The 1,153,433-nt window shown below is 33.7% G+C and overlaps 9 protein-coding genes, 1 long non-coding RNA gene, 2 other non-coding genes and 1 pseudogene across 22 annotated transcripts; 8 read left to right on the top strand and 5 right to left on the bottom strand.

Moving 5' to 3' along the window:
- Nucleotides 1-16,063: 16,063 nt before the first annotated feature.
- On the bottom strand, nt 16,064-137,494 carry mRNA-cap (RNA guanylyltransferase and 5'-phosphatase mRNA capping enzyme). 5 transcript variants are annotated; one of them, XM_014354509.2, is made up of 4 exons: nt 137,056-137,431; nt 120,266-120,451; nt 73,378-74,496; nt 16,064-16,854 (listed from the first exon to the last, which is right to left on the bottom strand). In XM_014354509.2, the coding sequence occupies exons 3-4, from the start codon at nt 74,425-74,427 to the stop codon at nt 16,138-16,140; spliced, it is 1,767 nt and encodes a 588-aa protein (XP_014209995.2). In that variant the 5' UTR covers nt 74,428-74,496; nt 120,266-120,451; nt 137,056-137,431; the 3' UTR covers nt 16,064-16,137. The 5 variants fall into 5 exon arrangements, with proteins under 5 accessions (XP_014209995.2, XP_089446056.1, XP_089446057.1 ...); XM_089589930.1 differs by lacking the exon at nt 137,056-137,431 and adding an exon at nt 136,450-137,036; XM_089589931.1 differs by lacking the exons at nt 120,266-120,451; nt 137,056-137,431 and adding an exon at nt 137,446-137,494.
- Nucleotides 51,165-51,237, bottom strand: TRNAA-GGC (transfer RNA alanine (anticodon GGC)). Its single transcript has one exon. It is a non-coding gene; the product is annotated as a tRNA-Ala (tRNA).
- Nucleotides 137,492-171,348, top strand: Dpm1 (Dolichyl-phosphate mannosyltransferase subunit 1). Of its 4 annotated transcripts, none has more exons than XM_089589934.1 (5): nt 137,492-137,506; nt 142,774-142,856; nt 142,947-143,157; nt 143,260-143,450; nt 171,033-171,348. In XM_089589934.1, exons 1-5 carry the CDS (start codon nt 137,492-137,494, stop codon nt 171,250-171,252), a joined length of 720 nt encoding a protein of 239 aa, XP_089446060.1. In that variant the 3' UTR covers nt 171,253-171,348. The 4 variants fall into 4 exon arrangements, with proteins under 4 accessions (XP_089446060.1, XP_014209994.2, XP_014209993.2 ...); XM_014354508.2 differs by lacking the exon at nt 137,492-137,506 and adding an exon at nt 142,577-142,633 and having other exon boundaries at nt 142,738-142,856; nt 171,033-171,347; XM_014354507.2 differs by lacking the exon at nt 137,492-137,506 and adding an exon at nt 142,583-142,674 and having other exon boundaries at nt 142,738-142,856; nt 171,033-171,347.
- A 5,731-nt stretch (nt 171,349-177,079) lies between these two features.
- On the top strand, nt 177,080-182,318 carry LOC149375140 (uncharacterized). Its single transcript, XM_089590089.1, has 3 exons — nt 177,080-177,847; nt 178,269-178,622; nt 178,671-182,318. Exons 1-3 carry the CDS (start codon nt 177,080-177,082, stop codon nt 182,316-182,318), a joined length of 4,770 nt encoding a protein of 1,589 aa, XP_089446215.1.
- Nucleotides 182,319-240,658: 58,340 nt separating this feature from the next.
- Nucleotides 240,659-703,698, bottom strand: Pak (serine/threonine-protein kinase PAK 3-like protein). 4 transcript variants are annotated; one of them, XM_089590047.1, is made up of 10 exons: nt 686,746-687,002; nt 629,481-629,620; nt 581,474-581,669; nt 492,957-493,119; nt 486,888-486,893; nt 444,381-444,531; nt 404,138-404,258; nt 293,758-294,540; nt 241,194-241,412; nt 240,659-241,131 (listed from the first exon to the last, which is right to left on the bottom strand). In XM_089590047.1, exons 2-10 carry the CDS (start codon nt 629,534-629,536, stop codon nt 241,024-241,026), a joined length of 1,803 nt encoding a protein of 600 aa, XP_089446173.1. In that variant the 5' UTR covers nt 629,537-629,620; nt 686,746-687,002; the 3' UTR covers nt 240,659-241,023. The 4 variants fall into 4 exon arrangements, with proteins under 4 accessions (XP_089446173.1, XP_089446171.1, XP_089446169.1 ...); XM_089590045.1 differs by lacking the exons at nt 486,888-486,893; nt 686,746-687,002 and adding an exon at nt 703,681-703,698; XM_089590043.1 differs by lacking the exon at nt 486,888-486,893.
- TRNAT-GGU (transfer RNA threonine (anticodon GGU)) lies at nt 580,014-580,086 on the bottom strand. Its single transcript has one exon. It is a non-coding gene; the product is annotated as a tRNA-Thr (tRNA).
- A 4,255-nt stretch (nt 703,699-707,953) lies between the features above and the next one.
- Uba1 (ubiquitin-like activating enzyme 1) lies at nt 707,954-853,797 on the top strand. The gene is made up of 4 exons (XM_089590038.1): nt 707,954-708,318; nt 708,629-709,093; nt 779,801-781,945; nt 853,054-853,797. The coding sequence occupies exons 2-4, from the start codon at nt 708,724-708,726 to the stop codon at nt 853,689-853,691; spliced, it is 3,153 nt and encodes a 1,050-aa protein (XP_089446164.1). The 5' UTR covers nt 707,954-708,318; nt 708,629-708,723; the 3' UTR covers nt 853,692-853,797.
- Nucleotides 853,798-914,470: 60,673 nt separating this feature from the next.
- LOC149375138 (uncharacterized) lies at nt 914,471-915,214 on the bottom strand. The gene has a single exon (XM_089590088.1). It carries the CDS (start codon nt 915,212-915,214, stop codon nt 914,471-914,473), a length of 744 nt encoding a protein of 247 aa, XP_089446214.1.
- Nucleotides 915,215-1,001,527: 86,313 nt separating this feature from the next.
- LOC149375137 (uncharacterized) lies at nt 1,001,528-1,002,521 on the top strand. Its single transcript, XR_016292888.1, has 2 exons — nt 1,001,528-1,001,812; nt 1,002,368-1,002,521. It is a non-coding gene; the product is annotated as an uncharacterized LOC149375137 (long non-coding RNA).
- Nucleotides 1,002,522-1,002,637: 116 nt separating this feature from the next.
- LOC149375136 (uncharacterized) lies at nt 1,002,638-1,004,870 on the top strand (annotated as a pseudogene).
- An 18,745-nt stretch (nt 1,004,871-1,023,615) lies between these two features.
- mRpS16 (mitochondrial ribosomal protein S16) lies at nt 1,023,616-1,105,052 on the top strand. The gene is made up of 2 exons (XM_014351167.3): nt 1,023,616-1,024,094; nt 1,104,465-1,105,052. Exons 1-2 carry the CDS (start codon nt 1,023,969-1,023,971, stop codon nt 1,104,690-1,104,692), a joined length of 354 nt encoding a protein of 117 aa, XP_014206653.2. The 5' UTR covers nt 1,023,616-1,023,968; the 3' UTR covers nt 1,104,693-1,105,052.
- Nucleotides 1,105,053-1,132,606: 27,554 nt separating this feature from the next.
- LOC149375135 (uncharacterized) lies at nt 1,132,607-1,133,947 on the top strand. Its single transcript, XM_089590087.1, has 2 exons — nt 1,132,607-1,133,680; nt 1,133,777-1,133,947. The coding sequence occupies exons 1-2, from the start codon at nt 1,132,607-1,132,609 to the stop codon at nt 1,133,945-1,133,947; spliced, it is 1,245 nt and encodes a 414-aa protein (XP_089446213.1).
- A 93-nt stretch (nt 1,133,948-1,134,040) lies between these two features.
- LOC111643689 (uncharacterized) lies at nt 1,134,041-1,136,011 on the top strand. The gene is made up of 4 exons (XM_089590086.1): nt 1,134,041-1,134,237; nt 1,134,314-1,135,038; nt 1,135,135-1,135,491; nt 1,135,740-1,136,011. Exons 1-4 carry the CDS (start codon nt 1,134,041-1,134,043, stop codon nt 1,136,009-1,136,011), a joined length of 1,551 nt encoding a protein of 516 aa, XP_089446212.1.
- The last annotated feature ends 17,422 nt before the right edge of the window (nt 1,136,012-1,153,433 follow it).

The raw sequence follows: 1,153,433 nt of genomic DNA, 5'->3' as shown, positions 1-1,153,433 counted from the left end.
CATCTTAATAAAGCAACGTATAATTGTCCGTAAGAGAATAAAAGTTTTTAATATACAATCCTAAGGAATCAAAACTCTGTTTGTGTGATTTGTTGATAAACATAGAACATGCTAATACAAAGGGAAACTGTTTTCTATATAAGACAAAAGGTAATGGATAATGAGGTGCCAGTATTCAATGTTATTCTAGGAATATAGACTTTGCTTTTTTTTTCTCCCGTTATTATTTCTGCTTCTATATTATATTTAAATAATTTTGTTATTTTTAATCTTGTGCTCCTACAGAGACCGTTTGATATACTTAAAGTTCTTACTAACATTTATAACTACTATAGCATTTATTTTTAATTTCAATTTGTGTGGTGGAAGACCCTCTCTAATATTATTTTAAAATACTATTGGAAAATTAATATTTATGTTAATTTTATTATGTTAAGTTAATTATATGTTTTATCAACTCCTTTGTGAGTCACTTATTCTGCTGTTGTGAACTAATTATCAGCCTGCATTGATAAACACACGAATAATGTCTTTATTTTGTCTACTCAATCTGTTAGTGGGGGGTTGGCGCGCAGAGCGTGCCGGGGGCGTCAGCCCCACTAGTATAGATATATATATATATATATATATATATATATATATATATATTTAGTATATTTATGTATACACATCTTTTCATACGAAATAGTTGTAAAATTTTGAAGCTGAAGAAGCTCTACCTCAGGGGATAATTATTCCGTTTTTACTCGTGAAATATAACCCAATACAATTTTGATTAGTCAAACTTTGCATATGAAAGTGGCAAGACTAGCACTTCTAAGCAACTTGCAGTAGGTACTGTATTGTACAATGTAATAATTAAACTTAAACTACACGTGAAACTTGAAAGAAATACATACGGACTGCACGTAAGACTTTACAAATACATTATTATCCTTAATTATTGAAGATGTTGGATACAGTCTTAAAGAAATAATGATATATTCACATATGCTTCGTATTGAATTTTATTTCCGTATCCTACATACCTTACGACTGCAGTCATGTGAATATGTTGTAACATAGTTTAACCCACGTATAGCTGGAAACTACGGTTAAAAGAAAACAAGCTGTGCTTACTTAGTAAGCCAATTTTAGGAATTTTCATGTACAAACGTAAGATGGACTGCTTATTATAAGCAGTGGATCTGTGGCACTGGAGCTCCTTTAAAAGCAAAGAAAACTCAAAGGCAAACAGACAGTCAGACCTCTTTTGTATTCTTGGAGAGTGTTGGTATTGAGTACACCTGCATTCGGTGTGCTTTGCAAATACTGCCAGCAGTGGGTTTCTTAGCCCAAAGGTACTGAAAAAAATACCAGTTCCAACTCCTGCAGGAATTAAAAAACTTTATGGTTTCGGGGATACAAAGTGTTTCACTTGTAATTTGTTTCCAACAAAAGCTTTGTTGGTATATAAAAAAGGCTACCAACAGTGAATTTCTTAATTGGAGGGCACTGGTGTCATATCCAATTACTTGCTGCATGATTTCGCTAATGTAAACGCACTGTCAGCACGCATTAATAACTGTATGAGTATTATTGTTATTTTCATTTGTTAATATCATGAGTTAAACCCAGATACAAATATATAAGTTAAACCCAGCTACAATTATAAGGGTTGCCACCAACACCATAAACAGAGAAAATTACTGCTTTGATCGTTAATGCAACAACTTAATTGAAGCTACAAGACTTGAAAAAATTAAACAAAGTACAGTTAAAACTTCATAAATACAAATTTATTTTTATCTTTAACATAGATTGAGACAGCATTAAGGTTAATTTATTGGAACATAATTTGATCCACAAACAGCACTAAAAACAACAGTTAAAAACTTGTTCAGAAAAGATTATACTTACAACATAATTAGTTAGTGGTGGGGGTGATGCGCCGAGCTTGCAGGCATGAAGCCTCACTAGTGCATACATACTGCATGTGCATTCTAGTGCTGTCAAAAGATAAGACTATACAAAATTTGTGTGAATTGATTTTTTAAAGAACATTTAGGTCAGATATTATCTCATTCTTAGGTTATTCTTAAAACAGTTATATCGTTCTTGCCTTGTCTTATAGTCGACATTCTTGATACATTTTTTATCGTGATATTAATTTTTTTTTCTGTACACACTTACATAATATATACGTTGATTCAGATCAATGGTGCTTGTCAACAAAACGTTGCACAAATTTTTCAGATTTTTTGACCCACACCTTTTTACAGTCTGTGACGGTCACAAATTCCGGATTTTCATTTGGACGCTGAAATGGCGATTTTTTTTGAAAAATTGGTGCAAAGAATAGTATATTACGAACCAAGGGATCAAAGTACGGCATTCCCTCCCGGGTGTGTAATTGCCTTCCAAGACGAAGGCGAGGGTGGCAAACACCCGGGAGATGATGCCGTACTTTGTTCCCGAGGTCCGTATATGATTTTTTTTCTTCCTCCGCTGAAAATACGACGTTTTTCTCTGACTTGAGGGAGAAAAGTGTAACATAACCTCTCAGGTAAAAACTGCATTTACTGCTTATTAGAGAAAGTATTTTGGCATCCTCTGTGAGAAAATTGCTTCTCGAGCCGTAGGCGAGGATGGCAACCACGGAGAGGATAGCAAAATACTTTTTCTATGAGCAGTACATGCGATTTTTTACCTGCACGGAATGTGGCATTTTGCTTCCCGAAATCAAGGAACAAAGTCTTACTTTCGGCGGGAGTATGAGAAAAAAAAATTTCTAAAAATATTATTTTGCTGGTAATTTTTCCGTAAAACATGACAAAAGCAATTTTAATACTGCAGAAGATCGTTTTTACCCTTATCTTCGAGATTGAAAGTTAAACAATCGATTATCGAAAAATATGCCACAATAAAATTTTTTTCCATATTTTTTTTTTCATCTTTATTCATTTTATATAAAAATTATTTAATAAAAAACTATCGTACACTCTCAGCTTTTTGATTCATTTGTTAGGAATCCAAAGTAGGATTTTAAAAATACATAATGGTAAATCTAATATGGTAACTAACACTTTTCAAATTTCATAATTTCTAAATTTAAAAAATATCATCGAACTATACGGAAAATTTTACATTGAATATGTAATTTTCAAATTTTTCTTCATAATCCTCGTTAGAGCGAAAAAATAATGAAAAGCCAGATGTATTATTAACCGTATTCCCACTACGAAACTACAAAAAAATTTTTAACACCTACATTATTATTATTATTTTGTAGTTTTTGGAATCGCTAATTACAAATTCGAGATAATACTTTGAATCTTAAAAACGGTGGATCTATTATGGCAACCAACATTTAAAAAATTTTTAGAATCCTTAAGTTAAATGATATCATTTCATTTGACGCAAAGTTTTAAGTTAATTGTTTTTTAAATTAAAAATTAAAGCAGACTCTTTAAAAAAATGTGTTTATCAATTTTCCTTTACTTTAACACGCGTATTCATCACAGATGATTTGGATCATTTGTCTTTAGGCATGCTCGACATATAAATCTGTAATAACTAATGTCTTATTTGTAAAAATTAATATTTTATCAACAAAACTTACAGAATGTGGTAATTTTCAGAAATGGATAACTCTAAGAACGTTCATGCAAGAACAGCCGTTAATCATGGATATGAGGCAATTTTTTTGCTGTTAAGCCTTGACTCAATTGTCATTAGAAAATGTTTCACTTAATTTTTTTTTTGAACATACTATAATTTATTGAGTGAAAATACTTGAAATGAATATTTCGTAGCCTGTTTGTATTATAAAGCGGGTCGAGCCCCGTGCAAGCACATGGTCAACCTACCTTTGAACAATTTAATTGCCGTGCATGAAGTTATGACTCGTTAACTGGGTGCTAACATGCGTTTGGCGCTGCTGGGAGAGCCCGTTTTTCGTTTCGAGCCGAGAGAAATTAACGTTCGTTTTTCTTGGTTCAGAAGCACTCTTCTAGACGAGTTTTAATCAATGTTCTAAGCATCCGAAAAATAACGTTTAAAAGAGATTACAAGCTGACACAGAAATCAAATTTTAATATTTAGATTGATTGTTTGAAATCAGAACTGATAAGTAATGATTTATACAATGTTGTTAACTTGAATCACAATGCTCCGAAAAATTTAACTGAAGAGGCCATAAATAAAAGAAAGAATTTATTAAGAAACATAATCATCAATCACATTGATAAATATTATCACAGAAGAATTCTGGACGTTCAAGAACCGAAAGAGATTATAGAAAAGTAATTTTGTTTAAAACAACTGAACTAAATGCGACTCATACATCTGTAAGAGCTAAATTATATCAAATTAAAATAGAAAGAGGAAAAGTAGATGATTTTTGTGTACGCTTTGAATCCATAATTAGAGAGTACAGAATGTGTAAAGAGGCTAATCCTCTAACAGAGCAAGAAAAAAGAGCAGCATTGTATCAGGCGGTAGTTCAAACTGTCCCTGAGGTCAGAAGTGCTAATCTTATTAAACAACAAACTACTAATGAAATGAGCCTAAAGGAAATAAGATCGTTTTTATTTGAGCTAGAAGCAGAAAAGAAAGAAGAGGCAAACAGAGGACAGAGGTATGAAAATTCTCAAACCCACAGAGTGTACACCCAACAGGAAGCCAAAGTTTTAGAGGACCATTGCTACCAGTGCAGCAAAGATGGTCACTGGGCAAATGATTGCCCTCTACGTCCCAAGAATTTGTGGTTTTCCTACTATTCCCAGGTAGTACGAAATCATTAGAGCAGGGACTGTCTCCAAGCTTGAGGTAACAGTAATAACAATTCTAATAATTAGAATTCTGATAAAAATGCGATTTATAGAAAAGAGAATGATCAAAATTCAGGAAAAAATAAAGATAAACTCAATGAGGTTATTAGACGTAGAGTAAAAAAAAACAGTAACAAGAAAAATCAGAAAAACTTAGAAAAGCAGCCACTCAGTCGTCTGAGGAAAAAGAGGAAGCTGGAGAAACCAACCAAGGTAAGAATATTTCATACATAGATTTTATTGCTGATTCAGGGGCAACTGATCACATAGTTAATAAAATAATTATTCTATTAAATTTTAAAAAGTGTGAAAACAATGTAATTGAGAGAGAAAATAAAAACGAGGTTGCTGACGTAAAAATAGATGGTAGAGGTAATCAAATTTTAGAAACAGAAAATTTAGAGAATAACGTCTTTAAATTAACAAAAGTTTTTTTGGCTTAAGATATTTCAGAGAATCTACTGTCACTGAGATGGTTAGCAGACGCCGGGTTCGGAATCTACTTGGATAATGAAGTATTAAGAGTGAATGATGAAAACTCAAATAAAAAATCCTTAGAAGGCGACTATGAAAAACCTAATTAATCTGTAAGATTCCAAATCAATGATAAAAACAGTCAAAATCGAAAGAGCAGAGGAAATATAAATGACTGTTGTAGAGCTCAAATATGTCTAAACAATGAGTCCTTTCAACAATTGTAGTTGGACAGCACATAGGATTGTCAAAATTAGAGAGAGAGATACTTACTTTAAGAGAAAACCCATCTGCAATTGGGAGGGAGAGAGAAAAACTCATTGAATTGAAGTCAACTGAAACTGCAGAGGAATCAAAAGAGACCTCTAATCAAATGGAACACGAATCTGATGACTAGGCATACGACGAACATAGATTTATATTTATATAGAAATTATAATCGATAGAAAGTATAGAGAGCATGATCAGTCAGGATAAGTTAAAGAATAGTAATTTAGAGAAAAACCAATACACAAAGGGTGTGCAATGGCACTATCGGTTAGGTCATGCATCTCTTTAAGAAATCTCCAAAAGTACGAGACAGAGTTAGAAAATGTGAAGTTTGATGAATATATACTGGATTGTGAGGTTTGTATAGGGGCAAAAGTGAATAAACTCCCGTTTAAAGAACTAAGATCAAGAGCACAAAGGCCTTTTCAAATTATACACACATTTATTATGGGACCGAAAATATATAAAAAAATTATTAATTACAATTACATTAATTATTAAACTTTTTTAAACATTTTATTTAATAACTTTTGTATTTTAACATTTGTCACTTACTAAGCACTTAACATAATTTAGAACGACCTTTATAACTTACCAGTTATTATGAGCTTCGGATTCTGATGATAAGGACAAACACAGATGTTATGGGTTCCGCTGCTACCTGCTAGTATGGAGTACTTTTTATGCAGTTTGTGATGGCTTACGCAAGCTTTCTCGTTTTACATAAAAATCCAGTTGAAATGGACTGTTACGTCTATCATAATGCACTTTTCCGTATAGCTTGATATTATTGTATGTTACCATTAGAAGCACAAATATATACTTGAAATTAAAGAAACTTTTAAAATTACACTCGCACATTCATTGCAAAAAGGGTTTAACATAATTAACCTTGCGCACAAGGAAAGAAAATAATACTATGGTAACACGAAGGAAAAATAGGAAAATCGTTACAGATATAAGATGCATTCAAAAATACTAGGCACGTACGAGCGTCAGTGCTACCGTTTCATAATTGTCTCAAACACGAGATGGTACTACATTCAACTGATGGGTAGTACTCCATGGTTAATGTACTATACGTATGGTACGTGTATTACACGACACGTATTATGAAAAATTATCTATACGTTACTTTAAAAAATCATTGATAACGAAACCACCAACACCCCAAGCTTTTTGACACAGTAACTCAGTGAGTTGATTACACACTAAATGAATAGATCGTGTTTCAAATAAATAAATTATGAACTAAATAACAACGTAACCTTTTTTTCTAGAATCCCTCGAACTTTTATCATAAATATGATAATAATTATTGCAGATTTATATGTCTAGCACGCTTTAAGACAAATCATCTGAACCATCTGTAACAAATATGTGTATGAAAGTAAGAGAAAATTGATAAACACCAACTTTAGAAATTCGAAAATTTGAATAATGTTAGTCGCTATATTGGATCCACCATTTGCAAGTCTGAAAGTCTTATCTCAAAGCCGTAATAAGCGACCCCAAAAACTGCTAAATAATAATAATAATTTAAGGGTTCAAAATTTTGTTGTGGTTACGTAGTGGGACTATAACTAACAATGTATTTTTCTTTTCATTATTTTTTCGAACCATGTGGGATTATAAAGAAAATTTAAAAAGTACATTTTCAACATCAAATTTTGCGTATAATTCGATCATAATTTTTTAAATTGGAAAGTATGAGATTAAAAAAATGTTGGTCACCATATTAAACTTACCATTTTCTATTTTTAAAATCTAACTTTGAATTCGTAATCAGAGAACTCAAAAACCTTAGAATGTGTGATAATTTTCTATTAAATAATTTTTCATACCAGCATACAGCAGTAAAACCGTGGATTTTTATGCTAGGGCCCTATTTTGGGTCTGTTCTAAGTCAGCACCAATCATGAATCGAGTATAAAATGAATAAAGATGAAAAAAGGCATATGAAAAAATTTTAGCACAGCACACTTTCCGAAAGTTGATTTTTAAGCTTTTAATCTCAAAAATAAGGGTGAAAACTACCCTTTGCAATATTAAAAATGTTTTGGTCGTATTTTACGGAAAAACACTGACAAAATACTTTTTTTTTAAACATTTTAAATTTACACCAATTGATCCAAAAAATTTGAAAAAACTGCGGTGAACGTTACACAAGGCAGTTATAATGAGTAACACACAATATTAATAACACTGCAGTGTATATCGACTTAGTATCAATACCTAGATTTATACTTAATATGACAGTAGCACATCACGCGAGCGATGATCTTCAAGTTCGTGGGTTGATTTTTCGTAGATAACTTTGTATTATTGACAGGTGTGTTACTATTAAAGCCACGGTAGAGAACATTTGGGTGGATTCTATCGTTGGGTTGGGTGTATGGGACGACTATTTTTAACTCAACACACTTTTAACCGATAGTATTAATACATGTATTTGTCTACCGGAATACCTTGTAAGTTCTGCTTTCGACGGTACATAAACTGGTACGATTCGTGTCCTAGAAACTGAGAGTCGAGGTAGCCATTAGGTGCACTTAATTTTGTCACAGTTGGAATTCTCTCTTCACTCGAACTTAGCAGCATGCATTATCACAACATCTTGCCAGGCAAGAGTCTGCCGATGCAACGTTGCGCTGCTCAAGTGTCGGCCTTGCGCCAAGTTCAAGTGTTTATCTTTGTCTCAGCAAGCAGGCACACTGTACGGCACCTGGCCCACTGTACACTATTAGGGAGCACTGTGGATTGGCCAAAACCGCTATGCTAGCATCCCGTATACCGACATGACCACGTAGTCATCACGCCACCCCGTCCACATATACTATCAATGCGCATACACAAACATTTCAAAAGTATAATCAAGAAGCACGCGAGGAGTCAGGTCAAGTCCTACAGTTATTTCAAATTTTGTTATCTCCAGGTCTCATACTGGAATTGTGCAAAACATAGCGAGTCATGCGAAGGAGAGAATACTAACTAAAAGACTCTCCCTACTAACTGTCGATGACTAGGGTTCCGTGACGTGCGTGGACACGTTGCCAATTCACCATGTCACAACCTATACGGGCGATTCTCAATGAACTTGTGTTCACGTAATACACACGTCTTTCATTAATAACAATCAGCCCATTTTGTACTGTATTTCAGTAGCATATATATTTAGAACCTTTTTAGAATGGCACGACACGATCGCTGGGTGGTATATAGTAGTATAGAGAAAGCGCACGCAGGCATTTAAAGCTCAGTACAGTTATACTTCTCTAGTGGCATCCAAATTATAGAAAACAAGAGGTTAAGAGCTTTACGGGCTCAAAAAATACGTCGTAAAACAAAAGTTCTAATGCACCTAATGATAATTGAATTTTACCCTTCCAAATATATCTTGTACATTTCAACTATTTTTTTACCTATCAACATCTAAATCGATAACATAGCACTTCACAGATATACACTGCAACTAAAATCGTTACGGGTTCTGAGTTTTTATTTTGGGATGACAGTTCTCAGGAATTTTTCAGCCTGTAAAACTTACCAACGGTAATAGAAAAATAAAAAATTTTTTTTTGAATCCACTGAACCTCCGTGGAATATTATATTAATATTTTATTATTATCATTTAACATTTTAACTCGTAGCCCTCCAGTTGAAAATACAGACACTAGCACACAAAGTGAAAAAACTGATGTAAAACCACTTGTAATTACGTACAGCATTACATGTGGGATAACATATAGTTGTACACAATGTAATCTAAATTAGAAATTTCAGCTATAATAAAATATAAGAATTAATGCTAGATACGTGTAACGATTAAACATAAATATTTTTATGGGCAAAATATTGTTGAAAATTGAATTTAACGTTTCATAATAAATGTTATCGTATAGAAAGTAACATGGGAACATAGGGGTAAAAGTAGTTATTGTCGAAATTTGAGAAATAAACTTTTTCCTTTCTTTTGTAAGGTTTCTTTAAAAATACTTTAGCTTCCCAGTTTTGGTGTTACTATCTAGATAATGACATCGCATATGGCTACACAATAGTGGAAAATCAAAAAATTCACCGGTTAAAACAATTTATGTTTTAAATCTCACTTTTAATTTAACATGAAACTTTATATTCAATTACAGATAGCATCTGCAATGCAAAACATTTCTCTTGTTGCCATGTGTAATAGCAATTATATGTGATTTCACGTAAGTCACGACATACAGGATGCCGTTCTGATATTACATCCCGAGTTAATACAGACGGTTCATATTATAAGTAAAAACACAATTCATTCGTTAAATTCGTACCAGACGTACTGTGTATGAATACAAGCTCATAAAACAAGCGGAGATTGTACGTTACTTATATGCGCAAACGCGCGCGCGCACGTGTGTGTGATAGCTTCAAGGGGAATATTTCTAATATGCTGACAAAAAATGCGATTAGCCTCGTTGTCAGAATGCATGTACGTATTGAAATTGTATATTATATGTATGTGTGCATAGATTGTATTGTATGTATAAATAAATAGTTTGCTTGTGCATTGATTGTCTATTTGCAATAATCTATACCAATTTAAAAATTGGAATTAACAAATTGTTTTATTACATTCAAAATTGATTGTAAAGTCCCCAAAACGATTAATTGCAAAACTTTTGAACTTATTTGTTACACTTACTTTAACTTGTACTTGGTGTTTCTTTTATTGCTAATGCGAGTTTGCATCATCCCTGATCCAAAAATCTCAATGGCAGTTGTCAAAAATATGCGATTGGTACTGTTGTATTTTTATTTTCTAATGTATCAAATTACAACATAAAACATCATCGTGCAAGCCTACTGTTTTGCTGTCAATGCAGTCAGCACGAATATCGCTAATTGGTTGCCCTGATTCAACGAAAGGCCTCTCAAACTCGCTCTGACGCTATAAAAATGCGCCATCAAAAAAAAAAATCGATCTTTTTATGTCTGCCACCTGTCGTTAAAGGTTTTAGTCAACTCTTTATTCTCGCGACTCAGAAGTATATTATCCACGTAAGGAATACCATGTTGGCTGAGGTAACTCGGGTGCGTTTCGAAAACATCAATGGTATCGGACTATGCTAAGGAGCGAGGTATAACGAAGGAGGCTGACGAAAAGTGGTTCCAGCGATATCAAAGGAAGCAAAAACCGCAACATCGTTTTGGCCACAAAATCATACATGTAGTTTAAGAGATCACTGAAAAATACTGCACGAAGCGTTAGGAAACTCCAAAGCAGCAGTAAAATCAATCAGTGATAGATGTTAGTTACTTACATACTGTATAACAAGGACCTAATGAAACAAAAACACACAGATTTGTAACAGATTACCGTAAACTAAACGAAAAAATCATCCCTGATGCCTATCCACTACCAAACATTACCAAAATATTAGAGCAAATCGGAGGCTCAAATTATTTCTCCGTTTTTGATCTAGTCAGGAGATTTTATCAAATAGAAGTTGACTCTGATGATGAACATAAAACTGCTTTTAGCACACCTAACGGTCGTTGTGAATATGTAGGGATGCCGTTTGGGTTATGCAATGCTCCTGCAGCGTTTTAGCGACTAATGGACGCAATTTTTTCAACACAGCAGAGCATTGAGTTATTTATATTTCTTGATGACATATCTGTATGTTCAAAAACTTTAAAGGATCATGTGCAGAAAAAAGAATGCTAAGCAGTCGCAGCAGTCCAATATTTTTGACATTACTTGTACGGCAGAAAGTTTACGGTTTACGAAAATCATGAGCCACTATCTTGGATTGAATCCATCAAATATCCTATGAGTAGGCTAAATAGATGGAGAACAAGAGTTTGAGGTTATAGCTATACTTATAAATACAAACCTGGTAGAATGAATACTAACGCAGACGATAACAAAGACGGATTCTCAAGAAATAAAATAAAAGTAAATGAAGAAAAAAATCATAAAGATAATTCTCCAAACGAAAAAATATCATTAAAAGCTCGCTGGTTACCTATAAATCTTAAACAAACAAAAACTTCAGTAGCTCGCCAAAATGTGTCAAAAACCAATTAATCTTATTCCGATACAATCGAAAGCATGCCACCAGCATTTAAGGTAAGAAAAAATATACCTAGAGATATACTATTAAAAGTACCTCGGGGTATGCCAGGCGGACTAACTGAATTAAATGCACCTACAATAGCGGAAATATTAAAAGCCAGAAAAAAAAAACACTAAGAATTCAAATAAAAGAGTCGTCATCCGAACCCAACACCGCGTCTACTTAAGTTTAGTGACCCATAATCTGACGAGCCAATTACATTACAAAAACGATTATTTATGAAAAGTTTAATAAATTCACTTGCAAAAGAGACCCTTAAAAATAAAATGAAAAACTTGAGTGATAAAAATTCAGAAATCAGTGAAATAGAATAAATAATCGAAAAAAATGTAGGAATTCCACCAAGACAAACTGATATTCTAATCAAACCCAGTACATCCCGAGCCAATGACGTTAACCAAAAATCTGTAATATTTCAACCAGACAAAGACTACTTTTTCTGACAAAGAAACACTAAATTTAACGACAATAAAACCAAAATTTTCATCTACTTTTTAATAATCCAAATAAGAATTAATAGGCTGTACAAGTAAAAATAAAAAGCAATTACCTGATTCAAGAAATTATACTTACAGTAATAAAGATTGCAACAGAGATAGATTTATTGAAGAATATAATCAAAATCCATTGTAGTGGGATAGTTACAATAAGAAAAATGAAATGTTAAATAATAGCGTTCTAAGAAAAATACAATCTTTACCTGCATTCTCTACCAAACATCATGACGGCAGTTACTTAAATCAGGAACAAATGAATTCACTTCCATCGTTTCCTTAAAATTGAAACTCTCCTACAATAGTAAATAAATAGATCAATGATACAATGAAAAGATTTATTGCCAACAAAAATCCCACAAGAGCAAAATTTACAACTAAACCACACAGAAATAGTCCTACCAAAAATAAATCACAAAACTCTAATGATCACGATTAACTGTACAGAAGGACCTGACCACCTATGAAATGAAATAGTAGTGATGCGAGAGACGACAACCAATTTTAATCGAAAAACATAGAAAATAAAACTGATTACGAAACCAAGAAAACTTCTAATCAAAATATTTTACTGCAAGCAAGTCATACATCAGCGTTAGAACCGATACAGCAAAATTGGAACTCGGCTTGTAGCGAAAAGGTAACAAGAAATGTGAGCCCTGCTGTAAATCCATCTAATGCAACTTATAAAGCAAATAAACTTACATTTTCAAGTACTCACGAAAATTTAACTTATACCAAGGATAAGTATATCCATTTCATCTCTGACACTGTAGTTTTAAAATTAATAAACAAGAAACTACTATCCAATATACGAGTTATATCAAAAGAAAAATTGTTAGATGTTCACTCAAAATTACAAGACGTTGCCACTACAAGAAAACCAAAGTCGCTACATATTTTTACTAGTCGTGAATAACAAATTAAATGACGAAATAAAGCTTAGCGTTTTTCGAATATGCTTTAAAAATCTTGCAAATGCTATATGAGCATAGTAAAACTAACACTGCTCGTATTTCTAGGAAAGGTGAGCTCACCGATGATCTCCCTAGAAAATAAATGCCATTAATTTTATACGAAGAATTACGTCACCTTTCTTTCACGGTAAAAATTTGTTTTTGGCACATGTTTTTATGCAGCCCTACAAGAAAGGAAAGAAACATTAATTGACTATCAAACTAGCTTATTTGAAGGTCATAAGAGTAGTAAAAACTCACAGACGAAAAAGAGAAAAATGTTATTGGAAGGAAATGCGCAAAGACATTACTGAATACATCAAAAAATGTAAAATTTACCAAGAACAAAAATGAGTCTACACAAAAATCAGAGAACCTACGGTCATAACAGACACACCATTACAAGTATTTTACAAAGTCACTATAGACACAGGAGGCCCTTTTTCAAAAAACACACCTAGAAATAAGCACGTTTTAACAATGCAATGCTTACTCATACAATTTTCTGTTGCAGTTCCTGTTCCTAATATACAGACAATAAATATTGTCGATGTGTTATCAAGATATTTTGTAACTTTCGACATTCCTAGAATTATTCTCACTGGCAGATCAAAAAGTTTCATTAATCAGGTATTAACAGAAGTATAGAAAATGAATGTATTCCGTTTAGCTCTCACTAATGTTTGTCATCTACAATCAAATGGTTCGTTAGAGAGAAGCCAGGCTACATTGAACGATTTGTTGAGAACTAACGCTAAAAATAAAAATGACTAGGAAAAAAAAGTTTCCTTTGCAATGCATTAGTACAACACTTCAGTTTATTCAGCAACCGGCTTTACACCTTTCGAACTTGTATTTGGTAGACACGCACGTTTTTCAAATCCATCATCCAACGAATTTTAACCAGAAACCTACAGCTTATAAGCTAGTAACTTTGCTCACTGTTTGTATATAATCTAAGAAATGGTTTGTGATAGACTTAAAATATCAAAACAAAAAACAAAATTACGTCACGACAATAAGTCAAAGCCACAAAACTTGGAAGTTGAAATGACAGTCTATGGGCTTAAAGAACCTTGCAAAGTAAAATTAGATAGATTTTATAACAAAATTTTGAAAATTAAAGAAATCCATAGCAATTATAACGTCATATTAGAATCAGGAAATAGGAAAATACTTGACAAACATTTTTGAAAATTTGAAAAGTAAAACACTGCTTTCTAAAAAAAAAAAAAAAAAAGGCTCGTGATGGACTAAAAATATTAAAACAAGATACAAACTCATGTTACGATAATAAGTCAAAGCCACAAAACTTGGAAGAGAGACAAACTTAAAAACTATCGAACAATGGTTATACTCCGCAATACAAGTATTGTGCGAAAATAATCCTTTAACCACACAATCAACTAAAATTGAATTACAAGGTACGGGAATACTAACGATCAACAGTAATCGTATTGCTAATGCTCCTGGCTACACCCTGTATCGAGTAACAACACTGGAATTGACAGAGACTTACTACTATAAGTTGGAGATTTCCTACAGTTTGGAATTTATTAAACCTTCTTGATACCACAACAATCAAAATCGGCAATAATAACTTCACTCTTAACCTACAAGAGAAAAAAAAAACCGAAATAAATAAATTGGCAGAATCAAATTACGCAATGGTGCTAACTAAAATGGAGGAAACTTTAGAAGATATAGCAATAAAAAAAAAACAAGTAAATTATCGAAAGACAGCGATAATTTTTGGAAACCTAATAGTAAATTTAACTATTACAATAGTCATTGCTACAATTTCATTAACATGCATTTTAAAATTTAAAAAGAAATCAGCTAATCTACCACGGTTAGTATACAGAGCTCAATTGAGTAGTTAAAGTGAATCTCAAATTTTTATAACGCAACATAATACACCAAAAAGAGTACGAAAAATTGTGAAAAATCCAGCACCACTGATTTCTGACAAAGCTACAGATGACTACTTGTCGATGCAAAGTAATTTCTAATTCATCAAATGTCTGACCAAAAACAGTAAATAAACACCCTTGTCAGAAGTATTACATCAATTCTTGTAAAAAAAAAAAGAAAAAGAAAAACATTCCGAGTTGATTCAGACGAATCATATTATAAGTAAAAATGCTATTCATTCGTCAGATTTATACAATACGTACTGTGTATATATACTTGTGTATGCTTATATCACATATCACAAGTGGACTTATACGTCACTTATATGCGCGCGCGCGTGCACGCATGTGTGTGTGTATAAGCTTCAAGGTGAATATTTTATACTATGCTGACGTCTAATGCAACCAGCCTTGTTGTAAGAATGCATGTACGTATTGAAATTATACTATTTCTAATAATGTATACAAATTAAAAAATTGTAATTGACAAATTATTTCATTACATCTATAATTGATTGTAAAATCACTAAGATAATCAAATGCAAAATTTCTAAACTTATTTGTTACACTTACACTTGTGTTTGGTGTTTCTTTTATTGCTCATGCGAGCTTGCATCATTGCTGATCTAAAAATTTCAATCGCACTTGTCAGAAAAATGCGATTGGTACTGTTGTATTGTTATTTCCTAATACCTACACTGAAAGAAGGTCGCGACTGCAGGTTCCTACACAACAGCGATCTTACTGTGGGCGTCGATTAGCGGCAGCAGAGCCCGCGAATTTCGCACGCGCGACGTGCTGTGCCAGGTGGTACCTATAACCTCAAAGTGCTTCGTTTACAATTTGAAAATCTTACACTACGCCTTGCGAGCACCTGGCTGAAAGAAACATCGAGTATTTGCTCTTCCAAAATGTAGTACTATTTCAAAATTTGATTAAGTTTGGCCTAGAAAAGTTTCAAACGCGATGTATCGATGTATGTAATTTCTTTACTACAAGAATAAAAAGCATTGCAATAGGAAGTATATAAATAAAAAGAATTTTTATTTGTTCTGCGTACATCTAGAAACATTAATAAAAATTAACAACTAATATAATCATCGTTTTTTAGGAGGGGGCATAAGTTCTTGATCGTCGGAAAATCTGTATTTGGCTATGAAGTCCAAAAGTTTTTCCGACGTTACAGGGTTGAAAATAGACGCACACACTGATTTAGCTGTAGCATAGGAATTCGGAAACGATTTATCAGTTCGTTCTCTCATAAATATCCACTGGTTGTTTTCATACTTGCATTCTATTATTTTGTTATTCAATTCCTTCAATTGTTTTGTTAATTTTATTTTATCAAATGGAACATCCAACTGACCAACATATAGTTCACCAATCGACCGTCTGAGTATCCCTTCCCCAGACTCAACAACTATTTTTAACTTAAAATCCATGGAATTCAAAAATACTGGTTTCCATTTTAAAACGTCTAGACATTGGCCTGTTTTATAAGGTTCTTTGGCTGGTTGAAAAATCAGTCCATCTGGTTCATGAGTTAATTTTTTTGCAAACTCATTACTAAGAAGCTTAGCTGCATTAATTACAGGCCAAAATTCCTTTAATCTAACAGAAAAAGGTTCTTTTTCTCTGATAATTCGGCCTTCTTGCATTGCTCGTTTTCTTCCAGCTATTACTTCATTTTCAATAATATGATAGCGATTTGGATGAAAATTCAACTTTTTAACATCCTTACCATCGTACATAAGAACATCATAAACAAGGTACCTAGGATATTCTTTACCATCAGTTTTATCTATTACCATTTCCTGAAACGTAAAGAAAAACATTATTGAGAAATTAAAAAGTAATACATCAATACAATACAAAGGGTACGTTATATAGTAATTCAGGGATTCTTTTGAATAATTTTGTATAATACTCTAAAAAAATATAATAACGATTTTTTTTGAATTTTCATAAAGAAACACAATAAAACTACTTAAAAAATCGTATTTATTTCGTGCATTAGAAAATCTTAAGAAACTCTAAATTTTAAGAAATTTCGCAATTAATAATTTTATGACAATACCTCAAAAATCATCTGCAAAGACTATATACTCTTATTCAGAGATGAAATTAACGACGCAACGTGGCTAGTAAAAGTTATTCTATACCTTTAACTTACTACTTAACTATGAAAGAATAATGATCAAATGGTGTTTTAATTTTCTATTGAAACATCGTAACATTAGAACAGACTTGTCGTTTTAACTAATTTTAACAGTGCATTATTATCTTATTATCAAAACTGTAAAAACTTGCAACAAACATTTTCCAAGATTTGAAAACATGACCTTCAAGGTATTTGAAAGTAAGAGCTCATTGATTTTTGTGACTACTTTTACTTGCCATTTCAAAAGTCATCAATAACTATAAAAACAGTGAGACGGCAAATAAGACCTTATAATTAAAAAAATGTTTCTGCCCACTCCTTCTACTTAATTTTGTGGAGAAAAGAAGGTAACAATAAATAATTGCCTACTATAAAAATGATGAGTCACTTCAACCCTTATAATCAGCATTGATTGTAGAGGTTGAAATATTAGTAAAACACAATTGATGGTCACTTAATCAATATTTATTTGAATCATGCGGAGTTTCAGCTCTATGTGCAATAAAATGCCACAGCTATCTTCAGGTGCTGTAATATGTTAAATTTTTATTTAGAATACATTACTGGAATGCACAATACAACGACCAGAAACAACGAACTTACAAACAATATGTTAGCTTCAACACATGTTAACGCTTCGTTTATACGACGTCAAATAGTTGGATCAAAAGTATTAATCATTTAAGAAAATACTGGTCTTAAATAAATATCTTTAATGTCAATAATTTCAACATTACTGAAATTAAAATTGTCTCCACTTTTATTATGGTATTTAACTAATGCAGATTTTGTATTAATATTTTTTTAATTTTTCTGATGTTCTATCATTCAAGTTTCTCACATTCTAGAAGAGCAACCGACGTATTGAACCATACAGACACTGCACGATATTTTATAAACAACCTTAGCTCTTTATTGTGACTAATATCATCTATTATTGTTTTAACTTAAAATTTTTATTTATTAATACATTTAAAAATTAATTTTATATTGTAAGCTTTTCATCCATTCTTTAGTTGTTCACTAAATATAAAACTGTAAGGTTAAGTAACTAGTTCTATTGTGGGATGATTAATGTTACTCTAGTTATTGTTTAAATTTATGATGTTAATTTCTTTACTTATAGTTTTGTCAATAATTTTTGGGGAAAATTAATATTTTTGAAGAATAACATTAATGAGTTTCTAATTTTGTTTCTGAAATTGTGGATACAAAGTTATTACTGAAGTCTACAAGGGTGTTAATTGCTTATTTTTTGTGTGAGTGGATGGTAAGAGTGAAAATTTAGATATCTACTCAAATATGTTGGTTTTCTATGCTTATTTGTGATTATACTACTATATATAAAATCGCGTGTATTTATGAGTGACAAAAATATTGTCTTGTCACTCCGTGCCAACAGTTGCGTAAATGTGTCTAAGTGAGATAACGCGCGCGCCAACTATTACGACGACTTTTACTCTATCAAAGTACTTGTACTATATTGCCGATGAGTTACAAATGCTGGCCTCAGTTATTTTCCATCTATTATACAGGCTTCTATTAATTACGTGATATTAACATGTTTTTTTAATGAACACAGAACTGTATTAAATTTTTTATCATTACTGTGTGTTAAAAATATCTGTAATGTTTCACTATATTTAACAAATAAAAATCAGTAAATATGCCATTACCTGATTGCCTCTAGTAACATCTTAACTCGATATCCCTGTAATCCTGGAGAGCTCGTCTCATGCTCATCGACTTAAAATTTATTCATATCGGAGTGGTAGTCTATAATGGAAGTCAAAATTTATAATAATGAACGGGGCACAAAGTTTTGACGGCTGTTTGCCACCTTGATCTAGCGTCTGAAACAATTTTTCAAGTAAAATAAGTGTATACAACAATTTTGAAAAACAGCTGATATGCACCTTATTTTACCAACTATACCTATAGAAGATAATACAGATGGTGTTTATCTCCATTAATGATGTATCTTACGTTAACAAGTCTATTACATAAAAAAAAGGGACACAGTATTGTTTGAATTAAAGATACCGTATTTACAGAGTAGAAATTTATCTTTAAGTAGTAAAAATAATACCTTGCTCTTATCGTGTAGCAATAAGTTTAATAATATGTTACATGTCAATTAAATGATTCGATTGTGGACAAGTAATGAGACTGCAGTGTGAAAATTTGTAAAAAGTATAACTAGATACCATAATAATTTAGTGTTCAGACAAAATAATTTTATTTTTAATTTCGCACTGACTTATCGGCCCCAGCTGAGGGTAACTGGGACTACAATATAAGTAAATTGCATCGACTGACGCATAAGATCAGCAGTATTGTAACCTGCATGACTATGTACAGAGATGTAACACGACATACTAACGGTAGCTGTTGAAGGATAATTATTTTATTTACTAATTTGTTGCTTATTCTATTGTCCATGAGTAAAGATGAGACTATAGCTATGTAGTCACCAAGTTTTTAGTTATTTTCAAAAAAATTTCCCATCAAATCTTGACGTCGATTATTCAGATATTGCAAGTTATGTATCAGAACAGTACAGATTCTCATAAAACTGCACGTTAAAAGTTCAATAATAAAATTTTCAATATTTCACTTTATAAGCCATAAAGGGACTTGAAATTTAAATCGAAGGTTTTTCATACACTAATTAATCTCTGTTTAAAGTATTATAAATATATTGACGTTACTTCTCTGAGCGAGTGAACTCCCTTAAGTAATAATTAAGTTTTCACTGTGGTCCTGTCTCTCACGCCAAGTCAATCGGCCGTAGACTGCGAGACCGAATGGTGCTCGCTCTTTTCTTCGAGAATCCGACACGGTAACACAGTAATAATATTATACTGATTTTCTTTTGAATAATTCTATCTTTTCGAATAGATCGTTTTTTTGTGTTGCCTTGTCTGTCCAGTTCAACTGCAATTAGCATCATTCTTAAGCTGTATCGTCTCCTTTTCTTATCTGTAATTAATCTTTTGTTGTATTCTATCGTATCATGCAATTGGCTTTATAAAAGCTGTATCTTTTTATCGAAGCCTTAAAGCTTGTATATTTTGTACATAATTATCTTAAATATCATAAGGAGCCTCTTTTAAATATTAACATTAAAAGTTATTTAGTTATAGTTTTCATGCTTCCACTCACGTAAAACCTCTTGCTTACGAAGTGCTACACTTCGATGACTGACTTTGTTGCTCTATAGTGAGGCGACTATAAAGTTTTTGCTTTTTAGTCAAGGCGACATTCGAACATTTAAATTAAGTTATAGTGACTAGAGGAAACTTGACAGGATTAAATGTAAAGCACAGTAAGAAATGTATGTAGTATACTCTTTAAATAGTAATCTATATAGCCATAAAAGCCACGATAATATAAATTTAGTTATGATTCAGCAATTATTTGGTGCTCTTGTAATGAGTAACTTAGAGAAAAAATTCTAAAAAGGTAAAGCATCCCGTGTACAACATTTGTTTATCTTTTGTCTTTATCGAATATTTGCCCTTTTTAAAGGAAATGCGTAATTTCATTTTCTCGAATTTCTTATTAAATAACATGAAATATAGTTGTCCTTCATGTTAACATGAATGAATAATTCACAAACAATCAGTTAAGGACCGATAATAGCTTGTGCTTACTTATTGGTCCATAAGTAATCGCATATAAATTCCTTATTTACCTTTCCTATTGTCAAGATTAGGTCGAGATGGAGGATTAATTTGGGACAAATTTTTTTTATTAATTAAATTAATAGGTTTTTTTATGTAATGCTGTATAAAGATTCAGGAATATCTATTACTATCAAAATTTTTTTGAATTATTTAATTAATACAGACTATATTAACAAGGTCGAGAGGGCACTCGGTGACAGCATGTACTACAATCGGCTCAATAGTCAAAAAAGGGCTAACCATCTCACCCGTATTATCAACTCCACAAAAAAACTGGTCGATGCATGGGATAATAGGGGTGTCTTTGATACCGTTGGGATTGGCCGTCCTGATGTCAATCACTTGAGTGGCTGTAACTTGGCCAAAGCATACGGCCTTATTAAGGTACACAAGCCTGGGCTCCCCGTAAGAATCATTGTTTCCGCTACTGGTTCTCCAACCTATACACTCGACAAATGGTTTTCGAAATTTTTCAACAAGTTTTGCAAAAGATCACCTAGTTCCTTAAAAAATTCGTATGATCTAAAATCAACGCTAAAGGATCTCATTATTCCACATAACTATCTATTGGTCTCTTTTGATGTGGTTTCCCTCTACTCAAACCTCCCTTTCTCTCTCATCAAAAAAAGTGTTGAGGAGAAGATTGGGTGTACCCTCGACAGCTTGCATTTAGACAGAAAAAAATTTCTTGATGGTTTAGACTTCCTAATCAACTCTAACTATTTTACTTTCAACAATCACATGTACAAACAGACATGTGGCACTCCAATGGGTGGATGTACATCACCTTGGATTGCAGAAATCGTTTTGGAGTCCCTGGAGAAATCCGTGTTGCCGAGATGTAGAGATTCTTGCTTGATGTATAGGAGATACGTGGATGACAGTCTCTTGATCATCCGATTGGATAGTGTTGACACTGTTTTAGGGATTTTTAATGATTTCAACCCTTTCATACAGTTCACGGTGGAGCGTGAAGACAACGGCGTCATTCCGTTTCTTGACGTCACCATCACTCGTATCGCGGATTCTGTTTGCGAAATAGATTTATATAGTAAGCCTTCATCTTCTGGTAGACTTCTAAACTTTTTCTCTCACAACCCAGTGTCACAAAAAATCGCAATAGTCTTTTCATTAGTTGACAAATGTTTCAAACTAGCAGATCCGAAGTTTAGGTCGCGAAACATTGATCGAGCGAGACGAGCTCTTACCATGAATGGTTACCCTACATATTTCATAGAAAAATACATTAAAGCCAGAATAAGTATTATCAATAGACTCAATAAAAACAAAAACCACACTAACTCACTCACCAACTGTGAGATGTCGCCACCTGTCATGGAAAGTAGTCCTAGACTCTCTTTCATTATTTTACCCTTCGTTCCTCGTCTCGAAAAGACTCTCCGTTCATTTTTTTCTAAACACAAATTAAAAACTATTTTCCAAAATTCTAATAAATTTACGAATATAATCCGACTAGGTAAAGATCAGACTCAAAAATTGCAAAGAAGTGGCATTGTTTACAGGATAGAGTGCGAGTGTGGATTGTTCTATGTAGGTCAAAGTAAGCGCAGGTTGGCCACACGTATTGACGAACATAAGAGAATGGTTCAAAAGTGTGATAAAAATTCTGTCATTGCTGCGCATTGTTCTGAGTTCAGCCATACTTTCAAGTTCGATGAAGTCAAAATTTTGGACCAAGAAAACAACAAATTTGAAAGGGAATTTTCGAAGATGTTATATATTTCGTACTTCAACCGTAATGTTAATAGAAAACTAGATACCAATAAGCTACAGGATCATTACAAGTCCTTTTTATATGAACTTAGAGACAGGATGCATGGGTGGCGTTGCTCTTGACGGTAGTTGCCTGATAGGTGTACCACTTAATGGCCACGTTTCGGTAGGTGGCTGTTTCCCTGTACATACATTAACCGTGGGTGCACCCTTATGTGGTGACAAGACCTTAATACCATATTACCACATTCAATATCTTTCAGTTACATATGCTGAGTCAGGATGTGACTTATATTGTGACTTATATTGTAAATAACTAATTTGTACATACATTTTAACTGGTAAAATCTATAATAGTAAGTTTATTTCATTGTTAGTACACCATTGCCATGGTTATGACTGACTAGTCCTTATCAGTCATGCTGCGTTTAACGCTTTTATGTTCGCATCTGCATAGGTGACTTATATTTTTACTTAATGTAATATGTTATAATGTTGTTTATATCATAAATATTGTAATTTGTACAGTTCCCTGAAGAGGGAGTCAGGATGACTCCGAAATATTGGATCATATTGTCCTATTAATAATATGAAATAAATAGCCATGCTCCACGATTCCAAGTTTTTTTCATTTAAATTTCCTCAATTATGGCAAAGGAGCAAGAAGACAGTAGTTTTATTATTAAATTATTTAATTAATAGTTTATTGATATGATTAAAAATATTTTCAGTATGAAACAATTCATCAGAGAGTAATATATATTGGTTTACTAATAAATAGACCATAGCAACTTTTTTGGTTTAAAGGGGTGGTTGGAATGGAAGTAAAGAATTCTAACTGAGTATGGTGATTTATTGTAACAATCTGTGACTTATGTTAAGATGTTCTAGCTTGTAATTTATCAATATTGTCATTGTAATAGTTAAAAGAATGTCAAGAAAACTTGATTTGTTATTAAAAGGGATCTTACACGTAAACTGCATATTAGCATTAAAACTTAAAAATTTGTTGAATCTGCGTAAGTCGAATACCACAACAAAGTTGGACATAATTTGAATTTTGATGATATTTAATTTATTAACAGGCAACTTAATTATTTTAAAAGAATTTTCTCTAAAATGTTTAATATTTCGACTACGCGTAATTATGTTAATAGATAATTGCATTTCCAGAATATGAGGTTTCTTTCAATGTAATGAATATAATACGTTCCAAAAGATAAATTTTTTAAAATATAAGAACGTACAAAAAACGTAATAACATGTAAAAGAAAACCGTTAAATACCTTTTTTTAAACCATAAAGGAATCGTTTAACATACCAAGTAAACTTTTCACACACAAGCCAGACTGATGAAAGCGTCAAATTAACAGTGTTTATTTATTAGCAGAACCCACGCATAAGCTTATACAAATAAATATAGTACAACTACTTAACCGAAAAATGTAAACTCACACTTATGTATGATTAAAAGAATACAAATTTGAGAACCATTCTGTGAGTATGACTCAAATCACAAGTATCTTCTTTTCTATTTATATGGTGACCATTTGATGCCAACTAGAAAATTGCAGAATTAAAAGATTTATTTTCAGTTCCTTTTTCATCTCATATTTTTATATTAACTAGTCACTGATTAGTATTGATAGTAATTTTAATATTCACATTTTTTATGTTAAGCAAGCTTTTTGTTTGATGTGCATATTTTGTCGGACAATTACTGTATTAGATTTCACCCATTCTATCGATCTTATTTATGATATGTGTCTTATTTTTTTCTAATTGTGTAACGTAACTAAATTTTTATGTATTCTAGAAATAATTTCTATACTTCTCTTTTTCAACACTGTCTTATTAGATTAAAAAATGTAGAAAAATACGGTTTAAGTATTACAGGAGAATTGTTGTGTATTTTATCTGAATTCTCCGACCTGTCATTTTTATTTTACATTTTTTTTTTTTTTTTTTTTTTTTTTTTTTTTTTTTAATAATTGAAATGAATAAATATTTATAAATTTATACTAATTGATAAATTATAACAATCTTCTACTGTTTGGTATTGCTTAATTCAAAATTCAAAAGTCTACTTGTTAGAAATTGAGGTTGATATTCAAAATTAGTTTGAGTATATGCGCTCGATCTTACTCCAATTGGTCATAGCCAATCACGTGTGAGCACAAGCCCTGCGAGGCCATCAATCACAGTGTTTTTTTATTTTATACCTTGTCGTGACATGATAGCAGCTCGCTGCGGCACCGGTGTCAGTCCACACCAAAAGCTAGTACTAGCAGGTCACTTCATACTGCTTATGACGGAGTCATTTTTCTCTTTTTCCCCTGCGCCGAGGTGCGTCCTAAAAGGGGAAGTTCATGGATATCTACTATGAGACTAATCGAGAACCAAGTTTGGTTTGTTATTCTGTTTTATGTGTGAGAAATTGGAGACAAGACATAGCGCCGAAAGAAAGCCAAAAAAATAGTCCAAGTACATAAGTGTCTACCTGTGTAATTGCCTATTATAAGATATTTGTAATTACCATTGTACTAATCTAGTGTTGCTTTATCGACGAGGAGTGTATGTATACATATATATCTGTATTAAGCGTATATACTATAAATTGCGTCGCGTTCGAGTGTGTGTGAATGATGTCTTGTCGGTAAAATTCGGAAGTATGCATTTAGATATAGTGCGATAATGCGCGAGGCTGCATAATTGGTGAGCCTAACGCGTCACTTCTGAAGTAGCATTCGCGCGAACCAGAGCTCCCAAGTAATTCGCGATTTCGGTACCTGAGTGAGAGAAAGTAAGAGAGAAAGAGAAGAGGCCGACTACGACTTTTTGCCAAGCTGCCCCGATCTCGTACCCGCCGTCACGTTCCCAGCCATCACTTTCGCCAGCCAGTGCCAGAACCCTTAGACGATAAACCCAAGTTTCATTATGCATGATGAGAACATTGTGTTTGTATTAAGTCTGAACTGGTATCCTACTTCAGATGAATTCCAATTTCTGTTAACGTTACTTGATGCGCCAGATCATTGAAGCAAGCGAACCTTATTGAGTCAATTAACTAAATTCTCTGATCCTCCAGGATGGGTATCTCCATTAATTGTTTTGGGTAAAATGCTTTTCCAATCTCTTCGGTTACTAAAAATTTCCTGGGATGAAGATTAGCCTAAGTCTGTAGTCGAAAGATGAAACCACTGGTTGGCTGAAGTACCTGTTTTGAATCAGTTGTATATTCCTAGATGAAACTTTTTTTCTTTCAATTGTGATGTTTGAAATTCATGGGTTTGCAGAGGCATCCAAATATGCTTACGTGGCTGTGATTTACTTACGCATCCCTCGTGTAGGAAATTTGCATGTTTCTTTCGAACTTTTTAAAACTACGTTTGCATTAATCAAGGTTATGAGCACTACTCGTTTGGAATTGTGTGCAATTCAATTATTGTAAAAAAGTACAAGGCATTTTGTTGATGATACTTGATTAAAAAATGTTCCTGTACATTTCTGAATAGACTCTTGAAATGTTTTGTATTGGATAAACGGACTGCGTTCAAGATGGCCTATTTTTGTACATAATACATGTTCAGACATACGTAAGATGGCACCACTTGCCAAATGGCATTACATACAATCAAAACAAAACCCAGCTAACTTAGCCTCCCAGGGAGTTTTTCCCAGCCAGTTGTTGAGCTAGAGATTGTGGTTTGATGGTCCATCAATTTTGCATTAACCAAATAACGAATATTCTGAATTTAAGGTGGAATCCAGTAAACAATCCATAGATTGTATTGCTACTAAAAATCAACCCCACATTACCTCGGTATTCAGAATTGGGAAAGTTACTGGGGAGAGTCACGACCTATTGCTTCCGTTTTGCATATTATTGTTTATATGAAGTTAGAGAAGCATGTTAAATCTGCAACACTTCTGATTGATGCCAACTGCAAGCTCCTTACAAGCCAGCTTACCCTTAATCAATCTTGTGTCTTTCATCAATTATGACGTGTTGCATTTGATCACTTCTAAGTTCTTCATTTTTCAACATCAAAGGATTCGCTTTTCTGAGGACTTTACTATTCTGTCAATAAACCAAGGTGAATTGCTAGAACAATGTGTTCCATTATCAAAATTTAGTCGTTTACTGAGTTTTAATCCTAGTCTTAACAATGGACTTACTAGAGAAGGAGGTAAATTGAATAATTCGTTGCTGGATTCTAAAGCAAAACACCTTCTAATTCTCTATGACCGAGATATTCCAACTTTTCTGCTTATTGATTATTATTATAAGAAAACCTTACATAAAGGGGTACAATGAATACTGGTAAATCTTCGAAGGAATTATTGGATTGTGCTAAGGAGACAAGTTTTCAGAGCTAAACTTGCACATAGCACATTGTTTTACATGCAAGCAGTTTCAATCAAAACCGCAGAACCAACATATAAGAAAATTTTCGACCTCGCAGACTATCCCATGCCTGCCATTCCGAAAAACTGGTGTTGATTGTGCTGGACCATTCTCGGTTCGAATGAGATTTCATAAAGGTAAAGGTACCTCAAAAGGTTAAATCGTGATTTTTATCTGTATATTTACACTTGCTGTCCATCTTAAGTTGGTTAAAAACTATTTTGCTGAATTATTTATCGCTGTACTTTACAGGTTGACCTCTTGTTGTGGTTATTGTACTGATCTATACGGTGATCAAATAACCAATTTTGTAGGAGCTGACTCGACGCTTGAAGGTTGAGGTCTGAATTAAGAACCTCATCAGCATTCGTTCAGAATTTTGCTAATATGGGAACCAAATGGCATTTTAATCCACCTGCGGCCCCGTAATTTGGTGGTATTTAGAAGCTGCCGTTAAATCCGTAAAATACCATCTCAAACGTGTTGATGGAGATCAAATTTTGACAACCTTCATGTTTTCTACGCTATTGTGGTTAATTGAAGCCTATTTTAATTCTAGACCACTAACTTGACATAACGTCAGAAGCTATCCCTCTACTTCAACAATGGAAATTAATCCCACAATTTCTTCAGAACATTGAGAAAAAGTCATCCTCTGAGTACCTTGCCAGTTTTCGAAATCATTTAAAATGGTTACACCTTCAAAGATTCTTGTAACCAGGAGACCTTGTACTAATTGAAAAAGAAACGACACCTCCTGGTAAGTAGCTTTTGGCCTTGGTTGTTGAAGCCTTTAGGGATGTTAGATCACCAGTAACGGCTGTTCGGGCTATGACATCTTGTTCTAACTATGTCAGGTCGATAAATAGACTAGTGCTCTTGCGAACCAATGCTAAACTGGAACCAAACAATTACTAATGATGAGAAAGTTCAATTTTAGTTTTATTTTGTGAAAAAAAGAAGAAAAAACTTGTTTGATTTGATTGTCTCTTTTGGAAGCGCATATATCCTCTACGTTTGTCAGAAGTAATAATGATGCTAAAACAATTAAAAACAATTTAACTAACTAGTAAAATAGATCATAAAATTCTTTCCATTGGCTTCTCTTAGCTCTTCCCTCTTCCCTCCAGACTTAAGCGACTAGCAGCATCACTCATTCTGCTGCTCAAATTTAATAAAACTGGTTTTAACTGTCTTGGAACAGTGATGACTTAGTACTCTTGATGACTTTGACTTTGACGGTGATCTTGATGACTTAGCACTCTGTGATTTGTGCAAGAGTCAAAATACGACTTAAGTGAGCTACTGAGTTCAGAACGCATCGTTAGAGTGTATTGTAACTTCTATCTTAGTTTATAGTTATAAAACCAAAAGCTTTCTGCAAGACCTTATATATAGAGCTGCACGAGGATTTTAGTTCAGTACTGTACTGTTAATCATCACTTACATTTCATCATTAAGTAGTGTATTGACACTTATGTAGAGTAGTATAATTTATTATTCAGTGTTAATTATTTAGTGTTAAACAGAGTTCTATAATTTCATTTTATTATAAAACACAGTAGGGATCCCCAGAAGAAGTAAGGTATTTATACGGTAAAGTATATTATCAATATCTCTATAAGTCTTTCTTTCAAGTTTCGTAATTAATTTTTATAGAAATGAATACATTTACACTCTATTATTGTTCTATTTTTTTCATAAACTGAACTAATCAAGTGAGGTGGTTGGACATCTGCTGGTCCTATCTAGAACCCTCTAGATCTTATCAGAGGTATAAGTTGAATACTTACAATTAATTATTTAATAAAAATTAAATTAGCAAAGAAAAAAAAAAGTAGCAAAGCGTGGTAAGGGTCTCTAACTACTTACTTGGTTAGTTTACTTGTGATAAAACATAATACATTCATACAGATTCAGACAAAGTAACGCTACGTCTCATATATTCGAGCGCACTCGCTAATGCAAAAATACTACTCCTACATGAGAAGTCAGTGTGAGTTATTTGCATAAATATATTAAAACATTTATTCGAATACGCAAGTAAGGTTACGTACACGGCGCATGAGTAAATAAACATAAATCGATATGTAATGATATTGTAGATGTTATTTAAAGGAACATTGTTGATACTAACACTGTACATAATATATGTCAGCCCTGTTACATATATGTGTATTGCATATACGCATTGTAACGAACATACATACTGTAATACGTATATACATATTATACCCTTTCCTCTGTGTACACAAAAGCACATCTAATACAGTGTTTACTGTATAAGCTACTGACTGCCTAGCATCAAGCTTACATAGCTATAGGTGTGGTAAGCGCTAACACCATTAGAAAAATCCCTGAGTCTGCTTTTAATAATATAGTCTGCTTTATATCTTACATTTATGACACTTCTAATACTATATCTGAGGATAAGTTGTATATTTAAAATAAATTACAAAGAGAAAGAAAAATAAATTTAAATTAGAAAAGATTTTTTTTCTTTCCTTTTTATTGTAATGTAGATTACATATAGCATGCTAATTGCATAAGTGATTAAAAGTAATAAAATAACTTTTATTTTCTGAATATGCCTACATAAACTTGTACTTTTTTTTTCTTTATTTTTGTATTTTAATATTTAGTAAGAAAACAAAAAAAAATGTTTCCAATGAGGATAAGTTACACACTTTTGACTTACTCACACATTTTATATACCTACTACTTATTTATATATTGTTTAAAGACTTAAATTAAATAAATAAAAATAATACGTAAAAGAAATAAAAATATACATATAATAATCATCATAGTACAATTTATTAAAAATAGAGTTTATTGAAATGAAAATGGTCAATCAGGAAGAGGACCAAGGCCATGCCGATCAAATGGTAGTTGAAGCATTGACAGAGTTGCTGAAAGCAAACTTCTTATTCTGGCATGCAATAAAATCGATGGAAAAAATATTACCCTTACAGATTATATTCAACATATAAAAAATGGCAAAAGCTGGGTGCGAGATGATTGAAAAGACTTGTATACAAGGGCAGTACTTCAAAATCTGCGTAGAATTACACAAAATAACGTCAGAAGTCAAGATTTTAATGATATTGATGAGTTCATTACACACTTCAACAAAAAATGCGTAACAGAAAAGAACCAGGTGTGGGTCTCGGGTCTCACGAGAGATGTGAAACATTAAAGAAAATGTTATTGAACTCGGTAGTATATGATTGTCTACGATAAAAATAGTAGTTTTCGTCAGATAAGTGCCGTTGTCTTCAGGGCTATTTTACGGCCCAAGGGACCTGCAAAACAGGGCCCGAGAGACGTAAGGCAGCCACGGAGCAATGTCGCGTATGTGGCAAATCCTCATTTTTCTACCGAGCGCACACCAGCCTCTTAAAAACGCGCGAGATAGGAAAAGTATTTATTTTTTTGACTCTTAAAAATCTTCATTTGATATTTTTACATTAAAAAGACAATTTATTTATAAATATGCATTTTTAACAGTGAATATTATAGATTAGGAAAAAGCAAATAAAGTTTCTATTTTTTTTGTTCATTAACATATAAACAACGAGAACAAGAAAGAACAATAATGCACGGCAAAGAGTATATCTATACTACCTACCTACACATAGGTACATACATTAGCTTAACAAATGATCAGGTTCGTTGCTTTCTCTGTCTCTCATTCTCTTTTTAGATACCTACAGTTTACTGTGCGTAGTTGCGCACGTGCGCGAATTTCGTTGGCTCTTTATTAAAGACGGGTTAAAATGGAGTTTGAATAAACACAATTGGAAGACCCCGGGAAAACTTGCATTATGGTAAAATATTAATATTTTAAAATTATCCTGTTTACAGAAAAGAAATTTTTTTTAAATGATGAAAATTAATACTAATTCTAATGTTAATTCACCATTTTCGACATGCACCAAATATTTAAAAAAGCCTACCTGTATGAGTACAATAGAGAGAGAGAGAGAGAGAGAGAGAGAGAGAGAGAGAGAGAGAGAAAGAGCGAGAAAGAGAGAAAGAAAGAAAGAGAGCAAGCTTATTGATAAAAAATTTTTCGCCCTACACACTGGTATTTTTATTTTTTCTGTACATCAAACCGTTAAAAGATATAAGCAAAACGAACTTTAAAACACAATTTTACATAATTTTGATATGATTAGACCACTTAAAAATAATCGTTACTATTTCTTTTGAAATCCGCAGGCTTGTATATATATATATATATATATATATATATATATATATATATATATATATATATATATATTAGTGGGGCTCCGCCCCCCTGCGCGCTCCGCACGCCAACCCCCCCTTTTATTGTGTTATAAGTGTAATTTTTTCAAAATAAGGTTTGTATTAATATTTTTTAAAGCCTTAAAAATGATAAAATTAATTGTTAGTATGAGAATAATATGTTGAAGTATATTTTACAGAATTCGCAAGACTATGGCATTTTTCGAAAATACTCGAAAATAAATTTTCTACGCTGGGGAATGATTACTGTTCTGCTTTTAAGGAAATATGAAAAACAAGCTGCTTATTTCAAATAAAAGTGGTTAAGTTTATATAGACAGAGAGATGTGGCCTTGACTTTTTGTTGGTGAGCTTTATTATTTCTTCTAGTGGCTCCCTTTTTTAAATGAGCTATCCTGTATGTGTCTATCCTGTATGTGTCAATAGATATTTCTAAGCTCTTATAACTATATATGCCCCCTGCGCGCTCTGCGTACCAACCCCCGTAATTGCAAATTAGATTTACGAACTATGGAAAAATACCCGAATTATATTAAGTGTTACTTGAAATTTATCTATGTAATAAATATTTATTGATCATAATTAATTACATGAATTTTTAACAATCACTATTTAATTTCCCTGACTAATGCCTAATTTTTATATACTTAAAATGACAACGTATTGAAAGATTTCAAATATCGTCAAAAATTACAAAAACTTTTCTGTGCAAAACAGTTATTTATTATTTCATATTAAGACCTCGCTCTTACGACTATATAATATAGAAAGAAATATACAAAAAAACGCCTTATTATAGATCAATTTTCTAATTTAGAAGTTTCTCGGTTGGTTTTCCTAAGTAATAAGAACACAGATCAGATCGGCATACTGCGTAGCACAATCAATAAGGTCCCTGACTACCAAACCTCACGATTAAGGTTTGATTCTTAGAATCCGTCAAACTAGAAAATTCTTTTTACACATATTTAATATGTGTGTGTACGTATGTATATGCTATATGGACAATACATATTTGAAATTTACTTATTATATACTCTTTTACATAGCTATATATGCGGGTAGTATATACGTTACAAACGAGAGAGGGGCGGCAGTAAGCGCGTGGAGAAAGAGACAGAGAGCCGAGCTGAGCCGATCCGAGCCGAGTTAAACTGGAGATCGTGCCATCACACGGGTCGCTTCATCGCGTCGGTCGAACCCCTAAGCGCACCACTAGATGTTTTACGTCAAAAAACTGTAGCATATTATCAGGCATAGTTACAAACGATTTTATAAAGGCAAGGACAAACGGTTGGAGAACACTATGATTATATCAATTTTTTGCTGAGTGGAGCTGAGAAAGCACTTATGAAAGATAAGGAAAATAAATACAATGAACACATGATGACACATATTGTACCCAACACCCAATATCAAGGGTTACCCTGACGTCACTTCAGAATAATAGTAAAAATAAGCATTAAAATTAATACTCTGATCAAACATTTGCGTAGCCCTAAGTAGAACAAATTGATGGTAAATCTGTCACTAATTGAAATAAGAATCCTGACAGAAAATAAAATAATAATGTAAATTTCAGAAGCTAAGTTGGCTTAGTGTTTAGTATGCTTGGTACTTATACGACACCGTTTCAGGGGTTGTTGGTTTGATTTCCAGTAAATGCAAATTTAAAAAAAAACTGTTTTCAGCGGAAAAACTTCAAATGAAATTCTGGTTGTTTCGGGATGGTTTTTGAGTGGAATTGTTCTTCAGAGTGAGTTTACGATTTTTTCCTGGAGCCACAGGTCTTCGAGTCTTAATAAACGCGAAACTGAGTTAAAATCATCAGTATACTGATGATAGTAATACTAATACTATAGTAATTAGCAAATTCAATCCACCAAGTAAAGATTGCCGGCGTTACCGGCGAGGAGTGGTCTCTGAAATGTGGGGCTTCTTTGGAGATGCTTATTAGCCTGAATCCGATGCTATGGCAGAGAGCGTTGGCTTAACTGGTGGGGAGTGTATGCCGTAAAATATGGAGTCTTTTTCGGGGACAGACTACACAGTCACGAGTAGACCCGATACACCATTAGTGCAAAGAGTGCCAGCTTAACTGGCAAAGGTGTTTCACAAGAGATATTCCCACTGTGTCGAGGATATGTATGTATGTATATATGCATGATATCAATGGAGCGATAAGTAATACATCTATGGGTGTGGCAATACACCCCCCGAATGCGGATCCTGATCTCGAGGAAGGTCCGAAGAGCTTGGTATGTGGCAAAGACAGTCTTTTTCGACTTACATTTCTTAGCCCAGTCAAATTAAGTATTTAGTAATAGCTTGCTGGTGATACAGTACTCAAACAGAGCATTAGATACGAGAGCGCTCAAGACGTTCAGACACTTGTTAGTGGTTGACAGCAGCTGAATGAGATGGGTCATGGATTCTTCGTTGGTCACTGGCATCTGTATAATGCCACGTACAGGGCTTGCCAATTTATCGGTGAGCGAATTCATCAAATACTGGAACTTTGCTACTGACATAATAGTTGCATCATTAATCAAAAGGGCCATGAATTTATCAGAAAAGCTCTGCCCATCTCGATAGATTTCCTTGAAAGTGTTTAACTTAATCTTTTCCAGCTGAGAGTAAGTAGCAGCCCTGTTTTTTTTGTAGATCTCTCCTTGGTGTGGGGGTAGGGTTCTCAAGTCGTGCAAAGCTCTCTTGAAGAAAAGCCAGGTGTTCCCTAAATACTGCGAGGGTTTTTCCAAGCACATCGTCCTTAAAGTAAGGTGGTAGGAGCTCCATGTCGTTGCTCTAAAACTTGTCCCAATAACCTTGAAGAAATCTTTATTTAATGTTTAAAGGGGTCACATTCACATTGTTCGGCTTCCAAACTTAGAAGGAAGAAAGGGAGCAGCAGAGCAGGTAACGCAGCTAGCAAGCGGTGGCAGAAAGCTACCCAGCTTTAGTCTATTAGATCTGCTCTACTGCAGTCAACAACGCAGTAACGTTATAAAAATATAAAGGAGTTCACCCTTTTAACAGTACAAAATAATCTTTCACCGCATCTGCATGAGCAGAGAAAAGATTCTTCTAAAAACTAGGTATACAAAGTACATTTTTAAAAGACCATGTGACTTTTGAACTTTTAAATATCTGCAAATTCGAATATTTCCAACTAACTTTGCTTGCTACAACCAGTTACTAGCTGTTTATAAATCAAGGTGAGTAATTTGAGTGTATGTATCAAATTGTTCCTGTCGATAACTTATGTGGCAGGATGCATCACTATTTTTTTATAGCCTATTTTGCATACATGTAGCGTTCTCTTTATCTTTGGAAATATTAATCACCGTCAAAGCAACCACAAAATTTTTATCAACTGTGTAAACATCAGGTACATTGTACATTAATACATGAGCGTTTGATGTAACCTCGATTTAGTTTGAATTCTTATAGCGTTTCGTTTCGTACAACATACCTTTGCTCGATGTCTTTTCACTGTACGTATGTAATTACTTCTTGTTATTTAACGCTGTTATGCCCTTGTTTACTTTTATAACCCTAAGTATTTCTTACTGCAACTGACAGTAAAGCCTGCATTGAATTTGAACTCGTATCATCAGATAACCTTTTCTCTTTCTGATTAATTTTTCTAGGAATAAATCTTCCGTTGGCCTTAATGGATCGCACTGCCCCACGCCGCGCCCCGTGCCATCAACACTACACATTTATAGCAGCTGCTGTAAGTATATACGTATAGCGTGACTTAACATATAAAGTATTAGTCTCTCCCCGCTCCTAACACCATGCACCATTGCACAGATTGTACTGGCTGTAAAAGTGGCTGTTTAATCTATTGCCCGGAGACAAAAAAATACGATTCAATTTTGTTTTCCATTAGAGAAGAAATTAGTCATTTTCCAATAAAAGTTCCTCAGGAATACAGGAAAAATAGTTTTGTCAAAATCAGAAGTTGACTTCATTTATTAACTTAACAATTTATGAACAATTGCTAATTTTTTGTTCAGTTTTTTGCTTTCATCTTCACTTTTATTGCTCGTAGAGAAATTTTCACGACCGTCAATCTTTTCGTCATCAAGTTCCCTACAAACTTTTTTAAAAGTTATTATTTGTTATTTATGAAACGCTAATGGCAAAAAAGTGCGAAAAAAATGTTTATACCAAAAAACTTTCGATCAGCGTAGAAAAAAAGCTACCATGTCAGTTTGAACGTAACCATGAGAAAACATAGATATAAAGTTGCATAACAAGAAGCTATTTGTAAACTTACAAAATAATTATTAGTTTTTTGTAAATCAATTTTTTAAAGTGAAACTTTAAAGTATTATTGCAAACGTGTTTTTATTTTTTCTGATCTCGTAGTAGATGTGCTAACACCAAATAAAATTGATTACTGTACACGAATTTAATATATACTCAAATCACTGATTCATTTGGTCGATTTACTCTCAGTTATTTGCTGTTTCTTTTATTAAAAATGTTTTTATAAGTTATCGTTATTTATTTTAAACATGTTAAATATATTTTATCATCAATTTTTCAATTCAACTCTCATCCTATACCTTATAACTGCACATAGCCAACGTCTACCAAAAAGCGAATGGAACTTTGTTTCAACCGGAGGTCCGTAGACCCTTCACGGCTAGTTTTTATTTTAAGACGACTTTTATCTCTTTCCTAATATTCTGATTTATGCATACTCTGTAAATGATTCTCATATTTATGGCAGCAGTTATATTGTATTGCTTTTATTATAATACTATTAATATTATCAACTTAAAAATCTCGTAGACATAATCATTGTTAATCAATTATTCATTTTAACATTTAATTTGAATAGTTATTTTATTTTATTTTTGTATTTTAATAATGCTTCATAAAACTGATTGTAAAAATTATACTTCTATAGAGTATGTGTCTACAACTTAGAAATTTTGACTATAAGATTTATTAATAACTGTAGCAAATGCTTAAACCAATAAACATTGGTTCATATACCCAATGAAAAACAACAAAAGTGTTTTTTCAGAAGTTATTTTTAGTATAAAGCTCCAATGCCGAATTCATCTAATGTATTTTAATAATATTGTGATTTTCAATAACGCGTCATTACATAAACTCTAGTACACATAAACTTTACATGTATATAACTACTGCACTTATTTTTCAATTCAAGTAATAAGGGAAAAGAACACACAAAACGTGTTTGAAATTTGTGTTTTTTAAAATACTTTACAGTTCTTACTATCAGACTTATCGAGACGTTTGGTGTTGCATGGTCTGTGTTGAAATAAATTTTTATAATTTCTTCAACTTCAATTTTGTTTTCTTTTAATAAATAAGTAAATTTATAACGTGAAGTAAGTATAACACTATTTACTAATAAGGATACTCTTGTCTAAAAATTTCTCGGCACATACTATGTATTTGAACATGCGAATTGCACATTTGGGCATATATAATTGTACGCGTGTTTTTTAGTTCTTTAGGAATGTAAATATTAAAATTTGTACGTTTTCAACAGACAGTAATAACTCTACAAGTTAACAATTATTACTATTTTGATTCTATATTAATTATTTTAAGTGAAAGTAAATATTTGTTTTTAGGTCTCTAAGCTGGTTTTCCATCTTACAGTGACCTGGAAGAAGGCTCCACGAGTATTTTGGGCAGGGAGGATGCAGCGTCATTAAAAAATTCGAGATAAGGACTAGGGTAAAATAAGGGTTATCAAAAGATGGTAAAGGAGTCTTACAAGGAGGAAACAAAGAATAATGTAAATTTATTCACCAGATTTCATAATTTTCCAGGTTGTAAGATAAACTGTAACAACTGAAAAGTAGGAAATAAAAAGGAGAAAATAAGAAATAGGCCTCCACAGATAATTTGAAAATTTTTTTACCTTTTATTTAAATAAACAACATTCAAACAAGTGGAAATTTAGGTCTTCTTTTCAACTAAAGAAGTCAATATAACCATAATGAGTCCCCCACACTTTTTTCCCTTAAAAACAATCATAAATTAAGGTTAAAGTATGATTATTTTCGTTGCTTAGTTATTGTACGAGTGACCTATCACGCCCCCTTTTCCAATTTCCTCCGCCCACAAGACTTTTCCGTAAGTCGTCTCACAGTTCTTCCACAGCCCCTTGACAGCTCCTAGGGAGGCTATTAAAGCACTAGCGAGAGAAGGAACAAACGATAAATAGAGGTTATATTTAAGTATATCTGTATTTATCATTACAACCTTTCTTATGTTTTGTTGCTTGTTCTTTCATAGCCTCCCAGCACCGCCACAAAAATTATATAAAAATGTGTTGTTTTTTTATGATTGAAAATGTTTTTGCCTCCACCCAGCAGTCTGATCTCATCGTGACAGTTATAATCCTGCGCCCTCATTGGTCCTTCTTTTTAGCAACCCCACACCACCCAGCGTCTCCTAACATTCGTAAATTAGTCAATTGATCGATCATATGGTAGTTTAATATATTTATAAATCAATGTCTTCATTATAAAACCAAAAAAAAATTATTTTTACACAACTGATTAAAAATTTTTGTAGTACTAGTTATTTTAAACGCGCTTTGCACACTTTAATTGTTGTGTTGTTTTATTGTATTTACATTTAAAAATATTTTTCTATTTCGTTATTCCATTTTAATATACAACCAAACAAAATAACTTTTCTGCATTTTCATATAAAAAAAAAAAAGAAAACAAAATTCATTTCTTGCTACCTAATATTCGGGTCTATTTTTTAAACCAATAAATGTATCAATAATTTTTTGCATCTTAGATACCATAACAAACACTTTAAGATCTTAGCTTCGCAAAGTTATGTACTAACTCTTAAAATGACAATTAAATTCAAGAGTACAAACAAATCAAATAATATCCAACTCCAGATAATTGTAATAACGTAGACTAATTTTTCATTGCAATTATTACTTTGATTGAACAAAATTAATATTTAAAATAATTTTTCCGGACAAAGCATTTGATCTATTAAAATCCAAAATCGCCAATTATTTAGTTATATTACATTTTAATATTGACTTTTTAAACTATGATTTTTAAAGCTCATTTTAAAATTCACCCGCTTTTTGTGAGTGTGGCCTAATCACAGAACAAATAAAACGGCTTCAGTCACATGACGTTCAATATTTTAAAGTAGGATCAAGGATATTCTGACACCTTTGAATAATTCAAAAAATTTTACAATGTAAAAAAAAAGATGTTGAATACTCTATAAGTGGTTAAATAAATTTTAACTTACCATAGTTTTATTTCAATTTCAATGGATTTTTTAAAGCTGTGATGCGATGTTATCTCTGATGTGCTGTGATGACTTGTTATGATATCAAAGCAGTACAAAATCAAAATTAGAGTGTTATAATGAGATCTAAAGGTATCTCAGAATAGCATAGCTTAAAAGTTTAATTGCATGATTCAATGTGTAGAATCAAGAGATTAAGTATACGTTTATGTGCCAGCTAATCTCGAACAGCCATGGTGTAATAAATAAAGGTTGGTTTGTTTGTCACCTAACCTATTAGCCAATCAGATGGCTAAGAAGTACTCATCCATATAAGAGTTTTTACCAATAAAAGTAAAGAGCGTGGCATTTAACTATTGCATGTAGCAACAATGAATACAAACGACAGTGTTTACTAAAAAAAATTATGCAATAGTAGTAAGGATTATACAAATATGTACTGAGAACGTAATACGTGTTGTATAAATTATTAATAGACAGTAAAACATCAAGTCAAGTTAAAAAAAAAAAAAAAAACATTATAGCCAAATACAAAATTATGATTTCATATAATTATTTAAATCTCAAGTATTTCATGCTCAGACACCTAACAGACTGGAGTAACTAAAATTTGAATCGTCAACTGAATTATTTTTATTTCAAGCATTTAACACGAAGTATTCCCAAACTCTGAGGTCTATGCAATATTAACAGTAAAATGAATTTTCTATAATTTGAGCAATTACTTCAAAGAATCCAATACTTAAGAATCTCTGAACTGTCAATTGTTGAATAAATTATTTTAATCAGCAAATAATACGAATAAACTTAATATTCTTGACTAAATAAGCTTTTCATCATAAAATGTATTATCTATGTCTTAAGCGATTACTAGCAATCAACCTTATACCATTCATTGTCTGCACAATTGACAAAAATTAAAAATTAGATGATCCATACCACACGTGAGTAATAATAAGGGTTTAAAACATTCAATTATTTGCAATTATGTTAAACTGACGCACTACATGCAAGTTTGAGCAGACAATGCCATGGCATCGTACTATTATGTACGTCTTAATTCGGCTCTCGAATTTTTAAAATTTAGGAAAAAATATTTAACATCACTGTTACTTTAATGCTTTGAAAATATCCGGCCTTATTAGGTTAAACTATAACTTCCAAAAAAAGTTCCGACAGTAAAAGCGTTTTGATATCATTGTTCAGAGATACATGGACGTGATTTGCTCATTTTAAAGATTTTCTAATATTTCGTCCCTACTGGCTGAAACTTTCCAACCCTAAAATTATCCGGAAGCCAACGAGTATGATAGGAGACACAACACACTAAGAGAGAAAGAGACCGAAATCAAATATAGGAATTCAAACTCAACGCACTGCTTTATATGTATGCATATTGTATATGCGTAGTGTCTAGTGCGTGCAACTGTGCAGTTGTGCATGTATGGCTGCATACACGTATGTAAAAGTGCGTGTAACTTGTGTACAATACAAGTATGCTTGAATGTGTGTGTGTACTATCTCGTTGTCTTTTATATACAAGTTTGTTTCCATACAAGTATACACCCTCTACTACAGGTTCTACCATGTACGTGTGCCCTCACGTGTGTATACAATACACACATAGACTAGTAAATGCTATTATTTTAATAAAGTAAATCAGCAAAAAAATTTTGTATGCACGGCAGATTGATGTAAACAGCCAATATTGGTTCGACGAATTTATGTAATGTAACGTGATCGTCAAATATTGAAAAATATGCCACATCTTGAAAACGAAACTAGATTAACCAAAAATAACGATTTTTACGGGCTCCCTAAAGAGGATAAACATATCACGGTACACAAAAACAGAGGCATTGCGTTATGTAAAAGCATAACCTTAATTTTCAATGTCTTTGATGTACCTTCATGAAATAAAGAGGGAAAACTTTGGGGCGAAATTATACTATGTTTAGTACAGAGTTGCCATAATGCAGAAATGGTTTTTCATAGTTATGCGTGCAAATAATTTCAAAAAATTGAAAAATACGCCATATTTTTAAAAGAAGCAAGGCGGACTAAAAAAAACAATTTTAACGGGGTTCTTATCAACACAAAAAAGTTTGCAGGGCACAAATAAAGAGGTGCTGAGTTATGTGTAAACATAACCTTAAATTTCAGTGTTTTGGATATTTCTCTAGGAAATCACGGTGGAAAATTTGGGAAAAAATCATAGTATATTTGCAAAATTATTACACAGTTGTAGAATACATATTTCATTTTTTGCCAAACATAACCTTATAAAATATTTAAAATACGCAAAATCGCTAACGCGATGATAGAAAGATAAAGCAAAAGTAACAGTTTTCATATGTACGCGCGTAAGTGCAACTTTAATCAAAAATTTTATTTTCAATGATCATTATGTCAGTGTACTTAGCATAATACTGTACCTTTATAACCAGCATAAAAACGATACTTTTTCTGGACATACACATCAATGAATATGTTTATAAACATCCATAAATTTTAATACCACACAATTTCATTCAAAAACTCTCGCTCTCTCTCTGTTAATTCATACATATTTATATTATTTTCCAAATTCTTACGTCTGCGGTATGTAACATGTGATGCACCCAATTTTTTATTATATATTTTTTACGGCATGTTTTACAAAATTTAATGCAATTTCATTTTTATTAGGTTTAATGCATGGTAGAAGAAAGGATCAAAAGTTGATAAGCAGTACGCTAGATTTATATTTATTCGTATATGAGCCTAAAAAGTATTGTCATAAATTAAAAATTATTAAATAACATAAAATTAAAAATCAATAATTTTTTTATGACTGATTTTTACAAGTTTTCGTTGATCTTCAAGTGTGAAATCAATCTACAGTACCGAGAAATTAGAAACCACTTCATCGCTGGAGATCCAATGATTGTTGCAGATCAAAATTTGGTCTTGTGACATCCCATGTCATATACTTATTATTCATTACTTCAAAACAACACGTGCGCTCAAGCAGCGTTAAACCAACGATCATAGAAGTAAGTTAAGTTGAGAAAACTATAAATTGTATAAACATCGTAAATGCAAATCTGAAACTTTGTAGTTTATACTAATGGAAAACAAACATTTCCGGCTTTTATGAATTTATTAAATCGCTAGATAAGACATAACTTAGTTGTTGATTGAATTAACTTTCTTAATTCAAAAATATCCCAATTACTAAATCATATAAAATATTCTAAGATTCAAAATTCCAATTGATAGAAATATAATTGTTACTCGATTAATAAATTAAATATCGAGGAAAAATTGAATAGACAACGTATGATAAAGATGTTTACAAGGACGTGAGATAAAAAAACCAATGAGATACGCTACTACCGTATAACATAAGATATAAACTCAAACAGAAGGTCAACGCCAACTCGGCGTAAATCACTCCATACATATCGCTTGGTGAAATCTAACACCACACCAACGATGAAAAAGAAAAGTATACTATAAGTAAAAGCAAATAAGGCCTTTGGGCCGACGGCTGGTTCCTGACGAACAAAAATGGAACTTATTTGTTTTAAGAAAGAATCTACGAGTTCCACCCTTCACTTATAGAAGTTTGGACGTAACAAATTGGCATTCCTTGTAGGCAACTAAGCCTTGTGTTTTACTCAGAGTATGCTTTAACCAAATGAAAATTTTCATTTTCATTCTTTAAATCATCTTATTTCTTTTAATTTTTTTTCTAAATTTCTTTAATGTCTTCCTTCGTCTATTTTCAACAATTTTTTTATATAATAAACCAGACACTTGAGGATATAAGCAAGGTAGCTGATGAAGCAAGGGTACATTTACTCGAACAATACCATAGGTCCAGGGAAGTCAAAAATCCTTTGAACTGCTTAAATTATCACGTAACGTAGCCCTAAATAATTCAGCTTCATGTATAAATCAAGTTGCCTTACATATACCCATTTATAGTGGACAAAATACACCCCTCAGAGATTTCTTGCAAGATGTTGAAAATGGTAGGTCCCTTATCTCAAATGCGGAAGAACCTATATTGTTAAGAACAGACATTTTCAGACTAAAAGGTAGAGCAAGAAGTTGTCTAGAAGGATTAACAGTGAATACATTAGACGATCTTATAAGCCATTCAAAGGGACACTTTGCTCCTTTTTAAACTTATGCTTAATACATCACCTACATTAATAATTCTCAAATGAAACAGGGAGAAACTTTTTGCGATTTGCAAAATCTCCCAACTCATTGATGGGGGCACTAGAGCAGCAAAAATAGAGGCCGCGTCCAACAAAATTCCTGAGAACCAACCGCCTGATTTAAAGTTGTATCTAGAAATGGTTGGCCGTGAAGCAGTTATGCGAGGCCTACCCGATAGATTTAAGGCCAACATGATGTCACACGTAGCAAAAACGTTTGCCGGTGCCTTATAGGTAGCTTTAGAAGCAGAATAAGTTGGAAAAATATTATACCCCAACACTACCGCTACCATGTAATATCAGGATTCACACATGTACCCTACAGCTAGACAAAATCTATCAGTAAAAAAGCGGGGCAGACAAGAACATTTTTCACATTTTCAACCTGATCAAACTAACACACACTATGTTGAATTTGACGATCCCAACACATTTAATCACAATAACGTATCTAACTATTACAATCCTAACGACACACAAACTTTTCCTACTACGTTTAATTTAGATGGAAAAATAGTATTACACCCAGCTCTCCAATATAATAACAACTCCATTAATCTATCTGTAAAATTGTTGCAAAAATCAAATGAAACACAATCTTTGTTGAATGATGAATCGTAATTATTTAACTTTATCATCCAGTGAAAGCTGGATGTTTGTGGACTTGAGTCTCACGCTCCCTGATGGGCCACGGGACCAGGAGTATGTCTAACTATTCGGTTGTTTACTTTCCTTAGTGTAATGTGATTTTTGATTAATTTACATGTATGTGTGTGTATTAGAATAATAAAAGATCGAATACCTAGTTTTATTCTCCTTGGTTGTATTATAATTCGTTGCTGCCAATTCGTCCTCCGGTGGTTCTTTTCTCTATTTATTAATAGTCACTTCAGTTAAATCAGTTTGATAATTTAAATCGCTTTCACTTGATTCGGTTTGTTATTAATTGATTTATTTCTATTTAATTCAGATACAAATTAATCATACAAAGTGATGAGGAAAAAAAACAGTCAGTCACTTTTTAACAAAAATGTTTAGCAAGCTACCTGTTTAATGAAATACTGCACTCGATGAGCGGCAGCGGGCTACTAACTAAAACGCCGTGCAAAGAAATGCACCTTGCACGAAATTTAGTTTAAATATCTTTGTCTTACTTGCTACGGGGCCGGTACTTGCTGACTTCATGTGTTGAGGCTTAGCAGCTCGCTTCGGTTGTCACTTGACACTTCCGAGGGCCACCAAGTACACAGTCAGCTATGTTAAGTGACGACTTTCGTTAAGTACAACTCTTTTAAGAGTCTTAAAATTTCATTATAGAGAATAAATGTAATATAACAAAGAAGAAAAATCAAAAATTTAATTATTTACAAAAGTTTCCACTTAACAATCTTATCAACCTTTGAATGATTCGTGGAAAAATCATCGAAATTTTGGATCCACACAACCAACACAACACCAAAACCAATTATTAGCCTATTTGAATTGCCCCTTCTATACAAGCTTACTGCAGTGTGTGTTTAGTAACTCATTCACTTTTCCAATGGGAAATTATCCTTGCACTTGCAAAAACGTTCAGATACCACAAGAATCGCGAAACGACACTAGCTTTCACTCAAGGTAGAAGACTCAATAATCAGCAAAAGTTCAGACCTTTTCTCCAAAACAAAGCCATCTTGAAACGGAAACGGTGGTCGGCCCCCAGACGTAGCAGCGAGCAAAAACCTGAATCAGTGTCTACTGACGAATGAATTTGTGCAATCGCCCGAGTGTCCATCGCAAGAAACATTGAAAATGCACCGACAGTAAGACTTAAAATACACAGTTAAATGAAAGTGAAGACACTTTTATCATAGATACAGGAGCTGACGTCAATGCTATAAAAATATCTTTATTGCTACTAAACGTTGTTAAATACTGATATAAAAGTTGCTTTTATTAGACTAACTTTTCAAATTATTTTAACATTAGGAACAGTAACATTAAACATATTTGCTAAAAATCACGTTTTCACGTCTTATCACGCCTCAGCGAAAAAGGAATGTTAGAAAATTTATTTATAACAGTCATAGGCAAGCATACCTGCGCTTGATAAAAACTACTCCTGGCATATTTATAGGCGAAGCAGCAGTAACATACGATAAATGTCATTGTCTCTTAATAGCTGTAAACACTAGAGAAAAGCTAGTAGATATCAAGATCCCTCCTTAAAGTCTCGTACTTTTTGATTTAGACAATTCAGAAAATTTTCTCGACTCAGATTTTAGTGATGATGTTCCAACGTAACAACAGAGAAAAGAATGAAATGTATTACGGAAAACTTGGCCAGCATCATCATCATCAAATGACAAGTTATAACCAACTTTGCCAAAAATTAAAAGAGTATTTACATCTATTTTATATCAAAGATAATGCTGATCCACGTACCTCGTATGTACAAAATAATACACCAACAACTTACGAAGAACCTGTTTTTACTAATCAATATAGATATCCTTCTGCTCTAGACAAGGAAGTTAGAGATCAGATCGACAAATTATTACGGAAAGATACCATTAGCTACTGTTTTAGCCAATACAACAGTCCACTGTATATTGTCCCTGAAAAGCCAGGACTTAACGGAAAAAAAAAGAATTGTCTGGTAATAAATTACAGAAAATTAAAAGTTTAAGCTATCCCTGATGCTTACCCATTGCCTAATATTACAGAGATATCAGAGCAAATTGGTGGGCCCAAATTGTTTTTAGTATTCTTTCTAGCTAACGAATTTTATCAAATTAGAGTATCTCCAGAACATTGCCATAAAACAGCTTTTAGCACTCAGAACGAACATTACGAGTATATAAGTATGCCATTTAGATTAAGCAATGCACCAGCTACATTCCAAAGACTCATGGATTCTGTATTATTGGGATTACAAGGCACAGACCTATTTATATGGAAATTCAAAGTGATCAGTGATCCATTGGGGGCCAAATGTGAGAAAATAAATAAATACAAGTAAAGTGTATTTAAATTTTCTTGCGTTGATTTATTAATGCGCAACGTTTCGCTGACAATATGCGTCAGCCTCATCAGGCTACAAAATTAAAATTAAAAACACACAATGAGTGATCTGGAAGGCTCAAACACAAAAATACAATAAATTTTTTTGTAAATTGTTACCGCAGGTACGCAAGAATTCGTAAGTTTGGTTGACTTACTCGTCACCTGTCGTGCTATCGCCTGATGAGGCTGACGCATATTGTCAGCGAAAAGTTGCGCATTAATAAATCAACGCAAAAAAATTTAAATACATTTTACTTGTATTTATTTATTTTCTCACATTTCGCCCCCAACGGATCACTGATCACTTTGAATTTCCAAATTCACCGAAGGGCACTGATGTATAGTCACAGACCTATTTATATTTTTAGACGATATAATAATATGTGCCAAAACTTTATAAGAACATGGAATAAAGGCAAGAAAATTATTTGATGAACTATCAGATGCCGGTTTACAATTACAGCTAGAAATATTCGAATTTTTAATTTTTGAAGTGACATATTTAGGACATACAATCAGTAGTTATGGAGTGAAATCCGATCTCATGAGACTTGAAGCAGTTAAAATTTCCTAACACCAACAAATTGTATGAAAATTCGAGAACTTTTAGGACTTAAGGATATTATAGACGATTTATTAAAGATTACGCGGAAAGTGCAGAACCTTTAACCCTATTATTGTGAAAAAGTAACAAATTCAATTGGATTAAGACTCAGGAATAGAGCTTTGAAATATTAAAATCAGCCCTGTTTGAGGCCCCAGTACTTGCAAGTGTCAATCTCGACAAATCATTTATTCTAACTACTGACGCAACTAACGTAGCTCTTGGTGCTGTTGTAAGTCAAGGAGATTCAGGTGAAGACTATTCTGTAGCCTACATGTCTGGCACTCTTAATAAATAGAAAAGAAATTAATTCACTACAAAAAAAGAGTGTTTAGCAGTAGAAGCCACCGTACAACATTTTCGACACTATTCAAACAGACAAAAATTTACACTTTAAGTAGACCACAAACTTTTGACATAGATCGAATCAATAAAAGACCCTATGAGTCACCTAAATCGATGGAGAGCGAAACTCCGCGGGAACAACTACACCTTTAAGTACAAACCCTGACGTTTAAATTCAAATGCTGACGAGTTATCGCGTAACCCCACAGATTTTTATGAAATAAATACCGTAAAAAATTACATAGATTTTAAGGGAGAGCGTAAAAGAAATAGAAGAATTTTAACATCCAGCAGTAACAGAAGCAGTAGTCGCTCTTACAGCTCGAGCTTCGTCAACGAGTATAGTAATTATAGAACATCACAGTCTCGTAGGCTACCTGTAAAACCTATTTTAAATATCCCCCGACAACCACTCACATCTATTGCACGTACTAATAGAGCTAGTAATATGCACAATCAAAGTTCAAACAAGCTCAAATCCACTACTACAGCGGAGCAGATAACAAGAGGAAAAAAAAGACATTACATCAGAAGATGAAATAGTTGCTATAGAAGAACAAAATTTAGAGCTGCAATCCACTGCTTGCACATCAACGCATGAAGATACTTTGGAAAGCAGTTTCGATGAAAATAATGATAAACAATATTCTTTAACTAATAGCTTGCGAAATTCAAATTTGGCAAACCCATCTTCATATTACGATTATTACATACCACGAAACTAATAAACACAATAGGAACAACAGGAATCAGCGAACCAGTGACAACCGAAGCAAATTTTCAAAATTTAAAAACTTCATCTAATATTCTACTAGACTATTCCAATGACTCTTAAAATTCTATAAAAGAAAGAAGCTGTCACACAAGATTAAAATCAGTAATAAAACGTTCCAAGGGTGCATCTACGGTAATAGGAGACGATGTCAATACTGTATGGAAAGAGCCTTATGTTTCTACTATTGAACAAGAAGATAGTAAAGAAGCCAGAGAGGAAGAAAAAACGTATGATAGTATACCTAATACACCTTTTTGTTCAAGTGGTTAGCAGCAAAACCCATTCATGAAAGAGCATTACGCCCCAAAGCAGAGTAACTTGACACCGTCTACTCGTCCTACAGCCGCATTCGAAATGTTAGAACAGCAGTGGAATGCTGAACGCGATGACCAAGTCACTCGTAAAGAAAGCACTATAATTAGACCTTTAATAAGAATAGAAATGGATCACCTCGAAATATTAAGCACACAAGAATGTTTAACGTATGCAAAAGACAGCATTGCAACATTTATTCCAGCCGATTTGTTACTTAATTTTACTAACAATAAATTATTATTATATTGAGATTATATTTTAAAATACGAATTAAATAAAACGCAACCATAACTGGCAACGTAATAATACCCACTTGTAAAATAAAATTAGTATTCTGCTTGATTGTCAAAGAAAGAGAAAAAGATGAAATAATACTTCAAGATCTTCACTCGTGTTTAGCGGGTTTAGCAAAAACAATAGAAAACAAAAATATAGAAACATTGAGAGTATCCAGAAAGGGTAAAATAACCGAAAATTTGCCCAGAGAAATATTGCCCAAAGCAATTCATGAGGAACTCAGTCGTGTAAACATCAAAATAACTGTATGTATCGGCGAATGTGCTTATTTATCAAACGAAGTGAGACAACAAAAATTAATAAAATGCCACGACAGTCTCTTCGGCGAGCATATAGGCATAAATAAAACTTATAGAAGAATACGAGAATTGTATTACTGGGAAAGTATTAGAAAAGATATTGAAAATTTTTAACGAAAATGCAAAATTTGCCAAGAACAAAAACCAACATGGATAAAAACAAAAGAACCTATGATAATAACTAATACTCCTGTCGAAGTTTTCGGAAAAATTGCCATTAATACTGTAGGACCGTTAGCAACAACAAAATCTGGTTATTCACATATATCAAGTATACAATGTTTATTTTTATAATACTGTGTAGCAGTAGCTACACCCAACATCCAAGCTATCACAGTCGCAGACGCTCTGGAAAGACACTTTATAACGTTGTATGGAGTGCCTAAAATAGTACTCAGCGATAATGGAAAGAGTTTTCGAAATAATATACTAACAATCTTAGCCTAAATTTTCAGTTTCAACTTTAAGACCAATACACCTTACCATTCCCAATCCAACGGTTCATTAGAACGTAGCAATGCCATGCCTGCAAGCTTTCTAAGAACAAAAGCTGCAACTAAACAGGATTGGGACAAAATGTTACCTTTTGCTATACATGAATACAATACATCACTGCATACAGCTACCGGATTTACACAAAATAAACTAGTTACGGCAGAAAAGCACGCCCACTAAATCCATATCCAACCGAAAATAAAATACAGTTTTATGATAATTATCTTATTGATTTGATTCGTTGTTTAAAAGATGTACATAAAAAGCTCATGATGAGCTCATCACATGTGGGCATAAAAGTAAACAAAATTATGATAAACATGCTAGACCTCAGAATTTAGAAGTTGGTATGAAAGTTTACGTAATAAAGGAACCTTGGAAGGGAAAATTAGACAAATACTACAACGGAATTTTCAAAATCATTAATACAACTAAAATAAGAATAACATAACACTTAGATCAGGAAATGGAAAAATAATTATTAAAAATTTGGATGAACTAAAACGTTCTTACGAATAAGATCTCCCTCGTGTTTCAGGAATCTCAACAAGGTAACAAGATGATCCTTAGACTAATCATCAAATAGGATTCATCATAATAAAGGAACCCTTAGCATACTCAATGGACCACCCTCCTTCAAAAAGCTTCTATAAAAATCAAGAAATATCCAACAATCCAGAAATTTATTATGAATACCACAATGAAGTTCATCTTATTCATATACAATAGAAAATAACCGTACTTTTAGACTGTAAAAATCTCACAAAGCATAACGAAGAACTAGGTTTTCAAATGTATGATTTATTCAATTACTGCCGTGAACAGTTAAATACAAGCCAACGCACAAAATTAATACCTCTATCACACTTAAAACAATTACTTAAAAACATCAACTTATTATAATTCAAGATACAACAATTTTTCTTACCAACCATTTAAGTCTTTGACTCATAAATAATCAAATCTCATTGTATAAAGAAAAGAGGCACCCCTTTTGAACTCATGGGATGGATGTCTAAGAAAATTTTTGGAACATTGGACGCAAACGATAGAGAAGAAATAGCTTCTGAATTAAACAATATCTATTTAAAAACAAAAAAATATTTCTGTTTATGTCACAAACCAAACTCATATCGTACGATTAAACTTGGAAACGCTTCACAAAGAAATGGAACGAACAAAAATCAATGAGTCAAAACTTACACAACGAATAAGGGAGCTAACCATAAATTCCACGTATTTAACAGAACGGAAAAAAATTTATACAATTTTAAGATTAATTAGCATATGGGTTATACATTTCCAGGAATTCTTGTATTACATACTGCAATCCTATAAAATATTAATTAACGTTTTCTACATACATATACACGTACACACTTTTCATTCCAGGAAATTTGATCTCAAAATTGTTGTTCAACCTAACTCGTTTGTATCTTTCGTTATTTTTTCTTCTCTTGGATTTTTCTCTTCGGAGTTTTTCCTTTGAGCCACGAAATACATCTTCGTTCGTGGCTCATAATTAGTGCATTTTTTATTTATTTTACAGTTTATTTCCATCCTCCGTTCAAATAAATTTATTCAAGTTGTTTCTCTTGGGTAGGTTTTGGGCTATTATTTGTAAATTCAGTAGTTTTTGTGCCACGACCCCTCGTAAATTTAAAATTAAAAAAGTAGTTGACTTCGTTAAACAGACGCAGCCAACAGGGCAGCAACACTCTTGCTACATTTCAGTCATTTCCACCCCTTTGTACTCTCATCCGAATAATTGACTCAAATAGTAAAAGAAATTTACTCATCTGGAAACAAACATTCTTTACAAATAGATGAAGCACAAATCACCGTTGCTAAATTACATAGCTTTTCCCGTACAACAGCTGTAATGAATGACAGACGATTAGCAGTAACAATTACATTTTCTTTAATCGGAAACGACAAATATAGTACTTACAGAATGCATCCACTATCCATGCCACAAAATATACACCAAAACTTACAAGATATTAATGTTATTAATCGATGGGTAAGTATTATGTCAAATTATTATACATTGACCTCTTCCATCTAAATTGCGCTATGTATATTTTTTATAGAAACGTCGCGCTTATTTTAAGAGTAAAAATCGCTGGAGTGCGAAAAACTTTGTCAATTAAAAATTATAAAGCAGTGAAAAAAGTGATCCGCTTCGGCCAGGAGTCGAACCTGGGTCTCCTTCTTGCCTGGAAGGTGCGTTAACCAACTTCGCCACCGAAGCGGATCCTGGCCAAAGTGGATAATTTTTTTCACTGCTTTGTAATTTTTAATTGACAAAGTTTTCCGCACTCCAGCAATTTTCATTCTAAAAATAAGCGCGACGTTTTTATAAAAAATGTACATAGCGCAATTTAGATGGAAGAGGTCAATGTATAATAATTTGACATAATACTGACCCATCGATTAATAACATCAATATCTATAATATCGGCGTTCGACCTAAAGACACGCCTAAGCAGAGCAGTGGAGAAGGGTGTCCGCCGAGGCTTCGGTGTCGAAGTTGGTTAACGCACCTTCCCGGCAAGAAGGAGGCCCAGGTTTGACTCCTGTCCGAAGCGGATAACTTTTTTCACTGCTTTGTAATTTTTAATTGACAAAGTTTTTCGCACTCCAGCGATTTTCACTCTAAAAATAAGCGCGACGTTTCTATAAAAAATATACATAGCGCAATTTGGATGGAAGAGGTCGATGTATAATAATTTGACATAAAACTTACAAGGTTACGTTAGTATCAAGCCCATAACAGACTATTTAATTATAAACCACCACAAAGGAAATTATTTTCTAGCTGATAAAGACTACATAAATGAATGTATACACTATGGTCAATTACTACTATGTGAACCTACCTATATAATAATGGAAGAAATCGACGATGCAACTAGTGAATTTCTCCTCTTTACAAAACCCACAGAAGAAGCCCTAAGGAAATGTGAAATTATGTTATATAATTCGGAATAATCATATTGAACCAAGTTAAAATACACTCAGGAATGGCTATATTCTACTAGAGATCCTTTCACACTTCGTCTAATTTGTGATTATGATCATCGCCATGAATTGACACTCAAGGGCCCCAGAATTCTATCATTAAGCAGGTAGTGCACATCACATTCTCGTGATGTAACTCTATATGGCCTTAACTTAATAAAACCAAATTACACCTATATAATCTCAAGATGTACTTCCTCACATTACGAACAACACGCTTGATTTAGAGGAAAAAAAGCAAATATAATTACGAAATGGGCTGAATCAAATGACTTCCTATCACTACAACATATCGAAGGAAAACTGAGAGAAATTGCGAACCATGAAAAAAAAATCCCTAGAAAAAATTTATCTCGCTACAGCATTTGGAGAAAACTTAACTATCGTAATCACCATACTTATATTTTACCAAATGGGTTTAAATTGATCACATCAAATCAAAAACAAAAAAACCCACGTGATAGATCGTCCAATATCCCTAAACATAAGACAACTAGACGAAGAGCCTCAAATTTTTGCAACTTCAGCAAGACCATCAATGCAACCTATACCTACTCAAAGAACGCGCTTCCCTAAGGACACAGATACTATTTACGCTCATATTGCAGGGACTAGACAATTACCCTCTAAGAAACATATCAAATCATTCACACAAGGCATACATTAGCATCGTCATACACGTGTATTGTTATTATTTTCTTTTTCATATCCCTTAACTTTTTTTTTCTCTTTCTCTTTTCTTTCCTTCTTTCTCTTTTTTTTCCTTCTTCCTTTCTAGCCTTCTCATAAAAAAAAAAAAAAAAATTAGAGTGAGGGGTTTTGAAACTCGTAACAGAAGCAAAATTTTCACGTTCTACACATTTATAAATTTACCTAGCAGTCAAAAGCAGCCACTGTAAGTGTATATAGCCACTTGGCTTAGTAGAGCAACGATGTACGCCGGCACATAAATTGTACGGAAGCATATAGTTGTCTATGTGTGCACGCGGCTGACGACGCTTTAGAGTATTGTACTTCAGTATTTCAGTTGTTTTTTTAGTATGTAGGTATAAACTTGAAAAAAAAAAAATTGATAATAAAAAAAAGAAAAAAAAAATTAATTTAATTATTTAATCACACAATATATAATTATAACTTACTACATAACTATTAAATATATTTTACTCCTATTTCTGAAACGCTCTCCAACTCAAAAATAGCAGTTTTAGTTACTTGTTCTTACTCTTGGAAAAGACGTCGTAACCCAAAAATGTCATTCCTTACCTTCGACATCTTCACTCGACCACTCGGGACAATGGTGTATTCGTACCCCTCCATTATCATGTCTCGACCTCGTCTTAAATTGCCTCGATAAAATCTTGGCATATAAAAACATTCCACAGTCTAAAAAAAAAAAAAAATTTTATTATAACTGCAATTAACATGATCATTTGACTATCATTCCTTCTTAGTTACTTATGCTCAATCATACTGAGCCATTTCGTCGAAGATATACGGGCTATAATTTCTCATAGATTATCTCAGTCCCTTCTTTAACAAACACTTCGTTCCTTATAGATTCCATCATCTTTTCCTCTCGGGTGTATATCATCAACCCGATCTAAAACACACACAAAAAAAGAAGAAAACCACCATAAATAAAGTTTCTTGCTCACAATAACTAACTTTGTTAGAAATATATGTCGTCATAAGTTAAAGAATAAACTATTAAAATTTAGTAAAAATTTTTTTTACACTAATCGCTAAAGTCGTATTCTGTAATTGTATTTTATAAAACATATAAATATAAAACAAGTTGTACGTACGTGTAAAACCATCAACGGAAGATTTCACGTTTTAAAGATGTATTACTAATCACTGACTTTCAACAATGTTTAATTCAACACTAGTGCAGTGAAAAATTGTGACGGAAAACTACAGTGAAAACAAAGCTATTAGTCCGCAAAAATTATTTCTACATGTAAAACACCAATGACAATAAGCCTCATAGTGTTACAACACTATTTTACGCAATATAACCAACGATATAATAAAAGCATGACAGCAACACTACAGTACCTCCACTCACTTTATTTCGATAAAGCGTTACAGATCCCGCAGAAATGTTGCATAAAACATCAACGCCATGACGATACTTCGTGAAATGCATAACATCCACGCCTACTGTATAAAAAACTGCAATCGGGAAGAAAAGTAAACGACAACTCTCTAATTACTCCAATCAATATGTCCAGAGACTAATCCGTTGCAATTCGCTTCAAATAACAGATATACATGCATTTAACCTTATCACATACTCCAGTTACAGTGTAGGTGCACCATTATGTAATTCCTTGAGAAAAAAAAGAAAGAAAGCAAAAAGCAAAAACAAAAAACAGCCAACCAGCAACTTCAAATCACCTTACTCATAAATCACGATACAGTGAAGTGCAAGCATCATCCCTACACAGCTAAGCAAAAATCGTTACCATTAAGCTGCCATTTCCAACTTACGAACTATTCTTTAAATTATTATAGCACAACATCACCTACAACAAATTCAACACAAAAGATTTGCAAAAGCAAAACCTCAAGAAATGTAAACTTATATTATTATAAGGGTTTACTTATATTATTAACATAATATTTTAAATTATTAATTTTTTTGTATTTTAAGTACTTGACACGGGTTCGTTTTCTCTCTTATAATTGCCAAGAGGGCATCTAAGGGGGCATGTGACATGCAATGTCATATACTTAATATTTATTACTTCGAAACACAGAGTTTCGTTTTTGAATTAAAAAAAGCAAAAGCTCAGCGATCTCGAAACATCGAACGGTGCACCTGCTTCTCCAATCGCGCGATATATAACCTACTTCTTTTGTAAAAAGCTACCATCGCAAAACTCGAACTAAGCGTGCAACCTCTAACAATCTTATACAACGCATACCTTACATCAATTCGCAGTGGTACATCCAAGAATGTGAGTAATCAACAATTTCAATATTCTTTCATGCGTATGTTCACAAGAAATATCATACACAATTTTGACAGCAACTTGTACTTAATGTAAAATCTGAGAGATCAGCATTTTTAACCATCATTTGCTGCGTAATTATTGCACCATGACTGTGCTCGTGTCAATCGAGAGTAATTAGGTTAAGCTCTCATTGGTCGTTCAGATCTCCAACTTGACACGTCCTCCTTAAACGCAAGAGTATAAAACCTCCTTCCACATAACAATTTTAGCCTTTTCTCTTTCATCAAGTGCTCCAAAGTAGATATAAAGGTTGGAGAGTGAGTTCTGTTGCGTCTTTTAAGCGTATGTGAGACTTAGTTCGGTGATTAAGCTACGGGTTAGAAGCGTGCATTTTAAGCAAATTTAAGACTAAGCTCGGTGACTAAGCTGTGTAAAAAAAGCTCGAGCAAACCAGACCGCTGTAGACTCACTTAAAAAGTGAATCAAGGAGGAATAAGAAAGGAAGGACCGTCAACTTGGGTTCCAACGTTAAAAGCAGCAGCCTAATTATTGTCATCACCATGAGTACTCTCGTGTATGATTAGGATAATCGTTGCGGTCAACCTAGTAAAATCTTGCGGTTGCGTGCGTGCAAGCTACGGTTAACCAACGATCATAGCAGCTGGTTAAGTTAAGAAAAACTATAAATCATGTAAACATTGTACATGCAAATCTGAACTTCATAATTTATATTATTTGTAAAATCAACTATTTCCGGCTTTTATAAATTTTTTAAGTCATCAGATAAGACAACTTGGTTGTTGATTTAAATTTACTTTCTTAATCCAAAATGTTTTAATTATTAAATAATACGAAATAATTCACGATTCAAAATTCTAGAAAGATAACCCATTCTTTGACGAATAAAGTAAATATCAAGGAAAATTTAAATAGAAACATTCGACAAAGACTTTTAAAAGGACGTGAGATAAAAAACGAATAAGGTACGCTACTACTGTATGCTATAAGACATAAACTCAAACAGTAGGTCAACGTCAGCTCGGCGTACACCACTCCATACATATCGTTAATGAACACTAACATCACAACGCCGAGTCTACGATTTAAAAGAAAAGTATACTGTAAGTAAAAGCAATTAAGGTTTTTGGGCCGACGGCTGGTTCCTGACGAAAAAAAAAAAAATTCATTTTTTTGTAGAACGAATCTTCAAGTCCCACCCTTTACATATAGTTCGGACGTAACAGTCTCAAATTAGACCTAGTCTTGAGATAAGAAAAAATCAAGATTACCTATAACTTTGCAGTTTTCTCTGAGAGCTTTGGCAGGTGTCAAAATTTATTTTTCTGTTCTGTTATAGTACTCTGAACATTATGATCATCGTGATCTTTTACTCTAGTTCCAGCACTAAGACACATCTAAGGTTCACTTTTCGATTCAAAGTGTGCTAGAGATCTTTACCAATGAAATATTATTTTTGAACTGTAGCTTGATTTCATACCTAAACATTTAATGACTGATATGAGGGAGTTTAATTTAATTTCCCTACGTAAAATCAAGCAATTGTACCAAATATTAAGAAACAATTTCATCGCTGGGGATCCAAGGATGAAAATTATATTACCACCTCTAAAAGCTTTTAAAGCGCTGTGTCTCCAAAATCAATATCTGAGTAGTATCCAATTTTATCAGACTCCCAATTTTTCATTTCCACTACGTTACTTTTTACCTTACACTGTTTCTTATGATAAATTATGTTACTTTTTAAGAAATGTATAATAAACAGTACAAAAATAGAAGATAAAAGTGTTATGGACATATATTTAGGAAAAAAAAGTGATCCTACAACGCAGTATAAGATAAAAGATGACTGAGTTGTGACCCAAAAAAGAAACTAATTCGAAACTACTGAGATTAAGGAAACTATAAAACTTTTAAGTTTCAACGAAACTTTGCTTTTTTTCTTTGTTTTAAGAACTTGGTCTAATTTGAGATGATAATTTTTTACTTGCAGAAATCATTAGATCTCTGGCAATAAAATTACTTTTTCCTGTTTGGTACTAATGCTTGATTTCACACTTAAAAAATGAATGAAATTTGTTAGAATCCAGGAAAGTCCCGAATTCCAATAAAAAACTACATAAAAGTACAACGTATACAAGTGTGACGTAATTGTTAGGATGGATATTACACGTACAGCCTAATTACGTCAAATATTATTCAAAAGGAAATAATTTCTGCATGATTTGTCAACCAATTTTATTATTAGTAATCAATACTTAATTTTCTTCGTTATATATCAATACCAAATTTTGGCATCGCAAGGAAGTGAGACCAACAGCTACTATTCAAGTTAGAAATTCAAACAAAATTAAACATTCAAATATAAAATTATGTTTAATGTCATTGAAAAAAAATTTTGATAAAAATATCATAAAAAACTGGAAGTAGCTTAATAATAACACGAGTAGTTTTGTTGTTTTTAAATACAAATTTATATACATACACATATATATGTATATTACTTAACCAATATTTATTCTTTCGAAGTTATGAGATCAATAAAAAGTATTTAAGTTTCTTAATTTATTCACTAAAAATTTATATTAATTCCTAAAAGACCAATTCATCAGGAAATACGGAGTTCGGCTAAGGTTTATTTATTATTAGTCCACATATTACAGAAATGCGTTTCTTCTAATATAATAATAAAAATATTCATATTAAATGAAGCATTACCGTTTCATTGAATTAAATACATGATTGATGTCAAATGTTAACTTGAGGATCAGCGCATAAGCACACGATCAGTAAGAGCTAATTTAGGAGTATAAATGAAAAACTCCAAAAAGTCAGGTGTTGGTTTGAGCAACGTTTCGTTGGTCTTAACGCCAACCTCATCAGGCTCTCTGTATTAACAAAAACAAAAACAAAAATATGTTATTAGTCTACTATAAATTTTTATAATAACGACTTTTCAGAAATAAATAATTACTCACGTCTATACTATTATGACGATCGTTACAAACTGCTGGTCGCCTCAAATAAATAAAGTTAGTGTCGAACATGTATGTATTTCCATATATAAATGGAAACAATAAATGTATGCTTCTTGCGAATGTAGATAACGTGTGTACATATCTACAATAAAGAGTTAAAAGAGATTACTTATGAAATCTTTATATGTGTTATTGAGAAATGAGGAGTCCTCTTTTTTATTTATTGTGTGTTTTTTAGAGTGTATGTGTAACATTTCTGATGTTTATCTTTTCTGTCTATTTGGTTTATAATCTCGGATTTTGGTTTGAGAAAAAATAAAATCATGGTTGAATTCTTTCATGTGTGAAGCGACAATTTCATCTTTCTTTGTACTTTTGTGTTCATTCAGGCGTTTTTTCAATGCTCTCTTGTCTTACCTACGTATAATGCGGAGCAAGAATCACAAGCTAAATGATACACGACGTTGGTTTGACTGAGCTTATCAATTTTATCCTTCCCAAGAATGATAACACTGCCCAATTTGTTTTGAATAATAGGGTAAAATTGTATGTTTAATTTTTTCAAAGTTTTTAAACAAAATTTAAAAAATAATGGGTTGTAAGAAATAAAAGTTTTTATTTTAGCATGTAAATTGTCATTTAGTAGATTGTATTTATCATTATTTGTATTTTTTATTTGGTGAGGTCTTTTCTTGATATATTTTTGTATAAAAAGTACAGTATAGTCATTATCGCGTGAAATTCTTTTAGCTATGAGAATGTTCTTCCTGTGGTGAGACTTGTCAGATAAAAGTATGGCTCGATCAACCAAACCGTATACCACATTGAGTTTTAACGATTGGGGATGGTTAATATTAAAATTAATCATTCTATTGGATGAAGTTGGCTTAACATACCAATTCGTGGTTATTTTTAAGTTTTTACGTGTAATTGTAATTTATAGAGTTGTTTTCTCTACTTCGCAAGTGAATTTTAAGTGATTGTCTTGTTTGTTAAAAATCTGTAAAAATAGTTGTGCCTGATCTTTGTGTGCACATATGAGAGTGTCGTAGACATATCTTTTATATATACAAGGAACACAATTATGATTTATTTTTAATAAGCGCAGGGCTTCCGTCTCAAGATCTTCTAAAACTAAATCAGCAAATAGTGGAGAGACAGGATAACCCATTGAGCTGCCAAAAATCTGTTTATAAAATTTTTTATTAAAGGTGAAGTAAACATTGTTGAATTTCAAGTTATTATGGAAATAACTGAGAGCAAAACGACATGTTTAACAAACGACATGATGTCAAATGTTTATTTAGCTAACATTATAATTAAAAAATTTCATATTAAATCATAGAAGACGTACCGCATGACTTGCCAGGTTTGAAATTGCTTTAGATTTTACTTAATCGATAACTTGGTATTATACTCAGATTGACAACTTCTAATTTAAGGTATTATTGTTGCAGCTAAAACGTAGACTAGCAGAAGAATTGAATCACATGGTTTGGGTTTGTGTGTCCTAGTTGTCTAGAAAAACTGTGTTGTAGTGGTACAAACGAATTCTAGAGCAGGCCTGGTAAGTTATGTGATACGTCTTCTACCATTCAATATTAAGTTCTTAAATTATAATGTTTGATAAAAAACGTACAACATCAACTATGTGTTTAATTCAGTGGAAATGTAATACTTTATTTAATATGGATATTATTAAATTAAAAGACAAGCATTTTTGTGATATATGAATTGATAATTAACATATACCTTTGCCAAATTTCGTACTTTCTCATAAATTATGTTTTTTCTCAATTACTGTAGATTTATAATAATTAACTTCAAAAACTTGAGTACTTTTTATTGATCTTATAACTTTAAAACAATAAAAATTTGTTGAGTAATTCGTGGATAAATAATGTTTGTTGTAGAATCATCTCTTGATTGTAAGTATATTATATATGTGTGTGTGTGCGTGGGTGTGTATGTATGCGTGTGTGTGAATGTTTGTATGTATGTATGTATGTATGTATGTATGTACGTATGTATGTATTTTTATATATGTATGTATGTATGTATGTATGTATGTATGTTAATTTGTATTTAAAAGCCATCAAACTACAAGTGTCGTTATTAAGTTACTTCCAGTCTTTTATAATATTTTTATTAAAACTTTTTTTGTAATACCATTAAACATTTTTTTATATTCGAATATTAAATTTTATTTGAATTTCTTACTTGAACAGTAGCTATTGATCTTACTTCTATGCGAGGCCAAAATTTGGTGTTAATATACAACAAAGAAAATTCAGTATTGATTACTAATAATGAAATTGGTTGACAAATCATGCAGAAATCATTTCCTTTTGAATAATAAGGTAAAAGTACCGATGCTGGGACGCACTTTTTGATTCAGTCCTAATAGTGGAACAGTCAATAACTAATAAACTGTTAAGAATTTTGTCATAAATTAATTTCCGATGTTAAAAGTGGTGTCTTATTATATCAATAAAACTTATCATCTATTTTCAATTGCATTGCAATAAAAAAAAAGGTTTAAAAAATAGCTGTCTCATTATACATACAATTTAAAACATAACCCCAAATTTCAGATGTCCCGTTGGTGAAACACATAGATTCCATTGAAATAACATGTACGTTTCGCCATTGAGACATCGCTTACCACTATTGGGACATGCATTCTCAATGGTGTTTCGTGTTAGGTACAACATTACGGAGTAACTTTTTATTAATTATAATTAATTCTTGCTAAGACGACATTATAAAAAATTGTGTGATAAGTCGGAACACAAAATATATAAATAACAATTTAAGTGTTCATGTTATCTCCTAAATATGATTTTATGTGAATTTTTAAACGCAATTTCACCAAAAATCGTCCCAGCATCGGTACTTTTACCATAGTTGACGTAATTAGGCTGTACATGTAATATCCATGCTAACAATTATCTTACACTTGCATAAGTTGTACTTTTATTCAAGGTAGTTTTTTATGGTAATTAATATCTTCAAATCTAATCCCAACAGGCCACATAATTTTGTATGTTTTCTCTTCAAATTACTAATTGATTTTAATTTGATACATTTTAAGACATTTAATTAGAAGTGATTTAATTCACTGTTTGTTGGTTGTTTTTAAATATTAATTCGCTTAAGCCGTAATAAATCAATAAAAAATGATCCAAGAGACGGTGTACCCTTTTCAATCCTAAGAAATAAATCAAACAACAATTTATGCACTTCTAGGTAACCATACAAAATACTAGCAGCCCCGTCTCGGCTTTACCTAAGATTCACTGAATGCAGGACTTTAGTGTGTTGACCCATAATGTAAAATATTTTTTAGTATATGAATGTTTAAAAATTTTGCAACTATTATTGACACTTCTCGGAATAAAACATTTGAATTGAAAAACGTTTGTTTGAAATCCACGCAGTTTTTGTCGAACAATAAGCTATAAAAAAGTTTAAGAAAATATAATGGTGCTGAAAAGCACCGTACACTTCACTCGCTATAAAATAGTTTTTTGACCCTTAAAAAGGGCCGTTGCATTTTCTTACGTTATAACGTATAAAAAAGGGCTATAAAAATTAAAAACTGATTAAATACATATACTTAAAAATATTTTATTTGCAATCAAAAATCTTTACCACCAGAGAATACAAATAAATATTATTCCACCTATTTGAATAGTTGGAAGATTTGAGTAATCAATGTCAGAGTTATAATAAAAAGGTGATCCATCACCTAATGGAATATTTATTCGTCAATTATTACGCTGCTATTCCAATCTCATTAAATTTTCTGTGTCAGTTTTTTGACGTCTAAAATTGTATATATTTTGAGCATTTGAAGTTTTCCTTTTAATTAGCCCTTTTGCAACTCTAGACGTTGTTAAGAACTTAAAAGGGGTTTCTTTTACCTTTGTTAAGTTGTAATTAACTTGTTAGTAAGGTGAATTAACCTATTAAATGGCCCTAAAAAGAAACAGTAAGCTAACCTTTTTCTCAACAAAAATTTCCAGCAAACGTGACTGTCTAAATACCTCAGGATGGTCTTTTCTGGCCTGCTGTTGTAGTACCAGACTGATTGAGAGAAAAACTAAAACGCTCTGAAGCGTTGGAGCTAGTTGTAGTGCTCTTTCCCAATATCTCCTGGTATTACCACGGAGATGTTGGTGTTCAAAGAATTTTCTTTTATTGTCAAGCTCAGTCGTTTTGGTGATTCAAGGTTGATATTGGGTTGTATGGCATGCCTGTCCAGTTGGCTAAGGTTTTTATCTCCTACACAGATTCTCTATCAAGTTCCCCAAGCGCAGAACTCGAAGAGGATTGGTAATCTCTTGCAACGAACAGCTCCGCTCGTGACGTATGCCAATGAATGACTCACTTGGTTTAAAAGTGGATGGCTTCATACATTATATTAGTAAAGGAATCTTGGCAGATTGTTTCAAAATATTTGTTGGAAATAATTAAAGAAAAAATATTTTTCGAAAAGAACTGATAAGACTGATGGTGATTTAGTGGATTTCCAAGATTGTGATGGCACTGTAAGGACCAGTGGTGATAGTGGTGATTTCAATCAAAGATTGATAATAATTACAGCAGATGTTGCTACCCAAACTCCTCCTGGTTTTTTTCCTTGGCTTACTGTTGTAGATTTGCTCTTAACTTACTGCCAGTTAACGACTATGGTAATTAACGACATTCTGCTGGAAAATATAATGAACAGACTTACTGACTTGAATTGAAAGTATAAGTTTTAAAAAATTTTAATTTATCTTACGGCTTTTTTCGTATATTGCTGCAAATAGTCAGAGAATCACAGAGATTATTGTATTACAATTTTAATTTTAAACACATATCACTTCAAAACTTCTAACACTTCTCAATACATTTTTGTGATACGTAGGTCATATATTCTTATTTCAAGATCATAAATGACATTACATATTTTTATCATGTTACTCGTAGATCACATTTTTATCGTACGTTGAGAAATGGTTTTGAATATTTTCATTTGCTTGGGTTTTTGTGAGCTTTTCAACACACACTATTTTTAATAAGTCTATATTTACAGTGCACCAATAAACAAACTTAAACCTTTTTTTTCTTAAAAACTAATTCTTAACCTGATTCAGAGTCATGGGTTGTATCCCAGCCAGAATCCACAAAAAAATGTAAGTGATCCAACCATGGATTGAACTCACGGCCCCCGGAACGATTCGATTAAAAGTAGTTTTGAGTATACTTCAACGTCACCTAGCAGATCCTATTGAACTAAAGTACGACTAAAGAGTTTTTTGTCGAAACTTGGAGCTTATTTATTGTCATCGTTAATAATTTTTCAGAACACAAAACCATGCGAAAACCATCTGGGAAGTTTCAAGAATCAGTATGCAAAATGTCAGCAAGATCGGTTAAGTCGTTTTTGCGATTAGCGATTACGTTTCTTGGAATTTTTTTTCTTCATATATTAGTGATATACATTAAAATTAAGACTAATACATTTCATGATGTAAATATTTGAGTTTATAGTGGTCACTACTATCTCTTGATGGGTCTGCATGCCAAATCCATTTTGCTTCAAAAACTGTCGTTTTATGAGAGAAGGTATAGCAATAATCTTTAGCCACCCAATTTATTTTGCTGCGCCCACTTTGTTAAGGTGGCTCATCCCACCTGTACTACATATTAACGTGATATCAAACTATCACATCTAAAAACACCGGGTGATGAAGCTGCCATAGGTCAAGTAACCTGTATCTTTTTATAAATCACCTAATCGATACAATGTTATACAATATTGCTTGGAAATCCTACATTTTCTTAATATCATTGGGAAGCTCATAATTTTTTTTTTTAATGCCTAGTTTTATAGTGAGAGGTAAAGTATAATTTGCAAGATATTTTATAAAATGTTATCAAGATTAAATGGCCTCCTATAAATGACCACGTTAAATATAAATTTTTAAGTAATTCATTTTGAAAACATGGCAACTAATTTGAAATTTTCTAATATGATTTCATTAATACTCTAGTGTGATTCCTGTAAGTTTCATTCATACATAAAGTATTTTGAAGTTGTGATGAATCACCTAAAAGGCACTGGTTGGACTAGGCGACTTTGAACGGAGTAGGGAAGGCTTAAGTCGTCTTCGGGGTACCAAATCGACTGTTGAAGGTAAACAACGGCGAGGATACTGTATCGAAGGCTCTAAGCATGGAATGATAGTTGCTAACGTTAAAATCCAAGCTGTCGTTGGAACTAATGGGTGACTGGGCGGCAATACGCAGCAAGCAAGATGAACCGAAAGCCAGTGTGATTGGCGTTCGATTTCTTCGGTCCTCGGAGAATAGAGCCAAAGGGTGTGTACAATAGTGGAAGAGAGCGGATGAGAAAAAGAGATAACAGAGAAAATTTGTAGTATCGATATATAGTGATGATTATTGAATATCTACTGCTCTAGCCAATGCTATGTATCTAGGTTTCGCCAAGTGAGAGAAGACCTAGCGATCGCTAAGAATCGGGTTATTAGGAGGGGATGATTTTAAGTAGTCACGCAGTACCACTTTTACACTAAAAACTGCTTTAGCACTTGAGATGAGTGTTCCACACTAAGCAAGCGATAGGCGGTACCATTAGGCAGGAGGTTAAAAATTTATACTGGGCATAGTGATTGAAAATAAAATATGTGAAAACAATCGTAAGTCATAACATAACAAGTACTTGCTTTAACAATTAATAATTAATAAAATAATACCTCAGACGATAATAACTTAGTTTAATGAAAAATAATTTCATATCCTAAGCATCTTATTAGCAACTATAAACACGTTATTTACAAAGATTACAAACTAAAAAATAGAAAGACCAACAAATTTATGACAAGATTTATTAATTCTTCCTAGGAGATTGATGCACAGAGCGCGCAGTAAGGCAAAGCCCCACTAGTAGGAAAATTTTCGTTCATGACAAAATTAAACATCAATAAGTAATTTACAATTGTAAGGGTTTATAACTATACTTTATATTATTACGTACTTTATTTAAATAAGAAATCAATTTATAAATAGAAAAGATAGTTGTTGGAATATAATCTTATAAAACCGTACATTACATACTGTGTTAACCTTTATGTAAAACTCACTTTTACGTAGGCTTATTACAGGTTTTGTTAAATATTTCAAACCATTTTTTATCAGACCTTTTCTTTAAATTTCATTTAAAAATCTTTTTTTCTGATAATAAAACATTCTTACAAAAATTTTCAACCAGATGTATCAAAATAATATCCAATATGAAGTTTTCTTATTAAAAGTTTTTACTAAATCTAAGAAATTTTTTAGTGTAGGTTGCATTAGGACTTGTTGAAAGGAAGAATGACATATTCTACTAAAAGAACCTATACACTTTAATACTAGAATAGAGAATTCTACATTTATGTTGTAAGCTTGTTTTTTTTACTGAGTATAAGATTATCATGTCGTATTCACATACGTATTAAATAATACAGTTAATAAAATTGTTAAGAATTAAAGGGGAAAAATTAGCGTACTAGAGCAAAACCTTAATGTAGGTGTGTAAATTTACTGACAAATTATACAGAAAAGATAATTTTAATAAATAATTATAAAAATAAGATTTACCTCTTATATACATGTGTGTATATATATATATATATATATATATATATATATACATGTATATATACACATGAATTTAAAGTACAATAAGACAATACAATTTTTGTTTTACTTTGTAATAAGGGTCAGAGGTATTGAACAGAAATTCAACCTGTTAAACACAGTGAAGAAACGGAAGAATTTTGTCTTATACGTAATTTTGGTTGCGGATAGATGTGGGCTTCAAGGAGATTATTCAAAAAATTTAATCCAACAAAACAACAAACAGAAATAGTTGCACCTTATATTGAGGAAGGCTAGGTGGTATTACGAATAATAAAAGGGACCAAGAGAAAAGTTTAAGAAATTTAACCCCATTAATTACAGACAAACTGAAACAATTTACTTTATATACAGAGGCTGCTTACGATAATCTAAGAAATAATAAAGGCAGTTTAGTAATCCTGGCTTCTTGTTGTGACTCAATATATGTTGTGCTTGAGGTGGAGGGTGAATCTGATTTAACGTTCAAAAGGCTAGGAAGTAGAGATTTATCTCTAAAAGATATTGGTGATTTATGATTTTTTTTCTCTCTCTATGTATTCAAAATTTCTGTGGCATCAAAGTCTGGAGTGGCCGTAGGTTTGTAAGGAGTTAGTGAACTTCGTTTTTTTTGAGCCTGGCACTTAGTAACTTTGGGCTTCAAATAAGAGAGGAATACTATATGACATACTATACTAATTTTCAAAGCTGAATTTCATTCCATAGTGATTGAGTGTAAACAATGTCTAGGATTTATTACCAATAAGATATTTGAATTTGAATCCGTAATTATTAAAAATACATAAGAATTACACAAATTATTATTTATACAATAGCCTATGTGCACTTTTTTTCGAATTGTATTATTTTGTTGTATTGTATACATCAGAGTAAAATGTATGCGTACGTCCGAAACCATCAACTAAACATTTCACGTTCCAAAGATGTATGATTTACTAGTATTAATTTTCAACAACGATAAGTTTGGTGGTACTGACGTAAAATTGTGAAAGATTATAACTCTTACAAAAACCTAACTAACGGAGACTGATGGTATGTCAAAATAAAAACAATGTAAAATACTTTTCAGAAAACATCTTACCGAACCTTCAAAACAAAATGACAATGACTCTCACAATGTAACGTATCTAGATCACAACTTTGTGCAGCAATGACAACAATATAATAAAAGTGTAATAACGATGCTGTAGTGTCTCCTCGCACTTCACTTCGATGACGTGTTATAGATCCCGCAGTAATGTGGCATAAAATATCAACACCATTAAGAGTGGTATTAACTCAGTGGCAAGCGTGCTTGATATTGAAATAACACCATTCCAAGGGTCGTGGGTTTGATTCCCAGTATATGCAAATTTTTTTAAAAACTTTCGGCGGATTAACTTCGAGTGGACCCGATACACCGTTGATGCAAAGAGTGCTATCTCAAATGGCAAGGTTTTATACCGGAGATATTCCCACTGTACCCATATTATGACAGGTATATTATTAGTTCGGTGATTATTAAATAGGTACAGCAAAACATTTTTACATGAAGGTGGTGAGTTGGTGTCCCTAGTTACTAGGCCAACAGGCTGTTGCGGCAACCCGATGAAAAAAAAAATAAAACATTGACATCATTAGGATACTTTGCAAAATGCAAAGCGTCTATGCTGACTGCACAACACTTTAAATTAAGACTGGAATTAAGGAGTTAAGTAAACAGCAACTATAGCATGACTTCACATAGCAGTGAATGAATACGCCCAGCGACTAACCTCTCACCAATTTGCTTGAGATAACAAATGTAAGCCAACCATTTCATCTACTCTAATAACAGTACAGACACAAGCACCATCCATACCATGCAATGCCTTAAGAAAGAAAAAAAAAAAAGAGGCAACCAACACTTTTAAGTCACCTTTCTACATTTTTCACGATACAAATAAGCGTGAACATCGAATTTCTATCAAATTAAGCAAAAATCATAATCAGTAAGTCATTACTTCCAACTTGGATTTCATCCTACGCTTACTACTGTAGCAAAACACTATAAAAAATTTACTTATCCTTTTATGGGAAATCAAGTAACAAGTTCTTGTAAGAACCAGTGGTTCATCATCATAATTGCTGAGATTATGAAAAACTATTGGTACTGCTCACGAGTTTTGATACTTGAGATTACATACATTGTGAGCTTGGCCTTGACATCTGAGTAAAAAAAGGGAATTAAAATTTAAAGAGAAATATTTTCTCAATTAAAAAAGTAACAAATGTAATACTTACTTTCCAGTAGAACAGCAATGATCGTAAACTTTTTCATTATTTTTAATATACTTTTCACATAAATGACATTTGCCAGCGTCGAAAAAATCAAAATTTCTCTTCTTCAGTTAATAATCTTATTGGCATTGGATCGTTGTACGTGCTTTGTAAATCTAATGCGAGATCTTGCGTTTCTATTACAAACCAGGTCGCTGTATCTCCACTGCTTTTAGTTTCCTTTCTGTAGCAACCGTATCATCATTTAGCTTTATCAAAACTTTACTTTCAATACTATGCTTGAATACTATGCTTCATGGTGTTATACTGCTCGCTCGCTACTATGTAAAAGTTTTAACAAACACTCAAAGTCTGTGTATTCTATGAATGCGTAGAACCTGCGCACTTACAACTTGCGCAATTCCCTTTTTCAAAAGGAAAGGAAAAGGAGAGGAAGAGGTCCCATGTGACTCAGCTCGCGTGTGTGCGCACCTACACCTTGCAATATATATGTATTGTTAAAGAACTTTCTACCAGCCTAAATAAGTCTTAATCCATACGTAGTGGCATTTTGTATTATTATTATTATTATTATTATTATTATTATTATTATTATTATTATTATTATTATTATTATTATTATTATTATTAGCACTATTATCACCATCGTGGCTTTGTTCTACATATTATTTCTATAAATTTCTCCCATCATTTTAATCTTTTTCTTCATTTCTTAAATTTTCTTTCACCTTATCTTCATTAACTGCCGTAGCATTAAAAAAATCATCATGTACTTCGTTAATATTTTTTTTTGCTTTTCTTTCACTATGCGTATCAATATAATAATTTTGTATAAGCAGCAAACTAATATGTGTCTTTTTTTTCTGATGACAAATAAAGGGTTAAATCTTTATAAATATTTATACTTTTCTCTAAAAAATATACATTAATAGACACATGATTCTGAATTTTAAATTTTGTAACCTGCTCAGGCTGGACTGGACAGGTGATTCATTCAAAATTGTGACTGTTTTTGTATTGTATACAACTGGACACTCGTTGTGCATTACAATTTACTGAATGTAAACCTGAAAAAATGGCCCATTTGAAGTATTGCTGATCTGCATTCTGCACTACGAAGTTCTAGGTAAGAAGTACCGCTTACATGCGTGGAACTTGTTTACATTGACTATTTGATTTAAAATTGAATGGAAAGTCCCTCAGTATCTCGATACTGAAATTGTTTTGTCTGTAAAAATATACTTTTAGATATTTGTTTCAAACAGTTCATGTAGATTTTTTGTATAAAAAATGTAACTTTAACAGACTCTGTATTATTTTTCACCATTAAAAACTCTGCTGCCAATACCGTATTAATTTTCAATGTATTCTGCTCGTCGAGAATTTCTTCCACTTCTACAATAAATATTTTTTCCGCAGATTTAAGAAATTTTACTTTATCTAAATACCTTGTGAGGTCACAAATATTTTAAATTATTTCTCATTTAAATATTCAGATGTACCACCAAAAGAAAGCTAGCGTGAATTGGAATCCACGCGCCATTAAGAAATGTAGAAGCGCCTTAATACTCAATCGTATGACATGGATATACACCTTATACTAGAGCTTGCAACCATTATATCTAAACCGCTAAATCAAAGTTGCAAACACCGCTGCTTCTCTGAAGGATATAAAAGGCCTATGCCAGCCCATATAAATCACTTTTGCCTTAAGCAACGAGTCCGGCACTTTGGCTAAGGAGCTCTGCTCTTCCAAGCGCTGTTGTACATTTATGATACCACGATAAGTAGCGAAGTTTTATATATATATATATACACACATTTTATTGTTGCCTTCTATATTACATCTTTCAACGGGTGACGACGAGGCTATTGCAGTCTCCTAGTTTTTCCCGTTCACCAGTAATGTTAGTCTCTCGTTATTCGGGTAATGAGCGGATCTCTGAGGCAGTGCAAACCGGAGCTATCCTCTAGGTAAGGTAGCTGGTGAACCAACAGATCTTTAGGGCAGTACGAACTAAAGTGATCCGAAGGCATTGGTGAGTTACCACACCCAAAGGTATCACAAGAGAGTAATTAAATTAATACACAGTAAATAAATAATCCCGGGACATAGTGTATCACGAGTCAGGGGCATTGTTAATCTGATTACGTTTCTAGACAATCCCACTGAGGTATCTCGTAATACATGTTAGCGGCACTACAAATCCAGCTTTGTATCTACTTTGTATCTACGAGCTCTCATTGCCTTCTGTCCTTCTTAAAGGTGGATCGCTGAAACACTAATATACATGAATATATGACGTCACGTGTAAGAACTCCATCGAAAAGTATACCGTGATTTTCAATGAATATATCTATATACAATCGCGACCCTCACAACCTATTATTTCTTATAAAAACTGTCCTTATGCGATTTTTAAAAGCACTGTTAATATATTTCCATGTAACAGACTAATCATCATCTGCATTATCTGATTATTCATCGATTCCTGATCCTCACATTTTTACCATTTAATAAAATGCTGCTAAAAATGTTGATAAATGACACTCAATAATTAATATCTTTTTTCCACTGGACATGAGGATTTTGCAGACAGTTTGAAATACTTTTAAGCACTATTTCACTATTAACAATGATATCTTGATTTCAATATCAATTTAACGCTATATTACAAGCTTTACGTCACCTTAACGATATCAGCATTAGCAAATTCTTGCGGAGTTATCCATCATATGTACAGCTTCTGTTAAAGTACTCAAATAAATGGCACGCTGCATGAACTTTTCTTTTATACTGATTTGCCTCTGAAAAAGCGATACCAGTGATAAATAGCGGTGACTAGCAGTTGTATATAAATAGATTACTATACCCATACAGGGGTTAGTAAACTTATAATCGTCACAACATTAAGATGATGAAGTACGGGGTTGATGTTCAAGGCTTTAAAACCATGCACAACAAATTTATTTCTAAAGAGGTCGCTATTATACCTCAAAAAAAAGCTATACCATCAGTTTTTGTATACAAACCCCATATTCTTGGGCAGAGCTCTTGCCTAAAAAGAAATGTAAAAAACGATGGTAAGAATTTAGTTACCACTGTTTTTATTGCAGCTCAGGTGAAGTTCCCTACAAGGATCTAGATACAAGTTTTCAAGCCATCATGAAAGAAGATAATATTATTCATGTACAAGGTTAAAAGAAAACCGAATGGTCTGTACCCTGTGCAATTTTATAGGTACGTTACTTATAAGCATGCATGTAGATAAGAAATGATTGACATATTACTTGGCAAGGTACTGTGTCAAAAATAAATGAGCCAGCGTTGGGTAGCTGAAAGGAATACGTGATCTGCTTTATGGTACTCAATTAGTATATATTTTAACTCTAACAACTCGATACACCAGCTTATGAGAAGAAAAAATATAACGCCAGTGTATTATACACCAAAATTACAGAGGGAATAGTCATCTTCTATGACTAACGCGTGAACGCGTGTGTGTGTCAGTGTGTAAATAAGAAACTCTCGCTGTACTCGTAGGTAAGGTACTGCGGTAAGATGAGTAAGCCAACGTTCGCATGTGCTTTCGGTAATTAAATAGTATACATGTTTCATCTGGCTACTTTCATTACTCTATGCGCCCGCTCTCAAAAAGAGAAAAAATATTACGCTAGTACATTTTACGTTTAAGTAGGGAGCGATGTATCAGCAGTCACGGCTAATGCATACATGTATGGTAAATAAAAAATAATAGTTATATTCATTGGCAAGGCACTGTGTCAAAAATGTGTGAACAAGCGTTGAGCAATTAAAAGAGATACGCCATCTATTTTGGTTATAAAATAGTATACATATTTTCTCTGACAACTCGCATTACTTGATACCTCTGCTCTTAAAAAGGAAGCTACACTGGTATATTATACGCCTAAACGAGAAGCAAAAAGTCGTCGCCCACAGCCAACGCATTCGTGTAGATAAAAAATAATATCTCTATTATTTGACAAAATGCTGCATCGAGTAAGCTAGTGTTGATCAGTTGAAAGATACATGCAATCCACTTTTCGTTAAAAAGCGGCATACATTTTTTTTCTAAAAACTCGATACGTCCGCTTTCGAAAAGAAAAAAAGGAAAGATTACACTGAGACGCTTAAATAATCAGAGAAAAAAGAAACATCCGCTGATGAGAACTTCCCATTACCTCTCCTCGACGCAGTACCCCATAGGTCACTTCCCCCACCAACGCCTAGGTGGGAGCTGGAAGTGTTAGAATCCCTACAGTTTAATTTTAAGTGTTCATCAAAATCGGTTAACTGTTGCATGGCTGAATATTTTACCAATTTCTAACCGTACAGGAAAAAATTTAAAAGACGTTTTATTTGCTTAACTTTGGTTATTAAAATTATTAAGGCGAGTAATTGAATCAATTGATATTTTGCATCCAATATTAGTTTGGCTAGGCAACTTATTTTTTCAGTTCAAACTATTTATTTGTGAAAAAATTGAAATGAAACTGGATCTCTTTCTCACTAATAAAGCGCGTAACCAATTTGGATACGGTCTCAGTGACTCCCTTTCCTCAATTGCTGCGTATGAAAATTTTTTACAAATTAGTAGTTTTAACTGAAAGAATGAGTTGCCCAGTCAAACTCGTATTGGATGGAAAATGTCGATAAATTTAATTACTCGCATTAATATTTACCTATCGATCAAACTAGATTATTTTTTAATGTAGTGCATATCAATGAGCATGCGTGGACTGAAAAATCGCCAAAACTCTAAATGTAGCAATGGAGAAGAGGGAGTCACTGAGATATCGGTGGAAAAATTGGTTACACAATTTCCCAGCAAGAATGAGGTTCAGATTCGAGGCTTGGTTGAGGTGGCACTTATTTTAAATTTTTGCGTATGAAAATTTTTCTACAAATTAGTAGTTTGAACAGAAAAAATAAGTTGCCGAGGCAAACTCGTGTTAAATGGCAAATGTCGATAGATTAAATTACTTGCATCAATGCTTACTCATCGATGTACGACAGCTTATAAAAATACTAATGATTCTAAATTTTCTAGAGCTGCACGTTGTATTAAAACAAATCATTGTCATCGTTTTTTATTTATGTGTATAGTCACTACAAAATCTGCAGTGCGTACATGCCAAAAAGTACGTACACCCTGAGATACTCAACCACACGAACAGAAGGCACTCATTTTTAAAATAAGCCAGGATGTGCTTAAGATGATTGTCACACCCTACATAATTTCCCTCAGAATGTATTATTAAACAAAATTCTAGAATAATATTGGGATACAAAAATAATTAATATTCGGCTTCAAAAATCATACATGTAAAATAGTTTTCTTACTAAAGTGAGTAGTTTTATAAATACACCACCCTTTTTTAATACTTATTTTTCTTTATCAATTAATATTTTTTAATATTTTATAGTGAAAAAAAACTTACTCCATCTAGAAGAGTATCTTTAAGCATCCTCATACGATCTCTAACATGAGGGAAAGTCAATCCATCAACTTCGAAAATACTATTGTCACGATCGATGAAATAAACTTGACCATCTTCACAAACAAACATCATATACCTAGTGCCATCAGCTTTCCATGATACTTTATAAGGTTTCTCGTGAAGTAAACGTAAATTATCAAAATCTAAAGTGACTGGTTGCGAGCCCGGAAAACCGGTACTTTTCCATTCACAAATAACTTGAACTCGACGTTGAATAACATGTGCTTTTTGAAAATCTAAGATAGGTTTGACTCCTGGTATACCAGCCATAAAAACTGGATTCTTGTTGAAGTTTTCTGTTCGGCGCTTTTTAAAAGCAGGTTCTAAAGAAGTAGTGTTTTCACTTGTAGAATCATTTTGATCATCTGCATTAGAATCATCATATTCCAAACACCATGCAGGACGAGGATGTGGATCAGGAGCATCTTCAATATCATCATATCGAAGATACAGTTCTCTGATATAATCATTTTTATATATTCCTGGTGGTCTGGACTCAGAGAACTTTACTAAAGATGCATCAAGACTGCATTCGTCAGTTTCTACGAGATAACTGACAATAAGGAATCCAGTTCTATTAAATCCATGTGTGCAATGAACACCAATTATTTCTAACGGGTTATGAGCAATAAAATTTTTACAAACTTGCACAAAAGTTTTTGTTTGATCACGTGAAGGTGGTTCTCCGTAACCTCTACATTGCAATTTTAAGTACCGAACACCATTTTTTTCCACTTCTTTTTTATCGTAAAACCTTGAAGTATTAGTCAAGTCAATCCAAAGTCCAAGCTTAAGCCGCTGACTTTTTAAAAAAGCTAACAGCATTGCTACCGTAAAACGGCACTCCTCGGATACTTGATCGTTATATTTTGAGGACAGTGGAGTCTTAAAAGCCAAAAATTTATCATGAATCAGGTTAATTGATTTACGTGGGCAATGTAACCAACGGGGAGGAACAGGACCCTTGCTCTCTTTATCCCAATCAGTCATTATTGATTTAACGTTTTTTACATACACGTTAACTTAAAAAGTCCATGCAGATAAACTATTACTTCCAACCTGGAATGGTAATGATAATAAAGTATTTAAAATAAAAATAAAAAGGCATTGACATTAAAATTTTCAGACAATTTTGTATCATTTAAGAAAGTAACTCGCTCAAATTTAAAATAAAAAGTTTTCTGATGATTTTGCATAAAACAATACATTTCAGTTGTAGAATGATCTTTAATCTATGAGACTGTAATAGAGATGATTCGATCTATGTTGAAAAAAAACATTTTTCTGTTAAAACGAGACTTAATACTATAAGTGAGTTTTTCGTAAGACTATTTTTGAGTTAAATAAGATAACGAAAAAAAAAGTTCCTATTATAATCCAAATTTTTACTCTTTTTTTGTTAAAGCCGATACTTGTTTAAACGAAAAGGTTTATTAAACTTGACCACAACTATTTCTATACTTTTCAAAATTTTTAATTATTTTTTTAAGCTCTGACATTATTTTTTAGTAACACCGATTAATCAGCAAAAACTTTTTAGTTTTTATGATTCTACATAAAGTAACTATGAATTACTTTGTGTAATGCAAGGGGATTTTTGAAGTGGTCTCGTTAAAATGCCCCTATAAGCTTATTGTTTTTAAAAACCTTATGATATGGTGTACGTACAACATGAACATAATAATGCGATTCTTTAAGTAGGTTCTAAGAAGTTGGAGTTTAGGTGTCAAATTATATGATATTTTATGTTACAGTGCACCAGTTAATTAATCACAGTGCCCCTCGAGTACGTACCGGGGAGTTGGAATCCTCAGAGTTGGATTACACTAAATTTAACGTCTTAATACACTTGATGGATAGTTATGTTTCTAACATAAGGCCAAATCAATTAAGCGTTTAGTAGTAAGATTGGACTAAGTTCAACGGAGTTTTGGTGCCTGAATACAATTGAGTACACTTAAGAAACGGATTTATTGCTGTCAAAGTGCAGCAAGATTACATTTTCCAGTACCTGGACTCTTAATGCTCTATAATGCATTCATGGAACAGTAGCAATGTCCATGTGCTTCACCGTGACTTACAAGAATGTATTATTTAAGACTCCAAAACTAAGGCTTCTGGAACGCACTGATAAAATAGCGTCATTATCAACAGGGTATAAGACGTACTTGAAATGAAAATTACATGTTTTTTAACATCTTGACACTAAGCTTCCCAAAAGTACTGTAGAAAGTCACGTACATAACTATAGGATGTGCTTTATATATATATATATATATATATATATATATATATATATATATATACATACAGCCTGATATGTAACGGTGGCATTTCCCAAGAACAGCGTGAAAAGAGATTTTTTCTGAAGCGAACCCCGTTGGAATTAATTTTTTAAGGGCAAATAGCTTGTTGTATAGTACAGGTACAACATGGCGATCCCATGAGAATGTGAACTCGTGGGATACTTGCAGTTATTTCTCTTACAGACGAAGCCGTTGACTTATAATTTTTGTCTTCATACTGATTCTTATTGTTCCTGCTTTGAGATCTCAAATCTAACTTTATAAGCTCTTCCTCGTTATCTTTGTTTTTTACTGTAATTATTTATTATTCATATCATCTACTGACTCCAGGGGAAAAATAGAGTAAATTTCCGAACTCTTACGTAGCATCAAATGGTTTCATTTTATGTTAAAATTTAATGGATGATATACATGCATGGGTAAAATTTAGGATGTGGTAAAAGTTTAAGGTGGAAAACAAAAAATAATTAAATTAGCCTCAGAAGGGAGCCTGGCTGATGAAGTACTTGTATTAGTCAGCAATCACTAAACTTAGTACAACAGTGCTTCTGGATGTAGCGCATATTGAAGCGTTGTGAGCTGAGATGTTATCCAATCGCCATTTCAAACTCATTATGCTAGAATCCAATAGATGAGTAGTTACATAAACAAAAATCTTTAAGTTTAATAATGTGAACAGTGTATATAATAAAAGTCATAATTGATTCGCTATGATGATGTCATTAGAGAGGCAGTCTGAAATCATTTATCATTTCAACACGTACTCTAACGGAAAAGACCAAAACGTCGGTGGTAGCAACTAGGATTTTTTTTGCTTTATAAGAGTTACAATAAATGACACATCCTAAGTCAGCATAGTACCATTGATTCTTATTACAAATAAAAGCGTAATCTTTAGATAGCCAGGTATAAGGTTGTTAATTATGACAATTAGTTAGTTTTAAGGCTATATTTATTTTCTTATCTAAAGATATAAGTTAATTTGAATTATGATTAACGGAAACATAACGAAACAGATGAAATACAAAAAAAAGGATTAAAAAATAAAGTACTACAAAAATAAACTTATAAAATCATAAATACTACTCGAAATGTTTACCACCATGTTCAAGGCAGCATTGGAGTCTGCGTACAAAATTATCCAATGCTCTGTCCACCATTTCTGGTGTGACGCTTGCAAACACAGCTCTTATGCAGTCTTCCAGATCTTCTGATTTGTTGACTGGATGTCTGTAGACTAAATCTTTTATCATACCACAGAGAAAGTAATCCAGAGGATTAAGGTCAGAAGAGCGGGGAGGCCAGGTAATAGAACATGACAACACATGGTTATAAGGGTAATGATAGGATTAGTGGTTTGGAAAGGATGCAGTACTTCTGACCTGCATAAGATTAGAAAAAAAAGGATAAAGAATAATTAAAAGTTAAACCTGATTTTGATATTTAGGAAGGGTAAATTAATGACGCTGGTCATGATGGAAATGGTTAGGAATCGATATGTGTTGTTGCTTTTGATTTGTACAGGATTATTATCTCTCACCAAATACAAAACGATACAAAGTCAATCTTATGTTTTAATTTTGCTTTTTATGTTTGACGAACTTCTGACGAATTCTTATTATTTTTCACGAATTCGTATCAAAGTACACAAATGGCAATGGCACGAGAGTGCCTATTCCATGGCACAAAAAAATTTAACTCGTAAGTTATACTGTTAGTTATGAAAACCATAAGACAATAGTTTAAAGCTTATGAATTTTGTGCCAGTGCCTTAATATGCCCTGTATTGTTAATACCATATACTTATTAACTGAGTATTTTTGTAAGTTTACTGACGTCAGGACTGGAGAGACAAAATATAAGTAGCTGTTAGAGAAAAAAACGAGCTCTACCTAGTAGAGTTATCTCTAGGTAGCTAATAGTCATGCTATCTCTTTTTCAAGGTTTGATAAAGTAGGTTTTCACTGGAGATACTCCCACTGTGTACATGCATAATAGGTATGATAACAGCTAGGTGATTGATAAATAGGTGTGGCGATACACCTCCACGCATAGATAGTGAGTGGTTGGCTCCAGTAACTAGGCCAGTAGGCTGTTGCAATAATCTGCTAAAGAAAAAAAACAAAAAAACAAAACAAAAAAAAGAACAAAGTGTTGTACTTTGAATTTGGCAAATAAAAGCAAAGTTTATATTAATATAGTTAAGTATATTTTTTGGAAGTTTAAGAAAATATTGATAATATTTGATAAATAAGTCAATGAATAACCTCCTCTGCCGATCCAACGTCCAGGAAAAATTTTGTCAAGGGTATCAATAATAAGTCAAGCTAAGTGCGCAGGAGCCCCGTCATGTTAATACCACATATGCTCTCGCACATTCTGTGGTAAATTTTACAGCATTTGCGAAAGGCTGTGTAATAAGAACGTACGGTAGCCAGCAGCAGTCAGACGGTCTTTAAATCGATGAGGCCCGATGTATTATTTGTTTCAATAATGTAATATCTAGTGCACAAAAATTCTTTACAAAATTGTAATTGTTATGAAGTTGGGTTAGTGGAGATAGAGGTACAAATGAGAAATTTTGAGAAAGATTACTACAGTTTATCTATTGCCAAATGTCAGACATGTGATAGGAGACAAAATGATTTAAAAAATGAAACAATTATAGTTTTTTAGTGACAATCACGCTTTCTTGTATGCAACAACGAATATCTTCAATGTATAATTATACTTTTCTTTTGAAAGATCATATCTGTAAGTACCCTCGCATACTTTCGAAGACTTCACAGTTTATCGCTGTTTAGAAATAAAAAAACAAGCCATCTATAGTATTTACTTTGTCACAACTCTCCTTTGTGCTTCTGAGATTTACTCTCTTTTCCCGGGGATAAGTATATAGTATAATTAATCAATAATTACAGTAAAAAACGAAGACATCAAGGAAGAGCTTATAAAGTTAGATTTGAGATCTCAAAGTTAAAACAATAACAATGAGTATGAAGATAAAAGACAGAAAAAAATGGCTTTGTCTGCAAGAGAATTAACTGCGAGTATCCCACGAGTTTTCATTTTTCTGGGATCGTCATGTTGTACCTGTTCTATACAATCAGTAATTTGCTCTAAAAAATTAATTCCGACGGGGTTGGCTTCAGAAAAAATCGCTCTTCTCGGGAAACGCCACCGTAATATATCAGGCTATATATATATATATATATATATATATATATATATATATATATATATATATATAAATAGTTGTGCTATACGTTCGGCTCCTGTGAAGGGCACTACTCTGGGCACTTAGTACTTGGGAGTAGGAAGGGAAGAAGGTTGGGGAGGCCTCGTATCACTGGGAAAGAGTAGGGGGAAATTAGGCAATTTTGTTTGAGAAGGTCGCCTGTTTCCTTCATGAGGAGCAGTGCGGGGTGAAAAAGCACATGTGAAAATTCACAGAGAAACTTGCTCGAAAAAGCCACACTGGCCGGGAATCGAACGGCAGTCTCCCACGTGCTGTCCCACAATCTAACCGACTGAGCCAACACGCGCTCCTGTACATATATATAATTAATATCGTTTAGTGTTATTTGATACATCATAAATCATAACCTAGAAATACATGTAATCCAACGTAATGGTATGGAACTCTTCGTAGCGCATTAATGTAACAGCTTCATGGTCATCTCAATCATCTTGACAACAAATTTTTTCAGTCTATTATTATATCGAAACGCAGTGTTATAATTCACTAGACCTAATTTTTTTCAGGGTTGTAAGGGTACAATATTATTGTCAAATAATTCTTTAAAAAAACTTTCTCAAGTTAAGAGCTCTCTTTCGAAAATTCAAGTACCAAACTTTCTAACAAGAAAGCCTCATAATAATGCTTTATTAAATTACGTTCTATAAATCTTTGAAATTTGAAAAAATTAATTAACACCATATTACTGACTTAATCATGCATCTTCACCAACCATGAAATTTAAAAAAAGTTGTAACAAAATGTTAAATACGTCGTATTAATATTCATACTCGCATACATGAAAATTAAAAAGAAAAAATGTGCCAAAGCCTGTGATTTTTATAGCACATGACGTAAGTGATACTTTTTCTTGCTGACAGAAGAAAGAGAATAAGAAAAGTTGATATGAGTTGCCATTTGCTGTGTCTCTTCTTCTTTACTTGTGCTTCTTTAAGCGAGCTGGAGTATGATTTATTAAAATTTGTACAATATCTAAAAATCTTTGCGATAGATATAATAAGTTCCTAAAGCCAATTTTAGACAAACCATACATTCTAAATACAAAATTACTCTTTTGAATTTAAAATTAAATAAAAATCATGTTTTTGTTTGAAAAGACATTATAATCCATTCATATTATGTAAAAGTAACGCTTGAAAGTAAGATTGCAGAAACTCAGTATTGATATTAGACCACAAAGTCGTCATCCACAATTTGAATCCTTCCAATTCAAACGGAGAAATTTGCATCATACGAAAAACAAAAAATAAATAGACTATAGTAGTTATGTAATATTTAAAAATCTCATGGTAGACATAATTTGAAGATGTTAAATACTTATTATTACTTGCAAAAAAGTAATCCTAGAAAAATTAAAATTTCCGTGTGGTATGGATATGATTTGTTTATATAATAAATAAAGAAGTAGCCTAATTTTGCTCAAAAAATCTAGCAAAATGCAAGTGAATACCCTTTAAAAGAACATATCTTTTCTCTATTTGGTGCTACTCAAATTTTTAGAAATTGGAGTATACTAACGTAGACAGGAAGACCGTAAAAATTTTTAATCATACTAGTTAGTGACTTTTTGCTTCGCTAACTTGATCACAGAAGCTTTTACAGTACATATGTTAATGATTATTGACTTAATGTGCAAAAAAACGAGTTATAAGTATAGGTGATAAAAAGGTATTAACAATAAATCAATAAAAAGTGTAAAACATGTATATATTTTTCTGTTCTCCTTCCCTTATAATCATTTCAAACTAAACTACACAAACGTCACATACAGATAAATAAGCACTTCTAACAAATAAATACATAACTTAACAAAACCTTTTTTACTTCTGTTTCCTTAGAACTATTCTATATTCAAAGATACATAAAGATAGGTATAGTGGGTTAGCAATAAAATAATTCACTCTACTCGCGTATCTGCACTTGACTGTTGACCGATTCAATCTGACCCCCCCCCCCTTTTTACGCCTTTATTGGGCCCTTTCCTCAATCTACTCACACCCTGCGTCCTTGCGCTATGCCAACACTTTTCTTATGTAAAAAAATGAGTTAATTTGAGTATCACGGTTCAGTCAGTCTCGAAACTCGTTCATTCTTTGACATGATTTGTTGTAGTGAAAACAAATTTCTTCTTTTAATTTGTGTTTTGAATTAGACTGATTCATATCTCGAAAATAAAATAAGTTTTATGGAGCTTTACGTTGTAATCGCAACGTATGTTTACAAGTTCTTAAGTACCGTCGTAGTTCTTCTGATTATTTTTAGGTTTTATCAGTAGGAGTACTTTAACAATTTGGTAAGGACTTTCAAATTTCAACTTATGTTAAGGTAAGTTTCTGGCTGTATTATCGAAGTTTTTTAGTAAAAGTTTTTTAGTTTTTTGTAACATAATCTCGTACATCATAACTACTTTCTTACTTATGCTTTTTATTAGTTTGTTCTTTGACTTCTTGTTGTTTTTAGACTGTTTTTTTGCTCGCATTACTCCACAAATTCTCTAAATTTCTCTTGCCTTCATTTACATAATTTTGTGAGAATTCGAATACAGGGTCATCGCTTTAGTCGGATTCTTCGCTGAGTTTCTCTAAAAAGTAATTTGCGAGATATTCCATCTGTTATCCATAGACTGTATTATTAAGAGTGAATTTAATATCAATTTATATCTTCACATACTTTTTTTCAAACTTTTTTTCGAGACAATAGGCATCACAACATAGACATAGTAGTTTTATTTACCCTTTAGATTTAACCATTTGCTTGAGATGACCCAGAGATAGTACGAACGAGTTTTATTTCGCACTATTTAAAAAAGTTAACTCATTAGAAATAAAGCATTCTCTTATTCTTTATAATAGTATCTGGTTTACTATAGTACGAAAAGTATATTTTTAAATCAGTAATTACTTTTTTTACCGTATGCAAATTTTTTAGAAACGATTTCATGAATTTTGCAAATGTATCTACTACAACTAGAAAGTTTTTATACCATTTATTTGTACATCTAAAATTTATTATTTCTATATCATGTGGCTAATGTGCACTGTACCGAAAAAGCAGGTACTTTTTGGTACACTTTGAACAATGTCTCCGTTTGTTCCATAGATCGGATTCTCCACCATATATTTATAACAGTTTTTTTGGTAATTTTCATTCATAATTTTATAATCCAATAAATTCCTCAAATTGTTTTGAACACTTTATGATTCATCGTGATATTTGCCCTTTTTGATGTTAATGGTACGGTACGGTAGTACGGTAGTAAGGCTGACTATTGGCGCGGCAACGCCCTACTCATGGCTCGTCAATTCAATACCTCTCAGTTCGGTGATCTCCTCTCTATTCTTCTCTCTTTCTTTCTCACAAAAATATTTATTAAGCGTTGAGAACCGAAATGGGAAAAAAGATATAGATATACGCATTGCATAAGTACACGCATACACAACACACGCACACTGCAACTCTGAGTGGATTTTTGAGATTCCGACACATATACAAGGTATGTTTAAAGAGTAATGTGACTGTGTTTTTAGGCAAAAATATTTATTCATTTATCAATATTTATGTTGTCCCCTTCAAAAAAACCCTCTTAAATACGATACGCTTTTTTCAATCGTTGAAGCACTTATTATAATCACTTTTCGTTACAGCCTGAAGCTTTTTCAGTAATTCAGTCTTTGTCTTCTCAATTATTGCAAATCTTTATCCTTTACAGGTATCTTCAAATTTGGGAGCAAGAAAAAAATACTTGGGGCCGAATCCACTAAATATGGTAACTAAGGCACAGTTGGGGTGTAGTTTTTGGCGAAGGAATCTCTCACAAAGATGAGTAGGCAGAGGCATTATTATGATGCAAAAGCCGTGAATTAATTTTTCACAATTTCGGACGTTTTCTTCATATTACTTCTCGCAGGCGGCGCATAACTTCAAATTAATACTTTTTATTAACCGTACAACTCTATGGTAATAACTCCTGATGCACTACGCCACGGTAATTAAAGAAAACAGTGAGCAAAATTTTGACATTTGATCGAACTTGGCGTGCTTTTTTATCTTGGATAACCTGGGCTCTTCTATTACGACGATTGAGCTTTGGTTTTGATATCATAACTATATACGTATGATATTATTTGCCATCAGTTACAAACCATTTGAGCTAATCAGGATCATCAGTGAGGTCTGTTAACAGCTCGTAAGCGATGCTTATGAGACGATTTTTTGGCCAAAATTAAGCAATTTTAAAACAAACTTCGCTGACACACGTCTCATACCCAAAACGTTCGAAAAAATTTCATGGTCCAAGCCAACCGATGGATTCAACGATTTTTCAGTACAATGTTCTTCACTGCTTCCTGGCTATTTTAAAAGAGTTAGTACGACCGGTAAACATTGTTTTTACTTCCAACAGTTTTATCGTATACCACTGTTAACATTTCAAGTATCTTGGAGCACTTCATTTCATTTTTTTAAATTTGATGTAAGTTTTTTGATCCATTTTTTTCGATGGCAAAAAATCGCTGAACATGCAAAACACTTCCAACCATTATGCCTTTCATAAGTAAACTAAACATACTATTGGGAATTTGCAAAAAAAAAAAATTTTTTTTTTTATTTTTCATCTTTATTTATACAAAGAAGACCTTACAAGTTTAACTATCAAAGTATTCTTCGTTATTTTCCAACACCTTCTGCTACCAAATCGGTAATTCATAGATCCCTTTACAAAAGAATACTTGGTTTTCCGACGCGAAGAAATTATCGACCTACTTTTGTACTTCTTCAAATGCTTGCCAGTGTAAGCCTTGATGCGCGTTATTTATGGATCTGAAAAGATGATATGATAATCGGTTGGCGCGAGGTCTAGAGAGTATGCCGGATGCAGCAAAACTTCCCAGCTAAGAGACATTAAAGTTTAACGAACAGGTTTCGCAACGTGTGATCTTGCGTTATCATGCAACAATTTCCCTAGACGTAGCCCGTGGCCAGTAAATGGATACTTTTTATCTAACATTTTACTTAACTAAGTTAGATGTTGACAATAACGTTGCAGTGAAACAGACTGCTTCAAATGTAGCAGCTCATAATACAAAATTCCCTTCAAATCGCGCCAAACAGAAAGCATTACTTTGACAATAGAAATTTCGCGTTTTAGAATTGACGTGGAGGATTGCCCAGAATCAACATATGATTTTTTCCGCTTTAGATTATTGGAATCATAATTTATATTTATTGTATATTTATATATTAATATTAAATAATAATTAATAGTAATTTATATATTAATATCTCCTGTCATAATTTTCCACAAAAACGATTTTTTATGATGTTAAACAATAAGAGAATGGCAAGTATTGATCCGTTTTTTTTTGTTTTTTTTTTTCACTGAACTGATGTGAAACCCATTTTTTTGCTTTTGCAAATATCTGGCAATTGTTGTTCAGTACATTCCAAGTCTGACATAGATTTTTATCGAGCGAAGCTTAAAAATCATTGCCTAAGCAGTTTCTAGACGATCTTCACGTTCATGCTCATCTAAACTGAAATGACACTTGGAAGTAGTGGATCAACAAATGTACACTCATTAATATAGAAACAGGTTAACTGAGCAGTAATAATTTATATTAAATAAGGATACAAAATACTTTCTGATTGTACCCAGAGTCCCGATGAGCAACGGCCATGTTCTGTATTTTCTATCTATATCGCTATACAAAATACATATATATTTCATCTTGCACTCATAGTATTTAGTCGCAATAGATGTTGCTAGTTACACATCTTATATAATTTTACTTATATTCTAACACGCCTCCTAAAATTTATGTTGCGATTTCTTATTTAGTATCCAAAACTAATTTACATTCAACATATTTCCAAACCTTTTGAACTTATTTCTGCCCAAGGCTTTGGTAAAAATATCTGCTATATTTTTTTCTAAATTAACTTTTACAATATCAATTACGTGTTTTACATAACTTTCGTTTACAAGGTGATAGCAAGTTTCAATACATTTCGACTTTTTAGTAAAACTTCTAAGCTTTGATATACTTTTCGCTCCAGAATCATTTTTAAATATATTAATTGGATCATAATAGATCTCCAAGAAATTACATTTACATACATTCGTATGACATAACTTGTCATTGATTTTCTAAAATTAATATCATTCGTCCAATCGGCATCGACATAGCAACCTATAACATTATCACAACACTGATATAAAATTTTTTTACTCTTCTTAAATAATCAACACTCAAACTAATAACAGGCCTAGTTCCAGAAGTAATGTATAAAAGAGCTCCAATTAAATTTCTGTACATAATTCCGTTACATGCTGATTGCGCAGGTTTCCGTTTTGAATTTTGTTCTATAAGAGTTACTACCATTTAGAATTTAGAATTTCATGGTTCTTTGCTGGTGTTTTAATATAGTTTTTCTAATCAAGAGTCATTTTTCTATGTTTATAGTCGTAGTTGATGCTAATATCTAAATAAGTACTTATTCTACCTCCATCTTTCATTTAAAACCTTTTACACAATAATCTTTTAACAAAATTCGATTTTCCGTTATTTTCACAGCAAATTTATAAGTCATCCACAAAAAGAATGTAATATACATCATGATTTTTGTCACTCAAGATATATAAGCAACAACCATTTTTACTTTTTCTAAAATTTAAACTTTTTAAATAAGTATCAAAACATTCATACCAAGCTCTTGGGCTTCCTCTTAATCCACACATAATAATGCTTTGTCTAACTGTAATATCTTATATGAGCCATCGTCATAGCCTTGTGGTGGTTTTACATATACTTCAGATTTTACCTTTCCATTCCAAAACGCCGTTTCAATATCCATCTGTTTAATAATTAAATGATTTTGACAAAAATAAGAATGAAAAATTTTTAAAGCTTGCATTCTTGCAACTGATGAATAAACATCATCGATCAAATCATTTTGTTAATAACTACTAACAACTAATCGAGCCTTAAAAATGTTATTAGCTTTTTTTGTATAAACCCATTTGAAATCGAAAGCTTTTTTATCATTTGGTTTATTTACAGAAATCCACATTTTAATTTTTGTTTAAGCAATACATTTCTTCTTCTAATGCTCTTTTCCACTTTTTAGACTCATTACTATCCATTGCATCATTATAAGAAACATGTGCCTTAACATTTGTATAATTTAAATAATATTATTTCACATTTTTAATTTCTTTTTTCCTCTGGTATACAAACAAAAACTCTACTTCTATAAATTTTCATACTTCTAATACTAAGATTTTCCCTAAACATAATTTGGAAGGGTGTTTCATTCTTTTCAACATGATTAGTGATAATTCTATTTTTTAAATAAGCTACCGTTTCAACTATTTCAGGCTGAAATCTATTATGTACCCTCACTTCTTTCAGTAAACATCTCGACATATCCATAAAATCCCTATTATACTTTTCTGCCGTTCCATTTAATCATGTAAAAGGTAGACACGATTACTTATATCATTATTAACATACTCCTTACCATTATCGCATTTTAACCTTTTTATCCTTTTTTCTGTATTTCTTTCAATAAAATTAACATAGTACACTAGAAAATTACATACTTAATCTTTTGATTGAATACAATAAAACTTAAGCTACTTTACTATAACCATCGATAAAACACAAAAAATATTTCTCGACATTGAAACCAGTAGTACTATGAGGTCCATTTAAATCGGTATGTTTAATTTCTAAAATATCTTTGGTCCTCAATCTTTTGTTTTTAAATGGGAAAAAATGCAATTTATTTTCCGAACATATCATGCATTTTAAATAGTTAGTTACTAACTCCCTGAGTAAACCATTAAGCATTTGTTTATCACTTGTATTTTAAAAAAAAATTAATATTTACGTGACCTAGAGTCCTGTGTGATTTTTCTTTTTCTGCTACCTTATTCTTTGTCATTAAATTCGACTACCTATACATGATTTCACTTGTCATATGATAAATATCATTATTTTTACTAGCCAACGCAATTAAATTTCCAATTTTATCAAAAATCTTTGACATATTTCCTACCTATATAATTTCATTTGCTTTTCTTACTTTACCGTAACTTATTAAATTTCTATCCATATCATTAACAAAAGAACCTTTTTACGTTACATTCATTTCACATTGACCATAAACATTAAATTTGTGCCAAATATTACTAACTTTAGTTGCTTTTGAAGACTTTTTGGCTACTACTTTTACATTTATAGGCTCTTTTAGTTCAAAAGAATCATAAAAATATCGATAACATGATCTAAGCAACTGCTATCGAGTAGCTATTTAACCTTACTAGCACAGCTGTTTACTTCAACACACGACTTAGACGGTCTTTCCACAAATTCTGCATGAAAACTACTCACATTACCGTCTTCGTTTTGATGCCCTTGATTGTTTTACTGCCAACCACTTCCTCGACGATATTGACCAGAGCTTCTACCAGCTCCACAACTTTGACCTTGGCCACCACGATGTTGCCACAGCTGTTGTTGTTGGAACCCGCCTCGTTGCTGCTGCACGTCAGCTTGCTCTCATGAATTATCGCTTTGTCTCCTCCTCGTACATTGTGCCTTGAAGTGTCTATATGTTCCGCACTTGAAACGTACTCCATCTTTTATTCTTTTAAATTTGTGCGCAGTAACTGTTTTAAACGCAATCAACTTCAACTGTTCTGTTACTTCAAGAATTTTGACATTACTTTTTCGATACTTAAGGTGGCTTAAGTAGTTGGTACCGTACCTAGAGTAGGGTGCAGCACAGTGGGATAAACTGATACTTTTCATTTCAAAACTATGTAAACTTCCTTAGAAAAAATATTTGTTCATGAAAGTTTTTGGATCTTATAGGTATGATGACAAGGAATAACAGGAAATTAAGAAGAAATGTAACAAATGAGATCCTAACCTACAAATTTTGAATTAATTCAGAAATTTTTCAATTTAATTTTTTTTTTTTTTTTCTGCTAGAAAAGAAGTTTTAAAGAGCTGGTATTGTACTTTCACATTTATCTTACACATATTCTTCATTTTTTTAAATTAGGTATTAAAATTGCGTCTAAAAAGTGACTTTTTTGTCCAAATCAAGGATAATTCCAAAAAAAAAAATTTTTCTCCAGAAAGTTTTCAGAAGTGTAAATGTTGTGGATGGGAATGATAAATAACTACTCATTGACATAAACAAAAATTAACCTATATACTCATGTGGTATTTGGAAATTTTTTTCGTGTTTTAAAAATTCTTGCTTGTTCTTTTTATTCATTCTCCTAATATTAGATTTCTCAGGAATATAAAGTAGCTTGATCAAATTAATGCCTTTGATAATTATAATCGTATAATAATAGAGAAACAATGAGTTGCGATGATGTCATGGATGCTTTTCAATTATTACGTGCTTGTTTCACTTTTAATCGGATTCCGTTTCCGTGTCACTTAAATCATCGTCGTTTTTCCTGTAAATGTTTATAATTTCATGATTGACATCGCTTAATAATTATCATGAATAACACTTTTACGTGAAAATACTTTTAATGACTATTTTCGTTTATTTCTAACATAATTTCATTCTCCAATAACCTTGCAAAAATTAATTATATGATTTATTTTGATTACATTCGCATAATACTCAGTCTATCTTACCATTAAAATTCATTAAACAGAGTAATACTAAGTTCTAAAATATTGCTTTAATACCATAGTAAAGAGACAAAACAGTCCATTTTTTACTTCACATTAGGTATTTAAAATAATAGCTATATAAGATGTACTAAGTGGCAACATTTTATTGAAAAGTATTCATCACTTTTGTAATTAAAGTGATCAAGAAAGTATGATATAATTTACAACTCTACAATTCAAGACGTAATTTTAATCAAAAGTAAGATATCATTTAAGTTTTGTGATGATGTACACAAATGTTTAAAAGTATTTTTAAGAAGCCGGTAAATGAATTGCAACTATATTTTCGATTTGAAACAAGATAAAATTGTTTAGTTTAAATTCAATAATTAGTTCAATTGAATCTAACTTTTAATTAAAAAATAAAATAATTGTTTTGCTTAGTGAATATAACAAGTTTAAGATACTGCACATAGAATGACAAATTCATTATGTAATCTTTTTTTCACCCCAGCGTATAATACAACTGTAATTAGACTTTCCGATGTAATTACTACATTTACATAGAGAAATAGGATATTATGATCTTTTAACAATAGTAATATATAATATTATGCCTGTATTGATTTTTGAAATCGATTACTTGTTGACTGTCTCTAATTTTATCCAATATTACACTGAAATTCACAAGTTTAAAAAGAACTTTGTAGAGACTATATAAGTGCTTTTACTAACTGTGATCGCGTGAATCCGTTCAAGTCTTTAACGTTTTAATGATTCACCTTTAGCCGTTGTCTTTGTTCAATGTACTCTAATGAAATGATACGGACTGTCATGTAAACTGCCCTATTAAAAACGTCCAGAATTATAAGCTTCCTGCTTATTCGATGTGCGTGTGAAGTCCAATTTCTGCGATAATACAATCACTACAATCTTTGGAAAAATATGCTAATGGTAAAGGGAACTTTTTCGCGATCTCACAACTATGAGTAAGCATGTGGGGCTTATTTTGCCCAGGGATAACAATCGTAATACCTTTTATAAGTTTCAATACAGTGTACTCATTTTGCTCAGAACTAGTGCGTGCTTGCTTTTAAATAATGATATTACGAGAGAAATGTTTTTCACCAGCGTTTTATCTAGTTTAAAAACTTCAGCAAATTTTTCTGGTTCCGCGAAGCATTTTCGAGCAACGTTACCGTTGATAGTGGTACCATGCCCTTAAAGGACTTGGTCAACTCGAACCTTGAACTTTTCGTAAATTCTATTTCGTACAATTTGAGTTCGCTCATCTGCCTTTTCTGAAATACTGTGGATATTAATATGCAAACTAATATAGTTAGGTTACTGATTTGATACTTCATTTTTGTTAACAATTAAAAATATGAACTTTTTTGCAAGACGTAATAGCTATATTTGACAAAAGCCAACTTCGTTTATGATCAATAATATTTATATTTAAAAATACCTTGAATATACAATTATATTTCTGAAGAAACATTGAAAATTTGAGTTTTCTAACACAGTTATTCATTAAAATATCCAATGGCAATCAATTTTGGACTTCATGTGGAAAACCCAATCGTATGTGCATGCTTACTCAATTACTCAAAACAATGGTATGTGTGTTTTTACATGAATATCTATGAGTAAATGATAGTTATTTACATCCAAACGATTGGTCAAACTTGGAAGGTACAACCTTAAGGACACATCAAATGCAACTGAGTGACAAACTCGTCTAATTGTTTGGATTTTCATTTAAAATTAAAAATAGTATTGCGTCACTTAAAAAAACTAATAAACCTTGCTGTAAGGTCTGAAAAAAGTGAAATTTTTTTTTTGAAATTTTCAGTGCGATAACGTGGCCTAATTATTACAATTACGTCTTGCAATTCTCATTAGAAGTTAATATCTCGTATCCATTATTTAGTTACACACGAAACATACACATTAACTACAGTCACTGCATGTGATACGGACTAGCGAAAAGAAAAGTTTTTCAATTTATATTTCACCTTTAATATTAGCATTAATCGTCCATGTTTGCAAAGGAAGTCTGTATGATACGTGGGTAAGATTTTCAAAAGCTTTTATTTCAGCATATAGAAGACCAAGGCCAAGCTCCATAAATGATTCATCAATGGATAAAAATCGGTTAATACATCTTTATTGAATTGAAAATTAGTGCAAAAGCAAATATTGCATCTACATGTAGCTTTGTTTCCTACGATTGCGTTTACACATTTTCCGTCTAGTAATGTAACAAAAACTTTAAATGACACTTCTGCTTCTTGTTTATTATCTAATTAAAATGCATATAATGTAAGTGTGGATATTTCACGGTTGAAACGATTATACTCTGTAAGTATAAACTCCAGCGTTTTCTTCTCTAATGCAATTCGTACTGGTCTACAGAATCTATGACTCTGTGGGCTCGGATTCTTCCATGTGCAATTAGCTGTAACAAAATAATTTAGTATTTATATTACCAAAATAATCTCTACGATAATTTCTAAATTTTGTGCTGAGACAGCGGTTTTTATTGACCAAGTATCATAATGTATTAAGGACGCCCGATAACTAGACGTTGCCCTCACTTAGAATAGTATAAAACATACATTCGAAGAGATCAAATGACAAAGTGATAAGGCAGATATTAAGATACGAGTATAGTTTTGAAGACCCAAGAAATTTTTCTCGTATAAAATTTTTTGCATTGTTCACGCAGATATTATCGTTTGTATAAAATTTACTACTTGTGTAGAAATATTTATATTCCCAACTAAAATTACTCTAAATAAGGCCTTCTTTAAATCATAAAATTTTTTATGACACATTTTTCACTGTGCAAACGATACAAACGATAAACAGTCAATTCGCTAACCATTAGATCTAATTTGTAGTTGAACAATGAGCATACTAGAAACAAACAAAGATTGCAGAGGATCTTGATTAGTTACATTTGAATCGGTATAGCATTGCTGTGGGTTACATTGACCAGCAGAGCTATCAAACCCAAGTGTCACAGTTAGCTGCAAGAGTTGTAAGTCCTGTTTGCTCGAAGAAGTTGCTACTGCAGAACATAGTTTTAGCAATTTCAGCAATTTTAGTTCTTGGCTGTACAGTATGATCTTCAACTTCCATCTCTTCTATATAGTAATCTGTTCTATTCATTTCTTCATAAGTATCATTTTTAGCAAGATGAATTTGGCGTAACTTCACAGCTAATTTCAACAATTCGATATTATATTTGACATAATCTAACACTTCGTAGGCTCGCCTATATAAGGTGCTCGAACTGGCCTTTTCTGTTTCAATACGTGGTTGTCCTCCCTTACCAGTACCCTTCTTCGCTGTGAGGGGACCTTTTAAAACTTTTTTTTGTCTACTTTTATGGTTAGTTGGGTAGCTTGGAATTCTATTTGTAAGAGAAATTTGAAAGTTACTCTACAATTATTGACGTATACTAAATGAAAGACCGTGATTTCATGTAGGTAAAAAAAACAGCAATTGTGAACGCCCATTCCGTATATCATATAAAGTTAATATACCGACTAATTTACAGACTATCTCACTTCGGTATATGTAAATTATCAATTAATTTTCATGTTATTTACGTTAATAAAAATATTTATTGAATCCAAATTAAGAGAACACAGTTTCAACTAAAAGTCTTTATCATAATATTATCTAATTCTTAAATTTATTTTTTCCTCACTATACGCATATCATCGAAATAAAGTTGTGTTTGCTTAGTTTTTTTAATTACCAGCTTCGTTCATAAACTCATTTCATCACGTGAAAATAGCTGTTCAATAAATCATTGGAATGAAGCAGTCGGTGGAACAAAAAATGTAAATGATATACTGAATTTTTTCAAACTATTTATGAACATTTAATTTTCATTTCATAGGCACGAGATGTCACCTTTCGTTATATAATTAAAAGTGATTACAATAAATTTTGTCTTGATTCATTTTAGTTCTTCAAGCATTTTTATTGAGCATTTGCAATTTTATTCATTAAAACACACATTAAACTGTTGATTAATAGAATTATTTATAGATCATTTAAGTTTTTAAAAAATACAATTTTTCTATAAGGGCTTAACATCAAAATAAGGAGTCCTAAGATATTTCGATGACATGCAGCTTTGACTTGAATCAACAAAAGTAGAAATTTCTTACTTACAAATAGTACATACTGCAGCTAATATCAACGTAAGCTCAAACGTTTTAAGTGCGAAGTCACACAAAGTACAAATCGTAATCACTAAAATGAAGCTCTATAAACACATTGAACAGCGATTCTGTTTAGCTCATATTTTTTCTCATTCACAAAATGTCAATGTGTAATAAATACAAATAGAATCGAATGGGATATTGTAATTCAGTCCTTAAACTGCAAATATTTGAAGTAAACTTATATTTATTTAAGTTATATGTTTCCGTAAGCCCAAATGTGCACAAGTAAGGTTATGACGAGAGTAATTGTCATTACAAATAATGTTTTACCAGGATAACGTCACGGTTAAGGTTCTTTTTTATTTGTAATTGTAGCTCTATAACTTTTAGCACTAGGAAAATTAAAGAATGAATATACTTTTCTGAATTTGGTAGACTGATAAAAACGTTTACTATTCATGCAATAAATGTGAATTGTTAATTTTCCTACGATATTTTGAATAATTGTTGAACCTATCGGCAGCAACTATATGATACGAGCACCAAGAAAATACACAATACTTACTTGCCGATATTTACTAATCACTTATATCGACGATAAAAACTCTTCTACTTAGCACACACATTACATGACTGTCCTACGGGAATACTTCTTTCTTCTTACGTTGGATAAAACAAAACCTTTTGAGAGTTCTCAAAATCTATTTGGCACGTATCCTAAAACTCTGCCATAAGTATGTGTAATACAGACAGTAGACTAGAGTTCACAACAGTAAGTCCCGAACACGTAAATTATGAGAATCAATAGAATAAGTTTGTTCGGAATGTGTGGACCGGATAAAGCAAGGATGGTAATGCACTTTGCTTGAGTTTAATACACTCACCTATTTTGGCGCATGGTGTAATACGCAAATAAGTGTCCCTCCATGTCAAGGCTTAGTAACTTAAGCTATAAGCTATGTAACTGTGCCCTGTTTTATTTATCACTGCATATAACAATAATATTGAAAAAAAAACAAAAAAGAGTTTTCAAAACAGGAAAAAAAATTTCCAAATACCACATGAGCATGTAGGTTAATTTTCTTTTTTTTAGATCATTGAGTAGTTATTTATCACCCCCAGCCACAACACTTATACTTCTGAAAACTTTCTGAAGAAAATAATTTTTTTTTTGGAATTATGCTTGATTTTGACAAAAAAGTCACTTTTTAGACGCAATTTAGATACCTTAATATGAAAAAATGAAGAATATGTGTAAAATAAATATGAAGGTATAATACCGGCTTTTTAAAACTCATTTTCCAACCGAAAAAAAAAAAAGTTAAATCAAAAATCTTCTGAAATAGTCCAAAATTTGTAGGTTAGGATTTCATTCATTACATTTCTCCTTAATTTTCTGTTATTCCTTGTCATCATACCTATAAGATCCAAAAACTTTTATGAAAAAATATTTCTTCTAAGGAAGTTTACATAGTTTTGAAACGAAAAATATCAGTTTATCCCACTGTGTGCCTTAAGGGCCCCTTAAAAATCAACGCTTTTTGACGGTAAATTTTTCAATAAATATAGTTATTTCGATAAAACCAAAGTACAAGATCAAGAAATTGCCAGAAAAGTACCGTTAAATTATAATTGTGAAAATTGGGAGATGTTGCAAGACAGGCTAGAATAATATTTCATAATTTTTTTCTGAATTCTGTATTGTTGAGATAACAAGGCACATACCTATTAATATTTCTAAATAATATTAAAATGTGTGCTAAAACTTTAGAAAAACATGGAATAAAGATAAGAAAATTATTCAATAGACTTTCAGATGCTGGTTTAAAATTACAGCTACGTACATGCGAGTTTTTATCTCCTGAAGTGACATATTTAAGACATATAATCAGTGGTTATGGAGTAAAACCCGACCCCATAAAACTTGAAGTAGTTAAAAATTTCCGAACACCAACAAATTGTACGAAAATTCGAGAATTTTTAGGACTAAACGGATATTATAGACAATTAATTAAAAACTATGCTGAAATAGCGGAATCTTTAACCCTATTATTACGGAAAAGTAAAAAAATTCGATTGGACTAAGACTCAGGAGGGGGGCTTAAAAAAATTAAAAACAGCCTTGTAAAAAGCCCCGTTATTCGACGCATTTAACTTGGATCTCGGTGCTGTTTTAAGTTAAGAATAACCAGGATAACCTCATTCTGTAGCCTACATGTCTCGCACTCTTGATACATGAAAAAGAAATTACTCCTCTACTGAAAAAGAGTGTTTAGCAGTAACAGCCGCCATACAACATTTTTGACACTATTTATACGAATAAAAATTTACAGTTTACGAAGAGCACGAGCCTTTGACATAAATCGAATCAATAAAAGACCCCATAAGTCGCCTAAATCGATGGAGAGAGAAACTCCCCGGGTACAACTACACCTATAAGTACAAACCCAGACGTTTGAACTAACATTTTGACGCTTTATCGCGTAACCCCGCAGATTCTCATGAAATAAATACCGTAAAGAATGACATAGATTTTGAGGGGCGGCGTGAAAGAGTTCGAAAAATTTCAACATCCAGCAATAACAGAGGCAGTAGTCTCTCTAAAAGCTCAAGCTCCAAAAGCGAGTCTAGTAATCATAAAACAATACAGTCCCATATGCTACCTTTAAAATCTATTATATAAACCCCCCGACAAACACTCACATCTATTGCACGAGCTCATAGAGCTAGTGATATACATAATCAAAGCTCTAATAAGCTCGAAACAGCGAGGTAGCTAATAGAGGAAGAAAAAAGGGCTCTGAAAATTCTCCTCTTATTTCACCGCCAGAAATAGGAAAAGGGCAAAAAGATCTCACTGGACCGTCAATAGCTCAAAAGTTATTTTGGAGCCAAGCTTAAGAAAAACGAAGTTCACCTCCTCCTGAAAATGATCCACAAACACTTCAAACTCTGATGACACAGAAATTCTAAATTCATCAAAAGACGAAGAGAACCAGCAGACACCGATACCCCAAAGAGATTAATCTCTAATTCTTGGCCTTTTGAACACTAAACCAGAATCATCATCAATTTCAACCATAACAGATAATGAGTCACAACAAAATGCTATTACTAAAGGCAGTGACTAAGAAAAAGTATTTAACCTATTAGCACAACCATCAGCTGCCCGGACTTCAACAAATAAGAAAATCTAAACTGCACCTCGAAAATCAGTAGCAGGTAAGTTGGACACCAACTCATTGAGTACATCAGAAGCTGAAATGGTTGCTAAAATAAAACAAAATGTGAAGCTGCAATCTATTACCAACAGACAAATGCATGAAGATGCTTTGGAAAGCAGTTCGAATGAAAATAATGATTAACAATATTCTTTAACTAATAGTTTGCGAAATTCGAATTTGGCAGACCCATCTTTATATTAGGATTATTACATACCACGAAACTGTTAAACACAATAGGAACAACAGGAGTCAGCGAACCAGTGACAACAGAAGCAAATTTTCAAAATTTAAAAACTTCATTTAATGTTTTACTTGACTATTCTGATGACTCTTAAAATTCTATAAAAGGAAGTAGCTGTCACACAAGATCAAAATCAGTAATAAACCGTTCCAAGGGTGCATCTACGGTAATAGAAGACGATGTCAATACTGTATGGAAAGAGCCTTATGTTTCTATTATTGAACAAGAAGATAGTAGAGAAGCCAGAGAGGAAGAAAAAACGCATGGTAGTATACCTAATACACCTTTTTGTTCAAGTGGTAAGCAGAGAGACCCGTTCATAAAAGAGCATGACGCCCCAAAGCAGAGTAACTTGACACCGTCTACTCGTCTTACAGCCGCATTCGAAATGTTAGAACAGCAGTAGAATGCTGAACGCTATGAACAAGTCACTTGTAAAAAAAGCACTATAATTAGACCTTTGATAAGAATAAAAATGGATCACCTCGAAATATTAAGTACACGAGGATGTTAAATATATGCAAAACACAACGATGCAACGTTTAATTCGGCCGACTTGACACTTAATTCAACTCTGTTATTCTCATATTCTGTTTGGTTTTTAAAAAAAGAGGAAAATTAAATATTTTTTCAAGATATTTACTCGTGTTTAGCAAGTTCAGCAAAAACAATATAAAATAAAAATATAGAAACATTGAGAATATTCAAATAGGTAAAATAATTGATACTTTGCCCAGAAGAGTATTGCCCAAAGCAATGTATGAAGAACTCAGTCATTTAAACATTAAAATAACTGTATGTTCTGGCGAATGTGCTCATTTATCAAACAAAATGAGACAACAAAATTAATATAATGCCACAACAGTCACTCCAGCGGGCACAGAGGCATGAATAAAACTTATAGAAGAATACGAGAATTGTATTACTGGGAAGGTGTTGGAAAAGATATTGAAAATTTTTTACGAAAATACAAAATTTGCCAAAAACAAAAACTAACACGGATGAAAACAAAAGACCCTATGATAATAACTGATACTCCAATTGAAATTTTCCCAAAAATAGCCATCGGTACTAAGCAACAACAACATCTGGAAATAAACATGTATTAACGATACAATGTTAATTTCTAAAATACCGTGCAGCGGTAGCTATACCCAACATTCGAGCTATCACATTCACAGACGCTCTGACAAGACACTTCATAGTATTGTATGGAGTGCCTGAAATAGTACTCAGCGATAATGAAAAGAGTTTTCGAAATAATATACCATCAAATTCAGCTAAAATTTTCGGTTTCAATCTTAAGATCACTACACCCTACCATCTCTAATCCAATGGTTCATTAGAACGCAGCCATGCCATGCTTGCAAGCATTTTTCTTTTAGTTATAGCTTCTGTTCTTACAGAAGCTACAACTAAACAACACCAAGACAACATTTTATCTCTTGCTATACGTGAATACAATTCATCACTTCATACAGCTACCAGGTTAACACAATATGAATTAGTATACTTTTTTCACAACAGTTAAATGTAAGAAATGTTCGAGATTGATCATGAATAATATCCAAGTTTTTAATCCCTATTGAAAAGAAGAAAAATAAAAAAAAACAAATTTATAAATTCAAGTATACTACTCGCTGAAATTGTACTTTTTTATTACATTACTTACAATTTGTAAACATAAAACAAGTTATACGTACGTGCAAAACTATCAACGAAAGATTGTACGTTTTGAAGATGTAAAAAAATATAAATTTATAATATTATGAATTGTATCGATTCATTTGTTAACATAATTTGTATGTCCTATTCCTTTAATTTTATACATATAAGAAAAGAAAAAAAAACACAATATGTAAAATATGTGTGTATTTTAAGTACTTGACATGGGTTCGACTATTTTCGCACTTATGATTGCCGATGGGGCATCAGCTAAGGGGAGGCGTGTGACATGCTATGTCATATACTTAATATTTATTACTTCAAAACACGGAGTTTCGTTTTTAAATTAAAAAAAGCAAAAGCTCAGCGATCTTGAAACATCAAGCGGTGCACCTGCTTTTGCAATCGCGTGATACATAACCTACTTCTTTTGAAAAAAGCTACCGTCGCAAAACTCGAACTATGCGTGCAACCTCCAACAATCTTATACAACGCATACCTTTCATCAATTCACAGTGGTACATCCAAGAATGTGAGTGATCAACAATTTCAATATTTTTTAATGCGTATGTCCACAAGAAATGTCACACATAATTGAAACAGCAACTTGTACTTAATGTAAAATCTGAGAGATCAGCAGTTTTAACAATTTATTTCTGCGTAATTATTGCACCACACCTACAGTGCTCCTGTCAATCGAGTCATTAGGTTAAGCTCTTATTGGTCGTTCAGATCCTCAACTTGAAGCGTCCTCCTTAAACGCTGGAGTAAAAAAACTCCTTGCATATAACAATTTTAGCCTTTTCTCTTCTATCAAGTGCTCTAAAGTAGATATAAAGGTTGGGGAGTGAGTTCTGTTGTGTCTTTGAAGCAGATGTGAAACTCAGTTCGGTGATTAAGCTACGTGTTAGGAGCGTGCATTTCAAGCAAATTTAAGACTAAGCTCGGTGACTAAGCTGTGTAAAAAAAGCTCGAGCAAACCAGACCGCTGTAGACTCACTTAAAAAGTGAATCAAGGAGGAACAAGGAAGAAAGGACTGTTAACTTGGGTTCCAACGTTAAAAGCAGCAGCCTAATTATTGTCATCGCCACGAGTACTCTTGTATAGGATTAGGATCATCGTTGCGGTCAACCTTGTAAGATCTTGCGGCTGCGTGCGTGCAAGCAGCGGTTAACCAACGATCATAGCAGCTGGTTAAAGTAAGAAAAACTATAAATTATGTAAACATTGTACATGCGAATCTGAAATTTATCATTTATAGTATTTGTAAAATCAACTATTTCGGGCTTTTGTAAATTGTTTAAGTCATCAGATAATACAACTTGGTTGTTAATTGAAATTTGCTTTCTTAATTAAAAATATTTCAATTAATAAATTATACGAAATATTTTAAGATTCAAAATTCTAGAATCATAATTCTTACTTCGACGAATAAATTGAGTATCAAGGAAAATTTAAATAGACAACATATGACAAAGACTTTCACGTGAGATAAAAAGACGAATAAGATTGGCTATTACTGTATGACATAAGACATAAACGCAAACAGTAGGTCAACACCAGCTCGGCATTCACCCCTCGTTACATATCGCTCGGTGTAACCTAACACCACAACATCGAGTCAACAATTTAAAAGAAAAGTATACTGTACACTGAAAATGAAATTGTGCATCCTCCGCCACAGCACGTGCAAAAATCACACAAAATACTTGATGGCACTTATGTGACAAAGGAGCGATGTCACTTATGTGGCGAATCCTATTTTTCCAACCGAGGGCACACCCGACCCTCAAAAACGCCCGAGGTCGGAAATACAGTTTAACTTTTTTCGTTAATAATACAATGCACACACTTGATCGACGGTTTTTACAAAAAGCTAATATGAGCGAAAATTTTACTGATTTGTTATTTAAGTATCTTCGCTTTTATTCTTCCGACTGAAAAACTTTGCTGTATAATTTATGAGCTTTCTTTTAATTGATAATAGTCAATGCTATAGAAAGAACCATTTGAATCATAATCCTGAGCGCTATGCTTAAACTTATAGAAGTAAAGCATGAATCTAATAATTAATTAAGATCAATATACAAACAGTTGTTAATAGAGATCACATTATTATAAACTGTAGAAACCGTACATTTTGTATTGTAATTTTGAACTATCGTTCATAAATTCAATTTCAGATTTATATGGCTGTTTTACATTTTGAAACTCAAGTACAAATATAAAAAACCTTTAATAAAATTTCAATTGTTGTAAATTTTGTAATTGAATTTATTTTTTTTACACTTATCGTCATAAGTCATCAATTTCTGTTTTGAAAAACTTATAGGGCTGTTGATTCTACAATTTAGTGAGGACAAATACGTATTTTATACTTTATGTACTGATATTAAAATAAAAATTACAAAGATAACAATAAAAAATTAAAATTGTAAAATATTAAGAAACTCAAAAATGTAGTTAGAGAAAAGAAAAAAGTTCAGACTTCTAAAAACACAGACACATAATATTGAGAATACAAATGTAGAAAACCATAACTCAAAAATTATACTAGGAATGTGAAAAAAGTTAACTAATTCAGAATTAAAAAATATTAGTGTCTATTATTTAACGAATCCAAAGTTACTTTAAAAATTTTTTTAAACTGTTTGAGAATGGACCATATGCGAAATGAAGGGTGTGCCAGATAAGCAAAGCCACTCGTGTCAGGACAAGACCACAGACAAGGATGTAGGAAAAATATTGAGAAACACTTAGCTTTTTCAATACGTAACAAGTGTAACTTTAACTAATGTAAGAAATGTATTAATTCAGCAGTGCATCTAGACAAGAGATTAGCAAAGGGTCATGAAAATACTGCAAGTTTACTGTTGATAGACAGCACGGTGAAAAGCGTTTGCAAAGTTAGTACATACGTACATTAAAATTATAATGGATAACACAAAGTAGACAAGCTATTAGCAAACGTACACGGTTTATATCAATAGTCAATAGTACAAATAACACGTGGAAATCTGCTGCTTAGAGCAGCACTTCGTTACCTTAAATTTTATTTTGCTCTTCGGCAACAATCGCTTGTAAAATGCAAATCGATAAGAATAGTTAGACAAGGTCATTAATATAATACAAAGGTATAAACTAAGATAGAAATGATGTAGAACTATAGATTACAGTAAATTTCCGCAAAAAAACGTAATTCTTCGGTTAATAAAAACAAAGATTTCCCGAATGCAACAAAAACGTGTTCTACCGTATAACAATGCTTAGTATAAGAACTAAGCCTTGAAGCAAAAACTTAACAATACGTACATAAACACTGATTTGTTAACTAAAACTTTAGATATTACCATACCGATTGAAATGACGTAAAATAAAACTTTATATACAGTTAAAACTAGTTCAATTTTAAACAAAAACCTAAAAATTTTTGGTTATAAGAAATCGAAATTTCGCAATTGAAAAAAATACACAAACCATACAAAAATTATTTTTCAAAACACATAGTCTAATATGTATAGCTACAAATAATGTTTTAGAGAACAAATATTAGCAATTTTTTGGAAATTGTGACTTATTAAATTTAATTTGATACGTAGTTTATCAACGCCATAGACATGATGACGTCAAAATGGCATAATGTGTGAGATAATGAATAGAAACTTTTAAAATATGTTAGGTATATGACTCTAATGTTTGTAGGTAACCTAGAAATTTAATTCGACCAATACGTATACAAGCGAATGTTAATACACTTTTATCATTGTATCAAGAGGCACATATGTATAGATGGCGGCACTTTTTATACAAGCACTATATCCTCTATACCTGCCCTTTTCTCAATATTTAATATACTAAAGATTCATAATACTAAACCACATAATTTCTTTTTCAAGAAATTTTCTTAAAAAATAAATAAGAATGAGAAAAATATCTCCTCCAGGTGTGGATCGAAGACAACTTCCTGTTTACTAGACAGTTGCTCTACCACTTGAGCTACCGAGGAGCCGTGCATTCACTCGCACCGTAAATATATAGGAGAATTTTAAAATGGCGCATCAACTTATGACTACATTAATATAAGTTACAAAGTGTATTCCTTGTACTTACAATAATCTTAAAATACTTGCACGGACTAGAAGCCATAAGCCTAAACAAAAAATACAGGAAGTATAAGCAAATATTTTAAGCAATATTTTCAAAAAAAAAAAAAAAGAAAGAAAGAAAAAAAAAGTTAGTATCGAATATAAAAAAAGGAGCTGAAGTAGAGATCTAAATAAGGTTTTAAGATTTCAAGGGCAGTAGTTGGGATCACAATTTCGAGGACGTACAACGTGCTGACCTAAGCGAATCCTCCAAAAGCGAAAAAAAAAGGTAACAAATACTGTGGCTGTTTGGTAGTCAAAAGCTTATAGTTTGTCACCTTCAGAAAAGTACTTGCGCCTGAGTCTTCGACGTAGCTAACCGAGTTCCACGTAATAAAGCTAAAGAGAAGCGTCGTGCCAAAGGTTATAAATAAAGCGAACAATAATAATGCTAAATCATCAATATTATGTGGTGACATAGTCCTGGCTGATGACTTCAACTTTAAGGTCTTGCGGGGGAGCCGAGAACTGTCTACAAGGGGCCAGCGGTGTTAAAAATGGCCGCAATGATAGATCTTATCGTCATAAACTCTGGTAACGTTCAGGCATTCTGGTGACCAGATAATATCATCGACCTTACACTAGCGTCGTCTTAAATGGCAACGCGGGTGTCTGACTGGCAGATTCTGGATCACTATACGGCTAGTTACCACCAGTATGTCAGCTTCGTAGTAAACGAGGGCTACGGTGCAAGCTGACGGGAAGCCATTCTCAGGTGCGCCACCAGGTGGAACGTACCACAGCTCAATAGACATGTTGCGGGAGGTCATGGTAAGCGCGCCCCCTCCTGTTAATTTGAATAAGATCACAAACGCAGTAGAGGCCGAGACTTTCGTAAGCGGTACCATGAGACGTATCAAGGAGCGGTGTGACACGTGTATGCCCAAGAGAATCACTAGGCGGTGCCGGCGTTCGTGCTACAAGTGGGTCAAGAAAATAGCAAACTTGCGCAGAGAGGCACAGCACCTGCGCCGTCTTGCACAGGTGGACAGAGACACGTGAGGCCTAGGCTACCAAATCGTGCCAAAAAGACTACAGGAATCGGACCCAGTGACATCGATAGAGCCCTCCTTCGTAGAAAGGATAGTCTTTTGCCTCTTTCCAGAGCATCCCGAAAGGAGGCGGGAGGACATATTGACACTTTTTACCCTGATGAACTGAGATCAGTGGTCTCGTAGACGCAAGGGGCCGCAAGCCCCACAGTCCAGCGTGTGCGGGTGGTGGGAGGTGGGGCACGTGGATGGTATTGGCTTATGCATCTGTGTCTGTACGACCATAAGTCTTGAGCTTTTTGCTTTTATTGATGTACGTGCGCAAGACTGGTGCTTTCTGTGCTTTATACTTTCTACTTTCTGCTTCCACCAAGGGAGTGGGTGCGACCCAGATGCTTGAGGTGAGCTCACAAAAACTAGAACCAGTCATGTATAGAAGTAAGTGACGGTTATACCATTCTTCTCAGATACAGATAGCAAATTTGATATACGTAGATTATTGAGGCAGCTGATTATGAACTTAAGGTTCAATTTTTAGCTTGTTAACTTTTCGCTCTCGATTTGCTTTTATCTAGGAAACGGCCCTAAGAATGGCGAAAATTTATGATTTCAACAAATGTTCATTTGATCTATTTGTTTTTAGTTCATTTTGTTCTTAAGATAACAGGCTACAAGGGTATAATATAATATAATTCCCCTAGATATGTACCAATTCGTTATATGCATACATATAAGGTATTTATGCAGTAAATTCGAACTCTCTACTAGTTTATTATTAAATATAAAATGAGTATGTCTGAAAACTAATTTTACGGTTTTTGCAAAGTTTGTATTACTTAATATAGCAGTTTTTAATTTTCTAGGTGTCATCAGACGTATGTAAATAACTATATAGTTTTATGTCAATTCGAAAAAAATGAAATTAATTTCTTCAACTCCCAGGTAAAATCGAATATACTTTATCAGATGAGATATCACATGCGATCTCACTTAAGAATTTGCAAAATCTATTACATTTTTAAGAGATAGTCATAAAACTCTTTTTAAGGTGTTTTCGGTGTACCATCCGAATAGTGACCCATACGTTGTAACTTTGAATACCGGAAATTTTTTTTTTTAATAGAGAATACTTTTTGAAAAATCTCAGCTAAAAACTTACGTAGGTGCTTTGTAGTCTAAAAAATTATTTTAACAAAGCCAATTTAGTCACCTTTGTCAATTTTAAAAATTCATACAGATTAAGGATTTTGTCGAATTTTCAGGCTTCCTGGATCACTGTGCACCTATCAGCTCACCTTCAAAATGTGGACAGATTCCATGAAAGGACTGGGAGTTAGGGAGTGCAGCGATTTGTTAAGGCAGCAGAGTAAAAAAGAGCCAGAAAAAGAGAATTAAGAAAGACCAGAGGGCGTTCGGGAACATGTTCTCGCCACGACCAAGGGACCCGTATGTATTCGGCAGCGAGTTAGAGCGTCGAAGAGAAAAGTTGCTCGAGTGCGTTGTAGGTACGCTGATCCAAAATCAACGATAAAAAAATCAGCATATGCACGCAGGCCATAGTCAGGGAAAATAAAGAATGATACCTTATTAAAGTATAGAAAAGAAAAGTAGCCTTTTATTGGATTGAGAGACTTAGGCTATAAAAGACGAATTAAAAACGAGAGTAAGAGAGAAAACTCAATCGGTCGTCCCAACACGATGAGGTTGAGACTATCGTGGCCCAGACGTTCTGAATAGGAAATTCATGAATGCAATAGGGACCTGATCTGGCCAGCCAATCATCTGTGCAAGGTGCGAGATTCTGCAGCACAAAAAACGGATTCAGATTTACTGGACCGTGTTATGCTCTAGGAATTGAGTTCTAGGAGAAAATGTTGCGTGTCAGTTAAGTTGTAGCTAGAATAAAGATCAACTAGTTATCTACTAGATGACACTTGGTGTAGTTAGTGCATATGAGAATATACATATGATACATACTTTTTCCTAATTTTTATTCATTAATTGACAAATACAACTTTCTTATAGAATAAAAACTAGTAGAGAAAAGAAAAAATTAACGTTATAAGAGCAACCTTATAGCAAAAAAAAAGTTTTTTTTTAAACCAAAATTAAAAAAAATTATTTAAATCAAAATTCAATTTGTAAGCAGAGATACGTACTTAAGAAACATAAAAAATGATTCTATTTCCACTGAAATTTATCTACACATTTTTTAATGTGAATAATGATATGCATATGCCTACTTACACTCAAATACCTAATTCCTTTATAGTCATCTGAATACGATTTTGTAGAAAAACTGTATAATCTTCTGATTTTTGGTTATAACATATTCCAAGACAACAATAAAAGGCGTAAATATCGACTATTTTGAAAAGTGTATTTTCCAAAATCATAATATAGAAATGAAAAAAAATCATTTGCCAAAATCGGGATCTGATTCTCCTGTGGTGATCAATTTATGTTTCGAAATGTATGAAATCGTAATTTTGAAAAAATATGGTCAGAAATTTTTTTCAATAGTTATATATACAAGATACAAACATAATAAGCAAATATTTATTAAAATCAGTCAAGGAAATCCTTAAATATCATCAATTATATACGCATGCAATTGCACAACTGTTATTACCCGCATTTATTTCTTCATTCACTATTATGACTATAGTGACCTCCGTACGTTGTAAAATCTAACGTTTGTTTTAATGTAAGTGGAATAAAACAAAATTTATTCAATGCATTAGTGTTATGCTTACTAGCTAACTGTACAAATATTTTATAAATAATAGTGTTATGATTCTCTAGGTTACAACTTGTTTGAAGCAGTAAGTATGTGCCGCATAATATATAAAATACTACTATTATTTTATGCCTTGGCTTACGAAAACGATTGATGGTGCATAAGTAGGACTCAGCTCTTTGCCGAATTTTTCATTACCAATAAAATGCTCACTACAAATAACTTTTTTTGGTTTTAGAGTTCATTTTAATATATTTTTGCTTAAAATATTTGTATTTAATATATATTTGCTCAAAATAAATTTATCCACATACGAAGAAAAATTTGTACAATTAGTTGCGTACTCTTTTGATTTTTCTAACAAAAGCAATACGCTTGTTCTTCTGTATTATTTTTTGTTGAAAATTAATCAACTTGAAATTGCTGTTCACACAAGTAATTGTACAATAAGACACAACGGCTATAACTAACCATTTCATTTATCGAATACTAGATAAAACTAATACAGAAGTACACTGACTACTACCATGCATATTTATCTTCTGCAGTGATATTTTTTTTAAGTCTTACACAGAAGCTTCATTTAGACCTTCAAAAATTTTATTGCTAATACAATAGTGTGCTGCACGCAGGGCAGACGAGAACAAAGAAACAACGTGTGCGCAAACAATTTATTAAGTCCTTACATAAAATGGAGTGGATCATATTTTCTGCAGTGCAGTTTCGCGTATGGTCTCATTAAATAGACTCTACAATCACACAGCTTAAACTACTTCTTCTGTTTTCTTTTCTTGAGTAGCTTAATCGCTCGAGGGTGTATTCCATGAGCCTTCACAAAAAGTGTAAAGTGAGTTGAGCACACTAAGGAAGTATGCATGATAATCTACCGTGCTCTCTTCCTTAGTGCGCACAGATTCTTGGTAGTGATTTTGAGATAATAGAAAATTATCGTGTCTGTGTGAGTGTAAACAAGATTATGTTATGTATTAAGGAGAACACACAAAACCCGACGCTTTGTAACTATGGTCGTACTATAAGGGGCTTCCCCCACCCCTATGCTAGTCAAGAAGTATAACCGCTTACCAAAGATTTTGGTCCTTACAGAACTCTCGATCGAGCCATACCTGTATTACAATCAAGCACCCACACACGTAAACAAATCTCTCTGCTCATTCCCAAACCTTCTCCAACGATGATATATACTAGTAGGGCTCCAACTCCTGCGAACTTCAAGCGCCAACCCCCACTGTTATTTGTTATTTCATACCTTTATAGGTGATAACCAATATATTCACACAGAAAATGTATTTGTGTGATATAAGACACCTTCTGTAACAGTGTAGGAAGCATTCTTTGATCTCATTCTCTACCCACATTAAAAGATACACTTAGTATGAAGAATTCTCTCTCTCTTGATTAAATTTCGATGGGGATCAGCAAGCAGTTAACAAATAAACCTACTGCTTTAAGCTTTCTATACACATTTTTTATTAATTAACCTTTAAAAGAAAAGACTATATTAATTATACCGTATTTTACTTAAAATATGATAGTAACAAGACTATCTTACAAACATGTATACATCTAACAGCACAATAAATATCAATCAAATCATTTGCCTGGTTGTGTAAAATGACTCATAACAATAAGTCTCCCTAATAAGGCAAAACTTTTGCAGTTTTTATTATTGTATTATTAAGCGTTTTTTAACTTTATCAATGTATTACAAAGTCCATCACCAATATTACCGACAGGAGCTTAGCGTAACAAAAACCTCACACTGACATATAAATGTAAATATAATTCATGTAAATTAACTTATGATCTAACTCTTTATTATACAAACAGATAAATTATTAATTGTTCGAATGTATTAACTCTGTAACGACCGAACTTCTAAAAGGAGGACAAAACTCGTAGAATTGTTCTACAAACAATTTTAATTTTTGTTTGTCAGGAACCAGCCGTCGGCCTAAAGGCTTTATTTGCTCTTACTTAAACAATACTTTCTTTTTAAATCGTTGACTCAGCGTTGTGGTGTTCAGTTTCACCAAGCAGTATGTATGGAGTGGTGTTAATATGTTGTAAGGCAAGCCAGAGTTGACCTACTGTTTAAATTTATATCTTTTGTAATGCAGTAGTAGCTTATTTTATTCGTCTCTTTATCTCACGTCCTTGTAAAAGTCTTTGTCATACGTTATCTGTTTGATTTTTCCTTGGCATATAATTTATTCGTCGAAGTAAAAATTATGTTTCTTTCAATAAGGATTTTGAATCATAAAATGTTTAAATTAAGAAAATAAATTTAATCTACATTAAAGTTATGTCTTATCAAATGATTTAATAAATTTTGTAAAGCCGAAAATAATCGATTTTTACCAACACTATGAATTATAAAGTTTCAAGTTCGTATTTATAATGTTTATACAATTGATAGTTTTTCTTAACTTAACTTACTACTATGATCATCGATTAGCCGCTGCTTGCGCGCAAGTAGTTGCACGATCTTACAAGGTAGACCGCAACGATGATTCTAATCCTACACGAGAGTACTGGTGACAATAATGATAATTAGGCTGCTGCTTTTAACGTTGGAACCCAAGTCAACGGTATTTTCTTTCTTGTTCCTCTTTAATTCACTTTTTAGGCGAGTCTACAGTGGCCTGGTTAGCTCAAGCTTTTCTCACACAGTTTAGTCACCGAACTAAGTCTTGCGTTTTCTGTAATTTCACGCTTCTAACACGCAGCTTAATCACCGAATCGAATCTTAAATTCGCTGTAAGGACGCAACTAAACTCTTTCTTAAACCTTTTAAGTTACTGTAGAGCACTTAATGCTAGACATAAGGCGAATATTAGTATGTGTAAGGAGTTTTTATACTCTAGCATTTAATAAGAATACGTCAGATAGGAGATACGAACGACCAATCAGAGCTTAACCCTTATACTCTCAATGAACACGAGCACAGTCGTGGTACAATAACTATGCAGTAATTGATGGTTGAAGTTGCTGATCTTTCGGATTTTTTAATATTTACAAGTTGCTATCAAAATTGTGTACGATATTTTTTATGGATACACGCAGGCAAGAATGTCAAAATAGTTGATTGTTTTTATTCTTGGATGTAGTAGTGCGAATTAATGTTGTACGATGAGCGCTTTATAAGATTGTTTGGAGGTTGCATGTGTAATTTGACTTTTGCGATGGTAGCTTGTTTCAAAGTAAGTTATACGTCCCGCAATTGCAAAAGCTGGTATACAGCTCGATGTTAAAAGATCCCTGAGCATTCACTTTTTATAAGTTTGGAACGGAACTCTGTGTTTTGAAGCGATAAGTATTAAGTATTGTATTGTATTGTATTAGGATCTAACGTATATCCATTGTTGGGTTTATACGTATCCTATTATCCCTACTTCTTTGTTCTTCTTTATCCATAATTTCCATTTTATTTTTCCAAGTTTGCGAGTTTTTCGTGCAGACCCCTCGCAAAGTTCTGCTCAGACGACTCGGTCATCTATTCTACTGGGTACTATTTACAGGGCACAGCGATTGTCTCAAGCGCACCCCAGCTATTATCAAGTTTAAAGTAAGGTAACGTGATTTATGTAATACAAATATCCATTCTGGTGATAAATTAATTGTTTTAATAGGAGATTTTAGACGAGTTCTTCCAGTTTTAATAAATATTAATAGAAGCATGATTGTGTAAGAAAGTGCTGAGTCATCATATTTTTGAACATTATTTCGTATCCTAAAACCTAATATTGATATTCGTTTAACTGACAAAAAATTTTCTAATTTATCATCATTACTTTTCATTACATAAAGAAAACAATTTTCTTTAGTCATTGTGTTTTCTACGACTATAAATAAATCACAAGATCAAAGTTTTAATAATATTGAATTGTATTTGAAAAAACAACTGTTTCTGCATGGTCAATTGTACGTCACGTGATCAAGATGCATAAGCGAAAATGGTTTTTTTATTTAAATAAAACGATATAATAATTTAGAAATAAAAAATACTGTTTGGAAAATAATTTTTGGCGTTAACTAATGTGAAGTATAAAAAAATTGAACTTTTATATATTTTAAAAAGTATAAAAATTGTACGTAATACTATTGCACAGTTCATTTAAATAATAAATAAATGTATAAAATCAGTGTAATTATTATATCAATATTGTTTTATGACATAATAAGGTAAATTTTATTATTATATGTTAATATAATTTTTACGTATACAGTTTAGTTTTATTAAATTTCTTTAATTAGAAAAACTTTTTCTTAAATAACCAATTTACATATTAAAATTAAGTAAGAACATTAACACGTATGTTTTAAAATAATATGTACATCAAATTTTCAAATAATGTGAGGTTTTCATTGCACATTGAATTTTTTCTCTTGAACGTTGCGGATTATCTAGGTTTAAGACAAAACGATAAACTTTATTGGAATATTGAACATATTTTTATAAAGAGGAACAGAGGATTTTTACCTTTGTGTGGTAAATACGGCTACCAGCGAGGTCCACAGTTTAAACATTCCACAAGATTAGTTGTTGTTTTTTGATTACTATAAAAATATCATGTCATGCTTTTATCCATACTTAATAATGCAATTATTAAACGTATTGAGAGTTTTAAAGGATAAAAACTAGCGCGGTATAGCACTACCTCAAGGGTGGTGTGAAAATGTGTTAACAAATTTTATAGATGACATAATCGTTAAAGAAGTAGTGAAAAATGTCTGAAGAGGACTAGAAAAAATATTGGAGCGTTGCTTAAACTATGCTTTTAATGAATTATAATCCTTAACGTAGGTTTTGAGGTAGGAGGCAAAAGGTTGAACTAAGAATCTAATACTCTATCTCAAAATAAGAGTTGTGTGATTTAATATATCTACTTTGTTTGTAGTCCTAAAATATGAGTCACGTGATTTCATACTTTTAAAATTAACGCACATTGCATATAATTATTTGTATACAAAGAAATAAAACTTTCGTAACACAAGTTCAACTAAAAAAATTCGTTGAAAGTTATAACATTTTGTTAGAATTTAATACAAAAATTTAAATTCTAATCATAGTATTGGAAACAATTCAAGTAATTTAAATTTAAATTCTTTCTCTGGTAATAATGATAGCGAGCATTATGCCTTATCACAACATAATAATGTCAGAATTAAAAAAAAACCAAACGAAATAATAAACAAATTATTTAAATTAAAAAAAAAGAAAGTTGTAAGATGATACAAACATTACAATTTCTAACAACGAACACAAAATTTTCAGGGTCACAAAGGGTAAAACTAAATAAAAAAAAAAAAAAAAGTATTTCAGAAAAAAATTAGCAAATGAATCAGATACAAATTAAAATAATGTACACTAAAACAAAAGTCATAAAAACAAGCTATTTTAGCAAAAGTTTTTCTACAGTAAGTAAGTCATTATAAATATATTACTGTAAAAAGGATTATCATAATTGTTTATGAGAAATTTAGGTGTCATGTGACAAACTCGACTTTGAGTTTTTCAATTATAAATCGCTTTTTTTTTCTTTACTCATTACATTGGCACTAAATAATGCCAAAAAAAAGATTATTGTAATATCAAACGAAATATCTTAAATCACCATTGTTTTAATAGCTGCTTACATGTTCTCTTATACAGACTTACAGCAAGTAAAAATATTCTCCTAAGTTTACAACAATTAAATTTGTGTATTTCAAAAATCTTTGCCAAAATTTTGCACAAAAAAATTCACTATGTTAATATCATAGAATACTACTGTTTTAATTTGGTAACAAAACTTAGGTGACTCGAAAAAGAGTTTAAAATAAATCAACAATAGGGCTGAATAACATAGTGTCTCCTAAGAACTTGAAGCGTTATTTATTTAAACTAATTTTAAATCGCATGACATGGTGACCCACGTAATTTTACCTTATTTTGAGATGCAGCTGAAAGGTGGCTGCAAGGAATTTTTCAAAATAGTTAAGCAAGCTTATTGGGTAATCAGATTATAGATTTATTAACAGGGAAGAAAGTGGAGAGGGCGGAGGGAGGCTAAACAAAAATTTAACCCAATAAAAATAAGGAAAATCAGATAGAATTTTATGCCATCATAAGAAATATAGCTAAACGGACTAGAAATTGAAATAGTTGTAAAAAAAGGCATGAGTCAGCTTATTTTTTCTGCTATGAGAAAATCGGCAAAGCCACCATATTGCTTGGCAGGAGCGGGCGCAATTCAAATTCAAATGTTGAAAAAAGTTAAATAAAGACTTACATTTTCAACTTTATTAACACCATTATATTAATATATTATAACAACATTTGAGAGACATTCAATCCCTACAAAAATAAAATTTATTACTTAAGTTAAAATGATCAGCTTGATTAAATTGTACTAATTGTCACATTTTAGAATAAATACAACATATATTTATGCTGGTATTCCTACCAACTAATTCAGTTTCTTATTTCAATTGGGGTTGGCACCCCTACACTTAAATGGCAAGAGTCTCGTAGATAGTTCTCTCTCCTGCATGTGGCTTTTTGTTAGGTACGAGATCCCAGTGTGAGGCCCAGAGGCCACAGCATTAAGAATAACTCTATGGGGCTCGGTCTGACTCTCCTCCCGTGCTTCCCACCTGTATCCTGGAGATGTTTGTGTGATGCTGAGAGTATGAATCCGTGAACGGCAGCTATCAGTATGTCGGTGTACCGAGAGAAAGTATAGTAATGATAGCCAATCCATAGTGATGTGCTGGCTAATAGTGTGTAGTGGGCCGCATAGCATACGGTGAGCCTGCGAGAGAGACAAGGACAGACACTTGAGTTCGTTGCGAGACCGGCACTGAAGCAGCGCGGCACGGCATCGTCAGACTCTCGCCTGTCAAGATACCGTTAAGGCCGAGACCCCAGTTACACGAACACCAGCACGTCCACACACGGCTACCAAAGCTCCCCGGTGCTTTCGACACGAATAGTATCGCCGAGAACATCACCGAAGATATCCTAGTAGGTGAACATATCTAGTGTTGGTGCTGTGTGTTGTGTTGTGTAGAAGTAGTCGTCCCATATTACCCTACCTTAGTGCATTAGAGTTATCCCGAGTCCCCTATCGCGAGTTACTAGGTGAAAGACACCAAGTTGTAACGAATTGCAAGTGTAACAGCAAGCCACGAGGCTGGGACCGTCGCCTTTGTGGTATGTCACGCCTTAACTTTAATAGGAGTGGCTATTATTTAAAACAATACATTTATAAAAATATACATTTAGTTAACATTTAAATATTGTCTCGTTGTATTAACTCACCTTGGGTAGCGTCAACTGCAGCTGCAACGTAATAGCAACTTAGTGTATGTGGTATTAGTGAGAGTATACTAATAAATTAAAAGGGATATTCAACATAGACAGCTAAACGGTACTACCGGTTGCTGCAATTAGCACTGCACAAGACTCGGAACAACCTAATCCTTTCCCGAATACTATAAAATAACAAATAAAGTAAAATAAAAATAAAAACACACGTTAGTCACAATCCCCGACTAACATGTCACAGTGTATATCATGTCGCATACTTATATGCAATAATGGAAAAATGTATATACTGATTTATAAATAATCACAACAAAAAGTCAGCGCACCTGTCGATTTGCCTCATAGGCGGTGTGGAAAAAAGAGATAAAAAGTTGTTTAGTTTTCTTGTTTTTTCATAGTTGTTTGAATGTTAATATTAATAATGATATTTCAAGTAACAATAGATAAAGGTATAGTAATAGTGAAATAGAGTATGGTATTCTCTAATATACAAAAGAATCAACTCAAAAAAAATCAAAGATGGGTAGAGATTAGCCTCATCTAACCCTATGTTGACGACGTAATCTTACAAAAAATACCAAGTTCACGTGGGGGGTGGGGGGGGAGCTGTAGGGGTAATTAACCCATATTGATCCACTGATGGAGTATCTTTACAATACATTCTAAGTTTCTGCGTGAGGATGTGTGGAAGGGGGGGACTTTAGGGTGAGCAAATCATCTCATTTGTACCCTACTTAAACATATTTTCCCAAAAGAATTTTAAGATTTTGTGGGAAGCCGCAGGAGGGGGATTTTAAAGAGATACTGAGGAGAGGTGTGAGGGTTTAAATACATTTGTTGTTGGGTAAAAATCACAGAGAAAAGTAAATAATTTTCCCTTATTATGTGGAGGACCATCGGGAGTGTGGAGGGTATCGGATAACAGTATTATTGTAACGTTTTTCGTCAATGTTTAAAGTTTCTGTGGGGAGGGGGGGGGGTTTGGGCATAAAAATCCACGAGTGGGGCTGTGGAGGCAGTTGTCACATTTTTTGTAGGGTTAAATTTACAAAGAAATATAGATAATTTTTTTCTTTATGTCGTGATGGGGGCTACGGAGGGGACCAGGGAGGGTGTAAAGGATGTTCCGGACCTTAAAAAACAACTGTATTATATATATAACAGCATTTTGTTCTCTACACTACAACCTCTTTATTCTCCTATCAGCTACACTGCTTGATAAATTATTAAATAAATTTTAAAAGAACACAAATAATGTCCTAATATTGAACCACTCCAAATTGAACAGTTTTTCAACAATCTAATTCGATCTAAATTTTTTTCATGCGTTGCGTAGGATTGATAATATTATCTGTATATACTTTGTTTAGTCAAACGCGACTAAATCGAGTACTATTACGTGAGCGGAGAAGGATTAAAGCTCACAGCTTGTTCGTCCTCATCAATACATAAAACCGAGCTTCAATTCATTTTCTTCACACACATACACGCGTTACGTTCGTTTCTTATTTTGCTCTAGATTCTCGTTCTCTCTCCCCCTTCAAAACCAACTTCTTAGTTTGTCTCGCCCATCTTCGGCATTGTTCGCGTCCTGGCGCCCGATTAGCAGTCGAGATGAATAATACCTCCGCTAATTGGCACGCATACTTAGAAAAGGGTGGTTGAGGGAGAGAGAAAAAGTATCACAACTGGAAAAATTGGGTAGGCCTCATCCAGTCCGATACTTACCTCTGTACAGAGCGGTCTCCAGTTGTTTTCTGAGAAATCGTGTACATAGCTTGTCTTGGATAATTTTGCTCGTTTGAGTTTTTAAGAAGTTTTTTCGTTGCACCGCGATGCATCAACATGTTTCGCATCAATTCGTCTTTTGTTTGTCCGAATCTAAAATACAGCTGGGTTCCGCGTCGACACTCACCACGTGCTGTGAGCACCCACGGCTAACGTCCACACTCGCGGAACCGTGGTACGAAGACGAGAAGGAGAACAGTGCGGACGCGCACTTACACTCACACTCTTACACATTGACACCTCCGCATCTGCCCACCAATTCAAACCAGGTTGTTATTCTTTGTTATATTCATTTTTGTATCGGTCGTTTTTGCCTCTTAGGGGGTATCATTATCAGTGGCTCATAAATAGTGTTTTTTATTTCGTTCAACCCAAACCCATCTTATCCATCGTCAAATAACGTAAATGCTTTTACAAATAATTTCTTTTCATTTATCGTAAAGTAGTTTCATATTTTAGCTGTTAAATTACTGCCCTTAAATTAAGAAGTTTGTCCTGTGCTTCCGCATCATAGTGTTACCTTTCTGGCGTTTTTTATTTTGTATTTTGTATTTTGTATTTGCTCCGCGGTTTCCCTATTTAATATCATATTAAGAAATCAGATGGCTTTGTCGCTTAGATGCAGTCATTAGGGTGGCATAAGACCCCTGTGCCACAATTCATACTTCAATATTTTTTGTTAATCGCATCTCAATAAATTGTGGTTACATAACGTTAAAAAGTCAATCCACACTAAGTAATTCTAACACATTTGTATTTTTAAGCGTTAGAAAATAATGTACAATTGTGCAGAGAAAAATAAGAAAAGGAAGAAATATCTCTGTGATAGTAGAGTCTTTCTAATAAGCTTTATACACACGTCTAATATTTACGTACGCAAACAAAGATGGTCAGTATTAGTGTACTCCAACTAGAAATATTATCACCAAAACAACTTGGGGAAACGATTTCAGAAAACATTGATAAAATACGTGACGGAAATAAATTTTTTATGTCACATCATTCTGCCACCATTTACACAGTGTCATTTAAGTGCATAAGTAAAGACAGTAAATAATTTTTTTCAATGAATTTTTATCTTTTATTATTTATGTCAAGAAAAAAAAATCAAGAAGAAAAAAAAAAAAAAAAAAAAAAAACTATGTATCAGAACTAAACCAATAACCTTCTACACGCGAGCCAAGTATCTTACCCACTCTGATACGAGTATCGATGCATGAAAACCTCTTACCTCTTATAATATATTTTGTCACTTATTTCCAACTTAAATATACATTTACTTTTTGTTGATTGAGTTAATTTGATTAAAAATTATAACTGTTAGCGAATTATCCGTTTAATCAACTAGTCTTTATTTTTAACTTGACCCTCTTTTTTTGTAGTTATGGCTATCGAATGTATAAATAAATGTTTATTCAATTTTTACTAGTTTTAATTTTCTAGTAAATCGTTATTTATTCAATTTTTTTGTTTGTTTTTATCTATTTTTATTATTAGTTTATTAATAGAAAATTATACAAAAACATTACATTTTGATTCCATTTTACTCATGAAATTTTTTTTTATTCGTGAACGTAAATACTGGAGTAAAACTACTTTTATTGGTATGTTACACTAGCCTACTTCAGATAAAGTGGTGCTACAAGATGTTATGTGTGTATTTTTTTCGTATATTTTGACCTGCCAAACACGATCTTCGATGACGGCTTGCTGTAAAATTTGCACATAAATAGTTTCTAAGAAATTTTATAAAGGAGTTAAAAAATCATAAAATTTCGGCAAAAAAAAATTTTTTCGTATCCTCTAGCACATATTTGAGCAAAAAATGTCTCTTGAAATTTTTTTTAAAACATTATACTCTTTTCGTAAAAAATTTGCTAACTTTTGAAAAATTGGAATTTTGCGATTTTTAACCATTAATATCTTGATTGTTAAAAGTTTTTTTGCAACTCTAAAAACCGTAAAAGTTTTTTTAAATATTGTACTTCGAGAATATGTAAACTTAAGACTGGTAAAAAAATTTGTATTTTGATTATAAGTTTTCAATCATGAGCTTCCTGCTATGCTACCCATGGTCTGCATACCTCTAAAAACAAGATGTACACCCTAAACTTGAAATAGTCCATCCAATTTTTCTCGAGTATTTTTCTTACTTATACGAAATTATTAATGGTGGATTGTAGCATGTCTATGACATTAATAATCATAAACAAATTTTGCAACACATGTGGTTGTCGTCGACGCCGAGTATTGGCATGCGACAACAGTAAGCAATGGGCAGTGGAAGCTGTGAAGTTGAAGTTGTATATGTGCCGCTTAAGACTGTCAGCTCAAAAAACTTGGAGACGTTAGTGAGCACTATACGACATATATTGCGCAGCATTAGATTAGAGCTGTGTATTAAACTCTCTCACTAAGCTAATTTCCAGAGCAACTTTAATAAATTCTGTTATTATGAAATAATGACTGATGCGCAACTCAATTAAACGAAATCAACTTTATTTATTTGACAAGAAACCAAAGAAATATTTACAATGAAACTGTAAGTTATCTCTAGCGAGGAAGTTGCGCGGCACAATAACAAATAGTCTACGACCGTCTTCTGAACGAATAAATCTTTACTTTTTGAAAATTACGATGGTAAAATTAATAAACGGCAGCGGCTTACCAAGTACGTAATCGAAAAAAGAAACAGAGAGACCAACTAACGAACCCCTTGGAAGAACAACTTTTCGGGATTCCATAGAATGACGAAGAGGGTTGAAGCAAAAACAAAATGTCGACTCGCTATTGAAGCCAAGATCGACAGGAGTAGAGCGGCGCATCAGCAGAGAGAACAGCGTTCTGCTTGGGACCTGTAGTGCAAGGAGATTGGACTAGCCGCTGCGACTTCTCAAACCGAAGTGTACGACGCTCGGCTTCTCGACCGTGCCCAAGCGCAGGAGAAGATAAGGAGAGGAGACGCGCCGTACATAGATATACTCAATGCTTACGAGAATACACGACTTACGTGGTGGAGGATCTGACGCTCTCCGCTCCCCTCTCCATACTAACTACATGTACACGCGTTATCTTTCTCTCTCCGTCTTTCTTATTCAATCACGCACAGGATAAGTAACCAAAATGAGAAAAAAAGTTTTTTTCGTTAAATTAGAATTTTTTTTCTTATTTCTTGGATAGTAGATGAATTATAGTTTGAAACCGTAAAGTCCTCCATATAATTTTGTTTCATCATACTTTCCACATTCATCATACATATATTTTTTACATTTGTGTATTTGTTTTAACACTATGCAGTAAATAGATGCAAAATAATTCACTGTCAGAGAATACAGAAGTTTCATTGAGGTAACACTATTTTTCAAGTTTTGTACATATTTTTTTACAAGTGTTATCTTTCTTAAGCAAATTAAAATTTTTTAACAGTGTTAAGCAATACATGAGTAAAACTACAATTATTTGTTGCATTCGGTACCTTAAACTGGTGTAATATAAATTTTTTCTATAAAGACTTTTTACTTTGAAATTTATATCTTTTAACTAAAAATTTTATAAAAATAAATAAATAAGACGTCCAATGACAGTTGTCCAAACGGCTGGAACGTTGTTTTTGTTTTTGAATAAATACAAAAATATGACAGTTTCACTATTGGACGTTGTTTTTGATTAATAAAATAAAAATAATTTTTTAGATTATTTTAAATCAGTATCAAATAATAGTTTAATAAATGCCAAAAAAATTTTGGATAATGTAGTAAATAAAAATGCAAAATGCAAGATGTCCGACAAATTGAGGATGTAATCTTATCATAATAGCAAGCAATCATTAATAGATTTTCCAACCATCTCGAATTTTATATAGCTGCACATACTTTTGGATTTTTTCAGAGTATGCGCTCAGACGAAATGTTTGGAAATAAATGCTTCTAAATTAAATCTAAAAAATTTTAGGTTTATTGAAGATAACTAGCTAATGTCCGAAAAGATAAAGACATAAAAATACCTCCCTGTCATGATCATCTTGTAAAAAAATGTTTATGAAACTTAAAAAATTGTGTTACTTCAACAAAACTTCCTCATTCACGGATAGTAAATTATTTCGTATCTATTTACTACATAGCGTTAAAATCAATAAGTTCATGTAAAAAATATCGAAGTATAATGAATGTGGCACGTATTATAAAACAAAATTCAATTGAAGACTTTACGGTTTGAAACTATAATTTTTAACAAAAATGAGACCTGGGTATTTAAAAATGAATTACGATTTTTTTAAATTGTGAATTTATTTTTAAATATGTCGTCTTGTAGAGAACAATTCTAAAAGATAATTGTCATGTTAAACTAACCAAGAAATAAGAAAAACAATTTTATCTCACGGAAAAAAAAATTTTGTTTGCCATTTGATGCAAAATTTTGCTTAAAACTATGAATTTGATAGTCATGCAACAATCCTATATCAATAATTTCCAATAACTAATGAAAATACTCGAGGAAAATTGGGTAGACTAGTTCAAATTAAAGGTGCACATCTTATTTCTACAGGTTTGTAGACCATAGGTAGCATAGCAAAAACCTCACGATTGAAAGCTTATCATCAAGAAACCAATTTTTTTACTAGTCTGAAGTTTACATATTCCGAAAGCATAATATTTAACAAAACTTTTACGGCTTGCAGAGTTGCAAAAAATGTTCAACAATCGTGATACTAACAGTTGAAAATCGCAAAACTCCAATTTTTCAAAAGTTTGCGAATTTTTTACTAAAGGAGTATATTGTTTTGAAAAGAATTTTAAGAGACATTTTTCGCTCAAATATGTGCCAAAGAATTTAAATACATTTTTTTTCGCCAAAATTTTATGATTTTTCAACTTGTTTATAAAATTTGTTAAAAACTATTGATGCACAAATTTTACAGCAAGCCGCCATCGAAAATTATGTTTAGCAGGTCAAAATATGCGAAAAAAACTGGGATGGGACCATTTTAATGGAAAAAGCCACGGGAACCCGCCTGGCACCCACACTCATGGGTACTATATACGCGACTATAAAAATGAACGAATGAATGAGTTTGCGAGTATATTCGACAGATGCAAGCGTGACGTTTAAAATCTAATTAGCATAGACGGTAGAAAATTGTTTTCAATTATTTGAAAAATTCGATGAAAAGGCACAGTCTTGTACTCCAGTCCAAGAGCACGTCATGCCATGGCTTTGTTTTGAAAATATTTTATCTGTATAACATATTTTATATGATTGTTCATTTATTTAATACTAAAACATTTCTTGAAATTACACCCAATTACCAAATGTCCTCATGGAAATGATGATTGCACCACCTTCAATACATCGCAAAGGGTTATTTTAAATATTGTTTCATAAAAGGTATATTTTCATTCATACATCGTCTGCCATAAAATAACTTCATACTTGGATACCCAAGCACTTACTGAACACTGGTTTTTTTTTTATAGTCAGCGGGTCATCATCACCTGCAATGAATAAATTTAAATTCTGATATGTTTTTGATAAGTTTTGTTTGTTTCTACATTTTTGTGTACATTTTTAATAGTAAATTTATTTGTTTGTTCCTCAAACATATCGAGTTTTATTTTTTATATGATAATTTTTATGAATATCAATATAACGAGAAATACTTATACTTAAGAAGTATGAATTCAAATTAGAATACATAACTAGTTACGACATACAACACACAAATACGTATTTATTTAGGTATTGCATGCCATACATAACCTGTAGGGAAACCTTTCATGAACGGGAAATTTTTTTATGTGAAGAATAATTTCGTGAATCAACACGTATAAAACTTTCATGTTTATGTTATTAATACAACTACTGTTTCAAATAACTTTACATAATAATAAATATTGATATAAATAATTTAAAATCACAGAGCTATCACTGCTGCTTGATGTAAACAAATTCAAACAAAATTCTGGTATTAGTTGCGGTCATGGTTTATACTTACAGAGTTAAATTTTAAGCTTCAACTAACGTTGTGATGGGAACTAGACATAGATAGTGTATACTTATCTGTTTAAAAATTGTTGTTTTTGAAATTTTGTTAGGTTGTAACCGTAAATTAAATATTTTAACGGTAAATTCCCTCACAAATGCATGCAACTGAATTTTGGCATTGCAATTTAATCGTTCCTTACTCTGCTGCAGTCAAGAATATTCAAGGAATTTTTTCCAATTTTTCCATCATAATTCGGCAGTGCGACAAGCTCACAAATTTGTGAATTTAGACTTCCTAAAATAAAAAGTAAGAACCCGCAAAGCTAAAAAATATCATGTTTTTTTGCATAATGTTAGATTATCGACTCGGAAGGGTAAGAACTTGTGGGTTAAAATAAACCTATTTAAAATCTTACTAATGCATGTATAGCAAAGTCCTAAAATATTTTTAACAATAGCAATAAAAAAGCTCAAAGTTTTGCAAAAATACGCTAGCTTTTTACTAAATTCAGTAGGATCTGCTAGGTGGCGTAGTAGTAAAATCGAAACTACCTAAACTAGAAGTAAGTGGATCTGGTTATAATATCCCTAAGCAAGTTGCCTGATACCATAGTCATTCACCAGCAGTGCATGATGAATAGAGTTGTGAGTCGTGCAGCTGGGTATCCCGTCTACCAACGACACTCTTTTTCAAGAGAAATATCTGTTAGAGACCCCGTTTCAAAAACTCACAGATACTGCAGGAAAAAAAAATTCACATAAAATTAACCTAGACTTTAAAATATCCGTCCTTAGGAACCGCTAAATTTATTTGAAACATTGTTTAAAAAATTCGTAAAGTGAAAAAAATTGGTTTTTTTAAAATAGCATAAAAAGTCTATACCGTATGGAAAATCGGTCTGCATGTCAAATGTAACTCTTAAAAAGATCTACAAAATAAAAAAAAAAAATTGATTGCTATAGGTTATTTCGTTCGTCCGCATAGTTAAAAAACCACTAAAACTAGCATATTTTTTGATTGTTAATAACAAATAACACCTTCAATCAAATACTTTTAAAGCAAATAAAAGTTGTGTGTCTTGATGGCATTATTCAACGCTTAAAATTTCAAATCGATATAATTAATAGTTGTTGTAAAAAGTCATTAGTTTATAACAAAGATGCTTGCGTAAAATCGCTGTCATTTTTTTTTACATGGTACACTAATGATTTTGATTGAATTCTCTTCTTAAAGAGTTACTATAACTACAATTCTTATTTTATTAATTTTTGCAAATTATACTATTTAAAAACGTATTCAAAAAACAGGAAAAGCGACTTACGTCGAATTCCATCCCGGCCCAATAAATTTACAAGTGACACGAATAAAAGGCGCTTTGAATGCCAACGTCTCTGGCGTAACACCAGGAGACGTCTAACTAGAGCACAATCCGCTCAAACAATTTGGGATTTAGTGGTCATTCTTTCAACCATCCTGGTGCTACCAAAGAAGATTTTGCTACAACAGTAACCCAGGGAGAAGAACACTAAGGAGTTCAGGCAGACACACTAGCTAGAAATTTCATCACCCCCTCTTCAGTGGTTATTCCCAACGGCATACCCATGAAAGTGATATTTTCTAGGCCCTCTTTTCCTTTTCCTGACCAGTGGTGAGCGGTTACTTATCCGGGAACAACTCAAAGACAAGATATTCTCCAGCTAGCGGTGTACCTTCCTCCAGCACGGTCTCCGTACACTGAGACTCCGAGGTTAAGAGTCAAGCTACCCGCAACCAGCTTTCCATCATTAAAAATAATAACAAGGAATAGCTGGAAGTGTCACCACTGGCCCTTTTCAGGGCCACCATGAGAATTTACATTCTTTAATTAACCATCAATCTCTTTGGTTCTTTTAAGAGCTATCAAACATTAGACTACCTTGACAACAAATAGATTTTTATAACAATTTCTAGCAACGATTCGTCTACAAAAATAGAATATAAAACCAGCCACTGTTAAACTAAGTCACTCATTCACTGGCACACGTCGCGAAAGGAATTTTTCTCTATGAGACTGGATATCCTGACTACCGATAACCCTACATTATACTCTCGACTCTAAGCATTCAACCAGAAATTACCGATCCTCTTCGAGGTCCGCTCTAAGTGAACCCAACAGTAAAGCTATAAAGGAGAAATAAACTTGAGCAAACGGGGCAGTCTTCAACAGGCAACCGTCACAAACCAATTTCCCCACATCGGATCACCAAAAGGGTCACACAAACTAACAAACGAACAAAAGTGTTTTCAATAAGAAGTTTTTGAAGTTACATTTCTATAGGCACGTTATGCGCGAGGATAAATCGATGATTTCAGATTTTGACACTGAGAAAAAGTGTGACGGAAGTGGATTTTGCTTGATTCTCCGCCTTCGCCGCGCTCCTCTTGAAGTACTTCCGGTCCCCTACACCACACGACACCGCACAACCGCACAACGTGAGGGCACAACACTACAGCACACATTTTAAATTTTACTTTTTTTTTCTATTATTGAAAAAAAAAAAAAAAAGAAAAAAACAGTTTCCAAAGAGATTTTAACACCCGACCTCTTGCATACTGGCTAAGACCCTTACCCACTCAGCTATGAGCAGGCTCAACATTGAAAAATCAATTACTTTATCTTATCTCACAGTTTGCAACTTATTTTTAATGTAAAGATTTATTTCATGTATTGTGACGGCGAGAGACCGTCAAGCCATCACCGGTAGGCTGGGATAGGTAGGGAAGTAGGGAAAAGGGGGAAAAGAGTTAAAAGGACTAGGTAGGAAACGGGTAAGAGAAAGGAGGGGAAATTAAGGAAAGGCCCAGAGAGCGGCAGATTAGCTTGGGCTTGCGAGCGCGCAAGAAGCGAAATCATTTTACGCGAGAAGCGTTTTTTCGGAGTTTTTTTTCTTTTTTGTAGTTGTTTGCGGCTGTGCATCCTTTTTCGTCGTTCCAAAGCTCGGAGTGGTTTCCTGGAGTAGCCGTTTGGTGCAAGTTCGCTCCTGGTTCTGCTGGGATAGCAGGTGACACCGGACACGAGGTCATTAAGGCCAATACCAACGACCTCGGCCTTCGGATGCTGCCAGTAGGTGACCGTTTATTGTAAAAGGCAGCGGCCCTCGATAAGCCCGCGTGTGTCTGCCCGTGACGCGATTTTGCGATGTTTTTACAGAACCTTCTGGAGTATCAATAAATTATAATTTTGTATCACTGTGAATAATTTTATTAAAAATTATTTTTTGATTATTATTAAGGTTAACAAATAAATCCTTAAAATTTGTTTCTAAATCAATCACAGTATTATTGCCCTCAATATTTTCAAATTTTACTTTTTTATTTAGTTCTGGTAGTCCATAATCTTTACATGATTTTTCTTTAAATTTAAAAATTTCAAATAAATGTATAAGAGCATTGTTTTGTCTATCGTCTTTTAAATCTTCAATGAAAAATTTGTTCCAGTGATTCCCAAATAGACTTACCGCAAACGTTTTCAGATATTAAAAACTAAGCGAAAAATTTTTCAGTTATGGCAGCATAACGTTACAAGATTCTTTAAATATTTTATATACTTGAGAGTCGTGTTCAACTTAACCTGAAGCAATAGCAGTATCTCTAAATGAATTGTAATGTATGTTATCACCTGTTTTTAAACTTTCGAAAGATTCAGCTCCACTCACACATTTTCAAGTTAATAAAAAAAATAAAAAAAACACTCAGAGTCCTTAGGTGATACTATTATAAGTCGCCCTATTGTTAAAATACGTCTAACTCTCTCTCTTCTACCTTAATTTTTTACCGTCGAATTAAAACAGTAATATTCTAGAATATTCGCGTATCTAATTTTTTTGCAAAACTATTTATTTCATTTTATTTCATTTACACCAAGCCGTTAATGCTGTTTCTGAGTTTTCTATAGCTTTAAACATATTATTTTTTTGAAAAACTAAATTTTATTTATTTTTAATATGACTAGTAAAATAAATACAGAATGACTACGTCTACACAGAGGGAATTCTTGCAATCACCATGCTGCTTCCATGGGGCTTAAATAGTGGCCATCTACATAACGTGATATTTAATTAAAAAATTTTACATCGTCTTTTTTATCACTCGTACCTGTTTTCGTTATTTTACGTGATGCTCTAGCTTCTCCTTTATGAATACAATCAAAAATTTACTTTATACTTTGAATAGATGCACAATACTCAACATCAATGTGTCAATTATATTTGGTTAACAAAAATGGATTGTATGGTACTCCCATTGAATTATTAACTAAAATTTTTCATTAATATTTTTGATTCAATATATGTGATTATTACATCTATTGTCACTTCTTTTGTAATTCGCGTATCCATTTTTTGTAAAAACAGTATGATTGGTTAACTTTTTTGGAAACTGTTTAGTACAAATTTTTTGATGATTCGTAAGACATGGACTATCTTTACCATGAGATCCATGAAGCATGTATTTAACAACTAATTCTTGCATTTGTGAATCAAGTGGAATTTCCGATAAAATATATTTATCTATGTCTGTAGTAGTGAATAATTTATTGTTTATATGCAATGTTACAATAATATAAGAATGAAATCCTGTATTTTGAAATTCAATGGCATAAACGTAAGCAATAACTTATCCGAAAATATTGTGTTTGGTTATATCGTCTAAAACTCAATTCAGTTTTGTACAAAATAGTCTAACAGTTGTATTTGGTATATCATTCGGAGTGGTACCTTCAGGAGAGTTTTTAAAAATTTGCTTTATTTCTAACCATTTAGGGTTATATGTAACGGTAATAAAAAAATCAGGTCGTCTAAGCTTTCGCATTATTACCATTACAACTCGATAATGTTATTTTATTTCTTTTTATCAAAATAGATGCAAAAAATATTGTGGCGTTAATATTACAGCATAGAGTATGGGACTAAAAATTTTACTATAAGGTCGATAGAAAATTTGATGAAAGTAATATTAAAGCAAGGTAGAATTTTTTGCTTTTGTTAAAAATTTCTGTCTATCACGTGTACTCCATCCTACATCTCCTACTGGAAATAATAAAGGAAATACCATAGGATCAACATGCTGTATCAGCATAAGCATCGATAATGCAACCTACAAAGGTGTTGATAAATCAGATGATAGTATTTATATCAATTTTTCCGTAAAAATATTAAACAATAATCGTGAAGGCTTGCTACTTCATGAACTTAAATTAAAATTAGGTACTATAGTAAAGTTAATTTAGAATTTAAGTATATCAGACGGCTTATGTAACGGTACACGATTGCGAATTACTAAATTGTCAAAGTATAAACGTATATCAACGTAGCACATCCTCTCGCGAACCCCATGATAAGAACTTATAGGGAATTTGTAGCTAATTTGTAGTAAATTTGTAGTGCGAGAATTGATTTTGTAGGGCCTAAATAACGCCCCATACGCTCGGATGTGCCAACTCGATATCAAGCTACCACATCTTACCGCGATGCGGGGCATTTAGGGGGATAGAAAAAACGATATATTTTGTAGCTAATTTGTAGCTTTCAGATGTATATCACAGATCTAGTCTAGAAAGCACCCTTGCGATAATAGGGGGTGTCACTGAACTTTGAGATCGGCCAAATGTCGCCAGTGTTCTATTGTATATTATTTCTAGACGTCGAGTGTTTAAGATCTTTAATTTCGAGATTTTTTACGTATTAGTGTATAGATACATCTGTATGCGAAGCAAGTACTCATAAAATTTGGATACACTGTGCATGTAACAGAATTTATACTTTGATATTATATATTTACTGATGTAAGTGTAAACTGAAAGAGTTATAATAACTAACGACAGTTAAAAGTAAATTGAATAAAATACAGTAAATGAATAAGAAAATAGAAAAACAATATTTTTTTTACATATAGTAACAGCCGTGGCACAACTTTGTAATTACGCGCTCGAAAACTCGACGATTTTTTTAAATCATCTACCTCCATCCAAGAGGTATTTCCACGACGGTAAATGTATGACACATAATGATTGGTCGTACAGTTATCATTACTACGGCGTCTTAATCCTCCAATTCCTTTAAAACCGACAACACCATCAAGAAAAATTTCTTCTTTTCCGTTTAAGGGGTTTTTTTATACATTTATACAGTTGGTCTAGTGTAACTGCATGGTTCTCCTCTTCTTGGTTCAATACATCAAAGACGATAAAGTCTCCTTAAACAAACATGTATTGTATGAATAATACTAGTTTTGTCAATTACTGTTATTATTTCTGTATTAATTCAATACTTTAATTTTCATTGAATGTAAATATCTTCAATGAATTACACCGTGTAGTATATGTTGTGTAGTGTTCCCCTGAGACAATTCTTCCTGCCATGTTTCTTTACGTAATAATAAGAAAATAGTAGGAAGCGGGTATACATGTTTTGGATTAAATCGGCACCTTGGACAAAGAAAGCGTTAACAAAAAAATTGACTTAAAAGTTATTTTTTATTCTTGGGTTGAAGAGCAATATATATTTTGCACAAAAAACATGTAAGAAATAATAGTTATAAGTGATCGTGTGAAAGCTCACTAAATTCTAAAGATAATAGCTTTTAAGGGCCATTTCAAGAACTGCAAAATTGATGAGATGATTCAAACTCTGTGCCTTTTCAATCTTTATTACGAAATAAATCTCTCTGAGCACCTTCCCTAACCCTATTTTTAGTTAGCATTTTCTTTCAGCCAATTTTAAGTTAGCTCTTTTTTAGAGTAAATTTTTAGTGAGCGCTTCTTTCCAGGTAATTTTGAATTAGCACTTTCTTTGACCAAGGCATTAGAGTCAGTTTGTCAGAAGATATTAAAAGAAAATCCAAAAAAATTCGAGAAACCGTTATTTGTTTTTTTTTTTAATAATACTCTAAAAAAAAATTTAAAAAAAAATTTAAAAAAGTATAACTTTAAAAATAAAATGAGTTTTGCTGAATCACAGTCCATTATTATCTATTGTCTATACAATATAGATATTATCTCTTACATATAATATACTAGCAGCCCCCCGTCTCGGCTTCGCCCGAGACTTACAAAATAAAACACCGTAGTGTGTTGACATGTAATGTGAAACATTTTTAGTTAGAAATTTTACACATATTCCTGATACATCTAAGAACAAAAATCTTCTTATTAAAAACATATTTTTTCGGAATCCATTAGTTTATTTGGTTGAATAATGAGGTGTAAAAATTCAAAAAAATTATTATGCTGAAAAGTACCATGCGTTCTTTATGCCATAAAATAATCGGTGGCCATAAGAAGCCATTGATTTACAGTTTCTCCCGTGTAATTCACGAAAACGGCTATTTTTTAAAGCTGTTAAGATTTTAAATCTCCAAAAAATTTATATTAAAAAAAAATTTTTTTTCTCATATCTCACAACTTTATTACCAGAGCAACAAAGTCCTGGACCTTAAACCCTACAGTTTTATTGCCACAAAAACACAAAAACATTTTCTACTTATTTAAAAATCTGAAGTAGGATCTTTAAAGATTTCAGAGATTGCTGTAAGGGTACAATGAAAAGCTGATCTTTCACGTAATGGACTGTTTAGTTGTTAATTTCGACGCTGCTGTTTCAATCTCGATAAATTTTCTGCGTCAGTTTCTTGACGCCTAAGTAAAATTGTATTTATTAGATACACTTGAAGTTTTTCTTCCGATTCACCCTCTTGCGACTTTTGGCATGCTTAAAATTTGTGTGACCCATAAAGGCTGTTTTCTGTCAACTTTGATAAGTTCTAATATATTTGTTGGCAAGGTAGTTCGACGTCCGATGGCCTTAAAAAAGACCGGTGAGCTTCTTAAGTTAACTCTTTCTTGACTGCAGTTAACAGCAATTGTGACTGCCTGGATACCTCAGGGTGATCTTCTCTGGCTTACTGTTGAAGACCCAGACTGATCGGGAGAAAAATTACAAAGTCCGATGCTTTGGGGCTAGTTGTAGTGCTCTTTCCCAACGTCTTCCGGTATAATGTCGAAGACGTTGGTGTCTAAAGCACCTTTTTTATTTGCAGATTCAGTTGTTTTGGTGATCTTAGATGGGGAGATTGGTTAGTGATACTTGTCTAGTGGAGGCTGTCCCGTTGGCTCAATTTTTTTTTCCTTCATAGCTGTTATAGGTTTGCCCAACGCAGACTTTGGAGAGGATCAGTGATTCCTGGTTGAATTCTTAGAGTCGAGAGGGTAATATAGGGTTGTCGGTCACCGGGTTTTCCAGCCTTGCGAAGAACAACTCCGCAGGTGACGTCTGCTAGTGAATGGCTGACTTGGTTTAATAGTGCCCGTCTTTAGTTAATATAGTCTTTTAGTCGACGAACTGCTTCCAGAAATGGTAATAAAAATGTATTTGTTGGCAAGGTAGTTTACACTTAGGTGGATGCTAAAAAGAACCGATGAAATTGATGGTTAAGTAGGAAACGTAAATACTTACAATGGCCCTAAAAAGCGCCAGTGGTGAAACTTCCAGGCTATTCTTATTCCTGATGATGAAGAGCTGGCTACGGTTGCTTGATTCTTACCCTAGGAGTCTCGATATACGGAGACTGTGATAGAGGGAGATACGCTGCTGACCAAAGAATATCTCGTCTCGGGTCGTTCCCCGGATAACCAACCGCTCATCGTTAGACGGGAACATGTGGGTAAGCGCATTGGGGACGCGACGACCAAGAAGGTAGCCGTTGTGGCTGCCCATGCCCCTCAGAGCTCAGAGCTGTTTTCTTCCCTTGCTTACATTTGTAGCCACAAATTCTCTAACTGCACCAAGTGGGATGGTGGAACTCCCTTACAACTCTGATGAGTTGGAGCAGATTGTGCTCTGGCTAGATATATCACCTGGTATTGTGGCAGAGACGGCATCCGTTGGAATTAATTTGTTTTTTTTTATCACACTCGTTGAGATTCAGGGTGAATGGACACTTAGGTCCCTTCCCCCTTAGAGAAGAGTGTCGTCCGTAACCGGGATACCCAGCTGCAAGACTATTATCAGCATTCTTAATACAGTTCGTTGAGTTGCCGAAGCTCGACTACAACACTATGGAGACGCTCCAGCGTATTATAACCACACTTATTTAATTATGTTGCAGGTAGCTTCGATTTTATGTCGACGCCACCTAGCAGATTTTACTGAACTAAAGTGAAAAGCTGGCATACTTTTGCAAAACTTTGAGCTCATTTATTGCTAATGTTATTAAATTTGTTAAGATAAAAACTATACTGAAACCATCTAGGAAGAATCATGAATCAGTGTGCAAAATTTCAACAAAATCGGTTCCGTAGTTTTCGAGGTTAGCGGTTACAACGATTTTAGCGCTTCTGCTTTATATATTAGTAAGATACCGACGCCCCAGACGAAGATTGTGCCCTGCTTGGAAGCCTGGACGAAGACGATGCCTTTTTACTAGGCCCAGACAAAAACTATGCCTTTTACTCTATAGTTTGGACGAAGACTACGCCTTTTTTTCGGAGTTCGAACGAATACTAGCATGATTCACGAAGAGTTACCATAATAAAATAGCTGTTAGTAGCTAAGCTCACCTTGCATTTAGGTTTGTAATTAGAATACTTTAAATTATCGCAAAATATTTGAGTAATCGTTTTGGAACAGAAAAAATAATTCATACCAAGAAAAAAAATATAATTATCGTCCAAGCTAAAAAAAAGACCACATATTTCGTCAGAACACGAGAAAATGGCATAGTTGTCGCCTGGATTCGAAAAAAAAGGCATAGTTTTCGTATAAACTAGAAAAACGGGCTTAGTTTCCGTCAGGGCTCGAGAAAAAGGCATAGTATTCGTCCGTCTGGGACCAAAAAGAGCATGGTTTTCGTCTAGACTACGAAAAAGAGCATAGTCTTCGCCTGGGACGACGAAACGGCATAGTCTTCATCTGGAGCATCGACATTGTATAATCGACTATTATATACAATTTTTTTACGGAAAGCCTTGATTTCTACTATTTTCCTCATTACTTTCGTGTTAAGAAACCTGCCAGAAAGAAATTTTCTGATATTGAGGTATGTGCGCTGTCAAAAATAAATCGAATTTTGGAATAAAGAAAACTGTAATTGAAGGCCTTAAAACAAAAAAGGGACTTAGTGTACAATCCGAATCTAAGTATTCGAGCAAATTAAAAAAAAATTGTTCATACTTTTTCTGCCATGTCGCGCTATTTTCTCCCTTTCTGTTTTAAGGCCTTTGTTTTTGCCTTTAGTTTTATTTAAGAAGACAACTTAATGCTGCTCAGGACAATTACTGGCATATATATATATATATATACATTTCAATACTACTAAAATGCCGTGAGCGCTTCATTCAAAGTTCTCGAATAAATCTCTAAACTGCCCAACAATTAAAATATTTGTGACGCGATGAATCTGTAGTTTTTAACATCATCTTGCATAAAAAGCAATGTTCCCAATAAAAAAAATCCATATGGATCGAAATCAATTTTGTTTCATGACTCTACATCCGCGTAAAAGTATATCTATGTAAATCGTACATATAGATAAGTTTTTTTTTTATTGGGTTGGATCCTCCTTATTGCTATTTATCATAGTTAATCTTTTATATCATAAAGTAATTCGGTAATACTTGTTCAGATATTCACATACAGCAACTGATACTGAATATTTTTTAAGCTAATTTACTGATCGTTATTTGATACATCGTCTCGTATCATTATGTTTTTCTTGGTCATCCTCACCACCCTTCCTTATACAAATTTCCAGCCAATTAAAGCACATCTGTTTCATTGCCGTGTGAATAAATAAAACTTTAAAGTATAGTAATATAATCATAAAGTATGTATAAAATATTGAACTATTAAAAAAGTCGAAAATTTCATTACGAATATAAATGTTGCATTTAAATTGCAATTTAAAATACCTTTAATAATCCGCAAATGATCCTAATTCATTATTGAGAAAAAAAAAAATTCCATGTACACGCTGGCCTGATCCGGGGATCGCTGAATCAAAAATTACTAATATAAGAAACTGCACTTAATAGATAAGTAAACGATCAAACAAGTTAAATAGATATATTCATTAGCTTACTCTGTAAATATCATCCAGTGGAAATTTCACTATTTGATCCAGTTGAAAAAATTTCACTGAAGAATTAGTGAAAAATCCACTGATCTTTTAAGGCCTTATTCATCCCACTGAAAAACTAGTGGAAACGTTACTGATTTAAGCAGTGAGTTTAAACTTATACGTTTACACGAGGCTTGCAGGATAACATGTATTACAGGAGACATGTGTATATTAACAGTAGATGAATTTAACCACAAAAATCATTTTAAAAAGTTATGTTGTCTTAATTGATTGGATTCATCAGACCTTGTATTTAAATTCGTTCTGGCACGGTAAGTATACGTTTTTTGTATTTTTGAGACCCTAGTCTTATGGCCAAAGTGGTAAGACATCTGACTAGAGTGCCGCAAGTTGGGGGCTCAATTACCTGGTGTGCCAAAACTTTTTAGAAGTACTTTTCTATTATAAATCATATTTGTAAGTAAATTTGTATTGATTACTATGTTTCAATTATTCAACAATATGTTATACAATATAAATTATTATTCATTCATATTCGAATATAGTATTCTGAAATACATTTTCTTTAAATATTGTGTGTAATTACTATTAAATTTTCAATATTATTTTTAGGAAAAGATTCATTGATTTCTCACTGTTGATTCAGTGAAAATTTACACTGTTCATTCAGTAAGTCATCGGTGAAAGTTCTACTGAATTGAAATAGTGAATATTTCACTACTTGAATCAGTGAAATTTCACTGAACTCTAGTGGAATGATTTTCACTACCCCATTTCGGTGGAATTTCACTGGATGATATTTAGAGAGTACCCTTGTCCTTTATTTATAAGTTTTTAATTAGAGATCCAATTTTGTTCTGAATTTTAAATTTAACTATTTGTTTATTCATATAATTAGAAAAAAATTTACTGTGCTAATCTAACTGTATACAAATCGCTTTCTTATTAAACTACTGTTCCGTTAGCTAGACCAATCAGGACTTGGCTAGAGAGAGATAGAATGCACTTCTACTGGCCGCTCCTGATCAGCTTTCTTAACAACAAAGAAGTACTCTTGGAGGGCTCTAAAGTAGTAGCTTAAATATGCTAAATAAAATATAGATAGGTATACAAAAGCATGGCGTGTTAAATTGGCTCCCATAGAATTAAACACCACTCACCCCTTGTGGTTTTCCCGATTTGATGTGAACGAGGTGCGAACTCTATTTTTCTTACTCAGGACGCAGTAAACGTCTTAAGTAGTAAGCTTTGAGCTCTATTCTGTGTAAATCAACTAATTTGTTTTTTTTTAAGTACACATTTTAAAACAATATGTGCATAGTCCAATCTGTTCACCTGCAAATTTATCGTTTGTTCTAGTCCTTAGTAAAGATACACGTATACGAATGTAAATGAAAAAACTAGTATTTTCAAGCCAACTTGATTTAAATTAACTCTTGCTAAACGAATTCACTACAAATCAACTACCGATCTAGATCGCTCGATACTGCACTGGCAAAATTTGGCCAATCTCAGAGTTCAGTGACACCCCCTATTATCGCAAGGGTGCTTTCTAGACTAGATCTGTGATATACATCTGAAAGCTACAAATTAGCTACAAAATATATCGTTTTTTCCATCCCCCTGAATGCCCCACATCGCGGTAAGATGTGGTAGCTTGATATCGAGTTGGCACATCAGAGCGTATGGGGCGTTATTTAGGCCCTACAAAATCAATTCTCGCACTACAAATTTACTACAAATAAGCTACTAATTATAGACCGATCTAGATCGCTCGATACTGCACTGGCAAAATTTGGCCGATCTCAGAGTTCAGTGACACCCCCTATTATCGCAAGGGTGCTTTCTAGACTAGATCTGTGATATGCATCTGAAAGCTACAAATTAGCTACAAAATATATCGTTTTTTCCATCCCCCTGAATGCCCCGCATCGCGGTAAGATGTGGTAGCTTGATATCGAGTTGGCACATCCGAGCGTATGGGGCGTTATTTAGGCCCTACAAAATCAATTCTCGCACTACAAATTTACTACAAATTAGTTAAAAATTCCCTATAAGTTCTTATCATGGGGTTCGCGAGTGGATGTGCTACGTTGATATACGTAAAGTATAACGTAGAAGGCGAAAAAGGTACGGAAGAGAAAATTGGTAATAAAGTTTTTATTTCAAGAAATACATTAAATACCGGACTACTTCATCATTACCTTTCAATTTATAAAGAAAACAATTCCCATTAGTTATAGCATTTTCTATAGCTATGAACAAGTCTCAAGGTCAAAGTTTTGATATGGGATTATACTTGAAAAAACCTTCATTTTCGCAGGGTCAATTGTACGTGGCTTTATCGAGATGCAAAAATAAAAATGGAATTTTTGTTCAAATTAATAGAGAAAACTATTAAAATATTGAAAATATAGTTTGGAAAGAAACTTTGGATTATGAAAAATAATAATTCTAATAATAACAACATGATTTGAATATTCTTATATGCATAGACAAAATTTATTACCTAATAACACATCTCATAAATGTATGTTCATTTATTGTACCAATTTCAACATTCATTGAAAACAGAAAAGGAATAGACCCAAGTCTTCCTGGTTAAATAGCGTTTCATAAATTGACTCAAGAAATGAGTTATCTTAATGCGAAACTTCCACAGTTTGTATATATTAATGATGAACTAAATGTTATTTACGCATTACGCAACGACCCCTTATAAATCAATTATGACTTTAAATTTTTCCTTGAGGATGAGATAAATCATAGCGATAAGAAAGTTTTGTCTTATAGTAATTTAGTAATGAAGCAGATTGAAAACAAAAAATTAATATATACGACACTAACTCGTCTGTACACACATCAAGGTGTGGGAAAGACGGTACGATCCCTGTCAGATTCCCCAAAAGTAGTGTGGGGGGTGGTGGGGGTCACGTAAAATTAAGTGGGGCTGTGGGGGTGAATGGGGGTTCGTAGGGGGTTATGTGGAATTCTCCACCGAGATAACTATGTAATACGGGAATATATCTACACCACAGATCGGTGGTGCTCTAGTCTCATCGTTCGCCTTCGGATTCCAATACATATATAGAGTCAGCATATAGTGTTGTGTATATTCCTATTGCCATATCGTAGTGTGTTATACCATGTGCAGTGCGAGGTGCAGTGTCCACGTGTACAATGTATAGTGTGTGCATGCATGTATGTATGTGTATAACTTGTTTACAACTTGTAAACTGTTCTAAAGAAACAGAATTATGGATGCAACAGTTGCATTGTAACCATGAAACTGTGTATGTATGTGAGTGTACTTTCTACTTTTACTGTGCAAGTGTGTAACTGTGTACATGTTTGCCTGCGCGCATGTGTATAAAATGTATTAGTTAATATTAATGCTACTTATATACACCAGTTAATTTTGTACATAACCAAATCATTTTTGCATGTATGGCAGATCGATGCAGATAGCCAGTGTTGATTAAATAGGTTTTTATAATATTGTATAACCTCCAAATATTACAAAATACGCCATATCTTTAAAAGGAAGCAAGACAGAGCAAAAACAACAAGTTTTACAGGTTTCCTAAATGTCAAAAAAACATTGGGCATACTACGGGGAAAGGTGTTGCATTATGTGAAAACATAACATGAAATCTCAGTATTTTTAATATTTCTCTACAAAATCAAGGTGGGAAATTTTTAGAAAAATTATAGCATACTTGCAAAATTGTTACAAATATGGAGGATATATTTTTCGTTTTTTTGCCCAACAATAACCTTAAAAATTATTTAGAAAACGCAAAATTGCGGACGGACAGATAGATGAACCATACATAACTACTTACATGTTTTCGAAGTTCTCACTTCTGCGTTGAGTAACATGTGAGGCCACCCGTTTTTTTTGTTGTTTTTTTTTCAATAAGAATTTCGAAAGCAGTACTTTTTGAGATATTTTAATAAAAATAAGAAAAAGTCGATTTCTTAAGTTATTTTGCAATAATAAACAAGGAATGTATTTGGCTCGAGGTCAAGTCTGTAGCATGATATTGAATGTATTTTATGTATTTGAAACGCAATTTTAATGGCTTAAAAGATTTTCACTCTTTATTTGTGATGCCTCAATTAATGAACAGTTTTAACTACTAATTTTTTATATAGCACACACAAAACTGGAAAAGATTATTAAGCAGCAGAGAAATACTTGTTTTATTTGCACAATAAATATAAGTTTTTCATAAAATAAATTAGTCAAATTGTAAGCATATTGTGCAAAACAAATATTTTGTGTAGTATTTGTAACTTACTGTCAACTACAGTAATATAAAAAAAAATGTTTTTCTCACGACATACAAGCTTATTGAAATATTTTTACAGTATAATAGTATAGACAATTACCTGTAATTAATGCCTCGCAGATTCATGAATTCGATTTCACTTTTTCATCTTTAATAATATAAATATTCTGAAATACTTTCCATAATTTATAGAACTTTAGGTATAAAACCAGTAAAGAGTGAGATTACTTATTTTGTACAACAAAAATTGATAATTACACCAAGTAAACAGTCTGTTTCTTTCTATACTAAACTACGTATGAGAGAGAAAAAATTTGAAGAGTAAATTGTAATCCATGTTTGTGCAAACGAAATGATTTTTTTAGTAATTTGACGACTGTATTCGCAATATTCCTCCATTAGAATCTCTTCCAAAAAACTGGGTTCATCAGCAAGTTTTGAGAATGTATCAAATTATGTTTTTGTTCAAACTAAATTATGGTTCTAGTAATCAAATTACGTTTTTGTTCAAACTAAATTATGGTTCTAGTAATGACTTGGGCAAATTTTGAAACATAAACATTTATTTTGGTAGCTACTCTTTCATAAGTGATACTCAAGTTCAATCAATAAAAAATTTTCAAGTACCGAATAAATAGTGTGTTAGATAGAGTTCGTTCGAACATATAATTATTGCATAGCACTGACACAAGTATTATACTAATACCTTTCTTGAATACATCTGCCAAATATTACATACGTTTAGAATGTTCAGTTTCCTACAACATCTCTTTGAATTCTACAGCAAGAGCTAATGTAGCTCTAATTATATTACAATACACTACAGTTTGCTAGTTTTGAAAGACATGATTGTAAATATTTAAAGTATCTATGTACTCGTTTAAAAATCTGAAACTTAAATAGTCTTGGTAACATGAAGATCATAAATATAACTCGGGTAACAATAGGAATAATAAATAAGAAAGAGATAACATTTGAAGTATAAATATTAGTACTCCAATTTAATCTTATATACTATAATTAGTTCATTATTACTCTTTTCAAATATCAATTATCGTCTTAAATAAGATATTACTTAATGATGTTAGTGACGTACCATATTGTACAATATTTTCAAACAACAAGACTTAAGCCGCAGTCACATGAAGCGCAATAGAGCGAGCAGGACAGGCATAGAGGTATAAGAATAGAGCACGCAAGTGGGCGATTTGCGCGTGATCAGCTAAGAGAAAGAAGACTGCAAAAGAGGAATTCTATCTCTCTCTGACCGTCTGCTCTACCTTGAGAGCAGAAGAGAGAGCATAGAGGTATAATAATAATATTATTATACCTCTATGAGAGAGAGTCGAGTCGTCACAGCCATAGAGGTATAAGAATAAAGGGGAAAAGCGCTATACTAGCCCATTAGCGGCAGCGACAGCATAACTAAGTGTAACGGGGCATCTGTCCTTGTTGCCAAAGCCACGTTATTGGCTACTTCTTCGTCCTGAATCCTACTGTTGATTCAATCTCATGTATGACTCGACCAATAACATAACTGCCAGACAAAGACAGATGCCCCGTTACGTAGCGAATTCTGCTGTCGCATATCACGCCCCCTTTTCTCCTCTATTCTCATACCTCTATGATCACAGCACTTGGCTAGACAAGGACACGATTCCTCTTATGTGCAGCTGTCTCTTTTTACGCTGATCTCGCTGCCGCTTACAGGCTGACATACCTCTTGCGTGCTCTATTCTTATACCTCTATGAGGATAGGAATTTCTCCATAAGGCCGCAGTCACATGGTGCGCAATAGAGCGAGCAGGATAGGAAGTTCCCCATAAGGTCGACAATAAGGATTTCTGATACTCCGGGAGGTTGGGGATGGGAAGTGAAATTCATATAAGTCAAAAACAAACCAGAACCAACTTGCCGCAAGCCTTAAGACTTAACTAATCGACCCGTTCTGCTCTGTTGAAACTCGCCTCCGGAGTGCCAACGAATTAGCTTCTGGCGAGTCGGGACTAGCTGTGCTCCACGTCAATACAAGTGTTCAAGGTGTCCCCACTATAAAACCCTAAGGCGGGTACCCCTGAGTTGTTTGTGAGTTTAGTGGTGGTCAAGAAATAATCGTGTTCCTGTGAACAGTTTCACCAGGAGTCTGGACATCATCTCCAAGGAAGGAAGACCTGGACATCACCTTGAAGTAGAGGCAACCGAAACGTCTGCTCCATGAATGAAACGACGAGACTTAAGCCAGCCGCAAAGAAGAGTGACGGATACCTCGTGCATTAGCACCTAACAAGATAACGGACCGATCGTCCAAGGTCATAGCCAAAGGTTGGAGCACGCCATCTACACAGTGTTCGTATTGTCACTTTGTCAGCAGCGTTGGCCGCGATGGTCAAAAGTTTGATGCCGACCGCAACCTTCAGAGGCTTCAGAGCGCTTCTTCATCAGCGCCACCGCTGGTCAAGCTATATGATCTATCACTGATGTACGCATGTGCATATATCTATGTATCGTTTACAGCGATAGTTCACAGCTTGGCCGGCGGCGGCGCTGATAAAGAAGCACTCTGAACGTTGCAGTCGGCATCAAACTTAAAACTTTTGACCATCGTGGCCAACGCTGATTGCCAGTAGAATTCCATCGCTATGGATTTGGAGATAAAGTTGTCAACTCTTACAAAATGCGTGGAGTGAGTAGAGTCGCGTTGTAAGGTCTCTACGCATTTTGTAAGCGTTGCCAACTTTATCTCTAATCCTATGACGATGGAATTCTACTGACAATACAAACACTGCATCTACACCTTCTTGCTACGTGACCCAGGCTCAAGTCATAACAAGAGCTCGTATAGGCCACAGCCACCAAGGGGCTTCAACGGGTCGGCGATATTGTGCCCCAAACTAGATTGGTGCTTTTTTGCCATCAGGTTGGCTCGAGCAGACTTTGAGAACGAGTTTACAATAAACACATAGATGGATAGAGTACACATAAAAATGGTACGATTTTCTCAAACAGCCAAGAGATTGCGCAGCTGATCCCAATTCCTTACAAGTCCGTAAGTCACTTATTGTATATGGGTGTCTTGTACCGCGTACGCAGATTGCGGATGCAGCAACAGCTGGACAGTCCGCGCACGTGGAGCACCCACTTTAGAGCAGTATTGTACCGCGTATACGCAGATTGCGGATGCAGCAACAGTGGGAGAGTCCGTGCACGCGGAACTCAATACCTATGTAGATACCTTATACCGCGTTCGCGGATTGCGGATTACACGTGAACCACTGGCTTTCTCCCTACTCCTATTCAGCTTTTATATTTTTCTCTCTAGGATCTGTAGCTATATATATATAGGTCCTAGTGACAAAAATGCCAAATCATATCCGCCTCACCAAACACTGAATCAGCGCCGTATAGAAGAACGAGCAGTCCACTTTTCATATGTCTATGATGCAGGATAGAATTGTCCCCGTAAGCGGCTGTTTTAAGTCTATAGCGCTGCAGGATGGCCCTATTGCGCTGCGCAATAGTCTTAACACAGTCGCTTACGGGGACCATTCTATCCTGCACGCTCTATTACGCTATTGGGCAGAATAGACCGACACAATAGAACGAGCAGCATAGAAACAGCCAATGAATGCTATTGCGTTGTTTTCTATTTCGCTGCATCAGGGGGCTTATCTTCGGACCTTTGGTTCTGAAACCAACTCTCGTGAACGCGTGTTTTTTCATGTTTTTTGGTCCCAAAACCGACCGAACCGAACCGAACTGAAATGCACCTAGGGGGGCTCGAACAAACCTTATGTATCCTGCTCGCTCTATTGCGCTCCATCTGGGGTCGTACCATGTAACTATTTTACAGTACATCGACCTATGTTATAACATAGGCCTGCAAAGCAAAAAAAGGTATATTGTACGGACACTACGGACCCAGCTCCATGTAAACACAAGCGGTCCGAAGATAAGCCCCCTGATGGCCCTGATCCCTGGGGCCGTACCATATAACTTTTTTTTGCTTCACAGGCCAATGTTATAACATAGGCCGATGTAAGACTTGTGAAGTTGGCGCCCGTAAATATTAAATATTAATATTTTGCACCCATTCAGGGCTTAAACGATTCCTCCTTACTTGCGGATTTATCCTCCACTTGAATTTTTATTTGCGGATCAATAGTTTGCGAGATATTTGCAAAATAAAAAGTCGAAAATGGGCGCGGCGCTGAAGTATAAAAAACTTTGTTGTAAGTGCTAAATTGGGTTAAAATCCAATTCTACCTGTACGATTCGATTCCTCCTCATTTGCGGATTACGTAGGTATATAAATTAATGTAATTAAATGTCACAAAGTTTGTAAATAATGAATTTAATTATAGAGTGAGAGAATCTAGTAACTTTTGTCTAGTGACTTTTGGTCCAGTGCTCCGTTCCTGTTGTTCGGTACATGTCGTTTACTCCGTACCGCGGGTTCTACAAAATATTTATCAGAATAGAAAACTTTAGTAGGTATTAATCTATTAATTATTAGCTATAAGTTATTCAGCTTTTGGGTCAATCCACACACACATACATTGCATACTTCAAACTAAAGGAAAAATTTATTTGTCAATAGGTACAGATTTTTCATCTTAAGAATCTAATATCTGGAATCTATTGTGGCAAACACTGTGGACTGATATTTATTCATTACGCGCAAAATTTTAATATTTGTTGTTATTCAAGAAACAAATAACAACACAACTAAAAAGTAGCCGTACAGCTACAATCATTACAAGACAAGCCACAGCTAAGCACACGAGTAATAATTTTGTTTGGGCAAGTTTTAGAAAACAGCTCAAGCATTCAAATTTCGCGCTTAAATGATTAATCAGGCGAATTGAAGATCAAGTTACCGACCAGTGGAAACGGATAAAAGTGACACAGGCTGTGTTCGCCTAAGGCTCTATTATTAGGTCTGTTAAGGTCACGTGATCATTTATCATAAGTGCGAGGGAGACAGCACGATGTCACCGTCTCACTCGCACTTATCATAAATGATCACGTGACCTTAACAGACTACAAATGGAGCCTATGTAAACACAGCCCCAGTAATAAATTTACAAGTACTTAATTTAAAAAAATGTTTATTAAATGGGCTTACACTAGATTGCATAGTCATCGAAAAATGTGTGTGTGTGTATGTGTATTGATCCAAAAGCTGAACAACTTATAACTAATAATTAATAGATTAATACCTACTAAAGTTTTCTATTCTGGGGCCGTACCATATAACTATTTTTCTGTACATCGGCCTATGTTATAATATAGGCCCGCGAAGCTAAAAAAAGTTGTATGGTACGGCTTCAGATAAATATTTTGTAGAACCCGCGGTACGGAGTCAACGACATGTACCGAACAACAGGAACGGAGCACTGGACCAAAAGTCACTAGACAAAAGTTACTAGATTCTCTCACTCTATAATTAAATTCATTATTTACAAACTTTGTGACATTTAATTACATTAATTTATATACCTACGTAATCCGCAAATGAGGAGGAATCGAATCGTACAGGTAGAATTGGATTTTAACCCAATTTAGCACTTACAACAAAGTTTTTTATACTTCAGCGCCGCGCCCATTTTCGACTTTTTATTTTGCAAATATCTCGCAAACTATTGATCCGCAAATAAAAATTCAAGTGGAGGATAAATCCGCAAGTAAGGAGGAATCGTTTAAGCCCTGAATGGGTGCAAAATATTAATATTTAATATTTACGGGCGCCAACTTCACAAGTCTGCCGATGTACAGAAAAATAGTTATATGGTACGGACCCTGATGCAACGAAATAGAAAGCAGCGCAATAGCATTCATAGGCTGTTTCAATGCCGCTCGTTCTATTGTGTCGGTCTATTCTGCCTTACGGGACTGCAGCCTAAGGCTCTGTTCGGAAATGATGCGTTGGTTAAGTATTAAGTTGGTACCTACCCCCACCCTGGCTCAACTAACTGACCGTGCGTTCGCACATGTAAACAATAGTTAATCAGCTGATCACGTTTTGGCGCACTTTGAGCGCTTTCAAGTCCTCTTTTTAACCTTAAAAGCGCTTAAAGTGCGCCAAAACGTGACCAGCTGATTAACTATTGTTTACATGTGCGAACGCACGGTCAGTTAGTTAAGCCAGGGTGGGGGTAGGTACCAACCAAAAACTTAACCAACGTATCATTTCCGAACAGAGCCTAAGTCATTTCTGATTTCTGCAGGTGGCCACGAGGGCGGCAGCACAGAGCACAGGTGGTTACACATAGCGGATACTGAAGGTAAGAAGAAAAAGAACGAAGCAATGAATTTCGTGGTTGAGGTACTCTTCTTAAGTTCAAGCTTTCAAATTAAGGGGATCAATACTTTTAACATTTAAATTAAGATTACAGAAAATATCATTCTCTAGTAAGCTATGAAGTATTCCATACTATTACCAACGTATAATGAAATGGACAATATACCTATCATGATTTGGCTTCTCGTCAAGCACATGAATGAATTGTACGTAGAATCTTTAAATATTGTGTTAGTGTTTCGATCATTCTACAGTGATTCATCGTAATCGTATTATTAATTAAATATTTATTGTAGACAAGTCTTGTATGAAATTATTATTATTGATGATGGTTCTCCAGATGGTACTCTGCACATGGCAAAACAACTTCAGAATTTGTATGGCAGTGATAAAATTGTTTTAAGACCAAGAAATAAGAAATTAGGCCTCGGTACAGCATATAAGCATGGTATTCTACATGCTACAGGTGAATTCATTGTTATTATGGATGCCGACCTGTCTCATCATGTAAGTTTTTTTACTGATATCGGGATTAAAAATTTTATAGGCATACAAACTTATGGTTCTGTGTTAAGAATGATTGAATTATGCAATAACCGTTTTTTTTAGCCTAAATTCATCTCTGAAATGATTAGGAAACAAAAAGAGTGCAATTATGATATAGTCACAGGGACACGATATATTCAAAACGGAGGAGTTCATGGGTGGGATTTTAAGCGAAAATTCATCAGCCGAGGAGCTAATTTCATATCTCAATTATTACTGAGACCAAACGTGACAGATCTTACTGGAAGTTTTAGGTACAGGCTCAGTATATGCTCTCAACATATTTTTTCATGATTATTGGTTTGGTTTATCATCATAAATCTTGAGAATAAAACTATTAAAACTGAAATTAATTCGAGGTAATGTAGGAGTGAATGACTTAATCGCTGTGAACTGAAATTTTCGACTACCAAATTGTTAATTGCTTACTTCTCTACAATTTTTGATGTAAATTAGAGTAGTTTCACTTTAATTTAATTCGCAGCATCTTATGCGATTGAAACGATAATTCTTTTTCTGTAACGTTTTTTTTTTTTTTAAATAATTGTTTTATTGTCGATATCACTTGCTTGTTTAATTGCGCATGATTATAAAATTAGTACTAGTTACTGCGCACCCACAGTTGCTGTGCGGGTATCTCCCATAAAGTTTTCATGTTGCAGCCCAGACCCGATCACTACTTACAACTTAAAAGTTTTGTAGGTTCAATTTGTTAATAGTAATTTAGTCAAGCAATTTCGTATGTCATGATGTTAAGTATAATTCCAGGTTGAACGTTATTAAAGTCCAAACTAATTATGTTTGAGCAGACGAATTTTCGAGTCTTTTTTTCTTAATCCGTACTACTGCGACGAGAACGCAGCAAGTAGTGCTTGCGTAGTAATTGGGTCATTTACCCCTGTTTACTTCCAATTTTATAAGCAAAATTAGCTTAATAACAACTTTTACCTATTGTACTACAAAAGAAGTCTCTACAAAATATCATATAAATTAGAACCACCTCCACCTTTAAAAAAAATGACTTATAGTCTTCACATTTTAAAGTTTTACAAATGAGGTCATTATGAATCTACAATTGTTATATGAGCACTGGTTACTATACAAAAGTTCAAATAAATCAAAATCAAACTTTGAAAATTTAACACAGGCCTTATGAAAAGAGTCACTTGCATGACCCTAAATTGCACGTTTTGTTTGCGAGGGAATGACTTTGACTACAGAAAAACTACAGGCTTATAGTTTTAGGTATTCTCTTTGCAATAAGCTTTTTAAATAAACACCTTACCATTGTATAATTGATGTTATAACGTTTTAAAAGACTGATTGGTAATCGCTAGTCATGTGAGCGTATGTAACTGCAAGTTCTACATTTGACTAGGGTAGTAGGTGGAGAGCCTCCCTAACTGCTTGCAGATCTTGATGGCTCAGAAAATTCTACTTGAGAGAAAATAATTACAATAATTAAAATGAGTTTTTTTTTGGTGGGAAATGTACTCCTTCGTGAAAATAGAGCTTTCTACACTCTCCCCTGCCGCTGCCATGCAAACCTCATGTCTCTCGCAAAGTAAAGGAAAACTCAATCGCTGTCTTTGTCCTTTTAATCAGGTGCAATCGTATGCATGGGGCCCGCTGAGCTCCCAACTCAATTTTTAAAGCTTGCTGTAAAATAAGGAAAAATTCACAGGTTTGTTTATTAAGGAGACCAGCGAGAGAAGTTGAAAGGTCAGATGTAGTTTTATTAATGGATGAGAACCCGCTGATTCCTGGGGTGTCTTTGTTTACCCCTCTCACCATGGAAAACTTTCAGATATTTGGTCTCTAAATCCGCACACCGTACACAACTTGAGCAGCATGAAAACATTGTAATTTTTATAGCCATATTCAAAGAAGATTGGCCCTCGGGCGGCTTCACTTGGCTCGTTTTGCAGAGAATGCAGATACTCGCGACTCTAGTCCCTATCCAAAATGTCAGTGATAAATCAACGCTGAAATCAGTCGTTAATTACATCGTTGATTCTGCGTTTATTCTATGTTGAATCAATGCTGATTTAGCGTTGAATCAACGTTGACTTATTATTAACTGGAGAAAATGTTGTTGTAACAGGTTGTAAGCTTTAAAATAATCTATTTTAGTTGCAAATTGCAATGCTAACATGAAAAATTTACTGTTTTGAAGTTAATTACTATTAATGTTTTTAACAAACGCTGATTCAATGCTTAATCAGCATTGATTCAACATGGAATAAACTCAGAATCAATGATGTAGTTTGTGACTGACTTCAGCGCTGACATTTTTTATAGGGGTGCGACAAAAATGATCTCACAGTCCCCGGACAAGGTTCCAATGTGTGGCTTGATCCAATTTTGACAATTCAGTAGTACCAGGATGCGGGATCGCCTTCAGAGACTCACCTATAAAAAGGGTCTGGGTGTCAGAGCCTCGAGATCATTCAAGTCGCCACACAATGGCACCATTGGACGACAATTAAGTGTCATTCCTGTCTTTATAAGTAGTGTGCTAAACTCTTTATAGGTGAGCTTGTAGGGTCTAATGATCTGTCGAAGGTGAGCCTTCGCAGACTTCACTTCAGCCGCCCAAAGCCCTCCAAAGTGAGGAGCGGATGGTAGAATAAAGCACCAAGTTATACTTTTCTTAGCGAAATATTCATGCACGCAGTTCCAATCCAACGTAGCCTCATGGTGGAGACGATTCAGCTCGTTATTTGCACCCTGGCAGTTGGTGCCATTATCGCTCCAGAATCCTGAGAAAGTTTTTCGTTGAGAGATCTCCTTAGGCTTCGAAGTGTGCGACCTTAGTGCTGAAGAAAACAAAGACGGCGGTGTAACCTTTCACGGTGACGAGACCTCGCCCCTTAGAGTAAAGGAGAGCAAATGGTCCCATATATTAGATGCCGCAGATACTAAATGGTCGTGATGGGGTGACTTGTTGGGCTGGAAAGGCTTTCATTGCTTGGGACCCTGGACGGGCGCTGAGCCGTGAGTATAAGACTCGCTGGCGTAGAACAGAATGGACACGCGACCGTCCTACAACGATCCATGCGCACTGGAGGACACTTGCGTAGGTCGACCGAAAGCCTCCGTGCAAACACTTTGTGTACGCCCACTGTATTATCAATTGAGCGAGGTGACTCTGTCTATCGACTATGAGAGGGTGCTTTTCGTCGTTGGTAAGGTAAAACGGGGTATAGTGGGACACTTTTTTTAAGTAAAAAATATTCATTTCTTAATTTTAAAGTTCCACCGATGCTAATTCACCAAAACTTTTTTTTACATTGAAAATATAGGTCTTTACTGTAGGAAACAATAGTTAATGACTGTATTTATCATTATCCTTTTAATTAAATAATTTTTCAAATGAGTCGTGAAATCTGCAGTAGTGGGACATAGTCTTTAAGGATTACGGCAGTAGTAGGACACTGTATATGGTAGTAGTGCTACGGTATGTGGCAATATTATTTGCATGTGTAAGAACACAATTTTTATTTAAAAAATATAAATTATCACGTTTGAGGGTGTATAAATTTAAAAAATAATAGATTAATAGGGACTGCTTTTTATATATATCTTTTTTCAATGATATCACAAAATTTCTTCTTACTATGTTCGTTAATAATAAAGAAAAAAACATTGTATAATATAACAAACTAAATGGTATAATTATTTATAATACAAACTATGGAAATAATAATAGTAAACAGAGGTTTTAAACAAACCTTAGTTTCTAAGGTTTAAAAATTTTTATTTTTTTATTTTTATTTTGCTCTGCAATAATTGAACTTAACACGCAGATAATGCTTTTTCATTGTCTTCTAATTTAGATGAACATTTTTATATTTCCTGTACTGCTGAGTCATAATTCTTATTCCGAATTTCTTATTTTCAAATTTCTTTTTTAATTTTCAATTTTGAAGTTAATTTCTTTTTTTGTTCCTAACAGTTTTTTTTTACTTTCTTAAAACTTCTTGTTTTAATTTATTTCATACTTTTGAGCATTTTTTTCTCTACTTTTTCTTGTTTATTAATTATTCCCTGCTGCTATTTCAATGATTTCTCTTTTTCTTTTTTTTCTAAGTAATGTATAATCATTAATAACCGCCACGCGTCGGTTTTCCTTTGCTGCTTCTTTTTTGATCTCAAAATTAAGATTGAGTACAGAAAATATATATTTCAAAGGATAATTATTTGATTTTTTTGTGGAGATAAGAAGAAAATTTTAAAGGCTGAAATACCAAATAGAAATATAATGTGAGTAAACAAACACCTGTATTTTTTTGTTGACAATTTTCAGAGGTATTGATTTTTTTCATAGTTTTTTTTTTTTTTTTTTTTTTCTTCAATACGAGTGTTATGAAAATTAATTATTGATAATATCTATCATTTTCTGCAAAATTGTATTTTTTTACATTGGGTAGGATGCATCAATACAGATTTCAGTGAGGTTAGGTATCGGATTATGTCTATTTACCTGGTACTAATGCTTTCATTCATTTAACTACTAATCCTACAAGTATATTTTAGTTCAATTTTAACATTAAAAATCAGACTGATGACACTCGCATGATTACTATTATAAAAAGCATGAAATCACAGCCATTAAAAACAGAATTTGGTCTTGCCAAGTACTTGTCCCACTACTACTTAGTTTTTAAAAAAGTAGATGCAGGAGTGGAGCAGCAACGATAAGCCTCGTCCCACTTCTACATGGTGTTTGCAGAAAATAAGGGTATACTAGGACATACTATATTTTATGACAAAGTAATTATTTTTAAGATCTCGTTAATAAAACTTGTTCTTTACTGTCATATTATTACGTATAAATAGTTTAAACGTACCAAAAAAATTTTATTTTCGATATATCATCTTCATAATTAACTTAAGTGTCACACCTAAAATGGGCGAAACGCGTCATTTAAGACATATGCTTCAAACAAGTGCTTGGACAGCTAGATAAAATATTTTTTTTATTTTCTCTTGAATGTTTACCACAAAAAATTTTTTGGAGTTTTATCTAGCTAAGAGATAAAGGAATATTAGGAAATTCTTTTTAAGGGCATTTTTTGACAAATGAATTTACCAGTTATGATTTTCTCTTCCTGTCCCACTATACCCTGCAATTTTTGTGTTGTCCCACTATACCCCATTTTACCTTAAGCAACGAGTGACACAAACGACCTCCAACTTGCAAGCAACCGTCCTCATCAATTATAGGTTGCAGGAAGCGGAAGCGGCTGTCAGCGCTGACAAACTCCTTCTGTTTTAAGTACTGCATTTTAGCTTTGAAGTCTCTTAAGAGACTTAGACACTCACAGGTAGAAAAGGTCCGTCGGTAGTCTGCTGCAGTGATCGGAGCTCTAATTGCAATGACCGAACCTCGTTTGATCATGATTAAGCGTCGGAGACTCACGAAGCCATAGAGTAAGTAATTAAAATTAGAAAATGCCTCAAAAGGGGGTCCCCTGGCTCAGTTTGTGTCACCAGACAGGCCACTGTTTGCTCATAAGGGTTGGGGTGGGATCGCAGTGCTGCTGTCGTTGCCACTGCTGCTACATCGGCTATTTCTCACTTTTCAACCAGAGTGGACCCGACCACCAGAGTCTGGACTCGACCAAACTTCAACACTCGGTCCCGTGGGTACCAACATCTGCTGAATTCTCTTTGGTTGGAACGTGACGCCACGGCTCGTCAGTGGTAAGACTGTGTATATGGTCAATGTAGTTGTCCACAAAATCATTTTTTGTTGGGTCTGTAGTATAAAGCTAGTCACGAAATACGCAGGAGTCAGCCCAAGTGGCAAGGTGCTAAGTGGCAACTTAAGACTGCCAGCGACGAGGCGAAGAAGACGCGCCGCGATGAGGGCCGGACGAAGTTCGAGACGAGGGATAGTCATCCAGATGGTTCAGATGGGGTTAAGCTCGTGTCTTGTCTTGGCTCAAAGCAGATGAGTAAGCACCTCGCCTGCGCCGTCTGCAACTTGAACATAAACACAAGCAGCCATAGCGCGATTGCTGGCATCACCAAATACGTGCAGCTGAATCGTGTACGTTGAAGTGCCGCCAAACCATCAAGGTATGCTGATGTTCTGCACTTCCTAAGTGTGTATCAAAAGATCTCTCCATTGTTATGCCCATGGCTCAGGAATAGGCTCTTCCCATCCAAGCCCTGCTAGCCAAAGATCCTGGGTTTAAGTTTGGCACGGATGGCGAGTGGGGACAATCAACTAGTTGGGTCAAAAATCCGGGCCAGGTCAAATAGAGCCAATTGCTTGGTTAAGAGGGCATTGAATTCTAATTCAGTGTTCAAGCAGCGCAAACGACGGAAAATTGGTAGAAAACACTTGCTCTCCGTATTACCTTCAGATTTATTAAATTTTAAGTTATTGTTTGTGCAATAATAAACAATGTCTAATCAGTTAAGATAAGCCTTTGTTTTTTATGTTGTAAGGTTTTTATGGAATATACGGGCTTGGATGGGAATTGATAGCGAGAACACTAGAATCTACGAATTGATTTGTATGGCGTTTATTACCACTAAGCTTACAGAATTGTAATGATTGCAATCAATTTGTGAGGCCAATGTGCCTCATCGCTTTGTCAGTCAATTGAGCGCCACCCTTGCTCAGGCATCTGCTGATACGGGACCAAAAACACAGATTAATCATATATATAAAGAAGAAAAAATACCTATGGGCAGATGCGACGATCTTCCAGAGCCGGGTGCAAAAGACGCTGGACGTAGTTTCGCCTTGCAACCCTTCAAGGTACAATTCGCAACGTATCGTAAGCGCGATGTGTTTGCTATACCGGCTCTTGATCGAAAGAGAGGTTCCGTATACTCAACGGGCCATAGACCCTCACGACCCAAACAAGCACCGTTGCCAATCGTGTGATCGACGGAAAACGTTGCCGTTGCCGTTGCCAGGCGCGACTTATGATTTCGGACTTACATATAGTCCAATCGTCACAAGTTATAAGCATTAAAAGTACGTTCTTGGGTGATAGCAAGCTGCGCAAACGATGGAAAATCGGTGGAAAAACAATCGTCGTCTATATTGTTTACTGACTTTTGAATTTTTATTTATTGCTAATGCAACAATTAACTATGTCTATTAATTCTAGCAAGGCCTAATTTATAAATTTAAAGTTATAACCATTGGAAGTAGAAAATTGGATGATCACGAGCTGCACGAACGATGAAAAATCGGTATGAAAAACACTCGTCCTTCGTATTTTTTATAATATTTATAATTTTTATTTATTGTGCATGTAATAATAAACAATGTCTTATGATTTATCAGAGGCTTTATTCTGAATTTTAAGTTAGAAATACTAGAAGTCAGAACTTGAGTGATTGCGAGCTGTACAAACGATGGAAAATTTAGTTAAAAATACTTGCTATTCGTATTTTTAGAAATTATTAGAACATTCGTATTATTAGAACGTCTTTTAAGTGGTTCATAACGAATTAAAAAAAAAATTCTTTGATTCCCAATTAAGATCTAAGGTGATTTCTCAAATGAGATATCAAATGAGAATCATCATCAGCAGAATCATCATCATCAGAGAATCAGATGATAATCTCATCTGAAAATTTGACTAATTCATTTCATTTTTAAAAATTAACATAAAACACTTTTAAATGTTTTTTGATGTACCATTCAAATAATATCATTAACGACGCAGCTTTTAATATTGTAGAATTAATTGAAAAAAAATTTTTTTTTGAGTCACGAAACTTTTAATAAAATCTAAGCTCAGATCTCAGGTGAGTTTAAGGTATAAGATAGTCACTTGAGATCTCAGATAAGATCTCACCTGATGGTTTTAGATAGGGAGGCTTTTCTCATTAAGTGTGTTTAGCTAACATTTGGCCAAATATATATTTTCGCCAAAATTTAACAAAACTTGAAAATTTTCATCGCGAATATGCAATTTACGCGTTCATTTTGGAAATAAATTAATCATTTTAAGGGGGCTCCAGACGTGTGCCGAGATCGTGCTGAGAACTCGCACACACTTGTGCGCAGCCAGGTTTTGATTGGCCAAGCATTTGCGCGTCGTTTGAACGTCCGAAACTCGAAGACACAGCGCGCAAAGACCGAAAACATAAAATCCAAATACCTAATCTCCCATAACCCACTGCGTTAAATGTTTTTTATGCTTTTTAGTGTAAACACGAGTTTTATCTACTCTCAAGTAAACAATCTCTATTAACCAAGTAAAATTACTGGTATTTAAATAACATTCTACCTATAATCGCTTGAATCCTAAACAGCGTATTCCCAGTATTCACTGCGCTCACTTCTCTGCAGTTTTATTTGCTTGAAAAACCTACAAACTCCCAAGCCAGTATTCCTTAACGACCCAACGCGCTCGCTTGTCCGTGCTTTTGTTTATTACCTAATTAAACAAAATTCCAAGCAGCTCATCCTTAGTTATCCAATGCAATCGTATACCTGGATTCATTATAAATTTAAACATTAACGAAAACTCAACAAGCTAATTTCTAGAGTCCTGCTGCGCTTGCAGGCCCACGCTAAAAAGCTTTTCTTCAAAAATTAAGGAAAACTGAAATATCCAAGTACATTTAATACAAAACTGAAATTTAAATAGAATCAACAGAAGCTTAAATAAGTAAAGGTTAAGCTCTGGTACCTTCTATAAACGTATGTAAGTTTTAAGGTATACGGATTATATTTAGTGTTAGCTCAGTTGGATGCGCGTTTTGTTTTGGACCCAATGATCATAGGTTCTAGACTAGGCGTCGAATTTTTTTTTTTTTTTTTTTTTTTTTTCATTTTATATTTTAAAGTATCTTGATATTTATTCATTAAAGATATTTATTTATTTATTAATTATTAAGTGCAGTCAAGCATGCATGAATAAAAAACTCACTCCCTTAAGCAAATATTACTTATTTGTAAAGTAACCAAAGAATAAGAAATAAGAAAAATATAAAAAAAGGTCTCTTGGCGAGAAAATACCACCATTGAAACTAATGTGTAGATAAACAAAATTAGATTTTTTTTATAAACAAAACATTTAAGTTAATTAATTATTATTCAACTATTAGAACTCTACTTGTTTTACTGTAACACTTCACCAACAAACACAATAGTTTCAATAAAAGTCCAACGCGCCAGTAATGTAACAGTAATATTAACGGGGCAGCTTTCTATTTTTTTTTTTTTTTTTTTTTTTTATCGTGAAGATACTATTTATAAACTCTCAGCTAAGATTTCAAGTGAGTTTTTGGCATGAGATAGTCATCTGAGATCTCCGGTGATATCTCACCTGATTGTCGTAGACAGAGTGTGTACGAGCTCCCGAGCTCTTTATAATCAGTGAAACAGTCCCACTTGTTAAGTGTCTGTGGTGAAGGTAAGCATTTGAGAAAACTACGCCTAACAGCTTCATAAGCTGCAGATGAGTAGAAGTTGTGAGTTCGAGCAATGTTATGTAGATTTAGAGGAAAAAGGACAGTTGGTTTTCTGTCCTTCATACGAACAATCAACTCTTGTACATAACCAGTCAAGTCTTACAAAAGTTAAGAAATTTGATACAGTTATTTTATATAATTCAAGTACACATTAGTAATGATAAAATTTTTAAAAACAATTATGGCAATAATTGAAAATTTGTTATGGCAATTAGTAAAAAACTATGTAGAAATCTTTTAAAATAAAATAAATGTACAAATTGAAGTGAAAATATTAGTAACTAAATATGTAATTAAAAACTGATCATCAGCACACAAGATCATGGTGAAGAGCTGAAAAATCAAAAGTTCATTAATTAAATAAAATGTAAATTAAAATATAAATCAGTAAAAAAAATTTGTTCATAAAATTTCTATCATGAAAATGTTGTACATAACACAGAGAAAATATTTAAGTTAATAGTTTTCTTCGTAGCGTACAGTGTAAAAATAAGTGATGTTTATATTTATATATATATATAATATATATAGTTTATATCTTGACCAGCTTTAATGGCTTAATGGTTAGCGTGCCAGCCTCCTAGCCGGAGATACTTTAGGGGTCGTGGGTTCCAGTCCCTTCAAAAATTATCGAGACTTTTTCTCGGTCTTTTCCGATGGGATGAGTATCCGGGATGCCGAAACACCACTTATCCGAATTTTTAAAACGAATAGTAGATTTTTTCTGGTGATGTCTGGACGTCCAGGGGCTTCCTTTGCGAAGGAAAGCCAATACCTGTCCAGCTCATTGGGTAAAGTCACTGTTGGTTATAAAAAGATCGGTACAGTAAGTTAGATGGTTTATTGGAAAAACATCTTTCCATTAAACTTGGTAATAGCTGGCGTGTGCTTGATACAATCGCTGTGCCCTGTAAATAGTACCCAGTAGGATGGATGACCAAGTCGTCTGAGGGAAACTTTGCAAGGGGCCCGCACGAAAGAACTCAGCGAAGCACGCGAAGCGTGTAGAGGTGCAAAGCCCCATTAATATATTCATACATCACAGGGAATAGTAACAATCTTATGAAGAGCGATTGAAAAGGTACATAATTTCTATGGAAAGAAAAATAAGGTGAATCGATTTAATATTCCCCAATACCTACACACATTGCCTCTCTTTCTTTATCTTTTATCTTTCTTCAATAGGCAAATAGTTGGAGAGTTTGCGGGTTCTGCAGCCTGTGAAGGAGCGTGAGACTGCAATCCACAACCTTCATTTTTAAATCGAAGGCAAGGTTAAATGATAGTAATAGTCAGTTAACAAAAATGATAGCATTGGTTAAGTCTCTTACTGTTTGTTTGTTTGTTATACGATCTCTTATTCCTATTTTAAAAGAAACCATGAACATCATTCAAAAAAAGTAACACCGTATATAGTGCGGTGTGTGCAGACATGTATATGCTGTGTCCTTATGCAGAAAATAGTTTATGAGATATTCGGTTGTAGCTAAAAAAGAAATTAAAAAAAAAATAATAATACATTTATAAATAAACGATAAAATAAACATAAAAAGTTTACTGTTATAAAAATTAAAAAAAATAAGATAGAATTTCGTATTAAATAAAAGTACAAAAATAAAAATTCTTGATCTCTTGTACTATTTATTTAGATAAGTATACACCTTAATATTAAACACCCTACCTAAATTTAACACCCTAACTAAAACGGTCTATCTATTCCTATCCTGAATATGCTCATCAAAGCAATTCGTTCTCTTAGTCCTGCTTCAATAGTGAACATTCTTGACTTGCAAAAACTATTAGCTGAGAAAATTTTTCTAGAAAAAAAATTAGATTCTGTTAATAACCAATTATAACATAACTATAATTCTCATAAACCTAACACTAATTCTACACAAAAAAAATATTAAACACATGCAGTATGTACGCTTCGGAAAAATAGTTTTTACAATTAAGAATTTAACATTCAGCAGAAGTGCAATAATTTTAAAATTCAATTAAATACACAATTTAATGAATTAACTGTTTTCGCGGAACAAGAGTTTTTTATAAAGACGTAGGCAGAAAATTACTCACAAACACACAAATATATGGAAATTTTTAATATAATATTCATCGTGACCATCGTGCTTCCTCCTAATCCACAAAGGAAAAAGTGTCAAGTTTGTGACACGTTAGCCGGAATTGCGACTAACGTGTGTGTTTCACTTTTATTTATAATTTTACTTTTGTGGTATTCGGAAAGAGATTTCTTTGTTCCAAGTCTTGTGCAGCGCCAATTGCAGCAAGTCGTAGTATCGTACAGCTATCGATGTTGAATAGCCTTTTAAAGTTATTACAAGCACTCATTAATACCATTTTCGCTGGGTCACTATCACGTTGCAGCCACAGTTGACGCTACACAAGGCGAATGACTATCACAAGACAAAATTTGTGTGTTAACTATTTATATTTCTTATTAAAATAGCAGCCATTCAAATTATAGTTCAGACGTGGCATACCATAAATGTGACGGTTTCAGCGTCGTGGCTTACTTTTATATTTGAAATCTGTTATACTTGACGTTTTGTTTACCTAGTAAATTGTGATAGGGGACTTGGGTTGACTATAAGACACTAAAGTAGGGTGATAAAAGACGACTACTTCCACACGCCACAACAGACAACACTAGCACTAAGTATATTCATCTACCGGGAAATCTTTGGTGAAGTTCTTGTTAATACTCTCGGCGATGTACATATATATATATATACTTTTCTGTACACACGCATCAAAAAGAACAGTATTTCTTTCTATTATCCATAATTAATTATGTGTAGCATGTCAAATCATGGTCATCGTTATTATTTAAATATGTATGTATCTAATTAACATTTAATAGATAAAGTCCCTCAACACTAATTTTTTGTTTTACCATGCAATCAAATCCATCTCTATATTTGATGGGAAAAATAGTCCGCTCAAGGACTATATTCAAGATGTTCGAAACAGAGAAAGTTGGGTTAGAGACGATCAAAAAAGATCTGTATCAAAGGGCAGTGTTACAATATTCGGGAGGTGCCGCACGTATAAGTGTAGATGGCCAAGACTTCAACAAAAACCTTGAGCAATTATAATACATGAAAAAAAAATAAATGCGATAGCGAAAACCATTGGTTACTATCAAACTCAGCTGCAGAAAGTGTATCAGTGACAATGCCGATTGGTTGGCGAATATTATGATTTAGTAAACCTTCTACTAAATGGTTCTGAAAACGCTTTGATGGAAGATATAGGCAATACCTACAACGCACATATGATGATCCCAATTAAAGATATGGCGTTAGACATGTTCATAAAAGGATTAGTACCTATGATAAGCTAGCAGATAGACGTGAAAGAACCTGCTTCCTTAGCTGACACCTTTGATTATACGTTGAGATTGGAGAGCCGAATGAGAGCGAGTATAATCCCGGACACTTGATATCAAAAACTATCTTGCAGTGACTTCAGAAATAATTTAAATAACTTACATCAACAGCAGAATAGATACCCTGATTAGCCATTCTCATCGTATCAAATAAGACAAGTTTATCAACAACAAATCAACAATCAGAATTAAAATTCTAATAGGCAGTACACTAAGTATCAAAATAATAATAGACAATATTAAAAATATATTAATGGACATAATTAACGCGGAAATAATCAGAATCTGAGGAGAAATCAGAGTTATCAAAATCAGTCGAGAAAATTTAATTATTATCAGAACAATTTTGGACAATATGATAACAAGAATCCTAACGATTATTATACTATAAAAAATGCTAATTGTATTCTTAGAAATAATAATGAGAATCGGGGCAGAGGTCAGAATTATATTAGATACCTTCAGAATAATATTTATGATAATTATATCTAACAAAGTTTTAAACCTAATTATCAAAATCAAAATTTTTAGAATCAGTACCGACCAGGAGATGACCGTTTGCCACATCATTTAAACTCTCAGGCGGCTCACCCTAATCGTTGTTCAGAGGTGAGCTCCCAAAGACAAAATTCAACCCTTAGACTTAATGTTTCAGCGCAAGTAATGAACATAAGCCTACAACCATAAGGTTGTCAGTCACAAAAGGGAAAAATCGCTTCATCACACTTATGTTCGATAATGGTGCCACCACAAACCTGATTAAATTGGACCCCTTAAATTCGTATTCACTTGTAGAGACTAGTAAAATTATTAACCTTACCGGAATTACACTCCACCCAGTTTTAACTAAAAGACCAACGTATATAAATGTACAAGAAAAATCGACCATTTTTCATGAGATCCCTAACAATTTTTCTATCAAGGATAGCGGTCTATTAGGTCGAAACTCTTGTAAAAAACGACGAACCACATTATCGTGTTATCATAACGCTATAGTATTAGATGATAATGTAATGAACCCTATTCCTTTTTGAAAAACTCTTGAAAAATAAAGCAATCAGAAAGGGATAAAAAAGAACTGACGGCAATAAAACTTAAGAAACAAGCGCAGGAAAATCAAATTTTAGCTACTACCCTTAATTCTAACAAAGAAACAGAGTATCTTAAAGATAAAATCGACCAATAAAAATTTGATGACCAATACATCATTGGCCGACCCTAGAAGTCAAGTATATCTAAATATGAAAAATTTAGAAACATAAAATCTGATATGTATTTTCAAGATGAATATGACAAGTTGATTTTATTAGAGAGGCAATAATTTTGTGAAGCCTACTGGTAATAAAACTAATAAAAGTGGCATTTACTGAAAAAATAATTAATTAGACGACCAAGGTACACTCCAACCCCATATCAATGAACATAGTAAAAATACTCCTAGTGTGAAACAACTTTGCCTTAATGAGGAAAAAAAACACTAATAAATTAACGAAATATACAATTAAGGCTTAAACGCATTAAATAATAATAATTTATTTAATTAATACCATTTTAACCAAAGGATACTTACTACGAGTCGACGTAGGACATAATGATGTGCATCTAGGAGAAAGGATAGTAAGAAGTAAAACGGTCTATGTAATATTATGGCAATCAACACTAATGAGGATGATGTTACGATTAAAATAGATCTAAGAGAAAATCTATTTTTCAAATACATTGCACCTGAATTTGTCCCCGATACTAGGTGCGAATATGAGAGATTAATGATCAAAAACAAACAAAATAGAATAAGAGACCTTAAAGGACTTGTGCGCACTGGTCACTTCAACCTGGAAGAACGAGACCGAATTTATCGACTGATTTCCGAATTCCCAGAAATCTTCTTGTTACCGAGAGACCCTTTACCCTGTGTAATCTCGTTGCACATGTAATCCCGACGGAAAATAATATCCATATTAATACTTAACAATATTGAGACTTCGTCATCACCATATAATTTATCTTTTGGGATTGTTCCCAAAAAAAACCTGATAGCCATAGAAATCTAAGGTGAAGGGTAGTAATTGATTTCCAAGAACTTAATAAAAAAATTATTGATGATGAATATCCATTGCCCAACATCGCTAATATCATAGACCAGTTAGGAAGATCCGTATATTTTTCCGTTAATTTGGCAAGTAGATTTCATCAAGTTCCTATGGCTAAGCACAATAAGTATAAAACAGCATTTACGACATCCCATGGACATTACCAATACAAAAAAATTCCCAAAGGCTTAAAAACCGCACCTGCCACGTTCCAACGACTAATGGATCTCATGTATCAGGATACTATAGACATTCCATTAAAGATTTATATGAAATAGCTAAGTCATTATCAAATTTATTGAAAAAAAAAAAGAAAAATTTGAATGGACCGAAGTGCAAGAAAAGAGTTTTTAAATACCAAAAGACGATATATGTCAAGAGCCTATTTCACAATTTTCTGACTTTAGTCAATCATTCAAGTTAACAACAGATGCATCTGACTCTGCTATCTGAGCGGTATTAAGTCAAGAAAAAGATGGGTTTAACCACCCTGTCATTTTTTTTTCAAAAACTCCAAATGAAGCCGAAATAAATTATTCCACGACTGAAAAGGAATGCCTAGCTGCACTACACGCAATTCATCATTTTTGTTCTTATTCATTAAGAAATACATTTCTTTTTGTAGCTTATCATGAGCTATTGAATTGAATGCATACAAGAAAAACCCGGGACAGCGTTTAATGCGGTAAATGTTCAAATCCACCGATTATGAAAACACTTTTCAATACAAGCTAGGGAAACTCAATACCAATGCTGATGCATAATCTAGAAATCCAGCAGAACCGTTCCTGTATGCAAAAAATAACATAAATAACTGATTACCATTATTAAAAGTTGTGATGGTAGGTGAAAAAAAATAGAGGAAAAAAGGAAAATAGAATAACCAAGTCAGAGAAAAAGAATAGAAAGAACATCTAATTTAACGACCATCAAACCTAAAGCACTGCCAACAACCTTGCAGGAGACAGTAGAAGTACCAAAGAGCATGATCTAATCAGGAACAGATGTACCTAACGTGGCCAGGGGCCCTGGACTACCTCTTGGTTCAAAAACAAACAAGGAAGGGCCAAAACTATATCATAGTGTGATTGCTCATAGACTCTATCTTATTAAAAGTAAATTTTTTAGAATCAGTAGCCTCAACATTACACGCTTATAATACTAACACAGAAATCACCGGAATAAAACCTAATAGTTCTAAAAATCAAGAAATACCACGATTACCAGTCAGAAATATGATTCACCTTAGTGCATCATCAAGGACAAGTATTTTTTTCGAAAACGACTCGAGTGATACTGAAAAATTGGCAGAAGAAAATACGCAACCACCAGTATATGACCTTAGACAAAGTGGATTACGACAAGAACTGACTGAAACGGATGTAGACTCAAATACACATACTGATACAGACTCAAACGTGGCAAATACTGAAATTTGCGCTACACACATTTCACTTAGCAAAGGTTCAAATGACTACGTTTTTGAAGACCAAGCTAAAACTACGACAAGTAATAATAATAAGGTTACTTATCAACAAATACAAAAGTTAATACAAAAATTTAACCATAGTCTTTAAGAAAATTTGGGCAAGTCTAACAACGATGATTAACCCGAACAAGCTAACAAGGATTTTTTATCAGTAACTAGATTTCTTGATGGAGATAAGTTGGATCCCGAATTTCAAGACATATTAACTGAAATGGACACCTATGACCCCGATAATTTTAATGATTTTGTATTAGATGAAATAATTGCAGATATATAAGGACGTACAACACATTTTTAATCCCCATATCATTAAGAAACTCCAGATTACTTAGATGAAAACAACAATAAACAAACGAAATACAATAAAAATAAATCAGTGAATCGAAGTATTGCACCTGATTTCATGCTACTGTTGGACTCAAACTGTTTCCAACCAATCAATAGATACCAACAACATCACGGAAAAGTTGATATTAAGAAAAAAACTTGGTATTGTGGAGCTTGACAATGTATTGACATTTCATTTACATTAAATCAAAATTTCGTTGTCCTGCTGACAGCCTTTTTAGGATTAAAAATCACGTAGGTGCCAAGACAACACGTAACATTGACTTTAATTATTTGAAATCGAAGAAACGAAAAGTTGGCCAAATATTAATAACATCTTATGGACTACATAATATACTGTCAATTGTTATGAGTAAAACACCTACTGATTTAATAACTTTGAAAAGTCTTACGAAAGCTATAAAATCACTCAGGAAAATATTATTTAGACAAAGTCTTGAAACTTTCCGAATTTCAGGAAGGGGAGATCTTACAGACAAATTAGAACCTGGATTGATAACAAAAATGTTATTAACAACATTTGATAAAACACCTATACGAAATACTATCTGTTTTGGTAAGATTGATTTTCCAAAAATTTAAGAACCGAATGAAAAAATACGAACACTATATGACAGCCCTGTTAAAGGATATAAGAAAGTAAACCAAGCGTATTCAAAAATGAGAGAACGTTTTTATTGGCCTGGAGTGAGGAATAATATTCTCAATTATGTTCGCAAGTGTAGAAAATGTCTTTAAAAAAAAGTTGAACAGATAAAAACAAGAGAACCTCTGGTGCTTTTAGACACACCTATTAAAGCTTTTGATAAGGTGTCCATTGATACCGCTGGTAAATTGAAAATGACACTAAATGGCAATTTTAATTTGTTAACCATACAGTGGAGTTTGACTAAGTACATCATATTTGTTCCTATTATTGATCTTAGATCAAGCACGCTTGCTGATAAACTCGTACAAAATTTAATATTAGTTTACGGTGCGCCTAGAGCAACCTTGTCAAACAGACATACTACATTCATGTCTTATTTATTGAAACAACTTATGACAACTCTGAGGATCACCTTACTACATCAGCATATCATCTTCAAACAAACGGTTTACCAGAACAAAGTAGTGCTGCCTTAGCTGATTTTATAAGAACTTACTCTAAAACTCATGATGACTGGAACAATCTGGCCAAATTTGCAGCTTTAACGTATAACACGAGTGTACATGCAGCAACAAATTTTACGCCCTATGAACTAGTATTTGGGAGAGTGGCAAGGTTGCCCTTAAAGATGCCTAAAAATAAAAGGTTACGAACCTATCCATTATATTTACCAGGTCTTATTAAGCAACTTCAAGAAATGCAACTTGCGGCAGGAAATCAACAATTAAAAATGAAAATACAAGCAGAAACAATATACGATAAAAAATTAAAGCCTCTAAATGTTAAACTAGAACATTACGTTTAGATAAAGAAAAAAGTACGTTCCCATAAATTTGATCGGTACTGTAATGAACCCCTAAAAGTAAAAACAGTTTTAGTAGGAAATAATGTGTTACTTTAAAAAACTATGATGAAATTATACGAAAACACACAGGTTGATTAAAACTAGTTTAGGATCGAAAGATAGTAATATGGCTTGATATTAATAAATTCATATTGGAACTTACACCTACTCAAAGATTAAATGAAACTTTTGATATTGTATTTTAAAGTTTGGTTATCCTAATTGTACTAACTGTATAAAAATGGACCCCTTGAATTTAAAAATAATGCGATTGAAAAATCTTGAAGCAACAATATCGGACATAATAAATACTGTGAGAACCCATGCAAGAGATAATATTATTCCATCTCCCAGCGTACAAACAAAAAGACTGACACCTTTTGGTCTCTTCGGCTTAGTCACAGAAGACGATATCAATGTTATGAACACGAATATCAACAATTTGCATGCCAGTCAAAAAGAACATATTAAATTGTATAAACAAAATAGCCATATTTTTGCAGCTGCATTCTAAGAACTATGTAACCGTACAAAACGCCATTAGTATATTCTAAAACAAGTTGCTGATATATATTGACATCAGGACAAGATTTTACTCTCGACAGATATCTGATACATTTATCAACTTACCGTAGAAAAACTGAGGCTACTTTAAATCATATTATTCATTCCCATAGAGATTTGATTATTGTTTTGTATGATTTACAAAAAGGTTGAGCACATCCAAAGCTATTTTCTCCAAATATATTTAGAACCGTAGCCCAATATGTAAGAAACCTCATAGGAAATCTAGAATTTGTAGCACAAATAGAGAATTGTTATGCTGGCGAGTCAAGAACTCTGAGCAAATTAGATTTTGTGCATCAAGAAAATTGAACCATGGTAGTATTACATTTGCTACTCATAGATCGAAATTCTTATAATCTTAATAAACTAGATCCTGTCATGATATCTTAACCTGAACAAAATCGATCTGCCTACATACAATTATCATATCTTTACTTAACAGTAGTAGCAGACCATTATTCGTATTGACGATTAAACGAAGTCATATTAAATCAATGTGATAAAACGGTGTATGGTTATATATGCTCGGCTATGGAACCGTTGAAGAAACCCTATTCTATCAACGAATGTAAAATTCTTATGTTATTACGACCTGGAACAGAAGTATTTAAATACTGTGAAATTATGTTAACACCAAAAACCGAAAGTCAATGGATTTACTTACCAGCTGATAGTACATAATTATTTTCAACGCCTAATGAAGAACAATTAAACATTATCTCTCCCAATAAAATGGATCAACAAGCAAAAGTAAAGGTATAGGTCTTTTACGAATGAATGATGGAAGTACGGGAAAAACTCATTAATTGACCATAACCAATGAACATTAGATTATCACTCAGATACAATATACCTATCAAGTAGAAGTGAACTTGAACTTAACTGTACTACATAAACCCTTAAAAGACACTGATGACTTCCATGATGCTCTAAAAACAATTCAAGAATTAAACTTTGATGAACAAGCTTGGACAAATGAAGAATTGAATGTACAAAATATATTAAATCAAATGGAGAAAATGTGAACCTGAAAGGTGGAGGAGAAACAAACTTCTCTTTTTATTTTAATACGTAACGTCATTGAAGCTATTATTATTAGTATTATAATAGCAATGATTATTAGCAAAGCAAGCTGTTTTAAGAAGACTATGAAACGTAGTGTCTTGGAAAAATTTATAAAATGCACTGTCAATCCACTGAACGCAGAACCCTGAGTAACTATAAAACAAGAACCAAAAGAACACGAACCAACTAAACTTAATGTCGAAATTAAAGAGAAACAAAAAATACCCATATCATCTAAAACTAGACCTTTACTAAAAACATGGAGTTTGATACTCTCACGGCATACACCCAAGAAGTTGCAAATAGATTTATAAATCAATAGTAATTGGACACTCTTTTCTTTTCAGGCTTGACGATGAACCTCGACTATGAAATAAAAATTAGGACTAAAGTCAACATAGATCATTCTTTACATAAAGTTATTGAACAATTAGAGAATAAAGAAAACATTAAGAAAATGTACATACTTAAGGATTTACATGGTTATACACATCGAACTATTACCGACATTATAATAGTGATTCATTTACTACAAAACCTGATGAACACTGAATATAGGAGGAAAAATTCAGACTCTTTCTCTTTTTCAGATAAGGTCCACTATTTGTCAAGCAGAAAATATTTCTTCACCAACACAGTCAAAAAGTGACAATGATATACCAAACATTGATCCGAAAAGACTTATGTGTCTTTTGCCGTGGAATATAGAGAAAACGAAAAGGGAAAGAGATTCCTTTAACCATTTCTCTCAATTCGGAATCCTAGAATAGTGTTATGCTGTCAAAGATTAGTGGGAAAGATTATTTTAAGGATATGTAAAATACATGGATCCTGAAAGCGCTATTCTAGCCTTAAAGAACGATAAACCCAAACATCGCACAAAGTACGTTAAACCAATTAAAAGGAGTGCAAAACACAAAATGAACAGTAAATTGACTCACTCTCTATGTCAACAACAAGTTGAGTTCATGATATATCAGAGACATATCATAATATGTAGAAGACAATGATGTACCCAAATTCCAGAAACAAGGCTGACCTTTACTAAAATCATCTATTTACGAGAGAAAATTAACAGTAGGGAAAAAAGAACCCAATGGTGGAACCCTAATAGTCAAGAAGTTACATTCTACGTCAAAAAATGGATCACGTAGTTTTGAGATTTAATTAGGCCTTATAAAAACAATGGGTGAATTTATATTTAGTACACTTATTAGATACATGTTTATATAAAGCTATGGATTCCTATGCGCCAACTCAAGCATGACTTATCCACTAACATGCATGTACAAGATAAACTTGAACAGTATGATCTTACATACTAAACACATACATATACACTCATATACACTTACCTAAACAAGTACATAAAATGGTTATCAGTTACACTCACAGAATTATATTTTCAATGTTTAAACTAAACCCTAAAATCGTCGAAGCAATGGCTGATGTATCCCGACTTAGTATTTGGTATACTATTACAGAGAAATTATAGTTGACTTACGCTAAAAGAAATGCTCAAGAATTTCGAAATAGTATTGTTCATAAAACGGGACTTCTGTGCTATGGGTTATTCGAGTACTACGGTGGTGTTTTGTTCATCGCCGTAGGCAGAAATTGCTGCAAACAGTTTAAGGGCAACACCAACACTACAAGAGCTATTCGATTCACTACTTCAATCACTGAATAATGTGAGGAATTAAGTAGCATTAACGACACCCGCGTCCCTAATAAATAAAAAGTTATTTAGGATTCATAACATATTGGAAAATAGACGTTGTTGGATATAATGATTAAAAGACCGATCGATAACTACCAAATGGAGATATTCCTAAATAAGTTCGGTTCTATGCTATCCTTGAAAGAAGAGCCATGCATCGCACCGTACACCGGGCATGAAGCTGAGTATTACCAACTATGTCGTGCAGCAGTTGCGGCAGCAACCCCAAATGCAACACCTATCCTCGAAATAGAAGGGACAAATCAATTATCAGAACAAAAGGTACAAGCGCCAGTTAATTTCGAAACCCAAGTGCCGAAAAAGAGTATAAAACTAACTATAACAGTGGAAACTCCTTCAAATAATCATGAAAAAGGGACTGCTGAGTGAGTGGAAGACATACGCCGCACAATAGTATATTATATAACCCAGCAGCCGAAATATGTGAAAATTAAAAATACGGAAAACGAAAACACATCCAATAAAGATGATGTTCCTAAGGACCGTAACCCACTTTAGTGGAAATTAGTATCTAAGGTGCCAGTCATAATGAATCCGGATGAGTACACCCGGTTGTTAATGACGTTTGGTCCTCTAGTCAATCTAAACTACTACCCGCTGAATGCCGTACGCAGTGATGAACGACAATTGTATCGAAGTTTCACTACTTATTTTAGCGAAGAATCGGCAGCAAGAGCCTTCAAAGGACTTAAAATATATGGGGAAAAATATGTAGTAAGGATAGATAAAAAAACCGTGACACAATAACACTTTCAGCATGTGGGAATCAAATGAACAAAAGCAACCTCGAAGTGCACATTCTTTTGTGCAAAATACGAATAAATCCTAAGACAGACTTGCCCATTATGCCAAAAGAATATCAGTTTAATAAAATACGACTAGCACTATAAGATTTGCCTTGGGACAGGCGTTACAACAAACCTTGATGCCTTTTACAGATTGATCATAAACGAAAAAAAACCGAGGGTCAAGGAGAAAAAAAAAGACATTAACCATGACTAATCATAATAAGTCCTATTTTCCTTCCTTTTTGCACATTTCCAAATAAATATAATAATTTTGTAGAATAATTACCACTTACTTCAGTGTATTACAATAGGCTATTCTTTTTTTTCAGTGATACTTTAATGTAAAAAGAAAAAAAAATTATTGTAATATATTTGTTTGTATAAGGCTAATATATATATTGAAGATCATTGCCAATAATTTTTTACTTATAACGTTTAAACAATTTTAAGAAAAAGCGGGTAAACAGTAAAAAAAAATTTTTAATTTTTAAAGTATTTAATTTACCATGGTCCACTTCTTACCTCAATTCAGATTGGCAAGTGAGTAAAGGCCGGATCTCAAGCTCGTGAGCATGTGTTACCAAAATCCCGAGCTACAAGAACCGCAGCCTAAACCACTGTGCTACCATGACCACATTTGCTTTAATATATATATATATTCACCTAAGACGGTGAAAGTTCTAAGGAAGGGAGGCTGTAAAGTAATGACTTGCATAAATAAAGACATTTTTCATTTTAATCTATTTTATATCATATTTATTCCCTTTTTCAATTATATAATTTGAAGACTCTTAAAAGAGTCATACTTAACAAAAGTCGTCACCCAACACAGCTGACTGTGTACTTCGTGGCTATCGGAAATGTCAAGTGACAAGCGAAGCGAGCCGCTAAGCCTGAACACATGAAGTCAGCAAGTACTGGTACCATAGTATGTAAAACAAAGAAGTTTTAACTAAAGCTTTGCACAAGGTTGATTTCCTTGCGTGGCGTTACAGTTAGTAGCTTTCTACAGCTCGTCGAGTGGAGACCAATTGTTTATTACTTTTTTGTCAGAGGTGCCACTAGCTAGTTTACTGTACGTGTCCAATAGTATTTACACTTATCGATTTTTTATATATGTATATGTATGTGTGTATGTATATAAAACAAAAAATTCAAATTTAACTAAATTGTAACAGGACATTGTAACAATCTTGTAAAGAGATATTGAAAAAGTACATAATCTCCACAGAAGGAAAAATAAGGTTAATCGATTTAATACTTCCCAATACCTACCTACAACATGATTCATTAACTACACCCTTTTAAATGAGTGAATTTTTGAAACTGTTCTTCTTCACTACTAATTTCGCTGAGTGCCTTTGAACTAGACTATCATGAAGATATATTACGCTTCTTATAGTTTGTTAAACGTCTTTTAAGTAACTTGAAAATTTGATTTATCTCTTTACGTTTTTGCATATTTTCCATTGTTAGATTAATTATTTATCATCCAAGTGCTAATGAAGTTACGTACAAGGGTAATCCGATAACTACTTAGCCTACAAATAAAAGAAAAAATTTTTGCAAAAAATGTAATTTATTTCTTACTTTGATTACCCTTTAATTCGATACACTTGACCCAGCGATGCTTCGACTTCTTTAACCCATCTAAAAAAAAGTTTTCTCGAGGTCTGCAAGTAGACCTCCGTGGTGTCAATTACTTCCTCATTCGACTAAAATGGCGTATACTTGAGACAATCGTTGCATCCTATAAATTGTAACTAGCGGTTATATAACCTAATCATTTGAGATAAACTTTTGCACTAAGGGCCCTACGTTAGACTTGTAAACTTCGGAAAGGAAATAAGGGGAAAAAGAAATAAGATAAAAGTAGAGGTTTTGGATGCATAAAAACTGTGTGATAGGTGTATAAGAAATCTAATACAGTACAATATAATACTTTATTACGAACAGTTCTTATGCATTAATATCAATTAATAATAACTTTTCAAATTAGAAGGTTCCTTAAATTTAGATTAATTTCTTCTTAAGTTCAGTTTAATGACAAAAAATAACTTAGTATACTACAATGTTGTAAAGAGATTATCTATTAGGAAACCATGTATTATCTTCTTTTTCGTCTTCTTTACCCACTCATCTTTCGAGTATCTACTCTTTCTTTAGTTGCTCCTACTTTGTCGATATTAATTCTTATAAAATTTTATTAAGATCACTGTAAAACAATTATTTCTTTACAATTAAAGGACAGCTTGGAAATAATGAACGTCTTCTTACATTATCAATAAGGTTAATTTGATATTATAGTTTTCTTAACTTATTTAACAAGTTGCAGTGTAATGAAACAAAAAGTAAATGCACGCCCTTCTTATTTTAAAAGAGAAATAAAGTGTGAACTCCGTAAGATTAATGAAGAATTCAAGGCAAAAAGTTAAAAATTAAACATGGGACTTAAAAAGTGTGATCTGATTATTTATTTTTCTTCTTTATATTACAAGAAATCTTAAGAAATCTTAGCTCTGTTTATTCCTTGAAGATTTAACTATGTGCGACAACTTTTTTTTTTAATAGACGTATTAAAAAATGTTACTAATACTAATAACATTATTTAACGGAAGAACAGCAGTAGATTTTACTGTGATTAAATTAATTTCTTATCCTACGGATCAACAGCTCCTTTACGTAGTTTATAATGATTAATCGATTAAGAACATTTATATGCTCGTAAAAGAGTTGTCGCACATTCTGGTGCTAAAGGCCGAATTTCAAATTATTTTTCTGACAACTCTGGAGTTTATTGAAAATTTGCTTACTTCCTAAAAATTTTCTAAGGAAAACGGGAAAAATACCATTTTCACGCTACTAGCGTTAGCTGCATGGTTTGAATAATTGAAAAATTAAATCTTGTATTTCGCTTGTATTTCAATTTTTCCATCACATAGAAAATTTTATGAAAAAAGAATTTTTTTTTTTTTTAAAGAATGCTTTATGAAATACAATTTTTTTGTCTATGGAATTTTCAATTTACATATTGTTTTATTACTGTAAAAGTAATTTTAAGAGGAAATTTCAACCAAACAATGGAAATTAGTAGTTTTTTCGGAGACCACTAAAATTCTTTTCGTCCCATTGCAAAATATCACTTGGTACTTGTTTGAATAAACTTTTAAATTCAAAATGCTAGATAGCATCGTTACTGGAGAAATTTTTTTTGTTTTAACAAGATATTTTGTTTATTATTAGTATATATTTTGATGTGAAACAAAAACTTATAAAAAAATGTCTTTTTGAAATTTTTTAATTACAAAAAAACGATTTTTCAATGTAAACAAATGCAAGTATCTCGACTTTTTTAAAATGTAAATTATTGAAATAAACGTATGCTTTATTTTTAGTTTAAATAGACACTACCGTAATAGTATATTACGCACGAGTTTGCAAAGGCTTCGGTTTACGAACCCAGAGGTTTACGGCACGAGCCGAAGGCGAGAGCCGTAACGAGGTTCGTAAAGAAGCCTTTTCGAACGAGTTTTGTATGGTATTTTCCCGCTTAAAAACTCAAAATCAAACAGCGAAGGTGCTATTTTGAGGTTAGAAGGCGGAAAAAATCATTTAATAATAGTTGTTATGACCCAAGTTATAAACATTTACGGTTTTTTGAATCACAGCAATATCAGCAAATATTTCAGAGTAAAAATTGAATTGTACTTTCTTTGGCATAAATGTAGTTGATATACATAAATTAATTTTCATGCATGTAACAGGTTTCCATTAAATAATTTAAAATACATTTTATTATACATTTATTAAACCTGACCGCATGTGAGCCTATGCATGGGACCAGATATCTTTACTACTATAATATACATTTTATGTTTGCCGTGCTTTCAGCCATTATAATAAGCCTTAAAATTAAAAATATTGTGTAAGCATGTCACATAGGCAGTGTTATATTTTAAACATTTCTAGTTCTTGCTCGCATATAACTTCTACCCATTTAGTCACATTTAGTTAGGTTTTACTGGTAAGTGTCCGTGGTCGATAACGTTCAGAGAAACACCTTTTTTATTCGATGTGTTTTGATCCCCTGAATATGGTTAACAAAGATGTCTAACTTTATTTGCTGCCAATTAATTGGTAAAAACAGTTTTTTTTATCGATATAAAAAAAAATTTCTATTGACTAAAACTTTTTTTTTTTAATATACCTTGGCACATTTTACACAAAAAACTCGAGCTAAGTTAGTGCAACGTCATAATTTTAGATATTCTGATTTTCATCCGTAAAATCTACGGAGTTTAGAAACGTTGGTAAAAAAAACTCTTTTGTTTAAAATAACGTAAATACAACGAAAAAAAATTTTCCATCAAAATATCGAAAATTATTACACTGCTCTAATGTAGCTTAATTTGCCTGAAGTGATGAACAATGGTCCGTGGAATTAGAAAAACGACTAATGCATTAATTAACAATACTGTGATTGTCAAGTTGTAGATTGTTACAAATATTTTTTTTATTCACAAATACATATTTTCAGGTAAGATTTAGGCACAGGTAAGTAAAATATAACGCACTAAAAGCTGAACAACACATAGTTGAGAGTATTAAAAACATTATTTATTCAAATTTTAAAAATTTTTTACTCAAACCAAAGTAGTTTATGTATATACGTCCAAATTAGTTTTTGGTTTAAAATGTGCCAAGAAACATAAAAAAAATTTTTTGAGCTTAACTCAAGTTTTTGAAAAATTTTCACACAAAAATTGTTATTAAAAATCGATTCGTAACAAATTAAGTCAAACAACTTTGTTTACTGTAGTTAAGGAATCAAAACGCATCAAATAATGAAGGTATCTTCATATCTTTTTCTTAATTTTTATTCTACACTAAAATGTATACTAAATGACATGTCTTACATCAAACAGAAAATAAAAATTTCTCATGGAAATGGTGCCATTTGACATTTTTAATTTGAAAGGTTATTTAAACAAGAAGCAAGTGATGTTTTGTAATGAGACCAAAGCTGCCAACACTGTTTTTCTCGTATTCCTGACTAAATTTCGAAGATGTTTACAAATTTCCAACGTTGTCCAATGCTGTTAGTTGTAATTTTTCCTTGAGCACTGGACCAGGCCAAAATGAGACTTAATGTATTTTTTGAAATATCAGGATTATGATTTTTATCTTCTTTTGTCGATAAATATTTACTTGTTAAATTACTTATGTATTAAAGTTACAAAGTTCAATTGATATTATCGATAGCTTAAGAGATATTATGTATATCAGGGTGGATCTTGAAACAGTCTTCATGGTGAAAGATAAAAAAAAAATTAATAGTAAATCTCAATAATTGTTGAGTCATCTATCTATACCATATACTTTTTTTGCAGGTTGTACAAAAAGAAAGTTTTAGAGAACTTAATTTCATCATGTATATCAAAAGGATATGTTTTTCAAATGGAGATGATTATTAAAGCAAAACACTTTGGATACAGTATTGGAGAAGTTCCTATATCATTCGTTGATAGACTTTATGGAGAGTCTAAGTTAGGAGGTTCCGAAGTACTTCAATTTATTCAAGGACTACTTTATTTATTTGTAACAGTTTAGTATTTAGCATTTTTTGTACTTAATAAAAGCTTAAAGAAGAAAATATAGTTATACGATACATAACTTCAATATAAAAATGAATATTTTAAAAGTGTATATCTAACTTTAATAATACTACCCTGTTGATGGAACTTGATGCAGTAAAATTTTTCTCTTCATGTAACAAACAAATTTTGAATGTCAAGTCTCATAGTTAGTAAAGTGTTTGTTAAACTAGCCACAAAAAATAAATTTGAAAATGTTGTTTGCAAGGTCCATTGATATGATATGCGTTATTAAGACTGCATTAAACTCTTGATATTGGTCGTAATATTATCTGGTCAATTATTTAGCTTCATACCTTAAACTTTTAGTACCCTTATACGGTATGATGATAAGTATACTTATAGGACTAAATTTTTATTTTAAATTAGAAATTAACCAGTTTAACTACAGTAATAACCGTCAAATATTTATACACATTTTGCTACAATGCCTGCATGACATAAATATATATACGTCTATACTTTCTTAACAAAATGGAACCTCGAGCATACTATTTTGATAATAGTTTTTACAAATTAAACAGTTTTACTTAATCAGTGAAATGACTGAAGTCGACAAAATTTTAAGTGAAAAAATATCAACTAAGTTATAAAAAGAAATAATTAATGTTTGAACTATGAAATTTATAGTTAATCAATATTATAAACCAGCAAAAAAATCATATCATCTTACACAGAAGAAAGTTGAATGGAGCCATAGAAAAAATCGTATTATTGTATTATTGCTCCGAAATTATAGGGTTACCGAAAGCTTAAGCGTAAGTAGCCCCATATTTTCAAAAAAATCCTTCGTCCACTTTTATAACGATACTTATAAAAAAATAGCAAAAATAGTTTGGTATATTTTAGTAGAGCAAATTTTCACAGAAACTATGTGAAAAACCGTCAAACAGGTCTGTTACATCGAGGCTGAGCTTTACGTATCTTTTTTTCCCCCTCTTCTCCTCTTCTTTTCCTCGTAAGGCCGCGTTTTTGTATCAACCTAAACGACATACACTCACACATATACCAAGTACCGGAGCTAAGGCTTCGTGACACACGTATAAGGAGAGACCGAGTAAGACAAAGACCCAAAAACTAGTCTACATCTCCTTCCCTCTTTATGCGTCGTCATCGCCTGATAAAACTTAATAATTATTCTCTATCCTTTTCCTCTTCTGTGTCTTAACCATTAGTATATAAGCCGACGCTCGAGCCAGGATGTTGATTCACACATCGGCCAGCGTTCATGCAACGAGACTTGACAACAGCATGCCACACTTCTACCACTTTCTTTCTCTGACACTTACAATACACAGAGACACTAAGCCGAAAAATAACGTAAACTGTAATACAACCTAATTTCGATAAGCAAATACTGGGACCAGTATCGTTACCATACAATATTCTTTAGCAAGTAAGCATCACCCCGAAACCAAAACAGCGCATGTAAAGGAAGACAGAAAGCATATAGGAAATCATTCCCTCTCCCTGCCACGAGATGATGCAGACTAATTCTAAGAACCTATGTGCGTCTTGTCGTCTCTGGCCATAGTGGCAATAATAAGGAGGCAAGATCTTCGGCTATATAAGCCCATGGTCTCCTTCACGAGCAGCTCGGTCCCAAAAAATTTGTTCAATGGTCAGGCCAGCTTGGGTGTATACCTAGAGCAGTAGCCAGACTATAGACACATGACCTGGACAACCCGGTCGATACACTCAATGGTCAGGCCAGCTTGGTAAAATACCGAAAGCAGTAGCCAGACTAGTAGGTATACACGACCTAGAGAATCTGTGACCTGGAGAATCCGGTCCATCGTTTCGATTTCAATTATATCTGGCCACCCGGATCTTGCCTCGAGAGCCACTTTGTACCCCCTTTTTAAATTTTTTTTCTTAATAATAAAAGTAAGTAATAATACCGTTAAAGTAAATTCTTATACATCCCCCAATAGTTGTTTTTTTTTTTCGCGTAAAATCCACTATTGCGTGTCGTTCAATCCGGATATTAATGGCCAAGCAGGTGGTGAAAGGAAAATTTCAATTCACAAAAATATTTTAAAGGAAACAAGGCTAAGTTGTGTGCTGGTTGGTGCAAATGCCAATGGCCAAGCAACTAGCTTTGTTTAAATTCAAATAACGCTACGTTGTGTGTCGGTTGGTGTAAATGCCGATGGCCAGGCAACTAGCCTCTATTTAAAAATCAAGTACCGCTACGTTGTGTGCTGGTTGGTGTAAATGCTGACGGCCAAGCAGCTGGCTCTTAGTTAGCCAACCCAATTTTTAAAACCATACGTCGTGCGTCGCTAGTAAAATACCGGCAACCAGACGATTATAGACTGCTTAAAAGAGAACCAAGTTACCATTCCCAAATAAATGGCCAGTTACGTGCCATGGGTGTAAATACCGATGGCCAAGTAGCTAGCTAACCCTTCTACAATCATCTACCCTGTTCCTACCCCAGTGCTTCATCTTCAAACCTTGCTGTCATATCCCCAGGCTATTGAGCGAAAGCTTAGGCCTAAATACAAAATTTACTCCTACGCCGTCTTCGACGTAACAGGTCCAGAAGACACGTTGTTTGCGATTTTTAATAAGAAAAAAAATTTGTAGCCGAAAACAAAAAATAGTATGGGACAGCCTTAAGAAGACAAAAAAAAATAGTTCAAAGCCTCCTAATCAGTCTTAAACTTTACCCACGAAAAAAAACGTTGCTGAGAATAACCATTTTTGACTTTTTATAATGAAAATTCTAATGATTCTAGAAAAAATTTATTGGCTCAAAATTTTCGATAGTATTAAAATGTATTATTAGTTTCACCAAAATAACATACTTTCTTGAATTTCTCCTACCATATCGATACTAAAAATTTGACTTCACATGCATTTTCTTGTAAAATTTTATTCAGATCACTGTGAAGCAATTATTTCTTTGCAATTCACAAACAGCCTGGAAATAGAGAAAGTCTTTTTACATTATTAATAAGGTTAATTCAATATAATAGTGTTATGATCGGACTTGTTTAAAGTATAGTCTTAACCATTTTATTTCAGTGTCATTCGTGGATCTCTTAGGGTTCGGCTCGTAAGCTTAATTTGTTTCTTTTAGTTAGGAAAAATCTTTTATTTGAATGATATGAATAATTTTAATTATTGTGTTCTTTTATTAAACGATTTAAAATAGTTTTTTTTTTTTAATCCAATTTACTTGGACCTATTTAACAAGGTTTAGTATTAATTATATTGCTGATAATTAACTTATTCTTTCACTGACTGTTAGTACTGCTGCTTTAGAGCTCTCTAATGCTTCGTGCCGTAATTTTGTGTGATTCCTTCAACTACACGAATGAATTCGTGGCCGGAAAAATGTTGCGGTTTCTGCTTTTCCTGCTATCACCAGAACCACTTTTGGCGGACCTCCTTCGTTGAACCTCTTTTCTTAGCGTAGTTCAATACTATTGATATTCTTGAAATACACCCGAGTTGACTCAGCGAAGACGTTATGCCTTACGTGTATAAAATACTTACGAGTCGCGGGAGTCAAGAGTAGACCAAAACTTTAGAAGACAGATGACAGACGTGAAAAGAGTGATTTTTCCTTCTGATCGTGCGTTTTTATAGCGTCAGAGCGGGTAAAAGAAGCCTTTGGTTAACTTAGGTCAACCAATGAACGATGCTCTTGTAGAGCGATAATGTCAACGCAGTCTACAACAACATCGCTCATTGGTTTACCTAATTCAACAAAAGCCCTCTTTTATCTGATATGACGCTATAAAAACGCACCATCAGAAGGAAAAATCACTCTTTTCACGCCTGTCATCTATCCTCTTAAGTTTTGGTCTACTCTTGACTCCCGCGACTCATAAGTATCTTATACACGCAAGGCATAACGTGTTGGCTGAGGCAACTAGGGTGTACTTTAAGAACATCAATAGTATCGAACTACGCTAAGGAGCGAGGTTCAACGAAAAAAACCAGCAAAACATTAGGTTTGCACAATGATGTTTTCATGTTATGATTTCATGTTTTAGGAAATAACAGTACAACAGTACCAATCGTATTTTTCTGTTATGTGTTATTGAGTTTTTTAGATCAGTGATAATGAAAGCTTGCATCAGCAACAAAAGAAATGCCAAATACAAGTTAAAGTTTGACGAATAAGTTTAAAAATTTCGCAACTAATCTTTTTAGGGATTTCACAAATAATTCAAAGTATAATAACATAAATTATCAATTACAATTTTCAAATTAGTATACATTATTAAAAATGGACTATCAATGCACAAGTAAACTATTTATCTATACATACAATACAATTCATGCATTCATACATGTAACGTACAATTTTAGTACATACATGCATTCTTAAAACGAGGCTGGTCGTATTATATGTCAGCATATTATAAAATATTAACCTTAAAGCTAATACGTACACACGCATATAAGTGACATACGATTTCTACTTGTCATATGAGCTTGTGTACATACATAATACATCTTTTAATAATTTGACGGATGAATTACGTTTTTACTTATAAAATTATTCATTTGTATCAACTCGGGGTGTAACACCTCTCTTCTTAGACTGTTCACGAGAACGCGTTTTTAAAATGTAAACAAAGACCCTGAAGCTGCTGTTGCTGGTTGCGAGAGAGTACGGCCGAACTCAAACACATTCTTAAACGTCACATCCATGAACTAGCTTTTACACTTACATGTAAATTTACCAGCAAGTAAAATTTCGGCTATACTGGCTTTTCTCGCTCGCAGGCACGAGCAGTTAGGCTTTGTCTCTCGAGCAGATCAATCGCTCAGCAAAGCATAGTTGCGTCGTTAACGACCTTTTGCGACTTTTAACGTCGAACTTACCGAGTCTCGCTTAGCTCAAAGATTGTTCTGTTTTATTGTTTTTTTTCTTCTAATCTAATCTTGTTAATACTTTCAGTTGTTTCTTTATTCCGTTTTTCAAACAAGCAAGCAAGCACACATATTTTTGTTATATTATTAAGTTTATATTTATTGTTACCTGTTTGTTAATAAATCTGATTTTAAAAGTTAAACGAAACGAGTGCGTGATTTATTTATATTCTCGAGTTTCTTGCGAGATTTTGTCAAACCCTCGAAGTAACGCTTTTGACGCTGTAAAGGCAATATTTTGATCCGGCGGCATAAAAGTCGATATCGCGATACGCCGTTGGCTATTTAATTAAAAATTTATAGTTGGCATTGTCGCGAAAATAAACATGGTAGCAGAGCGTGGTTGCCTTTACTAGTGCCAAACAGTGACTTGAATTCAAGCATTTGGAAAAGGCTTAAACTATTTTCAAGGATTTTGTACACCGTCGGCATCGACTGCACAAATCATACCCTTGGACTTGAGAGGAGAGAGTCGTCGTCAACAGGCAACACTCGGGCATTAGTGCTTATCATTTCAAGGCCTCCTTATTCATCGGCTCATACAACTCAGCTCGACCAGCGTATCTTCAGCGGTATTTTGATGAGCTGGAGTTGGTGGGAGAGGTCGGTGTTGTCATACGTTGCTTCGGCTAAGGTACAGTGCCTCTTCGCTCTCTTCCTCTCGCTCCTTTGTTTTTAAAACATCTCGCACTCGTCGTTTTCAAAGCCAAATAGGTCGGTTATTTATTTAGATTCCAAAGGTTCTCGAATTTTTGAATGCTTATACATCTAGCCTTGTACGTAACGGAATATTTGCTTCCTTTTTTTTATATCGCACCTTTCTTTTCGTTCGTGAGCATTATTTTGTTTTCACAAGTTCGGCGTTTCTTTGGCATTTCATCAATAATATGAAAGAATTACTTGAAGAGCAATTAGTTAACTTCGAACTCGTTATGGATTTCCTAAAAACAATGTTAAAAACTTCTAAAGAAAAGCGTTCGATTGGTTGGTTTAAGACGCAACTCGAAAATTTAAAAAAACAGTGGGACGAATTTTGTAAGCCGCACAAGAAACTTCTAGCATCAAAGGAAAGATTTAAGGACGAGAGATATTTCGAGGAAGACTATTATTCCTCAGCGATTGCACAATATACAAATACGAAGACTTTGATTTTAGGAGTAATAAATCCAGGACGCAATCAGTCATCGTTACAGGGTGATAATAATTATGTCGATATAACTATGGAAAGCCCCTCCTATAGATCCCCTCTACCAAAAATCGAGCTGCCAAAATTTTCGGGTAAGCAACTTGAATGGGAAACATTCAAGGGAATGTTTATCGCGCTTGTACATGACGCTCCTACCATTCCGCCAATCTTGAAGTTGCAATACTTAATTCTCTCGCTCGAAGGTGAAGCGGCTAATCGATTCAAAAATCTTCAGATTACTGCCGAAAACTATGAAAGTGCTTGGTTGTCAATTCAAGATCGTTACGACAACAAAAAAGTTCTTCTCGCAACACACATGTCTCATATCATTTCATGCCCGTCTATGCAAAAGAAATCGGTCGCTGAAATAAATCGCATTATGGACGTCGTGCGCGAGACCAAACAAGCTCTTGACAATTTGCGTATTCCCGCTGAAAGAATGGGAGAGTTGTGGCTAACGCATCATATAGTAAGTAAGCTCGATACATCAACACGCTTAGAGTGGGAACGAGAGGCTGATTAAGGGTAACGAATATCCGACATATAACTCGCTCACCGAATTTCTCGAAAGGCTCGTTCGTGTGTTAGAAGCAGCTTCACCTACCACCTCAAATAGCTCGAACTCTCAGTCGAAGTCAAGCTCGCAAAATTCATCGAACAAATCAAAATCGATAGCTGCGCACACAACAGAAGTTACCTCAAACAAGAAAAATGCATCGTGTCTCTGCTGTCGTGGAACGCACTATCTTTTCGCATGTCAAAACTTTAAAAATTTAAGCTTGTCTCAAAGATATGATTTTTGCAAAAAAGAGAAGTTGTGTTTGAATTGTCTTCAAACTTCTCATTTTGCCAAGCATTGCCCTTCGCCTAAACGATGCTTTGTCTGTCAGGGCAAACACCACACAAGGTTACATAACGATTCTCAAGGATCGACATCAAAACCTGCAGTTGTAAACGACTCTTTGTCATCGTCTGACTCTAGAGACGCTTCTTCAGTCCATTTTTCGAGTCAGGGAATTGCTAAGAGTGTTTCAGCAGGCAAATCAATTCTTTTGGCTACTGCATCTGTAGCGCTAGCAGACGCACATGGCAACAAGGTCACTGTGCGTGCTCTCATCGATCCAGGAGCTGAGAGATCATTCGTCGCGGAACATGTGCTTTCGCAGCTTTCACTCAAAGCTCAGAAAATCTCTCGCTTGATAACTGGCGTGGGAGCTGAGGTAACTTCGATCGCTCGAAAGGAAGTAAGTATCTCACTGCTCTCTAACGTCGATAAAAATTTTGTCATTCAGTTTTCGGCTTTGGTGTTGGACAAACTCACTAATCTCTTGCCAAAAGTCGAAGTTGATCAAAACCAATGGTCACATACGAAAAGTCTCAAACTGGCCGATCCTTTATTCTTTAAGCCAAGTCGAATCGATTGCATCCTCGGTGCAGATGTTTATTCATCAATCATCATTGACGGCTTAGTGAAAGGTCCAGTGGGAATCCCAATAGCTCAGAACTCTGTGTTCGGATGGATTCTGACAGGAGCTCCTGCGAATAGTCAATCGTGTCATCATTCTTCAGTTCAGGTGTTTCACACATACACTGAACCCTCTCTCGATAAATTCATGGAGAAATTCTGGGAGATAGAGGAGGTCCCTCAAGAAAGACACCTCACCCCAGAAGAGCAATTTTGTGAAGATTACTTCTCTCTTACTTACGCTCGTACCCCTCAAGGTCGTTTCGTCGTTCGACTGCCATTTTTTAAGCAAGTCTCGTTTTCTGGTTCGCGAGATATAGCCGTAGCTTGTCTCTTTCGCTCTGAAAAGTGTCTAAACAAAAATCTACTCCTCGCTGACAAGTACAAGGCTTTAATGCAGGAGTACTTGGATTTAAAGCACATGGAATTAGTCCCGTTAAATCAAATTTCACGTGAAGCTTACTACATGCCTCATCATGCAGTTTTTAGACAAGATAAGCCTGAAAAAATCAGGGTAGTATTCAATGCTTCCCAAAAGGATGTAAGTAAATGTTCGCTTAATGATGCACTGTCTCCAGGTCCAGAACTTCAAGCGGACATTACAATCGTCTTAACTCGATGGCGATTTCAAAAATTAGTTTTTGTTACTGATATTATCAAAATGTTTCGACAGATTCTGATTCATCCTGATGATGCAGACTGGCAGCGCCTTGTGTGGCGACCCTCAGTTGAGCAGCCTTTGCAGGATTATAGAGCGCTTACCGTCACCTACGGCACGGCTCCAGCACCTTATTTGGCTCTTCGAGTACTCAAACAGCTGGCTCAGGACGGCCGTACGACGCATCCAGAGGCATCCAAGCTTCTGGACCATCAAATCTACGTGGACGACATATTCGGAGGCGCGGACGAAGTCGACTTAGCTATCGAACGACGTGATCAGCTGATCCAGCTTATGGCATCAGCAGGGATGGAGTTGGGTAAATGGTCAGCAAATAATCAAAGTCTTCTTGATGGAATTGTAGCTGGCAACATTGATGAGGTCCCCGTCGACGTGGACGAGGCGGTATCAACGCTAGGTCTCAGGTGGCTTCCTCAAGCCGATAATTTTATTTTCAAACCTACAATAGCACCCTCTCCATCGATCATAACAAAGAGAATTATTCTCTCAGAAACTGCTAAATTATTTGATCCATTAGGTTGGCTTGCACCGGTCATCGTAACTGCAAAAATCATGATGCAGGATCTATGGATCAATAAGTTCGATTGGGACGTACCGATTCGAGGAGATCTCTTGCAGCAGTGGATGAAGTTCCGTAACTCTCTGACAAAATTAGACGTCATTAAAGTGCCCAGATGGATAGGTTGTTCTGAAACATTTTCTTGGCAGCTTCACGGTTTTGCTGACGCTTCAAAGCGAGCCTACGCTGCAGCAGTCTACGCTGTAGTTCCTGGTCAATCTTCGGTTCTTCTTATGGCCAAAACAAAGGTCGCTCCAACAAAAATGGAAACTCTTCCTCGGTTGGAGCTCTGTGGAGCACTGTTGCTTGTTCGCCTAACTAAGCACCTGCTACCTAAGCTGCATCGACAACCACAGTACATTCACTTCTGGTCCGACTCCAAAGTCGTGCTGAATTGGCTAAAAGGTCATCCATCAAGATGGCAAACCTTCATCGCCAATCGAGTAAGCGAAATTACATCTTTGTATCCACAAGCTGAGTGGCGACATGTAATGTCCTCGTACAATGCTGCCGACTGCGCAACTCGAGGACTTACACCTCAGCAACTCTCCGAACATAGCCTGTGGTGGTCAGGACCCATATGGATGACATCACCACAATCGACATGGCCTTCAACAACAGATGATGACTACGCCGATCAACAGAACATTCAAGCATTGGTAATGCAGGAGGCAGCTTTACAAAAGCATGTCGACGACGACTGTCTGATATATCTGCAACGCTTCTCTAGTTTTGCTAAGATACGCCGTATCCTCGCCTATTGCGCGCGATGGATACTCAACGCTCGTCAGGTAACTGACAAACGTCAATACACTTACCTATCTGCTCAAGAGCTTTCTTGGGCTTCTGCCTCTTGTTTTAGAGCACTACAACGTCGACATTTTCCCATCGAATGGGAGCAGCTACAGGCCAACAAACCACTTTCTAAGCGAAGCAATTTGGTACGATTGGCACCTTACTTAGACGAGATTGGCCTCATTAGAGTTGGCGGCCGTTTAGAAAATGCTCCACTTTCATACAGTGAGCGACACCCTATCGTCCTGCCTGGCAATGACACAATTTTAAAGCGACTTGTCCAAGATACACACATTAAGACACTGCATGGAGGAGTACAACTCATGCTCTCACAGTTGTACCGAACTGTGTGGATCACACGAGCCCATCAGCTCGTCACACGAGTCTACCGGAATTGCTACAAGTGCATCAGACACAACCAGAAAAGTGGACATCAGCAGATGGCTGCACTACCAGCTCAAAGAGTTACTCCACTACGTCCATTCGCCATAACTGGGATAGACTACGCAGGGCCAATCCCAGTGCTTTTCTCCAAAGGTCGGAGTGCAAAAAGCACGAAAGGTTATGTAGTAATTTTTGTTTGCTTTGTAGTCAGAGCTGTCCACATCGAGATCGTGTCTGATCTTACGACCGACGCATTCATGGCTGCGTATGATCGCTTCACAGCTCGACGAGGAGTCTGCGACACGATCTACTCAGACAACGCAACAACATTTAAAAGGGCATCGGTGGAGCTCGGCCGCATGTTTTCTGAGACCTCTGAGTTCAACAAAACGGTAGCTGGTCAACTTGCAACTAGAGGCACAACATGGAAGTTCATTCCACCACGAGCGCCCCACTTTGGCGGCCTATGGGAGGCTACAGTACGCAGCTTCAAGTATCACTTCAAAAGAGTAATTGGCGACTCCAAGCTTACTTTTGAAGAGCTTTCTACGCTGGCAGCTAAAGTTGAAGCTTGTCTAAACTCTCGCCCTCTATCCCCATTGAGTACAGAGCCCACCGAACTAACAGCTTTAACACCAGGGCACTTTCTCATTGGTTCATCGTGCCTCTCACATCCAGAAGAAGTCGAGAAAACGTTGCAGTTAAGCACTAGTAATCGCTGGAATTTGCTATGCCAAATGCGCAACTCTTTCTGGAAACGTTGGAGAGGCGAAGTGTTACAACAGCTTCAGCAACGTAACAAGTGGTTACATCCTCAACCCAATCTACAAATAGATGATATTGTACTGTTAAGGGATGATCTTACTCCGCCAACGAAGTGGCCACTTGGAAGAGTCACGACGCTCCATCCTGGTAAGGACGGACTCGTCAGAGCAGTCACTGTCAAGACGGCTGATAGTAGCTTTGTACGCCCTATCGTTAAGCTAATAAAGCTCCCAGTCAACACGGACGTTAACGATACCTACCAGCAGCTACAATTAACAAATACAACTTCTTAACAATCCATGTGAAGTGATTTCAGCAAATTCAACAAAAAAATTGACATTTTAATAATTTAAAAGAATGTACTAGTATCGATTTTTTTCTTTTCAAACAATTTTTTTCTAATCAAAGATTCGTTATGTATTTTTTACTTTTGTGAAACTTATTTACATATTGTAAGAGGATGAGCGATCCTCATTCGCTTGTCTTGCCCTAGCATATAAGAGAAATTTCAGTTTTACATTTTTTTTTCTTTTTCATGAATTTTATATTAACTTTTTCTTTTTTTTTGAGTTGCATACATATAAGAACTTATATTTTTTAATAATTAATTTGCTGTGATACAGCAAGGTGGGCGGTATGTTCACGAGAACGCGTTTTTAAAATGTAAACAAAGACCCTGAAGCTGCTGTTGCTGGTTGCGAGAGAGTACGGCCGAACTCAAACACATTCTTAAACGTCACATCCATGAACTAGCTTTTACACTTACATGTAAATTTACCAGCAAGTAAAATTTCGGCTATACTGGCTTTTCTCGCTCGCAGGCACGAGCAGTTAGGCTTTGTCTCTCGAGCAGATCAATCGCTCAGCAAAGCATAGTTGCGTCGTTAACGACCTTTTGCGACTTTTAACGTCGAACTTACCGAGTCTCGCTTAGCTCAAAGATTGTTCTGTTTTATTGTTTTTTTTCTTCTAATCTAATCTTGTTAATACTTTCAGTTGTTTCTTTATTCCGTTTTTCAAACAAGCAAGCAAGCACACATATTTTTGTTATATTATTAAGTTTATATTTATTGTTACCTGTTTGTTAATAAATCTGATTTTAAAAGTTAAACGAAACGAGTGCGTGATTTATTTATATTCTCGAGTTTCTTGCGAGATTTTGTCAAACCCTCGAAGTAACGCTTTTGACGCTGTAAAGGCAATATTTTGATCCGGCGGCATAAAAGTCGATATTGCGATACGCCGTTGGCTATTTAATTAAAAATTTATAGTTGGCATTGTCGCGAAAATAAACATAGACTGTTTCCGCCCTTGGCAACTATAGATCGATAGATAACTCAAGCGAGTTAATAAGACAGGTATCAAGTTGTTGATTAGGTTGAGCGTTAGATATTAATTACGTCAAACGTTTACATATATATATATATATATGTATATATGTATTTGTTTTGTTAGTTTAATGATTAAAGTTTTAAATTTATTGTGTAGTAAAAAATTTTTCCCGTGACATGCAGTAAATATAGCGGTGATAACTTTTGCTAATACTGTAGGATTGTGGTTCATGCACTATCAAAGAGGAGAGAAAGGAAGAGAAGAGGATCGATACGATTAAGTTTTTATTGTTAATTCTCATGTAGGCTTTCTTGGCTGGAGATCAAACTTTTAAAATAGTTCTGGAAATTAAATTTTATATTAATAACATATATTATATAAGTACTAAATGTGTTAGTAATTTTTTTTAATTTCCTTATTTTACAAAATATATATACGATAAGTATACGAAAATTGATGTTATACTCTTAACGAGGGTATTGTGTTTGGTCAGATATTTTATGAATTAATAGTGACCTCGTACAGGCAAGTACTCATTTGCTGTTCTTTCGGGAACTGGTGGTGCTGGATTTTTCACAATTTTTCGTACTCTTTTGAGAGGATTACGTTGCGTTCATCTCGATAAAGCTCTATACACAAATCGTACGAAATAAGTCGAGTTTTTTTTTAAATTTTAAAATGCATGTTAATGAAATTGAAGCAACGACTATTGTAAAAGTCGTTGCTTCAATTTCAATAAAACTTGTTTTTTCTATTGCGATATCTTTTTAGGTTTCCTCCATTCTGGTGAGCGCATGTTTCATGTAGTTCTGCCCATCTTTTTATTTCTGTTTTTTTTTTCCTCTTGCAGGTCAAGAGTAATGTTATTATTGCCTATTTTGATTTTTTTAATATCGGGAATGTTAAATAAATTTGCTAAATTGTAGAGAAGCTCTGATCCATAGTGTCTCCAGTGTTGTTACTTCATACAGGAAGTATCCAGAAGTATGAGCAATACAATTACTGTTGATCGTTAGTATTCCCAAACCTTGTAATTTAATTTGAGTTAACTGTGTGGTTGAAGGATTATTTCCGCACAATTCTTGTATTGTAGCAGTATTTTGTGTCGAGAATAACCATTGTTCGGTGGTTTTTAGTCTTATCCAATAAATTTCTGTTGACTTATTTAATGCTATTTAGCAAGTTTTCAATACTCCTGTTGATAGGTTAATAAATAAAGAGAATTCGCAAGGATTATTTATAATATCTTCAAAAATAGGCATATTTGATCGGCAACATTAAATCTTATCTTTATTGCAATTATTTAGGAAATTTGCGTCGGTAAGAAAATAATTTTTAAGACTATTGCTTACGATCAGGTTACTATGGCAAAGCTCAATGCTCACAAATCTTTTCAAATCTGTGTGTAAATTTCTCGAAACTGGAATCGAGTGCATAGTATAATTACTCAATTGTTCTTTACCTATCAGCGAAAAAATAAGTTTAACTGCTGATCTTCCTTCTATTACTACTGCGTTTGTTTTGGACAGTGCATGCAGGTGTTAAAATGTTACAGTTTAATCGTCCCAAGGTAGTAAATGTTCTTTTTTCAATGAATTAATTTCATTACACATTTTTGATAGTTATTTGTTTTGTATCAGCGGATGTAGGTGTCTTTGTGACGTGCTTACCACTGCAATGATAAGCATTTTGTAATAATTTAGTATGTAAAATAGGGATTTTCCGAAGGAGTTTGTCCATTCTAATACTTTTATTTTATACTCAATTTTTCTGTTATCATTATCCAATTGGCTTGCTTTGTCAGTTAAACTTTCAAATTTTTTTATTACTTTTTTATTATGTCTTTAATTTTTTTCTACTATATGTATTTTTTCGAAATTTGAGCGTACAATATAAGTCTGTTTTGCTTGTAAATATGATATTATTTGTGTAGAGATGTAAAGATTATTTATATCTGTATTTATTTTATCTTTATCATCTGCATCCGTAGGTAGATTTAAAATATCCGTCTCCGTATCCGAATAATTTTTTCGAAACCCAACCCACGAATTCTAGTGTTGCTCGTCTCGTCATCATTTGGCTAGGAATAACTTTTACAATATTGTTGGAGTTTGTTTTTTTACTATACATTTGTATTTCAGGAGCAAAAAATAGTTTTAAATCTTCGTATGTCGATTTTGTTAAACTCAGTATATTATTTAATGTGTATCTAGGTATTAAGTTTTTGCATTCTTGATTTTCAAGTACTCTGGTACATGGTTCGAACACAGTATGTAGTTGTTCATGGTATATGACAACATGCTATAGTTCAGTTTGATCTTTAATGCTACGAGAATCTAACGTAATAGTAACGTGATATTCGGTACGAATTAGTCTGACTTTGTTAGGGTACTCATGATACATACCTGTATTATTTATAAAAAACATGTTGTCGTAAGGCTTTGCAGGTATCTTTTTCTCACGGTTTAGAATACTAGACTTTAGCATGTTTTTAGTGAACATATTGATCGGATCAATCTGCAACAACAAAATAATTATTTATAGTTTTTTTTAATTTTTTTCATAGATAGCAGCGTTTTACTTTGTCAATGTGTTCTTTAATTATTCTCCCTTTTCTTGATTCTAATATGACGTTTACATTACTATGTATTCCCTTAATTTTGAAAACATCGTTATAAAATCTATCTAATTTTCCTTTCCCGGGTTCTTTGAGCACATAGACTGTCGTTTCAACTTCCAAGCTTTGTGGCATTGACTTATTATCATAACGTGATATTGTATTTAACTTTGATATTTTAAGTCTATCCCGAGCTATTTCTTGAATTGTACATAAACAGCGGGCAAGGTTACTAGCATATGAGTTATACGTTTCTAGTTAGAATTGGTCTGGAAGTGGATTTAGGGAATGTGCCTATCTACCAAAGACAAGATCGAAAGGTGTAAAGCTTGTTGCTGAACAAACTAAAGTGTTGTACTAATGCATTGCAAAGGGAACCATTTTTTTCTAGTCATTTTTATTTTTACCGTTAGTTCTCAATAAATCGTTCAACGTAGCGTAGCTTCTCTCTAACGAACCATTTGATTGTGGGTGATATGCACTAGTAAGGGCTAAACGGAATCCATAAATTTTTGATACTTCTTTGAATGCTTGATTAATAAAATTTTTTTATCTGTTACTGAGAATAATTCTTGGGATGTTGCAAGTTGAAATGAAACATCTTAACAAAACATCGGTAACAGTTATTGTCTGTATATTAGAAACAGGAACTGCATTAATACATTTTGTAAATAAGCATTGCACTGTTAAAATGTGCTTATTTCTATATGTACTTTGTGGAAAAAGGCCTACTGTATCTATAGCGACTTTGCAAAATACTTCTAATAGTGTGTCTAATATGACCATAGGTTCGCTGGTTTTAGTGTGGACTAATTTTTGTTCCTGGCAAATTTTACATTTTTTTTAATGTATTCAAAATGCTATGTTTTATTTCGTATACAAAGATTTTATTCACAACTAGTAAAAATATGTAGCGATTTCGGTTTTCTGTTGTGATAACGTCTCGTAATTTTGGTTGAACATCTAATAATTTTTCTTTTAATACAACTCCTATATCTGATAGTAATTTATTGTGTACTGATTTTAAATCTACAGCTTCTGAAATAAAATGGATACAGGTATCCTTGGTTTAAGTTAAATTTTTGCGAGTACTTAAGACTTAATTTATTTGCTTTATACTTTATATTAGATGGATTTTTCACAGAACTTATATATCTTGTTACCTTTTTGCTACGAGACAAGTTCTATTTCTGCTGTATGGGTTCGAACGCTGCTGTAAGATTTGTTTGTAGTGAAATGTTTTAATTGAAAGTTTTTTTGTTTCGTAATCAGGTTTATTTTCTATATTTCTTGATTGAAATGGGTTGTCGTCTTTTTCTTTACAATTATTTTGTTTAATAGACGATATAGTTCTTTTGTATAATTCATCATTAGAGTTTCGTAATTTATTTTTGGTAGGACCATTTCTGTATCGTTTAATTCGAGATTTTCGTCTGATGGAATTTCTGCTTGCAATAAATTTATTTATTGTTTCATCGATCCATTCATTTACTATTGTAGGTGAGATTAAATTTTGAGGTCACGATAAAAGCGAATTTATTTGTTCTTAGCTGCTCTTTATTTTAATCTTCATGGTTTCCTTGATCTTGTACGGAGCGTCAAAAAGTAGATTAAAATTTTGGTTTTATTATACTTAAATTTAAAGTTTCTTCGTCAGAAGAAGTGAAGTTTTCGTCTTTTTAAGCCATTACATATTTTTTATTCACGTCATTGGCTCAGGATGTACTGGGTTTGATTGTAATATTTAAACGTCTTGGTAAAATTCCTACTTTTTTTCTATTATTTTTTCAATTTCACCGATTTCTGAATTTCCATCACTTGAGTATTCCATTATATTCTGAGAGGTCTCTTCTGCAAGGCATTTATAAAACTTGGCATAATTGATCGTTCTTGTAATGGTATTGGTGCGTCGGTTTGTGAATTACTAAACAGTGAAGTAGACGCAGTGTCGGGTTCGGATGACGAGTCTTTTATTCGAGCTCTTGGTGTTTCTTTTCATCGTCTCGCTTTGAATCTTTCCGCTGTTGTAGGTGCATGTAATTAACCTTGTCCGCCTTCCATACCCCGAGGTACTTTCAATAGTGTATCTCTAGGTTTATTTTTCTTGCTCTAGGTGTAGATTGTATGATTTCAATTGTATTAGAATGAGATTGAATGGTTTTTGACATATTTTAACGAGCTATTAAAGTTTGAGTTTGTTTAGGATTTATAAGTAACAAACGAGATTTTCATGATTTTTTTGTTGTCCAAAGAATTATCTTTATCACTTTCGTCTTCATTTAATTCTATTAGATTTCTTAATAAGGCGTCTGCGTTAGTATTAAGTCTACCAGGTTTGTATTTAGAAGTATAGCTATGACCTTGAAGTCTTGCTCTCCATCTATTTAGCCTACCAATAAGATCTTTGATAGACTCAAACCAATAAAGTGGCTCATGATCTTCGTAAACCGTAAATTTTCTGTAAGTAATATTGAAAATGTTGGATTGCTACAACCACTGCTAAGCATTCTTTTACCGTTGTAGAATAATATCTTTCAGCTTTATTTTAAGTTTTCAACCTATACGCAATAGGGCGGTCTTTTTCTGGTTCTCCTTGGCTTAATACGGCCCCAACAGCTATATAGGATGCGTCTGTTGTTAATATAAATGACATATTTAAATTGACGCAAGTTAAGACAGGTGCTCTGCATAATATTCTTCTAAACTTTTTAAAGTTTTTTGGCTGAGTATCTGTCAACTCAAATTTCTTTCCTTTCCTCAACAAAGACGTTAGAGGTCATGCAATTTCTGTGAAATTTTTTATAAAATGACAGTAATACTTCGCTAATCCTAAAAGTTGTCTAACATTTGTTTGATTCTTTGGTTTCGGAAATTTTTTAACGGCTTTTAATTTTTTTGAATCTGGTTTGAGTCTATAACTACTTGTCCTATGTCCTAAATAAATTACTTTGGGCATTACCAATTCACATTTGTCAAGTGGTTATTTTAAATTTAGTTTCAAAAATTTTTCAATTGAATGAGTAATTTTTGTCACATCATTTTTAAATTTTTTTGAGCATACAACTGTGTCATCAGGAAATATAAATAATTTAATGCCTTGCAGTCCTGACAAACTTACGACTAATAATCGTTGAAATGTTGCAAGTGTATTGCATAGTCCAAACGGCATTGATAGATATTCTTAATGGCCGTTAGGTGTGTAAAAGCAGTTTTATGTCTATCTGCAGGATCAACTTCTATTTTATGGAATCAACTGGCTAGATCGAAAACGGAGAAATAATCTAAGCCTCTGATTTACTCTAATATTTCAGTAATGTTTGGTAGCGGATAAGCATCAGGGATAGTTTTTGCGTTTAGTTTACGGTAATCTATTACTAATCTGCATCTTTTTGTTCCATTAGGTCCTTGTTTCTTGGGTACTATCCAGAAAAGATTTCTGTAAGGGCTGTTTGATTTTATGATTGCACCATCTGTTGATAATTTTTCTATTTAAATTTCAATTTCTTGGTGTAACGATAAGGGGTAGCTGTATTGTTTGACATATACAAGACGGTCGTCTGTGGTAGGTGTTTTATGTGTCATAATAGAAGTACGAGGACCTAGGTCACCTGGAATGTAAAATAAGTGATCGTAACTTTCTACAATATTTCTTATTTCTGATCGACTAGCTTTTGTTGATAAGGTCTTTTTACCTTATCTATTATAAATTAAATGCGACCTTTTATGTCGTTTAAATCGTTTTCTTCGAAGTCAGTGTTAAAAAAGTCTTCAGATTTCATGACATTAAAAGGCTTAAGTTCTTGTACAGGTATCTCTATTTTATCAGCTTATTCCTTGTGTTTAAAGCTATTATATAACAGTGACCTTCTTTGCAATCTACTACCGCTTCGCCCATATACACTCTACGTATGGTAGTAATTCTACGAAGATAAGCTTGGCCGGTGATCTTGTTCTTAGTCGATAATTTAATAACTACTCTTGTTTTGGCTGATAAGTTGTAACTTTTGTTTTTATTTACTTCAAATCCTTAAAAATAATAATAAATAGTATTGCATAAGATTGTGGATGTTTTATCTTTGTTGTGGAATGTAAAAATAAATTTTTAAAAGGTGATTCGAAATTTTGTTTTGTTTTCAGTCTCTAAAAAAGAAAAGGTATAGGTTCAATTGGTCTGCTTCCTAATATTAACGCATTTAAGCCGTGATCGATTCTATTTTTTATTTGGGTTAAAAAATGGATCTCCTGAAATACATGAATTACTTGTTGGCGATTCTGGACTCATAACGTGACATTCGTTAGCTATATCGAACAAATTTACCTATATAGTACTTACAGTGTATATTCTCTGTGGAGCTATTCCTTCTAATTCCATTGTATTATCACAATTAATTTCTTTGCCGTTCTTTAATGTGTTATAACTGATAACATTTACTTCTGCGTCTGAATCTAACATAAAAATTTCCGAGTTTTGTTTATTTCGCAACGTAACTTAGAAGGGTCTGTAGATTTCATTGTAATTATTGATTTCGGACGCACGATCAGATTCAAACTCTCAGTCGCGTCCAAATGGCGAGTCTCGTTCTCGTTTTTTGGACAGATTGGGCGAGAGTCTCGGTATCGTTCGGGATTATAATTTTAATACTGTTTTTGGTTGTAGTATTGAAATGGGGCTTGTTAATTGGAAGTATAGCCTTGAGTATGAAAATAAGGATAGTACATTTGTGGGTAGTAAGGTGAATAAAAGGGTGGTGGTTGAAAATATGGAAATTTTTAGAAATTTGGATGGTAGTAATCGTAATTAGGTTGGTTGCTTCAGGGTAATGGTGGTGTACGGCCTGGTGGCAGAGTACTTGATCGACGTTGAGTCGCGTAGCTATCAATCACTGTGCGAGTAAACTATTTATTTACACATACAATACAATTTACGCAATTAAACACGTAACTTCCAATTTTAGTACATACATGCATTCTTAAAACGAGACTGGCCGTATTATAAGTCAGCATTTTATGAAACATTCACCTTAAAGCTAATACACTCACACGCATGTAAATGACTTATGAGCTCCACTTGTCATGAGCTTGTGTATATGCACAATACGTCTTGCATTAATTTGATGAATGAATTAGGTTTTTACTTATAGTATGATTCGTCTGTATCAACTCGGGATGTAAAACTATAAATGAGAGAAGCCCGCCAAATTATGTAGATCAAGTAAGTCTTTTTTCTTAATTGACTTAACGAGAGACTTGTAACAATTTTTTAATTTCTCTGTATCCTGTTTTCTATGTATATCATTATTAAAGTAATGTATGTTTGACCATTCGAAAAAAGGCGTTCCCAATAAGTCACTGTTGAGACATGTTATAATAACAGCATTAGTTCCTTGGATTTCAAATTTTATGTAGCTTGGAGTGTTTATGTAACTAAAATAGACTTACGAAGTACAACTGTACCCTATAGGTAAAAAGCGCTAAAGAAAGAAGAAATATGCCGTGATGTTGTAGTAAAAGTCATTATGACACTATATATATATAGCTATCGGCAAGTCATCGGCGACGAACTGATAAACCGAACAATCTAAACATACATATTTATGTACTCTGTGTTTTCTGTGCTGCAGACGACGAGTCAAGATGAGAGAAAATAAAGGCAGATACTAGCAGATAAAGGTGTGCTGTTTAAGTGTGGTTTTAGTGCGTGTGTGTGTAATATAAAAGTTTCGTTAAAAGAAAAGAAGGAGAAACGTCACTAATCTTACGGCGTGGCTAGGTAAAACGGAAAGTATGGAAGTTAGAAGTCAGAAAGTGAAGGGTTCTAGCTTCAGAAGAATTGAACTCTTCAACTTCTTACGAGTTTTTATGTGCAGTAGAAGTTTCTATAGTAACGTGGACAAAAAAGGAGTATGGGCGTAGATATACATACATTCTAACATGCAAGCAGCAGCATAGTTGAGTATACGGTAGCATAGAGAGAGTTTACAGGTAAAGTACAACAGAGTAGGAAAATCTAACGAAATAATTTAGAGTATAGGTACTGTAGATTGTGTAGAGATATAACAAAAAAAAGAGTAGAGTAGAATATATTACGGTGGTCCAGAGCCAAAAGAGAATAAAAAAAATAAAAAAGAGTAGCGCAGTGTACAGAAACTAGTGTGTAGCAAATTGAGCAAAGTAAGGCAGAGTACCATAGTGGATAGAAAGAGAATAGAGAGAAAGATAAGAGTTGCTGGAATTGAATCATTATCGTCAAGACATCTCCATGACCACGGTTGTACCTCAAGAGACAACAAGCCGACGAGTAAAAAATACATCAGGTGTATAAAGTAGTGTTGAGTTTAAATAAGGGGTAGAAGAAAGACACGTGGGCTATTGAGCGTATACACGTGTAATCTATTGTAAGGACCAAATATTCGAGATGGTGCCAAGAATATTTGGCCATTCTGGACGCTGCACAGGTGACAGATAGTAGATTCGAAGTGTGTATGGGATTTATTTGCGTGATACTAAAGCCCTTCAAGATATTAGAACAGAGGCCGCAACGCCTATTTAACTCCGTGCTTTACGGTAGTCCGAGAAGTGAGATAGAACACTGCAAGAAAATCCCATGTGTCTGTCCTCTTCTAATGAGCTGAAGATCAGCTTATTCATTGCGCATGTATATTTGCTTAAAAATACACACACGCACACACACACACACACACACACGCACACGACACTGTGAAGACACTCCGCAGTCAGTCCCCCCTTCGCACTCCTCATAATAGGAAAAATTACGTAATTTTGATCGTTATTTTACCTAATTAAACTTTCCGTCAATTTTTTCATGGCATCCACGTCGCACAAATTTTCACAGCGTATGTTGCCGTTCCAGCTCCCTCCACAATAATAGAAAATATTCATTAGAAGTGTCCGCTATTTTAATCCAATAAAATTGTTATGTTTTCTTTCTCATTTCACTCTTCATAATACATTTAAAACCACTATTGTCCTTCGCTGTATATAGTTATCTATTCTTTCTATACCGCCCAGAACGCAACTAGATTGATATTATACTAACTATAAACGAAAATAAAGAACATTAAAATACATAATTACTTGTAGTGAATTTTGAAGTACAAAATCTCAAGTGTGTTGACCTGCTGACCTTTTTCTTGGTTTTCATCATTTCTTTCATACATTAAGATTTAAAGGGTTACGTGTTATTGATGGTTGTCGTTGATGTGACATTGTGGTTGTCGCTACAGTCAGCTATGTTGCAAAGCCATGAAGTAATGAAATAGCCCAATTTCAAGCAAAAAAAAAAACAACAATCAAGTTATATAGTAATCTGTTCACTTACAATTTTTTCTAGTTATAAAAGTTTTTTTAAAGTGCTATCTATTTGCACTTATTATTTTCTTTTTTTTTAAAAACTTTTCTGTCTCCAACCTATTTCTTTTTATATATACGTACTAAAAACTATTTAATACGTGAATGTAACGATTAAATATAACTATAACATTCAATACACGAAATTTTTAATACCAAATTTAAAAATCATTGCTTCTAAATTATTTTCAGTTTTAAATATTGTTATAAATACTGTAAACCCAACGTCAGCGAGAAAAAATAGAAAGGTGGGAGAGTGATAGGATAGGATGGAATTAGCTATTGCTTTAAGACTAAGATTTAAAATCATTGGTTTAATCTGTGGCACAAAACACGCCTCCAGAAGTATAACTTAAAAAAAAATAAGGTGCGGGTCTTGGGACCCACGACAGATGTGAAACATGAAAGAATATATTATTGAACTCGGTAGTATTTGATTATCTCTGATGAAAATAATAGTTTTTGTCAGATAAGTGCTATTGTCTCCAGGGCTATTTTGCGGCTCGAGGGACCTGCGAAACAGAGCCCGAGGAACGTAAAGCAGCCACGAAGCAAATGTCGCTTATGTGGCCAATCCTATTTTTTCTACCGAGCGCCAACTAGCCTCTCAAAAACACGTAAGGTAGGAAAAGTATTTATTTTTTGACTCTAAATGATCTTCATTTCATATTTTAATGTTAAAAAGACAGTTTATTTATAAATACGTATTTTTATCAGTGAATATTATAGGTTGGGGAACAGCAAATTATGTTTATAAATTTTTTTGCTTATTATCATATAAAAAACAAGAATGGGAAAAAACAATAATACACGGTGAACAGTATCCATACTAACTACCTACACATAAGTACATACTTTCTCTGTCTCTCTGTCTCTTTTCGGATACCTGGTCACTGTGCATAGTTGCGCACCTTCGCGAATTTCGTTGGCTCTTTACTAAAGACGGGTTTAGATGGAGTTTGAATAAACTCAATTAGAAGACACCGCGAAAACTTTGAATTATAGTCAAATATTGATATTTTTAAATAACCCTGTTCACAGAGAAAAAATTTTTTTTAAATGATGAAAAAATGATACTAATTATAACATTAATTTATAATTTTCTACAAGCCCAAAATATTTAAAAAATCAATAAAAAAGGCTTACCTGCATATTTACAATAGAGAAAAAGAGAGTAAGCGAGCGCGACAGTAGACGGTCAATGGCTTTCTCTATCTCGTTTACTTTTACAGGCACTGCCAAAATGCCTTTTTCATTTTTTTCTCAATATTTTGCGCTCAGTTGGATTAGATATCGGACATATAATTTAGGTGAAAAATAATTAAACTAAGTAAATATAATTAGTCCAATAACTAATTGATCACAATTTTTGTCCGAACCTTCCACGGCTCCAACAGACTCTCACACCATTTTTAGAGAACCTCACAGAGACCCTACTGATTTTCACAGACCCCGATATGTTGACATGTGCGTGCGTACCGTATATGTAAATTTACATGTACGTGTTCACATTTAACTCATATGTATACATTTTCTTTTATTTTTATCCACAAATGTATATATTATACATCCAAAAATCCCTTGCAAGACCCCCCCCCACAGACCCTTGTTGGCCCCTAATCCCCCCCCCCAACAACAAAAGTAAAGTTCTATCGTTTCCTCCCTTAATTTGACTAAGCATACTTTTAGTTCATACTCCCACAACTCCTACAGCCCTTTAGTGCCCCCACGTACCCCCACCGCCCTACGCCAAATTTTCCTTAACCCCCTCCACTCACCCACACATCCAACCACTTTACTAACTTTCGCAGACCCTGACACCTACTCATACATATACATGTATCCATACTATTTTATTAGCAAACTACCATGAGACATGAACTTTGAAAATAAACTAATACATACATGTGTGAATGTTGGTAAATATAATTTGCTGGTAATATTGATAACGTTATAAGTGTATGCAAATATCGTTTTTGTTGTTTTGACCAACATTGTTTTTTTACATGATACTTTACGGGCCTTTACCAACCTTATAAGTCCTTAAAAATTTAATTTTGAATACAATTTTTATATATTTTACCACATTGCTCAGGATGCAACAAGATAGACTTTATGCATGGGAAAAATGTTTAATTTACTTATTTTTATAATTAAGAGTAAGACTATAAATTAATTTAAATTAATTTCATTTTTGATAATATAAAAGTATACAGTTTTTGGAGCGTTGAGCTTTTTTTTTGATGATATTGGTAAAAACCTATGTAATACATTTTGATTTTTTAATTGTTTTTATATTAAATCATACTAATACATTCATAAATTTTAATAAAACTTTATTATACTATAATGTCACTGTAGACGTATCGCCCTATTGAGGTAGCTCATTGTTATGCGTCAACTTACAGAATGGGTCAAGTTATTGAGATAATATGTCTTGTACTGTTACGTCGGCACGACGATTTATTTTTAAGTCTAAGCTTGCGCTTAATGACTCAGGACTCACACTGGGTGCGTAGGTGGGACGTGGGGCTAGAGGGTAGTTAAATTAAACAAAATGGGGTATTTGCGAAAGGGGAGACAGTTGTTGTACAGTATCCCGATGCACTCACTCGCGGCGTGCTTAACGGTCGAAGAAATAAAGCACAAAATCAGGTCAAACAAGCTCAAATTGGCAGAGTAAGATGGATCGGGATGGAATTTTTTGCATTCGATTCGTAATGCCGTCCCGAAACTTTGTGAAGATAATTATTCAATGCATTTTAAATAAATAAATTATTGCAATAAAAATACTGATTTTATAAAAGCAACGCTAAGAAGCATTAAATAACAATTTTACAACTCGGTCGATTATCATAGAAATAAGTCCAATTACGTTACTCGGGGGTTTTGGGGGTCGCTGCGCACAATTATGCAGTCGGCGACGGCGTCCGAGGTACCAGGACTTATTTTTCTGATTTATTAATTCATTTCAAGTAGAAATGTTCTCTTGATACTTTTCTGTAAAATCCTTCTATCAAAAAATATTAACAATTACATACAGTTGATGGAAAATGCCCGATTTGGGGACTTTAAAAATTTATAACTTTTTTTAGAAGCTTTTTACAAAAAAATCACAAGAGTCTTTTTCTTTTAAAAATATGCCAAATTCTCAGAAATAAACTGTTTAAAACCAAAATTTCGATTTTTTTGAATATTTTTACAATTGTTTAAGCAATTGCGTTTTAGAAAAATTTTATCACTTTAAACTAATTGTAAATAGTAAATTTGAATTCTGCGTAAAAATATACACTAAAAAACCCTAAAAATACCTTTATTTATCCGGTGCAGACTAATTGTCCACCAGAAAAAACCTAGCCCTCGGACTATTGCGCGTCCTTAAGAAATGATTTTTCATCTTATTTAAAGAGGGGCAAATATGGGCAAGATTTTATGATAGATTTACTTTCTAGGTATGTTCAGGTATATGGAATCGCTAGAAAGCTCATAAAAGCTCGAGAAAAACCTTTCGATTTTCTACGTTTTCTTTAAATATTTGCATAAATATACTATTTTTTGAAAATAAAATTAATTACCGAAAGATTTATTCATTTTCATGAGTCAATAAGAAAATTGACTCTTTATTTTACTAATATATAAAGCAAAGTCGCTAAAACCGTTGTGATCGCTAACCGCGAAAACTACTGAACCAATCTTGCTAAAATTTCACACACTGATTCTAGATACTTCCTAGATGGTTTTAGTATAGTTTTTATCTTTAAAAAATTAATAACAATAGCAATAAATAAGTTCAAAGTTTTGTAAAAATGTGCTAGCTTTTTACTTCAGTTCAGTAGGATCCGCTAGGTAGCGTAGAAGTAAAATCGAAGCTACCTGCAACAGAGTCAAGTAAGTGTGGTTATTATATCCCCGAGCAAAGCACCGAATGCCATAGTTGATTACCGACAGTGCATGAAGCAGAGAGTCGTGCGTTGTACAGCTGGGTATCCCGGCTACCGACAACTCTGATCTCTAATGGACAAGTGACTTACGTCGGACTCCACCCTACCAGACCCTACCCACCAGCATTGACGAGTATCACCAATGAAAGGTGTTCTAGACGATAACGTCTCCGTCGAAATACCAGGAGACGGGTCCAGAGAATAATCTCTGACGTGTCTAGCGGTCTAGCCAGAGCACAATCTGCTCTAGCACGTTGGGCAATTATGGCCATTTTACCGACTATCCGGATGCTCCCAGAGAAAATTTTGCTATAACAGCAAGCCAGGGAAAATAATCCTGGGAAATTTGGACAGCCACTAGGGTCTCCTTCTCAGTCGTTCGTCTCAGTGATATACCTACAGAGAAAGATATTTTTCAGGCCCACTTTCCCGACTATCGATAAGTAGTTGGTTGTGCAGGAAACGACACGAAGACGAGATATTTTTTGGTCAGCGGCGTACCTCCCTCCATCACGGTCTCCATACACAGAGACTCTGAGGGTGAGAATCAAGCTACCTGCAGCCAGCTCTCCATTATCAGGGATAATAATAATAAGGAATAGCTGGAAGTTTCATCACTGACCCTTTTCAGGGCCGTCATAAGTATTTATGATCTCTACTTAACCATCAATCTCATCGGTTCTTTTAAGGGCCACCTAAGGTTAAACTACCTTGCCAACAAAAACATTTTAACGACAATTTCTGGAAATGATTTGTCGACTAAAACACTATATAAAGCCGGTCACTATTAAACCAAGCCAGTTATTCACCTGGTTATTTAGGAAAAATAAACTTGAGCAAACGCGACAGTCTTTAACGGGCAAGCATCATGAACTGGCGTAACACCAGAAGACGTTAGGAAAGAGCTCTACAACTAGCTTTAGCGCTTCAGAAGTTGTAGTTTTTCTCCTAATCAGTCTGGTACTACAACAGCAGGTCAGAAGAGATCACCCCAAGGCATCCAGGCAGTCACGTTTGCTGGAAATTTTAACCAAAAAAGAGTTTAGCTCATCGGTCCTTTTGAGGGCTATCGACGTTGAACTACCTTACCAACAAGTATATTAAAACTTAACAAAGTTAACAAAAAACAGCTTCTAAGGCTCACAAAAGTCTTAACTATACCTATAGTCGCAAGAGGGAAAATTAGAAGGAAAACTTAAATGCATTTAATGTATACAATTTTAGGCATCAAGAAACTGACGCAGAACATTCATTGAGATTAAAGCAGCATCAAAAAATACAAATAAAGAATTTATAAAGTGAGAGATCAGCTTTTCAGTATAACCATGACAGTAATCACTTAAATCTTCCTGATTTATAAAAAGGTAGAATATGTATTTGTATTTTTGTGGCGATAAAAAATGTAGAGATTAAGCTCCAGGACTTTGTTGCTTTGGTAATTAAGTTGTGAGATGAGAAAATTAAATCCCAATCATACATTTTTTGTGAGTTTTAAATCTTGACAACTTTAAATAATAGTCCTTTTCGTATATTATACGAAAAAAAACTGTAAATCAACGGCCCTTAAGGGCCAACAATTATTTTATGGCATAAGGAACACACAATACTTTTTAGCATAATTATATTTTTTATAATTTTTACAGCTTATTATTTGACGTAATAAACTGTATAGATTCTGAACAAACATATTTTTAACAAGATTTTTTTTTGAGAAGTGTCAGAAAATAGATGTAAAATTTTTAACTGAAAAAGTTTTACATTAGATGTCAACACACTACGGTGTTCCATGTAGTGAGTCTCGGGTGAAGCCGAGATGGGGGGTTGCTAGTCTTACTAATATATAAAGCAAAGTCGCTAAAACCGTTGTAATCGCTAACCGCAAAAACTACTCAACCGGTTTTGCTGAAATTTTGCATACTGATTCTTCATAATTCCGAGACGGTTTTTACATAGTTTTTTTCTTGAAAAAGTTAACAACAATAGCGATAAACAAGCTCGAAGTTTTTCTAAACTAAGTTAGCTTTGTTTTTTAGTTCAGTAGGGTCCGCTAGGTGGCGTCGAGGTAAAATTGAAGCCACCCGCAACCAAAGATAGTGAGGAGTGATTATAAGATGCCCCATCGAGTAGACAATCATCGCAGTCGATCATTGGCACTACACCAAGAACAGAGGAGTCTGTCGTGCAGCTGGGCATCCCGGCTACCGGTGACACTTTTCTTTCATGGGCAAGCGAATTAAATCGGTTCTTATCCCAGATCTCCAAAATGAACGAGTGCCACGGAAAAACAGGTGTTCAGAACGTCAACGTCTCCGGTGGAAAACCAGGAAACGTTTCTAGCCAGAGCACTATCTGCTCCAGCACTTAAGAGCTTTGTGGCCGTTCAACCATCCGACCTGGTGCCGTCAGACAATTTTTTACTTTAAATGCGAGCCAGGAAAGACAGCCCTGAAGAGTACGGGCAGCCACAATGGCCTCGTTAGTGGTCGTCCCAACGGCATATCTACAAAGAAAGTATTCCGATGAACGGCTGGTTATCTGGGGAACAACCTGAAGACGAAATATTCTTTAGTCAACGGCGTACTTCCCTTCCTGTACGGTCTCCGTACACAGAGACTCAAAAAAGAAGCGCCAAGCTACCTTTAGCTGGCTCTTCATTATCAAGAATAATAATAAGGAATAGCTGAAAGTTTCACCACTGGCCCTTTTCAGAGCTATGATAAGTATTTACGTTCTCTACTTAACCAAAAATCTCATCGGTTTTTTTAAGGGCCACCTAAGTTTTAATTACCTTGCCAACTAATACATTTTTACTACGATTTCCAGAGACGATTCGTCAACTCAAGGGCTATGTAAAGCCGGCCACTATTAAACCAAGTCAGTTATTCACTGGCAGACGCAGACGTCACGAGCAGAGTTGTTTGTCGCAAGGCTGGGAACCCCGTCGACCGATGATCCTATATTACCCTCTCAACTTTAAGCATTTAACCAGGAATCACCGATCCTCTTCAAGGTCTGCGCTGAGAGAACCTAACAGCTATAAAGAAAAAATAATAAACGTGAGCCAACGGGACAGTTACCAACGGGCAAGCATCACGAACCAACCTTTCCACCTTAGATTACCAAAACAACTGAGTCCGAAAAAAAACGTTCTTTAGACACCGTCTTCGATGTTATACCAGGAGACGTTGGGAAAGAGCTCTACAACTAGCTCCAAAGCTTCAAACCCTGAGATATCCATGCAGTCATGTTTGCTGGAAACTTCAGTCAAGAAAGACTTTACTTAAAAAGCTCACCGGTCTTTTTTAGGGCCATCGGACGTCGAACTACCTTGCCAACAAATATATTACAACCTAATAAAGTTGAAAAAATAGACTTTAGGGCTCACAAGAGTCTCAACTATGCCAAAAGTCACAAGAAGTCGAATTAGAAGGAAAACTTCAAATGCATCTTGTGAATACAATTTTAGGCGTCAAGAAAATGACGAAAGAATTTATTAAGTGAGAGATCAGCTTTCCACTATAACCCTCATACTAATCTCTTGAATTTTTCAAATTTTTAAATAGGTAGAATATGTATTTGTATTTTTGTTGTGATAAATAACGTAGAGATGAAGCTCCAGGACTTTGTTGCTCTAGTAATAAAGTTTTGAGATAAGAGAAAAAAATTTTTTAATGATAAATTTTTCGTGAGCTTTGAATCTTTACAGCTTTAAAAAACAGCCCTGTTTATAGATTATACGGGAAAACTGCAAATCAACGGCCTTTGAACGCCAACGATTATTTTATTATGTTAGGAATGCACGGTACTTTTTAACATAATTTTTATTTTTTCACTTTTTACAGCTTTTTACTTGACTAAATAAATTGTATGCATTCCAAACAAATATGTTTTTAATGAGAAGATTTTTGTTCTGAGTAGGGTCAGAACTAGATGTATAATTTTCCACTGAAAACGTTTTACATTACATATCAACACACTACGGTGTTCCATTTAGTAAGTCTCGGGCGAAGCCGAGACGGAGGGGTCGCTAGTATTATATATAATAATATTTAAAAAAAATCAATGGCTACATCGAACCAAATAATTTTACAATCAATTTAGGCAACAAAAATCACACAAAAATCGAAAAAATTCGGAAAAAGCAAAATTCTCTTACTTGGAAGCTGCGTACGTTTAAGACCAAATTTTTTTGGGTCATGATTTTTACTGATTTATATGTTCTTGTGTATGAAGAAGAAGTAAACATCACAAAAAATGACCAATTCAAAAATTGAAAAATTGAATTTTGGCCAGCTTTGTGGCGATTTGCCCCACTGTGTGGCGTGTTGAATAGGTGACGGTTCGTGGCCTAGAAACTACCATTACCGTTACGAGTAAAGGTGTCGTTACTAGAGGTTATGTAAAGGGGGCCGATTGTATTTGAATTCGAGACCCGTCTAGCATCCATCAATACAGCCACGAGTATTGATATTCGTTTTAGAGATTACGATAATGCACTCAGTTATTTACTTCGCGGTGGGCTGATAGTACCACTACTGTAGCGAGTAGTGGTGTTCGTGTCTGAACTAAATTCCTTTTAGTATTATGTGGGTACCACCACTGTAGCGAGTAGTGGTGTTCGCGTCTGAACTTAAGCCCGTGACAGAAAGAAAAAAAGGGAAACAAAAGGGATAAAGAAAAATTATAACTCTAAACACTTACTTTTTATTAAAAATTAAATCAGAAAACGCGGTGAACCAGCGTGAGAGTAAGATGTCTTATTTTAAGTAGTAACCGCACTCATGGAGGACCGAAAATAGCAGAGGCGGACTCTACCTATTAAGTCGATCGTTCGAGAGTGAAAAACAAAATTCACTGATTTTTCTGGGCCTCCAAGCCTTTTTATAAGGAGTAGTGGACCTTGGTCACGCGCTGGTTCGATAACGACGCAGGAAAGCTTGTCAGCGGAAAATCTTGCAAAAATAACAATAGCCGAAAATCCAATTTGCTAGAACTGTTATAGTTAAGCCACTCAGAAATTGGCACTTTCTAAATCCGGCTCACTCTCCCCCTTGCGTCAAAAGAAGGAAAGGTGATTTACTTACTCATGCCCTTCCGTTCCCTTTTAAATCCAAATTTTAGAGGATTTCAACATAACGTAAGAATAATATTAAGATAAAATATTATTAATATTTACTAATGCTAAACACCGTTCGTTTGTTTAACTGAACTCGTTGCAAAAGGAGCAGTGAAAGTCGCTTAACAATTCAATTGATGCTCGGGTGAATAAACGATCGGTGTGTTACGATACATCTATTAATACTAATACTTTAACAGTAGTAACTGTGGCCGTTGGCATAATAACTTATAATTATATTAGTGGTGGTAGTTGTAATTAAAATAATAATAGTAATGATAAAAATAATAATAATAATAATAATAATAATAATAATAATAATAATAATAATAATAATAATAATAATAATAGTAATAACAATAATTGTAGTAGTAAGGATAATGATGAAAATAACAATACTTTGCCTGCCGCCAGTTAACATAATTAGATTTATGGGTAGTTTTGATTGTAGAACTTCTTAAGTACGTCACGAAGTTAAACTATCATAAGTACTGAACTTAATTTTCTTATTTTTTTTAAAATTGGTTTTTCAAGTTTTTGTTTTAGTGAACTACATGAATGCTGTACTTATTTTTATAGAGCTTCGTTCTTCCTTCGGGTCTCACGACCCCCTTGTTACCTGAAAAATTGTGTATCTTAATACTCATCTCATGTTGAGAGAACTTCGTTCTTACCTTGGGTCCCATGACCCATTTATACCCCCTGGTTTGTTTCTTATAATTTTTTTTTTTTTTTTTTTTTCATTTCTTGTTTTATTTTTTTTTTCATATTTCATTTTATTATTATTTCATAATTCATTTTATTACTCTTTTTTCATTCTTTCGTATTTTCTTTATTTCATTTCATTTCGTTTTTCTATTTAATTTTTTTTTATTCATTCCCTTTTTTATTTCATTTTTTTTCATTACATTGTATTTTTTCATGTCTTTTTTAATTTCATTTCATTGCTTTTTTTTATTATTTGTATTTGAAGTAAAATATGATATAATTTAAACAGTTTTCTCTTTTAAGGGTTAAGAAATTAGGAATGTGTTTATAAAGCTTCAATCAGTAGGTTGATTTAAGAACTTTTCGCTGATCCCCATCAAAATTTTATCAAGAAGGTATGTTTTATAAAATGATATGAAAGAATCAAACACAATTAACAGCTTAGATAGAATTAAAAAAACATAATGATTCTGCTAAATCAATAAAGTATGTGAGCATTTCAGAATATAATACATTTTCAGTAATAAACTAAAAATTTGCGAAAAAAGACAAAATGCAATAAAAATCATTGCTATAGGTAGATTAAGCAAAACACCTCTGCAGAATCCTGAAAAATTTTTTTAAAATTTATTTAAAAAAAAAACAAATGGTGCAACATCCTTCGAAGACATTAAAACATATCAAGAACCAGACGTTTTAAGATACTGCAACCGCAGTGGGTTCAATTGATCATGATCCTCAAATCGATAATAATTTCGTAGAAGCAATTACTTTAAAGTTTCATACTTAAATAAAACAATTTTTTGCGTGGTTTTTGATTCCAGAAAATATTCAAAGGAATAATTAAGATTCTTAATCTACCTGCTTTAAAAGGATAAAAAATACACAAAATCTTATAGATAATAAATATCTTTGAGTCAATTGCTTGGACTGGCATAGCAGCAATATTGCTTCCAAAAGGTATAACAAGTCATAGAACTATTAGACTTCTGTTTGACTGAAACAATATTAGAATTCAAAAACGTAAACAGAAGATTACAAGAATATTATTCAATTATATATATATATATATATATATATATATATATATATATATATATATATATATATATATATATATGTTTACTGTCATCGACATATTTTCCAAGTATGCATAGGCTGTGCCAGTATAAAATAAAACTGGTGTAAATGTAACGGCAGCTATAAAATATATACTAGTTGAAGCACAAGTACTAAAAAATCTACGAACCGATCGTGGAAAAGAATTTTACAACTCAAATTTTTAAAGTCTTATGCAAAAGTATAAAATTAACTTATATTCTACTTAAAGTAATCTTAAAACATCGATATGTGAGAGATTTAATCGTACTTGAAAACACGCTATGTGGAAAAAATTTAGCTTGCGTGGTAGCTTTAAAGGGATCGATATATTTTACCCAAGTTAGTTACAGCATATAATAATCACAAACACCGAATGATTTGCGATGAAACCTAAGGTTGTGTCAGCTGATAATAAATGTTTTGAAAAAAGTTATATTCATAGCAAAAGTTGAAGTAAAACATGGTGATAAAGTTTGAGCGGGTAATTCTAAGCAAGTTTTTTAAAAGAGGTATACATCTAATTGATCGACTAAGGTATTTACCACTGAGAGAGTGGTACCTACAAAGCCACTAACATACGATTTGATGGATTACCAAAAGCAGCTAATCTCTGGGGACTTCTACGAGCAGGAAATACAGAAGCCTAAGTATCCAGATACTCACCTTGTTGAAAAAATTTTCCGTTGACGTGGAAATAGAATTTTTGTCAAGTGGTTGGGCTTTGACCAAACTCATAATAGTTGTATTGATGCTAATTATTAACATGAATGGAAAAGGAACAGATTATCACTAATAAATAAAAAAACATGAATCATGACTAGATTTTTTTATTTTTTCATCCTGTTATGCCTAAAGAAATTCAATACGTACAGCATTACGTTTTAGAAATAATTTCATCTTATTCACTAAGTTAAGCAAACTATCATATACACTATCTCAATTATTCAAATCTGTTAATACACGTTCTGGTAAAATGTTTTAAATTCTTCTTTTAACTCTGCAACAATTTTCTCGCTAAATTTAGTTATCATCACTTTTTTCAGCTTCGTTACTATTCAACTTTCGCCAACTGGTAACTCACCAATATTTTAATTGGGAGGAATCCTACACTGGCTAATTTATCTAGTGCTGCCAAATCTGCCATTTAAAATGTAAATCAAGAAAGAACTATGTAACCGGGTGTTTCGGTTACTCACAAGGCAGGTTGGCATTAAAAATATACAGAGACAAAGGCGAAAGGAAGCATGGGGTTGCAGAGACGTGTGTGTGCATAAAAGCAAAAGGAAAAGAAATTCAACAAGAATAAGGGAAGAGAGGGGACGAAAAAATTTTGTTCTAATCTAGGAGGTCTAAAGAGAACAGTTTGACGTCATCTTTAGTCGTGAGCTCACGCTAATTCTTAAGAAGGCAGTTCAGGCTGATATCAAGCGGATCGAGGTAATTGCCGCCAATCAGCAGAACAATAATCGACATAAGATTTCCATCGTTCGAGGACTTTTTAAATACTTCAAGGTATACTGTTAATATTACTCGCCGTCCCTGCCCCCCCCCCCCCATGTATGCCAATCAAAAAATTCATTTTGATAAGAGCGAAGACGTTTAATTTTTTTGTATTTTATGTCGACAAGTTTGTTTTTATATTTTTTTTGTATTTGATGATTTTTTGGTTATTTGAATAAATGATATAAAAAATTATGAAAGATTCATATTATGTACATATTTATTCCGAGGTTTTATTTGGCCAGTCTAGTGCTCAGCGCACTTACAACAAATTGAAATAATAAAAAATTGTAGTGAATAGTTTTATTAAAATTATAAAAAATATTGGGGATAAACTAAAATGTCAACATACCACAAAACTAAGCATTGGTTCTTTAAAAAAAAATTTTTCTGACAGTTCTGCTAACTTCAAACTTCTTTTGTAACTTCTTTCTTGCTTCTGCACACTTTTTGAGTCACCAACTCATACTGCTGTCGCTTTGGGATGCTGGTTAACGTTCTCGATCAAACTGATCTGCAAAGAGTGCAGCTTTTTTTTGTATAGGGAACCCCCTATTACTTCGAGTGATTTTGCTACAATCAGCTGAATTACATCCATCTCTTTTTGACTTGTTATCTCTATATGATTTGTACACCCTTTACCCTCTTTTATATTTTTCGATACTTTATTGGTTGGATTGCAATGCTCCCCAGATGAGGATGGGTCAGTCATATGAACTAACTCTCTTTGAGTTATGGTTTGCGCTTTGTTTTTTTTGTGGTCATGTACACATTTAACTTGTTGCTGCACGTCTTCTTCATCCGTTTTTTAAAAATTTTCTAGAGCCTTCTATTGCTCAATATTTTCCTCTTGTTTAGTCATTTCTTCTTAATTTCTCCTTTCATTATCCATCCCTTTTTCTCCATCCACTATTTTATAATGTCCACAAGGTTATGTATCCGTAGAAGTAGTAAAAATATATCGCTTATCATCGTGGGAACTAAGAGCAATTTTATTTTGCTTCTCCGTATAAATTTCATGTATGGCGAGAACTAATATTTAATTATTTGTTGGTATATATCAGTGCCCTCCGGTGAATTTGGAAATTCAAAGTGATCAGTGATCCGTTGGGGGCGAAATGTAAGAAAATAAATAAATACAAGTAAAGTGTATTGAAATTTTCCTGCGTTGATTTATTGATGCGCAACGTTTCGCTCACAATATGCGTCAGCCTCATCAGGCTACAAAATTAAAATTAAAAACACACGATGAGTGATCTGGAAGGCTCAAACACAAAAATACAATAAATTTTTTTGTAAATTGTTACCGCATGTACGCGAAAATTCGTAAGTTTGGTTGACTTACTCGTCACCTGTCGTGCTGTCGACTGACAATAAATTACAACCAGCTTGTGTGCTGTAATGTGCTAAGCTGTGCTTCTGTCTGACGTATGCTTGAGCTCCACGATAATCGCCTTTCATGGCACTTGCATCATCATAACCCTGACCAATCAAATAAGTACAATCTAAGCCAGATTTCTCGAGAAAATCTCAAATTACTTTTGATTAACGAAGTCCTGTGCAATCTGTAGCAGGAACAAATCTCAGAAAATGTTCACGTAGCCCAAACTTATTTTTCCCGTTTATCGGTACAACTTTTTCAACATACGATACGATAACCAAGGATATTTAAGCAATTAACTTCTTTGAAATTTCAAACTCTTTTTTTTCATAAAAATGGCGGGAAATTGGAATGATTTATTAGAAACTCAAATCATTAAATCATTAAATCGTTTAAATGTAAAAGAGCTTTATTTTGATTATCTTTACAATTTTCAATGAAAAATTTCTTGTATTTGTTCCAAATAATATTACCAAAAAAATTTTCAGACATAACAAACCATGCGAAAAATTTTCGTAGTTGAAAAGGCAGCATAACGTTACATGCTTCTTCAAAAATTATACTGTTTTGAAAATTGTGTTCTACTAATCCCATAGAAATAGCTGTTATTAGTGAGGAAAAATAAAAAGTAATTGTTAAAAATTCATGTAATTAATTATGATCAATATACATTTATTACATACATAAATTTTAAGTAACAATTAATATAATGCGGGTATTTTTCCATACTTTGTAAATCTAATTAAAAATTACGGGGGTTAGTGCGCAGAGCGCGCCGTGGGCCTATATAGTTATAAGAGCTTAAAAATATCTATTGACACATACAGAATAGACAGCTCATTTAAAAAAGGGAGCCACTAGAAGAAATAATAAAGCTTACCAACAAAAATTTAAGGACACATTTCTCTGTCTATATAAACTTTACCACTTTTATTTGAAATTAGCAGCTTGTTTTTCATATATATTTAAAAACAGACCAGTAATCATACCCCAGCGTAGAAAATTTATTCCCGAGTATTTTTGAAAAATGCCATAGTCTTCCGAATTCTGTAAAATATACTTAAACATATTATTTTCATACTAAAAATTAATTTTATCGATTTTTAAGGCCTTAAAAAATATTAATACAAACCTTATTTCGAAAAAATTACACTTATAACTTAATAAAAGGGGGGGTTGGCGCGCGGAGCGCGCAGGGGGGCGGAGCCTTACTAGTATATATATACGTTGGTGTAAATGTAATAAACTGAACATGTAAAAAACATTTCACTTCTTTCTTCGTGAAAGCTTAAATGGAGACAATCTGAAGAAACAAAAAAATGGTTGAATCATTAAAAACATCTTTTGCAGACATTCAAGTAGCAAATCCAAAAATCACCTTGATAAGCAAAAAATTGCAAGAAAAATATTTGACACTAGATCTAGAATTAAACTTAAGACTACAAAATTCTTTCGAACTGCAAGAAAGCTAAGAATAAAGCTGTTCTTCGGAATGGAAACCATTTAAAATTTAAATAAATTGATGGTTTAAAGATAAGTTTCAGGAACATTTGTGCATACGATGCATTACTAGAAATATTGAACAACACTTGTTGTTATATAAGAGTTTTTAAGGATTTGATTTGACATACGAAAAATATACCATGGGCTAGCCGCTACCAAGGCTCCTAGATTTTAGGGAGTTCGCCGCATGCGCAGTGCGCAATCACCCTCTCTCTATAGAGCAAGCAGGAGCGGGAGAGTCCCCCTACCCAGACCTTTAACCTAAGCCCCGCCCACTTTTCACAACTTAAGTATGACATCTTGTCTAGTAGGAGTACTATCGTCGATAGCCGATAAGGGGCTAAGTCTTTTGCCCCAGCTTAACTTGCCAGCTTTCGAATCTCTCTGATAATTTTTTTTTTTTTTTTTTTTTTTTTTTTTTTTTTTTTTTTTTTTTTTTTTTTTAATGTACGTTATACATAAAGTGTTATGACACGTTTATGTAAATAATTATATGTATAACGTTTTAACACTAAGACACAATTTAAAAAAATACTATGTACAAGACAAGGTAAGTAAAATTATAAAACAAAATATTCGTCACTTATTAAGGAAATAAAAACATTAATATTTAGTGAGTTAAGTATCAAGTTATGATAATTAAAGTATTATTTAGTATTTAAAAATTACCAAACGACACGTCTTGATCATTGTTAATGTAATTCACTATTACATTATTATGGTCGGTAAGCAACACTGTTTAATACATTAATCTGTCCCGAATTGCACGACCTTTTTTTTAATTCGTGTATCATTAATAACTTACTTCGCTACAAGTATTTATTCTTGGAAATACGTCTCGTCGAAAAATATGGATTGCCATAAAAGCTCATGCTGCGATTTCTTAATATTTTTCTATATGTATCCTAAAATTACTAGACAAAAAATAGTAAAAAAATTCATGCTGATTTCAGATAGTATAATTAATAAAATCTTTGAATTTTTAGTTGTTGTTTAATAAATAAACAACTTTTTTTTAGCTAAGAGTATGTTTCTTACAGCACGCTCTCTCTGTAGTTTCTCTGGGCTTGAGACCGGCACATTTACTGTGGCCACATTACGCGCGCGGTAATTTATTTACATTCACGTTTAAAATTAAGAAAAAAATTAATAAAAAAAAATAAAGAAAACAAGGACTAGGCAACAAAATTAGGAAAATCATTTAACATAAGTTGCAAGGTTAATTGACGTTAAGGTAGCAACGTTAGAACCATTATTCTTTTCGTAAACATTTTAAAACTGGAATTGAAGTTAGTTAACAAAAAATATTGGTGTAGATTATATGTATTGTACGCTGTAACGTATTCTGCAGATGCGAAACTTCAACGCATATACTTTGTTTTCAAGTCTGTGAACTACTGGTCTTGTTTACTTTTTGCGCGTATTCAGCGTGAATCCTTAGCTCTCGGACTTGCGCGCACTTGTTTTTTTTAAATAGGTATACAAGACCTATTTTGTGCATTCGTTACAAACAAGCTGCATTTCTCGTTCATTTGCACCGTTGCTGCAAGTTCGCGTGGGTCTCTGGGCAGAAACTTCCATTAGCAGTAGCAATGTAAGAGTTTGTTGTTGATATGTCGCGAAATTCGCATAACAGAACGGGTCGTGTGCGCGAACGTGAAAGTTCCAAGGCATCACATTCTGAGAAGTCCAAAAAACTGAAGACTTTTAATGTGGATTGGTTGCGTGACGAAAGATTTCACTGTTGCTTTGAATCATCTGATACTGATGGTAAAGTTAAATGCTTAGCTTGTAAAGTAGATATTTGTGTGAGTACAAAAAATGATTTGTTGAAGCACGCTTGTACACAGTATCATGGCAAAGCAATGGTAAATTTTGTTGCACCTGCGGTAACATCCTTATCGAAAAAAGAACAGTGTCAACAGTCTGAGCTCAGCTTAAGCCTTTTTTTCGCTCAGCATAACATTAGTATTGACATTATAAATGACTTGCTTCCTTTAATTAAAAAAATGTCTAAGAATCCTGAAGCCACGCAGTCTATGTCAGTTAGTAGTACGAAATGCTCGGGACTTATTGTTAATGTTTTAGCTCGTGACATTGAATTATAAGTGGTAGAAATCTTGAAAAAAGTTCCTTTTTCTTTACTGATAGACGAAAGTACAGATCGCAGCAATAAAAAAATTTTGTGTGTTGCAGTTCAATATTATGATTTTGAATTAAACAAAATCGTGGGTCATCATTTAACTTTCATTGAGTTGGACGCAACTTTGGCTTCAGCAGAAAAAATTTTTGAGTCTTTTAAAAATAAATTTGAAACGTTTGGAATTCCGTGGAATAATGTTGTTGGGTTAGCATGTGACAATGCAAATGTCATGATCGGTCGTTTTAATTCATTCGCTAGTCATTTGAGAGAACTGTCACCTAATTTTATGCTTATGAATTGTATTTGTCGTTTATCCGCCTTCGTTGCGAAGCACAGTTATGCGTGTCTTTCTACAGATGTGCACTTTTTTTACGAAGGATAGCAAGTTACTTATCGAAAAGTCCAAAGCGATCTACAGTTTTTAAAGAATTTCAGACAGACGCAAAGGTAAAGACAAATCAAATATTAAAAATATGTGGAAGTAGATGGCTTGAAAAGTTTGAATGTATTGAACGCGTTGTAGAAAATTGGGTTCCATTGCGGCAATTTTTAATCGTAGAAGTTTTTGAGTCATCTGAAGAGGCGAAGACTGTTGACAAGTTGCTTTTGTTGATAAAGTCTGACACATTTCAATGTATGATTTTATTTTTGCTGTACGTCTTGCAAGACTTCAATAATTTTAGTAAAAAGTTTCAAACATCGAAAGTAGTTTTGCACGTTCTTTCAAATAATTGCAACATGATGCTTAAAAAATGCGCGTTAAACTTTTTAAATCCCAAACTTTTTCAAAACCTTCGTTCTGTTGATCCTTATGATGCATCAAATTTATTGCCCCTTAATACAGTTTATTGCGGACCAGAGTGTGAGGCCAAACTAAGGAAAATGAATTCCGAAAGTGTTAATTTTGTGAAAAATACTTGTTTGCAGTATTATCAAAAACTGTTTGAAGAAATGAAAAAGCTTTTTCTTATTAACTACGATTTTTTGAGCAAATTAGATTTTTTAAAGCTGGAAAACGCTTTAGATCCATCAGTTAGAGCAACGATTCCCGATTTGTATGATCTTTGCAACAAGTATTTTCCAAATATTGATAAATCAGTTGCTAGTATTGAATGGAGAAATTTACCGCTATACTTTTCTAAAAAAGAAGTTGTAAAATTAAGATCTCTTGAAATCGATCAATTTTGGGGTAAAATCTTTTGCAAAAAACAGGATGTAGGTGACATTTTACAGTCCCCTGAGCTCACAAAATTAGTTTTGCGTATTTTAACTTTGCCGCATTCAAACGTGTTGCCAGAGAGAATTTTTTCAATTAATAATGACATCAAATCTATAAAGAAAACGGCAATAGGAACACCGCTTATAAACGCGTATTGTTTAATCAGAAACTACTGCATTGTCAAAGGTATAAACTTTCTAAATTTTGAAGCGTCTCAACAACACTTTCAATTATTTAATGCAGAAAATGTTTATGCAAGCAAAAAATTGAAAAATTCATAAGTTATTTCTTCATTTAATACTACAACATAAAAAAAAATGTAATAATACCAATAATAATACTTTTTTGTACTTTTAGCGGAAAGCGGCAGTACCGTGTTTGTGACCTTTTTTAAAATAATTTTTTGTTAAATAACTTCAATTCCAGTTTTAAAATGTTTACGAAAAGAATAATGGTTCTAACGTTGCTACCTTGACGTCAATTAACCTTGCAACTTATGTTAAATGATTTTCCTAATTTTGTTGCCTAGTCCTTGTTTTCTTTATTTTTTTCTTAATTTCAAACGTAAATGTAAATAAATTACCGCGCGCGTAATGTGGCAACAATAAATGTGCCGGTCTCAAGCCCAGAGAAACTACAGAGAGAGCGTGCTGTAATAAACATACTCTGAGCTAAGAAAACGTTGTTTGTTTATTAAACAACAACTAAAAATTCATAGACTTTATTAATTATACTATCTGAAATAAGCATGAATTTTCTTACTATTTTTTGTCTCGTTATTTTAGGATACATATAGAAAAATATTGAGAAATCGCAGCATGAGCTTTTATGGCAATCCATATTTTTCGACGAGACGTATTTCCAAGAATAAATACTTGTTGCGAAGTAAGTTATTAATGATACACGAATTAAAAAAAAGGTCGTGCAATTCGGGACAGATTAATGTATTAAACAGTGTTGCTTACCGACCATAATAATGTAATAGTGAATTACATTAACAATGATCAAGACGTGTCGTTTGGTAATTTTTAAATACTAAATAATACTTTAATTATCATAACTTGATACTTAACTCACTAAATATTAATGTTTTTATTTCCTTAATAAGTGACGAATATTTTGTTTTATAATTTTACTTACCTTGTCTTGTACATAGTATTTTTTTAAATTGTGTCTTAGTGTTAAAACGTTATACATATAATTATTTACATAAACGTGTCATAACACTTTATGTATAACGTACATTAAAAAAAAAAAAAAAAAAAAAAAAAAAAAAAAAAAAAAAAAAAAAAAAAAAAAAATTATCAGAGAGATTCGAAAGCTGGCAAGTTAAGCTGGGGCAAAAGACTTAGCCCCTTATCGGCTATCGACGATAGTACTCCTACTAGACAAGATGTCATACTTAAGTTGTGAAAAGTGGGCGGGGCTTAGGTTAAAGGTCTGGGTAGGGGGACTCTCCCGCTCCAGCTTGCTCTATAGAGAGAGGGTGATTGCGCACTGCGCATGCGGCGAACTCCCTAAAATCTAGGAGTCTTGGTTGCTACTTGTGCTTTTTTACTATTGTTTGGATCATATCATCTCAGGACCTTCTAATACTGCCTATACTTTTGGACTTACATTTTCAAATCCTTAGTACCGCTTGTAAATGCTGAAGTAAACTGTGAACAAAATATTCATCGTTTATTTGAAAGTTTAATGAATCAGTGTTATAGTTTTATTGAAATTTCAGAGTGCAATGTATGCCATGAAAAGAAAATCATTGAGAAATTTACTGTGATTATATCGACGCTCCGGGCGAAGACTATGCCCTGCTTTGAAGCCTGGACGAAGACTATGCCCTTTTCTGGAGTCTGGACGAAAACTATGCCCTTTTGTCTGTTCCAGACGAAAACTATGCCCTTTTAGGATCCCAGATAAAGACTATGCCCTTTTCTGGAGTCCGAACAAAAACTATGCCCTTTTGTCTATTCCAGACGAAAACTATGCCCTTTTAGGATCCCGGACGGAGACTATGCCCTTCTCCGGAGTTCGGGCGAAGACTATGCCCTTTTCTCGCGCTCGGACGAAAACTATGCCCTTTTTTCGAGTCCGGATGAAAACTATACCCGTTTTTTCTAGTCCGTGTGAAGACTATTACATTTTTTCCGAGTCTGGACGAAGATATTGACTTTTTCTGGAGCCGGGATGAAGTACAATTCATTTAAGCTCACCGTACATTTGTTTTTGTAATTAGATACATAGTCAAATATACTGATATAGTGGTTGTTGTTTACATTTACATAAATAATTGTAAATAATAATACAAACTCAGGAATCGTTTTATAAGCATGGTGATTTGCAATTAATAAATATGAAAGACTCTTTTATGTTTTATTTTCAAATTTAATTTCTTTTCTACATTTTTGTTGATTATTGAGAAAATTGAGAAAAAAGTAAACTTTTTCTTATTAATTAATGTTTGCAAGACATGCATATTTAGATTACAAAGTATTTTTTAACACATGAATAAATTAGCAAGCAAGTTTAAATTAATTACAGTTATTGTTATGTACAATTCACGAAATCTTTTTAAGAAAAACTTAAAAACCCCTATATTTCAAACACTTACCAAAACTTCAAATACTTAAGCCGTTAGACCTGCTAAAAATAATGATAACATATTGTTTTTTTACAAAGGCGTCTGTAGATTCACGTACATGTAAATCTCGATGTGAAGATAAAACTTACATCGATATAAATATATACACAAGTATCGAGAAATCTGAAAATATTAAATCGTTTTCAGAAGCTTCGTATTCGTGAGCTTCTTCCAGCGTACTAGTAGCTAGTAGAGGGGTAAGTAAATAATATTGGGGTGTTTTTTAATTTAGTTTTCGTTTGGACGCGAGAAAAAGATATATTCCGAGCCCAGACTCAGAAAAAAGGGCATAGTTTTCGTCCGGACTAGAAAAAAGGGCATTGTCTTCGTCCGGGCTTGAGAAAAGGGCATAGTCTTCGCCCGGGCTCGAAAAAACGGGCATAGTCTTCCTCGGGGACCAAAAAAGGGCATAGTTTTTATCCGGACTAGAAAAAAGGGCATAGTCTTCGCCCGGGACGTCGAAAGGGCATAGTTTTCGTCCAGGGCCAGTTAGGGAATAGTCTTCGCCCGGGGCGTCGATTTTAGACATAATCATTGTTAAAAAAAAATTTCAAAATTTTGAAAAAATGCTACGGAATTATTTTTCAACAAAATTTTTACATTGCTCTCATTCCTCTGTAACACTGTATAATTTAAGCCCATATGTTTGCGTAAATACAGATGATGCATACATTTAATTTTCATACAAAAGACATCCAGAACTTTAGGAAACGAAGATCGGTAACAAAATAAAATCATGTACTAATCAAAATGTTGAAGAATCTCACTCAGAACTTCAAGACTCCCATGTAGAATCTGATTGAAACTCTGATGATATAGAGTCTACAATAAAGAAAAGTAAACTAAAGCATATTCCTACTACATTATATATCAATCACTTAACTTACACACTATGTGGTGCACTACAATACAAGTCTGGTGCAGTAGGGCTCTACATAGCTTTTTGTCACAGTACAAATGATATGTGGACTGAAAAAAATGATTGGCTTTGGACCCCGTTTTTTGCATCATTTTACGTCAAAAAAATTAATATAATTCTACTACATAAACTTTGGAATTATACTGTTTTCAAAATTTATTTAGTCAGTTTGAGCGCAAACACCGAGGCAGACTTATATGATATTTTTCCGCAACTAGCATGTAACACGCTCTTTACAAGATCTGTTTTTTTTTTATTTAAAGCGCTTTTTTTTACTTAGAATCGTACCCTTTTATTCGACACTGTGCAAAGATAACTTTGGTTTTATACTCTTGAAATTTTGTGCGCATCTCTTAAGTGACAGCTATCACCGCTTGCTTAGATAAAAAATACAATTGTACTAAAAATTTTCCTACCAAACTGACAAACTCATTCAAAAAGCACGCGATTCCGATCTACTGTAGAAATCAGACTTGGAATATTTACTCCACACAATATTAATAAATGATTCATTCGATTGACTAAAAGTGCTAAGGATTACGTCTGAAATATTGTTTATAAATGGTTTTCATGCTGTTTTAAATTTTTCTCGTACATTGCAATCTCTATCTATCTTAGCGTCCATTGCCGTTGACAATCCGTAATGATATTTTGGCAGTTATGGTTTATTGGATGCTTTTGATTACATAGTTTGTAACAAATATTCCTGCAAGTATAAGCGAGAATCTCATTCCAAAAAACCCTGGGCATCTTCTATAAAGACATTTATTTTATCTTATTTAACCTAAACCTATAGCTCATTCTGATCCTTATATTACCACTATTTGAGTTAACTACTGAGGCTATTATGCTGACGACCTCTCTCCTATCATGCTGCATCAAACGACGTAATTAAGCCTGTAACATCAGTTGTACTCTGACTGTAAGTTTCTGCTCTGTAAGACATAATTTTTGAAGAAAAAAACTAGTAAGTTATTTAGGATGTCGTTATCAAGTAGCTATCAAAGCTTATAAGTAGTACAATAAAAGGAGAGTAAATAATAAGTACAAAATGTGTTTAAAAAGTAAGGTGACTTTTTAAATTTTGCGGACAACATACACTTAGTTATCAATTTCTTTGCTTTTTTTTATGTTGGTACATTCGTCACAAATATATGTTCACATTTTTTTTTTTTTTTTTTTACCGGGTTACCGCGACAGCCTACTGCCCTAGTCTCCGGGGCCACCTACTTACGACATATGTGTAGGGATGTATTGCCACACCCATTTTCAACCCTTTTACTGATGTTATCCCTAATCCATGGGCACAGTGTGAGTATCTCCGGTGAAACACCTTGCCAGTTAAGCTGACACTCTCTGCACCAGTGATGCATCGGGTCCACTTGCCACTGTGAAGCCTTTCCCCGGAGAGGACTCCATATTTCAGGACGTCCATTCCTCGCTCTCTGCCGAAGCATCGGATCCAGGATTACTAGCATCTCCGGAGAATCATGTTTCAGAGATCACTCCTCGCCGCTAAGGCCGGCGATCCCTGCCTATCGCATCAGATCCGCTAACCCCTACCTATAGCCCTAACACTGTTTCGCATTCACCCAGGCCCAAAGACTTGTGGGGCAAGGAGGAAATTCCTGAAATTACTCTGAAGGAAAATTCCACGGAAAAACCTGCCCCAAAACAGCCGGGGTTACAGAGGAACTTTTCCCGATGAAAACAGTTTTAAAAAAAATCTGCATTCACCGGGAATCGAACCCACGACCCCTAGAACAGCGTTGTATCACTAACAAGCACGCTTACCACTGAACCAACGCCGCTCTTATATTTTGAGGTATATGATAGGTTTAGTTTGTTTGTGAAAGACATAATGATTAGAAGTCGTTAGAGTGGTTTTGCGTGCTCGGCAAGTTTTTGATATTGAATAAAACAGTTTAAAGAATTTGGATTAAATTTTGTGTATTAAGAAAAATTAAGTACTCCAAAACAGTCGGAACGTTGATAGTGGTGTACGGCAATACAGTTCCAAGTAAATAATTTTTTTTGAAGTGATGCAAACTCTTCCAACATGACCGGGAAAATGCCAATGACAAGTCAAAACCAAAAAGTATGCAAAGTTAGATGAAATGTCAACATTTTGCTCACTATTTTTTCTTATTACCGTAGAGTAGTGCATGAGTAGTGCATCACGATAATGGCCTTACTCACTCATCTTAGCTTGGAGATTTTTTGGACAAAAACAATACCACAATCATGCCTTATCGATGTATTTACCAGATTTGGCCCCATGTGACTTTTTGTGTTCCCAAAACTAAAGAGACCTATACAAGGACACAGATTTAGCACCTGTTAAGGAGATAAATACTATGTCACTAAAAGAGCTTGACACTATACTAAAAGTGCTAATAAAAAGTGCTTCAAGAATAAGAAAAATCGTTGGGATAAGTGCATTGTATCCAAGGGGAATCGCCCTGGGAGGGCAACGTAAATATTGATGAATAAATAAACATTTTTTCCTAAAAATACAAATTCACCTTACTTTTTGAACCCACCTTGTACATGTATGCATGTATTATATATATGTTAATAAAAAATGATTCATGCGGATAATAATATGTATAAAGGGTGATTGCAAGGACAAATCAGTAGTTTTGTGGACGTCCGCAATATTCTACCATGGTATTAAAATATATATTTAAAGTACGTAAAATCTGCATAACTAACTATCACTAAACATATATATCTACCTACATTAATTAGCAATTTGTGTGAAGCATTCTATACAAACCCTCATTTACTCCTTACCACCCCCCACTTACCTTCACAAAATAAGGTAAAATTCCGTCTTTTCCTCCCTTATTTCAGCTAAGCTTATTGTTTGTCCAGACCCCATCGAATATCGCAGCCCCCCGCAACTCCTTAATGCCCTCCACATACCCCCTGTAGAACTATTCTTGACCATCTGTCTTCATCTGCAGCCCCCAATCCATCTTTGTGCAATCCTACCGATACCCTTCTTACCTTTGTGGACCCTGACAACACCTCACAAACATATATGTATACATATTATTTTATTTTTAAATTTAATTTTTTAGCAAACTACAATGAGACATAGGCTTTAAAAATAAACTAATACATTTATGTATCTGTATTAGTGGACATTATTTACAGTCTATATATCTATTTATAACATGGTAAACAAATGCGGACGTTGTTTCCGTTATTTTGGTTATTATTTTTGGTTAATATTTTGGTATTATTTTCTATCAAGACACCCCACCACTCTGCATTTTTTCATACTGCCCAGGATGCAAATGGATAGAGTTTATGTATACGGATGATTAATATTCAATTTATTTATCCATATAATGAAGAGTAGGACGATGAATAAATTTATATTAATTCTACGTATATTTTAGTTTATGTGTAGACATAAAGTTCTAGGTGTGCTGAGCTTTTTTTTGGTGATATTGGTAAACTATACGTAAAATTTTTTATTTGTCTTTGTATAACATGTTATTAATACATGCATGAATTTAAATAACACTTATTTATTTAATAATACAAACCGCAAACGTATTGCCCTCTCAAGGAGCTGATTAAAATGAAAGAACCTACAGAACCAGGCAAGTAATTTCAGTAATATTTATTGTGCTGTTAAGCGTATGTATGTTAATAAGAAAGTAACTATTTGTATTCATATGTAAGTAGAGTATGATAAAATTAGAAAAGTCTTCTGATTAGGTTAGAAAATTAAGAACATGCTTTTATCCTTAACACATCATGACGGCCAACATGGTGGCATAGTAAGCATAAGCTACAGTCAGTGCTTGAAGAAATTAACTTAGACATTTCAAACCATGTGCGCTGGCATATACCATGTAATAAATACAAAGGCAAACCCGTGAAACCTTTAACTTTCGTGATTTTAAGTTCTTGTACAAATATTTCGTATTAAGGCTAGCTTACATCTGTAATAAATGTTGATTACTATTATTTATATAAAGAACCGTAGTAATGCACATTTTTTAGTCTGTAAATTGCTTCGTTCAGAAGAAACGAAACTTACAGAATGTAAGGAAACTTTTTACTTAAGATAGACGAAATTACAGCTGTTGATAATTAAAAAAAATGTTATTCTCTTGACAATTTTATTTTTGCAGCCTGTAATAAATTATAGTTCTAGAATAATTAAATCAACTAGTTTAAACTTTTCTAAAAAAGATATTTGAAGCTGAACACTGTGCCTTCAATAAAAAAACTTTTTTCTTATTTTCATAAATGATACTCTTATAAAAAAAAAAAAAAAAAAAAATTAAGTCCCGTTTTATGGAGCTTTAAGGCATGGCCTGCAAATTACTGCGAAAGTTAAAATTTCATTATTCACCACCAAAATATATGGAAATTTTTTGCCTTGTCTCGATGATGCACTATATGTTTTTTCAGGCAAGTAAGGTTCGGCAATAGAAAACCCAAATATTTCGAAACTAATATTATTTATTAATCAAATGTCCCCTTACGCAAGCAGGAATGGGCGATAAGAAACTCTACTGAATTTTAGTATTAATTATTAATAAAATGTGCTCTCATTTGAAAAAGCATGGGCATTTAAAAACTAACATGTTTTTGAATTGTGACATCCCATGTCATATACTTAATATTCATTACTTTGAAATACACAGCTCCGTTAAAAACTTATAAAAAGCGAATGCTCAGCGATTCCTAAGCATTGAGCTATATAGCTGCTTTTGCAATCTCGTGACATATAATTTACTTCCTTTGAAAAGAGCTGCCATCGCAAAACTCTAACTACGCATACAATTTCCAAATAATCTTACATAGCGCTCATCTTACAACAATCAATTTGCACTAAATGTCCGCAAGAATGAAAACTGTACCAAATGCAACAACCGAGAAATCAGCGATTTTTACCATTGCTCGCGGTATAGTTGTTGCACCACGTTTATGATTGTGTAAATTGAGAGTAATTGGGTTAAGCTCTGGTTGGTCGTTCGGATCCCCAACTTGACGTGTCCTCTTCAATTGCAAGAGTATAAAAACTCCTTGCACATACCAATAATTGCCTTTTCCCTTTCATCAAGAGCTCCAAAGTAACTATAAAGGTTGGAGAGTGAGTTCTGTTGCGTCTTTTAAGCGGATGTAAGACTTAGTTCAGTGATTAAGCTACGTGTTAAAAGAGTGCATTTTAAGCGGATGTAAGACTTAGTTCGGTAATTAAGCTACGTATTAAAAGCGTGCATTTCAAGCAAATGTAAGACTTAGTTCGGTGACTAAGCTGTGTGAGAAAAGCTCGAGCAAACCAGGCCACTGTAAACTCGCCTAAAGAGTGAATCAAGGAGGAACAAGAAAGAAAGGACCGTCGACTTGGGTTCCGACGTTAAAAGCAGCAGCCTAATTATTTCCATCGCCACGAGTACTCTCGTGTAGGATTAAGATCATCGTTGCGGTCGACTTTGTAAGATCTTGCGACTGCGTGCGCGCAAGCAGCGGTTAACCAACGACCATAGAAGTAAGTTAAGTTAAGAAAAATAAAAACTTGTTAAAATATTGTAAACGCGAATCTGAACCTTCATAATTTATATTATTTGTAAAATTAATTATTTTCGGCATCACTGAATTATTAAATCATCAGATAAGACATAACTTGGTTGTTGATTATATTTCTTTTCTTAAATAAAATACTCTAATTACTAAATTATATAAAGTATTCTAAGAATTAAAATTTTGATTGATAGAAATATAAATTTTACTTTGATGAACAAATTATATACCAATGAAAAATGAAATACATAATGGATGATAAAGACCTTACAAGGACGTAAGATAAAGAGACGAATAAAATACGCTACGACCATATCACATCAGATAAATTCAAACAGTAGGTCAACGCCAGCTTGGCATACGATATACCAACACCACTCTACACATAACAATCATTGAAACCTAACACCCTAACGCCGAGTCAACGATTTAAAAGAAAAGCATACTGTAAGTAAGAGCAAATAAGGCCTTTGGGCCGACGGCTGGTTCCTGACAAATAAAAATTAAATTTATTTTTTCGTAGAACGAATCTACGAGTTCCGCCCTTCACTTAGAAGTTCGGACGTAACAGAATAACATTTATTGAAAATCTGTTTCCGTAGGCAATTAAGCATTGGCGATTACGAACCGAACTATTTTTTAGTATTAATTATTCATAAAATGTGCCCTTAGGCAAGATAGTATTGGCAATTATTTAGTAACAATTGGCTTCTTACGCAAGCAAGCATCGACGACAAGAAATTCCACTGTGGTTTAGAATCATGTATCATTTCGTTGTTTCTTCAAACGAGCAAGCACTGGCTGTGACGAATACAATTGGGTATAGTTAATGAAAAAAATGTTGTATGATAATCGCCAATATTTGCTTATTGATGGGCATATTTTATACTACATGATTCTAATAAGCATTCAGGATGTTAATCGATGCTTTTTTCACCGTTAAAGAATTTTGTTAACTAACTATCACTAAAGTATAGTTGGATTTTCCACGGTTGATGCTTGCTTGCCAAAGAAAACGTTTAATCAATAATTAATATCGAATATTGCTCAAGTCTCTCATCCCCGATGCGTAAGAAAACACTTTATTACTAATTAATGTTAAAATTTAGATAAGTTTCTCGTTGCCAATGCTCACACGGCTATGAAAGCAGATTAATAAGAAATAATACTAGAATACATTTTAGTTTTTAATTATCTATGCTTCTTAGACTAGGAACATATTTCATTAATAAGTAATACTAAAAAATAGTTGAGTGTCTTATTGCCGCACAGTGCGGCCAATTTCGAAAAAGCTGGTTAAAAGTCAAAAATTCAGGTAATATCTTTCAAATCGTAGACAAGGGGGTTTTCGGGGTCGCCGATTACGAATATACTGTCAAATTTACAAGAAAACTTACCCCATTTATGCCTTATTCACCACCCCCTGGCATGAAATATTGTACATTTAAAAAAAAAATCAAGCTACATATGACTTTCGAAGTTTTGGAATCGCTGATTACAAATGTATTGTCAAATTTAGGAAACTATATCCCCTTTGCCCCTTATAAATCACTCTCTGGCTATAATATCACACATTTTTAGATTCACGTAAACTTTGAGTCATTCTTCGTTTGCTTCTATCATACAAAGTTTTAAGTTTTTTTGCTTTAATTTTGAATAGTAATGTTCAAACGGGGTTCTTAGAAGATGCACACAAAGTGTAACATGATTAGAGCTTTGCGGACATCAATTCTTTGATTACTAAATATCTTTTTGATGCAGTAACATTAAAATTTTCTTTAACTGAATGGTTAATCACCCTCCTGCTCAGTCCATTCGTACTAGCACCTAGAGAAAAGAGTAAATTATTTGATTTCGCATTTTTCGGTTTGTTTAACTGATTTGTTAACTAATCAGTTTTTTTAAATATTATTCATGAAATAATTATTTTTGAACTATTCTTAGTTACAATACTGCTAGAATAATCTACTAACGACTTTATTATTGTCGGTTTCACAAAAATATTATTGAAACGATCTTAATTTTGTAAAACATGTATCTACTCCTGTTTATAAATATAAATATTTAAAATTTTAGTACTCGAAAAAAAGTGTCTGTGTGTGTGCGCGCTTATGTACGTATGCGTGCGTGTGTGTACTCGTGTAATTGTTTGTGTATCCCACGTTTAGTTTCTTATATTATGAGATTAGATGTGTACAATGTACAAAAAAAATTTTTAAGCAGAGAACATAATATTGTAATCCTTTATTCTGTACTATAAAAAAACTACCGAAATCAAGTAACATAATTTTTTTTCATTACAAGTTAAAAAAAAGGTGCAAGTTGGAGCAGTTTTTTTTTTTTTTAATAATTTAAAATGCAATAAAGTACAATTCAAAATTAGTTTTATAGTGAAACAACGTGAAACAAATTTTTTTTAAATATATATATATATATATATATATATATATATATTAACATGACATAATCAAACAATTTCGAATAATAAAATTAGTAAAAGTTTTCTTTTTATTCTTTAACTCCAGTTAGAAAGTATTATTTAATAAATTTTTTTCTCATTCTACTTACCTTCAGAACTTGATTCCAATCTATCCGATTACAATTATTTTCAAATTACAATTTCTTTACAACTTTAAGCACATACGTCGTTCAGTAACATAATAGCACTATTAACAGTGCTTGAACAAAGCTAGAACTACAACTACTACTACGGAGCAGGTAAACATAAATGGACGAATTTATGAGTATTTTATGACCCTTACGGGTATACTAAAGCCAACTCAACAGAAAAAGAATCCTAACTAGATACTTTAGTTTTCTACTTTTGACCAGCTTTTTCGGAATCAGCCGCACTGTGCGCCGATGCTTGCACGCCTAAGAAAAAGTTTTATTAATAAATAATACATTGAAAAAATGGAATTCTTATGTCGGTGCTTATTTGCTTAAGAAAATATTTTGTTAATAAATTAAATATTAGAAGTAGTAGGGTTTCGAATAGCCGATGCTTACTCGCCTACGGAGGCATTGAATTATTAAGTAATACAAAAATTTCGTTCAGTTTCTTATCACCGATGCTTGGACGCCTAAGGGTATATTTAATTGATAAATAATACGCAAATTAATAGGAGTTCCTTACCACTGATGATTATTTGCTAAAGAAAATATTATATTAATAAATTATATTATTTACTAGTAAAGTTTCAAATCACCAATACTTCCTTTCCAAAGAAAACATTTTATTAATATTTTATGTTAAAATTCAGTGTAGTTTTTTATCGCAGATGCTTGCACGCCTAAGAAAACAATTTATTAATAACTATTACTAAAACTACGTTAGATTTTTAATTCCCTATGCTTCCTTGTCTAAGAACACAATCTATGAATAATAATTACTAAAAAACAGTTAGGTTTCTTATTACCAATGCCAGCTCGCCTACGAAAATAGATTATTCATAATCTGCTTCCTCACTCGAGAATATATTTTGTTAACTAACTTTTACTAAAAATCAGTTGAGATGTTTATTGCTAATACTTTTTATCCAAGGATAAAGAAAAAACCGAAATGCGATGTAAGTTCAAAAATCTGTTTGAAAATAAAACATTATATTACAGTAATACCATTCCTAATAAAAAGTAATTCTTATTCTTGATTAGGATTTTAAGCTGATGTTTACTTTTCAAAAAATTTTAATGTTTTAGATTGTTTATGATTATTACACAAATACTTATGAAATACTCATTGATAAAACGTCTTAAAAATACTTACATAAAAATTTTAAGTAAAATTTAAAATCTGTTTACATTAAAAAAAAATTTTGTACTTTAAGTAACATTTTAGAGATCTAACCTTGTTTATATTAATATTTTATTAAATGAAGTTACTAAAAAAATTAATACAAATCATTAATTTTCATCCAAAATACACATATTTGATCTGCTTCAGAATTACAAACTTTTCTAACAGTGTTTGCTAAAGATAGTGACTTTACTATAAGTAACGCAAGAAATAAAGAAATTCGTAATTAAATTCGAATTCTGAGCTTAGAACAGTATTTTCAAGATATTGTCTACAATTATTTAAAATTTAAGGTTGCATAAGTAATAAGGATTCAGAAAAACTCCTAAAAATATTTGTAGAGAAATTTAAGAACTTAGATATATGCTGGCGTCCATCTGGAATTCGCTATTTTTAAATTTTATAGCTGGATATCGAACTATTTGTTTTTGATAATTTTAGGTGATAACCACTCTTTGTATATTAAATACTGTGCTGAAGATAGTAATTTTGCGATTAGTAACGCAAGAAACAAAGAAATTCATGATTAACCTCTAATTTTGAGGTCAGGACAGCATTTTTATTAGTATTATGTAGTTTTCTCTTAATCTACATCAAATAAGCTTTCATTTGAAAACAAATCATGTGAATCGGACGTACTGTTCTGGAGCTATTTTATTTTGTAAGGATTTTGTGATTTTTGTACATAGTGCGGCGGTCGGGCTCCTAAACATTGTCAGGGGGGGGGAGGGCTGTGGTGGCAGGGCTCAACAATAAATGGAGTCTACGTAAATAAGGGAAGAAACGAAATAATTTCTTCTTATTTTGTGAGGGGGTGGTAGGGAGACGAAAAAAGTTCGGTGGATGAAAGATGTCTAAAAAGCCCTGCTGAAAGAACTATTTAATATAAGAATATGAATATTATCAAGAGAGAAATTTTCTTTTCTTTTAATTGTGTGTTTAATAGTGTATGTATAACATTTTAGATATAGTATTTTTTGTTTGTTTTATTTGCTCTATAGAAACTTTTAGTTCTTAGAAAAACTAAAACTTTGCTTGCATTCTTTTCTGTGTTGAGTGATGACAAGCTTATCTTCATCGGTATTTCTGTATTTATTAAGACATTCTTCCGATGTTCTATTTGTCTCGCTTATATATGATGCGGAGCAAGAATCTCAAGTGAACTAGTATACAACGTGGTTTTGATAGAGCTTAACAAACTTATTCTTGCCTTGAATGACATTGTTCCATTTATTGATAATCATGGGATATGATTTTTTGTTGAATTTTTAAAAAAATTTTGAGCAAAATATAGCAAATAATTGGACATAAGGAACAGAAATATTTGTTTCAGTGCGTAGATAGTATTTTATTAAATTTTTATCACAAATAATACAAGTATTTTTTTTTTGGTAAAGATTTTCTTAATATATTTTAATACTATTTACCAAATAATAAAATAGCTTGATTATCGAAATCGGATACGGCGTTAATTTTTTAAGATGCAGGATGGTTCGAATGAAAATTATCAAGTTAGGTTTCTTAACTTCGCGAGTGATTGTTATGGGATATTTATTGAAAGTTAGTAGAAATAATTTTAATTCATTTTTATATAAACATGTAAGTGTATCATTAACATACCGCTTATAATTCAAGAGAAAGCTATCATGGTTGTATTGTAATAACCGCAAAGCCTCTGTCTCATAATATTCTAAGAATGGATTGGTAAGTAGGAAGAAGGTAAGAGAACCTATTTGGCTGCCAAAAGTTTTTTTTATTAAGTTTTTCATTAAAAGATAAATAAACATTATTTAATAAATATTTAGTACATTCTATTATTTCATCATAGATAATTTTGGATGATCTATAGATCTACATGTATCTTTTTTCCAAACTTTAAATGACTGATTTGAATGAAATGTTGGTATATTCAGGAGTAACATCGGAAGAAATAAAAATATAGTCACCAGGAGTTTGAAGGTTTTTCATTTGTTTTACAAGTTCTATGCTATTATTTGAATGTAAAAGGGATTAATGAATATAGAAATATAAGCTAGTTCTTAAAAGTTAATGTCACGAGAAAAATTACTGAATTTTCCCTTATTTCGTGGGTAGTGATGAGGGTGATTGAAAGCTGTAGGGGGGAGTGGAATTTCCTACATATCCGTACAACGCACGGAGGTATACATACATACATATATACATACATATACTGGTGAAGCTAACACCCCCCTGCGCGCTTCGCGCGCCAACCCCCCACTAATAGATTTAGTAGACAAAATAAAGACATTACTCGTGGATTTATCAATGCAGGCTGATAATTAGTTCACAACAGCAGAATACGTCCCTCACAAAGGAGTTGATAAAACATATGATAACACAAGTATTAATTTTCCAATAGAATTTTTAAATAATATCAGAGAAGTTCTTCCACCACACGAATTAAAATTAAAAATAAATGCTATAGTAGTGTTAATAAGAACTTTAAGTATATCAGACGGTCTCTGTAGAGGCACAAAGTTAAAAATAACAAAATTTTTTAAGTATCATATAGAAGCAGAAATAATAACGGGAGAAAAAAAAGAAAGCAAAGTTTATATTCCTAGAATAACATTGAATACTGCCACCTCATCATCATTACCTTTTGTCTTCTTTAGAAAACAGTTTCCCTTTGTATTAGCATGTTCTATGTTTATTAACAAATCAGAAAAACAGAGTTTTAATTCCTTAGGATTGTATATTAGAAAACCTTTATTCTCTTACGGACAATTATACGTTGCTTTATTAAGATGTAAGAATCCAAAAAGAATTTATACTCAGATTGAATTCGAGAATAAATCAGAAATTAAAAATATTGTTTAGCAAAAAATTTTTCAGTAATTCAAAAATATGTAACTTTGAAGATCGTCACATTTAAACAGACGTATGTTAATTCGTAAAAACCATGAAAAACAAACATGTGAAGGATGTGTAAAGAGTTTTAAAAAAACAGACGGGTTAAAACGACACATGAAATGTCACAACATTAAGTTAACAGAATGAATTATTGTTTCAAAAGCTTAATTGTGTTTGTCTATTTAATTATACCTCCTCCTGAATTCTATCTTTTTGTTAATAAAGTCCTCAGGTAATTAAGAATTTTATATTTGGGTAAAGTAGAAATGGACCAGAAAGGGATTTGAAATGTAAAAGTTCTATCAAATTAAACGAATAATGGTACTTCAGAGACATATAGTGAGTAAGGTGGAGCGAATAGACAGAGGGAGACCTATGATCAGTGACTTAAAAAATCCTAAAAACGAGGTATGACTTGGGTACTAAATAACGTATATTTTTTAACATTCATGATGGTAAAACATTCCATAAATAAGTATTTTTGGGGGGGGGAGGTAGAGGGATAGGTGGAGAAGGAGCGAGGGGGAGCTGATAGGGAGCTGAGGGGGAGCAGGGGGAGGTTATTCAAATATAATTTGATTTAAAATAACGTTAAAACAAGCAAATAACTGAATTGACGTGACATCTTTTAAAAAGTGATGTTAAGTCTAGTTTGAACGAGAATGTACATTAAATTGTGAGAACTTCATACAAAACTTATGTGTGATATTAAACGTAATCATTCAAAATCAAAGTAATTTGTTTTTTTGTAAATACTTTATCAAAGTTATATTCTAAGATATATAGTTTGCAAGAGATATGTTACGATACATTTAATTTATAATACAAATTATTCATTAAATTTTTAGTTTACTTTATAAAAAATTTTTTATACTTCTTAATCATTTTTATTGCTATTTACATTTGCCGCTAGGCATAATAATTGTTCAAAAATAAATGAATAAAATAAATCTTTTATTTTATTTTACTAAAATGTAATGTTAATGTTGTACAAATAAAACTTTTATGTAAAGCTAACATATCTGTGACAGAATCTTTAGAAAACAACTTGTGTCCAAGTATCTACGGATGCCACTGTAAAAAAATAGCAAGTAATCGTGATTTTAAGCAGGTGTAGTAAATTCAGTATTTGGAGTTTGAGTAAGTGTTTGAAAAAAAAGAAAATGAGCTTTTTTAAAACATTTCGTAAAGTAAATATTGTAAAAACTGTAGACAGCAACCACTATACAAATATATTTGATTATAAATCTTATTACAAACAAAAATTTAAGGTAAGCTTAAATAAATTCCACTTCATCCAGACTCGAAAAAAATGGAAAAATCTTCTCTTGGATTAGAAAAAAGGGCATACTTTACGTCCAGACTAGGCAAAAAAGCATAGTTTTCGTCCAAACTCCGAAAACGGGAATAGTTTTCATCCAGAATCCCAAAAGAGCATAGTTTTCGTTCGGACTAGAGTAAAAGGCATAGTTTTTGTCCAGACTTAAGAAAAGGGCAGTTTCCATCCAGCTTCGAAGTAGGACATAGTCTTTGTCCAGGGCGTCAAAATACGCTAACGTCCCGAAGACAAAATGAATTTTTTTTCAAGTTTGATTTTTTTCTACCACGAGTTTCAATTTGTAATGTATTTTAAATATACATTAACCTAAGGTTGTTAATGTAATTAGAGAAGTAGGTATCATATTTGCTAACGCATAGTTACAGTATCTATAGGGGAGAGTGGAGTATACTTGACCACTCGGGAAGCATTTTCCACCCGGTTTTATTGTTATTAAACAATATTTCTAAACCTAATTTTTTTTTCATAAAAGTAGCTAACATAAGTTACTTTTAAGTTATACAACCACTTGCAATGACTTTAATTTTTGAGATAATAAATGTCGAAGTTATGTGGTTTAATTTTCCGTTCTAAGGCGGGTTTAAAATAATCGGGAGAAAATAGAAAAGTAAATTATACGGACTGACGAATTTGCCTTAAGGTAGATTTTTAATTAAAGTTCTTATTAGTTATAATGATTATTATTTTTCTTATACCAATGTTTGGATGCACTATGTTTGATGTTAAAAAACAAATCCCATAAAATTTACCTTTTAACAAAAATAAATAGTCAGGTAAGTTTAATGTGTTTAATTAGTATTTTTAAAAAATTTTCGAAAGTCTTTTTACAGTATTTCTTGTAATGAATTATCAGCTTTGCAAAGCTGTGGAATCAAAATTGAAGAAAGGTCAATTTTTTTTTGGACAGCATACTTTTTAGATGACACTTGTATTTATTATGTTGGCTAGTTTTCGTACTCCAACATAATCAAAGAAGTAATATTAACTTTTTACTTGTACAAAGGATGAACCCAACATCAAATACTTGAATGTCTTATTATTTTTTAAGTATACTCAAACATTAAAGAATTATTTTAATGTATTTTATGTGAGGTTTACATGAAACACTAATTACAAGTACATATTTCTTAGTTTGATTTTGCTAAAGTAAAAGTATCTCAAAAAGTATCACAAAAAGTATCCTTATCACTCTGGTGTTCTGTCAATCGACTTTCTATGATTTCAAAAGTTTGGTTCACGTATTTAGCCGAGCAAACATTGCATCATATTTTATAAATAACGTTGGATTTCTTGTTATGATTATCATTGTTTTTCCTTGCAAAATCTAACTGAAAACTTTAATTGACTAGTATTTTTAAAAGTTACTCTTGTATTGTAAGGTTTGAAGCGATTCTTTAGTTGTTCACTAAATTTATGACGGTAAGGTAAAATTATCTGCAGTTTATTAGTACAATGAATAATATTATTATGATAATTGTTTGAATTGATAATGTTAACTCGTTTGCTTATATACTTTTGAATAATGTTAATAAGAAAATTTTTATTTCAAATTTTTTTTGTAGACTTGTGGGTGGATAAGTTTAATACTAAAATCTACAATATTGTAATAGTATATTACGAATGAGTTTGCAAAGGATTCAATTTACGAACCAAGAGGTTTACGGCACGAGCCGAAGGCGAGGGCCGTAACGAGGTTCGTAAAGAAGCCTTCCCAAACGACTTTTGTATACTATTTTTCCGCTTGAGAACCCAAAATCAAGCAGTGAAGGTTCTATTTTGAGGTTAGAACGCGGAAAATAATTTCTACTTTGTGTGTGAGTAAATTTTGTGAGTAAAAATTAAGGTATCTACCTTAATATGTTGATTTTCTATGAAAAATTTGTAGTTATACTGTTGTCATCTTGGATGATTAAAAGAATATCAAGGAAATAAATTTTTTTATTGTAAACGATCTCAAAGGTAAACTGCATATCATCATTGAAATTGTTGAAAGCTTGGCACGTATGATATATTATGTTTTTTGGAGCACATCGTAATATTGTCAACGTAACGATGGTACAAAGGAACGTGAATCTAACTTTTTTATGCATTCAACTTTTAAAATTTGTATGGCCAAACCATGTAGAACTGAGATTACTAGGCTACTCATGGATGATCCAAAAACCTGTTTGCTATAACTATTATTAGTATGAAAATAAGTTAATTACAGCATAAATTGTATACCATCGTGAAACTCCTTGGCAGAGAGATTGGTTTTGTTTTTTAAGTGCTTTCAATTTATTTTTATTGCGTCAAACATTAAATTATCGTTAGTGTTTGTAAAAAAGACTGACTACATCTAGACTAATTAATGTGTAGCCATTGGGAATACTAAATTGATCTTAATTATTGTGTATCTTACATATGATACATTGTAAGAAAAATGGGAAATCCGGTTAAGTTATATTCGTCTGCCATTGTTTATTTTTCTCTTTGTGCTTCAAACTATGTCATTTAATGTAGATTTATTTAGGTGCTTGAAATGGTAAAAATAAGCGGCAATACTATTTTTCCCAATAGAATAACTCCTTATTAAATAAGCTTTGTTAACTAGCTAGATTATTTAAAGGATATTATTGATTATGTAGAAACTTTAATCATTTTAACTGGCCATATTTTATTATTTATAATTTACGTTTATTAAAAATCAAACATTTTTCATGTCTTATTCGTTTTTACCACGTACAAAAACTATTGAAACGGTAAAGGTCACTTCCACTGTTAATAAATGATTATTTAATGTATTGCTGATGATAAGTTTAGTATTGATAAACTTAATTTTGATATTAACCTCAAGTGTTTACGTTTAATACACTTGGAAAATACCTGTATAACCAACAATACACGTTTTTGACAGCACTGTTTTATTTGAAGACTGCAGCTATCTACACTATTATGGTAGAACTTGTTTTACAGCTTACCTAACGGTAAGACCATTTCGCGAAAACTGAGCCTAATAAAATTTTGTTTTGAGCAGTTTTAACTACACATTTTTCATTTTCGTTATTTAAACAAATTTCTGGTCCATATATCTTGATAAAGCTATGGAATAAGATTTAATAGGCTGAATTTAGCCTAAATATATGAAGCATTCTGACAAAAATAATTCTTACTCTTTGATAGTTCGAGTATGCGAATCTCAAGTAAATAGTAAGCACAGCTTCCCAGGTTTTGTTACTTTCTTAAACTTACTTCGTACCGTTCACGTGCTGCAGGATACAATACGGGGTATTTTTAGCCACGATAAGTAAGGTATATTTGGTAGGAGCATCGATAGTGTATGCGAAATTAGGTGCATTCCAGCATAACTTTTTTGTCAACGTGAAATTAGTTTTACATCAAGTTAAGTAGTAAGGATTGTTTTTTTATTGTACATACTATTTATTGCATATACTTTTATTGTACGTATAATCTAAGAGTGGTCAAAAACCAATAAAAAGGAAAAATAGACTGACAGCAAACTGCAGATGGCTGTCCATTTTGTTGAAAAAGGTAAATCTTTCAGAAATGTTGCTTTGAAGTTTCACAAACAACAATTAACTGAGCTAGTAAAAAATCAAGATGATACTGTTAAAATAAAAAAGTAAAGAAAAAACGGTGGTTATAAGCTAATGTGAAGTGATGCCAATATTAGTTGATAAAGAGATTTATTTATTAAGATGTTAAAATTAATGGAAAAAATTAGCTGTTAGTAGAAGTAAAAGTAATTATTGAAGCGCACTCTTATAAGATAATTCACTTATTTATCCTAATTTTTGTGTGATAAGATTTAGAAAACTTCTGAAAAGATCATTACTGCTATGAATCAGTCACGTTGAAACGGAAATTAAATGAATGATGTTGAGTTAAGGTCTTAAGAAATGTTAATGAATCAAAACTTTCGTGTTTTTAAATTTGCGATATTATTATAAATTTAATAAAAATGACAGTGTTTCTTGTAATTTATTTTTTATTCTAATTTCTAACCATAAGCAAATATCTTATTGATTTTTAAAGTATTGTTGCCTTTTTAACTATTATCTGAAAATACAATATTATAGAATAGAAAACAATGTGCTTTAATTTGTTGAAAAAAAAGAATATATGCTGAGGTCAGTTGGATGTCAGTTTTAAAAATCTCAAGTAGTGTGTATTAATAATAAAATCGATTTGGACAGCTGTACTTAGTTACAAAGTCGTATTTTAGCCCAATGACTGCTCAAGAAGCATTTTTCTAATCATAGCTTTTTCTCTTCGCTTTACTAAAAAATACCCATGAGAGAAAATGTAGGTATTCGTAATACTTATAAAATGATCTTTAGTGGTTGACAATAGTGTTTCGTCACAAAACGTGAAAAAACGATCAAATTTCAGTACTTGAAATTTGTTTATGATTAGTAAAAAAATTATGTTGAACGTCCATGAGTGTGCTACGTATTCTATGTTTAATTTTTTTTGCACAAGTGCCATTGGTTATAAGAAAGGAATGCTTTTGAAAATTGTTTTTTTACTTAGAAAGACGTCTGACAGTATATGAAGAGGGCTCATTTTGTTCTTTAGGAGTTGTACTTGAGATCTCTTCTTTAAAGTTAATCAAGTTTTGCAACTGATCTTATATAAGTATAGTTTTAAAAAAACACATAATCGCAAATTGAATATTGTAAACAATGTAGGTGCGAGAGTAACCAAACTTTTATTTATCAAAAAGCTGGAATTTTTTTTTAAATAAAAAAAAAGTTGAGCTAGGCCGGCGGCCTTTGGATGCAGAGATTGAAAGTCAGACGTGCTACTCTTGAATACCCACGTTTTAAGGAAAAACTGATTCGATTATTTTAAATTGCGGTTTTTAATAAAAAAAGCAGTTGAGAAGTGTCAGTACTTCCATCATCTAATTAAATATTTAAAGGGAAGAGTTGTTTACGAGTAGCTGGCGTGGAATCTGATCGCGCGTTTTTAAAACTATTCATGATAAAAAATCATTGATATCTCAACTTCTTCATTTCCCAGATTTTTTTTATTAAATTAGAGAAACTTACAAAAATATTACGTTCTATGTAACTCATTTGTTTTTTAAGGTCATCTACGAGCACTAAAAAATATTTTTCTTATTATTCAGAGTAAATGATCCAACTTCTGCGCATGCACTAACTACTGGGTAATTGACGGTAATACGAAATCAGAAAAACAGACTCAAAAATTCGTGTGCTCAAGACATTGTTACACGTTTGGACATTAAAACAGTTCAATCTAGAATCAAACTTTACATAATGACATTCATAATTTTTTAACTAAATGACTCTCAACAAATCTAACCTACAAAACTTCGTAATCGTTCGCAGTAGTTGGGTCTAGGCTTCAACGTGAAAACCTTATGGGAGATACCCCCACAGTAGTTGATGGCACAGTAACTGATATCAACACACATACAAACAAGTAATATCAACAGTAAATCAGGTATTAAAAAAATAATAATAAGTAATATAACAGAAAAACGTTTGTCGTTTTAATCTCATAAGATGGTGCAGATAAAGATAAAATAAAAAAAATTAAATTTATATCGGAAAACATCAAGAAATTAGCAATTTAGCACACTCGAAACCTCTATGCTTAATACAACGATAAATTACCATTTTTACTGATTGATCTCCTCTCTATCTTGACTTCCATATTAACTTCTTAACTTAGGCTGAGAAATTTCGTTATACAATAAGTTATAAAAATTACAGTTTTGTGTCGTAAGCTTTCATTTTTTAATTTTTTATCATTATCATTATTATCATCATTGTTATTACTATTATTATTAGTACGTTACAATAGCAAGCTTTGTAAAAAATAGGTGAAAATATAATTTTTTTTATATTATAAAACAGGAAAGAATTAAATTTTGAAATTACATTGATGCATTAAATATTTTTTTGTTCAGTTTTAATATTACAGTTATCTTATTCATACCTTATCTTATTCATACCTTATTTCTACATCATTGCTAAACTTGGTGGTAAGTTTTAAACGAATGTCTTTCTTAAGATTGAGGAAGGAAAGGGTACATTTTGGAGTGCAGAGGACGATTTTTGTGCACCGCAACAGAAAAAATATCTTAATTTATGAAATAATAGATTAACTTTTTTTATTTGTACGAAGCAGCTATCAAATGTCCACTGTGCTCCTCAGCGATGTTCTTGTTCATTAAAACAAGGATTTACCAGTTATTGCAATGGCACAAATAAATGCAATAATTTCAAGAATTTTCGTTTTTCTTGATTGTAAAAGTAAGATGATTATCTGCACACATGAAAGCATAAATAAAACCAATGTATTTTTGCACGTTATGATATTTAAAACTATTTTACGATACGAACATCTACATTTGCGCAAGCTTATTTAGTCACGGAACCCGAATTATTGAACTAAATATCCAACACATTAATTTAATACTATTCAATATAATATACTGTTAGCCAACTCTGAGTCACAAAGTTGTATAAGTTATTCTAAGAGGATCGAGAAAACGTTAACGATGAACCTCTCTGCAGATGCCTCAGCACATCAACAACAGATAAAACTTTAAAAATGTAAAGAAATATTAGTTTAAGGATTCATAGTATCATGATAAAAGAAGTAGCTAATGATCTTAGCATCTTTTTTGGTTCACGCCAAGCTATTTTAAAGGACGATTTAGGCATGAAATGAAGTTTGTTTAGGGAGGCTTAGGCGATTTTGAATTAAATGATGGCTAGCTCTGAAATTCAGAGATTATGTAAATCAAGTACGCCAGATTTTTTCATGAAAAAGAAATAGAGGTCAACACATTTATTTTTGAGAAAATCGTTAGTGAAAATTCGTCATTTTAATACGTAACCTTACGGAACCCGAAATCACATTGACTATTGTATTGCAATAAAAAGCTGTGGGCCCAGAAGTCGAATTGGTACATACATTTTTAAGTATACACAATCTATTACTTTAAAAAAAAAACCAGTGGGCAGTCATGGGACTGCCGACAGAAGTGAAAACTTAAAACTATGAATCATTTTTTTACTTAAGTTCTGAAACGCATTAGTAGCTATCCACATTATTTACTGTTTTTGAAATGGGTAATCTTAAATTATGGCATTTATATAATTATGTGGGTCGTGATAATACAAATGATAACATGTATATTTCTTCATTATACGAGGTCTGTTCAAAAAGTACCCGGAATTCTCATTCTTCTAAAAAAATATTTATTTATTCGTCTACATTTATATGGTCCCCTTCAAAGTAATCCCCCCTAGATATAATACACTTATGCCAGCGTTTTTTCCAGTCTTCGAAACACCCTTGATAGTCACTTTTTGTAATGCTATGTAGCACTCTCAGCGATTCTGCCTTTATCTCTTCAATCGATGAAAAACGCTGTCCTTTCATGGGTCTTTTCAACTTTGGGAACAGGAAAAAATCACACGGAGCAATATCTGGTGAATAAGGAGGTTGGGGCATGATTACAGTCTTGTTTTTAGCCAAAAAATCACGAATAAGCAACGATGAATGAGCAGGTGCGTTATCGTGGTGCAAAACCCATGAATTGTTTTTCCATAAATCGGGGCGTTTTTTTCGAATTGCTTCACGCAAACGTCGCATTACTTCAAGGTAATACTTCTTATTGACGGTTTGACCTTTTGGCAAGAATTCTTTATGCACTATGCCATTATAATCGAAGAAAACAGTAAGCAAAACCTTGACATTTGAAAAACTAACAAAAATCGCCGAGCTCAAAAAAACACGTCTACACTAGCCGCTACAAGACAGAATGTAAACAATGAATACAGCTGAAAATTTCACCATACATTAGGGACATGTGTACCAACACAATAAAAAAAAAATTTTGACCACCGGACTCTCCAGACGCGCGCAATTCAAAAATTCCGGGAACTTTTTGAACAGACCTCGTACATATTTTTAATAATGAATTATAAAGTTTATTACACGACAATACAGGTATTTCTTAAGCTGGGAATTCCGAAAATTATGCGATTTGTTATGAAAATATTTGTTTTAAATTATACTGCAACAGATACTGAGGAGTAAGAAAAAATTCATTAAAGAACTTAGACAATTCATGTCCGATGTAAGCTTATTTTTATTTTTTAATAAATTTATTTGAAGTCCTCGACATCCAATTTGAAAATAATCGAATTGATTTTCAAGCACGAACCCTAAATACATACGTAAAACAAAGCGTTAATTCGATTTTTCTTATTATAAATAATTGACTTTTCTGAGAAGGCTACTGAGTACTTTGTAGAATAATTGTTAATCACTACTAATAAATTTGTTTAAAGAAGCGAGTAAGGTAACTAAAATTGCAATTGAATACTAAATTATACCTTTATAACTTAAAATAATTTTAGTATAACGCAAGATATTATAAAGCATAATTTTATTAAAAATTATTAACAGTAGTCTCGTCATCATATTTGTCAGTGTTACAAAGAAATTCAAATGCGCACTATGAGCACTACGCAGTGGCTGCCATTAGACGAGGAGAGAGTACTTAGCATTTGTCAGCGCGGCGGAGTGCGGCGGGGTATGGTAGTATAGGTATGCATACGGCCATACCCCGCCGCACTCTGCGGCATCATCAAGCTACTCTCTCCTTCTCTACCACTGACCAATACAGAGCGGGCTCCCCCCTCTGCTCTCGCCCCTCTCACTACCATTTAAGAATTTTTCCCCATCCAAAATCGTCCAACGCGCCTTAAAAAGTTTTCACTTCAAAATTTTTTTATTTTAGACTTTTTACCTCCTACCTCAAAGCCTATGTGAAGGAATATAATGCATGTATAGGGGGTTGGCGCGCAGGGGGACGAACCCATACGAGTATATGTATATATACTATTTTATTGATACTATAAATTTTACTTTTATATACATATACATATACACCAATAAATATATTAAAGTCTTTTGTTTTATTTACTTTATGAATCAATATAAATCTGGCATAATAATGTTGTTAGTTTTTACTCAATTTATGACATAATCTGTCAACTTTACATGATTTTCTACTTTATATCACTACTGTTTAGTTTTTAAAATTTTTTTAAAAAAGTGTGAGAACATTACGAATATTACTTGAAACTTTTGTGGCAAAATTTATATAAGTGTTAGTATCATATTTATTTATATTCGTATATGTTGTTACATCTACACCATCATAAAATTCTCTTTGAATAAAATTTAAAATAATATGATTCAAGACATGTATTTATTTATTGTATGTTGTTAGAATTAAACTGTTAAACTTATAACCTTACCTTTCACCAAATATTCGAAAACATATATCACATGGTAGCCATTTTCTTGGAGTGATAAAGCACTTTACATTTTTGGTTTCTGTTTTTCATAACAACTTCTAAAATTTGGCAGTCATCTGAACGAAGATTGTCCACGTATTCGTGCACACTAAGTAACGGCTGTAAAAGTGGTAATTTCACTTATTGTGGTATTATTCTACTTCTTGTATTTTCTTTATGATATAAAATCACTTCTTAAATATATTTGTTTGTTTCCAAAAGGCTTACTATTATCATTGATTACGTTTTGTTACGTATGATCAACTATTTCTAAAGTCTTTACGGATCATTGAAGCTTTATCTGATAAGATAAAGTCAGCTATTACGAGGAACTTGTAGGGTAATCAACAGTGTTCATCGATACTTAAAACCGAATGGTTTCCACGATCAGCAAAAAAGAGACAGAGGTACAACGATTATTTTCTGGTTTTTAATTAAAAATTTTCGAAGTTACAGCATGAGGTCTCATCAGAGAATAAAAGAGCTACTCGTTACCTCAGAACTTTTTTTTTTATACAGTTTGCTTTTTTTCTTAAACAAAACTTTTTTTCCAGGTAACTGCGTTTGAATGTTAAAGAAAAAAAGAAAGCAAGCTTTCACACTCGGCCCCCTCTCATAACTATCGGTTATTTCGTTATATCTGCAGTTTAATTTGTCGCTTTGAATATTAGTTTAAAAAACGGATTTAAAAAGTACATTAGGAACTAATTTTTAGAAAGAAGATCCTTAGTAGCCGTACATGACCTTGGAAATAGAAATAAATTAAACAGAACGCAATACTTTTATGAGATAACCTAATTAAAAAAAAGCTGTTATAAGACCCACAGAAGCCAAGATATTAATGACTTTTTGACCATGAGTGGTTTTAAGAGCGTGACATCAAATTCCACGTTAGCCACGAGCGATCAGCTGCAGCTGTGCCACGGATTCACTCCCCTCCATTACAGTTTATAAGTATGAGAATTATTATTTTCTTAAAAGACAGGTATTCAAAAGCAGCATGTCGAAATTTCAACTATTTATGTAAATAAACAAAGTAGTGAGACTCAAGACAAAAAAAAATTATCTGTGCGTCAGGGGGTCATAGGAAAATTTTTTTGTTTTTAATGTAAAAAATTTTTTTAGCTTTTGGATGAACTGTAGTCCAGTTACGGTAGTGTCTAAATTATTAATAACACTTAATTTGAATAATGTGTTTCTTAAATTTATATTTACATGAAATCTGTTGTAAAAATTCTTCTACTTTAAAGAAAAGTCCTGAAGTAACAACTCTTAAAGAACGAAGAGAGCCAAAGCAAGCCCTTTTTTAATACTGTCAGACATCTTCCTAAGCAAAATTTTTCAAAAACATACCTTTTTAAAAACAATCGCAATCGTGCAAAAACGGTTAGCATAGAACGTCCATATTGAGGAATAGTAATATATTAATGTACCATATAAGAGGTACCATTGTAGCAAACTTATAACCGTTCCAGACAATTGGCTTATTATTAATACACAAATTTAGAATATTATTATTTAATAAATTTTTGGCGTTTTTTGTAATTAAATACTGTTGTTAGCCATCGAGGTTCATTTTGTAGGTCTTCTGAATACCTACATTTTTTGTCATGAATATTTTCCAGTAAATCTTTAAAAACTTGCTATAATTTTAAAAGTATGTTTAATTTATATTTACAGAAGAGGGTAAATTGTGAAAGATCTGAGAGTCAGCTTTTCAGCATGAATAGCCTGGTTGAAAACCTCTTTACTACATAATTTCAGATTCCACTCTTTGGCTTGTAATGGCAGTATACATATTCTATAGACAATATTCATATTCAGAAAAAAAGCTACACATAAACCATAGAAATATGCTGAAGGCCAGCATGTTAGGCACAGAGCTACAGCACAGTGCCTAAGATGGTATATAATGTAGAGAAAGTCAAGTTGTGTGCCCTAAATTGCTGTGTGTATGAGCATCAGTCTTTCATCCATCACAGTTTATGAATCAAACGTTACAATTATTTTTTGTTTAATAAAGTAAATTTGTAATTAGGCCTTTCGTTCATACATACGTATACAAAACGAAGAAGGTATTTTAGTAGGAAGAATGGTGATGATCAAAGTTTTACGTACTGTTTCATACTTTTTATACAAATTTAGGGCTATGAGTATTTCTTATAATAAAATTGCGTTTACTAAAATACATAATTTTATTATTATATTACAATTGTTAATACAGTAGTACAAGTCAGATAAATATTTATTTACTATATTCACAGATCACAAAAATTTTAAGTTGTAATTTTCTTTATTAGTTGCATTTTCTAACATCCCAAAGATATTTTTCTCATTATATATAATATTCTAACTCGAATAATAACGATACAAAATTGATCTGTTTGTACATTTGATGTAATTATCAAAATATAGTGTACTGTTATGCGTTATTCAATTAATACGATTTTTTTTTTAATCTCACCTTCTTGCAAAAGCCGTGATTTAAAGTTAGTCCATAATTCTTGTTTATATTATGTAATAAAGTATATCCGAGCTATAACGTCTATTGTTACAACGTATAACTCAAAAAGAAGCTTTTGCAGTCAGTTAAAAAATTAATGACTTTTTGCAGCTTCTTTTGCTGCTTCCTTAGCTGCTTCTTTAGCTGCCATTATTAAGGGTGTTAATGAAGCTAAAGGCCTTGCAAGTTTTAAAAATGGATGCTGAAAAGAAAAAAATTAAGTGATTGAACTAAACTATTTAAGCCGATAATAGAAATATGTACCTTTAACAAATCAGAAGCTGCAGATCGTTTATCAACCTCTACTTCCAGACACTGATCCAAAAAATCTTGAAAATTATTGGAAAGTTTGTCTTTTTCTTTAATATCTGGCTTGCCATTTGTTGCTATTAAATATAAGGCTCTTAAAGGGTTCTCATTCAGGTACGGTGGTTCTCCTTCAATCATTTCTATAGCCATAATTCCTAAAGACCAAATGTCAACCTAGAGTTAATAAGAAAATAAAAATCGTAATTATTGCCAGCAATTAAGATTCAGTAAATTTTTTTTTTTTTGTATAATGTGTTTTTCAAACGTCTCTGAAAATTTTCAAATCGAATTTTAAGACAGAACAGATTTCTTAAAATTAAAAAATTATACTGCTGAATAGTATAAAAATTAAGGCAAAATAGACAACAAGGTTAAAAAATCATTTTTAAGAGTGCAAGCAACTTTATTACGTATTTATAACGTTCACATGATTATGAACGTTTTCTAAAACTATTAACAAATTTTATTATATTAAAACGCATTAGGAAATAGAAAAATTGATTATTTTATAAATTGAGTCAAATTTGATGTTAGTATTACAGCTCATTTTTATCTGCGGCATATACGTGATACGTACAAAACACAAGTTACAAATTTTTTTATAAAGTAGCAACATTACAACAGTCATACCACAAACAAGCAACAAGTTACTTTATAATTATTTATTTTGTGGCTATAGTTATTCATTATAGAATATTTGAAGAATTCAAATTTTCTGCCACACGAATTAAGTCACGGTGAGTACTTATACACTTAAAATCTGGTATGTATTTCACAGTAAGGAAGTTTGCCTTTACTATTCATTTATATTTTAGTATCATTTAATTTATTTACTTTTTAACACCTTAAGTGCTTGAAAATCGAAGCAGGTAAGCATTTTAAGATTTGTTTGCAATACGTGACAGTTCAAACATTATAGTTTAATTTTACTATGTGAGGGACAGATCAGTTTTATTAATTTATTTCAGAGGTTTTCCAACGTCTGGACACTATTAACATCTACAACTAGTTTTTTTCTACTGGATCGTCGAAGTTCTAGTAACCTGACATGCCACAGCTTTACTGCTTCAGAGAATAGAGCAATTTCATTATTTAAGCTGTGTCAAAATTTCATAGCAAAAGAAAGAATTTATATTAATAATCTACAGTGAGAAAATAAGCTGGAAAACAAACTAAAATTATCTTTTCATTTAGAATTGTTACAGAAGAGTAATGACCCTATAAAGTAAGCCTGTTGCTATGTTGGCAGAAAAAATCTCCAAGTCCAAGCGGCTAATTTGAAAGTACACAACACGAAGGATTTTTTTTAATAATGAACGCTGTTAATGAATCGCATGTTACTTCATTTATTAGATTCCATTAGACGGATCATAATGAGATTTTATTCTCACAATACTTGTTGTAAGAGTCTTGTGCATACACCAGCAATATTAAAAAATTATAGTCAAAAAATTGTATACAGTAAACCTACAGAGAAATCGAATGGAAATACAGTTTTAGAACTTGACATTAAAGTTTCATAATTATTATTTAACATTCTGACTTTCCGTGTATTAGTACTTTAGATATTATAGATAAGTAGATGATACAATTGAAGATATAATAATTAAATAAGAGTAAATAAATAAATATTGTAAATAAGTTATTAAAGTTTTCAATAAGTATACTTTAAATGAATAAATTTCAGCTTTAAAAAATGAACATAATACTCATAAATATGCAAATCACATAACGAGCATCTAATGTTATAGTTTCAAAGCTTGGGTTGAGACTTATATTACGCTATCTAATTCTTGTATTTCTTTTATTTTTATAAGTATAGGATAAACAATAGAAGTATAAATAGAGAGCATGTGTTGTTTGTGCTGCACTTAAGCAGGCTGTAAGTCTCAGGATGTTTGTTTTGTTGTGGATGAGGCTACAAACGAAAACTGCGACGTTACAGATATAACGTAATTAATTAAAAAAGTGTATAAAATATAATATTCAACAATTTTGATATTAATTTTCATTGTTAGTAATTTTAATATTCATCAAATGTAAGGTGTGTTAAGAAAATAATGGGAATTTTCATTTTTTTTAAATACAGCTGTTTATTTGTCTGTATCAATGTTATCTCTTATAAATAGTCACCATCAGATATTATATACAAGTGCCAGTGCTTTTTTCAGTCTGCGAAACAATTTTCAAATTTAATCTTTGAGATAGCCTTCAGTTCTTTTAGCGATGCGTTTTTTATGTCATCTATGTATGTAAAACGACGGCCTTTTAAGGTTCTCTTTATGTTAGGGAGAATAAAAAAATCACAAACAGCCAGGCGAATATAGAGGCTGATAATTAAATGACTTCCGATTAACTTCCATGCGCAGTTTTTGGATGAAATTTAACAACTTTGGAACAAATTTTGCTGCCACTTATTTCATACCCAAAGAACTTTAATAGTTATTTACGTAACAAGTGCGGAAAAGACGATTTCCCGCACGAGTCGTGATTGACTCGCACGAGTGGCTGGAGTTGACACATGAGTGTGATCGCACGGCACGAGTTACCGTCACCGGCCACGAGTGCGAGTCTATCACACGAGTGCGAGAAATCGTCCTGCACGAGTTGCGTACAAGTTTTTTCGCAAAAGTGTGCGGAAAAGGTGTGTGGCAAAGGTTTTTCCGCACAGTATGCGGAAAAGGTGTGCGACAAAAACCTTTTCAACACACCTTTTCCACACACTATGTGGAAAAATCGATTTTCTACACTTATATCAGTGCGGAAAACACCTATTTTCCGCACACTATTGCGAAAAAATTTTTATGACACGAGCCAATCAACATTCTAACATCATTAGCAAATTCTTTAATTGTGATATGGCGATTTTTTATAATCATTTTTTTCACTTTTTCCGCGTTTTTATTGGTTATTGATTGGACGATTTATCGACCCATACGAACGTTTTGAAAATACCTATACCATTCTCAATCATCGTTTTACTCATAACGGACTCACCATAGGCCTTTTTCAACATTTCACACCCTTGATTACACTTTATTTCATTTTTCACGCAAAACTTAATACAAATTCTTTGATCCATTTTTTTTAAACGAAAGAAAATCGCCAAGCTCAAGAAACAAATGCAACCTCAGTGTCCACTGCAGACAAAGTAAAAAATTAATATAGCTATAAATTATACCATACTTTAAGGATATTTATACCACTATAATAAAAAATTTTTTTGAAAATCGGACTATCCAACCCACGAAATTTCTTAGTTTTCGTTAATTTTTTAACACATCTCGTACGTATTCAACTTCAACTGCTTATATGCGTGGTAAATTTTGTAGCGTAAAATATGTTAACATACTGTTTTTAAAATCTTTTTTTTGTTCAAAGTATACTTTTAACGCAAAAAAAAATTTAGAACTCACAAACAAAAAATTATTCAACGCACCTGTTTGATACTGGATTTAGTATCCAATAAAATGGACTGTATATTTAAATAAAGCTGGATACTGGAGTGAACATAAAAAGCTGGGAAAGATCGAACGGGTATGAACTACTACACTTCTTACACGCAACAATAATAACAAATGTTAGATTTCTTAATGTATGTAACAAATAAAATCTGCTCCGCCTACGTACGTGTTGATAATGACTGAAAATCGAGTGGTTTAGAAAGAGCAATAGGTAAAACAAGCAATCAATGTGAACAAACTAGCAGCATCAGCCCTCATCTTCTTGAAACTGGTTGCACAGCGGCACGCGGGATGTATTATATCACACGCTTCTGAGTTTACAATATCAGATGCAAATTACATAGAGCAAGATTCTAATCAAACAATATACTTTAAGTTTTACATACATGTTGAATATGTGGCTCTAGTTATTGTGATTGAAGTAACAATGCAGTCCTGATGGTATACATATTATCGAGATTAATGTACTGACATCAGGGCAGAAGTACATCAATATTGGTATTAGTATTGGTATTTTGATTTCTAGGACATTCTTTCGGCTTTCGCCGTACAAGCGACCTTTTTTGCTTTCAACTTTTTTTCGCCCTAACCGCACGGTGTGCGAGTCTTTCGGGCGGGCCCCTTGCAAAGTTCCCCTTAGACGACTCGGTCATCCATCCTGCTAGGTACTATTTACAGAGCGTAGCGATTGTCTCAAGCACACCCTAGCTATTTTTAAGTTCAATGAACAGATACTTTCCAATAAACCATCTAATTCGCTGCACCTACCATTTCATAACTAACAACGACTCCACCCGATGAGTTAGCCAGGTGTTGGCTTTCCTTCGAAAAGAAAGCCTTTGGAGGTCCAAACATCACCAGAAAAATCAAATATTAGTTTAAAAAACCGGATCAGTTGTAATTCGTCATCTTGGGTACTCATCATATCGAAAAAGTCCGAGAAAAGTATCTCGTAAATTTTCGACAGGATTCGAACCCATGACTCCTCGAGTATCTCTGGCTAGGAGGCTAGCATGCTAACCACTAAGCCATTGAAGTACTTCTTAGTACATTAATATAAACAACAATAAGAGTTTTCAATGTAAATTGCATAAATATGCTAACAATACTTATTTCTTACTGGCTTCATGTTCGGGAATGATTGTAAGTAAAATACGTTCATATATAGGTCTCATCAGCTCCAAGTTACTGATTCTGACTCTTACCCCACGAACAAGAAACATAGGATCCAGAAATACTTCTATGATTTGACTCTAAGGCCACCTAGCCGAATATGTCAGTTCACTTTTAATCAAAGCTAGATCTCTCACTCACATGGGATGATGAGGTGTAAGCCATTTAGTGCGAGTTTGCAACAAGTTAAGGTACTCACTTGACCACCATTCTTAGAACATGAGACTACCTTTTCTTGGATGAAATATTGGGCTAAGGAACTCAATAAGATGAACAAAGGTTTAAAAATAAACAGTAGTAATCATATCTAGAGCGTTAGGATCATCGATTAAAGGGCACAAAGGCCGCCAATTAAATTATGGTTTAACGCGGCACACTAAGGGTGAATATTCTACGAAAGCGAGGCCTTGTTCACTTAACATGCGTTTCAAGTGTTTTTACCACTCCCTTACATGACCCACCAAAAGAAAGCGCATTCGGAGAATTAAGGTACTACAACGTCTTTAGTGAACTTTAAGAGTTAGCAAAACGAATAAGATGATTTAACTTTTGTCAACCAAAACAGTTTATACAAATGCAATTTATGTATTTCCGCTTGTCATTAAATAACTGTTTTCTTTCTTCCCAGGTGTTAGTTGTAATAGATTCATACAAACGACGAGATTAATCACAATTCAAGCAGAAGCCTGCTTAAAAAAAACTTATAAAATTTTATGGAGAAGAATTTAGGCAAGGAAGAGTGAGGACAAAATTTTCAGAAATCAGCCGCAGTCAAAGATCCTCAAAATCTCCTACCACTAAAAATATTTATCTTCTTCATTCTACAAAATCTTATCTGTGAAATATGCATGGTCAGAGTCCGCATCGTTTGATTGAAAAATGGTGTTATCATTTTCTTTAAATCGCTCAAAATTATCTTTAACTTGCCGTAGTCTCGATGCAACTTGACCTTGGATCATTTTTATTTGACCTAACTTTTTAAAAGTTTGAAAGGCGTTTTAAATTTTGAGTAAAAGACCAAGCTGAGCTTTAAATACTTGTGCAGTACATAGCGTAGTGTGTTTATTTCTTCAACAAAGGTGAAGAAAAAACGACGTAAATGTCTACACCTTGGTGGCGAGTATGTGTACGATAATACAGCTCAAGACAAAACGGCAAAATACTGCGTTGCCCGTGGCTCATAAGCGAGCCGAATGCCTGTTACACGTAAAAGTGTGTAAGAAGACGGGGAACACACCGGTATACTGGCCGTGCTAAAATCGTCGCTCATTTCAAGTGAGAGAGAGAGAGAGAGAGAGAGAGAGAGAGAGAGACGGACTCATATGGCCGACTCCCAACACGAGAATACCACCAAACTCTTATTTACCTCAAACAGTTTTCTTCTTCAAAATGTTAGATTTATTAAAGCATGTAACAGAATCCGCACTGCCTACGTACGTATTGACAACGATTAGAAATTCAGTAGTTCAGAGAAAACAAAAGGTAGAACAAAATTATGTAAGAAATTAATGATGAAAATGACTTCATAAATTATTCACTGTAATCTGGAAGAATTAATAAATTTTGAACTAATTAAAAATCATACAAAAAATCGTAAGGCGTATAATTTAATTTCCTGTTAACTGAATCAAATAAATGAAAAGTAGTTGAAATCTTTTATGAGCTGACGTCTTAAAGCGAAAATGTACTGAGGAAGGCAGACAATAGCTGCCATCGATGAGAATGAAATGATACACCGAGTCTATTGTAGACTAGACTTACACAAATATCGGTACGTAGATTGTGTAGTTGTCCCAGTTTGTGAACTTACAACACTAGATGTAAATTACAGATTCTAATAAAACAATGTACCTCAATTTTTACATACGAATTGAATCCAAACGCCTAAGTTGGATATATAGTAAATAAAGTAGATGTGATTTCAGAAATAACTGATGAATTTAATGATCAATTATCGGTTCTTATTTTTCATGAGAAAAAAAATCTTGTATTTGCCTCACGGATAACGTGAAAAAATACGAATAAGATATTTATCCAACAAGTTTTATTTACTAATTCACAAATATTTAGAATTTAACAGCTTATTATCTAATAAAAGACATATAAATTAAAGGAGCTACAGGAGCTATCAAAATGAGGTTAACCGACTGTAGGTGGCATTTGGGGGCTGTAGCACTTTATCAAAATTTATAACTTGGGTTTATTTTCCAGAGAGATTAAACGAATTTCACCTAATTTTGTAGAAAATTTGCCCTAATACTCTGAGGAAGTGAGTATTTAGGAGGCTGTGAGGAACTGATTTTCTGCCCTCTCCTAATAACTATGAAATATTATGGGTTATACATGAGCTCATCATGAATCGCTAGATTTTGACCTTTTGTTTCTAACAGTGCAATAACTATAAACATTCAACCTTCATTTCGTAGAGAAAATCACGATTGAATTTCAAAACCGTACTATGAAAAAATGCTTTTTTTGTCCTACGGAAACTTGCATCCCTCGTACAAAATATGTATGAATACAAAATGTTTGGTGTACATCAGTAGAAATTAAACACTGTGCACTACGCTAACAAACATTTAGTAAGTACAAGCAAATACAACAGTATGCTTGTCTTACTTGGACGAGCATTGTATGTGAACTGTTTGTAGCTGTCAAACTCTACTTCTTGCTTGCTGATGCCAGCAAGACGGTATGTTATTGGCTGATTGTCTCACGACTGTGAGCTTATAATTGGTCACCTCAGAGCTAATGGGTTGGATTTTTAGTGAAAGATGAAACGTTTGGGCACAAACTTTTAACATACAAGATATACTTATTACCAAAAACAATAGAAATAAAAAAGGCATAATGTGTACAAATATATTTTAATGTTGTACATACATCTGAGATTAATGTACAGAAGTGTATACGTATGGACATAAATAAATTTATAAGATTAGCGTAACCCTACAAAAAATCTCTTAAAACTATAAACAAATAACATTTTATGAGTACTCAGTCTTATTTACAAAGTTTAAAGTATTATTTACTTATTAGACAAAGTCACTTCAATAACCAAGCTAACACAATATGGAAACAAAAATTGCAATCATCTAGCATAGTGACTTGACAAGACTCGACTCAACCTCAGTAACAGTTCTTAACAAAATAAGTTTATGGAGTGGTCATGATAATTCAAAAGATACTTGTCCTCACAGTCATCACACGAACAAAAGACTTAGGATTTTTATACAGCTTGATTGTTTTTGCTTTAGGCTACCTACCTGGAGGAATAAATTCATAATGTTATTAAATTTATTCAATATATTATTCCAAACATGTATTTGTCTTTAGACCACGCCCCCCTCGTCTTTTTTGGTCTTCGTACTTCAATATGTACCTTTAGTCAGTCTGGTCTGGTACCTGCTGTAATAAAGTACAAAGAGAGAAATTACTACAAGTTACAATAAATGTTTATATACATTTACAGTGTCTAATTACACAGGCCCACAAAATGAAAAAAAATGTCTGAACTTTTGACCGGACCTACATATTCCCGTGTATTTTTCGAATTTGAATCTGTAATAAAAATATAGGGTTTTCCAATGTTTTATCAGAGTTATTTTGAAAAAACCTCATTTTTTACGGTTTTTTTGCGGTTTTTCGAGTCTAGAAAAAACAAATCATGAGAAACAGTTGATTGGACTTTAAAATCGAATTCTACGGAAAAAAATACACGGAAAACCATACCTTCAAATTTTTTTTAACGCGATTCTAGTCCTCTGTATGGGGCTAAAAAAAAGAGGAAATCGGTAAAAGTCGAAATTTTGCCAAAAATGGATTTAAACAATATTAAAATTTAATCATGCGTCTTTTGAAGAGTCGATAAACATTGGAAATACTACCCTGGGGGTTTTTCAGATTGCTGATCATGAATTTGAAGTTAGATTGTGTAAAAACTTTTTCTAGAGGGCGGTGGCTAGAACTGTATATGGTAAATTTATCGATTTTTTAAAAATTTTACGTCTGAAATACTTATTTTAGAGTCTTTCACAGCATTGACTGTAAATTCAAGATATTAACGTAGCCTATTGTGTACGTTAAACTTAACATTTTGTCTATGTTCGTCTCTCTCTCTCTCTCTCTCTCTCTCTTCCGATGTTTTTTTTAAATTGGCTTACGCTTACGTACACGTTTCTCTTCGAATGACCGATGTAGTGGATTTCTGACACGTTTTTGTCCTTTTTTCGCAGCTGTTTCTCTTTTTATCATCCAGCAGTAATCTGCTAACATGTTGATACCCCAGTTTCCTTGAAATCTACGTTCAAACTCCTTTAAATCTTGATGAAATCGTTCACCATGCTCTTCACTAAAGTCTCCGTTATTTTCAGGAAACTGATCAACGTGTGAATCAAGAAAATGAAGTTTTAAGTTCATTAGACAACCCAATTTTTTAAAATTACGTACCATTCTTTCCACAATAGCTTTATAATTCGTGTCTTTGGCATTACCCAAAAATTTCGTCGATACCTCTTTAAAACTTAACCATGCTGCCTTTTTAACATCGGTCATGCTTTGTTCAAAGTTTTCGTCTCTAAATAAAGTTCGGATTTCAGGACCATCAAAAATACCTTCATTTAATTTAGCATCAGATTTATGGGGAAATACTTTGCTTATATATTGGAAGCATTGACCGTCCTTATCCAAAGCTTTAACTAATTGCTTTATCAATCCAAGCTTGATATGCAGAGGCGGTATCAAAATTTTCGAAGGATCAACGAGTGGATCTTTTATAACATTCTGTTTTCCAGGTTCAAACGATTCTCTTGATGGCCAAATTTTCTTTTTATAGTGTTTTTTTCTATCTCTGCTATCAAACATGCATAAATAACATGGGTACTTCATAAATCCAGATTGTTGTCCAAGTATCATAGATAAAATCTTTAAATCGCCACATATTTGCCATTTATGTTCTCTATATTTTATTTTCGTTAAAAGTAGTTCAAGATTGGAATACTCTTCTTTAAGTACTGTTGAATGTGCTAATGGTATAGGAGCATATTCATTTGTGATATGGAGGAGTACTGCTTTACGGCTGCGCTTTGATGAATCAATGAATAGTCGCCAATTTTCAGGTTTGTATATTTTGGGTTTCAATTCATCAATAAGACCTTTCACATCCGTGCAATAAACCATATTAGAATCATTCTTGAAATAATTTCTAAAGCGCTCTTCTCGATTACGATATGCACATACTTTAGTACCCTTTGTCAACATATTTCGTCTCTTAAACTCTGAAGCCATAAACTCTGATTGTTCCTTAGATAAACCACTCTTTCTAAATAAATCGTTCAGACTTTTTTGATCAAACTTTTCAACAGTTCGTTCTTCACCCTTAGGAATATACTCTTTATCACTATCTAGAGAATGTTCTTGAGGTGAACTTAGATCTTCTTCATTTGATGAGCTTCCGTCTGCGGCAATTAGATTCTCAGTTGCTTGATCTGTCGAGTTTTCATCTACATTTATATTCCCTATGCCTGTTGTAAAACTATTTCTCGAATCTTCATTTTCAAAAATATGTATAAAATTCTTGGATGGAAATTCTATTGGATGAAATCTATATATATATATAAATAGCTTTGGAAAAAGATTAAAAAGTCCGATTCGTTTATAAACAATGCTTTAAGATCAATAACAGTGCACAACAGTGATTAACTGAACGGAGCTTTAAAATGAAACCGAATTCATTTCTAAACAACAGTACCCAGTTTTACAACAGAATAAGTATAAATAAAAAATTGACAGATCAAATTGTCTCTGACACAAACACACCAAATGAAGAAGATCTAAGTTCACCTCAAGAACATTCTCTAGATAGTGATAAAGAGTATATTCCTAAGGGTGAAGAACGAACTGTTGAAAAGTTTGATCAAAAAAGTCTGAACGATTTATTTAGAAAGAGTGGTTTATCTAAGGAACAATCAGAGTTTATGGCTTCAGAGTTTAAGAGACGAAATATGTTGACAAAGGGTACTAAAGTATGTGCATATCGTAATCGAGAAGAGCGCTTTAGAAATTATTTCAAGAATGATTCTAATATGGTTTATTGCACGGATGTGAAAGGTCTTATTGATGAATTGAAACCCAAAATATACAAACCTGAAAATTGGCGACTATTCATTGATTCATCAAAGCGCAGCCGTAAAGCAGTACTCCTCCATATCACAAATGAATATGCTCCTATACCATTAGCACATTCAACAGTACTTAAAGAAGAGTATTCCAATCTTGAACTACTTTTAACGAAAATAAAATATAGAGAACATAAATGGCAAATATGTGGCGATTTAAAGATTTTATCTATGATACTTGGACAACAATCTGGATTTATGAAGTACCCATGTTATTTATGCATGTTTGATAGCAGAGATAGAAAAAAACACTATAAAAAGAAAATTTGGCCATCAAGAGAATCGTTTGAACCTGGAAAACAGAATGTTATAAAAGATCCACTCGTTGATCCTTCGAAAATTTTGATACCGCCTCTGCATATCAAGCTTGGATTGATAAAGCAATTAGTTAAAGCTTTGGATAAGGACGGTCAATGCTTCCAATATATAAGCAAAGTATTTCCCCATAAATCTGATGCTAAATTAAATGAAGGTATTTTTGATGGTCCTGAAATCCGAACTTTATTTAGAGACGAAAACTTTGAACAAAGCATGACCGATGTTAAAAAGGCAGCATGGTTAAGTTTTAAAGAGGTATCGACGAAATTTTTGGGTAATGCCAAAGACACGAATTATAAAGCTATTGTGGAAAGAATGGTACGTAATTTTAAAAAATTGGGTTGTCTAATGAACTTAAAACTTCATTTTCTTGATTCACACGTTGATCAGTTTCCTGAAAATAACGGAGACTTTAGTGAAGAGCATGGTGAACGATTTCACCAAGATTTAAAGGAGTTTGAACGTAGATTTCAAGGAAACTGGGGTATCAACATGTTAGCAGATTACTGCTGGATGATAAAAAGAGAAACAGCTGCGAAAAAAGGACAAAAACGTGTCAGAAATCCACTACATCGGTCATTCGAAGAGAAACGTGTACGTAAGCGTAAGCCAATTTAAAAAAAACATCGGAAGAGAGAGAGAGAGAGAGAGAGAGAGACGAACATAGACAAAATGTTAAGTTTAACGTACACAATAGGCTACGTTAATATCTTGAATTTACAGTCAATGCTGTGAAAGACTCTAAAATAAGTATTTCAGACGTAAAATTTTTAAAAAATCGATAAATTTACCATATACAGTTCTAGCCACCGCCCTCTAGAAAAAGTTTTTACACAATCTAACTTCAAATTCATGATCAGCAATCTGAAAAACCCCCAGGGTAGTATTTCCAATGTTTATCGACTCTTCAAAAGACGCATGATTAAATTTTAATATTGTTTAAATCCATTTTTGGCAAAATTTCGACTTTTACCGATTTCCTCTTTTTTTTAGCCCCATACAGAGGACTAGAATCGCGTTAAAAAAAATTTGAAGGTATGGTTTTCCGTGTATTTTTTTCCGTAGAATTCGATTTTAAAGTCCAATCAACTGTTTCTCATGATTTGTTTTTTCTAGACTCGAAAAACCGCAAAAAAACCGTAAAAAATGAGGTTTTTTCAAAATAACTCTGATAAAACATTGGAAAACCCTATATTTTTATTACAGATTCAAATTCGAAAAATACACGGGAATATGTAGGTCCGGTCAAAAGTTCAGACATTTTTTTTCATTTTGTGGGCCTGTGTTATTGTTTAATGTCAAATCACCTGCATGCATGGGATCTAACGCTAAGAACAATCATATATTAAATTATCAGGTATTGGGCCCAGAAACGAATCGCATGCTGATCGTGTGAGTAAACAAAGACACAAGTTGCAAGAGGAGAGATAAACGTTGAACGCACGACTAAGACAAGAAAGGAAGCAAGAGATTAGTTCTTTGCAAGGAAACGAAAGACGTGATCAGTTTTCGTAAGTCAAAAAAAGAAAGGTGAATTGTGTATCTTGAGTTCCTATTAAAAAAAAAAAAAAAAAGAAAAAGAATCAAGATGGTCAACCGCCTATTTCACTCGCTCGAAAAACTCAAGGGCCGCGAAAATTACCACATATGGGCAGTGTCAATGAGAGCGTATCTAGAACATGAAGATCTTTGGGAAACTGTCAACGCACCTGAAGGTGGAGAAGTAAGTCAGAATGTGAGAAAAGTAATTTAGGCTCGCTCCATTCTTACACTGGCCATCGATACTGTTTTCTATACGCATATAAGGTATATCTACAGCAACCAGAGGGATTTGTCGACCCCAACAACCCAAACCATTTCTGCAGACTATGGGCTGAAACAGGGCAGCCATGTATGTAACCAGGAGCTTCACAAGTTGTTTGTCAATATACATCTAAATCAGTCATTGAATGACGCATGTGTGTACATGTGCATATATGGAAAATACATCTTGCTCATACTCGAATTTGTGGACGACATTTTCTTGGTGTCTAGTACTCGAGACTATTAAACAAGAATTAAGCGGCATCTTGCCGAAAAGTTTTCAATTAAAGACTTAGGAGTTGTCAGTAGGTTTTTGGGCATAAGATTCGACCTAATACCTAAACTAGATGGCATCACAGTGGATTAAGAAGAGTATATAACACACATCCTCAAAAGATATAATATAGATGAATGCACACCAGCCTCTACTCCATTACCTTTAGGTCTGAATCTAGATCCACCGGACAACACAGTTTACTCAAAATTGTCAAATGAAGAGCTCGAGAAACTTCATGATGTACCATATCAGGCCTTAATCGGAAGTCTGCTATACCTAAGCCAATGCACCAGACCAGACTTGGCCTATTCTGTAAGCCAGCTAAGTAAATACAACAACAGCTTTACTCAGGAAAACTGGAAGACAGCTGAACATGTACTAAGATATCTAAAAGGCACTACTACATTAAAACTAACATTCAGCAAATCCAGCCCCAATTAACTGCAGGGTTATTGTCACGCAAGCTGGGCACCAAACCTTCAGGATACTCGATCGATTACTGGATACCTGTTCACATTACAGGAAGGACCAATTAGCTGGGCTTCAAAGAGGCAGTCTCTCTACTGTGCAACCCAAGAAGCCTTGTGGCTAAAGCGATTAGCAGAGGAGCTGAAGATCCAGAAACTGAGCCCTGTAACGGTATTTTGTTTTAGTGTAAGCACTAAGCATATTGCAGTCAAGGAGCAGTTTATAAAACAAAAGGTTGATCAATGCGAACTCATCATTCAACACAAGCCATCAAAGGAAATAATTACTGACTTTCCCATTAAGTGCTCTTGTGCTAATGCATGTAAGAATTTTTGTAAAGCTGTTGGACTTTAAGAAACAATTTAAAAAGTTGTATTTAAAATAATTATTGAGGGAGCGTGTTGTTAAATGTATTCAATGTATTACTCCAAATATGTATTTGTCTTTAGACCACGCCCCCATCGTCTTTTTTTGTCTTCGTACTTCAATATGTACCTTTAGTCAGTGTAGTGGGGTACCTGCTGTAGTAAAGTACAAAAAAATAAACTACTACAAGTTAGAATAAAACCGCAAAAACTCTCTAAGCTTTGTTGTTTAGGAATGTTTAACAAATATTTCTAAGTCAATTGTAATCAATTTTAAGACAATCAGGATAAATAAAGTTTGATACTAAAATTGGTAATTATTAAAAGCACAAATCACTACACCAATTGAGGAATAAGTGAAGGAATGTGTAATAAGTATATTTAATTCACAAATGTGAGGGATAAAGTAAGTTTCCAGTAATTATCATCATAAGTGAGCAGTGACACTACTTTGTATCTGCCTTACTACTTTGAATAATCTCTAACTAAAATCTTTATTTCTTTGTGCCACTGCTCATTTTTAGACCCATGTAATTCACATTGTCTTCCAATGTACTCAACTAACTAGTTTCTGGAGTCAAAAATATATTACATGAAACTAAAATTTACTTTTTTAAGTACATTTACTTTATTGTCTAAACTAGTGTCAACGCATTTTGTCAATGAAGTTGACTTTAGCCAAGCTTCAAGATTACAATGTATGAATGGGATGTACAAGTTAGCATTGAAATGGTTAAAGTATAACCTTGACAGAAGCCTTGAGACGTCATAATAACTTTTTATTTTTACTTTAATAAGCTTTTGTTGATCCATGTATAAAGAATATGAATCAAGTTGATGGATGTTTTATTACATAAAAGATATCATTTGTATTGCCATCACACACTCTTCTTTATTATCAAAGATTGCTGATTAGTCAATTATGGAGTAGCGCCATCTTTTATTTATTTAATTAGTCCTTAACCATTATAAGCATATTAATTAGACCGGCACATTCAACGGCTTGGTTCCCATGTTTCAGGCCGTTTCGTTCTTTTAAGAGTGAATTCGCTATTACGAACAAACTAACCACTAATGACCAGTGAACCATACTTCTCATTCCAGAGTAATGTCAGCGCCGCTTAACGAGCACACACTCACAGCTCAGGCCTGAAAAGCTTTACCCGAGCACGTCAAGTGCACACACAGGCACATAAATGATCGTGTAGAATTTGCTAACATAGCTTTATAAGTTGGAAAACTTTTTACGCAGAATTTAAGCAGCGCTCCAGTTGATATCTCGGTTTTACTCGACTTTTGACCTAACGTCAAAGTTTTCCGGGCGGGAATCTCTGGTAAGGTGTTTCTTTGCGTTTTTGCCGATTTTTCGCGGCACCTCAGTTGATATCTTTAATAAGCTTGACTCGCAGTCTAACGTCAAATATTCACGTACGGGAGTCAAAACAAAGGAAAAAATCATTTAAAAAAGTATTTTTATACATGGCTCATTGTATGAAAACCGGAATATTCTAAAGGCTGGAACGAACAAATGCCTTATATAGATTTTTGATTGTTAAAACATTTTTTGTTGTACTGTCCCTTACCATAATGAGCTAAAATTTTTTTGGCCCTACTGGATCTGCCCTAGAAAAATTTTTACGATGACTTTCTTACATTATTGAAGAAAAACAGAAGCGTTATGGACTCTTATACAATCTTATTGTTACCGAGATAAAGGCACTCTCCATGAAAATTGACTTAATTCCTACATTTCTATCATGTTCTTATTATTGACATCTATAGAAGTAACTATCCAAGTCAGTAATCCAATATCAAACGAAGATACAATGCATTGTGAATCGCAACGGGCTCTTAGAAAAAAAGAGCGTTACGGGCTCTTATAAATTCATTGCTAAATCCATATTGTGGACACACTAAATGCAAATCAAACTTCGCCACTAAGCCATTATCATAAATAAAGCAGCTACTTATTAATTCACCACCTTTAGAGTCGATACGTCGATACTTGTAAGAAAAGAAAGCACCTCAGGTACTTTGGTGGTTGGCACTTTGATTTTTTACCTACCTCTAAGAAAATAAAACGCCCCAGATACAGCTTATTGGAGAAATCTGCAATGGAGCGCCAACGATAAAACTTAGTCTATAATAAGTATAGTTCTTTTGTCACAGCATGTTAGTTATAACTAATATGATATGATTTTGGCGACTGGATTGTCAGCATTTTGCTGCCATAATAAGCTACGTAAAAAGTTTGCTGAGATATAAAACTGTGGTTAGTACAATACACTGACTACGTGACAGAAGTTATACCAAGTCCCTTATTTGGAATTGTAAGCCGGTAGATGAAATAATTTACTTTTTTAGACAACAATTTACATAAAAGAATTTAAATATGACTTACCTTACGTAGTGAAAGAACACGTTGAAAATACTGGAGAATCTGAGCGTGCAATGAATTCTAACTAAAAAATTTCCTTACTGGGTATAACTTTTACTTACTAAATAGCATTAGTAATTTACATGATGATAAAAATTCAAAGGAAGGGGGGAAATTAAGCAGTCACTTTGTTTATATACAGTTTGGTGATTACTACAAAAAAAGCGCCTGCATGTGTGTGTTCGATGCTGCGACTTCGTCGCAATTGTTAAAGAAAATATTAAAATAGTTGGTTTTAGGTAGAATGATTATCAAACTAGGAATGTTAATATAATTAAGTATGTCATTAAGACCGACAATTTGAATAAAAATAATGACTCAAACAAAATTAAAAAAGAGTATAAAAATAAAAATAAGAGAATAAAAGGTGAAAATATAGATTTCAGACGATAAAACAAAATGAAAAAAATCAGCTTCACATGATAAAAATTGTGTTTGATGGCGTTGTTAATGTACAGTAAGCTATTGCAGAATGTAAAAATTGACTAAATGCAATGGATAGATAATATCTTGTATAAATTTAAACAATACTAGGAAATCAGTTAAAAAATTAGAGAATGCAAAAATTTTAGGTTTTATATAGATGCATACCATAAAAAGTAATGATACTTACAAAACAAGGTTGGTTGTTAAAGGATTTTAACAGAATAAAACGAAGACCTAAAAATTTTAGTATTAAACTGTTGTCAAAATAAATTAGTCATCGAACAAACGGTTGTAGAAACAATCTTTACGGATGGTAGAGTAAAATCAGAATTATGCGTTGAATAACCAAGAGGTTTTGAAGATAATTATTCGAAAGAAATAAAATTAAATAAAGCATTGTATAGTTTGAAAGTCCAAGGTTGTGAAAATACTTTGATGTTAAAATTCAAGAATTAGAACTTGTTTCAAGTAAAAATGATTGTTGTCTTCATACATTATCTAATGAAGATGAAACTATTCATTTGATTTTGTGTGTTGGAGAATTCTAATTGTAGTAAAACTGTATGAGAATCAAATTATAGTATAGGTTTCGCTGGCAAAAGAAATTATAATAAATGATTTACGGGAGTTCAAAATTTATTAAGAGATAAATATTAATGACAATAAGAATTTAATGGAAAGATGATACTTTGCTAGAAAAATTATGTTAAAACATTAGCAAGAAAGGATAATATTTATAGTTCCAAATTGTATGACTCCTAATGAATCAATAAATAACTGCTTTTAAGGGTAGTAAGGTAAAGGTACCAATTATGAAACAAATTTTCGCATTTTTTTTTCTGTATTGTCTTAAAAAAAAGCGGACGTGCTTTAATGCTAGTGATTTTAGTTTTTCTTAAATCGCTTCAACTTGAGTAACTTATTATATTATTTTTATGCAAAATAGACTATTTTTTTCTAATAAAATTGAAACATCTAATATGTCCGTATTATGAAAAAACACCAAAAGGCTTGTCCCAGTGATTCATAATTCATGTCCCGATTATGGAACTTCCTTCATAAAGTAATTTGTGGGTACTAATTTCAAGTTACTTGGAGTACGTTGCTCATATGACACGATTTTCTTTTGATACAATTGCATTTCATGCCAATTAGTTAGTTGTAATGGAATTGAATTTCATTTTAGAAGTACGTTTCATAATACGGACAACTAAAAAAGTTAGGTTATGTTTGATTATGCCCCTATTATGAAACCATTCTACACAGAAACTTATTTTACTTTGAATTGAATGTAGTAGTCGAGCCTTTTCAGTTTAAAAATATTAAAATTAACTATTAATTGCTTAAAAATAATTTTTTTGTGATATTAGTTGTAAAATAGCATGTATAGTTTCATGTTTCGTTAATTGGGACATGTTCCGTCAATTGGTACGTTTACCTTACTGTTCTGTTTGTTTTTTATCTTAGACGACGTTCCAAGCACACGGTGGCAGTACTTTTTAAGTCATAAGTATAATAAAAATAATAAGAAAATATATAATGCGTTTTGAGTTTTGAATCGAATATTACTTTTCAAGTATTAAAATATGTTTCATAAAATATTTAAAAATTGTACTCCAATTATTTAAATATGTAATTGTTTGAATAGCATGAAATTTTGTAATCCAAACCATTTCTGATACGATAATTCTTAATCCAACACTCGTATCAAATCAAAATAAAAAGTGTGGCCGCTGTTCTTAGTGTGTATATATACAGTTGAATGTTCTTTATTGAATGTTTTGACAATCTTTTAGGTAGTCTTTGATTCAAGTGGAAAAAGCTCTTTTGGTTTAATCTACATAGCATTTATCACAGTTATTACACTTGACAAACTATACGGAAAACAATTATTCAAGGTTATTAGTTTTATCCTTCACTTAAGTTGTTCTCCAATAGAATTTGAAGAGGGGGTACTTAAACACATTTTGAGTAAGCTTTAAGTGTTCTGTAATATTTATTTTTGTTGAAAGAAATAAAATTCATCTATGAAAAACATAGTGAAAATTATATCACTAATTGCTTCATGGATATGGATTAGGCTGGTGACGTATAGGATGGAAAATTAATAACTGGTGACACTTGTTTCTTTTCTTTCCTTAAATAAAGTTCATTGATAGGTTGGAACAGTGGGCTCCTAGCGTGCTTAACAATGCAAAACGAGGTAGCGAGACAATTGACCACGATAACCTTCATGCTCTTTTGTTTCCTTCTCGTTCTCGAACTCCAAAAAATCCCCTCTCTCTTTCTCACTCTTCCCTTGACGCCAAGAGCCTCTTCAGAGGGCGCGCGTACACGCTGTTGATAGGAACAAGCGGGAGAGATACAATCTCAATAATACTTTAAGATTATGTACTAATTTAATGTTTTTGAAATCAAAAAAACAAAACAGTGTAACAGAATCATCTATATAACTACGTTTTCTAAAAATAAAACCAAACTTAAAGTGGTGAAAAAATATTTTAAGTAATTCTAATATTGAGTTAAACGAATTGATTGAAATTTGTAAAGACAATGATAATGATACAAGTATTGCAACATCTAGTAATCATGCGAAAAATTTTTATTTATTAAGACACATTATTACTTTTTAAGCTAGAGATATGTTAAAAGTTTTATTGATATTGTAAAAGATCCTAACAAAGTTACTAGGATGCAAGAAATTCAAAAAGTTCAGTAAAATTTTAAATGTTATATAAGTAGATGAACTATGGCGGTTCTGCGGCTCCCCCCTCACTCTAGGGTAGTGGTGGGAATAGTGCGATACTGGGCCAAGGGGAGGGGGATACTATAGGACGAGCTATTAGACAGAGTCCGAGCGATAATAATGAGAATATATATATATATATATATATATATACACTGGTGGGGCTTCGCCCCCCTGAATGCTCCGCACGCCAACCCCCTACTGTTCTAACTTAAAAAGAGAGTCTTAAAATTTCATCTATTAGTGAGGAGAGGTTGGTGCCCAGAATTTTGTGAGGAAGAAGAGTTTTTGATCTACATCGTTGAGCATTAGTATATATTTATTAGTAAATTTCCACACCACCTTGAAGGTACTATTGTGGCACGTTGAGAGTTTTTTTCGAAGCTCTCCGATATGTTAAGAGAAAAAAGGTATATATAAGCTTTGCTAGTTTTGACAACTTTCATTTCATTCGAATATGATTGATAAAAAACATTCCTTTAACTTTTATGTTAAATGGTAATACTACAATAAAATAACAAGTAATTTCATCAATAAAAAATATCATCATATTTTACAATATTCTTTGATTGTATAAAAAAACACCTATAACGCAATAAAGCTTTTGATGGATTAGATAATCTAAACAATAACTTTGTTTTTTTAAAAAAATACTTAGAGAATATAATTTTTTCTCTTAAATAGCCATATGAATATTTATAAATATTTAAAATTCTTAAAAAACTTGTCGAAACTTTGACGAAAATTACGAAAGAAAATCCAAAAGCGAATAAGTACAAACATTACAGTCAAATCACAAATGTAGAAAAACAACTTAATGATAAAATGATTTTTTTAAGAAAAACAGGCCAGCAAAAACAAACATACAATAAACCATTGCCAGCAGAATGCGGTGCTATTATTGTTTCAGACTCTGGACTACCAGAAAGTTTCAATCTTTGTGTGTACCGGAAAGAATTACCTGATAATTATCCTAAAGAAACATTTTTAAATAAACTGTCTCATTTTATCGATCCCATGGTATTTTATTCTTTCCTTTCGGAGATTTAGGATAGAGTACTGGTTATTTTAACACTACTTAAATAAGAGTGAAAAACTAACTATTATAGTATTCGTACAGACTATCTTACAGAACACAAGAAGTACATTTTAATTCATTATTACATGGGGAATGTCTGACACAGCAACTTTTTACTTTTTCTTACATCGTGATTGGATATAACCGCTTAATTTATTTGAGATATAACCAAAAAAATTTTAGAATTGATTGTTATCAAGGTTTATTAGACGCAATTGTTGATAGCGCATCCAACATTTCTAAAAATTCGAGACAAAGGAAAAAATTTTGAAATATTTCTATACTTCCATCAACATACATAAAAAGTCCAAGATATATGAAGAAACATTATCAAGATGCAATGTCTATAATGAAAAAGTGTGATAGACTAGATTTATTTGTAACAGTTACATGTCATACTAAATGAAAAGAATAAAAGTCAATTTTATGAAAATTTTCTAAAAATACGACACCAAATAATATTCCAAACATAACTGTTCGAATATTTTACTTGAAATTAATGTCAGTTTTCGATGACATCATTAAAAAAAATATATTTGGTTAAAGTACTAGCATACGTCTGTACCATCGAATTCTAAGAACGTAGTCTACCTCATGCACACATTTTAATAACTTTGTATACTGATGAAAAAATTATTACACCTGAACAAATTGATGCAATCATTTCAGCTGAAATTCCTTCTTATAATACAAAACTTTCAAAATTCGTAGTTAAACACATGCTTTATGGACCTCATGCAGAACAAAGACCTCGTATGATTGATACGAAATGTACAAAAAATATTCTAAAATCTTTACAAACGTAACTTTATTTTAAACGAATGGTGACCCTGAATATAGAAGTAAAAATTATACTTCCAAACAAAATGTTTATGAACTTTAGAGAAAAGATGAAATTTGAGTAGATAGTTCAATGGTTGTACCGTATAATAAATTTTTGTTGATAAAATATAAATGTCATATCAACGTCCAATTCTATGCATCTATTCAGAGCAAAAAATACATTTATGACTACATACATAAAGGTAGTGACACAGCATACATAAAAATTAAAAAATTAAAAGACCGAGATAAAGAAATATTCTATGAAATTAATAGCTACGTTGATGCTACTTATAAAGGTCCAATGGAAGCAGCTTGGAGGTTGAAAGAATTTTCTATTTGTGGTAGAAGTCATACCGTTGTAAATTTAGCTGTTTACCTTGGAAACAAACAAAAACTTGTATTCGAAGAAAATAATATTAAAACTATTATAGAACACGACAAAACAGAATTAACAGCTTGATTTAAATGAAATTAAAATCATTACTTTGCAAAATCCATAAAGTATGTGAACATTTTGAAATACTATATATTTAATAATAAATTGAAAATTTGGCAAAGAAGAAAAAATGTAACAAAAATTACTGCAATAGGTAGGTTTAACATTGTATCTCCAAAATATCATAACAGAGATTATTTTTGGGATTTGTATTCAATAAAGTAAGTAGTTTGACATTCCTGAAAAATATTAAATCACATTAAGAAATAAGACTTTTAGACTTTCTTTAAATCTCAATAATATAGAGAGTGTCTTTTTAGAATCCAAGTCAGATAAAAAAAAATAAGAGAAGTTGATTTAGTTATTTGAGATGAGGCTTCAATGATTTAAAAAAAGCATTGGAAATAGTTGACAAAACGTTAAGAGATTTGTGTCATACTAAAAAATATTTTGGAAATAAATTGATTATTTTAGGAGGTGATTTTTGTCAGATTCTCTAAGTGATAAAAAATGGTGATTGCAAAATTATAATTGAACAAACTATTAAATCTTCATTTTTATGGAACTCATTCAAAATTTTATAACCAGAAATCAATTTTTATTCTAACGATAAAGGATTTTCGAGATTATTTCTGGAAATTGGGGAAGGTAAAATACAATGTTTTACCATTCCTCAAAACTGGATATCAAATAATGAATGATTTCAAATATTTTCTAATATTTATAATTGTTCGATAAATACTGTTATACTAACATCACATAACGAGTACACCCGTTTTTTAAATCATAAAATTCTTAAAAAATTAATTAGAGAAATTTAAACTTACTATAGTATAGATAACGCATTTTATAGAGCAGTTGATAAATCAGACGATTACATTAATTTAAATTTTCAATATTCAAATTTTAATAAGTATGTATATATATATACATCTTGCTTCGCACAGTACTCTGTCTTCTTTCCTTCTGCTATTAGACAAAGGTTTAAGCACTCTATGTATTTGTATGTATGTATGTACATATGTTTGACCTCTTATGCACACGCGCGATCGTACGCATGCACCACGCGCGAACGTACACGTGCACGCGCAAGCGCATACGCTCTCACACGAAGTTGGATTAGTATATTCATAATCCTAAATTATTCTACAGACAGCAACATAGCTTGGCATTCAAAAAAATCTGAATATGCACATGCCATCATTGTGGAACGTAGATTTCATTTGTACTTCATAATATGCATGTCCTTAAAGACTTAGTTGATTAAGCGTCTGATTGGTATGAAATGGTTAATCATATTGATCCGTTGAAAACTTGAACTTTTGATTCTATAATTTCAATGAATTAACTTCATTTCTTTCTATAATTTTTTAATTCTTGTAAGTAAGTAATAAAAAAAGGTGGCGTACAGGTTATTCAAATGAAAACGTAATGTGTTTGTTTATAACATTTATTGATCATAATCTTACTTTAACATGTACAAGTAAAAATTGTATAGATCACTTTTCACATTTTTCTACACAATCGGCGACATCTTCCTCTATAGTCCAGTCTGGATTTTTTTTAAATATATAATGTTTGTATGCACTATAACACTTATTACTATCATACGTCGAGGTTTTTAAAGATAAATTCATGATAAACCATTCTTTTAGTAAGTATGCTTCATGTAATGCACAAAATAGCTGTTTGTTTTCAAAATGCTGATGTGCATGTGTAAGACAGATGGGTAAAGAGTTAGCCTCGATTTCTTCTAAGGAAGGACAAATGGTTGACAAGTTATAAGCTTTACGTGCTGAGAGTGAACTAACGTGCTTGGCTTCACCATTATGAGTATCCAAATGGTTATGATTATTTTGAAAAATAAAAAGAGTAATTTCTTTTTCTTTTTCTCGTCTTCACCGTTGACTGTAGGCTTTTTCTCCTCTTTGCTGTAACTCTTATCACTTTTCAACATTGCAAAGCACTGAGGAAAAAATGTTGAGTAACCTCTATTTATAACTTCTCTTTATCAGAGCTAACGAAATCTTTCCATTCCCTTTGAAAATGCAATTTTTTTTTGTTCTCTTAACATTGTGAATAGCACACAGATTTATATGAACCATTATGATGTGGGTATGCACTTGCCAAAGATGGTAGCTCAAATGGCAGATAGTCTGACATATCAGTAACCTGAACGTTAAATCACTCGAGCCATTTTTTCTTTTTCTTACCGATCACAAAAATATTTGAAGCACCTTTGAGATTCTCTAGAAGCACGTTGCCAATTTCTGCGTAGTTTATATCATTTAATTTCCAATCTAGTCTATGATAGTTGAGCTCAAGAACAAAACTCGACCGTTTGTATTTATCACTTAATTTACGCTGTTACGTCGGCGCGACGCATTATTCGAGTCTAAGCTTGCGCTTGATAACTCGGGACTCGCACTGGGCGCGTAGGTAGGACGCGGGGCTAAAGAGTAGCTAAATCTCTTGACAGAGAGTCCTGAAGGGGGGGAGCCCGACTGTCTCGATCGAATCGAAGCAGTTGTCACTCGTTCGCGGCGCGGCTATGATTTGTCAGGAATACCCGACGCGATGGTGTCAAACTAGTGTCCCGTCCGCGATCTAGAGGTTAAAGGTAGTTACACCCTAGAGGTTACGCAAGGGGAAAAATAGCTTGAGTTCGCGACCGATCTGTGAGCCACCAATACCATCTGGAATAAACGTGATTGCTCTGGATTTACGTAAAGGAAGGAAGTATAAGGTTCAGTTCGTGACCGGTCCAGGAGTCACCAATACCATCCGGAGTAAAAGTTGATTGCCCCAGATTTACGCGACGTATGAGTTTGAGTTCGCGATCGATCTATAAGCCACCAATACCATCCGGAGTAAATTTGCTTGCTCTAGATTCACGAAAAACACTCGATTACTTATTCTCACGGTTTTAGAACTTATCTATGCCGTAGTAGACAATTATGCAGACTTCGCGACAAAAGAGAAAAACACAGTTAATTATTTTAATACTTTGGAAAAACTTACTTTTATTTTAAGTATTAGAAAGTACACGCGGAGAACCAGCGCGAAGTGTCCGAGGTTAAACCTTTTGAAACCGTACTCGTGGAGGACCGTGGGATAGCAGAGACGGACTCTAATTATCCAATACACCATTCGAGTGTAAAATTTAAACTGTATTATGCCTTACTTCGTAGTAGACTGGGTTGTAGCAGAGGCGAAGTCTTACTACTCAGTCTACCTTGAAGGGCTATCGTCGAACCGAGTGCTTTTCTCGGGGCCTCTGGGCCTTTTTATAAGGAGTAGCGGACTTCTGCGATGCGCTGGTTCGAGACGACGCAGGAAAATTTTGCCGGGAAAATCTTGAAGGGGAAAGACAATAGCCGAAAATGTGATTGGCTAGAGATGCTCTAGTTCTGTCTCTTAAAAATTGGCACATCCCACATCTGGCTCATTCTCCTCCGTGCTTCAAGAGAAGGGAAGTTGATTCACTCATTAGTGCCCTTCCTTTCTCTTTTACATGAAAATTTTGCAGAATTTCCATGGTACTTAATATCAAGATTAGAATAACATATTACAAAAATTTACTTAGACTAAGCATAATTCGTTTACTCAATCAACTTTGTTGTAACAAGAGCGGTGAAAATCACCCAATATTTCGAGTGTTGATTGAATAATCGTTTAATGTGTTGCTATATTAATAACAGGTTTAGTAATAGTAGTTTTTATATGTTAATAACTGTAATAGTTGCCAAGGTTGCCAAATACATTAATCAAACAAGTTTATAGTCGAGAAAGAGTAATTGTTAACAGCGGTCCAACCACTTATCTCTGAAGTAGCTGTAGTTGTGGTCCAAATACTAATCAGGTGTTCGTCTGGACCCATTGTTTGTTAACTTAACTAAGCTTGTCGGTCATTTTAAGGCAGTGAAAGTTCAATAGGAGGAAAATATTGTGCTTTGAGAACAGACGACGAGCCAGTCAAACTCAAAGTGAATGTTTCTCTCATTACGGTTCACAAACAAATGATAACTTGACGTATACTTATTGCTTATATAGTTTCGCGGTTAAGGTACTTAGATAAAAATCTGAGAATTATAGGTGACCTCATTGATATGTATCAAACTCTTGATATCTTTCGGAATTATACCTAACATAATAAACTTTGAGATATAAAATTAAATCCAAAGGGAGTCAAAGATCGCCAAAACTATAAAAATGTGTAAGATTATTCTCCCGTTTTCTGTAGGCAATCCAGTGAGTGACGGGACTGACTTTATCATCTATATTAATAATAGCTGATTCATTCTTAAGTGGACCACTAAATGGTATATCATTCCTCATGTAAACTCTTCGGAAATGCGGAGTTCTCAAAATTTGTGCATAATTTAAAATATCTTGATTTGTTAGCGCTCGATTGGGAAGTTTCACTTTAAACTTTTTTTTTTCGAACCCATGTCCTGGTTTTAAGTAAAGGCCCAATCCTTTTCATGAGGTTTTAAGAAAAGACCTTTGCCAATCAAAATAGCTTTCATTTTGCCATTATGCCTCACACTTTCTTCGAGTTAATTTTTAAGCTTGTTTGGCTTCATTATTTGCTGTATTAGCAATAACACTTATTGCACTTAGCCCTGCGAACGCAGGGATAACATAGGGTAAAAAACCACAAATTTTTGGAGGTATAGATAGTATACGAGGTGTTATAATAATTTTTTCATCACCATCATTTTTTACGACGTCTCAAGCCTCCTTTAAAGCCGAATTTACACTTTCACGAGCACATTTACTTTAAACCTGAGACTCTTTAGCACTTTGAATTGATTTTCACACAGTAGTTACTTTTCCAACTTTATTCTTAGTAATTTTTCTTTGGTCTTATTCTTAGATAAGCCCATTCCAAGTTTTAATTTTTCTTTCATTACACCAGTTACAGCAAAATTAGTAGCCTTCTCACTAATACTTGAATCTTTTGCTTTAAAGCGCCGCCAAGCACTTGCTGCAAGAATTTTGTCTGCTACGTTTCCAGACAGAATATCTTCTGGATTCGGAGAATACGCTATATCATGCTGCTTACAAGCTCCACCTTCTATCACATTACCCCAGGATCACCACGAGCAAGTCTTTCAGACAACTTAGTTCCGCAGTATCGGTAACATGGTATATGTAGTTCCACAAGTAAACTGTTAATTATTCTATTTATTACTCCACGACCTTTTTTTCTGTAAATGATCATCACTGTTATAGAGCGTGATTAAAAATGAAGTTAAAATTATAAAAACACTCTATTTATAACTCGAACAATCAGTCTTACGTCAGCAATTGCGCAGTCAACATAAGTTTTATCGAGCAAAAAATAAAACTTCCCGTTGAAAATTTTGACACATTTGTGAAGCAAGATAAAAAAATTTAACGTCATGGAGATCTACTTCCCTACACTACTAGAGCTGTTTTTTGTGGCCCTTTAAACTGTAGAAAAACAAACAGCTTACTCAATTTAATAACACATCCTAATGGACTAGGATTTGAAAATGTATATAATTACTTAAAATCACTGAATAAGATAAAATATAAGTTTTTGAAGCAGCTATTAGAACCTATTACGAATATTCAATGTTTTCTATTTAGTGAGCATAAAGTTGTAATAGCACCAGACAAAGCACTTAGACCACTTAGAATATATATTAGACCAATTATATCAAACTTATAGTGTACGAAAAGAAAATGAAGTTCATATGTTAAGTAATTCTAAAATATGTTTTGATAACAATCAAATTCAAATAAATGGTAAAAAATATTCTATAACTGTTAGATTGAGTGAGCTGCTTATTAAAAAACATTTTGATAAGAATCTTATCACGAATAAGGATTTAATAAACTATTATCTTCTTTTCAAAACTTTCAGTGTACATGAATAAAAATTTAACAAAAATGAAAGTGTACAAAATCAAAAGAGTATGACAATTAATAAAATAATTGGACCAATGTTTAATAAGGATGTTGCAAAAAAGTTAGGCAGAGAATTACCGAAACTGAAAATTGCACGCTTAAATACGCAGACAGATTATGTATATTTGGATAATCCCAATAAACTTGTTGAACGCCTTCGATTTTTAATTGCTGAGAAATTAGTTGGTAACCTTAGCCATTTAAATAAAATTCATTTGATTATCAAGGAGTTGAGAGAAGGTGTTATTATATATTAAGCTGATAATTAATCCTGATTTCAGTATTAGCATGAGCGTTGAAGTATTCGGAAGTAAGTTAGGTAAAACTGAGGGTGGCAGCGTTCGAGGTCCTCCGGGCATCAGATACGGACTTACTTTAGATGGCCAGTATGATTTGAATAACAAAAGATTGTGCAATGGTGCAAAACCAATGAAGCTTTAGGATGCAGTTAATTATGCTCATTTGGATGAAAGACTTTAAATTATAGTTGAAAAAATAGACAACATTCAAACTGTCACAGAAAACATAAAAAAGAATTTTCATTTATTCACGCATTGACAACAACTAATAATCTAGAAACTTAAAACATGTTGAGGAACTTCACAAGCCCGCTACACATAATTATCTTCGCCGAAAACTTAACGTGCGTAGCTTAGATGAGACTTGGCAAGCAGATATTGTTAAGATGCAACCCTATGCTTATGAGAATTAAGGCTATAGATACATGTTTACTGTCATCGACATATTTTCCAAGTACGCATAGGCTGTGCAAGTGAAAAATAAAACTGGTGGAAATGTAACGGCAGCTATGAAATCTGTACTAGTTGAAGGACGAGTACCAAACAATCTACGAACTGATTGTGGAAAAGAATTTTACAACTCAAATTTTTAAAATCTTTTACAAAAGTATGAAATTAATTTAAACTCTACTTATAGTAATATTAAAGCATCGATATGTGAGAGATTTAATCGTACTCTTAAACGCGCTTTGTGGGAAAAATTTAGCTTGCGTGGTAGCTATAAAGGGATCGATATATTTTATGTAAGTTAGTTACAGCATATAATAATTACAAACACTGAACGATTGCGATGAAACCTAAGGATGTATCAGCTGATAATAAAAACAAATTTTTGAAAAAATTTATATTCGTAGCAAAAGTAAAAGTAAAACATAAATTCAAAGTGGCTGATAAAGTTCGAGTGAGTAATTCTAAGCAGGTTTTTTAAAAGGGGTATACACCTTATTGGTCGACTGAGGTATTTACTATTGTGATGGTGGTATTTACAAAGCCACTAACATACGATTTGACGGATTACCAAAAGCAGCTAATCTCCAGATACTTACCTCGTTGAAAAAATTTTCCGTCGACAAGGAAATAGAATTTTTGTCAAGTGGTTGGGCCTTGTTTAAACTCATAATAGTTGGATTAATACTAATTATTACTTCGAATCAAAAAGGAGAGGAATTTTTAGACAATATGCCTTCTTCAAAAACTGTTGGTTTATAGTGCGTGAGGTTTTTACGTTGAGAAAAAGGAAGACATTTAAAAAGGTTTCCATGATGAGACGAAATATTATCATACATGAATAAAAAATTTTTGTTAAAAAAAAACTAAGTCGTGTTTTATTGCTGATGTAATTTTCAAATCATAAGAAAAGGATTTTTTATCAATAAATGAAGAAACATGAATTATAAATAAATTTTTTTATTTTAACATCCCATTATTACTAACTAAGTTCAATATCTACACCATTATATTTTATAAATAATTTCATCTTATTAACTAAGTTAAGAAAACTATTATATACACCATTTTGATTAATTAAATCCGCTGATACACGTTATTGTAAAAAAATCTGAAATTCTTCTTGTCACTCTGCACCAATTTTCTTGCCAAATTTGGTTCTCATTTTTTTTAGCTTTGTTACTATTAAACTTTCGCTAACTGGTAACTCGCCAATTTTTTCGGTTGGGAGGAATCCTCCACTAGCTGATTTATCTAGTGCTGCCAAATCTGCCACTTATAATGTAAATCAAGAAAGAACTATATAAACAGGTATTTCGATTACATACAAGGCAGGTTGTCATTAAACATACACAGAGACAAAGGCGAAAGGAAGCAAGGGGTTACAGAGACGTGTGTGTAAATAAAAGTAAAAAGAAAAGAAATTCAACAAAAATAAGAGAAGAGAGGGGACGACAAAATTTTGTTGTAATCCAATTGATTTGATTGCCGCCAATCAGCAGAACAATAATCGACATAAAATTTCCATCGTTCGAGGACTTCTCAAATACTCCAAGGTACACTGCTAATATGTCACCGTCTCTGTCCTATCCCCCCCCCTTCCCGTGTATGCGAATCGAAAAATTTATTTTAATAAGAGCGAAGACGTTTAATTTTTTTGTATTTTATGCAACCGAATTGTTTTTATACTTTTTTTGTATTGGATAATTTTTTTGTTATTTGAATAAATGAAATCAATGATTACGAAAGATTAACATTATCTACATAGTTATTGCGAGGTTCTATTTGGCCAGTCTAGTGCTTTGCGCTAAAAAAAAAGCTTTATTAATAATTGAACCAATGGTGTAATAAAAGCCATTTGAATCGACAAGACGCTAATAGAACCATCACAACTAAACTAGTTATACAAGTTTATAAATGAAGTATTTTTTCATAATTATAGAGAAAAAGAAACAAAAAAACATTCCTTAGTGTAAAGCAATGCAATATTTTACTTGGGCAAAAATGCATAACTCACAACAAATTGAAGTAATGAAAAATTATAGTAAATAGTTTTATTAAAATTATAAAAAATATTAGGGATAAACTAAAATTTCAACATACATCAAAACTAAGCATTGCTTCTTTAAAATAATTTTTTTTGGCAGTTCTGCTAACTCCAAACGTTTTTGCGACTTCTTCCCTGCTTCTGCACACTTTTTTAGTTAACAACTGATACTGCTGGCCCTTTGAAATGCTGGTTAACAATCTCGATCAATTTGATCTGCAAAGGTTGCAGTTTTACTTTACATAAGGAACCCCCTTCCACTTCGAGTGATTTTGCTACAATTAGTAGCGTGATCATTTTACACCCTTTTTTCTCTTTTTTATTTTTTCATACGTTATTGGTTAGATTGCATTGCTCTTTAGATGATAATGAGTTAATGATATGGACTTACTATCTTTGACTTATGGTTTGCGCTCTGTTTTTGTTGTGGTCACGTACACATTCAACTTCTTGCTACACGTCTTCTTTATCCATTTTTGAAAAATTTTCTATATGATTCCACTGCCTAATATTGCTCCCTTGATTAGTCATTTTTTCGTAATTTTCCTTTTTATTAATCTCCCCTTTCTCCGCATCCACCAATGTATCCGTAGAAGTAGTAAAAATATATCTCTTATCATCATGGGAACTAAGAGCAATTTTATTTTGCTTCGTCGTACAAATTTTATGACGGCGAGATCTAATATTTAGTTGCTCTCACTCGATAATTTTGCTTGTATCATGAAAGTAGGTATTGTTATCTTTAAATTGAAGAGTATCCTTAACAACATTAGTTTTAACACACTTTGCTTTTTTTTATTACTTTTTTATTTTCTTTTAAAATACTGTACATTTTACTTCATAGGCCGACAAATTTCTATATAATATTTCCATTGCACTCATCCTTGATGAGTACAACAACTTTTTTATTTTCTAAGGGCATTACAAATTTTTTATTTTCTGCATAATCTGATGTATCAAATCCTTGTATATGCGGTTTCACAATTTTATAAATATCATGGTTTATAATTTTATGGATTAAACTGTCTGTATCAGTATAGAGTAATTTACAATTATTTTTTAACTTGGAGAGCATATAGTCACAACAAAAGCGATTAACAAGAGTTTTAGATAAGTCTAACATACTAAGTCTAATATGTACAGGCTTTCTTATTTTCACTTCTGTACGTTGCAGTTGAATGGTTATAAAATTTTCATCGAAAATATCACAGCTGTGAAAATTAGGTTGAGAAATATAAGATCTTACACCATATCGTCCACTCCAATGATCTAACAGCTTAACATCGATACGTTTTCTCTCCTTTTCCATTGTTTTACCAAAAATTGCATTATTAAATAGTTAAATAGTTTAAAAAGCATTTTTTCAAACTCATTTTTAGACTTTTTTTCTGATTACAATTTAGGTCAACATATTCTTTGAGCCGTGCACTCTGCCAAAATTTCAAAGCACGATGAATTTTTGTGACTCGTAATCTATGGTCTACGGCTTGCTTATGAGCTTTATAATGCAATTTATAAGTTTTCTTATCATACAATGTTGTCATTAATTTTGTCTGTTTTAATTCTGGCGCTGCTGTATGATGTAAACAAAATGTTCAATTTTTATGAAAATCATGAAGCTCTTTTGGGTACTCCAAATCAATCTCTAAAATATAACCGTAAGACCTTTCACTGTCAACTTTATAAAAATCTTGAGGCTGTTCTTGAATATTTTCAACCCATTTAAGCTTACCATAAGGCAGTGGTTAAGTCATTGCCCTACCATATAAATTATTTACATTAAAATAAACTATATCCTCTTCGGCTTTATATTTGATAATTTTCCATGTACTGATTATTGGCCTTAGCATATCTGTTACAGCATTGGCTGATTTCACGTTTAATTCCCTTTTAAATGAATAAAAAAATATCAATGTCAGAAATAAGTTCCAGTGAAATCTAAAAAATCATTATTAATTACGAATTTGTACGTAAGTAATATTAGCTGTATTAAAGTATGTAAAACAGAACGTTTGTACTTCTTAACATAACGTTCCTAGTAAATCTTAGAGTGGTAAAATAGTGCACCGGATCTAATTTATATATTTTTAAACAATTATTTCGAAAATTTTTAAAAACTTCTGTCAATAGAAGCACATTAGTTTTGAGATATAAGTCTGAGTAGTCTCTGAAGTTTTTAATATCAAAAGCTTTCCATACAGTTTCAGCATGTACATAAGCCGCATTACTTATTGACGAGTGTTATGTAATATACTGTAAAAATTCTTTTGAGAAGGGAGTGTAGTTTCTATTAGTTTTTCATACGACGACACAATCGTATGGAAATATACCTTTTCTTTTGAGCATGTTCATTTGGTCTAAAGAGTAAGCACATTATCTAAACTAAAAACGTACTCTAAAATGTTATACTTCTTTAAGTAAGATGCCAATTTATCTGATGAAGCGTAAGGTAATGCTCGTCCCTTCAATATATTTTGTGAAAGAAATATACTTTTCTTTCGTTTCGGGAATGACTTGTACTCGTCCAAGAAAACAAGTAACGAGTTTTTGTATAAATAAACATGCATCATAATTACTTCGATTATAAAAAAATTACGGGTATTGATCAAAAGTTTTAGTACATGATATTGCATTCATTATGTGCTGTTTTTCGATATCTAAATGATACAGATTTGATTTTAAATTTAAGAAATGAATGTTTCAAATAAGGTTAATACATACTACTTACTCTCCAGTTCAATAACAATGGTCATGAACTTTGTTAATATTCGTAATTGCTTTTTCACATATATGACACCTGTCCGCATCGAAAAAATCAAATTCTTCCTGATCAGTAAGAGGTCTCATTGGTATTGGGTTATTATATATGCTTTGTAGCTCCATGGCAAGAACGCGCATTTTTTTACAAACAAAGTGGCCGAATATTCGTCACTATCATTATCTTGTCTATAAAACATCGTAAAGTATCGTAATTTAGCGTTATCAAAATTGCACTTTACGTAAAATCCTACACTTAGAGTCTTATGATGCTGTATAGCTCTCTTTTCGTCATCTATAAATTGTAATGTGCATTTAAAGTCTGCACAGACAATAAATGTTGTTGGATTTTTATTCTTCTGATTTTCAAATCTTTAAATATTATTGTCAGTATACGGTAAAGTCACTTTACAACGTGTTCACTTTCACGCACTCCACTGTATGGATTTTTAATTTATCATCAGTTTTAAATTAATAAACGCAGCGACCACAAATTTATATTTTGTACTGGTGTTTAGTTAAAGAGCTGCGAACAAGCCGAGATAGATCTTTAATCCACACATAGTGATATTTTTAATTGTTATAATCACTATCACTGTGACCATATTAACTTTCTATTTTTTCATCTCCGCGTATTCATCATCTTCCGCAGCATTATCAATATAATTTAAAACACCCACTTGGTTTTTTTTTTTTTTTTTTTTTTTTCATTTTTTTTCATTTCTTCATCACTATTTACATATGTGTAGTAATTTTCTATGAGCAGTAAATTTACGTGTTTATTTTTTTTTCTGCTGTCAAATAGAGGGGTAATGTTTTAAAAAAATTTTTTTTCTTTAAAAAATAAACATTCATTGAAATTTAATTTTGTTTTTCAAATTTAGGTATCTGTTTAGGTTGGACGGGGTAGGTAATACCACTAAAATTATAATTACTTGCATATTTTATGTAACTAGAGACACGATTTGATCTTTTACGCGTAGGATATAAGGCAGATAAAATGGCCCATTTAAAACACTGTTGATCTGTCTTTTGAACACTTATACAAGCTTTGTTTATTAACAATAGCAGGTGGAAATTTAATGTAAGAACTTACTTTTATTGCACAATACTTATTAATATTCACTTTTAAATTTAGAATGGAGCGCAGGATCTATCCAGAGTTTCTCTAAAGTAGATACTTGTCATTCAACATTTAATAACTTCTTTTCGATGTGTGATAATAACTTTATGGATTTTTGTAGTTGAAATACTTTTAAGCACTGTTTTAAAATTATCAATCAGATCTTGAATACTAGTAATGTTATCATCGTTTAACAAATGTCGATGTTCTAGTCGTACTATATTACAAAAAATGACATCACGTTCTATAAAATCGGCATACACAAAGTTTGCGAAAAGTTGGTCCATGATGCTGATTGTGAGCAATAATTTACTCGACTGATAGCATGCTCCACTTCAACTTTTATTTATAGCACTTTATCTATGGAATTCTGTAAGAGGGAGACAACTAGCGGTTACATAGTAAAACTACTATGGAATGTATACAAAAAATCGTGCATTTATATTGGTGAAGAAAAGACTCTACATCGATAGTGTTAACTGTAAGTATTTCCCTAGGGTGCACTCCAGTAACGTCTACATTAGATATTGTTCTCGAATCCGCCCAAATCCTCCTGAATCACGTGCGTGCCATATCTCTTTTTGTATAAGTAAAGCATTGCGAATGTTATTTTAAGATGATGTATGCTCACATAATATTCTTACATTTCTCATTTAAATATTTATAGAACCAAGTATAAAGGGATTAAAAGAAAGGTAATGCTTTTGTAGAAAAGCTATTTAGGAAAAGAGCGAGTTTTATCTGACATATACAGCAGTATCACGAATTTATATTATGCCCTTAGGATCCACTCCACCAACATGCGTCACCATCCTTTTAACCACGTTGAAACCACGTGCACATCCGATTTTTCTGCTTTTTATGACTTGTCCTCTAAAATGTTTGAAAATATCTTCGACATAAAATTAATAAAACCTAAGACATATTATGAAAGTATTCTAAATTTTACAAGATTTTTATAAGAAAATCCTTACAACAACCTCCCTTCCCATGCTGCCCCTTCTCTCAGCCACTTGACACTGCTGCTTCGAGGTGCATATAAGCGAACTACTTACAGTGGAACATTAATTTATCGACAGTTCTTCAAGATTTCGAAGTTGTATTCAAGCAGCATGGAGAATCAGAGATATTTCAACGAGGCATCTGCGTTGTTACACTCACTATTAGATGGGTTCTTACAGCATTTACTCCACTCGCAACCACGATTTAGTTTACAGAATGTTCAAGATGTTATTCCACCTAATGTCTCTGGTAAGTTTTTATTTTATATTTGTGTGTGATGCCAAAATATTGGAGTGCTTAAGTAAATATTTTTTTATTGTTACAGAGCCTCAACCTGTAGCGGGATGCAGTTTTTGGAATTTACCAAATGTCGTTCTACCCACTATCTATGGTAAGTTTTTGTATTTGCAAGATGACAAAATAAAGTCTTTTAATTTGTTTTTCTAATTTGTTTTTTTATGTTTCAGAGCCACTTGACTGAACACTGCGAAATGCAGTACCTACAACGGTCAATAACGTTGAGAGGTTCCTACCTCCTTCACCATCTCCAAGCAACAGCGGTCTGTTGTGGTATATGCCACCATAATCAGCTTAATCAGATGAATATGATGTTTACAGACCGCGACTATCAGCACCGTTACCAGCACCTTCAACTCCCTCCTTCACGAAGAGATTTGAAGTCTAGCCACCAGTAACTTCTCTGCAAGATTCTAGAACAATACCGTTGGTGGATTTGACTAAGACATCTCCATCATCACCAGAGATCGTTAACGAGGTTAGATATTGTGTAAGAAGAAATTGTACAATGTGTAGGAAAACATTAAATCAGGTTCGTTGTAAATTGTGTATTAAAAATACGTAATAGATAATGTATACTAAGTTTGCAAAATAAGTTTAGTAGAGTAATTCACTTGTATATGTTTGAAGTATAGTTATGGTTAATAAATGTTATAAACAAATACGTTACGTTCGTATTTAAATTACCCATACACAACCTCTCCTTATTACTTGCTAACAAGAATTAAATATTATAAAAAAAAATAAAGTTAATTATTAAATTAAAACTAAAAAATTAAAAGTTCAAGTCTTCAATGGATCAATACGATTAACCATTTCATATCAATAAGATGGTTAACCAACTGAGCTATTAAGGACTTGCATATTACAGAGCACGAATGAGATCTACATTCCGCAACAACGGCATGTATATATGCTAACCTCGTGTATGCAAACGGTCACGCATGTACCCTTGAGTACATGAACCCCAGAGTGCTTGAAACCTTGTCTAATAGCAGGAGAAAGAATGAGAGAGCACTCTGCGGAACAAGATATATATATATATATATATATATATATATATATATATGTAACGCAATATTGCGATACATACATATATATATATGTAACGCAATATATATGTAACGCAAGGGCCCCATATTACATAACAAGGCTCCACCACTGACGCAGTATTGAACTATTTTTACTACCATGATGTGAGGGTGTGAGAGAGAGAGAAAAATATTTATATATATATGTATATATATATATGTATATATATATGTGTGTGTATATATATATATATATATATATATATATATATATATATATATATATATATATATATATATATATAACGCTCAAACCCCGTCTAGTAACTCGTCTTATAGTACCCCCTTTCCCCTGGCGCAGTATCGCACTATCCTCACCACTTACCTAGGGGGGTAGCTGGGGGGGGGGGCGCAGAACCACCATAGTTTATCTACTAATATAAATTTTTTAAGGTGTGTTGGAATATGACTGAAATAATATTAGTTGTGTAACTAATGACATTTACTGTACGGCATGAACACGATGAGAGCCAGAACATATGGTTGTCTTCATTCTACATTGTATAGTAAGACAGTGAGGCAAGTTAAATCGAAGGTGATCGTTGCCAAGCACAAACACTCATGCGTATCTCATGTTGCACTAAAGGTTGATTTCTGTAATCTTTGGGTATCTTTTTCATCTGTAACAATTAAACACAGTTACTTGTTCAATAATGTTATTTATTTCATTAACTAATCCTAATGCTGTATATTTAAACGAAAATTTTTTTACAAATCAAATGAAGATAAGTTAAACAAGCCATGAAACTAAGAAACTTATAAGAAATTGAAAATAACTTCACTTTCATCATTAGGTTTCCGTAATTTTAGATTATTTTTGAAGGATTAAGTCAAACACCTATGAACACTTACACCTACAACATGTAATACTGCAAAACCAATGTTTATAATAACACAGCATAATTTCATTGCTTGTAGGCCTATAGAGGATAGTACTTTATCAACAAAAGGTATCAATAAAAGAAAGTATGTTTTTAAAACAAGTCACTAAGAATATTTGGATCATGTACTACTTCTCGTGAAAATATCTTTCTGAAATACAATATAAAAATAACAATGTTCAAATTTTACTTTATAATTTAAAGTATAAAATATATTTTTTGTTACATTTACAATAGTGGGAATAAAATATTTTGTAAATTAACAGAAAATAATATTTTTAAGGAAAACCAAATACACGATGAAAATTCGAAATACATCAGTGGTCACTGTTTGAGTCCAATCGTGAAAACGTGCTGGACACAACAGTTTTTTCTTGGTAGTGAAAGTCTCTCAGTATTTCATTTACCACCACATATTAAAAATTAGTAAAAAAAATATTTGGAGACAACCAACGTTAAAAAAACTATTTCTAGTTGTAACAAACTATAAGCTATGTGGTTTCACTTTCACAGGAATAAAAAGTTTAATAATACAAAAAAATAATAATATTTCAAAATATCACAAACACAAAAAAAAATTTGAAAGTAGCAAATCTGATTTATTATTGGCTAGTTAAGAAAACACTAAACAATCTGAATCAAGATATTTCTTGTCGATGCAATTAATCTATAGTCTAAAACACGTCGATATTTTAGAATATTATATTTTTGATAATCAGTATAAAAGTAAGGTAGAACACAAATTGGTAAAAAAATAATGCTATTAGTGGGTTCTACATGGAATCACTAAGAACCTAGAAAAATTTTATTAACAGCAGATTCTGAACAAAGTGAAAAAAAAAATTTCCTGTGATCCAGGACTTAAATTAGAGCAAGACATAGAAATTTAAGAGAAACTGCAATTATAATAAGCAATGTTGATCATTAAAGGTCAATATTTTAGATCAATGTTGGTCTAAAAAGACTTAAGGGACAAATCAACAAGCATAATTTCACCTGAGGATTAATGACTTAATAGTCTGGAAAAAACTTTGTAAGAAGCCCTAAAAAATTAAATATCAAATGATGTATGTTCTCAAATATTTTCTGATATCTGTACCTGTTTAATAAATCGTTTCATTCTAACAACGCATAACCAGTACACTTGTTGTTTAAACTATAAAATTCTTAAATATTAATTGTAAAAACTTAAATTTACTATAGTTTAAATAACGCAACAAAGGAGTTGATAAATTTACGATGATATGTTATAAGTTTTTCGGTGAAAATATTGCACAATATTCACGAAGGATTACCACAGCATGAACTAAATCTAACAATTTGTACAATAGTGATAATACTTGGTAATTTAAGTAATATAGATGGACTGTGTAATGGAACACAATTGAGAAGAGTATAATACAAAAGGATAAATAAAAACTAAAGAACAATTAAAAATAAAGTCTTTATTTTAAAAATAACTTTAACACAGAAAACATCTCAACACTAACTTTTATTTTGTGTCGTAAGAAATTTTCAATCGTTGTAGGATTTTCTATGACAACAGACAAATGTTGAGGTCAAAGTTTCGATAATGTACATTTGTATTCAAGAAAACCTTTTTTTATGGTAAATTTAACGTAGTTTTATAAAGATGCTAAAATAAAAATAATTTGTTTATTCAAGCAGAAAGAGAAAAAAAATGCGGAAATATAAATTATTGTTTGTTAAGAAATTTTTACATGATTAATTGATTATACTTGATAATTTTGAGAAATGAATGGACAAAATTTATAGCAACTAATTAAAAGTTGTTATATTTATTAAAATTTAGTCCCTTAATCATAATACATTAGGTAATGTATTTCTTTCCTAGGTTGAAAAAATTCGATCTTAAAATTCTTAGAATAAAAAAACTTTAATTTATTTAACACAATTTATTGTAATATAATGTAATAGATTAGTATCCATGATAAAAAAAAAAATTGTTATATTGTTGTCAAATTTTTTATTATTTATATTATCATTTATATTTCAAGTTGCAGTTGGTGAAATAAATTTGGATTTATTAATATATAAAATTATTATACATCGACAATTATTTTATAAGACTCTAACGACGAAGAAATAGGTAAGATATAGACGATTTCTGTAAATTAGGATAAATTATTCATTAATAATTATAAAGTTCTCGGTGCATTAAATTTTTTTTTTACTATTACTATTAAACAATGTAATATTTACTATTTATTACAGGTATTTGTATGACATGATGCAATTACGTATACAAATAAAAATGAATTTGATGTGATTTCCAAAATAAATCAAAGTTTTCTAGGGAGTTAGCACAGAGCACGCAGAAAAAGAAGCCCACTAGGACTTGGTTAACAGCCGCGTTGGTGTGCAGTCGCGTGCGTTCTCGTCTCTGTTTTTTCTGGGCATATCGCGTGAATTAGTAAGTGAGCGAGTTGAATCTTGGTGTATTATTGTGAACTAAAGGTAGAGATATCGAGTGAGTTACAAATTTTTTGCGATGTAAAGTGTACTTGTTTGTAAGAGGCGATGGAAAGGCGAGCGGTGAAGGAGTGAGGTTAGGTTGTTTGCAGGTGGGGGCATTGCGCGTGCTACGTGCATTTACGTTGGCTACTGAAATTGTGTGTGTGGATAATTATGTCGGGAAAAATGAGCGAAAGGAGCGATAGAAAAGATGTGGGGGTCGGAAAACAAGAGAAAAATCAGAGAGGGATAGCTGGAGGAAGCGGGGGAGTAAATACGAGGGGAACGTTGGCGACAAAAGGGGCAACGGGTACAACGGCTGGGAAGGGACAAAACGGTGCAGGGAACTTGCAGCTTAGAATTGAAGATAGTTTTTAAAAGGTAGTGAAAATTAATTATAAAGAAAAAATTGTAGAGTGCTCGGGCTGTGTTACTTTCAAGGAGAGGTTGCGCAAGGCTGTGGAGGGGTGGGATGATGAAAGAAGGGCAACAAGAGAGGAAATCAACAGGTTGAAAAATGTCGTCGAAGCGGATTTAAAAAAAATAAGGACAGAGAATGTAAAATATGAGAAAAATAAAGTCGAGGTAAAAGCCGTAGAAACAGAGTTGAGGTAAAAGATTGAGTCAATGGAAAGAGATGTAACGGAGTTTTTCAATAAAGTTAACGACAAGTTATGACAGTTCGCAGCGGCAGTTGATAAGGAAGAAAACATAGGTATGTTATCGGCAGACGCGAGTGTAGGAAGCGTTACAAACAGTAACACGGAGACGGGTATATATGCGCATAGTGGGGCTTTTTCATCGGAAAGTAGAAGTTGTTTTTCGGTCCAGGAGATAAGTTTTTTAGAAAAGATAGTGAAGCAGCAAGAGGAGAAGGATAGGCAGGAAAATATTGTAATCAGGGGGGTCACGTTATACGGGGATTTACGCGTGGGAGCGAAAAAGTTCTTGTGGGAACAGCTCGGTGTGAGTGTGACGATTATGAATGTGAGGCGTAGCGGAAGTGTTTTTGTTGTGAAAATGGGTAGCTGGGAGGATAGAAACGCGGTACTGAGCAATAAATTTAAGTTAAAGGGAACCAAATATTTTGTTGAAAGCGATTTGAGTTTTGATGACAGAAAGAGACAGGAAAAAATTAACGCGTGGGTCAAAGAAAAGCGAATGAGCGATACGAGTATAAAAGGTGGATTCGGTGGTTTTTGGATAGATGATAGGTGGTACAAGTGGAGAGGTGTTGCGGAAGCGGAAGGTATTTTTAACAGACGCTCGAGGAGAGTTGGAAATATTGTCAACAGAAGCACGGCCCCGGTCGCGGCAGCGGCCACAGCCTGAAGAACACAAGGGAAGGATAAACAAAAAGAGAAGGAAGGGAACGACGCAGCAGGAAATTTTGACAGTGGTAGCTTCAGCGAAAATATGAAGGAGTTTTCTGCGTAGGGCCCAGAAGAGGAAGTCGCGGTGGTGGAAGGCGCGATATGGAGGAAAGAACGGTATCGGATGAGGTAAAGCGTACAACCTGTAAATTGCTGAATGGTATTAAGTTTATCTTTTGGAACTGTGCCAGGATTTTTAATAAAGATAGGGACTTTTGGGACTTTGTTGAAAAGTTTGATTGCGTCAGTTTATGTGAAACATGGTTGGAACAAAGTCAATGGCTAAAGTTTAAAGGTTAATCCTAACCATCCACAACTAACCATACCGAATACACGATAAAATCTTAATAAAAACTTTAAAGAAACAACTGCTACATTGTTTACATATAGCGATTTTCATTGTAACATTTATTTCTATTGAATCGACAATGAATTGGAATGTTGACCGTAAAATAATGTGAAAAGCCACATAAAAATAAAAAAAAATTTGTATAAGAATAAATATTTACTGTAAAAAATGATTTATTTAAAAGTTACTTAAGTTTTTATTTATTTAAATCAAAGTTAAATAGTTATTTATTAATGTAAGATACTTCTTAGTGAGGACCTCATAGATGTGCTATGAAGCATATATTAAGTCCTCACAAAGGATTGATAGTAACTTAACAAAGAATTAAAATCTGTATCACAAGGACATGTTACAGGTTTGTAAAGACTAAGAAACTGACTTTATAAGGCCTAAAAAGGCGTTATTGATCTCTTAATAAGAACCAACCTACAATTGCACACAGGGGTGTAATGGAAAACTTAGCGTGCGGGGGGGGGCGAAGCTAGGGAAGCTTCGCTTATACCATGCCAATTCTTCAATATTCTGTCTCAAAATAAGAGTCACATAATTAAATACATCTCAAAGTAATGTAGTGGGCATATAAAATTATCATATTACGGCGTGAATTCAATCTGTACTTCATGAGTCTATATAAATCTACGAGTATATGAGTACAAAAAGACGGTAAAAAATGAGATATCCGTGACGACATTCCTGGGACAGAGAGATTCAATAATATCTTCAGAGAGTCTTGTAATTTATGACATTTTATTGAATTTTTGTCTTTCACTAATACATTTCTGATTCATAATTTTCTCCAGTTAGTGCCACTGTGAGACTATGAAGTTAGTAAGCTATTTTTGCCACATGTCATATTCTTGAATACATTTGACGATATAAACGTATAACTAAGATTTATTTATTCAATATCGATCTCTGAATACATTGGTAAGAAAATTTCATTTATGAGCACTTAAACTTAAAGTAACATTAGGTCTTGTACATGGTCAAAGTCTTTAACAATTATTGAGTACGTTTAATTACTATCGTTCATTGGTTCGGTTCGTTTGTTTTATTTACTTAGTATAGCTCGTTTCTATTTATTCAGTGAATTTAGTCATTTTGTATTTATTTTCCTGCATTATTCACTATTATGTAATGTAACCTTTAAGGTAATAGAAGGCTACAAATTGTTACTTTTTCTTCTCAGATCAGGAGTTATAGTAAGAAACGGTTGAATAGAATAGACTGTATAAGTAAAATAAACGAAATAAACGAACCGAACGAAACAACAATGATAATCAAACAAGTCCTGCTCTCTGCTCACAACATAAACATAAAATCTTGTACATTAAAAGTATGATCAACGATACCTGCGTAGGCTAAGCCTTTAGCTCTACCTAAATTATCTGGCATTTGGTTCCCGCTGATGTTTTTTTTTCTAAGGCTATGCTTTTTACGCTGGCCCTGATCAAGTGGACATCACACGAAAAATTTGACGTTCCGAAAAACAGTAACATCCCCTTCTCCAATCGTACTCTATAGCGCTACTGAAAAAGGCCGTGTGAGGGCAGTGAGATGAAGCGAGGAAAGCGAAAGAGTCTCCGAGGCTGAGAGAGCTGTTGACTGTGGGCGTCTGCACGAGTACGTGTGAATAAATGTTGAACGGCATGTAGCGTGTACTGCAGGGGATGCAATGTGTACTGCTTATGTTAACCTACATGAATATCAAAATACATAAATAAATGTATTCATATGGATGTACGTATATATTTACATACATACGTCTAAGTCTATGTATAGATATGACAGAAACTATATCTATATTTGTATATGTGTGCGTACACGTGTACACACGCATGCATACACACAGGCATTCGTGAATATGTACATGGGAATATTAATATTACAATATACGTATAGGTAAGAACACATATAATAATATACATTATATATAGCATATACGTGAATATATATGCCTTCATGGACCTCATGGTAAAGATAGTACATGTCTAATCAGTCATCAAAAAATTTGTATAAAAAAGTTTCCGAAAAAGTTCACTTGTCATACTTTTTTTACAAAAAATGGATTTACAAATTACAAAAAAAGAGACAAAAGATGTGATAATCACATAGAAAGAATCTAAAATAGCAATGAAAAAATTTTAGTTGATAATTCAGTAGTAGTATCATACAATCCATTTTTACTAACGAAATATAATTGCCACATTAATGTTGAGTATTGTGCATCTATTTAAAGTATAAAGTATATTTTTAATTGTGTTTATGAAGGAGAAGACAGAGCATTACGTAAAATAATGAAAACAGTTACGAGTGATATAAAAGATGATCTAGAAATATTTGATAAAATATCAGAGTATGTAGATGGCCACTATTTCAGCCCTACTAAAGCAGCATGGCGATTGCAAGAGTTCCCTTTGTATGGACATAGTCATTCTGTATTTAATTTACCAGTACATATTAAAAATAAAAAAAAATAGTTTTTCAAGAAAATAATACGTTTAAAGCAATAGAAATTTTTGAAACGGAATTAACGGCTTGGTTAAAATTGAATAAAATAGATAGTTTCGCAAAAAAATTAGATACATGAATATTCCAGAATATTACTGTTTTAATTCGATGGTAAAAACTTGGGTTAGAAAAGAAAGAGTTAGACGTAATTTAACAATAGAGCCACTAAAAATAGTGTCACCTAAGGACTTTGAGCGTTTTTTTTTTTTAAATTAATTTTAAATTGGGTGAGTGGAGCTAGATCTTTTAAAAGTTTGAAAACAGTTAATAACATACACAATAGTACGTTTAGATGTACTGCTATTGCTTAAGGTTAAGTTAAACACAACTTAAAAATATATAAAATATTCAAAGAAGCTTGTGACGTTATAATGTCATATCAACTGAGAAAACTTTTCACATGGTTTTTAATATCTGACACTCGTATATGCGGACACTCACATGTGTGTTAGGGTAATTATGAGGACAAAACTGGAATTATGTGGACGTGCGCATAATTCCACGATGTTGTTACTATATATTTTAGAAGCACATGAAGTCCTCATGAGTCACTTTTTATAAAAATGAATATGCATATATATATATATATTCTTATATTACATAGTTATTTCGAGTGAATTTAGCCTCTTATCTTCTCTCCATCCCCCACCCATCCCCTCTTGCATCCCGACCTTACTTCTAAATAATCTTAACAGTTTAGATAAAGATTGCGTTTTGTTGGATAGTTGTTTTGATTGCGCCAATCAATTTAAGTGTTCTGCAAGAGACTTCGATATATTTTTAAGAAGTCTTAAACTTGTATGATAGTAAAATTTTCTATAAAAACATCTTGTAATAACGAAGGAAAATAAACTATAAATTGTTAATTTTCATGTCTTTTTAAGTTTTCTAACCTTGAAAATTCTTTTCTACATTTTGTACGAATTTGTTTAGTTTCTTATTTACTGTGTATTTTTATACGTCTATTTAAATGTGTTGATCTCTTGAATTTTTTAATACAATATATGCATGTAACTGTTTTTTTCTATACTGTGTTTTTTTTAATGTCTAACACAGTTTTGATTTAAAGTAAATACAATTTTACAAGTATCATAAACGTATAATAATTTTCGATGTGTCTTCCTATGTTCTATTAACTTTTCAGAGTTCAAAAATTTTGTTTTGTATACATTGCAAATGAATAAACTTTTCAAACTGAAACAAGTTCAATGTTATATTTTTACCTCAACTGCATTGTGTAACCTAAAATAAGTAAAAAATTCAATTTTTCAACTGATAATTTTAATTCATTTTAATTTTTTTTGCATTAATTTTTATTATGTTTCCAAAGAACCAAGAAAATATTTGTGTACATATAAAAAACAGATGATTACTTTTTTTCTAAGTGTTTTATTTTTCAGAATAAAATTTACAAAATTTTCAAATTTACAACTTTCAGATAACATTATAAAATATAGAACATTCGTAGATGGATCGAAAATTTTTTACCCTCAAAACTTTTTAAACATTTTTCATTGTGGATAATGTGAATAGATGAGTATCTGAATTTTTTTGAATTATTGAAAAAATCACCGGGACCGTCAAAAAAAAATTTGTTTCCAAATGTGGTAACTTTTTCAAAAATAAACCTCATTTTTTTAATTGGTTACATACTTCACTATTAAATAAATCATATCGTGGAGCTTAGGAGTAGCGAAAAGTGGCTGAGAAAGGCTAAAACTAATTAACTAGGTAGAAATAAAATAAAAATTAAAGCAATTTTTTGAATATTTTACAACCATTTTGACGGACGGTACGTATAACGGCTCTGCATTGCTGTGTTACTATGCACGTTCGTGTTATTGTCATTGACATAGTAAAAAACCCCGTAAAATTTAATTGTAACATCAATCACTTACACAACCAACGGGTATGTAATCTTTCATTCAGTATGCTATAATATAATTTAATTTCAAGTCATTTCTTGGCGTCGTATTGAGTATATATATGCCAGCGGTATGGTATAGTACTTCACGAACACATGCTGCCTTCTAGTGATTAATTTTTTGATTCTCCCTTATTGTGAATTACACCTCAACACTACTTAGTACTATTTTTCCGCTCGGTAACGGAAGTCAGAGCGTGAACATGTATTTTTATTAAAATGGAAGTGAGGGGTCTTTTTCTTCTTCTACTGCGACTCTGGCTACTTTCGCTGTATGTAACCATAGCCTAAAATTTGCAGTTTACAGGGTAGTCTTATGAACATTATTATGATATAAATTTTTTTATATCATCAAGCTGCGATTGACATTAGACTTAAGGGGTATAAAGAGATCTAAGGAAGACTAATCGTCAGTAAACATTGTCAACAAAAATTTTATTATGTATTTACTTATAATTAAACTATAATTTTATTCAAGCGCGAGATTCAAAATATTCTACCATGACTACAACACGTTGATTTAAAATAAAAGAACGTAGATTGTTAATTTAAAATTCAGCTTATTATTTGATTATTATTAGTGAGTTATATAGTGATTGAAATACAGTTTTCTAATAAAATACAAGTGAATAATTGCACAAAACAAAGAATTAATGACACCTATTTGATATACCTACCACTCCAAACGTGATCACGAGTCCTAAGATTCTTTGACTCTATTTAAAAATTTACTAACTTGTTACTTATTTTAAATTAGGAATCAAAATTTATATCAAAAAATTTTTACTTTAAGCTAAAATCGGCCAAAAAAGTAAGTCATATGAAAAGGCTAAGAATTTTGTTTTGCGGACAAAGAGATTTTAAAAATTTCCACAGAATAATATCAAGTTACACGACAAATAAAAGAAATTAGTATACTCTACTTTCATGAAATAAAAATATCATTAAGCAATAATCGAACAGAATCACTGTGAATATTGCAGGGATTAGTAGATTATTCGACAAGATTATATAAAATTTCATGAAAATCACTTTGATTAAATTTTCTTTAAACAATCGGCAATCCGAAAATCTCACTCTTTTACACTAAACAACGAACCCGCACTCCAACATTAAATCTCAAATATCAGTTGTGTGTTGGCTCCTAATCTTAGAGTTTTCACGGTAAAGAAAAATAAAACCCTTAGCCGATTCTAATAACACTGTATAATCAGAGTTAGACTCAAAGAAAGGGAGGTCGTAGTATGTTGTGTTCATCTGTAGTACCAATTTGAACATTAGTTTAAAACAGAATAGGAATAGACCCAAGTCTTCGTAGTTTGAAAGAGTTTTATAAATTGACTCATAAAATGAGTCATCTTAATGCGAAGCTTCCACGGTTTGTGTTGATGATAAACTAAATGTTATTTAAATTTACGTATGTATTAGTATTATTAACTCATGTACAAAATAATGAAATACATACACATAGAAATTTTACACAAAGTTCATCATAAACGCTACTCACAAATAAATAAAAATACAATTGATATGAATTAGTTTCTGGTCTTACTTAGTTGTATAAATGAAATGGTTATTAATTATTGGTATGTATTAAGTTCATCTATTTGCTTCGTGGGTGGTGTGAAAAAATAGATGAAAAAAGAAATTTATTGTAAAAAAAAGACATGTTCTTATTACTTAACATTCTTTACAAATAGAAATTTTTACAGTACAAAAATATATATGACATATTATTTTTATGATATATTAAATTATATTTCCATTGAAAGACCTTGAGTAAAACATAAATGAATGAATAATCTCTTAACTACCAATATAAATGATTATACATCGTGGAACGTTGCTTGGAATGCCCACACAGTTAACTATATAATATAACAGTTAACTTTATAATTTAATATATATATTAATAATGACGCTTTGTGCAACGATCCCCTATAAATCAATTATGACTTTAAATTTCTTCTTGATGATGAGATAAATTATGGTGATAAGACAGTTTCGTCTTTAAGTAATTTAATAATGAAGCAGATTAAAAATAATTGATTAATATATATACGTCTGTTCCGACCCTAAGGCATGTTCACTTAATACATAAGCGTATAAAAAAAACTATAATTATGTATTTGTGCGTATTAGTGTATAAATATGTATGTGTCTGCATACAGGAATACGTTTTGTGTGTGTCTACGGATGTGTATACAATCATCACATATGTTGTCGTACAATTGTATGTATACGTAGGATTTACCACTTGTTCATTTATATATACATGCAAGTATTCACGAGTACTTGCTAGAAATTTACTTTTTTTTAAATTAATTCAATATTTTTATTACGGCAAAGAAGTGCAACTTTTACAAACAGTCCCGCAACTGGCCCACTAATTTTTTAAGTGAAACTTTGATAGCTACGTATTGCAAATTTTGTGGAGAGGATAATTGGCTAATGCAACGCAAAAAGTGCTCATCCGGTTCTTGGTGGCAAGGAGAGAGCGGAGAGTGGAGAGTTGGTCACGAAAGTCTCTCTCTCGTATGCGCACAATGGTGCACTGCAGTTACTGTATCTGTGTAAATAATAAAGCCTCTCTCTATTCCATCATGCTGCATGGTAGAAATCTTAACGTGGCTGTAATGAGGGCTAAGCTGGGCCTCTGTTACAGTTAGGGTACAACCAGGTGAATAATGCCTGACGTGTGATCTCTTTGAAGTCTTCAAAAAAACATTGTAATAATCGTTTTCCTTTTCTATCTATCTGTTTATATGTATATATGTATGCAAATAAACGTGCATAACGTAATAAATATGTATTATATGACAACATAATCTTTGAAACCAAGGAAAAACGCTATACCTCGAAAAAGAAACAAAATTGCTAAAAATAGTAATTTTGACAAGTTTTCTGGAGGGGAACTACATGATTGAGGCACACAAATAGAGAGGGGTTGGACTATGCAAAAACATAACCTTAATTTTTTCGTTTTACAAGTGAAATATAATCTAAAATACTTATCGCTCATTAAGTATAATTAAAAAGTGTAATGAAGATTTTAAAAACTACTTCTTCAGACATCCTGATCTTTGCAATTAAAAAAAACGGGTACGTTACGGGGCGTAACACAAAAATGAGAACTTCAAAAATAATTAAAATACATCTGGATTAACGAAGAGAGAAAGAGTTTGTAATTGAAATAGTGAGGGATCGAAAATTATTAATAATTAGCACAATAAAAAAACGAACCTCAACACAAAATAAAATAATCTTTTCATAATAATGTTTCACAAAGTGTACAGTGCTTGTACTGATACTTACCATAATGGTCCAGTATTGTGATAAGCACATTGGTATAATGCTCATTGAAAATGAAAATGCTTATTAAATTTGCACACATGCGTACACACATGTAAGAAATCATGTTTGGTCAATCTATCTTTTAGATAGCGATTTTGCGTTTTTAAATAATTTTCAAAGTTAATTTCGGGCAAAAAAACGGAAAACATTCTACACATTTGTTACAATTTAACAAATATACTATAACTAGCGACCCCCTCCCATCTTGGCTTCGCCCGAGACTTTCTAAATGGAACACCGTAGTGTGTTGACATGTAATGTAAAATGTTTTCAATAAAAAATTTTACATTAATTCCTGACACTTCTCAGAACAAAAATCTTCTTATTAAAAACATATTTGTTTGGGATCACTGAGAAGAAATCCGTTGTGGCTGCCTGTATTCTTCAGGGCTGTCTTCCCTGGCTTGCATTTGTAGTAAAAAATTGTGACTGAACTAGGCTGAACGGTGTAACAACTACAAAACACTGAAGTGTTGGAGCAGGTTGTGCTCGGGCTAGACACGTCTCCTGATATTCCGCTGGAGACGTCATTGTTTAGAAAATTGTTTTATCGGTGGCACTCGTCAATCCTAGTGGTTCAGGGTGGAGTTAGACGTAGGTCGCTCACCCATTGGCGAAGAGTGAAGAGTGTCGTCGGTAGCCGGGATACCCAGCTGCACGACTAACAACAGTATTCTTGAAGTACTGCCGGTAGACGACTTTGGAAATTTCTGAGACGCCCCAGCCTATTATAACCACACTTATTTAATTTTATTGCAGGTAGCTTCGATTTTATGTCCACGCCGCCTAGCAGATCCTACTGAACTAATATAAAAAGCTAGCTTACTTTTGCAAGACTACTTACTTACTTTTTGAGATTATTTCTTACTGTTGTTATTAATTTTTTAAAGATAAAAACTATGCTAAAACCATCTAGAAAGTGTCAATAATCAGTGTGGAAAATTTCAGCCAGATCGGTTGAGTAGTTTTCGCGGTTAGCGATTACAACGGTTTTAGCAACTTTGCTTTAAATATAAGTAAGATTTTTCTTAAAATTGTGCACCTTAATGTTATAAAGTAATATCAAAAACATTGAAATTTGAGGTTATGTCGTCTTATAACTGAACACCTTTCTTTGAGTGTGACACGATATTTTTTTTTTCCCTTCAAGAATGCCTTTAAAAATTGTTATTATTTGTGTATTTTGGTTTCTTTAAAAGATATGGCGTATTTTCCAATATTTGGAGGTTATATGCACGCATGACCATGTAAATCATTTCTACGCTATCGTAACTTTGTACTGAATGAAATGTAACTATTCCTTTTGTGTTCCCCTTTATTATATGAAGGTACATCGAAAACATCTAAAGTTGAGGTTATGTTTATACATAATTCAACGCCTCTATTTTTGTGCACCACGATAATTTTCATTCTTTTAAGAAACCTGTAAAATTCGTTATTTTTTCTCTATCTTGCTTTTTCTCAAACATACGGCGTATTTTTAATATTTAAAGGTTATGTCATATTATAAAAACCCGCTCAATCCATACTGGCGATCTGCATTGACCTGTGATACATGCAAAAATAATTTGTTAATGTATATCATTTAAATAATAATGTTAACTAAGGTATATAATATTAATATTAACTTCTATCATATAATCTTATAAATTATAACTGATTTTTGATCTTTTTACCATCATCACGAGGAGAATTGAGGTGGGATCAAAGGAAGCCACTTAAAAGTGTGAGGGGAAACGAGGGGGGCTGAGAGATAGCAAGAAGGGGTACTTTTTTGTAGGCTAATTTTTATTGGGTTCATTTAACGGTGAAAAATGAAATTTTTTTCCTTATTCTAAGAAATTTAGAAAAGTTGCTGACTGAATTTAGGTCTTACAACAACATAATTTAGTGTACATACATAAAACTATTTTAATATTCCTGCACTTATATTTACTGAATGCAATACAAGTTTTAAAGCGTTGATGTTCTTACTTTGACAGAACAGAAAAAAAAATTCTCTTATGACCCTGCAAGATTTAGAGTCATGATAATGACACAGAAACAGTAAAAAATATAATTAAAAAGTATATAGACAGCACGTACTTATTTATATACAGGTTATTTAATTACTTACATTTTTTAAGGATAAATTGCAATAAATTGTAATAAACAATAATTTAATAGAGGATTGATAAACAATACTAGAAGATCTGGCCTAATAGTTTTCAAAATTTAACTTTCGACTTGTCCTTAAATAAATTTAAATCATATATCAATTGCATTGCTAAAAGTTGTTACTCTAAAGTTTAACAAAATGTTTAAAAAATCCATTTTTTTGCCAATTCACATACATATAAATTACTTGTGAATAAGAAATAAGTAAAAATAATCGCATTCTTAACCAAAAGTTTTACTTTTAAAAGCTATGGCAATTCAAGCAAAAACATGAAAAATTTTACTAATAACAGTTATTATCCTTGGTATACGGTATAATCCACATTTATATACAGTATGTTAAAATTTAAAACCCACAAAATAAAAACAGTCAACGAAGTTTCTCACAAGGGTTTTGAATACATGGTATAAGAAAAGAATATTGGTATATATGAATTACAACTAATTTGTGTAATATACTGGCTTAAAGCATGTGTAAAAACATTAAAATGACCTCATACCTTAGGTCCATATTGTTTTCTAGTTACAACTTCTGGAGCCATCCAGTAAGGAGTTCCAACCATCGTAGTACGTTTATTCTGTTCTGGAGAGATTTGAGCACAAAAACCAAAGTCTGTTAATTTTACTCCACCATCTAGTCCCAGAAGAATATTATCCGATTTAATATCTCTGTGAATGACTTGATTATAGTGAAGGAACTCTAACGCTTGTAAGACTTCTCTGCATACAGCTGCAATTTGCCCTTCGTCCATACAAGTTTCTGTTACCACATCTGTCAAGCTTCCTCCTGGTAAATACTCCATAACAACCCATAACTCCTCACCAACAAGATAACTGTCACGATAATTTACTACGTTTGGATGTTTATTTTCTCTCATAACGAGTATTTCATTTATAATAAGTTCTTTTTTAGGCTGTTGTGACAAATTCATTTGTTTTATTGCTACCTCCATACCAGTAGAACTTTCAATAGCAGTAAATACGGTACCTGATGCCCCTTGACCAATTTTTTCCATTTTAGTATACTTCCTGTTTGGATCACCAACGCTGACTATTGTTCTAAGTTTTTCTAAAATTTCATCATCAGTCATTTTTTTCTTCCGCATTTTGTCGTTTTGTATGAAACGTGATTGCTCTGCTGTAATGGAAGGTGTAGAAATAGATTGATTTTTATTTTTATCTAAATGTGATGAGTGAATTGCTTGCTGTAACCCGTTTCGTTGTGGTGCAGGAGCAGTTGTGGGTATGGGTGGCGTAACTGACTCTTCAACTGGTTTAGTATACTATAAAAAAAATAAAATAAACGTAGTATAACGTATTTACTAAAGTCAAGTTTAAATAGTAAGAACTTTGTGTATTTTCATTAGCAAAAGTATAGTTATTATTTTTATGACTACCTGTATGTGAATATTGTTATTTAAGTTAAAAAAAAAAAAAGAATCAGAGTACTTTCTTGAAATATTTATCAAAAAATTTTTACTTTAAACCTGACAACAATCTAAATCTTCTTCATTATTTAATGGTGATTTTTAATTTTAGGTCACTTAATTATTTATTTTTTAGTGTGTTTCAATATTTAAATAATACTTCAGCTCGTACAAAATCAAGATTTGAGGCCTCTATCAGGTTTAAAGCTGTATAATATAATTATAAGCTACTTAAAACTAATAATAAAAAAAAAATCACATAGCACTATATTCATTGTGTACTTACAATTAATCAGCACTACAGGCAACGTTGACAACGTTTTAGACGTTAAATCAAGGAACACAAATGTGTAAGTTTTGATAGTGCTTACATAGGTTTGGTTACTTAAGTATAATTACACAGAGAGAAAATTGGTACAACTGCACGGCCCGCTATGGTATGGTATGGTAGTTGGGTGAACCAGTCTCTCAAGAAGTAGAGCGTATGTACCAGTATATGAGAAGATGGCCACACTTTTGATGACGGGGGACACCTTATCTCTTTTTTTGGAAGAGATAAAGTATAAATTTATATGTGTAAGCTAGTATTTGTGTATACACACACACACACATATATATATATATATATATATATATATATATATATATATATATATATATATATATATCCCTATGTTATATAGTTGTTTTTACGAAAGTGAGTCTTAGCCCCCCCGCTCCCCCTCCACCTCACCCCCCCCAAAAAATACTTATTTATAAAATGTTTTACCATCATAAATATTAAAAAATATACGTTATTTAGTACCCAAGTCATACCTCGTTTTAAGGGTTTTTTAAGTCACTGATCATAGGTCTCCCTCTGTCTATTCGCTCCACCTTACTCACTATATGTCTCTGAAGTACCATTATTTGTTTAATTTGATAGAACTTTTACATTTCAAATCTTTTTCTGGTCCATGCTTACTTTACCCAAATATAAAATTCTTAATTACCTGAGGACTTTATTAACAAAAAGACACAATTCAGGAGGAGGTGTAATTAAATGGACAAACACAATTAAGCTTTTGAAACAATAATTCATTCTGTTAACTTAATGTTGTGACATTTCATGTGTCGTTTCAACCCATCTGTTCTTTAAAAACCCTTTTAACATTTTTCACATATTTGTTTTTCATGGTTTTTAAGAATTAACATACGTCTGTTTAAATGTGACGATCTTCAAAATTACATATTTTTGAATTACTAAATAATTTCTTGCTAAACATTATTTTTAATTTCTAATTTATTCTCGGATTCAATCTGAATAAAAATTCTTTTTGGATTCTTACATCTTAATGAAGCAACGTATAATTGTCCGTAAGAGAATAAAGGTTTTTTAATATACAGTCCTAAGGAATCAAAACTCTGTTTTTCTGATTTGTTGATAAACATAGAACATGCTAATACAAAGGGAAACTGTTTTCTAAAGAAGACAAAAGGTAATGATGATGAGGTGGCAGTATTTAATGTTATTCTAGGAATATAAACTTTGCTTTCTTTTTTTTTCCCGTTATTATTTCTGCTTCTATGTAATACTTAAATAATTTTGTTATTTTTAATCTTGTGCCTCTACAGAGACCGTCTGATTTACTTAAAGTTCTTATTAACACTACTATAGCATTTATTTTTAATTTTAATTCGTGTGGTGGACCTTCTCTGATATTATTTAAAAATTCTATTGAAAAATTAATATTTATGATATCATATGTCTTATCAACTCCTTTGTGAGTCACGTATTCTGCTGTTGTGAACTAATTATCAGCCTGCATTGATAAATACACGAGTAATGTCTTTATTTTGTGTACTCAATCTGTTAGTGGGAGGTTGGCGCGTAGAGTGCGCAGGGGGGCGTTAGCCCTACTAGTATATATATATATATATATATATATATATATATACAACTTACCATTAGATTAATAGTAATACAGGAAGTTATTTTTTTTAAAAATAGTAAATGTAAGTTGTTTGACAAAAGAAGAATTTTTCCATGGCCAAGTCAATTCAAACACTGTTTGTAAAGAGTTGGTTTTTAAAAGCTTTTTTAAGTAATTTTTTGCTTAAGTTACATAAAAAATTAAATTTACAAAAATCTGTTCTTTGTGTTAAATAGAAAAACTGTCGTGATAGGCATTATGGGCTCTTTTTTGACTTAAAAAAATTTTTTTTTTCAACACTTAGAAGTCAAATAAAATTTTAATTAATTTTTTTTTGGTACAGGATCACTAAGTTAGTTTAATTAAAGACAGACTAAAGATACTTGAAGTTTTTCTGGAACACGTATGTTATGCATTACTTATTTAAATTATAGTTCACACCTTTCCTTGAAAATTTTAAATTAACTTAGGGCTTGATTTATTCTGTTAAATGTAAAAAATCAATGTCAACTTTTCTTTTTGCGAGAAAATATTCATTCTTCATTTTAATTTATTATGTTAAAAAACTAATAAATCAAGTACCTTATAGAGAAGGTAATAAGTTACAAGTATATTTGGACTGCTCTTAACGTCTTTCGGTTTGGGATAAAATTTTAACATTAATAGTAACAAATAATCATTGTCTCAATCTGCTACTTTAAAAACTGTATACTTGATTGTAAAAGGAAGGTGAAGAAGTGGAGAGAATTGATGTAATGTGGAAGCGTATATGAAACTTTGGGTCGTTTAATTCTTCTCTGCTCTGCTTCGGCAAGATTCGACTTGGTTAACTCAGCGAGTCTTGGCTGTGAGAGGCGATGAATAGATTGAACACTGACACTTTTGATTTGAACAGTTTTATTCAAAATAAATGCTTTAATTTCCTAACTACTATTCTATACACAAGAAATCTGTACATTTGTTAATTTGATATATAATTTTGCTTAAACTTTTATGAACGTTTATTAGTTTTAGATGTAGCGTGACTAGACTGTTTCCCTTTTAACTTTTCGAGTAAGTCTACCCGTACAGCCTCGTGAGACGCCGCTCGCACGAGCCCTCTATGCCGACCGATAGACAAAGTATTGAAAGAAAACAGAGCTATAGTGCGCGAGTTTTCTCTCTCGCTTTCGTGTACGTTGCGGTGTAGTACTCGCCACTGTATCTAAACTTACTATGCAAACTAAGTATATTTTGTTGATTGTTTTAAATCGAACAATACTCGTACTTTTAATAGTTTAACAGAAACAATGTTATTATTCATAGAGAATTTGTGTTATTATTACTGTTATCATTGCTTTTGCTGTTGTTGTTTCTCATGTTGTAAATTTTATTTTAAATTTTAGTTAACAACAATACTAGCAGTAACTATCTACGATTTATAAAGTTACAGCTTTTTATTTCTACCAATATTCACTGTTTCAGAAAAACATTTTTGCTAATGTAACCTTTTTTAGGCAAATAATTTTTTTCGATTTTCAATTGCATGGTGTATTAATAACTTAGAAGAGAAGAATACGGATAGCGACACGCCAAATATCTTAATATTCCACCAAAAACTCTTTTAATACAATATATAATAAAGGATACCTTTTGTCACAACTCATTCCTTTTATGAAATATGCATACTATTGCCTGAACTTTAAAATAAAAGAAAATGTACCTGCTCAATAGTTTGACGGATCTTCCAGCGTGAAGTTCTTTTCTTGCTCCAAGTTTTAAAGACTCAGCCTTCCAACGTGAGAGAGCTTGTTTCCCAAGCTGTAAGAGAGTCTCCCTATTCCTATATACAATGTTTTGAATAGCAAGCGTTCAGCATAGGATAATTACTGTACAGATTTTCTCCCGACGTGAATATTAGTATGTGAGCGTAAACTATGAAGAGTGACATAAAACGACAGTCCTAAAGTATAAGTATAATAACACTACAGCAAATTTCACGAAAGCCTGATTTTTTAATTACTTAAAATTTTATAATTATTTAGGTAAAATTGTAAACAAGTATTTACAAAAAAACACAAGTCAAAATAAATGTCTGTCAAACATAAATAAAAATTCAGAAACAAAAAGGAAAGCAGACAGCTGGGAATTGGATCAACTAATAATCGAATTGGATGGAGCAAATAATAGTATAAAAAAGTACTTCAGAAAAAACTGTAAATCCAGCAGTGAATATTGTACACGAGTGCACTACGAAGGTTAAAAAGGTAGTCTTCAAAAGGATGTAGTTCGAAGGATGAAAGAAATGATTACCAAAAGAAGCATTGAGTCAACTCAAGTAGACAATACTGTGGATACTAATTTGACTGTCAATTTGTCTCTTTGTCCAGAATTACACCAAACTAACAAACAGGTAGATGATGGCAATGTATATAATTTTAAGCAACCAGAAGTTTTTAGAGTCAACTGTGATAAACCTAGTACCTTGAATAAGGGCTGTTCAGAAGATTCTACAGTCTAAAGAAACAAAGTGTACAGTTCTAAATTAAAAAATTTAGATTTAAGTGTGGATTATGTTGATCCTAAACAAATAACCATTTCTAATTCTGTACTGGATAGAAGAGCTCAAGGTGTTGTACTGAAGGGGTAAATTTAATCGCTCCTTTGTAGCTGTTAAGATTATGCCAAAGACAGACAAGCAGCGTAACATTTGGAAAGAAATTAGATTGTTAGGTGACGTAAAACATTCAAATACTGTATAAAGTAGGGCTCTTTCAGAAACTCCTACTCAATTTGAACCAGTTACCGAGTTTTTTTAATCTAAAAATGTGTATTCAAATATATTTAAAGGGAAGGTAGCCTGTCTGTGTGATATGAGCCACTGCAATAAAAAAAATTGCTCTCTAAGTAAGCTCCGCATAGGCTTACTTATATTTGTACCAAAGACAGACAATTAATCGAGACATTAAGTCTAACAATATTTCAGTTAATCAGTATTATTAATGTAACGTCCAAACTTGTATAAGTGAAGGACAAAGCTCGAAGATTCATTCTAAAAACAAATAAATTTAATTTTTGTTTATCATGAACCAACCGTCAGCTCAAAGGCCTTATTTGCTTTTACTTACATTATACTTTTCTTTTAAATCGTTGACTCGGCGTTGTGGTGTTAGGTTTCACCGAGCGATATGTACGGAGTAGTGTACACCAAGCTGGCGTTGACCTACTGTTTGAGTTTATGTCTTATGTCATACAGTTGTAGCGTATTTTATTCGTCTTTTCATCTCACGTTCTTATTTGAGTATTTGTCATATGTTGTCCATTTGAATTTTCCTTGATATTAAATTTATTCGTCGAAGGTAAAGTTATGTTTCTAGAATTTTGAATCTTGGAATATTTCATACAATTTAATGATTAAAATATTTTAATTAGGAAAATAAATTTTAATCACCGACAAATTATGCCTTATCTGATGATTTCATAAATTTAGAAAAGTCGAAAATAGTTGATTTTACAAATACATAAGTAACAAAGTTTCAGATACATTTGCTTGAAATGCACGCTTCTAACACGTAACTAAATCACCAAACTAAGTCTTACACTCACTTAGAAGACGCAATAGAACTCACTCTCCAACCTTCATATTTACTTTGGAGCACTTGATGAAAGAGAAAAGGCAAAAGTTGTTATGTACAAGGAGTTTTTATACTCTTGTAATTACACAGTAATTGATGGTTAAAACTGCTAATCTCTCGGATGTGCCACTGCAAATCAATGTTGTAAGATGAGTGCTTTACAAGATTGTCGGAGGTTGCACGCGTAGTTCGAGTTTTACGACGGTAACTTATTTTAAAAGAAGTAAGTTATACGTCATGCGATTGCAAAAGTAGGCGTACTGCTCGATGTTCGAAGATCGCTGAGATTTTGCTTTTTACAATGTAAAATCGACACTTTGTGTTTATTTCATAAGTAATAAGCATATGATATGGAATGTCACATCAGTGTAAAGTGTGCGACCTAGGTATCAGCCGGGTGAGTTTTTAAGTGACAGGTTGGTCACTTCGCGTGGGTCGAGGTGTGATACGTACATGTATGTGTCTCTATAAATTTTATAAGTTTTACTTCTATAGGCATGTTTTGCCCTACGGAGTAAATCAACGATTTCATATTGGTGACCTTGAGAAAAAGTGTACCAGAAGTGGATTTTGCTTGATTCTCCCCCTTCGCCCCACCCCTCTTGACGTACTTCCAGTCCCCCTATACTACCCACATCATCATGACACCACACTACACAACATTATCACACCGCACCACACCACATATTTTGAATTTTACAATTTTTTTCTTTTAACCAATTTCTATAAGAAAAAAAAAACAAAAAAAAAAGATAGTTTTTAAAAAGGTTTAAACCCCTGTTCTCTTGCTCCCTGGGCAAGCCCTTTACCCACTCTGCTATGAAGGTGGATTCATTCATTTGTTTTTATTTTACATTAAATAAACAAGTTAATTAGTTAAATATATTTTTTGGTACACGTTTTTTTTTTTAATTTCGGAACACTTATTTATTAATCATTAATTAGTTACTTTCAAAATTAATAATTTATTTTTCATATAATTTTTTCACATTTTTTCAGAACTTTCATAATTGAAAAAAAAAAACAAAAAAAACATTTACGTACCATTTAAATACAATAATCGATTTTTATTGCGTTTTCTTCATTCACAACTTTTCCTTTGTAATCCAGAACAAAATTCTGAGAAGTGGGAGAAGCGCCAATATATGCTGCAATGCTGGAAACTATTTTTCTTATAAGGATGAACTCACATACAGCTTTTACACATACTCAGCCCCTTTTTTTTTGTGTTAATAAAAAAAAAAAAAAAAAAAAAAAAAAAAAAAAAAAAAAAAAAAATAGATCTATTAGAAAATAAAACAGGTTCATCTAATAGTAATCTTTTACACAAACAAAAAAATTAGAGCTTTATATAGATCTTATAAATCCAATTCAAAATGATTTTTCCATAAGGTTACATATTAAATTGCAAATTCTTTAAATTAAACATGTGAAAAAGGATACAGTTAAATGGTCTGCTATTTCATAAGGGTATTTCTTATTTTATTAGGAAATTTTTTTTAAATCATCGGACGATTCGATGACAGTGCACGGTCTTGTACTGGCTAGCTGCTATTAAAATATTTATTGAAACCACACCTAACTAACCAAGGTATACTCATTCCAACGATAATTGCACCACCTTTTTACATAATACTGTTTCATACGAGGTATACTTATTTTTATAATTTTATTAATTGCCATATAATTTTATGGAAGTATGAATTCTTATTTGGGTACCCAAGCACCCACTGTCCACTGGTTTTTTATGAAGATCTACAGAAATTACTGTCTGTGACATTTGGTCGTACGCTTGTGTTCTAGTAGAATTATTTAGTAAGAAACAGAACAGACATACTTTTGATTGCAGTCTGGATTAGAAAAATTGTATTTATACTTGTTTTTTTACATTTGATATTTATAATTAATGTAAAGTTTTCAAAAATATTTTTTTTGGGTTTTTTTTTTTTTGTATAAAAAGTATTATTGTAATCAGAAATCAAAGTATTTTTACATAGGTATCCCTATACGTGATTAATGTTAATTTACAACTGTTAGATAAATGCTTTATTTTTGTATATTTATTGATTTGTTTGTAAGCTATTGATACCATAGAGAAGTAAGGACAAAATAGTGATGGTCTGATCATCAGTATCTTTCACTTGTAGCTTCGGACTTGATCTGTGATTTAAAAATTTAAACAAAAAGTTAAATGTAAGTACGAGTTAACGAAGAGTAAAATAGTAAAATTTACGAAATGTTATAAGAACTTTTTATGTGTTTTATGTAATTGAATTGTACAACTATACTGGTATGTTTTTGTAACGCATACTTGAAGGTGCTTTTTATTACTAGTATCGTTAAAATTTTACATAAAATTTTCTTTCTACTGTTATAGCATGTATATGTTTGCACATGTCAGAATACTCATTGATTTTTCTGCATAAATAAATGCATAGCAAAGTTATTAAATTCTGTCGGCTTTTAACCTTCATTTATCATGAGTATTTGTGATTAGTGCGTATTTATTGCTACTTATTCTATAGGTAAACTCATGAAAGAAAATGCATTTTTTTGCGGAAATAAACATAACTCACAAAAATTTATACACATACGTGTGAGGGACAATATAAAAAGCTCAGATTTTTTAAAAATTACTTCATTAAATTTATTTGTCAAGTCTTAATAACTTACTTTATTTTAGGTATACACAGTGCATCGCTAAACTGACATTTAACCATATACAATTTGTATTGTAGTATAATATATATATTTGTACAAATAATCACAAGTTATACTTGTCGATGGAGCCCATTATAACTACGTGTAAGTTAAATGCTTTCCTTGCCATTCTTACATCAGGTGCATTACCAATAAAAACTTTTGTAAGCTCTTGGAATTCTGACAAGAATATCTATGGTGGAACAGTGTACTCATCTTACAAAAATTTCACGTGTTCCAAATTCACCGGTTTTTGAGTTAAACTTCTACAGCGTTACATTTTTTAGGATGATGAAAAAGCTCATTAGGGTTGCCATTTACTGTATTAAGAGATTGTGGTTTGCGGATTATATGTTCATTCCACTGCTTTTTGGCAAGTATCACGTATCTTTCCAAGCAGAGGATTGAAACAAAATTTGAGACACTCTATGTGCAGAGGATCAGATACATCCAAAATATTTTCCTCCTCCAAAGCTCTGAATAGAATTATATGAAAATCTCCTAGAAAACGGAATAAATTAGTTTATTCCTAGCTCTGCAGATGAGTAAAAGCAAATAAAATATAAACAACTGTTAAAGTGTATCTTGAGGAAATAATCTTTAATATGATTCAATTCGTTGATGATTAATGCTTTTTCCTTTGATGAAACTCTAAGTACCCGAAAACTTATCGTCATGATGCAGACAAAGGGCAATCTGAGCATTTTTTATAATGATAACTTCAGTCCCCTAACCTGCCCTAATTCTTGTAGGTAGAAATTTTACTTTATAATGAGTTCAAGAAACATAAATCCCATTACTCTTAGATCGTTATTAGGAGATGACAGCTGAAGTAACATGATTTTCTTGGAGAAACCAAACATTATCTGTACACACTAAATCCGTACCTCTTTAATTTATGGTGTCCACCAGTGTGACATAATAAATTTACTCCCAGAACGGAATAAATTTGTCTTTTTAATTTATAACAACAGCGATATTTTACACAATCAGGATCCATCTCTCGTAGAAAAGTTAAAACTGTAGCTTTTTGTACCTGTAGTTTGTAAACTTTTTTTAATTCGTTCACACGTGGCTTTGTATCGTAATTAAAGCTACTTCCACTTAATTCAATCCATAAAACCGTAACAATTTTTTTCAAGTCACTCTCTTGTATGTTTTTTCTGAGAAAATTGTTATTTTTCAAAATTCTTGACAAGATTCGAGCTGATAGCTTCAAATTGTATTTATTGTTCATCATCTTGATCATAACTTTATATGCATATCTCTTATGATATTAATTTTTTATTTTTTGAATGTGCATTGATCTATTATCAAAATTGACTTTAGTTCCATCGACAAATAAATTTGTTTCGTTTTTGAAAATTAATAGCTTAAAAAGAAAATATTTACACTAACATTTATATGTACATTATACTTAATACCTCAATAATGGTAATGTATTACAACGAAATTGACTTAGATAGGTTTAATTTAACTCTAAAACTGTTGTATACAAAAAGTTTTTGTACTTGGGGAGCTTGGTGCATTGTTTATGCTGATGATTCAATTTAACCTCTATCTCACTAGATCGAAATTATGTAAAAACTGTCAGATTTCGGAAAGTTAATACCAGTATTGTTTTCATTTTCAATTAATAACGTTAATCAATACTTTGGATCAATAAATTATCACTAAAAAGCCAATATTTATTGAATATTTGCAACTTGTGCATGCAGTCACGCTGCATGCGAGACCTACAGGTAGTGTGCATGCGCAACATACGTCATAGGTGGTGTATAGGGGCTTCTGCAAAAGCGCTATCGAAACTTATATAGTCGTATTTACTGATCAAATATCTAACGCACTGTCCAGATCCACTCTTAGAGGCAATCAATTGTAAGTACAAAGTTAACTTAGTGCTATTTGATTAATTTTTTTATTTGTTTCAAGTAACTTATACTCATTATGTTAAACAGATTTAAATCCAAGAGGGCATTCAATCTTGATTGCATACCGGCAAAACGTTGTTGTCAACACATATAAAATTTGACTGTGTAAAAATGAGCTTACACGTATTATTAATTATCATTTATTGTTAAGAAATTAGATGAATGATAAACTTATTTAAAATCATAAATAACTATGAGCCTACAATTTAAAATAAAAATATTGGTCCAAATGATACAAAATGTTTTTGTAACCCTTTAAACGTAAACTTCAAATAAATAACAGTTTTTTTAAGTTTCCACATTGATAGTAGGAAAAAAATAGACGACCTTTTATAGACAGTTAAAGTTTGAGCCAAAGTAACGGTTGTTAAAGAAAAAATACTCCAAAGATTAATGTACAAGTGGATACAGAATATTATCATGCCTCTAATACGTCACGGACAGCAATAAGTAATGCAACACCAAATTAAAATAATTTAATTTCTGATGACAATAATACATTCATAGAATTTAAAAAAAGTTTCAACTCGTCATTAAGTAGAAAATACACGAGTTTTATAAAATCCTTAGCTCGTCACAACTGATTACCACTCCATCACACCGAACGTGCTCATTACTATTGAAACCAGTGAATATTCTGAAACATGACTCTAAACTTATCATTAATACTTAAATATACTGTATGATTTGTAAACTATTCCAGAGTTTCTTACACAGAAAAATAAATGTGTTATTCCAGTCAAACCATTAAGTAATACACTGAATGTACACGTAACTGCTGGTTCTGCACACCAAGTCATCTTCAGTTGGGCAGTCGTTCAGCAATAATTTGGAAGAAACATGTAGGTTAATTGGGCTGTATCATTTATAGTATATTACCTGCCTACACCAGCAAATACACTAGTCATTGATTGTGGGGTTCAATGCTGACTAAGCAGAAGCTGAGGTCGGAAAAGACATTAACGCAGTGATAGGTTACTGCATGGACAAGGCGTGTACACTATTTTTTTGCATACATACACTTGAAAGTTTATGTTTTACTAAACTTAATAATTGTATCGTTATGTTGCACAAGCATAGCGAACACGACCTGGTGGTAATAGGCAATAAAGGTCATTTATTCATACTAGAAGACGTATAATAAAATCTGGCAAATCTAAAAATTTAATTACGAATAAATTTACAATAATTATTCCTTCTTCCGTTGCATAACCTGGAAATTTTCAAAGTAACTTTTTGTAATTTGTTATTATTATCTACAATACTTGTATCCTATTTATTATTATTATTTATTTTTTTTACTGTTTTTCTCTTTCTTGGTCGTAATGCTGCTGTCCTAAAATGTCGATTTCACTTTTATTTCTCCAAGTATCTTTTATTATGTCCCTATTGTTGTGTAATTAGACTTCCTAGTAGGTCTATAAATCAGTCTTGCTTATAGTGTTTTTTGAGTACAATGTATGTGGCTTAACATCTCAATTGATCTTATTTCCTTTTTATGGATTCACAGTTATTGTATCTAATTGGTTATAACTCTTTCAAAGTACATTTGAAATTCATATTTCTCTACAATTCACTCAAAATAAGCTCAAATTTTTTGTGTTATCTGAGTCGCATCCATAACGATTACTGTGTGATGTCACGATGAGACACCGCAAAGCTACCCCTGCTACTATAGGTGGTTAGGGAAAAGAGGAAATTTAGTTGAAGAGAATACGTAGAAAAAGAGCAAGGGTAGGAGGGGTAAATAAGGGAAGGCTGAGAGAGCTCCAGATAAGCTTGGGCCTGCGAGCGCACGTGAAGCGTTTTCCCTCTGCGTTTTTGTTCGTCATTTTATTGTTGTTGCAAATGCGTTGGTATCTTTTGCTGTTCCCGATATTTACCTTGACACGACGTCCAGGTGCAGTGTCTGGTGCAATGTAAGTACCTGCTTACAAGTAGGTTTGTTGTAGCGGGCAGTGGCCCTCGTTCAACCCACGTGCGTCTGCCAGTGTTGCGATTTTGCGTCGCGATCACGCCATGCATCCACGTTCAACATGCTTTTACTCTCTCTCTCTCTCTCTTTCTCTCTTCTTCCTCTCTCTCTCTCTTACACACACACCAGGGGATGCCTGCTGACTCAAGCTTGTGTTCCTGGACAACGCCGCAACCACCGGAAGAAAAAGAGCGTCCCAACAACAGCGTTTCCTCATAGCAGCGTGAGTATCTGCTTGCAGGACATTTGTTGTGAAGGGCAGAGTCCCTTGTTTAACCCACATGCGTCTGCCCGTGTCGCGATTTTGCGTCGCGATTACGTCAAGCATCCATGTTCGACGTGCTTTTACTCTCTCTATCTCTTTCTCTTCCTCTCTTTCACACACTCACACACACACACTTACACTAGTGAGTAACTTTTATATGATTTTATGTTTCCTTTTATTTAATATATTATTTTATGGTAAAATAATACTCGTGAGGGTTCCTTTTTAAGTGTGTCTTACTCCCATCCTGTGTCGTGTTAAAGATAGTCGCAAGAAGTGATGACGATACCAATCACCACGATACTTGGCCCCGGCGGTGTCTCGACGGACAAGAGCCGCGTATTAGTTTATTAAAAGTGTTACTGAGGGTATCCTGGCAACACAGGCCCGGTCGAAGTGGAAAGATTTCGCCTTGTTTGTCAGCATCATGCGCACACCCCATAACATTGGCACCCAACACAAAATCCACGGCTAGATATCGCGCGACTCCGTCTACGAGGTAGACGATAATTACTATTACCATACGTATAGTCACAGTAAACTAGGAGCTGTGGCAGCAGCTACAGCAAAACACAACGGATCGGGAGTTAACATAGGCGATATACACGAGCAGACTTGAGTAGGTCGCGTGTGTAAACAAAGCAGCGGCTTTTTTTACATTACGACTTCAAGCCGTTGCTGACTTCGAACACTTGAAAATATTGTGTAAGAGTACGAGCTAGAGAGAAAATAAAATTTGGAGACGAAATATTATATTCGGTAGCCAACAAGCTTAGCCTGTGAAATGGGAATTTCACAGGCAGCGAACGCTGATCTAAAGCGCAAATAGGATATACAGCATGTACACACCGGTATACATATATATATATATATATATATATATATATATATATATATATATATATACATGCGAATATTGGTTTCTCACGGCTGGTAGTGTGACAAGCACGTATAGTAGGCAGTAGTGTACAGGTGAAATGAATACTATACATAACTGTATTTGACATTGTATCACACACGTACGCACACACAAAGAGAGTTGAGGGAATTGATACAGCTAATAGGTTCAAATAGAAGCTACATTAAATTAAATATTTAAGCCCTAAGGCATAGAAAAAGGCGGAAAAATGCGTCCAGCTAACGCCTTGTCGCATATTTCTCCTACCCGTCAGCTTTCTCATCCCAAGCTAATCTTTGAAATGCGGCACTGTATACTGACTGCCAATTATTTTTTTTATAGCACGAAATTTATTATCTAAAGGACAAAAGGCTGCATCAACAAACGACCAAGAGAATACGATGAGCAAATTTTGTAGGTCGCTAATGAAGAAAGATCTTGGTCGGGATTTCCTAATAATCCTTCCTAATCGGGGAGATATGTCCCCGAGGACTTCGAGTCAGCGGAGAACGTAAACACAGCTCTAGTGCGACGAATAAAAGTGCGTCACCTCATGATCACTCAAGCCTGCGTATAATACGTAGAATACGCAAAAGCGAGCAATGAGGAGATTGATGACGAATCCATGCACCCACCACAAATGGTGCACGATAGTACAGAAGTGAACGAGCTCCTTAAAACTTCAACAATAGCAGCAAGGTTAAACATACTGACCAGAGCTTCTAACCTTCGAGTAGCCACTGAGTGCCAGGACGAGATATTAAATACATCCTCGTCAGCAATAGGCTCGGCAGATAACAAAAGGGCTCTATCGGCGCAGATTCTTGAAGAGAATAGATTACTGAGCGACAAATTATTAAAAGCCAACGAGGATATCGTGAGCTTCACACGATTAAGCTCAACTTTTAAAGGAAAAAAGGGATTATACCCGAGAACGACCAAAGCAACGAAGACACACCGTCAACGCCCTCACAAATTTTTAGCGCCACCGCCACACACGTCAATCGGATCCTTATGGCCGTATCCACCAGTCAGCTGGGTGTAAGCGATATGCTCAGTATGCGCGATAACAAGCGCGTACACGGCATCGGTAAGCTACCCAAAGATGAGTAGGTGCTTAATTACGTCACCTGTTCGTACAATGCAGACGCAAGCGTTAACGACGTGGCTACACACTCATGCGGTAAGCTTGACAACAAGTCCGACGTACTCCCAACTACCCCGTGTTCGGCTGCATCAGTTGACCCCACACGTTCAGCCTGGTCGGAGGGGAGTCTCCAGTCGGCCGACAGACAGTCGGAGTCAAGCTTACACGTTTCTCACGCGCATTACGGAGTGCCGCACAGCTTCCGGATTGTCAGAAATAGAGCTTTTCCAAGCTCTGCCAGAGTAGCATTGCGGTGACATAGTTTCGCAACAAATGCGATCAGTGGACTAGCTGGGCTGTTTTCATAGCTGCAGGCCAAGAATGGTATATCAAATATGGCTCAAGCGAAGAAGTGCAGCGTCGTTTAACCTTGGACGCGCAAATGCGCACCCAATACGCTGGCAAGCCCGTACGAAACTTCTTAACACATATTAAGAATATCGTGTGACGAATACAACGTCCTTGGCTGGTCAAATGACAACTGGATCTGTTTCACAGGGACATGCGACCAGAGCTACAGGATCGAATCAGACAGGGCGAGGTGTGCAGGTTGGCAGAGCTGCTGAGAAAAGCCACCAAGTCAGTGCACCTTCTCAAATGGAGGAGCGCGTTCCGTGAGCCACCACCACTCGAACACTTCTACCTACCGGAATTAGAGCCAGCGTATAAGCCCAAGGCCAAGGCCACGGGGGCCAAAAACAGCCAAAGGTTGCCGATATTGGTGAGCCACAATCCCTGAACGCGAGCTTGTAGGAGATAGCGTCCATACGAAAGCGCCAATCTGCCAAGCGTGTGCACAGCCTGTGTACGCAGCAGAATTGATGCGTACCATGTGATCGCGTGCAATGCAAACAGCGTGTTTACTGTGGTTATCAATGCAGTAATTTTTTTTAATTAATTTTTTTTTTACTAGTCTAAGCTAAACAAAGTGCAGTGAAGCGCTCTCGAGTTACACTAGACCTTGAGCTCGATAAAATTGAAAGGTTAGGCGTGGGTCATGGACTTAACTTTGATAAATGAATAAGTGTTAAAAATTTGAGGTTATTTTTATTTTACTTTTTTACTTTTTTAGCTGTAACAAGGAATATCTCAAATTTAATACGGCCAAAAAAATAACCAGTAGATTTCAAGATAAAAATTATTTTGTGTTCTTAAAGAGCGAAAAAATAAGAAAATCTACTTTGCTAGACAAATGTGGATGTACTGGAAATCTGTTATACAGGGAGAATGAGCAACAATGTATTTTGTTGACTGATGAAAACTATGTTTATTTAGAAAAAAATGGAGATGATAACGAGTATAAGACTGGTGGTCGTCCACTAAAAAAACCTAAGCTTTTTGAAATAGTGAAGGCTAAAGTCAACGAAAAGTTTAATTGTAGAGAAACTGGGAAAAAAGTAACAAAAATAGAGACATTAAACATTTAAGTACAATATGTACTGATAAAATTACATGCATTAAAATTAAAAATACTATGTATACAAATAAATTTTGTATCTGCAGCTGAGTGATCAAAAAATTGCCAATAAAAAACAAGTGAACGAAGATTAATTTTGAAAAGAAATCTTTTATTAATCGAGTAGTTTACATCTATTGGAGACACAGATCTGGCGTAAAATCTTCATATGAAGATCTGGGAAGTAAAATATTACCAAAACTGAAGTTGGAATTAAATGCAAATCCTAAGTACAGTTTTGAAATTCTAAAACTAATGATACTTCACACACATATCAATATCTAAAATGAAGATTATTTCAACTCTTTTTACGTTCGCCTTGGTTACAAAAAAAGGAGTGCTTATAATTATACCTATATTTGTGAATCAAGACGGAAAAAGCTGTTCCTTTTGAACATTTATTCTCTGTAAAAATCATTGCAATACTAGTAGCCATCACTTATCAATATTCATCATGACGACAAAAATTCTTGTTGAAGAAATGGAAACTACCAAATTGAAAATAATTTTTAATAACTATCAGGATATTAAAAATTCTACGGCAATTCAAGAAGTGCTAATAGACAGTAAAAAAAAGTTACCTATAATTATGGCAACACAACGAATAAAAATCAAGAAAATTATTTCCATCTGTAACCAACCAATAATCTCACACAAGGTCAAGAATCTAAAGGTATCAAAATTGATAACTCTACAGAACACACAAGTATTACAAACCCAGGAATATCCACTTCTAACTTACCTGATTGTAAAGTTTTGTCTCAAAAATACTAGGGGAGTGAACAAGAACGTGATGAAGCTGTCGAAAATGGATTACGCGAAAAGACTGATTTCTTTCGAAAATCTAGTGAACCAAAGAAAAGTAAAATTGATAAGCTGAAATTGTCTGTAGAATTTTTCAACGTAGATAAGGTTGTGCTTACCGATGTCATTTAGGGCAAAGGAGCTCAAGGCTGCGTATATAAAGGACATTTTTCAGGGACAGACGTTGCAGTTAAAGTGATAAATAAAGGATATAACGATAGAGAAATAATGATAGAAATTCAGCTTTTGAACAATGTTTGTCATTGTGATATTATTATGCTGATGGGTGTAGTGATGAGCGACACAATATTATCTAATTACTGAATTTTTTTTATCACGAACTTTGTATGAGATACTGTTTCACTCTGAAGTTTCTCAACAGTACCATTTGACTTTTGATCAGATAATTATTAAAGCTTTTCAGATTAGCACTGGCTTAGCTTACCTCCACTTATGCCACTTTGCAAGATTCGAATTACTGGAGGACAGTCTAGTTACCAGTTGTAGAGTCATGTGGGGCATATTTTTGTATATGTCTCCAAAGGTGTTCATATTTACTCCTGTATTAGAAATAATTATAAGAAAAAAAATTCCAAACATGGATATTGTTTCGGAATCACTCAAAATTAAGATACAACAATGATTTGAGCACGATCCAGCGATGCACCCCTCAATGTTAGAATTGCAACAATTGTTTAAACACTATCATATTCATGAAAATTAATCTTGTTCAAAGATACTTACTCTAATTATTTACTGTACTTAAAAAATTACACCGTTTGGCGCAGATAAATGTGATCCAAGTTTTTTATGTCATAAAACTAAAATGCTAGTATAATTGTCTAACAAGACTGAGTATATGGTTAAAAGATTAGTGTACAAGTATGTATTACATAGAAAAGAGCATTTTAAATAATTTCCAAAATAGTTAAGAAAGCTGCCATTCTGTGCTGGAGTTGCAGCAGCAATGAGGTAAAAAATCAAAAATACTAGTGGATGTGAGTAATAATTTTGTTTAATAATTCTTTAAATTTATATATTTACGAAATGTATCAATTGTTTGTAAAACTGTTTGATTATAAACGCTGTGTCTATACTTAAAATTATATATTAATATGAAAAGAAAGAAAGTACAGAATCTATTTACAGTGCAATATAAATTGTTTGAAAGAATGTATAGAAACGTTTTTAAACATTTATTTATTTATTTATGTGTATAATTATAGCAACCTTACAATTACTAACCTTACTTTAGTAACTTATAAAAGACCAGGATGAAAAATATAATTCATGTCAACAATTGAAGCGATGTTCATCACTTATACAAGTGATGCAGATGAATAACATTAATTGTCTTTTAAGTAGCTTGTTAACACCATAAATAAGTTAAAAGCCTCCTCTGCAGTACGAACACTAGGAATTTTATTTAAAATAATGCCTAATAAATCACTAAATTCAGGTAGGTACAATCTGGGTTTTACTGTATACTCTTCCTTAAGAAACTAAATGTGATCCGTATTAACTGGTTTTTGATGATCCACACCGATATACCTTTCTGGGTTACGAAACAACTGGTTCGGTTTGCCATTTCTAGAACCCAGAGCATTTTTTTTATGGATGGTGTGCTCACTCCATTCTTTCTTTGTTAGTTAAATATCTCTTTGGTGTCATGAACCAAAAAAATACCTTAGACATTTAATGTGTAACGGTTCATCGACATTTAAAACTTCTCTTACCTTCATTTCTCTAAACAAAGTGATGTAAAAATCACATGTATGGTGTCGAAACAATCGCCGGTATGCCTCAATAAGCTAGTTGTGGGTACTTTTTCCTCCATGAAACTCGATGTCACGAAGTGTTTATCATCATGATTGAACCGCAGGGCAATGTGGGTGTTTTCCATTATCATCACCTTTGTCCCTTGGTTACTTCTGTTGCGAGATGGTGCAAATTTCAATTTCTGAATCAAGCTTAAATAAAAGTAGCCAATAATTTTCGATTTCTTATGTGTGGAGCACACCTTCAGTAACATCACTTTCTTAGAAAACCCATTAATGATTCTGTACACCGAAAAGCCACATCATTTAAATTTGACCATTCCATCAGCATATCACAAATAACTTGGTCCAGAGACATGGTACTGACTTTTTTTAAGGCGGTATCTGCACCGTTTTTCGACCCCATCAGGATCCACTACTTTAAAAATTTTCAACACAGTTTTCTCTTTAAAATTAATTCCGTACAACTTCTTCAAGCGTTAACACATGGCACGGTATCTCAAATTAGAACCACTTCCTTCTGTCTCTATCACAATTTCTTGAACGATTTCAGTGAGAGGGCTTTCATGAATATTTTTTTCTTTCCAGATCATTTTTTTTAGGATTCTACCAAGCTGTTTTGAGGAGAGATTATACAATGTATATTAACAAATTTTTTTTCAATTTACCAAAGATTAATATACATTTTTCATGAATAAATTTATCCAAATCATTATATAACTCAATATAAGTTTCAGAGTTAATGAAGAAAAAATGGGAAGTCCGTTAATTTAATAAATATTTTTGAAAATCATGTTAACTATAGCAAATAGAACATAGACATCACCTCTTACTAGTAAATAATCGTATGTTTTGGTAATGTTTTTTAGTAGAGAATCTGCACCTTACCTTCCAATTTTGTCGAGCTCAATATTAGCTCAATATATGATATTCGACAGCGCTTTATTGCAGCTTGTTTAAAAAAAAAAAATTAATTAAAAAAAAAAAAAAATTCCACAGTGAACACGCTGTTTGCATTGCACGCGATCGTATGGTACGCATAAATTATGCTGCGTGCACAGGCTGCGCACACGTATGACAGATAGGCGCTTCCATACGTCCATCCGCGGCGAACAAGCTGCCCTTCGAAAAGCGATCGAGGAGCTGCCAAAAAAGTTGGCTTACCCTCCCGAGGTAGCCGGGTTTGATGTGATGGACAAATACACAGCTGAAATGGTTGATAATCTGACCAGAAGAAAGGTCAGAAAAACCTGCTATCAATGAGGATATGGTGAAGCTACTGCTCAACCTTCAGTACATCGAGAAGCGTCGGACATCATTGGCAAAGTACGCCGATGAGCCAAAGCAGAGCTTCCGCTCCTCAAACTGTCCTTGTAAGCAGGGGCGATGCTCGCTCTTTCCTCCTCCACAAAAGAAGGGATACCAAGGTTCGGATTCACACTTACCAAGGTGGAATACGAACAGCGGATCTGGGACGAAAGACCCCGGCACCCAGAGAGATGCATTCTCCTCACAGGAGTCACAGCCGCGCTGCTATAAGTGTAACCACTTAGGCCACCATGCGCGGGATTATCCTAATAAGAGGCAGGGAAACGAGAGGAGGCAGACGTAAGCGAGAGTATAAAGCCACCTTTTTCTTTCAAACCCTCACAGGCTGCGGTTGCATCGGTGAACGCGAGCCGGTGATGACTACAGCTTATATTAGTAAAAGCTGCGAGCGCTATACGACCCTGGCACTACTCTCACTGCCATGCGAGCAGTGAGGCTCCAAATAGCGAACTCCTGCGGTCGTCAACTATGTCCCACGCTGAGAAGCGCGGCGATGGCCAATGGACGACCGTCACGCACCCTAGGCTTCGTCACTCTACCTTTTGAGCTATGAGGGGTAGAGCAGGACGTGGATGTCATAGTATTGCCGAATTAGATGCTGACTGCTATGTTGGCTCTAACTTCATCAACGCTTTCAGAATCATCCATGATCCTGTCGATAGAGTCCTGGTGCTAAAAGAACAAGGAACCAATGTTCCTCTAGAGGTAGCAGGCCTGACGGTGATAGGTGAAATTCGACTCGCTACCGTAGGGCTGGACAAAGTCTCGTCCAAGCAACAAGACAAAAGGAGTTGGAGACACTCCTGGACCGTTATGTGGAGCGTGAGGCTTCCCTAGGGTGCACTACGTGGGTCTAGCACGAGATCGAGGTCACGACCTCACGGACCATCAAGCAGAAGTGCTACCCGTTATCAGGGTATCGGATAAGATTCAGGAGGTCATACACGCCCACATGAATGAAATACTTAAGAGCAGCGTGATCAAGCCATCCAATAGTGGCTGGGCAAGTCCCGTAGTGATGATACGCAAAAATAATGGCAAGTCTCGATTTTGCGTTGACTACCAAAAAATGAGCGATGCGACAGTGCCCGGCTCGTATTCATTGCCACATATGGATACCATCCTGCGCAAGCTTAGGATAGTGCGTTTTATTTCAACCCTCGATCTTAGCATCATGGTATACTAGAAACTAGCCTTTTAGCTTGAGTAATGCGCCAGCTACGTTTCAGCATTTCGACATTCGAGGAGCATGTCAAATGGCTAGAGCACAGACCAAGGCTTTGCTGTCATCCTCAGTTGTACTCAAACGACCGGACCTCCAGAGTCAGTACGTGGTACAGACAGATGCCAGTGACTCCAGATAAGGCACCATACTATCGCAGATAGTCAACGGACAAGAAAGGGTGCTGGTGTTTGCGAGCCACTCTATGACGCCGGCCAAACGCAACTACAGCATGATTGACAGAGCGAGAATGCCTCGAGGTCTTATGGGCAACGCGAAAGTTCTACCCGTATATTGAAGGAACACGCTTTAAAGTCATGACCGATCACAGCAGTCTCCAGTAAATAGTAAATATTAGCATCCCAACTGGGAGAGTGTCGAGATGGGCCATGGAGCTTCAAAGCCATGGCTTTGAGGTTAAGCACCGGAAAGGGACACAAAACTGCGTATCTGACGCCCTGTCGCGAACGTACGAGAATGACAAAAGCTGTGCCGTGGCAGCACTAGTATGGTAATACCCTGCTGTTGATTCTTGGTACCAAGAGATGGTACAAAAAGTACAGGACGACCTACAGGGATATTCCAGTGGAAAATCGTCGGAAAATACCCACACGCCAATCGCCCCGATTTTACAGTCGACGAGATTCTTTGGACACCGAAGCTTGGAAGCTAGCGATACCTAAAAGCCAGTAGGATCAAGTACTTCAAGAATGTCATGGCACGCCCACTGCCAGTCATCTTGGCCACTAGAAGACATTCACTCGCGTGTCCCGGTTGTACTACTGCCCTGGATATTACCATGATATTGGCTGATACGCACGAAGCTGCTTGGTTTGCCAACAAATGAAGGTAGACCAGAGGCTATCCCTAGGACTCATGGGGCGTAGGGTCATCACCACTCCATGACAAGTAGCAGCAGCTGACATAATGGGCCCTCTACCGAAGACGACACACGGCCACGAATATATCCTCGTGATCGAGGATTTATTCACTAGGTGAGCCGAAGTTGTGCCACGATATCAAGCCAACGGAAAGGCTAATGTAAGCGCGCTGAGAGAACGCGTTATATGCCACCATGGCACCCCGGAAGTACTGCTGATGAATAATAGTACTGAATTCTTGAACAAGGACGTTAATGGGTTTTTGGAGAGCCTAGGAATACGGCACACACTTACAGTGCCGTATCACCCGCATGCAAACTCGGTCGAACGCTTGAACCACACGATCATGACCACGATTCGTGCTTTTGTCGAAGCCAGTTATAAATCATGGGACGAGAAGCTGCCAAGCATGTGTACGCCGATAACACGGAGAAGCACGCTTCCATAGGTTTTTCCCCGTAATGCTTAACAGTGGTAGAGAACCAGACGCCCCAGGTACGATGCGTAGATAGGTCGATTCAACAGCTCAGCAACGCCCAGAGAAAGAAGCATTAGAAAGCTAAATGCAACGCATGGAGCGTTCGCCGATGCTACACGTATAAGCCACTCAGCGAAACGAAAAGACATAGGCCAATGCCACCCAGCATTACAGTGCCAACCATCGTGACGTGGTTTACGGTGACCAGGTATGGCAGAAGAACCACGTCTTGTCCTCGGCAACGTAGGGCGTGGCGGCGAAATTGGCTTCAAGGTATGTTGGCCCCTTTACGGTCACGAAGGCATGGGGTTCCAACACGTACGAGTTGGAATCTAAATAAGGCATGCGCTCAGGCCCTATACACGTGAAGCAATTAAAACCCTACGTGAGTAGAGCCTCGGCGACGGCGGGAGAAGACCTCTCTTCTAACGACTTGGAGTCCGATGAAGAAGTGGTCTGCGCTCTTTAACCACCGTTGGACAGGCGAAGCACGACCTAGTTAATGCGAGCCTCCCTAATGTAAGCGAGGCTGCCGGACTAGCGAGGTTAAGGTGAGGCCGCCCGTAAAAAATGACCGTGGTGTCAAAGCCATCTGCTGTGGCCAAGATACTGACGTTTGACGGCAGACTACGCAACGGTTTTCTGGCGTACAACGAAGAGACGGGTCAGCATCCAAACGACGCACGATATTTGCGACCGCAAAAATTAGTCAAATTGTAGCATTGTAAGCGCTTCCATTAACGGCTGAAATTTAAACTAATCCTGTTCTTTTCTTTTTCCCCACTTTTTATTCTTTTTCTTTTGTTGGGGCAGTATTGTTTCAGATGGAGACGACATCCATCAGTCTGAGCATTTTAATAACGCACCTCCAATATGCTCATGACGAGCACGAATCGATGGCGGTCGTCGAGGGCTTTTAACAGGGCCTCCGCGTTTGAGTGAAGGGAAGGCCATAGCTGGCTATTGAGTCTTTCCACAATCCCCAGACGGAAGCGCCAGCTTTAGAGGCCATGGAGGGCCTACAACAACCAAATTCCGCCAAGTTAGCAAAACCGAAGACCTTGGACGGTCGAGCCGCAACCTGAAATGCTATTTAGGGGCGCCTCGACAAGGCACACGAACGGGTTATGGCGAGTCGCTAGGAGGCGGTCACTGTGTTTATAGAGGTTGAGGAGTTTATTCATGAGCACGGCTCCACGGCCACCACGGCTAAAGCCGAAAAGACAATGGTGATCGGCTGACAGAGCTTCACGACCTTCTTGCAAGCATGGTGGGAGACGCATAAGCGTCTTGATAAGGAGATCTGCAGGCAATAAGGACAGACCACTCCACCGAGTTTTTTCCTAATTTTATTTTATCTTTTCCTTATCATCCTTTTTTTGTGACTTTTCTTTTGATTTCTTTTCTAGTCAGGGGGTGTCATAGTAAGACACCGTGAGGCTACCTCCGGTAGTATAGGTGGTTAAGGAAAAGAGAAAATTTAATTAAATGGAATAGGTCGGGAAGAGGTAAAGAAAATGAGGGGCAAATAAGAAAAAGCCAAAAGAGCTCTAGATTAGCTTGGGCCTGCGAGCGCGCCTGAAGCGTTTTTCCCTGCGTATTTGTTATTTGTTTTGTTGTTGTTGCAACTGCGTTGGTCTCTTTTGCTGTCCCGACGTTTCTGTAGACGCAGCGTTCTAGTACAGTGTTGAGTGATAGTGTTTGTCCCTGATTCTGCTGAGAGAGCAGGCAACGACGGGTTTACGGCCAACGAAGCGACGAACCTCGAACAGGGTCTACGTCTTTATCATCGGGGATGCCTGCTGACTCAAGCTTGTGTTCCTAGACAACGCCGCAACCACCGGAAGAAAAAGAGCGTCCCAACAACAGCGTTTCCTCATAGCAGCGTAAGTATCTGCTTGCAGGACATTTGTTGTAAGGGGCAGAGTCCCTTGTTTAACTTTTTCATCATAAAATTGCAATGGGAATAAGAAAATAGTTTTAAAAAAAAACTAACTGCTTCAAGCTGGATACACAAGTTCTGAATTTTGCAACCTTCAAAAAAAAAGATTTTTTTAAATTTGTGACATTATGTTTAACATAAAAATAATGAAAAAACTTCCATGTAAACATGTATACATCTAACAGCACAATGAATTTGCTTTAATTACTAGAGTCGTTTTGTAAGTGCACCGGTAACAATGAGCCTTTTTAATAGGGCAATAATTTCGCGATTTCAATTATTAAACAACAAAGTTTTATTCAAATTTATGTATGTATTAGTATGAAAAAGTAAAATTTTATAAGTAGTTCATTACCAATACTACTAAAAAACTCTTAGTTCCTCAAAAACTTGATACTTACATATAAATAAAAATAAAACTGACGTAAATTTATTCATAATACTACTCTTAGCTATACTGTGGTATCCCATGTCATACACATAATATTTATTACTTCAAAATACAAAGTTTCATTTTTAAATTATAAAAAGCAAAAGCTCAGCGATCTTTAAATATTAAGCAGTACACCTGCTTCTGCAATCGCGTGACATATAACTTAGTTCTTTTGAATTAAGTTACTGTCGCAAAACAGAAACTACGCGTGCAACCTCTAACAATCTTATAAAGCACTCATCTTACAACATTTATTCGCAATGGTTTATCCAAGAATCTGAATAATCAACGATTTCAATATTCTTTACTGCGTACGTCTACAAGAAACATCATACACAATTTCGACAGCAACTTTTACTGAATGTAAGATCCGGGAGATCAGCAGTTTTAACCATCAATGGCTGCGAAATTATTGTAACACAACTGTGCTCGTGTCAATCGAGAGTAATAAGGTTAAGCTCTCATTGGTCGTTCGGATCCCCAACTTGACGCGTCCTCCTTGAACGCAAGAGTATAAGAACTCCTCGCACATAACAATATTTGCCTTTTCTCTTTCATCAAGTGCTCTAAAGTAACTCTAAAGGTTAGAATGTGAGTTCTGTTGCGTCTTTTAAACGGATGTAAGACTTAGTTTGGTGATTAAGCTACGTGTAGAAAGCGTACATTTCGAGCAAATGTAAGACTTAGTTCGAGGACTAAGCTGTGTGAGAAAAGTTTGAGCAAACCAGGCCACAGTAAACTCGCTTAAAAGTGATTCAAGGAGGAGCAAGAAATAAAGGACCTTCGGCTTGAGTTCTGACGTTTAAAGCAGAAGCCTAATTATTGTCATCACCACGAGTACTCTTGCGTAGGATTAGGAACATCGTTGCGGTAAACCTTGTAAGATCTTGCGACTGCGTGCGGGCAAGCAGCGGTTAACCAACGACCATAGAAGTAAGTTAAGTTAAGAAAAATAAAAACTTGTTAAAATATTGTAAACGCGAATCTGAACCTTCATAATTTGTATTATTTGTAAAATTAATTATTTTCGGCATCACTGAATTATTAAATCATCAGATAAGACATAACTTGGTTGTTGATTTAACTCACTTAATTGATTAAAAAATACTCTAATTACTAAGTTGTATGAAACGTTCCAAGAACATTCTAATTGACTGACACATAATTCTTGCCTTGATGAATAAATTGAATGTCAAGGAATATATAAATAGACAATGTATGACAAAAACTTACAGAAGGACGTAAGATGAAAAGACGAATAAGGTACGCTACTACTGTATGATATAAGGCGTAAACTCAAACAGTAGATCAACGCCAGCTCAGCCAACACCACTCCATACATATTGCTTGGTAAAACGTAGCACTACAACGCCGAGTCAACGATTTAAAAGAAAAGTATACTGTTAGTAAAAGTAAATAAGACCTTTGGATTTACAGCTGGTTCCTAACAAACAAAAAAATTAATTTCGTTTATACGTAGAACGAATCTACGAGTTCTACCCTTCACTTATAGAAGTTCGGACGTAAAAATACAAATAAGTAAATTATTAATTATCTGTACGTATAAAGTTCATCTACTTACGTCCCAAACAATGTAAAAGAATGTGTGAAAATATGTGTTTAAAAGTATGTATTTCATTACGCATGAGTCTGTGCTAGGTCTGTGAAGTTTCATAGGCTGTCAGTAAGATTCTACTAGAACGGTGTGGATGCCTGTCAGTGGTCATAGGGGTCAAGAAATATACAAAGGACATATTAAAATGAACGCAACTAACAGACATTATACATATAGGCCTTTTACATAACCCTCTCAACTGCCCCTCTACTTCCCTTCACTGCCTCTCCACCGCCAGCCCACAAATTAAGGTTAAATTCATCTTATTTATTCGTCATTTGAACCCAATAAATATTGGGTAAAATTATACGTTGGCTAATCTGTAACCAAAAATTGTAAAAAGCAATACATTCATGGCGTCATTTACATGCACACAACCCAGAGCACCATAAAATTTTTGAATATTGCAGAAAAAAGTTTACAAGAAAAGATGCGTCAAAAGAGCATTACAACAGAGTTCAGAAGAAAAAAAAATAAATAAAGAATTTAAATAGCATGTTGATAACTATTAGCCTTTGTAGTAATGTCTGATAAATAATTATCTTACTTTTGCCAGAAAGCAGATTAAACTATTTGCAACAAAAGACAAAAATGTAAATGTGTACCTATCGAAATACAAAAAATATTTATGTCAATTAAAAAGACCGTAAATGAAAAGTAAAACTGACTTATAATAATATTTATCGTGAAAATATCTTAAGTACCATAATAGGATTAGATTTTTGTTCAGTTGAATAATTATATTTCATTCACTTTTACTGTAAACCGTTTTTTATTGTTAACCAAAGACTAATTGAGGCCAATTTTTTAGTTAAGACCTTTGGCCGCCTATGCGGACTTTACGTGCTTCTAACATATATATTAATAACATGGTAGAATTACGCTGACGTCCACATAATTCCAATTTTGTCCTCATAATAACCCTTACATACATGTACTTGTCCGCATAAGTCACTATTTCTAAACATATGTGTATATATATATATAAGCGCGTGTGTGTGTATGTGTCAATAGTAACTTATGCGGATATTATTCTGTAAAAAAAGGTTATTATGAGGAAAAAAACGTACTTATGCAGACTGTCCTCGTAATTTTTCAATGTTATTAGTATATAAAATAAAAATAATATAGAATGTATGTCTATATTTATTCTTAAAACACGTAGAGTCCGCATATACATATATCTCCTTATATTATATAGTTGTATTGGCGGAAGTGAGTCACAGACCCCCCCCGCTGCCCCTCAGCTCCCCCTCGATTTACGTAGTTATATGCTTGTTTTAACGTCATTTTAAATCAATTTATATTTGAGTGAGCTCCTCCCCACTCCCCTCAGCGCCCCCTCACTCCCCCACCGCCCCCCCTCCACCTTCACCCCAATAAAATACTTATTTATCTAATGTTTTACCATCATAAATGTTAAAAAATATACGCAATTTAGTACCTAAGTCATACCTCGTTTTTAGGATTTTTTAAGTCACTGATCATAGGTCTCCCTCTGTCTATTCGCTCCCCCTTACTCACTATGTGTCTCTGACGTACCATTATTTGTTAAACTTGATTGAACTTTTACATTTCAAATCTGTTTTTGGTCCATGTCTACTTTACCCAAATATAAAAGTCTTGATTACTTGAGGCCTTTATTAAGTAAAAGACAGAACTCAGAAAAAGGTATAATTAAATAGACAAACACATTTAAGCTTTTAAAACAACAATTCATTCTGTTAGCTTAATGGTGTGACATTTTATGTATCATTTTAACCCATCTGTTCTTTTAAACCCCTTTCCATATTTTTCACATATTTGTTTTTCATGGATTTTATGAATAAACATACGTCTGTTTTAATGTGACAATCTTTAAAGTTACATATTTTTGAATAACTAAAAAATTTCTAGTTAAACAATATTTTTAATTTCTGATTTGTTCTCGGATGCAATTTGAATAAAAATTCTTTTTGGATTCTTACATCTTAATGAAGCAACGAATAATTTTCCGTAAGAGAATAAAGGTTTTTTAATATACAATCCTAAGGAATTAAAACTCTGTTTTTCTGATTTGTTAATAAACATAGAACATGCTAATACAAAGGGAAACTGTTTTCTAAAGAAGACAAAAGGTAATGATGATGAGGTGGCAGTATTCAATGTTATTCTAGGAATATAAACTTTGCTTTTTTTTCTCCCATAATTATTATTGCTTCTATATTATACTTAAATAATTTTGTTATTTTTAATCTTGTGCCTCTACAGAGACCGTCTGATTTACTTAAAGTTCTTATTAATACTACTATAGCATTTATTTGTAGTTTTAATTCATGTAATAGAAGAGCCTCTCTAATATTGTTTTAAAATACTACTGGAAAATTAATATTTATGTTAATTTAATTATGTTAAGTTAATCATATGTTTTATCAACTCCTTTGTGAGTCACGTATTCTGCTGTTGTGAACTAAATTTCAGCCTGCATTGATAAATACACGAGTAATGTCGTTATTTTGTCTACTTAATCTGTGAGTGGGGGGTAGGCGCGCGGAGCGCGCAGGGGGGTGTTAGCCCCACTAGTATATATATATATATATATATATATATCTTCCTATAGTATATAGTCATAAGAGTTAGAGCAAGGTTTTGCTCCTTCCGCTTCCCCCAAATAAAGTAGTTATTCTTTCATTTTCTTGCATTTTTCTAGTAATCCTACTTTTTTGCTAGCTCGCCCTTGCTCCCCTCACGTCCCCCCCAGCTCCCCTCCCCACTTTCCCCAGCTCCCCCATATATATTGTGAATATATTAGTAAAGCCTTATATATAAACTGTTGCAAGTGGTCTAATTTTCACATCCAATTTTATTTGACCATAACAAAAAATTTCGTTACAATTATCTTACTTACGATGTTCAATTTGATTACATACTCTGGAATGTCTTTTTAGGTGCTCTGCTCTCACGTAACTTTTTCCACAATTTTGACAAATAAGTTTTTTAACGTTTTTTTCATGACTTTTTAAATGTCTCTATAAGTGATAATTTCTTTTGAAACTTTTTTCGCATTTAATACACTTTTTCGCATTTTTTTAATGTTTTGGCATTCCTTTGTGTAACGCAAATAGTTTTTCTTGTCTTATATTATAATGCTACACAGATCACATAAAAAAAATTTTATTTTGTAAATTTTTTCGTGCGATGATAGACACTCTTGATTTGAAAATTTTGAGTTACATTTGTCACACTGAGAAAATTTGTCATCCATGATAATGTATCTGAAAACATATTACAAAAAACGTATTGTTTATGATTACATAAATCTGGGTACTAGACGGTACCGAAATTTGCTTTTTTGATGGAAGAGAAAATTTGCAAGAAAGTATAAAAATGGTAATGAACTATAGAATAGTTTTTTTGTTACTCTAAAATTCAATTCCAAAGAATATTTTTAATTTCAAATTTGTTTTCTGATTCAAGTTGGATAAAAATTCTTTGGGTTTCTACATCCAGACAATGCAACATATAATTGCCCATTAGAAAATCATGGTTTTCTAAGGTATAATCCTAAGGCATCAAAACTTCGACCTTAAGATTTATTGATAGTCATAGAAAAAGCTAAGGTAAATAGAAATTGTTTTCTGTACAATATAAATGGTAGCGAAGAAGAATTGTTTGTTTGTAGTGTTATTCTTAGAATTAAGACGTCATTTCCTTTTTTTTCACCTGTGATTATTTCAGCTTCGATGTTGTATTTTAATAATTTTGTAATTCGTAATCTTGTACCATTGCAAAGTCTTTCAGATACGTTTAGGTTTTGTATCAACATAACAATAGCGTTAATTTTCAAATTCAATTCATGTGGAGGAAGACCTTTTTTAATACTATTTGAATATTCTGTTGGGAAATTAATATAAATATTATCGTCTGATTTATCTACTTGTTTGTAAGTTGCTTTATTAATACTACAATACGTTACTAATGTTCCGACAATATTATTTTCAATTTTTTTGTTGAAAAAATGTGTGTATTCATTGTGAGATATTAATATAGCTTTACTTCTAAACGAATTATCATTAATATTAAAAATTTTAGAACATATATCATTTGTGAATTCAAAGTGATCAGTGATCCGTTGGGGGCGAAATGTGAGATAATAAATAAATACAAGTAAAGTGTATTTGAATTTTCTTGCGTTGATTTATTGATGCGCAACGTTTCGCTGACAATATGCGTCAGCCTCATCAGGCTACAAAATTAAAATTAAAAACACACAATGAGTGATCTGGAAGGCTCAAACACAAAAATACAATAAATTTTTATGTAAATTGTTACCGCAGGTACGCGAGAATTCGTAAGTTTGGTTTACTTACTCGTCACCTGTCGTGCTGTCGACTGACAATAAATTACGACAACAAGCCAGCGCTTATATAGGCGGAGCCACAAAGGTAGACAGTAAAGGGCGATGAACTCGATCGGGACATTTAAACTTTCGTAGTAAAGGAAGGTATGCTCTATTAAAGGAAAGCACATCCTCCTTTCTATTGATGTTGTGTTTGTCGAGTTTTATATAAAGCATTTCGGAAATAATTTTTTTTTTATAATTGGATTCTTTGTCAAGGATTTTAAAGTTATCTTAATCGAATTCATGGTCAAAATTGATTTGGTGTGCACAAACAACGGAATCGGAGTTTTTACTTTTCATATGTTCACTGATGCGGACCTCCGCCGCTCGCTTTGTTTCACCCACATATGACGCAGGACAACTTTTACAATGAAACTTATATACTACATTTGTCTGTTCATGTTTATTCGTTGTATCTTTTCCTAAGCGGAGGATATGCTGCAGTTTATTGTTAATAAGAGGGTAAGTGTGAATATTGTAGGGTTTTAACATGGTTGAAATTTTTTCAAAATTATTGTCAACATATGGTATGCCAATTTTAAAGCATTGGAGGTATGAGCCCCAAATCTCCCTGCGATGTTTTGGTAGAAGTGTGGGATGGTGTCCGAGTCTTCCTCTGATCCTTTAAAACGCTTGAAAACGCTGGAAGGACCTGCACATACAACTATCAACCAGTATGGCACAACGAAGATTTTTACTCAAATGCAGGTACGCGAGGGTACTTCCTAACCACATAAAAGACCTCTACAATAAGTGTTCAAGTGTCAATTTCCGTTGCAAACCGATACATGCCGATTTCAACAAAAGTACCTTACATTTCTGTCAGAAACTTCTGAACTTCGAAATTAGCGACATTAACACACATATTAGATTTTTTCAAAACTCAATTTTCCGTTTAAAAGATCACATCACGTCATTAAAATTAGACTACAATATTCGTGAACAACATTATAAATTTGTCAACATCAAACAAAATACCATCTACAGAAGATCTAATCATACGTTACATAAAAAATTTAAAAAAATCTTACCGAAAACAAACACCACAACCAGTAATAATGATTCAATACACAATTTAACGAATAAAGCCATTCCTAAAGATGTCGCTGAAATTGCATCTCTTGGACCGAATTTAAATCTCCCATCATCTTTTCGTGAACGCGATTTTTTATGTATTATCAAAAACCTAGAAGTTGGTCTCTCACACCTCGATACGAACGATCGAGTAAAGACCGAAATCCGTGACAAATTATCTCAATATTTAGTTAATGCTTGTAAACAAAAGCCAGCTATTTCTAGAAAGGACCGCCAATATGCAAAAAATTTAAAATCAACAAAAAATTTTCTAAACAAAAATCCCGATACATTTTTCACCTCTGCTGACAAAGGCAACGTTACGGTTTGTCTCAAAAAAAGTGACTATACGGAAAGAATGCATAATTTACTGTCTGATAAATCAACGTATAAAATTATTTCAAAAAACCCATTAAACTCTCTACAAAAGAGAACCTCTAACATTTTAAAGAATCTCAACTCTAACGGCTTCTTTTCTAGAACATACCATCCCAACGCTTTGTCGCTCACAGATACAACTCTAGCTAAATGTTATGGCTTGCCGAAAATTCACAAGGTCGATGCCCCTTTACGTCCTATCGTCTCTCTTATCAATAGCCCTACATATTTTCTAGCAAAAGTAATTTACGATGAACTCAAGAAGTCAGTCAACGTTCCAATATCACACAATAATAATAGCTTTGAATTGAAAAACAAACTAAAAAATATAAAACTCGCTACTAATTATAGACTAATGTCTTTAGATGTCAGCTCCCTATTTACTAATATTCCTCTAGAGTTGGTACTACGGAGCATCGATCGACGTATTGTGACCATAATGAATAAATGTCGAATCCCGGTTGATAAAATTCGACATTGTACAGAATTTTTGTTCAATAATACTTTTTTTACTTTTGACAACATTTTTTATCAACAAATTTTCGGCACGCCAATGAGTTCTCCTATTCCACCTTTGTTTGCTGACCTTGTAATGGACGACCTGGAAAATGATTGTCTCTCCATCTTAAAAAATAACTATAATATTATTCCATATTTTTATTCTCGTTACGTGGATGATGTATTACTTTTTATTAATGTTGGCCATATTGACCAAATTTTAAATATTTTTAATTCATATCATCCCAAACTACAATTTACATATGAAATGGAGATTGACAAGAAACTCAACTTTTTAGACTTGACGATAATAAGAAATTCTAATTATTTTAATTTTGACTGGTTTGAAAAACCTACTTCTTCCGGACGAATCTTAAATTATTTTTCTGGTCATCCAGTTAGCTAAAAGAGAAATATTGTTTTTAATTTGGTTGATAGGGCGATCTTACTTGCCAGTACACGTTTTCACGGTGTGAATATTGCTAGGGTGAAAAACCTGTTGATAAAAAACAATTACCCTTTTAACTTTATTAATAAAAACATAAAGGTCAGATTAAAAAGACACAAATATATTTATCATAACAGAAGCACTACAAACACCTATCCTCTCTGCAAAATTGGCATAGCATATGTTGACAATAATTTTGAAAAAATTTCAACCATGTTAAAACCCTACAATATTCACACTTACCCTCTTATTAACAATAAACTGCAGCATATCCTCCGCTTAGGAAAAGATACAACGAATAAACATGAACAGACAAATGTAGTATATAAGTTTCATTGTAAAAGTTGTCCTGCGTCATATGTGGGTGAAACAAAGCGAGCGGCGGAGGTCCGCATCAGTGAACATATGAAAAGTAAAAACTCCGATTCCGTTGTTTGTGCACACCAAATCAATTTTGACCATGAATTCGATTAAGATAACTTTAAAATCCTTGACAAAGAATCCAATTATAAAAAAAAAATTATTTCCGAAATGCTTTATATAAAACTCGACAAACACAACATCAATAGAAAGGAGGATGTGCTTTCCTTTAATAGAGCATACCTTCCTTTACTACGAAAGTTTAAATGTCCCGATCGAGTTCATCGCCCTTTACTGTCTACCTTTGTGGCTCCGCCTATATAAGCGCTGGCTTGTTGTCGTAATTTATTGTCAGTCGACAGCACGACAGGTGACGAGTAAGTAAACCAAACTTACGAATTCTCGCGTACCTGCGGTAACAATTTACATAAAAATTTATTGTATTTTTGTGTTTGAGCCTTCCAGATCACTCATTGTGTGTTTTTAATTTTAATTTTGTAGCCTGATGAGGCTGACGCATATTGTCAGCGAAACGTTGCGCATCAATAAATCAACGCAAGAAAATTCAAATACACTTTACTTGTATTTATTTATTATCTCACATTTCGCCCCCAACGGATCACTGATCACTTTGAATTTCCAAATTCACTGGAGGGCACTGATATATACTAACAAATCATATATCATTTGTTTTCTATATCTGAGGAATTCTAAAAGTTTTAATTTTTCCTTCTCCTATATCCAGTAGAGATAAAGAAAATTTTGTATCGATTGAACGTGTATTAATTTTTAAATAAAAAATATTAAATAAAGGCCAAAAATTGAAAAATTTTATGGTTTCTTAAACAATAGTAATTTTGCTTCCGTTTTTTACTACTGGGAGAATTTGACGAAAGTCTCCACCTAAAATTACTATTTTATTTACAAAAGGTATATTACTACTAGATAAATCTTTTAAAGTCCTATTAACAATTTTTTTGGTATCATAGAAGCTTCATCCCAAATAATTATTTATACATTACGTAATTTTTGTTTTTCTGGCTCAATCTGGAAGAATGCACTTTTTGTAGTGCTTAAGTCTAAAGGAAGTCTGAAAGTTTTGTGAGTGGTCATTTCCTTTAAAAGCAGAATAGAAGCAATACCTGTCCAAGCCATTGTGAGAATTTTTTTTTAATTGATATGAAATAATAAATTAAAGTTTTGTATAGAAAATTTTTTCCAGATCCACCAGGACCATCGATGAAGAAAATTTTTTTGTTAAATTTTATTAATTCTTAAAAAATTCGATGTTGATCATGAGTGAGTTGTTAAAACATTTCATGGAATTTATGTTTACAAACTATCTTTTCATCTTTGTCAGTATCGATATTTATGTTTATCGTTTCTGTTGGTTCTGGTAAACTGAAATCTTTACAAGATATATTTCAGAATTAAAAATTTTGTTTAAACGTGAAAGAGCTTTATTTTGATCATCTTTACAATCTTCAATAAAAAATTTTTTGTATTTGTTCCAAATAATATTACCGGAAACATTTTCAGACATAACAAACTATGTGAAAAATTTTCGTAGTTAAAAAGGCAGCATAACGTTACATGCTTCTCCAAAAATTATATCGTTTTGAAAATTGTGTTTTACTAATTCCATAGAAATTGCTGTTTCCTTATACGTACTGTAAGTAATTAACAGTTCTTAAATCTATAAAAGAAGTTTTTCCTGCTACTTTATTCAATATCAATTTTAAATAAAATCTTTTCTGATCTTTTGGAGAAACTACGTTTAATCTGCCGATTGTAATATTTTTTTTTAACACGTTCCCGTTGTTTATTCTATTGTTTTGTAATTATATATTATAAAACCTTATTTTGAAAAAATTAGACTTATAACACAACAAAAGGGGGGATTTGCGCGCGGAGCGCGCAGGGGGGCGGAGCTCCACTAGTATATACATATGTTAGTGGGCTCTGCCTCCTGCGCGCTTTGCGTGCCAACCTCCCAACTTTTAAATCGGTTAAAAACTTTTTTATTGAATAAATCATATCATAGAGCTTAGGAGTAGCAGACAGTGGCTTGGAAAAGCTAAAACTAATTAACTTGGTAGAAATAAAATGAAAATTAGGAAAATTTTTTTATATCTTACAACATTTGAACAAACGGTGCGTATATCTGCTCTGCATTGCTGTGTTACTATGCACGTTTATGCTATCGCCATTGTCATAGTGAAAAATCGCGTCAGATTAATTGTGACATAAATCACGTACACAACCAACGGGTATTCAATCTTTCATTTAATATGCTATAATTAAATTTAATTTCAAGTCGTTTTTTGGCGTCGCATGAAATATACATATTCCAGCAGTATGATATAGTACACTACAAACACATTATATGGAACGAGGATTCTATAATTCCGAAAAAAGCTGCAGATATCGTTGAAAGTACGTTGAAAGACTTGTTAAACAAAACTTTGCTTAGGTAATAAGCTTATAGTATTAGAAGGAGATTTACGACAAATCCTTTCAGTTATTAAAAAACAGTAATGGAACTATGATAGAAGATAAACTATTAAATGATTATTTTTATGGAACTGCTTTAAAATTTTAAGATAACAAAATAACATTTCATCTAGTGATAAAGAATTTTCGAGATTATTGTTATGAATTGGAGAAGGGGGACATAGAAACACTTAGCATTCTTTAATCCTGGATAACAGATGATGTCTGTACCAAAATATTTGGTAATTACAGCAACTGTTTTATTAATAACGTAGTACTAACTACACATAATAAATCTACTTTTTTCTAAATAATAAGATTTTAAGTTAATTAAATAGAGAAACTAAAACTTATTACAGCATCGATACTGCATCCTATAAAGGTGTTTGTGCAACATCAAGTAACATTGTACTGATGTAAATAAAAAATTTAGTTTATGAGATTTGAAATCTCGCGCTTTAAGATATTCACTTACCTATAAGGGCCAATCATAAGCATGCACGCGTCTATTAATACACCAATAGACTCTGCTTATACTTATCTTTGTTCAGCAGCTTGCTGCTGCTGCGGTTATCGTCAGTCAGCCTCATACGCCCGTTTCGGTAAGTCGCTTTGCACTCGTGTTTATAATTTTCACGTGTATCGTTTTTATGTGAGATTTCTGTAACGAAGAACGATTCACATTTTTGATTGACACGTAATTTTTCCGTCTCACTCATAAATTAGTTTTTCCTTTTTTTTATCTTGCAAGTAAGCAAGCATTATGACATGTTAAAGTAAAATTAAACAGAGAGATTGTTTTTTTATAATAAACAGCTAAAGTGTTTAAAAGTGTGTTGTGCATTTTTTATTGTGTCCTTTTTTTACATCCTTTTCACGCTCTCCCAAATCCGGCGTGCGATATAAATTATACAGTCCACTATCTTACTGAGTTCAATTTTGAACAGTGTTAATAAATCAGATGATGACATTTACATAAATTTTTCCATAGAAATGTTAAACAATATTCGTGAAGGCTTGCCACCTCATACACTTAAATTAAAAATGGGTTCAATAGTAATGTTAGCTCGAAACTTAAGTATATCAGACGGATGGCGTAACGGTACACCAATGCGAATCACTAAATTGTTGAAGTATATCGCAGAAAGCCAAATATTTACGAGAAAAAAATTGGTAATTAAGTTTTTATTCCAAGAATTACATTAAGTACTGAAAATACTTTATCGTTATCTTTTATTTTATATAGAAAACAATTTCCATTAGTTGTAGTATTTGCTATGACTATAAACAAGTCTTAAGGTTGAAGTTTTTATAATGCGGGAATATACTTCAAAAAAACTTTTATTTTCTCATGGTCAATTGTACGTAGCTTTATCGAAATGCAAAAATAAAAATAGAATTTTTGTTTGAATCGATAGAGAAAACATTTTAGATATTGAAAATACAGTTCGAAAAGAAATTTTTGATTTTAAGTAATAATGTACTTAATAATAACAACATGATTTAAATATTTTTATATGTATAGGAAAAATTAATTACTCAATAATTCATCCCTTGAGTGTATATTGTGTTTATCCTTTGTACCAATTTCAACATTAATTTAAAACAGAATAGAAATAGACCTAAGTCTTCGTGGTTTGATAGGGCTTTATGAGTTGACTTATAAAATAGGTCATCTTGATGCTAAACTTAAACGGTTTGTATCAATGATAAACTAAATGTGATTTGAATTTATGTATGTATTGGTATTATTAACTTATATAAAAAATAATATAATACATACACATAAAAATTTTACACTTAATTTATTATAAATGCTAATAAAAAAGCTTAGCGCGTTAAAAAATTTATACTTACAAACAAAATAAAGTAAAATTTACATAACTTGGTTTCTGGTCATACTAAGTTTTATAAATGGAATAATTATCAATTATTCGTATGTATGAAGTCTATCTATTTTTCTCCTGGGCAGTGTGGAAATATAGATGAAAAAAGAATTTATTGTAGAAAAAAAACATGTTCTTATTACATAATATTCTTTACAAATAAATATTTTTACAGTACAAATATATATAGGACATATTATTTTTATGGTAAATTAAATTATTTATTAAAACACTTTGAGTAAAACATACATGAATAAATAAGACCAGCACACAAAAAAAAAGTGGACTGTACTTTTGACCAGACCCGCTTATCTTTATGTATTTTGACGCGCTAAATCCGAATTCGACGTCCGCTTGACCCGTACACCCTTAAAATTTTAATAAATTTGCAAAAAACAGCAGAAAAATCGCAAAAAGTAGCAGATAATAACAGTCAATCGTAAAAAACCGAATTTCTATGCTCTAGCTGAGTATAAAAAAAATTTCATGCAGATTTTGTCCAATTCTCATGTTTCATTTCTCACTGAGCTGAGGTTAGGGATTCGTTTAGCTCCAAAACTTTCAAAATTCCAAGGAAATCGTATAAACAGAAGAAAATTGGGTTTGTGAGCGTTAAAAAACAAAAAAAAAAAAATTTTCAAATCTTTTCTAAATATGTTCTTCTTGTACGTCGAAAAATGATGTAAAAAAACGGCCAATTTAAGGAGTAACAAGTGTCGAGTATGAATATCATGGATTTAAAATAAAGCAAAATAGGTTTACACATGTGAAATATGTTTTTGTTTGTATTGCTCTCACAGTTTCTTCCTCTTGTAGCGAACTTTTTTCTCTTCGAACGACCTATGATGCGGGTTTCTCTTTCTCTTTCTTTTTATTGATCATAAGACAGATTATTAAACATAAGAAGCAGGGATTTTTTGTGAATCCAGATTGTTGGCCTAGTATTACAGTTGAAACTTTGAGATTACCGCAAACTTTTCAGAGATGTTTCGCGTAGTCTATTTTCTCCAATACTATCTGTAAATTCTCATAGGTCTCTTTTAGTTTCGTGGAATGGGCTATTGGAATAGGACCGTACGAATTTCCGTTGTGAAGCAGAACTGCTTTGAGACTTCGTTTTGATGAATCAATAAAAAGTAAGAGAAAGAGAAACCCGCTTCATAGGTCGTTCGAAGAGAAAAAAGTTCGCTACAAGAGGAAGAAACTGTGAGAGCAATACAAACAAAAACATATTTCACATGTGTAAACCTATTTTGCTTTATTTTAAATCCATGATATTCATACTCGACACTTGTTACTCCTTATATTGGCCGTTTCTTCACATCATTTTTCGACTTACAAGAAGAACATATTTCGAAAAGATTTGAAAAATTTTTTTTTTAGTTTTTCAACGCTCACAAACGCAATTTTTTTCTGTTCATACGATTTCCTTGGAATTTTGAAAGTTTTGGAGCTAAACGAATCCCTAACCTCAACTTAGTGAAAAATTAAACATGAGAATTAGACAAAATCTGCATAAAATTCTTTTTTATACTCAGCTAGAGCTTGGAAATTCGGTTTTTTACAATTGACTGTGATTATCTGCTACTCTTTGCAGTTTTTCTGCTGTTTTTTGCAAATTAATTGAAATTTTGAGGGTGTACGGGTCAGGCGGACGTCAAATTCTGATTTAGCACGTCAAAATGTATAAAAATGAACCTCAAAACATGTTAACAAAAATAATTTCGAATGTTTTAAGAGCTCAAAATATGATTCCTCACGATTTTCGGCTATTTTCTGCATTTTTTTGCGATTTACTTGAAATTTTGAGGGTGTACGAATCAAACAAGCCTCGGATTCGGATTCAACAGATCAAAATACATATAAATCAACCTTATCACATGTGTATGAAATTTTTTTTTAATGTTTGAAGTGCTGAAAATGTGATTTTTTACGATTTTCGGCTATTTTTCGCAGTTTTTCGCAATTTACTCGAAATTTAGAGGGTGTACGGGTCAAAAGAACCTCCGATTCGGATTCAGCACGTCAAAATACATAAAGATAAGTGGGTCTGGTCAAAAGTACAGTCCACTTTTTTTTGTGTGCCGGTGATAATCTCTTAACTACTAATATAAATAATTTTATATGGTGGAACATTGCTTGGAATGCCCCATACAGTTAACTATACAATATAACAGTTAACTTTATAATTTAACATATAATAATAATGACGCTTTGCGCAACGACCCCCTATAAATTAATTATGACTTTAAATTTCTTCTTCACGTTGAGATAAATACTGGCGATAAGAGAGTTTTGTCTTAAATAAAATTAAATAATGAAGCAGATTAAAAATAATAGATTAATCCATATACGACACATACATGTCTGTATGCACATCAAAAATCAAGAAAAACAGTATGATCTCCGTTATATTCCCCAAAAGTAGTATGGGGGGTGGTGGGGGCCACGAAAAAACGTGTGGAGGGGGCTGTGGGGGGTTTTCATACTGCAATGTGTTAAAACAAGGAAGAAAATTACGGGTTTTTACTTTATTTTTTGAGAGGGCTCGGAGGGATGTGTGGATTGCCTCACTAAGATTACTATATAATATAGGAAGATATAAGTAGGGCTTCACCCCTTGCGCGCTCCAAGCACCAACCTCATTAAAGCATTATAGTCCTTCACATAGGATTTAAGGTAAGCGGCAAAGGGTCTGAACTGAAAAATCACTATATATATATATATATATATATATATATATATATATATATATGCTAGTGGAGCATACGCCCCCTGCGCGCTCCGCGCGCCAACCTCCCACTAACGGATTGAGTAGACAAATTAACGACATTACTCGTGTATTTATCAATGCAGGTTGATAATTAGTTCACAACAGCAGAATGCATTACTTACAAAGGAGTTGATAAGACATATGATATCATAAATATTAATTTTTCAATAGAATTTTTGAATAATATCAGAGAAGGTCTTCCACCACACGAATTAAAATTAAAAATAAATGCTATAGTAGTGTTAATAAGAACTTTTAGTATATCAGACGGTCTCCGTAGAGGCACAAGATTTAAAATAACAAAATTATTCAAGTACAATATAGAAACAGAAATAATTATGGGATAAAAAAAAGCAAAGTTTATATCCCTAGAATAACATTGAATACTGGCACCTTATTATCATTACCTTTTGTCTGCTATAGAAAACAGTTTCCCTTTGTATTAGCATGTTCTATATTTATTACAAAATCAGAAGAACAGAGCTTTGATTCTTTAGGATTATATATTAAAAAACCTTTATTCTCTTACGGACAATTATACGTTGCTTTATTAAGATGTAAGAATCCAAAAAGAATTTTTATTCAAATTGCATTCGAGAATAAATCAGAAATTAAAAATATTGTTTAGCTAGAAATTTTTCAGTAATTCAAAAATTTGTAACTTTGAAGATCGTCACATTAAAACAGACGTATGTTAATTCATAAAAACCATGAAAAACAAATATGTGAAAAATGTGGAAAGGGTTTTAAAAGAACAGATGGGTTAAAATGACACATAAAATGTCACAACATTAAGCTAACAGAATGAATTATTGTTTTAAAAGCTTAATTAAGTTTGTCTATTTAATTATACCTTCTTCTGAATTCTGTCTTTTACTTAATAATGTCCTCAAGTAATCAAAAATTTTATGTTTGGGTAAAGTAGACATGGACCAGAAAGAGATTTGAAATGTAAAAGTTTAATCAAGTTAAACAAATAATGGTACTTCAGAGACACATAGTGAGTGAGGGGAAAAGAATAGATAGAGGGAGACCTATGATCAGTGACTCAAAAAAACCCACAAAACGAGGTACGACTTAGGTACTAAATTGCGTATATTTTTCAACAGTTATGATGGTAAAACATTAGATAAATAAGTATTTTATTGGGGGGAGCTGAGGGGAGCGGGGGGAGCTCACTCAAGTATAACTTGATTAAAAATGACATTAAAACAAGCAAATAACTACGTAAATCGCGGGGGAGCTGAGGGGTAGCGGGGGGGGGGGGGCTGTGACTCACTTTCGTCTATACAACTTTATAATTTAGGGAGATACAAAGTGTGTTTGTGTGTGTATGTGTGTGTGTGTGAGTGGGATACGAGCCCTGCGCACTTTGCACGAGAAACCTCCAACAGACTCAATTATTCTATAAATTACATTATTCTGTTTAAATTTATTTAACAGTGCTATTTACAGATTAAATTTTGTTTCTTTAAGAAATAATGAACGTTTTCGTTTAAAATTAATAGTAAAACGAGTAAAAGATATGAGATCATTGGAAAATTTAAGAAAATATTATGAAAGCATTTATATAATATTTAAAATTACTGCTGTAACAGTGGAATTGATGGAATGTAATTTTCTAATCGACGAGATATTCATAGAGGCTACTACCATATCATGTTAGCTGATCAATTGAGACGATTTTTTGCATGGTTCTTACTTTTAGAAAATATTTATGGTGAAAATATTTTGAACGAATGTATACGCTTTATCACAAAAGATTTCATTTTTAATAAAAAAGATGTTACTATTTTTTACACAAGTCCAATTCTTGCAATGGAGAACAAGTTTTGTAAATCGTTAAAATTACCTACACCAAAAATATTAACTGTGTGCAAGAAACATATAGAGAAAGAGAATGAGGGGGCAAGCATTTCTTATTATTATTTGAAAAAATATAAAGTTTTGAATAAAATTAAACGTTAAATAAAGATGTATTACAGTATTGACAAAGCAACATTCAAAGGAGTTGACCAATTTAACGATAATATCTATATTAATTTTTCGATGGAAATACTAAATAATATTCGTGAAGGTTTACCACCTTATGAACTCAAAGTAAAAATTAGAACAGTCGTTATGTTGATAAAAAATTTAAGTACATCAGATGGTTTATGTAACGGCGCAAGGTTAAAAACAACGAAGTTGATAAAATTCTATAATAAGGCAGAAATTATACTCGTAAAAAAATTTGACTAACAGTTTTTATACAAAAAGTCACTTTAAATACAGCAAATACACTCTTATAACCAATTATTTTATACAGGAAGCATTTTTTTTTTAATTTTAGCTTTTTCCATGACTTTAAACAAATTATAAGATCATACTTTTAATATAGCAGTACTATGTTTTAAAAAGCATTGTTCTTACATGGTCCATTATATGATGCCTTATCAACATGCACATCTAAGGATGGTATTTTCGTGTAAAATAAAAATACAAATGACGCTGAAGTAAAAAATATTGTGTCCAACGAAATTTTTTTGTCATAGACAAATTGACTTCGTCATTGTTTGTTTTAATTCTCTGCAGCTCTGCCGCTTCATAGTTTATGGCTGATTAGCTTTTTACGTAACTACAGAAAAGTACAATGATCATCCTTTTGCAAAAAGTAACAAACGTTTAACATGAAATTTCAAACGTTTAAAATTTACCAAATTATAAAATATATTTCAACCAAAAAAATGCTAAACAACGTCATTTACATAATAAAACTTTAATACTAGAATGTGGTGCTATTATTGGTTTTAATTTAGGTATAATTAGATATAACGATAATAATACAAATATTAATTAATTAACACATTTTGTAGATCCAATGGTATTTTTTTTCGATCTGGAAATTTAAAATGGAGATAAAAAGATAATGAAAACTCAAGAAATTGAAAAGGAAGGTTAATACTTGGACAATATTATTTGTATAGAGTTTCATATGGAACAAACTTTGAAAAATGTATTCCTCTATTATATGGAGGACTATTAACTCAACAATTTTTGAACATGCATACATTATGGTAGAGAGTAATAGAATAAATTTGTTCGGAAATAATAAGAACAATAAAAAAAGAAAGTTACCAAGGACAATTGAATCATGTTATAAATAGCGCTTCAAATATTTGAAAAAATTTCGAAACTAATAATTTTTTACTACTTTGTTTTACTTTTAAAATATGTAGGCGGTTCTAGATATATGCAGCAACATTATCAAAACGTTATGGCCATTATGAAAAAATTCAAAAAACGTGATTTATTTGTAACAGTTAGGTATAACCCACAATAAAAGGAATTAGAAGAAATTTTTTTTTAATTTTCTACGAAAACAACTCCTAACGACGTTTGTAACATAACTGTTTGTTTTATTTTATGAGAAATTACAGTCAATTTTAGATGGCATTATCAAAGATATTTTTGGTGAAGATGTGGCATATGTTTATACAATCGCATTTAAAAAAAAAAAAATTATCTAATGCCCAAATTCTAGCTTCATAACATCCACATAACATCCAAACAACAAATTCATAATAGCAGAAAATTTAGATAAACATATATCAGCTGAAGTTGTATCTAACGATATAAAAGTAAAGAAATTGATTATGAAACACATTATTCATGGACCTCACAATAGAAACACTCCTTGTTACGATTTAAGCAAAGAAATAAGTAAAAAAAAGATTCCAAAACGACTATGTTTAAAAACTTTCTTTAAACAAGATAGAAATCCTGAATATACAACAAAAGAGGGTCGAAGTAATAATCATAATTATAAAATTGGAGACGGTAACAAAAAAATCCCTGTTGATAATTTAATGGTTGTTCCTAATAATAAATACTTACTAAAAAAATACAACTGTCACAAAAATGTAGAATGTTGTGCTTCTGTCCAAAGTTTTGAGTATATTTTTGATGACATTCACGAAAGTAAAGACAGGGCTTTTTGTAAAGTATAAAAAGGAAACAAGTCTAAAAATCTTGAAACAAAAATGAAATGAATCAATAAGTTGATGGACGTTGCTTAAGTCCCATGAAAGCAACATAGAGACTTCAAGAATTTCCTTTTTGTAGTAGAAGTCGTTTAGTATTCTATTAGCCAGTTTATTTAGAGAATAAACAAAAATTAATTTTTGAAGAAAGTAAGGTAGAGAAGTCTATTTATAATTAAAAAACTTCTTTGACAGCATAGTTTGATCCAAACAAAATAAATAATTTTGAAACATCTATAAGTTACGTTAACATTCCAGAATATTACATAATTTATAATTAAGTGGAAAAATAGAAGAAACGTAAATACTTACAGTAATATATTATTAAAGGTAAAATAAATATTGTTTCTTCAACAGACTAAAAGAGGTTTTACTTAAAATTGATACTAAACAAAGGGTAAGGTAAAACATCATTTTTCGATTTGAAAACTTTTGATAATATTGTTTGTGATACATTAAAAGAAACAGCTATTACTATAAGATAAGTAAAAATCATCTACAAATTGACAATATTTTTGAAAGAGCTAGTGATGGGATGTTACCGTTTTAATCTCGTAATTTTTTTTTAATCGTTCATTACATCCGAAAATTTTTTAAAAAATACGATTTGGCTGAAATATAAAAAAATTTCCGTTGCAAATTGTAAGGGTAATGAAACTACGGTTCTTTTAAACTTAAATAAAATTTTTAGTTGTTATGAGAAATCTTGCGTGGATTTTGGTTTACTAAAACCAACCACAAAGAAAAAAAATTTTGTTAACGACACAATTAAAAGTGAAATTTACAAATCAAAATTTAATGAAATGTTTTCAAAGTTAATAATGATCAAAAACTTACTTTCGATGAAGTTACCAAATTTAAAAACAAAATTTTTTTCATTGACGGTCTTGGGAATTCTAGTAAAACTTTTTTTATATAAAACGTTAAAATATTATTTTATTCTAATGACCAGAAAAATTTTATCTATGGATTGGACTGGTATAGATTCTATTTTATTACCAAAAGGAATGACGAGCCACAAAACTTTTGGATAACCATTGGATTGAAATTCAATTGAAAGTACTTTTTTAGAACTAGAATCCGATAAAAAACAAAATTACGTGAATTGGATGTCATAATTTGGGACAAAGATTCTATGATACCAAAAGAAGCCTTAGAAATAGTTGATAAAACTTTGAGAGATTTGTATAATACAAACACACCGTTTGAAAACAAACTAATTATTTCAAGAGGTTAATTTCGTCAAATTCTGCCTGTAGTTAAACACGGTAATAAATTTAACATAATAGAAGAGACTATTAAATACTGAAAAATTTGGTATTTTTTATAAATATAACATTTAAAAACGAATATTAGATCAAAAGACAAAAAATTATCGTCGTTTTTATTGGATATTCGTAATGAAAAAAACTGTTGTTTAAAATACCTGAAAAATGAATAACAGACAATATATGTTCGAAAATTATTAGTATTGTTGATAGTTCTTTAATAAATAATGTAATGTTAACGTCCTATAATGAATACACTTACTTTTTAAACAACAAAATTTTAGAAAAAAAAGAAAGGAGAATAAATAACTCATTATAGCATAGACCATGCTACTCATGCATAAAGGAGTTAATAAAACAGACGATAATATTAACATTAACTTTTTAAAAGAATTTTTAAATAATATTCGAGGACTTCCACTACAAGAATTTAATTTAAAAACTAAGGCTTTCGTTATGTTAACAGGAAACTTAAGTATTTTCGAAGGCCTTCGTAATGGACCAAGGTTAAAAATAACAAAATTATATAAATATAACATAGAAGCAGAATTAATTACAAGTGACAAGAAAAGATGTAAGGTTTTTATCCCGAAAATAACCTAAAGTACAAGTAGTTCATCATAACATCCTTTTATTTTGTATAGAAAACAATTTCCTTTTGTATAAGCTTTTTCGACAACCATTAGCAAATCTCAAGGTCAACGTTTCGATTTTTTAGGATTATATTTTAAAAAACTCTTGTTTTCCCTATAGATAGTTATTTGTTGCGTTTTCAGTATGTGTAAATAAAAGTGATATTTTTATTCGAATTGCAGCTGAAAATAAATTTGAATTACAGAATTGTGTTTGGTCCGAAATTTTTTAATAATCCCAAAAAATTTGGATACTTATCTATCCACACTATCGACATTGAGAAATGTTCAAAAAAATTTTACGAGTAGAAAAATTTTGATCCACTTACAAGTGATCTATATTTTATAATGTTATCCATGATTAATAAATTTGCAAATTTTGTATTGTACTTCGAAAAATAAAAAAATCAGAAGATAAACGTAACTATCTCTTTTTTATGTTAAAAATTTTCTTGCAAATGTAATAAAAAATGATGCAAAAAAAATACAATGAACCGATATAATCAATTAAAACATTAAATTTATATTTTATGTCAGGTCACACAATGCAGTTAAAGTAAAGATATATTATTAAACTCACATATTATTTAAACACAACTTGTAATGAGAAATAAGGGTTTAGTTTGAAAACTGTATTTATCCGCAATGTATGCAAAACCAAATTTTCAAACCCTAAAAAATTAATGAAACATATAAAGACATATTGAAAATTATTAAAAGTTTGTGATACTTGTAAAGTTGTATTTATTTTAAAACAAAAATTCGTTGGACATCAAAAGAAACATAATTCAGAAAAAAAACAATCACATGCGCTGACGTTGTAATAAAAAAATTTGAGAGATTAACACATTTAACTCATTTAAATATACATATAAATTTTCACACGTGCTTTTGAACCACGCAATGCTCCTCGTAAAGGGGTGGGCGACCTTCTTGCAGCAAAAAATTGCCTACCACATAGATCCTTCGCTCTTAAGGTGGTCTATGTGACATCATCAACGTACCAAAGAAGTACAACCGTTTCGATGCCTACCACATAAATCCTTCGCTCTCGAGGTAGTCTGTGTGACATAATCAAAGTACTGACGAAACTACAACTGTATAAATGTAAAAATGTAACCAACAGTGAAACATGTAAACCATTTACTTGTAATATGTAACAAATTTAATGTAACAAAATGCCTTACTGTACCAAGGCTATTTGTATTCGTTTACAATAAAGCCTAAAAATAAATACACTACGTAAGAAGGTATTTAATTAAGAAAAAAAAAAAAAGTTCACAGTAACTGTAATATTATACAAATTTTTACAAAATGTAAAAAAAGATTTTCAAGGTTGAAGAATTTAAAAAGACATATAGAAATTTACTGTTTATAAGTTCAGAGTTCCCATTTTTTTCGAGATAAATTTTTATTTTGGAATTTCACACACACACACACACACACACACACACGTTGTGTGTTTAGAACAGGTGACTTATGTGGATAATCATATGCATAGAAAGGCGGGAGAAGGGGGTAATTATGCGGACAAATTAATAACTATGCGGACGTCCGCATAGTGCTGCCGTACGTATACACAAACATACATACATACACATTATCATCCCCTGCGCGCTTTGCGCACTAACCCCCCACTAACAGATTGTGCCACACCTTTAATTTTTTCTGAATTATGTTTCTTTTGATGTCCAATGAATTATTTGTATAGAAAAGGTTTGTATAGAACAGGGGACTTATGCAGACAATCATATGCCAGGGGGTGGGGTTGTTATTTTGCAGATAAATTACGAATTATGCAGATGTCCGCATAATTCTACCATGTTATTAACATATGTCTTTAAAGGACGTAGTCTGCATAAGTCACCTTTTCTAAACAAATATACATATAAACTCGCAAACCGGGCAGATCTACGTGGGTTACTCGAGGGCCAACGCCCTTTACGAAAGACTACCTGCAGCCAGGTACTTACGACGAAGTTGATACTGCTTTGCTGTCACTGGGACACCCCCATGGTATGGTACGGCGTCATCAAGGAGAACCAGCTTGAGTCACCAGGCATCCCTGTTGACGAAGACCAAGAGCTGCTGATCGTTACTCGTCGTCTTACTAATCTTCCACTGGCTTACAGAAAAGGGCCACAGCACCAGCACTGCACCAGGGCGTTATGTCAAGGACAAACGCAGAGGACCACTAAGAAATAAGAAAATTCAAGAAAACTCTAAAAGACGCTTCTCTCGTGAAAACAAACAAAAACCACGCCTTACTTGCGTTCAACAGCCCGAGCAAATCTGCTTTTTCTTTTTCTCTTTTCAAGCTCTCTTCCCTTTCTGGCCTACCTATACCTTATACCCCCCGTGTTCCTCTTTTTTTACCTTCTCTGATGGCTTGACTGTGTAGCACGATTACTATATTGATGTCTTTATATAAAGTGACTTATGAGGACTTTACGTGCTTTTAGATTATATACTTATAACATTAAAAAATTAATGAGGACAGCCCGTATAAGTACGATTTTATTCTCATAATAACTTTTTTTTACATAATTATGTCCGCATAAGTGATTATTGATATGTACATATATATATATATATATATATATATATATATATATATATATATATAAAATATATGTTAATAAATAGTGACTTATGCGGACTTTACGTGCTTCTCACGTATATATTAATAACATGGTAGAATTACGTGGACGTACACATAATTCCACTTTTGTCCTAATAATAACCCTTACATACATGTGATTGTCGACATAAGTCACCTCTTGATAAACATATATATATGACACATTTAACTATATCTCCCTATACTATATAGTTGTTAGCGTGGATCATTCTACATAACTCCCCATGGACCCCTACCAGCCCTCACCAACCCCCCAACATTTCCCCATAGATCCGCTTACCGACCCCCCACAAACTAAGATGAGAATCGCTTGGTTTATTACTATTTGATTTATTACTAACCCCCCCACCCTGAGATTTTACAGACCTTCTGACAAACCCTACCGAATCCCTGCACCATTTTCATTGACCCCTTAGACAGTCCCCCATCCATCAGTATAACGAAGGATTTTTTCAAAGTTGACGCACATAATCTCTTTATATGATATTTCTCTTTATGTACATTATGTATTTAGTTAACAAATTAATATAGTAATATCGTGAGAACTAAACTGGGTCACAATAATTATTAAGACCTATAAGTAATAACGGTATTTCGAACAAATGGCTCGTTGGTAATAACTGATTAGACATAAATTAAAATATTAAATACACAATAGAAACATCTCATCAAAAACAATGCAAAAAAAACCTAGGTTTATTGCAGGTGATAACTCATAATAAATAAACAAATTAGAATTTTATGTCTTTTTATAGAATTCGTATTTATGTGTGAGAGCTTATTCTATCCTCGTAAGCCAATGGCATTCTGAAGGTTAGTTTTTAATTTAAGGACACAATATTCAAAATTTGTTTCACATTATGCAATAAACATTTTTAATTGTTGTTTAAAGCTTGTTAAAAATCTTTTGAACTAAAAAATTATTTTATCTAGTTTTTCACACAGCCGAGAAAGCAAATAGATGGGCGTGATACGTACTAATGATTTTTTGTTAGTCCAGTTTGAGCTATGGAAATTTAACTCAAGCTATATATCAAACAAAGATATATATATATATATATACATATACACACATAAATAACACATTTGTCGTAGAGCCGTTGCGCCTTGAAACTAGCAAACACAATAAGTTATACGTAAGTTTCACAGATATTACAGGTAGTAAAAAATAATACGTCTTAAAAATGACTGTCAATTTTAAATTTTTAGAGGCCGGAATATTATTAAATTAAAACTGCAAGTCATTGAGCAACCGACACCGCTTTCAAAGATCAAGACCTTCAGGGGCATAAAAGGCCCACGATAAGTAATGTAAAATCATTTTGCCTTTAGCAACGAGTCCAGCATTTCGGCTAGAGAGCTTAGCTCTTTAAAGAGTCACTTCACTGCTGTATAATAAACGTTTACACATAGATTAATCAAAACCTTATACATTATTTTCTTATTCTAGTATGTTATATATTTTCTTGGCAAGGTTGGCGGCGGCGAAGATAATATAATTCTGTCTCTTAGCTTACCTTGTTTAACTGCAATCTTGACTTTACAAGTAAGTTAGTGAGTGGATCTCTTGAGCAGTGCGTCCTTCAGGTCCTTTCCTAGGTAAGAAGTTGACACATTGGCTTACCTACCAGGTATTACGTTCTAGTGGAGATTCCTTTGGGTAGATGAATTATTGTGCCCATACGAGTATAAACAAAATGTCTTTATTTATATATACCAGTAGGACTCTTACCCCCACTACTCTGACTTAAACGGCAATGTTTTTTAATTAATATATAATACAGAAACACATGTATAATTAAAATTTAAAGTTTTACAACTGACGAATTTAGATTAATGACCTTAAGAAAATGTGCAACTGTAGTGAATTTTGCATTTTAATTTATTGCATGCGCGAAGGAATAAGATTTTCAAATTTTCGTTTTCATTTCACACTCAAGTAGTAGTTTATACCAGTAATATATTCACTTTGCAGCAAATAACCCCTTTTATAGATTAACAGCTTTTTCCTTGTTCTAGTGTGATTCGTATCTTATCTGTATTTGTGATATTTTTAAATAACTTAGGTTCATACTATTTTAATTTTAATGCATTAGGAGTTTTATATCTACTAATAGATTGACAAATTTTTTGCATTCTGACAATACTACAAACTTTATAAATGTTTTAACTAAGTTCTCATGATAATTATGACATGAGATAGTTAAATTTCCATAGCTCAAACTGGACTAACAAAAAATCATTAGTACGTATCACGCCCATCTATTTGCTTTCTCGGCTGTGTGAAAAACTAGATGAAATAATTTTTTAGTTCAAAAGATTTTTAACAAGCTTTAAACAACAATTAAAAATGTTTATTGCATAATGTGAAACAAATTTTGAATATTGTGTCCTTAAATTAAAAACTAACCTTCAGAATGCCATTGGCTTACGAGGATAGAATAAGCTCTCACACATAAATACGAATTCTATAAAAAGACATAAAATTCTAATTTGTTTATTTATTATGAGTTATCACCTGCAATAAACCTAGGTTTTTTTTGCATTGTTTTTGATGAGATGTTTCTATTGTGTATTTAATATTTTAATTTATGTCTAATCAGTTATTACCAACGAGCCATTTGTTCGAAATACCGTTATTACTTATAGGTCTTAATAATTATTGTGACCCAGTTTAGTTCTCACGATATTACTATATTAATTTGTTAACTAAATACATAATGTACATAAAGAGAAATATCATATAAAGAGATTATGTGCGTCAACTTTGAAAAAATCCTTCGTTATACTGATGGATGGGGGACTGTCTAAGGGGTCAATGAAAATGGTGCAGGGATTCGGTAGGGTTTGTCAGAAGGTCTGTAAAATCTCAGGGTGGGGGGGTTAGTAATAAATCAAATAGTAATAAACCAAGCGATTCTCATCTTAGTTTGTGGGGGGTCGGTAAGCGGATCTATGGGGAAATGTTGGGGGGTTGGTGAGGGCTGGTAGGGGTCCATGGGGAGTTATGTAGAATGATCCACGCTAACAACTATATAGTATAGGGAGATATAGTTAAATGTGTCATATATATATGTTTATCAAGAGGTGACTTATGTCGACAATCACATGTATGTAAGGGTTATTATTAGGACAAAAGTGGAATTATGTGTACGTCCACGTAATTCTACCATGTTATTAATATATACGTGAGAAGCACGTAAAGTCCGCATAAGTCACTATTTATTAACATATATTTTATATATATATATATATATATATATATATATATATATATGTACATATCAATAATCACTTATGCGGACATAATTATGTAAAAAAAAGTTATTATGAGAATAAAATCGTACTTATACGGGCTGTCCTCATTAATTTTTTAATGTTATAAGTATATAATCTAAAAGCACGTAAAGTCCTCATAAGTCACTTTATATAAAGACATCAATATAGTAATCGTGCTACACAGTCAAGCCATCAGAGAAGGTAAAAAAAGAGGAACACGGGGGGTATAAGGTATAGGTAGGCCAGAAAGGGAAGAGAGCTTGAAAAGAGAAAAAGAAAAAGCAGATTTGCTCGGGCTGTTGAACGCAAGTAAAGCGTGGTTTTTGTTTGTTTTCACGAGAGAAGCGTCTTTTAGAGTTTTCTTGAATTTTCTTATTTCTTAGTGGTCCTCTGCGTTTGTCCTTGACATAACGCCCTGGTGCAGTGCTGGTGCTGTGGCCCTTTTCTGTAAGCCAGTGGAAGATTAGTAAGACGACGAGTAACGATCAGCAGCTCTTGGTCTTCGTCAACAGGGATGCCTGGTGACTCAAGCTGGTTCTCCTTGATGACGCCGTACCATACCATGGGGGTGTCCCAGTGACAGCAAAGCAGTATCAACTTCGTCGTAAGTACCTGGCTGCAGGTAGCCTTTCGTAAAGGGCGTTGGCCCTCGAGTAACCCACGTAGATCTGCCCGGTTTGCGAGTTTATATGTATATTTGTTTAGAAAAGGTGACTTATGCAGACTACGTCCTTTAAAGACATATGTTAATAACACGGTAGAATTATGCGGACATCTGCATAATTCGTAATTTATCTGCAAAATAACAACCCCACCCCCTGGCATATGATTCTCTGCATAAGTCACCTTTTCTATACAAACATATACACATTTTATACATAGATATAAAAATAAAATGTATATACGTTCTTGTATACGTATATATACAACATGCACAGGTACGAATACCAATCAGGGTCCATGAACATCAGTAGCAGAGATTATTGGAGAGATTGCTGACTGCAAGGCTACGGGGCGAGCTCACTTTTGGCCACTGTTTCGAGCGCCCTGTCGCGGCCAAGCGGTCGAACCAGGCGCACATATTTTTTTTTTATTTGGGAAGAGTGGAGGGGATATACCGAGTGTGTGCCTACGGATTCGCGCAGAAATGGGCATGTAGGCACATACTTTAGAGACGCGTGGAAGGGGTATACTGAATATGTGCCTACGGAGAAAGGAGTGGTGTATGGAAATGCCGACTACAGCTATACAACAATCTGACCACGTATATCATAGCGAAAGAAAGTGACGAGTCTTTCTCGCTATACTTACTTCTTAAATAAGGTCTCAGACATTAAGGGTAAATAGAGAAAAAAAAAAGATTTTACATCTAATATTTGTAAGATAAAAAACCTATTTTAATTTACAATTCTCTATAACATATGAAAGTTTAAGAAAGGCTAGCCATATTATTTTTCGAAAATTAGATCATACAAATAAATGCTTACGCAATTGCAAGCTCAGACTTTCAAGGCATTTATTTTTTAGTTCTTCTTGTACTTCGGATTTTTGTATAGTACTGCGTATCGAAGTACGTTGACAAAATATTTAGCTTAAAATATTTCTTGAGGTTGATAATATGGCTATAAGCACCTGAAATATAAATTATTATTTTTACTTATCATAATCGCTATGAACTGTAGGCCAAGCTCCGAAGGGTATTAATGAACATATGTGACTTCGGCTTGTATGGGATTCAAAGTCTGAATAGCTAAGGTGGTTAGGGCATATGCCTTTGGTGACATATTTTGGCAATTTGGGGTTCAATTCTGATTGCCGTCAGATTTTTTTTTTTTTTTTTAATATAATTCAGCATTCTGTTTCAATTTTTTATTGTAACTTTCATTTTAGTTTATGGATATTGTCAACACTTTTTTTTTGGGCACGTTAAAAAAATTTTATTTTTAATACTGTCTCACGTACATAGAATCCTACGCAACAACTGGATATTAAATAATTTATTACGTTAATAGTTATAGCTGGCAAGGCTAGTTCATAATTTCAAAGGTAATAATTTGAATGATAGTAACATTGATAACTAAGTTAATACTTGGTAGATCATATAAATCTTTATGTGCGTATCTGTATGCTTGCATGTGTTTGATCTCAGACTTTTCGACCGATGTCAATGATTCAGGACTTAAAAGGATTACTTTTTCATATTGTTACGATGGCTTGGGAAAAACAATCGTCATAGCTTTTTGAGGTTGCCATACCTCTTGACGATTTCTTCATTTTTTTAAGCAGATTGTTGTATTATTCAGGTGGAAAAAATATTCTTATACATACATTAGTTATTTATTTAATATTCATTTTATTAAAATGAAATTATTATTTGATGAAGAAAAAAAAGAAAAATCTAAAAACCTTCTGGAGAGAAGAAAAATAAAAATTAAGCAATTCGTTCTCTATAAAATAAAATCATTTCGAAAATTAAATTGATATTACAAATAAGGATATCGTTGTATCAATTTTTTGTAACACATAAAGTTTGCATGCATTTATTAAAGCCACTGGTGCAATTTAAATTGTGGGATTTGATATAATTTTAATATCTATGTGCTGACAACATAAAAAAATTAAGCCCCCATTTTTTTAATTGAAAAAAATACTATTGTAAAAAATTACTGGTAATGATTGTTAATGATAATATTAAAACAAAAGTAAATTTTTTGGGCCTTTGGCTATTTTCTCTCGTAAACTGGATGTTTATGATTTTTTGGAAGTTTGAAAACATTTAAATTTTATTCCTAACCTTAAAAATCATTTGTTTGGTATTATAAAATTATGAATTAGCCTTGCTATCGTTAAATGTTTAAGTATTGTCTCTGCAGGTAGAAATTTATTGAACACTATCAAATTATGTTGAGTAGTAAATTAAAAGTTGTAGTCAATTATTGCAATCTAAAGTTTTTCGTTATTAATCAATCGTGTAGGATACTTAAAAACAAACCAAACTACATTTATTTTTTAAGCTATAGTAAGGATCAAAATGTACATACATAAATTACAAGCTCAGATGTATAAAACTCGTCAATGAAATCATAATATTTATCACATTGAAGCAAAATTATCTTATTTTAACGAAATTCTTACCAAGATCTTATTTTATACAGTACCAAAAAACCACATTTTCTATTTTCGCACATTCCATAAGAGTTTTTTTTATAGGATAATTTTACTAATGTGATAAATATTCTGATTTCATTTACGGGTTATTTGTAATATCAATTTAATTTTCGAAATGATTTTATTTTATAGAGAACGAATTGCTTAATTTTTATTTTTCTTCTCTCCAGAAGGTTTTTAAATTTTTCTTTTTTTTCTTCATCAAATAATAATTTCATTTTAATAAAATAAATATTAAATAAATAACTAATGTATGTATAAGAATATTTTTTCCACCTAAATAATACAACAATCTGCTTAAAAAAATAAAGAAATCGTCAAGAGGTATGGCAACCTTAAAAAGCTATAACGATTGTTTTTCCCAAGCCATCGTAACAATATGAAAAAGTAATCCTTCTGAGTCCTGAATCATTGACATCGGTCGAAAAGTCTGAGGTCAAACACATGCAAGCATACGGATACGCACATAAAGATTTATATGATCTACCAAGTATTAACTTAGTTATCAATGTTACTATCATTCAAATTATTACCTTTGAAATTATGAACTAGCCTTGCCAGCTATAACTATTTACGTAATAAATTATTTAATATCCAGTTGTTGCAATAGGATTCTATGTACGTGACACAGTATTAAAAATAAAATTTTTTTAACGTGCCCAAAAAAAAGTGTTGACAATATCTATAAATTAAAACGAAAGTTACAATAAGAAATTAAAACAGAATACTTAATTATATTAAAAAAAAAAAAAAATCTGACGGCAATCAGAATTGAACCCCAAATTACCAAAATATGTCACCGAAGGCATATGCCCTAACCACCTTAGCTATTCAGACTTCAAATCCCATACAAGCCGAAGTCACATATGTTCATTGATACCCTTCGGAGCTTGGCCTACAGTTCATGGCGATTATGATGAGTAAAAATAATAATTTATATTTCAGGTGCTTTTAGTCATATTATCAACCTCAAAAAATATTTTAAGCTAAATATTTTGTCAACGTACTTCGATACGCAGTACTATACAAAAATCCGAAGTACAAGAAGAACTAAAAAATAAATGCCTTGAAAGTCTGAGCTTGCAATTGCGTAAGCATTTATTTGTATCATTTAATTTTCGAAAAATAATATGGCTAGCCTTTCTTAAACTTTTATATGTTATAGAGAATTGTAAATTAAAATAGGTTTTTCTATTTAACAAATATTAGATGTAAAATGTTTTTTTTTCTCTATTTACCCTCAATTTCTGAGACCTTATTTAAGAAGTAAGTATAGCGAGAAAGACTCGTTACTTTCTTTCGCTATCATTTTCCTCTCTCCGTATAGGCACATATTCAGTGTACCCCTTCCACGCGTCTCCAAAGTATGTGCCTACATGCCCATTTCCGCGCGAATCCGTAGGCACACACTCAGTATATACCCTCCACGCTTCTTAAATAAAAAAAAAATGTGCGCCTGGTTCGACCGCTTAGCCGCCACAAGGCGCTCGAAACAGTGGCCAAAAGTAAATTTGCGCCGTAGCATTGCAGTCAGCAATCTCTACTAATCTTTGTCAGTAGGGTTTACGTTAGGTTTTCTTAAAATGGCGTAGAAGGTAGTTGGATAAGTAGGGATTAGGATAAAAATCTATATCTATTCACTATAAGATTGATTACATTTACTAAGCTTATTTTCATTTAAATTTGTACGTTAATTAAATGTTTTAAATTAAATACGATATAGCAATGAGATAATTTTTTGTCTTCTCGAAGTTTAATAAGAAATTGGATTAAAAATTAAACGAGATGTATATGTATTTAAATAAAACGTATACACATTTATGTCTACATACATTTTTTTTTTTAATGTATTATGAAAAAGGCACTTGATGTATTATTAATATTTAAAGAAAGTCTGGTAGTTTTATGACTTGCCCTGGAGTAATATTCCTTTTAGAAGCAAAATTAATGTTATGCCAGTTCATGCCACAAAAAATTTTTTTATTTTGAGAACAAGTATAGTAAATTACTGTGTCACACAAATAAGTTATCCCGGATCCTCCCAGACTATCTATAGAAAAATATAATTTTTTTATTTGCAAAGAATGTTTAATTTTTTTCTGGTTATTATACTAAATTATAAATATTCATTTGAACATTTCTTTATTGAAATTCAATTCTTCATTCACATCATTTTTTTGGGGTAGGTAAATGAAAGTACTGTCACGATTTGTCTTTTAAATCGAAAATGTGTTTGATATTAAAAATAGTTAAATCAGTTTAAGCATCAGGAAAATCCTCTAAAAAATTCTTTATATTTATTTCTAATTTTATGGCCTTGAATGTTTTTTAAAATAAAAAACAAAGCAAAAAATGGTCTTAATTGATAAAGAACTATAACAGCAATTGCTTCATTCAAAATATCATACATGTTTTTATCATAATCAATTTAACTCACTGCAATTGCAACATACTTGAACTTTTTTATGTTATTTCTTTACGTGATTTAATATCTTTCAACAATGTCAAACTAGTTACTTTATTAAATACAAATTTTAAAAATAATCTGTTATGTTCTTTTAGAGATGTTATGTGAAACCTACCTATTGCAGTAATTTTTAATACATTTTTTCTTCTTTCTTAAATTTTCAATTTATTATTTAAAATGTAGTATTTTGGAATGTTTACATACACTATGGATTTTGCAAGGTTATCATGTTTATTTTACTGCTTGTTTGTTAAGCTGTTTACTGAGTTATGTACTGTTATGTAACACTTTTAACATTATTTTCTTTAAACACAAGTTTTTATTTATTTTCAAGATAAATAGACTTATTTAAAACTAAATAACTTATACAACAAATTATGAATTATTGCAATCTCAAAGCTTGTTTCATCGGATCTACACATCTAGCACCAACGTGACTATTAATTTCATCAAATAAATCATTGTCTTCGTCTTTTAATTTTGGAATTGTAATGTACCACTACCTTTATGCATGTAGCCATAAATATATCCTATGTCTTAAACAATCACACAGAATTCAACCTTAATACGACATTTATATTATATCAACAAAATTTTCTTATACGGTACAATAATTGGATTATTTACTAAACTTTTAACTTTTCTTTAAAAATTATTAATACGTTGTTAATAGGTAATATTTTTTTCATTATGTTAGGGGTAACAATTCATTTAAAAGTAAGTTACGTTTGTAAAAAGTTTTTGAAAAGTTTTTATACAATTTTAATCAATTATACACGAAATTTCTTCTGTATGATGTCTGTGAAGCATGTGTTTAATTACTTATTTTGTAAGTTTTGTATTACCAGAAGGAATTTTAGCTAAAATAATTAAATTAATTGATTGAGGTGTAATAATTTTTCAATCAGGATGCAAAGTTATTAGATTGTATGCATGAGGTGGACCAGGTTTCCAGAATTTAATGGTGTAGACGTATGTTTATACTTTATCGAATACACCATTTTTAATGTTATCCAAAACTGACGTTTATTTGAAGTAAAGGAGTTTAACAGCTATATTTAAAAAATTAGTCAGTCTTTAAGCAATCTTGTTAAAATTAACTCTTATTATTTCGATTGAGTTACAGTTGTAAACAAATTTAATCTAGTACATTTTCTCATTACAGACATTACATCTTGAAAATGTTTTTGCATATATCTTCGACTTTCGATGTATGTAGATGAAAGTATAAAAAGAAACAAATGGTCTTAACGTATGGAAAAAAACTTGTCTTGATCAAATGAATGAAAGCACAAAATAAAATCAAAGGAAAAATAAAATCACTTGAACAGAGGATACGAATTAGTATTAATTTTCAAGCTAAATCTATGCTTTAATCTCCTAGTTTACTGTAACCTTTATTTAAAGGTTATGACAATGAAAGACCAATGAATTTTCATAAGATTTAATTAAATGTAATAAATTTTCTTAAGCTGATGTAAAACACGTTTTATCATCATGCTTCAAAGAATGTGCTCTAAAATGGTGGTTAATTAAAGAAAACGCAATAGATACCTAAAATGGCTTTTTGGAACAATTTTAAGAACTAGTGTAACAATATTCAAGAAGATATAAGGAATAAAATAGAATCGGGCAGATATAACAAGCAAAAAAAATGAAAACGTGTTGATTACACTATAAATATCCTGGACTTTACAAAAAAATTAAAAAATACATTCGGCTAACACCGATTTCATACATATGCTAGCTAACCATTTTGACGATGATCTAAGGTTAACTATTGGAGTGCAGAATTCAAATAACGTTGACAAATTAGTAAAAATTTTGTCTGACTATAATAACAAAGAGAATCAACATTTCGTTGATATAATCCAATAAATAAAAATCAACACTCTTGATCACCCTCATAAAATAAAAATTATCAAGGTAAAAATGTGAGTTACCTATCAAATAACAATCAGTCTCCAAGTAGACCCCCTTACGATAACTTTATTATAAAAAATATGAAAACTTATATGAAACGAATGATCAACCATAATTACGCTCATGAATGATCGGACAAAGTCATAAATCCTTCGATATGATATTAAAATACAAATTACGAACCTGTGTAAAATGCGAGATTTTTTACACCTTCGGGAAACACGAAGTAGTTGCATTTAAAAAATTGAGTTTTTTTAATAACGAAAGACTAAATTCAACTCACTATACTACTGAATATTTGAAGACACTTAAAATGATTTAATACATGATATAGAGACTAATATAATAGGAAGTGATGTACGAGTTTAAAAACACAAAGTTTGATGGATATTAAGATCAGGAGTTGGGAAATGGTATTGATGTCCATCATTATTTCTAAACTGGTGAACAATTGTATAATAATATATGATACACAAAAAAATCAATTCGTACAAATTTAATGTAGTTGATTTTGGTATAAGCATCAATAGTGCAGGTTTGTTGCGAGGTCTAAACCAAGTAATTCACGACCTTGAAGATTTAATCAGATCTTCTGTGGACGACTTAGCCATAATATATATAAGTTTTGAAAGACATTAACAATAATCAAAAATTATAACTATTAAGTTAGACAAACATAATTTCAAATTTAAATTCGAAAAATCCAATTTTGCCAAACAGGAAATTTTTTTCTTAGGTCATACATTAAGTAATCAAGGTTTAAAACCTCATCCCAATAACATCACTGCTATTAAAAATTGCAGTTCACCTGAAAATCTAAAACAACTGTAAACTTCCCTTGAATTCATCTATTGTGAAACTTATTTAGTCAAAAACTACTCTACATACGCATTTTTGTTATTAAAATTACTTGAAAAAATTAAATAAAATGAAAAATAAAAAAATACGTTTTGTATGGAAAAAAATGTATCAGAGGGCCCTCAACAATTTAATAAGTAATAAGTACAATTAATATAGGAGCAGCGTTGGCTCAGTGGCAAGCATGCTTGTTACTGATACAACGCTATTCTACGAATCGTGTGTTCAATTCCCGGTGGATGCAGATTTTTTCAGAAACTATTTTCATCGGAAAAAGTTCCTATGTAACCCCAGCTGTTTCGAGGCGGGGTTTTCCGTGGAATTTTCCTTCAGAGTAATTCCAGGGCTTCTTTTTTACCCCACAGATCGTCGGGCCTGGGTTGATGCGAAACAGAGTTAGGAGGTAGGGCTTAGCAGATCCAATGCGCCAGCATTACCGGCGAGGAGTGGTTCCTGAAACATGGGGCTTCTCCAGGGATGCTAACTAGCCTGGATCTGATGCTTCAGCAGAAAGCGCCGGCTTAACCGGCGAGTATCGAACGTCCTGAAATATAGAGTCCTCTGCGGGGAAAGGCTACACAGTGGCGAGTGGACCCAATGCACCGTTGGTGCAGAGAGTGTCAGGTTAACTGGCAAGGTGTTTCACCGGAGATACTCGTACTGTGCCCATGGATTAGGTATAACATCAGTATAAGGGTTAGAAAATGGGTGCAGCAATACACCCTCACACATAGATGGTAGTAGGTGGCCTCGGCGACTTGGCCTAAGAGCTATCATGATAAATCTTCCACTGAGGTCATTGTTGTTTCTCTGTTAGCAGATAAATCTAGTTAAAAATAATTAGCTAATTTCAAAAAATAAAGTGAATTATAGCAATAAGACGAATATATTCAAAATTTAGAAAAACCATCAAAAGTTTGGCACTTTAATAAACTAAATAAAAGTAAGTAGTGGTGTCACATTCATACTGGAGAATATTATTTACATGCTAATAAATGATACTCAATGAATATATAGTCACATAGGACCTGAAAAAATTACCAAAATATTACAAAAACACTCTTATACATCTAAAATAGAACTAAAGGTTTATGTGTTACTAAAAGGCTGTCAAATAAATCAGAAAATAAAGTACATGTTTAGATTAATGCAAATAACACGAGCCAATTAATCTGAAAAACAAAATGAAATAATGGCCATTAATTTTTATGGTCCCATACCGAAATGAAAAGGTGGAGTTCGTTTCTCGCTTCCTTCTACAGACATATTCTCTAAACATGTTGTAATGTACCAAATAAAATGGGCTACAACAAATATTATAAAAAATAAACTATTTAATTATTACTTTTTTAATTACAGAAAAATTGCCAAAATTACTGACCATGGTAACAAATTTACGACCGAAAAATGGGTGAGAAAATCAAAAAAATCTAATATTACTCACACATTTTCTTTAATACGGTATCCACAATTCAATCCAGTAGATAGAATTCACAGAAAGTTAGGTCAATACTTTAGAACTTTCTTGCGGCATTGTAAACACACTAAGTGAGTATGTTTTATACAAATAATTAAAATATTATAAATGAATCATATCATGATACTACGTCGTATACACCATTAAAATTACATTTAAAAAAAAAGACCACTTGAGTATAAGAAGAATAATTGAAACTTCAGACAACTAATAACATTGAAGCAAACACAAAATTATGCTTAGCAAAAAATTTAATGCATAAAAAATTTAAAAAACGTATGAACAGTAGTAACACAGTGGTATACACCACACTTTCAATGTAAAAGCCCTCGTTCTGGTTGAATCTTTAAACACTCCGAGCAGTAAAAATAAATGTATAGCCAAATTATTTGATCTAGATGAAAGCCATCATACTATCAAGTAGGAACTTGGGCAAGGCACTTATTAGTTAAATCACATTGACAATAACAGGCGGAGGAGAAAATTTTATCTTAATAATATTAGACAATTTTGTAAATAATTTTAACACGTTACGTTTTTAAAAGATAAAAAAAAAGAAAAAAACCAGGTGTTAATTTTGAGACCCCCAGCAGAAGTGGAACTTCTAATTTAAATGTAATTAAACTCTGTATAACAAAAACATTGAAAATTTGATTACAGCTAATTTCAATAAGTACACTTCTATGTTTGTTATAATATACGTATTAATATATGTACGAACTGTTGGTCATGTAATGCAGAATGAAACAAAAATATTTACTATACTGCTCCGAAAAAAGGTACTTTTGTCTCGTTACGGGTCCTTTAATTTGTAAATTCTTTTCGTGCATTTGATATGGCAACATATATGTACAATCAATTCTTTTTGGAATTATTGTATCCAACAATTGAAATTTTTTTTAATTTATGCTGCCGTGAAAGTAAAATAATCCACTCTATCTCATTGAGATTAAAAAAACGATAGACATATAGCTATTTTCTATTGTAAAGTTACATTTTTCATTCAATACAATTTGTAGCATAACTTATAACTTAATATTAAAATTAACCCGTGTTTAACTAATTTCTACTAATATCAAAATTAGTGATAAGAATATAAGTTTTGGTCACTTGACAATTATTCTTATAATTCATAATAGAGAATAGAAAATAAATCAACTTGTTGGTAGCATATGTAGGATGTAGCTTTGCCTTTGAGATATGACTTATCATTTTTAGAATTCTTACGATTGTTTGTATAGATCAGTGTGACTTACATTTTTTACCACAATTCTTATTTTCTATACGTGGAGTTGTTTTTGGCCTATCTGGCTTCCCTTTTAAAATACGACTGTTTTTTTTCATTTTTAGAGGTTATGTTCTAACAAAAACTTTTTGAAGGTTCTGTCAACATCCGTATTGATGTTCTAAACATGCCATTCTGAATAAATTACCTCTAGATAATCCGTAAAAATAGTTATTAGAAACTCTCTCTGTACAGGAGACTAGTGAAGCCGGCGCCTATAGGTACTAAACATTATTATTTTGTAACCATGCAGGGCTACAACGGTTCCCCCTTACTTGCGGATTTATTCTCAATTTGAATTTCCATTTGCGGATCAATAGTTTACGAGGTATTTGCGAAATAAATAGTTATTCGTAAAAACACGTGAGTTCCAAAACACCTGGTAAAAGCATAGCTCTTGTCACCATAAATAAAACTATATGTAATGAATAGGAATAAAATCAGAAATAATGATAAATAACTACAAAAATAAAAAATTTAAAGAAGCTCTTTGAAAAACATTTGCTGTAATCCAAAATAAAAAATTATTTTTTGTTTTGTTTGTAACAAATCCAATGGTTTAGGAATTCACGCATTTTTAAAATAAAATATTTCAAGTACCTAGAAAAAGCATGGCTTTTGTAATAAAAAATTCAATTGTTCGTAAAAAATATGAATAAAATAGGACTCTTCTATAAAAAATCATACATAAAATATAGTTATGTAAGAAATACGTTAAGTAGATCCCTCATTGGTAGGGACTTAGAGCGTGGCACAATGACTTATTCAAATTTTTTTTTTTTTTTTTTTTTTTTTTTTTTTGTAATGGCAATTGATACTAAACAAATGTAAAGGTACCAAAGCTTTGGCTTCATTCATGAGCCGCAAAACTTAAATTTGTATTATCTTATAACATTAAAACCCAAGTAAAAATCATACAATGATAAAGTAAACTCATGGACCACGGCGTGTTTCCGTTTCAAATTTAAATTTCTTGCCGTCAGCCCCTAACAACTGTAATTGTAATAGCATGACTACATATAAAATAAATTAAATAAATGAAAGCGATCTACTTGTCAGGCTTTTTTTCAAAAACATACTATTTCAATCATAAAATTTATAAAAAGTGTCCCTAACACTATACGATTTTTAAAATACCGAGTTCAATAACTCACTAGTTGGAAGTTTTACTTCTGCTAGAGGTCCCAAAACCAACACCTGGTTTTTTCTTATTTTCAAAGATTAGCTTGTCATATTATGCATATTTAATACTTAATGCACGGTTTTTAATGTACACTCGTACATACATATCTATATATAAAGGGATAAATAGGAAAGTTTTGTGTCCGACATTATTTACCTAACAGTACCTTAGCTGTAAAAGAGGCCTGTATTACAGCCACGTTGCGATTTTTACCATGTAGCAGTAGGTATAGAGTACTGTAGAGAGCTTAGACATACATATGTCTATGATAGAGAGTATAGAGAGGCTTCGTGATATATATAGATAGAGTAACTGCGGCGCACCATTATGCACATGCGAGATAGAGGGAGAGAGATGGAGAGTCAAGGACAAACAAATCTTCTGCGCTGCAGTCAGCACTGGTTAGTACGTACAGATAATATATATATATGTACACGGCAGCATTTGCTCGCTCGTTCATTTCACGAGTTAACTTCCCATATAAGGCGCGCCTCAAAAAAGTTTCACTTCAAAAAGAGATTTAAAGAAAGGTCATATATACCCGTAAAATACAAATTCAGGTTCTCTGTTTTAACCAAGCTTAATAAAATGGACGATTTCTATTTTGTATATTATAAAAGGTATAAGTCTCGTAGGAACTAAATGCATGAGACATTTATTAACTATAATAGTAATCACTTTTCCCTGATATTAATCAATATCAAAAGTTATAGTAAACGGCGTGAAAAATAAATTTAGTACACGGTAAGCTCTGTAAAGCTGAACGCAACAGTAAGCACTGAATGTGAAAAATACATCGGCGTATGACTCGTGTCTACCACAGTAAATTCAGCATTAATAAAAAACTAAGTGCCATCACAGCTTGGGAAAAAATACAAGATAGTTGTTTAGCAATAAAATTGTCAAGCAACAAACCATTTTTATTCATATGACACGCTAAGTATAAATGGGAATATCAATACAAACAAGAATTGAACAAAAATATAGTAATTCAAATAAAACGTCCAATGACAGTTGGTAAATAATTAAAAACAACGTCCAATGGTGGTACTGTCAAATTTTGAATTTATTAAAAAACAAAACGACGTTTCGGCCGTTTGGACAACGTCCCGGCCCTCATCAGGTACAAAAATCTATGAGTAATAAAATTCTTTGCAATACAAATTTAAGTAAAATATAATAAACGCAAATTAAGTTACATGTATAACATACCTCTGACTCTTACGAAAGGGATGTAAAATCGTAATGTAGTCAGAGTTTCAAGCTAAGTTGCTTTTATACCCTGCACATACAAAAATGACATAGTACACGCACGTAATACAATCGAATAAGAATCGCAAGCAGTTCCTTGAGACGCACATAAACAGTTCATGTTTTCTTAATACTATGAATGAAAGGGGTCCTCGAATCATGTATATAAAGTTAGTCACCTTTCTTAATTGACATAACGAGAGACCTATAACAATCTTTCAATTTTTCTGTATCTTGTTGTCTGTTAATATTATTATTAAAGTAATGTATATTTAGCATTTCGGAAAAAAGGCGCTTTTTGTAATTTTGTTCTATGTCTAAAATTTTAATATTATCAAAATTAAAATTATGTGTGAATTCAATGCTATGTTGTGATAGTACCGATGTATTCTTTTTTTTCTCGATGTCTCTTTTGTGTTCTGTCATTCTTAACTTTACAGCTCTCGATGTTTGACCAACATAACAGCAGTTGCAATTCGCACATGGTATGTGGTAAACAACATTTTTTTTTATCGAGTGGCTCAGTTACATCTTTTCCAAGTGAAAAGATCGATTTTAATTTATTGTTTAAACTGTATACAAGACCAATGTGAAGCTTCTTACAATAATATTTAATATGACTATGCAAGTGGGGAATATACGGTAATGATAAGATTAATTTATAATTATTTTTATTTCTGTTGTTATTGTCAATCATATTCATGTTTTTCAAGGTATTTAATCTTTTATTCACAAATTTGTCAATAAATCTTTGAGGATAGTTGTTAGCTAATAAAAATTTATTAATCAATTTTAAATTATAATTATGAAATTGTGTGTCTGCTAATTTAATAGAAAAAATTTTGTTAATGTTAAAAATATATGTTAAAAATATAGTAACGCAAAGCAAATGAGATACCCTCAATATAGTGGCAATATTATCAAGAGTAAAAGACATAGTAGAATTGTTTAACAATGGATAAAAAGTATACGCCAAAACTGATATAACAATTCTAAAACCACCAACAATACGAAAGAGGGTTTATTTGACAACAAAGGACGAATTACTATCTCAAGTATTAAGCGAAATGCATTAAGTGCCAAAAATGGCTCAAAAAGGAAATTTTTATAGCCGAGAAGAGAAATACAGTGGTTTAAAAAAAAACATTTAAAAACAAAAAAAAATATGTTAATCATAAGCTAAGCACTAAGCAATACACACATACATACACGGCATACAAAACTATGAATTAGATGGACATTGTTAAGGCCTATGATTTTGGATTACAAGTAATATGTATAACGCGTGCGAATAAATTATTGTGCTTGCTAGTTCTAAGGCAAAATGGCTCCAACACAAATGGAGTATATACATATATATATTTATATATGTGTCCATACTTGTGTAATTAGTATTAGTCTTGCCCTTAATATAGATCCCCTAGTTAATTTAAACTCGTATTTGAGCCTAGATGGAGCTCGCTTTGCTTACGTACAAATGAACAAAATTTTATGGCTACGCTATGCCTAGTACTTTACTTCAAACTGATTTAGTAACAAGAAATAATTTTCGTTTTGTTATATGAATTACGTGATTGATTAAATTTCTTAATTATCACTAGTACTGCTCTAATTCTCAAACGTTGTTTTTGAACTGGAGAACATTAGAAACAGTATGTATGACTTGTAATGGAAAATAATTCTACATAATAATATTGATTTAATCAACGTTTTTGAAGTAAAACTTTTTATGTTAGGGAGTGAACAGCCACGTAAGAGAAAATGTGTTACGAAATCACGTAGGCACCCACCCTAGGGACCAAGCCCTCTTCTTAATCTTCTCTTTTATACTCGCCCTCCCACTCCATCTCTCTCTCTCTCGCAGCGCGCACCACTATACTGTCTACCGCTCCGTTTCTCTCTCTCTCTCTCTCTCTCGCGTGTATGCCATGCGAACCCTCTTCCTCACGCTGCTACTAAACCTATGTATACATATGGTATGTATGTTTCTACGCTATGATTGAATTGATGCGCTAGCTCAAGCTGAGGTATAGGTATGAAGGAAAGAGAAAGGAAGAGAAAAACAGAATCTGTACCTACACTAGAGGCAAAGTATACGTGTGTATATTATATACATATAGACGTGTAGCATGTCTCCGGTCCACGTGGAAATTCTGGTGAGTCCGAGCTTTGCTTTAGAGTTGTATACTGTTTGTATACAGAATATATTAGTGCTTGATCTCTTCAGAGTCTTCGAAAAAATATAGTGAAAATCCTTCTCCTTTCCCATTTATCCTTTTATACGTATACATATATGTAAAACAAATTACGTAAAGTATTAAATAAGTATAATACGACAATCTAACAATTGTAAACAAGAAAAAATGCTGTATCTTGAAAAATGAGCAACTATTCTAACGGGCTTCCTGAAGATAAACTACATAAACAAGGTGCAAAAATATAAAGGGGTTGGACGAGGCACAATCATAACTTTAATTATTTCTTTTTTTTGACTGTAGTTCGAAAAAACACGTGAAAATAAAATTTTCTTTTGGTGTGCTACGTTTAAAAAACTAATATTGACATTTAAAAAATCGTTGAAAAATTGTTATCACCACATAACCTCTTCAAATCCGAAAAACAGTCATATCTCGAAATGAAAGCTAGATATACCCAAAATAACCATTTTTACGGATTATCTAGAGGTAATTTGCATGACCAACGGGCACAAATAGAAAGAGGTTGGACTACGCAGAAACATAACCTAAACTTTTTCGTTTTTCCACTGTATCTTGAATAATAGACCTTTTTCTATAAAATGCAAAATTTTATAACTTTCAAAATTTGTATTTCCATTTAGTGTGGTAAAAATTCTTTTATTTTATTGAAATCTGAATTACTTAAGCAACAATCGTAGGTTTATTATTTTCTTAAGCCAATGAAAGATTTTTTTATTTTCATTCTCAATTTTTATAACGGTTTTAATAATTTAGCAAAATTTAAACAAAAGTTGTTTCTTAACTTTCATATTTAAAATAATGACCATACGTGTAAGAATTTTATTGTGTTACTGTATTCGAAGGCGAGTAGAAGGTTATATAAATTACTACCTAAAAAAATTTTTGTAATCCCAAATAGTTTTATTTTTTTTACATAAATTTCGAACGATTTGACGAACTATATCAACGGCTTTATTCAAGATCATGAAAAATGTTTCTTAAATAGTTGAATTTATCTCTTGCAATTTTTCATTTTAAATCGTAAATCCAAGAATCTATTTTTAATATAGTCTAATTTGTGTGCTAATTTAAATGGTTAATAACATGTCGTTTTTTCAAGGAGGCATTGAGAAAATACGAGTCTATGCCATAGACAAAAATTTTTATAAGTTGAAACAAAGTTGGAAATCAAAGATTTATACAAAAAAATAAGATGTTCATCGTAAAACTTGAGTAAGAACTTATAAAATAACCTTGGACGTATATTTCTTATATTTCATATTCAATTTAAGGAATCCACCCGTCCATTGCTTATTCCTTTGACTAGTACGTATCATAGAATAATAATGTGAATCATTTTTTTCTGAAACAAATGAGTTTAGGTGTATATTTAATAAATCAAAATAAAATAAAACTGAATTATAGGTAATTTGATAACACGAGATCTTAGTACCTATATTAAAACTCAATTTTGTTAAAAAAGCATATATAATTATGTATGTTTTAAAATTTATCTTAATAGATATTCTTATTCAATAAAACACAAATTTTTTTATGATTAATTGTACTATTTTAATTTTTTTATAAAACTCGCATAGTTATAAAAATAACCATTTATCAATGATAAAAAATAGACTCTAATTTGAAATTTATTCATGCAGACGTGTGTAAATGTGTTAACCATTTACCACGTCTAGACTAAGTAATACCAGCGCTTATATTCTTAATATTCACTCTTCTCATCGCAGTACAACAACAAAGAAAAAGTACATACGAAAATGTACATAATCAACATGATTAGATTAAGGTATTACTGTCGGTAACTTAAATATGGATACAAAATTTATAAAACTTCACAAACTAGTATGTCAGCGTATTAAGGAAACGTGGTTACAATTTTGTTGATCTAAGGTGCACTAGAAGGAAGTTACGATTGTTTTTCTGTTACGGCGTTTAACACGGAGACTTATGGAAAATTAAATTAAAAATATTTGTATATTGTAGTGAGTGCATGTAACTATGAATTTTAATTGTCGACCAAACAATAAAATTTTAGCTAAAACTAATTTTAAAGAACTTACACATTTATTTAACGTTACAGAAATAACGTATGATAGTAATTAATAGTGAGGAATGAAACAACGATTTCATGCGCAGTATTACATGTTTCTCTGCTTTTAAAATACGAAAAGATTTTTTGTAATACTCTCTTGTTGACGGCGACTTTAACGTTATCATTACTATCCTTGCCTAAGATACGCATTATTCCATAATGTTTATTCTTTTTGTAGGCGTCGACAAGCATTCCAAAGCTAATATAATTGGCAGCCAACTTTTTCTCATATTTTGTAACGTACAAGCATTTAGAGCCTTTAGTTTTTTGCATTTTATTTCATAAATTGTAATTTAAAATTATTTTGTTTTGGGCATCCTCTCAACTTAAGTAAGAATTTTGTAGTTGCACACTAGAGTTTTTTAGTTTTTCGAGTACTAAATTTAATATCAAGGCATCATTAAGGGCATTGTGAGCTTCCGTAATATCAATTTCTAATTTTTTTACAAAATTTTTAAGCTTATTATTACTTTTACCTTTTATCCCCGTACTTTTTTTTTATATCTGAAAGTGAATGGCAAAATCTGCCAACTACAGCAAGAAAATGTTCCATTAAAAACACATTTTTGATAGCATGTATCAATCGAGGGTAATCAAAAGAGCAAGTATGAGCAATTGAAATACACTTTCTATTAAGAGTGCATAAAAAATCGCAGAGTTTTTGCAATGCTTCTTGTAACGTAACCGTTGCAATCGGTTTACTATGGAATAGAAGCTCTCCGTAAACGTACCGCAAACAATGGATATTGTGGCTTTTTCTTAATTTTTTTGCGTCGGCTTTACAAATATAGAAAATTTATCGTCATTACATTGGGCTGCTATCTGTAAAATGTCTGATGTCTTGAAGAAGCTTTCAGTTTCTCAATCAAACAACATAGTAACTGGTGCTTCAGTTACTTCTATGATGGAAATATTCACATGCAAAAAACTAAGCAAGCTCATATTTAATTTGTATGTCGTACCCTCATTGGCTTCCTTTTTATTTTTTAAATCAGTCTTAGATTTTCCAACAAAATACGTTTCAGTTTCATTGCTTGAGGCAACGATTTCGCGTACTTCTTGTGACTCAAAGCATCTTCTTTCCCACTGTATTTCAGCGTTTGTCTTCCAGGAGATAAGCAAAGTTTCTGGAATAGTTTTGTTGTACATATTTCACCTAAATTTTTTTTTACTTATCGCACATGCTACTCTGGCATCACCAGCAGCCAACTTTTCATACAATCTTGCTTTTGGAGCCTTACTTATTGTAATGGCATTTAAAAGCTCGGCGGGATTGCTCGAAGCTCCAGCCACGTACTGGCTAGCTTTGCTAGCTAGATTATAAAAAATAGTTTTAAGAGTTAAAAGAGATTAGTATCCCAAAATCCGTTTCTGATATTTTTGTGTACATAGTTTATAGAATCTGAGTTGTACATAGAGTTGTACCAGAATTTCCATGTACGTTGAATGCATAATAAGGAATATTTTCTATTGTTTTCGTCATATTTAAGATATCTTCCTGATTTTGTGATACACAGTAGTTAGAACACTTTTTAGGATACTGAATTACTGGTCCATTTAATTCCTTGTAACTCTTACTTATTTTGTATAACTCATTAGTAACGCCTTAAGAAGTATGAGTCTCGTCAGATTGCTTCACCATTTCATGATCATTTGCTTTTCTTACGGCACATATAGAGCTACTATCATTGTTTGCGACGAATATACCAACTGTAAGATTGCACGCTTTCGAAATACTATTGTGTTTAGTTAGTGCCACTGCGGCATGTGGCTCCATAGCTTTCGCATTTCCCACAAAATTAAACCTGCAATTGTGATCTTCAGGCAAGTGTCCATGGTCGTATTTGGCACACTTTCGAATCAAGATAATACAGCTAATAACTTTTTTGGGAAAAAATCCAGTCACAGCTGCTGTTTCAGATGGACTACCATACGTTCTTTCTGTTCCTCTTGTGAACCAGCCCATGTCGAAGGAAACTGCTAAGCGTTCAATCTTATTATCAGATGTGTACACTCTAATAATTCCAGATATATATATATATTAATATCTTTATGTAAGGTGACTTATAAGAACTTTACGTGCTATTAGAATACATACTAATAACATTGAAAAGTTATAAGGATAGTCCGCATAAGTACGATTTTGTCCTCATAATAAGCTTTTTTTACCTTTATATAAATATATATTCCAGGTTTTCTGCAGTCGCATTAGAAAATACGAAATCACTTTGGAGGTGTGAAGGTCTAGAAAGGGGGAAAGTAATTAGTGTAAAAATAGTTTTTTGTATTTAAATTAAACATCAAATAGCATAAAATGATTAGATGTGAAAAAATATTTTGTAAAAGTAATTTGTACGGTTTATGATCTCAACAGAATTTTTAAAATACTTAAAACAGCCTTTGTATTGCAATCAAAGTACAACATCTTTTTTGGACTTTCATGTTGTTTATCACAATATACTCTTTTGATTTTTTCACATTTCCCCACTTGAGCCCAATCCCATGCGTTCTTTATTTTGTGTACCAACTAAGGAGAGTATAGACTAGCAATCACTATAACCTACAGTACTTGGAATCTTAATTGCTTTGGCTTTCTTGATACTGTTTACATCAATTTAAGTGTTAGGAGACTTAAATTTTCCATAATTTCCTCTCAAGTCTCTTGCAACTTGAAGTTGTTTTAGTTGATTTTGAAACGCTTTTTCCATCACTTTCTTGCCTTTCCAAAAAAAACCTTTGGTCTGTTGGATTGTTATTAGACTTTGGTTAAGAAGAAATAACACAGAAATTTGACTATCGTCTACACTACAGTCCAAACTTTTTTATTTATTCCGTCTGCTTCACGAAGATTCAAAATAATCAAAATAGGATTTTGCCACACATACATACCTCTAGAGTCAAGTGAGAGAAAATACACATTTGATCAACAAAGTACTGACAGTTCTACCTTAAGTACAATACATGTTAAGTCAAGGTGAATAATAAAGATTCAACATATCATTCAATGTAATTTCTGAATTTTTCAATTTATTAATATCTAACGCTTCTAATAAATTAATTTTTTTACTTATATAACATAAGTGCAAGATCTCAAATATTTTATTACAAATATATCTACGCTTAATTAAATTTTTCGCATAACTAACAGTATCTGATCTCTTTTTATAAGCATTTTTTTATTCTGTTAGCCTGCATATTCCAATCACAAAATGTTCAGGATTGAAGTGAATTTAGTCCGCGTTTATACATTAAACATATTCTTAGAAATTCACCTTGACTTGTACATCTTTATTTCTCTGCGAGCAGTCACACTGCAAATGTAAACAAAGACTTTCACCCATGTTACAGACAATTTTTATCTTTTCTTAAGTTCTCTTTCTCTTTCTATTATTTTCCAATATTTTAGTTTCACACGAGCCACTGCTCTGCGTAGCAGTACACATATATGCTAACAAATACATATCTGTTCGCGCACTGCTCTGCGAAGCAGCCTAATGAGTCAGTCTGCTTTCGGCGCGTACAGTTAAAGCAACTCACAGTACTCGCTTGCTATATGTAAGGAGGCTCGAGACTCGACTCCTTGCATATACAAATAGACCGCGTTTTCCAATCTGTAAAATAGTCTGTAAATAAATAGTTCCAACAGTTATTACATCACAGTCTTCCTGCATATTTTTGCTGCTTCTTCGTGTGCTTTCGGGTGCACGAAGAGCATCTATGCACAAACCTTACCCAGATCACTGTAATGAGCTTTTAAAGCTCAGCCACGCCAACCGCAATACAGTCCACTACAGTCAATATCCAACACATAAGCTCAAATAAATCCTAGTAAACAAAAAGTAAGTGAAGCATCGAAGTAAAAAATATACGTAAAAAAAGAGCTTGGACAATTTGATCAGGATCTTTCCATTGACTTTAAAACATATCATATTATAGCAACCTTGCATTTAGCGCTTATGATTCTAAAGAAAAAGATAAGAAACATATTTATTATTTGCTGTAATTAAACTTGCTTATTGACAAATTGTATTGCAGGGTTTATGTATGTGTCTTAACTAAGTAAAATAATAACTCATAGTTTTAAAAATCTATTTTCGTAATACCTGCAATAAATTAGTAGAGTGTACTTTGTCACGCCAGCCATAGATTGCGTGTTGCGCATTTGCATGTTGATGCACAAGTATGTAAGAAAATAATATATAAAAGTGTAAGCAGCCAATAAAAGCAAGTCATAAATAAACAGTCAAGTCAGTTAGTAAGTACTATCAAAAGAGAGTTATCTTAGGTGTAATAAGAAGTGACAATATCATGCAGGATAAATAATTTCCCAATAATGTATGAGTCAGTACTTTTTTTCTTGTTATTGTCCATTCATCATAAAAGACTTTAACCGAACGCCTTTATCGTAAAAAAAGAGAGATCTGTTACTTATGGTACACGCTTTGGATGCACCCAGATGCGATGAATCCTAACTGTTATATCTAGTAAATATAACCTTTTGCCTAAGCTATTTAACCTTGGTCTTTTACCTTATCTTCTTATCGTGTTTATTATTTTTTAGCTTGCCAATCTACCTTATTAATGGAATACTGAGTTTTCTTGTCGGAAATCAAGTACATGCATATATATCTTAGTTAATTGCGTTTTAATCAATCATCTGTTTTTTTTTTTAAACAATACATCATTTACTTTTCTCTTCTTACTGCTTGTAGAGATACTACAACATCATCTAAAAATTTTAGGTTGTCAATCTCTGCACACTTATGATATCTGTGCTACTCTCGATTTTTGGTTTTAAAACGAAGTTAATATAAGAAACTTTGTTTTCAACAAAGTGGTTTTGTGCATTTCAGACCATCTCTTCATGTATGTAAATCGGTTACTGCAATGCGATATTCATAGATTATTATATCTTAGTTATTTGTGTAAAGCTGATATTTAAGAGTTCAATAAATATTAAGGCATAGTTTGTTATCCATTACTTTTTTTTTTGAAAAAAAAGTTGGCGATAATGAAGTCAGACTTAGTTACAATGGAATTCCGTTTAACGGATAAACGTACAGAATATTAAGTCTAAGTAGTGTTAAGAAAAGGAGTAAAGTAAAGTGAAGTAAAGTAGAGTGGAAGTAAGAGAGACAGAGAGATGGAAAGAAGAGAGGGAGGCAGAGAAATAAGTTTATTGTAATACGTTTATCGATGCAAAGATCTTAAGAATCATGTAGTGACACAAACTACAAAAAAATACTATTTGTATCAACACATATAAAGTAAAGGATGGCTTTTGTAAAAACATGCTAGCGAAGAGTCAAAAAAAGCCTGTATTTACCCGTCTTAAGGTCCTTTCAGGCCATTCGCTATAGAAAAAAGATCTCTCAAATGTTGGGAATTAGTTGTTGCAAAGAGGCAAAACATTGCTTGATCCAGAAAAATTCTACCACGCGTTGCAATGGTTATTTAATTCAATAATCTGTTGTCAGGACACGATTTAGTATCTCATCCTATTTCAAAAATATACCATAACACTATGTTACAAAGTCAGTACAATTTGACATCAAGGTACTTAGGTCGAAGTAGACCAGCAAAGCGTTATCGAAATAAGGCATAATGAAGGTAGTGACAAGCAATTTACTGTGTAGTATTAGCAAGACTGCAAATATTATTTTACAGTTCAGTAAAAGCCCCTAACACTTATTCTAGTGTATTCCAGCTTCGGTCACCATTTAGTTCATGTACTTTGTTCAGTATATCAATGAGACTACAGTGTGTATAAAGTTGCAGATCATCTGCAAATAGCATAACCCTGCAGTGATAAAATCTTGATACCAATGAACTGATGAAATGCGATACAAAATAGGAAAACTTTATTGCTGAAATGCTTTCTGAAATGCTTGCAAGAGTTTTATGCCATCAATATTATCAAACACTTTTCTAAAATTAAATACTTCAGAGAAAGTTACCATCTCTTTATCTATACTCTCTCGAACATCATCCGAGACGGGTAATATTGCCGATTGTGTACAGAAATTGCGATAATTGCCTGACAGCAACGACAAAAGAAACGAAGAGGATGTAAAATATGTGCATTTAACAAACAAAAGATTGGACACCTCCGAAAAATGAAGCAAGTTCACAACAGGATGCGTGTCCACTCGATCTCTTGAGATATACACCTTTAATAAAGGAATAATAGTACACAACTAATGTAATGCTAAAATTTTCAACAATTAGTGCAGGGTCAGAGAAGTAACATAAAAACACCACTGTTACTCAAACACCTGGTTTTCGCCATACAGTGCATCATACCTTGAAAAACTCTAACAACTAATACAAGAAAATATACCATGAGAGACACTGTTAGTAACATTCTAAAGGCCAACAGAAAAGGAAGGCTAATGTTCACGTGCCACAGAAGAGAGAAAGTATGCCAAAATTTCCAGATCTGCAAGAAAATGTCCTGAGGGGACAAAGGGCTACTAAAATAAAGGTTAGAACGCTTAAGCACCTACTAAGAATTTTCTGGCAAATTGTCCAAAAAACAACCGCTAAAACAATTGCTCACAGATACAGCGTATTATCACCTAAAGATCTCTAGGAACCACCTTGTATTCACAAAATACATTAGGATTCCTAGTATGAGCATTTTTATACAGCCTATCACGATATTTTCATGTCTTCATAAGTTCACTAGTGAACCAGAGTGAGTGTATTCGATGATATTTATGCCTGTCCAAGAGACCAACAGACAACTTCTTGAAACCAGAAAGTGCAACATCAACATCCTCGCCGCACAACTCAGACATACACTCAACACCTGCAAGAATAACCGGAAAATAAGTTTAGATGCAAACTGCCTACAATCGCATGACCTGGCCGTTCGAAGTATCATTGATTCATGATAATAAAAATAAAACTAATTATATTTGCAAATAAACGGTGAGTCCAACTAATCGATATCAGACAGCCTCTTCAACAAGTCAGCTACAATTCGGTCAATCTAAAAATAAGCATCCCCACGGTAGTGCGTGAAAGTAAACTCAACTAAGTCTATTAAATGATCATATAGAAGTCCGCGAAGATGGGCACAGTATTGGAGCTTCCACATCTTGAAAACCTAGACTTCAACTAGACTAAAACAGGCTCTCCTTTGGGTCTTCAATAAGCCGCAGCAAGCAATACCATAAGTGATTTTTCGTAACTTATCTCAATAATTATAAACTCTGTTTCTTTAATAATTGTAATTTTTAAGTATTCAAATGGTTTGCACCGAATCCTATTTCTAACATAACGTGCCACCATACCTTCTGAACAAAATTCTCTTTTTTCAGTTGTGGATTTAAGGCATTTCACTTAAAAAAAAAATTGTACGACGGTATCTCGTATAAAGAAGATTTACGCGCAAGTATGAGCTAGGACTCAGTATATATATATATGCGCGCGCGTGTGTGTGTGGTGTATGTATAATACTTGTATATATACATACATACTGAATGCTGACATACACATACACACATACACATGTTTAAGTTGCACAGCCTATTGTACGTTGAGGAAGCAATAGTACCATAACAGAAATTTTAGTTTCAAGTAATTTAAGAGTACTTTTTTCAACGGAATCGATGTAAACAATGTAAAAAGCCGAATAAAAAAAAACAAAAAATAATTTTCACAAATATTGACCAAATTTTGAATTGGTTATGTTTTTCGTGTTTTTCGTTGAATTTTAACGCGGGATACATTTCCTAATTATTATTAATACTAATTATAGTAACTGTTTAAAGGAGTTCCCTCGGCAAGAGACAGAAAGACCGATCTTAGGAAAAGACAGAGAACATCAAACTTTTTATGTGTAAGAAGTGTGTCAACGTTGAGCTTGGGAAGCAGACAAGAAATTGGAGCGGGAATCAGCTATCATACAGGTAAACAAATCAAACGTAGTGATTTATCATGCGAATAATTTCCTGTGTGTACATGTGAGCGTATTTCAATCAGTATGGAAACTAATTTATATAAATGTTTCCTATACGCCCTCCAAAGCAGTGTTGTTTCTCGTTTTCAATTTTCAAATATCGTACTTAACGTATTTATGTCCTGTTCTTATTCATTATTGTGAAGTATCATGGCCTCAGATATTTCAACCTAACGCAACGTTGCCACATGTTCGTCAGTGAGAAAAATATCGACTGCTATCGCATCAAATATTTTACAGTATCAATAAATAATCGTTTATGAATTTCTGAACCACTCTAAGAAAAATACACAAACGTTCTTGAGCAATTAATGATAAACATTTTTTAATTATTTTAAAATCTGATCTTTAGAAGTACCGTAAAAAAGAAAAAAGAAAGTATAAGGTTTGGTACGATTTCATGAATTCCCATAAAAGCACACGTTTTAAGATATGTTCATATCACAGCTCACAGGTTCTGAATCTGTCAGAAACTTTTCTAGTCGTTTTGTACGATATTAAATAAAATATTTGTTAGGTTTCATCTAAATCTGATCATTTTCATTTTGAGAGGAAACTTTCTTAAATTAGTAGGCTTTTGCAAGGAATTAATTTTAGGATCAATATGGCAAGCCGTACCTACGCCGTATTTCGTCATGCTTTGTAATATGGCAGTGCCATCTTATAGGGTGCGGTAATTTAAATTTATTGGTTTTAAAAGTTCGTCATAAAGCAAAATGCAGTAACAATACAAATCGATGAATAATAAAGCAAATGAGTCGATGATCGTTGCTCGAAAGTTTATAAGGTCACTAATTACGAATACCACGTAAGTGACTGTCTCCTTACTACCTAGAGCCCAGGAAGGACAGCATCTACGTCATCTTCTGGAATGGCAGGACAGTATCCGACATAAGAACTTTCTCGGGGGTTTTTGAGAACACGTATCAGAAATACCTCGCCATCGAGTATCTCTAAGTCACCTAGAGCCCATTTTAAGGTACACAGTATCTACGTTACCTCCTGAAGTTGCAGAACAGTGTCAGTTGTAGGGTAGCTGATCACAAATACCACGGCACCAAGTGTCTTCAGGGTACCAGGAGCCCAGGGTACACAGTATCTATGCCATCTCGTGGAGTTGCAGGACAATGCCAGATATAGGTAATTTTTCGTGAGGTTTGTAGTGTGGCTGATCACAAGTACCACGGCACCAAGTGTCTTTGGGGTACCTGGAGTCTAGGGTAAAAAGTATCTATACCATCTCGTAGAGTTGCAGAACAATGCCCGACATAGGTACTTTTCTGTGGGGTTTTAAGTCCTCTGATTACGAATACCACACCAGCGAGTGTTTCCGATGTCAAATTTAAGTATTTCTGATCTTTCACTTTTTTTCGTCGTGCGACGTTATGGAGCAACTGTCTGATTTTTTTATACGCTGAAAATGACGTCTACAAGTTACTGTAAAAAAAGGAAAACATTTTACAGATATAGTTTATTGGACACATTACAAAGGTACGTATTCACCCATGAGAATATGTTTAAGTGTGTTTTTATATTACTATACTTATAATTCAATTTCGTGATTACTGTCTAGCCACATACTTTTACTGCTAGAGACATATATGTTGTTACGGTAGAAGCTAGTAAACCTTACAATTTTTAATTCTGCTCGTTTTTCAAGAGTAATAGTTTGAAACACCTGTTTCAAAATTTAACCTGTATTAAATAAATTATCTTCTTTTATTTGTTTTACAGAATGGTGTTTCTTCAAGTGGTGTTTGTAATATTGAAATCCCTATTTCGTAATCTTCCCTTTCTATCCACATTGTTCGATCAAGTTTAATTATTGTGCCATTTAATAGTATGTTATACTGTAATTTTTTTAGTAAACTTTGTTTTGTCTTATAACAAAGTTAATTTAATTTTCTTCTATTTCCAGATATTACTGTTGCCCATCATTCACAGCGACACCTGCGTTAACACAATAATACATCAAGATATTTTGAAAATGTATGCATGTATAATAAGTGACACCTGAAACACCTATTACTCAAAATAATTATCAAACGCTAAAAATAATCGAAGTTTAATATTTACAGATTCCGAGGAAAGCATAAGTATCCTTATTTACCCAATTAAATTAGGTTTATAATTATATTGACTTTTGGAGCTTTACAGAACTTAAATTTTGTTTCATTTTAGTTGTTATCCATCTGTTTTTGTGATTACAGTATTATATTTGAGATTATTTATAAGCTTCCAAAGTTTGACTCTTATGGTACGTATCGAATTATCAAAGCTGAAAAACCACCCACGAAAAGACCAATTCAGTCCTGCTCAGGAGCAAGTTAAGACTTGTTCAACTTCTGATTGTGACTTAACTGGGACTTAGTTGGTATTTAAGTGGGACTTTACTGAGGCTTACTTATAACTATAGTAGGACTGATTTGAGACTTACCCAGGACTTGGGATATACAGGAGTAATTTATAAGTACTTGAGGTGCGAGAACCAGCGTGGTAGCTTATTCGAAGTCGAAATATATTTGCAGAGTAATTTTTTGACGATTATCGTTTGAGTAAATAGATTTACATAATGGCTCAATTTCAGTGTGTACTTGAGCGGCACTTGAGCAACACTTTAGTAGCAGTAAAGAAGCGGTACATGGGTGGCACTGAAGCAACGGATCTTTGGTAGTACTTGGGCGATACTTGTGTCGCATGACTCTGGCGGTAGTTCGGTGGCACTTGGACGGTACTTGGGCAGCATTAAGGCGGTTCTTGAGTAGTGTCACATCAGAGGCACTTGGGCGGTACTTGAATAGCACTTAAGCAGCGGTACTTCAGCGGCACTGGAGCGGCTATTGTGTGGTGGTACTTAGGTAGCACTTTTTTAGCAAGACTTTAGAGGTAAAATAAACTCATAAAAACAATTTTGACATTTTCCGATTAATTAAAGAGTTTTTTTGTTTTTTTTTTCCGTAATCAGCGACCTTAAATACTTACATTGTCAAATAGCATTTTTGGACCATTAATCGTCTATTACAGATCTTTGTCAACTGGCCTACGGTGACTTCACACCACCGCCTCTCGTGCAAAAAGTACCCGTTTTTTACTGATTGATGAAACATAGCTGGATATGTGAAACGATCTAAAAATTTTTATATTGACAGTTTAACTCTTTCTTGACACGCTGAACCCAAGTTGAAACAATTTTTAAAATTTAAACCCCCTCTCAGTCTTATTCACACAAGGTTGCTTTTTTTGCAAATGTCAACGGTTTACAAGAAATTTACAACATTTTGATCTGAAACTTTTTGCAGTTAGCGAGCGATACGCTAGTCCAATTTTCTTTATTATGGGCCTATTCTCTTTGTTTTCTTATTGTGCACATTTATTTTACAAAACTTTTTTTATATAGGCTATATTTTTTAATGTAGACGCAGAAAATTTTTTTTGACATTCTCACCATTTTTCATTACTTTAGCTGATATTATCGAGCTATTAAGAGTATCTCTATCTATTGGTATGACTTTCATCTTCCAAAAAAATTTTTCCACTTTTTCATTTTCCCGTTTATTTAGCTAACTCAATCCGTTGAATAGAGCTTGTCAATGATTTTCTATGAATGTAAACTACTCAGAGGCCTAGCAGACGATTGACAGATGCTTCAAAGACTTGTCGGTGATCAAAAACTGCTCTTCAATGTGTAACAGACTTATCATGATTTCAGTAGTACGTTTTATGTATGTTGAGGTTATCGTTATTTTTTTATTTAGGAGAAAATGTGCTTAAAATTTTTATCATTAATATATCAAACTATACCACCTAAAGTATGACTACAATTATTTATGCGATGGATAATAAACGATCACATGAGTTCTATCAGGTTAAATATAATCGTTTGCTGCTTGTTAATAATTTAAAAACAAGTATACGATGGTAAAAATTAAAAACCACAGTTAAAACAACTATAAATTAAGTTGCATATTATCTGCAAATCACGCGTACATAAGTGTAATTTTATTCATTTTTTTATGAGTATTATATGATGTTTTACAAACTTGTAAACACGTAGTATTTTTTTACTTTTTCACGATGATGAAAACCATAAAATATTATTTTTTAAAGCTCTTTTTGAAGACTTATGTGTATCACCATATATGCCACTTATTTGAATGCTATAAATTACAATAGACTTTATATTGTGTACAAAGTCTGTTTTTACGTTGATGTCGCTATATTCTATATTTATGTCAACAAGAGCGTGCCTATAAAAATTTTTAAATTGACGTAGTACTTTTTTCCTTGATTTAATTTTATTTTGTTATGGACATTGTCGAGTAGAGAAAGCACATCATTAGGTGCATTTTCGAGCACGCAGTGGCTTGGTAGGCTACTAGTTTGTGGGTCAGCATGGGGGAGAATGCGGGTTCGATTCCCAGCCAGTGCGCATTGCTCCTCCTAAAGGGATGGGCGACCTTCTCGCAGCAAAATGGCCTATCACTTACAATAAGATACTTCACACTCAAAGTGGGACATCATCACCACACTAACAAATGGAAAAAACTGCATTAACTAATGCAAACTGTATAACAAATAATGTAACATGTAACCATTACTTGTGCTATGTAACAAACATAATGTATAATGTGCCTTACTGTAACGAGGCTATGTGTACTCGTTTACGATAAAGCCTACAAAATAAATATACTACGTTAGAAGGTATTTATTTTTACAATATAAAAAGAAGGTACATTTTTGAAACCACAGTAAATGGAATAAATAATTTTTCGGTAGCCAGAAGATTATTCCAGCGGCGATTTCCTGGAATTTACTGCCCATGATGCCAAACCTTCATAAGGTAAAATATTTCGTCCTTATCAGCTTGAAAGTTTGTGCATGAACTTAAAAAAAAAAAAAAAGAAACGACGGGGATATAAATACTCGCAGAGGGAATAGGAAAAGTCGTGAAGCAATAGTTCTGCGCGTGTCTCGTATCTATTTATCTGCATATCGAGAGCTAGCGCATTTCTAAAATGAGGAACAAGCCAGTACCAGCGGCAGCCAACGCTTAAAAAAGAGCCACTTGTCAATTTCTATACTACCATATCTTACATTCGCTTCATAAAGCGAAAGCCATCTCATAGTCTTTTACAGCGCAAGGTTATGTTTATGTCGACTTAAGAGGAAATCAGAAAAAAATTGAAAGATGCGTCTTATTACGGTGATTTTACTACAGTTCGACATTTTGGCCAGAAGCGTGGCTAATGAAGAAATCCCCTATAGCCAAAGGAAAAATTTAGCTGATCAAAAAGTCATCCGATCTGTCACACGAGATAACCCGACCTTCATCGCGCGCGTGACAGGGTGAAGAAGCGCTGCTCTGTCTAGAAGAATATTTGCATAAAAGTGCAGATTTAGTCCATTTCCCGGAGCCAAGAAAAATGCGATTTCATCATATGTTTTTCATTATGCGGCCACGGTAGCACAGTAATTTTGGCTGCAGTTTTTGTGGCTCGAAAGCTTGGTAACACATGCTCACGAGTTCAAGACTCGGCCTTTACTCACTTGGTTCGCACCTCTGAGAAGTTACTTACTTAGGTGCGTATTTTCAACTGTGGTCCAATGGATCGGAAGTTATGTAACATAAAATGTTGCCATTCCTGTGTAAGTAATTAATATAAGAACAAAATCTGAGGCGGCTTTTTAATGTACCAATGACAAAAGCATTTATACGCGAAAAAACACAACAATGCAGAGCTTTTATACGTACCGTTGGTCAAAATAGCTATAAAATAATTTAAAAAAAATTTTTTTAGTAGAGAAAACATTGGTTATTTCCCTACAGAATTTACCCAGGAATATATGAATAATAGTTTGGTCCAAATCAAAAGTCGGCTTCATTGATTTGTTCAACAATTCGTGAACAAATAACTGTTTTTTTTTTTAGTTGGTAAAAACATTGTATTTGATGTAAATAATGATAATCAACAAACAAATACTAATTTTTGCAGTTTTAGACGTTTTACTACGAAAAGTTAAGTTTTGCAATTCAAACAATTGCAAACATCTTAGTCAATTTTGCAAATTTTTTTCCTCAGAAAACGGCATTGTATTCGTTATAAAAAAAGAAAAACAAATTCAATAACAAGTATGCCTTAGCTTACTCGGAAGCCGAGATACAAGAAGTAGTTTTATAATAACGGACTCATAACAACAAAATAATAACAACCTGGCCGTTAATATGAAATTGTAATATCTATATAAATCAACCATTTGTCGATAGAATGTGTTATTATACCGCCCATAGAACCCTCAGGATATTAGAAGATAACGGTTGTGTTAACCCACCACGACAGCCAAGGCAAAGAAGGAACCGTGACACATTCATACGTAATAAATAGCACTAAGTTGTACTTATTTATTAAGTAGAGTGGCACTTAGGCTGAGCTTAAGTAGTACTCAGATGGGTATTAAATATTTTGATAATATTTGTGATTACAAATACTTCCAGAAGCAAATAAGGAAGCAGTTCGTCTGAATGCCAAAGAAACGCAGTATCCGTATAAGATACGAAACGTTCAGGTAATGCATGAAGTTGACCCTGATAGGCAGTAGCTTTTGCACGGTGGAATTTACATGATGTGCACGAAGTCAAAAATCAACACAGGTAAAGACTAGTTGTTTGGGCAAGAATATTTGGAGATTATATTTGAATGGCCTTACGTACAGCGATTTCCTACAAAATTATTTGCCTTAACTATTGGCCAATAATCCAGTTCCAATTCAAGAGATATGGTGTCAATAGCTCACAACCATCAGAGTAGGTTCTATGATATATTAAATAATTATAATTTATTTAATTATTTTCATTATTTTGAGAGTAAAATATAAAAAAATTCAAGGAGAGCTTTGATGACTTAGTGTCACAAATCCTGTCACAAATTATCGAGATTTCGTTGACTATGGCTTTTTAGATAGGATGTGAACAGGATGCCGAATAACTACTTATTTGGTTTGTAAAACAAATACTGGATTTTTCTGATGATGTCTTGACTTCAAGGGGCTTTCTTTTCGAAGTAAAGCCAATACCTGACCAGCTTATCCGGTATAGTCACTGTCTATTTCAAAAAAGTCGGTACAGCAAGTTAGACGGTTCATTGAAAAAGATTCTTCCACTCATCTCGAAAACAGCTGAAGTGTGCTTGAAACAACCACTGCACCCTGTAAATAGTACACAGTAGAATAGATAACCAAGTTGTCTGTGGAAAACTTTACAAGGGGCCCGCGTGAAAAACACGTATACTTGGAAAAATAGATGAGTAGTCACGGAAAAAAGTACCAGGAAAAAAAGGATTGTACATGAAATCTAAATACTTTTTACTATAAAATTTAATACTACTGTAAAACCATTGTACGAGCCACTAAATGTCTGGACCAGTACTTTCCTGGGAGATGGATTGGAACTCGGAGTCCAATAAGCTGATCAGCAAGGTCACCAGACCTTACGCCACTCGATTTTAGCCTTTAGGGTTATCTTAAAGTTCATTGCTACCATGAGCCACCAACTTTACCTGAAAATATGATGCAGAGGATGCAGCAAAAATGGGCTGCAATAACGTCGCAGTATTTACGTAATGTGAGGCGTTCCATTACGAGGAGAATGTTGTGCGTTATTTAACAACAACAGTTATGTAGTTGACCAAGTAACTATGTAGTAGTTGTTAGTTAGAGTTAAATGACTTATATTCTATTTGATAGCAATATTTAATCTATATCACCTTCTATACAGTAATCGTTAAGTACTCTACTTATTGAAAAAAGTACACAATTAATAACTCGTTCATGATTTATAAAAGTAATTTATTACCGTTTCTCAACAATTGAAACAAACTGTAACAAGTTGATCCTCTTTAATCCTGAATAAGTTCCAGTCTACTCCTACTTAAATTCCAAATAAGTTGCAGTCAAGTCACACTTAAGTCTCAAATAAGTTCTAGTCTAGTCCCACTTATACTTCACTTTACTCCCATTCATATCCTAATTGAATGAAGCAGTGGCACATAAGTAGCGGTACTTGGGCAGTACTAGCATTTAGGTGGTAATTGAGCAGCATCAAAATAGTGGTTCTTAGGCAGTACTTGAATGATACTTGAGCAGCAGACCTTCGGCAGCACTTGGGTGGTACTTGGGTAGCACTTGTGCTGGGGTACTTCGGCGTTACTTCGGCGTTACTTTGCCAATACTTCACCGGTACTTAGGCAGCGGTACTTAAGCAGCACATAAAGAAGGTACTTCGGTGGTACTTGAAAGGTACTTGGTAGAGATACTTAAGTGACAAATAAGGAAGGTACTTCAGCGGTACTTGCGCAGCATTTGACAGCGGTTCTCCAGCGGCACTTGGACAGCAGTACTAAAACGGCACTTGAGCAGCAGTACTTCGATGGTATTTGGGCAGTACAAGGACGACACTTGGGCAACGGTCCTTGGTTGGTATTTGGGGGGCACATGAGCAGCGGTACTTAAGGGGCACTTGATCACCGGTATTTGGGCGGTATAAGGGTGGTGACCTTCAGCGGTACTTAAGCAGTAGTAGTTTAGCGGTACTTGGGCAGTACTTGAGTAGTGCTTGTGCAGAACCTCAGCGGTATTTGTGCAGTACTTTGGCAGTATTTGGACAGGACTTGGGTAGTACTTGTGCAGTGGTACTTTGGCAGCACTCAGGCATTGGTACTTAAGTGGCACTTGAGCAGCGGTACTTCGACTTTTTAGTCATAAAATAATTATGATGAACCAAAAAAATTAAATAAACTGCTTTTTCTTGATTTAAATCCACAGCTTTTAGTTGACGATACATAACTGACAGTGAGTTTTTCGGTCTCTTTTACATTATACAAAAAAAAAAAAAATTAACAAAGTTATATTATTTGCGTCAAGTAAAGGGCACACAAAGTCGTAATCGTACACGCATAATGAGTGGATAAATAAACAATTCTAAAATCGTCCACTTATTGCACGTAAAAGTGCGCTCTTATAGCCGGTCTACGGACGCATTTTTCCCCTTTGACCTAATGTATTGCTCTAGATCAGACTGGATATGTATAGGTGATTATTCCGTAAATGACTGAGATAGATTTGAAAAATTGAATATAAAAAGGTTGTTTGAAAATGTTTTTTCTATAATGAAATATGATTTTGAAAAGATTTAGTCTATCTCGCCTTAATCAACCTAAAATTTTTCTTTTACATTACCATAACTTTTGATTGGTTGTACCAATTACAACTAATTTTTTTCAAATCAGTAGGTCTTCTTATCAGCTATCATTAGAGCCAAAACGAGAAATTTGTGAAAATTTCGTACAAGAATAAGAACATAAAGGTAGAAAGTAAGTTTGTACAGTAGTTGGCTCCTCTGATCTCATGATAGATATCTAAAGAGCAATTCACAAACAAAGCTTTTATTTTTTAAAGGAAGTACAATAAAGTAAAAAATTCAATGTAAGGGTCGTTGTGGTTGCGAAATACAAAGAGAAATGGCTGCTTGATAAACATTCCTAGCCAAGATATCAATAAGAAGTGGCCAAAAAGTATTGAAAATTAGTGGTAAATAATCAATATATCTTTAACATCTTCAAACCTCAAAGTCTCACCTTCGCCGCTTGATTTGTTTTCAGACAAAAAATAGCATATATATGTAACTCGTTATTTAACACTGCTTCTGAACCAGGAAATAAAAAAGGGGGTGCTAATGCAGCCTTGATTGTATTCCTCGTTTGTCTGGACTTCTGCTCCCAAAAAGGGGAATTTGCGTATGAATTCTCTAATTCTACGGGGAAAACTAATAAGTCAACATCAGGAGATCTTTTTAATTATATTTTTTATATTAAACGCTTATCCCTAATATACAGTATCTCTATCTCTACCTTATACTCTGTACACTACACTGCGCTTCACGTCGCTAGAAAAATGCTGCAGTGTCTCCACCTCGCACCAACCGAGCCACGAGCGTGCATCCACTACGTCCTGCTTGTCCTGGACCAGGAGGGGCTTATGCTTTAACACGTACTGGTTCTCGTCACACACTAATATGCGCATACTATCATACATACTATGACCACAATACCACGCTACTCTCCTCACTAGTCATCTCTCTCTCTCTCTCTCTCTCTCTCCAGTAAGTGTCTACTTAGACGTGTTTTACTGTGCTCTGCACTTTCATGGTCTGCATACCTTGCTGATACCGCCTGTGGGAGTTCTCTATTTCAGGTTGGCTTGCATTGTGCCAAATTTGTGCCTTTTGCCTTCTGGGGCCTAATATCTTGGTTTGTAAGGGAGCTGTGGGAACCTAACCTCAACACGTCTTGCTGAACTTAGTATCCTGATGCAGTTGGAGCTGATTCGTTGACTTCAGTGTTGGGCGAGCTGTTTTGATCGTGCGGCTTGGTAATTACTATCAACCTTGACGTGTAACTGCCTTTGACATTGGTAGTGGGGAACCGGAGGACCGGAGAAAACTTTTCTCCTGGGTGACTCCTGGGCTGATTGAGCGGGGTTGGGCCAAGTCCTACCTTGCCGACTTAAAAATTTTACTGTTAAATTTATTTTATTATTAAATGTGTCTAAAACAACATCTATGATAATGTATTTTTATTGGTTATTATAGAGTTTTATCCTGTTATTAGATGTGAAAAATTAGTGTGTCGTAATACGTTAGTCTGTTAAGTTCATTTATTACCTGTTATAAATGTACAAGGCCTATAATTCATAAACGTAAGACTTGCTCTACCTGTCAGGAGTCGTTCTATTACCAGTGTATATTACCAGCGCTATTTGACGGGAATTCCAAGTAATAGTTGCTGTGCGCGCTTATTTAGTGACACTGTTCGTCGGTCTAGGGACATACCTTAGCATGGTTCATTACAACCGCAATTGGGATTACGTGCGCGCTTGTTTTGTAGCGTTCGTGAAGTTGACTTGGCTTCTAGCGTACATTTGTTGGTTGATTCTGGGTTGCCAGTGAACTCCATGAATACGATGCCTAGTGGAGATGAGGGCAAATCGACTGGATCCATCGCTTCCAACACTGGTCCGCTGAACGACATTGAAATTAGCACTAGCTATAAAAGCCTTTAAGGTCCTAATAAAGCTTATTTTCAAAACTAAAAAAGAAATTAGCACTGATGGGTTGCCTGTGGGGTAGAATACGCTGTCGCGAGCTGAACACATGACTATGCTCTTTGAAGCCATCACAAAGTTAAGCGCCAAAACCAATGTACGATAACAGCCCATTGAGACTCAGGTTAACACTGATACAGATGAGTTAGTCCGGCTGCGCGACAAGAATGTAAAACTTAGGGCCACACTCCAGCTCGTGGTAAGATGCAGATGGATCCCGCGATTTCCTACCAACTTAAAATCACAGGTGTGCCGACACATTATAAAACAAATCTGTGTGAATTCGTGCAAAAAATGCTGTTCCTATTACAGCTGCAGGGATACCTTTTGGACGTACTAGATGTGTGCACATTCCCTAACAAAAGTAAAGCGACTCCACCAGAGGCAGGTGTAGGTGGGGTAAATCATACTACTGGCACAGCAAGCTCTTATCAGATTACACTTAAATTGGGTCTTACTCGTCATTATAATTCTAATGGCTTTTAAAAATTTTGGTAAATTAAGCTTTTCACAATTATACAATGATAATACTGGTGCTGATGTTATTAAACTATACGAACTTCTTCCACGCTCAACGCACTCTCTCCTAACGAAGGCTAAGTCTAAGGCAAAAAGCCTAAATTACAAGTTTGTTTGGGCACGAGGCTGTGAGGTTTATGTGCAGTGGGATGAAAAATTGGTGCAACAGAGTATCTCCACTAAGGCCGACTTAAAATCCTTGCAGTGACTATAACGTTCTTCGCATCGTACAGGTATTCATAGTTATCGACCTTTTCGCGTGGCTCACTCAAATATAAATTCCTTACGCGAGCATTTGAAAGGTATTCAGTATCTTCTCCATTGCTTCGACATCGACGTGCTGGCAATGTCTGAGACATGGCTTACCCCTGCTTAGTGTTCCTCTTTGTTCAACATACCATATGATAAACTTGTGCGTAACGATAGGGGTCTGAGGACGGCAGGATGACGATGTAAGTACGTTCAAGACGGTGGAGTCACGTGCTACGTGCGTGAGTGTATTACTTGTGGTATAATGAGATCCCCAAAAATTTCAAGGATAAATGAAACTGAATATTTTATGCTAGATCTTACAGTGCGGGAGGGTTGCCGTCTTCTTTTCGTCTCAGTCTACCAGCACCCGAAGGGTAACGTGTTTACGGATTTTTTCATTACCCTCCAGGGTGCTGCCACCCGATTTTCAAGTATTATTTTTGCCAGAGATTCAAATTCAGACTTGATACGACGGAACTACTACTCGTCTCATCGACGTAACTTAATAGCTGAAAATTTGTTATACTTCGTTCTCTCTAGGGTGACACACAATTGTGACATGACCCACACCTGGTTGGATGTGATCTCGGCGGACACGGATAGTAACGTCTGGTCCTCGTGGTAGCCTAACGCTCCCTTTATAAATGGCCTCGACTACCTGATTGTTGACTATAATATTTCCCGCGCTCGAAGGGCCATGCCTCGGATGGCCTAAGACTCTCGACACTTTTCCGCAGTGGAATTCAACAGAGATGTCGCCAATGGTCAGTGGGGGTGGGCTGAACGGCTGCATGATGCTGGTGCTGATGAGGATGTCAACACCTGCCTTGGTGAAGTCCATAAAACGGTGATTGAGGCACTTCATGCTCATGAACCTATGAGAGAGCGTGGTTTGACTCGTTTTGAAGAGCAGATGTAAAAAGCACGATCGCTTGTATAGGATGGCCTGTAGAACTGGTGATTTAACTAAGCATGTTGATCGCCGTTTGCGTACCGAACTAAAGAAAGATATTGGCGTGGTCCGTGATAGGTTCCCAGCGAGGGCTTTGGAGGGAGAAAGAAATCCATCCCGTTGCTGGCAGATCATGAACAGACACGGTCTTCTTTAGCAGACCCAAGGGTCACCGTTGCGCTCTCTGTCTGCTGATGCAATGGTGCACTACGTCTCCTCTGTGTCGTGTGTCTACCCTCCTTGTAGTGATCAAAAACTGCAGGAAATCCTGCTACGGCTGCCTGACGTTGTCACTGATTTTTCGTTTGCTTCGATAACGTGTGTCGAGGTTAGCCAGGCTACCATTCAATGTTGCGGGAAAACCAGAGGTCACAGTTTTGATGGTCTGTCATTCGCATATTTTCGTAAATCACTATCTTTTTTAAATCCTTTTTTGACCCACTTTCAATATGTCGTTTCTCACATTTACTTACCCAACGTTCTGGAAGAGGTCCTTGACCGTGCCTCTCTCTAAAATGTCTTATCCGATTAGTCCATCTGACTCTCGTCTGATTGTTAACCTTGCAAATTTGGCTCAAGTGCTGGATGTCTTGGTCACGCGGAGAATATACGATTACTTGGAGGAAAACTCCTTGATTTTATCAATGCAGTCGGGTTTTTGGGCGGGCTTCAGCACTCAGATGGTGTTGTGAAAGATTACTGAAGATATTCGACTGGGCTTAGAACATGGCATGGTGACTCTTTTGATCATGTTTGACTTTCGAAAAGCTTTTGATTTTATTAGCTACGAGCTACTACTAAAAAAAATGAGTGACATAGGATTCTCAGCGGATACACTAAAATGGTTTCATTCATATCTGACAGGTCGCTCTCAGGTGGTGCTGAGGCCGGACGGAGGACACACTGTTTTCATGCCAGCCACTTCTGGGGTACCTCAGGGCACATCCCTGGGCTCAGATATATTTTTAATTTTTATAAATTGAACACTCTCCGTTCTTTACCACAGCACAGGTAGGATTTTTTCCGACTATTTGCAAATTTACATTTAATGCAAACCTTCTGACCTCTATCAGACGATTGGTAAATTTAACGAGGATATTACGCGTATTTTTTTTCAGTCGGTGGTTCACGAAGATTTTGGCGACTCTTTTACATGTCAACAGCTGATGCGCGTGGATGAAACACCTTTTCCCGCTATCCTGGTTGACGGAGGTGTGATTCCGAAGCATGGTAGAGTCAAGGACCTTGGCGTAATGATCTCAAGTGACCTATCTTGAAACGCCCACGTGTTTGCTATTTGCTCTCGAGTCCATGGTATTTTACACAGGTTGTGGTACAAGGACCGTACTCTGTCCAGTAATATTAAATCGCCATCAAACTATATCGCCTGTGCAATACGGTGGTGAGGTATATATTTAACCTTCGTCGTGATGTTGCCATGTCGCCTTACTACGTAAGGTTGGATTGTTGCGCCACAGTAAAAGGCAAGACTACTTTTTGGGAGTAGCACCTTACAAAATCTTAACTACGCAAAGGCCACAATATCTGTTCAACCTGTTTCCAAAGATTTCTGATGAGCTCCACCGGTCAGCGCGTCGTGCGCAGACTGAGCTGGTGATACCACATGCCACCCACTCGTTCTATGCCTCATCATTTTCCCAACTGACAATAAGGTTTTGGGAAATCATTCCAACCCCTACCCACCTAAAGGAAACTATCACAACGTTTAAGACGGCTTTGTATAAGTATTTAATTTTGTTGCATCTGGATTAAAAATGGACTTTAACGTACTCAAAATTATAAGTAATTACTGTTATTTTTAATTTGTATATTGATCCTTATTTGTGTCAATACCCTATAGGTAACTTATTACTTTGGTGGTCTGTGATTGCTCTTGTATACGCAGGTTATGCTTACAGTTAGCTCGATAATTGATGTGCTGTATTACCTCAATTGCTAACCTTAATTGTCATTTAAGGAACTTTATAATGTAAAAACTCTGTTGTTTTACTAATATATAAAGCAAGAACGCTAAAACCGTTGTAATCGCTAACCGCGAAAACTATTGAACCGATTTTGTTGAAATTTTGCACACTGATTCATGATACTTCCTAGATAATTTTAGTATAGTTTTTATCGTAAAAAATTTAATAACAACAGCAATAAATGAGCTCAAAGTTTTGCGAAAATACGCCAGCTTTTCACTTTAGTTCAGTAAAATCCGCTAGGTGGCGTCGACATAAAATCGAGGCTACTTGCAACAGAATTAAATAAGTGTGATTATAATAGGCCGGAGCGTCTCGATAGAGATGTAGTTGAGCTTCGGAAGTTCAACAGGCTGTATAGAGAATGCTGATGACTGTCTTGCAGCTGGGCATCCCGGTTACGGACGACACTCTTATCCAAGGGGAAAGGGACCTAGCCGTCTATTCACCCTGAATCTCGGCGAGTGCGATCAAAAGAAAAAAATTATTCCAACCGATGCCATCTCTGCCACAATACCAGGAGACATATCTAGCCAGAGCACAATCTGTACAAACTCTTCAGAGTTGTGTGGCAGTCCCACCATCCCGCCTGGTACAGTCAGAGAATTTTTGGCTACAAATATAAGCCAGGGAAAACAGCTCTGAGGGGTACGGGCAGCCACAACTGCTACCTTCTTAGTCGTCACGTCCCCAACGCGCTTACCCACATGTTCCCGTCTAACGATGAGCTGCTGGTTATCCGAGAAACAACCCGAGACGAGATATTCTTTGGTCAGCGGCGTACCTCCTTCCATCACAGTCTCCGTAAATCAAGACTCCCAGGGTAAGAATCAAGCAACCCGTAGCCAGCTCTTCATTATCAGAAATAATAATAAAGAATAGCCTGGAAGTTCCACTACTGGCGCTTTTTAGGGCCATTATAAGTGTTGGCGTTTCCTACTTAACCATCAATTTCATCGGTTCTTTTTAGGATCCACCTAAGTGTAAACTACCTTGCCAACAAATACATTTTTATAACCATTTCCGGAAGCGATTCTTCGACTAAAAGACTATATTAACTAAAGACGGGCACTATTAAACCAAGTCAGCTATTCACTAGCAGACGTCACCTGCGGAGTTCTTCTTCGCAAGGCTGGAAAACCCGGTGACCGACGACCCTATATTACCCGCGCTACTATAAGCATTTAACTAGAAATCACTGATCCTCTCCAAGGTCTGCGCTGGGCAAACCTATAACAGCTATAAAGGAAAAAAAAACTTGAGCCAACGGGACAGCCTCCACTGGACAAGTATCTCTAACCAATCTCCCAATCTGAAATCACCAAAACAAATGAATCTGCAAAATAAAAAAGGTGCACAAGTATCACTAATCAATCTCCCCATCTAAGATCACCAAAAAACTGAATCTGCAAGATAAAAAAGGTGCTTTAGACACCAACGTTTTCAACGTTATACCGGGAGACGTTGGGAAAGAGCACTACAACTAGCCCCAAAGCTTCGGACTTTGTAATTTTTCTCCCGAGCAGTCTGGGTTTTCAACATCAGGCCAGAGAAGATCACCTTGAGGTATCCAAGCAGTCACAATTGCTGTTAACTGAAGACTGAAAGAGTTTACATAATCAGCTCACCGGTCTTTTTTAGGGCCATCGGACGTCGAACTACCTTGCCAACAAATATATTAGAACTTAATAAAGTTGACAGAAAACAGCTCTTAGGGGTTACAAAAATTTTAAGCATGCCAAAAGTCGCAAGAGGGTAAATTGGAAGAAAAACTTCAAACGTATCTAATAAATACAATTTTGCTTAGGCGTCAAGAAACTGACGCAGAAAATTTATCGAGATTGAAACTGAAGCGTCAAAATCGACAAATAAAGAGTTCATTACGTGAGAGATAAGCTTTTCATTGTACCCTCACAGCAATCTCTGAAATCTTTAAAGATCCTACTTCATATTTTTAAATAAGTAGAAAACGTTTTTGAATTTTTGTGGCAATAAAAATGTAGGGTTTAAGGTCCAGGACTTTGTTGCACTGGTAATAAAGTTGTGAGATATGAGAAAAAAAATTTTTTTAATATAAATTTTTTGGGGGTTTAAAATCTTAACAGCTGTAAAAAATAGCCCTTTTCGTGAATTATACGGGAGAAACTGTAAATGAACGGCTTCTTATGGCCACCGATTATTTTATGGCATAAAGAATGCACGGTACTTTTAAGCATAATTTCTTTTTTTGAATTTTCACACCTTATTATTTGGCCAAATAAACTATATGGATTCCGAAAAAATATGTTTTTAATAAGAAGATTTTTGTTCTGAGATGTGTCAGGAATATGTGTAAAATTTCTAACTGAAAACGTTTCACATTACATGTCAAGACACTACGGTGTTTTATTTAGTTATTTTCAGGCGAAGCCGAGACGGGGGGCTGCTAGTAAATTATATATGCTTTTGCTATTCGGATATTTTATCCTTGGCATCAGTAAACTGTGTTTCAATTCAATTCAATTTAATTCTCTTTCTCTCTTACTCTTTCTCTCTAACTGACATATTCCTATTAGCTTTGTTTGCTTTTTTTCTTTCTCTCTCACATACTTTATTATCTCTCTTTCTCTCTTCCTTTCTGTCCCACCCTACTCCAACATGCTCATCAAGTCTGTACAACTCTTTTATTCTCACTCTCTCTCTCTCTCTTTCTCTCTGGAATAACATTTTGTAACTTGTGCATGTAATTATTTAATAAGAGTGCTTGCATGTGATCTGAGTGCTTTTGGTATTTTGTAAACTCACACCATTTTACTAAAATGATATATTGTAAACACGCTCCCCCTTTATTTTTAGTATTTAATTGTGCTCAAGATATTGCCATCCCGGGAGAATACAGCAGCTAATAAACTTGCGTACACACTTCTCTCTTTTTTCCTCGCAATACTCTGTACGCTTGACGTGCCTTTTCGAAAAACTCTCTTTCGATTTTTTCTATAACTTGCACCCTGAACAAACTAACAAAAATCACTGGTACTGGTGGTTTGTACTTAGGCGCCTAGCTTAAGACTGCCTTACAAAACAAGCTGTTGCTTATTTGGTTATAGCCGCTACCGTTGCTGCATATCTCCCATCGCACATACTTACCAATTTTTTCCGTCCTTTTTCGCTGGCGCTGCTGTGTCTCTAGGGTCTTCAACCATGTTTTTCGTTAGCGTTCTCTTCTTTTCTCAGCGTATTTACACCTCCCGAAAACAAACAACTTCAGAGAAGCATAAAATTTCTGCTTCTTGTATATACGTTGCGCCAGCGAGAGCCTTTTGAGGTGCGGAGACCATTTTTGCATCGTTACAGTTCTAAAACTTCCTTACGAACTTCGTTATGGCTCTCGTATTTGGCTTATGTCATAATTCTTTCTTCGCAATCTCGTACGTAAATTACAAATTTCACACACTAGGTCGTAGCGTACGTAAAAGCCACTAAAAACCAACAAGCTCCCACCATACAACATACTATTATTCCCTCGATCTTCTATCTTCTAGCGCTGTAAAAAAAGACAAGAATTACTTAGAAAAAAATAACTCAATAAATTTTGATAAAATGTCCTTTTATAGCTAGCTCTTTCTTGTAATGTAATTCAATATGATTATTAGAACGAAGTTCTTTATGTCACGTACTGGGGGGGCTGGAATTTTAAAACCGACAGATTTGATGAAACGGAAGTGGCTTACCGAAAGTCACTTCCTCCTAAGTTTCCTCCCTCACCCCGTCGGCCTCACCATCAGTTCCCCTCACCCCACCATATGCCTCTCAACCGTGCCGCGCTACTCTCCTACACACCTTGGCCCACCATTCACACTTCCCAGCAATTAATTTTTAAACGAATTTTAATTTTATTTTCCCACAATAATTTTTGTTTCACTTTGAATTTTTTTTCTTTTACAAGTCTTAAAAAAAAACACCTTCCAATAAAGAGATTCGAACCCTCGACCTCCTGCATGTGAATCGGGTACCTTATCCACTCTGCTACGAGCGCTGCCGAATATAAAATACAGTTTCTTGTACTTATCGTGCGGTTCGTAACTATAATATTTAATTTTCATATGCATTCACTGATAATACATCCAATTGATGATACATTATTCATTTGTTTTATAAATAATACATTTAAAAAATCAATAATTTAATCAGCATAAATATGGTTATGTAGATTAAATTAAATAAGGCGCGTTATTACGCATTGAATATTTGTATTTTTTGCATTTAATGCATAAAATACCGACCGATTTTTTTTAAACCTCATTTTTTTGGGCATTAAAATAATGCTAATAGTTACTGTTATAAACAAATTATTAAGATAAACATATGCAATAGAGTTAAAGAACGTATCAATGGTTTTTAAAGGCGCTTATTTCGAATTCGATAAACAAATAACGTTACAATGTCACATAATTATATAGATATAGTAAATTATTAAATCAATAAAAAAATTTATGTAAGATCATTATATATGTATATTTCGAGTTACATATCATTTTATTGGTTTTTAAGGGCGCTTATTTTGAATTTGATAAACAAATAATGGCAAAATGTCGTAAAGTAATTGCATAAAAATAAAACAAAAATTGTATTAATTGGCTATACAATTGCAAAAAAATAAGTGAGAAAAGAAAAAGAAAAAAAAAATTAATGAAACGAAATATGAAAATAAAATGAAATGAAATCAAAAAAGACATGAATAAATACAATGGAATAAAAAAAAAAAAAAAAAGGGAATGAAAAAAAAAGATTAAATAAAAAAATAAAACACGAGAAAAAAAATATAAAAAATAAAATTTAAAAAAAGTAATGAAATAAAATACCAAAAAATAATGTAATAAAATATGAAAAAAATTAAACAAGAAATGAAAAAAAAAAAATAAAACAAGAAATTGAAAAAAAATAAAACAAGAAATTAAAAAAAAAAGAAAACAAGAAATTAAAAAAAAAACAAATTAAAAGAAACAAACCAGGGGGTATGAATGGGTCATGGGACCCACGGTAAGAACAAAGTTCTTTAAACATGACATGAGTATAACGACACACAATTTCTCAGGTAACAAAAGGGTCGCCAGACCCATAGGAAGAACGAAGCTCTATAAGAATAAGTACTGCATTCATGTAGTTCACTGAAACAAAAACTTGAAAAATGAATAAAAAAAAGGAAGAAAATTTAGTTCAGTACTCACGATATTTAAACTTCGTGAGTACGTCATGCATAAATAATTCATGTAGTTCACTGAAACAAAAACTTGAAAAATGAATTAAAAAAAAGAAGAAAATTTAGTTCAGTACTCACGATATTTAAACTTCGTGAGTACTGTATTTATGCATGACGTACTCACGAAGTTTAAATATCGTGAGTACTGAACTAAATTTTCTTCCTTTTTTTTATTCATTTTTCAAGTTTTTGTTTCAGTGAACTACATGAATGCAGTACTTATTCTTATAGAGCTTTGTTCTTCCTCTGGGTCTGGCAACCCCCTTGTTACCTGAAAAATTGTGTGTCTATACTCATGTCATGTTTAAAGAACTTCGTTCTTACCGTGGGTCCCATGACCTATTTATACCCCCTGGTTTGTTTCTTTTAATTTTTTATATTTATTTGTAGATGAAAAATGATACTTGCAACAGCTGTTTATCCTGCCTAGTGAAACTTCTGCTCATCCAGATGGCCCTGTACCAGGAATGGAAATCAATATTTATTTAAATTAATAGTAAATTTGGACACAAGTGCAACTATCGTACTGGAAGCAAAGTAAAGTAATGTTTTTTTTATTATAACATAAGCAGTTTTTATTAGATAACTTGTCTTCACAGAAGGAGCCAAGAGAAAAAAATCGATAACAGATGATCTGGCGCAAAGTATATTTATTCACTAATTTTAATGCAACTAATGCTGTAGACTATATTGTATTCTGATAAGTTGCATTTTTATAGCTGAGAAACTTAATCACACTGAACTAACCACAAAAACAATGCAGGCTACGCAATCAACACAAAATAATAATTGTTTTTACATGTAAGTATTGATATTTATCATAATATCATGTATTTTGTATAATATTTGTATATTATTTCAGCTAATAAATTTAGCTGTAAGTATTATTTTTCATCCCATAAGCACTATCACGAACTAATTTATGGCCCAAGGGACCTGAGAAGCAGGGCCAAAGCATCCATAAGGTAGCTGCGGTTAAATGACGTTTAAATGTCGAGTCATCATATTTTTACCGATGATGCAGTAAACGTCCAAAGGTCTCAAAACACGCTTCGGGGTAGAAAATAATATTTCTATTACCATGGATGCATGGTACACCTGAGCGAAAGTGTATACACCAATAACCCAATAACCTCTGTCGGGCCAAATCTAGGCAGATCATCTATTTCTTTATTTACTATTATGAGTGTAAATGATTATAATAACTATTAAATGATAAATATTTAATAACTTGATTAACACAATTTATATTACAAATGCTTAAACGTCTGATAAGGATGTTTTTTTTTTTATCTGTAGTGATAAAGTTGGACAAAATAATGTAGGAATTGCTCATGATTAACAGATATAGTAGTGGTTACATAAGCGTCATCGACACCAGGGCTGTTTTGCGGCCCAATATACCTACAAATAAAGGCTTAAGGGTATATAACATGGGCCCGGTTGGATGGCGTTTATACAGCAAATCCTTCTTTTTGTACTGAGGGCGTGGTCAACGGCCAAAGCTCTCGAAAAACGCCTTAAGGTAGAAAAGTTATTTTTCTTACTACTTCACCCAAAAAATCGGGTTTTGATGGCTGTGTACAGAGACGATAGCCAAAATTCTTTTCCTATTAATGTGACACCTGTATCGTGTAGAGGACTTAAGGTTAAAAAATTAATTGCTCCAACCTACGTAAATTCAGTCTATCATGATTGACATCGTTGCACATTTTTAAATCAGTGAGAGAATATTTATGATTGTAGCACCGTCAGTTTTTTTATATCCTTATAAACTTTTGTCAAACAAAGAGAAGGCTCTATGATACTAATCCCAATCTAGAGTAAGAGAGGGTAAAAGAGAGAGATATGGAAAGAAAGAGAGAGGGAGAGAGAGAAAGAGAGAGAGAGAGAGGAAGAGAGAGAGAGAGTGAGTAGCAGCTATAGTGTTAACAAAAAGTATATAATACATTTGCTACGTTTATTAATATTTTTTTTTTAAGTAAGTAAAGCTGCAACGAAGCATCTACATGTCGGAACTTATTTATTTTACTTTACGGGCTTGTTGTCATCCATTAACCAACAACCCTGGCTTCACCCAGATCGTAAATGATAGAAAATATATTAATCCCTTTAGTTTTGTCCTAAACACAATCTACTATAACCAACGATTAAATAGATTTATATTAATTCTGATAGCTAATTAGCCACGAATTTTCAGCCAAAGCAATGGGATACATCGTATATATTAGGTACTTAACGGTCCACTCATGGCCGTCTTCAACGACAGAAGTGGATCAGTGAATTTCTTCCCTTGTAATGTAATGTACTATTACATAGTAGGTGAAGCTGCTTGAAAATTGCTCAGTAAAAATTAACAAGGATAATTTAAAACAATTCTTAAATAATAAATAATAAAAGTCCACTGCGAAAAAATTGATAATGTTAATCATTGAACCAGACGACCTAAAGAATGTAACTACTACTGGCAAGGTTGGATTTCCAAAGATACTCACAAACATATACAATACCATGTTTGGTAAGATACATACAACTTTATAACTTAATATGCATAAGAAAAGATAATTAAAAACAAACAAAATTCTTACAAAATACTAAAACAAAAATAATAATAATGACAGTGATAAAGAGCTTGCAAACTATCGAATAACATTAACAAAATTGTGTCATGGCTTAAGAAATCTAAAAGACCATTAAAAAATATATTATATACAATATAACAAATGTTTCTTTAAACCTAAGATGAGTTTTCTAAATTAAATTAATTGCTTTAAAATATTCTATTAAAAATTAAATCACAAAGATCTGAGATATATTTATTGCTTTCACAAACAGTCGTAAGAAGCAATTCTACACATCTTCAAACCACCTAAAAATCACTTAAGTTTCGGCAAAAATCTACCTATTGCAAATTCAGTTCCACTTGAGAAAAATCAAAAAGCTACTGACTACGAAAACTTTAAATCCACCTAAGTTCTACCACCCAAGTACGGCCAAATACTGCGGCTTCAGGGCCAAAAAAGTACCCCATTATTAGTGAAACCAAAGAACTACCCAAGTGCTACTAAAGTGCACCTTTTCAAGTGCCACCTATGTACCACCGAAGTATCGCCAAAATTCTGCCATACAAGTACCGTCCAAGTACCACCAAAGAACCACTGCTCAAGTACCAACCAACAACTATTTCTTTAGTGCCACCAAAGAACCACCCAAGTTCCACTGCTTAAGAGCCGCCTAAGAATCGTTAACTGCCTCTTAAGTACCACTGCTTAAGTGCCAACCAAGTGCTGCTGCTTAAGTGCCGATCAAGACCCACAAAAGAAGCACTGTTAAAGAGCCACTGAAGTGCCACTACTTAAGCACCACAAAAGTACGACCCAAGGGTCACACAAATATCACCAAAGTGCAGCTACACAAGTGGCCCTCTAGAGCAGCTGGAGTCTCGTCACTTAAGTATCGACCAAGTACCATTGCTTAAGTGCTGACCAAGTACTGCCACAATGCCACTGATATGACACCCCTTAAGTACCACTCAAGTGCTGCCCAAGTATTGCTCAAGGACAGCCACACAAGTGCCACCCAAGACCCGTCACACTTGTGCCGCTTAAATATCACCAAAGTACCACTGCTAAGAGTTGACAAAGTACCACTAACGTACCGCCACACAAGTGCCACCAAAGTTCCACAACACAAGTGCTGACTAAGAACCACCACACAAGTGCCACTCAAGTACCACCTAAAAGCCACCCAAGTACCACCGAAGTACCACCCAATATCTACAGCTTAAGAGCCACCGACGTATCAACCAAGTGATACTAATGTACTACGACTAAAGTACCACCCAAGGCCTGTTAAAGTACCCCAGCAGTGTCATCCAAGTATCACCCTAGTGTCACCCAAGTATCACCCAAGAGCAGTTACACAAATGCCGCCCAAAAGCAGCTGAAGTCTCACTACCCTAGTACCACCAAAGAACCACTATCTAAGTACGACCCAAGTGCCACTGCAGTGCCACTAAAGTTATGTTTCTTAAATACTGCTAAAGTGCCGCCGAAGTCCCACCCAAGTATCACTAAAATACCAGGAAATACACTAGGTAGGCATCAGGAAATCAGATCACCTTAGCAAATTCAGTGTTACCTTGTTGAGTCTTACCTGGGTTTCAGAGAAGGCTTATGGAGATGGATATTGATTAACTAACAACGGTGATTACTTTTGCCAAGGGCCTACTCCATGGGCCCGTACAGCAAAGTTTATAGTTACATACTTGAGATTTTACAGAATTTACATAAAAGTTTACAAAATCTATTATTTTTGGATAGTAAAAATTAGTTACTTACATCAGGTTTCATATAACACGATACTTTATATGACAGTTTATAAACCTATTAGTATCAATAACTTTGACAAGACACATTATATACAAGACTGACTGTCAATTTTCAAGATGAATTAAAGCTAAATAATGAAGTTTTTTAACACAAATGTGTTTGCGCAATTAAGTCGATCCTGTCTTGCTACTAGAGGGTAGGTAGAATTAAAATGTACAATCAATGATCCAACCACGGAAGTTTATTTAATTTTCACTTGTGCGAGTCAATTTAACATGCACGACAATCTCAGTAACAAGCTATTTATATTTATAATTACAATTTCCGTATTACTTAGGCTTGTATGTATATCAATACAATATCAATCAATGAAATACTTTTACCTATGTCAACAACAGAAACATCAGTGTGTCCCAAAATCCTAACGCTGATAACGTAAAGGATCGCTAATACGCGGCTGAGGTAGCAGCAGGACTGTTTACTGCGAAGGACGCATAGCGTGCCAATGTACGCATATCTCCAGTATCAAAGAAAAAATTTCCACAAGTATTCTGGTTTACCTGTCGTTAAAATGCGGTTTATCTTTAAGGCTAAAAACTTACTTTCTCTACACTAATGACCATCGCAATCCAAGTATTTTATAGAAAGGCTGGAGTGCTGCATACTGTCACAAATGATAGATATACTTTACAACAATGTTCATTAAACATCACAGCTTACTCTCCAAGCAATCCAACAGAACATTGTATATGAAACAATAGTACTCAAAATGAGTTGTAATCAAATAAAAATCAGGTGCCCATTCCAAATCATATTCTTATTAAAAACAACACCCAGACTTGTAACACTACTTGAAAGGGAGACACTGCTTTCCCTCAGAAGTATATGAGGCCTATTAGTGCCTTAATATCACCATTTAGCAATAGAATAGTTCTACTCAGAGAAGTTGATCACGTTTGTGAGAATCAATAAGTGGATGGAGCCTAGCGAGGAACTTTCTAGGACACTAGATGTACTCAACCTGGCTTCCAATAAGTCACCACTTAAGCACAGAATCGTCTGAAAACTATCATCAATGTAAGAGTGCAGCCATTTAATTGCTGACGCAGAAAATTTAATATCTACTAGTGACTGCAGTATGGTCGTATGACTAATAGTGTTTGAGGCTCATTTAAATTTAACATAGACCGACAATTTCACCATACGTTTATCGAATATCATCTGACATCCTGAGGAAAGCCGTCTGCGTGCAATAACCACGTCTAAAACTTGAATAAGATGGTGATAATAAACTACGTTTCTCAAAATAATTATAGATCTGCTTCGTAATAAGGTAATCAAAGCATTTGCTAAACATTGTTTATTCGCAACTAGGCTAGTTTCTAGTACTTTTTGGGTCTGGCTTTTTAGTGGTACTATTGTCTATAACTTTCAGATATTAGGATCAACATACAAGATACAGGATACGTTATACATATAGAAGCACCAGATACTGGGTCAAAGCTGATAACGTCCCTTCAAAGTACTACAGGGATATGCCATCATTAATGTGACTCTCCCAAATGCGTTTATAGTGAAAAAGAGACTGTCGCATCTCAATGACAGTAAGCAAATAAAAACTAAACGTAGTACTCAATCTGAAAGCCAAGGCAAAAATATATTTTACCTGTAGAGAACTGCATGATGGGAGTGCACACGTAACTGACTCGCAGTAATGTAAAAGTTCAGTAGGGGACAAAGTTCAAGGGGATAATTGAGCCGTAGCTGCTGTTAAGCTAAAGTAATTAGGAATTCATCAGCATTTTAATTTATTTTTAGCGCTTCCAAGTATATATCCAAGGTAGTTTTCTCGGGATCACGTAATAGTAGCCTCACCTGAACCTGGAGAACCTTATATTCAGAAAATAATCCCAGATAACGTAGTTGTCGGAAAGTTTTATACAATCCGTCTCTTCGCTTAGATTGAGCACGTATTTTATCAGTGACCTGTGGTGCCAGCAGTCTATGTAATTTTTTACCATAAGAGAAGTATCTAAAAGCTCAACCACAACATCACGCAAAACAGACAAAGACAAACTCACATCCACAGAATTTAGTGACTCAGCAGCACCCGACATCATCTTATATGAGGCCTCGGAAAACATTTCCTCGGAAAGTGTATAAATTGTCTAAAGCGCAGCACCGATTTCCCCAGCAGTTTCATCTCACATCAGTAATCAATATATTAATAATGATAATCCACTATAAATGAAGCAAGCGATTTGGCCACATATCTTAACTTGCCAGATGAGTCAACAATCATGACATCAAGTCATGAATACGAGTTACCAAAATAATGAGTGGCTCTAAAGGGTACCAAAAGCAACGAGTATTAAGAAGTAAGATTTAAAAAATCAATGGAGTAGTCAGTTTCCAATAAATTATCATTCAAATTACTAGCTGTGACCGAACTTAGGCGAAAATTGCAACACTGCAAAGTTTCAAACAATCTAGTTAATACTTCAACCTTGGGCCTACTAGAATTGAGAGACCTTCTAATTCAGGGAGTTTCAAAAATGTTTGTTGTATTTTATTTTGGCGAAGAGTTTTGTTGATATTTTAGAAGTGCCATAAGGTCAATTTATATACTGGCCGCAACCTCAACTGATGTATGGAGAATAAAAAGTTATCACAGACTGGCAAGGACGCGATTTGAGGCAAGATTACAATTAATTTATTACCCAGAAATCGACTTCTAAAAAATTGGCGCTCTCATCGTAGTTTAGCGTTAGATAAGCGATGCAGTTTTTAAATTTTGACAAAATAAAGGACAGATTTCTCTCTGCACTGGATCTAAAAACTTTCTGCCATAACTTTAATTTTTATGATAAATTATTGTAAAAAACGATTGGCAGAGTTTCAGCAGGTTTTGTTTTTGTGTTGGGATATCAATGTTCTTTAGAAGTGAATTTTTGGGTAATGAATAAATTTTAATCTGGCAGAAAAAGGCACTTTTCAGTTATAACTTTTTTATCTTTATCTATCGGTTTGGGTTACAGTTGGTACATAGTATTGACCACATAGCACTTGTTAGGATAGGTAGTCACTGATGTGACAAATTTCAGTCAGACTATTTTAGAGATCTGGCTCGAATTCTATGGATATACACTTGGTCTCATTTTTCCTACGAAAATATTTATGAACGCGTCAAAGAAGGTGTGGTTAGTACCCAGTAAAATACCAATGACTCTCAGCTTTGAACATCCAATTTATTGCTTTTTAAAGTTCAACTTTTATAGGCACGCTATGTGTGAAAGTAAATCAACGACTTCAGGTCGGTCACCTCGGAAAAAAGTGTGGCACAGGTGGATTTAAGATGTAACTTTCCTTTATCCCCACCCCCTTTGCCATACTTCCGGTCCCCTCCGCATCACACAATGACACCAAATCACACCACACATTTAGAATTTTATGAACTTTTTCTTCTTTTAACCAATTCTAAAAAAATGAAAATTTGAGCGGTCCCTATTTGAAAAATTCAATTACTGCATGTTATCTTGTAGTTCGTAACTTATTTTTGATGTAAATTATTAATCACTGTACATTAATTCATTTATGTTGATCATTTAAGTCACTATTAAGGTGATTTTTTGACTTAAGGACGTTCTTCACATTGTAACCAGGGACAAAGTTCAGAGAGGTAAGAGGAGCGCAAATATATGCAGCAATGCTGGATATTGTTATTCACTTGTAGATATATTTACATACGTGCTTTAACGCATACTTGGTCCCCTCTTTCCAAGTTTATTTAAAAACAAACTGTAAATCTATTTAAAAATTTAATAGGTTTCTCTAAAAGTAATCTTTCATACCAAAAAAATTGGAAGATTTCTACAGATCATATAAATGCAATTTTACATGATTTTTCCATATGGTTACATATGACATTGCGATTTTTTAAAATTAAGTATGTAAAAAAGGATACAGTTTAACGATCTGCAACTTTTCGTGGGTATTTTTTATGCTATCACGAATTTTTAAAGAATTCTATAAAGCATTAATACCACGTCTATTACACTTTTCACATTTTGTCATTCCTAAATTAACCGGATCAACAAACGCGATTTTTGCCTATACTGTAGCTCCGGATGAGCGACTATTAGAGATAAAGCACACATTTAACTTATTTAAAAAAGTATCATAAATTTATGAACCAGTATATACAATACATAGGCATACAAGACAGAATGATTTTTAAATAAAATTACCAGCAAGTTGTGTACAGAGGAAACGCAACTAACGCTGATGAATTTGTAAGTTAATTTGCTCTATACAGAATCACCTCTTTGCGATTATAGTATTTACTATCTTATGCCATGCCTAGTAAAGCTACACTAATACTACTGTAAGGTAAGCAACAATGTTAGTGATAAAAAAGCCTATTGAAGTGCTGACAATAACTTAACCAACCAACAAAGCAAAACACTGTTATTCGCCAACCACCAATCACAAGGCCAGGTGGCATCCTCGTCGCCAGCAGCAAATCGGACACAAAGATGTGTGCTTGCCTGCTCAATATTTTTAGGGAATACACGGAGCCCACAGAAGCGCTCGGTCCCGTCCATAAGCGATCAGCTGGTAGATATAGTTTTGATTAGGCACAACGTAGTTATCACCCACACTAGACAGCACCAGCACTGATGGTAGAACGGCAGACAGCAGTCAGAGATATTCCCAAGAGTGAAGAATAATACAGCATCTAGTCAGGTAGCACTCCTAGATTAGTGCATCAGAACCGGCATAACAAAAGCTTTAGCTCCAAGCTTCAGGAGTCCAGAAGTAACAAACACAAAGTGAGAGCCTACCAGGCTCCTAAGATAAACGTACCTGCCAATTGAAACTCCAATGGAAGTATAAATTATAGATCAAAGCAGGAGATATAAAAAAAACTCAACTATCAGATGTGCATCTATATCAGAGAGCGAGAGAGGGAAAAAGAGAGAAAAAAAGAAAATTACACTTTTGATACTACAAGGGCTCAGGGGCCTTGTACAAAATGTGATAATATTTTTAGTAACAAGTGTAAGTGCACCAAGATTATAGTGTAAAAAATTTAAAAAACAAAGAAAAAGAAAAAAAATTTATGATAATATTATTGAAAATGATTATAAATAGGCATTATAATCATAGAAAACACTAATAAACTATTTTTTTAACAGTTTTGTATACTTTAATACAAAAATAATAAACCAGGGTTCGTGAACACATATGATGGGAGTCCATAGGAATATTTAATTAGATAACGTACACACTTATTTACCCACCAGCATCCGTATAACATATTATTTTTTCCGACCTAATATCACTTTCTGTAGGAAATTGTATAATGTTCTAGATATTTAGCAAAAATATCCTTAAAAAGAGAGAGAGCAAATAAAATTTTAATATTTACAAGTATCTTAGTATGAAAGAAGTAGATCAAGATTTTTTAAAATTAATCGAGGAAATCTTCAGAAAAAATTACTTACACATATAAGATCACACATTCAAACATACCACAAAAGTTATGTGTGATACATTATATAATTGTATAATTTTTCATCCATTATAAATCTTCCTTTATAAAAAAGAAAAACTGTGCAACTTAGGTACATTTTACCTTCAAAAATAAAAACAGAAACAACTTTTCAGCATAAAATAGTGAAAATATTTTAATTCGCATTGAAACATAATAAGAGTAATATAATCAATAAATAAAAGAATAATAAAAGTGAATGCGCACGTCCATAATAAAAAACGTTTATAAGTGAAATAAGAGGAATTTGTTAAAATATAAGAAAAAATTTAGTTAAAATAATGCATTTAATAACATAATATAAAAAGAGTTATAGGTGTTTAAAATTTTGTATGCTATTCACAATTTTATGCTATTACTGGGAGTTTTCTCAGAAAAAATTATTTTTTTAAATTTCTATATTTTCGGATAACTTTATAATTTTGTAGCACAACTTCTACGAGTTACTAATAAAAGGCGTTTATTAGTAAATTCAATAATGTATAGGCATTTAAAGTCAACTTTTTCAACGTTATTGCTAATGATAATTGGATTGTTTTTGATCCTATGAGTCACTTATCAAAAAAATCTCAAAAAAACATAGGATTGAGGGCAGCGTACCAGCTTTCAAAGTGTCGCACACAAAGTATGTATTTTATTTATGTGCGTGTGTTTTTTGATACTGCTCCGAAAAATTTAAGACCACCCAAGTATTTCCTCAGAGAAAAGTGATGAATTTCAATGGTTATCCGAAAACTTATACTGTAGTCATACAATTTTTTTTAGGAGGATATATTGTTTGACTGAATAAAAACAAATAAAAATTGGAAACATTCATAATAAAACATTATCAAGCTAACAAGACCTAGTTATATAGCTTCTAAAACTTTAATATATTTTGAGATCATGATAAAATACTATTTTTCATCTCAACTATAATAATAAAACTGTTCATAGTAAGGAAAAATATTCTTTTAAACGAAGTTCTTTTATTTTATTCTGATTAATTAACAAAAAGAATTAAGCCTATGTAGTAAATTAACTTACTGTAATTAAAAAAACAACCAAAACTATCATTTACTTACAATTGATTTTGTACGTTCAGGTCTTTCAGAAACTGGTGGAGGTGGTGGAGAATCATCTTCTTGTTCAGAACTAGTTGCGCAAGCATCTGTTGGTGTACTACTCGGACTGCTGCTGCTTAATCTACGAAACAATTTTATGAAAATGTGGTTTTAAAGTAATTCAAATAGAAAATAATAAAAGTTATAAGTAAAAAGAGAATACTGAGATCTTACGGCAAGGTTTTGAAAATTCACAATTTGTTGATCAATACATTTTCTACAGGTAGTCAAAATAAGATTCCAAATTGTTGTATTAAAACTTGATCACAGTTTAAGAGAAAAGAAAGCCCCTCGAATCTCATTAAAAGAAGACAGATCCTCTTCCAATACTATTACGACAACGACGACGACAGCTGAACTGTCTTTATTGTTTGCAAATAAAGAATCATTATTTGATAAATTTATTTAACTAATACAACGTAACATAATAGAAATAAGAAATTAAAGATATAAAAAGCTAGGGGCTAATTTATTGGTAGAGATTTTTTTGGTCTCAACAAATAGCTACAACGATTTATTTGAGAAATAAGTAGAATCTCAGCTGACAATAAAATGATTTTATATCAATACCACCCGAAATTTTATTACTATTATAATTATAATAATAATAATTATTATTATTATTATTATTATAATTATTATTATTATTATTATTATTATTATTATTATTATTATTATTCTTTTTCCCAGAAATCAAAATAGTAGTTTTTACACTATGGATATCTAAAGTCCACGTTTGTTGGACGTTTGCACCCGCTTTGCATGCAACGTTTTTTTTATACTTAGAGAGCCAAATGCTGCTTTGCATATGTATTCATAATTTTGTACTTTAGGAAAGAACAAGCTCTAAAATGGACACTTAAAAAATTTTAATTTTCTAATAAAACGGATTCTTATTTTCCAACATTAATTACTTGCTTACAACCTAAGAATTCGCGTAAAAAAATTTTTAAATAAGACCATAAATCGGAAAATTTATAATACAATCGAATGAGATTTGTCGTTCCTCATGGCTTGTATTATTTTTTATAATATAAAACTGCTGAAAATAACAAAAGGTGTCGCAAATATTTCTTTTGTGTATGTGGTAGTCTTATTCACTTATTATTTCTCGAAAAGGTATATAGAAAAATGACACTGCTTTTAATAAGAGCTTGTGTTGCGATATCCGATTTTATCCATTTCATGTTAAAAAAAGTTATTTGGTGAAAAATGTTATGAAAAATTTATCTCGTTTCTAAAAGTCCAACAAACTGTTCAACTGATTTTTATACAATCATCCACTAGGTTGTAAGAGGTGTAATCCTGTTTGAAAGTTCACCACTTTGTTAAAACAGTGTAAAAGAACCAAGTACTATTAAATTACTTTAAAATGATTTCTAACTTTATCAATTACACAGGCCTGCAAGGAACGGGTTATTTTTTTTTCTTTTCAATTTAATAGTCGTATCCTAAGTATTTTTTCGCACTAAATCCGAATTCGTTGGCCAAATTGCCCTATCACGTCAGGATTTTGAGCAATCCTAACCTAAAAGTGCCAAAAAGCGTGTTTTTTGCCCTTTTGCGCGTTAAATATCTCAAAACTATAAAATGATAGGCCAAATCGGACAACGGGATCGTTTTCAGCGTGCCAAAATATACAGAAAACCATATCGAAAGCGTGAAATTTGAAGAAACTTTTTTTGTAATACTGAAAAGAAAAAATTCTTGGCACGAAATTGATGATTTTTATTAACACATGATATTATCGTTGCAGCTCGTTTTTTAATAATTTAAATCAATAAAATTCATGTGATTGATGTTGACAAAGTCACCCATTATGAGCACATAAAGTTATGCTATAAAAATTCAAAATGGTGGACACAAAATGGCGATTCTTTTGAAATTTGTTTCTTGTCACTTGAAATGTATTTCATCTTTCTAATCGATTCGCAATAATAATAATAATAATAATAATAATAATAATAATGATGATGATGATGATAATAATATTAGCGATTCGGTTGGTTGAAATTCTCAAATTTCATCATTTCTTCATCATCTGTCACAGTCTTCCGCCGAAACGGAACCTTACTGTTCCCAATTAACAATATTACTCTTTCGCTTATTTTTTTCATTTCTATTTTATATTAACAACCTTTAGTCTTTTTCATAAGAACACAGCACGATTTACTCAATGGAGAAAAATTCAGTGGTATATTTATGTAAACGTAATGTGAACTCCATCAGTAACCCGGTTTGTAACAAAACAAGTATTGTGCTGTTTTTTTTCGTCGTTAGCAGCCAATTTCATGAGCTAAACAACACATATGCTAAGACACATTTACGAAAGAAGACAGTAAAATAAAATAAGTCAAAATTTGGACAAATTGAGTCATTCGAAATTAGTTTTCACTCTGATCAAAGCAGCGATGTCATCTGACAATAGCATACGAAAATGACAATTGTCGTGGTATAGCACCTAATTGTAAAATGAATTGTGTTAATACACGGTGGACCATTTTAATCTATCCATCTAAATATTTCGCCAGAGGTGCTACCTATTAGAAAATGACCTTAACAAAAGAATGATAACTGTGTTTCTTACAGTCGGAAACAATCACTTTCCCATGTTATTAAACGCAATTTTGTGTTTACCATTTTGAATTTTCATAGCATAACTTTATGTGCTCATAATGGGTGACTTTATTAACATGAATCACATGAATTTTATTGATTTAAATTATTAAAAAACGAGGTGCAACGATGATATCATGTGTTACTAAAAATTGTCGATTTCGCGCCAAGAAGTTTTTCTTTTCAGTATTACAAAAAAAGTTTTTTCAAATTTCACACTTTCGGTATGGTTATCTGTAGATTTTGGCATGCTAAAAACGATCCTGTTGTCCGATTTGCCCTATCATTCCATAGTTTTGAGATATTCATCGCGCCAAAGGGCAAAAACACACTTTTTGGCACTTTTAGGTTAAAATTGCTCAAAATCCTGACGTGATAGGGTAATTTGGCCAACGGATTTGGATTCAGCGCGAAAAAATACTTAGGGTATGACTATTGGACTGCAAAGAAAAAAAACCTTGCAGGCCTGTGTTATAGTTGTGTAGCCATATAAATAAGGATGAAATGTTGATTAAAATTTTCCCCACTATTAATAATACATTTTCATAAAAAAAATTTAATCCAAGAAAATCACCCAACTGATAAACTCACAGAGAACAGTCGTTACGCAACGAATACATTAAAATTATACACTATTATCAAAAAACGTTTTGTACAATCATAAAAAAAAGGAATCAAATGTTGTGACATCCCATGTCATATGGTTACCCATGTCATATGGTTACCCATGACTATAAAGGTTAGAAAGTGAGTTCTGCTGCGTCATTTAAACGGATGTAAGACTTAGTTTGGTGATTAAGCTACGTGTTAAAAGCGTGCATTTCAAGCAAATGTAAGACTTAGTTCAGTAACTAAGCTGTGTGAGAAAAGCTCGAGCAAATCAGACCAGCGTAGAATCGCCTAAAAAGTGAATCAAGGAGGAACAAGAACGAAACGACCATCGACTTGGGTTCCAACGTTAAAAGCAGCAGCCTAATTATTGTCATCGCCAAGAGTACTCTCGTGTAGGATTAGCATCATCGTTACGGTCAACCTTGTAAGATCTTGCGATTGCGTGCGCGCAGGCAACGGCTAAACAACGAGTATAGAAGTGAGTTAAGTTAAGAAAAACTGTAAACTGTATAAACATTGTAAATGCGAATCTAAAACTTTCTTATTTATACTATTTGTAAGATTAACTATTTCCGGCTTTTCTAAATTTAATAAATCATCAGATAAGACATAACTTAGTTATTGATTAAATAACTTTCTTAATTCAAAAATATTCCAATATCTAAATTATTTGAAATATTTTAAGATTCAATATTCTAATTGATTGACACATAATTATTACCTTGATAAATAAATTAAATATCGAGGAAAAATTAAATAGACAACGCATGACAAAGATCTTTACAAAGACGTGAGATAAAAAGACGAATAAGATAGCTACTACCGTATGACATAAGGCATAAACTTAAGCAGTAAGTCAACGCCAGCTCGGCGTACACCACTCCATACATATTACCTGGTGAAACCTAACACCACAACGCCGAGTCAACGATTTCAAAGAAAAGTATACTGTGAGTAAAAGAAAGTAAGGCCTTTGGATCGACGGCTGATTCCTGATAAATGAAAATTAAATTTTTAAACTGGGCAGCAGAATAAGTCAGTGTCGGCGTGTAAACAAATTTTTTGTTTTATTAAAATAAAGTTTTAACTTGATTTAATTGTCTAAAATTATTCTTATTTTTAAATCTTAAGGTGTGATTGGAAAATAATTTCCCGTTTGTTGATAATTTAGATATAAGAAGTTTGATTTGACTTTATTACTGGTATAGAAGACAATTTTTCATACTTATATGATCATCATATTAATTGGCTTTTATATAGATAGATATACTCTTCTAAGCACTGTTAGTCGTGATAAGTCGATAGACAATTATACGTTAAAAAAAATTTCAAACTATTTGCAAGAATAAAAAGAATTTTTCCTGGAAGTTGATTGAACATACTACCTCCCCTGTTTACTAAATTTTTGCTTTATAATTTGAGCTTTGGAAGAGATGTGTATTCATACGTACTGTAAGTTTAGATGGATTTCATTTTTAGCTGAGCTGTTTCTTACCATTGCTTAAATTTCATATCTTAAAGTATATTTGGAGAATAATTTCCCACTTATCGTAATTTAGATATTAAAGGGTTAATATGACTTTATCACTGATGTAAGAAGCAATTTTTGATATTAATGTATTAGATCTATATTTTTATTTTAATTGCCCTGCGGTTTTATGTTGGTTTTGTTATCTTAAATGGTAATATTGTAAAATTTCTAAAACTTTGCTTAATACTGTTTGTTATTGAATAATAAAGTATTCATCAACTATAGCAAAAGCATAAATGATACACTATAATGCATTTTACGGTAGCTTAAATTTAAAGTTTCGCGCCCGTGAAAGATTCGATACCAACAATACCGACTGAGCCACAGTTACGATTGCTTTTGTCTGCATGTCAAGTTGCCAGCTTTTTCTTTTGCTGTCTCCTGTCACTATAGACGTCTTGACTTGTCAATTTGACATTAAAACATTCTTTTGGTGATTTGAAACAATGACAACTCTTTTTACTGCCATCGAGTTCTGGACTCCAGTTATCTTGCTGTCATCTCAAATTATATATTTTTAGAGTGCTAGGTTCATAAGTTCTTAGTTTGTATTTTTAAGATTTAGAACTTCTAAGCCCACACTGTGTCAAAAAATATCAACTTACAACTAAAATATGAAAAAAACACTTTGATTGTTATTTTTAATAATTTTCGCTTAATTGATTACGAGGATCTTTTTATACAAAAATATGTTTTTGTACTATAAAGTTTTATTGTAATTAGATTAACACATATTGTCAGTGACTCTTAGGTCTGCATTGTTACTTATAAAGTTATATTGAAGATTGTGAATTTTAAAATACTTTTTAAGTTTTTTTTTTTTTTTCATTTTCAAAGCATAAAGATGATTCATAGAAAATAAGTTAATGTAATGATTAGTTGTACTTCTTAGAATTATACAACTTTCTATTATCTTTTAGACTTTCACTGTTTTTGAAAAAATTTTTTTGGTCTAGCCCAAGTGGTTAAAAATTATATTTTTTTTCGTTTCAGTAACAATTTCCTTAACAGGGTCTGTCGTTGATCTAAAAGTTTCTTTGGACATCCTTACAATCTCATTTTCCTCAACTTTTAATAATCTATACTTCTTTTGGACCACTTCTTTCGCTTTTTCAAGTTGACTAAGGTCGTCTTTTTCTTGCTCATACAAGATCAAGCTGTAACGTTTTATTGTAGATCAATGACAGTGTGCTTTGAACGAGTAATATTTGTAGAAAAATTGTCAAAGCCTTTTTTATTCATAAATAACGATTTATTAGTCTATCTTTATGAATTATAACGAATCCATGTTTATCATCATGACAGTAGTTAGAAAACACATCTGCAACATATATATAATGATAATAGTATAATTTTTTTGCCTCAAATTTCCAGTAGATTAATTGTTTGGACTTTGTTGATCTTATAGGACGAAATAAAAACTTGATGTTGAGTAAAAACGAGAAAAATATCCTCCATGAGTGTGGATCGACGCACAACCTCCTGTTTACTAGACAGTTGCTCTACCACTTAAGCTACCGAGGAGCCGTAGGTAGGAGGAGCCGAGGATATTTTTTTTATTCTTACTTAACATCAAGTTTTATTTTACCCTATAAGATCAACAAAGTCCAAACAATTCATCTATTCAAAATTCGGGGCAAAAAGATTATACTATTATTATTATAAATCATTGAGTCTGTGATCTAGATATGGCTCAGTACTATACATTTGTTATGAAAAAGATGACATGGATGGTTTTAAACGTGCTCATATAAAGGTGCCGCCATCTGTATATGTGCCAATGCTATGATAAATGTGTAGTATTAAATTTTTTACTTATCTAAAATATTGAAATAATATTCTAAAGTATCTATTAAAAATCCAGTTGGAGGTAAAAACAGCTTAAATTAAGAGTGAGAGCTTATCCAAACCTACGGTGCGAGTGAATGTACGGCTTTTTGGGAGTTCAACTGGTAGAGCAACTGTCGAGTAAACAGGAGGTTGTGCGTTCCATTCGCACTCAGGGAAGATATTTTTCGCGTTCTTACTTAACATCAAGTTTTTATTTTGCCCTATAAGATCAACAAAGTCCAAACAATTAAGATTTTTAACATGTTATAGGACATTATATATCAGAGTTCACGTGATCATCATAAACATGTCTTGGATTATCTCTTTTAAGGTATTGTTGTACTTGTGCATATCGCTGACAAAGATAAAACAAGGCTACATTTTCATGTCTTCCAATACAGTAGAAAGATCTTATAGTGTTCTGTTTTCTACATGCTACATCATCAAAAATTATAAAAAAATTAAGTTGGATTATTTGGAAATACTACTGCTTTATATTCAGTGGTGGGGAAGTACTGCACACCATTTATGGACTTTAACAGCTTTTTCAAAAACTCATATTTTGGTGAGTTAAAAACATGTAGCGGAAAACCTTTTAATTTGTTAGGCCTCTCCAAAAGTTATTTTTTCAGTACCTTTATCTCATACTATATGAGATCGATCGCACCCCCGTATAATAAAACTTTTCGTCAGAATACCGGACTAAAAGACCGATTGTAAAGTTCCATAAGGGAAGTAAGATTGGATGTCTTTGATCAAAACTCGTTGCCACTTTAATAATGAGTCCATAATCTCGAAATATACCATGGTTATCAAGAAAATGGCTCAAAGATCTGATTCTTGCACTTTTTCTTTCTGCATTATTATGGGTGAGAGGTTAAGAGTCATTGGACTAGATATATCATAGACTTTTTAGTCTTGCCAATTTCAGCAATTTTTAAGTCACTTATAAATATATATGGCTTCAAAAAGGTTACCTGAAAGGTATATGGGGCTTAAGGCACCAATTTATTCCAAGCAAGCTTACTCTTCCAACATGACTACATGATTCTTGACTTCATGATCTTAGATATACAAAAGTTACCAGGCCCAAAAAACCAAGAGTATGAAAAATTTCAGCTATTTTGGATAGAACAAATCTTTTCATAATTTTTCGTGCATTACTTATCTGAAACCGATAATCCCAGAGCAAATTATTCAATTTTTTAATCAACTAACTTTTCCGTACCTATCTTGACACCCTTACTCAACCTTCCAAAACGGTCCTGCCCCTCCCCCATACCCAGAGCACCCACCAGAGTCTATCCCCAGATTGCCCTGAGGTGCAGAGGCAGACAGGAGATTTGATAACGAATTCCAGTCGAATTAATCTTTGAAGAAGTTTGAAGAAGAACTTGACCGGAAATCAAATCCTTGTCCTACTAGAAAAGCCATATCTCATATTGACGTCTAATCAATTGAGCTACAATCGTTCCAGATAATGGCTACTTTGATGTTTCAATTCCTCTCAGTATAGTATTAGATTCTACTAGAAACTATAGTAAGACATTTCTTTACTTAAAACATGAAATTCCGCTCGCAAGATCTATAAATCATTGAAATATAGTCTTGTGGACACAAATTCCTGCTACAATTGCAAATGATGCACTTCAAAAAAATTGAAGATATTGATATTAAAGCTGGAATCGTTTATGCTCTACTTCATGATGTTGAATTTTTGTAAAATTTGGTTATTCAACCACCTTAAAAAAAGATAAACTAGTGGACAGTAGATGCTTGGGTACCCAAGTATGAAGTTATAATTTTATGAATTCATATGGCAGATAAATATAACTATAAGTATAAATATACTTTTTATACAACGATATTATGTACAAAGGTTGAGCAGTTGTCGTTAAAGTGAGTATATCAACGTTGATTGATGGTTTCAGTGAATGTTTTAATATTTAATAAATAAACGATAAGCAATAAATTACGGCACAATGCAACCTAAAAAATATGTACGCTGGCCAGTATAAGACTATGCACTTTCATCGAATCTTCCAATCATTTCCAGGGAACTTCCTACCACCTACGCTGATACATCTCTAACTTCATGCTTACATCTGTCACATACGCTCACACACTTATTTGTGGTCCATATTTAATACCAAAAATATAATTGCATCTAAAAGGTTAAGATTAACCATCCTGTAGTACCACTTTCTTTAAAAGGGTAGTATTATATACCAGTGAATGTCTCTTCAGGGCGCTCATCACACATGGGCTTTTTTGACAGATAACATTAGAACATGAAACGTGTATTCGAAATAGCATAAAAAATACCCAAAAAAGTTGAAGCTTGGTCAACTTTATACATATATATATTTTTTTTCCTTTTAAAAAAACTCAATTTTACATGTGACATTAAGAAAGAATCACGTAAAACTTCATGAATATGATCTGTAGAAATCTCCCAATTGTTTGGGTAGGAAAAATTACTTTCAGATAAACCTTATGCATTTTCAAAAAGATCCACAAGTTCGTTTTTAAATAAATTTAGAAAGAGATGATCAAGTATGCATAAAAGCGTGTACGTTAGTACCATTCATATAAGGAAAAAAAATTGCCATCGTCGTTGCATAAATTTGTGCTCCTCTCACTTTTCTGAACTTTGTCCACGCTAAATATGATGAACGTCCTTAAGCTAAAAAGTCGGATTACGTGTGAATGGAAGAATTGTGAAAGAATAAAGCGAAAAAAACTTTATTAATGTATTCATACAGATAAAAAAAAATGTTTGAAAAAGTTTTGAAAAATTTGAAAAAAGGTTAAAAAATTAAATAAACAATTATTCAATAATTAAAAACAAATAACAATAAACAATAAATAAATAAATATTTATCAATACATAGGAAATCTGCTCTTCTAGAATATACTAATTTTTAAGTTAAAAAAAAAATCATTCAACAAAAAAGTTAGTACGTTAAATAAATAACTTATTTAATAATGCAATTGATAATCAAACTAAATTAGTTAATAAATAATAAATGAATATTTGCATTAAAAGTAAGTTACGAACCATACCATGACAATGTAATCAAATTTCCAATTTCTAATTTCAGGACCGCGTATAAGAGAGTTGGTAAGAGACTCGGTTTGAGTGGAAGAGGTTGGAAGTTCGTTTTTCATCGGAATTGGTTGAAAAAAAAAAAAAAAAAATTTAAAATGTGTTGTTTGGAGGCGTGGTGTGGAGGAGATCGGCGCGGGGCCATACGACAACGATGTGTGGTGTGATGTGGAGGGGAAAAGGTGAGGGGGGCAGGGCAAAGGGAGAGTAACATGCAAAATTTACTTCCGTCTCACATTTTTTTGAGGTCCCCAAATTAAAATCGTTGATTAACTCTCGCGGAAAACGCGCCATGTATTATTTTAGCTATTTAAAATAATCTTAAAAATCAGAGAGCGATTATTGATAGTGACTTTGATCACTGCTATACAAAAAATGTTAAATTCTATTTTCGCAATAACGTGCTTTTAGTTGTTTTAATCCTGATGTAAGACATAATCAGTATGCATTATTGTATTATATGATCGCAAACTTTTTTAATTCATATTTTAGTAGTAATTGTATACCTGTGTTAAACAAATATCAATTTGTAACTAATATACTCTTCACTGTCATTGATTTACCTGCATAACAAAATGCTGGAAAATACTTCAGTAGATGACAATTTAGAAATGGAATCTCCCAAAAACTTCCCTAGTAACGCATTGATTAACCAATCGCTTGATTCGATACAAACGCATTATTAAGTATAGTCTAATGAGTCAGAAAGAATTTAGATAGCAAAAAATCTGATCCTGAACAAAAATGTTATGAAAAATTTCAAAAAATAAATGAGATAGTTCATATACAGGGCTTTAAATAGCCTGCCAACGACTTTATGTTGAAAGAGTGAGCCATAGTTTCATTTTTCAACCATTATATTGTGTGTTTGCACTTACATTTATTTAACTGAGTTCTCACACCAAGAAATACACTCGTTGAACATTTAACTTTCAGAATTACACATGTAACCGCAAATGCAATTAACTTTGCGCAGTTGCAATTACCACATGCATTACATGATAATAGTAAGCACTGTATGCCTTTCTTTAACAGTAATATTATATCGGTGGTTGTGATTATGGTAGGATATTAGTTTTTTTTACTGTTAGATTAGGATCAGGGGAACTTTTGCAATAGAGAAAAATTGAAAAAAAGCTTTTTTATAGGTTTCAATTAGGGTTTTTAGTATTATTAAGTTTGGTTATCCACTAATAGATAAAATAAAACTCCTAACGGTTTACGAAAACAACAACCAGTTATAGTAATCTATAAACCAACAGGGTTTTATTTGACGTCAAGCTATTTAAACTCTATATTTTAGCAATATACTCCATGGGTTGAAAGTAAACATGTCATAAAGGGTTAAAACAGTGGCTGCATCTCACAGGTGACAGCATAGTGAGTGTTTTCATAAATTTTGAGAAAGTAGAGTCTCTGTTGTAACATAATTAACAGCAGCAAAACATTTTGAACATCAACACAAAATTAGTTTTGCTATGGCTTGGAAGCAACGTGTACGCATGCCGGTCAAAAATAGGTTTAATTACTACAGGGAGCAAGTAGGCCAATGGCTTAGAAGTTTGAATACTATAGGGATAGTACTAATACTTGTTTAATCATTGGAGAATTTTCGGCTTTTTTATTAAAATTAACACAGTAATAATCAAATCGTATCTGTTCTATAATTTTTGACAATAATAAAAATTCTTCAGATAGTAGAGTAACTTTAACATATTATTATAAATCTACATATTTATTGTAATATGACACTTAAAAACCGATGGCTGCGTACGATGCAACGAATTTTAGTGTAGATAATACAACCTATAAAGAAGTCGATGGAACTAATGACGATATTTATTTAAAATTTTTGAATAAAATACTTAAACACAGTTTACAAAAATCTTCTTCCTCGCGAATGAAGTTTTAAACTTAATTCTATCATTATTTTCAAAAGAAATTAATGTTATCAATGTAATACATTAATACTCAAAATAATAAACATATTAAAATATTAAGGCTGAAATTGTTACTGCTGAGAAAATTATCATCATATTACCCTAAGAATAACTGTTTAGGAACGGAGCAAATCAACAGGATTCGCGATCAATTATCGAGAAATAAGACACTAGAATTAGATGCACTTGGAAATTACAATTTTCTTTATTCTAATACAATTCAGTTTACTTCCTTTCAGCACAGTCACTATTTTACAACTTATTATCATCTCGATGAATTACAAACAATATTTAGAAATTACTTAATGCTTGAACGTGGAAGCAAGTTTACAATTAATTATTACGAGGTGGAGACACTCGAGTTACTACGATAGAATATTTTATGACCTTCAAATGTAAACTTGTTGCCTTTGGTTATTTGTCAGTATATTTTCTATATACTTCCGAGGTACTCAACAAGAAAGTTCTTACTAAAAAGCCAAACTTTGTTTTCTTAATACTTGTTAATTACAGCGTTTTCATTAATTTTTTTTATTTTAGTTCTTAAAAACAAAAATAAATGTTGTGAGAAATTTTTCCATCATTACGTTTGTTACAATTTAGGGTCAAAAGTAAAAGGAGTATAGCAAGCATAACGTATCTATCAGTGTGTGCGCGCGCGCGTGTATGTGTGTGTGTGTTGATAAAAGGTGACTTATGCAGACAATTATATGTCTAGGAGGAAGGAGGTAATTATGCGGTCAAATTAGGAATGCGGAATGTTTAAAATTAGGAATTCTCCTATGATATTAAGATATACCTTAACACCACGTAAAGTCTTCGTAAGTCACTTCTACTAAACACACACACGCACACACACACTCTAGTGTGGCTTCACCTCCTGCGCACTCGACGCAGAAATTCACAACATGCTACATATAACATTGAACTGTAACAAATGAGTTAAAGTAATCATATCTAGATCAAGTACCGAGTACTAAAACAGTGAGGCAGGGAAAAAACGTAGTATTTTTGCACACTTTTTTGGCTACGCGCATGTAAATAAGTTTGTTGGAGTGGTGGAACACCTCAATTGTTTCACAAGTAATTTGTTAAATTGTCAACAGCTTTAATGCTTTTATAATTCTTCTGATTACTTTTTTTATCATGTTGCAGTTTTGTAACTCCACTGCATTGGTTTATGTGTTGAAAGATAATATAGGTAAACAAATGTTTACTATTTAAAGTTCAAATGAAATATGTAAACAAAATACTAGAGCGAATGACCTTTACCAATACAAAGCACTATTCAATCAGATAGTCTGATAATCTTATAAAACCGAGGTTGCTGCAGCAGAAGGATGCGCAATACAAAACGGACGTCACAATTAACAAGAACATGTATGAAACGAAGAGCTGAGGGCCAAAAAATGATAGAAATTAATACCAGCCGCAACTTTCACGGAAATCACGAAACCTCATGATTCGTGGAGATCCTATATATTTTTGTCATATTACATTGTGGTAAAAAGTATTTTTAGAATGCAAATAGTTCCATGTGGTCAATGCTATATATCTACCAGCCACAATCTAAACCAACGGATAGAGAATAAAAAGTTGTTCCAGAAAGGTATCATTTGCGGCATGATGAGAATTCGATAACTAACCAAAAATTGACCTCCAAAAAATGAACACGCTAATCTAATCTATGATTTTAGATAAAAATTAATAGATAAGATTAGCATAAAAAAATGCAATGCTAATTTCGAATTCTGACAAAACAAAGGTCAATTTTCCCTTTTTATTAAATCTAAAAATAACCGCAACTCTAGTTCCTGTTCAAAATATTGTAAAAAAATAGGCAAAGTTGCAGCAGGTAATGTTTTTGTGTGGTAGCGTCAACGATTTTGGGAGTCAATTTTTTCGTAGTAAGTAAATCGTTATCTTGCTGCAAATCGCACGTTTTGGCCGACTTTGAGCGCCTTAAGAGGACTTCCAGACTTTTAAATTATCACCAAAATTGATTGCTGTTTGTGTATATACGAAACAACTCTTGAAATGGCAGGGTGGTTGCAGGGCCGCACAGAACGGGGCGGTAAGGAGCAGGATACAGCAATATGGAGCAGGGCTGGGCGGGATGGTCGATTACTTTTATTTTCAGAATGACGTGAAAACAAGCAGCATTTTACGTGATTTTTTGGGGTAGTCACCAGGCGGCAATGAGCGGCACTGATAGAGCGGTGCGGTTGGTAGGCATGGCCCTAAAAACGACTAAACATTATAGAAAAGTTTTATATTTGTTGCTTAAAGAAGACTTATACAGATATTATTGGAAAAAAACATCCGAAAAATTATTGTAGGGGCTAAGACAGTCTACATAAGTTTCCAATGTTGTAAGTATTTATCTTAACAGTACGTTGAGTCTGCATACGTCACCTTTTATTAACACACAAACCCTACATGTACGCATCTACATAGAATGGGACTTATGCAGACATTACGCGCTTTAAGCATACATACCAATAATATAGAGAATTATTCTGACTGTCAGTTAAGTGAGTTTATTAAATAAACTATAGTTCAACATTTTCACGTAACTGTAGCCGTTGTGTATGTAGTATATGATTATAAAACTAAACGAAGTGCATACGTGTAATTATGGAAAACGTTTTAAGGAAATCATGACTTTATGAGGAATTATTTTAACAGACAGAAGAAGAACAAATTTGCTTCATTATACGGGGAACTGAAAGGAGAGAAAGAGAAAGTGAGAAGATAGCGAGTGGGGGACAAACGAGGTGAAGAAGCTAACTAAAATCAAGTAGGGTAAGTTTTACAGAGAAATAAAAGGAATTTTGCCTTATTTTAAGAGGAGCTAAGGGGGACACGAGGGCGCTAGAATGTAGAAAAGGGGATTTGAACAGCCCCTTTTAAATAACTGTATAATACAGGAAAATATATGTTTATACATCTTACTATGTTAAATAATTATTTTAAGGGGATTCAGCCTCTAACCCCCCTCCAATCCCCACCCATCCCACGCAACTTAAACCATTTTGTGGTCAAGGATTTTTCCCGAAGTTAGTTTAGTTATCTTGGGATCCATTTAATTATTTAGAGGAGAATTTCATGTACAGTTAAACCACAGATCCAGAGGTCCAGAGAGGTTTTCAGGGCTTAACAGTTTGAGAAACGATTGCATTTCGTTTAGTAGTTGATTTGACTGTGCCAATGAATTCAAGTGTTACACAAGAGACTTTGATATATTTTTAAGAAATCGTAGACTTGTATGATAGTAAAATTTTGTATAACAATAACCTATTATAATAAAAAAAAAATTTTCATGTACCAAAATAATAATTAAATTGAAAAAAAATTGACAAAATTTGCACATTTATAAATCTTGGATAACATCATAAAATAAAGAATAATCCAAAATACATCAAAATTTAAAATTTTTTTAAATATTTCTCAATGTGGATAACAGTGATAGATAACTATCTGAATTTTGTGAAATTATTGAAAAATTTCGGACCAAACAACATTTTGTACTTTAAATTAATTTTCAGCTTTAATTTGAATGAAAATATTACTCGGATTTTTACATCTCGGAAAAGCAACATATAATTGTCGTTGAGAACATAAAGGTTCCCTAAGATATAATCCTACATAATCGAAACTCAAACTTCAAAACTTAAACTGACTTTAAACTTTTTTAATAGTCATCGCAAAAGCTAACACAAAAAGAAATTGTTTTATATACAAAATAAAAGGAAGTGACAATAAACTTCTTGTGCCTAATGTTATTTTCGGTATACAAACTTTACAGTTTTTTCTGTCACCCGTAATTATTTCTTCTTCTATGTTAAATTCAAGTAATTTTGTTATTTCTAACCTTGTATTATTACTAAGGCCATCAGAAATATTTAAGATTCTTATTAACATTACTACAGCATTAATTTTTTAATTAAATTTGTGTGGTGAAAGTCGTACTCGAATATTATTTAAGAATTTTACTGGGAAGCTTATGAAAATATTATCGTCTGTTATATCAACTTTTTTATAAGTGTTATGGTCCACGCTATGATAAGTTATTTTTTCTTGTTTCATGTTTTCTAAAATTTCATTGTTTAAAAAGTAAGTGTATTTATTATAGGACGGTAATATTTTATTATTTATTAAAGAACTATTACTATTACTAAAAATTTTCGAACACATATGCTTTGTTTTCCATTGTTCAGGTATTTTTAAACAATCAATTTTTTCATTACCGATATTCACTAAAAACAAAACAAAAATTTTGTCTATTGATATAATACTTGTTTTTAAATGTAAGTTTTAAAATAGATGCCAAATTTTTTAGTTTTAATAGTCTCTTCTATTGTGTTAAGTTTATTACCAATTTTAACGACATGCAGTATTTGACAAAAACCACCTCCTAAATTAATTAATTTGTTTTCAAGTGGTGTGTTAGTATTGTTCAAATCTCTTGAAGTTTTATCAACTATTTCTAAGGCTTTTTTAAGTTATACTGCTATAGGCACGTTATGTGCGAGGGAAAATCAACGATTTCAGATTTTGACCTTGAGAAAAAGTGTAACTGAAGTGGATTTTTCTTGATTCTAGAAATTGGGCATGTGGTAATTCTCTTTTTCAAAATTTTATTATACAATCCAATAACATTGAAAAGTTATGCGGACCGTCCACATAAGTACAATTTTGTCGTCATAATAATCTCTTTTCTACCCTACAATGTCCGCATAAGTCACCACTAATAAAGAAATATATATATATATATATATATATATATATATATATATATACACGTTGATTTTTATGTTGAATGTATTTTTTGTGGTTCGACTGTCGGTCACTTTTTCTTAAAGATTGTTTACATATTGTTTTCTTATCCATAATATTGAACTTTTTCAAAAATACCAAAAAAAAAGGTTACTTATGCATAAAGCCTTTCAGGGAGAAAACTCAATATACTAGATCAGAAAAACGATATGTAAATAATCTTTAAGAAAGAGTGACTGACAGACGAACAACAAAAAATACATTCAACGTATATATCAACGCCTGAGATGAAGACTACGACTTGCTTCGAAGCCTGTTAGAAACTATGCCATTTAGAGATCAGACAAAGACTATGACTTTTTCTTAAGCTTGGACAAATGCTAGCATGATTTACGATAAATGCCTATATTTAATGGCTGGTTTTTGAAAATAGAAACAAAATAGTTGAAATATGTCACTAGATAAATATGCTCACAGCAGTAAAACACACATATTTATGTTTTTTGACTGATTATAAATTTATTATGTCAACTTTTCAATTAAATTGATTTAAAATCAGTATTTACTAACAATATTCTGAAAATACCTTAAAAAAATTTTAAATATGAGTGAAGTTTAATTGAAATATTCATATACATAATTTGTCAGAAAAAGGGCATTATTTTTGTCTGGACTCGAAAAAAGTCATGTTACTTATCTGACCTGAGAAAAAATGGCATATTTTTTATCCAGACACCAAACAAGGACATATGTTTCATCCAGACTTAAGAAAAAAGTATAGCGTTTGTCCAGATTTGAAAAAAGGCATAGTTACTACCTAGGCTCAAAAAAAATCATACTCTACATCTGGAACCAAGGAAAGGCAAAGTTATCGTCCAGGCTCAAGAAAAAGGCATAGTTACCACATGAGATCAAAAGGAAGCTTAGTTTACTTCTGAGACCAAAAAAGGATATAGTTTCGTCCAGACTAAAAACAAGGACATAATCTTTGCCTAGGCCAAAAAGGGAATAGACTCAGTCTGATGCATCGATATTAAGCTGTCCGAATTATTTAAATGCAGATTAAGTTTATCTCCAGCGCAGCTTAATTGCAGAGTTTCTTTTTTTTTTAACGCATTTTACCATCCCACAGAAAAAAAGTTGCTCAAATTCGCTAAATATAAAATCAAAAATCAGATTTAAAAAATAAGAAACTGATATCATTATTAGGGATGGCACATTAATGATATAAAAAAGCTTTAGAAATTACTGATTATACATTCAGAGTCTGGCCCCATGATAACAATCCATTCGGTAACGTGTTAATAATTTTAGGTGGTTATCTTTAACAAATTCTATGGATCGTGAAAAATATAAGTAAAAATATGATGGTTATAGAAACTATAATTTGGATATCTGTGGCATTTCTATAAAATTTCAAAATAAGAAACTAACTCAAGATCATTTGGAAAAATTTTTTATCATTACGGTCAAAATTAGAAGATACAAAAAAATCATTTAAGGGGGCTCCTACGACTACTGCTGAGGTCAAAGACAAACAAAAAATAAAGTTTTGTTTTTTAATAAACAAATGTGTCTGAAAATCATTATGATATTTTTGATAACGTATGAAGTGGGAAAAATTATATTTATGTGTGCAGTTAAACTTTGTACAAAAAATTAATTATTGCTTTGACCAGTCTAGTGCATACGAGGGTACACCACCAGATCAGACCACCTGTGTTGGTGTAGTATAGCGATGTAATATATAGGTATATGGTATATATATGTCGTGAACAAGTACGTCTGCTACCCACGTGACCTCCTGACCTCCCGGACACTATTTATTCATTTCCATCACAAATGTCTCGCTAAAATGGTCCTTTATCCACAATTTTTAATACAGCATATTACAGAGGAAGACTTCATCTACAAAACGTATATATTAAGTCTGCTGGGACTTTTAATTTAGGTTTATTATAAACGAAAACAAATTGTTTTTCACGCTGCCCCATAGGAACACGTGCTAATAGTTACAACTTTGAGCTCGAATTTCTCAAAATTTTGACCCATTCGAAATATAATTTAGACCACCATCAAATTCAGTAGACTTTTATTTACAAGAAATAATATATCTCTGTTTGGGGACTTTCGCGAAGGAGCCCCCTTAAATCAAAGAGAAAAAAATTTTTTTCCAATGTAAGCTTAGTAATTTTTAGGAACATAAACGATTTTTAAATAAATAACGTTGTTTTAATACCTCATGAGAAAGTAAAGAATTTTATTTACAATAAAATTTTAACGGTTGTGACCGCAGAAAGCAAGACTTATTACAGCATAGATTATGCAACTTTTAAAGACGTGGGCTAATCTGACAACAATATTTATGTGAATTTTTCAATCGAATCTTTGAATTTTTATTAGAAAAGGTCTATTACCACATTACAAAGAAAATTTAGAAATTAACAACATTCTGACGTTCATGAAAAATTTATGTGTAACAGAAAGACTGTGGTATGATGCTAGAATAGAAATAACTAAGCAATTCGAGTGAGCGGCGTTAGTTCAGTGGTAAGCGTGCTTGTTACTGAGACAACGCTGTTCTAGGGATAGTGAGTTCAATTCTCGGTGAATGCAGATTTTTTCAAAAACCGTTTTCATCGGGAAACGTTCCTATGTAACTCCGGCTGTTTCGGGGCGGGTTTTTCCGTGGAATTTTCCTTCAGAGTAATTCCAGGTTTTTTTTCCTTGCCCAACAGGTCTTCGGGCCTAGGTGAATGCGAAACAGTGTTAGGGCTATAGAGTAGGGGTTAGCGGATCCGATGCGCTAGGCAGGGATCGCTGGCCTTACCGATGAGGAGTGGTCCCTGAAACATGGGGCTTCTCCGGGGATGCTAATTAGCCTGGATCCGATGTTTTGGCAGAGAGCGAGGAGTGGACGTCCTAAAATATGGAGTCCTCTTTGGGAAAAGGCTACACAGTGGCAAGTGGACCCGATGCATCACTGATGCAGAGAGTGCCAGCTTAACTGGGAAGGTGTTTCACCGGACATACTCGCACTGTGACCATAGATTAGGTATAACAGCAGTAACAGAGTTGGAAATGGCTGCGGCAATATACCCCCACACATAGGTGGTGAGTGGATGGCCCTGGCAACTAGGCCAGTTCACAGTTGCGGTAATCCGGTAGAAAAAAAGAAAAAACTTAACAATTCGAGTAAAAACCGGAAGTTAAACTAGTTTACTTGTAAGAAAATGAGAAGAAAACTTTCATTTCCAGAATAATATTAATTATAGGATCCTTATCATCTTTACCTTTTATATTTTTATATTTTAGAGAAAACAATTTCCATTACAGTTTTCATTTTCTATGACTATTATAAAGTAACAAAGTCAAAGTTGTTGTATTAAGATTTATATTTAAGAAAATCTTTGTTTCTTTCTGGACAACTATACATTACTTCTTTTAGGTAAAAAACACTAAATGAATTTATACTTAAAATAAATTAGAAAACTTTTTAGAAATAGAAAATTAAATGAGATAAAATTTTTATAATAATAAAAATAAATTATCATACAATGTTTTTTATTTTATATACATTCATAGCAGGATTGCGATGTAAATATCATAAAATATTATTATTGCAAGATGTTCCTACGCTTCTCTAATTAGTTAGTAAAAGATAAAACTTTTTTCTCTATATTTTTTTCAAAATAAGTTCACTATAGACAAGTACCCTATCAAGTCTGCTACAAACGATTTCTAGTTTGTTACTTATCTCTAATTTTCATATATTTATTTACTGATAAATAATTAATTAAGTTTTAGTGTATATTATATCAATTGATAAATTATGTATTTTATAAAACAAACTTTCTTTTTATATAATGTAAGTTTGACGACTTTCAAACTTAGCCGACTACATGCGGTGGTCTCGACCAACAGCTGTAGTCAGCCAAGCTGGTACGCGTTACGAACAACGTGCCTCAAGAAGAGCCAGTCACTGATAAACTATGCTGCGCCATAGTCGCACTCGCTCTATTATTATTCACACACGTTGTTACAAATTATCAGCAAATACCGACAATTTGTGTTGATTCAGGTAAAAGCTACTGTGTAGTGATATAAGTTGTATATAACTAGATAATAAGTATTTTTTGTATTACAGTACTTCATTGCAATACCATTTGTTGGTTCATTCAACCTTACTCCAAATCCACTCTCTTTATGAGTCTCTATGTTAGAGGCCTATAAATCAACACAAATACGGGTGATTTGAAAGCAAGATTTCACTTTGCATCAGAAGCTACAACCTCCAAAACTACGGTGGTTAAGGTCAAGACAATACAACTAGTCAACCAGCAGGAAGTCTATGAATTTCCGGCCGACCAACAAACAAGTAATCATCACAAAAAACTTTTTGAACATGCAGTGGTGAAAGAAGTCGTTAAAAGTCTCAAAGAACGTAATAAATTTGGAAATGTGATAATCACTTTGACAAATGAAGGGCTTAGCGACGAGTATCTAGACGAGGAAAGTAATGTTGTTTTTAACAACTATTACTTGGAGATCGTCACGGACATTATCTACCCACCATCCCTCCTACCACTACATTCTTCTCCCAAAAAATCAAATCAATCAATATGGCAAAAAATTTGGTCGTAGGAAAGTTTAATGGAAAAAATTTTAACCCGTATGCCTGGCTGAAAATTTTTATAGACGAATGTACACGCCTCAACATACACGAGAATAAATACTCTGAAATCTTGAGATTATTTTTAGAAGGTAGTGCACTTGACTGGCACGCGATATTTTAAAAAACAAACTCTTTAACTTACAAATGTGAATTTTAAAATAACTCTTCTATAGAAACGTTTAATCAAAAATCACTGTCTGAAATTGAATATGCGTACACGTATAAATATTTACATGGAGCATTTTTGGAATTTGCACTAAAAAAACGAAATCTATTAATCGATGCAGATCCTGATTTATGAATAAATTCCCAAATAAATTTGATCGTAATTGCTTTACCAAATTACGTTGGATCAAAACTCAACGGTAAAATAGAAACAGTGGAAAATTTAATGGCTAGTTTGAAAAGAATAGAGCCTATGATAAATAAGCTTAAGAATTCAAGTGTAGAGGACGGTCAACAAAAACAAAGCAAGCAAAACGAGAGACAGGAAAACGATAAATCTCCCTGCAAGTATTGTATAGACTATAAAAGTATAGGCTACCCAAACCGGTATCATCAGGAAAATTTATGTCGATTAAAATTAAGACAAAACAATGAGAAAATAAAAATCACGCATAATACTGAATTGGAAAATGTTCAGTTTTGAAAATCTTTATTGAATATTGATATAGTGCCTAGTACAGAGTTGCAGACAATTATATCACTTCTGTAGATATGATCTCTCTCAGCTCTTTCCTCCTTGGGTCCTTGATCGTCAGTCAGTCAGCCCGCACGCGGCTCGGCAGCTCAGCAGGAGCAGTACGCGCGCAGAACGAAGGAGGGCGCGCGTGACGTCATCTTGTCGGATGTTGATCGCGGGAAACGAGCCGAACAATCCGCCCGCATCGCTCCTGGAGCGACATACTAGTCGCCGCCCACCCAGGCGGGTCGGCCTTCTTGACCATCAGGTAGTGGCGTTGGTGGACCGGGGTTAGCTACGGGGAGTAAGGCCAGTTTGACAATCGGTCGCACGTAGTCGCCAGTCGCTATCTTCACGGTGACCGCGCGCACCAATCCATCAGGACCAGGCTGGGCGCGAATGATGCGACCTAGCAGCCAACGACCGCTCGATTGGAGGAGGGTGGCGTCCAGTAGGATGACGAAGTCGCCGACGGCAAAACTTCGGCGAGCAACGGTCCACTTCGGCCTCTGCTGAAGTGTATTAAGGTACTCTCGGCTCCAGCGTGACCAGAACTGAGCCCGAATGGCCCTCACGAGGTCCCAATGCGAGAGAGCATCCAAGTTCTCAGTGGGAGGCCTGGGCTGGATGATGGAATCGAGCGGGGCTCCAACAAGGAAGTGGCCTGGTGTAAGTACCTCGAGGTCGGAAGGGTCGCCGGAGAGCGGTGTCAAGGGCCTTCCGTTGAGCACCATCTCAATCCCAACTAGTACGGTGGAGAATTCCTCGTAGGTCAGGTGGCGGGAGCCCATTACGCGTCGGAGGTGGCCTTTGACTGACTTGACGGCGGCTTCCCAGAGTCCGCCGAAATATGGAGCTCCAGGGGGGATGAAGTGCCAAGCAATACCTTGCGAAGCGAGAGAGCCGGCAACGAAGTCCCAGTCAATCTCCGCAATTTGTAACGCCTCACGCAGCTCCAGATCAGCGTGGCGAAAGCAAGTGGCATTGTCGCTCCAGAGTTCAGAGGGTCAACCGCGACGACCGGTGAACCGAGCGAGAGCACCCAGGAAGGCGGCTGTGGAGAGATCACCGACGAGCTCGAGGTGTAGGGCCTTTGTCATCATGCACACGAAGATGGCGATGTAACCCTTCGTAGTGCGTATGCCTTGTCCTTTTGACACAAGTACTCAAAAAGGCCTGGCGTAGTCAAGACCCGTGCGGCCAAAAGCGCGGGAAGGTGTGACTCGTGAAGCTGGTAAGGGGGCCATCATCTGGGTCGCGGAGCGCGCCTGGAGTCGGGAGCATACGACGCACCGCCGCAATTGAGCCTTGATTCTTCGTGGGCCACCGAGAATCCATGCACGCTTGGCCACGTAGGCGCTAGTGACCCTGTATCCACCGTGAAGAGCTCGAGTATGGGCCCAAGAAAGGACCAGCGAGGCAAGCGTTGAGGCTCCGCTAAGGATTGGTGGATGCCGCTCTTCGTAAGGTAGCGAGGAGAAACCCAGCCGCCCGCCGACGCGCAGAACGCCGTTGGTGTCGAGGAAAGCCGCAAGAGAAGTCAAGGGGTTCCCTTTTGGCAATCACTCGCCGTTCTGCAAACACGCGCGCTCTTCGCCAAACGTTTCCGATTGGCTCTAACGGACGCAGGCCAGGAAGGCATCTTGAAGCTCGGCGGGGGTCAGTGGTGAGAGCACCGGCAGGACAGGTGGGCAACGCAACTGGCGCCGGACCCACCGACGAGTGCGCACGAGAACGACGAGTAGAGTGTGAAGCTTGGAATATCGTTCAAGTATGCTAGGCTCAGTCAGATGGGTGGCGTAGCAGGCCACCGGCAAGGGTGCCACCTCTTAAAGTGCTTCCTGGGGCCAGGCTCGGTCGTTGTCGGCGAGACACGGCGGACCGTCCCACCACAGGAGTTGTTGTCTGAGACCAGACATGTCCGCGCTTCGAGTGGCCACGTCGGCTGGATTGGACTGCAACAGCACGCACCACCAGGCGCTCGAGGGTAGCGTGTCCTGTATCTGGGCCACGTAGTTGTCGACGCGGGCGTTGTTGGTTGGCTGATCGGAGCAAACCCAGTGCAGCACAATTTGCGAGTCGCACCAGGCGTGACAGCGCTCAATCGGAACTGCTAGTTCTAGCGTGTCCTGTATCTGGACCACGTAGTTGTCGACGAGGGCGTTGTTGGTTGGCTGATCGGAGCAAACTCAGTGCAGCACAATTTGCGAGTCACACCAGGCATGACAGAGCTCAATCGGAACTGCTAGTTCTTCGGCCGTCTAGCGCAGAAGCTTAGCAGCCAGCAGGGCGGCGCGGAGCTCCAAGCGGGGAATGGTCATCCGGGCCACGGGCTCGGCCATTGGCTTAAGAGCGCGGATGGGCGCTAGCTTCGTGCAAGCGAGGAGGATGTGGCAGAGGACAGAACCGTCCGCGGCCTGGAGTCTAGAGTACAGGACAGCAGCCATCGCGTGGCGGCTGGCATCGAAAAATACGTGCAGGTGAATGTCCGCTGACGCGACCGTTCTGATGCAACCAGGCAGGGATGGACCGGAGATGGCTTGGAGCTCGGCGGCAAAGGCAGTCCACCTTTGAATCATGGACGACGGAGTAGACTCGTCCCAGTCCAGGTTGGCTCGCCATAAGTCTTGCAGCAGGAGTTTGGCGTTCAGCACGATCGGCGCAAGCCAACCACATGGATCAAACAGGCCCGCGAGCGCTGCGAGCATGGTCCTCTTGGTGGTTTGGTGCTGGATGAGGGAAGGTGTTAGCAGGAAGCAATCTGACGGTGGGTCCCAGCTCACACCGAGCTCACTGACGAGATCTTCAGCGCCAATGACACCAAGTGGACTGCAGGCGCACGTCGTCGGGGAGGTTGTCCATCAGCTCGGGCACATTGGCTACCCACTTACGCAGAGGAAACCCAGCGGCTTGCAGAAGTTCGATTAGTTGGTCACGAATATGTCGGGCCGTGGTGATGTCGTCGGGACCGGAGAGTGTGTCGTCGACGTAGCGGTCGTTCATCACCACGGGAACTGCCTCGGGCCAACGGTGTCCTTCGTCCTCGCACAGCTGCTGCACAGTGCGCAAGGAGAGGTACGGTGAGCACGAAGCGTCGTAGGTGACTGTTAACAGCTGATAGTGCGTGGGCGGTTGGTTTAGATCAGGGCTCCGCAAGATACGCTGTAGGTCGACATCACGATTGTCAATCCAGATCTGACGAAACATCATGCGGACGTCGCTGCAGAAGGCGATTCGGTGTCGTCGCCAGCGTAGGAGCACGCTGGGGAGCGCGGTCTGCAGCCTAGGGCCCGCGAAGAGGACGTCGTTTAAGCTGTAGCCACTCGATGTCGGTTTCGAGGCGTTGAACACGACGCGAAGCCTGCGGCCCTTATCGCTGCTCTGCCAGATGCCGTGATGTTGGATATAGGGCACTGGTCGGGGCGATGCCATGCGCAGATCATCAGGCAGCGGCCTCATGTGACCCAGAGCGATGTACTCTGCCATAAATTGCACATACTCAGCACCCATCGCTAGGGTCCACTGAAGTCAACGATGCAACGAGTGAAGGGCGGCCGTGGCACTCTGCAGTCTGTTGCCGAGCAGCCACGCACTGTCGCTCTTCAATGGCAGACGAACGACATAGCGGCCATCCGAAGCACGATGGTAATCGAGGAAGATGCGCTCGCACTCAATGTCCTCTGGAGCGCGGCGGCTGACTTGCGGTACTTCCTCGAGCTCCCGAAAGCGCTGCAGCAGCGCAGCCAGCTCGCGATGCCAAGACGGTGCGCCGTCCATGTGCAGTGTTGAGCCAACAGTAAAAGCTGCCGGCTGCAGGCCAGGAGCACGGCCGACGAAGGTCCAACCGAAGATCGTGTGCTGATCGATAATGTCACCCCGCCGGACGGATTCCGCCCTGAATATGCGGCTGTAGACGTCGGCACCGAGAAGCAGGTCCACACGACTAGGTGTACCAAATGCGGGGTCGGCCAGAGGCTAAAGATCAAGCCACTGCTCGGCCACGGATGGGTGCAGAGGAGCGGCCCGCGATACAAGCCCGAGCTGAGGTAAGCAGAGTGCCGCCAAGGTGATCGGCGGCGCATCTGAGTTCTCGAGCGGACGACCGACTCACCTCCTACTCCGGAAATGCTCGCATTGGTGTGCTCCAGCGTGGCGTTGAGCCGTCGCATCAGGTTCGCTAAGACGATCGTGACCTCGGAGCACGCATCGAGGAGGGCTCGGACTGTCGCGCGCCGGCCGGACGGACCACTCAGCTGGACGAGAGCGGTTGGTAGCACGGCGAGTCAGGAAGAGGGCGACGGGCCCAGGTCGTCAGCACGGGTTGCACCGACGGGGTCGGCCTTCGGCCGTTTTGGTGATGGCAGACCGTCAGATGGGTCCGATGGCCGTCGACGGCTGCTGTCGTGAAGCAGGCTGTGGTGCTGTTCTCGGCAGTGCTGACAAACAGATCGGGAGGGGCAGAACTTCAACAGGTGGCCCGTTCGGAGGCAATCAAAACATAGTCGGGCTTGGTAGACCAGGTCTCGCCGAGCGTGCGCGTCGAGGCCTTGGAATCGAGCGCAGTGCCCCAGGTAGAGAGTTTCGCTGCAGGACGGGCACGGAGGCAGAGCTGGGCCGGTTGCGAGGGAGCAATAGTGCCGCCCAGAAGATGATGAAGCTGGTGGACGGATGCTGGGCATGCTCGCTGGCCGCGCTGGGCGAGATGCCTCAATGGAGCTGAGAGCGCCGCACTGTCGGTGAAGGAAATTCGTCATGGCGGCGAAAGTCGCAGTCTCAATCCCAGCCCTTGTGTCAGCGCCCTCGAGCCGCTCGAGCTCGTCCTCTCAGGCACGCCGGGTAGTCGGGTCCATGCCGGTCATTGCACAAGAGATCGACCAGTCATCTCACTGGAGGACAGGACGGCCCAAAGCGTGTATCTGGTCCCGATGGCTACCCAGCATATCAAGAAGGCTCCGCAGACCTCTGGCCGACTCGTCCCTTAAGGGGTGATGTTGTTGATGTTGCGTAGCGCCGTTAGATGGTCGTGTACTAGGAGACGGCGGTGTTCAAACCGTGCCTCGAGCGCGGCCCAAGCGGTCGAGTAGTTGGCTGAAAGTCGCTTCAGTAGCCATCCAGCAACTCAAGCCTCACTTCAACGAGGCCGGTGGTCCAGGCCGAGGGCTCAGTTTGCGTGACGGTGAGCGCAAAACGAGCGATGACGTCTGCCAGAAGGCATTGGGCGCCAAATAGGTTAGCCAAGCCTTTGTCGGACCTGAAAGAGCAATCATGAGCTTGACGGTTGCACGAAGCTGCTATTGCCGTCGGGCCGAGCCTGGCTTTGTCCTCACTTCCACAAATGGACACGTATGTGTGCGGTTATACGACGGGGAGAAGAAGAGAGAGCGAGAAAGAGAGAGACTCACACCTTATGTACACACACACACGCTTACACGCACATACGCACCCACACGTCCATGCGGGCGCGTAGACGTTTGCGTGCATCACGCATTGAGAAAGAGAGGTTAAATGCTAACCTTGACAAACCGCCCGTATTGCATTTGCTCTCGTCATGACAAGGTATAGGTACACCCGTAAGGAAGGCAATGTGGCCGCCACTACTGACGAAATAACCACTACCAGCAACACGGCTTCATGTCTGCCGTGGCCGTATTTATGACAAGCGCTGGACCACGGGCTATGCGGTGGCCGCGGCAGCCTTGTATTCAACTTGTCACGCGGATGCTCGTGAGGCACGCGTTAATGGCGGCACGACCTTGTCGTGGCCATGATCAGGCAACGCAAGCCAAACCACGAGCATGATGGCGGCCGCGATGGCTTAATACAACCAACACTTTGACATCAGTAATAGTATACTCACATTATGTTGTGCTCTCCTTGGTTTACACCTGCTCTGCAATGGTTGCTATTTGTTTTTTACTCGCTCGGAATCCGGCTCAAAGGACCAATGTTCAGTTTTGAAAATCTTTATTGAATATTGATCTAGTGCCTAGTACAGAGTTGCAGACAATTATATTACTTCTGTAGATATGATCTCTCTCAGCTCTTTCTTCCTTGGGTCCTCGATCGTCAGTCAGAAAATTTAATCTCTTCTTCTGAAGAGGCAAAAAACTAATTGTGACCCCACTTATGAAAATAAAAATATCAATTAACAATAACCCAGCTACTGCGATTTATGACTTAGGGGCGAATGTATCGTTAATTAATCATAATTTTTGGAAGAGTCTTAACATAGAAAAAAATGTAAGGGGGGGGGGGTAATATAAAAAACACTATCGGGGATTTCCAAATCGGAAGGTATAGTCTCGGTAGAAATGAAAATTTTTTACATCAAGAAAAATTTTAAATTCTTAATAATAAAAAATGAGATAGTATTGAAGAATTGAAGTTATGTCAAAACGAACATTTAAAAATAAGCCAAAATAGTGAAAAATCAAAAATAAATCTAATCAAAAACACATTAATATCAAATTTCAAAACATTAAAAGAAACTGATCTTCTAATCAAAATAAAAAATAAGTACAATAAAGTATTTGCAAAAGAAAAATTTGATGTGCGTACGGTACGAAATTTTGAAGCTACAGTAAAACTAACGGAAAATAAGTACATAGCTAAAAAACCATATTAATGTTCATTAGAAGATAAGACTGAAATAGAAAACCAAATCATTGAATTATTAAAATCGGGCTTGATTGAAGAGTCGAACAGTCCTAATGCGGAACCGGTCACGTAACATTAAAGAGAGAAGAAGGAAAAAAGTCTCGATAATGTATTGATTACCGAGAGCTTAATGAAATAATCGTGCCGGAAAGTCAGCCATTCCCACGAATAGATAAAATAGTGTTACAAACAAGAAATAGCAAATATTTCACGAAACTCGACGTGATCTCGGCGTTTTGGTCGATCCCACTACGTGCTAAAGATAGATACAAAACGGCTTTTGTAACTCAGCATGGACATTGGCAATGGTGTTGTTTACCGTTTGGGTTAAAAACCTCACCAGCAATTTTTCAAAGATTTCTATCTAGCAAAATAAGAAAACACGGGTTAGAAAAATTTGCCATGAACTATATCCATGATCTTCTTATCTATTCAGAAAATTACGAAGATCATCTGAAACATATTGAATTACTCTTAGAAATGTTGTTAAAAGATGGTTTTAAGTGAAACTTATCAAAATGTTTATTTGCAAAAAATAAAGTAAGATATTAAAAGCACAAAATACAATTTAACTTCATCAAGCCACTAAACAATAATGTAATTGCAATTAAAAACTTTCCTACTCGTAAAACTAAAAAAAATGTAAGACAATTTTTGGAAAAAATTAATTTTTATTTACAGTACATACCTCGAGCTTCAATAATGCTAGAACCATTACATAATTTACTGAGGAAAAACGTGAAATTTAAGTAATTGGAAGATTGTCAAGAAACTTTTAAAAAAATAAAAAATTATTTATCTTCAAAACTGGTATTAGCTATTTTTGATCCAAATATTCAAATATATACTAACACTTCGTTACAAGGTGTAGGTGCGATCCTTAAACAACCACAGGAGAACAAAACAATAAAATCTGTATTTTATTTTTCTAGAAAACTAACTGAACGACAAAAAACAAAAAAAAAGCTATATATATAGAATGTCTGACAATCAAAGAAGCTATATTATACTGTCAATATTACTTAATAGGAAATAAATTTATTATTTATACAGATCATAAGCCGTTGGAATACTTTAATATCAAAAATTGTAACGATCCAGAATAACGAGAAATCTTGAATTACATATCACCATTTGACTTCGAAATAATAATAACCTGAGTAGAGAAAATTTAGAGGCAGATTGTTTATCGAGAAACCCAGTTCTACAGGAACGGAAACAGGATTGTAAAAATTCAATATTTAAAATTGTTAATTTTATTGATGTAATAGATATAATTAATGATCAAAAATAATTGAAAATAGATGGAAAATGTGATATTGAAAAAGGCGTAATATATAAAAACTTAAATAACAAAAGGAAGATTTGGGTAACTGAAGAATATGGTATTAATTTAATAAAAACCGTGCATGAAAAACAGGGACATGTAGGAGTAAAGCAGTTAACGCCAACAAAAACGAGAAAATTTTATTTCAAAAATATGCATAAAAATATAAAAGAGACATGCCACATATGTGAATCATGCATAAAAAATAAGTCTAGAATAGTAAATCACAAAGCTCCACTTTCACAATTAGGACCAGCGAAAAAACCATTCGAAATAATTTCCCTCTATAGTAAGTATTTTTTGTATTACAGTATTTCACTGCAACAGCATTTGTTGGTTCATTCAACCTTACTCCAAATCCACTCTTTATGAGTCTCTACGTTAGAGACTTGTAGTAATTAAATAATTCTTTCCAAAATTCAGACATAAGTATTTTAAGTAGCTGCTTTTCTATATAATAATAAATATTTACTTATAATATGGGTTAATGAATGACTGCTAAACAATTTTATCATTTTTTCATAATTTTCAAAAAATTTTCGAACAGTTTATAATTTTTGTATAGTTTTTCTATCAATGGTTATTTATACAAGGTTTTATTAATACATGAATTGATTTTTATTTTATTTTATTTGATCTTCTACGCGGCACTTAAGTGATTTTTTTACTAAAGGACGTTCATTACAGTTAGCAGGATTAATGTTCAGAGGTGAGAAGAGCGTAAATATGCAGCCAGGCTGGCAATTACTTGTGTCATAAGGATATACCTCGATGTACACTTTTATGTATACTCGACCCCTCTTATTTTATCGAAATAACCACTTGTAAATCCATTTAAGAATGTGATGAGTTCATTTGAATGTAATTTATCATACCGAAGAATTGCGAAGTTTCTATGAATTTTTTATTTATAATTATAATTATAATTTATAATTTCCTTATAAATGCAGTTTTATGTGATTCTTCCATAAAGTTACATTTTAAATTAGGGTCTTATTTAATTTACCTGAAGATTTTTTTACTAAAAAAAATTTTTTTAAATGGTACAGTTAAACGATGTACAATTTTTTTTGGATATTTTTTACGCTACAGCGAATAAAAGTTAGATGTTTCAATAATATCTATCAAAAACCTATGTGCGATAAGCTTCCTGAAGTGACATTGACTGTCATGTCATATTATTCTATTAAAGATAAAGCGGACCTACAGGATGATTATTCAAAGACTTTTATATATACAAGCAGGGTGTCGCCAATCTTCATACTTTCTAGACGAAATTAAAAACTCTCTTGATGGTGGATATTTAAGTGCAATAGAAGAAGCATGGAAATGGCAATAGTTTCAAATTTGTGGTAGAACTCTCTAAATGGTAAATTTACACGTACATGTTGAAATAAGCAAAAATTAATGTTCAAAGGAAATAAAATTAAAAACACAATTAAAATATTGCAGACACCCTTAACAGCTTGGTTTGAGTTAAATCAAATCGATGGTTTTGCAAAATGATCTAGAAATTAGTATAAATTTTTAGTAGATAATGAAAAAGAAAAAATTAAAACATTTAAAGTTCCCAGATATTGGAAAACAAATAATATATGTTTAAATATATTTAATGAGCGTTATTAGTGTTTGAATAATGAAGTCATACTGACTACTAATAAACATGACATTTATGTAAATTGTCTAATTGGAATTTTAAATACTATTCAGAAAGGTCTCCCACCCCATGAAGTTTCATGGTTAGAGCAATAGTTTTGTTCAATAGAAATTCAAGTACATGCGACGGTTTGTGCAATAGTATACGATTAAAAACTACAAAATTATTCAAGTGTAACATTAAAGCAGAAATAATAACTGGAGAAAAATTGAGGAATAGAGTTTTGTACTAAAAATAACTTTGAATACAGGTAACTCTTTATTATTACTTTTTATACTAAACAGAAAGCAATTTCCTTTGGTTTTAACATATGCTATGGAAATTGATAAATCGTAAGGAAAAAGTTTTGACAGTGTTGGTTTGTATTTTAAAAATTCTCATTCGACCACCAACAACTGTATGTAGGGTTATTACGATGAAAAACCAAAAATGGTACATATATACAAATTGAAGGTAATAATAATAATAAAATAGACAATGTTATGCAGAAAGACATTTTTGACATGAATATGAGCAAAAAATATTCATTATCAATTTATGTTTCATGAAAGAAGTAAAACGAATTTATTAACAAAAAAAAATTATTTAAGTAAAAATTTTTATTATTTTATGATGATTCAGATGTAGATAATCCCACATATTTGTGGTTTGTAAGACTACAACTACGTTTATTATTATTTTTCCATTTATTTATTAAATGAAGTAATAACCAACATCTTATAAAACATGTTTTCATAAATTTTTTTGTATGTATACAATAATAAATTTAGAAAGACAATGCACTAAAATTTTTATGATTCAGAAGACCGTAAGAACTTGTTTTCATTACATTTGACACAGTTAATCAACTTTGTACATCCATTAACGAAAAGTTTTTTTTAGCATTAATAATAACTGCAACGTTAATCTATCTACCTCATGGGTGAAGTGAAAATAATAGATATTGTATGATTTTAAAAATTCATAAAGAGTTAACTCACCATCAACCTTACAATAAAAAATATTATTAAAACTAAATAAAATATTAGATTTTAAAAGTTTTTCAACATTATTTATAACTATAAAAATGATTTGTCTGGCTCATGGGCAGTGTGGAAATGAAAGATATTGTATATTGTATAATAACAATGAATTATAAAAAGTTAACAAACTCAAGACCTTGTAATTAATAAGAGTATAAGAACTTTTTTACATAATGAACTATCCATGTGGGAGGGCCGTGGAGGGGGGGGGCATATAATTGAGTGGGGCGACCCTAGCGGAGCTGCGGGGGTCGAAACGAAAACGTAAATAACTAAAATAAGAAAGACAACAAGCAAATTTGCTTTTCTATTATGGGGGGGGGGCTGGAAGAGGGTGTTTGGGGATCATGGCGACAGAAGAGGGGCTGCGGGGAGATATTGCAATTGTATATATATATATATATATATATATATATATATATATATATACACATGATAGGTACACATTGACATTTACTCAAAATAGTTCAATCTGTGTTCTGAATCAAGTAACATAATTTTGTATCAAACATTATTACAACCGTTGATAATTACTAAAGCGATATTGAAATTATGGATTTTTTTTTTTATAAACTTTAATATAATGACTTTTTGATGCATCCTTTCTTGAAAAATTTTTTTCCGCAATATTTATAAATTTCATTGTGTTCCGGGTTATGTACATGTAAATGACGCAATGGATGTACTGCTCTTTTAAATTTTTGGCACAGATAAGCCAACGTGTAATTTCACCGTACGTTTACTCTTTTACGTAGCGTACGTAATTTTTTTTTATGATTAAATTGCATGAACTACATGAAAGAAATTTGTTGTCACGTTTTTTGTTTTTTTTTTTTAATGAATTTTTAATTTTTCCGTAATTCCAAAAACATATGGGTACTATTCGCACTAAAGTTAGCTTATTGACCTCAAATTATTAAATAAATAGCTGAAACTTTGAATTTTTTTTCTAAACATTTTACATTATAAGAAAAAAATTTTACCAATCAATCTCATTACAGAGAGCGACCCTGTTTGTTACTGAAACTATCTTTAGTACATACGTTTAGTACAGGCTTGTTTATTATCTATCCTTCTCATCCATTCTAAGTCAATAATGGAAGTGCATTGAAATAGTAAAAAAATCGTGTGGGGGCGGTGGGGGGGCAAGAAAAATCGTATGAAAGGACAGTGGAGGAGGGATAGGGGGCAGTGAAGGGGTGGTGGGGGGCCCGATTCGATATTTATTGGATTAAAATAACGTAGAAAAAAGACAAATTTTACCTTAAATTTTGGGGGGTAGAGGAGTAGTAGGGGGTCTTTTGGGAGGCAGTGGGGGGAACGCCCCACACATTTAACTATATAATATAGGAGGATACATCTAAATACCGCATAATAGGTAGAAGCCTATCAGACGCCTGATATTTATTACAGGCAAACCAGACTTATTAGATCCAAGTATCATAGAGCAATTTTTAACATGCCTGCCTACTATAGGGTGTATATACAAGGCAATAATACATCTCATGTATGTCAGAGAGGCATCCGGATGGCAAGAGGTATTCTGGGCCTTTGAGTGGTACAGAGTCTTCTAGTATCGTCCGAATTGACCTTAAATGGACGGGGCAGTAATATGGGGGTGGTACGAAATTAAAAATTTTATAACTAAGCAACCAGATGAAAAGGCGGTTGCTTAAAAGGTGATACCGTAGCATACAATAAAATTCTGTTGTCAGTCGAAACACGTGGGCCGTTTTGACATTGACATTGCTCACGAATGCAGTTCTCAGAATATACTGTTTTAGTTCTTATTTGCCTGGCAGTAACTGACAAGCATTATATTTTTTGATATGTTTAAAAACTGATCTTGTTTCAACCCATACATTTTTTGAAATATCGTATACCGCACATCATTTACATCATTATTATCCTTGTATGAGTACAACTAAGGAACGAATCTCTCGAGTAAACCAAATATTCTATTTTTGTTTAATACCATAAGATTACCCAAATCTATAAAAGCCTTTTGATAAACGGGCGAAGACATGAATTTCCTTCAGCTAGCGGTATCCCTTTTCGATAAAATGATGGTGTCAAATAAGAAAAGGCGTTCAATCCTGGCAAAGCTCGAGCCATATTAGCTGCTAGTTCTTTATACATATTAGTTAATTGTAAAATATTAGTAACACATATAAATCGAAAAGTTGTTCTGCCACCGAGACGCATGAAATTTTTTAAATTTTTATTCAGCATGTTATGCATGTTGCCTAGCATAATGACGATAATATCTGTGTCAATCTAGTTAATAAAAACTTCAGATTTTTCAAGACTTTTATTGTTGCAAATATGCAAGGCAATTTTCATGTCTGTCTCCAGCTAATTTGTACACAAGCTATAGACAATATCTCTTTTCATGTCAAAGGCCCATCTCCGTTTTCCTGTGTATAATACTTATAACATTTATCGTAATTTACGTATAGAGTAATACTTTTTCTTCTTGTGCAAAAGAAACACACTTCCTCCGATTGTACCCAGTCTTTAATAAAAAAAGTTAACTAATTGCTGTTTGAACGAAACATTATTTTGGTCTTTCTGTAACGACTGGCTTGTCTTCTGCAGCCAACTAAGTATTGTACAGATTTTACGGGTACTATGTCGAGTCCTCTGATTATAATCCTTGTAAGCAGGGCCGTCAGAGTACTAATCAAGAATTAGATTAACATACTTAGCTTATTATTTCGGGTTGCCATATTTAAAACAGATCGGATAATTCACTATACATTTAATCTCCTCCATAAGTTTGAGCTAGCTCCCGTAAAGCCGTCATAAACTACATGGGTAGAGTCATTGCTCGTGATATTCAAGTTCTGCGCTTTACTGGCTGATATTTTTTCCAAGTATTCAGCAAAGGGTGGCTTCGCCGTCTTAGATATTTTTCCGTTTAAGCGACAAAACACATATAAAAACGGGCTTAGAGGGTATCTTATGGCAAGTATAATATCGACATCGTTTTTGACATGGCTAGCAAAGTGCTCCATACATCATGTTGTACGATTTCATTTTTCACGTTTGAGCCTATTTCACATATTTTTATTACTTTTTCAGTCACAAACATTTTACTTTAACGAATTTTGGCGATTTTTCAAACCAATTTGCATCTTTAGAACACTGAACAATGGTTGATAATAAGTTTATTGTATCTGGATTCGTACCTTTACCTATTGAAATATCGAATGAAACATTTTTATCAAGAAATGGACAAAATGGATTAATATTTTTTAGTATTTCAGATCTGAGGCTTTCAATCATCTTACTGTTGACGAGTGAGATTCCGCTTTGAAGCTCAGCTGTGACGTCCTGCATTTTTTTTTGAAGTCCACCGACAGAATCAGTAGAATTAGAAACACTCACGATACTGACCGCGTCAGCATTTTATTCTTCTGTGACAAAATCTGTTGGTTATCCTGAAAATTTTTTGTTTGTGCACCTTACACTAGATGATTCTTTTTTAAAATATGTCTCCCTCAAACCGGGATAACTTTTATCAATATTGAAAAAGTTACTGTGGAAAGCGGTCAATCATAGTGCGTGATTGAATAAGTTTAACGAGAAAAAAACATCATTAATATAAAGTAGTAAATGTAGGTACAAAGTGTAATCATCAGTACAAGTGCTTCTTGACAACATAAAGTTATAATTTATCAGTTTTAAAAATATAGCATAGTAGCGGGCAGGCACACAAAACTCCTTGATACACGCTTTCCTCAAATTTAGCCAAATCGTTTGAAAGACCGAGAATATCTTCATTTTAGATAATACATGTAACCTTTTTTTCTTTTAGCACTCCAAATTTGAGTAAATACTCCTTCTTAATATCTAAAATATTTTCAAATAAGTATCGATTGATTAACAGTGATGGGAGTACAAGCACGTATATAGTAAAAAAGCCTTTTGCATCGGTTAAAAGGTTTGCCAGCGATGAAGCCGTTAACAGATCCACTTGATATCAACTGAGCGTTTAATACGAAGTCCATTAGTCCGCAGTTTTCAATATACTTTCCGATAGCATTAAAATAAGCTATCATAATATAAAATGCCCCACAGTGGATAAGAACTTTATTAAGATAAGGAATTTTGAAAACTTTTATAGATATAGCTAAGTTAACTGTCACCTTAATGTTTTCTTTTCTAGTTTCATTCATGAAACGTAAACAATTTTGAAGGGCCATCTTGATAACTTCATTGTTTATTGGTGATTTATTTATAAACATCAGAAACTTAAACCTGTTTTTAGGAAATTCATTTCGATAAATGCGATTATTATAGCCAACCCCCATAGGTGTATTATCTTCGTCAAAGTAGTACGAAAATGCAAAAGCAGGATCTAATATTTTAGGATTTTCAAACACGCGTACTGAACTTTCGAGTTCAGTTTCAAAAACTTCTGCTGGCAAAAGCTTTAAGTTGTACTTCAACTGCCTATCTGTGGATTTGGTAGTGGCACAATCTTCGAAATCTTGTTCAGCTTCGTGATAAGATGTTTTAGGGATTGCACAAGCTTCAGGATGAAACTCGTCATCAAAACTCTTTTTACGGCTGCTACAACCTAATAACTTGACTTGATGAATATTTTTGCCAGATCCTCCTCCACTCTTTTTATAGCTAGTACTAGCTTCTAATTAAACTTCATGAAGCTTCTCCTCAGCAGCTTTTAATGTATGGCCAATGTATCTTTCGGATTCAGACAGTGCCTGCTTTGTTGTTTGATTCAACAATTCCCCTACGGTCAAAGTCGTCTTCTGGAAGAATGGTTTGCACAATGTAACCTACAGTATCGTGTACTGTATCTTTCCCCAGTCAGACCTTGCTTTCAAATTTTAAGTCATAATTGTCGGTTAAAACCCTGGCTAAACTTCATGGACATTTGCCAACTTCAATACCTGTTGGAAGACAAGGGGACTTTGACAAAGATGTGTAAGCTACTACCGTCTCCAATTCTTCTAAAACTGAATATGACAGATCATTCCCGAATTCAAATAACACATTGTTTATTGTCTACTACTAGTATACGAAAACAAATTCATCGACGGTGTCCTGTTTTTAGTTTCACCAGAGGTGCTGGGGTCAGTTTGTTCTCGATTTTTACTATTATTGCTTGAAGTGCTGGGGCTGATTTGTTCCTCGTTTTTGAGTTTTTTCTCAAACTCCTTCAAATATTTTTTTCCAAGAGAGTGAACATTCTTATAAAATTCTGAGTGATAACATAAGCCATCTTGAAACTTCTTTGGCAATATTATCTAACCATACGCCAACTCTGTTGTTGATCGTATATGAACGGCTTACTTTATTTTATTTAAAAAACGACACTAGAGCATCGTCGTTGTTTCGTTAAATCCTCGAAACACACTAAATACTTTTTGTCCTTAAGAGAGTTAATTGCATTAAGTGATCAGTAAGACACAAGATACATAAATAATTGTACAAGATTGACACATGGATACTGACAGTATTATTATTATACATACCTTATTATTTCATACCAAAATTTTCGAAATTTTTAACCCAAAAAGAGCTGGAATCTTTGCGAATATATTTGAAATTCAACGAGCAACTACATTGAAGTACTCATAATTGGAACTAACTAAACTCACCTGTTGAAAGCTGTGCTCCATATGATGCATGCTCCAGTTCATGAGGCTAATAGGTAAAATTTGTGTTCCAACCAGCTCAGCTACAATGCCAAAACTCTGGTCTCTGACCACTATACAAGTAGGTACAGCTACTGGCTGTAGGGGGTCACTAGTAATTCACAAATATATAGCAATTCACACCAAGCTAACTTAAATAGAATCCTTTAATTAGTTTCTGTTATTAGGCATTTTATTTTATAGCTGCAACAAATAACTAGACACTATGCTAATCCAGGATAGTATTCTGTAACTCGCACTATCAAGTTTCAGAGTAAGAGCTATACCGTAGAGATTAGACACTCATAAAATATACCACACGAGTCCCATGACACTTTAATATTCAACCACGCATATAGCTGTACAAGAACGTCCTTCTATACAACATACTACAGATGAGCTCGTGGGGCTCATTCTTGTGCACGGTATCTCAAACACAGGCGTTGTAGTGTGGTGCACGTAGGTGCTCATGTATACTACGAACCGTTCACTGCGCATAAGCATGGGTCAATCTTTAAGAGTCGTGGCCACTATTTCCGGACCATAATTTTTTCCGTGTCAGATACTAAATACCCAATTACCTAATTTTTAAGGCAATTAGTACATTTTTTTAGATAACATTTTTTTAAGTCCTACACACTCATTCTCAGTCCACGTTTAATACTCAAAATATGAGTATCTTAAAGGTTAACAAAAACTATCCTGTAGTACTACTTTCTTAAATAGGGTAGTATTACATGCCAGTGAAGGTCCCCTCACGACGTTCATCACACATAAGTTAATTTGACAGATATCATTTTAACATTGAATGTGTATTTCAAATAGCATAAAAAATATCTCAAAAAACTGTAGATCGTTAAGCTATACCCTTCTTTACATGTGGAATTTTAAAAATTGGCAATTTAACATGTAACCTTACGGAAAAGTCGCTTTCAGCCTTATTATTTTTATTTCCATATTCATCCCAAAAATTTACCAAACAATATTCTGGAACATACAAATTTTGATAAGTTATCTCACTTTGTGGTTCCAATGGTAGTTCCTTTGCTGTTTTCATCTAGATGTATAAGTTGGAGGACTAATACAAATAAAAATTACAATTACAAATAAAATAAAACTCTATAATTATTTATACAGATTGTGTTTCATGAAAAACATTTTGATTCTTTATTGTATACATTATGACAGAACGTAATCGTGTGAATTATTTTTGCTGTATTGAATATTATTGAGGTTGACTAGATCATAATATAAACAGTGCTTCAAATATTTCCAAAAATAATGAGAAAACCGAAAAATGAAAAAAAAATTTTTGTGTAATCCATAACTTATATTGCAACTTGGATGCAATGGCAGTTTTAGAAACTTGTTAACCCGATTTATTTGTAACTGTGACATATACGCAATATTTTTCTTAAATTGTTTCATACAGAAGAATAACTCGTTTTGGACATCATTAAAAAAGAGTATAGTTAGAAAAATTTCATCTTACGTTCATACGATTAAATTTCAAAAGAAGGGGTTACTACTACACGCTCATATTTTAGTGAATATGCATTCTAATTTACTAGCTATAATTTAAGTTTAAAACCATTAAAAGATTTTTATTTACTATTACCCAATTTACTTAAAAGAATGAAAGTAACAGTCCTACTTCTTTACTAAACTTCGGTAAGTTGTCTAAGACAATTAACTACAGGTAATGTGTTCAATTTATGGTAAAGATTTTTTCTTCTACTTTTACATCACAAATAATACTTGAGGATACTCGAATAATCATTACTTGTTTTTAAGTGATACATAGAAGATTTTTGGCATGTATAGAAAATTTAAGTAAAAGAAAATAATTAATAAAAATTTTAAACCTTTGATACAATCTAAACAGGAATATTCATACACATTCTTATTTAAAAAAAAATAAACTTAAGTGTACCAATACTGAATTAGATGTTTCAATTATTCTTTAAACTAATTATGAATACAGCAGTACAAAAAATATTAAGTATTAGTTTTATAATGCTATAATATTGTAGAGTGTTTTAAGTAAACTTTAGTTATTACTAAATAAAATTTTATAATTATTACAATAAATTTAACACACCTGCTAGACGAGTGCTGGGAGTGTAAGCTTCCAGAAGTTTGCGATGTTATTTGATTACGTATGTTTGTTGAATGAAATGTTACTCCAGTTAAATTGCGAGGACTTTGGGCTCTTTCTAGTGTCGTTTGAAACGTTCCTCCGTTACATGAATCTAAAGTTAAAAAATTTAACAAATTTTAGTAATATATTTGAAAGTAATTATAAAAAACATGTTTTTTATGTTTCCACTAAACCAAAGAGATTTTTTACCCTTTTTATGTGTTGAAGATATATTTTATGACCCTGAAAGAAATTGTTATCAGCGTTTTTTGAGATTTTATGAGCATTTTGCAGTATTCTGCTATGACTAATTTAATAACAGCTTCTTGTAAAGAGGAAGTCCAATTTAATAAAAATCCCTTTCCAACAAAAGCAAAAGCTTCGGAAAGTTTGATGAGTGAGACTTATACGTATACATGTTTTCTCATAACAAAAGCAAAAACTAAAATAGTGATGCTAAAAGTGTTAGTAATAATTTGATATTAAATAAATCTCATGTGATTATTTCATACGATGCGGCCAGTATTATATTTTTGCAAAAATTTAATGTAATGTACTAAATTTTTCGAACGTCATCTATGAACGGATTTTAAAAATTCAGAACTTTGTATCTCTCAATGGGACACCAGAAAAGATATACAAATGGAAATTTGACCTGAAAATCGTCAATACGCAAAAGGTAACAAATCTGTACTAAATTTTCCAAAAAATAATTTTAACATTTCTTTTACCCTCCCCCCCCCCCCTAAAAGTAGGCTAAAGTAACGTGTGCTTTAACCATGGTATATTACGTACAAGTTTGCAAAGGCTTCAATTTACGAACCAAGAGGTTTACGGCACGAGCCGAAGACGAGGGCCGTAACGAAGTTCGTAAATTGAAGCCTTTTCGAACGAGTTTCGTATATTATTTTTCTGCCTGAGCACCCAAAATCAAGCGGCGAAGGTGCTATTTTGAGGTTAGAAGGCGGAAAAATATCATACTTATTTAAAACTTACAATACTTTGTCTAACAAACGTACTAAAAAAATAATTTTGAAAAATCCTCCCAACTTTATAAACTTTTTTTTGCTATACTAAATAACCTCAACAGTAATAGCTTCACTTCTAAAATATACCACTGCAATAGTTTATCGCTTACTGACACGAGTGTGGCTGAATTTTACGGTTTACCAAAGATTTATGAAGTCAATACATCTTTGAATCTACTTGTCTATCTCATCCATAGTTCTACACATTTACTCGCAAAAAGAATCCATCAGCAACTTTTAACATTTGTTGATAGTCCAAAATGAAATGTTGAGTATTGCTTTTAATGTAGAAATAATTTTTTTTAATAGTTAACGGCGCAAAGACCACCAAAATATTTATGTCAATACAAACTTATTTTTCACGAATGTACTAATAGATCTTGTTAGATACTTATTCCCAAAACTCCAGAGACTTATAAAAAGATGGAGATTGGCAACAATTAAAAAGATAAAGACTGTATCGCTGCAAGAGCTCAAGACTATACCAAAAAGCGCTTACGAGAAGTGCTTCGAGAATTGGAAAAAATGTTGGCACAAAATAGGTTTTTTTTAGTACAGTAGAGCCCCTGAATCATAGTATAATAAGATTTTAACTTATAACTTTTTTTTTTAAAGATATTTAACCAATAACTTTATTTTCTGCAGTTTCACAAAAGTTTTTATATAATGCTGTATCGAAAAAAAAGGTAGGTTTTAATGAAGCACCAGCAGTTAATCTTTTTTTTTCGTGGAATATGACAAAAGTATAAGTAAAAAAATATCTAAGTTTAAGACCGATTAGCAAAATAATTTTTACTTTCTGCACTTTGTTGCAAGGATACAAAAAATTTTATGTTATTATATAACCTTCAGAAAAAGCATTCTTCTTAACATTGATGCATACAGAGGATGACTTGAAATAACTATTTCTAACTATGTATTGAATTAAAATGTTTTGTAAAAATTTTTTGTTTTATCAAGTTTAGGTACTTCACAATACAGATAACTACTTAAACAAAAAAATAAACATGTAGTGCTCTAGACTAGAAGAAGTAGACTGTATAAATTTGTGTGAATTCCAGATTGAGGGGAGAAAAATATTGATGAACAAATGACTTATGAAATATAAACTTTCAACATAACAGTTCACACTATTAGCAAATAAATCAGAAGACATTTAGGCATTAAATATACTAATTTATGATAACATGGGAAATAAATGTACGTCGAGAATATGTGCATGATAAAGCGGGATTTCAGTGTTAATATTATTATGACAAATAGGATAGAAAAGTGTTATAAGAATAATGTATGATAGCATATGTATGGACAGTAACACAGCATTTTAAGGCCTATGGGGCATAGTTCTCAGAAATGACTGTAATATATACATATATCTTCCTACATCACATAGTTTTAAGAGGGGGGCTTTCCACACTACTCCCCCGCGCCCCCCGCAGCCACGCCACCACCCTGCCACAACATCCCCACAAAATAAGGGAAAATTCGATTACTGTCGATAATATTTTAATCTAACAAAATAATAGCCGAAGAACCATTAAGCCCCCCCTAGCATTCCGCAGGCAACCGCACAATTTTCAAAGCCCCACGTGACCCCCCTGCAGCCACCCCTAGCCCCTACAGAATAAGGGAAAATTCCGTTAATTTCATTGTTATTTTGACCCATTATTAATCTCCCTTATTTTCTTGTAAGCCCCACCGCACTCCCCGCAGACCATCCCCACCCATTTTTAAGTGCCCCTCCCTGTCACCCCTCCACCGACCACCCATAGCTGCCTCACTGTTAGTTAGTAATCCAGCCTCCCTTTAAATATGAGGGATGACTTTACAGATTAATAGCAGCTCAGTCTAGAGTACATCGATAGGCTGTTGTATACACAAACTGTACTTAAGCTGAAACTAGCTGTAACCAGCAATTGAAAGCGGTAGCTCCTACAGCTAAAGGTAAACGAGCTCTTAGCTGTATATAGTTATCTTTTTTTTACACACCACCCAGGAGGCAAATAGTCGATTTTATACTTAGTAACAGGTACAAAAAACATCGAATATAGTTATTACTTTACATTTATTATAAGTATAAAATCTGAGGGGCGTTGATTTTTTTTGTACTTCTTTCGTAAATAGAGTTTTGAATCAATACGATCAATACGTGTAATCGTATGATATAATACGATCACAAATATATACTGAAACTTAAGTAATAAAAAAATAATAGAAACTGTGGTAGACATCGCCAGTTGCCTTATAAAACCACAAAGCGACAGAGCTCCCCGATGTTTGATTTAAGTGAAAAAAAAAACATTAATTAATATAGTCATCAAATAATAGTTTATTTATACTTCGTTGCACTTACTAATAGCTTTTTTTTAAAAAACCCGTCTGTCTTAAACCTACTACTTTTTATGCACACGAATTAAAAAATAACTGTATAATGCGGAAAAATTATTATTTAATACTTAACTTTAATTTTCATAAGATAAGATTTTTAGTACAGAATTAAAAAATTTAATTCTTTTAAATTATTGCTTTCAATACGTATACCAAGTCATCACAAAGTAAATCAATTTTGCTAAAGAACATTGAAAAAAGGATCTTATTTAGGAAAATGTTATAAATAGTTATCGTGAATCAAAATTTAAAGTTTAATGATTTCCAACAAAATTGTAACATAATGAAATATAAACATATAATGTCATATGCTTCTATTAAATATTGTTTTAATTTATGTAATAACTTCCAATTCGTTAATTTTTTTTTTTCCATAAAGTGTACTTCCTCCTTATAGAAAATTCCTTCCCGAACAACATTTTATGAACCCACATTATTTTTAAATTCAATTTGCATAAATATCCCTTCTTTAGATTTAAATATTGATAAAGATACGTATAGTTTTTCAAAAGAAAATATAGGCTTTTTTAAGTATACACCGACTTTATCAAAACTTTTCCCTTGAGAGTTGGTAATTGTCAAAGCGAATGCCAAGATTAAAGGAAATTGCTTGCAGTAAAATATAAAAATCTCAATGTTAAAATTATAAATAACCCAACCGAAGTTAATAAAATTGAATTATATTCTTTGAATTCCCATCTTTCTATTCGTATAAAAAAAAATTAAGGTTGACAATGAAAATTGTAAGAAATCATGCTTACAAAATCGTGGTTTTAAGACGGGTTAGATAGGAAATGCAAGCTTACGCGATATACAACCTACTGCTGCACTTATATAAATAACCCGTAAGGTGTAAAAAACATACTATCTTGTATTTATTATTACACTGTTTTCCATGACATGAGAAAAGTGTCTTGTTATCGAACAAAATCTTTAAATAATCGGAGACTAAGTATACAGTTGCGAGTGCAAGTCAGCTCTCAGCTGTCTGCATTCTGCAGAGTACATATATATAGGTATAACTACTCTTGAACTTAGGAGCGTACCGTAACAGTTCATCAATTAGGGCACCATAAAACTTTTTTGTTTTTTTACATTAACTCACTAAAGTAACAGATAAAATGTAGAATATGGCTTGCAACAGTCTCTACGATAATTTTATACCATATTTTGAAGAAAATAATGATTAATTTTTAGTCTCCCCATTTTGATACGGCACTAGGCGCTGGAGCCACCTTAAAGTGATTTTAGATATAAATACCCTATTTCCAAGTTTTTCTCCTGTGATAATTTAAGCTTAAATATTATACTTAAATAATTTTTTTATTTCTATTTCTGAGTCGTTCTACAAATCATCTGCTATACAAATTTCTTTTCAATGTAACTATTGCTCTAACATTCAAATTTAGTTAATGCGGTGGCAAACCTTTACAAATGTTGTTAAATATCTCAATAGAGAAATTTATGTTAATGTTATCATCCGATTTATCGACACCTTTGCACGTGGCATGATCCATGCTATAATGAGTTGTCGTATTTACTTTCATTAGATTTAATCATGAGAAGTCAGAATAATACTATTTAATAAAGATTGGTAATTTTTTAAGTCATTTAGAAAAACTTTTATCAACCGAACGAGTGTTTGTATTTAATTTTAAAATGTAAAAAAAACTTTAAAGAAATGATCACTTAATAGTGTCTGATATAACCATACTTCTATAACCATTGATATAACAGAAAGTGTTGGACGGAAATCTCCTCCCAAAATTATTAATTAACTTTCAAAATGTACGTGTGTTGCATATATCACGTTAAGTTCTGTCTACTTTCTCTCAATCTCTTTTCGGAATCATAGAAGCCTCATCTCAAATTATCAAATCGATTTCACGTAATTCTTTTTTTCAGATTTGATTTTAAAAAATGCAGGCTCAATATTATTTAAATCCAAAGGTAAGCGAAAACTTTTATGACTGGTTATACCTTCCGGTAGTAGTACTGACGCAATTCCAGCTCATGCCATTGACAAAATTCTTTTTTCTTTGTGATATGAAGTAATAAATTTATGTTTAACATAAAAAAGTTTTTCTTGATCCTTCAGGGCCGTGTATAAAATGAATCTTCTCAACGTTCTTACATACAATTCAAAAAACATCTTTTTGTTCATTGTTTAGCTGAGCATACATCGAATCGAACGTATGTTTACAGAATGCAACTTCCTCTGCGTTATCATTGTTTTGTAAGTCAATTTCAAACGGTACAGGTCAGTCGAATGATTCACATGAATAATTTTCAAGTTCAAAAATTTCGTTGATGTGCAGAAAAGCATAATTTTCTTTATTACGAATGAAATCTTCACAAAAATAGTTTTTATGCTTATTTTAAATTTCATCTCCTTGTGTACTCTCTGATAATAAGAACCTTGCCAAAAATTATCTTCATTGAATGGAAAGCATGCAAGTACCAGCTTCTTGAAAAATATTGTCAATCTGTGAATCATACTTAATTAAACCCATGGCCATCGTAGTATCTTTAAATGTTTCATATTTTACATCTTTATATGTATGTGTTTGACATTTTTGTTATTATCTTTCCAATTTTGCTTTTTTAGAAAATTAAATTTTGTTCAGTCTCGAGGTGCACAGCAAGATTTACAACCTTATGACTCCTACCACAAATTGCATATTCTTGTAACCTCCATGCTGCTCTTATGGGACTGAAATATCTACAGTTAACATAGTTTTTTATTTTATCTAGAATTTCATCATCAGAATAACTTCAATAAAAGCTCTATCACTACCGTTATCAATGAAGTCATTCACGTATTTTATGCTTTGAATAGATGCACAATATTCAACCTTTATGTGGCATTTATATTTCGTTAACAAAATTTTATCATACGCTACAACCATTGTCAACTCTGATTTTATGTTTATTTTTAGTCTTTTTCTGTACGTGATTATCAAAAATATTATTTTTCTGATATGCTCAGGATAACCATTTTTTAAGGATGCTGTATCAGCAAATGATTTAGAAAAATGTTTGAAACATTTGTTATTGAATGTACTGAAACATGAGCTTTTTTAAGTACTAGAACCGTGAAGCATGTTTTTAATAACCAATTTGGCAAGTTTCTTATTATTTGAAAGTATTTTAGCTGATAATTTTATTAATGTGTTCAGGTAAAATTATTTTGTTGTTAGGTTGTAGTGTTACAAGAAGATGTGCATGTGGTGAACTACGTTTTTCAAATTCTATAGTATAAACATAGGTTTTTAATAAAGAAGTTAATATATTCAGCTCCCAACATTCGCGTATCGCATCAAACACAACGTTTTTGAACTTAACTATGATCGGGTAATGGAGAATCAGCGCAGGAAGTGCGCAGGAGAGTGAAAAAAGTATAGTTGTATGATTTTAACTAAGCTCACCCTAAGTGTGTTTTTCTTTTTACCAGTTTAATTTAACCGAATTAAAATAGGGTGATTAACCTCTAAAAAAACCCTCTAAAAAAACAACAAGTCAACAACCTACCTTATTCTGTATACAAAAAAATCCCATGGATCAAACTAATAATTTAATTTTCAACATATAAACACAATAGTACATTGTTGATTTGGCTTTATAACGGCTTTAAAGAAACGCATAAAAAATCTTCATATTCTATGAAAAGAAATCTCAAAAACTGCTAAAAGGATGTTACAGTTTACTCTTTAAAAAAAATTAATTTTGCCTGCAAAGAAACTCAGGGAAAATCTAATCTTTAAGGTTTTCTCATATTTATGAAGTACATAAATTAACGATTCGTTGAAACAATAAGTATAAACTTCTTACTAAATAAATTCTTAACCGAAACAAGGATCATGCTGAAGTTATTTGGAATAAACCTATGACTGTATGTTTTTACTGTAATTGTAATTCATTTATAAATATATTTAAGTTATGACTTCCATGAAATACAAAGCTAGAAGCTGAGAACTTGAAATTGCTAGTCTCAAAAACAATGTAGCAACACTAAATAGAAAAAAAATTAAGCGTGAGGAGTCTCGGAACCCCTGATCGGAGCGGAGCTGCCTTATTTGTGTGGCAACGAAACGTTATCCGAAATTAATTATACTGATAATTTCTGCAGATACACACAGTGTATCACACATGCCAAAATATATGTATGCTAAAGTATACACACACTCAGAATTATATATTTCTAGCACAAATATACAACAGTTTATTTAGTGTTAAATATGTAAGTAGATATTGTTTGCTAAGAAAAAACTAAATAAAAATAATAAAATTTTAAAAATGTACAGCTGATAGGAGAAACACAGAGAGAAATCTGTATAGAAGACGTTCAGTAAAGTACATATTTCTATTATGACAACAAATTTCATCATACTCGGTTCTTCAACTTTTTTTCTTAATTGTGAGCTTTAATAAAATAAATTTTGGTTTCTACTCATGCGCTATACATTTACAATTATTATTCTTTTTTTTAATATGGTACTTGATTGTAGAATTACTCTGTTTATAGAAATATTATAAGACCAAAATGTACATAATTATGAAACATTGTACCTATTGTTTTAGAACTATATTCATACTTACGAAAATTTTTTAAAATATGAATTTAGTATAGTATTTTTAGACAGTTGAAGTTTTTTTCACTCATATGACACTATTGTATACAACAGAAATCGTTAAAACGTTTATTCAATCATTATTTTTTTTAAGTATGGTTCGTAAGTGTGGAATTACTTTGTTTATAAAAACATTATACGACCAACATGTTCACAATTATAAAACATTATACCTATTGTTTTAGAATTATGTTCATATTTACGAACATTTTTCAAAATATGAATTTAGTGTAATATTTTTAAACAGTTAAAGTTTTTTTCACTCATATGACACTATTGTATACAACAGAAATCGTTTAAACGTTTATTCAATCATAATTTTTTTTTTAGTATGGTTTGTGAGTGTGGAATTACTTTGTTTATAAAAACATTATACGACCAAAATGTTCACAATTATAAAACACTGTACCTATTGTTTTAGAATTATGTTCATATTTACGAAATTTTTTAAAATATGAATTCAGTGGAATATTTCAAGACAGTTAAAGTTTTTTTCACTTGTATGACACTGTTTTGTACAACAAAAATAATTTTAACGTTTATTTCTTCAGTAAAATTGTATAAATTACTCGTTGAAGCTTAGTACCATAATATGTACAGTTCTAAAGATAGGTTATGTTCGACTTCGTTACTATTTATGGAATAATTCTTAAAATTGGTCATTCATCGTATGTATCATAAAACTTTTCTTATGAACTCATGAAGATAAACAAAATATACAACTACCATGGTTTTTTATTAAATATATTGCACAACAAAACCATAAATTTTTATGTTCCATAAATAGGGAAACGTTCCACGAATAGGAAAATATATATACGATATAGTAGTATAGCTGAGCCAAGCTCTGTCTACTCCCACGCCGTCGAACAGACGCTATACGGCGATACATACCATTATACAGGTACTATGGATGCATTTACACGTGATTGCCCGTGCATGCATGCGTTTGACGACGCATCAGGGTATTTTGATTCAATAATTCTGCGACAGATTTGTCTCCGTGTAGTTATAGACTTGTTACCAGTAAGATTAAGCAATAAAGCTGCAGTAGCTATTGCTGCATGCATATGTATACACGTATGCACGGGTCGGCTCAATTATGAATGTAAGTGTATCATATATATAATATAGAGGCCAGATCGGCGAACTGTTCGTAAGCCAGCAGCACTATACTCTAAATGTATAAGTACAATTTACAGTGGTTGGAGGTCGGAGAGAGAGACCACGTGACCTTGTTACAAAATTATGTCAGTTTTTAGAAAATCCAAAGTATTAATTGAACAATAAGAAGTCGTGTGTGTGTATGTGTTTGTAATTAACAATATAGTACGTTATAATAAACCTCGGTGGGAAGACCACTGTCCCACGTATATTTATAACTATAACCGGTGTACACCTTCTAATCCCGTCCTACGCAGCGGGCAGACCTCGCGAGCTTATACATAAACCTTGCACAATTAATGAGGAGCGGACTTATTTTATTTCCCGACGGCTACAGAGTGTGACGTCAAAGTCGAAATGTGCATCCTGAAGATGTGACAACTAGTGGGCGTCCCCACCAGCCAAGTATCCTTTCAGATTCGGTTAGTAGCGCTGACCCGGGTGACTCAATACCCAATACCGGCATCGCTTCTCCTCACTGTTTAGACACCTGGTGACACGTTCATCCAGGTCCCTACCCTCTTCGCGCCTTTCACCGCTTCCCAACTCTCTTCGCACGTCCAGTTCGCTCGCAATCTCCAGCTGGTCTCTCTAACTCGTCGCTCTCTTTCCGCTCCACCACGTTCCCTCTCTTTTCTACCAAAACTCCCACGAACCCCAAACGGCGACGCCGTGACAACATTGATCTAGGATGTTTTAGAACTAAAGAAAACAATATTATAAAAATTATAATAAGTGGATTGAATGCATAAGCATTAAGAAGACAAAATGGAATTAGGAAAGCAAGGCGTTAAAAAAAGTATTGATTGTAATTATGTACATCAGTTAGTTTTAGAATGACATAAGAATGAAAGAAATTGAGAGAGCTGTGAAGTCCTTAAATGATTGGTGCTAATTACCAGTTTCCAAAAGAATAAAAAAAAACAAGGCGAGATTAAAAGTTAAAGGGACACAAAAATGTAAGACGAAGTACGATGCAATAATAGTAAATGAGTATCAGATTACAATTAAACGAAGCAGACATTTTGTGTAGTAATTAAAACAATACACAAATGATGAATATTTTTAACAAAAAAGTTGTAGAAAATAGACAAAACTTTAATATTATCAAATGTCACGTAAGGAAACACAAAATCTAAGTTTCTTGGGTGAGAAACAAAAATAAAAAACCAGATGTGTGTGTCGGGATTCTCAGCAGAAATAAGACTTCCAACTAGTGAATTATTGAACTCGGTATTTTGAAAATCGTAAATTGTTAGGTACACTCTTTATAAATTTCATCATTTAAATAGTAGGTATTTTAAAAAAAGCCTGACAAGTAAATCACTTTCATTTATTCAATTTATTTTATATGTGGTAACGCTATCATAATTACAATTGTTAGGGGCTGAAGGCGCAAAACTTAAATTTGAAATGTAAAGACACCGCGGTCCATCCGTAGAGTCGTATTTTTTTTATACTTATTACACACAATTGAAATTCTAAAGATAAAAGCTATGCTTTTTTTATGTTAACTTAACAGGGATTGAGAATAAAATTTTCGTAAAGACGACAAAGATAAATAAGAATTAGAAAATAGTGAGAATCTTTATAAAAGTCAGCATAAAGTAACAAATTTTGAGCAAGTATTATAATAAAAATATTTTGTATATATGTCTTTCATATAGTTTTATAAAGAAAAATACATGTACCATTAACGAAAAAAAAAAAAAAAAAAAACAATTCTATTACATAGGACATATATTTCATTACTAAAGAATATCAAATACTAGTAGATGGTCCGATTTAATACCTTTAAAACCTTTTCTAATTCTCGACCGTCCTCATCAACTTTGTACGATTTGCTCATCTCATCACCACTATTTTGTTATTCGTCGATGCGGGAACATATATTACCCACAATAACGAAACATACCTGTGTACATTGTATTTGCGTTGGGTTATTGTCTGGCATTTATTTTAATATTTTCGATGTAAGTGACTCATGACTAGGAGATGAAAAAATTTTAAACTAATGATAATGCCTATATATCTTCCTGTATTATACAGCTGTTCGTGTAGAAAAATCCACACAAACAACCTTTAGCCCCCCATTAACCTCTGTTGAACTACTACCGCCACCACTCCCCCCCCCAACTTGATTTTATCAAGAACAAGAAAATTCTTCTTAATACTGAGTCTATTATTAAATATGGAAAGAGAATGGGATTAAAGAATGCTTTTCATACTATCACAAAAAGAATATCAGGATTCAGAAAAGTTATGAAAATGGGAGGTATGCGCAAACAGTTGCAACTTTCAGGAAACTCATGTAATATTAAAATTATACTAAATAACTTTATTGTAATTTAAATCAACATCAATAAATTACCTAATTTATTGTAAGTCAATATTTTCTAATTAAAAAAAAATCATTGATAAGAAATTCATATCGATTAAATGAAAAATTTTATATTTCACACTATTATCGAGCCCTAAAACTGTCAATCTGTCCATTATTGAGTCCTTATTGTCAAGCCCGTTTGAGTTGGATACTATCTTCCTTAGACTATCTGTATATAAAATTGTGTCCATTATTATGAAAAAATGATAAGTTTTCTTCAAAGTAGTAGATACGTACATCAATTGATGGTATCAAAAATAAAGTCAAACGAAAAATCCCTACCAATCCCCAATCGCCCTCATACGATTTTTCTTGTACTCTAACTAACTTTCCACATACTCAGAATAATTTCAATTTTTCGGAAGAGGGGGGGGTGGGTAGCGAAAGCCTTGCCACTGATTCCACTAGGGGTTGCCACCCCCACATCTCACACAATTTTTCTTGCAGAACAAATACCGATTACATTACTTTGATACTTCCATCTTTAATTAACGAGAAAAATTAACGATACTTATTACTTACAATGTATAGCTTAAATAAATGTAAATCATACATAATTCTCAAGAAATATACTGAGAATACTAAAAAAAACTCTAAAAAAGTAATAATTAAAAATTTTTTCATTTATTTTTCTACCACTCAGGAGTAAATTAATGTACTTGAAATTTATTGTTATAAGAGATAGAAAGAATAATCATCGAAAAAAGTTTGTTAATTAAATATTATTTTATAGTACTAAGTATTTGAGTTATTTTTACAAACGCTTTTTATTTTATTCGTTAGTATTAAGTTCTCAATAATTCAATTTTGTTTTAATTTTAAATAACAACTCTGTAAAATTTAAGTTTGTTACATGTATTTTTATGACATAATAAATTAACATGTATGAATTTTGGTTTGACATTGTCATTAAATAATAGAAGTACTGAAAACTTCGCTATATTAATATGGCTTTCGTATAAGCCATCTTAAAGAGCTCTATTAACCACAAATATACAAATATAACTTTCCTTTTCCCTATTTTAATTCAAAAAATAATGTAAAATTAAATTTTCTAATCAAAAGAGTCCACCTGTCTTTTACCTTATCCTTTTTCACATGCGTGTTATACAATTTTAAAATATAGAATTAAATTTATAAATTTTTTTAATTATGTTAAGTTATATTTATAAATAACAAAGTATTTTTCAAAGCATTTAAAATTTTAAATAAAAAATTGAAAGACTATAATACTATTTGATAACACGTATATCAAGTTATCATAATAATATTATATTTTGTTTAAAACAATACTTTTATCATAAAATAATAACACATTACATCACATGCGATTATTACATAATAAATGCACTATATGTTGCAAGGTGTAGGTGCGCACACACGCGAGCTGAGTCACATGGGACCTCTTCCTCTTATTTTTCTTTCCTTTTGAAAGAGGGAATTGCGCAAGTTGTAAGTGCGCAGGTTGGCCGTAGGTACACCACCGGAAAAAAAAGAGAGGCAAAGGGGGAAACAAAAGTAAAGGGGTCGAGGCTGAGCCGAGGAGAGTTAGTCACGGGACGCCCAAGCGGAATCGAAAAAAATCGGGAGCTCAGCATCGGAGAGCCAGTGAGTAGGAGCTACCCGTTGGAGAGCGAGGCAGTGAGTCCAGCACTCACACGATTGAGGGGGTACTCCCTGGCCCATGGTTGTCTAATAATCAACCAAGTAGTGCCCTTCGATCTGCTTAGCTCGAACGACGGAGCTTTCCTTGGTTTTTTATATAGCGTCTTGGTTGTAGTTCTCTTTTTTGTTTTCTTTCTCTTTCTTCGTTTAAGTTACCGGCTTGTAATTGTTTCTTCTCTGCGTTTTCCGTGTGATTCTTGCTCCGTGTCCTTTTTTCCGTTAATGCGCTGATTAGCTGTGTGTCTCTACGCCCGTGTGGTTACGATCTGACCATTATTTTGTGTGCGTTCCGTAATTTAGTTAGTCTGCTCGATTTTTTATTCTAAGGGCCGCTGTGCATTATAATTGCGTTATAATATTTTGTTTTTTGCGTCGCCGAACCGGCCAAGAAGACAGTGTCTGCCTTGTTTAATTTATTGTTATGACCTTAAGTGATTTTTCTTTTGTTTGTTTACGAATATCTTGAAAGCACCGACACGTTAGAGCACCTGGTTATTTTATGAGAATCTCGATTCCAGGAGTAAACCCGTAAACGCGACGTATGTTGGATTTAATTTTCCTTTTTTTTTTGTGTTGCACAGACAAGGTCACGCACTTATTCATTATTTTCTTTTGGTTGATTTAACGAGCAGCGGCGCTGACTTTGTACGTATTGTTTTAGCATACGCCGGATCATAACAATATCAAGTTCACCTTACAGCCGTTGTCATACGCGAACAGTTTATACTTAAATTCTCGGAACTCACCTCCGACGACTATTATTATTTTCTTTTGCGTTCAGCCATGCGACCTACCGGAAACTAGTCCCGCGCCGTATTTACTATAATATTTGTATTTCTGCGTATTCTTCTTTTTTTGCGTGTAGGTACTTTTCAGCCTCATTATATTACGTTCGACAGGCCATATATCTCTCATCTTTCTCTAGCGTGAACACATTGATAAGCTGGCTATCACGTTTTGACAACTGCATACGATTTATTCGAATAACGAATTCACGTACATTTTTGCTATTATTTTTATTATTTTTGTTTCTTGTATATTTTCATATTTTGCGTGTAGATACGTTTTTTACCGCACTATATTATGCGTTACAGGCCATACGCCTCTTGTTTTTTTCTAGCGCGGCAATTTCGTTAACTGGCCATTACGTTTTAATATTTGTGTGCGATTTATTCGAATGATGAATTAACACACATTGTTGCTATTATTTTTATTATTTTTGTAATAAATTATATTTGAATCGTATTTATTCCTTTTTTGTTGTGATACTATATGTGAACCTCTGTCCTTACCACCCACACTACTTTCTCATTTAAAAAAGACCCTTTCGATGTAAAGCAAAATTTAAAAGAAAGGCACATACATGGAAGAAAAATCAGAGCATCATAAAATTTGTCTTGAATGTAATAAACAATTTTTAAGAAAATGTGCATTACAAAGAAATTCTAAGACATTTCACGAAAAATAGAAAGTTTATGATTCTGTAATAGATAGCTCAAGTATGTTAAGATGAAGTAGTTTTTTATTAACGTTTCCATAAAGAATTGGTGTTATAATTTAAAATAACCTTTTCGTTTTGTCTTAAATAATTATAAAACCTTCAACAAACAAAAAAAAATTAAACAAAAAGTTTTAACGACAAGTTTTTTTTTAATTAAAAAACATAGTAAATATTTTAACTTCTCGTAAGAGTTCTAGGATTTGGCACCCAAAGCACACAGGGGGGCCGAGCCTATTTAGTAATTCAATATAAATCTTTTTATATTATAAAATTCTTAGGGCAGGGCTTTCCACAGTCCCCCTCTCCCCATTACCGACCTCACAACACTCTCATACCCACTACACAATAAGGAAAAATTCGAGTGCTATCAATGTCATTCTAATCTAATAAAATAATTTACGATGCCAATCTCCACCGTGGTCCCTTCGCTGACTCCCGAACACTTTAAACTGCCCCTCAGACCCTCTTCAACACCTTTCAACAGCCACGCTGCAGTATATTTTCTACTCACGCAACCAGCACCCCTTGCAATATATGGGAGAACTGCACAGATTTATTCGTAATTTAAACCTAATAAAGTATTCCTGTATTTTTTTCATGTTTCACCCTCTGCAATAAATTTAAAACCACTGTTATCCTCACGGAAAAATTAATAGTGAGCAGTTGGAACTGCCACTGGCTACAGCTAGCAGCATCAAGCGTTAGCCAACCAAATATGGTAGCGGCAGTCTGCGGAGAAAAGTGGCTAACCACAGTCTTATGTATAGTTTTTGGTATACAGTAGGCTATGCATAAACTATAGATTAAGCTGCTGCTAGTTACATCCAGCAACTTCCTCGAGTGTCCTGTGATTAGCTGCCACTAGCTTTAGCCAGCAGTGACCAAAAGCAGCTTCTACTGCTCATTCAAAACAATCACTTAGCTGTATATAGTTACATATTTTATCAGCTTCACCCAGGAGGTAAACAGTGTATACTACATACACTAAGGCTGTAGTCACGAGAGTATGTTATAACATAGTTTAACCCATGTAGAGCTAGAAACCACGATTAAAAGACAACGTGGTATGCTCACTTAATGAACTGATTTTAGAAATGTTCACACATATGTAAAAGATAAACTGCTAATTATAAGCAGGGGATCTTAGCAACGGCACTGTAGCTCACTTAAGAAGAAGTTGAGGAAATATAGACAGTCAGTCTCTCTCTCTAGTACTCTTACAGAATAAGAGTATTGAGGAGACCTGCACTGCGCAAACGAGAACAGCAGTGTCCAACTTCCCCTGAAATCTAAAAACCTCATGATTTACGGGGATCCAAAATGCTTTCCTTATATTCTATTTCCATGTTAAGTTTTTTTGACATAAAAAAAATGATACTAACAGTGAATTTCTTAGTTTGAGGTACTGGTATCACATTTTATTAATTGTTGCTTGGTTCTACTAATACAAACGCACTTTCAGTCTGTATTATTAATTATGCGAGTGTTGTTAACATTTTTGTTCACTTTTCCATTTCAGTAAAATCAAGCTTCAATTGTAAGTAAAAATACCAGCACGTTTAAATCATTATAAGAAACTCATTGCTGGTATCATTTTAAAACGTAAAAACTGAATTGTAACTACAAGACTTAAAAAAATTGAATTAAGTACAATTAAATATTTATAAGTTTATTTTTATCCTAAAACATTAAAGACATAAGATTTAAGATCAAATAATTATCCACAGACAGTATCTTCACCACGTATAAAAAAAAGCAATAAAGAAAAAAGTGACTTTTACAGCATAACAACAGTAGCGCAGGAATAGCTTAAAGAAAAGAGAGCTTCTTCGGAAAAAAGCAGGTGGTTCAACCAGCCGATACTTGTTAAGGCTCCGATCTCTTGGTCAAATATACGTTATAGTCATAAAAAGAATCAGTTAACAGCTTTTGTATCACTGTACCGACTATACCCATAATAAAAATCTACGACAGCTAAAGTATCTTAAGGAGAAATTGAGCCAGCTTAAGAGTTCAAAATTTTTGAAACATTAAAATATGACTACCTTATAAAAATAAACCCAAACTTAAACAACACAAGATTTATGCTTAAAAATTTAATTTATTTCTACTTTCCTCTACCTTTTGTTTTTCTTTATCCTTCTCTTTATCACATATTACAAAATACTTATTATACATAAGCGACACACAAAGCCTCATCAAAATTGTAGGAATAATGAACCAAACAGAATTTTATGAATCTGTACATTACAGCGCACAAAGTAACTTGATAGAAAATATTGAAGAAATTGATCTTGAGTGTCAGAAGATAATAAATACTGCATAACTAATGTGGAACGTAACATGGAGCCCAAGAAACCAGATGCAACATTGTTCACTTTATGGGAACGATTTATCTCGTAGTAAATTTGAAGTACTCACCGAACACGGAACTAACACTCGCCTACACGTTAGGAATTGAAGAAATACGAAAAAAACATTATTAAAATAATAGATGCAAAATATAAAAGTGTGAATCTTAATTGACAAATTTATTGCTGAAAACTACAATGGGAAATTATATGCAGAGACGCAGTTCATATAGCAGATGAGCAAAGAGTAGTACATATTCCAGAAGTAAAAAACTTAAATTTAAAGAGAGAAGCAAGAACTTAGCAAATACAATAAAGATAAACAAGGTAACGGTGGAAAAAATGACAAAAACAGTTTACTGATAGGGGCACAAGTTGACAAAATAATCTAACTTGTCAACACGACAGATTGCAATAAGTAAGAATCAAATCATGTGCAAGAACTCATTGAAAGCAGCCCTTGTGCACGAACACACTCAAAACACAAAATAGAAACCTCAACGAATAAATTGCAATCGAACTAGACAAACTTATTGATCAAGATGTAATCAAACTCTCGAAATCGCCATACATTTCTATTACATGGATCGATAGACGTGATGGATTTCAGATTACTAAACGAAACTACGGTAGGATCATGCTACCCTCTATTCTTTCGAATAAAAATTTAAAAAAACTTAGCAGCAAAGTACATCACCGTTGTTGACGTCAAGTAGGGATTTTTTTAAATTGAAATATACGAGACAAGAGAACGTAAAACAGCATTCTTGGACAAGAATTGACACTGCCTACATAAGCGGATGCCTATGGGTTGCATTGACTCTTTAAATACATTTATAAGCGTCATATGACATGAGCACTAGCCAGCTTGCACAAGCGTTAAATAGAAGTGTACATCGACGATGTAATAATATTTGCGATTTCAAATAACACTGGAAAATAACTTTTGAAACGAGTAGCTGATGAAAACCTTACTTATAAGTAGAACAAAATCGAGGATTTAACGTAAATTTTCCATTACTATAGACCATCAACCATTCTAACATTTTCATGCATGGCAAAAACAGAATCTACACTTTACAAGACTAAAGGCAGAATTGAGAGGATAGTAATTTGATGTATCATATCGACCTGGCATAATAAACAAAGATCTAGATGCGTTATCTCGTAACATAATCCTAAAAAAATCTGCTACAGGTGGCAACAGCCACAGCAATGCTGATTAAGAGTCAGAATAGCGAAGGAAAAATGGCACAGGAAAAAATATGAAGCAAAAAAAAGAGGTAGACAACACAAGCTGACATAAGAAACTACAAACAGAAAAGAGAGAGCACTTTCATTAAGAACGAGCAATAGCACTGATAAAATTTTGTCACGAGGGCCAACAGATGATAAATAAGCTTATATTTAAAAAATATAAAATATGGAGAATAAAATGAAAGTAACAAGAATACGATTTACAACTCAAGTTGCATTGCAGGAAAAACAAAACAAAATTAAACGACTTGAATGGAATTATCATAGCACACTGTGACAGACCCACAATAAGTAAAAAATCTGAACAAGCAAATCGTTGGAGATTTGAACACAGTGAGTTTAGCAAATAATGGAGCAGAGAAAAGGAAATAAAAAAAAAGTAAAAGAAAAAAGAAACAAGAAACTTGAATAAAAAACAAGCATGACAAAAAAAAATCGAATAGGAGAACACTAAAGCTTGACCGACCGACAACGTCAGAGAATGTATAGAAGAGTTCTAAAGAAAAGAAGAGCATACTAATGAAAAAAAATTGCATGACTTAATACTTACAAACACATTTAAAAGCCTCGAAAGAGAAGAGATAAGCTAAACGAGAAAATCGACGCGTTATTCAACAACTCAGCAGACAATTTCCAAATGAAAGTCTAGATTTCAAAGGTAAGCCAGGTATGAGAATACATACTTGGAAATCTGATACTACCATGGATCGGTAAGAGAGCCAACCACCAAAAAGCACAGGAAAGAAGCTAAAAACGGAGAGTAAGTAAGGAGAGACGAGTAACGATAGTAGTAAGAACTAACGTTGCAGGAGGACTTGGTTGGTGGCGTTGGTCGAGTCACACGCGATTGGACAGGTGTAAGTAAGAAAAAAATAAAGTTTGCGTGGTGATGATATGGAGGCATCTCTGTTATCAAAACGTATTGCAAATCATTTCCTTAAAAGCGTGGTGAATAGTATGTGAAGAATGTGCTAGAAGAAATTTTGGAATTTGAAACTGAAAGGATAAAAAAGGAAATGGCTAACGAAATCAAGAGGATTGAAAGCTAAACAAAAAGGAAGCTGAAAAAGTTGACGCAAGAGTGGGACAGTAAACGTCAGAAAGAGAAAGAAAAAAGTGAGAAAAGAGAGAGGATACTTAATTACGAAATGGAAGAACTGTGGCTGAGGTGAGAGGACTGGAGGCTGTTAATGAGAGGGACGAGAAGGAGAGAAGAAGAAATAATATTACTATTAAAGGCAAGAATTTCCACGGAGATGATTCAAAGAAGGAGGTGGAATTATAGAGGATAATTCGAACGTGAAGGTATGTACGCTTGGTGCGCTTAAATTAAAAGGAACGTATAAGGACTACTGCATGGCACTAGTAAAATTGACTATCGAGGACAAAAAGAAAGTTATAGCAAGGAAAAAGTTTTTAGACAAAGGTATATTTATCGAAAATGATATGACGAGGAAGGAAAGAATAATACAGAGAAAGGCTGTGAAAATATACAAGGAAGGTAAAGCAGAAGAAAACGTGAGGGTAGGATATAAATACGTGATTCGTGGTGAAGTAAGATATATTTACAACGAAGAAAAAAAAAGATTTTTCAAAGGAGATATAGACTGAAAGAAGATGATATAGGCACGGCAAATGTGAGGTGCGTACTGAAGGGTGAATTCAGTGGGGTGTTCCCAGAAAAAGAGGCTTGGAACGGAAACAAGATCTGTGAACAGACAGTAAGTAGAATCATGCAGCATGTAGGTACCTATATAAAGAAGAGAAGAGAAATACATTGTTGGTACAGGGCGTTGAGGGTAATAAAGGAGTGTTGTAATGGGGAAGGCGATCGTATATTGTCTCATTTTAGTAAGGCTGGCTTTGAGTAATATGTACTGGAGAAGTGACAGTGGAAGTGTTTTAGGTTGGTAAGATTTAACGCGTGGAAAATTCAAAATGGGAAAGTTTGAACAAAAATTTTGACAGAGATGTGAAGTATGAAAATAATTAAAAATGTCGATTTAGGTATAGGTTTTATGTTATAGATTAATACTATGAACGGTGTGGTTAAGGTGTTGAGATATTCAAGGAATTTATATGTATTGATTATAAGTGTAGTGATGGGTATACTCTGATATTGAAAAGCGGTTGTATAGATATTGTAAGTTTGATTTAATGTATGGTAATTTGAATATGAAATGATTGGACAATTTTTGTGGAGACCATAAATTTAGTGTGCAACCGATGAATGAAGTAAATACTCATGGATTACAAGATTTTATAGTGAATGACGTAGAAGTATCATTTGATCAACGTGACTAAGATGTATAGCTAGCTAGTTCTGAGCTAAGGGGCTAAAAATAAAGATTCTTTTTTATTCTATTCTAACTAACGTTACAAGAAAAACAGTGTATGGGTACAAATACATGCAGAGCACAATTTACCTTTACCCAATACTCATCCACTACTAGGATCCCCACCAAGCCCTAATAGGGCCAAGTTGCGATTCTGAAAATCCAATCATAATTATTAAAATAAAATAAAATATTTTAATAAAATATAGAATATGTTAAAAGCCAATTCTTCAAGAGCTACCAACGTGGTTCTTAAAAGATAACACTAACCCTAACCTGTTTAAAAAATAAGGAAAGTAGAAGATTATTTTTTGATATATGAAGACAATTTTGTTTTCTGCACAATAACAAAGAATATCACCGATGCTGAAATTATCAACGATCTTTATGAATGTGGTTAAATGATTTTACTATCCTTAAAGAATTATACTAAAGGAGTCGGAAATGCAACGCTGTCAAAGACAAGAAATATACCCGTGATAAAGATAAGTAATAAAAGTAAGCAAGCCATGCTAATCACCGCTACACAGCAAGGCATTAAAAAAAATGTTTATCGACTTCTATGTACTAATAAACAAATTCTCGGCTCACAAAAATACTCTTTTAATCCAAGACTGACTTACTAAGTACATTCATCAAGTGCCAGTTCAAAGAGCAAACTACCGAAGAAATCGTAAGAACACAGACAAAATAATTAATATCATATTTCGAGGCACCAAAAAAACTACGTTTCGACCAAAGAATCCATTGCATTAACAAAATGTTGCAAGACTTTACAAAATTAAAAAGTTTGGCGAAACAGCTTGTTACCCCTAAAGAAATGGATTAATACAATGCATTTACCACCTTCTCACAGGATATTCAAAAGTATACAAAGACAATTCAGAAAAGTAAGATTAATTGGTACCACTGTGTATGCTAGCATACCTTATCTCAAAAAACGAAAGCAAAAGATACACCTAATACGAACTCGTAAATAGCCAGCGAGCTGAGCACCCAATGATTAGTCCAATGCGACTAACTCGAGTACCACCTCGTGAGCGGAGGAGGATCGAGGCTCATAGCACGTTTATCTTCAACAACACATTAAAATCGTGCTTAAATTCATTTACTTCACACACAGTCGTTACTCATGTTTCTTATTCCACTCCAGACTCTCGTTCCCTCTCCCCTTTCAAAACTGACTTCTTAGTCTGTCTCGCTCACCTTTGGCATTTACCGCGTCCCAACGCCCGATTGACATTCGAAATAAATAACTCGTCCGCTAATTGGCACGTATCATTCGAAAGAGGGAGTTGAGGGAGAGAGTAAAGGTTCCACCACTGACTGTTTGTTTCTGAGAAATCGTGTATATTGCTTGTTTTGGATGATTTTTATTCGTTTCGAGTTTTGAGAAATTTTTGTTGTGTCGCGACGCGTTAATGTGTTTTTGTATGAATTAGTTTTTTTTTTTGTCTAAATGTTAAAATAAAAGTCACGTGCCGCGTCGACACTCACGTACTGTGAGCACCTACGGTGAACATCCACACTTGCAGAACTGTGGTAAGAAGATGAGCTGAACAGTACGGACGCGCACTTACACTCTCACGCTCACACATTTACATATCTACATCTGAACACCAATTAAAACAAGGTCGTTATTTTGTGTTGTATTCAATTTTGTATTCATCGTTTTCGTAAAGGGTTTTTTCGAAAAAGTTTCCTCCTTTGATCTACAAATTATATCTCCATCAGTGGCTCATAAATAATGTTTTTTTAAATTTAACTTTAACGCTGACTCGTCCTATCTTTCATCAGTTAACGTAAATGCTGTCAAGATCAATTTCTTTTTTTATTCATAGTAGAGTAGTTTCATATTTTAGCTGTTAAAGGATTGCCTTTAAATTCATAAGTTTGCCTTTTTTTCTTCCGCATCATAGTGTTACCTTCCATGCGTTTATTTTGTATTTGCTTCGCGGTTTCGTTATTCACTATCTTTTAATAAATCAGATAGATTTGTCACTGAGACGTAGTTATTAGGGTGGCATAAAATCCCTGTGCCACAATTTACCCGATTAGCTTCAAACAACCAAAGAAAGGACAAATAGACACCAAGTTTAAAAAAAAATTACAAAATACTCACCTAACTGAGAGCAACCGCAGAGATAATTCAGATTTGAGTAAAAAGTTGAACATCTATTTCTTTATGAAAAAAGAATCTGTTTTTGTCATGAAATCGTAGGAATTAATGACCAAAAGTAAAATATCAAACAGAATAAGGACGATGAAATAAGAATGAATCACACGTCAGAAAAATGAAAAAGAATGTATTTTAAAAATGCATAGTATGTACACAAAAATAAATAAGGAACAAAAAAAAAAGTTAGTTTTTTCCTATATTTATATAAGTCTGTAACTCCACCAAAGCCACCCACTCCTAGTACCCTCAATACTTCCCACCAATTTTTTAAGCCTCCCTTTTGCTCACCCCACGCTCTCTTTAACACTTCTGCAGCTCACCCTCCACCTGCCCCAGATATAAGTAACATCTTTGTAATCCATCTCTACCGTCTTGAACGGTAAAATGTTTGATTTATTGAGAACTTAATAAAATTAATATAATGATATTATGTAACTGTTAAAAGCACTCAAGCTTTTAGAACAAGACCTATACGAACATGGGTGATTCTCCCACAAGTGGCTCATTTCGTATCCACGGCTCACATAAGAACTACATGAAACTTAAACTGAATATTCTAATCACGTGAAGTTATGTTAAAAGTAATGAGCATTCTTGGAAACAATTTTCAAGCTGATACATTGACTCCTGAATGAAATGACTAAGAAAATGTAGTCAAAATATCATTTCCGTACCCTGTCCTAATCACAATTTCGCACCTAAAAGCTCCTACTAGAAAAAAATAAGCTTTTCTGCCGTATCTTCGTACATACGTTGTTAAGTGCAGACGTCATACGTTATGCTTATGTCATAATGACAATTATTTTTAATTCATAGACAAGTATTTTCATCAAATACTAAATGTCCTACGATTTAAACTGAAATTTTGATAATAGTGGAAATAACATTGAAACTCACACTGTTGTACTTCGTAACACCTTTTAGGGGCCACTTTCCTAATCTTACATCATAACAAGACAAACTCACAAGCTAATAAATTAAAAAATTTTAATCTCTTTAAATGATACATATTTTAATTTTTAATTTTCATGTGTGCATAAATTTGGTCACTTCCATCGACCCCCGGCCCCTGCACGCGATGACTCACATATATCAGTAAAAATTTGTATCTTCTACTTGTGACGTTCTTTTGTAGTTATATGCGGCTATTTGCCGAAAAGAGAGTCACCATATTGACCATTTATGAGATCATGGGGTCACGGTTCACACATATACTATAACTTTCTGCTTTACTAAAGAATACTTTGAGAATAATCGCCCACCCTTTTAATATCCCATGTAAAGATTACCAGGTAAGAGACTATGGAAGATTTAGGTGTTTGTCAGTACTCAATGTTACGAGAACATCATATGGCCCAAAGAAAGATTACAGGATCCCTGATCCACAAACGTGAAACTAACCTCTTTATTGCATCACGGCTGTTTTATAATAAGAGATAGCGTAGTATCATGAAAGCTTTTTTGAATTAATCAAATAAATTAAACGATATATGTGGCAATCATTCCATATATTCAATTCTATAGTATACAAAAGAGCACATAAGCTCAAAATCATATTAATATCAATATAAGACGCTCATTCGCATAAAAAATTATCTTAGAATATTTTAATAATCATCGTAGTACGAAATACGTATTAAAATAAACGGTAGAAATGATAAGTAGTAAGTAATATTTATAAAGGAATTACTGGAATTCTTTATAGCGATTTAATGAAAAAATATAAGATTCAGCGCAATGCATACGCGAAAGGTTTGGACACAATGCCTCACTAATCACGTCTCGATATACCAGTAGTAAAAGGTATAAGATTAGTCTAGAGGTCCTAGAAGCAAGATACCTTTGATCTGCTAAGCAGACGATCTAGAGCTGAAATCTAGAAAAAGCTTCTTGCTTGTACAGCAGACGTCGGTTTTTTGGCAGCTCGGTAATTGCTTCGTGCGGGTGAGATTCGTAGACTATTATCATTGGTTGAATTTCGGTGGTATAATGTTGTCTCCTTTCCACTAATCTTGGCCTATTAGATGCACACTATCACTATTCCACCTACTATCTTACTTTTTTCGGCAGTATCTTTAAACACTAAATGATAAATTTCTATTTATAACCTCGATATTATTACAGCGGGTTGTGCCTGAAAAAATTAAAAAATTAACTTTTTTTTTTTTAATAGGGATGACCGACGGTGATATGCTATTTATTGATGATAGATGTTTCATAAGCGGGGAATCATCTATGTTAACTGTACTAGCCGCAACAGTACTTTAAAGCTCGAAATATTACGTCCATACCTCCCAATAGTAAAAGTGTCTCCTTTTTTTTAGCTTTCTTGCATTAGAACTTAAGGAAACTTTCTTTTCAGCATTGTTGTGCTAAAAGTAAAAAACACTAGTAGTAAAGGAGTACACTGTTTTAGGTGGTCAAAAAAAGGCTCAAATGATTGCTGAAACAAAGCTCTATTGATTAAAAAAAAATTTGTTGAATTTAGTGCCACCAATCATAGTTATAGAAATTTTTTTTTAATTACAATTTTTTTGTAATTGCAGATTTTTTTCGTTCCTCTTAAAACAGCTATAACTTTTGAACGGAGGCACTAAATGAAACCAACTATTGTTTTCAATCGACAGGGTTTGATTTTAGCTTTCATTACATTTGAGTTACTTTTTGACTGTACAAGCAGCTTAGCTACACGCATCTGAAGCTGACAAATTTTTTTCGAAAATCGACTAAAATTGACTCATGCAAAATACCATACATCATTAGAGCTAAAAACTTTGTAGTAGAATCACTTTAGGTATTTGAATCACATTAGGAACAACAATTTTTCCAACCATCTTGTTTTCAAACGATTCTCTAAAGTATTTTGAGCCACTTACGGCAAAATTACCAATATACATCATGTTTTATTGTATAGTGAATTAGGAGTGTCCTTCCAAGAATGTTTTTTTTTTTTTTTTTCTTTCGTAACGAAAATTTTGTTTAGTACTGAAGCAACTCACTTAAAGTTCTAGGTTGTTTCTAAGATTGTGGTTTCAATTTGTTTAATGATTAGAGTAAATTGTTAATTACTCATGTACTTTGGTATTAAATATTCGTAAAACGTGACTCATATTGACACCAGCACCATCACAACATTGATTTGTTCAGTCAACCATAATATCAAATATAGTAGGGTTGGCCTAAAGTGCTATCCTGGAACAGTGCCTCCATCGGGAACTTTGAGAAAGATTGGTCTTGATTATACTAGGACAGTACAATGAATTGATTACCATTTGTTCGTAGGAAAGCAATTTTTGAAGCTTAGCCACCTGGCGAATGGAGCCAAAAGCTTGATTGTATAATAATATTCTTTTCTTATTACGGACTAGAACGTCAATCTAATTATTTTTTCCATATGTATTTGCTGCAGGGTAAACATAAAAAAGCATGTTTTTTATGGTTGCACTTGTGTTTTGTTTATTTGTATTTGAGTTAACTCAAAATCTTTTACAATATATTAAAGCTTACTTCTAGAGTATTTCTGGTTTTTGCAATATGAAATAAAAAAAAATTAGTGAGAACTTTCCAACTTCCAGTTTTGGACTATCTTGAGGATTTTAAGGAACCTTGTGGCCTTTTTATCATGATCTGCTAGTAATTAAAGCCACATAGAAATTCAATGGCTACTGATTGTAATTGCAGTCTACGTGACTGCTTCAGTAGATTGATGTAACCAATTTGCGAGACTACGAAAAGAACAGCTGTTATGCTACAAAAAGCTGGTATACTGAATGAATATCATTGAATAAATCAGTGTGTTATATGATAATTTAATTTATGCAGTATATTGAATGACTGAATATCATAAAATGAATCAATTTAAACTCTTACTTTCTTTTCCTATTAGACCTATTTTATAATTAAAAAGCTAATTTAATATCGAAGTGACATTGTGACTTCTGTATTTTCAAAGCTCTTCCTTATTAAGTACGAAGTTGGGTGTGTAATTACAATACATCCATGTATTGTGACAAAGTCACAGCGTTGAGCACACGTATATAGGCGCATGTTTGTAGTGACTTACAGAACTGTAGGTATGTTTGCCTATGTGTGTGCTCGGGGGACATGGATAATGCCCCTCAGGCCTGAGTTGTACGTGTACACTCATTGAACAATGCTGACGTGACTCAAGGAAAAAGAGGTGTAGTTTATCGGTCGTTGGTGAGTAAGTTGCTCATGTCGCTCGTCTTTCTGTGTCAGTAGATCTCCTGTTTACTATGTATAAGTACTCTTCACTCTTTCTCTTGCTCTCTTCCTCTCACTCTCTTTTTTCATCTCCCTTTTAGCTTTCTTTTTCATGCTGTATGTATATAGTGGCCTTCATTTTTTAGCACTGTTCTCCTTACAGTTTATATTCATTTACTTTATTTCTTTTACTTATTATTTTAACTCTTAAAACAAGTATTCTACTTCATTCTTGAAATACGTGCATAAAAATTCAATTAGTAGATTTCAGCAGCTAAATTTTTTTTTTTTTTTCTTTAGTAGATAATATTTTTTTAAATAACCTCTAATAAAATGTGACTTTTCTTTTTAACAATTTAAATTTTCATTGAAAAATAGAAATAAATAAAAGCTCTTACATTCATATTATGTAGAAAATATTAAAATTCACATTATGTATATTCGGTAGAAAATGTTTTACACTTTCGTGTAGAGCAGTCAGTGTCCCATCTGCATTGTTGACTATAGTGTAGTGCTCGGACAGAGGTTACATTCTAACTAAGATGAGAAGTGGAATAAAAGTGGGAGGAGGCTACTATCTACGGTTTTTGCTTTCTAGGGGATCCTTTTAAATGACTTAGTCATAAAAAAATCCTAACAAGAAGTTACTTTTTTCGAGTTTTGACAAGTTTTTTTAGCAATCGACGGCAATGTGTGACGACATCCTCATTTTAAGAGAGTGCACGAAGATGGTACTGGTACAATTGACGGATAAAATTGATATATGCCAATATAGGGTAAGGGCTACCTAAAGAAATCAAAGAGGGTGCTTGGGCTCAATTGACGAATCAACAACTTTTGATGGATAAAATAGGCGATTCATCAAAAGTTGCTGGTAGGTATTTCCTGAGACGTCAAGCAAGAGTAAAAAGCTGGCGTAGGGTATTTGATTTTTCCTTTTATAATGGCTTATTACAGGGGCTTTATTGTAAAAGGAAAGCCAAGACCTGGACAATTCATTGGGCGAAGTCACTATTAGTTTAAAGAATAGTTATTACAGCAAGTTAGATGGTTTATTAGAAAAGATTCTTGCATTAAACTTGATAATAGCTGGGGTATGCTTGAGACAATCACTGCGCCCTAAAAATAGTATCCAGTAGGATGGATAACCGAGTCGTCTGAGGGGAACTCATAATAATGGGAAAAATGAGCAATGAACGTAGAGATTAGGGAAATAGAATACGTAAAAACCCAATGGCTATACGTGGAATCTTAGTACTGTACTATGCTATTCTAAAAATATGTGTTTAAAAATTAAATGTATATTGTTATCTGTAACGAATATTTCTTTAAATCTGTATTTATGGACTCCATCTTTAACAAACACAATAGATTTTTTGTTAACAATATATTAACTTACCGTACAGTATACATAAACGATAGCTTAATTTCTGAATATTAATAATTTTTAAGAACTAAGAATATTTAACCACTTTTTTATTTTGATATATTACGTATCACCAATCAGGGTATGTGATTATTGCAGTTATCTGACATATTTTCCAGGTTCCTAAGGTTGGTAAGGATACTTGAACTTATTGGGGACAACTGAAACCCCTTCCAATGCAAATAAAGTACATCATAATCAAAAACCAATATAGTCCAATTGGTCCAAGAATACTTGTAATTGATCAAGTCATCTAACTTCTAATTTATTCACTGATGTTATACTAAAAGATTAAATTATAAATACTATTTTGTTCTACCACATGTATTATTTTTTGTTGCAGTATTCCAGGTTGCAAAACCTCACCACGACGCAGATCAATGCATGCCATACATCTCACGAATAGTAGTAACATATGGCCTCTTAATGACATACTTGGAAATTTTTCCTATGTTTTGTAACTAATTTTCATATTAACTGATACTAGTCTTCTCACGTGCTTCCATAATAAATTAATTTATCACTAAACACTAATAATTGTACATTGTAGAAAAATAAAATAATTTAATACTAAGAAATCAATTATCTCAAACATTAATGAATATATAGCTGGTACATCCCTGACTAGGCGTTCTATATTGTACATAATGGAATTATTTTAAATGTATAAAATCACTGCGGAAAAATTTTATGTGTACATGAAAATAAAAAAAAAATTTCTTTAACATGACTATGCAGAAAGCGGGCTAAGCTGCGTCGGGTAAGGAAAGTTAATAATAAGCGTTATATGATGTCAGTTTTAAAAAGTTATAATTTAAAACAGGTAAAATCAGGGTTTTTTTTTATTTCTAAACATCATTAAGAGTAAATAACTAGAAATGATTAATAATAAAAACTATCAAATATAATCTCAGTCTCGAATTATGATGTCATCGATTCTAATTATTGTTAATCATCATTTGTAATTAGCGTTTATTATTCACCAAGCCAACTATTATATTAAATCTTTAATGTAAGTTTTCAATAGTAATTTTTTTTTTATGATGCAAAGAACGAATTCAGCCAAAGGGAGCGTTTACTGAACGTTTGTTTACTTCACGGTCAAGCAACGTTATTTTTAATTAAAACAACGTCCATCGGTGTACTGTCATAATTTTGTATTTATTAAAAAGAAAAACAACGTTTTAACCGTTTAGAATGCTCCGTCCCTTATCAGGTAAAAAAGCTATGAGTAATAAAAAAATTATTTACGATACAAATTTCAATAATCTACAACAATTAAAAGTTAAGTTGAGTGTACAACATACCTCTGACTCTTACAAAAAGGGTGTAAAATCGTACTATAGTCAGAGTTTCATGTTTAACATATATATTACTTTATACTCCTTTAAAAACTTCTACCATTTCTTCAAGTATTCACATATTTTAATAAATGACGTATATGAGCAACACTGCTACGTTTTCAAAATTGAGTTTTATATTAACTTTTAGCCTACTGTTTCTGAAATTCATCTTTACAACATTAAAATAAACTAAAAATTGCAACACTAGTAAGATTCTTATAAATTTTTTCTTTAATTAAGATAGAAAAAAATGTATACTATCAGTCTTTATTTGGCTTTTACTTTAACAATATTTGATTACTATGTCTTTAAAATGAGTTATTCTTCAAGATTACCTCCAATATTTGGATAAATATTTAAAGTAAAACTTTTTAAAAACATCTCGTTGGTAAAGCCTAAATCCTGGGAGTTTTAGTTGTGACTGTGCCCAGTAACATTTTTGGTAAGAATTAATTAGAAATAACTCATAGAACATTGTGTAGTAGTTGCACAGTTATTATAACAGTAGGGATTTTCATGCAAGTTCAAAAACGAAAAATTCTCCTAAAAATAAATTTTTCGATTCATTTAGGTAATCAACTTTGATGTAAGCCTCTAAAAAAAAATTGTATTAAGCGTTTTTGTTCCAATTTCTTTTTGCAACAAGATAGTGCGAACTACTCCAAAGAAATGTTATTTATTTCTGCGAAAATTATGAGAAATAGTAATAAAATCTAACGGTAATTCTATGCAGCAAAAATAAGTAAAGGAATTCGTTTTAAGTAGTGAAAATGAATAGTTAGGTACTCCCATACGTACTAAAGCCAGCCTCAAAATTTAGTAAGAATCGATACAGCAATTACTGCAAACTTAATTTGTAGCTAAAGAAATTCAAAAAATTGAATTAATGCCAATCCAAAAAAATTGACTTATCAACATTTCTGATGTGTTAACACATGCTTCAAGATCCATATTTTAGATCACAAAATTAAAAAAATTTTATTTCAATTTTTCATCATTTTGTTATAGCTTGTTAAAAAATGCCTTATCTGAAAAATAACATAACTCGACTGGTTTTTAAAAAGAACAAACCAAATTCAAAAACAAATAGATACTATCATAAGAAACATTTTGAGACTTTTTGAGCGTGATTATGTTTAACAACCAGAGTTATCGAAATTTAAGTTGTCCACACAAGGTTATATATACAATCGATATTTTACGAAAAAAAAAAATTGTTTATAACGGTGGAATGTATGTTTTGTTACATTTATTTCTAGTAATTAGAAAAACAAATTAATGAAAGTTTTCATGTTTGTAAATAAAATTTTGTTATGTCATACTTGACCAATAAAAGACAAAAAAATTAATACAATATTTTTTTATAAGGCAATTTCATAAAACTACGAACATTATCAAGTTTGATGCTTTGCATTTGTATTTTTTAACCCACTGCGCGTTAAGTAGTTTGCAATTAAAAAATATTTCATGCACAGATTAAAATGTCATACAGAGATGCCCAGGATATAGATGATTTGTTAAATTGTTTTACTTATAATAAGAAAACTTTAACAAAATGAAGATAAGTTGAAAATCACTAGGAAATTTTCGTATAGATTACTTATTTAAAATATTACTAAAAGAATGCATTTAACAAGCTTAATAATAATTTAAAATTGTATAAATACGTAGGTTAGCCACAGTTCACTACAATTTTTTTTATTTTTTTTTGTTTAATGAGTATCGCTATTATGTTCACTATACTCTAAATCTGCTTTGATGACTTCATAGTTCTGACTCATTCATAGTATCATACTCAGTTTCTACATCAGTTCCTTCAACCGTACGTAAACTTCTGTCACCTTTATTAGAATAAATCTCATCATCTTAGTGATAACTTGCATCAGTTTTCTTTGAAATATTTATACGTACTTTGTTATCTCTGAAAATCTGTCTACGTCAGTTTAAGTAATACTCAGAGCAGCGCAAACCATGTTCAACGCAGCTGCAAGGTTTTATGCAGTTTTTGACTTTCGTACATCTTATGTCTCTCAAAATTTCATCTTGCACAAGTCATTCTGTAACGTATTTTCAACGTAATCAATTCTAAATAATCAAACCCCAATCTGTTGATCTGATTTAAAGAAATTCCTAGGTACTCTTGAACTCGATAATGCGCTGGCAAATAATGAAAAGTGGCAGCTGATTTTTCTCCAGAAGTACGTTAAGTTCGAACGCGCTTCAAGCGAAATTTTTTAAATATAGTATATATTACTTAGTTTAGAAGGATAATTTCTTTGCTGCCATGCATACACGATGCATCTATTATTTTGGAGCCAGCTCCGTCAATTTATTTTTTTGTTACCAGTAGGGGGGGGGGATAATTATGACTCCTGTATGAGACTCTCAATGTATTGCAAAATTTTGATGATTGAAGACTTGTCTTATTTGTGATGGAATATTTTGTGCAATAACTACTAATGTAGTACCAAAAAATCCTTTCGTAATTTTTACTTTCATTGGATTTAAAAAATGAATATTTTTGTCGTAAGGAACGAATTTTCTACGAAGATAACTATAAGTCAATTTTCTTTACTAGTGTGTGTAGCTGTTTATACTATTAACGCGTTCACATTACCTATAGAAATCAAGGTTTTTAAAATTTTTCATTAAATACAGTATTAAAACGCATTTTTTTCTCATTTTCAAGAAAAAGATCGTCTCAAACTGTTGCTGATGTAGACAAATCGAATACTATCTCCTGTGTGATTTACGGTGCATGTTGACGTCAACGATCAGCCAACTTAGTGCATTAAAAGTTGTTACTACACAATGTACCATTTCTAGTAAGTTTATTGTAATCCAGATAGTTCCTTTTTTTTCAATTCTAACAAACCTTGTAAATACAAGAGCACCAACTTAGCATATAAAAAGTGCCGTAAGGAATAGAAAAAAGGAATATTTTTGTACACATTCTTAGTAAAGCTTCCAATTACTTAATTGTTCTGCCTTCTAATAATTTTCATTGTTGAAATCATGAAATAATATAGAATTATTAACGCCTTTTATGTGTATCTGTAATTCGTTAACAATCGACTTTCGTTTTATTTATGACATTTCAAGTTTAAAGCCTTATTAATGCCAAAGTTTGGTACATCATGACCTTTTTATTTTCACTTAGTGTAAGTAATAAAAGCAGCTCTCAAGAAGCTACATGCATTGAGATCTGGGGAAAGCAGTAATTATTATTTAAAAAATTAAGAGATAATTATTTTTAAAAAATAACAGTTGCTTTCTTAATTGAATAAGACTTTCAATAAAATAATTATGTGAAATCGTTGTTTCAAGTATTTTGAATTATTTCAAAAAATACTTGAAGTATTTTTACTAAAATATTTAAAATTATAAAATCAAAGTTTTGAAATCTAAATACTTTATTTTAAATACAATATTATTAAAAACAAAGCATTTTAAATACAAAAAATTGCAATAACAATTATAATTGGTCAATTTATTAAACAAAAACATTTTAAGTTATTTTGTGAGATATAAATATACTTCAAATAATTTACTCGAACATAATTTTATTTTTAATTTCATGTTAAAGTACTTCATTAAATACTTTAATTATTATGTCATTAATAGTTATTTAAATACATTTGTATTTGATCAAAATAATTTAAATACCATGATCAATTAAAAATACAATTTTTTAACGTCTTTGAACTAAAAACTTAAGGGTCAGATGAAAGAGGGCACGAAAATAAAGTGTGCAATAAGGAACCATGAGTGTAAGAAAAAGACATAGTATTGTATATTTCTATAGAAAAAGGTCTCTCTCGTGCACCTTTCTCTCTCCCACGCAATCTTGTTAGCTTAAATCAATCCCGTATCGCCTTTCAACCACGATGACATATTTGCAAAATAGAGCTGCAGGGAACGCATGAACCGAAGTTTCCTTTATACTTATGTATCTCCACTTGATACATTCCACACGAGTTGATCAGAAACCACCGCGTTTACAAATAGCCAAACAGGAGGTACTGCGTAAGCGATCAATTTGAAACGTTAAATGCTTCAATTATCTGCTTCGTAAATTATACTTTTTTACGCAGTGTCATGAAATTCTTTTTCTTTGCATGAATGGGATTGAGATCGTGAGGAAACTTTTTTAAACGCTATACGATATCCATGATTTTGTAGCTCCATTCTGCAGATATGTGATCGTGACATACCTTACAATCTCAATTTTAGTATCTCAAAGTACTTTACATTCAACAAACTTCTAAATCTTTCGCACTTTTTTTGCCTAATGCTGTGGTAAAAATATCTGCTATATTTTCTTCTGAATCAACTTTTACAACATCAATTTCGTGTTTCCCATAACTTTCGTTAACAAAGTGATAATGAGTTTCGATGTATTTCGATTTTTTAGTAAAATTTCCAAATCTAGCTACACTTATCACACCAGAATTATCTTCGTACATTTAAATTGAATAGCAAACTTTAATTTTCAAATCAAAAAATAAATCTTTTATAACTTTTAATTCACTCACACACTCAAACAACGCTACAAACTCAGCTTCTGTTGATGATTTTGTAACACTATTCTGTTTTCTAGATTTCCAATAAATTACATTTGTATACATACTTATTACGTAGCATGTCGTTGATTTTTTATCAATTATATCACCTGCCCCATCAGCATCGACAAAGCAATCAATGATATTATTATTACTACTCTTTTCATGAATCAACTGTAAATCCTTTGTTAAAAATGATGATCGATATTTTTATTAATCTCTTAAATTAAAAGAGCCTATAAATGTAAAAGTGGGTGATGGTTATTCTTCCCAAGCAACAAAAGTTGGTAATATTGGGCACAAGTTTGATGTTTATGGTCAAAGCAAAATGAATATAATAAAAAATGTTTTCTTTGTTAAATATATGGATGGAAATTTATTAAATTATGGTAAAGTGACAAAGGCAATAAGATTATATCAGTAGGAAATATGTCAAAGATTTTTAATCAAAATGGAAATTTAATTGCGTTGGCTTTTAAAAACAATGATGTTTATCAAAGGAAAAGTAAAATTATGTATAGCAAGTCAAACTCAATGACAAAGAATAAGATAACAGAAAAGGAAGAATTGCATAGAACACTAGGTTAGGTAAATTTTCATTGTTTGAAAACAATGTGTGATAAACAAATGCTGGATGGTTTACCCAAAGAATTAGAAACTGATTATTTTAAATGTGGGATTTGTTTGGAAAATATAATGCATAATTTACCATTTAATCATGACAGATCAAGAGCCAAAGGTATTTTAGAAATTATATATACCGATTTAAATGGACCTGGTGGTACTACTGGATTGAATGGCAAGAAATATTTTTAGAGTTTTATCGATGATTACAGTAAAGTAGCTAAAGTGTATTGTATTAAATCGACAGATCAAGTATATGATTGTTTTGTTAAATATGTAAGTTTAATTCAAAGTAAGACAGGAAAAAAAATAAAAAGACTAAGATGTAATAATGGAAAAGAATATATAAATAAGGATATAAGTAATTTTGCAAGCGAGAAAGGTATATCTATTGAACCGTGTCGACCTTATGTACATGAATCAAATGGAACGGCAGAAAAATATAACATGGATATTATGGATATGTTTGGATGTTTATTAAAAGAAGCAAGGGTTTATAATAGATTTTGGCCAGAAATAGTTAAAACAGCTGCTTATCGAAAAAACAGAATTATTACCAATACTGTTAAAAAGAATAAAACACCTTTTAAAGATATGTTTGGCAAAAAGCCAAGTATACAAAATTTAAAAATGTATGGAAGTACAGTTTTTGTGAGAATACCAGAGAAAAAAAAAAATTCAAAATAAGAAAAAAAGCAGATTTAGGAATTTTGTTAGGTTATAAAAATGTTGGTTATAGAGTTCTGATAAATAGTAAAATATTAATTACAAAACATGTTGATATTATCGAGAATGGCACAATAAATTGTATTGGTTTAGAATTAGAAAATGACATAGTAAAAATAAGTTGAAATTAAAACAATGTTGAAAACAAAAATGGCGATTAAAATATAAACGGCAAGGATGAAAATAAAAATTTTAATTTAGGACGGTCAACTAGGGAAAGAAAAGAGCCTGATAGGTACAGAGATGAAAATTTTGTAGATAGTTTAATTATTTATGTAAATTACACAAATGCTGAGACACCTGTTTCTTGTAATAATGCGATGAACAGTAATGAGTCTGTGGAAACGGATGTAGAAACAGCGTTTTTAAACGGTAAAGTCAAATCTGAAGTATATGTAAAAAAGCCACGAGGCTATAATGATGGCTCTAATAAGGTATTAAAGGTCGATAAAGCGTTGTATGGATTTAGAGAAAGCCCAAGAGCTTGGTAAGAGTGTTTTGATACTTATTTAAAAAGTTTAAATTTTAAAAGAAGCGAAAATAATTGTTGTCTATATATCTTAAATGACAAAAAATGATGATGTATATTTAATTCTTTTTGTGCATGACTTATTAATTTGCTGTAAAAATGAAGAAAAATTGAATTTTTTTAAACGATTACTATGTTAACGATTTCAAATAAAAGATTTAGGTAAAACAAGTACTTATTTAGGTATTAGCATCAATCATGACTGTAAAAATGGAAAAATGACACTTGATCAGAAAAACTATATTGAAACATTAGTAAAAAAGTATAATATGAAAAATTAAAAATTGTATGCGGTTCCTATGGAACAAAATTTAAAATTAGAAGCAGCGCAATCAGTGTACGATAATATTAAGTTCAGAAACTTAATTGGAGCTCTTTTGTATGTAAGTGCGAAAACGAGACCTGACATTAGCTTCAGGGTAAATTATTTAAGTAGATTTAAAAACAGTTATGATAAAACACATTTAAAATATGCTATGAGAATTTTAAAATATTTTTCTTTAACAAAGAATTTACAACTAATTTATGGAAAGAGTAGTAATAATAATGTCATTGATTGCTTTGTCGATGCTAATTGGGCTAGTGATATGATTGATAGATGTTGTTTTAAATCCACTGGGTCAGTGGTCGGCACACGGGAGACTCCGGTACGATCCTGGCCAGTGCAACTTTTTTAAGAACGGACCTCAGGAAATTTTCACATGTATTTTTTCACCACGCAATGCTCCTCGTGAAGGGGATGAGTGACCTTCTCGCAGAAAAAATTGCCTTTCTTCCCTCTGTTCGTGTCCATTCATCCAGAGCAAATAAAACGTTTAAAAAATTACAATCTATGATTTACAACATCTAGTTTATGCTTACCAATAGTTGAATTAACTTATTATACTTCTTAGCAGCAATAGAAGCATTTATACACTACCATGACGCATAACAAAGCAGCTGACCATAAAAATACTTGAGCTTACACAATTGGAAAAAGCTCTAATTAACCTAAACATGTTCCTTCTTTTCACATGGAAGTAAATCTGTAGGACGACAACGCGTAGACTCTTGAATTTCTTTCTTAAGATAATGATCATTGGTTACAAGTTTTATCCAATTTATATGAACTTTTCTAATGCCTATTATTTTCATATTAACACTTTTTCAATTGTTAACAATTTGCTCCTTCCCAGACGTCCATGAGCGAATTTTTCAGAATGGCTCGCATGAAATTGCGAGAGCTAGCGATCGAGCCTATTCTATTTCTTTCCGCTACGCTCACACGTGGCCTTTTCTTACTTTTTTACCACCATTTCAACAGATTGATTTTAGAAGATTACTTAATTTTCGACACCCAATTTGCATGTCTCATTGGGCTGACAAAATATTTAAGCATATCATCAAGTGTATACTCTAAATCTTATATATATTGTCTCGAAAATGAACAAAAAGCAAGAAGTGCCTAATCTTACAACACATGCAGTCAGGTAAAAGAGACTTATCCCTGGGGATCCCCAAAAAAAACTATAACAATTTACGCCGATTAATTAGAAAAAAAAAACACACACACACACACTTTGGCACAACGGTGAAAAGGAGGGTCAGCTATTTACGACTCTGGCAGGAAGTCTTTCCTCGCGCATTACTGATTTTCGCACTGTAAAAGTCCTCAGAAATTGAATCAAGCGCAGGAAGGAAGCAGAGGAAGAAAAGAAGGGGTCCAGACAAGCTCGAGTTTTATAAATTGATTGCTGTTAGATTATCAGATGTCGTAGTTCGAATACATAAATACCGCGTTCTTCATTACACGTTAACTGCCAGACTGAATTTTAGCTATGCGTCAACGATTATCTCTGGCTCACACATGTGTATCTGAAATAAAAAAAAAAAATTACTCTGAGACCAAACTGAACTGGAGGTATGAGAGCTCATAACTTGAGTTAATCTATGTCAAGTTAAAATTCTGATAGCCAATCGATTAACCATGAAGAATAAATTATCATCATGATTATAAATACCATGTATAATTTCAACATTTTTTTTTTAATTAATTGCAATATAAAATTAATCACTTACACTAAATTTTTCTGTGTGATAAAAAATTTTCGAGCGTGCGAGTTCTGTCTTTTGTATGAAAGTTAACATAAAAAAGACAAAAATTCATCTTCGAACGAATTAACTTAATTATTTAAAAGTTGAGTTTGTAGCTTTGTTTTCTTATGCAAGCACAAATTAAAAAAGTACAATGCTTCAAATCACAGATTAATAGACACATTCGCCTTGCTCCTTGTAATCTTGCAGGAGAAATAGAGCTGCTGCTCCATCCTGACCATCAACGATTAGCCTTGCCAAGTGCACGATCAATTTTATCTTCTCGAAAAACGTAAGAAAAATTCTACTTAAATTTATTTGATGAATTCAGCTGTAGACACAACAAAAGTTTTAACACATACCATTAATGTTTGAGAATAAGGAGAATTTTTTGTGACGTCATCATAATAGTTAGTATTTTATTTTTTTAAATTTCTTGTAAATTTTGTACTATCTATTAAAAACATGATTTTTTCTTTGCAGCTGATGAAACCTCAAAAATTTTAACTTGGTACTTGAAAATTGAGAAGTAATTTTACACAAGAATACTTAACAAGAAATATTTGGTGTACACTAAATTAAGGGCTAGTATAAATATTTATTACTGAAATCAATATAAAATATGAAACAGCTGGAGATGGAATTAAAACTAAAATTATTACTAAGTGGAAATTTTGATGACGGCCTTTATGATACCATTAATTTTAATTATAATATTGATAAAATAAACTGCCAGAATTTAAATTTCAAACCAAACAATAAAGAAATTTCAAGTGAAAAGTATTTATTAAAAAATATTAATTATAAGAAGAAAAAAAAAATTTTAAGTGATGGCAATGACTTATTCAGATATTTAATTTTTTATGTATGATTCACAAAACTCTTATTTCAACGTAAGGAACTCAGTTGTTAACAATATCGTCGAATAATAGAAAGATATTCAAAATTTCATCATAGAAAATTTTTTTAAAAAAAATGTAAATGACAATGAAATGTATAAAAGCTTTACGAATCATTTAAAGTTTATGGGAGCGAAAGTGAACAGAAAAGTGTTATTGAAATGTACAATGTGTACTCAAAAATCAAAATTAGCAAATCTCACAACTTTATAAATCTTAAAAATGAATAACCCAATAATTTTCAATTAACGTTAACATTTTCTGGAGGCTTAGATAACGGTCTTGATTATATTAATAATTACTGTAATTAAAATATAAAAAAATATTCGAAAATGATAAAAAGTCTGAATAGTTATTTAATCAAAAGAAAATAATGAAAACAATAATGATATTGCTATTAACAAATACAAATTATATCTTATTTGCGATAATAAATATAGCAAAAAAATTAACATTTTCTGATGTAGACGTAACATACTTTGAATAAATGAAAATTACATGTGCTTATTGTTAGAATTTTGTTTATAAACAAGAATATAAATCATTTAATTGTTGTAAAAACTTTTCAATAAAGATTTGTAAGATCTTCTTACGTATGTTGCAAATTTGAGAAATTCAATAAGAAATAATAACATTTTTCGTTTTGCATCGTTAAACGCACATGTCGTATATGAAAAAAAAGCTATTTGTAACTTAAAATTCAATGACAGATTTGTCACATTACTCCAAACAGTATATAACATGATCAAGAATCACATAGTCAGCTATATATTTATGATGACTTAGTGCAATTGAAAAAAGATTAAAATCAAAAAAATTTAGTTGAAGAACATATAAAAAGTTTAACAAAAATATTAAATGACAATCCTTTTGCCAAAAATTATAAACACTTCCATCAAATTTTAAGTACCTAAAATTTACCAAATTCTAAAACGTGTTTTATACGAAAAAATGATAAACAACGTCATATGTATACTAATCCTTTAATACCAGAAAGTGGTACTACTATTGTTTAAGATTCAGGTATAATCGAGAACTTATTTATTACTTACTCAATACTCATTTAACAAGTGATACATTATCGAACATAAAAAGTCTAACATTAAAAATCATTGTTGCGGGAACAGCACTTCAGGAACAGATATAGGTTTACATGCATGCGAGAGCTGCAAGCTGCAAGAGCCGAGAGCAGGAGGCAGCCAGTGTAAATGTACAAAACATAAATCGTACGCACATTTTGGTCTTCCCCTCCACTGCTGAAATAGTGCGTATAGTTCAGCTGGTGTGCATAGAAAGTTTATCTGCCAACCTTATAATCGTACTGTTTATCGACTACTTTCATCACTCAACGCAAAAACGTTAGGATCATCCTCTCCAGTACTTTGCCTGAGTCGTCCAGCACAGACAGCGGCCGGAATGATGCCAGGGTCACAGATGGACCCATACTCTCGTCCAAAAGAACAAAACGTTGGATCTTTCATGGCTCACCAAATATTTGAACACACCGAGAAAAACATATGGCTTCTCCGCCGTCACGATCTTAAGAACTTCATAAAATATTCCGTCCAGACCTGGCACCTTTAGTCCCAGCAGTGCCGACAGAACCACAGACAGTTGCATTTGCGCAACCAACATGATGGCCTCGTTCACTATGGCCGTCTCAGTCCACTCCTTTTCCAGATGTACTGGGAACAGAACTTCGACAACGTTCTGCATAAACGACGGCTCTATGAGCCCAACCGGACCCAAGCCAATCAGTCTTTGTTTGACTATGCGGTAACCAAAGCCCCAGGTATCTCTGTTAATCTCGGCTACACGCTCACGCAAACAACGGGTTTTGCTTTCTTTGATTGCACTCACAAGTTTATTTTTGCATCTTTGTAAAGTACTACTTCTTCCTCCACATCTTTCCTTCACTAGAAGCGCTGGGATCTGCAACGGAGTCTGTGACACTCCCTCCGCATGAAAGCGATTTCATCGGTCCACCCATAGTTCAGTTTCCTACTTGAGTTTTGAGGCAAATATGCGTCATACCGTTCTTTGATACATTTCATGGTGGTTTTTATGAGCTAATCAACCTCTACTAGTCCAGAGACGGCGTTTAAGTCAGCTGAAGGTGGTACATTAGCCAGGACTTCACGGAGCGCATCTCGATTGAATTGCGCAAAATTACGCCAAACTGCTCACACCCTGAGTACTTCTCGAGGTATAGCACCACGCAACTGGCTAAGTTCGAATGATATGAACTGACGATCATTCGCTAAGTAGTCCTCGAAGACTCTTCAAGCAGACACCTACATTGCCATGCTCAGCGTTGTCAGCGTTACGTTGACTATCGAATTCCTGGTTCCTATTTAACTGAACGTCGTCTAGTTACCAAAGTTCAACACGATAAAATCGAGGCTTGAGAGCAATCTTAACACCAGCCGCCGCCAAGGTAACACGGCTACGTCTGATTCACACAAAACCACTCCCAGCTTCAGAATCGGAAACTAAAAATTTGTCCCTTTTGGAGACCATGATGGCTGCTACACTCGTGAGGTCGCCGTGCTAGCATGTCTCGGGACAGTCATAGTTCTGCTCACTTGCCATAAGCAACGCCACTTCCCAGTCCCAGGAGTACTGGTCCAGCAGAGTCTGCGAGAACTAGGACCTCTTAAGGTTACCCTGCAGAATCAGTAACATTGCAACTGTCTCTCCCCTTCAGCTGCCTTGACGACCACACATGTAAAGCAACCAGCCACATGGTGCAGCTAGGGTGTCGAGGTCATGTTCCAGCATGAATAGCAGCTTACCTCTTTCTTCCAGCAAGTCCCAGCCTAATGAATACTTTTACCGCATCTCCAACATGCCCCAGTCATGCCACTGCCCTTGCAGTTACCTGCAAGGTGCTCAAAGCCTAGGCACGTGAAGAAGCGTCTGGCCTATTTTGGGCAGGGCAAAATCTGCAGTTAATCCAATGTATTTTTACATAAGATGTTTTATCCATAACGAAGGTGGAGGCCAAAGATGTGGTTATCCATGCAACGAGATTTCCTTTTCAGGAGCCGGACGACAGACGGACTTCTATGTGCTCTAGCGTATCTACTAGAAGAGCTTTAACTGCTGCTTTTATATCTTTTTTAGTTATTGTCATGTCTATGTCTTTTATTTCACACAACGCCTTTAACAGCAGAGACCGGACCCTTGTATCGCCTTTAACAGCTTTGGTAAAGGCACTTACTAGCTTTGCTTAGGCCTCTCGCAAGGCATTCTTGAGTTCAACTAGGGCACCATCACTACGTATTTCACGCATACCATGGAGGATGAGTAGTAGTAGTTATAGCAGCAGTAGTAGAAATAGCAGTAGTAGCAGTAGTAGCAGCAGTAGCAGTAGTAGCAGTGGTAGTACTAGTAGCAGAAGTAGTAATAGTAGTTGTAGTAATAGTAGTAGTAGTAGTAGTAGAAGTAGTAGTAGTAGTAGTAGTAGTCCCGGGTGGGGTTTTCGCTAGTTTCTCCATACCGGGCGTTTCCCCGGGTGGCGGATAGGGGCATCCTCTTAAAAGATGAGGTGACGATGGGCAGCTGGGGTGGCTCTCCGTGGTGGTGGTCGGGGGCGTGGATCGGGAGGCGTGTGTGGCGTTGGCGTGTGTATCTGCGACGGTGTCGACGGGGGCCTAGTGCCCCATGTCTCCATTGGTGTAGATGCATAGGCCGGCTCTGCTTGTGCTCCTTGTTCTTCGCTTTTTGCTGCTTCCGTAGGTGGCACTCCATTGCTTGATGCGGGCCAACAAAAACTAGCACCCGTCGTGTATAGAAGTAAGCGACGGTTAAAACTTTCTTCTCAGATACATGCATCACACACTCTCACTAAACAAACACAGGGACACTTACGGATTGTTCTGGGTTGCGTGTGGCGGGTCCTTTTCCAGGCTTGCGTTGGAGGCCTGGTGGCGGGTAAAGCCGGACGATGAGGCCCAGGTAAGTCTGGGTAACCACATCTGATATGGCTGTACGCCTCATCAACAAAAAAGACGTGGTGAGCCGACTAATCTAGGCTTACTACCACTGAGGAGGCTATATGACGACACCTTAGTGCCTTATGCCAGCCCGTTATGTTGGGTTGTCTGCGCGGTCTCAGGACTGTACACCTGCCGCTTGTCTCGCTGGGATGACCGTTGTGTACCGACAAATACATACATTACACACGAACACCCTTCTTACACTTGTTACTCAACGCCAGAACAGTCTCCGTGGGTGGGACTGAGGGAGAGTGGCGACTCCCGGCCAGCCCGAGCAAGTAGCGGTTTTCTCTGGTAACAGAGAGGGCTGCTGCCCTGGTTTTAACCCTTTCCGAATACTTATTTATAGAAAAAAAGGTTAGTACTGGCCTTCGCGGGTCAGTACGATATTAAAAAAGATGCCAATATGAAAAACGTCGATGCAAAACAAGTACCCCAGGCGGTAACCTCTCTGAGGGAATCCGCCAGCAGTTCCGATCCGGTGAAAGCCCGGGTGACTGACGCAGGCCCCACGGATTCTGGGGGGGGGGGCACAAAGACGTGTCTCATGGCCAACAGGGACTGCTAAATGTTCCATGGCCTTTCCTTACAGACAAAGGACAAAGAGGAAGCCTGTCGAGTATAGGCACTAACGACATCGAGGTTAGCAACGTGTCGGTATTTAGCTACCAGACCCAGAAAGAGCTTGATTTTTTAGAAGAAAGTGTCACTAGGCTCGGAGTAAAGCGACAGCAAGTTGCTGATAAAGTCCAATCAGCAACGAATAACATTACAGAGATGCTACAACTGATTAATGATAAGTACGGTAACACAGCGAACGCTGTTAAAAATGGGCTCAAAGCGGCGCTTAAGCATCTTCAAGAGGCAGAGGTGCTAAGGCTGTCTTATTAAAGAAGATTCGTATACCAACGCTTGGAAATCGTCATTTGAATCCCTGCAATGGAGGAAAAAAAGGCGAGATAATTTCCGACGGCATGTACAGAAACGAACCCTGAACACTGCCTTAAAGGAAATAGAACGAAGTAAGAGAAACAGGAGCCCATCGGACAGCCCTGAGAAACGCTAGCAGGCTATGTCTTCAAAGAAAAAGAAAACAGGCAGTGGCAAACAAGAAGAAATTCTGAATGACAAAACAAGCCAGAAGAAAAGAGTGGACGCCACAACAACAGTAGTAGTGAAGATGGCTGAAGGACAAACCTTTGCAACGGTGCTGAAGACTATGAAGGCGAACTTTGACCCCGATAAGGCTAAAGTGGCAGTCCAAAGTGTTGTCACTACAAAAAAAGGAGACATACTTATTAAAGCCAAAGGTGTAGAGAATGCTACTGCATTCTCACAGCAAATTGAAAAGTCGGTAGCCGGACAGGGTACTGTCAAAATGAGCGACAGAAAAGTAAAATTAGAGGTCCGAGACCTGGATGCCACTGTAGAGGAAGATGAGGTCAAAGAGGCCTTCGCTAGGACTTTTGGACATCAGAGTCAGGAGCCAGAAGTTGCTCTCTTAAAGCCAAGTGCCAGAGGACAGAGGCTGGTTTCAATAAAGGTGGACGAAGCATCTGCCAGACAAGTAGAAAAGGAAGGCAGGTTACGAGTTGGCTTTGTAAGCTGCCGAATTGGAAGAAGAATCGAAGTAACAAGATGTTACAAATGCCTGGGATATGGACACGTCTCGGGCAACTGTGAGAACGAAAACAGATCCAAGCTGTGCTTCCGGTGTGGAAGCTCAAACCACTGAAAGAAAGAGTGTCCAGGCCCAGCACGGTGCTTCGTTTGCCCAACAACGGACAACAAGCACGAAGCAGGCAGCGGGAGCTGCCCTTCATTCAGAAGAGCCCTGAAAGAGGCCAGGAATAAGGCCTAAGCAGGATCAGAAGCAGCGGAGTGCCTCAATGCATTTCTTCCCCTCCCTCCACAAAAAAAAAAAAAAAAAAAAAGTAGTAGTAGTAGTACTAGGAGAAGTAGTAGTAGTAGTACTAGGAGTAGTAGTAGTAGTAGTAGTAGTAGTAGTAGTAGTAGCAGTAGTAGTAGTAGTAGTAGTAGTAGTAGTAGTAGTAGTAGAAGTAGTAGTAGTAGTAGTAGTAGTAGTAGTAGTAGTAGTAGTAGTAGTAGTAGTAGTAGTAGTAGTAGTAGTAGTAGTAGTAATAGTAGTAGTAGTAGTATGCCTTAATGCATACCATAGGAACAGCGGTAGTGTGGGATTCAGTAGATTTTTTTTATAAGACCACTAAAATCGACTAACACCTCTTCTCCATGCCACGTGGTTATAGTTCTGCACTGGAATCATGTCATCATTACCTCAGGATAAAGATACCTGGGAGATAAGTAAGAGTACTCAGCATAGCGTGGGTCCACATTAGCTCACACTTCTTTTAGAAGTTTGGCCTCTTCACTTTTGCGCCACTTAGGCCTTTTTCATGGTTTTGTCTAACGCTTGTCTAAATTTTGGGCCCACTGCCAGCTTTGTGTTGCGTGTCTCCTGTATAGCAAAAGAAACGTTGTACTGTACTGTTGCAGTCTTTTTTGCAGTTGTTTGAAGTTCCACATTTAAAGCTCAGCTTCATTCTGTCTTCTTCTTTGCAGTCATAGAATACATCTGCATACTTTAGAAATTTGACGCACCATGTTACAACAAGCTTTCTCTTAACACGGCAGGAGACGAATCCAACTTTGACCAGGCCCGCATGTTCAACCTCTTTAGCAACTATTTCGTGAAGGGTAAGTAACGCCATTTTTTACTCTTAGCGTTTGCTGCAGGAAGTTTAACCTTCAAGTCTTGATTTCTGCTTCCAATAACCTTTTAAAATGACTCCTTTATTACTTCATCTTTAACGATACTGCCCAGATCCCGGACTCCTAGCGTCATTTTTCGTGCAGTGGTTACTACTCTTTCTTGGCCAGCCACTGATTTTTCAACATTTTGAGTGAAATTTGCAATATATTTTACTCCTTTGGCTTTGCAGAGTACATCTCTATTTTTGTGGCTACAACACATTCTACCATAGCTCCAGTCTGGGTTTCAACCTGCTTTTATGGACTTTAATACTCTAGTGAAGGTTTTCCCTTCACCTACAATTACTAAAACTTTTTTCGTCGTATTTGAATCTCCCTTATGGTTTCTTTTACTGCTTGCAACACCCTCTTTCTGTTTGCCATCGCGCATTTTTTTTTTTTTTTCGCAGTCGCATTACTTTCCTTTTTTTTAGAGCTTTCTGAAGGACTCCTAAGTTTTTTGTCTTATTTTCTCAAGAGCGGTGTTTAGGATTTTCCTCTGGCCATACCGTCTAAAATTACCCCTTCTCTTCTGCCTATACTAAAAGGATTCAAAGCACTCCTTTTAAAATCTATAGTGCCTTTCTTCATTACTAAGAAACACCTCTCTGGTGATATTTGCCAATTCAAGGTATTTAAGAACAGCTTTAAGGCCATCTTTAGCCTTACCTAAGTTACCATACTTCTAATTGATGGCTTTAAGACCCTTCTCGATCTCTTTATTTTGTTTCAGCTTTGATTCTGCACTATTTCTTTCCATGGAGGCGAGCTCGCCTTGCGTCTGGTTGCTGAAGACACTAAAATCATTTTCCTGGCTTACGGCTTCTTTCCAGTAAGTTTAATAAACCTTGTTGACCACCTGATACGTCCTTGCGTGCCCCTCCCCTTCTCCAGAATCTACGGGGCCTGCAACAGTCACTTGGACTTTCACCGGATTAGAACTGCCAGCGAATTTCTTCTCAAAGGTTACCACTTGGGGTTTTTGTTTTGCATTAACGTTCTTCATTGTCGTATCTTCTTTGTGATATGCTGACCAGTGAAGACCAGCACTACTTTTTTTGCTAGAATAAAGATCTGAAAAGGGCTAAAACCAGCGCAGCAGCCCTCTTTGTTACCAGAGAAGGGTGCTACTTGCTCGGGCCAGCCAAGAGTCACCAATCTCCCGCAGTCCCACCTGCGAAGGCTGCCTTAGCGTTGAGTGAAAAGTTTTGAGGAAGTGTCGAAAAACAGGTATACAAGCCCATGACTGGAGCAAAGGATCCACGAGAATGGACTGGCGTAAACAATGCACCGAAAAAAGTGCCACCGTGTAGCCTCCTCAGTGATAGTAAGCCTAAATGAGTTAACCCACCACGTATTTTTTTATAAGGAGAGCTGCCATATCACATGTGGTACCAGGCATTACCTTAGCCTCATCATTCGGCTTCACCTACTGCCAGCGCCCCCACGGCAGCAAAAGAGAGATCCTGAAACTTGCTGACCGCAATAACTCGCTAGTATGCCTGTGTTGGCTTCTTGTCAGTGTAATTACTGTATCTCAGAAGCATGTCACAATCATTGCTTACTTCTATATACAACGGGTGCTAGTTTTTGTGGGCCCACCTCAAGCATTCATACCACACGATTGCTCGCTAATGCTGTAAGATACCATGTCCTCCCTAGTGGCTCTACCCTGAAGTAGTTCAGAGGCGATTCAAGGGTGGAACTAAAGCCACGCGACATGAGGGAGGGGGGGTTAGTGGGTATTCGTGGTCTAGTAAAAAAATCCACTAAATCTCATTCTACTGTTGTTCCTGTTGTGTGTATCAAGTCAGTTTTCCTTCCAGCCAAAAAAAAAGTAGTAGCTCTAAGGTTCCATGTACACCCAATGAGTTTTTTAGTATCCTATGACCCTAATCTCGACCTTCCTTGTTTTTTTTTTTCATAATTGCGCTCTTTTTCTCTAAATACCCGAGGCTTTCGTCAGGCTCCTTGCAAAGTTCCCCTTAGACAATTTAGTCATCCATCCTACTAGGTACTAATTATAGTGCACAGCGATGGTCTCAAATACACTTAAGCTATTATCAAGTTTATTGGAAAGATATTTTCCAATAAACCATCCAACTTGCTGTACCGACCTTTATGAAACTACTAATAATTTTACCCTATGAGTTAAATGAGTTAGTTGGCTGAGCGTTGGCTTTCCTTCGAAAAGGAAGCCCCTGGAGGTCCTGACATCTCCAGAAAGAATTTACTATTCGGTTTAAAAATTTGGATAAGTGGTGTTTCGGCATCCTGGTTACTTATACCATCGGAAAAGCCGAAGAAAAAAATCTCGATAATTTTCGATGGGATTCGAACTCACGACCCCTTGAGTTTCTTCAGCTAGGAGGCTAACACGCTAACCACCAAGCCATCGAAGCTCTATGTTACCGCTGCTGTTATATTAAAATGATGAGATCAATGAAGTTTATACAATAAAATGCAAATATTTGTTACCTCCATATGTTTTTATTGTAGTCATGAATTTCGATCCTTTTACTTCCTTACTACTATTGTCATACCAATTTAAGACATCTAAAACAGCTTGAGGATTTTTCTTCTGTTCTTGTTTGCTAATATTACTAGACATTAATAATCTTGCCCATGCTTCAGGCATACCCTGTAATTACAAACATTTTCAATTTTTTAGAAAAATCATCTGTGTACTTTTCAATACAAATTCTTTGTACTTTTATGTTTTATAAACTACTTAAATAAATTTATAATTATATTTATTAGTGTAATAGTATGTTTTACGTATACTTCTATTAAAAAAAACCTGAAATTTTTACAGATAAAGTTATTTCTAAGGTTTGCTAAGAAGTTAGTTGACGATAATTAAATTATTGTAAAAACTAGGTTGTTGTAGTTTAAGGGGTCAAATTTCTTCGTTAACTATTCCAAACAAAAGAATGAAAAAATTATTTGAAAAACAATACTAACCACTAAATAAGGGTAAAAGGTGCATTTAAATACTTAGTCTGTTAAAAAATTACAAGGAAAATTCAATAAGAAATGATGACCAGAGATTCGTCTAAGCCCTATATGCTAAAGAATGTAATGGTGTATTTAATTTTCATTTAACTATTATTTTAAACAAAAAAAAAGTTCAAAATAATAATTTTTTTTAATATTTAAAATGATTATTTATGGCGATACTGATAAAGAAGCAGAAAATAAATAATTGGAATCACGAATGCAAACAATTCTTTTATAATTTAAAAGGTAAGTTATTGCAGAAAATTGCATATTGCAATAAATTTTTGCCATTCATAATATGATCCTTTTCACATATTTTAAATCTACTGTACTTATACTGCGCCACACCTAGGATCTTTTAACCATCGTGTTATCCTGAATCATGGACCCGTTTGATTATAAATAGATCGTATTAACTGTTATTTTTAGCAATTGTGCTTTCAAATTAAAAATGTAAGTTCTTAAAAGAAGTAACAATTTAATAAAAAAACGTTTTTAATTTTATGAGTGCTGACTAAAGTCCATAAAAGTGTTAATAAATAATTAAGAAAAAATGTCTAAGTATGCATTCAGCGTATGATTTCAGTAATTAAAAGATGATGAAGGGTCTTACAAAATACATTTAGCTGTCCTAAAGAATTTATAATAAATAGAAACTATTCAAGGCTTGAAAAAAAGCAGGTAGATCTGTCATTTGTTTCTTAAAACAGCGGTCTAGGCATCTTATTTTTTTGGTTCTAATAATCTAGTTTTGCTAGTTTAAAATAGGTATGATAAATGCAGTCAATTTAACAAATTTTTGTAAGGAAAAAGTTGTAATGTCACAAAAAAAGAAAAATCTGAAACATAGTTTATAATGACAAGCAAAAAGTAGCTTTATAAGAAAGAGGGAATCAAGGAAGTAACAAAATTCGAAGATTTAAGATAACAGCTTAACATGATAGTGAATGGCAAAATTCATTGACATGAGCTAAAGAAAAAGTAAAATACCGCACAAATGAAGTACAGACCTAAAAAGAAAAGGACAAGTATAAGATTATAAGGCAAAACTTGCTTTTAAGCTGTTTAATACAAATTGTTATGTTCTACACAGTAGAAAGTTAAGAAATTGAGACGAAAGAGGATCCTTTAAGATTTTTTTAGATTATCATTAGTAGGTTTTAAGACTAGAAAAAAAAATTGTTTATAGGAAGACAAACATGATAAAATTGGACATTGTAAGCAAGAATAATAGAAAAGAGCGGAACTTTAAGCTGCAGTAAGATAAAAGAGAATATAGTAGGGCTGAGATAAAACAGAGTGAAGTTTGGCAAAAGGAGGCCCGCAGTACGATCATTAGTTAAAAAAATAAATAGATACGAAAAATATATTTAAAAGCAGGGTGGCTTAACTTCAAATTTCTCTAAAACAGACTGATGAGATTTATAGTAGTTAAGTGAACGTCAAGCCAGTTGCACGTCGATAAAGGTACAAACCAGAGCAAACGTTCTATCAACGGCCCAGATATCACTTAATTTAGCCTGCTATTTCAGCATAAAGTGCTCCGGCCCAGATAAGTTGGAAAGAAAACCGCAACGCTTTGAAGCATTAAAGCTGAATTTTCTCTCACCTGACGTCTCTTGGAGTTGACCTGGAGATGATGGTGTTCAGAATTACTTTTTTTGTGGCATTTTGTCATTTTCAAGATCCAGAGTAAAAATCAGCATAGATAGCTTGCCCATTAAAGATTGATAAAGTAAAGTCGATAGCTGGGATACTCAGCTGCACAACAAACAGCTCTGTTATAATGTACCACCAGTAAACGAATATGGTAATCGACATTTGGCTAGAGAATATTATTACCAGATTTACTGACTCTAACTACGATCTTAAATTTTCATAAACGCCACCTAGCGGAACGTACTTAACTGAAATGCAAAGCTATGGTTACTTACAAAACTTTGAGCATAATTGATTTTTTTGGCCGGGTTACCAGAACAGCCTATTGGCCTAGCCACCAGAGCCACCCACTCACCACCTATGTGAGGGGGGTGTATTGCCACCCCCGTTTACCAATCGACTGTGACCATACCTATCATACCATAGGCACAGTGGTAGTATCTTCGGTGAAACACCTTGCAAGTTAAGCTAACACTATCTGTACCAACGGTGCAACAGGTCAACTCGCCACCATGTAGCCTTTCCCCGAAAAACTCCGTACTTCAGGAGGTCCATTTCTTGCCAGATAAGTAGGCGCTCTCTGCCTAAGCATCGGATCCAGGCTAATTAGCATCCCTAGAGAAGCTTCATATTTCAAGAACCACTTCTCGTCGGTAAGGCCAGCAATCCCTACATGGCACCTAGCATCAGATCCACTAATCCCTACCTACATCCCTAACACTGTTCTGCATTTATCTTGGCCCGAAGACCTTTGGGGCAAAGAAAAAACCTTAGAATTACTCTTAAGGAAGATTCTATAGAAAAATCCGCCCCAAAAACAGCCAGGGTTGCATAGGAACTTTTTCCACTGAATACAGTTTTTAAAAAAATCTGCTCTCACCGGGAATCGAACCCGCGACCACTAGCAGTATCAAGCAAGCCTCCTACTAAGTCAATGCCGCTTCTTAACTTTGAAATCAATTATTACTATTGTTTTTAATTTTTCAACACAAAAAACTATGCGTAAATCATATCTAGCAAGCGTAAAAAATCAGTATATAAGATTCCAGCAAAATCAGTCAAACAGTTTTCGCGGTGAGCGATTACAATGTTTTTGAGACATTGCAGTATAAATGAATGAGACAACCTTGTGTTATGACCAAATTTGTTTAAAGTAAGGTCTTAACCGTTTTGTTTTAGTGTCATTTTTAGGTCTTTTACGATTCAGCTCGGGAGCTTTATTTGTTCTTTTTAGTTTAGTAAAAATATTTATTCAAATAATATAGATAATTTTAATTAATGTATTTCTTTATTAAAACAATTAAAACAATTCATTCTTTCAAACAAAATTTACTCGGGTCACTTTAAGCAGGTTTAGCGTTAATTTTATTACTGATAGATAACTTACAACTATCACTGATTGTTGTTACTGCTGCTTTGAAGTTTCCTATTGCTTCGTGCAGTAATTTCCAGTGGTTCCTTAAACTATACAAATGAGTTCGTGGCCAGTAAGATGTTGCGGTTTCTGCCTTCTCTGCTATTAACGAAACCACTTCCAGTGAGCCTCTTTCATTGTTCCTAGCTCCTTAGCGTAGTCAGATACTATTGATGTTCTCGAAATGCGCCCGAGTTGCCTCAGCCAGCACGTTGTGCCTTACGTGTATAAGGTACTTGCGAGTCACGGGAGTCAAGAGTAGACTAAAACCACAGATTAGTAGAGAGATTGCTGACTGCAATGCTACGGCGCGAGTTCACTTTTGGTCACTGTTTCGAGCGCCCCGTCGCGGCCAAGCGGTCGAACCAGGCACACATATTTTTTTTTTATTTGAGAAGCGTGGAGGGGGTATACCGAGTGTGTGCCTACGGATTCGCGTGGAAATGGGCATGTAGGCACATACTTTGGAGACGCGTGGAAGGGGTATACTGAATATGTGCCTACGGAGAGAGGAGTGGTGCATGGAAATGCCGACTACAGCTATATAACTACATATCCGCGTATATCATAGCGAAAGAAAGCGACGAGTATTTCTCGCTATACACTAACTTCTTAAATAAGGTCTTAGAAACTAAGGGGAAATAGAGAAGAAAAAAAGATTTCACATCTAATATTTATAAAATAAAAAACCTATTCTTTCATTTAACAATTCTCTAAAACATATGAAAGCTTAAGAGAGGCTAGCCATATTATTTTTCGAAAATTATATCATACAAATAAATGTTTCAGACTTTCAAGGCACTTATTTTTTAGTTCTTCTTATACTTTGGATTTTCGTTTAGTACTGCGTATCAAAGTACGTTGAAAAAACATTTAGCTTGGAATATTTTTTGACGTTGATAGTATGGCTATAAGCACCTTAAATATAAATTATTAGTTTTACTTATCATAATCGCTATGAACTGTATGCCAAGCTCCGGAGGGTATCAATGAACATATGTGACTTTAGGTTATATGAGGTCTAAAGTTTGAATAGCTAAGATGGCTAGGGCTTATGCCTTCGACGGCATATTTTGGCGATTTGGGGTTCAATTCTGATTGCCATTAGATTTTTTTTTTTTTTTAAATATAATTCAGTATTCTATTACAATTTCTTATTGCAACTTTTATTTTAATTTATGAATATTGTCAACACTTTTTTTTCGGGCACGTTAAAAAAATTTTTATTTTTAATACTGTGTCACGTACATAGAATCCTACGCAACAACTGACTATTAAATAATTTATTACGTTAATAGTTATAGCTGGCAAGGCTAATTCATAATTTTAAAGGTAATAATTTAAATGATAGTAACAGTGATAACTAACTAAATACTTGGTAAATCATAAAAATCTTTATGTGCGTATTCGTATGCTTGCATGTGTGTGATCTCAGACTTTTTGACCGATGTCAATGATTCAGGACTCAGAAGGATTACTTTTTCATATCGTTACAATGGCTTGGGAAAAACAATCGTCATAGCTTTTTAAGGTTGTCACACCTCTTGACGATTTCTTGATTTTTTTTAAGCAGGTTGTTGTATTATTCAGGTGAAAAAAATATTCTTATACATATTTTAGTTTTACTTAGGAAAAATTCAAACAATTACATTTTTTTAAATCTCTCCTTACGTTATACACTTTCATTTTGAACAATAAAACAATTTTTTTCTTTCGATTCATGCATTCAAGATTAGTATTTCAATAAGATTGATAGAACAATTCCCTAATTTGTAATTTTAATTAAATTCTTAACAAGATCTTATTTTATACATTACGAAAAAATCACATTTTCTATTTTCTCACACTCCATAAGAGTTTTTTTTATAGGATAATTTTACTTTAATGTGATAAATATTATGATTTCATTGACAGGTCTTACACATCTGAGCTTGTAATTTGTATATGTACATTTTAATACTTACTGTAGCTAAAAAAAATAAATGTAGTTTGGTTTATTCTTAAATATCTTATACGATTGTTTCATTAAAAAAAAATTTAGATTGCAATAAATGACTAAAACTTTTAATTTTCTACTCAACGTAATTTAATATTGTTGAATAAATTTCTACCTGCAGAGAAAATACTGAAACAGTTAACAATAGCAAGGCTCATTCATAATTTTATGATACCAAACAAATGATTTTTAAGGTTATGAATAAAATTTAAATGGTTTCAAACTTCCCAAAACTATAAACATCCAGTTTACAAGAGAAAATAGCCAAAGGCCAAAAAAATTTACTTTCATTTCAATAATTTCTTCAACAATTATTACCAGTAAATTTCTACTATAGTATTTTTTTCAATTAAAAAAAATGGGTGCTTATTATTTTTATGCTGTCAGCACATAGATATTAAAATTGTATCAAATCCTACAATCTAAATTGCACCAGTGGCTTTGATAAATCCATGCAAACTTTACATATTATTGAAATTGATACAACAATTTTTTTATTTGTAATATCAATATAATTTTCGGAATAATTTTATTTTATAGATCCCGAATCGCTTAATTTTTTTTTTTCTTTCCATAAAGTTTTTAGATCTTTTATATTTTTTTTTTATCAAACAATAATTTTATTTTAATAAAATAAATACTATGCTTCCCTCAACAAATTCAGCTAGTCTAACGTTTTAATTTATAAGTACTTTTAAACGCTTATTTGAATATTTTTTCGATTTTTTTTTATTGCTGAGAAAGTAGTAATATGTTTTTCGGTAGCGATTTAAAGCGTGTTAGATAATTGTGTGAATTCTTCCCAAATTTTGCACTGAAAATTTGTTAATTGGTAACATTATACCCTCTAATAAAAGAAATTATGTGAAACAATAAGCTTAGATTCTTTTTTTTAATATAGAAATTTGTATAAAAAAATTAAAATTTTCGATTAACAAGTCATTGAAAGCTATTGAGAAATACAGAGTAAAAGTGGAGTGCTTTCTGGCGTATAATCACATAAATGAAGCAATAATTTGTATAGATATAGTAGATCGTACATACTCCGTATCATGTGGTAATACTCTTTTCTATTATTAATAAATGTTGTATTAATTATTCAACAACGTGGCCAGTAAGTGACCTATGTTACATAGAGATTGACCACAGTGTTATTAACTAATGCTTAATTAATTTATGCATATAAACATACATACTTCTATTGCCAACTTTAAGTTAAAGGAAAAAAAAATTACTCAAAGAAATCCTTTTTTTCCTCTTGATTTAAAAAATCTCTTTCATGTCTTCTACTCTGAAAAGACTTTCTTGCTCTGACCCACCGATATTATTCAGCGATTCAAGAAATATTAAGACTTGAAAAAAACATTGAACCACATCCTAAATTATGAATAAAAAGCGGGCCTTACTTTAAATAAACAAATATGTAGTGCAAAATCTTCAAAAATCCACTCAGTTTTCTGGCACTCTAAAAAGCTATCGTTAAATGTTTCAGTATTTTCTCTGCAGGTAGAAATTTATTTAACAATATTAAATTCCGTTGAGTAGGAAATTAAAAGTTTAAGTCATTTATTGCAATCTTAATTTTTTTTTAATGAAACAATCGTATACGATATTTGAGAACAAACCAAACTTCATTTATTTTTTTTAGCTACAGTAAGAATTAAAATGTACATATATAAATTACAAGCTTAGATGTGTGAAACCTGTCAATAAAATCATAATATTTATCATATAAAGTAAAATTATCCTATAAAAAGAATTCTAATAGAGTGTGAGAAAATAGAAAATGTGGTTTTGGCTTCATGCCAAATGTGGCTTTAAGTTAGCAATAGGAGTAAGTATGTTTATATGCATAAATTAATTAAGCATTACTTAATAACACTGTGGTCAATCTCTATGTAACATAGGTCTTTTACTGGCCACGTTGTTGAATAATTAATTCAACATTTATTAATAATAGAAAAGAGTATTACCACATGATACGGAGTATGTACGATCTACTATATCAATACAAATTATTGCTTCATTTATGTGATTATACGCCAGAAAGCACTCCACTTTTACTCTGTATTTCTCAATAGCTTTCAATGACTTGTTAATCGAAAATTTTAATTTTTTTATACAAATTTCTATATTAAAAAAAAGAATCTAAGCTTATTGTTTCACATAATTTCTTTTATTAGAGGGTATAATGTTACCTATAAACTTTTTTTTTTTTTTTTATATTATAGTGCTCTACGTCCGGCTCCTTTTTAATAAGGGCACTACAATGGGCACTTAGCACTTGGGAGAAGGAAGGGAAGAGGGATGGGAGGCCTCCCATCACTGGGAGGGGGGTAGGGGGAATTAGGCAAATTTGCTGCGAGAAGGTCGCCTAAACCCTCCTCGAGGAGCATTGCGTGGTGAAAAAGCACATGTGAAAGACACAGAGGTACTTTGCCCGTAAAAGTCGCACTGGCCGGGAATTGAACCACGGTCTCCCGCGTGCCAATCCACGACCTAGCCGACCGAGCCACCGCGCGCTCGTTACCTATAAACAAATTTTCAGTGCAAAATTTGGGAAGAATTCACACAATTATCTAACACGCTTTAAATCGCTACCGAAAAACATATTACTACTTTCTCAGCAATAAAAAAAAATCGAAAAAATATTCAAATAAGCGTTTAAAAGTACTTATAAATTAAAACGTTAGACTAGCTGAATTTGTTGAGGGAAGCATAGTATTTATTTTATTAAAATAAAATTATTGTTTGATAAAAAAAAAATATAAAAGATCTAAAAACTTTATGGAAAGAAAAAAAAAAATTAAGCGATTCGGGATCTATAAAATAAAATTATTCCGAAAATTATATTGATATTACAAATAAAAAAATTGTTGTATCAATTTCAATAATATGTAAAGTTTGCATGGATTTATCAAAGCCACTGGTGCAATTTAGATTGTAGGATTTGATACAATTTTAATATCTATGTGCTGACAGCATAAAAATAATAAGCACCCATTTTTTTTAATTGAAAAAATACTATAGTAGAAATTTACTGGTAATAATTGTTGAAGAAATTATTGAAATGAAAGTAAATTTTTTGGGCCTTTGGCTATTTTCTCTCGTAAACTGGATGTTTATGATTTTTTGGAAGTTTGAAACCATTTAAATTTTATTCATAACCTTAAAAATCATTTGTTTGGTATCATAAAATTATGAATGAGCCTTGCTATTGTTAACTGTTTCAGTATTTTCTCTGCAGGTAGAAATTTATTCAACAATATTAAATTACGTTGAGTAGAAAATTAAAAGTTTTAGTCATTTATTGCAATCTAAATTTTTTTTTAATGAAACAATCGTATAAGATATTTAAGAATAAACCAAACTACATTTATTTTTTTTAGCTACAGTAAGTATTAAAATGTACATATACAAATTACAAGCTCAGATGTGTAAGACCTGTCAATGAAATCATAATATTTATCACATTAAAGTAAAATTATCCTATAAAAAAAACTCTTATGGAGTGTGAGAAAATAGAAAATGTGATTTTTTCGTAATGTATAAAATAAGATCTTGTTAAGAATTTAATTAAAATTACAAATTAGGGAATTGTTCTATCAATCTTATTGAAATACTAATCTTGAATGCATGAATCGAAAGAAAAAAATTGTTTTATTGTTCAAAATGAAAGTGTATAACGTAAGGAGAGATTTAAAAAAATGTAATTGTTTGAATTTTTCCTAAGTAAAACTAAAATATGTATAAGAATATTTTTTTCACCTGAATAATACAACAACCTGCTTAAAAAAAATCAAGAAATCGTCAAGAGGTGTGACAACCTTAAAAAGCTATGACGATTGTTTTTCCCAAGCCATTGTAACGATATGAAAAAGTAATCCTTCTGAGTCCTGAATCATTGACATCGGTCAAAAAGTCTGAGATCACACACATGCAAGCATACGAATACGCACATAAAGATTTTTATGATTTACCAAGTATTTAGTTAGTTATCACTGTTACTATCATTTAAATTATTACCTTTAAAATTATGAATTAGCCTTGCCAGCTATAACTATTAACGTAATAAATTATTTAATAGTCAGTTGTTGCGTAGGATTCTATGTACGTGACACAGTATTAAAAATAAAAATTTTTTTAACGTGCCCGAAAAAAAAGTGTTGACAATATTCATAAATTAAAATAAAAGTTGCAATAAGAAATTGTAATAGAATACTGAATTATATTTAAAAAAAAAAAAAAAATCTAATGGCAATCAGAATTGAACCCCAAATCGCCAAAATATGCCGTCGAAGGCATAAGCCCTAGCCATCTTAGCTATTCAAACTTTAGACCTCATATAACCTAAAGTCACATATGTTCATTGATACCCTCCGGAGCTTGGCATACAGTTCATAGCGATTATGATAAGTAAAACTAATAATTTATATTTAAGGTGCTTATAGCCATACTATCAACGTCAAAAAATATTCCAAGCTAAATGTTTTTTCAACGTACTTTGATACGCAGTACTAAACGAAAATCCAAAGTATAAGAAGAACTAAAAAATAAGTGCCTTGAAAGTCTGAAACATTTATTTGTATGATATAATTTTCGAAAAATAATATGGCTAGCCTCTCTTAAGCTTTCATATGTTTTAGAGAATTGTTAAATGAAAGAATAGGTTTTTTATTTTATAAATATTAGATGTGAAATCTTTTTTTCTTCTCTATTTCCCCTTAGTTTCTAAGACCTTATTTAAGAAGTTAGTGTATAGCGAGAAATACTCGTCGCTTTCTTTCGCTATGATATACGCGGATATGTAGTTATATAGCTGTAGTCGGCATTTCCATGCACCACTCCTCTCTCCGTAGGCACATATTCAGTATACCCCTTCCACGCGTCTCCAAAGTATGTGCCTACATGCCCATTTCCACGCGAATCCGTAGGCACACACTCGGTATACCCCCTCCACGCTTCTCAAATAAAAAAAAAAATATGTGTGCCTGGTTCGACCGCTTGGCCGCGACGGGGCGCTCGAAACAGTGACCAAAAGTGAACTCGCGCCGTAGCATTGCAGTCAGCAATCTCTCTACTAATCTGTGGTTTTAGTCTACTCTTGACTCCCGTGACTCGCAAGTACCTTATACACGTAAGGCATAACGTGCTGGCTGAGGCAACTCGGGCGCATTTCGAGAACATCAATAGTATCTGACTACGCTAAGGAGCTAGGAACAATGAAAGAGGCTCACTGGAAGTGGTTTCGTTAATAGCAGAGAAGGCAGAAACCGCAACATCTTACTGGCCACGAACTCATTTGTATAGTTTAAGGAACCACTGGAAATTACTGCACGAAGCAATAGGAAACTTCAAAGCAGCAGTAACAACAATCAGTGATAGTTGTAAGTTATCTATCAGTAATAAAATTAACGCTAAACCTGCTTAAAGTGACCCGAGTAAATTTTGTTTGAAAGAATGAATTGTTTTAATTGTTTTAATAAAGAAATACATTAATTAAAATTATCTATATTATTTGAATAAATATTTTTACTAAACTAAAAAGAACAAATAAAGCTCCCGAGCTGAATCGTAAAAGACCTAAAAATGACACTAAAACAAAACGGTTAAGACCTTACTTTAAACAAATTTGGTCATAACACAAGGTTGTCTCATTCATTTATACTGCAATGTCTCAAAAACATTGTAATCGCTCACCGCGAAAACTGTTTGACTGATTTTGCTGGAATCTTATATACTGATTTTTTACGCTTGCTAGATATGATTTACGCATAGTTTTTTGTGTTGAAAAATTAAAAACAATAGTAATAATTGATTTCAAAGTTAAGAAGCGGCATTGACTTAGTAGGAGGCTTGCTTGATACTGCTAGTGGTCGCGGGTTCGATTCCCGGTGAGAGCAGATTTTTTTAAAAACTGTATTCAGTGGAAAAAGTTCCTATGCAACCCTGGCTGTTTTTGGGGCGGATTTTTCTATAGAATCTTCCTTAAGAGTAATTCTAAGGTTTTTTCTTTGCCCCAAAGGTCTTCCGGCCAAGATAAATGCAGAACAGTGTTAGGGATGTAGGTAGGGATTAGTGGATCTGATGCTAGGTGCCATGTAGGGATTGCTGGCCTTACCGACGAGAAGTGGTTCTTGAAATATGAAGCTTCTCTAGGGATGCTAATTAGCCTGGATCCGATGCTTAGGCAGAGAGCGCCTACTTATCTGGCAAGAAATGGACCTCCTGAAGTACGGAGTTTTTTGGGGAAAGGCTACACAATGATGTTACATGTTATGATTTCATTATTAGGAAATAACAATACAACAGTACAAATCACATTTTTCTGGCAAGTGCGATCGAGTTTTTTGGAGCAGTGATGATAAAAACTCGCATCAGCAATAATAGAACGCCAAATACAAGTTTAAGTGTGATATATAAGTTTACAAATTTTGTTATTAATCCTTTTGGAGATTTTACAATCAATTTTGAGAAAAATGAAATATCGCGTTAAGTAAAATTTTTTTTTTGGTATACATTGTTAGAAATAGACAATCAATGCGCTAGTTAACTATTCATTTATACAAGGCTCCCAGATTTTCGGGAGTTCGCCGCATGCACAGTGCGCAGTCACCCTCTCCTCTCTCAAGTAGTCCGAGCTCCCTCTATACCTATACTTTAACTTAAGCCCCGCCCACTTCCTGCAACTTAAATACGAGTTCTTATAAATTGCAGGTACGAGCGTCGATGGTCGAGTGGACTAAACCTTTTGTTCCTGACGGGCTAACTAGCCAGGTTATCGATTCTCGCCGATGTCATATTTTTTTTTTTTTTTTTTCTTACATGTTTGTCATAAATTACTATTGACCTATTAACCAATGATTACAAATAATTATTATTTTTACATTCATAACAGTAAGTATAAGTACTTTACATTATAAATCATTTTTGTGAATGTTGCTTATTAAAGTCGAAACACAATTCTTTAAATTACTTTTTATAAGAAAAGTAATAGTAAAATTAATTTAAAAAAAAATTAAATAGTCTAGAAAATGTATTTTGCAGATTTACAGTTCTTTATTTCCAGTAACTATGGAAGAAATACCTGATGACTCCTCCTTTTTTACTGACATAATCATTTTCTGCCATAAATGATTTAATGTTTTTTTCAAAAAATACAGAATTTAAGGAGTTAATACCTCTGGCTAATAATATTTAATAATTAAGAATAAGCATACATGCGTATTATTCCCTTGCTTGTTTTTTATAACTTCAACATCACTAACTACTAAAAAAAAATTTTCTATTAATGATTGCAAATGTGGTAAAACTCTCTTACCTAACTGTTTTGTCAATGGAGCGTTGTCCTGATGAAATCATTAAAAAACGAGCGATGGCAATCAAATTTAGAGAAATTCAGCGGAATAACTTATAAAGACTTAAAAATCTGTAAAACTGTAATTTATTAATAGTTATCACCTTATCATAGGAAATATAAAGAATATAAAATCACTTTTTATAAGAAAGTTATTATAAAAAGGTAAGTAAATTAAATTATTTTATTACAAATGTACGCTCTCTCTGTAGTTTTTCCGGGCTTGAGACCGGCTTATTAAATGTGGTTACATTACGCGCGCGTTTTTTTGTTTAATTTTGTATTAAATATTAAAAAACAAAGTATTTGGCGAATTTATTAAAAACATTACTTCAAAAAAAATAAGAAAATTAACTAATGTAACCCATTGAGAAAGTTTTACATGAAATAATAAAATACTTAAAAAATGAATTTTTGCAATAATTTATGTAAAAAAAAAAATTAATTTGACAAAAAACAATCTAAACGTTAATACGAATACTGACCTCTGAAAGCATTAAAAAAGTTTTATATGCATATTTATAGTTTTTATTGTAGTGACGATGGAAGAGATACCTTAGAAGTTGTTCTTGTTTTTACTTACACAAACAGTAGATGGCCTTAAATGATTTAAAATGTTGTTGAGAAGCTTCAAAATTGACGTAATTAAGACTTGTGACACTACTATAACTTTTTAATAATAATTAAGCATTAGTAGGGGTGTTCCTATTGCTGATTTTTTTATAGGTTATTATTTTGGGGTGTCTTTAACAAGTGGCAATCGTACTAACTTTTGGATTGTTTCGTAAATAATATGATTTGTTTCACATAATTGTTTCAAATTATTGCTTAATGTTTTTTTTTTTTTTTTTTACTTTAACATACGTTTAAATAAAAAATGCGTGCATAATGAGTTCATCTTCGGTAGACGGATCTCCAGTCCAAAAACAACGAGAGAGAGGGACCGTGAGTTTATAAAAATTATCATGCGTGAGGAAGTTTAGGTATGTATTTCAAGTTGAATGTTAATAAAAAAATTATAGATGTGATTAGCTGCATTGTAAGGAATAAACATGAATTTTTTAATCATTGTTACCAAAAGTTTATACGAAAACAAGCACTAGTCCAATTTTCTCGTTTAAAAAAAATTGAAACATTTTAGTTGTGCTTTTTTTCGTACACATTGTCGAACTTTATTGAGTGATTTTTGAATCCATAGTCGATAGAGTTGACAATGCAAACTATTGCAAGAAAATTTTTAAAATTTAGAATCAATCATTATCTTACAAAATATTGGTTAACTACCAATTTTTAAAGATATTAATGGAAATATGAACAGACAATTTATTGGCTTATAAAAAAAAAAAATGTCAGTTTGTTAAAGAATAAAAAGCTCGTGTATTTACGAGATTGGTTAAAATAACACAGTTTTCGTTATTGGTGCGTATACCATTCAAATGCGTACTAATAGCGAACGATATTTTTTATGTATCGAGGGTACAATAAACATCTAAATGTTAAAACGCTTGTGGTAGAAAATTTTTTTTTAATCATATTTTTACGAAACTTTGCGAATACATTTACGGATTCTTAACTTGTAATCATAAATTGAGGTCGCATAATTATTGACAATTTTTTACTGAGTTCTCTCATCCTTTATATTTCCTATGATAAGGTGATAACTATTAATAAATTACAGTTTTTCAGATTTTTTAGTCCTTATAAGTTATTCCGCTGAATTTTACTAAATTTGTTAAACTTTTTGTTAAGAGTTTATCATATCAAGAGTAGATACAATAGAACTCAGTTTATCAAAACAAAAAATAAGTATGTAAAATACAGCATTCAAATTCATGAGTAATCATGAATTCAACTCTAAGGTCATTAATAACTATGGTGAGAAATAGCTTAAAATAGTAAGCGTTGTGAATCTTACACAATTTTTGAGATCTTTTAAACAATTTCAACAAAATGAGAAACCAATTTTTAATTTCTGCATAATAAACGTACCATTAAAATAAGCACTTTATGTTAGAAGAAACATAAATAAAAATCTCAACAATTTGTTTTGAATTAAAAATAAAATAATACGGTTAAAAAAGTTTTTTGCTTATGTTAACAATTTTCTTGTTTTTTTTTTATTTGTATTTTAGTCTTAAAATGTAAGTATATATTTATCAAGTAAATGTGCCTGCTTTTTTCGGTTAACAAAAAAAAACATCTTAAAATTGACTAATGCACTTGTACTGGAACGGACCCCTTATCTCTTGACGATCTGCATTAAAAAAGCCTGTTTTATTTATTTTTCACTAGATATGCTATGAATTCTACTGTGGGACTTATTTACTAAAATACTTGAGGACGCACATAATTTAACAGCTAAGCCAGTCCGTCATTTAACAAAAAAAAGTAAGCCGCACTTTATTGTCACATCTATTAGAATGAGCAATTTTTTAGTATTTTTCATCTTTTATCAAGAATGTAGTTTTAATAAAGAGTTTGCTTGAAAATCGACTGAAAAAAATTGTTTCTGATTACTGGAAATTTATTCATGGAATTTTTTTTATGGTCTACAGCGTTGGTCAGATTAGTAAATTTGTAATAGTCTCTATGAAGCTTTTGTATTCTGTGGTTTACCTTTTCAGAACTTTCAATATAGCTAGAATAAATTATTCCATGGCTAAAAAAATTCCTGTCAGTTTTATACGCAATATATCATTTTCGTTTTTCCTTACTCTAAAACAAATTTATCCTCATAGCTGTTCGACGCCCACTAGACAGAATGCATTCAAAAAAGATCTTTCACAACGCTTAATGAATTAGATCTCTAGTGGAAATCATTTAAGTGAATAAGTAACAGGAAAAAAATAATAACTAATAATAAGAATTTATAAAATCCAAATTTGAGACTATAATAAAATTTGATAGATGTTATTATCGGTTATTATTAATTATCATTTCTAGTATTATGTTTATTATTTTTTTTTCATCATACATTTAATTTTAGAAACATCGTAAAAAGTCGTAACCAGAAAGAACTTACATAATAATTTGTAACCATCCTAAATTTGAGTTCTTAAAAAAATAATGTCTAACAATAAGCATCAAAAAGTTTTAACGCTAATAAGTTTTATTACTTGTCTCCAATCTTGACTTTATAAACGGTTACTTTTAATTGTCTTGAACTCGATTTTTTGAATTATTATTACTTACTTATCGAATAGGATTAATTCCACTTGGGATATACAAGTATCCTATTATGAAAATACTTTTCAGTATAAACCCAAGTAATTTAATACTAATGCAGATGCATCATCTAAAAACCCCGTAGGATTCGTTTTATATGTAGACAACGATTAAAATAAAAATGATTGTAGCTTTGCTAAGAATTATCATGCTTGGAAGAAACAAATAACTAAAACAAAGAAACATAATAATAAAAGAAAACCTGATGAGGATGACATAAATGGTCAGCGAAACATTGCTGTATTAAACCAGCTATAAGACACCACTCAAAAAATTATGTGAGAAGATACAGGCAGCTGTGTATAGTGGAGTGTTTTGGAAAAAAATTTTAAGTCAAAATGCGAGAGAGACCGACTAAATTTCTTTTTATTTTGTGTTAGTTGTAAAAGACTCAAATAACTATATAATATAAGAATGTTAATGTTTGTACAGATAAATTTTTTTTTGTGTGGATCCTTCTAAGTTTTAAAATATAAATTAACTTCATAATACGTTGAATATTGTACCATTAACAATTATTTAAACCAGTTACATTTTTTAAAAATCATTTGCATTGATGATACACAAGTTGACATGATAAGTTTTTTGGTTCCCAGCTATCTTCTTTCAAAAGTATGATTATACTTGCATAAATGATTGGTTTTTTTGTAATATTATTTATGCTATAATAACACTTGATTGGGTGAAAGGACTAAATAGAACTGGAGCGTGTACATTTAAAAATGTAGAAAGGGTCGTGAAAAGGCTCTTTTAAATCCTTTTTATTAAGCTATTGTATAAGGAAATTATGTATAATTTTATACAACTGCAAGGGGCTCATTCTCATTTTCAAATATAGAGTGACGACAAGAGGTGAATGAAGGAAGAATTTCGACACAATTTTCATGCTTAAGTTACGTAATATGAGATTACGTATACATCTTCCTGTATTATATAAATATTTTGAAGGGTCATCCTACACAACCCTCCGCTACTTGATTCAGCTCTCTTTTAACACAAGGTGAAATATCATTGGTTTTTACCTTATTTTATTGGGTTAAATTTTAGTTAAGACCCACTCCGACCTATTCAGCTCATCAACTTCATTTAAAAGAACCCCTTCCCTTAACCTGTCCTTTGTGCAGCTACCATCTTAAAAATGTAAAATATTATCGGATTTCACCCTATTTATATTCTGTTAAATTTTTGCCTAGGCCCCCACCACCCTCCTCACTAGTATATTACCCTTCAGCCCGATTACCCAATAAGCTTCTCTTACTAAATTAAAGAAATCTCTCCAGCCACTTTTTAGATGCATCTCTAAATGAGGTGAAATTGTGTGGGTTATGATTTCATTTTCAGTTAAACTACTGCTTGCATCCCTCACCCTCACCTTCCCTTGCACTTTTCAAGAATTTCACACCAGCTTCATCAAAAATTTTTTAATACATTGTTTGAGCGACGCTGTAATATTTGGCCTGTCCCTCTTATGACAGTTTCCACCACTTCCTTAGAAATCAGTTAATCTATATAGTTATTCATTCCACTATGAACATTTTTTTTTGTTTTGGCGTTTTTCATGACTTTAAATAAAGTTCAAGGTCGAACTTTGAAAAATATTGCATTATATTTGAGAAAAACAGAAAAGTATAAAATTATACGCAGTATTTTCGCACAGTTCATTTAAATAAAAATCAGCGTGCGGGACTCGGAGTCCCCCGGTAAGAAAGAAGTTCTTATGTGTATGTAGAAATCACATGTTTACTGTAAAATACAAGGTTCGTAAATACATATAAGTTTAATAAGTATTTTTCTGCGGGTTACGGCCTTATATTTATGCCTTCCTTGTACAGTTGTCATGTATGAAAAGCTCGGGAACTTTTTAAAATAATTTTGAAGGTTATTATGGGGCAAAAAATAAAAAAATATTCTACATATTTGTAATAATTTTGCAAATACGCTATAATTTTTTTAATGTTTTCCCCTTGATTTTATAAAGAAATATTAAAAATACTCAAATTTAAGGTTATGTCTTAACATAACTCAACACCTCTCTTATTGTGGGCCACGATGGTTTTTGAAATTGAGAATACCTGTAAAACTTGTTATTTTTGCTCTATCTTGCTTTCTTTTAAAGGAATGGCGTACTGTATGATATTTAGAGGTTACACAACATTTTAAAAACCCATTTAATCGATACTAGCTATCTGTACAGATCTGCCATACATGCCAAAGTTGTTTGTTAATGTACTACATTGAAAAAGTAATATAAACTAGTGTATACAGTATTTATTTAAACCACTATTTTACTAATATATAAGGCAAAGTCGCTGAAACCGTTGTAATCGGTAACCGCTTTAGCTGAAATTTTACATACCGATTCTTGACACTTCCTAGTTCATTTCTTTATGGTTTTTATCTTGAAAAATTTAATAACAATACCAATAAATAAGCTCAAAGTTTTGCAAAAATACGCCAGATTTTCACTTTAGTTCAGTAGGATCCGTTAGGTGGCGTCGACATAAAATCGAAGCTACCTGCAACAGAATTATATAAGTGTGGTTATAATAGGCCGGAGCGTCGCGGGAATGTCTGCAATCGTTTACTGGTAGTTCATCGAGCTGCATCTTCAATGGGATGACGCTCTTCTCCAATGAGCAAGTGATCTAGGTCTACTTTCACCCTAAACCTCCAGGATTGACGAGTGCCACCAATGAAAAATTTATTCTAACCAATGACGTCTCCAGCGTAATACCAGGAGACGTGTCTATCCAGAGAAAATCCTGCTCCAACACTTCAGAGTTATGTGGCCGTATCACAATCTGGCCTAGTGCCGTCAGAGAATTTTTTACTACAAGTGTAAGCCAGGTAAGACAGCCCTGAAGAGTACGGGCAGCCACAACGGCCAACTTCTTAGTGGTCACTTTAATGATATACCTACAGAGAAGGTATTCTCCACCCACTTTTCCGACTAACGATGAGCGGTTGGTTATCCGTTAAACGACCTGAAGACGACATATATTTTGGTCAGCGGCGTATTTCCCTCATGTACGGTCTCCGTACACAGACTTCGAGGGTAAGAGTCAAGCTATCAACAGCTGGCTCTCCATCATCAAGAATAATAATAAGGAATAACTATAAATTTTACCACTGGCCTTTTTCAGGGCCAATATAAGCATTTATGTTCATTACTTAACCTTCAATCTCATCAGTTCTTTTAAGGGCCACCTAAGTTTAAACTACCTTGCCAACAAATAAATTTTTACTACCATTTCTGGAAACATTATTCGTCGACTAAAAGACTATGTAAAGCCAGCCACTATTAAACCAAGTCAGTCATTCACTGGAAGACGTCACGAACAGAAATGTTCGTCAGAAAGCTGGGAACCCTAGTGACCGACGGCCCTATATTACCCTCTCGACTCTAAGCATTCAACCAGGAATCACCGATTCTCTCCAAGGTCTGCGCTGGGCAAACCTAACAGCTATGAAGGAAAAAAAAACTTGAGCCAACAGGAGTCTCCAACGGGCAACCATCACGAACCAATCTCTACTAACCTCTCCACCTTAGATCATCAAAACAACTGAGTCTGCAAAAAAAAAGGTGCTTTAGACACCAACAACTTCGACGTTATACCAGGAGACGTAGGGAAAGAGCACTACAACTAGCCCCAAAGCTCCGGACTTTGTAATTTTTCTCTCAATCAGTCTGGGTCTTCAACAGCAGGCCAGAGAAGATCACCCTGAGGTCTCCAGGCAGTCACAATTGCTGTAAACTTTAGTCAAAAAAGAGTTTACTTAAGAAGCTCACCGGTCTTTTTTAGGGCAATCGGACGTCCAACTACCTTGCCATTAAATATATTAGAACTTAAAAAAGTTGACAAAAAATAGCCTTTAGGGGTCACAAAAGTCTTAAGCATGCCAAAAGTCGCAAGAGGGTGAATTGGAAAGAAAACTTCAAATGTATCTAATGAATACAATTTTAGGCGTCAAGAAACTGACGCAGAAAATTTATCGAGATTGGAACAACCGCGTCAAAATCAACAAATAAAGAATCCATTACGTGAGAGATCAGCTTTTCATTTTACCCTCACAGTAATCTTTTAAATCTTTAAGGATCTAAATTCAGATTTTTAAATAAGTAGAAAATATACTTTTATTGTTGTGGCAATAAAAATGTAGAGATTAAGCTCCAGGGCTTTGTTTCTTTGGTAAAAAAGTTGTGAGATAAGAGAAAAAAAATTTTTTTTTAAATATATTTTTTGGGAGTTTAAAATCTTAACAGCTTTAAAAAATAGCCCTTTTCGTAAATTATACGGAAGAAACTGCAAATCAATGGCTCCTTATGGCGAACGATTATTTTATGTCATAAGGAACACACGGTACTTTTCAGCATAATTATATTTTTTTTTTATTTTTACAGATTATTATTTGACCAAATAAACTGTATGGGTTGCGAACAAATATGTTTTTAATAAGAAGATTTTTATTCTGAGAAGTGTCAAGAATAAATGTAAAATTTTTAACTGAAAACGTTACACATTACATGTCAACACACTACGGTGTTCCATTTAGTAAGTCTCGGGCGAAGCTGAGACGGGGGGCCGCTAGTTTTCTATACACATGAGTTACACACACATACACACACGTGCATAAATACATTGTGTACGTGGACACTGCACACAGTAACACACTACGACACGGCAGCAGAAATATGCAAAACACGACACTTGATATGCGCGCACACGCTTGCTCTCTCTATTTATTTTATTTGGTTTAGTATTCTAATTTGCCACCAACTTTCAACTGGTTATGTTATTGTGGCGCCTGAGCTTAGATGGGTGTGAGAGTCAGGTGTATGCATGTCGACTAAAAAAGTAGTCCTATTTATTTAAATAACATCGGTTGGCAAAAATTCTTTTTGCATTATGTTCGTAATCAAATTCTCTTTAATTACGCCTTTTTTTTCTCTTAGCCAGCGAAAATGGCAGTGCACGCTATTTCCTTACACTTTCTGGCTGATGGGTTCCTGTACTAGCTGGCTTTCCTCCCTCTCTCTCTGTGTCACTACTGCTACTATGTACCCCCCCCCCTCCTACTTAAAGTGCACGCTTTTTTCTTACTGTTTCTGGCTGATGGGTCCCCGTTCCTAACTGTCCTTATTCACAGGAAAGGAAAGAGGGTCCTTATACTCTCACCACCTATGTGTGGGAGTGTATTATCGCACCCATTTACCAATCCCTGATACTGCACGTGTGTCATACCATAGGGACGGTGAGGTATCTCCGGTGAAACACTGTGCCAGTTAAGCTGGCACTCTCTGCACTAATGGTGTATCTGGTCCACTCGCCACTGAGTAGCCTTTTTTCTGGAGAAGACTCCGTAGTCCAGGACGTCCACGTCTCTCCAGTTAAGCCAGCGCTCTCTGCCTAAGCATCACATCAAGGCTAATTATCATCACCGGTGAAGCCCCATATTTTCAGGGACCACTTCTCGCCAGTAAGGCCGGCGATCCCTGTCTATTACTGGATCCGCTAATCACTACCTATAGCCCTTACTTTTTTTCGCATTTACTCAAGTATAAAGACCTGTGTTTGAAAATTTGAATTCATTATATTAAAATAATAAATCAAAACATGAATACATAAGTTTAAATATAATATGTGCATCAAGTTCTTAAATAATATTAAGTTTTTGTCGCACATACATTTTTTTTCTTTTGAACGTTTCGCATTATCTAGGTTAAAGACAAAATGGTAAGCTTTTATGAAATCTGTAACATGTTTTCATAAAGAAGCACCGATGATTTATACCTTTTCGTGTTAAATAGGGCTACCAGCGGAGTCCATGGCTTATGTGTACAGGATTATTCGTTGTGTTTTGACAAAGTATGAAAATATCATGCCATGCTTTTGTACATATTTAACAATGGAATTATCAAACGTATTGAAAATTTGACAGAAAAAAAAACCCAGCGTGGTATAGCACTACCTTAAGGGTGGTGTGGAAACATGTTAACACATTTATAGATAAAATAATTAATAAGGGAATCACGTAAAATGTCTAAAGAGGTCTGGAACAAATATAAGGGTTGTTTTAACTATCCTATTAATAAATTATAATCTTTACAAAGACTTTGTGGTAGGAAGCAAAGGGTTTTACTCGAAAGTACCCATACTCTTCCTCAAAATACAAGCTGTGTGATTTAATATAACTACTTTATTTTTAGTCCTTAATTATGAGTCACGTGATTTCATACTTTAAAAAGAAACGTACATTGCATATAAATATTTTTATGAAAATAAATAGAACTTTTGAGCCAGTAGATCAATTAATAAGTTTTGTTAACATTTATAACATTTTTGTTGCAATTAAATGTAAGAATTTGAATTTCTCTTTTAGTATTAGGAATAATTCAAATAATTTAGATTTTGCACTTTTTTCTGGTTACAGTGAGAGCAGGCATCATGACTTATTACAATATTAAGATATCAGATTAAGGAAAAACTAAATTAAATTATGAACAAAAGTTATTATAATTTGACAAAAATAAAGTTCAAGATAATATCGACGCCCCGGGCGAAGACTATGCCCTAATTGGCCCTGAACGAAAACTATGCCCTTCCGACATCCCGGGCGAAGACTATGCCTTTTTTTCTAATTCGGACGAAAACTATCCCCTTTTTTGGTCCCCGACGAAGACTATGCCCGTTTTTTTCGAGTCCGGGCGAAGACTATGCCCTTTTCTCAAGCCCGGACGAAAACTATGCCCATTTTTTACGCTCGGACGAAGACTATGCCCTTTTTTGGTCCCCGACAAAGACTATGCTCTTTTTGCCTAGTCTGGTCGAGAACTATGCCATTTTTCTGAGTCTGGGCTAAAAATACGTCTTTATCTCGCGTCCAAACGAAAACTAAATTAAAAAATACCCCAATATTATTTACTAACCCCTCTACTAGCTACTAGTATGCTGAAAGAAAGTTACGAATACGAAGCTTCTGAAAACGATTTAACATTTTCAGATTTCTCGATATTTGTGTATATATTTGTATCGATGCAAGTTTTATCTTCACATCGAGATTCACATGTACGTGAATCTACAGATACCTTTGTAAAAAAACAACATGTTATCATTATTCTTAGCAGGTCTAACGGCTTAAGTATTTGGAGTTTTGATAAGTGTTTGAAAAAAGGGGTTTTGTGGCTTTTTTTAAAGAGATTCCGTAAATTTTATGTAACAATAACTGTAATTAGTTCAAATTTGCGAATTTATTCATGTGTTAAAAAATACTTTGTAATTCAAATATGCATGTCTTACAAACATTAATTCATAAAAAAAAGTTTACTTTTTTTTCAATTTTCTTACGAATATTATATTTTATTATATCACGAATTGCACAAATTAATTTAATTTTTTAACTTTCAGTTACAATAATTATATTACTCACTTATTATAATCAACAAAAATGTAGAAAAAATAATAAATTTGGAAGTAAAACATAAAAGAGTCTTTCATATTCATTAATTGCAAATTACCATGCTCATAAAAACATTCGTGAGTTTGTATTATTATTTTATAATGGTGTATTATTATTTACAATTATATTATATAAATGTAAACAACAATCACTATATAACTATATTTGACTATATATCTAATTACAAACACAAATGTAAGGTGAGCTTAAATGAATTGTACTTTATCCAGGCTCCAGAAAAAGTCAATATCTTCGTCCGGACTCAGAAAAAATGTAATAGCCTTTACACGAACTATAAAAAAAGGGCACAGTCTTCGTCCGAGACTTCAAAAGGGCATAGTTTTCGTCTAGAACATACGAAAGGGCATAGTTTTCGTCCGAGCGCCAGAAAAGGGCATAGTCTTTGTCCGGGATCCTAAAAAGGCATAGTTTTTGTCTGGAACAGACAGAAGGGCATAGTTTTCGTCTGGACTACGGAAAAAGGCATAGTCTTCGCCTGGGGCGTCAATATAAACGTTACGATTTCTAATGACCAGCCACCATAGCACAGTGGTTTAGGCTGTGGTTCTTGCAGCTCGGGGGAGATGAAAACGCATGCTCACGAGTTCAAGACTCGGCATTTTCTCACTTGTATATGGGGAGAATTTCCTCAACTGCCCCAGCGCCACCGCAGACAGGCCACGTGAGCCCAAGAGATGACTTTTCCATCTCGTCATTTGGGCCTGAGAAAAATGTCTTAAAAATCATAAAAGCATCGATTCCTATGCCCCTTTATATTAGTTTTCTGATGGCGCTATCAGTTTTCACAAATTTTCACTCCACAACCTATAAAAATGCGTTAAATCTCATGATCTACAATTTTTAGAAATTTTTTGACCATTTAGAACGAAAGATGAGACAATTTTACTAAAGTATAGTCAATAAAAAAGAGGGATTTTTTAATATTTTTATGTATTGGACCAATGAATGTATAGGTGCGAGTCACCACGCGGCACTGGCAGCTGCTACGCGTCTGTCACCGCTCCTAACGCTGCCACATACCACAAGACACTTTTATTTATCTATTGTTTGATGATATAAATAACAGTTAATAAATGTAGATGGAAATTTAGTTATTTTTATTAATGTAAACTCATTACTCCTTGATTTTTAATAATAAAATATTATGTTGTTACTTACATGTCTGCTAATTACTAAATTTCCATCTACTTTTATTAACTGTTATTTATATCATCAAAAAATAAATAAATAAAAGTGTCTTGCGGTGTGGGGCAGCGTTAGGAGTGGCTGTGGGCGCGTGGCAGCCGCCAGTGCCGCACGGTGACTCGCACCTATACATTCATCGGTTCAATACATAAAAATATCAAAAAACTTTTTTTTTTTATTGACTATACTTTAGTAAAATTGTCTTATCTTTCGATCTAGATGGGCAAAAAAATTCTAAAAATTGTACATCATGAGATTTAACGCATTTTTACCAACATTTGCATTTTTATAGGTTATAGAATAAAATTTTGTAAAAACTGATAGCACCATGAGAAAGCTGAGAAAAAAGTGCATGGGGATTGATTCTTTTGTAATATTTAAAACATTTTACTCAGGCCCAACCAACAAGATGAAAAAGGCGTCTTTTGCGCTCACGCGGCCTGTCTGCGGTGGCGCTGGGGCAGTTGAGAAAATTCTCCCCATATATATGCATAGTAATACAGCATTCACGAGTTTATTGGGCACAGTTCTCAGAAATGGCTGTACAAAAAAAATGTTTGTAATATTAATAGAAAGCATTGTGACTTATTGAAACATCATTATATCAGAATTAAGGAAAAACTGGAAGAAATTATGAACAAAAATTTATATAACTTGAATAAAAATTTTGCAAGATAATATAAACATTACAATTTCTAATGAAAAACACAAAATTTTTAGCGTCACAAACAGTAAAATAAAATAAAAAAAAAAATACTTCAAGACCAAAAGTGATTCAAGAAATGGAACAGATACAAACAAGAATGTCATACACAAAAAACAAAAAATAATATAAACAAGCTATTACGCCGATTGTTTTTCTACAGAAATAAAGTCATAATATACATAATTTATTGTGAAAAGAATTATCAAAATTGTTTCTAAGAGATTAAGGTCGCATGAAACAAGTTTTACCTTAAATTTTGTAATTATAAATAGCTTTCTTTACTAACGACATTGGCACTAAATGATGCAAAAAAGAAAAGATTATTGTGATATCAAATAAAATACCTTAAATCGTAATCGCTTACATAGTTACTTTGATTTATTGCTAAACGGACTTGAAGCAGGTAAAAACGATCTTCCACGTTTACAACGATTTAACTACTGTAACTCAGAAATCTTTGCCAAAATTTTGCAGGACAAAATTTGCTATGATAATATTTTGGAATACTACTATTTTAATTGAGTAACAAAAACTAGATTGAATCGGAAAAGAGTTCTAAATAAATAAACAATCGGTCGATTTAACGTAGTGTTTCCTAAGAACTTGAAATGTTTTTTATTTAAATTAACGTTAAATTGCAATAATAGAGCAGAATCTTTTGAAATGTTAAGATCAGTCGACGGAATTTTTCATAGTACCTTAAAGATACTACTTTTACTTTAGGTTTAGTAGAACACGATTTCCCGATGAATAATATTTTCGTAGAAGCATATAACGTTATGCTGCCATGCAAATTAAAAGATTTTTTAACGTGGTTCCTAATGTCTAAAGATATTTAAGGCAAAAAGTTATGGAAAAAAATTTAAATAATTTTTTTTAATGATTTTAATGAGGGAACAGAAAATAATGATTTATTACAGATAAATACAGTTTTCAAATTTGAAGATAATTCCTAAAAAAAGCCTGCAAGTGACAAAATTTTTTTATAATTACTATTAAATACTAGAGAAAAAAAAATTTAATTACTGCAACTGCTGAATAAACCAAAAATAACTGATGTTTGATCCGATATTTTTAGTAAAGATATTAACTTTTTAATAAATGACGTTACACTAACTTCTCATAACACATATATTTGCTTTTTAAGTAATAAAATTCTAAACTATTTAAAACACGAAATGAAAAAATTTTACAGCATTGATCATGCTACTTACAAAAGTGATAATAAATATGATAGTAATATATACATTTCCATTAAATTTCTAAACAACATTTTTAAAGAATTATCTTTGCATAAATATGATCTCAAACTTAGAATAATTGTTATATTCATTTAAAAAAAGCAATTAATGCACTTTTTAAAAATTAAAACTAAAACAAATCAGTGCGCCATAGCACTACCTTAAAAATCGTGTAGAAGTATGTTAAAACATTATATACATGAACTAATTTTTAAGGAAGTGGTGGGAACTGTCAAAAGAGGGACAGGAAAAATATTACAGAGTTGCTCAAAAAATGTATTTAAAAACTTTGAGGAGGCTGAGGTGAAATTCTTGACAAGTGTAAGGGGAGATGGGAAGGGGGCGTAAACAGTTGGCCAACTGAAAATGAAATCATAACCCACATAATTTTACCTTATATAGAGATGTATCTGAAGTGTGGCTGGAGAGATTTCTTTGAAATAGTAAGGGAAGCTTATTAGGTTATCGAGTTATTATATGCACCATTAAAAAAAATATGAGGAAAATAAAATTATTAGTTGTATTACTTGTCAGAAAAAACTTAAAAAAGAAACACACTTACGACGCCACATGAGGGTTATTGGTAAATACAAATTTCAGATACTAATAATATTTGCCGTAAATCTGCTACATATTTTTTGAGAAAAGATTTCTTTACACGACATACTAGAAAATTTTACAAAAATGTAAGTCAACAAAATGTTTTAGTTAGAATTAAACAGTTACTAGTTGTAGGAGTAATATTAGTATCACCTTTTTTTATTTTAGAATGAATATAGAAGAAGTGAGTATTAAAAAATTGTATAATAAATGCTTACATTTTTATAGGAATTAAAATCAATAGTTTTTTAAACAAAAATGTAACCAATAAAAGAAATTCTTACTAGTTTATTCAGTGTTGTTATAATTAAAATTAAATTAAAAAAAAATAAATAGAGTTGTGCCTTGAAAACGTTAACTGTAGTGTCCATGACTGTCTGAGTGTAGTAGCTAACTAACGCAGAGTGTGCTGTAGGTAGATATGAGTGCGTTCATTTAGGGACGTTGATGGCGTGACTAGCAGTGTCCGAGTTAGTAGATGGATAACACGGGGGCACTGTAGGTAAATATAAGTGCACTACCTTAGGACGTCAACTAGCGTGTCCAAGAGTAACTGAGTCTAGTTACTGAGCATCACAGGGGGCACTGCGCGTAGATATGTGTATGACGCTTTGGTGACTTCAACTGGTGTATCCAGGAGTAACCAAGTTTTGTTGTTGAGTATCACAGGGGGCATTACGGATAGATAAGCGTACGTAGCCTCGGGGACATAAACCAGCGTGTCCAGAAATATCTAAGTTCAGTTGTTGAGCATCACAGGGGGCACTGCAGGTATATATACTTACGCTGCCTCAGGCACGTCAACTGGCATGTTCGTGAGTACCTGAATTCAGTTGTTGGGTAACACAGGAGGCGTTGTGGCTAGATATGAGTGATCTGCCTCGAAGACGTCAAATAAGTTACGTGACTTTGGCACTTCTTTGGCAATACTTTAACCTTAAATTTTTTTCGAAATATTCATTGTAAGGATTTGAAAAATTAGTATTATTTATTTAATGGATGGTATATAAGGAGAGAAGCACTACTCAAGTTTACCTATCAATTAAAACGTTGGAAATGATGAGTTTTGCTTTTTTAAGATCAAGGTGTTGCTATATATTACAACTGAATATACTAAAATCGTTACTTTTAAAAAATTGCACTCTATGAACTCATATTTAGTTCAATGTATCTACAGTTAAATGATGATCAAAAACATAATTTTAAAATGATGCTCATATCATTGATAGTCCTGGAGGTTGAGGAAAAAATTTCCTACATAAAACATTAATTCATTATCTTATTTTTCAACGTAATTTTAAGGCTTATACTTGTATCGCATTTGTATTACTTTCGAAAAAATGACCAATCATAAGACTATTTGTGAATCTATAGATTTAAATTTTATTAAATAGCTTTTTTCTCATTGTTATAGGAAAAAAAATTAGAGAAGTAAACTCGTCAAATTATAATAAGAAATCTATTATTCTGTAAAAGCTTTAAAAGAACTATTAATTCGGAAATTTTCAGTGTAAATATTAATGATTTATTAGGAAACGTGATATTCACTCTTCTCAACAAATACAACTACTTTCTGAATAATAAAATTTTAAGCCATTTAAACAAAGACATAAGAACTAGTAACAGCATAAATCATGCAACATGTGAAGATATTGATATATCTGATGGAAATAATTTAATCCATTTTTATACTGAAATTATGGACGGTAGGGGTGGTAGAGTGGGTGAAGATAATAGAAAAACTTTTAACGTATGTTCATTTTGGGTGGGGAAATCCACACGCAAATAGCTCATTTTCATTAATGGACATGAATTTTTTGAAAATAAAAAGTTGTTTTCAAAATTATCTTAGTGTTAATTTAAAGTAAGGAAGAATGAGCTTGGGCTATATGATGTTTTGACTTCGCTTAACTGACGCGTTTAAAACAAAATTTATTTTCGTATATGTATACTAGCTGGCACTTTATTCACGACTCGTATACTTGAAATAGTCTTTCGTCATTGCTCAGTTTAATTTTAAACTTTGTGGTTTATCAACAAAGTACCTGACAGTATATACCTAAAAATCAAGCATGGCACAAGGCGTAAGACTGTTTATAAAAATGAGTTACGTACGAACCTGCTTAATTATATTAAATCAAAGCTGTTCAGAATCTTTGATTTTTTTTTCGATATGATAGCTTATGATAAAAATAATTCCAATGATTTAAAACAACATGCAAAAAAATCATAATGATGAACCTCGCAGCCGATTAGATGAAACAGAAAAGAATTTGAAGGTTAAGTCAGTAGAAGAAGTTGTCAAGATTAAAAGAAAAAAAAAAAAAAAAAAAAAAACAGAAATTGATCAATTTATACACAAATATGTTAAGCTAATCAAACTGCTGCTAGTAATTCTAACTTTATCATGCACGTGTGAGAAATCTTACTTTGTTTTAAGACGTCTAAAGACGTGGTCAGGGTGGCTTGGGCGGTTAGTACTGTACCTAGAATAGGGTGCTATAAGAGCCCATAAAAAATCAAACCTTTTCAACGGTAAATTTTTCAATAAATATGGTTATTTTGATAAAATCAAAGTACCAGATCAAGAAATTGCCAGAAAAGTACCGAGAAATTATAATTGTGAAAATTTGGAGATGTTGCAAGGCAAGCAAGATTAATATTTCATACTTTTTTTCTGAACTTCTCTTAAGTTAAGTCGTTGACCCTATATTTTTAAGAATTTAATAGATTCTTTGTAAAAAAATACACTAGAACTATTTTAAATTTTTGAGGTTAATCAAATATTTCTGAAGATATAGTTGATTTTGTGACCACTGTTCATAAGAGTAGGTGTTAAACTGGTGAATTTTCAGTAGCGATTTGCAAAAAAATTAAGTTGTTGACCCCAGTGTTTAACTATCGCAAATGAATTTGGCATATTTCATTTACATAATTTCAGAATTTCAGAGGTTTTAATCCAGCCGATAAAAATCACTCAAGCCACCTTAAGGTTGACTTTGACACAAATAAGATTAAATAGCTGGGCCAATTAAAATAGTTCGAATGATGATGAATCGCAAAAATTAAATTTTAGAAAATCAGAAAGGAAAGAGTTTCTATTCAAGAATATTGTTATCCAGTAACACATGTGATATACGTTAATTACACTCATGCGAATGTACCAACTATATTTAAGGAAGCACTAAGTTAAAAAAAAGCAATCGTGATCAAAAAGCTATGAATGTTAAAATAAAAAATTTTACCAAAAATAAAAGGTGGGGTATGGTTAAAAAGCTAGAAGATAAAAAAAAATAAGATGTAAAATGGCTATTAACAAGGACTAATAAAAATTTATTTGAGGCTAGACAAGTATTAAGAAGTTTTTAACTGAGCCCATTAAAGATGTATACTATTAAAATTCAAACATTAAAAATATTGCTACCTTATTAATGTTAAAATAATTTATGTATCAAATAAATGCAGAAAAAGCGTTTTTTAATGGCCAAATGAAATCAGAAGTATACATTAATCAGCCAAAATAATAATCCAAGTCTAGTGTTTATTTTAATTTTTGTTGATGACTTATTAACATGCAGTAACAATTTGAATAGAATCAAAAGAAATAATAGCGAAACTTATAAAAGAAATTCGTAATGAAAGATATGGGTAACGTTATTAATTGTATTGGAATTAAAATTAATTACAAAAAAAAGCACTTGATGAATTTGAGTCAACAAATGTATGTAGAGTCGCTATCGATAAAATGTAATGTAGAAAATATCAGATTATAAGATACTCCTATGAAAACAAACTTAATAACTGAGAAATCTAATAGTTGCAATGAAAAATTAAAATAATGTAATTTAATTGGAGAATTGCTATGTTTAAGAGCCAGCCAGAGACCAGATACAACATTCAGAGTGCGTTATCTATGTAAATTTCAGATTTGCTATAATACAACTCACTATCAGTATGCAATGAGAGTATTAAAATATTTAATCAAGATAAAAGGTATAAAATTAATTTATAATTACTATGATAACAGTGAAGTTTCAAACTCTATGGTGGATTCAGTCTGTGCCGGTCATAATATTAACAGAAAATCAGCAACAGAATATGTAATAAAAATGTACAATAATTCAAATGCAATAATGCAAATTTTCGGAAAACTCATGAACAAAAAAAATTTTACATAATAACTAACATTTTTGGAGTGTACAGAGCTGTCAAAAGCTGTTACTAAAGTATTGTTTTAAATAATTCGTTGAATGAAATTTTTAGAGTAGAAATTAATGAACTAGTTCTATATTACCATAATTAAAATTATCAAGATAAAATTAAAAATATAAGAAAAATTCATTGAACAAAATAATATAGCTGATGTGTCAAGTAAGAGTTTAATTAAAGATAAAATTCAATACAAGTATAAGAATGTGAAATAAAATTGAAATAATGTTTAAGAAAGTTAATGGTAAAATTAAGTAAAATTACAAAAGTACAGGACTAAAAATTTTAGAAGGCATCATATAATGTTAGTAAATTGGTACAACCTTGTCCGAACGCACTTACACATGTAAATGACAACCAAGAATGATAAGCGCAGGGCCAAGCGATACAGTTATTCATGCCCTAGCTTTTATCATAAGCGGTCTGTCCTTAGTCGTTATGATCATGACACATAATAGACAATGAATTTCTTTTTCAAAGTATATTTTTATACTTTGAACACTATTTTTTATTATTCCCAACTTTATTAAAATGCAATGTTTTAAAGCAACCTCCTTTTCTTTTTTTTGCATGTGTATATGGACACATATAAATACTCATGGGTTGCAAAAGCTCAAACGTAGCGTGTTAACGGATAATTCATACATAGAACAAAACGCTTTACTTTGTCCACCCCCAGCTCCAGAAATCAAAGGCACGTTTGAAGTCGTTCAGGGGCTTACAATTTTCGGTAAAACATGCACTTCAAAGTGCTGAGTGGCAGAAAGTAATTATGTAATATGGCAGCTGTGTATGGCGTTATTGTCGAAGAAACGTAAAGTATCAATTTTTTTTTCAAATATCACTATATAAAGCCCCTTTGTACAAAACCAAAGACACCTTTAAAGTCATGTGACAGCTTCAAATCTTTAGTAAAACATACACTTTCAAATACTGAGTAGCAAAAAATGGTTATCCAATGTGGCGACTGTGTATGGTGATATATTGTTAAGGAGGCTCCCTCGTGCAGAAATGCCAACCCTCGTCGTAGGTCTCGAATTTGCTCGCAAACTGAGGTATAGTTGGCATCACTGGTACAAGGGAACACAGACTAACTTGTACAAATACAATGACTTGATCAATTTTTAATAGAATATCTGGAAATTTTCCAGGGTAACACTTATTTTGCTAGGCGTCATTTGAAAGAGGAGATTTTTTTCTACAAAACGTGTGCGCTCTTATTACGGAAACTGTTGATTTATTTGAGTTTTGCAGCTGTTTTCATTGCGTGTGAGAACTCCACCAAAAGAATACGTGTTAGAAAGCGCTACATTAAATTAATAATATCTCGAAATTTCACAGGGTAAGCGATATAAATAATTATATCATTGGATTCCGTAGATTTTTAACTATTAAATTCATCTGGTCTTGGATCAGAAACTGTCACGAGACAGCCTCGTTAAAGAAACTCAAAATATCAAATTTTTTTTCAAAGTTGTTACTTTTAGCATTTAATGGCGATAGTTTCAAAATAAGTGAGGTTATGAACGCATGTGAGCTTACCAGTTTTAAAATATCTATTTTTAATATAAAATGCAAAAACTAGATAGACTTCTGCCATTAAATGCTAGAAATAGCAACGTTTAAAAAAAAAATTTGATATTTCAAATTTCCTTGACAATATGGCACCATACACCGCCACCATATTAAATAAACACTTTTTGTTGCTTAGTAAATGGAAGTACATGTTCTACTGGAGATTTCAAGCCGTAGCACGAATTCAAAAGGTGTCTTCAATGTTTAGATAGAAGGACTTTATGCAGTGTTATTTGAAAAAAAATTGATTGTTTTACATTTCTTTGAAAATATTGCGCCATACGCAGCCGCCATATTAAATAATTACTTTTGTCACGTAGTACTTTAAAATGCATTTTTTACCGAAAATTTGGAACCCTTGCAAGACTTCAAACGCGCCCTTAGTTTTTGGGTAAAAGTGACGCGTTTTGTCCCATATATATGTATGAAATATTATATACCCATAAAAATAATGCTGCGACAACCCTGCTAAACGATGTTTGTTGAGGCCTTTTCCCTCATGAACTAAATTTAATAATTAAAGCAATAGTTATGTTAATAAGAAATTCAAGTATAGCTGATGGTTTATGCGATGGTACAAGGTGTAAAGTACAAAATTATTAAAATATAATACTTAAGCAGAATTCAGAACAAAAGAAATAATTCGATAAAGAGTTTTTTTATTCCAAAAATAGCTCAAAATATAGAAAACACATCGTCATTGATACAGTTTAATTTATACAGAAAGCAGTTTCTTTCAGTTTTAGCATTTTCAACGATTACTAAAAATCTCAACGTTACAGTTTCCACGATGTAAGCTTCTACTGAAATACACCTTTTTTCTCTTATGGTAAATTGTATGAGGCATAATTTCAATGCAAAAATGAAGATGGAATTATTTTATGGATTGAATGTAAAAATAATCGAGGAATCGCAAATGCAGTTTGAAAAGAAATTTTTAATTTTATGATCAATAAACAGGAAAATGAATACCAAAAAGAAAAAAATACATACTTATCAAGGTCAGTGACAATACCATATTTACAAATGTATACAAATTAAACGTTTTGATTATCAATAGATTGAAAATTAACTTTAATTTCACATCATTAAATTGGTTCTTTATGTAATAAGGGTTTTTCGTATACCATTTGATTTTTACATTGTAAGTAAAGTTTAAGACATGGATAAAAGATAACAAGATACTTTCGAGAAAATCATAAAAATAATGACTTATCCTTATTATATTTAAATCATACAGCTGAGAGGTAAGCCTTTTAAAAGATAACATGGAAAAAAATATGGCACGTAAATTTGTCTGTTCTGACTAGTTCAACCTGATCAGAAATTACGCTTGCCAGCCCGCCGAAAAACATTTAAAAGCTGCAGCATTAAACGATAAAAACGATTTTGGCCATATACTGTTTGGATTAATTTACTTTCAATATTAATTTTCATTATGTATTCCGACAACTTTATACTTATACATTACTAGCGGACCCCAGTCTCGGCTTTGCCCAAGACTCACTAAATGGAACGCCGTAGTGGGTTGACATGTAATGTGAAACTTTTTTCGTTAATAATTTTACATCTATTCCTGAAACTTCCCAAAACAAAAATCTTCTTATTAAGAACATATTTGTTCGGAATCAATACAGTTTGTTTGGTCAAATAATAAGCTGTAAAAAGTGAAAAAAATATAATTCTGCTGAAAAGTACCGTGCGTTCCTTATGCCATAAAATAATCGTTGGCCCTGAAGGGCCGTTGCTTTGCAGTTTCACCCCTATAATCTAAGAAAAGGGCTATTTTTTAAAGCTGTACGGATATAAAACTCACAAAAAATCTATATTTAATAAAATTTTTTTTTCTCTTATCTCACAACTTTATTATTAGAGCAACAAAGTTCTGGAGCTTGATCTCTACATTTTTTATCGCCACAAAAATACAAATACATTTTCTACTTATTTAAAAATCTAAAAAATTTAAGAGGTTACTGTAAGGGTACAATAAAAAGCTGATCTCTCACGCACTGGATTCTTTAGTTGTCGATTGTGCCGCTGCTATTTTGATATCTATAAATGTTCTACGTCAGTTTCTTGACGCTTAAAATTTTATTCATTAGATAAATTTGAAGTTTTCCTTCCAATTCACCCTCTTGCGACTTTTGGCACAGTCAAGAATTTTGTAAGCACTATAGGCTGTTTTTTGTAAACTTTGGTGAGTTCTAGAATATTAGTTGGCCAGGTAATTTGAAGTCCGATGGCCCTAAAAAGGACCGGTGAGCTTCTTAAGTAAACTCTTGCTCGACTGAAGTTTCCAGCAAACGTGATTTTCTCTATACCTCAGGGTGATCTTCTCTGGTCTGTCATTGTAGCACCACACTTATCAGGAGGAAGACTACAATGTTTGAAGCTTTAGGGTTAGTTGTAGAGCTCTTTTTCAACGGCTCCTGGTATTACGCCGAAGACGTTGGTGTCTAAAGCACCTTCTTTTTTTTGCTGACTCAGTTGTTTTGGTGATCTAAGATGGAAAAATTGGTTCGTGATGCTTGCTTGTTAAAGACTGTCCCGTTTGCTCAAGTTTTTTTTCCTTCATAGCTGTTAGATTCTCCTAGCGCAGACCTTGAAGATGATTGTGATTCCTGGTTAAATGCTTGGAGTCGAGAGTGTAGTATAGGGTCGCGGTTCACAGCCTTGCGACGAACAATTTCGCTCGTGACGTCTGCCAGTAAATGACTGATTTGGTTTAAAAGTGGCCAGCTGTATATAGTCCTTTAGTCGACTAATCGTTTCTGAAAACGTTGTTAAAAATGTGTTGGTAAGGTAGTTTAAACTTAGGTAGCTCTTAAAAAAACCGATGAGATTGATGGTTAATTAGTGAACGTAAATACTTATAAGAGCCCTTTAATTGGTGGCTCCCGTGAATCCTGGGGGTTCAGGGTGCAATTAGACGTCGGTTTTATCCCATTGCAGAAGAGTGTCGTCGGTAGCCGGGATACTTAGCTTCACAACTAACAACTCTATTTATGATATACTGCCAGTGAATGACTACGGAAATCGCTGAGATGCTCGGGCCTATTATTACCACACTTATTTAATTCTATTGCAGGTAGTTTCGATTTTACGTGTCTGCCATCTAGCGAATCTTACTGAACTAACGTGAAAAGCCAGCGTAATTTTGCAAAACTTTGAGATTCTTTGATGCTATTTTTATTAATTTTTTTAAGACAAAAACTGTAAAAACCATCTAGGAAGTGTCAATAATCAGTATACAAAATTTTAGCCAGCTCGGTTGAGTAGTTTTTGCGGTTAGCGATTACAACGGTTTTAGCGACTTTGCTTTATTTATTAGTAAGATTATTTATAAATATTTTGTACACCCTTCGGAAAAATTTACGCTATATTTAATATTAAAAAACGTAATTAATTGTTTTTATAAAAAACACCAGAAATGTATCGGGTTAAAAAATCAGTGAATAATATGGTCTGATTTATAATGAAGGGAGTATAGGTTTTTACTAAGTTTTAATAGTATGTTAATCTAAGCAGATAAGAGGCAAGGTTTCATATAAAAAAAAATTTTTTGAAAAGCTTCTAAGCATTGTAATAGTAAGGAAGGGGGCAGTATGAATTATACTGAAAAAATACCGGGTTTATTTATCATTGAATAATCTTGGCAGATATATAATGTAAAGAGTAAGATTTTTCATTAAATTACAAAGTGTGTGCTTAGCTAAGTAGATGTGGGGCTAGGTTTTGCGTAGAGAGCTATTTAGATGTCTCTACAAATCATGCGGGGGCAGTGTGGGCAGCACTTAAGAAATAATTTAGTTGAAACATAATAGAAGTAAATCAAATTTTCCCTTTATTTGTGGGGGAAATGTCAGCTTAAGTCTAGTGAAGTTTAGAAACGTGGTCTACCATATGCACTTTTCTTATAACATTACATTCACGCAATAAAAAAATTACTCCTGAACTCATTGACAAAATAATACAAGCTGAAATACCTTCAAACAGTAAACATCTTGCAGAGTTATCAAATATACGCAGTACGGCCCTCATACCTCTCAGAGTACATGTTTCAATAAATGTGTCCAAAAAGTCCTAAACATTTAACTGATATTATATCGGTAAAGAAAAATAGGTGCCCACAGTACGTAAAAAAAAACAATATTTTAGACAGTTATTTATGAATCTAAAAATAAACATAAAATTATAGTTAATAATTCAATGGTTGTACCAAAAATTGTTCACATAAAATATGAGTATCACATAAATACAAAATATTGTACATAGATTCTAAGCAATACATACACATATGACGACATTCATAAAGGTGGTGATGGAGCATTCATGAAAATTCAATGAATAAATCATTTTGAAAATAGAATTCTTGACAAAATTAAGATTATGTTGGTAGTAGATATTTAAGTCCGATGAAAGCAGCACAGATTGCAAGAGTTTTCAATTTGTGTTAGAAGTTGCAAAGTGGTTGATCAAGCCGTACATCTTGAAAAAAGTCAAAAATCGATATTTGAAGTAACTGGAGTTGGAAACACACAAAAATGGCAGACAGCCTCAACAGCTTGGTTTGAAAAAAATTTTCTGATTTTGCAAAATCATTAAAGTATGTAAATATACCAAAAAACTATATTTTAAATAATAACCCTTAGATTTAGAAGTTAACAGCATTAAAAAAATAAAGCACCATGCAGATTAAATATTGTATTTTCTAATGATAATAAAACGATTTTTTAAATGTTATTATTGAAGAAAAAGCGTTAAGCAACATCATTTAAAGATTTAAGAACATATGAGGATATTGGGATATTACATATGGAACGTTTTCGGACATTGTAGATACCATGGGTTTGAGGAGGTTCCATGATGGGATGTAAAAAAACTTCGAATGATATATTTACAAAGTTTAGATCACACTTAATCCAGTGGTATCCTTATTTTTGTAGGTTTGCGATAAGAATCCCAAGGTAATTTAATTTAAAGTTGGTACTTTTTGAGCTCGCTCAACACAGCTTCTTATGACTGAAAGCCTGAAGAAAACTTTTGACGATCAATTAAACTATTTAAGTAGAATGTAATCAAAAAAATACACGTACCGTACAGCTGAAATTCTCATCTTTAAGGAACTGGGTGACTTAATAGGAGTTAGCTATGAGAAAATTGATAAAACAGTTTCAATACTATTTTGGTCTGCTGTTGTATCCGGTGCGTGCAGCGATAAACACCACCAGCCATATTTCTCGAGGAAGCGGGCGCAATAAAATATATGGTATACTAAATACAATATTACGTAGGTTCAGTTCAAAATAAAATAAAAAACTTCATTACTAACACACTAGTAGCATTAATGAAAGGCGACGACATATCAGAAAAATATCAAATTCACTTTACAGAAAATTTCATTCATAATAATGGAAATTGTGCTCTTCTAGACATGAATGAATTTTTGAATCGGAAGATAAATAATGTTAATGTTTCGATTGATCAGACAAAAAAAATTAACTTCATCCAAATTAATAACACTAAAGAAGTAGCTTACTGTAAACACATGTTTCACTTAATATATCGTACATAAAAAACATCTAGTTCTGCAACGAGTATACAAAATATAAATTGATGACGAAACAACATATTGAATACATATCGGTTGAAATCAACTTTAACAAATCAACTTCACAAAAGCAGTAATGAGATAGTGAGTGGAAGACCTACGAAAAATGTACAATAAAAGCGATGTCATAAGCGTTTATTTAAAAGTTGTCCATATTGATTATTATCCATATTTCGCTGAAAATAACTATGTACATACAGATCGTATTAAGAATAAACCAAATTGAATGATGTTTTTGTGAATCAAGTAGACAAAGGGGAACTGTTATAACGATAGATAAACATCGATATATTTCAAAAACTTTTGAGTTTATGGAGGTATATCCTAGCACTTTCATTGGACTGGAAAAAAACCTTCCTAGAAAGTTTCAAAAAGAAGTCATAAATTTGCAAAAAAACCATTCTTTATTTCCTAGCCTTCCATATTACTCTATTGTTTAAATGAATCCAATAAAGCCAAAATAAAATTTTTGATAAAACTATACAAACATAATATTTTTATTAGACCCATAGTCTCCTTTTTTTGTTCACTTTCGTACAATTCATCGAAAAAATAAATATCGAAGGAACCAATTACGTACAACACTAATTTTGTATATATTTTTAGTATAAAAAAGTTCATAGAACTTGTCAACAAAATAAAGAATCTTGAAATACAACTTAACTTAATCTTAATTTTTTTCAATGTAAAAAATCTCTTTTCAAGTATACCAACACTTAACGTAGAAAATATTATTAAAATAATATTGAAAGAATTTATTTGCAATAAAACAATCTAAGGAATCTTACACATATTTAAAATATGCTTAAACAAAATTATTTTAAGTTTCGATATAAAATATTTCTCACTATAGGCATACTTACAATAGGTGATCCCATAAGCACGCTTTTATCCGAAATTTTTATGAATCATTTGGAAGAAGATATCGTGAGACATAATCTTAGTAATAAATTACTATTCTAGCATCATCATATAAACGATGTAATCTAATGTTTGGCCGGTACAAATAAATAATTATAAATATTTTTTTAATGCATTAGCACATTGCACAAGATTATTAAAATTTTATTTGAACGAAATAATAATCAGAAACATAATTTTTTTAGATTTAAAAATATACAGAATAAACTATCAACTAGAATACAGTATTTTTACTAACCTAACCACGCAAACCTTACTATGCACAATAATTATATCCATTCATGTTCACATATATGTCTACCTACAACACTTACATCAATATACTTCTTTTCATATCCTCAAACCCTAAAAAAAATAATAAACAATGAAATATTATCAAACAAACAGCATACAAGAGTAGCTTTAATTGCACCGTTATTGATAATACTGTTAAAAATGAAGTATAAAGTAGCTATAAAACACGATTTCCCCTTGCCCGTAAAAAAACATAATTATTTTGTTCTTACATGAAATGGAAAACCAACGCAAAACATAAAAAAACATTTAAGAAAGTATTTAACAAATAGCGTTCCGATCTCATTAAAGCTTGTAAACAATCACAAAAAAATAACAAAGGCACAATAAAAGAAGAAAATACATCCGAAAATTATGAACTGTATTGTGGATCTTGCAATAAAAAATAGAAAAGACAAACTAGAAGAGCTTTTAAATGCATACTAAAAGAACACAAAAAAGCGACTTAAAGGAGTTCAAATACTTCCACTTATACGGACTGTTTAATTCAGTGTGAACATATGTGTAATGAACATGTTTAAATTCTACAAACATGTAATACTAGTGGCCCCCCGTCGACTTCACCCGAGACTTACTAAATGGAATGCCCTAGTGTGTTGACATGTAATGCGAAACGTTTTCAGTGAGAAATTTTACATCTGCTCCTGAGACCTCTCAAAACTAAAATCTTCTTATTAAAAACATATTTGTTTGGAATTCATACAGTTTGATTAGTCAAATAATAAGCTGTAAAAATGAAAAAAATATAATGATGCTGAAAAGTACCGTGCGTTACTTATGCCATAAAATAATCATTGGCCCTAGAGGGCCATTGATTTGCAGTTTCACCCATATAATCTAAGAAATGGGCTATTTTTTAAAGCAGTAAGGATTTAAAACTCACAAAAAATGTATAATTAATATTGTATGTATAATTCAATTTTTAAGAAATTAAAAAAATAAAGTAGATATTAAACACGTAATTTTATTTCAAAAGAAAATGCTTATACACGCGGCGAACCAGCGCGAGATATCTGAAACCGGAATTTAACCGCGCTCGTGAAGGACCGTATGGTAGCAGAAGCGGACTCTAGCTACTCACTAGACCGTTCGAGGGTATAAATGGATCATGTTCTCATCTCGCGGTAGACTGGGAGGTAGCGGAGGTGGGATCTAACTACTTAGTTTAGCGTTCAAAGAGTGAAAACTAAGTGCCAGGCTTCCGGGCCTTTTTGTAGGGAGTAGCGGACCTCGGTTACACGCTGGCTCGAAACGACGCAGGAAAACTTGCGACGGAAGAATCTTGAAAAAAAATGACAATAGCCAAAAATCTAATTGGCTAGAGTGGCTTTAGTTCAGCCACTCAGAAATTGACACTTCCCACATCCAGCTTCCTCTCCTACATGCGTCAAGAGAAGAGAAGTTGATTTACTTACTCCTACCCTTGCTTTCTCTTTTACATCCAAATTTTACAGAATTTCATTATAACTTAATATTAACACTTTACTAATGCTAAACACTGTCCATTTATTTAACTAAACTTTGTGCAAAATGAGTGGTGAAAATCGTTTATCATTTCAATTTAATTCTCAGGTGAATAAACGGTCAATGTGTTACAGTATATCAATTAGCACTAGTACTTAAAAAGTAGTAACGGATGCAGTTGCCATAATAACTTATAACTGTAATAGTAGTAGTCCTAGTCATAATATTAATAGTAATAATAATAATAATAATAATAATAATAATAATAATACTAATAATAATAATAATACTACTAATAATAATAATACTAATAATAATAATAATAATAATAATACTAATAATAATAATACTAATAATAATAATAATAATAATAATAATAATAATAATAATAATAATAATAATAATTGTAATAGTAAGGAAAATGATGAAAATAATAGTACTTTGCCTGTCACCAGTTAATACAATCAAATTTACAGGTAGTTTTGACTGTTTATGTAGTTGCAAAACCAATACAGAATTTTGGTAAAATTTTAGACATGTTTTTCGCTGCTAGTCGTTGGAGAGGGAGTCGGCTCGCGGTATTGTGGGGAATCGGAAATTCCGTTACCCCTGTTGGAGGCAGGAGTTCAGACTCTCTCTCAACATCTCTGAGTCGAGAAAAGGAGAAGGGTTGACTTTCCCGTTTTCCTTTAGATTTGAAAAAATGATAGAATTTAACTTGATTATAAATTAGACTTTGACAGTATGTTTATAAAATTGGTAGTGCGATACAAAAGAGTTACTCCGTAAATCATGAACCATCGAACATGCATGGTAAAAATCGGATGATTCTTCGAAAGTTAATAAGGTTGCTTCACTATGTTTACCGTAGTTAATATGTAATGCTGTTGTTTGCTAACAGTGTAGTGTGTACGGGTTATTTCCTACTGTATGTGACAATTCTGACATTTACTATTATTTTCGCTCATCTATATGTATAAACTCTAAGTAATTCTAATATTTAGCATTACGTCGTTTAATCTTAATCAAAAGTTATATTCACATTTCATATTACACCTAAGTTCAACTGTTTGCAGTTAAACTTTTGCATCTACAGTTATTTTATTTTTATGCATCGAAAGTAATTTTTTTGTTTTTTATTTCCGGTCAGCATAGGCCAGCGTGCATTACACATATTTTTATGTGCAATTTTTTAAGGGTCTAAAATCTTTTTTTTTGAATTGAAGATAATTAGAAATTGCATACTTTGTGACATTAAAGATCTTTTTTTGTTGTCAAAAAAAAATTGAAATTTTTAAACGGTTATATCTGAAAATATTTTTCAACTAATAGATGAAAATTGATTTGCCTTACGTGTTCAAAAATATTAATCAAATGTAAGATAAGGATCAAATATCCTAAACTAATCAACAGTCACTTGTATAAAAAAAATTTGTTAAACTTTTTTTAGAATTGCTACAAGTATTATTGTATAGGATTATAAGGTACGTACGATAAGTCAATAGTTATTCATCCATCTCATACACCCTACGCCAATTTCAAATTTTATGCAGATTGCTAATTTGTAGCTGTAATATAAAGAGGTTAAATTGTCTTTTTGTAGCCAAGCAGTAATGTTTTATAATTTGGTTTCATTTTTAGTAACTCAATCTAATTTATAATAGATAAAAATAAACCAATAAATCTGAATTTCCTAAGAAGTTTTCCACAGCATGTACATTCTACCACACAATATATGTGTGCCACACAATGTCCTTCATGCCCCACTTGTACTTTTTTCTATTTTTGTTTTCAAAAATTACAAAGATGTAATGCGAATGCATTTAGTTTTGTTTAACGGAATTATATTTTGGAACGTTTATTTCAATAAGTATTCTTTGTTTTGAAGATTGTATATAAAGATTGATATTAATATTAAAAAATGTGTTTTGGATAAGCGTACCTCCAGTGCCCCACTCTTTTCTGCTTCTCGGCAACGATACACACTTATCAGAATATTTAATAAAAAAAATAGCAGTATTACAACCTCTTTCATTAGTAATCAGAAAGCTATTAGAGTAGCCCGACGAGCTCGTAAAGTATTAATCGTGTAAACGAGTTAGGACATTACACTGAACTTAATAGGGCAAAAACCATAAAAAATAATAAACTAAAAAAGTTATTTCACAAATCATCGACTTTACGGAAGAAATTTAAGAATAAAAAGTGCTCAAATCAATCGAAGAGAACGCTTGATTATTTGTCGACACTTTGATTTTTCAATTTTCCAATTTTCTAAGAAATCAAAGTCATAATAACGTGAAAGATCTGATAGAGGACAACTTCAACATTAAGGACCAGTGGTAACCACGATTAGGAAATCATACGAATGAAAGAAATGATACTGTTAATAAATAATTAAAAAATTTTGATACATTCTTGGACTTGAGTACTGCGTAAAAACGGTGCAAATTTATTTTGAAAAATAATAATTAATTAAGGAATAAAATAATAAATAGGTGCAATTGGAAAGTAATAGCATAAAGTATCGTTTCAACAATTAGGGTACGAAATCGTAAATTTTTATTATTTGACATGAAGTCATTTGTCATGTGCTAAGTTAACTTTTTTGTTGCTTCCATGATTAATAATACCTAGAAAAATATCAAAATCACTACTTATTGCACGTTATTAATTATTTATTAGGAATACAATGGTCCTTAAATTTCTCAAGCACCAGAAGTGAACCTCACGTCGATTTCCTATTTATGTTTTTATTATTGTTATTATTTAAAAAAAAATTGATATCAATAACACACCAAATTTGTGGTGTACTTCAAAAACTGATTCTACATGAACTGCTTATACAATTTTCAAGGGACCAACAACTTTTATACGCTTGTATAGTAAGACATTATTGTACTAGTATTTAAGTGTATTTTTTACTCATTAGGTGTTAGTACAAGAAAGTTAAAGCAGCACATACAAGGTGGAAATCCTCAAACGAGCGTTAAATTCTTTGGAAAATGGTAAAAGTTTGAGGAAAATTAGTAGAGAATTTAATATTCTGAAAACGACGGTACTGAGGAAAAAACTACGAGACACCTCTCGATGTAGAAAAAAGCTTAGAGACTATATTATATAAAAAAAAGAGAACAAAGACCTCGGTACATAAATTCTTTTCTGTGCTGAAAAAGGTTTTTCTGTCATAAAAATGGGTCCTGTAGATGATCAACAAAAATTTTTTATTTCGCAAAAAAAAGAACCCACGTCAAGATAATCGTCCAGGTTAATACTGATATACAGGATTAATGTTACAGCACTCACAAATTAAGCAGTCTAATAGCACAAAAAGTGACGTCAACAAAGGCTTTTGTTACTAAAAATGATTTCAAAGCGAGGTGTGAAAATATGCGTACTTATTTGGAGAAAAAAACTAATTCATTTGGAACCACATAGAGTTTTAGCTAAGATGAATCATCATTTTTACTTACTCCTCCTAATGACGAAGTAATTACTGAAAACGGGAGTCAATCCCTTTACAGAATTGCAGGTTGCAATGACAAACACTAGACTCCAAATGATTTTAATTTAACAATGTATAGTGGATTTAAGCCCTCTGAATCCTATCACCGTTAAATTTAACTGTCTTCGAAAAAAAAAACAAAAAAAAAACAAACAAAAAAAAACAGTACTACTCAAATTCTATTTAAAAGAAGAACTATTTTTAATTGTCTTAATAAAAGAATACAATAATTAAAATTATCCATATCATTTAAATAAAAGATTTTACCCTACTAGAAAGAACAAATAAAACTCACGAGCTGAACCGTAAGAGACCCACGAATGACACTAAAATAAAACAGTTAAGACCATACTATAAACGAGTCCAATCATAACAAGCTGAAACGACAGACTCATCTTCATGCCACATCTCTCTCAGCTCCCTCACCTTCTTGGTGAGCCTTGGAATGCCAAATTCGGTCACCCGATGTGCAACTCAGGTTTGATCTTGATCACAACAAGTGCAGAAACGACAGACTTCTTTTCATTCCCCGTCTCTGTTTTAACTTCCTTGCCATAGAATATAATGGGCTCTTTAATCTGCTCGACTACATTATCAGTTTCCAATTCCATCAATTGTACAAGAAATAAAAATCTTGGCAAGAATCTAAGTTATTCTTTAATTTATGTAACGTTTAATTTACAAGCATGAAGTGTTTGTTCTCGAAAGAAAAATGTCTTTTAGTTGTTCAATCAAGTCGCTTACACACATGTTTACATAGTAACAGTCAGTTCTACCAGGACTATAATATTGAATAAGATAAAAAAAGATAAGCATAAAGTCAACGCTGCAGTTGTCAATGACGTATTAAGCATACTACAAGATAAAAAAAATGAAAAAAACTCCTTTTTCAGTCAAAGAGAAATTAAAGTCACTTCAAGATACAGTTAATCAAGAAAATAGCTTTTTGAAAGAACTTGATTCATTGGAAAATAAACTTTAGCAGGTCCAATCGTCGATAAAAAATAGAGAATTTTTTACAATCAAAGATGAAAATCAAGCAATAAGTTTTATAACCATTCCGATCAACCTGTAATTTTGGCTTAAAAGATACTTAATATTTAATATTTAATTACATACCACGTCAAATTCCATTTTATTTCTTTTAATTTTACTTTTTTTCTTTGGTACACTAATTTAATAAATGTTCCAATCTTATAATGACGCGGTTACAATTTAATATTATTTTATATAAGTTTACTTTAGGTCCCCAAGTGGTCTACTGCAAAGGCCATAAAAAATCTATAGATCGACTACCGATTCTTCTGATGCCATCTTTGAGTTCCACATATATATTTATAATGTAAGCGGTAAGTCTAAGTTAATATTTTTGTAATTTCTTGATAAAATTTTAATGTATTTGTAAACATACTATTTTATTCTAACTTTTTGTTTAGAAACTGTAAAAAATAGTTTATTTTTTACATACATTGCGTATATTGCGTAAATGTATTTCAAAAAATATAAGATATATTTTAAGTTAAATTAATTAAGTACTTATGTACTTAAAATAAAATATAATCCACTTTTTAACTGTAACTTAACCATCCTGTAGCAGAACTTAAACCACAACAAAACTCCAATCGTTTGAAAATTAGGTAAATATAAAATCGAAGGTTCATTAGTTTTTTTGTCATTATTAATTCTTTCATACGTTGAGTCTTAATGACTAATGTATAATTCTAAGACCTGATATGATCTTCGATATTAATTAAAGCTCCAATCTATCCTAAAAGAATCAGTATTATGTGACTGTCGACAGAATACGCCGTGATCTGCTTGGTCGTGAGGGACGAAAGGCGGTACATTTAAATGTACATATGAGATTAAGTAGACAAGCGCTGGCTACATCTAGCGCCCTACAGGGGCTACAAGCTAATCGAGGTTGTTTTATTCGTTTAAGCTTAGATTTATTTTTAAAATTTAACTATTCTATTTAGATTAAATAATTATTAGAAATATGTTTAATCAAAAAAGTTTGGGGGGTTGGCGCACGGAGCGCGCAGGGGGCAAAGCCCGCTAGTAGTAAGAAAAAAAAACAAAAACAGCGGTAGTCACTACTAGTAGCCTTACGGAACAACGAAGAGACAGAACCACCCAATAACTGATTTTTAGAAAAAAAATCAGTCGATTAATGTAGTAATCTGTTCTCTTGTTATATTTTTGTTTTGTTACAATATCTTATTTTAATTGCAGCGCATTTGCTTATTATTTTATTTTTTCTTCAAAAATCCATCTGTTTTTAACCTGTACCTTATCATGTATGCGTACTACAAAACAACTATGCAATGCATCAAGGTAATCGTTACATACAACTATAATTTTTAGTAGATAAAATTTTCAGTACAAAGACTAAATATATACTAGTGGAGCTTCATCTCCTGTGCACATCGCACGCCAACCCCCATACGTAAATGTCAAGTGTAAATGATGTATTGTAAAATAATTGAAAACACGTACAAAAAAAATTAAATAAATAAATAAAAAAAAAAAAAGAATCAAAAATCCTTGTGTAAATATGAACAATATGATTCTATAATAATATATTACATGATATATTCATATTTACTTACCTCACAATTTTGTTGAAAATTATTAGAGTCACAATTTTTAATCAGTGAATCCATTCATATTATTTCTTTAAATGAAATCATTTGTTCATTTTATTCAGAAAAATTCGTTTATTTTTTGGTAATATTTTGTACATGTATTAAAATGCAATAATTTAAGAAAGCAATAATAAAAAAAGTAAATTTTAGGAATCCGTACTAAAAATCATATCTACTCAAAATTATAGTTGTATCTTACCTTCACGTATTGAACATGTTTTTAGTACGCATACGTTAAAAGGTAAAGGTTAAAAATAAACGAATTTTTTAAGATAGTAAAATAAGCCAATACATAACAATTATAAGAAATATTTATCAATCAAATTGATAGTTCTTTTTTTTTTCTAAAAATCAGATATCAGGGTGTTCTGTCTCTTCTTGGTTTCGTAGGGCTACTGGCAATGTTACCTACGGTTTCTATTATTTTTCTCTTACTGGAGTCTTAATAAATATTTGTGATCATATCATGTCTTAGAATTATACGCTAGTATTTAAAACTTAAATTATGAAAAAAGTAATAATAACAAAAAAACCAATACACCTCCGATTTCACACTCGCCAAATTTCAAATGAAGAAATAAATGTAATAAAATGAATTGATATCTATGCACATGTATGATGATGTTCAAGGTGCTAAAAAGGCTCGCGCATACTGAAATTACTGAGTATCTACATCAGAATAAAATTCTACATCCCCTTCAGGCAGATTTTAGACGACAGAATTCAATCCAGACTGCCCTCCTGAAGCTTACGACAACATACGTATTAACATTGACGAAAGGTGAGTGACACTACTATTATCACTTGACTTTACCAGGGCATTTGACACTGTCTCACCCTCTTGACTTATAAAGAGGCTGAGGCAGCAGGAATTCTTAAGGGGCGAACTCTTGTGTATCGGTTCATATTTAACTGGCAGGGAGCAGTGCATTAGAACTCGTGACGACGGTGATTCTCCCTAGATTGGCACGAACCTGGGCGTTCCGCAGAGTTCAGTCCTCAGATCCTTGTTGTATTGCCATTATACTTGTGACTTACGCGGCACTCTCTCTCTCTCTCTTCTGGGGGTCAGGCATATTATATATGTAGACGACCTCTCAATTTATTATGATGAGTCCAAAGATACACTCCGAAACGGGGTGGAGGTGATGGAGGAGGCCACAGAAGTGGTCGCTGAGTGGGTGGAGGGTGCTTTTCTCCGGCTCAACGCCAGGAAGACGCCAGCTATTCTATTTGACTCAAATAGAATCATCAACGAGCTGTGTGCTCGGGGTCTTTCCCATGTTGATCTGGGAGGGGGGGGGCATCTCTAACCCGTTTTCTGACACCGTCACGAATCTCAGGGTCGTTCTCGACTCCAAGATGATGTGGCGACCCCAGGTTACCGCCGTGACCAAGAAGCTCAATCGAATTCTCTACAGTTTCCGTTCTTTTTAAGGATATACCATGAAGGCACTGCGTAAAAGGCCCGCTTCGGCACGGTTGTGTGCCTCAACGCCTCACAGGAGCAGAGGAGACGATTCACTCGATACAGAAATCCTGTGCCAGATACGTCGTAGATGCTAGAAAGGACGAGCATATCACTCCTCACAGGAACACGCTGGGTTTGCTCCGCGTTGACTTACGACATGATTATATTATGGTTATCACCTTATGTAGGGTATCATGTCTGCGGGAGCCTGTTTATCTCGTGCCATTTTTCAAAGGGCACTCATCTCACGGGCTAGTGAAGGGTAAACAAAAGGAGCTAACAGTGCCCTACGCACAGACCGAGAGTGGACAGAGATCATTTCGTGTGTGTGGTGCCTATTTATAGAACTCCCTCTCCCTCGGCATTCATGAACTCCTCAGCCTTGCAGGGTTCGAGCAGGCGACGCGAATACACTTAGCTTGCCTGAACTGATCATGCAATTGATCAGTTTTTTTAAAGTTATATTTCTACAGGCGCGTTTTGCGTGAAAGTAAATCAACGATTTCAGATTGGTGATCTTAAGAAAAAGTGTGACGGAAGCAGATTTTATATGATACTTCCCTTTCGTCCTGCCCCCCTTGACGTACTTTCGGTCCCCTGCGGACCACACAATGACACCACACCACACCACATATTTTGAATTTTATGAAGTTTATCTCATTTTTTTTTAACCAATGCTAAAAGAAAAAAAAAAGATTACAAAGATATTTAAACCTCCAACCATTTGCACAATAGCTGAGGCCCTTACTCACTTTGCTGTGAGTAATCTCGACATAGAAAATTTGATTACTGCATGATATTTTGTTTTTGGATTTTGTAAATTCTTATTAACAGGATATTTATTTTTTTGGTTTCATTATAAATAACATTAATTAAACTAATTTTTCTAGTTAAAAATTTTTTTGAAAACTTGATAATTAGTATATTTTAGTAACTTCTTTATGTATTATTAAAAAAGACATTTACTTATCATTAATTTATTACTTTTACAATGACTGAATGATTGTTTATACAATTTTTTCATTTTTTTCAAAATTTTCAAAAATTGAAAATAAATGTTTTTTTTTTTTTTCATAAATACATGAATTAAGTTTTACTGTGTTTTATGTTTTCACAATTTTTTCCATTCGTGATTGAGGTGATTTTTGCCTTACGGACGTTCTTGACATAGTTACCGCTCGGAGAGACGAATCATGGAGCAAACGCATAGCGACGCTGGAAATGCCCCCTCTTTTTTGATCCTATGCGATCGGCTCGTGACGTCTATGCTTTTAAAGCATATGAATCCATAGCTCTTAAGCATAAGCGTTAGCCATGGAGCAATCGCAAGAAGGCCACTGGCTTTTTTTCATCGTGCCTATGCGTTTTCAGGAGAGAGGGGATAGTGAAAGCCAGCGGCTTTCATGTGTTTGCTCCATGGCTAAAGCTTATGCTTAAAGGCTATAGACCAACATGCATTGAAAGCATAGACGTCATGAGCTAATCGTAAAGGGTCAGAAAAGATGAGCATTTCCATCGCCTCTATGCGTTTGCTCCATGATTTTTCTCTCTGTTTGGGGAAAAGTTCATAGCGGTAAAAGGAGCGCAAATACATGCAGCACATTGGCAAATGTTTTTCTTGTGACGATGAACTTACATACATGCTTTTACCCATAGCTGATTTCTTTTTTTAAGTTCATTTGGAAACCAAATTGTGAATCTATTTAAAAATTTATTATGTTCATCTAAAAGTAATCTTTCGTACCCGAAAAAATTGGAAGATTTCTACAGATCATACAAACGCAATTTTATGTGATATTTTATAAGGTTACAAATCACATTGCGATTTTTTAAAATTAAACATTTAAAAAAGGGTACACTTAAACGATCTGCAATGTTTTTAAGTATTTTTGATGCTATTTCGAATACATGTATGTACAAAATCACCTCTCGTTAACGCTCACTTTATGTTTTGTGGCAGAACAGTCGTACTTAAGTACTTCTTGCTATTAAAACTACACCTTGCCTCGATCAGAGTTACAATCAGAAACTTCACTTTGAGATTATCATTGTGACATCATTTTATATAAGATTCTTCTGCAAGTGGATTATCGAACTACGTTATTATTTTCTTTCTTGATTCATACACTTTTATTTTAAGTTCCTTAATTGCTAATAAGTTTAATAGGATTACTACTTTGTCTACTAGTCGTTACTGTTAATTTCACATACTTGACAGAGTATTGTAACCAATAGCGTCCGTCCTGTTTGCGCTAAAAGCCATCCCTCTTCGATCGCTATTGCCACAGTGTTGCACGTCAAGCAACAACGTATTCACCACCATTTTACCACATGTAGCCGTCCTTGGACTATAAGCCCTCTTTCAGCCACCATTTTGAGTATTGACGCATCAAGTAGAATATTTGCGCCATCAATAAGCAAGCTTTGCGTTTGTACTAATTAAGAGAGGTTTACAATTAGTTTTTGGTTTTAGACATTTACAGTTTATGATTTTGCATCTCCAAATTGTTATTATAACCTCGCAATCGGTGTAATTACTAATTTTGGAGATTACAAAATTGCACAAAGAGTATGTTCTAGATTTCTAATTGAATTCGCTAGCAATACAAGACCATAGTGTGGCGTTTAAACCATTCAAGGGGATAAAGGTTATTCTTAATCAGAGCAGTACTTTTAACCATTTTATTGACGATTAGAAAAAAAAGAAGCTGGTTTTAACCCTTTGCGCTTGTTAAAAAACGTTTTCTGTTGGTTCAACCCCCTTACCCTTTTTTTCTCTCTGTGTAATTATTTTCTAAATTTAACATGGACAAATATCATACTACCTAACTTGGACTTTACACCAAAATCAAAAATGTTTTTCATAAATTTTAAAAACTTGGTCAATAGAAAATGACAAATGGCTAAGCTATTTCTAAATTAAAACTAGTAAGAGATATTTGTCAGCAATTTAAGATCATTGACAAGGCTATTAATGGAATAACTCCTCTAGATGTACAGCACGCTTATTTCAAGGATAGTATTTATGAACAGGAAGAAGACCATTTGTGTTCTGTAAAAGATAATTTTAAAGTTTTTTTGTTATCTTTAACGACTGATCCCTAGGGCTGACTCAAATGCATCTCCTACCGTTCATACTAATTTTCAAAATTTTTCATCACTACCGCCAATTAATCTTTCAGTATCCTCTAGTAACTTTGAGGGCTGGCAGAGTTTTCGGGACGTATTTAGAACAGAAGTCCACAGAAAAGAAAAAATCACAGTAATTATGAAGTTTCAACATTTGCGCACGCATATTCAGGGTAGGGTGTTACGTGGGAATTGTAGAGTTTCGGGGTGTAAGGGGATTAAATACACGTGGAAGAAAGTATGTGTTCGTTTATTAAAGTTTCAAAGCGAGAGCAGTCAAGTGCGTGGCGTTAGGTTCGGAGGCTATTTGGAGAGAGCGCGAGCAGGAGAGCTGATAACGCTCAGGCCCACCGCCGAAAGGTGATCATCATACTCTGTATCCGCTGCTCATGTGCCGTGAGAGGTGAGTCTTGGGCGCGAACTTACAAAGGTTTTAGATACTGTACGTCACACGTCCGAGGCCACGCGGTCATCGTCCTCGATGGCCATACTGGTTTGTGTGTGCGAGTATATTTGTGTTATGTTGTCTGTGAATTATTTGTGTATACATAATTGTTCTTGTTTGCGCTGATCTCTTAACATTATAATGTATAATTATATTCTTTGTATATTTATTATTTATTTAATTATTGTTTTTATTTTTATTTTTTATTTATTTACATATATATATATATTTTTTTTTTTTTAATCTGTACACATCTCGTGTATAACCCTTTTTATTACATTGTCGAACTCAATGATCATCGCGGATTGGTTGTTAACTGAGCTGGTAGTCTTCTGCCTTCTGATCCTACCCGCTCGCCTAGTAGCACTTGTACCTCTCGTGCATTAACCATGGCCCTCTGGGTTGACAAATCTTGTAGTACTGAGTTGGTGTTTCCACGGTTCCTCTCCCGTCTGCCTGTAATCATTCTCAAACCTTTAAGTATTATTGGACCCCCCCATTTTAAAAATCCAAAAGATCCGGCTGCCACTCCTAGTGCTATTTCCGCTGCCAACAATGCGTATTCCTTCCAATTTGAGAATTCCTCCTTTGTTTGTACTAACTCATGTGCCCGTTGGAGTATATCTGCTAGCTTAGTACCTGTTTTTATCCTATCGTCAAGTCCGTGTTCCTGGTTATCGAGTTCCTGTAGTCCGTCTCTTTTTATCACTGCTTCCATTAATTCCAATAACATACCTCCTTTAGTCCCTTTTACCTTTTGTAGTATATCCTTCAAGTTTAGATTTGCGCTTTCAAGCTTCATTATGCGATTTTGACCTTCCTCTTGTCCTGGATCCAGTCTTGTATCCGATGCTTGAGCTATACAGTCTCTTGCTAAGCTGACTACCCCAGAATCCACCACCTTCAGTGTCTTGTGTTCGGTGTATTCACACTGTATGTGGACTTTGTCCTTTCTCGTGGTGGTAAAGGCATATTGGTTTTTAGCATGGAGACTTGTCTTTTTTTTTGAGTCTATCTGTCTTTTCTTGTAACATGCTGGTAAGGTCGTAAAGTTTTTTTTACTCCTTTTTTGCAAAATAGTTAGACTCTTTTTGCCTTTCTCGTCGTGGATTTTCTGATTTTTTTTCTTCCCCGGGCGTTCGATCCTCCGAAGTACTACGACTTTTTGAGCTTCTCTCCCTACTGTCGTCTCTCTCTTTCCAATGCTCTGATCCGTTTCCTCCAAATTATTGTGTTTAATTTCTGGTCTTTTTTCCCAATTCACTATTACATTTTCTTTAGTCTGTGTGTGTTTTACAGGAGTGAGAGAAAAATTCTGTCTAATTTTGTTTAGAGTGTCGAGCTGCCTTTGTCTTTTCTTCCTTTGCTTTTGCCTTGTTTGGTGGTCTATGACGACATAAGGTGTGCTCGTTATTTGTACCCCTTTTATCTATTCCTCCTCTTTTTTCATGTGCTCTAATTTAATCTTTAGTGGCCCCTGCGATAAGATTTTTTCTTTAGTTTGTTGTTTCTCCTCAACTTCTTCTTCCGAACACAATTCCACTTCAGTCTTTTTCTTCCTGGAATTTTCATGTGATGAATCTAAGTCTGATTCCACTACTACCTTCTTTAACTTACCGTCGATCCGTATTTTTGATTTATCCTAATTTTGAACATACGCGCTGCTGGGTCATCACTTACTACACCCTCTTCCTTCTCTTGTTCATCTGCCATTTGATATTCTATTCCATCGCCAGTTCTATTCGCGGTAGTTCTGGGTTCTTTTCACTCTCTTTTACGACTGGATTTTTTAAAAAAGCATCTGGTGCGTTGTTGGAGTTACCTGGGCGATAAATTATATCGAAATCGTAACCACGCAACTCTGCCTTTAATCTGTTGAACCGAATGTCGGGTTTTTTGGACGTGTTAAAATGTTTCAACGGCTCGTGATCCGTAACCACCGTAAACTTCCTGCCATACAGATAAGGTCTAAACTGTTCCTTTGCAAAAACTACTGCTAGCAAATCCTTATCATACGTTGGATATCTAAGTTCACTACCCTTGAGGCACCGTGACGCATATTCACATGGTCTATCCTTACCTATCTCTCCCTGACTAAGGATTGCCCCGATGGCATAATCCGACACATCTGTTGTAACAATGAACGGTTTACTAAAGTCCGGTGCTGTTAATACAGGTTCCGAACATAGCGCATTCACTAGTTTTTTAAAGGCCTCTTCCTCTTTTTCGCCTCATTTAAACTCCGTATTCTTCTTTGTCATTGTAGAGAGTCGTCGCGCTATCTTTGCATAATCTTTTATGAATTTTCTGTAATATCCCGCGAATCCAAGAAACTGCTTAATTTTCCTTGTATTTGTCGGTCTTGGATATTCTTTTGCGGCTTCGATTTTCTTCGGGTCCGTCTTTATCTTACCATTTCCAACTACGTGACCAAGGACTTTTGCTTCTTTCTTCAAAAATTGACATTTTTTTGGCTCTATGGTCATGTTTGCTTTTGCCAGTCTTTCTATCAATTTTTTGAAGCGTTTCTCGTGTTCTTTGAGAGTTGCTGCAAACACCATGATGTCGTCCATGTATACTTCAATTTCTCGCCCTTGTAGATCGGCTAGAGCTAACGTTATCGCCCTCAGGAATGTATTTGGTGACTCTGAGCACCCCATTGGCATACGTTTATATTGATAGTGCCCATCGGGTACCAAGAATGCAGTTTTATGCGCGTCCTCTTTTTGGATTTTAATCTGGTGGAATCCACTCTTCAAATCAACTACTGTGATGTACTAAGCAGCCGCTAAGTGCTCCAATATGTCGCTTTGAAAGGGTAGTGGGTAACAGCTTCCAATAGTTATTTCGTTGAGCTGTTTGAAATGCGTGACCAGTCGCCACCTCTTCTCGCCGTTTTGTCCTGGCGGTTTAGGCACTATCCATATATTTGAGTTATATGGGGACGTTGACGGTTCTATTATATCCAAATCCATCAATTTTTAAATTTTTCTCCTGATGTTCTCCTTCACCGCAGGCGGGTATCTATATCTTCTGACCACTACTGGCTTATTTGTTGTAGTCTCTATTTTGTGTTTAATTAAATGAGTTGATTGTAACGGTTCCCCGTCCGACCCAAACACAAACCAATTCATCGATATTAATTTTCTTACGAGCTGTAACTCTTTTTCGTTACAGCCCTCAGTGTCGATCAGTGTCATAATTTTTTCAATTCTTTTTTCGACACTTTTTATATCATAGTCTTTTTCTGCGTACGTGTCGATTTCTTTATTTCCATCTACGCTTTTATATCTCAATCTGTATTTTTTTTCTATTTCTTTTTCTTCCAATTTGAATTCCTCGAGTAAGCCCACAAATGCAGTCTCTTCTTCTCTGGCGCCGTCCCCCACGTTGCCAGTTATATTTATTTTCTTCACTTCATTGCACTCTATTAGATCCACTTCCGGTACTGTAATTCTCCTTTTTTTGTTTGAAAAATTCACGCATTCTGCATATATTTTACCTTTATTATTAGTGCCTAAAAAGTCTCCAAAATGCATATGTTCTCCCAAATCTTGAAGTGGCACAAATCAAACTTGAATCTTTCCGAATTCTTTTTTGACTTTTGCATATATAACCTGCCTGGATCTCGCTGCTATCTCGAAATATTTTGCCGTCTTCAGTGGGGTTTCCACACCACCTAGGCTAAGTGTATTTGTTTTTGCGCTCACCTCACCATTGTATTTTTTAAACATATCCCATCCAAGGATTCCGTCTTCTTCGATCGGAAAATCCTGCGGGACTACATGGAAAGTGCACTTCATACCATGGATCATTGTGTCCACCGTGCCTTTTGTTTCACGTTATCCATGAGTTACTCCAATTATTTTTACTTTTACATTCTTATCTAATGGCGAATTTTCTTTTATATAATCTTCTTTTAGTATCGAGATCTCAGCACCCGTGTCAGCATAGAAATCTGATCTTTTATTTCGGAAATTCTCACTCTCCAGCGTTACTGATGGCGGTCTGCGTCCTACTGCTGCATAATTAATTAGTACCGTCGTGACTTCTTTCTTGTCCTCTTTCCCTATCGATGTATTTTTATCTTTTAGATTTTTTTTTTAATTTAACTCGATTTGTTGACGAGTATTAATTTTATTTTTGTTCATCTCCTTTCTTCACACCTCCGACTGTATGGGTTTTTCGTCTTTCTCTCCAATTTTTACATCGTTTACTTTTGGTCCTTTACAATACGTAGCGACTTTTTCCCGATGCTCGATGTTTGGGGAGTACTTCGAGCATCGTTCTAAAAATTCGGCTTCTGTTTACTAGAAATATCACCCCGTCTAGGTTCAGCCTCCCTTGCGTCTTGTGTCCCGTTTGTGTGTCTAGGCTCATAACGCTCGTTACTTTTTCAATCATAATTATTTCGGCTATCATCCCTACCACTGCCTCTTTGGCCGTAATTTCTGCCATTCGGCTCATAATATCTGTTATTACTATTGTTAGTGTTATTATTTTCGCGATAAGCATACCCTTTTTCAAAATCTCTTCCATATCTGCCGTAGTTGTATTTATTCTCTGCCTGAGCCATATTATTATGTCTGTAGTCTCCGGGTCTTCTTCCACTATCATTATATGATCTTGCACTTCTTCTTTCTTCACCCCTATCCTGGTACCTTGTATAGTACGGTGCTCTGGTCTCCTGACCGCGACCTTTCTTCACTAGCAGCCCCTTTTCTATGTCGTGCCACAATGGACGACACTCTTCTGCTTTGTGCCCAATTCGGCCACAATAGTTACACTTGTTTACCTCGTCTTCCTTTTTGTTAAATTATTTTTTCCATCTCTCATATTTATTTCTGTCAACTCAAGGTGACTTCGTAGCCATCATATCCTCGACTTTCAATGCCAATGAAATGGCCTTTGTTAGCGTTATGGGCCTATGCATTGAAACTTCGTGGTTGTACGGGGGATTAAGGCCTAATATATATTGGGTCACTACTTCTTTTTGGATATTTTTCTCAAATTCCTGCCTTAACATTTCAGAAACTTCAAGGTTTGCTTCTTGAAGCCCCATGGCCCTGTTAAACAACTTTTGCATGTGATCTGAGTATTCTTCTACAGATTCCCTATCCCTTTGTTGTTCCGACCTGATTTTTGCCATAACTGTCTCTGTGCTACTGATGGCCCCGTACCTTTCCGTAACCTCCTCGAGAAATTCTTCAATAGACTCAAACTGTGTGATTCTATCATTTAAATGTGCTTCCGCTCGACTTTTTAGCCTGCTGGATAGCGTTGCCAAAAAATATAGGACGTCTCTGTCGTCCACCTGTCGGCCCATTGCCCTTACTACCCTTGTGAACGCCGATAGATTTATTGGATCCCCTGTAAATATTGGTATTGTGGGGATTATTGTGCTCAGTTCTTTAATCGAGTAATTTATATTCCTCTCATACTCCCGGCAATGCGGCGATCTGTGTGTAGTTCCACCTGTTGTTTGCTCCCACCTTTCCTGGTTATTTTTAAAATTTTCGAGCTCCCGCACCGGTCTAGCTTTCCTTCTATCTTTGTTGTGGAATTCTCTTTCATTTTCTCCCCCCTCCCTTTCTGGCCATCTCTAGAGCAACTCTGTCTCCCTTCTCCAATTGCCAAGCTGATTCCTAGCGGGCCCCCTATCTGTCTCATCCCCTTCCTCTCCACTATTATCACTACGCAGGGGCTCTATATATGATTCTGAGGCTTCGTTTCCTCCAATTATTTGCTTAGGGCCCTCTTTTTTCTTATCTCTTAGCACGACCGTTTTTATGCCCTTAAAAATTTTTCCAATTAAGTCTTTTGTTTTTTTGTTCAACTTTTCTTACTCTTTGACCGCCTCGGGATCGTGGCAAAATCGTAACCATAAACTGTCGTCTGTTACGACCTCCACATCTGCTAAGCGGTCTACCACCCCACCTACAACGTTATCAATTTTTTCCGACTGCATTTTGTTTTATTTTGCTTGGTTGTTTTTTTTTGTGTTTTTTTTTTTTTTTGTTTGTTTGGTTGTATTTGTATATTATGGATCTATTTGATAAAACTTATCGCCTAGCAGTAATATTATTTACCGTTTATATAGATTTTATCTAGCTGGACAGTATTGTAAGCAGTACGATCCAAAGCATTTCCGTGTCCGTAAACAAAGTGTCCAAAGAAAAATATTGCCACCAGAGGGTGCGTGGTGTGATGTAGTTTCTTGTTTTAGCTCTCCCTTGTCTTATTTCCTGACGGTGCCGAACTCCTGGATGGCTGCTGTGCGCCCACGCTGGTACTTGACACCTGCTCGTTTCTCAGGTGTCTCGCCACGTGTGTCTACTTAACACTGTATTTTTTTCATTTCTTGTTATTATTCACTGCTTCTAACTTTTCTTTTCCCGATAATTCTTTTTATTTTCACTTACACTGCACTATGGGTGCTTTCCGACGACGAAAGAAAACCAAAAAAATTTTTTTATCACTTTATCGTACACAACTCGCCCCACGTCGAGCGCAAAAAATTGGGGGTCGGGTTATCTACAACCTCCTGTTACGTGGGAATTGTAAAGTTTCGGGGTGTAAGGGGATTAAATACACGTGGAAGTTAGTATATGTTCGTTTATTAAAGTCTCAAAGCGAGAGCAGTCGCGTGCGTGGCGTTAGGTTCGGAGGCTGATCGAAAAGAGCGCAAGCGGGAGAGCTGATAACGCTCGGGCCCGATGCCGAAAGGTGATCATCATACTATGTATCCACTGCTCATGCACCGTGAGAGGTGAGTCTTGGGCGCGAACTTACAAAGGTTCTAGATACTGTACGTCACAAGGGCGTCTAATTTAATAAAAAATATTACACACAAAATCTTTTACTAAAATAAAAAATGATAAAAATGCTTTAGATTTCCCCGAATCATAAGGTTTCTTGATTTCTGTAAAAGTTGTAGCTGGTATCATTTTTTCACCACCCTCATGACTAATCTCTCGGGCTACATTGATTAATACACTTTTAACAATTTGATACTAACATGTAGGTATAAAGTGGAGGTGGGCATCACTAGTACAATTTATGTGTGTGTATATATATATATATATATATATATATATATATATATTATAAATATATATCCCATATAACATAGTTATTTGTGTGGGGCATTCCACATATCCCTCCTACAGCCCCCCACAGACCCTCCACAGCCCCCCCACAGACCTTCCACAAATAAGCTAAAATTCGACAGTTTTCATTGCTAATTTGATATTTTCTAACTTATTCCTCAGACCCCTACAGCCCACCACACAGTTTTGCCTGTCCCTCTACATACCCCCACAGGCCCCCCACACGATTTTTCATACATCAGGTCATGTATCCTTGTTGAATTATGGAACATTATTAAGTAACTTTTAATTTATTACCATAAATATTGCCAATTTATCAATAAAAATCAGCAAGTAGAGTCAAAAAATTATGTAAAAATCTCTTTTTAAACAATATTTTCTATTCCTGTATTTTTTTGCCTCTCCACTTGAATAAATAAATTATTTTTATCTTTGCATCTTGATAAAGCCACATATAATTGACCATAAAAAAATAAGGATTTCTTAAGATACAAACTTACATTATCGAAACTTTGACCTTGGAATTTGTTTGTTGTTATAGCAAATGCCACAACGATTGGTAATTGTTTACGATACAAAATAAAAGGTAATGTTCAGAAGGTTCCTGTGTCTAAAGTTATTCTTGGAATGAAGACTCTATTTCAGAATTTTTCTCCAGTTATTGTTTCTCCTTCTATATTATACTGTAATAATTTTGTGATTCGTAAACGTGTTCCATTACAGAGTCCATCTGATATACTCAAATTTCTCAGTAACATCAATATTGTACCAATTTTTAGATTTCGTTCATGAGGTTGTAATCCTTCACGAATATTGTTCGACGTTTCCACCGGAAAATTTAAATAAATATTATCGTTCAATTTATTAACCCCTTTATAAATTGCGTTATCTATACTATAGTAAGTTTTAATTTCTCCAGTTAATTTTTTAAGAATTTTACTATTTAAATAAGAGGTGCACTCGTTATGTGATGTAAGTATAACACTATTCATCGAACAATTGTCAATATTAGAAAATATTTAATTTCTAATAACTTCGAAAATTTTTTATCGTTAGAATGAATACTAATTTCTAATTTTAAAATTTGGAATGAGTTCCATAAAAATGCGGATTTAATAGTTTTTTTAATTATAATTTTTCCATTATCGTTTTTTATCACTGGGAGAATCTGACGAAAATCATGTCCTAAAATAATTGATTTATTTCTAAAATATTTTTCAGTGTTACATAAATCTTTTAACGTTCTGTCTATTTCTATTTCCGATGCTTTTTTTTGAATCATTGAAGCCTCATCCCAAATAATTAAATCAACCTCTCTTAATTTTTGTTTATCTGACTTGAATTCTAAAAATGCACCCTCTATATTATTAAGATCTAAAGGAAGTCTAAAAGTTCTATGACCGGTCATCCCCTTTGGAAGTGAAATTGGTGCTATGCCAGTCCATGCCATTGACATGATTTTCTTATTTTGAGAAATGAAAAAATAAATTAACGTTTTGTATGAATAAGTTTTTTCCAACCCTCCGGGACCATCTATAAAGAAAATGTTATTTTTTTGTTCACAAATAGTATTAAATATATTTTTTTGGTCATTATTTAAATTTTTACACATCGAGTTGAACATTTCTTTACTGAAACGTATTTCATCATCTATATCTTCTTTTTTACTCTCCATTTTTTTGGTGCAGGTAAATTAAAGCATCCACATGATTTATCTTCTTATTCTAAAATTTGGTTAATATGTAAAAGAGCTAAGTTATCTTTATTATTAAGCAAACCCTTCGTAAAAAATTCTTTGTATTTATTCTATATTCTATAACCTTGAACGTTTTCTAAAATGAAAAACCAAGCAAAAAATTGTCTTAACTGATTTGAAAACATAACAGCAATTACTTCTTTAAAACTATCATCGATTTTTCCATTATTGTCTATTAAACCCATTGCAATTGTAGTATCTTTAAAAGCTTATAAGTTATTCCTTCATTTGTTTTAATGACGAACGATGTCGAACCAGTTACTTTATTTATTACAAGTTTAAAAAAAAATCTTTCATGATTTTTCGGAGATACAATATTTAATCGACCAATTGCAATATTTTTTTAAATATTTTTTCTTCAAGATTCATTTTTAGTGTAAGATTACTATTTGAATTTCCATATGTTCGAATATCATTGTTCGAGAAATTAACTATAACGTGAACATGTAATAAATCTGAGAAGCTTTTAATTTCAATATTTGAACCATAAGTCCCATTTTTCGACATTATGTTAATATATTTATCACTACTTTTTAAATTTTGATAATAATCGTTTCCTACTATAAATTCATAATAATTTTGCCATTTATTTACAACATTATTGATTACTAAGGAACGAGCTCTCATGTGGAAATCTTCTTTACTATACAGAACATAAGAAAAAGTTCTAAATAAACTATTTTCGTCCCCTTTTACGCTAACTTGTATATTGTTCATTTGAAAAATTTTTAAAAATATTTAGTTCGATTTTAAATTAAATTTTTATAATACAAAGTACAAACGATTTTTTTAATTTATAGTGTGGAACACTGTGAAGGAATTATTTCCATATTTGTCATTAAATCTGAAAATGAAAAATTTTTTCTAACCACTTATATCAATTGATAAAATATAGAATGCATAATAGTAACAAAAATAATGTAAAGTATATGTTATATAAAATTTAAATAATTCATACGTGATTAAAGTGATAAGAACTTTTCGTTGTTTAGAATTTAATCATTAAAGAAATAATGTTAACCTTTTTTCTCTAAACATAATGGAGAGTTCTAAAAAAAACTCTCAACGTACCACAATAGTATTTTCTGGATGGTGTGGAAATTCACTGATAAATATATAACTAATGTTTAACGATGTAGATTATAAACTCTTTTTCCTTACGAAATTCTGGGAACCAACCTTTCCCCACTAACAGATGAAATTTAAGGACTCTTCTTTTAAGTTAGAACAGTAGGAGGTTGGCGCGCGTAGCGCGCAGGGGGCAAAGCCCCACTAGTATATATGTTACCAGCAAAGTATGAAATTCAGGCATTCTATAGAATGCCGGGCTGTTTCAGGCAAAGTATGAAATACTGGATTCTTTCAAAACTTTGCCTAGGCATTCTATGAAACGCCTAGGCATACTATAGAATGCCTAAGAGGTATCCGGCAAAGTAATAATTAAGGATAATCTGTTAATAGTAAATTTATTTGAGGCTCGGAATTTGCAATAGTTCTTCGCAGTCAATACAATTATTATCGTCGGTAGTAATTAAATCACAAACAATACACTGTAAATTCACATTATTAACCATTTCGTTATCTTCTCATTAATCAAGTCTATTTGGCATCTAAAGTTAAAATGGTGTAAAATTATTGGTTTCACCACAATTCCCTTCTTGATTCCCTTTTTCTTCTGTTGAAATGGTTCACACAAATTCAAAAATAATTGAATTTGATTACGTGTTATGTTCTTATACTTTTTACTTATTTCATAGATCATTCGATCTCCTCCGCCGTGTCCGATTGACGAATGACTATCATACAGTAAGTCAAATAAATCTTCCATGGCACAATAATACTTAATATCAGCATTCGCTTCACTAGTTGGCGAAATTAACTTTTCGCGTCCTTCAATGTTTAGCACATCGTAGTGTTGCAGCAACCAATAATGTCGTGAAGATTTACCAGACTCTTTGCACTTTTCTTCTTTAACTTCTTTTATTAGATCTAAGATTTTCACATTACTTAGTATAACCGAATTCGATTTGCTGTCTACTGATTTCAGTTTATTCTCAAAACGCTGCCTCATGATTTCTTTCGCTTCCTGAGCCATTTCTAAGCCAGTCTTCAAACTACGACCGTGTACGTCAAAAGTAAGCAGCAAACTGAGAAGTAATTTGCTAATCAACGAGTATTTGTTGATAATTTCATACTTTGCTGGGTATCTCTTAGGCATTCTATAGAATGCCTAGACAAAGTGTGAAATACAGACTTATTCTATACATTGCCTAACTCTGTTAGGCATTCTATAGAATGCCTGATTATACACTTTGCCAGTAACATATATATATATATATATATAAACTAGTGGGGCTTACGCCCCCTGCGCGCACTGCGCGCCAACCAAAATTTGGAAAAAAGGAAAATTATACTGGAAAGTATTGCTATAGGTAGATTAAACATAGTATCTCCAAAAGATCATGAACGCTTTTTTTTAAAACTTATTTTAAATAAATTACATTGGGCTACATTGTTTGAAGACGTTGAAAAACATAATGGAATAACATATGAAAATTTCAGGGATACTGCAATTGCAATGGGTTTAATAGAATATGATTCTGAAATCGACAATATTTTTAAAGAAGCCATAACAATTATGTTTCCATACCAGTTAAGACAATTTTTTGCTTGGTTTTTGATTTCAGAAAACATTCAAGGAGTTAAAATATGGAATGAATATAAAGAATATTTTACGGAAGACTTCGATAATGATAATAATAATTGTGCTCTTCTACATATTAATCAAATTTTGGTATCGGAAGGTAAATCATGTGAGTCTTTTAGTTTACCGACACCAACCATTAGCAACTATATAAATAATTGCAATATTGAGAAAATATCTTTCAGTAAAAAAATGTTCGATATAATGTACACAAATTTTAATGAAGATCTAAGGAAAATTTTTAAAACTATTTGTGAACAAGATGAAAAAGTATATTTCATAGATGGTTCTGGTGGATCCGGAAAAACCTACTTAGATAAGACACTCATTTATTACTTGATTTCTAGAGGTAAAAATATTTTGTCAATGGCTTGGACAGGAATATCATCTGTATTACTACCAAAAGGTATGACCAGTCATAGAAATTTTCGTTTACCTCTAGACTTAGATAATATTGAAAGTGTATTTTTAGAATTTGAAACTGAAAAAAAAAATTAAGGGAAGTTGATTTAATAATATGGGACGAGGCTTCTATGATTCCGAAAAAAGCTCTAGAAATCGTTGATAGAACGTTGAGAGACTTGTGTAATACAAAACTTTGCTTTGGTGATAAATTAATAGTATTGGGAGGAGATTTTCGACAAATCCTTACAGTTATAAAAAACGGTAATAGAACTATAATAATAGAAGAAACTATTAAATCATCATTTTTATGGAACTTTTTCAAAATTTTAAGATTACAAAATAATATCCGTTCTAGTAATTACGAATTTTCAAAATTATTGTTAAGAATTAGAGAAGGGGACATAGAAACATTTAACATTCCTAAATCCTGGATAACAGATGATGTCTGTACTAAAATATTTGGTAATTACAGCAACTGTTTTGACAATAACGGGATACTAACTTCACATGATGAATATACTTTTTTTTTTTAAACAATAAGATTTTAAGTGAATTACATGGGGAAACTAAAACTTATTACAGCATCGATACTGCAACATATAAAGGTGTTGATAAATCAGATGATAATATTTATATAAATTTTCCCGTAGAAATGTTAAACAACATTCGTGAAGGCTTGCCACCTCATGAACTTAAATTAAAAATAGGTACAATAGTAATGTTTATTCGAAATTTGAGTATATCAGACGGATTATGTAACGGTACACGATTGCGAATTACTAAATTACTGAAGTATAACGTAGAAGGCGAAATAGTAACGGGAGAAAAAATTGGTAATAAAGTTTTCATTCCAAGAATTACATGGAATACTGGAAATACTTTATCATTACCTTTCATTTTATATAGAAAACAATTCCCATTAGTTGTAGCATTTGCTATGAGCATAAATAAGTCTCAAGGTCAAAGTTTTGATAGTGTGGGATTATACTTAAAAAACCTTCATTCTCTCATGGTCAATTATACGTGGCTTTATCAAGATGCAAAAATAAAGATAAAATTTTTGTTCAAGTTGACAGAGTATACGTTACATGTAGAAATAGTCGATGGAAATACGTTAAAAGCCACAATCTTACATAAACTTTTTTTTAAATTCTTCGTTGTATAATGAACTCTGCAAAACTACTAAACAGATCTCGAAGAAATTTAGTTTATAAGTGGAACGTACTTTTGACTACTTAATTCTCAATTTATATAAAAAACAAACAACACCTTGTATTTTTTTAAGAGCGATACAATATAAGTGCGCTTTTTTGTAGTTTTATCTTATTTTACATTAGAAAAAAAAAAACATAGATTCAAGATACGCTACAAATAATGGTCAAAATAAGACTATAAAATTATAATATTTCGATAATTTTGATTGTCAATAAACAATTACTTTGCAGTATAATCTCATAAGTAGTGAAAAAATATACTAGTAAGTATAGTTGTCATAAGTAACGTTACAACAACACATGATAGAATGAGGTTAAATTTAAGTTAAATTAACTATTCATGAGCAAAGTATACGGGTAAAGGGGGTAGACCAGCAGCATGACTGTGCAGATGTATTGTAGAAACCTTTATCTGAACAACTAGATAATATTCGACTACATGTATACGTACACTAGTGAGGCTCTACCACCACACGCGTTTCAAGTACGAACCGAAACAGTATCTGTCATTTTATGCTTCTCCATACAATAAAAAATATACTAACACAAACAATCTTTGTGCAATAAAAGAAAGTTTTGGCTTGCAAAACGTGCAATAATAAGGAACTTTTTGCATGTATAACCAATTTTTATAACTTTTCCGTATCTTAATATTTATTTCATGATAGTGTAAGGATCATTGTCCAATGCCACTCATTTGTAAATTTAGTGATATAGTATTAAACATTGCATTGCCAATTAACATACTCTCACATCCAATGATGTGTCTCATACGAAGAATTTTCTCTTCCCCGATGAAATTTTAAGTTATTGGAAGTTGGACAACAGATATGAAATAAATCCAACTCTTTCAGCTGTATATGCATATTTTATAATTATTATTCTATAAAATACAAAGCTATTTTAGTTTTATAAAACTCTGCTTGGAATACAACTAATTATAAAACTGTTTCACAAACATGTGTACTTTCAAAAGCAAAATAAATGTTTATTAATTTACTCTAAATATTTAGCTACCATAACACAGCGATTCTTTCACGGTTTCTATTATTGTATACCAAAGTACAACGAAAGTGTATATACGTCTTATTACCATGTCATACGGAGATATGTAAAACTATCACTGTGAGATACTGTGAGGCCACCTCCAGTAGTATAGGTGAGTAGGAAAAACGAGGAAATATGGTTAAAGAGAATAGGTGAGAAAAGGGTAAGGGAAAGAAGGGGAAAATGAAGAAAACGCTAAGACAGCTCAAATTAGCGATCGCCGGCGACCCAGGAACCCACTAACATCACCTACTAGGCTACGAATTCCGTGAGAGGCGAAACACCCCCCCCCCTCTGCCAGGAGGTCGAGCTGGTGCTGGGCTTTATAGCGTTGCTAGTAGGGACACCTAGTGGCCTCAACGTCAATCTCTGTGACCTCTGGAGTCCGTATCAGCGTCGACGTAAGTACCTACCAACAGGTAGTTTATTGTAAAGGGCAGCGGCCTTAGATTAGCCCATGTGTGTCTGCCCGTGTCACGATTTTACGCCGCTAGCTCGTCGAGCAATAGCGCTGGACGTGCAATCAAACGCGCACGCACGCACACACACACACACACACATACAAAAGAGCGATTACTTTTTGTATTAATTATTCTTCCTGAATATACTTATTATTTTATTGAAACATAATACTCACGAGTTCTGATTTCTTAGTGTACCTGATTCCCCTTGGGCCGGGTTAACGATAGTCACGAGAAGCGGCGACAATACAGGTCGCCGCGATAGTTGGCCCTGGCGGTGTCTCAGTGGACGAGACCTGCGAACATCATTTACAGGGAGTGTCACCGAAGGGTATCCGGGCAACACAGGCCCGATCAATTTGGAGTGATTCCGCCTTGTACATCCACTTCGTGCGTGAACCCCGTAACAAAACTTAAAATTATGCATTGTTTAACTCTAATGAAATTGACAAAAATTGATTCATAATTTTACTCTTAGTCATATCAATGCAATAACCATCAACTGTTTGTATGTATACAACCCATTCATTTTTCCCCTAAGTAGTGTTAATAAAAAGCTAAAAATAAGTAATTAAAAGTAAATATTCTGATTTATTCAAGGTTAGAGAGAAGCAATAAGGTGTCTTGGTAAAAAATAATTCAGATCAAAATAATCAAGAAAAGACTGAATTTTTCCAAAAAGAAATCAGGAAAATATTTTTGGGGGCAGTGAGGGGCCAGTCTGTAAAAGTATGAGAAGGTTATAGGGGGGGGGGCAGAGGTTTGGAAAAAATTGTGCTATGAAAAATCAAGGAAAACAGACATAATTTTACCTTATTTTATGGGGGGGAGGGGCAATAAGAGGTAATAAGGTAACTAGAAATCGTCTACAGCCCTTTGTAGATCCCCGTTACCTATCGACCACACCACTCATTTAATAAAGTAAAATTCTGTCATTTTCTTCTTTATTTTGGGTTAGCATACTTTTTGTCCAGACCTCACACCATTTTCCACAGCCCCCCTGCACCATTTTAGTGAAATCTAACTAAAATCTTAATAATCATTACGGACCCTGACACATACCTACACACATATATTTAAATTAAAAAATTTTTTTTAGCACACTACGACATAATATAAATGTTGAAAATAAAATAATTTATACATGTGTACATATTAGTAGACATTATTTGCTAGTACTATTTATATTGATAACATGGTTACTAAATGCAGACGTCGTTTCCGTTATTCAGGCTTATATTATTTTTTATCAAGATCACCATCCTTCACCAACCTTATACATATTTTTATATTTCCGCTGAATTCATACTTTCATTTATACTTTCACACCACCTAGAACTAAACCAAACCAACTCTCTACATATGACTAATTAATATAATATATATTTTTTTTTTCAGTAATATAGTTAAAAAACCAACGGATAAACGTGTTGCGGTATTTTATCTCAAACAGTAGAAGAATTTGAAATTGAAGGTTGCGAAGGCAATTCCACGTAGCTGTGTATAACAAATATGCCGTGTGTGTATTTTTTATTTTTAAAGTTTGCCCCAAAAAATCAACTTAAAAAAATTATTAATTCATACAAAAATGGAGGGCGAGAAACATCATAATTACAATAACGACTAATTAATAATATAAGTAAATAAGTAACTATGAGTAAGAGTATAAACAAATTTATATTAACTTCATCTTAATTTAAACGTAAATATAAATTTCTTGGCGAGCTAAGTTTTTGTTTTGCAAATTTTGGTAATGAACTAGGTACAAAATTTCAATTTTTTCTTTATTTGTCTTTGTACTACATAATACTGATACATTTAAATAACACTTAGTTCTACAATAATACAGAGTATTGCTCTATTAAGGAGGCTCATTGTTATGACTCAACTTGCAAAACTCATCAAGTAATTTGATTAATATTTATTATGCTGTTATATGTATAAATGATAAAAAAGTTTTCTAACTATTCAAATTCTAAGTTAAGTCTTATGAAATTCAAGTAGACTTTTCTTTTGAAAGCTAAAAAATTAATAACGCGTGTATAGAGCTTAAAGCAGGAGGTGTGTTAAAGAACTGTTCGCTCATCTATATTATTTTTTTTTTAAGAATAAGAGATCTTTCTATACCAAGATTATTCATAAATGTGGGACGAGAATGTGATCGAAAAATGTTCCTTACTATCACAGAAAGTAAATTAAGATCTGAAGAAGTTATAAGAATGGTAGATACATTCAAACAATTCTTTATTACTGCACGTATTGAGGCTGATAAAAAACGAGTAAATAAGAGACAGGTCGAAACTTGGGTTAAAATGCATTGGGTTAAAAAGCACAAAAAAACTACTGATCAAACGTGTGACTGAGGCAGAGCTGTGGGAGTAGCTGTACAAATTCACAAGATAACTTGACAATATGGAAAGACATATAACTATATCTGCCTGTTTTGTATAGACATTTTATGTGGATCTACATAATACGCCTCTGTCACACAGTGCGGCCGATCACCAAAAAATTTGCTAAAACTCGAAAATTAAAGTAATTAATGAAAAAATTTAACCTAAGGGTAATTAAGATTGCTGATTTCAAATTATATGATTAATGTACGGAATTTCATTCTCTCTTCACCCTCTATGGACCACCCCTTGGGTAAAACGTCATATATTACGTATCGTAATCAAATTATACATCGTTTTTGATCGTTCCGGGGTCGTTGATTACAAATTTGTCATCCAATGAATGAAATTTTACCCATTTCACCCCTTTTTGACCACTCCTGGCACTCCTGGGAGAAAATATCAACTATTATTAAGTAAGACCTATTGTTGTTAAGACTTTTAGGGTCGCTGATTACCGGTTTATTAAAATTGAACACGGTAGTAAAACACTTCATCTAACATACTCTTAAATTCAACTTATAATGAATTGTTTTGATTCACAACCATTATATTACAAGAAGCAGTTTTCATTGTCGTTATCCAGAAGTACGAGCCTCGTTAGATGGCGCTGATGCTGATCTCAAAGTTATACTAAGACCACGTGATACAGAGCGGCAAGTACAAAAGTAAGTTGTTTACAATGTTGGTAGATTAATATTATATTATTATTAAAATGTTTACCAAAATTTTTTGTCCTACAATACAAGTATTTAAGTAAATGAAATATGTTAATGGTGGAGTAAAGCCTTTTAAAGAAGGAAGCAAAATTTTAAATTTGAATCATGTTTTACTATATGGTCGTTATAAGAACTCTAAAACGGAATTACATGAATACTTTGCTCTGTGTTTGCAATCGTCTAAAATGTTTAGCACCACAGACGAGAACAGTAATTTTTTATATAATACATGTTTTGTTTATTTCAAAAACAGTACACTGTGGTAGTAATACACTACAGTGTGTGTACACTGGTAGTAGTGTAACACTACTGTCGTCTGCTTTGTTTGGTATAACTTTGAGACCAGCATCAAGATGAATTGTTCAGACTTTGTTTGTCTTATAGGGCGAAATGAAAACTTGATGTTAAGTAAGAACGAGAAAAATATCCTCCCCAAATGCGGATCAAACGCACAACCTCCTGTTTACTAGACAGTTGCTCTACCACTTGAGCTACCGAGGAGCCGTACATTCACTCGCACCATTGGTTTGAAAAAATCTTCGCTCTTAATTTGAGATGTTTTTACTTACAGCTCGATTTTTAATAGGTATGTTGGAAATTGATTCTTATACTCGTAGACAAGCAAGAAATTTTAATATTACTCCAAGAGGTATACAAGCAATATTTGTACATTTATCATCGCATCGGCACATATGTAGATGGCGGCACTTTTATATGGGAACTTTAAAAACCATCTATATCCTCTTTTTTATAACAAATGTATATTACTGAGCCGTATTTAGATCATAGATTCAATTATATATAATGATAAGAGTACTATCTTTTCACCCCAAATTTCGAAAAGATGAATTTGTTGATCTTATAGGGCGAAATAAAAACTTGATGTTAAGTAAAAACCAGAAAAATATCCTCTCCAAGTGTGGATCGAACGCACAGCCTTCTTGTTTTAAGAGTGCCCTTCTGAAAGCGCCGTCATCTACGTATGTGCCGATGCGATGATAAATATATAAATGTTGCTTGTATACCTCTCAGAATAATATTAAAATTTCTTACTTATCTACGAGTATTAGAATAAATTTCTAATATACCTATTGAAAATCGAGCTGGAGGAAAAAACAGCTCAAATTAAGAGCGAACATTTATCCAAACCTACGGTGCGAGTGAATGTACGGCTCCTTGGTAGCTCGAGTAGTAAAGCAAATATCTAGTAAACAGGAGGTTTTGAGTTCGATACGCACTCGGGGAGAATATTTTTCTTGTTCATACTTAATATCAAGTTTTTATTTCGCCTTATAACATCAACAAACTCTAAGTAATTCCTATATTACAAGTATTTATTTTTTACTTTTTAAGAATATTTAATTCTTCACCGTAGATCCTTTCCATTTATTATATTACAATCAATGACGTCGTAGTGTCTCAAATAAAGTTTTTCACTAAATAATACAGTGAATCGCGACCTATTTCATACTTAAAGTTATTATTTGTACCGCAATTTTATAAGTAATGGTGAAATTTCATGATTCAAAAATATAAGGACTAGTAGCGTACGTGTTTCACGTACCCTTTTGCAGTTTACGTACTTCCCTTACTTCTCACAGCCACAATACTAAGCTGTCATAGACCCCCAATCACTTAACCACTCCTCTCCTGCCCCCACCGAATCGTCAAAAATGAAGGAAAAATTTAGTCTGTTTTGATGATATTTCAATCATTGACATTTTACGTCAAGACCACCCACCACCCCTCACATGATTAATGTTAAAACTTTATTGATCCCTACCAAGATTAACAGACTTTGACATACTCATATAGAAAATGTAATGCAGATATTACATACTTTAGAGATGTATATGATAAAATTTACAACACTGTGCTGACTGTCAGCATATTTTCGATACTATTAACAAAGTACGAGTTGTCTTTTATTTGTCTGCTTGTATACAAATAAACTTTCTAGAGTTAACTTTTTAGACTAAAATTTGAGGTACAGAAGGAGCAATAAAATGATAATTGCCACCAATCTCACTGGAGTTGCTATGACGAAATACATCTGTGTATAACAATTGCCGAATGCACAAAAATAAAGATAAAAAAGTTGTCACAGTGAAGTGTTCAAGAGTTCAAGCAGGTTGTGCTCTAGCAAGACACGTCTTCTGGTATTCTGCCAGGGACGTTATCGTTTAGAACATTTTTTTAATTGGTGGCACCCGTCAATCCTAGGGGTTCAGGGTGGAATTAGACGTCGGTTGTGGCCCATTGGAGAAGAGTTTCGTCGATAGCTAGGATACTCAGCAACACAACTAACAACTCTAGTTATGATATACTGCCGGTGAACGACTACAGAAATCACTGTGACGCTCGGGCCTATTATAACCAGACTTATTTAATTATATTGCAGGTAGCTTCGATTTTACGTCTACGCCATCTAGCGGACTCTACTGAACTAACGTGAAAAGCCAGCGTATTCTCGGAAATTTTTTAGCTTATTTATTGCTATTGTTATTTATTTTTTAAAGACAAAAACTAAAAAACTATACTAAAACCATCTAGGAAGTGTCAGTAATTAGTATGCAAAATTTTAGTCACATCGGTTGATTAGTTTTTGCGGTTAGCGATTACAACGATTTTAGCGACTTTGCTTTATATCCATTCTTTTTACTTTATGTCCATTTAACTTAAAGTCAATTTTCAGGCAGTAGATAAGTCCCACGTTTGCCAGTATCACTGAAGTTAAATAAATTTTTATTCTCTATTCATTAGGCCAAGTGGTGACAGGTATAAATTTTGTGCACTGATCAATTTTGATACATCTAAGTAACTCGTAATAGTAAGACTACATCACGCAAATACTTTACATCTCCAAAAATTAAAATTTTTTTAGTTTTTCTGAAATCAGCAGCAGGTATTAACTTTTTGCGTCACCTGCACCTTAGCTCTTGGTCTGTCCTTATCTCTAACAGTATTAGAAGAAACGAAGCTCGTAGTCTATGGCCCATAGCATGCTGAAAGTATAGGTTCTTTACACGCAAATGCGTTGAGAGTAAATAATAAAGAAATAACAGGAATAAGAGAAATATAAGCAAGAATGAGAAGAATCATGCAATAATGTACTATAATATGATTCTTAAAAACAACTGCCTGTCGGTTTAAGGACGTTCGGTAGTGATTGAATTTTCCAACGAATTTTTCTGAAATTTTGACCAGACGTTTTTATTGTTGTTACAATAAACCAGTCAAAATTTAAAGAGGTTCCTCTGTTTCGTTTTCGAGATATTGAATTTCAAAGTTAAGTCATTTTAACACTGTCGCTTATGGGAGAACTGACTAAATCACAGTTTTTAGCAAATTGGGCCAGTGAATTTGGCCAATTTTTTTATATGTTACAGATAATGTTATTAATTTGATGTATACCAAGTTTTGCGACGATCGTCTGATTCGTTTATAAATAAAAAATTAAATAAAAGCTCGACCGAAACGCAACGGCAACGTCGCAAGTGGCGGGAAATTCAAAATGTTCCAGGATGTTGATCAGTAAATATCTCAATATTATTGTAGATATTTATGCATTCACGCATAAAATACAAGCTTACGTGTGTGCGTGAGTGTATGTACAGAACGCCCACCCCTTCCCATAAAAAACAATAAATGTTAATAACACGCTATTTATTTTTTTTTTTTAATTTCAAATTTATTATTTCTTCTTAAGATACAATTTTTTGCATATTACAAAATCACATGCTCATAGTTTGAATCACTTATCTTAGAAATCATCCTACTTATCTGACATCCCATGCTGTATGAGACTTGTCAAGTCATTTAAAAATTCAAGTATTTTATTTACACTGGTAGCTCTTTTGATTAAAGGGCTTTGCCCATTTATTAGAAACGATCTTAAACCATCATTACCTTCCATAAATTTATCAACAATAATATTAAAATCAGCACGCAGCAGACGAGCAGACAGTGTAGAGTGTGCAGAGACACCTGATGCGTGTACATGAACACTCACACATTTAAGACCCGTACGACGTTGCCAAATCTTCATTCATCGCTGGTTTCCCCTCACCGCGCAAATGTTTCCCCCCGCTAACACTACCGAACGTCCTTAATAATCTTAAAAAATAAAGTACATTAATATATGATTCTGCTGATTCTACTTTTTCTCACCGATATTCCTCTTATTCCCGTTATTCCCTGATTTCGCAGTTTTATCGCGAGTAAAGGGCTGTAGAAACAATTCGTAATAAAACCCACTCATGGCGGTAGTTCTGTACTACTTGGCGTATTTCGTATCACTATTAACGTTTTTGACTTACGACACACCCGGGAAAAACTTTTTTCATTCTTGTGAATAGTTTGAAATTTCTTCGAACTTACATCTTTTGATTCCTCAAAATTCAATTAAAAAATTATTTACCATCATAAAAGGGCATAGATGGACTAAGAGTGCTTGGAAAGATAACTGGTTACATTTATTATGAGGTTATCATAACAACACAAATAATTTGCAGAAGCAGTTATTCGAATATTTAATTAACACACATATTTTAATTACTAATACTTAAGTAATCAAAGATATTGTAATACGAGCATGCTAGGTTTACAAAAGTGGTGGAACTCCAGGTCGTGAGTATATAATTGAAAAATAAAAGATGTAAGAGAGTTATATACATACGCAAATTAACATGAATATTCCCAGTATTACTGCATGAAAGTTAGTTTTTTTGTAAAGTTAATTATTTCTTTGATTTTTTCTTACATAACCTCTAAAAATGCAAATTAAAATGAGAAACGTGTCTTCTGCATAATATTTCAAAAAAATAAAATTTAAGAAAGTGACGTAAATAGAGAGATTCACTTTAACAGCCCCAGAGTGACTGCATGGAAGTTAGTTTTTGTGGAGTTAACTATTTCTACGATTTTATCTAACATGACCTCATCAAATTCAAATCAAAATAAGTAAGTTTTTTTGTCTATGCAGATGGAAAGATCAGATCATTTACTTCCATGTAAATTGTAAAGAAGTAAGTATTTTTTGTTTTTAATACGCAAAGCAAAGCAATTTTAGTACGCCACGATATGTCAGCATCCATCTTTGTATCTGCTGCATTACAACATCAATTAGAAAACTTCAAGAATAAAGAACAAGCTTATAAATTAATGAAACGATTTTTATTACTATTTTTATATTGCAAGAAAATAAAATTACATATTATTATAAATATGAGGCCATATAATGTATTATTCCTTTGTTTCTCTTTAAATATTGTTAATTAACGTGACTCTTTTTTTTCGATAACTAAATTTAGAAAAATATAAAAGTCTATCTTGAAGGCGTTTTTTCAGAAATAAATCTACTCCCTTCAGTAAGAATAACAGCGTGATACGTAAGAATACCCCACATTATTTAAGAACTTGAAATGCGGCCATTCCTGCTTTTTTGTACTTTTTATCATATTTCTCTCGTTCTTTCTCAATTTCAAATTATTCTATTATATACTAGATAAAAATCATCCAACTTTGTCGTATCATTGGAAAAGAATTTTGCAGCACTTGTGGACCATTGACAAGAACTTTGTTTATGATTTGGTTATCTTTTACCAAGAATCATAGCACTTGACCATCGTACTTGAATCGTAATAATTGTATAATAACGTGAAAAAAATAACCTCATAAATAATCAATCTGTCATTTATATCTGAATTTGAAAGTCAAAGATCAATTTTAATGCATAAGAAGATTAAACAGTAATGGTAACTAATGACATGAAACAAGCAAATTTTATACGTTGAGTATGAATAAGGTAATGTACTAATGTTGATAATCTGTCGATTTGTTACGCAGCCGACACAAAGATCCATTGTTTACTGTTGCAACGTCATGGCGCGAACAGCTTACGGAAATCTCTTAACTTTTTATTTTATTCTTCGTTAAAAACGAAAAATACTTTTTTTCTAAACACTCGATAAAAAAAGAACAGTCAAAATCAATCAATCGGAAAGTCTTCCATCATGACAACGCTAGACCGCACATATCATTAGTAACCCGGCAAAAATTGAGAAAGTTTGGCTGGAAAATTTGAATGCATCCACCGTACAGTCCGGACCTTGCCCCGTCCGACGACCACTTGTTTCGGTCTCTTTAGAATTCTCTTAGCAGTGTAGAGTTGGCATCACAAGAGGCTTGCAAAAATCGCTTGATTCAGTGTTTGCCCAGAAACCTCATAAGTAATTTAGTGACGGAATAATGATTCTACCAGAAAAATGGCATGAGGTCATCGATAAAATGGCACATATAACGTTGATAAGTATTTGAAATTTATATGAATAAATTCACTTTGCAAAACATAAAAAAAACCAAAGTAACTATTTCCCTAACCCAATATAATAAGTATTGTTATTGTATAATTTGTTCAACTGTGTAATAATATATTTATACACTTGCTAAATTTGTGTTAATTTAATTACTTTTTAAATCCGACATTCCGTAATAGAATAATTTTGATAAACTAACACTTTTGTATGTATGGTAAAGGCACTTATAGAATATTTGTAATTTTTGCTATACGTAGAAATATGTCAATGTAAATTTTAAGTAACTACTCTTATATTACGTCATTTATCTTGCAGCGCTGATTGTGTAATGGATAAAGAAAACAATTGTAATTCTAATATAAAATATCTTGAAAAATTGTCATTATCTTTCGGAATACATCAAGCTCACCTAACCTTATGAATTTAATAAAAGTTAGTTTTTTATGTATATATATTTTTTTGTATTAGGTTCTGACCTCGTAAGAGGTATGAACTCATGTGTATATACGTATATATATATATATATTCCTATGCAACACAGTTATCCTTAGGTCTATGCCTATTAGGGGCCCTATCACTAACCACGCCGTCCTATGCCACTCTTCAGCTGCTGCGCACCACTCCGCAGAGATGTATGCCAATAAAAAGAGATATAAGCCCCATTGTGGGCATACATGTTAAAAATAACTATGATACTTGAATTTGATAAGTTTTTTGATAGAACTTGAAAGAGGAATTATATATATATTAATATAAAGTCTTTCGAAGAGCATTCTGTAGTACCACTTTATCTTCAATATAATAATATTACATGCCAGTGAATGTCACTTCAGGACGTTTATCGACCATAGATTTTTGATAAATTTTACTTAAACATCTAACTTATTATTCCATTCAACAGTAAAAATATTTACGAAAAATTGCAGATCGTTTAACTGTACACTTTATTATACGTATAATTTACAATAATCGTAAATAAACACGTAATCTTGTAGAAGAATCACATAAAATTGTATTTATACGGAAACTAGCGCCCCCCCCCGGCTTCGAAACTCACTAAATGGACCACAGTAGTGTGTGTTGACATGTTATTTTATACGTTTTTAGTTAGAAATTTTATATTTACTAAAACTTTTCAGCACAGAATAATTTTAATTAAAAACATTTTTGTTCGAAATACGTGCAGTTTATTTGCTCAAGTAATGAGCCATAAAAAGTGAAAAAAATGTAATGATCCCGAAAAGTACCGTGCGTTCCTTGCGTAATAAAATAATTTTTGGCCCTAAAGGGCTGTTGATTTGCACTTTCTCATGTTACAATGAATGAAAAGAGCTGCTCGTTCAAACTGTGAGAATTTAAAACTGACAACAAATATGTAATTAAAAAAGTATTTTTTCGAATCCGACAACTTACTTACCAGAGCAACAAAGTCCTGGAGCTTAATCTCTCCATTTTTCATAGCCACAATAAAGACAAATATATATTATCCTACCTGATCCATTACCAGATTTCTCACTTCATGGAATTTTTATTTGTCAATTTTGTTAGGTTGTAATATATTTGTTGGCAAGGTGGTTCGACATCCGATGGTCCTAAAAAGGACCGGTGAGCTAAACTCTTATGTGACTAAAGTTTCCAGCAAACGTGACTGCCTGGATACCTAAGGATGGTCTTCTCTAGCCTGCTGTTGTAGCACTAGACTAATCGAAACTACAACGTCGGAAGCGTTGAAGCTAAGGTGGATGTCTGAGTACTCGCTCACTTAAGCAGACGAAATGTCCCAATAGTCGGTCACTTTTTTTCTTTTATGGGCCTTCGTTATTTTTTCAATTGGGTTTATACATTAACTTGTATTGAAAGAGTAATTGCTTAGTGTCTGAATAGCTACCCGATTTATGTATGTTTTGAAAATTTATATTGAAAAAATCAGCCAGATGACCGACTATTGGGACATGACCGAGTACTGGGACATCGACCTTAGTTGTAGAGCTTTTTCGTCTTCTGATATTACACTGGAGACGTTTGTGTCTAAAGCACCTTTTTTTTGTAGAGCTCAGTTGTTTTCGTGATTTATAGATGAGCAGACTGGTTCATGATGCTTGCCCGTTGGAGACTGCTCCATTTGTTCGAGTTTATTTTTTCTTTGTAGCTATTGAGTTCACCCAGCGCAGACCCCGGAGAGGATCGGTGTTTCCTGGTTAAATGCTTAGAGTCAAGAGGGCAGTATAGGGTCATCGATCGCCGGGGTTTCCAGCCTTGCGACGAACAACTCCGCTCATTACGTCTGCCAGTGAATGACTGACTTGACTTAATAGTGACCGGCTTTATATAGTATTTTAGTCGACGAATCGTTGCCAGAAATGGTAGTAAAAAAAAATTTGTTGGTAAGGTAGTTGAACGTTAGGTGGCCCTTAAAATAACCGATGAGATTGATGGTTAAGCAGCGAATGTAAATACTTATGATAGCCCTGAAAAAGGCCAGTGGTGAAATTTCCAGCTATTCCTTATTATTATTCTTGATGATGGAGAGCTGGCTGCGGGTAGCTTGACTCTTACCTTCAGGGTTTCTGTATACCGAGACCGTGCTAGATGGAAGTACGCCGCTGACCAAATAATACTTTGTCTTCGGGTCGTTCCCCGGGTACGACCGCTCATCGTTAGTCCGGCAAGTTGGCTTGGGGAATACCTTTTCTGTGGGTATGCCGTTGGAACGAACCACTAAGAAGGAGGCCGTTGTGACTGCCCCAACTCCCCAGTATTGTTTTTCCTGGCTCGCTGTTGTAGCAAAATTTGCTCAGGTAGCATCGGGTTAGTTGAAAAAATGGCCATGAAACCCCAAAATACTAGATCAGATTGTGCTCTAGCTAGACACGTCTTCTGGCATTTCGCCAGAGACATTGGCATTCAGAAAACCTTTTTAATGGTGGCACTCGTCTATCTCGATAGTTCGGGACAGATTTTGACGTAAGTCGCTTATCCATAACAGAACAATGTGGTCAGTAGCCGGGATACCCAGCTGCACGACTTCTAGCTCTATGCTTCATGCACTGCCGGTGCTCGACTGTCGTATTTTGTAGTTTACTCGGGAATACAATAACCAGAATTACGTAACTCTAATGCAGGTAGCTCTAATTTTACTTTTACGCCACCTAGCAAATGCTACTAATAGTGAAGTGAAAAGCTCGCATATTTTTACAAAATGTTGGGCTTATTTAATAATACTGTTATCCATTTTTTTTAAGATAAAAACTATACTAAAACCATTTGAGACGTGTAAAGAATCAGTATGTAAAATGTCAGCAAGATGGGCTGAGTAGTCTTTGCAGTTAGCGATTGCAACAATTTTAGCGACTTTGCTTTATTTATTAGTAAGATAATCTGTAGAAATGTTACAATTTTGTTTGTATAAAAAAATACTGAGATAAACTCACTTAATTTTTGAATAGATCCACAAGTTATTATTTTAATATAATAAGTCAAAAGAGGTCAAGTATGCATGAAAGCGTATATATATATATATATATATATATATATATATATATATATAGGTACGTTATTATGACGAAAGTAACTGCCAGGGTTGATGCATAATTGTGCTTCTCTTATCTCTTTCAACGTTCACTTTGATAACTGTTATAAACGTCCTTAAGTAAAAAAATCACGCTAGACCTAAATGAAAGATTGCAAAAGAATAAAATGAAATTAAATCAATCAATAAATTAATAGAAACTTGTATGAATAAACTATTGAAAGAAAAAAAAATGAAAAAAATTACAAAATGCTTGCAAATTTTTTGAAAATTAAAAAAATTAATGAGAAAATTGTGTCAAGAAATCATTCATTCATATGTTCTACAAGTGAAAAATTATTTAAAATTAGTTAAATATTCATTAATATACAAAAAAAAGCAGCTTCTTAAAATTATTGATTCCTATGATTTAGAAAGGATTATTTAATTAATACAAAAAGATGTAAATCAAATGAATAGTTAATTATTTGATAAAATGTACAAAATAACAGACCCGATATTCAATAGCTTTTGGAGAAGGATCAAATACACTGACCTTTGATTACATTAATATAAAAGATATCCCCTGTTTTACAATTTTTATATTAAGTTTATGTATTCAGTTAAGCACATAAAAAAAAAATCTATTTCGAAGTTATATAATAAGAAACATGTTGAATTGAAATAAACGTATGTATATGAAATGTCGGTAACGCCACAGATGTAGGAAATGACGATAGCATGATATCCCGAAGGTCGACAGACAACAAGAATTATATTAATTATTGGGATTTAATTAAATTTTTACTAAATAATTTAATTGAATATGAATATTAACTGATCTGTGGTTATTATGCCACATTAACAAAAATAAACAGTTAATATGTGTAAGAAAAAAGTCTATTTCGACCTTTGAGATTAGGTAACTTTAAAAGAAAATAATTTATTTGATATTTGTACGAATTATTGCATTAATTTATATTTTTTTAGATCCTACTTAGTTGCAATCAGAATTCAATTTGCAAATCAATTTGTTATAAGAACAGTAACTTTAAGAATGTAAATAAATTGTCAACATTCACTCCACTATACATTAGTGTGATCGCAATGTTGGTAGTTGTTATTCATACAAAATAAATGTTTTTCTCTTCTTACTGTTTTTTCTTTGCCAATTGATACACTTTTGATACTAACAGTAAGATTATCACTAAAAAATTTGATTAAAAGAACAATAAAAGCTAAATTACCTTGTGCCTTATGCACTGCACTAAGGCACTCTTGCGTAACATAACAAAACTAGAGATGATACCCAAAAAATTATTTTTTAGTTAAAATTTTTCTAGAATATTTGTATTTTTACACGTCAGTTATTTACTATCAAGTAAAAGTATTAAATTTTTTTTTATTTTTCGATTAACATAAGTAAGCATTTTTTTCATTTCTATTTCTACATTAACTTATTTAGTAGTTACGAGTCACACTATCCCGAGGAAAAAGTAGTTAATCTATAATAGGAATCACTTGTAGCAGAGCAGATAAGGTACTCGGCTGGCGTGCAGAAGATTGCTGGTTCAATTTTTGAGGATAGCGTTTTTTTTCGTGTAGAATTAGTTTAAGGCGATAAATTAGGTTCAAATTCAATAGTTGGATTCAATAAACTTTTTGCTAGATATCATTTTTGTAGAATCTTCAAATTTTCTAAAAAAAAGACTGTGCCCATCTGTGCGTTTAATAAAATAATAAATGAAGAAAGTAAAAAGTTATAATAAGGACATGAAAAAAATTAAATTGTTAAATAATAAGTGTAAAAGGAGAGTACACTTTTAATGCGATCACTGCCTTCTACTTGATAAAAAAGGTATCAGTTAATCTCATGCATAACTATCTTAAGGGTATTAGCATGTTGGTTATAAACCAACTTCTTAATATGTACATTTTTAAAGAAAAATATTCATCTTTTCAACAATGAAATGAAAGAAGGAAAAGTTTCGATTATGGAAGTAAAACTGCTAACAAGTCTTATATAACTTCTCCTAATCGTTGAGTACAGTATTGTGATCTTAAAATGTCTGCAACAGAAATTTTATGATTTGTCCGTCACTTTGGATTGATTATAGGGTAGGTATGATACAGATAAGGAGCGGCGTTTGCACAGTGGTAAAGATGCTTGTTGATGATACAACGTCGTTCTAGGGGACGTGGATTCGATTTCCGGTGAGTGCAGATTTTTGCAAAAACTGTTTTCACCGAAAAATGTTCCCATGAAACTTCGACTATTTTGTGGCGGATTTTTCGTGAAATTTACCTTCACAGTGTTTTCAGAATTTTTTTCTTGCCCCACAGGTCTTTGGGCCTGAGTAAATGCAAAACAGTGTTAGGGTTATTGGTAGGTATTAGCGGGTCCGATTCCAGGCACTAGGCAGGGATCGCAACCTTTAGCAGCGAGGAGTAGTCCCTGAAACATGGGCTTTCTCCGGAGATGCTAATTAGCCTGGATCTGATGTTTCAGCAGAGAGCTCTGGATTAACCCTTGAGAAGTGGACGTCCTAAAATACGAATTCTTTTCCAAGGAAAGGCTACACAGTGGTGAGTGGACCTAATATACCGTGGGTGCAAAGAGAGTCAGATTAACTGGGAAGGTGTTTCATCGGAGATATTCGCACTATGCTCATGGTAAGATAGGTACGATATTAATTAAAGGATTGGTAAATCGGTGCAGCAATGCACCCCTACACATAAGTGGTAAATGGGTGGCCCTAGTGACTCGACCGATAGGCTGTCGCGGTAACCCGGTAGAATGAATTGAAAAAAAGGAAAAAAAAAAAAAAAAAAAAAAAATTCAGAAAAGATGATAATAATTACAAGCCATACTCATACTTTTGAAGAATGCATGATATCCTAATATTTTTACGATACCCTAAGGCTGATGTTGAGAATTTTATCTGAATATACAAGAATATTCAACCCAACTTACATAGAACTTTACGGTGCTTTAAAGTGAAAGATGCATTTTCCATTTTGAGTTGAGTCGGCTAATGAAACAGTTAAACTTATAATATCATCTACAAAATGCTTTAAAATTGTATTGAGCACAATCACACAGGAAATATCATCAAAAATTGTATATTTTACCAATTTGTTAAAAGTATGAACGCTTAACATGGAACTTGATCCGTTTTGTATCAAGAATAGGATAAATGTAGCTATTACCAAACAAAAAGTTCTTACATATTTTATAAATATGTAATTATTAATAATGTTTGCAATGATTATGTTACACGTCTGCGGTTTAACTTTTTAAAGCACCAGAAAGCTCAATTTAGCAAGATTTTATGAGTAAAATCTGTTTCAAATAATAGAATGCATCGTTTTCAAATTTACAGAGAATCAGACTCTAATTATAATGCTAACAAATACTGTTAAAAACGCGGAATGGCAAACATAATAAAATTTAAACAACCGGCAGCTGTTTTTTTCACTGTCATTAGTTAGCATAAATAAAATATACTATATTCTTAAGTCTTATAAATTATAATTGTAAATGTATGCTGACTTTACATTTTTCTAGTTGCAAGTTATGCATGTGCTAGTAGTGTTCAACGTGCAACATGAGATCAAATTGTTTAGATAATTACTTTTATATCATAAGTTATAACAGTTTTTTGATTTATTATATATTTTGCACACTAAATAAGACTAAAAAAAATGTATTTACATCTTCCACTTAAGGGACGTAATAATCTTAAGTTGTATGCAGCAAATAAAACATTTAATATGTTGTAATGATTATAAGTGAAAATTATTCTTATACGAAATATTATGCACTTAAATAATTTTTTTTCTTTTACATTTTCCTCTTGAATTGATCAACAGACAAAAAAAAAAGTAAAACGAGTTTTTCAATAAAGAAAAAGCTAAGCCCTTATTGTTATGCTTTCTATGAGATATTCAAATTAGGAGGAAGTAGAAAGAGGGATATCCTTATCGTTATGAAAAAATAAATTATTCAGTGAGAAGCTTATTTCACACAAGATCATACGAAAATGCTTTTGCAAAATAGGTGTTCTCGACCAGAATATCTCGCACGGAGAAATTTATACATATATTTACATTCCAATATTGTAAAGTTGTATTGTCCGGGGCAGTCAGTTTTTTTCTCCACGCTTTTCCACGTTTCTTCACGAGTTTTTATCTGCTGCTCCGTAAAATAAAAAAATTTCTCCCCCTTCATGCTTCCTCTCTTGCACCCACAAAATTTATTCCACTTCTCTACGCCCCCCTCCCCACTTGGTGTTTTTGAAAAAGTTATATTTAATAAAACTGATTAATAGATTCATAGTAAGTAGATAATATGACAATGAATAATAATAAGAAATAAACTTATAACTACTTAAGAGCACATATAAAAACATATTACTTATCAATCAAATAATAAGAGAATTGTATTCAGTTTTATCTTGTTATTTTAATACTTTAAACTTAATTGATTGTTAAAAGCATAATAGAATATTTATAATATAAGTAATACATGTTCACACACAATATTTTAAATTATACAATTATTTTTAGATGCTATTTAAATCGATAGGTTATTTAATATTATCGATAGGTAATTTATATTGAGATAAAGCTATATACAATTAACCGTGAGAGAACCTAAATTTTTCTAAGTATTTACCAACTTTATGGAAACTTTGATCTTGTGATTTATTTATAATTTTTAAAGTAATAAAACAAGAGGAAGTTGTTTTCTGAATTGAGTGAATGACATGAAAGACGTGTATTCTAAGTTATTTTTCTATCAGAACTTAAGTCCTAATTTTTTTCCAGTAATGATTCCTTTTTTAAGATAGTACTTGAATAACTTGTTGACTCTTAATCACCTTCTATTACAAAACCCATGAGATATACTTAAACTTCTTATTCATATTACTATTGCACTTTTTTCTAAAGACTTGTCTAGAGACCTTTAAAACTATTAAGAATTTCTAGATGAAAGGTTATATAAATGTTTTTCTTACTTTTATCTACTCTTTTATAAGTAGCACTGTCGATAGTATAATACACAGTTGTTGTTCCAGAGATCTAATTTAATAGTTTGGTATTAAAAAAATAAGCGTAATCATTGCGTGATGTTAAAATAACGTTATGTATCGGTCAACTTTTTTAACTATCAAAAATATCTAAACAAACGTCCTGGGTTATTGATTATAAATATATTGATATACACAGACGTCAGAAGGATCCCTAGGACGCACCTAATCCATCCATCTTTTCAGCGAACATAACATACTTAAGTGTAGAATCAAAATCATCGATAGCTTTTTGACTAACGGAACCTTTGCAGTAAGAGTTAATAACGAACATAATGTAGAACCTAATATTGACATGAAATCGTATGGGTGGCGAGGGGGCAGGAGGGAAAAGAAAAGTTAAAAAAACGTATAAAATAATTAAAAATGATCACAAAAAGTCCAACTTCTTTATAGTTTTACGACTGTCGCATGGAGGGGTGAGAGAAAACATGCTATACTTAGCTTCATTTGATAAAATGGTGTAGTTTAGAATATTTTAGAAGCTAATCTTCCAATTTTGGTAACACTGCTGTTCAAGTGTTAGGGTAATTTCCTATTTTTACCAATTTTTTATTTGTCGTGATTGATCATCGGGAGTCATTGGGTTAGATCCCTATTTTTAGCCCCTTGTCGTTTTTACCTAGGACAGTTTTTATTTAGGGTTTTAATGTTTAGTATTGTATTTACTTTGTTTTTTTGTAGTTTAACTTTCTTATTTTTGCCTGGAAAATTTCATCTTGACTGCTTTAAGCGTTGTAATATGTTATATTGATTTTACTTGGATGTTCAACTACACCTTACTTTTGTGTTTTTGTAGGATTTGTTTAAGGTAGGGTGTGTTTGTATTTTTGTGTACTTCTGATTCATTTGTTCTTTTGAGGAGATCGTGTAATCGTCTTTAGACATTTGTATTAAACTTTTTGGAGTTTTGATAGATTGGTGCCAAAGATTTAGTTGCTTCAGACCGGTAAAATATATAGCATTACTAGTCAGATGATGGTTTTATATGTTACAATTTATTTTTGGTTAATATTTTGCTTTTTTCCGTAGAATAAGGATAAGAGCTGTAATTACTTTGTTAACTTTAGGACTATTTTTTCATATGGTTGTTAAAGATTAACTTGTCATCTTGTGTGACTCCTGGATGCTTGACTAATTTCCTGATAGTGATTTAATTGTTCAATACTGTGATTTGGCTGTGTGATTTTGGGAGATGAGGCTTGTAATTTTTGCTAAAAATGATACACTTTGTTATTGCTGAATTTATCTTAGTTTGAGTTTTTTTATAGAAGTCTAGCAGTAGTGTGTAATGCTGCTGTAGGCATTTTAATGTTTTATCTTTTCAGGAGTGACTGTAGAAGAGTGTGTCGTCGGTAAATCGACCGTACTTAATGTCGATGTCGTATGGGATGTAAAACAATCAACGATTATAGAATTAAGTTAGGTTAAGAAAAATTAAAACTTAGAAATTCATACGACCAATGGTATACAAGCGAATGTTGATACATCTAAATCATTGTATCAAGAGGTGCATATGCATAGATAACGGCACTTTCAATACAAGCACTCTATATCCTCCATACATGCCCTTTTTTCTCAATATCCAAAATACTCAAGACTCATAATATCAAACCACATTAATTCTTCTTCAAGAAAATTTTCTTAACAAACAAATAAGAATGAGAAAAATATCCTCCCCGGGTGTGGATCGAACACACAACCTCCTGTTTACCGGACAGTTGCTCTATCACTTAAGCTACCGAGGAGCTGCACATTCACTCGCACCATAAGCTTAGATAAATTTCTTATTCTTAATTTTCAGAGCTGTTTTTCACCATAGCCCGATAAAGTTATGTGACTTATGAGTTATGTGACTCTAATGCTTGTCGGTAAATTAGAAATTCATACAACTAATAGTATACAAGCGAATGTTGAAACACCAATTCATACGTATTACTTGGTGAAACTAAATACCAAGTCAAAGATTTCAAAGTAAAGTAAGTAAGAGGAGATAAGGCCTGTGGGTCAATGACTGACTCCTACCAAACAAAAATTAAATTCAGTCGTTTGTTGAACAAATCTACGAGTTCTACTTTTTATTTTGAAGTTTAGACGTAACAAAAGTATCTCAATTAAATGAATATATATGTATAATATAAATATATACCTTTAAGTTGACACAATGAGATTGGATAAAATATGTGTGAACTTATACGTGCTATTTTTTAAATTGATGGTTATTTTATGATTTTGTAAATAACATGATTTAATTCTTACTTTAGAAATGATATTTAATTTTTTTAATTTAAACTTATTTTTATAATAATAATTTTATTGCAAAAAAATAAAAATATTGTTTGGTAAGATTTGAACATAAGAGCAGCTTAAAAAAAAACGTAAAAAGCATACAAACAGTGTTATAATATAATTAAAAAAGGAAATTGTATTACAACAGACATGTAGCTTAACGTATCAAATGAGAAATTTTGATTGTCAAAATTGCAAAAAAAAAAAAAAAAAAAAAAAATGTAATTGAAATACAGATTTCACAAGATATTCAAGATTAAATAAACATACAAGAACTCATTTAATTTATCAGTAGTAACTGTAAATAAATTTTCAATCGTTTAGTCAGTTCAAAAATACGTAATAAATTACATGATTAAGAATAAATATCGTTTTTCTTACTCTTATGTATTTTATATGAAATGAATTTAAACAAATAAATATCGTAAGAAAATTAAAACATCTACTTTTTTGGTTAATGCAGATATAGAGTTATACACAGCTGCACCAATAACTTTTAACGAAAATTTAAAAGGAGCTTGGAAGTTACCAATAAGCATTAAATTTTTCTTCTTTACAATTTCAAGATATGTTTACGAACCTATTTTGCAATTTATCACCAAGCAATTCACACACTCATTAAATTATAATTTTATGTTATTAGTTAAATATATTTTACTCACTTTCAGAGGCAGCTTGAAAAATAAATTCCAAAATTATTAGATATTTTACGAAAAGTAGCTTAAGATAATTTATCCATGCAGTAACTTACAATTAAACACATAAATTATACAATTACACAAAATATGTTGTGTGTTGTATTTTTATATACAAAACATTAATTATAACGTAGTAATCAATACGTACTGTAAATTCTCCAGTAACAGCATCAAATCCCACATGTACTGTGTGTTCAAAATTAGTAGGGTAGCTGATATTAGGCTTGTCTTTATTATCCTTTGTTTTCATTTTACTTCTACTATTTTTTTTCTTTCGGTCATCAACGTCAGGTTCTTTCGGTAATGGACGCATATCTACAGGGATGCTAGAAACGGACTCACTTCTGGAAATAGAAAAGGCATTTGATAATGTATTTAAATCTTTCACTGCATAACTCAAAGAAATCTCGTAAGTTAATTAACGTTAGAAAGTTTTTAAGCTTATCAGACTGAGGAACTATGACTAAAAGTATCTCCGAACTAAATAATTTTTATTAAGGTGGTAACTGCTGTAGAAAAAAGTCTAACATATCAATGCTAACGAAAAGTTATCTTCGTAACAAGTAGTACTTAGTCGGAAGACATATATTAGAAAACAAAAGATAATTAATTTTACTTAATCAAGCGTAACCTCCTCGCAATCCCATCCCATAAATACCCGGACAGTATATCTATTTATGTATAATGGTCTGCTCTAACCCCATTCTTTCCTTAATGTAAAACCCGAGATTCAATGATAAAAATCATGTTGACGATAGTAAAAAATAAAAAAAAACGTATTTTAATATGCCAAGAGAGTTTAATGTTACATAAAGAGATTTTTTTGTATTAGGATTCAGGCAGAAGAACGCACAATACTGTTTTTTTAACTTTGAGTTAAAAGTTACGACAGTATGTATAAAGTAATGATCATCCTGCATAACTCGATAAGATGTAAGGAGTGATCAATTATCACGGGTGGACCAAATAAAAACGTTAATAATTAAATAGATTTTTTTTAAAAGCAACGGTTCGATTGCCATATTTGCCAGCCTCATCACGCTAATTTTATTAACTCTAACCAATACTCAAAAACTATATAAAGTATCAATACATAAAAAATACATGAAAAAGTTACCTATACAAAGAATAAATAATTTTCAACAAAATGACACAATAAACATTTTGAGTGCGAAATCACTCGTGTCAACTAGATCATATGCCCAGTGAGATAATTAAATAGTATCTGATTTAACAGTGTGCTCATGTGTCTTATACATAGGTAGTACTCAAAAATTGAATATTTGTTATCTTTTAAAATTTGATACAAAGGTGAATAAACTTTACTTAACAAATTAACGTCCTCTGTCCTGTTAAGCGCATTGTTCGTTAGACTAATATATACTATTTTGGATATTATTCTTTTTTGAAACTTAGACTCTCTATCAGAGATTATAATTAAATTTTAGTTGGAGTCATAAAAAAATTGAGGCTATGGTCAGACACTACTAAATATTGTTTATAAATGTTTTCGTGTTTTTAACATGACGCGTTAATACTCTTTGTGTTTCACTAGTGTACTCAAGGGACTGTCAAGGCAAGAAAACTTATAGATAATCTCTTATACTATCAAGAGTTCTCGTTTTGTATTTACCTAGCTGTATAAACTTATTAAAAGATTTTTCAGTTGAAGGAAAAATGATAACGTTGTATGACTTTAAAACAATTTTTACATTTTTTCAAGAAGTTATTATTTAACAACCTCACTGATATAATAAATTTTAACGTTGTGCTCTTAAATAAATCATTTTAACTAGATTTTTTTCATGAAAATAAAATTCTGTATTTTAGCTTTGTTTGCGAAAGATATTAAGTAATTACCCTCAAGCAGTCCTTGTCTTAATATTGAAATGTTGATATTACAAAAGGATAAGTGTGATGACAAAGCGGTACTATTATTTAAGTTGTAAATTACATTATCTTGTAAGGATAGCGGGAAAAAAATTCAGTGTTTAGGTTGTTAATGTTTCCTTATTATACCCGTTGGTGGTGATCTGTGTGTGTTCTTATTGTTAAAGTTATGCCCAAAAAATTAATACTATTGTTATTTTGGAATTCATGTGTAAATATTACATTTTTATTCAATCATTACAAATGCTCAAAAGTTTTTGAATAAGCTTTTCATAAATATAAATTACAGTGTCATCTACGTAACAAAAATGTAAAAAGGGCGAACAATTATATTTACGTATTCATTCTATAAGAAAAATTATTTCGCAACACGTCATTACTAGATCTACAAATAGCAAGGAAATAGATGATTCTCTAGGGTATGCCACAAGATTGCTGGTAGAAAGTATCAATAAAAAACAAAATATCTGTTAGTAAACAAAATATGTGTGCAGTCACTGATAGTTTTAAGTAGAATTTTGTAATTTTTATTAATACAAGAGTATCTTCTGTTTATGCTATCAAGGACTAGATTGCATGGAATATTGTCAATAAGGACGTGACGTCAAGAGACATTTAAATGAATTTATGAAGGCTTATATTTCAATTTTTTTTTATTTATTGTAAGTTATTATCTATATGAGAGACTGTTTGGAAAAGATACTATTATAAAATATTTTAGATAGGAAATATGTAGAAATATTGACAGTTGAAATAATTTGTCAAAGAGGAAAATCAACTTTGTAGATTTTGGAAGTGCATAGGCTTTACATGCTACTGTATTGGTTTGGGTAATTTATAAATTTGTTAATTTTCTTGCCAAGACGTTTCAGTCATTAAGCAATTGTAAAATTTTATGTGTATCTTTTTGGAATTGAGTAAGAGGATTTTGTTCAACTGTTGTTTAAGTATTAGTATCGTTAAGTAATTTAAACATTTCGGCATGGTATTCACCTTTATCTATGAAAACAGTGATACACCCTATATCTGCTCGTTTAAAAAATGTATGAGGATTACTTTTAAGAAACAAAGATTCACATGACTTACATGAGTCGAAAGATAGATTTAACTAATTCCACTAAAAAAGAAAATACGCAGAAATGTCAATATTGAGTTATTCAGATACAAAGAGTTACAATGCTTTTATTTAAATAAAAAAAACTACAGTCTGGAGCACATAAAATAATCTACTGATAAGTCCCCAGTCTCTCAATAATAACAACGTTTCAAAATATTGTTTTTTATTTACTTTTCAACATAATCTGTGGAAAGGCTATTACATTGTTATAGCGATGGTCTAATTTAGACCATCTTTGTAGTGCGATTTGTTAAAATCCTTAAAAATCTTCTTACTGCGTCGGTGACACGTTGCTGTAAGATCTTGTCCTGTAAGAGATTTTTTTAAGCTAGGAAACAGGTGGTCATCATTGGATGCTATATCTGGCAATCATGGTAGATGTCCATGAACTTAAATACGTAAATTTTTTCCTATACAATGAGTGAACGATGGGCTGGAGCATTATCACGATGCTAACAAAACTGACTTTACCTTTTTTAGAGTAGGCTGACTGGAGTTTGGTAATCCACCCAAGTTTCATTTATAGTAACAAGCCATCTAAAAACTTTACTGCAATTTTTACGGTAGAGTTTCAACTTCTTAATATTAACCATTTTTCTATGTAGTTATTGATGAGGTATTAACTAACAAATGTGGTAATCACCTTGCACAGACTGCACTTTTAATATGTTTACAACCTTATGTATCTGAAACAATTTTAATTTACGATCTTTCAGGACAAAGTAATGAATTTTTTCAATTATTCTTGGTGTGATCACCTATCCACTGTGTGAATTGCTGCTAGCAACCTCTGGTGGTTCCAAACGGGGTAAGTTTTCAGAAAAATCATGTAGGTCTATATATAAAGTAGGCAAAAACCGTACAACTCATTTCGCTAAAATCCTAAAGTCAAAGCATACTGTTGACTAACAGTATTGGTAAAAGTTGTAGATAAGCAAAAAAAGAGTTGTACGGTTGTATTTGACAAGAATGTATTCAGTAATTATAATTTTATGTATGATAATTCATATAACCACGAAAGTTCCTGCAGGACTTTAAAGTAATATGCACTGCGCTTGCGCAGCAGATGACAAAGACAATGCAACGTGTTATTTTACTCGTTTTACTATGCCATAAACATTCATAACATTACCATTATTGCAAATATTTTTATCAAATATCGTGTTATAAATTCCTTTTTTATACAGTATTTTCACCGGACTGGCCGCTTTGATCGATTGTCTTATCTCCTCTAAACCAACTCATATGGCAAATAGGATGTCCAGAGCAAGACTCATTACTCATGTTCGTACCTTCTATTTAAAACTCTGCAATTTACCTTTTAATCATTAAGTGTACAAAAGCAGAGTCTTTTAATGTTCCGTGATATTCTTCCTTTATTTCTTTAGGTGTTGAAACTATAAAACGTAAGCATTTAATCACTGCTCGTTTTTCTAAGTTTTCTATTCATAAGAAAACTTTTAAATTGTCTACACGGACAACGATTTGGCACTGAAACAGCCTATGTAATTGAAGTATTTGAATTTAACCATATCTTTAAGATATAACAGCCCTGAGCTCGACTTTTTACAGTCAGAAGATTACACTGTGTACGTTCAACATATCATTGAACAGTGACGTGTCAATCGCTGGCGCCACCAAACTCTTACGGTAGGCTCTCTAAAGTTCAGTGGTGGCACTGAACGTTCAGAAGCCAAAGAGGGGGAGCGCTCGAGCTTGAGTCATGGGACCATTTTGGCACGTTGGAAGGGCTCGGCTTCTTTGTATATATAGGTGTACTTTAAACATTAAATATTACACCGTTTTTTCTATACCTACAAAGCTTGTCGTTGACTCAGATGGTTAGAATGCTAGCCATTGAGACATTATAGATTATAATAAGGGGTCATGGGTTCGATTCCCGGTCAGGGCACTCAAATTTTTTCTGATTGTTCCGCTTGGATACCAAATCCATGACACAGACCTAGAATAAGGCTTAAATTTGAAAATTAATATTGATAATCATATACTTGCCTTATAAATTTACACAATTAAATAGCTCTATACATATCTGCATAAAAAATTTGTAATCGTGCGATCATAACGTATGCTCACATATTTATTCACGTCGTATTTTCCAGTTAAGTTTACTTAGTGTACGAAAACAGTCATGCTTATAAGTATAAATTAAAACAGTAGCAGATTCTCGATGCCCAAAGTGTACCTATCCAATGTGCCGAAATAGTCGCATGACTCGAGCTCGGGCACTCCCCCTCTTTGGCTTCTGTACATTCAGTGCTACCACTAAACTGTAGAGAGCCTACCGTAAGAGTTTGGTGGTGCCAACGATTGACACGTCACTATTCAATACTATATTGAACGTATACAGTGCAATCTTCTGCCTGTAAAAAGTCGAGCTCAGGACTGTTATAGCTCCAAGATGCGGTTGAACTCAAATACTTTAATCACATAGGCTTAATCACACAGTGCCGAATCGTCTTCCGTGTAGTTAAAAATGCTACTGTTAAAAAAAAAGCCAAGCTATAAATCTGTTACTATAGATACAAGCTTGTCTGGAGTGGGCCTATATGGTACTAGCATATATCTGGTCTAGTGGCACTATCCCTAAAATAGGCCTCGGACCTATCGGACAGACTGCGTACAACTATATATGTAAAAGCGTACAAGAGAGACTAACGGGCTGGAACATGAATAAAAAGGATGCACGAATTAAAGAAGTATTTAAGCCAAGAGTATTATACATGCCAAAACATTACTCGGAAAATGTAGGTAACAGACATATATAATATAAAAATAAAAGATATTGATACAATTGAAGATAGGTCAATAAAATTGTATCTCAATTTGAGTATAAATCAAACTGTAACAAGAAACTGGGATCTTTAGGTTAAGAGATAAATTACGATACTTTGGTGTTTTAGTACACAAAAAATGATAATGAATAATAAGCAATAAAATTATACAAAAATGAAAATGAAAGACTTCTGTGGTAGCGGCTAATGAAAAGTAATTAAAAAATTCAGATACATCATTAAAAAATAGGTGTAGGTATCAACTAGAATAAATTTATTTTTTTTAAATGAACAAACGCAAGGTCTAACTTATTTATAAAAATAAAAAAACAGATAATCCACAGTATAATTGCTAAAAATAAAGCTGCTACTTTTTTAATAAAAATAAAAAGAAGAGAAAATTAGAAATGTGCGGCAGTTAAACTTTTAATGACTCAGTAATTATTAAATTCCTGTACAAATTAACAATAAAATAACACGAAATTTAACACATTTCCTAGGCAAAAATTTTTTAATTTTAAAACACTAAATAAAATTCAACTGATAAATATAAAAATGGTAGTCCATAATACAAGTCAACAATTAAATGATTACAGGTGCACAACGTTTCGGTGGCTGTTAGCTCGTATTGCTATTACTGTTAAGTGACAAGTTTCTGCTCTGTGGATGCTGTATCTTTAACAAACAATAATATGTCTTTTTTGACAATACACAAATTCTTACTACAAAGTTTTTAAAGAAAGTACATCATGAATATTAACTGACACCAAGTACATTGTTTTCTATACATATAATAAATAGATAAAATAGAGTTAGGTGCATATTAGCTATTTTATAATAAGAACATTTTTATGAAAATAGTTGAGTGCATATCTTTTACTTCAAAAATTGTTTCAGACGCCAAATGAAGGTAGAACATAGCCACCAAAACGTTGCCCAACTGTTATTATCAAGAATTTTGATTTTTATTATTAACTACCATTCCAATATTATGTACATAAGTGACTATAACATTATTACCAGCTAATAAATATTAAAGTTATGAAAAAACAACTTTTGATCTGCCAATTCTGAAGTAAAGTTTTTATACAAAATATAAATTCCACTTGTAATTACTTCAAGAGCCTCTGGTAATATTTTTTTATTACTCCGGGTTAGCACAACAGCATATTGGCCTAGGTACTAGGGCCATCCACTCACCGCCTTTATGTGGGGGTATACTGCCGCACCCATTTAATCAATCCCTGATACCGCACGTATGTCAGACCATGGGCATAGTGAGGTATCTCCTGTAAAACATCGTGCCAGTTAAGCTGGCACTCTCTACACCAATGGTGCATCGGATCCACTCGCCACTGTGTAGCCTTTTCCCGGAGAAGACTCCATATTTCAGGAGGTCCACTCCTTGCCGGTTAAGCCAGTTCTCTCTGCCGAAACATCAGATCAAGGCTAATTAGCATCACCAGGGAAGTCCTGTATTTTCAGGGACCACTCCTCGCCAGTGAGGCTAGCGATCCCTGCTTGGCATCGGATCCGCTAATCCCTACCTACAGCTCTAACACTGTTTCACATTTATCTAGGCCCAAAGACCTGTAGGGCAAGGAAAAACCCTAGAATTACTCTGAAGAAAAATTCCACGGAAAAACCCGCCCTGTAATAGCCGGAGTATTATAGGAACTTGCTCCAGTGATAACAGTTTTTAAAAAAATCTACACTTACCGGAAATCGAACCTACGACTACTAGAACAACGTTCTATCAGTAACAAGCATGCTTACCACTGAGCCAATGCCACTCCGAAAATGTGGTTATAATACTGATTATCTGGATGCAACTTTTAAAAATATGGTACATTCATGAATTTCAAAGAAACTGAATAAGTGATTCAAGATATTAAAAAAGCATGACAACTTTTGTGACTCAGAAAAAACATTAAAACTATTTTTTTCAGACTAATAAAATATCATTATAATGGATGTAATGAATTTATCTCTATAATAAGGAAGAAGAGTCCTATAATAAAATTTACAACATTTTTAAACAGTAGTAAATTACCTAGATTTTTTGAGTTCACATAATAAATTACGTCAAGAAACAAAACAAGTTTGACTTAAAGTAGCAAGACTATATTTATTAGTTTAAAAAGATTGCAGATACTATAAAAAGTATTAAATACTAATGATAATAGAAAAAGAAGTACATTCATAGATAAAGGTATAAGGCAGACTGACAGAAAAATACATTTTTTTGGACAAAGGTGTATTGCAAAATTTTAACAATGCAAATCATACAGATTAGGCAATGAGTTAGAGAAAATAGGACATAATAACTGTTGGTATGCGAGGAGGATAGGTATGAAAGACTTGAGGCAGACCAAATAAATATATGTTAAGTATATTTATTATATAAAATGTATTGGTGTACAAAAGAAAAAAGGCGGGCGAGATGCTCACAGGTCGAGCGCCGCAACGGATCTGTAGGTATTAGTACAGGTACCGCAATAGCGAAGCATGGCACGCGCGGGCTTGTAGGTGCCCCACTCCTATATGTATGATACTACTATAGATCGGAGTGTAACGTTGGTAATACAAAAAAACGCAAAAATATACCTATACCAACAATAACAAAAGCAGAGACATCGATAGGAGTAAAAAATCGTGAATATTGAATTAAAAAGACTAAAAAGTATCAATACAGAAGAAGTTTTTTCGTGATATTCTTTTATTCACCATCATTTTTTTTTCTTAATTACACGACTATATTTAATTAATAAGTTGTTCAATATATTATACATACTGAAACCAGTGCTTTTAAAGAAGTGATTTTACTAGTGATAGCAGTGATACAGTTTGATAATTTATAGATAACTTAAAAGTCGTATATGTAGATCTTAGGAGGTAAGTTATCTGTACTTGGAACACAACTTAAAGCCTAAGCTGGTGCTGTAAATAACTCAGACCTTATGAACAACTCGAAGATTATATGGGTTATTTCAAAGTTGCTGTATGGACATCTTTAGATTCATTTAGTACAAAATGGTATTATAAAAATTACTAAAGGATGGTGGCGTGGGAATTAGGCGTCGTAACAAGCAAGGAGCTCCTAATATTTTTTTTTAAAGTAGGGTTTATTTCTTGAACATTATTTATATTAGTCCATTCTTCAATATAGGTATTACAAGTTTTATAGAATTCGGTTGGGTAGTTTTGTTTTAAGCAGCTTAGCCACTATAGTTTGAAATGCAGTAATTGTTCAAAAATATATATTTTTTTAAGAAAAGTGGATAATGTAAATTTAGGAAAATTTAAAATTTAGTCTTACAACTTCTGTACAAATGATAGTCACTTAAATTACTAAATGTGATCATCTTTCCACACGTCATATAAAAAGAAGGTAATGCACAGAGTTCTGATTTTTTTTTTTTTTAATAATATAAAGTAGCTGATACCACAGTTTACATAATTTTCGAAATCCGCAAGAGTAAGCATTTAAAATTTATAACTGCGTATGTGCGGGTAGTCAATACCAAAAATTTTTCGGACAATCGGTGTGATCGTGAGAACTTCTAAAAACATAAACAAACAGCAATTGATGCCATATGATTCTGAAACTGTTACTTTAAACAAATAAAAAATAATGAATTATGGATGTATTTCATGTTTTTGCATTCTTTCTTCAACAAAATAGTACAGATCTTCAAGGTTTTGTTTATGAATTGAGTAGAATGACTCGAGGCTAATTTATTTTTAAAATTTTGTATGCATACAAATGCATTATCATTTAATTAATTTCCATTCACTATAATCAAAATTTAAAAAAAATTATACTAGGTTCAACAAATCGAGTTTTAGGGCTTGATAGAATGTTATCAACATTCATAACGTTTTTTTAAGTAAAATTATTTAATGACAATTAATTGGTCAGTTGAATTCGTTATGTACATTTTGAAATAAAACAAATTTTTAAAAACTAGTTACTTTAATGTTTCAAGACAAAAAACAAACTTTATAAGAGAACTTACTTTTTTTGTTGTGCATCTTTCTCCTGATTTTTCAATGAAATTTTTTACGTTAGAAGCGAATTTCGTACTGCGTCTTCATCCTTAATCTGTGCAATAAGCTGCAAGAGTATTGCAAGTGAAGCTTATACATCAGAAGCTCATAATATCGACGGTTGCTACGAAAATAAGCATAGCTCAAGACTTCTATCGAAAATAAGCAAAGCTCCAGAACTTTATCGAAGATAAATACAACAGGATGACTGGTAACGAAATAAAGTATTACTTGTTGCTATGCTATGAATAAAAGCACCGTTCACTGAATCCTAATGAACGAAATCACATCTTTTTTTCATGCTATAGTGAGCTTCCCAATAAATAAATCACAACCGTTCTAGTGTAAAAATTGTGTTTTCACTGATTGGAGCCCAGGGAGGAGGATTTTTCTTAATAGTAGAGCAACAAGCAATGCTTTTTTTTGTTTTAAGTCAAGAAGTCTTATTTATCTTTGTAGTAGCAGAATGAACTTCACTTATTTTCCTTGTAGCGAAATGGGCTGCACTTTTTATCCTCATTTCGAAATGGACTGTGCATAATAGTAATTGAGTCATGCTTATTGTAGTCGAAAGTAGAAAGAAATTATTTTTTGATTTCAGTTCTTCCGTTTTGCTTCATGTCGTTAGACCAGTTGAACTTATAAAATTGTACTTATTTTATTTAGTATTTATTACTTTCTAGCAGGCGTCCATACATGCAATATGCAGCGAGTGATTTTTATACGTCATTGTTTATACGTTTTATACGTTATCGCTTATAAAATCTGACTTTCAAGTGTACAAAAAAACTGCAACGTCTTTTACGGCACATTACAGGCTTTTTACAAAGAGTATTTTCTGTATATCAATACGTTGCTGATGTGACACAGTGAATTTGGTATGTGGATGTATGTATTTAGGAACGTGCGTTTATTGTATGTTAATCACCGAAAATAATAATTACGATCAGTAATAAGTATTATCATTGTGTTGAATGAAACTAATATTATAAAACTCAAAAATTAATCCAAAACTCATGTTTCATTTTAACCTAAGTGTATAAGTGTAGAAAAGAAGGCAAACACTAGGTAATAAATAATACTTAAAAAACGTGATTTTCTATGATAATTGAAAATCTGATTAACTTATTCAAAAAAATAAAGAGAAATTTTATTAAAATTATGAAAAATTTTCACGAAACTTTATTAAAATTGTCTTGCCACCCCAAAGTTCAATAATAGTTTCTATGTAACCCCGGCTGTTTTGTGGCTGGTTTTTCCGTGAAATTTTCCTTCAGAGTAATTCCATGCCCAACAAATCTTTGGGCCTGGGTAGATGCAAAACAGGGTTAGGAGGTAGGGCTTTAGAGCGATCCAATGCGCCAGGCCTTACCAGCGAGGAGTGGTCCCTAAAACATGGGGCTTTTCCGTGGATGCTGATTAGCCTGGATCCGATGCTTCGGCAGAGAGCACCAGCTAAACCAGCGAGGAGTAGACGTCCTGAAATATGAAGTCTTCTCCAGAAAAAGGCTACATTTTTTTATATAAAACAAAAATTTAAACATTAATTTGTAATTTCATATCAATTGAAAAAAAAATTCTTACAATGCCTTGGACAGGTACACACAGAGATTCTTTCCCTTTACAAACATGGTGTACGTTCGGTCTTCACTCGCGTGGGGGCGTGACATCACTCACTTAGCCGAGTGAACTTCGAGCGTTCATTGAAAATTCGGGGGAAGGAACTACGTTCACTGGGATTTTCTAGTGAACGCACTCGTAGAGCCGAGTGAACTTCGAGCGTTCATCTAGAATTAGGAGGAATGAATTGCGTTCACTAAGATTTCCAGTGAACGCACTCGTGGAGCCAAGTGACAGCCTAACCTTCACTGAAATTATCGATGTTTGTATTATTACAGCTCACTCACAACTATTGTCTAAAACTATACTTAAGTACAGCCGTGTTTTGATGTGTATAGAAAAAACTCAGTATTAGCTATAATAGTAGAATAATGGCCGATGCATTTGTCAGCTGCATATTAAGCAACTAAGGATTCATGGATTTAGTACCAACATTTGAAGGTAACATAAATATTTGCTTTAATTGCACTTATAAAAAAGAGTATTGTTGTATTAAGAGCACACATTCACAACATCTTCCCTTGAAATTCACATTGTCTTTAAATTTTTTTATTTTTCTCTGTCTTTATGTGTTTGAAACAAAATTTTCCACTGTACACAATCTATTTGCAACAAAAAAATAAATCTTATTTAAATAAGTATATCTTAGTAGGTAAGTGAAAGTCACATGAAGTGTCACAGTGATTGTTCTAAAACCTTATGTCAGAGTAAAATTCAAAGTGACAATTTCATATTAACCTCTGTAATGTTGTGTAGCTAGCGATCAAGGGAGATTAGAATTTGAAGCTAGGAAGTAAAATTATATGTCCTTTCTTATGATGACAGTAACTGTCATACTATTTTGATAGTTAGGATAAGGTAAAGAAAATTTGAGTGTAACAATTAAGTCATAAAATTTCAAATTTTTTTCAAGTCCTTGGCCTAAGAGCAAAATATCACAGTGACCAAATACAGGTATTCGATGGGAGTAATTACAACTACTATAGCCAGTGTGGCTGAAATTTTGTGCAGGTAAGTTGACAAAAAGTTTTCAAGTGCTTAATAAACTTGTGGTACCCAGACAAGAGTACACAAAAGGATTTTAAAGCTGCCAACATCGGTTTGTGAGACCACCCATAACCTCCCTCATCACTGTATTAGCCAGTTGTAGGCATCTGAATATTTATACCCATGCATCACACCAAACTGGTTACTGCAATTTTTTCTAGCATTATCTTTAGGAATATTAATGCATTTTCAATACACGACAATGTAGCTTTTGGACCAGTAAAGTTAATTAAATAGTTGCTGTATTCAGTTTGGTTTTGTATACTAGGGTCTAAATGAGTATACACATTCAGATACCTACAACTGGCTTATACGGTGATTAGTGAGGTTGTGGATAGTCCCACAAACCGATGTTGGCAGCTCTAAAATTCTTTTGTGCACTCTTGTCTGGGTACCACAAGTTAATTGAGCACTTAAAAACTTTTTGTCAACTTACCTGCACAAAATTTCAGCCACACTGGCTATAGTAGTTGTAATTACTCCCATCGAATACCTGTATTTGGTCACTGTGATATTTTGCTCTTAGGCCAAGGACTTGAAAAAAATTTAAAATGTTATGACTTTTTACACTCAAGTTCTCTTTGCGTTGTGATAGCTTATCCAGTTAATATCAATGTTACTTTGATTTTTCACTACTTCATTATTAATTTAATTGTTTTAGTTTTTGGTATCGAAGAGAAACAATTCAAGTCGTACACAGAAGAACAAATAGAAATGTTTGTTTCAGAAGCTTATAATAACAAACAGAAATTTCTAACTAATTTCAAATTATTTAAAACCTTAGCTTTTTCACCTACAATTTCTTTAGCAATGATACAGAATGACGAAGCAAAGACTGAAAATCAGAGTATTAACGATACAGGAATAATTGATTTGAGTGATGCTCCTATCGATGTTCTTATAAATCATACTCTAAACGTTTCCAAACTAGACCATAATACAGATAAAAACAATAACGTACCGACTGAAAGTGAGATCTTGAGCGAAAATATAAAGACATTTGATCATTACGTCAAATTCTATTCTGAAAGTAAACATTTACGCTTTTTTTTACACAAATTTATTGTTTTTATTTGAAAAAAAAGATTGATTGGGCGAATGTTTATTATTATATTTTGAAGACTTGTATTTTTTTGTATTTAGCAGCTTTTGAGACTGATTTTTTTAAATTTGTTTATTGCAGTTCCAAAAAACAAGTATCTTTTTAATTTAATACACACACACCTAGATCATTATGGCCAAATCATATTGTACCACTACTCAAAAACCAAAGATCTCCTCCGTCAAGATTTATGTAGAATTATTATTTTAGCAAAAATGAAAGAAACTGTAAAATCAGTTACGCCGTATACGTAAGACTATTTACACAATTATTTTCTCGGTAAATAAAAGGTCGATTCGTACAAAAAAAGCGATCCTACATCAGTTAGAACTACTCTTGGCCTTTTACGTAGATAACGTTACAGTCGAGACTGATTAGTAGTAACGCTTTCTACGAAGACAAGCACGGCTCCAATGTGTTAATAATACAATAAACAGGAAATTGGAATTGTGCCATTCTTCGTAAGAGGTGTAGTAGAATGACGGAAAAAAAATAGTTGATAGTACATACAGAAATTGTAGCATTTACTCACATGTGTATACACAGTATTGATATTTCATACATTATTTTATAGAATACAAAGTACTGAACTAGATAAATTAGCTGAATCGATCATAGAGCTTTTTCCAACAGAAAGTAAATCTTTGTACTTTGAAAAATCATCGGTATTTTATGGAAATAACATTCGGAAAAGGAAGAACTCTGATGGATTATTGTACAAGGAGTACATGAAGTATAGAATATTTTTGGGTCATAAAGTGCAACTGTTGAAGCTTAAAGAAAGAAATGGTGCAACACCGGACACAGTAAATCATAAAGGTACTATATCATTTAATGCTTTAGTAATATATATTTCACCAAAAACCAATATTTCGCTGAAATATTTGTAATTCAACTTATAAAACTGTTTCCCGACATGTAATTTAATTAGCATTGATATGTCAGATTTAGAACTAAGCTCAACGCATGAGTTTGATGAAAAAAAGCGCACTGAATTAGAACGAAAGTGGAAATTATCATTTGAGATTCGGCACACGAAAACAAGCGCCTACAAAAAGGCTGCTGATATTTTAAACAAATTGAAAATTGTAGAGACATCTATAGGTCCTGCTTTGGTAAGTGAATACGTTTGACATTTTTATCTGAATTTATTGTATGAACTTGTCTTCATGTTTTTAAAATAATAAATATTACTCTGCTATCACTTATATTACTCATAAATTTATAATTTTACCTGTTTTACGAAAATACGAAGATTGAGTATCATAAACATTTTTACTGTAATATTGAATTTCATAAATATTATTCTTTGGATACAAATAGACTTTGATTGTTTATTTGGTAAACAATCGGTTTGCCCAAATTGGAATGATGCTGAAGACAAAATAATAAACTATTTAAAGCTTCAACAAAGTATATCTCTAAATGAGCCATTAAAAAAGCGAAAAAAAATTAAAGACAATAAGAATAAGGATGCGGCATTAAAGGAAACCTCAGAAATTTTTGTCGCAACGATTACGGTCAATTAGATGATGTTTTTACCGTAATAAATACGTGCGATCCAACTAAACGTACGTATTTCATTTCGATCGAGGAGTAAAAATTTCTACTTATTTTTTAAAAAGCATTTTACTCGCATCCTGTGCATTAATTTTTAAGTTGTTTTAAATAATTATAAGCAAGTAGAGGATTGTTTTTTAGTACGAAGCATAGCATTTTTGTTTTTACCCAGTATTATAATCTATAAAACGTTTGGAAAATCGAAAAAAACGGGATGTAATTGGACACCAAATCCAGAAGTAAAAGCTCAGTCTTTTATATCACATATACAGGTACAATTTTTTTTCATCACTTATGTTATGATAACGTTCAAGTTGATGAACGGATCCATTTCATATATAAACCATTATTTTACAGAAACATAAATATTTAAAGAAATTGATTAAAACCAAGAAAAATTTTTATGATAAGCAGGGCTTTAATTTTCAACCTTACGTCGTAGTTTGAGGGATCCTTACAAACTTGACTTGTTTTTATGTTATTTGTAATGAAGTTTCATACAATTTTGAGTTTCCTAATCAAGCCATCGATTGCTGCTTTAAGCTCTTTTTTGCGTTCAAATTAGATTACACATATGCTTGTTGTCACATTTGGTCATTTTTCCAATTGTATATTTATAAATTACCGAAAATAAGAAAACCAATAGGTGCAAAGATAATAACTGAATTGTCAATAGAACTTGATAAAGAAAATGAAAATAGTAAAAATTACTTGAGAGTATTTCTTTTTAAATAAAAAATAATACAAATATGAAATTAAGATCGATCTGATAACATTTTATTTCCGTACAACATTAATGAGTTGTACATAATAACACTACTTGTTATAAAATATTTTTTAAATAATTTTTCATTCATATAATTTTTTGCAGAAAATACTTTTTACTTTAAAAAATTAACTTTGAACTTACTTTTACTAAACTTGCCTGTGCATTGTATGATAACTTATCGTTTTCAAGATCTGACGTTCAGAACATATTAAACATTGTTTAGGATTTTATAAAAAATGATTATAGCGTTGTGCTACTTAATACACTTAATACAAATCTACGTAATGCAGTGAGTAATGATGCTATAGTACAAATAAAAAAAACTATCGAAAGACTAAACAGAGCAATTAATAATCAATTAACAGAGGCAAAAAGAATTTTAAGTTATAAACAAATGAACCTTTACGCAGAACCAGATATTAACGTATTAAAAAAAGAGTTTGCGATCACAGAGGAATCTCATAAGACTGTTTTGCGCGAAAAATTTATGACCTCTGTACACTTGCCGATGCAACATACTTTGAATAAATTATTAGAAATCGATGGCTTATTTGAAGCGACATTAGAATACATGAACAGCTTGAAAAATGAAAAAAAATGTTATAAGTAATTTTGTTCAAGACTATCTTTGGAAACTACAAGTTATTAATTTAAAGAAATCTGGAATCGTTTTGCCCTTGGTCATATTCTTTGACGACGTTGAGACGGGAAACGCGTTAGGTTCACATGCGGGAAAAAATAAAATCGGAGCTGTTTATGCTACCATACCATGTTTACCCCCAAATTTTGCATCAAAACTTGATAGCATAGTCATAACGGATTTATTTTTTACTCAGGACAGGAAAAATTATGGTAATGAGATTGTTTTAAAAAAATTGCTTGAAGATTTGATTAAATTATGAAATGATGGTATTGATATTTTAGTTGTTGATAAAAAAAACAGAGTTTATTTAATTTTAAGTTTAATTTTGGGAGATAATCTGGGACTTAATTCAATTTTAGGTTTTATTGAATCCTTCTTTCGAACACGATTTTGTAGAATTTGTTACGCTGATGCGAGCGAGAGTAAGATACTAACAAGTGAAAATACCGAGTTACTTAGAAACGTTGAAAAGTATACGAAAGACTTAAGAAATATTGACTCATCCGCAACGGACATTAAAGAGGGTTGTATTTTCAATACAATTCCAGATTATCATGTTATGATTAATAGAAGCCAAGACATCATGCACGACCTATTTAAAGGTGTAGTAAATTTTGTTATGGCAAACGTGTTGATAACTTTTATTAGTAAAAAATATTTTGCGATAGACTATCTAAATAATAAATTAAAAACAATGAAGTTTAGCTATGTATCGAGAAACGTGCCATTGGCAATCAACATTGCTATGTGAAAAAGTATACAAAACTCAAGATGTCGTCAGCAGAATCATTATTTTTTGCTAGGTACTTTGGAGTAATTATAGGAAATAAGGTGCCAAATGCTGATGAATCTTTCAAATTGTACACTTTCTTACATAATATTATTAACGTTCTAACTTCACCCTCACTTAGTAAATCTGATATTTTATAACTGGATATTTTTATTACAGAGCACCACAAGTTGTACTTACATTTGTATGGTGATTTGAAACCAAAATTCTATTTACTACTGCATTATATTCGTTTAATTTACAAAATGGTCCTCCGAACAAACTTTCTGGATTAAGATTTGAATCAAAACACCAAGAACCAAAGAGTATCGTAGAAGCTCAAAATTCCCGAATAAATATTTTAATGACAATTGCAAAGAGATATCTTTTAAAAATGATGAATTTTTTATTTACATCTTATAAATCTACGTACATCGAATACGGTAGCGTCATATCTAATGATGTTGTCGATTCTTTTTTTCCTCTTTTTCAAAATAAATGTTGCCTAAGTAATGTTGTTTTAAATGATATCACATATAAATCGGGAACTATAATAGTAGCGAACATCGGAGAAAATAATCCTGAGTTTGGAGAAATTCAAGAAATCTATAAAATTGATGATGAAAAATTTTTTGTATATATTCCATTTTAAATAATTGGCTTTGACTCTCATTTTTTCGCTTACAGTGTTTTTAAAGACATTAACATAAAGGTTATTTCTTATACAAAATTACATTAACGATGCCCTTGTTTAATTGTAAAAATAAATGATTACTTGTACATTGCCACTAGACATCGGTTATAAGATACTAAGAAATTGTTTGATTTGAATAAATATAGAATAGTCAGTAACCAAAATAATGTAGTTTGTCAAATAAAATATTAAAAATTTTTACAAATATAATTTTTTTACTGCCGACCAAAAATTGTATTTTTAGAAAAAGCTTGTAAGATTTGATACAAATGTTGGGTTACATTACTTGTTTCTTTTACACATTAGGTTAATTTATAAGTAGTATTAAATAAAGCTTATTGTTCTGAAATAATTAATGTATTTGTATTAAGCTAATCCAATCTTTAATAAACTACTTATTATTTAGTACCATGATTATTTCATGCATTCACATTTTACCCAATAATATTGTATTAGTACACTCTATTAGTAGAATAGTAATAATTATTACATATACTAGATAAAACTTTTTCATAACTAGTATATTATTATGTAGCTGTTAATGTCAAAATATTTATAGCATGCTAGTTCAACATTCTTATATAACCATATAAATACACACAGTGCACACATACCAATATCTAATTAGGTATCACTCGGCTCTACGAGTGCGTTCACTGGAAATCTTAGTGAACGCAATTCATTCCTCCTAATTCTAGATGAACGCTCGAAGTTCACTCGGCTCTACGAGTGCGTTCACTAGAAAATCCCAGTGAACGTAGTTCCTTCCCCCAAATTTTCAATGAACGCTCGAAGTTCACTCGGCTAAGCGAATAATGTCACACCACCACGCGAGTGAAGGCCGAACGTACACCATGTTTGTAAATGGAAAGAATCTCTGTGTGTATTGCTTCTATTCTACTTTCAAGAGAAATGACCACTCACAGAACTTTTAGACTTCCTTTAGATTTAAGCACTATAGAAAGTGCGTTCCTCCAGTTTGAGCCAGATAAACAAAAATTACGTAATGTAGAAGTAATTATTTGGGATCAAGCTTCCATGATACCAAAAAAAGCATTAAAAATCGTTGATAGGCCTTTAAACAATTTATCTAGGAATAATAAATCGTTTGGAAATAAAATAATAATTTTAGGTGGAGAATTTCGTTAAATTCTCCCAGTAGTTACCAGGCTACCAAAAACCGGAAGCAACATTTCTGTTGTTTCAGAAACCAGAAAATTTTCCAATTTTTGGCGTTTGTTCAACATTTTTTATTTAAAAATTAATATACGTTCGATTGATAGAAAATTTTATCCATTGATACTGGATATAGGAGAAGGCAAAATTAAACCTTTTAGAAGTCCTCAGACATGAAAAACAAATGATAAATGTTCTAAGATTTTTGATAATAATGATTTTTTTGTTAGTAAAGCTATATTAACATTTCACAATAAATACACACATCTTTTGAATAAAAAATGTTAAACAACATGATAGGAACATTAGTAACGTATTATAATATTGATAAAGCAACTCACAAGGGAATAGATAAAACAGAAAATAATGTTTATATCAATTTCCCTACAGAATATTTAAATAGTATTAAAGAAGGTCTTCCTTCACATGAATTGAATTTGAAAATTAACGCAATTGTTATGTTAATACGAAATTCAAAAATATCTGACTGACCTTGCAATGGTACAAGATTATGAATTACAAAATTATTTAAATACAACATCGAAGCTGAAATAATCACAGGAGAAAAAAAAGGATATAAAGTCTTTACTCCAAGAACAACACTAAATACAAACAATTCTGCATTGCTAACATTTACATTGTATAGAAAACAATTTCCATTTACCTTAGCTTTTTCTATGACTGTCAATAAATCTTAAGTTTAAAGTTTTTATGCCTTAGCATTATACCTTAGAAAGCCACTATTTTCTCATGGGCAATTATATGTTGCATTGTCCAGATGTAGGAACCGAAAAATAATTTTTATCCAAATTGAATCAGAAAACAAATTTAAAATTGAAAATACTGTATGGAATTAAATTTTAGAGTAACAAAAAAACTACTCCATAATTCATCACTATTTTTATACTTTTGTTACGTTGGAAAGAGATTGGTAAGGAGGTGTGTCGCGAGAATGATCAATATTTATTTTCTTGAACACTTTTATTAAAAATACTACATTTATGAGGCAAAGTCACGCGTGTATTCCCGTTCTAGGCTTGTCATGTCCTTTCGTAGTAATCGCTCGGCGTCTTGATTCGGTAACGCTTGAGTCCTTTGGTAACGCCCAACCATCTTGATAGCGCTCGACTACCGAATGCTGAGAGCACGAATGAATCCTCGAATACGCGAATGTCCGACTGTCTCGATTTGAAGCTCGCTGGGCCTTATACTACCTTGTTCCCCACCTGTCGATGCCTTCTTGCTAAAGTAGTCTCGCTGTTACCAGGGAGAGTCAGTATGGTATGCCTTGCATATCGTACGTTACACTTTCTTGCAAATTTTTTTTTTTTATCAAAAAAGCAAATTACAGTACCTTCTAGTAGTCAGATTTATGAAATCATATACAATACGTTTTATATAATATATTTTCAGATACACCATCATGGATGCAAATTTTTATTAGTGTGACAAATGTAAATTAAGATTTTCAAATCAAGATAGTCTATTATCGCACGAAAAAATTCACAAAAAATATTTTTTTGTATATGATTTATATAACATTATCATATTAGAGAAAAAAAAACTATTTGCCTTACAAGGAAGAATGCCAAAACGTTGAAAATAATTTCAAGTGTATGAAATGCGGGAAATGTTTCAAAAGAATTTATCACTTACAGGGACATTAAAAAACTTATGAAAAAAACGTTCAAAAAATTTTTTTTCAAAATTGTGAGAAAGGTTATGTAAGAGCAGACCACTAAAAAGGCATTTTAAAGTGTGTTATTGAAACAAACATCGTTAGTGAGTGAAATTGTAACAAAATTTGTTGTTATAGTCAAATAAAATTATATGTGAAAATAAAACCATTTGTAACAGTTTATATATATTAGGCCTTACAGATTTATTCACTGCATTATTATACATACTAATTGTGTTACATAATGTGATCAAATTGAGGGGAGTATGGGGGAAGGAGCTGCAGGGGAGAGGCGGGAGGTGGGGGGGGGAGCCAGAAAAAATTTGAGATTACTGGAAATATGCAAGAAAATGAAATAAAAACTACCTTATTTGGGGGGGATGCAGGGGAAGCAGGTGTAGTGAGACCTCGCTCTAAACTCTTACAACTATATAATAAAGGAAGGTGTATATGTGTTTATACAATTGACTGTAAAAAGATTATCAGAATCATTGATAAAAGACTGAGGTATAATGTAACAAACTTGATCTCAAGTTTTTAAATTATAATTAGTTCTTTACTTGCTACGTTGGCACTATGAAAATGCATAAGAAAAAAGATTTTTGCAATATCGAATATAATATCTCATATTATAATCGTTTATAGAGTTGCTTTAATTTATTGCCATACAGACTTAAAGCCGGTAAAATATTCTTCTACATTTACAAAAATTAGAATTTTGTCTTGTACTTTGCCAAAAGTTTGAACAGCAAAATTCGCTATGTTAATTTAAAAAAAGTTACTGTTCTAATTTACTAGCAAAAACGTGGACATCACGGAAAAGAGTTCAACATAATTTTATAATAAGTTGACTTAACATAGTGTCCTTGGCATCATAACTTGAAACTTTTTTTTTTCAAACTAATTTCAAATCGCATTAATGACCCAGAAGCTTTTAAAAAGTTAAGAACAGTTGGCGGAATACTTTATCATTCAATTAAAGATGCTGCTATTGCTTTAGGTTTAGTGAAACATGATTTCTTAGTTCATAATATTTTTTAAGAAGCATGTAACGTTGTGCTGCCACGCCAACTGAGAAAATTATTTGCGTGGTTTTTAATGTCCAAAGATATTTAAGGCAAAAAACCATGGAAAAAATTCAATCAATTCTTTATTTAAGATTTTAAAAAGGAAAAAGGAAACAAAGCCTTATTACAGCTATATTTAACTTTTAAATTTGCAGAAAACTCTAAAAAATTTCCAAAAAAGCCTTAGAAATAGTTTAAACAACATGACGTGGTTTATGTAATCCAAATATTCTTGTAATAAATTAATTGTTTTAGGAGGAGATTTTATACAGATTCTTCCACTTTTGGAATATAAAAATAGAAACATGGGTATACAAGAAAACATGGAACATGTATTAAATTATCGTATCTTCGGTCATTGTTCTCCATTCTAAAACTCAACACCAATATTTATTTAATTCACAAAAGCTTTAAAAATTGTTATTAGATATTCTAGAAGAAAAAATTTGATTATTGCTAGAGCCAAATAAATGAAGAACAAACGACGTTTTTCCGATATTTTTCGTTAAGATGTTAACTTTTTTACAAATAATGTTATATTTACTTTTCGTAACAAATATACTTACTCTTGGAACAATAAAATTCTAACTCATGAAAAAGGAGAAATATAATTATATAACAGCATAGATCATTCTACTCACAAGGATGTTGTTGAGTCTGACAGTAATGTTTATTTAAATTTTAGTTACATTTTAAAGCAATATTTGTGAAGCCTTATCTTCGCATAAGATTATCTTCAAAATTGGAACCATTGTTATGTTAATACAAAATAATGAAATTTATAAACTTGTTAAAAATTTGAGATGAAAAAACCAGCATCCTAAACCACTACCTACCAAGAATGGTGAAACAATGTGTTAACAAATGATATAGATAAAATAATTATTAAGGGAGTCGTGGATTGCGGCTAAAGAGGGGTAGAACAAATATTGGAGCGTTGCTCAGACAATGTGTTTATCAACTGGGCGGGGCTGAAGTAGGTTCTTCAAAAAGTGTAAAGAAAGCTGAGAGAGGGGTGCAAAAAGTAATTTACGTAAAAATGACACAATAACCTACATAACTTTACCTCATTTAGAGATGCAGTTGAAAGGTGGCTGAAAGGAGTCTTTCAATATTGTGAAGGTGGCTTATTAAGTTAACTGGTTATTGGGTTGCAGAACTGTGAGGGCACTTGAAGGGGTATTAAACATAAAATAAACTCAAGAAAAATAATTTAAAAGGTAAAATTATACCTCATTAAGAGAAGGCTGAGGGGGGCTCTTCAAAATCAGACAGGGGGCTAAGGGAGTGGAGGGAAATAAAGAAGGATAAACAAAAATTCAACCGAATAAAAATAGGGTTAAAATCAATAGAATTTTAACTTTAGAGAGGAGCTGTAGGTAGCGAAGAGAGATTATCCGAAATGACTCTCCAAAATCACTTTATAATATAGAAATATATACATGTATGAAGCATTCGTTGTTAACGGGAGACCACATGCTGCCCATCGTTGGTTTAAGTTTTACGGGGCTTGTAACAGCGTAAGAACTAGGAAATTTTTTCTTGTTTTTAATTTTGTTTGGTGATTTAATATAACTGATTTCCGTTTTCTAATATGGCAGCTGTACTCGTCGAGACGACTCTAAAAAAGCTAAGACGAGAAAAATTATGCAAATTAAGTTAATTTAGAGCAACAGAAGTGTGCTTTTATAATTTTTAACTTAATATCTGACATTAACAGTGCGAAATCATACAAAATATTTAACGTATCCCCCACAAAATGGAGAAAATCCATCTGAAAGACGAATTTCACGACAAAATTAACTTGGAATCTACTCATTGAACTTTTTTTACAAGTTTCTGTATTAATACGCTTAAAGCCTTATACTACGTATGAAATCCATGCAAAAAAAGTTATAAGCTATAAAATAATAAAAACTAGTTCCAAGAAAGTTTAGCCAAAACAAAATCGATTCAAACGTTATAATTTTCTAAGCAAGGGACTTTTGTCGTAGTATATTAACGCATCGTCAAATGCATCATCGGCTTGTATTACATAACACTTACAACCTCTAAGAAATTCTAAGAGCATTACCTAATTGTTTGTTTTGCGTAAAAAAATTGATTATTATTAAAATGTACGGAACAAATTGAAGTTTTGTTACTTCGAAACCTGAACCAAGACTATACCCTTTAGTCTAGTCCGGACGAAAACTATGCCTTTTTTTTAGTCCGGTTAAGCGGTTAAGGACCATACCATTTTCTCCAAGTCAGAAGAAACATGTTGACATTTTCTGAAGCTCAGATGAAGTGAAATTCATTTATGCTCACCTTACATTTGTGTTTGTTAAGATAAATAGTTGAAAATATTTATAAAGTGGTTGTTGTCTACAGTTATTGTAACACACATTACGAAATTTTTTAAAAAGCTCATACCCTTTTATTTTTAAACACTTACTAAAACTCCAAATACTGGAGCCACTAGACCTGCTAAGAATAACTATTACGTGTTGTTTTTTTATAAGGGCGTCCGTAGATTCACGTGCATGTGAATCTCAGTATGAAGATAAAACTTATAACACAAACATTTAGACACAAGTATTGCGAAACCTTGAAATGTTAAATCGTTTTCAGGAGCTCGTATTTGTGAGCTCATTTCTGCGTACTAGTGGCTGTTAGCCGTCAAAAGCATGAATTAGCAAATCTGGAAAGGTTTGTTGTTTTAGAGGAAATACAACACAAGAGGGGTTAGTAAATAATATTTGGATGTTTTTCAACTTAATTTTCGTCCAGACGCGGGCGTGTTTTTAGCCCAGACTCAGAAAAAACGGCACGGTTTTCGTCCAGACTAGAAAAAAGGGCATAGTTTCTGTTCGGACCAGAAAAAAGGGCATAGTTTTCGTCTAGGCTTGAGAAAGGCATAGTCTTTACTTAGACTCAAATAAAAAGTCATAGTCTTCGTCTGGGCTCAAAAATGGGCATAGTTTCTGTCCAGATGAGGAAAAAGGGCATAGTCTGCGCCCAGGACGTCGAAAAGGTATAGTTTTTGTCTAGGACCAATTAGGGCATAGTTTTCGTCTGGAGCGTTGAAATAAGCTTTTATCGTGGAATCTACCCTGTACTCTGCTGAGAATGTCAACCTATGCAAAATAACGCCAGCAATTTAGAAAATTTAGAAATTTTTATTACAAATAAAGTTAACAGAATACTATCCAAATATTTGCATTAAGTTCTTGGAAAATATCAAATCCGTAACTTAATACTTTTTATGCTAATATAATTTAATCATCAGAAATGCTGTCAATATTATTGTTGCTAACATCATAATTATTTTTATATCCTATTATTTAATTTATTATCATTGCAATTCAAACATTTATAGTAACCTAGACAGCTACTATTCCTGTCGCTGTAATTAATACGTCTCTAAATCTCTGATCATTCTTTTCAAAGTTATCCAGGTTATAAGAATTTATTTGCTATACACATTTACTATTAATAAACAAATGAAGTTTCGAAATTACTTCAAAAAAAAACTTTTGTGGATTTTGCAATAAAATGATTTTATTAAGTACTTAGTTCATCAACGACTAGGTATCTATCTCAACTTATACCACGCTCAAATGCCGTCAAGTAAAGAAGCTAGCTTATCAGCAAACCTAGGTATGTGTAAGTACAACGGTGTTAATAAGTTTTATCTGTTTTCCAGTAGCTTATAATTAAATTGTTTTCTTTCCACAGAGAAAATTACAAGTTAAATGTTCATCACAGTTATAAAATCAATATAAATATTTAAAGCTTTAAAAAGTATCCACGCTTAGAGGGTGATTAATATGTTATTTTAATTAATTTAAGTAAATTTATTTATCCTTTGGTGAGTGAAAGTGATCTCACAGTAATTCATAAGTGAGTTCACAAGTATATTATTAATATTTTATTTGTATCAGTACGTGGTAAGGTCCAAAAGTTTCCGGTCTTCCCACATTACATTAATTGGAGACACAAAACTAACCTTTCATTAAACTACTAGACTTTTAGTTACCCACTCACAATAACAGATACTAAGTCATTTCATTTCATTAGAAAGATATAGCATTTTAAAGTCAGATAGTCATTAAAAAATTCGAAATAGATAAAATTGAGTATAGAGCTGTGATCTAATTCTTAACGAAAGAAGGCAGCACGCCCGCCGAAATCAAAAATCGTTTGGATGATGTGTACGGGCAATCTTCTCCTTCGTATTCCACCTTTAAAGAATGGGCAAAACAATTTCGTTTGGGAAGAAAATCAATTGAAGATGAATCTCGTTCAGGACACCCATCCAAGGCCATTACTGATGAAAACGTTGAATTTGTAGAGCAGAAAGTACTGGTAGACACACGGCTTAAGACTAAAGAATAAGCAGTTATGGCGGGCGAATACTATGCTTCCTTGTTGCATCAGTTGCGAGATGCTTTTAAAAAAGAACGTCAAGGAAAACTGCCATGAGGAGTAATGTTGCTTCATGACAACGCGCCAGTTCACACATCAGGTGTTTCAAAGGCTGCCATTAAAGAATGCGGTTTCACAGAGCTCTATCATCCATCGTCCTGACTTGGCCCCAAGTGACCATTATTTATTTTAAAAATTAAAATCGGACTTACGAGGAAAAAAATTCAACACTGATGAAGAAGTGAATTCAGCGGTTTTGTCACATTTTCAAGGAAAAAATTCAGACTATTTTTGAAGGATATAGAAATGTTGATTAAGCGCTGTAAAAATTATATTAAGAAAATGGTAATAATGTAAAAATAACATAAGTGGTTCGAGATATTTCCTTGATTTTATATTTCAGACAAGATTTTTTTGGACCTTACAACGTAAGTATATAGAGATCTTTCAAAATTACACATAAGAAATAAAAAAAATAAGCAGTGCGCCTATTCCCAATGATATTAAGTTGTGATACGATGTGACGTGACGATTAATGCATCATTATGAAAATAACGGATAGTCTACTGTGGAAATATAAATTTTTTTTTGCACGCTAATTTTATTACGTAGGAAAAAAGTTTTTATGTTGTTTTTGGCGTTTGTACGATTTCAATTTCATGGATAAAACTCAGTTTAGTTTTTTTGGTTCAGTACATTAAAAAATTTAAAAGTAAGTCTTTTTACTTTCTTCGTCGTACATCAGAATGATGTTGCAACATATATACAAGCCGGAAAAGATTTTCGTTCAGTTTCGCAAAGACTCAATCACAAGTTTCCATATTTTAATGAAAGAGACAAAATATGCAGCAAATGCAGAATAATACAAAAGATCCATGAATCCTATAATAATGATATGGGTCTATCTAAAGATTTATCATCCAATAGAAAAATTAAAGAGCCATACCAAGTTGTTTCGCATAAAGTTGATTTTTCTGAACCTTCTAAAGAGCAAGATTATAATAATAAATCAACACATGAAGTTGATCTTGAATGTATGTTGCTTGGCCTTAAACGCAAATTCAATTCTTTCGACGTTGATAATTCATTGATACTAACTGTAGCACCGAATAATTGGAGTGTACATACAACTGCTCAGGAATTTAATTGTAGATGGCAATTTTTTTAGCAGAAACAACTTTTAAAAAGTGACAAAACATTACCTATTGAAATTGTTAATGCAGTACAAGAATTTTATAGAAGTGATTTGAATAGTAGGACTATACGAGGTAAAAAGGATGTAGTATTTGTAAAACGTGACGAAGGTAAAAAATTATTACAAAAACGGCTGATGCTGATAAATTTAACAGAGCTTCATACTTATACATGAAAAATGTGCCTAATAATTAAGTAAGTTTCAGTAAATTTGTTCAGTTACGACCTAAAGAGTACATACTTGTAGGAGCAAATACACAGTGCTAACTTGGAGAATGCATTAGTTGTTCTGATACAGATGGTTTTCCATAGTTTTTGTATGAAATTCTTCCAAATAGGTAAGTAACTCACGTACAATATAGCCTGTGGGTTTGCACTAACAGGTCCACCTTACAAACATTCCTATCCTCATCCAATGAATTTGTAAAGAAATTTTGTGACAAGTTGTCAATTTTAAGACCATATTTTATTATAGCAAAACAGCAATCTCTCTTCTTTAAGGACAGGAAAAAAATCTAAGTAAAGGCGAAATACTCATAGTACTTGACTTTTCAGAAAACTATAAAATTATCGTACTATAAATATGAAGACCGTCATAACTGTATTTACAGTTCCAAAAAGCATGAAAAATGCAAAGAGATTTTGAAAGAGTTGGTTTGACAAAGTACCCCCAGTTCTGGAGATATTTAGGAGTCACAGTTTTACCATAGAAAAAGATAGTGTACTCTTGATCAAGAGATACTGTTTTGCTCTCGATGGCAAACGGTTAAGGTATTTAAACTAATTTATAATAAAATTAATAAATGTAAATAAAATTGTTTCTCAGTGATTTATGCGTTAATAACAAATCTCTATTCATGTGAGTAAAATATTTGAATCAAAACAAATGCGAATATTTGGATAATCAGCTGTAAACTTTATTCTTTATCAAAATTTACACATTGTCAAAATTGTTGGCGTAATTTTGCATAGGTTGATGTACTAAGGAGAGTACAGGTAAATTCTATGATATAAGCTTATTTGTTTCGTGCAATTTAATAATAATAGTTTTTTTTGCAAAAAAAGACAATTAGAAGGTGCTCTTAGAATTTTTTAGAGGTTATGAGTATTACGTAGTACAAGCTGATGAAGCATTTGACGACGTATTAATATAATATATATTTTTTAGGGTAAGGACAGTGCATCGGATTTGAAGCCTGGGTCTTTACGTCACTCAGGAATGAAAATAGCACCAAAAAAACTCTTCTATCGTTTTCTCAAGTATGCTGGAAGCCTAATTACAAAGTAAAACAGCTTTGGTTGTCACTTATTTTAGGTTCGGGTTATTTAATAGGATTTGTTGTAATAAGGAAAAGAGTCAGAAAATTAATGTACTATAATTGCACGAAAGTGATTCGTCATTATACCTTTAAGGTGACCTCCGTAGCTGATATCACATTTCTTACTCTTATTAATCAGTTTTTAATGGTTAAAAATGTGATTGAACATGTTTGTAACTGTAGTTCGGACCATTGTCATGTCTAGTAATGATGAAGAAATATATTTTATCATTTTATCTGCCTTTCAAAAGCTTTATAGAGCTAGATAATAAAAAAAATCTGATTTTTAGGATACCCCCTTGCTTCTAGTCACTATATTGGGTTATTATTGGATTATTCATGATCTTCACATGGCATTTGGGCAAAGAGATCCGGAGCCGAATTTTAAGCCTTCATACGCCTAAAAACGGCTCATTAATTTTTGTCAAGGGGGCGTCACATCTATACAAAATTCCATATAAGCAAATATGCTTTACTAAATTATTAAAGCTTTTGAAGAGTCACAAATTTTTTATAGAAAACTTCTTTCCACTATAGTTGTAAAAATTTACTTACAAGCATAATGCTAATCACAAAATGACTAGCTTAGTCTGATAAACTAGGTGAAAATCTTGTTTTATATACCATAAATAGAAGACTTGCTGTGAAAAGTAAACATACAAGCGAAATGTATCATGAACTGATCTATCAAGAGCTCTGATTACCTGAAGTTTCACATAGTTTTTTACTTGCATAATAGTTTATCAATCTGTCGTTTACGAAATCATAAAATTTTACAATTTTTCTAATTTTAAATATCCTTAACAATTGTTAAATATTTTATTCAAAACTGGTACATCTATGCTTTTTTCATAAATTATTTGAAATCACATAACTAGAGGTTTTTTCCACTTCCTTTTCAAAAATTTAGTTGCAAGTATTGTAAATAGTGTTGCTTAGTAAAAATAATATGTTTTAAAGAGAAATATTCTCAACCGTTTTGTATTAAAACAGTATCCAAGGTCTAATCAGACATTTGAGTGATATCCATTTCCCAGACAACTTTATTACCTTATGATTGAATTTGATGTGGAGCTGATCCTCCCTCTTCTTCTACTGTACTTCTCTTTTAGTTTTTTTTACACTTAGTGAAGAATTCCTCTTTTGTTTAGCAGATTTTTATATTGTAGGCTGAGATATTATTTTATAAGATGTAATAATTGGCTTAGATTTACCATCAACTATATTTTTTTTCAATTTTTTGATTTTTCACCTCTTAGATTCTGTAAATACTCATTACTTATTACTATACAAGCAGTTACTTTTTTTGTCTTTCTTTAGCTGGCTTTTGTTGTTAACTAATTGGTGTTTACTGTTAAGGCATCCAAGGAAGTTGAGCTGGATTATTCACTAAAATATAACTCGGAGGCAATTTGGCACTGGTGGGAGAATTTCAAGCTGATAATTTAATAAATTTAGTACATTTAAAATCTAAAAGTAATCAGTTTACAAAATGCAAATTAATTTCTGTTTTTTATGTTCAGAAGATTTATCAATAGCTAGGAATTACTGAAAATGAGCCAATCTAGATTAATTTTTTGTACCAAACATACCTGATTTATTGGCAGTAACAGTCACGTTGATGAATGCATAAGAGATTAGAGCAGATTTGTTTATGGGCAGCTGACATTCCATTTTTCTTGGTTACTTATGTGTAAGGTTCTTAATTCGAACTGATTGACGAATAAATCAGAAGTATTTAATTATAGTAAGCTGTCCCTAAAGTTCGATGAAAAAAAAAAAAAAAGAACCATAGAGTCAGAAGATCCAAGTTGTATGCATTCTTGCAGCATGAGTCAATATTTATCCAAAAATACCAAATAAATGTTTTAAAATTACTTCAGTGTCTTGATGTTGAAAAACAACAGTTTAATCCCAGTATGTCTATTTATTGGTCTTATGAAATTAACATCAAAGATCTGAATACGATGGGTACAATAAAATGTAAAAACACAAAATGACAACATTACTGGCCATAGCCTCATTTATAATAGCGATATTTTTTGTGTCTTAAGTGACCATCCAGAAAAAAAGACTGAGTTTTCAAAAGATGGTGGAACAATTACATAAAAAATTTGAACTGCTTGGTAAATAGATCTGATTATATGCATCCAGATTTGTGGGATTCTGCCGCATTTTTCAAGGGTGGATCTTTTAAAACTGTTTTATTTTCACCAGCACGAGGAAAAATCAAGATTAAAGGCAGTTATATGCAGCTGCCGCCATGCAGATAACTGCAGTTACCGTAAAACTACGTTCTGTCCTTAACTTATTGACGTCATTTTACTATAGCGTTTGGTGTTGTTATTTGTACAACTGATATGCTTGTTTTATCGATGTTGTAAGCATTTTCTGCTTGAAACTTATAATCATAAAATAATGATTCTACTAAATAAAAAAATCATTCACAGCTTGTTGATTCAAACTATAAGCCTCAGCAGCTGAAATATGTTTTGCTGTGAGGTGGGAAAAAGTATGCCTTTCCAGAAAACTTACAAGTCGATTCTCCCCAGCGTGTCCTGAAAGTCATAAGGAATTAAAAATTTTTAGTTTCACAAAAATATCAAACGCTAGTTTTCTCACATTAGGTCCATAAATCTACTTTCCACTTCCCAAAAATTAGCATGCTAAAGCGTTTTTTGGCTTATCAGTAAAAGTACGACCGTAACTATCAGGCTTTTTTTGGTTTTTTTGTTATTGTTATTATTGTTATTGTCATTATTATTACTATTATTATTATTATTATCATTATGACTATTGTAATTATTATTATAATAATTATTATTATTATTTAAAATCATTGCAATTATTCTTCTAAGAATTGTTCTTCAAATGCCTTATTTCACTGATTGAGTTTTGTCAAAGGAATTTCAAGCAAATTTTTAACTGAAAAATGCCTTTGCAACTTATTTCTGTCTTTTTTAGCAGTTTTCTTCCCGTATTCGCGCACTAAAACTCAAGCTTTCAAGGCACCTTTGGTACTTAATTACTTACCGGTATATATACTTACAGAATACATTTTATTTTGTCGATTTTGCTGAGCTATACTCTTTGTTAAATTTTGAGGTTATGATGCTTAGCACTGCCCATAATTGTTTGTGGAGTTGACAGAAACAGCAAAATCGATGGCCACGTTACCTAGGGAGAGGTGACCACCGTACCTCAGAACAAAGTTGTTTAAAAATATTTATGATGTTAATACTTATAATTTAGAAAAATAAAAAAAGGAAATTCAAGATAAAAATTTTAACTTTTTATGAGAACAAAGTCATAAACAACGGTACATACTTTTAGCTCTAAGATAGTCTGGTAAACTTGCTGTTCCATTACATTTTTTAGCTGTAAAATTAAATAACTCTAAAACATCCTTATATTACTTTTTTTTGTTGCTGGCATGTAACTTAACACATTTCGTAACAATCTAAAAAATTACAATACATTTTCATACTAGTAACATAATTACAAACAATGGATGGTTAGTTTACTCAGATGTCCATGCGTACCCTGGTCTTTATTGTTGTCAATGTATTGTGTGTCTGAACTATATCACAGTTTTTTCGGATTGCTGTACTAGCTACTATAATTATCGAAAACGACAACGCTATCATTAATACAAATACACTATTCTATTATTTAACTATACATATCAGTTACAAAACTGTTACAGATTTCTTCCAAAATACATATCTAACAATCTGTAAAATCCTCCAGCCCAGTAAAAACTGTAAGTTTGCACCACTTACTACAAATAAGGGACCCAGTGCACAGCAACGCCATAAGATTTAAAATGTATGCCTAACAGAAACAACTACTTATGTCTTGTATATATGATTATGTACACATGAATACAGGTAAGAATGCATTTATACTAGTACAAATTTATTTTTCACATGCGTTATTTTTATGCTTACATTAAAGTAATTTTTAGGAGGTGTCGTTAAATTTGTGAAAAATTATTGAAAATTTTATGAATTTTCACACATTTACATCTATGTTTACATGCACACTGATTTTACGGATATCCTTTTAAGCATATCTGAATGATAAAATGCTTATAAAATAAATTTCAGCCATGTTATTACATGAGAAAAAGACTTTATTTTCGAATTCTCTTTATCTTTATCTTCGTAGAAAATTATTTTAGAAGTTAAGTTAACTCAAAAACGTCATTGTAGAGCTAAATTTCAAGAAAAGCACAAGTTTTACATTTTACATTTTTTTTACCACTGCGTGGCAAGCGCTACCATACAGCCACACAAGAAACTGGATGACAAAAATACCGCAGGCACCTATGTAGGCAGCTTGTTTACTTGTACTGGCTGCAGAGAAGTTAGTACAAGCGCTTGTAAAACTTCAGCACAATTGCCCTAGTTTGACAACAAACTTGACATTATTTGCCAGCTACAAAGGTTTAAGCATATCTTATTTTTTGCGTGAAAGATCAGTCTACTACACAAGGACGTGAAATACGCATCCCAGGTTTGAGCACCCGCTTTGGGCCAAGAAATATAAGTAGTTCGTTATTATCATTTTAATACCAACTTTTGTTTAATGTAATTGTGTGACTTTACGATATCACAGTTTTTTGCGATTCCATTACAGGGCTTTTATGGGTCTTGGGAACTTTTTTTGCAGCTTGAAATATAAGTTATAGCAGTACACTGTTAGAATAAAAGTTCAAAGAAAAGTTTTTTATAGGTTTGGACAAAATTTTAAAAAACGTAGAAAAAGTGTTTTGCAAAATTGGCGGAGAAATCACTAAAAACAGTCCAAGTTCAATTTTCTAAAATAGTATGTGTTGTTTACACATTTCTCCATAATTTAATAATCGTTTTCAATATTCATAATGTCAATAAATTGAAAAAAAAACATGTTTAAGAATAAGGCAGTTTCACTGCTATGAAAGCCGAGACAAGCAAGCAAACGGAAAGAGATGGACCATTTTTTGCAATTTGTCCGACATTTTCGGAAAAACTTTTTTGTGTTGTGTCAAAAGTAACAAAAATTTTTTTACAAAATTTTTTATAACAGCTGGATGTGACTAATACCTACAGTCAAAGTAACGAAAAAAATGTTCAAGGTCATTAGAAACTCTGTTGTCAAATGTAAAAAATGGCCATTTCCAGTAGTTTTAATTAATTTTTTTTCTGCATAATGTTACGAACCGATTTGGATTAACAAAAATCTTAATTTTTCCCTTTCTTCAGCAAAATTATTGTTACTTTCACTTTTTTTTATTATTATTACTAATTTTGTTATTATTTTTATTTTTATTTGAAAAAGCAAGAAACCTGTTTTACAAATTTTTTTTAACATATTTTTTACTCAGATTCCATAGGAATTCACTCTCCGAAAAAATATTTAGCTATTCATAATAGTTTTTATTTATTATCCTATTAAAAGTGGGTGGAAGAATTTTATAAGAATTTTTGGCTTCATAGACAATGTACGAGAGATTTCAGAGAAAAATTAGAGAAAAAAAAAATTTTTTTTTAGAAAATCGGGCCGACTTAAGGTGGGAAAATATGGTTCTTTAACAATTAGGAATGAAAGTATCACAGCTAAAGCAGGGTGCCTGTATAAAGTTTAAATATGGACAAGGAAAAAGTGGGAATGAACAAAAAAAGTAATGAAATATTTTGTAAGATGGCTATGTTAGAAGCAAAAAAATCCGGCATACAAATAAATACTGCAGTCTAACAGACTAAGCTTACAGATACAATATATTAAAGCAAAAGCGGGAAAAGAGAAATCTCCAAAAATTTGTTGAAAAGAGAAGCTTAGGTGCAAAAAATGTTAAACCAACTAACTGATTTAATTTAGTAATAGAAGAACTTAAAGAGAATAAAACAGTCATTAAACGTTTGTTTGGTAGTAGGGGACTAAACAAACTAAAAGAGATAGAAAGATACAAAAAAAATATATTTAAACAAATTGGGCTACAATCAAAAATCAAACTACTATGACTACAACAATGAAATTAAAAAAAGCTAGACATTGCAAGGTACTGGAAAAATAGGCAATTAAAATAAGAATTTAAAGAGCAACAAACAAGACTGAGGTGTAGTAATTTGAAAAAGGCAAGTAATATGCAACATAAAAACAAAAGATGAAGAACTTTCATAAAATAACCGAAAAAAATTGAGCATACATTTTGATGTATAGAAATTATAATGAAATTTTCTGTTCGATATGGAAAATCATATAATAAGGTGTACAGCTCAACCCTACGTCACGCACGGAGAGTTAAAAATATACTCGGTGAGAGCAACGGAATAAACGGCTTGAGAAGCAAAACGAGGTCCTATGCGAACGAGTATCAGAGAAGCAAGGAGGGCTCGACGGATTTCAGGCGTAGAAGAATTAAACTCGTACAACTCCCCCTTTGTCTCTTCATCGTGGTTCTGCCGTAAGCCCAAGATATAAATACTCAATCAATTTAATACCTGTAACTCTTTCTATATTACAATTTATAATGATGGCGAGGCCAACTCTACATAGTGTTGTCGAATGAGCTTTAGACTGAGACTGTGAAGACCAGCCCTTTGCATAAAAATCCTATGATTTTGTTCTAATAATAAAGATAAGTATCGGAAACTTCGGAAAAGAAAGGCCATTTTTTTAACCCAAAAACCTAGCTGCAAGCGGCAATTTGCCTGAAGAACCTTGACACACAGTCACGCCAGAGCAAGTATGGTAATTTACATATGGGACAAAGGAATGGATTTTCTATTCATCCGACGCACATCACGTGTTAATACTCATGCTCATACTATGCGCACTAAGATGACATTATTTTTTTCTTTTCTTCCTATAATTTTCTCTTGTAGATATCATTCGATAGTTTGGTAAATTAGACTGCATTATTAGATGAATCATTAGACCCCCATCGAACAGCACTAACATATCATCTTTCACTTATTTCTTTGTGTCCCCTGGCTCGTTCATACTTCCAAAACCCATACCTTCTATTGTATACCCATCATACATATGCAAATTTTCATAATGCATAAGACAGTTATTCTCCCTACCTCATAAGCTATATATACCTGCAGTAATTTCCACTCTGATTCAAGTATGTTTTATGTATGTGAGACACAGTGATACACCTAACCTATTCGCAAGAAGCTAGTATTTCTTGGAAATAATACGACCTTGATCGGAATTGTTATGATCACGGGCTGCCAGTGACGTGAGTGTATGTACACGGTAAACAAAATGTCCCTTTCATGCACAGCAACAAGCCATAAAGAATGCGTAGTCTCTGTCTTACTTTTTTAGTATGGCTCGTACACCTCAACCCACGAGTAGTGTGCCTCTCTAACAAGGCAAGTCGATGTGGAGTAAATGTATACCGAACCTTGGAAAAACACGCCTGACTATGCTTGTACTCAAAATATACAACTACTAATGCCGTCAATGTATAGCTCTTAACTACAGATAAAACACAAGGTAGCGCTGTTTTTAGATTACAGCCTCTCATGGGATTTATTTGCATAACTGTGTGAAGAGGAGAGGGTAACAGCGCATGTCCCGGACATTGGAGGATTATGAGGCTTATTTACATATTAATATACGTATGCAACTAATATGAGATTCCTACGGTCCACAAACTCAGCATAGGTGGCGTACTGTAGCTAAGAGAAAAATGGAGTCACTGACACACTATTACTGTAAGTGACGACAATATACGGTGATGTGGACTCACTTATGAGACAGCATCTGTTACACTGACGTCAGAAGATCACGGACAGTCCATTTTTACCAATATAACACCATTTTCTTCGTAGCTACAGTACACTATCTATGGTGAGTTTGCGGACCATAGAGACCTCATACACACAGGCAGCTATATGCGCGCGTGTGTGTGTGTGCGCGCGCGCTATAGTAAACCATTGCAGAGTCCACTTTCGTACTAGAGCAGTCATCATCTAAGAGTTTTTGTTGGCGTTATATAATTTTGTTTGTTTTAATAACGCTTTTCTTTGGAAAACCTAACAAATCAATGCAATAAAAACTTTACATACATTATTTTTGAAGGCTTGGTAATAATAATAATAATAGTATCTTTAATAATTCAATGTGAGCTAAAGAAAGAGGAGCTGGAGAGGAATGAGTTAAAGAGTTTAAAGAAAGAGGCAAGTATCAAATAACAATATTCTACACATTTCAAAATTTGGTAAGAATTGCTGTATTACACGAATGATACATTTAAATTATACTGAGTACTCTTCAACATTAGTTAATTGACAAAAAAGATTTGTGCATGGTAATTGTTTACATGAAAAAAAATAAATATAAGATTCATGTGTTTATACCTAAAAATTTATAAAATAAATATAGTTGGGATACATAAATAATAATATTTTAGGAATTTAATACCTCCAATAGGTAAACAAACAAATATTGATACATCTTCATCATTGTTTCAAGAAGCGCATGTGCATAGATGGCAGCACTTGTTATACAAGCACTCTATATCATTCATACATGCCTTTTCTCAATATCTAATAAACTAAAGATTCATAATACTAAGCCACATAAATTTTTTTTCAATAAATTTTCTTAAAAAATATACAAAAAATATACAATTTTCTTACGAAATATTTAAACACCACCTCCTGTTTACTAGATAGTTGCTCTACCACTTGAGCTACCGAGGAGCCATACATTCACTCACACCGTAAGTTAAGATAATTTCTCATTCTTAATTTTTAAAACTGTCTTTCATCTAAGCACGATATAATAGGTATATGACTCTAATGTTTGTAGGTAAACTAGAAACTTACGACTTCTCGGTAGCTCAAGTGGTAGAGCAACTGTCTAGTAAACAGGAGGTTGTGTGTTCAATTCGCACCCGGGAGGATATTTTTCTTATTCTTACATATTTCTTAAGAAAATTTCTTGAAATAGAATTTATGTGGTTTAGTATTATGAATCTTTAGTATATTAGATATTAAGAAAGGACATGTATGGATGATATAGAGTGCTTATATAAAAAGTGCCACCATCCATACATATGCGCCTCTTGATACAATAATAAAGATGTATTAATAGTTGCTTGTATACCTATTGGTCGTTTTTAATTTCTAGTTCACCTACAAGCACTAGAGTCATATATCTAAAATAATATTTTACTCTTTTTAACTGATTCAATTGTCAATAAAAGGCTATATTGAAATATAGTGTACGGCAATAAAATGCTTTAATACGAATTATCAATAAATACTGTTAACAAAGTTTTTTACATTTTTGAGAAATGTAAGAAAAATTTATTTGGCAGAAAATACTCCGTACGACATTTTAAAGCTGGTTAATCTGTTCTCATACCACGGTGTCATTAAAAGTTATAATTACAAAAGCATAAGTGATTGACACTACCTCGTTTAATTACCACTATTGTTAAAAGAAACAGTATGATCTCTAAACCCTTACATTTGGACTCTCGTCCATAATGTACTATGATTAAATTGAAATTTGTCATTTTTTATAGATACTAATAGAAGTCGATGTATTTACATTGTAGATCTTCTTATTAATATAAAATGTAAAAATGTTTCTCTTACCTATTAACATGAGGGAAAATGATCAACATATGTCACACTTAATTCAGATTTTTATTAAATATTAATCCTTTCATTTTGGTAACTCAAAAGGCTCATATCTATTGTAATAACCATTAATTGTCATTAATTGTTACCATTCGTATCGATTGTAATCCCCTTTCTTGACTAAAAAATTTAGTTCATCGAGCAAACTCAAAAAACTATCTTTTTACCCAAAAATTTTTTACCTTCTGCATAAAAAATATTGGCAAGATATTTTCTCTAAACTTGCGCCTAATTTTGAAGGCATGCATGATAGAGCTGCATAAACGCCAACCATCTTTTAGTATCCCGCTCTAGTTCTTTATGGATCTTTGATCTTAAATTTATCTTTAGATAAATGAATTGAAAAAATAACTGTCCCAATATTCTTATATGTTTTAAGCCACAACTGCCGTTGAGTTGTATTGTGTATAGTATATTGCGTACGAGTTTGCAAAGGCTTCGATTTACGAACCGAGAGGTTTACGGCACGAGCCGAAGGCGAGGGCCGTAACGAGGTTCGTAAAGAAGCTTTTTTAACGAGTTTTGTATACTATTTTTCCGCCTGAGAACCCAAAATCAAGCGGCGAAAGTGCTAAATCTCGTAAAAAATATTTGGCTTCTCAAGCATGGCCTTTAAACTATCTCTTAATGGAATCTGAGCAGCATATACTGAGGTAGAAGTGCTTTGAAAATTTCTCTGTTGATGTTCATTAATAGATGTTCGACCTATTTAGATTTTTTTTCGGGGGGGGGGGGGGGTATGTAGAGCCGTTCTTCTTTGTACGCTTTTAATCGTAAGTGTTTTAATGTAAATTGATTAAATAAATTTTTGTTGCAATCTAAGAGAAACCGTCTTTGTACTAGCAGTCAGATGATTTGATATTGTATGAAGGGAATTAATAAAACATTAAGGAACTCAATAAAAAAATGTATAATACTATCAACTGCTTTGAGAGTAATATAAGGATCATAATATAACAGCAGTGAGAACTTTGATATTTCTTTACGTAGCTAGTCTAAGTTGACTTTCTTTTGCTGCAAAAACTCCAGTGTGAACGCAAAAACTAAAGGTTATTTAAAATGTAAATAACAGCATTAACTTGAAAAATTGAAATTTGTTATAGACAACTAAATGAAAAAAAAAATATGACGTTTCGTTAGAATAGCGTGTTTTAGTTATAACCTTATCATGAAATTTGATTATTTATCAAAAAAATCATAACGAAAAATTGACAATTCTGTTGTGAGGTATAAATAATATTTATAGCTTAGGGAATTAAAATGCGTTGAATCGATAAGGTACACGAATAAATGATTGACGGCTTTAAAGTAGTAGAATAATACAAATCATGTTAGAATGCAGTTTTTGAAAAACCACATACACGTAGTCATGCGTGATTTTTTACAAATATTTTTGATGATTACACAATGTCTGTTGAAGCAATTAAGTTAGAACTACATTAATTTGAATGTGGTGTTATAGATAAGTGCGATCAAAATTATTGTCAGCCTATATTATGGTATGATAGTATAAAAAATACCGTCATTAATTTATTACAGTATTACACAAATGTTACATAGAAACAAATGAGAATGAGATAGTAAAAGTTATATTAGCACGCTTGTTTTGCTTTGTCAGAGTTACATTTATTACGTGTATGATGATAATAATTGTAGCAATGTAGTACCACTACCAATCACAGGCATACCCGGCATACAATAGATTTCAGCTCCTAAAAAGTAGTATACATGGTTCGCGATCATTGGAAGCTAGTTGCCTAGGATCGTGTTAATTTTAAAGCATGCAACAACTGCTTTCAAAACTCTAGTAAATTAATAATAACAATTACCCACTACTAAGTAAGCATCGTTAATACTGTATAAATTTCTTGCTACTATGTGTGGTCAGTTAAATGAGAGCTAGTAAGGTGTATATCCGTTGTATAATTCTGCAGTTAGCCGTCTAAAATACTTGGTCATATCATTCTCTTCATCCTATAAATAACGAAAATTATAAAAATGATGACGTTCAATGAAAGCAAGTAAAAAATGACAAAAGTATGTAATGGAACCTTGGTTGTAAACGTTATATTTTTGCCAACATTTGTACGTATGCACAGTAAGTTGACGATGGTAAATGCAACGGTGTTCAATAAACATTTGAAAATGTAATATTTTATATTTCTCACTTGCAGGTGCTGAATGAAAACTGTAGCGATAAATAATTGCTCTGGTAACCAGTTTATATTATATTGACTTCGACTCGTTAACCTAATTATTTTAGAAAAAAAGGGTTGTATTAAAAAAGCTAAGTATTCACTGTTTTCTAAAAAAAAAAGTAATAAAAAATGCGTTTTTTAAGAAATTTGTAGTGCAATTATCCGTGCACAAAAATGAACTTCGTACACACCATATACTACTTCTCCATTAGAATATTTCGTTACATTACTATGTTCATTTCTCCTTGCATATTTTAACAAAACAGCTTTAATTCTTTTTTCAGTACGACTTGTTGCGTACTCAATCAAGCGGCTTGAAAAGCTGGGCCATGCTTTGTAAGACCATCATATTACATTTTATAATCTTCTCTTAAATCTTCTAAAAGCGGAAAAAAATATTTATTATAGAGTATTAAGAATGTTTTTTAATAAAACAATACACATTTCGAAAAATTTCATCCATAAATGATTGTTAGTAAGGAGTGTGCTTACGAATGCATGAAAATAGGAAACTTTTTAATTATTGAAGTAATGTATTTTTCTTTCAGAAACATTTTAATTCTTCTGTCAAGCTTCAGTTGACCAAAATTGTTTATAACCTTGATCCATAATAAATACAATGGATCTCAATAAAACCAAAACAGAAAGGTCTGAAAAATTAATTGTATTAATTTAAACAACTTCTAAAAATAATGTACAAAAAATAAACAAAAATAAGTGATATTAATAACCATTATCATTTCTTTCTCTCTTTTAATATTGTATAGACGAATCTTGCAAAAGATTGTGCCTACCCTTGATACCAACAAGAAAATTGAAAAAATCACCTTTTATTTACGATCCCTTCCAGTAGAAAACTCTTTGTGAATATCTTAGGAACAGCAAAGTTATCAGTCAGGCTCAACACTGAAAAAGAAAAGTTTTATTTAGAGAATGTAGAGAGGGAAAAATAAAAATTTTAAAGTTGAATAAAAGAAAATTGATACCTAAATTTTAAATAAATAGTCAAATGTTATGTCACCCACATTAGACTGATAGAATTAGACTTTTCAAAAAATTAATTCCTATGAGAAAATAAAAAATTGGATTAGCGAGATGAAAGTGGTAGAAATCACTGCAACCAAAAACAAACCTCTGAAATTGTCAGCAAAGTGCCCAAAAAAAATGGTAAAAATGCCAAAATCACTAAATCGCGAATAAATCGAAAACATTAATAGATGGAAAAAAAAATTGAATACAAAAAAGATGCGCCTTTCCAAGCCACACAAAAGTAGCCTTGTTAAAATTAATTTCATTAAATAGTTATTTTGCAAATTGCAAAAAACCGCAAATTTGGCCGTTTTTTGAACAATTCATTACTCAGTCCCATTTGGATATGAAGAGCTAAAAATTTGATGAAATGTTCCTTTCGTAGTCCTTAACATATGCTTCAAATTCCAAGATAATACAATTAATAGTTTTTTGCAAATTGTCGTGTTGAAGAAAAAATGGTCCCTTCGAAAAATGGCTCTAAAAAAGTTTTGAGACCACTTACGGCCATTTTTCAAACGCGCTGCTCTTCGTCAAGAGTTAGTGTTCAACATGCTAAAATTTCATAATTCCATCTTGTTTAGAAGTACTGTTAAAATTGCATCGAAAAGCAGTGATTTTCGCAGGAGGCCGTCGGTGGCGCGTGGTGGGGCGAGCCGCCGAATTAGGCCACGCCCACTTCTTCGCTGTGTGCTCGGTGCACTTTTGAGCGTGTAGGTTTAAAATGACTACGCGTTGTAAAACCAACGATATCTCCGGAACTAAGCATCAGAAATTGATGTTTTTTTTTAATCTGGGGTAGCTTTCAATAATATTGAGATTGTGCGTATCGACATATTAATAAAAATAATAATAGTCGGTACTTCTAAAAATTATTCTACTAGTTGTTGCATTATAAAACGTTTTTTCTGTATGTACAAATTAATATTTTTATAAGTATTATAATAATGATAATAATAATAATAATTATTGTTGTTACTTATTGCAATGCCGACAATAATTATGACATACATACAGTCAGGAAATGAAAATATGTAATATCTATTACAAAAGTACTAAAATTTGCAACAACTAGTAGAATAATTTTTAGAAGTACCATTTTTCCATGACTATAATTATTTTTATTAATATGCCGATACGCGCAATCTCAACATTATTGAAAGCTACCCCAGATTAAAAAAAAAACATCCATTTCTGATGCTTAGTTCCGGAGATATCGTTGGTTTTACAACGCGTAGTCATTTTAAACCTACACGCTCAAAAGTGCGCCGAGCACACAGCGAAGAAGTGGGCGTGGCCTAATTCGGCAGCTCGCCCCACCACGCGCCACCGACGGCCTCCTGCGAAAATCACTGTTTTTTGATGCAATTTTAACAGTACTTCTAAACAAGATGGAATTATGAAATTTTAGCATGTTGAACACTAACTCTTGACGAAGAGCAGCGCATTTGAAAAATGGCCGTAAGTGGTCTCAAAACTTTTTTAGAGCCATTTTTCGAAGGGACTATTTTTTCTTCAACACGACAATTTGCAAAAACTATTAATTGTATCATCTTGAAATTTGAAGCATATGTTAAGGACTACGAAAGGAACATTGTATAAAATTTTTAGCTCTTCATATCCAAATGGAACTGAGTTATGAATTTTTCAAAAAACGGACAAATTTGCGGTTTTTTGCAATTTGCAAAAAAACTATTAAATGAAATCAATTTCAACAATGCTACTTTTGTGTGGCTTGGAAAGGCGCATCTTTTTTGTATTTAACTTTTTTTCCATCTATTACTGTTTTCGATTTATTCGCGATTTAGGTGATTTTGGCACTTTTACCATTTTTTTGGGGCACTTTGCTGACAAATCCAGAGGTTCGTTTTTGGTTGCAGCAATTTCTACCACTTTCATCTCGCTAATCTAATTTTTTATTTGCTTGTAGGAATTAATTTTTTTTTTTAATGGTGTGAAATCTAATTTTATCAGTCTACATGTGGCTACCATGTCATTGCAATTTTAATATTACGATCCTTAAGCTTTTTCTGGTAATTAGTACTGCTCTCTAGATTATATTAATTCAAAAAATACTCACTGATAACTCAATTGATGTAATTACTTTTTTATCGTAGTATTCTGACAACTGGCGTGGACTTCTTACTAATTAAATGATAATGAATTGTTTTTAATGCAAAATATTCATGTTTTGAGATTGCATTTATTAAAATATATAATACTGCAAAATACGAAAATGATTTTGATGCCGTATCTTTAATAAAAAAATTTTTTTTTTAACTTTAAGCCAACACTTGACAAAACTGATTGTTACAAAAATAGATAAAATTAAAAGAATAATTGTATTAAAGCAAAATTTTCGCACCAAATAAGTGTTACGTGCAATTTAAATAATTATGAGCCTGTAAATCAAACTATATTTCGTATTTTAATTTATAAGTATAATGAGTGAATATTTACCTGATATGGCTGGCGAAGCTACTAGGCTATGGCGTGACCTGCCAACGACAATAGTTTCTGGTAAAGTCACGGTAACTACTTCAAGGTGCAACGCTTTCAGTTGCTGCGCCGTAAGAGTCAACATTGTTGAATGAAAAAAGCACCTGTTGGTTATAACTGTCACTCGTCTCACCAATTATGTGCAAAGTTTGTTTAATATCTACTGTGCCTGAATAAATTATATTCATTATTTAACAATAACCTATATTTCTTACAAAGATTGTATTGTAGTCTATATTTCACATTTAAAAAATTTGTATGTATATATATACAGATAAACAGAAGTCTTTCATAATTTTTATAACGAAAAATTGTAGACATTTAAAAATTTTCTGTTTTAAAAATACATAAAAAAAAAAAAAAAAAAAAAAAAATTAGAGAAAACATTGGACTGGTGGATCGACAAAAAAAAATTGTATGTTATCGTAATGATTGTTTCAAAATTATTAGTAAAAACTTTTTGAGGACATCGTAGGCCTGACTATGTTTTATACAAGTAATTTAATCATGCATGCAACTACTAAGGAATAGAAAAAAAATGAATAAAAGCAATAGCTAACCATTAAGTTCCAATGAGTATAAATGAGATTGATTTCCAGGATGTGTAGGAAAATGATTTAGATGTCAAGAGTTGGACAGTGATACAAAAAAGCTTTATCTTGAATGTAATGGAACTTGTAGTAACAAAACAATCGTCTTGTACTAATACCGATTTGACTAATTAATCTTAATATTTAAATTCATGAGTAAGTTGATGACGCATTAAAATTACTAGTGAAATAATAAAATGTTAAGATAACTTGAAAAAATCACAGATAAAAAGCATCCATGTTATTGTAAACCCGTATACTTTTTGTTTACATTAGCACTCAGTACATATCAAATGCGTTTAACACAATTTAAGAACTACCTATTACTGCAAAGTCTACTTAAATAACTGCGTGGATAAATTTAAATCACAACCCATATTTAAGTATAAAGTAGGATTAATAAGGCCTAGACTCTCGTTGCTCTCTCTCTCTCTCTCTCTCTCTCCACCTTGTACTTATTCATGGAAGACTGCTTCCACCATGTATACTATTAATCACATAAGAAAGTAATAACAGTTAGTATAAAAATGTTCGTACGTACCTTGGATTATGCAAAAATTCACAAACTGATCTGATAAACTCTTGACGTAATGCATGCAGCAGCAGAGAATATAGCAGTTCCAATGATCACTTTTTCTTTGTTCTTGGATTAGGTTATCATAGAACATGCACAGACACACACACGCACGCGCGTTCAGTGTATATATATACACATATACTGAAGGGTTATAAATATAAGCAGCAGTTTGCTGTAACACTGAGTACGCACTGCTTCCCTTCCTTCTTCACAGTACAAGGCAAAAAGTTATGGTCTAAAATCCACTGCCACGCGCTGCCTTGCGTTTTATCCGTGACTAAGAGCCATACACTCACGGCACTGGTACACTGAGAAAGATTTGGTGCTGCAGTTGTCCTTCTCCCTACAGCAGCTATACCAAATCACGATGAGTCTGCTGTCTCTGGCTACTGGGATAGCAGGTATCCCAGTCGGAACAGCGTACGTACGAGCCCAAGTGTAGTAGCGTTACCTATAGTGTGGTTCGACGTATGTACCATAGGTTAGGTGCACCGCATATACAGGTCTTGTCCAGTTCTCGTCTCAACTGGTATTGCTGACGCACTAAACTTCCGAGCTAGCACTGTACTACCGATAGTACTCTGACGGTGCCAAATCTTTCTCAGTGTAGTTGTATATTTTGAGCATAGTGATGTGTGTTTTTCCACGGCTCGCAGTATATTTACTTTGTATCGACTTGCTCTGCTACAGACGCACGATAAAGGCCGATCAAGACCGTATTATTCCCAAGGAAGAATAGTTTCTGTCGAATAAATAAGGTGTATCATCATGTCCTTCATACATAAAAACATACTTATATCAGAATGGGAATCACTGCAGGTGTGTATAGCTAAGGTAGAGAAAAAGTTTGTATATGTATGATAAAAATTTTTATTTATATAATGGGTACACAATAGCAGAGATGGGTTTTGAAAGTATTAAGGTAAAAGCCAAGGGACACAATCAAATAAGTGAAAGATGACATGTTAGTGCTGTTAGAAGGGGAACCAATCATTGATCTTTGAAGAATGATTTGATATTTTATGTAGCCGAAATCAAAGTCTCTACCTAAAACTGTAAGTTTTGAAAATAGATCTTCGTATTGCATATAGGTAATGTTAAAGTAAACCCACTGTAGTTGTGTTTTTTCTAAGCTGAAACTTTCTATATTGTTTAAATCTGAAGATAAGAAAGTATTTACTATTGAAAAAATTACACGCCAAGAAAAATTTATAAGGTTATTTTTATTATTGAGGGGGTAGAGAAAGTTTTGTTAGGCCAAAGGAGATAAGGATGACCAGATTATAGGTAGGTTATGGTAATACGGTTTAGGGCGATGAGTTACTTAGAGTTATGGGTTTTACAAAAGAGTTAGAATAATTACTCTTCACATATTTGTAGAAAAGAATTCTTATAGTGACTATGCAAAAAAAAGTACGGGGAGAGTAAATACATTGGAAAAAATAGTGTCATTATTTTATTGAATGTACATTGAATTTAACAATACATTGGCAAAGAATATAAGTTACAACATTCGTTTTCTGTTTCAAAAATATTATTAATTTGCAAACAAGCTTTTTTTATTTATTATTAAGACGATCTTCTAAAATGTTTTCTGTATTATACTGCATTTTTGTTACTTTGCCTTTTTTTTTCTTTAATTAGAAACCACGCGAAAAACTGCATGTACTGAAAAGTAGACATAACGATACTAGTTCATGCAAAAACGTGGTCAAATTAATATGCATATGTAACTCACTCGATAGTGATTGCAGTATCCTTGAACGATTATAAATGCCAAATAATATTTTATGAAATTTTAACTTTTGACATACTATATAATATCCCTAATAAATATTTTATTATTGTAGATAGGGTATTTGCACGAAACCCGAAGGAATGCAAGTCTTTACGGATATACGTATGATAAATAATAAAGTACATGAACTTAAAGAGATACCTTTTTAATAAAATGATAGTAAACAATACTTTTAAAAAGTATTTGCAACATTAAATTGACTGGGAAACACAAACTATTACATCTTTGAGCTTTTTAAGATCGTGCCAGTAAATATTAACTCAAATTACTATCAGAAGACTATCACACGCCTAGATAAGTGGTAATATTTTAAGCCACTAATTTCGCAATTTACAAATTTTTTTTAAAAATTGCACAATGTGTGCTTAGAACAGATTTAAAAAAAAATTTGATTTTGCTACCTATTTTAGTAGGTTCCTAAGGAAGATCCCAAAACTTCCTATGGTGGGAACTGACAAATAAGTTTTTAGAATGTTTTTTTGTGTTGTTTCACACGGCATATTGTACTGAGACCATAAAAATTACATGACACATTTTGCTGAGAATTTGAGCTATGAAATGAAAAAAAATGGAAGAACACAATATATGTCTTATGTCTACCAGACGTTCATTGGATAAAGATAAATTCACATGTCATTAACACAGTTGAAAAAAGTAAAAGATGCAATTCTAAGTTTTCTAAAAAAATTAATAAACTCTTCCAAAGTCCTAAATTAATGATGATATTCTGCAGAGTATTGGCTATTATTTATCATAAGATGGTATTGTAAGTAATAATTTAAAAAATTACCATGATCACGCTTTCTCTAGATCTATCTACCATAATTACAATTATTTTTATCATTACTATTAGTAAAAAAACAATTTTTAAGCCATCTAATAATAATTAAATAAGATACACTTTTTCAAAACGTTACCTATTTGACGTTAAGCGAACAGGTGGCGCTGGAGGTTTATCATCTTCATCAGACATTGTAGAAATATTTTAAGAACTAAGGTGCATACAAACTAAACTCACACGACTTCTTGGTTAATTCACATACTGGGATTCTTTTACCTAGAAAAAATTATTGTTGTCGTAATTAGTACTGCACGTAAAGTAATTTTGATTAGCTTGAAGATACAAAACTATTTAGTATGGTTAAGTAACAAAATTTTTTTTAGAGAACAAAAAACTATTCTACCATGAAGAAAAACTACACAATTAAAAAATTTATTTAATAGATAGTTTTTGCATATTTATCTACGGCTAGTATATATTACATGATTTTAGATGCTTTGATTTTATTCTTTAATGTTCACTTAAAGTTTAAAAATTCCAAATTTAGTCTCTTCTTTGGTGATGTTTTTTTTTATGCCCTTACCCTTGTTCGTTTCTTACTCAGTGGCATATGAGCATTAATATTATATTATTCAGTTAACGTCATTTATATTCTATATTGAGTCTTCTTTACTAACCTTTGTTCTTTAATAAGTCTGTTTAAGTAATATAAACATTAAATATATTTACACATGCTACCTTTACTATCCTGATTTCACCTCCTAGTTAATGCTCTAAATTACCTGTCCAAAATTTCATACTCCTATGTTTTTTCCACAGCCATCAGTTTGTAAATAATTTTCTTAACTATTTTCTCTACTTTTATAGCTCCCTTTCTGTACATCTGATACTGATGAAGTATCTAAATCTTAATTTTGGAGTTCTTGCCTTTAAGTCTTGAGGGTCAGGATTCATATCACTTTGCTAACTTATTTAATACATTTTTATGAATTAATAATAATGTCGTAGCTATTTTAAATTAAAATTATAAGCAGATACTTGACGCTTCAACAAATCATTCAAGTCAAAGTTTATTGTAATGAGTAATGAGTCAAAAAATGACATATTTTGAACAGTATGAACAGTATATACCTCTTGTTTGAACAGTATACCTATCAGAAATGGTATAATTTACGGGCGCCTATATAGATCTTACCTACTTTCTAATGCACTAGTATGAAAAAGCGCCCACTCAAGAACAAAGAAGGAATAAGCCGGCTGTTACTTTCTTTTAAATTTTAAGAGGCTATGACAGGGTATCTACAAATCTGTGAATTAAAAATTTCTGAATTTCTTCCGGATATCAGGGTACAAGGTACATACCATATTTTAAAATATTTTATTTGAACGGAAGAATTTTTATAGCAAATAATAATTTAAGAGTTACGACTTTGTACAATATCGAAGTGGTGCAGAGTAACAATACAATTAATAAATTGCAAACATGATGTGATATCTAAGGAATTCATCTTATATATGAGTAAACTAATATCCATGGTAAGCGCACTAATGAGAAATTATAAGACTTATAACTATTTGCAACGTATGAAGAAAGCAAAAAAGCCAAACTAATATTTTGAGCCAAATATATCGACGACCGTATGATAAATCCCACTTATATTTAAAGCAAAGTCCCAAAGAACGTTGTAATGGCTTACTACAAAATTAACTGAACCGATTCGGCTAAAATTTTGCATACTAATTCTTGACATTTTTTAAACAATTATTGCATGTTTTTTTTAAACAAATTAATAACAATAGCAATAAATAAGCTTGAATTTTTAAAAGAATACGCTAGCTTAGAATTTTAGTTTAGTAGAATCCACTAGGTGGCGTTAAAGTGCAATCGAAGGCACTTAAATTTCAAGTGATTAAGTGAGATTATATTTCCGAGAAAATATAACCGTTAGAACCATAATATATGCGTGACAAAAAAAATGAAGAAAAGATATTTCTGACTGACCAGAAGTAACAAAAATTCAGCCATAAGTAGAGTTTATATGATTCATCCCTCTAAATCAGAGTGCTTTTATCTTCGAATGTTACTTTAATACGTTTGAAGCAGAAATTCATTTGAGTACTTCCAAACCACGGATGGTGTGACTTATCCATCTTTCGACGTTGCCCTTGGTTTATTGAAAAATTATGATCCGTGGAAAAAAAATACGTGACTTATTCGCAATCATTTTCATTTCATGCAAATCTTTGCAACCTTAATATTTATGGGATGTGTTTGAACAATAATAATACAAAGATATTCTTTAGTTACAACAAATTTACTTTTAAGATTTTAAATTAGAATTCTTTGAACGAATATTTAACAAACGTTTAATTAAAATTGCTGACAACTGTTGGCAAGGTCACCTTTCTTTTAGAAAAAAATTTTGCTGAATTTGGGCTAAATTCACCAGTTCAAGATAAACTCCATACTAATGATCCTTGTGAAAATTCTATCCAACATAGTTACGATTATAGCTATTCAAATAATTTCGTCGAAAAAAGTCTTTCTAAGTTAGGATTAGATTAACAAAAAACTATTGATTGTATAATTGATAGTTCCTTGAATAATAGTGGAAAAATCTGTTTCATGGATGCTCCTGAAGACACTGGAAAAACATTTCCAATCGATCTGATGTTGGCCAAAGCAAGATCTGCTGGAAAACTTTCCCCTTTTGTTGCATTTTCTGGATTGCTTTTCTCTTGAGTGGAGACAGAATAGCTCAATTTACTTTTAAACTCCCATTAATAATTTTTTTATGGAAAAGATTTTAGGTGCTTAATACGCAAAAGTCACTCTCTTGGAAAAAATTTTCAAGATACTATATTTATTGTATGGATTGATTGCACAATGAGTCACAGAGTTTATATTAAAGCAATGAATAGAACAATTCAAGATTTAAGATCGAACCAGAAATTAATGCGTGGCATCACATTTATATTTGCTGGTGACTTTGTTTGTAGATAGACAGTACCAGTAATTCCGAGAGGAACTAGAGCTGATATCATACATGCCTGTTCAAAATCATAATTTCTTTGGCATTATGTGGAGTCTTTTCATTTGCGTACTAATATAAGAGCACATTTTTGTGCAGAAAACAGAGAATTTTCAAAACAGCTGTTAATAATTAGCAATAACATGATGGAAAAAAAACATCTTTATGGTCATTCATGAATCAATTGGAAAACTGGCTACAACTGTTGTGATCTAATTTCTGAAATTCACATAAGAACTGTCCAACGAATCATATCATTGGTTATGCGAGAGAGCTAGAATTTTACTGAGAAATTTCATAGCAGACGAAAATATTTTATAGCGAGTCTACATTAAGTGTGTGTGAACTGTTGAGTTTAAAAAAATTAATTGTTCAACCAAATATAAAATACAGCTATTTTTATATAATAAATTTCTACTTTATTTGTGAAATAATATAATCGTTTTAATATGCATCTACTTTTTTAGATCTCTCTTGGAGGAAAAAAAAGTAATTATCACTATTCTCTACCCATAACCATCTGCTCCTTTATATAATGGTATTAAATCTTAAAATTAGGCCATTGGACAAGTTACTAAAAAAAATTTTCATCATTTTTTAAATTATATGACAAATATCGTTTGTCATTTCACTATCATTAATATTTTTATTGAAGCAGGTTATATTTTTTTAAATGTTTCATAAACCAACGCTAAAGAATAAGATCTCTGGTCCCCTAGGGGTGGTATTACGTAATTTTTATTCGTATATCACCCTACGTACGCTACAATATACCAACCTAACAAAAGATGCATACAGTGAAAAAAAGTTGAGCAATATCAGTAATATCACCCCTGGAAAACAAATAAGTGTATGTGTTTTGCTCTGGCTACTTCATTTAAATACTATACGGTTACAGCTCATTTTGTCAATTTATAGCGACGAATTAATAATTGCGCAGTATATCTGTGAGATAAATACAGATAATGTTTGTCATCGCATGGTGAGTAAATAATTTTAAAGGAAAAAGTGATTCTAAGAGTAGTGTTTTTTATAGCATTAAAATTAAAATACAGGTGTGTTAACGTTTAAAAGGTGTGTAACCTATAAGAGAGTACTTCAAGGCATGCTATTTTTAAATTTTTCTTAAAAATCCATGGTACATTACTATTTATACATTTATTTATTCATTATATGTACAGTTTTATAAATTTACGTCACATCTTTTTCTTAAATAAGATTGGTGATTTATGCTCATCTACATTTAAGATGTTAAAATCATGTATAATTGTGTTTGTCCATGGTACCTTGATTACGTATACAAGATTATAAAGGTATTACTTCATATTTTGTCTTAATTTAAAAACTATTTGCTGTATGCAATATTCAGATCATACGTTATTGAGTTTTTCAACCACTTAGAGTTGTTAGACATAGTGATAACGATAACTCTCATGAACGTTAACTTCACAGTTTTTTTATTAAAAAGAAATTTAACTTAATAGTTCCATATTTGAGTAAAAGTTAATGAAACAAAGCCAGTGAAGACTATGTTTACAGTCACTCATGTCATACCTGCGTCCCTTTACGGGCCAGCTCGGTTTGTTCTGCTTCGATACTATACAAAACAAAGGTTATGTTACCCAATTAAGTGTCGTCTTTACTTCGTTAACATGGATGTTGGTATTTTTCTTTGCTTCTGCACTTTACGCTATGTGTAACTAGAATAATCTTAGTTATTGAGACTTTCGTAGTTGTTACGCCTGTTATAATAATTAGTCAGTAGTTTTAAATCATTTGTGGCTGACAATACATTAAGCCTCAAATCGTCCAGCAAGTCCACGATATTCTGGCATCAGATGGCGCAAATATTCTTGTACACTGCGAATAGAGTTAAAGAAAATAAATCTATGACGAAACATAAAAGATCTTCATTGAAAACAAGTTTTAAAAACTTCAGTATTGCAAAAAAAAATTTTTAAGCCCAACCGTTACACACAAGTGCTTTATAGTTTCATCGAAATATAAATGGTTACGATAATTAATAGTTTATTTAATGTAGATTAAATCTTAAATTATATTGGATATTGAGTTCCAATACCATTGATGGCCTTTAGTGAAATAATAATAAAATAGTAGTAGATTCACTATTGCTCTTTCCTTAAAAACCCGTGGGCCATCAGCACGTAAATTGTTTCTCATGAATACTCTACGAAAATAAGGGATTTCTAAGATTTTAAAATATTTCATCAAATCTATGTCGGTTTAAGCTCGAAGAGGTAATTTTACTGCTTTTAACTTTTTTCGCTTTTTTTTTTTTTTTTCTTCAACCTTTTTTAACGTGAGGCTTTGAATAGACTTTAAATAGACCTAATCCAGTTTTATGAGATTTGAAATGAAGACCTTTCCCAAAGGCGATAGCTTTCATGGTTTGATTATGTCTCTGACTCTCGGCTAGCTGCTTTTTAGCTGACTTAGTAGCATTGATGCTCTCAACAATTTCTGCTATTTCATTGGTTATAGCACCGGTTGCACTCAAACCAGCAAACAAGGGAATCAGAGGTAGAGCTCCGCCAATTTAAGTAAGAAGATGTAAAATGCGGGGAATTTTAACATGCATTTCACCGCCAAATTTTTTCATTGCAGTACGAGCACCTTTTAAAGCACTACTAATAATATCTCGAGCTTTTTTGCTTTTGGTATTCATGTCTTTTGAAGCAGCTTCAATAATTGCACTAAACGCACTACCTTATTTTTTTAAGATACTCTTTTTTCTGTTCCTTTTTTTAATACCTTGTTTCTTTTTTTTCTTTTACTTCTTTAGCCCCATACCAAATTTACTTTCAAGTTTAATAGAGCAGGTCACCAAGGTAGCTGCTGCTTTTTCACCAATACTTAAATCTGAAGCTTTAACTCTTTGCCAAGCCTTATCAGCTAAAATTTCATCTGCTTCGAGTCTGGCTTTTAAATCTTGTCGATATTTTGAGTATGCTATATCATGCTCTTTACACGTGGCGTCCAACAGATTAACTGCTAAATCTTCTCTAACAAGACGCTTAGCAAGTTCAATACCTGGACCACAATACTGATTTCCGGGAAAATAAAGCTTTACTGGTAAAGAGTTTATGATTTTGTTTCCAAGACCTCGTCCTTTTTTTACGATGCATGATAATGATGATGCATGATGATGATGAGTAGTCTTGAAAGGTTGGATCATGCCTAAGCGTTCGAGATAGTAAACAATGTATTTATAGTCAACAAATTCGTTGCAATAAAGAGCTCAAAATATGAAAGCGTTATACTATTTTATTAAACGATCAGTTGTAACTCATTATTCATACAGAATAGACATAAAATTTCAAGAACAATCCATAAAGTTACAAGTTTTAAATTTTGACGCTTGTAACATTGTACCCAGCCAGTTAAGGACACGCACACCACTAACCCGAGTACAATGCTACGGGTACAACTGTGTGGCTTCGACCTCTTTGATGCGACCATCGTACCCTGACACCGCAACCCAAAGTGCCCCGCACAGCAGTTATTAGAAAAACTTATTCACTGATCAAGTAGCTAACACTTGGCGAGCCACTAAATTCCCACCAACGAGCCACTAACAATGCCCCCCAGGGAGCCACTACCAATTTTCCCCAAAGCCACTACTCGCGCCTCGGAGTCACTACCAGCTATACTCGAGGAGGGCACAAAGTGCACCTCGGTACCTGAGTTTCCTCTAACCATCCGTTGCGCATAACCACTAACCCCCGGCCTCAGGAAGCCACTACCTTGGAGTGAGGCACATGGAAACGCGTCGTATCCACTCTAACGTGTATTCTGCACCCCTCCACCACTATCTCGTATTAACAGACAGAAAGTACTCACGGGCTTACTATTAACCTTTGATGTCAAGGGAATCTTGGTACTGGATGTCAGCTCCAGCTTCTATCCTCTTGCCAACTCACGCAGCCACCCGATCGCACCCAGCCAGCCAAAACCCTCAAGCTTCCTCTCCGGTCACAAGACCCTTAGAGGAAAACTCAGACAATATCGCGAGCCACACAGTAAGCTTTTGATGTTCCTCCGAATCTCTCGAGTTGTTTAGCCACAATTAAACAATGAAACGGGAGATAGCAAAAAATCGAACTTCTGGTTTCTAGCTACTTTTCCTTGCTCGATACCTTGAAAAAATCCCTACTAATAATCCTTGATCGATCGCCTACCGCCGATCAACGATTGCTGATTGGCTGTTTATACACCAGCGCCCTATTTTATTTATTAAATCATTCTTTCACCCTTATTGGCATAATAGTTTGACCAGCAAATCGTACCAGCGCCTTGACCGGTTTGGTCCTCGTGTTTTAGACCGTTCCACTCCCTCACGAGTGGAGGCTCTGTCACGAGCAACATACCCGCCACTAACCAACAAGCCACACTTCTTATGCCCGAGTCACGTCAGTGCCGCTCACCAAGCGTGCGCGCACGACCCATGGCCTGAGAGGCCCTGCACAATCGTGTCAAGCACACTCACAGACACGCGCACGTTAACTTGAGGATTTACCATAGCCATGCCTCTGCGTGCGTATGCTCGACTGTGCCATTCCGTCGCACGCTTTTGAAAAACAAGAAAAGCGTTCGAATCGACGTGGTGAACTACTCCCCGATAGTATTCGCGCTGTATTTGCAGACCATTAAACAGTGGTAAAACTAATAGCTTATTGGCTTTTATTATGCATCCAAAGGGAGTTAAAATTAAAAATGTGTACACATATTATAAATTGCTGTATCAACCAAAGTACAAGTTTTTAAAAGATTTATTGGAGCCTATAGAGGGTGTGAAATACTTTTCTGTCAGCAAACACGAGACTGTAGTCTTGCCAGATTTACAAAATTCTATAATGATTTTTGATGATATAGCTTGTTAAAACTAAGATAATGTAGAGCGCTTTTCTGTATGGGTAGACACAAACATGTTGACTGCTTCTATCTTGGTCAGCCATTTGCTCAAGTACCAAAGCATTTTATTAGGAATAACGTTAATTTTTTAGTTTTATTTCTTCAAGATGAAGTTAATCTAAGGCATACACATAATGATCATGTAAACTCAGACATGCCATACATTCAATTAAAAAACGTATGCTCTAATTGCTAGACTGATGATTAACATGAATTTGTTCTTATAAAGAAAAATAAACAAATGAGTAATAGTCGCTACAGAAAAGGCTTTGATAGTTTTGCTCTACATTTAGGACATACCTAGTGCAATCATTACAGTCGGTCGGAAGACATTGGAGCATCATCATCATCATGATTATCATGATGTATGAATATGAGAAAGACGTTCTACGTCAGTTAAAGAAGGCAGGAGAGCCTGTTAAAAATAAGTACAGACAATTTAAAGTCTGGAAAAAATAAGGCTGAAAAGAGTATTGGTATACGCTCGTTGTAATAGATATTTGCTCCAAGTACGCATCGGATGTACCAATCAAGCAAAAAACTGGTGAAGAAGTAACTTCAGCAATGCATTCGACATTAAAAAAAGGACGGGTGCCAGTAAACATACAAACTGATCGTGGCAAAGAATTCTGTAATGCAAACTTTCAAAATCTCATGCAAAATTATAAAATGAATTTATGCTTATCTTACAGCAATCTTAAAGCTTCAATATGCAAGTGATTTAATCATACATTAAAAGATTTGATGTGAAAAAAATTCAGTATGCAAGGCAATTATAAGTGGTTGAATTTGTCACAAACGATAATTAAATTATATAACAATAGGAAACATCAAACAATTGGTTTGAAACGGAGAGACGTTACTGCTAAAAATAAAGTCTTAAAAAAGTTTAAAAAAACTTAAAAAATAGCAGTGAGCCAAAGTTTAAAATTGGCGATAAAGTCTGCGTGAGCAAGACAAAACAAGCATTCGAGAAAAATTATAAACCGAATTGGTCGACAGAAATATTTACAACCACGCGAGTAACAGCAACAAATTCAACGACGGATCATCTGAAAGATTATCAAGATCAACCTATTTCTGGAGGTTTCTACAAGCAAGAACTGCAGAAAACAAAATATTCAAGAAAATAAAAAGCAGTTATAAATACAGGTTGTATCCTATTATTCACTTAGTTTTACCAATGTGACACAAGTAGTAACAGTATCAGTCAAGAAGAGAGCCTTGTCAAATAAAGAATACATTAGAAAAAATAATTTTCATAACTTTAATATTCACAATTTCAAAATACTCATCAAACTTATCATGTTCATCATTAGTATCCATGGCTTCTATAATGCTGACAGATACTTCATACCGAAAGAATTATCAGTGGTTTCCTTGTAAGGAAACGTTGTTGGCCATTGCAAAATCAAGCCACCTTGCAATTTCAATGATTTACCGACGGATACAAAAAAGAAAGCATAATAATCAATAGACGGTAGAAGCCCACAGAATTTAGAGGTTTGAAGGTGATGTTACTTTAAATGACTTTAAGTATCATCTTATAACTATTGTTAAGAACCTCAAAAGAATATATACTTATGGAAGTGTTGAAGCAAAGTTCATAAGTTTGATCCTGACGCACGAAGTTTACGATTTGTCTCAAATGCATCGTCCTTTTAAAGAAAATAAAGACAAAGTCTCTTCTTCAGTATACCTTACACACGTGCAAAACGATTTTTAAAAGAAAAAACTATTTTGTGCCCTACATTAAGCGCATTTATTAAAATAATAGTTTCCGACTAGCATATTAATCAAGTCATCAAAGCAAGACAGCGATTCATATAATACAGCATATGAACGCTTCAAACGATAAAAGCAACAGTCTACATGAATGATTGGCTACGACGTGGTTGGTTAAGAGAAGTACTTGATAAAAATAATACTGATAAAACTTTTTCCTGTATACTTTGGTGTATTTCGAGAATAAGATGTTTAACAAAACAAATTTTATAAATCATGCGTATTCTGCGAGTCTTGTTTTGTAAATCATGTACATTTTTTATTTAATATAAACTGATTTTAAAAAATAAAACAAAAATTTTTCAACGAATATTTCCCTACCACTCCACATCATACATTATCATGCAACGCGCTCGCTAACACAAAACCAGTGGACAGTGGGTGCTTGGGTACCCAAGTGAAAAGTTACACTTCTATAAAATTATATCACAGATAATATAATTATAAATATAAATTGACCTTCTATGAAACGACATTGTGTATGAAAATGTGCAATTATCGTTGGAAAGAGTATACCTAAGTTAGTACGCTGTGGTTTCAATAAATATTTTAATATTTAATGAGTTAACGATTATAAACAATATAATACGGCAAAATACAATAAAAATAATATATAGGCTGGCTAGTACAATACTGTGCGCTTTCATCGAATCTTCCGGTAATTTCAGAACAACTTCCTACTGCCTACGCTGATTACATCTGTAACGTCACGCTCACAACTATCACATACGACCCCACACTTAAGCCTCGTCCGTATTTAATACCCAAAATATAATTGTACATAGAAAATTAAGAAAAACCATCTTGTAGTATAGCTTTTTTCAATAGGTTAGTATTACATGCCAGTGAATGTACCTTCAGGACGTTCATCACACATAGATTTTTTTGTCAGATATTATTCAAACGGCAAACGTATATTGAAATAGCATAAATAATACCCACAAAAATTGCAGCTCGTTCGACTGAGCTCATTATTTTATATACGTTACATTTGAAAAAAAACTGATATTTAACATTTAACTTAATGAGAAAATAAAGTTAAATGGCACTTATAAGATTTGTAGGAATCTCCCAATTTTTTAGGTACAAAAGATTACTTTCAGATAAACCTATTAAATTCTTAAATGGACCCCAAGTTGGTTTTTAAATTAATTTAGAAAGAGGAGATAAAGTGTGCATAAATGCATGTATGTGAGTACATCCACATGAGAAAAATAATTGCTATCTTTACTTCACACATTAGCGTTCTTCTCACTTCTCTGAACTTTTCCCCCGGTAACTATGTAAAGAACGTCCTTAAGTCACAAAATCACTTCAATCACGAATGAAAAAATTTGAAGAGAATCAAATACAATGGAAATAAATTATTGTATTTGTACGGTACAAAAATTTTTTTTTCAATTTTTTAAAATTATGAAAAAATTTGAAAAATTGTGTTAACAATTATTTATTTATTTTGATAGTAACGAATTCATAAGTGTATAAATGTTAATTATAACATAATATGAAAGCTGCCCTGTAAATGTATACTATTTTCGAAATTTTCGAAACACGTACCTAAAAAATATATTTCATTAAATAAATTATCTATTTATTTAATGTATAATCAAACCACACGAATGAATGCACAGTAAATAAAAATTTTACTTACATCGGGCCTTACTGGCCTCTCTGGTGAATAATAAAGTATTAATTATTTACACAAGTGCCTATCACCCGATGTCCCGAGGCGCTTACTGGTCACTTGATTAAATAACAAAGTATTATTCAATAGCATAAGCGCCTATCACCCGACGACCCGGGGCGCTAACTGGCTACACTACTATATGATAAAATATTATTTATTAACACAAGCGCCTATCACCCGATGTAAGGCTTAGGAAAATGGCCCAGTAGCCTCCCTATATTACATAATAATGCGCTCCCGAAATTCAAGCGTAAAAAGCTTTTAAGCGATCAGTCTGACTATTATTCGTATGGTGAAGATTTTTTTAACCTGAGGCCCTCTTGCAGTTTAATTTATTTTTACTCAGTCTAAGTTTTTAATACAAAAAACAACACAGTCGCTTTTAAAGTTTTCACAATTTATTTTGATGACAAAGATCGCACAATGAAAACAACGTTAAAAGTAAGAATAAAAATATTCAAACAAAAAAATTCATGCACGCAACGATCACATTCTTTGCTCAAAAAGATTGGGGCCCCACTTAGAATAAAATGTTTGTTTGCGCACTTTTACCTTTTGGTAATTCATTAATCTGAAAAACTAAATTTTTACAATCACGTTACCATCATGGTTAAAACTATAGCTAAGCGTTTACCCAAGCAACCTTAGAATCTTTGAAAAAACTTGGGCCTAAGCGTATGCACCGAGCTCACGATGAGTAGTAAAAGTACTTGAGAAACACTAGGTGATCCTCCCCCAAGCGCTAAAAAAGTGAGTTACAACTCAATTGTTTTTAAGCTCGATAATGGCATGGCTCATAGTGTAACCAAAATTTTACAAGTCGATTATTCCATCCCTAAGTTGTGATCTTCTATTTTTCAGACTGTAACATTATTCCTGCATGCACTGACTGTAACAACTAGTAAATACCATAAAAATCTCAATAACTCAAGTTCCTAGCCACATGATGGCTTATGGGTAGAATATTTACTTTCAGACCTTGATGAATAAAATTTAGATTTAACTTTGGACAAATATACCCTAGTGCACACTTTTATGCCATCACTTTTGTTGAATAAGTACTTCTGTATATTTATTTAAATGTTCAGAAAGCATAATATTCTTTAGTTTCTAAAACGTATTATCTAGAAAATTTCTCTAGGTGTACGCACATCGAAAGACAACTTGTCAATGTTGCATTTTCTATCATTTATTGTCCGTTCCACTCAGTATGAAAAAATAATTTATTATAAGATACGGTATCAAAACTTATCAACTCATTTCTGATATTTAGATCAATCACCATACCTCCAGATCACACAGTTTATGAGCAAGGGATGTTTTGAAGTACGTTCAAAGGGCAGATCAGAGTGATTAAAATTCACTACCTAAGGGATGAGGTCAGTGTAATGTTATAGCTTTCCAATAATATTTAATTAACAAAACTTTACATCTTTACATTTTAAATAATAAATATAGCCCCAACAGACCCCCACAGACAACCACCGACCCTACGCATTTTTTCAATTCTCACAGATCATGATATATATTTATATACTTACGTGACCCTATCGTATATATATGTATACACATGTGTGTATACATTTTATTTACAAATGTATACATTTTAGTTAATTTTTAACGTACTCACGTATCTAACTTCGATAACAAAAAAAATTTTCTTATCGCTGTATCGAATTAGATTTATTACATTTTATTTACGTACCATTTTAAAACTAAATAAGCTAAATTAATATAATCTTCAAATTAATAGATCTAGATTTATGGGGTACTTCCTGGGCACTTGGCGGGGACTTAGTTCGATTAAATTTTTTTTCTGTATGTTGTAAACTATTTTTTATTCTCATTGTGTCAGTTTATATTAATGGTTAAGTTTTAACTGAATGAAGATGTACATCAAACAAACATTTTATTAACGTGACATTTTTAAATTATTATTCAATACACGGTAAAGTTTATGATTTTTTGAACAGACGTAATATAATTTTTTTTGAAATAATTAGATATTATTGAGAGCATTTTCACACGTATTATTTTAAAGTATGTAAATTTGGATGATAAATAAATGATTTTCATGAGCAATATCAACTGTAATATACTTTGATTATTGCAATTTATGAATGGACTCGTTCTAAATCGTGTACAGACGGCATACCCGGGAACGTAAGCAAGACATAACAATATTTTTGACCGAGAGGTCAACTATTTTTGCAACAATAGTATCGTGTAGAGTGGAAAATCCCTACTGATATGGTCTTTTATTTTCTCTTCAATTCAAGGTAACATTACTTATAAGTATAAAAATTTAAAGATGTTTTTGTCCAACATGAGAGTAAGAAAGACAGTAAGCGCTTGGATAAACAACTGACAACATAAGGAGCAGACAATAATATTTACCTTAAGCTAAAAATTTTTACATCCAACCTTCAAGTTACCAGCAGTAGCTGACGCTCTTGCGTGCGCACATGGATATAGTTCTCACTGCTTACCGACTAAGCTCCAATAACAATGTGGCAACGTCGCGAGTTCATGCGGGCGCGCTATAGCCTTCCAACCCCATTTAGGGGTAGTTTGGAACGTATTTTCAATCAGCTCCCATTTAAAAGCTATTTGCCCTAAAAAATTAATTCCAACGGGGTTCGCGTCAGAAAAAATCGCTCTACACGCGGTTCTCGGGAAATACCACCGTTACATATGATGCTGTATGTATGTATACGTGTGTACATTTTATTAACATACGTATAAATTTATTTTATTTGTAATCAAAAGGTACAATATAGTTACTTATTAAAAACAACTATATAATACATATGAATAATTCTGCCGTAAGTGGTCACTTTCGTGTCCAGAGCTCATGCTACTACAAGTGACTAAAATTGAATGTTCAAGTTGTGTAAAGTTATGTTGAAAACCATAAAATTTCTTGGGAAAATATTTAAAGCTAATACATTGACTCCTTAATAAGATAATTAGGAGAATATAGTTACAATGTCACTTTCGTACCCTGTTGCAATCTCATTTTCGCCCCTAAAAGTTCCAACTACGAAAAAAAAAGCTTTTCTCCCATGTCCTCACACAAACAATGTCAACTATAGACGTCGTATGTTACATTTATGCCATAATAACATTAATTTTTAATCTTCGAGTGAGAGTTTTCATTAAATACTTAATATACCACGATTCGAAAAAAATGTCAGTTGTAACGGAAATCACTTTAAAAGTCACACGGTTGCATTTCGTAAAATTTTTTAATGGTCACTTTTATAGTCTCACATCATAACAAGACAAACGCACGAGCCAAAGCTGTTAAAAAATCAAATCTCTTTAATTTATACGTATATGAATTTTGAGTTTTCGTGTGTGCCAACATTTTAGTCACTTCCGTAAATTTCGGTAAATTAGCTGTCCGTCTTGAAAACAAACAAAAACTTATGAGTCATTTCACAAATACTGCAACATTTTCACACGCTAATTAAGTTTTTTTTTAATTGAATTTTTAAATATTTCCAATTTTTTTTTTTTTTTTTTTTTAGTTGTATAAGGTCTAAGCTAGTCGGAAACTTTTGGGCCTAACTATGATAATTTATTAAGAACCTATTGTCACGTACGATATCATAGCTACACGTACGTGCACCCCCTCTTTTTTGGGCCTACTACAGATGATTGAAGTGGGAGAGAGTAAAGCGATAAGCAGATAGGATGCTGAAAGGAGCTCTCTCTGGCTGGAACCAGCAAGGACGAAGGTCGTACACACGCGACGCGCTCTTCTCTCGTTTTTGCATAAATAAAGACGTTGATACTAGTTCCTTGACTCTTTACTTCGTGCGCACCCCAAGACCATAGAATTCTACGCAACAGTTTTGGTGTCAGAAGTGGGATGGTCATCGCGATTAAATAAAAATCATTTTTTTTTCTCGGTTTTTGTCGACGGTAAAGTATCGACCCTCGCGATTTTTGGGTAACACACATAGTGTCGTGCCACGAAGTGAACAAGGAACTGCTACGAGAGGAATGAGCGGAACAAGGAGTTGCTGAAGTACGGAAAAAAGCAGCTTCAATCTAGGACCAAGGCGGAGGATACCCGGGACTGCGACAGGGGATCAAGCAAACAAGGATGATAAAGATCTTGGTCACCATCATTCTAGCCGGGAGCATATGGTAAGTACTTGAGATTTATAAATAAACAAATACATTTAACTGTCCCAGGGGTTCTACTAAAAATTTTAGTGCATTATATATTTATTTTTTTGCTATATCGGTTTTGCGTTCGGTATCCTCATAGTATCGGTGATGCGTCACTAGGGTAATTTATCGTGAGTTAAAAAGATTTCGGACCGTGAAAATAAATTGGTCAGGATGAAAGTGGGGAAATACTAAATAAATAAATAATAAATTAGACACACGGTAAATGTTAAAGTAAAGTGAGTTTATCATTGTGTAATAGGAACGCAAAGAATCGTACAGAAATATACTTATAAGTGTTTAAGCGCTCTTATACAGACAGGAAATAAAGGAAAACAAAAAAAAGAATAATAAAGAATCTGTGATGGAGAACTTTGACGAAGCGCAAAATTATGTAATGAATGTTAGGAAGGGCGAAATTCCCTCGTGTCCGGAAAACGAGTCGGAGTCAGAAATACTGACCATAATTTTAGTGCACAGCCCCGAAACTCAAATGGAATGGGAAAAAATGGACAAGAAACAGCGTATGCTAATGTTAAAATTCTTTAAAAAAATAAAACCAGGGGTAATTAGGGAGAAAGTCTCACGAACAACGTCATGTATGATGGGGGCGGGTGCAGAATATTCAAACACCGTAAGAAACGACGCGGCGAATATGTCACCCTTAAAGAATGCAGATCATACAGCCGGAAATGGCATGAGCGAAATTTCGGGGGACGTGAACTCGCACTCGAAAGATAGGTTCGACAGTAATGATACACAGGATACGCTTCATCATGCGTTTAGACGAGGAGAAAAACAAGCGGCGCAGCAAACAGCACAGCAATGTGTGACACAGTTTTCGGAGGAAGTACTAACACAAAATTGTAGGGGATTAGTACTTGGCCATAAAAACAATTGGGGCTTGACGTCAAGGACTTTGGAAGAGATAAGAATGTATGGGGGACAGCAAACGGGAATCCCAAATTTTTCGGGCGCGAGGATGCACGATGTTGGTCCTAGCTACGAACCCACAGGCCCAATAAATGAAAGGGTGAGAGGCCAACCGATAGCACCGTCATTTTACTGGCCGTTTCGGGATAATAACTTGAACAGGGAATACATTTTGCAAAAGCAGCAACACCAAGCACAGCCAAATCCAACTTACATAAATCCTATCATGAGTCAACAGCGAGCGGAAAACACGTACCCTGTTAGCATGCACTATAGTGCACTGTTCCATGGCAACAGCACAGCGAGTGACATCCCTATATTTAATGGAGATCCAATAAACTTTCCGCTTTTTTAACAGATGGCGAGGACAGCAAACCTAGCAGTTCCGCCGCAATATGAAAAATACTTCATAGGAACACTAGGCAGTAAACTTAGGGGGATGGCGGCAGATCAATTTTGCACCCGGTAATTACTGTTTAATACCGTAGACGCATTTTTACTTGCTCTATCACGGCGATTTGGGAGCATGGGAGGCATCGATACACAGCTAGCCCAACTTAAGTCACTGACTCAATTGAGCAGCGAGTCAGTTATTCAGTACTGCAGCCAGGTGCAACGGTTGCATAATAGAATAATGATGACTCATGACGCCAACCCACAGCTGTCCCAGATTCAGAAAACTGCCCTAAAACAATCCACGGATGAAGAGTCAGCGAAACAGTTTCTATACAGGTTGAAAGCGCCATACAGTTGGAACGTGGCCGGGGTAAAACCTGTAACACTGGAGGAGGCCATTAAAGCGGCTATAGACATAGATAAAGAGTTAAGCCTACGTCAAATGTCACCCAATGATAACGGCACATATGCAACACAGGAGAGTTGTTTTGGTAAGAGGAATCAAAGGATAGGCATGGTAATCAGCGATGCGCCGGAGGGAAAGAGCGATACGGACGAATGGGATGGCATCAAAGATGTTAAGTGGTGCTCATATTGTCAGGAGAAATGTCTGCACTCTACGAGCGGATGCGAAAAGCTATGGAGGAACGCGAAAAATGGAAGAATAAAAGACCCCGATAGGCCCGAAACAGAACCACCCAAGAGACTAACGGAGATGAGGGATAAAAATGAAGGAAGACCTGGGTACGATGATCAGGCACCTAATGTGTAGTACAGTAACCCTGACCCTAGCAATTACCATAACAAACATAATAGCTACACATCCAATTATAATAGTTATAACTATAATAATAGAAACTTCAATGGCAACAATAGTCACCCTCCGGCGAATAATAACAGGAACAATAGTAGGCCATTCAAAGAGAATAGGAATTCCAATGGTCGAAATAGGGAAAATAATTATGCACCCAATAATAATTATAATAATCATAATAAGCGACGGAAAAATGATTATAATAATTACGCGCCCAGTAATAACAATTATAACGATTATAATCAGCAACGAGAAAATAATTATAATAATTACACGCCCAGTAATAACTACTATAACAATTATTATCAGCGACGAGAAAATAATTATAATAATAAGGGACCCAGGGACAACAGTTACAACCTCTACAATCAGAGAGGAAACCAAAATAATCGATACAATCATGAGAAAAATACGAGAACAGGCGGGTCACACGCGGAAAATTTAACCTCCCAGGATGCTCGATGCGCTCCCCAAGCGTCGGGCATCCCCCAGTAGATAGAAAGACAACAAAAGCACTCGACAGCAGAAAAACGGCAAGCGTACAGGTAAGAGAGTCACTAGCTGCGAGTGTGAGAGTTGATATGATGACAAGGAGAGATAATTTGCCTCGAAACAGCCCTCAAATGGAAGAAAGACGGAACAATAACGGAAGCGAGCCTAAGCGTGAAGCAAAAATAAATATATTTTTAGCAGGTAGGACACCTCCTTCGGTATTTATGACAAGCACTCGACTGAGAGGTGGGGAAACAAAATTTTACGCCGGACACAGGAGCTGAAATTTCTATTATAAAGAAAGACAGTATTCTTCCAAATGCATTCTTTGACGTGAGGAACCGAGTAAGAATTGTGGGTGTTACGCACGGAGAGCGTAGCACTTTAGGTGTAGTGGAAATACCACTGAATGGCCTTATGTTTAGGTTGCATGTGGTCCCACGCGACTTCCCGATAGATGGGGAAGGAATAATTGGATGGGACATTTTTAAGTTATATCAAGGTCGCATAAGCACGGCAGAAAATATTTTTGAATTAGAAAGAATGAAAATTAATTTAATCGAGCCAGAGATGCTCGAGATTCTTGCTAGGTCAAGGCAAGTTATATATTCCCGCGTCGGGGTAAATAGCGAAAAAATAAAAGTAGGGTGGGTTCCTTTGCAAAGAATGAGAGAAGGAGTTTTATTCGGAAATTTTGTAGCCATTAATAATGGTGGAAAAGTTTATGCTGAGTGTGTAAACACACTAATTGAAACAATAAGCATACCTGTACCGGAAATTGAGTTATTAGAATGCGAGGTGATGCAAGAGGCCGATACATTTAGCGTCGAAGGGGACGACGCTCAGGGCATTAATGAGGCAATGATAAGACTTTTTGAGGCACATGGCCAAGAAAGAAGAAAAATGAACAAAGTTGAACATGGCGTTACAAATAATCATACAAGTGGCGGGAAAAATCGTGATTTCAAGAACACTGACAATTTAGGTAGTTTGTCGGATAAAGAAAAAGTAGCAAGAATCGATAAAATAATGCAGCTTATTAATGTTTCAAGCTGCAACAAGGAAGAAAAATCACACGTCCGGAAACTCATGAAGTATAATCCATTTATATTTGGCCTAGATGGAGAACCACTGAAAGCAACTCATATATTGAAACACCGCATCATAACTACGACGGACAAGCCCGTGACGGCTAAGCGCTATAGGTACCCACCAGCGCTAAGGGAACCGATGAAAAAAGAGAGAGAGAAATTGCTTGAGCAAGGAATCGTCGAGCCTTCGAAATCACCGTATAATTCTAACATGTGGATTGTACCCAAGCATGCGGGACCGGACGGGGAGAAGCGTTGGCGCGTGATAACTGATTTTAGGCAGCTCAACGAAATTACTGTAGGAAGTTGCCATCCGTTACCATTCCAAAGCGATATACTCGAGCATTTAGCGTCAGCTCGATACATTACAGTAGTCGATTTAAAACAGGAATTTTTCCAAATAGAAATTCATGAGGATGACGCACACAAAACAGCATTTTCTGGGCCGGACGGTCATTATCAGTATAAGAGAATGCCGATGGGGTGTACGGACTCGCTGAATACATTTTTAAGAGCGATATCACTCGCGTTGGCGGCTCTACAAGGGCATGAAATCGAAGTGAATTTGGATGATATCATGGTGTTTGCTCCGAACCTCGAAGAGCACGGAAGGCGTTTTATTAGACTTTTAAAGAGGCTTTCGGAAGCAAACATAACAATTGAGCCTATAAAATGCCAATTTTTGAAACGTGAGGCGAAAGTACTGGGACACGTAGTAGGAAACGGACAAATAAAAACAGATCCAAAAACAAAATCGAAGCAGCGAAAAAATACTCGAGACCCACAAATGCGAAAAAAATCAAACAATTTCTTGGATTTGTCGGATATAATAGACGATTTATCCAGAATTATGCAAAAATTGCTCAGCCACTCTTAAAACTCTTGAGAAAAGGAACAGAGTTCAAATGGGAAGAGCAGCAGGAGCAAGATTTCAAAACACTAGTTGATGCATTATGTAGTGAGGCGGTACTTATTGCACCTAATCTAGACAAGCCTTTTATAGTTAACGGATGCATCAGATTACGCAATAGGGGCAATATTAAGCCAAGGCGAACTGGGGGAAGATAGGCCGTGTGAATATGCTTCACGATGCCTTCGAGGGAGCGAATTACGCTACCCGATGTATGATAAAGAACTGTTGGCGATCGTGTTTGCAAAAGAACAGTTTTGGCCGTACTTATTTGGGCGCAAATTTACAGTGGTCACAGATCTTGGGGCCACTCAAACATTATCATACGTCAAAGAAGCCTGACATAAGATTTCATAGGCTAAAAGCGGAACTGCGAGGCTACGAGTTTGACGTAGTATATCGGCCATGCATTTCAAACAAAGCACCTGATGCGCTCTCTCGAAATCCAGTAATAGGAGAGGGAGAAATAAACACTGAGCGGCCATGCCAAGAACTGTATTAGCTAGCCAACGAATAGGAGAAAGGACTAGCCGATAGCGATGGGCCTCCATCGCACATTTTTAAAATACGAGCGACCCGTAAACAGCGTAATCAGGGAAATACTAAAAAAGGGAAAATTATTTACTCTGATTCAGAGGATTCGGATGCGAAAGTACAAAAGAAAAATTAAAATTTTGATGAACGGAAAGGAAATAAATATGAAACGAAAATAAATGGTCAAGCTGATGGTGAGGGAGATTCCGAATCCGAGGGAAAAGTAGGAATAAACGAACAATTGAGCAGGAAAATAAAGAAAACAGGGAGAAAAAGAGGTCGCCCAAGAAAGAATATTATAGTTAGCAATTTAAAAACAGAAACAGACACGGAGGCAACGGATGAAATTATTTTACAGGGGCCAGTGAATGATAGATTAGCCTATATACGAAAGGAGGACCGAATGCAACATGGATTGAATTCAACAAGCGCACTCGCGATGAAAAAAAAAGAGGTCGTACCAAACGGACGGAAAACTCGCGAGCAAGTACCATTCTCTATTACGGAACGCAACGAGAATCTGTCAAAAAATATTATTGTTGCAAACTGCGGAACACCAGTAATAATGAATAGCGAATCAGAAAATCACAGTACGGATCTCGATGATTGGGGCTGGCAGCTGATACAAGCAAGCTTGGCGGCCGAAGAGGCAAGGAGAGTGAAAGACAGCCGAAAGTTAACGGAAGCAAACGAGGTAGCTGGAAGCATCGAAACATATGGGAAAGGTGTTTTCGAAGGCAGAGGTGTTGAAGCGTCGGAGAGAGCCGATCAAGCACGAGAAAAATCGAAGGAAGAGGAGAGTGAAGGAGAGACCCCAGTACGAGCATGCAGCAAATGAGCCGCTCACTGACGGTACTTATGAATGTAATAAAAGGGTGCAAGAAAAAAAATAATTGTATGTGGGACAGAATGAAAATAAGCTCGATATGGAAATAGAAGGCACAGGTTCGGATACATGAGACGATGAAGTTAAAAAAATGACGAGACCGATCGCTACGGCAGAGGATGATCCTATTTCCCAAGGAATGACGGACGGGAAATTAGGTTATATTATGAAAGAACCAGGGTTTTAAAGGGGAGTAAAAACGACGAGTACACCAGCAGCAGTACTAATCGAGGAGAGAAAACGACAATTGCGCAAGAGACAACTGGATACATTAAACATACAAAAGCCGAATTTTTCGATTACGCCGACAATAATGAGCCCTTCAAAGGAAATAGTAATAGCTAATTGTAATACGCCAAAAACGTCAAATAGTACAACGGCACAAAACGCGGAACAAAAAGAACGTAGGTCAGCGAAGTCCTCAGTGAGCACAGAAACAATTTCGCTCCAACAACAGAGGCACACAAGGAATCGAATATACACGATTTGTTGGAGGGAAGATCAGACAAACTGCGGGCGCAAGTTATGATCGACGTAAGGAGGCGAGATGTGGAGGGAGGGCCGGGAATGAGGATTGACGTGTGGGAGCCCAACAAAAAGCGCATAAGTCCCCCACCTGAACCACCACCACCATCAGACCCTTAAAGCCACTGTAAGCCATTGGCTGAAAAGAGTACAACGACGATAATTATAACAATATTGATAATGTTAATAATAATTATAGTATTATTAATAATTATAATGATGACAGAAGCAATACAGAATGTAAGAATAACAAAGATAGTACACTAATATAGTATATTGTATAGAAGACAGCATGAACAGAAACATACGTGTATAAATATATACAGGAAAAAGCGTTAGTTTTTATTAATTTGCGGCCCTCGGACAAGCCGCGAGTTAACAACAAGTTATACGAAGAGAAAATTTAAAATAACTGATAACTGTGCAACCAATAGATAAGTTGACAATTAACCCAACCCCTTGTAAAGAAAGAATATTAATAAAATACGTACAAAAATTTAGTTTTCTTAAATTTTCGCAGCCCCCAGACGCGCTACGAAAAAAAAGTATGCGTTGACGGAAGCACGTAAATAAACAATAACGTTAGGACCAAAGAAAAACGGAAACACATATATGCCCACTGGTAAAGGTGGGGGGTTATAAAAATAACATACGAACGATATGAGAACAAAACATAATGCATACAAGATGCGCGCGTGGTATTCTCTAACGAAAAATGTAACGAAAAGAATTTATAATACGAATAATAATGACAATAAGTATTATGTAACAATAATGAGGAAAATAACAATAAGGTAATTAACAGGTAGCGTTACCAATACAAAAGCAAGGAGCTACAATCAACGAAAAATTATATAACACGTATAAAAATATTAAAATTCGGCTGCAAGCATGAAAGATACAGGGTGGAATAGACAAAAAAAAAGTAAATTAAAAGGCAGAGAAGAGTCCGAAAAAAATATCAATCAGATTTTAGGTAACGCAAACTTATTGTTGTTATCGCTGAACAGTGTGATCCCCTAAAGCAATCACATTCAGAAGGGAATTGAACTTAAGTAATTCTGTAATTGAGTCGCGCTAGCAAAAAGAAATGAATACGAAGAAATGCTCGTGCGCAATCACACGTTTTTACAAGTAAAAGAGAGTTCTAGAATGGGTGAGTGGTCTAGTAGCACAGTACAAACAGCGACTTACTAGTACGAGCGAAAGTAGCGGACTGAGGCTACAGTCACCGGCAGCCAGCACTGAGCCGCTAATGTACATATATTTTTATACCTACAGGTAATTACATGAGGTTTCGCGCGCGTACAATTGGATATCGATGACGACGCGAACAGCTCGCATACAGCCACACAGACTCGAGCACACGAACAGCAACACTACACAGCTACTCTTAGACTGAGGTTCATAATATTGTACAGCTATAGATATACTTTTTGTGTATTTAACATCAGAATATGTGAAAAACAGCCTTTTTGATTTTTTACTGTAACTTGAGTAAAATTAAATATTTTTTCTAGAAACTCTTAGGAATACTTGACTTTGGTATAATGTTAACAAGGTTAAATTTTGAGGAAATTATGTTAAACTGATTTTACGTTATTTGAGGTTATATATGTGGCGGCTCCGACTGCACAGTCGAGCAAGCGCAAGCAATCTCTCGTTCCGCGCGACATCTTCAGCACTCATCAGATGGCGCCACCGAACGGTTAATCGAGGCTCGGGATATGCCGCTAGTTAAGCTGGCAACTCCTCGACCAGCAAGTCAGTCCGGTTTTGGCTTGCGCGAGCAACACACGCATTTCTGTACTTAATCAATAAATGAACCGTTACGTTTAACAGAGCTAAGTGTGGTCGAGCTTCTTGCACCCCGTGCTACCCTCCTATCCTCAAGTAAGCACGAGCATACCGAGCGGTTCCCAAATTGGTGACCCCGACGTGATCTGTCATAAGTGAAACGGCGAACCGTCATTGTTTTTTTCTTCACTCGACCCGAAGTGCCGTACAACAAAGAAACACGCGTCGCATCTGCCTTTTTCCTGGCGCGCGCATCAGACCTTGCATCTAGTGTCCCTCCAGCCAAAACCTGTGCGGGCAGTTGCTCTTGCGCCGGCCGCGCGAGCAAAAAAAAAAAAAAAGGAGAAAAAAAAACCTCTGAGACAAGCCAGACGGGCGTTTTCGTTTTTATTTTCTTTCCCTTCTCTCTTCCGAGAACTTCGAGGCGCTGATCCCGCCCAACACTCTGTCCCTCTCTTTCCCTCTTGCCGCAGTATAACCTATACTTCCTTCGCGTACAGACCTTGTACATCTATACACGACGACGCGAGTGAGTGAGCATTAGACCTAACAAAAAAAAATAAACAAAGTGACTGTCTCGCGCGAGCCTTGGCTTTTTGGAGGGTAACTCTTCGGACAACAGCAGCCCGGATATTTTCTCCACGGCCGATAGACAGGCAAAAGACCGCGAGGAGCGTGCTCGTCGTCGCGAAGAATCGCGAGAGCAGCAACTTCTCCTCCATCAGCTGCAGGAACTGGCTGACACCGATATGGCTGGGGAAGATGCCACCCAACAACAACAACAACAACAACAGCAACAACCGGTAGGCAGGGCACCCTGCTCACTACCTCGCTTCTGGGCCAGCATCCTAAAGGCATGATTTCTGTCAGCGGAGGCCAAGTTCAACGTCAGTGGCATATCTGATGACAGGGCCAAGTACGACTTGGTCGTGGCCTCGTTCGAGGCAGCAACGGTGAACGAGCTCCTGGATGTGCTGGAACATCCACCAACTGAAAATCTCTACAGAGTCCTTAAACAGGCCATTCTGTCACGCCTGACAGACTCTCAGGACAAGAGGCTGGATCAGCTGTTCAATAAGCTGGAGCTCGGCGACAAGAGGCCGTCGCAGCTTCTTCGCTCCATGCGATCCCTGTCTGACAACAAAGTCACAGAGGAGGTGCTCAAGGTGAAGTGGCTTCACCTGCTCCCTCCACAGGTCACTCACATTCTGAAGATCATTAAAACCACTTCATTGGAGGAGTTGGGCTCTACGGCAAACGACCTGATCGAAACCAACCCAGAAGTGTTCGCAGTCTCAAGCACTACTCGACCGCCTCCTTCAACCCCGGCCTTCAATGACTCAAGCCTGACTTCAGTGCCCACAGCAGACAGTCAGCTGGCCCAACGGGTAGAGGCCCTCTCAGCGCAGGTCAGCCAGCTAAGCCTGCAGCTCAACAACCAACCTGCGAGGGGTGGTCAAAGGAGAGGCAGATCTCGAAGCAGATCCAACACACGAGCTGGCCAAGGTGGAGGTCTTTGCTGGTTCCATCGGGAGTTTGGTGCCAATGCCAGACACTGCACACCTCCCTGCTCTGTTTCCCTGAGTCAGGGAAACTAACCTCTCCCCCTCTGGTTCAGGCGACAGAAGTGGGACAAACTCAACTTAGTGGAAAACGCCTTCACATAATGGATAGGAACTCGCGCCTTACGTTCCTCATCGACTCAGGCTCTGAGGTCTCGATAATCCCTAAGTCAATTTTCAGGAAGCCTCGACCTCCAGGAAGACTCACTCTCCATGCGGCTAACCTCTCTCCCATAAAGACTTATGGGACGCACGACATGGCATTGGACTTGGGCCTTCACAGAGTCTTCAAATGGTCTTTCATCATAGCGGAGGTGCCCACTCCAATCATCGGCGCAGACCTGCTGAGTGACACTGGGCTTTTGGTAGAAATTAAGAACAAGAAGCTCATCGACTTAGTCACAAAGCTCAGCGCTGCTGGCACCCTGTTCCTGGCCAAACTACACAGCATCTCAGCTGTGCTCAGTCTGTCAACACCAGGACCATTCAGCCAAGCATACGATAGCTTGCTTCGTACATTCATGGACATCGCTGCTCCGGAGAGCACCACTGCTTCTCTGCCAGACCTGCCTGTCAAGCACAGCATCGTGACCACCGGCCCTCCGGTGTTTGAGCGTCCAAGACGACTCATCAGCCAGCGCTTGAAAGTAGCGAAGAAGGAGATTGGTCTTCTCCTCGCGCAGGGGATTGTCCACCCCTCTTCCAGCCAGTGGGTCAGCCCGCTGTACGTGGTGCCGAAGCCGGACGGAGGTTGGCGCATGACAGGGGAATACCGACGTCTCAACGCCATCACCCAGCCAAACCGCTACCCTCTGCCTGTTGTAGAGGACATCCTCCAGGAGGCAAGAGGCTCAGTCTTCTCCGTGGTAGACCTACGCAAAGCGTTCTTTTAGATCCCCATCGCAGAGGCAGACGCTCCAAAGACGGCTATAACAACTCCTTTTGGTCTCTTCAAATTCACCAGATCGTCTCTGGGCCAACGCAACGCAGCGCAGTCACTCCAGCGCACGGTGGACCATCTGCTAAGGGATCTGCCTTTCGTCCGGGCTTACTTAGACGATTTCATCGTCTTCTCACCAGACCACGAGACGCATATCAGGCACCTGAAGGAGCTCTTCAATGTCCTACGCAGCGCCAAGCTTCGCATCTACCCAGAAAAGTGCGTCCTAGGTCAGACACAGGTAAATTTTTTAGGTTACCTTGTGTCTGAGGCTGGTTTCAAGCCTCCACTGGTCAAGATCAAGGCAATTTCAGATTTTCCAAAGCCAAAGTTGGCCTCACAGCTGCGAAGGTACCTCGGCATGCTCAACTACTACCGTCGATGCCTTCCTAGAGCAGCCGCCGTCCTCGCACCACTCAACGAGCTTCTCAAAGGCCTTCCGGAGAAGAGCAAAAAAGCCAAACTAAATTGCTCGCCGGAAGCAGACACTGCTTTCGCTAAATCTAAGCTAGCGCTGTCATCTGCAGTGACGACCTCCTTCCTGCGCCCAGATGCACCTCTGGCTCTTAAGACTGACGCGTCCAGCCACGCGATCAGAGCCACTCTGGAGCAAGAGCACCCCAAAGGTGTCTGGTCACCCTTGGGCTTCTTTTCACAAAAGCTGTCATCCGGCGAACAACGCTATAGCACGTACGACAGGGAGCTGCTGGCTATCTACCGCGCTATAAAGCACTTCCAGAGATTTCTCGAAGGCAGGTCTTTCACCACCTTCACCGATCAGAGGCCTCTGACTTACGCAGCTCTCCAGCCCTCAGACAAAGCTTCCCCGAGACAGCTTCGCCACTTGGACTATATTCTACAGTTCTGCATCAACCTGCAGCACATCAAGGGGAAGGAGAATGTGGTGGCAGATGCCCTTTCAAGAGTCGAGACCATCTCGATGCCATCTCGCCTGGATCCAGCATCCATTTCAGCTGCCCAGGCTTCAGACGAGGAGCTAGCTCACCTCCTTCAGGATCCAAACTTCGCTCTGCAACGAGTGACCATCGAGGGGCATAACCTATACGCCGATGTGTTCCTGGATCACCTCAGGCCATACATCCCAGTAGCACTTCGTCACGCAGCTTTCGAGGTTTTCCACAACCTTTCCTACCCCAGCGTCAGAGCCACCAGTAAAACCATTACCAGTAAGTTCTACTGGCCTGCGATGAGAAAGGACTCCACTCGCTGGGCCCAACAGTGCACCACCTGTCAAAAAGCGAAGGTGCATCTACACAATCGAGCAGCGTTGAGCGCGTTCGACCACCCGACGCAGCACTTCGACCACGTCCACCTCGACCTGGTGAAGCTTCCGGAGAGCCTGGGCTTCCAATACTGTCATACTCTCATCGACAGGTTCACCAGATGGCCTGTAGCCATTCCAATTCCTGATCAACAAGCTTCTACTGTGGCAAAAGCTTTCATCGAGGGCTGGGTAGCACACTACAGCGCCCCACTGACCATCACAACGGACCAAGGGGCTCAGTTTGAGTCAGGTCTCTTTTCAGCTCTCACGGACTACCTGGGCACCAGCAGGACTAGGACAGCGCCCTACCATCCTCAGTCCAACGGCCTCCTGGAGCGCTTCTATCATGCTCTTGAAGCCGCACTCATGTGCTCTCCGGAGACCCCTTGGCCAACAGCACTGCCACTCGTCCTCTTGGGCCTTCGAACAGCCTTTAAGGAGGACCTACAGGCGTCTCCAGCTGAGATGCTGTACGGCACAGAGCTCAGAATTCCAGGTGAATTCTTCGTCACCACCAGCAATCCGTTGGCAGGGCCCGTTACCTTCGTCCAAGGCCTACGCAGCCTGACCGAGGCCATCAAACCTGTGTCTGCCTCTCGCCACGCAGCAGAAGTCAAGCCGTTCTTCTACAAGGACCTCCACACCTGCACCCATGTCTTTAGGAGAGTCAACACAGTCAGACGCACACTGACGCCTCCCTACTCAGACCCATTCAGAGTTGTTCAACGCCTGAGCGACAAGGTCTACATTGTGGACATCAGGGGCACCCTAACCAGCATCTCCACTGACTCCCTGAAGCCAGCGTACCTGAATTGTCAACCAGAGCAGCTTTCACAGACTCAAAAGTCTGTTCAGCATCCTTCGCTGGCTTCTGGATTAAGGCAACAGGCTTCAAAGGGCCCATCAGCTTCACAGCATCCTGCGCTAACCCCTGGATGGAGCCAAAAGGCTTCGAAGGGCCCAACAGCTTTACAACACCCTTCGACGACTAACAAGACCTTAAAGCATCCTTCATTGCCTCCAGCGACAATCCAACTGGCTTTGAATGACCAAGCAGTCTTCCGCTTCCCATCACAGGCCTCAAACACCAAGCAGACCCTTCTGGCCTGCCAATCGTCTGCGAAGGACACCTGCAAAAATCAGCAAGCTCAACAACATGCTCAGCCGGCTCTTCATCATCAGCAGACGGCCAGACCAGCTCACCTTGTCTCGTTCCATTTGCCTAGGGCAAACGTCACTGGAGGGGGGCTAGCTGTGGCGGTCCCAACTTCACAGCCGAGCAAGCGCAAGCAATCTCTCGTTCCGCGCGACATCTTCAGCACTCATCAGATGGCGCCACCGAACGGTTAATCGAGGCTCGGGATATGCCGCTAGTTAAGCTGGCAACTCCTCGACCAGCAAGTCAGTCTGGTTTTGGCTTGCGCGAGCAACACACGCATTTCTGTACTTAATCAATAAATGAACCTTTACGTTTAACAGAGCCAAGTGTGGTCGAGCTTCTTGCACCCCGTGCTACCCTCCTATCCTCGAGTAAGCACGAGCATACCCAGCGGTTCCCAAATATATATGTTCGACTGACATCTGTTTGGTACGCGTAGGAGAGAGGACGTGTCAGTGCTGTAGCAGCGAAGAAAGTAAATAATAAAGAATAAATAAGTGTTAAGTAATAAAATAAAGGTACATAGAGTTGTAAACAGTAAGCAAGAATAGCATAACAGGAAATTTGAAGAGAAATTAAAGTAAAGTAAATGGATGGAGTGAGATTAGTAATTGAAAGTTAGAACAGAAGTATGTGAAAACGCGTGCAGCTAGGCAGTAAAAATAAGAAGATTTGTCTTTGAGGAACAGCAAGAAAGTAAGAAGCAAAAAGTAAAAGTAAGAAAAAAGTGAAAAAGTGGCTGTGAAAGTGAAAAAGACATAGAAAACAGTGAACGAGTGAAAAAGTGAGGTTAGAAAGGAGAAAAAGAAGAAGAGAGGTCACGTCGTGAAGATAGGTGGATATAATAGTTTCGCCGTGGATAAGGAAGACCAACACGTGGACAACAGTAAATAATTTAAGGTTATATAAAAAATGGTAAAGAGGATCGTATAACAAAAGGGATAACCTCAAAAATATAGATATCTGATAAAGTAGGGCTCGTTGTTGTAGACAATTGGTAATGAAGATACCTAAATTAACTAGGATACGTACATAGGGTCCTGCTGTACCAATCGTATTGTCAATAAAGAACATTTCATATACAAACGACAGAACGAAGATACTTAAAATGACAACAAAGGCGGGAATAAGTGTAAACACGAGAAGTAACGCACAAACTACCCTGAATTTTCAGAAAGACAGTAAAGAAAAAGAGAGTAATGAAAGGTTAAGCAGAATGGGAGAAGCGATTAGAAAGAATACTTACAGTGTTAGTCAGATCAGAAAACAGCGAAGAAGAATGGAGAGAAGAGAGAACCAAATGGGATAAAGAGAAACAGGAATGGGCGGAACAGAGGAAATCGCTAGAAGAGAGAGTTAGCAGATTAAAATAGGAAATAGAAAAAGGTGAAAGAGAAAAAAAAAGAAAGAATATACAAGGGGCATCTATTGAAAAAGACAATTTAGAAAAGAAAGTAGAAGAATATATTGGAAAATACACGTCAAGGTTAACGTAGAGAAGGCTAATGAAATAGTTATCAATGAAGGAAGAGGAGAAAGGAAGATAATGATATGTATTCGAAATTATCTGACTGGAAAAGAAAGGAAAATTCAGAAAATGATATTGGACAATTCCAAAGAAATGAGAAACAAAGGAAGAACCACAAAAGTGGGTTACATGAAAATAATGATCGACGAGCAATGGTTCAGATATAACGAGTGGAGCGGCGAATTTAAGGAAGATAGGAAGATTAAAGAAAATAAAACAACAAACAAAAAAGTCACAAGAATGATAGGTGCAAGAAGAAAGACAGGTGGAGGGGAGGAGTAGGTATAATTTAAGTGTATGTGTTTCGGATACAGCAGGTGTATTAAATAAGGACAGTGAGGTGTGGAATCATCTAAAGACTTCGACATGATAGTGTTAGTAGAAACGTGGCTGAAAAAGAATAAATGGTCGGATCTAGAAAGTAAGAGTTCGAAAAAGTTCGAATGAAATTTCGTATTAGCGGTAAGAGAACATAAGAAAGGGAGAGCAAAAGGAGGAATAATTACAGGACTAAACAAAAAGATAGAAAGCAAGAAATTTAAAGTATTAAATGAAAATATAATAATGCAAAAGATTAAATATGGAGAACAGGAGTGGAAAATTATTGGAGTATACAGTCAGAATGTAAGAAAAACAATAGAAATTATGAAAGAGAATATTAGAGAGCGAGAAGCTGGAAGTGTATTTTTAGGAGAAGACTGGAATGCGAGAACAGGAAGAAAAGAAGGATGGGTTAACGAAACGGACTGGGAAAGTAAACAATTAAATATGAGGAAATCCAAGGATAAAACAATAAATGAGGAAGGAAAAAGGTTGTTTAAAGAAATTACAGAAAAGGGATAGGGAATAGTGAATTGACAACTAGGGAAAGGAGATTTCACGTATGTTGGCAGCAGAAGCGAAACGGTTATTAATTTTGTAATAGGAAATCGAGAAGCTTTTGATCAAATTAAACTGATGAAAATCGGACAAAAAACGGAGTCATATCACCTACCAATGGAAGTGTACTTAGAGGAAGTAATAGAAATTACAGAAAAGGAAAAAGATGAGGAAAGAGAAGGATCGAGAGAATGGTCTCAAGAAATAATTGACCAGTTCCTAGATAGATGCAAGGATTGGAAGATAAACGGAAAAGAAGTAATTGAAAGGTGGAGCGAAATTTTACAAAATAGTGAAAAGATCAGTGCCTAATGTTAAAAAACAGAGAAAAACATAGAAATTGGAAGAAAAGAGATAGTATGACAAGGAATGGAAAGCCAAGAAAAAAGAGTTAAGGAAAACAATGAAACTATGGAGGAAACAGAAAGTAGAAAGATCATATTTTATGAGCAAAAAAGAGAATACAGAAATTGGTGGAAAGCAAAAAGGATAAGGTTGCAATGAAATAAAGAGGAAAAATTGAGGACTGCAACATCGGAAGAAAAAGTATGAAAGTACACAAAGAGGTTCAGGAAAAAGAAAGGAGTAATAAATAAGAATATAAAAATACAGGATTGGAGATCTTATTTTATAGAAAAGTTTGATGGCAAGAATGAAGAAGTAATGGTACTAGAAGAATCGAGAAAAGAAGAGGGGATTTCAGAGGAGGAGAAGATAAGCTGGAAAATGAGGTCTGAAAATATATGCCACAAGAGATAGAGACAGCAGTAGGGTAGTTGATGAAAAAAGTATGGGAAGAAGGAAAAATGCCAGATCAATGGAAAACTGGAGTAAATTGTCCAATATATAAGGAAGGAGATAAAAGTACTGGATGATAACGGAGGAGTAACACTAACTTGCACGGCATATAAGATATGCGCTAGTATGCTAAGCGGATTGTTGAGGAAAGAAATTAAAAAGAAGTTACCAGAAAGTCAGTTCAGATTTGAGAAAGGGAGAGGAGTAATAGAAGCAATTTACACGTTTAATCATATAATAAAAGAAAGACTGAGCAAACCAAAAGGAAAGGTTTTTGCATGCTTTATAGATCTCAAAAGAGCTTTTGATCAGATGGATAGGGATGTACTAGGAGAAAGACTAGTAGAGATGAAGATGAGTGGAAGATTAAGAAGTAGAATTATGAATATTTGTAAAGAAACAAGAAATGTAATTAAAGTAGATGAAAGAGTATCAGAGGAATTCTAAACTAAAAAAGGAGTGAGGCAGGGATGTCTCTTGAGCCCAACTTTGTTCGATGTATACTTGGCAGACCTGGAGGAAGAGCTGAGAAAAAAACAAGTAGGACGATGTAGCATAGAAAATAGTGTGGTGCCTTTTGTATGCAGATGATATTGTGCTAAGAGCAGACAGGAAAGAGTAATTAAAGGACATGTTAAAAAGATTAAAAAAGTATATCGGATAGAAGGAAATGATCTTAAGTAATAAAAAAACAAAAATTATCGTGTTTGAAAAAAGAAAGAAGAAAAACAGAGTATAGAAATGGGGAGAAAAAAATTTAAAAGAAGTGGACGAAATAAGATATGTTTGATACATTCTACAGAGGAATAGCACCAGTGAAAGATACATGGAAGAGAGGAAGGGAAAAGCAATAATTGCTATGAAGAGGGCATGGAGTATAGGTGAGAGAATATTTAAGAACAGTTATAATAGGAGGAAGAAACTTTTTACAGCAATTGTGGAGAGTGTAGCACTATTTGGAGCAGAGATATGGGGGTGGAAAGAAGATGAGAGGCTAGAAAGTGTGCAAAAAAGATACTTTAAGTGGATACGAGGATTAGATAGTAATACCCCAAATTACATAGTGGAAGAGAAGTGTAAAATAGAGAAGCTAAAAATAAAAGCATTAAGAAGAGAGCTCAAGTTTGAAGAAAAAATCAGGAACTTAAATATTAAATTAGTTAAAGAAGGTATAAGAGAAAAAGACAAAGACAAGGTAATAATTAATATAGGAAGAGGATCAAAGAAGAGAAAAAAAATTAAAAAAAAAGAAAAGGTAAAAGAAACAAGATACATGAAAGGAGTAGAATTTAAGGAGGAAATAAGAGAAAAAATAATGGCTAGCAAAAAACTGAAAGAAAAAGAAAAAAGAATGGAAAAGACAGAAAATTCAAGATATAACAAGATATAACAAGATATATAGATACATCAAAACAGAGAAAGAATCAGAGTACTTAAAAGAGGATGTAACAAGTAAAGATAGGAGGCTGATGGCAAGATTTAGATACGGAAATGAAAGTTAAGGGAAAAAATACTAGAAAGAAGAGGAAGAAAAGATGTGTAGACTGTGTCAGGAGGAATAAGAGTACCATAGACACATACTGGCGATATGTGGAAAACCAAAAAGTGGAAAAGAGAAAGAAGAAGTTCTAAGCCAAGATGCAAAAGAAAAAGAAGTTTTAAGAAGTGTGGTTAGGCTAAGAAAAGAAATTCAAAAGTTGGGTGATTACAGCTTTAAAGGTGAATACCAAAGAGGACCGAGATAATTATAAAGTAAAGTAAAAGAAGACGCCAGAAAATTATTGGAACTGTAAGAAGAAGAAGCAAGAAAGGAGGAGAGAAGAGAGAAGAAAGTGAAAAGTGAAGGTGGCAAGTAAAGTGGGAAAAAGTGGTGACAAAAATGACTGAAACAGACAATATAAATAGTGGTATTGAATATAGTCCCTTTCTTAAAAAAAAAAGTATTTCTTGTTTCGTTTATGATACTCTACAAATTTTTATTGTTTAATTTAATTTAAGTTTGTATAGTATTATAAATTGATGACATTTCATTTTCTTTATAGAAAGATAACATAGAAAAGATGAACATTGAATAGTATTAATAATACAAAAGATGCAAAGTTGTAAGAACTGTAACGGAAGCCCTTCAAACCCAAAAGGGATGGAGTACGAAATAAACAAAAATAAAAAAATAATTAAAAAAATATATGTTTGAATAGCAGTCCCTCCGTCTAGGCGTTGCCTGAGACTTACTAAATGGAACACCGTAGTGAAACGTTTTAAGTTGAAAGTTTTACATTTATTCCTGACACTTCTCAGAACAAAAATTTTTTTTTTGAAAACATATTTGTTCAGAATTTATTCAGTTTACCAGATCATAAGTGAAATAAACATAATTATGCTGAAAAGTACCGTGAGTTCCTTAAGCCATGAAATATTTGTTGGCCCATAAGGACCGTTAATTTGCAGTTTCTTGTGTATAATCTAAGAAAAGGGCTATTTTTCAAAGCTATCGAGGCGCTGCGGCAGTCGGAGCTTGTTTCTATGGGTGGTTGAAATACAATAAAATGAGTGACACTAATAAAAACTTAGTACCCCAAGTGGTAGAAAATCCGCCACCAGAGCCGACCTGGTGAAAGACCGAGGACTGGTGTAGGCCTCGCAGATTCTAGGAGAGGTCACAGAGGCATCCAGAACGAAAGCGAGGAGACAACCTTTGATGAAAATAAAAAGTGGAGGGTGGACACTTAAAAATGTGCAGGGGGGGGAGGTTACAAAAAATATCAAAGACTTTTAATGGGTCAAAATAACGGTCAAATTAACGAAATTTTCCTTTATTTTGTGGGGATCTGCAGGGGGCTGCAGGGGTTGTGGGGGAACTCTGAAATTTTTGCGGAGGTCCAAGGGGGGCTCAGTGGGGCTCCGGCTATTATTTTGCTGGGTTTAATTATCATTGACAGTAATCGAATTTTCCCTCATTTTGGGAAGGGGCTACGGGAGGCGTGGAAGGGCGGGTGGTAGTGCGGAAAGTCCCGCTATTACAACATGATATAGGAAGATATGTAGCTACTACAAAACATTATGGAAATTATAAACTTATCTTTATCTAAAATTGCCAAACACGGCTTAATCAGTAGTCACTTTTAAAAAACCAGAGGTCAGTGGGTGCCTAGGTACCAATGTATGGAGTTTTACTTCTATGGCAGTATATAAAAGAGAATATATCTTTTATCAAACAAGATATTAATAACTCACTGGAATGTATAGTTGGTAATGCAATTACCGTTTAAATGACAGTATTGGATAATCGGCTGCGGTTCTAATTAATGTTTTAACATTAAATAAATAAAAAATTAAGAACAGTATGTAACAAAAAAAATTCTGAAAGTTAAGTCATGACATGACATGCTGCTATGCTGGCCAGTATGAAACTCTGCACTTTTATAGAATCTTTCAATTATGTAAAAAGAATTTACTATCTCTTACGGTAATATAACTTCGAACGTCACGATTGTATCTGTCACATATGCTCACACACTCATTCTCAGTCGCATACTTACAACCTACAGTATAAATCTTGAAAACTTGGAAAAAATATCTTGTAGTACCACTGATTTTTTTTTTTTTTTTTTTTTTTTTTTTTTTTTTTTTTTTTTAACGGAATTCCGTGAAAGCAAACTAGCTTAGTCACCGGGGCCACCCACTGCCTACTTGTGTACAAGAGTGTATTGCCGCGCTTCTTGCCCAGCGCCTGCGATCGGATCTGCTAATCTATATCTGGAGCCCTCACTCTGTTGTGAATTTACGCAGGCCCGAAGACCTGTAGCAGAGATGAGGAGAGAGATTGCTAACGCCAATTCTACGATGCGAGAAGACTTTTTGGCACTAATCAGGGCGACCCACCGCGGCCAGCCATTGTACCGGGTACTAATTTTTTGAGAGTGCAAGACTCATATCGGAGAGCGGGCGCTTAAGAGAAGAAGAGTAGATTCGAGTTGAAATGAGCATGTTACCGCACATTTTTGAGACACGTGAAAGGGGCATACCGAATGTGTGCCTACGAGGAGAGGAGCGGAAATGTCGATTTAGCTATATAGCTGAGCTCACTGCCAAAGCAGATGACGTGGAGCTTAATGCTTAACGTGGAGCTTAATACTTATTATTATTATCATTATATGCACAGAGTTTTGATTTTAAAACATTCCTTTTTTATTTTTTCCGTACTTTCAATACTTATTTTAAAATACAGTATTATTTTGTAGAAATATTCAGCTATTTGTTCCAGGACAGCAGTTCAGCTGTAACTACTAATTTATCATACTTCCTTATCATAACTGTTATGAACTGTAGGAAAAGCTCTAGAAGTTATCATTAAACGTATCTTTTTCAATATAATATTTTCAAAATCAATTTTAAAATCAGTTTTCTTCGAAGTTCTTATAGGTAAGGTGTTCAAGGTTTATGCTGCTACTCAAATTATTTTGCTATCTGGGCATCGATTTCAACTGTCAGCAGATTTTTGTATTTTTTTTCAACGAATTTATTATTCTGGTATACATTTTTTTCTATTTATGTTTTATTTAAATTTATGAGTATATTAGCAAAGAATTTTTTCCAATACGTCAAGATAAATATATTTTTAATACTCACGCTATTAAATAATTTGGTAAGATGATACTTCTCGTTGGCAAGGCAATTTAGTAATTTTATAATGATAAAATAATTTATTAGGATACAAGTATAATTTATCGTTCTAAAACTCCCAAGAATTCATTAGCATTCAATGTAAGAAAGAAAAAAATCGAAGGCACAAGAAAACGCACTTTTATTACACTATCAAATACCATTATTACCAGTAAAGTAGAGCATACATCAAGTTTTATAAGAATATTTGTTTGTATACGTATATTGTATTTTCTGGCTTGTATTTACATTCCTTATAATTTTAACTAAGTAGCTCTTATTCATAATATTAAGTACGCAAGAAAAAATCTTTAACTGCTAATCAGAGAATTAATCTTGATCTATAAGACCTGTTTTTTATTACTGTTCAGATTTTTGTTTCATAAATTTCAAAGGTATTAAGTTTTGAAATGTACGATAATTGTATCTTTGTTCTAGAATCAAAATTTTATAACTCAAGTCAAAACTGTACATTTAACCAATACAGTCAGTATAGCTGCTCTATCTAAGAATTTTTTACAACAAAAGACGGAAATAAAAATGTTTAGGGAGTTTTGCGTGTAAGTTTTCTTGTGCATTTAGATATTTTCTTTCTTACATAGGTTGTTTACTATTTCTTAGGTGATTTAAAATAAGCAAATTATACTCTTATCCTAAGAAATTACTTTATTATTATAAAATATAAAAATATAAATTTACGAAATGAGTATTAACTAACTTAATTATTAAATAGAATTAGCATTAAAAATATACTTCTTTCAACGTATCGGAAAAACAGTTTTTGCTATAGTATTTATAAATTCAAATAAAACATAAATAGAAAAAAATTAATACCAGACTAATGAATTGCATTGAAAAAAAATTATAAAAATCTGCTGACAGTTGAAATCGATGCCCAGATATCAGAATAATTTGAGCAGCAGCATAAACCTTGAACACTTACCTACAAGAACTTCGAAGAAAACTGATTTTAAAGTTGGATACGTTCATTGATAACTTCTAGAGCTTGTCCTACAGTTCATAACAGTTATGATGAGGAAGAATAGTAAATTAGTAGTTACAGCTGAACTACTATATATAATACGTTACAGCTGTTTCGGTACACAGTACCTTCCTCAGACGTGTGTACATCAAGACTAAATAATTTATACCGCGTTATTGCATTGAAAACATACACACATAAATCACAGTTTAACCACAGACAAAAATACATACACATCGTACATAGATAATAAATAGTCAGTAAATACAATCATTTTCTGTATAAATTCAGCAGAGATGAATTATTCAAATTCAACGTATCATTTAATAATGTATCTGAATTTTCTAACTTTTTGATATCTAATGCTTCCAACAAATCTATTTTTTTTCCCTTTTTACGTGTATGTAAAACTTAAAACTTTTCATTATAAACATGGTCACAGTTTATTAAATGACTAGCGTAACTAGAAGTATCTAACTTCTTGGTATAAGCATTTTTATGTTTTTTTAGTTTATACTTAAAAGCTCTGCCAGTTTTCCCTCTATATTTCATATTACAAGATCCACAATTGAGTTTATACACTTCTGACTTATCTTCAATTTTTGTTTTGTCCTTATTGTTTTTGATAATTGTAAATTTTTATTAGATTTAAATGCTATTTCTATATTGTATTTTTTTAAATAATTTTTTTACTTTTTCTGATAATTTTCCATTATATGTAATAACAAAGTATCTTGAATTTTTTGTTATCGGTAAGGGAAAGACATTTTTTATAGCAATTTTGTACTTCATTTTTTCAACTAAATTATCATTGACGTTTGGAACATAACCGTTATTATATGCTATTTGTTTTATAATATTTAATTCTTTCGTACAATTGTGAGGATTTAAGGGAACGAAAAGAAGTCTATAAATATAACTGTAATATGCGGACATTTTATGTGTAAAAAAGTGAGTAGAAGTGTTATGTATAGTTGTGTCTGTGTGAGACGGTTAATGAAAAATACTATATTCTATTTGATTGCTTATTCTGTGTAATGTTAAATCCAAAAAATTGATTTTATTATTCATTTCTCGTTTTTGTGAAAATTCGATATTAATATGTAATGTGTTAATGTAATCAAAAAATTTATCCAATTGTCTGTTTGTGCCAGTCCAACAACATATAATATCATCAACGTAGCGATACCAAAATAGTAAATTATTACTCAGACTGTTTCATAATCTCTTCTTCCAAGTAGTTCATCAAAATTTCCACCAGAAGTAGGCTAATGGGATCAAATTAATTTGTTGGATTCATTTTGGAAATATAGAGGACAAACTGGCTGAGCTTTTAGGTATAGACTAAAAGAACATAAAAATGCTTATACGAAGAAATTAGATATTTCTAGTTACGCTAGTCATTTAATAAACTGTGACCATATTTATAATAAAAAATTTTAAGTTTTACATAGATGTAAAAAAGGAAAAAAGTTAGATTTGTTGGAAGCATTAGACATCAAAAAGTTAAAAAATTCAAATACATTATTAAATGATATGTTGAATTTGAATAATTCACTTCTGCTAAATTTATACATAACATGATTGTATTTACTGACTATTTATTGACTATGTACGATACGTATGTATTTTCTTCTGTGGTTGAACTGTGATTGATGTGTGTATGTTTTCAATGTAATAACGCAGTATAAGTTATTTAGTCTTGATGTACACACATCTGAGGAAGGTACTGTGTACAGAAGCAGCTGTAACGTATTCATACGAATAATGTAAAGTGAAGATCGACTACAAACAAGTAATTATTATTTAATTTACCTTGATAACATTGAAGTTAGAGCGAGAGCAAGAGTCAGTTGAATATATATAGCACATCCTTGGTTACAGTCGAAAAAGAGAAAAACTCGTGTCGTCGTTTGCTTTGCCTGTGCGCTCAGCTATATAGCTATAGTCGACATTTCCACTTCTGTCATCATAGGCAGACATTCGGTATACCCCTTCCACGTGTCTCAAAAATATGCGCCTATACCTGATTAGAAATTGTAGTTCGGCGGGCTGAAGGTTTACCTTTAGTTTCTGAAGTACCAAAGGTGGGTCTACGGTGGCAGCGTGAGGGGGCAAACGGTAAGTCTGAGGTTGGTTACCGAAGTAGTGAAAACCTAACCAAACTCGAACCTTTTTTTGATGGCATATAGTACACATAAAAGTAAAAGAGCATATTTATGCTATAGAGTATATATACTACTGCGAATAAGATGAATAGTTTGAGTCAATAACGAAAAAATAAAATAAAATGACGAATACATTAACTTTTTTTCTTATTTTTAAATAAAATAATCTTCTTTTTCTTATAAATAATGTAAAAAATGACATATCGACGGCCCCGTCAAAAACTATGCCCTGCTTCGAAGCCTGGACAGAAACTATGCCTTGACGAAAACTATGCCTTTTACCCTAGTCCGAACGAAAACTATGCCTTTTTGGGTTCCCGGACGAAGACTATGCCCTTTTCCTGAGTTCGGACGAAAAATATATGCTCTTTTGTCTAGTCTAAAGGAAAATTATGCCCTTTTCGAATCCCAGACGAAGACTATGCTTCTTTCCAGAGTTCGGACGAAAACCCGTTCGTACCCTTTTTCTAGTCCATTCTGTAGTCCAGGTGAAGGGTATCCAATTTTTTCTGAGTCTGGACTAAAATGTTGACCTATTCTGGAGCCCGGATGGAGTGAAATTCATTCAAGCTCACCTTACATTTGTGTTTGTAATTATATATATAGTCTAATATATTCATATAGTGATTGTTTTCTACAGTTATTCTTATATACACTTTACAAAATATTTTAAAAAAATTTATTTTTTATTTTTTTAAACGCTTACTAAAACTCTAAATATTGAAGCCACTAGATCTACTCAGAATAATGATTAAGTGTTGTTTTTTTCAGACTCGAAAAAAATGGAATAACTTCCTTCCGAACTAAAAAAAGGGCATACTTTTCGTCTGGACGCCAGAAAAAGACAAAGTCTTCGCTTGGACTCGAAAAAAAGGGCATAGTCTTTGTCCGGACTAAAAAAAGGGCATTGTTTTAATCTTAACTCCAGAAAAGGGCATAGTTTTCGTCCAGATTAGAAAAAAGACCATAAACTTTGCCCGAGATGTGGATAGAACATAGTTTTCGTCTAGGACCAATCGGGGGATATTCGTTGTCTGGAGCGTCGATATATTGACATAGCTGTAAATCGTCATTTGATCTAGAAGTTTAGCTTTTTTTAAGCCCCATGCTTTTTGCTGCTTTCTTTATTTAATAAACGATATCTTTTAACTTTATCACTCATTTTCAAATGAATATATGGAATGTTTGCTTATATTTCACTCTAATAATATGAAAGTATTGGAACTGTATTCATAAATACACATTATGTATATGCGAATGTACATATATTTATATATACATTCAAAATATACATACTTTATATGGGATAAAGCAAGATTACTTCGGTTATTTTATTTTCAGTTGCCTACAGAGGGCCTCCCAAACTCGTTCGGTAGCTACCTTAGATTTCTGATCGGATATGCTCATTTGCACGCAAATCCACTCTTCTTCTCGAAAGAGCACGCTTTTCAATACAAGTCTTGCACTCTCGCAAAATGTGCGCTTGGTTTGATGGCTGGCCGCGGCTAGTCACCCCGATCAGTGCAAAAAAATCGTCTCGCATCTAAGCATTGGTGTTAGCAATCTCTCTACTCATCTCTGCCTGTAGGGCAAGGAAAAAAATTCTGTAATTACTCTGAAGGTAAATAATATGGAAAAATCTGCCCCGAAACAGCTGGAATTTTGCAGGAACTTTTTCTAGTAAAAACAGTTTTAGAAAAAATCTGCATTTACTCGTAATCCAACCCACGATCCCTAGAATAGTATTATATCAGTACGAAGCGTGCTTAACGCTAAGCCAACACTCCTTGGTCAGTTACACTTTATCTTGAAAAGGGTAGTATTATATGCCAACGAAATCAGCATGACTCAAAAAATCAACTGATTCAAGAATTTAAAAAAATGTTTAAGATTAAGAACCTTGTATGAATAATCAATAAAGAAATAACATAGAAACTTCAAAAAATATTTTTTAATTAAATAAATAATTAATTACGTAAAAATTGAGAGTTAAATTCAAAAACAAAGTCAAGGAAAATATTTATTAACATATAGAATACTTGCTACTAACAAAAGGTCTTTAAAGTTAAAAAAAATTTATTTAACTGAATAAGTCACAGAGATTAGTAGGAAGATTGCTGACTGCAATGCTACAGAGTGTGCCCACTTTTTTCTACTGGTTCAAGCGGTCACGGCCAAGCACCGAACCAGGCTCACATTTTTTTTTTATTTGAAAAGCACGGTAGAGGTATACGCCTTCAAAGAGAGGAGTAAATTCGCGTGGAAATGTCCATATGTGTCGTCAACATTTTTTTTCGGACACATCAAAATGAATATTGTTACTTTGATACTTTCTGTTCGCATTGCCATTCCATAATCTTATAATACTAAAATAACTTTTAAGGATTTTAACATAATTTAAACATTTTGAAAATCCTAAGAAATTGTGAATATGCTATTTACGACAAAAAAAAGCTGGAGGCAGAAGAAAACTGCTACTTGTATTACGTATACATCAAATATGATTATTACCGGAGAAGTACAACTTACATCCAATTATAGGTGAATATTTGTCTACATACATATTTTATATTATTTGGATTATATTTACCTTCCTTATTAATACCTTGACAACGTTGACTTCATACTAAATATATGTGCAAATATTAAAGCGAATTCTTTAGTCTTTATAAATAGTGTGTATTTTAGATTAAAGAGTCTGACACAGACTGAATAAAGCTTTTTTTATTCAATATATACTAGTTTCACTCACTTGTAACTTGGAGTATAGATATTAAAAAAAAGTTGTATTATGTACGAACAATTAATAATAATTAATCTTGATCATCGTTTCGTTGGGCTTAACACCAACTTTGTCAGGCTCAGTCTTTCTTGTTGTACCGATCAACGCCGGCTTAGTGCACCTTAGTGCACCTCTGTATAAAAAGGCTTTTTCTTTTAGTTTGAAAAGACTCTTCTGCTCGAAAATCTGAAAAAGCTCTTTCTTGACTTTTACTCTAAAAAGACTCTTTCTTCCACTGACCTGATGGCATCATTGTTAAAAAATTACGATGTTTTTCCTACATTTAATATAAATTATTAAACTTCCTTAATAATCTGTAGCATAAAAAATAGCTTTATCATAATTATCATTCTAAAAAGTAATTAAGTTTTTTTTTTTAATAAAATGCTATGGTATTTAGAAAAATGTTTTATCTCAGAATCTTGCCGAATAATTTTAATTACTTATTAATCGAACTGTTTCACGTATTATTATTTTTCTGGCAGTCTAAAATCGAATAGTAGTGGCATACTTTATTAAGAATTCGAAAACAAGACAAATTAACAAAACTAATTTCTATTTTGTTTATCAAATTTATTTACTTATAAAAATTTTAACATTTAGTAATTAGCAGTAGACGGGAGCTGATGATTGTACTCTAACTTAAACTTCTGCGTCCGGCATTTTACTGTCGTAAATAAGATGTTCATAATTTTTGAGAAGTTTCAAAATGTTTCAATTATGTTCAAATCCTTTAAAGTTATTTTAGTATTATAAAATTATGGTATGGCCTTGCTAACAGAAAGTATCAAAGTAACAATATTCATTTTGATATATTCGAATAAAGATGTTGACGACACATGTACATTTTTTAACGAAATATAAATAAGTGAAATGAAAACCAAACGATACATTGCATGAAAAAAAAAAAAATCTGTCAAGATGCGGAACGAACCCTCGATTGCAAAACGATCCACGAATAGACATAAGCCTTAACTATCTTAGCTATTCGAAGGGTTCGGAGATTTGCTCTCGGAGTCACTTATGTTTATAGATATCCTCCAGAGCTTGTCCTACAGTTCAAAACAGTTATGATGTGTAAAATTAATAAATAAATAGTTATAGCTGTGCTGACAACCTTAAAAAATAGTTAAAGTTGTATATTTTTCAAAAACATTAATGAATTTCAGCATGTTAAAAGTACGGGAGAGTTAAAAAATAATGTATTGAAATCAAAAGCTTGTGCATATAATTAAAAGAATTTAGTTTCACGATTGAATTTTAAAAAAATTGTATGGCTAGTCTCTCTTAAATTTTCATGTTCTAAAGAATTTCGAAGGGAAAGAATATGAATTTTTTTATAAACATCTGCCGAAACTGTTTGTTGACTATTTACTTATACTCCCTCAAATTCTGAAATGTTGAATCACAAGACTTAAGTAAGTCAGTTGAATAGCATATTATACACACTTATACTTATGTAGTTAAAGTGATATAGTGAGGAAGACTCGTCGCAGTCGTCGTCGCTTGCTTTTGTTATTCGCTCAGCTATACAGTTATATAGCCGACATTTCCACTCCTCTCCTCGTAGGCGCACTACTTCCACGCGTCTCAAAAATGTGCGCTTATATGGACATTTCAACGCGAATCCACTCCTCTCCTCATAGGCACATACCCCTAGCATGCTTCACAAATGAAAAAAAAAAATGTGCACCTGATGCAGTGCTTGGGCGCGACGGGGCGCTCGAACCAGTAGAAAAAAGTGGGCTCACTCCGTAGAATTGCAATCAGAAATCTCCCTACTAATCTCTGTTGAGTAATTTATTACATGATATAATTAATCATCTATGAATCAATTCATTTATTAACAGAAAATAAATATTTGAAGTAAAATAAAGTTATGAACACCACTATAAGAATAAGTTAGAGGTTTTTCATATCAGAACACTTTGGCAGAGCGAATACGATACTTGGCTAGCGTGGAGGATATATCCAGTTTGATTGTCATAGAAAAAATTTTTTTTAGGAGAATTTAAAAATAAGAATTGAAAGTTAAAATCTACTTTCTCTACATAATTTGTGCTTTGCTGGCGTGGTGTAGCGTGGCACAGCAAGTAGGAGTAGGTAAGGCGTGGCGGGAAGGAAAAAGTAAAATAAAGAATTTACTTTTGTTATATTTTCTGAAGGTCACAATTCTAAAACCGTTGGTTTACTCTAACGCAAAATTAAATTTTGTAATTATACTTACGGTTAAATTGTACTTTTCGTTTACAGTCCCTCAGTTTTGTGACCTTTTAACACTCGCTCTGCAAACCGTAAAGATATTAGAACAGAGCACGCCAGGAGCATAATATTGTGATATGCGTAGAAAGAGATTACTGCTAGCAAGCCCCTCTGAAACCTTGTCTAATGAGTGTAATCTATCTTATTCCGCATATTATTGCCACCCACAGCACATTCTTGACGTTTTTAAGAATGCAATTAATATAACTGAAGTAAGGCTGTGTCAATTTTTGAGAGAATAAAGCGTGAGCGACAACTTTTCCTCTATCAGTAAATTTCATTGAAAGAATTATATTTTTAAAATAACGCCACATTCTGTCGATACTTTTAATTATCTTACATTAGATGAATCAATTGTATAAATTTTTTACCCTACTGATCTTAGGTCCTTTAATTTTACTTACTGTAACTAATCTATCATACTCATTTTTGCGCACACAGAAAGGCACAATTTTCTTACAGTAGAGGAAAAATTAAAAATTAATTATAGTTTAATTCATTGTAGTTTAGGTAGAAAAATTAAAAATAACATCATGCTTTGTTCGTTCGACATCTGACTCTACGTCCTTCTAATTTAATGTTCAATAAATCAAGTTCAGTCTGTTCAATTGTAGATCTTTTAAGGATACACTTATTTGTACTGACAAATTTCGCTTACAGTGTTGTTGAAGACACTTGATATAAAAAAATGTTTTAAAATGGCTGAAAAAGCATTTGCTGTAGTTTAAATTTGAAATTATCATATCAATACTAATACTCAAGATGTGATAACGGAATAATATTCAATAGGATTGTGTTATTTGAATAACACTTTGTGAGGCTGTTCACATAGGCGCAACAGTTTCACACAGCCCCATTTAAAACTAATAGTAATCAGAGATTAGTAGGGAGATTGCTGACTGCCATGCTACAGAGTGTGCCCACTTTTTTCTAGTGGTTCGAGCACCCCGCCGCGGCCAAGCGGCCGAACCAGGCACACATTTTTTTTTTTATTATAGAAGCAGGGTAGGGGTATGAGAAGAGTGGATTCACGTGGAAATGTCCATATAGGCGCACATTTTGGAGACGCGTGCAAGGAGTATACCGAATGTGCGCCTACGAGGAGAGGAGTAAAAATGTCGGCTATATAGCTGTAAATATCTGAATGCACAGCCAAAGCAAGCGACGACACGAGTTTTTCTTTTTTGAGAGTCTTTTGACTCTGCAACCGAGTACATGCTATGTATATATTTAACTGACTTGCTCTCGCTCTGGCTTCAATGTTATCCATAAATCTTATTTAATTAAATCGTGGAACTAAATGCTCATTAATTATATACACAGAATTGTAATTTCAATACATTATGTTTTAAATCTCCCATACTCTTATAATTCCCAAATCCATTTATGTTTTCAAAATATTAACCACTAATTTATTAATTTCACACATCCTAACTTCTGTAAACTGTAGGACAAGCTCCGGAGGATATCCATGAACATATGTGACTTCGAAAGAGTCACCTTCCGTCCTTCGGATAGCTAAGATGGTTAAGGCTTATGCCCCTTTAGAGATTGTTTTGCACTTAAGGGTTCAAATCCACTTCATGGTAGATATTTTTATTTTATTTATTTTTTTTTTATTTAATGTATCATTTTGTCTTCATTTCTTTTATTTATGTTTCGTTAATATATATATATATATATATATATATAGTCAACATTTTTTTTCGGATACATCAAAACAAATTAAATTAAAATTGTTACTTTGATACAAGGCAATTCTATAATTTTATAATACTAAAATAACTTTCAAGGATTTTAACATAATTTGTGTGTTTCAAAACTCCTAAAAAATTGTGAACATCCTATTTACGACAAAAAAAAGTCGAAGGCAGAAGAGAATTCTTTCTTTTAATACGATTATATCAAATATGATCATTACCAGTAAAGTTCAACTTACATCCAATTATACGTGAATATTTAACTACGTACATAATATATATTATATTTTTGAGCTTGTATTTACATCCCTTATCAATACCTTGTGGTTATTGCATTGACAAAATTCGTACTACATATATATGTACTAACATGAAAGTAGATTCTTTAGTTTTTATAAATAGTGCGTATTTTAGATTTAAGAGTCTTACAGAGACAGAGCGAAGCTTTTTGATTATTCAGCACATACTAGTATATACAGTTAACAAAAATTTTTTTTCCTCTGTTTTGAAGGTGGCACTATACATATTTTTATAGATAAATAACTATAAAAAATAATAAAATTTAACGATTGAAATTGCTCTTTCAACTATCGCAATCGATCAATTAATTTTACATCGTATGCAACACACAATGATTCGCATAAATTTATTCGATTGTTTGTAGTTGATAAGATAAACCATCAATAAACACTTCTTGCCACACAACGCAAGGCAGCTAATTTTTTTTTTTTTGTAGTTATAGTAACAACCGCATTGTCGGTATCTTCAACCACGTGACATAGGTTGCTTTTATTAAAAAGTTCGCGAAACTTTCACGACGAGTAGCTTAACTTTAAAATCTTTAAAATGACTATTTCATAGCTCTACATATTAATTTTTGAGAATCATAGCTGAATTAATTTTTCATAAAGAAGTATGCACTTAAATCCAGTAAACAATAATTGTTTGAATACTTCACGATTTTAAGAATAAAATAGAAAACTAGAATGAATAATTGGTCGATTTTTCAGAAAACTGTAGATTTTTTAAATGTTTTGCACTACAAATGTATATGTTGATACTATTTTGAAAGGGTTGTCGTGGTACAGTCGATTTCAAAATTGAATTTCCGTGTTAGAAATGTCTTTGTTGTGATTATTCTTAACAAAACAGGTAAATAATTCAAAAATCAGGTAAATGGAACAGAAAAATGCCCAGGAAAGTAAACACAAACGTTAAAACAACAAATTTACCTAACTTTCGCCTCGGACTGTACCTTTATATAGGTATTCTAGTAACGTTGTAACTGGACTTTAAACTGTTATATTTTAAAAACGTTGAAGCTAGGCTTCCCCAAATCTAGTTCACTTATTTCAACTATAATAAACCCTAACATATTAATTTTTAAAAAGATTCTTAAAAAAATTTCAAGAGTTATGAGTAAAAACGTGCATTTTCCGACAAGTCCTTCTTAAAAGCATGTGTATAAGTGGCGAACTTCGCGATTTTATTCCTCAAAAACGGTGAATCTAGGCTCTTTAGAATTTTAATATGTTATTTATGATACTGAAACATACCTATACAAATTTTTTCAGAAATTTCTTAAAACAATGAAATATCACAACATCCCCGTAACTTAATCGAAGTTTTTGCCGGCAGAAATAGACCCAAAATTTTTGACAGTGCAACCCAGACTTAGTTTTTACTAATATAGAAATTCGTAGTTAAAAAATTTTTTTAGTTTTCACAATCCCTGATTCTAAGTAATTTATCACGTTAGCATAATAAAGAGTATTCTCAAAGTAATAGGCGTAGAAGAGCCTTTTCAAACTGAATATAAGAAAAAGCCTTTATTTTTATTTCTCCGACTTTAAGTTGGTACTACATTTATATGTGTATATATATAATTGATCTATAAAAATATATACATTACTACCTTAAAATAGAAGTAAACAAATTAGTTAAAAAGGCATTAATATTTTATTGTTAAACTCCTCGCTTTGCTCTCTAGTATAGAATAAATGTGTGGATTTGTACAGGGGTACGAGACCAACCAAGAGCTGGGTGAGGAGCAAATAAGAACTCAAAAATGTCGAAGAATAATCTTGAGCGATGATTCGTTGGGCTCAATCATAACAATCGACGCCAACACCTCAGTGCGAGTGTACCTCTGTATAAAAAGGCTTTTTCTTTTAGTTAAAGAGGACTTTATTCTGCCCAAAAATTTAAAAAGGCTCTTTCTTGACTTTTACTCTTAAAAGACTCTTTCTTGCACTCACCCGATTGTATCATTGTTAAAAGTATATCGATGCTTTTCCTGCATTCAATATAAACGATTTAACTTCCTTTATAATCTACAGCCTAAAAATATGTTCATTACAATCGTTTCTCTTAAAGGTAATTCATTTTTTTTTTTTTTTTTTCACAAAATACTGCGGTATTACAAATGTTTTGTCTCAGAATCTTGCCGAATAAATTTTATAACTTATTCATCGAACTGTTTCTTTTATTATTGACTTCTGGCTGTTTAGAAATAAATAAAAGTAGCACACTTTATTGAAAATTTGCAAACAATTTAAAAATATTTACAAAACTATTTTCTATTGTGTTCATCAAATTTGTTTACTGATTAAAATTTCAACATTAAGTAAATAGCAGTAAACGGGCAGCTTTTTTTGTCGTAAATAGGATGTTCACAATTTTTTAAGGAGTTTTGAAACACACAAATTATGTTGAAATTCTTAAAAGTTATTTTAGTATTATCAAATTATAGAATTGCCTTGTATCAAAGTAACAATATTAATTTTATTTGTTTTGATGTATCCGAAAAAAAAATGTTGACTTTATATATATACTAACGAAACATAAATAAATAAAATGAAGACAAAATGATACATTAAATAAAAAAAAAAAATTAAAAAAAAATTTACTATGAAGTGGATTTGAACCCTTAAGTGCAAAACAATCTACAAAGGGGCAGAAGCCTTATCCATTTTAGCTATCCGAAGGACGGGACGTATCTCTTTCGAAGTCACATATGTTCATGGATATCCTCCGGAGCTTGTCCTACAGTTCACAGAAGTTAGGATGTGTGAAATTAATAAATTAGTGGTTAATTTTTTGAAAACATAAATGGATTTGGGAATTTTAAGAGTACTGGAGAGTTAAAACATAATGTATTGAAATTAAAATTCTGTGTATATAATTAATGAGCATTTAGTTCCACGATTTAATTAAATCAGATTTATGGATAACATTGAAACCAGAGCGAGAGCAAGTCAGTTAAATATATACATAGCATGTACTCGGTTGCAGAGTCAAAAGACTCTTGAAAAAGAAAAACTCGTGTTGTCGCTTGCTTTGGCTGTGCGTTCAGATATTTACAGCTATACACGGAGAGATCTCTGGTACTACGGTAGTATGTATAGCCGCGTGCAACAGTAGTATAGTGCGTCGTATACGACTGTAGCGCCCGCGCGCCACAACGAAAGTATATGGCTTCTGCTACCGTTGTATACAGGCCTCCGTGCAACTGTAGTGCGTGAACTATACTACCATTGCTTCTGCCTTATACTACAGTTGCAACGCTGATATACTGAATCGGTATATTACCCCGCTTACCAACTTTGCTCGGGAGCCATACCAAATCGGTATTGACCCCAAGCAAATGTGCACACACACACACACACACACACACACACACACACACACACACACAAGTATATATATATATATATATGTATGTATATATACGTCGTTTGATGCGGCGGCGGCAGCGGCGCTGCACTATACATATATATCTATAACCTCGTGTTTACCGCTCGTTGGAATGTATATGTATATACATATTTTTTTACAAATGATTGCAAAATACGTACTGCTATTTGTACGAGATTAATTTCATTGTAATTGACAAAAATAAATAGTTAAAATATATACGTTGCTATTTGTAAACAAAAATAATTTTTAAATGATTCATTGTTAAAATACATGTTTTTCTTTATGATTATTATTTATTTATTTGCCTAATACAATACGAGTCCTTTTTTGCGAAACAGAGGCTATCAGCATGAACCTTATTTTTATGTGTATATATATGTATATGTACTCAAATGACGTACATATACATATATATACACTTATGTGTGTGTGTGTGTGTGTGTGTGTGTGTGTGTGTGCACATTTGCTTGGGGTCAATACCGATTTAGTATGGCTCCCGAGCAAAGTTGGTAAGCGGGGTACTATACCAATTCAGTATATCAGCGTTGCAACTGTAGTATAAGGCAGAAGCAACGGTAGTATAGTTCACGCACTACAGTTGCTTGGAGGCCTGTATACTACGGTAGCAGAAGCCATATACTTTCGTTGTGGCGCGCGGGCGCTACAGTCGTATACGAATCACTTTACTACTGTTGCACGCGGCTATACATACTACCGAAGTACCAGAGATCTCTCCATGTATAGCCGACATTTCCACTCCTCTCCCCGTAGGCGCACATTCGGTATACCCCTTGCACGCGTCTCCAAAATGTGCGCCTATATGGACATTTCCACGCGAATCCACTCTTCTCATACCCCTACCGTGCTTCTCAAATAAATAAAAAAATGTGCGCCTGGTTCGGCCGCTTGGCCGCGGTGGGGCGCTCGAACCACTGGAAAAAAGTGGGCACACTCCGTAGCATGGCAGTCAGCAATCTCCCTACTAATCTCTAATAGTAATGTATCCCGCTGTCACGTCTAAAGTAACAGCCGCTTTGCTTTGACACATTGTAGATTTAAATTTAGCTGCTTGCTTTTAAAAGAGTTGGGTCGCTCCCGAGCACAGTGGGCTTAAACTGACTTTTTTTGTTCAAGATTATCTAGAGACCACAATTTCTGACCTATTTGGATGATTTTTTTTTTTATTGTCAAGGTGAGATGATTTACAAGACATCTGTCAAGGCTAATTTTGAATTTCCGACTTTAAATTTGATTGACCTAACCTCAAATGTTAAAAAAGAGCAAAACCTGCTAAAAACACAATTATTTCAATGGATGAGTCTCATTTTACGGAGTGAAGTTGGGCAATAATGATTTCATATTATACTTTAAGATATTTTATCACAAATGCATTATCATAATAATTGAATTCAAGATTGCGGACCGAAATCTGATCAAGTGCTCAAATCTAGACCAAAATTCCACGCAGTGGTATTCAAGGTTGCTGATTGCGAATCTGGGATCACGATTTGCGAATTTAAGATGCCGGATCCAATATGATGAACCGACATATTAAGTACCTGAATCCCGAAAAACATTCATACTTCGGGGGTTATTGGGGTCTCTGATTACGAATCCGTGGTTACAATTTGAAAATTCAAGATGGCGTATGCAATATCGTAGACTACTACAGACTTACTATATGTCAACAGTGGCTGACATAACCTCAAAATAAATGTAAACAAAACGATTTTCTTTAGTTTAGATAAGTAACAGAAATTTTCTATTCTTCTTCCGTAAGTTGTATTCGCTCCGAGGATTGGCGTAGTGAGGATAAAGAGTTCAACAGTGCTTCGCATGGTGGCAGACGATTTTGAAAAGTGTGGACGCATAATGCTTGTTGGGATGGACATTTTTTTTAAAAATGCCTGATCAAGCATATCGTTGCGTTGTTACATGTAAAAAAAAAAGAGTTTAAAGTCGGCCAAGATGTATAAACGATGTACGAAGGAACAAGTTAACTTCACTATTGTAGCTATGAAAGGAACTAGTTCTCGATACAGATATATTAATAATATGAAATCGTCCGCAGAGTTTTCGATCCCCATCATACCCGAGTACATCTATTGTTACTTTTTTATATTTAAAGTATGATTTTTGTGATAAAAACTACTAGTTATTAAGTAAAACTTAAAATTACATGTTTATGTGAAACACAGTTAAGTTTTTGCCAATAAAAATATACATACATACAATTTCTATCATATCTCTATACATTACAATGCTAAAGCGTCCTCACTTTTAGAAGGGGGGTACCACGTGACCTATCTATATCTGTTAACCCTCGGAGAGAATACTGAAATTGAACCGTACAATTTATTGTATATTGCAAGAGTTACAAAAGAAACCTAACCTAACATGATCGACAATTTTTTTTTCATTTTCCATTTCATGAAAATATACAAAAAAAATCTTGAAATTGATCATGACCAAGGCTTGTGATGAAATATTATAAAATAGTTTGAAGTAGATAATAATACTGAAATAACACTGAAAATATAGTTTTATTTTTACACAACTGATGCATAATCTATCTCTAGTATACTTATAATAACGCTAAGTGTTCATTTTACAAAGCCTTATAGTATGCAACCAATTTCTTATTAAAGCTGATTCTATACGTACGAGAACGTTTTACATTGTACTTTAATAAAAATTCAAGAGAAAATGCAACATTACTCAAGGGTATACGAAATTTAGGTTATGATCTGCTGTAACTTTAAAATATTGACGGGCCAACATGAAAAATATTGTATAACGATCACGTGGTGGAAACCAGCTGTCCAATAGGTAGTGCGCAGGTTACAATAACGTGATATATACCGTATTCACCGCACAGTTATTGAACTATTATAAATTGAAGAAAATAAAATCTCACCATAGTACTATATTTTCAGTTTTATATCAGTATCATTATCTACTTCAAACTATTTTATAATATTTCATAACAAGCCTTGGTCATAATCAATTTTAAGATTTTTTTTGTAAATTTTCATGAATTGGAAAATGAAAAAAAAAAATTCACTATCATTTTAGGTTAGGTTTCCTTTGTAACTCTTACAGTATGTAATATTAAATTGTACGGTTCAATTTTGATATGCAACTTATGGGAGGAGAATAGAAAATTTCTGTTACTTATCTAAACTAAAGAAAATCGTTTTGTTTACATTTATTTTGAGGTTATGTCGTCCACTGTGAACATATAGTAAGTCTGTAGTGATCTGCGGTATTGCATCCGCCATCTTGAATTTTCAAATTGTAATCACAGATTCGTAATCAGAGACCCCAACAACCCCTCAAATATGAATGTTTGTCGAGATTCGGGTACGTAATAATATGTCGGTTCGCCATATTGGATCCGGCATCTTGAATCGTGATCCCTGATTCGTAATCAGCGACCTCGAACACTCCTGAGTGGGATTTTGGTCTAGATTTAAGCACTTGATCAGATTTCGGTCCACCATTATGGATCCGCCATCTTAAATTTTAATCATTATGATAATGCGTTTGGTAATAAAATATCTTTGAGTAAAATATAAAATCATTATTGCCCAATTTCACTCCGTAAAATGACTTATCCATTGAAACAGTTGTGTTTTTTAGCAGGTTTTGCTCTCTTTTCACATTTGAGGTTAGGTCAATCAAATTTGAAGTCGGAAATTTAAAATTGGTCTCGATAGATGTCTTGTAAATCATCTCACCTTGACAATATAAAAAAAATCATCCAAGTAGGTCAAAAATTGTAGTCTCTACATAATTTTGAATAAAAAAAGTCATACAAATAATACACTTAAAAAAAAATCAGAATATTCTTCAAAATATCTAGTATCTTATAGTTTCAATTTATCAGGATAAATACTTTTTGTATGGGAGATACAAAATAAGGAGCAAACAGCATAGTCAATTCGATCTTCTTTCGAGAAAAGTGTGCTATGAATTTTTGCAATTGGAAATTTCAGTGAAATAGCATCAAAGTACGTAGTCTCATCAAGGCCTATACTAAGTTTTAGGTCATAATTTTAAATAGAACGGCTTCTAGAGTAATTTGTGAAAAGTCATCATGCCATGTAAGACATCGAGCTGACGGCAAATAGTGTATTCAGTGCGTTCTTGTCTCCCACATGAAGGTAGTAATGGGATTCCAAAAGGTCACGTGACTCGCGCGATATATATAGTCACTTGGGAGAAAAATAATACAGGCCTTGTAGGTGCAATTACATATTTTTTTTTTTTTTCACGTTTAACGATTGTAATACGATAAAAGCCTTTCATTATCATATTCTTGAGGAGATGACAATACCTTAATTTTTTTTTTCCCCAACTCAATTAGTCTTTTGCAGCTTGAAACTTTCCTTTGAAAGTGCGAAAACGAACATTTAACCTGTACAATGTTCTCCCGTTCCCGACTATACATAGGAAAACAAGCGAGATTTTGGTAAGGTTAAATGTGCGTTTTCGCACTTTCAAAGGAAAGTTTTAAGCTGCAAAAGACTAATTGAGTTGGGAAAAAAATAGCTAAGGTATTGTCATCTCCTTAAAAATATCTTACTGAACGTGTAAAAAAAAAATAAAAATAGAATTGCACCTATAAGGCCTGTGTTATTTTCCCCCCAAGTGACTATATATATCGCGAAAGTCACGTGACCTTTTGGAATCCCAATACGAGCTGGAAACACAATTGTTTACGTTTGTACAAATATCTCCATAAGGTAAAAGTACCAGTACGTGAACACTTCCTTAAATTGCACCAGTAGATTGAACAGCTTGAATAAACTATTTTCAATTTAAGTGGATAAAAAAAAAAATTTTTCTGATATCCTTTGATCGTTCTTTAGATGAAACAAAATTTGTATTTTAGTAAGTTTTTATACTCAACGAGAAAAAAATTATTTATTCGAGCAACTTTTAAGTATGAGGTGGCTTGTGAGACTGTTTAGGTACTGGTACCATTAGGTTTTACCTATGCGCAGTACTCGAACACACAACAACGATTGAAATCACTGTTAATCAATAATAATAGTGTGTCAAGCCAGTCGTTATAGTTTTCATAATATGTTACCAATGAAATTAGAAAGAAATTTTTCGATTTGGTTATTTGCAATACATAATAAAAATAGAAATCAGTAGAAGGCAGCTAACATAACCTCTCTCCCATTTAATTAACATGGGATGTTCAAGTACTCGGTCAAAAATACGTATCAGTACCAATATCTGAACACGCTGTTCATCTACTAGGTCATTGATAAAGAAACTTTAAAGTTTAGTTATTTATTGTATACGCAACCTAGAAAAACTTTTTTGTTTTCTTTTGATAGGAAAAAATATACACTTACTGGCGCAATGACTGTTTTGTTGTTATGCAATTCAGAAATTCGATAAAAATAAGAAAACAAAGACTTGATGGAAAAAGTGTTCATGTACTGGTACTCTTACCTTAACTGCAGATGCGATTTTGTTGATACTTTGCAAGAGTATCAATGAAGTTGTCATGGATAACAAATCAGTTTTTCAAAACATTTTCATCGATACATCTAACGTGCTAGGTATTTTTCTACAACTTTTGTGACAACTTACATTTAAGCCTGTGTTAAAGACGACAAAAAGGAAGACTTTACAAAATGCTTCTTTACAACATGTATTTTTTTTTAAACCTTTTTATCGTGTATTAAATTGCGCCCTAACCCTCTTGGTCATACTTGGCATGTTACCCAAGCTCATATCAAAACCAAGTCAGGACACTCCGGCTGTACAAACAGCTTACACATAAACACATATCAGAAACAGATGAAGTTTTCCAAAAAAAATGACTAAAATTCACTTTTACGAAACATCTCGTATTTTATAAACAAAGAACTTTGAAGAAAACGGCTTCAAAAACCTATTGGAGACAGTATTTATAATACAAATGCCATGTAAAACAAACTTTTCAAATTTTATGGTGTTCTGAGGACAATAACTAACACATTTACCGTGAAGCTTCTTTGACGGAAAAAAACTAAACTAAGTTTTCATAATTTTTACGGTTGGCACCATATCAATAAATAATAAACCAAATCCTTCTACCGAAGTCGAAAACTTACAAGATTTTCATTACCTACATATCAAAAAAATTTCTAGTAGATGTGTATTAACTGCTAGTTTAATTTTTTATTGTTACATTGTCATTCAACGACACCAATACTAATGTATTAATGATTTAGTAAAGAAAAATATGTCTCATTGACATTCTACTTGTATAACATTATTGTTGGTCCTTGACAGTACGAAAGTAATATACAATTTCTACAAATCTTAGATTCAATAAGAATTTTTACTTCTTAAAATTACTAGTGACAATAATTTGATGAGAAGGGCAGGTTATAAAATAAAAAATAAAAAAAAACACAATGAAACTAATCTAATGTATGTCATTTTCCTATTCGTACTTTAAAGTGCAGACATTAAAGAAACGAGAAATCTGATTAACCATCTCCCATACAGAAGTGGTTTTCTGTCCTAACAAAACCCTCTGAGTGAGTATTAAACAGTTAATGAGCTGTTTAATTACTCATTAATACATATTTAGATTTACATTTTTTGCAAACATCCAGAAATGCCTAAGCGGCTTTTTTCCTAAGTGTCTCAATTAGGACATAAGATTTACAGTATCACAAAATTTAAAACTCAGTACACAAGAGATACATTTTTGTGGATAGTATACATATTGGCACAGTGAAGCATAAAATGTATTTTACACTATTGTATTATTATTTTTATTTAGATGTTTGATACATAAGTGTTTATTTCCTACGAAACAAAGGCATTAAAAAAAAAAAAATATAGTATGTAGACCAAAAACTATTACTTTAATTGAAAAAATTTTTTAGAATTCAATGAATCAAATTAAAACAAACCAATAACTAAAATATAATTTTTCAATAGTCTCATATCCATCACAAAAGTTATACAAGGCGTATTTACCCACATCATTCTGTAATATTAATTTTATAACCAACAAATAAGATGTTAGAGTTGACATATTTCAAATCCCACTGTCAGCCCATTTTGTAATCTTGGAAGTAAATTCTTTTAATTGATTAATAATGCAACAGTAACAAGTGAGGAACGAATACTGTTCATCAGTAATTAAAATGTTTATAGGTCAATTTTGGTTTAGCCACTAAAAATACTATCATTTTATTTTTAAACTTAAACAAAATTTTACTTCACAATTCTCAATAGTGTACACCAATGAAGAAAACACAAAGGTACCCTATACAAGATATTAAGCAGAAAAAATGAAGGGGGCACGAAACTTGTAACTAACGACTCGTTAGTAACGACGCCGTAGCATCAGGGGCCGTACCACATAAGTTTTTTTCGCTTCGTGAGCTTATGTTATTACATAGGCGTTCGAAGAAAAAAAAGGTTATATCAGAGAATATAGAATAAATCTCTTTAAGTATATATCTCTTTAAGTATAGAAGACCAGGGCAGGCCTTTTCTTGTTTCCAACTTTTGAGGCACATAAATTTAGTTAGGTACCCCATAAGGCAGGTGGCGTTAGCGTTGGAGGTTGTGTACCGAAGCAGAAGATTCTCTCTCGAGCGTTCGAGAGAGCTTGACGTGTTTTCGCAAGCATCTTCAAGTGGCTATCGTTCTGCTGATTCCAAACTCATTTTTTAAGTAACTGAGTGAAACTTACCTGTTACCATAATAGTGCTTGTGATAAAAACTGGGTGAACTGGTGTACTCATAGAGGTATAAGAATAGAGGAGAAAAGGGGGCGTGATATGCGACTGCAGAATTCGCTACGTAACGAGGCATCTGTCTTTGTCTGGCAGTTATGTTATTGGTTGAGTCATACATGAGATTGAATCAACTGTAGGATTCAGGACGAAGAAGTTGCCAATAACGTGGCTTTGGAAACAAGGACAGATGCCCCGTTACACTTAGTTATGCTGTCGCTGCCGCTAATGGGCTAGTATAGCGCTTTTCCCCTCTATTCTTATACCTCTATGGGTGTACTAGTGCAATCATAGAGATATTAGAATAGAGTGCGCTAATGCCTGAAAACTGCGTCAGACGGTGCGAGAGAGATAGATGCGAGAATTTCCCTTCGTCTCTCTCTGTTTTCCAGCCATTCAGCGCTTGGAGAGGGAGTAGAGCCAATCACAGCGATCGGCTAGAGAGAGACGGAGAGAGATTCTCGCATCTGTCTCTCTCGCACCGTCTGACGGGCTAACTTACTGGCAGCAGTATATCTTGCGCACTCTATTCTAATATCTCTATGAGTGCAATACTTTTAGCAAATCTCAGTCCGCGATGGCGGACGAGAAATGGCCTCGCTAAACCCGAAAAAAGGGTAAAGACGAAGATGAAGGGGACGAAGTGATGGAATTCGAGCTGCTAAGCTTCAAACGAAAACTATCGGACCAGGAAGACCAGGAATACCAGTGCACTGGGAATGATCGACTCACACATAAGAGAACCTCTATATCCGCGCGAGGTCAATACGACAGGGAACGGTGAAGACCATAATAAGCATTTACTAACAAGCAGTTCGCAGAACGCGTTTGCAGGCACCGAGGTAAACAAAGGCACACATGAGAGTGCTCAAGGACAAGCTAATGGACAAGCACAAAATCATAACAGACCATACATGTTTGAAAACAGTAAACACCGCCCGCCCTATAGTGTATGGGTAAGCAAGAGCAAGAGAGACAACAAAGAATTGAATCCTCTTTCAGTTGGAAACGCCGTATTCGGCAAATATCGCTCACTTATAACGATTAAAAGGAAGGATAAGTACCGGGTCGAAATTCTCTTTAAAGACATCAAGGACGCAAATCACATATTAGACAGAGAAGTTTCTTTCTTAACAGCGCATAGTCTAGAAGCATTCATTCCAGATTTTAAAAGAAAAAGAAAGGGTGTCATTAGAAATATTCCAACTATTATCATGATACAAAGGATAAAAGAAAGCGTGCTGTCGGAAGTAGAAGTGGTAGAGTGTGGAAGAATCAAGAAAAGAAATCCTCATTGTAGCTCAGAAGGAGACAAATTCATGGACACAAGCTCTGTGATAGTGACATTTGATGTCCAAACCTTACCGACGAGCATATATGTTCTCGGCTTTGCAGTAGAAGTAAAGCCATACGTTTCCAATTCCAGACAGTGCTTCAACTGCTTTAAATATGGACACTCAGCAGCGGGATGTAAGGGAACCAAAATATGCTTGACTTGTGGAGAAACTGACCATGGAGAACAAGGCGTGTGCCCTCGTAAAGAGCCGGTATGCGTCAACTGCCAAGGAGCACACAAAAGCAACGACAGAACGTGCCCAATGTACGAAAAACAAAAAAAGATAAATACCATCATGGCATATAGAAACTTGTCGTTCTGGGAGGCAAGGAACATAGTTATTCCCTACGTCCCAAGGATTCCCGTGAACACAGAAGATAACTTTCCTACTCTGCAAACAAATCCAAATATTAAGTACTATAGCCAAGTCCTACAAGATTATTCTGCTCAAATTGAACAAGTAATTGCGAATAGGGGCAGCAAGAAGCAAAACTCAAACACAAGCCAGAGGAAGATAGTCAACTACAGCGGCCTGGAGGCAAAGTTCGAAACAACGCCAGTTCCAAGTGTAAAACTAAATGAACAGAGGAATGAGGAAAACGAGGGGAGCGAAATGCAGCACCATCATCCGGGTTTGGAACCCCCAACCAATCCTGGGAGGCAAACTGCACATCTATCCAGACCTCAAAAGGAAACCGCGAACAAGGCGCACCAGGACCAATCCAGACTCAACAAAATAACAGAAAGACTACAGAGGAAACTGCAGGAAAAAGGGAAGAACAACGGCAACAAATAATCCTAAGTTGATATACTCATAAGTTTTATATTTTTTTTCTCTCGCTATAGTCATTTTATTTAATTCTAACTTGTCTCTCTTTTCTCGATATTCACTTACAGAACGCTTATAGCAAATTATACACATTTTAAAATTTTTTACAGTACACTAACACGGTAGCTATCCACTCATTGGAAAAAAAAAAAATAAAAATAAAAATTAAAAAAAAAAAAATAAATTAAAAAAAAAATTTTAACAAACAATAATGAACAACAGCAGCACAAAGACTGGAGAGGGTGATTTGTGCATTGCAGCCTGTTATAGATCGCCTACCCCAGACAACAACTTAACGCGGCAGGAAGTAGAATCACTAAAAGTGGAAGTTAGTAAGTGGGAAAAATTTTTATTGGTAGGGGACTTTAATAGCCACCACCCCTACTGGGGTAGCGACCGTTCCTGTCCTAGCGGAGAAATTTTGGCGGAGGTTCTAGACTACGACGAGTTTTTTATTCTAAATACTATGGATTACACCCATTACTACCATGATCCAAATGACCCAAGTATAATAAAATTTTCCTACATTGATCTCTCCTTCGCCTCCCCTAGAGTTGCGATGGAAGCTAGCTGGGTGGTATTAGACGACCCCTGGGGAAGCGATCACTATTCAATAACAATTGAACTAAACGTAATTCCAGAAAAAGTGCATAGAAAAACTTTTTGTTATAACATGAATAACATTGATTGGGACCGGTTGTCGAATTCTCTGACAGTGAGCACACCAAGGTTTAGTCAACTGGACTTTACTAACGCAGAAGTTTTATCTAGATACAAGGACTTTACGACTCACCTGGACAGATTAATTGAAAACTCATACAAGGTACGAAAGGGAAAAGAGACCCATAATCGCAACAAAAACAGGGAGCCGACAAACCTTGAACACGGTAGAAAAACGAAAACGAAAAAGATTTGGTGGAACCAAGAATGCGACCGAGCGGTCAGGAAAAGAAAGGCCTTAATTAAATCCCTTAAATATAACGTTACGCTGGACAAATATATAGAATACAAACGGGTGGCGGCAGAAACTACCGCCTTGCTTAAGAGAACCAAGAAAGAATCCTTTCGCAAGTTTGCAGAGTCAATAAACTCCCATACCTTCTTGTAAAAAGTTTGGCAAAGGGTAAGGGCTCTTAAAAGCGGTCACTTTAAAAATAACTTGTCCCTGGGGAATCAAAGGTTTCACAAAAATGCCGAGGATTGTTTGGAGTCGCTGTGTAGACCTAAACCCCAGCTTTTTGAGATATTTGAGTTTGAAGAGAGGGAAAGCTTAACTGCTAACCAGGACTTAAGTCTATTTGAATCCCCCTTGTCTCTTGAGGAATTTGAGTGCGCGCTAGGTTCATTCAAAAACAATACTTCTCCAGGCGCCGATAAAATCACGTATGAAATTTTAAGATTCATTCCGGAAGCTTACAAGCGTACCTTGTTAGATATATTTAACGACGTTCTAAATTTGGGTGAATTCCCAGAAGACTGGAATAATTACTTAATCGCGTTTATACCAAAAAATAACAGTAGCAAGGCTCGACCCATTACTATGGCCTCCTGCCCATTAAAACTTTTAGAAAAATTGGTGAACTCAAGACTGACGTGGTTTCTAGAGCATAAGGGATTAATCCCAGCGTGCCAATTCGGGTTTAGAAAAAATAAATCCTGTATAGACAACCTAACGATACTAGTCAATGACGTACAACACGCCTTCGCTGAAAAGAAAAACCTGACTGCTTCGTTTCTCGATATAAGGGGGGCGTTTGATTCGGTTATCCCAGACACCCTGTTAAGCGACCTCAAAGAGTTGAATATCCCAGGGAAATACATAAGGTTTTATAAAAACTTAACATACAAAAGAAGATTGATACCGATAAACTTGAAAACAGACGGGGAGAACTATGCAGAAGTGGGCTTGCCCCAGGGATGTAGCTCCAGTCCCATTTTGTATTCAATATATACTAGTTTTGTTTCTAAATTGATCAAAGAGGGCATAAAAATAATCATGTTCGCAGATGACTTGGTAGTCTATACTACAGACAAAGATGCCCAGAAAGCCATTAACGCCTTGGAGTGAGCGGTGGCGGAACTCGTTGCTCGGTTGAGAGAGCGGAACCTGGCTGTAGCACCTGAGAAGTCAAGTTTTCTCGTTTTCAACAAAAACCAAAGAGATCTGAAAAACCTTATAATCAAAGTGGACGGAATAGGGCTAAAGCCATGCAGTACGGTTAAGTTCCTGGGGATGACCTTGGACAATAAGTTGGGATGGCTTCCACATATAAAAAACGTAAAAACCAAGTGCATATTCCCAACAATGATTCTTCGCAGCTTGAGAGGAGTATGGTGGGGGTCTGACCCAAAAGTTCTTTTGCATCTTTACAAAGCCTTGATACGGTCCAGAATAGAATATGGGGGGTTTCTAATGTCCCCTTGCGGGGAGAGCCACCTTAACACACTGAAAATCATACAAAATAACGCGATTAGACTGGCCATGGGCTATCAAAACACCACCCCTATTAACGTTCTAGTAGCAGAATCAAAAATTATGTATCTTTCATGCAGATTTGAATTTCTGGCTTATAAATATATTTTCAAAAACCTTTCTTACATTAATAATCCGGTAATAGATAGTATAGAACGAACACACGAATTAAACGAACATCCTTTATATAATGTTAACAAGCAAGACTCACTTCTAGCTAGATGTTATGATCAGGTGTGGTACAGGGAGGGACTCATCGAAAGACATAACATGTAATTCAAATACGAGACTAACTACGAATCACTTTTTTCTGGTATAGACTGTAGCATAGAGCAGGGATTAAAAATTTAGGCGTCAGGAAATTGCTTTCAAATGTTTAACGAGATTTTTAATAGTAACGACAATAATTATATAGATGTTTATACTGACGGTTCTAAAATAGAAATTACAAGCACGGTGCATACAGTGGGATACGCTACGTGGTCGAAGGAGGAAGATTTTATAGAAGCGTTTAGGCTACCAGACCTCTCTTCCATATTTACAGCTGAGTGTTTTGGCATAATCTCCACCCTTGATAAAATCATAGCTTGCGCAAACTCCCATCCAGGGCAATTACAAGGTAAATCGATAAGAATATTCACTGACTCCCAGGGAATAGCAAAAGCGCTCATGAAGGCTAAAGGGCTCTTGTACGAGTCGCCCTTGATAGTGCGAATAAGGGACAAATTGTTTCTGATCAAAAAATTAAATATTAAGGTTCAAATATTCTGGATTCCGGCTCACGTCGGAATACGTGGTAATGAAAATGTTGACAAAGCTGCAAAAGAGGCCGCAATAAGTGGACGGACAAATAATATTGCGATTCCTTACTCGGATCTTATACCTAAGTACAAAAAAATATGAATGGAAAACAACAGAAAGAGATGTTTAAATATAGCGAAAACTAAAGGCCATTTTTACTTTCAAAATTATTACAACTCTGAGGAAAAAGAGCCGTGGTTTTGTAAATATAAGGTGCCAAGAAAAATTATAGTTTGCGCAAATAGACTAAGGTGCAATCACACCTTATTGAAAACCGCCTTAGTAAAGTACAAAATTGTTAACGAAATCATGTGTTAATGCGGTAGGGAACCTGAAACAGCGGAGCATATATTTTTTGAATGTGTAAATTACAAAGAGGAAAGAATTCAATTAATCGAATCCTTGAGCAGACGAAAGCTGTTGGGTCCCTACAGCACATACAACCTCATAAACCACTTAACTTTACCTCTACTGAATGCAATTAAAAAATTCATAGACGATACGCACATGGCATTATAAACTGCAAAATAACTTTGTACAGCTTCCAATGTGATACTACTTTGTAGAATTCTTTCTAATACCTAGTCTACCCGCAACATTTGAAGTTTGTGAAGCTCGAACCAAAGAAAAAAAAAAAAAATAAAAAAAAAATAAAAAAAAAAGTATATATGATTGTGTGTATTTATGTGTGCGAACGGGCGTATGTATATATATGTGTACAGTAGTAAGTGGTAACGATAATAATGTTATATATTTAATGAGGGAGGGAGGGGAGAGGGAGAAAAGGAAGAAAGGCGAATAAACAAACAAATTTTACGAAACTGCGAGTAACTGACATATGCAAGCTCAGGTTGTTAATATGTACATACATTATGGTATTATTTTAAATTTAAGTTGTTATATTGTGTATTACTATCGCCAGTATTGCCATCTCGACTGTATTCCTTGTATTGAAATGTGCACTGTGTATATGGCGATATGTACTCTTACAAAGCCAATAAACCTATACTTAATACTAATAATATACGGAAGCAGAAACTGTCGTTACCATGTGGGTCGGTGCTGTAGGAAGCAGTTACCATGTGTTACAGATCAGCTGAATCTATTACCGGACGTATAATACAAATTGTAAAAATTCCCGTTTACTTTCTAAAGAAGTTCATAAATTGGTGGATTGTAGAAGCTGTAATACTTGAAAAATTTGTTTCGGAAAAAAAAAAATAAGAAAGCATAAAGTCTTCGGACAGACATAAAAAATATTTGAAGGCTGTAGAAATTATTTGTACTAAAAAAGCTAAGGGAATGAATAAGCACGCAAATCGGTTTCTGATTAATTTCACGTAAACAATTATAATATATATTCTTTTTCCAAAGTTACTTGCCATTGTTCGCCAAAAAACAGTATAAAGCCAGCCCGGCAAGTTATACAGGTTTAAGAATTTTGCACAATATTGACATGTTTTGCTCTGTAATAAAATATTTACCTTATTTAAGTATTTCAACGATTGTAAACAATTGTAATATAGATTCAGGGTAATCTTTAAAAAATTGACTATTTTTTGATGATCTCATTACTTTTAAAATCTTTCATTTCGTTTAATACTTTTGTATAAGTAACATAAGAAATATTATACATGTTTAACAAGGTACTTAGTATTATCATAGTTTCTGTTATTAAAATTATTTAGGTTTAGAATAATGTTTTATAACTTGACTATTTTATCTTGATCTTATTACTTTGTAAATCTTTAATTTCATTTTGTAAATTCTTTATTTACTCAGATATTTAATTAAGATATTTATTTATTATCAAAACGTTTTTTTTTAATAACTTTTTGATGTATCAAACAATGTAACTATTTTTTGTTGATCTCGTTACTATTCCAATCTTTCGTTTTGGATTGAAAGAGGCACTTGGTATTATTATAGTTTGCTATTAAAATAAATACTGTATTACATACCACTATATCACGTTATTGTTGGAGTCATGATTCTTTTTTCGATATGTACGAAACACATCAAACTCGCTTAACATTTTACTTTAAAACTAAGTCAGTTTTTTTATGGGGATCGAATTTACACCAGTTTTGATCTGCAACGCTATACATTATATATCATATACTATAGTTTACATGCACATAAATATAATACGTAACATTTTGCATCCATACGTAGAATGATCATAATTATTATTTAGGCAAATCAAGAGTGGTAATAAAAAATTGAAGACGTTCAAAAGGAGCTAGGCTTTTTTTGACATTTTAGTTGGTTTTTACCTACACTCGCAGTATCTTAATTCGAAAACCGCGAAATTCAAAAATGTTTCAAGAGTTTTCAATCTAATTAGAGAACCACTGTAACTTCGTCCGACTGTCGGTAGGGTAGATTGCGGATTATCATAGCAGTTTTTTTATAGGAATCTTTTGATTTTTAAAAGGTTGGCACGATACTTCCTCTTCAAATCAAAACACACATTTAACGTCAAGTGTCAATCAGGTTGAAAGTTAAGTAATAATTTGATGAGAATATATTATAACGCCCAGAGTATTGGAAAAAAAGTATTCGAAGAAGGTTGCAGAAAAAAACGAATGGAAAGTAATGCTCTGGATTCTTTTATTACATCATAATCAAGTTGACATGTGAAATTGAATAAGCAAGTAAATGTATATTATTTTGAAATATGATGATTATTTAACCATTGTAACTGCTTTGTTTATGTTTTCCTTTGTTTATAAATCATGAAAAGCAAGGTGAAATTGGAATTTAAAGCCTAAATTATTCAATCATCATTTTCAAAAGTGAAACTTAAGAGCACTTGTCACCTTTGTTTCATTTCAACCAAGTTTCACTTGCTCCTCGACAATTAAGTTTTTTTGAAACTTTTACCACGATACATTGTTATACTTTTGTTATTTACTTTTAGGTTATAAAAATATAATTTTTGTCTTTTTACTGTAACTGCCTCAACTTGGTCAATGAAAGCATCGCTGAAGATTCCTGCTATCGACTCCAATAAACGTTGTAACAGTTTCGAGTTTTCATAAGGTCCATGTAAATCATATACTTACAAAAAATTTTATGCAAGACTCAGTAGTGTATTATTTAACAGGTTTGATTCCAGTGAAAGTGGTGACTGACATAAGCTGTGATATTTGTGGTGGCGTTAAATCCTGGTATACTGCTGTATCACTCAAGAATCAAGAGTGTGCGTTCAGAGTCGACGGAGTGATCACCTGAAAATAGTCTTTTCAAAGTAGTAAATTTTCTGAATAAGTATTTAAAATCAATGATTTTGACGATTTCATCTTTTTAAAAGAGTAATTTTTTGATTATTCTCTTATTTACAATTTACAATTCAAAATTCATGCAATTGGTCTTTACCATACAAATCAAACTATTTTTATGAAAATCATAGTCAGTTGTACAATAATTCTTTTGGAATTAATACATGTATATTCCAAGTAATTCCTTACCCTTGTCATTTCATTCTACTTGGCTCAGAAAATCAGCTAAATACATAATAATTTGTTTGCTCATACTTTTCAAGTTCGACAGACAGCACTCATGCAATAAATTTACCACTTTTAAAGCAGGAAGTAGTTGTATGTACAATTTCACTAATTATAAATACTAAAATTCACTAAATCAATTTTTACTATTTTAAATACTATTTACTAATTTAAAATTTAAGAAAATTTACTATTTTAAAAAGAATTTTTTCAATTCTTCCCAAACTTATATTTATAAAATCACCAACTTTGATAGACTGTCGCTAAAATCAAACCGGAACCTGAATCTATAAGGCCGCATTCGCCGGGTCTCGTAACTCTTATATTCTATTTCACTATGTATAGTATTGAATTGAAAAATTTTTTTTTCTTTAATAAAATTGCTCATTTTATTCGTGTTATAAAAAATTGTTTTACACCATACTTTTTCTTTAATTTGTTTGACAAATTTTATTTTTTTTAATACTTATTTTAAAAAATAGCACAATTTTGATTGCCTGGCAATGTTATGTGCTAGGCCTTACTTAATATAGCTTTATAGAATTTAGTATTTAGTTTAACTTACTTGAACATCTATAACGGCTTGCAATCTATTATTCATAGAATTAGTCAATGCAAGGAAGTACTCTCTTCGAAGAGCCAAGTTTAACCAAGCATCTGTAATTCTGTCAGTTAACTGCTGATCATTGAGTGCACGTTGGGGGCGCCATTCTTTAACCATTGCAGACCACACATTTTCGATGCAATTCAAATCAGGCGACTTTGGTGGGTGAGGTAGTCTAACAATGTTGGGGTGAGCAGCATACCACTCTCTGACGACAGCAGAAGTATGAACTGCGCTGTTGTCCTCTACGACATATATAAGTTCTTCATGAGGATACCGATTAAGTATTCCTGGCAATAGGTATCGTTCTAAAATGTTTACATAGCCCTCTCCATTCAATTTTCGATTTATTACCACCAAGTCACCAGGTCCATTACCTGAGATCCATGCCCACACAGCTTTGGTACGCCTGCCACTGTGATGGCATGGGATCACATTCTGAAAACTGTAACGTGAGTTTGGTACTCTCCAAACCCCAGTTCTCCTTATAAACATATATGTTAATGTAAAAGAGTAACTGAAATGTATTGGAATATAATTTTTCAAGATCTATTGAGTACTTATGTACATCAATTTAATCGACTACTGTAATTTCTTTAGAATATTAACTGTTTTACAGCCCAACGTCATAATCAGCATACTTTAATCATGGAGTGACGATATTTATACATAATTTTCGATATCAAAAGTTATAAAAAGTATTTTTTATTACAAAAATATTACCATCTTTTGAAGACGAGAACACCTTCTCATCAAGAAATATAGTTTTTTGCCATTCTTGGGCATTTCGATTTTGATCCATCATGGCATATTCCAGTCTCAACTCTCGATGCCTATGATTTAAATAAGTTTTAACTGCTGGCCTGCGATATCTCATGTTGCTTTTTTTTTTTAGTGATGTAAGAATTGTGCGTTCGTGAACGTCAAGTTGCATTCTAGCAGGTAGACTATTGACAGGCTGAAAAGGATCATCTTGAATTGTAGCAACAATTTGTTCGAGATCATCATCAGGAATCTTCCACGGGCGACGATTGTATTTCCGTAAATCTTCAGCCAAAACACCCGTTTCCTCCTCTTCTCGGAATCTGTTTCTCCATTTCCATACGCAAGGTTCCAGACATTCAAAATATTCACAAATCTGGATATTTGTTTGTCCTAATGCTATAAGAGCGCGCATTTGATTCAGATTTTCAACTGTAGGTCGAAACGGCATTTTGGGCTTAACGTTTTTAAATAATAAATCAATAAGAATTGCTGGTGACATCCATGCATGCATACATATATCGTAAGTGATGAGAAGAAAACTAAGTGTTACGTCTTTGTTTTAGGTAAGTATACCTAAGTAAACGCGAGGGAGGGGAAGGGGGTTGATTGTTTCTATATATAACAATCCTTCCCGCGTTTAATCCTAGTGTATCGTTTCTTATGTTTCGACATTTCTATCCAGATTCTATCAACATCTTGCAATTAAAAATGAATAGAAAGGAATTAGAAGTGGTGCATCAAGTCAGTTTGAAGCCCATGTTGTACAATCCTTCAGATTCCTTTGTATCGGTGTAATGAAACGAAAGCAGTCATCTGGATTGAGATTGAGCATGAGGTCAACCAAGTTTTGCCAGAAAACGATCAGAGTAAGACATCCATCAAATTTCAGACGCCTACCGTGAGCATCAACGACATTTTTTTTTTTTTACATTAAAAAATTATTTGTTTCAGTGAACCCACGTGACGCAAAAATTATTTATAACAGATTGCGCAACCAGTACAATAGGATCCAAAATAAAATACATCGTGGTGAGTGGTTCAGGGATGTTATTTCAAGAAGAAATGATGATATCCTGGCAAACCTTGATTTTTTGCGTTTCTTTACCAGACATCAACATGGATGGCCTAGCACTCCATGAGGTAAATAGCCGACGGGAAAAACATCTCCCTTCTAAGACACCCATTTACTCCAATAATTATGTAAACAGCAATGGCATAACAATTTTTTTTTTTTCAGATTGCAAAATTTTTTTCAGTGATATTACATTCCCAGGCAATCAAAATTGTGCTATTTTTTAAAATAAGTATAAAAAAAAAAAAAAATTGTCAAACAAATTAAAGGAAAGGTAGGGTGTAAAACAATTTTTTATAACACGAATAAAATGAGTAACTTTATTGAAGAAAAAAAAATTTTTTAATTCAATACTATACATAGTGAAATAGAATATAAGAGTTACGAGACCCGGGAAGGCGGCCTTATAGATTCAGGTTCCGGTTCGATTTTATCGACAGTCTATCAAAGTTGGTGATTTTATAAATATAAGTTTGGGAAGAATTAAAAAAATTCTTTTTAAATAGTAAATTTTCTTAAATTTTAAATTAGTAAATAGTATTTACAATAGTAAAAATTGATTTAGTAAATTTTAGTATTTAAAATTAGTGAAATTGTACATATAACTACTTCCTGCTTTAAAAGTGGTAAATTTATTGCATGAGTGCTGTCTGTCGAACTTGAAAAGTATGAGCAAACAAATTATTATGTATTTAGCTGATTTTCTGAGCCAAGTAGAATGAAATAACAAGGGTAAGAAATTACTTGGAATATACATGTATTAATTCCAAAAGAATTATTGTACAACTGACTATGATTTTCATAAAAATAGTTTGATTTGTGTGGTAAAGACCAATTGCATGAATTTTGAATTGTAAATTGTAAATAAGAGAATAATCAAAAAATTACTCTTTTAAAAAGATGAAATCGTCAAAATCATTGATTTTAAATAATAATTCAGAAAATTTACTACTTTGAAAAGACTATTTTTAGGTGATCACTCCGTCGACTCTGAACGCACACTCTTGATTCTTGAGTGATACAGCAGTATACCAGGATTTAACGCCACCACAAATATCACAGCTTATGTCAGTCACCACTTTCACTGGAATCAAACCTGTAAAATAATACACTACTGAGTCTTGCATAAAATTTTTTGTAAGTATATGATTTACATGGACCTTATGAAAACTCGAAACTGTTACAACGTTTATTGGAGTCGATAGCAGGAATCATCAGCGATGCTTTCATTGACCAAGTTGAGGCAGTTACAGTAGAAAGACAAAAATTATATTTTTATAACCTAAAAGTAAATAACAAAAGTATAACAATGTATAGTGGTAAAAGTTTCAAAAAAACTTACTTGTCAAGGAGCAAGTGAAACTTGGTTGAAATGAAACAAAGGTGACAAGTGCTCTTAAGTTTCACTTTTGAAAATGATGATTGAATAATTTAGGCTTTAAATTCCAATTTCACCTTGCTTTTCATGATTTATAAACAAAGGAAAACATAAACAAAGCAGTTACAATGGTTAAATAATCATCATATTTCAAAATAATATACATTTACTTGCTTATTCAATTTCACATGTCAACTTGATTATGATGTAATAAAAGAATCCAGAGCATTACTTTCCATTCGTTTTTTTCTGCAACTTTCTTCGAATACTTTTTTTCCAATACTCTGGGCGTTATAATATATTCTCATCAAATTATTACTTAACTTTCAACCTGACTGACACTTGACGTTAAATGTGTGTTTTGATTTGAAGAGGAAGTATCGTGCCAACCTTATAAAAATCAAAAGATTCCTATAAAAAAACTGCTATGATAGTCCGCAATTTACCCTACTGACAGTCGGACGAAGTTACAGTGGTTCTCTAATTAGATTGAAAACTCTTGAAACATTTTTGAATTTCGCGGTTTTCGAATTAAGGTACTGCGAGTGTACAACGTCGATGCATATGGTAATAGATTCAGCTGATCTGTAACACATGGTAACTTTTTCCTACAGCACCGACCCACATGGTAAAGACAGTTTCTGCTTCGGTACACTACCTCCAACGCTAACGCCACCTGCCTTATGGGGTACCTTACTAAATTTATGTGCCTCAAACGTTGGAAACAAGAAAAGGCCTGCCCTGGCCTTCTGTACGTAAAGAGATATATTCTATATTCTCTGGTTATATGCCTATGCAGTGTGCGCCTATGTCACCTAGGTGGCGCTGCCTAGTGAAAGAAATTTTTCCTCCCAAGTCCTAAGTCCCAAATAGAAATTGAAAGTGGGTTAAAACTGGGCCCAAGCTTGGCTGCCACGCCGCCCACCTTGACCGCAGCTTGGCATCTGACTTGGCCTCCAGTGGGTTTGTAATACGGCGTTAAGGCCTCGGTTACATGGCTGCGGAAGTAACCACCCGGACGTCACACCGTCAAAAGAAAGGTTCCCTCACCATCGGTTGAGCAAGTGATGTTCTTCCGTTAGACAAAAAGTGCATCGTGCACATAGATGCGGAACTCGACGTATCGCATCGACGAAAGTCAACGAAATATTAATTTAACATAATAACTACCATACATTTTTAATGCTTTTACATATGATTGTACTTATAGCAGTGTTAGCTGTCAGAAAATTTCAAAAAATGACAGTCATCCGATAATAATTTTTATTAAATACACAATATCAAACTATTCGCGCTTCAAGTCTTCATGACCATTGGCTGCTACTCTGATGCAACATACTGTTCCGCGTCCATGTGCAAGATGCACTTTTTGTCTAAAGAAAACGGAGGAGCGTCACTTGCTAAACCGATGGTAAGGGAACCTTTTTTTCTGACGCAGTGACGTTCCATGGGCTACTTCCGCAACCATGTAACGGCAGCCTAACTTGAGCGCAGCTTGGCCCAACTTGGCATGACTTTCGCCCAGTAATCGCCCACTTCCGTCTGCAGATCAGTATAATACAAAGACATCTATGTATAATTATACAAATATAGTATGACGTGTGCGCGCAGCATACACAGAGATGTATACAAATTTGCAAGCATATATATATATCCAATTTCAGTGCAGAAAAAAGTGGGTGATTCCTGGGCGAAAGTCGTGCCAAGTCAGGCCAAGCTGCACCCAAGTCAGCGCCAGTGTTCGTGTTGTCAGTAGAATTCCATCGTCATAGGTTTAGAGATGAAGTTGACAACGCCTACAAAATGCGTACAGACCTTAGAACAGTTAGAACGCGACTCTACTCACGCCACGCATTTTGTAAGAGTTGCCAACTTTATCTCCGAACCCATGACGATGGATTTCTACTGACAATACGAACACATGGTCAGCGCCGTATTACAAATCCACCTGCAGCCAGGCTTGGTTGCTGGATTTGGACCATGCGTTTAAGCTGGGCTGCCCATTTTCAATTTCTACTCGGAGTGGGGACCTACACAAGTTCACACACGCATGTACACTACTGCTCTCCATCCTTCCCCAACGATCCGCTAGGTGTCTAACCATGAAAATTAATCTTCTATTTGCAAGTGTCCGGATTTTATGTTGGTTACTACGCAGAAAGAGCTCTGATTCTATAGTAGTATGCGTATCTGTATACTACCGGAGTACAAGTACAGTGGCATCACATGTTACAGTAGCATGCCCGTGGGACGCACATATATAGAGATATTATAGATAGAGTAGGCAAGCCTAGAAGTGCAAGCGTTGACACGTTAAAAAGAGATGCAACATTGAGCTACCTTTCTATCTCTCTCTGTGGTCGCTACTGATTGCCTATGGCCACATATACGTAAAACATCTGTAGCCAATCAGCAGCGAGCACAGAGAGAGATAGAAAGGTAGCTCAATGTTGCATCTCTTTTTATCGTGTTAACGCTGCCACTTACAGAAGAATCGGTGGCTTGCCTACTCTATCTATAATATCTCTTTGGGAACGCAACGGTAGTATCTAGCAGAGATTAGTAGGGAGATTGCTGATTGCCATGCTACGGAGTGTGCCCACTTTTTTCTAGTGGTTCGAGCGCCCCGCCGCGGCCAAGCAGCCGAACCAGGCGCACATTTATCTTTATTTGAGAAGCACGGTAGGGGTATGAGAAGAGTGGATTCGCGTGGAAATGTCCATATAGGGACACATTTTGCAGAGATTAGCATTTGGGAGACTCGTGGAAGGGGTAATACCGAATGTGCGTCTACGAGGAGTGAAGTGGAAATGTCGGCTGTATAGCTGTATATATCTGAGCACACAGCCAAATTAAGCGACGACACGAGTTTTTCTCTTTTGAGAGTCTTTTGACTCTGCAACCGAGTACATGCTATGTAGGTAAATCTTATTCAATTAAATCGTGGAACTAAATGCTTATTAATTATATACACAGACTATTGATTTCAATACATTATTTTTCAACTCTCCCGTACTCTTAACATTTCTAAATCCATTTATGTTTTTGAACAAGGTCAACTCTCCTTTGAGACAACGCGAACATATGCAGCCGATTTATAATATTCAGGGTGATAAAAGGTAGGATGGATGAGTGAGAGCGGGTTCTTTTATAAATAAAAATAACCATTATTCGCGGAATGACACTACTTACCTAGGCATAAAACTCTCGCGGGTTGAGAGAAAGCCAAGGTAAGCGTAATATTTTTATATAATCAATCAGTAAAAAGGTACAGAACAATTATAATTGTAAGAAATAAGTATCCTTAATGCTACGCCTTACACGCTTCGCTCGCAACGTGACAAGATACCGCGCTATACGATTCGCGAGGATCCTTTAGTACCTAAAGAGAGCTCTCTTACCTCAGTTGCGCCGTCCGTACAATAAATACTCCAACACCGCACCGCAGAGGATGGGTGTCGAGGAAGTGCCGCAGGGGGCTCGGGAGTGCACAGGAGATTCGAGACCTGGCTGTCCAAGCGCGTCCCGACATCTCGAGCTGCCAAACGCTTGGACGACGGGCAACACTCTGTTGCCGCGTTGCGCTCGCCGTAGATGATCACGATTACCCGTGGACACCTTCTCTCACCGAGTAACGCCAAACACACACACGATTCACTCACACTACTATTCTATCTCAGCACCTGGGCACTCGCATACATTTGTTGGTTATCTGATTAATTCGTCGCACGCTCGTTTACAGTACAACACGCGGGACGCCGAAAATGCCTCTCCCCCAGTTGAGACGCTAATGACCAAGGCCCGCGCGGCCTGTTGCGCCATAGAGAAAAACAGGTGGCGCGGTGAAAACTCAGCTCTCAAAAAGGTGGCGGCGCGTCAAGGAAAGGGGAGGATAGCGCACTAATTGCTTCGGTAAAATTAAGACGCAGAGCGCGCGGGTTACAAAACGCCCGAACAGTTTTGAAAAAATATGTAGCTTCAACTATGTTTCAAGGTTTTCAGTACAGCTTTAACCATTAAATTATTAATTTTACACATCCTAACTGCTGTAAACTGTAGGAATAGCTCCGGAGGATTTTCATGAACATATGTGACTTCAAAACGGATTTCTCCCCTTCTTCGGATAGCTAAGATGGTTAAGGCTTATGCCCCTTCATAGATTGTTTTGCACTTAAGGGTTCAAATCCACTTTATGGTTGATATTTTTTTTTTTTTTTTTTTTGTATTTAATTTATCATTTTGTCTTCATTTCTTTGATTTATGTTTCGTTAGAAAAAAAAAAAATATATATATATATATATATATATATATATATATATATGACGTCATCATTTTTTTTTCGGATACATCAAAATAAATTAATATTGTTATTTTGATACTTCTTGTTAGCAAGGCAATTCTATAATTTTATAATACTAAAATAACTTTTAAGGATTTTTACATAATTTGTGTATTTTAAAACTCTTAAGAAATCATGAACATCCTTTTCACGACAAAAAAAAGCCGCCCGTCTACTGTTATTTACTTGATGTTGAAATTTTAATCAGTAAATAAATTTGATGACCACAATAGAAAGAAGTTTTGTAAATATTTTAAAATTGTTAGCAAATCTTTAACAAGGTGAGCTACTTTTATTTATTTTTAGACGGCCAGAAGTCAATAACAAATGAAACAGTTCGATGAATAAGTAATAAAATTTATTCGGCAAGATTCTGAGACAAAACATTTGTAATACCGCAGTATTTTGTGAAAAACAAAAAAAAAAAAAAATGAATTACCTTTAAGGGTGATGATTTTAATAAACATATTTTTAGGCTGTAGATCATTAAGGAAGTTAAATCATTTATATTGAATGCAGAAAAAGCAACGTAATACTTTTAACAACGATACTATCGGGTGAGTGCAAGAAAGAGTCTTTTTAGAGTAAAAGTCAAGAAAGAGCCTTTTTAAATTTTCGGACAGAAGAAAAGTCTTCTTAAACTAAAAGGAGAAGCCTTTTTATACAGAGGTACACTCGCACTGGGGTTTATTAAGCCGGCGTCGATTGGTAAAATTAAGCCCAACGAAACGTCGCTCAAGATTATTCTTCGACATTTTTGAGTTCTTATTCGCTCCTCACCCAGCTCTCGGTTGGTCTCCTGCCTCTGTACGAATCCACACATTTATTCTATACTGGAGAGCAAAACGAGGAGCTCAACAAAAGGACATCAATGCCTTTTTAACCAATTTTTATATCTATTTTTAGGTAGTATTGTGTATATTTTTATAGATGAATTATATATATCCACACATAAATGAAGTACCAACTTAAAATCGGAGAAATGAAAATTAAAGGCTCTTTCTTATATTCAGTTTTGAAAAGGCTCTCTTACGCCTATTACTCTGGAAAGACCCTTTATTATGCTAACGTGATAAATTATTTAGAATCAGGAATTGTGAGAACTAAAAATTTTTTAACTACAAATTTATATATTAATAAAAACTGAGTCTGGTTCTATTTCTGCCAGCAAATACTTCGATTAAGAGTTAAGGGGGATGTTGTGATATTTCACTGTGTTAGGAAATTTCTGAAAAAATTTGTGTAGGTATGTTTCAGTATCATAAATATTATATTAAAATTTCAAAGAGCCTAGATTCACCGTTTTTGAGAAATAAAATTGCGAAGTTGGCCACTTATACAAATGCTTTTAAGAAGGACTTGTTGGAAAATGCACGTTTTTACTCATAACTCTTGTAATTTTTTTAAGAATCTTTTTAAAAATTAATATGTTAGGGTTTGTTATAGTTGAAATAAGTAAACTAGAATTGGGGAAGCCTAGCTTCACCGTTTTTAAAATATAACAGTTTAAAGTACAGTTACAACGTTATTTACTATGTTACCTATGTAGTGGTACAGTCTGAGGCGAAAGTTAGGTTAATTTGTTGTTTTAACGTTTGTGTTTACATTCCTGGGCATTTTTCTGTTCCATACACCTAATTTTTGAATTGTTTACCTGTTTTGTTAAGAATAATCACATCATACAGATACGCATACTATACCATAGCATCAGAGCTCTCTCCGTGTAAATAAGGGCGTTTATTGTTTAAGATGAGCTTGGGTATCCCCACCAATATAGGTGTTCATGGCAGTAGGGAGCACGTCATTAGCCTTACTGATATCAGTAACCATATGGGTCCTGACGTGCTTTCAGAACAAAACAAAGAAAAATCTATTCTTTCTATTCATGGCATTACTTGATTGCCATAAGCGCATAGCAAATACCCGGAATACCGCGAGGTCACAGTTCACACAGTTGCGACACTTTATACTAAAAAAGTGTCTGCCAGGCGCCATGTTCCTGGTAGTACAGTCCAAGAAAACTTTAATGCTGACGTACATTATTAAACGAAATCGTAACTGACATCATATATTAGTACTTTTTAAGGTGAATTGTGCGGTTGGTAACGTACCTAGTATAGGGTATACCCTACATCAACGCCTCCGACAAAGAAGCGTACAGGACGGTCAGCCTCCATTTACATTAGCATTGTAACGTGACATCAAGTACGTTTCTTCGTCGGAGGCGTCGGTATAGAGTGCCATAAGGGCCCCTAAAGTATCCAAGCTTTTCAACGCTAAGCTTATTAATAAATATGGTTATTTCGATGAAACCAAAGTACAATATTAAGAAATTGCCAGAAAAGTACCGCAAAATGATAATTGTGGAAATTGGAAAATGTTGCGAGGCAAGCTAAATTAATATTTCATACTTTTCTTCTAATTTTCTCTTAAATTAAGTTGTTGACCCTATATTTTTAAGAATTTAATAGATTCTTTGTAAAAATATACACGAGAGCTATTTGAAATTTTTTAGGTCAATCAAAGATTTCCGAAGATGTAGTTGATTTTGTGACCACTGTCCGTAAAAGTAGTTGTTAAACTGGTAAATTTTCAGTAGCGATTTGCAAAAAAATCAAGTCGTTGACCTCAGTGATTTACTATCGGAAATAAATTTGGCATACTTTATTAACATAATTCCAGAATTTCAGAGGTTTTGATCAAGCCGATAAAAATCGCCCAAGCCACCTTAAGCTAATTTTGAGTATAGATTACATTCATAACGAAATTTACTACTATGATGAGTTTGCAGACCTCAGGAATCTCCTAAACAGAGTTACCATTGGATTCAGCAGATTTTAATTAACAAAATTAAACATAATTTTTTTAGGTTTCTTGCAAGGGAGCTGTTCTAAATAATCATTTTTTGGTGCACTAAATAATGTTGAGCAACTTTTACAGTCTTTTACACAAAATTTTTCACCCATTTCAATTCACTTACATTCAAATTTAATAACACAAACTTTAATGTTATTTTACAATTACATTTATTATTTTTATTTCTCCCTTGCAGTGTTTACTGCCTCCAGGTGAGGTGTGCTTGTCTGCCCAGTCCTAGCTTCCTATTACGACACCTAGCGCAAGAAAGCAGAAACGACACATGTTCACAAAAATTTATGTATGTAACAACGGGGGCCGTACCATGCAACTGTTTTTCTGTACATCGGCATCGGCCTATGTTATAACATTGGCCCACGAAGCTAAAAAGAGTTATATGGTACGGCTCCGGTCTGTACAGGACCATTAGGACTTAGGACCACCTGTTGTACATCTTACTCCGTGGTACCACTCGTCCGATTTAAAATCGTGAACATACCTACTCTATTTAATGAAAAGCTTTTTTCGATACCATTGGATTTTGTAATGATCATTGGAAACTACGTTACACGCCATATAATTAGTGGGATTGGTGATACGTGTTTTCAATATAACTGATAAGCTTACACTAGCGAACAAATTGTTCACTGTACAGTGTACAGTGTAGTGATAAATTCTTCAATTAAGTCAATTATAGACCTTTCCAACTTTTCTTCATTTCTGTACTCCTTGAACATTGGTTATACAAATAACTATGATACAAAAAAACAATTATTTGCTTACATGACGTGTGTAAGAAATAATGGTTCAATGTCTTGGATTTAGTTTCCGAAACTCGTTCGAGGTGAGTTTAATTTGCGATTTCTAGAAATAGTAGGGCCTACAATTCTTTGTTTTTCTGCATGCCAAACAAATTTATTTCATATTCCTGAAATGAACATTTTATTTTCTTTATTTTTCGTTTAATGTAACATCTAAGTAAGTATTGAGTCTGAAAGCTTAAATCTCTGCAATATTTTTTTTATAATCAGTAACAAGTCCAAAAAATTGCTAAATAATTTTAGACTACTTTTTTCTACATTTGTTGAAAGAAATGAATGTAACGAATTCTGTTGTAATGATAGTTTAAGTACTAAATCATAATTGCATTTCAGATTACATTCAGTAATTGATAGCGTTGATAGTTGGTACTTTTGGAAGTTTTTTATTGAAAATCCAAGGTACATCATTTTGGTTTTTGTAAAGTCCGATGTCTAGTGCTGAAGTGGTTGAAAGTTCTGTTGATCCACCAAATAAGAAGCGACGTATTGCCCATACGGACAGAGGTAGTGAAAACCTCTCAAAAATTCCAGTAATGGCAAAAAATGGTTCGAAGTCTGCACAACTAGAAACAGATATTGATGAAGGGCTGTATTCACGTCAATTATATGTTTTGGGCCATGATGCTATGAGGCGAATGGCCAACTCTGATGTTCTTATCTCTGGGTTAGGAGGCTTAGGAGTAGAAATTTCAAAAAACGTTATTCTTGGTGGCGTTAAATCAGTTACTTTACATGACGATGCTGTATGCAAGATAGCTGATTTAGGATCACAGTTTTACTTTAATGAGGATGACATTGGTAAGCCTTTCAAACTGTGGTTTTTTTTTTGTTATGTAAGCTTGAAACAAGAGAGTTAATAACTTGAATATAATGTGAAATAGTTTAGAAATATTTTAAATTGTATACTGTTCATTAGACTTTTTTTGTAACTCAGAGAGTATCATGTGGTTCTTATAATGAGACCCATACAAGGTTAACAGTTATTTTGTGTATTTCCATACACTAATCTAACAATTTATTTTTTATTCAACATTTTCTTCTGTATTTTTAAATGGCTCACAAGTAACAGATGCCAAAATTTGCAGAAAATTTATTTACTATCTGTATACTATCCCAATAAGTAAAGGACTTAATCGTGGCTAAGTATGCTGTTTCTACTACATTTAGAAGAGTTAAAGGTAGATGTGAAGTTAAGGCCATTAAGAAGTTAGCCTCAGGTATGTCTGTAATGCCAATATAGCAAAGCTCAAATGTAAATATCGTAATAAGTAAGTTGCATGTATAGACCCTATGGAAATAAACATTCTCGGATAGGTTGATCAACGTTCACATAGATTTGATAACCCTAAACTAAGTTATTGGACACTGTAGCCTATTAGGGTAAAGTTAGACGGAAGTTGATAGTTTTACTATTTTAAGTGCCCTTTTAGAATCTCACTGAGCTGTCCGAGAAGATTGTAAAAATATTTAGAGGGTACTTTTTGGGTCCCCCCTCCAAAAAAAAATTATGTTTTTCTTTGAAACTTAGATAAAAAATGTAATACTTACTTAGTTTTGTTTAACATGGTAATACAAAACCCACCAAGATTTCTTTTTTACAAGATTATCACTAAAAATGTCTTTTTTTTTGCATGAATCTCTGTAGTATTAGCAGTGAATGAACGTCTTACATGAATTGAACCAATAACCTATCATTTAATGCAAAAAAAACATTGATTATTTTGTAGGGGTAATTCCGAAAAAGCACCATTCAAATTGTACATGCATAATCGTGTGTTAGTAATCATAACATTGATGAAATTTATGACCAAATGTGGCAAACATTTCAGCTGCTACATATATCTTGATAATCTAATGCTCAAATATAGATTTTCATTGGCTTCTGGGGTATTGAAGAGAGTTTGTAGATCTTTGAGAAGAAATAAGCCAAAACAAACTAAATGTAACTATTTATGTGAAAATCATAGTAGTCCTTAGCGTTACTGTGTGACTTTCTTAACATGGACCAAGTAATAAAATTAAAAAATAGAAATCTTTTGTAATAGGTAGTAGTATTTATATTTTATCGAATATGGCCAGCTGATACCAAATAGAATTTTTTCTTTCTAAATGAGTGGATGATATGGTACAACTATGTCCAAATAGAACAAAAAGTTCTATTTAGCTTATATTATATCTCGCGTAACTACCATCTAAGTCAAAATTCCAAGCGTGTGTGACGGAAGATTCGATGATAACAAACAGATCCAATACATGTTAATTAAGTTAATAGAGGAATGTCATTGCATTCAGTATTATAAGGAAACATTCTGCTGACCATTTTTATCAAAACTTTACGCCGTGAAATTAATTAGAATTAATTTTTATCTTAATAGCTTGCAGTGTTTTAAAAACGCTAAAAATCTGTTCTTAAAACTTTTAAACGTTGTAAAATAAGATTGCTCTTCGCTGGGTACATAGCACGCAGCGCCTCCAGTACAGCTTTGAAAAAGTGAATCTCGAGTGTCACAATATGCAGACGACAGACGACAGCTGAGAAGAAAAATTTGCTGGTGTGAATATAGTTCCGAGGTTACTTGTCAAGTATATGACTGTATTCACTCGATGATGGCGTCGTCTGCAAGCTTCGGCACCCGAATTACACTAAATGCTCACTATGGGCGCTTAGATCATTTCGCGTATCCCCTTCAACCGCCTGTACCCAGCGAATAACGTAAAAACAATGCATGACTGACGTGACCGTTAAGAATGTCCGCAAATTTTTTTGATTACTTATTACGACTGAACTACTTCAGAATCTTTATGAGTGCAATTAGTGGCCTAATTAGTCCAGATATAAATTTTAGTTGCAAAAGTAAGAGGACGTTTTTAAGTTTTTTACATTATTTTTACCACGATATGGCAAACTCATTTTACAACGATGTAAAGTTTTAAGAACAACGTTTCTTCAACATTTTTTAAACGTATGCTATTAGAGATATGATCTAAAATAACGACAAGCGATTTAGTGAACGTATTCGCTTTGAAAATGACCACGGCGCCCTCTAGTCGTGGTCAAAGCTGGCATTCTGAAAGTGTGGAAACTTCCCTTTTTGTGTGATAGTAAACGAAAATACATGCTTAGTGAGTAATCATACTATTGATGATAATATTCTGAGTTAAAAAAGTTAAGTGATTCTCAACACTTCAATAACTGATAAAATCATACTTCTAGTTTTCTAGTTAAAAGTCTGCACACAGATATTACAGAACTCTAATTGACCAATAACCACGCACTTTTGTCTACCATATACGTACGATGCGCGTAGAGCAGACAAGATCACTGCTTTGGTACTTCTTATGTCTACTGATTGATGACTGCTGACAAAATCTTAGGATGTGACTAACTTGCATGAATACAATTGACTCCTATTATAATTATGACAACATTTCTTCCTCCATAACTCTTATTTTTTTTAAATATTCCATGAAAACAACAGATAATATTGACTACAATTCATTAGAGTTCCTTTAGATCGCACCCATTAACATCCTTGAGTGCTGACATAAATTCTCTTATCTCTTTCAACTTCATTCTAGGAGCCGATACATAAACTGTGAATTTAAAATTAAAATCATACAAATAAATAGAAAAGTAAATGACATCTACACACTTAACTTGTTATAAAAACATAGTTTTTGATACGTTATGGTTCAGGATATCGCAAATAAATTTTTAGTAAGTTCCAATAGCGTATTAACGACAATGCAGCGTATGAATTCCCATGATTAAAAACTTTTATCTTTATAACACTTTTATATTTACACTTTCATCAAATGTAGCACTTACAATTACACCTAGAATAATCATACTTACCGAAACTCGGCTTAAACCAGACATTTTAGACTCTTAATTACCATTCAGCAACTGTAACATGTCCACACAAAAAATAGACAGAACGTTGTTTTTCGTGGTATTATTATTCATTTTTCTATTATTTTTGCTGTTATTACATGTCATTTCTATATTTGCATACATCTTACATCCATCTTTCTGGTGACGCATGACCAGTTATCAAGAATTCGTCCCAATTCTTATCTTTTAATTGTTTATAATTTTTTAATCTTAAATTTTTAAAACCTCATTACTCAGTCGGTGTTATGAATTCGAATACTAGGTATAAACCATCATAAAAATCTAAGTTCCCCAACCGGGTACCGAACCTACTACCCCTTGAGCTGTGTTGTTCCAATAACTAGCATGCTAGCTAACTGAACCAGTAACGAGTTTGAGTAAAGAGGTCAGTTTTGCTTTCTTATCTCTGTCACTCTTATGGGATGACAATAAAATAAATGGGATGCTAGTTTATATGAAATTAGACATAAAAAAATTTTTTTTGGAAAATTCTTTTGAATTCCTTTTTTTGTATTCCTTATTTCCTAAAAAAAACAAAAAAAAAAAAAACTAATAATTCTACATTTTTATACAATATCTCCTTTGTTTCTCTCAACTCTGTATTGAAATATTCATCTGCTAGATATTGCAAGCGCTCAGCTCAGGAGATAGTTACCTAAGCCATAGTCCATCCTATCTAAATTAAAGACGTATTGAAAGACACATTACAACACGTCTTTAAAGACGTCTCTGAGACATTTTTAAGGGTATTCAGTATATCGACCGGAGTTTCTACTTTACCAACTTCTCTGTTGTGCGAAATTATGGTTAATAACTGATTATCTAGCTGTTTAAATCCAAAGTAAGGAGAAGAGCCCCTGAGCTGGCACTATGAGGAATCAATCGAGCCAAAATTCAATGCAATCCGTTGCAAATTGAGAGAGAAAAGTTACATTTCCTGATCATAAAAAAGTGTGTCAGTGGGCATAATCTGAAATGTAACTTTTTTTAAAAAGCAATACATTGAATTATCTGAAATTTTGACAGAGCCTCTAAAATAAAAAGACTAACACCGGCCCTCTCATGGTTTTTGAAAACATACAGTTCAAATTATGAACTTACTTAGCATATGCAGATTTATAGGTTATGTAATGCCGTTTACGATGAATATCAATTTTTAAAGCTCAACAACTGCAAAACTACAAGAAGAGCCATGTTTACCTTCTTATTTTAGAGGCCTATTTCAAATTTTAGATAATTCAATGCATTAGTGTTTGAAAAAAGTTACATTTAAGATTATACATACTGACACGCTCTTTCATGATCAGGAAATGTAACTTTTCCCTCTCAATTTTCAACGGATTGCTTTGAATTTGAGCTCGATTGATTTCTCAAAGTGTCAGCTTAGTGGCTCTTCTCCTTATTATGGATTCAAACAGCTAGATAATTAGTTAGTAACCATAATTTCTCACAATAGAGAAGTTGGTAAAGTAGAAGCTCCGGTCGATATACGGAATGCCCATAAGGTTGTCTTAGATAGCGTCGTTGAAGATGTTACTAACGATACAGTTATCGACATTTCTGGTAGGTTGTTATTGTTATAGAGTATACTTTTACATCATTTATGAGCCTTAGTAGGTGCTACCATTTGGATGGTAACACACACTAAAACTTCCGAGTTGTCTTTTAAATGTTTTTAAAGACGTTTTGAGAGACCACATTTAGAACATTTGTATTTAATTCAGATAGGGTAAAATGTAACTTAAATGGTGTAATCCGTTAAATCCAGTCAAAAGCTACACGTTGGATCTCTTGCTAACGAACATTGATCGTTATCAATTCTGTCATTTTGTCAGACTTTCATGTGGACATTAATTCCCCTCCATCACATCACCCTTCAGCATTCTTTGAATCGTTCCGTACTGATCTGTCAGGAAGCCTAAGCTATATTGCTCAAAACAGCTTTGCGAAGGCTGATTACACTCAACTTCATAGTGAATTAAACTCTGTATATTAGTCACAACTGATGCATGACTGTCAAATCAGTTTCAGTACTAGTTCTTTTTATTCTAGTGTTTACAGTGCAATTGAGGAATCACTACCTCTTATTAGACGTCCCAAATTCGAGTGTCCTAGGTAGTTCAGTCAGAAATTAAAAGATTTTATTTTTAATAAAAAGTGTGCTCACTGAGTTCAGAAGTTATCTGGATGCTTATAGGACTTCATTGAGTTTAAACGGTAAGGAGCTCTTTGTATTCACAGGTCAAAATTATGTTTTAACTATTACATAACCAAAGTTAAAAGTAGTGTTTTTTCGAACCCTAAGTTGTTCTGTTCGTACACTTAAAATCTCAGCAAGTCCTATGGATTGCCAGTAATTATGCGCTTCCATGACGTACCAAGTTCTAGTTTGAGTGAGACTGCCAATCTTTTCGCTGCTAATTTTAGTGTTATAACCCGACTTGTTTAAAGTATGGTCTTAACCGTTTTATTTTAATCTTATTCGTGGGTCTCTGAGGATTCAGCTCAGGACCTTTATTTGTTCTTTTTAGTCAAGTAAAAATAATTACTCAAATAACATAAATGATTTAATCAATGCTTAAATTTTAATTCTTTTATTAAAAGAATTCGAAACAGGTATTCTCTTAGGTACAGTCCAATTAGATTACTTCACAGATTTTGATATTAATTATATTACTGATAAAAAACTTACATCTATCACTGACTGTTGTTACTGCTGCTTTGGAGTTCCCAAATGCTTCGTGCAATAATTCCCCGTGATTACTTATACTACACGAATTAGTTTGTGGCCGGTAAAATTTTGCGGTTTCTGCTTATTCTGCTATCGCCGGAACCATTTTCGGCGGGCCACCTTCGTTGTACCTCGCTCCTTAGCGTAGTCTGATACTATTGATGCTCTCGAACTGCACCCGGAACTGCATAAGGTACTCGCGAGTCGCTGAAGTCAAAAGTAGACTAAAACTTTAGAGGACAGGTGACAGACGTAAAAAAACGATTTTTCCTCTTGATGATGAGTTTTTATAGCGTCAGAGCGAGTAAAAGAGGCCTTTGGTTGAATTAGGTCAACCAATGAGCGATGTTCTTGCAGATTGCGTTGACAGCAAAACAGTAGGCTTGCTCGATGATGTTACATGTTATGATTTCATATATTAGAAAATAACAATACACCAGTACCAATCGCATTTTTCTGACAAGTGCGATTGAGTTTTTTTTGGGTCAGTGATAATGAATGCTCGCATGAGCAATATAAAAACGCCAAATACAAGTTGAAGTGTGACAGTAAGTTAACAAATTTCGAAATTAATCCTTCTGGGGATTTTACAATCAATTTTGAAAACAATGAAGTAATGTGTGAATTACAAATTTCAAATTAGTATACATTATCAGAATTGAACAATTATTGAGCAAGTAACTATTCATCCATACATACATGCATTTTTACAACGAAGCTGGCCGTATTCTGTGTTAGCATATGATGAAGCATTCACCTTAAAGCTAATACACCCACGCGCACACTTAAGCGACGTACGAGCTCCTCCTGTCATATAAGCTTGCTTTATATTCACAATACGTTTTATCTGAATGTTGACGGACGGATAGTTTTTAGTTAAAATGTAATTCGTATCAACTCGGGAAATCGTTTCTGCGTCAACCAGTTCAGTTTTAAATATGTTAAGTGCTCTCCTATAGGAAATGTTTCCGACATTTCAGCTTATACCATGGAAATTGGTTGTTAACCAACGACTTTGCTTTCTGTCCGCATGTGACAAATTTTCCTACTCGATAGGTGGCTTAAGCACTATTGCAACTGCCATGGAATTTTTCTTTTTTTAAATTTAACATACGAAATTTCTTTAAAAAGAAATTTATGATTTGCAGTCTTAAAACCCTGAATATCTACAATACACTCTATCACTGAAAAGAGAAATATACCCTCTTCGGTTGAGGGTATACAAACAAATGAATAGCACGTAAGCCCATTATACTAAATACCCTATAAATTATTCCGATCCTTTTATGTGAATTAAGCATAACTCTATACCTCAGTGTGTCTAAAATAGATATCTCACTATATAAATTGTATTGATGGGTGTTATACTTTGAAGACCTATGGCCATATACACTCGGTCGTAAAATGCAGATAGCAAGTTTATCGGAGCTTTGGGAAATAGTATAATAAATTTTAAGATTCTTTAGACTTTAAAATACTAATAAATTTATAACATTCCTCTGTTCAAGTGCATTGTAATTTACAATTTATTTACGATTTATTCACAATATTACGATTAAAGTCATTCAAATTTTAGGATGTGACACACAATTTCTTTTTTTCATTATATTATTACTTCTTTTTCTTTGCCCTTTTTCTTTTTAATAAATACTTTACTTTAACTATTTCTCGGAATAATTGGACAGGTGGCTTTGGAAAAATGGATATGTCCGCAGCTTCTGGTGAAAAGGACAAATTGATAATTTGTGGCACCTATGCTGACTAGGATAATGTTGTGCTCGAGTGGAGTAGTATTTTTTACTGCGAAATATGCCTATTACTGTTTCGAAAGAGTAAAAACTCTGCGTGTATGAATAAGTTGGTGAGATCAGTGATTCTCAAACTACTTCAATGTCACCGACGAAGGAACATGAATCTTCATAATGTGTTAAACAAAAAGTAAATAATAATGTTTAAAAGGAAAAATAAGAAGAAACGTTTAAAGAAGACTAAAGAAAACAATTAAAAGTAATTAAACTCACCTTCAAATGTAACATTTTCTCAATTGACCATGTTAGTTGCGGTTTCTGCCGTCTGTAATACAACTGACAGATTAAGTGTAGCTGTTTGCTCCGTAACGTGTTCTGCTTGAAGAGCGTCAAAACTCTCTGTGTATAAAGAGATTGGTGATTCTTGAACTTGAATGAATTTTAATAATAATGAACGTAAATGAATGAAAATGAAAAAAGTTTGAAGACTTACCGAAAACTGCCGAGTTTTTATCATAAGCTGATATAAGTTTTGATTCTTCCTAAAAATCGTTGTCCATCAGTTACCTTAGACAGATTTCATTTAAAATTGCAACAACACTAGGTTGCAGCAGCAGTAGCAGCTGATAGGAAAAACATTCCAACACTTACACCAAGTATGAAGAATACGATAAAAGAAGAAGAAAAAAGTTTTCTACGGTACGTTCAAAGTTTAAATACTAGAACTATGAGAAAACAAAGTTAAGACATTCATTTTTTTTAACATTAACAAAAAAATTCATTTTATTTTTTAGTGAAAAACCACAGCTTTCACCACAGCATGAAGCTCCTTTGCTGGTTTCAGCATTGGTAGTACCGTAGAGTAACAAGCTTCTAACAAATAATCTATAAGAATGGACCGATGAAGATCGAAATATTCCATCCTTGAGGGTAGAGACAGCTCTTTAGATTTAAAGGCCTAAGGTAATCGTACGAGAAAATAAAGAACATGATAAACGAATGAATAAAAGAACCTGAGATAATATTATAACAGGAAGCCTGGCTTACAAAAAGAATTAAAACGCTGAAGAAAAAGTAGAGAGGCAATGGAAAAGCTCATGTAGCGGAGTTTAGCTTTAACTGCGAAAAAAAAAACAAGTCAACGGCGACCGAATAAAAAAACTGTTTAGATGATGTTTGCAAGATATAAAAAAAATAAATAAAGTGTCGTGAGTCCAAATTCTTCAATTTACAAAAAATCACGACAAAGGAAAAGTAGCAGCAGCACTTTTTTTTTTTTGTGAAGGGAGGAAGGGGAAATGCATTAAGGCACACTGCAGAGACAGCAGTAGTGTGGGACTCTTTGGATATTTTTTATTAGACTACTCATACCCACTAAAAAATCCTCCCCCCTCATGCCGCGTGGCTTTTGTTTCACCCCGAATTTGCGTTAACATTAATTCAAGGTGGAGCCACCAGGGAGACCATTGCGTCTCACAGCATCAACGAGCAAGCTCGCCACCGTTTCCTATAGGTACAACTTCTCTCGAGTCCTGAAAAGGACTCAGGGTCCTTGAGGACCAGCACCCTGTCTAGCGCTTTATAGTAGGCTGCTTACTTAGCAAGCACCACTATAAGCTTTATGCTTTCCCTTGCAGATAGGTAAAAGTACTCAGCGCAGCGTGTGTCCACATTAGCCTACCTCCCAACTCATGGCCTTCTCGCTTTATTTGCGTCCTGTTTGGGTCTTTTTCTTAGTCTCTTCTAGCGCTCTTCTAAACAGTGGGCAACTTACACTGCTGGCTTCGTGCTTGTTGTCCGTCGTTGGACAAAGGAAACACCGTGCTGGGCCTAGACACTCTTTTTTCCGGTGGTTGCAGCTCCCTCACCGAAAGCAAAGCTTGGACCTATTTTCTTCTTTGCAGTAGCCTGAGACATTTCCATATCCCAGGCATTGGTAACGTCTTGTTACTTTGATTCTTCGTCGGATTTGGCAGCTTGCGAAGCCGACTTTTGACCTGCCTTCACTCTCTGTGTGTCTAGCAGTTGCTCCGTCTACCGTTATCAACGCTAGCCTCTGTACTTCAGTATTCAATATTAAGAGAGCTACTTAAGGCTCCTGGCTATTGAGTCCAGAAGTCTTAACAAAAGCCTCTTTTACTTCGTCTTCCTCGTCAATAGCGTCCAGATCTCGGACCTCTAGTGTCAATTTTTTTGGTGCTTACTTTTACAGTTCCCTGTCCAGCTACCGACTTTTTAATTTGCTGTGAGAATGCAATCGCAACCTTTACACCTTTGGCTTTTATAAGTGTGTCCCCTTTTTTTGCGGTGTCAACACTTTAGACTGTGGCATAGGCCTTGTCAGGGTCAAAGTTCGCCTTTATTGACTTGAGCACATTAGCAAAGGTCTGCCCTTTGGCCATCTTCACCAGTACTGTTGTCGTCGCGTCTACTCTCTTCTTCTGGCCTTCCAACGGATAAGAATTTGTTTGATAAGACTACATTAAAAAAAATGCTTGTGTAAATATTGTTAACATTGACAATCAATACTTTAAATGAGCTGTTTTATCAGCATTGCATCCAGTAAATAAAAATGGAAATCGTGTCTCAAATTATAGAAATTACGAAAACGAGTTGAATTTTAATGATATTGAGTTCCCGGTTACCCCTAAAAAAATTTCTAAATTTGAATAACAAAATAATGTTTCGGTTAATTTATATTTTTTTTAAAAAGAAAGGTGATACTTATAATGTTTGTCCTAGTCATTTATCAGGAAATAAAAATGAAAATTATGTTAACCTTTTACTTGTTGGAAGTTTTTACATTGATGATGAGGAGGATGATAATAAAATCACTATTGAGGATGATTCAAATACCGAGTATAGATATCATGATGTTTGGATTAAAAATTTGTCACGTTTAATACGCAAACAGGTGTCTGACCATCAGCATGCCGCAAACATATGCGACCGATGCCTTCACTACTTTTGGTCTAAAGATAAATTGAAAGGACATAAAGAAGATTGCAAAAATATGAATAGTTGCAAAATTATTCTACCTAAAAAAAAAAAAGAATCAGCACATACTTGAATTTAAAAATTTTACATACAAGAACTGAGTACCTTGTATTGTTTACGCGGACTTTAAATGTTTGTCGTAATCTGTTAAAAATAAACGTGCACATCAACATCATGTAGCGTATAGTATTGGAAGTTTTATCAAATGCAACAATGATGATAGGAAATCAGAGTATAAAAGTTATAGACAAAATAATGAAATTGATGATGGGATACCTGCTAATCGTTTGTCAATATTCTTTACCTTCTTGTTTTAGAACTGGTAGAATTGTAGAAAAATTTTATCAAGATGATTAATTTGACAGCAGCAGAAAAGGTGATGTATGATCAAGCTTCTTTATGTCATATACATAACCATATCTTCAGTTTAGTTAACAATAAAGTAAGACATCATTCCTTTACATAATATGTTGAAAGAACTGATATTATTTTACGATTTATAGATACCTTCAAATTTATAGTTTCATCTCTTGACAAACTGTCATCATATTTAGGTGAATTGAAAGTTATCGAAAGAACGCTCTCAAATGATGATAACTATGATATGAATAAAATGAATTTATTGTAAAGGAAAGTCATATTTCCGTATGATTGTATAACCTCTTTTCAAAAACCAGTGGAAAAAAGTAATCACTAGAACAAAATTTTTATAGTAGCTTATACGAAACTCTTATTACTGATAAAGAGTATGCGCATGCTACAGGTATCTGGAATACTCCATCATTTAAACACTTGGGCAATATTCCGATTTATACTTAAAGACTGATGTGCTACTACACGGAGAGGGGTTTCCACTGATATAACTAGTACTTAAAATAGTGAGTGTTTCTTTTTAAGGTGCTGGTACGAGTCTTATGGCTGATTGTCACTGTATTTTACAGCACTCAGTTGAGAACCAGTATAGCAATACTAAACACGTCAAATTCTCGTGCTGACATGTATATTTCCCCTGCGTTAGCATGGGTTTTTGCGGTGCCACCGTGAGTACCGAATTTTTAGCCACTTGAGTATAGTCTTTGACCAGTTTAGATTGCCTCCAAATAGTATCAAGAAAAACATTATTCAATATATTTATAAATAATGTAACTTACAAGTCTGGAATGATAATTGTTGCAAATATTAATCAAAATGAACCAGTTTTTGGAAAAATAGATAAGGTTTTTATTGTAAAAGAAAGCATATATTTTATGTACACGCCATTTAAGTTAATAGGATTTAACTATCATTATTTTGGCTTTAGTGTTGTATCTAATACAACTAAAAAAATGGTTATATACGAAGATATGCCATCAAAAACACCCTGTTTATTAATTAAAAAAAAATGTCGATTATATTGTTAGTAGAAATAGATTGTAATTTTTTATAACAAACAAACAAAATTTATTTGCCTCTTTATTTAGTTTTATGGTATATTTATTTAAGAATTTCACTAATTATAACTGCTGTCAAAAAATAAGTATAAAGATGTTTGAAAATTTATTTGTAATTTTAATAAACTATCAGTATGCTGATGTGCCTTATACTATTTTTTTATTACATTTTTCAAAGAAATTATGGTCCCACAGATTAGTAAAATCGGTGTCACAATAGATCTCTCGTGACATATGCAAAGCTATAGCTATGTATACAGACATCTGAAAATCATCATTAAGGGTTCTGAAATATTTTATACTAATATTAGAATTACTTGTTTTGGTGATCATACGGGAAAAATCCGTGCTAGGTATGGGTAAAGCTCATGCTGCAGTGACTAAAAACGGGGTACCATAGGTGGAATTCGTTTAATCTGTTTTAACCTCTCCTTGTGCTACCGAATTATTCCATACCAATGTTAAAAGTGCGTTTTTCGGTGCTGGTACCGAAAAAACCCGTGCTAGGCAGCGGTAAATCTCATGCTGCAGTGAGAGAAAATAATATACGATAGGTGTTATTGGGTTATTGGGTTATTGGTGTCACTGGTTAAAGTGGTTCTAACCCCTCTCTGTGCACTTGCCGAAGTTTTCAAAAATTTTCGAAACAATCGTCTCGAAGCTTATGAGTGAGACCCGGCTCATTATTATACAACACCTGGTTTAACTTGGGATGCTATGTCGAAGTATACAAAAGTTCGAAAATTTTTTTTTTAACTATAGTTCATTGTAAAATAATAATGATGATGATAAAAATAATAACAATAATAATAATATTAATAATAATAACAATAATAACACAATGATAATAATTTATTGAAGGTAAAACTTGAATTGTTAACTGATGTCGACACGCTTATGTTTATTGAGCACAGTGTATGAGGTGGCATTAGCCAATGTTGTAATCGCTATGCTTAAGCAAATAACGAATACATGGAAGAAGGCAAACGCGATAATATGGATGAAAAATATCTCAAGTATTACTCTGAAACTCTCCATAACGCACACAAGGATTTGCCATTCTGTGCTGAGCATATGACACCTCCAGAATCTAAACAAAAAAAATTATTGACTACTCTGTACGACAAAGAACGATATGCAATACACTATCGAGCACTTGAGCAAGCTGTGAGTCATGGTCTCCGTATAACAAAAATCTATGGAGCCATAAAGTTTCATCAAAGTTTCTGGTTAAAAACATACATAGACTTGAACAGTCAAAAACGTCAAAATGCAAAAAATGACTTCGAGAAGATATTGAAAAATTATTTAATAATGCAGTATATAGAAAAACAACAGAAAATGAGCGCAAGCGCATTGACGTTAATCTTATCAACAAGTAGGCAGGAAGATTTAGGGCAGAAGCATATATTGCACGTCCCAATTTTCATAGTTGTAACATATTTGACGAGCAGCTTGTTGTTATACAATTAATGTGCACTGATATTATTATTAAAAAACCAATATCTATTTAAAATTAGGTGTCTTGGACCTGTCCAAAACACTTGTGTATCAATTTCATTATGATTTTATGAAAAATCAAATTGGGGATCAGTGCGAACTGTTGTATTCCGACACTGATAGGCTTATATATGGAATAACGAATAAAAATTTTTATAGTACGATGCGCAAGATTATCAGAGAATTTGACACGCGGGACTATTCTGTCAACAATGACTTTAATATAACAAACAAATTGTTTAAAAGATAAGTGGAATGGTAAAACTATGTTGGAATTTCTAGGATTGCGAAGTAAAAGGTACAGCGTGAAAATTCAAAGTCAAAAACTATAATAAAAATCTAAAAGTATAAAAATCTATATAGTAGGGGCTACGATAACCTTTAAAAGTTACATCAAGTGTCTGACTAAGAGTTCTAGAATCACTCGAGAGCAGAAAATTATTAGGTCGCATCATAATCAGCTATTCACTGAAAAAGAAACGAAAATTACTTTAAATGCACACGACGACAAACGATTTTTGCAACCTGATTGTACAGATACTCTACCATGGGGTCATGACAGCATAGTGGAAAAAAAAAAATCTAATAAGAGAGAATGATCAATCGAAGGGGTAGCCAATCAGGTAGGAGAAGCTGAAAAGACTGTTACTGTATTGGATTCCTCGAAAATAAACAGAACACTAGCAGATGAGCCTACAGTGAAGTGGTCGGTACTACATAAGAAGTTGTCTCGACCAGGCAAGCTCATTCTGCACTTCAGAAGAGGTCTAAGTAAGGTTGAACTTAGTCAACAAAAGCTGACATCACCTTTGAGTAAACCACCGAGTAAAAAATCTCAATGCAGTCAAGGTTTTTTATGGTAAATATTTGTGCACATTTTCACAGCATATGTTATATATGAATATTATATGCTTATTCTTATGTTTTGTTTTGTTTTTGTTAAAAATGGATCTTGCAGCACTCAAAAAAGTTACTAACAGCGATTTTTTTTTCCAACGAAAAAACTTTCTGAATTGATTTCTGATCAAAACTACATTGTGTCAAAACTGAGAAAAGTTAATACTAAATTCGGACCGAAGACAGTTGCAGAACTTGACGATCACCTTCAAATTTTTTTGCAAACTGGAATAATTTTAGCTCTATTAAAAAACACAAAACTCTATGATAAATTGTTGGAAGCTGTAAATAAATTTAAATCATTTATAGTGTACAACAAAAAATACATATTTTCTTATGTATAATGTAAAAAAAAGTGACTAAAATATTTTACAATTTTTTCTAAAATTTGAGTATTTGTTCGAATATTCTTTCAATGAAACATTTTCATTATTACTTGATACATATTACAATCTTATAATTTTTAAACTTAAAGTAATTAAAAATTTCTAAGTTATTTATTCGTCCAACTATTGTAAGTACCATAGATATTGATGTTATTAATTGATGGGTAAGTATTATGTCAAATTATTATACTGCAAGGGGGCACTTCTATTACCTAGAATTTATAATACACGCTTACCATTTATATTTATATTCTTTTATTTATTATATTTTCTTGTAATAAAAAAACCGTCTAATAGACAATTCAATAGTACACATTTTTTCTATGTATACATATATTTCATTTTATAAAAAATTCCTATTTGAAAATTCAAATTTGAACGCCGCGCGCGGGGAATGTGCGTCTAGTACGTTAAGAAAACGCTAGAGCGCGTTCACCCAAAGAAGGGAAAACCTGCTACTCAAAAGGAAATAACGTTAGCATAAAAGGCACCATTGCGCAATGCAAAGGCAGTTCATCTTCCAGCGAACCTGGGACGCGGTATATCCGTTGCTCACCCAGACCTGGAACTTTCCCGTGCACCGGTACAATACCGCGACGAGCACGAAGGGAGAGAAAGAGACGAAGAGAGAAAGAGACGAAGTACGAAGGCCGATAGCTGAAAAGTAAGTGTGTACACCATCAACAAGGTAACACTTCCACTAACCGGTACCTACTTGGACTTTCGGTGCTTGACCGCTTTAAGCGTGGAGACGACGCATCCCCAAGTAGTCGAGGCACTAGGGTTAGCGACCACGTTCTTAGGCGAAGTTCCTGGGTTGATGACTTGAGTAGTGCTCAAGACACCCAAGGGCCCTGAGAACGACCAAACCTTACGTGACTTGGTCGGATAGGTAGTTACCTAACCCTTACTTTCCGCGGTTGTAATAAAAATTCGCATTAGTCTAACCTAACGTGTTTAAGCAGAGATATTAAGGAGGGAAAATTCAAATTGTCATTTATGTAAAATTCTCTATTAAAAGGGCGGATAAATTTTAAGTAAATTATCGAGTATATTATATATTGTTTTTATTATTAACGTAAATAGTTGCGATCACTCAAATACAATTAAGACATGTAAAAATTTAAGATATAATTTCCTTAGAATCATATAATTGAATAAATATAAGATAATTAAAAATAAATTGATTGTACTTATTTAAGCAAACCTTCCCCTCCACATAAGATTGCGAGTTCCTTTTTATAGTTTAAGATAAAAACTAGAAAAATAGCTGTTAAGATTTGAAATCGTTTAATAAGCTGAGAATATTATCTGAACCCCAAAAAGGGACAGGAATGAAATAAAAAAGAAATTAGATTAGAAAAATATTGAATAAGTTGAAAGAGATATTAAATTATTAAATTAATTAAATTAAGGAAATATTCAGGAGAATTCAATAAAGTAATAATCAATAAACAATTGCTGTATATGGTGCAGGAATTAATTGATTATTCAACAGATAAATTTTAAAACTTGATAATAAATATTTTTAAGTATTGTATATAATCGGCAATTTGAGCAATTTCGCTCTTTTACACAGGGCCACGAACCCGCCCTCCGACATATAAACACAATCATTGTTTGTATGTTGGTTCCTGATCTTAGAGTTTCCTCGGTACAGATAATATTCTTAGCCGATTGTTACCACCACAAATTAACCGGGGTTATACTCGAAGAAAGGCAAGTCGTAATACATTGACCTCTTTCCATCCAAATTGCGCTATGTAAACGTCGCGCTTATTTTTAGGGTGAAACTTGCTGGAGTGCAAAAAACTTTGTCAATCAAAACTTTGGCCAGGAGCGGCCGAAGTGGATAACTTTTTTCACTGCTTTGTAATTTTTAATTGACAAAGTTTTTCGCACTCCAGCGAGTTTCACTCTAAAAATAAGCGCGACGTTTACATAGCGCAATTTGGATGGAAAGAGGTCAATGTATAATAATTTGATATTGTAAGTACTGTCGAAGCCCAACCATTTGGCAAAAACTTAATTGCCACGCCTTCGAAGGACCTTTTCTATAAGGTATACATCAAAAAATTTTTTTTTTTGTAGTTGTTGCTAGTAGAAACCTCCAGAAATAGGTTGATCTTGATAATCTTTCAGATGATCCGTCGTTGGATATGTTTCTGTTACTCGCGTGATTGTAAATATTTCTGTCGACCAATTCGGTGTATAATTTTTCTAGAGTGCTTATTTTGTCTTGCTCACGCGTACTTTATAGTCAATTTTAAATTTTGGCTCACTGCTATTTTTTATATTTTTTTAAACTTTTTAAAGACTTCATTTTTAGCAGTAACGTCTCTCTGTTTCAAACCAATTGTTTGATGTTTCCTATTGTTATATAATTGAATTATCGTTTGTGACAAATTGAACTACTTATAATTTCCTTGCACACTGAATTTTTTTAAGATCAAATCTATTAAAGTACGATTAAATCGCTTGCATATTAAACCTTTAAGATTGCTGTAAGTTAAGCATAGACTTATTTCTGCACCCGTCCTTTTTTTAATATCAAATGCATTGCTGCAGTTACTTCTTGACCAGTTATTTCCTTGATTGGGACAGCCCATGCGTACTTGGAGAAAACATCTATTACAGTGAGCATATACCTATACCCTTTGTTTTCACGATCGTAAGGCTGAATTTTTACAAGGTCTGCTTGCCAAGTCTCATTTGAACCACGTATGTTGAATTTTTGGTGAAAATAATGACTCTTTGCTGCCTTATGCAGTTTTTTTAACGATTTGCTTTATGTATTAATTGTCTAGGTTTAAGTTTTTTGAATCAGCTTGAATAAATGAGATTTTTTTTTGTAAGTTGAACATATAAATTCGAAAGTTTTTGTTCCAAGCTTTTTGATTCCTTTAATCAAGTAAGCTTAATTTACTGCACCTTAAGGCTCTTTTGGTGTTTCAACATTGCCCAGTCTTTTGTTATTTGAGTCATACTATCCATCTGCTGTAAGTTTGTATCTAATACCAGGAGGACCTAGGCTGCCGCCCTTGGTTTTATCTAGTTTTTGACCGAATACATCAACACTTATTTTGAAATTTTAGCAAAAATTGTGCATATATATATACTAGTGGGGCTCACGCCCCCCTGCGCGCACTGCGCGCCAACCCCCCAACTTCCGAATATTGTGCATCAACACAAAGCAGTATCAATACAAAGTACAATTAGTAGTTACGTAGATGCTAGATATGTAAAACCAATGGAAGCAGCTTCGAGACTTTAAGAATATCCAATTTGTGGTAGAAGTCATACAGTTGTAAATCTAGCTGTTCATCTTGAAAATAAACAAAAACTCATATTTAAAGAAAATAATATCAAAAATGTAATAAAAAATTATCAAACACCCCTTGCAGCTTGGTTTGAATTAAATAAAGAAGATGATTTTGCAAAATCACTAAAATATGTTAACATTCCAGAACATTACATTTTTGAAAGTTACACTGAAAAATATTGCTATAGGTAGATTAAACATAGTATCTCCAAAAGATCATGAACGCTTTTTTTTAAAACTTATTTTAAATAAATTACATTGGGCTACATCGTTTAATGACGTTAAAAAACATAATGGAATAACATATAAAAATTTCAGGGATACTGCAATTGCAATGGGTTTAATAGAACATGATTCTGAAATCGACAATATTTTTAAAAAAGCCATAACAATTACGTTTCCATACCAGTTAAGACAACTTTTTGCTTGGTTTTTGATTTCAGAAAACATTCAAGGAGATAAAATATGGAATGAATATAAAAAATATTTTACGGAAGACTTCGATAATGATAATAATAATTGTGCTCTTCTACATATTAATCAAATTTTGGTATCGGAAGGTAAATCATGTGAGTCTTTTAGTTTACCGACACCAACCATTAGCAACTACATAAATAATTGCAATATTGAGAAAATATCTTTCAGTAAAATATGTTCGATATAATGTACACAAATTTTAATGAAGATCTAAGGAAAATTTTTAAAACTATTTGTGAACAAGATGAAAAAGTATATTTCATAGATGGTCCTGGTGGATCCGGAAAAACCTACTTATATAAGACACTCATTTATTACTTGATTTCTAGAGGTAAAAATATTTTGTTAATGGCTTGGACAGGAATTGCATCTGTATTACTACCCAAAGGTATGACCAGTCATAGAACTTTTCGTTTACCTCTAGACTTAGATAATATTGAAAGTGTATTTTTAGAATTTGAAACTAAAAAAAAAAATTAAGGGAAGTTGATTTAATAATATGGGACGAGGCTTCTATGATTCCAAAAAAAGCTTTTAAAATCGTCGATAAAACGTTGAAAGACTTATGTAATACAAAACTTTGCTTTGGTGATAAATTAATAGTATTAGGAGGAGATTTTCGACAAATCCTGCCAGTTATAAAAAACGGTAATAGAACTATAATAATAGAAAAAGAAACTATTTAATCATCATTTTAATGGAACTTCTTCAAAATTTTAAGATTACAAAATAATATCCGTTCTAGTAATAACGAATTTTCAAAATTATTGTTAAGAATTGGAGAAGGGGACATAGAAACATTTAACATTCCTAAATCTTGGATAACAGATGATGTCTGTACCAAAATATTTGGTAATTACAGCAACTGTTTTGACAATAACGTGATACTAACTTCACATAATAAATATACTTTTTTTTTAAACAATAAGATTTTAAGTAAATTACATAAGGAAACTAAAACTTATTACAGCGTCGATACTGCAACATATAAAGGTGTTGTTAAATCAGATGATAATATTTATATGAATTTTCCCGTAGAAATGTTAAACAACATTCGTGAAGGCTTGCCACCTCATGAACTTAAATTAAAAATAGTTTCAATAGTAACGTTAATTCGAAATTTGAGTATATCAGACGGATTATGTATCGGTAAGTGATTGCGAATTACTAAATTACTAAGGTATAACGTAGAAGGCGAAATAGTAACGGGAGAAAAAAATGGTAATAAAGTTTTCATTTTAAGAATTACATTAAATACTTGAAATATTTCATTAATATCTTTTATTTTATATAGAAAACAATTCCCGTTAGTCGTAGCATTTCCTATGACTTTAAATAAATCTCAAGGTCAAAGTTTTGATAATGTGGGATTATACTTAAAAAAACCTTTATTTTCTCATGGTCAATTATACGTGGCTTTATCAAGATGCAAAAATAAAAATGGAATTTTTGTTCAAGTCGATAGAGAAAACAGTTTAGGGATTAAAAATATAGTTTGAAATAAAATTTTTGAATATAATCATGTATCTAATATTCATAACATGATTTAATTATTATTTTTTTAGGTATAGGTAAAATTTATAAATTAATAATACAAATCATGAATGTATATCGTGTTTATCTGTTGTACCATTTTTAGCATTAATTTAAAACAAAATAGAAATAGACCTAAGTCTTCGTGGTTTTATCAGGCTTTATAAGATGACTCATAAAGTGATGCGAAACTTTCACTGTTTATATTAATGATACTCTAAATTTAACTTAAGTTTATGTACGTAAAAAGAAGAATTGTGTAATAAAGGACTATATAAGTGATAATGATATAATAATTATGCGCACCAATATATGTGTGTATATTATTTGGTTTCAAAATATTGTTAACTCCATATAAATTGGTTTTTAAACGTACTTAGTTGTATAAATAATGATGTTTTGCGCAACAACCCCCCCCCCATGAATCAATTTATGACTTCAAATTTCTTCTTGACGATGAAATAAATCATGGCAATAAGACAGTTTTGTCCAAAGTTAGGTCAAAGTGGTATGATCACGGTCAGGTTCCAAAAAAGTGGTGTCGGGAGGCGGTTAGGGCCATGAAAAAATTCGTGGGGGTCAGTGGGAGGGCCATAGGGGGTGGATGGGGAAATGTGGGATGTTTTGAGAAAAAAAAATGTACAATATTTCCATGTGATTTGATAGGAATGTGGTAATAGACTTTAACACATTGACAGGGCTGGCAAAATGCAACGTTACAAAATGCTAACAAAAAAAGTCAGCCCACCAAAAACTTTTTGCTTACAAAGAAACCAAGGGATCCAGTAAATCAAAATACAATTGATTGTGTTTAAGTTTAGCTGATTATAGTATTATGCAGTAATCTGTAACTAGTTGATTAAATATTAAAACATACATTGTTATTATCTCATGAAGCCATACGTGGTCGAACCCCCTGGCTTGAATAAAGACTTATACCATACTTCTACACTATTCATATAATATTTCGTGGGGGGGCGGTGGGGGGCCATGAAAAAATGTGTGGGCGGTCGGTGGGGGGGCTGTGGAGGGTCGGTGGGGGACTGTAAGGGTTTTAAGAAAAACTACGATATGTCAAAATAAGCCAGAAAATAACGGATTTTTACCTTATTTTGTGGGGGGGTTGATGGGGGGCGGTGGGGGGCAAATGGGGGTCGGTGGGGGGTTTGTGTGGAATGCCCCACTGAGTTAACTATATAATATAGGAATATATATGTATATATATATATATATATATATATATATTATTTATCATCGCCCGTAGGCTCAAACATGGCATTCTTTTACACAATTATAGTGTTAATTAGCCATCGGTGCTCCTGTGTTATGACCAGATGTTTATATACGTATATAAACATCTGGACCAACTCAGTCACACCTATGATAGTCCAATCAATAGGTACAAGGTCACCCCAAAATTTTTAACAGCAAACAAAAAATATGATCGTATAGGAAAAAAAATTCTAAGAAAGATAGTGTTTTTGTCTACCTTCTCGCGAATAACTCTTAATCTCGCGAACTTAACCTAAAAAATTCGTATAGTCAAAAAAAACGGTTTTTTGCGAAAAAAAAAAAAAACTAAGGCTCGTAGAGGAAAAAGTTAAATGAGAAAGTTGTAGATATTGAAAAAACACATCGATCCTTTTTTATTTTATATCGATCCGTCCATTACTTTTCGGGTATATCGAAAAAACCGTTAAAAATCGAACATTCTTATTTTTGCTGTACCTTTCGCAAATTAACGTTTAGAAAATTTTTTGTCACTGAAAATATAGCCCTTGGCGAGCCAAAAAAGATGCATTTTTAAAAATAAAAGAATATCGGTAATTTTTAGAGATATATCGATTTTTCGAAAAAAAAATCGTCTCAAAAATCGGTTCCTCTTGCCCGAGGGCTTATCCTACAGAAACGAATCGGGGCTCATTTTTTTCATCAAGAGTTGTACTTTTGTGCCAATAAAAAATTGTAACGATTTTTTTATATTGAAGGCTCCAAAAACCCTTTTAAAATAATTAAAAAATTTTCGGTCACGTTTTCCTTTGATAATTTTGTCAATTATTATTCCTCAATAAAGTCTATTGCATACCTTGATTGCTGGCATTTTTACGCGTATTTAAAAAAAAAAATTTCTCTATGACCTTCTGGAGCCGAAATATTTTTTTTTTTTTTCAAAAAGTTCCAGAGGGCGCGAGTTACGTGCTACAGTGTCCATTCTTACGGAAAATAAAGTTGAATGCTTATATTATCAATATAAAAATAGATGAACTCATTTCATTGGCTTTTAACATATTTTAACAAATTCCAAAATGCAGCGTGCGAGTGCGCCGCGAGCGGGCCGTGAAGTGGGGATACCGGGCTTGGCCGCTTCGAAAACTGAATTCGCGCGTTCAAAATCGTTCGCGCTCTAAAAATTTTTGATAACTCGACTTCTAGATGACGTACAAAAATCCTTTTGTACTTAATCTGGGGTAGTTCGATGAGATAAATCTGAATATGACAATCGAATTTGTTTATTCAATAAATTAGACCCCGAAATATTGTTATAAACATTTTTTTTTTTTTTTTATATATTTTAAGATATTGTTAAACTGTTTATAATAGAAAGCAGCATCACCCTCATTAAATCGTACTTAAAATTCAACGTTTTCTTTATTACATGATCTCATGGCATTTTAGTTCAATAATATTTGTTTATATAATCATAAATTACAGTTGTACTGTAATATGCATTTAAACGCTTTATTGTTTTATTTGCTTAAACTATAAATTCGAAAGTCTAGACTAATCGTTTTGGAAAGATTTGAATTAGAAGATGCAGATTCAGTTATTGTTCAAACTGCAATAAAACTGACTTCAGTAACTAGGACAGTGATAGTAGTTGGAGGAGATATTGATTCACTTGTACTTTTAAGGCAATTAAGTTCAGTTACAAGACAGATTTTTTTTTTTTTAAAAGGAAGAGGGCGAGACACAGATCGATGGTATACTAACAGCAGCTTTAAGTATCCAGAATTGCAAAAATACGTAGCGTTTTTCCATGCCGCATCGGGTTGTGATACAGTATCTTCCTTCTATAAACAAGGAAAAAATAAAATAATAAAAATATTCAATTCTCATAAAAAGCACCTCCATTTAATAGACATTTTTTATCAAAAAGATGATTCTCGAGAAGAAATTGCTAAAAATATGTGCCAAATAATTTCTTTACTGTATTGCAATAAAACAGAAGGGACTCTGAACGAACACCGTTTTGTATGTTTTAAACGATCCACTGCTCGAGTATCATTTAAATTAAAATGTCTTTCTTCGACCGAAGAAGCCGCACAACAACACGCTTTCCGAATTTACTTACAATTACAAAAATGGATAGGTAATGACAACATCGTAACTCAATGGGGGTGGAAGACGACTGACAATATATTAATTCCTGTTTACACTGAGGCACCTTTATTACCAGAGGCAATATTAAAAAAAATGTCTTGTAGTTGCACTAGTGATTGCAAAACTAAAGCCTGCGGATGTGAAAAAAACTTTCTTAAATATACGTCCGTTTGTGCAAGTTGTGATGCAACCCAATGCGATAACTTCGAAACTCCTGTAGTTCAAATTGATGACGATCCCGAAAATATTTTGGAAGTAATTCTTAAAGAAAATGACGAGGGAAATAATGATGAAAGTATGAGCATGCGGGAAGAGGAAGAAAGCGTGATAGTAGACAACGAATTGACAAAATTATCAAAGAAAAACGTGACCGAAAATTTTGTAATTTTTTTAAAAAGGTTTTTGGAGCCTTGAATATAAAAAAATCGTTACGATTTTTTATTGGCACAAAAGTACAACTCTTAATAAAAAAAAATGAGCCCTGATTCGTTTCCGTAGGATAAGCCCTCGGGCAAGAGGAACCGATTTTTGAGACGATTTTTTTTTCGAAAAATCGATATATCTCGAAAAATTACCGATATTTTTTTATTTTTAAAAATGCATCTTTTTTGGTTTGCCAAGGGCTATATTTTTGGTGAGAAACAATTTTCTAAACGTTAATTTGCGAAAGGTACAGCAAAATTAAGAATGTTCGATTTTTAACGGTTTTTTCGATATATCCCGAAAAGTAATGGATGGATCGATATAAAATAAAAAAGGATTTATGTGTTTTTTTAATATCTACAACTTTCTCATTTAACTTTTTCTTCTACGAGCCTTAGTTTTTTTTTTTGTTTTTTTTTCGCAAAAAACCGTTGTTTTTGACTTTACGAATTTTTTAGGGTAAGTTCGCCATTCGCGAGAAGGTAGACAAAGACTCTATCTTTCTTAGATTTTTTTTTCCTATACGATCGTATTTTTTGTTTGCTGTTAAAATTTTTGGGAAATTTAACATTGGGCCGTTACCTATTGATTGGACTATGATCATGTAGACGAAGCGTCAGCGAAACAGTTAATCGACCTTCGAGAATCATGAGCACAGGCGAAAGGGCGAGACCTGAATGGTGACCAGACGATCATCCATTCAAGTACCAACCGCGCCACATACAGCTTAACCTCGGAGATCGACAAAACTGCAACTCTACCGTTGCCCCACCGCGACCACTTTGCATATATATATCCTCCTTCATTAAGCTCTTCGGTATTGGCAAAATTTCATTATCAAGACTTGTATTTCCTGCTGACTTTTTAGCTGTTAATAAGCGTATACGATTTACTAACTCATTAGGATTATCCCAATGTATATTATCTACTTATTGCATTCTTTGACCAGTTTTTTAATGAGGTAGTAACGAATCGCCTTTTTTGCGGACTATGATATTGAACATTGGAGCAATAATTTTATTAAACTTATTGCTATTATGGGTTCGTATAGCTCCGTTTTTTTTAAACCCTTTCCTATGAACATTTGAAGTTTGTAATATTGTGTAGTATTTTTCAAATCATCATGTACTACGAGAGATTCATTAGGATACTTTTTAATGAGTAGCTCCATCAATTCAGCACTCATTGGATAATTTATATCGTTTATTTGAATATAATTATTGTCAAAGTCTATTCGCGAATCGCCAAGCTTGTACACCTCATTTTCTTTTCGTACTTTATACTTTAAATCAAACAAATCTTTCTGATTCTAATCAAGTATTTGTAAACAAAAATTACTTGATAAATTCATACTGATTTGCACTAAATCAACAGCTTGATTTTGAATAGAATCATTTAAAACAGTATCATAATCACTTTCACTATAGACTCGAATGTTATATCACTTTCACTTAACTTTTCTCTGTTTTTTTTAGGGCTTCTCTTTATCAACTGTATTATTTTCTTCATCGTTTTTACTATAAAAATGATTGTGAGTAACAGAATTATTACTATTTTTTTTTTTTTTTTTTTTTTTTGGCAACAATTTCCATTAGAGGGTTTGTAATTAGTTTCAAAGTGTCACTTAGCACTTTTCAACCTAATTTTTTCTAAACTTCAATAGTCTGTACTAATTTTTAACAGCCTCTTGTGCATCCACTAACTGACGTAGAACGTCTTTCTCTTGTTTATACATAATAATAATGATAATGATGATGCCAAGAAGGATGGTGCTCCAATGTCCTGCGACCGACTGTAATGATTGCACTAGGTATGTCCTATATGTAGAGCAAAATTATCAAAGCTTTTACTGTAGCGACTATTATTCATTTGCTTATCATTGTTTATACGAACAAATCTATGTTAATTATGTTGAGGTCCCTACAATCAGCAAACTCAGCATAGATGGCGTGCTGTAGCTAAGAGAAAAGTGGCGTCACTCACACACTAAGGCTATAAGTGACGACGGTATATGGTAATGTGGACTTACTTATGTGACAACATATCCATCACGCGGACGTCAGGAAATCATGAATACTACATTTGTGTCAATGTGACGCCATTTTTCTCTTCGCTTCAGTACGCCATCTATGCTGAGTTTGCGGACCGTAGGGACCTCATTCCAGCAATTAGAGCATACATTATTAAATTGAATACATTACATGTCAGAGTTTACATGATCATTATACCCATGCCTCAGATTTACTTCATCTTGACGGAATAAAACTAAAAAATTAACGTTATTCCTAATAAAATGCTTTGGTACTTGAGCATATGACTGACCAAGATAGAAGCAATCAACATGTTTGTGTCTACCCATACAGAAAAGGCTCTACATTATCTTGTTTTTCACAAGCTACATCATCAGAAATCATAGAATTTGGTAAAGCGTTCTCTAGCAAGACTACAGTCTCGTATTCGCTGACAAAAAAGTATTTCACACCCTGTATAGGCCCCAATAAATCTTTTAAAAACTTGTACTTAAGTTGATGCAGCGATTTATAATATATGTACCCATTTTCAAACTTAACTCCCTTCGAATGCATGATAAAAGCCAATGAGCTAATAGTTTTACCACAATGAAGTGGGGTGCAAATACAGCGCGAATACTTTTGGGGAGTAGTTCACCATGTCGATTCGAACGCTTTTCTTGTTTTACAATAGCATCAAAATTTGGGGCTTGTAATTTTAGGGATTGTTCTTGGAATTCCATGTCTACTCTGTATGAATAATAAATGACAACTAATCGTTTAATGAAATAGTATAACGCTTTTATATTTTGAGCTCTTTATTGCAACGAATTTGTGCACTATAAAAACATTACTTATTTTCTCGAACGCTTAGTCATGATCCAGTCTCTGAAGAATAATCATCATTATCATGCACTGTAACAGAGGACGAGATCTTGCAAACAAAATCATAAATTTATTATGTGACGTGGCAAAATTTGCTTCTCAATTTTTTTCGCCACGCCACAGTCGATGCCGCTGCTTTGAAGCTAAATAATCATGCTGATGTATATCCGTAGCCTTTTCCGTGTGCTCTGTTGTAGTGAATTTTTCCCAAGGAGAAGAAAGGGCTAGTGGGTCAAGGTAGTATGAAGAGAGCGTATGGAGATTTTTGTAAGTGCCGCGGTGGTGACACGAATGAGAGAGATCGGTGGATAAGGTAAGGACAGGGTAGGTGGGTCAAAAGATTGTTAGTTGACCTACCGAGCGACGAGTTGGGGACTGACGCGATCGATGAATTCAGTGAGTGTGAGACCACCGAGCACGAAGTGTAAGAGAGAGAACGTGGAGCCGAGAGCAGAGAGTAAGCGAATGTTAAGTGCGAGAGCGAGAGAGAGAGCGAGTGAGAAAGTGAGCGGGAAGAAAGTTCTGGAAAAATAAGCCTGATCCCAACCCATCCGACCCTAAACGGCAGCAATCCTGCAAACGAGACGTCCTCCTGTGACGACCCTAGCTGAGCCCGAGGAGAGAGGTGTACGGCACAGCAGGCGAGAGAGGCCCAGGTATCACTTAGCGTCGACTTCCCGGACTGCGATCCTCGACGCTCATGGTGGACTTGTCTTACAGTGAGGAAGCACGGGATACGCCAAGGTGCAGTACGTAGGTTACGAGAGGACACAGGTGAAATCGTCGGCTATAGCGATAGACGCGACAGTAGGAGCGAAAGGATCGGGGCATAGGGAATGATTTTTGTGTGCCAAGGTCGGGCCTCCGTCGAGACGTGAGGACGGACGCGTCGGGCAAAGTGTGCGAAGGAGGGAAGGGGGCCGAGAGAGAGAGAGAGAGGAGAAAGGCGGGGGCATAGACGGGAAGCAAACGCCGGGGGCACCACTTGGGGGACGTCACCGTGACCTTTACGGGCCGCGACGGTGACCCACTCTGTGGGCTAGAGATCGGGCCAAGTGTGGGTGTATGTGTGTGCACGTATAGCCAGCCGCGTTGAGGAGGCCTGGCCCTGACCAAGAGTCGTGTGGAAAAAAAAGAGAGTGTGAGAGTGCGTAAGTGTGGGTGTGCGTAAGCGAACATCGTGTCTCTTTGAGCGCACCACTGGCGTCGTGGTTGCGATCGAGAGATTACGGATGTGTAATTGGGACCAAAGAGTGGTGTTTCAGTTATTACAATAAATACGTGACGTAAAGTCAAAGTCACTCTATGTTGATCATTTGACCCAGACGCGAATCCCTTTTTCAGATAGATCCAGTAAAGAGAGAGTACGAGAGTGAATTATCACGGTATTTTCTCTCCAACGGTAAGTCGCTGTGGGGATGAAGAAATACTCGTTATAATTACCAGTAGAGCTTTATTTGCCCGGATATCAGTATTGTGGTCCGGAAAGATTCAGGAGTTAATCCGTTAGACGCTACGTGTAAGGAGAGTGATATAGCATACTAAAAAAGTCGACAAGATTCAAAAGCCAGACTCGAAGCAGATAGAATTTTAGCTGATAAGGCTTGGCAAAGAGCAGCTACCTTAGTGACCTGCTCTATAAAACTTAAAAGTAAATTTGACATAGGGCTAAAAAAGTAAAAGAAAAAAAAAAAACCAAGGTATTAACAAAAAGAGCAGAAAAAAGAGTAAATTAAAAAACAAGGTAGTGCGTTAAGTGCAATTATTAAAGCTGCTTCAAAAGACATGAAAACCAAAAGCAAAAAAGCTCAAGAAGTCATTAGTAGTGCTTTGAAAGGTGCTCATACTGCAGTGAAAAAATTTGGCGGTAAAAAGCATGTTAACATTCCCCGAATTTCACATCTTCTTATTTACATTGGCGGAGCTCTACCTCTGATTCCCTTGTTTGCTGGTTTGAGTGCAACCGGTGCTATAACCAATGAAATAGCAGAAATTGTTGAGAGCATCAATGCTACTAAGTCAGCCAAAAAGCAGCTAGCCGAGAGTCAGAGACATAATCAAACCATGAAAGCTATCGCCTTTGGGAAAGGTCTTCATTTCAAATCTCATAAAACTGGATTAGGTCTATTTAAAGTCTATTCAAAGCCTCACGTTAAAAAAGGTTAAAGAAAAAAAAAAAAAAAAGCGAAAAAAGTTAAAAGCAGTAAAATTACCTCATCGAGCTGTGGCCAACATAGATTTAATAAAATATTTTTAAATCTTAGAAATTCCTTATTTTCGCTGAGTATTCATGAGAAACAACCTACGTGCTGATGGCCCACGGTTTTTCAAGGAAACAGCTATTGTGAATCTTGATGATAGAAATGGACTTGGAACTTACTGAGTGGCTTATTGAAAACGTGGTAAAAATATTGTATATTTTGCTAGTTTTAGAGATTTTCAGCCACCTATCGACTTAATGTTATGCTCAAAAGTTAATAAGGTAAAACATAATCATAAGCTTTATCAAAAATTCAACTCTAACAACTGATGTTATTTGTGCTTAAAGTTCCTTTTAAAACATCAAATTAAATTTATCCTTTTAAATTATCAAATCTGTGTTGGCCAGAGCTCGATGAGGTAATTTTACTGCTTTTAACTTTTTTTGACTTTCTCACATCAAAAATAACCTCTTAGTTATACTTTGACAACGATGAAAGAAACTTTAACTCTAAGCCTTTCTGATACTCTTTCTGTTTTAGAAGCACAGTATTTTCCACCCATTGAATTATTGCCAAAACACAGCTACGTTCTTGGCTTAGTAGAACTTTCGTCATTCAACTTAATTCCAAATATTGATAAAAATTGTAATAAATTTCATGTCGACAATCAAGTCATTGTATTACCAACCGGTAGTTATAAGATCAAAGATATTTGGTCACTTTTAATTGAGGAATTACAACCTTGCAACATAACTCTTGATATTATGCCGATCAACAATATGCTTCGAAGTGTTATCAAGTACAGTCATGCCAATGATTTTAGCCCTAAGGATTATATAGGCCATCTATTAGGTTTTACTCAGCATCGTCAACATATGGTAACAGCGATAAAATTCGTATTTCAATTAAACATCAAGATTTGTGTCTTTTACCATTTAGAAGTTCTTTACATGTTTATGGATGATTGGTCAAAGCAGATGAAAATACAGCAGGAACAAATACTGCATTGATAAACAATGCCATCTGCCACTTATTTGAAGAAATAAGATGTGAGATAAATGCCATGGATGTAGACAAGTGCAAAAGTGTTGGATAACAACTCTTATGAAACATTGGTTATCACTTCGTCCTGATCAAAAATCTATGATCAATGCAGGTTGGCTTGGTGTTGGCGAAAAAGATGATTATCTTACTAATAACAATGGGCACTTTAATATTATGCTGCCACTGAATATGATTTTAGGTTTTGCTGAAGACTATCGTTGAATAGTTGTTAATGTAAAACATGAGCCTATACTTACAAGAGCATGAAACGATATTAATGCCATGTTGCAAACTCCAGTTAATGCTAATGCTGCTGATCCCGCTGCCCTAGCAATTCAGCAAGACTTTAAAATAGTAATATTAAAGCTTTAGTGGCTTATGCCCTATGCGGTAATGGCAGATTCTCATAAAATTTGTTTATTAAATTATGTGCAATAAGATAAGTTTAAACCTATGAGTTTTTGAACTTAGAAATTATATAAGTATCCCCTCTTCTCAGCACATCCATTCATATATAGGCAGTCAAAACATCAAATCAGTTGGAAAAGCCACGTCGCGTTATTTTAGCCTTTTAAACTAACTGTGAAAATCACAAAGATGTGAGAGCTAGTATGTTTGATCACTGCACCATAAGAAATCTGAAACTCTATTTAAATTCACAATATTATCCTTATGGTGATCTGGTCTTGATATGGTGCGTAATCAGTATGCATTGCTATATCATGTGCATGCTAATTTTTAAAATTCATACTATGGCAAAGATCGTGCACCTTCACTGGGCAAACATTACTTTCTTAATCCAATACCTTTAATCTTTCTCGATTGTTCCAAACAAAACGAGTCATTAATAATGCTTTAGTATACGTGAGGCTAGAATTTGAGTCGCATACAAATTTTTCTGCCAATACGTCAGCTTATTGCTTAATTTTGCACGACCGTATCGTTCAGAATAGTCCGATGTGTGGAGATGTCCAAAAACTCGTGTAAAGATGTATGCAGTTAATTTAGGGCTTTGCCAGCATCATTTTATTTTCAACCACCATGGATAAAGATCAGAGCAATGGCGGGAGTAAAGAAGAAGCAGAAAACAAACGACGACAAGAAAAGGGGAAAAAATTTATGAGGAGAAACAAGAAAAACGACATAAAGATTGAAAAAACAAACTTTGAGGAAAAATCAAAAGATAAAGACTGTAAAGTTGTTTAAAAATTATTATGTTTAATAAGCTTTACTTTTAACAATATGCTACATAAATCGTGTACGAGTAATTTTACAACTTATGTTAAGTATCAAAAAATCTTAGCTAAGGATGATGATGATAGAAATAACAACTCTGGACTGAGAAACTTCGTCGATAAGCATTCAACCAACAAAGGGTTTCGTCCTAAATGTGAAAATTATGAAATAATAAAATACAATAAAATTTAATATTATAATGGCGAAAGATGAAGTATTTTTTGGACATGCAAGGTTTTAAAAAACTGGGTAATGAATGTGTGCTTAAAGAATTTACTGTCCTTTTACTCAATACTAAGGATACAGAAGCACAAGTATTTCTGTTTTAGAGCACCCTTAACCTGGCGAAAATTACCACAAAAGTATGAACATGAAAATTTATACCTTGAACTTTGCTGTTACGGACTAAGCTGGGACTCAGGAAAAATTGAGCAAACGGAGATAGGAAATATTTTACGGAAAAATCTTAAAAATGCTACAAAGATGCGTGTTAGTGGGGATAAAAAAAAAATTTGCTTGAAAGATTTGGCTTTAAGGTCACTGATATGACTAACTATCCATCGTTCAAACTCTCAAGATTGGTTACTACTTGCACACATCACAACGTAGCCTACAAATTCATGTGTGCTCTTTATAATGTGAGGCGAATGAAAAAATTTTACTTAAATATGGAATGGGTTGATGTTGATGATGATGACGATAATGATGTAGAGCTGTAAAAATGCATTATATTGTATTGTATTATATTCGAAGAACAAGTTGTTAGACAGCCATGGTTTATTAATCATGTTTATTTTTTATTTAATATAAACTGATTTTAAAAAACAAAACAAAAAATTTTCAATAACAATTATTTCCCGACCTGTTCACATGTCATATTATCATGCAACGCACTCGCTAACACAAAAAAATTTTTGTATTCATATAACTTTCACGTGCACAGGCTGCATACGATTTCACACATTCAACCAGCACAAGTAAACCAGCGCTGCAGACGTTTCATGCACGTTGCATCGCGCGCAAACTCAAACTGCGTTGTAAGTCAGCAGGTGGCGCAAGCGGTTCTACAGGCACTAATGCACCCTGCAGTGTTCGCAAACCCAAAGAGTTCTGCAGGTGACGCATGCCACCTCAAGCAGCGCATGCACAAGGAGTGCGAGGAAGCCACAGCCCCTGCTCGCCTGTTAGCTGCAGGAGGGACTACTCCACCCAAAAAGAGGGGTCCACTCGCCGTGGAAAGGGAGTGGGCCGAAATCGCCTGGCGACTCGACCCCACCTAGACTGGGATTGCCATAGCTTATCTACTTATATTTATATGTACCTTGCTTGCACCCTTCTATCTCTCCCTATCGCTGCAACACTCAAATTGTCGAATCTTGCGAATTACCGAATATTCTTTCTTAACGACCCCTATGACCACACTTGGAAATCCATGGATTATTCGTCATAGCATCGGTAGTGGTGTTAAAATATAAATAATATAAAAAGAGATAGACTAGAAGAGCTCCGCTCTCTTGTGGGCTTCGCTTGCCAATCCCCTGTTGATGAATTGTTCTTCTTCACATATCTATAGGCTTGATGGTAGAAAGTAAACAGTTTTAAATTAAAATATGTTTTGTTGTTCAATTAAATAACACGAATTATTTGAGTAACAACAAGTACCTGAATGGATATAATAAATACTTTTCTCAATAAGTTGAGTGTAATTTTTATATAAAAATCAGCTTCAGTTTGTGTTGTAAATAACAAAGATGGAGGTTCGTAATGTATGTAAATAAAAAATAATTATGTAACTAAATAACAAAGAATCACAATTTTCATATAGTAGTTGAGATATTTTTACTATGAGTATTGTTATTTATTAGATTGTTTTTCTTTCGTTTTAATCAATTTTATGTCAATAACTTTATCTTTCTATGAGTATTCATGAACATTTAACCTTCCGTTTAGAACAGATAAATGTGTATTCTGTAAGAAGAAAAAAATCACATGGCCTTTGCTATGACTATTCATAATTTTTAAGATCAAAATTTTGATAATGTTGGTCTATTAACATGCAACGAAAAAATATAATACATAAATATAATATAAATTATATAAATCAATTTTGAATAATGAAATTTCGGACTCTTACACAAAAACTAATTATTTAAGAAATAAAATTTAACTAATACGAAATAAGATTTTAAGTTATGGCTGTGAATCTGTTATAATAAATTTATTTATTGATTATTACGAATGAAATTTGAATAGCATTTTTCGCGAATATCGTTGTAAGTTGGATAGAAAGTTTGACGCCCTTTTGTCACACGAAGAATCCGAGCGCGAAGGGGTATACGATACACTTCCAGCTACAAGTGTCAGTGACCCTAGCCCGGTTCGGTGCCCTGAAATTGTCAACAATGAAGGCACAAGTGAAATAAAAGAAAACTGGCTATGTTACCTTTCTAATACACCGCTGCCAGATTGTGTATAAAGCATATTAGAATTAGGCGATAAATTTAATTTTGTTTCTAACATTAAAGAATCTGATTATTTTCATCTTTTTAAGAATGTTGAACATTCACTTAAATATTCTGGAGAATTTGAGACTGTTAGAAAGGAACTTCTTAACATTATCAATAACAATAAACATAATGTATCTACTCGTCTTTCTTTAAATGATGGAGTTCTCCAAGACAATTTAAAGCGAACACGAGCCTTCCTTAAAAATAATCAACACATTTTAATTACTAAAGCACACAAAGGTAATGCCACTGTTGTCATTGAAAAAAAAACTTACATTAATAAAGTAGAAGAATTGTTAAGTGATGATAAATATTATTTACAAATAGAAAAAAATCCTTTATACCAATTAATAAAAGATACTAAGAATTTTGTAAGCAAGTGGGATAAATACGGTGTTTTTGATGAATTCAATGAATTAAGTAAATTGGATAAAGATATTCATAAAAAAGACTTATCTAAATGCTATGGACTGATGAAAAATATAATACATAACAGATAAGTTCAGTTGGGGTGAGCAATACAACATTTAGAACCTGTACTTATTTCTTATATTATTTTTATATTTAAAGGATAGGTAGTCGAAAAATAAATATTCGTTGTTTCATAGTGATCTATACTATGGTGCAATAGTAAGTCATGTTTATCGGGCAGACAGTGGAAGTACAGTGAAGAATAAAATAAACTGTGTGGCGGCCCTGGTGGGGTTGGGTGGGAAAGAAAAATCGTGTGAGGAGGCAGTAGCTGTGGAAGGGCAAGGAGCTTAATACTTATTGGTTAAAAATAAATTAGAAATAGGACAAATTTTTCTTTTCTATGTTAAGAGAGCAGTGGTGGATACTTTGAGATTAGATGGAAAGAGGGCGCGTGGAATGCCCTATACATTTAACTATGTAACATAAAAGAGCGTGCCGTGGATCAGTAAACTAGGTTATTGGTCGGCACGTGGGAGACCGCGGTTCGATTCACGGCCAAGAGTGACGTTTTCGGGTAAGTATTTCTGTGAGTTTTTACATGTGCTTTTGCACTTTACAATAATCGTTGTGAAGGTATGGGTGACCTTTTTGCAGAAAAATTGCGTATTTCCCCCTACCTTTATCTTTGTAATGTGTGGTCTCCCATATTCCTTCTCCCAAGTGCTGATTGTCTAGAGTAGTGCCCTTAGCAGGAGCCAATCGTGTAGCTTTATTTTACAAAATCAACAAAAAATTGTATAATATTTATAAGACAACTAGATATCTTCTTACATTATAAAAATTTTTCGCTGCCACCGCCGCCACCTTCACAGCCGTGTACACGAGTCCGAAAATATCCGAATATTCCCGAGTCGGCCAAAGTCGACCGAATAGTATTTTATGTGTTCCAAACACAAGAATCTAACGATACTTCAATATTCCCAAATTTAGCCTAAGTCAACGAAATAGTCTTTCCTCTCTTTATTATAACGTTATTTTGTCATCGCTACTGCCGTGCACAAGAAACTAAAGATATCTAAATATTCCCGAAGTTAACGAAGGAGTGCACCCGTGAAGTTCCTCATGACGCCACATCTTGCGGCTGATAAGGGGATGGAGCAAGTGCACCCACCTACTCCCTTTATTCCCGTGCACTTAGTTGAATATTTCCAAGGTTAGCCGAAGTTAACCAAATAGTCTTTTATACACACTTGATTACTTTTTTTCACTGTACGGCAGTCATTTCACCCATGTAATCTTTCGATGCTTCCACACTTTAGCGAACATTTTCGAGATTGGCCGAAGTCAACTGAACATACTTTTTTAAGTACTAAATTTATTTTACCACTGCCAACCCCACCCGCACCATGCGCAAAAAATACCCATGCGGCTTATCATTTTTTAAGCAGTTTCCACAGAGCAAAATAATTAAATACTTTAACAAGTTGTAGAGTAAGTACTAAAGAATATGATCCCGCAATAAAATTGTATCTAACGTTGTAAACAACTTTTTTTAAGGCCAATTTGCCGAAGTACCTTTTTTTGCATTTAGATGCGGTTTGCAAAAACTATTTATCTGATCTTGCTGAAATTTGGTGTGGTTATTGAAGATTACTAAAACATAAACACTGCTAAATTTTAACTCTTAGTGTTAATGCAAAAGAGAGTTATTAGTTTTTAAATTTTTGCTTAAAAAACGAGTTTTTTTTCATTTTATTCGTCTTTTTGCCACGCATACTTAAATATATATTAATGCTTATTGTTAGTTTCCAACGCTAAAAACCGTTTTTGCTATTTTTTTAAGCTTTAGCGAACCATATTTTTTGTTCAATTTAATTACAATCGATTAGCATTGTTCAATTCTTTACAACAAATTTTTTCCGAGCAAGTCTGATATTCCATTGCCAAGAACTTGATTCGATCCTATCGCAATGAAATGTATAAATATCGCGGAAGCAAATTTTCAAGAAAAGATACATGATAAAGGCATGACAATAAAGTTCATAAAAAAGGAAATAAGAAATTTTAGAAGCATTTTAATAATTATCAACCATTATAGTAATGTTTGATACCTAATTATCTTACTTTTTTCAGAACACAGATTAAAATATTTTGAACGGAAAATAAAATGTCAATGTGTACCTATGACAATAATGTTCATAAAAGAGTAAATTAGAAATTTTAGAAGCATCTTAATAATTATCAACCATTATAGTAATGTTTTATACCTAATTATCTTACTTTTTTCAGAACACAGATTAAACTATTTTGAACGGAAAGTAAAATGTCAATGTATACCTATAAATATATTATAATATTCATGTTAATTATAAAGAAATTAAATTAAAAATAAAATTGATGAGTAATAATATTTATTGTAAAAATATCTTAAGTACTACACTGGGATTTTTTTAATTCAGATTATTAACTATATTTTATTAACCAATATTACAAACCAGTTTTTTTATTGTTTACCATAGACCAACACAAGACGATTTTTTTATAATAACCATCCGTAACTTATGTGAGTCTTATTTATTATATCTTTGTTATTACTGTAATTACTTTTGCAATCTATGTTTTTTAATTGAAAAACTTTTTTTTTATTCAAGACTTTTTGTCACCTACCTCAAAGCCTATATAAATGATTGTAATGCATAAAAAAAGTTGGCGCGAAAAGTGCTCAAGGAAGCAGAGCCCTACTAGTATAAAGATACATAATACAGTAATCTCGGTGGAGCATTCCACACAACCCCCACAGACCCCTATTTACCCCACACCGCCCCCTCCCACTGCCCCCCTACGAAATAAGGTAAAAACTCATCATTTTCTCCCTTATTTTGACACATCGCAGTTTTTTCAAACCCTCGCCCCCACATACCCCGTACGCATTTTTTCGTGACTCCCCCCACCACCCCCCACACTACTTTTGGGGAACGTGACAGAGATCATACAGTCTTTCTCGGACCTTGAACTGGATACAGACGTGTAGGTGTCGTATGTAGATTAATCTGATATTTTTAATCTGCTTCATTATTAAATTACTTTAAAACAAAACTGTCTTATCAACATGATTCATCTCATCGTCAAGAATAAATTTAAAGTCATAATTGATTTATAGGGGGTCGTTGCGCAGAGCGTCATTATAATTATATATTAAATTATAAAGTTATCTGTTACATCATATAGTTAACTGTGTAGGGCATTCCAAGCAACGTTTCACCACAAATATAAAACCATTAATATTGGTAGTAAAAAGATTATTTGTTCATTTATGTTTTACTTGAAGTCTTTTCATGAAAATATAATTCAATACAATATAAAAATAATATGTCATATATATTTTTGTACTGTAAAAATTTTCATTCGCGAAGAACGTTCACTAATAAAAACATAATTTTTTTACAATAAACTTTTTTTTCATCTATTTTTCCACACTGCTCAGATAGCAAATAGATGGACATTATTCATACAAATAATTATTAACCATTCCATTTATACAACTAGAGTACGATTAGAAACCAATTCATATCAATTATATTTCAATTTATTTGTAAGCATAAAGTTTTTGGTACGCTTAGTTTTTGTTTTGGTAGCATTTATGATAAGCTATATGTAAAATGTTAATTTTTATGTGTATGTATTATATTATTCCGTATGTGTTGATATAACCAATACATACATAAATTTAAATCAGATTTATTTTATCATTAGAACAAACTGTGGATGTTTCGCATTAAGATGACTTACTTTATGAGTCATTTTCTAAACCCTTATTAAATCACGAAGACTAAGGTCTACTTCTATTCTATTTCAAATTAATGTTAAAATTGGTACAATAGATAAACACAATATACATTTATGGGATGTATAATTATGTAATAAATTTTGTCTGTACATATAAGAATATTCAAATTATGTTGTTATTGTTGGATACATTATAATTTACAATCAAAAATTTTTTTCCAAACAATATTTTCAATATCTAAAGTGTTTTTCCTATCAATTTGAACAAAAATTCCATTTTCATTTTTGCATCTCGATAAAGCCACGTGCAGTTGACCATGAAAAAATGAAAGGTTTTTTCAGAATCATCCCACATTATCAAAATTTTGACCTAAAGTAGAGAATAACGTCGAGTTAATATGTATAGACAAATAATAATACATACTACACCCCTAGCAAAACAACATCATCAACTTTTCATTTGGTTTTTATGGATGCATAACTAGCCGAGCTACCCTTTTTTGTATTACATTCCCAAATTTTTTCATATACCATCTGCAATAGCCTAAATTTTTGAATTCGTTTAACATGTAAGAGAAAACGGGAAAACCGAGCCGATTATTAACAATAGCTCTTTCCCCTTTTCTTAACTCACATGTGTCGGAAGAGAGTCCGTGTGGCTGCTCCAATATAAGTAACGGAATTTCTAAATTCCCAGAGCACCATGTGCCGACTCCCTGTCCAATTACTAGAAGCGAAAAACATATTAACTAAAATTCTACCGAAATTCCGAATTGTTTTTGCAATAATGTCATTAGTCAAAACTACCGATAAGTTTAATTATGTTGACTCGCAAAAGGCGAAGTACTTCTATTGTTACCACTATCCTTACTTTCATTATTATAATTACTATTACTACAATAATTATTATTATTATCACTATTGCTATTATTATCATACTTTTACACTAATGTTATCATTATGAGTTGTTATAACAACGGTCATCGTTAGTTCTATTTAAGTATTAGTTGATATACCGTAACATACCGATCGTTTATTCACCCAAGCTATTATTGAAATATTAAGTGATTCTCTCTGCCTTTTCTGCAACAAGTTGAGTTGAATAAACGAACAGTATGTAGCATTAGTAAATACTAATAATAGTCTATCTAAATATTAATTTCTACTTAAATTAAAGTTTTGAAAAATTTGGATGTAAAGGAGAACAGAAGGGCATGAGTAAGTGAATCACCTTCGGTTCTCTTGACGTACGGAGGAGAATGAGCCAGATGTGGGATGTGCCAATGTTTGAGTGGCTGAACTAGAGCATCTCTAGCCAATTAGATCTTTGGCTATTGTCTTTCCCCTTCAAGATTTTTACGGCAAATTTTCCTGCGTCGTCTCAAACCAGCGCGTCACAGAGATCCGCTACTCCTTCTAAAAAATCTCGGAGGCCCTTAGAAAGCTACTCGACGATATCCCTTCAAGGTAGACTGAGTAGTAAGAGTCCACCTCTGCGACAACCCAGTCTACCGCTAAGCAAGGCAGAGTTAATTTTTCACCCTCGAACGGTCGACTGGGTAGTTAGAGTCCGCCTCTGCTACCATACGGTCTTCCATGAGTGTGGTTTTAACTTTTTACATTAAACACCTAGCGCTGGTTCCTCGCGTGTAAAATTTTTTAAAAGTAAATGTTAGAATAAGAGTTTATATATAGTGCCATCTGTACACGTATCTATGTACTATGCATACGCGAGCCCCGATGCTGCGCATCAGGCCAGTTCAGTTGATCGCTAGTCTCTAGCCAGTAAAGACTTATCTGTAACAACAGCTTGTAAAGTCAGTATAACGACAGTTTAATCTAAATAATAATAATTCTGATTTCTCTACAAAGTGTTTAGTGCTTTCCCCTTCTTGTTATCCTTCCTGGCTTTTTCCTGAATCCTGAGAGCCTCGCGCAGTGGACTTGAAAGTCAATAGGTTATGGGCCCAGCACGCTTCCACTGCGTGGGGCTTTCTTTGTGATAAGGGACTTGCGCCGGGATTGACGCGTTTTTCTTTTCCATCTAGCAACTGCTAAAATGAGTGAAAGTGAAGAAAGCAGCGTGCCAGTGAATGACGGCAAGATGTCGGCCAACGACAGCGAGGTGGCCCCACCTGGGTTAGAAGGTGTGGCGGAAGGTGTGGAGGACGGATTGGCGGCGCTGTCCGTGGTTGCTGTCGCGGGCGGCTGAGGCGCCGGGTTGGGACCGGGGACGCCTAGCCACACCTGTGAGCCAGAACGCCGTCACCGCGGCGCAATTATGGCGGTCGGCTCGTTTCTTTCCTCTTTGTAGTCCCGTAGTGCGCGCGCATGTGTTGTGTTCACATATGTGTGTGCATGTACGAGCAGCTCATGCGCCATCTTTTCTTCCTTTAATTATATCCTGACGTGCCGGACTGTATGTGTTTTACGGTTTACGTGTGCGCGGGGAAGGGGTGGACAACCTGCCTGCTCTTCGCGAGCGAAGTGGTCACGTGTGCTGATTCGCAAGTCCCAAAATTTTTGGACGCGCTTGATTTTTTGCCCGGGTATTCAGAGAAAGCACTGTTTAAAATGACTGAACTGCAAAAGACTGAACTTCTGACTGATAAAAGGACGGACTATGAGAGTGTTGACGAAATGCATTTCGGTAATTATCGTGACAGAGTTCCAAAAGAGAAATCAGCGAGTTCAACTATCTCGGGAAAGCCGGAAATAATAATGAATGAAAACGTTAATTTTAAATACGACAGAAAAAAAGATAAACTGGTTACTCAAAGACAAGTTATCAATAACTACTAAAGACAGGCAATTGATAAAAATGAACTTTTAGTTAGAAGGAGTGCGGCCGTGGACAAAAAGGACAGCGTGAGACGTTGGATAGGCTGGCTTGAAGAATGGCAGAGGGCGGAGCACCAGAGTGCTGTACAGACCATGACCGAGGCCGCCGCCCGTATAAGGGCCTTAGAAGAGGCAGTGGCGACAATGTCTAGGTTGTCCGAACGACTGGATCACTGTATGACAGCTCAAGAGGTAGGTCAATCAAATTTTGGAGTAGACGCGTTAAACTCTACTGCAATACCTTCACCAAATCAAAATCGTAAACACAAAATTGATCCACTCTCGGAAAGAATCCTAAATCGAGCACTGCATGACAGAACGACTGATCTTGATCGGAGTGGAAGGTTCCAACTCGAACTGTTAAACAAGAGCTCACCGTCCCGTTACGATTATAAATTAACTCCTAAAACAAAGATAGAATTGTTTATCGATAAATTATTTTCAGAATTAAAGATTATAAAACTATTGTACGTCTTGGATGAAACCGTTGAGTTTCCCACATTTCTGTCTGCCAAAGAATTAGATGATCACAAAGAAAGGGTACGACATGTTATAATCAATCACATTGATGACTTTTACCATGTAAAGACTGCTCATTATTCCGATCCCAAAGAACTGCTAAATAAGTTAAAAGAAATCAAAAGAAACGAGTCAAACCTATCGTCAAATAAAATCAGACGAAAACTGTATACTTTTCGGTATTTCCCCAATGAAATGACAGGGTCTGATTTCTCAGAAGCTACGAAAATTTACAGGGAAAACAACCCTTGTCCGAATAAGAAATACGTGACGCATTCTATAATGCCGTCGTTAATAACGTATCGTAGATTAAAACCCTCGACGTTGTAATTGAAGATGCGCAAGAAAAAAGGATGACTTATGACCGATTGAAATCTTTCTTTTTAAAGACAGAGTCGAGACGACAGAGGACCGGAGCTGCTGGGGTAACTGCTCCTGCAACAGCGCTACGGGTGCACCAGCCCAACTCAACCCACGATAATTCCCGGTGTTATCGGTGCGATGACTACGGGCACCATTCCTATAACTGCCCGGTCGACACAGGAATGAGAAAATGCTACTTCTGCGGAAGGCCTCAACGGAACCTCATGGAGCATAAGAAAAATTGCAGGGGTGCCAAATCAGGTGAGAAGAAAAATTTAAATTGGGATTTCAAAAGACGGGAAAACAAAGACGGACAAAGATCAAAAAACTCGACAAATAAAAGGGAAAAAAGAGAGCATGACAGTGAAAACAACGACCAAAACAAAAGACAGAAAAGGGACAGTGACAAAACTAGTAAAAATGAAAATTAAACAAAAGGACAAAGTGGAAACACAAATGACAAGAAAGGTAAGACTGTTTTTAAGCAAAGCGACATTGCTTCTTCGCTGTTTTCAAGTTCTACAAATAAATTAAAGACCGATAACTACAATCTAGTTAAATTCATCGCTGACTCAGGAGCGACCGACCACTTGGTCAACTCTCGGCTGGTATTTAAGAGCTTAAATTATAATAAGACAGGCAAAATTAATTGTGCGAATAGTAATCCTCTGGCAGACTTGAAAACGGAAGGAGAAGGCACCATCGTCGGTAAGAATAAGAACCATGATCTGACACTAAAAATGTGATCTGCTCTGAATCCTTGTCGGAAAACTTACTTTCTTTGAAAAAATTTGTGGATTCAGGCCTGGCCATATACCTCGATAATAACAAAATTGATATATTTGACCCGACTTCGAACGAGTCGTTTATCACAGGAGTCTATCGACAGCCATACTGGCTTGTTGAGTTAAATGTTCACAATAAAGATAAAAACAAATTTGACAGGAATTTTGCATATCTAGTGACGAATGGCTTGGGTGAACCTCGGTATAATACACGAAGCAAAGCTATAATAAAAGACAGTGAACAGGACAGAGACTTAAGTAAAAATGTCGAGCAAGAGGAAGCTATTGGAAATCCGTTGGCACTACATCCCATGAGATCTTGCTTTGATAACTCAGTCAATGACCGTAAGCTTCTGAATCCAGATAAAATAAGCGTGGACAATACACCCATTAATGATAGCTATGAAACTCTTAAGAAGACAAGCCCCATCGACGAGGCCATTCTATGGCACGTGAGATTAGGGCATGCTTCCCTCACTTATCTAAAGGCATTTCAGAAGAAATTTCCGAATTGCAAGGATCTGAAGAAAGTTACATTTAATGATAGTATAGCTAATTGTGATGTATGCTCCAAGGCAAAATTCAACAAACTTCCGGCTAAGACTGTTAAAGTGAGATCCACCGCTCCCCTCCAAATTATTCATTCGGATACCATGGGTCCCATAAGTCCAACTTCATACCCCAAACGCTACAAGTTTGTGTCAGTGTTTGTGGATGATTATTCAAGAATGGCCATGGCATATCCAATGAAAGCTAAAAGTAATACAGGGATTCGCCTAGAAAATTTTGTCCGGAGCGCCAGAAACATCTTGGGGTATGACGCCAAATTCTGCTATCTTAGGTCTGACCAAGGTACGGAATTCACTGGTGGCCATACCCGAGAGGTCTTAAAGGAACTGGGGGCCAAACTGCAGTTAGTCAGCCCGGATACACCGGAGCACAACGGGACGGCAGAACGCTTCAACCAAACAATCGCAAAGAAGACAAGAGTCTACATGTTCGACTCCGGTCTCTCAGAGAACATGTGAGACTTGGCTCTGAGTGCAGCAGTTTATGCTTACAACCGAACACCTCACAGGTCGAATGGAATGTAAATCCCGTTGGTAAAATTTGCACCGCATAAGGATCTCAATATCAAACAACTGAAACGTTTTGGGTGCTTGGGATACATAAAGAGTCAAAGAAATTCCGGTCCGAAATTCAGTCCGTTAGCTCAACAAATTGTTTTAGTGGGATACACTGTCACAGAATTTATCCTGATGAAATCTGAAGACAGAAAATTTTATGAAAGCATCGATGTGAGATTCAATGAACGACTGGTACACAAAGACAGATACCTGAAAACCGATATAGTGAATTGGAAATTAGTTACAAGGACAGTTAATAACGATAGCTGGCTCCTAAAGTTCGACGAAGAGACGGAAGAGAGCACAAAAACGAAGGGAGAAATCGTCAAACGAAAGAAAGGACGACCGCCGAAAACATCTGGTTCGGGAAATACGGAAAAGCTCTTACCAGCGAAACGACAGAAGCTAATATATGACACTAGTTTCACAGGACTGCAGGTGTCCCATGATTCAAATAATCAAATCAGCTTTGGACAGGAAAATTTTAATGAAGAAGACTGCTCTGTGGATCAAAATGAGGATGAAGTATATTATGCGTTGTTAGCAGAAATTTACAAAGATTCAACCAACTACCAAGATGCTCTGAAGAGCAAAAACAGCACAGAATGGCGGAAAGCTATAGAAGAAGAACTGAAGTCGATGAACGACAACTGTGTTTGGAAAATTGTAAATAAACCAATGAGTGATAGCAAAGGCAGAAAACCAAACATAATTGACTCCCGGTGGGTTCTGAAAAGGAAAGAAGACAACTCTGGAAACATAAAATATAAAGCCAGGTTAGTGATCCGTGGATTTAAAGACAGAAACCAATATGATCTGTTGGAAACTTCTGCTCCAGTCTCAAAACTAGCTGTAATTCGAGTCTTACTGGCAGTCATAAACAAATATAACTTGGAAACACGACAGCGTGATGTAAAGACTGCCTTCTTGAATGGTTCATTGAATGACTATATATACATGGAAACAACAGATGGAGTTCCGTGTGCCCAAGAGTTGAGAAAAACCAAAGTTTGCTAGTTGGAAAGATCCCTGTACGGTCTTAAAATTAGTCCCAAACGTTGGTATGAAAGATTTTCAGAGACTGCTACAAAAATAGGACTCAAGAAACACCCAAGTGAGCCCTGTCTTTTCATATGGAGATGTGAGGACAAATTTTTATTTTTGATTCTGTATGTGGATGATATGCTGATGGCAAGCAACAATGTCGATGAACTTACAGAAGTGAGTGATAAGCTTGAAGCCGAATTTGAAATGACAGATCTAGGGGAAGCAAATAATTTCCTGGGAATACAAATCGACAGAGACAGAAGAAATCAAACCATTCGTTTAACCCAGGACAAATATACGAACAAAATACTGTAGAGGTTTGGTTTCGACAATGCACGACAGTGCAAAACACCTATGGTGACAAGACAAGTGATAAATTAGCAACGAAGAGACAGAGAAGAATCTGGAAACGAAGAAGAGCAAAGTGTGAATGGGCCAGAAGATTTCCCATATCGGGAAGCAGTCGGCAGTTTGCTGTACTTAGCAAACACTGTTCGACCTGATATATCTTATGCAGTGAACGTATTAAGTAGACATCAGATTAATCCCACAGAAGAAGACAAACAAATGGTCAAGAGAGTATTTCGTTACCTCAATGGTACTAGAAAGAAAGGACTGACTTTTAAAGGAAGCACAGAAATCATGACGGCTTATTCGGACGCAAGTTTCGCAGATTGCAAAGATTCGCATACGACGATTGGCTACGTCATAAAATTATTTGGCGACTCACAACAAACTTACGTCTCGTTATCAACCTGCCAAGCTGAATATATAGCTATAAGTGAGGCATGTCAAGAACTAATGGCTCGAAGAAACACTTAAACAGCTGTGCTAAATATCACACTTTATCCTATGACTGTGTGGTGTGACAATAAAGCAGCCGAAGCCAGCGCCAAGTCCTATGAAGAAACTAAACTTAGACACATGTCATAAGTGCGAGAACATTATGTGAAAGAATGTGCTAAATATGGGTTCATAGAAATCAAGTGGATTGCCTCAAAAAAACAGATTGCCGACATTTTTACTAAAGCTTTACCGATTGAATTGCATGAGAGAATGACTGCAAAATTACTAAATGACTGTTAGAACTAAACAACAGTGAATTTCGTTTAATCATTAGAATCTAATCCTTATGGTTTGAATTCTGTTTTAGGTAACAACCATCAGTAAGCAGACTCCAAAGATCCGAAGAACAGCGAGATTAAGGCTGACTCATTGATACATTTTATTTATTCTTTTTGTATTACTTATTTCTTATAACCGTCCAGAGATAGGCGCTCCATTAAACTGAAGGGAGTGTTAGAATAAGAGTTTATATGTAGCGCCATCTGTACACGTATGTAAATACTATGCATACGCGAGCCCCGATGCTGCGCATCAGGCCAGTTCAGTTGATCGCTAGTCTCTAGCCAGTAAAGACTTATCTGTAACAACAGCTTGTAAAGACGGTATAACGACAGTTTAATCTAAATAATAATAATAATTCTGATTTCTCTACAAAGTGTTAAGTGCTTTTCCCTTCTTGTTATCCTTCCTGGCTTTTTCCTGGATCCTGAGAGCCTCGCGCAGTGGACTTAAAAGTCAATAGTAAAAGTACAGTGTTTAAAAATAAAAGTAAGTTACACAAAAGTAACCAAATGGTTAACTTTGTCTTTTCTTTTTTCTTCTTTCCGTCGCAAACGTACTCCTAGAGTTAACATCATTTACTTAATACGGTATTTGATTAACTCTAGTCAAAGTAAATAAAAAGTCGAGTTATGTTTCACGTAATTTCTAGGGCAATCACCTCTACTTGGGATGGTATTGGTGGCTCCTAGATCGAGCGCGAATTTAAACTATAATTGACCCTCTGCGTAACCTCTAGAGTAACTACCTATACTCGGTACGGTACTAGTAACCTCGATCGCGAACGGCGATAAACCCAGGGTACGTCGCGAATAAGTGCACTGGGAAATCGCACGACGATAGCTTCAAGTTATTTTAAGCAGTTGTGTTGTCTGACTAGAAATACTTATACCACCACCTTGTCCTGCGTTTCACCTACTGGCCCAGCGTGATCCCGAGATATTAAGCGAAAGCTTGGGCTAGAATAATACTTCGCGGCGACGTAACAATGTGTTAATAAAACTAATACATACATAAATTTAAATTACATTTATTTCATCATTAAAACAAACCATAGATGTTTCGCATTAAGATGACTTATTTCATGAGTCAACTTATAAAGTCTTACTCAATCACGAAGACTTAAGTCTATTCCTGTTCTGTTATAAACTAATATTGAAATTGGTACATTGGATTAACACGATATACATTCATGAGATGTATTAGTAGATAATACATTTTGCCTATATATATAAGAATATTTAAATAATGTTGTTATTATTAGATACATTATGAATTATAATCAGAAATCTTTTTTCCAACTATATTTTCAATATCTAAAGTGTTTTTTCTATTGATTTAAACAAAAATTCCATTTTTTTTTTTTTTGCATGTCGATAAAGCCACGTACAATTGACCATAAAAAATGTAGGTTTTTTAAAGAATAATCCCATATTATTAAAACTTTAACCTTGGGACTTGTTTATAGTCATAGCAAATGCTACAACTAATGGTAATTGTTTTCTGTATAGAATGAAAGGTAATAATAAAATATTTTTGGTATTTAGTGTAATTTTTAGAATAAAAACTTAATTACCAAATGTTTCTCCCGTAACTATTTCGCCTTCTACGTTATACTTCACCAATTTAGTAATTCGTAATCGTATACCGATACGTGAGCCGTCTGATATACAAAAATTTTGAATACACGCTACTATAATGCTACCATTGTACATATTTTAAATTTATCATTAGGTGAAAAGCCTTCACGTAAATTGTTGAACATTTCTACGGGATGGAGTACATAGGATAGACAAACATTTTTTACAAAAGCAAAAAATCTTACGTTGCTTCAATATTTTTTATAATGATTTTCTTATCGACCAAATAGTGAAATTTTTAGTCCCTTATTTTATGCTGGAAGATTAACACCACAATGTTTTTTGCATGCATATATTATGATAAAAAGCAATAGAAAAAATTGTTTTCGTAATCACCGAAAAATTCTAAAGATGAAATTTTATCAAGGATTAATAGCTTGCATAATGCGTAATGCCTCAAATAACTATAAAATTTTTTAAAACAATACTGTTGGAAATATTTTTATTTTACCTTTAACATACATCGGTAGTATTCGGTTATGCAGAAACACTATCAAAATGCAATGTCAATAATGCGAAAGTTGAGACGACCTGATTTTTTTATCACCGTAACATTTAACCCTCAATGAAAACAAATGAAGCAAATTTTAGAAAACTTTCCTAAAAGTACCACTACGAATAACATACCGAATATAACTGTTTGATTATTTCATACAAAATTGAAATTAACTTTAGACGATATAACTAAACACAATATTTTCCGAAAAGTTATTGCTTACGTTTATACCATTGAACTAAAAAAAAAAAGTTTATTTCATTCTCATAAACATAACTCTAAAATACATAAAATATTTCATAAAGTTTGTAACTATATGCTGCCATATCAACTGCGAAAACTTTTCGCATGGTTTTTAATATCTGAAGACGTTTGTGGTAAGTCAATTTGGGAATCACTCCAAAAAATTTTTATTGAAAATTCAAAAGACGATAAATAAAGTAATGCTTTATTACATTTAAATGAAATCTCCAAATTTGAACGAAATTCATGTAAAAATTATGGATTACCAGAACCAAATGAAACAGTAAAATTTGAAAATATTGAGAACAATAAAACCCTTACTGATGTAGTAACAAATTTTAAGGATTTATTTGCTAACCTAAATAGGAACAAAAAAAAAATTTTTAATAGAAATATGAACAGTGACACAAATATATATTTTATTGATGGTCCAGGAGGTTCTGGAAAAACACTTTTATACAAAACATTAATTTTTTTTTTTTGTTTAAAAAAAAAAAAGTTAAATCCATCGCTTGGACTGGAATTGCTTTAATTTTATTACCTAAAGAAATGACAAGTCAAAGAACAATTTGATTCCCATTACATGTTGTTACGTACGATAGCATATAGCTATGCGTGCGTGCGCCTCTGCTGGCTGGGGCCTGAAAGGTAGGGGAATAGAGAAGAGACGTGATAGGAAAGGTAAAGAGAAGGGATGGGGAGATCAGCTAGAGACGTGAGAGGGTAAGGACGAAGTCCGCGAGACGAAAAGACACGCTCAACTTCCCTCAAATATAAGTAATTCTAATAAAGCATAAGTAACAACGAGTCACGCTTCTACTTATTCCCGCACTGAGAATCCCACGTAACAGCTGGTGTCAGAAGTGGGATACAGATAAAGTTTCTTACGGTCTGTCGCGTGCGCAGAAATCACTTAGTCTCGCGGAACAAAAAAAAAAAAAAAAAAAAATTTTAATTATTCTTTTTCTTGACTTAATTGACGTAATAAATAAAAGAAAGGAAAAGAATATATCTTTCTCTGCAAAGAAAAAAGTGTCAAAAGTGCCAGACGCCAAATTCAGCGTGTCAAGTGCCACAATATAAGGAAATTGGAAAAGTAGAGGAGAACAGGAAGATATAATCGTGAAAATCTTTGATACTGCAAGGATACCAGACAAAGAAAAACTGCATATCAAGCTAGTAGACCAACATACCAGGACACTAAGGGCAGCTACCATTCACCCAACCCGGAAAAATACAGACAAAGAGAAGAAAGCACGGTACGCCAAGCCCGGACTACAGCCGCAGAACACGGGATACACGGCACAGGGGAAGGGAACAACGAGCGGAAGCAGAAGCTGAGCAACTCCAGGAAGGATCAAAGAAGGGACCCATAAGTATGCACGGGATTATTGTCATGCTGACCATCGTCACGGCGATCTGGTAAGTGAATTTTCATTACTCGTATATACTATACTCATAAGCCCCGAGGGAAATACGCACCTAAAAAAAAAAACTTAAATATCGATATTATTTCTAAATCGCAATATCCTAAGACCTTAGCGGCAACCCATAATTGCATGCACCAGCATATAACCGATACAAACGACAAACACCCCATACAAAATTTTTTAAGTTAGTTAATAAAAACAAGGAGTAGCCAACCGAAAACAAAAAAGAAAAAAAAAGACTATCGACTAACACTCGATAGAGCGCGCGTATCTATCAGGTTAACACAAAGTACACAGAAATGACGGCGTTTTACGATTAAAAAAATATACATACGAACTAGAAAAGCACAAGACGAACTACAGAAAAAAAAGAGACTAAAGAGCAACACTATGAGTGACGTAGAAACAAATGATACACTGGGAAGGGGAGTACAGGAAGCCGTGAGGTGCACAGATATACACGAAACAGGACCAATTGACACAGATGACGAAGTAATACAAATTAATCTAGAAGATGATCAAGATGGGCAGAGTGGCAGAAGGCCAGCAAAAAACAGAAGCTTTTTATGATGAAAATGTTAAGGAAATTAACGCCAAGCATAAAACGTGGACAGTTATCTCACAGACAGGACATAAGCGATAACGAAACTGATGCGCCATCCCACACAGAAACACATAGACCCCCCGTATTTGAAAAATTAACTTCATATACCGAATGTGAAAATGCGACAACTGACATGAATCGACGAGTCACTAATCCACATAGCGATAAAACACAAGCCAAACACGACACTAATTTACACGATATAATAAGAGAAGCAGTGACACAAGCGGTGCAACAATATACAAATTGAATACCTACACCTACACAACCAAAACATCCATTATTACAACAGACGTACGGAGAAGTTACACGGCGTCGAACACAAATGCGAACCCCAGTAGCTCAAGGCGAGCGAGAAATCGGGAACGACGGCATCACCCACAATACAAACCATGACAATAATTGTTATAGACAGAACACAGCGGCACCACTTTATTCTGCAGGAGAGGACGAGTTAGGTTGGGCAAATAGAAATTACTTAAACGCCCAAGACCGATTTACAGTACCCCCACTTTACACAGGAAATCCTAATTACGAACGCCCAATTTAGAACACACTGTCGTCACTAAGTCACCTAGCAGCAAACATACCGATATTTGACGGCGATTCCGTTAAACTACCCATTTTCGAACAAATGGTAAGAGTGGTATCGTGGACGGTAAGCCCCGTATATGAAAAATTTTTAAAGGCTCACTAGCAAATAAGCTGAAAGAAGCAGCCGCTGAATTTATACCGCACCTGGTGCAGTTCTCATCTGTAGATGAATTCTTGGTAGAATTGAAAAATAGATATTGCAGCATTGGAAGAGTTGACACGTTGTTAGCAAAATTAAAAGTAGTGAAACAATACAGAGGGAAATTAGTAGAGGAATACAGCAGGCGCGTTCAAAAATTATACGATAGAATAATAACCCTATACGATTCGGTTACGACACTATCACCCGGGCAACGACACGCATTAAAGGAAAGCGCTCAAAAAGAAGCTATAAAGCAATATACGTATGGGATACAATCACCTTACAACTACAGGGTAACATACCTTAACCCCAAAACGTTAGGCGAAGCTATAGTAGCCGCGCTGAAAATGGAAAGCGACTTGAGCCTATGAGAAAGAATGCCGGCAGAAATCGAAGCCCAAATATACCGAGCGAGAGCAGAAACAAGAGATACAGACGATCGTGCGAGCAGCCATGAGCAGGCAGAAGTACGCGACACAACAGATAAAAAAAATAACAGGGGACTATCAATAATGCTCATATTGCAATGAATACGGGGAGCATGCTACAAAAGTATGTATGAAATTAGTAGCAGACGCAACAAATAAGAGAATTTAAAATCCAGACTTAAAAGCAAATGATCCACCAGTGCAGGTATCACAAGATAAACAAAACGTAAGGGATAAAAATTGCGCTTCGTCAAACGCAGGGGGCACTATACAAGCGAATGCCGCACACTAGTAAGAGACGCAGAGAATGGGAGAATAAATCGGAGCGACGGACGCGAACAATTTAACAATAATAACAGGAAAAATACGGAAGGAAATTTTAACTACCGGAATAATTATAATTACCCCCCTAATACGTATAGCCATAACTATAACAACGATTATAGAAGGAACCCCTATACGAATACAGGCTACAACAGATATAATAACTGCAACAAAAACGCTGATTACTCAAGAAATAATAATAACAATTGCAACAACCAGTACGGTAACAACAATAATTATAGAGGAAATTATAATTATAACAGAAATTATAATAGGGATGAAAATTATAACGACAGAGGACCTCCGAATGGAACAAATGATGCACCTGATGAAAAAATATCCACGCGTAGCACGGAACATTTAAACTCGCAGGACGCTCGTCGTGCTCCCCAAGCGCCGAGCGGGCCCCGAGAATAGAGAAGGAGATAGAGCATAAAAACGAAACGGAGTCAGCTGAAGGAGAGGAGCAAGCAGAGTCAAATAAAATACGCATCGGAGGTAAAGATAGCGAGACATCACGCAAAAAAAAAGTATACGAGAAACGAAACAATTAAAGTATCGCTAGAAACAGACTCCAAACAGGCTCCTCAAACGGCTGAGAATGCTCACAAAGGAAAAAGAATTAAAACAGAATTTATAACTACTAGCCCTTTAGCTGGTAAAGAAAATATCCATGAAAGCATGAACCTACCTTTCCGCAAGGTAAATATTTCAAGTACTGGAAGCACACCACCATCAGTAATATTAAACAGCAATCAGCTGCAATCTTATAGCGCAAAATTTTACGCGGATACTGGTGCCGAAGTATCAATTATAAAAGAATGCTGTCTCACTACAGACACGCATATAGAGAGCAGAGAAAAAGTCCTAATAACTGTCGTCACACACGGAGCACGCTGCACGTTAGGGACGACTATAATACCTCTAACGGTATAATAATGAATCTGCACGCAGTCCCCGATACCTTTCCGATAGAAATGGAAGGCATTATTGGCTGGGACGCTTTTAAGTTATATAATGGCCTCATAAGCGCCAAAGAAAATTATTTAGAATTAAAAAGCATCAGAATTCCATTACTAAAACCAGAATATTTTAAAATCCCCGCAAAATCGAGGAAAATAATATTTGCGCGTATAAAAGATGAGAGTAGCCACGTACAAGTCGGCTGGGTCCCTCTACAAAATATAAAGGAGGTAATCTTATTTGGAAATTTTATAGGAGAAAATAAAAACTCAAAAATACATGCGGAAATTATAAATATAACAGACAAACAAATTGACGTACCAGTACCAGAAGTAAATGTTTTCGAATGTGAAACCAGACAAGGGGCGGAACCATTCAACATCGCTGGGGACGACGCTGAAGGGTTAAACGAAGCCATGATTGGGCTTTTTAACACTAAAAATTCAGACGGAAAGGTAAAAAATGATGAAATTATAAAAGAAAGAAATGCCGTAAGTGGAAAAAATACCGATGAAATAAAGAACAACATCGAAAATTTCAAAGATATTAAGAAATCGGATATAGCGGCTCGAGTAAGCAAAATAATGGAAATCGTCGACACATCTGGCTGCAACATGGAAGAATTAAACCACATCCGGAGCCTCATGGAGTAAAATCCGTTCGTATTTGGCCTCGACGGCGAGCCACTAAAGGCTACAAACTTACTTAAGCATCAAATAACAACGGCAACAGAGAATCCAATAGTTGCCAAAAGGATACGCTATCCAATAAAACTAAAGGAACAGATGCAAGTAGAAATAAATAAACTACTGCAGCAACAAATAATTGAGCCATCGACATCTCCATATAACTCAAATATGTAGATTGTCCCAAAAAATTTGGGACCAAACAAAGAAAAACGCTGGAGGGTCGTAACAGATTTCCGGCTATCGAACGAAATAACAGTCGGTACGTGCTACCCACTGCCATTCCAGAATGAAATTTCGGAAAATTTAGCAGCTGCAAAATATATAACCGTGGTAGATCTGAAGAACGGATTTTTTCAAGTAGAGATTTACGACGAGGACGCTTATAAAACTGCGTTCTCAGGACCAAACGGTCAATACCAATATAAACGAATGCCGATGGGATGCATAGACTCGCCAAGTACATTCATGTGAGTGATAACACTGGCACTAGCAGGCTTACAAGGACAGGAGATAGAGGTATATATAGATAACATCATGGTATTCGTAGAAAACTTGGAACAACACGAGATAAGATTCAAAAGGCTCTTAAAACGGCTAGCCGATGCAAACCTCACAAAAGAGCCAAGAAAATGCCAATTTTTTAGAAAAAAAGCGAAAGTGCTCGGTCATATTGTAGGCAACGGCCAGATCAAAACAAATCCGGAAAAAATTGAAGCAGTAAAAAGTTTTCCTAAACCAACAAATGTGAGGGAAATGAAACAATTCCTTGGGTTGGTGGGGTACTATCGACGCTTCATCAAGGATTACGCAAAAATAGCCGAATATCTCTCAAAGCTTACAAGAAAAACAGCCGAATTTAAATGGGAAGAGGAACAAGAACATGCATTTATAAAACTTAAAAACGCTCTGTGCAGTGAGCCAGTGCTGAGGGCTCCAGATATAAACGAACCCTTTATCGTAACAACCGATGCATCCGACTACGCCATCGGAGCAATTTTAAGCCAGAGAGAGATAGGCAAAGATCACCCTTGCGAATATGCATCCAGATGCTTGAAGGGCAGTTAATTACGATATCCGACATACGACAAGGAATTATTGGCGATAGTGTACGCCAAAGAGCAGTTCAGGCCATATTTGTGCGGTCGTAAATTTACAGTCATAACTGACCATGAACCACTCAAACATTTCCACACATGAAAGAAACCGGACTTAAGATTCACAAGATTGAAGGCAGAACTCCGTGGATATGAGTTCGACACTGTTTATAGACCTGGACAGAAAAATAAAGCACCGGATGCTCTTTTTCGCAATCCAGTACTCAAAGAAGGGGAAGAAAACCCAGAACTACCACGCCGGGAGCTGTACGAGCTTGCGGAAAAACAGAAAAAGGACAATCACGAAGACATAAATGCACCACCATCACGAATATATAAAATGCGTACAAAGAGACAGAGGAATCTAATACGAAAGAACAGGAAAGTCAAAATAGAAATGTCTGACTCAGACGAGCCAGACGAGAAGGCAATTGAAAAAAGCCCCGAAAACTTAAAGAAAGCGAACAGGTATCAAATACCCACAACTGCAGTAGTACAGACACAGGATCAGAACGGGAAATGACGGAAAAACTAAAAGATAAGGCAGATAAAAACACCCTTACAGTGGTAAATGATAAAGAAAAAATTCTGTCGCAAGGATCAGCGGACGATAAACTGGCGTACATGTGCAAAGAGAAAAACACGGAAAAAATGGTAAAAACGACGAGCACACCATTTATTAACAAGGTCGTAACAGAGAAAACACAACACAGAACCCGTAAACGACAGTTAGATACTCTACGTAGAAAAATCGCAGATTTTTCTAACACTGCCGAGCAACCGCACAACTCAAAGGAAATTATTATCGCGCATTGTGATACACCGGCAGCAACGCACAGGGATACCGAGCAAGAAAAACATTGAGGTTACCAACTAGCGCGGAATAGCGAGGCAGCAGAAAGAGCGGAGAAAGAGATAGAGCGGAATGCTAGGAAAGCAATAGGGGAAACAGCAGCAGCAAAAACACCTAACAGAGACAAAGAAAGCGAAGGGAAATCGGAAAATAAAGGAGAGGTACATGACCAGAGAGAGAGAGTAGAGACAAAGGTAGACAGCAAGTAGATAAGCGGGGGACGGAAATGACTGAACAAAGCTGAACGGCACCGAACGAACATGAGAGCCAACAACTGCCAGATACACAGGTACCCAACGGCGGAAACGATAAGTATAATAATAACAAAGGTCAAATTACCAATTTAAGGTCAATATTTAATGAATCAACCAATCGATTCCGAGCAAAAGTCTCAATCGACGTTGAGAAGAAAGACATCAAAGGAAAAGAGGGCATAAGAATCGATGTATGGGAAAGCGATAGCACACCAACCGCAATGAATGAAGAAGAGGATGCAAAGATTCGAGTATTGAGGACCCAATGCGCAGAACCTCACAGACAGCTAATAATGATCGATGTTCCTAGAGACAAAAGTTGTCTGCTCCATTGCCTAAAACTTCTGTACGGATTGACAGAATCAACAGACGAGCTCAGAGAAATTCTACGCGGGTCAGAATGGATAAATAAATGTAAGGACCCAAAATGAACCAAACAAATATTAAATAACAGCCATGGATTCGGCGACGGAGAATGTGCTTTTATATTTTCACAAGAATATGAAGCAAACATATGTATACACCTCCAAGTATCACCCGATAAGATAGTATACCAACAATTCATGGGGGGGAAAGACGCAGAATTTAAACACATGCATCTCAGAAACCAACACTATCAAGCCCTCGTAGAAGGAACTGGCGGCGATCACTCTCCCAAATATAATAATGAGAAGCAAAACGACGATTCTAATACCCAGGAACCTCGAGATAACACAGAAGGAAATTTTGAAGGAGATAGCAACGACCACGCCGTAAACGAACAAGACGAAGAGAACGATGAAGAGGACGCGTGGGATACGGAGAGTGAGGAAAAGAGTGAGAGAAATGAAGAAGGAGTGTGGGAGCCCAACGAAAAGCGCATAAGGCCCCCACCTGAACCACCACCCCCACCAGACCCTTAAAGCGACTGTAAGCCATTAACTGAAGAGAATACAACGACGATAGTTATAACAATATTCATAATGTTAATAATAATAATAATAGAACTATAATAATAATAATAATAATGACAGAAGCAATACCGAGTATAAGAGTAATAAAGATAGTATACCGATATAGTATATGGTATAGGAAGACAGGATACACAGAAACGTACGTGTATAAATATACATAGGGAAAAGCGTTGTTTTTCATTAATTCGTGGCCCTCGGACGAGCCGCGAGAGAAAGCAACAAATTATACGGAAAGAAAATATAAAATAAAGATAAAAGATAAAATAGGATAAAAGATAGAGTTATTTTATTTTGCAACCCTTACAAATAACAGGCATTGTCAAAAAAAAAAAAAACCAATAAGAAATATTGTTTATAATAAGAATATTATATGTTTATACTCGATACCATAGAAAACAATGTAGTAAGAATAATAATGAACAGGTAAATAATAATTATTATTTTTGTTTTCTATAACAAAAAAAAACAACCAAAAGAAAAACATTGTTAACAATACAAAAAAAAAGGATTAAATAACAAAATAATTACAAGTACAATTACGATTAAATGTGACGCACTTTAGAACAGTGTTATTAGTAGATTTTAAAGGACGTGAGACATGCAAAGTTTTAACAAAAAAAAAAGATCTCATTTTCAAATTATTTTGATTTTAATTATCAAGAAATACAGCTGCAATTGAAAAAGTGTTACTAATTGCGCACTCAGCTATAATCCGTCAAGTACTCTTTTCATAGCCAATCCTAATATTCCTTACCTACTATCAAAATCAACGGTTATCAGAGGATGACAACAACTACTGAAAATTCTGGAGATTCGGTTACATAACAAGACTAAAATAAAACTGAACAAGGAATATGAAATAGTCACACACATTTAGTTTGGAAGCCATATAAGATAAGATTTCTGCCACTGTATAAGGGATCAAAATCACAATTAAATCTGAAACAGCATTTTACCATGACAATAACAGTAGCATCTACATGCATACTCATACAACATAGCAGAGCCTACAGGGGATAGTTCTCAACAAAACAACAACAAAAAAACATATACATGCATTACATATGTATGTACATACGAGTTATATGTGAAAAACCCTATAATACAAGTCATCTGTCTCTTAAACGAAGCCAGAACATCCTAAACGGACACCTGTGATGAAAATTCTTCAAAATCCACAGTAAACATAAAACATAAATTGCCACAACAATTGAGCAACCCTGCTACAGAAACACTACACAATACTATTAGTGAATGCTAGTACTACTAGGGAGAGCTAGCTCTATAGCTGAGAAATATTTTAAATTGACATCGGACGAAAAAAAAAAAACACATTTCATATATGATTGAATCGCGTATGCAATCAACACATCCTTCAGAGTCCACTAATATAAGCGAAAAAAAAAATAAAAAAAAAATGTTATATTTAATAAGAAAATTAGAATAAGCATTTTGTACACGAAAAACATAAAAATAAGAATTTAACATGAGGCCAGAAAAATATAATGTGTAAAAGGGGTGCAAAACTAATAAGTACCTAATAGCAAAATCTATGAGCATATAATAAATAATAAACAAATCGTTTTTATCCTGTTACGTTAGGTGCAAAGATTCAGCATATCGACTCAGCTTGCCTTCTCTTTCTTATAGCAATAGTTAAATTTAAGTGCCATTCCCACGGGGGGCCCCGCTATTTACTTGTTATAGAATAATTTCAGGTAACAAGCGAAAGAACACCATTCAGAGAGCCAACGAAACGTCACTGGACAATAGTTTGGCATTGAAACCAGCAATAATTTTACAGGAAAGTATCAAGACAAACCTAAGTGGCGTACCGATACAAGGACAATAATTGTCCAAGCAACCAAAACGAAGAAAAAATGTATTAATAATAAAATTAATGAACGCAGTAAGACCTTGACCCTCGACATCCTTGACAAAAAAAAAAAAAAAAAAAAAAAAAAAATGAAACTGACAATTATATTAATTTTTATCCAATGCCAAAATAAACTGTTAAATAACCCTGTATTGTGCATATATACATAAATAATAATCAAGAAAACTGTAGTTAAGCGATTATATAATATAAGTAAGCGAATTCTAGAATAAATTTTTTTTACAAGGGAAGCGTGCAAACAATAAACAAAAAAATGAATACACATACAATACAGCGAATTAAACCAATAGAGGAAATAGGAATAGAGCGCTTCAAACCACCCTCTTTCCTCTAACCGGAAAATGCTTGCGCCTCTGCTGGCTTGGGCCTGAAAGGTAGGGGAATAGAGAAGAGGCGTGATAGGAAAGGTAAAGAGAAGGGATGGGGAGATCAGCTAGAGACGCGAGAGGGTAAGGACGAAGTCCGCGAGACGAGAAGACACGCACAACTTCCCTCAAATATAAGTAATTCTAATAAAGCATAAGTAACAACGAGTCACGCTTCTATTTATTCCCGCACCGAGAATCCCACGTAACAATGTCAATAACATTAAAACTTCTTTCTTAGAATATAAAGCTGATTATAAAGCTAAATGAATATAAAGCTAAAAAAAATTACGAGAAGGAAATGTCATTATTTGGGACGAAGCTTTCATGAGCCCTAAAAAGCTTTCGAAATAGTAGATAAAACTTTCAAAGATTCATGTGACAATGACATTCCATTCGGCGGAAAATTATTTATTACAGGAGGCGATTTTAGACAAATACTTCCGATTATTAGGTATTCATTTCTATGGAAACACTGTAAAATTATTTAATTGAAAAGTAATGTGCGGCGTACAGATTTAATATCTTTATTATTGTTAATAAACATAGGAAATGGAACAATGAAGTCTTTCGAAATTTCGCAGGGACAGAAAACTGATGATGTTTCTAAAAAAATTTATAGAGATGGTATAAAAAGCTGCCTTTACAAAGTAATTCTAACAACTCATAACAAACTTTTGTACATTTTAAGCAATAAAATTTTGAGTTTTATTAAAGGAAAAAAAAATACTTATTACAGCATAGATTATGCAAAATTTACAGGTAGTGATCGCACTGATAAAAATATAAACATAAATTTTTCTATCGAAACTCTAAATAATATACATGAAGGAATACAGCCACGAAATCTAAATTTTAAAGTACATGCTACTGTTATGTTAATCAGCAACTTAAATATATTTAATGGATTGTGCAATGGCACTAGTCAACGTATAAGAATATTATTTAAATAAAATTTAGAAGGAAAAATAATAACTAGTGAAAAATCTAGTAATAAAGCTTTCATTTCAAAAATCACGGTTAACACAGGTAATAATTTTTTTTTTTATCGTTTATTATACACAAAAAACAATTTCTAATAGTAATAAATTAGTATTTTACTACAAAAGACCTTTTTTTTACTCGTGGTCGACTATACATATTGGTATCAAGATGTAAAAGTCCTGAGAATATATTTCTACAAAATGATTCGGAGAACCAAGCTAACATTGAAAAAGTTGTATGGCAAGAAATTTTTGATCGCTAACAATTTTATTATTTGTTTTTTAAAGTTTATTTCTTAAAATTTTCTTTTTTTCTCTGAGAAATTAAATTTTTTAAATTTATAGAATGCATGATGAAAATTAGAACAAGTGAAGACGTAAAAAAATGGTACATAAAGATACCGTATTTTTAAATTTTTACTTAAAAAAAAAAAGAAATGCTCACAATGCAAAAATCTTTATGTTTTCAAATGCTGATTTCATAAGTATAAAAATTCTATACTTTCATTTTTAGTGCAAAGTACCATATCGTTGCTACGTTATAATAATGTTGAATATTGATAAATTAATATTTTAATTTATACGATTGTCCAGATAAGTCTATTTTTCTTGTACAAAAAGCCTTTCTAAAAAAATTTATATTTCTGAATACTACAACTCCAAATGTAAGTTCATTATCATAAGTAATTATCATATAATAAAAAATTGTGATACAAATCTATGCTGTATGTGTATTTTAAGTATATTGGAATGTAAAAAACATCATTAAGAAAAGCAAGCAAACTGAGAAACAATTGATTATTTATTTAAGGAGGCTCCCTCGAGCAGATATACCAACCCTTGGCGTAGGTCTCGAATTTGCTCGCAAACTCAAGCGTAGTTGGCATCACTGGCACAAGGGAACACAGACTAACCTGTGAAAATCCAATGACTTGAGAAGATTTTGTAATCTTGATTAATCTGTATTTTGGTTATTCAATATATTAATTTCAGTGTTAACAAGTGTAATATTGTTGATCCAGTATCTCCTAAGTTATTTATTTAATAGAACTATTCTTTGGGTCGTGAATTTCTATTAAAACAATAGTAATACCTGCCATATTTCTGATATTTAAATGATTTCTTATGACTATAAAGATGAGATACATATAAGTGCCACAAGAGCAGTTGAATTTACCAATATAATATTTAAAAACTGCTTATTTTTTATATTATTTTACTTACTCAATTAAGGGTAATTAAAAAAATAATTTTTTGTGGATCACAGGGCTGTCTAATATGGTTCGCAAACGTGAGTTGTATTTATAGAGTGAAATTTCCATGGTTCTTTTATTTTATAACTGACAAATTAAAGCACATTGTTATATAATGTTGTTCACAAAATAAAATTGAACGCACCAAGAAATGTATACTTCAACATAAAAAATTTTAACATTGTCTTATGAGATTACTATATGTGTATATTACAAGATATTAGAGATTATTCATCATGCTCTCTTATATATACTATTAGTACATATGAAAACGTTTTATTCACTCTCTAGGTAGCGTAGAAAAATAGATAAACAAATTTTTAATTTTAAAAGAACTTTTTCTATCATCATAAAAAAAGTTTATTCTGAGTAGTAAGGTTTTTTTTAAAGTATCTACGAATGTTTTCTTATAGATAAAGTAGTATATTTATTAAAAAAAAAAAAAACGCAAACTGTGAAAAGGTAGTAAAGAACAAGATAAGCCGCGTTGGGAAGTGTGGAGAGGGACAAGAAAAATCGCGTGCTGAAGAAGGCGAGTGGGTAGGCAAAGAAGGGGGGAGGGGCTTAATAAATTCTGATAGGGTTAAAATAACTTAAAAATAAAATAAACTTTTCTTTATTTTGTGGAGGGTTAATAGTGGTACCCCAGAGGGAAGGAAAGTTGTCAGGCCGATTATTTTTTTAGGAGCTTGCAGGCGAATGACCGTGGAATACGGAAAAACTATTTGAAATAGTATTAGATCATTTTCTAACCTCCAAAATTTCATTGAATCCTTTTTATTCCAATATGAAGAAAAACTAGTTTTAAACAAGCAAAATACATGCTGCGAAGCTTTTAACTTATTACAAACTTCTACAGACTCACATAAGGATACAGCACACACACACTCTAAGGATACAGTAATAAATTTAAGGGACTTTATCACATTTACTAGAAGAAATATGTATCGAATTACTTTTGAGGTTAGGAAATGGTTTTTTAACATATTGTATAATGTTATCGCATTTTCTGTTTAATGACAGATACATCTCCTACATACTTATGCGTCTATATGTAGGTAGTTTTAAGAGGTACACCATTTTTAAATGGGAAAATACAATTACTTATTTTATTTTATTTATACAGCCTTTAAGGTTATGTTTTGCAAGTATAAGTTCTTAAATGCATATATATTAGTAATGTTGACGTCATTGTATCATAATAAAAACTTTAGAAGCTCAATGGCACTTATTTTGCTTGTTTAAAACTAATATCCGGTATATTGTGATAAAAATCGCGTTTGATTGCACTTTGGAGGTTAAAAAATGACCTGACTTTTTTTGAAATAGTTTTTCTATAATTGACAGACACTTACCTACGAACTCTAAAAACAAATATCGACCTGGCTAATTCCATTCTAAAGATTTTTTATTTTGAACAAAAAAACAGCAAAAATGTCCAATGTGCAGTGGTAGGGGCCCACGTAGAGGAACCTTTACATTTAACTGCATAAAATTAATGGTCCGGAAGCCATGTAAAATAAAGTCTCTTTGGCTGTGTAAGTGATTGATGTCACAATTTTATCTGAGGCGGTTTTTTACTATGTAAATGTCAATAGCATATATATGCATAGTAACACAGCATTGCATAGCCTATTTGGCACAGTTCTCAGAAATAGCTGTAAAATATAAAAAAAAAATTAAAAAAAACTATACATAATAGAAAATTTAATGTATTACATGAGGAAAATAATATTAATACACATATTAAAAAAACATGTAAATTGTAGTTTTTATCCAATAAAAAAAAAAATTTTTAGTCCACTATCTTAAACTGGCCATATTCAGTGATCCAAAAAACCATTATCTCACATTTTTTTTATCTAATTTTGAAGAAAACAAAAAATTTAGTCTGCCATCTTGGATTGGCTGTATTGAAATTTTAACATTTTTTTTCCGTTATTAGTGATCCAAAAAATTAAACTATACCAAATTTCAATAAAATTTTTTGTGTACTTTATTTTTCAGAGCCGTTCATGTTTTTTCACGGAATTATTTTTTATGTTTATGCCAAATTTATAATTTTTCATAACAGTATAAAGTTCTTAATTTCAATTTTTCAAATTGCACAATCAGCCTATTTATAAAATTAAATAAATCTAGTCTATATTTGCTTTCTATCGCGAGACTTACAATTTTTAAACAAAAAAAAGTAAAATCTTTCACCTTGGGGTTGACATGCTGGTGCGATGGTCTGAGCAATGCAGACTGTCTTATAATTTTGGGAAAATCTTTTTAGTGCTGTACGTGACACCACAACAGTATACCCTCATAAACCGTGTCCTTATAACCCCTATTCATATCTGTAATGAACTCATTCCACTTCGGTACACGGTAATGAACTTAAAGATCATTTTTAGCGAGAATCTGTTCTAGAATAGACAAGTATTCCAAGTATGCGCTTTGGTGCATAAAGCGCTGCAGAAATTGCGTTATATGACTTGTACGCTCCCTTAGGCGGCAAAAAATGCTTGGTAACGTCCTTATATTGCCGTATTTTGACTTCGCATCGTTGATTTTCCTGGATCTTTTGAGATACATAGTTATGAAGTTGCATTGACTGTACAACATGGTTGTCAGGTATATTTTTGCGATAGGTCGTGATGCTGAGATGTTACCCTATTGTAAGTGCTTAAGATGACTGATAGTTAGAATGAAATGTAGGTATTTTTAGGGTTGGTTTTATACAAATTGCTTTTAACAAACTGGCCGCAATATTAACGATATCTTCCCGTGGCGTCCGATGAACCAAGAAGTCCCCTGTGGCGAGTGCATGCGAATTTCCTTTGTCTGTATACCTGAACGGTTACATACTATCGTTTAATTACAATAAGTGCAGTTGAGGTTTGGAGTGAAATTTCAATTTAAATTAGGGACATAAATTCGCTGGAACTTTCAAAAAATGTGCTTTACCAGTACCTATTTGCCATAAAATTATTTAATTTCAATAGCTGTTGATGTACCATCCAGTACAATTAGACCTTTATACTTACTTCTTTATCAAAACTTTATTTTTCATTATTTATTGCACACTAAATGATACTTGTAGTAGGTAAGTTGGATAATCAACTACTGTATTTCGAAAAAATGTGTGTTGCGTCGCTGTAACTGCTGTGGTTTGTATTGTACTTTAATCATCTAAAATATAATTTATGGTATATTTTTTTATATTTTTTTAATTTTATTGTTTGTCAAAAAACTTAAGTTTTACGTACTTGAGTACAAATTCGTTGAAAACGTTGAAATATTCTATTATGCGTAAATTGTATTGAAAATATGCCTTGTCGTACGGTTGTTCAGATCTTAGCATAAATAATAAGTTCGTTGGAATCTCAATCTATTACTTTCTCTCTCTCCCTCTCTCTCTCTCTTTCTCTCTCTCTCTTTCTCTCTCTCTCTCTCTCTCTTTGTTGGTACTGATAATCCTACTCCACTGCATAGCCGGCGGCCGACCGCACGCATCTTGCCTGATAACAGGTTCTATTTTAGGCCTGTGGACTTTGGAGAACTGATTGAGGCTCTTGCTTTCTCTCATTCAAATGTGGCGGGTCCTGATGGCTTGTCTCTAAAAATCATTAAACTAAGCATGCCTGTAATATTTCCTGTTCTATAAGATATTTTCAATGCCTCATCGCAGACTGGTTATTTCCCTTCAGCCTGGAGGAGAGCCATAGTAATCCCAATACCCAAACGGCAGCCAGCGATGACGCCTGATTCATTTCGTCCCATCAGTATCTTGAGTGCATCCTGCAAACTCCTCGAGGCGTTGGCATATAAGCAAATGCTTTCTTTTGTTGAGGATAATTCCCTGCTCCATCCACTTCAGTCAGGGTTCCGCAAAAGACACAGCACCAGTACTGCACTGGTTAAGATTGTTGATGATTTGAAATTGGCGATCGATAGAAGGCAGGTGACTCTTCTGGTGTCTGTGGACTTCACGAAGGCCTTCGACCTTGTCAATGTTCAGCTGCTGATTGATAAGCTTGAGGCTCTTGGATTTTCTGATATGGTATGTCTCTGGATATTGTCTTATCTGACTAATCGCACCCAAGTGGTTCGCGCCCCTGATGGAGAACTTTCGCAGGCGCTATTTCGTTCAAGTGGTGTACCACAGGGCAGTATTCTGGGCCCCCTACTGTTCACATTATTTGCTAATGAGCTTCCCGACATCTGTACTAACGTCAGTACGCACCAATATGCTGACGATTTTTTCATATACGCATCGGGCAGTGTCGAGATCACGATGATTGCGGACAGAGTCGGTGCTGTGCTGGATGTGGTCTCTTCCTGGGCAACGGTTAATGGTCTGGTAATTAATTGCAGTAAGACCAAGGCGGTATGGTTTGCCTCCAGAGCTTACTTGCGCGAGATTCGGGCTTCAGCTGATCCACCTACTCTAATTATGGGCAATGTTCCTCTAGAGTTTTCATCAGAGATTACTGTGCTTGGTGTTGTCCTGGACAGTGAACTTTTACTCAGAGCTCATTGCACTGCGGTTTCCAGGAAGTGCTTTGGCACATTATCGTGTCTTCGAAGATGCAGAGATTGTTTGCCGGTCGATACTCGGCTGCTGCTAGTTTTTCCTCATATGGAGTACTGCGCGTCTCTTTTCTTGGGCATCTCTAGTGAAATGAGACGCAAGCTTGAACGATGCAAAAACGCTGCTCTGCGCTTTGTAGATGGTACGCCGAAGTGGCATCATATCACGCCTGTATACAAAAAGTACTCGATACTGAGTCTGGAAGATAGAATTAAATATGTCACCATTTGTCTACTTGTCTCGGTCATGCGCTATAAGGTTCCGGGGTACCTTGATATCAACATCAGTTTTCGAGCTGCTCGTGCTGAGAACTCTGAAAGGTCGTCCGTAACTGACCTTATAGTTCCCTGGGCCAGAACGGAGTCTTATAGATGCAGCTTTGCGGTGGGAGCGGCGAGATTGTAGAATAATCTACCAGTCAAGCTTCGGAAAAAGGCTGCCTCACCCAACTTCAAGATTGACCTCTTGCAATATTTGGAATAAATAGATTTACGGCTCAATTGAGGGATGTGATATTACTATTAAGTATTTTGTTTATTTACTGCACTCCAGCATTGAATTTTATATTATTTTTATTCAAATTTTATGTTAAATTTATCTGTACTTTTTTCTTCTCTTATCTTATTTACTAATATGCACTAGATTAGATACACAGCTTGAATCTCAAACAATGTAAGCGGGCCTGCGTGCCTACTATTTCTGCCAAATGTAAGGCAATGTATTAAGCTTCGGCTACTAAGGACCCTGAGTCCTTAGCCTCAATAAACTACTCAATTCAATTCACTTCTCTCTCTCTCTCTCCGCACATATACGCGCGCACGTGTGTGTGTATTATAGTGCGACTGTCATCATTTATATTAAGGCAACTATTATGTATATTTACTTGTAATTGATGCGTATTTTTTATATTTGTATATTTTGTAGTGATTTAAAAGCTTCTGCCATACGGGTAAATGTAACCCTTAATATTAATGAAACTCTGTTAAACTCTCTCTCTCTTTCTCCCTCTCTTTCTCTCTCTCTCTTTTTCTCTGCCTACATTCGTGACGCATTCAAGACCACCATCCTTGCAAGCTCAGATCCAGACTTTGACAATACACCAGAATTTCTCATACTCGAATTATCCATAGCTGCCCACAAAACTCTATTAGCCATAGTCCACCGTCGCCCTTAAGCTGCTTTACAACACCAGTTCTTCAACACACTCTCTGATCATCTGCCTGCCTACTCAAACATTGTCATCACAGGGGACTTCAATATTAACATGCTTACGTCATCCTTCTCATCCCAGTTTTTAACCATAAAGATCGCTGAAAGCTCACTCTGTCTCGTTCCATCCAATCCGACACACCACGCCTTTTATCATAATAACCCATCTCATACCTGGATAGACCTCTTCATCATTAAAGACCCCTCTGCACTTATTCACCATCAACAGTCCACATCACCTTTCATCGCCGGTCATGATTGGATCGAAGACGCCCTCCATTATATTCAGATCCCGCCCATCTCAAAAATCATTTCAGCGCGTAACCTCAAACATATCAATACCGAAGCACTCTCATCTCATATCACCGCCTCCATACCATCTCTGACCACACTCACAAGCTGCCTAAGTCCTGACTCGCTGGATGACATCATGGTGCGCTTTTCAGCGGCAGTACTTGGAGCATTTGACGGCCTTGCACCAATTAGGAGGATCACCCTCTGTCGCGGAGAAAACCATGGGTTAGTCCGCAGATAAAAGACATGATGTCGGCAAGAGATCGCGCCTACCTTAACGCCCGGCGCACGGGGCTGCCGTCCGAAATAAAGATTTATATCCTTCTCCGCAGTGGGTCTCAAACACCCTCTCCACAGCCAAAAACTCTTACTTCGCCCATCTCATCAACTCATCTTCAAATCCGAAAGAGAAATGGTCCGCCCTTCGTAAACTCAACTTCACTAGCCCTACCCTACTTACGCCTACCCAGATCTTTTTCCCAGGCACACTCATCTCCACATACACTTCGGCAACAGCTTCAACAACACCGCTCACCCAAAATGATTTACATGATCTGCTTGCCGACGCCCCGTCATCAGAACCCGTTGCACCCCCTTTTAGTTTCAAGCCCACATCGTCAGAAGAAATTCATCATTCAATCACCTCATCGTCGTCAAAGGCAATAGGTCATGATGGTCCATCTAATAAAATGCTACGTCTCTCCCTCATAGTTATCCTACCATTTCTTACCCTTTTATTCAATAGTCTTATCCTGCTCTCGCATTTTCCCTCTCTGTGGAAGAGGGCCCTCCTCCTCCCTCTGGCTAAGATGCGTCAACTTATCTCACCCTCCGACACCCGCCCCATAGCTTCCCTTTGTGAAATCTCCAAGGCCTTCGAACGTATCTTATTTCGACAGCTTTCTGACCATATCTCGGAAACAAACGCACTAAACCCTCGTCAGTCCAGCTTCAGGAGGGGACATAGTACTCAGTCCGCCCTCCTTGGCGTGACTGAGGACATATGAGAGGCGATAAATCGTCAGGAGATCACGATCTTGGTCCTACTTGATTTCTCAAAAGCCTTCGACACCGCTCCCCACCTGAAGCTTTTAAATAAACTTAAAAGTTACAACCTCTCCAACAGCGCTTTAACACTAATTAATAGTTACCTTCTTAACCGTCACCAGGCCATTGTTACAAACTGATCATCCTGCCTTCTTCAGCCATCACAATTAAACTTGCATTGCCCTCCATTCGAATCATTCCATCGCGCTAAAGACTTCTCTCATCACTTCTCTCGTCCTTCTTATCAGCCTTATTACCTTCCTAAGCTATCAAAATCATTCACCCAGCCTTACCTATGCCTGCTATTTTTCGCATTATGTAAACTAGCTTCAGTGTTACCATTAGTATTTAATCTTAAGTGAACATTTGCTATAAACCTTAGTCTTTAAGTTTTAGGTTATAATTTGCTTTACCTTGTAATTCAATTTGGCCAGATGGGGATCTTCCCCTAGGCGTAATAAACTTCTAAACACTCTCTTTCTCTCTCTCTCTCTCTCTCCGCGTCTCTCGTGCTACGCTGGCATCCTATGTTTTAGTTTTTTCACCTAATTAATGTGATGTATACTGTTCTGCGTGCACTAATGATCTGTCTAATGTATCTATTCTATTTATTTAATTTATTATTATTATTTAATATTTGATAATTTGTTCAGCTGTTTGTGGAAACAATGAGTAGCTACTAATTGTAAGTCGATTCAATCTGGGTTGTTATGTGACACCTTATCTACTTACTTAATTTATTTATTTCCATATTAACATGCGTCCAAAAACATTGTGAAGTTTACGAGATTTTCCTTTTATAAATAATTTTTTGTTTTCAATACGTTAATACGATACAAATGTAAATGCTCTGTGCTTCGAAGTCGCCATTTGTATGAGATGCTCTTGGCATAATAAACCAGTTTTCAAATCAAATCTCTCTCTCTCTCTCTCTCTCTCTCTCTCTGACCGAGAATGCAGTAGAAAAGCTCCCTTCCCCTACCAACACTTGAAATGGTATCGTGGCTTCCTGGGAATCGGTAACAAAATCGGCATTTAGCTCACCATTTAGCAAGAAATAATTATGGCCCCAATCCCGTTCTGCAATCTTTTTTTCATTCGGAGATACGCATTTGTAGCCAGCTTGCTTAATGTCTAGCTAACATTTTTATAGTTATTTATAGAGCAGAATGCCCGTCAAAGTCGTTTTTGATTTAAAAAATTTGTAACAAATTAGCGTCAAATTATAAACCTAACCCTGACTGTGGCATAAAGTTTTGAATCTTCATATTTCTATATTTATCATTTAATTTTTATTTTCCTTAAATTTTTAATTATAATTAAATTATAGTTTTATAAAATAGTACATGATAAATAGAAATATTAATTGAACTACTTCTTTAATACGTTTCGAAACCAAGAAATTCGTATGAAAGAAAACTTTTTTTTTAGATTTTATGTAACTATATTAAAAAATATATGAATAAATAAAGTCAATTTCATGAAAAAAAAAAAAAAATTAATAATCGAAATGTAGACTAATCGTAAGTTTATTGCAAAATTTTTTATGGATTAAAAGTTGTATTTTAACACAAAAGGGAAAAAAATTTAATTAGTGTTGAAAATTAAATAACTGCTCTGTACTTATGTATCAGTTCGTGAATTTCATTTTCTATCGTGTATTTTGGACCTTAGTAGTTTCTCAAAATTAAAAAAAAAAAAAAAAAAAAAAAATTCTATTTTATATAAACTATATATTCTGTGTGTGTTTTTTTATTTTTTAATCAATTATTATTAATAATCTATATACTATTGTAAAATTGTCAGTGATGGAGGGCTGACAATTTAAATCGTATTGCTGATGAAAGCGTTAATTCGAAATCGTCTTGAACAAAGTGTTTATTAAGATTCAGTTTGAAAATAGTGCCATCTAGAAGAAATTTTTCAATAAGTTATGTAGTGGCAGTATTGTCAGTTTTTGTTTGTAAAGGAACAAAAATTGAGATAGCACGAACTTCTGAACGAGTAGTTATTTCTTATAAAAAAGTGACCAAAACATTCCTGTGAATTTAGTTCGTTGTAGTACGAAAGGCAAACAACTGATTGATTATATTTAGACTATAAATTCCGTTGTTGACTCCTACTGATATGATGATTTAAAGTCTGTGTTTTTTTGTTGTTGTTTTTTTTACAGAATAAACTGACAGTACTGCTTTTAAAAAATTTAGGAAGAAATACCTTCGACCAATCAATTTCTTAAACTACATATCTGTAAACGCTATTTAAAAGGCTATTTTATGCTTTTTTTAAAGAAATTTTGAATTAGTGTTTTTCTTAAGACAAATAAGTTCGTCATCAATATTTAAATTGTAAAGTCAATGCAGCCAAATTAATGTACCGAACAGTTACCATAGATTGACGTTACGTTACTACATTAAATAATAAGGAAAATACCTGTTTGTATCAGTAATATAAATGATGAATTCAGTGACTTAAACCTCCTTATTCCTTTAATATTTCTCATTTTATTTCAAATATTAATTGTGGTGTTCAACGCTTACATATTTGTTCATTTTTTTACAGGAAAAAACCGTGCAGAGGCCTGTTGTTCACGTTTATCAGAATTGAACAACTACGTGCCCACTCGATTTTTCACAGGAATCTTGACTGAAGATTATTTAAAGAATTTTAGTGTCGTAGTCTTAACTGATACACCAATGAAAGAACAAATTCGTATCGCCGAAATCACTCGAAAAAACAAAATCTATTTAATTATTGGGGACACACGTGGCCTGTTTTCTCAAGTATTTTGTGACTTTGGTGACAATTTTTGTATTACAGACATTACTGGAGAGCCTCCTTTAAGTGCTATGATAGCTAGCATTTCTCGTGATAGTGAAGGAATCGTTACATGCCTTGATGATACTCGCCATGGAATGGAAGATGGTGATTTTGTAACATTCTCAGAAATTCAAGGTATGTCAGAATTAAATGGTTGCGAAGCTAGAAAAATAAAAGTCCTTGGACCATATACTTTTAGTATTGGGGACACTTCAAATTGTTCAGAGTACGTACAAGGTGGTATTGTAACACAAGTAAAAGTTCCCAAAAGTCTAAAATTCCTATCATACTCTGAAGCTTTAAAAAATCCAAACTTTATTATTAGCGACTTTGGAAAATATGAAAATCCCCAACAATCTCATTTAGCATTTATTACTTTGCATCGTTATGTAGAGGAAAGTAAATTATTACCCAAAGCTTGGCATGATGGTGATTTCCAAGAGTTCTTAAAATTAACTGAGTTTATTAAAAAAGAATATAATTTAAATCTTGAAGTTAACAGAGATTTTATGAATTTATTCTGCAAGACTTGTTCTGGTGAATTTAGCCCGATGAATGCTGTAACTGGGGGAATCATTGCACAAGAAGTAATTAAGGCTTGCTCAGGGAAATTTCACCCTATTTATCAATGGTTGTATTTAGACGCGATTGAATGCCTACCCAAAGATCAAAAGACCGATGAAACTGAAAATTATGCTCCAAAGGGATCACGATACGATCGTTTTGTTTCAATATTTGGAAATGACTTTCACACTAAACTAGCTAATTTGAATTATTTTATTGTTGGAGCTGGTGCAATTGGGTGTGAGTTGTTAAAGAACTTTGCTATGCTGGGAGTAGCCACGAAAAATGGAAAAATTACAGTTACTGATATGGATTTTATAGAAAAATCGAATCTAAATCGGCAGTTTTTATTTAGACCTGCTGATGTTCAAAAGTCCAAGTCCTCGACGGCTGCTAAGGCTATTAAGAGAATGAATTCTGAAATTAATATAATCGCACATGAAAATCGTGTGTGTGCAGAAACTGAAAAAATTTATAATGATGAGTTTTTCAAATCCCTTGATGGCGTTGCCAATGCGCTCGATAATATTGATGCTCGAATTTATGTAGACCGACGATGTGTTTACTATCGGAAACCACTTCTTGAATCAGGTACTTTAGGTACAAAAGGAAATACGCAAGTTATTGTACCATTTCTAACTGAATCTTACAGTTCTTCACAAGATCCGCCTGAAAAAAGTATACCCATTTGCACCTTGAAAAATTTTCCAAATGCAATAGAGCATACTCTTCAATGGGCAAGAGATAGTTTTGAAGGCTTATTTAAGCAGTCTGCAGAAAATGCTGCTCAATATATTAGTGATCCAAGTTTTATTGACAGAACTCTTAAATTACCTGGAGTGCAACCATTAGAAGTATTAGAGTCAGTGAAAATAGCTTTAATTGATGAAAGACCTTTATCATTTAAAGATTGTATCGTATGGGCTCGATGTCATTGGCAAGATCAATTTAATAACCAAATCAGGCAACTATTATTCAATTTTCCACCTGATCAAGTAACGTCAAGTGGTCAACCATTTTGGTCTGGACCTAAGCGTTGTCCAACACCCCTTGATTTCGATGTTAACAATGAACTACATTTAGACTATATTGTAGCTGCAGCAAACTTGAAAGCGACTGTTTATGGTATAACTTGTACTCGAAATCGAGAAGAAATTGCTGATATAGTATCTCAAGTTCGAATTCCGGAATTTGTGCCAAAATCAGGCGTTAAGATTGCTGAAACAGATTCGCAGATCCAAATTTCTAATGGTAACGGAAATGTTGACCATGATCGACGAAACCAATTACAGAATGAATTACCAAAAGTGGATGCGTTAAAAGGTAATATATGATTCGTATATTAAGATTTTGGAATTAATGAATTATTTTCATAAGTAATCTCAAAAACTGTGTTGCAATAGTCTTAGGTATGACTAGACTTTTCCCTCATAAATATCGATTTACTATTTAATATTATTTTGGTAGATTTCTACGCAAAAAGCCTGCTTCAAAACTTCACCGCATTTTTCACAGCGTCATCATTAATTCTGAACAATGGTAACTTTAAAAATGTTTCTTTACAAAAATTTTAAATGCTTTTGATGACAGTCTTACCGTAGATAAAAACTCGTTGCTTTAACTAAAAATAAGATCATTTGTCATTTTTTTACGACTCTCAGAAGCAAAGATCGATTTTTTTCTTTCTGAAATCGCTGTTATTCTATTTAAAAAAATTAAGACATAAAATTAGAGCGTAGCACAGCATGAGAGTTATGATTTGATAGGACCTTTTAGTATACTTCAGATGACTTTGAACTTAGTTGCTATAATGAAGTTAAGTACATAATTATTTCGTCCCACCTGTAAATGTGCCTGACGTTGAAAGGTGGAGGAGAGCGGACTCATTGACGGCAGTGTGTCCGCTAGCACAAGTTATTCAGCGTGCTTTTTGTGCGCATCCCTTGAAATTCAAGGCGGTAAAAAAATTTCTAATATCTCAGCTTTTGTTATTCCTAATTTTTTTTTTTTTTTTTTTTTTTTCTTTATTTTAATTTAGGTGAGTTCGTATATTTCTGAACGGTGATAAGTATTTTTTGTAAAGAGTCCTAAAAATTTTTTTGTCGTCTTACTCATAAATTACATTTTTTTCATAATTGCAGGCATAATTTCAGTACCACAATTTATTGACATACTTTGAAGAACAATTATCACGCAAAGATACAAGTTGTTAGTTACCACTTGTTTATACTAAACTAAATTTCAAAATCAATGAAAAAGGCACAAAATATAATTCTTATGACTCTTAAGCGAACAAATACTTGTTATTATTGTTTGTAAATCAACGAGCTATCCTAAAAAATAATAAGAAATCTAGAAATAACTGTAACCTTACGTAAATCATTGTCAAAAGTGAACAACTCGAATCAAAATGTATCAAATTAGAAGAAATGCACAGATTTCAAAAGTAACTTGTCAAATGAATTAGGTGTTTCTAAAAATTCGTTATACATTGGAATATACAAATTAACATTAGCAATTCGTTTTCTTAAAAATGAATGAAAAACGATAAAAAAATCAAAACATGTGACCCTAAAGCAATAATACGCATACGAACTTTTTTTCATGTAAATAAAGTTTGATCTACTTTTCAAAGTTTTTAGAATTATGTCCTGGAGAAATATTTCATTTAAAACACTTGTGTCAATGTCAAAATAGAAACAAAACCTGCACTTAGTGTGTTAAAAAAATTATTGTAAGTTGTTTTCGTGTAAAACACCTTCTAAAAACAAAAATTCATGTATCAAGGATGATCATTATCTTTGACTTGAACCAAATGATATATTTCTTCGCTGAACACCCTTGTTTTCACCCAGAAAATCGATAACTTTTATAATTGTACAATACAGTGTCAAGCTTACTATTTGTGACGTATCTTGACCATAGCATATTTTCAATCTATTTCCAAATAATCATTCGAAAGTATTTAAAAGGAGCTTTAATTTTATTTTTAGTGGAGCTTCAAAAATTGATTTGGTAATTAGTCATGAATGATAAAACTTTGTACTAAAAATTGCTAATTTGGTCAATCCCAGATTATAGTCAATGAAGATAGGGATTTTTGGAATTATGTAGAAGACGCAGACTTCTTGAGCCTGTCTGAAATGTGGTTAAAGAAAAAAGGATGGGAAAATTTTAAAGGTGGGCTCTCGAAAGAATTCGTATGGAAGGCTGTTTTTGTAGTAAGAAGTTATAAAAGAGGGAGGGCAAAGGGTGGCTTTGTTTTAAGTGTGAAAAATAACTTATATGGTAAGGGAAGCAAATTGATCGAAACGGTAAAGATGGTATTATTGGGTCAAAATTAGTCAGTAATAATGGTAGGATAGATAGATTGTATTACGATCATCTCCGTATAAAATAGTGGAGTACTATCTGAATGTAATGATTTCTTAGAGCGGGCAGCTTTCTTAGAAGAGGGCAAATTAGTAATTTGGGGAAATTTCAATATAAAAGTGGGTAATGTAAGCTGCGGGTTATCAATAGAAATAGGGGAAATCAGTAGGAAAAGGAATAGTAAAGACAAAGTAATAAGCAATGAGGGAGGGAAGTTTGTTGACATAATTAAAAAGAAAAGCTGGTTCTTGTTAAATGGTATAGACTTTAGCGATGAAAGAGGGAAGTACACATATGTAGGACCAAGGGAAAAATCTGTCATGGATTATGTTTTGGTTAATGAAAAAATGATTGGTATAGTTAATAAGTTCAAAGTAGGAAACAATTGAGTCGAGCCATATGCCTCTGAAAGTAAATGTCAATGAGGGAATAGAGGAAACAGTGAATGCATCAGGTCGAATTCTTAAGAAAAGACTAGTTAAAACAGAGGTCCACGTATGGTCAGACGAAAGCTGCTCGATTCTTAGAGCAAGTCCTTAAACTGAGGGGGAGAATGATGTAGTTAACACCTAGGAGTCATGAATGAGATTTAAAAAAACGTATTTTAGATAATATGGTAAAAAAAGTTATTGTAATAAAGGTAAGGAAAATCGGTTATTGGAAATGGTGGGACAGGGAGTGTAAGAATAAGAAGAGAAAGGCAAAAAGAGAGCTATAGCGTTGTAAGTTAGGTAAATGTGATAAAGATATGTATGTAACGGCTAGAAAAGATTAAAGAACAATTTACCAAGTAAAGAAAGTAGAATTTAAAGAATCGAAAAAGGAAGCTTCAAAGTGTATAAGAAATGAACCGGATATAGGATAAGTATAGAAAGAAAAAAGAATGTGTAGAAAATAATATAAGTTGAAATGCATGGAAAAAAAACTTTAGAAATCTGTTGAAATGGAGAAATAAAATAATACAGGAAAAGGAAGTATTAAAGGTTGAGAAAAGGTTAGAGGAGGTTGAACCAAGTAAGGCTAAAATAGCACTAGCGATTAGAAAACTAGAAAAAAAAAAGGTTAGCGGGTGCGATGGGATACCAAACTAAGCAAGGTTGTATGCAAAGAAAGGGGTGATAAGGCAACTAGAAGAACTATTATTAAAGGTTTGGAAAGGTGAAAAAATATCTGAAGATTAGAAAACGGCGGTTATTATACGATTGTTTAAAAAAAGAGATAGAAACGAGTCAAATAATTATAGGGGAATCACGTTTTCACCTACTAGATAGAAAATATACACAGAAGTACTTAGAGGGAGATTAATAAAAGAAATAAATTTTAAAAATGTACTATCGGATGGTCAAGCAGGATTTAAAAAAGATAGGGTGACAATAGATAACATTTACATTGTGAATCATGTAGTTCAAAAGATTAGGGCCAAAAATGGGAAGGGCAAAGTCCACGCGTTGTTTGTAGACTTTGAGGCAGCGTTTGACACTGTGAATAGAGAGATACTGTGGAAAATTATAGAGAAGTATGGCATTAGTATGGATCTTATATATAAAATTAGAGAGAACTTTACAGAGAAACTAAAATTAGGATGAAGGGAAATAAAAGGTTATCTGAGGAATTTTTGATTTCTAAAGGGTTAAGGCAAAAGTATTTATTAAATCCAGCGTTGTTTTGGATATATATTGCGGGGTTTCAGAATAACTTGATGAAGAAGAGTGTAGGGGGGGGGGGGTCATGATTGATGAGGTAAGGTAAATAGCATACGCAAATGACTTGGTTTTGCTGGCATTGAATAGAGAGGCAATGTGGGACATGATTAAAACCTTGAGGAGATTTTCGAAAAAAAGACAATCGTGTATAAGTTACGAGAAAATGAAAATGTTAATCTTCAACATCAAAGGTAAGCTTGATACAGCAGGTTGAAAATTAAGGGAAGGCACTATAGGGAAAGTGGATAACTTACAGTACTTAGGGTTCACTTTGAATAGAAAAAAAGATTCCTCCGATCATATAAAAGAACTAAAAAGAAAAGGTATTTTGTCAGCAAAAAAGATGTGGAGATTAAATGAAATGGTTTATGAGGATGATTTTATGGGAAGTTTAATGTTATTTAGATACCGAGTCAAAAGTTTAATGACTTATGGAGCTAAGATTTTTGAGTGGACAAAAATTAAAGAGTTTAAAAAAGTACAGTTCGATTATTTTAGATGGGTGTTAAGGTTAGATTTTTGCATGCCAAGATATAAAAAAGCTGAAAATTCACTTGGGTATGAGAGCGATTCATTTCGATCAGAAAACCTTTAACCATGGAGAAGACAGGCTCACTGGATTATGCTACAAGGAGACTTTTGAGAAAGAGTACAAATTAATAATAAAAGTGTATAGGAATAAATTTTTAAAAAATTTAAATTTTAGTTTTATGACCGGACTTGTTTAGAGTACGGTCTTAACCGTTTTATTTTAGTGTCAATCGTTGGTCTTTTAGTATTCAGCTCGTAAGCTTTATTTGTTCTTTTTAGTTAAGTAAAAATATTCATTTAAATAGTATGGATAATTTAAATTGATGTTTAATGTTTAATTCTTTTATTAAAACAATTTCAAGTAGTTATTCTTCTAAATACAATCTATTCAAATCACTTTAACAAGGTTTTGGTGTTAATGATTTTACTGATAAATAACTTACATCTATCACTAATTGCTGTTACGGCTGCTTCGCAGTCCCCTAATGCTTTGTACAGTAATTTTCAGTGGTTCCTTAAACTACACGAATGAGTTCGTGGCCAGTAAGATGTTGCGGTTTCTGCCTTCTGTGTTATCAACGGAACCACTTTCGGTGAACCTCCTTCGTTGTACCTAGCTCCATAGCGTAGTCTGATACTATTGATGTTCTCGAAATACACCCGAGTTGCCTCAGCCAACACGTTATGCCTTACGTATTTAAGGTACTCGCAAGTCGTAGGAGTCAAGAGTAGACTAAAACTTTAGAGGACAGGTGACAGACGTGAAAAAAGCAACTTGTTCTCTTAATGGTGCGTTTTTATAGCATCAGAGCGAGTAAAAGAGGCTGTTGGTTGAATTAGATCAACTAATGAGTGATGTTTTTGCAGACTGCGTTGACAGCAAAACAGTAGGCTTGAACGATGATGTTACATGTTATGATTACTTGTATTAGGAAATAACAACACAACAGTACCAATCGCATTTTTCTGACAAGTGCGATTGAGTTTTTTGGATCAGTGATGATGAAAACTCGCATTAGCAATAAATGAACGCCAAGTACAAGTTCAAATGTGACAGTGAGCTTACAAATTTCGCAATTAATCCTTTTGGAGATTTTACAATCAATTCTGAGCATAACGAAATAATGTCTTAATAACAATTTTTAAATTGGTATACATTATTAGAAATGGACAATCAATGGGCAGGTAGCCTATTCATTCATACTTACAATACAATTTATTCATTCATACATGTTACGTACAATTTTAATAGATACATACATTCTTACAACGAGGCTGGCCGTATTATCTGTTAGCATATCATGAAAAATTCACCTTGAAGCTAATACTCACACACACACGCATATAAGTTAGGTATGGGCTCAACTTGTCATATGAGCTTAGTGTATATACACAATGCGTCTTGTATGAATTTTACGGATGCATTGCGTTTTTACTTATAATATAATTCGTCTGCATTTACTCGGGATGTAACATTAATGAGCGCTTAATAGAGATCTGGAGAAACCAAAAAGTAAATTTTAAAGGTATAATAAAAGAGCGTATGAAATATCATATAGGCGTAAAGATTAGTTGTGTAGCTAGGGCGAGATGTGACAACTTAGAAGCAAGTAATAAATTTTGGTTAAAGGAGGTGGAGAGAGTCTGTGCATTTTGTAAAGGTGAGGAGGGAAACTTTGAAAATATATTCTTGAGATATGAAAAAATAAAAGAATGAAAAATTTGTGATAGAATTATACGGCAGTATGATATTATAAATATGTTTAATGATGTAAGCTGCGAAAATTTGGGATGGATTAGATATAATATTAGTAAAACTAAAGACTAAGGAAGGAAAGTAGTATTCTCTATTTGTACCCTGGTCTACTTAGAATCTAGGTGCAGATCCATATAAGTAAATAAAAAAATTATTGAAAGTGTTAGGTTTATTTAATGGTATGTGGTTTAAGAAGAACGGGTAATGTACTTCATGGTTTAAATTTGTGTATTTATCGCTTTGGTATCTGTATGAGGAATTATTATTTTTTTTGCTGTAATAGCGTTTTATATTTGATAAATTTAATAAGGAATGTCATACATAATACTACAAGTCGTTATGATCACTGTACTGAGTACATTTTCTGGGCCAATTATGGATGAAAACTAGTAAAGAATATAGATATGGATGACATACACTTATGTTAGTAACAGTTATACTAATATTTTTGATTTATAGATTATTATTTAAAAGAGAAAAAGTCATTTTTCAAATTTTAATCTTAAGTCAGAGGCTCTGCAGTCATCTATTTTGAAGCTGAATCCTTACTACCTATCTTGAAAAAAAAATCAAGTTCTAAACAAAAAAGGTAAGAGATACTATTTTATAATCTTTTTACCCTAAATTTGAATGTATTTAAGTAATTAAGAAGTTTAATTTTATAATTTTAGTTTTTCTTCTAGGGCAAAATTCCAAATTAAAAACACACTCGTTTTTTATAGCTACGTTTGGCTTTTGTCCGTTTGGCGTACGTATAAGTGAATCTCGTTACGTTTAATAATTTCTTTTAATGTTTGTTTTACAGCCTAAAGAGGTCGACACTCCAGTCAATGAAACATTGCTATAAAAAACATGTATGTTTAAAAATTTAACATGTTGGCAGCTACACGGAAGCTTAAACATAAAAAATATGCATGGTTTTAAACATCTCTAAATATTTGAGAAGTCATTCTTAATAACCTATGAGAGTGTAGTAGCACGAAATCGCTACGAGATAAGTTTGAATGAGAGATGAAGCTTCAGCAACCGTACTATTATATTCTTCAGATTCGCATATTTGAATTTCCAAATAGCAAATTAATAAGTATTTTTGTTAGTATGTTTCATGTTTTTTCGTTTACTTTAGTCTCTTTGATTCTATTCTACAGTTTTATCGACGAAAATGGAATAGGAAGTTGTCAAAATAACAAAAATAAGACATGTGCATTTCTAAATTTATTCTGGCTTAGCCTTTACGAATTAAGGTACTGTAGGTAGTCATGTTCTTAAAACGAAAAAATGCAGCCTACAGCGAGTGATGTTGGCCACAAGTATTATAAGAGTTTACAGCAGATATTACGCAGCTTTGCTAAAAGAGATTCCTGCTGAGCGGCAAATTTAAATATGTATTAAAATCAAGTATACTTAATCAAATGAATATACTTTAGCAAGTCTTTTAACGCTGCAAAGTTCTCAGTAACTAAGTGGTAGAGCGCTTGCTTTGCATCTAAGGTTTTGAGACTCTGCTCCGTCACTTTTTCGTGGGAATCATTGTAATATTTTTTATGTAATCTAATCACTGCAATAATGTTTAAATTGTGCATTTAGTATGCCTAGCAGCAGGTCATTGTTTTTTCCATTGTGGTTACTAAGTATAAGTTCTCGTAAATTTGAGCGCTATAATGAAGTATGCGCAAAAATAATTTTTATATGTTTATATGGCACAACAACTTTAATACTTCAAAACTTATCAAAACTTACGGTTAAGACTTATCAGTTCAAAATTTATTATATATAAATACCTAGTTCTTCTTTCTACTGCTGTTAATTGATGTGATCAACAGCATAGTACAATATTTTTTAAATCCATTATTTTTAACGTACAATGATGGCAAAAAAAATATTTTTGGTACTAAAGTAGTTTAAAGAAGTCTCACAAAAATTATCGATTAAGAATATTTTCATGACCATTGTCTTACTGTTTTATCCTTTCGCACATACAAAATTATTTATCTTGTTTATTTTACAGACTTTAATAAAGTACAAGTTTTATAAAACTTTTTTAACTACATACTTTTAAGTATTTTAACTACGGGCGGTCGTACAACTCACATGTTTATTTTTACAGTATCTTTAAAAAGTCTTAATTAAATGAGCAACTCAATGGGAACATCTGAGTTATGCTAGTATTCGCAAGATGGGGCAATCACATTTAGAGCAAATCAGACTTTTGAATTTCTTATCAATGATAAAAACTAGGCAATAACTGACAAAGGCATTTTGTTTAATTCTTGTCATTTGAAAAGTAAGTTAATAATAAGTAAGTTATAGGTATTCCGGGAAATGTGTAAGAAATGTCTTCGTTAAGAAATATAAGTTGATTCTTGATAAATGTAAAGTAATATTAGAAAAAGTAGAAATAAATTAGAAAAAACAAATCTATTCGTTATTATCGAGTAATCTGTATCGAACAACACAAGGAACTGAGGGTTTTTTGTATTAAGATAGTAATGCAACTTATTTTATTTAAAAATAATGTAGTTAATTACATCTTTGCGATTTTCATCTGTAATAGTTGTATACAAATAAATTTTACCCCATGAATCATTGAAAAAGCAAGAATATATTATTTTTATGCAAAAAAAAAGTTGGTTTCAGGGTTTTCCTATAGTCCAATGTATATTAATCAACGTCTATTATTTGGTGCCCTGAACATTTGTTAACACTTAAAATTTTCACTTTATCTGTTAGAATTATGTTTCTAAAATAAGTCATAATTTTTACAAAGTAAATAAATTAAAAAAAAATAGTTAAATAATCATATTAAGTCTTCTCTGACAAACAACTTTTTTTAAGCAGAATGCTTTTATCATAACTATTTTATTTAGCACTATCATGCTCACTGGCATTTTAATTTGAAAAATCATGTTCAATACCTACTTGTTCTTAGTATACGTTTGGTTTTAAGAATTTTAATCTTCTTTGATATGTGTAGCTCTCGTATAAAAATATTTATTACATTACTGCTTATTTACTATGTTTTAGAGGTAAAGAAACATGCTAAACTTGTTGAATTTTCTATGTACAGACTCCCGATGTGTTGAAAAATATAAGAAAAAATCACGTATGCGAAATACCATTAATAGAGATAAAAGCTATGGGATGGTCATATTATGTAAGACTTTAATCGTCTTATGACTTGACATTCCTTTAGAAAATTTTTTAGAATATGTATACAAGAATTTTAGTAAATTTTGAAATAGGTAAGATTTGAGAAAAAACAAAAAGTGGGAATTAAAAATTCATTTGGTGTCATTAACTTGTTTAAATAGATTCATATAAAAAGCCAAAAATCTTTAAATTATTATTTCTCATCTGTTTAAGCTACCAAAAAGAAATTTTTTAGTTACTAAACACATTTTTGTAGGTTTTATTTAAATTTAAATTACGTAGTATCCTCAGCCCTTAAGTGCCGTTACATACAGATGTCTATATATAATGAAATCTTTTTTTTTTTGTTCAAAAAGATTATTTGTATGGAATACTTTTTATTGCTACGACTCGCAATATACATGTCCAACATGTAGCAGAAAAATTAATTAAATCAAGTTGATGAAGAGACAGAAAAGTTCTGTCTAATAATTTATAATAACCCATTACATTGGGAAAGTTTTGTGGGAGTATTAAATAATTGTGCGGGGGTTGGTGGAAGGTAGTGATGGGATTCACAAATTCAACGAAAATAAAGAAGAACTGAATGTGTGGGGGTGATAAGAAAATTGTTTAGAAGTGTTGTGGAGTGTTGTGGGATATTAGGAACATTGAACCAAATTTAAATATAGAAAAAACTAAAGTAACTTTTTCTTATGTTGTGAGAAGTTATGTGGCTGTATTAGAGGCTGGTAGGGGGAGGTCTAGCTGCCAAACTTACCATAAACCAAAATCATAGAATATAAGACATCATACATGTGTTGACTAAAGGTAACTGATCTGTAGTTATGTAGACAAAAAAGAGTTATGCGTACGTTGGCATAATTTCACTATGTAAATAATATATATGTCAGAAGCCTGTACTGTATGCATAAATCACATTCCACAAACATACATGCTTATATACATAAATATATACATGCGTATGAAATTAGATCTAAAATAAAATATGTGAGTAGAAAAAGAATTATATACTTTTTAAATTTTCGTACAAAATGGATATAGTTACATTTCAAATACTATTTGATTTTCACATAATATTTTTAATTCTTTAATTCTTTAAACGTAATTTAAATGGATATATTTTTCGCAATCTTTACATTTTGACAATGTGACTTGCAGTTTTTTTTACTTTAAAATTTTTTTGAAACAAAATGTGTACATTTACATTGTGATATTATAGTGATACGTATTGATAAGTTACTAATGTTTATAAAGATTTTTCAAAACACATTTGTTTTCTCTGCGTAAGGAATTCGAAAAGGTTTGATTTTGTTTTCTATTAAAAGGTATAAATAAGAGTTTTGTGTCAATCAGCTCAATTAAGTTTGTAATTGCGTAATGTTAAACAAAAACCAAAGACTAGAATATCTGATAGTTTTTTTGGTAATAGTTATTTTGTTTTTTTTGCCATTAAAAAAGTTTGACCTGAGTTCCTCCCTAAAATAATTCTTTATGTGAGAATGGTTTTCTTACCATTACATAAACTTTTTAAGTTTTATTAACAATATCGAATGATTTTTTTGGTCGCATTAATGCTTTATCCCAAATAATAATTTCTACTTTCCGTTATTTTCGGTTTTTTTAACTCAAACTGAACGAACTTACTTTCAGTGTGGCTCAAGGGTAGCGAAAGTCCAAAAATTCTCGAAATAATTACTTCCTTTGGAAGTAAAATAGAAGCAATTTCTGCTTGAGTCATTGTGAAGATTTTTTTTAAATTAATATGAAGTACTAAATTAATAATAATGTCTTGAATAAAGTTATTTTTCCGAATCCACCAGGACCATACAAACATTTTTTTTGAGTTTTATTATTTCTTGAAAAGTTAAATTTTGATCATAGCCTAATTTAAAAACATTTTACAAAACTGAAAAGCCTTTTACTGTCTTGATATTTCATTGCTTGTAACTTTACATTTTGATTTGATTATTTCAGTCATTATATGGTTATAATAATACTGTATGTTTTTTCATTCGTGACTGCATCTTTCAAGATAAAATAATTTATGCTTACTTAGGCGTCATAAACCACTTACTCAAGATTTTTGGCTCCTAAACAAACACAATCGACACTGTACTTATTCGGTTGACAGTTTAATAGTTCTGTTTTCACGGCCGCAGTAACATGAAAGAGTAAAACGCACAATGCGCAATACAGAATGCGTTTAAAAAGAATTGTTGGCTAATAGGGATAAATCACACAATTTAACTGACACATTGCTAACTGTACACCGTTCACGTGGCAGGAAAATCCTTAATGAGCAAAGTTAACTAAATGGAAGAGTTAAACAATCATTACTAAAAAACAACCTGATCATCCTAACTTTTTTTCTGTTTTAATTATAACGTTGGCTAGGCTAGGACCGTAAAATCTTAAAAGTCTGTGTTGTGCGTTGCTTTAGCCTTGTTTATTAAATCTAAACATATACATATATGCTAACACATTACTAAAAGTATTTTTGTACCTTCAATTCTTATTAAAATTTTACTTGTATTAAAATTATAAAAAAGTTTTTCGATCTATGTAATCATTAACAAATTTATTTTTCACCAATTTTTAAACTAGTATTATCCCTAAACAGTTATCACGCAAAGCGCGTATATGATTGAATTTTGATTTTATATAATGCTATTTGAATTTCTGAATTCAAATGAATTTATATGGATATTTCGACATTTGTTCAGTTTTTAATGTTAACACAATGTTACAATGAGCATAAATAGACATTTGTTTATCAGACCCATAAATTTTATGAGTGTTTAGGGTCCCTAACCCTGATATCTCAAGAAAAACTCAGAGATATATCATTTGCATACCATGATAACTTATTCAAGTATGTGTTATTTTTAATATTGTTTGGCTTACTTTTCGATGAACAGCAAACGTCAAAATTTTTAATCGTTTAAAATTTTGATACTATTATTATGCTGCATTTGGTTGCCATGAATTTATGTCTTATCTACGTCCTTTTTTTACGTAGAAAATACATTTTTCATTTTGTTAATTAAATTGTTTTTGTAATTTATAAGTGTTTCTAACTTTTTGTTATGAAATATTCTATTTGTTTTTATTTTTTAATTTTAACGTAATTTTTAATCATTTTTTTTAATGCTATAATTTTTTTGATAGCTGTAATATCATTATTAATGTAAAGCTGATTTCTCACTTTGAATCTCTAAAGTAAAAGTGTTGATACGACAAACGTAACCTTATTATTTTGAATTATAAATTGTTTACCATTAGTTAATTGTTTTATCTCTTTTTTCATTTTTTATACATAGAAAATACATTATGTACTTTGATAATTTATATATGTTCGTAATTTCTAATAAATGTATATAATTTTTTGCTATCGGACTTTTTTTTTCATTTTATTTTATGATTTTTAAGTGATTTTTAATTTTTTTTTTGTTTAATGTTAATATTTTTTAAATTAATAATATCTTATCATAACTGTATGAAAATATAATGCATAAAAAGGAATGAAATAATCGCGGGCATTAAGTTGATTATAAAAATATTTCATTTTTTGTGCTCATCATGATCAAGTTATAACGAATTTAAAATATAGTCAATAGCGATTCCCGATGCATTAGAAAAAATTTTTCGTTTGTTTGCCAAAAGTGTAGTTTTAATAAAAATCAGTACAGAAAAAAAAAGTACTGCACGCAGGCGTATTACACCCATCTACTACATGTATATGTCATATGGTTGCAAGCTTCCTCGCCTGCGTGATCATAACAAAGTCCCACATTCTCTGACGAGCTACCTGAAATAAAGTGTTTATCACAAACACGTGAATTTTGCAACTGGTTCTTAGTATAAGTGCCTTGACCGGTAGCTCTAGCCCATCCCTTTTGTCTTTTCATAGATAAAGCTATGATTTCATTTCGTTTTTTTGCACTGATACTTTTGCATTTTTTATTGTCCGGAGCAATTACAGATAGAAAACAAAAAAAAAATTATCAGATTTATCGTGACAACCACTTATAAAACTTTTATTCATTTTGTTGCCACTCACTGCTTCAATTTTGACAGCTCGTCAGAGATTATGAGACTTTGTTATGATCACGGAGGCAAGGAAGCTTGCAACCATGTGTACGTGGGGGTGTATATGTGTGGATGTGTAGGTGTGTGTAGTTTTTTTTTTTTTTTTTTTGTGGAGGGAGGGGAAATGCATTGAGGCACACCGCAGGGACAACGGTTGTGTGAAACTCGGTAAATTTTTTTTTAATTAGACCACCCATACCCACTAAACCCCCCCCCATGCCGCGTGGCTTTTGATCCACCCCGGAACCGCGTTAGCATTACTTCAGGATGGGGCCACCACGGAGACCATCGCGTCTCACAGCATTAACGAGCTAGCTCGCCACCATTTGCTAGAGGTGCTGATACTCTCGAGTCCTAAAAAGACTCGGGGTCCCTGAGAACCAGAACCTTGTCTAGCGCTTCATAGTGGGCCTCCTACTTGGCCAGCACCACTATAAGCTTAATGCTTTCCCTTGCTGATAGGTAAAAAGTACCCAGCGCAGCGTGGGTCCACATAAGCCTGTCTTTCAACTCCAGGCCTTTTTGCCTTATTTTGATCCTGCTTGGGCCTTATCCCTGGCCTCTTTTAGGGCTCTTCTAAATAGGGGGCAGCTGCCGCTGCCTGCTTCGTGCTTGTTTTCCGTTGTTGGGCAAAGGAAGCACCGTGCTGGGCCTGGACACTCTTTTTTCCGGTGGTTTGAGCTTCCACACCGGAAGCAAAGCTTTGATCTGTTTTCTTCTCTACAGTTGCCTGAGACGTGTCCATATCCCAGGCATTTGTAACATCTTGTTACTTCAATTCTTCTTCGTATTCGGCAGCTTACGAAGCCAACTCGTAACCTGCCTTCTTCTTCTACTTGTCTGGCAGTTGCTTCGTCCACCTAGATTAAAGCCAGCTTTTGTCCTCTGGCATTTGGCTTTAAGAGAGCAACTTCTGGCTTCTGGCTCTGATGTCCAAAAGTCCTAGCGAAGGCCTCTTTGACCTCATCTTTCTCTACAATGGCATCCAGGTCTCGGACCTCTAATGTCATTTTTCTGTCGCTCATTTTGACAGTGCCCTCTCCGGCTACCGACTTTTCAATTTGCTGTGAGAATGCAGTAGCATTCTCTACACCTTTGGCCTTAATAAGTATGTCTCCTTTTTTGTAGTGACAACACTTTGGACTGCCACTTTAGCCTTACTGGGGTCAAAGTTCGCCTTCATAGTCTTCAGCACCGTTGCAAAGGTCTGTCCTTCAGCCAACTTTACTACTACTCTTGCTGTGGCGTCCACTCTTTTCTTCCGGCTTGTTTTGTCATTTAGTGGAATTTCTTCTTGTTTGCCACTACCTGTCTTCTTTTTCTTTAAAGACATAGTATGCTGGCGTTTCTCAAGGCTGTCCGATAGATTCCTGTTTCTTTTACTTCGTTCTATTTCCTTTAAGGCAGTCTTCAGGGTTCGTTTCTGTACATGCCGTCGGAAATTATCTCGCCTTTTTTCCCTCCACTGCAAGGATTCAAATGACGACTTCCAAGCGTTGGTATACAAATCTTCTTCAGTAAGACAGCCTTTCCTTAGCACCTCTGCCTCTTGAAAATGCTTAAGCGCCGCTTTGAGCCCATTTTTAACAGCGTTCGCTGTGTTGCCGTACTTATCGTTAATCAGTTGTAGCGTCTCTGTAATGTCATTCGTTGCTGATTGGACTTTATCAGCAACTTGCTGTCGCTTTACTCCGAGCCTAGTGACACTTTCTTCTAAAAAAGCAAGCTCTTTCTGGGTCTGGTGGCTAAATACCGACACGTTGCTAACCTCGGTGTCGTTAGTGCCTATAATCGCCAGGCTTCCTCTTTGTCCTTTGTCTGTAAGGAAAGGCCATGGAACATTTAGCAGTCCCTTTTGGCCATGAGACACGTCTTTGTGCCCCCCCCCCCCCATAATCCGTGGGGCCTGCGTCAGTCACCCGGGCTTTCACTGGATCGGAACTGCTGGCGGATTCCCTCGGAGAGGTTACTGCCTGGGGTACTTGTTTTGCATCGACGTTCTTCATATTGGCATCTTTTTAATATTGTACTGACCCGCGAAGGCCAGCACTAACCTTTTTTTCTAGAAATAAGTTTTCGGAAAGGGTTAAAACCAGGGCAGCAGCCCTCTCTGTTACCAGAGAAAACCGCTACTTGCTCGGGCCGGCAGGGAGTCGCCACTCTCCCTCAGTCCCTCCCACGGAGACTGCCCTGGCGTTGAGTAACAAGTGTAAGAATGGTGTTCGTGTGTAATGTATGTATTTGTTGGTACACAACGGTCATCCCAGCGAGACGAGCGGCAGGTGTACAGTCCCGAGACCGCGCAGACAACCTAACAAAACGGGCTGGCGTAAGGCACTAAGGTTCCGCCATATAGCCTCCTCAGTGGTAGTAAGCCTAGATTAGTCGGCCCACCACGTCTTTTTTGTTTATGAGGCGTACAGCCATATCAAATGTGGTTACCCAAACTTACCTGGGCCTCATCATCCGGCTTCACCCGCTGCCAGGCCTCCAACGCAAGCCTGGAAAAGGACCTGCCACACGCAACCCAGAACAATCCGTAAGTGTCCCTGTGTTTGTTTCGTGAGAGTGTGTGATGCATGTATCTGAGAAGAATGTTTTAACCGCCGCTTACTTCTATACACGACGGGTGCTAGTTTTTGTTGGCCCGCATCAAGCAATGGAGTGCCACCCACGGAAGCAGCAAAAAGCGAAGAACAAGGAGCACAAGCAAAGCCGGCCCATGCAACCACACCGATGGAGGCATAGGGCACTAGTTCCCCGTCCACATCGCCGTAGATACACACGCCAACGCCACACACGCCTCCTGATCCACGCCCCCGACCACCACCACAGAGAGCCACCCGAGCTGCCCATCGTCACCTCATATTTTAAGAGGATGCCCCTATCTGACACCCGGGGAAGCGCCCAGTATGAAGAAACCAGCGAAAACCCCACCCAAACAAAAAAAAAATTTCTTGTAATGAATCGAGAATAGCTATGGATTATATTTTAAATTCGTTATAACTGGATCATAATAAGTACAAAAAATTAAATGTTTTTCTAATTAACTTTATGCCCGCGATAATTTCATTCATTTTTTTTTGCATTGCTTACCAAGTAAGGATTTCAGGTCCACAAGGCTACTTGTTATTTCATAAAAATTTTTAATAGCAAGATTAGATTTTTGAGTATTATATATGAGTTAAAGGGATATGAATATGTTGAAGAAATGTAGCGGTTGACTAATAAAGTAAGCCATGAATATTTACTCAATTATGTCTTGAAAGAAATACTTTAAAAATATTTCCATAAAGCATGTATCTGATATCAAACAGATACTAACGAATGCTAAAGGTATACAAGCAAAAAAAATGTAGGTAAAGAAAAAAAACTAGTCATAGACTGCATACATTGTCAATGTGTTAATAAGACACACAGATTGTTAAAGCAATCTCTCTAAAAAATATAAAGTTGAAACTAAACAATTAAAAAATCCTATAATTTAATAAAACGCATAGACAATTCAACAAATAAAAACAAATAAAGTTTTTAAACAGACATCAACATGAAAAATTTTAATCAACAAGTGAGAGTAAATGTATTGATTGAAAATATCCACTGTAATCTTAGAGGTAAGCTAAGAAATATATTGACAGATAAAAAAAGATTAAAACAGAATTATAGTTGGATAATAAAGCTGTAAAATATATGATATCATGAATGTAAAACATTGCTATAAATGTGGTAGGTTTGGACACAATTAATATAAATGCAATAATAATCTTGGATGTCTCAAGTATTCAGAGAATTACAAGATATCAGAATGCAATAGTTGAACCGTGAAATGCCCTACTTGTAATAACAGTAATCATAATTAGAATACGTCATACCATAAAAATTATTAAGCAGACGATTGAGTTATGTCAAATACTACAAAAAAAATAGTAATATAAAAAAAAATCAGGTGTGGGTCTTAGAACCCCCGGCAGAAGTAAAACTTTCAACTCGAATGTTATTAAACTTGGTATAACAGAAACTGAAAAAATAAGATTACACCTAATTTCAATAGGTCTTTAAGAATCCGGTATTAAAATAGTAAAAATTGTATTATTGTGTATTCAAGCCCGCACGTGCACAGAATACATATATTTCAATATACTACTTATGTTACACGTAATTCGCGCATTCTTAGTATTTCCATGTTTGATATGATATACGTATTAATGTATTTACGAATTTATGGCCATGTAATGCAGAACGAAACAAAAATTTTCACCACACTGTCCCAAAAAAAAGTACTTAAGTCCAGTTGCGTGCGACAAAAATTCCTTTTATTTAAAATTACTATTCGTCCATTTAATATGACATGATATATCTACAATTAGTTTTTGTTGAAATCATTGTATTCGACAAATAAAAATTTTTTAAAACTTTAGCCACCATAAAAGTAAAGCAATCATTTTCATCCCATTGAGATTAAGGGAAACAATAGATGTATAGCCATTTTTCATTGTTATTCAATGAAACTATATCATAACTAATTACTACTAATCTCAAAATTAATTATAAGAATATGGGTTTTTGTCACGTAATAATTATTTTTATAATGCATGACTGAGAATAGAAAGTAAATTGATTTTATAGCTAGAATATGTAGAATGTAGCTTTACCTTTGAGATATGACTTACTATTTTTAGAATTATTACGATTGTGTAAATCTGTGTAAACTATATTTTTACACCTCAATAATTATTTTCTATACGTAAATTATTTTTGGCCTATCTGGCTTTCCGTTCGAGATACGATTGTTTTTCTAATTTTGAGAGGTTATGTTGTGACAAAAATTTTCCGAAGATTTTGTAAATGTCCATATTAATTTTTCAAATACAGTAAAAAAAGAAAATATTTTTTTTACTAGTTTTTTTCAAGATACAGTGGAAAAATAAATAATTGAGGTTACGTTTGTGCATAGTCCAAACCCTCTATATTTGTGCACATTGATCTTGTAGTTCCCCTTTAGAAAACTCATAAAAATTGTTATTTTTAGCCAATTTTGCTTCCTTTTGTGTGTAAGAGAGGAAATTGAGGAGAGGTCTTGGGCCGCAGAGTGGGCGGTTACGTTTTTTCGAAACGCATTTCTCCTCATGCTACGGTTCACGGCCCAACATAAGAAGTTTCACTTCTAGATTTTGTTAAAAAAACTAATTACCCAATACCACCTGTAATAGCTACACTAAATAAGACAGAAAAAACACACTTACCACTGAGGCAACACGTTTCCTTAAGCATGAGCTTAGTTATTTTGATCTTGAGACTCTCAATGATAATAAAGAAATAAATAACTTTCTTTAAATACTAATATCAGAAATCTCAATGCAAATCATAAAAAAGTAAAAATCTTTATCGAAAGACTCAAGATCAGTATTATGATATAAAAGGATACACATTTTATTATAACTCTGGGAAAACAAATAAGGCTGACGGCGTTGTTGAATAAATTGAAGACAGTTTCCAATATTACACCAAAAAAATTAAAATAGATAAACTTATGGTATTACACACATGCTAAAAACCTAATGATAATAGTAACATTGGAATTTGTAAACTGAACTTATAAATTTTAAAAAATATTTAAGAAAAAAAAATGATTGAAGAAATCATTTATTTATTAAAGATCTTTTCAAAAACATTAGAATAGCTGATACTCTGATATAAGATTTTGTTAACAGCTTGTTGGAAAATAGATCTTATCCGGGTTTCACTGGTAGAACCAGGCGATTAAATGGTAATGAAAGTGGATTGTGCCTTGATAATTTTTAAAAATAAAACCAGTGGACAGTGGGTGCTTGGGTACCCAAGTAAGAAGTTATACTTCTATAAAATTAATGGCAAATAATATAATTATAAATATAAGTATACCTCGTATGAAACGAAATTATGTACAAAGATGGTGCAATTATCGTTGGAATGAGTAAACCTAAGTTAGTTGGGTGTGGTTTCAATAAATATTTTAATTTTTAGTAACAGAATAATTATAAACAACATTCTATGGTACAATACAATCTAAACAATATGACGGCTGGCCAGTACAAGACTATGCTCTTTCATCGAATCTTCCGATGGTTTCAAAACAACTTCTTAAAAAAATAAAAAATAACCTTATAAAATAGCAGATCGTTCAACTGTACCCTTTTTCACACGTTAAATTTCAAAAATCTGTAATGTAACACGTAACCTTATGGAATCATCCCTTAAAATTAGATTTATAAGCTCTATAGAGCTCCCATTTTTGTTTATGTTAAAAATTACTATTAGATAAACTTGTTTCAGTTTCGAATGGATCTATAATTTTTTTTTTTTTTTTTCTTTTAATAACACAAAAAAAAGGGGTCAAGCATGCGTAAAAACCTGTATGTTAGTTCATCCTTATGAGAAAAATAATTTTCAGCGTCGCAGTATCCATTTGCGCTCCTTTCACCTCTCTGATTTTTGTTCTCAATCACAAAGGAAAAATTTTTAATGAAGAAAACGCAATAAAAATCAATTATTGTATTTATACAGTACGGAAATTTTTTTTTTTCATCTATGTAAATTCTGAAAAAATGTGAAATCATTGTATAAGCAACAATTAATTTAGTCTAAAAGTAATGATAAGTAATAATCTGTTAGTCTAAAACGAATTAATGATAAATGAATGAATGTTACAAATTTTTGACGAAAACATGTACCAAAAAAATTTATTCTATTAAATAACTTATTTATTTAATGTAAAATGAAACCAAATGAATGAATACACAATAAATAAAAATTTACATTGAAAATAAGTTACGAACTGTTAGATAAAATGAACTAATTGATTCTCTGTTGTCGGGCCTGCTCATAGCAGTGTGAGCAAGGGGCTCGCCCAGTGTGCAAGAGGACGGGGGTTCAAATCTTTTGAGGAACAGTTTTTTTTTTTTTTTTTTTTTTTAATTTTTAGAAATGGGTTCAAAGAAAAAAATAAGTAAAATTCAAAATGTGCGGTGTGGTGTGGTGCGATGATGTTGAATGTTGGGTGGTGTAGGGGGACTGGAATTACGTCAAGAGAGGCAGGGCGAAGAGGGAGAATCAAGCAAAATCCACTTCCGTTACACTTTTTCTCAAGGTCACCAATCTGAAATCGTTAGTTTTGTCTGTAGGGAAGAACGTGCCTATAAAAGTAGAATTTCAAAAAACTGAAGCTATCAAAGCAACAGTTACTGAATTTGTGATTCCAACACCAAATCATTTTTTGTTATGTATTATAATGAACAAAGCTCAAAATAAATAGTACATGGAAAAAACCATGCATCTTATTTTAATCAAAACAAACCTAATTCCACAGTTAAAACTGTTGATTAGAATACAGCACTATTTATGGATGAGCCAGAAGAGCAATATATGATGATATAAAGTGTAAATCAAATACACATAAGGAGAAACACAGTATAATTACATCTAACAAAAAAAAAACTTTTTATAATAACATGAAAAATAACAAAGATAATATACATTTAAAAGTATAATGCAAAAATTATGTTGACATCTTAAACAAAACACTAATAGACGCAGAAATGAAATATTAAAAAAATAATAATAAAAATTGTAACAACGTATAGCCACTATAGATGATTATAAACAATAAGTCAGCAAAAAGTTACCTGACAACAGTAGTATTTACGTCAAAGACAAGAATCTATTCCACCACATATGCAGAAAAGCCAATTTTTTCAAGACATACTGTAACATAGGTTAAGATTTAAGCGATAAGATTACAAAACCAATAAATTTAATAAGACGTGTACCTCCAGCAAACGAAATAAAAAAATTTTATATGCTACTTAATTATACACATGAAGTACAAACTCCAATATGCAAACTAAAAAACAGAAATGGTAGGGTACTTAGAATTAATTCTAAGGTGCTAAAATAACTTCCTAATTATATGTGTAAACCTGATTTATGTATGCCGCAATCAACATAACTATTTTGACGTGGTGAATTGGAAATACGTCACAGAGCCCTTGTCACCGGCAATAAGTGGCAAGAGTCTCGTAGGTAACTTTCTCTCTCCTGCATATGGCTTGCTGAACAGTACGAAATCTCAGTATCAGGCCCGGAGGCCATAACAGTAAGAGTAACTATAGAGCTCGGTCTGGCTCTCTTCCCGTTCGTCCTATACCCGTACCTTGAGGATGCGTGTGTGCAATGTTAAGGTAATGTATCTGTGAACGGCGGCTATCGGTGTGTCGGTGCCCCGGGAGCAAAAATATAGTAACGATGGCCAATATGTAGTGCTTTGTTGGCTGATAGTATGTGCTGGGCCTCATAGTATACGGTGCGCCTGCGCGGCGAGACAAGGACAGACACTTGAGCTCACTGCGAGGCTGGCACCAGAGCATCACGGCACGGCCTCAGCAGACTCTCGCCTGCCGAGTTGCTGCGACGTCACGAAGCCGAAGCCTCAGTACCTTACACATACACACGAGCTACCCTTTACACGGTCACCCAGGTTCCCCGGTGCCCTAGACGCCCATAGCATCGCCGGGAGCATCATCAAGAACTTCACCGGAGTAATTTCCTGGTAGGTGCATCTATAGAGTGTTGGTGCTGTGTTAAGCGTGCGTGAAAGTATTCGTCCTTAATTACCCTTCCCTAATGCCATGGAGAGTCAGCCCGAATCCCCTACCGTGAATTACTAGGTAAACGACACCAAGAGATACTAAGTAGCGGCAACAGCAAGCCACGATTCAGGAATCGTCGTCTTCGTGGTGTGCCACGTAATAAGTATACTTTGAGTGGGTGTTACTTACATCAATAAATAAACAGTGAAAAATCAAGTGTGTCTTGTTGTTGTGACTCGTCTCGAGTATCGCCGATTGCAGCTGCAACAGAGTGGTGCCTCTGTGTATAATTGATGTGCGCTTCGTAATAAAATAAAAGGCTATTCAATTGTGATTGCTGTGCTACACTACCTGTTGCTACAATCGGTATTGCTCGATACTAGTGTTAACTCGATCCTTTGCCAGTTAAAGTTAACTTAAAGTTGCATTACATAGTATACGTGTAATTACTAAAAAAAAACCCGAATAAACAACACACGTTAGTCGCAATCCCCGGCTAACGTGTCACACTATAAACTTTAAAAAAAGCTGCTATAATACTTAATTATAACTCTAGAAGCATGCAAAAAGTTACAAATCTCAGACAAATGTTATTAATACCAAACTTCGTAAAGACATTTAAAAAATTATTACATCACAGATTTGCAACTATTTAATGACAAACAAAATATTAGCTATAATCACTTAAGATTGATGAAAACTAAAGGAACCAAAGATGCATGTAAAAATTGGGTTTAGCAAAGAACTATTTTAGATCTACTGCTGTTTATTATTCACATGAATAACTTTCTAATCTTCATGCCTTATGGCTCTGTTTTGTCTTACGCTGACGACGCGGCTATGATTTCTATAGAAGACTCTTCAGAAATAGTAAAAAATATAATGAATCAGTACTTTAACCTTACAGCTAATTGGCTGGCATTAAACAAATTATCTTTATGTATGGAAAAAAAAACACTTTGACATTCCGATACTATTGTGATAGTGTTCCAAAAATTATCAAGATAACTATAAAAGACAAAATAACAGAAGAGAAAAATATTACAAGTAAATAACATTAATTTTTCATTTTAACTTCAAACATGTTGAGCATATAATAAAAAGAATGGAATATTTAATTTACATTTTAAAGCAAATTTCTCGATACATGGATCATTACACAATCAAAAAAATTAATTATGCTTTTTCTTATAGCGCAGCTATTTACGGAATAATAGCATGGAGAGGAGCTTATAATATCACAATAGGAATAGTACAAATAATACAAAATATAACACTCAACATAGTCAGTAAAAATAATTTTAGACCCGACAATCCTCCAACCATGCGACAAAACTTTGCTTATGAATCCTAATGCTTATACTACTAGAAGCTAAATAGACAGTAAATGAATTCGAAAATTATAACTAGAAGAAAACTTGTACAGTTACCAAAAATGTCAGAAACGGGTAAGCACTAAAAACAGTGACATTACATCTATACAACTATACTTTAAGTTACTTATAACCATAAAAATAATTGAGAATTAAAACCATAGAACTAATAATACACTGAAAAAAGTAAATACAAGAAACTTTTACTCTATAACTAAGGTTAATTAAATATCTGCAATCATTCGCAAAAATAATAAATTTAAAATACAAATACACTTTGAAAGTAGTATTAAAGCTAAAATTGTACCGTCTAGTGAACACACAAAACCAGTACCACTGCCAGATTTTAATTGCAATATTAAAGTAAATGTCCCTGTTTAAATTATTCTTTATTAGGACGTCGAGTAAATACAAGATCGGCAGATCAGCCGTAACAGATACTTAAGAGTAGGCAGATCGACGTGGAGGTCCGGTTCGAGAGTCCCCAGCGAAGCAGGAGGTCGAGGCATGCACACACGTTTTTTGTTCCACTCCAAAAAATCAGTTCGCTCGCGCCGGCAGAGACCAAGCGAGCAGCAGCTCCCTCTTCTTTGAGCAGAAAGAGGGGGAGGGGAGGGCATGGGCGCGCAAGACAAATCTTGCACAACCCGCCCGCCTCGTTCCGTGAACGATCTCAGTCTCCGCCCGCCGTACCTGGGTCAGATTCGGCCACAGGGTCTTTGGAGGCGGCGTCGCCGGCACTAGGCGATCGGACGGGCAGTAGAGAGAGCTTGCTGATGGGACGGGTGTATTCACCAGTGGCGGTCTGGATGGTGGCGGCGCGAACGAGCCCGTTGTATCCGGGATGAACCGAGATGATGCGACCGAGCGGCCACGTGCTGCTAGACTGGAGGAGCGTGGCGTCCACCACGGCAACGACGTCATCAACCTGGAAATTACGACGTGGGACCTTCCACTTGGGTCGTTGTTGGAGCGTGTTCAAGTATTCGCGGCTCCAGCGGCTCCAGAACTGGTCTCGGATTCCCCGGACCAGCTTCCAGTGACTTAGGCAATCGAGCTTCTCGGGCGGGGTACTGGCCTCAAGCACAGAATTCAGCGGGCCACCGACGAGGAAGTGTCCAGGGGTGAGGATGTCCAGATCATCTAAGCCTCCGGTGAATGGAGTGAGAGGGCGGCTATTGAGGACCGCCTCGATGCTGGCCAAAACGGTGGAAAACTCCTCGTAGGTGAGGTTGCGCGGTATAAGGGCACGACGGAGATGATGTTTCATTGCTTTGACACCGGCCTCCCATAGTCCGCCAAAGTGGGGCGCCCGTGGAGGAATGAAGTGCCACGTGACGCCTTGTTCAGCCAGTGAGCCAGCAACACGCTCCCACTTTATTTCGGCATCCTAGAGCGCCTCGCGCATTTCACGGTCTGCGGCGCGGAAGCAGGTGGCGTTATCACTCCAGATCTCTAAGGGCCGACCACGCCTAGCGCAGAATCTTGTGAGCGCTCCAATGAATGACTCGGTGGAGAGATCACCAACGGGCTCGAGGTGTGACGCCTTGGTGGTCATGTAGACGAAGATCGCGATGTAGCCCTTGCTTGTGCGGATGCCTCGGCCTTTAGCAGACAAAATTTTGAATGGGCCAGCGTAGTCAACTCCAGTGCGAGAGAAAGCTCGAGCAGGAGTAACCCGTGCCGCCGGTAGAGGTGCCATGTGTTGAGTGGCAGTCCGCGCCTGCAGTCGGGCGCAGACCACGCATCCCTGGAGAATGCTTTTGATTCGCCGCCGCCCGCCGACAATCCAGGCCTTGCGAGCCACATAGGCGCTGGTGACTTCTCCGTGAAGAGCACGAGCATGAGCCCACTGGATAATGAGCCGAGCGAGGCTGCATCGGCTGTCGAGGATTGGTGGATGCTGCTCATCGATGGCGAGCGCAGAATGTTGGAGACGACCGCCAACTCGAAGGACGTCATCGGAGAAGATCGGGTCTAGAGACAGCAGTGGATTTTTTGCAGGGACACGGCCGCCCTTTTGCAAGCTCGCAATCTCTAGCGCGAAGAATTGTCGCTGGCTGAGGCGGACGCAGGCGAGGTAGGCATCGCGCAGCTCAATCGTTGTGAGAAGGGCGAAAGGCGAGGGAGCGGGATCTCGGCGTAGCCGACGACGGATCCAGTGACGCAGTCGAGCGAGGAAGCGTAGGAGACGGCCAAGGTCTGAGAACTTCTCGAGCAGATTTGGCGTAGTGCATTGAACAGCACAACAAGATTGGAAGGCGCCGTCGGTGACTGGGTTGCAGGAGCTAGGCAACTTTGCGTTTTCGGCTGGCCACAAGTCAAGAGGGCCCGCGAGCCAAAAAGGGCCTTCCCACCAAGCACGCATTTGCTGAAGCGTGAACAGATCCGTGCCCCGGGTCGCCACATCCGCTGGATTAGAGTCCGTTGGAACATATCTCCATACGTGGGAGGGCAGAAGCTCCTGGATGTGAGCCACGTAATTCTCGATCAATGAGTTGTTTGTCGGCTCCGATGATCGGAGCCAGTAAAGCACAATCTGGGAGTCGCTCCAGGCGTGACAGTGCTCAACGCTCACAGCATATTCCTCGGCAACCATGCGTAGCAGCCTCGCTGCGAGCAGTGCCGCTCGTAGCTCCAATCGAGGGATCGTCATACGTGTTGGACTAGTGGCGTCTGGCTGCAAGCTTTTGATGGGTGTCAACTTGGTCCTGGACATCAAAATACTCACGCAGACACCATCGGCTGGATTCTCAGAGCGCGAGTACACGACAGCAGCCATCGCGCGCTGGCTCGCGTCTGCAAATGCGTGGAGTTGCAAACTAGTGGCGGGACTGCAGCTAATCCAGCGAGGAATGGCAATGCTGGGGACATTCTGCAGTTGAGTCAGAAATCCGCTCCAGCGTTGGGCCATGGCCGCAGGCGCGGGCTCATCCCATTCGAGTCGCGCTCGCCAGAGATCCTGGATGATCATTTTGGCAGTTAAGACAACGGGCGCGATCCATCCACAGGGATCGAAGAGTCGTGCTAGAGCGGCAAGCATCGCGCGCTTGGTCGGCCGTGGCTGTAGAGTAGGCGGCGTGAGGAGGAAGCAATCGTCAATCGGGTCCCAGCTGACGCCGAGTTCGCTGACAAGACCGTCTGCGCTGAGCTGTCGCCAGGTCGGCCTTAGTCGGGAATCTGGAGAGAGATCACGCAACAGCTCCGGATCGTTGTCCACCCACTTCCTCAGAGGGAAGCCCCCAGCTTGCAACAAGCCGATCAGCTGGTCGCGGCGAAGTCAAGCCGTCTCAACGTCGTCAGCGCCAGAGAAAATATCATCGACGTATCGATCTTGTTTGACGACAGGCACGGCCTCGGGCCAAGCATGGCCTTCATCCTCGCATAGCTGGGAAATCGTCCGTAGAGAGAGATAGGAAGCACTAGCTTCACCGTAGGTCACAGTGAGCAACTGATAGTGCTTTGGCGGGCTAGAGTCATCAGTGCTCCACAAGATACGCTGGAGGTCCACGTCACGCTTGTCGATCCAGATCTGCCGAAGGATCATCTGGATGTCCGCGCAGAAAACAATCCGATGCCTTCTCCAGCAGAGCAAGACAGTTAGCAAGCAGGCTTGGAGCTTCGGTCCGGCGTGCAGGATATCGTTGAGGCTATAACCACTGGATGTCGGTCGCGATGCGTTGAATACGACGCGCGGTTTCTTCCGGTGGTCGCCAGCTTGCCAGATGCCATGGTGCGGGATATAATGCACGAGGCCCGACGACTCGCGCAGCTCCACGTCGGTCAGTAACCGCATGTGCCTGCACCTAAGATACTCGTCCATAAAGCGTGCATATTCGATGGCCATCTCCGGGGCACCCCGCAATCTGCGCTGTAGCGAACGAAGGGATGCTCTAGCGCCGGTTAAGCTCTCTCCTAGTCGCTCAATTCCGTCGCGCTTGAGCGGGAGGCGGACGACATAGCGCCCGTCGGCAGCCCGATGATGATCGGCAAAGATGACCTCGCACTCGATGTCATCAGGAGATTGACGAATTACCCGTGGCACGTCCTCCAATTCCCAAAACCGTTGCATCAGTGCGATTAGCTGCTCGGGCCAAGGCGGAGCTGAGGTGTCCTGTGTCGTCATGCAAGCAGCCGGCGAGGACGAGGTCACTTGGCCCGATGCGTGACCGGCGAGCATCCAGTCGGCAACGGTGAGCTGTCCGACGATATCTCCACGGAATAACTGCCCTGGCCGTAGTAGATGGGGGTACACGTCGGCTCCAAGTAGGATATCGACGCCGCCCGGTATTCCAAAGGTTGGGTCTGAAAGATCTGGTAAATCGTTCCAGAGTTCGATGACGGCTGGTTGTAACGGTCCGGAGAGGGTGCGGAGTCCCATTTGGGGCAAGCAGTGCGCAGTCAGCCGCAACGTCCGGGTTGAGTTCCGGGTTTGGAGCTGCAAACTTGCAATCGTTGGGGAGCGCATAAAGACAGCGCCTCCGACGCCAGAGATGCTCGTGACGGCTGGCTCGGGACTGGCGCCAAGCTTTCGAGCAAGGGCAATGGACGTGATTGAAATCTCCGAACAAGCGTTGACGAGTGCTCTTGCTGTGACTGTCCGCCCCCCGGGGCCCATGAGCTGAACCTTGAGCGTGGGCAAGACGGCTAGTCACAACGGTGAAGCAGGTGCCGCGTCGATCCCGTCCTTGGAGTCCGAGGTGAAGAGACACTGCTTTGCCTCAGCTGGTGCTGGGTCGGGCGCGGCCCTGCGCTTGCGACCGCCATCATGGATGAGGCTGTGATGCCGCGCCTTGCAATATTGGCATACGCCTTGGGAAGGGCAGACAGTTGCCATGTGGCCCGGCTTCAGGCAGTTAAAGCACAGCTTGTGCTGAGCGACGAAACCCCTTTGCCCAAGTGCGTCCAGTTCCAGGAAACGGCTGCAGTGACCTACGTTGTGCGGCGCGTGGCAAGCAGGGCAGTCATCGTTGACTGCGTGGGTGGCTAAACATCGGTGGTTGCGGCTGAGTGGCGTCGGCGCGGGTGGGCGACTGCCGGTCGAGCGTACAGGATCGTTCGTCGATTGGGGAGGGCGCGAGGCTTCCATTGAAGTCAGTGAGCGGCCGCTCCTCCGCAGAAAGCTGGACAAAGTGTCGAAGGAGGCCGCTTCCCCTTGTGCAGAGCTGGCTGCCTCCAACTTCTCGAGCTCGTCTTCCCAGGCTCTCCGAGTCGAGGGGTCCATGGCGGTCGAGGCAAAAGAGACCATCCACACATCCCAATGTTCCACCGGCTGATTGAGCGCTCGCAGTTGATCACGGTGCTTTTCTAAGGCATCGAGCAAGCCCTGCAGACCAGCAGCGGACTCCTCGCGCAGAGGCTTGAGCATTCGGAGTGCCATGACGTGGTCCTGCACAAGGAGGCGGCGATGCTCGAACCGCGAGACAAGAAGACTCCAGGCCGTGGAATAATTGGAGCCAACGAGCTGCAAGGTGTCCAGAACTGCTTTTGCCTCACCCTGCACGTTTGCCTTTAGGTAGTAAAGCCTCTCGACGTCGGTGAGCCGAGTATCCTGGTGAATGAGCGCCTGGAACAGGTCGCGGAAAGACTGCCAATCCTCGCGACGGCCAGAGAAGAGCGGGATATTGATGCTCGGCAGGCGAGGGCCCGAGTGCGGTCCAGGGAGCGGTCCGGGGAGTGGTAACTGGCCACCACCTCCTGGCATGGCCGGGAACAGCCGACTCCTAGCGTCATACAGGCACGCCTTAGCGTCAAGGTAGTTTCCCTCTGTGGACCTGTACAGGGTTCTTAAGAAGGCAACTTTGTCCACAGGTGCGCCCTGAATCAGATCCTTATGATTGGCTTGGAAGTCATTCCAATAATCAGCGAGTAGCTCGAACCTGGCGTCGACGAGACCCATGCTCCATACTTCGACGCTCTTGGCGCATTGAGTGAATTCCGCGAGAACCTCTAGCAGGGCTTGCTGCGTTTCCAGCAACGAGGGCCAGCCTTTGTTATCCCTGTAAATTAGTCACGCGCTGAGCTCGACGCTTGTCTCTCAAACGGCGCCTTGTTACTTGTGGTGCAATCGTGCGTGCCAAATGAGTCTACGTAGAATATTGAGAAAAAGGGCGTGAGGAATCGCAAATGAATCTGTCGACCCGACCAGCCGCGGGATGACGTCCTCATAGCTAAGAAGGCTATCGTAACCTCAAATCGCTCTACCACGTGGCCCGGCTCTGCACGATTGCATCACTTGCAACAGAGGCCCTATGTCTCGATACGTTCTCGGACGTAGAGAATGTATTTTCGCATGATCGCATCTCACATCGTCCTACTTACATTGCTTCGCGTAGCACAGTGGTTCTGGCTGTCCTGGGCTCGATGAGGTTCTGGCGGTTGTCTGTCCCAGTCACGCTATCCGGCTCGAAGGACCAATGTTTAAATTATTCTTTATTACGACGTCGAGTAAATACAAGATCGGCAGATCAGCCGTAACAAATACTTTAGAGTAGGCAGATCGACGTGGAGGTCCGGTTCGAGAGTCTCCAGCGAAGCAGGAGGTCGAGGCATGCACACACGTTTTTTGTTTCACTCCAAAAAATCAGTTCGCTCGCACCGGCAGAGGCCAAGCGAGCAGCAGCTCCCTCTTCTTTGAGCAGAAAGAGGGGGAGGGGAGGGCATGGGCGCGCAAGACAAATCTTGCACAGTCCCTGTTCGTGAAATATTTCCCTATTCATAGAATACGAAAATTCATGTATTTGTTATGCAATGCAATTAATGAAAATAATTGTGGTAGTTCTCTATTTTACGTATCTTCATAAATTCAAAAGAAAGTTTTATTGTACATACAAAAAATTACAAATTTTAAAGATGATTCCATAAATAGGGACAAAGCCACACATAACCTATCTCTTAAACTGTACATATTATGGTACCAAACTTCAACGAATAGTTTATATAATTCTAGTAAACAAATAAACGTTGTAGTTATTTTTGTTAAATATAACAGTATTTAGCAAGTGAAAAAACTTTAACTGTCTTAAAATATCATACCAAATTAACGTTTTTGAAAAAGGTTCATAAACAAGGACATAATATTAAAAAATAGATATTTATGTACATTTTAGCCTTATAATCTTTTTATAAAACAAAGTATTTTAACAATCAAGAATCATGTTTAAAAATTAAAATAATAATGGTTAATTTATAGCGCACCAGCTAATACCAAAATTTCTACTATTAAAGCTCACAGTGGAAAAAAAAATCAAAGAAACGAGTATGATAAAATTTGTGGTCATAATAGGGGCATTTACCTTATTAAATTTTTTCGTATTGTATTTTCCGATGAAATAAATATATAAATATATTAAGTAAACAGGTACTAGATCATATTACAATATTTACAACACAACAAATAAACAACATGTTGAAAGCAGATTTCATGATTTTTTAATTTTATGTTAAGCCTTAAAAAACTTGTTAGATAATCTTGAACCAAGCTATAGTCATAAGGATTATTCTGTCTATTTAATAGTCTACGTATGTGATAAATTAAATTTTTTATTTCTTTTCTTAATTCTGTAAAACTGTGTCAAAATTAAAAGAAAAAAAATTATTTTTACATTAAAGTTTGTAGTATCTATAAGAACATTCATCTTGAAAATTCGATTTGGCCATACTGTGAGTTTTAAGGCAGCCAATCTAATTTTTAAATAATTAGTCATTTGGTGACGTTACTTTTGATGTTGAACAAAAGCCGTGGCACAGTGAAAGATCGTTATAAGAAGTATTGAATTATTAATTTTGAGGAATTTTTACTGAAAAATGTAAAAGTTAACAATGTTGCTAAATTGAAATTTTAAATGGCAATTTTTGCACTTTTTTGCTATGTTACTTTATGAATTATAGGTTTCAGATAATTTAATAAGCACAGATCGATAGACAATCATACAACAAACAGATGATCTTCATCTAGTTTTGCAATACGATGCCCTAAAAAAAAGTTACAAGCAAAGTTCGAAAAAAAAAACCAGGTCGATTTTCACTACTTATTTAATAACGAAATAAGCCGGCATAAGTATGCCCTAAAAATTTTTTCCTGTAATCTGATCGCAACACAATGCGACTGTAACTATTTTCGTCGTAGTCAACGAATATTCCTTAGAAACCATTTTTTATAGCTTCATCTACCCTTCTAATCCCCTTATACTTAGAAGTACCATTAGCAAGTAGATGTTTTTCAGAGACCATGCCCGAATGTCTAGAACTAAATTCATTCAAGGCATTCCTTTCTTATTGAAATCCATCTGTTTTCAGTTCATCAAGAATTTTTACTAACATGTTATAGGATTTTTTTCAGAGATCTACTAGCCCAAAATTTTCTAATGTGCTGTAGCCGCTAGCGAATAAGATTTTTCTTTAAATTGGTGATAGTGTTTCGTTGCAAAAGCGCTATGAGGCTGATGTTCTGGCACTGGTTAGGCAAGGTGACAGTGACAATGTGTTAAATCAGTTAAATAATAATAACAAATACATCCAGTTCCCCATCTTTTAAAGAAAAAAATCAGCTTTGCCCTACCTTGACACACATATTATAAAAGCGACTGACAGCAAACATGTCTTGGATTTCACAACTCTAGAGTTTGCAAAGTTGTATGCAACAAAAATAAAATAAAAAATGTGTGTGTGTTTTTTTGTTAATAAAATGCTTTAAACGCTTTCACTAGTAACTAGGAAGGCACCCAACAATTTTTAGATCATAAAAAAGAACCCTTCTCAAAATATAAGAGTTTAAAGATTAATTCAAGTGCATGAGCTTGAAAGATGCGTTAAAGCTTTCAAACGTATTAAATACAGATTATAGTAGTGTATATAACCCAAAGTGAGTCTCTGTCGGCACAATAAATCATCAAAAACCATTAAACAAAAACTCATCGCTACGATAACATCACGATATTCCAATCACCCATATAACCCAATAACACAACAAAGTTCAAATAAGCTGTATACACATGTACAAAAGACTTGAAAACTGAAAAATCTTCTATACCGAAACTATGTCCTAAGTGCTAATATAATAAAATAACTAAAAATGTAGATTTCCCGTCCGTAAGAATTTAAGATATTAAATAATTCATGTTAAAATGACCGTAACAAACCAAAATTTTAAGACATTCTAATTAAAAAAGCTGTACGCCACCGAAGATGGCAGAAAAAATAGAATAATCGATAAGAAAGAACAACAGTTAGAGCACTTTTCTTCTTTCAACACTCGTTATTTATTAAGATTCTCTTTCAAAAAAAATCAAAAACTAGCTACATTTAAAAAAAATCTGATATCACTAGCTGCATGCCACTGATAAGGCCTAAACTTTCAGTGATATTATTGGAGACGTATAAAAATAATAAGATTCAACAGTTGTCGTCTTCCGGAAATATTAATTTTAAGTGTAATATCGCTGAAATGACTGAAAAGTACAGAAATTTAGGGTAAACATGGAATTACAAGCTGCTCGCAACTAATAATGCCTAGACACTTAGTAATATTACTCAGTTTCTATAATGGTTATCAGTTCCAACAATTTTCGTCTTTCAGAATTATTAATTTCAAGTGTTATACCGCAAAAATGACCAAAAAATCTGGAAAGTTAGGAAAAATTTATTAACACTAGCTGCATGCCACTGATAATGCCTATACATTTATTATTAGTGCTTGGAACATATAAGAGTCTCAAGTTCCATTACTTTTCGTCTTCCGAAATTCTGAATTTCGAGTGTTCTATTGCAAAAATGACCAAAAAAAAACGGAAATTTAGAGAAAATGTATTATCACAAGCTGCACGCCACTGATAATGCATAGATATTTGCTATTATTACTTTTAACATATGAGAATAATCAGTTCCAACACATTTCGTCTTCCGGAATTCTTAGTTTTTAGTATTACATCGCAAAAATGACCGAAAAGTACGAAAGTTTAGGAAAAAAATCATCATCACAGGCTGTACGCTACTGATAATACCTATACATTTATCAATATTACTTAAAACATGACAAAGTGATATGTTTCAACAATTTTCGATTTCCGGAAATAGGAATTTCCAGTAATGTATCGCAAAAATGACTAAAAAATTACGGCAAGTTAGGGAGCATTTATTATCATAAGCTGCACACCACTCATAGTGCATCGACTTTTTTTAATATTACTTTAAAAATATGAGAGTGATGAGTTCCAAGAATTTTTGTCTTCCGTAGTTATTAATTTTAAGTGTTATATTGCAAAAATGACTGAAAAGTACGGATAGTTGAGAAAAATTTATTATCACAAGTTGCACGCCACTGACAATGCCTGTCACATTTATTAATATTACCTAGTTTATACATTAGTTATTAGTTTTAACTATTTTTGTCTTTCGGAATTGTTAATTTTAAGTGTTATATCGCAAAAATGACCAAAAAGTGTGGAAAGTTAGGGAAAATTTATTGCAACAAGCTGCACACCACTGATGATACTTAGAAATTCATTAATATTCCTTAGTATGTATAATAGTAACAAGTTACAACAATGTTCGTCTTCCGGAATCATTAATATCAAACGTTTTATCGCAAAAATGACCGAAGAATACGGAAAGTAAGGGAAAATTTATTATTGCTAAGATAATTTTGGCCATTTCTGTAATACTCCGGAAGAAGGAGCTAGCTGTCACTATCGGTGGTCGCGGCAGAGCTAAGCTATATCTTCTTTGCGCTCCACCGTGGTAGTGTGGAGAGAGGCAGAAGCTGAGCACTAACTGCATTTAATTTCTTAAACAGTGCACACTTTTTATTAATTAGGTCCCAAAAAAAAATTTTGACGGTTAAAAAAAAATGTCTGACTTGTATTTTTTTCCTTATTCTTCATGATTATCTATGATTTAGGCTCTTTTTTAAATGAGAGTATTTTTTTTTTTTGCATTTTTATAATGAAATAAGTCATAATAATGGATTTTTACGCCTTTTTAGTCACTACAATAGGTTAAACAGTGATTTTCAAGGCTTACCTTCTTTCTGTTTTACTGTTAAAAATATTTTATGATTTTTCTTCTGTGACACAATTGTTATTAAAAGGGTTTTTTTTTATTTTTTATTTAATGCTTCAAATACTGGATTAAAACAAAAACAGCCATCAAAATCTGTAAAATAGTATTTCTGGGTCCAGTTAACTAAAATTGATGTTACAATAGCGTTGGAGAATTCTAAAGGAAGCGTATTGTCAGGAACTTGCTTTATTTATCAAGTAGTTGTTGCTTACGCATCATAGATAATTATTCAGTAGTCATCTAGCATAGTGGGCTAACAGCTGTTTTGTTATAAAATTAATAATCATAGTTTCAAGTAGAAACAAAGTCAAATTATAACATTGCTGTACGCAAAATATACTTATTGCGTAGAAAATACTATTAGTTTTTTTTTTACTATGGTACATTGACGATGAATAATTTTTTACTTCTTCATTGTAGTATTCTGCTATTGAATACTATTGTCTCATTGGTTTTATTTAACTATAAAGCATGAAAATCAACTAGGGGTGGAGAACCCATTTACTGTGGGCTGAAATTTTCGACTATGCTAAATTTCTTATTTCTTGATGTTTTTCGACGTAAGTTGAAGTAATTTTACTTTTTTTCATCTGCAGCATCTTATGCGATTAAAAATACAAACGTTTTTCTGTTATGTTACATTTTTTTTCTAAATAATTGTTTTAGTGTTGATATCACTTGTTGACATTACTACGCATGGTTAGAAAGTCAGCACCAGTCGCTGTGCCCTCAATTATTACGCGGGTATCCCCTGTACTGTTTACATGCTGAAGCCCAGACCCAATTGATGCTTACCAATTACTACGCACGATTTAAAAGTTTTATCGGTTAAATCTGTTGATAATCACTTAGTTTAACAATAATAAATGTCATAATGTGGAGTATGATTCTGGATTAAACGTTATTAATGTTCGAACATGTTAGAATATTGAACACACGAATTTTTTTACTTCTTTTTCTTCTTTTGTGTTACCGTCGAGTACACAAGAACTGGTGCCTGCACAGTAATAAGGTCATTTACCCCTTAACTGACTAATTTGATTTAAAAAAAAAAACAAATTATCCTAAATTCAGACTTACCTAAATTAATAGAAAATCCCGGAAAATAAAAAAAAGTTGTCTCTTGGATACAGTTTTTATACTGTCAAAACTTGTTATTAAACTCATACAAAATTGAGCTCTGCCCGTATGCTGAAACAAAAAATCCGATCCAGTTCATGCTCGGTTGCTGTCTCTTTTCTTTTGTCTCTTTCTCCGCACCATTACTTGGATTTTTATTTGTGTCTTGCATACGGTGGAGGAGGTATTCTCTTCGTGCAGCAATTTGAAACAAGTCACCTGCAGTGTAAAAGTTGTCGATACCAACTAACAAGAATACGCAGAATCTTATGGACAATGAAATGCTATGAGCGTTTATTTTAACAACAATGTATATTTAACAACTGATGTAATTTTTTTCGGTGTTAAGTAAACTTACAAGTTATAAGATACATATTAATAGTGCCCTAATAAAAAAAAAATTTTCTACCTAATATGATAATATTCCATGGGTGTGTATTATGGTTTTACTCGAATATCAGTTTATTTCTTGAAGTACACTTAAATCAGCACATTAAAAAAAAGTATTTATTATGCTTTCTTAAACGTTATATTCATTTGAAAGTAAATAAACTATACGAGAAGTGCAGCAAATTACATCATTCATTACTGTTACATCTACGTAGAATAATAAGTTTATTAATTTATTAAACCCAAAATAATTCAACCTCCATTTTATCATAAAATTTATCAGAGAACTAAGTTAAAATCTTAATTCTATAGTTGAGCGAAAAGGTGTATCTTCTAAGAGTTATCCGCGGTCATTAGTAGAAGTTAGGTAGATTAATAAACTTATTTTGTTTACACGTAACAGCCGATTTGCTGCACCTCTTATAAAGTTTGTATGTACTTGCCGAAACGGTGCTGACACTAGCATTTCGGTGAAAATGAACGTGCGAGACTGTGAGTCAGAAGCGGATCACTGCAAGACCTACTATCATGTGGCTATATGTAAAATTTTAATTCCCCCTGGAATTCTGATTTTTATCAAGCAATCGTCATGCCGAGTAAGTATAATTATTTCATATAAAGAAGCTATTTGCAATATTTTAACATAACCATTATAAGTATCCAATTTTTGTTGTCAAGTCACGCTCGCGTATGCAACGTGTTGTGAAAGTGTTTTAAAAGTCAACCTGCAAAATATGTTTTATTTAATAATTCGCAAAAATTTCGTTTCCTTTGCCTGTTATCCATTTCCTTTTACTTTTTACCAGGTGATAAAGAGATAGACAACGAAGTAAGGATATACCAAACGCAGATTCAGCTTAAAAATGATATATGATGTATCAACAAATGTCTAGGCATTATCAGTGGTGGGCAGCTTGTAATCATAAATTTTCCATAACTTTCTGTATTTTTCAGTCATTTTTGCGATATAACACTTAATATTAATAATTCCGGAAGACGAAAATTGTTGGAACTTATCACTCTTATACGTACTAAGTAATAATAATAAATGTCTAGGCATTATCAGTCGCAGGCCGCTTGTGACAAAAAATTTTCCCTACCATTCCTGATTTTTTGGTCATTTTTGCAATACTACACTTGAAATAAAGAATTCTGGAAGACGAAAATGGTTTTAACTTATTTCTATTATATGTCTTAAGTAACTATGATAATTGTCTAGGCATTATCAGTGGCATGCTGATTTTAAAGCTGTCATACCCTAAAGTTCCGATTTTTTCGGGCATTTTAGCGATATTACACTTGAAATTGATAATTCCGGAAAATGAAAATTGTTAAAACTTATCAATTTTATATGCACTAAGTAATATTAAAAAATGTCTAGGTATTATCAGGGGAATGGAGCCTGTGATAATAAATTTTCCCTAAATTTAGGCACTTCTTAGTTATTTTTGCAATATAGCACTTGAATGTAATAATTCCGGAAGACGAAAACTCTTGTTACTTATTACTGTCATGTGTTTTAAGTAATATTAATGAATTTCTATGCATTATCAGTACCATGCAGCTCGTAAAGCTGTATATACTCTAAATTTCCGTACTTCTAGGTCATATTTGTGATATCACACTTGAAATTCGTAATTTCTGAAGATGAAAATTGTTGGAATTTTTCACTCTTATATGAACTGAGTAATAATAATAAATGTCTAGGCATTATCAGTAGCGTGCAACTCGTAAAGTTGTATATACCCTAAATTTCCTTACTTTTTGGTCATTTTTGCGATATTACACTTAAAATTAACATTTCTGGAAGACGATAATAGTTGAAACTTATTACTTTTATATGTCCCTCATAATATTACTGTAAGTTTAGGCATTACCAGTGGCGTGCAGCTTGTGATATCAGATTTTTTGTAATGTAGCTAGTTTTTTGGTTTTTTGTAATGATAATCTCAATAAATAACAAGTTTTGGATGACCAAAAGTGCTCTAACTGTTGTGCGTTCTTATCGATTATTCTGTTTTTTTTTTTTGCCATCTCTGATGGCGTACAGCTTTTTTAATTAGACTGTCTCAAAGTTTTAGTTTGTTACGGTCATTTCCACAATAAAATATTTTATATTTAGTTTTCAAGGACGGGAAATCTACATTTTTAGTTATTTTATCTTATTAGTACTTAGGGCATAGTTTCGATATAGATGATTTTTCATTTTTTAAGTTATTTTTACATGCGTATGCAGCTTATTTTAACTTTGTTGGGTTATATTGGGTTATATGGGTCAGTGATATATCGTGATGTTATCGTAGCGATGAGTTTTTTAAAGTTTTTTTTATGGTTTATGATTATTTGTTGTATAGACAGAGACTCAACTTGATTTACACACACCACTTTAATCTCAATTGAATACTTTTGATAGCTTAAACGCATTATTACGCCCATACACTTGAATCAATCTTTAAACTCCTATCTTTTGAGAAGGGCATATTTTTATGATTTTGAAATTGTTGGGTGCAGTTCTAATTACTTGTTAAATCGTTCAAAGCATTTTACTTAAAAAAAAAAGAAATAAAAAAATTTTTTTTATTTATGTTGCATGCAACGTTAATGATTTCAGAGTCGTTGGATTTTTACAAAAAATCATGTACTTTTAACTGCGTTCAACCCTTAGTAAACGCATCACATAAATCTAATTAAAAAGAGCATTACTCACAACATGATTGGCAATGTTTTTAATCATCAAGGTAAATAATTATAAACAAAAAGTCTTTCTGACATGAGACAGAACTGTTATTCTGGCGAATACGTTACCAGTGTAATGAAAACTAGATAAATAAAATTTTATCTTGAAAATAAAAAAGACATTTTATCAATAATAAAAATGAAAAACCTCTCATGATTTTAGGTTATCACTAAACTATACCTTAATAATTTTCTAAGAACAAAAAGTTTTAACATTATTGACGCACGTCACATTATTTATTACATAAACTGTAACAAGGGAACGCTGCATACGTGGATCAAGCGTTACGTAGATTTAAAACCAGATTTCCTGAGCATTAAAGAAGGTGAGAAAAATATTCGGGAATTATGGTAGTATTTTCTTAACACGCGAATATAAGCAGCTAATCGCACAGTTAGAAATATACAATTTCACAATTTAAAAAAAGTTATTTTCTAAAATGGTAATTTAGTTTCTTTAATTTTACTCGTTATGTTTCTGTCTTTGTTTACATTTTTTTTATCATCACCTGGAGTTGTACCTACTCTTTGTAAGCATAGGTAACTATATTGTAAGTCACAGCATAAGTGTCCTCTCTCAACATTATTTGCTGTACTTACACACTTACATAACTATGTACTTCGAAACGTACATCACATAATCGTATCTCCCATTTGTATATTATTTATATAGACGTAACCATACTAAAAAGAGGTTTTTTCTAGTTTAGCAATTAGCAGTTTGTGAGAAAAACAGCTTTCGTCAAATTGTTTTTTATTTTTTTATTCGCTTGACGCTATTATGGTTTTAATGCTCATTATTTCTATCTATACGTGAACAAACTCAGTTAGTTGTCTGTGCATAAGGTCTGTGCAACAATAAAAGGTATATAATATTGTAGTTTAAAATTCTGGTAACACAATAAGTTCTTGAACTAAATTTCACTTGCTAAAAAACGTACTGCGCTGAAAGACGAAGAAACACTTCGTGGAACGGAAATTCTGTTTCCCGGTGCAGGATCGGTAAAAATTCGTATACCACTCACGGAAAAAAAAATTTTGTCATAGGTTGCATACTTCTCACAAGTCAATTGTCTATGATCTGAGACATTTTTTAGATATTCTTTATTTTTCTTCCCTAGGTGAGTAATATATATATATTAAAAATTGTTTAAATTTTGTTACAGTCCTGGAGAGGGTTTAAAACTGGGAGACAGAATGTAAACCAACTATTAGTGAAAAAGTTTTGCTCATAATTAATGTTGTGAAGTAAGTTATTTGGTGTATCTTTTAGAAAGTGTTTACAATTTCTCGACGAAAAAGTCTACATCCCTTTACCTTATACTATTAAAGTGTTGGTCTGCATAAGTATTTCTGTATAAAATAGTTTTTTGTTGTTGTTTTGTCCACTGGTTTCTCCTTTACCACCATTGAAAGCTGCCTCACAGTACCCTATATAATTAAGTGAGGGTGTAGTGTATACTTCTGTGGTCATTAACCCTAAATAATTTAAACCCCCTGTACATCTCAATTGCCCCCTTATTGTGTTACTGCTACAGCCCATCTGCACCCCTCTCTACGAAGTAAAAATAATTTAATTTGAGTTTACCGTAATTTTGATTGGGTCCAAATTTTTTTATTCTCTTCATGCACCCTCCCCCATAATAACATTATTTATTACCGTCGATGGGCTTAATTTATTAAATTATTTTCACGACCCCTCCCCCCTAAAAATAACATCAGTTATCAATTAAGTTTGAGTTCATTCTCTTTGACCGTTTTTCTTACATCCCTTCGTACAAATTTTGTTGCATCCATAGCCCCTAACTATTCTCCATAGAACGCAAATTCAATCTATTTTTTCTTGATATTAATTGGTTATAATTTTCCAAAGTCTCCATCCCCACAGTAATCTAGGTTATTGGTCCAATAACATTCAGTTTTAAATCTCGTGACATGAAGTTAAGTTATTAGCGTAGGTTATGTTGAGTTAGTTTACTCATGATTGTTTGGATTAAACTAGTTGAGATTCTGTTCCTCCAAGAATTATTCAGATTATGAGCTTAGATTGAGTTAATTAACATTAGATTTTCTTAATAGCTTATGTTATTTTAAATTTACCACTCTCTTGACTGATGTATAGTATTTCATGGTTAGATAAAATTATCTTAAATAAAAGTTACACAATAGATTCAATGATTTAAACCTAAAGATTAAATTTTTTCAAAGTATTTTATTTCTTATTATCTCTAACTTCTTCAATATTTGTATTGTATTTATTTATTTTCCACGTATAGATTTACAACTTTTTACATCCCTCTTCCCCTCACATGACATGCCGTGCGCTTACAATTTTCGCTCTTAAACCTAGTATTACTTTATCTTCCTCATGTACATCAATTTCCCTTCTTTACAAGCACATTATCCTCTAGCTTCACGCATCCTCGTCATTCGTTTAAATTATTCGTAAACTCCTAAACACGACCTCTTTTTTATTCAAAATAATTATTCAAAATAACTCCCGCATCTGAGCCTCGTCCATTGTTCTTTAATGTTATCCCCCCACACCTTCTTTTCCCAACAATCTTCCGTTCCTAATTTTTGCTTAATATGTTTATAAGAATCAAAGTATTCTGATCTCTCAATCCTTCCCCAATCTAACTGCACTTCCTGGTCTTCTTTTACTTTTAGCCCATCTAACATTCTCTTTTTCAAATCTCACCTCTCCAGTGTATCAAACATCCCAATTAACCCCACTCCATCACCTACTTCTTTAAAAGTTTCCGCTACCATTATTCCCCAACTTGAAGCATTCCCGTTCCCAAGTCCCCTTATCTCCTCCTTCAAGCAAATTTTTGGCCATCTATTGTCTTTCATCTCCGCTATGCTTCTCAAATAGTCTCCTGCCCTCCTCCTTGTTTCAATTTCCAAACTTTTCATATTTGCTTCCCTTCTCCAGATATATGCCGGAGTATTTTTATTTAGCCCCAATGCCATCTTTACAAACTTTCCCTGCACTTTCTCAATCTGCTCTCACCTTTTCCACCCCCATATTTCAACTCCGTATAAACAACCGGCCTTCACAATTGTGTCTAATAGATAAAGTCTTCCCTTTAAATTACCTAATTTTGCTCTTTTCCACACCCCCCACACCACATTTATCGCTTTCTTAACCTTATTGGTGATTTTGTTGACGTGCGTACTCAATATATTCCTTGTCGAAAACCAGAACCCAAGATATTTATACTCGATGACCACTTGGATTACCTCATCTCTAAATATAAATTTTTCGCTTTCTTTTTTCCTACCCCCTTTTCTAAATATCATTTTTGTTTTATACGTATTTACCTCAATCCTATTTTTTTCCTCATATTTTTGTAGATCATTCAGCATACATTGTAAACCCTCCCTGCTGCTGGCCACCATAGCCACATCATCCGCAAATTTCAGCTAAAGATTTTTTCCCCCCAATAACTATTCCTCTCTCATTTTTTGCCCTCCATTTTTCCTCTATATCATTAATATATATTTTAAACAGAAACGGACTCAGAAGGCACCCTTGCCTAACCCCTTGCTTTATATCAAATTTTTCAGTTGTACCCTCCCTTGTAATAATTTCATTTATCGTCCTGCTATATATGTTTTTTACCATTTCTAAAAACTTTCCCTTAATTCCTAATTTTCTCATTTTTTCGATTAATATTCCCTTATCTATTGTATCAAACGCAGTTTAAAAGTCAACGAAACACACAAAAACCTTCCCCTTATCCTCCTTCAAACTATTACTGATAATGCTATTCAACACAAATATATGATCCCTCGTGCTACTCCCTTCCCTAAAACCTGCTTGACTCTCGTCAATGGTATCCCTTCATTCTAGACTCCCCCTCAATCTGTTCACCAATATATTGGTTAACAATTTATATCCCATCTCTAATAATTATGGGCCACAAAATGAAAAAAAATGTCTGAACTTTTGACCGGACGTACATATTCCCATGTATTTCTCGACGCTGAATTCGAATCTGTAATAAAAATATAGGGTTTTCCAACGTTTTATCAGAGTTATTTTGAAAAAACCTCATTTTTTACGGTTTTTTTGCGGTTTTTCGAGTCTAGAAAAAACAAATCATGAGATACGGTTAATTGGACTTAAAAATCGAATTCTACGGGAAAAAATACACAGAAAACCATACCTTCAAATTTTTTTTAACGCGATTCTAGTCCTCTGTATGGGGCTAAAAAGATGAGGAAATCGGTAAAAGTCGAAATTTTGCCAAAAATGGATTTAAACAATATTAAAATTTAATCATGCGTCTTTTGAAGAGTCGATAAACATTGGAAATACTACCCTGGGGGCTTTTCAGATTGCTGATCATGAATTTGAAGTCAGATTGTGTAAAAACTTTTTCTAGAGGGCGGTGGCTAGAACTGTATATGGTAAATTTATCGATTTTTTAAAAATTTTACGTCTGAAATACTAATTTTAGAGTCTTTCACAGCATTGACTGTAAATTCAAGATATTAACGTAGCCTATTGTGTACGTTAAACTTAACATTTTGTCTATGTTCGTCTCTCTCTCTCTCTTCCGATGTTTTTTTTTAAATTGGCTTACGCCTACGTACACGTTTCTCTTCGAATGACCGATGTAGTGGATTTCTGACACGTTGATGTCCTTTTTTCGCAGCTGTTTCTCTTTTTATCATCCAGCAGTAATCTGCTAACATGTTGATACCCCAGTTTCCTTGAAATGTACGTTTAAACTCCTTTAAATCTTGGTGAAATCGTTTACCATGCTCTTAACTAAAGTCTCCGTTATTTTCAGGAAACTGATCAACGTGTGAATCAAGAAAATGAAGTTTTAAGTTCATTAGACAACCCAATTTTTCAAAATTACGTACCATTCTTTCCACAATAGCTTTATAATTCGTGTCTTTGGCATTACCCAACAATTTCGTCGATACCTCTTTAAAACTTAACCATGCTGCCTTTTCAACATCGGTCATGCTTTGTTCAAAGTTTTCATCTCTAAATAAAGTTCGGATTTCAGGACCATCAAAAATACCTTCATTTAATTTAGCATCAGATTTATGGGGAAATACTTTGCTTATATATTGGAAGCATTGACCGTCCTTATCCAAAGCTTTAACTAATTGCTTTATCAATGGAAGCTTGATATGCAGAGGCGGTATCAAAATTTTCGAAGGATCAACGAGTGGATCTTTTATAACATTCTGTTTTCCAGGTTCAAACGATTCTCGAAAACAGATCTTTTATAACATTCTGTTTTCCAGGTTCAAACGATTCTCGAAAACAGATCTTTTATAACATTCTGTTTTCCAGGTTCAAACGATTCTCGAAAACAGAATGTTATAAAAGATCCACTCGTTGATCCTTCGAAAATTTTGATATCGCCTCTGCATATCAAGCTTGGATTGATAAAGCAATTAGTTAAAGCTTTGGATAAGGACGGTCAATGCTTCCAATATATAAGCAAAGTATTTCCCCATAAATCTGATGCTAAATTAAATGAAGGTATTTTTGATGGTCCTGAAATCCGAACTTTATTTAGAGATGAAAACTTTGAACAAAGCATGACCGATGTTGAAAAGGCAGCATGGTTAAGTTTTAAAGAGGTATCGACAAAATTGTTGGGTAATGCCAAAGACACGAATTATAAAGCTATTGTGGAAAGAATGGTACGTAATTTTGAAAAATTGGGTTGTCTAATGAACTTAAAACTTCATTTTCTTGATTCACACGTTGATCAGTTTCCTGAAAATAACGGAGACTTTAGTTAAGAGCATGGTAAATTATTTCACCAAGATTTAAAGGAGTTTAAACGTACATTTCAAGGAAACTGGGGTATCAACATGTTAGCAGATTACTGCTGGATGATAAAAAGAGAAACAGCTGCGAAAAAAGGACATCAACGTGTCAGAAATCCACTACATCGGTCATTTGAAGAGAAACGTGTACGTAGGCGTAAGCCAATTAAAAAAAAAACATCGGAAGAGAGAGAGAGAGACGAACATAGACAAAATGTTAAGTTTAACGTACACAATAGGCTACGTTAATATCTTGAATTTACAGTCAATGCTGTGAAAGACTCTAAAATTAGTATTTCAGACGTAAAATTTTTAAAAAATCGATAAATTTACCATATACAGTTCTAGCCACCGCCCTCTAGAAAAAGTTTTTACACAATCTGACTTCAAATTCATGATCAGCAATCTGAAAAGCCCCCAGGGTAGTATTTCCAATGTTTATCGACTCTTCAAAAGACGCATGATTAAATTTTAATATTGTTTAAATCCATTTTTGGCAAAATTTCGACTTTTACCGATTTCCTCATCTTTTTAGCCCCATACAGAGGACTAGAATCGCGTTAAAAAAAATTTGAAGGTATGGTTTTCTGTGTATTTTTTCCCGTAGAATTCGATTTTTAAGTCCAATTAACCGTATCTCATGATTTGTTTTTTCTAGACTCGAAAAACCGCAAAAAAACCGTAAAAAATGAGGTTTTTTCAAAATAACTCTGATAAAACGTTGGAAAACCCTATATTTTTATTACAGATTCGAATTCAGCGTCGAGAAATACATGGGAATATGTACGTCCGGTCAAAAGTTCAGACATTTTTTTTCATTTTGTGGGCCTGTGTAATGATACCCCTCTGTAGTTTTTAGCATCATTTTCGTCCCCCGCTTTGTTAATCGAGAGAATTCTCGCTATCTCCCATCCCTTGATCATTTAGTACCCCCGTTAATTTCTTCAGCCAGGTTTCGGGAAGTTCCTTTAAAAATTCCGCCGTAATCCCATCCTCCCCCGCTGCTTTTTAGTTTTTCATTTTTTCCAACGCCTTTCTCACCTCCTGTTCGCATATCTCTGAATTCAGTTCCTCCCATTCTTCATGAGAGTTCCCCACCCTCTCCCCCTCCACCCCTGCATCGCTCTGCTTGTCTGCACCCAAGATTTTTTTTTAAATGCGTAACCCATTCCCCCCTTTTTTATACCACCCCCCCCCTTTATTTTTCCTCCTTGGTCTGAACTGAGCTATTGCTTCCCAGAATTCTGTCATTTTCCTGCTTTCGTCCACTAATTTCCATTTTCTCTGTCTCTCCTCTTTTATCTTTCTTTTTTTTAACTCCCTCACCGATCCTCTCTCCCTTTTTAATTCCGCCCTGTCTCCTTCATCTTTGGTTTTCAGCCACTTTTTTAAAGCCCCCCAAACCTTTTTTTTCTGAGCCTTTAACTCCTTATCCCATTCTACTGACCATTCACAGTTCTCTCTTCTGCCCTTCTTCACCATGCCTACTCTCTCTCCCACTTCCCAAATTGCACCAACCAATGACTCCCACCCTTCTTGCATACTTTCGCCCTCAACTTCTAAGTCCTTTCCCCTATTTGTCATTTCTTTTCTATATTGATTTTTTTTCTTATCATCCCATTTTAATCTTTTTGTTTCTTCCCCTTTCTCTTTCGTCTCCATTTTTTCCCTCCCTCCTCCCCCATGTAGTTTGACCTCTATTGGTAGGTGATCTGATTCCATTTTTATACGTATTTTCAATTCTTTTATCAAACGACCTTGTTCACTTTCAAGCTCCAATACCAGATCAAGCACTGAACTTCCTCCATCCCCCACAAACATTATCTCTCCTCCCCAACCACCTTCGGTTGCTCCGTTTCTTATAGTCAATCCCGTCTCCTCACACATATTTAATAACTTTTTCCCTTCCCTATTCGTCACTTTGTCACATGACTTTCTACTTTTCTCTCATTCTCCCTCACTATTAATTTTCCATTCTCCTATACGCGCATTTATATCACCTGCTATTATCACTTGCTCACCCCTTCTAATTTCCTCCTCCACTATCCCTTTCAGCATGCTTATCATTACATCAATATTAACATCATTATACACAACAATTATACACAGTTTTTTATCGTTTCTTAAATCAACACCTGAAATCACCACTCCATAATCCCATTTCCCAACTTTCGCTTTTTTAATAGACTGCTTCATTCCTACTAATACACCTCCTTTTGCTCTTCCTTTTTTATTTTCTCTTATAGCTGCACACGCTGTCCACTCATAACTTTTGTCTAATCTCTCTAACCAACCTGATTCATTACCTTTTTCTAGCCAAGTTTCCTGTAATGCTATAATATCAAAATTGTACAAGTATTTTTTAATTGTGATGATTTTCTTCATACCCGGTATATTCTAGGATAACATTCGAAGGTCCCTATTTTCTTTGCCCTTCCCTCTATTGACAAAATGTCTGAATTTTTTCTCCCCTACTCTTTATAAGGCCCCCCTTTCCCTCCACCCAATTGTACCATATTCTTTGAATTCTTACTTTCAAATACCCCACCTGAACTTCCCTTCCCCTTTCCCCCTCATACCTAGCCACCTCCTCGATCCATCCCTGTACCTCTTTCTCTCTCTCCGTGTAATCATCCTCAATCCATATGTCAATACCCTTCAGCCTTTTCTTATTTTTCATAATCTGCGTTTTATTTCTCAAGGATCCCAAACTAACTACTAACGCACCTTCTATCGCCTTGATTTTTTTAATTTCCGCCACAACATTCATATAACTCTGTAATACACTTATTATTTCGCTCCCTATGCCATTTCCCACTGTTCTAAATCCCCCTATCATTATATAATTTTTCCTCCTCTGTCTCTCTAATAACTCATACTTTATCTCGCTATGCGACAACGCGTCTAGACTACTCGGCCAGTGGTCTCTTTTCGTTAATTCCTCTCTTTCACCTACCCGCTTCTCCTCACCTGCTTCCTGCGAACTCGATTGCCCTGAATTTTGCCCATCTCCTTCCCCTTTTCCCTCCTTGTCTACCCCCTCCCCCTCTGCATCTCATCACTGACTATATGATTAGCTATCAACCTTTTTAATTGTTCCAGCTTACTTTTCAAACTGCCCGTCGCACATCTCTCACTGTCCCTTTGTTTTTTTAACTCTACAACTTCACACATCAACCTCTCACGCACTACAATTTCACGCTTTAATTCTGCCCTCACACTGCTTACCTCTGCAATCACACTGTTTTTCTCCCCGATTACCAAAGCTAAACTTTCTTCCAAATTCGCAACCCGCACTATTAACTTATCTACTGCACCCTCTACGCTGTTATACCTTCGCTTATCATCGTTGCTCCGCTGCTTTTCCGACGTGTCCTTTTGATGTTGTATTTTCTCCTGTGCCTTCTGCTGCGAACCAGATGCCGTCTCCTCTACTGCGCTCTGCTGCTCTACCTCTGTATCAGCTCCTGCCATTTTCAGCTTTACCGACGATGGAATTCCTTTTTACTCACTAATTCTCTGTACCGTCTGTTCCCTTCTGTCGGTAATCAAGCTCTCCGCTTCTTCCGTCATCATCGTTTTCTCTTGCTTTTCTTCACTTTCTTTGACCTCCAATACCTTTTCTTTTACCCTATCCTCTTTACATCTTTGTTCCAGACTTCCCGTCATTGACTTTTTGACTGTCTCGCCTTCTTTTTTCTCGTTCCCCAGCTGCTGACTCCCTTTCACCTGTGTGCCGTCGTCCCCATCCTTCTTCACAGGTGAGTGCTGTACCTTATTCCTTCCACTCGCCGCGATCTCAAACCTAGTACTTCCGCACTTCAAAAAGTTTTCCATGATGCTCCTCTCATCAATTTCTTTCTTCTCCGCTGCATCTTTTCTCGGCCGAGCCCTACCTCTCTCCTCTATCTCCACTGGCGTTATCGCCTTTCCTTCCTCCCCAGCTCCTCTCTCTACCGGCTTGCCCGCCATTTTTTCTTGCTATCTGAGTCACTGGCTCTGCCGAACTTATTTCCTTTTTTTTCCTGGCTTGCGCGCGTATTTACTGGGGATAACACCTGTCTTAATAGATCACCTCCCGCACGATCTTTTTATCACTTCCTTTTCACTTTTCTTCCACTTTGAACCGCTGAAGAAACTCTTTTATGCGGAGCTGCTTCCTCACACGTGTTACCACTACGACTGCGCAACCCAACCTCCCACTTCTTCAATCTTTTTACCGTACATTTACGTTAGTATTTAATTTTTAATTTTTGAAAGCCTTTCGACAGTCCTCGACCTTTTTTTTTCTTTTTTTTTTTTTCTTTTTTTTTTTTAACAGATTTGCAGGTGTTTTGGCAAAATCAGACCTTAGGAGAATATACAACTAGAAAAATATGCTTGAATTTTATGCCTCTTGTAATTTTTTTCTTCGCCTATAGATTAAATGTATTAAAACAATAATAGTAACCTATAAAATGTCTTTTCTAATTGTTGGTTTATCAAATGTAACTGTATTAAATCTTAACAATTATTTTTAATCGAGTTATTAAGAAAGCGTTATAAGTGTTTTGTTTCAGTTAAGAATGTCCTTACAAATAGCTATACAAAATAAATTTACTTCATCATTCTATTTCAAGATAACGATACATCTTACTTTTAATTTTGATTGGAGAACTTCTTAAATATTTTTTTAATATTACACTAGAATATTTATGTATGCTGCCTTAAATAATTGATTCGTATGTAAATTGATTTTTTTTTTTTTTTTTTTTTTTTAATTAAATATGTTACAATATTTTCCATTAAATTTTTGAAAAAAAGAAAAAAAATTATACTAACTGTTATGATAATACAGTCAGTTTTGATTAATAATTATTAAAAACACTTTTTACCTTGATCTGATGATAAAATGTCTTTTAAAGATTCAAAACAAAACAAAATATGACGATTTAAGTTTGTCCTAAATTATTTTATTCCCTTGCATATTTTAAATTACTTGAAAAATTTAACGAAAATCATCATGATCTTCTGTTTGACTAGTTTTTGCTTTACTTTCCTCTTCATCTATCACATCAACTTCATCTATTTTAGCTGCTCCATTTATTTTATCTACTTTTACTTTATCTTCATTGACCACAACTGACTGTATTAATATTTTTTAAACTACTCCGATATTTTAATTCTACATTTCTTATTTTTCTAGAGAATTACGATGGAAGCTAAATATTTTATCTACATTCACTTTATCCACGTTACCTATTTGATCTAGATTGACTACAACCAACGACATGAATGTTTTTTTTTGTGTATTTGGCCTTTCAAATGGCTATTGAAGCTTTGATTTTCTCTTTATTGTTTTAGATTTTTGAGATACCAATTCTTGTAAATATGTTTCATCAGTTATAATTGCAGTTTTGCCTTGACGATCAGATTATTTTTGATCGTATTAGGTGTGCGGAATACAGAAGTTGATGGGATTAAAGGCTCCTGGACCATTACTGAAGGTGCTTCTGAACTGACTTGAGTACATTGACTAGATACAGCAACCATCTCTTCTATATTACTAATATTAGAAGTACTGATAGATTCTGGACTAACTAGATTATTTAAAATACTACTTAAACTATTCACTAGTACTTGTACTTGTTGTAGTTTTTCCACGGGCACTTCTACAGATTTTACCAAACCATTACTCATAGCTTGAAGAGCGACAGCAGATTCAGCTAATGCCGTGAGATTAAAGTTTTGTGTGGATGAAGGTGGTCTTTAAATTTTTTCAATTACTTGTCGGCATACTTGAACTTCTGGCGAATTTTCTGTAAAATCGATTTAAAAAATTTTTTTGCATTAATTATCACACATTCTTTAAAAACATAATTAATATGAAATCTTCAAACAAACCTTTTTCAGTTTCAGCGATATCTCTGCTCATCCCAGCATAATCAGAATCTTTAAAAATGTGTCTCTTAAAAGAGACAATGCCACTTTTTAAAAATCGATTTCTAGCTGTACTTTCTTGGCATGCCTTCTCCCAAGCTTTTCCAAACAATTTAAGAACATCTCCCATTGTCACAGTATGCCCAAGTCTCTGCCATAAAACAACCTCCTCCGTATAACAATGACTTAATGATTTTATAAAGCTGACATCTAAGGGTTGGAAATAATAGGTGTAATGAGGTGGAAAACATAGGATTATTACATTATTTGCCTTTGCCAGATCAATAACATTCAAGTTCTTGAGTTCATAAAAGATGAACTTTTTTATTTCAAACGTGCCATTAAAAATCAATTATGTTTTTTTTCTTTTCTTTTCTATTAAATTTTCTATGAAATATATTTTGAATTGATTCCAAACAATATAAGCTTAAATAATTTCAGATGAAATAAACCACGCAAAAAATTGTCTCAACTATGAAGGAAACATCCAGTTAAGCATAACATACATACAACATACAACATAACATAACATACATGTGAAGGTACATACACAAGATAATATACAGTAGCAAGTTTCTTTAAGTACCGGTAAAATTTGTGAATTATGTTTAATTAACCCCATACTCATAGCTCCTTCTTTATTAGTACCACGAGCTTCAATTAATTATTACAATTCAATGTTATACATAGTGTGTGGAAGTTCAGAAGGGAGTTTGAATCATTCTGACCCCCTCTTTGACAACTAACTTGAATTTTTGATCTCGTCTATCATATACCGCAGTCATCCCTTTTATTAGCAGCTGTTGACAAAATATACAAGTCTCTCTTTTGAATTAACTTTTTGAATACTTTAGAAATGCACTTGGAGAATTACTCGTCGGTAATCGTTACCGGAGACTTTAACATCAATTTTAATGATTTTAACGATGTAACCAAATTTTTTCGTAGCAAACTACCAAATTTAGCGCTGCATCTTATTCCATTACTAATGCACGATGTTACCTGGATGCAGCTTTCTGTTCACACATGGCTTGACGTCACTAAACATCTTAACTCTGATACGCCTTTCATACCAGGACATGATTGGATCGGCCTGGACTAACGATTTTTTCATGTTTGTAATGTCGTGATTTGTAATAAAAACTTCCTCAAACTGTCTATATAGTATTGCGAGGTATATCAAAGAGTCATCGCCATTCAGTTATGTCCAGCAGCGACTGATAAATCAGATTTGTGATATTTGATAATATGTAAGTGGTTATTGAGTATACTGACATCTAGCCAAATATGAGTTCATTTCCCTTTATGTAGTTGGTTCAAACAAATTTAAGTATACATTGTGAGTTAATAATATGTCATGGAGATATTTAACCGTATGTTAATCACTATCCATACCGATATTAAAATTCACAATTATCACTATTACTTAAGTACAAAGCTAAGTATTCAGATAAAGTGGTAAAGAAAATTATAGGACAAGCCGTTTTAGGATGTCTATATTACTGCAAGTAGTTATTTAAACTTTAATTTAAGAGAGCTTTGCCGTGTCACGGATAAGGGCCGTAAATGACATTTTTATCAAAAACGAGTTATTTATACCGATCGATTTGTCAGGGAATGCCACATTTAATGGCATTTTTAAAAATTCAATATCTTATCTTTTTTTATTTATTAATAATAATTAATTGAAAGTTCATAGAAATGAAAAAAGCCGTAAGTAACAAAAGTATTGGAATTCGGCCTGTTGCTAACGGGGGAAAAAGCCGTAACAGCACTCACGCTTTTTTTACTCGGTCAGCGAGAAAGGCTACTGATGTCACACTAAAAAACCTCTTGCACTTACGTTTTTCTTTCCTTGGAGCTAGCGTAAGGCAGGTCTCATCGTACAAGAAAAAAAAAAAAAAAAAAAAAAAAAAAAAAGAAAAAAAAAAAAAAAAGAAAACCAAAAAAACAAAAAAAAAAAAAAAAAAGCGTAACTACAAAACAGCAGTAAATTTCATGTGTGTACATATAAATACGCTGGCTCTGCAGCAGCTAATACGACACGAAAGAAAACTTGTATATTTTTAAATAAAATTTTTAAAAATTATTATAAATGAATACTTACTCTTTATGAAACAGTCCAACTTTCATTATTATTAGCATTTTTTAAATGTGAAATTGTTTCATATTAAAAAACTTCCAACAATGTATTTTTTACTTTTAAAAAATAAAATTAATAATGATACTGAAATAATGTCATAAAACATTTAAATAGCAAGAGAAAAAATGAACTCAAACGATTTCCATTAATTAAGGTAGCTCCCTTGTCTACTGCTCCAGTCAAATAGGAGAGTTTTACTTGTGTGTAGATACGTACACACGTACATCAGTGTTGGTATTCTGCTACCGTCTGTCATTTATGACCATAAAGCTGATTTTCACGTCTTTCTTGGCAAACATCTTTGAAAAAAGTCCCATTACCAGCATTTTACATGACAGTATTGAGGAGGACAGAGTTTTTTATACAAGAACACTACAATTTGTCTGCTCAGATTTTTTATTGTGAGTTGGGAAATGCCTGTAAAGCTGATATTTTGATGCTCTGCCATATAAGCTCGTGTCAAAGGTACAACTTTGAGCCGAAATATCTCAAACTTTTGCTCCACATGGGGTATAAACAAGGACATCGTTCTATTCAGTAGATCAAAACCTATTGAATAGAACATATTTTATTCCGTAGGTTTTCGGAAGGGAGCTACTTTAAATAAAATAGTAATGTATGCATAGTTTTTCACATATTAAAAACTGTTTTTAAAGTAAACAAGGGATGATATTTTTATTTTCTGCATAATAAAGTTGATTTTCATCCAGAAAATGTAAAAATTTGTACTTACGGTTTTGATTCTCGCATACTTTCCTTATTAAAAAAGCCGTAACTGCATTTGTATGTATACTAATGAGACTTACAGCTTTTTAACGTTGGATCGCGTAACTGTGCTCATTGACTTTACCTAGTAAAAAAAACGTAAGTGTAGTTACGGTTTTTTTTTTAAAGAAAAGTGTGTGAGTGAAAAGCCGTGAGTGCAGTATCTGTTTTCCCTTTCGAAAAATCGATTTTTCTTCGCGTTCAGTGATAAAATCATGCCCTAATTACCCTGGAAACAGTTTTTTCGCTGTTAAGAAATTTTATTTTCATCATGTTTTTAACATTAATAGATTTCGTCAAAGTTTCTCAATTTGACACTGGCTGCACTTACGCTTTTTTTCCGTGGCACGGCAGAGCTCTAATAACGAATAATCTGGGGTATTATCATCAAGTAAACTTAAACGAGATAATACATGAACTTTTAGTGAGTTATTTTAGGCTAGACGGCGAGGAGGTAAAAACATTAAAAAGTGTATTTTTCGGGCACAGGCAAGATTATTGTTGAAATCGCTTTGTTTTAGGGTGCAGTTGAACCCCCTGAGTTTGCGCCAAAATTGTTGGTATGCTTCATTTTATATTTAACAATTAGTGACGAAAATAGTGTTTTTTTCTCTATTTCCTTTGATATCTCCGTTCCTCTTAACTTTTAGTATAGCATATGCAATAGAAAGTTGTTCCTTATGAAATTTGCTAAAAAATGAGCACTGATAGAGGTCGCTAAGTGCCATTGGTAACCTGCAAATAGCCTCAAAAGTTCAAAAAACGCCTTTTTTTCACTAATTTTTTAATAAAAAATGACTGCACGTACACGACTGAAAATTCTCTAAAATGATGTCTGTATTGATCCAAACATGCATAAATTTTTTAAGCGTTATTGGTCAAATACTCTTCGAGTTATTAACGATCAATTTTTTTTTATTTCCTTAATTGCAAATTACACCATTTTTTTCACAAACGGTTTTAACTGATCGGACCAAGCCAAAAAAATCATAAAACCTATCAACTTTGGTATCCCGGCGGAATTTTTGGAAAAAGTTAATTCTAACCAATTTCATCACGATTTCTTTAGAGGTGCTAGTTTTAGACACACGTATAAAACTATGTAACTTGAATAATAATCAATATTGGTTATTATCGATAACACAGCTGTAAAACTGGTATTTTTTTATAAATTTAAAAAAAAAAGATTGCCCTAGCACGCACAGAAGCCGAGATATATTTTTTTTTTCATAAAAATTCCTGACGGCGTAATATACGTCGCACGGTGTACAGGTTTATAGACGTTGCTGTTCAATACTTTTACTTTCAATAAAAAATACCCCAGACATTCATTTCATGTAATAGTATAAACAAACAATCGTCAAAGTTGACCGTGCGAAAGCTGAGCGCGCCAGACCGTCTGTGGCGGCGGAGTGGGGGGAGAGACGAGCTGCCACTACTGAACTGCATTCGAGCGCTTCAAATCGTGCGCGCTTGCAAAACCGGCAATATCTCGGCTTCTACATTACTCACAAAAAATCTTTTGTAATGGATGTGTGGTAGCTCGACGAGACGAGTATGAATATCGTGTTTATTTATTTTCAATTACTTAAATAATGCCTCTACTGTACATAGTAACGGCAAGCATTTTACGAACCTGAAGTAGGAAGTGAGTACGCTGGGCAAAATATCATATAAATAATTGTACGTGAAGTAAAAAAATATTTATTTTATTACAGTAATACAAAATAAATAAAAAAGTACATAGTTTATATAAACTATTCAAATCGAGGTTTTCCCCATGTCACAACGCATTGATCTGGTTCCCACAAACATTCTGTTTTATTTATTAAGAATTGTTTTTTTTTAGCCAAAAAAATATTTTTGCTACAAAATTGAAAAGCAACGTGTTCCGATTTATTGGACATATAAAAAGAAAGTCAGTATTAGCAACTCATAATGCTATAAGAATTAGTCCATGATACTTTTTTTTTAACCTTTGTTTAAAAACTTTTTTATGCAATAAAATAAATATTTTTTTACTTAACGTACAATTATTTATATGATATTTTGCCCAGCGTACTCACTTCCTACTTCAGGTTCGTAAAATGCTTGCCGTTAGTATGTACAGTAGAGGCATTATTTAAATAATTTAAAATAAATAAACACAACATTCATACTCGTCTCGTCGAGCTACCACAAATCCATTACAAAAGAATTTTTGTGAGTAATGTAGAAGCCGAGATATTGCCGGTTTTGCAAGCGCGCACGATTTGAAGCGCTCGAATGCAGTTCAGTAGTGGCAGCTAGTCTAACCCCCCACTCCGCCGCCACAAACGGTCTGGCGCGCTCAGCTTTCGCACGGTCAACTTTGACGATTGTTTGTTTATACTATTACATGGAATGAATGCCTAGGGTATTTTTTTATTGAAAGTAAAAGTATTGAACAGCAACGTCTATAAACCTGTACGCCGTGCGACGTATATTACGCCGTCAGGAATTTTTATGAAAAAAAAAATATATCTCGGCTTCTGTGCGTGCTAGGGCAATCTTTTTTTTTTTAATTTATAAAAAAATACCAGCTTTACAGCTGTGTTATCGATAATAACCAATATTGATTATTATTAAAGTTACATAGTTTTATACGTGTGTCTAAAACTAGCACCTCTAAAGAAATCGTGATAAAATCGGTTAGAATTAACTTTTTCCAAAAATTCCAACGGGATACTAAAGTTAAAAGGTTTTATGATTTTTTTGGCTTGTTTCGATCAGTTAAAACCGTTTGTGAAAAAAATGGTGTAATTTGCAATTAAGGAAATAAAAAAAAATTGATCGTTAATAACTCGAAGAGTATTTGACCAATAACGCTTAAAAAATTTATGCATGTTTGGATCAATACAGACATCATTTTAGAGAATTTTCAGTCGTGTACGTGCAGTCATTTTTTATTAAAAAATTAGTGAAAAAAAGGCGTTTTTTGAACTTTTAAGGCTATTTGCAAGTTACCAATGGCACTTAGCGACCTCTATCAGTGCTAATTTTTTAGCAAATTTCATAAGGAACAACTTTCTAATTGCATATGCTATACTAAAAGTTAAGAGGAACGGAGATATTAAAGGAAATAGAGAAAAAAACACTATTTTCGTCACGAATTGTTAATTATAAAATGAAGCACACCAACAATTTTGGCGCAAACTTAAGAGGTTCAACTGCACCCTAAAACGAAGCGATTTCAACAATAATCTCGCCTGTGCCCGAAAAATACACTCAAAACTCCCTACCGTCTAGCCTATTTACGTACATAACAACACCACAACCTTTCTTGTCCTCTCTATTTACACGATAAGTATAATCCCTGACCTGTTTAATCTTGTCTTCGTCATGATGTTTCAAAAAAAATCGCAGTTATACCAAAAGCCTCGATATCCAGTAAAAGACAGTGAAAAACCAGAGCCAAGTATCAGTTAAAAGCACGCTTGTCAGTACGTTTTAAATCTCTCATGGTAATAGTATCCTCCCTCGTAATGTGATAAAATTGTTAGTCTAGGCCGATCCAATCATGTCCTGGTATAAAAGGCGTATCAGAGTTAAGATATTAAGTGACATCAAGCCATGTGTGAACAGAAAGCTGCATCCAGGTAACATCGTGCATTAGTAATGGAATAAGATGCAGCGCTAAATTTGGTAGTTTGCTACGAAAAAATTTGGTTACATCGTTAAAATCATTAAAATTGATGTTAAAGTCTCCGGTAACGATTACCGACGAGTAATTCTCCAAGTGCATTTCTAAAGTATTCAAAAAGTTAATTCAAAAGAGAGACTTGTATTTTTTGTCAACAGCTGCTAATAAAAGGGATGACTGCGGTATGTGATACACGTGATCAAAAATTCAAGTTAGTTGTCAAAGAGGGGGTCAGAGTGATTCAAACTGCCTTCTCAACTTCCACACACTACGTATAACATTGAATTGTTATAATTAATTAAAGATCGTGGTACTAATAAAGAAGGAGCTATGAGTATGGGGTTAATTAAACATAATTCACAAAGTTTAACGGTACTTAAAGAAAATTGCTACTGTATATTATCTTGTGTATGTACCTTCACATCTATGTTATGTTATGTTGTATGTTGTATGTATGTTATGTTTAACTGGATGTTTCCTTCATAGTTAAAACAATTTTTTGCGTGGTTTATTTCATCTGAAATTATTTAAGCTAATAGTGTTTGGAATCAATTCTAAGTATATTTGATAGAAAATTCAATAGAAAAGAATGAAAACAAAACATTATTGATTTTTAATGACACGTTTGAAAAAAAGTTAATCTCTTATAAACTTTTTTTTACCTTTACCAACATAAAAAACTAAGTCAATAGAGAATAATTAAATCAGAAAAATAGATACTATATCAAGTAAAAAATGTTTAAAACTAAAAATCAAGAAATTAAATAATAATCAAAAATTTGTTTTTAAAACGATTTGTAAAAAAGACAATAAACTTAATATTAATAAATTAATCACTTGCAGATTATATTGAGAGAGGTAGTCAATAATACGACAATAAACTTAATTTTATCGATGCGCCAGGAGGTTCTGATAAACCATTTTTGTGCACAACTCTGATTCATTTCCATACGTCTACGAATAAAATTGTTTTATCAATGGCTTGGATAGGTATTGCGTCAATCTTAGTACCATAAGGTATGACTAGTCATCTTACTTTTTGGCTACTATTGGATTTGAGTATTATGGAAAGCTTATTTTGAGACGAAGCTTTTGATAAAAAAGTATTCAAGAAGCAGATCTGATAATTGGCGATGAAGCTAATATGATTCCTAAAAAATTTTTAAAAATAGTAAACACCACTTTGAACTATTTATATAGCTATGAAAAACCACTTGAAGAAAAACTAATAATGTTAGGTGGTAATTTCTGATTTTACAAGTAGTAAATGATAGTTGTAGGTCACAAAAAATAGAAGGAACAATCAAATATTCTCATGTATGGCAAAAATTGACTATGTTGAATATGAAAAATAAATTTATGTGGTGTTGATACAGATTTTTCACTAATGCTATAAATTATAGGTAAAGCAAAAATTGACGAATTTTCAATTTCTGTTGACTGGTTAACAAATGACGTTTATTCACAAATGTACAATGATTCAAATGATACTTCCTTAAACAATATTATTCTGACCACACACCTAATGAGTACACTATTCTTAGGAAAAAAAACTTGAATAATATTTAAGGTGTTGTTAAAATTTATTACATCATTGACTATGCAACCATCAAAGATGTCAATCAAACTGATGATGATATTAATTAAATACGGTTTTTATATTATTTTCACACATAAAAAATATGTTTCTAAACTGAAAATCAAAGTTAAATAAAAATTTGTTTGTTATACAAAAAAAAACGTTTAAAGGATTTTTTAAGACGTATAAGCAGGAAGGTTAAATAAGAGACAAGCTTTTTTTGACATGAGGTATACATCATTACAAATGTGTATGTTTTTTTATTACTAGAATTACTACAAAAACATAATGTTACTTATTTAAATTGACAAAGAGGCAGGCAGGTTCTATTTCTTTGTGGTTTGATAGAGTTTTGTAAAGTAACTCATAAAAATAAACCGCCTTAATAAAGCAATACTTGCATGACTTTTATCGTCACATAAGTAAGAATAAATCAAAGTTATATGTTATATTATCATGTCGTTAATGAACATATAAAAACAAAAGTTTTATTCATAGTTCAACAATTACATCAATAAACAAAACTTTAGGGCTCGAAAAACTATGTACTCCCGAATATATTAAAACAAAACTTACAATTATAAATTTACAATTATGCTATAAAGTATTACATATAATAAACATTTTTGTATATTAATGCCTCGATCAAAAACCATCCCTACTCAGATGTCTCGAAGACTGTTCTGACGAACTGCTTAAACGAAAACAATTACATAGCTATTGGCTGCGATGAAAAGTATTATAGCACTATAAGCTGTGACAGAAAGAATCACAGCGCTAAAGGAAATAAATCTCAATTTAACATGTAACCTTACGGAAAAATCACCAAAAATGTATTTATATGATCTGTTTAAATCTCTGTTAAAAAATTTATTTATATAAAAAATTAATTTTAAATGAACCTTTCTAATTTTTTAATGGATCTATAAATTTTTTTTTGATAAAATAAGAAAAAAGAGTCAAGTATGCGTAAAAACATGTATCAAAGTATATGGGTAATTCTGCCGTAACTTGCTTAGATTAACTTGAAAAATTGTTTAAAAAGAAGTTGGTTAAAAAAATGTTTTTCATGACATTTCTACTGTACACAACATAAGTACCAAATATCTAAAGCGATGCAACTACTAAATTTTCTGGTCAAAAATTATACGAAATTTTATAAAAGTCAGTTCTCATTGATTTTCGAAAAATTGTATCTCTTTTTCAGTCGTGTAGCTAAGCTCCTTCTACAGTCTGAGTATTCCTACTAAGCTCAAATGATAGCTGGAATCAAGACCTATTGATTAAAAATAAACTTTGTTCGATTTAGTGCCTCCATTTAAAAGTTACAGCTATTTTAATTAAATTGTAAATATCGCTAATAATGTGATTTTCGCCAAAATTCACTATTTTTCATGAAATCGCTATAATTTTTCATTAGGGGCATAAAATTCACGTCTTATAAGGTCAAAGCGACCGGGTTGGATGTTTGCTAGTGCGGCGATGGTGGGGTTTGGGTGGTCTGTAATGGCGGTGCGGATTCTAGTCGCGAGGACAGGGGCTGCTTGGATTGGAGGGACGATGTTGAACTCCTTACAGATTTGAGTATTCCTGATGTACCACGGAATACCCAGGACCGACCTCAGTATCTTCATGAAAGGGCCTTGGATGCCCTTTAGTCGGTTTTCCTTTGCAGCGCCCCACGTAGGGATCGCGTAGGTGATGATGCTCTTGATGATGGCGTTAAGGGTGCGCAGCTTGGTCTTCTGGGAGGCGGCTTTGTTGTTGAAAAAGGGCTTTAGTTGCACGAAGGCTCCATATGCCTTACCGCGGGTTCTGTTGATTTGCCGAACGTACGTGAGTCGACGGTCTAGCGTGACGCCGAGGTACTTGGCGGAGTAGCTCCAGTCGATATCTACTCCGTTGACCCTTGTCTTCTGCAATTTCTTCCTGGAATTTTTCCAGGAGACGAGCATGGCTATAGTCTTTGCCTCATTGACGACCAGTTTCCAAAGACTATACCAGTTGAGTAGAGTGATGATGTGCTCGTTTAGAAGGGTGGTGCACCGAGAGTGTTGTTTTGACGTACAGCTGATCGCGACGTCGTCTGCGTAGACGTACGTGTTGATGTTTTCGCGCTGGGGCAGGTCGTGGCAAAAAATGTTAAAAAGGGTGGGTGAAAGTTTGGAGCCTTAGGGGACTCCGGAGGTTATTGGACGGGGGTCAGAGAGGGAGTCGCTTACTTTAACTCGGATAAATCTGTCCGAGAGGTAAGATTTGACGGTGCCGATCAGGTAGTGCGGAAAACCTAACTGAATAAGCTTATACAGGAGGCCTTCGTGCCAAACTCTGTCGAAGGCCTGCTGTACATCTAGAAAAGCTATCGCGGTGAATTTTTTGTGGATGAGGCTATCGGGAGGTCTTCGGTGACTCTCACAAGCTGGTGAACTGCTGAATGACTGGCTCTGAAACCGTACTGCACGTCAGGAAGGATGTTGTTTTCCGTGGCCTGCTTGTTTAGGCGGGCGAGGATGACGCTTTCGGTGATTTTACTGGGTGAGGAGAGTAAACTAACGGGTCTGTGGTTCGAGGGGTTGCTGAGAGGTTTTCCCGGCTTCGGGAGGCAGATGACCGTAGCCTCCTTCCACGCGATTGGGAAGTAACGAAGGCGCATCACGGCGTTTGTGATGTTGCAAATCGCCGTGATGAATTTTTGAGGGAGGATTTTCAGAACGCTGTTGGAGATGCCGTCGCTGCCAGGGGCTTTCCGGGTTTTTAGGGAGCGAATGATGCATTTTATTTCGAAAGGTGTGCAGAGTTCGAAATCGGGGTTGTCGAGGACTTGATGCTGCACCGTGTGGGTGATTCTCTCGTGTCCTTGAGCTAACTCTTCAGGGCTAAGGTTGGGGGAGCATTGATTTTGCAGTGAATCTGCAAAGATCTCTGCTGTATCTGAATCTAACGAGTAGAGTTTGCTCCCTTGTTGAAGGGGGGGTGGGAAGGCCGTTTGTTACGGAGTTTCTTAACGACCTTCCAAGCATTTTTTGGGTGGGACTCTGCCTTGGCTATGAATTTGTTAAATTCCTTGTTTCGGAATTCAAAGACTTGGGATTTGACTTCCCTTTCAAGAGAATTAAGGTGAACTTTAAGTTCGGGGGTTCTCCTTTTTTGCCAGAGTCTCTGGACTCTTTTCTTCTCCTTGATGAGGCGCAGGAGGTCGCGGGGGAGTTTGAGTGTATGTTGGGGAGCTGTGGTTGTTATGGTGGCTTCTTGAGTGCATCTGTTGAGTTCATCAGTGAGTTCGTCTACTGCTATGTCGAGTTCCGTTTGGGACCTAATGGGGCAACATTTGAATGGAGAGGATTCGAGGTTATACGCAAGGTGGACCCAGTCTATGTGGCTGGTGGTGACGGGTATGGTGAGAAGGGATCTAGGGATATCTAGGTAGACTGGGTTATGGTTACAGGGGAGGTCAAGAGAGGTTCTTGGTTCCGTAGGGATAATCAGGTTTTTCGTTAGGAATATGTCTAGAATGTCGGGGTCCTGGTCTGGGGAGCTTGAATAGTGAGTTGGTTCGCTCGGAACCTCAATATTGATGTTGAGGTTACGCAAGTGTTTGAGAAGGGAGCGTCCTTTGGGATTCTCGTGTTTGCACCCCCACGATTTGTGCTTGGTGTTCAAGTTGCCAGCCACGATCGTAGGGATGTTGGAGTCAAACAGCGAGTTTATGCATTGGAGGGTAGGATCAACCGTGGGAGGGGAAAAGAGGCAGATGATTCTAATGGAAGAGGATGTAGTGGTATATACTTCGACTCCAATTGCTTCGCAGTTGACAGCGTCCGTACTGATGACTCGATGGCGGATGCCCTTGCGGACAAGAATAGCCACTCCGCCATGTGATTGGTCGCGTCTGTCTCTTCTATGGACTGTGTAATTGTGTATGTAAAGTGACTTTGTGTTGTCTAGGTGTGTCTCGGTTATTCATGCAACGTCTATGTTTCTGGTCTGATGTACGTGTACAAATTCAATCGTTTTGTGTGTAATGCTGTTCGCGTTCCAGTTTAGTAGTGTGAAGTCTTTATCTATCGTGCTACTGTTCTGTTTCCCTCTAGTCCGCACACCCTGTGGTCGAGGCGTGTCAGCAGAGTCATTATGGAGTCGAGGATGGTCTTGGTTGTGGGGGGTGTGTTGAGCAGAGGAGTTTGGGGTTGTGCTCTGGTCTGCTGTTGAGAGAATGCCGCGTTCGTGTAAGACATCCCCGGGCGGGTGGTGGACGAGCCATGGGCTGTTGAACGGAGGTTGGGTTTCACAAAAGGGGGAGGAGGTGGAGTGCCTTTTTTGGGGGCATGGGCTCCTTTGTGAGGAATTTTGGGGCAACCCCGGTAGAAAACGCGGTGCTCACCGTTGCAGTTTGCGCAGCGAGGGGTAGCTTGGGTGGTGTCCTGTTTTGGACACGTTGCGGTGGCGTAGTTTGCGCTGCAGAAACCACAGACAAAGGCAGCGTGGCAGTAGGAAGCCGTGTGGTTAAATTTCTGGCAGCGACGGCATTGGGGGATGTCGTTGGGCTTTTGCTTCTCTTTCACTCGGACGGAAGTGCCCCCGAGTGACCTGAAGTTGTAGATGGCACGGGAGTTTGGGTCCGAAGCGTCAAGGTACACGGTGACCAAGGACCAGGTTTGGTCACCCTTTGTCATGCGGTAGACGCGACGGGTGGAGGATACTTTGTCCTGGATCATGCCTAAGATTTCTGCTTCTGTGTAGCCAATATTAACTCCACGGATGACGACCACCATTTCACGGTCCTCGTGGAGCTGGTGTGTGGTGAACTCGACCTTTTTCTCGTCAAGGTCGTGGACGATACGACGGAAGCTTTCGACGTCATCGAGGTACACGCGAGTACCCTGGGATGTGGTAATGACGTGGCGGACAGGGATTTTCTCCTCGGTGAGGGCTTTGTTTATTTTGGGCCAGAGTCTTTGGTCCAAGATCGTGATGGGAGGTGGGGCCTTTTTTTGGGGATATTAGCAGTCTCCTGCGATTATAGCTGCGCTGGGTCCTCGAGGTGACCGTCGAACGCGTTTTTCTCTGCTTGGGAGGAGCTTGGTAGAAGTTGGGGTTCGCAAGACTCTTCAAAGTCATTGTTATAATACATCGTACAATACAAATTATCAAATGTAGGATTCCACAAAATGTAAAATACTACGAAAAAAAAAAAAAAAAAAAAAATTTGTCAGCATAACTGACCACCCAATACCACCTATAATATTTATACTAACTAAAACAGAAAAACTATAAGATGAACGATCTATATATCAACGGAGTAATATAAATAGATCATTTATTACACTCGCTGAAAACCTAATGATAATAATAAAATTGGAATTTTCACAACGTACAAATGTCATGATTTTTTAACTACTAAAGTTATATTAAATTTAAAAAAAATTTGTGAGAAAAAATATTCTAAAATAAATTTCTTTATTGGACATTTTAATATAAACATTAAGAAAAGCTTATAAACTGACAGAAGATTTTCCTAACAGCTTGATAAAAAGTGGGTACTATCCATGTTTTACTATTACAACTAGTCTATCAAATGATAACGGCTCGTTCATTCATATAAAATTTTTGTAAAAACTGTTACTACGAAAGCAACACCTTTTAAATCAGAGATTTGTTAAAATAAACAAAGCTTGCAATAGTACATTAATAAACTATGCATCTTATTTTAATTTCAATTAGCTTAATCTTACAGCTGAATCTAGTTATCGAAATGTAGTACTATTCATGGATGAGCCAAACACAGCAATCAATACTCTTAGTAAACAAGTGCAATATTGTATAGATAATATAAAGTGTAAAGTGAATATATATGGGGCTCATACTGTATAATACCAAGTATCATGTGCACAGTACAATACCAAGGAAAACATGGATTTCTCTAACAACAATTACATCTAGAAAATAAAACGTAATGTTTGACAATAGAGTAAAAAACAAGGGAGATAATGTACAGTTAAAGATAGAATACCATTATTACGTTATAGTCTTCAAAAAAGCAAAAAAATAGCAAAAGTATATATTTGATTTATATATTACACAATCAACAAAGCCTAATGCCTTCAAAGAAGTTAAAGTAATACCTATTTACAAATCTAAAAGCAAACAAGAAATTAAAAATTATAGACCAACTTTACTTATATCAAACTTTGCGAAAATATTTAAAAAACTATGACATTACAGACATTTAGCATTTTTAATTTAAAACAAAATTTTAGCTTTAAACCAGTTTAGATTATTAAAATATAAAGGAACTAAAAATGCATATAAAAACACTGTTAAATTGATTTACGATATGTTTGACTAAACTAAGCCAATAGCAATATGTTTTATAGATCCAGCAATCGACACGGTTTAGATACGTAAAATAGTTTAGTGCCAGCCAATCAGCTGTAAGGTTAAGGTACTGTTTTATCATATTTTTGACCTTTTTTCAAGTATCTTCTGTAGAAATAATAGCTGTCTCGTCTACGTAAGACAAAACAGAGCCATGAGACATGGAGATTGAAAAATCATTTATGTAAATTATAAACAGCAGTAGACCTAAAATAGTTATTTGCGGAACCCTAATATTTAAGATGCTAAAATCACTTTTGGTTTGTTTTATACTTACTTTTATTTTCAGTTGCTAAAAAAGCCTCATATCCATTCGTGTGATGTACCTCTGATAGCATAGCTATATAACGTTTCTAACTGTATGTTATAATTTACTATATCCCAAACGTATTCATTGCTGGATGTATAAAAGATATTGCTATTGGCTTACTTTGGTCTAACACATCGTAAATCAATTTAACAGTGTTTTTATATGCACTTTTGGTCCCTTTAAATTTTATGAATCCAAATTGGTTTCAAGCTAATATTTAGTTTTAAATTAAAAATGTTAAATGTCTGTAATGTCATAATTTTTTTTAGTATTTTTGCAAAGTTTGATATTAGTAAAGTTGGTCTGTAGTTCGTAACTTCTTATTTGCTTTTAGACTTGTAAATGGATATTACTTTAGCTTCTTTTAAGGCATTAGGCATTGTTGATTGTGTGATACATAAATCAAATATATAAGTCATGAGATCACATATGTAACTAGGAAGTTATTTCAGTACCTTAGAATTTATTCTATCTATTTCACTAATTGTATGTTTTAGTTCTTATATTGTAGTTTGTACTTCATGTGAGTTAGTAGGAAAAGTGAAAATGGTTTCTTTAGCCACTAATGGTAGACGTCTTATTAAATTTATTGGTTTTGTAATATTATGCAAAAATCTTGACCTCTATTACAGACAAAATATTGTTATGTCTTTATAACTATCTTCTCAACATATTCTCATCACATTACCTAGATGTTTACTATTTTTATACTTGTCGAAGTCAATGTAGTGAAGTATATTTTCACATATTGTACACGTTATTGTAGCACACTTTACTTTAACATTACAAAAATCATACTGGTTTGAGGTAATATTTGTAATACTATTCTCCTAGGATATTACTGTCACATTACTTAGATGTTAATTATTTTTGTATTCGTTAAAGTGAATACAATGAAGTCTATTTTCACATATTATACATGTAATTTTTTTGCACTTTACTTTTAGATGACAAAAATAAAACGTTTCCTTGCACTTATCTGAAAGTTTGCTTCCTCCGCCAAATTTATGAAAAATATTGAAAAACTGACAGTAGTCGAGTATTGGTAAGAAAATCAGAAGTCAATAGACACAATAATTAGAATTGTTTTAAAATATTTTTTCCTATAATTGAACAGTAATTTTTCACTTACGTTTCGGATATATTTTAATTCACATTAGCGACAAAATATTCAGCTGTTTTTATTTGTTTCTAATACAATGTATTTTTTTATATTTTCTGAACTCATAAGTTTGCGTTGAAAAATGTTTCTCTATACCATTATCTATTATATTGTATAGCCTATTTGAATATGTCTGTGTGACTTCTAAAATCGTTTTGGCTTTATTTATATCATATCTTATCGGTTTATTTATCATTTTACTTTAAGTACAATTCAGGCATTTAGTTTATTTTATATTTGTGATTTTTGACACACTTAATTTTTTTTTTTTTTTAATTTAGGGTCTAACGGACATTTGTTAATTTTTTTTTTATTTAAATAATTTTTAAAGTATACATTAATATTACCTATTTCTTTACTTACCGTCATAACTGTAGCTTGATGGCAGCGCTATTTGTATGTAGCCTATTATTTCGGGTTCAGTTATTTCTCCATCAGTCTATAAAAAATTCAACTTAACTTCTATATAACTTGAATTAATTAGTTGCAATGATATAGATTTCGTTACATACAATTTTTCGAATGTCTGCATCGTTCTATATGGGGAGGATCACGTCAACTGTCCCAGCGCCGTGGTGGACGGCCCGCGCGGGCGTCAAACACGACGTTTTCAACTCGTCGTTTCGGTGTCAAAACTTTGATAAAAAAATTATCTAAAAACATATTCTTATGTATTTTTTCCTTAGCTTTCCAGTAGTGGCATCAGTTTTTTTAAAATTTTCTCCCATAACCTCGAAAAATGCACTTGTTTGAAAAACACGTTTTATCTCCATAATCTTCAACTTTTGGAATTTTTTTAATAGTCTAGATCGAAAGATGAGACATTTTTACGTAGATATCGACAATAAAAAAGAGGGGTTTTTCGTTTTTATAACGTATTTAAACGACGAACGAGACGATGCGAGCCGTGGCAGCCGGGCCACGCGCGGCAGCAGCGCGCCGTCTGCTACCGTCTCTCTGACAGGATGTAAACAAATACACCTAACCGTGACGGTTTACACTTTGCAAGAAGTTTCAATTAATTAATTAAATATTAGTATTTATTATTTTTATGACTTGAGGTTGTGCTATCGTAAGTCGAAGTTTTCGTAGGTTTTATTATTATTTTTAATTCGTAATGTTATTCTTTTTAACTTTTTTACGTAGGTTATGTGATTGCAATAGAGAATTAAAGTGAGCTTTATATTTACGCATTCATCAGTATATTTCAGAAGGGATTTGGTTTTTATAACTCGCTTTCAATTTCAAGTACTCAAGATGGTGAAATGTTGCAATCCATTGAATATAAATAACCATAACGTCAAGAAGAGTTTGATTACATTTCCACAATCTTTGAAAGAAATATTCCCGCCTGTTCAAAATAATGCTTTGATATGTCTAAAGTGCAAGGTAGAAGCCTGTAAGTATAAATCTGTAAAAAGTATTCAAGATGAGAAGAATCGTGAAGCAGGCATCGCAGTATTCGAGCAAATTAAGGAGAAATTTGCATCATCTAACGATAAGCGAGAGAGAATCACGTTGCTCACCCTCGCCCCGAAATTTTGGAACCGAAGAGAGCTTATGAAAGAATTTGGTTGCACAGATAGAGAAGCTAGGCAAGCTTTAAATTTAGTTGCAGAACGTGGCATACTCTCATGGCCCGATAAAAAAAAAGGAAAAGTTTTATCTGCTGATGTTGAGGTCTGCGTAAAAAATTTTTACGAGCGTGACAGTGTCAGCCGCTTGATGCCTGGATTAAAAGATTATGTTTCTGTGAAATAGGATAATGGTCAATGTGTTCATGTACAAAAACGATTATTACTTGGAAATTTGAACGAACTATTCATTTTATTTAAAGAAGAGCATGAAAATGTCAAAGTGGGTCTCACAAAATTCGTACAGCTCAGACCTCCTCACTGTATCTTAGCCGGAAGTAGTGGCACGCATAACGTTTGTGTATGCGTGCATCACGAAAACTTAAAACTGATGCTAGATGCACTAAATTTAGAAGATTTAACGAAACCCATGGCAACACCTCTTAAAAATTCCACGGACTGTTTGAACGTCATTGTTTGCGATAATCCTTCCGAAAATAACATTTTAGGAAAATGTTTAGATTGTCCCAATTTCGGAAAACTTCGAAGATTATTATTAGATTCGCTAGAAGCTGTAGGAATTTTTGAAATTAATTATGACGCACGGACGCAAACTGATCGGTGCACGATAACATCCAATGAAATCCGACTTCGTGAATTTTTAGATTTACTTGGCGAAAAGTTAATGAAGTTGAAGACACATGATTATTTCGCAAAAAAACAAGCATCATTCGTAAAAAATTTGAAAAATAATTTGGTTGACGATGAATTTATTGTTAGCTTTGATTTTGCGGAAAATTACCCATTCGTGGTTCAAAACTCGGCACAGTCTTTTCACTGGAATATCAACCAGGCAACGATATTTACGTGCGTTGTGTACTATAAAGAAAACAATGAATTAAAACACAAAAGCTTAGCAGTGATATCGGATAACCTTTTGCACGACACGGTTGCCATACAAGTTTACCAAAAAATTATCGTCGATTATTTAAAAAGAGATTTCAATCCGAAAAAAATTTATTACGTGAGCGACGGCGCATCGCAACACTTTAAAAACAAAACTAATTTTCATTTCCTGTTGAATCACGAAAAGGAGTTTGGGATTCCAGCGGAGTGGCACTTTCATGTGAGACTACTCACGGGAAAGGAGGATGTGATGGGGTAGGCGCGAATTTAAAACGTGGAGCTAGAAGGTCGAGTTTGCAACTCTCTTCCAGAAATCATATTCTAACGGCACAAGATCTTTTTTACTTGGCGGAAAAACACTGCAAAGAAACGAAGGTTTTTTTTAGTAGCAAATCTGACTACGAAGAAACTTCCTTGAGATTAAAAGACGAAATTTCCAGTGCGAAACTGATTCCAGGGACACTAAATTATCATGCGTTTATCCCCATTAAGGATAATAAATTAATGTTGAAGAAAACTTCTTTGAGTAACCAGTATGAAATTTTTCCGAAACTGAAAGAACGTAAAACAAGTGTCACTTCGATTACCATGCCTAAAGAAAAAAAGAGAACGAAGTAAAACAAATTTGTTTTTATTTTTTACTTTATTTATGTAAATATCTAATATTTAATCAAAATTAATCATTATTTATTTCTTTATTATAAAATTGTTGTATATATAAATAAATTTTATCAAAACATTCATTATTTGTCCATTGTAAACCCTGGTTAACTAATTGTTGTGTACATCGCCACTACTACATTATATATTATAGAGCCAAACAGACACACGGCGGACGCGCTGCTGCCGCGCGTGGCCCGGCCGCCGCCGCTAGCATCGTCTCGTTCGTCGTTTAAATACGTTATAAAAACGAAAAACCCCTCTTTTTTTATTGTCGATATCTACGTAAAAATGTCTCATCTTTCGATCTAGACTATCAAAAAAATTCCAAAAGTTGAAGATCGTGGAGATAAAACGTGTTTTTCAAACAAGTGCATTTTTCGAGGTTATGGGAGAAAATTTTTGAAAAACTGATGCCACCGCTGGAAAGCTGAGGAAAAAATACATAAGAACATGTTTTTAGATAATTTTTTTATCAAAGTTTTGACACCGAAACGACGAGTTGAAAACGTCGTGTTTGACGCCCGCGCGGGCCATCCACCGCGGCGCTGGGACAGTTGACGTGATTCTCCCCATATGCTGTCTTGCACTCTGATATAAATTCGAGTTGTTCATTTGACACTGCGCTAGTTATTATTGCTCTAGCCTTAAGATCATTTGTTTTCCATTCTGCTTCTTATTTTTGCCTTTTGTATTATATAAGTTTGTACCTGACTGATAAATCTGTGACTGTGCTAACGCGTGATCGCAGGATATATCATACTGTATTTAAGTAATTTGGTTTCGGACCAAGGATGTGCATGGCAAGCTATAGACGGCTAGTGCCCTTTCAGACACCACGTTTTATATTTTCTGATGAAACTATCTAGGCTATTGAATTTCTTGATGTCATGCTAAATAGCTTATTGAATTGGATACCTCATTGCACTTTTGACGCAAGTAACTGCTTCTCTGCTTTAGCTTAGCTCTAAACTTGAAAGAACGAAAAATCGCTACACTAACTTTTTGCACACTAACATGCATCTCTGTTTCATGGCTTGTCTGCTAAAAAAGAAATTAAAATGCCTAGATGTTTAAACAATGCACTTCGCTTCGTGGGTAACAATTTAAAAATTTGGATACATTACGTTTTTTCACAAAAAACATGAAACAAAAAAATTAAATTATTATTTGTTATAAAAAACGTTCATTAACTGCTGTTGAAGGCGGTATTAGAAAGGATAATTGAAAACTACATTTTAAAAAGAAGAAACAAGAAAATTTGAAAATTGTTATTCAAACTAAAGCGGTCTTCTTGAAATTTATTTTTAGAATTTGGGGTCTATAAATAGGAAAAAATGTTTTTGGACTCATAATCTGTATTTTCCCTTCACTTTATACCCTTACATAGATTAATTATTCATAGGTGGAAATAAAATTAAACTTAACCATTCCTCTGAATACCGGAGATGTTTTGGCGTAAAACTTTCGGTCCCAAAGGGTCGTTAAACAGTCCCAGTTGTCACCTAGATAATCCCCTTTAAAGAAATTAACTATTAAAAATGTAATAAAATATAATTTTTCTCAATTTCTTAATGTTATACATAACTTTTTACTATAGCTTCAACGTATTTTAGTAACTAGCTCATTCGTTCTAATATTTCTAAAAGAATTCTATGTTTTCAGGTTTGACTATTCATCCACAGGAGTTTGAAAAAGATGATGATTATAATTTTCACATGGATTTTATAGTAGCTTCGTCTAATCTTCGTGCAGCTAACTACAGAATTCAAGCTGCTGATCGGCACAAAAGTAAATTGATTGCTGGTAAAATTATTCCTGCAATTGCTACAACCACAAGCGTGGTTGCTGGTTTGGTCTGCTTTGAGCTAATCAAACTCGTACATGGTTTTAACGATCTCTCTCTTTATAAAAATGGTTTTATCAATTTAGCTTTGCCATTTTTTGGATTTTCTGAACCATTACCAGCTCCAAAATCAAAATATTATGGAACGGAATACACTCTATGGGATAGATTTGAAGTCATCGGTGAAATGACTCTTAAGGAATTCTTAGAATATTTTAAACAGAAACATCATTTAGAAATAACTATGCTTTCCCACGGGGTTTGTATGCTTTATTCTTTTTTCATGGCTCGACAAATATGTCAAGAAAGGATGAATCTCTTAATGTCAGAAGTGGTTAAAAAAGTTTCAAAAAAAAAACTTGAACCTCACGTACGTGCTCTTGTCTTTGAATTGTGTTGTAACGATTTAGATGGCAATGATGTTGAGGTTCCTTATGTGCGATATACATTACCTTAAATAACAGAAACTTACGTAAGTTTTATATTATTCTAGCGTAACAGCTTATACGTTAATATGATGTATTAAAAATGTAATTTTTTAAATAAACAATTTTGGAACTATATCATAGTTGTATTCAATGTCGAAGTATTTGTTATATTTAGTATTTTAAAAGTCAGATACTTTTCATCAAAACAATAATTAAAACTTATTTATCATAATAATAATAACAATAATAATACTAATAATAATAATGACAATAACAATAATAATAGCAACATTCATAATATAACTGATACACAGAAGATTTTACTTTTAATTTGATTTTGAAAAACAGGCTTTTTCCACTTAGAATCAAAATAATTCTTGGTACAATGTTTTTAATTATCTTTCAAATATTATTGCGTTAATGCTATAATTCACTTACATCGAATATTCTTTTTTTTAAACTAAAAGTCTCTGCCTTCTGTAGTTTATAAAAGTTTAGTTGTGAGAAGAATAAAATTGTACTCTCAAAGTTAGGTTCTATTTTTCTTTAGGAAAAAAAAAATTTTTCGACCCAGCAAGATTGACTACATGTGACTTTCAAGTAATTACAAAAATCATAATATAATTATTCTCTTTTATTGAGCGACGTTGGCTTAGTGGTAACTGTGCTTGTAACTGATACAACGCTGTTCTAGGGGTCGTGGGTTCGATTCCCAGTGAACGCAGATTTTTTCAAAAACTGTTTTCATCGGGAAAAGTTTCTACGTAACCCTGGCTGTTTCGGGGTGGGTTTTTCCTTGGAATTTTCCTTCAGAATAATTCCAGCGTTTTTTCTTTGCCCCACAGGTCTTTGGGCCTGGGTGAATGCGAAACAGTGTTAGGGCTATAAGTAGGGATTAGCGGATCCGGTGCGCCAGGCAGGGATCGCCGGCCTTACTGGTGAGGAGTGGTCCCTGAAACATGGAGCTTCTCCGGGGATGCTAATTAGCCTGGATCTGATGCTTCGCCAGAGAGCGCCAGCTTAACTGACGAGGAGTGGAAGTCCTGAAATATGGAGTCCTCTCCAGGGAAAGGCTTTACAGTGGCGAGTGGACCCGATGCACCATTGGTGTAGAGAGTGTCTGCTTAACTGGCAAAGTGTTTCACCGGAGATACTTACACTGTGCCCGTGGATTCATATATATCAGTAAAAAAGGTTGGGAATGGGTACGGCAATACACCCCTACACATAGGTGGTTAGTGGGTGGGCTCGGCGACTAGGCTAGTAGGCTGTCGCGGTAACCTGGTAACAAAAAATAATTCTCTTTTATTTACATCTTTTTTAACATACTGGGTTGTGACTAAATCAATTAAAACGTATTTAAGCCAACTGTTTGAGTTAATCAACGTTAATTACAACTAGTACTTTGATTAGTTACTAATGTGTGATATTTGTTTCTGCCGTTTTAGCTTTAGCATTAAAGACTTGGGATATGTTACTTGGATGCCCAGAAATAACACAAGAGTGGGAAAGTTATGGAAAAATTTTAATAGAGAGGATGGATAAGGAGTGAAATTATTGGAAGTACAGATTCGAAAAAATACATTTAAAAATCTGAACATGTCCGGTATGTGTAAATCTTAACAAATTATAAGTAATTCTGTACTCCAACTAATTAAAAAAAATTAAATTACCAATATTTTTTGAAAAACATGACAGTCGTCGTTCTTTTGGTTTCAAAAATTGAAGAAAGTGACCCTTTTTTGATCCCACCGAATACTTGCTATCATTACTTAAATTGCTGGTCAGCTTTATTCCTTATTACTCTTTTTTACATTTTTATAATAAAATTATTTCTTATTGTTAGTCACGATTAAATCCGTCTTACTCCTTTTTCTGTCTTGAAACTAATAATTATTAAGTCACAGGATTTCTTATGATATCTTTGTCATTTGAAACATAAATTATCTAGTAGTTTTGCTACAAAATAGTTTTTATCTTTTTAGTCTGTTTCTGAACACCAAATTTCTAGCAATCAAATTATGTGAGATTGCAATTTTAAAAGCTTCAAAAGGAAAACTTTGTATACCTTAAAAAAACCTGTGTAAAATTGCGTTGACAGTAAAAAGTTAAAATCATAACAGAATAGATTTTACCAAACCTGATAAGTTTTTACTAAGTTATAATAAATTGTAGTTGCACTTTTTTTTTAAATATCAGTACCAGAATGATAATTATTGCAAACGTTGTTTTAGAATTACGATATATGAAGAGTTAAAGAAGGAGAAGAAAAAAAAGCTATATTAAGGTAAAGTGAAAAATATCTGTAATATTTAAGCTTGTTAAAAGCTGCCGTTGGGGTTGGACGACCTTGTGTAGGGAAGTGTGGTGGGAAAAGATCGGAGTCACTCTCAAGTGTCTCAAGCCTTCCCTTTAGGTTAAACAACGATGGTGATACTATGTCCGATGTTGTTGGCGTTGTGGCTCCGTTTGATTCCTCGGAATCTGATCCATTGGAGAGATGTGGCGTTTGAGCAGTGATGCGTAGAGGCCTCGATGGGTTGGTCGCCAGGTTGACCAATGGGTGTTTTTTTTTTTTTTTTTTTTTTTTTTTTTTTTTTTATATTACAAATTTAACAAATAACCTATCACCATCTCTCCTACCCTCGCCGAGGTCTCTTGGACTCGCCTCGATGATCGTCTCTAGATCGAGAGGTCTCGGGGTTTTGGAGTGGGGGTAATACCTGGACGACACTCCGGATAAGTGGTTTGGGATCCTACACCACCTCTGGGCTTGTAGCAGGCGAGGGTGTACTGGGTGGAGGTGGTCGTCGAGGAACAAAGGTGCTCGGCTTTAGCGGGGTGGTCCGAATCCTCTGGGTGGGTTCACTTCTGTGCTGACCGGTGGAAAGTAGGGTTATACCTTCAAAGAAATCCTCTGGGAACTAGATCGCCACGTCTCGAGTTGCCTTCCTGGGTGGGAATTCAATGGAGGTGACAACTACATATCCCTGGGTGATACAATCGCTGATTTGTTGGCCCAGGGTCAACTGTCTTCACTCCTGAGTTACAGGGGGGGAGGTCATGAGCACCCAGAACCGAAGATAGGAATTAGGAAGAGGCTTTTGGAGGAAAAAGAAGTTGTAAAAAATTGTCTTATATTGGTACAGTGATATTTATTAAATATGTACTTTAAGCAATTTGAGTGGCTTAGGAGGTATGCATTACACGTATTTGCATAACTCGGATCGATACCAATCAGTCGTCACACAGTCGTTCTTATATACTTTACGTCGCTTTCTTCCTTGCGATTTTTGTTAAAGACTAGTGGTCGCCACCTGGTGAGCGATAGGTGGTACTATCAAGTACTAGTTGGAAGTCGGTGCTGCGCGCGAAGTTTCAAAATTCAAATTTATGTAGAAACAATCTAATTTAAGAAAAATTATTATTTTAATATACAATAGTTGATAAAATAATGCCCCGGATGGTAACAAGCTTTTCCTCAGCTTTTTTTGACAGATGCGCTAGTATTTCAAATTCACATTCACAGTAACAGTGATTACACATTCAAGCTGCAAGATTGTTAGTCATCTTAATAAGTAAGTTTGCATTGAAACTTTTAAAAGGTTTTCGTATTATATTAACATTGAATCCTCACTCATTAAATTTTTTTTGTAAATTTCAATAAATTTTTTATTGTGTGTATTAAGTCAAAGTATTTTACAGAAATGTTTTATGATTGCGCTAAACTGATTGCAGTTAATGTGGTTAGACCAAAATGACAAAACTGTTGTTTTTGCCAATGAATGAGTGAATTACTTGCTTTCCAGTTGCGAGTTCATTTTTTCTACTATTACATACACCTCTGTGCTCAAGATATTTGATAATGCAGAAAAATTTTACTCTCTAAATCAATTCTTTCTCTATTGTACTATGTCGGTATTATTTACAAATTTACTTTGATATCTATTGTATTAAATGTAAACATTCCTGTATTAATAGATTATTTTCTATTTGCTGTGTATTTTATTCTGACTTGAGCCCCATGTTTCTGATCTGACACTTACCCCTATTTTTTTTATCTGTGCAAACCCAGGTACTTTTTTCATATTAAACTGCCTGCGTATTTAGTATCTGCTTTTAATTTTTAAATTTGTTATTCCATTACACGTATTTTAACTTCACGTGTTTTTTATCAATAATAATTTTGCTGAATTTTTATATATCATCTTTTTTATTCACTGTGTTTATCTTTCATTAAATGTATTGTTTGTCTATTATAGTCCGCTTGACTTAAACGATCTGTCAAATCAAATCAATGTTCATGAAGACCTTCCACCTTATGAACTGCAATAAAAAAATGAAGCAATAGTTAAGTTAGTAAGAAATTCAGTATAGATGATGGTGTATGCAACGGTACAAGGTTGATAGTAGCTAACTTATCAAAATATAATTCTGAAAGAGAAATTATAACGGGAAAAAAATTCAGACATAAAGTTTTGAATGAACCTCTTGAAAAAACCTCTATTCTCTCTTGGTCAATTGTATATGGCATTATCTGGATACAAAAATTAAAATAAAAAATTTTATACAAATTTAATGTGAAAATTGTTTAAAAATCACAAATGTAGTTTGGTAAAGACTCTTGATTTCGTATAAAGTAAAAATATAGATTCAAATCTATAAATAACGAATATACTAAATAAACTCAATAACTATAACGTATCCACAAATCTATGAAAAACTTTCGATTTTTAATAGATCAAGAATTAATTTTAATTGAACGTCAAAAATTAAGTTCTTTGTGTGATAAGAGTTTTCAAGTACTATTAAATTTTTATTTTCCAAATGAGGTTAGAAATGCTGGTCAGAAAAAAACAGGTACTTTAAAGTCAGTAATGTCCCATTCTTATTATATTTTAATAATACAGCTCGCACGGAAAAAGTATCACGCGGACATACGTCTGTTCCGAATAATTTGATTGGATAGAGAGTTTCGCTAGCTGGCACCCTAAAACAACGTAAAATAACAGCAGCATTCAACGACAGAAGAAATTTTTAATTTATAATTTTCATAAAATTTAATTATTAATATAAATTTCTATTATGTATTTCGACAATTTCGTATTCATAAATTATTTCTTTAAGAATACTCGGTAAACTACCTACTACTTTCTAAAAATGTAATTTTGAAATTAATATTAAACTAAATGCATTATTTATTTATTTTTTTTAAACAGCGCTACCAACGGGAAACATTGTTCATACTTACTTATTAACGCACATGTACTTCTTATGAAAAAACTTCTTTTTCAGCATAAAGCAGTGAAAAAATTACTGTAGGCTCGAAACTTGTTAACAACTCTAAGAATACTAACCTTAGATATAAGAGAATCGTTAATGCCTCAAAAGGATGTATGAAGCGTCATGGCCCATAAGAGGCTATGTTATTCTTATGAGCAAGTACCACCGTTTTTACCCATGCAGGTGGCGCTGTTTCTGTATTATTCTATATTATATGGGTTAAATACTGTAGCATTCCAATTTGCCAAAATTATTTTTCGAGTATATACTACAATCATGAGTCAGAATCTGCTTTCATAACCTAATACTAACCACTAATTTTTCATAAATCACCTTGATATGCGCTCTTGTTCTTATTCTTTCTGCCTTTTTTCCACTCACAAATTCGTAATAGGTTATTATTTTCAGTATCACAAATGATTAATAAAACGATGTATATTTCGAAATTACAAAATTCAAACAACCTATTAATATTGTAAAGACAATCTTCAGTAAAATTTTTACTTATCAAATAATTCAAGTGTAAAATCTCATTTTCTAATTTATCAGACATAAGCAAAGTACTAGTACATTGAAGATATGTATAAGTCTTCATATAACATCAAGACATTTCATTTATAATATATTCTATAATAATTACAACTGTCATCACGCGTTTTTCCAAAAATTTTGGCTTATTTCACGTTTTTACAAATGTGAAAAAAAATGTCCACGATTGTATTCATTGTAAGTAAAGTACAAGGGTATATAGGTAGCAGACACAATTTTTACATAACCTCTAAATATTGTAAAGGTGACCTGCAGTTATGGTTTGTCTCCCAGCTTACCTTCAAAATAAGTTTATACAAAGTAAGAAACTCTTATTTAAATATCAGATAAAGTACTAGTGTTTAGAAGAAGTATTTTTAGTTAGAGCATAACCTAAAAACACTTAATGAATAATCTTAGCTTAAGTTTCTGTATAGGCTTTTACTCATTGCTTGTTTAAATGATTGTGAAAATCTATCAGGTTTTAAATCACACATAAGTTAAGTACTATTGCGTACAAAGAAGTGTAACAATCTCCACATAACCACAAAGGTTTATCCTTATGACCTTGAACTTTTTTTTCTAATACTTTTTGCTCATTTTACAAAAAAAAATTGTGAAAATGTATTGTGCATTTTATTAGTGAAATTTGAGTGCATATAACTTGGTTTTGATATCATAACCTGAAACCGCTTGATGAAATACCTCAGCTAAAGTTTAACTTATAGTTTTCACACTCTCATAGTACATATAATTAAACGAATTCGATTTTTTACTGTTTTAAATACATGCAAATTGCTGATGCATACAAAAAATGTTAGTGTTTTTACTTATCTTTATGGTAACATTCACTTAAATTTTCTCTATATAAATCTGCCTAATTTGTATCTACAATTTTCACGCCTAATTGCGAATTTAATCTGAGATCAGTGAAATATGTGTCCGAATAATAAAATTTTACAGATAAATTATAACCTTAAAATATGATCCGCTGCGCTAAGTTATTAAGTTATTAAGATTAGTCATTAAGCTAATTCAGAATAAACACTTAAGGAAATATTTCTGACAGTGTGTGTGTATGTTTGCGTGTGAAGAGCTTTTAGATACTTTCTTTTACAATTTTCTATATAATTCTTGCTAGCAGATTTGTAGGTATTTGATGATAAATAAAGCAAGATGTACTTGAGCATTGGAAAATTTTCTTATCAATTTGATATCTTGTAAAAATAAAATTGATAACTTCATTTTCAAAACTATAAACAATTTTGTCTAACACACATTATTATGACGATATTTTATCATTGTATCTTAATAATATATGAAATGTTTCAGAACACAAATAAGTTTCAGACATAATTTTTAAATTAAGTCATTAAAACTCAGACAACTTTATCTTAAGAATAGAAGAAGAGAATAACATCGTGCTCAAACCAAATGCTCCGACAACAATAGGCTATGTTATGATGATCAAGCACTGGATACTACAACAAAGTCGAATTTTACGAATTCTATGAAATAATGTGATACATGATTTTATCTCTAGTTTTAATGTATTTTAGCAATAAATACGGTGACTTGAAATCTAACGTGAATAAAAAGAAAATAAAAAAATTTTTACGAAATAATATAATACTGAATGAATAAGTGAGGAAACTTCGTGCACAATTCTTCGCAGCAGTTTCTTATTTTCTAAATAAAAGTATTGAGTTATACATATACAGGTTTTTTTACGAAAAAATTAACAATAAATGTTTATTACCACATAATTAGTCATTACTTTATTATGAAATATGTTTTTACTTTGTCAGGATAGTTACTGATGTCATTTGTAGTGTTTGGTTTCTTTTGATTATCCAATAACAATAGCAAAAATGTTAATAAAATTAGATAATTAAAAAAGAATCAATGAAATGTATTAAATGACACGAAAATTAGAAATTATTTAAAAAATTACCTGCGCCGTAAAGTAAAATATCAAATTCGTTTAATTTTATGTACAATTTATGCAAAAATTATAAGTTAAACTTTAGCTGAGGTATTTCATCAAGCGGTTTCAGGTTATGATATCAAAACCAAGTTATATGCACTCAAATTTCACTAATAAAATGCACAATACATTTTCATAATTTTTTTTGTGTAAAATGAGCATAAAGTATTAGAAAAAAAAGTTCAAGGTCATCAGAATGAACCTTCGTGGTTATGTGGAGATTGTTACACTTCTTTGTACGCAATAGTACTTAACTTATGTGTGATTTAAAACCTGATAGATTTTCACAATCATTTAAACAAGCAATAAGTAAAAGCCTATACAGAAACTTAAGCTAAAATTGTTCATTAAGTGTTTTTAGGTTATGCTCTAACTAAAAATACTTCTTCCAAACACTAGTACTTTATCTGATATTTAAATAAGAGTTTCTTACTTTGTATAAACTTATTTTGAAGGTAAGCTGGGAGACAAACCATATCTGCAGGTAACCTTTAGAATATTTAGAGGTTATGTACAAATTGTGTCTGCTACTTACATACTCTTGTACTTTACTGACAATGAATACAATCGTGGACATTTTTTCTCACACTTGTAAAATAAGCAAAAACTTTTGAAAAAATGCGTGATTACGGTTAAAATTATCATAGAATATATGATACATACGATATTTTTTAAATATATCAAGACTTATACACATTTTTAGTGTACTGCAAGAGGGCATTCTTTATCACCTAAAAATTTATAACCAAAAAATTTATATTCCTGTCATTTGTTTTACTTTCTCTTAAATAATTAATAAAAATATATTAAATTTGCCAAGTTGAAGTTCAAAGAGTCGGTGCGAAGCATATAATGTGCTCTGTCAATTACGCGCAAGAAGCTAGATAAGATATGCGCAAGGAGTATCGGCAACTATGTATAATTGATAGTGCGTAGAGAGATAGCGCAGATTACGGTGGCGAATTATCTGCAAGTTGGCTATAAAAGGCGCTGACGCGCGGCGTAACACGTCCTCTTCCAGTGAACCTAGGACGCGGAGATCCGCTGCCTACCCAGACCTGGAACTCTCCCGTGCATCTGTACTAACCGCGACGAGCATGAACCGAGAGAGAGAGCGACCATGTAGTTGAGATACTAGGGATAGCGACGGCACTTCTTGAGCGAAATACTTGGATAGATTACTAGAGCTTTGCTCCAGATACCCAAGGTCCCGAGGACGATCTAACCCTACGTGACTCTTTCAGGATAGGAATAGAGCCCAGGACCAACACTCCGAGGCTGTACTACTCTCGGTGGAACTTCCAACGCGATAGAGAATTTGGGCGGGAAAATTTAAAAATTTTAAAAAACATACTTTGGCAAGATTTAGATTTAAAATATAATCTATTTTGTATTCAAGCGCGAAATTAAACATATTTCGAAGTGATTCGCAGCCTTTAAAATGAAATAAAAACTTTTCGGTTGTTAATTTAAAAATTGCGATAGTTACAAAAACAAATATAAGTAAAAAACCGATTGAAAACATAATTTTCTTATTAAAATAAAAGTGAATAAATCTAAGAAAGAGAATGATTAATTGTACTTATTTATTAAATCCTACCCCTGCACAGGTGATTGCGAGTAGTAATATTACTTAAAATTTATTTGAGAATTTAATTATAAGTGATTTTGTTGTTTAGTTTACAATCTAATTAGTTCGAAAATTTTTATTGTTATATTTATTGCCAAGTTCTTGAGTAGATAAGAAATTGAGTTGTATAAAAATAAAAGTAAGTGTTAACGTATAAGAGTTTTATCTGTGCTCAAAGGATTAGAAATAAATTTACTGAAAATCAAAAAACGTTACCAAAAGAAAAATCAATAATCTTTTACACTGGGCAACGAACCTGCCCTCCAACATATAATTACTGATATTGATTGTGCGATGGTTCCTAATTTTAGAGTTTCCCCGGCACAGATACAATTCTTAGCCATTCCTTAACTACCGCTTACTAGTCTGGATTACACTCCAAAAAAGGGAGGTCGTAAATAAAAGGTACCAGTACTTTGCTTATGTCTAAAAAATTAGACAATGAGATTTTACACTTAAATTAAACTAACAATAAGTAAAAATTTGCAGTAACAATATTATTGAAGATTTTCTTTACAATATTTGTAGGTTATGTTTGAATTTCGTAATTTCGAAATATACATCGTATTATTAATCATTTGAAATACTGAAAATAATAACTAATTATCAGTTTGTGAGTGAGAAAAAAAGCAGAAAGTATAAGAAAAAAAGCACGTATCAAGGTTATTTATGAAAAATCAGAGGTCAGTATTGGGTTATTTTTAGGTAATAAAAGCAGATTCTGACTTATGATTGTAGTGTATACTCAAGAAATGATATTGGCAGATTGAAATGATACAGTATTTCACCTATATGATGCAGAATGTACATTTTATTCAATGATTCCACTGAAACACATGAAGTTTCACATATTTGTTTGTGTTTTCATAAATTTCTTAGAAAGTGGAAATTTTTTTAATTTTTCTTCGTAGTTTTCCGAGATTTTATAGATCGTAAGCTTTAGTGAAAAAAACAAAATCATTACTCTACCTGTCTTTGTTTTGGCGATGTATATTTAAAAAAAATAAAGTACGAAATCACTCACTGTGTGCCGAACGCTTCATTCAGTTAGAAAATGTACGTACCAGTTGATTATAAGCAAATGCCGCTTTTAATTTGAACTTTCAAATATCTCGCTTATCCTTTTACAAAACCTGCTTTTAACGTGCTCTGGGCTAAGCTCGCAACGGAAACGGCCCTTCCACGAACATTTCTGGTAGCAGAGCGTGATTTTTTGAAACTTAAAAAGTCGAGGTAGTTTTGGAAGTGGAGGCGTGAGAATTCCTGTATTGACAAAGTAAGTGCTGTGCGTGTGAGTGTCGATAAAGCATAAGAGTCTTGAGTTTGTTAAGTGTTCTTTGGCTTCGAGTATATGCAGCTGACCCAAGTCTAGGATTCGCCAAGGCGGGCGGGTTTACCACTTTGGTGTCTTGCACACATACCGCTGCACAGAGTTTAGGCATGGTGCTAACGCTAGATCAATTGGGTATTCGCCAGCAAGAGTTTCTCGAGCGTACGAGAATCTACTCAAGCTTGGACAGTACAACATTACGCGACAAGTTAAAGAAAATAGCCTCGACCAGTTAGGCGCTAACTAAAATAGTTGAGTACTTCAAGGCAGATTTCTGTGGCCTTGCAGAAAAAGGTTACTTGAAATCAGCTTTATGTATGTCTATCGAGCTACAAAAGCTACCTCCAGAGCAGTGTTCCCGAAAGTGGCATCCAAAGTAGCGCGAAATTCAAATTGGCTAAATGGAGCAAAACGCAAAAACCCACATAACTCAACAGAATTTCTAACATAATAAATAAATAAACCCCAAGCTATTAAACCCAATAACCCAGCAACGTGGAACGCCTACTGGCCACTTTTAAATTTAATGCTTTAAATAATAACAAAAGCACCAATCACCACACAACCTGGTGCGCTTACTGGCCGCTTTGTTAATTATTATAATAAATAAAATAACACAAGCGCCAATGCCCGCCCAACCCGGTGCGCTTACTGGCTGCTTTGTTTATTAAATAAATAAATAAAATAACACAAGCGCCAATCAACGCACAACCCGGAGCGCTTACTGACTTCGAATTTTATTATATTAATCAACAAAGCGACCAGTAAGCGCACCGGGTTGTGTGGTGATTGGCGCTTGTGTTATTTTATTTATTATAATAATTAACAAAGCGACGAGTAAGCGCCCCGGTTTGTGTGGTAATTGGCGCTTTTATTATTATTTAAAGCATTAAATTTTAAAGTGGCCAGTAGGCGTTCCGCGTTGCTGGGTTAAATAGCATTGGGTTATTGGGTTTAATAGCTTGGGGTTTATTTATTTATTAGGTTAGAAATTCTGTTGAGTTATGTGGGTTGTTGCTTTTTGCTCCATATAGCCAATTTGAATTTCGCGCTACTTTGGATGCCACTTTCGGGAGCACTGCTCCAGAGCCACTGCCGTAACCTTCTCCAATTTCTATTCCTGTAGTACCGAGAAGTTTGCCTGCAGTACCGGTGCCTACATTTTCGGGAAACTTTTGCAATTGGCTCGAATTTAAAGACTTGTTTTAGGCCATTGTGTTAAGCGAGTTGCGTGTAAGCAATGTTGAAAAATTGCAACAGCTAAAAACTCACGTACAGGGTGAGGCTGCCGAGATGCTGCAAACCGTGCAAGTAATGATGCTGATTTGCAACACCACCAAGCCACCGACATTTGCTATGCTTTAGATCTTCATTGAGAACTGTACCTCTATGCTCGAGATTGTCGCATCTTCAACAGATAAGCATAACTGCAAGAAGGACAAGGAAGCTAGCAGCTTAACCTTCACGCATACTACGATGACGATTACAAATAATTGCCGCTTTTAATTTTTACTTTCAAATATATTGTTTATCTTTTTACAAAATCTGCTTTCGACAAGGTCTGGGCTTAGCTCGCAATAGAAACGGCCTTCCACGATCATAAATATACAAGTAATATTTGAAAACTTATTGATTTATAGACTATTTTATTTTGAACCCCAAGAGTGTTGGAAAACCCAAATGTAAAAATTAATCTATTTCAGTATTTCTTACCATGTACAGAAATAAATATTTGAAATGTTTGTGCTCATATTAGATTATTATTTATAGATTTCAAGAAATATTATAAAATCAGCTCGTGATTTCATTTTTCTTAAAAAAACGCTTCCGTCAAAATTCTGACTTAACTGTTATGCATTTTATACTTTATTAATTGATATAAGTGGTTATTAAAATTTTTCATTTTTAGATTTATTGACAAATATGGAAATAATTTCTTTACAGTATTCCACACGGTAAATTAGAAAAATCGTTTGTACTTTGTAGTATTAAAATTTTATTTAAAATCACACTAAACATTTTTTAAATTTTGAAAAATGAACTATTTAAAAGTTAGCGTAAAAGAAGACGGAAATTGTTTATTTATAACTTTTTCTTATTTTCTGTACAATGACGAAGATTTTCATATGAGAGCTTGTTCTTTAGTCATTAATAATGTTGTAAATAAATGGAAAAATTATTATGAATTTATAGTAGGAAACGATTATCAAAATGTAAAAAGTAGTGATGAATATATCAACATAATGTCGAAAAATGGTACTTATGGTACAAGTACTGAAATTAAAAGCTTCTCAGATGTATTCAATGTTCACGTTATAGTTAATTTCTCAAACAACGATATTCAAACATGGGAATTCAAATAGTAATCTTAAACTAAATTTATTTTTTTTTGGAAACATTGATTCTGGACATTATGATATATTAGATTTTCAAAATCCTAAAAAAAATTTAATTGATGATAGCTTACGAAAGTCATTCGGAAAACAAAAAGAAATCTGTCGTAATAATGATAGAAATATTGATAAAAAAAGAAATTTAAACCAATTTCTGAACGATAATACATCTCTAAAGAACGAATTGAATGGAAAAACTACTGATAAATCATATAATATAATAAATAATTACTATTATTCAGAAGAAAATTTTCTAACAATAAGAAATTCAAATCCTCAAAGAATAAAAATAATATGCAAACAGAAGTTGACAATTCAATAAGTAATCCGTTAAACATAAAACTAAAAAAAAAGTTTTATGATAACTTAATAGTTAATCATACTGAGCCTAAGCAATTCAAAAACTTACTAGATAATAGTTTATATCAAACAGATGGGAATGGATTGTTCGAAATTTTTTTTTTTTTTGTATAATAAAGACTATTTTCATTCTAGAACAAAATTAATGATAGTTAAAAATGTCATGAAAAAATGGAACTTTTATGTTGATTTTATTGTTGGAAATAAATGTTATAAAAATGTAAAGAATTCAGAAAATTATTTTGAAATAATGAATAACTCAGGGACTTATGGTACGTCAATTGAAATAAAAAGTTTTGTGGATATAATAAATCTACACATTACAATTGTTATTCAGAACTCCATGAACGTGTTATATTTTGGTGATTGTTCAAATGATATGAAATTGAACATTAATTTTTCAGGAATTGTGGACTCAGGTACTTTTAAGTTATTATGTTATCAAAATACTAGAAAATTACGAATCTTACATTTATTGAATCAAAAAAAAAAAAAAAAAAAAAAAATTGAATATAAAAAAAATAATCATACATTCAATAATAAAAATTTAAATCAATTCTTGAATAGTACTCTTAATAAAAATAATGATTTATTAGTAAATCCTGCGTTTTATGATGAAACGAGTTATAAGTGCATGTATTATTCAGCAGTATTTTGGCCAGAAGAAAAAAAAAATCAACGTGTTGTCATAAACGAAAAGCTCGTCTTAGTCCGTTGAGTAAATATAATTTAGAATTAAAAGAACTTTAACTTCATGGTGATAATTTTAGAATACTTATCAGGTACTACAATAATGAGTTTAGTTTTGCATCTTTGATAACTAGAGAAATAGAAAAAAAAGGAAAAGGTATATATCATATTAAAATTCAAGGACAAATTTTTCATGTTGCGCAAAACACATTAAATTCTGATCTTAATGAAAAACCAAAAAAAAGTCAGCTATATATATATATATATATGATGAAATTTTTGTTGATCTAACGTTGAAATCTATGAATATTAGTAAAATTCTTAAAAAACATATCGAAACTTTGACGAAAATTATGAAAGAAAATCCAATAGCAAAAAAGTACAAACATTTACATCAAATCACGGATGTAGAAAAACTACCAAATTAGTTTCGATCTTTGTGTATATCCGAAAGAATTACGCGATAATTATCTTAACAAAACATTTTTTAAATGAACTGTCTCATTTTATCGATCCCATGGTATTTCTATTATTTTTTCCCTTAGGAGATTCAGAATAGAGTACCAGTTATTTTAAAACTTACTGAAATAAGAGCGAAAAACTAACTATGTTACAACATTATTCCTACAGACTGTCTTACAAACCAAATGAAATAAATTTTAATCCATTATTATATTGGGGGACGGCTGACACAACAATTTTTTATTCATTCTTACATTATGATTGAATATAACCGTTTAAATTATTTAAGATATGATAAAAAAAATTTAAGAATAGAATGTTATTAAGGTTTATTAGACGCAATTGTTAATAGTGCATTCAATATTTCTAAAAATTTTGAGACAAAGGAAAAAATTGGAAGTCTTTTTATACTTCCATCTACACACATTGGAAGTCCAAGATGTATGCAGAAACATTATCAAGATGTAATGTCTATAATAAGGAAATGTGGTAGACCAGATTTATTTGTAACAGTTACATGCAATCCTAAATGGAAAGAATTAAAGTTAATTTTATCGAAATTTCCTAAAAATACAACACCAAATGATATTCCAAACTTAACTGTTAGACCATTTTACTTGAAATTAATGTCAGTTTTGGATGACATCATTAAAAACAATATATTCGGCAAAGTATTAGCATACGTCTATACCATCGAATTTCAAAAACGTGGTCTACCTCATGCACACATTTTAATAACTTTGCATCCTGATAAAAAATTGTTACACCTGAACAAATTGATGCAATCATTTCAGCTGAAATTCCTTCTGGTAATACGAAGCTCACAAAATTACTGATTAAACACATGCTTCATGGACCTTATGGAAAACAAAGTCCTTCTACAATTGATAAAAAATGTACGAAAAATTTCCCCAAATCTTTTACAAACGTAACTTTATTTCAAAAGAATGGTTACCCTGAATATAGAACGAGAAATAATACTTCCGAACAACATGTTTATAAAATTTGGAGAAAAGATGAAATTTTAGTAGATAATTCAATGGTCGTACCGTATAATAAATTTTTGTTAATAAAATATAAATGTCATATTAACGTTGAATTCTGTGCATTTATTCAAAGCATAAATTATATTTATGACTATATACATAAAGATAGTGACAGAGAGCATACACCAAAATTTAAAAATTAAAAGACCAAGATGAAGAAATATTTGATGAAATTTATAGTCACGTTAATGCTAGATATGTAGGTCTAATGACAACAGCTTGGAGATTACAAGAATTTTCAATTTGTGGTAGAAGTCACACAGTTGTAAATTTAGCTCTTTACCTTGAAAACAAACAAAAACTGGTATTTAAAGAAAATAGTATTAAAACTGTTGTAGAAAACTACGAGACACAGTTAACAGCTTGGTTCAAATTGAATAAACATGATGACATTACAAAATCCATAAAGTATGTGAACATTTCAGAATACTACATTTTTAATAATAAGTTAGAAATTTGGCGAAAAACAAAAAATGTAATAAAAAATACTGCAATAGGTAGATTAAACATTGTATCTCCAAAAGATCATAAAAGATTTTTTTTAAAACTTGTATTAAATAAAGTAATTAGTTCGACATCGTTCAAAGATATTAGAACATATAAAGGAATAACTTATGAAACTTTTAACGATACTGCAATTGCAATGGGTTTAATAGACTGTGAGGGACTAGTTATACGTACAGGTGTCTATCGCCAATTTGAATTCAATCTGATACCACTTAACACCATCTATCTGGTTTGCTAGAATGTGAATACATAAAATAAATGTTATAGCGCCTGTAATATGACGGTATGAAATACTTATGGGTATACCGAAATACACAATAGTTGCGAATTGCGGCGAAATATACAAATCATTCGAGCCGCCTAATCAAAGCCGCCGACACCACTGCTTATCTGAGGGTATAAAAGGCCCATGCAAAACCATGTTAATCACTCTTTTGTCATCAGCAACAAGTCTGGTGCTTTGACTAGGGAGCTCTGCTCTTCAAAGCACTGTTGTAATTTCATATATCGCAATAAATAGCGAATTGATACATACATATCTGTCTACTTCTTCTTATATAATGATATTCATTTTGAATGTTTCTCTGGCTACACGGGCGACGAAGAGGCTATTACAGTCTCCAAGTTTTCCCCGTACACCATTGAATCCTCCCTTGTGTTCCTCGGGTAAGGAGCGGATCTTCGGGGCAGTATGAACCGGAGCTATCCTCTAAGTAAAGGAGTTAGTGTACCTGCAGATCTTCAAGGCAATACGAACTGGAGAGACTCCGGGGCATCAGCGACTTACCGCACCAAACAGGAACAAAAGGGAGTCAATAAATTCTTGTTAAGTAGTATCGTAAGACCACGGGGCGTTGTATACCACGGGTCAGGGGCATTACGAACCTGATTACGTCCTGGCACACCCTCTCTGAGGTATCTCGTAGTACGAGTTGGGGGCAATACTAATCCAACTTCGTACCTGCGGGTCCTTATTGCTTGCCATCCCTCTTAAAGGTAAATCTATAAATACTAACATACATGAATACATGACGTCACGTGCAAGAACTGGAAAGTAATATTAATTCAATTAACAGTAAAAATATCTTTATATAATCACGACCCTCACAAGACAATGATGAAAAAATCGATGATATTTTTAAAGAAGCAATTGCTGTTATGTATCCATATCAGTTAAGACAATTTTTTGCTTGATTTTTAATTTCAGAAAACGTTCAAGGTGATAAAATATGGAATAAATACAAAGATTTTTTTACAAAGGATTTGCCTAATAATACAGATAATTTAGCTCTTTTACATTTTAACCAAATTTTAGAATCAGAAGATAAATCATCTAAATACTTTAATTTACCTACACCAAAAAAATGAAGAGTAAAAAAGAAGATATAGATGATGAAATACGTTTCAGTGAAGAAATGTTTAACTCGATGTGTAAAAATTTAAATAATGACCAAAAAAATATATTTAATACTATTTGTGAACAAAAAAATAACATTTTCTTTATAGATGGTCCCGGAGGGTTGGGAAAAACTTATTTATACAAAACGTTAATTAATTTTTTCATTTCTCAAAATAAGAAAATCATGTCAATGGCATGGACTGGCATAGCACCAATTTTACTTCCAAAGGGGATGACCGGTCATAGAACTTTTAGACTTCCTTTAGATCTTAATAATATAGAGGGTGCATTTTTAGAATTCAAGTCAGATAAACAAAAACTAAGAGAGGTTGATTTAATTATTTGGGATGAGGCTTCAAAGATTCAAAAAAAAGCATCGGAAATAGAAATAGACAGAACGTTAAAAGATTTATGTAACACTGAAAAACATTTTAGAAATAAATCAATTATTTTAGGACATGATTTTCGTCAGATTCTCCCAGTGATAAAAAACGATAATGGAAAAATTATAATTAAAAAAACTATTAAATCCGCATTTTTATGGAACTCATTCCAAATTTTAAAATTAGAAATTAGTATTCATTCTAACGATAAAGAATTTTCGAAGTTATTAGAAATTAAATATTTTCTAATATTGACAATTGTTCGATGAATAGTGTTATACTTACATCACATAACGAGTGCACCTCTTATTTAAATAGTAAAATTCTTAAAAAATTAACTGGAGAAATTAAAACTTACTATAGTATAGATAACGCAATTTATAAAGGGGTTAATAAATTGAACGATAATATTTATTTAAATTTTCCGGTGGAAATGTCGAACAATATTCGTGAAGAATTACCACCTAATAAACTAAATCTAAAAATTGGTACAATAGTAATGTTACTGAGATATTTAAGCACATCAGATGGACTCTGTAATGGAAAACGTTTACGAATCACAAAATTATTACAGAATAATATGGAAGGAAAAGTAATAACTGGAGAAAAAATTGGAAATAGAGTCTTCATTCCAAGAATTACTTTAGACACAGGAAACTCCTGAACATTACCTTTTATTTTGTATCGTGAACTATTTCCAATCGTTGTGGCATTTGCTATGACAATAAACAAATACCAAGGTCGAAGTTTCGATAAAGTAGGTTTGTATTTTAAAAAACCCTTATTTTCTCATGGTTAATTATATGTGGCTTTATCAAGATGCAAAAATAAAAATAATTTATTTGTTCAAGTAGAAAGTTAAAAAAATACAGAAAGAGAAAATTTCGTTTGGAAAGAGATTTTAACATAATTTATTGACTTTGCTTGATGAATTTTATAGATAAATTGGCAATATTGATGGCAATGAATTGAAAGTTATTTATGAATATTTCATCATTTAACAAGTGCAGATGACGTAAATTTTTTTTTGGATAATAATTTTTGTTAACAAAATTTAATTTTGAATTTTTTGGCATAAAAAATCTCAATTTTTTTGACAAAATTTATTCAAATGTAATACTTGAGTATACGTGTTATAAGAAAATGATTCTAGCTTTTTTCAAAACATTTAGTTAATTTTATTTTCATTAATATTTTGAATGGCAGTTATAAAGTTAAATTTTGATTTAGTCATTTGAAAAATTAAAAATTAATAATAATTATTTTATAACACGTATACGTTAAAGCAATAGGTAAGAGACTGTTGGGTTCTTTAAATTAAGATTATATATACAAATATACATATAAAACATTGATACATTTAAAACAAATATAAATTTATAATATACATAAAACAGGTATACATGTGTATCATTATAAATATAATCCAAATTCACGATTGAGTGCGGGGAGTTCTGTCTATTCGTCATTATGATAGAGCTAAATTTAATAGGTTATTCATTTAACCTTTTTAAATTAGGTGATACTTCCATGGTTATTATTATTTAATAATTATGTAACTTTTTAATTTGTGTATGTAGTTGTATCATGTCATACATGCACACACAAGAAATAATGAATTTTACATTGTTTTAAATTAATAGTAACACAAAAAAAGTTGAGTGCACTGAAAACTTTATACTTATCAATGAATTTCAAAAATTAGATAATCATTATGTTACGATTGTTAATAAATTATTTATTACCATTATTACATAATTAAACATGGATTTCATGTTTCATCTATATGTATAAAGTCCATCTATTTGCCTCCTTGGTGGTGTAGAAAAATAGATGTAAATAATTATTTTTAAAACTAAATGAAATTAATATTTATTGTTCGTAGGGATAATTTATACTTAATAGAAAAAGTTGTGTGGGAGACAAGAAAAATAGTGTGGGGGGCTGTGGGGGGACAATAAAAAGGGTGTGGGAGGAAAAGAAATAATGTTATGAAAGGGCTGTGAAGGGGCTGTAAAGCGTTTAAAAAAAAAGAGAAATCTTGATTTAAAAGTAAAAACTGTCGAATTTTGAGCTTATTTGTAGAGGTCTGTAGAGCGTCTGTGGAGGAGCTGTGGGGGGAATATGTAGAATGCCCCACACAAATAACTATATAATTAAGGAAGATATATATATATATATATATATATATATATATATATATATATATATATATATATATATATATTTGTACAACTTTAAAGCACTTTCTGTGGTATATATATACATATATATATATTCCTATATTGAATAGTTGTTTTCACTATTCTCTAAGATTTGCTTCTGATCGCTGCCCCACAATTTATGTTATTTTTCTTTTATTTATGACCTTAATCAGACTTTTAGAAACTTCCCCACGCTATTCAACCCTTGTTCTCTTGTCCAATTCCTTCTCTACTTCTTCTTAACCTTTGACACATTTAACTTATTAATAACAAATTTTTTGTAACACATTATGAATTTCCTTTTGATTAAAATGACTTCAAAATTGCGACTATGTTATATGAAAATAAAGCAGTACATAAATAAATACGATTTTAAATAATACTTATATGTTGAGATTTCAAAACAGTTTAATGCATTCATTAAATTGATTACTTATTTAATTTTGTGTAAGTTCAAATGTCTTTGTGACATCCCACGTCATATACTTAATATTTACTACTTCAAAACACAGAGTTTCGCTTTTAAATTATAAAAAGCAAAAGCTCAGCGATCTCGAACCATCGAGCGGTATACCTAATTCTGCAATCGCGTGACATATAACTTACTTCTTCTGAAACAAGCTACCGTCGCAAAACTTGAACTACGCGTGCAACCTCAAACGATCTTATAAAACGCTCATCTTACAAAATCAATTCCCATAAGTACATCAAATAATGTGATTAATCAACAACTTCAACATTCTTTACTGCAGATGTACACAAGAAATATCCTACACAATTTCTACAGTAACTTGTACTTAATGTAAAATCAGAGAGATCAGTAGTTTCAACCATCGATCCCTGTGAAATTATTGCACCACGACTGTGCTCGTGTCAGTCAAGGGTAATTAGGTTAAGCTCTAATTGATCGTTCGGATCCCCAACTTGACGCGTCCTCCTTAAACGCAAGAGTATAAAAACTCCTCGCACATAACAATATTTGCCTCTTATATTCTCGTTGATCAAGTGCTCCAAAGTAACTGTAAAGGTTGGTGAGTGAGTTCTGTAGCGTCTTTTAAGCGGATGTAAGACTTAGTTCGATGATTTAGATACGTGTTAGAAGCGTGCATTTCAAGCAAATGTAAGACTTAAATCGGTGATTAAGCTGTGTAATAAAAGCTCGAGCAAACCAGGCTACTGTAAACTCACCTAAAAAGTGAATAAAGGAGGAACAAGAAAGAAGGGACCGTCGACTTGGGTTCCGACATTAAAAGCAGAAGCCTAATTATTGTCATCGCCACGAGTGCTCTCGTGTAGGATTAAGAACATCGTTGCGGTCAACCTTGTAAGACCTTGCGACTGCGTGCGCGCAAGCAGCGGCTAACCAACAATCATAGAAGTAAGTTAAGTTAAGGAAACTATAAATTGTATAACATTGTAAATGCGAATCTGAAACTTTATTATTTATACCATTTGTAAAATTAACTATTTCTGGCCTTTCTAAAATTATTAAATCATCAGATAAGACATAACTTGGTTGTTGATTAAATTAATTTTCTTTATTCAAAAACATTCCAATTACTAAATTATATGAAACATTTTAGGATCCAATAATTCTAATTGATTGACAAATAATTCTTACCTTAATGAATAAATTGAATATCGAGGAAAAGTAAAATAGACACTGTATGTCAAAGACCTTTACAAGGACGCGAGATAAAAAGACAAATAAGATACGCTACTACCGTATGACATAAGACGAAAACTCTAACAGGAAGTCAACGCCATCTCAGCGTACACCACTCCATACAAATCGCTCGGTGAAACCTAACTCCACAACACCAAGTTGACGATTTTAAAAAAAAGTATACTGTAAGTAAAAGCCACTAAGGCCTTTGGGCCGATGGCTGGTTCCTGATGAACAAAAATTAAATTTATTTGTTTGTAGAACGAATCTACGAGTTCCACCCTTCACTTATAGAAGCTGAGACGTAACAAGTTGGCATCCCTTGTGGGGAACTAAGCCTTTTGTTTTACTAAGAGTATGCTTTAACTAAATCAAATCTAACATTTTAAACCTACAGGAGTAATCTTTGGTCAAAATCGTGTATAAAAAATACCAGCCAGAATCAGAGTTCCCATAGAGATTCCTGTAATGCTAACTAACAGCCACGGGCAAGCATACCTGCTCTTGACAAAAACTATTCCTGGTATATTCATAGGCGAAGTAGCAGTAACATACGATAAATGACGTTGTTTCACGATAGCTGTAAACACTAGAAAAATGCTGGTAGATATCGAGATCATTTCATAAATCTTCATACCTTACGATTTAGATGATTCAGAAAATTTTCTTGACTCAGATTTTAATGATGGTCATAACAATTTCCATCGTAACAACAGAAGGATGAATTAAATATATTACGGAATTACTTTGCTAGCATTATCATGATTAGACAAGTTGAAAGCAACTTTGCCTAATAGTAAAAGAGTATCTACATTTATTCTACATCATAGGTGATGCTGCTTCATGTACATCGTATGTACAACTTAATATACCGACAACCGACGATAAACTTGTTTTAACCAAACGATGTAGATGTCTTCCTGCTCTACACAAGAAAGTTAGAGGTCAGATAGATAAATTATCATAAAAAGAGACCATTAGCTACTCTTCTAGCACATACAATACACTGCTGTGGATTGTCCCTACAAAGCCAGGACCCAACGGAGAAAAGAGATATTGTCTCGTAATAGATTACAGAAAATTCAACGCTAGAACTATCCCTGATGCTTACCCGTTGCCTAATGGTACAGAGATATTAGAGCAAATTAGGAGGTCAATATTTTTTTCAGTATACCATCTAGCTAAGGGATTTTACCAAATTAAAGGATCTCCAGAAGATTGCCAAAAACAGTTTTCAGTAGTTTACATGGACATTACGAGTCAACAGATATGCCATTTGGTTTATTCAATGCACAAGCTAGCTTTTGAAGACTTATGGATTCTGTATTATTGGAATTGCAAGGCACAGAACTATTTATATTTTTAGATGATATTATAATATGTGCCAAAACTTTAGAAGAACATGAAATAAAAGTAAGAAAATTATTTAATAGACAATCAGATGTTGGTTTAAAATTACAGCTATATAAATGCGAATTTTTAACTTCTGAAGTGACATATTTAAGACAAAAAATAGGTGTGGAGTAAAACCTGATCCCAAGAAACTTGAGGCAGTTAAAAATTTTCCAGTACCAACAAATTCCACGAAAACTCGAGGATTTTTCGGACATAAGAGATTTTAGGAAACCTTTAACCCTATTATTACGGAAAAGTCAAAAATTCGATTGGACTAGGACTCAAGGAGAGAGCTTTGAAAAAGTAAAATCAGCCCTGTATGAAGCTCCGTTGCTTGCATGTGTCGATCTCGACAAACCATTAATTCTAACTACCAACGCGTCTAACTTAACTCTAGGTGCTGTTTTAAGTCAAGGTTGAGCAAAAAAAGACCATCCTGTAGCCTACATGTCTCGCACTCTTAATAAATGTGAAAGAAATTACTTCACTACTGAAAAAGAGTGTTTGGCAGTAATAGCCGCCGTACAACATTTTCGGCACTATTTATACGGACAAAAATACAAAGTTTACCGAGACCACAAGCCTTTGACATGGATCGAATCAATAAGAGACTCAATGATTTGTCTAAATCGATGGAGAGCGAACCTCCGCGGGTACAACTATACCTATGAGTACAAACCCAGATGTTAAAATCTAAATGCTGACGCTTTATAACGTTACTCCGCAGATTCTCATGAAATTAATACCGTAAAGAATGACATAGATTTTGAGAGAGGGCGTAAAAGAGTTTAAAATTTTAACATCCAGCAGTAACAGAAGCAGCAGTCATTTTAACAGCTCGAGCTTCGACAGCAAGTCTAGTAATCATAAAACATTACAGTATCGCAAACCTGCTGCCTTTAAAACCTATTTTAAAAATCTCCCGTCAAACAAAAATATTTATTGCACATGCTAATACGGCTAGTGATTCACACAATCAAAGCTCAAATCCACTACTACAGCGAGGCAGGTAACGAGAAGAAGAAAAAAAGGCTGTAAAAATTTTCCTCTCGTTACACTGCAAGAAATGGAAAAAGGGTTAGGAGATCTCTCTGGACTTTCAATAGCTTAAAGGTTACTTAGTTGCTGAGCTCAAGACAAACGAAGTTCACCTTCTCCTGACAGACTCATGACCACTTCAGACTCTGACGACACAGAAATTCTAGATACATCGGAAGATAAAGAAAACCAGCAAGCACCGATACCCCAAAGAGATAAATCTCTTCTCCGTAGCCTCTTAAACACTAAACCAGATTCATCATCAATTACAACCACAACCGATGATGAGTCACAACAAAATGCTATTACTGCAGTCAGTGACTAAGAAGAAATATTTAATCCATTAGCACAACTATTAACTGCCGGGAATATCACAAATAAAAAAATCAAAACTGCACCTCGAAAATCAGGACACTGACAGTTCATTCAAGTTTGACACTGACTGATCAATTACTTCAGAAGATAAAATAGTTGCTAAAATAAAACAAAATCTGAAATTGCAATTCACTGCTCGTAGATTAACTTATAAACATGCTTTTAAAGCAGTTACGATGGAAATAATGATAAAGAATATCCTTTAACTGATAGTTTGCAAAATACAAATTTTGCTCAGCCATGTTTATATTGGGATTATTACGTACCGCCAGAACTAATAAACACAATGAGAACATCAGAAAATTGCGGACCAGTTTTAAGTGAAGCAAATTTTCAGAGTTTAAAAACTTCATCTAATGCTTCACTAGACTATTCCGATGACTCTGAAAATTCTACAGAAGAAAAAGCTTTTCAATAAGATCAAAATCACCTATAAGATGCTTTCAGGCTGCATCTATAGTAATAGAAGATAATGCCAATACACTACGGAAAAAGCCTAATGTTTCTACTATTGAACAAGAAGATAGCGAAAAAGCCAGAGAGGAAGAAGAAACGCATGGTAATACATCTAATACACCTTCTCGTTCAAGGGCTAATCAGCGAGACATGTTCATAAAACAACATTACGTTCCGAAAGAGATTAAGTTGACACCGTTAACTTGTCCTACAGCAACAGTCGAAATGTTAAAACAGCAAAAGAATATTGAATGCGATGACCAAGTCACTTATAAAAAGAGCACTATAATCAGACCTTTGATAAGAACAGAAATGAATCACCTCGAAATATTAAGCACACGAAAATGTTTAACATTTACAAAATACAACATTGCAACTTTTATTTCGGCTGACTTGACACTTAATTATACTAACAACAAATTATTTCTAGATTTAAAAGATATTTAAAATTACGAGTGAATTAAAATGCAACCACAAGTAGGCGACGTGATAACAACCACTAATAAAAATGAATGAGTATTGCGTTTGGTTATCTAAGAAAGAGAAAGAGATAAAATCTGCTTCACTTGTGTTTAGTAGGTTTAGCCAAAGCAATACAAAATTAAAATATAGAAACATGGAGAATACCTAGGAAGGGTGAAATAACCAACAATTTACCCAGAGGAATATTTCCTCAAGCAATTTATAAATAACTCAGTCATGTAAACATTCAAATAACTGTATATTTCGGTGGATGCGCTTATTTAACAAACGAAATAAGACAACTAAAATTAATAGAATGCTACAACAGTCTGTTCGGTGGGCATAAAGGCATGAATAAAACTTATAAAAGACTACGAGAATTGTCTTACTGGGAAGGAAAGAGAAAAGGTATTTAAAATTGTATACAAAAATGTAAATTTTGCCAAGAACAAAAATTAACCCAGATAAAAGAAAAGAACTTATAATAATAACCGATACTCCAGCTGAAGTTTTCTCAAAAATAGCCATTCATATTGTAGCACTGTGAGCAACAAAAACATCTGGAAATAAACGTATATTAACCATACAATGTTTGGTTCCAAAATACTGTGTAGCAGTAGCTATACCTGACTTCTAAGCTATCACAGTCACAGACGCTCTGGCAAGACACTTCATAGCGTTGTATGTAGTGCCTCAACCAGTAGTCAGCGATGATAAAAAGAGTTTTCGAAATAAAATACGAACAAATTAAGCTCAAATTTTCGAGTTGAATCTTAAGACTACTACACCTTACCATCTACCATCTAATGGTTTACTAGAACGTAGCCATGCCATGCTTGAAAGCTTTTTAAGAAAAAAAGCTACAGCTAAACAGGACTGGGACGAAATTTTACTTTTTGCTATACATGAATACAATACATTACTGCATACAGCTATCGGATTTACACCATATGAATTAGTATATGGCACAAAAGCCCGCCCACCAAATACATATCCAACCAAAAATCGAATGCAGTCTTATAATAATTTTCTTATTAATTTGACCTGTTGTTCAAAAAATATGCATGAAAAAGCTCAGGAGGAGCTTTTCAAATGTAAACATAAAAGTAATCAAAATTATGATAAACATGCTAAATCTCAGAATTTAAGAGTTGGTATGAAACTTTACGCAATAACAGAATCTCAAAAAGGAGAATTCGATAAATATCAAAGTGGAATTTTCGAAATCACTAATATAAATAAAAATAATAACAACATAACACTTAGATCAGAAATTGGAAAAATAATTATCAAACATTTGTATACAGTAAAACGCTGTTACGAATGAGATTTCCTTCATGTTTTAGGAATTTCAACAACTTAACAAGATAATTCTTAGACTGCTCATAATGAGATTTATCTCAAGAAAAGAACTCTTAGCCTATTTATTGGACCACCCTTCTTCCAAAAGTTTCAATGGAAATCAAGAAATTTCTAACAATCCCGGAATTTATTATGAGTACCAGAATAAAATTCGCCTCATATGGACACAATGAACAATAACCGTACTTTTAGATTGTAAAAATCTTATAAACTATAACGAAGAACTAGGCTTTTCAATGTTCAATTTATCAAACCACTGCCGTGAAAGGCTACATACGACTCAATGCAAAAAATTAATACCTCTGTCACACTTAAGACGATTACTCAATAACATTAACTTATTACGACTTGAGCTACAACAATTTTTCTCATCAATCATTGAAGTCTTTGACTCATTAATAACCAAATCTGACAATATAAAGAAGAAGAACCTAAACATAAAACCTAATTTATAATCGTCAAAATCATTTATTAAAAGAAATAGAATCTTGTATTTCACATACTAGATTTTTTTTATATACATTATTTGTTCAATTTTTTTTAGGTTTTTCAGTTGGGTCACATACCCATTTCAAGTATTCTCCTATATAAAATTCAAAAGTGAAATTATGCGCCGATACTCCCAGCTTTGGAGACGTTGTAAAAATAATTTCAGCGGAGGTGAATAACAATTTGAGGTTGTATACGTCCTTCTCAGGATTTTGACCAACCTCAATTAACTGTAATGAAAGACGTCGCTGACATACACCTTGGCTTAGCCACATTGTCCTTTGAACCTACGTAACAAAATATAAAATCAACTATTGGTAATATTATTGTCGTTAATATAATCGACTTAAATTTATATTACATTATTAATAATAAAAAAATAAAAATTTTAACTCGGGTTGCGAAATACTCTTTATTAAGAGCAAATCTTTTTTAAGTGAACCACCCTCTGCCTCGTAGTTGAATAATCGCTGTAACCCATATACATCGCTCCGTGATTTTACGACTAGTACCTCTTCAGATACAATAACATAATCCAAGCCTTACATCACCCTATCCCAAGTCCACCTCAAATTACACCGATAAAATCTTGGCATGCAAAAAGTTTCCATTATCTATAAAAAAAATAAAATAAAAAATTTATACCCATTCATCAACATACCATTCTACTTTTACCAACCCTTAACCAGACCAACCCATTCGGCCTCTGATATGCTGATTTTAATTGAACTTCACATTGACACTAACCTCACGAAATATACTCGCATACTCTATTAATCCGAACTAAAACAAAAAATCGAGAAAACTTCCATAAATAAAGCTTTTACACATAATATAGTAATACAATTTTATTACTAGTTAAAATAGTATTTTCTCGTCAATACATTTTTTATTTTATTTTATTAACTGACTGGTTTAACAGACTGCACGAGTAGAACTGAAAAAGGAAGCTTTTTTTATGCTCACCTTACAAAACTGCACATTAGCAACAATTTGAGCACGTTAGGCATGAAATATATGTATGTGGAATGCAGCTTTCTTTCTATCAATGCTGCAATTTACTATATAAAGAATTATTTCCATATAATTTCATTGAATCAACAGACAAGTTTTGCCAATTTAATTAACTGATATTTATTACTACAATGTGATCTTCGTTAAAAATTTATAATTGTTTATAAGTTCATAGCATATGACTAATTAAAAATTAAATCAACAATAAAATCAAACTATAAGAACTTTGATAACAATTTTGTCAGGGAATTACTTCAGTAGTTAAAATATAAATAACTACATTTCAATAAATTGGTTTCCAAAACTGCAATTCTTTCCACAACAGTTAAATCTAAGAAATGTCCAAGATTTATTATCAATGATATCCAAATTTTTAATCCCAAAAAAAAAATGTATACGTTTATGTATACTACTCATTAAAATTGGACTATTTTATTGTACTACATACAACTAGTACACATCGAACACATTACACGTACGTGTAAAATCATCAATCAAAGATTTCACGTTTTAACGATGTATTTCTAGCCACTGGATTTCAACAATGTTTAGCTTAACACTAGTGCAGTGTGAAGTTGTGACGAAAACCTACAATAAAAATAATGTCTTCTAGTTCGCAAAAAGCTTCTCAAACATGAAAAACATCAATAACATTAAACCCCATAGTAATATAACACAATTTTACGCAGGATTAACGACAGTATAATAAAAGCGTCATAGCAACACTGCAGTACCTCCTCTCACTTCATTTTAATGAAGCAATACAGATCCCGTAGGAATATCGCATAAAACATCAACGCCATTAAGACACTTCGTGAAATGCACATCCACGCCTACTGCATAACACTACCAATTAAAACTGCAATCAAGAATTAAAGTAATCGACAACTCTCTAATGACTTCAATCAATACGCCCAGAGACCAATCCGTCGCAATTCGCTCCAGATAACAGATATATATCAACCTTATCATGTACTCTAGTTACAGTATGGGCGCACTGCCATACCATGTAATACCTTAAGCAAAGAGGAGAGGAAAAAAACTGCTCACCAACAACTTTAAATAACCTTACTCATAAATCACGATACGGTAAAGTGCGAACATTATACCTATCAAACTAAGTAAAAATCGTAACCATTAGGCTGCCATTTTTAAATTTCAAACCATCCTACAGCTATTACTACAGCACGAAATCCCTACAATGAATTTAGCACAGAAGACTTACAAAACCTCAAGAAATCATAATTCATATTATAAATTGTATTGATTCATATGTAAACATAATTTTCATGTCCTATTCTTTTAATTTAATACAACATATTACTAGAAAAAAAATTTTTTATTTATATATACACTATGAATATTTTCGTTTTTTTAAGTACTTGTCACGGGTTCGACTGTTTTTTGCTCTTATGATTGCTGAAGGGGCAATCAGCTAAGGGGGAGGGGGTGTGTGTGGCATCCTATGTCATATACTTAATATTTATTACTTGGAAACACGGATTTTCATTTTTAAATTATAAGAAGCAAAACCTCAGCGATCTCCAAACATCAAGCGGTACACTTGCTTCTACAATCATGTAACATATAACTTACTTCTTTGGAAATAAGCTACCGTCGCAAAACTCGAACTACGCGTGCAATCTCCAAGAATCTCATAAAGCTTTCATCTTACAACATCAATTCGCAATGGTACATCCAAAAATGTGAATAATCAACAATTTCAACATTCAGTTTACTGAGTACGTCCACAAGAAATATCATACAAAATTTCTACAGCAACATGTACTTAATGTTATATCTGAGAGATCAGCAGTTTTAACCATCAATTACTGTGTAATTATTGCACCACGACTGTGATCGTGTCAATCGAGAGTAAATAGATTAAGCTCTGATTGGTCGTTCGAATCCCCAACCTGGCGTTGGCCCCAACCGTGTTCTCCTTAAATGCAAATATATAAAAACTCCTTGCACTAAACAGTAATCGCCTTTTCTCTTTCATCTAGTGCTTAAAAGTAACTGTAAAAGTAGGAGAGTGAGTTCTGTTACGTCTGTTATGTTGATGTAACACTTAATTTGGTGATTAAGATACGTGTTAGAAGCATGCATTTCAAGCAAATGTAAGACTTAGTTCAGTAACAAAGCTGTGTGAAAAAAGCTCAAGCAAACCAGGCCACTGTAAACTCGCCTAAAGTGAATCAATTATCATCGCCACGAGTACTCTCGTGTAGAATTAGTATCATTGTTTCGGTCAACCTTCCAAGATCTTGTGACTTCGTGCGCGCAAGCAGCGGCTAACCAACGATCATAGAAGTTAGTTAAGTTAAGAAAAACTATAAATTGTATAAACATTGTTAATACGAATCTGAAATTTTATAATTTATATTATTTTTAAAATGAACTACTCCCGGCTTTTCTAATAGTATTAAAGTATCAGACAAGACACAACTTGGTTGTCGATTAAATTTACTTTCTTAATTTAAAAACATTCCAATTACTTAATTATATGAAACATTCCAAGACTTTAAATACTTATTGATAGACATATAACTCTAACTATGATGAATAAATTGGATATCAAAGAAAATTTAAATAGACAACGTATGACTAAGACTTGTAGAAGGACGTGAGATAAAAAGACGAATAAGATACGCTTCTATTACATTACATAAAATATAAATTTAAACAAAAGGTCAACGCCAGATTACGTATGACACACCAACACTACTGCACACATACCATTCGGTGAAACATAACTTCACAACACCGAGTCATTGATTTAAAAAAAAGTATGTTGTAAGTTAAAGTAAATAAGGCCTTAGGGCTGACAGATGATTTCTGACGAACAAATACAACGATTACACGAATTCCGCCCTTTACTTATAGAAATTCGGACGTGGCAACATAAATAATATTAATGACCATGAATGTTCTATGCTTTTACCGAACTAAGTTCAAACATTTTTACTTCCTGGAGTGCACTTAGACAGCGGCTCTAGCAAATGAAGACACCTAGACACCTAGCTATTAAATTAATAGCTTCACTTGTGAAAGCATTTTTAAAGATAATCAACACAGTAAAATTTACTAAAACATTGTATATTTTAAAACCTCTTTATGCGAGAATTAAAATTTGTTTATGATTGAATTCGTTTTAGCTCAAAGGATACGATATTGTCTTTGGAATCATGTGTACCAAGTTCAAACCTATGATATGACAATCCTTCTCACTATTATAATTCACAATTATTATCTGGCAGATTTGTAATAAATTATTTTAATTCTAAGTACTTTAGTCAATATTCGAAAGTCAAGAAAAAATCAAACTTTTAAAGTTTTTTTGACATTAAATTTTTTGTTTCTCCTGTAAATTTTCTTACTAGATATTATTTGTTTTTTGTTATCTGATAAATCGATAAGACATCGAAACAGAAATTTTAATACGCATACTGTATAACAGAAAATTTCGTTCACGTAATATTAAAATCGAATGTTTCCTACTCTTTATAAGAAGGAGAAATACTGTACTAAGTGAGGGATAACCAAGATGATGAGTGAGCGAGAAATAACAAAGAGCAGCAGTCCCAGCAAGGGGTCAATATAGAGTGGTAGGCTCGTAGCTTATACCTCACTGTCCTTTTTTAGTGGCTCTGACAATACCAAGTAAATAGAATAGCTACAAATAATACTAGCTCTGTTTATTCTACCAAAGGTGAACTTCTTACGTATTATTTAAAAATTAGCGTAATTTAATAAATAGCAAACTTAACTCTTATTTTAGAGCACTTGCATCTATTGTTTGCTTTTGGAATCTGTATGAATAGGATGACTTTCCGACTCGTACCCTGAATTTCGTCTGTCTATCTATATTCAACACCTTTTTCCTTTTAAACCATAATACAATGAAATTATTGGTGAATCATCGAGAAGGCGACATTTCGAGCAAAGGCTACGCGTAAAACAGAGTTACTGTTACAAAGATCAGATAAGTACACTCTGTATGAGAATCTGGAAACTTTTTGGGTGGGGTCCGAAATAACGACAGTTCACTTAAGTTTTGCAGTAAAACTATGAATGTTCATTTCAGCGACGTGTATTCCGACGACAACGATAGCTCTTACTTTGACTTTCTTCTTATATTGCTTCGTGATTGGCTGTCGAAATAATGAACAGTCGCTGCACTGAGCTATCGTTGTCGTCGGAATACACGTCGTTGAAATGAACATTCATAGTTTTACTGCAAAATTGAAGTGAACTGTCGTTATTTCGGACCCCACCCAACTTTTTCCAAGAAAGCACTAGTGTTGCTGACACTAAGAACGTTTCTAACTCATCCTGGCTTTCTCCCGATCATCTCCTGAATGGTCATTAAACAAAACACACGGATAATACATTTATACAGCCCATTCTCCATAAATGGTGGATTTTGTAGAATGCCTTATTTCTTGCTTATACCGTAAGAGCTTATTTATGCTTTATACCGTAAGAGGTTGGTGGCACCAACGATTGACATGATGTGTTTAACGTATACAGTACAATCTTCTGCCTGTGGAAAGTCGAGCTAAGAACTGTCATTTCTCCAAGCCGTGGTTGAACACACGTACGTCAATCACCTAGACTGTTTCATTGACAATTCTTTTTCGTATGGACGGGTTAAAACGATATGCACTAGCTCCTAGGGAGTCGATTAAGTGAAATCTGGGGGAGGCCAGTGGCATCAAATCCACGTAGCCTGTAGATTTCTTTTAATATGTAAAAAATGCTCTTACGCTTCATGTTATACTATAAAGTGCTTAAATTTCAAGATATTCAAATATATCTGTGAACTATGTGGATTTGATGACATTAGCTTTTTCCCAGGATTCCAATTTTTGTCACGGGCTGTGGTACCACGTAAGATTTTCGGTCCTAATTGAAATAATAGAAACGCAACTCTGCTAGCATTTAATTTCCTAAAATATATTTTGTAAAAATTTTGCTATAAAACGTTTTTCATCTCTAGAGTAGATAAAAGAGCTTAAGTATATACATCACACTTGAATTTAAAATAAGTTTAGTCGCGATCCAGCGTAAACCCTTAAAGCGCTTGATGTTTAAGAAGAAATCAAACAGTAAAAAAAAAAAAAAAAAAAAAAGTCATGCGTAAAAATTTAAAATATGTATGTACAAACTACAAAGATAAATTAGTGACTTGAAAAGGTTCTAGGAACGTGCATAGAAACATTTAATAACTGATGCGAAGTCTCATGCATGTAAGCTTATTTTACTGCCAGCTTAAGCATTCAATAAAATAAGTAAAATTACATGCAATAAAAAACAACTATTTTTTTAAATTAATCTTTGTACGTAATAGAGATGTATTTGTATTTTTGTAGGGCAAACATTTTTTTTCGCATTCTCAATATGTTAGATTATATATCAAGTAGTCAGATATATAAATAAATTTTTTTTTACTTATGTGTGTGATTTAATCAGTTTTGAACCATTGTACTTTGCAACCTTTAAGTACCATTCCCTGTAACTCCAAAGTCTGCTTCATCAATATCAAATAAGATAACGAAAATCGATTATTAAAATGTTGTTTTGTCCCATCTGTTACATAGAAAAGTTTTTTAATAGATGGAATATTTTTTGAACGGCAAGAGAGAGAGAAAGACCGATCTTAGAAAAAGACAGAGAACATCAAACTTTTTATGTGTAAGAAGTGTGGCAACATTGTGCTTGTGAAGCAGACAAGCAATTGGGGTGAGTATCAGCTGTCGTATAGGTAAACAAATCAAACGTCGCGATTTATTATGCGAATTGTTTCCTGTATGTATACGTGGGCGTATTTCAATCAGTATGGAAACTAATTTATATAAATATTTCCTATACGCCCTCCAAAGCAGTGTTGTTTCTCGTTTTCAATTTTCAAATATCGTGCTTAACGTATTTATGTCCTGTTCTTATTCATTATTGTGACGTATCATGGCCTCAGATATTTCAACCTAACGCAACGTTGCCACATGTTCGTCAGTGAGAAAAATATCAACTGCTATCGCATCAAATATTTTACAGTATCAATAAATAATCATTTGTAAAGTTCTGAACCGCTCTAAAAAATCTACACAAACTTTCTTGAGCAATTAATGAAAAACATGTTTCAATTATTCTAAAATCTGATCTTTAGAAGTGCCGTAAAAAAATTGGACAGTACGAGGTTTAGTACGATTTCATGAATTCCTGTAAAAGCAAGTGTTGAAAGATATGTTCATATCTTAGCTCACAGGTTATGAACCGGTCAGAAACTTTACTAGTAGTTTTGTACGATATTAAATAATATATTTGTAAAGTTTCATCAAAATCTGATAATTTTCATTTTGGGAGGGAACTTCCTTAAACTGTGTATATAGCTGCAGTATCGTACTTAGCATTGACTGATAAAGATATAACTCCTATGTTTCACATCAGTGTCTGGTTTAAGATAATAAAAAATAGTTAAGACAGGACATATTAGTCGTTGTTTAAGTGGAACGCTTGAGCAGCATCTTAAATGACGTGTTTATAATTTTTAGAGTAATACATGTAAATTAAAACCTCATAACACAAATTTTTTTTCTCATCTTCGAGGTATAGTTTTTGCTGTTGAACGGAGTACTCATATTATTTCAATAATAATATCTTTTTGCGCAGCTTGTTAAGGAATTCTTTAGCTGGGAGAACTACAGTTAGCAAGTAGCTGAATTAAATGTGAACAATATTCCATCTTTCAAAACGTTGCGATACGGTTTGAAGCATATCGTTAATATCAGAGCACTTTGCAGATTCTTTAAAGTGTCAGGAAACTCTATTTTTATGATAAACTGTTTGTTCTGAGTGACCCTTATAGTTTGATATGGGTTTATCGAAATTTTTTGTCAATTTTTCAATACGAATATGGCATCTAACATTATTTCAATTTTAATGGATCGAACATATGGATTGCACAATGCATATCACTCGCTGCGGCTAGTATACAATTTTTGAGTCTTGGCTTGAGTGAATGTAATGAAACCAACTGGGTATTTTTATGTTTCCAATTTTATATTTTAAATATAAATCTTTCCGGTCTTAGAGTAAAAGACGCTATTGCGCTAATGCACCATCATAATCTTCTTTAATAGATACTACATACTTCATACCAAGCATAACTCTATTGTAGCTATCGTTTTTGTGAAAATTAACGACCAAAAATACAGTTTCATGTGGTGATTTTTTTCCAACTTTCGTTGCACAAGAGCTCAAAACACCATTTATAGACTGAAAGTCTTTTGCCTTCTATTCCAGGTATCTGCTACATTGAGATTCAGCAGCTATTTTGTATTTACTTTAGAACGCTGATGCAACAGTAAAAAATCAAACTTTGTTTTGATTGCCATCAGGCGAACTTACAAATTTTTTCTTTATATCACTTAGCATCTCTTTAACTTATATTTCTTTTTATGATTGAGCCTTATGTATAAAGTTATTAGGACGTTGATAATTATTGTCAGAAATAGATTATCTAACATTAAAATTAGATTCTTAAATGTTTTTAGTACTATTATCTAATGAATTTCAATCATTGAAATTCTCTACAGTATTAGAATATTTTCTGCGTTTGTGATAAATTCTTGACTTTTTATTTAAACTTGGAAACTTTCTCCTCAACTCGTTTAACAATATTCTTAAGGACTTTCCTTCGTGCCAATTATCCTATCAAAAGGGGTCACAACATCTGTACAGATGACTACTGTAGATTGTGATTATTTTCATTTCGATAATGAAATGTTTGCAAGAACTATCAAGTAATACTATATAGAATTGATTAGTAAATGATTAGTTCAATATCAATCACATATTGTTAAAGCACATTAAAATAGTGACTCAGAAAATAACACAAGACCAAAAAATTAATAGATACATGAACTAGTATTATATTTTTCATTTGCTTATCTTAAATTCTTTATACTACTAATTTTAATTCGTGATCTAGAAAAATTAGCTTTTTATGATAAAAAAAGTCGATTATTTATCTCCCTTACAACCAGTCAGCTTAAAAGATGCAGTACTAGTGAGTAATATACAATTAAATTACGAATGACTTCCTTGGCTTTCTCTTCAAAAACAGTCTGATTAATTTTTTTTCAAAAACAAAATATTTTAATGCTTCAATTCTTAATTGTTGTTTAATTTTTGAATTAGGATAGCATTATATTATAGTGTTAGGAACTTGTGTTAATTGACATAATAATTTGATTTTACCAACAACCATATACCGGAATTGACACCACGCTAGTAATAAAGATTGATACAAATGTAAAACTAATTTTTGACGAAAAAAAAAATTATCAGATAGAGCTACTCTCAGCAATCCAATTCAATTTATGTCAGCAGTTCAAAAGAACATACAATTGACGAAAACATTTTTTTTGGTGATCCTGTGTAGATAATGTAAAAAAAATTTTCTTATGTAATATCCGTATACTAATAAATACAAGTCTCATGGGAAAATAGTGCTACATTTGTTATAATATAATTGCATGTGCATATAAAGCAACCAACTTATACGAATTTCAGGACGCATAAGTCATTATCGCAATCAACTGAGCACATATGTACTTATAAAATACTCTTCTATAATTAATTCTGATTTAAAATCAAAAAATATGTATGATGCAAAAATATAATGATAAACATTAATATGAAAGAAAAAGGTAAGTTACAATAAAGAGATGCTGATAACAAGAGTTGATTTTTCTTATATAAGCATTGATAAAAATAGAAAAAAAAATGCGTAATTAACGTTGACGTTGCTAGTGTGGCATCAATTTTGGTACATGGCTGTTGGTAAAATAATAGTAGTTTTCGTCGGATAAGTGCCATCGTCTCCGGGGCTATTTTGCGGCCCAAGGGATCTGCGAAGCAGGGCCCGAGCGACGTAAGGTAGCCATGGAGCGATGGCGCTTATGTGGCGAATGCTATTTTTTCTACCGAGGGCACACCAGCCTCTCAAAAACGCCCGAGGTAGGAAAAATTATTGTTCCACCCTCGGGTAGTTTTGGGAGGCTGGTACTTCCTCGGGCAAAAAAGCAGTTTTCCGGAACTCGTTCGAAAAGTCTCCTTTACGAACCTCGTTACGTCCCTCGCCTTCGGCTCGGGCCGCAAACCTCTTGGTTCGCAAACAGAGACTTTTCAAACTCGTAGGAAAACTACCATTGTAAAATACTATAAGGTTTTTACTTCATCATATTGAGCAATGTATAGACAAAAGCTATATAAACAATAAATAAAAGTTCAAGCATGAAAATAACAATGTTTATTTTTTTTTTCTTACCATTGACCCAAAGTGCAACTGCCGCTTTGTGCCCTCGGGTCATAATTTGCGCCCTTGTAATCACTTTGGGCCCACGGGCAGAAGTTTTTTGCGCCCTCCGTGCCCAAAGTGATTTACTAGGCGCAACGTGTGCCCACGAGCACAGAATGGCACTTTGCGCCCTTGGTAAGAAAAACATTATACGCGACTCGGGCACCAACCTATAACAAGCGCGCCCTTCGGGTGCTCATGTTTGTACTTCGTGCCCTAGTGACGTAATGTACTTGAAAATTTTCTTGAAAAATAGTACTTGAAAAATTTCTTAACTTTATAAACAACCCAGTCCTCTAGTCATCTGAACAGATACTCTAACATTCTTCAATTACATGATGGCCATAAAGTCTTAAGTCCTTAAGGATGCGAGTGTTTATGTGCGTACCTTTCTATTTACCGACAATAATCATACAATATACATACTCTTCATAAAAAAACCTAGAAGTAAAGATAAAAAATCAATAGAACTTGTATCAGGCACTCGAAAAAATAAAAATAAGTTACCTTTACATGATTTCCCAATAATTAAAGTGATTCTTCAATAATCAAAGTGATGAGCAAAGAACTGTTTCTCTAAAAAGTTTTCGAAAATTGGAAACAATACATAACACTGTAATTGGAAATAACCATTGAAATAATATGAACCAATCTTGGAGATGTAAAAAGTAGGCTTTAATTAATTTTCTGCCTTAAAAAATATAGCTTTCTTACATTTTATGTTAAACGGAACCAACTTAGGAACATAAACTCCCATTAAAAAGGTTTATCAAGGTTATGAAAACAAAGTATTTCTAATTGAGAAGCAGATTAACTGTATACAGCGTTGATAACGATACACACGAAAATTTATTCATGACAATTTTGAGTTTTTCTGAACACAATTATGAATGAAAAACTTTTTTTGTAAAGGTTAGAGGTTAAGGCATACATGATGTAGAGTCAAAAATAAGGTAAGACTAGAAATTAAACTGACTTGCACGTAAGTTTTTTCATCATATTCATATAAGTTTAAACAGTAATCAAATGCAACTGCTTCTTATAGAGGTCATTTGAGGTTAGGTGAAGCGAAAAGTCGTCGTAAGTTTAAAAAAGATCAGTTTGCATTTAATCAATAAAAAAAAGTACAAAAAGCTTTTCCATTTCGTTAATTACTACGCGGTCGATAGTTTGACATGAAATATTATATTTTAATAGATTTTTTGAGGTTTGATTTGACAGTAAGGGTTACTTTTACATTGAACTATTGAGAATACTATTGTAAAACCCAACAATTTACCTTTTTAATGGGATTTTCGAGGTTAAGAAAGGCACGTTGTGTTTTCCGTAGATTACAAGGGAGAATTCGTAATTAACATTAACAAACACATAAGAAAAAGATTTTCACTGAATTTTTTAAATAGTCATGCATCCGTAAGGTAGGAAAAACCTGTTTTTTTTTTATCGGTAGGTCCAAAAAAATTTACTTCAATCTTGGACTGAAGAGGGAGTGGCTTAATTTAAGGAGAATGTAATGTACTTATATCTTTCTACGCATATAAAGTCGTAAGAAGAATCATTAACAAGCCTTTCCTTATCCTCTGTATATAACTTTATAAAGATATTGAATATTTTATGCATGTTTTTTTTCTTTATTTTGAAACTTTGGACATTTTTTTATTTATTCTTCACCCTCTTATCACATTTCGCCACTTTTTTTATAGAGCCTTCCTCGCCGTCTCGCACCATCCGCTTTATAAAAATACAATTTATTTACGGTATAAATTGCTTGGAATATGAGAGTACGTCATTTAACGTCTTGCACAGAAACGTTACGCTAACATACAGTAATACATTTTAATTGGTGTTATTAAGTATCCTACGAGAGTGAAAAATTAAAAACATGGATTGTGACTGTATCAACACAATGACATATATATATATATATATATATATATACTTTTTTAAACGTTACTGTCTCTAATTTCAACATTTTTATGTACGAGGTGTGATCAAAAAGTAAGGTGACTTTTCATTTTTATAAAAAAATATTTATTTATTCATCTAAAACTATGTTATCCCCTTCAAAATAATCCCCCTCAGATACAATGCACTTGTGCCAACGCTTTTTCCAGTCGTCAAAACACTTCTGAAATACTATTTTGGGTATTGCTTTGAGCTCCTCCAGCGATGTAGCCTTAATCTCCTCAATCGTGGCAAATCTTCGTCCTTTCATGGGCTTTTTCAATTTTAGGAAGAGGAAAAAGTTGCTGGGGGCCAAGTCTGGTGAATATGGTGGCTGAGGCATGATGGAAGTACTGTTTTTGGCCAAAAAACTACTAGCTAATAACGACTTGTGCGCAGGTGCATTATCATGGTGTTCGTGGATACACGTCGCATACCAAAAACATCCGTCAAAATTGATTGGCATGTGCCAAACGATATGTCAAGATCATCAGCTACTTCTCTAATCGTGATTCGACGATCTTTTAGCACCATTTCTTTCACTTTCTGAACATTTTCGTCGGTGTTTGACGTGCTAGGTCGCCGAGAGCGAGGTTCATCATTAACATTTTCTCGGCCCTCTTGGAATAACTTATAGTTACGCAATACGAGATATAGGAGTACGCAAACACGAGTCTAACCTTTAAGTCTCTCACATAAAAACAACAAATGCTATATAGTAAAAACTATGAAGATATGATCGTGACTAGTGTACCAACATAATAAAGAAAAAAATTTTAACTTAGAGTGTAAAGAGCGCATGCAATTCAAAAAGTCACCTTACTTTTTGATCACACCTCGTATACCTACAAAAAATTAAATACTCAATGCATAAAAGTCATCACTAGAAACAAATACAATTTTATTCGACAAGTTTTCATTGAATTAATTTTTATTAGATTTCAGTACAAAATCTTAAAATTTGCTTCTTATTTATTGTTTCTTAATTCATAGATAAAGATCTTCAATGATTTTTAAAAAAATTGTAACATCATGAAATATTGAAATATCCCGTAATATACAAGAATTGAAAACAACGACTAATGGTGGTACTGTCATATTATTGTATTTATTTAATAAAAAAGAACAAGGTTTCAGCCGTTTTTGATTTTCTATTGCTATTGTCAATGATATTCAAGTGTTGTAAGGTATTCATTTTTTTGTACACAAATTTATCAATCAATTTTTGAGGATAGTTGTTAGCTAGTGAGAATTTATTGATCAATTTTTAATTATCATCATGGAATTAAGTGTCTGCTAATTTAATGAAAAAGCTTACTAGTGTGTGAATAATAACTATTTTATGTTGTATTAGATGGTGAGAGAGAAAATTCAAGTATCAACCGCAGTGGGTGGGTTTTTGGTATCAATCTACTAGTACTGTATTATGTTGTTGCATGATGATTTCCAAATCCAAGAAACTAATGTTGTTATTACATATCTTAGCAGTGAATTGTAATTCCGGACAATAGCTATTAAAAATGTTTTTAGTATAGTTAATGTATTTAGAGGTTTCACATGTTAGGATATCATCCACATAGCGTACATACAGTGGAATATCAAGACATAACTTTTTCAAGCATGAAATTTCAAGTAAACGCATAACAAAATCACACCGTACCAGACTACGAAAACTGCCCATTGGAGAGCCAAAAACTTGTTTATAATACCTGTTGTTTAATTGGAAAAAATTTTTTCTGTCATTTGGAAATCATCATTCAACAAAATAATACAGTACTAACTAATTGATACAAAAAACCCTCTCACTCCGGTTGATACTTGAATTTTTTTTTCCACCATCTAATACAACATAAAAAGGTTATTCATACACTAGTAGACTTTTCCATTAAGTTAGCAGACACTCAATTCCATGATAATTTTTCAAAATTGATTAAAATATTTTTACTAGCTAACCACTATCCTCAAGAATTGATTAATAAATTTGAAAATAAAAGAATAAATACCTTATAAAACATAAATACGATTGACAATTGAAGTAGAAATGATGATAATTACAAACTAATCTTATTATTACCGCATAATCCCTACTTGCACAGTCATATTAAATATTATTGTAAAAAGTTTAACATTTGTCTAGTATGCAGTTTAAATAATAAGTTAGATTTCATTTTTTCTCTTGGAAAGGATGTAACTAATCCATTCATTAAAAAAACGTCGTTTACCACGTACCATTCACAAATTGCAACTGCTGTTATGTTGGTCAAACATCAAGAGCTCTAAAATTAAGAATAGCAGAACACAAGAGACATAAAAATCAAAAAGAATAGATCTGTACTATCACAAAATAGAATTAAATTTGTACACAACTTCAATTTCGATAAGATAAAAATTTTAGACACAGAACAAAATTGCAAAAAACGCTTTTTTCCAAAATGTTGAACATACATTACTTCAATAATACTATCAATAGGCAATAAGATACAAAGAAATAGAAAAATTGTTATTAGTTTCTTAATAAGTCAATTAGGAAAGAGGACTAACTTGATGTGCATGATTTGGGGGCCTCTTTTATTTATAATATTAGAAACATATGTTCTGTTTTTATGTTTCTCATAAGAAACTGCTTGCGATTACTATTTGATTGTGTTGCGTAAGTGTACTATATCATTTGTGTATGTGCAAAGTATAATGCAGTTAAACTTGAAACTCTAACTACATTACGATTTTACATCCCTTTCGTAAGAGTCAGAGATATGTTATACACTCAACTTAATTTGCGTTTACTGTATATTATCAAAATTTGTATTGTAAAGAATATTTTTTATTACTCATAGCTTTTTGTACCTGATGAGGGCTGGGACTTTATCTGAAGGGCTCAAACGTTTTTGTTTTTAAATAAATACAAAAATATAACAGTACCACCATTGGACGCTGTTTTTAATTATTTACCAACTGTCGTTGGACGTTTTGTTCGATTCATGTAAAATAATTTTACAATCATCACGATTGCTTTTAATTCATATTTTTTTTTTTTTTTAATGTGCATCTCCTACCAATTGAAAATTTCTTCCCAAACATCATTTTCTACATCAAAATTATATTCATATTAAATTTGCACATACATATCTGATCTTTAGTTTTGCATCTGAATAAAGAAACGTATTATTGTCCATAAGAAAAAATATTTCACAATAAAATATCATTTTTTTATGATCATGTCATATGAAAATTGTTTACACAGATGAATCAAAAATAGCTACTACTTGACAAGATATGTTCAAATGCTATTGTTAAAATTATATTTTGTAATGAATGAAACAAGTTTATCATTAAAATTTATATAGTTAACTTACCATTTGTTATTAAATTCATGTGCAAGTTAATATTATTTACCTGTACATTCACATGGTTACTTTATTTTAATGAATACGTATATATATATATATATATATATATATATATATATATTTAGCTTTTGATGTTCGCGCATTGCGTTGATATCACAGTTGATTAAAATTGGCTCTTGATACACGCAGTGAGGCGAAGACCCACTTGTACATATATTTTCCTATTTGACATAGTTTTCAAGATTTTAATGGTAGGTAAGCGCTTCCATCTGCTCTCAGCCGCCTTTCTCTTTCTACTGTCGCCTCTAGCATAATTGTCTTATGTAGCTTAATTTAACTTTATCAATAATTTTATTTAGCCAACCTTTGCCACCCACATCTACCTCTTTTGAACAGATAAATTCCCTTACTACCTTAAAGTAAATTAGGATAAAAAATAGTATAATAATGCAACACATACATATCTTTGTCTATTATATTGTTGTATACTTTTAAGGCAACAATTAGGTGCCCCCTGCTCACCCTTAAATTAGGTATTTTTTCATTCTCTAATTAGTAAAATTTAACCCATTAACATCTGTTTACCCCGCTCTATCTGACTTTCTCAAAAGTAAAGTAATTTCATTTGGTATGACTTTGTATTGTGTGTTCTCAAATAGTTGCATAATTTTAAGGCGGTAACTAGCTTCCCGCTAAGTAAGGTAATTTTTCTTCTTTTACTGCTGATACCATATAAAACTGCAATAATCAAATTAAAACTTCAAGTAAGCAGACTTGAAAAACTATACAGACTGAGATTCAAACCATAAACGTACTTTAACTTTAAATGGTAACGATGTTAGATGTAGAGTAAGAATAAATGATGATACATACGCAATCCACATTACGAAATTTCATTCTCATGTACTACACACCATATTATCGTAAGAAATACAGACTGCTCGTTCCTATGTACAGTTTTGAAGCACTACATACATATATATCTTCCTGTATTATATAGTTGTAAGAGTTAAGAGTGAGGTTTTGCTTTCTCCCGATCCTCCCCACCTCCCCACACTCTCCACCAGCTCCCCCCCAAATAAGGTAGTTTTTCTTTCATTTATTTGCATGTGTCGAGTAATCCTAAATTTACGCTAGCTTCCCGCCGCTCCCCCCTCCACCTCCCCCGCTTCACCGCATCTCCCCTCCATACTTCCCCCAATTTCAATGAAATTTTTTATTACATTATGTAATACAATTAGTATGTATAATAATGTTGTGAATTAGTTTGTACAGCCTTATATATAATGTGTGACAAATGGTTTTATATTTTAACATATAATTTTATTTGACTATAACAAAAATTTTTGTTACAGTTTCACTTACTAACGATATTTATTTCAATGAAGAGTTTTGTCGGTAAATAAATACGTTTGTTAAGTAAAAACGCTACCAGCAGTAAATTACTCAATTAAGAGGGCGCTGGAATCACCTCCTCTTAATTTTTTCTTTTTGCCGAAAATGTAAACGCATTCACAGCCTGCATTGATCAATAATTATACAAGTAATTTTGTTATTTTCGTATGCTTATTTGTATCACTATAATTTAACTACAATTAGGGAGTGGAGACAGCAGCACTATTAACTAAACAACACAATGTTTGTCCAGTTTTAAAATACAAAAATTGCAACTACAAGAAAAACTAAAAAAAAAAAAATGAAAAATAAACAAAGTAGAATAACATCTTTATAAAAATATTCTTATCCTAAGACATTATAGATGTTCAACATATTTGAACATACTCTAACCCACGGACGGCACGTAAGCTACAATTTAAAAAAAACGAGGAGTGCTCGATTTATAAATTTTAAAAATATCTATTGACACATACAGGACAGACTGCTCATTCCAAAAAGAGAGCCACGAGAAGGAATACTAAAGCTCACAAAAAATAAAGTTAAGGGTACATCTCCCTTTCTATAGAAACTTTGCCACTTTTATTTGGAGTTAGCAGCCTATATATATGTTTATTAATAGTGACTTATGCGGACTTTACGTGCTTCTAACATATTTATTAATAACATAGTAAAATTATGTGGACGTCCACATAATTCGACTTTTTTCCTCATAATAACTCTTACATACACGTGATTGTCCGCATAAGTCACTACTCATAAACATATTTACATGGGGCTTCGCCCCCCTTGCGCACCAACCCCCAAGTTTTTAAATATTAGTTACGTTTTTCATTTTTTTAGTTTACCTTTGAGTTTAAAAAATAAAATGTATTGAAATTCTTGTAATATAACACATTTTTTTTTTATAATTGTCACTTATAATTGGCATGGTTTTTACAATTATCAAAAGTGGATATTAATGTCTAAAATATTATAGGAGATGGAAATTGTTTGTTTAGATGCTTTCCTTTTTTTGTATGATAATCAAAATGAACACCTGATAGAAAGAAAATCTATAGTTAAAAATATTATAAATAACTCGGACAGTGATACCAGCCTTTCAGTATAGGAAGCAATATTATCTTGATGTTACAAATAGTTTGGATTATTAAATTTTAATGTCAAAATCTTGTATACATGGAAATGAAATTAAAATTCATTGTTTTTTCGACATTTATGATCCATACGTTTTGGTTTATGATGTTACTTAAGAAATTTGGTTTAATTTTAATTCAAGAACCAGTTCTTCTATTATTTTATTATAATTCACAGGACCTTTAGATTTAGGGCATTGCAAGATTTTAAAATTCAAAAATAGTATGCAAGACGATAAAAATAAAACAATCACACAATTTTTGCCGCATGTAGAAGTGAAATACAATAGTTATAGTACATATAACCTAAATCAAAGTTACAACAGTAAAAAATAAAATCAACAAACAACAATGTTAATACAATACGTCATAATTTAAGTGAAAATATAACAAAAAATTACCCCATTCAGAAACGGCTCAATAAAATAAATAATACTATTAAAGTTTACACAAATTAAGATATAATAGTTTATTTCTTCGTTTTTCATTCTCTTTGTGTTATAATCAAAATTTGCACATGTATATCTGAAAAATAGTTGTAGAAAACTGTGTTAATAATTGGAAAACTTATGGAGAGTTCAGAAAAACATAATAACTATTACGTTAATATTTGCAATCGTACTATGTATCACAATGTAATGTCAACATCTAATTTCTTAGGTAATGAAATAAAAATCGAAAGTTTTTCAGGCTTATTTAATTGTTTTACAAGAATTTATGATGAAAAAACTAATACTTTTTCTGATTTTAGTGATGAGATTAGTAAGTTTCAATTAATTTTATCATATTCTGAAAATCAGACGTTTGACCATTATGATATTATCGATAAAAAAAAATGAGAGTATCAAAAAAATTAATAATAAAAAAGTTGAACGGAAAATACACTCTAAAAAGGAAAAATTTAAACAAAAATACGAACGATGGATTACAAATATAAAAATTTTAAAAAAATATTTATGATATCGGTTTTAATCATAACACAATTAAGAATGCAAAAATTAAAATGTGTTTCTTTGCAGAAATGACAATAATATGCCCTCATTGCTTTGCTATGATTTAGAAAGAAGTAAGATATAAATTTAATTGTTGTCAAAATAGAAAAATAATTATACCACAATTAAATAAACATAACGAAAAATTAAAACAGTTATTACTACACGACTTTAATTTTAGACATATGATACTATACTCTTAACAGTTTTTGTTTCGCTACCTTTGTTGCAATCGTTTTTAATGAAAGGAAAAAGGCTATATATAATTAGAAAAACACGAGAACAAGTTTTCCACATTACACCAAACACGCTTAAATTTAATAATAAAGAAGCGACTTATAGCCAAATTTACATTTACGATAATGTATTACTATATTTACGATAATAATGTTCACTGCTATAAAAAAAAGATAAGACAAAAATTCGAATTTGATTGAAAACATCTAGAAACTTTGACTGAAATTTTCAGCGAAAACACTTATGCCAAAAATTACAAACATTTACATCAACTTTCTAACATAAACAATTTTCCGAATTATGAATTATGCTCTATCAGAAAGACCAATAAATGACAACACCGTTACAATAAAGCAGTCCCTTCTAAATGTAGAGCAATCGTCGTATAAAAATCTGGTATTCCAGAACCATTTGACCTATGTATTTATCCGATTGATTTACCTAATGATATAACAACACACACAAATCTAGACAAATTATCGCAACATGTTGATCCTATGGTATTTCCTAAATCATTTCCGTCAGGGGATTTAGGCTGGAGCATTGGTATGAACAAAAAACCTCTTGATATTGATGGTAAAAGATGAACAATTCTACAATATTACTTGTACAAATTATCTTACGGAATAAATGATAACAATTTTAGTCCTTTATTATTCGCGGGAAGATTAACTCAACAATTTTTTTTACACGCATACATTATGATAGAAAATAATCGCATGAATTTTTTAGAAATAACAAAACGCAGTTACTAGTAGAGTGTTACCAAGGACTATTGGATCATATTTATAACAGTGCATCAAATATTCCAAAACGTTTTGAAGATAAACGGAAAATAGGAAATCTTTTTATTTTACCAACATCTTTCGTTAGTGGTCTTCGATATATGCAACAACATTATCAAGATGCAATGGCTATAATGCGAAAATGTGGCAAACCAGATTTACTTATAACAGTTACTTGTAACCTAAAATAGAAAGAGGTAAAGATTGTTTTACAAAATTTTCCGAAAGGAACAACTCTAAACGATATACGAAACATCACTGACATAATTATTACTTTATTCCAAATTACAATTTATTTTAACGACATAATTATAAAAAAAATTTGGGTAACACGATTGCACATATTTATACAATAGAATTTCAAAAAAGAGGTTTGCCACATGCGCACATGATAGTAACGCTTTATCCAAACAACAAATTGTATATGTATATCAATACATTTCTGCTAAAATACCAACGTATGACAAAATTTTGAAAAAAACTTGTGATTAAACATATGCTACATGGTCCTCACACTGCAAAAAGTCCTTGTTTTAAAAAAAATTCAGATATTTGTAAAAAAGACTTTCCAAAACCTTTTAATAATGATACTACATTTGTGGTTAATGGTTATCCACCTAATAAAAGACGAAATAATTGTTCAGATAAAATATTTTTCTTAATTTAAAACTGCTTAATTAAAAAAATAGGAAAATTTCAGTTGACAATTCTATGGTAGTTCCATACAACATATACTTGGTAAAAAAAATGTTAAAGTCACAAAAATGTTAAATACTGTGCTTCAATGAACAGCATAAAGTATATTTATGATTATATACATAAAGGCAGCGATATAGCATACGTAAAAATGAAAAAAATTTATTCAAATAATAATGATAGATATAATGAAATTTTTTATGATATTATACAATTTGTTGATGGTAGATATTTTCCAATGAAAGCAGCATGGCAAATACAATAGTTTCCACTTACGAACAGGTGTCATACTGTAATACAATTAGAAGTTTATACTGGAAATCAACAAAAAATAATTTTTGAAAAAAACGATATTGACCAAGCAGTTTTAAACTGGAAGATAACACATACTGTTTGGTTTGATTTGAATAAGAAAGATGAATTTTCAAAAACTATTAAATACGTTAACGTTCCACAATTTTACATTTTTGATAATCAACCTAAATAATGGAAAAAACGTAAAAATAATAAAAAAAATGTTGCTATAGGAAGACTGAATATTGTATCTCCAAAAGATCAGGAATGTTTTTTTAAAAATAATTTTAAATCGTGTTTAAGGTGCAACATCGTTTGAAGGTTTGCAAAATCTTAGAGAAATTTTCTATAATAACTACTGATGCCTCGATGCCCTGTTGATGCCAGGGCATGGTAGCCTTTGTGCGCAGTGGAAGCTGTAAAATTGTAAGTGCTGCGACGAGGTCACCAGCTCACGTTGATCTCGTTACCGAGCGTAAATGGAGTTACTCGTGCAGCAATTATATTGAGCCGTAAATCATAAATTTTCACAGGGCTAGTTTCCAGAGCCCGTTGACCTTGATTAAATAAACAACAATGCAACAATTGAATTTGTATTGAACAATAAAGATTTATTCAAAGAGTCAACCAAAACTAAATATTTACAAGGGTAGTTCAAAGTTATCACTTGCGAAGAAATGCGCGGATCGATGACAATGTATAACTCGCGATAATTAAATTGAACTTGATTCGTGAAGAAAATTACAACGACGGCTTACCAAATGCGACGTCGTGCGAGAGAGCGAGAAGTGTTGACGAAAGGTGTTGAGAAATAGCCCTTTTGGCAGCTAAACCGTAATAATGTAGTTTGACGGAAGAAGCCCAACACGGCGTCTCGTTGGTGGTCGAGACGAAGAAAAAACCAAACCGTTGACTCCGAGGAGAAAGCCGTTGTGCTCAGCGCAGGTACAGTCTCCGCTCGCTTCGACTCTCCGCTCGGAAGTGAAAAGCGCTCGGCGTCTCGAATGCGCCCGAGCACCAGAAAGTAGAAGGAGAAGAGGGAGGGCTACACTCACTATTGAGTTTGTAGATATTGAAAATGACTTTATAGTAGTGGGCTCCCTCTGCTCCCTCTAACGCATTTATTAGCGTGTTCGTTATCAGTCTCTCTCGCACGACAAGTTCGCCTCCGACACGCGTCACTTGCACGTGACCAACTACAATGATACAGCAATTAACATGGGATTAATAGAACACAACTCCCAAATTTGTTAAATTTTTGATAAAGCCTGAAAAATTATGTTACCTTTGCAATTAAGAAAATTTTTTGCGTGGTTTTATTTGTCAAAAAATATCCAAGGTAACGATATATGGGATACAATTAAAAAAATTTTACCGAAGACTTTTCTGAAAACAAGGTTAACTTAGCTCTCTTGGAATTGAATAATATTTTTTCTTTCGAAGAAAAATCTTACACAGATCTTAGCTTACCAGAACCTGAAACAATCATAACGGTTATTGATAAATAACCAGTACAAGCAAAATGCCAAAAAATTGATTACATTCAGTAGAAAAATGTTTAATTTTCTATATAATCTATTGAATAACGATTAAAAATATATTTTTCAAACAATTTGTCTAAACTCTAAACAAATAATCTTTATAGATGGTCCAGGAGGTTCTGATAAAACGTTTTTGTATAAAACCATAGTTTATTACTGTACTTCTCAGAAAAAAAAGATAATTTCTATGGCTTGGACTGGAATTGCTTTTATTTTATAATCGAGAGGTATGATAAGTCACAAAACTTTTCGACTACCTTTAGATTTAAACAACATTGAAACAGCGTTCGTAGAACGCGAATCCAACAAAAAAAAATTAAAGGAAGTACATATTATGATATGGGATGAAGCGTCAATGATACCAAAGAAAGCTTTAGAAATATTAGATAAAATTAGTGAAGATTTGTGTGATAATTATTAATAATAATTTACCTTTTGGAGGAAAAAGTATGTTATTAAGCTAAAATTTCAGACAAATTTTACCGGTTTTAAAAATTTGCTTTAGATCAGCTATTATAGAAAAAACAATTAAATACTCTTGTTTGTGGAAACGTTTTAATATTTTTAAATTTAAGAAAATCAAAGTTCACTGGATAAAAAATTTTCTTCGTTTTTGTTAGATATAGGAAAAGGTAAAATTAATTCGTTTACTATACCATATAAATGGAAAACGAACGACATTTGCAGTAAAATTTTTGATTAACAAAATATTTTTTTCACACACTGAGTTATTTTAACATTACATAACGAATACATTCAATTATTGAACAATAAAATACTAAACAGTATGGAAGGAACTGCCACGTCATACTGATTATGCAACAGCAAAAGGAACAGATGAATCTGATGAAAACGTACAGTTGAATTTTCAAGTAAAAGTTTTAAATGCAATTCATGCAGGCTTACCACCTCATTGGCTCAAATTAAAAATTAATTCACCAGTATTGTTGACAAGAAATTTGAGTATAACAGACGGATTACACAACAGAAATCGTTTCCGCATAACAAGATAATTTACGTATAATATTAAAGCTCTAATTATTAAAGGTGAAAACAAAGGACAAATAGTATTTCTACCAAGAATCACTCTAAATACTGGGAATCATTCTTGTTTACCATTTATTTTACATAGAAAACCATTTCTATTGATTTTGGCTTTTTCTATGACAATAAATAAATCACAGGGCCAAAGTTTCGATTCTGTAGGATTATATTTTAAAAAACCTTTATTTCCCCACGGCCAATTATATATAACTTGATCCCGATGCATAAATCCAAAAAATATTTTCATTTAAATTGATTCTTAAAATGAATGGAAAATAAAAAATATTATCTGGCAGGAAATTTTTTAAATCTAACAATATAATCGAGATAAAAAAGATTATTTTACATAGAAAACCATTTCCATTGATTTTAGCCTTTTCTATGACAATAAATAAATTACAGGGCTAAAGTTTTGATTCCTTAGGATTATATTTTAAAAAAACCTTTATTTTCCCATGGCCAATTATATAAAGCTTTATCGTGATGCACAAATCCAAAGTATATTTTTGTTCAAAAATATTCTGAAGATGAATTAAAAATAAAAAATGTTGTCCGGCAGGAAATTTTTCAAATCTAACAATATATTCGTGATAAATTCCAACGTCGTCATCATACCTTTGTATCAAACATCAATGAATTCAAAAAAGTATTATTGACTTAAAAATACCTATTATAAAGCACATAATAGCTTTACAATATTTAAAACTATTTTATTTTCAGAAATTAAGATTTCAAATGTCATTATTGCATTTTAAAATTTGAAGATAACTCTTTAGTAACTGAACATATGAGAATTCATACAAAAGAAAGTTATACATGTCAACTTTGCAAAAAAATAATCAAACATAGAAACAATTTTACGAAACACTTCAACAAGCACAAATTTGGAAAAATCTATTCATGTGGCACCTGTAACAACAGTTACAAAAGAGTCATCGCACGAAACAGTCATCAAAAAAAATGTTTGTCGACAATGTGGAAAAGAATTTTTAAGAAAAGATGCTCTGTTACGTCCAAATTTCTATAAGTGAAAGGTGGATCTCGTAGATTGGTTCTACAAATAAACAAATTTAATTTTTGTTGATCAGGAACCAGGCACCGGCTTGAAAGCCTTATTTGCTTTTACTTACAGTATACTTTTTTTTTGAAATCGTCGACTCGGCGTTGTGTCGCTGGGTTTCACCGAGCGATATGTATGCAGTGGTGTATGCTGAGCTGGCGATGACTTACTGTTAGAGTTTATGTCTTATGTCATACAGTGGTAGCGTATCTTATTCGTCTTTTTATCTCGCGTCCTTGTAAAAGTCTTTGTCATACAGTGTCTATTTTATTTTTTCTCGATATTCAATTTATTCATGAAGGTAAGAATTATGTGTCAATCAATTAGAATTATTGGATCCTAAAATGTTTCATATAATTTAGTAATTGGAATGTTTTTGAATAAAGAAAATCAATTTAATCAACAACCAAGTTATGTCTTATCTGATGATTTAATAAATTTAGAAAAGCCAGAAATAGTTAATTTTACAAATGGTATAAATAATAAAGTTTCAGATTCGCATTTACAATGTTGTACAATTTATAGTTTCCTTAACTTAACTTACTTCTTCTCTTACTTCATCGTTGGTTAGCCACTGCTTGCGCGCACTCAGTCGCAAGATCTTGGAAGGTTGACCGCAACAATGATACTAACTCTACACGAGAGCACTCGTGGCGATGACAATAATTAGGCTTTTGCTTTTAACGTTGGATCCCAAGTCGACAGTCCTTTCTTTCTTGCTTCTCCTTGGTTCACTTTTTAGGTGAGTTTACAGTGGCCTGGTTTGCTTGAGATTTTCTTACACAGCTTAGTCATCGAACTAAGTCTTACATTAGCTTGAAATGCACGCTTTTAACATGTAGCTTAATCACCGAACTAAGTCTTACACCCGCTTAAAAGACGCAACAGAACTCACTCTCCAACCTTTATAGTTACTTTGGAGCACTTGATGAAAGAGAAAAGGCGAATATTGTTGTGTGCGAGGAGTTTTTATACTCTTGCGTTTAAGGAGGACGCGTCAAGTTGGGGATTCCAACGACCAATCAGAGCTTAACCTAATTCTGATTTAACATAAGGTACAAGTTGCTATCGAAATTGTGTATAATATTTCTTGTGTACATCCGCAGTAAAGAATGTTGAAGTTGTTGATTAATCACATTATTTAGTGTACTTGTGCGAATTGATTTTGTAAGATGAGCGTTTCATAAGATTGTTTAAGGTTGCACAACGTAGTTCGAGTTTTGTGACGGTAGCTTGTTTCAGAAGAAGTAAGTTATATGTCACGCAATTGCAGAATCAGGTATACCGCTCGATGGTTCGAGATCGCTGAGCTTTTGCTTTTTATAATTTGAAAGCGAAACTCTGCGTTTTGAAGTATTAAATATTAAGTATATGACATGGGATGTCACACGCCCCCCCCCTCTTAGTTGATTGCTGCCCTCGGCAATCATAAGAGCGAAAATAGTCGAACTCATGTCAAGTATTCTAAATACGAACACAAACATATATATGTATACATATTTCTAGTAGTATAAAATATTAAATTAAAAGAATGAGACATAAAAGTTATGTTTTACATATGAATTAATACAATTTATAAGATGAATCATTATTTCTTGAGATTTTGTCGTTGCAAGTCTTTTGTGTTGAACTCATTGTAGGTGATTTTATGCTACAGTTATGATTGTAGAATTAATTGTCATTTAGAAATGGCAGCTTAATGGTCACAATTTTTTTTGGTTCGGTAGAAATTATGATTGTACTTGATTTATGAATAAGGTGGTTTCGAGTTGTTGGTCAGTTTTTTTTTTCTCTTTTATCTTCTCTTTCCTTAAGTTATTATATGGTATGGTGGTCCACTGTAACCAGAGCATAAGATAAGGTTGGTATATAACTTTTATTTTTTGATTGCAGCTTTAAACGGTAGTGTTATGCAGTAGGCGTGGATGCTTTTTATTTTACGAAGTATCCTAATGGCGTTGATATTTTTCGCGACATTTCTGCATGATCCGTAATGCTTCATTAACCTTGCTCCATTGCTCGATTAAAATCACGTGAGAGGAGGTACCGCAGTGTTGCTGTCATGCCTTTATTATATCGTTTTTAATCCTGTGTAAAATTGTATTATAACACTATGAGATTTATTTTTATTGATGTTTTATATGTTTGAAAAGCTTTTTGCGGACTATAAGACATGAATTCTACTCAGTGATTCCAACAACCAAGAGTTCTCGCGCAAGCGCACAACGATTTCACTCTCTCCGCGTCCGGCAGGCACTGCCAGACAGTGGAGGGAGAGTTCCCCCTACCGTACCTTTAACCTAAGCTCTGTCCACTTTCACAGCTTAAATATAATCTAATGCTTTTACGGACTGTAGCTGTCATAGACGAGTTGACTAACTCTTTTGCCCGCGCGTTGAATCTGAAAAACTCAGGTTCAAGACACGCCTGAGTTTGAGTAACTTTTTTTTTCTTGTTACTACTTATACTTAAGATTTTTTTTTGCTCACTTCAATGCTGCAAATTAATATAAAATTACTATTTACAGTTTTTATTATTGTTTACGTATTAAATAAAAAAATTTACTCTATGTGTGCGAAATCCCTTCTTTTCAGAAATAATGAAATTAATTTTTCATGATAGAAAAGAAACGTACATTATTTCGACACAAGTTGGTGGTAAATTTTTTTTTTTTTTTTTTTTTAAGAAAAAATTTATTCTTGGAAATTTCTGAAAAAACTATATGAAATTATATCCAATGCGCTTCTTACGATCTATGTTATGGACTTCATTACTGTATAGTTACTATGTCCTACACTTTGATTTAATATTAACTAAAAACAAGCTCAAATTTTTTCCAGGTAATTTTTTTTCAGTATTAAAATAATCAACGACTTTTTTCCTGTACCATTTTTTTAAACATGTTATAATCATTGTACTAATTCGTTTTTTTACAAACCCTACCAAAGAAATTTTGTGACTTTTCGTCGCTAATTACACAACAAAGAATGAGGCTTTAGTCAAATTATAATAACATTTTTCTATAAAAATTATTACTAAGCTGAAAAGAAGAGTTGTTTGTTTTGATAATATATATTTATTCATTCCGCGTCCCATGTTTTTTTCTACAACTTGCAAATACTTTGAGCAACAAAGTTTGAAGTGAAAGCCCGAATGTTGCTCAAGATCTTAAAAGGTCTTTTCTTTACAGCGATATCAACTAGGAATTATGAAAAAATAAAATCGATTTGTTTCTGTCATATTTTTTTAACGATAAAGCTCAATTGTGTCAATTAGGAGTCAATATTTTTTGAAATAAAATTGGTAACATACGTTCTGGAAAAAATATTATGTTATTTCCAAATTTAAAAATATTGGTCAAAGCTATTTTCACTTTGCCGCTCTCTAATGCTTAGCCTGAAAGAGTTTTTTCTATTGTCACCAAGGTCCAGCAAAAAATAAAATAAAATAAAAATGGATTTATTGGATGGAATTTGTTTTATTCGGTCTTGTTTTTTCGCCCATAGTTTAACTGCATTACATTTTATAGAAACAAAACAATCATCTCAATTTATTAAATTTAAAAAGGTATAAACATAAAGTTGATATCACTCCGAAACATAAATCTCAAAGTAAGTAATCTTGTAAGTATTTTAACTTTTGGCTTTTTTGGTTTGCCTTTTATACATGTCATAATGAGTGTTTTGTTCGTCAATGCGCTATTACAAACGTGCTCATTATTTAATCATATTTAGATGTTCTGCTTCAATAATTTATTAATAGATTTCAAATGTTTGAATCAATAACCTAAATTAAAAAAAAGTTGCTCAAACTCAGGCGTGTCTTGAACCTGAGTTTTTCAGATTCAACACGCGGGCAAAAGAGTTAGTCAACTCGACTATGACAGCTACAGTCCGTAAAAGCATTAGATTATATTTAAGCTGTAAAAGTGAGCGAGGCTTAGGTTAAAGGTACGGTAGGGGGAGCTCTCCCTCCACTGCTTGGCAGTGCCTGCCTGACGTGGAGAGAGTAAAATCGTTGTGCGCTGGAACGAGAACTCTAGGTTGTTGGCATCACTAATTCCACTGTAGATTTTTGTTACAACTTAACAATGCATTGGAGTTAAACAAAATGTTGTTGAAGGTCAGAGGTTGGAAATACATCTTCAAAACGTGAAATCTTTCGTTGATGGTTTCACACGTACATATAATTGTTTTATGTTTAAAAGTTATATGTAATACAATAAAAAAGTATAATTAGAACCAGTAGTATACGTAAACTTGTAAGAGAAAATTTTTGTAAAATTTAATTTGCCTATAAAAATTCTTGTTTTTTTTTCTTTTTTTTTTTTTTCATGGTTTAAGCGTTTGGGTATTATTGGTAATAAATTTTGGACGTTGCTTACATTTAAATATTTTGGAAAGACTTTCAGTTTGAAAACCAATTAATTAAAATTTAGTTATGTATATTTTAACTATTGAGATTATTACCTTACGAAATTGTTATAGTATGTATAGTTTGATCTTATTATTAATCTAATTTCAAATTAGTCATGTATCATGAAATTATAAACAAATGTAAATTTTTAATGGAGTTTCTAAGAAAGTAAAAAATATCAGTTGATTGTATTGGCAAAACTTGGCTGTTGATTAAAAAAAAATTGTGAGAAAATAACTCTTCATGTACGAGTAGTGAATTGCAAGTGTTAAAAGAAAAAAAATTTTATTTTTGTCTTATGCGTGCTGAAATTGGAGTGATCTCGTTGGGGGAGTCTTATTCGTAACAGTGCTTTACTTTATCTAAATGTTTGATAATTATTTTTCCATTCTTTGCTCTAAGTGTTAAGTTGTTATTTTATTTATTTATATTGGTGATTTCAAAAATTCCGTTGTAATATTTATCTAATTTTCCTCTCCGAGGTTCTTTTATTGCGTAAACTTTCATACCAACTTCTAAATTCTGAGGTTTAGCATGCTTATCATAATTTTGATTACTTTTATGTTTACATTAAATAAGTTCATTGTGGGCTTTTTCATGCATATCTCTTAAACAATGGATCAAATCAATAAGATAATTATTATAAGACTGCATTTGATTTTTAGTTGGATATCGATTTGGTGGACGTGCTTTTCTGCAGTATACTAATTCATATGGTGTAAATCTAGTAGCTGTATGCAGTAATGTATGGTGTTCATGTATAGCAAAAGGTAAAATTTTGTCCCAGTCCCGTTAAGTTGTAGCTTTTATTCTTAAAAAGCTTTCAAGCATGGCATGACTACGTTCTAGTGAAGCGTTAGATTGGGGATGGTAAGGGGTATTGGTCTTAAGGTTAAAACCGAAAATTTGGGCTAAATTTGTTAATATATTATTTCGAAAACTTTTTCTATTATCGCTGAGTACTATTTTAGACACTTTATACAACGCTATGAAGTGTCTTGCCAGAGTGTCTGCGACTGTGATAGCTTGGATGTCGGGTATAGCTACTGCTACACAGTATTTTGAAAATAAATATTGTATAGTTAATATACATTTATTACCAGATGTTGTTGTTTCTAATGGTCCTACAGTATCGATGGTAGCTATTTTTGAGAAAACTTTAGCTGGAGTATCAGTTATTATCATAGGTTCTTTTGTTTTTATCCGTGTTAGTTTTTCTTCTAGGCAAATTTTGCATTTTTGTACACAATTTTCAATATCTTTTCTCATACCTTCCCAGTAATACAATTCTCGTATTCTTCTATAAGTTTTATTCATCCCTCTATGTCCGCCGAAGAGACTGTTGTGGCATTCTATTAATTTTTGTCGTCTCATTTCGTTTGATAAATAAGCACATTCACTGAAACATACAGTTATTTTGATATTCATATGACTGAGTTCTTCATGCATTGCTTTGGGCAATATTCCTCTGGGCGAATTATCGGTTATTTAACCCTTTCTGGATATTCTCAATGATTTTATATTTTTATTTTCTATTGAAATATAATTTAAATCAAATAATAAATTATTGTTAATAGAATTAAGCGTCAAGTCTGCCAAAATGAACGTTGCAACATTGTCTTTTGCGTATGTTGAACATTCTCGTGTGCTTAATATTTCGGGGAGATACATTTATGTTCTTATTAAAAGTCTAATGCTAGTGCTTTCTTTACGAATGACTTGGTCATCGCGTTCGGCATTTCATTGCTACTCTAACATTTCGAATGCGGCTGTAGGACGAGTAGACGGTGTCAAGTTACTCTGCATCGGTGCATAATGCTGTTTTATGAATGTGTCTCGCTGTTTAGCACTTGAATGAGAAGGTGTATTGGGTATACTACCATGCGTTTTTTCTTCCTCTCTAGCTTTCTTCTTCTATAGAATTTTCAGAGTTATCGGAATAGTCTAGTGCATTATAAGATGAAGTTTCAAAATTCTGAGAACTTGTTTCGGTTGACTCTGGTTCGTTATTTCCTGTTGTTTCTGGCGGTAGGTAATAATCCCAATATGAAGATGGGTCAGCAAAATTTGTATTTTACAAACTTTTAGGTAAAGGATATTGTTTATCATTATTTTCATCCAAACTGCTTTCCAAATCATCTTGATGCGTTGATCTGCGAGCGGTGGATTGCAGCTTTGGATTTTGCTTTATTTTAGCAACCACTTCATCTTCTGATGTACTTGATGAGTTAATGTCAAACTTAAATCCCACTGATGTTTGAGGTGCAACTTTGATTTTTTTATTTGTAGAAGTCGTAGAAGTTGACGGCTGTGCTGCAGGTTTAAATATTGCTTCCAAGTTACTGACTCCAGTAATAGCTTCGTGTTGTGATTCATTATCTATTGTGGTTGAAATGGACGATGAATCTGGTCTAGTGTTCAAGAGACTAGGAAGTAGAGATTTATCTCTTTGGGGTATCGGTGCTTGCTGGTTCTCTTTATCTTCTGATGTATCCAGAATTTCTGTATCATCAGAGTCTGAAGTGGCCGTGGGTCTGTCAAAGGAAGTGAACTTCATTTTTTCATGAGCTCGGCGCTTAAGTAATCTTTGAGCTATTGATGGTCCATTGAGTTTTCCTTGCCCTCCTTCCATTCCTTGCGGTATAATGAGAGGAGAATTTTTAGAGCCCTTCATTCTTCCTCTCGTTGCTTGCTTCGCTATAGTAGAGGTTTTGAGCTTACTTGAGCTTTGATTGTGTACATCACTCCCCCTTTCAGCACGTGCAATAAAATTTTTTGTTTGTCTAGGGATTTTTAAAATCGGTTTAAGGGGTAACATACGAGACTGTAATGTTTTATAATTACTAGACTCGCTGTCCGAGCTTGAACTGTTAGAGCGACTACTACTTCTGTTACTGCTGGATGTCGTAATTTTTGTAACTCTTTTACGCCTCCGCTTATAATCTATATCATTTTTTACGGTATTTATTTCATAAGATTTGGCAGGGTTACGCGATAAAGCGTTAGCAATTGAATTCAAACGTCTGGGTTTGTACTTATAGGTGTAGTTATACTCGGGGAGTTTTGCCCTCCATCGATTGAGGCGACTCATGGGGTCTTTTATTGATTCGATCCATGTCAAAGGTTCGTGATTTCCGTAAACTGTAAATTTTCGTCCGTATAAATAGTGCCGAAAATGTTGTACGGCGGCTATTACTGTTAAACATTCTTTTTCAGTAGTGGAGTAATTTCTTTCGCATTTATTAAGAGTGCGAGACCTGTAGGCTACAGGATGGTCTTCTCTTGCTCAACCTTGACTTAAAACAACATCGAGAGCTAAGTTAGATGCGTTGGTAATTAGAATAAATGGTTCGTCGAGATCGACACATGTAAGTACCGGGGCCTCACACAGGGCTGATTTTAATCTTTCAAAGCTCTTTTCCTGAGTCTTAGTCCAATCGAATTTTCGACTTTTCCGTAATAATAGAATTAAAGGCTCAGAAATTTCAGCATAATCTTTTGTAAATCGTCTATAGCATCCTGTGAGTCTTAAAAATTCTCGAATTTTCGTACAATTTTTTGGTGCTGAAAAATTTTTAATTGCTTCAAGTTTCTTCGGATCAGGTTTCACTTCATAACCACCTATTTTATGTCCTAAGTATGTTACTTCAGGAGTTAAAAATTTGCATTTATCTAACTGTAATTTTAAACCAGCATCTAATAGTCCATTAAATAATTTTCTTACTTTTATTTCATGTTCTTCTAAAGTTTTGGCACACATTATAATTTATTATAATATCATCTAAAAATATAAATAGTTCTTTGTCTTGCAATCCCAATAATACAGAATCCATGAGTCTTCGAAATGTAGCTGGTGCACTGCATAATCCAAATGGCATATCTGTACACTTGTGATGTCCGTAGGGAGTACTGAAAGCTGTTTTATGGCGATCTTCTGGAAATATTTCAATTTGATGGAATCCATTAGCTAGGTCAAATGCTGAAAAAAATTCTGACCCACCAATTTGCTCTAATATCTCTGGATTATTAGGCAACGGGTAAGCATTAGTGATAGTTTTACTGTTTAATTTTCTGTAATTTATTACGAGACGATGTCTCCTATCTCCGTAGGGTCCTGGCTTTTTGGGGATTATTGTACGGGCTAGAAGAATAGCTAATGGTTCTTTGTTGTAGTAATTTATCGATCTGATCTCTAACTTCCTTGTGTAGAGCAGGAGGGTATCTATACTGTTTAGTAAAAACAGGTTTATCGTCAGTTGTTGGTATGTTATGTTGTACATACGACGAACGTGGAGTAGCATTACTTTTGATATAAAATAGATGTGAATACTCTTTTACTGTTCGGTAAAGTTGTTTATAGCTTGTCTTATCATGATCATGTCGGCAAAGTTTTTCCGTAATATAGTTAATTCTTTCCTCTGTTGTTATGTTGGGAACATCATCACTAAAATCTGAGTCGAGAAAATTTTCTGAATTATCTAGATCAAAAGGTACGAGATTTTGCGGAGGGATCTCGATTTCCACTGGCTCTTCTCTAGTGTTTACAGCCATCGTGAAACAGCAGCCTTTATCGTATGTTACTGCTGCCTCGCTTATGAATATACCAGGAGTAGTTTTTATTAAGCGCAAGTATGCTTGCCCGTGGCTGTTAGTTTGCGTTAAAGGAATTTCTATGGGAACTGTCATTCTGGCCGGTATTTTGTATACACGATTTTGACTAAAGGTTATTCCTGTTGGTTTAAAACGTTGAGAAGTTGGCAGAGATTCCGAGTTCTCTTCATTTATGCAAATATCATCTATAATTTTATGCAAATTATTTTGTTTACCTCTATTTTCTGTCATTGTATCAAGCAATTTAAGTCCACGTTCTTCATCACTTGTTGTTGCGATTTTTTCTATAAATAGAATGGGACTTATAGGTCTTCTTTTTAGTATCAAAGCAAGGGGTATTAAGGATATAACAAAGCCTAGCTCGTTCTTCAGCTAGAATCAAATTTCCTAATATTTCTGTCTATCTGAAGGGTGTTTCTGGTGATAGGATGTGAAAAATGTGATTTTTGTCAAATATATTTAACGTTAGTGTTTCTATTTTATTTTTATTTTGGAACGTTAATCTAATGAGAGCAATTTTTTATCATTATTTATAATAACATTTGGTAGTAATAAAGATATTTTAATAGCATTGACCTCCGCTCCTGTGTCTATGATAAAAGTGTCTTGATTTGATTTAATCTTGAAATTTTAAGTCTTATTGTCGGCACATTGCCAATGTTTCTTGCGATGGAAACTTGGGCGATTGAACGAACTGATTCGTCAGTGAATGCTAATTCAGATCTTTGCTCGCCACTGCGTCTGAGTAATGAGCACCGTTGCCGTATAAAGTATGCTTTAGTTCAGAAGAATTTGCTGTGAAGGTTTGTTGGTTATTGAAAGAATTCGACCTTGAGCAAAAGTTAGTGTCGTTTCATGATTCTCGTGGTGTTTAAACGTTTTTGCAAGTACAGGGATAATTTTTCATTGGAGAAGTCTCAAATCTCAAAATTCCGATGATTTTATTACGAGTTGTTCAAAGGTTAATAAGATTATGTTTTATTCGATTTTTTCAATAATTTTACAGAATGATCAGTGGAGTCGTTATTTCGATATTGAAGATCTGGATGTCATATTATTTTTCGGTCCAAATGAAACATAGTGAAGAAAATTGTTGTGTCCTTAGTGTTGTAATAATAAGATATATTATCGTAGTTGGATATGTTGAAGTCGTTATATTTAATATTGTATATTGTTTTGGTTAGGCTAAAAATGTAAAAAAAATTTTTATCTGTTTTGTTGGTGTACTAATAGATATTGTCTTGCTATAGGGTGTAAGTGCTGAGCAAGGTACATGAGTGGATTCTGATGGTACATGGTAGCGTGAGTGTTCGGGCATAATATTTTTCCAGCTTCTTCTGCTTCTAAAGCTACCTGTAATGCGCTGGCAAAGGTTGTTGGTACGTTTGACATCATGTTGGCCTTGAATCCATTGGGTAGGCCTCGCATAAATGCTTTACGGACAACCATTTCTAGACATAACCTGAAATCAGACTGTTGGTTTTCTAGAATTTTGCTGGAAGTGGCCCCTATTTTTGCTGCTCTAGTGCCTTGATTAATTAGCTGAGAGATTATCTCGTGAAAAGTTTTCCCCTGTTTCATTTAAGACTTATTGATATCGGTAGTATATTAGGCGTAAGTTTGAGAAGGAGAAAAGTGTGCCTTTTAATTGTTTATAAGATCGTGTAATGTATTTGTTATTAATCGGTTTTGACAACGTCTTGCTCTACCCTTCAGCCTGGGAATAACTTTTCTTCAAAACATAGGTTCTTCCGCATTTGAGATAAGGGACTTAACATTCAATATCTTGCCAGAAATCTTTGAGTGGTATATTCTGTCGACTATATATGGCTACGTGTAAGGCAGCTTGATTTATACGTAAAGCTGAATTATTAAGGGCTACGTTACGAGATAATTCAGGGAATTCAAGTGATTGTTCAGCTTCTATTGCCCTACAGTACTGTTCCAGTAACTGTACCCTTGTAGCTACATCAGCTACTTTGCTTATATCCTCAAGTGTTCGATCCATTTTATAAAAAAAAATTTTGAAAATAAGTAAAGAGAGACAATAAAGAAAGTTGAAAGAAATAATAATAAAATAAAATAACAAAAAAAGTTAAAAATGTTTATTTAGTTAAAGCATACTCTAAGTAAAAGAACAGGCTTAGCTTCCCACAAAAATTGCCAATTTGTTAAGTCCAAAATTCTATAAGAGGAGGGCGAAACTCGTAGATTCGTTCCACAACAAACAAATTTAATTTTTGTTTATTAGGAACCAGCCGTCGGCCAAAAGGTCTTATTTGCTTTTACTTACAGTATACTTTTTATTTAAATTGTTTACTCGGCGTTATGTTGTTAGGTTTTTCCGAATGGTATGTGTGCAATAGTGTTAGTGCGTCATATACGAGCTGGCGTTGACTTACTGTTTGAATAATTTATACCTTATGTCATGCAATAGAAACATATCTTATTCGTCTTTTTATCTCACGCCCTTGTACAAATCTTTGCCATACGTTGTCTATTTAGATATTCCTTGACATTCAATTTATTCATTATATTAGTGGTTAGAATATTTTCGAATTAAGAAAGTAAATTACATTAACAACCAAGTTATTTCTGATCTGATGATTTAATAAATTAAGATAAGTCGGAAATAATTGATTTTACAAATAATATAAATCTTAACGTTTCGAATTCGCATTTACAATGCTTATACATTTTATAGTTTTTGTTGACTTAACTTACTTCTATGATCATTGGTTAGCCGCTGCTTGCGCGGACGCAGTTGCAAGATCTTACAAGGTTGTTCACAACGATGATTCTAATCATACACGAGAGTACTCGTGGCGATGACAATAACAAGGCTGCTGCTTTTGACGTCGGAACCCAAGTCAACGGTCCTTCCTTTCTTGTTCCTGCTTGATTCACTTTAGGCGATTTTACAATGGCCTGGTTTGCTCGAGCTTTCCTCGCACAGTTTAGTCACCGAACTAAGCCTTACATCCGTCTAAAAGACCTACAGAACTTACTCTCCTACTTTTATAGTTACTTTAGAGGACTTGATGGGAGAGAAAAGGTGAGTACTGTTAAGTGCAAGGAGTTTTTATACTCTTGCATTTAAGGAGAACACGTCAGGGGATTCGAACGATCAATCAGAGCTTGACCTATTTACTCTCGATTGACACGATCACAGTCGTGGTGCAATAATTACACAGTAATTGATGGTTAAAACTGGTGACCTCTCGGATATTACATTAAGTACAAGTTGCTGTCCAAATTTTGTATCATATTTCTTGTGGACGTACGCAATAAATAGAATGTTGAAATTGTTGATTATTTTCACATATTCTTGGATGCACCACTGCGAATTGATGTTGTAAGATGAACGCTTTATAAGATTGTTGGAGGTTGCACGCGTAGTTCGAGTTTTGCCACGGTAGCTTGTTTCAAAAGAAGTAAGTTATATGTCACGCGATTGTAGAGGCGGGTGTACTGCTTGATGTTTGTAGATCGCTGAGCTTTTACTTTTTACAACATAAAAACGAAGCTTTGGGTTTCAAAGTAATAAATATTAAGTACATGATATTGAATGTCACAATGTTATAAGCAATTCGTTACATCTGAATAGTTTATGTAGAATTAATTAATGTAAAAGGCTATTATTTATTTTTGTTTTTATCATTTTTTATACTGATTAACTATTTTTGTTCATATGAAAGGTATTTATATTTACAGTAGAATAATTAACTATCTTAATCCGATAAGTTCCTATAGACTTCATAGTTCGTATTGAAGAACAAAGCGAAGTAAGTAGATAGCTAAAGCCGATAAGTTCTTATAAAATTGGTTTTTTGTCTTAAACACTTAAAGACTACATAGTTAGGAAAGTTTGTAATTCGAAAGCATATTTAAGATGTACTTTGAATCTAAATTTATAATGAGCATTAGTTTCATATCTTATATATTCATGTTAAATATATAATAAATATAAACGTGATTATATTACCTAATTCTTTCTTTAAATGTAAAATGTTTTTAAAAATTCCATCATAAATTTTGAATTTAACTTCGAACTTTATTTTATTATTTTGAATACGTACACGGATGTGTATCTAAAACAATCTCAAAATTAAAAAAGTATGTATTACTATGAATGAATTTTAAATTTTTGAAGATATTTTTTAATTTACTTGGCCTTTCTGTTAATTTTTCTTATTTATTAGTGAGATGTTTCTTAGACAAGCAAGCATCGGCAATTAGAATCCTTATTATTATTTATAATTTCTTACTAGAAATTCAATTCCTAAGTTCAGCAAGCATCGGTGACTAGAAACCAAACAGTTTCGTAGTACTACTTATTAAAAATATTGTTTCCTTGGGCAAGCAAGCATCGGTAATTAAAAATACAATTTTTTTTAGTGTCATTTATTAATAAATTGTTTCTTTGGGCGAGCAAGCATCGGCCATTAAAACTGTTTTGTAGTGTTATTCATTAATGAAGTGTTTTCTTAGACGACATGTATCTAGTTAGTTAGTAGAAATGTGTATAATTATTGTAGACGAGTTTAACCTCAATCCTTATTTTAAAAAATTATGTCATCTCAGTTTATTGAGTTTATCAGTATTTTATGTTTAAATATATTCTGGTACCATTAGTATAAGTTTCTTATATTCTCGAGACAACGTTCCTGTAGCTTAATGGTAAGACATCAGACCAAAGAACCGCAGGTTAAAATTGGATTTTCTGGAATGTCAGATTTTTCAGAAATAATATTTTGATGCTAATTAAATATTCACTTAAGTAACTAATATTATCTAACAGTACATATATTAATTTAAAATAATTTATATGACATATGTTCAGATAAAATTCAAATGTACCAAAAATGTCGTTAATCCCATATTACGCAACGGCCCCGTAAATACTTAAATAGTATCCTGAAATATTTAAATTTTTTTCATAATTTTATGCCTAGCAAGTTTTGAATTTCTTTTTTTGTTTTAAAATTTATATTAAGTATTGAATTTGAACTTAAAAAGTACCTAAATTTTCAATTTTCAATTGATTCATTTTTAAAAGTACTTGTATTTTAAGTTACGGGCTTCAGTGTCAATTTAAACATCCACTATAAAAGTATTATAAATCACTATATCAAATATAAAAATTTTTTGTTAACATTTCAATAGCTTAGTCAATTTTGCCTGACAGGTCAAAAGAGAGTTTTATTTTACTGGAAACTCAAAAATTATGCAATAAATAATAAATATTTATAAGTAGTTTTATAACTAGATAACTATCCGAAGAAGCTCAAGAAAATCATCCTAAAAATTTTAAGACATTACAAAATAGATTCTCAAGCAGAGATTTAAAAATTCATTAATCAAAAAATATTTTTTAATCGTTTTCTTCTTTTCTCTGACCCGCTCTTAACAAAAATGTGAAAATCGAAAGTAAAACGTAAGATGTACCAACATCACAAAGATGTTGTACGATTTTATGAAATTACAGTTCGAGAACAAGCAACAGATGATACGAAAACTATTGAGAGTTACTAAAATTTTTTTTAGTGTTTTTAATAAAAAAGGTAAGTACAGCATTTTTGTTTATTAAAATTTTCATCATTAAAACAATTAACATAAGAATATACTACTAAAAAATGATAATGTTAATATTCAAAAATTAATACTCACATAAAAAAAACTAAATATCTATGTACATTCATTTAGAAGAGATAGTATAATTATGAGCGAGATTTAAATGATTTCAGACCACTATGCGGCGCATGCGAAAAGCTTGTGTGATGGCATTTGTGGCACATTCAAACGTAAAACAACTCGAGAAAATTTTTTAGCGAAGCCGCCAGAATCAATTAATAATCCAAATTTACTCTAAGAATGGGAAATTGTAAAAAAAATCGAAGTGTTTATTTGTAGTGCACATCATACAAGAGCATAAATGAATCTGAGAAATAGATTCGCTCATGCTTCACGAACCCATGACATACGAAAAGATAATTATTTCATAGTATTTACCAGATAAAAGAAAACTATAAAAAGACTTTCGAACGTCTTAAATGGCTCTAAACTGACAAACAATTGAACAAGAATACAACATTTTTTCGTGCATCTTAGCATTCAGTTGATAATTATTTAACAATGTATATGCTTTTCATGAAAAAAACCTAGAAGTGAAGTTAAAAAATCAATAGAGTTAGTTTCAGGTAATCAAAAAATAAAAAAAAGTTACCTCTATATGATTTTCCAATAATTAAAGTAATTCCTCAGCGAAATACATATTTCATGATGAGTTTTCGAAAATCGGAAACAATTCATGACACTTTAAATGGAAATAACCATTGGTATATTAATAACCAATCTCGAAGACGTGTAAAAAGTAGGCTTAAAATAATTTTCTGCCGTAAAAAATATAGCTTTTTCATATTTTATGTTAAATGGAACCAAAGTTTAGAACACAAACTCCCATTAAAAAGGTTTGTTAAAATTATGGAAAACAAAGTATTTCTAATTGAGAAGCAGATTAATTGTATAGAGCGTTGATAACGATACATACAAAAATTTATTCATGAAAATTTTGAGCATTTCTGATCAGAATTATGAACAAAAAACTTTTTGAAGTGAAACTTCTTATGTTGGGCCGTGAACAGCCGCGTTAGGGGAAATGCGTTACGAAAAAACCTAGCCACCCATCCTGCGGCCCAAGCCCTCTCCTCAATCTCCTCTCTTACACACTCTCTCTCGCTCCGTCTCTCTCTCTCTCTCGCATGTACGCCGCGCGCTCCCTTCCCCTCAATCTGCTACTATACCTATATATATAGGTGTGTATGATTCCATGCTACGACTAAACCGATGCGCTTTTTCTCAAGCTGAGGTATAGGTATGGAGAAAAGATGAAGGAACCCGAACAGAAATCTTGTTGAGGCGATCGAGAGGTCCTCTAGAGGATACCTAAATAGCCTATGGAGGACCTACTGAGGCAAAGTAACGCGGCGTACTGTTGGTCCTCTTTAGGTATCCTAAATAACTGTGTACCTAACCAAACTTGAAGAGTCTCTGGAGTTAAAATATATATATAAATAAATTTAATGTGAGAAAGTGAGATAGAATTATAATGAAATATACTATTATACCTACAGGTGTTTTATTATAGAATAAAAAATAGATTGGTGCAAAAAATTTATACTTGTTTAAGTGACTTTCACGTACTGTACAATAATTTAAAAAATTATGACTACTTTGACGCCGCAATGATAATCATTATTTAAGAGAAATGTGCAGAGTGATGAAAAATGTAAACTTTTGGCATTTTACTTAAGCCTATTGTGTATAGTTTTGAGATATTGCATCTCAAACGTACTGGCATTGCTTATACTTTCAATACATAATATATACTTATATGTTAAATAACTACATTAAGCATGAAAAGTATAAGCAATTTAAGCACTTTAATGACACAAAATATTTCATTTAATCAATAATTTACATATATATAGATTAGATTGTTTTTCATTTATTAAACGATTGTCATCATAATTTGTTTACTGAATCTAGCAGCTCTCTTACTCTGATAGACTAACTCTATTTCTGTCCCTCGCTTTTATTGAATTCATACATATATTTATTGACTGGAAAAATGCTTTAAGTTTGGTTATGTACACGATTATTTAGGATACCTAATGAGGACCAACTGTACGCCACGTTACTTTGCCTCAGTAGGTCCGATGTAGGATACATATAGAGGTCCTCACGAACTAAGGAGGTATCCTTTATAGATTTCTGTTCGGGAAGAGAAAAACAGCTGTACATACCTATACTAGAGGCAAAGTATAAGTATGTATTGAATATTGTATAAATATATGCGTGTTGTTTAAGTACATGTATGTAAAAAGCGTACATTAAGTATTAAATATGTATAATACGACAACATAACCTTTGGACACAAAAAAACGCTATATGTCGAAAGGGAAGAAAAATTGGCTATATCAATTTTTACGGGTTTCCTACAGGAGAACTACATGATCAAGGTGCTCAAATATAGAGGGGCTGGACTATACACAAACGTAACCTCAATTATTTCTTTTTATGACTGTATCTTGAAAAAAACTAGTAAAAAAAATTTTTTTTTCCTCACTGTGTTTGAAAAATTAATACGGGTATTTACAAAATCTTCGGAAAATTTTTATCACAACATAACCTCTCAAAATTGGAAAAACAATCGTATCTTGAAAAGAAAGCTAGATAGGCCAAAAATAATTCCACGTATAGGAAATAATTATTGAGGTGCAAAAATATAATATGTTACATGGATTCATACAAACAATCGTAATAATTCTAAAAATAATTAGTTAAATCTCAAAGGTAAAGCTACATCCTACATTTTCTAGTGGTAAGTTGATTTATTTTAGATTGTTTATCATGTATTGTAAAAATAATTGTCACGTGACTAAAACCTATATTCTTATTATTAATTTTGAGAACAGTAGAAATTAGTTATAAGCACGGTGAATTTTAATATTAATTTATAAATAATCATAAAAAACGAGTTGAATGACAAGTTACAACTTTGCAATGGAAAATAGCTATAGGTCTTTTGATTTCCTTCATCTCAATCAGATGGAGTGGATTATATTACTTTTATAGTAGCCAAAATTGAAAAAAAATTTTTTATTTGTCGGATACTATCATTCCAACGGGAGTTAATTGTACATGTATGATGTCTTATCAAATGCACAAATAGTGATTTTAAATAAAAGAAATTTTTGTTCCACGTAACTATACAAATGTACCTTTTTTCGGGTCAGTATGGTGAAATTTTCGTTTCATTCCGCATTACATGACCAACAATTGGCACATGTATTAATGCATTTATCATAGCAAACATGGAAGTACTGAGAATGCGCGAATCACGTGTGACATAAATAGTATGTATAAGTATATATATTTTATGCACGTGCGTTCTCGAATACGTAATAATAATAAAACTTTTACTGTTTTTTTACCGGATTCTTAAAGATCTATTAAACTTAAGGTACAATTCAATTTTCTCGGTTTTTGTTATACCGAGTTTAATATTATTCAAGCTGCCGGGAGTCCCAAGACCCACACCTGGTTTTTTTGTAAAGGTTACAGAGGTTAAGGCATACAGGATGTAAAGTCAAAAATAAAGGAAAACTGGAATTTAAACTGACTTGCACGTAAGTTTTTTCATCTTATTTATATAAGTTTAAACAGTAATCAAATGCAACTACTTTTTATAGAGGTCATTTAAGGTTAGGTGTAGCAAACGATCGTTGTAGGTTCAAAAAAGGTCAGTTTGCATTTAATCAATAAAAAAAAATACAAAAAGCTTTTCCATTACTTTTATTACTACTTGGTCGATGATTTGTCGTAAAATATTGCATTTTAATAGATTTTCTGAGGTTTGATTTGACTAACAGAACTTTTGATCGAAATAAGGCTTACTTTTATACTGAATTATTAAAGATACAGTATGTCGTTTGTTGAACATGTCGTTCTGCTCTCAATTGTTTTCATGATGACTTGAGGGTCAGTGCCTAAGCACACGATCAGTAAGAGCTAATTTCGGGAGTGCGAATGAAAACTCCGAAAAATCAGGTGTTAGTTTGAGCAACGTTTCGTTGGTCTTAACGCCAACCTCATCAGGCTCACTTTATTAACAAAGAAAGCAAAAACAAAAAACACAACAATTTTTGTAAATTACATTGTAGGGCCACTTTTTATAAATATTAATAATAGATACTCACGTCTGTATCGTTAAGACAATCGTTACAGACTGTTGGTCACCTTAAACGAATAACGTGTTTAAACAAAGTGTCGAACATGTATGTATTTCTATATACAAATATAAACAATAAATGTACGTTTCTTGCGAATATAGATAACGTGTGTACGTATTTAAAAGATATTACTTATAAGAACTTTATATATGTTATTGAGAAATAAAGGTATCCTCTTTTTTATTTACTGTTTGCTTAGTCGAGTGTACGTGTAGCATTTGTGATATTAATCTTTTTTGTCTATTTGGTTCATGATCTAGTATTTTGGTTTGAGAAAAATTAGAGTTATGGTTGAATTCTTTCATGTGCGAAGCGACAACAAGTTCACCTTTCTTTGTACTTTTGTGTTCGTTCAGCCGTTTTTTCAATGCTCTCTTTGTCTCACCTACGTATGATGCATAGCAAGAATCGCAAGAGAAATGATACATGACGCGACATTGGTTTGATCAAACTGATCAATTTTATCTTTTCCAAGAATGATAACACTGTCCAATTTGTTTTGAATATTAGGGTAAAATTGTATGTTTAATTTTTTCGAAGTTTTTGAACAAAATTTGAAAAATAACGGGTTGTAAGGAATAGAAATTTTTATTTTAGCACTTAGATTGTCATTTAGTAAAAAGTTATTATCATTATTAGTATTTTTTTATTTGGTGAAGTCTTTTCTTGATGTATTTTTGTATAAAAAGATCAGTATACACTGAAAAAAAAATTTCCTGAATTCAAATAAATACATTTTTTTGAATTTGATTTATTTGGATTAACTAAATCGTTTGCTAATTCAATTAAATATTTACTTAAATCAGTAAAATTATATATTAAATCACAGATATATTTGAATTAAAAAAAAATTTAATGAAAAATAAAAAATATTTATTAATATACAAAACATACACGATTTATTCGCGACAAATAAATCATTTATAAGAATACGTTCAAAAAAACTATTTTTTCGTTTCGAGTAAGAGACGTTCTAAAATGAAAGTGATACTTATTTAAATCCAATAAATGTTTAGTATTTTAGGGACCTCACGTTTGCGAGAAAATAAATATTTATTAAAAATTAATAAATATTTATTTCATCACGTAAACGGCACTTATTAAGATAATTTCGTTCATTTGAGTGAAACATATTAAAGTCAAGTGAAAAATTTATTTTAATTCAAAGGATGATATGATTTCTTCGAAACATGTAAATCGTTCATAAGAATACGTTCAAAAAAACGATTTTTTTGTTTCAAGTAAGAAACGCTCTAGAAAGAGAGTAATATTTATTTGAATCCAATAAATGTTTGGTATTTCAGGGACCTTACATTTGCGGGAAAATTGTTACTTATTTAAAATTAATAAATTTGTTTTATCGATTTATTTCAATTTAGAGGATTACATGATTTGTTCGCAACGACTTTATCATAAATAAGAATTAATTTAAAAAAACGTTTTATTTGTTTTACATGAGTGAGGTTTTTGGTTGAGAAGTAAGACTTATTTGAATCGAAGGAATATTAGATATTGGCGAGAAAATAAATGTTTATGAAAATATATTTATTTTTCTAAATAAATGATATTAATTAAAGTTATTTTGTTCATTCTATTAAAATACGATGTTCACACAAATAAACGTTTTATTTGAATCCAAAGAAATACACGATTTTTTCTTAGTGAATAAAATATTTCTATGTACTTAAAAAAATGATTTATTTTATCTAAATTGAATGGTATTGAAAAAAAAAAAAATATTCACGCGCATAAAAAAAATTTTTTTCAATTCTAAACAACGGAATCCTGATAAAAACTGTATTTGTGAGATTAACAAACATTTTATAAAAAAAAAAAAAATAAAAATGATTACTGACAGTGTTATGATGTGTAATAATCAGAAAGGCAATAATTTTGCGAGTATTAACTAATTACATAAAGTAATTTTTTTTGGAAATGGCTAAAAAAGTATTTATTTATGGAGATATAATTTTCCAATCTAAATTAATTTATTTTTATTTTTGATTTGTAATTATATTACAAGTAATGTACAATAATCGTTCACATTGGACGTGTATGTCGTTACACTCATACAGAAACAAATTTTTTTGTTTTATTATGCACCAATTTCCTTTTTTTTTTATCAAAAATGCATCGTAATGTTTATTATACGTATGAATTAAGTTTCTGCATAAAAAATATACTTCACCCGACTTGCTACAAAAAATATATTCAATTATTTTTAAAGTAACTGATCCATATTCACCGCTATTTATAATACTATTGGTACTATACACTGTACCGTTAACGGACACCCATGAAATACATTCGCAATCGAAACAATCTGATAGTATGACATCTTTAAATTCTGTGAAATTAGTGGCAAATTGTAACTGGAATAAAGTTGGCCCACGTTCAATTCTACATTGAAATCCTTCGTTTATAATAAATCTATTGCACATTTTCAATTGATTTTTTAAGCATATGGTGTAAGATACATTCTTTCGAGAAGTTGTTACTTTGGCAATTTCTTTTGTCTCCTCGTGCTTAGCTTCAGGCCTCAGACATATCATATTTTTTAATGATCCGAATTTTCTCACAATTCTGCCATAATGTAACAACATATGATGCTTAAAAGTAAGAGGTATTTTAAAATATGTTTTATAAGATTCCAAGTATTGTTGTACCAATTTTTCGAGGACGTCAATTTTTTCAGACGTAATGAATAAATCCAAAACTATTGTAACCATTTTTCGTAATTTTAAAAACATCGCCCAAATTTTATCTCGACTAGGAATCAAATCTCCAATAAGTAAATTAAGATTCAAAACTAAGAATAACATTTCACTAGAAGATATTGTTAGTGTATTATTTTTATAAAAATCCGTGGGAATTGTCGGTACATTTTGCTTGGATGACGCATGAAAAGATTTTAGTCGCTGATTCAAAATATCTGCAGTTAAGTATTTTGCCTTGACAAAATGATTTAAAAACTTCCACGTATCTCGTCTGCAAATACCTTCGAAAAGGTCATGCATCGGATCACAAGAAATGTTATCAACAACGTGGTAGTCTGAAATTGTATTAAATATGCACTTCTCTTTGATTCCATGTGATCTATTCTTGCAGTGCTCAATGTAATTGTCTCGAGTTTTTAAATTTGTTTTTTCTTCAATACTTTTTTGCATATTTGTTTTATCCATCAAACAAATCCTACAGCAATAATTAGAATTAAAACTCATATTATATCCCAAAACTGTATTTATACCTAAATTGTCCCCAATTATATAGGGCAAAACAAATTTAATAGAAATTTTCTCCCCTATGTTTATCGTTAAATCATTATTTATTAAATTTTGTAATTCATTCAGGGCATGATAAAATATCTTTGTATTTCCTAGAATTTTGTGATCAACGTAATTGTGCATTTGTAAAATAAAAATGTTTTCCAACATACTTGCAAAAATATCTGGTAAACCTAAGATATACAAATATGTGGCACCAACTTTATTTTTTGTTTTTCTAGATCCTAAGGGGTTGTTAATTTCTACATCATCAAAATAAACAACTATTGGGAGAATAATTTTATTTGGATATCGTTTTTTAATTTCATTCCAGTAATGGCTATTGAAAAAACTAATGTGTTTTGACTTTTCATTGTTTCGTATATTTTTAATAATAGAATTAAATACTCCAGGCATTTCTAAAAATTTCTGTAAAACTTGTTTGATGGGAGCTATACTTACAGCTTTTTTATGTACTATATACTGAACATGTCGCTTACGCTTTCCTGATGTCAATACAGAGTGTATAGTAATTTTTTTTGGCAAAAACAAACAATTAATTTTTTGTAAATACTGGAATGTTTTGTACTCTGATTTAAAAACATCAAGGCCTTGTTTTATAATGTCTACTATTTCAGAAAAATCTGTAATGTTTTTGAATTAATTTTCTAATAATCCAATACATTTTATAATGTACAGCTCGTTAAAAATACTTAACCTTTCGTGCACAGTTTTTCTACATAGTTCACCTTTTGCATATAAACTAGTTACAACTCCCAAGGCATATCGAAAAAACAGAGTCTTTAATTTCAGAAATTGTTAACTCATTTTTAGTTTCGTTAGGTGGAAAATTAATTAGTACAGGTTGTACACAAAAATTGTTATGTAATACATAGTTGTTTATTTTTTCGCTTGTTTCTAATATTTCATTACTATTGGTTTTAGCTGCATTAGTATTCCCCACGTTAATACTTTCTTTAAACTTATGTTTTCTTTTGATATGAGTTATTAATCCATACACATTTTTATATCCATTTCGACAGTTTAAAAATTTACACTGGATTTCATTTTGCATTAACGATGAGTGTTTTAATTTAATATGTTGCCACAATACTTCCAATGATTGGAATATTATTCCACAAAAAAAGCATTGAATTATTTTTTAACGCGTACTAAATCTTTTTGCAATATTAATGTGCTTATTCAATATTATTCGTCAATCATATTAATCTATAGTCACAGAAAGGAACCAAATTAGATTCAGCTATCAAAAAAACCTGTCACAGAATAGTAAACATTTTATTCTAAAATTCTAAGCAATAAAATTTTTTTAAAGCAACTCAGTTTTAACATAGAAGTAAATTCAAATTAAATTTGAATCTTATTTAAATTCAAACAAAACCAGACCTTTTGTAACTTTGTAACTTTTATTTTGCTGGCTATTAAATATTTAAAAAAAAAAAAAAAAAAAAAAAAAAGTTAACCTACAACTCATAGATGGACTCATCATTTCTGTTGCTAATATTCAAATTTTCATTTTCTTTTCCATTCATAAAAAATTTTTCTACTGTATTAATAATATTCACCATAGAATGAATAACTTTGTCGTGTTGCGTACTTATTCTATACAGACCTTTTTGCAGCGATAATCAAATATGTTCACTAACAACAGGAAATTCTAATTCAAATACATAAAAACTTTTAAAACAAATATCGATTGCTTGTAAGGCGCTGGTAGTCTTGTATAGTGTGATATCGATGCATACGTAAAATTCTGCGAAGGTCCTCTTACTGGCTTGGTTGACGTTAGGTAAGTACGGGAATCGATGAATTTTCTTCGTTGGGGAGTTGTACATCTTCGACAACGATTACGTGTGGTTGAACTGAGTTTCCATGTTTCTTTGCTGCATCTGCAGTTTCTATTTGAAGTTGTTCAATATTACCAGAATTCTAAAAATTGAAATTTAAGTAACAATTAGTAATAATATATGTTGATGCATAGAGTAAAAAAAAAATATAATATTGTAATGATTTAGATAAACAAACAGTAACTTTATATTGTACAAAAAATTTAACCAATCCCAAAACATATACTTCTTGTAATAAATTAAATAAAATTCATTTGAAATTGCAATACACATTGAATGCAAAAACATATTACACAACACAAAACATTACGTATTATAAGAAATAATGTATGTAGGACTAAACATTTTTTTTTTTTTTATGAGACTTTTTTAGCCTATAGCAAGTGGTAAAAAATGTGATAGACTAAATAATATACTTATGAACTCACAGTAACGACTTTGATTATACTGGATTTTCTAGAAACTATAGATGGTTTATATGACTCATTTTTTGATAACTTCAGAACCCTTTTTGGAGGAAAAAGATGTAACAGTGACATAATACTATTGATAACATATGAGTCTGCAAAAGAAAAATTGTTTCATGTATTTCTCGTGAATTGAGTTCTTATTTTCTATAAAACTAATAAAAAAAACAGGCGAAAACAAAAATGAAGAATTAAATTAAATTAAAAATCGAATAAACATAAAATTAAAAATCGAATTTGCCAAATATTTTTTGAATGCAAAGTGCAGGGAAACAATTTTTTAATTACCATCATCATTGGATACTTTCACATTATTTAGTAACTCCACTCCTGTACTATCTGCACTGTTTATTTTAATGTTGTCATATATGACGTTCATGAATTCTTTCAACCTATCTACAGTTAACTTTTCCTTAGTCAATTCTAAATTTGAAAAATCTAAATCAATCAACTCATGCCCTTCTGGATGTTGCAAAAGTGGCTATTCGATAAAAATTTTAGAAATGGTTCTTTCGTCGAGATTATGGATTGACATTTTTCTGGCTTCTGATGTGATTTTCCAGTACGATGTAACTAGGTTCCATGGTTGTTGATTGTTTTTTAGCCACTCAATACTGCGTTGAATGTTTTCATCCACTTCAAATTCTTTAAAAAAGTATTTTTTATAAATAACTCATTCAAGTACTAGTCGATCGAGAAGTAAGCGAAATGTAAGTTAATTTCGTGAGTCTTAGCTTCAATTACCAGCAGTAATACTTTTTTGATTTTCCGAAAGCAACTGTCTTTCCAAATTTTTTATGCGTGATCTTCTGTTTCTCCACATGGATAATAACTTTCCACGAGCTATTTCAGATTTATTCTTGGAAGAATTTTTTTTTTTTATTTGCTGGTGTGCAAAAAGTAGCAGTAACTTCTGTGGGAAACATTTTCACAATCATCGTAGCAATCATCTCAAAAGATTGATTATTGAGACTGTAATTTAGTAAATATTTATGAATGTTTTTGTTTTTTGAACACAACGTTTGTATAATTTTATGAATGTATATTTTTATCAATTTTTTAATGATATTTACGTCAATAAAGTATGTAGAACTTAATTTTTACCTCTGCTCTCTATTTTCAAGGTCACTCAATGTAAGTGTACAAATTGTATTTCGCAGTTTATCATTTAATTTTTTCTCTTTTTCGTCAATCAACTGAATGGTTTTCCCTTCATTATTATCGAGTACTTCTGCCAGCGGTCTCAAAGTGACTTTAAAAGAATGAGAGCTTATTGTTTTAGTACTTACTGCATTTGCAGTATTTGATTCAAAATTTACAGATAATGGCTGCTCCGTAGCACCTTTGTCTACTAAGTTCTACAAAATGACACAAAATATTAAATCATGTTATAAAATTTATTTGTTGACATGTGCAAAAATTTTTTAATAAACAATAATTACTCTTGTTTTGGATTCGGGACGATCATCTGTAGTTTTACAGTTCATTTTCCAGTAACGAAGAAAAATTGCTCTTTTCCCAATATTAGTTATTAATTCAGCTAACATGCTTTCATTTAATAATGGAAGGGTTGTTGAAGTTAAATTGTTTTCTGAAAAAATTTATAATTTTATTCATTTGTGAAGAAACGGTATTATTTTAATAATAAAGTAAAAAAGTGCCATGCATTTTAGTAGCTTATATCCGCAGTTGCCATAAGCACAATACGTGATAGTTAAACAGACGTGTTGGGACTGTCGGGAATCGAACCTAGCCAACGTCTTTACGAGCGTCACTCAGCCGAGACGCGGAATATCCGACTGAGCCGCTGCGGCCGCTCATCTGTATAGATCAACTGAGCAGAAGCTGTCTATAGCTATAGATATGGAGCAGCGGTATAAGTGTATGTCCATATCGCCTTCACTCGCTTGCTTGCTTGTTTCACAGATCAACACATATATGTATATATATATACATATGGTGCGCCTACAAAAGTTTCACTTTAAAATATAACAGCTATCAAGGCCTATATTTTTTTTAGTGCCATCGTTTATATTATGAGTAAAATGGGAAAAAAAATTTGAAGAGAGACAAACGGAGAACGACTGCTCTCTTGCTACCCAGTATTCAAAGTAAATAATCGCGAAGCTTCTCCCTGTTCCTGGTAGCCATAATTAACATTTGTATTTACAACAACAATACAAAAACCAACTCTCGTGAATTGTCAAGTAACTACGTACACATGTGTCTTATTGTCATTGTATGAGTATGGGCACGTTGCTTCGTGAAAATATTTTTTATGAGATTATGCGAAATACACTACCAAGTCGAACTCGTGTCAAAAAACGAAAATGCGCACCAAACCACCGCGGCCCACAGTAAGAAAAAACCATAGAGCTATTATTATACAAATCATGAAGAAAACAAACCAGGCAGGCAACGGCACATGAGCAGCAAACGCGGCATTCGGAGAAAGCACATCGTGCGTATTTTCGTGCAAGCGCGGACAATATCGGAAAACACGCACGTGCGTGCTAACTTTCCTGCCTCTTGACACTTATTTACTCGCGCAATACTTATACAAATGCGAAAGGAAAATACCCTTGGCTTGGACCTTTTTATCGCTCTCTTAAGCGAGTTAAACTTAATAAGTCGCACGAGTCCTATCGGTCGACTAAGACTTTTTCTGGATGGAATGTGTATTGCAATTTCAACAGTGGCACGATGCATGCGAACCCGATATCTTTATAACAAAAATACAGCTGTATTACAAAGACAATGTCATTTACCCATGACTGCACCGTATAATAGCTGAGTTTCTTACGAAACAATATTTTAAGAAATATGGATATGAAAACTTACCTTCGAAAACCTCGACGAGATCATGCAAACCCAGATCTCTTAAAATTTTGTTGATATCATCCGCCATTTTGATGTTGATCGTAGACGTTGTCGTTCTCCTGCAAACTTTGCTCTCTCAGTGGTGCTTAGTAAGGATAGCACTTGATCCGCAGACACAAACTTGCTCCTATGAATGAGTAGTTAGAGACAATTTGGCCTTCCAGTTTGAAAAAAGCGAGCCATACGAGAAAACAAAGCAGCGTCGACTGTTTAAAGAACACGATACGTCCCTTTCTACTGCTCGTTCGATAACGAGTGATGGAAGCTAAGGTTGCTCGACGCGGGCGGCTATTAAAGCACGTTACAATGAGCAGTTGGAGCTGTCGCTAGCCGCCGCTGGCTGCAGCTAGCGGTAGCCAATCACAGGAGACACGAGGCAGCGGCTGGCTGCAGCTCAGTCTACAGTTCATCTATAGGTCAGTTGTATACACAAACTATACATGAGACTGCGGCTATAGCAGCCACTGCCTCCTGTGACTGGCTGACGCTTGCGGCTGCTAGAAGCTGCAGCAAACGGCGGCTAGCGGCAGCTCCGGCTACTCACTGTAAACGATCCCTTAGCGAATTTAAAATCGAGTTGTAAGTCGAATTACGCAAGTTGTGTTCGTATACTCGACATAACTAAAACTTTTGTTTAAATTTTGTTAAACTTAAAAAATTTGCCGTTCACTTATTCAACTAAGTAAATTAATGACTGATGTAAGTAGTGTGAGTTTGAATAAAATATACTAATTTTTTTACATTATTTTAACACGTGTAAGATTTCTTACAATAAATAAAATTTTTTATTAATTTTCAACATTTCAACTTTTTTTTTAAGGAACAACATTCTTTTCTTTGACATAATACAACACAAGATAAAATATTGATCATCCAACAATTTTTTCATTTATTACAGTCTTATCAAATACTTAACATTAAAAAATAATACCGCATTGATATTTATTTACCAATCAAAAGTTCATTTTTATGTTAACACGATATTAAAGTTACAAACTTATTTTATATGACACAATTTTTTCATACTGACGGAAGTTCTGATGCTAATAACATAATAATGCAAAGAACATAATAATTAACTTTTTATTAGTAAATAGATATCAATACAGTGTTATTTTTTAATGTTAAGTATTTGATAAGCCTGTAATAAATGAAAAAATTATTGGATGATAAATATTTCATCTTGTGTTGTACTGTTACAAAGGGAAGGTTGTGTTGTACTGTTATGTAAAAGAAAAGAATGTTCTTTAAAAAAAAATTGAAATGTTGGAAATTAATAAAAAAACTTATTTACTATAGGAAATCTTACATGGGTTAAAATAATGTAAAAAAAATTAGTATATTTTATTCAAACTCACACTACTTATACCAGTCATTAATTTACCTAGTTGAATAAGTGACCGGAAAATCTGTTGTGTTTATTGAAAATTATAAGAATAAGATGCTTGTGATACAGCATAGCAAAGTTTATTTTATGTTCATAAATCAATGGAAATTTTATTTTTCATCACTGGAAACAATCTGCGTAAATTTAATTACTTTAATTACCTTTTAGCTGCTGTTGTTGCAATTCAGTGTAAATACTGGTTAATGTAAACAAAAGTTCAACAAAATATTTGGTTATGTCGTGTATACAAACACAACTTGTGTAACTCGACTTTAAACTTGCTAACTTGAACTCAAACTCGTCTGCTTTCACGCATTCTTGTATCAAAGTAGGTGACGTGACCAGGCTTCCGTACGTTAACGAACGATAGGTAGAGGTTATAAGTATGTCTGTATATATGATTATAACCTTTCATTCGTTCTCTTGCTCGTACTTGCATAGCTATTGTATCACTTCTTTTTTTGAGCTGTGCATAACAGGTTTTAGGTCAGCGGTCTACGTATGAGCGTATCACACAGGAGACACGGGTTCGATCCCCGGTGAGTGCACCGAGTTTTTCATCAAATTTTCAGTCTTCTTATAATAGATATATAAAATACATATTTAATTTAATGTTCCCAAAATATATCATACAATATCATATAGTAATATACAGTATTCTCACCCACATATATATAATCTATCTATATAAATATATCCTCACGTACATATATATATACTTAAATAGAATATAAGGTAGTTTATAAGATGCGTATTCTGCACTAATCAAATAAAATATTCCCCCCCCCCAATAATACTATATCTAATATAATCCATATTCTAATATAAATGGCCTAATACAAAATGTGTGAAAAAATATTCAAACACAGTATGTGTATATATATAAGTAATTATGTATTTATGATAAAAATATCTTCCAATTCAGATAAATCCCTTTAATTAGCATGCTAATAAACTTTTCTTAAATTATGTGCTGCTGGCGTTAGGTCAAAAAAATATTTAGTTAACTTAAAGAAATTTTCATTAAATAGTGATAAATATTTACTATGTGTTGTATCCATGATCGATTGGATTTAAATATTCATTAATTTAAAACAAACAAAGTTTTATTCTATATTAGTGAATTATGTATTTACTTCTAATAAATATATTTTTCAATTTTATTTATATTTGTTTAAAATTAAAAAACATTTATTTACATTTAATAAATATTAATTTTAAACTATCAAATATTCATTGACTGAATTGTAGCATGGTTTCAAATCAAGTAAAAATTTTTTAAACTGTAACAAATATTTATGACAGAGTAATAAATGTTGTGTTATTTTTTTCAGTACCCGATTTTTTTTTTAATAAATATTTCTTTGTCACAAATACAGTTTTATTCAAACCAAATAAATATATTTCTCAGCGTATTAATAAATTTATTTAGTATTGATAAATATTCCTTAGAATCAAATAAATATTTTTTCAGGAGAAATAAATATTAATCTATTCATATTTCATTTGCTCTTGAAACAAATAAATGTTTTTAAACTTCAAGAAATGTTTATTAAATGGTAACACATATCTCATACTTTTAAACACAAGCGCTTTTGATTTAAATATGTATTTATTTGACTAAAACAAAGTTTTGTTTAATCCAAATAAATATATTCATTTAACTTAAATAAATCATGTTTTTGAACGTATTCTTATAAATGATTTATTTGATTCAAATAAAATGTATTTGAACGAACCAAACTTTTTTTTCAGTGTAGTCATAATGGCGTAAAATTCTTTTAGTCATGAGAATATTCTTCCTTCGGGAACGATTTATCAGATAAAAGAATGGCTCGATCAACCAAACCGTATACAGCATTGGCTTTTAACGATCGGGGATGGTTAGAATTAAAATCAATCATTCTGTTGGATGAAATTGGTTTAACATGCCAATTAGTGGTTATTTTCAAGTTTTTATGTGTAATTTTAATGTCTAAGAAATTTATACAATTGTTTTTCTCTACTTCGCAAGTGAATTTCAAGTGATTGTCTTGTTCATTAAAAATCTGCAAAAATAGTTCTGCCTGATCTTTGTATACACATATAAGAGTGTCACCGACGTATCTTTTATATATAAAAGGAACGCAATTATGATTTCCTTTTAATAAGCGCAGGGCTTCCATCTCAAGATCTTCTAAAACTACATCAGCAAATAGTGGAGAGACAGGAGAACCCATTGGGCTGCCAAAAATCGATTTATAAAATTTTTTATTAAACGTGAAGTAAACATTGTTAAATGAAAGTTTTGTACATTCTATGATTTCATGATAGGGAATTTTCAATAATCTGTGGATTTGCATGTATCTTTTTTCCAAACTATTTATGACTGATTCTAACGAAATGTTGGTAAATAGAGAAATAATATCTAAAGAAATAAAAATATAATTTTCCGGTATTTTAAGATTTCTAATTTGTTTTATAAGTTCAACGCTATTATTCAAATGTGAAGAAGGTTTTTGAAAAACTTTTGAAAGAGAATTATAGAGGAATGAGGTGAGTGTGTGTGTAGGAGAATTAATCGACGAAATAATAGGTCTAAATTGAAAAAACGGCTAAACGAACACAAAAGTTCAAAGAAAGGTGAACTTGTTGTCGCTTCACACATGAAAGAATTCAACCATAACTTTAATTTTTCTCAAACCAAAATACTAGATCATGAACCAAATAGACAAAAAAGATTAATATCACAAATGCTACACGTACACTCGACTAAGCAAACAGTAAATAAAAAAGAGGATACCTTATTTCTCAAAAACATAAATAAAGTTCTTATAAGTAATGTCTTTTAAATACGTACACACGTTATCTATATTCGCAATAAGAAACGTACATTTATTGTTTATATGTATATATAGAAATACATACATGTTCGACACTTTACTTAAACACGTTATTCGTTTAAGGTGACCAACAGTCTGTAACGATTGTCTTAACGATACAGACGTGAGTATCTATTATTAATATTTATAAACAGTGGCCCTACAATGTAATTTACAAAAATTGTTGTGTTTTTTGTTTTTGCTTTCTTTGTTAATGAAGTGAGCTTGATGAGGTTGGCGTTAAGACCAACGAAACGTTGCTCAAACTAACACCTGATTTTTCGGAGTTTTCATTCGCATTTCCGAAATTAACTCTTACTGATCGTGTGCTTAGGCACTGACGCTCAAGTCATTAAAGATACATATTAATAAGACAATGTCTTTGACAATGTCTTTGCTACCATTCTTAGTTCAAAATGTATCGCTATAATTACATCTACAAATTAAAGCTGCAATTACCTATCAATAAGCTATAATTACCTGTAAAATGTATTTTTAAATACTTGTAAATAAGTTTTTTAATATGTTTGTCGGTGTCATGAAAGACACGTTGTGTTTAAAATTATTCTATTGCCGTTATTAAAAAACTGTTAATTCCGAGCTTTTTTACACTAAAATCTCAGTTTTATGAATATCTTATTGCGGTATGGAATAGTATCAACTTTAATTAATTCGCGTCATCAATATTGAAACTTTTTCGGGATGCGTTTTTTAACAATAACTTTAAAACGAATAAACGTATCGTCACGGAACTTTTCTATCTATTTTGATTGCCAATTATTTTCTATGAATTTCAAAGAAAAAGGTTGCTTTAAGATATTTACAAGATAAGATGATTTTTTTTATTCTTCAATGCACCAGTGTATATGTATAAGCACCTACGGCTGAAATGCAATATACATCCTAATGATAACTGAAAACTTGCAAATTTTTTGAGTTTTATGTAAAAACGACCTTCTACATAGACAAAATACAATCTTAACAAAGTACTAATTACTAAGAATATCATAGTTTTTTTTTTCTAGAGTAAGATTTGTTTTCGATTAAACGAATTAAAAATGCAATAACGTAAAAAAATATCATATCTTCGGTACTTTTCATCGAATTGCAATCTTTTTTTTTTTAACTTGGGAAACCATAGAACAATAATGAAAAATGGTTGGATCACAATGGGGACACAGTAAACAAATATTTTTTAAAAATAACTTTTTTTTGCTTCTAGTTATTTCTAACGGTGTTATGTCGTAGTTAAAGGATTAAAAAAATTTAAAATAAATGCTTAATCCTCCCAATGCGTGAATATCTTACTTTGTGGGACAATACCTTTTTAAACATTTTGCGTTAGATCCACTGAAATTTTGATAGCAAAAAAGCCTGACTGGACTACATCTGGACAGCTTATTCTTGTCATAAAGCCGCTATATTTTAATGTTATTCTACAGAAAATTACGTGTTCGTGCGAAAGAGGGTGCATCGAAAATCATTATGGGTGCCGTAAACACGCCTTAAAGTACTTACAGTTATGTGATTATTGCCACGATGAAGTTTGTAAAAACAATGAGTCGTTGATAACACACGTTCATCTCATGTATAATGATAATAATCCTAACAGTGGCACAATTTCAGATATCTATTCAATATCACAAAGTATTAAGGAGGCCCTCCACCATTGCTACCTGAAACAGTATTTTACGTGCGTAATATATTACGTGTCTCGTGCAGCATTACACATCACCGTTTTGTTGCTATCAGTTACTGTCTGCTAAGTGCCTGGATACCATAGCTGTAGCAGTGTTAGCTTTTTTAAATAGTTAGTTATCGTAATTGTAAATGGAAAAGAAAGAATCACACAATATTCGAAAAATCTCCGGCAAAAAGCGTGCCCAGTTTGCAAAAAAAATTGTTGTTGAGACAAGAAAAAACAGTGTGATGGCTAATGTGGAATGAAGAGCTTTGGATAAAGAGGTAAGAACTATACATAGGTAAACATTTATAAAAACATTGAACACTATGCTTGAATTGTAGTGTATCCTTTCGTTTATTTTTTAATGACATTGTATTAATTTATGATTTATAGAAAAAATAGCACCAGTCATGTGCTACTAAAAATGAGGCAGTTAAAGCGACACCCAGAATTATTAACATAAATATGTTTGGATCTGATATGTATTGCCCGAAGTGTCAAACCCCATTATCAATACTTTATAGAACATCAAAGATGAAATATGGATTGGCGAGTATTTTTAAAGTTTCATGTATGAAATGTCAGACTCCATATTCTGTTCGTACTAATCAGTGAAACTGAACAAACGATAACTGAACAACGACTGAACGTGTCGTTGTAAATTAGGAAATAGCTTTCGGTATGAAATCCATTTTTATTTCACTGGCGATAATTATTTACCAACAACGTTGTTCATAAATAACACTTCGTAGGTATGCTTGATAATAGTCTTGGAGAAAGACACGTCAGTGCCCTTTTGATATCTGCAAACATTCTAGCGATGTCACCAACAACTTTGAAAAAGCGCGAAAGACTCGTAAAGCTTAATATAGAAGAAATTGCAAAAGAATCTTGCGTAGAAAATATACGATTACAAAAGCAACTCTTAGTAAATAGTACTGAGAAAGAGGCTAAGTATGTAAATGTTAGGAATTTTATACAGTCAACTGTTATTGATAGATTATTGTTCTAGTATAGTATTGTTCTTACTTCATTAGATTTTTTTTTATTTTTACAATATTATTTTGTACAATTTTTATTCGTAATCTTTGAAATCGTACAAAGATAACTTTTTTTTCAAACTGTTTTAATTCTCATCAAAACAGATTTAATGTAAGGAAATGTACATTTTTTATTTTTTAAAATTATTTTATATTATTACAACGGGGCACAAGCATGTAATAAAATAATTATAGTTGTGATTTATTGTTATATTAAGAATGATAAATTTATTTGGAGCAGCTATACAAAATTTTGTATTCAATAATAAAATAATATTTTTTACACGAAATAAGAATTTATTTTAACCGTACTACTCTCCTATAACGTATTAATTCCCAGTGAATTAGGAACTGATCAACTAGAATTAAATCGTGTATTTGGTACATTGTAGGAGTAAGTCAGAAAGTAGCGATAGGAATTCAAGTAAGCTACTCAATGAGAAGGAGCCTTTGACTGCGGATGGCAGAAATGGGGAAACGGCAGATCTTATAATAGCTTATCTGGTCAGATTATTTTTTATAATATTTTCGTTATTGAAGTCACGCATTACCTATTGATATTTTTTATTCAAACTAAAATTTTGAGTTATATTTTTTAAAAACTTTTTAGTATATTAGACTGCTATTGGCTATCACTCAGGCAAAATAATTTCGTTTTCCATTTGATGTGGAGATTGCTGGATGTGCAAATTAGGTTACCTGCCTAAGGATCACGATTGCAGAATAAACTATCCAGGTTCAGCAAAGTCTATGGAAGCAGATATGGTTAAAGAAATATTTACAAAAAATCCTACATTTGATAATGAAAATGTCGATATGAATGTCATCATAGGGGAGACGATTCAAGCACCATCATTGCTCTACAAAGAAAGAGTGGTAACAAATTCATTAAGTGGTTTGATTTTAACCACATTCACAAAAGTTTTAACGATGCTTTGTATGCCATCAAATTATCTCGAACCTTAATTCAGTATTTTTTAAAATCTTTCGCCTACCGTAAAAAACAAAATGTGAACGATGCATTGAAAATAAAAAAAAGCTTTATTATCAGTTATGTCTCACGCTTTTGGGGATCATGGAAATTACGATGATTGGTGTAGTGCGAGATATTCGACGGAGAAATACATACACACGCACTTACCTAATGGTAAACCATTTGAAGATCCAGATTCCCAAGTCTCTCTACAAGAAATTTTCAATAAGTATGCTGATAGTACTGAAAAAATTTCCAAGTATGCATCGACTCAAGGAAATGAATCAATAAACCATACAGTAGCATCGAAAAATCCAAAAGCGAGGAATTAATCGAGTTCGAAATCACCAAGCTATGGGATCAGCGCTGCTGTGTGTCAAAAAAATTTTAGTTCTATTTATTCAAGAAGAGTTTCCGACAAATTTAATATTAGATCTGGATGTACATGCAAAAAATATCGCCAAAATCGTGATAGCATTAAAAATATAATAAGTAAAGTGTAACAAACCATTGAATTGAAACGTCAAAGGCTTTAGTTGAAAAAAGATAGTTCGCGCAAAACAGCTGCAAAATAACGGAAAGAAGGTATTTCTCACTCCAGCGAAATATCTTTTGACGACGTATCGAAATTAATTAAAATTCATAGTATTGACACCACTTTATTCAACTGAAGTCACGGGTTTGCACATAGTCAATGGTCTTTTATTTCTACACGAGGAAAAAGTGGAAGCAGTATTGGAGAAGAAGCTCTATTACAATTTTTAAATTATTTGCGTCACTGTGGTAATGTCATTTTGCTAGGGAATAACGGATATAGGTACGTACCTATTTGTCAATGTGTAATTTAAATTACACACATAATTCTCATTTAGTGTTACAATAATATTTTAGATTCGACGTACGTAGATTATTATAATTAAATATGAAATGTGACTTGCTTCATAAATTTTATCCCATTATCAAAGGCTTTTCTAATTCTATGCTCACTCTCAGAGAAAAATTTCAGAGAGGGTTAAAAATAAGAAAAATTTTTATATTTTATCTCTTACAAACGATTGTCTTGGAAAAGAAAATACTCCATCTTAGCATAATGCCGTCAAGAATATGCATATCCTAATAAAACTTCTAATAAAATTAGACATAAATCATGAAATCATACAAGAAAAGTCAAAAGACATGAATTATATGTTAAAAAAAAAATAATAATAAATAAAGTAACTGAGTCTTTAAATAAAGCATTACTAGCTGAATATAAATACCAAAGGACCCCGCACCAATCGGATAGTATTTTGGGTCCCGGTTAAATCGGCTGAAGTTAATATATGTTGTAGATTATGACCTTCTAATTAAAAGTTTCCATGGGTGCAAGTCCCGAAAATGAACAGTTTTTAAGTAAATAAAGTATCTAGAGGCAGATTTGTTTTCGATTAAACAAATTAAAAATGTGACGGTTTTCCTGCGGTACTTTCGATCAAATTTTAATCTTATGTCCTTCAAATTAGGAAACCATAGGAAAATAATGACAACTAATTCGGTCACAATGTTGACTCAATGAAGAAATAATTTCAGTTAACAATTTAGTTTCTTTTTTTTCGTTCCTTGTAACTTATAATTGTGTTTTATCGTAGTTGAAGAATCAAAAACATTTATAATAAATGTGTATTTATATATTGTAAATAAGTATATACATTATAGATATATATATATATATATATATATATATATATACATATATTACAAATAAATTTATATTTATATATAAGTACATTTATAGAAACATAACGGTACTTTGCGCTGTATACGCATCCTAAGCAGGCTCTCCACCTTTTGTCAAAGACAGGCGATATCACTGAAAGTTTTTCTAAGACAAATAGCCATTTCTTGCGATACATAATAGGACTTTTGTTCATACATATTACTTCTTGAAGAAAAATAAAAACATATTTTTTGAAGGAATGATAGCAACTTTGTTTATATGCATTAGTACTAAAATTAAAGTGATGTATTAAAAAATTATTTGAACTTTTTAACAATTCCTGAAATTAACAAAACTAATCTCATTTATTGTCGTTGTTCATGATTCAACTTCATTTTTATAACTGTTTTACTATTGTAAGTATGTCAAATGATGCATAAAGCATTATATGTATGTGACTCTAAGTGTCAGCCCAAAGTGTATGCACGCATCGCCGGATTTGATGTGGGAGTTTTGTTGCGATGTACGTGACCAAAGATCGACAACATCCCCAAGTTTTTACGTGTACCCGCAGCTAGAATGTACAAAGTCAGTGTTCACAGAGCGGGGGCCAAAGGATAAAAAAATTAAAAGGCGTCCCTGGATGGAAACGACTTTGAACTCTGGCTTTCATTATTGAAATTCTTGACACCAATACGGACCGTTTATTACTGCATTTCGACTATGTACGAGTATCCATCTGTACTCGAAGCTTTGTCTAAGTCAATCCCGACGGAATCACTCATAATAACCAACGTTCATTATTCGCGTACAAAAATAAAACCTCGACTTTCATGTACAATACTCAGCTTTCAGTGCCTAACAACATTTGTCAATTAGCAGGGCAAAATTTAAATGGATACAAAAAATAGCTGTATCAACATTACATACAGTTTGACTGTGTTCGTAACCTGTACAAGAAAAAACAAATGTCAAAGTTTAAGGTCCGAGGTCCAGTATTGTATTTAATAATGAACATCTTACTATTGAAGAAATACAATTATTTTTCAAAAGCACTGTGTTCATTTGGTTTGAAGAAAAGATCACACGGTTCTTTATATTAACTGTATAAGTTTAGAGATTTAGTCAGACAATATGTCAGTCATGTAGCGAGACATTTAGCCATACTTTTAGACATATATCCAGCCGTTAATTCAGGTTTACATTCAGCCAGATTTTGATCATGTTTTGAAGCCCGTCATTTGGCAAATCGGGCTCTGTAAATCGATTTTTTCATCAGTACAGTTTAAAAACCGAATGCTATTTAGTGCCATTAATCTTTTTTTTTTTGAGGTGTGATGACTTAGACACTACTTTTTGATTGGATACAAAGATCGATAAATCCACAAGGTATACCCGCAGTTGGAATTTCTAAACGCAGTGTTCGCAGAGTGAGAGCCAAAAAGATAGAAAATTAAAAGGCGACACTATTTGAAAACGACTTAGAGTTCTGACCGTTATCATTAGAAGAGAAAAAGCGTAAATATTTACATAAATAATATTTATTTGGACCGTTGTATTACTGCATTTTAAGTATGTGCAAGTACCTATACGTACTCGAGACATCGTTTAAGTCAGTGACGTCGCAATTACCTATATGTGCACATGTCCATATATTATGTATCTAACTCTAAACATTTGCGTAACAGGTTAAAAGTTCGTTTTACATTAACGATTCACATTTTCTACCGCCTTAAAACTTGTTTGAATTAGCAGGGCAAAATTTTCTTGGCTACGAAGAATAATTGTATTTCTTACCACTTAATAAATTTAATGTTTTTTTAAATACAATGTTCTAATGAAGTTTTAATTAATTTGTGTAATAATAAAGTTTTAATTAATTTAACTAGTGTAATAATATGGTAAACGTTTTTTTTATGTTTATTGTTAAAAATAAACAGTTTAATAAGGAGTAAATCAATAATCCATACGTATTGTTGACATTTGTGAAATTCTAAATAGAAAACAATATTATGGCCCCAAGGAACCCGTGGATTTTTGGTGTTATAAACGATTAAATGAAAAAAAAGTCAAAAATACGTACTACACAACAGCATTGCACAAAACATGTTCATTTAGCAAGTAGCTTTGTATGATAATACCCTAAAAATGCGTGTAGTATAAGTGTATACCCTCTTAAGCCAAAAATTCAGCTAGTCATTTAGCTAGACATTTAGACATAAATTCAGCCAGACATTAATCCAAACTTTTAGCCAGACACTAAGCCAGACATTTAACCCGATGAGGGCCGCTAATTAATTTTTTGAATACTATATAGTTTAACAACTAATCGTTATATAAGTGCTATTAACCAATACGTCTTGTTTTCGAAGTGTGATGAGCGGGACACTACTTTTTGACTGGATTTTGGGCTCAAAGTGTATGCATACTTCACAGAATTTAATGGAGAATGGGGTTGCGATATAACTGTCCAAAGATAAACAATATTACCAAGCTTTTGACGTGCACCCGTCGTTGGCGTATATATATGTGTATGGTCGGTGTTTGCACAGCTAGGGCCAAAGGGTGAAAAAATTAAAATGCGAGTCTGCATGAAAACGATCTTAAATTATGGCTTTCATCATTGGAGGAAAAAGAGTTAGATTCTTTGTTAAATCAATGTAAGTGTGAAAATATTGGATGTAGTGTTACGTCGAAGACGGCGTAATAGTAAATTTTGTATTTAGGCCTAAGCTTTTGTAGGCCTCCTTATCACTGCCACTACGGCCAGAGACGACGAGACGCACATAGGTTCTTAGAATTAGTCTGCATCATCTCATGGCAGGGAGAGAGAAAGATTTCCTATATGCTTTCCGTCTTCCTTTACATATGTTATTTTGGTTTTGGGGTGACGCTTACTTGCTAAAGAATATAGTATAGTAACGATACTGGTCCCAGTGCTTGCTTATCGGGATTAAGTCGTATTATAGTTCGCGTTATTTTTCGGCTTGGCGTCTCTGGGTATGTAAGTGTTAGAGAAAGAAGGTGGTAGGAGTATAGCATGCTGTTGTCAAGTCGCGTTGCATGAACGCTGGCCGATGTGTAGATCAACATCCCGGCTCGCGCGTCGGCTTATTTACGAATGGTTAAGACACAAAAGAGGGAAAGGATAGAAAATTATTAAATTTTATCAGGCGATGTCGACGTATAAGGAGGGAGGGAGATGTAGACTAGTTTTTCTTTGTCTTACTCGGTTTCTCTTTATGTGTGTGTCACGAAGCCTTAGTTTCAGTACTTGGTGTATGTGTGCGTGTATGTCATTTAGTTTGCTACGAAAACGCGGCTTTACGAGGAGGATAAGGAAAGGAGGAGGGAAAAAAAAGGTACGTCGAGCGCAGCCTCGATGTAACAGTAGGAAGTTGACTTCAAACGTTTTACATGTATTTTTAATTTTTCTTAACTTTTAGACAATACTTTTTTTCATAATACACAACTTCACTTTTTTTTCTTGGAATTACATAAAGTATTTCATTTCAACGTCAACGTTCAAGTGTAGGTAGCCTTACTTAAATGTTATTCGTTTAAAACGTTTTCATTTACGAAGCTGAAAGAAATATGTAATTTCCATTAACTATAAGATAGAGTATCTGACTTTAAAGTGATTCTACCATGTATATCTTACCGAATACTGCACTAAAAACAGAATTAGGAACTTTTGATAATCCATTGCGACCCTTTGGCGTCATCTTTCTTAATTCGTCATCACCTATCAACATTTGCATGAGCCCCGCACTATTTCTTTAGCATTTCTTCGTAACTTGCAGATATCCTGCAGCTCTTTATCGTTGATAAAAACATCATAACTTTTGTGCATCTGTACCTAAAAATTGTACATATATTTTATATACTTACGTGTACGCTTAACAAAAGTGATGATAACTTATGCCAAATATAAAATTCAAGTATTACTTTTTCGTCACTGTTTTGATTCCATTCGCCTCTCTCACTCGCATTATCATCTCATGTGCGGAGCTCGTCCTGCTGTCTGCCCACGTCGAGCTCATCATGCAACTCGCTCGCGTCCAGCTCATTCTGCAGCTCACCTGCTATTAGCTCGAGATCATCCTGCTGCCTGCCAGCGTCGAGCTCGCCCTGCCGTCTCCCTGCGTCAAGCTCGTCCTACAGTCTACCCACGTTAAACTCGTCCTGCTGTTCGACTTCAATAACCTTGTCCACTGGCTCACTGACGTTAAGCTCGTCCTGCAGCTCGCCCAAGAACAGCTCGAGATCATCTTGCTGCCTGCCCATACCGAGCTCATTGTGCAGCTCGCCCGAAGACAGCTCGAGTTCATCTTATGGCTCACCAGCGTCAAGCTTATCCTGCAGCTCGAGATTATTCTGCTGGCTGCCCATATCAAGTTCATCTTAGAGCTTGCCAGCAAACAACTTGAGACCATCTTGCTGCCTGCCCGTGTCGATCTGATTTTTCAGCTCGCCCGTGGACAGCTTGAGTTCATCTTGCTGCCTCTGCTGGCCTGCATTGAGCTCGTTCTGGTGCTCATTCACATTAACAATAACCTGCTGCTCACTTGCATCTGTATTGCTCTACGGCTTTCCCGCTTTTTGATGGGTCTCTTTATCCCACTACTAATACAAAATATGTTTAATTTCATTCGTCTATTTTTTTCTATTGTACTTTTATCAATTAAATATACCTAAAGTTTTGATACAATAACAACTGGTTTATTAACAGCGTCTTTTGTTGGATCGGTGGGAGTAGTCCGATCGAGTACGACCACAGAACCGTCTTCCATTGCTTCCAATGCCTTCAAATACGCTTCATCATCGACATAAATTTTTTGAATGAGAGTAATTACGTTATAGTAATTATGTACGTATTAATTAGGATTTTTTAACTATTTTCCACGTATAATTTATGATAAAAAACAGTACATGTAATTTTATCTTAATTGAAATATCTAATTAATGTGAAGAATATTCTTTTTGAGTTGTGTGGAAAAAAATTATCGCTTTCCGCGAGGATCGATGGCTTGTACCACCTCCACTCCCATTTTTCTACGACACCTTTTTCCGTAACTTTGACATCTTGTCGTCGAAGAATGCTGTACTTTGGCTTTTTTCCATTCCATAGAACAAGACAAAACATTCTTTACAATCTTTCTTGCTTTTTATAAAAACGTGATAGCAGATTTTAATATACTTAATGGTAATGTAGGGATAGATGAGTGAAGTAGGACACAATCAATAAGTTGTTAATTTGTTTTACACTCAATTGAACAAAATGCACAGTACAAAAATTTTTTTTCGAACAATTATAAATTTTTTGGTCACAGAAAATAAATATGTAAAATTCAATGAGATAAAGAAAATATCGAATAATGTCACAATTACTGGAGCAAATTGAAAATAAGTCGGTAACTTTTCTCTGTCAAGCATAAAGTTTATCTTGGAACATGTACAATAATAGATAGTCAAAAAACTACACAAAAATAATATACTCATTAAAAACATAAGCACTACAGCTCATAAGAGTTTTAGTGCCTTCATCTACATAAAGGATTATAGAACGAATACATGAATGGGAATGTATTCAGGAAAAAATCATTATCTTCCAATATTAAAAAACCTCCTCGTCAACTGCCACAGTTATTCACCACTCTCCTTTTGAACGGCGTATTCTAAGCGAGCATTAACATCAAGAGCTTTCAGAGATCACTCTAGAGCAAGTTTGTGGAAGTGCAAATTGTGTAAGTGCAAATTGTGTCAATGCAAAAGCTGACGATTGTATTGAGAATCAAGATCCATTGTTTACTAGACTTTTATTTTAAAAACTGACCCAAATTGCTCATTCAAATAAATATTTGGTAAGTATAAAAATTGCTCATATAATAACAATTTAAACAGTAGTGTTAAACACTGTATTTAATTTAAACAGGTTGAAAATAATTCACTTATGTATAAAAAAAGAGACCTTGAAAAAGTAGTATGCGTGTCATTTTACTATAAACGAAATATGTCAGAAGCCGGAATGGACAAACATTGAGATAGGGTTATTCATTTTTTTTAAATAAGCTAAATTTTTTGCCCCTACAGGGATCTGCATAAAAAAAATTTCCACGATGACTTTCATAGTTTGCTAAAAAAAAAAAGTGAGCATTACGGGCTGAAAGTATGGCTAAATGTATGGCTCGAAATATGGCCGAATGAGTAGGTAAAAGTATGTCTTAAGAAATGGCTCAAACTATGGCTATAAAAGTAAGGCTTAAGGTAAGGCTGAAAGTACAGCTCCAAGTATAGCACAATGTATGGCATAATCTACTGCACCAGATGTAACTTAAAGCATGACTAAAAGTATGGCTGAACGTATGGCTCAAGGTTTGGCTTGAAGTATGGCTTAATGTATGACTAAAAGTATGGCTTAAAGTATGGCACAATGTCTGGCTAAAAGTATGGCTCAAAGTATCCCTCCTGACAAATCTCACTCGAGATCTCATCTGATATCTCATGTGATTTCTCACCTGAGATCTCAAGTGAGATCTCATGCCAAATTCTCATCTCGGATTTCAGGTGAGATTTCTGAAAGAAAAAAAATAAAAAAATTTTGTGCAACGATTATAATTTATACATTAATCGAATGATTACTTAAAATATCAACAGTTATAGGAAAAAAAATTAAAAAAAATTCGGCTAAAATGCGACGCGAACTGGAGCCCCCAGTTTATCAGGCAAGCATCTTACCGCTTGGCCAGAGTGGATGAGATATAAGTCCGACAATTAACGTCTATATAAGTGTAAGTACCATGTGTTATTGTTTTCCTTATTCATAACTGAATCATACAATTGTTAATAGATATAATTTTTTCCAATCTTAGTTCTGATAGTTAACCAACTAGACAATATTCAGGAACATTAATTTCTTCACAAACAATATTATCTCTCTTAAAGTTACTCTTAAGGGGGCTTTATATCCAAGTTAGGCATAAGTTTTTGATAATTATTATAAATGCTTATTTAAATGTAATATTAAATAAAAACTACAATATAAAACAGGGGGACTTGATGTGTTGTGAATAAATTATTTAAAAAAAATCCAAATTGCTTGCGTGTACATTATCTTATTTTGAAAAAACACTTATAAAAGTTAGAAATCCTTAAAGCTATTCATGTTATTCCAACTTTTCAAAGCTTTTTATACTCCGTAAATAATTACAGATGAAGTCAACACTAGAAATTTGTTGATACAATTCATGTTTAGTGAGTTAAATGTAATTGTTTTCCGAAAATGCAAATAACGAGTGAAAACCTACAGTTTCATATAAACAATCGCACCTAACTTATTACACATGTATTGTATCAAAAAATTTACAGTAATTACTCTACCTGAAATTCTTCAAGGAGTATAATCAGTTTGAAAAGTTGAAATAACATGAATAGCTTTAAAGATTTCCAATTTTTATGAGTGTTTTTTCAAAATAAGATGACATACACGCAAGCAATTTGGATTTTTTAAAAATAATTTATTCACAACACATTAAGTCCCCCTGTTTTATATTGTTGTTTTTTTTTATCATTACATTTAAATAAACATTTATAATAATTATTAAAAACTTATGCCTAACTTGGATATAAAGCCCCCTTAAGAGTAACTTTAAGAGAGAAAATATTGTTTGTGAAGAAAATAATGTTCCTGAATATTATCTAGTTAGTTAACTATTAGAATTAAGATTGAGAAAAATTATATCTATTAATAATTGTATGATTCAGTAGTGAATAAGAAAAACAATAACACATGGTACTTACACTTAATATAGACGTAAATTGTCGTACCAATATCTCATCCACTCTGGCCAAGCGGTAAGATGCTTGCCTGATAATCGGGGGGCTCGAGTTCGAGTCCGATAATAGCCGAATTTTTTTTTTTTCCTATAACTGATAATATATTAGGTAATTATTCTATTAATTTAAATATTATAATCGTTGCAAAAAATTCTTTTATTTATTTTTCTTTCAGAAATCTCACCTGGGATCTCAGATGAGAATTTGGCATGATATCTCATCTTAAATCTCAGATGAGAAATCACATGAGATATCAGATGAGATCTCGGGTGAGATTTGTCAGGAGGGATGGCTTAATGTATGGCTAAAAATTTGGCTAAAAGTATGGCTCGATGGATGGCTTAAGGTAGTTGTACAGGTACCGCAAGAGTCATGAAACTTTTTGATTTGTGTAGTAGAACGATCTGGCAACGTCGCTTTGCGGTCATGTGTGTGTGCCTGTAAGTGTGTGTTCAGAGCATCATAGAAGGAGCACTTCGTTGATCAGCTGTAGCAAAAGGAGAAGCGTGCGTATCTTTTTTTTAGTTAATAAAATAGTCATGCCCAAAGAAAAAAATAAGAAGTTTTTTTGGAAAGGTGTAAGGGTAAGCGAGAAAGTATATAATGCACGCATTAATCAGCAAAAAGCCGGCCGAAACGTGTGGAATGTTACGAGCAATCATATGTACCGATTTACCTTTCAAACCGCGCGCGTAATATCAGATTATGCGGCGTTGCCATATTTTCAAATAGCGTCTCACAAATGCACGTTCTTCACGCTTTACTATTTAATTACTTTTCTCACAAGTACCCTTGGAAGGTTTTGAAAGCGAATATATAATTGTCATTTAATTATTTTTCTACTGTCCAAAGGGCATCAGAACCTATCCTATATTAGCAACGATATGAATGATAATATACAGACAGCTCCGCGGTTTCCCATAAGACGCCATGTTGAATTGGCATGTAAACAAAAACTCAAGGCATGCAAATAATTATGAATATCTCCCTTTATAGGTACCCTCGGGTCACAAAAATTTAGATTTCTTATTTTTATGCATTAATCTACCATCCTGCAAAATATCATAATTTTCTATCCTATATTTCAATTTGCTGTACAACTACCTTAATATATGGCTCAAAGTATGGCTCAATACATGACTATAAAATTAAAGGTTTAATGTATGGTTAAAAGTTCAGCTTCTGGTATAGCACAATGTCTGGCTAACTGTATAGCTCCAAGTATAATTCAAACGATGGCTCTAAATATAGCTCAGAGTATGGCTAAAAATAAGACTAAACTAAGACTAGATAAAGTTGAGGCTTAAAGTATGGTTCAATATATGGCTTACAGTCTGGCTTAATGTATGGCTCAAAGTATGGCTAAAAGTACAGCTTTAATCCCTATCTCAAGTTATGACGTCAATCATGACGTCATTTGTGACATCGCAAAATACGCCATTCATGACTTCGTGAATGACATCACGTTGACGTCAATATGCGTCATTTACGACGTCTCAAAAGACGTACTTCACGACGTCTTAAAAGACTTAATTTACATAGGTTATTGTTTAACAAAGGGCTGTTTGAAAGCATTTGATGGCCCCATAGATGCTACCATCAGGATGGTAACACTAAAACTGGGGGGTTCAAGTATTATTTATAATGAAAAAAAATTTTCTCAAATAGGGAAAAAACTTTCTAAATTCAAAAACTTTTCGAATCCCTATATTTTGGTGTTACCATCCTGATGATAGCATCTATAGGGCCATCAAATGCTTTCAAACAGCCCTTTGTTAAACAACATGTAAATTACGTCAATATGATGTCATTTACATGTTGTTTAACAAAGGGCTGTTTGAAAGCATTTGATGGCCCTATAGATGCTATCATCAGGATGGTAACACCAAAATATAAGTAATGACGTCAATATGATGTCATTTACTTCGTCATGAATGACGTATTTTGCGATGTCATGATTGACGTCATAACTTGAGATAGGAAAGTATGGCGCAATGTCTAGCTAAAAGTATGGCTTAAATAATGTATGGCTCTATGTATGGCTGAATGTATGGCTCGAAATATGGCTTAATGTGTAGGTAAAGGTATGGCTTAAGACTTGGCTCAAACTATGGCTACAAAAATAAGGTTATAAGTATGGCTGAAAGTACCTAGCTCCAAGTATGGTACATAGTGTGGCTCAATGTATGACTAAGGGTATGGCATAAAGTAAGGCTTAATGTCTGACTAAATACATGGCTTCAAGCATATCTCACAATATGGCTTAAAGTATGGCTCAATAAATGGATTAATGTGTGGCTGCATTTACGGCTGCATGTATGGCTAAAAGTATATGCCTTAAAGTTGGGCTAAATGTTTGGCTACATGACTGGCATATTGTCTGACTAAATCTCTAAACTTATACAGTTAATATAAAGTACCGTGTGATCTTTTCTTCAAACCTAATGAACACAGTGCTTTTGAAAAATAATTTTTTTTCTTCAATAGTAAGATGTTCATTATTAAACACATTGCTGGACCTCGGACCTTAAACTTTGTCATTTGTTTTTTCTTGTACAGGTTACAAACACAGTCAAACTGTATGTAATGTCGATACAATTATTTTTCGTATCCATTAAAATTTTGCCCTGCTAATTAACAAATGTTGTTAGGCACTGAAAGGTGAGTATTGTACATGAAAGTCAAGGTTTTATTTTTGTACGCAAATAATAAACGTTGGTTACACAAGTATGTACATATGAGTATGGGTGATTCCGTCGTAATTTACTCAGACAAAGCCTCAAGTATAGATAGATACTCGTACATAGTCGAAATGCAGTAATAAATGGTCCGTATTGGTGTGAAAAATTTAAATAATGAAAGCCAGAGTTCAAAGACGTTTTCATCCAGGGACGCCTTTTAATTTTTGTATCCTTTGGGCCCCACTCTGTGAACACTAAGTTTGTATATCATTGCTGCGGGTACACGTAAAAACTTGTGGATATTGTCGATCTTTGGTCACGTATATCGCAACAAAATTCCCACATCAAATCCGGCCATGCGTGCATACACTTTGGGCTGACACTTAGAGTCACATACTTATAATGCTTTATGCATCATTTGACATGCTTACAATATTAAAACAGTTATTAAAATAAAGTTGAATCATAAACAACGAAAATTAATAAGAGTAGTTTCATTGCAGGTTTCAGGAATTTTTATAAAGTTCAGAAAATTTTTAATACATTACTTTAATTTAAGTACTCATGCATATTAACAATGTCCCTATAATTTCTTTAAAAAACATGTTTTTATTTTTCTTTAGAATATAAGTTGTATGAACAAAAGTACTTTTATGTCTCGCAAGAACTGGTTATTCGTCTTAGAAAAACTTGATCTCGTGTACGGGAGTCAGTATTCATTGCCACAAGAAAAGGTCCAGGATAACGTGGGATCTACAAGTGATATGTTTTGGAAACTGGATGAGGAAGAGGTAGTGGAGTCGAGATCCAAGCTCACAATACACCTGTAAGCAATAGCGCAAATAAAATAATTAAGACATGAAATGAGAAAAATATTTATTATCAGTAAATGACCAATTTAGTTATAATTAATTACAAAATAGATTTTACTTATAATAACCCTAAGAAAAGTATCTACGTGGGATTTTACGTGGGAACCTACAAAAATTATGTTTGTTACCACGAAAAAAAATAATTACATGGAAAATATACATTCTATCTTATAAGACAAGTAGTTCCTAAGAAAGCCTTATGTTTGTTATTTGAATAGCTAGAAATAAACAAGTGACCTTTATTGAAACAAAACGCGTGAACCTTAGAAATTAATACCTAATGAATCAAGACTATACAATGATTGTTATTTGGTAGAAATTAGAATAAAAAATGAAGATCTAATTGATGCTTGATTATGGTTTTAAATAAAAGTAATCGTAAATATGACTAGTGGTAATAATATTACTATGTAGTAGGTGTAACAAGTTATTGTTAAACAAAAAAGCAGATGTAATTAATTAAGTAGGTTCGATACAATCTTTTAAAGGGGTGGTGAAGTGGGGTCTGGGGTGTGGGAAGCTTACGGCATTACTGACAGAACGTAATATAGGTAATTCCTATGGCATACATGCATTGATCGTATAAAAATAACCAAAGTTTTTATTTTAAAAAACTGTGATTTTCTTTCTAATTAGTATGGATCCTAATAAAAATTAGAGGATTATATGAATCCTCAGTATTTGAAGAATCGAAATATTTTTTTTTTCGATTTTTTTAACCATTTGTGAGGTATGTGATTTGTAGGTCACAAAAATTTTTCCATAACAGCCCGTACTAAGTTTATTTTTTATTTTTAAGCACCTTAATAACTTTATGACTGAGATCATCCAAAAAAAAAAACGTTTGTTTTTTATAACACATAGAATGAATTAAAAACATAATTAGCGCTCTCAACCATTGTTAGTGATATGTTTGTTTATTAAGATAACTCTGTTATTTTGATTGCAATTTCTTCGTACAAAGTGAAAAAATTTCTATGTCTCATAAGACTTCAAGTTACAAAACAAAATATTTAAGATTAATGTTTCGACTATAAGGTGGTGTATTGTCTCCAAACTTCATAAGATTATTTATTGTACATTCGTGTATACACACAAATTTTTTATTAAGCTGTTGTGTTAACTGCTTGACCAGATAAACCTTTTCAAGTTTGTAGTAATAGCCAGATCATCAATAAATAAGGACTTCATTAAAAAATACAAATAACTTTAAGCTTATTAATCGAACTTTTATTAAGATTGTTATTAATAACTGTACGTTATTAATGATACAGTAGATAAGTTGTATTACATATTGTCATTGTATTATCAAATTCCGTGAACATACAAATGTGACGTATATCGTTGATATTGATTACAATGACATCATTTGCCACGCTCGTAACATTTTTGCAACAATTACTATTATCTTAATTTCGTTTCTTTCATAACTAGATAATTCCGACACGCTCATTTATAATATTGTTTTCTATAATACATAATTTTTAAGTGATTTTTTCCTTTTACAAATTCTAGTGCTAGCTATTTGTCTCGACTATTTGTTAATTAATTTTTTAGTGACTCTTATATTTAGTCTAAATTTATATCAAAACTGTTGTACTTTACACAAATACTTAATGTCCTCAATAATGAATAAGTTAACCTTAATTCAATACGTCTGCTTTTATCTGCTTTTTTGTTTAAAACTTACTTGTTATCTACTACATAGTAATATTATTACCACCAGTTATGTTTAACGATTAATTTTATTCAAAACTAAAATTAGCATCAATTGGATCGTCATTTTTTATTCTACTTTGTCCCGAAGAATATATATTGTATAGTCTTGATTCATTAGGTATTAATTTCTAAAGTTCACGCGTTTTGTTTTCATAAGGCTTCCTTCGGAGCTATTTCTCTTAAATGATAGAATGTGTATTTTCCATGTAATTTTTTTTTTCGTGGTAACAAACATAATTTTTGTAGGTTCCCACGTAAAATCCCACGTAGATACTTTTCTTACGGAATATTGTTAACAGCCGTTAAAGAATTTATATGTAAAAAGAGTAGAGTCAGCATATCTATTTGTGTAAAAATAGTTGTGACAATTTATATTAACGATCCTGATTGAGTATTTTTCGACTATTTACAGTTACATAATAATAAAACTACTTATTCATCGATTAACTACTATAAGCGCTTTGTCATACTAAAGGCTATCGATTTCCTGTACAAGACAATAATGCAAATGATCTACGCTGCTATTGATTGAACTAGAACTATTTTACGTTGCGCTTAATGATTGTCAAGAATGGTAGATGCATTCGACATAACCATTTTCGATCACTTCTCTGTACATCGAACGAGCTATGTTCATTGGCTGTACTGCGTTGCTTGTCAAACTAACCTTCGCAGAATCGGTGACTTGAATAATTATTTACTCAAAGACTGTTCATTTTTGGATTTGCGGCTGTGAAAACTTTTGTCCAGAAGATCGTAATATACAACATATATTAACTTCAGCCCATTTAACCAGGACCCAAAATTCCATCTGATTGGTGCGGGGTCCTTTCAACTGGAATAATGAAAAAAAAAAATGGTAGAAGCCGGCATAAACAAAAAGAGTCTGTTTCAAGCATTTGTCATGAATAGTCAAGATGGTATAAAATTTCTTATGAGTAAAAGTGTTGGAGCAAAACCACGTGTTTCGAGTAATAAATACGTGTTATAAAAGATTTACCAAAACTTTCAAGCAATTTATTACATACTTATTTTATTATTAATCGACGTATGATCAAACTATTATATATAATTGATAATTTAAAATAATTTTTAACGAAAATAAAGACTGAAGTTATAATGCATAGTGTAAGAATATCTAAATAAAAATATTTCATAAAAAATTTGTTTTGTTTATTTGATTATTTAAATATCTTACCTCGTTATGTAAACATTTCAAAGAATTATTGTATACGTTTTGTCTTTAAAGAAAAAAATAAGAATTAGTAAATATAATATCTTTAGAACTGTATTTTCTTTAAACAACGGATATTTGAATTTCACGCGCTTTTAATAACATACGTAACCTGCGATATTTTTTCCCCACCACTAATACCTTTTTTTTTTTAGTTTACTTACCTATAATTTTCTGGATGTCATTTTCAAGAGGACAATTTTAACTATTTGATAACGTTTTTTGATCATTGTGCCTCATCTTTTCGTGGAGAAAAGTAATAATATACTCGGTAGACATCACATTGCCCCCCAAGGCTTGTGTTAAAACTCTATATTTTGGTGACGTTTGTTGTTGGATTTTTATCGGCCAAATGTACCCCACAAATTTTGGCTGTAGATTCTCTCAATCGTATTTTAGTACATGTACCTGCAGGTTTCAATTTCAGTGATATCGCCTGTTTTTGGCAAAAGGTGGAGAGCCTCCTTAACATGTGTACAACGCAAAGTACCATTATGTTATATAAATGTACATATATATAAATATAAATTTATTTATAAAATATGTATGTATATATATTTATTTTATTTACAATGTATAAATGTACATTTATTATAAATGTTTTTGATATTTCAACTACGATATAACACCATTATAAGTTACAAGCAGGAACAAAAAAAAAAGAAACTAAATTGTTAACTGGAATTATATCCACGATCAGTTAAACACTACCGTACAATATTTGATGTGCATTTTTTTCAAATATTAAAACATTAGAACTCTTGCATTTAATCGATACAAATCGAATTATAAAAATCCATTTTCATGAAGTTCGACGTTTAGATGAAGATCTTCATGCATGCTTGAGCAGCGTGATGACGGTGTAATTTATAAATGTCGCAACGGTCATTTGATAAAAAAAACATATTACAACCGATAGATTGACGTAGTTAAGCATGGACGTAGACTAAGGTTATTGGAACATGAATTCTAAAAAAAATTTGTTTTATGTACATGAGAACTACTTGATTAAACTAATTCGATACCTTATTTTGTTTATTATAGATCTTGCGCACTATTCAAACACACTGCTCTTTATCAAAATGTTCATATTTTGAAAAAGTTTGTAGACTTCCCAAATGTGTACGCTTTCCAACTTTTTGCCAAACATTGCAAAAGGCTTATCGTGGCACTCGATATTTTATACCTTGTTAGAATTAAAAATGTAAAAAGCAGATATCCACCTACAGACCATTGTATGAAAAAATGAACATTATGAAAACACTTTCAGATATCATATTTCATATGAAATTTATAAGCTATTTTAAAAGTTCAAGTATTATAAATTATCATAGCTCTGCGGAGTATAACGATAATATTCAAGAATTTGAAAACAATTAAAATTACTGAAATCTTATTTATAATAAATACAAATATAATAACAGATATTTATGTGATATCAATACAAGATGACAACTGTCAAAATAACTGGTGTGCACTACTTGAAAGAGATAAAGACAAATTATATTTTAAAAGATCATAATTTTAAAAAATTTTTAATAAATTGAATTTTTTCCCAAGATAAATGTGAAATCTTTTATTTTTTCCTAATTTTATATTTTTTTATAAAATTTTGATACTAAACATGTAACTTATATACCGACGCTGTATAAGAAGAAACAACGATGGTTAACTGGCTTTTTTTATATCTTTTACTCATAGCACGATCATTTTTATGACATTTTTTGTAAGTGCTCGTTAAGATGTGTCATCGGTCATTGGTTAATTATACCAGCCCACCCATTTAAAGATTTACCTTAAAATAGAAAAAAATATAACAATTACCGCACGTTAGAAGTTCACGGGGTAGAGAGTGGTTTGAAGGTGATATCACAACAAGTGATTTAAAACATTGCCTTATTATACTTACTAAGAATCTCAAAAGAATTCACGTGTATGGTAATGATCGAGCCGAATTCATAAATTCGTTATCAAAACCCGAGGTTTATGACGTATCGCAAATTCATACCTTATTCACAATGCATGAAAATTAAAAAAAATTGCTTTACCAATATATCTGATACGTGCGCAAAAACATTTCAAAAATGAACAGTTATTTTGTGCACTGCATAGATCATGTTTGTTAAAAGAATAGATCATCAAGGCTTCATCTCGAAAAGCATTATCGCAGGATAGTGATGCATATTGTAACGCCTTCCAGAATCTTAAACGTGAAAGTTCATAACCACCATTTTCCAGTTGTCAAGTCGTTATGGATAATAGTATCAGTGATGATAAAAAAAGTAATCAATGAATTTGTACTGTACTTTTTGAAAAATATATTGCAAATAAAGGTTGTAATTAACATTTATGTTTTTTTAGAGAGGTTTCCTACCCAAAATTTTGTTTAAAATAGTTTCATTTATAAATGTTGGGAATGAAAAATATATTAATGAAAGAAATAATATGTTAGTCCTGAAGAGACTAAGTTCAATCAACGTTTCATACCAATGAAACCATTAACCAACTGAGCTATTCAGGACTTGCATCTTCAAAAGTCCGAATAAGATACTACAACAACTTTATAAGTAATAAAAGTATACGAGTCGATCATTTATGTAGTTGGATACCAAGTCAGGTAATGTTTTTTCGCTGAGTTGAGAGAAGGAGAGAGTGGCGTTTGATGTGAACGTAGAGACGAATCAGCTGGCACACACACATCGAACCAACCCGTGCCTGGATATATATCTATTAATGTGAGTACACACGTATACGAGAAAGCATTAGCTACGTCACCGTACCGTCAAAAACACTATCACCCAGTATTTAACGTACAAGCTTTTCGGCTGTGTGACATGGGCACCCGAACTGTTTCTAAAAATCTGCAAAAATAGCCAAAAAATTGCGCGTAATTTCCTCGAATTTCCGCTACTTGTAAAACAATTGCGCGTGACATACTTCTGCAGTAATTAATAATTATTTGCGGGTGCTGGGTAAATTTTTAATCATTTATTACAATAAATCTATCACACGCAGCTTAATTACAAGAACGCCATTAATTTCCGCGTATTTTGTAGAATATTGAATATACAGCAGTCTGTGAACTAGGTTTAATTTATTTTTTCGACATTTTGAATCTTCTGTGTAAAAGATAATTTAAAAAAGAATTAAACACGTTTTTCCACGAATTTGACACAACTACGTTGTACAAATCTTATTTATAGTTGGTTGTCAGTGGCTTTTACTGGTAGGGTCACGAGGGCATCAGCGATTTTCTGGAGTCAAACCAGGTCTAGCCCAGCCACCTGCACTGCAAGTATACGCCGTTTGGACACTTTCCTCATCCCTCTACACGTCGAGAAGGCCACGCCTCGTCACGTATGATAGGCCAGGTATAAATATACGCATTCTCTACATATTAACTAACGAAGAACAAGGAAAAACGCAATACACATGGTACACACGTTGTAAAACTGTGCACCACCGCTGTAAGGCGCAGCTAACCTAGACCTACCCGCCATCCTGCTCAAGCAGGCTGACGGCGCCTAGGCCCGACCCATTCCTGAGGCATTCCTCGTCCTCTCGGACGTCCGCCTCATCGACGAGGCCGCCGACATGATCACCCTCGTCGTCGTTGGCAGAGGCGCGGCCTACATGCGGATCTGCCCTTCCTGCCTGCGCTCATGGGTAAGGGCGTCGTGCCCGACGCAGATCCGGCGTATGTCGCCAGCGCTGAATCCCGGAGTTCGCGGCCTTCTGGCGCAGCGACATCATCCTGCTGCTCGGCGCCCGCATCAACTAGATGCTGCACTTTGGCCGGCCCCTGCCATACCAAGCCGACGTCAAGTTCATCCGATATCGTCAGGTTGATATCTGTGCCGAGAAGCTGCATAATTCAGTGGCGGCTAGCTACGCGATCCAGGCGAGCGTCGGACCGTCGGCTGAGATGCTGGCCAAGACGCTGCGGAAGAGGGGCTACACGTTCAGCAGGGACGACCCAGGGTGGAGAGAGCTCGATGCCGCGAAGAAAAACTGGAAGGTGTATCGCTCAATAAGTCTTGTATGATTTTTTATACTCCGTTGCTCGTTATGTATATACAAATTTACATGAGATGCATATCTGATTAATAACTGTTTAATTCCTAATGGTTTTTATTAAAATTCATCGATTAATACCAAAAATTAATATACATTGATGAATTACTTTATTTATTCATACTTTAAAAAAATCTGTATCTCAAAAATAATATAAAACCAGCATTGAAAAAAAAAAAGAGTAAATTCACAGTAGTGTGTATTTTGTATATCTAACATTCAAATAAGTATAATGTCATGACTAACATAAATTTGAAGTTCTAGTTGCTGCCCGAAGCTCAATGGAAATAAGAAATATCAAGATGCACATGGGTAATCAAAGATTCACGAACTTCATAAGAAAAATTGTGTAGTATCGTTGTGTTTTTAATTATTGCTAATTGTTTTATACTATGAAACCGCAATCGATAATTAAAACCATCATTAGTTGTTTTCAGGGAGGAAAACAATCGCTACACATGCACAACACCTTGTACGCAGTCTACAATTTGGCTATTGTATGAATAAACGACTGGCAGCTCGCAGGCGGCTTGTGGACCTGTTGAAACCATGCTTCTTCTAAGACTCGGACTAAATTTGAAGGGACTATAACTGCTGTCTCGTGCTTGTCCATAATCATAAGTGGTAATTAAATAAGCCCTTCGTCATTAGTAAATTATGAAAATTCTGTTTGTTCTACTTAACTAGTGTCGCTTACATAGTTGCATTTCATTCTGACAAATCATTGAGTTTTTTGGTAGTTATATACTGACTGGAAATCTTTTTCACTTGTTATCAGTTATCTTCTTAAAGATTTTTTGATAAAATATTTGTTAGTTTGCTCCTAAAAGTACATTTTTTTAGTGAATTTTGGCTAGATAGTTTTTATTATGATTTGAAATAGTAATACTTACCCATACACGTTTCTTCGAATGTACAACAGTAATGCAGGCTTCACTTCATGTTGGCTGTTTTTATTTCTAATTTCAATAATATCTTTCAAATTGTCTCTTTCTTCCCACTGGCCATTAGGTAATTTAATTACAGTGTAATAGTGTAATATTGTTTGAAGTTCGTTAAATCCAACTAAACCGACTAATACGTACAGTTCATTTTTCAAATTGAAAGTTGTAGGTATACTCTTCAAATTTGCTTTCAAGTCCTTGCTTTGATCTATCAAGTAATGAACTTCTAATTCTAAACACATGTAGTAACCTAGTTTATAACTCTGAACAGCTCTTCCATTGCATTTAAAACATTTGGTATCGCTCGTATACATAGCATTTAAATAGTCTTGTATACCTGATAAAGAATTAGCATTTTTTGTAAAATAAGTATTTACTTCTTGAGTTTTATATTCTCTTGTTTCAGTAAATGAACATGCATGGCATTGATAGATTTTTTTAACAGAATATGTATCACCCACGCATTTTGAGAATAGAGTAACAATATTATCTCGACAATCAACTTCCAACTGAAGGTTTTTTTCTTTAAGTTTATACTCATTTATGCAAAAAATCGTTCTGCTGTCATAATTATTTGTTTTGGAATAATCTTTTGTGTACTCATCAATCATTCGAAAAAACTTTGAACTATTTGTTTTAAATAAAACTTGATCCATTACTAAATCCTTGAAAGAATTGAAAAAACAGTAAGCTGCAGTGAATAGTTCAAAAATACTGTCTATAGGGCAGGTGTTGTAAATATTAATTGGTTTTTCGTACACAGTCGTTGACTGAGGTGCTAATTTAGACCCATTTTGAATAAGACTCCTCTCAGTTGCTAAAAAATATGGTCTAAATATATTTTCACAAGAACTATCAGAACTCTCCAAGTATTTTCGTTTGGTGTAGCTTTCCCCTTCACTTATTTGTTCTTCTAATTCGCTTACAGTTGAATTACTTATTTTGTCATCATTTGAAAGATCAAGCATGCTATCATCGACTTTCATATTGTTCTTCGTATTTGATAGATGTAGACTGTCATTACTATTGTTATCATCTATCTCTTCGACACTTGCGATAAACGCAATTTCATCAGTTGAAGTCAACAATTGTATATCTACTAGATCATTTTTTGTAGTTTCAGAGTTCACATCCATACACAAACAGTTAATAGGTTTTTTTCTGGTGAACATTTACAAATACCTAGATTTTGATCATCATCACCGTCAGTATTTTTTGACATAATTTTCAAACTTTGCAATGCTTGCAATTCCTCCTTAATCAATGAAGCTTTTGTAAGTTTAATACTTCCATTGATTGCCTCCAAATCACTTACCACGAATTTATTTATCATAGTTGGCAAGGAAAAATGTTTAGCATTCTTAATATCCTTGAAGTAGGCTTCAGAAATAGCCGATGATGGACCAGTATTAGATTTATAATATTTCTGCATAACATTGGTAAAAGCTGGGAATTGAGCGTACAAATGAAAAATGTGACTCTTGAGTAGAGGGCAGTAAAAAACGTTAGGCATTGATGTTGCATTCTCAGTGGTACTGCTTAATTTCAGAGCATTATTGTAAATAGAGTTTATATAAGTGGTTATTGCATTATCTGTCATAAGATCTTCAATTTCATCCTCTTTCAATTGGTATTCTTCGTCACATTCATACTCATCCATATTGAAGTCTGTAAATTTTTTTATCAGCCATTCAGTTCGTTGCCTACATTCTGAATCAAAATCACAAACAGTACTCTCTGATATTACAAACATAGACATTAAGAATTCTTCCAATAATTTGAAATCATCTATATCGATTGAAAAAGCGATACTTCTGACATAAAAATCTTTTACTCGGGTATCTTGTTTAGGAAAGCATTTCCATTTTGTGGCATTTTTAATTGCGTGAGCTTTGTCTTGTCGCACGTAACAGGGTCTTAGTTTTGTTGTTGTATCGAAAATATAAGCAAAACAAATAATCAAATATTGTTTGTATGTGCATTGATTAAATGCCAGACAAATAGCATGTAAAAGAGCTGGCTCACCATCCGATACCACTTCATCGGTATTCCATTTCTTAGACCATCTGACAGCCACAATTTCAAATGATTAGTATCATGCTTTTCTGTTAACATTTGAAAGAGGGGTATGATTTTTCTCAGTATTCGGATAACACTAACATACAAAAATATGTGCCCACTCGTTCGCCATGGAAATTTTAATTTTCTCACCAACGACCCTGTAGCGTCTATTGATATGCAAACTCGTCCAAGTTTTGAGACATCTTGGCCTAATTTAATCTGTTCTGGAGTCCAATATTTAACAGTGAATGGATGCTGTTGAACAAATCGAATAGATGGATTTTTTGACATTATGTGCTGCAAATTTGTGAAAGCATCAGATGGGCCAGTTATATTTAGAGCTTCCTCGATGGCTCTTTGCCTAGTTTTTCTGTACACTGGTGAGTTTTGAAGAAAAGGGGGTTCGATGTCTCCATACTCCATGTGTTTATTTGCTTGATCTTTTCTGTATCTGCTAGCTTTTACGTACTTGAGTGTATTTTTGGCTTCAATGGCTTTTTTACCAGCTAATTTTCTTTTTTTGCTGTGTGGGATGTCTTTCGTATCAAATGTAGAAATCTGTATTTGTACTATTTCACTTGCAGTGGAATATAAGTTACTACATTCCCCATGGATCGAGGTTTTGCATTCTTTGCACTGCCCGAAGAATGTAAAAAAAGGATACAAGTCCGAGTCTGACGAGTTGGATGAATAAACATGATTGGTTTTAAACGCGAAAGCGCATGGTAATTTTTTCAATGAGAAAATTTCCATTGCAATGATATCAGTCCATCCTTCTTGCAAAGACACGTATTTTCTACCATCTTTGTATATCTTTTCACAAGGTTTTATACTAGCCCAGGATTTTTCATCCAACTCGATGCTAAACTGTAAACTATTACAGCAATTGGGATTATCATCATTCTCATCATCACTTTCTTTGCTTTGTCTGCTTGCTTTCTTTGAATAAGTTACACTATTAATATTATGTTTAAGAATGTTCAGTCCCTTCGAAGCCCTCAAATCATCTAAAATCCCATGCTGATTACTGATGATTGATAAATATAATGTGTGTGCCTGTATTTTGTTGCATAGTTGACTACATGCTTGTTTCCAAACACTGTCCTTTTTTTTTTTAGTTCGCCGTTTGATAAAAATATATCTAAATTTTTTAAGATTTTGTACCGTTCGAAAAAAGGAATTTGTGTTGGTCGACCGGTTGGACCCATTTTAATGTTTTTTAAACTAAAACTGCTGATAACTAAAAATTAACAGTGCTCGACTTGCACACTTTTTTCCATAGCGTTTTCTGTCATTAAGCTCTATCGAGAGTTTAATAAAAAAAAGCTTGTCTTGACAAGTTCAAAAGTATATCGTTAGGTGTAGTCCTAATTTATCGACCATGGATGTAAATAATGTTGCATGTACATACCTAAGTTGCATGGAAACTTAATACATTTATTACAAAGAGAAAATTAATTTTCGATTTCTTGAAAAATTATGAAATAATTTATATAGCAGCAAAGTGAGTTTCTATTTTTAACTTTTAGAAATCTGTGGATTACAGTGAAATACGGTTCATGAGCAAAAAAATCAAGCACAGTACTGAAACACCAGTAAGCATTTTTACTTTGTGTACAAAATCAAAACTCCAGGATACTATTAAAGCCTTATAAGAAAAACGCCCTTATGCTGAATTAGCAAAAGCAATAGACAAAAAAAATTGTGTAAGTAATGAAAAATAATTTGTTTTATACTTAACCTAACTATAAAAAATTATCATTACCTAATAATTAGGTACATTTTTATTTTTATCGGCATATTACAGATTTTGTGAAAAAAGGTCAAATGAATAAGGAAACTGATAAAAACAATATTGGATTACTAAAAAGAAGAGGGAGACCCCCAGCAATAGCTGATGATGTCATTCAAGAAAAGCTAAGTAGTATCAATATTTTTCTCAATACTGAAAAGTTGTTGATAAAACCAGAATCCGATCCAGTGTGGGAAAAAGCGTGTCAAATCCTCAATTACAAAATCGCAAAGCACAATCTTCACCAAAAATTATATCAAAATAGAAATGGAATATTGTCGAAACTAATATTAAAAATGAAAGACGATTCTATCGATAAAGTGCTAATGGAAATTCCTGTCACTTTTGACAACAATCAAAAAAGCACCGATGACCTTTCATCATTACTACTTGATGAACACTTTATTCCATTTATCAAAGAATTAAACGCAAAACCGCTACTTGCTATTTACCGATGGCCTGAGCAAATCAGTTTATGGAAAATCATTTATCGAACATTAGATGTTCCTGTTTATTTTTTTATTTCTAATACTGTTACCAAAAAAATTGAATGCTTTTGTGACATTGATCCAATATTTTTTTGCTCTCTTGTCTGTAAAGTCAATAACATAGAAATACCATTATGGCAAGGTCTTCTAAACCGTGCAGATACTGACTTTCTATGCTATTTCATTTGCGAGTGGTTAAGAGAAGGTGTTCCTGCTCCAAAATGTATTATTATACCTTTTGCGAAGCAAATTTTCGAAGCTACTAATTCAGCATACAATCTGTGCTCTCTGGATGAATACTGTAATTCATTTTTCAAGTTGTTGAAAAATGAAAATAACGTGAAACCTTTATGTGTATTGAAAGTAAATATTATTCCACTCTTGTTACACGTGAAAATCATTCTCAATAAGTGTTTCTTTGCAAATTCACTTGTAATTTATTTTTTTTATAAAAGTGTCATAGTTTTAATCGAATCAAAAGACTGGATGTTTTTTACGAAAATGTGTAAATACCTAATTTTTCTTCTGTTTAGTGAAAATCAAAATCATGAGTTTAACGTTAGTAGATCAGAAGTACTTAAAAGTATTAGTAAGACTTCCATTAAACATTTTGAAAACATTTTTACAAAAAATATTGAATATGAACAGTTTAACGATGAACCTGATTTCAGTTGTTGGTTTTGTAAAGATGACTCAGAAATATACAAATATTTTATCGATGAATTCAATACAATACGGAACAAAATTTCTAACAGTGACATTTTTCAATTACCAAACCCATATAAAAGTATGACTTTCTTGAAAACATTGCTGAATTTAATATCTTTTTTTCCTGTTTGGACTAGTATTCTGTTGCCAAATGATACTGATGTAATAGAGGAATCTTTTAACTCGAAAGATTACTTCTTACAAATATTCGACAGTTTTGAGAAAGCCGTAAAAACTCAAAATACGTCTCCAAAAGAGTTTATCATAAAACATTCCGAATATTTAAAACAAATATTACAAGACAGTCGGGATTACATTTCTTCAAATAATTTGAGTGAACAAGGGCTAGAAAATTTTTTATTAAACTACAGTTTTTTGAATCTGGTGGAAAATTGGAGAGGAAGAGCGGACAAAGAAAATCAAGAATTTTCAGAGGGTGTAAATTGCTCAGAGAATAATGGTAACATGAAAACTTTTTTAAAGTCACAATTGAATGATCATAATTACAGTAAAAACTATTAAGATTTTTTGAATGGTGATGATTTTTCTGCTCATGATTTTGAATCTCAGTCAACACCAATTAAAGATGTGCCCAAATTATCGAATGTTGCCAATATTCCGATAAATACAGATCTAATTAATCAAAAAGGTAGAAAGAAAAAATTAACAAAATATTGTGACCCTCAGCCAACACTCAAAGCGTTTTATGCAAAGAAACAAACTTACTCTTACAAAGAGCAACTAATTGTTAATGGGAGTAAATTACCAATTAAAATTGCTAATAGAGAATATTACTTCAACAACACGAGTATTTTTGATTCTTTGATGGAACTGTTGGCTCATTCCATTAATAGTTTCAATTTATTTCAGTCAGACTTAAACAATTTATTAAAATTAAATTCTAATGTTTTCTTGAAATCAGTGTGTGAGTATGTAGATTAAAAAGATTTAAAACATTTGTACGAGTCTCGCGTATCAATATTATCAGATGTCGGTATTTTGAACGGGGACACTATATCTTTAAATAATGATATTATTGATTACTTACAAAATTTGATGACTGGTTGTTCTAGTCTCATAGAAAAAACCACTTGTCAAAAGTGCCATTTTGAAAAGTCAGATCGCATACTTTACTGTCGGATAGATAAATTTCTACATACTCAAACCAAGACTTTAGAATCTCTGAACTTTAAAAAATCTCATGGCAAATGTAATACATGTTCAGAACAAACAGTCATTGAGTATGATATAAAAAATTTTTTCATGATAGTAACACATATTGAAAGCTCCACGAAACTATCTGAAATTCCACTTAGTGTTTGTATAAAACAGAAAACATTTTTTTTATCAGGTTTTATTAGTAAGATTCATCCAAAAAGTACATACAGTCACACTCATTATGTAACATACTGCCGGTTTTTAACAGGCCATTGGAAAAAATATGATAGTTTAGGAAAGAAAGTGTTTGGCGTTGGTAAAAATAAAGAAATCACGAACGTTTCATTGTTGTTGTATATGCATAGTGTTCCTGAGAAATAAAATTTATAATTAGATATCATTATACATTCTATGAATTCCTATTATGGCTGTTAATAAAGTATATATGGAAGACGTATTAAACAATTGTCAGTTTAGAAACGAATTTAATGCTACGTCTAACACGTATTATATTTCTGTTCTGTACAAGAGAGCATAATTTATACAGTGTAAATATCTTACTTTTAAAGTAATAAATTATGAGTATTTTTACATCATTTTGCCTCAAATTTATGTATATTATACTTCTGATTGTTATTCTCAAAGCAAAACTTTCACTGTACTTTGATATTTCAAGTGAATATTTCTTATAAGATGTGAAAACAAACCATTCTTTATATTCGCTATTTATTTCGACGATAATAACTTTTAAGTTTTTTAATCACGATTATCTTGCGATATCCATGTTAAAAGAATTTTTATTTTGAGTCTACTTATTCTACAAAAAAATGTACTTGTTTATTTTTTTGTAAGTAAATATACTATATGAATTGAATGCGAATAAAAAAACTATATACAATTCATTGGCGCAAATCTTCCTCTTACATACCCACCTAATTACTTTATTTTGTTTGGCCAAACCTATTTTTGTTTTACTTCAAAATCACCCAACCTTGTTCCCTAGATAAATATTTTAAAAAACATTAAAGAAATTTTTCCACAAAAAATATCAAAATGGAACAATCATAGCGAAGATCTACAATAAACTTCAAAATTCTCATTCGTCAACGCCTGAAGAACAAAATCAGACTCACAGGTTTAGCAGAAATTGCTGTCCTATAAGGCACAAGTTTATATACTTTAAATTTTAATTAGGCTAAGTTCATTTTTATTACGTTTGCATAAAAAAGCATAGAAAAGATTAAAACAATATAAATGACTGATTGCATATCATGTGTAATGAATATTACATCTATATGTTCAATTCTTACTGTACACTACAAGATACAAAAAAAATTTAACTTGGATGATTATGCTATGATAATATATAATACAACTTTATGTTTTCTGTTGGTGTATGCTAACTATAAATACGACTACGATTTAAATGTAAAATACTACAAGTGTAGTTGGCAGTAATTGTTGGTTTTTGTTCCATTTGCTCATTAGTATTTTGAAGTATTTTTTATATTTATCATTTTGCGATTATGTTACAATTGTGTAGTTGGTTTCTCAGCAATTGGAAAAATTTATTAATAATTGAAACTACCATATTGATTGAAATATTTATTTTAATTTACAGAAACATAATAAAGTGTTAGGTATGGTTATAGATGCTATGAATAAGAACAGAGAAAAATAGAAAATGAAACTTAAAGTAGATCCACGCACATGCAGACTAGTAGTCCTGCTGATAAAAATGCATTAATCAACGCAGTTTGCAATGGAAAAGAAGTATAGGTACATGTAATTAGAATTTTGTATTTTACTTCACTTGCAAAAATATTAGTTTATCACGCATCGATCAATGATTCTAGTCTGATGTTCAAATGGTCTAGTCTGGTGGACATCCAGTCGCGAATAATATGCTAGTTGGAAAACTAGCTGGACAATCACAAGCATCTGGACCAGAACCTGTGGGTAAATAATTGATATATTTTAAATCATCTTCACATTATTTATTGTGCTTATTCAAATACAAAGAGATTACTTCTTCACTGACAGCAGGACAAATCAGTAATGCTCCGAGTCCTATTAAAACAAATATCAAGGCTGTCTACAAGTTCATTCTTATAGTCGATAAAAACATTTTTGTACTTATTTTGTACTTATTCTGTGAATAAAAATTGTAAGTAGGTAAACCATGGCGGTTCTGGCACCCCCCCAGCTCCCCCCTGAGGTAGTGGTGGGGGGAGAGGCTCTAGCTATAGCTGTGGGTGGAGAAGAGGCGGTGGAGGAGAGGCGGTGGTGGGGGCTGATCGGGCGGTAGAGGAGAGGCGGTGGTGGGGGCTGATCGGGCGGTGGGAGGAGGGGCACGGGCGGTGGATGGTGCGAACTACTCGGATGGTAACGTCAGGTGAAGGGGGCCTCTTCCGGATGCTGTGATGTCGGATGGTATTGACAGCTCCCTTCCTTTCCGACCGCGAATCAAGCTCCGACGTCATCAGGATGGGTCCGAAAGGTGTAGGTGTGACAAGCCCAACGTACAGCGTGAGAGGAAGATGATCAAGCATGAACGTGTATTTCTTATCAGTGGATGTAGCGGATCGCGTATCCCGTTCAGCTGCGACCAACGTTGGCTTACTCAACGCAGTACCTTGCCAAGCAATGGAGCTATTATTTCTTATCTATACGGATGTGTTAGCCGTGGCCGATGACTTTTCGCTTCTTATTTATAGGCGTATAATGTTCCAGTGTAATATTTTTTTCTTAGCAAGAGCGGGTGCAACGAGTCATGCTAGGATACACGTATGTGTAAGCCGTGGCCGATAACTCTTCACTTCTTATTTAGGCATATAATATACCAGCATCATATTTTTTTCTCAAGAGCGGGCGTATCGAGTGATGCGTGTTGCCAGAGAACATGTATACCATTTCATAACCGAAAGCGTATCCCAACATTGCTTGGCTTACTCCTCTTCACCGCAGTACCTCGCCAACGAATAGAGTCAGTTAATACGATAAAGTAATTTTAATCGGCGCAGTAATAAGGAGGCGTGAATGAAAAAAATCGACATAGATTTATGAAGAACTAATTTATTGCATAAGTATTGTGTATCAGGTGTACATTGATTAAAAAATATCGTTTTGTCGTTGCTGCTCTTTTAAAATCCATTTTTTTAAAGCTGTAGCATTCTTCACAGCACAATGAGCTGAATTAAATTGGTGATTCATGCATTCGATATCATCCATACTAATTTTTTTTACAGCTGGACATTGCTTAATATCATAAATGTACCTATAAAAATAATTATATTATGCAAATATTTAGTAAAGCGTATAATCATACTATGAGTAATGTACCTATTAAATAGCACACGGCACAACCATTCGATTTTTTCAAGACCTTTTACGTAAATAACATTATCTTCTTTAATAATGGCTCGAAAGGTTGTAGCTAGATCCTCGTAGGGAACTTCTCCTGAGCTCCAACGAAGACCGTGGTAATTAAACTGCAACCATCGATTTTCACATTTGTTCTTAGGTAAGAGCTATGCCCAAGAATATGGGGGCTTAAAGACAAAAACTGACGGTGTAGCATTTTCTTGTAGAGGTATAATAGCGACCTCTTTAAAAATAAATTCGTTGTGCATGGTTTTAAAGCCTTGAACATCAACCACGTACTTCGTCATCTTAACGTTGTGACGATTATTAGTTAACTAACCCCTCTATCGATGTGTCATCTCTTTGTATACAACTGCTAGTCACCACTAGTTATCACTCGTATCGCTTTCGCAGAGGTAAATTAGTATAAAAGAAAAGTTCAAGCTGCTTGTCATTCATTTGAGTACGTTAACGCGAGCTGTAAGTATAATGGAGCAACTCCGCGAGAATTTTGCTAACGCCAACGCCGTGGAGCGTTACGTGATTTTCTGTGAAATAGCGCGAATAGAATATCAACGCTTGCTGCATAGTGATAATATGACCGAGATACGAGATTTTATTGATAATAGTGAAATAGTGCTTAAAAGTATTTCCGACTATAAGCTGTCTGTAAAATTGTCATCGCCAGTGGAAAATAAGTTGTTGAATATTGAGTGTTTTTTATCAACGTTTTTAGCAGCATTTTATAAAATTCTAGAAGTGCAAGGGTCAGGGCTCGATGAAAAATTAGACGATCAAGATGATTATAATTTTGTGACATGGAAAGATCTTAATAGTGCTTTTAAAAATCGCATAAGAACGGCTGTTATAACAAATAGTAGGCATTTAGATATAATAAAATTTCTTAAGTCTGCGGAAAAAATATTCATTTTAAAAGTGCGAGAAATTCTCGACGAGCAAAATGCTTTAAAAATTAATACAGTATTAGCAGCAGAGTTTTTGACAGTAAGAAATGATACAGAGACTGTTGAAGTTAAATATTTTAATACTAAATCTGATTCCATTTTTGATACGACAGACCTACATGAATGGTTTAAAACGATTGTCCAGAAGCCTATTTCTACAGATATAGAAGAGTTTCAGGAGCGTGATTCTGGATGGACTTTACGCTCAATTTTAAATTTAGTAGTAAATGTAAATAAGTACAATGCAATGAGTGGTAGTTCTTACATAGAACTCCCTACTACTATCGAGAAAAAAAAAGCTTGCGTGAATGTACAGAACGCAGATCAGCAATGCTTCAAATGGGCCATTTTGTCAGCTTAACATCCAGTAAATAAAAATGCACAACGAGTGTCAAATTATACTCAATACAAAAACAGTTATAGTTTCGAGGGGATCACCTTTCCAGTGCAGCCTAAGCAAGTTACAAAATTTGAAAAACAGAATAATGTGTCTATTAACGTGTATTTTTTGGAGAAAAGTAAAAATAGTTATAAAACTTTACCCCTTCACTTGACAGCAGAAAAAAAGGATAAACATATTAATTTGCTGCTTATACAAAATTATTATATTGACACGTATAGTGAGGGAAAATCAAAGAAACAAAAAAATATTGACGGAGAACGTGATGATTTCGTTAATGCTGAGGCAATGGATGAAGATGAGGTAGAAGAAGATAGAGAAGGTTTTTTTAATGCTGAGGCAATGGACGAAGATAAGGTAGAAGAAGATAGAGAAGAATATTTAGAAGGAATCCAAGATGGTGATAATAGTGCTGATAATGATATAAAATACCACTACGTATATATTAAAGACTTATCTAGGTTGGTTAGAAGTTCTTTAACAAAACATCAACATAAAATATATATTTGCGACCGCTGTTTTCATTACTTTACAACTGATGAAATGTTAAAAACACATACGGTGGAGTGCGTTAAAGTGAATAAGTGTAAAATAAGCTTGCCGAGGTATGATAATAGAATTTTAAAATTTGAAAATCACATAAATAAAAATCGTGTACCATTTATAGTATACGCAGACTTTGAGTGTTTATTAAAACCTGTGCATAATAGTGAGCGAGCAATACAACACCATGAAGCATTAAGTGTTGGATATTATGTAATGTGCGCAGTTTTGATAACGCGAAATCACGATACATTTTCTACAGAAAAAAAAACTGAAAGCAGTGAGAATCCAGCTGCCTGGTTTGTGAAAGAAATTCAAGATCTTGCCTTAGATTTACATAGAATGTACAACAATCCAGTGCCAATGAGATCATTAACTGAAGAAGAGGACTTTGATTTTTTCAATGCTGATATATGTCACATATGTGAGAAGTCTATTAAAAATGATGAAAAAGTTTACGATCATTGCCATTTTACTGGAGAGTAAGTATTATATTTATGAGTTTGTAATTGAGAAAATTTTTTTCCTTTAAACTAAAATTCGCTTTTTTTTACTCAGATATCGAGGCCCAGCTCACAATGTATATAATCTCAAGTATCAGGACTCGCGAGCAGTACCAATAGTTTTCCATAATCTCAGCAATTGTGATGCCCACTTATTTATACAAGAACTTGTAACTTGCTTTCCCGGAAGAGTACAAGTTATCTCTCAAACTAAAGAAAAATACATTTCTTTTACGAAGTACGTCAAAGGGACAAGCATAAACTTACGCTTCATTGACTCGTATAGATTTTTGCCTTCGTCGCTTGATAAGTTGGGATCTTACTTAGGGCAGTATGATACTCTAAAAAAGGTTTTCAGTCAAGATGATAAATACTCTTTCGAGCAAATCAATATGCTGAAGAGGAAGGGTGTATTTCCATACGTTTATGTAGCATCATTCGAAAAACTTGAAGAAATCGGGCTCCCATCTAAAGATGATTTTTATAGTAAATTATGTAATGCACATATAAGTAGTGAAGATTATATACATGCTGAAACAGTATGGAAAACTTTTGATATTATAACTCTTGGACAGTATTCAGATCTTTACCTCAAAACTGATGTACTTCTGTTAACAGAAGTATTTGAAAACTTTAGAAATAATTGCCTCAAGATTTATAAATTAGATCCTGCTCACTATTTCACTACTCCAGTTTTCACTTGGGATTCCATGTTGAAAAAAACGAAAGTAAGTATTATGTATAAGAATATAATGTCAATTGTGCTTTAGTTATTAATTGAGAATTTTTTTCAGATTTCACTAGAACTCATTACTGATATAGATATGTTTATGTTCATTGAAAAAGGCATACGAGGTGGAATAAGCCAGTGCTGTAACAGATAAGTATGCAGAAGCTAATAATCACTATATGGAAAATTATAAAAAAGATGAAACTGAAAGATATATAGCATATTTTGACGTAAATAATTTGTATGGTTGGGCAATGACTAAAAAACTTCCTTATGGTGGATTTCAGTGGGTCGAAAATGTTGAGCAACAGCCTCATGAATTTTATAATATTGGAAATGAAAGTGCTTACGGATGTATTTAAAAAGTGGATTTGGAGTATCCAGAGGAGCTCCACGATTCTCATGAAGATTTGCCATTTTGTTCCGAACACATTTCAGCACCAGGTTCGAAGCAGCCTAAATTAATGACAATATTAAGTAACAAGCATAAATATGTACTTCATTATGAAGCCCTCAAGCAAGCCACAAATCATGGATTACGACTGACAAAAATATATCGAGCCTTAAAATTCTGGCAAAGTGCATGGCTTAAAGAATATATTGATCTCAATAGCATTGAGAGAAAAAAGGCTAAGAATGAGTTTGAAAAAATGCTTTTCAAACTATTCAATAATGCTATTTTTGGAAAAACGATGGAAAATGAGAGAAAGCGTATCGATGTCAAACTTCTCAACCATTGGGATGGACACTATGGTGCGGCATCGTACATTGCAAAGCCAAATTTTCACAGCTGTGATATTTTTGATGAGAATTTTGTAGCCATACAGCTACAACGTGCAGAAGTGATGATGAAAAAGCCAATATACATTGGGCTTAGTGTCTTAGATTTATCGAAGACACTTGTGTATCGTTTTCACTACGATTATATGCTCTCCAAACTCAAAAATGATTGTAAACTCTTATACACTGATACAGACAGTCTGATATATGAGGTAACAAACCATGATATTTATAAAATGATGAAATTGGATATTAATGAATTTGACACATCAGATTATCCAGAAAATAATAAATTTACGATGCCGTTAAAAAATAAAAAAATTGTTGGGCTCATGAAAGATGAGTGCAATGGAAATATTATATTGAAATTTGTTGGGCTCAGAAGTAAGATGTACAGTATTCTTCTTGAAAATAAAAATGTGATTAAAAAAGCAAAGGGTGTTAAGAGTAACGTCGTAAAAGCAACTATCGATTTCAACGACTATACTGAGTGCCTACGTGACCAAATTATAAATATTAATCGAGAGCAAATTAATTTAAGATCACGTCATCATAAGCTATACACTGAGAGGCAAAATAAAATTGCTCTTAGTTCCCGAGATGATAAACGATATATTTTATCAAACACTACAGATACGCTGCCTTGGGTTCATTATAGGATTAAAATAATAGAAGAACAAAGAACTGGAGAGTGTGTAGAAAATCATAGCAGACCAGCAGCCAATGAAAAAGCAGCCAATGTAGAGGGGGAGATTTCTTCAGTAGTGGGAGAGTCCCTATATCATCGGCAGCATCAACCAGCAGAGCTCAGTTGGAGCTGTAGTGAGCAGATAAAAGTATCGACCGCTTCATCATCCAACGCAAGCAGCTCAGGACAACAACAACAAGCTCTTAAAAGAACAGGTTTGGAGTTGAAAATTTTCTACAGAGGATTCGGAGTTCCGTTGTGCATGCGAGAGAGTGCGGACGTGTCGAGAGAGCGCTTCGTAGGAAAGAGTAATTAAAAGGTAATTAAAGTAAAAATTAAAAGAAATAAAAGTACGAGGAAGTGTAAACAGTGAAGAAGCAGCAGAGAAAAAAGTGTAAAGTGAATAATTATGAAAGTTTGAAAGGATGAAGTGAGATTAGTGTGGTAGTGTCTGGGTAAAGAGAACACGTGTAAGGCAAGTAAGGAGTGGGTAGTAAGAATAGGGGATAATAAAGAAAGGTATTAGTGAGCGGAAAAACGAGAGACAAGAGGACAGGAAAACAGTGTTAAAGTGGTGATAGTAAAAGAAGAAGTGCAGTGAAGTTCGAAAGAAAGTGAGGTTAGAAAAGATATTACAGGAAGAAAGAAGCGGCAATTGGAGAAAGAGGTCGATAAAAGGGGTAATCTGAGAGGTAGATAAAGAAGGTCCCTGAAAAAAAGCAATAGTGAGGTCAGTAAGGAAGATCACTACTTTGTCGAGTAAGGCTGGCAAATAGAATTTCTAACCCTTAGATGTGGTTGTCAGTAAAGTAGAAAACTGCATTATCGGCAAAATTTAAAAATGGCAGAAAAGCCGCCTGCAGCAAGTATGAATACAAGAAATAATACAAATACAAAATTAAAGGAACAGACTCTATTGAATTTTACAAAAGAAAATCAGGAGAATAAAGAATTAAATGATAAGATGAGCAGGTTGGAAAGGAAGTTGGACAGCATGATTAGTAGTCTAGAAAGAAGAAAAGAAGATTGGAAAGAGGAAAAACAGATGTGGATAAAAGAAAGGCAACAGTGGACAGAAGAAAAGAAGGCGTTAGAAGAAAGAATAAGCAAGTTGGAATGGGAAACAGAAAAAGCTGAGAGAGAGAAAAGGAGACCGAACATTGTTATAAAAGGAGCAAATATTAAAGGAGAAAATCTGGAGAAGAAGGTCGAAGAGTATATTGAACAAAAGATAAAAATAAAAGTCAAGATAGAGAAGGCTAAAGTGATAAGTGTAAACGCTGGGCAAAATGTGAGGAAGTTGGTGGTAGTAAGGCTGGCAAGTAAAGAAATGAAAGAAGAAGTAATGAGAAATAAAAAACATCTGGAGAGAGGAGTTTACATAGAAAGCGATCTAACAGAGAGAGAAAGAGAGATCCAAAGATTTATTTTAGACAAGTCAAAAGAGCAGAGGAACAAAGGAAAAAATACAAAAGTTGGATATATGAAGATTTTGATCGATGGTAAATGGCTGAGATTTGATGAAAGGAAAGGAGATTTTACAGAGGAAAGAAGAAGGAGCCAAGAATGAAGAGAACAAGAAGATGTAAAGGAGGAGGGAGTGAGAGGAAGAAATGTTAGTGTTTGTGCGTGGAACATTGCGGGAGTGCTAAATAAGGACAGTGAAGTGTGGAAGTATTTAAGTGAGTTTGATGTGATAATGTTAGTGGAGACATGGTTGGAAAAGGACAAGTGGACTAATGTAGAAAGTGAGTTGCCAAAAAGCTATGAATGGAAGTGTATAGCAGCGACTAGAGAGCATAAAAAAGGTAGAGCGAAAGGAGGAGTAATATTAGGAATAAGCAAAAAATTGGAGAGTAGAAATCATGAAGTATGGAGCGATAATATAGTAATGCAGGAGATTAAACACGAAAATCAGAACTGGAAGATCATAGGAGTATATAGTCAAAATGTAGCAGAGACGATGGGAATTATAAAGGAAAAAGTAAAAACGAAGGAAAGTGGATGCGTACTTATACTAGGAGACTGGAATGCAAGAACTGGGAGAGAAGGAGGTTGGATTAATGAAAGTGATAGTGAGAGTGATAGTGACGACAAGGACGTAAGGTTAAGGAAGTCGAAAGACGAAAAGATCAATGAGGAAGGTAGAAGACTAATAAAAGAAATAACAGAAGAAGGATGGTGTATAGTAAATGGGCAAAAAGGAGAAGAAGGAGAATTCACATACGTTGGTAGCAGAGGAGAGTCGGTAATAGATTACGCAATAGGATGTCAAGAAGCGTTAGATCAGATTAAGGAAATGAAGATAGGACAAAGAACGGAATCAGATCATATGCTGCTAGAAGTATACCTAGAAAAGGAAGTAGAGGTAGGAATTGTAGAGAAAGAAGAGAGAACAAAGGCAAGGAGGGATTGGACTCAAGAATTGATTGATCAGTATGGAGAACGGTGTAAAGACTGGGAGTGAAAGGGAAAAGAGATTGAAGAAAGATGGAGTGAATTGAAAGAAAAAATAGATAGTGCAGTACCTAAGGTGGAAAAACAGTGCAGAGTGTGGAAGATGGGGGATAAAAAATGGCACGATAAAGAATGGAAGGAGAAGAAGAAGGATTTAAGAAGAATAATGAAAAGGTGGAGGAAAAAGAAAATAGAAAAAAGTTATTACATAGAAAAAAAAGATAGTATAGAAACTGGTGTGAGGCAAAAAGGAAAAGGTTTGAAAGATTAGAAGAAGAAGAGATAAAAAATGCAACATTGGAAGGCGAAGTGTGGAAATATATAAACAAGTACAGGAAAAAACGAAGGAGAGAAATATCCAAAAAGTTCACAGTAGAAGAGTGGAGAAGGTATTTTATGGAAAAGTTAGATGGGAAGAATGAAGAAGGAATTGTGAGGGAAGAGACAAGAAAGGATGAGGCAAGAACAAATGCAGAGGATCAGGAAGAAATGAGCAAGGAAGAGTTCGAGAGGCAGATAGCCAGATTAAAAGTAGGAAAAGCACCAGGAGAAGATAAGCTGGAAAATGAAGTATGGAAGTACATGCCGGGAGAAGTGGATGCAGCTCTGTGGGAATTGCTGAAAAAAGTATGGGAAAAAGGAGAATTATCGGATCAGTGGAGACAAGGTACGATTTGTTTGATTCACATAAAAGGTGATAAAGATATGTTAGAAAATTATAGAGGAGTTACATTGACATGTACAGCATATAAGATTTATGCGAGTATGTTAAATGAGATGTTAAAAAAGGAAATTGAAGGTAAATTATCAGAAAGCCAGTTTGGTTTTAGAGAAAAGAGAGGAGTAATAGAAGCTATATATACATTGAAACACATTGTTGAGGAAAAATTAAGCAAAGAAAGAGGAAAATTATTTACATGTTTTATTGATTTAAAGGAAGCATTTGATCGAGTGGATAGGAAAGTTTTAAAAGAAAGATTAATAGAAATGGAAGTGAGTGAAAAGCTAAGAAATAGGATTATGGATATTTATAAAGAAACGAGAAATGTAGTTAAAGTTGGAGAAGAGGAATTCAAGGAATTTTGGACAGAGAAAGGTGTGAGGCAAGGCTGCCCACTGAGCCCGACGCTGTTTAACGTGTACTTAGCGGATCTGGAGCAGGAATTAAAGAAAGGGCAGGTGGGAGGATGCAGAGTTGGTAATGAAAAAGTATGGAGTCTAACTTACGCGGATGAAATAGTATTAATAGCAGATAGAGAAGAAGAATTGAAAGAGATGTTAAAAAGATTCAAAAAGTACACAAATCAAAAGAAGATGATTTTAAGTGAGGAAAAAACGAAAATTTTAGTGTTCGAAAAAAGAAAGAGGAATGATAGAAGATGGATGTGGGGGAGTAAGGAATTAGGAGAAGTAAATGAAATAAGATATTTAGGATATATACTACAGAAAAATGGGAGAAACGATAGGCATATAGAAGAAAGGAAAAGAAAAGCAGTGATAGCTATGAAAAATGCATGGAGCATAGGAGAAAGAATATTTAAGAATAGCTATAAAAGAAGAAGAAAATTATTTTCAGCCCTAGTAGAAAGTATAGTGCTATTTGGTGCGGAAGTGTGGGGCTGGGAAGAAGAAGAAAGACTAGAAAGTATACAGAGAAGATAAATGAAATAGATATTAGGATTAGACAGCAATACACCAAATTATATAGTGGAGGAGGAGTGTAGATTAGAAAGGATGAGTATAAAAGCGTTAAGGAGAGCGTTAAAGTTTGAAGAGAAAATTAGAGAGTCAGACATAAAATTAGTAAAAGAATGCATAAGAGAAAAGGACAAGGTCAAGGAAAGAGAGAGAATAGGAAAGGATTCAAAAAAGAGAGCTGAATTACTACGGGAAGAGAAAGTAAAAGAAACAAGATTTATGAAAGGAGTAGAATTTAGGGAGGAAGTAAGAGAAAAAATATTAATGAACAAGGAAAGAAAAGAAAAAGAGAAGAGAATGGAAAAGATAGAGAATTCACGGTACAACAGAACATATAAAGGTATAAGAACAGAAGATGAACCAGAATACTTGAAAAAGGATATGCCATTAAAGGATAGAAAGTTAGTAGCAAGGTTTAGATGCGGAAATAAAAGCAGAAGTAGAGAATACTGGAAAGGAGAGGAGGATAAGAAGTGTAGATTATGCAAGGAGGAGGAAGAAGATCTTAGACACATACTAAAGATTTGCGGAGATACGAGAAATGAAGAAGAAATGGAAAAAATACTAAGCCACGATGCAAAAGAGATAGAAGTGCTAAGAAAAGTAATTAGAAAAAGGAAGGAGTCAGAAAAGATCTAAAAGATAAAAGAAAGTATGCAGAAAGTTAAGGTAGTAAAGAGAGAAGAAGGATTAGTAGGACAAGAAAGAAGAGAGAAAAAGAAATGTAAGGAAGAATGAAGAATACAAAAAATATATGGACAATTTAAAGAAAAGAGTTGTTAATTTTTGAAATTTTTGATAGTTAAGTAGTATTAGAAAATTTGTTTACTGAGTTAAATATAGGAAATTTTGATAATTTTGATAATTTAAGTTGGAAATTTTTGAATTTTTGATAGGCATGTGTTTAATTTTGAAGCTTGAGAATTGAGTTTTGTAGAATTGGAAGTGTAGTGATATTAAATTTGTTTTATTTCAATATTATTTTAAAAAAGACAAAGTAGAATATTAAGAACAGTTAAAGTAAAAATGAATATATTATATAGCGTAGATTAAGTATATATTAAATGTACAAAATGTTACGGAACCCCTCCAAACCCGTAAGGGACGGAGTATGAAATAAATAAAATAAAAAAATTAAAATAAAAAAAAATTTCTACAGAGATAAGCAGATCTGTTTGGAATAGCAAAGCTCAGAAATAAAGGTTTGTAATGTGTTTTCTTATTCATAAATTTTTTTTTTACTATCTATAAAACTCACATAATTTTCTTATGTTTCAGATGGCTGATTTAGCAGCACTTAATCGGCTGGCCTGTGGAAGATTCCTTCAAACAAAGAAGATCAACGAAATGGTCAAGGGGCAAAGTCATGTAGTGTCGAAGCTGAGAAAAGCTAACACTAAATTCGGCACGAAAGCTATCGCTGAACTAGACGATCACTTCCAAATATTTTTACCTAATCAAGTATCTGAGTATCTTGTGAGTAACGAACTATCATTTAATAGTTTGTTGGAATCTATTGATAGAAAGAAGCTGTCAGTTCGCTACAATAGTGATAGTGTTGAATTTTTTAACCAATAAATGTTTAATTACACAAATACAAGAAAAAGAAAGTTATTTTTGTGAAACTAGTTTAACGTGAGAAAAAATAAATGATACAATCTATTGCATGTTTAGAGTTCTTATTTATCTCAATGAATCATATGTAAGATGTAACATTACCACGTATTGTAAGAAAATTTTATTTGCACACATCCTACTAATATATAAAGCAAAGTCGCTAAAACCGTTGTAATCGCTAACCGCGAAAACTACTGAACCGATTTTGCTGAAATTTTGCACACTGATTCATGATACTTCCTAGATGGGTTTAGTATAGTTTTTATCTTAAAAAATTTAATAACAATAGCAATAAATGAGCTCAAAGTTTTGCAAAAATACGCCAGCTTTTCACTTTAGTTCAGTAAAATCCGCTAGGTGGCGTCGACATAAAATCGAAGCTACCTGCAACATAATTAAATAAGTGTGGTTATAATAGGCCGGAGCGTATCGATAGCTGTACAGTCGAGCTTCGGCAGCTCATCAAGCTGTTGAGAGCATGCTGGTGATAGTCCTGCAGATGGTTATCTCGTTTACGGACGACACTCTTCTCTAAGGGGGAAGGGACCTAAGTGTTCCTTCACGCTGAATCTCGACGAGTGTGATCAAAGAATAATAAATTACTTCCAATCGATGCCGTCTCTGCCAGAATACCAGGAGACATATTTAGCCAGAGCACAATCTGCACCAACTCTTCAGAGTTGTGTGGCAGTCCCACCATCCCACCTGTTGTAGTTAGAGAATTTGTGGCTACAAATGTAAGCAAGGAACAACAGCTCTGAGGGGCACGGGAACCACAACGGCTTTCTTCTTGGTCGTCGCGTCCCCAACGCGCTTACCCACATGTTCCCGTCTCAAGATGAGCAATTGAGCAGTTGGTTATCCGGGGAACGACCCGAGACGAGATATTCTTTGGTCAGCGGCGTACCTCCCTCCATCACAGTCTCTGTACATCGAGACTCCCAGGGTAAGAATCAAGCAACCCGTAGCCAGCTCTTCATCATCAGGAATAATAATAAAGAATAGCCTGGAAGTTTCACCACTGGCGCTTTTTAGGGCCATTATAAGTATTTACGTTCCCTACTTAACCATCAATTTCATCGGTTCTTTTTAGGGGCCACCTAAGTGTAAACTACCTTGCCAACAAATTTTTCATTACCATTTCCGGAAGCGATTCGTCGACTAAAAGACTATATTAACTAAAGACGGGCACTATTAAACCATGTCAGCTATTCACTGGCAGACGTCACCTGCGGAGTTGTTCTTCGCAAGGCTGGAAAACCCGGTGACCGACGACTCTATATTACCCTCTCGACTCTAAGCATTCAACCAGGAATCACTGATCCTCTCCAAGGTCTGCGCTGGGCAAACCTATAACAGCTATAAAGGAAAAAAAACTTGAGCCAACGGGACAGCCTCCACTGGACAAGTATCACTAACCAATCTCCCCATCTAAGATCACCAAAACAACTGAATCTGCAAATAAAAAAGGTGCTTTAGACACCAACGTCTTCGACGTTATACCGGGAGACGTTGGGAAAGAGCACTACAACTAGCCCCAAAGCTTCGGACTTTGTAATTTTTCTTCCAATCAGTCTGGGTCTTCAACAGTAAGCCAGAGAAGATCACCCTGAGGTATTCAGGCAGTCACAATTGCTGTTAACTGCAGTCAAGAAAGAGTTAACTTAAGAAGCTCACCGGTCTTTTTTAGGGCCATCGGACGTCGAACTACCTTGCCAACAAATGTATTAAAATTAACAAAGTTGACTGAAAATAGCCTTTAGGGGTCATAAAAGTCGTAAGCACACCAATAGTCGCAAAAGGGTATACTGGAAAGAAAACCTCAAATGTATCTAATAAATACAATTTGAGGCGTCAAGAAACTGACGCAGAAAATTTATCGAGATTTAAACAGCAGCGTCAAAATCGTCAACTTAAGAGTCCATTACGTGAGAGATCAGCTTTTCATTGTACCCTCACAGGAATCTCTGAAATCTTTAAAGATCCTACTTCAGATTTTTTAATGAGTAGAAAATGTATTTGTGTTTTTGTGGCAATAAAAATGTTGGGTTTAAGGTCCAGGACTTTGTTGCTCTGGTAATAAAATTGTGAGATATGAGAAAAAACAATTTTTTTTCAATATAAATTTTTTGGGGGTTTAAAATCTTAACAGCTTTAAAAAATAGCCCTTTTCGTGAATTACACAGAAGAAACTAAATCAACAACTTCTTATAGCCATCGATTATTTTATGGCATAAAGAACGCACGGTACTTTTCAGCATAATTATTTTTTTGAATTTTCACACCTTATTATTTGACCAAATAAACTATATGGATTCCGAAAAAATATGTTTTTAATAAGAAGATTTTTGTTCTGAGATGTATCGAAAATATGTGTAAAATTTTCTAACTAAAAATGTTTCACATTACATGTCAACACACTACGGTGTTTTATTTAGTAAGTCTCGGGCGAAGCCGAGACGGGGGGCTGCTAGTAATTGATAACATTAAAAGACCACAACAAGTTTTGTACAAACTTTTTTACAACTTCTGAATTTTAATAATTTTCAAAGTACATATCACTTTTATTCTTTGTTATTATCAATCCAACTGTTATGGGTATTGTCAAAGCCCAACCACTTGACGAATATTTGATTTCCTCGTCGACGAAGAATTTTTTCAACAAGATAAGTATCAGGATACTTGGTTTTCTGCAGTTCCGGCTCGTAGAAGCCTCCAGAAATTGGCTGATTTTGGTAATCTTTCAAATGGTAAGTTGGTGGATTGGTTAGAGCTACTCGTGTTATAGTGAATACCTCAGTCGACCAGTTAGGTGTGTATCCTTTTTCAAATACTTGCTTAGCATTACTTATTCGCACTTTGTCTCCCACTTTAAATTTCGGTAGTTTTCTCATCCCAATTGTTGTTGATAAAATTTTTTTCAAAATTTCATTTTCAGCAGCAGCTGACACATCCTTTGGTTTCATAGCTATTGTCCGATGTTTCCAATTATTATAGGCCGTCAGTAACTTAGGTAAGATGTCAATCCACTTATATCTGCCACGCAAGCTGAAATTTTTCCACATATCATGCTTTAGTGTACGATTGAATCGCTCACATATAGATGCTTTAAGGTTACTATAAGTCGAGTACAAGTTAATTTTGTTCTTTTGCATGAGACTTTGGAAATTCACATTGTAAAACTCTTTGCCATGATCTGTTTGCAAATTAGTTGGAACTCTTCCCTCTGTTAATATCGACTTCATAGCTGCAGTCACATCTTTACCGGTTTTATTCTTTACGGGCACAGCCCATGCATACTTGGAGAATACATCTATAACTGTAAGCAAATACCTATAACCTTTATTTTCATGAGCATAAGGTATCATCTCCACAAGATCAGCTTGCCATGTTTCATCCAAGCCTCGAATATCAAACTTTCGGCGAAGGTAGTTGCGTCTCGCAGGTTTATAAAGCTCTTCCACTACTGCTTCCATCTCTCTTAACTGTCTTCTGGAGTTATACTAGATATATGTGCTACAATCTCCTTCAGTGTATTTATTTCACGCTGCAAATTTAGTGTTGTTTCTGAGAATACATCACTTAAATTGCTCAATAGTAGATTTATTTTCTCTTGTTCATCCAAAATGAAACTTTTTTCTTTCTGTAAAGTAGTGAGATTTACAGCATCTTGAGGTTGAATAGCTGGTGCAATATTGCACAACCTTTTATTTTTCAAGTCAAATTGACCATCTGTGGTGAGATTATATCCAATTCCTCGAGGACCTCGACTACCACGTTTCAACTTAACTGATCCACGTCCGAACACGTCGATGCTCATTTTTACACTGAAGTAGAATTGATAACGATTCTCAATATATGATATTAGCTTCACGAAGCTCCTCAACGATTGAATTCATTTCATGAGTGTGACTAGGATTACCGGCTGATTTTTCTGCCACTAGTAATCTTAGCCGATTGACCAGCTCGTTAGAATCGTCCCAGTAAACGTAGTCCATTTGCACGTTCAGCCTAGCAATTTTAAATGAAGGTATGGACCCGCCTTTCTTCTTAATTTTAGAGAGATTAAATAATGGGGCAATAACGTTTTTGAATTTATTACTATTGTATGGACGAATCGTCTCATTTTTGTCAAATTTTCTTTTATGCGCACTTGACGTTTCCAAGATTTGTTTGTATTTAACTAAATTATCTGGTGTCATGTGCTTTTTATCAGGATGCTTTTTTGTAAGTAACTCCATGAATCCATCAGTCATTGGATATCTTAGATCCTTTATTTGAATTTGATTATTTTTGAAATATATAGGCGAATCACCAAGTATATGTTGTCCGTTTTTTTACCTTTCTTACCCCATAAATTCGATCCAGTTCTGACTCTTTTCTATCAAGTATTTGTAAGTATGGATTCATAGGTTCATTTTTATCGATGTCATGCGCTAAATCATCATCGTCACTTTTTTCAGCAACGGTATCATAGTCTTTGATAGTATCATTCGACGAAAAAGTATCTTCTTCATCATCACTGTTACTATTAGCTGATTGGAACATTGATGCGTCGGTATTATTAATTTTTGACTTAAAAGGCTTGAAGCGTTTTTTAAGTAAAGATTCAGAGCTAAGTGGCACGTTTTTGACTTTCTTTGTGTCATCGATAATTTTAAGAAGTGGATCAGTAATAGGCTTGAAAGTCTCTCTAATCTGCTTTTCAAAATTTTCTCTTCCTGACTTTAACAATCGATGCTTACGTCGAACAGCTTCTCTAGCTTTTTCAACTTGCCGAAGAACGTCTTTTTCCTCACGAAAAGTGTCCATGTTGATCGCTTGATGGTTAACAAGAGACTAATACGTACTTAATAAGCCTGAGTAATATTTATAGCAAAAGAATCAAATCCTCTCCTATATCTACCATTATCAACATCTCTTTCCTTGTCTATTACGACAAATCCATGTTTTTCAACTCTCCAACAGTTTACACATAATTTTTTGAATTCATTGTACGTCATATCAGTATTAACATGATCATTATAGATGTGCTTCAAATTCATGTCATCTTGTCGAAATATTACTAAAAGATTTAAATTATCTCTGACTAAGTGCTTTGGAACTTGAGCATAGGATTGGCATAGATAGAAGCAGTCAACGCTTTTGTGACGTCCCATGCAGAAAAAGGCTTTCACATTATCTTGTTTTTCACAGGCAATGTCGTCAAATATCATTATGGAGTTGGGTAGTGCCTTATCAGGAGATATGACTGATTCATGATCGCTGTATGAAAAATACTTTACACCATCTATGGGCTCCAACAGTTGTTCTAGAAACTTCTACTTTGGCTGATTCAGCGACTTTGAGTATAGATAAACATTCTCAAATCTCAATCCGTTGGGGTGAGTAATTAAAGCCAGCAAGCTGTTTGTTTTTCCACAGTTTGACGGACCACAAAGAACAGCTCTTATCATATCGGGTAGCAAATCACCATGGCGTTGGATTTTCTTATCTTGCTTAACGATTCCGTCGAAATTCACGACAGGAAGTTTTATATTCTGATCTATGAAGCTCATGTTTACTGTATGCTGACTCAACTGAGACTGAAACATGATACTGTAAATGGTTTGCCTATATATTTTGAAACTCATATGTCATCGAATTTCCTACTCTTGTTTATCAGTTTGTTGAAATTTATGACAGGAAGTTAAATATTCTGTTCCTCGGAGCTCGTGGTTACTGCATGCTGAAATATGAAACGATAAATAGTGCTCTACATATATTTTCGAGCTCATTCATCGTTAAGCACTTGGAAAGTAATGATCATTCATCATCGCAAAGGCTGTGGAATTATAAACACACTTATCAATAAACTGCCTATAGAGCTGCACGTACCAGGATATCAATATTGTGGACCGGGCACTAAACTAGCCAAGAGATTAGCTCGCGGAGATCCGGGTATCAATCCATTGGATCAGGCGTGCAAGCAACACGATATAGCCTATTCGCAGGATCGAAAAAATATTACAGCAAGAAACATCGCTGACAAAATTCTCGCTGAAAAGGCGTGGCAAAGATTCAAAGCCACAGACGCTAGTTTAGGGGAAAAAGCTGCTGCTTTTACTATTACCAGTGCCATGAAATTGAAATCCAAACTCGGCATGGGAGCATTCCCTAGTACGAATTCTAGTAAAGTGAGTAAGAACAAAATGAAGCCGAAGAAAACTACTTTGAAAAGCTTAATTCGAAGTGCTTTAAAGTCCATGATTCCTAATCGTAGTGTTCGAAAAGCTATAAGTTCGGCGTTAAAGAGAGCTCAGGATGCTGTGAAAAAAGCTGGTGGTAGGAAAAATATTGTAATACCTCGAGTATTGCCTATCCCGCAGAAAACTGGAGGATTCCTACCATACCTTATTCCTGCATTTGCTGGCCTAAGTGCTATAGGCACTATCACTAATGGTGTAACTGGAATTGTCAAGGCTATTAATGATGCTAAAGTTGCTCGAAAACAGCTAGAGGAGAGTGAGAGGCATAATAAAGAAATGGAAGCACTCTTACTTGGAAAGGGGCTGTTTTTAAAACCATATAAGAACGGCTTAGGTCTACATTTAAGGCTTGGAAAAGGCTTAAAAGATGGAAAAAAAAAAAAATTTTTACGTAAAACTGCCTTACCGAGCTCTCACAGACTATGACCTCATCAAGTATGCAAAAATTTTGAAAATACCGCATTTCCGTGGAGTTTTCATGAGAAATGCTTTGCCAGCCGATGGCCCACGTTTTTCCGAATCAGCAATAGTCAATCTCGATGATAAGGATGGTCCTGGTACTCACTGGGTTGCCTATAGAAAGCGAGGCAATAACGTGACGTATTTCGACAGTTTTGGTGACCTACAGCCACCGATTGATCTACTGCTATATCTTGGTGTTAGATGTGTCAAATATAATTATGAAAGGTTCCAAGATTTTGGTACATACAACTGCGGCCATCTTTGCTTATGCTTTCTTTGTGAAAAACTTAATTATCAGCCAATATAAATGTATCCCAATACGCAAGTAACATTAGTCATTGACAAACCGTCATGGAAGAATCATTGACATTAAGTTTATCAGGAACATCGTCTATTCTTGAAGCACAATATTTTCCACCTATCGAGTTGTCACCAGCACATAACTACGTTATTGGTCTAGTAGAACTCCTAACTTTCAATTCAATTCCAAATATTGACGAAGGTAATAATAAATTTTACGTAGGCGATAAAGTGGTTGTTTTTCCAACTGGCAGCTACGAAATTTAAGATATTGAGTCATTTCTGATCGACGTGTTACAACCCGACGATATAGCTATTAGCATTAAACCAAATAATAATAATACTCTTCGCAGTGTGATAACGTGTAGTCATACTATTGACTTCAGGCCAAAAGATTCTATAGGCCGTCTTTTAGGCTTTACTGAACGAATTCTTAGAGATACCAGTACTCACATCTCAGATTTACCTGTTGCTATTCTCAAGGTTAACACATTGAGAGTTGAGTGTAATATCACTAGTGGAGCCTATATAAACGGAGAAAAAGTTCATACCATCCACGAGTTTTTCCCTGCTGTACCACCGGGATACAAGATTGTCGAAGTTCCATCGCAAATCATTGATTTACCCGTTGCTGTTAAAATTATAGATCTTCTTCAAGTACGCATTGTTGATCAGGAAGGTAACTTGATTAATTTTCGTGGAGAAGTTATAAATACAAGACTACACTTGAAACAACTCAACTGAAATGGGCATAGTGTACAACAATAGTAAAGTTGGACGAGGCTATGAAAAAAAATTAACGAGGGTGAGGACGAATAGTCATCTACGAGACAACAAAATTGGACGAAGCTATAAGAATAAACCAAAATGGATGAGACGGATCAGTCGTCGACGAACGCTCAAAGCGTTAACACGTCACAACGTCCAGTTCTTAAAAAACCTAGGCCTAAAAGTAAGAGCTCTTGGTGGCAAATAACTTGTGCTTTTTTTTGCTGCCTTCAAACGAGAAAAAGTTGTGATGGAAGAGATTCTTGGGATTCAGTCAGGTGTCGTGTTTGATGAGTCGGTTGCACACTACGAAATTCATGCACATCGACCCCACATTGCATCAGCATTTAATAGCAGTGATGAAATTCGCATCTTAATTCAACATCAAGATTTATGTCTTTTACCCTCTCAAAGTTCCCTACGTATTTCTGGACGTATAACAACTGGAGATGATAAATCTCTTGAGAAAACAAAACTAGTTAATAACACCATCTGCCATCTGTTTGAAGAAATACGATATGAACTAAATGGTATTGAAAGTGATAGGTGTAAGAATGTTGGATTGACAACTTTAATGAAAGTATGGATATCTTTGTCTCCCAGTCAGAGTTTAATGCTTGAAAATGCTGGTTAGATAGACATTGAAAAGAAAAAATCTATTATCAATGATCATTCTTATTTTGAAGTGTCAATACCTTTGAGTATGATATTTGGTTTCGCTGAAGACTATCGCAAAGTTGTGGTTAATGCAAAACATGAATTAATTCTTACAAGATCAAGAGATGATGTTAGTGCCGTTATACAAGTACCTGAAAATAAAATTTTTGAAAAGTATAAGCTTAAATTGACTCAGATTGAGTGGCTTGTGCCTTACATAACTGCATCAGACAGACGAAAAATTCGTTTGTTTGATGTTATTGCAAAAGACAAGCCTATTTCTATGAGTTTCCGCAATTGGGAGTTGTATGAGTATCCTCTTTTGCCAAAAATTTCTAGACATGTGTGGACTGTCAAAACTTCCAATCAGTTGGAAAAGCCTCGTTTTGTTATTTTGGGCTTTCAGAATAAGCGAAAAAATGATCCTGCTTTTAATGCCAGTCTCTTTGATCACTGTAATATCAGCAATGTAAAGCTTTTCTTAAACTCACAGTACTATCCTTATGAAAATCTTAATCTTGATATTAATAAAAATCAGTTTTCAACATTACATGATATGTATAAGAATTTTCCAGCCGCCTATTACGGGAAAGAACCAGAACCTATGCTGAATAAAAAAGATTTTATCACACACATGCCTCTTATTGTAATTGACTGCTCTAAGCAGAATGAAGCTTTGAAAAGCACGCCAGTGGACGTGCGCTTGGAGTTTGAAGCACGAAAGAATTTCCCGGAAAATGTATCTGCTTACTGTCTCATTCTACACGATCACATCGTAGAGTACAATCCCATTAGTGGTGACGTGAGAAAACTTGTTTAAGCACGTATATAAAATTAAAAAAAAAAATACTAGCAGTGAAGTCAGTCTTTATCATGATGGAGTACATGGTGGACATGCAGGGCTTTAAGAAGCCTGGCAACGATTATGTGCTTAAAGAGTTGGCGATTCTTCCACTCCATGGAGATGATGAGCCTCAAGTATTTCTCTTCAAGCCGCCATTTTCTTGGCGCAAACTAAATGATAAATACAAACGTGAAAATTTATGGCTTAAACTATCCTATCATGGATTAGATTGGCAATCAGATGTTATCGACTACACAGAAATTGGTAATGTTCTTCGGGAGAATCTCAAAGATGCTAAGAAGATTTTTGTGATTGGAGAAGTGAAGAAAAGGTGGCTCGAAAGGTTTAATTTTCAAGTTAATGATATGGTTGATTATCCAGAGTTTGAACTCCCAACATTAGCTACTGCATGTCCTCACCATAATGGTGCGTATAGATCTATGTGTGCCACCCACAATGTCAAACGAATGAAAAAATTCTACTTTCATGTGGAATGGGAAGATGTTACTGATTCTGAAGAAGATGTATAATAAAAAACTCAATGAAACTGTATTTTATTTTAAATTGTGTCATAAATAAATGTATTGAATTATATTGTTGTTATTATTTATGTAGCCTTTCCCTCAAAACTAGTTTAAGATTAAAATATTAAGAACCGATGATTCATTCTGATAAAACACATACTTGCGCAGTGCCTACACTAACGTGTATATAAACTAATTTCGGTGCAGAGTACTGCTTAGTTCATCACGCAGCATCAAACGCAACGGATACGCGTTTATATCGCAGTTAGTACGACGCTTTTGAGCTGCAAAATAAAAATGGATTTTTACGAGGATTATGTTATTGAGATTAAAGGTTTTCTGGACGCTTCTCGACAGTTTTTACCAAAAGAAGTGGCTGTGGTGTCGCTTATGAGACCAGCGATCAGTCATTGGATTGTGCGGCCCCCGTGCAATTTTTCCACCTTACCTATGGATGTGCGCCAAAACAACGACTTTCAGTCGAAGCGAGTGCATGGACTTCGCTGGTTCGAGGGTGATTGTTCCATTAGAAAGTTACAGCAACATTTGTACACTGTAGCAAAAAATGCACATCGAATTTACGTTTATAAAGATAATACAGCCACTTATTTGGAATCGACCATAGGGTGTACTGTGATTAACATTCAGCAGTATATGGTGTGCCATCGCGTCACATTCTTAATATGGGATATTCAACAAAGGCGTTAATGTGTGGTACTCATGATGTACAAAAAAGTCTACGTAGAAAGCAATATTGCGCACTTAGTAAAGCTCATCAAATAAAATTGTGGCTTTGCTCTTTGGTGGAAAGTAGCATTGAACCAGACACAGAATGTTTTTTAGACGCGCTTAATAGTTATAAGAAGAAATTTTCTAAAACGCTTCCCAGTTGGGGTACTGTTGATGAAATTTATGCTAATGATATTGATACTGATACTGATAGTGACTCTGAAACTGATACTAATGTTGGTGTCAAAAACGATGACTGTGTGTAGGCAAAAAAAAAAAAGAGTAACGTAAGCATAAAATTTAAGATCAAAAAATTAAAGTACATCTTGCCGTGTGGTAGTACAAAGAAATTAGCGCCGTCTTATAAGCTGATGAGAATTTGCGTATTGCTTCAGTTATCCTGTAACGATAGATCAGGCAACATCAACAACATGGGTCCGATCTTTAGCAAACCAAAATATGAGAGCCTCAGTAAGAAGGAGGAGGAGGAGGGAGATAAAAATAGCCGGAAACCTCTTTTAGAAAAGCACGTTGAGGCATCTCAACCAAAAGTGAAGGGAAATTATTATTCCGAAAATATTCGCTCTTATCCAAATAAAGATGGATATGATATATTAAAAAAAAAAATCAATAACCATGAAATTCTTGTGTATTTTTTTTTTTTTGAAGCTAGCAAAAATATATGTGTATTAAAATTAAGGTTTTGTTATTATTGAAACCCATTTACATACTATTCTAAAAATCTTAAACTTTAATTCATAAGCTGGCTGAATTCCTTGGCAAGGTACTGCGTCGAATAAGCCAACGTTGGTCGCAGCTAAACAGGATACGCGATCCGCTACATCCACATATGATGCTGGTACATTATACGCCTAAATAAGAAGCGAAGAGTTATCGGCCACGGCTTACACATACGTGTATCCTAGCATGACTCGTTGCACCCGCTCTTGCTAAGAAAAAAATTTTACACTGGAACATTATACGCCTATAAATAAGAAGCGAAAAGTCATCGGCCACGGCTAACACATCCGTATAGATAAGAAATAATAGCTCCATTACTTAGCAAGGTACTGCGTTGAGTAAGCCAACGTTGGTCGCAGCTGAACGGGATACGCGATCCGCTACATCCACTGATAAGAAATACACGTTCATGCTTGATCATCTTCCTCTCGCGCTGTACGTTGGGCTTGTTACACCTACACCTTTCGGACCCATCCTGATGACGTCGGAGCTTGATTCGCGGTCGGAAAGGAAGGGAGCTGTCAATACCATCCGACATCACAGCATCCAGAAGAGGCCCCCTTCACCTGACGTTACTATCCGAGTAGTCCGCACCACCCACCGCCCGTGCCCCTCCTCCCACCGCCCGATCAGCCCCCACCACCGCCTCTCCTCCACCGCCTCTTCTCCACCCACAGCTATAGCTAGAGCCTCTCCCCCCACCACTACCTCAGGGGGGGGAGCTGGGGGGGGGTGCCAGAACTGCCATGGTTTACCTACTATTGTACTCATTACATCATAACTCAAGGCTTTTTTTTCTTGTTAGAAATTACAGTCTTCAATCTTCGCACATCTCCTTTAGTCACATCTAAGACCCATTAGTCTTATAAATGGTTTGATCGATGTCCGTACTGTGTAATTACTTGATTCTCAGTCCTGGCGATACAGCACTTGGCCCCAGTATCACTGTCGTGAGATACAATTCCAATGGCATCCTTGGCAGTAGCCTCGAAGATGTGCAGCTCAAAAGTCAGGGGCATTATGCGACCGATCAGGGTGGGATCAGCCTGCATGAGCTTAAGCAGCCCGAAGCAGCCAAACTTAAGAAGCGGCCAAACTTCTTCATTTTCTATTCGTCAACGTGGCCAGCTGAACTCGCTGTACGGATTTCTGAGAGCAAGAAAATCGGAGGACCGTCGTCTACGAGGCCTTAAGCGATACCTTACTGGCTTTCTTTTCAAAAACAATAGGTAGATAGAGATGACGCGGTGCTCAGTCGGTGGGCAAACTTTGTCCTCTGAAAAGGGGTTATATCGGTTATACAAGATATATTTTTCTAATACTACCGATTAGAGGACTTACAGGCAAAAATACACAGGACTCGCAGTTCGCAGTTCGCAGTATGAGTGATGCCACCCTCACTGGCGCTAGACACAATAATAAATACAAATTATTTAATTTAAACCAAAATTTGACAACAGCCGTATAATTTTTTTATTTGTATACTATACACTCCAAACCGCCCAAACGCAAACACTCCAAAGTCCAAACTCCAAAACTTTTAACAGTCCACACTATAGTGTGTATACCTATTAGTGTATGTATTACTACATTTATATATAGGCTTTCATAACACCCCAGATGCAGACGATTTTGTTGGAGCGAATTTCTCGCGCATGCGTATTTCAACATATAGATATAGTATAGTTGATATGGTAATACGCAAATAAATAAATATATGCGCACTACATAACTGTTAATAGTTTATAACAACTTAAGAGTCAATTTTATTCTGCGTGTTACGCGGAAATTAATGACGTTCTTATAATTAAGCTGCGTGTGATAGATTTATTGTAATGGATGATTGAAAATTTACCCAGCACCCGCAAATAATTATTAATTACTACAGAAGTATGTCACGCGCAATTGTTTTACAAGTAGCGGAAATTCGAGGAAATTACGCGCAATTTTTTGGCTATTTTTGCAGATTTTTAGAAACAGTTCGGGTGCCCATGTCACACAACCAAGCTTTTCAAAGGATAGTTAGTATACAAAATATTGTCATAATGCCCCAACGGAAAAAATTAGTGTGAAAAAACGTAGCAAACCGTACGTAACTTTCTGTGATGTAATGTACAGTTTGGTTGGATTTCGGACCACAGTTACAGTTTGTTACGTTTTGTTACGTTTGTTTATAGTCAACTACAACCCAACACATTGTCTTACGATTCGTTACATTTTTTTATAATTCTAAAAAGACACTTGAATCTCGTGAAAAAGCAACTGTAGTAAACTCTAATAAACTGTAAGAAAGTGTTGTCATCTGTAATGTCTTATAACAGCTTACAGTTTTTTGCAGTTCATTACATTTTTTTATATTTTATTATCATTGATAACTTTTAGACACATTTCGTTACATTTTCGAATAAAATTTGCCTCGAATAAAAAAAACTTGAGTAACTATTATAAAAAAGTATAAGTGTAACAGCATGTGGTAAATCATATTAAAACGTAAGAAAATGTAAAAAAACGTAACACAACATAATAAAATGTAAGAAATTTCCGAAATCCATGAGACTATTACAGTTTCTTACATTTTCTTACATTTTCTTGCGGGTTACGGCATATTATTACACATGTTCACTTTTTCTAACATTTTGTTACGTTTTTAAATTTCCGCTGGGGTAGATACCCGCTGGCAACACCCGTGGACAAGTATGATGTGCGGTCCAACTGGCTGTGGAAAAACAATTTTTGTTAAAAAATTTTTCAACAATATATAACAAATGCCAAATGCTACCTTTAAATATATTTTATTTTATCATGCAGAGTGGCAGAATGGTGATAAAAGTTAAAATTTTGTGAAAAGTAGACAGCAAATTGAATTTCATAAGGATGCCAATACCATAAGAATATTTAAACGACCCTTATATATGTGCTGTGCATATGGAAATATTTTAAATCCTGTGTGGGCCACTCATACGATCTCTGAATTATCTTGTAACCCTACGCTATTGAGACCGCGATGTTTTTAAAACCCGCTTACAGCATCACGGAATTGTTGAGTGGTGGGTAACAAGGAACGCGTTACTTCGATACATCCTTGCAACGCTGGCGTTAGTTTCAGACGATTAATCGTATACGAATCGGGTTCCACGGCGATCTGGCCTATTTTCTACGTCCGAAAGCTCCATAGCTGAAGTGTTGATTTCTGACCGTGCGATTTCATCGACTTCCCTATTACATTTGTTGGCTGATGGTCCGATATATTTCGTATTAATATTGGAAAATTTTGTCATCTGTATTCGCTACGTGCACAATTTTGAAGCAGCGCCAACCTAGGGAAAAAAGAGAACTATTGGTCTGGCACAGCAAAAGGCAATATTCGCGATATGTGCTTGATACCTATAGGAACACAGTACCTCGATAGATACACGAAAGGTTCTGTGTTTATTATATCACGAATTAATACAATGTCTCAAGTGGTACAATCCTATGTGAATAACTAAAGACAAAATTTGTACTACAAGCACTATAAGCGCTTGAGTATTACTTCAACACAAGTCCGTGTACTGTGTGATAAGTGACATATTTTATTAGTTTGCAATGTAGTCAACACAGACCTCCTCTGACTAATCAGAGAGCTCCGTTAGCCCTATACTAGCGTGTTACACAGTATGTACACACGTTCATACGATACACTTAGAGGATCAGACCCCAGCTAAAAACTCTAAGAAATACACAGTATCCAATGTATTTCACTGCGTTTTTTAATGAACATGCCTTAGTTAAATATGTATGTACTACTCATAATTTTATTGAAAATTTAACCCTTAGAATGGTTGTCGATGTATAAACACATAACTTTCTGATGATAGTATAATGCTTAGAAGTCTGCTAGCAGAAGACAAACCTATCGTTTAGTTTCACATATTAGCACAGGTATTGCTGCGATCGCTTTTTCAGCTTGTGCACGTAGCGAATATTAACTAACTGCGTCTATTATCACTCCTTATTTTGTTTCGTGGCTCAACGCAGTCATCTCCTGTCGTTACACTCGCACTAAAAGAAAATTCTAAGTTCTCCCGGGCAGAAGATATTATAAATACTTTTCAATAAAAACAAAAAAAATTTTTTTTAATAAATAAAAAAAAACAATTCCAAATAATTTTAAATAAAAACAAATAAAAAAAATTAATTGCTTATTTTTACTAATAAAAATAAAGCACTTAAAATATTTATTATATAAATTTAGACAATAATTCTAAATATTTTTGCATATTTTTTTAATTTTTAAAAAAAAATTTCTTATTTTTTTTAGTTTCAAATTATTTTTAAAATTACTATTTTTTTTTTTTTTTTTTTTTGACACGAAAAAAATGAATATTACTACAATGTGATTTGCATTATCTTATATCTTCCAGATAGCTTTCTTAACCTTTTCAGATAGTTGGAAATAAGAATACAGGAAAACGCTTGTAGTTTGTTAAATACAATTTATTTTATTCATTTTCACATTAGCAAGCAATACTTTTCTTTATTTATACTAACGTTGCTGCTATTAAAGCACATTACATTTAAAATACTTTGAAGGTATGATTTCTTACAGTTTACAACGTACACCCGAGGGAAAGTGATCTTTTCTCCAAGCATTTTACCCTAAGGGGATGTTCATGGTGAAAGCAGAAAGCATAAGCAGCGTTGGCTTGTATATCTATGTTCATAAAAATCTTAAAGCATACACTACTGGAGTGAGCATGGCAATGCTTAACAGTGTGACGAGACAAACCGAGTTTAAGTAGTAATGTCTCGCTGAAACGCGATTGGTCGGTCTTCAAACCTTTCTGTTTTCAAGTGTACCAAGTTGACTTAATCGTGTTTCAGCAAGAGAGAGATAGCTACTACTGAAAGTTGGTCAGTCTCGTCACGCTGTAAAGCACTGCCATGCTCACTCCAGTATATTATATGCTCTAAGGTAAAAACAGAAAGCTCATGGCTTATGTTTTCAAAGACATCCAAGTCAATACCGCTTATTCTTTCTACTTCCACCGTAAATTTAACAAGGCTTGAATGGCAACTTCACACGTTGTTTCTCCTGCAGATGGCGTTAGATCCGTTATGGCCTTAGTTAACTAAAAGGAAATAATGTTTAATGTTGCCATTCAGGGTTAACGCCAGGAAAAAAATTACTTCTATTCAAGTGTACACAATCTTATCAAATTAACAAGTGAGCTTTCGTTTTGTATGAACAAGTCGTTCAAAAAAAAATTTTTTTTAATATTTGAAAGAATAATATAAAAAAATGTTCATCATTACAGCCTAATAAATTCTTGTTCTTCCTGGTCCTCATCGGAATCTAAAATTGGATACTTTTCAACCTTTTTTACCCATGTCTTAGATCCGTTTATAGCTCGACGAGCATAATCATTCATAGACTGCAACTCATTGCTGAACAGAGGCTCTCTACATCCATAGTGGTTTAAATAGTGTATTAAGTGTTCTTTGATAGCTCTTCTTTTTTTTGGAGTCAAAACTTGCAAATCAGTAGTTTTCGTAGTTTTTTTTACACACCTTTGAGACAGAGCCTTGTAACCTCAGGTAGCATACATCATCGTAATATAAAATTTACTAGGTCTTAAAGTTCCATAAACGTTGTAGACAGATGATTTTTTAGCCTTAACATTATTTCCTGGGTTTAATATTCTTGGTTGTCCTTTTAGCTGTGTAACTACTTCCTCTGCAGCTTGTTCTACGATAGCAGCCACTAAAAAAATGTATAACAATTTTGCACATTTTTTATTACGTCTTGATGATTGACATGTACATAACTCAGCATTTTAACGAGAAGTTCCTTATATATATGAAAAATTTGAGTTCTTTATCAAAGAGAAACTTTCATTTTTTTTAAATTAAAAAAATCAATATACGTTATGCATAGTAGTTCGGTTCATAAAGATAAAAAAATTAGATATGTTTCTTTGTATATTTTTTGTTATATTCAAACAGTTTTATGTGAGTTATTTAAATACATTTTCTATGAAGATACTACAAAATTATTTGGTAAATTTAATAAGAGCAGATGAGTAAAATTAAAAATTGATTATAGTACTCTAAGTAATCTATAAATTATATAATATTTAAAAGTTAAACACTAAAAAAAGGACTTAATAATAATAATACTACTCATACCTGTTAGTGCTTCTTTTGTTGCGCACTTTTTCTCTGACTTATTCCATGTGTCATGTAGTCTTTGAATGACTTTGTGAGCAGTTACTTTTTTTCTTGATTCTTCTAGTAATTGTAATTTTAATTTTTTCATTTAATTGTCATCATCGTCATCAGATAAATGTGACGGTTGTATCTACAAATAAATTTAAATATGCCAACCATCTAATTACTTCAGTTTTAAACTTATGTCATAATTACTTACCGGAGACGTATTACTATTGCGATTTGTAGTAAAAATTGCTAGATTCTCTTCATCATCACTATCTTCATCTTTATTTGATCCTGATGCAAAAGGATTATTATTATTCGAACCTAAAGTTTTCTGATATTGATCTACGATACTCTTAGTTGTATCAACATTACTTTTATTTCTCAGTTTCTTCTTTGCCTGTCCAAAAATAACAAAATATTCAGACAACATTATTACAACATACAAGACAGCGGTTGTAAGTGTTACCTTGTTGTGCTGCTGTGCTTTACTAATTTCATTTGCCTGAGAATCTTCGTCTAAATCTTGACTAAAATCAGATGTGTTCAATTTTGGCACGTGTGCTCTTTTTTCAGCCAATTTTTCAACAGCTTCTCTAGTTTCTAAGAAATTTATGCAGACTTTACACTATTTACTTCACACTTATTAGATTACTAGCAATTGCAACAACTCTATTGTAATACTTGCCACCCACTATCAATATTTGGCACTGAAAAGTCCATGTTTCTGTCGAACACTTGAAAAGAAGAAATATCTTTTGGTTGATGTCCAACACCTTTACATACAAAATCTTGTAAAGTGGACGTATGTACGTACTCATAAGAGTTCGTTGGTTTCACGGATACATAAGCAAACATCTGTAAAGTGATACAAAATCAACTAGGGACGATTTCAAAAAAACTAATTTTAAAGTATGCTTTATTAGAAGAATACATAAGAAAAGACACAATGCAAAAAATGAAATATCTTAAAAGTGTTATACATATATATATTCATCACGAAAAGGTTAAGGGTCTTACACAAAAATTGGAATATACAAGATATAACTTGACCACGGTGTAAGATATACACAGGTGGTCACACTGTCCATATTGCCTACATTAAATTTTTGTGAACATTTTGTGTCATTTATGCTTTATCGCACCAGGTGTCGTAATAAAAAACGAGGACCGAGACCGAGCAAACGAGCTTGATTGGGGGGTGCTACTGTCGATTTACTGGTGATGTGATCCGCAATCCTGCTAGCAGTAAAGCAGACTATATTTTCGAGTAGCTTAATTTTTGGGATATTTTGGTGTGCATGTTTGTTTACGTTAGCTAAATATAAAAAAATTAGATGAAGTTCCGCGTCGTCTGCTTTTTTTACTGCTGGTGGGATTGCGGATCACATCACCAGTAAATCGACAGTAGCGCCCCCCAATCAAGCAACGTTGTAACGTCTCACATATGTAACTGCTGGTGGCGATTGCGGATTACACCCATAGTTGCGACCATATCTTTGTTTCCTGATGGAAAAAGAGGTATAGGTCTGTTCAGTCTGTTCACTCACTTTGAGTTTAGCGGAACAGTGAAACCCCCTTTTCAATATGAACGTTCACAATGAAATAAGCAAAAAATGTCTATGTGAATAGCTCCTGTGTTTTAGTATCGTTCTCCTACAACTTATCGGCAACTTTTTACTGTCTTATGATATCGTATGTCATGTTGAAGTTGCCGGAAATTTGTCAGAAAACGATACCTAAACAGGCCCTTGCCCTTGCCCCTAGCTAGCACCACTGCCTTGAAGAATGAGCAGTCTATCCGCAGTCTATCCTTTATATGTCTTTGTCACTTACTACCATTGTATGTAAATGCGGTCTAATGTTTACCATCTGGCATCGTTGTGCAGTGGCTTTTGTAGTAATAAGAACTTTAATTTTCCATACAAACATCCGAGCTTACATCGTCCAGTTACTTTTTTGTCAGCAAATGCTTTGATTTGTTGTACATTTAGTTAAAAAAAAATTTACTTTTAAAATGAACAATGCACCAAGTTCTACGGTGTATAAAAGTTGGTTGGATCCAAACTCCAAGCAAAAACAACCTAAAGCAAGTCAATATTATGATCGAAAACGAAAGTATGAAGCACTTATCAATGTTAGTCTAATTTCATTGTACTATGAATAAGTATCTTAAAAATGTATTTTAGGTTAAAGAATATTGTGATGCTGCTAACAAACTAACTGATGTGTAGCAAATTTTACGGACATTTCTTTGTGGAGAGACTGTACCTTAACTATTTTTTTTTTTACCAAAATTTTGTGTACATTATATAAGTAAATATTTGTAAGGTTTACCTCCTTGATTTATGTATTATTTCTCTTTTATCTAACTTTTTTAACGGCTCATTGAAGTAATTATGAAAAAGCAGTGGTAGATTTCCTTTTCGTAGTCTGATCGAAAAGATGGCTATGAAAGTTTAATTTTGCTTATTGAGTTATTAAATTATAATCTTCATGGGTAAGTATGTATATACTATTGATATTGAAAATCTAATTAATTATTGCTGTTGCTTTACTTATATGGTCTGGATACTTAACAGTAGTTTGTATAGTACAAGTAATGTAGTAATAAAAATTTTACAAATAAATTTAAAAAAAGTAACTGTACTTTAAATATTTGTGTATCTTCAACGATAAACTTTCTTCACAGGAACTGGATTTCACAACAGATTCTGACAGCGATGAAACTCATAATGTAGACAATCCCGTCTCTGATGTTAATACTGCAAGCAGTAATCCAAAATATGATTTTCAGTGAAGTGATGATTTTCATTACAGTGATTGGATAAATGCCATATTATATGATTGTAACACATTAAGTATTAAAAAAAAAACCAGCAATGATAGTGATGATGATGATGGTGATGAAGGTAATCATGAGGATTGTAATGATGATTCTTAGAGTGAAGCAGATTATCAGTTTAAAAGAAAAATATTGATGGAAAAAAATATTAAAAGAAAAAAAATTTTTCTTAATACAAGAGTACGTGAAATGACTGATACCAGTAATCGTGAAATTCTCTTGATGTGCATGCTGCTGGCAGTCTGACATTCTTTAACTTGGGAAGCACTCTTAGATATAATCAACCTAATTAATAAATTGTTTGGAAAAGATATTATTAGCTTAAGCAACTACAAACTTTTAAGTTTTTTCCCAGCCAGAAAGGAGTGGTTTGCATATCACGTACACTGTCCTTCATGTAAACACTACATAGGAAACCGGTCCTCACTGACATCAGATCTAATATGCGTTTCATGTGCTTCAGTCGTACATGAAGTATCTAAAGCTCCTTATTTTTCAACCCTTAATATGAGAGAGCAACTAAAGGAGTTGTTAGAAAGTGATGTTGTGCAACCATATTTAATGTATCGAAGAAGCCGTCAGAAAAAAAATGTTAATAACATTGAAGATGTTATTGATGGTGACATGTATAAGCGTCTATCTGCACCTGGGAAAATTTAATTTAAAGAAAATAATTTTTCTTATATTTTTAACACAGATGGTTGTAAAGCAGCTGATTCAAGCCCTCTTTCCGTTTGGCTGGTATATATAAAGATCAATGAATTACCACCAAAAATTCGGGATAACCATATACTTTTAATTGGGTTATAGGTTAACCACGAAAAACCAACTATGAATGCATTTTTACCACCATTGATCAACGAAATGAATGATTTGTCTTCTAATGGAATTGAATGGTTATTGATGGGAAAACCTATCCATTCAAAAGTAATTCCTTTAGGATGTTGTGTCGATTCAGTTTGTAGATGCAGCTTACTGAATATGAAGTAGTTCAATGGTATATATGGCTGCACGTTTTGTTATCACCCGACCGAAAATATCGAGGGAGTAAGGAAATATCCTATGAACGACAATTTTTATCCTCTTCGAACGCATGACGAAAAAGTCAAAGACATGCTTGACACTCATACACATTATGAGCAAGAAGAAAAAAACAAGGTTGGAACAATTATCAATGGAGTGAAGGGTGTCTCAGCTTTAATTAACTTGAAATATTTCGACTTAGATGATGGAATGTCACCTGACAGCATGCATTGCGTTTTTCTTGGAGTTATCAACCAATACACAGAATTGATTCTGAACTTATCTCAGCAAGCGTTTTACGTTGGATCTCCAAACAATTACACTGTCATCGATGAACTCTTCTTTTAATAAGACCGCCTAAACATATAACGAGAACTCCTAGATCATTAAAGAAACGAGCTTCGTGGAAAGCTTCTTAGTGGCGCTCTTGGCTTCTATATTATTGTATAATTTGCTTAAACGGTGTATTGCCGGTCAAATATTTCAAACACTTAAGTAAATTAGTTTGTGATATTCAGTTGTTACAAAGCGATTATATCAGTTCTAATGATGTGAAGGCAGCTAATAGATTGTTAGTAGAGTTTGTCATTGACTTTGAAAGAAATTTTGGAAAAAATCAAATGACGTACAACGTTCATCTTTTATTACACATTCCGCGAAGTGCTGCCAATTTTGGACCACTACACGCACATGACGCATTTTGTTTTGAAGATGAAAACCGAACCTTATTGCATATGAAGAAAAGTCCAACTACAGTTGCAGTTCAGATTGCTAATCGTTATTTTTTTTATAGATCTATACCAAAATTTGCAAAGCGATTTTTAAAAGGACCTAGATTTTTTGAATTCACAGAGCACTTTGAAAATTAAGTAGCTTTTTTTCTGAAAACAGATAATGCAACAGCCATTGGTCCAGGAATTTCGCACTATTTTAATAACAATAAAGAAGAATTAGGTTTTAGTGGACCTTGTGTATGTTATAACAAAATTATTTACAAAAATTGTAGATACAGTACACTCAAGTATTCACAAAATTTAAAAATTATAGATTCCTTCATTGAAATGAAATCTGGTTCAAAAGGAGTTATAATGAAAATTTGCGAAAGAAACAAAAAAAAAACCAAATTATAATTTTTTATCATCCTATAGTAGTTGTCCAAACACCCGCATTCAATATTTTTTACTTAAGACATATTCAGAAATGTTATATTGAGTACGATAACGTGGGTGTGTGTTTTCCTAAAAATATCAGAAATCAGTGTATCTTGACTGTATTAAATGATAAGATGTACATTAGTTCTCTCATTAGAGGATCAGTTTTATATTAATTAACGCCATAGTTGTTGATATAATGAAGCACACCAAAGCTTAAACTGTATATTGTATTACAATAAATATATTTCTACATACTTGATCATTGCTTATTATATTTATTATGTGGGGCAATCATACATTACAAGTAAAAAATAACCTCAAAATTTTGGTGAAAATTACTATTTATTTGTTAGACAATTAAAGGTAAAGTTTAGTACTCTACTACTTAAATTATAAAAGTTCGTACCCATTTAATAAATAATTAATTATTGCAATAGATTCAATTTAATTAAGCTTGTAAATAAATACAAAAAATGATAAATAATAACGAATAGTTTAAAAAATATTTAAAAAGAAAACAAAAATTTTTAATAAAAATAAAATAAATTTCTAAATTTGTACAAAAATTATTTAAAATTATTTAAAATTATTTAAAATTATTGTAAAAATATTTTCCACATTGATTTATCTTTCGATTTTTTAGTCAATATTTACATTATCTTCTGCCTGGGCTCTAACGAAACTATCATATATATTACGTATTGCGAGAGGTTAAGAAAACACAAAAACCAAAATGAAAAATACGATAAAGTACACGCGGCAAAAAAATGTATATTTATGGTGATGCGACCGGATCCATCGTCTTCACGCCGTCGACGTAAGCAAGAGCTGCTGACTCGAGAGAAGTGCTCCCGAAAGTGGCATCCAAAGTAGTGCAACATTCAAATTGGCTACATGGAGCAAAACGCAGAAACCCACACAACGCAACAGAATTTCTAACATAATAAATAAATAAACCACAAGCTATTGACCCAAATATCCCATCGCTATTTAACCCAGCAACACGGAACGCCTACTGACCACGTTAAAATTTAATGCTTTAAATAATAACAAAAGCGCCAATCACCATACACACAACCCGAGGCGCTTACTGGTCGCTTTGTTAATTAATATAATAAATAAAATAACACAAGCGCCAATCACCACACAACCCGGGGAGCTTACTAGTCACTTTTTAATTAATATAATAAATAAAATAACACAAGCGCCAATCACCACACAACCCGGTGCGCTTACTGCTCGCTTTGTTAATTAATATAATAAATAAAATAACACAAGGGCCAATCACCACACAACCTGGGGCGCTTACTGGGCGCTTAGTTAATTAATATAATAGATAAAATAACACAAGTGCCAATCACCACACAACCTGAGGCACTTAATGGCCGCTTTATTTATTAATTAAATAAATAAAATACCACAAGCGTCAATGCCCGCACAACCCAGGGCGCTTACTGGCCGCTTTATTAATAAATAAAATGAATTGAAAGTGAGTAAGCGCCCCGGGTTGTGCGGTGATTGGTGCTTGTGTTATTTTATTTATTATATTAATCAACAAAGGGACCAGTAAAAGCCCTGGGTTATGTGGTGATTGGCGCTTGTGTTATTTTATTTATTTATTTAATAAACAAAGTGGCCAGTAAGCGCACCAGGTTGTGTGGTGATTGACACTTGTATTATTTTATATATTATATTAATTTAAAAAGCGGCCAGTAAGCGCCCCGGGTTAAATGGTGATTGGCGCTTGTGTCTTTGAACTTATTATATTAATTAACAAAGCGACCAGTAAGCGCCCCAGGTTGTGTGGGCAATGGCGCTTGTGGTATTTTATTTATTTAATTATTAAACAAAGCGGCCAGTAAGCGCTCCAGGTTGTGTGGTGATTGGCGCTTGTGTTATTTTATTTATTATATTAATTAATAAAGCGACCAGTAAGTGCCCTGGGTTGTGCGGTGATTGGCGCTTGTGTTTATTCATTTATTTATTCAATTAACAAAACAGCCAGTAAGCACCCCAGGTTGTGTGGTGATTGGCACTTGTGTTATTTTATTTATTCATTTAATAAACAAAGCGGCCAGTAAACGCACCGGATTGTGTGGTGATTGGCACTTGTATTATTTTATATATTATATTAATTAAAAAAGCAGCCAGTAAGCGCCCCGGGTTAAATCGTGATTGGCGCTTGTGTCTTTGAACTTATTATATTAATTAACAAAGCGACCAGTAAGTGCCTCGGGATTTGTGGTGATTGGCGCTTGTGTTTATTGATTAATTTATTTAATAAACAAAGCGGCCAGTAAGCGCCCCGGGTTAAATGGTGATTGGCGCTTGTGTCTTTGAACTTATTGTATTAATTAACAAAGCGACCAGTAAGTGCCCCGGGATGTGTGGTAATTGGCGTTTGTGTTTATTTACTTATTTATTTAATAAACGAAGCGGCCAGTAAGCGCACCGGGTTAAATGGTGATTGGCGCTTGTGTCTTTGAACTTATTATATTAATCAACAAAGCGGTCAGTAACCGCCCCGGGTTGTGCGGTGGTTGGCGCTTGTGTTATTTTATTTATTTATTCAATAAACAAAGCGGCCAGTAAGCGCCCCGTGTTGTGTCGTGATTGGCGCTAGTATTGTTTTATTTATTATATTAATTAACAAAGCGACTAGTAAGCGCCCCGGGTTGTGTGGTGATTGACGCAGTTGAGTGATATTAACGCAATCGCCTATGATCCAATGACTTGGAACGCTTGGTGGTTATACTTTATTAAACGACATATATTAATAATTATTAGAATAAGTGCGTATCACCCGATGAGCCAGGTTACTCACTGGTCACTTTATTGAGCAATATACTATGAATTAATAGCGCAAGCGCCTATCATTTGATGACCGTAGGCGTTTGCTTTCTTCTCTATGAAATAATTAAATATGAATCATTATTACAAGTGCCTATCACCCAATGACCCTGGGGGCTTTCTTGCCTCTTTATTAAATAATAAAATGTTAAGCAATAATAAATGTGCACATCTCCAAATGACCCAAGGCACTTACTGGTCACTTTGATCAACAATATATTATAAATTAAATGCACAAACGCCTATCACCCGATGACTTGAGACGCATTCTTGCCTCTTTATCAAAAAATAAAATATTAATTATTAACTCAAGCGCCTATTACCCAAAGACCCGGGGCTCTCACTTGGCTTTCTAATAAATAATAAAATAATAATTATTAACACAAGCGCCTACCACCTAATGACCCAGAGTGCTTACTGGTCACTAGGTTAAACAACATGAATTTTAAATTAAAAACATAAGCGCCTATCACCCAATGACTCTGGGCGCTTACTTGCCACTCTTTTAAATAATAAAATATTCAATATTAACACAAGCGCCGATCACCTGATGACCCAGGGCACGTACTGGTCACTGTTTAAAATGACATATATTTTTAATTAATAGCACAAGCACCTATCACTAGATGACCCGGAGTGCTTACTTGCCTCTCTATTGAATAATATAATGTTAAGCAATAATACAAGTGACCATCACCTGATAACACAAGTCCCTTACTGGTCGCTTCATTAATCCACATATAAAAATTAATTATTGACGAGAGCGCCTACCACCTTATGACCCAGGGTGCTTATTCGCCTCTCTATTAAATAATAAAGTATAAAATATCAATACAAGAACCTCCTATCTCCCAATGACCTGGGGCGCTTCCTAGCATCTCTGCTAAATAAGAAAAGATTATTTATTAACGCTTGCGCACATCACCCAGTGTCTTGAGGCGCCTTCTAGCCTCTCCATTAAACAATAAAATATCAATTATCAACACAAGCTCCTATCAACCAATGACCCGAGGCGCTTACTTGACTCTCTATTACATAAAGAATGTTAAGCAATAAAACAAGTACTCATCACCACATGACCAAAGGAACTTAGTTGCCATTCTATTAAATAACAAATTATTCATTATAAACGCTTGCACCTATCACCCGTGTCCCAAGGCGCCTACTGGCCTCTCCATTTAACAATAAAATATTAATTATTAACACAAGCGCCTATCACCCAATGACCTGGGGTGCTTATACTTGCCTCTCTATAAATTACTAAGATATAAACTATTAAAGCAAGCACCAATCACCCGAAGACCCGGATAATTTACTGGTCCCTGTATTAAACTACATATATTATTAATTAATAGCACAAGCATCCATCACCAGATTACCTAGGCTGCTGGGTAGTCACTCAATTAAATATGAAATATACACTATTAACACAAGCGCCTATCACCCAATGATCTGGGGTGCTTACTTGCCTCTCTAAAAATTGATGAAATAAAAATTATAAAAGCAAGCACCTATTACCCAATGGTTCTGAGGTGCTAACTTGCCTCTCTATTAAATAATAAAATATTTAATATTAACACTAGCGCCTATCGCTCAATGACTTGGGGTGCTTACTTGCTTTCCTATTAAATAATAAAATATAAATTATTCAAGAAAGCACGTATCACCCAATGGTTCTGAGGTGCTAACTTGCCTCTTTATTAAATAATATAATATTGATTATTAACACAAGCACCTTTAACCCAGGCTGCTGATTGGTCACTCTATTAAATAATGAAATATAAAATTTTAACTTAAGCGCCTATCACCCCATGACCCGGGGCTTTAACTTGCCCCTCTATTAAATATTAAAACGTCAAGAAATAAAACACAATTGCTCATCACCCCATGATTTGGGGCGCTTACTGGCTAATAAATCAAATAATTAAATATCAATTAATAACACAAGCGCCTATCAGCAAATATCCTGGGGCACTTACTTGCCTATCTATTAAATAATAAAATATAAATTATTAAAACAAACACTTATCACCCGATGACCCGTAACACTTACTGTTCGCTGTTATAAACGACATACATTATTAATAAATAGTTCAAACGCCCATCACCTGATAACTCTTGGTGCTCACTTGCCTCTCTAATAAATAAAAAAATATTTATTATTAATACAAGCGTCTATCACCCATTAAACTGGGGCGCTTACTTGCCTCTGTAATGAACAATTATATATTAATTATAAAAACAAGCACCAGACACCCTATAACCCGGGGGGCTTACTTGCTTCTTTATTGAATAATTAAATATTCATTATTAACACAAGCGCCTACTACTCAATGACCCGAGGCACTTACAAGTAGCTTTATGGAACAGTATATTATGAATTAATAAATTAAGTGCCTGTTATTCGATGACCGTGGGCACTTGCTTGCCTCTATATTGAATAATAACATATTAATCATTAACAGAAGCACCTATCAGCCCATGACTCGGGGCACTTACTTACCTCTCTATTAAATAATGAAATATCAGCTTTCAACACAATCACCTATCATCCAATAACCTAATGCGCTTACTTTTCTCTCTATTTAAAAATAAAAATTTTTTATCAACACAAGCGCCTACCACCTTATGACCCAAGATGCTTACTAGTCGCTTTGTCAAACGACATAAAGTATTAATTAATAGCATAAGCCACTATAATCCAATGACTCAAGGGGCTGACTTGCCTATCTATTAAATAATGACATATTCAGTATTAACACAAGCTCCTATCACTCAATGACCCGAGGCACTTACTTGCCTCTCTATTAAATAATAAAAAATAAATTATTGAAGTAAGCACTTATAACGCAGTTAACTGAATAGCTTACTTGCTTTTCTATTAGATAATTAAATATTAATTATTTACTTATGCACCTATCACCCAATGTCCCGGGGCAAAAACTTGCCTCTCTAAAAAATAATAAAATATTAATGATTGACGCAAGAGCCCATAACCCAATAACCTGAGGCGCTTACGTGCCCCTCTATTAAATAAAAGAATTTGAATTATCAACTTAAGCGCGTTTTACTCAATGGCCAGTTGCGCTTACTTTTTCTCTATTAAAAAATGAAAGATTAAGTATTAACACAACTGCCTATCAACGAAAGACCCAGGTAGCTTACTAGTCACATTATTGAACGACATATATTATTAATTATTAGAACAAGCCCCTATCACTTAATGATGCGAGGCGGTTACTTGCCTTTTAATTAAAATATAAATTATAAAAAATTAACACAAGCTCTTGTCACCCAGTGACCCGGGGCACTCACTGGTCACTTTATTAAACGATATATTATGAATCAATTGCACAAAAGCCTATCACCTTAAAGCCCCAGGCACTCCCTTACGTCTCTATTAAATAATAAAATATTAACAATCAGCACAAGCACCTATTACTAGATGACCCGGGGTGCTTACTTGCTTCTTTATTAAATAATAAAATATAAGAAATAGACGCAAGCGCCTATCACCCAACGACTCAAGGCGCTTACTTACCTTTCTATTTTACAATAAAATTTGAATTATTAACACAAGCGCCTTTCACCCGATGATCCGAAGCGCTTACTGACTTCTCTATTTTAAATAATGCAATATGAATTATTTACACCAGAGCCTATTACCTAGTAACCCAAGGCACTCGTTTGTTCTTTTATTAAATAATAAAACTTTAATTATCAACACAAGTGCCTATCATTTAATGACTCAGGAAGCTCACTTGCCTCTCTATTAAATAATGCAATATTAGATGTAAACACAAGCCCTTATCAATACAGTGTCCCGAGGTCCTTATATGCCTCTTTATGAAATAATAAATTTATTAATTAATAGCACGAGCACCTATCACTTGATGATCCGGGGTGCTTACTGGCCACACTATTAAGTTGGGAAATATTAATTATTAACACAAAAGCCTCTGATTTAGAGACCCAAGGCACTTGTTTGTATTTCTCTTAAATAAGAAAGTATTCATTATCAACACAAGCACGTGTTACCCAATGACCCAGGGCGATTACTTGCCTCTCTATTTAATAATAGATTATTAAATATCAACCCGAGCGCATATCACCCAATAACCTAGGGTGCATACTTGCCTCTCTATTAAATAATGCAATGTTAATTATTAACGTGAACAACCATCACCCAGGTTCCCGAGAAGTTGACTTGCATCTCTATTGAATAAAATAATATTACTTAATAGCACAAGCGCCTATCACCCAATGACCTGGGGCGATAACTGGCCTCTCTATTAAATTAAAAAAAATTAATTGCTAACCCGAGTGCCTATCACTTAGTGTCCCGAGGCGCTTACTTGCCTCTCTATTAAATATTAAAATATTACTTAATAGCACAACCGCCTCTATCACCCGATAATCCAGTATGCTTACTTGCTACAATTTTGAATAACGGAAAATCATCTATTAACACCAAATCCTATTGTTACTTAGTAACCCAAGGCACTTGTTTGCTTTTTTATTAAATAATAAAATATTTGTCATAAACACAAGCGCCTATTTATTAATAACCCGTAGCGTTTACTTGCCTCTTCTTTAAATAATGATGTATAAATTTCTAAAATAAGCACCTATTACCTCATGACTTGGGGCACTTACTTGCCTTTCTATTAAATAATTTAATATTAATTATTAACACAATCCCCTATTATTCAGTGTCCCGAGATGCTTACATGCCTCTCTATTAAATAATAAAATGTTACTTAGTAGCATAAGTGCCTATCACTGTATAAACCGGAACGCTTACTGGCCACACTATTAAGTAACGAAATATTAATTATTAACACAGAAGCCACTGACTTAGTGACCCAAGGTACTTGTTTGCATTTCTCTTGAATAATGAAGTATTAACTATCAACACAAGCGCGTGTTATTCAATGACCCAGGGCGCTTTTACTTGCCTCTCTATTCAATAATGGATTATTGACTATCAACACAAGCGCCTATCACGCAATAACCTAAAGTGCATACTTACCTCTCTGTTAAATAACACAATATTGATTATTATCACAAGCTCCTTTTTTTCAGGGTTCTAAAGAACTTACTTGCCTCTCTATTGCATCAAAAACTATTACTTAAAAGTACAAGGCTACAAGCTCCTAATACCCGAAGATCTGGGGCACTAGCACTATTAAATAATAAAATATTAATTATTAACAGAGATAAGTAGGGAGATTGCTGACTGCCATGCTACGGAGTGTGCCCGCTTTTTTCCAGTGGTTCGAGCGCCCCACCGCGGCCAAGCGGCCGAACCAGGCGCACATTTTTTTTTATTTGAGAAGCACGGTAGGGGTATGAGAAGAGTGGATTTGCGTGGAAATGTCCATATAGGTGCACATTTTGGAGACGCGTGGAAGGGGTATACCGAATGCGCGCCTACGAGGAGATGAGTGGAAATGTCGGCTGTATAGCTGTATATATCTGAACGCACAGCCAAAGCAAGCAACGATGTATACGAGTTTTTCTTTTTTAAGAGTCTTTTGACTCTGCAACCGAGTACTATGTATATATTTAACTGACTTGCTCTCGCTCTGGCTTCAATGTTATCTATAAATCTTATTTAATTAAATCGTGGAACTAAATGCTCATTAATTAAATACACAGAATTTTGATTTCAATACATTACTTTTTAACTTTCCCGTACTCTTAAAATTCCAAAATCCATTTGTGTTTTCAAAAAATTAACCACTAATTTATTAATTTCACACATCCTAACTGCTGTAAACTGTAGGACAAGCTCCGGAGGATATCCATGAACATATGTGACTTCGAAAGAGTCGCCTTCCGTCCTTCGGATAGCTTAGATGGTTAAGGCTTATGCCCCTTTAGAGATTGTTTTGCACTTAAGGGTTCAAATCCACTTCATGGTAGATATTTTTTTATTTATTTTTTTTTTTTATTCAATGTATCATTTTGTCTTCATTTCTTTTTTTTATGTTTCGTTAAAAATGTATATTTATATATATATATGTAGTCAACATTTTTTTTCGGATACATCAAAACAAATTAAATTAATATTGTTACTTTGATACAAGGCAGTTCTATTATTTTATAATACTAAAATAACTTTTAAGGATTTTAACATAATTTGTGTATTCTAAAACTCCTAAGAAATTGTGAACATCCTATTTATGACAAAAAAAAGCCGAAGGCAGAAGAAGACTCATACTTTTACTACGATTATATCAAATATGATCATTACCAGTAAAGTTCAACTTACATCCAATTATACGTGAATATTTAACTACGTACATATATTATATTTTTGTGCGTATATTTACATTCCTTATCAATACCTTGTGGTTATCGCGTTGACAAAATTCGTACTACATATATATATGTACAAACATGAAAGTAGATTCTTTAGTCTTTATAAATAGTGCGTACTTTAGATTAAAGAGTCTTACAGAGACTGAACGAAGCTTTTTTTATTCAACACATACTAGTTTCAACCACTTGTCACTCAGAGTATGGTTTAAAAAAAAAATTTGTATTCTGTGAAAACAATAAATCTTTTTACCTATAATCAATTGTTAATGTAATTTTTCAGAAAGTTACCAAAATCTTTGACAGTGCGTAAATCATATACTGTTAACAAAAATTTTTTTTCCTCTGATTGGAAGGTGGCACTATATATATTTTTATAGATGAATAACTTTACAAAATATTAAAATTTCACAATTGAAATTGCTCTTTTAACTATCGCAATCGATCAATTAATTTTACATCGTATGCAACACACAATGATTCGCATAAATTTATTCGATTGTTTGTAGTTGATAAGATAAACCATCAAAAAACACCTCTTGCCACAAAACGCAAGGCAGCTAATTTTTTTTTTTTTTTTAGTCATAGCAACAACCGCATTGTCGGTATCTTCAAACACATGACATAGGTTGCTTTTATTAAAAAGTTCGCGAAACTTTCACGACGAGTAGCTTAACGTTAAAATCTTTAAAATGCCTTTTTCATAGCTCTACATATTAATTTTTGAGAATCATAGCTGAATTAATTTATCATAAAGAAGTATGCACTTAAATACAGTAAACAATAGTAGTTTGAATACTTCACGATTTTAAGAATAAACTGGAAAACTAGAATAAATAATTAGTCGATTTTTCAGAAAACTGTAGATTTGTTAAGGATTTTGCACTACAAATGTATATGTTGACACTATTTCGAGGGGGTTGTCGTGGTACAGTCAATTTCAAAATTGAATTTTCATGTTAGAAATGTCTTTGTTGTGATTATTCTTAACAAAACAGGTGAACAATTTAAACATTAGGTGTATGGAACAGAAAAATGCCCAGGAAAATAAACACAAACGTTAAAACAACAAATTAACCTAACTTTCGCCTCGGACTGTACTACTATATAGGTATTCTAGTAACGTTGTAACTGGACTTAAAACTGTTATATTTTAAAAACGGTGAAGCTAGGCTTCCCCAATTTTAGTATACTTATTTCAACTATAATAAACCCTAACAATTTAATTTTTTAAAAGATTTTTAAGAAAATTTCAAAAGTTATGAGTAAAAACGTGCATTTTCCGACAAGTCCATCTAAAAGCATGTGTATAAAAGGCCAACTTCGCGATTTTATTTCTCAAAAATGGTGTATCTAGGCTCTTTAAAATTTTAATATAATATTTATAATACTGAAACATACCTATACAAATTTTTTCAGAAATTTCTTAAAACAATAAAATATCACAACATCCCCCGTAACTTAATCGAAGTTTTTGCTAGCAGAAACAGACCCAGACTCAGTTTTTACTAATATAGAAATTTGTAGTTAAAAAATTTTTTTAGTTCTTACAATTTCTGATTCTAAGTAATTTATCACGTTAGCATAATAAAGAGTCTCCTCAGAGTAATAGGCGTAAAAGAGCCTTTTCAAACTGAATATAAGAAAGAGCCTTTAATTTTTATTTCTTCGATTTTAAGTTGGTACTATATTTATGTGTGTATATATATAATTGATTTATAAAAATACATACATTACTACCTTAAAATAAAAGTAAACAAATTAGTTAAAAAGGCATTGATTTTTTTTTGTTGAACTCCTCGTTTTGCTCTCCAGTATAGAATAAATGTGTGGATTCGTACAGGGGTACGAGACCAACCGAGAGCTGGGTGAGGAGCAAATAAGAACTCAAAAATGTCGAAGAATAATCTTGAGCGACGTTTCGTTAAGCTTAATTATACCAATCAACGCCGACACCTCAGTGCGAGTGTACCTATGTATAAAAAGGCTTTTTCTTTTAGTTTAAGAGGACTCTATTCTGCCCGAAAATTTTAAAAGACTCTTTCTTGCACTCACCCGATGGTATCATTGTTAAAAGTATTACGATGCTTTTCCTGCATTCAATATAAATGATTAAACTTCCTTTATAATCTTCAGCCCAAAAATATGTTTATTGCAATCATCACCCTTAAGGTGGCTCCAGCGCCTATAGTGCCGTATCAAAATGGGGAGACTAAAAATTAATCATTATTTTCTTTAAAATATGGTATAAAATTATCGTATAGACTGTTGTAAGCCATATTCTACATTTTGTCTGTTACTTTAGTGACTTAATATAAAAAAACAAAAAAGTTTTATGGTGCCCTAATTGATGAACTGTTACGGTACGCTCCTAAGTTCAAGAGTAGTTATACCTATATATATGTACTCTGCAGAATGCAGACAGCTGAGAGCTGACTTGCACTCGCAACTGTATACTTAGTCTCCGATTATTTAAAGATTTTTTTCGATAACAAGACACTTTTCTCATGTCATCGAAAACTGCGTAATAATATATACAAGATAGGATATTTTTTACACCTTACGGTTTATTTATATAAGTGCAGCAGTAGGTTGTATATCGCGTAAGCTTACATTTCCTATCGAACCCGTCTTAAAACTACGATTTTGTAAGCATTATTTCTTACAATTTTCATCGTCAACCTTAATTTTTTTTTATACGAATAGAAAGATGGGAATTCGAAGAATATAATTCAATTTTATTAACCTCGGTTGGGTTATTTATAATTTTAACATTGAGGCCGCTGGAGCCACCTTAAAGGTAATTCATTTTTTTTTTTTTTTTTTTTTTTAACAAAATACTGCGGTATTATAAAAATGTTTAGTCTCAGAATCTTGCCAAATAAATTTTATTACTTATTCATCGAACTGTTTCATTCATTATTGTTCTTCTGGCTGTCTAAAAATAAATACAAGTAGCACACCTTATTAAAGATTTGCAAATAATTTTAAAATATTTACAAAACTATTTTGTATTGTGTTCATCAAATTTATTTACTGATTAAAATTTCAACATTAAGTAAATAGCAGTGAACGGGCGGCTTTTTTTTGTCGTAAATAGGATGTTCACAATTTCTTAGGAGTTTTAGAATACACAAATGATGTTAAAATCCTTAAAAGTTATTTTAGTATTATCAAATTATAGAATTGCCTTGTATCAACGTAACAATATTAATTTAATTTGTTTTGATGTATCCGAAAAAAAAATGTTGACTACATATATATAAATATACATTTTTAACGAAACATAAATAAAAGAAATGAAGACAAAATGATACATTAAATAAAAAAAAAAAAAAAAATTAAAAAAATATCTACCATGAAGTGAATTTGAACCCTTAAGTGCAAAACAATCTCTAAAGGGGCATAAGCCTTAACCATCTTAGCTATCCGAAGGACGGAAGGTGACTCTTTTGAAGTCACATATGTTCACGGATATCCTCCGGAGCTTGTCCTACAGTTTACAGCAGTTAGGATGTGTGAAATTAATAAATTAGTGATTAATTTTTTGAAAACATAAATGGATTTGGGAATTTTAAGAGTACGGGAAAGTTAAAAAGTAATGTATTGAAATCAAAATTCTGTGTATATAATTAATGAGCATTTAGTTCCACGATTTAATTAAATAAGATTTATGGATAACATTGAAGCCAGAGCGAGAGCAAGTCAGTTAAATATATACATAGTACTCGGTTGCAGAGTCAAAAGACTCTCAAAAAAGAAAAACTCGTATACATCGTTGCTTGCTTTGGCTGTGCGTTCAGATATATACAGCTATACAGCCGACATTTCCACTCATCTCCTCGTAGGCGCGCATTCGGTATACCCCTTCCACGCGTCTCCAAAATGTGCGCCTATATGGACATTTCCACGCAAATCCACTCTTCTCATACCCCTACCGTGCTTCTCAAATAAAAAAAAAAATGTGCGCCTGGTTCGGCCGCTTGGCCGCGGCGGGGCGCTCGAACCACTGGGAAAAAGTGGGCACACTCCGTGGCATGGCAGTCAGCAATCTCCCTACTAATCTCTGATTATTAACACAAGAGCCTTATACCCAGTCAAGCAAGGTACTTGTTTGCTTTTCTATAATATAGAAAAGCCTCTATCACCTAATGACCTGGGGCGATTACTTGCCTCTCTATTCAATAATGGATTATTAATTATTAACACGAATGCCCTATCACCCAGGGTCCCAAGAAATTTACTTGCATCTCTATTGAATATAATAATATTACTTAATAGCACAAGCGCCTATCACCCAATGAACTGGAGCGATTACTGGCCTATCTATTAAATAAAGAAAAATTAATTGCTAACCCGAGCGCCTATAACTTAGTGTCCCGAGGCGCTTACTTGCCTCTCTATCGAATAATAAAATATTGATTAATAGCACAAATGTCTATCACCTGATGATCTGGGAAGCTTGCTGATCTTTTTATTAAATAATGAATTATCAATTATTAATACAAGCGCCTATTACCCAAGTTTCCCAAGGCGCTGACTTGGGTCTCTATTAAATATTAAAATATTGCTCAATAGCACAACTGCCTATTACCCGATAATTCAGTATGCTTACTTGCTTCGCAATTTTGAATAACGGAATATCATCTATTAACACAAGAGCCTATTACCCAGCAACCCAAGGTACTTGCTTGCTTTTTTATTAAATAATACAATATTAATCATTAACATAAGCGCCTATTAGTTAATGAGCCAGGGCACTTCCTTGCCTCTTTATTAAATAATGATATATAAATTATTAAAACAAGCGCCTATCACCAAATGACCTGGGGCGCTTACTCGCCTCTCTAATAAATACTAAAATATTACTTAATAGAAGAAGCGCCTGTCACCTGATGACCTGGGGCGCTTACTTGCCTCTCGATTAAATAATAAAATATCACCTAATAGCACGAGCACTTATCACCCGATAATCCAGGGCGCTTACTGCCACACTACTAGGTAATGAAATATTAATGTATAACACAAGAGCCTCTGACTCAGTGACCCAAGGCACTTGTTTCCATTACTCTTGAATAATAAATAATTAAATATTAACACAAGCACGTATTACCCAATTACCCGGGGCACTTACTTGCCTTTCTTCAATAATGGATTGTTTATTACAAACACAACCGCCTGTCACCCAATAACCGGAAGCACTTACTTGTCTCTCGATTTAATAATGCAATATTATTTATTAATACAAGCGCATATTCCCAATGACCCAGGGCACTTACTTGCCTCTCTATTCAATAATGGATTCTTAGTTATTAACACAAGCGCTAACACCTAATAACCTGAAGTGCATACTCACCTCTCTGTTAAATATTAAAATATTACTTAAAAGCATAAGCTTCTATTACCCGATGATCTGGGGTGCTTACTTTCCACACTATTGAATAATGAAATGTAAATTATTAACACAAGAGCCTATTACCAGCTAGTAACCCAACGCACTTGTTTGCCTATTTTATCTAATTGTTGGCATGTACGACTTTTCAATAGGCTGTATATATAGTGTGCGAGACAGCACCACAGGCAAGGTGATACTTGCGGGCCCTGTAGTAGTACAGTGTAAGCCACCGTGCCTTCCACACCTCTCGTCGTTTCTAGCTTCATTGTCTTTGTCTGATAAGTCGGTTGCTTAGAGAATATATACATGGAGGAAGCATTGTATGCTCCGGCCGCGAGACGAGATGAGAGAGACAAAAGACAAATAGCAGTACAACCTTTCTCTCTCTTACACGCCTCTGATTGGTTGGCCCCCTTCCGTATATATAGGTATAGTCGTATCCACGAGTGGCGGTCGTGGGGGAACAGAGCAGATATATGTAACCTAAGCTTTGATGAAAAAGAACTTATACATTACCAGAGAATATAGAATATATCCTCTTTAAGTATAGAAGGCCAAAGCGGAATTCCGAGCAATACACACTAAAACAATAATCTTCCATTACAACATAATTAAAACAACAAAATTTGAATAAAAATTTCCAATTTTAATTAAAGCCCTCATACCTGGTTAAACAGTTCATGTATGGCTAATGACTCAGTTGGAATGTTTGTCTTCGATAGCTGAGCGGTCAAGAATGCTCGATTAGCTATTGCGCTCTGGGCTTCGAATCTGATCTGTGGTTTTTTTTTTTTTTTTTTTCAGGTATACATTTTCATAATACTTGTTTTACTACGTTTCGTTTGTTTATAATTTTTATGTTTTTTTATAAATAAATTTATTTTATAAGATTTCACGCTTTAATAATAAGATTTAAAAAACTACTCTTGGCTAATGCCAGTAAAATACTAATGCAAAAATGTGTGAATACTTTTTGTATATTATTATTATTACAAGTGTAAATATTATTTGTTTAATTATTTACTGCATTGATCGATACGGATTTATTGGGCTTCTAATATCTAATATGCCATTTATCCTGCATGTATCCTATCCTAATGAAAAATACTGCCACCTTCCCGTCGGTTTCCATTGAGTAATGCCAATAAAAAATAAATTATACGACGTATTGTAATAGTGTAATATTGAATTTATGCTCGCATTAGTATTTTGTTGGCATTAGCCAATAGTAGTTTTTTAAATCTTATTATTTAAGTGTGAAATCTTATAAAATAAATTTATTTATAAAAAAACATAAAAATTATAAACAAACGAAATGTAATAAAACAAGTATAATGAAAATGTATACCTGAAAAAGAAAAAAAGCATAGATCAGATTGAAAGCCCAGAGCGCAGAAGCTAATCGAGCATTCTTGACCGCTCAGCTATCGAAGACAAACATTCCAACTGAGTCATTAGCCATACATGAACTGTTTAACCAGGTATGAGGGCTTTAATCAAAATTGGAAACTTTTATTCAAATTTTGTTGTTTTAATTATGTTGTAATGGAAGATTATTGTTTTAGTGTGTATTGCTCAGAATTCCGCTTTGGCCTTCTATACTTAAAGAGGATATATTCTATATTCTCTGGTAATGTATAAGTTCTTTTTCATCAAAGCTTAGGTTACATATATCTGCTCTGTTCCCCCACGACCACCACTCGTGGATACGACTATACCTATATATACGGAAGGGGGCCAACCAATCAGAGGCGTGTAAGAGAGAGAAAGGTTGTACTGCTATTTGTCTTTTGTCTCTCTCATCTCGTCTCGCGGTCGGAGCATACAATGCTTCCTCCATGTATATATTCTCTAAGGTCGGTTGTAAGCACAGAGATATTAGAATAGAGTGCGCTAATGCCTGAAAACTGCGTCAGACGGTGCGAGAGAGACAGATGCGAGAATTTCCCTCCGTCTCTCTCTGTTTTCCAGCCATTCAGCGCTTGGAGAGGGAGTAGAGCCAATCACAGCGATCGGCTAGAGAGAGACGGAGAGAGATTCTCGCATCTGTCTCTCTCGCACCGTCTGACGGGCTAACTTACTGGCAGCAGTATATCTTGCGCACTCTATTCTAATATCTCTATTGTTATAAGTCTGTAAAGTCAGTAAATTGTATCTGTTGTGTTCTACGTCGGTCGGCAGTTTTATTAAATAAACTTTTTGTCTAACTTGTAATACTCGTTCTATTATTTCGCGCACCCCCTTTACTCACACCTCTTCGCTAATAATAAACTATTAATTATTAAGACAAGCGCCTATTACCCAGTGTTCCGTGGCGCTCACTTCCCTCTTTATTACATAATGCTATATTATTTATTATTACAAGTGCCTATATTATCCAGTGTCCCGAGAGGCGCGGCCTTGCCTTTCTATTGAGTCATTATATAAGTATCGAGTAATATTACACGAGAGCCTATTACACGATAATCCGTAGCTCTTACTGGCCTCTCTATTAAATAATAAAATATTAATTATTAACAAAAGCACTTATCACCAAATGACCTTTGGCGCATACTTGCCTTTCTAATGAAATTATTTTTAATCAAGACAAGCGCCTATTACCCAATATCTCGGGGCGCTTATTTACTTGCCTCTTTATATTAAATGATAAAATGTTAAGCAATCATACAAGTTCTTATTTCCTGATGACCGGGGAAACTTACTGGTCGGTTAAATTAACAACATTATACGAACTAATAGCACAAGTGCTTATCACTCGTTGACTTGGGTTCCTTACTAGCCACTGTTAAATAATGAAATATTTATTTTTAACACAAGCGCCTATCAACCAGTGACCCGGGGCATTTACTTGCTTCGCTATGCAATAATAAAATGTTAAGCAATCATACAAGTGCTCATCACCCGATGACCTATAGGGCACTTACTAGCCTCTCTATTAAATAATAAAATATTAATGAATGACAATCGCCTATCCTACGATGACCCAGGGCCCAGGGCACTAACTGGTCACTTTACTAATCAATATATTATTTATTAATAGCACGAGTGCCTATTATCTGATGACCCTGGGCGCTTATTGACCGTTACATTAAATTGAAAATGTTACTTCAACACAAGCAGCATCCTGGGTTATTAGGCAAGTCGTGCTTGCTTAATTTTTTATTATTCTATTATGCAATATAGTGACCATTTAGTGCCCCAGGTTATCGTGTGATATGTGCTTGTGATAATATTTAATGTTTCATTATTTAATAAAGAGGCAGGTAAGCGCCCCGGGTCGTTGGGTGATAAGCGCTTGTGTTAATTTTTCATATTTTATTATTTAATAGACTGGCGAGTAAGCACCCTGGGTCTTGATGAGGTGATAGGAACTTGTGTTATTTTAATATTACAATTTTATATTTTCGCACGTTGTGGGTACCATCTTTGGCAATGCTCCTTTACTGCTTTTCTCTCAGTGGAACATTCTTTCTAGATTGTATACATAGTGATACGATTTAGGGAAAAACTTTCAATATTGAATCCGCCTACCCAACGCTGGCAACGTCCAAGAGAAGTAAGGTTTGTTTATTTATTTACCTTGGAGCGCTTTAAGATGGATAAAGAAACAAACCTAGATTTTTGCGTTGAATAGCTTGATGTTGGGGTTTTTTTTACCATATACATATAAGATAGACTGCTCGTTTTTATGTATGGCGCTGAAGCACAAGTAGAAAGAGACACATTATCGAACGTGTTCGTCTGTCTCTCTAACACGTCGCCAACGGTTATGTAGTTGCATTGACTGGCCTTATTTCACTGACCCTTACTTTTGGCAAGAAAGACAGATACCCACGTTCGATATGGTATCTCTTTCTACTCGTGCTTCAGCGCCCTACTTAAAACTAAGCAGTCGAGATCTGTATTTGTCTATGGTAAGAATATCTTTTAATTGTTTAACACGTAGGTTCTAGACTAGACCATGTTAGTAATTAATTCCGTTTCTAGCATTTCCACAAAAACAGCAATACCGCCATCTGGCGAGTAAATATGGAACTAATAAAACAAAATCAGCAATAAAGATTTCTGACCTTTCTGGAAGTGTGGGAAGCGAATTTCATTTGTTTCAGGAACAAACTGGACCTAACTTGCCGCAAACCTCAAGACTCAATTAATCTACCTGTTCCATCCTGTTCAAGCTCGCCTCCATATTTCAGCGCCGTACATACATGAGAACGAGCAGTTCATATTTCGTATGTGACGTATATCTCTATGCTGTTTTCTAGGTGTATTAATTTAAAAATTACGACTTCTAATAGTTTTAATAAGTTTACATTTACAAGTAAAAGTCGATTCTAGGCGACTTGAAGAGACGTCAGCTCGATTCTAAAAAGTCGATTCTTTTAAGTAAAACATCGATATTCGACTAAAGTCAGAGTCGACTTATCCAACCATATTAATTTGTGCACCTCCGTAATTCGTATAAGTAACGAGGAATCGTTTAAGCCCCGAATTGTTGCAAAGTAATAATTTTTAACATTTACGGACGCCAGCTTCACAAGTCTCAGAACTGCTTTAAGATGCAAAACTTGGTTCAGGACCAGTCAACCTGGTTTTCTTCATCTACACGTCAACAGGTCTAGGGTGAAAGTTGGTATTCTCAGCTATAGAAGAATTATTAAAAATTGGAGTCATTATTTCATTCATTGTTAAATTTCACGAAATGCCTCGTATACCATTGCATGTAGCATCTGGAACAGGAGTTATAATCAAAAGTAGAACAAAATCTATTAGATTCGTGAGATATGGTTGCAGTAATAGGCCTTTTTACCACATCATTGTGATAGATGTAAAGTATAAATTTTGTACTACTCATTAACATAATTTAATTGTATACATTTATTTGGAATTGTTATATATCAGAAATTTACAGCATTGTTAAATATATAAATTTTACAACATTATTAATTGTAGTGACGTAGCCGGTATTCAAAAAACAAAAATTAGAATTGTGTCTTTTTTGCATGCGAAGCCTTATTGTTTGATAAATTTTTTAAATTCAAAATCTATCAATAGAAATCTAGTATTTGTATGTTTGACATAATCTTGTACCACAAGTTATTAAAAATTTATATTGAATGAGCTGTAGATCTACTCTTATTACTTAATCGGTTGAAGGTGGTTCTGCCCAGTCTAAAGTACAACCAAGAGAGTGTATGTTCTTGCTTCTTACTCGACTTACACAGGCTTACAGCTAGTCGTGAAAGTTCAGAACTCCATGTATACTCAGCCTCATCAGCTGGCTAACAAAATTAAAATGAAAATCATAACTTTTTAATTATTTCTTTTCCAATATTATTCTGTTATTATTAGGTAGATCCAAGATATACAAAAACTTTTTAATGATGTCAATGTCAGCTTGAATGTTTCACTGTAGTTCAAAAGGATATTAAAGTAAGTCATTATTGCTAGAGAAAAGATTTCTTTTACAAAATCATTAAAATTTTGTAATCCATTAATTCTTTAAATAAAACTAATGTAATGGTGCACTAGAACAAAATCGGGAATACTACAGTTCCGTAGGTAGCGCGTGAGTATAGCAACACTCGTTTCGGAACTAGTAATCAGCCAAACTGGAGCGCTGACTGAGACTGAGCTGGTTTCGCGGATCGCACGAAAGACGGCAGTGTCAGAGATGAGTAGAGAGATTGCTAACGCCAATGCTACGGCGTGAGACAACTTTTTTCCACTGATCGGGGCGACCCGCCGCGGCCAGCCGTCGAACCAAGGCGCACATTTTTCGAGAGTGCGAGACTCGTATCGAAGAGCGTGCGCCTACAAGAAGAGAAGTGGATTCGCGTGGAAATGAGCATATAGGCGCACATTTTGGCGACACGTAGAAGGGGTATACCGAATGTGTGCCTACGAGGAGAGAAGTGGAAATGTTGACTATAGCTATATATCTGAACGCACAGCCAAAGCAAGCGACGACACGAGTTTTTCTCTTTTGACTGCAACCGAGTATATGCTATATATATTTAACTGACTCTTGCTCTCTCGCTCTTGCTTGAATGTTATCTATCAATTTTACATTCGATTAAATCGTGAAACTAAATGCTCATAATTATATGCACAGAATTTGATATCAAAACATTTTTTTTTTTTTCGTACGTTAATACTTAATTTGAAATCTATTATTATTTTGAAAAAATGTTCAGCTAATTTTTTTAAGGATAACAGTTCAGCTATAACCACTGGTTAATTATTTTTCCTCATCATAATTGTTATGAACTGTAGGACAAGCTCCGGAGGTTATCGATGAACATATGTGACTTTAAGATCTCCTTCCCTCGAAGCTTCGATAGCTAAGGTAATAAGGGCTTATGCCACTCCAGTTCTTGTTTTGCTATCTGAGGATCGATTCCAACTGTCGGCAAATTTTTTTTTAACGTGATTCATCATTCTAGTTTATTTTATTTTTATTTATGTTTTGTTGAAATTTATAAATAATATTAATACCTTTCAAAATTATGCAACAAAAATCTGAACAGTAATGAAAAACAGATCTTATATATCAAGTTAACTGTTATGTTACTTAAAATTTTTACCTGGTAGTTACAACCACTTGTCACTTACATTATGAATTTCAAAAAATTAAAAGTTTAAAGCTTGAACATAATTTTCGATAATTTATAAGATCTGTTTTTCATTACTGTTCAGATTTTTGTTGCATAATTTTCAAAGGTTTTAAGTTTTGATATTTACATACGCTAATTAAAAGTTTGGTCTAGAACCAACATTATGTAATTGACATTGAAATTACATATTTAATCAACACAATAAGTTTAGCTGCTAGGTATACCTAAAATTTGTTTACAACAAAAGACGGAAAATAAATGTTTAGGGAGTTTTATGTAAGTTTTCTTGTGCCTTCGAAGATTATGATTATAGTATAGATAGATAAAAATATCGATCAGAACAGCTTCATCATTTCTTGGAAAAAAAAAAACTAAAAATTAATAAAAATTATGTATAAGGATTTTTTCTCTCTTACTTTGGATGTTAATAATTTCTTGGGGGTTTTAAATGTAAGAATTATACTCATATCCTAAGAAATTATTTTAGTATTATGAAATTCCGAAATGGCCATGCTAACGATAAGTATCAGCTTATGAAATTATTTAATATAATTAGTATTTAAAAAATGTATTTCGATGTATAGGGAAAAAAGGGTTTGTTAATATTATTTATAAAACATAAATAAAACATAAATATAAAGAAAATAAACTAGAATGATGAATCACGTTAAAAAAAATTTGCCGACAGTTGGAATCGATCCTCAGATAGCAAAACAAGAACTGGAGTGGCATAAGCCCTTATTACCTTAGCTATCGAAGCTTCGAGGGAAGGAGATCTTAAAGTCACATATGTTCATCGATAACCTCCGGAGCTTGTCCTACAGTTCATAACAATTATGATGAGGAAAAATAATTAACCAGTGGTTATAGCTGAACTGTTATCCTTAAAAAAATTAGCTGAACATTTTTTCAAAATAATAATAGATTTCAAATTAAGTATTAACGTACGAAAAAAAAAAAAATGTTTTGATATCAAATTCTGTGCATATAATTATGAGCATTTAGTTTCACGATTTAATCGAATGTAAGATTGATAGATAACATTCAAGCAAGAGCGAGAGAGCAAGAGTCAGTTAAATATATATAGCATATACTCGGTTGCAGTCAAAAGAGAAAAACTCGTGTCGTCGCTTGCTTTGGCTGTGCGTTCAGATATATAGCTATAGTCAACATTTCCACTTCTCTCCTCGTAGGCACACATTCGGTATACCCCTTCTACGTGTCGCCAAAATGTGCGCCTATATGCTCATTTCCACGCGAATCCACTTCTCTTCTTGTAGGCGCACGCTCTTCGATACGAGTCTCGCACTCTCGAAAAATGTGCGCCTTGGTTCGACGGCTGGCCGCGGCGGGTCGCCCCGATCAGTGGAAAAAAGTTGTCTCACGCCGTAGCATTGGCGTTAGCAATCTCTCTACTCATCTCTGGCAGTGTGGTGCTGTTACTGCACTGAACGGAAGGAGCAGCTGCCAGTTTTGGGTGAGGAGGACATAATTTTAGCATTATTTTCACTAGGACCTATATATAGCTACAGATACTAGTAAGAAAAATGCAAAAGCTGAATAGGAGGAGGGAAGAAATCAGTGGTTCTCCCCAAATGTGACTGGCAAACTTGCGGGAAATTCAAATTGGCTATGTGAAGCAAGACGCAAATCCCCAGATAACTCGACAAAATTTCATGCACAATAACATAACAAACTAATCCCAAGCTACTTAACCCAATAACCCAACAGGCCAATAAACAGCACCATGAGTTTGAATGAATCATAAAATTTATTAATTAACAAAGCAAGCGCCAATTCCCACACGACCCGAGGCGCTTACTGGTCGTTTTAATTATTTATAATTATTAAAATTATAACGCAAGCGCCTATCTCCACTCAACCCAGGGCGCTTACTGGTCGTTTTTATTATTTAAAATTAATAAAATAATAACGCAAGCGCCAATCCCCACACAACCCGGGGCGCTTACTGGCTGCTTCAATTATTGATAAAATGAAATAACAACGCAATCGCCTATCCCCACACAACCCAAGGCGCTTACTGGTCGTTTTACTTATTTATAATTAATAAAATAATAACAAAAGCCCCTATCCCCACACAACCGGGGGAGCTTACTGGCTGCTTTAATTATTGATACAATAAAATAATAACACAATCGCCAATCCCCACACAATCCGAGGCGCTTTCTGGTCGCTTTGATTATTTACAATAAATACAATAATGCGAACGCTAATCCCCACATGACCCGGGGTGCTTACTGGTCGGTTTAATAATTAATGATTAATAAATTATAACGCAAGCGCCAATTCCCACATAACCTGGGGCGCTTATTGGCTGCTTTAATTATTGATAAACTAAAATAATAACGTAAGTGCCTATCCCCACACAACCCGGGGCGCTTACTGGCTGCTTTAATTATTGATAAAATAAAATAATAACGCAAGTGGCAACGACCGCACAACCGGGGGTTGTTACTGGTCACTATAATTATTTAAAATCATAAAATAATGCAAGCCTTCTGGGTCATGTGGACATTAGCGTTCGCATTACTGTATTTATTGTAAATAATCAAAGCGACCAGTAAGCGCCTCGGGTTGTGTGGGGATTGGCGATTGTGGTATTATTTTATTGTATTAATAATTAAAGCAGCCAGTAATCTCCCTCGGTTGTGTGGGGATAGGTGCTTTTAATATTATTCTATTAATCATAAATAATTAAAACGACCAGTAGTGCCTTGGGTGGTGTGGGGATAGGCGCTTGCATCGTTGTTTTATTTCATCAATAATTGAAGCAGCCAGTAAGCTCCCCCGGTTGTGTGGGGATAGGCGATTGCGTTGTTATTTTATTTTATCAATAATTGAAGCAGCCAGTGAGCGCCCTGAGTTGTGTGGGGATAGGTGCTGGCGTTATTATTTTATTTTATCAATAATTGAAGCAGCTAGTTAGCGCCCCGGGTCGTGCGGGGATAGGCGCTTTCGTTGTTATTATATTTTATCAATAATTAAAGCAGCCAGTAAGCGCCCCGGGTTGTGTGGGGATTGGCACTTGCGTTATTATTTGATTGATCATTAATAATTAAAACGACCAGTAAGCGCCTCGGGTCGTGTGGGAATTGGCGCTTGCTTTGTTAATTAATAAATTTTATTATTCATTAAAACTCATGGTTCTGTTTATTGGCCCGTTGGGTTATTGGGTTAAGTAGCTTGGGATTAGTTTATTAAGTTATTGTGCATGAAATTGTGTCGAGTTATCTGGGGATTTGCGTCTTGCTCCATATAGCCAATTTTAATTTCCCGCTAGTTTGCCAGTTACATTTAGGGAGAACCACTGGTTTCCTCCCTCCTCCTATTCAGCTTTTGCATTTTTCTCACTAGGATCTGTAGCTATAGATAGGTCCTAGTGACAAAAATGCAAAATTGTATCCTCCTCATCCAACACTGGCAGCCGCTGAGCTGCGTATGTGACCCAAGAACTGTGCTTACAAGGGCAACAGAGTGTTATGAATTTACCTATCATAAATTGAAAGAAGGATCACATAACACATGACTGACAAGTGAGGTTATATAAACACATCCGTTATTTATGTTTTATTAATATGTATAAACTTACTGGAAATTTTTTGTGCCACCTCTTCGGGGTATTTGTATTTGTTGAAGAAGCCCTCTACACCAAACCGTGAATCATAAATTGAGTACCTACTTATAAGATATTATCAGAAATTAGAAAGTCGTATTTCTCACTGAAACCATGCAAGGTAAATGTCCCGATTGTGGGACAACATCCCAATGAATGGGATGTTTTGAAATCAATTTATATTTAAATAACGCAGAATATACAGGATTGTAAAAAAATTTCGTTTTATTATACGTGGAAAGATTGACCATATATCTTATTTTCAAAGCCATAGTACATATGGAATATTATGAAAAAAATGATTATTGCAACTCTGCCATTGTATTAATCTATGGGACGTATGAATCAGCACCTATTGTGACTTTCACTTTACTGAGTTTTTTCTTAATTAAATTGAATTTTTTGTCAAGATGTGTTTTTTTTTCATGAACTCAGGTATTCCTAAATATATTTAAAAACAAAGATCAGTATTTTTAATGCGGATTTTTTTATTTATAACCATGTCTCAATGTACGTACATCTGAAATTTGAAGGTCCCAGTCAATGGTACAGCATTATTCATGTACCGTACTTACGTACACTTCATATTTATGTCTTTGTCCTGATAAACGAGACACAGCAAAGTTGTTGTTTTTACTTGCAAATCATTGATTCTGTTACGTCAAAATAAATACAGTGTATTTTAATCAATTTTAAAGTTATTGTAATTGATATCCAACTTCATAGAAAGTTAATTATTGACATACAGTAATAAATCGTCCACCTAACCTTATAATTGAGCAGTCATAGAACTCTTTATTTTGTAATTACCTACTTAATTAACAATATTTATTGATTTTAGTTAAAAAATGAAAGAAATAAAGAGAAAAAAGACTGACAGAAAAATAGCAAAAGAAGTTGCCTCTAAAGGTGTAAATAAAGTTAAATGTATGAAAAAAAAATTTATTCTACAAATTTTTTAGTTCATGATTTTTTTCACTTTAAACAATTTTTTCATAACCACGAAGTATTTTATCAAAAAATAATTATTTTATCGCATACTTTTTACGTGCAGACAATAAGACTATACAATCGATTTGTTAACTTGAAATCCACAATTCTATTATTTTATTGTAACTTTCATTTCATTATATGACGTGCATTGATTTTATTTTATAAAAAGAAGAGAAAAAAAAAAAACAATTACAAGATATAAAAAAAATAAAAGAGGCTTAATAAAGTTACAAGAACAAATTAAAGATATTTAAAAAAAATTAAAAAAAAAAAGTAGGTATAATAAGATTAATAGAATTTTTTCTCTCAATATTTTGTTGTTTGTCAAAATTTAAAGTTTATTGTCGTGCGTCATACTATTTATTTATTTAAATTCTAATGTAAATTATATGGATGAATAAATTAAGTTTGAATATCACTAGAAATTAGTATTATTTCCGACAATTATTTGAAATCCTTATTTTTATCTTCCTTTGAGCTTATTTTGTAAAATTATAAAAGATTTTGATTTTGTGGAATGAACTTTTTTATATCATTAAACTTAATATTAATTTTTACGAGCTACAACATATTTTTTTATCACGGTAGGTTAAATATAACAGTTTTTGTATGTCCCATAAACCGGGACTAAGCGAGTGTCACCACTGGGCCATGCTATTTTTTGATGTGCCATTAATCGGTACCTCATATTTTTCTCCATTATTTCAAATTAAATTATCATTACAATCTTAGTTATACACTATAATGAATTTTTTTTTTTGTTAGAACACGTCATTTTATTTTATAATACAGAAAATTTATTACTTATATGTATTTTTTAGTTTTGAATAGCTAAATTTACTTTTTAGTACCCTCAACCCTGTCTCAAAATTGGGATATTTACCTCATCAGTGTGTTTCACGTCGGCTGTAAGTGAACGTAGTGTTGACGTATACCTGTATTAGGCATATATATATATATATATATATATATATATATATATATATATATATATATATATATGTATATCTCGGGTGTTCTGCATTACACTGCTACGATCCTGACTCTTGGAACAAAGCTTATGCCGGCCACGGACCTACGTACACGCTCTAGAGACGGTGTTGCCTTTGCTCTCAAACGAGACTCATACAGCTCCTTCCGGCTCAGCTACTGAGCCAAAGTCTGAGAGATGGGCTGCGTGCTCACTTGATACAAATGTAGCATGTTGAGGGACAGTAGTACCCCCGATTTTGTTTCAGTGTAGGATTGAATTAAGTTTTCGGTAATAAAAATTTAGACTCGCTTGAAAAAAATATATTATATAGAATTAAACAAAGACAACCGATAGTGTTAAAATCGAACAAGAAATATTTTCTGCTGAGGCCTTAAAAAATAACAAAACAGGGTTTTTAGCGTCGGAAACGAACAGTTAGCTGACAAAGCTTCGTTTCAGTAGTCATTTAAGCCTATTTTAGACTACCTAAAATTACGGAATTTTCGTCCAGGCTTGAGAAAAAACCATAGCCTTCGTCTGAACTCCGGAAAAAGGCATAGTCTTCGTCTAAACTCCAGGAGAAGGCATAGTCTTCGTTCGGACTAGGGTAAAAGGCATAGTCAGAGATGAGTAGGGAAATTGCTGACTGCCGTACTACGACGTGTGCCCACTTTTTTCCAGTGGTTCGAGCGCCCTACTACGGCCAATCGGCCGAACCAGGCGCACATTTTTTTTTTTTATTTGAGAAGCACGGTAGGGGTATGAGAGGAGTGGATTCGCGTGAAAATGCCCATATAGGCGCACATATTGGAGACGCGTGGAAAGGGTATACCGAATGTGCGCCTAACAGGAGAGGAGTGGAAATGTCGGCTATATAGCTGTATAGCTGAGCGCACAGCCAAAGCAAGTGACGACACGAGTTTTTCTCTTATGAATCTTTTGACTCTGCAACCAAGTATATGCTATGTACATTTAACAGACTTGCTCTCGCTCTGGCTTTAATGGTATCTATAAATCTTATTTAATTGAATTAAGGAACTACATGCTTAATAATTATATGCACAGACTTTTGATTTCAATACATTATTTTTTAACTCTCCCGTACTTTTAACATTCCCAAATCCATTTATGTTTTTGAAAAATATATAGCTTTACCTATTTTTTAGGGTTTTTAATACGGCTTTAACCACTAAATTATTAATTTTACACATCCTAACTGCTGTGAATTGAAGGACAAGCTTCGAAGGATATCCATGAACATATGTGACTTCGAAAGAGAGGGTCCATGTGTTCTTCGGATAGCTGTGATGGAAATGGCTTATGCCGCTTCGTGGATTGTTTCGCACTTAAGGGTTCATATCCACGTAATGGTAGATTTTTTATTTTATTTACTTTTTTTTTTTTTTGCAATTTATCATTTTGTCTTTATTTCATTTATTTCTGTTTCGTTAAAAAAATATATGTGTCGTCATTATTTTTTTTCGGATACATCAAAATCAATATTGTTACTTTAATACTTCTTGTTAGCAAAGCCATCCCATAGTTTTATAATACTAAAATAATAATTAAGGATTTCAAAATAATTTGTGCATTTTAAAACTCCTAAGAAATTATGAACATCCTATTTATGACAAAAAAAAGCCGAAAGCAGAACGAAACTTATACTTTTACCACGATTATATCAAATATGATTATTACTAGTAAAGTACAACTTACATCCAAGTATACGTGTATATTTATCTACGTACATGTACTATGTTTTTTAGCTTGTATTTACATTCCTTATCAATACCTTGTGGTTATTGCATTGACAAAGTTCTCACTACAAATATGTACAAACATTAAAGCAGATTTTATAGTCTTTATAAATAGAGTGCATTTTAGATTAAAGAGTCTTACAGAGACTGAACAAAGCCTTTTTTATTTAAGACATAAGCTTCAACCACTTGTAACTCGGAGTATGGATAAAAAAGAAGTTGTATTGTGTATAAACAATTAACCTTTTTACCTACAGTAAATTGTTATTGTAATTTTTCAGAAATAGTTACCAAAATTTTTTGACAGCGCTTAAATCCTATACAGTTAACAAGAACTTATTTTCCTCTGTTTTGAAGGTGGCAATACATATGTATTTTTATATGTTAATAGCTATATAAAATATTAGAATTTAAATTAAATTTGCACTTATAATTCTCGCAATCAGTCAATTAATTTTACATTTTATGCAACACACAACGATTTGCATAAATTTATTCGATTGTTTGTAGTTTATAAGATAGACCATCAAAAAACACCTCTAGCCATACAACGCAAGGCGGCTAATTTTTTTTGTACTTATATTAGCACAATCGTATTATCGGTATCTTCAACCACGTGACAGAGATTGCTTTTATTAAAAAGATCGCGGAACTCTCACGACAAGTAGCTTAACTTTAAAATCTTCAAAATAGCTTTTTTATAGTTCTACATACTAATTTTCGAGAATCATAGCTAAATTAATTTATCATAAAGAAGTATGATCTTAAATACACAAAACAATAGTTTGAATACTTCACGATTTTAAGAAAAAAATGGAAAACAAGGATAAATAATTGGTTGATTTTTTCAGAAAACTGTAGATTTTTAAAAGATTTTGCACTACAAATGTATATGTTGATATTATTTTAAGGGGGTTATCGTGGTACAGTCAACTTAAAAATTAAATTTTTGTATCAAAAATGTCTTTGTTATGATTATTTTCAACAAAACAAGTAAATAATTTGAACGTCCCCTTTAACTCTTAATCGAAGTTTTTGCAAACAGAAATAGACCCAGACTTGGTTTTTATTCATACATAAATTTGTAGTTAAAAAGTTTTCTTAGCTCTTACAATTTCTGACTAAATAATTTGTCAGGTTAGCATAAGCAAGTGTCTTTTCAAAGTATTAGGCGTAAAAGAGCCTTTCCAAACTGAATATAAGAAAGAGCCTTTAGTTTTTCTTTCTCCGATTTTAAGTTGGTACTACATTTATGTATGTATGTATATGATTGACATATATAGCTATATATACATTACCACCTTAAAGTAGAAGTAAACAAATTGGTTAAAAATGCTTTTATGTCTTTTTGTTAAATTTCTCGTTTTACTCTCCAGTATAGAATAAATGTGTGGATTCGTACAGAGGTACATGACCAACCAAGAGCTGGGTGAAGAGCAAATAAGAAATCAAAATGTCGAATAATAATCTTGACCAACGTTTTGTTGGGCTTAATCGTACCAGTAGACGCTGGCTCAATACACCTTAGTGCGAGTGTACCTCTGTATAAAAAGGCTTTTTCTTTTTGTTTAAGAAGACTTTCTTCTGCCCGAAAATTTAAAAAGACTCTTTCTTGGTTTTTACTCTAAAAAGACTCTTTCTTGCACTTACCCGATGGTGTCATTGTAAAAAGTATTACGATGCTTTTTCTGCATTTTATATAAATGATTACACTTCCTTAATAATCTGCAACCTAAAATTATCTTTATTTTAATCATCACCCTCAAAAGTTAATTAATTATTATTTTTTTTTTTTTTCAAACAAAATACTGCAATATTATGAAAATATTTTACCTCAGAATCTTGACGAACAATTTTTATTACTAATTTATCGAAATGTTTCATTCATTATTATTTTTCTGGCAGTCTAAAAATAATTATAAGTAGCCCACATCATTAAAGATTTGCAAACAATTATAAAATTTTTACAAAACTATTTTTTATGGTGTTCATCAAATTCATTTACTGATGAAAATTTCAACATTAAGGAAATAGTAGTAGACTGGCGCTGATGATTGTACTCTAATTTAAATTTCTGCCTTTGACTTTTTTTTTTGTTCGTAGGAAGTTCATAATTTCTTAGGAGTTTTAAAATGCACAAATTATGTTGAAATCCTTAATTGTTATTTTAGTATTATAAAACCATGGGATGGCTTTGTTAACAAGAAGTATCAAAGTAACAATATTGATTTTGATGTATCCGAAAAAAAAAATGACGACACATATATTTTTTTTCAACGATACATAAATAAATGAAATAAAGACAAAATGATGATTCGCAAAAAAAAAAAAAGAAAAAAATGAAAAATCTACCATGATGTGGACTTAAACCCTTAAGTGCGAAACAATCCACGAAGCGGCATAAGCCATTTTCATCTCAGCCATCCAAAGGACACGTGGACCCTCTCTTTCGAAGTCACGTATGTTCATGGATATTCTTCGAAGCTTGTCCTTTAATTCACAGCAGTTAGGATGTGTAAAGTTAATAATTTAGTGGTTAAAGCCGTACTTAAAACCCGAAAAAATGGTTGAAGCCATACATTTTTTAAAAACGTAAATGGATTTGGGAATGTTAAAAGTACGGGAGAGTTAAAAAATAATGTATTGAAATCAAAAGTCTGTGCATATAATTATTAAGCATGTAGTTCCTTGATTCAATTAAATAAGATTTATAGATAACATTAAAACCAGAGCGAGAGCAAGTCAGTTAAATATACATAGCATATACTCGGTTGCAGAGTCAAAGACTTAAAGGGGAAAAACTCGTGTCGTCACTTGCTTCGTCTGTGCGCTCAGCTATACAGCTATGTAGCCGACATTTCCACTCCTCTCCTCGTATGCGCACACTGTGTTTACCCCTTCCACGCGTCTCCAAGATATGCGCCTATATGGACATTTCCACGCGAATCCACTCCTCTCATACCCCTACCGTGCTGCTCAAATAAAAAAAAATGTGCGCTTTTTTCGGCCGCTTGGCCGCAGCGGGGTGCCCGAATCACTGGAAAAAAGTGGGCACACTCCGTAGTATGGCAGTCAGCAATCTCCCTACTAATATTTGGCATAGTTTTTGTCCAGACTTGAGAAAAGGGCATAGTCTTCGTCTAGGCTTTGAAGCAGGGTATAGTTCTCGTCCGGGGCGTCGATATGTGTGAGTAACAGAGTGCTGGGGCCAAGAGTCAACTGCAGTGACCAAAATTTCTGTACACAGCAAAATTACAAATTAAAATCTGTACTATCTAAAGAGATTGAAACGTTTGACACCTTTAGCTCATGCGTTTGTCTCGTTATGATGTGAGATTAGAAAAGTTACCACTGAAAGCTGTTATGAATAACAACAGTGTGGTTTTTAAAAGTGAGTTCCCCTTTATTGACATTTCAGTTTAAATCGTGGGACATATAGTACTTGATGAAAACTTTTGGTTATGGATTAAGGACGTTCGGTAGAGATGGTGGGGGAAAACATTTGCGGGACAAGGAGAAACCGTGATGAGTGAAGATTTGACAATGCCGTACGAGTCTTAAATGTGTGACTGTTCATGTGCATGCATCAGGTGTTTGCAGTCTGCACGACTGCACTTTGCACTGTCTGCTCGTCTGCTGCGTCGGTTACGACAGACAGTGTTATACGTGTATGTTTAATGCTTTTGTGATAAAGCAGTAAGTATTTGACTTTGATTCGTTATAAAAATGTACTGAAAATGAGTAAATAAGTAATTATAAAAACTTGTGACCATTCTATTAATATTCGTAGATTTTATTCGTAAAAATGCCTAAAGCCAAACATTATAACCTCCAAACTACGTCAATTGAGAAAGGAACAGAAATAATCATAAATTTGAAATTTTATGAGAAAAATAAATAACGTGTTATTAGAATACATTGTTATTTTCTTATGGGGAGGAGTGGGCGTAATGTACATACGCTCATGCACACATTATAAGCTTGTATTTTATACGAAAATGCGTAAATATCTACAATAACATTGAAATATGTACTGATTCACATCCCAGAGCATTTTGAATTTCCCGCTACTTGCTTAGTTGCTATTGCGTTTCTATCCAACTTTTATTTATTTTTTTTTACATTAACGAATCAGACGATCGTCGCGAATTTTGGTATGCATTAAACTCATAACATTATTTGTGACGTATATAAAAATTGGCAAAATCGCCCGAAAAGTACATAGCAAAATTACGCGTGTTTTTTTACTTCACACGTGTACCGAGATGCGGGAAATCCGAGTATTTATTTTAATACGTTCACGTGCTGAAATTGGTTGCTTAAAACTGAGTTTTAATAGTTTTCCCATAAGCGACCGTTTTAAAATGACTGAGCTTTGAAATTTAATATCTCGAAAACTAAACAGACGAACCTCTTAAAATTTTGACAGGTTTACTGCAACAACAACAAAAACGTCAGGTCAAAATTTCAGAAAAATTCACTGGAAAATTCTATCTCTACCGAACGTCCTTAAAAATACATGCTATTGTGACATAAATATAACATATGACGTCAATACTTAACAATGTATTTATAACAGACATTTTGACTATATTATATTCATTATCTCATTAATGAGTCAATCTATCACCTTAAAAGTTTTTTCCAAGAGAGCTTAACACTTTTACTATAACTTAATGTGATTCCAATATTCAGTTTAACTTTGACAGAAAATATAGAAACATGTCCCTGATGTAGTAGCATCAGCCCTGGACCCTGGACACGAAATGAGACACTTACGGCAGAATCACCCATATATATATATATATATATAGTATCGCTCCCTTGCGAGCTTTGCTAGCTAGGTAGCGTTGTAAGAAAGTAATTAAATCCCCTTAAATACCGACACTAGAATTAATTACCGAAAGCATGTTGACACACTTTTACATGTATGTATAAGTTTATTGGATATATTCAATTATGTAGATGACCGACACGATGTCTCAGCGATAGAGTTGCAGTCCCGTCGATCTCCGAGGTTAAGCAGCATTTAGCGCGGTGAGTACTTGGATGGGTGACCGTTCAAGTCTCGCCGTTTCGCCTCTGCTGTTCGCTTCATGGATTAATTGACTGTTTCTCTGTTTCTTCAACATTGTGAGTGGAGAGGTGTGCCAAATATCTGCCCCATTGTCTAAGGCTGCGGTTACATGGGGCGGAAATATCTAGCTAAACGTCACAGCGGAAAGATAAAAGAGTACCCCCACTATGCTACTTAAACGAGTTACGCGTTCCGCTCCCGCTGGAAAAAATGTCCATCGTGCACATGGAGCGGAACAGAGCGGCCGCGTCATGACAGCAGCCAATTAGGGCATAGCTTTCCAGCGGAAAACTATTGATGATGTTATGTATTTTAGGTAAATTATTAACGCTTACCTATAATACATTATAATAGAAACATGAATATCACAATCATGATCATGCTTACACATCTAAAAATTTTAATAACGATATAAGAAGAAAATTATATCATTATTTAGCCGACTTCCACCATTACGCTTCGCTGTGTTCCGCTCCATGTGCACGATGCACACTTTTCACGGCGGAGAAATGCAAGAGCTTAACAACTGGTAGTTAAGGAACTTCTGTCTCTGACGCTATGACGTTCCGCTGGCTTATTGTACTCATGTTACCGCGGGCTAAGTCTGCAGCTTAGACACCAGGTCTGAAATGAGGCAGATACATCGGGCTGTTCCGGATCAGGTTTTTCCTACGGAAGAGTTCCCGAGGTTTCCCTGATCCATATGACAACTATCATGGGCGAATGCGGAGCAGTTGTTGGGGTCCTCCCCCCCTTCCAATCCCATCCCAATTCCTACCCAATCCCAAGTGCTAAGTGCCCTAAGTAGTGCCTTTACAAGATAGCCGGACGTAAAGCACTATAATAATAAAAAATAAAAAAATTATGTAGGCGAAGAATCTCATAAATACATTGAAGGACAAAATGTAGCAAGTACAAAGCATATATTTTATGGTAAAATTGGAAACGTACTAAACATATGTGGTATAGTTATATTTGAAATCGATTGATTTGTTTAAAAAACCACACACTCACACTCGTGTTTAAAAACTATTTATTAAAGCTATTATAAACAATGAATCAACTTCGATCACATAATATTCTGTCATTTACAAAATAAATCACTGCTAAAAAAATCAGCTGATTTAATTGTCAGCTGATTTCTGATGCCAAATTGTCAGCTGTTTTTTTGACTGTGCGAAAACATACAAGTCTCATCAGTGCGAAAAAGGCAAGTCTCAAAGGAACATAATATTATTATCAAAACTATGAATTCTGAGACCTTAACAGTGTAATGAGAGAGGGAAAAATTAAGAGATTCGGAAAATTTTCAATCACAAAACTTACTAGCTCCGTGCGCTGAAAAAAGTTAAAGTTCCATTAGTGCCAAAAAATACAAGTCCCGAAAGAAAAAAATCACATTTACAATCGTCAAAAATATGCATTTTGAGACAATTACAGTAGAATTATACAGGTGAAAATTGAGAGATTTTGAAAATTTTTGACAGCACAAATTACAATGCGATGCACTGAAAAAGTCCCGTTAGCGCAAAAAAATACGAGTGCAGACAGAAATTTTTTTTTTTGCCATCATCAAAATTATGCGTTCTGGGACATTTACAGTATAATGAGAGAGGTGAAAATTAGGATGTTCGAAAAATTTTCAAAAGCAAAACTAAGTTCCATGATCTGAAAAAAGTTGGTTTTCCATCAGTGCCAAAAAATACAAGTCCCGAAAATAAATTATATTTACAATCGTTAAAAATACGTGTTTTGGGATATTTACAGTAGAATGAGACAGGTTAAAATGAAAAGGTTTGAACAATTTTGGATTAAAAAATGTTCAAGTTAAGTACTTAAAAAATGGAAAATCCCCGCTGGTGCGAAAAAATACTAGTCACACAGATGCGAATCAGTTCGAGTCCCGAGTAACAAAAATGTAATTTTCATTGTAAAATGTATGCGTTTTGAGAAATTGATTCAAAGGGTGCAGAAATGTATTTTAATTCATTGCTCCGCTAAAAGTACGACTTTTTTCCACTGATTTCAGAGGAAAAAATGCACCAATCCCTCACTCTTACAAAATCGCTTTTACTGCCCTTAGAAAAGGGAGGAAATTTCCATGCGGATGACGTTAAAATACTTTCCTAAATAGCAGTAAATGCGATTTGTAACGGTAAGGTCAATAATAAAGTATTCAGTCATACTTTCTTCACTAGTGGCGAAATATACTATTTTTTTCGAACTTTAATAAATACGAATTCCGTTGGAATAAAAAATATAAGTTCCGAGCATACAAAATATAAGTTTTTATTGCCAATCTTTTTGCGGCTTAAGGAATTTTATGGGTCCCCACGAATAGTTTTTTTTCCCACTTTACAAATTGCAAGTTCCGTTACAGCGAAAAAGATCAATTTAGTAAGCTACGAGTTATCAATTAAAATATAATATATGAAATGAAGATATCTGTTAAAAAAAACAGCTGATTTGTCAGCTGATAAATTAGCTGATTAATGATTGTCAGCAGATTTTTTGTACATTAAATATATTTTTTCTAACTTTTTCTTCACTAATAATCATTATTTATTTGCATCAAACAATTCAAAGCTAATAAGTAAGTCGATAACAATAACATAAAATCAATATTACAAAAAAAAAATCATAGCACCTAAATACAAAAAAAAAAAAAAAACGTGAGTCCCAATTGAAAAAATCAAACTGTACTATACAATCATTGTGTAATTAGCCATTTTGAGTTACTTAGAAACACTCAAAAAGTAAAATTTAATTAAAGTTATACATGGTAAAAATTAAAAGTTCTGTGATTATGCAAAAATACAAGTCCCAGAAAGTGCGAAAAATTACAACCCGTGATAGAAAAGTACAAGTTTAGGAATTTAATGTACATTGCAAATATTCAAAAATGTGAGTTTTCGATTTTATTTCTGACTTACAAGTTTCTTAATCACGAAAGATAGAAGTTCTACAAGTGCATAAAGTTACAAGTTTTAGAAAGTGAAAAAATTAGTAGACGTAATGAAAAAAGTTTAAATTTTCATAAAACACAAGGTGCGTTTTCAGTCATTTAGAGTAGATTACAAGTATTAAAAAATTAGATTCTTTTTGTTTTAATTCGGAAAAATGCAAAAGTTTCGTGACCACGTAAAATACAAGTTCCACGAGTTCAAAAAATAGTAAATGCCTCAGGTGCAAAGAGCTTTAAGTTTTGATAAAAAGGTCAGAATTTTTATGAAACAAAATATGTAGTTTTATACATTTTAAAACGATTATAAATTCTGAAGTGGGTATTTTTTGGTGATTCCATTCTAAAAAATAAACACTTTCACGGCCACGAAAAAATACAAGTCCCACAAGTGCAGTCCTGATAAAAAAATCATGATTTTGATATTATACAGAATATACGTTTTAAGGCAAGTGAAATCCACTATAAAAAATAGAAAAGGTTATTTTTTTTGATTTTGATAAAAAAAAAAATTGATAAGTTTCGCAATCAAAAAAAAGTGCAAGTCCCATAAGTGCAAAAAATGACAAGTCCTAATAGAAAAATTAAAATTTTAATCATACACAGTTTGAATTTTAACGGAAGTTGTAATTTTCGTAGTGCGAAAAAAATACTACTCCCGACCGTTTTAATCAACTTAAAACTCTCCAGAACAAACACTCTTTACAGTAAAAATTTTAGACTTTTTTAGTCGGAACTTTTTTTTGGATTTTTTTCGTGATGCTGGGAATTGTATTTTATCACTCGGATACAACTTAAAAAAAAATTTTCAAAGTGCGGAAAAAAACTTTTCTGGACGGTTTTCATCAACTTGAAACTCCTCGGAAGGCACACTTTTTATCATGAAAATTTTGATGTTTTGTAGTGGGTACTTGTATTTTTCCGATCGAACGAAGCAAGTATGATAAAAAATTAGTGTTTTGGAGTGTTTTGATCAACTATAAGTTTCTCGAAACGCACCCGTTTTATCACATTTTTGAATATTTGTAAGAATCATATTTTTTAACAAATGTAATGTACATTACATGCCTAGAAACGCATATTGTGTTTCCTAAAAATTTTTACTTTTTTTATCACGGCTTGTAATTTTTCGCACTCCTGGGACTTGTACTTTTTGTAATTATAGAACTTTTAATTTTTACCATGTATAATCTTAATTAAATTACACTGATAACGTATTCGCCAGTAACTCAAAATGGCTGAAAACACAATGATTTTATAATGCAACGTTTTGATTTTTTCAAGTGGGACTTTTTTTCTTATTGAGGTACTATGATTTTTTTTCCAAATGTTAATTTTATATAGTATTGTTATCAACTTACTTGTTTGTTTTGTATTATTTGATACTAATAAATAATGATTGTTAGTAAAGAAAATTAAAAAAGAAAAAAAATTTAGTGTACAAAAAAACTGCTGGTAATTTGGCATCACAAATCAGCTAATTTAACTTTTTTTAGGGCACGGAACTTTTAATTTTTACTATTGGAAATTTTTCGAACATCTTAATTCTTACCTCTCTTATTTTACTTCAAATGTCCAAGAAAGCATAGTTTTTATGATGGTAAAAAAAAATTTTCTGAATAGTTTTGGTAATGTCGAAAAAAGAAAAAAAAATTCCTTTGCAGACTTGTATTTTGCGCACTGATAGGACTTGTATTTTTTCACACAGTCAAAAAATTGGCTGACGATTTGGTATCAGATATCAGCAGAATTATCAGCTGACAAATCAGCCAAATTTGGTATAATACACGATAAATAAAAAATAAGTTAGCAAAACAAAAATGGTAACCATTCTATTAAAATGCCTTAGAAGTAGGAGAATCTGTGTGACACTACATTTTCATCGTTCTATTTGTGTTATTTTCTCGGCTCGTACTATCCATATATTTTTTGTGTTGCAACAGATGCTTTTTTAATTTTAAAAGACAATGCAGCTAATGTTTAATGAACCATATTTATGAGATTACAATGATAATGAACCGAATGGTGTTGTAAGCTTAAAAAACATCGATTTAAAAGTACCATCCAAACAAATTGAAGATGATAATCAAATCTGAAAGTTCCAAACGTGCTAATTACTCTTACATAAGTAAATAGCAATAAATTAAATAATTTGTTTTAATATATTCTTGGTGTTGAACGACAAGTAGTGCTGCTTTGATGGATAGAGGTTAAACCAATTCTACAACCAAGTATGTCATTTCAGTAGTAAACAAAATCATCAGTTTTTTTCGTCTTTAAATGAGTAAGCTAAAGCTGCAATGCTTTCCTTGTAGTGTGTCTGGCTGCGATAATAATTCAAGTGTAAATGAAATTATTTTTCTTAGTATACCGAGTAATATTATATGAGTAATAGTATACGAAGACAGTGTTTACATTTAATAACATATATATCTTGACAAATGTATGAAGACATCTAGAATATGCTTACAGCTTCCTCCAGATCCAGTTGGGCAAAAACAATTACAATAACATAATTATTTTTTCTCAGAGCGTATAGAAAAGAATCTCCAGCTTATGTGGTTGTCCAAACAAATCAATCGATTTTAAATATACACAGACTGCACCTGTTTGGTACGGCGTTTCCAATTTTATGGTGCAATAAAAGATATGCTTTGTATTTGCAACTTTTTGTTCTTCTACGTATTTATGAGATTCTTTACCTGCATATTTAAATAAATCCAATAAACATTTTTATAAAATACCTAACTCATGTTTTGACTCTATTTGCTCATCTACAGTTTAAACTACATACTTAGTCGTAGAATTGGTTCAGCTTCCAACCACCAGGGCGGTGTTACTACACGCTCAACACCGTACCACCGTAAATGAGCAGTGCATTATATAATCACTTTCCATTATAAATTTCAGTATTTCTACTTACAAAAATGTAACGTGCTGTTATGAAACGATTTGCAACTCTTTATGCACGTAATGTATTCTACATTTCCTGTTTTAGCGAAAAGGATTACTCTTTGAATCACTCCTTTTAATAAAACCATATTTTTTAGAAATACTTAAAAAACATTTAGTTATTAACGTACGTGAAGAAGAAAAAATACTGTTTGGACGTTATTAAATAAAGTTTGAATAGTAAAACTTGTAGTCAGATTATTAAAAAGTACTATGTTGGAACCGTAAAATTTATTAACCACCTTTTTATATTTTACTGTTCAGCATAATAATTTTTACCGATCTGACCACAATTATTACTACTTAAACTATAATTTTAATAGTTAAAACATTCATTTTCACCTTTTCTCGTCAATTTGTATTTAGTTCACTGTGTAGAATGGTAATTTTTACTGGAATTTTTTTACATTTTCATTTCTTATATCTCTTCATGTATTGGGATGTGAAAAACGGTCTGGGTGGAAGTAAGGCACAGCAAAGGCTAACCTCGTGTCTATTAGCGCTGTTGAGGTTGTGCAGATGCCAGTAGGGAGCAGCTGTTAAAAAATCTCCTAATAATGCTTTCAAAACATTTTTAAAACGTTTATAATGTTCAAAGTTTTTCGTCTTCAATATTTTATTTTGGAATGTTTTTTTACATTTATTTACAGGTATTAAATGTTCAATACGGAGTATATATACTATTATATATATATATATATATATATATATATATATATATATATATATATATATATACTAGTGGGGCTCCGCCCCCCTGCGCGCTCCGCGCGCCAACCCCCCCTTTTATTGTGTTATAAGTGTAATTTTTTCAAAATAAGGTTTGTATTAATATTTTTTAAGGCCTTAAAAAATGATAAAATTAATTGTTAGTATAAAAATAATATGTTGAAGTATATTTTACAGAATTCGGAAGACTATGGCATTTTTCGAAAATACTCGGGAATAAATTTTTTACGCTGGGTATGATTACTGGTCTGTTTTTAAAGAAATATAAAGAACAAGCTGCTAATTTCAAATAAAAGTGGTAAACTTTATATAGACAGAGAGATGTGCCCTTGAATTTTTGTTGGTGAGCTTTATTATTTCTTCTAGTGGCTCCCTTTTTTAAATGAGCTGTCTATCCTGTATGTGTCAATAGATATTTCTAAGCTCTTATAACTATATATGCCCCCTGCGCGCTCTGCGCACCAACCCCCGTAATTGCAAATTAGATTCACGAAGTATGGAAAAATACCCGAATTGTATTAATTGTTACTTAAAATTTATATATGTAATAAATGTATATTGATCATAATTAATTACATCAATTTTTAACCATCACTTTTTATTTTCCCTCACTAAAATCAGCTATTACTATGGGATTAGTAGAACACGATTTTCAAAACAATATAATTTTTGAAGAAGCATGTAACGTTATGCTGCCTTTTCAACTACGAAAAATTTTCGCATGGTTTATTATGTCTGAAAATTTTTTTGGTAATATTATTTGGAACAAATACTAAAAATTTTTCATTGAAAATTATAAAGATGATTAAAATAAAGCTCTTTTACATTTAAACGAAATTTTTAATTCTGAAAATATGTCTTGTAAAGATTTCAGTTTACCAGAACCAACAGAAACGATGAAAAAAAATATTGATACTGACAATGATGAAAGAATATTTTGTGAACATTAATTCCATGAAATGTTTTTACAACTCAATCATGATGAATGTCGAATTTTTCAAGAAATAATAAAATTTAAAAAAAAATTTTTTTTTCATCCATGGTCCCGGTGGATCTGGAAAAACTTTTCTATACAAAAGATTAATTCATTATTTCATATCAATTGAAAAAAAATTCTTACAATGGCTTAGACAGGTATTGCTTCTATTCTGCTTCCAAAGGTAATGACCACTTACAGAACTTTCAGACTTCCTTTAGAATTAAGCACTATAGAAAGTGCATTCTTCCAGTTTGAGCCAGATAAACAAAAATCACGTAATGTAAAAGTAATTATTTTAGATAAAGCTTCTATGGTACCAAAAACAGCGTTAGAAATTGCTGATAGGACTTTAAAAGATTTATCTAGTGGTAATAAACCTTTTGGAAATAGAATAATAATTTTAGGTGGAGACTTTCGTCAAATTCTCCCAGTAGTAAAGAACGGAAGCAAAATTACTATTGTTCAAGAAACCATAAAATTTTCCAATTTTCGGCCTTTATTTAATATTTTCTATTTAAAAAATAATATACGTTCAATTGATAAAAAATTATCTTCATTGCTACTGGATATAGGAGAAGGCAAAATTAAAACTTTTATAATTCCTCAGACATTGAAAACAAATGATATGTGTTCTTAAATTTTTAATAATGATGATTCTTTTATAAGTAAAGCTATATTAACATCTCAAAATAAATACACTCACTTTTTGAACAAAAAAATTTTAAATAATATGGTAGGAATATTAGTAACGTACTATAGTATCGATAAAGCAAATCACAAAGGAGTAGATGATATAGACAATAATATTTATACTAATTTCTCTACAGAATGTTTAAATAGTAGTAAAGAAAGTCTTTTTTCACACGAATTAGATTTAAAAATCAACGCTATTCTTATGTTAATATGAAACTTAAACATATCTGAAGGACTTTGCAATGGTACAAGATTATGAATTACAAAATTATTTACATACAACATCGAAGCTGGAATAATCTCAGGTAAAAAAAAAGGAAATAAAGTCTTTAGTCTAAGTATAACACTCAATACAAACAATTCTTCTTCACTACCATTTATATTGTACAGAAAACGATTTCCATTTATCTTAACTCTTCCTATGGCTATCAATAATTCTTAAGGTCAAAGTTTTGATGCCTAAGGGTTGTACTTTAGAAAACCATTATTTTCTAATGGGCAATTATATGTTGCACTGTCTAGATGTTGAAACCAAAAAAAAATTTTCATTCCAATTGAATCAGAAAACAAATTTGAAAATAAAAGTATTGTTTGGAATAAAATTTTAGAGTAACAAAAAAACTATTCTATAGTTCATTACTATTTTTATACTCTCTTGCAAATTTTATCTTTCATCAAAAAAGCAAATTTCAGTACCGTCTAGTACCCAGATTTATGTAATCATGAACAATCTGTTTTTTGTTACATGTTTTCAGATACACCATCATGGATGCAAAATTTTATCAGTGTGATAAATGTAACTCAAAATTTTCAAATCAAGAGTGTCTATCATCTTACTAAAAAATTCACAAAAAAAAATTTTTTGTATGTGATCTGTGTAGCATTATAATATTAAACAAGAAAAACTATTTGCGTCACACAAAGGAATGCCAAAATATTGAAAAAATTTTTAAGAGTATTAAATGTGAAAAAAGTTTAAAAAGAAATCATCACTTACAGAGACATTTGAAAAGTCATGAAAAAAACGTTCAAAAAAATATTTGTCAAAATTGTGGAAAAGGTTGTGTAGGGTTAACTTAATTTTTTATTTTTATTATAAAATTATTTTAACAAGCTCTAACACCTCAAAAAAATTTCGGTGCTCTCTTGAGATCCTAAACAACAATTGAAAATTTACTGAGTTAATATTTAGTATCAAACTGTCTTACAATCATGGTGACAAAATAAAGTGAATTTACGGCTGTACGGTAGATGGTGCGTTTATACCACTTGTAACGGTTAATATACAAGGCTTTACTAATATATTTACATTATATATGGGGAAAATGGGGGAAGCTGGAGCGGATCTGAGGGGTAGCTGAGGGGGAGCGGGGGGGAGCTATCAAAAAAGTAGGATTACTCGAAAAATGCAAGAAAATGAAAGAATAACTACCTTATTTGGAGGGGAGCGGGGGGGAGCAAATCCTCGCTCTAACTCTTACGACTATATAATATAGGAAGATACATATATATATATATATATATATATATATATATATATATATATATACTATATGTAAATGACCTGTAACTTGAAGTATTATTATTCACATATATGGTAGCATTCAAATTTAGCACTAATATATATATATATATATATATATATATATATATATATATATATATATGTGTGTGTGTGTGTGTTTATAAATAGTGACTTATGCGGACTTTACGTGCTTTTAACGTTTATATCAATAACATGGTAGAATTATGCGGACGGGTTTAATTAGACGCAATGAGCCCACTACAGATCTCCCTATACGTCCTACAGAACTTAACAAGCACTTTATTGAACCGCAAGAGTCCCGATCACTACCATCGCCCTAAGGACCGAGAATCTCACCAGACCATCGCTTTTACTTTGGTCATGTTGAATTATCGGATATATTAGAGGCCTTCCGCTCTGCACATTCTAATGCAACCGGAATTGATGGACTAAGCTTAAGATTTCTCAAAATATGCCTGCTGGTTATTTTTCCAATTTTGATTGATATATTTAACTCATCACTTCAGTCTGGCGTTTTTCCAGACGCATGGAAGCGAGCACTGGTCTTGCCAATGCCCAAAAAGTTTAATGCTACTTTGGCAGGTGACTTCAGGCTAATCAGCATATTGTGTACTTTGGGCAAGATTTTGGAGGCAATTGCATTGAAGCAAATAATGAGTTATCTTGATGAGAATGACATACGATTGTTTTCAGTCTGGTTTCCGAAGACAGCACAGCTGCCACACTGCACTGATCCGAATAGTCGAAGACATTAGGGAGGCTATGGACGGGAACTGTGTTACACTGATGATAAGCCTTGATTAGTCACAAGCCTTTGATGTGGTCAATATTGACTTACTTGTTGCCAAACTTTTGACTATTGGCTTCTCTGATGTTGCGGCATCGTGGATCGGATCTTACTTGACTGAGAGATCGCAGACCGTTCGTGCACCCAATGTTGAACTTCCTCAGATACTCTTTCGTGGCTCGGGTGTGCCTCAGGGAAGTTTACTTGGGCCATTGCTTTTCTCAATTTTTTTCAATGACATTTCAGTAAACTGTAGAGATTGTGAATATCATATTTATGCTGATGACTTTTGTTTTTATATACAAAGTAAGAAAAGTAAGGCCCAAGAGGCCAGAGATATTATACAAAAGGCGAATAAGATTCTAGAAGATGTCTCAATGTGGTTAGATGTAAATGGCCTTATTGCTAATGATAAAAAAACAAAAGTGACTTGGTTTGGCACTAGAGGTATAAATGGTCGTCTATATGCAAATAATTCATTACCTGATGTATTATTTAATGGAGTAATTATTGAACCCACTGAAAAAGTTAAGCTGCTGGGAGTCATGCTCCATGGTACATTAACGTGGAGATCACATTGTACGATAGTTGCAAACAAATGTTACTCTGCATTGGCACAGATTAGGCGCTTTAAGGACAGACTCTCGAGTAGCACTAGACTTCTCTTGGTACGTACACTTATATTTCCGCACTTGGACTACTGTGCGTCTCTCTTTTATGGCTTATCGTCGGAAATGGAGCTTAAGATGACTCGTTGCTTGAATGCTGCCCTTCGCCTCATTGATGATATTCGAAAATTTGAGCATATAACACCAGCTTATAAAAAGTATGGTATTATGTCATATTCTAACAGAAGAAGATATGTTATGCTGTGCCTTCTGTAGAGAATCCTCACAGCACAAAGACCTGCATATATTGCTAAACTATTTACTTTCAAGTCTGCCTCACCAAATGCAATCAACCTCAGAAACTCGAATACCGCAGAGTTACTAGTGACGCGTGTTAATCTAGATGCATATAAACATTCGTTCACCATTGGAGCTGTTATTGAATGGAATGCACTGCCTGCTAACCTACGATCCATCCAAACTCCAGCATTATTTAAAAGCAGATTATTTAAATATATGATTAGTTAAGATTTTAGACTTAAGTAATAAAATTATATATTATTTTATATGTTGTTACATGTGCAATTAAGTTAGCTTATATTTAAAAATTTTTTAAATAATGTAACCATCAGTGTATCTTATTATATTTGATTTTTATTTTTTAATATATTTTAAATTATTTTAACTATTAATTAACATTTTATCTTAATTAACTTTATTGTAATTAATTTATCTGTGATATATCTTGTACTATTGTGACCTGCGTGTGACTAACCTTGTATAAACTGCTTTTAGCAGTCTTGTAAAGACTTGAGCCTAGGCTAACAGGGACCGTAGGTCCTTAGCTTAAATAAACACACTCTACTCTACTCTACTCTCTCTCTCTGTATCTCTCTCTTTCTTTATCTATTATACTCATACAGGTAAGCCTTTTTCATTGCTTTTTTAAATATTTTGAGCTTGTAGAATATGACGAATTAATATAAGAATTGGTATTATTTTTTCATCATTTAAAAAAAATTTCTTCTCTGTGATCGGAATTATTTTAAAATATTAATATTTGACCATAATGCAAAATTTTTCCGGGTTCTTCCAATTGTGTTTATTTAAACTCCATCTTAACCCGTCTTTAGTAAAGAGCCAACCTAACTAAATTCGCGCACGTACGCAACTACACACAGTAAACAGGTATCCGAATCTGAAAAGAGATAGAGAGACAGAGAAAGTAATACACACGAACGTTTGTTAAACTAATGTATGTACTTTTGTGTAGGTAGGTAGTATAGATACTCTTTGCCGTCTGTTATTTTTCTTTCTTGTTCTCGTTATTTATATGTTAATGAACAAAAAAAAAATAATCATAATTTGTTTTTTCCTAATCTATAATATTTACTGATCAAAATACATACTTATGAGTGAACTGTCTTTTTAATATAAAAATATGAAATGAAGATTATTTATTCAAAAAAATTAATACTTCTCCTACCTCGTGCGTTTTTGAGAGGCTGGTGTGCACTCGGTAAAAAAAATAGGATCTGCCACATAAGCGCCATTGCTCCGTGGCTGCCTTACGTCTCTCGGGCCCTGTCGCAGTTCCCTCGGGCAGCAAAATAGCCCTGGAGATGATAGCACTTAACTGACGAAAACTACTTTTTTTTATCATAGACAATCAAATACTACCGAGTTCAATAACACATTCTTTAATGTTTCGCATCTGTCGTAGGTCCCGCGACCCACACCTAGTTTTTTTTATTTCATTAAAAAAAAAATTAATTTCCAGTATAACATGAATATAACGCATCAGTGAGCATAATAAATACTATTTTCTAATTAGCTGATTTAAAAGTACTTCAAGGAATGAACTAATATTCGAGTGAAACCACAATACACACTCATAAAATATCAGCATATTAGGTAGAAAAAAAATTTTTTATTAGGGCTCTATGAATATGTGTTTTTCAACTTGCAAGTATACTCAACACCCCAAAAAAAATACATCAGTTGTTAAATATACATTGTTGTCAATATAAACGCTCATAACATTTCATTGTCCATAAGATTCTGTGTATTCTTGGTAGTTGGTATCGACAACTTTTACCCTATAGGTAGCGTTGTTTCAAATTGCTGCACGAAGCGAATACCGTGCTCCACCGTATGCAAGACAAAAATAACAATTCAATTAATGGTGTAGAGAGAGACAAAAGGACAGAGACAGCAACCGATCATGAACTGAATAGGATTTTTTGTTTCAGTTTACGGGCAAAGTTCAATTTTTAATTTGAGCCTAATAAAAAGTTTTGACAGTATAAAAACTGTATCCTAGAGACAACTTGGATACAGTTTGGGTAAGTCTGAATTGAGGATTTTTTTTTTTTTTAATTAAATCAGTCAATTTAGGGGTAAATGACCTAATTACTGCGCGGGCACCATCTACTGTGTACTCGAGGGTAATACAAAATAAGAAAAATAAATAGAAAAATTTGTGTGTTTAAATATTGCAACGCGTTCGAACATTAATAACGTTTAATCCAGAATCATAATTCACATTATGACATTTATCATTGTTTAACCAAGTCATTTTCAACGAATCTAACCGACGAAACTTAATAGTCGTGCGTAGTAATTGGTCCGCAGCAATTGGGTCTGGACTTCAGCATGTAAACAGTACAGGGGATACCCGTGTAGTAATTGGGGGCACAGCATCTGGTGCTGATTTTCTAACCATGCATAGTAATACAAACAAGTGATATCAGCACTACAATAATTATTTAGAAGAAAAATTGTGTAACATAACAAAAAAACGTACGTACTTTTTATTGCATAAAAGGCTGCAGATAAAAATAAAATAAAATTGCATTAATTTACATCGAAAAACATCAAAAAATGAGAAATTTAGCATAGTTCAAAATTTCAGTCCGCAGTAAATGGATCATTTACCCCTAGTTGATTTCCAAGCTTTAAAGTTGGATAAAACCGATGAGACAATAGTATTCAATAGCAAAATACTACAATGAAGAAGTACAAAATTATTCATTATCAATGTACTGTAGTAAAAAAAAGAACCTATAGTATTTTCTATAAAATAAGTATATTTTGCGTACGCTAATGTTATGATTTGACTTTGTAATTGAAACTATGATTATTAATTTTATAACAAAACAGCTGTTAGCCCACTGTGCTAGATGACTAGTGAATAATTATTTATGATGCGTAAGCAACAACTACTTGATAAATAAATCAAGTTCGTGCCAATAAGCTTCCTTTAGAATTCTCCAACGTTATTGTGACATCAATTTTTGTCAACTGGGCCCAAAAATACTATTTTACAGATTTTGATGGATGTTTTTGTTTTAATCCAGTATTTGAAGCATTAAATAAAAAATAAAAAAAAAATCCTTTCAATAACAATTGTGTCACAGAAGAAAAATCATAAGAGATTTTCAACAGTAAAACAGAAAAAAATAAGCTTTGAAAAAAACTGTTTAACCTGTTGTAGTGAGAAAAATGGCGTAAAAACCCACTAATACGACTAATTTCGTTATAAAAATAAAAAAAGTAATGAAAATACCCTCATTTAAAATGAAGCCCAAATGATAGAAAATTCTAAAATATAAGAAAAATATTGCACGTCAAAGATTTTTTTTTAACGTTAAAATTTTTTTTACGACCTAAATAACAAAATGTGTGCACTGCCCGTAAGGTAGAACAAAAAGTCAAATCCAGTTAATACTCAGCTTCTGCCTCTCTCTCCACTACTACGGTAGCACAAAGAGGATATAGCTTCGCTTCGACGCCACCACTGGTAGTGACCGCTAGCTTCTTCTTCCGGAGTATTATAGTAATGGCCAAAATCATCTAAACCATAATAAATTTTTCCTAACTTTCCGTATTTTCGGGTCATTTTTGCGATAAAACATTTCATATGAAGAATTCCGGAAGACGAACATTGTTGTCACTTATTACCATTATACGCACTGAATTATATTGATAAATGTCTGGGCATTATCAGTGGCGTGCAGCTTGTGACAATAAATTTTCCTTAAATATTCATACTTTTCAGTCATTTGTGTGACATAACACTTGAAATTGACAATTTTGGAGGATCAAAATTGTTGAAACTAATACTAATTATACAAACTAATTAATATTGATAAATGTCTAGGCATTATCAGTGGCGTGCAGCTTGTGATAATGAATTTTCCTTAACTATCCGTACTTTTCAGTCATTTTTAGGATATAATGCTTAAAATTAATAATTACGGAAAATTGTTGGAACTTATTACTTTCATTCCGTTTGAAGTAATATTTATAAATGTCTATGAATTATCAGTGGCAAGCAGCCTGTGATAATGAATTTTCTTAAAATTTTCGCACTTTCCGGTCATTTTTGCGATTTTACACTTGTAATTAATATTTCCGCTGGACGATAATTGTTAAAACTTATTTTACTTCTATATATCCCCAATAATATCACTGTAAGTTTAGGCATTATTAGTGGCGTGAAGCTTGTGATGACAAATTTTTTTTTAATGTAGCTATTTTTTGGTCTTTTTTTTAATGATACTCTTAATAAATAAAAAGTTTTGGAAGACGAAAAGCGCTCTACTTGTTGTACCTTCTTATCGATTATTCTGTTTTTTCTGCCATTTTTGGTGGCGCACAGCTTTTTTGATTAGAATATCTAAAAATTTTGGTTTGTTTCGGTCATTTTCAGAATGAAATATTCAATTTATTAAGTTTTCAAGGACGGAAAATCTACATTTTTAGTTATTCTATTCTACTAGCACTAAGAATATGGTTTCGGTATGGATGATTCTTCATTTTTCAAGTCATTTTTACATGCGTCTACAGCTTATTTTAACTCTGTCGGGTTATCTTACTAATATATAAAGCAAAGTCGCAAAAACCGTTGTAATCGCTAACCGCGAAAACTACTGAACCGATTTTGCTGAAATTTTGCACACTAATTCTTGACACTTCCTAGATGGTTTTAGTAAAGTTTTTATCTTAAAAAATTTAACAAAAATAGCAATAAATAAGCTTAAAGTTTTGCAAAAATTCGCCAGCTTTTCACTTTAGTTCAGTAGGATCCGCTAGGTAGCGATGACATAAAATCGAGGCTATCTGCAACATAATTAAAAAAGTGTGGTTATAAAAGGCTGAAGCGTCTCAAAAATTGTTTGCAGTCGTCTACCGGCAGTTCATCGAGCTGCATCGAGAATGTAGATTGTCGTGCAGCTGGGTACCCCAGTTACCGATAACTTTCATCCTGATGGGCAAGTAATCTAGGTCTACATTCACTCTATACCTCTAGGATTGATCAGTGCTACCAATAAAAAAATGTTGTAACCTATAACGTCTCCGGCAGAATACCTGGAGACGTATCTAGCCAGAGCACAACCTGCTCCAACACTTCAGGGTTATGTGGCCGTTTCATTATCCCGCCTGGTGTTGTCAGAGAATTTTCGGGTACAAATGTAAGCCAGGGAAAACAGTCCTTAGGGACACGCGCAGTCACAATGGCTACCTTCTCAGTGGTCATGTCCCCAACAGCATACACATATTTTTCTGTCCAAAACGATGAGCGGTTAGTTAACCGGGAAACTACCCGAAGACGAGATATTCGATGGTCAGCGACGTACCTCTCTCCATCGCAGTTCCCGTACATAGAGACTTCGAGGGTGAGAGTCAAGCTACCCGCAGCCATCTCTCCATTATCAAGAATAATTAAGAGAAATAGCTGGAAGTTTCACTATTGGCCCTTTTTAGGGCCATTACAAATATTTACGTTTCTTACTTAACCATCAATCTCATCGGTTCTTTTAAGGGTCACTTAAGTTTAAACCACCTTGCCAACAAATACATTTTTACTACCATTTCTGGGAGCGATTCGTCGACTAAAAGACTATGTTAACTGGAGACGGCCACTATTAAACCAAGTCAGTCATTCACTGGCAGTCGTCACAAGCGGAGTTGTTCTTGGCAAGGCTGGGAACCCTGGTAACCGACGATCCTATAATACCCCCTCGACTTTGAACATTCAACCAGGAATCACCGATTTTCTCCAAGGTCTGCGCTGGACGAAACTAACAGCTATGAAGGAAGAATAAACTTTAACAAACGGTACAGTATCCAACGGGCAAGCATCACGAACCAATCTCCCCACCCTTCATCACTAAAACAATTGAGTCTGCAAAAAAAAATGCTTTAGACACCAATGCCTCCGATATTATACCAGGAAAAGATCTCTACAACTAGCTCCAAAGCTTCGGACTTTCTAATTTTTCTCCTGATCAGTCTGGGGCTTCAACAGCAAGCCAGAGAAGATCACCCTGAGATATCCAGGCAGTCACAATTGCTGTTAACTTCAGTCAAGAAAGAGTTAACTTAAGAAGCTCACCGGTCTTTTTTAGGGCCATCGGACGTCAAACTACCTTGCCAACAAATATATTAGAACTTAACAAAATTTACAGAAAACAGCTTTTAGGGGTCACAGTCGCAAGAGGATGAATTGAAAAGAAAACTTCAAATGCATCTAAAATATACAATTTCAGGCGTCAAGAAACTGATGCAGAAAATTTATCGAGATTGGAACAACAGCGTCAAAATCGACAAATAAAGAATCCATTACGTGAGAGATCAGCTATTTAATCTCTCAAATCTTAAAAGATCTAAATTTAGATTTTTTTAAAAGTCGAATATGTATTTGCGTTTTTGTGCTAATAAAAAATGCAGAGTTTATGCTTCAGGAGTTTGTTGCTCAGGTACTAAAGTTTTGAAATAAGAGAAAAAAAATTTTTTTTTAATATATATTTTTTTAGAGTTTAAAATCTTAACAGCCTTAAAAATTAGCCCTTTTCGTAAATTATACAGGGAAAACTGCAAACAACGGCTCCTTATGGCCAACGATTGTTTTATGGCATAAGGAATGCACGGTACTTTTCAGCATAATTATATTTTTTTTTAATTTATACAGCTTAATAGTTAGCCAAATGAACTGTCTGAGTTCCGAACAAATATGTTTTCAATTAGAAGATTTTTGTTCAGAGAAGTGTCAGGAATATATGTAAAATTTCTAACGGAACACGTTTCACATTACATGTCAACACACTACGGTGTTCTATTTAGTAAGTCTCGGACGAAGCCCAGACCCCCCGCCCCACTCAGTTGGATAAACTGATATTTTTCGTTTCAAAACTACGTAAACTTCCTTCGAAGAAATAATTTTTCATGTAAGTTTTTGGATCTTAGAGGTATGATGACAAGAAATAACAGAAAATTAAGGAGAAATGTAAAAAATGAAATCCTCACCAACAAATTTTGGATTATTTCAGAAATTTTTCAAATTAATTTTTTTTTTTTTTCTGTTAAGAAATAAGTTTAACAGAGCTAATATTATACCTTCATATCAATTTTACATATATTCTTCATTTTTTGAAATAAGGTATCAAAATTACGTTTAAAAAGTAACTTTTTTGTCAAAATCAAGCATAATTCCAAAAAAAAAATTATTTTTTTCAGAAAGTTTTCAGAAGTGTAAGCGTTGTGGCTGGGAGTGATAAATAACTACTCAATGATATAAAAAAAAATTAACCTATATACTCATGTGGTATTTGGAAATTTTTTTCGTGTTTTGAAAATTCTTTCTTGTTCTCTTTATTCGTTTTCCTAATAATAGATTTCTCAAGAATATAAAGTAGCTTGATCAAATTAATGCTTTTGATAATTATAATCATGTAATAATAGAGAAACGATGAATTGCGATGATGTCATGGATGCTTTTAAATTATTACGTGCTTGTTTCACTCTTAATCGGATTCCGTTTCCGTGTCACTTATATCATCGTCGTTCTTCCTATAAATGTTTATAATTTCATGATTGACATCGGTTAATAATTATCATGAATCATACTTTCACATTAAAATACTATTTATGACTATTTTCGTTTATTTCCAACATAATTTCATTCTCCAACAACCTTGCAAAAATTAATTTTATTATTTATTTTGATTACATTCGCATAATACTTAGTCTATCTCACCATTACGGGTATTAAAATTCATTAAACAGAGTAATACTAAATTCTAAAATATTGCTTTAATACCATAGTAAAGAGACAAAACAGTCTATTTTTTACTTAACATTAGGTATTCAAAATAATAGCCATGTAAGATGTACTAACATTTTATTGAAAAGTAGTAATCGCCTTTGTAATTAAAGTGATCAAGAAAGTATCATATAATTTACTACTCTACAATTCAAGACGTAATTTTAATCAATTATAAGATATCATAAAAGTTTTGTGATGATGTACACAAATGTTTAAAAGTTTTTTTAAGAAGCCGGTAAATGAATTGCAACTGTATTCTCGGTTTGAAACAAGATAAAATTGTTTAGTTTAAACTCAATAATTAGTACAATTGAATCTAACTTTTGATTAAGAAATAAAATAGTTATTTTGCTCAGTGAAAATAACAAGTTTAAGATACTGCACATAGAAAGACAAATTTATTATGTAATCTTTTTTTTCCCCCAGCGTGTAATACAACTGTAATTAGAGTTTCCGATGTAATTACTACATTTACATGGAGAAATAGGATATTATGATTTTTTAACAATGGTGATATATATTATTATGCCTGTATTGATTTTTGAAATTCATTCCTTGTTGACTGTCTCTAATTTTATTCAATGTTACACTGAAATTCACAAGTTTGAAAAGAACTTTGTAGAGACTATATAAGTGCTTTAACTTACTGTGATCGCGTGAATCCCCTTAAGGGGGCTTGGGCGTTTGGTGTTGTATCTATTGAGGGGCCCCTGTGGGGTATTTGTCATACAAATGATCCTTTGTAATATTTTTTTTATAATTATTTTGATTATACACATGTGTTAACAAAATAGCAATAATACGCGGAAAAGTCATTGGGAAAATCGATATTAAAAAATTTATTAGTTTTCCCGAGGTACCTTGTGTAAAGATGACGGCCCTGCCACGACAAAGCTGACAGCACTGTACTCTCTTGCTCTCATCTGCTATTATATACCTATACTTGTGTTAGACTCAAATTTTCATTCTTGTATGTTTATGAATGTACAGCGCATGCGTACTTAAAGTACCTGAACAAAACAATTCTCATGTTCGATGTTTTCCTCGCTATTTTCTCAAAATTTAACGTGTTGATCCTATTCTTTTTTTTAAATAATAGATTCTTTATACTTTTAAGTACATGTACCAATTTAAAGTGTGGGCCCACAGCTTTTTATTGCGGTAAGGTAGTCTACTGAATTTCGGGTTCCGTTAAGTTGCGTGCTAAAATGACGAATTTTCACAAGCGATTTTCTCGAAAATAAATGTGTTGACCTACCTTTTTTGTTTTCCTAAAAAAATCTAGCAAACTTTATCTATATAATCTCTGAATTTCAGACCTAGCCAGCATTTAATTCAAAATCGCCCAAGCCTCCTTAAGTCTTGAACGTTTTTATGATTCGCCTTTAGCCGTTGTCTTTGTTCAATGTACTCTAATGAAATGATAGGGTCTGTCATGTAAACTGACCTATTGAAAAACGTCCAGAATTCTTAGCTTCCTGCTTATTTGTCGTGCGTGTGCAGTCCAATTTCTGCGATAATACTTGTGCCAGCTTTCACTGCAATCTTTAGAAAAATATGTTAAAGGGAACTTTTTCGCGATCTCACAACTATGAGCAAGCAACTTGTGTAATGTGGGGCTCATTTTCGCCCAGGGATAACATTCGTAATACTTTTTATAAGTTTTAATACACAGTGTACTCATTTTGCTCAGAACTAGTGCGTGCTTGCTTTTAAATTATGATATTACGAGAGAAATGTTTTTCACCAGCGTTTCATCTAGTTTAAGAGCTTCAGCAAATTTTTCTGGTTCCGCGAAGCATTTTCGAGCAACGTTACCGTTTGTAGTGGTACCATGCCCTTTTGGTCAACTCGAACCTTGAACTTTTCGTTAATTCTATTTCGTACAATTTGAGTTCGCTCATCTGCCTGTTCTGAAATAATATGGATATTACTATGCAAACTAATTTAGTTGGGTTACTGATTTGACACTTCATTTTTCTTAACAATTAAAAGTATAAACTTTTTTGCAAGACGTAATAGCTATATTTGACAAAAGCCAACTTCGTTCATGATCAATAATATTTATATTTGAGAATACTTTGGATATAGAATGATATTTCCGAAGAAACATTGTAAATTTGAGTTTTCTAACACAGTTATTCATAAAAATATCCAATAGCAATCAATTTCGGACTTCATGTGGAAAACCTTATCGTATGTGCATGCTAACTCAATCACTTAAAGTGGCTCCAGTGGCCTCAATGTTAAAATTAGAAATAACCTAACCGAGGTTAATAAAATTGAATTATATTCTTTGAATTCTCATCTTTCTATTCGTATGAAAAAAATTAAGGTTGACGATGAAAATTGTAAGAAATCATGCCTACAAAATCGTAGTTTAAAGACGAGTTAGATAGGAAATGCAAGCTTACGCGATATACAACCTACTGCTGCACTTCTATAAATAACCCGTAAGGTGTAAAAAAAATACTATCTTGTTCATACTATTACGTAGTTTTCGATGACATGAGAAAAGTGTCTTGTTATCGAACAAACTCTTTAAATAATCGGCGACTAGGTATACAGTTACGAGTGCAAGTCAGCTCTCAGCTGTCTGCATTCTGCAGAGTACATATATATAGGTATGACTACAGCTGAGCAATGTTGCCACATTCTTGAACTTAGGAGCGTACCGTAACAGTTCAAGTGCAACAGCCATGCAGTTCAACAGCCATGTAACTGTGCCCTGTTTTATCTATAGCTGCATATAACAATAATATTGATAAAAGAACAAAAAAGAATTTTCAAAACACGAAAAAAATTTCCAAATACCACATGAGTATAGAGGTTAATTTTTTTTTATATCATTGAGTAGTTATTTATCTCTTCCAGCCACAACACCTGCACTTCTGAAAACTTTCTGAAAAAAATAATATTGTTTTTGGAATTATGCTTGATTTTGACAAAAAAGTCACTTTTTAGACGCAATTTTGATACCTTATTTTAAAAAATTAAGAATATATGTAAAATAAATATTAAGGTTTAATACCAGCTCTTTAAAACTTATTTTTCAGCAGAAAAAAAAACAAAAAAAATTCAATTGAAAAATTTCTAAAATAATCCAAAATTTGTAGGTTAGGATCTTATTTTTTACATTTCTTCTTAATTTTCTGGTATCCCTTGTCATCATACCTATAAGATCAAAAAACTTGCATGAAAAAATATTTCTTTTAAGGAAGCTTACATAGTTTTGAAACGAAAAATATCAGTTTATCCCACTGTGGGCCGCTAGGTAGGTTATTTGGGTCATTGGTTTATTGAGATATTATCGTAGCGATGAGTTTTTGATGGTTTTTGATGATTTATCGTGTAGACAGAGACTTCTCTTGATTAATATAGATTGTCATAATCCTAATTCAATACTTTTGAAAGCTTAAACGTATTTTTCATGCCCTTACACTTGAATCAACCTTAAACTTCTATATCTCAAGAAAGGTACATTTTTATGATCTAAAAATTTTTGAGTTGCTTTCTCATTACTTGTTAAAGCTTTTAAAGCATTTGTCTTAAAGGAAAAAACAAAAATTTTTATTTTTCATTTTTGTTGCATGCCACGTTGCAATCTTCAGAGTCATTTTAATAGACAAAGATTAAAACTCAATAACGTTATTCGATCCTTCCGTTTTGTCTATGGAAATAAGCTACACTTAACGTATTTATTTTTTAAAATTATTTTTATACGTATGAAATTTTTCTTAAGTATACTTACAGCGGATTATATTATTATTATAACATTAATAGTTACATATCAATATTTTTATGTTTTATAATATTATAATTACAGCACACGATATTTGAAAACCAGAAAATAATCCGCTGGCGATATAGCCCGAGAACGAAGGGAACTTTTTTTTTTTTTTCTAAATAACGCATATTTTTCATATCGGCGGCTTACCGATCTTTGTGAAATTGAACTTGATCGTTCTGGCAAACTGTAGTTGGGCCTAAAAAATGCTGTAGTGGGTGCCCTAATAAACCGTGAAAGCCAAAAACTAACTGCGAAAACAAAAACCCCGAAAATCAGTTTGCATGCTAGCTTCCAATGAAGTTAGAAATCTGTTAGAAACTTTCTAGAGGGACCTCTACTTGAGCTCATAATTTGCCTCTTATAGGCTGCTGGTGATGTAGCCCGAGAATTAAGGGAAACTTTTTTTTTAAATAACGCATATTTTTTATGTTGGCGGCTCACCGGTCTTTGTCAAATCAAACCTGATCGCTCCGGCAAACTGGTATTTGGCCTGAAAGTTAATGTGATGATTGCCCCAATAAAGCGAGAAAGCTAAGCTTGAACCGCTAACAGTTACACGTAAAAATTTGTTCGCAATATACTTTAGTGAAATTATCATGCAAAAATAGTTAAGTTATGTAAATTTTCTCATAGAAACTGTTTTGAAGACTAATTTTTGGCTTATATAATGCTTAGCATCTAGGTAGCTATAAATGAGCAACAAGTTATGATTTACGAATAATTTGTTCATATTTACATCATAAACAGAGATGAGCAAACTAGACTACTCATCTCTGTTATAAATAGACAATATCGTTCTTTATATTTAAGTATATGACCTTTTTCACAAAATTAGCTACATTAAAACGGTTATTCGAATATTCAAAAAGTTTTGTAATATGTTTTATTTGGTTTTTAGTTTGTTTTTATAAACTTCTCCATAAAAAAAATTTTAAAAAAATTAAAAAAAAAATTAAAAAAAAAAAAAAAAAAAAAAAAAAAAAAACAAGCACAAATGATAGCAAAATTTGATTGTTTTCGAAAAAAAAACAGAGTTTAAAATATATATTATTCTACAACACTTGTTGTCATTTGTCTAGATCACTGCATCAAATACTTACTTAAAGATTATTAGAGTACTGCCTGTGTAATGTATGTAGCATTCGGGTGTTATTTTCTAAATTTAATTTTATATATCTTGCCATTAAAATTTAAAGCTTGGAAAGGGTTCGTTTTTTTGTGACTGGTCGGTCAGTTGGTTGGTCCGATTTCTCAAAAAAGTATAAATATATAATATATATATTGATGTGCATACCAGAGAATCGGACCGACCGAGTATAATAAAAAACGTATTCAAAACAACAAATTATCGAATTAACTCGTGGACCAGACTCATCTTAACTTTTCATTTGAATAGTATAAAAATTTTACAGTTTACCCTTATGATCTTTTTTTACGATTTTAAGTATCATTTTTAGATTTATACATAACACTATTCAATTCAGATTTTGTTAACTTATCTTTTACGTCTCAAAATAAGCAAGTTGAAAAAAATTTATTTTTTTTATTTTTGGTTCATTGTAATTTTTTAAAGCGAGAATCGAATTTCTTCAACTTGCTTTTGAGTCAAGTAATACGTAATTTAGTAGTATGATTCAAAAATCTATACAAAAAATCAACTTTAAAATATTAAAATCCTATACTATTTAAACAAGGACTTAAATGTGCTAACCGAGATGCTAACTTTTAAAATTTTTGGTGTTAAGGCTATAAAAAGTATGCATTATTTAGAAGAAAAAAAACAATTTCCCGTAGTTCTCGGGCGATATTGCCAGTGGTTAATAAGCGGCAAATTATGAGCTCAAGTATAGGTCCCTAGGAGGTTTCTACCAGATTTTACGATTTTTGTATGCTAACTTCATTGGAAGCTAGCACGCAAACTGATTATTGGGTTTCCGTATTTGCTGTCAATTTGTTGTTTTCACGGTTAATTTGCGGTAAATTTATGGCTAATTGTCCCATATTTTGTTAGTTTGTCTACTATTTTTGCCATGCCAACTTTAAAGAGGTACTTATTCTTCCGTAAGCTGAGATACGTACTTAGTTATAACTTGATACGTATCAGGAATTTCTATTAAAATCAATCGTTTTCGACAAAGAATCTTAATTGCGTTCCTTTTATGTATAAAAGATACTTCGATGACACTCTCATATGTGTACACAAAAATCAGGCACAACTATTTTTACAGATTTTTTATGAACAAGATAATCACTTAAAATTTACTTGCGAAGTGGAGAAAAACAATTCTATAAATTTCTTAGAAATTACAATAACACATAAAAGAAAGAAGAATATTCTCATGGCTAAAGGAATTTTACGCAATGATGACTATACTGAACTTTTTATACAAAAATACATCAAGAGAAAACTTCACCAAATAAAAAATACTAATAATGATAGTAACTTTTTACTAAATGACAATCTAAGTGCTAAAATAAAAATTTCTATCTCTTACAACCCAACATTTTTCAAATTTTGTTCAAAAACTTTGAAAAAATTAAATATACAATTTTACCCTACTATTCAAAACAAATTGGACAGTGTTATCATTCTTGGAAAGGATAAAATTGATAGTCTCGATCAAACCAATGTCGTGTATCATTTCTCTTGCGATTCTTGCTCTGCATCATACGTAGGTGTGACGAAAAGAGCATTGAAAAAACGCCTGAACGAACACTAAAGTACAAACAAAGATGAACTTGTTGTCGCTTCACACATGAAAAAATTCAACCATACCTTTAGTTTTTCTCAGACCGAAATTCTCGACCATGAACCAAATAAACAAAAAAGATTAAAATTAGAAATGCTACACATACACTCGACTAAACAAATAATAAATAAAAAAAGAGGATACCTTATTTCTCAATAATATACATGAAGTTTTTATAAGTAATCTCTTTTAAATACGTACACACGTTATCTATGTTCGCAAGAAACATACATTTATTGTTTATATTTATGTGTAAAAATACATACATGTTTGACACGTTATTCGTTTAAGGTGACCAACAGTCTGTAACGATCGTCTTAACGATATAGACGTGTATTTATATTCATAAACTGTGGCCCTACAATGTAATTTACAAGAATTGTTGTGTTTTTTGTTTTTGTTTTCTTTGTTAACAAAGTGAACCTGATGAGGTTGGCGTTAAGACCAACGAAACGTTGCTCAAACTAACACCTGATTTTTTGGAGATTTCATTCGTACTCTCAAAATTAGCTCTTTCTTATCGTGTGCTTAGGCATTGACCCTCAAGTCATCATGATATTATTTTGAAAAATTTTTTTTACGTTAATGTAACAAATTTTAAATTCGATAGGATCCTCATAAATGCTTATTTTGTAACATCTCGAATCTGCAATATTTTGTATTATAATTAGTACATTGTTTTTCTATTTTCTTCTCATATTTTAGAGATTATGATTAAACTTTCCTTATCAGTAATAAGTTTTCTCATCTCATAATTTAAGAAGGTAACAAAAATTGCAAGGAATAAACGAGTTTATTTCATCAATTACAACTTGTACAGAGTTATGCTGATTTGTTATTTTATACAGTAATATCATGAATTTTGCTAACGCTGATCGATGTATAGTATCTCCAAACCTAAAGTTCCTTATGTATTACATTTTTTTAGGTAAAGTTGTATTTATAGAAATCACACTACGTAGGGCCAACTATTTTACAAAATAAAAGTTATTTCTTCAACATAAATCAATGAAACTATTTAATCTATGTAATATATGTGAAGAAAGCACTTATAACTGTTTTTTTAATTTTAAATTATGTCACTCAATTGTACTACTTACAGCTTTCCAAGCCCCATGATCAATCAAACCATCAGTATTTTCATAAATGTACACCCCTATGGATTTCCAGACACTATCGCATTACTTGAGAGTGAGACGATTCCAAAACTTTGACTGTTCTTTAGTATGCATCGACCGTTGCAATCGCTGTTTTCACTTTGTGAGACTTTACACCTATAACAGCCTATGTATTTTTCCATAGCACTGGGCAACTCTGCAAACGATGATGTATGATTGAACTGAAATGTTGTGAGTTTATATTAATGATTTTTTATGGCAGTGACATGAGTTTCCAACGTCGATTCATCCTGCAAAAATTGTTTGATGTGATTATTTATCACCATATATTTACTTTTTTTCAAGTCTTAAATTTAGTTTTCAAGTACAAAATGTATTTACTTATCCAGCTATGATATAATTATTTGATATTGTGAGTAAAATGTTGAAAATTTCTTAACTAGTACGTTGAACATAACAAATCTCTATTAGCAGTATAAAATTATTTGCTACGTCTTCTAGGGTAAGCTTCCTTTTGGAAAGGCAGATCTTCAATTTTACCTTATGAAAATACTGAGCAGTATTAGCAGTAACAAATGTCCAGTATCAAAAAAAAAACAAACTTTAAGGTGGCTCATATGTAAACTAAAACATTTAATATTGCGATAAAATGAAAAAAATTGTTGAACTATCGCAAAACAACTTGCGATGTGTGACTTTTAGAATATTGCCAATCTAAATATTAGAATGGAAATGTTAAAAAATATCGTGCAGAAGAAAATACCAATATTGAAAAAAAATAATCCAAAATTTATTGCAGCCTTTAGTTATTTAAATTTCTATTTTGCCTGCGCTTTGAGATTATGATGTTTATTGCAGTGATACATTCAACTTTAAAGGAACACGTGGGTCACCTTAAACTAATGCGTAAACTGTATAACTTTAAATTTGCTAAACCTACCTGTGTTTATGGGACTTAAAGCACCCTGATAATCGCGGATTGTGTTTAATACAGTTGAGTTTTTTAAGGTTTCTCGATCTAATTTTGATTATTTTTAGTGCCAAGGTAGGTCATCAATTCAATAAATTGTCAACTATTTTAGCACTTATACACTGAAAGAAATTTGGGTGTAGGATATTACCAACTTTTTCTGTATCGAGAGACCTCGATAACATTGAATGCTAACACTATGAAATTCGGAATATACTAGGTCGGAAAATTTCGAAGTGTTTTGTTACTAAATTGGAAGACTCGCTGTACGTGTTTGGTAACGTCCGATGTTGACGGTACGTTAGACGCAGGGAACACGACGCTGGAAGCGTCACACCTCGGAGTTGGTAAGCTGAGCTTCCCAACTTACGAGAGAAGAGCTCGATATTAGTTCAGGTCGCTCGGTCCCATCATCGAGCCATAATACTACGACATTGAATATAAGAAGTATGTAGGTAAACCGATTCAAATACATTGATGGGAGAGAGGAGTAATGTATGTATACGTGGCATATATTTAATGCAAATAATAACTCAACATTAATAATTTTGTATTAACATAATAAATAAAAATTAACAAATTTAAATCTTGCCGCAAATGATAAAATGATACCTCCATTGACAACTTTTTATTTTCAATCCATTGATCTAAGTTGCGGCTGATTTATAAAATTGACCATTTGGTACTACTTAAACACCAACAAAACTCTTTATGAAAATGACAGAAAATATAACCGAAATATTTCGGATCTCAACAAATCATAAGGTTCCTCAACTCTAGTGAGAGTGGTGGCTGGTTAAAGATTCTTATCACCCTCAGATTTAAAAAAAAAAGATGTTGTCTTAGGAACACAAAGTAATAATTTTTTATTAGACACGCAACATAGTTTTACAACCGTATCAAGTGGTTACATGTATTCATCTACTGAAATTTTCGGAAAGTATTATACTCCCGGTGATGTTATTGTTACAAACGTGAAAGATGATGGTCCTATTTTTAATCAAATTGTAAAAATTTACAGTAATTTACGTACGACATGCTTTTTAGTTAGTAAAGTTAAGAATATTTACTTTAATTTTAAATATCCCACTTATAAAATTGAGACGGGTATTAATAGGACTTGTAAAGTTTTCGCTGAAGCTATACATGCAATAGGGCCATGTTTGTTAACAAAAAAGGGGGAAGAATTGTATATATCAACTAAGTACGACATTGAGCGTTTGTTAGGATGAACAATATTTGTGGAGAAGAAAAAACCAAATTTCTTAATAATGATATAATTTAGTTTTGTTTATTATGTAATTTTATTTTTCTGAGAGTAAAACCCATTTTTTATACATTTCGTTGTTGATATGTTTTTTTTTCTTATTTCTGAGAGTTTTTTGAACAGTGTATATATACTGATAAGGAGCTTTGAAATTTGTATGTATATAAATTTCCTCTCTTTCATGGATATTTTAGTCTCTCTATATACTTTTTATACTCAATGCCAAAGTATTTATGGCTCAACTAATGTCGAGTTCTTCTCTCCCAAGTTGGGAAGCTCAGCTTACCAACTCCGAGGTGTGACACTTCCAGTGTCGTGTTATGTGCGTCCAATGTATCGTTGACATCGAACGTTACCAAACAGGTACGGCGAGTCTTACAATTTGGTAACAAAATACTTCAAAAACTTCTTACTTGTTATGTTACCAAGTTTGGATTGATGTGCGTCGTATTTTGAAATTTTAGAAGTAAGAAGTTTATCAAGCTCAGGCAGTTCCAAGGTTAGAGATATCCTACACTCAAATTTCTTACAGTGTAACTGCTGATAATCAAGTTGAAACTAAAATATGTTTTGGTAGTATAATATTCATACTTTCAATAATTGATGAATATATTTACCAGTTCATGTCCATCTGAGCTAGAAAGCGCAATAAATTTCTCAACAATTTGATCAATTTTTAATTTTTGACAAATCTTTTTCCCCTTAAACAACGATTTCATCCACTTTGTTTCAAAATCATCATCTTCACCGACAAAAATGCTGTTTAATTCGTCTACTTCAATGAGAGAAACTAAAATAAAGAAAATATATGGAATACAGTGCTCTAAATTGTAGTTTATACGTAATATCTTAGGCACACTACTGGTGGAAAAAGAAAACGCAGAAGATTCAGCAACATGGTGATTTCGTAGTTTGAACTACGTTTTCTTGCTTTATTGCGTATGTTTTAGTTGATTTCATATATAAATAAGAATAAAAATTATCTGGTAGTCAAGGGTGCTGCTCCGTTATACCTTACGAATCATTTCATCGCAACATTTTAGCTGCTTAGCCACGGGAGTGCGCTAAAGTCAGCGTGTACCTAGTCTATTATCTAGAAGGCAAATATTTTATTACTGTATACATACGAAGCTCATTATATTTTGTTGTTTTGATTCATGCTGATCCTGTTACTTTTTTTTGAGTGGACCATTAAGATAACTTTGAATGTTTGTAGCAATATTATTGCTATCGAAACGAGTTAGCAATCTGTATAAACAGCAAATCGAACATGAAAGAGTACAAAAAAACAATAGATCAGAAAAGTATATCTTTATACTCGAAGAAATTGAAATATTATTAAAAATACAAGCATTCTCACTCATACCATCTCTCCTTAAAAAGTTATTTTCTAAGTCTACAGGAATTTTATGGATAATGATACATAGCCACATTCCCTCGTCAGGTCTCACCTGGAGCCTCGCATGCACAAACTTAAGACAGCGTGGGCAGGTCTTCTGACTTAAACCATGGCCCTCCAGAAAGATAGTACTTTTAGGCTCATAGTCAATACGCTTGATGTAGAGTCCCAACTGTGTAGGCTTTAGTAATGCCATGTAGTAACAGTAATCGCATACGATCCGTGAGCACCGTCAACACTCACAGCACCTGGGAGGTCTGAACTGGCTTCAGTCACGGTCCGACATGCACGATTCAAAGTTACCTCATAATGGTCCACTGTACTAACAATAATAAGCTGCTGTACGTAGGCATTCGTTAACACCTGAAATGACAAGTTAATTTCCTTAAGAGCATCCTGAAGTTTTTTAAAACGTGGAGCTTCCCTCTCCTTACGGTACAGTTCGAGTAGTGCCTCGCTATGCATATCAATTTTCAAAGCAATTCTTATGACCTCCTTAAGTATGAGCAAGCAGTTTAGGTAGTAGTAGAGCTGTTACGTCTGAACCTTTAAGTGAAGGGCAGAACTCGTAGATTTGTTCTACAAACAAATGAATTTTATTTTTGTTCGTCAGGAACCAGCCGTTGGTCCAAAGGCCTTATTTGCTCTTACTTACAGTATATTATTATTTAAAACCGTTGACTTGGCGTTGTAGTATGAGGTTTCATCGAATGGTATGTGTGCAGTAGTGTTAATGTGTCGTAACTAGTCGTAACGCTGACCTGGCTTAAATGTATGTCTTATGTAATGCAATACTAGCATAATTTATTCGTCTTTTTATCCCACGCCCTCGAAAAAGTTTTTTTTATACGTTATCGATTTAATTTTTGCTTACTATTTAATTTGTTGATCAAAGCTAAAATTATGTTTCTATCCATAAGAATTTCAAATTTTTCAATTTTTGTATCAAGAGAATAAATTTAATCAACAACCAACGATAATTTAATAAATTTGGTAAAGCCATAAATAATCATTTTTTACTAATAATATCAATAATAATGTTTTAGATTCGCATTTACAATGTTTTAACAATTTATAGTTTTCCTTAACTTAACGTACTTACATGATCGTTGGGTAGCCGCTGCTTGCGCGCATGCAGTCGCAAGATCTTACAAGGTTGACCGCAACAATGATCCTAATGCTACACGAGAGTACTTGTGGCGATGATAATTAGGCTGCTGTTTTTAAAGTCGGAACTCAAGTCGACGGTCCTTTATTTCTTATTCCTCTTTGATTCACTTTTTAGGTGAGTCTACAGTAGCCTGGTTTGCTCAAGTTTTTTCACACAGCTTAGTCACTGAACTAAGTTTTAGATTTGCTTGAAATGCACACTTCTAACACGCAGTTTAATCACCGCATTAAGTCTTACATTTGCTTAAAAGACGTAACAGAACTCACTATCCAACCTTTATAGATACTTTGGAGCACTTGATAAAACAGAAAAGGTAAATATTAGTACGTGCAAGGAGTTTTTATACTCTTGCATTTAAGGAGGACACATCAGGCTTGGGATCCGAACGATCAATAATTATACAGTAATGGATCGTTAAACTACTGACCTCTCGGACTTCTATCGAAACTGTGTATGATATTTCTTGGAAAACACGCAATAATGAAAGTTAAAATTGTTGATTGTTCACATTCTTAGATGTAGTAGTGTGAATTGATATTGTAAGATGACCGTTTTATAAGATTATTTGGAGGTTGCACATTGAGTTTTGCAACAGAAGCTTGTTTCAAAAAAAGTAAGTTATAAGTCACTCGATTGCAGAAGCAAGTATACAGCTCGATGTATAAAGATCGCTAAGCATTTGCTTTTTATAATTTTAAAACAGAACTATGTGTTTCGAAGTCATAAATATTAAGTATTTGATATGGGATATCACTGGTCAAATGACGAGTCTCCTTCTTCGTCGTCTTGCTCGTCTCCTTCACGCAGCCGTTTCGACGAGCGCTTCGTGATCGCAAGGATAGAGACATGCTTTAAACTTGTGAAACTTATGCTTTGCTAACTTAATTTTTTTACTATTTTCGTTAAAAGCAGCAATGTATCCATTGTTGACAAGAGAGTTTAATTGAGACACTAACAAACTTAAAATGCAAGGCATTGCACAAACCTTCAATCGTCTTTAAGATTATGTTGACGCTGTCAACATCCTATAGTGCAGCTCAACTATACATGCTTGGCTCCTATCCCGTAGTTTTTCTCCAGCATGCATCAGACCTTAATATTATAACACAATTGAAACAAAAAATATAACAACTAAATTAACAAAAACTCAACGGAAATACAGAAACAAGATGATTAGAAAAAACTCGGCAAACTTAATAAACTTGGAAAATAGTGTAAAGCGTTACTTTTAAGAGTTGATTGGTAAATGTTGATTTAAAAGGCAATAAGAGCACCATGAAGAAAACGTACTAGTGTGGCCTCAGTTAATGTATATGATTTTTGGTGACAACAGTTTAAATGTAAAACTGTTATATTATTGTTAATAATAGCTTTCTTATCAAAAAATATGTAACACGTAATAATCACGTAAAAGTAACAGGATAACAGTAACATTGCTGGACCGCTTGCCAAGATAAGGGTTATTCGTAGTACAAAAGGGTATTAATCTTGCTGATTGTGTGTAAATCAAAATGATTCTTATAAAAATTATCTATTAAGCGAAAACTAGGTTGCAAGGTCAAATTAGTTATAAAACTTGTCTTCTTAAAAACAAAAAATTTCCTGAACTTTAATATTCCAAAGCATCATCAAAAAAGTTTAAGAAATGATAGATACATAATATTATTAGTCTTGTGGAGATTTGTGCATGAATATAAAACGGAGGCATTAAGGAAAAACTTTGAAAGGTTAATTATCACATCCCACGGCATAAGATGTAACTAGAACAAGGTCTCAAGTGAATTGCCAATAATTAGTCAAAGAAAAAATTCTGAATGTTACATTTGGATGGTTTTTTTCGCTGTCATCTTGCTTTCTTAAAGTAAAATGTAAGTTCCACAAGGCAACACTTTGTATGAACTCGATGGATTCATTTTTTGGAAGCGCAACTTTTTATGTTTGAGCGTGAACAGCTACTCAACGGGAAATCTGTAACAAAAAAACGTCTCCATCAACTCTGCAGCTCAAGTTTACTACCTGTCTTTGTTCTCCAAGTTTAACACGACAGACAACTATGCTTACAGCTTTTAGTCGAGCTCAAACTCTCCTCCTTAACTTTTTGTTTCCCGGTTGGTCTTAGTAAAGACGATGGTGTTGCACGTAGCAATGTCTTGTTGGAATTACATTTCTCATGGTCAACACATTTTCAATTGCACGGTAAATACTTTGCACCCAAAACCCACTAACCTAACTGTTTCTAAATGGAGAGTATGATAGTAGTAATGCTGGTTTCGGGATAAGCAGACTAGATCGTGTTACATAGATTGTATACACTAGAAAACAAGAAAATGAGTACAAGAGTTTTTTCGAGAGCTACTTTTATCCTTCGTACAAAATTCATCTCTTTTCTTGTATAAGAGGGTATGATGTTTTTGTTGGCATTTCTTACAAGTATGAATGCATCTACAATCCAAAATCCAATTAGTGTGTCTCAGAAACAATAGTTCTCGCGCAAGCGCACAATGATTTTACTCTTTCTCTCTCTCTCTCTCCGACCAGGCCGGCAATGGAAGGATAGCTCTCCCTACCTTAACCTTTTACCCAAGCCCCCCTTACTCTAACAGCTTAAATATAATCTTATACCTTACAGGAGTATCATCGTCTTTGGTCGAGCGGGCTACGTCTTTTGCCCACGCATTGAATCTGACAAATGTGTTATCGATTCTTGATCATTGCAATTTTTTATTTTTTATTTTTTATTTTTTTATTTTTATCATTTATGCTGGTGTCCTTTTTTATAATAGTAGTTTTATTTATAAGCTAATTTTTTGTTAAGAAAACTATTGTTTAACTCTATAAATTCGAATTATTATTCAAATAATGTTACGATAAACGTGAAATAGTTTTTTTAGTATGGTAAGTTTATTATTATATTTATGTTTGTAAATAAACTTACTCTTCAAGTAAAAAAACTTTTTTATCATATATTTACATGCTTGTGCAGCGAATAATATAATACTGTTAAATAATTATACTTAGTGCTATAATTTTCTTTACTGATTTAGTTTTTTATTCGAGTAGTTACCCATGTAGGCCTATTCCACTCGGAATGCCGAAATCAATTTTTTATTTAATAAATGTATTCGTTACCAAAGAAGAGTAATTGACAGTTTAATTATTAAAATGTTTTGAAAGTTTACTGTGATTGGTAAATATTTATAAATTATTTTAAGGTCACCATTGATTCAGACATAATGTCCGTGTTATTTAATTGGTAAATTAAGTAATTAAAGAAACTATTAACGAATAAGTGACTAGCTTATGTACATGGTTGTATTATTCAATATTTAACTACAACCACGTGCATAATACTGATTATTAATATGTTAAAAGCGAATAGTACCTACAATACTTTACAAAAGCAATGGTGGTCATGCAAGTATTCATTAAGTACTTTGGGACTCAACTTTTGGAGTAATTTGAAACTTTTGTTTATACATTTTTGGGTTCAGCAAATCAAGTTGATTTTAACATAATTTAAAATTTAAAGCTGTATAGCCACGAGTTGAAAAACAAGACCTTCTAAAATAAAGTTCATTTAATAATTTTATCTCCATTTTATTTCGTTTTTTAGACTCAACGTCTTTAACGATAGAAAATATTCTCTCAGGCTCAGCATTTGAATGAGGCAAAGTTATAACTACTTTAACTAAAATCTTAAGATTTTTTAATTCCAAATCACGGGTTGCATTTTGCGTACTTGTAATTTTATTCAAAAATTCTTCGATTCGCAAATTACAAAGCTTTTCTATATTGTCAGCAAAACGTGAAGGCTATGATTCTATTTTTTTTCTTAATGCATGGTAATCAATATCGGTAAAAGAAAACATTTTTTGAGATCTTGCAATAAATTAGGATTCATGCTCCGAAATTCAGTACTCAAAGCATTTATAGGCTTCCAAAAACCAAGCAAACTTAAAATATCATCATTTAAAAGAAAATTTTTTTTATTTTTTCAAAAGCTGTCACACGAAAATTTAAGCAATTTCTCCGAATTTCCATTTCATCTGCTTTCGGAAGACTTTACAAAATAAATGCACATGCATTACCCACAACCATATCTTTTAAATTTTTTAAATCCTCATCTTTAACTTTATAATTATAATTTTTCACGACCTCTTTTATGGCATTTCTATTGAGAAAATAAGAGCTGATCTTTATTAGAAGTTGTGAAAACGAACTGTTTACTTTACGGATAATGGTTTTCTTTGTTTGAAAATGTTACGGATATAGCTTGGCTCGCTCCCGGCGGCGGTCGTGGCTAAGCGGTCAGCGTAAAGTTTTGCGAATCCTTAGTTGACGGGTTCGAGCCCCTGCTCCGCCTTTATGGCGGAGCATTTTACTACAATTTTAATTTGGCCTCTTTAATTCATTTATTTAATATATTAGATTTACCTTCTCCTCATTTACACAAGAATCTCGGAACTTCTTCAATACAAAGTACGTAACAAAAGGTTACGTTAAATTTGTTAAAATGATGCATGCTAAAATGTAGAAAATGTAAATACGCTATCACTTTGTCATCATTTAGTAAATTATAAATATAATCTGATTAGTTTTTTTTTTTCTCGCTTTTATTATTTAAGATTTTTTCGTGTGTTTCAAGCATGAAAAAGGACTTTAAAGCGTAAAAATTATTACGAACGTCATCAACGCAATTAAAAAAAGACAGCCACCGAATGTAGCTACGCTTACAATTTTACTAAGAAAAACTCTATTGCAACTAGAATAATCAATAAAAACTTTTCGAATGAGTTAAAGAGGTCCTGAGCACCACACTGTCAGGCATCAAGTTTAATTAATATTAATAGATGTGATTTTAATTTACCGTGTTTGGGATCTGTGTAATTTTAAACTATGCACAACATTTTTTTAAATTTATTTTGGTAGACTTTTCAAGTAAAACTATAAAACGTTGCTTTCTCAAAATATTAAGCACATTTTGAAGTTTACTAGTATTCAGTACATTCGTTATTAAGTTGACACACTTGTCTTTTTTCATGCCCATTTTTTAAATAATCTCTGGTTTTTTTCAGAGATTTTCAATAACAGGGATCAGATTGTCTACAAGATAAACTGGCAGGTTGAGCTGGGTTATACAGAGAGCAGTCATCAACTTAAAGTCCTTGACGTGATTATTAAAATCTTCCTGAAAAATTAGAGGCACGTTATTTTGTTTTTGTGCAATAGTGACGTTATCTTTATGCGTTCGAGTTGCAGAGTGCCTGAGAAAATCTTGTTCATTGTAACATGTGATATTTATACTACAAAAAAAGCAACGGGCAGGTTTTTCTGAATTTGATTTGTCTTTTAAAAGCCAATGTTGAAACTGCACTTTTTCTCACCAAGCATCATAAAAAAGATATCATTTTTTTGTTTCGTTAGTACGTCAATATCAGAACTTTTCTGTGTTCTTCACTTTGAAGAATTTGCGGTACTAGAAGATTTTTTTTTTATTTGTGTGTCGCACAGAAAAAACCAATAAAAATATACAAGTAAAAGTCATAAAATATTTAAGAAACAAAGGCTGTTGGCACAGTGAAGAGACTGTACCCATGTGATTTTGTAAATAGTTAATATATTTTACGTCAAACACTATTGTATTATTGCAACTCAAAGTGAAAATATACACGAAGACCTTTAGTTAACAAATATTATAAGTATTTATATGAAAATATCTAAAATATTCTTACAGTTGAAAAAAACATCATATCTATTTAAAAAAGAAGCAGGATGAATCATTTACAAAATATCACGATAAAAATTTTTAAATAACTCTTTTTTTGAAAGTGTTATGTGACGACTTGCGTAAGTAAATCAATTTTTTTATTTTTTTTATTTTGCATAATATTTATAACCTCAATGATAAAATTTTAAGACTCTTAAAAGCGTCATACTTAATAGAAGTCGTCACTTAACGATGCTGACTGTGTACTTCGTGGCTTTTAAAAGTGTCAAGTGACAACCGAAGCGAGCTGCTAAGTCTTAACACATGAAGTCAGCAAGTACCGGCCCCACTGCATGTAAGACAAAGAAGTTCTAACGAAATCTCCGTGCAAGATGCGTTTCTGCTCGCGGTGTTTCAGTTAGTAGCTTTCCATCGCTCATCAAGTGTGGTTCTTAATTCATAAATTCAATTCACTGATATTCTATTTAAATCTTAAAAAACCTGTTAAAATTAGAATTGTTATATTAAAGTAAAAATATAAGTACAGTGAAATCGTATGGAGTGCCTCGTTAAATCAATTAGTAATACCAAAAGAAGAGTAATACTGAAGGGTTCTACAGAGTTAGAGTGCTAAAATTATAATTTGATGTTAAGTCATAAGTCGAATTCACATATTGTCTAGAGTCAAGAGTTGGTTGGTGACATTAAAGACAGAGAACAAAAATAAGAAAATAAAGATAAAATTATTATGATTAATATAAACTGGTAAATAGTTAAACAGTCTGCTAGTCCCACAGCCCGTCAGGAAGTGTGAGACCTAAATCCAAAAATATCCAGTTCTTACTGGATGATAAAGTTAAATAATTACAATTAATTGTTTAAGGGGGTTAGCGCGAAAAACAAATTTTTTACGACAGTCTCCAAAAAATTATAATGTGTTTGCTTTCACTATGTTAACTTCAAAAATCATAGCGTTACAGTTTTTGAGAAAAAAAAAGTAAACTTAGGATTTTATACACAGGCTCTTATGCAAACGTCGTTGGGAAACTTACATTTTCACCAATAACTTAGGAAATATTTTTACAAATTTTTCAAAAAACTAGTATGTAATTATAAATAACAATTACAATAACACATCCACACAAACTTCACGAAACTTGCCGCCACGGTTTAAAGAATACTTGAATTCAAAGTTAGAACAAAATGCTATTGGTATATCCATATACAGCAGGCAAGAAATAAAACATTACGCATACATTCAACTTTAAAGTACTAATTTTTTATTTTCCCACTTATTTATAATCTTTTTCTGTACGATATCAAATAACTCATACGATTCATCAATAATAGTGTTAAAATTTACTAATTTTCAATCCAAACTAACTTTTAAGGTTGACTGTACCGCTATAACTCCCTTAACATAAAGCATTACGATTGCATTTATTAAAAGTGTTAATTGGTTATTTTTTATGTCGTATACGCTTAGAGTTTACATGTTAAAACTTGTCAATTAAAATTAGATTTTCAAAACCTTACAGAAAAACAATTAAGAAAAACAGGAGTGCAAAAATTACAAAATTTAAAAAGTATTTTTTTTAAAGTGGATTTTTGTACCAACTACCTCAAATTCACCGCATAAACAATAACCTTTGGTAGGCGAAAATCTTCGTCATGTGCCTTAATAAATAAATTCAACAAATACAAAAATTTCAGCTGCACCCAATGACAGCAAAAAACTGCAAGCCAACGTATTCTATTGACTGAATAATGCTTAAAAAATACCTGATGGACTTCAAGCTAAATTTTGTTCATGCACACTACCAAAATTATATTTGAATGTACTTTAAATATCAGTTTTAAGACAAAAACTGCTTCTCGAGCGTCCCTGTAAACATAACAATCAACAAACTAAGCAGCCACTCATTTCATGCGTATTGTGACGGTGAGATACCAACGAGCCATAATATGTAGGCTAGGACAGATAGAGAAAGAGGAAAAAGAGGAAAAGTGAAGAGGACAGTTAGAAAAAGAGGGAAAAGGGTAAAAGCGAAGAGGTCAGATTAGCTTGGGCCCTGAAGCACGCGAGAAGCGACAGATTGTTTTTTTTTCTTGATTTTCCTGCGAGAGGCAGAAAAGTTTTGTTTTGGTGGACATGAGAGGCGTCTTCCGGAGTTCTTCCCGTTGTTCGTGTTGCGAATACGTTATCGCTATGGTGATTCCCTCGGGTGTGACGACCAGGGCGGTTGAAGTGCCGCACAGTGGAATAAACTGATATTTTTCGTTTCAAAACTATGTATACTTCCTTAGAAGAAATATTTTTTCATGAAAGTTTTTGGATCTTATAGGTATGATGACAAGGAATAACAGAAAATTAAGGAGAAATGTAAAAAATAAAATCCTAACCTACAAATTTTGGATTATATCAGAAATTTTTCAACTTAATTTTTTTTTTTTTTCTTTCTGTTGATAAATAAGTTTTAAAGAGCTGGTATTAAACCTTAATACTTATTTTACATATATTTTTCATTTTTTAAAATAAGGTATCAAAATTGCGTCTAAAAAGTGACTTTTTTGTCAAAATCAAGCATAATTCCAAAAAAAAAATTATTTTCTTCAGAAAGTTTTCAGAAGTGTAAGTGTTGTGGCTGGGAGAGATAAATAACTACTCAATGATATAAAAAAAAAATTAACCTATTTACTCATGTGGTATTTGGAAATTTTTTTCGTGTTTTGAAAATTCTTTTTTGTTCTTTTTTCAATATTATTGTTGTATGCAGCGATAGATAAAACAGGGCACAGCTACATGGCTCATGTCTGTAGTTACTAAGCCTTGACACGGCGGTAAACTTATTTGTGTATTACACCGGGCGCCAAAATAGGTGAGTGTATTAAACTCAAGCAAAGTGCATTACCATCCTTGCTTTATCCGGTCCACGCATTCCGAACAAACTTATTCTATTGATTCTTATAATTTACGTGTTCGGGGCTTACTGTTGTGAACTCTAGTCTACTGTCTGTATTACACATACTTATGGCAGAATTTTAGGATACGTGCCAAATAGATTTTGAGAACTCTCAAAAGGTTTTGTTTTATCAAACGTAAGAAGAAAAAAGTATTCCCGTAGGACAGTCATGTAATGTGTGTGCTAAGTAGAAGAGTTTTTATCGTGGATATAAACGATTAGTAAATATTGGCAAGTAAGTATTGTGTATTTTCTTGGTTCTCGTATTATACAGTTGCTGCCGATAGGTTTAACAATTATTCAAAATATCGTACAAAACTTAACAATTCACATTTATTGCATGGAGAGTGAACGTTTTTATTAGTCTATTAAATTCAGAAAAGTACATTTATTCTTTGATTTCCCTAATGTTAAGAGTTATAGAGCTACAATTACAAGTAAATAAGAACCTTAACCGCAACGTTATCCTAGTAAAACATTAATTGTAATGACAATTAGTCTCGTCATAACCTTACTTGTGCACATTTCGGCTTACGGAAACGTATATAACTTGAATAAATATAAGTGTACTTCAAATATTTGCAGTTTAACGACTCAATTACAATATCCTATTCGATTTCATTTGTATTTCTTACACATCAATATTTTGTGAATGAGAAAAAATATGAGCTAAGCAGAATCGCTGTTGAATAAGTTTATAGATTTTCATTTTAGTGATTAGGATTTGTACTTTGTGTAACTTCGGACTGAAAACGTTTGAGCTTACGTTGATATCAGCTGCAGTATGTACTATTTGTAAGTAAGAAATTTTTACTTTTGTTGATTTAAGTCAAAGCTGCATGTTATCGAAATATCTTGGGACTCCTTACATCGATGTTGAGCTCTTATAGAAAAATTTTATTTTTTAAAAACTTAAATGATTTATAAATAATTCTATTAATCAACAGTTTGATGTGTTTTTTAACGAAAAAAATTGCAAATGCTCAATAAAAATGCTTGAAGAAATAAAATGAATCAGAACAAAATTTATTGCAATCACTTTTAATTATGTAACGAAAGGTAACATGTCGTGCCTATGAAATGAAACTTAAATGTTCATAAATAGTTTGAGAAAATTCAGTATATCATTCACATTTTTTTATCCACTGACTGCTTCATTCCAATGATTTATTGAACAGCTATTTTTACGTGATGAAATGAGTTTATGAACAAAGCTGGTAATTAGAAATACTAAGCAAGCACAACTTTATTTCGATGACATGCGTATAGTGATGTAAAAATAAATGTAAAAATTAGATAAAATTACGATAAAGATTTTTAGTTGAAACTGTGTTCTCTTTATTTTCATTAATCAATATTGTTATTAACGTAAGTAACATGAAAATCGATTACTTATTAACATATATCTAAGTGAGATAGTCTGAAAATTAGTCGGTACATTAACTTTATATGATATACTGAATGGGCGTTAACAATTGCTGTTTTTTTTACCTATGAAATCATCGTCTTTTATTTCGTATACATCAGTAATTGTAGAGTAACTTTCAAATTTCTCTATAAAATAGAATGCCAAGCTACCCAACTAACCAAAAAAGTAGACAGAAAAAATGTTTAAAAGGACGTCCCCTACAGCGAAGAAGGGTACTGGTAAAGGAGGACGACCACGTATTGAAACAGAAAAGGCCAGTTCGAGCACCTTATATAGGCGAGCCTACGAAGTGTTAGATTATGTCAAATATAATATCGAGTTGTTAAAATTAGCAGTTAAGTTATGCCAAATTCATCTTGCTAAAAATGATACTCATGAAGAAATGAGTAGAACAGTTTACTGTATAGAAGAGATGGAAGTTGAAGATCATACTGTACAGCCAAGTACTGAAATTGCTGAATACAGGCATTCTCCTAAATCGGCTCTTGCGTTTTACTGCGAACACAATTTTAGTAAGAAGTCGTATGTAGCTCTTGTCAGGGATTTGCGTATCAGAGAATGTAATATTTACCCTTCTTACTCTATGATACAAAAAGGGATGAAGAATTGCCTCGTATTACCTTATGATGTACATACAGGAGTTGAAATTCGCGTTTCTCTCCAGAATATTTTAAATAAAACAGTGCAACAACTATGTTCTGCAGTAGCAACTTCTTGGAGCAAACATGACTTACAACACTTGCAGCTAACTGTGACACTTGGGTTTGATAGCCCTGCTGGTCATTGTAACCCACAGCAAGGCTATAACAATTCAAATGTAATTAATCAAGATCCTCTGCAATCTTTGTTTGTTTCAAGTATGCTCATTGTTCAACTACAAAGTAGATCTAATAGTAAGCAAATTGTAAAAAAATTTCGTGATTTAAAGAAGGCCTTATTGAGAGTAATTTTAGTTGGGAATATGAATATTTCTACACAAGTAGTAAATTTTATATAATTGATAATATCTGCGTGAACAATGCAAAAAATTTTATACGAGAAAAATTTCTTGGGTCTTCAAAACTATACTCGTATCCTAATATCTGCCTTATCACTTTGTCATTTGATCTTTTTGAATATATGTTTTATACTATTCTAAGTGAGGGCAACGTCTAATCATCGGGCGTCCTTAATACGTAATGATGCTTGGTCAATAAAAATTGCTGTCTGAGCACAAAATTTAGAAATTATCGTAAAGATTATTTTGGTAATATAAATACTAAATTATTTTGTTACAGCTAATTGCACATGGAAGAATTCGAGCCCACAGAGTTATAGATTCTGTGGACCAGTACGAATTGCATTAGAGAAGGAAACGCTGGAGTCTGTACTTACAGAGTATAATCGTTTAAACCGTGAAATATCCACACTTACATCATATCCATTTCAGTTAGATAATGGACTAGAAGCAGAAGTGTCATTTAAAGTTTTTGTTACATTACTAGACGGAAAATGTGTAAACGCAATCGTAAGAAACAAAGCTACATGTAGATGCAATATTTGCTTTTGCACTATTTCTCAATTCGATAAAGATGTATCAACCGATTTTCATCCCATTGATGAATCATTTATAGAGCTTGGCCTTGGTCTTCTACATGCTAAAATAAAAGCTTTTGAAAATCTTACCCACATATCATACAGACTTCTTCTGCAAACATAGACGATTAATGCTAATATTAAAGGTAAAATGTAAATCGAAAAACTCTTCTTTTTGCTAGTCCGTAGCATATGCAGTGACTGTAGTTAATGTGTATCTTTCGTGTGTAACCAATTAAAGGATACGAGATATTACTTTCTAATAAAAATTGCAAGACGTAATTGTAATAATTAGGCCACGTTATCGCACTGGAAATTACGAAAAAAAATTTTTACTTTTTTCAGACCTTACACAGCAGGGTTTATTACTTTTTTTAAGTGACGCAATACAATTTTTAATTTTAAATAAAAATCCCAACAATTGGACGAGTTTGTCACTCAGTTGCATTTGATGTGTCCTAAAGGTTGTACCTTCCAAGTTTGACCAATCGTTTAAATGTAAATAACTATCATTCACTCATAGATGTTCATGTAAAAACACACATACCATCGTTTTAAGGTGGCTCCAGCGCCTAGTGCCGTATCAAAATAAGAAGACTAAAAATTAATTATTATTTTCTTTAAAATATGGTATAAAATTATCGTAGAGACTGTTGTAAGCCATATTCTACATTTTATCTGTTACTTTAGTGAGTAAATATAAAAAAACAAAAAAGTTTTATGCTGCCCTAATTGATGAACTGTTACGGTACGCTCCTAAGTTCAAGAATGTGGCAACATTGCTCAGCTGTAGTCATACATATATATATGTACTCTGCAGAATGCAGACAGCTGAGAGCTGACTTGCACTCGTAACTGTATACTTAGTCTCCGATTATTTAAAGAGTTTGTTCGATAACAAGACACTTTTCTCATGTCATCGAAAACTACGTAATAATATAAACAAAATACTATTTTTTTTACACCTTACGGGTTATTTATAGAAGTGCAGCAGTAGGTTGTATATCGCGTAAGCTTGCATTTCCTATCTAACTCGTCTTTAAACTACGATTTTGTAAGCATGATTTCTTACAGTTTTCATCGTCAACCTTAATTTTTTGTATACGAATAGAAAGATGGGAATTCAAAGAATATAATTTAATTTTATTAACCTCGGTTGGGTTATTTATAATTTTAACATTGAGGCCACTGGAGCCACTTTAAGTGATTGAGTTAGCATGCACATACGATAAGGTTTTCCACATGAAGTCCGAAATTGATTGCTATTGGATATTTTTATGAATAACTGTGTTAGAAAACTCAAATTTACAATGTTTCTACAGAAATATCATTCTATATCCAAAGTATTCTCAAATATAAATATTATTGATCATGAACGAAGTTGGCTTTTGTCAAATATAGCTATTACGTCTTGCAAAAAAGTTTATATTTTTAATTGTTAAGAAAAATGAAGTGTCAAATCAGTAACCCAACTAAATTAGTTTGCATAGTAATATCCATATTATTTCAGAACAGGCAGATGAGCGAACTCAAATTGTACGAAATAGAATTTACGAAAAGTTCAAGGTTCGAGTTGACCAAGTCCTTCAAGGGCATGGTACCACTACAAACGGTAACGTTGCTCGAAAATGCTTCGCGGAACCAGAAAAATTTGCTGAAGTTCTTGAACTAGATGAAACGCTGGTAAAACATTTCTCTCGTAATATCATTATTTAAAAGCAAGCACGCACTAGTTCTGAGCAAAATGAGTACACTGTGTATTAAAACTTATAAAAAGTATTACGAATGTTATCCCTGGGCGAAAATGAGCCCCACATTACACAAGTTGCTTGCTGATAGTTGTAAGATCGCGAAAAAGTTCCCTTTAGCATATTTTTCTAAAGATTCTAGTGAAAGCTGGCACAAGTATTATCGCAGAAATTGGACTCCACACGCACGACAAATAAGCAGGAAGCTCAGAATTCTGGACGTTTTTCAATAGGTCAGTTTACATGACAGACCCTATCATTTCATTAGAGTACATTGAACAAAGACAACGGCTAAAGGCGAATTATAAAAACGTTTAAGACTTAAGTGGATTTACGCGATCACAGTAAGTAAAAACACTTATATAGTATCTACAAAGTTCTTTTCAAACTTGTGAATTTCAGTGTAACATTGAATAAAATTAGAGACAGTCAACAAGGAATGAATTTCAAAAATTAATACAGGCATAATAATATATATTACCGTTGTTAAAAAATCATAATATCCTATTTCTCCATGTAAATGTAGTAATTACATCGGAAACTCTAATTACAGTTGTATTACACGCTGGGGGAAAAAAAAGATTACATAATAAATTTGTCTTTCTATGTGCAGTATCTTAAACTTGTTATTTTCACTGAGCAAAACAACTATTTTATTTCTTAATCAAAAGTTAGATTCAATTGTACTAATTATTGAGTTTAAACTAAACAATTTTATCTTGTTTCAAACCGAGGATACAGTTGCAATTCATTTACCGGCTTCTTAAAAAAACTTTTAAACATTTGTGTACATCATCACAAAACTTTTATGATATCTTATAATTGATTAAAATTACGTCTTGAATTGTAGAGTAGTAAATTATATGATATTTTCTTGATCACTTTAATTACAAAGGCGATTAATACTTTTCAATAAAATGTTAGTACATCTTACATGGCTATTATTTTGAATACCTAATGTTAAGTAAAAAATAGACTGTTTTGTCTCTTTACTATGGTATTAAAGCAATATTTTAGAATTTAGTATTACTCTGTTTAATGAATTTTAATACCCGTAATGGTGAGATAGACTAAGTATTATGCGAATGTAATCAAAATAAATAATAAAATTAATTTTTGCAAGGTTGTTGGAGAATGAAATTATGTTAGAAATAAACGAAAATAGTCATAAATAGTATTTTAATGTGAAAGTATGATTCATGATAATTATTAACCGATGTCAATCATGAAATTATAAACATTTACAGGAAGAACGACGATGATATAAGTGACACGGAAACGGAATCCGATTAAGAGTGAAACAAGCACGTAATAATTTAAAAGCATCCATGACATCATCGCAATTCATCGTTTCTCTATCATTACATGATTATAATTATCAAAAGCATTAATTTGATCAAGCTACTTTATATTCCTGAGAAATCTAATATAAGGAGAACGAATAAAGAGAACAAGAATTTTCAAAACACGAAAAAAATTTCTAAATACCACATGAGTATATAGGTTAATTTTTTTTTATATCATTGAGTAGTTATTTATCACTCCCAGCCACAACGCTTACACTTCTGAAAACTTTCTGAAAAAAATAATTCTTTTTTTGGAATTATGCTTGATTTTGACAAAAAAGTCACTTTTTAAACGTAATTTTGATACCTCATTTCAAAAAATGAAGAATATATGTAAAATTGATATGAAGGTATAATATTAGCTCTGTTAAACTTATTTCTCAACAGAAAAAAAAAAAAAATTAAATTGAAAAATTTCTGAAATAATCCAAAATTTGTTGGTTAGGATTTCATTTTTTACATGTCTCCTTAATTTTTTGTTATTTCTTGTCATCATACCTATGAGATCCAAAAACTCACATGAAAAAATATTTCTTCTAAGGAAGTTTACATAGTTTTAAAACGAAAAATGTCAGTTTATCCCACTGTGTGCCAGGACTATCGCTGCTACGAAAGCAGGTGGCCACGAGTTTCGTGAGAGATGGAAGACTTCCTCAGCCGGGTCAAGTCAGGGTCGTCACCTCTGCCAGTAGGGACGCCTACTGGGTCCAGCGTCTACGCCGCAGAGTCTCCGAGATTAGGAGAGTTGTCACCGCCTGCAACTGTGAGTACCGGTCCTCAGGTAACCGTATATTGTAAAGGGCAGTGGCCCTCGAGTAGCCCGCGTAGGTCTGCCCGGTTCGCGATTTTGCGCCGCGAGCTCGTCGAGTATTCGCACTCGACGAGCGTACACACATATACACACCCGCGAGTATTTTTTGTGTACCTTTCGTATTCTTTTCGAATATATATATTTCATTCAAATACTCGTGAGGGTATATAAGCGATTTTCTACAAAGTTTTTGGGTGAAAAGTTATGCGGTATTTTTTACAAGACAATTTTAGTGAACTTTCAAAAAACATACCTCTGCTTCTGATGCGTGTAGCTAAGCTGTTTGTATGAATAAAGTGTTTTAAGCCCTATAAAATCAAAGCTAGGATCAAACTCTATCGATTGAAAAAAAATGTTGTGCCTCCATTCAAACGTTATAACTGTTCAAAGAGGAGCGACAAAAATCGCTAAAAATGAGATTTCGTAGATTTTTGCCGGAAATTCGTAATTTAAAAAAAATCCCTGAAACTTTTGATTGCTGACACCAAATTCAACAATTTTTTCTGTATCAATAGAGCTTTGCTTCAACGGTCATTTAAGCCTATTTTGGACCACCTAAAATAGTGTACTCTTTCGCCACTAGTGTCGAAAGTGGAATCGATATTAATCGATGTATCTCGTTAAAAAAGGACAATTAGACCAAACGCCGAGACACGTGTCTCATGTTTTATCTCAACATTACTAGAGAAAAAGTTTCGTAAAATTCCAATGCACGAAAGTCTTTTTTACCACTGAAGGGTACGGAAGGGACGGGTACGGAAGGGACGGGTACGGAAGTGACTTTAGAGTACTATTGAGGTTGGAGTACTACAGGTTGAAGAGAGAGAGTAATATCTTTTTGCACTTGCGCGAGAACTTCTGGTTGTTAGACACACTGAACCCAATGTGTACCAAAGCAGTTTAGACAGAGATTATAAGTTTGTAAAACCTCTGTTTTTGGATCAAGTCATCTCTCTGAAGAATTCGCAATTTAAAGTGAGTGTGCTCCTTTGTAAATTGGAAAATTTTTAACTATCAGTGATTTTATCATCGCCAGTAGCAAGAGATAAAAAAATATTGATCTGATTAGTGAACACTTAAGGTTTATGCCGGAAAACCGACCGTGAAACGTCTAAAGCATTTAAGCTTGCGAAGCAAAAAAGGTTGTCAGCTGATCGATAATTGGGAGTTCTGAGCAACTATCTAGTTGTTCGAACCATTCTGTCGATGATTCAAATTGTATAGGTACGATCGATAACAACTAGTTGGTCTCATCTAGAGCGTCTCCCTTTATATGGGCAAGTAAATGCTGAATCTTAATGAGAACTGGATACGTAACTCTATGCTGAACCAAAGTCCTGTAGAGGTCACGAAAGGATTTTAAATTACTACAAGGTCCATCGAAATTAAATGGATCGAGTTGAGGTAAACTAATATACATCTGATATAAATTAGCATTCTGCTTAAGAATCTGTATACGTTCCTATTTGATTCAACTGTGTTTGAGTATGATAACTATAAGGCTTAGCAATCAAGAGACAATAAATTACTCTAACAACTAAACTTAATTTGGTTCATATTCTAACTCCTGTGAATTTTTAATAAATTACTATCTTATTTTTATGCTAACCTATTTCAAATTGAAAAAAAAAAACCAATTTCGCAAATTAACTACTAAAACTTTCAATGCTCTACAATAATTAATTTCAATTTCTAACTATTGTACATTTGGTCTTTTGCAAAGGCAAAGCAAACAAGAATCAACGAACATTTTGTAAATTTCACAAAAGAATATCTTACTAAATTTTTTTAACAAAAAAAAAAAAAAAATCAATTCAGTTAACCTATTTCGAATTGAAAAAAAACAAGTTCGTAAATTTACTACTAAAAGTTTTAATGCTCTGAAATAATTAATTTTAAATTCTAACCATTATACATTTGGTGTTTTGCGAAGGCAAAGCAAACAAGAATCAACTATCAGTTTCTAAATTTTGCGAGGGGATATCTTACTAAATTTTTTTAACAAAAAAAAAACCAATTCAAATTGTGCCAAAATGTGCTTCATAAAATTAACTGAATTTAGTTATTAATTGTCAATTTTCACTTGTGAACATTTTACCTTTTATGAGCACTGATACTTAACTTAGCTAAAGATCGTTGACCGCTGCCATAGAGACGAGAAACGATAGCTGCATAGTAATTAGCAACCATTAGAGTGTTGTTGTTTACAGTTTGCCTCGTTGAGCTTGTTGAAAAGATGCAGATGACAAGTGATGTTAGCTTTACTCTTGGAGAAAGAGAAACGGCAGCAGAAACACCACTTATGCCATATCAGGGTACATGCTCAAAAGGCTTTTTTTTAATGAGCGTCGACTCTACATTTTACGTGACATGCACGTCAACTTCAGTATACAAGTTAAACTATACTTGGTGTAGAGAGTGCACGATATTTTACAAGTACGAAAAAACAATGACTCGTGTTTAAACTCGCACGAGAAGATCAAGCGAGAATAGCGGAAAGAGAGAGGTAACAGAGCCCTAAATGCTCTGTACTGTTCATTATCGTCGCTCTATAACTATGAGCACTCTCTCTCTCTCTTCTTCTTGGCGTGACTAAACGGTGAGATAGCCGAGCAAGATGGCCTTCAAAGCAGCTCAACGAAACCCAATAGCAATGGTGATCGAAAACGAGAGTATGAGGATGTATGCCTCCCACCTGATCCAGCTCAAAAGACTATGCTTCTAAAGGGACGAGACTAGACGAAAAGTTGAAAACAGTGTTAATTATGCTACGAGCCACACTTTCGAAGGAGAATCTAAAGGGAACAAAGTACAATGCAAATGTACTACGTAGCGAGTGACAAGAGCAAACTAGTACAGTGACCGTTTTTCATCTTCTTCTCTTCGTAACGTCAAGAGACCGAATTGGCCAACGCTAATGTCAATGGACGCAGAAGTGTTGATTATCGCAAGGGAAAATTCACGTATGATACACATGTTTCCTGAACACTACTACCTATTAATATCCTTACGCTTACTTGTAAAAAATGTTCACTTAATACGTTTGAACACTTCTCAAGACATACAGCTACTTCAGCAGCTGAGCCCTTCACCGATTCTCTCTATTGTATGCATGTTTAGTTACTTGCCGATCTTTCATACTTACATTTATACATAACATATACACACACACACATCGACACTTATACTACGTCTCTTCTTGCCACATACCTCCATCATTGCCCCTAGAATTATCAGTGAAAACGCTCACAAAATTTAAATACAATATTCTCATGTTCCGTTATACCTTTTATATATATATATATATATATATATATGTAATTACGTCAACTCAGGTGCTGAATATCACCCGAACAGAAATGAAAGTCGGTTGCCTCTCTAGTTTGTGAGGCCCTACTGAGGCAGCCTACTGAGGGCACTAGTGGGCGCGTCAGGGGGCGTGCGTAAGGTACTCATTAGGCAGCCTACATAACCTACCTTTATCTTACTTCTCGAACAGTACATATAGTTGTATCAGCTACAGTTGCAGTGTAAACTGTAGCATAAAATTATACACAGGTACACAAGTTACAAGTGTCTTTCATTGAGTCCTATACAAATGAATAATGGGTATTCTTATACATATGAGACTAACAAAATCAATCGGCATTAAATTTGTTGTTAACTAAATAAAGTTTTTCAAAGTACTGAATTAGAAATAATAATTGTTGCTTCAAAAAATATCAATAAAAACTATTTGAAAACCGTACTAAGATTATGAAATTTAACATTCAACAGCTTGTACACTGTCATTTAGATGTCCGCCGTCAAATAAAGTTCATCTAAAATTTAATTGAATCAATATGTTTTTGCATGAAAGAAAAGTAAACTGCAGTATGAGCATTTAATTTGTATTAGTTTCTTGGTAATTATTTGATAGTTCCTCAGAATTAACTTACGAATCACATGTTCATATTGTAAACTTGATATCAATTGTGAATGAGAGATATTTTTAAGGTAACATTTGTATCTTTAGTTATATAAAATTTCTATTTATATTAATTTTAAATTTTTGTAACTACACGTGATCAACAATGCCGTGATGAAAAATTTTCATGAAGAAATAAAATATGATTCGTTTGAAATGAAGCATGACTTTTATTCAATTAAAATACACTGTGTATTCTCATATGTACATATCTATATTTATCAATTGAAAGTTAGTTATGTTATGTCAATTGAGGCAGCCTACTTAGGGCCTACCAAACGCCACACAGTGGTCCCAAACGCTGAAAAAATTATCAAAATTCGTGCTTCACACGAATTTTCAATCAATTTCATCAATTTTGGGCTTATTTTACTCCTAAGGCCATAACCTTCAAGAATCCGTTTCCCTCCGTCCTGTGACGACTTTGTATATGTATGATTTTTATGTATATATATAGCGAATTTCGATAGTCACATTACTGTGTATACATAAAAACGTTGTTAAAATCAACCAATTTGTACCAAACTTAGTGTACGGGGGTTTTTGGGGTCACTGATTACGAATCTGTAGTTGGATTTGCGAAATTCAAAATGGCGGATCCAAGATGGCCGACAAAGTTTTCAAAAATCAACCGATTCGCACCAAATTTGGTGTACGGGTGTTTTTGGGGTCGCTGATTACGAATCTGTAGTTAGATTTGCCAAATTCAAAATGGCGGATCCAAGATGGCCGACAAAATTTTCAAAAATCAACCGATTCGCACCAAATTTGGTGTACGGGTGTTTTTGGGGTCGCTGATCACGAATTCGCACACTGGGAGAAGGATTTATTAACTGTTAACATTTACGTATATTGGAAGAAAATTAGTTGGCATATTCATAACTACCATGATATATTTTTTATCTGAATAGCCAACTGTTACTTTACAAATTTTCAAACTGTAATGGTAAACAGACGGTATCTTAATATTTAATACACCAAAGTTGAGTTGCACCTGGATCACGCTAGGTACGGTACGCGAGGCAGCAGAAAACTGGCTACAGTGATTCAGGAAGCCGAAAAAATTATCAAAATTCGCGCTTCCTGTGATTTTTCACTCAATCAATACGAATTTGGGCTTATTTTGTTCGTAAGATCATAGGTTACAAGGATCCGATTTCCTCCGAAGTGTCATCCATCATTATATATATGTAATCAAGGTATATATATAACAAATTATAACAATTCGCATTATTTATTGTAATAAAACAATGAAAAAGTATAAAAACGACCAAACACATGAGTTTCATTCTGTATATCGATGAAAACATCCCAAATTATGACTTAAGCGGGCTACATATACATATGTATGTAATAATGGACACACACACACTTACATACATATATGGGACGTTCTTTGTAAAACGGAACAAAGATCTGCCCAAAATTCTATAAGTCGTAAGAAATGTTTTATGGGCGCAAACTGTAGCTTAGTTAGGAGGCTTTCTTTTGCCGTCTGGCTTTTTTCCAAAATTAAAAATGGCGGACCAATATGGCAGCTGCAATTAGTCAAAATCACTCTAAGGTAGCTGTTTTACTTGATTTAAAATAATTTTGGACTTTCAAAAATCCAAATTAAGGCTTAATCATATGTATTTTTCATCGCTGATTACAAATTTATACTTATTTTTGATCGAGCACATCACTAATTCTTCCTAACCTCAATAAACTTCGAAAAAAAGTAGTTTTGCGTAGTTTTTCAACGTTTTGAACGTTAAAAAATTCTTAAAAAATGATTATCATGCGTATTTTTTATACCAAAACATGAATTAATACTCTTTGTTTGTCTACCTTATTGCTGAATTTTCCTAACCTCAAAAAACTTCGAAAAATGTCGTTTTGCGTAGTTTTTCAACGTTTTGAACGTTAAAAAATAATTATCATGTGTATTTCTTATACCAAAACATGAATCGACACTTTACTTTAGTCTAACATATCGCTGAATCTTCCTAACCTCAAAAATCTTCGAAATAAAGTAGTGTTGCGTAGTTTTTGATAGTATTATGCGTCAAAAAATTCTTTAAAAAATTAACCATCATGAATTTTTCATAGAATGATGAGAAACATTTATTACTTTTCATTGCGCTGATCACTGATATTTCCTAACCTCAAAAAACTTTAAAATAAAGCAATTATGCTTTGTCTTTGATTGTTTTAAAAGTAAAACAATTGGGATCTTGCATGAAAAATTCCATTTGGTCCGTCTTGTAGTGCTTTGAAAAATAATCGACACGTATTTTTTCTTTTTTCTTAAAAATAAAAATTGAAAAAGATATAGTACCTTGAAAGTTATGCTATTTTAATAGTTATAGAAAACGCCATATATACGTAACGTTGTAAAGCATACATTACACATATATATTCTACAATTAAGTACAAAAATAATGAACCCCAAAACATCAAAATCGGTTAAAAACTTTCCAAGATACAGCGTTTTGAAAAAAATAGCTAACGTTCACATAACCTCAAATAACGCAGAAACGGTTACATTAAATTTTCTCAAAATAAAATCTTGTCAACATAATATCAAAACGAAGTATTCCTGAAAGTTTCAAGAAAAAATTTTCATTTTTACTTAAGTTATCGTGAAAATACCAAAATGTATGTTTTTCACTATGTCGTTGTGACGTCACATATGCAGGGAGTATATCTATAGCTATGAAAAATAGAAAAACTTCAAGGTGCTGTATCTTTTGTAGTTTTTAATTTAAAAAAAAAAAGAAAAAATACGTGCCGATTATTTTTCAAAACTCTACAAGACGGACCCAATGGAATTTTTCATGCAAGGTCCCAATTCAGCACACATCGCAAAAATTCTTTTTTTTACTTCTGAATCGTAACACATATGTATATTTTATAGGGAATATCGCTGTTGTCACTAACCTTCAAAAACTTTTTGATTAAGACATTTTACTTGGTTTCAAACCATTTTCGTTTCAAAAAAAAATATTACTAAATATAGTACTAAATTTGATCTGAAAGAAACATTATTAAATATAAGATTTATATGAAAAAACCTTATTTTTGTTTAATATCCTTTTACCTCATGAAACGGATAACATATAATTATTAATTTAACAAATAAGCTATAAGGTTCTATAATAGATTTGAAGCACGTAGTAGCACTCGCGTTACAAGCATATGCTGATTTTAGACTTCGGTATTTATTAAGATTCTACTAGCGTGGTGGCAGTTTTGGTAGGTGGTTGTCTGTAAAAAAAATAATTATTGAATGATATTCACACTATTCGTTTGTCAATAGGATCGCAACAAATACGGACATTTTCCAGAGGCTTATGATACACTCAGATCCGTTCTTTTCCATGTGCCGATCAAGTTCGAAAAAAAGCCATAAACATTTAACAGAAGAAATGCTTTCCTTGCTAAATTTTGAAAAGGTAACAGCAAATGAATCTTCAAGGGGAAAAGTGAATAATGATTTGTTGATTGGAAAAAAAAACATAGGGAATGTGTCAGACGATCGAAGCGATAATGATTTTAATTATGAAGGGAATAGTAATGATGATGATGATGATGATGATGATGATGATGATGATGATGATGATGATGATGATGATGATGATGATGATGATGATGATGATGATGATGATGATGATGATGATGATGATGATGATGATGATGATAATGATGTTTAGAACAAAAATAAGATGTAAATTAGATAAAATATTTATACAGTGGAATTTTTTATAAAAATACCAGAAATATAATTCATAATAAAAATGGTGTGAAAGCTTCAGATATAAAATATATCATGGTAGTTATGAATATGCCAACTAATTTTCTTCCAATATTCGTAAATGTTAACAGTTAATAAATCCTTCTCCCAGTGTGCGAATTCGTGATCAGCGACCCCAAAAACACCCGTACACCAAATTTGGTGCGAATCGGTTGATTTTTGAAAATTTTGTCGGCCATCTTGGATCCGCCATTTTGAATTTGGCAAATCTAACTACAGATTCGTAATCAGCGACCCCAAAAACACCCGTACACCAAATTTGGTGCGAATCGGTTGATTTTTGAAAACTTTGTCGGCCATCTTGGATCCGCCATTTTGAATTTCGCAAATCCAACTACAGATTCGTAATCAGTGACCCCAAAAACCCCCGTACACTAAGTTTGGTACAAATTGGTTGATTTTAACAACGTTTTTATGTATACACAGTAATGTGACTATCGAAATTCGCTATATATATACATAAAAATCATACATATACAAAGTCGTCACAGGACGGAGGGAAACGGATTCTTGAAGGTTATGGCCTTAGGAGTAAAATAAGCCCAAAATTGATGAAATTGATTGAAAATTCGTGTGAAGCACGAATTTTGATAATTTTTTCAGCGTTTGGGACCACTGTGCGCCACCTGACGCTGCCAACGAAGGACCTCAGTTGGCAAGAGAGGCAGCCTAAGTAGGCCCTACTGATCGCCTACTTATAATTTCCGTTTGGGTCAGCAAAGCGGTGTTATTACGTCCCACATATAAATAAAGTTTAGAAGGTGTGTGCGCGCGTTTGTGTGTGTGTGTGTGTGTGTGTGTGTGTTGATAAAAGATAACTTATGCGAAATTTACGAGTTTTTAAATAAATTAACAACGTTAGAAAGTTATGCTGACTGTCTGCATAAGCATGATTTTGTCTTTATTGTAATCCTTATAAGTTTTTTTCCTAACAATGTCCACGTAAGTCACTTTTTATTAACATGTAGTTATGTATGTTTACGCATGATACCTTAAATGTCGTGGTATTTTCCAAAAATCCAAAACAAATTTTTGCACCCTGGAATCATTTTTTCAATTTGCTTGTGCTCAAACAAAATCCCTAGCAAAATAGAAGAAGAAAAAAAATAATAATAATTAAAGGCATTTGACCTGTTTTCACCGAGGATGCCTTTTTAATAAGATCTTCTTAATAAATTCAAAGATATACTAGAATTTAAAACTTTTTTTTTAAACATAAGACCACTAATTGGGTGATCCTATCTCAGCTACCTAGAAAGGATCTTTTTGTGGAGATGTCAATAAGTACAATGGCTGGCAGTAGTTTTTTAATGGACGCTTATTGATTGATTAGTTTATACTGTTTAGATGCTGGATCTATGTACGCTGACAGTAGCAAAAATATGGTAGCGCCTGTGGAAAAGGTAAGTAATGCCGACAGCGTAATCAGGTGGAAAGATATTTGAATAGAAGTGTCATCTGGCATGACCATGTAAAAATCACGTTTTATTTCCAAGTTTTAAGGTAGTAGTGAGACTAATATCATCATGCGAGAATGGCATAGCCATACAGTTTCTCACTGAACTCGTATGATTATTCACAATATTTATATTTGAATACACGGTGATTTATGCTCGGATGTTGCCGTATCTTCAGAATCATTATTACAACCGTTGTATTTTATGTTGAGACGAACTCTATATTTCTCACAGTCTTTGGAACAATAACTTTGAGAAGTATTAATCTACAGATATTACTACTACTATGAATCTTTTTCCATCTTAACGACGTGCAAATATAAATGTTGATAACTTTTTTCCCATAAAGTAGAGGCTCCAAAAATTTTAGCTGAATTAATTTTACATTAATATCTATAAGTGATCCAAATTTCATCAAAATTGAATTCGTCATTCGAGTATTGCTTATACTACTTTAAATAGTTATAAAGCGTGACGAGGCCCTTGAATATCTTCAATATATAAAATGAAATACAATTATTAAAAAAAGTTTTTTAAATTTAAATAGAAGTTTACAACTGTACAATGAAGTTTGTGATACTGCACTTAGGTATCAAAGAAGTGAAAACAATTGAATTATGCAAGTTTTTCTGTAAAGTTGTAGTCCAGTGGAATGAAGTGGCTGTGCCATTATGTTTAAGCACGTAAGAGCAAAGACGCTAGTTCTTCTCGACTTTTCCACTTACTTTCGTGCGCTGAAACGAATCCAGTATATTCCACATGATAACAGCTGTACAAAGAAACTTTATTTCCAAAATACCATTGTTATCACTTCTCCGATATTTAAATTCAATATGACACATCACTGTGTCTCAAAACAACTTATAATTACCTAAGACTTGAAAGCAGAATATCACTTTTTACATGGTTATGCTAATACTTGACTAGCTTTGGTGACACCCCTATTTAAATATGCATTCAGGAGATGGCGATCCACGTGATACTTACCAAGCATGTGTGCTGTTTATAATCTATGTTGCTGCTGCATAGTTAACTGTGTGGTAGGTAGCCAAAATAGAAATCCACACGAAGAGAACGTTGGTACAGCTGCATTACCAATAGTGAATGCACTTTCCGTATCATCACTGTGGCGCACATAGGCTCTACCATTTTTGGAATCGCAAAGGTTCCATACAGTAGCTTGTCTGTGCCAACACTCCGGACAGTGGCTATGTTTTTTTTAACGTATTGGTACAATTATTTCTCTCCTTTGTAGTATTGTAGATGCTAATCTGGACAGCATCTCAATCAAGTAATGGGAGCGCTGCTAACACATCGTCAGACACAGCCATTCCTTCTGAAGTAGTATTTGTATTAACGTTCTCTTCTTGTACGTTGCATGGTGGTATGTTAGAAATCTGTTATCATCCGTAGCGTGAAATAATAATGTAGATCTCCTGCATATGCAACTTTTTGTATTTACACTTCTTTTACAAGTTGGATAGAGGGATGACTCAATTAATACCTGAGCAATTAAAATACAAAACTTTATTACAGCAAGCTTAACTGATGGATTACAGTGAGTGCACCTCTTGCCCTGTTCAACTGCTAGAGCATGACTGACTGCGTCGTGAGAGTCTAATACTAAGTTGGGCGTGCGTTAGATTCAAATAAGATACATAACATTTCTTCCCCTTCTTCTTAATGTGGGTACAGTTTCATATAAAGAAAAGATAAATGGATGACTGAAGTATAACATTAATTAAAATTTGGGGAGAACCGATAAACAGCTTTTCTCTCTCTAGTAGATCTTCGTAGAGCAGGGCCGTTGGTCTCTCCTTGAGTTGGGTTGTATCCGGATGGCGAGTGATCAGGCCGAGAGCCAAACGTAGATGAGCTTATGCTACCTTCCGGCATTCCTTGGTCACGAACGACTGGCGATGTAATTTCATTTAAAGGTGGCGGTGTCTGCCTACCCGTTATTCCTGAGCTATGAGGAGATGGCAAGAGCGGTGGTGGTACGTCTCGTGAATTTTCGTAGCAACGAATGCAACGGTATTGCTGTGCTGGATCGTTATGGATTTCACTTGTTACTTCGTTTCCAAAAGCACGGATTTGATCAATGTGCCGTTTAACTTTTCTTCCTTGATAGTCAATCTCGTAGTGTAAGCTGCCTAAACGAGTGACAACCTGGCCGGGAATCCATTTATCAATTCGAGGGTTGCCCGATAAAAAATATACTTGCTGTAGTGGCTTAAAGACACGAATTCTTTTGTCCATCGTCTTCTGGTTATTGGGTTCTTCAAATTTTCCTTTCCTCTGGCTTCACGAGATCTAGGCACGTTCTGATGTTGCGACCTAAAAAGAGTTCAGCTGGTGGTTGCCCTGTAGTCGAGTGGGGTGCTTTCCTGTATTGCCGAAGAAATTCGTTGATATCCTGCTTCAGAGTATTCGGTGTGGTGCTCATTTTTTGCCATGCGTCCTTGGTCGTCTGCTTGTAGCGCTCGACTTGTCCATTCGTAGATGGATGGTACGGAGCTGGTAATTTATGATACTTTACTCCACTTGCCTTTAGAAACATACTGAATTCAGCGGAAATGAATTGCGTTCCGTTGTCAGAAACTATAGTGACTGGCACTCCGTATGTTGCAAAAAGATCATCTAGAATATCAACCGTAGCGAAAGTTGTCATTGTGCGAGTATGCTTGACTTCTAGCCATTTACTATTTGCATTGACAACAATAAGGAGCATTTGACCAGTGACTGGACCTGCGTAGTCGACATGGATACGCTCCCAAGGGCCTTTCCGGTACTCCCAATGATGCTCGCGACATTTAGGTGGCATATGTGCGTGCTTTGCACACTCGGTGCAAGACTTTGCTAGCGTCTCAATATCATCGTCGATACCAGGCCAGTAGACAAATGATCGAGCCATGCCTTTCATCTTAACTATTCCGATATGGGCTGTGTGTAGATCCAGTAGAATGGCTCTTCTTAGAGATTTAGGAATCACAACTCGGTGTTCGAAAATCAGGCAGCTTGTAGCAAGGCTATAGTTTACTTCTGGAGCTTTGTAGCCTTTATTTTCTAAGTTTTTTCCAGTCTCAAGAAGTTGAACAATTTTATTTAACTCTGGATCCAACCTTGTTTCTTGAGCGATGCGTTCGGCTCGAATAGGGAGTTGTTTAACCTGTGACAAAATGAATTGGTTGAAGTTGTCTCCATCCTCAGTCTCTTCTCCTCCTTGAGAAATTTTGCATACCATATCTGCTGTTATTGGTAGGGATAGGCGAGAACAGTAATCAGCGTTTATGTTTGCTTTCGTTGTTTTAAAAACGACGTCGTAATCGAAGTGTGCGAGATAGTCAGCGTAGTTGGCCATGCGACTAATACAGAGTATGGGTAGAGACTTCTGTGGGTGTAAAATTTGTGTTAAAGGTTTGTGATCCGTTATGAGTGTGAAGTGTCGTGCATACAGGTAATGAAAAAATTTTTGCACAGCCCAGACGATGGCGAGGGCTTCTTTGTCAATCTAAGGGTACCGTTGTTCCGTTGCAGACATCGTGCGACTTACGTAGGCAATCGGCCGTTCCTGTCCGCTGGCGAGTCGGTGAGACAGGACTGTACCTAGTCCTGTTTTGCTGGCATCCGTGGAAAGTAATAAGGGCAATGATGGATCGTATGGCATTAAGACTTGCGGTGAGATTAGAATGTTTTTTATAGATGTATAAGCCTTATCAGCAGTAGGTGTCCACGTAAAAGACTTAACAAGGAGCATGTCTCTTAATGGGCGGACTTTGGTAGCCAAATCTGGGATAAAAGAATTGTAATACGTGGCTTTTCCCAAAAACAATTGCAGTTCTTCCTATGACGATGGCTTACGTGCGTCACGAATTGCCTTGATGTGACCGTCAGATTTATGGATTCCGTGTTTGTCGATCTTGTGGCCTAAAAATTCTATCTCTGTTGCTGCGAAGACACATTTTCCTCGATTAAATCGTAACCCATGCTGCTGAAGTCATGTCAGTAGTGCATCTAGCAATAAAATTATTTCATCGAATGTTTCTGCAAATAAAATGATGTCATCAAAAAAATTCAGCACATTTTTTAAATCTTTTAAGACCGTTTCCATGCGACGTTGCCAAATAGCCAGAATATTAGCTGCTCCGTAAACTGCACATTTTGGTCGAATCAATCCATGGGTTGGTGTGTTCAATGTTAAGGCGTGACCAAAGTCATCATCAACCGGCAGATGAGTGTATGCATCTGTGACGTCGAGATGACAAAAATACTTAGCTCCTCGAATTTTATTGAATAAGTATTCTTGTTGTAGAATAGGATGTTCGTCAATAATCAATCGGGGATTTAACGTTGGTTTATAGTTTCCGGTAATACGGATATTTCCATTTTTCTTGACAACAACGTGCGTGCTAGATGCCCATTCAGAATCCTCGACTTTTGTGTTGTGCCCAGAGGCCAGTTTTTTTTCTATTTCTTGGGCATATTTGTCTCATAGAGCTAGTGGGATTTCACGAGCTTTTGCGAATATTGATGTGGCTCCTGGCCTCAGATGCATTTTCACAGGAGGCCCAACTAGCTTCCCAGCTGATTGGCTGAATGTTTGATTGTGCTTATTCAACAACTGGTCAAGCCGGGCACTCCATTCCGGAGAGAGTGACGCTGAAGATACCTTGAGGCCATGAACCATTTCCGGTGGAAAAAGCTCATTCCATTTAATTTCATTAACAAATTAGCTGATCCACTCGACTCCGAAAAGGGAATCGTACTCTTCTTCTACGATGTAAACAAACAGCCGACGCGTTCTGGAACTAAGCCTTACATTGACTAGTAGACGGCCTATGCATTTAACGAGATGATAGAAGTAGCTGACGAATTGTCTGTCTGCAGGTACTAATCTGCTTTCCTTTATATTGATTGCGCGCATTGTTTTCTTACTAATGATATCCGTTGGCACCCCTGAGTCCAATTCCATCTGCACTTGCGTTCCTTCTATGTCAACATCAAGCAGCTTTTTTTTGCACTTTGCTACCGCGTCTACAGAGCTGAGCTTATTTAAATGCATGACGATATCCACGGGCTCTGTTGATGGGGCATGCTCCTCCTCCTCATAGTCTTCATTCGAGTGTATTGTGTTTTTCTTTGCCTTGCAGACGCGGGCTAAGTGTCCTTTTTTCTCACACTTATGTCACTTCAATTCCCGGTAAGGGCACTCGCGGCGCATATGCGGGCCTCCGCACCCGTGGCAGGTTAGCTTTGGATACTCTTGAGATTCGTTTTGGTTCGACTTGCATGGAGTAGTAGTATTGGGCGTCGCTGGCGCCTTTCCGTGCGAGCCAGCGTGACGGTTGAACTGTGGCTTCTGTTGCTTTGTCGGTAATGGAGTGGTTATGAGTGCATGAGATGAATCTATCCTTGTCGATTGGTCGTTCGTTTTCATGGCGTCCGACGTCTGGCGTGTCACTTCAAGTGCGTGCCACTTTATATGCCGCTTTGAAGGTAACTGGTTCTTTTGCGATAATTTCATCACACATATTCCTATTTTCGAGCTCATGTAGAAATTGTTCAATAATCATGCGATCTAAGAATGTCTCATAATCACAATGGGCTGCTTCCTGCCGTAAACGGAGTGCGAAATTAGCCACTGTTTCACCATTAAACTGTTTTATCTGCCGGAACTTAACACTTTCTGCATATTTGTTTTTCTTGGAATCAAAATGGTCGATTAGTGTCTTTTTTATTTCTGCAAAAGTTAATTCATTAGGTGTCTTGGGAGTGATCAAACACTTCAGGGCATTATTCAATTCGACTCCCATGTATACTAATGCGTAATTGGCATCTAAATTTGCTTGGACTTCGCTTAGTTGAAGCCCGCGTTCAAGGCGTTTGAAATACTTCTCAACCGTTGTTCCTTCCGAGGATTGACATTCTCTGTACGAAAATGGTGGTGCTTTTGCTCGTGGAAGAAGGGCTTCGTCTTCTTGCGTAGATTAAGTTGAAGTCATTGTACTAGCCAGAGATTCTTTTATAGCTGAAGCGAGCATCGTTGTCAAATTTCGCATAGCCTCCTCCGAGAGAGCCATTTTAAGAAGCTTCTACGCTGATGTCTTCAAGAGGTTAGGTTCAGTACGCGTGTTCGATTCCAGCTCTGACACCACTTTTGTATTTACACTTCGTTTACAAGTTGGATAGAGGGATGACTCAATTGATACCTGAGTAATTAAAATATAAAACTTTATGACAGCAACCTTAACTGATGGATTACAGTGAGTGCACCTCTTACCCTGTTCAACTGCTAGAGCATGACTGACTGCGTCGTGAGAGTATAATACAAAGTTAGAGGGCGTGCGTTAGATTCAAATAAGATATATAACACAACTCCACTGGAGTAATAGAAGCCGCTAGGCCCAAAACCCTGTAAGGATTCTCGTCCAATAAGGTGAATTAGAATTACTACCTGCTATCAAATTGAAAAAAATGTTTAATTGAGAAAATCAAGTTAAGAATAAATCAATCAATAAAATAAAAAAATTTTTGATCACCCATTGATATCCGAAAATAAACAAATAGTCCAAGATTTATTTAAATTGGTCAAAAAAATTCCAAAATATGACTGAATTTAAATTTCAAACCGTGGTCCGATTGTTTAGAAGCCATATAAAATAAGGTCCCCTTTGCTGTGTAAGTAATTGATCGCATTAAATCTGAGACGGTTTTTTAATAAGCCAATGACGACAGCATATACAAGGGAAGTAATACAGTAATGCAGAGCCTATTGGGCATAGTTCTCAGAAATGGCTATAAACAAAAAAAAAGACTGATTATACACATGTACATGCATAGGCAGACACTTTAGCCAGCATACTTTGATTCTAAACTTTATGAAACACATTAGTATCATGGTATCCCAATATGTGATTTTTCGTCTATTAAAAAACTTTCCCTGTAAGGAAGCAAAAATTTGTCTATAGAAATTTTATAAAGAGCTACTCCAGGCTAAGCTAAAAAGAACCAAACCTTTGTAACTTTAATGTCTAATGCAACCTGGACGATATTTTGTGGAAACTATAGCTTTGATGGATAAACATCTCGCATTTGGTCATGGCTCTTGTAGAATCTGGTCTAGAATAATCGGTGGAAAATCGGTTGCCACCTACGCTTTGAATCACGTGGGTGCCGAGCTCCATAATTAAAAAATATTTAGCTTCGTACAAACAAGGAATACGAATCGATGACTGCCGTATTTTATTTAGTAACCATTTTCTCTTATACTCTACAAGGTGTGGTGACCTGTCTAAGTAAAGATTGCACTTATACGATTATGGTACACAACTTTCTTTATATGAAAAAACTTTTAAGCTAAATATTATAATGATTAAATCTCTTTATTTAATTACAATTTAATCATTAATGTCTGACTAAGTAATTATGCAGACGTTAAAAAAACTATTTTCTACCAAGCCATTTACGTATCGTCAACAGTGTGTCAATTTCACGTAATCAAATATGTTATTTGATTAATTATCCAATGACAATTTTTTTTTCTGTAAATTAGAAAAATAAAATAACTCAGCTATTAGTTTTTTAAAACAAATTGAATAACTTGTACATCTCATTCCCATTTATCACCCTCAAAAACTCTGTAAACGAAATGCAAGTTATTTACATTCTCAATGATTAATTTATTATTTGTCAATTTTTTTAGCTTACGTTTTTGTATTAAAATATTTCATTTGTACTGTTAAATACATAATGTACTGCCACGCGTGTATCATATTCTATCGCACCGCTGTAAGTACCGCAAACACCTCAAAGATTTTTGCAAATTTACTGACATGTACACAATATACTGCCACGCGTGTGTCCTTTTCTATCGCAGTGCTGTAAATACCGCAAATACCTCAAATCAACGGTAGTTAGCTAAGTAATTGGTAAAACGACTTTAATCGCCTACTTCAAACCATAGAAAAAAAATTTTGTATGTAGCTAGTGTTCCAAGAGTTTTTTATCATTTTGGTAACATCTTAATACTATTATTATTATTATTAGTTTTATTATTTATTATTATTATTATTATTATTATTATTATTATTATTATTATAGTTATTATTATTCATCATATGCATAGTTACTTTTTCAATAATGCAATCCAATAATTATCTGCTTACATGAGTATTTCATTGGTGTCTTCATATTTTCACATTTTCGCGCCTTCGTTTCTATATTTATATCATTGAATGTCAAGCGCAACAGTGCCAGTGAGTCTAAATAAGTGAACTCTAGGTAAAAGGAGCAAAGGGGAAGGAATCGGAAAGACGTATTGCACTTAGTTATTGGTTTGCTATAGGTCTAGCGTTGATGGAGAAATAGCAGACTTCTCTACGCATATTTAGCTAAAAGGTGGCGTAGTTTCCTGACATGAGAGTGTACTGAAAGAGGCCAGTCACTGCGTCTCTCCCTTTCTCTCTCTCTCTCTCTTTTTCCCTAGCCGCAAGAGATCCATTCGGGGAATGGGTGAAAAAGGGAATATAATGTGCCAAGCGAGTCCGAAATATAGTCGGTCCATGTCAAGCATCAGCGCAAAGGGGTACGTAAGGCTACTTCCGATTATCATTTGTTCAATTAACATAAGGAGTTTTTTCTAATAAATTAATTTTGTTTGGTTTTTTATTATTTTCCTTTGGCCTCGCGTATTCACCCGATCCAGTCAGCATCATGGTAGTCATAGCAACTGACGTTGAAAAAATTATTGATTTAAACAATTTCAGTTTTATATATTTGATTAGACAATATTAAAGCAGCTTTATTACAAATATTATTTAGTGAAACCATAGCCGAGCATTACCTTACATATGGAATATAAAACATAACATGTAACATATAAAATCAAAACCAATAAAGCATATGTCAGAAACATAAGCTTCTTTTGAATTCAATCTGTGAGTATCAGATTCCCAAGTATAAAGTCTGGGCAGCGAGCTTTTAAAACTTACCTTGTAGCGCTTCCATGCTACCGAATCAGTACATATTATACTCGCTGCTTGTTTGTTTGCGTTATGTATTATTAATGCGTTATTAACCCGTTTTGACTGCGTGGCAGTAACATTTACTACTACTAAGCACCAGGCACTAGGCAACGTCTTCAAAGACGCTTTATTGCATTGTAACTATTTTCTGAAAATTAAAAACATTAAATTTTATGAAAAAAATTAAAAATGTATGTGAGAAGTGTAAATACTCTTATCAGTCAAGTAAAAATGATAAAAAATAAAAAACGAAATTTATTATTTTTCTATCTTAATATATAAGTTGAATATCAGATAATATTACTTATCATAAATTTAATTGGATCGATGATAAAGGTCACATTATGTTTATCATGAAAAATCTAACAGAATTATTTGCGAGAAAGTGGTATTCTATGTGAACTTGAACATTAATCCATGTAGATATGTGAACTCTTGCATTTACAAGTATTGAACTTTTCATAAAAATTATCTCATTTTTATTCTTTTTATAGGACAAATGTGCTAAAAAACAGCCACCGATTGAGCAGCTTGGCAGTTATGACCCATCCCCTAATTTTCTTAATGAAAAACTTGTAGCTCTCAACCACGAAAGAGTGCAGTATTGGATTGGCCAAGGAGCGAAAGTTTCTCGCCCTCTTTTAGAAATTCTAGGCCTTGCTGGAATTTTACCTATACATCCAAGAACATATATGAGAGCTTGGAGAAATCGACCTGTGTAGAAGAAATGGAATTTACAAAAACTTTTTTACTTTTATTTGTTGTATAGTATTGTTTTAAATTTGATTTTAAATTACTTTTTTTATCTTTACTATGTGTGGTAAAAGTATTTTGATTTTTTGAAATCAAAGTTTTGAATGAGTATCAGAATTTTATCAATGTATAAAAATAAGTCGTATTTATCATACAAAAGATCCTCTGGGCCTAAAGTACCTTCTGCTTACGGTGCAAAGTGATTTACCTAAAATCAAAATCTATAAACTTTTTCATTTATTTGGAAAATTTAAAACTTACCATGAAAACAACTTGATTGGTATGTTCATATGACCGATTTTTAATAATTAACAACAAATCACAAGATGTATAGGAATAATTATGTATATTAAATTACTTATACTAAACACGGTAACGTAAGTTTAATATATAATATGTATGCTACCATCTTAACCAACAACAACCCATTCCAGAAATTTTCATTATAGTTAATACTTAAATAGAACAACTTGTCTGAGCTTTTCTGCCCTTCATTAACTTACAGTTTAGCCATCAACATTACTACGAACAATGAGCAAGTAAAAATTTTTTCTATATTGTTACGGTTAATTTTTCCATAAATTTTTGTAAAAAGTTACTAAAAACATTTAAAACATGTTAGAAATAAGTGAACTTATTTAAATTGTATGTGTCAAGTAGAATATTAAAAAAACTTTTCAGAAGTGCGTAAAGGTTAAGAAATAGTTGTTGTTTTAATCACTAACAAAATTTTTGTGTTCAAAAAACTAAAGATAATAACACTTTCTTGGTTTTCTAACTGCACATAATATTAATTTCTCTATAGCTTTAGCTTTTACTGTTCATTATTGGGTTATTTTTCCGTGAGTACCTGACGTTGCAAAATTATTAAAATCTCGTAAATAATACACATGTTATATTTCACTTGTTCATCACTGGAAAATTTTTTTTACTTGTAAGTTTGACTCGTTGAAAGCAACAGAGTATTAATTGGACAAGTTAAAACTGTATACGTAACAAGTTATACGCAACAATATACCCAAAACTTACACACCCAACGTATTTCAATTGTTTCCATAATAATTTATAAATTTCAATTTGAGCACGTTCTTATAAAATACAATTTTTCTTATACGGGGACTAAATCAATCTAAAAGTCGTACACAAAATATTGTACACATTCAATAATAGCTATCATGTTAATTAAACATATTTTTTTTGTACACAGATTTGATTGCATACATAATTTTTATACACGATTAAGAAAGTTTCTTACTTCAGTGATAGATATTGTAGACGATAAGTAGTAAAAACATTTCTAGTTAGCAGAGTTTTCTCAAGATGCAAAAGCGTGTTATATACAAGTTACTGCAAACGCATATGACCATTATATGTGCATACAAAAAATATGAATACATGAATTATTTCCAATGGTCATATATTAACCATACATTTAAGTATTTATGTACGTATCAGGTAATTGGAAACTAATAAATTCACTTGAATGAAAATTTTGAGACATAATCAGGTAAGTAAAATAATTATTGACGTTTTATTATTTGTGTGAAGCACGAATTTTGTTGTTTAAACATTGACAAATAAATGATTTGAAATAATTTTTTGATTTTCCGTACGTCCTAATGTTACTCACACATATCATTCATTTTATTTATCACATTTTTGGTATGAATAATAATTATATACTTTTGTAAATACAATATCGATCGGTGATTATCATTCGGAATCAAATTTTTTTTCTTGAAAAGTGTGCTGATTTTAAAAGAAATCAACAATCTAAATTAAAACTAGATCTGAACGAATTAGGTGCATGTGTCTAAATTATTTTGGATTTTTGTTCATTTACTCTTTTTTTCACGGTCAAGCCGAAAAAATTAAGTTTTCAAACTGGGGATATCTTTAATACAAAGTACAGTATAACACCATGCAACTGAAGTGATTTGTACATTATCTCTTATATTTTACAGATAACACTTAAAGGTGAGTAAACCATGTTATTGATGCATGTAGTATAAAAATGATGAAAGAAATTTATTTTGTACTAACATAAATTAATTAAAATAATTTATTGATTCGCATTCGGTTTTTGTCTGAATTTCACATAAAGAGTAAGTAGGTTCAGTGTTGTTTGGTTTTTTCCATACCAAAAAATTAATGACATAAATTTTTCAACTTTGTCGTGCCCTCCTGTGGATATTATTCAGAAAATTGTAAAAAATAAAATTCTTAACAATGAAACAATCATACAATGAACAGTTAGATCCCGCAAAAATTACAATTCATACTTGAGTAAGACCTACTTAGGTTTGCGTGTGAGGCAATCACATCGATTAATTCGTCGTGAGCAGAGGCAGTAATATTCATTCTCAAATGTTTATATAACTTGAATGTTAAATGATGTAACAAGTGTGCAAATTTTATATCTGACAAAGGCAAAAGGTCTGACCTATCTCTCAAACCCCCGAGTTTAAGGTAGACTCCTCGGTTACAATTATATCGGATGGAAGTTAAAGAATTTGTATATGATAAACAATAATTATCTTCAGCCCGAAATTTAGTTCAAATGATAATATTCACAGTAAACGTACGTACGCTCATTGGTTTGTTTACTTACTGCGGTTATAAGAAAGGTTTGAAAATAATAATGATTACTCACTGATGGGAAAAGTCTCGAAGGCATAAAAAAATTCATGATGATAACAAGTCGATTCACAACATGACAAAAATCCATCGATATTCTGTAGGAAAGTAGCAAAAATAAGGTTCTAATAGCACTTTTATTTTGGGTGAAAAAATCCCCACGCACTTTCGTTTCGGGTAAGAAAATCCTTCGCAAAATTTTTATGTACATCTAGTAAGCCAATAACCCAAAACAGCCGAAACAATGCATACAAGCCTGGAGTTTCGTACAAATACTCCTCAATTTCATGAAAATATAGTTATTAAAAGCCTATAACGGTACACTCTAAGTTTTTTTAGCCCCGTTATCTTATAATCCAATAGTTTCAAATTATTAAAATGAACAAACAGCTGATAAATAATTAAACTGATTCATTTTTAGTACCTAGGTAGGTTATTCTTTGCTCTACTTTTCCATTTGATTTCGAGGGCCTCCAATAAGATGCATGCATCGTGTGCGATCGTGTGCTGTATGACTAGTTCTATCTTTTTATAGCTCAGTAAACTTTATTTATTTGTCTGTTTCTCATGTCACATGGCACACATATTGTCGAGACCCTGTTAAGGGGACTCGAGTGCTCTACGTATTAACATTTCAAAAACATAATTAAACTAAGTTTATTACATTTTTCGAACCTTCATATTTTCATATGCAACAAAAAAATTTTAAGTCAACGTTGAAAACTTTAATTAATCATCTTTACTAAATTATACTTTTTAATGCGCTTAAAGAGAATGTATGCCTAGCAGACCACATAATCTACTACTCAACGTCAATAAAAAATCCAAAGTATATAAAAAAAATTTCAGCCGATTTATTTTCTACGTAGTTTACTCTGATATATAAAGTCCTGTGTTCACGCACGGTATTTTAAAATATTATGAATTTTAACGAGTGTCAAATTAATTGCTGTAAGTAAGGTAAAGTACCCAGTAGTTGGGCAAAAATAAAAATAGCACCAGTAGTTGAACAGTCAAATATAATTAACATTTTTGAATAGAAGACGTTTTCAAATAGGAAAAATAATTTATTTATTATCCATCAATGCATAATAATGCCTGATGAAAAAATTTATTTTTAAAACTCTTTTTAGTTTTTATGTAAAAAAAATATGTTTTAAATACGAAGCACGTAAGATTGCTGTCCAAAAATAGATCTCTTTAATAACATAAGAATGTTCCAATACTTAGTACTTGGACACGGAAAAAATCGCTAAAAATTATAATTTATAGTTGGGCATAGAACGTTCAAGTTATTTTCTAACTAAAGTTACCTTGCACAATGTATATTATTATAATTTTTATTGAGTTTATCAGAGTTAAACATATCGAAAAATATAAACAACTTGAATAACTCTGTTCAAGAATAGCTTCCATTCGATAACATAAGATTTTTCCTATGCCTGGTACTTGGACAGTAAAAAACACTTAAAATTATTGATTATTACTCAATATAACATGTTAATGTTACTGTTAAAAACTAAAAAAAAGTTGAATGATGACCAGAAACTATACCATTTAGTGAAAAAGATTATAATCATTGAGTAGTTAAGAGATGTGGGAAAGCATTTTGAAATTAAGTCCACCCTAATCTCCTTTTCATTTAATTACCATGGGGTATCCAACTACTGGTCCCAAGTCTCATGTTGGTCCCAGTACTTGGACACTGGGGTCCGACCCATGGGTCTTGATGATTTTTCTTTGATATTAATTTTTTCTTTGTTTATTAACCTGATTTTTTCTTTTTTTTTTTTTTTTTTTTCTTCTAATCAATAAGAAAAATTTTAAAATAAATAATGCAATGTTTTTTAAACATCATTTTTTGCTAGTTTTTTATAAATCAGCAAAGAAAGTTTCGACTGTCAAAAGTGTCCAACTACTGGGTACTTTCTTTTATAAAAAAAAAAAACGTATAAACATCGTGAAGGTACTTGCTCGTAAATAAAAAAGTAAAACAAATTCGTGATATATATATATATATATTCCATGCACATATATTGCGCTGGAGCCACCTTAGCAGTCTTAACTTTAGCGACGTCATGTTCGTCGCTTATGATTGCCTGTTAAAATATATTTTGATACGGAATGCGTCTGCTCACTGTCACATCACTCGAACAAGTGCTACAAGTCAGTTATTGCAAATAATATAGGCTGCAAGTCGCTTTTCTCTCAACGCATGCGCACTACTACTACTATACTGGTATAGGTATACATCACGCTTGGTATCATGCCTAGCCTAGTCTGGGGCCGTACCATATTATTATTAAAAGAAAGTTACATGATGCGTTACCAATGTTGGTGCCAGCGAGGTTTGTCCAGCCCTCAAAAATCGGCCCTTGTATGTCTAACTGTTATACGCCAAGTGCAGTGTTTATATATTTTGTCTAAGCCAATCTTATCTAAAGTTCTATTATCTTAATCTAAAAGTGTGGATAAATTCTTAGTGACAGTTGTGCGCGATCGTAGTGTACAAAAGTTTTCTGACACTAGCGAACAAAATGCAAATATGACTAACAATTTCACAGTAAATGACAATTAAAATGATAACTATAATAATGCCTCAGGAGACCTAAAAAGTGTTAAAAAAGGAGAGTCAAGTAAGTTAACAAATTATAACCTATGCACTCTATCAACATATTACAAAGTGTGGCATGTATACATAGGGAGTATAATCTTACGCACTGGCGATCAGTAGATTTTTATCCTACGCCGCGCAAAGAAGTAAACAGCTACGTGGTAGAAGTTACGCTAATAGCTAGAGACTCAAATATCTTTTGTCTTCGTAAAGTGGAGTCAGTAGACCGCAGGCCTCTGGCACCTCGTAAGACCCGTGCCATCACATCGCGTTATAAAAAAATTATATACATGTATAGGTATAGAGTACGTAACCTATGTAGTTGACTTGAACGAGCATACAGTGTATATGCTTAGTTTTTTGTATATTTGCAAGTATATTTGTAGATCAAGTATAATTATGTTCGCATCATGAGAACACATGTATCCTAACACAAACAACGTCCACGTGTCCGCTTGCTTCAACTCCTTTTCTCTAAATGAGTCAAACTATACCTACTCTCGCGCTGCCCGCATCGAATCTGACGCACCCTTCTACTTTTTTGTCCCCACTTTTCATACCTTAGAAATACTGATGTACGTGTGGTTACTACACAAACAAAAGTAAAAGTACATATATATCATATTGGACTGTTACAAATCATAGCTCGCTCTCTTCTCTTTTTTTCTCCACTATTCTTCTATTGAATTATTAAATTCACGTGTTGATCCCATTCCAGCCATATTATTGAACTCTTTTTACCTGAATTCCAGCAATTCCATCGGAACCTACGCATGGTATCGATGTTTACCCTACTCAAGGCAAATAGCACTATAACATGAAAAAAACGATGAAAAAAGATAGTAACTTTAATGTACCTAATACGTAGCTGTAAGTATTACTTTTTCTCTTGTATTATCCGTCATGTGACGTGGTGGTTTGGTCATATATGGAATGCCAGGTAGGTTGTTCAAAGATGATAGGGGTAGAGTATGAGCGCGCGATGGCTCAGTTGGCTGGGCCGTGGATCGGCACGCGGGATACCGTGGATTCGATTCCCGGCCAGTGCGACTTTTTCGAGCAAGTATCTCTGTGAATTTTTACACGTGCTCTTTTCACCGCGCAATGCTCCTCGCGAAGGAGTATGGGGCAAACTTCTCGCAGCAAAACTGCCCAGTTACCCGGTACCCCCATCCTGTAATATAAAGGGAGGCCTCCCATCCCTTATCCCTTCCTCCCTCTCCCAATTGATCAGTGCCTAGAGTAGTGCCTTTAGATAGGAGCCAAACGTATAACAGAATATATATAAAAAAAAAAAATAGAGGTAGAGTCTCTGGATTAAACCACAGCAGCCCCCGTTCACACTTCCTAAAATTTCAGCCTTAAGCATTACGTAGATATATTAGATACCAGCCAATGCCTATATTTTTATATAAAATAATTAACTCACCCAAACAAATATGCAACAAATTTTTACTATTTTAGGCAGAAAACCACCTCGTAATCTCAAGCGTTGGCAGGAAAAATATACCTGGATAGAATCAAACCAAGATAACAAAATCGTTTGTACAGTTTGCAGAGAAGCAGTTACAAAAATAATTGTCTAATTAAATGACAATAACAGTAGAGAGTCGTGCGAAACATATGTTACTCGAGGCTTTTGTTCTTGGAAAAATGCAATTTCAAAGTTTGAGAATCATAAAAATGGTTAATTGCATAGAGCAACTTAATATTAAAAAACAAAAGGAAATGATGGCAGCTCGTATTGCATTGGATAAAATTTTTAGTTCAATCAAATTGCTAGCTCGGCAAGGATTAGCTCTTCGTAGACATGGTAGTGATGATAATTCTAATCTTATCCAAATTCTAAAAACACGTGCTGAAGACTGCCTAGAGCTTGAAGTTTGGTTAAAGGGTCGAAAAAATTGGCTTAGTCATGATGTGGTCAATAAAATTTTAGATTCCATGGCTAATAAGATTATACGCCCTCTGTGCGGCTCATAATTTGAATCTCGTTGTTCAAGATGGATTGAAAAGCATAACGTCAGTTAGAAATTTTATTAGACTTGCAAAAGATTTAATAAACTTTATCAGACATTCTCCCAAACGTTTGGCTCAATTAAAAAAATTACAATCAGAAGATAATATAAATATAAAGCCTTACTCCCCTACAAGGTAAGCATTAAAATTCTAATCAAATAATAGATATATCCATATACGAGGTATATTCAAAAAAGAAAATGAATTTTTTAATTTCATGGGCTACGTACATTCAATGACTCAAATCATTCAATTATTGACGATTCTATTTGGTTATGTTATAGTACACACTTATCTCGAATATATGTTTCGCCACGTATGGGTCGCATTCTTGTGCAGGAGTGAGAGGGAGAATGAATGAGTGTAAACACCTTGCTTAAAACTGGTATAATGTAATGTAAATATAAAAATACAAGGTTCCGTATGAAAATCAATTCTTGTAGGCCTTACACATGAAACACAATTGATAATATATTAATTAAAACACGCAATTAAAAAAGCACATTAGCACTAAGAGTTAAAGTCTTTCACTTCCACACCATTCTCCTTCTTTTTCATTGGCATCGTGCGGTAGCTGTTGATTGCTTGGCGGCCGAAAGGGAGCTCTCTTCTAAAGTCGGTAGTCTCCTCTCTCTCAGCTCTGGCGCCACGGCGAGCCCGCCAATGCCCGAGAGTGGTAGCAGTCGTCCCCCGTATCGCGGTGATCAAGCGCGGCACTCAGACCGCCTACCACGGAGAAATCGAGAGAGATAGAACCCCTCAAAACATCTTCCGAGGCACCAGCTTCTGCTTACGTTGGTGGCGCGAAGATGGTGGCTCCGGTGGCGTCGCCACATATGTACCCAGTTTAAGCTAATTAGCATATTTAGTTTTTTTGTGAGAAGAATAAAGGTTCGAAGTGTTTTGCGTGTTTGACAATTCGATTTTTATCTAAAATATTTCTTTTTTAACAGACTTCGTATTTAATTACTAAAAAAAACCCTATTCCATATTTGAATAATAATTGATACTTTCAGGTGGTGCATGAAAGTTTCGTCCTTGAAAACACTAAGATCCAAAGCTAACTACAATTCTGCTATGGATTGTTTTGACGAGTTAATTCACGAAAAATCTGAAGACAGTACTATTTTTTCAAAAACAGCTGGATTTCAGGAAAGCCTAGAATCGTTCGAATTTTTTTTTTTTTTAAACATTATTATTGACATCTTTGAACCCGTAGAACTTCTTAATGAGAAACTTCAGAAGCACGAATTATGTATAAATTTATCTCATGAAAAAGTTAGCAACGTGAATATTATTTTAAAAGAAATGCGACAAGGAAAATTCGTTAAGTTATGGGAAAAAATTATAACGGAAAGTAAAAAACTTGATATTAATGAAATAAAAATCAAAGCTCCAAGGCGAAGGAACAAAAAAACGATTAATCGACCGAAGAAAGTAATTCCAAAGAACCCAGAGATTTCTATCGAAAAATGTATTTTGAAGTTTTGGATACTGTGGTGATGTCTATCAATGATCATTACAGCAATCAAACTATGTTGTTTTTAAATAAATGTGAACATTTTTTACTCGGTAAAGATGCAAATCTAAAAAAAATCGTGGATTTTTTTAACGGTAATGACTCTATAGAGGACTGTATTGATATTAGAAGACTTGAATTGCATGGAAAAATTTTTTTTTGATATTATAGCGAATGATAAAAATCTATGTGATGATTCAAAGCAACATGCAAAAAAAAACATAATAATAAACCTAGCACTGAATCGAATAACTTAAATACGAATTGTAAATTAAGTATTTAAAAGACGTTTTAAGTGTTTTAAAAGAAAAACAAGAAATTCATAAATTAATTCCTGAATGTATAAAATTATTAAAACTGTTTTGCTAGTAATACCCTGCTCATCATGCACGCGTGATGTTACACCAGTGGGTTTTCTCATTTTAAACCACTCGTTTGCACAGAAAATACACAACCTATGTCCGCAGGATCTCAGAACTTGTACTTTCTTTCGTCTCAACAAGACACACATTGGTAAATATATAATTAAAATATATTAGACCAATGAATTAGGCAATGTTCATAATTATTACTATTTATATACTGCCTTCAGATGTCACACTGTACGAATGTTTATTGTTAGTGATATATTGTAAGTAGTAGAGCTTACAACTATTTATTTTAAAAACAACCACTTACTGACTTTTTGACCACTCTGACGAATTCAGTTTTTTTTAATTTTGCTGCTCATTAGCTGTGAAAAAAAAAAATCAAGTGAAGATACTTTAAAAAATAATATATTTGCTTACACTTATTACACATTGAATTTATTTGTACGAACTATTTACAACTGTTGCACTATTTCCAATACCCTGAAGCTCTTCTTGATCTCGTTAATTATCAGCTGGCTCAGGAAGTTGATTTACAATTTACATTTGTTCTTCTTCAGGTAATGTATAAATAATATTTACTTCATTGAGTTGTGGAGCATTAGCTTATGCTGGATTTAGAGAAAGCATTTCTTTTATACCAACAGTTTCAATATTTATATCTCTATTATCCCTACTTAGGCCAGACGGCGCGGCGTGGCGCGGCGAGGATGATTATACATGGAATAATGAATTTTTTGGGTGTTAGCAAGGTTTTGATCGATTTTCATGTATTATTTGACATCAAACATGAATATGACTACACAGTAAGCTAAAAAAGTGAGCTTTATTTTAAATCAAGAAAATGTAAAAAAATTGTCCTTTTTTAACCTTTTACTTAATATCTTCTGTTCCTTCGCTTTTTTTATTATACTTTGTAGTACGCTTTATATTCCTTGGATGATTATTGAAGTTGTAAGGCCCGGTAGGAGTCGCTAAGTGTTATTGTTTTTCAAAAAATAGTCTTCGAAATTGCTAAAGTGCTGTTTTCTTAGACATTAAATATCTTGCAAAAAAATGCACGTAAACACTTCAAATTCTCTGATATTATTGCCTATCACAGTATTAATAAGTGCATAAAAGTTTTAACAATATTGGTTTTAAACTTTTCAATTACGTACAGAACCCGATGGCTTTCTAATGTTAGCTTTTCAAACATTCGCATTTTCTTAACTGGAAAGTGCTCTTAAAAACACAGAATTAAAAAAAAAATACTGTTCTACGACCTTCCGGAGCCTCGATGATTTTTTTTTCTATATTTAAACTCCTGTACCTTTGTTTATTGACCTTTTGGGTTGAAACCTTCACAAGTTAAAGTTCAATGTTCGCTAAAATAGCTTGTTTTTTAAAAATTTTCGTTTTTTGTGAATGATATTTTTATCTGTGCCAACTATCATTATTACCAGAAAAAAGTTTAAAATTTAAGTTGTTAATATTATTTCCAATACTGTAAGTGAAATTTGAATTTGCAATATACGTTACTTCTTAAAATATGAAATCACATGACTAATTATTTAAAATTAAAAATAAAATAGATATATTAAATCACACATCTCATCTTGAGATAGAGTATTAGGGGTTGAGGCATAAAAGGCAAAGCTCTACTAGTAAGAAATAGTATCTGTAAATTACAAAAAAAAATGAACACATACGTGAACAAAATTCAGACGCGTGTATGTACACATACATGTACGACACACACGTACACGTATGTACGAGGTCTGTCCGGGAAGTATCAGGCCACAACTTCGCACTGCAGTGTTCGAGCGACCTCTGTGGTGCATAAATGTAAATAGTAAAGCCTTAGGAACTCAGTGGTTGCTCGATGATACCTTTTGGACGCATAGTTCATGCGCAGCGCGTCTTTGCTTACAAAGTTATTTTTGAGTTTAGCGGATTTCGTGATTGTTAAAAATAGCTAAAAAGCAAGATCAACGAATTTGCATTAAATTTTGCTTTCAGCTCGGAAACACGAGTTCTGAAAGTATTAAGATGATGCCAAAGGCTTTTGGAAATGAGTATTTGAGCAAATCAGGAATAAAAGAGTGGTTTAATCGTTTCAAAGAAGGCTATACTTCTGTTGATAGTGATCCTCGTTCTGGCTGACCTTCAGCGACAAACAAATTAGATAATATTGAACGAGTGCAACTTGCAATCGAACAAGATTGTCGCACGACTGTGCGAGAACTACAAGAAGACCTTAAAATACCAAAAACTATAAGTTGGGAAATTTTAACCTCAAATTTGTCACTGGCTTGTTGACCAAACACAGTATCCTGTCCCAGCCTCTTGTGGTCTGTGACTTTTGACTGATTCCAAACCTGAAAAAACCACTTAAAGGATAACGATTTAATAATAAAATGATGGTTGAAAATAATGCGACAAGAGAACTCAAGGTCATCCTTGAAAGTAAGTTCCAAGACTGTTTCGAGAAGTGGAAACATCTCTGGAACCGTGTTGTTCAATCCAATGGTGATTATTTTTAAGGATTCCATGCACCGTATGATAAAGAATAACACCAGTGCGAAGTTGTAGAGGTAAGCCCGATACTTTTCAGACAGACTTCGTATATATATTGGGCTCTGTAAACATCAGAAAGGTCTTTATTAAGTCCTCCAATAATGGTGTTGGGCTGTGGGAGCGGTGGGGAGTTAGGATTAAAGTTGTTATCTACTGATTACAAAATCGATTATATTTATTTAGCTTATTTATATTTAAAATTTGTGCATAAAAAGATTAAATATAACAAATCTTATAACATTTAACGATAAGAAAAAACTTTGTCTTATCGAAATTTGATAATAAAGTGAAGTTAAAATAAAATAAAATGTTTACATGTGTAAATAAAATAAGCACGCAGCGGCTCGGTCGGCTGGTTAGTGGGTTGGCACGAGACCGTGGTTCAATTCCCGGCCAGTGCGACTCTCCCGAGCAAGTATCTGTGTAAATTCTCACATGTGCTTTTTCACCACGCAATGCTCCTCGTGAAGAGGTGGGCGATCTTCTCACGGAAAAATTGCCCACCATTTAGATTCTTCACTGACGTGGTCTATGTGACATTATCACCGCACCAAACAGTTGAAAAAACTGTATCCAGTATTGTAAAATATGTGTAACCAATACTGTATTATGTACACCAATAATGTATCAATGTTCCTTGCTGGAACAAGGCTAAATGCACTTGTTTACTATAAAAGCCTAAAAATGGATACAATGCTTCAGTAGGTAATATATATATACATGTATATAATGTATGCACACATATGTACACATACATATAGAACACGCACACGTATGAATACATATCATGGTTCGTGAAAATCGGTTGATACCGTCAGGTTGTCTAAAAGTGGTGTGGGGTCTGGCGCGGGCGGGGGTAAAGAAAACATGCGTGGAGGGCAGTGTGGGGCAGTGGAAGGTCTTCGTGGTATCCGTGGGGAGTTTAAGCCAAAATCATATTGTGTCAAAATAAGGGAGAAAATGATGGAATTTGGCCTTATTTTGTTTAGGGTCTGTAAGGGGTGTGTGGAGTCTGTAGGAGGGTTGTGTGAAATTCCTCACACAGTTAACTGTATAATACAGAAAGACATATGGACTAAGATTTACATGTAAATTTAAATAAGTTTTTAAGAGGATTATATAAAAAATTTATTGTAAATTTAGCAAACGAAAAGAGTATGAACAAATATCTGAACTTTTTTGCCACCCATTGACATCGTTATTGTTTGAGAAAAAAATATTCTTAGATGACGTTTGTTAGATAGAGGGAAACATGAATGAATGGGAAGTAAAAGAAGAATGGCATTCACAGGGAAATTGAATTTACTTTTCGATGAGGCCTGCGAGCCCCCATGCAAGTACAAAAGGCTGAACCTCCTCTTTTTCTCCCCTTCCGTTCTTTTTAATCGGAAACAATTCAACCCTTACCGTCATGATCTGCTGACAATCAAAACGCCTGAGTATGATGCACAGAGTCGTTGTGATACGATATCAAATCGACGGCCACGTCCAGGGCAACGAACAGACCGGGACCGCCCTCCTGAAAAAAAAAATAATTTACAATAATTATATAAACTTGTACTTGATTGTTGTTGTAAGAAAAACAAATGATAACGCACATTGATCACTGTTCGATTATTGAGAGAAATAGTTAACCCTATCTAGTGTATGGCAGTGTTTTTTCAGGACTTGGCCATCGAAGGACAGCTGGGGAGCTTTCTCGTGATTCTTGAACGCCACCAGAAACGGCACTCCAGATGGGCAACGGTACTACATTATCTGGCTATCCCCGTTCAGAAAGGGTCGTCAATACTAGAAAGTAGGCTTACGGATCAACAGCAACCCGCATGCTCAAGTGTGAAAAAAAGAAAGAGAAGAAAGTCAGCACCGTGGAATATGTGACCTCAATAAGTGTCACAATATGCGGCCGCCTAGTTTTAGGCACCTGCCAGCTTGCATATAAGTTCGTAACCTTCATAAAAAAAAAAAAAAAAAAAAAAAAAACAGGTGTAGGTCTTAAGACCCCCCGCAAATGTTAAACTTCCGATTTGTATATTATTAAATTCGGTATAATAAAAACTAAGAAAATTAAAGTTCAGCTAATATTAATAGGTCTTTTCGAAAATCAGATACTAAAATAGTAAAAATTATATTATTATTACGTATTTGAGCATATAGACGCTATAATATATACACTTTAATATACTACTTATGTTACACGCGATTTGCACATTCTCCGTACTTTCATGGTTTGCTATGATGTCTTACTAATATATACAGCAAAGTCGCTTAAACCGTTGTAACCGCTAACTGCGAAAACTACTAAACCGATTTTGCTGAAATTTTGCATACCGATTCTTGACACTTCCTAGATGGTTTTAGTGTAGTTTTTATATTGAAAAATTTAACAACAATAGCACCAAATAAGCTCAAAGTTTTTCAAGAATACGCCAGCTTTTCACTTTAGTTTACTAGGATCCGCTAGGTGGCGTCGACATAAAATCGAAGCTACCTGCAACAGAATTAAATAAGTGTGGTTACAATAGGCCGGAGCGTCTCGAAAATTCCTGCAGTTGTCTACCGGCAGTTCACCGAGCTGCATCGAGAATGTAGATTATAGTCGTGCAGCTCGGTATCCCGGTTACCGACGACACTTCTCTCCAATGGGCAAGTGACCTAGGTCTACTTCCACCCTGAACCTCCAGGATTGACGAGTGCCACGAATAAAAAATTATTCTAACCGATAACGACTCCGGCGGAATACCAGGAGACGTGTCTAGCTAGAGCACAACCTGCTCCAACACTTCAGGGTTTTGTGGCCATTTAACCATCCGGCCTGGTGCCGTCAGAGAACTTTCTACTTTAAATGCAAGCCAAGGAAGACAGCCCTGAGAAGCACGGGCAGCCACAACGGATTCCTTCTCAGTGGTCGGGTTCCCAATGGCATATCCACAGAGAAGGTATTCTCTACGCCCATTTTCCCGACTAACGATAAGCAGTTCGTTATCCCGGAAACGACTCGAAGACGAGATATTCTTTGGTCAGTAGTATACCGTCCTCCACCACGGTCTTCGTACACAGAGACTTCGAGAATGGACGATTGCCACAAATGAAAAAATTTTCCAAACGATAACGTCTCCAGCGAAATATGAAAAGACGTGTTTAGCCAAAGAACAACTTATTCCAACACTTCAGAATTTTGTGTCCGTTCAAGCATCTGGCCTGGTACCGTCAGAGAATGTATTACTACAAATGAAAGACAGCCCTGAAGAGTATGAGCAGTCACAACGGCCTCCTGCTTAGTGGTCATCCCAACGGCATACCTACAGAGAAGGTATTCTCCAGGCTTACTTTCCCGACTAACGATGAGCGATTGGTTATCCCGGGAACGATATGCTTTGGTAAACGGCATACTTCCCCCCAGTACGATCTCCGCACACAAAGATTCTGAGGAAAAAAGTCAAGCTACCCACAGCTAGCGCTTCATCATTAAGAATAACAATAAGGAATAACTGGGAATTTCACCGCTGGTCCTTTTTAGGGCCATTATAAGTATTTACGTTCCCTACTTAGCCATCAATCTCATCGGTTCTTTTAAGGGCCACCTAAATTTAAACTACCTTGCCAACAAATCTAAGTTTAAACTACCTTGCCAACATATACATTTTCACTACCATTTCCGGAAGCGATTCGTCGACTAAAAGACTATTTTAACTAAAGACGACCACTATTAAACCAAGTCAGTCATTCTTCTGAGTTGTTCTTCGCAAGGCTGGACACCCATGGTGACTGATGACTCTATTGGGATGTAATATGGGCCACTGGAGGGGAGAAGAAATTCAACATGGCGTGGAAGAGTCAACGCATACATACGCGCAGCATAGGACTTGAAGGCTATTTTTTCTCCGTGTTTAAATTTTTGATGACAATGAGGCCCGTGCGTTTTTCTAAACTACATCTACATCAGGAAGCAGCTCCCGGTGCGCTTTTTTATACTCTAGAGCTATGTAACTCATACTTTTGCATTTCAATACTTACTTTCTATACACAGGATTACTTTTAGCCTATCTGACTCTCCTTTTGAGATGCGACTGGTTGTCTAATTTTTGAGACATAATATTTTAACAAAAATTTTTCGAGGATTTTGTAAACATCTTTTTCAATTTTCCAAACATGCCATACTAAATTAAAATTTCTTTTGACTAGTTTTTTTTAGGAAATGGTCGTTAAAAGAAAAAATTAAGGTTATGTTTGTGCCAAGTCTAACCCTTTCCTATTTGTGCACCACGATGAAATAGTTTTTCTCCAGAAATCTTGTCAAAATTGTTATTTGAAAAAATTTTGCTTTTTTTCAAGGTACAGCGTTTTTTCTAATTCTCATATGATACACATTTATTCCTTTATGCACGTTTATTTTCGTACATATACACATATCAAAAGATAGATAGAAAAGAAAAACGATTTTTACAATATTTTTTTGAAGACTTTGAAGAAATCAAGTGTCAGGCGTTATTCACCTGGTAGTACCCTATGTGTAACAGAGGCTCAGCTTAGCCTTTATGACAGTCCCGTTAAGATTTCTGCCATGCAGCAGTAGATATAGAGAGACACCGACACGATGGCTCAGCGGTAGAGTTGCAGTCCCATCGATCACCGAGGTTAAGCAGCATTTGACGCTGTTAGCACTTGGATGGGAGATCGTTCAAGTCTTGCCGTTTCGCCTCTGCTGTTTGTTTCGTGGATTGATTGGCTGTTTCTTTGTCCCTTTGACATCGTGAGCGGGAGGTGTGCCAAATTTCTGCCCCGTTTTCTAAGTCTACAGTTTAGATACCAGCTTAGAAATGAGGCAGATACACCAGGCTGTTCTGGGTCAGGTCTTTCCTACGGGAGATTTCCCTCGGTTTTCCTGATTCACATGACAATTGTCATGGGCGAATAAGGAGCAGTTGTTAAGGCCCTCCCCCCTTCCAATCCCATCCTAATTCCTTCATAATCCCAAGTGCTAAGTGCTCCTTGTAAGTAGTGCTATCTACAAGAGAGCCGGACGTAAAGCACGATAATAAAAAAAAAGATATAGAGAGGAGCTATATTATATACATCGACTTCAGTGCACCATTGTGTGCATGCAAGAAAGAGATTTTCGCGACCCACTCCTTACTCTCCGCTCTCTTTCCTTACCTCCAAGAATATGGATGGACACTTTTCAACGTTGTATCAGACAGTTTTACTCACCACTATATTTTTAATGCGCAGATGTAAAAGTTTCACTTCAAAAAAACAAAATTGTAAATGTAAGTAACAACTCATGTGATTACAGGCGTATATAAAGAGGATTGAAAACACAAATGAATGACAGAAAATAGATAGCTCAACAATTACAGCTATAAACACACTGGATGGAAACATGAAACGGTATATGGCAGACTGTGACTCCATAATAAATACAGTCCTTCTTGTGGCAAGAGGACTGTCACATCTGAAGTTGATATCGCCTGCGATTTTTTATAACTTTAAAATACAAGCAAAACTATCCAGACTTGAGCTGATTTTCCGAGTGCAGGATCTCAGATTAGTCCGCTCGAAATAATAAACATATCTAAATTAATAATTCTAATTCAGAACAATCAACTAATATAAAAATAAACTAAAAATAAATCAAGAAGGCCTAAATAGTCCAAATACTTAAGCTTATATATAGCTAGAGCATGAATACATGACCATAAATAAGAAAATCAACACATAACAATAACGACTTTCGAAGTCTTTAACTGTGAAACCATGCGAATTATTCATCATCGAACATACGAAACAAACAAGAGAGATATGGCAACATCATAAGTGTGAAGTAAGGCTTAAAGTAAAACACATCATAAGCAATTGGAAAGAATGTCCGGTTAAAATCGTTGAACTACGAGACACTTACTGGGCCCAATTCCATGCACCAAATCCTTAGGCGTTTACAGCAGTGCAAGAGAAGTCGCTGTTTAAAGAGCGCCAAAGCTCGAGTTATAAAACAATTTGACTAAAAAGTGCGGGCATTCTACGCTTTAATACTTTGATAAGTGCTGGTCACTGCATAAATATCTGCATAGCAGCTCCATGAAACGTAAAAAAGAGGCCAAATGCTACCCACTTTGGAATGACTAATATGAATATCAATGAGAACTTTAAAAAATTAGACGGAACAACAACATAAAAGAAAAGGAGACCCTAGATGGTGTCAAGACACTCTCATTACACGGGAAACTTAGGCTTATTAATAGGCAACGACACTCCAGAACTAAACCCTTAGATGATGGGAACCCTTAAAGGTAATTATTAAAACGTCCCGTAAGCTCGTCGAACTTCAACAAACGCAAAAAGAAGTTTCAAATTTTTAATCTTGTTTAACTAATAGAAGGGTTAATAATTGCATAAATTGGACTTTTTTTTACATGTAATTGATTTCTCTATCAGGGGGCCCTACTATTAATGTGTTACAGAATGATTACAGAAAAGCAAAAGAGTCCAGAAGAAACACGAAAGTTGGTAGCAGTTCAGACGTACCAATAGGCCAACCCCAAGCTTTTTTTTTTCTAAAACACGTAATTTAAAAAAATTTTGTTACGTTCATATACATGTGAAAAAAAAATCATTGATAGTAACTTATAAATTACAACAATAACGAAATAACAGATAGATGAACAAATACCTAACTCATGTAAAATTATGAATACAGTGTATTGGATAGAATTATCGTTGATTACAGTACACGAAATGAATCAATAAAAAAATAATTGGGTATGCATAGGAGCGGTGTTGGCTCAGTGGTAAGCGTGCTTGTTACTGATACAACGCAGTTCTAGGGATCGTGGGTTCGATTCCCGGTGAATGCAGATTTTTTCAAAAACTGTTCTCATCGGAAAAGGTTCCTATGTAACCCGGGCTGTTTCAGGGTGGGTTTTTCAGTGGAATTTTCCTTTAGAGTAATTCCAGGGGGTTTTTCCTTGCCCCACAGGTCTTCGAGCCTGGGTGAATACGAAACAGTCTTAGAGCTATTGGTAGGGGTTGGTGGATCCGATGCGCCAAGTAGAGATCGCCGGCTTTACCGGCGAGGAGTGATCCCTGAATCATGGGGCTTCTCCGGGGATGCTAAGTAGCCTAGATCCGATGCTTCGGCAGAGTGCACCGGCTTAACCGGTGAGGAGTAGACGTCCTGGAGTATGGAGTCCTCTCCGGAAAAAGGCCACACAGTGGCGAGTGGACCCGATGCACCATTGGTGCAGAGAGAGCCAACTTAACTGGCAAGGTAAGTTCCACCGGAGATACTCACACTGTGCCCATGGATTAAGGTAGCTTATGAGGAAAAAAGTTTTGGAAAAATGGGTGTGGTAATACACCCCCACACATAGGTGGTGAGTGGTAGGCTCCCGCGACTGTTGTGGTTACCCAGTTAAAAAAAAAAAAAAAAAAATAATAAAAAAATAAGTGGGTATGCGCGCCAGGAGTTATTGGACTATATCGGGGGTTGCAGTCCGTAGGATGGAGACACGAAAGAATTTTCTTCTCGCCTTTATACATTATGACATTATGATAAGGAATCTGTACAGGAATATTTTGATTAATGGATAAATAAATGAATAAATTTATGTATGGGAAATTGTAAAATAAAACTCCATGCATAATTACGTAGTATGTTCAATATTAAGGTCCTAAGATTTAAGTTTACGCGCTTGATTAAATCTACCAATCAGCCACTCTAGTACGCCGAGTTTCCAGACAACCAATCGCAATGCGCCGCGTCTGTTTAGTTAGTCAATAGCTTTGTAAAGTAAGCAGCGGCTTGCTCTTTAGATGTAGCTGCGCGATGTAATAGCCAGTCCGTACTCGGTCGTTGAGCAAGGTGCACGCATTTTTGCACGAGCACACACATACACCTCTTTTCAAAGTTTTACACGCGCACTTTAACGATCAATTTACTGCCGTTCTTTATAACTCGATTACTCCTATTACTTTTCGTTTCGATTGTTCCCAATCTTTACCTCAGAAAAGTAAAGTGTTGTATCAAAATTATTAATTTGGTGTTTTTATTCAATAAATACGTTTAAGAGTGTTAAATACAAAATCAGTCTTATTTACTTAACATAGAAACACACTCCCGCTTCGATACTCGACATAGTATAAAATTCGAAATGTATGAAATTGTATACGTAAATCAACACTTAATGTAATTTAGTATTAAGAAGATGCCTAATTCACATCAATTTCATGTATAATTGCAGTATAAGGCAAAGTGCATACATATTCCGTACTGTTATTCACTGAGCCCACAATAAAAGAAGACCAAATTATTAGAAGGGCAAAACTATTAATGTCAGGAAAACAGCGGTTCTCTGAAATGGAATGGCAAAATGAGTGTAAGATACGAAACTACACAAACAACGCAGACAACAGAATACAGCACTACATACACAGAAATGCAACAAGTCTACAAACTCAACACTGTACAAAATCTAGGATCAGCGTTCGGACGTGTAACGTACAATAATGTAGGTTAGGCTCTGGGCTCTCTCTCCTTGCATCTCATAACAGGAGGCCTTAGGGCCACGAGAATGGAAGAGAGAACAAAAGAAAAGGCTTTTGGGGGAGCACACGACGTGCCTCGAAAGGCAACACACTTGCGACTTTTCCTTACCAAAGTGATACCTTGAATAAAGGTCTTTCACGTAATAAGAGTTAATCATTTCCGCAACGCACGTCTTTACCAATCTCTTTTTGACGTAACAATAATTTTATTCCATAAATAATAACAGAAAAAATGTCAACTTTGTTATTTTGTTAAGAACCCACCCAACGTATTGTCACAAAAAATTTTCGATTACCGTACTCAAAATCAAAAATGTACTAAATGTGAAGCTGGAAATCCAAAAGACAATAATAGCTGTCAACTAAGTCACGTAGAAAGTGCGAAATCAATGGAAGGGAAGGTTGCTGCTGGACTGGTAAATAATAATTATAGACTGGAAAGTAATAAATTGATAGTGAGAGCAATAATTAGAGATGATGATGCAACATCTAGTGATGAAATGAGAAAAGGCAATTATATCTATAAATCCAAATTATATTTATACATTTTCGAACTCTTACTATCTAAATAAAAATTTTTGAAAGCACATTTATGATTTAAGAAAAATTTAGATTTTGAAGAGCAGTGAAAAAAGAATGTCATAATGTATACTATAAAACATTTTAAATACGTAGTTGCACAGAACAACAACAAAATTCGAAAAATTTAGCCAAAAATCTTTAAACCATTCCTGACTATCATTTTGGTAAACATGATAATTGTATAGTATGGTTCTAAAAGAGCAAAATTGCAAAATAGTAAAAATATTACAAAATTTTTTTAAGTCACTTTAGGAAATCTAAATTTATACAAAACTTTAAAATCTATTAGATAGTTATGCTAAAAATGCCAAATTATTTTGTATCCCAGCTTATAGTCGAAAGAATGGGTCAATTACATAGTGCAGTAACAAAATTTTCCCCCAAAAATAAAAGTTATAAAAAAATCAAACAAGATAGTATTGAGAAGGTTTGGAAGAAAAGTTAAAAATGGAGAAACGTGACAAAAAAATGTATGTTATATTTGAGCATGTAAGGAGTGTACATTAATTTTTTCAGATTTTTCACCAGGAGAAATTTTCGAGAAAACAATTATGTAATATTGACAGTTAAACACGGTCTTTTATGAAAGAGCAAGGTAAAGTTTGCCTTTCAATTAAAATTAAGGTACATTCTGAATGTGTTAAAATAAAAAAAAAACGTTTTCATAGATAACTTGGTATTAAGTAAAGTTGCTCGACGAAAAAAATCAAGCCTTGCCGGGCATTTTTCAAAAATAAAGCAGTTAAAGTCGTACAGTTTCAAGCAGCGGAGTCAATTGAGGTGGCTCCAGCGCCTAGTGCCGTATCAAAATGGGAAGACTAAAAATTAATTATTATTTTCTTTCAAATATGGTATAAAATTATCGTAGAGACTGTTGTAAGCCATATTCTACATTTTATTTGTTACTTTAGTGAGTAAATATAAAAAAACAAAAAAGTTTTATGCTGCCCTAATTGATGAACTGTTACGGTACGCTCCTAAGTTCAAAAATGTGGCAACATTGCTCAGCTGTAGTCATACCTATATATATATGTACTCTGCAGAATGCAGACAGCTGAGAGCTGACTTGCACTCGCAACTGTATACTTAGTCTCCGATTATTTAAAGATTTTGTTCGATAACAAGACACTTTTCTCATGTCATCGAAAACTGCGTAATAATATATACAAGATAGTATATTTTTTACACCTTACGGGTTATTTATAGAAGTGCAGCAGTAGGTTGTATATCGCGTAAGCTTGCATTTCCTATCTAACTCGTCTTAAAACTACGATTTTGTGAGCATGATTTCATACAATTTTCATCGTCAACCTTAATTTTTTTATACAAATAGAAAAAAGGGGATTCAAAGATTATAATTCAATTTTATTAACCTCGGTTAGGTTATTTATAATTTTAATGTTAAGGCCACTGGAGCCACCTTAACGTATCCAAAGTAGCGTGACATTCGAATTGGCTACATAAAGCATGACGCAAAAACCCAAATAACTCAACAAAATTTCTTATATTATAAATAAATAAACTTCAAGCTATGTAACCCAGTAACCCAGAGAAACTACTGACAACTTTGAAATTAAATGTATTAAATAATAACATAAGCCCCAATAACCACGCAATCGGAGCGCTGACTGGTCACTTTATTTATTTATAATAAATAAAATAGTACAAGCGACAATCACCAAACAACCTAGGGTGCTTACTGGTCCCTTTATTTATTTTTAATAGATAAAATAGCACAAGCACCAATCACCACACAACCCGGGGCGCTTATTGGTCACTTTATTTATATATAATAAATTAAATAATAACGCAAGCGCTAATCCCCACACAACCCGGTGCGCCTACTGGTCTTTTTTTTATTTATAATGAATAAAATAGCACAAGTGACAATTACGACAAAACCTTGGTCACTTTATTTATTTATGATAAATTTAATAATAACGCAATCGCCAATGTCCACACAACCCAGTGCGCTTACTGGTACGATTATTTATTTATAATGAATAAAGAAGCACAATCGTCAATCACCAGGAAACCCGGGGCGCATACTGTTCGCTTTGTTAATTAATAAAATAAATACAACAACACAAGCGCCAATCCCCACGCAACGTGAGGCGCTTACTGGTCGCTTTGTTAGTTAATAGAATAATACAAGTACTTATCACTAAGCAACCTGAGGCGCATTCAGGTCGCTTTCTACATTAGCTAAGCTATACACAACAGCTAAAGCATTCGTTGTTTTATAGTAAATGTTGCATGCATTATTAAGTAATCATTTCTTAATTATTAAAAAAGCAAGTTAGTGCCTTTAGTAGCCTGATGATCAGCCCTTATATTATTTTTAAATGCCTAACTAATTGTCGAAGCCACCAGCAAGCGCCCTGGGTTGTGTGGGGATTGGCGCTTGTGCTATTTTATTTTTTATAAATAAAAAAGGACCAGTAAGCGCACCAGGTTGTGTGTAAATTGGCGCTTCTGTTGTTTTATTGGTTTTATTAATTAACAAAGCGACCAATAAGCGCCCCGGAATGCCTGGAGATTACCACTTGTGCTATTTAATTCATTATAAATGAATAGAGGAACCTGTATGGGCACCGGGTTCGATGGGAATTGAGGCTTGCAATATTATTTAATTTATTATTAATAAATTAGGCGCCCCAGGTTGTGTGTGAATTGTCACTTGTGCTATTTTATTTATTATAAATAAATAAAGGGACCAGTAAGCGAACCGAGTTGTGTAGGGATCGGCGCTTGCGTTATAATTTAATTAATTATAAATAAATAAAGCGACCAGTAAGCGCCCTGGGTTGTGTGGTAATTTGCGCTTGTTCTATTTTATTTATTATAAATAAGTAAAGGGATCAGTAAGCGCACCGTGTTGTGTGGGGATTTGCGCTTGTGTTATTGTAATTAGCTTATTTATTAACAAAGCCACTAGTAAGTGCCACGGGTTACCTGGTGATTTGCGCTTTTGCTATTTTATTCATTATAAATAAATAAAAGGACCAGTAGGTGCACTGGGTTGTGTGGGGATTGGCACTTGCGTTATTATTTATTTCATTATAAATAAATAATGCCACCAGTGAGCTTCCCAGGTTGTGTAGAGATGGGCTCTTGCATTATTATTTGATTGATTATAAATAAATAAAGGGACCAGTAAGCGTACCGGGTCGTTTATAGATTAGTGCTTGTGTTGTATTGATTTTATTTATAAGCAATGCGACCAGTAAGGGCCCCGGGTTGCCTGGTGATTGGCACTTATGCTATTGTATTCATTAAAAATAAATGAAAAAACCAGTAAGTGCACCTGGTTGTGTGGGATTAGCGCTTGCGTTATTATGTAATTTATTATGAATAAATAAAGCGCTTCAGGTTGTGTGGGGATGGGCGCTTGCGTTGTTATTTAATTTGTTGTAAGTCAATAAAGGGACTAGTTAGCGCACCGATTAGAGTGTGGTTTGGTGTTTGTAATGTTTAATTTTTTTTATCAACTAGTAAAGCGACCCGTAAGCGCCTTGGGTTGCCTGGTGATTAGCGCTTGTGCTATTTTATTCTTTATAAACAAATAAAGGGACCAGTAAGCGCAACGGGTTGGGTGGTGAGTGGTGCTTGCGTTATTATTTTATTTATTATAAATAATTAAAGCACCCTAGGTTTTGTGGCGATTATCACTTGTGCTTTCCTATGCAATTTAAACAAATAAAGGGACCAGTGACACCACCGGATTTTGTGGGGATTGGCCCTTGCGATATTATTAAATTTATTATAAATAAATAAACCGACTAGTAAGCGCCCCAGGATGTGTAGTGATTGGCGCTTGTCCTATTTTATCCAAATAAGTAAATACAGAGACTGTGATATATGTTGATATATTATATTCATGGGGTGTGGGAGTAAGCGTAGATACTGGTATTAGGTATAAGTATAGTTTATTAGTAACAGTGTAGATATTACATAAGCACAGGTGCTTGTGAGACGGCTGGCTTACGACTGACTGTCGATACGCAGATCGACACGCACTTCGGTTCAATAGCGCTGGTTACACATACTCACACGCTCATGCGCATACATTACAGAAACCAGTAAGCGCACTGAGTTGTCTGGGGATTTGCGCTTGTGTTGTTTCTATTTTATTAGTTAATGAAGCCATTACTAAGTACTCCAGGTTGCCTGGTGATTGACGCTTGTGCTATTTTATTTATTATAAACGAATAAACAGACTAGTAAGTGCACCAGCTTGTGTAGGAATAGGCGCTTGCATTATTATGCATTTTTTGCATAATTTTTGTTTGCGTTATTAGTTGACGCTCGTGCTATTTTGTTCATTATAAATAAATAAGAAAACTAGTAATGGCCTCAAATTGGTCGTTAATTAGCTCTTGTGCTATTTTATTAATTATATATAAGTAAAGGGACCAGTAAGTGCCTTGGGTTCTGCGATAATTTGCGCTTGTGCTATTTAATCCATTATAAATAAAGGAAGGGACTAGTAAGCGTACCGGGTTATATAGGGATTGGTGCTTGCGTTATTATTTAATTTATTACAAGTAAATAAAGGGCCCGTTATTGTGTGATAATTGTCACTTGAGCTTTTTTTTTCATTCTAAATAAATAAGGGGACCTCTGAGTGCACCGGGTTGTATGAGGATGGGCATTTGCGTTATTAATTAATTTATTGTAAATAAAAAAAGTGACCAGTAAGCCCTCCGGGTTGTTTGGTGATTCTCGCTTGTGCTATTTTATTCTTTATAAATTTGTTCGCGTATGTGTGTAGACGCTTATTGAGAGCGAGAGAGAGAGAGAGACGAAGGCCTCGTGGCACTGCAACGCGGGGGGGTCTCTTCCAAAAGGGCCCCCCTCCCTTAATTGTCGCCGCGTTGTCCAGTCTCTCTAGACAAATCGTGAGCGAGTGAGTTGCAATCGAAGAGCGTCAGAATGAGCGTGACCTAAGTACTCGGGTGCTTTGATCGGCATGTTTTTGTTTTTTTCGCACTGACCAAGTGACGCACGCTGGCCTAGGAGAGCCTTCTCCTCTCTTCTTTGTCTGAGCACAGTCCATAATTCCAATTGGTTTAATTTTTAGCGTCATTTTCCAGTCTTCTTTCCTGATTCGCCTTCATCTTTATATTTGCTGTAAAAAATAGAAGTTTTTTCCTATTATTAAAGTGTTCGTGTTGAGCGTTTTATTTTTTTCCTACTCTTTACAGGCATTTGTCAACGATAAGGGGTACGTTTCCCCCCGCGCCTCTGATAACGGTCCATCGCAACCTAGAGGCTCGAAACGAAACATTGGTAGCAGAGCGTGGTTGCCTGTACGAGAGCAGCGGAACTCGACAAACACGAGGAAATCTTTGATAACGGAGCTGTGCAGCTAGCCGAGACAGCAGGGCTTCCTGGTGGCATCGCAACAAGCAGCTTCTGTTGTCTACTCGTCTCATCGGTTTCACCACCAGCTTCTCCGAGAGCTATTCTTCGGCTACGATAAGTAGAGCAAACGGAAAAAGGTCTGTGAGTAGACAATTATCTCAACTTGTTCTGCAAATTTCGTTTTTGAAGGCTTCAAGGCCACATTTCGATCGTGCTATATCTAGCGAGTACGCCGATACATCTAGTCGCTTACTTTGAGAGCATTTGTTTACTAGCGCGCTCGTTTTTTTCTGTTGTTCGCTGTAGTCGCTAGGCCTCGCAGTGAGACGTGACTCACAAGCATACTTCTCGAGTCGTTGTTTTGATCGCGTTAAACGCTTACGTCTCTAAGCAGCATGGATAAGCTTCACCGATCCCAGACGAAATTGACGACGAATATAACAAATTTCTACGACAACTTGACCGTCAAGGTTGCCGTAGAAAAACAAACTCTATCACATTTCGAGACGCGGCTAGGTATTCTTGAGAACTATTGGTCAACTTTCATTTCTCAACACGAGGACTTGCTTGAGTACGAAGAGCAGCTAGCCGGCGATAGCTACTTCAAGGACGATACATACTCGCTAGTTGAGCTGGCGTATAGCGACGCGAAAGCGCGCCTCTTGACACGAATTTTGGAGCTCAGGGGCCCCGCGCCGTTTCCCGGTCAACTTCCCGCACCTATTATCAACGCTAATGCTGCGGAGCAATACGCGTCTTTGCCACGGATTGCTCTGCCCACTTTCTCGGGTAAACTAGAGGAGTGGGAGAGTTTTAAGCAGCGCTTTTCTTTGCTTGTTGTCTCGAAGGCCACCGTCCCACTGATAGCAAAATTGCAACACTTGCTCAATGCTGTGCAGGGCACGGCCGCGCAACGTTTGAAGAGTATCGAACTCACAGACGCAGACTTCGAGGTCGCATGGACAAAGCTTACTCGTTGCTATGATAATCCACGCATACGTTTGTTTAACGGTATCGAGAGCTTGATTCAGCTTCCAGCTGTTAAAGCTCGCAATGTTGCGGATCTTAACGAAACGATGGATCGTGTGGAGGAATCGGTTCGCGCGCTAATAGATCTCGGTTGCCCGATCGAGCAAACTAATTATTTTTTTGTTCATTGCCTTATTCGTAAGCTCGACTTAACGTCTCGCGAGGCGTGGGAAGTTTCGCAGGAACGGACGGTTGGCTTTCCTTTATACGCAGATTTAACCACTTTCTTGGAGCGCCGAATTTACGCGTTCGAGCAGGCTCACGTCGGCCCGCAGTCGAGCGACGCTGGAAAAGCTAACTCGGCATCAAAACAAAATGGCGATTGTTCTAAACGCGTTGCGGCGAACACTGCGCAAACATACGAGTCCGCTGGAACAACCAAGAGCTGCGTAGCTTGCAAAGGCAACCACTACGTAAATAGGTGCCGCGATTTCAAATCCATGCTGGTATCGCAGCGCTGGGATTTTTGCAAACGCGAGAGGCTTTGCGTAAATTGCCTGAGAGCGTCGCATTTTGTGGAAAAATGCCCCTCTCCCAATCGTTGTGTGACTTGCGATGCAAAGCACCACTCGAAGTTGCACTTCGAGGTAATAGCAAAGCCGCGCAACGAGGAGGTTTCCTCGCGCGCTAGCGCCCCTCGCAAGGATGACAATCCTTTGGACGAGCCTGCCGGCCCTCCTGTTGCTGCGCACAATTCTTCTTGCGACCGCTAAACTACTCGCTATTGGCCCCAACGGCAAGCGGCTGCGCATTCGCGCTCTTGTTGACCCTGGGGCCGAGCGCTCCTTCGTTACGCATCACGTGATCTCAGAGCTGGGACTTCCTTGTAGTTCCGTGAATATCAAGGTCGTCGGAGTAGGCGGGAGCGCTTCTTCTACAGCGCACCACGAAGCTGAACTCAAGGTGGCACCCCGAGGCGAATTCAACGTAACGATCTCGGTCTTGGCGATAGTGTTGCTTAAGCTCTCTCAGCCTCTGCCTTACAAGCATGCGGTTACCTTGGAATTGCCTCATATCCGAGGGCTCAAGTTAGCCGATCCACGGTTCTTCGAGTCTCGACAGATAGACTGCATCCTCGGTGCCGACGTCTATCTGTCGGTCATTCAAAATGGGACAAAGCGCGGTCCAGTGGGCGCCCCTTTAGCTCAAAACTCCGCTTTCGGATGGCTGCTCACGGGCCCCCTGGCCAGCGTTGACACAAGCAACACGATGCACGTTCGCGCGTTTCACATTCACACTGATAATCTACTTGCAGTAGAATTGCAGAAGTTTTGGGAAATCGAGGAGGCGCCACGCAAATCTTTGCTCACGAGCGACGAGAGCAAATGCGAGGAGTCGTTTCATCAGACTTCTTTTCGCAATGCCGACGGCCGTTTCATGGTTAAGCTGCCTTTCAAAAGCACGCCAAAGTTTTCCGCCTCTCGAGATATAGCCGCTGCTTGCTTCATTCGCTCCGAGAAGCGCAGACATCGCGATAGCAACCTCGCTGAGTCTTACGGTAGCTTCATGCAGGACTACATAGACCAGCGTCACATGGAACCCGTGCCAGCTGACGAGCTTAGCAGGCCATCCTTTTATTTGCCTCATCATGCAGTGAGACGGCCCGAGAATCCGAGTAAGGTGGGCGTAGTCTTCAACGCGTCGCAAAAGGACTCAAACGGCGTCTCGCTCAACGACTTGCTGCTGGCAGGTCCCAAGCTTCAAGCGGATATCGCTCAAGTGCTGACGCTGTTGAGATTCTTTAAGTTTGTATTTACAACGGACGTAGTCCAAATGTTTCGACAGATCTTTGTACACCCGGACGACAGAGACTAGCAACAAGTGCTCTGGCGTGCCTCCGCTGCCGAGCCCATCACGGACTATCGGTGCACGACTGTCACCTACGGGACGGCGTCTGCGCCTTACTTGGCGCTCAAGGTCATGCAAACTCTCGCCACGGACGGCGCCGAGACTCACCCACACGCCGCTGAGACGCTACGCCGTTGACTCTACGTCGATAACCTATTTGCTGGAGCGGACACGCTGGACCAGGCGTGCGAGCGGCGCGACGAGACGATTCAGCTGCTGTCATCCGCCGGCATGGCGCTAGGCAAATGGGCAAGCAACAACTCCTTCATCCTTGAGGGGCTTGAAGCAGTGGCGGCTAAGGCCATTAACCTCAAGCAGGACGACGCCGTGTCAACACTGGGCCTGCAGTGGCTGCCCAGCTCGGACTCCTTGACCTTCAAACCAAAGGGGGTGCTCGCTGGTCATAAAATCACCAAGCGCATCATGCTGTCAGAGATTGCGCGACTCTTTGACCCTCTTGGCTGGCTAGCTTCGATAATCGTAAGTGCAAAGATTGTTTTACAGGATATTTGGCTCCTCAGCCTCGAGTGGGATGAGCTGCTGCCCGACGACCTCCAGTCACGCTGGACGCGCTTTCGGAGTGAGATGCAACAGATCTCGCACATCAGCCTCCCGTGGTGGCTGGGTGGCCTCGAGGCCGAGGAATGGCACCTGCATGGATTCGCTGACGCCTCGAAGCGAGCTTATGCAGCAGCGATTTATGCGGTGTACCCGAATCGCTCTGCTCAAGCTCCTCTTTGCAAAAACAAAGTTGGCGCCCACCAAAGTTCAGTCGCTGCCTAGACTCGAACTGCGCGGCGCAGTGCTGGCCGTACGGTTGGCCAAGCACGTGTCGGACGCTTCACCAATCAAGCTGAGTCGCATCCACCTCTGGTCAGACTCACGCGTGGTGCTGGACTGGCTGAAGACTCATCCGGCCCACTGGCCAACCTTCGTCGCCAATAGAACGAGCGGAATTCTCTCCGAGTTGCCAGCAGCTACGTGGAGGCACGTCAAATCTGCCGACAACTCCGCAGATTGCGCCACCCGAGGCCTCGCGCCTTCGGTGCTCGCTCAATTTCTTCTTTGGTGGCACGGGCCTGTGTGGCTCACGCAGGAGCAAGAGAAGTGGCCTACTCAAGCTGCAGACGCCACTCCCAACGACCAGCCCCAGGTGTTCGCGGCGCAGGAGGAGAGACCCAAGGACGTCTCTGTGCACCCGTGCCTTCCTTGTTTTCAAAAGTTCTCCAGTTTTGACAAGATCGTCTGAATACTAGCTTACAGCTGGCGTTGGCGCGTTCGCCCCATCCCCCAAGAACACCAGCCGACTGATCCCTTTCTTTCAGGCAAAGAGATTCGGCTCGCCACTCTTCTCTGTTTTAGAATTATTCAGAGTCATCACTTTGCTAGCGAGCTGGAGAGGTTGAAGCGTGACAGCTCTGTCTCCGCACGCAGCCCTCTTCGTCGGCTGTCGCCTTTCATCGATGACAACGGAGTCATTCGAGTCGGCGGCCGCCTTGATCATTCAGCGCTTCCGTACAGCGAGAGGCACCCGGTCATCCTGCCGAGCCGTTGCACGATCGTCAGGAGACTCGTCGAAGACACTCACCAGCGGACCCTTCATGGCTGGGTCCAATTGATGCTGTCGCACTTGCGTCGCTCCGTTTGGATTCTACGGGGCCAGTGCCTAGCGATCGGAGTAAGTGCATGTTAAGTGCACGCGCCACGCTGCACGGAGCCCTAGCCAACTAATGGGCCAACTGCTGACTGCACGAGTCTCCCCGTCTCGTCCGTTCTCGCACACGAGTGTGGACTTCGTGGGACCGATCCCCGTCCTGTTTTCAAGAGGACGAGGCGCCAAAACAACCAAAGGCTACATCGCCGTCTTTATTTGCACTGTCACGCGGGCAGTTCACCTCGAGGTAGCCTCTGACCCATGTTTTTCTTGCAGCCTATTCTCGTTTCGCTGCACGCCGTGGAGTTTGCGCTGTGCTATACTCGGACAACGCCACGAACTTCAAAGGCGCAGCTTCCGAGCTTCAGCGCATGCTGGCCAGCTCTTCATTTGCTTCAAACATCTCCGAGAAGCTGGCAGCTCAAGGGACGGACTGGTCCTTCATCCCCCCTCGAGCTCCTCATTTTGGCGGGCTTTGGGAAGCCACCGTCCGAAGCGCAAAGCATCACCTCAAGCGCGTGATCGGCGAGACAAGGCTCACCTTCTAGGAACTGTCGACGCTGAGCGCCAAAATTTAGGCCTGCCTCAACTCAAGGCCACTGTGCGCCTTGAGCAATGAAGTTACGGGCGAGCTCGCCCTCACTCTGGCACATTTCCTGGTCGGCTCTGCGCTTCTCTCTCACCCCGAGCCATATGACGAAGCGCAGAGGCCTGTCACCTTCCAACTGCTGGAAGCTACTTGTCGACCTTCGCAACTCATTTTGGTCCAGCTGGAGAAAGGAGGTCTTGCATCAGCATCTCAAGCGATGCAAGTGGCAGACTCCCCGAACGAATTTACGAGAAGGAGACGTCGTTCTCGTGCGTGATGAACTCGCGCCCGAAGCCACCTGGCCCTTGGGTGTGGTAATTGCCACGCAGGCCGGGGCGGACAACCTTGTGCGCGTAGCCACGGTCAAGACGGCTGCCTCAACCCTTTCGCGACCAATTGTGAAGCTTGTTGAACTGTTAACTCAACCCAAGTACGAGAAGTGCTATTCCGAGCAATCCAAATAAACTCAGTGCTAATCAGTAGTTTATTCACTTACTAACCCATTAATTAATTTGAGTTTCTGTTTGTTTTTTTTTTTTTTGTTTTTTTTAATTGCGAAATTTGTAAATCCTTCATGTTCATGTCAGCTCGTGGCCAGGGTAAGCTACTAACACTATTGTATAGCTGCGCTAGCTCTCGCCGTAGCAGTAGGTTTAGCTCTATCCGCCAACAGGCTTTTTTTCTATCTCGCTTTTTTCAATTCATTTTGACGCGGTTGCCTCAAGGTGGGCGGTATGTTCGCGTATGTTTGTATACGCTTATTGAGAGCGAGAGAGAAAGAGACGAAGGCCTCGTGGCACGGCAACGCGGGGGGGGTCTCTCCCTAAAGGGCCCCCCTCCCTTAATTGTCGCCGCTTTGTCCAGTCTCTCTAGACAAATCGCAAGCGAGTGAGTTGCAATCGAAGAGCGTCAGAACGAGCGTGACCTAAGTTCTCGTCTGCTTCGATCGGCATGTTTTTGTTTTTCTTGCACTGACCAAGCGACGCATGCTGGCCTAGATTAGATTAGATTAGATTAGATACTTTATTTAGGCCTTGTGGCTATGCCATATCTGGCCCTCAATTAGCAGTACAAAGAATACACATAAAGTAACTCTTGAAGATACATAGTAATTTACAATATTATATGATAAGCAGTATTGGTAAAAATAATTATAAAATACAGTTACAATATGAAAAAATTACAGAAAGTATACAAGTTAGAACATAATAAATTCACATAGTATTGAAAGTATAAATGTAATATATAATAGATAAAAGTAATAACAGTATTATTCTAAGCAATGTGTAATAAAATCGAGTAAATATATAAAACAAAAGTACATACTGTGTAACACACAAAAGCGCTTTTATAGATTTATTGTTTGAAATTTGGAAATTAAAGTTAACAAATAGGCGCGACGGAGTTCTTTGAAAATTTTAAGATCATCTAGGTTTTGCGTATGAAGAGCACGTTTGTATGCTACATCACGAGTTTTCATTAGACGCCGTAATGACGCAGTTATCCATGGTTTGTAAGTAGATTTGATAGAAATGGTTTTAAGAGGAGCAACTGCGTCAAACGATGTCAGAATGGTGGTATTGAAATCAGATAGTAATTGATCAACAATTTTGTTAGGAGCGGTATAATTCAATTTATTTAATGTATTCAAAATAGTATTGTTTAGATTGTGAGTATTGATGTGATTAAGCGGTCTAGTTACTTATGTGGTTTTGGATGGTAATGGTTTCGAGAAGCTGAGTAAAAGTATTATAAAGTCGTGTCCTGCAATGAACGGCGAATTAATTTCATTGACTTGGCGTCACTGAGGGGCAAGCTGCTGTTTGGGTAGAAGGGTTTTAAGTTGAGCTTCAGAAGAGATGGGTATAAGAGGAGAGTTACGCTCCACTCTCATAAACACTGTAAGATTACGAATAATTGGGAAGGCATAATTTAAAGTTTTACGAGCTTTGACCGCTGCACACCACAGGCTATAAATTTTAGGAGGCAAAAACGGGCTGACATAAATTCTCTGCTTACCCCCACATCCAAAAATTGTATCTGCTGTATTTTTCGATAATTTGTAAGACTCACCAAGTATTCGATTTTTCATGTCTATAGAAACTGCACGTGCAAGTATGCCACGAGCTAAAGTAGAAGAAGAGTTTACATTATGTGTCTTTCTCTTTGGTGCCCAGGGGCGTATAGGGGTGATATGGGGCAACAAATCGGAACATCCCATTGTGTGGAACACTTTCTTGGTGATTTCGGCATCAGTATTCTGAACTATACTAGGTATGTTTGTGATTAGAAACTCCGCAGTTTCAACCAAGGAAGACTTAGATGTCAGAAAATCAATTTTTTCCTGTTGGTTTTGCACAGCCTGATGTATCTTCACCATATCACCTCTGATCTCTTCTCTAAAGTTTTGTATTGAGTTAAGAACATCCGCTAGGGTAGGTTGACTGATATCGCTCATGATTTTTTGTGTAATGCAATTAGAATTTTCAGAACGGGCAACTTTCAAAAAAGGTTGAACTGCAGGGTCAGGGGAAGAGAGGGAGCGTTTATTAGAAGACAGTGGAAGCACTACACTTGACTGTTTATTATTACTAAGTTGAAGAGAGTTCACTTGCACTGAGAAATTTTTGGCTATGGAAGAATTATACGAAATACAAATAACGGAGCAGCATACAAACTTCGAATTATTGTCAATGTACCAGGTAAGATGAATACACTTGAGGTGGTAAGGCTTTAAACAGGTGACTTAACGCACTCTATAATTATTGGACGTGATACTATTGGAAAAATCCGAGCGCCTACAAGTTAACCAAGATTTACGCATAATATGCTCAAGTACATTGAGAATCAATAATAATATTTTTGTATATGTACAGACACTAAACCAGTAATCATAATATAGAAGCGTAATTAATCTGGTGAACGTGTTTTTAGTGTTATCACTGTATAAATAAGTTAAGAAAGTTTGTATACTATAAAGACAAGCTAATCCCTAAGTTAAATTGTGGTGTAAAAGCAACGTGTCTAAATCAGTATAAAATCAATTTGAACATTAGGCAGTTATGTACACTCTGTAAATATTCCAATTTCCAATATACTGGGTGGCACACTCATAAACACGAACAATAATTGCAAATGATAAGCAAAACTAGTGTATGTAGGTACTTGTAACAATAAATCTAGTTTCTGAGAAACATGAAAGTTATGACCCGATAAACAAGCGCTTGCCTCTGTTATGTGTCCAAAATTATTCAACTGATATGACCAAAACAAATAAAATGTTGCGAAAAATGTAATTCACTTTGTTTTCACTCACAGAAGCTGCAATTTATTATAAAAAAAAGATGTAGGTGCAATGGTGTAAACAGCTCCGGCAGCACCAAGCGTAGACCCGACGACAATAGAATGACAATTTGTAGTTAAACCAAGAAAATACCTCCAATGAAATGCTGTAGTGCAGACAGGAATGCTTAAGCAGCCGTGATGCAGGAATTAATTTTGCATGCGATTTGCAAAAGGGCCGCATGCAACAGTTCTGAAACAGAAATGCCCGAAGGCACAAAGCGGCAGAAATCAAAACCTACGAGGAGCTTAACAGATAACACAACCGCTCTCACTTACCGCTAGAACAATACTGATACTAGGAGAGCCTTCCTCTCTCTCCTTCGTCTGAGCACAGTCCAAAATTCTAATTGGTTTAGATATTAACGTCATTTCCCGGTCTTCTTTCCTGTTTCGCCTTCATCTTTATATTTGCTGTAAAAAATACAAGTTTTTTCCTATTATCAAAGTGTTCGTGTTAAGCGTTTTATTTTTTCCCTACTCACTACAGGCATTTGTCAACGATAACGGGTACGTTTCCCCCCGCGACCTTAATAACGGTCCATCGCGACCTAGAGGCTCGAAACGAAACAAAATTAATAAAAGGACCAGTAAGGGCATCGGGTTGTGTGTAGATTGGCGCTTGTGTTGTTGTATTTATTTTATCAATTTACAAAGCGACAAATAAGCGCCCTGAGTTGCCTAGTGATTAGCACTTGTTCTATTCAATTCATTATGAATAAAGAAAGGGACCAGTAAGCGCCCCGGGTAAAGTGGTAATTTGCGCTTGTCCTATTTTATTTATTATAAATAAGTAAAGGGACCAGTAAGCGCACCGGGTTGTGTGGGGATTCACGCTTGTGTTGTTGTTATTATTGTATTAATTAACAAAGCCACTAGTTACTGCCATGGGTAACCTGGTGATTTGCGCTTTTGCTATTTTACTCATTATGAATAAATAAACGGACCAGTAGGTGCACTGGGTTGTGTTAGGATTGGTGCTTGCGTTATTATTAATTTCATTATTAATAAGTAATAAGACCAGTAAGTGCCCCAGGTTGTGTAGAGATGGGTGCTTGCATTATTATTTAATTGATTAAAAATAAATAAAAGGACCACTAAGCGCACCGGGTTGTTTGTAGATTAGTGCTTGTGTTGTTGTATTGATTTTATTTATAAACATTGCGACCAGGAAGCGCCCCAGGTTGCCTGGTGATTAGCGCTTGTGCTATTTTATTTATTTTATATAAATTAAGGGACCAGTTAGCGCCCTAAGTTGCTCGCTAATCGGCTCTTGTGCTAATTTATTCATTTTAAATAAATGAAGGGACCAATAAGCGCACTGGGTTGTGTGGGAATTAGTGCGTACGTTAATATTAAATTCATTATGAATTTATAAGAGGACCAGTAAGTGCAGTGGGTTGTTTAGAAATTGGCGCTTGCATTATCATTTAATTTATTATGAGTAAATAATACCAGTAGGCCGCCCAAGTTGTGTGGTGATTGTCGCTTGTGCTTGTTTATTCATTATAAATAAATAAAGAGACCAGTAAGCGAACCGTGATGTGTGGAGATTTGCGCTTGTGTTGTTTTTATTTTATTAATTAATGAAGCCACGACTAAGTGCCCCAGGTTGCCTGGTGATTGGCGCTTGTGCTATTTTAATTTTTATAATAGAATAAACGGACTAGTAAGTGCACCGGCTCGTGTGGGAATAGGCGCTTGCATTATTATGCATTTTTTGCATAATTTTTGTTTGCGTTATGAGTTGACGCTCGCGCTATTTTATTCATAATAAATAAATAAAGAGACGAGTGATCGCCCCAAGTTGTTCGCTAATTAGCTCTTGTGCTATTTTATTAATTATATTAAAGTGAAGGGACCAGTAAGCGCCTTGGGTTGTGCGATAATTTGCGCTTGTGCTATTTTATACATCATAAATACATAAAAGGACCAGTAACGCTCCGAATTGTGTGTGAATTGGCGCTAGTGCTATTTTATCCATTATAAATGAAAAAAAGGACCAGTAAGCGAACCGGGTTGTGTGGGAATGAGCGCTTGCGTTATTATTATATTTATTAAAAATAAATAAAGCATTTTATAAGTGCCGTGAGTTGGGCGGTGATTGTCGCTTGTGCTATTTTATTTATTATTTATGAATAAAAGGACCAGTAAGCGCACTGGATTGTGAAAGAATTGGCGCTTGTGTTATTTTTATTTTATTCATTAATGAAGCCCCTACAAAGTGCTCCAGATGGCCTGGTGATTGGCGCTTGTGCTATTTTGTTCATTGTTAATAAGTAAAAGGCGCAGTAAGCACACCGAGTTGTGTAGGGATTGGCGCTACCGTTATTATTTGATTAATTACAAATAAATAAAGCGCCCTAGGTTGCGCGGTAATTGTCACTTGAGTTATTTAATTTAGTGTAAATAAATAAAGGGACCAGTAAGTGCACCGGGTTGTTTGTAGATTAGTGCTTGTGTTCTTGTATTGATTTTATTTATAAACAATGCGACCAGTAAGTGCCCCGGGTTGCCTGGTGATTGGCACTTGTGCTATTTTATTCATTATGAATAAATAAAAAAACCAGTAATTTTACCTGGATTTTTGGATTAGCGCTTGCGTTATTATTTAATTCATTATGAATAAATAAAGCGCCCCAGGTTGTGTGGGGATAACCGCTTGCGTTATTATTTAATTTACCATAAATACATAAAGAGACTAGTTGGCGCACCTATTTGAGTGTGGTTTGGCGCTTGTAATGTTGTATTTATTTTATTCTTTATCAAAGTGTTCTAGGGGCCGTTCCTTGCCAGTACGGCCGGCGATCCCTGCCCAACGCCTGGCATCGGGTCCGCTAATCCCTACCTATAGCCCTAACACTGTTTTGCATTCACGCAGACCTGGAAACCTGTGGTGCAAGAAAAAAACCCTGGAATTACTCTGAAGGAAAATTCTACGGAAAAACCCGCCCCAAAAAAGCCGGGGTTACATAGTAACTTTTCCCGAGAAAACAGTTTTTGAAAAAATCTGCATTCACCGGGAATCGAACCCACGACCCCTACAACTGCGTTGTATCAGTAACAAGCACGCTTACCACTGAGCTAACGCCGCTCCTGGGCGATTGAGTTATTATACAATTTATTTAAAATAAATAAAGGCACCAGTAAGTGGCCCAGCTTGTAGTAATATTGGCGCTTTTGCTATTTTATTTATAATAAATGAATAAAGAAACTAGTAAGCGCCCCAGGATGGGTAGGACTTTTCCTTGTTATATTGTTTAAATTATTTTTAATAAATAAAGGAACAAGAAAGCGCACTGGGTTGTGTGAGGATTGGCTCTTGCGTTGTTGTGCATATTTTTTTAAATAACTAAAGGGACTAGTAAGCGCCCAAGTATTGCAGTGATTAACGCTTGTGCTATTTTATTTATCATAAATTAATATAGGGACGAGTAATTCCCCCGGATAGCGTGGGAATTTGCGCTCGCGTCATTATGTTATTTATCAGAAATAAATCAAGAGACCTGTAAGATCTCAGGGTTGTGCGATGATTAGCGCCTTCACTTTTTACTTTATTATAAATTATTAATGGAACCAGTAAGCACCCTGAAATGTGTAGGGATTTGCGCTTGCGATATCATTTTAATTTTTTTTAATGAATAAAGGTACTAATAAGTGCCCCCGGGCGTTTGTTAATTGGCACTTTTGCTATTTCATTTATAATAAACTGTTGGCATGTACGACTTTTCAATAGGCTGTATATATAGTATGTGAGACAGCGCCACAGGCAAGGTGATACTTGCGGGCCCTGTAGTCAGTACAGTGTAAGCCACCGTGCCTTCCACACCTCTCGTCGTTTCTAGATTCATTGTCTTTGTCTGATAAGTCGGTTATAAGTCTGTAAAGTCTGTGAATTGTATCTGTTGTGTTCTACGTCGGTCGGCAGTTTTTATTAAATAAACTTTTTGTTTATCTTGTAATACTAGTTTTTATTATTTCGCGCACCCCCTTTACTCACACCTCTACAGGTTACGGGCCCCAGACTCGCTTCCACCGCGCGTGATCTTTGTTTTGTGTGGGCGAAAGTGATAAAAGGGAGGATGGCGGAAAGGGCTGAAACAGCAAGAGATGGACGGGAGAGTCCGATCGAGGAAGCGGCCGAGAGAGTGACTCCTGGTGACCAGACCGAGTCCGTTGTCGACCAGGCGTTGTCGACGCCGGTCGAGGAAAGGGGAGCAAATTTGGACGCCGGAACCGAGATCAGCGGTAGGTCAACACTTTGTCTTTTTCTTGAGTGATGCCTAGGTTGGACGCTACGACGTCAGGTAAAAAAAGGGGATTTCTTGTGCATTCTGAGAAATACGCGGGATTCCAAAAAACACGTGGCGTCGGTAGCGCGACACGCGCATGCAAGAGCGGGGTGGATCGAGAGGGGGACAACATAAGGCAGCTGAGGAAAGAGTTCGGTCTCTCTCTCTCCCTCTCGTGATGACGCGAGGCTTTTTGACTGAAGGCATATTACGAGGCCGTTTGTGCTTTGTTTTCGTGCTTTCTCGCGTCTCTTGTTCTTGTCGCCTCGACTGTTGTGTGCGCGTTACAATATAAATGTCTGAACTGGGAAAGTTTGAACGTGTGTTGGCAGAAAATTATATATGGCCTTTCCGGTGTTTTTAATTGATTGAACTCTAGGCAATAAATATTCAAGGCGGTTTTCAGATTTAGTCAGAAAAGGCTGATATTTTAAAAGTTTACATTTTCTTTTAGACGAGCAAACTATCGATGCTCTGTCGAGAATATGTCGGGGAATTTCATCCCAAGTCAAGTCAGAGGGGCGACAACAAGCTGCTATCTTGTTGGTGGATAAAAGGGGAATAATGGCATGTGTCGGGCAAAGGGATATTCCCGCCAAAGGTGTGTAAACGAAATTATTTTCCGTGTGACTCGCACAGTCACGTTAGACTTGTGTTCGGTCGCGCGCGGCTGTGTGAGTGCCCAGCGTGCAATCGTGCTTTGTGTTCGAGCACGAGAACACGCTTCGGGCCACGTTGACTAGATTCGGCTTGCGTTCGGTCGATTTCTAGTTGACTCCCTGAAAACAATGTCCGTCTTTTGTTTTAGATTACCTGATCGGTGACGATTACAAATACATCGTTGAATTCCTTTGTAAAAAGGGAGGCAAAGTGACGTTGCCAGAAAATCTATTCAGGGAAGACGGGGAATGCGAGGAACCTGCTCGTGATAAACCCGGGTTATTTGAAAAGTCGGTCGATGTGTTTAAAATGTCAGATGAGAAAAAGTCCGAAATGTCAGAAGTCCGAAACTTTGATGAGATAAATGTAGACAGTGAAAATCTTTGGCAGAAATTAGGCGGAAATGAGTCTGTACACGAAGCACCCCCCTCTTCCCCGTCGCGCACACCGGAAAATACCCAACTTAAAATAAAGAAAGTGCAAACCATTGAAAACAAATATAAATGGATAAACGTCAGCAAAACTAAGTTGCATACGGCAGATAAACAGAAAAATGAAAATTTTTCAGAAAACACCATGCTGGCCAGGTTCGACTCAATGTTGGCCGCGATTAGTCAGATGATCGAAAGGCAGGAGAAAGCAAACGAGGAGGCAAGGAAGGCAGAGGAAGAACGGGCAAGGAAGGCAGAGGAAGAAAGGCAGGAGGCTGAGAGAACAAGGGAGGAGATATTTATGGTCATGCGCAATTTTGACCAGAGGTTGTCCCGGTTGGGCGAGCGGGTGAACAGGGTCGAGTCATCCGAGGCCCAATCGTCAACCGGGGCACCCCTGCAGTCATCAACTCCTCGCAACGACAGAAGACGGGTGAGTCTGCAAGACATATTGAAAATGTTCTTGAATGACACAAAAAATGAAAATCTGTCAAAAGGCAGCGCGGAACTTCTCGCGACAACCATCAGTCAAATACATAAATTCGGCCGTGATACTCAACACATATACAATTACCATCTGTCTAAAGATATGAAGTTCGAAGTTTTTCTCGATAAATTTAAGTCTGAACTCCGGTCTAAAGGATTATTATATGTCATTGATTCTTCGATTAAAAATACGGAATTTACTAACGAAGACATGATCAAAGAAGACAAATTAAAAGTCAGAGATATTTTATTAAATAGAGTAACAGAAAAATATCATTTAAGAACTTTTCATCTGCAAGATCCGGTTGTAATATTAGAAAGTCTGAAAGAACTTAAAAAGGGGGAGACGCCCCTTACAACGGCCGCGATTCGTAAAAAATTGCATGAAATTAAATTTTACAAAGGGAAAGAATCCGTTGCTAAATTCATAGAAAAATTTGAGGAACTGGTCAGAAATTATGAGACTGTAAGTACGTCTGGTCCCTTTTCTGAAGAAGAAAAGCGAGATGCTTTTTATACTGCCGTAATCGGAGCGGTACCTAGCGTGCAGGTGACAGACTTTACGCTTAAAATGCAAAGCAGAGATGGAAAGGGTATGACATATGAAAACCTCATGTCATACATGTTAAAGGTCGAGTCAGAAGGCCTAGCAGAAGCCACTGGAGGTCGCCCCACGAGGGCAGCTTTGACTGCCTCTTGGCCCCAGGACCGTCTCCGTTGCTTCAACTGTGATGACTGGGACCACATGGCTGACAAGTGTCCGAAGGCAGGTACCGGACTCAAGAAGTGTTACACGTGTGGCACGTTCGTGTATGACATCCCGGCTCACAAGAGAAGCAGCCCGAGATGTGGTGAGCAAAATAAGTCTGATTCATGGGATTTTAAAAGGCAGGGCCGTAGAAGTCGAGGGAATCGAGGTGGCCGCGGCGGTGGCCGCGGCAGTGGCCGAGGCCACTCCAATTCCCGAAACTTTGGGCAGAAAAGGGACTCTAGCAACGTCAGGGACGAAAAAGATCCCAAAAGGCAGAAAGTTTCTGACCAGGGCCGGGAGACGAAGGGAAAACGAGATGCTTCAGGGTCAAATAAAGGTGAGTCTCTGACGTTGATCGAGCCCCCCAATACTCTGTTTTCAAGTTCTGCAGGTTGGGTAAATAATTCAGAATCGGATGGAGAAAATAAAATTAAATTTATCGCTGATTCGGGAGCTACTGATCATTTTGCGAAGTCAGAAAAATTATTTACAAATATTGACAGAAACAAAATTGGTAAAATAAAATGTGCAAACTCAGACTTATCCGCAGACTTGAAAACGGAGGGAGTGGGAAATTCTCTGCTTAAAAATTGCAATAACGACGTTGAGTTGCAGGGAGTGGTGTGTGCTCGCGACTTGATCGGGAATTTATTGTCGCTTCGGAAATTTGCTGATATGGGCTTGTCAATCTATTTAGATGACAAGGAGATTAGTATTTTCGATCCTAATACGGAAAATGTCTGGATATCGGGAATATATGAAAAACCCTATTGGAAGGTTGAATTTGTTAAGTCGGACAACAAAAGAATGAAAGTCTTGACGGCTGAGTCAAAAGCACACACTATTCCTGAAAATTCAACTGCAGATATAAAATCAAATAATACGTCGGAAAATTCAGAGAGCTCGGTCGGTAAGTTAAATAATGACAGTTTTGAAGATGTATTTTTAATAAATGACAGAAAATTTCATGAAGTCGGAAAAGTCCTGACCGAAGAAATAAAAGACATTCAAAGTCCGTTTAGCGAAAATTATAAAAAATTCAAAGATAACAACGGGGCCATGCTGTGGCATGTCAGACTGGGCCATGCTTCGTTGGGGTATCTAAGGGAACTGCAGAAAAACTATCCGGAAGTAAAAAGTCTGAAAGAAGCCATATTTGATGATGTGATTAAGACTTGTGATGTGTGTTTAAGAACAAAATCCCAAAAACTGCCTTTCCCTTCGGTACGCGAACGAGCATCCCAACCCCTACAAATAATTCATTCAGATACAATGGGAATCATTAGTCCACCCTCTTACCCAAAAAGATACAGATTTATTTCGGTATTTATTGATGATTATTCCAAATTTGCAATTGCTTACCCGATGAAAAACAAAAGTGATACGGGTGAATGTTTAGATAATTTTGTTAAAGGCTGTAGAAATCTTCTTGGGTTTGAAGCTAAAGTGTGTTATCTGAGGTCTGATCAGGGTACCGAGTACACGGGAGGCTCCGTGCGAAAAATATTAAATGACCTTGGAGCTGAACTCCAACTGAGTTGTCCGGATACCCCTGAACATAATGGCACGTCAGAAAGGCTGAACAAAACAATTCAAATGAAAGTCCGAGCTCTGATATGTGATTCGGGACTCCCGGAAAACATGTGGGACTTGGCACTAAACGCAGCTGTATTTGCGTACAATCGTACTCCGCATCGCTCAAATGACATGGAAATCCCTTTAATGAAGCTGGCTCCGAATAAAAGGACAGACCTAAGTCAGATGAAAAGATTCGGCTGCATCGCGTATTTGAGAGTTCAGAGAAACACTGAAACTAAATTCCATGCAAAAGGGAAACGAGCAGTTATGGTAGGATACACGCCGACAGGGTATCGTCTGCTTTGTCCGGACGAAGGAAAGTTTTATGAAAGTCGGGACGTCAGATTTAACGAGCGTTTTGTGTATGGAGACGTTTTTGGTAAAAATTCAATTAAAAACTGGGAAACTGTGACTGTAGATATTAAATTAGACGAGTGGTTTTTAAAATTTGAAAAGGAAAGAGAAGAGACAGTGTCATCGGAGGAAGCGCCCCCGGTGGTACAACGGAAAAGAGGAAGGCCGAAAAGGCTGATAGAAACAATGGAGGCCAACTTGGTCCAAGAAAGTCGTGTAAAGGACGTCAGCTTTGCGGGCTTAGCTCTCGGGGAAGAATTAACAAAAGACCTAATTTTTAAGAACGGTGATACTGAAACGTCAGGAAATAATGCCATTTATGCGGAAGATCTAGTTTACCACTCTTTGCTGGCAGAAATAAATAAAGATCCAGCTTCATATAAAGAAGCAATGAAGGCTGTGGATAAAGAAGGCTGGAATCAAGCCATCCAAGAAGAACTTGACTCAATGGCAAAGAATCAAGTCTGGAAGTTGGTAAACAGACCTGCAGGACTGGTAAATGGTAAACGTCCGAATATCATCGATTCTCGATGGGTTCTTAAGAAAAAGGTAGATGCTCAAGGATGTGAGAAACACAAAGCACGGCTGGTAATACGGGGTTTTAAAGATAAAAATGAGTATGATCTTACGGAGACTTACGCCCCGGTGTCAAGACTGACTTTAATAAGGACTGCTTTGGCTGTAATCAATAAATTAAATTTAGATACATGTCAGCTTGACGTTAAAACGGCATTTTTAAATGGTACTCTTGACGACGAGATATATATGGAGTTACCAGAAGGTTTGGTCTGTTCCGATCTGGAAAAACAAAGCAAGGTATGCAAGCTTCAGAGAGCCCTCTACGGCCTTAAAGTCAGTCCGAAAAAATGGCATGAAAGATTCTCTGAGGCAGCAACGAAAATAGGTCTGAGATCTCATATCTTGGAACCTTGCCTGTTTACTTGGCATGAGGCAGACAAAATCCTGATATTGGTTCTCTATGTTGATGACATGCTTATAGCAAGTAATGATTCTGGCAAATTGAAGTCTGTGAAGGAAAGACTGCAAAGTGAGTTTGAAATGACTGACCTAGGAGAAGTTAAATCGTTTTTAGGCATTGAAGTCAGAAGAGACAGAGAAAACCAAGTTCTAACTTTAACCCAGACCAATTACATAAATAAGATACTTAAAAAGTTTGGGTTTGATGATTCTAAGCCAGTGAAAACTCCTATGGTCACAGGTCACGTGTTAAATCAACAAAGAAAACAAAGAGAGCAATCAGAAAGGCAGATTGACTTGAATGAGTCCAGATCGACTGAAAGCGTTCCCTACCGGGAGGCTGTTGGGAGCTTATTATATGCTGCCAATACTGTACGTCCGGATATAAGCTATGCAGTGAATGTGCTGAGTAGGCATCAAATAAGTCCGACTAACGAAGACTGGAATATGGTTAAAAGAGTGTTTCGGTATCTGGCAGGGACCAAATCTTTTGGTCTAAGATATTGTGGAAGGCAGCAAGGGCTGGAAGCATTCTCCGATGCCAGTTTTGGCGACTGTAAAGGGTCTCTAACCACAAGCGGTTACGTAATTAAAATCTTTGGAGACTCAGTGGCATGGAGAACTCACAAACAAACGTATGTGTCTTTGTCAACATGTCAGGCAGAGTATGTGTCGCTCAGTGAAGCATGTAGAGAAATGATGGCAGTTGATAATTCGATTAAAATCATACTGAATAATACTTTGTGTCCGGCAGATCTATGGTGCGACAATAAGGCAGCTGAGCAAAATGCTAAAATTATAGGTAGTGGTAAATTAAGACATATGACAGAAATTCATGAGCATTATGTTAAAGAATGTGTAAATTATGGTAGAGTAAACGTCAGATGGCTGAATACTAAAGAACAGATGGCCGATATATTCACAAAACCTCTACCGATCGAGCTCCATGAAAAATTTGCTAGCAGAATCGCGAACAGCTTTTGCGAATCTGACTGGTAACTAATAAGTTGTCTCTGTTTCAGATAGGCGATAAAGGAGCCATGGATTACTTGGGTGCATTCCCAGAGCCGTGGAGCCGTGTCAAGAACACACATTTATTTGTCTATTTATCCATTTTAAATTACAATTTTTGTCTAATATACTTAGCTATCTTAAGTCGGGAGGAAGTGTTGGCATGTACGACTTTTCAATAGGCTGTATATATAGTATGTGAGACAGCGCCACAGGCAAGGTGATACTTGCGGGCCCTGTAGTCAGTACAGTGTAAGCCACCGTGCCTTCCACACCTCTCGTCGTTTCTAGATTCATTGTCTTTGTCTGATAAGTCGGTTATAAGTCTGTAAAGTCTGTGAATTGTATCTGTTGTGTTCTACGTCGGTCGGCAGTTTTTATTAAATAAACTTTTTGTTTATCTTGTAATACTAGTTTTTATTATTTCGCGCACCCCCTTTACTCACACCTCTATATAAACATTTTAATTATTTGGCTTCGTTCTCTAGTGGACTGTATGGTCTAATTAGGAGCCGGTAGGAGTGAGAGAACACTTTGAGATAATAAAAAACACTTGATAATAATTCACTAACTCTTTAAAGTTGTTTATTATAAATTTCACTGTCTTATTACAACTTTGCTGCATAATAGAAGCATAGCACGTATTTCTCACAATTCTTATATTCGCTCTTATATTAATTTTTATTTATAAAGGTCTTTGTTCACGAGGGAAGGGGTTTTATGCTGCTCCCAATCCAGTTCAGTCGTGTAGAGGTGGAAGTGGTTTACGGCGGAAAATAAATGTAACGCAAATGTGCAATAAAAATATTTACAATATATTTACAGTGCTTAAATTATGAAAATGTGCTCAAGTGAAGGCAAGCGTAGAGAAGCTTTCTCTGCCGCCGCGGCGCGCTAACTAACATACTATGCTCGCAGAGCAATATTTATAGAGACAAAAGTTAAAGTAGAAACTTCTAGTACATTGATAAATAAAGGTACAAGAGTAAAGGTAAAACGGTCTCTTGGGCATTGCAAATGTACGCGATGATAAAGGCGTATGATCGGAAAATTACTTCAACTTTAATATAAGAATAACGAACGTGACGCAATTTGAATTTAGAAAAGGTTTGTCGGCAAATATTCAGGTACAAAACTGAACATACCGCCCGCCATACTACGGTTCGGGGTAAACAGAGTATTAACAATTAGCACTGCACTTATGTAAAACAAACTTAGAGTCTGTATTTTGAAAATGTCAATAATGTAATGGACCGGAAAGCGTCCAGCCGAATATGGTGCGCTGGGCCATGGGTGTCCCAGGTAGTCCGATGCGTAAGCCCTCTTGAAGAACTCGTGGAAGCACATCAGCTCCTAGCAGCAACTCGATTTCCGTCAGATCGGCTCGAAAGTCGTCTGCAAGCTCCAAACCCTGTAGATACTTCCAGTCGCCTGGAAGCTTGAAGTTTCCTGACCTGTAGCTGGATATATGCGAGAGCACTAGAGCTTCGCACGTGAGCTTCCCGTCGCTAACCATGGAGGCGAGAGTAAGGTAAGTTTTTCCATGAACTCGCGGAGTCTTGATGCCACCGATGCCAATGACCTCCATGCTGGCCTCTTCATATTCCTGGCGAAGTTTACTTAGCAGGCTCTTTGCAACAAAGGATCGCTGAGAGCAGTTGTCGAGCATGGCACAAGCGATGAGTGTGCGTCCGTCTGGGCCTTGAATTCGGACGAGCGCAGTAGGCAACAGCGTAGTGTTTGAAGAGTCTGGCGATGCCATCCAATGACAGGATACGCAACTCCCTTTCGTGAGTGTAGCAGGCCATGCAGAAGATGCAAGATGCACTGTAGTGGCAGGATTCTCGTGCAGCAGCGTATGGTGATGCCCGTTGCAAGTTAGGCATCGTTTGCTTGATTTGCAGCTTGCGAGTTTGTGAGCACCAAGGCAATTATAGCACATGTTCTTGGCCTCAACAAACTGTTTGCGTTCATGTGGCGGTTTTGCTTTGAAATCGGCACAGCGTAGTATGAAATACTCACCTTGGCAAAAGCGGCATTTCTCCGTAAAGGCGGTATATGCGTGCGAAGTAGAAGACGCCGTCTTGTCCTTCTTCCGTGTTGCCTTCTCTGTAGAAGACGCGACGATCTCGAGCATCGAGATGCGTTGTTCAATGAAACGCACGAGCGTTTCAAGTGCAGGAGGCTCGTGGGTACTGCTGAGCGATGACTCCCATTCTCGGAAAGTTCGAGCGTCGAGTTTCCGAGCTGTAACAGCGACCACCAAGTCATCCCACTGGTCCGTCGGACGCTTAAGCTGTTTAAGTGCAGCCAAGGCATTTACAGTGCCACTGAGCAATGCCTTGAATTCGAGCGGTGATTCGTTGCTTACAGCCGGCGTGGCTAGCTAATCGTGAGTTAGCGGGGCAACCAAGCGCCGCTTGTTTGCATAATGATCCTCCAACCTTTTCCATGCAGCCTCGAAGTTGGCGTTGATTACCTGGATCGTCCTCAACAATTTAGCCGCCTCGCCTTGCACATGCGTCTTGAGGTGCTGAAGCTTCTCGACGTTGGAAAGTCGAGAATCGTTGACTATGATCGCAGAGAACAGATTCTTAAACTCGAGCCAGTCGTTGAAATGTCCGGAAAATGTGGGCACAACAATGGACGGCAGGTTGCGAGAGTTAGCTGGTGGAACAGGAGCTGGGTCTGATGCGGGCGATGCAGGAAGTTTTCCGAGCTGTTCAGCCAAATTAGCTACCGAATCGAGGTAAGCTTCTTCGGCGATTTCGTAGCTGTCTTCTTTGAAATAGCCGATGTCCATAGTATCGTCTGGAGCAATGTTGAGAATCCTGAGATGAGTGTCCTTGAAGTCATCCCAGTTTATTCGTAGTTGCTGTATACGGCTCTCGATGATTGCACGAGTAAACTTATCCTTGCCGCGCTTCTTGAGGTTTTCGTAAGCATTGCTAATGCTTTTGTACAACTCCTGTTGACGCTTAAGTAAAATTTTGAGTTCCTTGACGTCTGCCATGACGCAGTCGATGTCGCGATGAAGCGCTTGATAATAGTGCTGAGTGTTGGCAGCTAACGACCACCCGCCTTGGCAAATTCAAGCACGGAGAGCATGCACACAATCTGATTCCTTGAATGACTCACTACTGCAGCTTCGCGAGAGCGCGTTCACCTACACGGCATCAAATGGTCAAGGCAAAATTCAAGGCTTCACTGAGCACTAGCACATATCCACTCCTGCACTGACCGTCGGTCCCTGGAACCACGCTCTGCTACCAAAAATTTTCACGAGGGAAGGGGTTTTATGCTGCTCCCAATCCAGTTCAGTCGTGTAGAGGTGGAAGTGGTTTACGGCGGAAAATAAATGTAACGCAAATGTGCAATAAAAATATTTACAATATATTTACAGTGGTTAAATTATGAAAATGTGCTCAAGTGAAGGCAAACGGAGAGAAGCTTTCTCTGCCGCCGCGGCGCGCTAACTAACATACTATGCTCGCAGAG

Source organism: Copidosoma floridanum, unplaced genomic scaffold (assembly GCF_036245765.1).
Source record: "Copidosoma floridanum isolate Cflo_tuat_1 unplaced genomic scaffold, Cflo_Japanese_pri ptg000011l, whole genome shotgun sequence".
NCBI classification, from domain to species: domain Eukaryota; kingdom Metazoa; phylum Arthropoda; class Insecta; order Hymenoptera; family Encyrtidae; genus Copidosoma; species Copidosoma floridanum.
This window is presented reverse-complemented; position numbering and strand designations above follow the sequence as displayed.

Bases quoted from the DNA above. Each gene is read 5' to 3' on its own strand.
- mRNA-cap (XM_089589931.1), bottom strand. From the start codon at position 74,427: ATGACTGATTGGGATAAAGAGAGCAAGGGTCCTGTTCCTCCCCGTTGG. The intron at 16,855-73,377 runs GTAAGTTTTTTT...TTTACGTTTCAG, and splicing joins AAGATACTCTTCTAGATGGA to GAAATGGTAATAGATAAAAC.
- Dpm1 (XM_089589934.1), top strand. The intron at 142,857-142,946 runs GTACGTAGAATC...TATTTATTGTAG, and splicing joins GTCAAGCACATGAATGAATT to ACAAGTCTTGTATGAAATTA. The intron at 143,158-143,259 runs GTAAGTTTTTTT...CGTTTTTTTTAG, and splicing joins ATGCCGACCTGTCTCATCAT to CCTAAATTCATCTCTGAAAT.
- LOC149375140 (XM_089590089.1), top strand. From the start codon at position 177,080: ATGAAAGAATTACTTGAAGAGCAATTAGTTAACTTCGAACTCGTTATG. The intron at 177,848-178,268 runs GTAAGTAAGCTC...TTTGTCTGTCAG, and splicing joins TGTGGCTAACGCATCATATA to GGCAAACACCACACAAGGTT. The intron at 178,623-178,670 runs GTAAGTATCTCA...TTTGTCATTCAG, and splicing joins CTTCGATCGCTCGAAAGGAA to TTTTCGGCTTTGGTGTTGGA.
- Pak (XM_089590047.1), bottom strand. From the start codon at position 629,536: ATGTCTGATGAAGATGATAAACCTCCAGCGCCACCTGTTCGCTTAACG. The intron at 404,259-444,380 runs GTGTGTTAAATT...ATTGTTTCGTAG, and splicing joins TCCCAGCACTCGTCTAGCAG to ATTAAGCAGCAGCAGTCCGA. The intron at 241,413-293,757 runs GTATGAGGTCAT...TATTAACTCTAG, and splicing joins GAAAACAATATGGACCTAAG to GTTGACATTTGGTCTTTAGG.
- Uba1 (XM_089590038.1), top strand. From the start codon at position 708,724: ATGTCTAGTGCTGAAGTGGTTGAAAGTTCTGTTGATCCACCAAATAAG. The intron at 709,094-779,800 runs GTAAGCCTTTCA...ATTTTTTTACAG, and splicing joins CTTTAATGAGGATGACATTG to GAAAAAACCGTGCAGAGGCC. The intron at 781,946-853,053 runs GTAATATATGAT...CTATGTTTTCAG, and splicing joins AAAAGTGGATGCGTTAAAAG to GTTTGACTATTCATCCACAG.
- LOC149375138 (XM_089590088.1), bottom strand. From the start codon at position 915,214: ATGACAGAAAATAGAGGTAAACAAAATAATTTGCATAAAATTATAGAT.
- mRpS16 (XM_014351167.3), top strand. From the start codon at position 1,023,969: ATGCCTCGTATACCATTGCATGTAGCATCTGGAACAGGAGTTATAATC. The intron at 1,024,095-1,104,464 runs GTAAAGTATAAA...TTCTTTTTATAG, and splicing joins ACCACATCATTGTGATAGAT to GACAAATGTGCTAAAAAACA.
- LOC149375135 (XM_089590087.1), top strand. From the start codon at position 1,132,607: ATGACAATCCTTTGGACGAGCCTGCCGGCCCTCCTGTTGCTGCGCACA. The intron at 1,133,681-1,133,776 runs GTGCTGACGCTG...GACAGAGACTAG, and splicing joins TTCAAGCGGATATCGCTCAA to CAACAAGTGCTCTGGCGTGC.
- LOC111643689 (XM_089590086.1), top strand. From the start codon at position 1,134,041: ATGGCGCTAGGCAAATGGGCAAGCAACAACTCCTTCATCCTTGAGGGG. The intron at 1,134,238-1,134,313 runs GTCAGAGATTGC...ATTGTTTTACAG, and splicing joins ATCACCAAGCGCATCATGCT to GATATTTGGCTCCTCAGCCT. The intron at 1,135,039-1,135,134 runs GTTTTGACAAGA...CCTTTCTTTCAG, and splicing joins TTGTTTTCAAAAGTTCTCCA to GCAAAGAGATTCGGCTCGCC.